The sequence below is a fragment of the Balaenoptera borealis genome (genome assembly GCF_965194805.1).
Source record: "Balaenoptera borealis genome assembly, chromosome: 11".
Classification (NCBI taxonomy): Eukaryota; Metazoa; Chordata; class Mammalia; order Artiodactyla; family Balaenopteridae; genus Balaenoptera; species Balaenoptera borealis.
In genome coordinates, this window is record NC_138868.1 from 96,682,585 (window position 1) to 97,701,658 (window position 1,019,074).

A 1,019,074-nucleotide genomic window follows, 5' to 3' on the forward strand; every position below is an offset into this window, starting at 1 on the left:
CACGCTGAGGTTGCATAAATGCCCCACCGTACACAATCTGTCACTCATAAAGCATTCATTCCAGTTCAAACTGGCTTGACCATAGGAAACCCTCTACCAGGAGTGTTCACACAAAAACAGACAGCAGACAGACTTCCAGCAGGCAAGGCCTTGACAATGACTAGGCAGGGTGGAAACCACACAAATGGAGCTGTGGGCCAATGTGGTCTTTCTTTAGTAACAGGTGTAAACAGGATATCAGGTCTGATAAAGGCAGACTATGGAGATGTGCTGATCTTCATGCTTCCCCCATAAGAACACATCCTGAGGAGCACCTGAACTAAACAACGATTAAACCCAAAGGCCTGAAACTAAACAACAGACCCTGACATAGGATGAAAAATTAAGTGTGGGCTATAAAGGAGGGGAAGATAGAAACAGGGGGAAAGAAAGTAAATTAGCGTCTATTAGGTAACAGTGTAGAGCTCAGTTATTGAGAAATCACAGAAAATGTTTGGAGTGGAAAATGCAGCTAATAATCACTCAAAGTACTCTCGATGTAGTATCGTAACAGTGTTAGGCCCTGAGAGATTTTCCTTATAAAAATACTGTCTTTCTGTGCCATCAGAGTTTTATTTGAGAAATGTCATTTCTACTAATAAACCATTTTCACTACATTATTCATGGTCATTTATAAAAGCTTATCTTCCTCCTTTCTAAGTTCCAACGTGGCACTAATGATGTCTCAGTGTGCTCAGAGGTCACCTGTCTCTGCTGATTACCTCTGATGCCCAGTGGGTAACTAGACACAATAAAAGCACTGTGTCAAGATTGCCAGTGTGAGCCTGTTGCAAGATTGAATAACAACACATTTATAAACTTAATCTCCTTGGAATCTGCTTTCCAACCTTCTCAAGTAAGACTGCTTTTCGCTGTCCTCCCAAAAAGATTGAAAGAAAATAAGCTCTAGCGACTGGTGGTGGCTTTGAAAGTGTGGCCTTTGAGCTTGGGGACAGCTTCAGAATGGACTAAAGGTTAAGATTTTCAGTCATCGAGGTGCTCCCAGAAGAGAATCATCTTCTTAAGCCAGCAAAGTGTCATTCCCCTCTGTTTCGAGGCTTACTTGAACTCAATTTTGTGAAGTTTTCTTGGCAAGAAAGGTTACACTTGTTTTTATTTCTTTAAGACAATGAATTATAAATGTATCAGAGACCTACTAAAAGATTTTGCCATCAGAATATTGCAAGGATGACTTTTCAAGCACAACACTCAAGAGGATGGCGTATCTCTGCTCTACCACTCACAAAGGAATGTATCTTCCCCCATATCTAAGCTCCTTGTTCAGCGGTCACGTGATAAGAAATGCTCATTCTTCTGATGGCGATGGGTTATTAAAGGTCAAGCCTACTGATGTGGCTACAAATCCTTCTATATTTCCAGTTGGCCTTCTGAGAGCTTCACCCACTTTCAGGTTTCAAGTTCAGTTTCATCTATAAGTCAACATCTAGAATCACGAGGATCACCTGCAGGCACTCAACGTGCCTGCGAGGTAATGGGAAAGAAGCATCTCATATTGCCCTGGGCACTGCTTAGTTAAGGAGTTGACAAGATGTAAGCTCAGGATGCTATTTAAAGCCACGATGCTAGTCACCATGTCTGTAAGACTAGCCAGAAGGGTGCCTGTCCAATGAGCCTCAAGGAGCTCCCACAGCTCACGTGGCTACTCACCGATGCTGATCAGGTACCAGGTGAGGGGGCCAGACCCGGGAACGGAAAGGCTGCTGTCCTAGCTGCCGCTGTAGGTCCGGTGGGATCTCAGCTGTAGGGTTGGTCATGGCCAGTGTATGTCTTTTGGACCTATTTGCCAAGTACCTGCAACAAGCAGGAGCACATTCCATAGTAAAAAAGACAGACAGGAATATTCCTCAGCAAGAAGCATTAGAAGTTAATCCAAAGCGCTCAGAATGAAACAGTGCCAGAGCTCAAAAAGGGCTCGATGGCCAACAGATCCCTGACTGGATGAAAGTGAAACATGTTCCAAAAGGCCAACAAAAGTTGGCTTACCACTGAAGTGGCTGAATTTTGGACCTAAGAGTAGCCATTAAGAGAAGAGAGAAAACAGATGTAGCTCACGAAGTGGATCAATTTCCCTTACTTCATTCCATTCAGGAAAAGAATTTATTTTCTACTTGTTAGTTTCATTCCTCTTTTCTCTCCAAATTTCCAAACTACAAGTCGGAGGAAATGAGCCCTAAGGATTGTTCCTAGAGATGAGCCAAGAGAGATATTCAGAAGGGCTTCGCATGTGTCTCTTGACGCCACTGGCCCCCAGGGCTGGAGACTGACCTCGCTGCAAGTCACAGAAAACAGATCTTTCCATGTGGGGCTAAGCGAGTTCCAACACCTCCCCTTCCCTCATGCCACATGACTGTAACTCCATCATCAGAGAAGAAAAACTGATGTTGTCCCCAGGGAACCAACATTTTCTAAGGGATGAAGAAATGAAACCACATGAAATGTTTAGAATTGTTTTTTAGGGGAAAAAAAGGCAAGGCAAGAAAACAGAAGTTTCAAAAGCTGAAGAGTGGACAAGCTGATGACTTTTCTTCTGAAGACCTTTCAGATCCACCACTAATACCATTAATAAGGTATCAGTCCCCCTTGGTCTGACTGATGACTCCCTCCACCACTGCCGCTCTTACTGGGCATGAATAAAAGAAGCATTATTCCTTCCATTACATCAAAACTGATGGGCATTTTACCCTTTAAATGTTGGTCTAAGGAAGAAAGAAGGAGCTGAAGGAAGTAAAGTGCAAGACAAAGAAGATAAAATGAAATACTGCTGTCTAATTAAAGTAGGAAGGCAGTAAGTTTCCTAATTTCTCTTCATGACACCAGCAGCACCCATGTACAACGTTACACACCCTGTGATTGGCAAACTATAGAAACCACAGCATCAAGAGAAAAACAAAGTCAACACGATTCCTCTATCGGCTATGCTGTAGAAGGAGCTGGCCCACCAGCCAACACCCCTGTTCTTCACTGCTCTTTCCACATGGGACCAGACTCTTTTTGAACAGCAGCTCTCACACAGAGCTACTGGGGGTAGGGAAAGAATACTGGCCAGCAACCGTCCGGGTCTCATAAAGTGGTCTTGTTTCATTCTTAACTACTTTGCCCATTCCAGCTAAAAACAGTTAACAGACTAGAGAGTAATTAGCGGTATGCAAACTTGCCAGAGGGTAAGCCATTAGTGGTTTAATATCCATTTGATAAAAACACCCAAAGTTTCCCCAAGAGCCCATGAAAACCATTTTATTTCAACTTCCCTCAAGGGAAAAAACATATAATCTTGAAGAACACCTGTATTTCTGGGAAAATACATGCTGGATTCTGGTCAAACCCCCCTCCCCGGAAAATAAGAAAGTCAACTCTCACAAGGGGGCATGCATGGAGCTGAGGACCATGGCTAATGGAACTGAGGTCAAATGAACAGTACAGCATGCCTGATGGTCACTGCCGTTTTCTGTGAATTAGGCATCTCTGCAAACAATGGATATTTGCATCTGTCCCTGGCCCGAATCCCATATTCTTTTTTCAATATCTCTTTGTTGATACAAGGGGATGGAGGAAACACACAGCAAACAGTACAAGAGGTATTCATTCTCCTGGAAAGGAAGAGTCCATGCCAGCGGTCCATGGCCAGACTAGCTAGGATCACTGTCATCCCAAATCTCCAATTCCTTTTCAGTAACAGTTCTTGGCAGGTAGAAGCAGGCTTTGTGCCTTGTGAATACTATCAGAGTTGCAATATGAAGGCAAGGGGCAAGGAAGGAAGGAGGGAGGAGAGAAAAAGTTCTTATGGTTATTGCTGTCACTTAGGGGACTTCCAATGGTGCTTACAGAAATGAAATTTTCTGGGTAGTCTTCTGTTACTTCCATGTGGGGAGGAACATGCCATCTGGCTTGAGCAAAGAGACCACACAAATGTTGAAGCTGCACTGTACCACCTCCTTGGGCAGAGGTGACCTTTCGTTGGTTGCAGGGGGAGCCTGCCCAAGGACGTTCTGCAAGCACTGCCAGATGCCACATTACCTCTGCACAGCTTCCTGATCTGGCTCCCCATCCGAGCTCTCCTCGTCCACAGGGGTAACTGCTGGCACTGCCTGAAGAGAGACAGGAAGGAAAAGCTCAAGGTGGCGCTTCTTCTGCAGTAGCTCTTATTCTAGACACTGGGCTTGGGGCAGGCCTCTGTCACTTTTGTTTTATCTGCAAAGCTTTTCTAGGATCCCTGGGTTATACAGAACTTTCATATACCTTTCCATTGTTCCATTTTTACCTCGCACGGTTGATTTTAATTTGAATTCCTTCCTCTGATTCATCTTCCTTCGTTCATTTATTCATCCAACAAATAGCTGAATGCCCACTATGTTTCAGGATAAAATGTGAATTAATAAAGTTCTTGCCCTTGTTTTACAGTCTAGTGGAGGATAGAGATAGGCAAACAGACAAGTACAAAACAGCAGGACCCAGTCATGGGCGCTTGGGAATTGAGGAAGGCATTCTGGAGGACGTGGCCCCAAACCTGAGACCTGAAGGATGAGCAGGAGTTAGCCCAGCAAAGAGGGGAAGGGGTCGCAAGCGTCTGAGGTTTCTAGGCCAAGAGAAAAGAGAAGGCCTGCGGGTGTTTGAGGACCTGAAAATGTGGGAGAAGCTTGTTTACCTGGAATGTCTAGGAACTGACCTGTTGTTTCATATTAACGTTATTTCCAGACTTTAGATATCCTTTACTCCAGAAAAGCATACTGTTTTTTTAAAAGCACACTTTAGTACATAACATAAAACTGTGTAATTACAATTCAATGCTTTAAAATCGCTGTTACGCACCAAAACATGTAAGTGAGATGAGGACCGCCACAATGCATGCATCACTGTGACTCTGCCCATCCGCTTGTGGGCTGGAATGCTGTATGTCCTTGATAGCTACTCACAGCCTGTGGCTCACATAATCACCATGCCTCAAGCACCAGAGCAAACATCATACCTCAGTTATTACAAAAGAGCATTTTTTTTAATGGACAATAATTATAAAACAAAACAAACTTTTGGAATAGTTCCATTGTCTGTATGCTCCTAGGGTTTCCAGATCCCTTACTACAGTTCTACAAGGCTGGAGTGAACAGGGTTAGGCAGGAAGTGGCTACAGACAAGGCAGGAGAGGAACACTGTGGCCAGTTATAAATGGCCTTGAATACCACATTAAGAAGTTTATTTTGAGAAAAGGCAGTGGTGAATCACTAAAGATTTTAAGCAGGGACATGATGTTACAAGATTTATATTTTAGAAAGCTGGCTTGCTTTAGTTGCAGCATGAAAATGGCTGGTGATGAGGATTAGAAGACAAGCCGGAACAAGGAAGCTGGTTAGGAGGCCACTGTGCTAATCCAGGCAAAGGATGACAGTGGCTTGAGATAGATAGAGAAAGGGCAGTGGAGATGGACAGAAGTAAGATACTTACTTCACAGGCACTGGGTAACTGATTTGACATGGGGAATAAGGGAGAGGGAAGAAGTAAAGATAATACCCACATTCCTAGCTTGTCTAACCAGGAGAGTGACGGTGCCGTTCACTGTTACCCAGCGGGAGAAACAGGTTTCACACAGTCAGGATAAGTTCATTTGAGGACACGTTGAATTAAAATGGTAAGTACTTGTTGAATAACCAACTAAATTCGTGCAGTCGGTAGTCATGTATACAGAAGTACAGAACTCAGAAGAGCATTCTGGGCTGGAGAATCACTCAGTAACTGAATTAGAGAAGTGGACAAGATCACTCAGAGAGAGCATGGAAAATGAGATGGAAACAGGGCCTCAGATAGAACTCTGGGTTTCACCTACTTCAAGGAAAAAGAAGAAAGGGAATCTGAAAAGGAGAGGCAGGTGGAAAACAAAAAGCAAGGAGAATGGGTAAAAGAAGACAATATTTCAAGGAGAAAAATGGTCAGCAGTGACTAATACAGTTGGGAGGTCCAAAGAGATAAAGATTAAAAATGTCCAGTGGATTTACCAACAAAAGCTTGTTCGTGACCTTGGCAAAAACAGTTACAGTGGACAGAGTAAGTCACTGCACCTCCCATAAAGCTGTTCCTGATCCTTCATAACCTACATTGAACTTGCCCTTCTCTGAGTGCCTCTGCCACCTACAAGTCCATGGTCTTCACTCTGGTACTTAATCACATAGGGCCTTTTACTGTTATTCCAATACTTCACATATGTGGATCTTATTGTCCCATATTATAAGCTCAGTGAGGCCAGGAACCGTGAATATAAATTCTTTCCCTTTCCCGACAGCAGTGTTACTGAAAGTGTGGCCCGTGGACCCATGCCAGTCCACAGACTGTTTCGTTACCAATCCAAAATAAGGTAGGTAAAGAAATAGAGAGTAAGATTTACAAACCTTTACAGCAACTTAACGGAGTAATTTTTTTCTGTTGAATCAAATAAAATTTAGCCTTGCAGCAGTTCATATATTTAAAAAGTTTTACTTCTCTAATAATTCACTTTCATTTTATTTTACAAAGGTATTTATCCCTGATGGATGGACTGAAGGGGAAAAAAAGGTCCTCAACTAGAGATACATTAAGAAGCACTGCCCTAAAGCACCCAGTAAGGGCTATGGATATAATTAGCACCCAATCTTAAGGTAGTATGAGACTAAATTAATGAATAAATGAATGAAGGAATGAATGAATGAATTTACCTATGACAGAAAAATAATCAGAAATAAACAGAACCCAGCGGAAGAAAAGAATCTTTGAATGTGACCATCATATAAAAAAAAAATTGGGATTGAGAGATACCAACTGTCAGGTTTGAGCTTGTGAAAGCCAAATAATCAAGTGATTCAGGTTGTACCAAAAGTGTGAGGTACTGTTAATCAAAGGAGGAAGGGCTGGTGAGAATGTAATTTTGGAAACCAGTCTAAAAAGCAATTAAGTACAGAGAAAACTGTTAGCTTCCGCTGCCCTCTGGCAGGGAAACGTTATCTGCAGGAAGGCCAGGCCTGAGGCTAATGCTCCCCGCCCACCAGCCCTTGAAGCTGCAGCCGCCCTTTATGCAAGTATCTATAAGTAGCCCCCTGAGGATGAGGCCTCCAGAAGCAGGCTGCAGTGTGGAAACTATCTGGTTAAGTGAAGAAGTTAACCAAAAATTAACTCTGGAAAATTCTACCAGCCTGAAGAAAATGGGAATGACAATGAGCATCATACATTGAGGGAAAGGAGAAATTCAGACATTTAGGTTGGAGACTCTGGGTTCTACAACCTCTTTATCAAAGGCCTCTGAGAAAGCAAGTTGGGCGTCGTGCTGCAACTCACTGGTGTCATGGTGACAAGAGGGGAGGGTCCCCGTGGGCGCTTTAGCAGCTGCTGGGCATGCAGTTGGATGTTGGCGCCTCCATCTGATGCCCTTCGGCCAAGGGGGCCCATTCCGTTCAGCAGCTGCAGGGTGGGCGGCTGTAACAGGGACTGCTCCTGTCAGTAGAGTGGGAAGGGACAGATTGGTGAGGTGGGGGGAAAGGAGGAGAGAAAACAGCGGCACTCTAATCTACTGAAACTAAGGGATCCTACGATGGTGACGCAGAGTAGAGAAATCTTCCCTCTCACCCGAGCTGCTTTGCAAGAGAAATCATCCTTCCCTATAAGGACACCCTTAAATCCTGGGGACAGTCCCTTCAAGTCTCCCAAAGGGAGCTCTGATGTGCATCCTTGGGGGCAAGCCCTCTCCCGTTTCCGGGTACCTTGTACTCCAGCTGCCCAGCTGGCTGCAGATTTTGCATGGGCAACAGGTTGTGCATGAAGTTCATGTTAGGGGCCACCTGCAGGAATGGAGCCTGCGGGTTGACTCCAGGAAAGCCAGGCAGCAGCTTCTGCAGATCTTCCATAACCTCCGTGCTGATGGGAAACAGGATGGCAGAGAAGTTCGGTTACAATTCTCACTCACAACCTATATCCCCAAACTGATGAAACTGCTAAGTTCGGCACAATTTATTTTGTTTTATTTTTCTACTTTCCTCCTAAATTTGTATTTCCCTCTACGATCCCAGAGCGAGTAGAAGTGTGTGGAACCTGGCGCTCCGCCACTTTACTATCTGGGGCTGGGGATCGCCATTCTTCACGGACCACTCACGTAAAACCAACAGCTCTGAGCCAAGAGGAAACGCTGGCCCCAGTCCAGTTCAGGTTTCCAAGGCCTGGAGGTGAATGGCAAGTTTCTGGAGGACACAGGCCATCCACTAAAACAATGGCTGCCCGAAGTAGCAACTGATTCACCAGGGAAAGAATGCAATCGGTGCCGTCAGTGCTGATGGGCAGATAAGCGTGGATCTGTCGAGCTCCGATGGTGGGGTTTACCGCACACTTTAAAATAAGAGCTCTTTCCACTAACAGCGCGACACAGGACTCCACCCCTTTGCAGCTGACGCAGTCTCTGGAGCCAGAACGTTCCCCTATTGCCTGTTTGATCGTAGGCTGAGAATGAGAAACGTGAAGCAAGCAAACCAGCTGGCAGGGGAGGCTTTTTTGGAAATTGAGAACTCAGAGAAAAAAGAACCCTAGCTTTGCCCCTAGCTGAGCTCTCAAGAGAGCCCCGGCCACACCCTTTTCTTCCCTCCTCAGTACAAGAAATAGCCAGAGAACAGGGGTGGCTATTTCAGGGGTGAGAATCTCCAAGTGCAGAACAAAACTGGGAGAGCTGGTCTTCAGTCCACTTCCCCAGCGTGAGGGCAGCAGGGGACACACTGAAGGACTGTTTTTGGGAAACACTTGGGGAAGCTGGTCCTTATTTGGCGTGGTTTTGGATTTTTGTTTACTTAATTTTTAACATATACAAATTATATCATACTATTTGTCCTCACTTCTTAGATGAGTCTTGCATTCGAATATATGGCAAACAACATCTCTAAAGGCTGTCAAACTCGGATGAATTTTCAGGCGTACCTTTACGTGGCTTAGATCAGAAGACCTTAATCTTTGTGGGAAAAGACATGCTATGCTCTTCACCAAAGTACTGTGATTACCTGGCACGATGGTGGCTTTCAGCCCACCATCCACGAGGGACAGCGCTGTGATTTTTAGTCAAATCCAGTCTCATCTACCAGGGGCCCTGAACTGGGTTAAAAACATGTCTTGGCCACTGGATTAGATCTCATCTGGGAGATACGGTGAAGTAGGGAAAATGTGCCATGGTAGGAACTCAAAGTCAGTGGGAGTTCTCTGCCCGGGTGTTAATCGGGCAGATACTCACCGTGGGTCGGCCACGCCCACTGTGTGCCTCCTCATCGACAAATAGCGGACCAGCGCTTCAGGGGAAGGCTCTTCACCCTCGTCACTGTCCAAGTTCACCGTCCCATCCGGCTGAGGAGGAGAGAAACACAATCAAATTAGAAATACGAAATAAGGAAAGGCAGCAAGACTATGGGCAAGAAAGTAGTTTCAGCCGACAGCTATCAGAGGTTGCTACTTGCCTCCACGATTTGATTCTCTGGGTTGATGAGCTGCACCTGGGGAACGCTGATGTTCACAGTGGTACCAGCCTGCTCCGCCTGGAAAGCAGTACGCACATATACACACATTCCTTCGGTACCGGAGGGAAATAATGATAGGCTTGCAAAGCATTCTTGATTGCTAAACTCTATGTTTCTACCTCTGAGTCTTTGGTTCCTCTGCCCTTAGAAGCTACCAGGAAGCATTCTTTAGAGAGGACAGTCTCTCTCAATGATTTGCTGTTTCTTTAAAAAAAAAAAAAAATTCAACTATTGTTGTCCCTCCCAAGTACTGGGACACTCTTCCATCCTCTCTGTCAAAGAAAGGTTCAGTTCTTGCTTGACCTCTGACAGAGCAAGAGATGACAGCCGGGAGGGGACAGAGGTACGGAAGAATAGGAACTCTTGTGACCTAGAGTTAGTGAGTAATGGCTAACCAACCCCCCTCCATCTTACTTGTCCCGAATCTGGTCACTGGAGTTATTGCCCACCTGGATGTTGACTGGTGCTTGAAAGGTCATGGCTCGGGGCATGGTAGGAGGTACTCCGACACGCAGAGTTTTATGTCTCTTATGCCGATCACACAGCAGGCTGTAGATTGCACTATAGTGATCATAGGCATCTGATCTTAATGACTACCAAGAGAAAAGGGGAAAGAGCAAAAAACCTGGGTGATACGGCATGTCAATGACCAAAACCCTTTTAATAGTAACAGTAGAAAACCAAAGCGCCTTCTTTCCAAGGCCCAGACAGGGGCAGAGGAAGAAGAACGGGAGGAAAACAAAAAGATCCAAGTTCCCAGGAAAGAGGAATAATGGAAAAGGCAGGACAGAGGGAGTACAGCTACACCCCACCTTGTCCTCCACTCGTTTACAGATACCTGTAGTGTCCGCTCTTTGTCCAGTCCCATGTCCTCCATGGCTAAGAGGACATCCTCATTTAGGGGGTCCATCTGTCTTTCTTCCTTCAGCTGCTGGCATTCAGCTATTAACTGTAACAAAAAAAGGCAAGCTATCTAACTCCCAATTAACCATGTCAAGATGGCATATCATATATAATGAACAAGCTGTTCCATGCTGCCTAGCTTGGGATATTTTTGGCCTCAGACAAAGCCTAAGCAAGAAAGCCCTGGGTACTCAACTAGGAGCAGATAAGATCGTAAGGCCACTATTTTCCTGAGCTCCTTGGGGTACCCGGGATGGCTACAGGGGTTCAAATAAAGGAATGCTACAGGAGCCACTGGACTGAGCACACTAAGAGGAGGGAAACAACCCCGTGGGAGGAGGCTGCACGGCCCCAAGAGCCAGGAAGGGACTCTGATTTGAGGACAAGCAGCAGGGAACTGGTATCACTGTTCTCCAACAACTCAGCTGGTTTAGGATTCCTTCTTGCTGGCTTCACTTGCTTTAGGATTACACAACAGTTTGTACCTAGGCCCGCCTTTTCAGCTCCTGGCCTGATTACAATCTCATGCAGAAGAGACTGCAGTAGCCCTAAGAGGAGTTCCCTGGGGCGAGTGGTGCCCAGCTCACCCTGTCAAAGCTGGGATCAGCGTCCCCGAGCTTCATCCACTTGTGCTTGCAGATCTGCTCCATGGAGAGGCGCTTGTTGGGGTCTAACACCAGCATGTGGCGGATCAAGTGCTCACACTCTGCAACAGACACAGAGCCTGCGTCAAGGTCGGTGAGGGAAGCACCGCTGGGGCTGAGGAACTAGAGGCAAGGTGAGCAGGCAGATTTTCAAGCTCCTGACTTCTAATTTGTTTCTCTTGCTTTGTGATCCTTACCTATGTCCTTGCTTACTCCAGGAGAGACTGGGCAAAGGCAGAAAGAGGTGGAGGAAAGAGAAATTCAAGTCTGGTAGTCTGGTTAATTAATACCTTCACTAAAAGTCAGATCAGAAAAAATCTGGGGATAATCCCTGGATTTCATTTATTTATATTATGTACGACCTCATTTAAGGCAATTAACGAAGAGTTTTGAATGTCCTTCTGAAGAGATTCAGTTATCTTACAAGGTCCTCAAAATAGTTCCTCCCTCCTCTATTCATTCCTATGTGCATACTAAGGCTTTCAGCTTAGGGTCCAAAGCACTCATCAAAACTCAAGGAATTAGATGTTCTGATGGTTCCAGGTGTGGGGAGAAAGGCACAGGCACAGGATGCCTCCCTACCACACACTGGGTCTCTGCTGGCCTTACTGATCATCTTCTCTGCGTTGTTTAAACATTCGCAGGTGCATACAACTGGGCTCTGAGCTAAAGAGATTCAGATCAAGAGATGTCTCTCTCGGGGAGCTCATGCTACAGAATATATTGCAAAAAGAATGACGGTTTCAAAATCAAGACGCCTATATTCTGATTTCAAAACCACCCTCTTATTTCTAAGTTTTCTCATGTGTAAATTGGGGGTTTTGAGGATGAAGGTGGTGATGATGATAGAAACAGCAGTATTAAGATACTCTTCCGAGCACTTTACACAATTATTTTTATCTCATTCAATCCTCACAGCAATCCTAGGAGGAAGGAACTATCATTCTCATTTCGGAGAGGGTAAAAATTAGGTGCAGGGAAGTCAAGAAGCTTGTCGAAGACCACATAATAGGTCAGATTTCAAACCAGACAGTCTGACTCTTAGGTTGTTGCTCTGATCCACACCCTATCTCACCCAGAACCCGCAGAACAAAGTCCAAGGTCCTTTGACTTTCCCGAGCTCCAGCACACGGGCCTTCTTTCTAGTCTGTGTGCGTGCTTCACTCACCCCCCTCCAACAGCATTTACACGCGCTGTTTTCCTCAGTCGGGACAGCCGCTCCCAACCCCTCACTTGGCTGGTTCCTTGTCATTTGGGAAAGGGCTTAAATGTCACTTTCTGAGAAAGATCTTCCCTGGCCACCTCATCCACCTCAAGTAGGCTTCCAGTCGCTCTCTATTACATCACACTGATTTTCTTCACGCTAATGACTTCTTTGTGAAATCACCTTGTTTATTTACTGCTTATCGTCTAACTCCTCCCCCACCCAGGTAAGGTCCATGTCTTTCTTATTGCTGTTTCCAGCACCAAACCTGCAATGCCAAAGATGATTATTACACCTAATAGGAGCTGAATAAACAGCTGCTGAATACATGAATGAATAAATATTTATTGAAACTCTAGTCAGACAAGATTGTATTTGCGGAAATGCTTTTTAAAACTATAAAATTCTCTATAAGATACAAAATTGTCTGTTTCTGTTTTACTCCAGCTGTCCTGAAAATAAAACTGGCCAGTGATAATAACAATAACAATAATAAATTAAAGAGACTTTCATAAGTTAAAAGACTTTTCATATACAAGGCACTGTGCTTACCAACTCTGTTTCATTTAATCTTCACAACAACCTTATGTTAGATACTGTTTTTAGCCCCATTTATAAAAGAAGAAACAATTAACATAATCAACCACTGCAACCTAAAGGGCAGAGCTGGGACTTGAGAGCTCTGCTCTTGCACACTTTCACATGGATACAAATCATTATGTATGTTTTTCCAGAGTAAATTCAACTCTGAAACCCCACAATTTCTGCACCGTTTGGCAAACATCATTCTGTATCACCATCGTGAAAGGAATACAAAGAGTAATTAAGACAAATTACTCTTAATTTTTAATTTATTCTAACTTTAAACGAAAATACAACAAAGCAATATATCCCTATATCAAACTGATATTACGGGAATCATCAATTTGTTCTTGCTTTATGATCAAAAGTATATTCAAATGCAGTGTGGATCTCAAAGGCTATAGTTCCTATATCCCTATAAAATAAACGCCATCTACAACATTAAGCTTTTATTAAAATTATGTCTCCAGAGTAGCAAGGCTAGATGCCACAATTGTAGCCTCTATGTAGATGATAAATATCATTGCCACACATCTTTATGGTGTGCAATTGCTTGAGAGGAAAAAAGTGTTCTTGATTTAGAAAGTTACTAAAACTAAAGACCCCCGTGTAGGGAGAACGCCTGGGCCTGATTCCAAAGCTGGGAAATTATTGTTAGGCCCTCTAGATGGCACTCTACTGTTTTCTTTTGGTTTCCATATAGCATCTAGTGCATGAACGGTATCCACATTAGTTCTGAATCAGATGACCAAGGCAGAATGATGTTTAGTTACAGGCTCACTTTAAAACAGAATTTTCAAGGCATTTTATTAAAAACGACAACAACAAAAATTAACACCACTGTAATAAGTCCTGATTAGAAGATGTATCTGGTTCAATATCAGGATCTTGAAGCCTCTATTATCATCCTTAACCATTATTTGGTTTCAGGTGCCTTGAAAAATCTCCAGAAAAATATGAACAAGAATTTATACACAAAAATTTGCGTGTAGTTTTTAGTCTATTCAAGGAGCCCCCAGAGCCTGTCACAGATTCCCCAGGCGTCTACAGGTCCCAGGCTGAGAACTCCTTGTTGCGGTGGCAACACCTAACGGATACAAGCTCTTATCTGTGTGCCCTATATAACATCCAGCGCCCAAAGGAGCAGAAATCTAACACTCTTCATATGTTGCACAGATGGTAAAATATGACAAAATGTGGAAAGCCAGGGTATTATTATCAACTCATGTTTCCTAAGTGTCACATATAGCTCAGGAAATTATATTCAAACTAGACTGGAAAGTACCATTCTACATAAAACATGGAAAGACGGTGAAAACAAAGGAAATAAATGCTTTCAAACCTAATAACACAATTAACCACTGGACAGTCAATTGAAATGAGTGGAAAGAAAATGGGGCCTCAGATCAAAGAGTACAACATCAACTTTCCCAGATGCCAAAGAGAACTCTATTTTAATGTCAAAAATGTCCCCATCGCTTGTTCCCTCTCAAAGGGCAGACCTTTGCTACTGAATAGAACTGAAGCACTTGGGGCAGTGCAGGAACCCTCGGCTCTGCGTGTGCCCGAGGGGGCTCCCTTCAGAGATGCTCTCCTCTGCTCCTCGCAAGCGCCAAGTGGCCTCTGCAGTGAAAATCGCTGTGGCCCCGCGAAACCTGATGCCACCAGAACGGTGACTAGAGGATGCCCAGCTCAGGCCCTGCCCCGCGGCGCTGACAGGCATTTGGATGACTTTGTGGAGAGAGGGCTGCCGTATGGACAGGGTCCTGAAACGGGAATTAATTTCAGACTGCCTCAATCTCAAGTTATAATTCCATCTGAGGCTGGGTCTTTAACACCTTTTTCTCTTTTTTGACCTTGATAATAAACAGCTTTCTCTAAGAGGCTGAAACCATTCAGCCCGAAGGAGAAAAAAATAAAGGATGAAGAAGGGGAGTTAAAAACCAACTTCAAATTCACCCAAGATAATTAATAGAAGCTCTGTCTCTAGTTTCCAAGATAGAAGAAATAAATAGAATAGCTTAAGAAAGAAGTTCCTGACTAAAACTTTGAAAACATGTCCCCCGAAGACAGGGTAAAGGTCATGAGGCTGATTTATCTTGGAGAAGAGAAGGTGTAGGCAGGAAGGGGCACACTGGGTGTTCTTCAAGTATCTGAAAGATATTTATACAGAAGACAATGTGCATTTATATTTTGCTGCTCCAGGGCCCTGAATTTGGAATAATTAGAAGTAACAAGTTCAATTTAGGAGAAATCTTTCTGATTATTAGAGTTGATCCAAAGTACTTGATCAAGGTCCTAGGGATCTAAGGAGGGGCCCCTTAGGGAAGTGAGGGGGGCAGTCAAGTAGGCAGGGCCATACCTGGAGCACAGCTAATTTTATTTATTTTATACATTAGTATTCTGAGTAAGGTTTCATTTTAAAAATTAAGTCCAGGGACTTCCCTGGTGGCGCAGTGGTTAAGAATCCGCCTGCCAGGGGTGGTGGTGTGATGAACTGGGCGATTGGGATTGACATGTATACACTGATGTGTATAAAACTGATGACTAATAAGAACCTATTGTATAAAAAAATAAATTAAATAAAATTTAAAAATTAAAAAAAAAAAAAAAGAATCGCCTGCCAATGCAGGGGACACGGGTTCGAGCCCTGGTCCAGGAAGATCCCACATGCCACGGAGCAACTAAGCCCGTGCGCCACAACTACTGAGCCCACGTGCCACAACTACTGAAGCCCACGCACCTAGAGCCTGTGTTCTGCAACAAGAGAAGCCACCTCAATGAGAAGCCCACGCACCGCAATGAAGAATAGCCCCCGCTCGCCACAACTAGAGAAAGCCCGCGCACAGCAACGAAGACCCAACGCAGCCAAAAATAAATAAATTTATTAAAAAAATAAAATAAACAACCACCCCCTTTAAAAAACAAAAAGAAAAAAGAAAAAAATTAAGTCCAGAAGCAACTGAATAGGATGAACTCTTTGGTCTCCTCCAACTCCAAAAACCATGTAACTATGAAAAGGGAACAATTTGACCTGAAATAGTATCCTTATTGTCATGAGAAATGTCTAATCAGAGGCTGGCATTTGAGATGTCGTTAGAAGGGCCCCCAGTATTAGGTGTGAAGAAGACTTGGGATCCTTGAACATCTCACTGAGCTCTGTGTCCCCAGGGCCCACATAGTACACGGTATGTAACAGGTTCTCAGTAATGCCAGTTGAAAGAAACACGGGACTAGGTGACTGCTACAATTCCTTCTTACAACTTTAATAATCTGATTCCAAGAACCCACAATAGAATAGGCATTCTCCATGCTTCAAGCTAGAAAAAGCAGCCAACTATCATTTTACAGAAGATTAAGATGTGGCACTGTTTGGGGGCAAAAGCCTGAATCAGATGATTTCCAAGGCCTCCCCTTGCAGTTTTAGAGTTCTCTGTCTCATTCACACAGAGGGTACTTACTCACTGATCTTTTCTGAGGCTGCACAGAATAATATGTAAATCAGATTACCACGTGAGGAGACGTCTGCATGTGGCCTAGCCATAGCGTCTAGGTTATGGTACAACAAACCAAAACAGCTCTTGGCAGATAAATCTTCTCCATAAACCCTGTGGATGTGTCTGAAAGTATTAAAATGTATCCTTAGCCTCTTAAGAGAGTGAAGGTGAGAGAAAGAAAAGAGTGGAAAACACATGGAAGGAGGGAATGAAAGATTAATAGAGCAATTCATTCAAAAATATTATTTAATAATAATTACTAACATTTACCGAGCACTGTATAAGAGCTAGGCAGAGTGCTAATTAAAATAAATTAACCCTTTAAGTTAATTTAAGCATTTAATTCACACACTAATCCTTATTAGTATTATAAATATTTCACAAGTAAAGAAATTAACAATCTAGTAAGTTAAGAAACTTGACCAGATAATAAGAGGCAAAACCAGGATACAAATTCTGGTCAGTGTTATGCCAAAGCCAGAGTTTTTAACCCATATAATACCTAAATTAATTGTTGATGTATTAGGTAGCAGCTAGAGTATCTTTATAAAAACATATCAAATCAATTTCACTCCTCTTCCAACAGATCAAATGCCATGTAGTCACCACAGGTTCTATCACGATAGAGTCACCTATAAGCCAAGTTCATAGAAAGTGGGCTAGGTGATAACTTCATTGTCAGAAGGCTATGAACAGCTGGAAAACAGTGTTACGGGGAATGGCAAGTTGCATTAAGGTGAACTGAGAAGGCGGGGACATGACGGGGAGGCTGAAGTGCGCTACAGAAGAGTGAGCTTGGTTTATATACTCCGGTTGTTGCGTGGTGACGGGGACTGGGATGGAAGGCTGGCAACGACAGGCTTCCCCAGTCAAGGGATCACAGGCAGAAGGGGCAGGCAAAAATTCAGAGACTGGCCCTCAGAGTCTGCAGGCTGATCCCAAGATGGAGGAAACGCCAACTGTCCCTTAAGCCCTTCAAGTGTGGCCAAAGTATGGGACATGCAAAGCAACCACGTTCAGCTCTGTGGGCAGAGGAGTGGTCTGAAAGGAACTGAGTCACAGATTCTTTCTGACCACATAAAACTGCTTGGAGCTGGGGGAGCAGAAGGCATCTGTGTGCCAGGAGGCATGGGAAGAACGCGAGGAAGAAGCAGTCACCCAGGAAATGCATGCTTCCTACAGGTCCTTGGAAGAGGGTATGGCGTGGTTTCTCACGGCCTCTTTCCAGTCAGTACTAGGTGTGTTCAAAGGTAATGTCAAAACATGTAGCCCAAGAGCTCTTTATTTTCAATAACTTTAACAAACTTCTTAATAAGGTTTAATTCTCCTGAGCAATTCAAATTTCAAAGAGAGCACTATTTTTCTCAAATCTCAAAAATCCAAAAAAGAAACACAAATAAATTGGCTAAAATGTCTGTTTCCCTGAAAAATGAATTAACTTTATATATATTTTTTAAAAAAGTTACATGGCACTAAAGTCTTCACACTTTTCAGAACAAGAATACCATGTGAAATACTGTCTGACTCTGCTATCCACTTTGGCCAGCTCAGGTACCAGTCTGGGGGAGAACTGACACTATTACAGCAGACAAACAGAACAAGACGGATGACTGGTCTGCAATGACAATCTCTGGATGGAGCACCATGGCTTTGATAAGAATCTGCGTTCTGGACTTACAAACGTTTGTGACTCAGAGCTCCTCTTTAATGCTATCTGCCTTTTCCAAAAGAAAAAAAGAAAAGAAGAAGTCTGTCATAATGTCCTGATCCTGTCATAATCATGGCTAAAAGAGTGTGCTATCTTGCAATGTCATGATCGCTACAGAAATAATTAAAAAGATCAATAAGAAATCATAGGTGTTTTTGCCAAGATACCTTCTTTCGGTATGAAGATGGCCGGAGTTAGGCACCCTCACTCTGCTTGTGGACTAAGTCCTAGAAATGATATTTTTTAACATGCCCAAGGAAACCCTGTCATTGTCAGCTGTCAGCTAAGGTCAAATCTATCTTACATAGCAACTATTTTAAAATCTAAACAAAGTAGACAAATGGTCTTAAAATTTGACATTTCTATGTATAAAGAACATACACTGAATGCACTGTCATATACCTGCACTGAGAGATCGCATAAATGTTAAGTAAAATCATACAAAATACAGGGTTTTTGTTGTTGTTACAATGAAATTTTGTTATACTGGATATTGCTAGAACAATGGTGCTGTAGGTATTAGAAGATTTTTACTCTATAGAAATTAATTTTGATACTTTACTGTTACAATAGAAATGCATAAACATTTCTAACTTGTATTTCTAACTTTAAAGTGATAGTCAATACCTCAGTTTTATACAATGAAAGAAAATACACAATCTTGGAACTAACTCTAATGGAACTTAATCTGTAATAACATTGGTAGTGATAAGATTTGACTCATAATAAACAAGCACTGAGATCAGCTCCTCTAAAAGAAGTGACACTGAGGAAAAAAATGTCTTGTTTTGAAGCCATTTGCTTTTAGTTCTTTCGGGGAAAGAAAAATGGGAGTCCCAGTACCAAAGCATTCCGTAAAATTCCTACAAGGATAGCCCAACAGCAAGAGATCAGACAAGGAAGTAGAGAGTGATTTAAATACAAATTCTACCACCACTGGTTTCTGCAAATTATTATCAGAATGTTCTGGAATAGAAATAAAGTTCCTTACAACCAAATCCTGTGAGACACTTTCTATGGTTGAACAGAGGCCAAAGGGAGATGGCTTGGCACAATTTAGCAAATAATGATGGCGCAGATAAGAAAAGCTTCTATTAGGAATCCATAAAGTTAGGCTGAGAGGCTAAAACTTCCATTTTAACAGTTTATCAACCTGAGATAGACTAAGGAGAAAACAAGTGTTTGACCCATAGATATCCATTTATTAGAAAACTAACATCTATTTCTTGAACTTTGCTTATTTTCAAGGTGGCTGTGATCTTGCCAGAATTAAGATTTAGAAATTAGGAGACGTTGGCTTAAAGGCTGGGGATGACCACATTTACCTGCAGCCTTGACCTTGAAAAGCTCCTGACATGCCACACTGTTATACTAGAGGCTGTCCAATTTGCAGTTCACATTTTTTAAATAAAAATTTGTCACTTACACTACCTTATTATTCAAATATATTTTAAGTCCTAACAGCAATCATTATAGTGGAAGAAAACTCTGGTTCAGTTTTACATCAGAGTCCAATACATAGTCCTTGACACTAACACTTTTTTCCAAAAATAATCCAGATGCAGATGGGCAAAGATATCCATTCCAGGACTCTCTGGATACTGGGAATAACCTGTGAGATATGTACTCACTGAGAATTAAAGTACAATCAAAGACAGTTAGGTGGCTTCTGAAGCCAGAGTGCACAGGCTCAAATCTCAGCTCCGCCACTTCCCAGCTGTGTGATTCTGGGTGTGTTACTTATCCTTACCATGCCTCAACTGTCTTGTCTATCAAATGACAATAGCAGCCTACCTCATAGGGTTGTTTTAAATATTAAATAGGTTAATGCAACAATGTCTGGTACCAAGAAAGTGTTCAATGGATGTTAGCTACTATTCAAATCTCTGGAGTCCTTCCATCTAGAACTTCCTCCCTTACTCTATTTTTCTCTGTAGGGTTGCTGACGCTAGGAGACAGTGTGCTTGAAAAGGGTAGTAAGAGATAGGGCAGTGCCCATATTTACCCCCTGGTTTTCTATCATATTAGGTAAAATCACGGCTGAGCTGGTCAGGGGAGGCTTGCTTAACTCTGAGGTAGCCCTAGTCTCGTTCCTGACGTCATGTGGATTTCTGCACTCACTAACACGAAAGCACTACACAGGTTGTCTCCCTAGCGGCTGAGTATACCTTAAAAAAGTATGAGAGAACTGCTTTGAGGACTCTGCGCTCCTTAGTATACGGAGACTGATGGGCGAGTTACTTTAATCTCCTGTCCCAATCCCGCTTGCTGTGTGGTTCTTGATGAGTAAGCCAATCAGGGCAGAATCGTTTGCATCTAAGTAGAAGCTTTTTGGCAGTAGCTGCACGGTAGTCTCCATCAGAAGCATAATGTAAGCCTGGGTCTTGCATTCCCAGGGATAAAATGCTTATGCAGTATTACAATTAATTAAGTCACACTGAAGTCTAATCAATAAAGACTCAAAAATACTGTCCACAAGAGATCTCTATATACTTGCCTCAATGCATTTTTTTCACTGTAAATTAATTTTCCTTCAGCGAAATATTGGGCTGGCCAAAAAGTTCGTTCGGGTTTTTCCATAAGATGTTACCAAAAAACCCAAACGAACTTTTTGGCCAACCCAATAAATGACTGATCTTACTATATCTGCTAGCAGGTGATAGAAGTGGTGAATAAGACAAACTAGGCTTTAAGAAGTAGGCCTCTGATGGTTTTTAAAAATATACTGGTAGCGACTGAGCTTGGTGCTCAAAAACTTTACGTTGTTGGCTTCCGTCAGTGGGACCGGAACTCAGAGAAAGCGACTGCTAACATATGTGGCCACGTCAGGTCTCACCTTCTGCAGAAACTCAAAAAAACAGCAAGGTTCAACTTTGAATCCTTTTACAATTTAGGCTCAGACTTTTACCTAACTGCTCTCTGGGATGCTCTGAGAAGTTTAATCCAAAAACACTTGCCTAGACCAAATGTATTTTCTTGAGACATTGAAAGCCAACTCTATCGTAGATCAAACCCTTTTAAAAACTAGAAATCACTTGATCTGGTCATTTACATAATACTGTATATAACAAATGTATGTAAAACCTATTAATAATTCAGATCATCAGTGAGTTACCTATCACTTTAATAATAAAATGCAAGAGTCTGATGGAAGAGTCTATAGGTAAGTGATGATTCAATTTTTCATTAAAAAAAATTTACTGAATATTTACGCCATACCAGTTGCTCTTAAGGCTTATGGGAGGGTGATGATGTGTGTGTGAAACACAGTTCTGATATAAAGGAGTTTGCGTTCTAGGGAAGAGGAGAGGAAGACACATGCATAGCTATTGAACTAGGTAGTATAATATCGATCCCACTTGAATAAATCCTCTTAAATTTATACCACTGTCATTGCAACTTGAAAGTATGTCTTTAGTATATCTCGGGATGTCCACGAAGGGAAGGTTGTATCATACGAACAAGACTAGGCCTAGAAATATCCACTAATTGGGAGGACACTTCATTCCACACATTACTGACAATAAAGAGATGCTTAGAATTCTTTAACTGTATCCATTTGTGTAGCATGGCCTCCCACACAGCTGTAGATGCTCTGGAATTCAACTTGGCTAGCAGAAGCTGGACCGTGAGGCCTTCCCCACTTGGCCACCCAAATGCTCATTTGAAAAACGACACCAGCTCTGCTGGAGTTTCTGGATCCTTCTGGCAGAAAAATGGATAAACTCAGTTCAAGTCTATGACAACAGCCTGAGAAAAAAAGGATCTTGTGTTTTAGGACTTCCCTCAACTACATTATTATCTGTAGCACAGTAATGGCTGACCTGACAGGCTGGAAAGCGGCTGGCTCCAGCCTCCATATAAAGAACTAACTGTAGGTCTAACGAGGTGCAATTATGCCTAGAAACTAGAGGTGTAATCAGCAAAAAGACTCAGGGACAGACTCTAGGTTTCCTTTACGTGAACTCGAAACTTTTTGGTACTTGAAGGAGGTCTAAGCTGAGAGAAGACTAAACCATCTTATGCATTCATTTTCTCCTGTGCCTTTATCCTTCTGACAGCAGTCTCGAAGGGCCTTGGGATTCAGGCCTATGCTGGGAGGCAAGGCCGAGCACACGTATGTCCCTGAGGGCAGAGAGATCACACTAGTAACACAGCAACCGTCTACTCATTTCCCAGATTGGGTTGTTTGTCATTTCCTGTACTTAATCTTACAAAAAATGTTATTCCTACTTCGGGAATTACTTGTCCAGGATTAAATAGTGACCACATTTAGGATAATTATGTTGGCGTTCTATGAGTCTTCAAACTTCCGTGTTAACGTGTATCATGTTATAAATATTAGCTCTTTCTAAGTAGTTAAAATGTTCCATGGTTTATTTCTAAGCACTGAGACACAATGCGGCTGACAGCATGGTTAGCTATTTCACCAGCATCCACTATCGGAAGCCAGCTCCGGTAAGGCTTGAGTAAAAATCTTTTGCCATGATGTGGAGGTGGAGGGGAGAACGGATCCAAGTTGCTCACAGGAAACACTGTGGACACTGGAAAAGCAGAGGAAGTGGTTTGTTTACACTGCCCTTTCTTTGCAGCGGTGTGGTGTAGTAGAGCAGACACTGAATTTGAGTACTAACTTGGTCACTTATTACCTGTGTGGCTTTAGGCATGTCAACTAATTTCTTTAAACTTCAGCTTCTTAAGCTTCATTGGCAAAATGATAAATGCTAGTGTCAATACCAATTCCAGAGTACAATTACATAGCTCAAATTAGATCAAGTATAGGAAATACTTTGTAAACTTGAAAGCACTAAAGAAATGTAAGTTACCGTTATTGATATTATTATTTGAATTATTCGGTAGTGAGCACTGTTAACAAATCTATGCATGCATTCATTCATTCAACAAATATTTACTGAGTGCCTACCAGGACCCATGCACTGTCCTAAGCCATGGGAATACAGCAGTGAACAAAACCAAAATCGTATTACAGTCAAGAGGCAGTGGGGATGAGGGGTGGGGACACAGTAAACCAATAATGTCAGGTAGTGGTAAGTGCCATGAAAAACCGTGAAGCAGAGTTATGGAACGAGAATGACGGGGGTATCAGGAGAGGCCTCTCTGGGGGGACACTTAAGCAGAAACCTCAAGTTAGGTGAGGAAGCCATGTAAATATGTGAGGAAACAGGAATGCATGCACTTGGAAAGTCTGAGAAACAGCAAGGACGCCTCTGTAACTGGAGCTCAGGGCCTAAAGGGAAGAGAAGCAGGAAATGAGATTAAAGAGAGGGGCCAACCACAGTGTGCCTTGTAGGCCATAATAATAATGACTTTTGGAATTGTTTTCTAAGCGTAAATGAAAGCGACTGGAGGGTTTTAAGCAGGATCCTATTTACAATCTACATACTGTTTACTAAATCCTACTACATGCCAGATACTCTGCTAGGCTAGAGACAACTGTGAAAAAAACCCCACATTTTGTCTTTACTTTCTCTAAGCTCACAGTCTGGTATGGAAGATATATAATGAAAGAAACAATTACAGTGAAATGTTTGGGAAGTCATATGATAAAAGAAAGACTGGTAGAAATTATCTAGATTCTTATTTTTATCACATCTAATTTCTTGCTCTAGAATACAGGAGTGGGTGGCATGGGGTAGGGTAGGGGGAGGAAGAAGTACCCCAGGCAGAGGGAGTTGCTCCAGAGAGTATCACTCGTTCAGGGAACCAGAAGGAAATCAGGGCGACTAGATGTAGAATGGGATCTGGGGCTGCAGAGATAGGCACGAGCCAGGTCACAGAAGCATTACTATGTCATTGTTTTTCAAAAAGCAGTCATGAGATCAATTCAGTAAGTTATAATTAGCATTTTTAATGTAATAGAATAAAATGTATTAGAGTGCACTGCACCTAGTAAAGACAAGTTTTGCTTTTAAAAAAAAACTTTTGTTCAGTTGTATGTATATATGTATTTTCTAGGTCACTGTATAAAATGTATCTTTTACTACGGTCATGGTCAAAAATGAAGTCAGTGCTCTAGCCACATTAAGGAACGAACTTCAACCTAGAGGCAATGGTAAACCATTGAAAAGTTTAAGCCGGAAAATGATATAACCAAATTTGTGTGTGTGTGTGTGTGTTTTGTCGTATATAGTTTAGAAACATTACTCATGCAGCCGTGTGGAGAATGCATTAGAGAGGGATAAGGCTGGAGCCAGGCGTCCATTTAATTGGCTATTATTTAATCCAGGCAAGAGCCACTACAGAAGCGTCTACAGGAATGGAGGCTTGAATCTACAGGATTTGGTAAGTGAGCGGCTGTGGTGATGGTAAGAGAGGAGGAATCAAGGCTAGCTTCTTGGTCAGACGGTGACACCATTCACTAAGACAGGGAACACAGAATGGAGCAATTCTAGGGAGGGATTAAATTCAGTTTTGAAAATGTTTCCATTGATGTGAATTCAAGACATACAAGTAAAGCTGACTGGTAGCAACTGGCTGGATGTATAGCCTCTCATCCCAGAGGAGAGGTCTGGGCCAGAGAGTTACCCAAGTGTTAACTGGGGACTGAACATCACTGGGCTCCCTGAAGCCACGGCAGTGAATAAGATGCTCAGAAAGATGGTGTAAAGAAGAAAAGATTTAAAGGATGAACAGAGAAAGAGAAATCTGGCAAACAAGGTGTACTCAGAGAGACAGGAGGAAAACTGGAGAACGTGGCATCTGAGAAGCAATGGGAAAAAAAGTGTTTTAAAAAGTAAGGGGCTTCCCTGGTGGCGCAGTGGTTGAGAGTCTGCCTGCCAATGCAGGGGACACGGGTTCGAGCCCTGGTCGGGGAGGATCCCACATGCCGCGGAGCAACTGGCCCGTGAGCCACAACTGCTGAGCCTGCGCGTCTGGAGCCTGTGCTCCGCAACAAGAGAGGCCGCGGTGGTGAGAGGCCCGCGCACCGCAATGAGGAGTGGCCCCGCTCGCCGCAACTAGAGAAAGCCCTCGCACAGAAACGAAGACCCAGCACAGCCATAAATAAATAAATTAAAAAAAAAAAAAAAAAAAAAAAAAAAAAAAAAAAAAAAGTAAGGAGTGACTCAACAATAAGAAAACAAACAACCAAATTTAAAAATGGGCAAGGGACTTCCCCGGTGGTCCAGTGGCTAAGACTCCACACTCCCAACGCAGGAGGGGCCTGGGTTCGATCCCCTAGTCGGGGAACTAGATCCCACGTGCCGCAACTAAGAGTCCCCGTGCCGCAACTAAGAGTTCCCATGCCGCAACTAAGACCCGGCAGAGCCAAATAAATAAATAAATAAATAAATAAATAAATAAATAAATAAAAATTTTTAAATGGGCAAAACATTTAGACATGTCACCAAAGAAGATATACAGGTGGTAAACATGCATATGAAATGTTAACCATCATACATCATCAGGGATTACAAATTAAAATAACAAGATACCACTTCACATCTATTAGAACGGCAAAAATCCAAAGCACTGACAATACCAAATGCTGGTGGAGATGCAAAATGGCACAACCACTTTGAAAGACACTTTGGTGGTTTCTTACAAAACTAAACATACTCTTATGGTATAATCCAGCAATCACACTCCCTGGTATTTAGTCAGATGAGTTAAAAACTTACATCCACACAAAAACCTGCACACGGATATTTATAACAGCTTTGTTCATTATTGCCAAAACCTAGAAACAACCAAGATGTCCATCTGTAGGTGAATGGATAAGTAAACTGTGGTACATCCAGACAATGGAGTATTATTGAGCATTAAAAAGAAGTGAGCTATTAATCCACGAAAAGACATAGAGGAACCTTATATGCATATTACTAAGTGAAAGAAGCCAATCTGAAAAGGCTACATAATGTATGATTCCAACTATATGACATTCTGGAAAAGGCGAAACTGTGGAGACAGTAAAATGATCATTGATTGCCAGAGGTTAAGGGAGTGGGAGGGATGAATAGGCACAGAGGATTCTTAGGGCAGTGAAACTGCTCTGAATGATACTATAATGGTGGATACATGTCATTATGTATTTGTCCAAACCCACGGAATGTACACCACCAAAAGTGAGCCCTAGTAAACTATGGACTTTAGATGGTAATCCAGTGTAGTGTCGCTGCAGGTTGATGGACCGTAACAAATGTTCTACTTTGGTGCCGGACGCTGACAGTGGAGGAGGCTATGGGTGTGAGGGGACAGGACGTATACGGGAGCTCTCTGTACTTTCTGCTTAATTTTGCTACGAACCCAAAACTGCTCTAAAAAATAAAGTTTATATTTAAAAAAAGAAAGTAAAGGAGTGGTGAACTTCTGGCATTTAGCGCTAAATACTGCCGGGCAGTGATGAAGATAAAGACCGAGGATAGCCAATAGCTTATGACAAGATCACTGGTGACTCTGGCCAGAACAATCCACTACACCCCTCCTCTGCTTCCTTCCAGAGTAAAACTGGAAAGAGCTGTGTCTATTTCCTTTCTCCACTTCCCTTCTATTCCTTTTCGGTTGCATCTACATGAGTTAGTGTTTTCCTCCTGCTCCTCCACCAAAACGTACTTCAGGATCATCAGCCATCTCCAGACCTTTAAATCCGATATTCAGTTCTGTATGGCTGTTGGCATAACTGATGACATTCTGGGCTCCTACCATGCCTCCTGTCCTTCCACTGACCCTACCTAGGACTGTGCTAAGTCGCTTCTCTGTCATCAAGGACTCTGTAGTTAATAGACATTGTCTCATGATCATTAGGTCCAGGTGGCCTCTGTGCTCTGGTGGTCTCCAAACAATGATGAAGACCTTTGCTGACATATTCCTGGTGCCCATTAATAGACTAGCTACCCACTAATAAATATTGACTTAGGAATGCACTTACTGTTTCCAAGCACATACCTACCCCCCTTAGGTTAACTATAAAATTGTCCCCTTGGCAGTGCACAGCACCGTTGTGAATGTTCCTGGATGGTTGTCCGCCGGATCCTACTTACTCTGTAAGTTACCCTATAATAAACTGACCCATTGATCACCTGGAGCTGCCTACCTTGTTTTTCGGTCTCAAGATGCCTTCTCAGTTCAATGGGTGCTCTCCGTTCCCTCCGTCCTCCAACAAGTTCGCAGTCATCTGACCTATCAGCAGCACCCCACACAGTTCCTCATTCCCTCCTCCTTGAAACATTCTCTTCACTTGTCTTCTAGGACAGAGGACTCTCTGGCTTACCTTACTAGCCATTCCAATGCTGATCCCTCTTCACGTTCCTGATCTCTGAATATCAGTGTGTCCCAGAGATTAATCCTTAGACCTCTTCTCTTCTCTGCAATCATGGCCTAAAAAGTGACCTTATCTCAGAGCTTAAAATACTGTATTATCTATATACTGATCATTCCCAAATGTGTATCGCTAGCCCACCACTCCCAACTAAGCTACAGTCCTATATTCAACTGCCTATACCATATCTCAACTTAGATGTCTAATGGGCATCTCAAACTAACACATCTAAAATATCTCTCCATTCCCATCTCTGTTAGCAGTAAATCCATCCTTCCAGTTGCTCAAGCCAAAACCCCTGGATTATTAATTTAATAATTACTTTTTCTCTCACATCAAATCCCACATATACGTTGTTGGAGCCAGACTGCCTAGGCTCAAATTCTAGTTTAGTCACTTAGTAGCTGTGTTATCTTGGGAAAACTGCTAAACATCTCCTGGCTTCAGTTTTATCACCTATAAAATGGGGGTAATAGTCCCATGTATCTTACAGGGTTGTTAAAGTAATTAAATGAGTTAATGTTTGCAAAATGCTTGAAACAGAGCCTGCCACACAGTACATACTATCTCTCTCTCTCTCTTTTTTTAATATTTATGTATTTATTTATTTGTCTAGGCTGTGCCAGGTCTTAGTTGTGGCACGAGGGATCTTCGCTGCAGCATGCGAACTCTTAGTTGCGGCATGCGGGATCTAGTTCCCTGACCAGGGATTGAACCTGGGCCCCCTGCATTGGGAACGTGGAGTCTTACTCAGTGGACCGCCAGGGAAGCCCCTGTATTATCTCTTCCATCTGACGACTTCTTACCATCCCCACCTCTACACCCCAGTCTGGGAACTAGCCACCAATATCTCTCATCTGGATTATTGCAAAAGTCTCCTACTAACTGGTCTCCCTCCTTCAGCCCTTGAACCTTTCAACCAACAGAGCTGCCAAAGTGATTTTTTTAGAAAACAAAAGTCACCGTAAAGTTCTTTAGATATTTTTGCATGTTTGAAAATATTCATAGTAAAAGTCAGAAAAAAATGAAAAGTCAGATAGTATCATTCCTCTGTTAAAATCCTCTGATCCTTTGCATTTCACTCCGAGTGAAAAAGGCCTTTACACTGACTGACTAAGCCCTCAAAGTGAGCTCTCTGTTGCCTCTCTGGCGGCACCTCCCCTGTCCCCTCACTCATTCCTTTCCAGCACAGAGGCTTCCGTCTGTGCTCCCTCACTGGGGCCTTTCCACCTGCCGTCCCCCCAGCCGTCCCCTCAGCCGTCCCCTCAGCCGGGAAAGCTCTTCCTCAGACAGCACGGCTCACGCCCTTGCCTTCTCCAAGCCTTCGCTGAAATGCTGACTTCTCAGGGAAGGGGTTCCCTGACATACCTTTCCAAATAACCACCCACCCACCATCCCTAACGCCCCTTCTCTATTTTATTTTTCTCACAGCTTTTCTCGAAAATGCATTTTAGAAATAAAATTTCTGAAATTTATTCTAGATGCAATTCTCATTTATTCTAAAACGTAATCCCCACGTGCTTATACTGTGTTGCCAACCCAGTGGACATACCCTCTGTATGTTGTTCCTTAAAGTGAAATCATGATTAAGCAAAACTAAATAGATTGCTTACAGCATTGCCTCCAAAATGTTCTTTTCTTACGTGCATATAGATGGTGATGAAACACTGTAGATTCTGGGAGTCTGGTGTCTGTTTTCAGTGTTAAATTCTTCTAAGAGCTACTTACCCTATTTCCCACTCATTTAAAAAGCACTTTTTGAGTCTGGGGGGATAAATGTCATAGAAGCAGGAAATGTAGTAGCAGCAAGATTAAGATGCAAAGCCTGCTTTATCCTTGGCATTTATTACCACACCTCAATGGGGCCCCATTAAATAGAAATATCATCCTGAAAAAGGGTGAGAGATGAGGTGAAGACAGGGGTGAAACGACTACGGCTACTGCTACTATGCGATGGACCTATTAACTTTACACACATTATTTAATTTAGTTCTCATAGCAGCAGCCCTCACAAAACTGTCAGCCGTTTATTGACGAGGAAACTGAAGCTCAGAAAGACTTAGTAATCTGCCACACCACACGAGTCGTCCTATGTAGAGGCCACAGCCAAACTCAGGAGGGTTATCTGATGCCAAAGCCTAGATGCTCTGTTCCTATAGAACCTTGCCTCCGGAGGTGTCAATTCAGCAAACCGGAGCCAAAAAAGGTGGTTAAATGGGCAATTTATACTCTGCCACTCAATTCCTGGGATAACTTAGCATGTCTAATGTTCCATGAACCCAGTCATAGCTGTGTGATGGCAACTCCCTTACCTGTGGACATAAAAAATGGGATGCGGAACTTTCCACTCAACACCCGGGCCCGCAGATTCTGCAGTGTGCTCCCATCGAATGGCAGGGCACCACACACAAGCACATAGAGGACGACTCCGAGGCTCTGCATCCCAAACGGAGAGTACGTACAATTAATCACATCAGAGGAAACAAAAAAGGCCATTATAGTATGTGTATGAAGATAATGGTGAGTCATGCACGAGATAATGGAACAAACTTTTTCTTCTTTTTTTATGAGAAATAATATGGGGCATTGTCAAGGCCAATCATCTTTAGAATACTCAGCATTCTTCTTTGCTTCCAGACATTACTTTTTGGGAACATAACTGGAATTTCTCTCAGTACTCATCCTAGGGAGAAGGCAAGTGGCAACAACAGAAAGAATTTCTGTTCTTGGCAAGGGTACCCATCCAAGCTTGCCCTAGGGATTTTTTTTTTTTTTTTTGCAGATGCAAAGGGGGAGGTTGAACTCTGTGGCTCAGTCCATAAGACAAAGGTTGAAGAACAGACTGCACAAAGAATTGGGAATTCAAAGAACAGGTGATCAATTCTAGTGCAGTACTACGTGTTGTCCAGGATGAGGAGAGCTGTCATCAATCAAGGGTAACTAATGCTACGGGGTATAAGAGAAGGCAGTCACGTACCCAGATGTCCACTTTGGGCCCGTCGTATTCCTTTCCTTCAAAGAGTTCAGGTGCAGCATAGGGAGGGCTGCCACACCAGGTCTTTAGCAGCTGCCCAGGGGTGAAGAGGTTACTGAAGCCAAAATCTAGAAAGACAAATGGACATAACTCATGTTATCTTTACCCAGTGAATACTAGTTTCTAGTCAATAGAAAAAAGGTTCTGGATCCTTACGTCTGAATATCAAACACGAAAAGAGAACCTTTAGAAATTATATAACCAGCCGCTTAAATTTAAAGTAATAGTGAAATAGAGATACAGATGGGCTGGAATGCAAAAGACATATGGTTAACTAAAAGTAAATATGATTGGTTTACGTCAGCAAAATCAGCACCGTTTCCATCATAAATCTGGACTGAGTGAGGTGAGTGGAATTTATTTCTTTAAGAACAAAAATAAAATTGGATAATGATTGATATTAAGACCACATCAGAGTCAGTAAATACATGTTAAGTCTACTCACCTGGACCCAGGATTTTCAGATTATTTTTACTTCTTATGACAAACACATTTATGACCACTAGAGATATAGTGAACTTGAAAATTAGACAAAGTGACTTTATTATCATTAAGGTGGAAGAATATGCAACTTATTTACAAACAAACCACGAACACTTACATTTTAACTTCAACTCCTTTTGTGCTTCAACTTCCCCCCTTCGTTTCTCCCCCTCCCACTGTTTGAAGAGAGAGTTGACGGGAGATAGGAGGGGTGCGGTTTGGGGAGGAATACTAAGAAAATGAACAAGGATGGCAGGCAAAGGATATAGAGTCTCGCTGACTTATAAATACTTCTATGCACATAGATATTTAGATGAACAACGTGCAGGTATGACAGGCTAGAGCTCCCTCCTGCCCCCAGGACTACCACATTCCCACAGTCCCAGCAGCTGAAGACTCTGGGCACCTCCCTACTCTCGGAAACTCTCCTCTCTTTCCTAGTTTTACTCTCGTTGACAACTCTGCCTCCTTCTGCTATTTGCTTTTCTTCTTCCTACCTTCTCCAGAAGGTGCTTTCTAGTAAACCATGTGCTGATTTTGACTATCGCTCCTTGCCCTGTATTTTCTCAGGGCCAGCTCTTCTGGTCCCACAGCTTCCACTCTCATTTGTTTGGTAATGATTCTCCAAATTCATATCTTTGGCCCTGGTACCATGCTTAAGTTCCTGACATGAACTTCCAGTACTTGCCTGGGAAGAAACATCTCAAACTCCCCATTTTCCAAAATCAAATCTGCTCTTCCAGCAATGTTCCCATGTTCATTCATGGCACTACCTTCGCGCCACTAGGAGTACTGCCATCTTCGTTCCTTGCTCCTTCTCACCTCCATTTCAAACTGGAGGTACAGCTTTTACTGCTTCTACCCTGTAAGTGTGTCTTGAACCTATCTCCTTCTTTCCATTTCCATTCCTCCCACCTCAGTTCATACTCTTATTATCTCTGACCTCGACCGATGTTCTTGCTTACTACCCTCTATTTCATTTCCCTCTAAGCCACCCATTCATAGCACAGTGAACGTGACACAAATCACGTCGTGCTGCCTCCTTGCTCGAAAACGTTCGGTGGCTCCCTTCTGCTTACAGAACAGTCTAGCTCTGGTAGCATTGTCACTTGAGGTCCTCATGACCCAGCTCCACCCAACCTTTCCAACTCACTCCTAGCCATTCTAGCAACACTAGACTATGCACAGCCTGTGTTTATGTGCCTCTCTTACGCTACTCACTCTCTGTGCCATGCTTTTTCCCTTCCTTGCCACATTTGAAAGAGCACTCATTTTTCAAGGCCCAGTCAAATATTACTTCCTGTATGAAGCCTAAACTGACTCCCACCACAAAATACCATGCCAGTGGCTTCCTCCTCTGTGCTTCCGTGGCCCTTTGCTTATACCTCTACAGCCCAATTACAACCCTGCCTCATGCTATACTTAGTTGTATTATGTGTTTATACCCTCCACTAGTTAGTAAATGGGAGGGATATCGTTTTATTTATTTTAGTCTCCACACAGTGTTTTCATACATAGCAGGGACTCAAGAAAGGGTCACTAAATTAAACTGCAATAAAACTGCAATAAAATCACTGGGCCAATCCTCTTATCACCTCTTGGCTACTGGAGCCTTTTCATACTGACTGGCAGCTGGCCAGCTACTAGAGCCTCTACCTCCCAGCCAGCCCTCCTAAGGTTGTAAAAAACTTAATGATCACAAGGGGCTTAGAGGTCAGAGCCATCATCAGAATCACTGTAGCTACTTCAAGGAGAGAAATCCAATACTCTCGTTCATCAATGCAAAATAAATGCCTCTTCTGCCAAGTCTTCCTGAATCTCCTATAAGAAATGTCCTCCACCTACCTTCTCTGCACTCCCTTATTACTTTGTATTCCTCCTTTATTTGGGGTATTTACATATATAAATATCCTATTCTTCTAGCTCCTTAAAAATATCCTATCTCTCTAGTAGAGGTCTACCCCCTCTCTCCCTAGTTCCTTAAAAATACCTGTTTCATCTCTGACTCTCTCACATTACCTAGCATACTGTTTAATTTAAACACAGTAGGTACTTAACAAATGTTGACTATGAATGCAACTGCAATTAAAGCCCTACCAACTAACCTACAACTTTTGAAACCCAGTACTTTTAATTTATAAGTTAAAGTCTGCATGCACTGAAACCTGTTTTTCTTAAGAGACTGGGGATAGGTTGCTAAAAATCCCAACAAATGAGATTCAGCAGAGCAGGTATCTTTGGGAATTATCTAGAAAGAGGGCTCTTGATATATCTTTTAATTGGTTGGCAAAGACCTGCACCAGGTCCTTTCCCACGACTAGCCTTCTCTGCCCAGCGAGGAAGACATGCTGATGGAGTCTGTAATAACTAATGGACTCTGACACTGGTGTGACTGGAGAGCAAAGTCCAGAAGAGTCATGGAGTATTCTGCTTGTGTTTTGAACGGAGAATGCAACAGGGCAGGCAATGAATTAAAACCACTTGATTTTTTTTTTTTAAATAAATTTATTTATTTATTTTTTGCTGCGTTGGGTCTTCGTTGCGGTGCACGGGCTTCTCATTGCGGTGGCTTCTCTTGTTGCGGAGCACGGGCTCTCAGCTCGCGGGCTTCAGTAGCTGTGGCTCGAAGGCTCTAGAGCGCAGGCTCAGTAGTTGTGGCTCACGGGCTTAGTTGCTCCATGGCATGTGGGATCTTCCCGGACCAGGGCTCGAACCCGTGTCTCCTGCATTGGTAGGCGGATTCTTAACCACTGGGCCACCAGGGAAGCCCTAAAACCACTTGATTTTAAAACTTCCTAATAAACAGCTTAAAGTATATAGGAAATCTGTCATTTTGAACAATGAATGCTCTATCTACAATTAGTAACCTTTCTATGCTTTTACTCTGTCGGGCAGGAGAAGGCACAGACTTCATGGCACGAGCTTGTTTTTTAATCTACCAAACAGGAAATCTTTACAAAGGAAACAATATTAAAGGAAACCATCTTCAGCGATGGTTATAGGCTTAGATTGCTATTAGGTGCTTATATGAGAAATAAGTGTGCAAGAATGAATGACATGATCAGAGCCTGACATCTAGAGATGCCACATCGGGGGAAACACCTGCTTCCACAGCATGTTACAGCCACACAGCTGCGTTCAACAGCTAGACCCAATGACCGAGAGCAAGATTTCAGTAAGATTCAACAAGAAACCCCCCACCAGCAGCTCGCTCCTATTTCCTATTACAGAGTAAGCAAAAACCCTTTAGTCTTGTAACCCTGTCATGGGGTCTCCTCTAATCATTCCAAGTATTGTTCTTACTCCTAACCCTAAAGTGTTGCACATTTAAGCAAAATTTGTTTTGCCATGCTTGCTATCACACTTGTTGGAATGGACTTGTTCATCTTATTTTGGCTCAGCAGCTGAGCCAAATGTCTTTCAGTCTTTACTAAAGCTTCTTATTCCTAATGTCTCTTTCATGGTCTTTAAGTTCCTCCATTATCTTCACTCATGTATTTAACATGTATTTCTGGAACCCTTCCAATCAGTAGAGCAATGTGTTGGTTCCTATGAAAGAACCAAAGGCAGAAAAGATACGTTCCTATGGAAGGACTTAAAAAGAAAGCAGAACTTAAGGTGAGTGGATTGGAGCTGGAGAAGCAGAGGGGGATGTGGAAAGGGTTTTCTAAGTGGTGGCTGGGCAAAAGCAGAGTAAAGGCAGATCACTTGGAACTAGTGTGCTAAGTTGAAGCAACAATAAAGAAACTGCCCTGGGTATGATGTAGGGTTCACCAGAGGCATATGGCAAAAAATAACGTTACACAGTAGCAACAGGCCAGACAAAATATAGCTTTATATGATAGAACAAGGACCCTAGATTTCACCATGTGGACTTTTCTTTCTTTCCTTTTCTCCTATTTTCCCCAAATTTATGAATTTTATTAGATTTCGGATACAAAGAATTTGATTATGAATTAATTATAATCTTTGGTTCCTGGCACACTCTCACCATTGCTCCACATGCGGCCTGCTTTTATTTAGACTTCTCTTCTATAGCCTTATTATATAAAATTCACCCATTTAAAATGTACTTTCAGTGGTTTTTAGTGTATTCATAGAGTTGTACACCATTACCTCAATCAATTTTAGAACATTTTCATCAACCTAAAAAGAAACCCTGTACCAATTAGCAGTCACTCTCCATATCTCCCCCCTCAACTCTCCCACCAATGCCTCCGCCCTAGACAATCACTAATCAACTTTTTGTCTCTACGGATTTGACTACTCTGGACATTTCATATAAAAGGAATCATACAATATGTGGTCTTTTGTGACTGGCTTCTTTCAATTAGCATAGTGTTTTCAAGGTTCATACACATTGTAGCATCTATCACTAGTTCATTCTTTTTTTACTGCTGAATAATATTCCATGGTATGGACACACCACATTTTATGTATCCATTCATCAGTTGATGGATATTTAGGTTGATTCTTTTTTTTTTTTGGTACTATGAATAATGTTGCTATGAACATTCACATAAGTTTTTTTGTGGATGTATGTTTTCATTTCTCTTGGGTATATACCTAGTAGTGGAACTGCTGGGTCATACGGTAACTCCATGTTTGGTCTTCTCAGGACCTGCACAAACCGTTATCTGAAGTGGCTGCAACACTTTACATTTCCATCAACAATGTACAAGAGTTCCAATTTATCCACATCCTTCCCAACACTTTTTTTTTTTTTTTTTTTTTTAATGTTTGGCTGCATTGGGTCTTCGCTGCTGCACGCGGGCTTTCTCTAGTTGTGGCGAGCGGGGGCTACTCTTTGTTGAGGTGTGCGGGCTTCTCATTGTGGTGGCTTCTCTTGTTGCGGAGCACAGGCTCTAGGCCCGTGGGCTTCAGTAATTGTGGCGCATGGGCTTAGTTGCTCCGAGGCATGTGGGATCTTCCCGGACCAGGGCTCAAACCTGTGTCCCCTGTGTTGGCAGGCGGATTCTTAACCACTGTGCCACTAGGGAAGCCCCTTCCCAACACTTATTACTATCTTTTTATATATTTTAAATTACAGCTATCCTGGGTGGGGGATTGGTTTTAATTTGCATTTCCCTTATGGCTAATGATGTTGAGCATCATTTCATGTGCTAATTGGCCATTTGTATATCTTCTTTGGACAAATGTCTATTCAAATCTTTTGCCCTTGGGCTTCCCTGGTGGCGCAGTGGTTGAGAATCTGCCTGCCAATGCAGGGGACACGGGTTCGAGCCCTGGTCTGGGAAGATCCCACATGCCGTGGAGCAGCTAGGCCCGTGAGCCACAACTACTGAGCCTGTGTGTCTGGAGCCTGTGCTCCGCAATGGGAGAGGCCGCGACAGTGAGAGGCCCGCGCATCGCAATGAAGAGTGGCCCCCGCTCTCTGCAACTGGAGAAAGCCCTCGCGCAGAAACGAAGACCCATCACGGCCAAAAATAAATAAATAAATAAATAAATTTATTTTAAAAAAAAAATCTTTTGCCCATTTTTAAATTGGGTTAACTTTTTATTATTGAGTTGTAAGAGTTATTTATATTCCCTGGATACAAGTCCGTTGATATGATTTGCAAATATTTTCTCCCATTCCGTGGATTATCTGTTCACTTTCTTGATAGTGTCCTTTGATGCACAAAAGTTTTCAATTTTGATGAAGTCCAATTTATCTAGATTTTCTTTTGCAACTTATGCTCTCGGTGTCATATCTGAGAAATCATTGCCTCACCCAAGGTCACAAAGATTTACCCCTATGCTTTCTTCTAGAAGTAGTTACTTATTTTTAGTTATGCAGTGAGCACCCCTGAACCCACCACCCAAATAGAAAACTGCTATCTTAATAATTACATCTAATCATAAGCACTACCCATCCCATCCCCTGTCCTCTTCCAACCATTGATTTTCAACCCTGTGTGTACATCAGATTCACCAATGTGCTTAGAGTGATCCACAAACCTTACTTCAGACCTACTGGATCTCCTGGAAATAATTTAGACATCTGAATGCAAACAGATAAAACAACTGTTTCCAAAGAGGTTTGAGAACCACTCTTACAGTAATGAGTCGTTAGAACCTCTGGTACGGGCAGATGCAGTAAAACTAACCTGAAAGCAAGACTAGATTAAGTGTGACGTGAAGTAGAAGGCCTGTGAGAAACTAGAAATAGTGAAAATGAGAAAGACAACTCAAAAATTATTTTGAAAAAAGACTGGACAGTACTTGAGGACAGATAATAATACATGGGATGAAAAGGAGTGAAAAGTAGAGAGTAGTTGATTTGGGAAGAAAAAAAATTTTTTTTTGGTCGTGGATTGAGTTTAAGAAGGGGAGAAGAAATTCAAGTGAAGATGTTCTGATGAAATGAGTTGTAGTAATGAACGGATACAAGTTTTTTGAAAGAATAAGTAGAGAAAAAAGGATGGCTGGGAATCAAGGCTTAGGAAACACCCATAGGTACTTCCTATGCTTTAGGTGCAGGAATAGAAAGAAAAAGGAGCAAAAGGGAGAGAGAAATATATCATTATAAAAAGAAAGCTGAGAGAGGAGAAAAACATTTCAAAGAAGGAAAAGGTGGTCTGCAGCCTCCATATAATGTCATACAAGTACTACGCAACTTTCATCTGAGGGAAAACTATATCACATGTAATTACTCTAGAGTAGAAGTGGTATAATTTCCCCTCAGAATTTTTGTTAGTTAATCTGTCTTAATGCTAAGTCATAGGAATGAACTAAGAACATAACCTAGATTCATTCTGAATCATCCGGAACGTCACACTACGAATAAAATAAGGCCTTTCTTACTAAGTTGGATGACAACCAATAAATAATAATTCTGAACTATGAGTAAATTTGTTCAGGGTACTTAGAAACGAGCAACGCGGCCACGCAGCTGAGTGGCAAGGACCCTGGAGAGCCAGGTATCCTGGGCTGCCCTGATTCGTCTCTCTCAGTGCCACAGTTTTCCCATTGGTGCAGCACTTTGAATTCTGTGGAATAAACAGCCATTTTTCAAGGGACACTCTGTCAAGTGCTGTGTTATAGTACCATGTATTTATTATCTCAGTGAGATGAGCGTTATTTTTGTTTTACGTCTGGGAAAGTGAGGGTCATTGAGTAACATGTTCAAATTTAAAGTTTAAAAAAAAACCCCAAAACTTACTAAGCACAAGGCCCAGCCTATAATGCCAGCCTGGATACCCTCAAAGTCCACATCCACACTGTGCTTTCAGCATCAGGTATATGTTTATATTGAGGTACATGTACATCCCATAACTATTTTTATACAACTTCCAAATTCCTGAGTTATTATATTCTACTGTTTTTCATTTTCTTCTTGACTGCCAACCCTTTGTTCTGCTTATGTAATTCCCAAAGGCATACAGGGCTTGAGACATACTGCTTCTTTACAAGTTGCTTTAAAAACAGTGCACTGAAAAGAAGAATAGGCACTGTATATCACTGAGAAAAGGATGAATTTCTCAGTAAATGGCATAGGTGCATCTGATTTTCCATATGGGAAAAAATTAAATAGGACACCTTCCTCACATCATATCCTAAAATTCATTCCAGGTGGATCACAGACTTAATGTAAAAGGTAAAACTACAAAGTTTTTTATAAAACAATAAAGGAGACTATCTTTATAGCCTCAGGGGATGGAAGGATTTCTTAAACAAGAAACAAAAGGCACAAATCATAAAGGAAAAGATGGTAAATTCGGTTACATTAAAATTATGCTAAAATGTCTAGGACAGGAAGCACATGAAAAGCTGCTCAACATCACTAATTATTAGAGGAATGCAAATCAAAACTACAATGAGGTATCACCTCACACCGGTTAGAATGGGCATCATCAGAAAATCTACAAACAACAAATGCTGGAGAGGGCGTGGAGAAAAGGGAACCCTCTTGCACTGTTGGTGGGTATGTAAATTGATACAGCCACTATGGAGAACAGTATGGAGGTTCCTTAAAAAAGTAAAAAAAGAACTACCATATGACCCAGCAATCCCACTACTGGGCATATACCCAGAGAAAACCATAATTCAAAAAGACACATGCACCCCAATGTTCATAGCAGCACTATTTACAATAGCCAGGACATGGAAGCAACCTAAGTGTCCATCGACAGACGAATGGATAAAGAAGATGTGGCACATATATACAATGGAATATTACTCAGCCATAAAAAGGAATGAAATTGGGTCATTTTTAGAGACGTGGATGGACCTAGAGACTGTCATACAAAGTGAAGTAAGTCAGAAAGAGAAAAACAAATATTGTATATTAACACATATATGTAGAATCTAGAAAAATGGTACAGATGAACCCGTTTGCAAGGCAGAAATAGAGACACAGACATAGAGAACAAACGTACAGACACCAAGGGGGGAAAGCGGGGCGCGGGGTGGGAAGAATTGGGGATATTGGGATTGACATATATACACTAATATGTATAAAACAGATAACTAATAAGAACCTGCTGTATAAATATAAATAAATAAAATTTAAAAAATAAAGTCCGCCTTGCTCATAACAAAATTATACTAAAATGTCTCTTCATTGAAAGATATTTTAAAGAGTGAAATGAGAAATCACGAAATGAGAGAAGCTATTTGTAACCCACAAAACAAAAGACTCATATCCTTATTATTGAAACAAAAACTCCTATAAATCAGTAAGACAGACAACCCAGTAGAAAAATGGGCAAAAGACTTACTTAAGCAGACACTTCACAAAAAAGGCCAAAGACATGAAAAGGAGTTCAATCTCATTATTAAAGACAAAATTAAAAACTAAAACCACAATGAGATAACCATTACACACTCACCAAACTGACAAAAATTATAATGCGTAATAATACCCAGCACTACACACTACTATACAGAAAGTGGATGGCTAACAGGGACCTGCCGTACAGCACAGGGAACTCTACTCAGTGCTCTGGAGTGGCCTATATGGGAAAAGCATCTGAAGGGGAGTGGATATGTGTATATGTATAGTTGATTCACTTGGCTGTACACCTGAAACTAACACAGCATTGTAAATCAACTATACTCCAATAACAAATTTTAAAAAAAATACACAGCACTGGTGAAGACATGCAGGAATGGGAACCCTCACACAAACTGACACACCAGTTTAGCATCACCCAGTAAAATCTGAAAACAGACATACAGTACAACCTAGCAACTTTACTCCTGGGTTTATACTCTTAAATGTTTAAGAATGCACATTAATGTTTAAGAATGCAATGTTCATCGCAATTGTTAGTAAGAGCTCCGAACTAAAAGCAATCCAAATATCCATCAATGGATAAAATGGAAAAATAACTTGTGGTATACTTCTGTCATGGAATACTAGAAAGAAATAACTGTGCCACAACTACTGAAGCCTGCACACCTAGAGCCCCAGCTCAGCAACAAGAGAAGCCACTGCAATAAGAAGCCTGCAGACCACAACGAAGAGTAGCCCCGCTCACTGCAACTAGAGAAAGCCCACGCACAGCAACAAAGACCCAATGCAGCCAAAAATAAATAAATAAATAAATTTTTAAAAATGGTCCACATCAAAAAATTAATAATAAAAAATAAAAAGGAATAAAGGTATGAGAACTCAGAGCTGCCCTTAGAGAACAGCTAAGAGGGTAGGAACTGGGAGTTACTTGCTGAAACAGGAATCCCAGTGAAGTTTTTGTTGAAAACAGCAATAATCCTATTTGAAGAAGAGCAAACTATGAAGATGTGAAATATAATGATAAAGTTTAGAGTTGTAGTTAAAAACAATTTAAAAGTAGTAAATATTTTAATGATACATAATTGCTGTCATAATTTAACAGCAATTAGGTAAAAGTGATAAGCAGTTCACTTCATTAAAAATATTAGTATTAGTGTTATACTAATAAAATAACTACTTCTCAGTAACTCATATTAAGAGACAAAGATGGCATACAATATGTTATGGTCTGAATGTGCCCCCAAAATGCACATGTTGAAATCCTAATCCCCAAGGTGATGGTATTAGGAGGTGGGAGCTGTGGGAATCGATTAGGTCATGAGGGTGGAACCCTCATGAGTGCGATTAGTGCCTTATAAAGGAGGCTCCAGAGAGACCTCTAGCCCCTGCCACCATGGGAGGACACACTGAGCAGGCACTAGCTATGAACCAGGAAGAGGGCCCTCACCAGAAGGCAGTCATGCTGGTGCCTTGAGCTTAGACCTCCCAGCCTGGAACTGTGAGCAATAAACTTCTGCTGTTTATAAGCCACCTAGTCTGTGGTATTTTATTATTGCAGCCCGAATGGACTAAGACGCCTTACTCATAGTTTAAAAATCAATTTTTGTCTATACTCTCACTGTCTCCCCTAACTGAACAAGAGCTGCTATCAAAGAACACCACTAAAGAGACTTAGATTTTCCTTCTTTTCCTTCCATATGTCTAACTTAAGATAAACAGGCTTGATATACTAGCAAATCAAAAAACATGGACGGCCAGAAGAGAGGGGAGGGGAAAAAAACTCAAAAAAATGGGATAGTAAAAAACAGAACAAAACAAAACAAAAAAAACAAAAAAAACACGTAGGTAACTGAGAGTTAACCTAATCTTGGCAAATCTTTCTGATAAATAATCTTAACTCTCCCCTAACTAGAAGATATTTTTCTTTCTGCTTATAACTTTTTAGTTATTCAAATCCCAGAGGTAAGAAGCCAGTGGATGGACAGAGCCTAAACATGTCTTTATCACCTCGGGCACTCTGTATTCAGCCACTATTTTCTTTTAGCTTCCCAGAACTACCATCCTAAGGAATACTAAAGTGCTGCATGGCCCCAGCTCATGTCAGCCCAGGATGGTTCTAACCAGGGGGCACAAGTAAAATAAACTACGGCATCCCAAGCTCTCACACGGCGGCATCACACGGCGAAGGATGGAGAACGCTGGTGCAGTACAAAGGGAAACGCAGAAGCAGGGCAACGTCCAGAAGAATAAAAAACGGGAACAAGAACAACAAAAATAACACAGAAACTTAAGGCAAAGAAGAGAACAGATTCAGTGCATGTTCAAAATGATAAGTATATAAACTCTGTAGTTTTGAAGTGTACTGATAATGTCAAAGAAAGGAAAGGGGGGGTGGTGGTAAACACCACAGCCCTATCAAGAATTTCTGTGCTCTTACAACAATATGGGAGAGATTAAGTAAATTATGTTATATCTATTTGATATGCAATCATTAAAAATGATTACATGGAGCAGCATAGGGAAAATATTTGACATACCATAAAGGATAAAAACTACATGTAAAACTGTACATACAGTGACTATAATTATAAAAAGCATGCATAGAAAAAGAAAGAAATGCGTTCAAAATGATAATGATAAGTTTTGGAGGTGAGATTCCAGTTTGAGTACTTCAAAATCTTTTGTTGTTGTTTAAATTTCCTATAGTATGCTTATATTATTGCTTTATTATTCTGTATTCAAAATTGTTTTAAAAATAAAGACTTGAATAATAAGAACTAAAACACTGAGCAGTTAGTTTCAGAAAATTCTCAGGTACAAAGATGCCATAAAGATACTTTATATCCCTTCCTCTTTATTTATCGGCAACAGGAAAAAAATTATGACCTACAGAATCAACATTAAAATGATGAATATTCTAAAGAGTTACAGAAGGAAAGGGAGAAACCAGAGAAGAAACTGGTTGAAGTGAATACTCACACCCACACAACAGAAGCCATATGGGTGGAGTTGTTCTCTTCATGTGGCCTACGGTCATTTATTTCTCCACTCATAAGTGGCTCCTAACATAATTTGTTAGGTCTCTTTTCCAACCCCCAACACCCTGGTTGGTTAGCATTTGTCTGCAGGCTAGAATGGTATCTTACATCCCCTTAATACAGAGCAGCAGACTTTAATTGGAACCATATGTCTGTCTTCTAGGGATGGTTTAAATACCAGAGCTTTACTATCCATTTTGAGACTTGAAATCCTTTGTTCTAGGCAAGATCAGGAGCCTGGGGCTATACGCGGCAGTGATACTGTAGCTCTAAAAGTTAAGTATATCAACAACTGGGTATGTCTATGCGGTAAGGGGAAAGAGGGAACGGGTGGCACGAATTTAAAAATCAGGACAACTGCAACAGGAAATTTTCTTACTTGGTCCACCACCTCAGAGTAATACCCTTGACTTCTTTTTTGGCTGACCAAGGAGCAACCCGAAGCAGATATAACAGATTAGGTGCAGCCTGCAGCCAGTTCCAAACGTTCCCAGTGTCTGTGAAGGTAATACAGTAGTACAGCTACAAGTGGCAGCCAACCCCTCCAGGAGTAACTTGTGCTTCATTTCACTTCCTCGCTGTGATAAGTAAACAGCTTGGAAGTACGGGGCAGAGGAAAAAAGTGAAGTGGGAAAATAATTATTTATCCTAAATAAACCACCTCACCAGAAAATACCGAGACAAGATCCTTCCTGTTTTAAAATCTGAAAGCTTCTGAGGACTCATAACCCCAATGCTGCACTTGCAATTAAAGACAAAGACCACGAATAGAAATAATTTGGGGCCCTGATTAACTTCTCAGTGGACTAATAAGTACGGGGTGTGGGCCACAAGCTGTCAGGTATTCTAGCTAGAAATGACTTGACGAATCAAAGATCAAGACCTGTAAAAGAACACTTTATAAACAGGATTTAGACCGTTATATGGACTGTTAAGATAGAACATGACACGGAAGAGGAACTAACCTTGCTTTTCCTACACAATATTACTAGACTAGAAATCATGTGACCCAAAAGCTTTATTTGGATTTGGACACAAGAGTCAACTGTGTGAATCTCAAAATATTGGTAGTGACAAAGGATGAGTTTCAAAGTTCCCAGGAGTCTCAATATTAGTTTGCTCTTAAAAATGGGTCTGGGAAGTCCTGAAGTGTTTAGCAATCCCTTCAACCTCTGGCTGAACTTCCTAACTAGGAGCTAATAGAGAAGTAATGCCAAAAACTACTGACTCACAGCCTGAGCATTTATACTCAAGAGAAAGTCCTTCATGGGGAAAAAAAAAAAAAAAAAAATCAAGTAATCAGCTTATTTGGGAAGGGGGGCATTTGGTTTAGTTTAAGAAACCAGGGGAGGTCAGAATTGGAGGAGGGGAGAGATAATATTCAGGAGATTGAAAGAATATATGTACCTTCTTGGTAACGTGTTAGAGAGGTATTAGAGGACCATTCTGCTGCAGCTCCTACTATTGCCCCATATACGGGGCTCTTCCACAGCTATCACTTAATCTCAGCAATCTCCTGACCCTCCACAACTTCCAAGCATCGTGTATCTATACAGCATGATGACTACCTCCGTGGAAAATGAAAGTTTAAAAACAAAAATGCTGGAGCAGCGTTACATTGGTATTTTCAATGAATGACATGTATTTGCCCCCAAAGTTTTAAAAATATCTTAGCAGTTAGGATCACTGAACTCAGCTATTTTTAAATGAGGTAATAAACGAATCCCCTCCACTCTATCATAGATAGCACTACCCCAACCCTTCTCATGAAAGGCAAAAACCCCTCGCCAACACGGGATCTTTTCATCAAACTCAGTATTGAGTAGATGTATAAAGGAAAAGGTTATAATAAGACCTTTTCTATAAGACCTACAAACAATATTCACTGGAATTCTTGAAAACATTAATGCATACTATTGTAATGATGATTCTAAAGTGATTCATATCACTTAGAAAAATAATAGTACAATCATTCAATCAGGTAAGTTTCTAATCCTGATAGGTGAGCACTCTATACAAATTTTTAGTGTGCCTTTTATAGACCATAATGAATCAAGGTCCCCTTAACTTCTCAAAAGAAACTGAAGATACCAAATGGAAATACAGTATATAGTTATAACAATAATATTTTCCAAATTAAAAATTAAGGCATATGGTCTGATAAGCAGAAGGCTACTTTTGCAGAAAAGAAGGTATGATCACATATAAGATTCTCAGTTGTCACCTAGAAACTAAGCAGGCAAGAAAATACTCTCTTAGGTTAAAACTAACCGAATAGAATAAATATAACTCAAATGAGAGGAAACATCTGAACAGTAACCCACCTAAAAGGTAAGGTGTAAATATGCTAATAGGAGTAGGATACGCCCCAAGTTTTTGAGGGACCATTAATGCATCGAGGGGCACACAACACAATCACACATCTAACTATATAATTATATACATAAATTGAGTTTTAAGCACAAGTTTAGGGGCAATCGGTATATAATAGAGGAGAAGGGTTTTCCTGAAAAAGAGTCTATCAAGAGCTCAGAGAATCTCTATCTGATTAAAAAGATCAAGGTCATATTTGGACTAGAATGTAAAGAAAACTAACCTATTTAATTGTACAAGTACCCTGTATTTTCCAACTTTTTTGACTCTCAAACTTCTTTCAAAGGAATATATTATCCTAAAAACCTTGCAAGAAAGAAATTTTTAAAATAACTTTGTCATTTTTGTGTGATTTATGATAAAGAAGTAATTTAAGTAAAATATTTTATATTAGTACATTATTAAAACGGATTTAAAAGTTCATTATAAATATTTATATTTATCAACAAAATGAAAAGGCAACCTACTGAGTAGGAGAAAATATTTCCAAATCATATATCTGATGAGGGGTTAATATCCAAAATACATAAAGAACTCATACAACTCAGTAGCAAAAAAAAATTCAATTTTTTAAATGGACAGAAGATCTGAATAGACATTTTTCCAAAGAAGACATACAGATGGCCAACAGGTAAATGAAAAGATGTTCAATATCACTAATCACCAGGGAAATGCAAATCAAAACACCTGTTAGAATGGCTATTACCAAAAAGACAAGAAATAACAAGTGTTGGTGAGGGTGTGGAGAAAAGGGAACCCTTGTGCACTGTTGGTGGAAATGTACACTGGTGCAGCCACTATGAAAAACAGTATAGAGGTTCCTCAAAAAATTAAAAATAGAACTACCATATGATCCAGGAATTCCACTTCTAGGTATTGATCCAAAGAAAATGAAAGCACTGGGAATTCCCTGGCAGTTCAGTGGTTAGGACTCCTTGCTCTCAGTGCTGAAAGCCCAAGTTTGATCCCTGGTTGGGGAAATAAAATCCCATAAGCCGTGTGACGTGGCCAAAAAAAAAAAAAGAAAAGAAAAGAAAATGAAAGCACTAATTCAAAAAGACATCTGCACACTCATGTTCACTGCAGCATTATTTACAATAGCCAAGGTACGGAAACAACCTCAGTGTCCATCGACAGATGAATGGATTTTAAAATGTGGTATATGTACACAGTGGAATATTATTCAGTCATAAAAAAAGAATATAGGGCTTCCCTGGTGGCACAGTGGTTGAGAATCTGCCTGCCAATGCAGGGGACACGGGTTCGAGCCCTGGTCTGGGAAGATCCCACATGCCGCGGAGCAGCTAGGCCCGTGAGCCACAACTACTGAGCCTGCGCGTCTGGAGCCTGTGCTCTGCAACAAGGGAGGCCGCGATAATGAGAGACCCGCGCACCGTGATGAAGAGTGGCCCCTGCTTGCCACAACTAGAGAAAGCCCTCGCACAGAAACGAAGACCCACCACAGCCGTAAACAAATAAATAAAAATTAAAAAAAAAAAAAAGAATATAAAATCTTGTCATTTAAAAAATATTAAATAGTTATACTCACTTTATTTCTTGTTTTTTCTTTTCCATTATGGTTTATTACAGGATATCAAATATACTTCTCTGTGTATACAGTAGAACCTTGTTGTTTATCCATTTTATATATAATAGTTTGCATCTACTAATTCCAAACTCCCAATCCATCCCTCCCTCAGCCCCCTCCCCCTTGGCAACCACAAGTCTGTTCTCTATGTCTGTGAGTGTGTTTCTGTTTCATAGATAAGTTCATCTGCGTCATATTTTAGATTCCACATATAAGTGACATCACATGGTATTTGTCTTCCTCTTCCTGACTTACTTCACTTAGCATGATAATCTCTAGGTCCATCCATGTTGCTGCAAATGGCATTATTTTACTCTTTTTTATGGCTGAGCAGTATTCCAGTGTATGTATGTGTATGTGTATATATATATATACACACCACATCTTCCCTATCCATTCAGCTGTCGATGGGCATTTAGGTTGCTTCCACGTCTAGGCTATTATAAATAGTGCTGCTATGAACACTGGGGTGCACGTATCTTTTCTTTTCTTTTCTTTTTTTAAACATCTTTATTGGAGTATAATTACTTACAATGGTGTGTTAGTTTCTGCTGTATAACAAAGTGAATCAGCTATACATATACATATATCCCTATATCTCCTCCCTCTTGCGTCTCCCTCCCACCCTCCCTATCCCACTCCTCTAGGTGGACACAAAGCACCGAGCTGATCTCCCTGTGCCATGCGGCTGCTTCCCACTAGCTATCTATTTTACATTTGGTAGCGTATATATGTCCATGCCACTCTCTCACTTCGTCCCAGCTTACCCTTCCCCCTCCCCATGTCCTCAAGTCCATTCTCTATGTCTGTGCCTTTATTCCTGTCCTGTGGGGTGCATGTATCTTTTCGAATTATAGTTTTGTCCGGATGTAAGCCCAGGAGTAAGGTTGCTGGATCATATGGTAACTCTATTTTTAGTTTTCTGAGGAACCTCCATACTGTTCTCCATAGTGGCTGCACCAATTTACATTCCCACCAACAGTGTGGGAGGGTTCCCTTTTCTCCACATCCTCTCCAGCATTGGTTATCTGCAGACTTTTTAATGATGGCCATTCTGACTGGTGTGAGGTGGTACCTCATTGCAGTTTTGATTTGCGTTTCTCTAATAATTAGCGATGTTGAGCATTTTTTCATGTGTCATGTGTGTCAACTATGTGTACCTGAAATGCCTTTTTAATGAAGGTACATTAATTTTTCATTTGTAAAAGCTCCAGTCTTAGGAATAGGATTCAGAAGAGAGAATTTTCCAAACTCCATTTTCCCAAGGGTCAATATACATTAAAGTTCCTTAGCCCCTGATAGTTGAGGGTCCTATACCATTTCAGGGTGAGAGCACAAGGGTGAGGCGTTATGATTCCTAGGCTCTACTAGGACCCAAATTTGGGAAAGTCACGTGGCCTCTCTGGGTCTCAATTTACTACCCATCAACCAGGGAGGTGTACTGAAAGACTACCTAAACAAAGGGTGTTAGGATCATGACATAAAATTTGGGATTGACACGATGAATATTCGTAACTACTTTTTGTGACCTGTCAGGGACATTCTCAATCACCAGACTATGGAAGGGGTCTCAGAAATCCAAGGTTTCCAACCTTTGTTTTGCGATACAGATATGACTGTATCTTAGTATATTCATACTGGAGGTGAAAGGTCAATAGACTTATGAAATGTTTTAGTTTCTCACTTTTAAAAAATGAAGTAGTCTAGATCTCACTGCATTAAAGGTCAAAAATTTCCACAGTACCTTAAATCCATGCACTGTGGAAATTCTTTCCAAAATGTTGGCTTTGCTGGAGCTGAACTTCAGATCTTTGCTGTCTACTGATTGCCAACTAAAACAATAACACCGGAGTGGAAACCATCTCATGGAGACCATTCTGGGAGTCGACATTTAAAGAAAAAAGTTTCCAACTTCCTTAGGTTAAAAAAAAAAAAAGTTTCCACAATTTTCAAAACATTCTCATAACGTCTGAGTATTTCAAATAACTTTGCTTCAGGGAGTAAGCCAGCTACATTTAGGCAATCTTTTATAAATACAGAAATTTCTCTAGTTAATTTTTAAGGACAAGAATTAAAATTCCTTTTAAATAGCAGTGCATCAACCATTAAAAATAAGTCAACACCAGTTTGATAGCTTAATATAATCCATCAATAAGAAAATCTGATTTCTCTATTTCTAAACACATCTCCGACTGGAAGTTCCCTCTTCCTGGCCCAGAGATGTGACTCATTACCCAGTCCCAGAAATTCCTGCTCTGCTCACATCTCTTGTATTTGTTGCCCTTTTCTTCCTTCCCACATCCACTACCTCCACCTGTATGCAGGATTTTACCATTTCACAGCCTTTTAACTGATCTTCCTATTGCTTTCCTGTCCCCTCTCCCTACTCCCGCCCTTTTTTCCTTATCCACCCTGAATCTGATTTATTTAGCCTGGCATTCAAACAATTTCACAATTTAGTATAAATACCTCCCCTTCCTGCCTTCTCAGGCCTGACTCCCCTCCTCGATCCTTCCCTCTCACCAAGCTTTTCTGCAGATATGCTGTGTGCATTCTACTGCTGCTCATGCTTCTCCAACTCAGCTTCCCACTGTAACCAAAATAAAGCCCCAAATCCTCACCATGTGCACAGGGCCCCACGTGAACTGGCCCTTGCCAGCTCTCTCATCCCATCTTTCCACCCCCGGCCTTATTTACTATCCTCAGCCATGCTAAACTTTCTCTTACCCCCTAAATATGTTGAATTCGCCTCTCGCAGGCCTTTGCCTTGCTCTTCCTTCTGTTTGGAAGGCTCTGACCATCCTGGTTACCCTCCCACAAGTCATTCTATCAGGCTACTCGATATTACCATTTTCACAGCCCTTACGAGAGCTTGTTCATGTGCTTACTGTCTATCTTTCCCCATCAGAATGTTAGTTCCAAGGGACTATTTTATCTGCTGCTGTATTCCCAGTGTCTGCACACAGCAGGTGCTTTACTAACATTTGCTTACTGACTAATCCTACTGGCATTCTCTCCTTGACACCTATCCTTAAAGAATTCTATTCATCCTTTAAGACTCACCTCAAGCGCTATATTCTCAAAAGGGTGTTTCTGTCCTTATCACCACTGTGTAAAGTTCAGATCAACAAAGTTATCGAGCACCTACTATAGAACAGGTACGATAAATGGGATATGCTTACAGTCCCTGAGGCATTTGTAATCTAATGAAATTCTGCAAACTAAAGTGCTTTCTCCATCCTCTGAACTCCTGTGGTAACTGGACTATACGATTGACGTGATAATGAATCATGATGTGCTCTGTAACATCTCTCCTATTGTATCAAACTGCAATTTGGTAGCTGTTGGCCATGCTGTCACCCAGGGATACAATCGATGTGCTGAGAGAGCCATGTTGTGCCTCCCCCATCCCGAATCTGCTCCTTTGTGGATCCTCACACATCTGAGGCACAAAGTGAAAGGTTAGAGACCAAGAATCCTATTCTTTTCCCAGCGCTGAACTCTCTACATGAAAGCGATTTGCATGAGTGCTCTTTATAAGAAATTCAAACTTTTAGCAAGTTAAAGGTGTTTTGGAAACTCTAGTGTTTTCTAAACAAGACATATTTGCATGCCAAGTATGTTGAAATTAAATGATATACGTGAAAATGCCTTGCAAAGTACTTTTTATAGATGTAAAGCATAATTTTGGTGTTATTTAACTTTTCAAAGCTCTAAGCACTTGTTGCCCAAATAGACTGTAAATTCTTGAGGGTGGGAGTCATGTTCTTAGCCTTCTTTTTTCTGTTCCATGATACCGGAGCAAAAAGCCTTTGTTAAGAACAGTGAAGATTATAGATAGCCACTACAAATTCTTCGTTCCAGACTTGGCAACTCTGCCTTTCAGAAATAAAATTCTTTATTCTGAAAACAATCAATGCTTATGCTGGATTACTAATGATAGAAACATCTTTCAAATAATTCTACAGAAGATAGGTTTGTGACCAGCATTAAGAAGAAAGCACTAAAACCAGAAAAAAAAAAACAAAGTATTCACCTGGGCTTCATTCTCTCTAGAACTAGCACTAGAACAAAAATTCATAGGTAAGAATTTAATCACAAAAACTCTTAAACAATGGAATGATGTTTAATCTTTTAATATCTGTAACTGAAATTATCTCTCGTGTCCTGGGAACACATATTCACTTGAAGAGGGCTAACATGGGTTTTTATAATAGCTAGATTTTTATAGTAGTACCAAGTATTACATGTAAATTGTCACATTACTTCATACAAAAAGTAAACATAAATTCCTGTAAGCACAGACATCCCCAGAACAACTTATTCATCTACTTTTGAACAGGATGCATAATCTTTTCATCAAAACCACTAGGCAAATATTGGATAAGGAAAACATGAATTCCTTAAATTTCCTGATCTGAATTTTTATTAATTCCAAGTTAATTTGCTACTATAACATATATGATGATTTTTAAAATGAGGTGCTTAAGACTAACAATATTTTAAATAAAACAAAAAACCCCTCTTTTCTCTCTCATGTGTTTCTTTCATATACAGTAGTTCTTTCTTACTGAGATTTATAATAATTCATCAAAAAGACTACTGAAAAGATCAGGGATCTGAAAGTTACTTTCAGCTTTCAGAATAAAAAGTTGATTTCATTACTTATCTGAACTTATCCCATCAGAACCATCCAACCTACCTCTCTAAAATTAGTCATGCTGTAGTCAGCTGCAACTAGAAGCGTTTCTCCCACTGGTCCATTAAGTTCAAAGAAGGCCTGGCTGATGAGAAACGGGTATTCTATCCAATTTATGTGTAGGAAGGGAAGTTCAGGCAATGACTGAGAAACTGAGTAATGATAGCATGCAGGAAAGAATGCAAACAAAGACAATGTCAGATACTGTAGCAGAGCACAAAACTAGAGGTGCTCATTTATTCTTTGCTTTGCTCTGAAAACAAGTAATAAAAATGCAGACTTTAGGTTAATGAAATAAAAATCTTGCCAAAGTATATGTATTAATACACAGAGAGCCCAAGGCTGGCTGTCAGCACCCCTAGGAGTCTGTAATTACACCCCAACAGGTAGAGACTCATATTGTGACTGCATGGGTTTGTTTTTAACTATTAACAAAGAAAAGTATTTAAAAATCTCCTTACCCAAATATTTGTCAGTAGAGTTTCTAAATTCAATTATCATCAACCCCTGCTTTTTAAACTTGGCTTCTCAATGCAAAAACTAAAAGCCATACAAATTTCCCTTAACTAAATCAAAATGATTCTAAGTTCAAAATCAAGAACAAGGAAGCATAAAAATGTTTTTCTTAGTCTTTGGTCAGTGAAGGTAGAATAAGACTGTAGCAGAAAAAGAGGGCCTTCCTTTAACCCACTACCCTAATCAAAAATCCAAAGAACCCTACAGTAACATTTGTGGTAGGTTGAATAACAGCCCTTCAAAGACATCCTTGTCCTAATCCATGGAACTTGTGGATGTGTTACCTTCTTTTGCAGATGTGGTTAGGTTAAGGATCTTGAGCTGGAGAGACCATCCTGGTTCATCCAGGAGGGCCCAATGTAATCACAAGGGTCCTTACAAGAGGGAAGTAAGAGGATCAGATTAGGAGTGGGAGATGTGACAATGGAAACAGGAGGTGGAAGTGTGATGTAAGGGATGGAGCCAAGGAATGCAGGAGGCCTCCATGAGCTGAAAAAGGCAAGGATATGAATCCTCCAAAGCCTCCAGATGGAACCAGTTCCACCAATACCTTGGTTTCAGCCCCACAGGATTCATTTCAGATTTCTGACCTCCAGAACTATAAGATAAACTTGTATTGTTTCATGCCACTAAGTGTGTGGTAATTTGCTACAGCAACAATAGATAATTAACACAACATTTGATTATACTTTTAAGGATTGTGAAGCTTAGTAGGTGTTATTACCATTAATTTAATTGAAACTACAATGAATAATTACAAAAGAGGGTTTGAAATTGTCAGGCCTTTCCACCCTACCCACCCTTCTGAGAACTGTCAGCATCTAGAGAGCTTTAGAGAATATAAAACAGACGTAAGGGCAAAGGAAAAACATGATTTCGTGTAAGATAAAGAAAGCATCTAATTCCTGTCTACTGTGTATTGAGCAAATACAGAACTCAAAGAGCTTACAACTGTAAAAGTTCTAATCAGCCCAACTCAGATAAACAAAAGGCTAGGTGACATTCCGAGGATGTAAAAGTAGAGCCTGGAAAGTGAGCAGAGATATGTACACAAAAGAAACTGTCAGAAGAATCAACAACCTACAAGGGTACACATAGGTACTTTGACCTATAATATAATATAATATAAATTTGAACTCTCAATTCCCACCCAGTTAAGGAGGGAAATCTTCAGAATTGCTTCTTACCTAGGCTTTTCAAGACAGTTATATTCTAGCTAAAGTTCTGTTTTCTATATGAGATTCCAGTCCTTTTTTATCTGGAAGACGAGGGACATACAATGCAATACCAAAAATTGTCAGAAAAACAAAAATGGTTTATTTTCATATTTATAGTTTCTATATAAACTGCAGTCACTTTCTTCTATCAATAGGTGGTGAGCTTGCATTGGTTAGGCAAATGCTGACAGTTTACTAAAATTGAAGTATGAGTAGAGTGAGGCAGTGAAAAGTGCTTTTGTAGGCACTGTCAGATGAGCAGATGAATGAAATTTGAGGATAAAAAGAGACGGACTGCCTTTAAACCACTGTAAGATCTATTCTTCTTAAATGATCATAAAACCACAGTCTTAAGAATAAGCATGCTCTATATCAGCAGTGACACAAATCAACCTTCTCAAGTGAAGGTGAGAAGGCACACAATTTTATCAGTTGTTTTTTTTTTACTACTTTATTCTATATTTTATTCCTTATTTAAAAATTACTTTTTCTTCTTTCTTCCCAAGCTAGATGCATCCCAAACTACATGAAAAAATAGCATCAATGTATTTTGAAAGCTTATTAATTTTCAAGCCACACACACACAAAAATCCTTTTCATAATACTTCTTTCTGAATAGATGAAACAGATAATCCCTTGCTTTAAGAACCTTGAAGGAAAAGCTGCTTCACTCCTATTTCACATCCTCAGCATACTTCTCACCTGCTATTTTGATATTCAGATTGGCATCCAGTAGCAAATTTTCAGCTTTTAGATCACGATGAACAATATTCCGACAGTGACAAAAATAGACAGCTGCGACAATCTGTTTGAACTTCCGACGGGCCTCCTTTTCTGCCATTCTGCCATGGGCCACCAGGTGGTCTGCAGTGAAGAAGAACACCATCAGGTCTTGTTTTGGGACAGGGGTATAATTTCAAAAGGTAGACAGAAGGAGTGATGCAAGCAGGCCCAGCAAATGAATGAGTCAAAGAAGTAAAACAAACAAATGGAAAACAATACACTTACAGTCCTGATTTGTATCTATAAAAATTCATTAGTAATGAGCACCCAAACTTCGTTAAGTATAAATCCCATTACACATACATATGGATAAGAATACACTCGCCCGACCATAAGGAAGGAAGAGCTGTGAGGGATGCACGTAATGGTTTTCTTCAAGGATCGTAACACTCAACACCTTCCTGTTCATAATCTCCGTTGCAAAAGATTACATATACACAGCAAACATGAACATGAAGATAAGTATCAGCAATATTTCCTGTGCTAAAGGGTGAGTCAAAAAGCAGAGTCACAATTATCAATCATTTTAGGAAAGAATAGACAGAAATTAGTCATTGCTGAGAGGGGAAAACCTGCTTTATATAGGATTCTGTTTAGGTTAATATCTCTTCTGCTTTCTCAAAGGTTTACAATTTGACATAAAAATGTACTTATTTGGTGACTGTTCTCTGGAAGGCACAGTAATATGCCTGCATCTTTACATTTGCATTTATTGTGCTTACCAAATATTTTTAAAACTATGTTAATTTTTACAGATAACATCAATAGAAAACCAAGTGAAGTTTCTACCACTTTAAATGAAATAATTTCATTGGCTACGTCACTAACTAAGGTACAACAAAAGAATTTACATGGGATAAACTTTGTAATTCTATAAATCAGGGTATCCTCTATATTTACAAAGGAATTGATTGACATATAATCAATGTCATAAGTCCTATAACTTTTTTCTAATAGTGGAAGTAGGTTTATATTGAACCAATGACATACATATCCTTAACCCAGTTCTCCATCTAACAACATATACAGATCATGACAGCTGATGGGATTAGAAATGTCAGTGACACAGTTTGCTCTGCTTGAAATCTGTAATAGCTCATCAGCACTATCCTTAAATCAACTGATCTAGCTGGAAAAAAGACACATTTGCCATCATAAGCATCCTGAGATAGTGGGAAAGTGGAAAATTAGACAATATAAGTGTATTATTTTTTGTTTTTTAATAGTAGTTTCAGTAATACTACCCAATTGTTTTGGCACCATCTCCATCCCCCATGGGACCAGTCAGGTATATCTTTTCTTCATCACAAAGAAGAACTTTGAGATAAAACATATGCACCAGTAATGACTGACAAGATTAAGAGCTTAGGACAAGAAATGGAGGGGGGGTGGTTTGAAGAAGGGGGCAAAATGACAATCCATCTACATATCAGATTTTCAAATAATTCAAACTACATTCTGACCACAACGGACATTAAACTTTGGAGACCAAATACTATAGTAATTTTAAGAACAATGTTATAAGTAGTTTATTTGAATTATTAAGAAAGACCCCTCAAAGGAGTTGTTATAATTGTTAGAGTTATCAATGACCCACACATAAGATCTTTGAAGCATTTCCCTCAAAAACAATCATTATTATGGCCAAGATCACCAATTTGGTAGAAAGAAAGAGAAAATAAGAAGTCTTTAAACTTAGATGTTAGAAGGACTAGGATACAGCTTTCTACAGGAGTTTAGAGGTGGTGATAAATGAGCTCACACTCTGGTATGTTTAGGCTTCTGGTGAGATCCGTCAAAAGAACTTCAAACAACACAAGGTCCCCAACTAGGGACAGGGAGTGAATACAAGCTGTTGAAGAACTGGACGTCCATCAGATGTGGACACCATGCTCCACTTGAAGAGGCCATTCTCTCTAACAGTACCTGCTCCTTTGACCCACTATTTCTCTTAACCCAAGGCCTAATTATTCTAATAATGTGCTTTAGCTGCGAAACCTTGTGTAATTAAAGAGCTTTGAAGAGACAGCTATTCTTGAGAAACACAAAAATAAACCCTTATGAAGGTTTACCATCAGAAGCTCATTTGGCCAAGCCACCCATTAATTAAAATGCCCAGGAGACATTCATCTGGCAGTAAATACTAATTACCAGAACACATCAAAGAGCTTCTTAAATACAACAGAATGATTAATTTAGCAATTTCCAAAATAAGTGATTTTCTTTTATTAAAAAAACCTCTTTGTATTTTCTAAGTACTTTGTTTTCCTAAAATGATTGGAAAGTTCTCAAAAATGTTACATAGGCCAGGAGCTGGTGGAACGCAGCCTAGTTCTGTTTTATCTCTACAATGACACATTGGTTGTCCTTGGATGAATCATTTATACTGCCAATATTGCCACCTCTTGATCTGCTAAACAGAAATAAATTCTGTTACATGCTATGGCCAAAGAAAGAATAGCATATTTGGGAATAAACTTGTACTTTGACTAAGAGTTATCATATATGACATAATTTTAACTTTCAAAGACATTTAAAAAGCTATTTTTTAAAAAGGTCCACTCATTACTACACAAATACTATTTCAGCATTTGGTTAATAGATCATAAGGATCTTTGTTCAGGATTCTGTAGTGTTTGAAAGTGATTATTATCATACACCAATTGTACTGTTACACGGTTCTGGTTACAAGGTATTTGTGATAGCACACTGGGTAAAATGGCTGAACTATATAGTACTTTCCCTAAAGATACCTACAGTATCCCTATAGCTATGAATATAAAGAAGATACACAATTTACTTTTTTAAAAAATGTGTTGTCTGCAAACGTCAGATGTTTCTTACTAGCCATTGTGTTTGATGTTTAAGTTCTCTCTTCTTTGGGAACGTTGTGCTCTTCCCCATATACAGGACCTTCATACTGGCTCAATGTCATTCAGACTTTAGCCTCTGCTTTTATTTTTGCCCATCTTATTACCACCACCACCACCCCCCGCCTCCAGCCCCTGTTAGTTTGCTTTCAGTGTAAACCTACAGGGTCTAGTGGGTGTGCCAGGAAACCAGCAGCCTGCAGTGGTTTTTGGTCCCTGCTGAAATTGCCTTTCAGCTGCCTGCTGACAAATAGCTGCTTTATGTTCATGTGTGCTCCATAGGCAGGCAGCAAAAATTCTTCAAGTTCAAATATGACACTTAACTTTCAGCGAAGAAACCCAGAGCAGTAGTAGCCCAGCCTCAACTTAACACAAAGTCACAGCATTTGAATACACACTGGGGTAATTTCAGAAGGCAAATGAAACAAATAGCTCCTGAGCCACTCAACATTCAAAGTAAAACACATTCTGCAACTTGTCAGGATAAACCCACTTGCAAGGAACTCTAAAGAGTTGTTCTGCTTCTTCTGGACAGTTTAGTGAGCTAGTTCTCCGAAATACTGGGTGAGATACCACCCATACCTCCAGTCCCAAACACCCCATCCTGCAACCATGACCCCAGCCCCCCACCCACACCCCTGAGTCTAGACAATCTTCAATCCATCACAGTAAGTCCCTTTTCACCATCAATTAACTACTACTCTATTTAGTTGCCATTATACCTCTGCGGCAAATTTAAAGTTTTTCTCTATCACAGACAGCTTCAACCATTTCAATCCAGACAAGGATGAGGTGACTCTCAATTAAAAGGAGAAAACGGTTCTCCTGTTTTCAAGCTCTTATCAAAAGTAAGGAGCCTGTGAAATAAAAACAAAACAAAACAACAACAAAAAAAGAAAAAAGTAAGGAGTCTAAGTTCTCTTTCTCACTTTCCAATCACCATAAATAACTTGGCACTGGATTTCTGTAATCTTTTTTTATCTGTTCTTCCTTACAAAATCAAAAGTAGTTAGTGACACTAAGGGATTTATATACCTCATGAGGAGTATATTATTAGAAGCGGAGGGAATGAATTCTGAAGTTTCAAAAGTATTAGAGCACCAACATTTATAAAGTTTGCTTCAGAATTCACTGTTTGTAATTTTGTCCCAATCTGACTCAGGAAGAAATATCTTGTGGTACAGTTAGATTCTAACCTTTCAAAGAGCAAAAATACACATAAGGCAGTCTTAACGTCCCTAGACCAGCCTTGCTGGAGTGTCAGAGGCATGCCACTAATGGGGTAGCGGTGGGAAGCCAACATTTCTTAAAATAAGTCACTTTTCCACTATAAACAGACAGTGTCTCCATTTGTCTGCTAGGTCTACAACTTCTAAGATCCAAAACACTAGCTGAAAATGAACATACCCTGATAGCAGGTCAAGCAACAGGGCAGAAACTTTTCATTTTTCATGATGAAGAAATAACCCAGTCTAGAATGGGGAAAAGGCGGCTCATGTGCTAAGCTTAGGCGGCTACCTGGAAAGATTTCTGCCAATTCCAAGCTAACCACAGCTAGCAGTTCTTCGCTTTGCCACTCAGTTCTATCATTTCTTCTTTCTACACTCATGGAAACGACTTTCTGTTTATCAAACAAATGCTTCTTTCCAAAAGAGTCAGGGCGAGGCCAAGATAACTCAGCTCAGCTTCCTGGGAGAAGGTTAACAAGAGTGCACTCAAATGTCACACTGTCCCTAACCCTCGGAGGCCCCAAGCTGCCAAGGACTAGAGGAATAGGGCTTGTTATTTGGTTTTCCTTGCCAAGATTCCAACTACCTCATACCAGGCTTCTTTACTTGTTGCTGCTGCTGGTTTCCATCTCTTTTCTTCATCCTTCCAGTGGTCCAGGCCAAAAACCTTGCTGTCGTCTTTCATTCTCTTTCTCCCACACCCCACATCCAATCCATCAGCAGATTTTATAAACTCTGCTGTCAAAATACATCCAGAATTCAACTATTCCTCACCCTTATCCCCACCCCACTCTAGTGCCACCAACCTAGTCCAATAGCCATTATCTCCCTCCTGGTTTACTGCAGTAACCTTAGAATAAACTCCTAACCAGTATCCCTGATTCTGCCCTTGGCTCACTGCGATCTACTCTCAAAATGACAGCCAAAATAAGAAGTCTTTTTTTTTTTTTAACTTTTTTCTTTTGAAATAATTACAGATTCACAGGAAGCTGCAGAGATAGTACAGAGAGATCCCATGTACCCTTCACCCAGTTTCCCCCAATAGTTAAATCTTACATAATTATAGAACAATATCAAAACCCAGAACTTGACATGGGTAGAATTATGTGTATACTCCTATGTCATTTTATCACATGTATAGATTTGTGGAACTACCACTGCAACCAAGATACAGAATTATTTGGAGTTACTCATTACTGAGTATTCTTGCAGGCATAAAAACAAAATGTCCACTATTACTTTTTTCTACTATCCCAAATATTAAACTTTTTCCTACAGGGTTCTGAGAAAACACAATTTCTTTCTGATTCACTTACAGTCACAAGATATGCTTTAGTTCTAAAAGTTTTAAGCTAGAACTATTTCTATTTTTTTCCTATGCCTTCTTACTCATACAAAAGAGCTTTGCATGTGACGGATGCTTAATAATTACAGATTAACTCAGGGAATATCCATCAGAGGAAAGACTATACACGTATTTTTTTACTCTTCATCTTGCCACTAACAAAGTTTGTAAACTAAGCATGGTTTATGTTAAGGCTTTATTAAAAAAAATGCTATTCTTTTGATACAAAGTCTGTTTACATTAATGTATAAAGGAGGATTTGTTTTCTTATAGTTTCTTAAAAAAATACTTCTAGACTAAGTATAAGCCCAGGTAGCCTATGAAATAGGATCTCGTATATTCTTAAAGGCCTTTCAAGAATGTTATTCAGACTTCTCAGATATAGTGCAAATGTTTCTCGTGCTACACCAATATACTAGCAAAGGTGGGTTAGCTAATTTTGTAATACAGAGATTCTTCCCTGATTCCTAGTATAATCTGCAGGTTCCAAATCCAGCTCATTCTTTCTCTGAAGCTTTCCCTAACCTACTCATCTACTCTAGAAGAACTGGTCCATAATTTTTATCTAATGGCATTTAGCCTATACACCTCTGTAACATCAGTGAACAACTGTATTACAGTTGTTTCTTAACATGTGGATCTCCCTCTCTAGACCAGGGATTCTTAGTCCATGGATGGGTTTCCATCCACGAATCCTGTAAGGTAAAGGAAAATATGGGTAGTGTGCTTCCATTTGTGCAGTAAGGAAGAGGAAATACAAATATGTATGTGGGTGTATGTGTGTATATTTAATTTATATTTTCTAAAGGAAGTAATATTAAGTGAGAAACTTCTCAAAATGGTTACTTATAAGGGAATGGAAAAGGGGTGGAAGCTAGAATTTCCTGAACGTACCCTTTTTTTATAGTTTTAGTCCTGAAAACATGTAATGTCTTAAATAACTTACACAATTCAGAATTGAGTCAAAGAGAAGAAAAATTTCTAAAAATTGAAAGCAAATTGGAAAAAAAAAAGAACGTAACTCTGAGTTAAGTTGTGACATAACCAGAAAATAATTTTTTTAAGTGACAATTGAACGCAGTATTTTGCCTATGCATCTCTAATGGGCTATATCCTGAGGACAAAAAGAACCAGTAGTCTCTTTAATATTTGTAATAATATTGGTATTACTTTGAGTCAGTCTTGCCCTCACTCTCATATTAAATATGTAATTACGTTAAAGTCATTTGAAACCACAAATTTTCAGCATAAGAGAAATGAGACGTAAATACATAATATTCAGGAAGTAGAAACACTGAAATCTTAAATTTCAATTGGAATGTTAGTACAAACTTGTATTTTACTTTTCTCTCTAAAAAAACCACACATTTGCTACCTCTGTGCCCTAAACAGGCCTCTAAGCAATGACAACCCAGTAGTAATATAAGCATCCCTAGGGGACAGGCTGAAGGAACCAGAGCTCCCAGGAGAAATGTTTGATTCCAGGTCTGGGACAGGAAGTGTTCAAGATAAGCCTGGAACATCTTACCTAAAAGCAAGAAAGCTATTAAAGACTATTGGGATCAGGGACTTCCCTGGTGGCACAGTGGTTAAGAATCCGCCTACCAATGCAGGGGACACGGGTTCGAGCCCTGGTCCGGGAAGATCCCACGTGCCTCAGCGCAACTAAGCCCATGCGCCACAACTACTGAGCCTGCGGTCTAGAGCCTGCGAGCCACAACTACTGAGCCTGCACGCCTAGAGCCCGTGCTCCACAACTAGAGAAGCCACCGCAATGAGAAGGCTGCGCACCGCAACGAAGAGTAGCCCCCGATCGCCGCAACTAGAGAAAGCCCACGTGCAGCAACAAAGACCCAAGGTAGCCAAAAATAAATTAATTAATTTTTAAAAAAAGAAAGAAAGCAAGCTATGTGCAAACACATAACTTTAAAAAAAAAGACTATTGGGATCATGTCAAAAGAACACAGGAGTCAACTTAAAGAGGCTTCCGTGAACTAAGTGGAGTAATTTGAGCATCAAAAGAGTAATAACTCAATGGACTGAAACACTTCAAACATGTTAAAATCTGTAAGTTCATAATGATATTACAAAATAAACAAAATCAACTTCATTGGTCACCACTGGTGATTGCTAGGGTACCAGTTCATTATTCTGATATTTAATACATAATGAAAAAGAATCAAGCATTTATTTTGCCTTTATTGTAGTTTCTAAATTGTTTATAGGCAAAGTTCTTTACAGAAGAATTAGAGCTAATAAATGCAGAAAGAATGAGAGAATTAAAAAATCACCATTTTGCAACTTCTAATGAAGGAATGTATTTATTAGGCAACTAAATAATAAGAGTGGCTAACACATTTGATCAAAAGTGGATGAGAAACTTTATAAAAACTTTATGAAACTTTATACATCACTAAAAGTGGTAAAATCAGACATTATACAAATCCTGAAATGATGCAACAGTTAGACTATGATGTATTCCTCTCCCGACCCCACCAAGGTGACCCTTATTTAACCAAACCACTTTACAAGAAATAGTGAGCCAGAGACAACATGCTGAATGATGCAATAAGGATACAAATCCAGAATGTGGGAAATTTTACAAGATGATCCAGTTTCTTCAACAAATAAATGTCATAGAAAAAAAAAAAAAAAAAAAAACGTGTGTGATGGCAGGAGAGAGAAGGGGTTGTTATAAAGCATAAAAAATTTAAGATACTTATCAACTCTGGATGTCTGGACTTCGTTGCATCATGATATGAATAAACTATAAATAGATGTTTTGAGACAACTGGAGAAAGCTACGAAACATGGCCTGCCTGTTAGTTAATTTTGTTGGGTTTAAGAATGGTATTATAGACTTTAGTTGATTATGAAGGATTAGCTGATACTGGATTTACTCTCCCACTTTAACCAACTATAAAATTTGGACTGTTTGCAGACATTGGGCAATAACCAACAAAAGGCTATGATTCTTCAGAGAAAGAAAGCACAAGAGTTGCGCCCCATATTCACCCCAAACCACAACCTATGAAAACAGATCAGAGTTAGGGGCTGGTAAGGCAGTTAGAATTTGGGTGGCAGGAAAACAGAGAAGGAGAGAGAAGCAGAGGAGGAACATCAAAAGTTACAAAAGAAATTCTGATGAGGTCTTGGCCAACTCTCAAACTGCATATGAGCAAAAGCAAGACTATAAAAGGCCTAGCATTAAAAAGTTGCTGGGAGGATGAAAGCTAAAGAGAAAATTTTAGAGATTATACAGTGCACATGGGATGCTGGCGTTCAGATACAGCTTACAAGGCAAGACCTTGGTGAATATTCTACATACTCAGTGGAGAGCCCAGAGGACAACACCCTGGGAGTAAGGGCTGTGCCATGGGAGTAAGGGCAAAACTAAAACATAACCAACATAACAATGCCTAAAACTAATCAGCCTCAGCATGATCAAGTTGATCCATCATAATTCAACCTCCTGCCAGAACAAACTCAACACTGTAGAAGATAACATAATCCAGAGTCTTTATAACGTGTCACTCTTAATACCCAGTATACAATAAAAAAATTACTAGACATGGGAAGAAGTAGGAAAAATGACCAATAATCACGAGTTTAACGTCAACAGAAGCAGAACCAAAGATGACTTGGATATTGGAGTTAGCAGGCAAGGACTTCAAAAACGACTGTGATTAATACGTTAAAGAAAACACAGGGAATGATGTACAAAAACGATAAGATGGAACATGTCAAAGGAGAATCAGTCTCTAAAATATATATAACTTATAGGGACTCCCCTGGTGGCGCAGTGGTTAAGAATCCGCCTGCCAATGCAGGGAACACAGGTTCGAGCCCTGGTCCGGGAAGATGTCACATGCCACAGAGCAACTAAGCCCGTGCACCACAACTACTGAGCCTACGCTCTAGAGCCCGAGAGCCACAACTACTGAGCCCACGTGCTGCAACTACTGAAGCCCATGTGGCTAGAGCCCGTGCTCCACAACAAGAGAAGCCACCGCAATGAGAAGCCTGCGCACCACGACGAAGAGTAGCCCCCACTTGCCGCAACTAGAGAAAGCCCGTGCGCAGCAATGAAGACCCAACGCAGCCAAAAATAAATAAATAAAATAAATAAATTTTAAACAAATAAAAAAATAAAAAATATATAATTTATAAACATATTCTAAAATGGCAAAACACCCGAAATTGAGAACTTATTGGATAGATTCAACAGCTGGCACAGCAAAAGACAGGATTAGTGACCTTGAAATAAATATTATTGTTAAGTTTTTAAAAATCCTTATATGCAAGAGGAAATATTAAGTATTTATATGTGAAATGATATGATTTCTTGATTTGCTTTAAAATACTTTTAACCAAAAAAAAGTTGGGGGAAAGGATGAAACAAAACCAGCAAAATATTGATAACTATCAAAACTAGGAGATGAGTACATCACAGTTTATTATACTATTTTCTTTCCTCTTACATATATTTGAAAATGCCTATAAAAAGAAGTTTTTAAAAATGGAATCTATCATTTGCACACCTATTTTCATAACAGCATTACGTGCAATAGCCAAAAGGTAGAAACAACCCATGTATCTATCCATCCACAGATGGATTAAAAAATGTAGTATGTACATACAGGGGAATATTACTCAGCTTTAAAAAAGAAGGAAATTCTGACACGTGCAACAACATGGATGAACCTTGAGGACTTTATGCTAAGTAAAATAAGCCAGTCGCAACAGGACAAATACTGTATGATTTCACTTATATGAGGTACCTAGAGTAGTCAAACTCAGAGACAGAACATAGAATGGTAGTTGCCAAAGGATGGGAGAAAGGTAAATGGGGAGTTGTTATTTAGTGGGTACAGAGTTTCAGTTTTGCAAGATGAAAAGAGTTCTGTAGATGGATGGTGGTGATAATGCAAATATAATTAACACCACTGAACTATATACTTAAAAACGGTTACAACAGTAAATTTTATGTTATGTGTATTTTACCACAGTTTTTTTTAAAAAAACAAAGTCTTTCCCTCTCTCTCTCTCTCTCTCTCTCTCTCTCTCTCTCTCCCTCTCCCCCTCCCTACCCCACATGCACACACACACAGACACCAGCCCAGAAAATATCTTCAGGATATCAAAGTTTGAAGGCACACTGAAATAAAATGCACTAATTCCAAAAAATGAGCTAAAAATATCTTTATATAAGTCAAATATTTTAAAATATTATGACTAAAATATCTTTATTTTTCTAGAAGTTTTGCTTTGTCAGAAAAGACTTCATTTTCCAAAGACTTCATTTTCATTTAAAAAAAAAAAAAAACCAGTTCAGAAAACCCTCAGAAAAAAATATTAATATAGGAGCCAGGTAAAAATATTCCTTTTGCTCATTCTCTGGGGCATTTATTTTTATGTCATGATAGAACTGACAGGATGGTCAGACGACAACCATGAATAGATATCTGGCAGTAAAGTGAGGTCATCAAACTGTAAGTTTCTAAGCACTAAGCACAGGTGGCTTCCTCATATACCTTGGGCAGGTTACAAACATAAATGCTAAAGTCATGTCTGATACTGAGAAAATAAAACCAAAAAATGAAGAATAATGAACAGGAAATTAATTAGGGAAGGAGACGGAAGTAAATTGTTTTAATTTAGGATGACTGAATGAAATTCAGTGATACAGTTATTTGCTTCTGTCAGTAAAGCCTTAGAAAACAGCTAGTTTTTGTAGCCAAAGGGAGTAAATAATTTAGTGAGAAAACAGTATTTTAGTTATAAAAATATATAGAATGTCATGAGGATTAAATAAGAAAAGCATGTTAAAACAACAACAAAACCACCACCCAAAACACAGTAGTGTGTTCAAATAAACAAATGTGATAGTGTTCTCAAACATTTAGGAGGTTGAAAGATAACATATGTAACACTTAACACAATATCTGGTACAGGATGGTTACACAATTTAGTCTTTCCCATTCTCTGCTCTGTGAGTCTGAGGGTCCCATAGCATAAATAAATGGCTTTGCGAGAAGTTCTGGGTTCCATACATGTTGACACCTTTAGGAAATGTCATTTTTAAGGCACTGAGAATGTCCATAATAAATCATACACACTTCAACACAGTACTGTTAAGTTAATAATTTATTTTAAATGCTCATGAGTTCTGCCTGGTATTCAGGAAACTTTTCTTGATAAAGTGCTGGATTTATGACTTCATAGTCTCAAACAGGAAGTTTGGGGATATATATCTAAAGAAATCATACTGTGGAAGTTTTAAATTATGAGTTTAGTGGTTTACAGAACTAACCAGTTTCTCAATTCTGTTTATAAAATTAAACAGACCCACACTGTCATGGCTGCCCCTTTATAATACAGTGTCAAATAATCATTTCAATAAATCAATTGAATGAGTAATAAATGCTCATTCAATAATCATTTATTGAAGCCTATTACATTGCTTAGAATTCATAATCTTTAATGTCTTTCTCTGCAGTTATCCAGAAAACAAAAAGGTGTTTTCCTCCCATGTCAAAAACTCATTTAACTAAAATATGTTACGGAATAACATGAAAATTCCATGCTTGACTTGGTTATACTTCACTGTGATACAATGAAATAAATATACTGAGTGCCTACTATATGTTAGACACTGCATTAGTGAAGACACAGATGAATAAGATTCAAATGTCGCAATCTACAGTCTAGTGACATTCTTTCATTCAGTTAGTCTTTCATTCAACTGATCAATAAATATTTACTGAGCATGTATTCTCTGCAGGCACTTTTCTAAGTACTAGAGATTTATTAGCAACGCTCAAAAGTTACAAAGTCCTTACTCTTATGAGGCTTATATTTTAGTGAGATGAGACAATAAGCAAACAAACAAACAAACAAATAAATAAATGTCAGTTGGTGATAAGGACCAAGAAGAAAAATAAAGCAAGGAAGGAAATACAGAGTAGTGGGCCAATAGGAAGAATGAGATTTCAGACAGCATGGCAGGCAAAGACCTCTCTAATAAGGTAACATTTGATAAGAGACCTGAAGGAAATGGAAGAGAGAGCCATGTGGATATCTGGGGAAAGAGTATTTCAGGAAGAAGAAATGGAAAATGTCAAGGCCTTAAAGTGGGAACATATCCAGAGTTTAATGAACAAGAAAGAGGTGCCAATATGAAACGGGGGGAGAGTACTAGGTGCTAAGGTCAGAGAGGTAGCTGGAAACCAGATAACATAGAGGTTTACAGACTATGCATTTATTCCAAACAGATGAGAAAGTCAATAGAAGTAGAAAGCGGAGTGGGAAGATTCCACTTTCATTTTAAAAGAATCACTCTCCCTGCAATAGAGGCATCAGGGCAAGCTCAGGGAGCCTGGTTAAAGGCTATTGCCGTAACCCTAGCAAGAGATACCTATGACTTCGGTCAGATTGGTATTGGTGGAGGTGGTGGTAAATGACCAGGGTCAGCATATATTCTGATGGTAGAGTCACCCAGGTTTACTGATGGATCTGGCCCGAGGTATGAAAGCAAAAGAGAAATTAAGTATGACTCTATAGAAGTTTCTGGTGTGAGCAACTGGATGCACAGAGTTGCCACTATTGAGACAGGAGAGACTGGTGAAAAGAAAAAGTTGGTGAATGCAAATCAAGAGTTCAGTCTACATATGTTAAGACTGTGACATCCATTAGACATCCAAGGGGAGATGTCAAGTAAACAGCTGGGTATATAAACCTAGAGTTCAGAGGACAGGTCAGACTGGAGAGTTAAAATTTGGAAGCCATGGGACTTCCCTGGTGGTCCAGTGGGTGAGAATCCGTACTCCCAATGCAGGGGGCCTGGGTTTGATCCCTGGTTGGGGAACTAGACCCCGCATGCATGCCGCAATTAAGAGTTAGCATGTTGCAACTAAGAAGTCCGCATGATGCAACTAAAAAAAAAGATCCCACATGCCACAACTAAAGATCCCGTGTGCCACAACTAAGACCTGGCACAGACTAAACAAACAAACAAACAAATAAATATTTTTTAAAATAAATAAATAAAATTTGGAGGTCAGCAGTTTCATGGGCCATAAAAATCAATTAGGGAGTAGATGTGCATAGAAGAAAAGAGGTCCAAGGACTGCACCAAGCAGCACTCCAAAGTTTAGATGTCAGGAAGACGAGGAGGATCTGGCAAAAGAACCACCAGAAGAAAAAGGGATCAGTCAAGGGACTATTGTCTAAATTACTCAGTCTAGTGCCAGTAAATGACACAGAAATACAAAAGAAAAAAACTTAACTGCAAATAGTGCTATAGTAGAGGTATGCTCAAAGGAAGAAGGAAGGGCTTCCCTGGTGGCGCAGTGGTTGAGAATCCGCCTGCCAATGCAGGGGACACGGGTTCGAGCCGTGGTGTGGGAAGATCCCACATGCTGCGGAGCAACTAGGCCCGTGAGCCACAACTACTGAGCCTGCGCGTCTGGAGTCTGTGCTCCACAACAAGAGAGGCCGCAACAGTGAGAGGCCCGCACACCGCAATGAAGAGTGGCCCCGCTCGCCGCAACTAGAGAAAGCCCTCGCACAGAAACGAAGACCCAACACAGCCAAAAATAAATAAATAAATTTTTTAAAAAAAAAGGAAGAAGGAAAAAGGCAATAACTCTCAAGCACAATCAGGGCAGAGTTCACAGAAAGCATAACATTTGAGAAGGGTCATGAACGTTGAGTAGCAATTAATAAAGCAAAGAAGGATAGCTGGGCTTTTGTATCTTGTGTTCTGACACATCCTACAGATAATCAGCCTTGCAACCAATTCCTCTGAGGACAATCCCTTTATAGACCTTGTGAAGAAAAAAAGGACAGTATTCTACAAGAGATTAGGAAGTAATGTAAACTCATCTGAGTCCCCACTAGCTTCAGACTACCATGGGACATGCTAGGGTACCTGGTAAACCCCTTTCTGCCTCTCTTGCCTTCACATTTATCAAAGACAGTGAAACCCATTTCACAGTTCACTGCTCCACCCAGAGTCTGCCAGTCACTTAGGCAATATGCATAGCCTTGAGGATAATCTATTTGACAATTTAACTTCATGATTACTTGAACCTTCTTTATCTCCAGTGACCTATAACTCCACCAAAGTTCAGCAACTTTCCTATGGCCACATTTTGAACTTGTCTCTGCTTGACACTTTTCTACCTTTGAAATTCTGAACTTCGATAGCATACTCCCCTCTCTCTTAATATAAACTTCTATATCAGCAATGTTGAATAGAAATAAAATGTGAGCCATTTATATAACTTAAGGTTTTCTAGTAGTCACATTAAAAAAATTACTCATTTTGAAATTAATTTTAAGAATTTATTTTAACTCAATACATCAAAAATATAATCACATTAAGAATATAATCACTGCAACATGTAAACAGCATAAATATTAGCAATGAGACATTACCTTCTTTTTTTCATACTAAGTCTTCAAACTCCAGTGTGTATTTTACATTTACAGCATATCACATTTCAGACACTAAATTGTCTATAGTCAAGGTGAAATGTAATTTTACCAAAATAAGAGTTGGGTTTTATGGAAAAATGTTTTACACTGTGTGTAGTAAAGAACTGGCCTTGCTCGAAGTGAAGGTCTGGCCTTACTCCTTGGCTTCCAGGAGGTCATCTCTGGGCCTTTGGAATGTTGTGCCTGATGGGAGTGTCTTTGTCTGGTCATACCAGATAGTCTAACAATATGATTTAGCATGGGACTGGCCATACCCACATAGTCTTAGGATGGAGGCTGGCCACACTAGAAGACCAACAATGTGACTTAGGGTGGCAGCTTTGGGTCATGTAGTATCAGTTGGCCTGGAGACAGAAATCAACCATGTGGGCATTCAATCAATCAATCATTCATGCCTATATAAAATAAAAACTCTGAACACAGAGGCTCAGGTGAGCTTCCCTATGGGCAATACTCTGTGCATACTGTCACACATCAACACCAGGAGAGTAAGACATTCCATGGGGAGTGGAAAACAAAAGCTCCATGTCTGGTACTTCTCATGGACTCTGCGCTTCTTCCCTTAGGTGATCTTAATCTGTATCCTTTCCTTGTAATAAACTGTAACTGTGAGTATAATAGGTTTCAGTGAATTCTGTGAGTACTTTTAGCAAATTATCAAAGGTGAGGGTGGTATTGGGAAATTCCTGAACTTGCAGTTGGTGCCAGGAATGAGGGTGCTGTTGGGAGCTGTGTTCAACTTTGTAGTTGGCTAACTCTCTCAGTTGTCCTAAAACTGCTTCAGTTTTTAAACGTAAATGTAAATTCAATTCAAAATTCAGTTCCTCAGTTGCGCTATCTACATTTCAAATGCACACAGTGGCTACAATATTGGGTGCACTTTCAGACTTTTATCTCTTTGATCCTCTTATGCCCAACACACTTGCTTTTCAACTGCATCTAGATCTCTAGCTTTTAAAATTCCTCCTATTTAAGATCATTCATCCTGGTCTCATTTGCCCTATATCCCTTTCAGCCTAAGCCCAATGACCCACACATTAATTACTTTATTGTTAGTGGCCTGAATTTCTTTGCCAACTGTCTCTCATCTTCTACTGCACATGACTTTATGTCATGTTAATTATATCTCAGTTTTTTTAAAGTTTTTTTAAAGAATAAAAATGTTTAGAATATTGCCTGGTACATAATGCTGCTATGGACAAGTTGTACAATCTTTACACTGACTAAGCACTTTACACTCACATAATCCTCACACCAACCCTTTGAGATAAGTGGTGTCTTCATCATCATCCTTATTACTACTATTATTATTATTATCTTCCTTTTAAAAGAGGAGAACACTGAGGCAGTGAGATTAAAAAGTTTGCCCACAATTACAAAGGCAGTAAGTGGAGGAATTAGGATTTGAATCACAGCAGTCTGACTCTATCCATATTCTTAACCACTAACAATGTTGCTTTAACTATATCCACAATCCATTTCTCCATCCCCAGGGCCACTACTCATCAGACAATTCTCAGCCCTCATCTGTCTTACTGCAGTAACCTCCTAAGTGCTCTCCCAGACTCATTCCCCTCAAATGTATCTTTATATTGCCAACAAAATACCCTTTCTTAAACAAGTCGGACTGTGTTCTGGCCCTTGCTTAAAGCCCTCCCATTGCTCACGATCATCTCATAGTGGAAGAAACTTTTAGTGGCCACAGACTTATTTACTTAAATGAACTCTTATGTGGAAATCCAATAGGCATATTGGGTATAAAAGCAGAGATGCTCCTGTTGAATATGAGCGAAAAGTGGGGGTTGGTTGAATGCATTCGTGAGGAAAGCATGACTCTTTAGCCCTGCCTCACACATCTTCCTCCTCAGAGATGGCATCCTAGACATTTCCAAAGAACCCTTAGAACTTGTGGAATAATCTGAAAACCAGCCTATCACTTAACCCTCTAAGAAACTAGTTCTAGTCCTGTGAATACACAAAGTTGTTTCATGCTTTAGAGTCTTTACATATGTTATCCCTCTGGAAAGGTCATTTCTACTCAGCAAACTTCTCATACTTGAAAACTCTGTTCAACCTTTACTTCCTCCATCAAGACTTCTCTAACCTACTCCTTATTCCAACAGCTGCAAACAGAGCTCCCCATCTTTATCACAGGCCTGTTGATGATGTCCTTTGTACAATATAGTACTCAAAACTGAAGATAATATTCCAGACATGGTGTGACTGCCACTAAAGTTAAGACTGCTACAACTCTTTCAGCAAATCCGAAACTGAGTTTGGAATTAGCAGCCAACTACTATCCAAAGCAGTTTTGCGTCTTAATTAGCCAATGACACTGGGATAAAGTTCCTAGCTAATAACATTTACACCTAGAGCAGAAACTTCCAAGAATCATTACTCATCACTTCAAATAACCTAGCAAAACTCTGTACCAAACCAACTGTCTCTGTTCTTCACTCCTATATCTCAGCTGCCAAGAACTGCTAACAAACAACCCATAAAACAAGCCACAACAAAGTTAAGATCAACAACTGCCAGCCCGTCCACACTGCCTATCAGTCCTTCGACTTGCCTCCTGTCATCTACCTCCTTCATTTCCTTTAGTTGCTATTCCAAGATCTCACATCTCAGCATACAGATGGTTTTCTTACTTCTCAGAAATTAGTTATTAGGTACTCAGATTCTAAACCTTAATCCCCCAGACATCAGTCTCACACAAATACTTCAGCAAATTTACCAGCCTTCAACTCTATCTCTACCCACTTCTTCTCTTCTCACACAAAACGAATCCCTCACCGATGCACTAAAACGTATCCCCTTGTATCTCCTTGAGGAATGCTCCACTAAATTTCACTCTCTCCCTTCCACCTACATTTCCTCTGGTTCCACTCTTCTTTCCCCTCAACATAAACTATAGGTTTAAGTCAAATATATAAAAAAAGAAAATACACATGCAAACAATGCCCCAGAATTTACCAACTCTCTCATTCCTTCCCATTATAGCCAACTTCCTCAAGAGTTATTTATACCACTGGCCTTCAAAGTAGGGTGCTGATTTTTATCTCAGTAGTCGCTCTAGGGATTATAATATGCATCTTAATTTATCACAATCTACTTCAAATTAATGCTGACTTGATTCAGGTAAAATATAGCAACATTATTCCAATATAACTCCATTTCCTCAACCTTCCTTTAGATACTTTACATCAATCTCCGATAGAAATCCAGAAATAGAGTGTTATGGTTACTTTGTTAAGTCATTTTATGTCTTTTAAAGAAATTAAGAGAATAAAAGGGGGAAAAGTATATTTGTATACTCTTTTATTTCCTATACATTCATCTCTTCTGATTTTCTTCATTTCCTCCTATGGACATGAGTTACCATTTCGTGTCACTTCCTTTCAGCCTGAGCATTTCCTTTAGAACGGCTTATATAGCAAGCAGGTCTGCCTATATAAGAAACTCTCTCAGTCTTTAGTTATTTGGGAATGACTTTATTTTGCCTTCCTTTTAAAGGATAGTTTTACTAGATACAAAATTTATGGTTCACAGCTGCTTTTTTTTTTTTTTAATTTCAGCATTTTAAACATGTCAATCCACTGCTTCCATTTTTTTCTGATGAGAACCCAGCTATAAATCATATTGTTGTTACCCTGTATGTGGTGAGTCATTTTTCTCTCGCTGCTTCAAGATTCTCTTTTTCTTTTCGCAAATTGACAATGATGTGTGTAGATGCAGATCTCTTTGTAATTATCCTACTTGAGATTCAACGAGCTTCTTGATACCGTAAATCGATGTTTTATAATACATTTTAGAAGTCCTTGGCCATTATTTCTTCAAGTATTTTTTTCTGTCCCTTTCTCTCTCCTCTTTCCTTCTGGAATTCCCATTATAAATATGTTGGTATACTTGACCTCGTTCCATAGGTCTGTAAGGCTTTGATTATTTTTCTTCAATGGTCTTCTCTCTGTTCTTCAGATAGGATTATTTCTATTGATAGAAATAATCTTCAGGTTTATTGGTGTTTTTTGGGTTTTTTTCCTGCCACCTCAAATCTGCTCTTGAACTCATTTAGTGAATTTTTCATCTCAGTTATTGTGCTTTTCAACTCTGGAATTTCCATTTTGTTCTTTTTTATAGTTTCTATTTCCTTATTGAGATTCCTTATTTGTTAAGTCATTGTTATCATATTTTCTGTTTGTTATTTAGACATGATTTCTTTTGTTTGAACAAATTTATAATAATTGCCAGAAGTTTTTGCTAAAAACAACATCTAGACTCACTGAGAGAAAGTTTCTATTGACTACTTTTCCTCCTGATTTTGGATCACATGTTCCCGGGTTTTTGTTTTTCTTCCAGTTTTATCGAGATATAATTGACATACAGCACTGTATAAGTTTAAGGTGTACAGTATAATGATTTGACTTACATACATCATGAAATGATGACCACAATAATTTTAATGAACATCCATCATCTCCTATAGATATAAAATAAAAGAAATAGAAAAAATCTTTTTTCTTGTGATGAGAACTCTTAGGATTTACTCTCTGAACAGCTTTCATATACACCATACAGCTATGTTCATTATATTTATCATGTTGTACATTACACCTCTGCTACTTACCTATACCTGGAAGTTTGTACTTTTTTACTGCCTTCAGTCAATTCCCACTCCCCTCAAAGTGCTTTTTATAAAGCTGGGTATTATAGATAATATATTTAACTAATTGTGGATTATTATTTTTCTCCCCTGAGGACTGCTGTTGGTGCTGCTCTTCTTTGTTTTGTTTTGTTGTTAGTAACCCTCTTAGAAATAATTTGAGCATCTGTTGCTCTGTGGTATGTAGCCATTGATATCTCTGCTAATTTTTAAAAAAATTCTTCTTTTTATTTTTATTTTTTAGCATGGCTTCCTTGAGGTCATCCCTATGTCTACATCATTTAGTAGTCAAGCCAGCAGACCTTTCACCTTCTGTGGACAAATCTACTGGTGGATTCAGGAGTCCACTCAAAGTTCAGAAAGTTTCAAAGTCAGCCTCAGCTTTAAACTTTGCTGGGCTGTCTCAGAACTTCCTAATAGAGGCCACTCCCCCAGTAAGCCAGAGATGAATGGAGAACTTATCTTACCCTGCTGTGGTTCTCTAATTAACAAGGTCTCCTTACTAGATTTCTGGCTTGTCGGCCATTCTGCTGCTCACCTCTAGCAAGACCACAACCTCTAGCTAGCAAGGCTTTGAGCCTTCTACATTCATTTCCTACCAAAATTACTATTTTTACTGATGACAACACAACTGGGCATGGGTTTTTTTGTCTTTCATTGCAAATCAAGTCAGCTGCCTCTGGCAACAAAGATGCTAGTTTTAAGGCCAGCCCAGCCTTGGATTACATTACGTTTCCCCCTGGGGAAGAGGTGCAGGATGTAGGGGCTCAGGCAAGAAAGCCAAAGACTCCCACTGTTCCTACTACAAGTTCAAAAGATTTTCATGAATTAAGCTTCTCAATTTGATGTTTGCTACTGGTTCATTTTCAGAGCCCTAAATGGGTGTTTCTAACAATTTTGTCTAGTTTTATATTTGTTCTTTGGAGAGAAGATACTCTTAACTCTGTTACCATCACTTTTTTAAAAAAATATTTATTTTATTATTTATTTGGTTGTGCCGGGCCTTAGCTGCAGCAGGCGGGCTCCATGGTTGCAGCTTGCTGGCTCCTTAGTTGCGGCACGTGTGCTCCTTAGTTGCGGCACGTGTGCTCCTTAGTTGCGGCACGTGTGCTCCTTAGTTGCAGCCGACAGGTTCCTTTGTTGCGGCTCACCGGCTCCTTAGTTGCGAGAGGCAGGCTCCTTAGTTGTGGCATGCAAACTCTTAGTTGTGGCATGTATGTGGGATCTAGTTCCCTGACCAGGGATGGAACCCAGGCCCCCTGCATTGGGAGCGTGGAGTCTTAACCACTGCACCACCAGGGAAGTCCCACCATCACTTTTATTTATCTTATTTTCAATTGCTACATCTGTACATACTTTAGAATTCATTTATTATATTATATAACATTTATGCACTCATACCTCACCCCATTACATTCTGATTTCTATTCTTATTACACTAGTGAAACAGCTCTCTTTAAGAATACTGAGAACATCTTTGTCTCAAAGCCAGAAGTTACGTTGCATTCCTTACCATATTTGACTTTTCTACAGCATTTAATACTGCTCCTTTTTGAAATTCCTATTTTCCTTGGTTTTTATAACACCACAGTCTTATTTCATCGACAGTGGCTTTTCATATTTTATGGCCTCATTTTCAACTTAAATTCTGATGGTAAGAAGAGTTTCATCCTTAAACCTATTCTTTCATCCTTAAACATACTGATGACCAACTACCATCTATCTGCTGATGGAAACAATATCCCTAGGCTCTATCTTATCCCTGATTTCCAGATTTCTATTTCCAATTACTTGATGGACAACTTTCACCTAACTGGTGCCTCAAACTAAATATGTCTAAAAACAACACACTTCATCTGATCTTTTTTTTTTTAAATTTATTTTATTTATTTATTTTTGGCTGTGTTGGGTCTTCGTTACGGTGCACGGGCTTCTCACTGCAGTGGCTTCACTTTTTGCGGAGCACGGGCTCTAGGCGCGTGGGCTTCAGTAGTTGTGGCACACAAACTCAGTAGTTGTGCCTCGCGGGCTCTAGAGCACAGGCTCAGTAGTTGTGGTGCACGGGCTTAGTTGCTCTGCGGCATGTGGGATCTTCCCGGACTAGGGCCCGAACCCGTGTCCCCTGCATTGGCAGGTGGATTCCTAACCCCTGGGCCACCAGGGAAGTCCCGTCTGATCTGTTTTTAACCCTGGTATTCTTTATCTCAATAAATGACACTACTACTGTCAAAAACAGGATGAGAAATCTAAAAATCATCTTACTACCCTCTTACGCATTTTCTCCTTTACCTAGCACCGTACTTCCCAATAGTTTAGTAACCTTTGATATGCTTAATTAATCTAAAATTTCAGGAATACTGCCTACTTCTTTTACATCAACAATGATAAATTAAAAAGCCTTGACGAGAAAAGGTGAAGTTGTTATTATATAAGTAGAGGAAATGCTACTAATTTATACATACTAGCTCTGCAAACAAGCTATTGCCTATGCCTAAATCTCACAGTAATAATACCCATCTAGGAAAATCTGTCTCACCCTCTTTTTAAATGGGGACTTATAACAAGAGGGTAAAAAAGACTTCATGTTAAGATTGTTTTGCTGCTATGTCTATGACCTATTTTCAAAACAGAAATTTGGTTTATAGTTATAATCAAAGATCCTCCCAGAAACACTTTACTGAAGTCATTCTATATATGGAAGAACAGATTCTTCAGTCTGGTGAATGGGAAAGAACAGATACTCTGGAGTCAGGTAATCCTCAGCTCTGTTACTGATTAGTTATAGGACTTTGGCAAATTATTTAGTGTTCTTGAACTCCAGTTTCTTTGTCTGTAAGGTGATGGCAAAAATATCTATGTTACAAGATTCTTGTGAAGTTAAAATGAAAAAGATGAAGTCACTACCTTACTTCAATACGTCATCATTCTTAAGTATTACTGTACAGTCTCCTAACTAGTCTTGGAATGTTCCATCCCAATTCTTCCTTATAGGGCAATGACTCAAGATAAAATTCAATTCTTTTACATGGCTGGTTCATTCATTCATTCACTTACTCTTTCAGTAGTTACTGATCATTTCCCTCAGTAATATTTGAGTCCAACAGTATGAACTGCAGAGCAAGAGGAGCCATGGAGCTAAATGGTGAGCAGAAATAGACATGGCCCCTAAACTTGTGGAGTTTGGTGCCTGGTGGGAGAGAGAATCCACTACGTAATTACAGAAATAAATGTAAAACCAGAACTGATATCAGTACTGCCAAGAAAGGATACAGTACAACGAGAGGGTTTGACAGGGGATTTGGCCAAGTCAGAGAAGTCTTACAAAGCTCTTGACCATGCAGCCTTTCCTATCACACCAGCCTCATTTGCGGCCATCTTCTCATACATAGCCTACATTAAAACCATACTAAACAACTTAATGAATATGAAATACGCCACATTCTCTCTCCTCTTGAAATCTTTTGAACATGCTACAGCATTTCTGAAATACCTTGCTCCCCCAGTTAATTCCAGAAAGTATCCAAAGATACAGTTCTTACACTACTTCTTTAAAGCCTTCACCACCCATGACGTTAATATTAATCACCTGATCATGTTGGGGTATGCCAATTCCTCTACCTGATAACTGATAACGTTTGTAAATCATTAATATTTTGTGGGGAGATATTCTGAGATGATGCCAAAATCCTGTCCCCATCTGTATTAGTTCCCTTAGGGTGCTGAAACAAATTACCACGAAATAGGTAGCTTAAAACAACTGTAGTTTATTCACTCACAGTTTTGGAAGCAAGAAATCCAAAATCAAGTTATCAGCAGGGACTCACTCTACCTGGAGGTTCTAGGGAAGAATCTTTTCTACACCTCTTCTAGCTTCTGGTCACTGTCAGTTTTCCTTGACTTGTGGCTGCATCACTCCAATCTGCTTTCTCTTTTTCAAGATTGTTTTGGCTATTCTGGGTCCTTTGTAATTCTACATAAATTTGGAATCAGGATATCAATTTCTACAAAAATGTCAGCTTAGATTCTGATGGGGACTGCGTTGAATCTGTACATCAATTTGAACAGCACTGTCATCTTAACAATGTTAACTTTTACAATCAATGAACATGGGATGTTTTTCCAATCATTTAGATTGTCTTAAATATCTTTCAACATTGCTTTATACTTTTTTGTACTTTTCAGAGTATAAGATTTGCACTTCTTTTGTTAAATGTATTCGTAAGAATGTTATTCTTATTAATGCTATTGTAAACTGAACTGTCTTACTTCTTTCATTCTCAGATTGTTCACTGTAAGGATATGGGAATACAATTGAACATATTACTCCTGCATCCTGCAACCTTGCTAAACTCTTATATAGTCCTTACAGTTTTTTAGTGGATTTGTTCGGATTTTCCATATACAAGACCACGTTATCTGTGAATAAACTGTCTTACTTTTTCCCTTTACAACCTAGTGCCTTTTATATCTCTTTCTTGCCTAATTGCTGTGGCTAGAACCTCTAGTACGATGTTTAAATGGAAGTGGAGAGAGATGAAATCTGTCTTCTTCCTGATCTGTGGGGGAAAACATCTAGTCATTCACCATTAAGTGTGATGCTAGTTGTGAGTTTTCAGACATCCTTTATCAGATTAAAGAAGTTCCCTTCTATTTCTAGTTTGTTGAATATTTTTGTCATGAAAGAGTGTTGGATTCTGCCAAGCACTGTTTCTTCATATGTTGAGATGATCATGTTATCGTTTTTTTTTTTAATAAATTTACTTATTTTATTTATTTTGTTTTTAGCTGTGTTGGGTCTTCATTGCTGCGCGTGGGCTTCCTTTAGTAGCAGCGAGCTGGAGCTACTCTTCATTGCGGTGTGCGGGCTTCTCACTGTGGTGGCTTCTCTTGTTGTGGAGCACGGGCTCTAGGCACGGGCTTCAGTAGTTGTGGCACACGGGCTCAGTAATTGTGACTCACGGGCTCTAGAGCGCAGGCTCAGTAGTTACAGTGCACGGGCTTAGTTGCTCTGCGGCATGTGGGATCTTCCCGGACCAGGGCTCGAACCTGTGTCCCCTGCATTGGCAGGCGGATTCTTAACCACTGTGCCACCAGGGAAGCCCATCTTTTTTAATTTTAAATGTATTGGACTATATATAGTTGATTTACAATGCTGTGTTAGTTTCATGTGTAAAGCAAAGTGATTCAGTTATACATATACATATATTCATTCTTTTTTAGATTCTTTTCTCATATAGATTATCACAGAATACTGAGTGGAGGTCCCTGTGCTATACGGTTGGTCCTTATTAGTTATCTATCTTATATGTAGTATTGTGTGTATGTTCATCCCAAGCTCCTAATTTTCCCTCCCCCCATGTTTCCCCTTGGGTAACCATAAGTTTGCTTTTGATATCTCTAAGTCTGTTTCTGTTTTGTAAATAAGTTCATTTGTATCATTTTTTAAAGATTAGATGCCACATATGAGTGATATCATATGATATTGGTCTTTCTCTGTCTGAGTTATTTCATTTAGTATGATAATTTCTACGTCACCCTTCTTGCTGCAAATGGCATTATTTCATTCTTTTTATGGCTGAGTAATATTCCACAGTAAATATGTACCACATCTTCTTTATCCATTCCTCTGTCGATGGACATTTAGGTTGCTTCCATGTCTTGGCTATTGTAAACAGTGCTGCAATAAACACTAGGGTGCATGTATCCTTTCAGATTACAGTTTTCTCTGGATATATGCCCAGGAGTGGGACTGCTGGGTCATATAGTAGTTCTATTTTTAGATTTTTAAGGAACCTCCATACTGTTCTCCATGGTGGTTGTACCAATTTGTACCAATTTACATTCCCACCAGCAGTGTAGGAGGGTTCTTCTTTCTCCACACCCCCTCCAGCATTTATTGTTTGTAGACTTTTTGATGGCCATTCTGACCAGTGCGAGGTGATACCTCATTGTAGTTTTAATTTGCATTTCTCTGATAATTAGTGATGTTGAGCATCTTTTCATGTGCTTTTTGGCCATCTGTAAGTCTTTGGAGAAACATCTTTTCAGGTCTTCTGCCCATTTTTTGATTGGGTTGTTTGTTTTTTTGACATAGAGCTGCATGAGCTGTTTGTATATTTTGGAGATTAATCCACTGTCAGTTCCTTCGTTTGCAAACATTTTCTCACATTCTGTAGGTTGTCTTTTTGTTTGTTAATGGTTTCCTTTGCTGTGCAGAAGCTAAGTTTAACTAGGTCCCATTTGTTTATTTTTGTTTTTTTATTTTCATTACTCTAGGAAGTGGATCAAAAAAGATACTGCTGTGATTCATGTCAAAGAGTGTTCTGCCTATGTTTTCCCCTAAGAGTTTCATAGTGTCTGACCTTATATTTAGGTCTTTGTTCCATTTTGAGCTTATTTTTGTGTATGGTGTTAGAGAATGTTCTAATTTCATCCTTTTACATGTAGCTGTCCAGTTTTCCCAGGCCCACTTCTTTTCTCCATTGTACATGCTTGCCTTTGTCATAGATTAATTGACCATAGGTGCGTGGGAGATGATATGTTATCTTGTATTTTCTTTTATTGATATGATGTATTACATTCATGAATTTTGATATGGTGAACCAACCTTGCATTTCTTGCACGTGGATAAATTCCACTTGATCACAGTGTATAATTCTTTTTATATGTTGCTGGATTTCATTTGTAAGTATTTTGTTGAATATTTTTGCATCCATAGTCATAAGAGATACTGGTCTGTAGTGTTTTTTTCTTTTTCTTGTGAAATCTTTGTCTGGTATTGGTATCAAGTATATATCAAGTGTACATATATATATATATGTATATATGTATATATATATATATATATATATATATATATATATATATATATATATGTATGTATGTATCAAGTACTCCCTCTTCTACTTTTAGAAGAGTTTGTGAACATTTGCTGTTAACTCTTTTCTAAATATTTGGTAGAGTTCAGCAATGATGCCCTCCAGACTTGGACTTTCTTTATGGGTGGTCTTTTGATTCTTGCTTCTATCTCTTCACTTGATATAGGTCTATTCAGATTGTCTATTTCTTCTTGAGTCAGTTTCAGTAGTTTGTGTCTTTCTAGGGATTTTTCCATTTTATCTAGGTTAAACAATTTGTTGGTGTACAATTGTTCAAGTATTCCTTTATAATAGTTGTTATTAATTTAGGGTCAGTAGTAATATCTCTTCTTTCACTTCTGATTCTACTGTTTGAGTGTTTCTTTTTTTCTTGGCCAATCTAACTAAAGATTTGTCAATTTTGTCGATCATTTCAAAGAACTAGCTTTTGGTTTCATTGATTGCCTCTATTTTTTTCTATTTTCTATTTCATTAAATTCTGCTATAATTATTATTCCCTTCCTTCAGCTTGATCTTAGGTTTGGTTTGCTCTTACTCTTCCACTGTCGTAAGGTAGAAGACTAGGTAATTGATCTTTCTTATTATAGGCATTCTACAGTTATAAACTTCCCTCTAAGCACTCCTTTAGTTGTATCCCATAGGTTTTGATATGTTGTCTTTATTTTCATCCATCTCAAAGTACTTTCTGAATTTGCCTTTGACTTCTTCTTTGACCCATTGCTTACTTTAAAATACACTGTTTAATTTTTACATATTTGTGAGTTCCCCAAAGTTTTCCTGTTATTCATTTCTAATTTCACTCCACTGTGGTTGTAAAACATTTTGTATTACTGCTAAAATTGAATAAGTTTAAATTTTATGCAGGTTTGTTTTATGGCCTAGTATATGGTCTATCCTTGAGAATGTCCTGTGTTTACTTGATAAGCATGTATATAGTATTGTTGTTAGGTGGAGTGTTCTATAGATGTCTGTTAGGTATAGTTGGCTTACAGTATTGGTCTAGTCTTATTTTTCCTGTTGATCTTCTGTCTACTTTTTCTATCCATTATTGCAAGTAGAGTATTGAAGCTTCCAACTATTGTCATTGTCTATTTCTCCCTTCATTTCTGTCAGTTTTTGTTTTACGCATTTTAGTGCTCTTTTATTAGATACACGTTTATAACTGTTATAGTTTCCTAATGTATTACCTTCTTATCATTATAGAATGTCCCTCTTTATCTCTAGTAGTAGAAATAAAGCTTTTGTGTTTTAAAGTCTATTTTGTCTGATGTCAACATAGCCATTTGAGCTTTCTTGTCATTGCTGTTTGCATGATATATAATTTTCCATCCTTTTACTTTCAGTCTATTTGTATCTTTGAATTTAAAGTATGTTTCTTGTAGACAGCATACACTGGACCATGTGTTTTTATTCAGTCTAACAATCATTGCCTTTGCATTAAATTATCCCACCCATTTACACTTAATATAAGTACTGATAATAGTTGGATTTATACCTGCTGTTTTACTTATTGTTTTCCATACATTTTATGTCTTTTTTTGTTGTTCTATACCGCCATTACTGCTTTCTTCTGCATTAAGTGAATATTTTTTAATGAAGCATTTCAACTTCTTTAATGATTTTTTACATTATAATTGTCTGAGGGTTTTTTTAAAAGTGACTGCTCTAGTGTTTAGCATGTATATTTTATCTTATCCAAATGAGCTTCTGATTTATACCAGGTGATTATATAGAAGGGTTTCTGCTTTATAGCATCATTCCTTTTACCCCCTTTTTTAGTGTTTTTGCAATAAAATTACATCAATTAATGTTACAAATCCAACAATACACTGCTGTAATTATTTCTGTGCCATGTGTAATGACTTTCTTAGCATAATGCAGTTTTTCTCACACACATATCCTTTGTACTGTTATTGACAAATATATTACACATATATTACATTATAGCCTTAACAATGTATTTTATATTCAATTTATTTTTAAACAGGTTAAAAGAAAAAAGGAGAAAGTATGCATCTCTTATGCCTTTTATAATTACATAATGACATTTATTGGTGTCCTTTGTTTATTGTGTGAACTCAAGTTACCATCTGAGGTCACCTGCTTTTACCTTGAAGAACTTCTTTTAGTATTTCTTGTAAGGTGTATCTGTCAGAAACAAATTCCCTCAGTATTTTTTTTTCTTTATTTTTTGGCTGCGTTGGGTTTTCATTGCTGGGAGTGGGCTTTCTTTAGTTGCAGCGAGCGGGGTCTACTCTTCATTGCGCTGCTTGGGCTTCTCATTGTGGTGGCTTCTCTTGTTGCGGAGCAAGGGCTCTAGGCACGTGGGCTTCAGTAGTTGCACCACGTGGGCTCAGTAGTTGTGGCTCGTGGGCTCCAGAGCGCAGGCTCAGTAGTTGTGGCGCATGGGCTTAGTTGCTCTGCGGCATGTGGGATCTTCCCAGACCAGGGCTCAAACCCGTGTTCCCTGCACTGGCAGGCAGATTCTTAACCACTGAGCCACCAGTGAAGTCCCTCCCTCAGTTTCTGATTATCTGAGAAAGTCTATTTCACCTCCGTTTTTGAAATATACGTTTACTGGTATAGGATTTTGATTAATAGTTCTTTTTTCTTCCTTTCAGGGCTTTAAAAATGTTATCCTATTGCCTTCTGGCCGCCGTTGTTTCTGCTGAAAAGTCTGCTATCTAAACCTACAGAACTCCCTTTAAGTGACGTATCATTTTTCTCTTGATGCTTTCAATATTTTGTCTTTGACTTTCACTGTTCTTACTATGATGTATCTGTTTGTGGATCTCTTTGTGTTTAATCCTGATTGGATTTTATTGAGCTTCCTGGATATGTAAGTTATTGTTTTTCAATAAATTTGTGAAGTTTACAGTCATTATTTCCTTGCATATTTTTTCTGCTCCTTTCTCTCTTCTTCTGGTATGCCCATTAAAAATATGTTGGAGCATTTGATTGTATCCCACATTTCTCTGAGGCTCTATTCATTGTTCTTAATTCGTTTTTCTCTCTGTTCTTCAACTTGCATAAAATGCCTATCTACAAATTCATTTCTTGTTCTGCAGTTGAAATCAGTTAAGCCTCTCTGATGAATTTTTTAATTTTAGTTATTTTACTTTTCAATTCCATAATTTCTTTTGATTCCTTTTTTAAAAAATTTCCATCTCTTTAATGATATTCTCTATTTGATGTGACCCTGTATCATATTTTCTTTTACGACTTTAATTGTGAGTTCCTTTATGTCTGTGAACATGTCCATAATGGCTACTTTGAAGTCTTTTTTTGATAAATGTGGCCTCTCTGACAGGCAGTTTCAGTGGCCTGCTTTTTTTTCAGTGTATGGGTCATACTTTCCTGTTTCTTTATATGCTTCATAGTTTGCTGTTGTTGGAAACCAGACATTTTAGATAACATGTTGTACCACGTCTAGGTACTGGTACACCTCTAGCTCTCTGGAGCATGTTCTTGTTATTTGCTTGTTTATTTGTTTAGTGACTGGCTGGATTGTTTTAGTGAAGTTTATTCCCCCATACACAGTGATCAGCTTCTAATGTTGTTCCTCAGAGGAGGCACAGCCTTGGTATATCCACCATTACCCTCAGATCACTGGATCACCATGGTTTGGGCAGGGCTCTCTTCCTGTCTTTTCTTAACCAAGCCCAGCTGTTAAAATCCAAAAACTGTGGCTGATTGCTCTATCTTTCTTTTTTTAAATATTTATTTATTTATTTATTTATTTGGCTGCGTCGGGTCTTAGTTGAGGCACGGGGCTTCTCTCTAGTTGTGGCCGTGGGCTCTAGAGTGCGCGGGCTTAGCTGCCCCACGGCATGTGGGAGCTTAGTTCTCCAACCAGGGATCAAACCTGCATCCCCTGCATTGGAAGGCGGCTTCTTAACCACTGGACCACCAGGGAAGTCCCTGGTTGTTCTATTATTTTCAACAATGCCCTGGAGCATAAACTGGTCTATAAACAATCCAATCAAATTCTGGTTCCTTTGAAGGAACAGTTTCTGAGATCAGTGTTTGATTTTTCTTCTGACCTTAGGAAGGCTCTTGTGATGTTTTACTCCCTGGTTCTTACCTGCAAACTAGCTGGCCTATACTTTAGCCTGCTCAAATCTCCTCTGAAATGCCTGTAACCACAACCTCCACAGTTCTTGTGAGTGCCTTCAGGCTTGAACTTCTTCATTCTCCATTGCAAATGAAGTCAGTTCCCTTGGGAAGAAATTAGGAGCTATATGTGTTATGGTCCGTTTCTTCCTCTGGGCAAATCTCTGAGCCAGGACTCTGAAGCTAGGCGTGGGGACAATGGAAAAGTTTTCCTTGAGTAACACTCCCTCTCTAGGAGCTGAGCTCAGTGCAGAGAAAGGGGACACAATCTCAATTCTCCCAGCTTGACTCTCTTGGGATGACCCACCAACTTATAACCCAAGGCAAGAGTGATCTGGGTCCCAGTATTCTCAGCATGCCACACCCAAACTCCACAAGTCAGGGCTGGGTGGAAGAAGGAGTCCCCACTGTTCAACTGCTCTCACCCAGGACTTAGGAACAGCAATAGGTAGCTGGGGCAGGATAAGAAATGCTGCTGTCCAGTTCCACTGGGAAGAAAGCCGTTAGTCTAGGCGAAAGGAGGGGACCAGAGGGTAGGCCTGTGTTCTTGGCTACAGTAATTTTGAGTGTAATCTCCACCTTGCTGAGCTGGCTAGGGGGAAGAAGGACGCAGTACTGGCTTAAAAACCACAGACACTCTTATTTCTTACTAAATTTTCATAGATATTCTTGAATAAATGTTTCTTTAGTTGCTGTTCACCCTTAGAACCATTTCCAGAGACTTTAAATATCTGGATTTTAGGGTTTTTTTAAATCACTTTCACCAGTTTCACTGGGGAGCAGGACAGCAGAGCTCCTCATGCTATCCTGCCAGAAGTTGATCACCCATTTGTCATTTAACATGGAGGTGAAGGAAGCAAAGTGCTGGGGCTGTATATGTGCTATCTCATTTTATCTTCACAACTGTAAGGCAGATATTACAGATCTGACTTTTATAGACCGTGAAACTGAGTCCCAAAATCCAAGTAAAAAAGCAAATAGTGGCAACGATCTGATTCAAAACCAGGTATAACTGCCTCCAAAGCTCATGTTCTTGATTAAGCCCGTCCCTTCATCTCTGATACAGATACTTTTAAAAACAAGACCTCATGAGACAGTTATATCCCTGTGCAGGCACAATGATTTCTTTAGGTGATACATCAATTTCTTCCTCCTCCAGATCTTTTATAATAATACCATGAAAAAAAAAAAAATAATACCATGAGAAGTACTATTCTGTTTCCTCATGCCTTGAGCTACATTCCCACAAAGCATCCATCTTTTATCTTTTCTGTACTTTTGAAATCTGTTTTCCTAAAGAGCAAAGTAGGTATGATGTGCACCGTGTTTGGTTCTTTGATTATTATGAACGTTAAGATGACAAGGTCTCTTTGCTCCCAAGATTACCATTATGCATAAGCACAGATACAAAGCCAAGCAAAAATGTCATTAAGAAGTGATACCTCCTTTAAAAAAGACTCGCACTTATTTTGAAGATTCTTAGATACAAAATTGTCAGATTTATGGGGAAAGTTTAACATACCAAAATATTCATAGTCACAACACACAGTCACTAATAAGAAGATTCCACTTTAAAAGTGATATCATGCTTTTTAATATATTTTAAATAAGTAAGTGCCAATATTTTGAAAATTAAAAAAATTCTTACCATCCAGATTTAAAGTAAAACAAAATCTAAAAAAACAAAGAAGCTAGATAAACCTAAAATATATAAGAAGAAACCTTTCTCTATATTCACATGCCAAAAAAGAAATAAAATTTAAAAATAAAAAGACATGTCACTCTATATTTGAAAGTTTAGTCATTATCTCTATTTGGCTCCATTTATCACTGTTACCACAAAAAAAAAAAAAAAAAAATGGGGGGGCCAGTTTTTACCACGTCAAAAAGTCATATTTCCTGGTAACAAATTCTCTTGCTTAATTCTGCTGTTGTGCTAACCTAAGTGTTAGAGGAAAAAAAGTATAGCTACCGAAGACAAAACATGCTAAATTACAAGAATCATTAAGGGAACTGTGAACACATGGTAAGGAATAGAGTTACATGTTATATTTAAATAAATGTTAAAGAATGCATTAGGGTGAGACCGTTTGCTCCGAGTGGCTATTTCACACACAACAGAGGCCCACCGCACTTGTAAGCATTCTGTCACACTTGGTCACCCCAGTTAGAATCTGGCAATAGGAAAGACCCTCAAAAGTTCAGAGAAATTTTTGTTTTTGAAGATCTTTAATCTCAACCATCAACACCTTACTGAAATAAACAAAACACCTTTGCTATGGAAACAAAGATGGTGAAGACTTAAAGAGATGAATCAAAAATAATTAAAATTACTTTGTTGATAGAAAATGACAGCACTGAAGGACAGCATCAAGTGACAGCTGCTCAAGTGACAAAGGCATCGAACAGCTATTTTAAGTTTGCCATGGTGTGCTCAATAGCTGTTTAAAGAATGCAATAAATGTACTTACCAAATATTTCCCCTCCACTAGCATATTCTGTCACCAGATAAATCATCCGTTCTGTCTCCATAACCTGGTGCAAAGACAGGAAAGTGACAGTGATACAAATGACAGGCTGATATCATAGGAAGAGAAACTAATGAATCTTCTTTTGTCATTTGAAGTATTAATAACCAATACTGCCTAAAGGAGACTTAAAACATTAGAGGATTGGGAGGGTGACAGACATAAACATTATTAAGAAGAAAGAGGGAAAAACAGGTATTCCTCCAAGTTCTTAAAAGTAGGAAATATTTACTACTTGAGAGAGTCCTTTTTTTCGTCCCAGGAGGCCTCTGCAATCTTTTAAACTCCACAAAACTGAGAAGTAAAGAAGCTGCCAAGAACCAAAAAGTTCACATTCGACAGTGATCACTTGAAGCTCAAAAATGTTCCCCGTAAAACGCAACCAAAACAAAACTTAGGGGGAATAACAGCAATCACTTAAGAACTGCACAAATATCACATATGGCTGTGCTTTTTTAAAATGGAAATGACAACTTTCCTGTCCACCATCCTTTTATTCAAAACTGGGAACAATAATATAAATATTCAACACTTCAATAATACAAACGACTTACTTGTATTTTTATCTTAGTCTCTATTTTGCCACTGTTTAAAAAATTAGTTGTAGTGTGTTGTCAGTTCCTTCTTCCTTTTTACCTTTTTCATTAAATATTTATTAAAGTAATATATGAGTATATATGTTCATTATAAACATTTTAAATACCCAGTATATAAACAAAAGACCAAAGGTTTTCCTCTTTCCAACCCCCTCCATTTTATTCCCCAGTGGAAACACTGTTAATAGCTTATTCTATAACATTTTAGAGCAGTGCTGTCCGATAGAAACACTGTGAGTCTCATATATAATTTTAACTTTTCTAGTAGCCACATTAAAAAAGTAAAAAGAAAAAGGTGAAGTTAATTCTAATAATATATTTTATTATCATTAATATTATTTCAAAAATTTTTAATTGTAAACAGCTCCAATTTTTATATTTACATTAATATTAAATGAAAGTAAAAATCCAGTTCCTCATTCACTCTAGCCACATGTTAATACACAATAACCACATGTGGCTAGTGGCTATCATAGTAGGCAATACAGTTTTACACTTTCACTATGCTTCAAGGTTAATTATGTTATCAAATCATTCCCTAGTCACTTTATTTTTGACATCTCTATACGTTAATACCATAACAGTATCATACGTTACCTTAAAATAATAGACCTATTTCTTCTTTTCAATAGTTTCATAGTACTCCATTGTATGTATGCACATTCTTTTAATTTTTCAATCTAATAACTGTGTCATTTTTTTCACTTTAATTTAAAAACTCTCTATAGACTGGTGATACTAGCCCACTGTTACATGTATTGCTTCCAAGTTCTTTATATGTTGACTTATATAACAAAAAGTAAGTACCCTAAATATATGCAGTTGTTTAGGAAAAAAAAAGAAAAGAAAAAAAAATTGTCATAATGTATATCTCCTTTGTACCAGGCCTTTTATTGACTGTAAATTTTTTACATTTTTAAAATTTTATTGAAGTATAGTTGATTTACAGTGTTGTTTTTAATTTCAGATTTAAAAAAAAAAAACTTTTCAGGAGTTCAAAAACTTTCCTATATAGTTATCTATATTTGGCTCACTCTATAAACCCGAAGAGACTAAAGCTTTAACAAATGACCTGAAAACTGCCTTGACAATTCAACAGCCGTTCTTCACCTTGGCAGTTCAGAATCTCCCATTAACAATATTAGCTGCCCGAGAGCAAAATTAAAGCTTAAAAAAGGGCAATGTTCAAAGCCAGGGCTGAAAGTATATAAACCTAATAGGCTAAAGAAATCTTGGGTAAGAAAGGTAAATTTGCAGATTTCAGTTACAAGGTTAGTACCTATAAGTTAACCTCTTGAGAAAGATCAGTCTAATAAGCTCTACAACTATTTAAAGATGATTTATTTTAAAAAGTGAGGTCAAGAAGTTTACTCAATCTGTCAGGATAGGAAGGAAGCAGAGGTTAGACACCTCTGAGTGTGCAGATACAGGTCTTCAGGCAACCCCAGGAACCGTTCATGGGTTTCCTTCTGGGGTACAATGGAGGTGTGGTTCAACGTAATTTAGTGTGATGAATTTCAACAAGCCTGCTCCGGCTGATCTAATTCATTTCATTATGTGAGCAGCTGATGCCAGAGACGAGCCCTAACACTGTAGCCTGACCGTATACACTAATATCAAGACATGCTTTCTTTCCCATGAAAGTAACAGACTATGAAAGCTTCCCCTTTGGGCCTTGGGCAATGTACTCTTCACACTCTTACACATGATCCCGGATCTGGGCCAGTAACCATTTACTGCAGACTAACAGCAGCAAATGAATTGAGGGGGTGGCCACATCCTGCAGAACCAGGTGATGGCTGATCTGGTAGAAAGCAGTGAGCAGGGCTGGCCCTATGTACAGGCAGAGCTCATGGCTGCCAACACGCTGCAATTTGAGAAGCACCTCAAAGCTCCACCTCTCCCAAAATACCTCCTCTACCAGCCTGCTAAGGCAAGGTCCTCCTCTCCTATCTGGCTTAAAATTCCAGCCATTAGATTTACTGCTTTTGCAGTAAGGCCAGGGAATCACTTTTGATGACGGCATGAAATATGCATGCTCCTTGGGAAGGTAAGAAAACTAGAACAGAAATCTCTTCCATTACACAGAATCAATCTCTTGGTTATCAAAGTAATCAAATGCTATCTTAGAAAACTAAGTCTAGGACTCTGTTAGAATAGAAAGGAGGTAGGCTCTGACTCATACAAGAAGCCATACTTAAAATATCCTTTGCCATCATAATTCATAACATGATCATAGAAATTAGTATTTAAATAATATTGTAAAAATTAATATTATTTTCACCCCTCAAAATTCTGTTCCTTTTGGGTTTCCCATTCTGCTTTAAGATTCTGACCTAAATAAGTAAGTTCTCATCATCTTCTAAATAATCTTTTTGTGTAACTCTAAGAATGGCATCCAAGTTTTAAAGAACAAATTATAAAGGCCTACTTAGGTAAGTTAAACCTTACCAGTAAATACCCAAGGGAAACAGAAGTACTGAGTTGGGGGATAATAGGGTAGGATAAATAGTAGGATGAATATACGAACATAGAAACAAAAAAAAGTTGCAGATGTTCACCCACCCACCTTCTCTTCAAAAGTAACCACAGACACAAGTGACCATTCTGGGTTCTTTGTTGCCATACGCTACACCACTAGTGATCCTACCTGGTAAAGCCTGATAATATGGGGGTGGCAAAGCATCTTCATAATTTGAACTTCTCGGAAAATCTTCTTCAAGTTTTCTTCATCCAGCTGGGTCTTATCTATGATCTTGATAGCAACCTGACAACACAGAAAGAAAATTTACTCTGATGCATTATTGAAAGGAGTTTACTAAGGAAAATTAAATCCACTTTAAAACGTATTCCACAAAATACAAACTGCCAGTATTTTGTTTACAGAATGCCAATGAAGAAAATAAATTTACTCTTTTTAAAAAGACAGAAAATGGACTTCCCTGGTGGCGCAGTGGTTAAGAATCTGCCTGCCAATGCAGGGGACACGGGTTCGAGCTCTGGCCCAGGAAGATCCCACATGCCATGGAGCAACTAAGCCCATGCGCCGCAACTACTGAGCCTGTGCTCTAGAGCCCGCGAGCCACAACTACTGAGCCCACGTGCCACAACTACTGAAGCCCGCAAGCTTAGAGCCCGTGCTCTGCAACAAGAGAAGTCACCGCAATGAGAAGCCCACGCACCACAATGAAGAGTAGCCCCCGCTCGCCGCAACTAGAGAAAGCTTGCACACAGCAACAAAGACCCAATGAAGAAAGAAAGAAAGAAAGGAAGGAAGGAAGGGAGGGAGGGAGGGAGGGAGGAAGACAGGAAATGGATTCCTAGCAAGTTGGTCTCAAAGGAACAGACTCCTAAAGCTAATGGGTCTTCTGCCATTTCTTAAATTGCTGCTACAGTAAAACCCCAGGACAAAATACTTCATTACTCTGCAGATGCAGTTACATTTTAGGCAAATCATACTGGGTGCAGAGAATGGTATGTAGGGCCTCTTATTAAGACAAGAAGCTTATATCATAAGTAAGTGATGACTTAGTAAGGGCTGACCAGAAATTCCACAGGTGCATCCCACACCTCACCAGGTCCTTCTGTAACTCAATAATAGTAGTAGTAGTGGTGATGGTGGTAGTGGTACCAGCAGCAGTTACTATATACTGAACACTAACTGTATGCCAGGCATAATCCTTAGTGCTTTGCAAGTACTAACTCATTTAAACCTTACAACACTCCATATTATTATCAACTTTATTTTACAAATATGGAAACTGAGACACAAAGAGATTAAGTAATTACCCAAGATTAAGTAATTCATAGCTAGTATGTGGTAGAGCCAAGATTGAAGTCCGGGTATCTAGGCTTTGGAGTCAAATTCTTAATGATAACCCTACAAAAATCTGGAGATCTTTCTGTGCTGTATATACACTGCTTCAGCATAAAACAGCTTTCTACTTTGCTCATAATTCTTAAGATACTCAGCAGCACACATATTTAAAAACAGAATGAACGATGAAAGACTTTTTAAAATTACTAAATCTAAACTTCTTCATTATTCTCAGTGAAATACTCAAAATATTGGGTTGCCCCCGAATATCTCTATATCTCAGTTTCAATTACTCAATGAGCATGTAATCAATGAATATTAGTTGGATGAAGGACCAGGACTAGGCAAATTCTAGCCCCTTTCAATTCTTAAAATTCTATGATTCTATACACTGGGGGAAGAAAATTAAATTTATACTAATTGAGAAAAAAAGGAAAAAGAAAAAACAGGGAAGCAAAAATGTCAATACTAAAAAGTTTAGCCCAAGGATATAAAGACAGTATGGAACTATACGTGGTAGGTGATTCAAATGTATGAATGACCAACATAACAATAACTTTGTTTGGCGCTGTTTCAGATGTAGAATGAGGACTAATGGGAGAAAGGCACAGGCCAACAAATTCCAGCTCAATTCAGAGTTAAGCCCTGCCTAATGATGGAATGTGATAAAATGAGGTGGGTGTAGCTTGAGCTTCAGAGATTAACCAGACACAGCCTTCACTTCAATGAGCTCACAATCTAGTAGAGGAAAGACATATGTGAAACAGCCAACTATACAACATTGGAAATACAATCAATAAAGCTATGTACACAGTATAAGCAGAAAAGAGGATGAAGTATGACCTTCACTTGGGGGGAGAATAAGTAGACACAGGGAAAGACTTCACAAAGAAGAGAGAACTTGAGAAGAGACAGAATTGAGATAGACAGAAAAGAAGGAAGAGAATTTTATAAGGAACAACAGCAGAATCATTAACAAGTCCTACCAGCTGCTTGATCTTCTAATAAGTCTTGAACCATATGACCCGCGACCACTAGCATTTCTACTCCTCATCACTGTGTCAGATCACACACAGTGTGCTGTCTAATATAGTAGGCACCAGCCACATGTGACTACTGAGCACTTGAAATGTGCACTTAAAATATACACCAGATTTCAAAGACTTAATATTAAAAAGGGAATATAAGGGGCTTCCCTGGTGGCACAGTGGTTGAAAATCTGCCTGCCAATGCAGAGGACACGGGTTCGAGCCCTGGGCTGGGAAGATCCCACATGCCGCGGAGCGACTAGGCCCGTGTGCCACAATTACTGAGCCTGCGCATCTGGAGCCTGTGCTCCGCAACAAAAGAGGCCGCGATAGTGAGAGGCCTGCGCACCGCGATGAAGAGTGGCCCCCACTTGCCGCAACTAGAGAAAGCCCTCGCACAGAAACGAAGACCCAACACAGCCATAAATAAATAAATAAACAAACAAACAAATAAATAAAATTACAAAAAAAAAAAAGGGAATATAAGGGCTTCCCTGGTGGCGCAGTGGTTGAGAATCTGCCTGCTAATGCAGGGGACACGGGTTCGAGCCCTGGTCTGGGAAGATCCCACATGCCGCGGAGCAGCTAGGCCCATGAGCCACAAATTACTGAGCCTGCGCTTCTGGAGCCTGTGCTCTGCAACAAGAGAGGCCGCGATAGTGAGAGGCCTGCGCACCGCGATGAAGAGTGGCCCCCGCTTGCCACAACTAGAGAAAGCCCTCCCACAGAAACGAAGACCCAACACAGCCAAAAATAAATAAATAAATAAATAAAAATTTTTAAAAAAAAAAAGGCTTCCAAGTTATTGCTATAAAAAAAAAAAGGGAATATAAGCTATCTCACTGATAATTTGTACATTGATTACATGTAGAAATAACATTCTGGATATACTAGGTAAATAAAATATATTATTAAAACTAATTTCAATGAAAAGGCAACCCTATGGAATGGGAAAAATATTTACAAATCACATATCTGATAAGGGGTTACTATCCAAAATATAGAAGGAATTCATACAACTCAGTTTAAAAAAAAAACCCAATTCAAAAATGGGCAAAGGACCTAAACAGACATTTTTCCAAGGAGGACATACAAATGGCCAACAGGTACATGAAATGGTACTCAACATCAGTAGTCACCAGGGAAATGCAAATCAAAACCACAATGAGATACCACCTCCTGCCTGTTAGGATGTCTACTATCAAAAACACAAAAGATAAACGCTGGCAAGGAAATGGAGAAAGGGAAACCCTTTTACACTGGTGGTGGGAACGTAAACTGGTACAGCCACTATGAAAACACTATGGAGGTTCCTCAAGAAATTAAAAAATAAAACTACCATACGATCCAGCAATCTCACTTCTGGGTGGGAAACGAAAGGAAACGAAATCATTATCTCAAAGAGATTATCTGTATTCTGATGTTCATTCAATAGCCAAGGTACGGAAATGACCTAAGTGTCCATCGACAGATGAATGGATAAAAAAATGTGGTGTATGTATGCTACTGAATATTATTGAGCCTTAAAGAAGAAGGAAATCCTGTCATTTGCAACCAGTGGATGAACTTGGAGGACATTATGCTAAGTGAAATAAGTCAAAGACAAATATCATATTACCGCATGGTATCACCTACATGTAAAATCTAAAAAAGAAAGAACAAACGAAAGAACGAACGAACAAATGAACTAACGAACAAAAGAAAGAAAGAGCCAAACTCATAGAAACAGAAAGTAGAAAAGTGGTTGCCAGAGGCTGAGAGGTGGGGAAAATAGGGAGAGGTTGGTAAATGGGTACAAACTTTCAGTTATAAAATGAATAAGGTCTGAGGATCTAATGTAAAAAATGGTGACTACAGTTGATAACACTGTGCTGTATCATTGAAATTTGTTGAGAGTAGAACTTAAATATTCTCACCATATAGAAAAAAAAGATAAATATGTCAGGTGATAGATATGTTAATTAACTCAAGGGGTAAATCCTTTCACAGTGCATACATATCAAAACATCACACTGAACACTTTAAGTATCTTACAATTCTATTTGTTAATTACACTTCAATAAAGTGGGGTGGGGGGGAACCTAACTAATTTCACCTGTTTTTACTTTTTGAAATATGACTACTCAAAAAGTAAAAATTAAATACGTGGCCCTCATTTTATTGGACAGCACTGGTCTAGAGGATACCAATAAGCTACCAATTAAAGCAGGTATTCCACAAAAATGACTTCTGAAATACCTGACCCAATACTGAGAATTGCCAACCACCCATCTCAAAGAAACTTGGCAGGCTACAAGGCACTCAGTGCTCAACACTGCCTCGGGGAGAATCTTAAATAAGGTCTCAAAAGTTGCATTCCAAGAACTCTATTTAATTCCATTAAAAAATGTTTACAGAGCAACTGACTGGCTTAAGGCAGCGCCCTCGAGCAACTCACTAGGAGCTACTCTCAACAGGGATTCTGTGAGAGAATTAAGTTTTACACTCAGTTTTACAGCAGTTCTCAAACTTTTTGGTCTTGGGACTCCTTCTCTTCAAAATTACTGAGAACCTTCAAAGAAGTTTTGTTTATATGGGTAATATCTATCAATATTTACTTAGAAATTAGATTAAAATTACAATCAGAAATTAAAACAGAAAATTTTAAAGCAGAAGAATACACATGCACACATTTCATCAGCCATCAGAGTAATCATATCATCAAACATCAGGTGGTCTTTTGAAATCTCCACTGTGTAATTATGAGAGAATGAAAGTGAAAAATGAAAATGTTTGAATATTTATAAAAAGAGCTTTGACCTAGGGACTCACTGAAAGAGTTTTGGAGACTCTGGGGTCCCTAGATCCAACACTGAGAACAACAAGGCATCATTGTATGTAATGAATTAACTTCTTGCCTATGTATCTAGAATGGTACTGAAACAGGAGGGAAGGGGGCAGAACACAACCTTTAAAAGAATGACATAGCCATAGGACATGACAAAAACTGGTTAGAACCAACTAAGTCCAAGATGGCGGAAGATGTGACTTCCACTGGACCTTGAGCCTCATTATACGCTCATTGTAATACATTAGCGTATGCTAAATGACACACCCACCAGAGCCGTGACAGCTCTGAAGCTAACCATAAAAGGTCAAAAAGTGAGCGGTGGCCTAATTCCTGGAAATCCCCACCCCTTCCCCAAAATAATTGGAATAATTCTCCCACTCATTAGGCTATGAAATTACCCAGCCCATAAAAACTAATCACGTCATATCTCGGGGCCTCTCACCTTCTGAGATGGCCCGCACTCTGTCTGTGGAGCGTGTTTCTCTCTAAATAAATCCACTTCTCACCTATCACTCTGTCTCTCACTGAACTCTTTCTGTGATGAGACATCAAGAACCTGAGCTTCATTAAGTCCTGAGACCAGGTGTGTGATCTCAGTTAAAACACCGTGGGTTCAAGTCCCAATCTGAGTTGCAAGGTTTCAGTACCACCTTTGGGAAAACTGAGAAAATCTTCACTCAAATTTTTTTTCCTGTAGGACTTAATTCCTTCTATAAGAATTAATTAATTCTCAGTTGAGATGGCTTCTAGAAAAGGAATTTAAATGTCTTTGCAATCAGCCTTGATGAAAAGCTTTTTCCTTTTAAACTTACTAGAAAATAGAATTGTCATCAGGAAACAGGTTTAAAGCAACCCCAAACCACCACAAACTACACAAGCTAGACTATAAGGCTAAACCTGCCAAGCACTAAATGGCCATGATTAAAGATGTACCATATGTACCACGGTCAGGACGTAGGCTGGTCATACTCTTGGGAAGATCCTGACCTTTGTGCTGGAACCAATCAAGGAGTTGGTATTTTAGTTTGTAACAAATATTCAGATCAAGTACTAAGGGGGCAAAGACATACATTTGGAAAGAACCCATTACTCCATCCATTTTACATGCCATCATAACTGTTTCTGGGAAAATATGCAGCTGTCAAGCCTAAGGAATGACTGAGATGTTAGGATTCTAGCCAACTTCAGACAGGAGGATTCAACATGACCACCAACGATAATGGTCAGTCAGCTCTCAATGAATCCCAAAGGAAATACAGTTGACCCTGAACAATGTGGGTTTGAACTGCTAGGGCCCACTTATACACGGATTTTTCTTGATAGTAAACACTACAGTACTACACAGTCCATGGCTGGTTGACTCCACAGATGTGGAGGAATCAGGGATGTGGAGGCCCAACTGTAAGTTTTATGTGGATTAATCCCCGTGTTGTTCAAGAGTCAACTATAGTTTTAAATAAAAGAAAAAAAAAGATTCAACTATTGTTTAAAATATCTAGCAGGTCTTTAGGTGATTTTTATTTTTCTATACTTCTCTGTTTGGGCTGTACTGAACAGGGAAAATAAAATAGTTCATGCATGCAACAATGTCTGGGGGATAGAGAATTGAGAGCTTACCTGCAGTGACAAAATATACCATGAAACATGCATTATTCTTGGAAGTATTTCTAAGGTGGAACATGGTATATTGTGCATAATTAATAAATGAAAATTTTCTGGTGACGACTTGGAATTCAAGGCATAGAAGGGACATTTTTAAGGTAAAAAAGAAAATAACTTAGTTCCAGTAATTCCCATCTGGTTAACATTTACTGTCTCAGAAAACAGAAGTCCTAGGAGTGTCTCTAACACAATGGGCAACTCCCTCAGCCTAACTGACATTATTGTTGTTGTTATCTTAACATTTGCATGGTGCCAACAATATTTTGTATGCTTTACAGAACATTAAATCAACTCCTGGCCTGTAGGTTTACCACTTAAATGAACTGAACAAACAGATATTTTAAAAAGGGATGGGGGGGGTAGATAGGAGAAGAGGATGGAGTTGAAAAAAAAAATGAAGGTAAGGTTAGAATTACTTACAAAAATATCAGTCCCCATTCCATTTTCAGGTATTTATTTTGGATTGACCAAATCTCAGAAGTCTAAGAGGGGGATTTAGATTGAGACTGATGGCTTAATTCTAAGGGAGCTATTTAAAAGGATGCCCTGAAGCCTTTTTTAAAGGAAGAATTTAAAGGAAGGGAAGGAAAGAGGGAGAGGCCCAAAGAAGATTGGAGGGCAAACAGGAGCTTTGAGAAGAGAGGAGGGATTGGGCAGAAAAGCATAGAGAAATGGGGAGGAAAAGGGTAAGAGCTAAATTGTTTAACAAGGAAGTCCTAATAGTTTAAAGTGGCTACCAAAGCAAATGGTATAATGAAACAATACTAATTGTTACAGAAATGTTTTGAAATAAAAGAAAAACAGAGAACAGCAGTTAGTCCAAGGAGAAATTTAAAGTTATGGTAGGAAATTAAGCTATGAAAGATGAAATTTTCGTGCCAGAGAAGAAAGACTGGACATGTGAGTAAAGAACGTGGCAATGGCCTGGACTGTGAGGTCAGAAGGAAGCAGAAAGCTGAATGGATTTCAAGAGGAATTTTCTTAATGAAGTACATGCTACTCCTTCCTGGAGTGCCAGCTCATAGGTAAAAATAACACAGACTCACAGAAGGATTGTGCTCTTCCCAAGAATGGCATTTGTCAAGGAGTCTGTGTACTGTTAGGCACATTTAGATGTAGCACCTAGAACACTCAAAGCTTTTTAAATCACCAGCTGGAAAGAGAGCTAAGCTCAACTGGCACGGCGTAACTTTCTTAAACTTCCCCAGTGGAGATTTATTACACTGAGTATCTTGCTAACCTTACAATGAATGGTAGTGTTGTTCCCAGTGAACAAAGTCAGAAACAGTTCATATCTTAAATTGCTTTAAATTATATTAATATGCCCCCAAGGCCTAATAACATAGCCTGCAGTAGCAGGAGGTTGATTGAACCAAAGGAACACAATAACAGTTGAAAAACCATTCTACATTCCTCATCTCTTTGCATCTCCCAATTATTTGGTAATGAAGACTAAGGGAAAATAGGGAGCAATCTCCATTATCAGATAAGCATCTTACCCTCCCTACTTCTGAAACTCTTACCTGTCATGCATCCTTAGATGTCAGTACTGTGAGCTAATTGTCAAGATGTACATCTTCGTCAAGCCAGGCATTTCTAGTCTGAATGGTTGTAACACTGGGCTGTCTGTCTTCCCTGCAGCAGCCCAGAGTTAGAGCCAGCTTCCCTGTGCCCATCAGGAACACTGCACCAAGTTCCTTCTGAGGGGCTTTCCTAATCCCAGCTGCAAGCCATAAGTGCTGGCAGGAAATGCCCCCCTGGGATTCCACCAAAATGGGAATATTTTTGTGTGGTGGCTTTTTGCATTTATTCCAACTTCAATGAGTTCCTTTTATTAAGTAGTCATCACATTTTCAAACCAAACAGATTTTATCTCCATAATGAATGTCTGTGTCTCATGTGCTGAACAGTGAACTTTAAGTGACTTAAATCACTCGCCTGGATAGTCTAACTGGAACATTAATTAATTCTCAAATTTCTGATATTTATTTTAAAGGCAGGAGGAGGAATGTTGATAAACAACAGTGCCATAGAAAAAAATTTGAAAAACTGTTTCAGCAAAATATAGCTCATTATTATATGGATTATTGCTATTAGATTGGCCAAAAAGTTTGTTCAGTTAGCGAATACGTTGTTCAATACAGTTCTTGGTGAAAATGACTTTTATTTTTACTTAAAACTGAACGAACTTTTTGGCCAACCCAATACATATCACATGTATGTTAACATTATTGTATCCACATTAAATGTAAAAACACAACTACATGAAGTATGTACTTCATATCACAGTTAACATTTAATAAGATTGTTCGTCCTTTCCCTTAGCAGGATTACACGCATCCTAAATTCTGACTTTCTATAATAGTCCTAAATTGACATTACAGTACAAGTCTAGAATTCTAAAAAGCTACTAGAAGTACCAGCAAGGATTTTACTTTTATTTTTTATTTTTTTAAATAAATTTATTTATTTATTTTTGGCTGTGTTGGGTCTTCGTTTCTGTGCGAGGGCTTTCTCTAGTTGTGGCGAGCGGGGGCCACTCTTCATCGCTGTGCGCGGGCCTCTCACTGTCGCGGCCTCTCTTGTTGCGGAGCACAGGCTCCAGACGCGCAGGCTCAGTAGTTGTGGCTCGTGGGCCTAGTCGCTCCGCGGCATGTGGGATCTTCCCAGACCAGGGCTCGAACCCGTGTCCCCTGCATTGGCAGGCAGATTCTCAACCACTGCACCACCAGGGAAGCCCAAGGATTTTACTTCTAAATAAGCTACCATAATTATGTATTAATTCACTAAAATATTAAGTATAGTTAATAACAGTGAGGGTTTTTTAAAAAAATCATTAAAAGCATCCACAATTTAAGCAAAAACCAACCTATTTATTACACTGTCTACTGGGCCCTCTTTTGATCTTATGACAATATTGTTTTTAAGCAAATGGATATGACTCCTAATTCACTGCCAAAGAGACCCAAAAGAATCTCCAGACATCAGAAATAGTTTCATTTAAGACAGACATATTTGCATAAATATCTTTTTAGAAAAGTAACAGACCATGAGAAACATCATCCAAAAAATCACAAGGAATGAGATTTATGAGATGAGAAATGAAGGGAGAATAGAGAGCGGGGGAAAAGAAAATAAAATGTTAATTGATAATAACTTCACACTAAAAGTAATTATCCCTCCCTATTTTTTTTTAATTTATTTATTTTATTTTTATTTATTTTATTTTTGGCTGCATTGGGTCTTCGCTGCTCGTGGGCTTTCTCTAGTTGCGTTGAGCGGGGATTACTCTTTGTTGTGGTGCATGGGCTTCTCACTGCAGTGGCTTCTCTTGTTGTGGAGCACAGGCTCTAGGTGCACGGGCTTCAGTAGTTGTGGCACACGGGCTCAGTAATTGTGGCTCATGGGCTCTAGGGCGCAGGCTCAGTAGTTGTGGCACATGGGCTTAGTTGCTCCGCGGCATGTGGGATCTTCCTAGGCCCGGGATGGAACCCCTGTCTCCTCCATTGGCAGGCAGATTCTTAACCACTGTGCCACCAGGGAAGCCCTATCCCTCCCTATTTAAAGGTCCTTTTGAATTTTCCTGTGACCTCTGGGTCACAGATATCTTTAGCGATCACACTGGCATTCTTTGAAACAAAGTCAAAGAAAATTCCAATAAATCAAATGTACTTTTCTGAGTAGAAGATGGCACAGAATAAAGAGTTCTGGTAGGAAAGACATAAAAACTAACACATACAGTAGCAGAATCTTTTTCCCTCTGAACAAAATCTCATAGAAGCTCTAATACGTAAGATGAGGAATGGGAGAAGCACCTACTCTGGTTAACTCTGGGTAAGAGGTTCAGAGACAAAACTTTTCAGAACCCTAGGGCTCTGGAGAACAATTCAGAAATCACTGGGACAGCAAAAAGAGAACTGGAGTGAGAGTTGAGATCTAGAAACATTTGTGACCTTGGGCATATCACCTTACCTCTATAGTCCTCAAGGTCCTTATCTACTAAATGAAAGGTGTGACTGTAAGTGACTTGCAAGCAGAGTTATCAAGACAAGGTCTCACCATGCCAATTCCTAAGTAGAACTCTGAGAGACTTTGGTGTTGCTTCTTTTACATTTTTACTTTATTTTTTTAAGTTCCAAGGTTCATTCACATAAAATGAATCAGAATCACTAAACAGTTCTCGATCTTGAAAAACTGAAACATTTAAGCCATCTAGTTTTATAGTGCTATATGATATAGGACGATATGATAAGCCCAAAGATGTATTTACCACATTTGAGATAACCTCAGTGAGTAAGCTCTTAAGTACTACCTTTCTTACTTAAACAGCAATTAAATATGTTGAAGCATAACACCACTGTCTACCTAGGAAAGCCCTGGCATTTTTGCTGCTAATATTTTCTCTATTGGTAAAATCAATATCTCCTACCACTAAGACTAAAAACACTGATAATCAATAATATTATTAATTTCCATTCCACTTACAGAACAAACAATGGTAGTCTAAATTAAATGGAATGTGATGCAGGCCACAATTAAATCAAACTAATTAAGCCATAAATTATAACCAAATTAGGAAGATAATATAGAAACCAAAAATCCAAGTCTAAGAATCTTATCCAAATTTGATAGTTTCCACCTATAAAAAGAATCTTAGAAATGAGAAAATTAAAGTGTCAAGTTTGTTTTATATCTTTTCTTTGTGTTTTAGACAAGTTAATTCCAACATATTAAACATAATAAAAATAGCTTTAAATTTATTAAGCACTTAACACGTGCCAAGGCAGTTACTTTTTACTTTTTATTATGAAAATGTTCAAATATATATAAAAGTAGACTAATACAATTAAATCATCAATCAGCTTCAACAATTATTAACTCATGGTCAATCTTGTTTCATCTATACCTCTACCAATTTCCTCCAAAATCCCAATTGCCATATCATTTCATTTGTAAATATTTCAATATGTACCTCTAAAAGGATTCACTCTCTTAAAACATAACTATGGAACACTTATCACATTTAAAAAAAATAACAATAATTATAGGCATTAACTCAATCTTCACAACAACCCTATGAAGTAGGTACTACTATCATTCCCATTTAAAACTGACGCACAGGGGCTTCCCTGGTGGCACAGTGGTTGAGAATCTGCCTGCCAATGCAGGGGACACGGGTTCGAGCCCTGGTCTGGGAAGATCCCACATGCCACGGAGCAACTAGGCCTGTGAGCCACAACTACTGAGCCTGCATGTCTGGAGCCTGTGCCCCACAAGAGAGGCCACGATAGTGAGAGGCCCGTGCACCACGATGAAGAGTGGCCCCCGCTTGCCGCAACTAGAGAAAGCCCTCGCACAGAAACGAAGACCCAACACAGTCAAAAATAAAATAAATAATTAAATTAAAAAAAAAAAAACTGACGCACAAACCAACCAAGTAATTTGCCCAGGTTATACGGTACTAAATAGCAGAGGCAGAATTTGAACCCAAGCAGTTGAGCTCTAGAACCTGAACCCTTAACTACACACTATGTTTTGCTGCCTCTCAAAACTAGATTTTATGGTAAGGAGTTCTCAAATATAAACATAGTAAACTGACTAACAAAGGAATGAATGACAGAATCATAAGTCAGCAAAATTTTGAAACCGGGAAAATACAATACAGTACTTCACCTCTCCTCCAACTTCTTTCTTCATCTTCTGCTGGTATGCTCACGAACACCTCTACCTTCCTTCATTTAACATAATGCCAATTATTACAAGGTTTGTTCTTTTCACTACAACCAGCTCCACCAGGTTAAGCTGATATTTGGGATGTACTCTGTGACTAGCTTTCATCAAAACAGACTCACTGGGTGCAGTCCTACTCAAAATTAAATATTCTCTACAGAAGTCATAAGATGTAGCAGACAGACCCTAAGGTGACCAACCTCCAGTGATTGCACACACCATACATTCATTCATGATTTTGTGTAATCTCTTCTCTCCCCTCCATCAAGCTGGAAGTCCTGATGAAGTAAGTGGCCATGTTTGAGAAGCTCCTAAGAAAAGGAACTGTGGATGGTCTCAAAGAACTGTAGGCCACCTCTCTAGAACCTGCGGGCAGCCTCCAGCCAACAGCCAGCAAAAAGTCAGTCATAAAGCCACAAAAAAATAAACTCTACCAGTAGCCTGAATGGTCTTTGGAGTGGGTTCTTCCCCATTGGAGCCTCCAGATAAGAATGCAACCCACCCAATACCTTGATTACAGCTTTATGAGACCCGGAGCAGAGGGTCTCCTGACCCACAGAAACCATGAAATAAAAATGTGTGCTGCTCCTACCTGGACTGGGGAGTCGGCAGTGACTCCTATGAGGAAGTGATACTTAACTGAGCTCTGATAGATGAACAGGCGTTAACTGGGGGGAGGAATGTTCAAAGGTCCCAAAATAGAGGTAGCATGGCAAACAAAGACTGAAAGAAAACGTGTGCTTAGAACAGAATAGAGAAGGAAGACCAGACTGAGGAGGGCCTCATAGGCCCTAGGAAAGAAAGTGATTTGGAGGACTTTATCCTGAAAGCTATGATTAAAAAGTTTTAAGCAGTGGGTACCATAACACCAGAATGTCCCAGAGACATCTTTAATTCAACTGTACAAAATCCAATTTCATTACCCCTATTTCTCATTTCCCAATTTCTATAAATGGCACTATCCTTCTTCTAGTTAGGAAATGACAAAGAGGCTACATTATTTTACATTCCTACCAGTAATGCAGGAGAAGGTTCTAATTTCTCCACATCCTCACCGATACTTGGTATTGTCCATCTTTTTTTAATTATAGCCATCCTGAAGGGTATGAAGTGATATTTCATTGTGGTTTTAATTCTCATTTTCCTAATGCCTAATAACATTGAGCATCTTTTTATGTGTTTATTGGCCAGCTGTATACCTTCTCTGTTCATTTTTTAATTAGGTTGTCTTTTTATTATTGAGTTGTAAGAGTTCTTTATATATTCCCAATACAAATCCCTTATCAGATATATGATTTGCAAATACTTTCTCTTCATTCTGTGATCTGTCTTTCACTTTTTTAATGGTATTATGTACAGTACAAAAGTTTCTAATTTTGATGTGGTTCAATTTAATCTGTTTTTTCTTTTGTCCCTTGTGCTCTTGGTGTCATACCTAAGAAACCACTGCCTAACTCCAGATCACAAAGATTACTTCCATGTTTTCTTCTAATAGTTTTACAGTTTTAGCTCCTACATTTATATCTATGATCCATTTTCAGCTAATTTTTGTGTATGGTGTAAAGCAGGGGTCCAACTTCACTCTTTTGCATGTGGATATCCAGTTGTCCCACCATCATTTGTTGAAAAAACTATTCTTTCTCCATTTAATTGTCTTGGTACTCTGTCAAAAGTCAAATGACCACATTTGGCTTTTATTTCTGGACTCCTGAACCTATTCCACTGATCTGTCCTTACATATACTGTCTTGTCTCCTAGTTCTTGATATTCTAGATGTTGATATTCACCTTACTCTCTTAAGGTTGGTGTTAATTACACAAAACAATGGGTTTTGTAAAGTCTCAAGCACCCAACACAGGACCTAGGACCCAGAACAACTATTTATAATTATTTAGCAATTATTAATTATTAATAGCAACTATTAATGAACCGAACCAAAAAGATTTCTGCTTGTGATTTAGGGGGAACTTTTAAAATTATTTTTAAAAAGGTCAATTAATAAAGCAAATATTAAAAATTGAGATGAAAATAACCTACCAACTTAGCAAAATAACAACAGAGAAATAGAACTAAGAAAGAACTGCAGTAACAGTTACTAGGCAACCACAACAATTACTAAAGGGGATGACTACTCCAAATTTTTATTCCAATTAATTCATTCATTAACATAAGTGTGTATGTTAGATCCTAACTACTTCTTTTAAAAGAGAAAGAAAGGACTGAGGTGCTTACAAAATCAAATACATAAAATAAGACAATTAAAAAAAAAATCAGTAAGTTCTTTCCTCCTATTTTCTCAAAGCTATAGTGCCCTTGGGAAAGGGCCAAACACTTCTAGATCAGCAGATATGCAAAGGATTCATTAGCATTAAGTCCATTAGTCTACAGGCAACACACACGGGGAAACTTTTAATATATGAAACAGGGACAAACTGTTAGACTCTTCAAAGAAGAATAGATATAGGAAGTTCTGGCCCTCACCTCCCCAAATCTCTGCTTTTTAACCAAAAAAGGATAAAGAAAAGTGAGGGTTTCTTTGTCCTCTGGTTCCTCCAAAGTAGGTCAGGTCTGTGCGTAATTATTGGCTTTAGCATTCCTTCAGAAAAGGAAGAGATGTCAATGCATGGAGATTTTTAAAAACAGCAGACTCAGGCTAGGGGTAGAGACAAAAGAGTGCCTCTGCTGCTTACCAAAAAAATAAACTAAGAACAGTCTTTTGTTTTTTAAAATAGTAAGTCAATTTTAAGACAGGTAGGATAAGAGGTCTAATTTCTCATTCTAAGGCTACAACCCCTGAACTTGAACTTGTGGATAAATCCTCCTTGTTTCATCTTCTTCCTAGTCATGCTCCCTACTTAGCAAGGTTGACATGAGGAAACTGTGAAAAATAAATTCAAAATATATTTACCGGAGGATTTTATATGTAAGAACATCTACCAAAAGATTAATTAAGAACTAGTATTTTGCATTACCAAATCTTTCCTTAGAAAAAAAATCACTCTGGGGTTCTTTTTAACAATATGCTCATAGAAATTTTTATTGTGAAATACGTCACATACAAACCACAGTTCCTTATGTGCTTTTCTATCCTAGTCCCTATCCCAAGACAATCACTATCCTAAAATTTATATTATCATTCCTTTGCTTTTCTTTACAATTTTACCCTATATGTATCACCAAACAACATATTATTTAGATTTGCCTGTTTTTAAATTTTATATCAAGAGAATCAGGCTGATCATTGTTAACTGCCTTTTTTGATCCTTATAATGTATTTATAATATTCCTCCATGAAGATGCATGCAGTGGTACCTAATTCACAATATTTATGCTAAATAGTCATCCTTTTACAAATATATCATCTTTATTATTGCTTTACAGTTGCTGGACATTTAGGTTGTTTGCATTTTTAGCTATTATGAACAGTATTTTAAATATTCTTATACTTGTCTCCAGGGCCATGAATACAAAAGTTTCACTAGGGTATATATTTAGGAACCAATAAGTAAAGCCAAATTGTTTTCCAAAATGGTCATATCCAACAGTGGGACTGTTCCCACTGTTCCATATCATCACCAACAACTGTTATTTCTCATTTTTCCCAGTCTGGTGAGTGGTGGGGAGCAAAGAGTTCCTCACTGTTTTAATTTGCATTTCCTCGATGACTGAAAAGGTTGAGGATCTTTTCATATGTTCACGGACCATTTATTTCTGCCTCTGTGAAATAAACTTATTCACGACTTTCCTATTTTTTTTTTTTAATTTGAAAATTTCTTTTATATTCTAGATGAACTTTGTCAGTACATCTTCTCTCAAGTTGTGGCTTATTTTTTCACTCTCTTTATGGTGTCTTTTTTTAAGTAAATTTTTTATTGAACTATAACAGATATGCAGAAACGTCTCCAAATTATAAGTGTAACCCACATACGAAAAAGCAACTTGGCCCTTTTGGCTCTATGAGCAGCACCATGGCGGTTGCCAAGAACAAGCGCCCTTCTAGGAGGCCTCACTTTTAGTCTAGCGCAAATTACCTAGACTATTTGAAGGTGATAAAAGCAAATTATAAGTGATTTTTTTCCTACTGTGAAAAAAAAATAGAACAAGCACCTTACAAAAGGCAGCAAAATGGGAGTCAAGAAGAAAGTGGTTGATCCATTTCCTAAGAAAAATTGGTATGACGTAAAAGCACCAGTATTCTCACTATAAGAAATATTGGAAAACCACTAGTTATAAGAACTCAAGGAATGAAAATCACATCTGATGGCTTAAAGGGTAGTATTTTTGAAGTGAGCCTTGCTGATCTGCAGAAGGATGAAGTTGCATCTTGAAAAGTCAAGCTAATTACTGAGGACGTTCGAGGCAAAAACTGCCTAACTAATTTCCATGGAATGGATCTTAGCCATGACAAAATGTGCTCCGTGGTCAAAATGGCAGACCATGATTGAAGCTCATGTTGATGCCAACACTACCAATGGTTACTTGCTTCATCTATTCTGTGTTGGTTTTACTTAAAAACACAACAATCTGATGCAGAAGACCTCTTACACTGAGCATCGACAGGTCCACCAAACTTGGAAGACGATGGTAGTAATCATGACCCGAGAGGTGCAGACAAATGACTTGGAAAAAGTGGTCAATAAATTGATTCTAGACAGCATTAGAAAAGATAGAAAAGGCTTGCCAATCTATTTATCCACTCCATGATATCTTTGTGAGAAAAGTAAAAATGCTGAAGAAGTCTAAGTTCGAACTGGGACTAAGTTTGAGCTTCATGGTGAAGGTGGTAGTTCTGGAAAAGCCACTGGGGATGAGACAAATGCTAAAGTTGAACGGGCTGGTGGAAATGAGCCACCAATCCAAGAATATGTTTAAGATTCAGATAAAAAATCCGATTTGTGGGGAAAGAAAGCAATTTTGGGTTCTCAATAATTTTTAAGAGTGTAAGAAGTCCTAATATCAAAAAGTTTGATAACTGCTAAATCAGACATATGTGGTATCTTATTCTCCGTGCCACTAAACCTCATATGTCCCATCTCTTCTTTCTCTGTACTAAATTTCAGAAATTTTTTTCAGATCTATCTTCCACTTCACTCTTGAATTCTATCCAATCTATATCATCTTTCCATTGTGTTTTGTCATTTTTTTCTTTAAATTTATTTATTTATTTTTGGCTGCGTTGTGTCTTTGTTGCTGCGTGCGGGCTTTCTCTAGTTGCAGCGAGTGGGGGCTGCTCTTTGCTGCAGTGCGCAGGCTTCTCATTGCGATGGCTTCTCTTGCTGCGGAGCACGGGCTCTAGGCACGCGGGCTTCAGTAGTTGTGGCTCGCGGGCTCTAGAGCACAGGCTCAGTAGTTGTGGCACACGGGCTTCGCTGTTCCGCGGCATGTGGGATCTTCCCGGACCAGGGATCGAACCCGTGTCCCCTGCATTGGCAGGCAGATTCTTAATCACTGCGCCACCAGGGAAGCCCCTGTCATTTGTTTTTTATTTCTAGAAATTCTGCTGAGACTGAGCTCTTCTTTCACACCTTCCTCAACAATTTTGAGTCTCTTCACCATACTGTATTTTTTTTTTCATACCGTACTTTTAATCCCCTCTTTTATTTCTTTAAACATCTATAGTCTTTACAAAACTAATGATTACCGCTGATGTTTTAGTTATCTAACACTGTATAACAAACCTCCCCAGAACTTTGTGCATTCAAACAACAACAATCACTTATTTTGCTCACAAATTTGCAATCTGCCCAGGGCTCAGAAAGGACAGCTTGTTTCTCTTCCATGTGGCACCACCTAGGGCTGCTTGACAGGAAGTTGGAGGATCCACTTTCCAGAGGCTTCTCACAAGGCTGGTAAATTAGCATTGGCTGGCAGCTGGCAGCTTAGGCCTCAGTTCATCTCCACATGGGTCTCTCCATGGACTGCATGGGCTTCTTCACAGCATGGTGATGGGTTCCAAGAATGAGCATCCCAAGAGAGCAAGGAAGGTGTATGGCATTTCTATGACTTAGCCTCAGAATTCACATAATATCACTTCCGTTGTATATTTTGTTGACTGACTTTTGGTCAAAGCAGTCAGAAAGGCCTGGCTAGGTTCAGTGGAATGAGACAGACTCTACTTCTTGATAGCAGAATAGCAAGGTTCTAGAAGGGCACATGGGTTGGGAAATACTGCGGCAGCCATCTTTGGAAAATATAATCTGCTACACCTGACTCACTCATAGTTGCTTGTCTTCTTGTGCAAGCTCACATTTCTTTCAACTTTATCCATAAATATTGTGAGGTCTGTCCACAGAGATTTAAATTTGATTCTCCCAGACTCTGGGAATCACAACCAACTAGGGCTACTAACAACAAAGTTAGCAGCTGAGAGATTTTCAGGCCTCACAGGTAGTACAAAATCCTGGTTGCAAATCCATGTGAGGGCAAGCTTCTGTTTAGGCAGTTTCTTGGGAGACTTTTTCCCCTTCTCCATTCAGATCCAAGACATTAACATGCAAGTCTCTGTAGGCAGGGAACTTTTTCTCCTATTCATCCACTGAGAAGTCACCTTTCTGGGATCCCAGTTTTATATAGGGCAGTTTCCAATATGACCTCCCACTCTGCTTGGACACTATTTTTTTTCTCTTGTCCCTCCTCCCTTTTGCTCTAAACCCATAGGAAACTCTCAGCACAAACACCACCATCAGTGCTTACTCTACATTGTGGAATCATGCTTTCTAGTCCTTTCAAGGCCTTCAGTTGTTTTCCTCACATGGGCTCCAGTATTTCACATATATTTTTCCTTTCCCCAGCTTCATTTTAAAATGTTCTGACCAGAAAGGAATTCTCTGCACATCTAATCTACCATATTACTGTCAAAGAAATTACTCACCATTCATTTTAAGCTATTTCACTTACTAAAAAATGATAAATAATGTCAGGAATACATCTCTGTTTTTAAAAGGCAGCTATGTAAAATATCATATTTACTTGGATGGAAATGCTTTGGAAAATGTCCTTAATTAATACACTTCCCACAAAGCAAATCAGAGGGAACTTAAACTTATTAGAAATGGTAACTTCTGCCCCAGATTCTTCACATCTTTTAAACTCTATTGGGCTCTATGCCCTTGTACGTATTTTTTTTTTAATTTATTTATTTTATTTATTTTTGGCTGTGTTAGGTCTTCCTTGCTGCGTGGGCTTTCTCTAGTTGCAGTGAGCAGGGGCTACTCTTCCTTGAGGCGCTTGGGCTTCTCATTGCGGTGACTCCTCTTGTTGCGGAGCACAGTCTCCAGGAGCGCAGGTTTCAGTAGTTGTGGCACTTGGGCTCAGTAGTTGTGGTGCATGGGCTTAGTTGCTCCGCGGCATGTGGGAATCTTCCCAGAGCAGGGCTCGAACCCATGTCCCCTGCATTGGCAGGCGGATTCTTAACCACTGAGCCACCAGGGAAGCCCCCTTGTACATATTTTAAACATGGTTTAGAACTGCACCACAACCCAAGGTAAAGGAAACTGTACCGATTTAAAGGAAAAAACAACAAACTATTTCTAGAGCCAATGTCTTAAGGTTAAAACTTAAAAAATAAAAAAAAGATGAGGTCAATGTCATGTAGGAAGAGGTAAATTCAAGTTCTCTTTGGCAAAATGAAAATGAATTAACTGGATTTAATATTCATATGCATTTTTTGAAACATATTCTTAAGACTAAAGAAACAGCAGTTCATGAAAAAAAGGAGCTATAAGCCACTGGAATAAAGCCTTTGTACGTCAGATCTCCCCACCATGCTGAAAGCAATGGCTACAAATTACCATATTCCCCAAAAGATGACAGCCAAACTCTTCTATCCCAGAGGAAAAATGTCTATTACAGCCGTTAGTCGGCACTGCAGGAGGCTTAAGGGCAAGTCACTGAACAGACCATTTATTGTTCTTCATCTTGTGCAATATGACCTTTCCAGCTCAGCCTGCTAAACATCACAGTGGTCCATGAGGAGAAAATCCACATGGAAGCAAATTCCAAAATGCAATTTACCCTATAGGCAGCTTGCTTTTCCAGATTCTTCATCCTACTTTGCTCTACTCCCCTCTGGGTCATAACAGAACTTGGCAGATGTTAGAATTTGCTATGTATAAACTCTGGAGCCCAGATTAGAAAACTCAGCAAAGTATGCATTTGGTACTGGCAAAAATGGTCGCTTTGTGCACTGATTCAGATTTGCTAACTTAGGATATCTACGGTTTCAAAAATGTGTCTACAACTGTTGAAATAAAAAAAATCGGAGAAAAGGCACGTGTCACACACATCCCAACATAGGCTTACGAGTCTTCTGAGATCATCCTCTCCATACCAACAAAATACCAAGGCCATTACACAATCTGTGGTTTCTTCTCATAATTGAAGAAATTAATAGCTTTGGATGCAAAACTTAGATAGCTTTACTCTGAGATATTCTCCCAGCCTTGGAGCTTTGTGTATAGAATCCCAAAGTACCAGTTACCAGACTCCCAAGTAGAGGTCTACAAAAGGTTCTTTTCATTCACTAGCAATCTTTCTTCATAGAAAACTTCAAAAATGTCTTTTGGAAGAGTTTTCCACTTATAAAAAGAGTCTGCAACAAACCCCTATTGTATAGTAGTTTGTGTTTACCAAGTTGATAAAAATCCATCTATACTGTATTTCATGTCGTAATTTATTGATAGTTCTTTTCCTTATATTAAAATCAAAGAGTTAGCATCCTAACAAGGTAGAGAGTACACAGGATACATTTAGCACATGACGTATGACCAAGTTTAAAAGGGTTGAACCTGGAAAAGGTAATTGCTCTGTTTGAATTATAAGTAATCTGACATACTGATTTGGGGAGCAAAGCTACATTCTATAGTTTTAGGCAATGCAAATCTAAAGCATAACACAGCAATGAGTTTTCCCATCTGAGTAATAAGGGTATTCATATAAACTAATTACAGCCTAGAAATTAATTAACTGATCAAACTAGATGAGTTTACCCTTGGTAAGTTAATAAGAGCTTGCTTGTCCATCTGGATATTAAAATGCTAGTCAGCAGAGGTTTCGTTATAACTTAATCTGTTTTGATTTGCTTTACATCAGAATTCTTTTGGCCTCCATTTGTTCACCTACATCTCTGGAAGTTCCTTCATACACATCCAATAAAAGCAAAACAAGTACTTAAGCTTGTACATATGATTCTAAGGGGCTATCTTTTTAATAAATTTTGCATTTATTTAGAGCAATAATGTACATGCATAAAGATGTTGTTGTTTAAAAAAATTATACTTTGTAATGCAGTCCCTTAACACACCCAAAAAAATCAGTGCAACTAATACCTATTCAATGAATAGTATAACTACAAATAAAAAGGTCCTCATTTACTCCTGCATAGAAATTGAAGGACTTACTAGCATTAACCTCAATCCAGTATTTTAGACACACAGGCTTTACGGAGAAAATGAGTTTATAATTTCAGATACCTCTAACTGTCAAGTCACATAACCAGGTCTGGGTTTCTACAGGGCTGTGGTAGCTCACTTCAGTTAGTGAAGCAACCCATCAAGGGCATCAATCATTCTGGTTGGGGGGGAAAAGCATCACCATATTTGTTATATTTTGGATATACACATTTTTTTCAGTCCACTCTTCCACCTTTTTCTGAAGAACAATTTTTTTGTTACACTCTAAACTTCTGGCTTTTGATACCAAGTAGAGAATCCCAATGTCATTAACGGTGCAGAAAGAAGAAAAGAGCCTGGGCTTGAGGCAAGAGAATGAAATTGGAATCCCAACTCTACCACTTAGTTTCTTATCTGTAGAACAACTACTTTAGTAAAGTTGCTATAAAGGTTAAAAGACAAATCACCTAGAACAGTAGCTGGCATAGAACAGATAACTAATAAATATTGGCTGTTCTTATTGTTATTAGTACCAACACTATTATTATTATTCTACTTATTCCTGACTGGGTCCCTACCCTGTTTCCTAGCAATTCCAAACTTCTGTCACTTTCTTCAAGCCCTCTAGCCAAGCTCAAATCCCTAACTTTCAACAAATGACCCACTCTGTGCTTGACAGAGAAAACAGACATGAAGAATTTCTTCAATTTCATGTCTCTAGATATCTTCATGTACCCAAATTTGCCTTTTCTTTTTCATTCTAGAAGAAGCAGGTCTTTCCTCCAACCTCAGGCAAGTAATAAGTGCCCAGTAACTGTTAGTCACTAACTATCATCTTCTTCCTCTTCCTCAACAAAAGGAATAGGAATTTTCAAACTCCATGTTACTGAAGACTGGTTGTTGCTCCCATTTCAGGCTTGGTAACTACCAACACTCATGTGATTATGGAGAATGGCTACTGGTTTTACAGTAATCGATTACTCTCTTCTTCATCCTCAAAATCCGTTTAGCTGACATAAAGGAGGTCAAGTTCTCATAAAGTAACTACTGGTTCAAACTCATAGAAACAGAAAGTAGAATGGTGGTTGCCAGGGGCTGGGGGGAAGGGGAAATGGGGAATTTTTTAATGGGTATAGAGTTTCGGTTTTGCAAGATGAAAAAAGTTTTGGAGTTTGGTTGCACAACAACGTGAATGTCCTTAACACTACTTAACTGTATACTGAAAAACAGGTAAAATGACAAGTTTTATGTTAGTGTTAATTTGACCACAATTTAAATACATACATACATACATACATATTGGTACTAGCTCAAGGCCACCCCAATATGACCTCTGCCAACCTCTGCCCTGAATTCATTTTCTGGACCCCTATTCAAATTAGGGTGAAAGTTCATTTAGTTTGTTCAAGCAAATTCCTGACCAACATCCAGATAACTTATATAACCTATGTTTTTATAAAAGATAAAAAAGATGGCATGTTGTTGAGGGATATTTGGGGGTTAGGATTGAATTCTCAGAGATAATAACAAGTACAGCATCTGCTTCCCTCCACCCAGCAGAAATTAATATTAAAATAATTCTCCAGGAATACTACTCACACTCCCAGTGGAATCTTCTGACATTGGCACATAGGATACTTGGGACAGAGGTACGGAAGCGAATAAACATGTGGTAGAAAGCTCTCTTAACATAACCTGCTCCAGTGAAATTCACCAAATGAAACTCATGTTGTAGGAAAAAATTTGACCTGAGATGCAAATATTTATAAAAACTGTGACTTAAAGATCAACTATTTTTAGGAGGGAAAATATGCAGCAAATCTAACACAGCAACAAACTAAAATGCAGGGTGAAAAGATAATAGTAAACCATTTCAACCAGAATAAGAAACTGTACTTTTGAGAGTTATTTTTAAAATGTTAAGTATTCACTCTTTACCTCAAGATGTTCAAGAATCATTATACAGAGAACTGAGTGTTGTAAACACATGCAAACACATATGAACAAAAGCTAGGTTTGGCTGTATTCACAGAACTTACCTGTAGTTGGGAGGTAAAACTCCCACTCACCTCTTGAAGTATGTAAAGGACATTACCTCAACACAGAACCATGTAATGTTAACACTAGAAATATCTTATTCTAACCCAAGCCCTTTGTTTCATAGATGATGAAACTGAAGCACTGAAGGGATAAGTAAAACCTACGTACAAAATAAATTATGAGATCCCAGCATATAAAAATTCAGTAACTTTCTAATATACCAACATTAATTTATAAGAAGATGTGATGATGATAATAATTTTTAAAATAACACATTCACAATAGCCACAAACTATCACAAGCCTTGGAAAAAGCATTACAAAAATGTGTGAGAATTTTATGGAGAAAACTAGAAAACGTTAGTAAAGGACCTAAAAGAGGACACATGCCATGTCCATAGACAGAAATGCCTAATGTTGAAAAGACCTCAATTCTCCCTCTTGCCCCTATTTAAGCCACACTTTAGTCTCTCTTCCAAATAAAACTACGATAAACAAAAGAATATTCTTCTATGTTGTGGGTGATAATGGCAAAGGGACGCAGGGGTAAAAAATATAAGGATAAACCAGGAAAATAAGTCATCTTACCCAAGCAGTTTAAACTTTAAATGCAGGTTTCTAGCCTATAACGCCTAGCCAGCAGCGCTCTTCCTTGTACATTCATTATTTCTGCGAGTTCAAATGTCCCTCAGATGATCTGTGTTTTCATGCAATTCTCTATATTTGCTTTAAAAATCAGTAAAGGGGGCTTCCCTGGTGGCGCAGTGGTTGAGAATCTGCCTGCTAATGCAGGGGACACGGGTTCGAGCCCTGGTCTGGGAAGACCCCACATGCCGCGGAGCAACTGGGCCCGTGAGCCACAACTACTGAGCCTACGCGTCTGGAGCCTGTGCTCTGCAACAAGAGAGGCCGCGATAGTGAGAGGCCCGCGCACCGCGATGAAGAGTGGCGCCTGCTTGCGACAACTAGAGAAAGCCCTCGCACAGAAACGAAGACCCAACACAGCCAAAAAAAAATATATATATATATACATAAAAAATTTATATATATATATATATATATAAATAAATAAAAGATTACTAAAAAAAAAAAATCAGTAAGGGCTTTTAAAATGTAAAGTGAACTTTGGAAACAATGTAGGCAGACCAGAAACTAATTTAACATTGTAACTTCATAGCCCACCTTACACTTCTTTAAAGTCTGTACAAACTTGCACTTCAGTATTCTGCCACTGTGCTTCCTGAAAACAACATGGATACAAACTATCTTTCTAAGTCCCTAGAGATCAAGAAAACAAGGTCAGCCCCCCACCCCACCCACGCTGCCACACACACCTCCAGGACCAAAAAGATACAGCACCATAAAATCCTAATAAAAGTTCTATATTAAAACTAAAGGCAATCCAAGTTATTTTCAGTTAGTAGTCTAAAGATAAAGAAGGGATTGAGTAAATTAAAATGAAAAATTAGACCTGACCCTGTGGAATTAACTTCCTATTACTGTGGATTTCCAAATTAAAATCCCATGTGTAGATTTTGACACATGAGGTAGGACCAGGCGGGACAATGAACAACTAAATCTTTAACCTAAGCAAGATAGTTTATGACAGTTTAACTCAAAAAGGTAACTAAAAATACACATAGGGCCTAAGTTAAACCTTACTGCAAACTGGGAAATAAGCAATTGAAACTTCTGTTCTAATAAGAGTAATTTCCAAGTCTCTTTAATATTTTATTACACCAGATCCAAAGCTGCTAAAATTTAAATATCAGTCTGAAGACAGGGGCAAAAGATTCTTTTTCCTTTCTCCCTCAGAAAAAAATACATTGGAAACAGTAGACATTCTGTGAGAAGGCAATAAGACAGTCTGTGTTTTAACGGTGCAGTCATGTAAAGTCTATGGCCGGACACACCGACTATGCGAGCTGCTTGGCAAGCAATACAACATGGTGTTTACTAATACCAATCGCTGTAGGGCTCTTGACTAGCCAAGTACCAGCGAATCTGCACTAAGTCTACAATTCAGAGGTGAGAACTTTCCTGAATACAAAGCTACTATAGAGGCCAAGTGTCTAGACTTGAGGAGGAGGAAATCTGCCAACATCAGAGAGCTTCCCCAGATTAAAGAATGAACATTTTCCCCCTCTGAGAGAGAACGGGAGAAAATGTTATGAATGAGCCCCAACAGTCAGAAAGCTAGCCAAAGCTGGGTATATCCTGTATACATTAATGAATAAAGCAACAAGTCTAAACTTACAGGCCTGCAGAATACAGATTTGAATATCTTAGTATAATAGTAAGGATTATTTTATTAAAATAAATATTTAAAGGTACATTTAAAAAACATTATTTCTCTAGTTTCTTCAAGAATATAGGACAGGGGCTTCCCTGGTGGCGCAGTGGTTGGGAATTCGCCTGCCAATGCAGGGCACATGGGTTCGAGCCCTGGTCCGGGAGGATCCCACATGCCGCGGAGCAACTGGGCCCGCGTGCCACAACTGCTGAAGCCCTCGTGCCATGGCTGCTGAGGCCCGCGTGCCTAGAGCCCGTGCTCTGCAACGGGAGAGGCCACCGTGGTGAGAAGCCCGTGCACCACAATGAAGAGTAGCCCCCGCTCACCGCAACTAGAGAAAACCTGCACGCAGAAACGAAGACCCAACGCAGCCAAAAATAAATTAATTAATTAATTAATTAATTTAAAAAAAGAATATAGGACAAAAGACCAGTGAACTATATCCCTAGGGTCAAACAGGAATAACCTCTTTGACAGGCTCTCAATTCTTAAACCTTAGTTTTCCTTAAGGCTCTTTCTCTCTGCTTAGGCTGCTACTCCTCCCAGACTTAGATATCTCCAATCAGACCATAATAGCTTCCGTGTCTGTATCTCCAGGCTTCATATTTCCAACCATCACCCCCTGGATATCACCCTCATCACCATTATACTGGAAAGTCAGCCCATCCATAATTAAACTGATCACATTTTCTCTTCCACTGCCAAATCTTCTCTTCTACTCTGAATTCCCTTGTCACCTAAAAGCATTGTTTGGATAAAGCAATAATTAATCTACTTCCTAATTAATCTACTTACCAAAGGTCTCCTGCTTCACTTCCCCAAACCATTAATCCCTCACATTCCAAAACTGTTCTTCTATCATGAAAGCAGTATCACAAAATAATAATCGCTACATAGATAAGTTTTCTGTGTGAAGTACTGGGCTTTATGTATATTACCTCATTCAGTCTAACCCTCAAAACAGTCTCTGAGGTAGGCATTACTGTGCTTGTTTTACCAATGAATTAAACTGAGATTGAGGCTTATCCAAAGTCAGAGAAACAGTTAGTAAGTGGGAGACTAGGAGTTCAATATCAGATACTAACTCAATCACTATATAAAACTACCTCAGTACAGATTTTTTTTTAATTGAAGGAAGGGGGAAACCAGGCATAATTTGATCATCCTAATAATTAAGTTACTAATTCATCATTTATCATACAGTTTCTGTCATGAAGTACACATTATATTATTAGAGATACTCTCAAAACACGAATCTGATCTAAAAGACTGAACCAGAAATATATTTTGGTGATTGCCTATTGCTTAAACGATGAAGTCAAATTGTATTTCACAATCTGCCTCCAACCTACCTTTCAATTATATCTTCCAGTATTCCAGCTACTGCCCCCTTCCCCATTCCCCACACTTTTTGGCACTAACGAACGTACACAACTAGTAATTCTCATTCACTCTCCTAAGGCCAGGTCTGTGGGCAATGTTTTTAATGTAGCCTTCCCTGACTTCTTCAAGTAAAATTAATTCCTCCCTCTTCTTGCTTCTACAGCAGATTTTTCATTCTTTTTTTTTTTTTAAACACAGCTTTATTATTTTTTTTAATAGATTCACTTTTATTTGAATGCATTGTTTTGTGTGCTTTTTTTTTTTTTGGCTGCACTGGGTCTTCATTGCTGTGCGTGGGCTTTCTCTAGTTGCGGCGAGCGGGGGCTACTCTTCGTTGCAGTGCATGGGCTTCTCACTGCAGGGCTTCTCTTGTTGCAGAGCATGGGCTCTAGGAGCACGGGCTTCAGTAGTTGCAGCATGCCGGCTCAGGAGTTGCGCCACGCGGGCCCTAGAGCGCACGGGCTCTAGGGCGCACAGGCTTCAGTCGTTGTGGCACACGGGTTCAGCAGTTGTGGCTTGCGGGCTCTAGAGAGCAGGCTCAGTAGCTGTGGCGCACGGGCTTAGTTGTTCCGCTGCATGTGGGATCTTCCGGACCAGGGATTGAACCTGTGTCCCCTGCATTGGCAGGCGGATTCTTAACCACTGCGCCACCAGGGAAGTCCCCAGGTTTTTCATTCTTAACTTATAGCACACACATCTATGTACATGTACATACACACTCATACACATATATCATCAAGTTATTACAGACACCGAGAAAGGGAGTCATCTTTTCATATATTTAGACACACATACAGAAACCTCATATATTTTGCACCTATAGGGAAAGGCATTTGTGTAGTAATTCTTACTATTTCTGTTCCTATCTCTTCCTTTCTTATCTACTTCTTACCTATATACACTCCATATGCTCTCCAGCATATTTTTAAATTACATTACATTGAGGCCAAAGTAAAATATTTCCAAAGGTAAAAGTAAATGACATGGCAACTAGCACTACAGTCAGAATCAACCATGCAGCACCTAATACATATTAACTGGACAAACTGTTTTGTTTGTATTTAAAGAAGTAGGGCTTTTCACTGTGCTTCAGGTAGCAGAAATGGCCACCACTGCCCAGGATAGTGAGGTAACAGCATGAGGAGTTGGGATTCAAAACATTATCACTAAAGGACCAATTACGAACAACAGATTTTTAGATCTTTACTTCCTTTCCCCTCCCCACAGTAATAGAAATGCTTTTTCATAGACACAATTGATTAAAAAAAAAAAAAAAAATCACAGAGTAACCCTATAGTAACCAAACTATGCACACTATTTCCAGATTATTTTTCCCTCTACAATACCTTGCATTACTAACATATTTTAATTATAAAATGTCTGGATTAACTGGCAAACATTTTTTTTATTACTGTTTAACAACAACAACAACAAAAAGAAACTATAGGCAACAGAATAAACGTAGCCTTTTATGGCAGAAACCCTGACACCCAAAAAGACAAGGTTACTTAGCTTCTGTAAGGGATTTCTTTTCTCTCTCTATCCTTCTAATATATTCTGAGAAACATACAGGAATGGAAATTTAAGAAAACATGCCTATTCTTCCAGTGCAGACCTAAAGCAACATGGGAAAAAAACCCTCAAGTAATGGAAGGGAATGGGGAGAGGAACAGGGGCTGTATGATGTCAGCAGGGTGCTAGGGGAGGCCAGGTTGCCAAAGAAACCAAACAGTAAAGAATAAGAGGAAAAATCGTTAGTTGGAAAACCTCTGAATGCTTTTACAGGAGCTCAATCCCTTGTCCTAAAAAGATGTGCTGCAAAGAGACCAACTGTCACGAATGACAAAGGGGACCAGGAGCAAGAACACCAACTGCCAAGCAACGACCTCTTCTAAATTACACAGTACACGTCCATCAATGAGAACGACCGCGAATGAATTCGGAATCCATGATGAACCTTTTGACTGTAGAAACCCAAACTTTGTGTGTGTCTGTGTTATTTTTTTTAAAAGAGCTTCTGGGGGCTTCCCTGGTGGCGCAGTGGTTGAGAGTCCGCCTGCCAATGCAGGGGACACGGGTTCGAGCCCTGGTCTGGAAGGATTCCACATGCCGCGGAGCAACTGGGCCCGTGAGCCACAATTACTGAGCCTGCGCGTCTGGAGCCTGTGCTCCACAACAAGAGAGGCCGCGATAGTGAGAGGCCCGCGCACCGCGATGAAGAGTGGCCCCCGCTTGCCGCAACTAGAGAAAGCCCTCGCACAGAAACGAAGACCCAACACAGCCATAAATTAATTAATTAATTAATTATTTAAAAAAAACAACAAGATATTCTTTAAAAAAAAAAAAAGAGCTTCTGTCAGCTTACATTTAAATAAGTATAATGGTATATTTAAACGGACATAAATACAAAAACTATTACTGTTAATATAAGCTGACCCAGGTAAAGAAACTCAGCGAGCCAGAAAAACTTGTGAAATTTGCTAGCCTCCCTTCTTCCTTAAAGTCCAGTCTAAAGTTGTTTTGATTTACCACAGTTTAGAAAGAAAAAAGTGAAATTACAAAGTATTATTTATAAGCAGCCAGTAATTACTGGTTTAGAAAAGAGTTTGAAATGAGCGAACCTACTTGAAATCCCCAAGGCAAATCTTTGTTCTAAGGCCACTAAATCGTGTTGTAGTTAAGGAGACAGGGAATTAATAAGGGGAAAAAATTACACAGAAGAAAAGAATGTTAATTTTATTTTCTCTGGAAAACATAATATTTTAGAGCATGGTGGTTAAGACCATGGTTTCTGAAGCTCTACTCATTAGTTTTGGGACCTTAAGAAAGTTTCTTGCCCTTGCTGTGCTTCAGTTTCCTCACTGGGTAAGGTAAAGAGAGTAATAATATCTAACTCACAGGGTAGCTGTCAGGTTTAAATGAAATAATGATTAAAGCACTTAGAGCAAACAGTGCTCGGTAAGGATTCAATAAATGATCACAAAATCCCTTTGAGATTACCTAATTAATCTCCTCATCTTGACCATGGTTATATATACTGCAAACTATCCCCTATAGTATCACTGTCAGACTAAACTTCCTAAAATCATCCTTTCACAGTGCATGAGGAGCCATGTTTACTCACAAACTCAAACTGTGCGTCTGGCTTTCAATATCCTCTGAAACCTGTCCCCACACAATCTCTCCAGTTACTGCGCCAAACAATCAGTTTTCGTCCTGCTACTCTTCACTCAACTTCAACAAAACATACTTTTTCATTTCTGCCTTTGCAGCAACTACAGTCTTCTTAAAAGGTCCACTTGCCAGGCACCTCTTACCCCTACTTTCTACTTGTGCAAATATTAACTACCCTTCCAGAACACAGTTCAGGTTCTTTGAGAAGACTCCAGTACTTTGATCTCCTAGTGATCATTCCTAATCCTCTCAACAACCTAGCTCCTGAGGATAAACTGTGACTGTTCTCTACTTGTACCCGGTTTGTTCTAACTATACAAGACAACAATCTCCTTGAGGGCAGGGACTATATTTTCCCTTAAACATCATCCACAGGTCCAGCAAAATGCTATGCACCTTGATAATAAGGCTTTCACTCACTTGTTTTCACAGTTGAAAACAAGGGAAAAAATTTTATTCAATAAACACAATAAACAGTAAACCTCCTAAATCCATATTATAGCTTAACTCTAAGAAATTAGAAAATATTCTCTTAAACATAGCTGTAATTTTAAGACCAGAAAAATATCAGTTACATATAAACTTGCCCAAACCCAGTGGCATAAGAGGCAGATTCAACAGGATGAAAATATGGTATTTGTCTATTCTTTTTTTTTTTTTTAAGTATTTATTTATTTATTTGCCTGCGCCAGCTCTTAGCTGCAGCATGTGGGATCTAGTTCCCTGCCCAGAGATCAAAGCTGGGCCCCCTGCTTTGGGAGTGTGGAGTCTTAACCACTGGACCACCAGGGAAGTCCCGGTACTTCTCTATTTTTGATGTAAAAAGAATAAGCAGCAGCATTTCACTATTCTTAAGTTGCTAATGGAAGCATGCAGACTTAAAAAAATCGGCAGGTCCATGTTCCCTGATCAGTATCACATTCATCCACAGCAATATCATGGATGACCTTTTCACTTTAATCCATTATCAAAACAAAATCACAGATCTACCCTAATGCAAGCAATTTTACATCTCTCTGAAGTTCAACAACTTGAGGGAACAAGATTCAGAGGAACCACTGGCCATTATTAGTGGATTACCTCTCTTGAAATTTCCTCAGTGCCAGTCTTCATTTTGCCATGCACTTGACTCCTTGGCATCTAGTCTGGAAGTAGGCTTAAATACATACACACAAGGAGGTGTGCTGAGCAAAACACTGGTTATATGCTCAGCCAGTTCATCTTGATCTAACGGGGCAGGCAGTCTGATAGATAGGCAAACCAGATGCAGGCAGAGGAGACCCGAAACAGCAGACTTTCTCAGACGTACATCAATCATTCATTCAACAAACACGCAAGGCACTAAGTGCATATCTACTTCTGTGCACTATATACTATATGCTAGGCACTTTGCTCAGTATTGTGGGGTTAAAAGTACTTAAATCACTGACTCATTCTATACTGGCTCACATTTTATTTATTTATTTATTTTAAATAAATTTATTTATTTTTTTAATTTATTTTTGGCTGCATTGGGTCTTCGTTGATGCGCAAGGGCTTTCTCTGGTTGTGGCGAGCAGGGGCTACTCTTGGTTGCGGCGTGCAGGCTTCTCATTGCGGTGGCTTCTCTTATTGCGGAGCACGGGCTCTGGGCACCCAAGCTTCAGTAGTTGGGGCTCGTGGGCTCTAGAGCGCAGGCTCAGTAGTTGTGGTGCACGGGCTCAGTTGCTCCACAGCATGTGGGATCTTCCCGGCCCAGGGCTTGAACCCATGTCCCCTGCATTGGCAGGAGGATTCTTAACCACTGCGCCACCAGGGGAGCCCGTGGCTCACATTTTTAATAAAAGGCATATGACATATACTACCAAAAAGGCAAATATGTCATTTATTTATATTTCACTTTGATTCAGAAAATGTATAAGATAGCTTACAAAAAGTCACACTGGATAAAATATAAAATGATGAAGGGAAAAAAAGATAGAGAAAATGAGATTAGAAGGACAAGATAAAGAAAAAGTAAGAGGTTTATATACTAAAATGAGAACATTAAGATCTTTAACATTTTTCCAGAATCGGACAAATGTACAATGTAAAGAAAACAGACAGAATACTATGAATTTGAAGGAGTAACAGATCTCATACAACCAGGGCAGTTGGGAAGATTGGGACCCAAAAGAGCACACAGTGCCACTGCTGACTAAGAATGTTAATTCCTTTTTTTAAATAACGAAGCAAAACTGTATTCTGTTGCTCTAAAAACATGTGTATATGAGATGCTTTTCTAGACTACTCCCAACCAGAATTGATCATCTCCTTATCAGTGCCCTTTACTACTTTACGTAACTTTATTCCTTCCTCCCAGGTTTTTCACTATCTTTGTAACATCAATGCCTAGACCAATGTATTATACGGAGCGCACAGTAGGCGCTTAATGAATGTCTGTCGAATCAATTTAACAAACCAATTATTTTCATGGTTCCACTAACCTCTGGGGTCAATCAAAAGTTTTTTTCCCCCTTTTACAGTTTTAGACACGCCCAGGAGACACAGAATAGATTGGGACAGTGGTACCTCATTAATGTTCAGTAGTAGTATCTTAGGAGGGTACTATATGTAATAATCCAAAGATGAGCCCAGGGGCTCAAGGGAAGGAAAGTAAGGAAAAAGACTGACAACTGTTGTTTGAAACATATCTGGAATTCTTCTTCCTCTTACCTAGGGTGAATTTTGGATGTAAAGAGAAACGAATGTTTAAAATCTCAGTTTCACCGTAATGAGAGTTAGGGACTTTCACAATGATCTCATAGATAAAGAAACAAAATGGCAAGACAAAGGTATGACTTTCATCATTTCCTCAACAAACTGGAGCCTGAGAATAGCCCCAGCCTGGCACACAGAGGTCTCATCTAATCTAGGGTTTTGCTCTTGCACAACTCCAAGATCACTGAAATTTTTCAGAAATAGTCATAGAATCATAAATCTGTATGTGTGCAGTTACATGAACTTTTTACTTCATAAATACAGTAAAAAGATAAAATTATTAGCCATATAAACATAGAAATTTAGCCATAATCCCAAAGTAATCCAAAAAGCTGCTTTTTTTTTTTTTTTTTTTAATTTATTTATTTATGGCTGTGTTGGGTCTCCGTTTCTGTGTGAGGGCTTTCTCTAGTTGTGGCGAGCGGGGGCCACTCTTCATCGCGGTGCGCGGGCCTCTCACTATCACGGCCTCTCTTGTTGCGGAGCACAGGCTCCAGATGCGCAGGCTCAGTAGTTGTGGCTCACGGGCCCAGTTGTTCCGCGGCATGTGGGATCTTCCCAGACCAGGGCTCGAACCCGTGTGCCCTGCATTGGCAGGCAGATTCTCAACCACTGCGCCACCAGGGAAGCCCCCAAAAAGCTGCTTTTAATGAAACTAAAAGTGGACAGTTAGGGAACTAATTTTATTAACTGATCCATTTTGAATAAATCAAAGAGAATATTGACAACTATACAGATACTACCTTCAAGAACAAAGGGATATGAAATCAAGGAACATTTCAAATCAGATTCCAGATTTACATAACTAATCAATATTCTTAGCTTTTACTTAAAAAGATTTATGAAAAAAATGTATTTGCACAAACATAAGGGAACCAAACTTGCCTAGAGTTTGACCATAGAGTTAAAATATGTTAGAACAGTACTGGAATTATAGGTTCAAATACAAAGTTTAAAGCATTTTGATGTTTTTTTATTGGTAGATACAGTTGACTTTTACAGCCATCACTTCTTTACATGAAGTTGCCATAACAGGCCAAGTGTTTGATAATTAAGCCATAGATAGATTGCTTGTGTTCCAATTACAGTTCCAAACAGTAAATGTCTGGCAACTTTTCTGAAACTGCAACTTCAAGTCCTCTAAAATTCTTTAAAATCTGTGATTCTTCTAAGCTCCAGGTAGATCAGCAATGGCAAATTAATTACAATCCTAATTGCTATCTAGTCAATCCAGATGAACACTTGTTTTTATATCAGTTTGAAGTTCAACATATTCGTAGGTCTTATCACATCAGTAAGAGTATAATCTTGTGAGACACAGGAGGCAGTTGGATCTCTAAGAAGGCCTTTAACTGAAAAATATTCTTGATCTCAGGAAGCAATTCAGGAAAATGCTTCAATTTTCCATGATCTAGCAATCTGGCTTTAAATACAAATCATCTTTCCATACGTTGCTTTAATTTAGTATCTTCCCAAAAGAATCCCATAAACTGCTCATGGCTAAAGGTACAAAAATGAGGTGATTTAACAATCATTTTCATCATCATCACGTCACATGCAATTAGCCTACTTGCTAATAAATTCACAACATAAACTTCTGACAATTCATTGAACACTGAGCACCAAACCACCTTTCCATGTTTGTTTTTTAAAATACTGTTATTTTTTTTATTACAAAGCAATACATGTTTATTGTAGAAATTTTAGAAAATACATATCAAAAAAGAAGAAAAAAATCACTAATGTTACCACTTACGGAATGCAACCACTGACATTTTAGTGAATAGTAGTCTGTCACCTGGCTCAATGTTTTCCACCTCAGGCTCAGCTCCATCATTTCCCCAACTTCTTCCAGGTCCACCTGGATTACCTAACTCAACACCTCACCCTAAATTCGTTGAGTATGTCTGTAGTTTTTTCCTATATGTATACCTACCAACACAGAAGTGAAACTATACTATACATACTTACCATATGAAATATGCTTTTTCCACTTAAGAACACATATTGTTTATCTTTCAATGTCTTTAGTTTTCTACAACATTATGAAAATGTGTCATAATTTAAAATTGCTCTTCCAGGATTAGACTTTTTGGGTTTCGTTTTGTTTCATTTTGTTGCTATTCCAAACAATGTTTCAGTAAATATTCTTATGGATACATTTTTGTTTCGACCTACAATTATTTCTGTAAGACAAACTTCTAAAAATGAAACTGCTAAGTCAAAGAGTATACACTTTTAAGGCTGTGGACACATTGTGGATATGAACCACTAAAGTTGCGCCTATCTAGTCCCCCACCCTCAGAGCAACACTGAGTATGATCTCTTTTTAAATAAAGCTTTGCCATTTTGGCAAGTAAAAACGACTGTCATTGTAACTGGCATTTATTTCTTTGACTGTGGGTGATACGTATATAAGGTATATCTAATATGAGATTTGTATATTAGATAATTATATGTTTTTTCATTGTTGCTAAAAATTTCTATCAGCTCACTTTTACCTCAAAAACCTCTTTGCCTGACCTCTGAACTTTAGCAGGCTTATATAAAAGGGGAAAGTACAGCATAAAATAACACTGTTCTGCTATTCCTCTCTTGGAAACTATTTTCTCAAACCTAATGTTGGGCAAAATAACATTTCTATTACTTATGCTCCAATATAGAAGGTATACACAAGAGAGGCGACACAATACCTTAAAAAATAAAATCTATCTGCAATTAGCTGCACATTGTTAGAGTTTATAAATCAGATCAAGCCACTTGGGATTTGTTTGTTTTTTAACTACTTTCCTAGACATCCCTTTTAAAATATTAAGTGCATTTTAATGCATAGTCCTGTCATGGAGCCAAGAAATAATAAAACAGGGGGAATATCAACTCTCTTTAAGACTATCATATTACTAAAACATTAATGACAAAGCATCATATTAAAGTGATATATCTTATAAAAGTAATGACAGATCCCATTAAATTACAACTGATTCATCTCTTGTTACCGTGCCCAAACCAACCTGAAAGACAAAGTAGCTTTCGGGCTCAAGATTTTCTCTAACTTGTCCGGCTCATTCACACACTGCCAAGGCCAGCTTCAAAGTGACTACCTGGATTTTAATGAATGCATTTCTTAAAGTTTATTAACATACTTACTTGATGCCAGCATAGCTGAAGGGAAGATAACTAGTCCAATGAGATCATTAGGCATTGACACCAGATTATAGAAACATTAGGAAATGACAAAAGGTTGCTTAGCAGCAGTTTTCCAAACACATTCATATGAAAATAAAACTGACAGTAATCTTCGCCACAGAGAAATCACAGACTAAATCTATTCATAAAAGAGCATTCACTGATCTCTCAGCAAAGGAGCTCAACTAAAAAAGTCTACCTTCTTGGCAAATTTTCCTCATAAATAGGAACTAGAATATGGGATATCATAATTCCCTCTCCCCAAAGTTCTCCCACCTTCAGATAGGTGGGGGGACAGCAGGGAAACCTTCCTCTCCACGGAGGTTGAGCTGTCACTCAACTACACTACTATCTAAGTCAATGTCGTAACTCATTTCCAGGTCATCTTTCAATATACGGAGAATGTGAAAACTAATAAAGGGAAACCTCACTGAAATGGAGTCAGGAGGCCAGAAGGGGGAGCTCTCACGCACATAGCACTTGTCATCAGCACAGATCCCAGTAGGAAGAGATGTACTTTACATCTCCGACAGCAGGAGGAAGATTTTCCCCTTGCCAGGCAACAGCTCCGCCAATGAGAGACTCACAACTCAGCAAATGAAAAGCCAGGATCCTTCGAATTCCCAGGTTCCTCCAAAGGACTTTTTGTGTATAACAGCCCCTCCCAACTTCCCCTTCTCCTCTATAAAAGAGTTCCCTCTCCTTTGCTTTACCAGACTATCATTTGTGGTTTGACATAGTTGCATGTTCCGAAGTGCAATTCTATGCTGCTCCCAAATAAGCCAGTTTTGCTGGTAAAATAACTGACTGTTTTATTCTTTTACGTGAACAAGAAGAATCTGGCATCTGTCTCTGCCTTTTCCATCCTCGTTACAACCATCCTAGGCAACTTCCCGTAACTATGACCTTACTGCCAAGGACCTTTATCTCCACTCTACTTTGTTGTCCCCATCCCACTCCTGGATTAGTCATAATCCATAAATACTTCAAGTCTTGAAATCCTAAAGTTCAATATCTGCATCAAGCTAGACGGGCTTTTCTAACAATCATAATACCTGTCCTGCAAAATTATGGGAAACAACAAGCCTTCAAACAAGGCTTCAAATAAATGTTAATTCTCCTCCCCCACCTCACTGTTCCCCTGGGAGCAACCACATCAACAGATACTCTTCAATCTCATTAGAACCTTCAGTCATTTACTTGGCTCTTCCTCTTCCCTTTTCTCCCAGGTGCAGTTTATCTCCTCATAGCCAACCTGTTAGGACAAGTGCTGCCACCTCCTCACCTAACACTCCTCAGCTCCCTGGAATCTGCCTCCCACCCCAACTACTCCACGGAAACTCTCCTCACAAAGGTCACCAACTGACCCACTAATACCAGATTCAGTAGATACTTCCCAGTCTCTATCTTAATGACTTCCCAGCAGTCTCTGACAAAACCGACCACTCCCTTCTTTAGTCTTCCTTCTGCTTCAAAAAATAAAACAAACAAATAAAAAACCCTCCCCTACCTCTCTGACACCTCCTTGTTATCTACTCTATTCCTCCTCCTCTCCCAGCCCTCCACGCAGCAGCCAGAGGGATTTTTCTAAAGGTCTAATTTGATCATGACCCTCTCCAGCTTAAAACAGTTCACTTGCTCTTAAGCAAACTCCTCCTCGTAGTTTATAAGGTGACTGGTTAATTCCCCTGGCCTCATTTCTCGCAACCCACTTCCCTGCCCTCCACAATCCAGCCACACTAAACGATCCATAGTTCCCTAAACAAGCTAGGGTTTTTCTCTCACCTCCTCTAGCCACAATTTCCTCAACTGAAACATTTGTGTCTTTCCAACACCCCAAATCCCCACCCCTACATCTTGCACAACTTTACTTAGCTGACTTCTACTCATGCTTTCCTAAAAAGGATTCCCTGGCTCCCTGAGGCTGGGTTAAGGTCTACATGCTATCATAAGCTCCCTGTTATAGTATCTGACAACTGTAATTGCCTGTTATTTGTCAAATAAAGACAAATAACACTAGACTGGAAGCTCCCTGAAGGCATTAACTATCATGTTCACCTTGTTAACCCAATGTACAACTAACTCTGTGTCTGACACATAACAGGGACTTAAACATTTCTCAAATAATGAATGAATAAAGTGCACCCTTCTCTGTACCCCTAGAACAACTCTCTAACTCAGGTCATTATTCCTTGCTTGAATGATCATAACAGTCTCCTAATGAATAAAGGAGTCTCTCTACCTTCAATCCACCTTCCACGTTGCCACATGAATTAATAAAAGCAAATTTGATTCTATCTGCCCCCTTCTTAAAAGATATCAGAAGTTTCCCCATTATCTATGGGAACAAATCCATATTTCTTAGCATAAAATGCAAAGCTCCTTCATTATCTGGTCTCTACTAACCTATCCTTTCTCATTTCTTGCCACTTCCTCACACTGTCATTGTGCTTTGGCCCTTATGAAACTATTTAGTTTCCAGAGCTTACCATGCTTTTCCAAACCTGTCTCTGTATCTATCCTAAATTCCCCTTGCCACTTAGTAAAGCCTACAGTCTGAACATGATAGTAACATCTAAAAAACTTCCTGACTCTGGAGTAGACACTGACCTTAAGTTGCGAATACTGGGATAAAGTATTAGTCTCCCAAGGGAAAGAAAAACCACAGCATCCATCTTAGATCATTTTCCCAAACAGAAGCAGAATCTATTTACATACTTAAGTTACTTTCACTGGGGTCCATCTGGGCAACAACTTCTCCTTCACAATGCACTTGCATCTTAGTTCATTACTGAGAAAAAAAATGCCGCATTCCAGAAGAAGAAAAGAAAGAACATTTCACAATACTGGCTTCACGATAAATACACTTTATCCTAAAACAGTATGAAGCAGAATTCTCAATATAATAAAATACTTGTCACTAGCAGTTCTTTTATGGAGCACATGTAGGAGGAAGGCTTGTCATCTGACAGTATCTACCAGGTTAGCATTATGCAAGTATCAGAAATAACAAGCAGAAAGTACCAGCTACTGTCACCAAAAAGTCTGTATCCCTAAGTGAACTCTACTGTGAAACGAGGTGGAAGTTGTGTTTTTCCTGTTCTAAAACCCAACATGCTCACATTCCTTACAGGTAGCCAATACTGGTAAAATACGGATTTGCCAGCATGAAAAGCAGTCAGTGTTCTGCCTTAAGTATACATGACTTGTGGAGTAAATGCAGCCTTTGTAGTAGTTGCTAGAGCAATAACCAACAACAACCACCAAAAAAAAAAGTTAGTCTGCCGACTACATTAACATCTCTTTTCCCATGATACTGATTTTTGCCACACTGAGTGTCCTGTAATGATGAGAAATTAACAATGACTTTATCAGGTCTACACTATTCAAAATCTGACAGGATTTATACAGAATCACCAAGCTGCATGTGCCCAACACTCACTCCTTTCTGTTCAATGAGTCTTTCGTGAATAAGAAGATAAAAGAAAGCCCTGACTCAGGCAGATCTAGTTTGGAATTCAAGCTCCATGACTTACTAGCTTTACATTTTGTCAAATTTGCTTAACATCTCTAAGCACAATTTCTTCTAATGTAAAACAGGTATAACAAAAGTACCCAGCTCATAGGGTTGTTCTTGGGATTAATAAAATAATATATTCAATACAATGCCATGTATAATATACAGTAAGCACTCTGTAAATAGAAGCTATTATTACTATTATTTAGATTTTGCCGCTATAGCTATTCTATTGCTTTAGGCAGGGTCAATACCACAGAGGGTTATAAATTTCCTCTTTTGGAGAATTTATATTTTGGGAAATTGAATTGAAATAATCCAAGCTGAGAATTTAATGCTCAAAATGATAAACTCTGATTAAACGTGATATTGCCTTCATCTGGGCATCTAGAGAAACTGGTGAAGAAAAAGCAAAAGAAGTAAGAAATCAGACTGAAGTATTTATTAAATAACAAAATGCTACCATAGGAGTTGTATATGTTAAAAATCCTCTCCAAATAACCCCATCATCCATTGATTAGAAACAAAATTCATAGAATACAACCCCGAATTTAGCTAGTTTGAACTAAGACTGGAGCTTGTCTTCAATTAAGCTTTGACACGTAAGTTCACTCAATCTACCTTTAGGGGCATATGTTGATAAAAGTAACTAACAATATTATTTGGACTCTATAAACAGGAACCCTAAAAACACTTGGGTAAATGCATTTTGCTAATCAGCTCTGACCTCTGATAATAATAAAGGGGGAGGGAAGTAATAACACTATTAATTAAGACCTGATTCAATTCTTTCCTTCTAACTTTTTAAAAATTTATTTATTTATTTATTTATTTATTTATTTATTTAGGCTGCGCTGGGCCTTAGTTGTGGCACGCGGGATCTTCGTTGCTGCATGCGGGATCTTTAGTTGCGGCATGCAAAATCTTAGCTGTGGCATGCAAAATCTTAGCTGTGGCATGTGGGATCTAGTGCCCTGACCACGGATTGAACCCGGGCCCCCTGCATAGGGAGCACCAAGTCTTAGCCACTGGACCACCCAGTGGTCCCATTAGAGGAAGTCCCATTTCCTTCTAATCTTAATGAACAAACATGGGTCACAAGAGCACTTCTTCCCACCTGCCAGTAACTTTCTTCCACCCAAATGCACTGAGACTCCTACCTCCTCTCCCTATCCCACCTTCCACTAACTCCAGTCCAGTTCCTACTGGGCAATGAGAAGGGGAACAAGGTTAAAGGCTATGGGATAATAAAGAGGTCCCCAAACCAAAGATTTCTAATTAAAGCGTAATGTCACAAGACTTGAGCACTAGAAGGCATGTCAGAGACATCTAGTGCAGCCACCTCAATTTAATTGGTAAGGAAACTCTAAGAGTTGCCCAGTCTCATGCAACTAGTTAATGTCAAAGCCAGGATTAGAACCCAAAACTCTTATCTCCCAGTCCAATGTTTTTCCTACTAAATCTGAGATCAGTTTTTAGAAGACTGTATCAATGACCCCTTCTCCATTTTTACTATATAATACCCAGAATATAAAAACAAAGTGTGAACAAAGGATGAGGCACTGGAAACAAAAACTACTAACAGCTAACATTTATTGAGAGTTTACTATACACCGAGCACTCTGTTAGGCACTTAGGTGCATTATCTCCTTTACTCTTCATAACAACCCTACAGGTAGGTGCAATTATTAGCATCCTTTTTCAAATAAGGAAATTGAGGCACATAGAGGTTAAATAACTTCCCCAAGGTCATACCGTTAGTAAATGGTGGATCTAGAATTTGAGCTCAGTCTGACCCCAGAGCCTGTGCATAAGTAGCAAAGCAAAAAAGAAAAAGATATCACCAGAAAAGCAGTTTATCTAGTCAATATCCACAAAATTTCCTTCTTCCAAAGATACTATATTAGGGTCTCTATTTTGACCTCAAGAGATCAAATCTCTTAAGAGAGATTTCTGTACGGGATTCAAGGTTTGCTATAATCCTGCCAAATCTAGTAAAATCCAGATCTGTTCTATATCTGGCTTTGATAGAGCTGCAATGATCAAAAAGTTAGTAAGGACAGAGCACTGTTCTCCTGTCAGGCTATTGGCCCAATTTTAATTTCAAGAATGAAGCCCAAAAGAGGATTTTCCTTATTAAAACAAAACTATAATTCAAAAAGATACATTCATACCTATGTTCACAGCAGCACTATTCACGATAGCCAAGACATGGAAACAACCTAAATGTCCTCTGACAGATGAATGGATGAAGAAGATGTGGTACATATATACAATGGAACACTACTCAGCCGTAAAAAAAGAACAAAATAATGCCATTTGCAGTAACATGGATGCAACTAGAGATTATCACACTAAGTGAAGTAAGTCAGAAAGAGAAAGACAAATACCATATGATACCACTTATATGTGAAATCTAAAATATGACACAAATGAACCTATTATGAAACAGAAACAGAATCACAGACATAGAGAACAGACTAGAGGTTGCCAACAGGGAGAGGGTTGGGGGAGGGGTGGAGGGGTGGAGTGGTATGTTGGGGTTAGCAGATGTAAGCTTTTATATATAGAATGATAAACAACAAGGTCCTACTGTATAGCACAGAGAACTATATTTAATATCCTATGATAAACCATAATGGAAAAGAATATTAAAAAAAAAGAATGTGGGACTTCCCTGGTGGTCCAGTGGCTAAGACTCTGCACTCCCAATGCACGGGGCCCAGGTTCGATCCCTGGTCAGGGAGCTAGATCCCACATGCCGCAACTAAAAAGATCCCGTGTGCTGCGACTAAGACCCGATGCAGCCAAATAAATAAATAAATAAATAAACATTAAAAAAGAAAAAAGAATGTGTATATATATATGCATAACTGAATCACTTTGCTATATAGCAGTAATTAACATAACACTGTAAAACAGCTATACTTCAATTAAAAAATAAAACAAAACAACAACAACAAAAGAGACATGCAAGCAACCTAAATGTCCATCAACAGAGGAATGGATAAAGAAGATGTGGTACATATATATAATGGAATATTACTCAGCCATAAAAAAGAACAAAATAATTCCATTTGCAGCGACATGGATGGACCTAGAGATTGTCGTATTGAGTGACGTAAGTCAGACACAGAAAGGCAATATCATATGATATCGTTTATATGTGGAATATAAAAAAAAAGGGTACAGATGAACTTATTTACAAAACAGAAGTAGAGTCACCAATGTAGAAAACAAACTTATGGTTACCAGGGGATAAGGCGGGGGAGGGATAAATTGAGAGACTGGGATTGACATATACACACTACTACATATAAAATAGATAACCAATAAGAACCTGCTGTATAGCACAGGGAACTCTGCTCAGTACTCTGTAATGGTCTATACGGGAAAAGAATCTTAAAAAAAAAAAAAAAAAGAGTGGATATATGTATAACTGATTCACTTTGTTGTATACCTGAAACTAACACAACATTGTAAATCAACTATACGCCAATAAAAATTTTTTTTTAAAAAAAGACACTATCATATACGTCCACATTTTCTCTGCTTTCCTCTGCTGTATCTGTCTTTGTTTCATTGAGGCAGTCCTTGGCCAACAAACACAGAGACTGGTAGAAAGCTACAATAAACAAGATAATTTAGAAATCTCAAGACCCTCCAAAAAATGTGTCCATTTTTTTTTTTTCAAACTATTAATGCTATGATTGGGTCTGTTTTGAAAGCTGCTAGATTTTTTTAAAATTTATTCATCTTCTTTTATTTATTTTGGGCTGCTCTGGGTCTTCATTGCTGCATGTGGGCTTTCTCTAGTTGCAGCCAGCGGGGGCTACTTTTCGTTGCAGTGCATGGGCTTCTCACTGTGGTGGCTTCTCTTGTTGCAGAGCACGGGCTCTAGGCACATGGGCTTCAGTAGTTGCGGCACACAGGCTCAGTAGTTGTGGCACACAGGCTCAGTAGTTGTGGCACACGGGCTTAGTTGCTCCACCGGCTCCACAGCATGTGGGATCCTCCTGGATTAGAGATCGAACCCGTGTCCCCTGCATTGGCAGGTGGATTCTTAACCACTGTGCCACCAGGGAAGTCCCTGTGTCCAGTTCTTGAGTCTTCGTCATACAGACTTTTCTATTCAACTCACAGAGATGCCTGTTCCACTCAGCAAACTATCCTTTAAAAGTGGAAAATTTCAGAATGGCAGCCATGGCCACAGCCCAATGGTAAGGAATGCAGCTCTCCACATACTAACCTTCACAAGCCAATACTGGAGAGTCCCAGAGAACTGCAACTTTGGCCAAGCTATATAGTGAAGTGGGTTTCAAGTTTAAAATGCCCTTTAAAATAAGGTGCAAGTGGGACATCCCTGGTGGTGCAGTGGTTACGAATCCACCTGCCAGTGCAGGGGAAAACGAGTTCGATCCCTGGTCCGGGAAGATTCCACATGCCGTTCAGCAACTAAGCCCATGCACCACAACAAAGAATAGCGCCACCCCCCCCACTCACTGCAACTAGAGAAAGCCCGCGTGCAGCAACAAAGACCCAATGCAGCCAAAAATAAATAAATAAAAATAAAATAATAATTAAAGAAAAAAAAGAAACAGACAGTGGCTGGTTCACTGGTTCAGTATCCTTCAGACTCGACAGAGGTCAGTGCATTGATTTTGAAGTCCAAACCACTTGGGTTTGAATCCAGCTGTGTCACTCACTAACCTTGGGACTTCAGGTTCAACCACTCTCTTAATTTACTTATCTCTAAAATGGGTATAGTAACATCTACTTCACAAACTGACAAAGTAATAAACAAGAGAGTACATTTTATGTGGTACATACTAAAAATCTTATTTGGTACTATTTTTTGCTGCTTTTTGATAATATAAAGTATCACAACCCCAAGAACATGATACTTATATAAACAGCAAGTCTAAATGGCCCCAGGAAAGATGTATAATCAGAAAGAGGCAGGATATCTGGCATGTTTTACGTGTCATTCATTCCCATTGTGGGGTTAAGGTGAAGCACTGGGGGAATGAAAATGCATCCAGCAAGGAGGAATCATGACGCCACAGTAAAGTAGAGAAGGAAGGAAGGAAGGGAGGGAGGGAGGGAGGGAGGGAGGAAGGAAGGAAGGAAGGAAGGAAGGAAGGAAGGAAGGAAGGAAGGAAGGAAGGAAGGGGAGCAGAAAGCAGAGGCTGATTAATGAATAAATGCAGTGTTCCTTGAACTTCGCTCAAGCTAAAGTAATTTGCTCTATACTTTCATTTAGAGTCAACTACTAACACAGACACGCACGCACACACACATACACAGGACAAAGGAGTTCGAATACAGAGCCCTCTCTTGGTCTTTGGCACAACTGGGTTAGCATCTGTAAAAATACAGTATAAAATGTAAAATCATCAGGATATGGAACTAACCGAACTTTAAGTGAAGGTAAAGAAGAAGGCTCAATGGAGGCTTCCTTATGTACTGTAGCTTTGATCTTAGATGGGCAGATTCCATACCTAGCCAGAAGCAGAATCTAGGTAAGCTCCATGATTAAGTGCTGTGGTCAACCTTGGGCCAGGATTTTTTTGAAGTCTCTCCTAAGTTCTCCACTCTAAGTGTACTCAAGACAAAGGCTCTTTATATTAAACAATGAAGGAGGGAAGGGAGTGAAAGTGGGAAGTAGTAAGAGAGAAGTGAGAAGTAGTAAGAGAGAAGAACCTAAGATCTTCACAATGTAAAACGGTTAAATGTAAAACACTTTGCGGGGTAGGTGCTGCTGTTTTTTGCAAATACAGGTATTTCTGTTCAGGCTATCTTAACCCCTCACTTACCTGGGGAGTGGATAAGAAAACTGCACAGTTGGCATTCTATTTTTCCCCCCAGAATGAAAACAGCAACTTTCACAGAAAAGCCCTTGTCTCCGATTAATCTTGTTATGGAACATTACACAATTACCACAAAGGAAAATGAACTGATTTGAAAGCAGTCCTAGCAAAGCCATCAACAACAGAGCAGACCAGTGAATTCACTGAAACAAAGAACCTGGAATTGGGGACTTAACCCTCAAAATTAGATTATCATCCGTAATTCACCACTCTCCCAATCAAACCCAGTGTTCCCTTTGGCCCATCCTCTATTATATTATAGCACCAGCTTCCTACTGAAAGCAAAAGGATGAAAAATAATAATCTGTTTAACTAAATATCTGTAACATACCTAACATTTAATGTAAGCTTGTTTGCCTTCTCTTTACCCAATCTACTCTCCCAGTCCTCATCAATTAGAATCAGCAAATCTGTACTGAATGCGGAGGGTGTGGGCGGGGATATATGTACACAGGTGCACATGCCAGTGCACATTCAATCACAAGTGACTGTGTGTGATGGAGGCCCCAGGCAACATTCTATCTGTATAGCCCACGCGCCCCCGCGGCTCACAGCTCTGTTACGGTGTACCACAATAATTTTCAGATTAAGAGAATTTCTTTCTTCCTAGAAATTTGACATTAGGCAAACTCTAAGAGAGTTTAGAATGTGAGTTCAGTGTACTGTCAAGTTGTTCAATCTTCCTCACTATAAAAATGCATACCGTCTTCCTTCCAGTAACTAATCCATCACTTATGGAAAACATATGTTAGAAAGAAACACGTTTGGCAGACAGAAAACCCAGTTTTAAAAGCTGGGAGGGAGGAAGACATAAAAAAAGCCTGACTCTGAAAAAAAAAAAATCCTGAAATATAACCATAAAATTTGAATTTATTCCAAAACAAGTAGAAAATTCAACCCTTAAGCCTAAATGATTGCCAAAGGAAAATAAACTAACATTCATTGCTAAGCACTTTTTTTCTGGTTTTATCCCTACAAAAACCCCAAGAGATGAGTAAATCATCCCATTTTACAGCTAAGGAATCTGAGTCTCAGAAAGGTTAAGTAACTTGCCTAACATCACGCTAGAATTCTGAACCCAGTACTTTCTGACTCCAAACTCTATATTTTTTCTACTATAACCTTGCAAACTCACAAATCTGTTAATACAGAAACAAAGGAGGAAAAGGCAAAACTATAAAAAATCAATTCAAATTCTCTATGGAGGGCTTCCCTGGTGGCGCAGTGGTTGAGAATCTGCCTGCCAATGCAGGGGACAAGGGCTCGAGCCCTGGTCTGGGAAGATCCCACATGCCGCGGAGCAACTGGGCCCGTGAGCCACAACTACTGAGCCTGCGCATCTAGAGCCTGTGCTCCGCAACAAGAGAGGCCGCGACAGTGAGAGGTCCGCGCACCGCGATGAAGAGTGGCCCCCGCTTGCCGCAACTAGAGAAAGCCCTCGCACAGAAACGAAGACCCAACACAACCATAAATAAAATAAATAAATAAACATAGAACAAAACCTATTAAAAAAAAAAGTTAAAAAACAAGGAAACTAAAAAATATATTGCTTGAAGAGGCATACATACATGATAAAATTTAAAAAAAAATTCTCTATGGAGAGAAGTCAAAACCTTGAATTCAGTTAAGCACACTAAATATGTATACTATATGTATATATGATTAAAAGCCTTTCCTGCAGAAAATAACACTATGGTTTCTTTAAAAAATATATTAATCTCAAATTCCAGAATTACTTCAAAATCTTGTTGGCAAGGGGCTTAATTCTATACAATTAAGACAGAAAGTAAGGAAATCAAAATGTTTGACTAATAAACAAAAAACCAAATCCATAAAGTCGTTATGGCTTCTGAACCAGAAAACTTAATTACAAATAGCCTTACATTTGGTAAAATTACTTTCCTGAAGCATAAGTCTGCAATTATACTAAGTCCACAGAAAGCAACCCAGAAATAAACTGTTCCAAAATTAGACCAACTAAAGGTAGGAAGACAAAGATATGAGTTGGTATTTTTAAGAAACTATAATGCATAAAGTCAAAATTTATTGTTGAAAACAAACCTTTATGTAAATACCATAGGAGTCACAGTTGCTTTATAGGCCGTCAATCTCAGTATACTTATTAGCATGCTCTAACATCTATAACAAACCAACATACCTTACAAATCCTTTAGAGATCCTCACTTAATAATTCACACCTTACTGTCTTCCTAAAAATTTTCTTTGGATCTAAATTTTCATACAGCTGGATGTTCAACTACTCCTCAAGAATGTTTTCTTCATCTATTTTGTTTTAATGCTAAAATGGTACCACTTTTGTTTATTTCTCAACTTCTAGATCAGCATTAATCAATCTTATGAAACTTTCTCTACCTCCAAAGTCCGGATACTGAAGATGCATTTGGGAAAAAATATGTATTAAAAATATGAAAATTTTAGAATAACACTAATGACAACTCCTGTTATCAGTTTATCCCTAAGGAGGTTGATTCTGGCTGCCCAGAGAAAAGGCCACACCAACATCAAGGGGACAGGGGAGAGAGGCTTCTACCATGGAAGCTCAGACTCCAAAAAGCCTCTCCCAGACAGGCTTCCCCCCTTCCTTGCTCGCAATGGGCCCCCCTTTCTGAAGATCAGAGAGGGAAGGAAAGGAAGGGAAGCAGAATAAGATTTCCCTGCACTTCGAATTCTTTCCCCTTCCCCTTTCCAAATACCTATAGTACTCTCAGCATCCATATTGAAGGTTTTAGAGATTCTTCTCTGCAAAAGGATGGGTGGGATGGGAAGCCTAACTTCTCCAGTCCTGGGGTAAAAGCTGTGACAGGTGTCCCCTACATGGAGAGAGCTGATAAACCAGAGACAAGAGGATTAAGCTGCTATGTTCTCACAGGTATTGGAGGTGAGGCATGCAAGACCTACAAGAATACCAAAGTCTGACTTTTCTCTTTTTTCCACCTCAACTACCCTCTTCAGTTCCCAAGGACTGTGCCTATTACATCACCAGGGTTGTCTCAGCTTAGCGTGGGACTCTTCTTTCCACTCCCTGTCCCCAAGGCCACTGTCCTATTGAACTCTTCCTTTAAGTGTTTAAATGCTATTCCTATGGAGGAAGGCCAAGGTTATCTACCCCACTTCATTAAATTACATTATATGAGTCAACCAAACGGTTACTATGTTTTTTAAAGAAATATATCTATATAGTGTAGGATAAAATCTGAAATCCCCACCACCCCTCCCCCCTCCCTTTTACAAATTGAAGCTGTAAAAGTTTTGTAGTAAGATTGCTGATCTGTTGCAAATAGATTAGTCAGGCTAAACCACAATGGGGTGAGAAGGAGTAATAAGAAGAAAGGCTGAATGGGACTGTTTAAACATGTTTATATGAGTATTTAGGGATGTATTATGATTACATTCTTAATTCCAAGAGATAGTTTTGGATGAGTCATTGTGTTGTACCATCCAGAGAAGAATTTCTTTCCATTGTTACACATAATAGAGAGTGGACTATTCCTAACGGGTTATTTTCTACAGAAATTAAACAGAAAAAATTCTTTTTTCCCAGAACCAGAAATTCTGTTGAGATTGGTGAGATTCTCAAAGAATTCAACATCACTTAGCCATTTTTTAGCGCTGAGAGAAGCTTCTTGGGATTTACTGAGGTTTCATTCATACATAAAATTCTGAAAGGTATAGCCGAACAACTACCATAAAATAAGGTTTGCTGCTTTGTAGTTTGACTGTCAGTACAATTCCAATCTGGTTATTTCTCAAACACATTAAAAAAAAAAATTCTTATGTTGTCAAGGGCCAAACAACACCATTTATTAAATCAGAGCAGATTCAATGGCCTCTACACAGGCCTGTAGAAGAACTAGAATCCTCACTATGCAATCAAACTTGAAACAGTATACCTTTTTTTTAATAAATTTATTTATTTTACTTATTTATTTTTGGCTGTGTTGGGTCTTCGTTGCTGCGTGCAGGCTTTCTCTAGTTGTGGCAAGCAGGGGCTACTCTTTGTTGCGGTGTGCGGGCTTCTCATTGTAGTGGCTTCTCTTGTTGCGGAGCACGGGCTCCAGGCGCGCGGACTTTAGTAGTTGTGACACGCAGGCTCAGTAGTTGTGGCTCATGGGCTCTAGAGCACAGGCTCAGTAGTTGTGGTGCACGGGCTTAGTTGCCCCACGGCATGTGGGATCTTCCCGGACCAGGGCTCAAACCCGTGTCCCCTGCATTGGCAGGCGGATTCTTAACCATGCACCACCAGGGAAGCCCGAAACAGTTTATTTTTAAAACTTAGACCTCAAGAAGGAAAAGAGCTGCCTAAAGTCACAAAGGTAATGTCATAGCCAGGCCTCTAGAATGAAATATAAGTCTCTAGATTCTCAGTCCAGTGTTCTGTTTATTACATGATGCTGGCTGCTAAGGGCCTCATCTACACAAATAGAATGCAGTTTATTTTAGGGCAGGATCCATGCCCTACATATCTTTGTGTCTTCCACTGACTCTTCTATATAGCTGAAGTTACAATGAATACTTATTCACTAATTACACCTAATCAACTAACACTTAATGATCTAATAATTTCAGCTCTTAAGAAATTTAAATGTTAAAGATAAAGCAATAAAACTTTTAGAAGCTAATATTAGAGGTTATCCTCATGACTTTATGTCACGAACAAGATACAGAAAGCACTAATCTTACAGGAAAATACTACTAAATTTCATTACATTAAAATTAAGAACTTGTTTATCAAAAGACACCATTAAGAGTGAAAAGGCAAGTCAAAAAGGTATCTGTTACACGTACAAACAAAAACAAAAGGACTCCTATCCAAACTATATAAAGAACTATCACAAGTCAATAAGAGAAAAAGACAAATAGCTGAACAGAAAAATCTGCAAGAGACTCAGACATCACAAGTGGCAAATAAATTCATGAAGAGGTGCTCCTACTATTAATCAAGGAAATGCAAACTAAAATCACAATGAGATACCACAACACTCCCATTATATAGCCACAGTTTTTAAAGTTTGACAATAACAAGTGTTGAAGAAGACGTAGAGCAATAGGAACTCTCCTATACCACTGGTGAGAAAATGAACTACTACAACTACCTTAGAAAAGAGTTGGGCAATATTGAGTAAAACTGAAAATAAGGAAATCTCATGACCTAGTAATAACTTCATTTCTGGGTATATGTCCCAGTGAGGCTGATATGTACCAGAATACATATATAAGAATGTTCCTGCCAGCAAATTCGTAATAGCTACAAATTGGAAACCACCTCAAATGTCCACTAACAGTAGAATGAATAAATTGTGGTATATTCCTGCAATGGAATACTATACAGCAAAGAAAAAGAACAAACTATTGTTATAAACATAACATATAGACAAAACCTAAAATTGGGCGAAAGCAGCATACGTATTTTCTAATTCCAATTACATAAAGCCAGAAACGAGGCAAACTGTATTGTTTAAAGAGGCACATTTAGGAGGCAAAACCATGAAGAAAAGCAAAGAAGTGAATATCAAAAAGTTAACATGTTTGTACACAAGAAGCTGGCTTCTGACATGCTAGGAATGTTCTATTTCTTGATCTGTGTGTGGTACACATGAGTATTTATAGTACAACAATTCACAAAGCTGTACATTAATTTTATTTTGCACTTTTCAGTATGTCTATTTTCTTTCCCCAAAAATAGGTTTTAAAGGAGCTAAGCACAGGCTAAGTACATAGTAAGCACCAATAAAACATATTATAAGCTTTTTTTTTTTTTAAAGGCAAGATACTATTTAATTGATGTGACACACTTTGGGAGAATCAAAGTACCTGTGAGCATGAAGCAGTCACATATGAAAGCAAAAGCAGTTTGACTCCTGACTGAATACGTCATTACCCCACGGAAAATAAACTGGTTCCATAGCTCCTTTACAGCCAAAGGAGGTAGAAGCAATTAAATCCCATATATGAGAAAGCACACAGTTCCTGGAGGCAGACAATGTGGATTTCAATGTTAGCTACTTGGCCTTGAGCAAATTACTTAATGTCTCCAAATCTCAGTTCCTTCATCTGTCAAACTAAGAAAATACCTGCCTAGCTACATAGCATATCATGAAGTTCAAATAAAACAATGTTTGTAAAAGCACTTGCTGAGTGGTAACATACCAAATATACGGTATTATTAAGCTATTGTACAATATTATTTTAGATATGGGTAAATCAAGCATAGAGAAGAAAATACCATGGAACATGAAAATATGAATACTTCATACCCTACCTTTCATTTAGGATGTAGGAAGAGATGATGCCCCTAAATTGACATAAAATATGAGCCCCTAAATTGGCATAAAATATGAGAGGGTAGGAGAAGAAAGGATGAAATCCCAGATAATGTGAAAACTGAATAGCACCTTAGAGGAAAATCTGTAGCTGATACCTAAATACAATAGTACTCACTAATTCTGACCAAATGACAACTCCAAATGAGAGCATCACTCATCAAATACCATTGACCTAGTCCTAAAACGTATTATTTTTGATGGCAGGAACTGATCTTAATCATCTTTATAGAAGCTTTAGGTGTAATACAAATAGAACAACAGGAAAGAAAGAGCCCCCTGTCAGTCCAATCAACTCCAATCCTCAGCAAGTAGGCAAATGTTGCTGGGAAGAAAGCAAGAAGAAAAAGAAATGCTATGACCATATGCCTCAGAGAATAGCAATTCTGAAAATGTGAAAGACTGGATTATTATAACATTTTAAAGGAAATGAGTAGATTGCAGAATCTCAGAAATGTAATGGACACTAGCCATCATAATAGAAGTCCTAATTTTACAAATGGAAAAATGTGATGCCTCAAGAGAATGAGAAGACAAACCGCAGACTGGGAGAAAATATTTGCAAAGACAAGTCTGACAAAGAACTATTGTCCAAAACATACAAAGAACTCTAATTTAAACTCACCAATTAAAAAAAAAATCTGATCTGGGGTCTTCCCTGGTGGTGCAGTGGTTAAGAATCCACCTTCCAATGCAGGGGACGCGGGTTTGATCCCTGGTCAGGGAAACTAGATCCCACATGCATGCCACAACTAAGGAGCCTGCAAGCTGCAACTAAGGAGCCCTCCCGCCACAACTAAGACAGGCACAACCAAAATAAATAAATAAAATTTAAAAAATAAAAAAATCTGATCTAAAATTGGGCTGAAGACCTTAAGAGACACCTCACCAAAGAAAATACACAGATGGCAAATAAGCACGTGAAAAGATGCTCTACATAATATGTCATCAGGAAAATGCAAATTAAAACAGCAACGGAATATCACTACACACCTATTAAAGTGGCAAAAATCTAGAACACTGTCATCATCAAATGCTGGCAAGGATGTAGAGTAATAGGAACTTTCATTCATTGCTGGTGGTACAGCCAACTTTGGAAGACAGTTTGGCAGTTTCTTACAAAACTAAACATACTCTTACTATACAATCAATAATTGTGCTCCTTGGTATTTACCCAAATGAGTTGAAAATTTAGGTCCACATGAAAAACTGCACATGGATATTTATAGCAGCCTTATTCGTAACTGCCAAAACTTGGAAGCAACTGAGCTGTCCATCAGTGGGTAAATGGATAATTAAACTGTGGTACAACCATACAGTGAAATATTATTCAGTAATACAAAGAAATGAGCTAACAAGCCATTAAAAGACATGGAGGAAACTTAAATGCATACTGCTAAGTGAAAGAAACCAATCTAAACAGGCTACATACTCCATGATTCCAATTATAATATGACATTCTGAAAAAAGCAAATTTATGGAGATCGTAAAATAATTTGTGGTTGTTAGGGTTAGGGAGAGGGAGCAATAAATAGGTGGATCCACAGGATTTTTAGGGCAGTGAAACTATTCTGCATGATACAACCCATAATGCTGAATACATGTCATTATATGTTTGTCCAAACCCACCGAATGTACAACACCAAGAGGGATCTCTAAAGTAAACTGTGGGACTTTGGGTAATAATGATGCGTCAATGTAGGATCATCAATTATAACAAATGTACCACTCTGGGGGGGATATTGATAATGGGAGAGGCGATGCATGAGTTGGGGTAAAAGGTATACAAGAAATATCTATAGTACCTTCCACTCAATTTTGCTTTGAACCCAAAACTGCCCTAAAAAATAAAGTCTATTAAAAGAGAGAGAGAAAAAAAGAAAAAACAAAATAAAACAAACAAAAAAACAACAACAAAAAACAGTCCAAAGACTAGAACTGACCTACTGAAGGTCACAGTAAGGGGCAGTTTTATTAGTAAATACTTACAAAGAGAGTTCAAAACAAAGTTCCCATAATAAACAGTTAAGACATTCACAATTAACAAAGCTCATGAGAAATCAAAATCTCCTCCTCTCCTCTTCTCCTCCCACTATTTAAGCTTAGAAATCAACCTTTTCATAACAGACTGCAAAATGTAGATTTTAGCCCCCGTAGGGCCAAATTCTCATTCATTCTGATTTTGTTCACTACTAAGCAATAACGTTTGACTTTAGGGAAGCCAACAGCAAAATCCTGCAGTTACAAAGGTTTCTAAGTGATAAGGCAGATACTGGAAATGACATTTTCCAAGTAAAGAATCTGAAACTTTAATCACTGAGGTTCAAAGTGGACAGTATATCAGGAAACTAATATTCTCTTTTTTTTTTTTTTTTTTTTTAAGGATCCTTAACATTCTTGAAGTTGGCCAACAGGTGATCAAATGGGGCAAGAATGAAGTTAATTTAATTGGGAAATTAAATTAATTATCTATCAAGGTCCTTTTAAGAATTAGAAACTACTAAAAAGACTGAGATAAACTTTAATTTATATTGTACTTTAGGTTTGGACAAATGCAAAAACTGTAAATAATTGTGAATAATAATTATTAAGGGTCACAACTTAATGCTTAGGTGCCACATAATCACAAGACTAAACTAACAGAACAGGTTTAAAAAAAAAAAAAAACCTGAAATCACTGGAAGAGTATTTTATTTCATTTATTTATTTATTTTTAAATAAATTTCATTTTATTTCATTTCATTTCATTTTTGGCTGCGTTGGGTCTTCGTTGCTGCGCGCAGGCTTTTCTCTAGTTGCGGAGAGCCGGGGCTACTCTTTGTTGTGGTGCACGGGCTTCTCATTGCGGTGGCTTCTCTTGTTGCGGAGCACGGGCTCTAGGCGCGCGGGCTCAGTAGTTGTAGCTCGCAGGCTCTGGAGCGCAGGCTCAGCAGTTGGGGCACACGGGCTTAGATGCTCCACGGCATGTGGGATCTTCCTGGACCAGGGCTCAAACCCATGCCCCTGCATTGGCAGGCGGATTCTCAACCACTGAGCCACCAGGGAAGCCCTGGAACAGTATTTTAAATGATTTTTTTGTTCCCTTAATAATACTGTCTAAGAATAAAGGGAAATTTGCTATTTTGAATTTAAGTGGTATAGAGGTTTCCAATAGGCACACATCGAACCAATTAAACAGAAGCCTCATATGCCCCACACAATTTCAGGAGCAGTGAAACTGTAGATCAGTGGCCTTATGTAAGGCACAGTGACGTAAATTCCATCTCCCTTGACACAAGATAGGGGTTGGATTAAGAAGCCTGCAGGAATTTCATATCACATTTCCATTCTTCAGTACTCATTCATTTGTATCATTTTGCTGTGACCTTCCTCTCCAGAGACATATATTACGGGGACCAGACACATAATCTCTATTAACCTGAAACTATCCTACTAATAGGACTTCAGGCTTGGCAGAACAGAGGGCTGATGTTGCTTCTTCTTTCCTCAGTATGAAATAAAAATACTTTTTTCCAAAATGTACATGGATAATACTAATAAACACTGTGTTCAATATTAGAAAAAGAGATATCTCAAGAAATCGTTGTTAACTAATAGCAGGACTACAAAACAAAATCATTTTCTGTCCCTGTATTTTCCTTAATCAAAGAAGAACCTACAAAACAAGTATTTACTGATACTACTGAACCATAAGGGGCTACACTATTTCTACTTGAACGGGAAGGGAAGTTCAAAGTGGCACCTTCCCCAAAGAAAAGCCCCACCTCAACCACCTCAATTACTACTAGCTAAAACAAAAACAACGACACAAAAAGAAAAACAACCTCCCAAACCAGAGGCTTGACTACATGAGCTAGATGAAACTATATATTCGTTTGTTCAGAAAAAGTAAGTGTCACAGCCAACTTGGCCAGTTCTCACAAAGCACACACCCTTGAGAAGAGCCTGGGTCATCCACGGTCATTTGGGCAGTTTCTCCACAAGAAGAGCAAGCACACCGCATGTGTAGTGAAAAACAAACATTAAACCTCCAGAACTATTTGCACAAAAGAAAAATGGGATCAATCTGGGCTGAGAAGGAGTGGTGCTTATCAAAGGTCAACCACGTAGTACACGTTTGCTCAGTCTCCTTGGTAAAGAGCAAATGAACAGAAACCACTCCTTACCCAGAATTTTCCAAACATTAACCAATGCCCATAACAGCCTAGTGAGGTGAGTGAGGTTTTACAAACAGGGGGAGATGCCCTGAGGATACAAAAAGAAGTGAGGACCTGGCCCCTGGGCCAATGTCCTCTCTGCCTTTGACTTGGTATACAGACTACTCAAAAAAGACTGCCTGAAGCCTCTGTTTTCCACCTTAGTATAGAAAGCACCTCTCAATTCTCAATTTCACACATAAGAGACTATGTTTGAAGATATAAAGTCTATACCAAAGGTAGCAGGGCTGCTTTGCTTACCCTTTTGTCAATTATTATCAAAAATTCTATTAATTGGTTAAGGAAGACCTTCTGCCTATATATACAGGCTTTATTACCAAAAAAAAAAAAAAAAATAGTTTTAAGTAAATTTTACTTTGTATTATTTATACTACCAGTCGCTACAGAAACAAAGTCCTGATCATTTTGTACTTGGGCATGTCAAAATCTTTTTATTATACAAGTAAATATGTCTGGGAACTGACTAGAGGAAAGCACAAGAGAACCACGTGGATGACAGAAATGTTCTATCTTGATTAAGGTGGTGGTTATAACATTTATCAAATCTCACTGAATTGTATACTGAAGATCTGTGCATTGCCCAGTATGCAAATTTTCCCTAAAAAATACAAGCATCAAAGATGATTATTTAACAACCAAACACGTGAGTTAGGAAGCACCAAGGGGAAGCCCCATATCACACCACAAAAAGACAACAGTCTCAGTTGAAAAACTTGCTCTTTTTTTCCTCAGCCTGTTATCTCCAACTTCTGTGCACTAAGTAATTCCTAGGGAATCAAGTGGCCACGGGGCCTTCACAGCCTCCACTAAACAGAAAGGGGAGGGTCTCAGGGCAGTGTGGAGAATTGCATCTGCCTGTGAGCATGTAAACCACGTTCATCAACTAGAGTTGCCTCAGATATCAGGCAAAGTAACACAAACCATCCCTGTGTCAAAGGCATCATGGAAAAAAGCATAGATATCTCCTCTGAGGCAGATTAAGAAGAAATGAATTGAAATTTCATTGGTAACCACATGGCCCAAATTAGTCTCTCATAATTGTCAGTGAGATGCTTATCAGGTTGTGCAGAGCAAGTGAGGAATGTAAAATGGTACAAATGTAAATTGCCACTTTCATCAGCAAGTAGCTAAAAGAACATTTTAGCTGAAAAGCCAGGTCTATTTTGTTCAGAAGTAAACCCTGAAATGAGTACATAACAGGATCTCTATTTCAAGGGTTAATAACAACACCTTTTACTCTGAAATTTTAAAAAGGGGTTGGCAGGGCGGGGAGAGTTCCTTCTTGATAGAAATGCCAGGTTTAACCATTGGCATGTCGGAGAAAACACAAGTGACACCCAAGATAACTAGTGTAAGCTAAATTACGTGTTCATTTTTTAAAATAGCTCTTTAAAATAACTCCAGTGCAACTCCAAAGTCATTCTTACTAGCAGTCTTAAAAAAAAAAAAAGTATTACCAACACTGGCTACATAAATGTAATTACCCATGCTCATTTCTGACATTTGCCTCTTCCCTAAAGACTACTAAATATAGCCACTTCAGCATGTAAGAATAGACCATCTTGGAAGATAAACAGGGCTTCAATAGTGCTTTATAACACTAAACTGATGTAAGGTTGCAATGTTCCCATGGGCTCATCCGGTGACACTACCAAAGTTAAAGCTGCAATGTTTTTCAGTCTCCTAGGCTGAAACATGACCTTAGAAATCATCTAATGTGGTTGTTTTCAAACTTCCAGATGACTTTCCGCCTTCTTTTTGCCCCATCACACTAAAAAGACACAGAATCATCCATCAATAATAACAGATGCAGAAAAAGACCCACGGGTCATTTGGAAATGTGCAGCTACCACCACACCCCACATTTCCACTCTGTGCCCAGTCTAAACAGCTTTCCCCATATTTCTATCCTTATTCACAAGCAAACCAGGAGGCTACTCTACAGAGTCCTGGGACTCTGGGTAAATAGAGCTTGAAAAATATCACTGATCTGGTCCAACCCTTCACTTTACAATTAAAAGTAAGATGAGAGGCAGTATGGTGTAACTAAAAAGGAGACCATGGAATAAAAGTCAATTCTGGTCCTAGCCCTTGCCAGGTGTATGACCTTGAGCAAATCTCTTAAACTCTTTACACTTCCTCATTATAAAATTGGTATAATCATGTCTCCGCCCAGTATTTTCTATAAAATTGCTTTGTAAACAGCAGAGCATTACATACAATATGCTGTTTTTTTGTCTTGTTTTTGGCCACCACGTGGCTTGTGGGATCTTAGTTCCCCGACCAGGGATTGAACCCACGCCCACAGCAGTGAAAGCTCAGAGTCCTAACCACTGGACCACCAGGGAATTCCCAATAAGGTGTTATTTTTATTGTTAGGTTATTATAAGCCAAGACAACATGGTGAGTTAAGAGCACCGCCAGACCTGGAACTAGAGGCTCCTGACAGCCTCTCCAAGGCTTTTCTCACTACTTCACACAATACTTGTGTTCATTGCTAGACCATTCTTATTAAATTCTCAAACTTGGGTTTTATAATAACGATTTTTATCAGGAAAACAAAATGGTACCATGCATAAAGCAAAATCTTTAAGATTACGTGAAATAAATGTAAAAGCAAGGAATTTACAGTCTCTGCAAGCCAAAAAGGGGAAACACAGATAAAGGGGGTACTTGCATTTTGCACGATGATATATTGTGAATGCTCACCAAGGTACTAATGAAACAATTCTGACCATTCTGAGCTGCTGTGTGCTACTGATGTGCTGAAGAAAAAAATAAAAGCCTACAATGGGGCTGAATAATAACTTGAGGGCATACACATTGATCAGAACCCAACCATTATTTTTAACAGTTAAAAATGTCACAAAGCAATACATGGTTGAACTCCAGGTCAAATATAAATACAATTGGACAAAGTAATCTAACCTACAAATCATACATTAATAAAAGACTGAATGGGCATATCTCTGCCACAAGCCTTACCACCTGGCTGCTGACCATTTAGTGCTCTCGCATCTACTGACCCTCCAGCCACTAAGCGTCCCCACTCATAAGCCTAAAATGAGTCATTGCTGTTTCACCTGCCTAAAGGGTGAGGAGGAAACAGTGAATTTAAGAAACCAGATGGAAAAAAGGATGGAGAAAATAAAGCCAGAGACGTCATTAAAATGTAGCATGAATGGGGAAAAAAATGTGTGTATACATATATTATTCAAAGAATTTCTAAGACTAATGGAAAGCTTCTTCTCACCCCCAACCCCTCCAAAAAAACAACCCTTGGAAAATACTACCAACGTAATTTTTTTTTCAGAACACAAAAATCTCTTTTTCAAGTCATGTTTATAAGCTCATGTATATTCATAAAGTGATTCATTTGGTAGGAACACATAGTCATCCAGAAGCAGTGAACAAGCTATAGCTTTAAGTGCTCAATCTACCCATCTAGACTTAAAGGTTACAGTAGCATTTCTGGAAAACATATTACTCATCACTGCTCTAACTATACATCTCTGTATAGAAAACATGGAAAACAGGGTGGATTAGTAGTACACAAGTTTGTCACTGACAATGGTTAGAAAAGTCAAACCACGTTAGAAAATAGCATGGAACTCTGTTAACATCTGCATAGTTCATCATCCTGGAAATTTCACATCACAGACAATAAGCATAGGGACTACTTTCAGGGAAGGCTGTTTTCTGAAAATGATTCACCCTAAACCCATCTTCAGTGTCTAAGCATGTGATGAGACAATGCAAAAATAAAGCAATGGGTCAATAATGCAACCAAATTATAGCCAAGTAAGGTAAACTAAACTATCTTGTAATTGATGGGTATGTCTTCCCTAAGTTCTGAGTAATTCTCCTCTTATTTCAATGAAGATAGTGCATTACACACATGCAGCCTGAACATACAGGATGCTTTTTATTACTGATACTAATACTAACTAAAATTTACAGAGTATTTATTGTTTAAAAAGCACTTGTATTATTATTACTACTACTACTATTACCTCCATTTTGCAAAAGAACTGAAGCTCAGAGAAAGGAAATGAATTGCCTAAAATTATGAAGACAGTAAGAAGTAATGGTAGGACCCAAATTCAAGTGCTATGACTCTAAATTCTGTGATTTTCCTTAAAGTTAAACCTTTTTTCATTTATGAGCATGAAATCCTTCATTCATGAAACCTTTTGTTCATTCATTCCTTTATCTAGTCAAGAAATATTTATTCAACATCTATGTGCTGCACACCATTCTCTTCTTAAGGAAACAAAAAGGGTATGCCTGCTTTAGGTGGTAAAGAAATGTATATTACAATCTAGCATAATGGTCAAGGAAAGATTAATCCCTAAAAAAAAAGATACCAGTGTAGGAAGTGGCAAAAAGAAATGGGTATGTGGCACAATGGGAATACAGATGAGGAAGCCCTTAACTCTTCCTATAGAGGGCAAGAAAGCTTCCCATAGGAGGTTATAATGTTACCTGAATCTTGAACCATGAAAGAAATCTGGCCAGTAGATAGGGGAGGTAGGGGGCGTGTAGGAAATAAAAACAAGATGGGCAAAGGCCAGAAAATCCATATATAATGTATTGAGGAAACTAGCTCAGCATGACTAGGAGCCAAATCAGGCACCACCAGTGAAGAAGATGGAAAACAGGTAGGGGCCGTGGCGATCAAGACCAGGGTCATCGATGTAATGCTAAGGAAAAGGGGCTTTGTTTTACTGGAGACAGAAGACAGTGAAGGTGAGTAACATGCTGAAATTTATGCTTTAAAAAGATCAAACTGGTTTTAGTGTGGAGGTTGGAACTGAGGGATAAAAGACCAGAAACAGGAAAATCAGTTAAAACTCTACTGCAGTAGTACAAAAAATATGAGTGCCTCAATTAAGGCAGTGAAAAGGAGAATGAAGGGCAGGTAACAAATCAGAAGTCTATTTCGAAAACAGGATCTTAAAACTTAGTGATTGACAAGAAGTCGCCAGGCAAGGTTCAAGGAGTAATCTAGGCTAACTCTCAGATTTCTGGCTTATACTACTGGGTGAAGAAGGAGAAGCTGTCTTGGTTAGATGAATAATGAGTTCTGTTTTAGATAACTGAATTAAGTCTGTGATATCTATGTGGCATAAGGTCAAGATGTCCAAGATACAGTTAGAAACTGCGCCCTAAAACTCAGAAGAGATATGGGATTTAGGAGTCATTTGGGTGTAAGTTGTAGTTGAAGACATGGACCCGTCGCTGGTTAGCCCAGAAAGAATATATATAGAGGAGACTGAGAAGTGAACATTAATGAACCCAAATATTTAAGGGATAAAGAGAAACAATGTTGGAAGACTGAGAAAAAGACAGAGTTGTAGGAGGAGAGCCAAGATAAGATGTTTGGAAACCTAGAGAAAAGAGAATTCAAGAAAGAGCAGGGGGGCACTTCCCTGGTTGTCCAGTGGTTGAGACTCTGTGCCCCCAATGCAGGGCCCTGGGTTCCATCCCTGGTCAGGGAACTAGATCCCGCATGCTGCCAGAAGATTCGGCGCAGCCAAATGAATGAATGAATGAATGAATGAATGAATAAATAAATAAATAAAAAAGAGCAGGAGTTACTGCAATTAAAAAAAGAAAGAAACTAAAGAATAAAGTTTTACAAAGAAAGGGGAGTATGAGGGGACGTACACTGAAACAATATTTCTGTAAAGTATTCGTATTTGGCAATGTGTAAAAGTTTTCAAAAGCCTGTAATATACCTACACCCGATGACACAGTAATTCCACATCGAAGAGTCTATTCTAAGGAAGGAATCAGAAATCCTACAGTGGTTTATGCACAAAAATGTTCATCACAGGATTATTTATAACAGCAACAGAATGAAAATTTTTTTTGGCTTCATAAAAAGATAGTTTTGTTATAAAATAAAACATGGATACAGAAAGAAAAAGTAAAAGCTTGATAAGCTAAGGTGAATATTCTTTGTACCTGACATCAGGCCAAGGAATAGAATGCTGCCAGCCACCCCAGGAGCTTCTCTTTGTGCCTCATCCCAATCATAACCCTTCTCTGTCCTCCAAAGTATCCACTATCCTGGTGTTTACAGTAATCACCTCCTTGTATTTTAATAGTTTAATTACTCAAATGTGCATCTCTAGACAATATTGTTTAATTTGGCAAAAATATTTAAAATGTGTAAGAGAGGAATGGTTAAATAAATTATAGTACATCCATACAATGAGTATTAAAGTTATTAAAATTATGTTCATGGATAATTTTCAGTGATGCAAAAGATTCATGGTAATGTTTGTTGAAAAGAGCAGGACACAACCCCCATATTCAGTTAATTATGTAAAATTAAAATGCATAGAGTCAAAAAAGAAAAAGGTATAAAACAACAAAATGTTAGTGGAAGTTATATACAGGTAGCGAGATCACTTGTGTTTTTTGTTTTCTTCTTTAGTCTTCCTTTTTGCATGTACCAAATTTAATAATGTTCATGTATTAGTTTTTCCTTCTTCTTAAATTAACCTTTCTTTTTTTTTTTTAGGATATCTCATTGAGGCTCTACTTTGAATCCCGAATAACTACTGCTGAACATCTCTTCCTGTGCTTATGCGCCATCTGCATATCCTTGTCAGTCAAATGTCTCTGCATGTCTTCTGTCATTTACTAATTGGTTTTTTTTCACTATTGAGTTTTAGAGCTCTTCATATATTATAGACACTAGTCTTTTGTTGGACATGTGGTTCACAAACATTTTCTCCCAGTCTGTAGTTTATCTTTTCATTCTTTTAACACGGTCTTTAGCAGAGCAAAAGTTTTTAGTTTTCATGAAGTCCAGTTTATCAAATTTTCTTTCTATGAATCCTGCCTTTGATATCAAGTCTGAGAAGTCTTTGCCTCGCTCTATATTCCAAAAATTTCTCCTGCTCTTTTCCTAAAAGTTTTATAGTTTTATGTTTGCATTATTTAAGCCTATGATCCAGTTTGAGTTAATTTTTATATAATATATGAAGTTTAAGACAAAGTTCATTTTTTTGCTTATGGTGTCCAACTGCTCCAGCACCGTTACTAAAAATGCTATCTTTCCTCTATTGAATTGCTTCTGTATATTTGTCAAAAATCAATTGGGCAATGGCTAACAGGTACAGCGTTTCTTTTTTAGGTGATGAAAATGTTCAGGAATTAGATAGTGGTGAATGTTGTACAACTTGGTGAATATACTAAAATTCACTGAACTGTACACTTTAAAAGGGAAAATGTTATGGTTTGTGAGTTACACCTCAATTTAAAAAAAAATCCACTGGAGATATAGGTATAGGTCCCTATTCTGTTACTCTGAGTTCTCTATTCTTTCCATTGATCTATGTGTCTGTCCCTCACACAAACTCGATTATTGTAGCTCTGTAAGAAGTCTTGAAATCAGGTAGCATGATTCTTCCCACTTTTTCTTATATTTTGCTATCCTAGTTCCTTTGTATTTCCACAGATATTTTATATTGAGAATAATCTTGTCTATATCTACAAAAAAAATCTTGCTGAAAGTTTTATAGGAATTGTACTAAACTCGTATGTCAATTTGGGAAGACCTGATATCTTTATTATATTGAGCCTTCCAATCCAATATACACTGTTAGTATATTGAAATGCAACTGATTTTTGTGTGTTTATCTTATATCCTGTGACTTTGCTAATACACATATTATTTCTAGGAGTTTATCAGTAGATTGTTTTCTACATAGCCAATCATGACATCGGTAAAGAAGGAGATTTTATTTCTTCCTTTCTGACCTATATTTCCTTTGTTTCTTTTTCTTGCCTTATTGCACTAGGTAGAACTTCCAGCACTATGTTGAATAAGAGCAATGAGAACAGACATCCTTGTCTTATTCCCAATCTTAGGAGAAAAGCATTCCATTTTCACCATTAAGTATAATGTTAGCTGTAGGGTTTTTTGTAAATGCTTTATATCAAGTTGAGAAAAGTTGTGCTCAAGAAGGCTGGGCCCTTCTGAGATTATGTATAAAAAGAGTCTGCAACTCGTCAAGGGGAAAGTAACTACTTGTATCTCTCTCTCCCTCTCTCATGTATATATATCCAAAGATCATCCTATTAACCTCAGAAGGCAGTATATGTACTATCTAAGCAATCCACTCTATGGTAAATTATCTACACTTGACTCTTTAACAATGCTAATTAAATTCAACCATGATCTTTCCTATCAGGCATTTCCTACCAGAATAGCTCTGTCATAAAGGTAAGACAATAACTTTCTGTTTTAAACTAGTAACCTAGATAACTTGGACAATTAGATTATTAAATACAGTAACGGCAGAGACTATGCCACACATTGCTTATATTCCTACTGTGCCTTGAACAGAGCCAGAAATAAATCAAGCTATTGATTTAAGTCACTATTTTATGGCATCACTATACAGTTTTTTAAAAAGGAAAGGCCAAATGTTTCAACCCCTTCGAAGTGAATTATAATGGACTACATCACTATTTAAGTATGATGGATATTTACAACCTATAGAGAAACACAGTTTGTTTCCTATTTCTCAAATATCTCATCCAAATAATAAAAATGGGCTTCTTTTTCACATGTACTAAGAGGAGTCTAGATGAAAGGGGGAAAACACCCCTTTCAAGTTATAACAACTGAAGACTTAATATGCAGCAAAAATAATAATAAAAATTACTTGTCTACTTTTTGTAGATTCCTTAGGAATCTTTCCATTGATCAAGATTCTATTAATAGTCTGAAGCATTTAAAATATTTTCCCTTCGATGGCTATCATAACGTAAGGTGGGGAAGGCTCAAAATGAGCAGACTGGTCTCTATTCAGGGGGTGTGGGTGGGTGTGTGTGTGTGTGTGTGTGTGTGTGTGTGTGTGTGTGTAATGTACACAAAGTCAGGTCCTCCTTGCAAAACTTTTTAATTTTTTTTTGAATTTTATTTTATTTATTTTTATACAGCAGGTTCTTATTAGTTATCCATTTTATACATATTAGTGTATATATGTCAATCCCAATCTCCCAGTTCATCCCCCCACCACCACTTTCCCCCCTTGGTGTCCATACGTTTGTTCTCTACATCTGTGTCTCAATTTCTGCCCTGCTTATAGTCATTACTTATTCTGGAAGTCAGGCTAATCCACAAATTAAAGCATTTTTCAAAGATTTTATTTTCAAGCCACTAACTTAGAAATGTTGCTTTATATAAAAGCACTCACCCTGTATATGTCAGTATAACCGAAAGCAATAAATATCTATCTGCCATTTCAAGCAGAATAGAAGTTATAAGTTCCTACCCCAGCTCCAATATTTGGTGAGTGTTTACTCTTAGTTTGATTTCTTCTAGGCCTAGAACCGATTGACCCACACTAATTTGCTAAATAAACAATGGGCCTAAAGCTTAACTACTAGTTGTTAGTCATCAAAAAAAAAAAAAGCAGTTTCTACTCCCCCAGTTTCTTTTTACTTCTAACTGGAACACAACCAAAACCCAGAAGGTAAATTCAAAAGAGAGAAGGGGGCAGGGAAACATGGCTTTGAGCAACCAAAAAGAAAATCAAAAGGTTCATGCAACCAAAGCTCATGCATTATGTTGAAGAGAAGGGTCTCTCGGGTCCTTACTAAAATCTTATTTTATATAAAAATCATTATTACATTTCTCTCCTGGTTTCCAGCCGACAGCATATTAAAAGGGGAAAAAAGTAGAAAGAGGAACCAGGAGAGAAAAAAATCCGTTAGAGTAGCAGTGACGGAAGAGACAGAAGTATTACAAAACAGAATTCAACAAAACATTTAGTTCATTCAATTCATGGGAAAGAGCCCTATACACTTCGGCACAAAAAATAATGTTCATAGTGATGACCCTAAGTTATCAAATAAATTTAAATTATACTCATATGTTCTGTTTAAAAAAAAAGAAAATATTAAATACATTAAACATACATATTCAGGAAAAGTGTCACTATTAAGCTCATGAGTCAAACAGATCTTTAGACTGAAGCATGTACTGGCTCTGTAACCTTGGACAAGTTACTTATATTCACTAAGACCCAGTTTCCTTATATGTAAAATGGAGCTAATAAAACACGCCTCATTGGGTTGTTGTCTGGTACTAAGAGCTCAACAATTATTAGTCATTTCTATTACTACTGCTCCACTACCACTATTATTCACATTAAAAGGATTTCTATTCCAAATGGTTTTTATTGAGGTATAATTACACACAATGAAACAAACATATCAGTGTACCATTTGATGACTTTTGACAAATGTATGCACCCATGTAACTATCACTCCAATCAAGATCTAGGATACTCCCTCCAGAAAGTTCTCTCCTCTTTTCTACTCAATTCCATCCATCCACCTAGAGACAATCACTATTCTGATTTCCATAACCATCACTTAGTTTTACCTGTTCTACTATTCAGATAAATGGAATCATATAACATGTAGCCTATTGTGCCTGAATTCTTTTATTCAACATAATGTTTTTGAGATTCATTTCAAGTTTATCTTTTTAAATTTCTTTCACTGAAATCATAAAAAATTCTTTGTATGAATATGCTACTACATATTTATCTGTTGGTTGTTTCAAGCTTGGGGCTATAATCCACGTATTTTTTTAAATCATAGGGTATATAATGAAGATTCATTTACCAGTAGTATTCACCATATAGAATATCTTACCATTGATATTAATAAAAGAAGCATTAATATAGAAAATGTAGATACTTCAAGGTCTATAGAGGGCCTTTTAATGATTAAATAGTCCATACTTCTCATGCACCAATAAATATATAATTGAGATTTCAGTTACTCATAAAGCAATCTTTCATCACATCTGATGAATATCTTTTAATTCTGCAGATGATAAAGAATATCCTCAGCACTATTAATAAATTAAAATCCTATACCTAAACAGGATGAAGCTCCTGTGCCAACACTACTCTGGTTGATCCATTTAATGGAGAACTTCAGCATAACAGTCTTATATGAATTCAAACTCCCGATACAGATGCTAAACAATTTTCTGCCTATAGGAGGACAGTTCCCATCCATGCCCAGTATTGCTGAATGCAGCAATACATTTTTACCAACATCCCTTAACACTGGTTTACAAGAAAGAACCTTATTTCCTGCGATGAGAAATAAGGCACGAGTTTAAAGAATTCATCTCTTTAGTCATTTTTAAATAATTAACTAATCTGTACAGCCAAAACCCATGCTCTGGCTGATAATATCAATAATAATGCAATTTCTCCCAACGCAAATACGTTCTAAGTCAAGTTAACTCAGGGAGGAAATTCTGACTCATTAGTGAAGACCCTATCCTCTGTGAATTTAGATAATGACTAGGCTTAGAACTAGTTATCTAAGGAGAGTGGTTTTCAAAATAATGTCCAAAAAATACCAGGACTTTAGCAAACATTTACATTACTTTCATTTATTAAATAAACTGTAACTATTTTTAAGACTTCAATAACAGAGGTGCACACAGATGTGTTATGCCAATTTTAATAAAACGGAGACAAGCTCCAGGCAACTTCACCTACCAGGTTAACTTGCTTTTGTGCAGGACTCAAAATAAGGCTTCTCCAGCCATTTCTGTCCATCTGCTGAATGTGAAATTCTTTAAAATATGCCCTTGACTAGAAAGACTGTAGTCGTACACTGGTGTTTGTTCTTGTTGTTCTTCTTCTTACTCAGGACTGTGTATATCCACTCATGTAAAATGGTACAAGCACACACATATGCTGCACTCCATTAGTTGTCAGGCAACACTGCCTCAGCACATGCTCTAGATGACATAGCATGACTGTCACAAAATAAGTGAACCTGTAACATGAAAGTTTGGGTCCTTCTTGCCCTACTTTTATATTTATGATAGTATTATCAAAAGCTTTCAATACTTTTTCAATAACTTAATGTTTGTGGTAAGGTAAAATGATTAATGAACAGTATCAATGAACCATATCAAAATATGATTAAAATTCTGAGATTGAAGAAAAATATCTAATAATGAATATAACAAGATTGGTCAGGCTCAAGGCAAATTGAAAATTAGTATTAGAAACCAATACCAACCAATTGTTCAACCATTATCAAACACACTGATAATAGTATGTGAAATGAAAGACTCTCATATCAATAAATAAGGTAATAGCTCTTTGTCAATGGAGGTCACCTTCTACAGCAAGAAAAGATATATATCTCAACTCCTTGATACGTTTAGTGAAGTTAAACCTTACAAAATAGATTTATGATCCCTGTCAAGTTATGACATAGTTTGTTGGGAGGAGGGGGGAAGAGTGAGCATAAAAATTAAGCTTAAGGTTATTGCGGGGGTGGGGAGAATTCAAACAAAATTTAAATCTAACAATGAAAATACCACAGCATCGTTCAAGGTAAGTTATCACACAGAACATGAATAACTAGTACACACTCTGGAGGAAAAGCTTATTAAATTCTGTACTACTAACACTGTAAAGAAGTTTATTGGATGAATACACTACTGTTTAAATATAATTATAACCATTATTTGAAACAAGAAACTAGAGAAAAGCATCTACAATACTTGAATAATTGAAAGGCTAAAATTATGTGAAATCTCTACACTTTAACTAGGCAAGGTCATGAATGTTGAAAATCTCAAATTTTTTAAATGATATATTCATGCAAGTGATGATGCAAAGGGTTTATTTGTAAAACATGCACAATAGGAGGGAAAAAAATTAATATTTAGATAACTTTTTAGTATGCCCTCAAATAAATTGGTTAAAACATAACGAGATATGTACTAGTGGTAATAAAACAATGACAGGAAAAACTGCAGAAGTAGTGGCTCTTATAAAAACTATTACCTAAATATAGTTTAAGTAAGAATGGCATGTTCCATAGATAAGCACGAGCTGTTAAGGAGATGCCAGTATGATTCAAACTATCGATTTATTAAGGCATGGTCTGTAAATTTCAAACTTCACAGAGTTATTTGTAACTATATAATGAGTTCCAGAAACTCCTCTTTCATTTGTGAAATTTGTTAGTTATCTAACCACAAGTCCTATTATAAACAGTTCAAATAAAGCCCCCGCCCCCCCCCCAAAAAAAACTTGCCTTTTTTACTTTTCATTACTAAGAAACTCCTTTAGTATCTCTCAGTTACAACACAGCTGCACCAGCTGGCGCATCCTGCTAATACTTTAAATAATTCTGCCAAGCAAGATGGTGATGCTACCAAGCTTTACAACTGCAAATAATGTCAACGATAAAATTAAGACAAAATCTCAACTGAACATACAAAACAAAATATATTTATCTGTTTTAAAATTTTGAGTGAATAAAAGACAAAGACAGGCAACGAGGATTCTTTTTTTTTTTTAATGACTCCGATAATATTTTCAAACACGCAATGAAGATTTAAATTAGCCGAGAAACTTACTCAACAATCACTCCAAATTGAACAAGTATGAATTAAGGAATATCAGTGATTCTACTAGGAAATTAGAATTTCCCGCTACTCCATTTTAAAACTTCTAGAGCAGATTAACTGAAACGTTTTCAGAGCAATACAAACACGGCACAATGGTTAAGGGCACCAGATTTGAGCCTAGCTCTGCCACGTATTCACTATCTGTAAACTTTGTATTAGTTACCTTAACTCACCGTGCCTCAATTTTTTCATTTGTAGAGATAAAAGTAACTACCTACATTACTGGGTTGTTGTGTAAATCAATACACATAAGGCTCTTACCAGGAGTCTAGTGCTTGGGTGCTCAGAAATGTTAGATGCCGTTGTTGTTGTTTGTTGTTGTTGTTAGGCAGGGTGGTCTTAAAAACTGTTACCATATACAAGGACTCTTCTGTGTAAACCAGGATTTTTTTTGATACTGCGCAACTGAAACAAAACACAAAAATAACCTAGAGCTCCCTAGAGCTCAAACATTGACTGACTTTCTTTAAAATTCAGCAAACTTAAAAATATATTTATACTAATTTATCAGTTTTGCACTCATTAGGGCTCCACATAAAAATTCATTTACAAAACCTCACACTAGGTCAAAGAGCTCAGGACAGAAATTTTGGCTATAAAAGTGTTCTTTGAGAAACCAACCCAATCAGAAGTGGTCTTACACTCAACTTTTAAAATATCTGATATAAGCAACAGTGCTAATTCATCCAAGCTCAAAATTGGATGCTCCCAGGTGAACCTGTTTTCAAAAGAATAAAAATATTTCAAAAAATGTTTTGGGAAAAAAAAAGACAATGAATTATTTTCCTCTCTGTGAGTAGCAAGATAATCCTAGTAAGGAATGTGTGTGAGGCTCAGATGAGAGAATTGTTTTCAGTGAGAGAAGAGAAACAATAAAGAAAAAAATACAAAATTACAAGGGAAAAATAAAAATTAAAACAATGTTATGTGTGTTTTACCACAATTTAAATTTTTAATTAAGTCAAAGTAAATTATTTTCCATGACCCCATGCATAGCATATAACTGTACTTCTCTAAAATCCAAGATCCATTCTTTTTGGACAGGATAGAAATAGGAAATAAAAGTTTCAAAAATAATAATGTAAGTAATAAATTGTTTCTCATAAAAACGCAAAGAATATGTAAGTTGTGTTTTCCTGAAAGTTGAGATGTTGTTATATGGAGATATTTTACAAACAGTCCTCAGAAAAAAATAACCGTAACAAAAGGAAATGTGGAAATATGGATGCTATGGGGACAATTCATGGGTTCATGGGCTCATTCAAAGCTTTGGAAGGCCCACTCTGACTCTACTTAAAGAAGAGTCAGCATTCTGACTATACTGAGAGAAGAGTCAGAGCTCCTGAAGACAAAACGCTTTGAAACCTAAGGTAGTAATCATCATGGGAAATATTTTAGGAAATAACTCGAGGTTTGTGTTTTCCCCACAATTTGTTAGAGGGAAGAAAAAAAAAATGAAGATCTAACTATATCATCTCAAGAGCTCAGAATAGTTCCTTTAAAGTAAAATTTTAGACTTTTCTCCCCAAACAAAAATTGACATATCTATTGTCACAATGCCATCACAGGCAACTTACATTAATGTACGGTTAGTTCCTTCAGAATTGTTATATGCCACCAAGCCAAAGTCAGCACAGAAAATATATTAAATGACTCTCTGGCAAAACAGTTAGGCTTCCAACAGGGCAATGATAAACATAAAATAACTCTTATGAAAGTTGGGGTATTATATAAAAATATGCAGATTCCTTTTAAATTTGAAATCCCCAATTCATTAAGAAATAAATCCCCCCTTAAAAGAAACTCAGAGCACCATATCAACCAGGTCATTCATTCCTAATGTTACAGAGTGAATGCAGCAAAATTAGAACATGTTTTATACAATATTAACTAGTCATGTGAGATCTTAATTTTAAATGTTTGCTTGTTTACTTGCCCCCATAGCTAAGTACTGTACATCATTCATTTCTGTCTTTAAAATATTTGGTGGAAAATTAAAGCTAAGTAAAGGATACTACCATTTTCTCTCCAAACCAAAAAACTACTTAAGGTAAGTATTAATCTAGGAAGACTCTGGTGCCTGGTCTTTACCCAGAATCTTGGTTGTGTCTGTAGGAAGGGGGAAAAACTGCTTTCATCAAGGCCAAAGGCAAACACTGCGCAGCCTGAAAAGTCTAAAAGATTCTGAGTTCTTATGAAATGTTCTAAAGGATCCTCTTGCCATTTGAGAGACAAGAAAACTTCCCAGGGTAAATCCAGGGAAAAATCAGAGTCACTGTAAAATGTATAGGGAATAATAAATCAACAACAGCCCTTGTCCTCAAGCAGCTTAACATTAACAATAAAAGTCAACTACAAGAGATAACACAAAGCAAAACAAGATTAACTGCCACATAACTCAGAGACAATTAGGCTGAGTTCAAAGGAGGGAATGGATCACCTGGGCCAGAATAAACAGAAAGTTTCCCTAAGGCTAAGAAGCATTTAAGCAAGGTAATGGGCAGAAGTTCTTAGAACCAGGAAGGGCACTCAGGCACTGTGCCTGTACTCTCATACTGATGAAGGAGGCTACCTTGGAAGGAAGTGGATCTGACACCTTTTATCAGCATTAAGCAACTAACATGAATGAGGATGGAAAAGAAATGTAACTGATTTCCAGGTTCCTGCCACTCCCAAATAATAACGCAAGCATCAAGACCTAAACTGGGTAAAACAAACTTCAGTAACTCAGCTTAGGACCAGCTGTAAATGAAGTTCTGGTTAAACAAAATAACTGCTTTCTTCGAACTTGCCTCCTGTGTCAGTAGGGTAATTGCCCTAGATAAAGAGACATCTTGGAAGGCAGAAATTATAAAGCAAAAACAAACAAAAAACACATGCACAACAAAAGAACCACCACAGAGCCAGTGGTTCAAAAGCTGCCTCATTTCCTTGCCAAGAAACAAGTTAATTCCTGTGCTAAATACCTTTCCTCTGTTTTCACGTGGTTTTTCAAATGCTGAATGCATCAAGAAATCATACCACTTAAAAAGTTCTAATGTTTTATGGCTTCTCTGTTTTGTTGTGTGTTCTGTGGTCGAGATCTGTTTTGTCTTATTTCTGAATCAAAAGAAAGCAGAAACCTTAGCCAGAATAATTTACACCAGATATGTGAATTTACATATCAGACAATTTTTTTTAATTTATTTACTTATTTATTTATGTATGGCTGTGTTGGGTCCTCGTTTCTGTGCGAGGGCTTTCTCCAGTTGCGGCGAGCGGGGGGCCACTCTTCATCGCGGTGCGCGGGCCTCTCACTATTGCGGCCTCTCTTGTTGCGGAGCACAGGATCCAGGCGCGCAGGCTCAGTAGTTGTGGCTCACGGGCCTAGTCGCTCCGCGGCATGCGGGATCTTCCCAGACCAGGGCTCGAACCCGTGTCCCCTGCATTGGCAGGCAGACTCTCAACCACTACGCCACCAGGGAAGCCCTCAGACAATATTTTTAAAAACAGAAACATCCTCCTGGGGACTCTTCTTATAAGATGATTGAACTAACGTGGCCTAAAGACAAGCTTTTCCCCCTTCCAAGAACAATCTTCCTGTTCTCTCAGCCTCATCTGAACCTGCTCAACTAAACAAAGAACCACTCAAAGAAAATTTCTCAGAATACCAACTTCAATAATTTACAGACAAACCAACAGACCCCTGGCTCCAGTCTAGAATAAATTACAAGATTCTTTATTTGCAATGACTCTTCGCTCCTCTTCTCTTTATCCTCTTATCTCCACTCCTAATAATCTCATATTTCTTCCCTATACATGAATCAAAGCTAAGATTCTTTGAAATATCCCACACATTCACGCAGAATCTCTCAGATCAGAATCACCTCAGCTCTACATCGAGACTACAGCAATTCTCAGCACAGGAAGGTGACTCTTGAGGGTGCAGTTTAAAAGAAAAAGCATAATTAATAAAATAAACCTTATTTGATCAATAAAAAGATACCCATTGTCTTCATATTACAAACACCAAAAATAAAGCTCAAAAATGAGAAAATATTCAGAACAAACTCAGTTTAAGACAGGGTTGCCATTAATGTACGTTTGTAGGTGCAATGTACACTAGAAGTCTTACTGCATATCATAAATAGAAATGTTTCCTCTTCTCAGATAATAGTTTAATTTTGATAATTTTTATTTTAAGAGAGTATTTTTATTTTAAAAATAAGACAATTTTGTAACTACTACAAAAGGCAATAGGCATGAGATTTTTTATGTTTATCAAAAGAGGCGATGAAAGCAGCAAAAATCTCTGATCAATGGCTAGAGCCACAAAGCCAACATCTCCTACAAAAAGTGAACTTACTGAATAAGAAAAATGTTGGAACCTAGTGCTTTGAGCTCCTAATCTAGTGCTCACTTATTTGCCATGAAATAGAGAACAAATAACCTAAACGTTGGACTACCATCTTCCCCAAATTAGAAAATAAAATAACGTGTAGGGGAAAAGAAAAAAAAGAAAATCATAAAAAACATCTATTTAATACTTTCACTGAAATCTGAAGGTCTAGGTTCAAAGGGCATATTTTTTTTCAAAGAGAGAAGCAGCTAGTTTTACATTAAATAAAACTTCCTGTTCTATAAGTAACATCAGTTGAGCACTTAATATGTACTGGGTACCATGCTAAGTGCTTTCCATGATTATCTGGTTTAATTCTCCCAAAGACACTAATGAAGTACCTACTGTTATTTTACAGAGGAGAAAACTGAGGTTTAGAACAGTTAAGAAACTTGCTAAACTAATAAATTAGGAAGCTGAAACTCCCATACAGGTCTTCAGACTCCAAAGCCTGGATTCACCACTATTCCCTCCACAAGGAAAGCAGCGGTTTCTAGCCTAGCACTGACTCTTCTTGGCTATTCATAAAATCCTGCATCTCCCCATACACTCATCTCTACCACTCCCTCAACCCACCTGAACTCTTGCTAATTGTTCTTTGTCATTTAGAACTTCTTACATGGCTAGATAAATGTCAACTTCAAAAAGGTGATAAGGAAAGTAACTTACAATCTTGAAACACAGCTGATGGGCCCCTTTTCCAAAGCCTGGCTTGCTCATTCATTCATTCATTCAGATACTCACTGAGCACCTACTATGGGAAGCAGTGCTGTGTAGTGATTAAGAGCATGAGATTGCTTAGGTTCAAATCCTGGTTCCATCACTAACTTAATATGTGACTTTGAGTAATTTACTCTACCTCTCACTGCCTTAGTTGCCTCATCTGTAAAACAGAGATACCTATAGGACTGTGGTAAAGGATTAATCATGTAAAGAACTTAGAACAATGCCTGGCACTTGGTAAACAAATGTTAGCTTGTATTATTACTCTGTGTGGGGGACATTTAAGCTAGGAGCTATGGATGATATAAGTGATATGGCATGGTATGCCCTCTCTTCTCAAGCTTGCAAAACATCTGCATAAATAACCACAGACCAATCTGTAAATACTACTACAGGTGTTAGTAAATAAATGCTACATGTCCGAGGAAGGAGAGATTACTTCTAGCTAAAGAGATCAGGGGAGGTCTCATGGAAGAGCTAGAACTTCAGCTAGACCTTAATATAAAGGTAGAGAACATTCCAAGTACACAATAAAATCACGGAATAGTAAAGAAATTGAGCTCCAGTAAGGAATTACCATGGGAGAATAGTGGTGAAAAACCTGAAAATGTAGGTAAGACTGGGGTCCAATTATCAAGAAACCTGAAGGTTCAAATAAGGAGTTCACAAAAATACTATCATATTTTAAAATGTAAACTAGTATTAACATTCCCCCCAAGTGGAATACACACATGGAAACGAGAGAGCGGAGGCGGGGGCGGGTAATGCGGGAGGGCGGAGTGGGAAAGAGAAAAAAAATAGCAAAGCAAGTCAGGGGAGTTGCAGAAACCCAGGCTTACAGGTAACACAATCATATATACCAGCTTTCCTCAAACTGTACTGTGGCCAACTAAATTTGAGAAAAGCTACACGCTCCACCCCGTTTCTCTCTTCAGGGATTCACAAGGCACACTAGTATTTTAAGAACTCTCAGATGTCCTATAGCGAAGAAACAGACTAATTTTGTTCACTATTTTGTTATTTTGTTGTGGAACCCTATCAGTCCCCAAACTTACCTAATGATTCTTTTCCTCCTAGAACATATATTTAAACATTGAGGGACACTAGTGTTCTACAGAACTTATTTTGGAAAACTTTGATACTAAATATCTGGGAAAATGGGGTGTGATCACATAAGAGAAAAGAGATATCTTGCAGCCCTATAATCATTTTTTGAAAGGCCCTTCTAAGATCACAGACTACTCTGGAAGTCTCCCTTATTTTGTTTTATCCTAAGTGGCAAATAAATGAACTAAAGGAGTACCATGAGTATCATACCTTTTGTTCTACCTTGAGAACAACAAAAATTTTAAGACTATACTCCAACAACAATACAACTTGAATTAACTTCTAATGTCCTTGCCCAAAGTGGCCCGAGAATTTCACAGATGTATTTCCCTTTCCTAATCCAAAAATAAAAGGACTGGTAGAGCCTGTTTATGCCTACTCTCGTGTCTTTTTAATCTTTTTCTTTCCAATTTACCATTCTCTATTCTTCCATCCATAATTGATTTTCCCTTTACTGGCCCACTTTTGTCCTAAATACCTCTGTCTTCTTTATTTCTCCCAGGTTCCTGTTGAAATTATTATCTTGAGCCTTTGGGCTCTCAGTATGATCAGAGAACACGTTCAACGTAGGTGACAACACCATGGGTGATAGACAGAAGGAGCACATGCTGCAGTTTGCCCATTCCAAACCCTAGTAGACACTGCCCACCCACCACAGCACTCCTTCCCACTAAACCCACAGTGCTCTCAACAGCTATTTCCAATCTCCTGAAAGTGAAACTGATTTACACATAGGTTCTATAGTTCCCATCTGCATTCTTTAGATTCCACTGGCTGAAATGTGAACTGCACTAGCAAACACATCTTACAGGTTACAAAAGAAACACAGATGGTCTTGAAGGCTGGAGTGGTGTCTTATTGCACTCTGCATGAGTCTGGGTTTTAAAAGTCAGTACCTGCATCACAAGTGCCTGAGACACACACGGGGCCTTACCAAAATAGTACCACATCCAGGAACCTTCGTCCAGTTAACATACGTATGGATGAATAAAAATAATGAGGATAAACTTTAAAACAACCTTGAAATATTTTACCTTCTAGGAGGCTTTCCTCTACCCTAACTGAATGTTTTCAGTAAGTATGCATTTCATTATGCTTTCTTCCTGAATTGGATTTCATCTAAATGTGGATTACCATTGTAATTAAGGAAAACCAATTGGCAAAAATGCTTTAAGAGCAAGACCTCTTTTAAAATAATTAATATCTGTCTCTGTTCAACTAAAAATGTGGAGTGCAGCAGCATGAAGGAAAATATAAGATTCATTCAATGACGGCACATAACTAAGCTAATTAAGATAAGTAAAAAAACTGTTTACTTAGTAGCCGCCAAATTCTATAAGGAAAATAACTGTTGCTGTAATTATGCAGTTTTGTATCTCATTAGCCACCATACTGGAAGATTATGTATTATGCAACAATGATATTTGTTGAACCAATGAAAACTGAAGCTACTGTCAAAAAGTTGTGTTTATATATCCCTTTAGAACACTAAATCCTTTTTTCGCTTTTAAAACTAACACATGCCCACAAGAGTCCCCAAAACAGACTCTATATTCAAATTACAACTTATTTACTTCATCAGAGTTTCTCTAACCTGTGAAACCAGAGAAACGGTAGTACTTTTTGATTCAGCAAAAAGCATCACATCCTGCCCCACAAAGATGCCATGAAATAACACTACAAACTAAGGAAAGGGAAAGTTTAATAACTAAAGGAAAAACAGAACGGAAATATAGCAATTTCTAAACTGCAATTCACTTCTTTTTCTATCTCAATATTAAATCCGTACTTATCATATAAACAAAAACCTATTACCATATAAAAATAAAGTGAAACTTCAGTCCTCAGCTCCTCAGCCTAGGTTCCTAGACTGTCCCCAACACAGTGAAGTTTATTTATTTATTTATTTTAAAAATCTTTACTGGAGTATAATTGCTTTACAACAGTGTGTTAGTTTCTGCTGTATAACAAAGTGAATCAGCTATACATAAACATATATCCCCATATCTCTTCCCTCTTGTGTCTCCCTCCCACCCTCCTTATCCCATCCCTCTAGGTGGACACAAAGCACAGAACCAACCTCCCTGTGCTATGTGGCTGCTTCCCACTAGCTATCTATTTTACATTTGGTAGTGTATTTATGTCCATGCCACTCTCTCACTTCGTCTCAGCTTACCCTTCCCCCTCCCCCCGTCCTCAAGTCCATTCTCTACATCTGCATCTTTATTCCTGTCCTGCCTCTAGGTACATCAGACCTTTTTTTTTTTTTTAGATTCCATATATATGCGTTAGCATACGGTATTTGTTTTTCTCTTTCTGACTTACTTCATTCTGTATGACAGATTCTAGGTCCATCCACCTCACTACAAATAACTCAATTTCGTTTCTTTCTATACCTGAATAATATTCCATTGTATATATGTGCCACATCTTCCATATCCATTCATCTGTTGATGGACACTTAAGTTGCTCCCATGTCCTGGCTATTGTAAATAGAGCTGCAATGAACATTGTGGTACATAACTTTTTGAATTATGGTTTTCTCAGGGTATATGCCCAGTAATGGGATTGCTGGGTCATATGGTAGCTCTATATTTAGTTTTTTAAGGAACCTCCATACTGTTCTCCATAGTGACTGTATCAATTTACATTCCCACCAACAGTGCAAGAGGGTTCCCTTTTCTCCACACCCTCTCCAGCATTTATTGTTTGTAGATTTTTTGATGATGGCCACTCTAACCGGTGTGAGATGATATCTCATTGCAGTTTTGATTTGCATTTCTCTAATGATTAATGATGTTGAGCATTCTTTCATGTGTTTGTTGGTAACCTGTATATCTTCTGTGGAGAAATGTCTATTTAGGTCTTCTGCCCATTTTTGGATTGGGTTGTTGATTTTTTGATATTGAGCTGCATGAGCTGCTTGTAAATTTTGGAGATTAATCCTTTGTCAGTTGCTTCATTTGCAAATATTTTCTCCCATTCTGAGGGTTGTCTTTTCGTATTTTTATGGTTTCCTTTGCTGTGCAAAAGCTTTTAAGTTTCATTAGGTCCCATTTGTTTATTTTTGTTTTTATTTCCATTTCTCTAGGAGGTGGGTCAAAAAGGATCTTGCTGTGATGTATGTTATAGAGTGTTCTTCCTATGTTTTCCTCAAGAGTTTTATAGTGTCTGGACTTACATTTACGTCTTTAATCCATTTTGAGTTTATTTTTGTGTATGGTGTTAGGGAGTGTTCTAATTTCATCCTTTTACATGTAGCTGTCCAGTTTTCCCAGCACCACTTATTTAAGAGACTGTCTTTTCTCCATTGTATATTCTTGCCTCCATTATCAAAGATAAGGTGACCATATGTGTCTGGGTTTATCGCTGGGCTTTCTATTCTGTTCCATTGATCTATATTTGTTTTTGTGCCAGTACCATACTGTCTTGATTACTGTAGCTTTGTGGTATAGTCTGAAAAGTCAAGGAGCTTGATTCCTCCAGCTCCGTTTTTCTTTCACAAGATTGCGCTTGTTATTCGGGGTCTTTTGTGTTTCCATACAAATTGTGAAATTTTTTGTTCTAGTTCTGTGAAAAATGCCATTGGTAGTTTGATAGGGATTGCACTGAATCTGTAGATCGCTTTGGGTAGTATAGTCATTTTCACAATGTTGATTCTTCCAATCCAAGAACATGGTATATCTCTCCATCTGTTGGTATCATCTTTAATTTCTTTCATCAGTGTCTTATAGTTTTCTGCATACAGGTCTTTTGTCTCCTTAGGTAGGTTTCTTCCTTGGTATTTTATTCTTTTTGTTGCAATGGTAAATGGGAGTGTTTCCTTCATTTCTCTTTCAGATTTTTCATCATTAGTGTAGAGGAATGCAAGAGATTTCTGTGCATTAATCTTGTATCCTGCTACTTTACCAAATTCATTGACTAGCTCTAGTAGTTTTCTGGTAGCATCTTTGGGATTCTCTATGTACAGTATCATGCCATCTGCAAACAGTGACAGTTTTACATCTACTTTTCCAATTTGGATTCTTTTTATTTCTTTTTCTTCTCTGACTGCTGTGGCTAAAACTTCCAAAACTATGTTGAATAATAGTGGTGAGAGGGGGGCAACCTTGTCTTTTTCCTGATCTTAGTGGAAATGGTTTCAGTTTCTCACCATTGAGAATGATGTCGGCTGTGAGTTTGTCATATATGGCCTTTATTATGTTGAGGTAAGTCCCCTGTATGCCTACTTTCTGAAGAGTTTTTATCACAAATGGTTGTTGAATTTTGTAGAAAGTTTTCTGCATCTATTGAGATGATTCTATGGTTTTTCTCCTTCAATTTGTTAATATGGTTTATCACATTGATTTGCGTACACTGAAGAATCCTTGCATCCCTGGGATAAACCCAATTGATCATGGTGTATGATCCTTTTAATGTGCTGTTGGATTCTGTTTGCTAGTATTTTGTTGAGGATTTTTCCGTCTATGTTCATCAGTGATACTAGTCTGTAGTTTTCTTTTTTTGTGACATCTTTGTCTGGTTTTGGTATCAGGGTGATGGCAGCCTCATAGATTGAGTTTGGGAGTGTTCCTCCCTCTGCTATATTTTGGAAGAGTTTGGGAAGGATAGGTGTTAGCTCTTCTCTAAATGTTTGATAGAATTCGCCTGTGAAGCAATCTAGTCCTGGGCTTTTGTTAGTTGGAAGATTTTTAATCACAGTTTCAATTTCAGTGCTTGTGATTGGTCTGTTTATATTTTCTGTTTCTTCCTGGTTCAATCTCGGGAGGTTGTGCTTCTCTAAGAATTTGTCCATTTCTTCCAGGTTGTCCAGTTTATTGGCATATAGTTGCTTGTAGTAATCTCTCATGATCCTTTGTATTTCTGCAGTGTCAGGTGTTACTTCCCCTTTTTCATTTCTAATTCTATTGATTTGATTCTTCTCTCTTTTTTTCTTGATGAGTCTGGCTAATGGTTTATCAATTTTGATTATCTTCTCAAAGAACCAGCTTTTAGTTTTATTGATCTTAGCTAATGTTTCCTTCATTTCTTTTTCATTTATTTCTGATCTGATCTTTATGATTTCTTTCCTTCTGCTAAATTTGGGGGGTTTTTTGTTCTTCTTTCTCTAGTTCCTTTAGGTGTAAGGTAAGATTGTTTATTTGAGATTTTTCTTGTTTCTTGAGGTAGTCTTGTATGGCTATAAACTTCCCTCTTAGAACTGCTTTTGCTGCATCCCATAGGTTTTGGATCGTCATGTTTTCATTGTCATTTGTCTCTAGGTATTTTTTGATTTCCTATTTGATTTCTTCAGTGATCTCTTGCTTATTTAGTAACGTATTGTTTAGCCTCCAAGTGTTTGTGTTTTTTATGTTTTTTTCCCTGTAATTGATTTCTAATCTCATAGCACTGTGGTCAGAAAAGAGGCTTGATATGATTTCAATTTTCTTAAATTTACCAAGGCTTGATTTGTGACCCAAGATATGATCTATCCTGGAGAATGTTCCGTGCACACTTGAGAAGAAAGTATAATCTGCTGTTTTTGGATGGAATGTCCAAATAAAATAAATAAATTAAATATAAATATCAATTAAATCTATCTGGTCTCTTGTGTCATTTAAAGCTTCTGTTTCCTTATTTATTTTCTGTTTGGATGATCTGTCCATTGGTGTAAGTGAGGTGTTAAAGTCCCCCACTATTATTGAGTTACTGGCGATTTCCTCTTTTAGAGCTGTTAGCAGTTGCCTTATGTATTGAGGTGCTCCTTTGTTGGGTGCATATATATTTATAATTGTTATATCTTCTTCTTGGATTGATCCCTTGATCATTATGTAGTGTCCTTCATTATGTAGTGTCCTTCCTTGTCTCTTGTAACATTCTTTATTTTAAAGTCTATTTTATCTGATATGAGTATTGCTACTCCAGCTTTCTTTTGATTTCCATTTGCATGGAATATCTTTTTCCATCCCCTCACTATCAGTCTCTATGTGTCCCTAGGTCTGAAGTGGGTCTCTTGTAGACAGCATATATATGGGTCTTGTATCCATTCAGCAAGCCTCTGTCTTTTGGTTGGGGCATTTAATCCATTCACGTTTAAGGTAATTATCGATATGTATGTTCCTATTACCTTTTTCTTAATTGTTTTGGGTTTGTTTTTGTAGTTCCTTTTCTTCTCTTGTGTTTCCCACTTAGAGAAGTTCCTTTAGCATTTGTTGTAGAACTGGTTTGGTGGTATTGAATTCTCTTAGCTTTTGCTTGTCTGTAAAGCTTTTGATTTCTCCATTGAATCTGAATGAGATCCTTGCTGGGTAGAGTAATCTTGGTTGTAGGTTCTTCCCTTTCATCACTTTAAGTATATCATGCCACTCCCTTCTGGCTTGTAGAGTTTCTGCTGAGAAATCAGCTGTTAACCTTATGGGAGTTCCCTTGTATGTTATTTGTCATTTTTCCCTTGTTGCTTTCAATAATTTTTCTTTGTCTTTAATTTTTGCCAATTTGATTACTATGTGTCTCAGCGTGTTTCTCCTTGTGTTTATCTCTCTGTGCTTCCTGGACTTGATTGACTATTTCCTTTCCCATATAGGGAAGTTTTCAACTATAATCTCTTCAAACATTTTCTCAGTCCCTTTCTTTTTCTCTTCTTCTTTTGGGATCCCTATAATTCAAATGTTCGTGCGTTTAATGTTGTCCCAGAGGTCTCTGAGACTGTCCTCAATTCTTTTCATTCTTTTTTCTTTATTCTGCTCTGCAGTAGTTATTTCCACTATTTTACATTCCAGGTCACTTATCCGTTCTTCTGCCTCAGCTATTCTACTATTGATTCCTTCCAGAGAATTTTAAATTTCATTTATTGTGTTGTTCATCATTGTTTGTTTGCTCTTTAGTTCTTCTAGGTCCTTGTTAAATGCTCCTTGTATTTTCTCCATTCTATTTGCAAGATTTTGGATCATCTTTACCATCATTACTCTGAATTCTTTTTCAGGTAGACTGCCTATTTCCTCTTCATTTGTTTGGTCTGGTGGGTTTTTACCTTGCTCCTTCATCTGCTGTGTATTTCTCTGTCTTCTCATTTTGCTTAACTTACTGTGTTTGGGGTCTCCTTTCTGCAGGCTGCAGGTTCGTAGTTCCTGTTGTTTTTGGTGTCTGCCCCCAGTGGCTAAGGTTGGTTCAGTGGGTTGTGTAGGTTTCCTGGTGGAGGGGACTGCTGCCTGTGTTCTGGTGGATGAGGCTGGATCTTGTCTTTCTGGTGGGCAGGACCGCATCCGGCAGTGTGTTTTGGGGTGTCTGTGACCTTATTATGATTTTAGGCAGCCTCTCTGCTAATGGGTGGGGTTGCTTTCCTGTCTTGCTAGTTGTTTGGCATAGGTGTCCAGCACTGTAGCTTGCTGGTCGTTGAGTGGAGCTGGGTCTTAGCGTTGAGATGGAGATCTCCGAGAGAGCTTTCACCGTTTGATATTACATGGGGCTGGGAGGTCTCTGGTAGACCAATGCCCTGAACTCAGCTCTCCCACCACAGAGGCTCAGGCCTGACACCCGGCTGGAGCAAAAAGACTCTGTCAGCCACCCGGCGTAGATCTCAGCAACCTCAGCATATGATTTTCTTTCTTTCTTTGGCAGAGAACTTTCGTCTTTTCACTTCAAGGAAGCAATTTACAGCTTCTCTTTGGCATATCTGAATTGCCAGCGTCACTACTCTGGTGCTTTATGGCCATTATTAAGTAAAATCAGGGTCACTTGAACATAAGCACTGCAATTCCACAAGGCACGAAGTGACAAATGGCGGGATGCGCTGGACAAAGGGAACACAGTGAAGTTTAAATAAAATTTAAAAATAATACTGAAATCCATCTTATATTCAACTCTCATAACTAAAGAGTAACAACACTACCACTTACAAAACCAACTCCAGGTGACATTTTCATGGGAGTTCCCCCAAAATGCCTGAACTCTTCATAATCCTGCTAAATATACTAATCATGCCTTAACATAGCTTGAACATAACAAAGCTTAGCTTCTGTATCATGTCGCTACTAGGATGAACATTAAACTGAGCTTCTCAGCCATAGGGCCCATGTCTTACTATTCAACTATATTTTGGCCTCCAAATCTAATTTCTGTTTTCCCTGGTTCTGAACTTAAGTTATATTTTATAATATTATTGTATTTACTTCCTGTCAGTATTTCAAATCCTTCGTAGAACAAAACCCAGTATAAGTAATGTTTTATTCACCTTTGTGTCCTCAGTATTTAGTGCAGTACCTGGCATATAAATTCTTTTTTTTTTAATTACTTAATTTATTTGTTTGTTTTTATTTTTGGCTGTGTTGGGTCATCATTGCTGTGCGCGGGCTTTCTCTAGTTGCGGTGAGCGGGGGCTACTCTTTGTTGCGGTGCGCGGGCTTCTCATTGTGGTGGCGTCTCTTGTTGTGGAGCATGGGCTCTAGGCATGCAGACTTCAGTAGCTGTGGCACTCGGGCTCAGTAGTTGTGGCTTGCAGGCTCTTGAGCGCAGGCTCAGTAGTTGTGGCGTGTGGGCTTAGTTGCTCCACGGCATGTGGGATCTTCCCAGACCAGGGCTCAAACCCGTGTCCCTTGCATTGGCAGGCAGATTCTTAACCACTGCGCCACCAGGGAAGCCCGGCACATAAGTTCTTCATTCATGTTTCCAGACTTGAAGGCTACTAACCCCAGTGCAGTTCTAGCTCAATAAAATACCTACGGCAAATGACCATAGCAAACCTTAGCAATATTATTTATTGACCTGGATCAGAAGCTACATGCCCTGAGCTGGTGTTCTAGACAATGTTTTTGTCAATGAACAAAGGAATGTCAAAACTCTTTTTAAAATTGTTTTATTCCTTGAATCTTTTCAAAGAAAACAATCATGTGATTTTTACATAATAAATATAAAAACTCAAGTAGATGAAAGAGATTTTCAGATTTCAATTTGAATAACCATTATTTTTACTTACTTTTCTGTTTATTTTCACTTTCCAGGCTCTTTTCTTTTGAGTAGATGACAAAGAAACCTATTAAAATGCTTCTAAAATAATTTATCATTTATCATTTATCATTTATTTATTTATTTATAAAATCCTATCTCATCTCAGTGATCACAGCAGACCTGTATCAGTCTATTTCCGTACATGGCAAGGCATAGTATATCTATAATATAATTCCAGTTTGGACAAGATTATGAGTCCTGGTGACTATATTTTAATTATGACTCATTCAGACAAGCCAAGACATACTACTAAACAAAAAGTAAACTGCTGACTTAAAGATCTGATGATACAAAACACAGTAGATTCTGCCAGGTAATAGTGTTTCCCTCTTCAGCAGCAAAAGGCACCAAGCCCAGTCACTTTAAAGATAGACCTCTTCACCCCATATTTTGTGCTGCCCCCCCCCCAAAAAAAGTTAAAAACCTTAGGGTCCAATCTAAGTACCTACCTACCTGAGGCAAATCACTCAAACTATCCAATATTGAGGATAATAAATAAAGGACAATAACATATGCAAATCAGCCACTATAATTTATCCAGTTATCTTTCTTGGACACAAACAATGGAGACGATGTTCAAGAACAAATATAAGAGATAAAGACTAGTGACAGGAGTTAAATAGATAATATTTGTACACATTAAACTACCACAAGTCAGTTCTACCTACTTCATTATTCTCCTTAAGCTCCAAAAACACAAAACAGAAGAAAAGTCTTCTTTTCCAAAAGTTGTTTAGAAAAGATCTGTCAATATATAACCAAATATCTGCTTACTGACGGGAAAAATCTCTGTTCACCAGCCAAGGGACTTTGGAGAATGAGAACTGCATGTGGCATCTCCCCTTCACAGCCTCCTAATTCCACACCAGTTTGTAGTTATTCTTGTACTACAAGAGTATCGGTTTCAGAATGTAAGCCTCATAAGCCCCCAGGAAAGCCATTCTAGTGGAGCTGTTCCAGAAAGTTTCACTTTAGTTCCACAAAGAATCTAAGAGGCCCAGTCCATGACAAGAGTGAACAGTAATTGCTCTCTTGGTTTCCGCCTCTGACCTATAAAGAGCAAAGCTTGGAGCTGTCTGTAATCCATAATCCATTTTAATATTCTGCTAGAACATTACAAAAATGTGGCTTTCACTAAAGGCCCTGGCATGAAGCTAAAATTGGGATTCTCAGTTACTAATCCTGTGTAGAATTTGTTCTAATTCTCAAAAAAGTAGAGGAAATTCTCCTTTCCCTCCCACCCCGCAAATAAAAAGGGCAGTGGTGAGGCCCACAACACTTCTGACAGGCTGTATAACACACTGTCTTAACCACACTTCAGATAAATAACAAGTAGTAGGCTATTCTTCTCCACGACAAGCAAGTAATCTCCATTATTTTGGCATCTATTTCTTAAAGTTTGCTACAGCTATCACTTCCAAAACTTAGGCACTGGGTAAAAATGTATGGAGTAAATTGATGATTCTTCATTTCTGAGCTAGATCATCATCCAGTTTAAACTTTTTTTTATAAAAGGAAACTAGAGTTCAAATGTGTTAAGTGATTTGGCCAAGGTCACATGGCCTAGGGTAGAGTCAGGACACGAACTGGGGTCTCCTGACTCCAATCTCATGTTCATTATGATCAGAGGAACCAGACAATGAGACAGCTCTACTATTCATCAGTGCTAAGTGCAGTGGGCACTTTTCCTATCCATCTGTCTTCTAAAAGATACAGTCCCTCTCTGTTCTGCACAATAGCCTATGTGGAAACAGAGCACATATGAGCTAAATCACTATTCAAGGGTCATTTAAACAAGCATGATGCAACACTGAGGCACAATGTCCATGTTAAATAAGCAGCAAAATACAACCAAATAAAGGCTTTATTTAAGCCAAATTATGTGTATATGTCCCCACTCCATCATTCAACTACAAACCTTCTTTAGGGCAGAAACTGTTTCTTCTTGATCTCTATATACCTTGGAGCATTATCTTCAGAAAGTTTTGCTTATATACCCCCTAAAATAAAACTGGGAGGAAAAAATCCTTCCTTGAATATTTTTAAGTTGATACTGAAATTTTTTTATCAATAGTTTAAATCATTGCAAAGGCTGTACTTTCCTTTATAGATCAATATAGGCCAATTTACAACTGACAACTAAAAAAAAAAATTTTATGTCATTAATTTAAATACATCCAATGAAATCTAAACACTTGAGCAATCTGATACCCACCATCCTCCATTTTAAAACTATAACAGAATCTTCATTTCCTATATGAAATGTTATACTATTTCTTTTTCTCCTTGAAATTATATTTCTATTCTTCTTCTTCCATACTATTTTATTTTAATATAAATAAAAATAAATAAATAAAAATTTTAATATAAATTTTTATCATCCTTTCCTGTAACGTATTGTTTTTTTATTTATTAAAGTATTTCCTTTGGATTGAGTTCCTGTTACTATTACTGGTAGCTGCAATTGGTGAAAACAATGCAAATGTACTATAAATTTTGATAACTAACCATAAAAAGTTATTTCCAGTTTTGGAGATGCAGCTATTAATAAGATGTATGGAGAAGGGTATACACCTTGATAAAGAGAAGTTTCACAGTTGATGCCAGTGTCACAGCTATCCTTTTGCTGGAACCCTGGAGTATTTTACACCTCAGATAAACATACATCAGTGAGATTCAAGATGAGTGAAAGGTATGGCTTTTTCTTTTGTCAACCAGAAGAGCCGGAACTAAAGGGAGAGTAGGAAAAGAGCGAGGATTTTGCCAGTCTTGTCTTCAGACAACAATTTCAGGAAAGAGTATAAATGAATATTGAGAACTCTCAAAACTAGCCAGCCTAGATACCTTTAGACATGTACTCCAATTTGAAGATCACTGCTCTAAAGCACCCAGCTGGGTTCATTTATTGGAACTTAATAAAATGACAACGATGCCTGGCAGACAGGAAGAATCAGTGTACATTTCCTGCCATTAGGCTAATCTTATTTTTCCCCATCTCTCATACACTTATTTAAATAAGACTAAAGTCTTATTCAGATATGGCAGTGTGATTTATTTTTAAAACATACATAGGACTTCCCTGGTGGCGAGTGCAGTGGTTAAGAATCCACCTGCCAATGCAGGGGACACGGGTTAGAGCCCTGGTCCGGGAAGATCCCACATGCCGCAGAGCAACTAGGCCCGTGAGCTACAACTACTGAGCCTGCACTCTAGAGCCTGCGAGCCACAACTACTGAGCCTGCGTGCCACAACTACTGAAGCCCGTGCGCCTAGAGCTCGTGCTCCGCAACAAAGAGAAGCCACCACCATGAGAAGCCCACACACCGCAAAGAAAAGTAGCTCCTGCTCGCCGCAACTAAAGGAAGCCCGTGCGCAGCAAGAAAGAACCAATACAGCCAAAAATAAAGAAATTAATTTAAAAAAAAAAAAAAAAATATATATATATATATATATATATATCTATCTCAGTCTGCCAAAGAATAATTGATCAAGTTGGCTACCGTCTTGGTACCACTTCTACACATATAATGATTTTTACACCACAAACATTCAGATTACTTTGCAAAAAACCAGAAGGCTTTTTAAGCATATATGAAAAGTGTGTCACTGATGAAAATCATATTTTTGACACTTTTATGAAAACCCAAGGTGATTTACATTTCAAAAATTAATAAAAATACTTTTAATTCTATAAGGCCTATTAACACTTTCCTTATAATTCACTATGAGACAGATTTCTCAAGATCTGTGAGGTACACATCCAAGACGGAATGGCAAGAACTTTAGCCTATCGAATTTAACAGGTCAGAACCTGCTTTGTTTAAAATACTTCTTGATCTCTCTCTGTGTTAATGTATCTGTCTGGATTCTAAGGGATGGTAAGTCCATCCTTATCTGATCTGCTCCTACTTCTACTCTGCCCACTAAGGTTATAGGGCACTGAGCAGTTACTAGGCTTAGGTCTGACAAAGTCACCCCCTTCTCCCACTAACCTTTGGCCTCACTTGGAGCTCAAATGTAAGTAACCTTATACTCCTATTCCATCACACCAGGCAAACAGGTGACACCCCAAACCACATCACAGTTTAATACAGGAAGTTGGGAATACATTTTTTTGAGATATAATTCGCATACTATAAAATTCACCCTTTTAAAGTACATAATTCAATGGTTTTTTGTATATTTAGAAGATTGTGCAACTATCTCCACTGTCTAATTCCGGAATATTTTCATCACCCTCAAAAGAAGTTCCATGCCCATTAGCAGTCACTCTCCACTCCCTCCTCTCTCATCCCCCTGTAGCTCCTGGCAACAACCAATCTACTTTCTGTCTCTATAGATTTGCCTATTCTGGACATTTCATATAAATGGTATCATACAGTACGTGGCCTTTTGTGTCTGGCTTCTTTCACTTAGCAAAATGTTTTCAAGCTTCATCCATGTTGCTGTGTTATCAGTACTTCATTATTTTTTATGGCTGAAATATATTCCGTTGTGTGGAAATACCTCATTTTGTTTATCCATTCATCAGTTGATGGGTATTTGGGTTGTTTTCACTTTTTGGCTATTATGAATAATGCTGCTATGAACATTTGTGTACATGTTTTTGCGTGAACATATGTTTCAGATTTCTTGGGTATATACCTAAGAGTAGAATTGCTGGGTCATATGGTAACTCTATGTTTAACTTTTTGAGGAACTGCCAAATTGTTTTGCAAAGTGGCTATACTATTTCATATTCCCACCAGCAATGTATGAGGGTTCCAATTGTGGAAAATAAATTTTATTTTCCAAAATCTCTTCCTTTACGAGCCTTCTGCCTTCTTTAAAAAATGAGCATGAGGAAAATAAACTCTTTTCTCCACAATCCATTGTGTGTTTTAACAACTAGCTTATTTTTTAAAAAACATATTCTCTGTGAAGAATATAAGCATTAAAAGAGAATACAAATGGTATGGCTATAAAATATTGAGACTATCTTAACCAACACATTAGAATATTCACATCTAAATGAGTACTGTGCCTCATTTAATTACTTAAGGAGGTTATACACCCATCCCATCTTTGGAAACTCCTCTTTTGAAATTGCTTTCAAGGCCAGCTCATAAAAGTAGATAAAATCAGTCTTACGGTATCATATAGCCATACCTTTTTCCTGTTAAGGACCAGACACCATACTACCCAGCTTGATCACCCACCTAGTTTGTTTTGCAGACATGAGTTCAAATGATTCCTGGCCACTTCCACAAGTCCAATACAGCCTTTTGTTAAAATAAAAAAAAAAAAAAAAAAAAGGGAGAAAGAAGGAAGGAAGGGAGGAAAGTTTTTTTCCTACCACTGAGAATATTCTTCAAAATGGAGTTTTTAAATGGACCTTGTATTATACTACAATTATATAAGATATCATCATTGGGGGAGGCTAGCGGAAAGGTACACAGTACTCTATGTGCTATCCTGCAATTTCTTGTGAGTCTATAATTTTTCAAAATAAAAAGGTTTTAAAATACAGACCTTAAAAGAGGGGCAGACGGACTTCCCTGGTGGCGCAGTGGTTAAGAATCCGCCTGCCAATGCAGGGGACACGGGTTAGAGCCCTGGTCCGGGAAGATCCCACATGCCGCGGAGCAAGTAAGCCCGTGTGACACAACTACTGAGCCTGCGCTCTAGAGCCCACAAGCCAAACTACTGAGCCTGTGTGCCACAACTACTGAAACCCAGGCGCCTAGAGCCCGTGCTCCGCAACAAGAGAAGCCACCGCAATGAGAAGCCCGCACACCGCAATGAAGAGTAGCCCCCACTCGCCGCAACTAGAGAAAGCCTGCGTGCAGCAACAAAGACCCAACGTAGCCAAAAATAAATAAATACATAAATTTATAGAAAAGAAATCTCTTCTCTGAATCATTAAAAGGGAAAAGTTTCAACATTTCAATCTTTAGCAGACTTAATAAGAATAGAGTTGAAAAGGCAGAAACAGCTCTACTCATACTCAACAAAACAAAACAAAACAGGTCTGATAGAAAATAGACTTTCTAGCTTTGGACTGTGTCCCTTTAATCAAAAAACATTAGAGGTTCTCTTACACTCTGGGAGAAACTTCCTGCAAAGACCACACGCCATCCGCTGCATTCTGCCTGCTATAGGTAGGAAGCTTCATTGTAATATCAAATTTCTGGTTCAAGAGCTCACTGAGGTCCTAAACAAACAGCTCTGTGTCTCTAATGCCATACTTTCAGAAAGCAATCATTTCCAGAAGATGTAAGACACTGACTGCTGAAACACGGGAGGATCCAGGGCTTTACTATGGGCCAAGCAAACAGCACGACTGATTCAATGTTTATTGGGGGCCGCTGTGTACTAGATACCAGTGACACAGAGATGATTGAAAGACAAGTTCTGCCTTCAAAGAAGCCACTGTCTATTGGGAAAAATACACCAAAAGAGTAACTGTAATAAAGGTGTAAATGCTATTGTAGACGTATGTAAGAGGTGCTTTGAGAATAATAACAACAACAGCTAATATTTATGAACTACTTCAGATGTGCAGGTTCTATTCAAAGCATTTTTCCTATATTAATTCACTTAATCCTCACAATAAGAGTAATATTATCCACTTTTTATAGATTAGAGGCACAGATAGGTTAAATAGTTTTATCCCACTTCTACAGCTACATTATTAACCAAGGCAGACTGACTCAGGGATTTTAACTACCCACTACATGGCCTCTTAAAAAAGGACCAATTAATGTTGCCTGGAAGGGCAGTTAAGACTAAAGAGAGGAAAAAGAGTAGATTAACATATTTATCAATGTACCCACTCATCACTGAAGGATGACCAGAAATTCACCAGACAGATGAGGAGTTTGGGGTGGAGCTTTGGGTGCTTATTCACAGGGAGTGGTTGAGGGGGCAGCACCCTAAGCAAAAAGAATGAAGAAGTAGCAATAACAGGGGAGGGACAAAGGCATGAGTGTGTGGTGTAGTCGCTGAAGTGTCAGCAGTCTAACCTATAGACAGTGTAGGACCCAACAGTTCCAGGAACAAAAGATGAGGCTATAAAAGAAGACTGTGGGTTGTGGGCCTTGCAGGTTCACATGGCAGGTAAGAGGGACGCATCTGAGGCCTTTACCGCTGAGTGACATGAGGAGATCTGCCTTCAATAAACATAAATCCATGAAAGGTGGGAGGTAGCCTGGAGGCCGGGAGACCAGTTAGGAGGTAATAATAATTACCAATAATTATTATATTATTGGTAACAGTAATTCTGTGAAGAAATGATAAGGAGTGGACGAATGCAAGCAGATGCTTCTGAAGTAGAATCAACAGTACCTGGTGACTAACTGCAGGTGGAAGATAAGGAAGAGAAGGCAGACCGAAGAAGGTATTTCTCAGGCTCTTGTTCCAGGCAGAACAGGGCAAAAGGAAGATCGAATTTGGGGAGGAATCATAATAAATAATAATAAAGTAAGTCCTATTATTATGACCCTTTCGAAAATGGAGAATTTGAGGCGTAAAGAAAATAAGTAATTTAGCCAGAGTCACTAAGCATTGAAGCCAGAGAAACACCTCAGATAGAGTTTAAGGTACCTAGGGAGGTATCCAAATGTGAGTCTTTAGTAGGCAGCTGAATATCTTTGTATGGATCTCAGGAAAGCTGGGAGTCCTAGAGATACAGAGTTACAGTAACAACACAACCATACTATTATTACTATTCCTACTACTAGTATTTATTAAGCACTTGCTGTAAGTGAGGTAGTGTTTAAAGGTTTTACATACATTATTTCATCTAATCCACATGACCCTGAGGTAGGTATCACTATTCTCCTTCATACAGAGAAAGAAACAGAGAAGTGAAGTAAATTGTTCAGATCTCTCAGACAAAAAATAATGGAATCAGATTCAAACATGGGTCTTTCTGATCTGGAGGAGGGACAAGAAGGGAAAGAGGACCTGAACATGAGTTGGGAGGAAGAGCTAAAGGACTGAATCCAGAAGAATATAAACACTTAAAAAGCAGGGAGAGAAAAAGAGTCGCAAAGGGGCTTAAGAAGTAGTAGTATATCAGTGAAGGGAAGAGAGAAATAGGAAGGCACTTCTGTTTTGAAAACTAAAGGAAAGGAAGTTTTAAAAAAGAACAGGGTAATTAATAGTGTCAAATGATATAAAGAACTCAGATAGAACAAGAGTTTAAATTAGGTAACTAGGTTTATCAATGAGGCACTGAAAACCCTCCTCAGGTCAGTTTAACTGAAACTGCTGGGATAGACAAAAGATTACCACAGGTGTAGGAGAGAAAGAGAGGTGAAGAAACAGAAGTTAGGTGGTAAAAAGAAATAACATAAAAAATAAAGAGGTACTAGCGGGGTCAGTGAACTACACACTGTGTCCCATCTTTTCCTTTGTTTTTTTTAAGCAAAGCTTTAAAAGTGTAAAAAGCATTTTTAGCTGGGATATACAAAAAACAGACTGCAGGACAAATCTGAGCAGTAGTTTACCAGCCTCTTTTTAGAGTATGGTGGTTAAAAGCACATACTTTAGAGCCAGACTGACTGGATTAATATCCAGCTCCTCATTATCTGGGTGACCTTGAGCAAGTCACTTAACTTCTCTGCATCTTGCTTTCCTTACCTGCAAGATGGAGAGAATAGCGGGAGCTACCTCATAGGGTCTTACATAAGGATAAGTAAATACAAAAAAAGCATGTGGCTGCTGAAGAAAAGCCCTATTGATGTGGAGGATCTGTTAGAGGATCGGCAGACAGAAGAGAGCCAACAGAGGAGGTACGGAATGGAAAAGGTCTAGTTTTTAAAAGTCCCAAAGAAGAAACGGAGAAATAGAATGAAGACAGTGAAGGTGAATGCACAGAGCACAGGCTCTATCCCAAACGTTGGTCAAAGTATAAACTGGTTTGGAAGAGAGCCTGTCAACTTTTACCAAAATTTCAAATGTGCACACCTTTCAATCCTTTCTCCTCTTCTAAGGAGGTGTCTGTGCATGTATATCCAAGCAAGTATAAAGCTATGAATGCAAAGATGTTCCCCCTTCAGTAGTGTTGGGAAAATGAAAAAATGGAAATAACTTAAAAGTGCATCAGTTAGGGGAAAGGTGAAATGAAATAATGCATACAGTGGAACCTTATCTAGCCATTTAGAAGAGATAAATATGCTGACATGGAAAGAGTCTTATAATTTTTTAGTTAAACTTTTATTCTGAGATAATTGTAGAGTCACACGTATTGTAAGAAATAATACAGGGACTTCCCTGGTTGTCCAGTGGTTAGGACTCGGCGCTTTCACTGCTGTGGGCCCACGTTCAATCCTTGGTCGGGGAACTAAGATCCCACAAGACACGCAGCGCAGCCAAAAAAAAAAAAAAAAAAAAGAAAGAATACAGAGGGACTTCCCTGGTGGCGCAGTGGTTAAGAATCTGCCTGCCAATACAGGGGAGAGAGTTTCAAGCCCTGGTCCGGGAAGATCCCACATGCCACTGAGCAACTAACCCCATGCGCCGCAACTACTAAGCCTGCGCTCTAGAGCCCGCGAGCCACAACTATTTAGCCCGCGTGATACAACTACTGAAGCCCATGCACCTAAAGCCCGTGCTCCGCAACAAAGAGAAGCCACTGCAAAATGAGAAGCCCACGCACCGCAACGAAGAGTAGCCCCCGCTCGCAGCAACTAGAGAGAAAGCCCGTGCACAGCAATGAAGACCCAGTGCGGCCAAAAATAGATAAATAAATTTATTAAAAAAAAAAAATACAGAGATATCCCATATACTCTACCTAGTTTCCCTAAATAGTGACTTCTAGCAAAGCTATAGTTCAATATAAAACGTTAACTTTTAATATAAAAAACAAACTTAGAATAGTACGCGTATTATGTACACTCCCTTTTGTGTATTTTAAGAGTGCGTACAGTTTGTACATGTACAGAAGAAGGCATACACTTGACTGCTAGTAGTTGATAACTCTGGAAAATGGTAAAGGTTAAGGAAGAAAGAAAATGAAGGACACTTCCTTTGTGTACATTTACACTAATTGTTCTTACAAAGTGCATATATAGCTTTTAGGATATCACAGGTAAACACCTGTAGAGGGATTAACTTTTGAAATAAATAGGGCACTTATTCTTTCGATCAAAGGGATTTAACATTTAGAAGCAAAGGGGAAGGAAACTGAGGACAGTCACACTGAAAGCTTCTATTTACTCAATTAAGCAGAATGGCAGCTGTGACTCATTCTGTCACAGCCTACTCACTGCTGGGCTCTGTTCTAGGCACTGGAGAATCAAAAATTAACCAGACAGGTGCGATCTCTGAACTCAAGGAACTCAGCACCTACCAAGGAAGGGAGACATTAACCAGAAATGACACGGTTATAACTACCGGTACAGTGCAGCACAGCAGTTTAGAACAGGGGCTCTGGGGCCTGACTGCCAGGGTTCAAATCCCAACTCTCCTACCAGATGGCTGTGTGACTTTGGACAAGTGACTTCACCCTCTTCACTTCAGTTTCCCCATCTACAAAATGGGGACAATTCTAGGCCCTATTTATTTACCCATCTATCTATCCCATCGGGTTGTTGCGAAAACTAAAAAAGTCCACATGTATAAGTGCTTAGAGTGGTGCCTGACACACAAACACTCAAATGTTTACTGTTATTGTTCTTACTCTCATGACCATTAACTATTTCAGGGAGAATCTGGTCTATCTTCAGGTCCATGGAAGGTCAGCAAAAGCTTTTCCAAGCAAGTGTCATATAAGTCCCAAAGAGGAGTCTGAATTAAACACCAAAAGAGAAAACCCGTCTGGCAGAAGAAAGAGAATCCTATGCTAAGAATGAGCTTGGCGTGTTAAGGATCTGAAAAAAGCCCATGAAGTGGGGCCTCTGAGAGAAGAGAGATGGCTGGAAAACTAAAAAGGGCTGTTAAACTTGCCAGCTTATCTTTATCTGAATAACAAAAGGTGTTATACGGAAATAATAGATGTGCTGGGTTTTCTTAAATGGAGCACGTGGAATCTTCTGTGATAGAGGGAGGTGAACCTGAGCTCAACAAAAATGGGTAAAGATTTAGAAAGAACAGTCATTCTGGTGAAGGAGAAATGAAATCAACTACAGACAAGTAAGAAGACTACTAAAGAGAATAACAAGCATAGATGAGGGGGGAACTCATGAATTAGTAACAGAACAAATTAATACGATTCAATCATTTCTTGAAGCCCTACAGCAGGAACACGGAAAATGGGCAGTATTGTTCATCCACAGCTGGAGATCTGCATGACATGTGGGAGAGAAGAACAAAGGTGCAGGAGAACTGAGGATACTTATGACTCATCGCAAGTGACCAACTATGGTGTCCATATGGGATAAACCGATGCCAGGAAGAATGTCACAAATTTGGAGACAGTGAAGATTTAATGGGCTGGAGGCCTCAGTGAAATCAGAGAATACGTTCAGCAAATGGCAAACTCAGAAGGCAGGAAACTGTGTTCAGAGAGCCAAATTTCCAAATTTATGATTTCAGAGGTGGAAGTTCTGACTGGCCACAGGAACAGACTGCTACAGACAACGGGAGGGACAGATAGCTGCAACAAAGAAGATCAAGCCAGCATGAGATTAGGATATTGGACAAGTAAGCAAAATGGACATTAAAGGCACATGAGATCATGGAAGGAGTAAGAGTAAACTATTACAAGGATCAGAATTAAATTTTCAGTTACATTCTTAAATATAATACCATGAGGAATGTGTTTTAAAGTATCTGGAATACAACAGGGATGCCTTGCTAAAAAACAAAGCTTCACCCATTCATTTAGCCAAATAATTTTCAAAGACTTCCCTGCTATAGTAGGCATTCCTGACTAAAGCTCTTAGACAAACAGAGAAAGAAACTTTCTTGATTATTTGTCACAACTGGAGAGCAAGCCTCATGGTAATGGTAAAAACTAAAGGCATAGACAAGCCAAAAACTGGGAGGAAATCTTTGCAAAACATATATCTGACGAAGGACTGGTATCCAAAGTAATAATACTAAGAACTCTTAAAAACTCAATAGTAAGAAAAAAAAAATTTAATGGGCAAAAGACCTGAACCTCACCAAAGAAGATACACAGAGAGCAAATATGCATATGAAAAGATGCACAGCTTCATATGTCATTAGTGAATTGAAAATTTAAAAATAAGATATCACTACACACCTATTAGAACGGCCAAAATCCAAAACACTGACAATACCAAACACCAGCAAAAATGTGAAACAGGAACCCTCTTTCATTGCTGGTGGGAATGCAAGATGGTACAGCCACTTTGGAAGACAATTTGGCAGTTTCTTACAAATCTAAACATACTCTTACCATATAATCCAGCAGTCATGCTCCATGGTAGTTACCCAAATGAGCTGAAAACTTAAGTCCACACAAAAATCTGTATGTGGATGTTTACAGCAGTTTTATTCATAATTGCCCAAACTTGGAAGCAGACGAGATGTCCTCAGTGACTAGATAAATAAACTGTGGTACATCCAGACAATGAAATATTATTCAGGGATAAGATGAAATCAGCTACCGAGCCTCAAAAACACATGGAAGAACCTTAAATGCATATTGCTAAGTGAAAGAAGCCAACTTGAACAGGCTATATACTCTATGATTCCAACTATATATGATTCCAGAAATCTGGAAAAGGCAAAATTATGGAGACAGTAAAAAGGCCAGTGTTTGCCAGGGAGCGGGGGTGGGGGAGGGAGGAATGAATAAGTAGAGCATGGGGTAGTTTTAGGGCAGTGAAAGTATTCTGTGTGATACCATAATTGTAGATACTAGACATTGGTCCAAATCCATAGAATGTACAAGATAAAATGTGAACCCTAATGTAAACTATGGACTTTAGTTTAAAATGATGTATCAATTTTCGCTCATTAGTTGTAACAAATGTACCACACTAATGCAAGATGCTAATATTAGGGGAGAGGGAAGGTAAGGAGGTATATGGAAATTCTCTACATCCTGCTCAATTTTTCTGTAAACCTAAAACTGTTCCAAAAAATAAAGTCTATTAATTAAAAACTAAAACTAAACTAAGGGCATTACCATGTGAGTCACACAAGAGAAAATAATGTCTGCTACTGGTGAAGAAGTATATCCAAGAGGTTAAGGGTGCAAACTGCTTGAGCTTGATCTGGCTCTTCCACTTACTGGCTGTGTCACTTTGGGCAAGTCTAAGTCTCAGTTTCTTCACTGGTAAATTGGGGATGCTAATCATCACGGAGTTAAGAAGAGTCCATACATGTACAGCACTTAGAATAGTGACCAGAATAAATTAAGTGTTCAATAAATATTAGCTCCCTGTCACTCAAAATAAGGTCTATAAGCTTGTAAATCAACATTACCTGCGGGCTTGTCAGAAATGCAGACTCTCAGGCATGCCCAGATTTACTGAATCTGCTTCTTAATAAGATCCCCCAGGTAATTTCTGTGCATATAAGGTTGAGAAGTGCTGTGTCAGGTGGTATTACTAGCATCACAACTATTCTTCAACAGTGTCACTAAAAAAGGAACATAAATACTGGAAGAATCCAAATTATCGTTTGCCGATGATGATGACAGTCTAAAAAACAGAGAGAGTGAATCGATTGTAATAATTAATGAATTTTGAAATATATGCTAATGTGACAGTAATTAAAACATGTAGTACAGGTACACAGTTAGTACCCTTTATCAAGAGTATATGTTAACAAGACCATTTCAAACATGTAGGTCGTAAATGATAAACTACTAGGACAACTGGCTATCAATATTTTTTTAAGTTAGATCCTTATCTCACACTATATTGAAAAACCTAAATATTAAAAATAAATTTACAAAACACTAGAAGAAAATACAGGATATTTTAAATGTTCACGTAGGTATCTACATTCCTAAGCATACCATAAAACCCAGAAGTCATACTAGAACTACAGTTTTTTAAAAAATTTTATATGACAAAAAATACCACAAAAGTTAAAACTTAAGATAAATGATATGCGGAGAGAAAATACACCGTATGTAACAAAGGATTAATAACCATAATATGATTTTTTAAAGGTCCTATATATGAATAAGAAAACAAACAACACTCTTTCAAAAGCTAACAGAAAAAAATGGGGGTGGGGGAATAAAGTAGGTTTCATATGCAAAGAGAGTTACAAAAGCTACAGTACCACAAAATAAAATAAACGCCCCAAAATTTACCTACAAATGTTTGTATGTACACAAGAAAAGGTATGGAAGAACATATACCAAACTGTTAATAGTAGTTACCTCTAGAGAGCAAAATGTGGGAATGTGGGACTGTCTTTTTCTTTATAAATTTCTACATAGGGGCTTCCCTGTTGGCGCAGTGGTTAAGAACCTGCCTGCCAATGCAGGGGACACAGGTCCAAGCCCTGGTCCGGGAAGATCCCACATGCCGCGGAACAACTAAGCCAGTGCACCACAACTACTGAGCCTGTGCTCTAGAGCCCGCGAGCCACAACTACTGAGCCCACGTGCTGCAACTACTAAAGCCCGTGTGCCTAGAGCCTGTGCTCCACAACAAGAGAAGCCACAGCAATGAGAAGCCCGTGCACCACAACGAAGAGTAGCTCCCACTCGCCACAACTAGAGAAAGCCCGTGCGCAGCAATGAAGACCCAATGCACCCAAAAATAAAAATAAATAAATTTATTAAAAAAAAAATTTCTACATAGACTGAACTTTTTACAATGAACACGCTTTTTTTTAAACTTACCTTTGTTTAATTATAAAAGAAAAAATACTGATAGTTTTAGTGTAAAAGGCTAATATTTTCAGTAGAAATCACAAGCTTCCTGGTTTTCCCAACAACTACTTAACCTCAAAATCGTATGACATTTGGAAAATATATCTTCACATTATCAAAATTTTCCTAAGAATTCTTAACTAAAAATATGCCAACTTTTTGTCCTCACCAAATGGGCCACTGTATTCAATTTCCAGTGGCCCTCTGTTCAAAGCCGGTTCCAACCTAACTTCAAAAGTGAAGTGTCTAAACCAGACAAGAAATTTAGCAACATGACACAAAATATTGATATGGAACCCACATGTCCAAAATATGCCTAACAGTAACAGACAGCAACTGTTTAAGGGTAACTGCAAGTAACTCCATATCCACTTCAGTTTCAATTCTGAATCATTTCTCACTAAACTGGAAAAAAAATTTTTTTGAGCCATTTGTCACCTCTGACTAAACACAGGCTTCAGCCCCCAAATCGCTAAGTGTGGAAAAAGTACATGCCCTCGAGAAGACTGCCAATGGAAGGGTTCTTCCAGAAAAAGTGGTTCGCACACACAGCGGGAAAATCTTGTATAGAGGGAACTCGGCTACCACGTTCATTCCCTCAACCAATTTGAACACTACTGGAAGTAAATGACTAAGAAGTAAAACATGAGACAAGATGAAAAAAATCTTACATATTGAAAAACACATAAAGTGGTTCAAGTCTGTTTGTTTTAAAAAGTTGTCTTTTGCTGAAATTAGAATATTACATTCTTTTGCTCTGGATGAAACAGAAATTAGGCTTTACTAGTTTCCTATAATGCACTTAGAAATTTTTAGCTGCTATCATGGATTATATGACTACTTTTCTTACTTCTTATACTTAACAAAATGTATTACATGTAGATTTGCCTAACTATTCTTCACATCATTAGACCTATTAAATTATTAATTAAATTCTATTAAATTAGAATTTAATAAATAAATAAAACTACCAGTTGTTGGAATTCAGCACCCTCCCCTTTCCCTAACACTGTCGCTCAAACAAGTTTAAGCTAAAATAATCAGCATCCATGTCTCAGAAGATGTGACCATAACCACAATGAAACCTTAAATTAGTGAGGTTGGAAATCTTCCACAAAGCAAAGCAAAGATTCATTACCTTTCACCATTTATGTAACAGGCACAGTATCTTGGTTTCTAGAGCGGCCAGACTCAGAACCACTAAGCATGGCAGTACCCCCTGCTTAATCTAAATTCAGCTGCCAGGATATCTGCAACCAAAACAGACTGTAGGGCCTAGCTTCCCTTGTTCAAAAGGTAAACAACCCCTCTGGCCTGACTTACCAATAAAGATGTGAGTAAAAAGAATTATCAGGAGAGCATACCCAAGTTTTAAGCTCTTAAGTTCTCAGTGAAGTTTCTTAAGATTCCTCACTTAAAAGAGAAAGACAAACCTTGTCAGTAATGTTAGAAATGGCACACTCTACTCCAGGAAAAACAAAACAAAAAAAACCTCTTAAGGTACACTGATAACTTTATCATACACCAATGAGCACATTATCAGAAAGATCTAGGAAAAAATGTGCCTGGAAGAGTACAGCATTAAAATTCATAGACTGGTCGAGAGAAAAAAGACCCAAAACTAAGGTCAAAATCCCTCAGTATTTTTAATGTTGGACTTGCTCCTGTCCTGAACAAGCTCCTAAGCTTGCTCTCAAGTGTAATTTGTCAGTAACTGCCAAGAAAAAATTTTAAACAACACAGAGTGCTTGTTTTATCCAATTTATAACATACTTCATTATCATCAAACACTAAAAGTTACATAACCCTACCTCTTTGTAATTATCTCCTAAAGACATTTTAAATGAAAACAGCCCTACTATTTATTGCCTCCCTTTCTTAACTCCTTTTTCTTTATTTTTTGAGACTACTGACTCTCAAAACTGGATAATAGAGACTGGTTCACCCTTCCTCCAATTCATCTACCAGGCATTTGACCTTCAGTGGTAGTTTAGTGTTTAACCATCATTCACATTTCTTTTCTACTGATAAACACTGCCACAAATTAGGATGAACAATACAATTTGGCATGTTATCTTATCAGACTGTGTACTTAAAATTATTGGCTGCTACCCAGATCTTGACTGGTCTACTCTTACACCTACAACAGCTCCTTCTGGAAAAGCCACCTTAAAACAGAACTTCAACTTAAGCTCTTTCTGCAGAAAAGGCAGGGTAATTAGTAACTAAATGGCCTAAAAATTGAGTTCTCTTGAAACACTCAAAAGAGTAAAGTAGTAGATCTTAACTGCATTTGACTTTTAATTGCTAAAAGTCTTGTGCTAGAGAGAAATCAGGAATAGATCCCATAGAAAATAATTTGTCTCTAACGATTTTTTTTTCACATCCTTGTTGGAGTATAATTGCTTTACAATGTTGTGTTAGTTTCTGCTGTACAACAAAGTGAATCAGCTATACATATACATATATCCCCATATCCCCTCCTTCTTGAGCCTCCCTCCCACCCTCCCTATCCCACCGCTCTAGGTGGTCACAAAGCATCGAGCTGATCTCCCTGTGCTATGCAGCAGCTTCCCACTAACTATCCATTTTACATTTGGTAGTGCTTATATGTCAATGCTACTCTCTCACTTCGTCCCAGCTTCCCCTTCCCCCTCCATGTCCTCAAGTCCGTTCTCTACGTCTGTGTCTTTATTCCTGCCCTGCCACTAGGTTCATCAGTACCGTTTTTTTTTTAGAGTCCATATATATATGCGTCTCTAACGCATATAAAATGGAATGTGGCTTGACTTCTTGCCCTGCTCTGATAAACCCCAAACTACTTTATTACTTTAAAAACTGAAAGGAGAAAATGAAGACTAAATTTTTAACTTTAACAGCTACTTAAAACAGTAAAATAAAAATAATCACACTAAATAATACCTCTCATTAATGAAGGAAATGAATTTTCCATTTTTCGTGCAGCAAATCAGACAACCCATGAACTTTTAAAAATAATTCATGAAAACAAATTTTAAACCTTACACTATATTTCATTTGAGAGCATGGAAACTTAAGTATGCTATAAGATAAACTATTCCATGTAAAGGAGTTTAACAAAATTGATGTATCTGTTATAACTATAAATGGCTATTTTCACACAAATCTAGCACCTTTCTTCAGTATCTTCAAATTTTTTAAAATCTTCATAAATTGATTTTAATAAAGTTTATCCCCTGAGCTAAGATTGATTGATTGATTTTTTTAAACTTCTGTCAATCTAAGATCCCTGACATCTTTACACCAAGGAGGGAGTCTGGTCTTCACTAGAAAACATGATTTTTCTATAAACCATGTTAGATATGGACGGGTATTATCCACACAAATTACTTATCTTTCAAATATTATTAAAATCTGATGATTAGTAAACAACACATTGCCATTGCCCCAAGTACCTGAGAAGTAGCTGGAAGACAGTTTGCATGTGCTTGAGTTATGGGCTAACAGCAAGGATTTCTTAGATATGATACCAAAAGCACAATTCATAAGAGAAAAATGGATAAACCGGTATTCAAAATAAAAACTCTTGCTCCTAAAAGACACTGTTGATATATGTATAACTGATTCACTTTGCTGTACACCTGAAACTAACACAACATTGTAAATCAACTATGCTCCAATACAAATTTTTTTTAAAATAAAATAATAAATAAAAGACACTGTTAAGAGGATGAAAAGATAACTCAAAGAAACAAAGAAAATCTTTGCAAAGCATTTCTCTGATAAAGGACTTGTTTCCAGAATAATAAAGAATTCTTGAAACTCTACATTAAGAAAACAAACAACCCAATTTTTTAAAATAGGCAAAAGATCTGAACGAGTACTTCACCAAAGAAGATAAACAGCTAGCAAATAAGTACATGAAAAGATGTCAGTATCATTAGTTATCAGGAAAATGTAAATTAAAACCACAAGATAGCACTACACACTGATTAGAATGGTAATGGCTAAAATGTTATCATACTAGTGTTGGCGAGGATAAAGAGCGACAGGAACTCTCACACACTGCTAGACAGAATGTAAGACAACACAGACACTTTGGAAGACAATCTGGCAGTTTCTTAAAAAGTTCAACACACACCTACTAACCAAAGGATCCAGCCATTCCACTCCAAGGTATTTATCCAAGAGAAATTAAAACATAAGTCTACCGAAAGTTTCACAACAAGTTCATATCAGCTTTATTCATTATAGCCAAAAACTAGAAACAATTCAAGTGTTCAACAGATGAATGGATAAACAAATCCTGTTATATCCTAACAATGTAACAGTACTCCCATATACCACTCAGCAATAAAAACTAACAAACTACTGATACAGGCAACAACAATGAATGATCCTAAACACAGGATGCTGATGAAAGAAGAGTACATCCTGGATAAGGCTGTTTACATGAAATTCCAGAAAAGGCAAAGCTAACCTATGGACAGCAAATCAGTGAATTTCTGGGGGTAAAGAGGTGGGGGAATGAATGCAAAGGGCAGTAAAGGAACTTCTGGGGATAACAGAAAAGTTCTTATATCTTGATTATGTGACCATTATTTGAGTGAGTGTATCTGTCAAAATGCAAAACGTATATCTAAAATGGTTCAATTTTACTGAATGTAAATTATACATCAATCAAGTTGATTAAGAATATTAAAAGCAAGATACATAGTGGTAGCAATCAGAAGCATAAGGTAGGGGCATAACATTACACTGGGCAGATTTATCAATGGCAATGAAACAGCTACCACCAAACAAACAGACAGGACAGGGGATAAACAAAGTGATGGGTCCTGATCTGCTAAAAAAATCCTGGCTAGAACCACTTTTTTTTTTTTTAAATTACGATGTCAGAAATTGGGAAGTAGAGCATGGAGAGAAGAGTTTAAGGGAAAGGCAAGTATTTGGGTTTTTGTTTTCTTTTTTTTTTTTTTTTAACTTTTGGGTTTATTTATTTTGTTAATTTATTTATTTATGGCTGTGTTGGGTCTTCGTTTCTGTGCGAGGGCTTTCTCCAGTTGTGGCAAGCGGGGACCACTCTTCATCGCGGTGCGCGGGCCTCTTACTATCGCGGCCTCTCTTGTTGCGGAGCACAGACTCCAGACGCGCAGGCTCAGTAATTGTGGCTCACGGGCCTAGTTGCTCCACGGCATGTGGGATCTTCCCAGACCAGGGCTCGAACCCGTGTCCCCTGCATTGGCAGGCAGACTCTCAACCACTGCGCCACCAGGGAAGCCCTAGAACCACTTTTAAAAATTAAGGGCTGGGAGGGACTTCCCTGGCAGTCCAGTGGTTGGGACTTCGCCTTCCAATGCAGGGGATGCGGGTTCAATCCCTGGTCAGGGAGCCAAGATCCCACATGCCTAGCGGCCAAAAAGCCAAAAAACATAAAACAGAAGCAATGTTGTAACAAATTCAATAGACTTTAAAAATGGTCCACATCAAAAAAAAAAATAAACTTAAAAAAAATAATTAAGAGTTGGGAATTCCCTGGCGGTCCAGTGGCTGGGACTCCACACTTCCACTGCAGGGGGCACGGGTTTGATACCTGGTTGGGGAACTAGGATCCTGCATTCCACAGGGCACAGCCAAAAAAATAAAGAAAGAAAAAAAAAACTTACGGGACTTCCCTGGTGGCATGGTGGTTGACACGGGTTCGATCCCTAATCTGGGAAGATCCCACGTGCCGTGGAGCAACTAAGCCCGTGCGCCACAACTACTGAAGCCCACGTGCCTAGAGCCCGTGCTCCACAACAAGAGAAGCCACTGTAATGAGAAGCCTGCACACCGCAACGAAGAGTAGCCCCTGCTCGCCGTAACTAGAGAAAGACTGTGCGCAGCTACGAAGACCCAGCGCAGCCAAAAATAAAAATAAAATAAATATTTTTAAAAAATTAAGGGCAGGGCTTCCCTGGTGGCTCAGTGGTTGAGAATCTGCCTGCCAATGCAGGGGACATGGGTTCGAGCCCTGGTCTGGGAAGATCCCACATGCCGCGGAGCAAACGGGCCCGTGAGCCACAATTACTGAGCCTGCGCGTTTGGAGCCTGTGCTCCGCAACAAGAGAGGCCACGATAGAGGCCCGTGCACCGCGATGAAGAGTGGCCCCCACTTGCCGCAACTAGAGAAAGCCCTCGCACAGAAACGAAGACCCAACACAGCCATAAAATAAAAATAAATAAATAAAAAAATAAATTAAAAAAAAAAAAAAAAATTAAGGGCAAAGAAAAATATATATTCCCAAGAAGAAGGTGGGGTGAGAAAAGGCAGAAAACACTTAAAATCAACATTACCTATATGTACTACACATCTCAAATAGAAATGAATACCAGTTACATGGAAAACAATTACCTTTAATTAAGTAAAGGGAGTAGAAGGAGCTCAGTACCCAAGATATCTGACCTGAACCCAGATCTGCCACTGACTCACACTTTATTAAGGGCATTAACTCTGAGCACCTCAGTGTCCCTCCCCTTTTTGAAACGGAAATATTAATTATGGTCCCTGAATAGCCCTTTTGAGACACTGCAGAAATAATTTATGTGAAAAAAGATTGTTATACAGGAAAGTTATATTCTCCATGCAAAAGCATGCAACTAAGAATATACTACATTATCATCAAATCAAATTAATAATTGGGTATCTTAAGAGTCAAAAATGGCTCTCCAACCCAAAATGTCTCCCTATAGCCTATAAAGGCAAGCCCAAATGCCTCAGCTAAAAATTCATGTCCTTTATGAACTGACCCAATCCCATCTATCTAAAACATCTTGTATCAATCCAAATTCATCTACTCCTCCCAAACGTAGTATTTTCCCTCCCTGGACATGCTGTCCCCATACTTCTGCCAGCAATCCAACTCCTATACTTTGTTTAAAGGTGACCCCAAAGTCCACTGGCCTAATAAAACCTGCTTATCCCTGGGGGGAAGGATAAATTAGGAGGTTGGAATAAACATATACACACTAGTATATATAAAATAGATAACCAACCAGGACCTACTGTAGCACAGGGAACTATACTCAATATTCTGTAATAACCTATAAGGGAAGAGAATCTGAAAAAGAATATATATACATACATATATATGTATAACTGAATCACTGTGCTGTACACTGGAAACTAACACGATATTGTAAATTGATTATAATGCAATTTTTTTTTAATGGTTAAAAAAACAAAACAAAAACTGCTTATCCCTAACCAAAAATGTTCTTTCCTTTTTCTTAATTTCTAGTGCTTACTAAGCACTATAAAACATGGCATTTAATTTTAAACCATAGTTTCCTAATCTCTAATTATGTATTGCTTTTTAAATCTTATTTCTTCACCTACAGAAAGGAAGAGGCTTAGAGATGCATAGTATGACTTCTACCCTGTTGTAATGTACCACACTGTTGGGAAGACAGAAAGTAGAGCTTGTTGCTTTCTCGATGATGCTGTATTACAGACAGTTTACCAACTTGAGGGGATGGAAATCTAAACCACATTCCATTTTGGCAACATCAGCAAGAATCTATGGTTTTACTTGCCCCATCTGGAGTTAAGTTCGAAGAAGGCAGAAGTGTAGGTTTGACAATTCTATACCTAAGTTGTTGGGCTTTTTGTTTTTCTGTGGGTTTCGGTTTTTTGCTTTTTTCTTTTTTTTTTTAGTTTTTATTATTATGGGAACTTTCAAATATACACAAAAGTAGAAAAAAACTGCATAGTGAACCTCCTGTACCCATCAGCCATCTACAACAATCATAAACACATAGCCATTTGTACCTGTACTCCTGACCACTTCTTCCTCTCCCCAGCAGATCCCAGATACCATATTAGGTCATCTACATTACATCAGTATGTATTTCTAAAAAAAGCTAAGTACTTTTTCTTTTGAATATGACCACAATATTATTACTCTATCTAAAAAGATAATAATAATTCCTTAACATCAAATATCTAGTCAATGTTCAAATCTCCTTATTGTCATATAATAATTTTTTTATCAATTGGTTTGTTCAAGTCAGGATCTCAGATTACTTCAGGAGGAAAAATGGTTTCTTTTCTCCTGCTCTATGGCCTTCCACTCCTGCAATTTCATATCCTACCTCTCTTAATTTTTAGGTGTATGCAGAAGAGCATTTCCTTTTCCCAGTACCCACTACTCTCCTTCTTAATCAAGAAAACATCTCTTCTCAGTCCCGATACTGAAGTCTACCATTACCTCAGAGCTCTTACCACATTCAGAAAAACATTTAATCCAATGACACAGCCTCCTTCCTTCACAGTTAAGCTGCCCATTTCATTTACTACTCCAAAGAGTTTTGAACTCTAACATCATATAAATATAAATAATGTAGCCCCATTAAACGATTATTTTTCCATTTCTATGAATCTCTCTGAGGAGCTCAATTTTAAGTTCTTACTTTGTCAGCTTCCCATTTTAAGTGAGTTACTCTTAACAATTCATGAACTAAGGCACAGTAGGTAGGGCATTTAAGCCCAAAAGATTACAGGTACAACGCTGAGAGATCAACATTGGGTTGGCTCTCTTCCTTAGCCATGAAATTCATCCCTCACTAGTCACAAAGGGAACCAGGTAAGAAGCTATGTAATAATCAGCTCAAAAAAAAAAACCCTTCATTAGAAAATAATATAAATGCAGACAGTGAATCAGTGGGGTTATTTTCATTCACTGTGACCATAGATTAATAGAAGCAGATAGCAAATGTTAGGAAAACAACTAGGAGAAAAGAGAAAAAGAAAACATAATCTTCACAACTACTTCTAAACCCTAAGAGCTAGTAACTTGGACATTCAGCAGGGCAGGATGAATCAAAACCCTTTTATTACCCACTTGCTTGGACTCAGCATTGTGGAGGACAAAAAACAACATGGCAGTCTCTGTCTTTAAGGAACTTACACTCTGGTGAAATGAGACTAAGGTATATCAATAAGCACTAAGTTGTGTAAAGTGGATTTAAAGCAGCGGAGCTCATGGAAGGGATGGGTCAGCAAAGGCTAAAGAAGTCAAAGAGAATTATGCGACGGTCAGAAGAGCTGAACCTTGAAGGCAGGACATAACAGGAATCAGTAACACTAGGACAGACTGTAAGCACGTGAGGGTGGAGACCATGTCTCTTTCACCATTCCAGGCTAATACCTGGCACAGAGCCTAGAACACCGCCGACCCTCAAATATTTGTGGATGAATAGAAGGACAAATAGAAGGAAGGACGAAAGGTAGAGGGAAAAAAAGAAAAGAAAGAAGGGGGGGAAGAAAAGAACAGGCATTCCAGATAAGAGGGTTTTTAAAAATTATTTTTTACTGGAGTATAGTTGAAAGAGTTTTTTTTTTTAAATGAAAGATTAAACATGGCAATTTCATGAGGTAGTAAGGAAACACAGAATGGTGAGAAATTAGGTAAAATAGGTAAAATGAACCCAGCCTATCCATAGTTTTAAAAGGCAGCCAAAGAGATATAAAACTGCTCCCATATTAAGTACTAAAATGAATATGTCCAGAAAGCACATTGTTATGTTTCCACTTTTCAAGAATACTAACAAAAAGTATAAATGGCCATTTTTCCTAAAATGGTCATTCATCTTTGTAATATTATTGGGCATAACCTAGAAACTGTGCTAACATTTCCCCAGAGGTGAACTAATACCATTTGCTGGTAAAGATGAGTAATTCTTTTCCTGAATACTTTTACTATCTGGAAATGTGACTGGGTTATCACTAAGGTCAGTCTCTTTGGTGGCTGTTTAATCAAAAGCCTGAGACTCACCACAATTAAAGCAAGAGACGGCTGAGTGCAACCTAGCATAAAAGCCAGTGACTAATGCTGAATCACAGCTTCCAAGCGGTTATTTTACCATAATGTCAACCTCCCATATTAACACCCCCTACAGTGGTCCTTGGAAGTACATCAAAAGTATTATCCAATAGTATTCTCCAATATTTTGTAGGATAATGCTAAAGAATTGAGGGCAGTGAAATCTAGTAGGGTCTTCAGCCTATAAGCCAAAACTTGTTAAGTCAAGGAAATTCTTACCTCCTCAGACTACACTATGGCAGGAGTATTCATGATTATGGCATATACTCAGTGAATACGAATTCCCCAGACATTTACCCCCCAGAAATGTTCCAGGTCCTGGCTACCACCAGCTACCGTCTTCAGTGGCAGCTATATAATCACTATATAGAAGGACTTGAGGAACAGCAATCTAATGAGGGAAGGGGACCGTGGAGAATTCATCATAAAGCTATATATGCATGGTAAGTGTATTACTTTCATTTAAATTCTATGCATATTCAGAGTGAGTTTGGCCTGCTGTGAGCATCTCCAGTCATTTTCCTTAGCATTCCTTCTACTCTTCCAGCCCAAATCATGAGAAAAAGGCAAGTTGTCTGCTTATAGATTAACACTGTTATAATTACAGTGATAGAATTCTGGTTATTTATAATTTCACTGTTCCATTTGGGTGCCTAACACCTGGTAAGATGGAAAGAACAAGAGTCCTGGAGTCATACTGACCTACTTATAAAATCTCAGCTCTACCACTTAAAAGATTTGTGACCTTGAACAAGTTACCAAACTGAACCTCAGTTTCCTCTATGGAAACTAGGTATAACAACAGTTTCTTTGCAAAGCTGTTGAGAGGTTAAGCATGAAATTGTATGAAGTAACCAGAACACAGTAGGCACTTAGCATATGGTAATTATGATGGGAGGCTGGTGACCGGGCCTATACTCAGGTTTCCAAATAGTATTAACTATATAATGAAAGCCTTTATCAGCCTCATTCTCTCTAGTCCAGTTGTGAGGTGATTTACCTACCCTTGCATAATCTCATCTGCTGTCTAGAGGAAAAAGGCTCCCTCCCACTAATCAGTCTTGAGGCCAAAAGTGACTCTGACATTACAGCCATCTCCTTGCCATGCTATCATCTCCTCCCTGACTCTGGAGCCTCTAGAAAATCCTGTGTTTTCTCTATTGCCTATTTGTTTCATGGCCTTAGGCTACATGCACTCCCTTAACAGATTTTGAATGCACAGTTTTGCCCCCAATCTATTCTAGGAAACTCTGAAAGTATCCAGTTTCTCAAGAACGACCATGTTTTGGTTTGCCCTACTACTATACTCCAAGAGGGCAGTCAACCCATCATGTTCTGCCAACGCCTAAAAACCTTTTCGTCTCTGTCACAGGCTGATTGCCAGCTCTTCTCTCCCCTGGTAAGCGGGATCCTGATTTCTAGAATGACAGGTACATCCCTCTCTCTCACAAGCTTGCCTCACTCAGGTTTATTTCATCTTATTCTCCCACCAGCACTTCCCTACATCCCCACAACAGTATTTCTAGTTTGGGAAAAGTGGAAAGATACTCAAATCAGAGTTAAAAGACCTTGGTTCTTCTACCTCGACCTCTGTTACTCAAATTTATTCTTCTTTGTAAAATGCTGTGCTTACCTCTTTGTAAAATGCTGTGCTTACCTTGCAAGATCGCAGTAAGGCTCAAATAAGACATTTGTGAATATGTTATAGAGATCCAAGATATTGTTATAACTATAACAAGTTTCTGTTATGACTTAACATTTACTTTTTTTATTTTTATTTTTTGACTGCATCGGGTCTTAGCTGTGGCGCACGGGATCTTCGTTGAGGCATGAGGGATTTTTCGCTGCAGCGCGCGGGCTTCTCTCTAGTTGTGGCGTATGGGTCTTCTCTCTCTAGTTGTGGCATGCGGGCTCTCTCATTGAGGCATGCAAGCTCAGTAGTTGTGGTGCATGGGCTTAGCTGCCCCACGGCATGTGGGATCTTAGTTCCCCAACCAGGGATCGAACTCGCGTCCCCTGCATTGGAAAGCAGATTCTTTACCACTGGACCACCAAGGAAGTCCCAACATTTACATTTTTTTTTTAAACATCTTTATTGGAGTATAATTGCTTTACTATGTTGTGTTAGTTTCTGCTGTATAACAAAGTGAATCAGCTATATGCATACGTATATCCCCATACCCCCTCCCTCTTGCATCTCCCTCCCACCCTCCCTATCCCACCCCTCTAGGTGGTCACAAAGCACCGAGCTGGTCTCCCTATGCTACTCCCTCTGCTATGCGGCTGCTTCCCACTAGCTATCTATTTTACATTTGGTAGTGTATACATGTCAACGTTACTCTCTCACTTCGTCCCAGTTTACCCTTCCCCCTCCCGGTGTCCTTAAGTCCATTCTCTACGTCTGCGTCTTTATTCCTGTCCTGCCCCTAGGTTCATCAGAAGCACTTTTTTTTTAGATTCCATATATATGTGTTAGCACACGGTATTTGTTTATCTCTTTCTGACTTACTTCACTCTGTATGACAGACTCTAGGTCCATCTACCTCATTACAAATAACTCAATTTCATTTCTTTTTATGGCTGAGTAATATTCCATTGTATATATGTGCCACATCTTCTTTATCCATTCATCTGTCGATGGACACTTATGCTGCTTCCATGTCCTAGCTATTGTAAATAGTGCTGCAATGAACATTGTGGTACATGTCTCTTTTTGAATTATGGTTTTCTCAGGGTATATGTCCAGTAGTGGGACTGCTGGGTCATATGGTAGTTCTATTTTTAGTTTTTTAAGGAACCTCCATACTGTTCTCCATAGTGGCTGTATCAATTTACATTCTCACCAACAGTGCAAGAGGGTTCCCTTTTCTCCACACCCTCTCCAGCATTTATTGTTTCTAGATTTTTTTGATGATGGCCATTCTGACCGGTGTGAGGTGATACCTCCTTATAGTTTTGATTTGCATTTCTCTAATGATTAGTGATGTTGAGCATCTTTTCATGTGTTTGTTGGCAATCTGTATACCTTCTTTGGAGAAATGTCTATTTAGGTCTTCTGCCCATTTTTGGATTGGGCTGTTCGTTTTTTTGATATTGAGCTGCATGAGCTGCTTGTATATTTTGGAGATTAATCCTTTGTCAGTTGCTTCGTTTGCAAATATTTTCTCCCATTCTGAGGGTTGCCTTTCATCTTTTTTTATGGTTTCCTTTGCTGTGCAAAAGCTTTTAAGTCTCATTAGGTCCCATTTGTTTATTTTTGTTTTTATTTCCATTTCTCTAGGAGGTGGGTCAAATAGGATCTTGTTGTGATTTATGTCAGAGTGTTCTGCCTATGTTTTCCTCTAAGAGTTTTATAGTGTCTGGCCTTACATTTAGGTCTTTAATCCATTTTGAGTTATTTTTGTGTATGGTGTTAGGAAGTGTTCTAATTTCATTCTTTTACATGTAGCTGTCCAGTTTTCCCAGCACCACTTATTGAAGAGGCTGTCTTTTCTCCACTGTATACTCTTGCCTCCTTTATCAAAGATAAGGTGACCATATGTGCGTGGGTTTATCTCTGGGCTTTCTATCCTGTTCCATTGATCTGTATTTCTGTTTTTGTGCCACTGTCTTGATTATTGTAGCTTTCCAACATTTACTTTTGAATATAAAACCCTAACATTTTTTAACTCCTCTAGCATTATTTATATTAGGAAAGGATCAGAAATAACTCAAATAGTCATCTACTAGGGGATTAACTAAAAAAATATATGATACATCTTTTCATGGGAATACTGTATAGCATTTTTTTTAATTAGAAAGCTCCTTATATAGCTACATGTAATAATCCTTAAGATATAATAGTGAAAAAAGATGCAGATCAGTGAGTATAATTTACTACAATTTGTTTTAAAGGAGGGGGTACAGTGAATAGATACACACATTTACTTATAAACACATAAAATATCACAGGATATATGACACTGATAATACTGACTATATAGGAAGGGGATCTGGATCGCCATGGGGTATGTGCAGACAGAAAACTTTTCTCTGTATTTCACTCTTTTGTAGCTGTTAAATTTTTGAAACCCTAGCCCCTAGATGGGGTAGGAAAATCATCTCTTCATACAACTATAAACCTGAGAAATAATATGGACCATTAATGAGGATGACAGCATATCTGACAATTCATTTCCTGGGCCAGCGTCAACATCAAAATTACCACCACCTAAAACAAACTATGTTCCCTTCCATGATCTCATTCCATCAAGTGACCAGAGTTAATTTATTCCTTCTAGTCAAACTTCCTGACTTGCTAATTATGTATCCATGTGCTATGCATTTCCACACTCAACGCTATTTATAAACTCTTAAAACTATTGTCTTAAGGGATCTACTGCAAGTCTTAGAAAGGCCCTCTGAACCATAACATTTTCCACCTTCAGGCCTGGTCAAGGATCATTCCAATGCTAACTTTTCTGAATCAAAGACTGAGTTCTTCCTCTTAATTACTCAAGGCTCACCACAGGATCCAAGCAAATCACTAATTTGAGTATCTATGGTTAGATGAATCTACTGCAGACCATCCCCCTACTCAGAGAAGAGTAGATTATGTTAATTTCCTCTAATCTGGCAGAAAAACACCCCTTCCAAACCTTGCAAAATAACTCTTCCAGGGCGATAAAAAAAATGTATGGAGGCAACATCCTCCCAAATCTAAATTGTAAACAACATTGCCTTAAACATGACTTTAGTCATGCTGGAATGACATCACAGGGGCTAAAACACTGCTCAAAACAGCAGCAAGTGCTACCTCCATTCTTGCTGTCCTATGACAAGCAGGGTATTTTTGGACCTAGCCTATGAAGCAGCACTCTGTTGATTATGAGCTCCATCCTCTGAATTCCTTTCACATTCAACCCTGGTTTTCACTTTTCTGGCACAGCACTCCAAAACCTCAATGTAATACATAATGAAATGCTGGGTTACTTTAGCACAAAACGGTCAAGCCTCCAAAAGCTTTCTAATTAGGAAATCTCTTCAGTGAAAGCATATAGAAATGTGCTGACTCCTTTTCCCTTCTCTCTTTTTCCAACAGCTATTTGCTTTCTCCGGAGCAAATCTTCAGTCAAACACAAAAACCAACCACCTAGCAAAGCTCAAATACAGACAGGTGTTTTGCAAGCACAATTACATCTCAGGAGTAACTGATCAACATGAGATAACATCTATTAACAAGGTGCTTATTGGTGTGTTGGGACAGTTAACTGCCTAAAAATCTCTCAGTTAAGACTAGCATTGAGAAAAATGAGGAATACAACTAAAAGAAAAAGTAAGCCCACTTTCCACCAACAGAAAACTCGCAAAAGAAAGAATCACGTTAAGTCAACTAGTCCTGCCACACAAAAACACTTTATTCCAGGGTTATTTTCAGTGATACTTAATTCCATGGTGCAGACTAAGGACCGTAAACAAACCTTTTTGAGTATTTTTCTATTTTAATTCTACTAAAGTCCATGGTTAGGTTTATTAAGAAAAAGTCTGAGGGAGTATGACAAAACCATTGGTTTTTTTTTTTTTTTTAACAAAATGGGTACTCATCTGAAAATATACATGTAAATTAGCAGTTATTTAGAATTAAGAGTTTCGTTGAAGCACTCTAGAATTATGTTCCAACTGAAAAGAAAGCAAGGATCTTATCACAATAGGTATGCCCTGTTCCATTAGCTCTGTTCCCCAAACATCAAGTTTCTCTGCTTTAAACTTCTTTAATACTCACAAGACCCTAAAGTTGGTTCCTGCATGAGACAGACATGACAGAAAATCCCAAGAGAATGCTAATTTCAGACTGTAAGAATTTCTAATGTTTCACAGAGAAAAGAAGGCTAAAGAAAAAGAAGTGATTATTTAGCAATGTTACCTGGGCTTTGCCCAAGTCATATCCGAATCGATTTACTGCGCACCACAGGAGGTAAACAAGTCAAGCACAGGTGAAAAATCAAGGTCACTAAACTGAATTCTGTATAGCACTTTTAAGTAGTATCTGTTTCACCATGGGCTTTGATTTCAGCTGGGTGCCAGCGCAATTTCTTGATGCCTTTTCTGCCACCTACCCTCTCTCTCTGTATTCTGCATTAAAAGATTGTGAGGAAAATGTTATGTTTTCTAGAGATAGCCAAGATTATAAAATGAGAGGTTTTTTTTTTTTTAAAAGACACAGGATGTCAAGCCAAAACGAGGTATGTCATATCCTAGAAAAGCTCTTCAACAAGTAACACTCCCAGATCATTTCTACTTTGCAGGCTCTCAGAATGCATTAAATGTTTCATAAGTTAAATGAATGTTTTCTAAGGGAGAGCAAAGAGTTTTACTAAAGGAGATTCCAGTGCTTCCCAAACTGGTATTATATTTAAGAATGTTTGAGGCTGGCCTTCCAAATATACTTTAAGTACTATAAAGCTATAATAATTAAAGTTGTACAGTATCGAAGCAAGTAAAGACAGCACATCAATGGATTAAAAGAATTCAGAAATGTACCCAAGTATCTGGAGATTTTGTAGACAAAGTAGCTTTTTAAATCAAGAGGGAAAAGATGGATTATTTAATAATATTGTGTTGGGACAGACAACAAACTAGACATCTGGGGGAAAAGATAGATTCACTCACTCAATAAATGGAGGGCCTATTACCGGCAAGCACTGTGCTAGATACTAAAAATAACAACAAGGGAAAAACTGCACAATCCATTGCCCTCAAGGAGCTTCCAGTCAAAGGGAAGAAGAAAGCCATTAATAACGACAAAAATGAATGTAAACCTACAACTCCAATAAATTCCAAAACTGATTCCCTTCTCACCTGGTTTAAACCAAAATGCATTCCACGTGAAACAAAGATCTAATTTTAAAAACAAAACCATAAAAATACTTGAAGAAAACATGGGTAAATATTTTTATAAGATTAGGATGAGGAAGAAAACTGAGAAACCTTAAAGTAAAAAACAAAAAAAATCTGACTACATGAAAATGTTTACATTTCATAGTAAAAAAAAAAAAAAATACACACACACATACACTGTCGAGACAAACACAGAAACATATCTATAATATTTTAATAGGTAACTAATTTCCCTAATATTCAAAAAGCTATGCACATTAATGAGAAAAAGCCAAAAAGCCCAAAAGAAAAATAGACAGGACACAGATAATTCCAAGAAAAAATACGAATAGCCAATAGACAAATTAAATGATAGTCAAATTCACTAATAAATAACTACAAACTAAGATGACATTTTCTTACCTGTCAGACTGACTCCCTAAAAAGATGGTTGGTTGCCAATGTTTAAAGAGAGCAGAGGAGCACTGTCATACACTCTCAGCTGAGTGAATTAGCTTGGCCTTTCTTGGAGGGCAATTTAGCAACATTTATAAAATTTTAAGCACTCATACTTTGACTCAGGCATTCCACCTCTAGTGAATTATTCTATTAAATTACTGAGAAAATGAAGAACTTCGTTTCTAACATTGTATATATCATAATGGAAAAGAACACATAACTTTTGGGAGGTTTACTCTAGGTTGGACCTAATAAAACACTTGTATTTTTTTTTTTCTTTTTTAGTTGTGGCTCGCAGGCTCTAGAGCACAGGCTCAGTAGTTGTGGCGCGAGGGCTTAGTTGTTCTGTGGCATGTGGGATCTTCCAGGACCAGGGATCAAACCCTGGTGTCCCTTGTATTGGCAGGCAGACTCTTAACCACTGCACCACCAAAGAAGCCCTTTTTTTTTTTTTAATTTATCTCTTTATTTATTTATTTGGCTGCAGAAGATCTTCGTTGCGGCACGCGGGATCTTTAGTTGTGGCATGAGGGAATCTTATAGTTGCGGCATGAAGGAATCTTTTAGTTGTGGCATGCAGGATCTAGTTCCCTGACCAGGGATTGAACCCGGGCCCCCTGCATTGGGAGCGTGGAGTCTTAACCACTGGACCACCAGCGAAGTCCCCAAAACACTTGTATTTTAAAAAATTAAATTGAATCTGAGATTTATGAGTCTTTTGAATAATAAACAGTGCAAAAGCAAATAGAAAACTAGTACAAGCATACAAATATAAATGTGCAGAAACTGTTAAGTGACATATAATTTGAAATAAAAAAATAAAAGCCGGAAACAACCCTAAACCTATCAATAGGGCACTACTTAAATAAATTATAGTATATCCATAAAATGGAATACTCTGCAGCATTAAAAAGATTGAGACTAGAGCAAAATGTATTGATGTGATAGAATGTGGAGATATATTATTAAAATAAAAAATGAGTAGCAAAACCACTATATATAAAATAAACAACAAAAACCTGTATAGCACAGGGAACTATATTCAATACCTTGTAATAACCTATAATGGAAAAGAAGATATACATATATACTACTGAATCACTTTGTTATACACCTGAAACTAACACAACATTGTAAATCAACTATACTCCAATTTAAAAAACAAAAAACCAAATAGCGAAGAAAACATTGGCAGTACATTCTTTGACATTGATCTTAGTAATATTTTTTGAATATGTCTCTTCAGGCAAGGAAGCAAAAATAAATAAATAAATGAGACTACATCAAACTAAAAAGCTTTTGCATAGTGAAGGAAACCATCAACAAAATGAAAACGCCACCTACTGAATTGGGAGAAGATATTTGCAAATGATATACCCAATAAGGGGTTAATATCCAAAATATACAAAGAACTCATACAACTCAACATAAAGAAAACAAACAACTCAATTAAAAAATGGGCAGAGGATCTGAATAGACATTTTTCCAAAGAAGACATACAGATGGCCAACAGTCACATGAAAAGATGCTCAACATCACTTATTATCAGGGAAATGAAAATCAAAACCACAGTGAGATATCACTTCACGCCTGTCAGAATGGCAGGTCAAAAAGATACGAATAACAAGTGTTGGCAAGGATGTGGAGAAAAGGGAACCTTCGTGCACTGTTGATGGGAATGTAAATTGGTGCAGCCACTATGGAGAACAGTATGGAGATGCCTCAAAAAATTAAAAAGAGAGCTACCACATGATCCAGCAATTCCATTCCTGGGTATTTATCCAAAGAAAACAAAGCCACTAATTAGAAAAGATATAGGCACCCCTGTGTTCACTGCAGCATTATTTACAATAGCCAAGATATGGAAGCAACCTAAGTGCCCATCAACAGATGACTGGATAAAGACGTGGCATATATATATATATATATATATATATATATATATATATATATATATATATATATATACACACACACACACAATGGAATATTATTACTCAGCCATAGAAAAGAATGAAATTCTGCCATTTATGACAACATGGATGGACCTAGAGGGCATTATGCCAAGTGAAATAAGTCAGACGGAGAAAGACAAATACTGTATGATTTCACTTACATGTGGAATCTTAAAAAATAAAACAAATGAATAAACATAACAAAATAGAAACAGAGTCATAGATACAGAGAACAAACAGGTGGTTGCCAGAGAGGAGGGTGGGTAGCGCAAGAAGAGAAACAGGTGAGGGAGATTAAGAGGTACAAACTTCCTGTTGCAAAATAAATGAGTCGCGAGTATGAAATGCACAGTGAGGGGAATACTGTCCATAATTACGTAATATCTTTGTACGGTGACAGATCGTAACTAGACTTATCATGGTGATCATTTTGAAATGTATAGAAACAATGAACCACTATGTTGTGTAACAAGAACTAACACAGTACTGTAGGTCAATTGTACTTCAAAAACAAACAAACAAACAAACAAACTCACAGAAAAAGAGATCAGATTTGTGGTTACCAGAGAGGGGTAGGGGGAGAAGGAACTGGATGAAGGGAGTCAAAGCTACAAATTTCCAGTTATAAGACAAATAAGTACTACTGATGTAATGGTACATGATAAATATAATTAACAGTGCTATTATGTTATATGTTAAAGTTAACAGCATATCCTAAGAGAAAGGATTTCACAAGGAAAAGGAACTTTCACTTTTGATGTTATTTATTTTGTAGAGTCTGATTATTTTATAAGACACATGTACCAGATAGATACATAGATAGATGTTTTTAAAGAGACTTTGCGGCTATAAAATGTCCTGGAAAAGGGAGATCTATCCCAAAGTGAGAGAAAGGTACAAAATGAGTACAGAGGAAAATATTTCAATAGAACATATAATTTCAGAGTTAGAATAACTTTACAAATAAGGAAACTAGAGCATCAAAATTTAAAACCTTTGTGCTGCAAACAAAACCATCACAAAAGTGAAAAGACAACCTACAAAATAGGAGAAAATATTTGTATGTCATATATCTGATAAAGGACTTATATCCAGAATATATAAAGAATTCTTACAACTCAACAATAAAAAGACAACCCAACTAAAAAAATGGGCAAAGAATCTAAATAGACACTTCTCCAAAGATCTACAAATGGTCCCTTAGCACAGAAAAGATACTCAACACCATGAGTCATAAGAGAAACGCAAATCAAAACCACAATGAGCTACCACTTCACGTTCACTTGGATGGCTAAATCAAAAAGAAAGAAAATAAGTTTTGGTAAGCATGTGGAAAAACTGGTACCCTCATACATTACTGGTGGGAATGGAAAATGGTGCAGCCATTTTGGAAAACAGTTTGGCAATTCCTCAAAAAGTTAAATATGGAATGTTTATGATGCAGAAATTCCACTTCTAGGTATATGCCCAAGAAAAATTGAAACATATGTCCACACAAAACTTTGTACACGAGGGGCATTCCCTGGCAGTCCAGTGGTTAAGACTCCACGTTTCCAACGCACAGGGCACGGGTTCCGTCCCTGGTCAGGGAACTGAGATCCTACGTGCTGCTCAGTGCGGCCAAATAAATAAATAAAAGAACGTAATCTAAAAAAAAAAATTTGTACACGAATGTTCATAACAGCATTGTTCATAATAGCCAAAAGTGGGACTAATGCAAATATCCACTATTTCATGAATGAATATACAAAATGCAGTATATCCATACAATGGAATATTATTCAGCCATAAAAAGGAAGGAAATTCTGACATATGCTACAACATAGATGAACCTTGAAGACATTATGCTAAGTGAAAGAATCCAGACACAAAAGGCAATATGTTGTATGATTCCATTTATATGAAATGTCCAGAATGGGCAAATCTATAGAGACTGATTAGTGATTGATTAGGGCTGCAGGAGGCAGGTTGAGGAAATGGACAGTCACTGCTAATGGGTCACTTCTTTCAAGAGGAATAAAAACATTCTAAAATGGATTGTGGGGGACTTCCCTGGTGGCGCAGTGGTTAAGAATCCGCCTGCCAATGCAGGGGACACAGGTTCGAGCCCTGGTCTGGGAAGATCCCACATGCCGCAGAGCAACTAAGCCCGTGCGCCACAACTACTGAGCCTGCGCTCTAGAGCCCGCGAGCCACAACTACTGAGCCCGCATGCCACAACTACTGAAGCCCACGTGCCTAGAGCCTGTGCTCCGTGACAATAGAAGCCACCGCAATGAGAATCCTGCGCACCGCAACGAAGAGTAGCCCCTGCTCGCCGCAACTAGAGAAAGCCCGCGCACAGCAATGAAGACCCAACGCAGCCAAAAATAAATAAATTTTTAAAATAAATAAATAAAAATAAAATAAAATAAAATGGATTGTGGGGACTCCCCTGGTGGTCCAGTGGTTGCGAATCACCTTCCAATGCAGGGTACACGGGTTGGATTTCTGGTCAAGGAACTAAGATCCCACATGCTTCAGGGCAACTAACCCCGAGCACCGCAACTACCGAGCCCACGTGCTCTGGAGCCCGAGCGCCACAACAAGAGAGATGCCCGCATGCTGCAACTAAGACCCATCGAGCCAAATAAATAAATACTTTTTAAAATAAAAAATAAAATGGATTGTGGTGGGGAATTCCCTGGCGGTCCAGTGGTTAGGACTCTGTGCTTTCACTGCTGGGGCCCGGGTTCAATCCCCGGTCAGGGAACTAAGATCCCGCAAAACGTGCAGCGCAACCAAAAAAGGAAAAAAAAAAAGGATTGTGGTGATGGTTGCACAACTCTGTGAATATACTAAAAACACTGAATTGGGTGAATTGTACAGTATGGGAATTATATCTCAATACAGCTGTTGAAAAATATACATTAAAAAGAAACTGGAAGGGACTTCCCTGGTGGCGCAGTGGTTAAGAATCCGCCTGCCAATGCAGGGGACACCGGTTCAAGCCCTGGTCTGGGAAGATCCCACATGCCGCGGACCACCTAAGCCCCTGCACCACAACTACTGAGCCTGCACTCTAGAGCCCGTGCTCCTGTACAAGAGAAGCCCCCGCACTGAGAAGCCCGCACACCGCAACGAAGAGTAGCCCCCGCTCGCCACAACTAGAGAAAGCCCGCGTGCAGCAACGAAGACCCAGTGCAGCCAAAAAATAAATTAATTATTATTATTTTTTTTTTTTTAAAAAAGAAAGAAACTGGAAGCCCTATGGGGTTAAGTGACCTGCCCAAAGAGAGCTGCCAGGCTAGTAAAAACTGAGACGTGAAACACGTGCCCTGACTCCCACAGCAATGCTCAGTGCATCACTTAGACTGCCTCGAGCTGCTCTGATGGGCCAAAAAGGTTCCCCAAAGACTGGAAAAGCAGAAAACACTGCTACTAGCGTAAGGAAAGGAAGAGAAATTTAGGTAACACAACTGAAATGTTGTTTTCAAATTTTAATGTGACTCCAAAATTGATTCTTGGCCTAAAAGTCTAAACACCATTGATAGAAGAGGTTGTGACTTAGTAAAACAGTACCCCTTTTACTAAGAGCTCAATCAGAGCAGGGCACGGGATGCAGCTGCTGGCTGAAAAGGAAGAAGGAAAATGAGATGAGAAGAGGCAGCAGGCTGAAATCACCGGCCACTCTTCTGCATATGTCAGAGGCCAATGGCTAACAATGCTTCAAACAAGTCTTATTCTTGAGGACTGTGAAATCCTGTACTGAGATCCGAAAGTATCATCTCAAAACTGAATTACCTCCCAGAATTACTATACACATATAAGATATTTAGGAATAAAAAATGAACATGGTATCTCTGCAGCTAGCTGACTTGGACACAAAGATCACTGCTGGAATACAACTGCCCCATTTGACTAGAATAACAATATCACTGTTGATGCAGAAATGGAAAGTAAGCCAAGAACATACAATCACTAAAAACATTATTTTGAGGGTTTAAAAAAATGAGCTACCAAAAAACCTCATCTATTGTCAGAACACTGCTTATGCAACACTAGAACATTTTGACAGAAGGAAAGGACAACAGCAGGCAGGAAGCAGAAAGAAAGAAGTAAGAAATCCTGCAGGTGCCCAGCTAATCCTAAAAAGAAACACACAGCTCTACTCCTGCCTTCCACAATAACAACAATCCTGTTCCTTGTGGTATACGAACCAAGATTTCTTTTGCCAGGAACAGAAAACAACTTACTACATGAAAATGTCAACTTGTTCCATGGAACGCTACACTGGCAGTGAACAGATATAAACCTTTCAAACTACAAAGTTTTGGCTGTTTCCTCAACCAAATTTTTAACATCACTGGCCTATTGTCAAATTCAGTCCAGTTCATGCAAACTCTAACACAAGTGGACAAAAATACTACTCTGAAGTATACACTATAAATAAGAAACTCTATAAAATATCTTGTACTCAAATTTCTAATAATTTGGCTTACTTATAATTATAAAATTAATGTAGAAGTTCTCTTAACCCACCACCTCTCAACCAACCTGCCGAAACAACTGATGCTTCCCCTTTCCTCTGTAAAACAACTGGGGCCCCAGCATGCAAGCTGGCCCCAATTAATAGCCACTCCCTCTACTCCTGGATATTTCTGCTCCCATCCATTAAGTTGCATGCTTACCAAGAATTAAATGGTTTTCCCTAAACCTATTTATACCAGTTGTTCTTGTTATTATAGTAATGCATTTTAATTATCTATGTAAACGGATGAGAAACCCGGGAGAAAAGAAAGACATGTTTCTTTGAAAACTAAGTTGAAAGCTTAAAATGACTTGGTACAGTCAAATTAGATGTGGATGAGACAAGTGTAAAAGACTAGGGGGAGAGAATCAAGAACTCGAGAGATTCTGTACTCATATTGCTTCACAAATGCCTTCAAATTCCTACTCTGCTTTAAAAAAGCAAAACAAAACTGGAAATCATAGATGATGAACTATGGGTAGGTTTAACACAAACATGATGAAGAACTTCAATCAGGACATCAATATACAGAGAAAGGTCTACATCTAAGATTAGTGAATGTGTTTCTTAGACAGATTGCAAAGAAAAAGAAAAGGAGGGTAAATCTATAGAGTAAAACAAACAATTTTTTTAATACAAAACTTAAGGGACATCAATCAATTATAATGTATGGACTTTATTTAGACCCTGATTCAAACAAACAAGTGGTTAAAAAAAGAAAAAAATATATATATATGTATACACATATATATACATATACATATATATGACAATCAGAGAAACTTTAACACTAATTTGATACTTAATGACATTAGAGAATTATTGTTAATTGTTTTAGGTAGGATAATGGTACTGTGGTTATGTTTTTTGAGAAACAATCCTGGCCTATTTAGAGATACATGCCAAAATATTCACAGATGAAATAAGATTCTGGGAATTGCTTCAAAATAAACTAGGGAGAAAAGAGAAGCTGGAAGTGATATGGGTGAAAGATGGGCCGTGAGGTAATAACTGCTTACGCTGGGTGATAGGTCGATGGGGGTTCATTATATCATTCTTTTTAATTTTGCTTATGTTTGAAATATTCCATAATAAACACTTTTTGAAAAAGATTAGTGGATTAATGCATATTCACATTTTAAATTAAAATAAAATGTTAAAAGTATATATGCATCATTATTTCTGATTTCCCTGCTTCATTCATTTCTTTCCCCTAATTAACTAAGCAAATCATAACCCAAACTTACTGTATAAAAGGTCTTCTATTGGAGATAAAAGAAAAGAGCATATTGTCAGATGCCTAAAATACAGCAGTGGTAACCCCCAAACATTCTAAGAACAATATTCCACATGACCCAATTACCCTTGAAAACCTCGTAAATAACGCATAAAGTACAGTGCGTAAAGTAAATACAAACATAATAGGACTGGTGTATCACCATATTTATTCACATAATTATTTCCTTTAAAATTTCCTCACCATCTTTTTACCATTAAAAAAAGAGAGGAGTAATTTACAACCTTCATCAATCTCTGAAATTCTCACTCAGGTTTACCGAAGGATAGTTATTTAAAAATCAAAGATTCAGGTAATCAGAGTCTTTCTCATTAACCTTTCTTCTCTCCTTCAGCAATTTCTCCAATTTAAGTTTATGTCTCTTTGTGAAAGACTAGGAGAGAATGATGATTCATAAAAAACAACTGAAAAGGTTAGAGTCACACGTAACTCTTTTCATTCCTCGTCCAGGTTTGGTTCAGGGAGGGAAGGATTAGGCAGCTGCTCCAGCCCTCTTTTAATGTGTCCCATACCTACTGCCCTAGGTTTAGAGGTGCAGCAGGGACTTAAAAGCCCTACACTCCCAAATAAGGAGGGCAGAAGCGGAGACAAAATAAAAAAAGAAGATTTCATTCACTTCTGGGAGGCTAAACCCTGGCACAACCTTTCTGGAAAGCAATGTGCCAATATATGAATCAGGTATCTTAAAAACATGTATACCCTCTGACCCAATAATTTCACATCCAACAATCTATCCTGAGAAAAAATCAGAAATGCTTCAAAGATTCATGCACAAAAATGGTCATCACAGAAAATTTCTAACAGTGAAAAACTGGGAAGAACCTTAAATTATGAAAAAGGTTAAAAAAATAATGGCAGTCATACAACAGCAAAGTACACATCCATTAAAATTGATGTTTACAAATAGTTTCAAATGATGAGAAAATGCTTATAATGATAAGGGGGGAAGAAATAAAATAGTATATCAATATGATCTCAATTATATATTTTACAATATTAATAACTGTTGCCTCTGGGGGGCAGGATTATGGGTGATTTTTTTCCTTCTGCTTCTTTATAATTTTCTGAGTTTTCCCAATTATAATCAGAAAAAAATAGGGCAAGGTGGTAGAAGTGAGCCAGTAATAATAAGCAACTGGGTTGAAGTAAGAGAATTTATGCTCAAGACCTCTTGTATTCCTCCTCTATCAGGTCCCGGCTGCGAGCATTCAACTGCTCCTTTAACTTAACCCTTTGCCCACCCTGACAAGAATAACACTTATCCTCCTGTCTTCTAGTATCAGCAGCCGCAACTTTTTGCCTACAGATGACAGAAAAAATACTATTTGAATGAATCCATTTAAGGTAAGGACCAAGAAAAGTAACCTATTGAAATTAAGGACCAGTGACAGAAAAACAGTAGTTATTTTAATCAGATCACTTAGTATAAAGAAAAGAACAAGTCGTAACTCCAACAAAGAGTGTGAAGTTATTTCAGGAAGTGCCAGCAGCCCAAGACAGCATAGTGGGTCTGCAAAGAAGAGGCTCCTAGGCAGAAGAGGGAAAACAAGGCACTGGCTGACTATACTGACTGTACCCATGAGACCTTCTCAAGGAAGTAACCCACTGGGAGCCTGTATGTGTAAGAACCTTCTCCTTAAAATAAGGGGCTTGAATTTAAATTGCAGGATTTACTTTAAATTATACTGAACTTCTTAATAATGAAAGTTTGAGATATGCCAAAAGTAACTTGCCCAGAAAGGCTGTGAAATCTCCTTACCTAGAGATTTGTGAGAAAAAGGTAGAACATTATTTTTCTTTAACATCTTAACTGGAGATAGAAAATTTCAATAATAAAATTCTAAGATGCATTAAGAGTATTAAAAACAAACTCAGCTCCCATTTTTTTTTTAATCCTTACATTCACTCACTAAATGAGTATTTACAGGCATCGTAGTAGGCACTGGGAATACAACAGCAAACAATAGCTTAAAATCCCTGCCCGCATGGAGCTGACATTAAATTATCACCCTGTGCCTCCTAACAAGCTTTAAAAGTTAGGTATTTTCTTCTTTTTCTTTTTAAGTAAAATGATTTTTAGAAATTTCAAGCATGTAAAAACACTGCCAGAAAACAAACAGCACCTAGCATTTGGACTGATCCAGAGACGCCCTTAATAAATACTGGGGAAACAAGACTAAAAAACTGTGTCTGAGGCACTGGGGTGGCAGGCAGACAATTTCACTATATACGAGTTTGCACTTTTTGAATTTTGTGCCATATATCATTCATTCCTAGTTTTTGATAAACAATTTTTCAAAAGCTTATTGGCTGGCTGGATGGAATGAATGAATGAAAAATTTCTTCTCCAAAAAATTCAGTCTCAAGATATGTGGTTAGTTAACCTAAAATTTCACATTCAATTCTTCTGGAGGGAGCAAAGAGAAGTAAAGCCTACTGCTGGTAAGCATGGGCTGGAGCTGAAACTAGGCAGAAATTTGAGGATTTCTCAGAAATTCCTAATCAATACCTAAATATAGGTAAAAGTACCCAAATGAGTGAGCCCAGCCTACACAGGGGAGCTTAAACAGGCGATGGGTTTGCATCTCCTTCCTTTTCAGTTTCTGGGAAATGAGACTGAGTATTTACAATCTGATTCCTAACTCTCTGACAAGCTAAATTCTGAGAAGAAATACTTATCAGTGTGGCCAGAGACTCCTGGTCTACAGTGGATCACACACCTCCTGAACAGAAATATGTTCTAACATAACTTCGCCACAGCTCATCCAACAGTTTTGTCCTTAGCTGATGGAATTTTACTCTGAACAGATCCAAAAGAAACCCTCTCAAGCAAATTCATCCACGACTGTTGAGGGCTTCTCAGAGACATTGCCAAGGCCATTATACACATTCCCATGGACAAAAGTCCATGAGAATGTATATAATTTTCATCCTCTGGATGTTATCAGTCATCCACAACACAGCATGACTACACTATTATGCCAGAAGGGACCAAGCTACTATTATAAAGGAGGTCGGGACTCACCTGATGGGTGAGGTCATTCACCTGGGGAACAGGCCAAGCTCTTAGATCAGAAACTAGAACCACATAAGAGGAGCCCTAGATAAATGGTTCTCTTGGCCCTCACCTGCATCATCAAGGTATGTATCTTGGTGACCAGTTCTCTTAATGAGTTATAAGATGGCACCATCCCGTGGAAACTGGTAGTGTTCTGGTAAATAAGGAGTCCATCTAAGAAATGTACCTTCAAAGACAGACCAGACCAACCCAACAGAGCAAAAGTATAATTACTCATGTTCCCTGAGTGTGAGCTAGATATAGTGGCAAAAGCAAACTATGTAAGGTAGACTGTGTTTACGGTCATTGCTTTTTCTGTGTTTCTTTCTCTTTTTACTTCCTTAGCATTTTGAAAGGCTTTTTTGACACCTCAGTCATGTCAAGGGAGCATCAAGGGGCATTTGAGTAGGAGACTGAAAGGCAAAGCAGTGTACCCATGGAGGACTGCAGGTAAGTGACAAGGGTGATAGAGTGAAACAATGCCATAGGACAGGTTAAATACAGTGTTGGTATATCCTCTACTTGGAAAATTTTCCTCTCATCATGACTTCTCATCTTTGGAGTTTGTTTTAATAGAGAGGATAAATAATCTTAGACTTTAATTAGTAGGTGTATCTTGTTTCTCTAATGAAAGAGTAAGTATTCAGAGGGCAAGGGCAATGTTTTCTATGATTGGAGGAGTCAGGGTAGAGTTAACTAGGAGTAGGGATACCTGGATTCTATTTCTACCTCCCCCACTAACTAGCTATAGGATTCTGGGCAAATGGGGGGTGGGAGAGATACAGAAGAGAGCTGTGAGTCTAGCAGATAATTGGTCTAAACTACTTTGATGGCTCCTAAAAGCCTGAGATTCTAAATTCCGTTAAGTCCATCTTTCTAGACTCTAGAAAAGAAAGAGTTGGAATAGAACATCTCTAAGATCTTTTTTTAATACATTAATTAACTCATTCATTCATTCATTCATTCATTCTGTGTTGGGTCTTTGTTGCTGTCCACTGGCTTTCTCTAGTTGCGGCAAGTGGGGGCTTCTCTTTGTTGCGGAGCACAGGCTCTAGGCACGCAGGCTTCAGTAGTTGTGGCACGTGGGCTCAGTAGCTGTGGCACGTGGGCTCTAGAGCACAGGCTCAGTAGTCGTGGCGCACGGGCTTAGCTGCTCCGTGGCACGTGGGATCTTCCTGAACCAGGGATTGAACCCGTGTCCCCTGCATTGGCAGGCAGATTCTTAACCACTGTGCCACCAGGGAAGTTCCCCAACATGAGTTTTTAAAAACATAAATCAGATAATGTCAGTGCTCTGCTTTGACATCTTCTGAGGTCAGTCCCCTGTTTCATACCCAATTCCATAAAATGGCCTATAAGACCCACATGATCTGGCCCCTGTCTAACTTTCTGATCTCATTCCTTACCATCCTTTCTCTTGTTCACTAAGCTCTAGGCACCCTGACCTTGGGTCTAATCTTTGGACAAACCAAGTTCATTTCTACCCCAAGGCCACTGCACGTGCCATTCCTTCTGCACTGAATATTCCATTTTCTGAATCTTCCCAAGCTGGCTCTTTCTCATCATTCAGTTGTCAGCTCAAATATCACCACCCTGGAAAGGCCTTCCAGCACCCTGCCCCAGACACTCTCTAGCCCATTTATTTTCTTCATAGTATTTGTCACTATATAAAGTTATTTGTTTACATGTTTCTTGCCTGTCTCCTCCCATCGGAGAATAAGTTCCAAGAAGGCAAGAGCTTTTTTTCTCTTTTGTTTTTGGGGTACTCGAGAGCCAGAGTAGAACCTGACACAAAATCTGCATTCAGTAAATATACGTTGAATGAATGAATGGACAAGGGAAAGGTTCCATCTCTGTGCAGAGAAGTTTTAGGTGTTTTTTAGACTTACAAAGGCTCTGGTAAGAAGAGCACATTTCTTTTTCCTTCCAAAGCATCCATTTTGTTCTCTTTTATGCCAGGAACTAGAAAACATTAGCCAGATTGATGCTTGGAAAATGAAAACAGCACTTCTGGCACAGAAATAACTAGTCTGGGCACCTCTGGCTTGAGCCAGATCTATGACTTTCTAGGGAGCTGGCACCAAAGTCAGAATGTTAAAATAAACAGTTTTGATGCTGAAAGTGGAATACTGGTATTTCGACTCTGGAAAAACGAGTCCAAATCAGTCTTAGCTCTTCACAAAGTTTCAACAAACCTATCTCAAAATGAAGTTAGTTGTCTTTCAATAGTCATTTCTAGATTATCTAGGGATGGAACTATCCCCCTCAAATGTAACTAATATAAATCTTGCTTTCAATTTCTTTTTGACATAATTCTCTTTTCTATTTACTAATGAATCTTGTTTTCAGCCTTCTAACGAGCACAAGCACCATCCTTAGAAGTGAAAATAATACTACTGGCCCACTTTGAGCTGTCCTCCTGGTGGAAATGAGTTTGCACTAAACCGCACAGCACACAGATGTGTCCTGGCTCGTCAGTATTTGGAAGGGGTCAGGGAGCACAGTGGTTTTTCTGCATAATATCTACAGTTAAGAATCCTGACCTTGGCCCTCCGAGTAGCGCACCCTGCACCCAAGTGCATGTGTCTCCTTAAGCTTGTAGGAATATTTCTTCATATTCTCCATGAAATTCAAGGGAATCTCTGGAGAAAAGACTGCATTCAAACAAACTCTGTTCTGTCACCAATCTGACAAAGTGTAGCTACACAAACACCCTGAATATTCAAGGCAGCCCAAATAAAAGCCAGTGTTAGTCACAGTTTTCATTAGACAAGTCTCATAACTATTTAAAAAGTTTAATGGAAAACTATATTTTTAAATGTCAATCGCATGAAATTAGCCCATAGTCCACAGGAATTAAATCCACTCTCTCAAAGAGGCACGTGAAATAATAGCAAACTACTTTTTTAACCTGAAAGCAGCACATCATCAGGATGACATCTACCTACACAAAACAAATGGCACTCATGAACTATTCCAAAAGGGTGAAAAGCAAACAAAGGGGACTATGTCTTACTCATTTTTGTTACTATTGCATCTGATGATGATGATGAAGAAGATGGTGATAACATTTACTATATACCTACTATGTGCCAGGTACATTTGTTCTAAGAGTTTCACATATATTATCTTACATAATCTTCATAACACCCAAACTTGTGAGGTAAGTACTATTGTTATCTCATTTCATAGATGAGGAAATCCAAGCACAGACAGGTTAAATTACCCAGCTATTATGCAGCAGAAGATCCAAACCCAGGCAGTCTCAGCCAAAGCTCAAGCTCTTACCACAAACCAATAAACAGGTAGGTGATATATCAATATATTTGTTAAAATACATTTTTTAAGTATTTGACCAATGGCTTTTATAGCCATGTATACTCCTTTTTTAAATGCATACAAAATATATCTACTCTTCGTTCCCATTCATCCAACCAGTGAAAGTATAATTAGGTACAGGCAACCAAATAAGCAATTGAGAAAATCTTTTCTTTTTTTAATCTCTTTAATATTTTATAGTGTCCTACCAAAAGAATAGGGCCAGAGAATCTCAGACCAAGGCTCCTCCAGAAAAGGGAACTCAAAGAAGGTAGGACAAAGACAGCCAGGGTGAGCTGCTGACCAAAGTATGTCACAGATGAATATTCTCTCCTGTTGACTGTTCTGCAGTGACGCTCTAAGCACTGCAGTGCTGCCAATATTAAGTCTGAGCTCATGAATGCCGTGCTGCAAAAGTCACCAACAGCCAAATAGGAAAATATTTCCCTTTCTCTGCTGATTTTATTCATCCCAGAGTCCTGATCTAGGAGGTTTGAGAGTTAACAGAATTTGGGAAAGGGCCAGCTTTACCACTTATTGTTGGACGGAGCACAGTAGCTTAGTCAATAAATAAAGTTTACTTCAGCCTCTCAGTCCATGGAATAGGTAATGTGTGTAAGAAAAGGTGACCATAAGTATTGCTCTGATGTTCAGAAAACACCTACTACCTAACCTCTTTCAGACAACACAAATATCATCTGAATTACCTAAGTCTGATGATTATATATGGTTACAGGAAAAACCTAGACCATTCAATGGCCTACAGGGAGAAAAAGGAGAAAGAAAAAAAATCACATACCTCCAAAAAACAAAACAAAAAAATGATACATTCTGAAAAGAGATGGGGAAAAAAAATAGCTAGCTCTCTTTGGTTCCAAGTGACCTGACTGCAGAAGTAAGATAAACACTGCAGTGCATGGGAGAAAAATCTATCTACCTGAGTAACGGAACAGCAGCTTCTGCCACTGCCAATACCCAGGCACCTTCCTTGCCATTATATAACCAAACCATGGCCTCAATAGGCCATCATACTGTATGGCAACAGTTGTTAGACACATCTGAGCTGTCAGCATTTGAGAAACCTTTCCAAAGTGGATTCAGATAAGCATGAAGCAGGCCAAAATATGTTGATCATTTACTCAGAGCACATGACAGCTCCTTGTGAATTAAGCTTCACTCATGTCGTCAGAGTAATTTAAGCAGAGAAACACAGGGTGCCTATAACTGTAACTAGGAAATTGCACACCGCTACAGAAACACAAATGAGTGCTGGTGTGGTCCTGTCACACATGCAACTCATTGTCCAAGCCATTTCAGCCTCATTCAAGATTTTGAATATTTCCATACATAGGAATTGCATAACTGCACACCACAAATGATCAAAGAAAAAACCAACATAAACAGTGACACCCATTTATAAACAAGCTGATGTTTAAAATGCTGCAGTCCTAAAGGATACCAAGGACTTTGAGAAAAACTTAGACACAGACACACAGACACATACAGACACACACACAGACACACAGACACACAGACACACACACACTGGAAAATTAGAAAGCAGGGAGACCAGCCATAATTAGCCACTGGCTTTGCTGACTACTGAAGATAGAAATGTCTCTATTATATATAAAGCCAAGAATCAACTGTTTGCAATTACATTTACAAAAACATTCAACCCTCTCTGTCACAGATTTTTTTAATCAATATTTTGGTGTATCCAAGGGCTGTAAGATACAAAATTCTTTAAATCAGAGATACCATAAACCAGGCAACCAATTAAGTTCATAGAGTCTGTCCCCCAGAGGTCAGAGCAAAATAATCACAGGAGCTCAACGTGATTACTTAGGTAGGAGGGGTAGCCGCGGAGAAAGGAAATACCAAAACAAGGAACAAGGCTCCAACAACTAGAGCTGTTTGTAAACATAAATTTGGCTTGGCTAACAGTAAACACAACTGGAAACACTCAGGGGGGCAGAGATGCACCAGAGTCTTGGCTCAGTCTACTCCCCGCCCGGGGGCTGAGGAGAGCGCCAGGAAACCTGGGACTTTGGGATCTCATTCAGCTCAGACCTGCAGACTTGAGGCCCTCTGATAGACACTGACAAAAAGGCTGAAGGGGGCCCCCCAGAGGAAGCGAAACTGACCAATCAATTTTCCACAGCCACCCCCCCAAAGCCACCCTGCTAAGAAGGGCCCCTTACAGTCTGACAGAAAGGAGGGGAAAAGGGACTTCAGGTCATAAGTGAGCAGGAGACAAGGCAGAGGTAAGTCACTGCCTTCTGAAAGCAAGGGACTGCCATAAGAGCAGAAACAAGGTAGGTGACAAGAACCAGAGACTAGGCTGAGGAGGTGAGGGGAATTGACACGGCTTTGGTAGGAAGCAGCAGCAGCTGTTAACAGTTCTTCATTAGTCAGGGTGAAGGAAACACAAATTGCAGCTTTAAATATAATGAATGACTACATCTAAAGTATTCATTCAAGTGAGAGACAGAGCAAAGAAAGAAATTCGGAGTACAAATGGGCTTGTGAGTCCTGTCAAAATCAAACAATTCCTCCTCCTGTCTTCGATTCCAATACTTCCAATGAAGAAGACCACAGGAAAGAGCTAACCATATTTCCTCCAAAAATGAATTTTCTATGTAAAATGTTAAATGTATATGGATATGGCTTCCTAATTGACCTTGCCCAATTTCACCACCACAGCTCCACAAATCCCTTGGGAACCAAAGGGCCCCATGAGTGTCTGGGTTCCTCACACACCTCCTCAGTCACCAGGCTTTCCCCTCACCACTGACAGCCCACCCTGGGCTCTATAAGGCCCACAGTTCTGGACCCTCCAACAACTAAATATAACCAGCAATCCAGCTCTCCCAAACTGTTTAACCCCTAAGTACCTAGCGCCACCACAAACCTGGGCCCCCTCCCTGGGCCTCTGTTCCCTGACCCCCTTCCTGCAGAAAAATAAAGTGATTTTTTTCCTCCATATTTCCCCATTTTTTTCATCGCCTCCTCCAATAATCCTGTCTGTCCTCAGACTCCCATTCCCACCATCTATCAGTCTTGGACGATCAAATGCTGATTGGTGCCTCTGTCAAAAGGTACCAGGTCCCTCATACCTCCCAGTACCCTGTACCCACCACATACCCCTGGTACGTGCCCCAGCTATCCTCGTTCCCCTCATAACCTCACATCTGCGGGCTGCCGGTTTCACCCTTGTTTTCCCCCATCCTCCGGGTCCACATTTACTATTCCCCTGCCCTCATCCCCTTAGGATTTCCTAACTGCTGGTTCCAGAGGCTTCTTAGCTTACTGTCTCCTGGCTCCGGGAGAGTTGCAAACCTCTTCTTTCCAATCATCCCTTCTACGACCCTCCGCACAGCCCAGGGAGCCCCCTCCCCATCCCCGGCTCCCTAGTTCCCCAGGTCCCCGCGCTCAGTGGCCCCCTGCGTCCCCTCTGCCGTGCAGTTACCCTCTCCCGGGTCCCCCGGTGTCCCCCACCTTCTGCTCGCCCTCTCCGCACTCTCGCCCGACAGCCCCCTACCCGTTTCCCCGGTCCCCAACGCTCTCCCGAGCCCCGCTCCCCGCGCCGACCCCTCAGCCTCGGTGTCGCGGGGCTCTCCTGCGCTCGCCGCACTCGGACGGTCCCGGGCCGCGCAGCCCCGCCGCCGCCCGGTCCCACCGCGCCACTACCTTGGCCTTGGTGACGAGGTGCGTGGCCCGCTTGACCACAGCGAAGTTGCCCTTGCCGATGGTGCGGTCGATCTCGTAGTAGCCGATGCGGGCAGGCACCGGCCCGCGGGAGGCCGGGGCTGAGGGACGCGGCGGGCCAGCCGCCGGGGGCACAGCAGCGGGGGCGGCCGGGGGCCCCGAGGCGGGCGGAGGCAGCAGGCGGCCCGCCGGCCCGGCTCCCCCCGCTCCGGCCCCGGCAGCCCCGCCAGCTCCGCTCGCCGCCGCCGCCGCCATCTTGTTGTGCAGTGAAACCTCCGGGGCCGCGGGGAGCCGGCGGGGGGGAGGGGGGGGAGGGGGCAGAGGGGCGGGAAAAGAGGTGGGGGGGAGCCGGGGGACGTCACTCCGGGAGGCGGAGCGCCCGGGCCGCCGGGGCCTGGCGCCATGGCAACCTCTCGTCACGTGCCGACGCGCGTCACTGCCTAGAGCCATGGCAACCGTGACCTCACCGGCGAGCTCGACCTTCCCGCGTGGGCCCGGTTCCTCGGGTGTCGGCTCCCGGGTGCCCCCCTTCGGGGAGGAGACAGTGGGCACCGCAAGTGTGCCAGCAGGTTCCAAGCCGCCGCAGCGTTGCCCGAGTCGGGGGGTGCTTATGCCTGACCCAAACCCTCCCTCGAGCCCCCCGGAACCGCTAATGTGACCCCTAGTGTGACCTCTGTCCCAATTCGGCAATCACCCAGCCTCCTTTAAAACAAAGTATTTCCTCATCACCAGAAATATTAGCACTGTCCCACTTTAGCCCTTGAGGCCCCAAAGGCAGGAATAGCTACAGTATCGAAGCAACTGTAACCAAGTCGGAAGCGAGGCAGGGGAATTCTTCAGTAAAATTCCTTCCTCTTACAAAACCCAACTCACCCGGTACAACCACTCTAATTGTCACCGAATGTAAAGGAATGGGGAAATTAGGATTTGCGTGTTCAAGGGCGGAGAAACCAGCCCAAACACGCATTCCAGTCATTGGGTGGGTGAGGGCCAGAGCAGGGACGTCATTTTCCTTCCTCCCACCCCGTCTCTGAATAAGTCTATAGCTAGATGATTGTCAAAGAAGTGCCTGCGTCCTATTTCTGTCACTTGTATAACCCTGATGAAGCCGTGGTGCGCATTGTCCAGTGAGTCACATCATGGTTAAATACGTTACGTCTGTTGGGCAAAATAAATAAGTAAATAATAAAATAAAAATTCACCCTTACCAGCGACTCTCCAAGGACATTAAAGGTGATCAAATCAAATTCCAGCAGTAAATCTCATATCCCTTTTTCTTCTCTCCTGTGTATCTGTCATTCCACACCCTCCAGAGCCCTCACCAACTCCCAGGTTTCCCCCTCCTTCCCCCCCCCCCCTTTATTAAGTAGATGGGCTTTAACAGCTTCTGGTAGGGCCGGGGAGGAGTAGGCTACTGGGCTATCAATAACAAGATGGTCTGGTCAGGCAAGTGGGGAGGAGGGAAGACTGTGAGCACTCCAGTGCTGAAATGTATTCCTCCTTCCGGTCCTGACCCCTCCACATCTATGTCTCTCTCGATGGCAGAACTGTGTTGTCAGGTCACTGCATGTACAATAGTAAAAACTGACACCCAGGGCACTGTGAAAGTATGAGAAGCAGAGCCCCTATTTACTCTCTCTGACCAAAAGATGTTTACTAGCTCTCTGATTCCCCATCTGACTATGAGTAATGGCTGGGACGAGGACAGGACAGGGAGGTCCTTCCACAATTGCCTTGAATCAATTCCCTGGTTGCTGTTCCAAATTACCAACACAATTAACACTAATTGGCTTCTTTACTAGCAAATAAGGATAAGGATGAAGTGGTCCTCAGCTTCTTGCAGTGGTTAAGCCCTTTCATTGGTTGAGCTCATTCAATTGCAGATAAATGATGGCATGTGGCCAGCCTCTCATCACTTTGACCCTACTCACCTGCCTCGAACAGGGACTGTACATTAACTTGGGTGCTGGGCCCCAGGGTCCCAGTTATCCTATCTCCCTAAGGAAAGGAGGAGGATGGGGGTCTCAATAGAAAACTTATGAGCAGTAAGGCAAGGGGAAAAAATCTTTTGCTCCGACGGCTGCAGGAGCAGCACTGAAACCATTCTCATAGCAACTTTACAGCCCCTCCTCCACCGGTGGAGATCATTTGAACATCAGGTACGGAGACTTCTGCTGCTCTCTGGAGGGTGTCAGAAACAAAGAAGCCTCTGGGGAGAAACTAGAAAATGGAGCGTTGGTCTAACTTCCCAGAAGAAGAGGTAGGCAGCTCACTCTTGTCCCTAGTAATGGCCAGAATGTGTATGCTGTGTATTCTGTGATTTACGCTCTGTGCCTGTATGGATAGAGGCCAGTAGATGCCGTGTCCTATTGAGACTTGGACAAAGACTTGCTGGAGATTTCCCTGAAGAGTCCTCTTTGGTGAGAATAATATGGAAAATTAGGGAGGGGATTGATGAATGAAGATCATCAGGGAAAAAGGAAAACAGTTTAGATGTATGTATTTAATAATTATTTGTCGAATACCAAGAACTGAGTTAAGTTTGGGAGGAACTCACAATAACAACAATTTGCCAGGCACTATGCTAAGCAGTTTATATAACTGAACTTACTTAATCTTGAACAACCCTGTGAGACAGAATATATTATTATCCCCATTTTGCAGATAAGGAAAATGAGGCACAGAGGGATTAAGGGAGTTGATCACGGTCATAGGGCTAGAAAGTGAATCCTAGAATTAGGATTCAAAACCAGGAAGCTGAGGTCCTCCCCCACTGGATTATAAACCCTGTCAGAGTAGTAGCTAGTAGGAAAAGTAGTTTCCCCCAAAACTCAGTTTAGACCCAGGGAAGAAGAAGACTTGGAGAGTTCTGGAGAACAGGGCAGAGCAGGCACCGAAGCGTATCAATAAAGAACAACAGATAGCAAAACTGATGGAAGTGATGGCTTTACTTGCAAGTAGCTCCATGAAGAGACTCACTACTTATCGTGCAGGAGTTTTGCCGCCCTTAGAAAACAGACGGGAAGGTGTGTTCCTGCCCTGCTGCAGACTCAGAGGGGTGGCTTGAGGGCTGGATTCTCGGGAGTCCTGCAGTCCAGGGCAGAGACAGAGAGCTAGCCGCCACCCATCTTCCAATCCACCACCATAACCAATTCGCTCTTTTCTGGAAAAGCAAAAGATAGATTCAAAGATGAAAATGAGACATTTTCCTCCATAATGTCATTGCGTTTTGTTTCTAACATTTGAAAAGGGCAAACCAAGGCATTCTTGATGGATATGATAGGCCCTTAGGAACTTCTGGACGTGATGCAAAACCTCTGCGGACCTAAGGTCTGAGTGGGGAGTGATATAAGCAGTGGGAGGGAATACGTTAACTCTTTTATGATTTTAAAGGCCCACTTAGCCTGTCTGCAGAGCAGTTTACCAACAACCCGAAAGGAAACTGCAGCCTCACCACATAACTCCATAGATTCTCAGAGGCATCGGGGCCTTGAAGAAAGTCTAACCCCTCACTTTACATTGTCCCAGCTCATTACTGCTCTGAAAGAAGCTAGCATTATATGAGCATTCAGTGACACAGAAGCATTATTCAGAAATTCTGTATGACAAAAGGCAACATCATATAATGTTTACATGCCACGTATTCCCAAACAAGGCCATTATTAACCAGTTATAAATTCTATAAATTCTGCCGTCACACAGAAATCAGGTCACTGTTGGATACACATTGTCAGGACACTCAGTGTGCCCTGGTCCTCGGGGTGAGCTGAAGGTGCATCTTCTCTCTGCTGGGGCAGTGCTCTGAGTTACCACCTCAGCTGTGTGGCTCTTGCCTTTCCTTTCCTATCCCAGACCAACCTAGTCATGACCACGTGCATCCTCTGGGTGCCCAGAAACAGGTCTGAGCAAAGTAAGTACATAGTCTCCTGCTGTAAAGTATCTTGGGGAGGGGGCTTGAGAGCAGCTTTCAGTCAAGGATTTTCTGTCCTGCTTGCCTACATTTTTCTTTTTAATGGAACCATTCAAGCTACTAAATGAAACATAAAAATTACCCTTGCTACTCTGCATATGTCCTAGGATACGGTTTAAGCATTTTTAGATTATTATTAAATAATTACCCTTTAGATCATCCAAAAGATCTTTAAGTGTGATTTTTTTTAAGGTTTTCTGCATTCTTAGATGTGACTATATTATCATCTGGGATCAATGTTTTCCTCAGGTAAATACACCTGTGGTTTTGTAAGGAAAATCAGTGGGAAAATATATTTAATAAAGAAAAAGTTCATTCAGAACAACTTTTTTCACAAAAGGATATGATCCTTAAAGTAAGTTACACTTACTCTGTGATCAACTACCAAATATTTATACTAATTAAAAAAATATGTTTGGGACTTCCCTGGAGGTTCAGTGGTTAAGACTCTGCATTCCCAATGCAGGGGACACAGGTTCCATCCCTGGTCAGGGAACTAAGATCCTGCATGCTGCACATCTCGACCAAAAAAAAAAAAAAAAAATATATATATATATATATATATATATATATATATATGTTTAACATTTTCTTTCTTTCTCTTAAATGAAAAGTGTGATAATCAACAAATATTAAGATTTTGGCATATTTGGATCCTTTTCTTTCCCTTGAATATAGAAGTGTATCTCAATTCTAGGAATTCACCACATTTCACAGAAAATAAAGGCACGCTTCAAAGGTCTACGTTAGACAGAAGTTATTTATTTCCCTGGCTCTAAACCGACAGAACTGCAGCTTTCCTCTTTTCACTTTATCTTCACATCTCTCCTGACTACAAAGCCATCATCTCTGCTACACCTGCCTTGGGAATTGCCTCTCAGTTTTTAGTGCTCACCTTCAAACAGCCTTGCATTGTTTTGGTAGACACTACAGAAACACAATTTTTACGGCAGCTTCCTTGCATTATAATTGGGGTTTGCTTAATTTTTCTACCAGTTTTTCCAGCTGTTGGTTAAGAAAAATTTATACTATTGGGATTGATTTCTGTAGATAGCTAACCTACCTTCGATTGCTTCATTGCCACCACAATTTTCCTCAGTTAAACTAGAAAATCCATCATCTGCCTCTAAGGCCGAAAGTAGCCCTCTCCCTTGTCTGCAGCAACACCTGCTGGTCAAAGTTCTAAACTACATGATTCCTAGCTGGACTCCCTTTTCCATTCCACTTAGGCTTTCTAGTCCTCTCTGTTTAAACTACAGGCAGTTGAAAACCACAATCCCACAGCAGGAGCCAGGAAGCTGGAATCCAAATGGAAGCCGGCTCCAGGAAGCTGGATGTCTTTATGGCCAAATAGAAAGTACAGTGGGCTAAAGTTACAGTGGCGCTTTGGGCTGGGATAACAGTCCACAACTGTGGCTTTGTGCCACCCAGGGATGTCTCCGGTTATCCCTAGAGTCCTCGTGGCATTTTAAAAGACTTCTTAAGGATGAAATTATTTCTGTTTGTTCTTATTTTTAAAATAATTTTATTCTTTTGGCATGTTTAAAGGGCAGCCTGGAATAATGAGTAAAAAGAGTGAGGGTTAGACCTCGCTTAGGCAGTTAGACCTAAGCTTTCCAGTGGGCTTTTCCACTTCCAGGTTCATCTCTGAGCCTCAGTTTCCTTTTCTGGAAAATCACTCCTACTTCGTGGGGTCTTTAGAAGAATCAACTATCATAAATACGTAGAGGAACCTGGATTAGAGTCTGGTACATAGCATGCACTCAAGTATTAATTTTCTCCCTCTCAGTGCTAAAAGCATATAAACAATAACATGCTGCTTTCCAAATTACTTTCAAAAGATTAGGAAGACTGAGAATAGAATTAGGGCTGTAAAAATGGATTAACTTCAGAGTTAAAAAGAGAAAATTATAGTTTTAAATGTTTTGGTTGGTTGACTAAGAATGTACAGTTCTGTCTTTGGAGGTTGGACATATTTGTGTTTATGGTGCAATTCTATATGTCCAATGAAAGCACTCTCACAGCTTCATAAAGTAGTTATTATTCCACTTTATAGATGGTCAGTTTACTTGACCAACCTGATGATTGGCTCACACAGCCAGGACGCGGTGAATCTGGAAGCAAATCCAGGCCTTTGAATCTCCAAAGTGAGTTGTCTTCCCAAACTTGAGAGTATTCCAGTGTCTATGGCCTGTTTAAAATAAAAGATGCCAATGATTTTTTTCTTCTAAAATTTATTCAAAGTATATACGTAAGAAAAATACTACAATATTTTTATCATTGCTATGCAACAGTCTGAGAAATTGTGTGCATTCCCAAACTTTCTGCAGAATGCAAGTGCTCTGTGAAAACACTATAGGAGCTCTATGAGAAAGAAAAATTCAATCCTGGTGGCATTTTTTCCTTCTAAAATTCATTTAAAACCATATACGTAAAAATTACTGATTATACTTATAATAATGTCTTTATTTTATGCAATAATCTGCCTTTAAGAAACTAAACACTTGTATGTGGTTTTTAAGTCTATTTTTCAAAATAAAATTAAAACGCCCTAATTTCTTTTTATTTTTAATTAAGATGATAACATTGAGTTAAATTCTAAGTTAAAAATAGGGGCAAGATATGATGAAGTAGGATAATAGGGTTTAACCTCCGACCCTACCACAACTCTAAGCTCTGAGTTGAGCCACATTCCACTAAAAGCTGGATGTGGAAACCAAAGTAGGAATCAAATCCTTCGTCCTTAATTTCATACCAATTTTAATAACAACTTTGATTTCTCTAGAGATTTTTTTCCTGTGACTTCCAAGCATCAAGTATTTATGGATTTATTGTTTAGTTAAGTCCAATTCAAAAACTCTTGCAACCTGGCAGCAACTTCTTTTTCAGCTTCTCAAGTTTCGTGTATCTTCCCACCCAACCCTTCTCCACCCAGGAGTGCCGTGGGCTCCTTTCCTGTCAAAGTACATTCTGCACTTTCTCCTTAACTTTTGCTCCTGCTTCTCCTTGTGTTTGGAATACCCTTGAAGCTCACCCATCTGTTACCTGAAATTCTACTACTTCTTTAAAGCACAGCTCAGCGCAGGAATTTTACAATCTCCGTAAAAATTAGTCACAGCATTTTTTTTCCCCCCTGGGGCTCCCAAGCATGAGTTCACATCCTGACTCCACAAGGTATTAGTTGTGTGATCTTAAGAAAACTATTTAACCTCTCTGGGCCTCAGTTCTTCAACTGTAAAATAGGTATAATAACAACACCTATTTCACAGGAGTATTGGGAGGATTGAATAAATTGCTACATTTAAAATACAGTAGTGATAATTGGTGCTCTACAAATGATTGCTAAAATTATTATTATTATTAATCTATGGTAGCATTTTTAACAGCCTAACTTATTTTTAACAGTCTAAGCACTTTACATGAATGGCTCTCTAATTAAATAGCAATCTCCAGATAGGCAGGAACGTATCTGTTTTGTTAGCTACTATCCAGGTCTTCACACTGTGCCTGGGACACAATAAATACTCAGTAGATATTTCTTAAATAAATTAATGCCTCCCCGTTAAATTGTGATTTCCTTGAGGCCAAGGACTTCTGTATGTTCAGAGCATTTCTTCATCACTTTATTTCAACATGTACAGAATCTAACGCAGTGCTGGTACCTTGTAGCACTCAGCATATACTGGCAAAAGTAAAGCAAGAGAAAAATAGGAAAGTTTTATCCGAAAGTGTATACTCTCTCTCTTCTGAGAGTTCAGGCAGACATGACTGGTGCTCTAGGGCTGTCATCCAAAATCTAGCTTTGTTCTGAACAGTTTATCTTGCAGAAATGTGGGGATCCCAAGGCACTTCTTAAAAAGCCAAAAGAGGGTTTCCTTGGTCACGCAGTGGTTGAGAATCTGCCTGCCAATGCAGGGGACACGGGTTCGAGCCCTGGTCTGGGAAGATCCCACATGCCGCGGAGCAACTAGGCCCGTGAGCCGCAACTACTGAGCCTGCGCATTTGGAGCCTGTGCCCCGCAACGAGAGAGGCCGCGACAGTGAAAGGCCCACGCACCGCGATGAAGAGTGGCCCCCGCTTGCCGCCAACTAGAGAAAGCCCTCGCACAGAAACGAAGACCCAACACAGCCAAAAATAAATAAATAAATAAATAAATTTATTTTAAAAAAAAAAAGCCAAAAGAAAAGTGAAGGGTTTGCTGGGCAATCAAGCACCCTCCAGAAAACTGAGCACATAGGACTCTGCCCCTGAAAGGAAACAGAAGGCTGGAAGAAGGGTACAAGAAGGGGTAGTTGGCAAAGATCCATTTGGACTTCGATTTAAGAGAAAGGAAAGATGAAAGAGTCCTAACTACCATTAAATCAGGACCCCAAGACTGCATAAGAGCTAAAAATAGTTTCTCCAAAGAGGTAGTTTAATCTCGTTTTGTCCCCAGGACAAGTGGGAAGCCATTGATTCTACTTCTTCAGTGTCGTTATTTGTTAGACTCTTTCTAACCAGGTCTCCAGGGAAAATAAAGCCTTTTAAAAACTCTCCTGTCCACTCTTTCCACCTCTTTTAACATTGTACCAGAGGTTCCAGAAAGGGCAATTAGGCAAGAAAAAAGAAATAAAAGGCATCCAACTTGGAAAGGAAGAAGTAAAACTATCTCAGTTTGCAGATGACATGATCTTGTATATAGAAAATCCTAAGGTATCCACTAAAAAACCATTTGAACTAATAAGTGAGTTCAGCAAGGTTGCAAGCTGCAAGAGAAATATACAAAAATCAATTATATTTCCATACACCAGCAATGAAAATTCTGAAAATGAAATTAAGAAAACAATTCCATTTATAATAACATCCAAAGGAATAAAATACTTAGACATACATTTAACAAAAGAAATGCAAGACTTGTACACTGAAAACAACAAAACATTGTTGAAAGAAGATCTAAATGAGCGGCAAGATGTCCATAGATTGAAAGATATAATATTGTTAAGATGACAATGCTCCTGCAATTGATCTGCAGATTCAATGCAATTCCTGTCAAAATCCTACATGACTTCTTTTGCAGAAATTGACAAGTTGATCCTAAAATTCACATGAAAAGTAAGGGTCCTAGGATAGTCAAAACAATCTTAGAAAAAGCAAAGTTATAGGACTCACACTTCCCTGCTTCAAAACTTACTACAAAGCTACAGTAATCAAGACAGTGTGGTACTGGCATAAAATCATATATATCAATGCAAAAGAATAAAGTTGGGCTTCTACCTCACACCATACACAAAAAGTTAACTCAAAATAGATCATAGACTTAAAAGTAAGAGTTATAAAACTCTTAGAAGAAAATGTAGGAGTAAATTTTCATGACTTTGGGTTGCCAATGGTTTCTTAGCTATGACACCAAAAGCACAGCAGACAAAATAAATGATAAATTGGCCTGCATCAAAATAAAAATGTAAATAATAATAAATAAATTTGTGCTGTAAACAGTACCATCAAGAAAGTGAAAAGATGACTTATCAAATGAGAGAAAATATTTGCAAATCATATATCTGATAAAGACTTGTGTCCAGAATATATAAAGAATTCTTACAACTTAATATTAAAAACACAAATAATCCAGTTTAAAAGTAGGCAAAAGATTCGAATAGGTATTTTTTCAAAGAAGATCTACAAATGATCAATTAGCACATAAAAATATACTCAACACCATTAGTCCTTAGGGAAATGCAAATCAAACCCACAGTAAGATACTACTTAATGGCCACTAGGATGGCTAAAATAAAAAAGACAGACAATAAAAAGAGTTGGTGAGGATGTGGAGAAATCAGAACTTTCATACATTGCTGGTGGGAATACAAAATGGTACAGTCATTTTGGAAAAATAGTTTGGCAGTTCCTCAAAAAGTCAAACACAGAGTTACCATATGACCAATTCCAACTCCTACGTATAGCCAAGAGAAATGAAAACATGTTCATACAAAAATTTGTACACGAATGTTCATAGCAGCGTTATTCGTAATAGCGCAAAAACAACCCAATGTGTATTAACTGATGAATGGATAAGCAAAATATGGTATATCCATATAATGGATTATTATGCAGCAATAAAAATAAATGAAGTCCTGATACATGGTACAACAGATGAACCTTAAAAACATTTTGCTAAGTGAAAGAAGATACAAAAGTCACATATTGTATGATTCCATATATATTAAATGTCCTGAATAGGCAAATCCATAGAAACAGAAATTAGATTAGTGGTTGGCTAGGGCTGGCAGCATTGGGCTATAGAGAGGAATGGGTATGATTACTAATGGACACAGCGTTTCCCTTTCAGGTGATGAAAATATTCAAAACTTAGATTGTGGTGATGATTGCACAAGTCTGGGAATATACTAAAACCCTTACCTTGTACACTTTAAATAGGTTAATTTTATGATATGTGAATTATATCTCAATAAAGGTGATAAATTTTTTTTATTAAAGAAAAACTCATCAGGAAGAAATTCTCTACCAATAGAGACCCGGCTAAATGGAGTTCAGTAAAGGCGGGGTGGGGGTGGGGGCAGGAATCAAGCTTTTCATCCAAACACCAAGGTCTTTGTGAGAAGAGGTGCTTTCAGGGAAGCCAGTGGGGAGGGTGAAAGTCTGAACTACTCTTCGACCTGTAGAATCCAGAATCAGAGTCAGTTTTATTTCTATAAAGAACACATACTTCAGGGAAAGAAGAGTGTATGAGAACTATCTCGGGGAGGGAGAATTTCACAGGAGGAGGAAATAAAATATCTCCCCATTTCCATTCATCAATTTTATTGAACAAGAGCTCTCAAAGATACAAACCCAGCTTCATATGCAATGACTTAAATAGGCCACACAGCTGATCCCACTGATCAGCTGGCAACCTTGTCCTGCAGTCCCTGAAGAATCCCTCACAGTTATAAAAAGCTCATCTCGTTCGGTGGCAGTAGCAATGTCTGCTTATTTCTTGTCTATCCCTTGTTGATAGACCCCAAGGGTTGTTGATTGCAGTCTCATTTGGAGATAGTCTCATGGGCTGAGTTTTTTCAGCTACCACATGTTTATGTAGTACCCTGTATGTTGGAGGAGGTCATCGAAAGGATGTGACTGCTGGCTGACCCTTCAGGTGGACCCGGGCAATTGGAGGCCCTTCACTCCCTTCCCTGTCCTTGGAATGTACACTCTGCCTACCTTTCCCTCAGTAGGAGCTGTTCCAAGGATGCAGCCTTGAGAGAGTAGGGTGCTGTTGAATCCATCTGGACTGAATATGTAACTGAACCCAGTTAAGACCTCTATATAAACATTTAAGATTCAAGTGTGGGGGTATGGAGACCTATTCATCTTGCCTCCGCCCAAGACAAGCGTTGTAAATAAGTTCCTTTGCTTATTAAACCTGCCACCTACCAATTTGGAGAGGTTGGCCTCTTTCTTCATTCTCTCCTTGCCCTCTGTGTAAGAGGGCCCATTTGCAAACCAACCCTGTCGACTTGGGGGGAAAAAAATTGAACACGCATACCGCTAAAGCTGGGGTTTCACAGCAGAAAAGATGCAGCCACGGGACCAGCTGTTCCAAGTATCTGACAGACCCAAGAGGAGATCATGAATTACATCTCTTCCGGGATGGGGTTTGAGGTATGAATTGGGGAAAGAACTAGAATGATATTTGCTTACCACACCAAAATAATGGAAAGAGGTTAGCCAAGTTTCCATAGAAGACAGTAGTACAGCAAAGCTGTGCAAAGTACATCAAAAGTAGTGGGATAAAGAAAAGATCTAAAAAAAAAAAAAAAAAAAGAAAAGATCTAAAACAAAACAGAGCAGACCACTTAACTTCAAGTTATATAAACCAACAAGCCATAAACACCTCCTACATTGTATACATGAACTAGCTTCAGAGAAATGAACTCCCTGTCTTTGAGAAGCTGGTCTAAAATTTTTTTTCTTTAATTTACAAAGACAATACTATGCTGTAGTTGATTCTGAAGCAAAAATTTCCTTTCCCAGGGAAATAGCCAAGGTGTACATTAGCATTGCACCTGATAATATGAAATATATGATCAGCACTTAGGTAGAGGGACAGATGGAATGTCAGAATTTGTGGCTGATAAAAAGGAATGCTGGGTAGTCAAGAGACAGAAAGCAACAGAGAAGGAACCTAGGATGCCAGTTCAACTCGATAAAATCAGAACATTTCATACCAGAAAGGATCCTGTATCTTGTTTTTCAATCCCCTTATGTTGCAGCTGAGAAAAGTGAGCCTTAAAGGGATGAAGCTATGAAAGGACTTGTCTGAGCTCACACAGATAGTAGCAGGGTTGGAATCTGAAACGACATCTTCTGACTCTCTCCTTATGAAGCCAGCACTTTTGCCTTCACACTGTTTCCTCCCAGGAGCAAGTCAAGAAAAGCCTAGGAACCAAAGGACCAAAGCAGCAATGAGGGATCCTCTCCTTACCATTACTATGGCAGGCGAGAGATCTGGGAGTCGGCAAAGAAAGAGTGGGCTATGAGGTCTGTATTAGTTAGCTCAGGTTGCCAGAACAAAATAGATAGATTGGGTGACTTACACAACAGGAATTTATTTCTCACAATTCTGGGAGCTGAGAAGTCCAAGGTTAAGATGCTAGCAGATTCAGTTCCAGGAGGAAGAGTTTCTTCCTGCCTTGGAGATGACTGCCATCTTGCTGTGTCCTCACCTCTCAGAAAGAGAGAGCTCTGGTCTCTCTTCCTATAAGGACACAAATCCCATCATGAGGACCCCATTCTCAGGAACTCATCTAAACCTAATTACCTATCAAAGGCATCACATTGGAGGTTGGGGCTTCAATATATGAATTTGGGGGGCGGACACAAACATTCAGTCCACAACAAGGTCTCAGAGGTCCAAGCAAGAGAAGACCCCAAACACAAGAGAGCAAGTTGAAAAAGGAAGGAAAAATGATGAAATAAAAATGGGTTGCCCTGGACTTCACTGGTGGTGCAGTGGTGAAGAATCCGCCTGCCAATGCACAGGACACAGGTTCGATCCCTGGTCTGGGAAGATCCCACATGCCGCGGAGCAACTAAGCCCGCGAGCCACAGCTACTGAAGCCCGCGTGCCTGGAGCCTGTGCTCCGCAACAAGAGAAGCCACCACAGTGAGAAGCCCACTGCAGTGAGAAGCCCGTGCACCGCAATGACAAGCAGCCCCCGCTCACTGCAACTAGAGAAAGCCTGAGCGCAGCAACGAAGACCCAACGCAGCCATAAATAAATAAGTAAATAAATAAATAAATAATTTAAAAGAATCTTAACCCAAAAGTAAAAAAAAAAAGTGTTGTCTTTAGTCCTCTTTCACACTTCCTGCTGAGATGGGGAGGATAAAGAGAGGTCATACAGAGGGAAGATTGAAGCTAGGTTGAGAGTATAAGCACTGTAGGTTGTCCCTGATGCGCCTGCAGTGCCGTAATGGTAAGAGACCTGTACTGGAGTCAGTTAATAGGGGGTCAAGGCTCAGCTCCACCACTGAGGATCTTGGGACATCTTGACAGCTTGGAACATCTCAACTGCAAAATGAGGATACTGATAACCTAACTACAGGGTGGTTGTAAAAACTAAATGAGGTAATGTTTATAAAACTACTTTGCAAATTATGAGGAGTTGTGTAGGTTAGTTTTGCTGAATGTTAGGATAGTTATGGGACTATGCTAGTGTTACAGACACCAAAGGAGTAGAAAGCATGGTTTCTGATCTCCAGTATCTTGTGATCCTACAAGTATAAATAAGGCTTACAAACATGAAAAGCCTTTAGGATAGCACATGGCTGCACAGGGTTGATCAGGGATCTCATCTTGTCCATTGCAGGTGACTCCGTTATGGCTGGTGTGTCTGGCTAGCTGGTAGGGTGGCTTTAAGGAAGTTTATTTGCCAGAAGCCTGCGGTGCCTTATATGAGAGACCTCCTCCTAGGGGAATATGGAGTCAGGCATGACAGGCACACCAAGAATTAGTGCCTTGGTCACCTGGGTGGAGTGTGGTTGGTATTACTCAAATGCAACACTGCCCTAAACACTTAGCTGAAGATCCAGGCCTCAGAGAAAAGACAAGTCTGTGGACATTGAAAGAGCTGTTTGCCTATCTCTGTAACACACTGGAGCTCAAACAACATGCTCTGGGACCTCTCTCTGAGTGTATAACACAAAAGAGTGATAGAAATTATTCCCTACCCTGCTGCAGACCATGTGCTCCTTTGATACCCAGTAGACATCCAGTGGAGCAATGGGAAAGACCCAGAGAACCCGGAAGAAAGAGCAGAGTCATGGCAGTGCCAGCCTGCAGAGGTGTCAGTTTCCAGCAGGGACTGCAGCACAATAACTGAATGCGACAGTGTGTGCATTGTTGCCATCAGAGCGGTGACAGTCCCTAGCAGAAACTGCCATGCCAGGCAGCGTGGTCGGAGGCAGTGTTCATAGATCGGCTTAGAGCAGCAGCAGCCCTTGATCAAGCATTGTGGATATGTTGGGAATGAAGGATGTTAGGTAGCCTATGGAGCTTCCAGGAACATTGGGGTGGGGGTGGGATTTGCGGAGGGATGGGGCCCCTATATTATCAGGTGAGGGGTAAAAGGCCAGCAAAAATGTTCATGTAATACAGTCATTTCAGATAACAAAAAAGGTCAGTAGACTGGAATCACTGACATCACAGAGGAGGTGGCCACCGGACCTTGAAGTTGTTCACCATGCATGTTTAAATACTGAAAGATGCCTCTTAGCCCACAAGTCATACAGCAAACATTCAACTATTAATTCTCCAACACCCAAAGTGCCAAGTGAGTTTTAAAAGAGCCATTTTTAACACCACTGTGCCAGACTAAGAGGTAGCAAATCTCCCTCGCAGGTAATTCTTGCCATTTGCCTATACCCAGAGCAGGTGCTGCCTCTGCTTTTTCCAAAGAAAGCCTTCTCTGTGTTCTCCCTTGCCCCAGGGACCCAAAGGAGACAGAGGCTCCTTAGCTCTACCTCTGGTGAATAGGTTGGTTGAGTCTCTCATGTCTCCCAAAAAGTCAGAAACAAGTGGTAGCTGGTGATACAATAGATCTAGATTATGCATAGCCCTTGCCCACTGAAGAGTCCCTGCAAAGATGGTTGCCAGTGTTGCTTAGGGAACCTGCAGCAGTAAATCTCAAGTGGTATGGTGGTTGCCATAGGCAACACTCTATCGTCCCCGAAAACAAGAGACAGGTGTTCCCTTTGCATCTTTAATACATTGGGGATGAAGCTATGGGGGTAGGGAGAAAAATTGATTGTCCTTAATCCTGAATTTATTTTGAAGGTGACTACTCAATGAATTGGAAGCTGAATCTCCTTTAGGATTTCCTATGGCGGAAAGGATTTTTCAGTCTCCTGTTTTGGAGGAGAGACAATAACCAGCAATCTAGCTAAGTTACAAGTAAATCAAATGCAACTTAATGATGATAATAAAAGTTTCAAAGTTGATAAGCTTGTTTCCTGAAAGTAACCAAAGAAAAGGGTGTAAAATCAGTGGTTCTTAACCTTTAGTGCCCCTAATAATCAGCTAGGAAATTTGCCTCAGGAACTAAATCAATAAGTCTTAGTTGAGGCATAGGCAGTGGCACCCTTATTTACCCTTCTTTCCACCACTATCAAGAGTTTGCAAGCAACTTATTCAACTGAAACTTTGGAGCCTTCAACAGACTTGTAATGAAATGATTGGGAAAAAGCTAAGTAATTCATAAAACATAGGAGCCTGAAGACACAATTTTCTCCTTGAATGCTGATCCTTTCACTGATAAACTCCTTCCCTGTCCCAAGATACCACCACTTCTGAGATTGGAGAAGTTTGGAATATACCTAGAGCAAAAGAGATGTAACAGCTATTGGCAGGATTTTACCGGTGCATTCTTCCTGTTGCTATAGAATAGCTACTCTCTGGGCTACAGATCCTAGAAATGGTGAAGAGGAGAAAATTAGAGTCCCAGTTGGGCTTCAGGTACCAATCCTCCTCTAAGCATGTAAAGGTAAATTTCAGGCTTCTGGTGGTTGTATATACTGCCCTGATGGCCTTCCAATTACAAAGCCCTTGATCAAATTATTATAAGATCAATTCTGACCACATCCTCTACCTAGTTCTGGTTGCTGGTTATCTTAGCTCAGACTGCCATAACAAAACACCAGAGACTGGATGACTTATACAACAGAAATTTTTAAAGTTGATTTATAGTTGATTTACAATGTTTGAGGTGTACAGCAAGGTGATTCAGTTATATATATATACATATATGTGTGTATATATGTATATTATTTTTCAGATTCTTTTCCATTATAGGTTATTACAAGATATTGAATACAGTTCCCTGTGCTATACAGTAGGTCTTGTTGTTTATCTATTTTATATATAGTAGTGTGTAACTGTTAATCCCAAATTCCCAATTTATCCCTCTCCCTCCCTTTCCCCTTTGGTAACCATAGTTTGTTTTCTATGCCTGTGAGTCTATTTCTGTTTTGTAAATAAACACATTTGTATCATTTTTTTTAGATTCCACATATAAGTGATATCACATGATATTATACAACAGAAATTTATTTCTTACTATTCTTGAGGCTGGAAGTCCAAGATCAAGGTGCCTGCATGGTCAGGTTCTGGTGAGAGCTCTCTTCCTGGTTTGGAGAAGGCAGCCTCCTGGCTGTGTCCTCACATGGCAAAAAGCAAGGGAGCTCTGGTCTCTTCCTTTTCTTATAAGGACACTAATCCAATCATGGGGTCCTACCCGAATGACCTCATCTAAACCTAATCATTTCCCAAAGGTTTATCTCCAAATAGCACATTGGGGGTTAAGGCTCCAACGTGTGAATTCGTGGGGAACACAAATATTTAGTCCATAACAGTGGTTGATTGCTTTATTTATTTATTTTTTTAATTCTCGGAGTCCCATTCTGCCCAGGACACTTCCCCCATTCTCTACCTTTTAAAACTTTTTATTATGAAACATTTCAAACACAGAAATGTAAAGAGAACAGTACAATGATCCCTTATTTGCCTATATTCCAACTCAGTTATCACCTCTCTGCCACTCTTTTTTCATTGGTCCCAACCTCCAACACAACAAGACAAGTAGTTTCTATGAAGACAGAAGCTGTGTTTATTTGGCATCCCTAGCATCAGGTAAAATGGCTGGCTCATGGCCACTTAATAAGTTGTTGCTGAATCAATCCACTATGAAAATGACACTGTGCAAATGTGCTAGATGTTACGGGAGGTGCCAAGATAAATTAGACCCAGTTCCCGCCCTTAAGGAGTTTATGATCTAGAGGGGAAGTAATGGAGTCCACCTCACGTTGGGTGAAAAACACCTGCCAGAGTCAAGGGGATTCTGACTGCTCTTATACAGAAAGTGTATCTGTGTAAGATATCTAGGTATCTATTCCCTGGGGCACAGTCAGACTCTAATCAAGGAGTTACTCTTCCTACCAAAGGAAAAGAGTCTTATTTACCTCATCTCTACAAGAGAGGTGGCAAGAACACCAAGGGCTCAGATAAGCGCTCAGAACAGAAACCTGCAGGGTCAGACAAATGAAAAGAGAACTCGTTCCTGGGAAATGGGCATTTCACAAGAAGTGATAATATGAGCAAACCTCTTCTGAAAGAAGGTGGCCAGGAGTCGGGTACCAAAAAGGAATGGTAAGCAATTGCAGTGGAGGAGCTGGAGAATTGTCCACTAACAATAAGGGCCCTGATGCAAGAGGTCACATCCTAACCTAGATCGGATGGGATAGGAATAGCAGAGTTGCATAGAAAGTGGAGCAGGAGAATCTGAAAGAGATGGGCAGAGGAGACCAGAAGTCTTCAAGCCATAACTGCTTAAAGACCTCAGTAAGAAAAGAACTATAAATTACTATAAGAACCCTACTCTAAACTAGCTTTTAGTAGGTCGCAAACAATTTTGTTCAAGTTAACTCTGTGGTGAATTGTATTATGTTTCTCACTCCAGGTTATGAGTTCATTCTAAATAAAATCCTTAACAAACATGCCCTTAAGAAGGTGTATTTCCATCAGGGAGTGCCCCACATAGTGCTAAGACATGTATTCATACAGATGCAATGCAAGATGCCCACAGAAGACACAGGTGAAGTATTATGGAATCTCAGAGGAAGGAGAAATTTTCTTTTCAGCTGTTACAATCAGGGAAGCTTTGTGGAAATGGATATTTCAATTGGATCTTGAGAGATGGGTGAGATATGGACACATATGGGAGATCAGAACAGGACATTTCTTAATAATAGCCACCTTTTTGTTTGTTTGGTTGGTTGTTGCTTTGTTTTTAATACAAACTACGTACAATTTTCAAATTTAGGAACTGGTAATAACCTTTAACCAGTGTGGCTAAGAAATGAGTTTGGATGCAGTTCCAGATCTTCTGTGTACCCACCCTGGGCTTGTTTCCTCCCTGTTTAGTTGGAATGTTTTCTTGGCTCAGAATTCTGAATTTTATGCGTTTACTCAAAATTCAGTCTATATTGGACCCGCTCCCATTCCCACCATCACCCCATCACCCCATCAAACCCAGGTGTGTTCTCTTCCTTAGCTTTCTCAATGCACGTGTGATGATACGTAGATGATAAATACAGAAGGACATATTAGGGGATTTGCTTGTTTGTTTTTAATCAATAGACTAATTTTTTGAGCAGTCAGGTTTACAGAAAAACTGAGCAGAAAGTACACAGTTTCCAAATACCCCTTACCACTCCCGCACCCACATTTCCTATTTTATTAACATCATGCATTAGTGTGGTACATTTGTTACAATTGATGAGCCAATATTGACACATTATTATTAACTAAGGTCTGTGTATGTATGGTCCGTAGCTTATGTTAGGGATCACTCTTGATGTTGTACATTCTATGGGTTTGGACAAATGTATAATGACATGTATCCACCATTACAGTATCATACAGAATAGTTTCACTGCCCTAAAAATTCCCCTATGTTCCACCTATTCATTCCTTCCTCCACACCCCAACCAGTGATCTTTTTACTGTTTCCATAGTTTTGTCTTCTATAAATGTCCTATAGTTAGAATCCTATAGTATACAGCCTTTTCAGATTGACTTCTTTCACTTAGTAATATGCATTTACGTTTCTTCTATGTCTTTTCATGTCTTGATAGCACATTTCTTTCCAGTGCTGAATAATATTCCATTGTCTGGATATACCACAGTTTGTTTATTCGCTCACCTACTGAAGGACATCTTGGCTGCTTCCAAGTTCTGGCAATTATGAATAAAACTGCCTTAAATATTCATGTGCAGGTTTTCACGTGGACTTAAGTTTTCAACTCATTGGATAAATTCCAAGGAGCATGATTGCTGATTGCTGGATCATACGGTAAGAGTTTGTTTCATTTTGTAAGATACCATGAAACTGTCTTCCAAAGTGGCCGTACAGTTTTGAATTCCCACCAGCAATGAATGAGCGTTCCTACTGCTGCACATCCTTGCCAGCATTCGGTGTTGTCAATGTTCTGGATTTTGGCCCTTCTAATAGGTGTGTTGTGGTATCTCGTTGTTTTATTTGCAATTCCCTAGTGACATATGATGTGGAGCATCTTTTCACCTGAGTATTTGCCATGTGTATGTTTTCTTTGGTAAGGTGTCTGTTCAGATCTTTTGCCCATTTTTAAATTGGGCTGTTCGTCTTCATATTATTGAGGGCATTTGTTTTTGTTTTACAAAACAAAATGAGATTATGTGTTTCTCTCTCTCTTGCTTTTCTCAGTACATTGTGGAAATCCCTCTAAATCAACTGGCATAGATCTAATACATTCTTTTTCATGACTGGGTAACATTCCATGGTATGAATGGTCCACAGTTTATTCAAACATTCCCTGTGGATGGTTATTCCCCTTGCATCTGGTTCTTGCCATTACAAACAATGCTGCAGAGCATACCCTTGCGCTTATTTCCTCCCACCCTGGTGCTTTTATTCTGTTATGAAAGGAGGATTTAGTTGGTGGCTAGGAGTACAAGCCCTGAATTCAGACAGCCTAGATTTGAAACCTAGCTCTTTACTTATGATCTGTGTCTCCTTGAGCAAGTCACCTGATCTCTCTGTGCCATGGGTTCTTCATTACTCCCTACAAAACAAGGATAATAATACCTCACAGGGTTGTTGTGAGGATTAAATGAGATTATATTATTGTGCATGGAACAGAACCTGCCACAAAATAAGTACTCAATAATTGTCACCCTTGACTGTTTACAAGATAGATTCCTGGCAGTGGGATTGCTTGCTTGAAGGGTATGTGCATTAAAAATATGTTTTTTTACTGATTCAATCTTTTTATTTTTTTAAATTTTATTGACATACAGTTGATTTACAATGTGTTAATTTCTACTGTACAACAAAGTGATTCAGTTATACATATGTATACATACTTTTTCATATTCTTTGCCATTATGGTTTATCACAGGATATTGAATATAGTTCCCTGTGCTATACAGTAGGAGGACCTTGTTGTTTACACAGCATTTTAAATTCTAACAGATGTTTCCATATTGCTTTCAAAAAGTCAACAAGGTTCATATTTCCACCACCATGAGAGTCCTTCCTTTCTATGTCACTGTCAGCAGTAGGCAGTATTACTCTTTTTAGTTCTTGCCAATTTGATAGGTATAAATGACAGCATTGTACTTGAATTTGCATTTCTCTGACTGCTGGGAAGATGAGCATCTGTTTATATGTTTTCTTGTCATTTGTATTTGCTCTTCTGTGAATTGTCCATTTATATCTTTTGTCCACTTTTCTATGTGTTGTCTTTTTGTTACCAAATTGTGAAAATTCTTTACATTTATAGGTCTTAGACCTTATACGTTCTTTGTATTGCAAAAACTTTTCTTGGGACTTCCCTGGTGGTCCAGTGGTTAAGAATCCACCTTCCAGTGCAGGGGACATGGGTTCTATCCCTGGTCGGGGAACTAAGATCTCACATGCCGTGGGGCAACTAAGCTCGCGCACGGTAACTACTGAGCCCGCGTACTCTGGACCCTGTGTGCCACACCTAGAGAGAAGCCTGTGCACCACACCTAGAGAGAAGCCTGTGCACCGCAGCGAAGATCCCGCATGTCGCAACTAAGACCCAATGCAGCCAAATAAATAAATAAATACTAAAAAAAAAAACACAACTTTTCTTAACATATTAACACTCTCTTTGTTTATGGAATCTTTTTCCACAAACAGTTTTTGGTATTGTTAAATCTATTCTTTTATAGATCCTGGGTCTCCTGTCTTGATTTACAGGTTACATAACATTTAGTGTGTGTGTGTGTGTGTGTGTGTGTGTGTGTGTGTGTGTGTAGGTGCCTAAATTTTCTTCTATAATTTTTATTGTTTACATTTAAGCAGGGGTTTTTTTGCATATGATGTGAGGTAATGATCAAACTTCATTTTCCCTCTAGGCCATTTATTTATTTATCTTATTTTAATTATTTTATTTTTATTTATTTATTTATTCTCGGCTGTGTTGGGTCCTCGTTTCTGTGCGAGGGCTTTCACCAGTTGCAGCAAGTGGGGGCCACCCTTCATCGCGGTGCGCAGGCCTCTCACCATCGTGGTCTCTTTTTTTGTTGCGGAGCACAGGCTCCAGACGCACAGGCTCAGTAGTTGTGGCTCACGGGCCTAGCTGCTCCGCGGCATGTGGGATTCTCCCAGACCAAGGCCCAAACCCGTGTCCCCTGCATTAGCAGGCAGACTCTCAACCACTGCGCCACCAGGGAAGCCCTAGGCCATTTATTAAAGCCACTTTTCTCCAATAAGTTCAACTAGCATTTTTAATATAGAAAATTATCATATATTTTTTGATATATTTCTGGATAATCTATTCTGTTCTCATATATTTTATTACAGAGGCTTTATAATATAAATATCTGTTATGGTTACTTTATCACTGTTGTTCTTTTTCATAATTTTCTTGGCTATTTTTAAACATTTTTTCTTCCACATAAATTTTAAGATAGTCTAATCAAAATTAAAAACCCTGTTATAAAATATCACAAAGTTTGCAACTATCTCCAACAAAGTATGCATATTCATATATATACTATCTTCCAAAGGTATACACACAAACACACATACTTTTTCACTGCACCATTTGCAGTGCACATTATATTCTAATATATTCTAATACATGGGTAATTTTATTTTCATATGGGAAGCAGATGAGGATATATTTATTTTAATATGCAAATGTGACAAAATATTAACAATTGTTGAATCTAAGGTGTTCATTTGGTTGCTTGAACTATTCTTGCAGCTTTTCTGTAAGTTTAAATTCTTCTAAATAAGCAATTGAGGAGAAATTAAAATAATAAATAATCTGGGAATGTAGATTGGGGGGTAGGGCCAATAAAATAAAGCCATAACTTGATAATTATTTAAGCTGGGTGATAGGGACATAAGGGCTCACTATATTATTCTCTCTATTTTGTGTATTTTTAAAATAAGAAGTTAATTTTTTTAAAAAATTGAAGTGGGATTTTCATTGGAATTCCATTTAAATCATGTAGTAAGTTGGTGACATCTTAGTTGTGTTAAGTCTTCCCATCCAAGAACATGGTAGATCTTTCCTTTTATTCAAGTCTGGTTTTATGTCCTCTGGTAAGATTTCTCTTAGGCTTCAGATTGGTCATTCATTGTTCCAATAAGTATTTGCTTAGGTTCTTACCACAGGCTAGGCACTATTCTAGAGGCTTGGCATCCATCAGTGAGCAAAACAAAGATCTCTGTCTTTTTGAAGCTTAATACTAATGAGGGGAATCCAACAATAAACTATAAAAGTAATAAAGAAATAATATAATATGGTAGAAAGTGACAAATGTGATGGATAAAAGTAAAGTACAGCAGGATAAAGGATTCAATAGTGCAGGGAGTGGGTGGTCAGCAAAAGCTTTACTGATGGTGGTGACATTGAATAAAGACTTGAAAGAGGTGAGGGAGTTAGCCAAAAAGAAACTGGAAGAAAAATATTTGAGGAAGAGGGAAAATGTTTGTATGATGAAAAGAATTATCTGATAAAGAGTGAAAAATGATGACTATTAGGAAGGAGAAGGGACAATTGCTGGAGTGATGTCCTTCATTAGATGACAGGGATGGAATCTATGCTGCAAGTGGAGGGACTGACTTAAGGCAGGAGCACAGAGAGTTCACTTATGATCATAGGTAGGAAGGTGGAGAGGTGTGGTGTTGGGAGTTCGTGAAAGTCTTCTGGTTGCTTCAACTTTCTCAGTAAAATAGGGGGCTAGGTCATGATCTGGATGGGAGTTAAGATGTTTTGAGGAGAGAGAAGCTATGAAATTCTCATCCAGAAGAGTGGATGAATGAATGAACTAGGGGTATATACCATCGTTGCTGGGCAGCACTGAGACTCACTTGAAGTTCATGGGACCAGTTAGCTAGGCTATGTTTTTTCTCCAGCCACTTTCAGCTGCTCAGAGCAAGTGAAAAGTTTTTATGTATCTAGAGTTGTGGTTATTACCAAATAAATATGATTATATACATGGATTTGAATATAGTGACTGATCATGGAATTTAAGTTAGATCAAGAAAGGAGAAAGGCCACAAAGGGAATAAGGTATAGTGAAAAGGCAGTAGGAGGATAGGAGGTCCTGGGGTATTAAAGAATTGCAGGTGTCAGGGTACTGAAAAGAGTGTTAAGAATCCCTGCATTGGCAGGCGCAGTGGTTAAGAATCCGCGTGCCAATGCAGGGAACATGGGTTTGAGTCCTGGTCCGGGAAGATCCCACATGCCACGGAACAGCTAAGCCTGTGCACCACAACTACTGAGCCTGCACTCTAGAGAGCCTGCAAGCCACAACTACTGAGCCCCCATGCCACAACTACTGAAGCCTGCAAGCCTAGAGCCCGTGTTCCGCAGCAAGAGAAGCCACCGCAATGAGAAGCTTGCGCACTGCAATGAAGGGTAGCCCTTACTCGACACAACTAGAGAAAGCCCACGCGCAGGAACGAAGACCCAACGCAGCCAAAAATAAATAAATAAATTTATTTTAAAAACTGCAGGGGTCACATCATCCAACGTGGGAAGAGAAAATGGGTTTTCCTCCTCCTCCCAAATAATATTCTGATCCAAGTAGACTAGCATTAACCAAATACCCTGTGTTCTGTGGCTTTTCTCTTTACTTTCTTCATTGCCCTGGTGGTTTTATCCCACTCTGTAGATGAGACACTGATGCTCAGAAAGGTCCCAAGGTGAGTAAGCATTGAGGTCGGTATTCATCATTAGACTGCCTCTCTTGGAAAGGCAAAAATGATAATAAAAACATTTCAGTTTATTACGATACCATAGGTGGCCTTATTGCATCTGAGAGTTGAACTGATAGATATGCAGTTCCTTCTTTGACATCTGAAAGTAAAGGAAATAGGGCTTCTCTGGTGGCGCAGTGGTTAAGAATCTGCCTGCCAATGCAGGGGATATGGGTTTGATCCCTGGTCCGGGAAGATCCCACATGCCGTGGAGCAACTAAGCCCGTGAGCCACAACTACTGAGCCCGTATGCTGCAACTACTGAAGCCCATGTGCCTAGAACCCGTGCTCCACAACAAGAGAAGCCACCACAATGAGAAGCCCGCACACCACAACGAAGACCCAACACAGCCAAATAAATAAATAAATAAATTTATTTTTAAAAAAAAGAAAGTAAAGGAAATAAAACTAATGACGTTGAAAGTAAAAAAGTAAAGAAATAAAATAAAATAGTAAATACATGAGGTGGGTATATTGGGATGAGAAGAATATCAGAAGATGCCCGAAGCTATTACAGAGAGTGGGTGATGTCTGAAAACATGAGATTCTGAGCTTGGGGTTATCAGGGAGGAAAGACTGAGAATGATCTGAAGATAGGAGGACACCTACCTGATGTCCGGGCCCAATAATATGACAGTCGTGGGCGTATATACATACAGCCACCACTTTAAATGCAAAAAGATGAAGGGAATGTTCAAGAAATATTTGAGAATATAGGTGATTTTGCTGATAATGGATCATAAAATTTAGAGTAAATAGTGGAAGAATTTTAGGAGTTGGGAGGGGTGAGGGGGGGACAGAGTAGGGGATATGCCAATCTTTATGGGGCTTCCAATGTGGGATAGGGGGTGTCATGGGAGAACCCCAACCTCACTGAGGAAGGCAAGAAGTAACAAGACTCCAAAGGTGCTAACTAGGCAAGCAAGCAGGTTGGTCTGCCACAACTCCTTGGTGGCTAAAAGTTGACATTGAAACTTAATGGGTCAGAGCAAAACAGTTTCTTACAGCACAGCAAACAGCAGGAGTATCAGCCTAACTGTGCTGATTCCCCTTGCCCTTAGGCCCCACAGGATGATAGAATAGGCCCAGATGGATGCCACACATGCAGTGGGTTGTGCCACAGCTGAGAATTTCAGGTCCAAGCCTCAGTATCTTTTATAGTAAGCAGCAGACAAGCCAGCCCCGCTCCCCGCGGAAGGTACAGTTGAGCAAGCAGACAGCAGTCACACCGTGGTCACCTTGAGCTACTTAGTTGCTCCTCTGACTATCAAAACTGCTCAATAACACGGGATAAGTCTCGCAGTTGGTACCCTCTGCAGGGATGTCCAGGACCCACAGGGGACTGCCTCTCCCAACTTCATGGTGATTGACATAAACAGAGATGAAAGACATAATGGGATTAGTTCCAAGGGATGCAAGGCAGAAGTTCAAGTCTGTTCAGTGTGGTTAGGGAATAGGGAGTGGTGGGTGTCTGGGTATCATTTTTTACCCCTGTTAATAGAGGCAAGGAAGTCTAGGGATTCGAGATCTCAGTCCCACCCAGTTCGTGTACCCCTCTTGTTCTCTGATGATGCAGGTAGAAAGCCTGATGGAAGGGGAAGGTTATAATCAAGTTCTCAGGAGCTCAGGTTCACTCTTGGCCCTGTTGGTGGAGGGGCACATTTACACCAGATGCAGAGTCCACTTTGATACCTGCTGAAGGAGTTGGGATTTCTCAGGAAACCAGGGGTTAGTCTAAGGTTAGAGATCCCCTCTTTGATCACATGATGTGAATAGAAGACCTGAGAGTTGTGTGGTCTTAGTTCAGTGCACGGACCAGTTACACAGGCACACCCTGCACTCTCTTTTTTTTTTTGGCCGTGCCACACGGCTTATGGGATCTTAGTTCACTGACCAGGATCGAACCTGGGCCCACAGCAGTGAAAGCCAGTGAAAGCGTGGTGTCCTAACCACTGGACCGCCAGGGAATTACACCCCCTCTGCTCTCTTGACGATGGGGTAAAAGAACTCATGGAGACATGGTCTTAAATCCCTATATACCAGTTCACTCAGACTCCTACTGGGGAAGGGCAAACTTGTTTCTTCAGTCTTTGTCTTTTTTTTTTTTTTTTTGGATAATATATATATATATAAAAAACACAAAATGCACCATTTTAGCCATTTTTAAGTGCACAGTTCAGTTGCATTATATCGTTGTGCAACTGTCACCGCCATCCATCTCCAGAACTTTTTCATCTTCCCCAACTGAAATTTTGTACTCATTAAACACTAACTCCCCATTCCCCTCTCCAAGCCCCTGGTAACCATCATTCTACTTTCTGTCTGTATACATGTGACTACTCTAGTACCTCATATAAGTGGAATCATACAGTGTTTGTCCTTTTGTGACTGGCTTATTTCACTTAGTATAATGTCCTCAAGGTTCATCCATGTTGTAGCATGTGACAGAATTTCCTTACTTTTTTTTTTTTTTGACTACGCCATTCACCTTGTGGGATTTTAGTTCCCTGACCAGGGACTGAACCCAAGTCCTTGGCATTGAGAGCACAGAGTTCTAACCACTGGCCCACCAGAGAATTCCCGAGAATTTCCTTACTCTTTAAGGCTGAGTAATATTGCATTGTACACAGACTACACTCTGTTTGTCCATTTATCCATCAAGGAATGCTTGGGTAGTTTCTGACCCTTTTGATTAAAACATCTGGGGAAAATAGAGGCCCCTTTTCCACCCTGATGGGGATAGGAAGTCCATACACTTTGATTATAATCATAATTCATAATCTTTGGTATGTATGTACTAATACTGATCCATGTATGGTCTTATTTATTTATTTATTTATTTATATAATGAATTCACTGTCTAACTTAAAAAATGGAACTTTGCCAATAATTTACAATCTATTTATTTGCTTCTTCCTTATCTTCTTCCCTTGCCCACCCTCAGGGGTTTTTTCATATATTATATTGCACCTTATTCCTGAAATATATACTGCTCATGACACTACCCATTTATAAAAACTGGTAGAACTTTATAGCCCAAAGAGTGAATCTTAATGTATGAAAATTTTTAAAAATCAACCAGGAGAACAGAAGATTCTAGGATGGAATATAGACTATTACAAAAGAATCTATATTATAAATGACATTATTTCACTGAAGTGGGTGAGGAAAAAGAGGTGTTGACTTAAGTAACTTTGGAAACTCTGGAAACTGGAAGACTAAAAAGGAACTATACTTAAGCTTTGTCTTCAGGTTGGTAAAGTCGTTTTCCTTGGAGGTATGGGTTAACAATTCTAAAACCACTCTACGCGTAGACCAGGAATGAACAAATAAGTATATGAATGGCAGATGATGGGAACCCGGTTCCTTACTGTTGGAGTGAGAGGGTACAGTTAGGAAAGGAGGGAAAGCTAGAGTGAACCATGTGATACTGGATTATAGTGAGAGCTATTAGTATGAACTCGTGTTTAGCTAAACACAGATACTGAGAGATGATGATAGTGTTGTGTATACACATATAGGTACAGATATGGTTATTTCCTAGCTCTGTCCTATGAGAGGCCTGCAAGCAATGACACCCTGTAGCAACGAGGACACCCATTAGATCTTGGTGTCCAAGATCTCCATACCATTCTCCAACAATATATTTTAGGTGGGCTTCACCTTATATATTCTCTCTCTCTCTTTTTTGGTTTGTTTGTTTGGCGTGATACCTGTATTTTTTTGGGTTTGGTTTGGTTTGTTTGGCCATGCCACGCAGCTTGTGGGATCTTAGTTCCCCGGGCCCTTGGCAGTGAAAGCGCTGAGCCCTAACCACTGGACTGCCAGGGAATTCCCTACCATGATACTCTTTTTTTTTTTTAAATTAATTAACTAATTTATTTATTTTTGACTGCGTTGGGTCTTCGTTGCTGCACGTTGGCTTTCTCCAGTTGTGGCTAGTGGGGGCTACTCTTCGTTGCAGTGCATGGGCTTCTCATTGCAGTGGCTTCTCTTGCTGCGGAGCACAGGCTCTAGGCGCGCAGGCTTCAGTAGTTGTGGTACACGGGCTCAGCAGTTGTGGTGCACAGGCTTAGTTGCTCCGTGGCATGTGGGATCTTCCTGGACCAGGGCTCGAACCTGTGTCCCCAACATTGGCAGGTGGACGCTTAACCACTGTGCCACCAGGGAAGTCCCCATGATACTCTTTGTGAGGTATCAAAAAATTTACATTTTTTCCCATGAAAATATCATGGAAAAAATTTGTGTTTTGTTTTCTTGTTTTGTTCTCTGTCTTCAATATTAGAGTCTTTTCTCAGATATCTGGTAACTTTGGCTTCTGCTTGCCTCTTGGTTAAGAATGAGGAAGTAAATATCTGTTGAAATCTCTGAGCACATCCGTGGGGCTTGTTGACTTTGAGTTTCACTATAGGGGTGAACTGCATGGGTCATTTGTTGGGAACAAGATTCCCCAGAGAAATTTCTTTCAACAACCTGCCTTGATAGTAAAGGTGTGCGTTCTGGGAGCCAAGTGGGAAAAAAGGTTAGGGGCTCTGTGTACCCAGCATTCAGTATATGAAGAGTCATTTCATCCTCCTGCTTTACTGTGCCTCCCATCCTCCAGGCCAGAACCTCTCTGTTTTACCTTCTCCAGAGAATATAACTCAAATATTCTCCTGGGATGAGGGACAGGCTCAACCAATGCTATGGAGTGGGAAATCTATCTTTTGCACTTAGCTTTCACACAACCCTCCTCATTTTAGTCCAGCCCCATCCCCATCCCACCCCCACACCCAGTTCCAGAGGTACTTAGTGCTGTCAACCCCTGTGCCTTCTGAGGATTTTGTGATGTAATTCAGGTTGGCTCTCAGATTTGCTCACTGCCAGTTAGGCATTGAGCCTTCTCTGTTCTTTCAAACTAATAACGCTTTGATTATTATCTACAGTTCTTCCTGTCCTAGTGGGTCTTTTTTCTTTTAAAAATACCATTACTGTATTTATAGTCGTGCTTTGAGAGGGAGTGAAATTAGATGGATGTGCTCAGTTTGCCATATTAATTCAGAACCTTCTTACCTCTGGTCTTGCTCCCGTCAAATCCTACCTACAAGCCCTTACCTCATCTCTTGCCAGAAACAAGTGGAATCAGGGTAAGGGAGTCTAGACAGGCTCCCTGTGGAGGGTGACCAGTCATTCAGGTCTATGTCAGTGAAGGCATGGCAAATCCTGTCTCCCTCTGAGTCAACACTGAGATCTAAGAGGCTCTATCTTCGGGGTGAGACAAGATAGCAAGCACCAATGCACCATGACAATGTTAATAATCAAGCCATTAGTTTGAAATAGAACCTAATGGGGAGGATCAGAGATGGGGCCTCACCCCCAGAAAGGGTAGTCTGGGAAGAATTGTATAGGTTGTCACTTAACCCAACGGTGAGGTTCAGGATAGGCCTATAGTTTCAGTGAGGAGAACTAAAGGACTAATCCAGAAATCACATAGAGCTAGAGCTGGGATGGTAGGCTTCAGCTCCAGGGACTCACCACTGGAGCAAGACTAACACCAGAGAGACTGACTATAGCCCCTGGGTTTGTCTAGGTCCTTGCTACTCAGAATATGGGTTCAAGGACCAACAGCTGGGGTATCATCTATTAGCTTGTTAGATATACATAATCACAGGATCTACCCTAAGCCTATTGTATCAGAACCTACATTTTAACAAGATCCTCAGCTGATATGAGTCTGCCCATAGTTTAAAGGCCTTCTATACCTACCTTTGGGGGCAAGCTGAGGGCAACAGTTGCTACAATTAGGGATACTCTTACAGACTTGCAGAAAATAAATCAAATTGAACTGACACTACTTTATTCGTGGTGAGTAAATGGATTTTCCAGTGCTTGATCTACTCAGATAAAACCCAAGTATACCATTATGATGGGACCACAAAGTCAATAAAATTTGTAGGATGGTCATATTTTCTCAATTAATACGGAAGGGCCCATCATACTCTTAGGTTATTAATTTTATGAAGGCACTAAAACCAGACAGAGAAACACGTGTCTTATGTTTCAACAATTGTTAAGGGTTTAGAAAAACAAACCACGAAAAACATGAGGACCTTTGGGAATCTAAAAGATGAAATGTAGGATCTGTGTAGCCTCACATTCTTGGTGTAGTAGAAACATAGTATTTTGAGTCAAAAGACCTGGTTTGAATCACACGTCCATCACTTACTGGCTAATAGTAGCCAAGTTATTCAACCTCTGACTTTTCTCATCTGAAAATGAGGAGTAATAATACCAAATCATACGGTTAAGTGAGCATTAAATAAGATGGTAAAGGGACTTTAAAACTATGAGGTACTGTGCAAATGTGAATTTTGTTGTTATTAAGCCCCTGGTTCAATTACAATTCTGTAAAGTAGAGCTATGACCAAACTGTATGACTGTAAAGTCTGGGGAATGCGGTAATTACCTACATGTTGTGATTTGAGAGACACCAGAAAAGGTCTTTGCTTGAGTGATAACTACAGCGTCTGAAATTCCGCCATCAATGTTATTATTCCTTGAGGTTAAATAAGTCTATTATCTCCGTGAATCCCTCTGTTAAAATCCAAATTCCACAATGAAAATACAATCAGCCCCTACTTGTGTTATTGCTTTATATGTTTCAAAATTTTTTTGTATTTATTATCTTATATTACCCTTTCAATTATGTGATATGGTGGGGTTGATATTTTTACTATTTTTGCCATTTTGCAAATAAACTAATTGAGGCTCAGACAGCTGAAAGTGACTTAACCAAGTTCACACAGTCACTTCCATCCCTCCTGAAACTCAAGTCAAACATTTAAGTAAGTCTTTATCCTTCCTTTCCCTGCTATCTTATATTCGAGGCATGAGAAGATGTTATCAGTTCTACCTCCAAAATATTTTAAAATCCACGTTCTCTTCTCAATGTCTACTGCTGTTTACTTTATCTACCATATTTCTACATCATTATCATCTCGACACTATCGTCTCTCACCTGGACTACTGCGATACCCTTCTGACTCTTCTCCCTGCTTCTACCTTTACTCCCACAATGCATCCTCATAAAGTAACCAAAATGATCTTTTAAAAACAGAAAGTGGATTTTTAACAAATGGTGCTGGATATCCACATGCCAAAGAATGAAATTGGACTCTTACCATAAACCATATACAAAAATTAACTCAAAATGGATGAAAGGTCTAAACGTAGAAGCTAAAACTATAAATCTCTTAGAAGAAAACATAGAAGAAAAGCTTTATGACATTGGATTTGGCAATGATTTCTTGGATACAACACCAAAACCACAGGCAACAAAAGAAAAAATAAATAAATTGAACTTCATCAAAATTAAAAACACTTTGTGCATCAAAGGACACTATCAACAGAGCGAAAAGACAACCCATGGAGTGGGAGAAAATATTTGCAAATATCTGATAAGGGATTAATATCCAAAATACAAAGAACTCCTACAACTCATCAACAGAAAAACAAACAAACCAATTAAAAATGAGCAAAGGACTTGAATGGACTTTTTCTCCAAAAAAGATATACAGATGGTCAATAAGCACATGAAAAGATGCTCAACATCACTAATCACTAGGGAAGTGCAAAACAAAACCAAATGAGATACCACTTCACATTCATTAGGATGATGAAAGAAAGAAAGAAAAAGAAGAGAGAAAGTGAAAGGAAAAGAAAAAGAGGAAAAGAAGGAGGGAAGGAAGAAGGAAGGAAGAAAGAAGAAAGAAGGAAGAGGAAGGAAGGGAAGGAGGGAGGGGGAGGGAGAGATGGAGGGAGAGAGGGAGAAAGGAAGAGAGAGAGATGAAAGAAAGAAATAAAAAGAAAGAGGAAAGAAGGAAGGAAGGGAGAAAGAAAAGGAAAGAAAAGAACAAGTGTTGACAAAGATATGCAGAAATTGGAACCCTTGTGCATTGCTGATGAGAATGGAAAATGGTGAAGCCACTGTGAAAAACAGTATGGCAGTTCCTCAAAAAATTAAAGAATTAGGGAATTCCCTGGTGGTCCAGTGTTTAGGACTCCACACTTTCACTGCTGAGGGTCTGGGTTCAATCCCTGGTCAGGGATCTAAGATCCTGAAGTCTGTGCAGCGCGTCCAAACAAACAAACAAAAGAATTACCATACAATCCAGCAATTCTACTTGTGGGTATGTATTCAAAACAATTGAAAGCAAAGACTTGAACAGATATTTGTACATTCACAGGAGCATTATTCACAATAGCCAAAGATGGAAACAACACAAATATCCACTGATGTATTAATGGATAAACAAAACATGAGGGGGTTTTTTGTATATACATTCAATGGAATATGCTTCAGCCTTAAAAATGAAGGAAATTCTGACACATGCTACAACATGATGAACCTTAAAGATATTACGCTGAGTGAAATAAGCCAGACACAAAAGGACAAATACTGTATGATTCCATTCATATGAGGTACCTAGAAGAGTCAAATTCATAGAGACGGAAAGTAGAATGGTGGTTGCCACGGGTAGGGGGAGAGGAGATATTTTCTAATAGATACCGAATCTCACTTTAGGAAGATGAAAAAGTTCTGGAGATGGATGGTGGTGATAGTTTCACAACAGTGTGAATGTACTTAATGCCACTGAACTATACACCTAAAAATTAAAATTAAAGTGGTAAATGTTATGCATATTTTACAAAAACAAACAAACCAAAAATCCCTCCAAAGCAGAAACCTGATCTTCTCAATCCTCTCCTTAGGATCTTTTAATGATTTCTGTTTACGGTTAGCATGGACTGCAAGGCCCTGTATTACCTGGCTGATGTTTACTTTGCCAACCTCATTTTGGGAAGGAAGAAAGGGAGGTAGGGAGGGATAAAGGGAGGAATCAGAGCTGAGATTCAAATCCAGGTCTCCTGACTCTCAATGATATAGTCTGTCTACTGTAATTACCTGCCTCCTATATTTGTAAGTTAAACTTTATCAGCTAATTAACACCTTAGATCAAATAATTTAGCAAATTGTTTTCCAATGTGATACCTTGCTCAGAATCCAGTCCTTACCTACATAATATGATAACTTTTTCTTGAAGAAAGATATCCTGAGCAGGTAGCACTGGAAAATAGAAGCAGAGTGGGGAACTGCAGTCAGTTCTGATTTGTTCTAACTGGGGAAGCAGGGGAAGCTTTACAGAGGAAGGGCTATTAGAACTCAGCAAAGCTTTAAGAAGAAGTAGAATTTCCATGGGTAAAGGATGGTAAAAAGGACACTGAAGGCAGAGGACAGCCAGAGCAAAGACAAGGAAAAATGCACGAGTGGAGAACGCCTGGGAACAGTCAGGTAGATGGAAGGGTGGAGCAGATGGAGTGTAGACCGGAGCGGTGGGAGATGAAGCTGGGGAGGCAGCTCAGGACCTAAAAGGGAGAAGGGAACTCAAAGCCATGATAAGGAAACTGGACTTTAAGAGAAAAGGAGAGTGAGTCACTGCAGTGTAGAATCAAAGCCAAGGAACCCCAGGAGTTTTTGGTGGAGAGAAAGGGAAAGGGCAATGTCATGGGCCAAGTACCTGCATCTGAGCATGTGGGGACTTAGGATGGGGAAGGCAGAAAGATGGGGAAGAAAGAGGAAGGTCTCTTCCGGACCTATGCTCAGACAGGGAAATTAAGAGGAGGGGACCAAAGACAGATGCTAGACAACTGTGGTACTGTTTGAAGAACTCTAAAGAGTGTAGTTTGCACAGGAAACTATATTAAATATCTTGTGATAAACCATAATAGAAAAGAGTGTGAAAAAGAATATGTGTATATGTATAACTGAATCACTTTGCTGTACGGCAGAAATTAACACAACATTGTAAATCAACTATACTTCAATAGAATAATTTTTTTAAAAAAGAGTGTAGTTCGAACCTGGAATCAAGAGACCTTAATGAAAAAAGTAACGGAGGTGGGTGGATCCTAGAGGGTTTTGATAAAGATCTTAGATAATTTCCTTATTTTAGAAATTTTAGCCTAAGTCCGTGAAAATTGCACTAATACCTCTGGTTGACTGGCTATCTACAACAGCAGAGTGAATGGAATAAATAAATAAGATTTTTTAAAGTTCAATGTTTATAGACATATTTATTTTAAAAATGACTGGGGACTTCCCTGGTGGCACAGTGGTTAAGTATCTGCCTCCCGACTCAGGGGACACAGGTTTGAGCCCTGGTCCAGGAAGATCCCACATGCTGCAGAGCAACTAAGCCCTTGTGCCACAATTACTGAGCCTGCATCCCACATCTATTGAGACTGCACGCTGCAACTACTGAAGCCTGTGTGCCTAGAGCCCGTGCTCTGCAACAAGAGAAGCCATTGCAATGAGAAGTCCGCACACTGTAACGAAGAGTAGCCCTCACTCGCTGCAACTAGAGAAAGCCCACGTGTAGCAACGAAAACCCAACGCAGCCAAAAAAAATTTTTTTAATAAATAAATAAATAAAATTAAAAATGACTGAATTAGAAGACGTTAAATAATGTTGATACACACCAGGAAGGGATTAGGCAAGGAAAGGTGCATTATTTCACCACAAGAAATAAAGACCATAGTTAGAAGTTAATGACCAGCCAAAGCTTTAGATCTTGTGGTAGGTTTCCTAGCTCCAGAGGATCATTATGGTGGAAACTTCTTTATGGTACTTAGCTGAAATAAACAGATGGCAGTTGGAGAATTTTACTCTGTGACCCCAATGTATTTTTAAAAAGAAAGCACTCTTTTAATAAGTCTGGTATGTGAGGAGGGAAGGCACAAAAATCCAAAATGGTTTGGTGATACTGAAAATCCTATTAAGTAAGAGGGCATAGTGAAGCTCCAAGAGGGCAGAGATCTCTGTAGCCCAATCCGCTAGAAAGTGACCAGCACACGGAAACATTCAGTAAGTATTGTGAAAGAATGGATGGATGCAAAGGTATGGATTCTTGGCTTTGTTTTAACCTAGAAGATCTCCAGCAGTGAGCCACAAAGCTCTGAGCTTGGTCCTGAGCTGTTACGTTCTTTTGATTGAAGAAATACAAAGTATGCTTACCAAAGAGCTATCAATAATTAGGGCTGGCGAGTAATACACTGGCCTTAGAAGAAAATTCCCTGTCAAGTGACTACTTAAATCAGAATTTGAGTAAATATCTGTAAGTTGTGCTATAAATAGATTTCTACATGACTTCTCACCTGAGATGCCTTCTAACTTTCAAGTTCCCCGATAATGATTATGTTATTCCTTATACTTAAGCGCCTGCAAATGTTCCCTATTGCCTATCTAAGTAACAATTTCCTCTTTGCAACGCCCTGCTTACTTTGATCCTACTCTCCTTTTTTTTCAGCACTTTTGAAAAGCTTTTTCTCATCCCACACAGAGGCCTGTTCTACTTCAGTGGTTCAAAGTTTAAATAACATACGTGTTGGATTTAGAAGGAACTGGCTCTGAATTCCAGATCCACCACTTGCCGTGGGGCTTTTGGTAAATTACCTGACTTCTTTCAGCTTTAGTTTTATCATAAAATGGTGATGGTGATGATGATGATGTGTTTTCTGAGGATTAATAAAGATCATATGGAAGTTCCCAGGACTGTGTCTGATACTTAGTTCTGTCATCTTTCTTCTTCATGGATTTTTTTCCCCTTCTGTCAGGACCATACTATTCACTGCCTAATTGCTTTTGAATTGTTTCACATGTTTTCATTTTAGCGTTACTACTAGATTGTTATGGAATCCTGGAGTCTGTAAGCAGGGTCCAAAAAGTTTGACCTCCCGTACCTGTAGTACTTGTCTATAAAATGAGACAGCTGGACCAAATAATCCTTTTATCTATGAATTCTGTTATTTCAATATGCCTTTTGTATCCCTGAGGTGGCTTGCACAGTCTGACACGTAACTATTTGTTAACTGAATGACTAAAATCTCTTGTTACTTCTCTCTTTTCTATTTACAGTAGTCATAATATAGTAGTAGTAGGATCAATATAGTAGGATCAACTAGGAAAATGTATATGAAAGTAATTTTAAAACTTGAAGTCGTAATTATATGTGTGTATATAAATTACATATTTATATATATTATATGTATACATAAGCAGTACATAATATATATAAACTACCATCTATATATATCTATATATAAATATATGTAAATATATAGATATAGATAGATAGATAGATAGATAGATAGATGATGTGGTAGTTGTAATAGTAGAAAGAATAGTGGTAATAGGACCATCCATGATTTGAGGCAATTCTAATTTATTTACCAGTGTAAGACTGAGGCTGGACTTATGTGACCCCAGGCCCAGCTTATGCTTGTCCAGGGTGATTCTCTGACAGCAGAGAGGTCCCATGTCATTGGGAAATTATTATTTATTAGTTTTACAGCACATTGTACACAGAATCCATGCTCTGTGTTAGTCAATGTGAAGAAAATAAAGCTGATTCAGGCATGATCCCAATCTGGTAAAGGAGACAGCTAATATGAAGTTATCACCATAATATTTTACTCCTGAGAGATATTAAGCAAGGGAGATTTTTCTCCTGCTGCCTCTTCTCTTCAAGCCTTTAATCTTGCTGGCCCCTTACTTCTCTCCTTTACTTTCTCTGCTTTATACCTGGCAATTCCTATTTATTCTTTTTGTTTTACTTAATTAATTTATCTATTTATTTTTGGCTGTGTTGGGTCTTCATTGCCGCACGCGGGCTTTCTCTAGTTGCAGCGAATGGGGACTACTCTTCCTTGCGGTGCACGGACTTCTCATTGTGGTGGCTTTTCTTGTTGCGGAGCACGGGCTCTAGGTGCACGGGCTTCAGTAGTTGCGGCACGCAGGCTCAGTAGTTGTGGCTCGTGGGCTCTAGAGCTCAGGCTCAATAGTTGTGGCACACAGGCTTTGTTGCTCCGTGGCATGTGGGATCTTCCCAGACCAGGGATCAAACTTGTGTCCCCTGCATTGGCAGGTGGATTCTTAACCACTGCACCACCAGGGAAGTCCTTCCTATTTATTCTTTAAGACTCAGTTCAGGTACACAATGTTTCCACTCCCCCCACACCTTACCATCACATTACTAAAGGCCTATTTATAGCAGTTTCTTTTAGCTAGTACATCATGTTCAGCAATCAAGAAAAATTAAAAGGCATATTAAAAAGCAAAAAAAAAACCCAAAAACCCTGCAATTTGAAGAGGCAGCTCAAGCATCAAAACCAGACATCTAACCAGAGTTATTAGAATGATCAGACCTGGAATTTAGAACAACTATGATTAATGTACTAAGGACTCTAAGGGATAAAGTAGACAGCATGCAAGAACAGATGGGTAATGTAAGAAAAGAGATGGAAATTCTAAGAAAGAATCGAAAATAAATGCTAGAGATCAAAAACACTGTAACAGAAATGAAGAATGTCTTTCATGGCTTATTAGTAGACTGGTCATGGCTGAAGAAAGAATCTCTGAGCTTGGGGACATATCAATAGAATTCTCCAAAACTGAAGAGCAAAGACAATAAAGACTGAAAAAAACAGAATGCATATCCAAGGACTGTAGGACAACTACAAAAAGTATAAGATATGCATAATGGAAATAACAAAAAGAGAAGAAACAGAGAAAGGAACAAGAGAAATATTTGAAGCAATAATGACTCAGAATTTCTCCAAATTAAAGTCAGACACAAAATCACAGATCCAGGGAGACTGGAGAACAACGAGAAGGATAAATGTAAAAAACCTACACCTAGGCATAGCATTTTCAAACTACAGAAAACCAAAGATAAAGAAAAATGCAAACATATAAAACTCCTAGAAAATAACATAGAAGAAAAACCTAGATGATCTTTTAGATATTAATACAATGCCAAGGGACTTCCCTGGTGGTGCAGTGGTTAAGAATCTGCCTGACAATGCAGGGGACATGGGTTCGAGCCCTGGTCTGGGAAGATCCCACATGCCGCAGAGCAACTAAGCCCATGCACCACAACTACTGAGCCTGTGCTCTAGAGCCCGCGAGCCACAACTACTGAGCCCGCATGCTGCAACTACTGACGCCCGCGCACCTAGAGCCCATGCTCCACAGCAAAAGAAGCCACTGCAATGAGAAGCCCGTGCACCACAACGAAGAGTAGCCCCTGCTCACCACAGCTAGAGAAAGCCCGCATGCAGCAATGAGGACCCAACGCAGCCAAAAATAAATGACTAAATAAATTTTTTTAAAAATACGCAGCCAAAAATAAATGACTAGATAAATTAAAAAATAAAATACAACACCAAAGGCACAGTCCATGAGGGAAATAATTGATAAACTGGACTCCATTAAAATAAAAAACTTCTGTACCACAAAAGACAATGTCAAGAGACTAAAAAGACAAGCCACAGAATGGGAGAGAATATTTGCAAAAGACATCTGATAAAGGACTGTTATCCTAAATATACAAAGAACTTTTAAAACTCAACAATAAAGAAACAAACAACCTGATTTTAAAAATGGGCCAAAGTCCTTAACAGATTCCTTACCAAAGAAAATATACAGATGGCAAATATGCATATGAAAAAATGCTCCACATCATATGTCATTAGGGAATTGCAAATAAAACAACGAGAATATCACTACACACCTATTAAAATAGTCAAAATCCAGGACTTCCTAGTGGTTCAGTGGTTAAGACTCTTGAGCTTCTACTGCGGGTTGCATCCTTGGTGGGGGTAGTTCTGCATGCTGAACTGTGCGATCAAAAAAAAAAAAAAAAAAAAAGTCAAAATCCAGAACACCGACAACACCAAGTGCTGACAAGAATATGCCACTGGCTGGTGGGAATGCTAAATGGTTTAGCCACATTGGAAGACAATTTGGTGGTTTCTTACAAAACTAAACATACTCTTACCATATAACCCAGCAATCATGCTTCTTGGTATTTACCCAAATGAGTTGCAAACCTAGGTCCAAATGAAAACCTGCACATGGATGTTTAAGGCAGCTTCATTCATAATAGCCAGAACTTGGAAGCAACCAAGATATTCTTCAAAAGGCAAATGGTATATCCATTCAATAGAATATTGTTTATCACTGAAAAGCAATGAGCTATCAAGCCATGAAAAGACATGGAGGAATCTTAAATGTAGGTTACTAAGTAAAAGAAGCTAATCTGAAAAGGCCATATACCGTATGACTCCAACTACATGATGTCTGGAGAAGGCAAAACTATGGCGGCATTAAAAAAAAACCAGTGGTTGCCGGGGTTTGGAGAGGGAGGGGGTAGGGAGGAATAGGTGGAACACAGAGAAATTTTAGGGCAGTGAAAACACTGTGTGATATTGTAATGATGGATACATATCATTATACATTTGTCCAAACCCACAGAAAGTACAATACCAAGAGTAAACCCTAATGCAACTTATGGACTTTGGGTAATTATGATGTGTCAGTGTAGGTTCATCACCTAGGGGCAGGACAGGAATAAAGACGCAGACATGGAGAATGGACTTGAGGACACGGGGAGGGGGAAGGGTAAGCTGGGACGAAGTGAGAGAGTGGCATGGACTTATATATACTAACAAATGTAAAATAGATGGCTAGTGGGAAGCAGCTGCATAGCACAGGGAGATCAGCTCCGTGCTTTGTGACCACCTGGAGGGGTGGGATAGGGAGGGTGGGAGTGAGACACAAGAGGGAGGAGATATGGGGATATATGTATATGTATAGCTGATTCACTTTGTTATAAAGCAGAAACTAACACACCATTGTGAAGCAATTACACTCCAATAAAGATGTTAAAAATAATAATAAATAAATAAATTAAAAATTTTAAAATGTAGGTTCATCAATTGTAACAAATGTACCATCCTGTTATAACAGTAGGGGAGGCTGTCCATGTGGGTGGGCAAGAGGTATATGGGAAATCTCTATACCTTCTTCTCATTTTGCTGTGAACCTAAAACTGCTCTTTAAAAATTGTCTTAAAAAAAAAAATTCAGATCAGGCCTCATTTTCTCCTAGAAGCCTTTTCTAACCACCCCACCTCCTCCTTTCATTTCTTAGAACATTCAATTCTCTCCTCTATCATTGTGTATTGTATTAGAATCATTTGTCCTCACTATCACTAGATAGTGAGTTCCTTGAGGAGAGAAATGTTACCTTACTCATCTTTTCTCCCCATTGTTTAGCAGAGTGCCTGACACATAAGTAAGAATTCAGTAAATACCTACTGAAATGAAAAGAAATTCAGTGGGCCTAAGATCACTTTGTCAATTACTTGGACATTGCCTTTAAGAATATCCAGCTTCTTAAAACATACAAGAAGATGCAAGAAACTGTCTGCCAGAACTAACTTGGACGATGCCCGGTTACCTCCTGTGTTCCAACTTCCCACTGCATTGCAGCCTTTTAGGATTCCAGGTGCTTATTCCTATTCTTGACCTCGGTTCCAGCATCTGTTCCCCTCAGCTTTAACGGTCTCCTTTCTTGAGACCTGAAAATTAACCTTGACTATTCATCCATCAAGCATTTACCAAAAAATATTTATTATGCCAGGCACTTCCTGGTACTGGGGTTACAAGCAAACAAGGCTCCTACCCCAGAAGAACTCATTTAGTCAGGGAGAGAGACTTGTAAACACATGGGTAAGAGAAAGGTAGACATTGTGATAGAAACAGCCATGGACTTTTGGCACTCAGAACTCAGGGTTTTATCTTGAGAGAGACCCTAAAAATCCATGATATAAGGATTTGTCATTTTTAATGAGGTGGAAATTTGAATGAAACTATCTTGAAGGTTGGTGGGCAATGAAAGCAAAGCACTTAGCCAGATGTCTAGACTGGGTGTGTATTTTGGCCTGGCATTGAGGTTCTTAACTCCTTCTCAAGCACATTGTTACATTCATTACAGATATCAAGCTGATTGTTTAAATTTTTCAGGTACATTTAATCAGAGAGTAAATGCTATTGTAGGGTTCCCCAAAATGGGGTGTTCTCTAAGACCTCAGGAAAATGTTCTTATGAATGTGAAGGATATATTATATGTACTTAAGGATAAATTTATTAAATATATAGACCTGTACAATGAAAGTTACAAAATTTGCTGAGAAAAATTAAAGATGATCTAAAATGATGGCACAATAAACAGTATTCATGAATCAGAAGACTCAATGTTGTTTTTAATTCTCCCCCAAATATGTATTCAATGTATCCCAGTCAAAATTTCAAAAAGCTTTTTGTAGAAATCAAGAACATGATTCTAAAATTTATATGGAGGGAATATCCTGGCAGTCCAGTGGTTAGGACTCATCGCTTTCACTGCTGGGGGGCCTGGGGTTCAATCCCTGGTTGGGGAACTAATATCCCGCAAGCCACACAGCACAGCCAAAATTAATTAATTAAATAAAATTTATATGGGAATGCAAAGGACCTAGGAGAGTCAAAACAATTCTGAAGAAGAAGACAGCTAGAAGACTTACACTATCTGATTTCAAGAGTAACTATATAGTTACAGAAATTGTGATAGTCTGGTATTGGTACAAAGATAGACATAAATATAAATGGAACAGAATATAAGTCCAAAATTGACCCACACATATATAGTCAATTGTCTTAAAATAAAGCAGCCAAGATGTCAATAATTCAATGGAGGACTTCCCTGGTGGCACAGTGGTTAAGAATCCACCTGCCAATGCAGGGGACACGAGTTCAAGCCCTGGTCTGGGAAGATCCCACATGCCGCAGAGCAACTAAGCCCGCAAGCCACAACTACTGAGCTTGTGCGGCACAACTACTGAAGCCCGTGCACCTAGAGCCCGTGCTCTGCAACAAGAGAAGCCACCGCAATGAGAAGCCCATGCACCGCAACGAAGAGTAGCCCCTGCTCGCCGAGAAAGCCCGTACACAGCAACGCAGACCCAACGTAGCCAAAAATAAATAAACAAATAAATAAATTGCGCTGGAACAATTGGACATCCGTATGCAAAAAAATTAACTTTGTTCTTTACTTCACACCATACACAAAAATTACCTTAAAAAGGATTACTAGCTGAAATGTAAAACTTAAAGATATAAAACTTCTAGGAGAAAACATTGCAGAAACTCTATTGTATTGATAACTAATAGTAGATAAAGATTTATTAAATAGAACACAAAAATCACACACCATAAATGAAAGAAAATGATAAATTGTATTTTACCAAAGTTAAAAACTTCTGTTCTTCAGAAGATACTGTAGAGAATTCCCTGGTGGTCCAGTTAAGATCCCGCATGCCGAGTGCCATGGCCAAAAAACAAAACAAAAATAAAAAAAAAAACAAACAAAAAGACACTGTTAAGAAAATGAAAACACAAGCCACAGATTGGGAGAAAAAAAATGTTTGAAATAAATATACTGACAAAGAACTTTTGTTCTGAATATAGAAGAACTTTTACGATTCAGTAATAAGACAAATAACCTAATATTTTTTTAATGGGCAAAAGAGTTGAACAGGCACTTTGCAAAAGAAGATATATAAATGGCCAAAAAGAATATGAAAAGATGCTTAATATCATCAGGGAAATGCAAATTAAAACCACCATAAGATATCATTACATAACAACTAGAATGGCTAAAGTTTTTTTAATTGATAGTATTGTGTATTGCCAAGGATACAGAGCAACTGGAACTCTCACAGTCTGCTGATGGGGGTGTAAAATGATAAGCCACTTTGGAAAACAGATGAGCAGTTTATTATAATGTTAAACATACACTTGCCATATGACTCAGCATTTCCAGTCCTAGATCCAAGAGATCCAAGAGAAAGGAAAACACACGTCCACACAAAGATTTCTACATGAACCTTCATCTTCATTTTATTTATAATAAGCAAAACCAGAAACAACCCAAATGTCCATTAACTATTGACTGGATAAACAAATTGTAGAATATCCATCAACAGAACACTACTTGGCAATAAAAAGGAGTGAACTATGTACTGGTACACACAACAACATGGATGAATCTTAATATATCATGTTAACAGGAAGAAACCAGAAACAAAAGTTGATTCTACTCTATGATTCTATTTATTGAAATTGTAGAAAAAGCAAAATTAAAGTGACAGAAAGCGGATCAATGTTTGGTCATGTCAAAATGACTCAGGAGCCAACTTGAATGGGATCATTTTGGGACAATCTGGTTATCAATAAGCAAAATAATTGTAATGAATGAAACATATCAAATGTGTTTCAATCCATGAGTTTATAATGATACTAAACCACACATATACACACACACACACACACACACAGTTAAAAAAATATAAGAATATGACAAACTAACAATTTTCAGTTGGGAAGACGAAAATGTTATAATGTTTTTTTTTTTTTTTAATAGATCTTTATTAAAGTATAATTGCTTCACAATACTGTGTTAGTTTCTGCTTTATAACAAAGTGAATCAGCTATACATATACATATATCCCCGTATCTCCTCCCTCTTGTGTCTCACTCCCACCCTCCCTATCCCACCCCTCTAGGTGGTCACAAAGCACCGAGCTGATCTCCCTGTGCTATGCTGCTGCTTCCCACTAGCCAACTATTTTACATTCGGTAGTGTATATATGTTGATGCTACTCTCACTTCACCCCAGCTTCCCCCTCCCACCCCATGTCCTCAAGTCCATGCTCTATATCTACATCTTTATTCCTGCCCTGCAACTAGGTTCATCAGTACCTTCTTTTTTTTTTTAGATTTGATATATATGCGTTAGCATATGGTATTTGTTTCTCTCTTTTTGACTTACTTCACTCTGTATGACAGATTCTAGGTCCATCCACCTCACTACAAATAACTCAATTTTGTTTCTTTTTATGGCTGAGTAATATTCCATTGTCTTTACATTATTTCTAACAATATCTTGACCTGACCACAAAGATCTTAAAATTGAGAAATAAAATACTTACTGACCATATGGTTACTGATTGAAAGAAATCGAGGCAAATGAAAATGTGTTAATTTGTAAGAATGGGAGTGAAAAACTTTTTTCCTGTTGAAACATTTCTTAATGTTGTTTTAACAATCAATAAAACTCTGAAACCCTTTTTCTATAAACCATCTGACCTCGCGTTCTACCCACAGAAATTCCCTGAATTCACACTGTGTGTCCATTCTCAGTCCACATAGCTTTTCTTCCTTCTTTTCATATCTGAAATGCCAGGTCCCCTGAAGTCTCCCAGTTTAATTACTGTAAGTGATGAAATGCCAAACAGTCTCCTAAATTCCAGGCCACTTGGGTGGTGTTTTGACACTCATTCTCAAAGTCCTAGGTTTACATTTGATCATGTTTACATTACTCCAATCAGTCCATAGACCTTTTGTCAGGGTTTCTATATTTTCTCCCTTTGGGTTGGCATGCAGTCATGAGGGAAACCAGAAAGAATCCGGATGGAATCATTAAACCCATCATCATTAATGGAAAGACAACTTGAAGGGCAAGCTCTCCTGATAGCTTTCAGTCAATTTGTCTCATAGTCAGAAAACAGCTATTTTTACCTATCACCAGCTGTATGGTGATATGGAAAACTGTATGGAAAACACAGACCCTGAATGGGGCCCAGGGGAAGGGGAGGTTGTGTGTGGGAAGTGAGGAGTGAGATAGGGTTGTATGCCCCAGAATCATGTTCCTGCAAGGAACTGAGGGGATAGTGGAGGCTTAGAGCTAAAAAGAACCTCAGCAATGACCTAGTCCATCCCTTTCACCTTACACATTAAGAAACAAAGGCTCAAAGAAGTAAAGTGAGCAATAGCCTTCAGAGAAGAACCCAGGGCACCCTGAAGCTTAGTTTAGGGTCCTTTCCACTCTACCACCTGCATTTTTAAAATGAATTATTTAGAAAGCTGAAACAGACATATTAGGAGACAACCTCAATAAATTTCAGGGTTCGGTGACATTCAGATTTTGCCAAAACACTAAAAACTGCCTGAGCCATAGAGGTATTCAAATATTTGCAGAGGCTAGTTTAACCAGCTCTAGTGTTCCCTGGGGCACACTTCCCTTCTTTATGTTTCTTAATTAAAAAGCTGAAAACAAGAAAGTATAAAGATAGGTCATAGGGTCCACATAGGCACAAATTCAACCCTTGATCATTCATTCCTGGTTGAGCAATACTTAATGAGTGTCTGCTCTGCATCAGGCAGCATGCCAGGTGCTGGGAATCCACACAACAAGGTCTCCGCTCCCTCAGAGCTTAAGTATAGCAGGGAAGACAGTGTATTAAAGTAGTAATTACATTAAAGTGTGTTGAGTGTTAAAACTGAGGAAATTCAGGATTCTATGGATTTATCCCTGGAGACTAATTCAAGCTGTGTCTTCTGTTATCAGTATATTTCTGGGCTCTTTTTATAGCATCATTTGAGTTCCCCAAACACAAATTCTTTTAGATAAAACATTTAAAGCAACATTTACCTGCTGGTGTGCCATAAATTGTGTGAACATCTGCAAGAGAATTACGAGGTAAATTAGCGTTTTATAGGAGGACAAATTATTTTGGATTATATACGTCCGATAAATTTAGTACCATTTGACAGTACAGGTCACCTGAAAAATAATTTGACATATCTTGAAACTTTAGGCTTCCAGGTTTTCACAGTAATTCTTAACGGGTTTTGTCTGCAAAACCGACCCCCCTTATCATTTTCAGAACTCTGGAAGGCTCTACCAATTCAGATAAGGGTCTTAAAGAATCCTATCCATTTTTAAAGGGCCAGCTCAGGGCGCTGCTCCACCAAACGTTTTCATAGCCTGCGTACATCTTTTGCCCCTCCTCTCTGTTATAGATTCCGCATTTATATAGGATTTAGCACATCATCTTTTCAATATTAACTGTGTGTATATATATATATATATCTTCCCCGAAACTGGATGGATCTCTAAGGAAAAGACTGTCTCTCCATCCCCCTATAGTATCACCTTAAGAGGCGGTCATCCAAAATCCGTACATTCATCATAGAAACAGAAATTCCACCCATAAATGTAAGGGACTGCCTCATTAACCTTGGGGCCCTATTTCCCTCCCACTGGCAGCAATCTGGTTTATTCCATGGGGTGGAGAAGGAAGTCAGGTTGGCGGGGTGGGAAGGGAATGGCGTCAGTGCGAGGTCACAGCACATTGTCCCGAATGCCATCTCCACACTAGGATGACATGAACCCAGGACTGAGGGATGCAGTCGGAGGAAAGATAGAGGCCCAAGTCGCGCAGACTACATGCAAAACGAGGGCAGGATAGAGAACAAAGCGTGGAACCTTGCGGGGCGTGGCAGGACACCTGTGCGCCGGCAGTGAGCTCCCGCAGAAGGAAAGTGAGGAGAGGCAAGCCGAGCCAAGGCCTGGCAGGATGGGGCGGGACTTCCGCAAGCCATTTGCCTGAGTGGCAGGGGAACCGGAAGTGGGGGCGCTGCAGCGGGTGCTGAGGCCGGAGGAGGGACGCGCTGGAGCGGGGCCGCCGGGACTGAGCGAGCGACAGACGCGCGACCCGCCGACGCCGCAGCCGCTTGGGTCCCGCACGGACCCTGTGCCTGAGTGAGTGCATTCCGGGGCTCGGGGAATCGGTGGCTTAGAGGTGGGGGTTGGAAGAGGCTGCTACTTGTTATTGTGAGAGGCCCGCGACCTCCCCTCCCCCACCCTGCCGGCCCCTCCCCCGCGCCACCCCTCCCCCCCCGAGCCTTGGGGTGGCTCCCGCGCTCGCCCCTTCTCGGCTGGCCCGGCGTGGGTTCCCTGGCCGCCCGCTCTGCCCCCCGCACCTCCAGGCCGCTCGCCGCCTCCCTCGGAGCCTTTCCCCAATACCCCACCCCCAAACCTGCTGCCTCCTCGGCCGCCCAGCCGCCCCGCCTCTTCCCGCGGCCGAGCACCGTGGCGGGGCGCGCCGCCCGGCCCGATCCGGCCCTGCCCGTCCCCCGGAGCAGGCCGCCCTGCATCCCCCGCTACCCCGGCCCGGGGCTCGCCGCCTCCAGCCCCATTTCCAGCCACGCTTCTGCCTCGGGTCTCGGCTGTTGCCTTTCCCTCCTTCCCGAGGTTGAACCTCTGACCCTTTTCTCCCCTTTCCTCTGTTTGGGAGGCCGTTAGCGCGGGGTCAGACCCGTTACTGTTTTTTTGACGGAGCACTTTTTCCCACCCGTCAGAAACTTCTCCGTTACCTCCTCTAGTATATTTAAAAATCCATAGGCTGTCACGACTTAGAAGGGCTTATTTCTTAGAGGGCTGTCTAGTCCAGCACCTCATTTTAGAGATGAGGCCCAGCGAGGCTGGTGATTTGCCCAAGGTCAACCAACTAGTTAAACCTACCAATGGACAGGTTTTCTTAGGTGCTTTTTACCTGGTCCATGTCCATGTACCAGATCAGGATCTTCTGGCCTTCAGGTTTGTGATGTACCCGTTGCACGGTGACTCACTATTCTTTCCATACCTCCCAGGCCAGCGTTGCTTTTCATAGTGTGTATACAAACCTTAAGAAAACCAAACACATGAAGCTTTGGCCTCTTTTTAGAGCTTACCCATGGAGAAAGGGAAGACCACCTGGACCCACCCTAAGGCCTCATTTTGTACAGCTTTAAACGGGGGGGGTCATGTTGGGGGAGTGGTAAAGGTATGGAGAAAACACGGGGTATTGCCCCCTTGAGCATCTGAATACGCCTTTGCCTTGGATATGCCTTGTGTCTTTGGATTCTTCTCCTGGGCACATTGTTCTGATATAAAGGTTGCCTCCTTGTGCGGGAGCAGGGGAGGAGTATGAAATCACTGTGCTTTAATGCGTTGGCTTGGGCATTTGATAATAAATTCTGAATGTGCTGGAACCCCGGGACCCATCCACCAGCCCACTGAGGCAGGGTACTAGGGATGAGGCCTGCCTTGGCCTTTAGAATAACCCTGCCAACTCCATCTGAAACAAAATGAAGGGTCTGAGGTCAGAGTGGAAACATTCTGAATCTTTTAATTCTTAGTGCAACTTTCCCCCTCCATCTGTTTCCTGGTTAAACTAAAGAAACATCCAGCTCAGCTTGAGTATTTATAATTCTTTGTTGTTGGAAATGGTTTTTGATTAGACACACACTACACCACGCTGGTATAAGCATTTGGAAATTCTGGTGTTAAGACTGTCATAGTCGGAGTTAAGTAGAGAAGACAGAAAATGCAGGAAAATTGGGAAATGCTGTGCAAGTCACTTACTCCTCATCTTCCCAGAGAACTCATTTTAGTGGACAGTTAAAGCTTCCCTGGAAGAGTATGTCTCCTGATAAATTAATTTCTTCGGACCTTTATTTCCATTCTGTTGGGTTTTTCTAACTGAACATGCTGTTTGTGACCTCAGAAGTTAATGACTTGCTGCACAGAGGCGATTATTATGAATCAGGGAGGTGAGATGGGAGTCAAATCCCTCTCTGTTGCTACTTTTTCTGTTGTTACTAATTACAGCATTCTGAATACTTCTGTGCCACGATATTGCTCTCTTCGTGAGGCAGGAAACCCCAAATCACTCAGATTTTTGTGACCCACCACAGGCTGTTCTCTGGATGGCTCCTGATTGATTATTCATTTTTATTATAAACAGTACACAGTTTTTTTTATCTAACTCCCGAATTATTTGAATCCCCTAAATGCATAGTCCCCAGCTTGGTTCTTCTTTTTTTCTTTTCTTTTCTTTCTTTCTTTTTTTTTTTTAAATCCTTTGGCCTCACCGCATGGCATGTGGGATCTTAGTTCCCTGACCAGGGATTGAACCCACGCCCCCTGTGCGGAGTCTTAACCACTGGATTGTCAGAGAAGTCCCCCTAGTTTGGTTCTTAAAGAGGAGATTACGTGGGTTTGCCCCTCAGTTGTTGTTGTTTTTTTTTTTAACCGCTGTTTAAAAATGTTACCAAGCCATAGGCACAGGTAAAACTGAAAGCTACCTTGTATTGTAAGATTTTGATTTGGCAAAATAATCCAAAATCCAAGTGTCTGAAGGCACAAAGAAACAAATTTTGCTCAGAGGAGGAAGGAGGATGACCTTGTATTCATAGTTAAAGAAGAAAAAGACTAGCTAATTGGGAATATTGTGCTAAATTCTCTCAGTTTTACCTCCCTAGTAACTTGAGATAAGTGACATTTTGTTCCTCAGTTTCTCTGTCCCTACAGCTTTTTCATTTTGCTCATGACAAAATTTAGGACTGAGATGAAAGTGTTTTGCTCAGGGTATCAGAATGCCATTAAATTTGGGTTGTAGTAATAGGATATATAAGTGAATTGACTTAGTAAATTAGAATTTATCATTGTTTCATACAGTCTTTTCTATATAGAGCCTAATGCCCTTTGCTCAAGAGTAATAGGTTTTGGAGGGTAGTATATCACCCTGAGTTCAAATCCCAGCTCTCCCTATCATGGAGCAATTTCCTTAAATCTCCCTGAGCTTCAGTTTTATTTAAATAACAAAGCTCCTAGCACAGTGTCTTGTAAATAGTAAGTTCTTAATAAATCTTTATTGCAGTTATTATTTTTTGATCAGTTGTTTACCTGTTGGAGAAACTCTAAAAATCCATGTCTGTAAATTGAATCATAGATCTAAAGAGATCTTACAGTTTATATAGACCACTGGTCTTGAAAGTAGAGTATGTGTGCTGCCCTGGGATGCATAAGGAGATCCATAGGCATATAGGAAAATATTTAGAACCTCTTTTTACATTCATTCTTTTTTACGTAAAAAAGGAAAAAATTACGAATATTTAATATACAGGTTAACAGCAATTCACATCTAATTTATAAATATACATATATTGAGCAACATTTCAAAAAGATTCTAAAACATTAAAAAATGTTTGAATCCCGCTAATCTGGGCCAGTCTTTATTCATATGCTTTAGTTCACTTTATGCTTTACTAGTAGGTGTTCACCTAGTCTCTGCGGCCCCTTGGGAGGAATCTGCCTTGAGAGGCAGGTCATGTCATTTGCAGTTCTGTTTGTTAGAAATTTGTTTCACTGTACATTGTATCTACTGGCCTTGTCTTCCTATTTGGGGACATGCAGAATAAGCCTAAAGTCCCTTCCTAGTAATCTTCAAATACTTTGACAGCTATTTGTCCCATGATTTCCTCTTCCTCAACCAGTTTTTCTGCAGATTATAAGCATACCTGTTTCTTTCAACGATTTCTGATATGACAGGTTTTCTAATTTCTCACCATCTTGGCTCCTTTCCTTGAAACACCCTCTGGTTTGTCAAAATTCTTAAGTTTTTCAACAAAATCTGAACATGGTGTTCCAAGAACTGAAATGTAGTTGGAGTGCCTGCATTGTGTCTTTAAGTGGTGAGGGATGAATTTGGATACATTTTATTGTGGCGGCACCTCATATGTACAGTTTTGTCATCCTTGTTCTTTTAACAATCCCCAGGAAAAATGGTTTCAATTACATAATCACACAGTGAGAGGGGGGCAGATTATTTTTCTCCTTTTTAGTAGTGATCACTCAGTTAACCCTGTGGCAGTTAACTTTTGCCTCAAAAATACCTAACATGTTAAGAGTTTCTCCAGGTGGGAAAATAAATGAGAAATAGTTGGGTTTTTAAAATCTGTTTTAAAAGTTAGGAAATAGACTTTTTCAATTAGTGAGTGGAAAATGGAGCTGTTTTGTTGCTGTATTTCTTTACATTATATATCTAATTTTGAAATCCAGAAAATGGGAAAAGTTGCTCCTTGTTGGTCTTAAGGACAATAGAGCTTTTTGATCAGCGGGGAAGAAAGTTACTTACTAAAATTAAAATGATTATTAAGTGCCATATCAGATTTAATCTGAATAGCCAGACTTGAATCAAGCATTGAACGTAGACCCCAAGAAACTTTTATATGGAAGATTTAGAATGTTTTATTGGCTAAAAACAAGAAGTTTCTGTGTGGCTATTTGTTTTAACCCTGTAATCCTTTTTTTTTTCTTTTATGTATCTTCTGATTTTTCCACACTTTGCTTAGACAGTGAAACTCCAAACAGATATCATAGTCTGATTGGAACTATATAGGTTCATCTTGCAGTTCTTCCCGATTCCTGCATTTTACATTGATGTTTTTAGCTCCGTGTGGTATGTCATAAGTCTTTTGGGTGAAATGGTTAGATATAGGTCCCCTTTAGGGAGTCAGCGTGAACTGGTTTGTGATCAGTGGGCCAGATGTGACGTAATTGGGGTCAGACAAACCTCATTTCAGTCACTGAACAAAGTACCTAAATTATCTGATCCTCGTTTTCTTCATTTTGCAGTACTTTTGTGAGGATCGGAGGTGGTATGTATAAAGCATAGAGTAGATAGTCCTTCATAGGTAGTTATTATTTTCTGATAGTTGCAAATTTTAGTAATCTAAAGAAATAATACACAGGTTGTGAATGATATTTTACATCTTTAGTCAGATATAGGCTTAACCCTGAGCCCAATTTTTTTTAGACCTAGTGTCATTTGGAACTGATCGAATTTATTTACATAATTAGTGTTAAAATTGTTTGCTTCTGTAATTTATTTTTCATGAAGGTTTGCTTTCATGTTTAGGGTTTGTTACTTTTTGATCCTCAAAAACTACTACCTTGGTAATCCAGGGTGTTTTGTTTACTCAGTGAATACTTATTAAAAGGCTATAACTCAGTCCTCTTTCTGAGAAAGTTTAGTTGTATTTGAGGATGGCAAAGGAAAGAAATAGAGAGTACGGCCTTTTTTTCTATAAGCCACAAAACCCCAGCTTTTTCTCTTTCATCATCCTTTGCATTTTCCAAGTAATCTCTTGAGCCTAATGTCTCTAGTATGTATTCTCCAGAGTTGGTTGAAAACAGTCTGGTTTCTTACTTGTCTTTCTAGAAGATTAGCATTTCTAATTTTCCTGAATTTCACTTATTCCTTCTTCTCCACTATCAGATGCCATATTTAGGTTCGTCGTTAATCAAATTTTTTTTAGTGGATACCTGTCAAAAATAGAAATACCTAGTAAACATTTGTAAAAAACCAATGCCAGGGACTTCCCTGGTGGGCTAGCGGTTATTAACACTCTGCTGCGCTCCCACTGCCGGGGACATGGGTTTGATCCCTGGTCATGGAACTCGATCCAGCATGCTGCGGGGCACTGCCAAAAAAATTAAAAATTAAAAATAATAATAAATAATAAAAATGAAAAAACCACTGCCAAAGCCCATGACTAGTTTTGTCATCATCTGTAATACAGGTATTTGTGTGATGTTTAGTGATCACTGGATTCTAATCGGTGCTGTACTAATTCTTAAGTGTGTAACTCTAGCAGCCTAAAAGGCTCTAATGTAGATGTCATTGAACTTGAAGGGTTTAATTCCTTGTCATTTGGTTCTTACAGTAACATGTATTTATGAAAAATTAATATAGGTGTAAGGTATATACTGATGTAATGCATTGTTCCTGAATGATATTCAAACCTGTCTGGAAGTTTAGTAGTGCTAGATATTTATGGGACTTAGGCAGTCATGTCCTGGACCTCGTCTCTGCTGAAAATAAACTCCAGTTGCATCGTTTCTAGGCAAAACCCAATGAAATTTATTTAATTCTTATTCTTATTTAAAACCTGACATGTAATATTTATGTAAGTGGTAACAAAGAAACATTCCTGTCAGTGAACAAAACATAACATAGACATTTTTTTCCTCAGGTGTAGAATGAGCCAAGGAGACTCAAACCCAGCAGCCATTCCACATGCAGCGGAAGATATTCAAGGAGATGACAGATGGATGTCTCAGGTAAAAGGAGGTGCACATGCGTTATTCACATAGATGAGTCTCTTCAATTTTTAGAGTCTTTTAACCAGAGCTACAATGGGGTGTTTTTAATGGTCAACAAGAATTGATTACTGTAAATAAAAATCTAATGTTAGAGATGTCATTCCTAATCACCATGTGATGTTGGAACTGAGGAATATTTTGAGAGCATGGGCATTGCGTACTGTTAATTTTAATAGATGACAGTGTCTCTACAGTATTCTTTCTTTAAGCTTTTTTAAATTTTGAAGTAATTTCAAAATTATACAAATATTACAAACACTTTAGAAGGAACTTCCTATATCCTTCACCTAGACTTGCACCTTGTTAACATTTTGCCACATCTGCCTAATCATTCTGTCTGTATCTGTACCATTTACCAACTTACAGTTTTTTCTGAATCATTTGAAAGTATGTTGCAGTCATCACAATGCCCCTTTACCCCTAAATATTTGAGTGTGTTTTTTGAAAACAAGAACTTTTTCTTACATAACTACAATACAGTTATTAAAATCAGGAAATTTAACACTGACATTATACTGTTACCTAATCCAAAAACCATATTCAGATTTCTGTAGTTGTCCCAGTAGTGTTGTTTATATCAATTTTCTTCCCAGTCTAGGATCACACATTGCATTTGGTTGTCGTTTCTCTTCATTCTCCTTTAATCAGAAACATTTCTTAGCCTTTGTTTTTCATGACCTTGACCATTTGGAATAGTATAGGCCATTTATTTTGTGAAATGTCCCTCTCTTTTCTCATAATCAAGATTCACATTATACATTTTTGGCAGGAGTATCAGGGAAGTGATGTCTTCAGTGCATCACATAGAAAGCATGTGATGTTGATTTGTCTCATTGATGATAGTAGCTTTGATCACTTGGTTAAGATGGTGTTGGCCTAAACCAATTCTATTTCGTTATAATATGGTCTCACAGGTTCTTATTTTAGTCAAGGGGGTTATAATCCACTGTAATTTTTTTTTTTTTTTTTTTTTTTAAATACACTGTAATTTTGAAACTCATTGTCCAAGGTTTAGCAAGTGGGAATCCCTTCAGGCTCTGGCCCCTTTGCCCTCTCAGTATGTCCCATTGGTTTTTTTTAACACTTTTTTTTTTCAGTATTTGTAGCTTGCTTTTAATAAGTGTTGTCACTTAACAATAACTATATTTAACCTTTATCTGTTTCCAACCGTATTACCTTTTTTTTTAAATACAGATTACTTTATTAATTTTACTTTTTTTTTTTTTTTAAAGCAACACAAGTGGACTTTTTTTTTTTTTTTTAAGGGAACGCTATTTATTTATTTATTTATTTATTTTGGCTGTGTTGGGTCTTCGTTTCTGTGTGAGGGCTTTCTCTAGTTGCGATGAGCGGAGGCCACTCTTCATTGTGGTGTGCGGGCCTCTCACTGTCGTGGCCTCTCTTGTTGGGGAGCACAAGCTCCAGATGCGCAGGCTCAGTAGTTGTGGCTCACAGGCCTAGTTGCTCCGCGGCATGTGGGATCTTCCCAGACCAGGGCTCGAACCTGTTGTCCCCTGCATTGGCAGGCAGATTCTCAACCGCTGCGCCACCAGGGAAGCCCCGTATTACCTTTTGAACTAACAAGTTCTATATGATTTTAAGTCCCCAGAGTTTCCTGTTTTAGTATTTAGTGATTCTCTTTATACTCTTCATAGTTGTATTCTCTTTCTGTTTTGGTCGTCTCAGACTTAAAAATCAGTCTTTCAACTAGCTTATTTATTTATTTATTTATTTATTTATTTATTTATTTATTTATGGCTGTGCTGGGTCTTCGTTTCTGTGCGAGGACTTTCTCTAGTTGTGGCAAGCGGGGGCCACTCATCATCGCGGTGTGTGGGCCTCTCACTATCGCGGCCTCTCTTGTTGCGGAGCACAGGCTCCAGACGCGCAGGCTCAGTAATTGTGGCTCACGGGCCTAGTCGCTCCGCGGTATGTGGGATCTTCCCGGACCAGGGCTCGAACCCGTGTCGCCTGCATTGGCAGGCAGATTCTCAACCACTGCGCCACCAGGGAAGCCCCTAACTAGCTTATTTTGAGTGGTAGTTTTTTGTTTTTTGGATTTTTTTAAATTTTTTAATTTATTTATTTATGGCTGTGTTGGGTCTTCGTTTCTGTGCGAGGGCTTTCTCTAGTTGTGGCAAGCGGGGGCCACTCATCATCGCGGTGTGTGGGCCTCTCACTATCGCGGCCTCTCTTGTTGCGGAGGACAGGCTCCAGACGCGCAGGCTCAGTAATTGTGGCTCACGGGCCTAGTTGCTCCGCGGCATGTGGGATCTTCCCAGACCAGGGCTCAAACCCGTGTCGCCTGCATTGGCAGGCAGATTCTCAACCACTGCGCCACCAGGGAAGCCCTGAGTGGTAGTTTTTTATTTTGACTGCTCTGCTATGGATCAATTACGTGATTATTCTTTCTTAATCTTCCTCACTTGTTTATATCTTTAAAAAAGTATTATGAAATATTTTGAGCATCTGTGTATTTGCTACTCACCCTAAAAAAATAAAACATTGCTAAAAGAATTGCTGTTCCCTGTATACCCCTCATTGATCACATTTCTTTCTCTTTCCTACCTCCCCACCCCCAAGCCAGTAATTTCATGTATTTACATACTACATATATAATCTCTAAACAATATAGTTAGTATTTTTGCACTTTTTTTTATTAATTAATTAATTTATTTATATTTGGCTGTGTTGGGTCTTCATTGCTGCATGCGGGCTTTCTCTAGTTGCGGTGAGCGGGGGCTAATCTTCGTTGCGGTGTGCAGGCTTCTCATTGTGGTGGCTTCTCGTTGCGGAGCGTGGGCTCTAGGCGCGCAGGCTTCAGTAGTTGTGGCACACAGGCTCAGTAGGTGTGGCTTGCGGGCTCTGGAGCGCAGGCTCAGTAGTTGTGGCTCACGGGCCCAGTTGCTCCGCGGCATGTGGGATCTTCCCAGACCAGGGCTCGAACCCGTGTCCCCTGCATTGGCAGGTGGATCCTTAACCACTGCGCCACCAAGGAAGTCCCTTTTTGCACGTTTTTAAACTGTAAATAGTATCTTTCTGAATGTATTTTTTTCTGCAGTAATCATACATATTAAAAATATAGCTGTAGTTTATTCATTTTTTTCTCTTCAAGTAGTATTCAATTATTTTATATGAAAATACCACAGTGGGTTGTCTGTTATCTCATTGATGTGCATTTAGGTCATTTATAAGTTTACTAAAAGTAGTAACTAAGACTAGATGCCTTTGTTGTTTCTGGCGTAAATTAGAAAACTTTAAATGATTAGCACTGACTAGGAAAAAATTAGTCAAATGGAAGAAAAACAGATATGAATATTTAAATTTTTTTGAAAACTTGTATAATATGGAAGGACTAACTTATATTAAAATATATTATATACCTAGATCTTGGTTTTTAAATACAGTTCTCCAATGAAAGGAATCCGGGCTCCTTGGAGAAATGATTGATTCTATAGCTGGAGCAAAGAAAATAAAAATATGGGCCTGTAGCATCTTGTAGTGCAAGAAATCAAGAAACTACTCAAAAAAGAAAAGGAAAAAAAAAGATGGATGGCAGGCATATCACTGAAGTGATGGGTCCCCAGTACATCACATAGAATACATGCGGTATTGGTTTGTCTCATTGACGATACTAACTTTGACCACCTGAAAGACCTGAAAGAGCCCCCAGAGTGCAACGTTGAACATTTTGAGCAGTGTAACAAATGATGGTATTACTGGTTTATAACTGAAAGAATAAAATAAGTGTTCATTAATCCATTCTGCTATAAATAAATGAGTGGATGAATAAATAAATAGGGGAGAAGGGCTAAATCTTCATTACAGAATAATTTTAATTAATAAATGTAGAAGTAAAGAGGGAAAAGAAAATCCTGGATAGAACACTGCAGTAATAATTACTGTAGGCAAGATCCATTGATGAATACTAACATTAGTGGACACAACTTTAAGGAGAAACGGTATATTTGCCTAGCCTTAGAGTATCTCCCTGTAAATTACTTTGGTGGTTCTAACATACGCCCACATATTTTTTGATACCCCTCCCTCTAGGAGTTGGAGCTGAATTTAGTGTCTTGCTTCTAACATACAGAGTATGGAAGGGAAAATAATAACTTGATAGTGGAGAAAACTGGCAAACACCACCTTACCCAAATGATCAATATTAACATCACCAGTAATAAGTCATGTTCCCTGATATGATACAACAAGGGCACATCACCTCTGTGGTAGTCTTCCCCAAAAATCCATAACCTCACCCTATTCATGGGAAAACATCAGACAGACCCAAATTGAGGGACTGTCTACAGAACACCTTACCGCAACTAAATGTGTCAGGTCATGAAAGACAAGGAAAGACCAAGAGACTGTCCCATATTGGAAGAGTTAAAGGAGATGTATAGATTAAATGCAATGTGATATCCTGATTGATTCAGGAAATGGACGTTAGTGGAAAAATTAGTGAGATCTGAATAAACTTTATTTTAGTTGATAGTATTCCCTAATGTTAATTTCTTAGGTTTGACAAATGTACCATGCTTATATAAGATGCTAACATTGAGGGCTTCCCTGGTGGCGCAGTGGTTAAGAATCTGCCTGCCAATGCAGGGGACACAGGTTCGAGCCCTGGTCCGGGAAGATCCCACATGCTGCGGAGCAACTAAGCCAGTGCGCCACAACTGTTCTCTAGAGCCTGCGAGCCACAACTACTGAGCCTGCATGCTACAACTAATGAAGCCTGTGTGCCTAGATCCCGTGCTCCCCAACAAGAGAAGCCACTGCAGTGGGAAGCCCATGCACCACAGTGAAGAGTAGTCCCCGCTCACTGCAACTAGAGAAAGCCCGCGCACAGCAACAAAGACCCAACGCAGCCAAAAATAAATAAATAAATAAAAAGTAAATAAAATTAAAAAAAAAAATCCTTACACCTGAAAGTTCTGTTTTTAAAAAATAAAATAAAATAAAAGATGCTAACATTGAAAGAAGCTGAGTTAGGGATATATGCAAATACTCTACAATCTTTGCAGGTCTTCTGTAGATAAATTATTTAGAAACAAAACATTAAAAGAAAAGCAGTCATGATTAAAATAAGTATTGAAGTGATACTCAATACTACTTACGGAGTATTGCTAAAATATCCATCCCTATTCTAGACTTAAGTACCACATATCAAGAAGTACCTGGAACAGATGAACATGTCCACCACCACCACAGGAATGCAGTCAACAAAATCCAGACTATGGGAGAGTCTATAGGTCAGACAGCCATATTCCTTAAAAAAAAAGTTTGGAAGGTGGTCGCAGAGGGAGGGGAAACCTATAGATTAAAAGGGATTTAAGAGACAAATTGTCTGGATCCTGATTTTAAAAAACAAATCATAAAATAAAATTTTGTGACATTGAATTTGAATACTCACTAGTTATTTGTTGATATTAAAGGATTACTATTAATTTTAGAGGGATAGAACTGGTATTGTGGTTATATATATTTTTAATCTTTTAAGAGCTACATGTTGAAATATTTATACATGAAATGCTATACCCTCAGTTTGCTTCAAAATAATCTAAGAATGGGGTGGGGCAGTAGTTTCTGGAATGTTGAAATCATAGTGACCGTAAATTAGATGATTGCTGTATCTGGTGATGGATACACAGAGATCCATTGTGTTATTCTCTCTGCTTTCCTGTACGCTTGATATTTTCCATAATCGTAAGTTTTTTTTAAGGGTGATATTAAAAGACTTGACTGTAGGCAAATTTAATAACAATTCGTATCAAAACGTTAACCACCTAAAGAAGGCTTAGCAGCAGACTGACAGAAATATTTGCAGTAAATATTACAGATGAAGTATTGATATTTTTTGTTGTATTATCAATAAAAATATCCTCAAATATACTAGATAAGTGTCTCAATGAGCATGACAGGAGCTTTAACTTTTTGTTTCCAAAAAGTACAGATTAAAACAATGGGAAAAGAAAGGAGGGAGAGAAAAATGTTAATAACCCGTGCAGGTGCAAGTATAGTAAAATGAGTTCTGATACATTGCTGGTGTCAGAATAGATATAGCCAGTAGCCATTTTGTTAGTAATTTGGAAGTATTTCCAAGATCCATGAAAGTGTTAATCCCCTTTGCCCTAAAAATTCCCAAACTGTAAAAGAAAATGTGTGTGTGTGTGTGTGTGTGTGTAAGTTTCTTCATCTCAGTCAATAGGAGGCTTCTGGCAAATCTGTCATTAGGATAAAGAGCTAAAAAAAATGAATGTGCCACTGGATGCATCCAGTAGGATATTAAGTGGTGTTAAAAATTATGGTTATAGGGAATTCCCTGGCGGTCCGGTGGTTAAGACTCCGTGCTCTCACTGCCGAGGGCCCGGGTTCAGTCCCGGGTGGGGAACTCAGATCCTGCAAGCTGTGTGGCGCTGCCAAATAAATAAATAAATGAAGATTTTTAAAAAAAATTACACGATAGGGGCTTCCCTGGTGGTGCAGTGGTTGAGAATCTGTCTGCCAGTGCAGGGGACACGGGTTCGAGCCCTGGTCTGGGAGGATCCCACATGCCGCGGAGCAGCTGGGCCCGTGAGCCACAATTACTGAGCCTGCGTGTCTGGAGCCTGTGCTCTGCAACAAGAGAGGCCGCGACAGTGAGAGGCCCACGCACTGCAATGAAGAGTGGCCCCCGCTTGCCACAACTAGAGAAAGCCCTCACACAGAAACGAAGACCCAACACAGCCAAAAATAAAATAAATAAATAAAATTTAAAAAAAAAAAACTGCTAAAACAAAAAAATTACATGATAAACTTTTTTTAAAAATTATAGTTATGAAAATCATGTAGCTACATAGAAAAATATTTCTAATGTTAATGCAGTTATAATGGCTGTTCTTTATTGAGTACCTACTGGGTGGCAGCCAGAAGCTGGGCCCCTTTTATAGAACTCTCATCTTCACAACTCTAAAACAGAGTTGCCAGCAGATGTGTAAAACAAAACTCGGGGTTATGTACTTGCTTAAGGTCACTGCACTAGAAAGTAGATAAGCTAGACTTCGAACATAGGTTTTTCTGTCCCCAAAGCTATTGTGCCTTAAGGAGATATACATACGTTTCAACTGTGTTGCAGGGGGATGTGAAAAAATAATGAGAAAAAAATACCCTAAAATGTTAATAGGTACTGGGTTAAAATGGTAGGATTATAGATGTTTTGCTTTGATCTTTTCTGTTTTTCCAAGCTCATTGCAACTACTTTTATACTTAAAAAGAAAATTTAGAGCACTTAAACCTTTAGAACAGCAGAGCTTAAATTCCATGACATTCTTTTTTTTTTGTTGTTAGTTTCTGCTTTATAACAAAGTGAATCAGTTATACATATACATATGTTCCCATATCTCTTCCCTCTTGCATCTCCCTCCCTCCCACCCTCCCTATCCCACCCCTCTAGGTGGTCACAAACCACCTAGCTGATCTCCCTGTGCTATGTGGCTGCTTCCCACTAGCTACCTATTTTACATTTGGTAGTGTATATATGTCCATGACACTCTCTCACCCTGTCACATCTCACCCCTCCCCCTCCCCGTATCCTCAAGTCCATTCTCTAGTAGGTCCATGACATTCTTTAAACATAAGCTGTTTTGTTGGTATTGAGAGGTAGTTGGCACTTTAGCATACACAGTAGAGAGACGATGTGATGTGAAAGAGCACCTACTCAATAAAACTAGCTAAAGTTTTATTCTTGCTCATCTTATCCCTTCAGTTTAAAAATACTTATTGAAACAATAGTAATTTTTAAAAATTGTTTACACAAGACATGGACCCAAGAGAAAAGAAAAAGTTATCCCAAATCCTGTCACTGTAAAAGAGATGTCTTAATCAATTGTCAAATTATTTCCAGAAATATTTTTGTATTTTCACTAATAGCAGTGAAATATCTCAGTTTCACCACAGTGTCATCTGCACTTGTATTATCAGCAGAAATACTTAAATAGTAATTCCATCTTAATTAATTCCTAGGGGAAGCATAATTGAATGTAGAGTTTGAGAAAAAGAAACAGTATTCAGACCTTTCCCTAGAACTGGGTTAGAGACCTGCTAAAGCATCATGTTAATTTGTTTCAGGGATGAATATAAAAATTGAAGCTATGTCCTTCAGTTTAGCATCAATGGGTGAAATCTTTTTAAAGGTGTCATATGCCTTAAGAGCAAAGAGAAGCATGCCAGGGCTAGGTCACCCCTGCTTAGAAACTTGAATTAGACTGAAAAAGCCTGAGTCCCAGTTTGCCAACATCTCACATTTAGAGGTTAGCAGACATTTTCAAAGGCCATATTAAAATCATTCAAATGAAGTGCATGCCTTTTGATTGGATCCTAGTTCAAAAAATAGATACATATAATACTTTTGGAACAATTGTGTGAAGATTAAATGTTAGATTTATGGGATTATTGTTTATTTTCTTAGATGTGATAATAGTTCTGTGGTTTTATAGGAGACTGTCCTTATGCTTACGAGATGCATGCGAAATATTTAAAGGTGAAGAATCACAATGTTTGCAGCTTACCCTCAAATGATTCAGCAAACACACACAGATAAAGCAAATGTGGGAAAATGTTATTGTTGAATGTAGATGAGTGTGTACAGGTGTTCATTATATTACGTCAGCTTTAAGTATATCTGAAATTTTCTTTAAAAGAGTTGGAGGAAAAGGTAAGCTTTTAAAAAAACATGAACGCATTTTTCTGTTCTGGTTTTCAGAAGGGCCCAGGAGTTAATAGCAGATTGAGAGGAATCAGCTTTAGGGACAGACCAAATAGAATGTTTAACAACAGAGTAACTGGTTGGACGACTGTTTGTCTAGGCCAAGAAATCTCACAGGGAAAAATGCCAGTTTCTGATTGTTCTTTCTTCTTCACACCAGCACAACAGATTTGTCCTGGACTGCAAAGACAAAGAGCCAGATGTCCTGTTCGTGGGGGACTCCATGGTGCAGTTGATGCAGCAGTATGAGGTAAGGTGCAGGGGTGAGGGTGGTCCATGCTGCTCATATCAACACATTCATTGATAACAGACTTGCATTCATTCCACTCTAGTTCAGAGTAGAAGGGAAGTCAGACCTACCTGATGGGATTCTTTGTGCCATCAAGCATGATGAGACAAAGGAAAAAATACAACATTATTTATAACTAAGCTCCCTTTTTTGCCTTGGCTTCCAAGAAGCTTCACATTATATTTGTTTATATTTGTCCTAGTCATGATTTTCAATTCTTATTTGTATTTTACTATTTTCTTATTTGTATATGCTCATTGAGGTTTGTCTTAGTCATGATTCTCAGTTCTTATTATTTGTGTTTACCATTTTTATATTTTATATATTTTTGTAGTGAACTGTTTTGAATCTTTTTGAGGTTAGACATTCTCCCAAGGGAAATTTAAAAGAAAAGATAGCTTTATATCTTTTTGGCTCAAGCACTCTAAATTTTTTCATCTCATGTTTCTACTTCACCCTATTCCTTTAAATGGTTGAATAAAGGGAAAGGAGAGTTTATTGAGTTGGCAGCTTAATTATAAATGTTGGTACCTAAGTGGCATCAGGTTGAGCTGTGACTTAGGTCTTGAGCTGAGATCTAAAGCTGCACTGAAAACTGAGTTACACAATGGCATCTTCAAAGCCCTTTCAGCAGTTGGTAGAATACCACTTGCAGTGTTACATTTGAATACAGAAAAGGGAAACTTATTTCAGATGCCTCACAACACATTGCAATTGAGGGATTTTATTTTCCACTAATTTCAGCTTAAATAAATCAAGTTTTTCTCTTTTCAGATATGGCGAGAGCTTTTTTCCCCACTTCATGCACTGAATTTTGGAATTGGGGGAGATACAACAAGACATGTTTTATGGAGACTAAAGAATGGAGAACTGGAGAATATTAAACCTAAGGTGAAATGAAACTTATTATTTTTTTTTTTAAAGAATATCCTTAATCTTGAGTCTTTTGCAGATAGTTAAATTGTCAGAAACTGGTAGTAAAAAAAAAAATTGCTTCTTTAAAGCATTATTTCACTGTTGTTCTTTGCTTCGTGCCCCTTTAAGTTAAATGATATTGTTTAAGAACATTCCACATACATGCTTAATTAAGAATCAATGTATTGCTTGCTTGGTTTGTACTTGTAATTGTTATAATTATCTTCTGCTGTAGGAAGAGATTTGATGCTAATAAGGTATGCTATTCTGTTGACCTGAGGCAGTATGAGGGGGAATGTGCTCAGAGGTGGGCCGTGGGAGCAGGGCTATGATTCACTTGAGGAGGTAATTTTGGATCCATTTAAACATATAAACAGGTTGGTAATCAAGGCCTCCAGGTTCTTCTGAAGAAAATTTGAAGCAGATGTGAACAAATGTTCAGCCCGAACATGTACCCAGTGCCTTATAGCATTATCAACATCCTGAGTTGGCACACTGCATATAAATTTTTTCAACCCCAAACAACAAAAAGAAAACAAAGCTGAGCCATTGATAACAGTCGCTGTAGTTGGAAGTATTTTATTTTTGCCTTTCTAACAGAAAAACTCATGCATATTCCTTTCTTTTGTGACAGGTGGAAATTACTTTGGGCTACATAGTAAGATGTATGTCTCTAGGTGATAGCCACCTTGTAAAATTATTTTTTTAAAGAGAAAAACTTTCAAAAACTATATCCAGCCTCCACCCCACTGATTCTTTTCCTTGAGTAGAACTGTGTATTTATACCCACTACACTCCCTTGGGTACTTTTATTTTTATTTTTTCTAGAAGGTACTTTTACTAAGGGAGTCTTATGATGTTGCAAGTATTTTCCCCCATGTTTCTTAGATTTCACTCTCTTTTTTTTTTTTCTTTTTTGACTTGCAGTGGTTTTATTTTTATACAGTTGAATTTATTATCTTTTTTGTATAGCTTCTGGATTTTAAGAGATTAGCTTCCAACTCCACATAAAAGAATTTTCTCATCTCTTCCTAGTACAGTTTTCCCACTTAAGTGTTTTTCTGTTTGGAATTTATCCCGATGTATATGAGGCATACATTAATATTTTAAGATGGCTGCCCCGTTGAAGTTACTAATACCATTTGAGAAGTTCATCTTTCCTTCTTTGATTTTTTAAAAAATTTATTTATTTTATTTATTTATTCTTGGCTGTGTTGGGTCTTCGTTGCGGCGGGTGGGCTTTCTCTAGTTGCGGCGAGCGGGGACTACTCTTTATTGTGGTGCACGGGCTTCTCATTGCGGTGGCTTCTCTTGTTGCAGAGCGCAGGCTCTAGGCGTGCGGGCTTCAGTAGTTGTGGCTTGTGGGCTCTAGAGCACAGGCTCAGTAGTCGTGGTGCATGGCCTTAGTTGCTCCGCAGCATGTGGGATCTTCCCAGACCAGGGCTCAAACCCGTGTCCCCCGCATTGGCAGGCGGATTCTCAACCAGTGCGCCACCAGGGAAGCCCCTCCTTCTTTGATTTTTGAAATAAGATTTTCAACTAACTAGTGGACATTCCTGAGTATTCATCTTTTTTCTCTTTTTTTTCCTTCCCTCAATTATAGGTCATTGTTGTCTGGGTAGGAACAAACAACCATGAAAATACAGCAGAGGAAGTAGCAGGTGGAATCGAGGCCATCGTACAACTTATCAACACAAGGCAGCCACAGGCCAAAATCATTGTATTGGTATGTGGTCTTTGGGTGGGTGGAGACCTTGGTATCATTAGGTAAGGTGGGGAGTCTTTTTAGAAATATGGTCACTCATGAATATAGAGAATCTTTAGGTTGGAAGCAGTTTATCATGCTCCTGAGAAGCTGTTCTCTGATATGTCCCATCGTCTTACTGGTCTCATTTCCTAGAACAGCTGTGGGGTCATCTTTTTTCTGCTCATCCTTGTTTAGAAGTGGAAATCCTCTGTGTTGCCTCAGGTTGCCTTAATTTTTTTTTTTTTTCCCTTGACTATCTTCTGATAATTTTTTAAGTTGCATATGAGACTTCTCCTAGTTCCTGAGTCTCTTTTTATTAGACCTTAGTTTGGATTAGCCTAGATGTGTTGTTTTGTTCCATTGTTAATATGGTAAAGGTGGTGTATTTATCAGAATCTCTGAATTCTTTAAAATATCAGAGATTCCATCAGGAAGAAAATGGGTACTTCATAGTCTTACCACTAACAGGAAATGCTACCCTTTGTAGAATTAAGGCATTGTCTTCATGGTCTCAGGGATAAACAGCTGTCTATTTCAGTGTTAAAGTTTACCTGTAGATATTCTTAACCCAGCTAAAAATGTATGTTTTTGAGAAATCTGACATGTATTCAGTTCTTTAATGAGATATAGTGTTAATAAGGTAGTCATTTATTCAACAAACATGTGAGAATCACGATGTACAAGGCACTATCCTAGGTCCCGAGCATAGAAAAATGAGTAAGACGGTTCCTCTCAAGGAGCTGGTGGACGGACACAGCAATATACACAGAATTATTATACTGTATGCTAAGGGGAGAACAGGGTATATTTTAGACATAAAAATTGACATCTGAGTTTAGTTTTAAAGAATTCATTGGTTTCCAGACAAATAGAGAAATGAGAGAAGAGAAGGTATTACAGAGAAGAATGAGAGAGAGAGAAAGGGAGGGAGGAAGAAAGGAAGGAAATGATCAAAGGCTTATACATGTATGTGTTTGTTGGGTGAGTGAAGGAGGGTGCCAGAAGAGTTTTAGGGTTATCACTGGAATAAAGTTCAAGTCTGGGATAGTTAGAGAGAGGCCACAGCCAGGTCCCATGTTAGGAGTTTGGATATTATCCTATAACAGGGTTTTGGGGAGCCAGGTCTTATTTTTGTATTACATGGTATTTAATTAATTTGTTTATGTATTTATATCCTGCATTATTCCAGAAAAGACTACATTGTGGTTAAGAGTCCATCTCTTAAGTACAGTGGGTGGTACATTGTAGCTGGCTTAGGACATATTTGTTGCATGAATGTTGCTGAATAAATCCTCCATAAATATTCTTTGTTTCAACGAGACTTTTGAATTTGATATATAGTGGTGTTATCTACAATACTAAAACATTGGAAATAACCTAAATAATCAACCCCATGGGGGAATGATTACAGAAGTCATTGAATATAATAGCACTAATCATATGACAATTAGGAGGACTGTGTGAAAACAGAATTTATGATGTATTTAAGTGAACAGTCCGAATACTAAACGGTGTGTATATTATATTTAGAATTGCTTGAAAGTAAATATGCAAATTGGAAAAGGAAATAAAATTAAAATAGTTGTTACATGGTAAAGGAATTAGGAGTGTAATTTTTTTGTCTTCTTTAAAATAATATTTTAACAATTATCAGTTATTATAGAGAAAAAATCACATGGCATACCCTTGATACTCATTTATTAAGGAAAATGTTATGCAAGTACATAAGCTATTTTTCTTATCCTTGCTTGACAATCCCAATAGGTATGGCGCCCTGCTCTTGAGGCTTAATCCTTTTTTATGGCTTTAATTACTATGGTATTCTTTGAAAGTCAGAATAACATATGTATTTATTGGTCACTGGCCATCCTTCCTGGTTGCTCATTATATCTCAACCAAGCTTTGATGTGCCAGCGCTGAGGGCTGCTTTTCTTTGTTAACTATTAGATGCAGAGCCTTATACTTTTAACAGTTATATAAACTAGGGTTTAGGATTGACCTTGTCTTCACTTGACAAGGATGAAAGGAGATGGATTGGGGTAGCATATTCATAATTCTCTATAGTTCTCTTTGGAACTTTACAGTCACACAGTAAGTTAATAATCGAGGTCCAACGTTTTGCTGAAAAAATTTAAAGCAGACATGAATAAGCGCTTACTTTGGGCATAAAAATTTTTTTGATTTTTTTAGTAGAACGCCTACAGAAAACCCGTTTTTATGAAATAAGACCTCTTATCATACCCTGTAGGAGAAACAGGTGACAACATTTTTGCCTAAATAACGATAACTTGCTGTGTGGCATCATTAGCTATAAACCAACTAAAAGGTTGGGGATTTCTAACAATTTTATAATTGGATCAGTTATCTGTATAAAGGCGATTTCTAGTTTAAGATGATAAAACCTTGCACTTGCCGTATAAGAGCTGGCTTTTATTTACTATAGTAGAAGGACAGACATCTGATTTATCTGAAAATTATATTAGATCATTAACAAATAAGTTAAAAATGAATTTAGAACACATCTCTGTTTTATACTAGCAGATATTATGTGGCTCTGATTCAACAAGACAGCATTTGTTCCAACTCCATTTCTCGTGTGTTCTAGTGTAGGTTCCATGTGGTATTAATGAATAGATGTGTATTTGAGCTAGATTATTCTAGCTATGTGGTGGACTATATGGAGGATAAATTGAAGGGGTAATACCACTGGAGGTAGGAAGAGCAGTCAGGAGATTTTACGTTAATTGAGGTGAATATTGATAAGTTCCCTAGCCATAGCAGTGTCTATAGTCAGAAAAAAGAATGGATTGGAAAAATACTTAGGATGTAAAAGCTGAGTGATTTAATGATGAATAGATAACGTACATGGGATGAGAGACTCAGGGATGTTGGAATGATCAGTTGACACAGAGAATGTAGAAGGAACATAGTCTGTGGGGGAGATGATGAATGGGTTTTTGGACATTTTAAGTTGGGTGTGCCTCAGGAGCATTCAAGTTTGGTTCTATACCTGGACGTTCAGTACACAGTTCTGAAGCTCCAGGAAGAGATCTGGGCTAAAGTGTGTAGGGTGGAGAGAGTACTGGGCCAAGGACAAAACCCTGAAGAATACCAGCAGTTAAGGGACAGGAGGAGGAGGAGGAACTCAGGAAGAAACCTAGGAGGAATAGTCAGAGAACTTTCATTAAGACCAGTCTACTCCGGTGTTTCAGAAATCAAAGGTATAACAAGTGCCAAGTAGAGAGTTCCAGGGATATTTGAAATCACAAGTAAGTAGGAAAAAACAGTGAGTCTTCTCATCTTATATTCTTCTCTGCTCTTCCCCAGGGTTTGTTACCTCGAGGTGAGAAGCCCAACCCTTTAAGGCAAAAGAATGCCAAGGTGAACCAGCTCCTCAAGGTTTCCCTGCCGAAACTTGCCAATGTTCAGCTCCTGGATACAGATGGGGGCTTCGTGCACTCGGACGGTGCCATCTCCTGCCACGACATGTTTGATTTTCTGCATCTCACAGGAGGGGGCTACGCAAAGATCTGCAAACCCCTCCATGAACTGATCATGCAATTGTTGGAGGAAACACCTGAGGAAAAACAAACCACCATTGCCTGACTGGCTCCCATCAGTGTTAATAGCGTCCCAGCTTCCTCAGATCAGTTATATCACTGGCACTACAGAATCCTTCTCTTTCTTAAGGCACTTTGCATTGTAGAATGTTCCTGGATGTTCATATCTAGTGTTTGAAGGGGAGGAGGGATTTAAACTGGTCCTGTACATAGAAGGTTTGTTTGACACAGGAGAAAAATTAGCCAAGGAAGATGGTTGTTTAAATTCATTGGAAACCAGAAGGGGACTTTTTAGTTGTATGTGTGACACATTCATTGACTTACCACTGTTTTTCCTAGGACAACATCAAGCCTAAGTACTGAACAAAATGAAGATTCTTTCCTTGGCCTTTCTTTCTATGGATTATGTCATATATAATAATAATTAGAATAACACCTTCTTGGCTTTAAAACAGATGTTTTTCCAGTTTTTAAAGTTCATAATTTAGCCTTTTGTTTTTTATTTTGCTTTACTCATACGTATTCTCAATGTTATAGCAACATATAACATCAGATTGAACGTGCTTGTCATTCAGATATGGGAGATGCTATGGTTACAGGTGAATTTGTTCCACTCTGTTAATCTTTCCCATGCTTAGCAGTGAAAAATAGGTTTTGCCCCATTTGGGGGACTCAGTGGAGGGTATTATTTTTATGCTGCTGAATATCATGTCTGTAATAGACCCATGCATGCAGCCTTTCCTCTATTCCCCCTCATCCCCTCTTTTTTTTGGTGGGAGGGGTCCTTGTTAACATTACAAGCTTTTAACACGTTTTTGACCTAGGAGCTCTGTTGCTGGAAGTATAAATCCCCAGCCAGTTACTCTCATGATGATATTACTGATGTGTAATTCATTCTTGTGTGGTGGTCTGTGCTATAGAGTCTGTGTAGTGCTATCCATATTCAGAGTTCTAGTTTGTTTTGTTTTGTTTTTCCCTTAAAACCTGTTACAGTTTTCCTTCTTTTGGGGGGGAAAAAAAATCAGAACTCTGTTTCCCACTCCATAAGCCCTGACTTTATTTCAAGTTTTGTAGTATTTTAAGGTGTATATTTTATTTTATTTTTATTGGCTTAGTTTTTAAATTATTATTAGTCCAGAAAAATTTGGCCTTGTCTCATGGGGAAATGGTGAAACTGCTCTTCCGAATAGACATTCTGCTTGATCCCACTGTTTTAGTAAAAGAGAACTAGTAAAAAAGAACTTCGTTTAACCTTCAGGATTTCTCCTTAATACATCTTCATCTGAGAATTTCTTTCAAGAGAGCTCTTTATAATCTTAATGGTTTGTTGAGCTACAAGACCTGCTATTTAAAAAATAATAGGACAACAGGTGGTTTATTGTTTAATATACCTATGGAATATGTACAAACTGGATTTACAAACAAATACTTTAAACTGGACCAGGTGGATATTGAAGTAACCCATCAAAATGTGCTCTGCAGTGATTCTGCTTAACGTTCAAGTTCAGTAACTAAGGCGTATGTTTCTTACTCTGCTTGCAAGGTTCAAGTTCAGTAACTAAGGCATATGTTTCTTACTCTGCTTGCAAGGCACATGGCATTGCTTTTGTGTGCTGGAGGGGGATTTGTGGTTTGTGCTAAGAGCAGCTTCTGACTGAAAGGGATGGAACTTGGGCTGATTTTTTTTTTTTTTTTTTTTTTTTCTCTCGTCGAGGCTTTTTCTGGGAATTTTGTTTTTCGGTTTTTTTGTCTTTAAAAAAAACAAAAACAAAAACTTTCCTGAATGTATCATGTCTTCATTAACAACTGAAAATATACGTGGTGTTTACTAAACTTGTTTACTATGTTAAATTTTCCTTTTTATTTTTAGTAGCCCAGGTTCTTGAGTTTTTCAAGACAGATTTTTTTTTTTTCTTAGCTGAGGTACAGTTCTAGGGAGGAGATTTAATTAAGCCACAATTTTGTGTGTGAAAAGACAGTTTCCTATCCAGGTCTTTTTCTGTTGTCAGAGGGAAGGAGTATGGTCCAAACAAACCCCATTAGGTTACTCCTGCAGCATGTGCTTTTAGCTTCTCTCTTGACTAAGGATCAAATATCCCTTTGTGAGCTGGCCTTCAGCTCCTTTGCTTCTGTGTATAAACCTTGGATGTTAACTACATTTTATATTTACCAGAGCTATTTGAGCAATAGTATTTGAACCACTAGCCTTTTAAATAAAAGTCTGCCCCGTTGCTAATGTGCAGATACTGAGTCCACTTTCATTTCTTGCCAGCTTTCTTTGCACTGCTTTAGGCAAAAAGTGTTCATCTGTTTTTCTTTGATTGACACCCCAGTTTGTTGCAGTGACAGAACTTAATGCTTAATCTTTGGATTTCATATATATATATATATGAGAAGTATATACACACACACACATACATGAAGTTTAATGCACTGTCCAAGTGAAATGTCCTACTTGTGATTAAGGGGCCAACTTTCCAGGCAGCCAGCAGAGGTGTTAATTCTGTTTGTCTCCCAGCAAACTTTCATTCCTTTGCCCACCCATTCCCACTACACTAGATGGCAGCTGGTGATGGCACAATAAAGATTTCTGCAGTCCCGTCTTGAATGTGGCAGGTTGAAGATGTACTGCCAAGGGTGATCTAGGGCATGTTGTTTTGCTGCCCACATATTCTAGACTGCCATGGGCAGTGCTCTGGCTACCACCTTGAGTCTATTTGGACATCTGTCTAAGCCTGAATTTTTTGTGAAAAACCTGAACCCAACAAAACAAATCTTGAGTAGCTCATGCCCTGCTCTTAGGAATTCTGTCGTTGTTTAAAAATAATGTTCAACTTTCTTTATCTTTTTTATTTGTTTAACCTAGTCACTGTTTACAGTTGTATGCTAAAGCCTGAAATATTGTCTGTGCTGTGGTATATGAGCATTGCCAATTTTATATTTATTGCAGCGAAGAAGAAACTAAAGATACATGAAAATGAGGAGCCTGGCTGTGCTCCTGAATCTGTGGGGTGCATGTGGGAGAAGTGAGTTGGGATCTCTTGAAAGGAGGCTTTTTGGGGTGGGGTCTCCCAGGCTTCTCCTTGGTGTTCCTGCTTGGGGATCACTGCTGCTAGTTGACTGGACCTCCCCAACGGAAGTTTGTGTTTCCGCTTTGGCAAAGTTTCATTGACTAGTAGAACTCATTCTGTTTTAGTGCATATTTCAATATAAATGTAAACATTTCACTCAAACTTGCTGTCTTTCTGTCTCCTTTATCATAGTTTGAATTCCAATGAAGAGAGAAGGGATGTTTTTTTTCCTACCTTATCACAAGCAAATTGGATACTTAGATCATCCTGCTGCTTTTCTGTGGCACTGAATGTACCAAGCTGACCCTCATCACTTATCTCCTTGGGGGTGCAGAATGGCAGGGTAGGATGAGCAGATAGAAGGAATCCTAAGTAGTTAAATGGAAATATTGTCAAGCGAAATGTTTCAGATTTGTTAATAGTATCTGGTAGTTAAAAACAGAATTAAGTCATTAAATTGACCTCTTGACCCTTTTTCCTAATTTCAAATCTTTAGAATTTTATTCACGTTAATTGTCCCAATTTCTACAGTTTCTCCATTCCTCATGCTGATAATCACCAGTTCTTCTTTTTTACACTTTGGAATATTTCTTTCTACTGTTACGCCCAGCTTGAACTTAAATGCCTCAAATTAATTGGAGTATTCTGAGTTCCTGTGTCATCTAGGGAGAAAAGCTTCAGGATAACATTTCCCATAGATTAACCACCTAAGCAATTTAGGTAGGTGCATTTCCACTTTACTGTTGGCTGGGAGGCCTGGAGAAGTTTTCTGTCTTGTCAAAGATGAGTCATGTAATGTAAATGGTTGAGCTGGGATTCGAACCCAGCTTTACCTGACGTCGAAGTCCTTGCTCTTAACCACTACTCATGCAACCTGGGGTGTCTTTTTAGCTCTAGATTCCGATTCACTGAGTTCATTGCAGATACATCCCTAGTTTCCCTTCAGTTGAAAGTCCTGGGAATGAAGTGACAAATCTTCTCACCTGGGCCAAAGGCAACAGCTTCCTTCAGTCTTTCTGCAATCAATATACTCCCTTTCGATTCCATCCTCCACGTGGCCACGGAATTATTAGAATTTATTTAAAGTGCATTATCTGGCCATCTTGTTTCCCACCTTAAAACCAGCAGTAGAATTTAAATTGTGTTTATAGAGCCAAGAATTTTTGGTGGTACGCGTGAAGGGGTTCCAAGACTGGCAACTGTATTAACATGTCAGGAAGTTCAGATTGACAGGAGGATACTACCTGGGTAAGTGAAATAAGATTTAAAGTCTAAAACAAGAAAGTGTAAGTACAGTCAGTAATAAATGGCAGAATGATTAAAATAGGAGTTGTCAGCTTCCATATGCTGAGGGGTGGTGGGGGCCACAAGTGCAGATGGAAATGCTGAATGAGGGTTCATGTCAGACCTTCAGAAAACAGCTGCCTCCCTTGAAGTCCACTCCATACCTGAGTCCAGACAGTTCTGCAGGTGGGTTTCTGTGGATGTGTGCTGTGGACCACCTCATCCGACCTGGGTGAATGGCCTCAGTCTCAGTATAACAATGTGGCTGCTAGTGACAATGTGGACATAGTTCTCCTTTATCACCCTCGCCTCCCCCAGCTAACACATCTGCCCCAAGGACGACCTCTTTAGAGCTGTGTGACCAGAGCAAGGGTCACTTACCTGGCCCATTAGGGCCTATCCTGATGACTAACACCACCAACCACGCCAGCGATGATTACAGCAGATTGATATGCCAATAAAATGTTCCTTAGCAGCTAAAAGTGTCTATGGTTTTTGCGACATTCCCTTTATCACTTCTCACCATGGTGAGGCTATTGGATTAAAATGATTTACTCCTATAAAAGGATAAAATTTGGAGATACTAAACTGAGGTATTTTTGTTTTTCTCCTTGCCTCCCCCTGCCCACCCTCCCCATCTAATCACACCAAGTTCTGCTCCACCCACCCCCCCAGAGGCATTGCCTTGTGAGCTGGTCACAGGTTCCCCTTAAATCACAGGACAGCAGTGAAAGCAGCCTGGGGCCTGAGGCTTTGCTGATTGTTTCCAAACTATGCCATGTGAACCTCTTCAGTGGCCCAGAAGTGGAAGAGAGGGTAGTGTGGTGGAAGGGGAAGCTCCCTCACCAGCATCTACTTGGGGAAGGAACCAGCAGGAGAATCCATCCCTGCTTTTCTCCAGCCAAGGCAGGGGTGAAACCTTAACTCAGCTACATATTTTTACATAGCCACAAAGCAAAGACCTTGTTTTGCTAAACACATAGTCTTTCTTGGGCCTGATTTTATGCTATGCCTCTTGCCTCTTGCTTATTTGCTGGCTTATTTTATCTTAAATCACATCAAAAATATGTATCAAAAAAACAAATTTTACACACTGATAAAGCTTTGACAGCACCCCTGGAAAAATTAATGACAGATCAGTGTACTGCAGCATGTTCTTTGATAACCACTGATAGTCCAAGCTATTAAATATAACATCCAGTGTGCTCCATGACCTGGCCCTCTTCAGTTCGTTTATATCCTCCCACCTCTTACTTTGAACTTTCATGCCAATAGCATTGAACTCTGAGTCTATGCCTTTGCCCCAAGTTGAGACCCTCTGTCTGGAATATGCTCTTGCCCATTTGCCAAGCTAGCTCCTACTCATCTTTTAAGAATCCTTCAGAGAATCCTGGAATGTTTTCTGATTTCTCCTATTTTCAGCTCATATCTGTACTAGGTCTCTCATCTCTGAATTCCCATAATACCCTGTGTAAATCTTTTATCATTGCACTTAATCACTTTTCTACACTGCTAGATATGAATTCCTTAAGAACAGAGAATGTGTTTTAAGCATCTCTGTGTTCCCAGCACCTAGCTTAGTGACTAGTACACACTAGGCACTGAATGAATGAATGGATAGAAGATCGAGTTATTTCTTCATGATCATCTAGCCAATAACGGTCAGAATTGAAACCGGAATACAAATCGTTTGACTTCAATTTCTGTCCTTCCAATGGTATTATGCTGCTGCTTGTAAGAAACAGTAGACATTATTCCAGCTAGTGATAAATTTACTTAAGAACAATGAAAAACAGAAAGATGCAGTATATACCTATTACAAAAATTATTGAGACATTTTCTGGAATTGTTTGATTAGAACTAGATGGAATTATGAAAGATACATGCACTCCAATATTCATAGCAACATTATCTTCAGTTGTCAAGACATGGAAGCAACCTAAGTGTCCATCAACAGATGAATGGATAAAGAAGATGTGGTATTATATACACAATGAGATACTACTCAGCCATAAAAAAGAATGAAATTTCACAATTTTCAGCAACATGGATGGACATGGAGGGTATTATGCTAAGTGAAGTAAGTCAGAGAAAGACAAATACTGTATGATATCACTTGTATGTAGAATCTAAAAAATACAACAAACTAGTGAATATAATAAAAAATAAGCAGACTCACAGATATAGAGAAGAAACTAGAGGTTACCAGTGGGGAGAAGGAAGAGGGGAGGGGCAAGATAGCGGTAGGGGATAAAGTGGTACAAACTATTATGTGTTAAATAAGCTACAAGGATATATTGTACAACATGGGGAATATAGCCAATATTTTATAATAACTATAAGGAGTATAACCTTTAAAAATTGTGAATCACTATATTGTATACTTGTAACATATAATATTGTACATCAATATAATACAAGTATACTTCAAAAAAAAATAAAAAATGAACTAGATGGAATTAATAAAGATGGTTTTTATAGGAAAAGTGAAGCTAGAAGAAAAAGCTAGACTGGTTCAGAGGAACAAAAGTATCGTGAATGAGAAAATCACCTTTGTGAAGGCTCTAGGAACCAATAAAATAACAGAAGCAGCTATGGGATGTAGCCTGTGTCCGAGCCAGAGTGTAAAGAGAGGGGACCTGTTCTAATAAGAACAACTTGGAATAAAGACTGGGTAGCTGTATGTGAGCTTTAGATACAGTCAGAGAGGAGTGAAAGGTTCTTCAGTTGCATCTTCTGATTTCTTAGCCAGAGACCCAAGCTTTCTTGAAATAGGAGGATGGCTGGCTCAGTTTTATCAGTGATCTTTGGAGACACAGATTTGAGTTGATCAATTATTCATCTGCTTGTTTTCAGCAACCTAATGACCAGCCTCATTTCCTGGAAAGCCCTGATGTTGGTTCCATCACATGGCCACAGGGAACCGGATGCAGGGCCTGAACGCACTGTGCACATTTCCCCTTCTGAATGGTGAAAACGCAGGTTTAGGAAATGCAAAGTGGCTGATCTGTCTCTGGCAGAAAGTCCTGGCCACTTGGTCAAAGCTCTTCTCCCTTGACTCCCCTTCTACTCTTTAGACAATAGTTCAGGATGATGAATTCAGTCAAGCCCAGCTCCACTGTGTGCGGCATTTAGGAGGACAATGGAGATGAGAGGTGGACCCTGAAGGCTCAGAAATTGCAATTTGCCTAAGATGCACAATACAGGGAATTAAACATAGAACTTTCTATCATCAAAGTCCTTGTTTTTTCCACAACACCATGAAGCTGTGGGACAGGTATGAGACCTTATCTCCAGAATGACAAGAGTAAATACTGTATCTTTAACTGATTCCTAATCTGTTGTGCACCCCCTCTTCACAGTCCTTGATGGAGAGATAAACAGACATGAGGGCAGCTCTGGGAAAGAACAGAACTTGCATGGTGGGAAGAAGGGCTGTGCTCTTGCTTCTGGGGCTGCCTATACCCAGGACAATTCTATTTGAGCTCCAAGTAGATACACTGAGCCCTTTTTACCGTCACAGTGAAAACAGGGAACTTCAAGTTCATTTCCTTCAGGGGGACTGGTTTTGCAACCTTTTTTTCTGGGTTAAAGTTATACCATTAGTTAATTCTAAAGTCTGTTTTGATTCTGCCACCCACCTACAGACATGGCCACTACCTACCACCCAGATTCCTAAATTACTTGATCGGATTCAGCTAATCCATTTACTGTGATTCCTACAGCATCCTGCTCTTGGTGAGTCTTAAGTTCATTTTAACAATACCCCTGAGCCAGCCGAAGCTTCCTTCCTGTCTTCTTGCTCCAAACTCTGAAAATCTTGTGACACAAAATGGAGCTGGACCCGTGGAAAGCTGTGAACCTTGTCAGCTGCCTGGTGAATGGTCCCATTTCCCAGGTCCTTTCTGCATTCAGGCTCAGAAGGATGGCCCACAGGGAAATGAAAGGAAGTCATCCAGCCTTGTGACCCAACACTGCCCCCTTCATCGCCAGGGCTGGGGTTGGGCTTTTTATATAACATGGCAGAGAATGCAGTAGCTGGGCCTGTGCAGAAGGCCAGGGGGCCTTCCCTCAGGACTTGACATCTCCTTGCACTTAGAAGTCTGGCTTTGAGACCCAGCACTGCCCTTCTTTTATGCTGACTGCTGCAGCCAACAAAAAAAGCCTTCTCTCCACTCAGGGCTGCCAAACCTCAGAAAGGGCTTATTCATAACAGGCTTGTGCTGTCTCAACCCCAGCCCCCAACCCTCCTACCCACCGTGAGTGGGGCAGCAGGGCTGAGGAAAGTTCTGCAGACCTGAGAACAGCAAGAAAACACAGGGCTGCTGCCTTCCCACCCTGTCTGAACACTCAGGGTTAAGCCCTTGAGACCTTGAAAAAGGAAAAGATGTTGCCGGGAGAAAGGGAGCAAACAGAAATATTGATCGTCCACAGTTGTTTGGCCCCAGAGCAGTAGTTCTCAAAATTTATTGTGCATAGCAAACTTCTGGAGTGCTTCCTAAAATGCAGATTCCTGGGTTCCACCTCTAGAGACTGTGATTCAAAAACTGCAAGTAGGGTCTCCATGAGCATTTTAAACAGGCCTAGAGGCACATTTTGCCCCAAAACCTGAGGCAGAGTTGGAATGTTTGTCCCCACCCCCAAGCCCAGCCTGGGATTATTCAGTACAGCCTCAGCACCAACCAGCCTACGACAGAGATGCTCCGGTCCTCAACTTGTGGTCCTCACAGAACCCGGGAAAGTTCCTGGCACAGACAGCATAGACCAGTTAAATCACATCAGCCTGAGTGAGGAGCTCAAGCTCAGGGTGGCAGTATTTCTTAGAGTTCCAGATTTACTGGGAGGTTTGTGATGAGAGAAAAAGTGAAGTCCAGTTGGAATGTGGAAATCTACGTTGACTCTCCACACTGGGCTGCTGACTGCATGGAGGGCTCACTATGAAGATACATCTTGTAATCCTGAGGGTCCTCCGCTTCCGATTCAGGTTTGTATAGATGTGTGGGATAGAATACTGGACCAAGGCACAGGGGACTTTAGTGAGCTACTCATGAGCTGACTTCTTCTGGGCTTCGCTCTGCCTATCTGTAAAATGAGGGGTTGGCCCAGGAGTCTGCTAAGGTTCTAGAGTTCTCTAGCCCCTGCAGCTTGCTTCTGGTCTTCACCCTCACGTACGAATGCTTGGGCAGGGGCTAGGTCTAATTCTCTCCCTCACTGTTTGCCCAGTATAACTAGAACAGTACCTGGTACCTAGTAGGTGCTCATTAAATATTTATTGCAGGAATGAATACATATTTATAACAGGTTAGAAGCTAAAACAGTCCTTATTGGAACAATGCCCAGGTAGTAAGGCAGGGGCAGGGACTGAGTCTGCTGGAATCTTGCAAGCAAGAGAACCCTGACAAGCCAATGACCTAGGTGGCTTCATCAGGGTATCTGACAACTTCAGAGGTGGCCTTTCTTTCCCTTTAAACATACCTAATTTGTCTTAGATATGTTCTTAGAATTTGTGTACATTGTAGAAAATTTATAAATTTTTAAAATATATTAAATAAATTTAAAAACCATCCAACCAGTGATCTTTTTTTCTTTCTTTCTTTCCTGAACTTGTCTATACTTTTGGAATTAGAGGAAAATGATATGACACGTGTTATTTATTTAAATTTATTTTTATTTTTGACTGCATTGGGTCTTCGTTGCTGCGCGCAGGCTTTCTTTAGTTGGGGCGAGCGGGAGCTACTCTTCGCTGTGGTGTATGGGCTTCTCACTGTGGTGGCTTCTCTGTACAGCCTCTCGGCGTGGCCTTCAGTAGTCGTGGTGCGTGGCCTCAGTAGTTGTGGTGCAGGGGCTTAGTTGCTCCGCGGCATGTGGGATCTTCCCGGACCCCGTGTCCCCTGCATTGGCAGGCAGATTCTTAACCACTGCGCCACCAGGGAAGCCCGATACATGTAATTTAAAAAGCCACCTGTAATTCAAAGGTAATCATTGCTAAATTTTATGCAGTTTTCAACGTTTTTCTATGCATGTCTGTGTGTTTGGAAAACCTACTGTTTATATAGTGTCATAACCTGAATTCTCTGCTTGCATGTCCCTTAATGTCTTAAGCATCACTTTCAATGGCTTCATGAAAATAGTACATTTAAGCACTCCCTCATTATGGACATTTAAGCTGTTTCCTTTAAGCTTTGTATTATAAGGATCACAGTGATAAGGATATTTGCCCACACGTTTTTTATCTGTATTTCTTATTTCCTTAGGATAGCATCCCAGAAGTGGAGCGCACAGGGTTCCTCGGGCATTTCTGTCTCGGCTTCCCCTCCTTGGGCAGTTTCCTAGTTCTTAGAAATTTTTCTTTTCTTAAGATAATTAGGAGAAAAAAAAACGTCCCGGGGTGGAGGATGTTAGTGGTAATGGCAGTGGTGGTGGGGGTGAGGGTGATCCTTACGTGTGAAAAAGAGCATTTGTCAACGAGAATCCAACACTTGGAGATCCTTCACGGAAACATCCATCTAATCCAAAGTGAGCTTCCAGAGAAGGTCAGGATAATGAAAGAGGAGCCGGTAACAGGATAGGGGTGGGAGAAGTCCTCCAGCTGGAAAGCGGCGTCCCCTTTAAGGCCCCAAACGAGGCCTGGCCCTTTAAATCTGTGTCAGTTTCCCCTGACGTCAGCGGGCGGGCCGGCAGTCTTGCTGTTTACCGCCCCGCGGCGTTGCTCGCTCCGCGGAGTTCTGAGCGCCGAAGCTGGCGCCCCCAAAACTCGCCGCGCCGCGCGGTGTCGAGTCGCTACCACCTATCACGCCCCTCACCCTCAGACCCTCCTCCCTTCGCGGCCGACCCCGCCGCCTGCTTCCCCTCCCTCCCTCCCTTCTTCCCTCCCTCCCTCCCTCCCTCGCTCTCCTTTCCCGGCGTCTCCAGGCTCCCAGCAACTAGCCGCCTCCGGGCTGTCAAGGCCCTGGCGGGCGCCCGCCGGATCTCCCAGCCGTGCTCGGCCCCTCGCGAGCTGGGGCCCCTTCCTGTGGCCCGTACCCCAACCCCTCCCCACCCCCTCCCAGCCGCCCCATCCCCTCCCTGGCCTCTGAGAGCGTGTCTGCGGCTCCAGGGGAGGGACCGTTTCCTAATCTCAGGCCGAGGTTAAAGTTCTGGTCCTGGTGAGATGCTGGAAGCTGCGGCCAGAGCCGCAACCCGCCCTGGAGGTGACCTGTCGCTTATCGTCGCCGCTGCTGCCGCCACTGCCGCCCGGCCGGGGCCATGTTCGCTCTGGGCTTGCCCTTCTTGGCACTCTTGGTGGCCTCGGTCGAGAGCCATCTGGGGGTTCTGGGGCCTAAGAACGTCTCGCAGAAAGACGCCGAGTTTGAGCGCACCTACGTGGATGAGGTCAACAGCGAGCTGGTCAACATCTACACCTTCAACCATACTGTGACCCGCAACCGGGTGAGGGAAGGGGCTGGGCTCGGGGCTGGTGGTGAGTGGGCGAGCGGACCAGGGCTCGGCGATGCTGTCAGTCCCCAAGAACAGCCGCCCCACTGGGTTTCCCAGAACCACACTGGACCCTCTTGCCAGCCCTTCTTCCTTTGCCAGGGATGTTTGTTCTGAAGCTACCAGTGGACAGTTTCTGAAGTTGCCTCTTTCCCATCTTCTCTTTGATCCCTTCCTTTCTACCAGCTGTAGTCTGAGCAGGACTGGCCTGCTCCCTACCCAGCACCCAGAGTCTGACAGTGCTGTGGGGTCTGGGAGCAAGGAAGCAGGCTTGCTACTGGGCTTGGCCCAGAAAACCCCAGCGGGGATGAGACAGGTCCAAACTGAAAGGCTCTGCCCTCAGGGAGTTATAGCTGAGACTCCCCAGGGAAATGAATGCAGGACTTCCCAGGCTGCTGTAACTGCTGGGACCTTCCCAGCCCTCTTCCTTCCCTTGGAAAGACAGCTGGCCTTGTAAGCTGAAGGTGGTGGAGATACAGCCAACCCCAGGTTGGGTGGGAGGGGAGAAGGAGTTTGCCTACCATGGAGAAGCTTCCTCACCCTGATTTCTCTTTCATTTCTCCCCAGCTGTGAGTTGAACATGGGCACAGCTAGGTCTGGGAAGTCTAGACCCCAGGCAGGGCTGAGATTTGGAGCACTCTTGCAGCCTGGCTCATGGTCTCCTGCTCAGCTCTCACCAGGACTGGATTTACTAAGAAGTGGTGGAGTTTGGAATGGGAATCTGATTTTTTTTTTTTTTTTTTTTTTTCCAGAATGGGGAGGGATTGGGTTTTGATGGCAGGCCAGGATCTGCCTTCAGTGCCTGGTTCTCTGAAGTTTGATCTCATCCAACTTAGAGTTCTTTCTCTTTTTGCCCCCATATGTGGGGTTACCCTGAGAACGGTGGCCTCTATCCGTCTGGGAGGTGCTGCCCTAAGGGCTTGGGTTTCAGCAGCCCAATAACAAGCAATCCCAGGATTTATTTTATTTTATTTTTTTCTTTAAGCTCTGACTGTCCTATATACTTTCCTCCATAGTGCCAGTGGTGGGAGTGTCTCCATTTTATAGAGGGGGATGTTGAGGCTCAGAGATGTAAAGTGACTTTTCCACAGCCCTATCCCTCGGTCAGAGCTAAGGATAGAACTTGGCCTTCTTGGCTTTCAACAATTCCTGTTTCCCCACCGCCCTGTGGCCTCTGGCCGCCAGATGAGTTGTTGAATAGGAACTTCCTGGCTCACAAGGAAGAAGGTTGGGGAGCACTTCTTGCTCTCCTGTGTCCCTGTGTGTGCGCATGTGTGTACATGCACGTGTGTGCAGGCGCATGTGTGTGCAGGCATGTGCATCCGTGAACTTTTATAGCAATGGGGTATCCTGGGCATGCCTGAGGTCTCCACTGTGTTTCCCATCCTCTCCCCTAAGTCCCTCCTGGAGTCTGGGGGCTGCTCTGGCAGATGAAGGGGCATAGGTAGCTCCCCATCTCGACCTGGATGGGGAAAGCACAAGCCGTCTGCTTGAGGGAGGGCAGAGCTCACAGTCTCTGGAGCCATGTGTTCCCGTGGCAGAATTAGTCACCGTGGGCTTGACTGAGGGACATTTCCGTGTCATCTTGCAGACAGAGGGCGTGAGAGTGTCCGTGAATGTCCTGAACAAGCAGAAGGGGGCTCCTTTGCTGTTTGTGGTCCGCCAGAAGGAGGCGGTGGTGTCCTTCCAGGTGCCCCTGATCCTCCGAGGGATGTGAGTAGGACCTGGGGACCAGGGAGCGGGGATAGGCCCAGGCCAGGCCTTGTCCAGGGCCCCCGACCTGGAGCTTGTCAGCCTAGTGGAGGTGGGGTAGGGAGGTAGTGGGACCAGAGCGGAGGAATTGGGGCTCTGCTCCCCTGGAATGGCATGCTGGCTGTTACGGGACCGCAGTCATGTCTCGACTCTGCCTCGGACCATAGGTTTCAGCGCAAGTACCTCTACCAAAAGGTGGAGCGAACGCTGTGTCAGCCCCCCACCAAGAATGAGTCCGAGGTCCAGTTCTTCTACGTGGATGTGTCCACCCTGTCACCAATCAACACCACGTACCAGCTCCGCGTCAGCCGAATGGATGACTTCGTGCTCAGGTCTGCAGGGAAGAGCGAGGGGGCCACGGGACTGGCCTCCTTCCCAAGCTCTGGGAGTAACGGTGGGGGGCTCTTCTCTGCCCTACAGGACCGGAGAGCAGTTCAGCTTCAATACTACGGCGGCGCAGCCCCAGGTAAGACCTCCCTGTCAACGGTGCCTCCAGAGGAGAAATGGGGAAGCTTGAACTTGGGGGTGGGAGTGGTCAGCACTCTTTGCCAGGAGTTTCAGGTTGGTTGTACTCTCCGTGGAGGACTCTCTAGAAACTGGAGCACTGGCCCTAAGGTGGTGGGGGACAGACAGTATAGGAAGTGCAGAGACAGGGGGTCTGGCTGCCATCTTTCCTACTTGCCCCTTGGGCACTGTCCTGAGTGCCCAGCTGAGGTTGAGGGGAGTGGTGTATGGGAAATGGACCTGCTTGTGGGCAAGGCCTTTCTTCCCAGAGAGCCTCCACTGCCCAACCCTGGGAGGATTCACACTCTTCCCTTCTAGAGGGGCAAAGAGAGCATCCTCATGGGATGGGGCTCTCCCCGCCCTCCCTGTGCCCTCAGTACTTCAAGTATGAGTTCCCGGAAGGAGTGGACTCAGTCATTGTCAAGGTGACCTCCAACAAGGCCTTCCCCTGCTCAGTCATCTCCATCCAGGATGTCCTGGTAAGTAACCTGCCCTTTTACTCTCCACCAGTGGATAGCAGGGCTGCTGAAGAGAGGGGACAGGGCCCAGGACCCTGCCCATCTGTCTGTCCCCTCCTCCCTCTGTAGTGCCCTGTCTATGACCTAGACAACAACGTAGCCTTCATTGGCATGTACCAGACTATGACCAAGAAGGCAGCCATCACCGTGCAGGTAGGAAATGGGCATGGCCCGATGGGGGATGTGGCCAGGTGATTAGCTTTCCTGACCCTCGCTTCTTTTCCCCTGCCCCATTCCTACCCTACCCACAGGACTGAGTCTTGGCTGTCCAGTCCCCCGGAGACTTTGGGTCCCCTGATATATGCAAGCATTGAATCACAATCCCAGTTGCCTTTGGGGACAGGAAAGAGCAGAGCACCCTTTATGGCTGCCATGTATGCTTCATTCACCACAGCTGGGAGAGGAAAGGGCCCTGGCTGGTGATGAGGGCTGCCCTTGGCAAAGGCTAAAACCTGTGCCGGGGGCAGGGAGGGAGAGGCATGTGCTCACCTCACGACATCTAGTTGTGCAGCTGACGAGGCACCACGGCCCCTCCACTTTTTCTCCTGACTGATGCCCAGACTATAATAGGGCACCCGTGGGTTCCATGATGATGGGGCATACCCTCATTTGCTCACCTGGCACTAGTGTTAGTGCAGGGTATGGGCCCTGGAGTCAGATGATCCTGGCTCTACCACTTACCGGCAGTGTGACCCTAAGCTAACGTCCAACAGGGATAATGATAGTACTTACTCATAAGGATCTTTGTGAGGATTCAATAAAATAATATATGAGCAAAGAGTTTAGCGTAGTGTCTGGCCTGAAGTAGGTATTCAGAAAAGGATGGTGATGGTGATGACAAATGATGACGATGATGTGATGATGACAGTCGTCTTCATCATCACCATCCTCCTCATCGTCACCATCATCACCATTATCACCGTCCTCATGCTGCAGCGCAAAGACTTCCCCAGCAACAGCTTTTACGTGGTAGTGGTGGTGAAAACTGAAGATCAAGCCTGTGGAGGCTCCCTGCCTTTCTACCCCTTTATAGAAGGTACGTTTTGCGCCCTGGGCCTGGCCAGGGGTGGGAGGGCTTGGACACTTCCTGGGAGGTAAAAGAGCCTGTGTGGCTGATTGATGGATCTTATGGGATGTGGGTTTTTGGCTCCAGACTCTCCCAGGCCTGGTCCCACCAACTCTAGCCAAGCTCCAGGCAGGCGCTTGTTTGCCATTTTGCCATTTTACTTCCAGATGAACCGGTCGATCAGGGGCACCGCCAGAAAACCCTGTCAGTGTTGGTCTCTCGAGCAGTCACATGTGAGTGTGGGTGGCTGACTGGGGATGGCCTGGCCGCTGGCTCTTCTTTCAGGCCTGGGGTAGGGAGTGTTCTCTGAATGGGAAGGGTGAGGAGGACCTACTCGAGCAGGCTGACAGGGTAGGAAGGAGGAGCGTTCTTGGAGGGCTTCATGACGGGAGGCGGGAGGGTGAGTAATGTGCTTTGGAGCATCCATGAGTAAAGAGATGGAGGGACTGAGTTCTAGATCTGTCTCTGCCACTGTGGGCAGTGTAATCTCATTGAGCCTCAGTTTCCCCATCTCTGTAACAGGAGTAATAGAATCTGTTAGTCTCTATTAGTCCCACTAAGTCAGTTTAGCACAAAATTAGTAGGAAAGTTCCAGGCCCCTTAGTCATGCTCGATAAATGTTTACTGAGTGATTGAATAGAGCCCTTTGTAAACTGGAAAGTATAAGATAAAAATAAAGGATTGTGACGGGAGGGGAAAGAAGCTGCCTCTCCTACATGGATTCCTTATTCAGCACATTTGTTTCGAGTCCCTTCTGTGTGCTTGGTGCTGTGCTCCAGCTGTGGTCCTTAGGGTGCCTCTGTCTAGAGCCCGTTGCTATGCAGGGTGCTGAGGGCTGTGAGGAGCCCAGGACAGTCACTGTGGGAGGTCAGGGCAGAGAAAACCTCCTAGAGGACACAGCTCCTCAGCTGTGTTTTGAAGGTTAAGTCAAGGAGGGGTCTTGGAGAAAGAAGTAGGGGAGAAAGTTCTAGCAGAGAGAGCTGTGTGAGCAGAGCCAGGAATCATGTCGAGTTTGGCATATTGTTGGCACTGGCTGGGTCATTCCACCCGAGGGGAGATGTGGAGAGAGATGAGCCTGGGCCCTGCGTGCTGTGATGGGCAGGCTTGGAAAGTGCTGGTGTATTTTCCTTCCCACTTCCCTCCCCACAGCCGAGGCCTATGTTGGCGGTATGCTCTTTTGCCTGGGCATATTTCTCTCCTTCTACCTGCTTACCGTGCTCCTGGCCTGCTGGGAGAACTGGAGGTAAAGTGGAACCGCTGGGCCCTCCCCTGCTCTGGGGTAGGTCAGGCAGGGGGAAATGGCCTGGCAGGATCTGTGTGGCCCTGGATAATCTCCATCCACGAGGCATAGGAATGCAGGTCCCTGTGAGGGTCTGAGGTCCCTGGGTCTCTGCTCTGGAAACCAACCCCTCCCCTCAACCTTCTTCCCAAGCAGGGAGACCCCGCATTGCTTCCCAGCCTGGGAGGACCCCTGGGGTCATGGATGGAGGACAGGGTGGAGGGGGTGGAAGGCAGGCCAGCCCAGCATAGGAGGGATCCTCCTGCTGCCCTTCTGGTTTATCTCTGGATTCTGTCCCTGCAGACAGAGGAAGAAGAGCCTTCTGGTGGCCGTGGACCGAGCCTGCCCAGAAAGCGGTACCTCCAGAGGGTCCGGGTCGGTGGGCTGTTTGCTTTGTGGTTTGGAGGGGATAGTGGTGGATGGTTCCCTTGGGGGTTGGAGGAGGAAGGTCCCACTGGGGGCTTCTGGATGTTCAGATAGGGAGTAACACTGTATGTGGAAATGGGGCTGGGGCAGTGTGCCTGTTGGTCCCTAACGTGCCCGTCTTAAAGACTGTCACTTGATTCATTCAGTGTCTGGGTCTAGGTACACTGTCTGCCCCTTCAGACAATGCGACTCACCGTCTCTGGGATTATTAACCTTTCGTTCTCTTTCCCTTTCTTCTACCCCTCTCTCTCTATCCTCCCTCCTGCTTGGGACCTTCTCTCTCAGCTTCTCTCCTTGGTAAGCTCCAGGTGCTGTGGGCAGAGGAGCTGGAGTCCAGAGTGGGGAGGGAGGGGAAGTAGAGGGGTGTCTGGGTGGGACCCGGGCAGGCCGATGCTGGTCTGTCCTTGCTGCTGGTAACTTAGATGGTCAATTCCTTGACTTTGCTGTCTTTCTAGGGAGGAAAGAGGGGAGTGAGAGTTTCCAATGGGGCAGGTGGTGGTGGTGGGATAGGTGTTTGCTGGTATAGGTGCTTATTCTTTGCTGCCGCCATGGCCCCTCTGTGTCTCTCTTTGGATTCTTCCTTCCCTCTTCTCCCTGGCTTGCAGCCTCTCTCTGCTTCCAAGGCTAAGGGGTCCTTGACTTCTTTCTTTCTTTTTCTTTTCTTTTTTTTTTTTTTATGACTCATAAATTATAGTTTATTGAATTTTTAGAAACAATAATTAAGCATTGCAAATTTGTTTTAACATTTCTGTTGAAAAACCTTTAAAGTGTATTACATACATACTTTAATAACCACAATATACTCTATGATATTTAATTTTTCATGGTAACAAAGGGCTTTGAATATTGATCAATATGCTAAATACTAACCTACTGTAATAGGTACAAGAGATTTCCTAGTACATTATTCTCATTTTAGCCCGGTAGCACCCTGCAGATGAGGAAGATAATGTAAAGTGTCCCTGACTTCTTGTGGCAGGTCACCCTCGGGTCCTGGCTGATTCCTTCCCTGGCAGCTCCCCGTACGAGGGCTACAACTACGGCTCCTTTGGTATGCGTCCACGCCTGAGCTCATGCTTGCCCACTCGGCCGGGTCACCACCTCCAGGGTGGCCTCCTCGGTGCCCCCTGGAGACGGGTCCAGAGTCCCCTGCCCTGAGGTCTTTTCTGCCTGCCTCACCATTTACTATTCCCTACAGAGAATGGTTCCGGCTCCACTGGATCCACCGACGGTCTGGTTGGCAGTGTGGGCCCTGGGGACCTCTCCTACAATTACCAGGGTGAGTGGGCCAGGCGGAGCAGAGCTGTGTGGTGCAGGGCTGGTGCTGGCTGCATGAACCATGACGATGGGCGGTTGCCTCTTCTGCCAGACGCTGGAACCAGGGAAGGGCTTGCTGTCTCCCCACCCCTCTCCTCCCTCATTCCTTCCTCCTTGGTCCCACTTCCCCGGTAACTTTCCCTTTCCTTTGAAGGGCACGACCAGTTCAAGCGGCGCCTCCCCTTTGGCCAGATGCGGCAGCTGTGCATTGCCATGGGTAGATGTGGGGAGGGCGAGCGCTGCTCTACTAATCAGCTCCTGCCAGGGTGGTTGACTGGAGCCAGAAGGCTCTAGGACCAGAAAGATGCTTTGTGCATGGCTTCCCCATCTAATGCCAGTAATTGCTAGCTCGTGTGTCTTTTGAGATAGGCAGGCACTGGCCCCTGTTGCTGGCAAGCTGGCACCCCAGCCTCCCCCAGGCCAGATGTTCTGGTTGGCTGTTGTGTTTCCCAGCACCTCACTCTCTGGCCTTCTGGGGCTCATGGGCCGGGGTGTCATGTCCTGGCCTCAGGGGCCTTTGGTCAGCAAGGTTACAGGAGGAAGCTTCCGAAGGCATGAGAAAAGAACAGGATAAAGGATTAGAGAGGAGGCAGCCTCTCACCCTTACCTGCACCCCAGGGCCCACTGGGTCTTTACCCAGTGGGGGCCAAGGCAGTGTCTTCTCAGAACCCACACAGCTGGGCATCTTCTAATCAGCGTGACTTCTACCAAATTCAGTCCTGCTGCTCGTGTCTGGGGCCCGGGGTCTGCTCAGTGTCCTGGCCTGGAAGCCCTAGCTCAGTGAGGGGGCAGGGCTGGAGCGGTCCCTGTTTGGTGGCCTCTTCGCCGAGTCCACCCTTGTTCCCCTCAAGGACTTAGGAGCACCTGATCCCTCCTCCCCAGGCCTGAGCCCACCTCTAACCCCGCTCTGAGCCCACAGTTTGCCTCTTCCCACTGCCTAGTAATTGTGACAATTGTCCCAGGTGGGTGGGGACAGACCTTGGGTTCTGTGCCCACTAGGTTACCCTTCCCCCCTTTCTGCCCCAGACCATTCCCTTGATCCTGTGGGCACGCGGCCACGACTGGACTCCATGAGCTCCGTGGAGGAGGACGACTACGACACATTGGCCGACATCGATTCAGACAAGAATGTCATTCGCACCAAGGTGTGACCCCACGTGGGCCGGCCCTGGTCACGGGTTCCCGAGGAAGAGATATTCTGTGTCCAACCCCAGCGTATCTCCCCACTGGGTGGCATGTTATGAAAGCAAAGGGAAAGAGCTTGGCTGGGGTGGCACAGATTCCAGGGGAAACTGCCTCGGCTCCTAGCCCTCCGGACCGCCCAGAACCCGGCCCGCTGGAATTCTGGCCTGTGGGAGGGAGGCCCCCCCCCATGTCCTCCTCTAACCTGGGCGAGAGGGGCTTCTCTGGGGCAGTGGGGCAGGGGACTCACTCCAGCTTCTCCGCAGCAATACCTCTGCGTGGCTGACCTGGCACGCAAGGACAAACGCGTTCTGCGGAAAAAGTACCAGATCTACTTCTGGTGAGTGGGCGGAGCAGGCCGGCCTTCCTGTCATTGACAGGATGTTGCGGTGGGTTCTCGGGTTCCTTCTCGGTGCTGCCACCTCACCGCCGCCCTCCCACTCCTCAGGAACATCGCCACCATTGCTGTCTTCTATGCACTTCCTGTGGTGCAGCTGGTGATCACCTACCAGACGGTGAGCGGGCAGGGGCCGGCTCCCCAGGGCCCATGCTAAGTGCCCTCGAGGAGCTGCCACAGGCTGGGGCAACGCCCCAGTGCAGAGCCTCCCAGCCTGCGGCTTTGGAGCCAGCACAGGTCCTAGGTCATGGGTCCCGGGTTCCCATCCCAACTCTGCCTTACCAGCTGGGTGGCCTTGAGCAAGTCACTCAACCTCCCTGAGCCTCAGTCAGCTCATCTGCAAAATGGGGGCAGCAAGCCAGCAATGATGGCACCTCCCCCAGGCTGTGGGGATTTACGAAACGAAAGTGCTGGGACTTTGTGAGTCTCGGTTTCCCTTCCCTCTTCTCTGTACTGTGGGGCAAGAACCTCCGTCATGGTCATGCCTCAGGGTTTTCAGCCACACCTAGCGAGGGGGGCAGTGACTTTACCAAAAGTGGGGCTTGCTGGTGTCATGTGCGCACACGTGCTGGCCGTGGCGGCACCTCCCATCCATTGCAGAGTGGGACTGGTGGTAGCGCAGGCTGTGGACTGAGGCGCTTTAGCAGCGCCCCCTCCCTGCTCCCGCTGCAGGTGGTGAATGTCACAGGGAACCAGGACATCTGCTACTACAACTTCCTCTGCGCCCACCCTCTAGGCAACCTCAGGTGGGGATCCACTTGGGAGGAGGCCCCTTTTCCCATTGTACGGTGAACTGGGGCAGGGGCAGGGGCTCTGCAAATGCCCGCCTCGGGTGGGGAAGCGGCCAGGGCATGAGGCCGAGGCAATGCGCCCGGTGTCGCCCCTTCCAGCGCTTTCAACAACATCCTCAGCAACCTGGGGTACATCCTGCTGGGGCTGCTCTTCCTGCTCATCATCCTGCAGCGGGAGATCAACCACAACCGGGCCCTGCTGCGCAACGACCTCTACGCCCTGGTGAGGAGTGCGCGCCTGCCCGCTGAGGCCTCAGGCCCAGACCCTTCCTAGCAGGCGGGGCCCTGCCCAGCCCTGCCCAGCCCTGCCCAGCCCTGCCCTGCCCTGCCCAGCCCTGCCCAGTGCTGCACAGCCCTGCCCTGCTCTACCCAGCCCAGCCGTGATCAGCCCAGCCCAGCCCTGCCCTGCCCTGCCCTGCCCAACCCAGCCCTGCCCAGCCCTGCCCAGCCCAGCCCAGCCCAGCCCTGCCCTGCCCAGCCCTGCCCTGCCCTGCCCAGCCCTGCCCTGCCCTGCCCAGCCCAGCCCAGCGCAGCCCTGCCCAGCCCAGCCCAGCCCAGCCAGCCCTGCCCAGCCCAGCCCTGCCCTGCCCTGCCCAGCCCAGCCCTGCCCAGCCCAGCCCTGCCCAGCCCTGCCCAGCCCTGCCCAGCCCTGCCCTGCCCAGCCCTGCCCAGTCTTATCCTGCCCAGCTTTGTTGTGCCCAGCCCTGCCCGGCCCTGCCCTTGCTAAATACCCACTCTACCCCCCATCCCACTCCTTTCTCATGATCTCCCTCTTTAGGGCCCCTTCCTTCCTCCCTTCCCATCTTACCTCATTTCTCCCTTCCCTTCTCTCTCCACAACAGGAATGTGGGATCCCCAAACACTTTGGCCTCTTCTACGCCATGGGCACGGCCCTGATGATGGAGGGGCTACTTAGCGCTTGCTATCATGTCTGCCCCAACTATACCAATTTCCAGTTTGGTGAGCGGGGCCTCCCTCTTCCCTGGCTGAACCTCAACAGGAATCTGCCTGAGTCCGCCATCCCCATTCACCCGCAGGGATTGGGATCCCCAAGACACAGCCATGTGGGAGACTCCAGGGCTGGAGGACTTGTGTGAACACACATCCTAGCTTGTAGAAAATAAGCGTCTGGATGCTATTTCTTGCATCTGTCAAGCCTTTCCTATGGAAAGGCATGTGCAAGCACTGAGAAAACAAAGATAATTAAGATACAGTCGCTGATCTCAGAGTGCTCGGACTAAGTTGTCCTTGTCGTCAGGGGAAGTCAGACTGTGGGTGACAGCCAGTGAGGCGGCAGTGTGGTGTGGCAGGGACAGTTAAGGAGCTGGAGTTCAAGCGCCAGCCCGCCACCAGCTCGCTCTGTGGCTGTGACGAGGTGTGGGGACCGGGGTTCCGTGCCCGGGCTCCGCGGATGTTTCCGTAGCTCACGTCCACGTCCCTCCACCTAGACACGTCATTCATGTACATGATCGCGGGGCTCTGCATGCTGAAGCTGTACCAGAAGCGGCACCCAGACATCAACGCCAGTGCCTACAGCGCCTATGCCTGCTTGGCCATCGTCATTTTCTTCTCTGTGCTGGGCGTGGTGAGGCCCCGGCCTGCTCTGCTCACCCGTAGGAAAGGTGCACACGTGTGCACACACCCCCATCCACCCCTGCAGGAGAGAGCCCTGCTCCTTCCCTAAAGTGCCCTCCCAGCCTGGCGGGCTTGGAGCGGCTCTCCCAGAGGAAGGGGGCGCCGGGGGAGCAGCTTTCTCCTCACCCCTGCCTTCGGTGGCCCCAACAGGTCTTCGGCAAAGGGAACACAGCATTCTGGGTCATCTTCTCGGTCATTCACATCATTGCCACCCTGCTCCTCAGCACGCAGCTCTACTACATGGGCCGCTGGAAGCTGGGTGAGCGCTCGCCTGGGGCCCGCTGGGGTTGGTGGCCTCGGGGACCTGGTCTCATGGGAGACTTTTGGGTTCTGCCCTCTCACAGGGGGCCCAGGGGAGTCACTGGGTACGGAATTCGATGAGGCCTTGGCACAGCTGTGCCCCCGAGAGCCCCTGGCTCCTCTCAGCTGGCGCAGCCCAGGGGCCGGGACAAAAGGGTGCCCGTGCCTTTCAGCACCTTCCCTTCTTGCAGACTCGGGGATCTGCCGTCGCATTCTCCACGTGCTCTACACGGACTGCATCCGGCAGTGCAGCGGACCCCTCTACGTGGTACCTGCCCAGCTCCCCGGGCCCCTCCTCCTCTATCTCCACTCTTCCTCTTCCCTCCACTGGGGGGCGCGCGGAGCGCAGCTGAGAGCCCAGGGGCGGGCTGGGGACCCTCTGACGGGCCTCCCCCCACTTCTCTCCCTGTCTCTCAGTTCCCGTGTCTCTGCTTCCCTCCAGGACCGCATGGTGCTGCTGGTTATGGGCAACATTATCAACTGGTCGCTGTGAGTCCGGCCGTTGTCTGTGTAGCCAGGCTGGGTGGGCAGCTCGGCGCTTGGCCAGCCACGGGCTTCCTTGGGGAACATGGACAAATTTGGCCATGAGACATGGGGGCTGGAGAGAGAGGTGTTGGCCCCTGGGGTTCTAGAATCTTCTGTGGGCCTCTGAACCCAGCCCCACATCCTCATAAAACATGGGTTGGGGGCAGGGAGAGCCCTTTCCTTGCTCTCGGTCCTCCCCTGCTTCACCAGCTCTTCCTCCCTCCTGCCAGGGCTGCCTATGGGCTCATCATGCGTCCCAATGATTTTGCCTCCTACTTGTTGGCGATTGGCATCTGCAACCTGCTTCTTTACTTTGCCTTCTACATTATTATGAAGGTGAGCGGGGGCGGCTGAGGCCCCTCAGCCAGCTGCTCTGCTTTGTGGGGAGGGAGATGGGCACAGCCTCCCTGGGGCAGCACCAAGAGGGAGTGAGAATTTTTCTGTCCATCTCTCCATGCTACTGAGTCTTGAGGAGGGGAGAGGCTAGTCTTTTGCACGTACTCCCCGGGAGCCATATCCTATATCCTCAGACCCGTTTCCTGAGCCCCTTCTGTATTCTAAGTAAGGCCCATAGAACTGGTAGCACTTCAGGCCACAGCTGGCAGGAGCCCCGTTCTGTGGAGAAGGGGTTGAGAAGGTGGGGCTTGCTGAGTCTGTGTTGGGCTTGGGCCTCCAAGGGCTAGGTGCTTCCCAAGGGCCCCTCGTGCCATCCAACGTGAGAGGAGCCCCCTGGCCATACACCCCCCAGCACAGGGCTCTGGGCACATGGATGGAGGCCCAGCCAGGGTGGACCTCAGGGGTGAGGACACCAGGCTGCTAGTGTGGGGACAAGTTGAGCTGTGTAGGGTGATGGGATGGATCCAAGAAGGCTTCCTAAAGCATCCATCCTGAAAGCCTGGGAAGGCGCTTCAAGGGCAGGCCAGGAAGTGGGGCAGGGCCCTCAGGCTGCTCTTCCCCATCTTCCCCCAGCTCCGGAGCGGGGAGAGGATCAAGCTCATTCCCCTGCTCTGCATCATCTGCACCTCGGTGGTCTGGGGCTTTGCACTCTTCTTCTTCTTCCAGGGGCTCAGCACCTGGCAGGTGAGTGGTCCTCCTGCCAAGAGGCTACGGGAGTCGCCCACAGGCTCATCGTGAGCCCACAAACGGCCAGTTCTCTTTTCAAAAATTGTTTCTGAGCATCGCCCTTGCTCTTTCACAGCTGCTTTCTCATTTAATCCTCCTAACATTCACCATGCCAACGTGGAAGTATCCCCATTTTACTTATGAGGCATTTGAGGCTCAGAGAGACCCAGTGACCTGCCCAAGGTCACACAACCAGTGGTGGCACAGCTGGGGTTTGAAGCCAGAGATGTCAGGCTCTTCCCTCTGCCTCGTAGGGCACCTGCTGTGATCAGAACTAAGTCTGGCAGCGTCTCTGCCTTTGAAGCACTTATAATCTAGTTCCAGAGAGAGAGAGACTGTCAGTTCCTGGCTTTTCTTTACAACATGGTACATGAGATGAAGGGCAGTAGATTAGACAGGTAGGGGATGTGCAGGAGGGCAGAGGACAGAAAGGCTTCTGTGAGTTAGGAGGTCCAGGAAAGCTTCTTAGAGGAGGCAGGGCTTGCTCTTGGCCTTTAAAGACCCTGGCTGATGGGGAAGGGCCCTGTGGCCCAGACGTGCTGTGACTTGAGTAACGAGGCAGAGGCAGCTTAGGGGTCAGTGACTGCATTCTCTTGGGAGCTGAGTGAAGACTGTGAGCTCCTTGAGGGCACGGCAGAGCTTTCTTGGTCGTATCTGCGGTCTCAGCATATGGCACAGACAGTCCCCGGACACAGAGTGAGGTCCAGCCAGTGTTTGCTGGACTGAGGTTGGGGAGAGAATGGCGGACCTTGAGGGCCTCGGGTCATGGCACACGGGTCCTGGCTATTGTCGTCCTCGGGCAGGGCTGTGCTACCTGACAATAGTGCTTTGGAGAGAAAGTGAGCCGGGAGGAGCCCTGGAGGACTGATTGGAGCCGGGGGCGGAGTCCAAGGCAGGGAACGGGGTTAGGAGGCTTTGGTGGCTTTCTAGTCCTTCAAGGGAATCACGACCAGTGCTCTCAGGGAGCAGTTTGCAACTAAAGGCCAATTCTTAGATGTGGGAGATGAGGGCAAGGGGTGAGCCTGAAAAAGGGTGCTCTCCAGCCTAGGGCTGGGGCTGGGAACGGAGAGTGCCTGGAGGGGATGGGAGCTGGTCTGGCCCAGCCTCGCAGGGCGGTGTCAGCAGGCCCCTGTTCCGCCCCCAGAAAACCCCTGCAGAGTCACGGGAGCACAACCGGGACTGCATCCTCCTCGACTTCTTTGATGACCACGACATCTGGCACTTCCTCTCCTCCATCGCCATGTTTGGGTCATTCCTGGTATGTCGGGGAGGCTGGAGAGGAGGCGGAGGTGGCCTCCTTTCCTGTGCTTGACTCCGCATCTGCCCCCCAGGTGTTGCTGACACTGGACGACGACCTGGACACCGTGCAGCGGGACAAGATCTACGTCTTCTAGTGGGAGCCGGGCCCGTTGCTTCTCTCACTGGGCCCTTAGCTCCTCTGCTGCACTGCCCAGAGCCTCCGTAGTGCCAGGGGCGTGAGTCCCAGCCCTGCTGCCCAGTGCCAGGTGGCCGTGGGACAGCGAGGTCCAGCCCAGGCTCGGCCCGGGACAGTCACAGGGTGGCCTTGAGCCTTGTTCCTGCCCTCTGCTGGGGAGGAGGCCTGCTGCCCTGAAACCCCGGATGTTGGCCAGATTGCTGCTTTCTTCTCAGTGCTGGGGCCTTCCACAGGCCCCCGTCCGTCAGCCCTCTGTCTGTCATCTGCAGGAGAAAGGAGGGAAGTGTGGCCTGCCCATCGCATGCCTTGCATTCTGCCCACCCTTCCCCTGCCCACTGGCCTGGGACCCAAAGCCCCTTCTTCTTCCCCGAGCTTCCACTCCAGGGCCTGATTCCCTGTCCTGCATCAGGGTTCTCTCCACGTCTCCTGGGTCTGCACCTGGCTGCCATCACTGCCCACTCAGCTCAGCCAGGATGGATGGGGCTGTCGGATTCTGGGGACTGGCCAGCTGGTGCTGGGCTTTTGGTGCTAAGGCCTGCGAGGGGTCCCAGGCAGTTCTGCCTCCTACCTCTGGCCTGTGCTCAGGGCTGGCTCTTTAGCAACGAGGGTCAGCCCACATCATCAGAGCCACCTTTGATCGAAGGACTGAATTCAGAGGTCACTTTCGTAACCCGTCAGCCCCCAGACTGATGTTGGCACCAGGATTGGAGGGAAAAAGCAACTCACTTTCCTTCCCTTCCTTTTTCTTTCCAGGCCCTTAGTCCTGCCAAGCTCCAGTTGGGGGCCTTTCAGTGCCATTGACACTGCCCAAGAATGTCCAGAGGCGAAGGAGGGGAGATACAAAGAGCCCAGCCCAGCCCGCCTCCTCCACGGCCACGGGAGCCCCAGTGCCTATCTTAGAAAGGGGCTCAGGGAAGGGACATGACATTCCCCTCTGTGTCCCTGGTCCAGCCTCACTCTAGGACCCAGGGCTGGCTTCTAAGTTTCCGTCCAGTCTTCAGTCAAGTTCTGTGTCAGTCACACACATGCACACATATGAAATCTTGGAGTTTACACTGCGTTGCCCCAGCTCTGGTTCCCCCGGCTGCTCTGCGCCTTGGATCCTCTTCGCCCTTCCTGGTCTGTTCTAGAGGCCAAGGTTGGGGGAGGTCAGGTCAGGCCTCGGCCTTGGGGATGGGAATGTGTTTTATTCTCCTCAGCTTGTTTTTATAGCTCTCCTTTGGGCTGGGGAGAGGAGGAGGGAGGGTCTGGATCTTTTTTCAGAGCTCCGTTTAATGTCTGTTTCCATGCTATGGTTGCATTTCTGTTTTCTATGAATGAGTCTGCATTCAATTAAAGAAACAACCAGATGCAGTTCTTGGGCCCATGTTTGCTCCCTCTTTCTGGGTGGAGATGTTGAGAATGATGGGTGGGGCGGGGCGGGGCGCCCCCATTTCCCAGGTCTTCTGGTCTACCTTTCTCTTCCAAGCCCCAGTCCCATCGGGAATAGGAGTCCCTCGATACCCCGTTTTTTTCTCTCCTTTGAGCAACGGCATCAATTCAGTCAACATTCACCAGGGGCCTGCTCCATGCCAGGTGCCATGAGGGTGGAGAGGATAGCGTAGTGAAAAAGCCTTAGCTGTACCATCTCACCTCTGAGAGTCTCCCCTTACCTGGCAAATGGCAGCAGCCTCTGCCCACCTGGTCCCCACCTACCAGTCAGACGAGCTTCACTTCTGATCTGAGCCTCTCCCAGCTCGGCGGGCTGCAGGCCGCAGGCACAGGCAGTACTCCCTGACCTGCTTTAATGGACAGGTGGTACTCTGGAAACACCAGATGGTGATGGATGGTGGGAGAGTGGGCATGTGGATGACATGCAGGCTCCAAGAGGAAGGCGATCTGAAATGACCCTGGAAGGTTGATTTAGATTTCCGCAGGCTAAGGAGGACAGGATGGGGAGCGGGCGGGGGTGGGAGGGGGCGGGCGGTGGGGAAGCTGGTGAATTCAGGACACAGCCAGAGGTCTGGGCTCCTCTCCAGCTGATCCTCGGCTCCTCTCCATGCTCTTCCCCGCAGATGCCACTGGGGGGCAATATAGCTCTTCGTGCCACTAGGCTCTGGCGTCAGGAGCTGGCTGTGGTGGGTAGACCCTCCCTAGACTGTCTGGTCCGGCCGCCCCTCTCCTGGTGGTGCCGGGGGTGTGTGTGTGCCAGGTGTGTGGTGGAGAGTGTGAGCCCCTCCCTGCCAGGCTGCCCTAGGATGGGGCGGTGCCACAGCAGGCAGGCCAGAGACCCCGCTGGAGGCCTCTCACCTTTCTTCACTTCCTATCCGTTCCCGGTACCCCCCCACCACCACCCCCGAAGCAAGATTTGAGCAGGTCTCCTTCCTGGGTGATGGGGTCCAGTCTGTTTTCCAGGGTAGGTAGGGACTGTTTAAAAGGGAGGGAGGGATGATAGCAGCCTCTGAACCTCCTACCCCAGTGTTGGTGTCTCAGGCCCTAGAGACCCCCTGGATGGGGCCAGGGTCAACTGAGCTGTTGCTGAACCCTCAAATCCCACCCCCAACTAAAGCGTGTAACTCAAGACCCACCCCAACTGTAAACTCTCAACCTGAGCAGGGGGCGGGGCAGGGGTGGGCGGGGGCGGGGGGTGGGGTGGGGTGGTCGGCAGGGATGCCCAGGTTCTGCCACTCAAAGACTTACCACGTGGCCTTGGGTAAGATGCACTCCGAGCCCTCGTTTCCTCACTTGTAAAATGGGATAGTAATTTCGCTGTCACGATGCAGCTGTGAGTATGAAATGAGCGTATGTGTAAAGTGCCCGGTATGTAGCCGGTCCTCAGTAAAGGTGAGTTCCTATCTCCCACTGGAGCCAAAAGCCCCTGGAGGAGAGGGTGGCTGGTTAGTCCCCCAAAAACCTCAGGGAGGGGTCCCCCTAGCCTCTTTCGTCTTTCCCTGGACAGCCCCCTTTTGAATTTCCCCCTCCCCTCAAACTCGGAGGCAGGAAACAGTGTTGAAGGAGCAGCCGTAGGTCCAGACAGCAGGGAAAGCCTTCACGGTCCTGTCCATAAAAGGCTTTTCCCGGCTGTTCCCCGCCGGCAGCGCGGCCCCGCCCCCGCCCGCTCCATCTCCAAAGCACGCAGAGAATGTCTCGGGCAGCCCCCGGTAGACTGCTCCAACTTGGTGTCTTTCCCCAAATATGGAGCCTGTGTGGAGTCACTGGGGGGGCTGGGGGTGGAGAAGGAGCCGGTTTCCTCTAGCAGGGAGGGGACCGGGGTGAGCCAGCAGCGGGGAGGCTGACATCACCGCGGTGGCAGCCCTTTAAACCCCTCACCCAGCCAGCGCCCTGTGCTGTCTGTCCAAGTCCAGACAGAGCTCACTTCTTCCTGCGAGCCCCGAGGAACGCCTGTAAGTGCATCTGTCCCAGGGATGGAGGGGAGTTGGGCTGGGGCTTGGCAGTAGCAGTGGGTGTATTGCAGGCAGGGCTCTCGGGCGCCCTGCCTGGGGAAGCCCACCCTCTTCCCGCATGCATTCCTAATCTCCACCTGCGGAGCTGGTCGTAGCTTGATGGGTGGGATGGGGTTGCTGGAGTCCCGTATCTCTTAGACTGGGCAGCCTTGGGCTCACTGAAATGCCCAGGGAGACTTGGCTGGTGCACAGGGATTGATGATGGAAACCTGGGAACTGGGGTGAGGGAGGCTCTCCATTTTCAGCTGTAGTCACACCCATGGGGGTGTGATAGGCTCCAGGTGGTGTTGGTTTAGACCCAGGTCTTGTAGTCTGCTATCTACCTGGGAGGATGTCCGAGGAGGTGAGGAGGCGTGTGGTACGCCAGGGCTGGAGAGCAGTGTCCCACTGGTGGGTCCCCAGGTCCTGAGTGGCATCAAGAGAGCCCCTGGGTAGCCACTGCGGCAGTGGGCAGGACCACAAGACTCGTCTTCTGGAACAGGCTGGGGTGGCAGGGTGCAGGGCCAGTGAGAGAGCTGCCTTTCCAGGCACACGGCTCCCTCCATACTCTGAGTGGGAGGTCCCCCCCTACCAGGCAGAGGAGTCCAGGCGCTTTGGAATGATAGCCTGGGTGGTGCAGGCAGGGCCTTCCCCAAGGGTCTGGCTGCTTCCCCTCAGTGGTGGCTCTTCAAAGGGTAGCAGTGAGTCGGAAAAGTCTCCTCTGTCCCCAGAATTTAGATGAGCCACCCCTCCTGCCTTCTCAGATCCACGTGTGCTCATCCTATGTGCTGTGTTTTATTCTGAAGAGAGAGGGGCACAGCAGTCCTGCAGAGACCCCTGGTTCTGCCAGATTTTCTGGGTTCCTGCTGGTAGGAGGTGCCAGCTTTGCAGCTGGACTTGTATTTTTCTCAGGGGAGGGGAGGCTGATGGAACCGCAGGCTAGGAGGGTCAAAGCAGAGCCTCAGGCTGCCCTGCCCAGCCTGTCCCAGGAGCCTTTGCCTAGAAAGGCCTCTGGGTGGGCTGCCCTGCCGCCCTCGCCCTCGCCCTCTCCTCACCCCTCCCCTCCCCAGCAGCTCCAAGGTGGGCCTGGGGAGGGCTTTGTCAGAGGACTTTGAGGGATTCTTGGAACCCTCCACTTTCAGACTCTACCAGGAGTGGGGGGTGCCTTTCATCCTCCTTCTTTGTTCTGATCAAAACCCAAATGTTGTCTCTGGATCTAGGGGCCGTGACTTTGTGTACTTGTCACTGTGAGCCTTGACACCTTGACTGTCCAGAATCTCCTGAGACCGGAAGCTAGGGGTGGGGGACACACTGCTGGCACCCTGTTCCTCACGGGCCCAGCGCGAGGTCTGGGAGGGGAGGTGGGGAGGGGAAGGCAAGAAGGTCTGGGCATGGAAGGTGGGGAGGGTGGTGGTGCCCGGACCACAGGGATGCACCTTGCCTGCCTGGGATGGTACGGTGAAGGCTGAGATGAGGAGGGAGGGCGGGAGGCCAAGATGAAGGATGGCATGGTCCCAGCTGCTTGTGTGTTTTGACCACAGTTCTTCACCCAGGAGTCCTTGGGAGGCTGGGAAGCAGGGATGAGACACACAGCAGGGTGGGGAAGGGAGGGACTTGGCCTTTGGATTCTTTGGCCCTCACTTTACAAATAAGGAAACAGACTCAAGAGAGAAGTGAGTTGCCCAGTGGCTGGAATTTAGAGGAGCCCTTCTTCTGTTCTTCCTCTCAAATTTTGTTGTCCCCTCAGGGAATGATTTTGAACAGGGGTGGAGGCTGGAGCAGGAAGAACATTTACTGTTTTTCACCATTTGGTCAGGGTCTGGCTTTCCCAGGTCGCTACCAGGAGACCGGCTCTGGGGACAAAGGACTGACATTTTGAGGAGCTCCGCTGAGGGGCAGGCAGTGTGTTCGGTAGCCACAGGCAGGGCCTCGTGGAATGTTCCCAGCCCTCTGGGGTAGATAACATTATCCTCCCTGCAGAGACGGGGCATTCGAGCTCAGAGAAGTTGTCGGTCGGTCGTGGGGAAAGAAGGGCAGGGCAAGTGAGGTTTGGCGGCTGAGCTGGGCCCATGTGAAGTGATAATGTTCACTGAGTCCCATGAGGGTGGGTGGGGAGAGGGACTCAGCTCTGGTAAGAGAGGGAGTTGAGAAAACGCGCTGACTACCTCCATCCGCAGACCGTTCTCTCCTCCCAACCTCTGACCTCTCTGAGGGCCAGGGGATGGTTTGGCCTCGTTTGGTTCCTCTTCGAAGGGTGATCTCTGGCACCACCCCAGGGTGATACCTGAGGCAGGTCAGGTTCCTCCTGGCTGGCCACATGCTGGTCTGCCCAGCGGCCTGCCTGCCTGGCCCTGCTCCTGCAGCCTCCCCTCCCTCTGTAGGGCTCTCCTGAGCGAGGCCAGCCCCAGGCCCTAAGGCAGCAGCTGCTGCTGGTCTGGACGGGGAGGGCTTCCCATGCTCTGGTTGGCAGATTCCTGGCTCACGTCCCTGGAGAACTCTGGCTTCCTGGTTACTCAAGCTCCCACCGTGGTGAGAGCCTGAGGGCACGAGGGCAAGCCGGTGGGTGTGCCAGCTCGCAGCCCTCTCTCATCTGGCTCCCCTGGGGAAATGCAGCTTCTTGGCCCAAAGCTTTTGGGCTTTGCTGGTTTCCTAGCCCTTTCCAGGGGTGGGTGAGCTTCGGCCTCTGTAGCTGCAGGCCGGAGGCTGAGCTGAGCTGGCAGAGAGCCTGAGTGCTGGAGTTCCCGCTTCTGGGAGAAGTGAGAGCTGGAGATACCTCCATAACTTCGGGCACAGCCGCCAAACTGCCTCACTGGACAAAGACATCTGCTGGCTTTCTTTTGAGGGGCAATGTGACCTCTTCCTAAAGGCCTCTGCAGTGCCTCCATGGTCAATCTTGGCAAAGAAAGAATGCTCTAGACCAGGGGTTATCAAACCCACGGGCTAAATACAGCCTGCCATCTGTTTGTGTAAATAAAGTTTTATTGGCACACAGCCATGCTCACTTGTTTACACACTGCCTAAAGCTGCTTTGGTGCTGCAGTGGCAGGGATCTTATGCCTGCAAAGCCTAAAATATGACCGTCAGTAAAATGACTGTCTGGTTATTTACCAAAAAAGTTTACTAACTCCTGCACTAGAGTGCCAAAGATCTGGCCTCCAAGTTCAGAGAGGCTCCGTGGACTGAGGGGACGAGCTGGCCCAGGCGAGCAGTGCCATGGAAACAAAACCAGGAAGCAAGGGGAGGTAGATAACCGGCTAGGCTGGTTGCCCAACACAGAGTTGGAAGGCCTGCCCGGCACTGGGGACAGCAGAGCTGTTCTCTGAGCCTCTCCCTCCTCCGGCTTGTGCTGCTTTAGCTCCCCGCCAACATGGCCAACAAGGGTCCCTCCTACGGCATGAGCCGTGAAGTGCAATCCAAAATCGAGAAGAAGTACGATGAGGAGCTGGAGGAGCGGCTGGTGGAGTGGATCGTAGTGCAGTGCGGCCCCGACGTGGGGCGCCCGGACCGTGGGCGTCTGGGCTTCCAGGTCTGGCTGAAGAACGGCGTGGTGAGTGGCACCCGGGGCAGGGGGGCTGGGTCCGTGCCATCCTGCCGGAGTTGTGGGGCAGACCCCCCCAAACCGAGTGCCAAGCTACCTTCTACGCCTGGCAGATCCTGAGCAAGCTGGTCAACAGCCTGTATCCGGATGGCTCCAAGCCGGTGAAGGTGCCTGAGAACCCGCCGTCCATGGTCTTCAAGCAGATGGAGCAGGTAGCTCAGTTCCTGAAGGCAGCCGAGGACTATGGTGTCACCAAGACTGACATGTTCCAGACTGTTGACCTCTTTGAAGGTACAGAGAGAAGAGGGGTGGAGGCAGGTGGGGGACAGGAGGCTGAGGCAGGGACGAGGGAGGATCAAAACTGCCATGATGATGGGTCTGCACGGCAGGAGTGGGATACGCCAGGAGAATCCCACACCCGCAAGGGCGTACCCTGGGATCTACTGCGCCTCTTTCGATTTTAGGACAAACACTGCCCCGGGTTGGCCATTTTTCTGAGAGATGTGGGCAGGCTCTGCCTTGGAGTCCTGTTTACACAGTCCTGAAGATCATTTCCCCTCCCCTCTTTCTACTCACAGGCAAAGATCTGGCAGCGGTGCAGAGGACCCTGATGGCCCTGGGCAGCTTGGCAGTGACCAAGAACGATGGACACTACCGTGGAGATCCCAACTGGTTTATGAAGTACGTGGCCACCAGGGTTTCCCTGCACCCTGAGCTTGGGTCTTGGCAGGAGATGGGCTAACCCTTTAGTACAGTGATTTGGGGAAGCAGATAGCCAGGAAGGTATGAAGTGAAAGTCTAGGATGGGGGGAAATGGGTCTCTAATACTTCTTGACTCCTCCCTTTCTACCCTCCTGTCTCAGCCAGTCTCAATAGCCTGTGCTGTGGGGCAAGCTAGATTGAGGAAACAAGAGCGGTGAAATGGGGAGGGAATGGGATCGGCCTCGGAAGTAACAGAGGAAACCAAAGATGGGTGGAAAACACACAGTCCTGGCAAGTCTTTGTCCTGGTTCCTCCTCTCCTAGGAAAGCCCAGGAGCATAAGAGGGAATTCACAGAGAGCCAACTGCAGGAGGGAAAGCATGTCATTGGCCTACAGATGGGCAGCAACAGAGGGGCCTCCCAGGCTGGCATGACAGGCTACGGCCGACCTCGGCAGATCATCAGTTAGAGGTGGAGGGCCGGCCCCCGGCCCCGCCCTTGCCCAGCTCGCCGGCCGCAGCCCTCCCGCCTCGCCCGCCTCACCCACACCGGTGTAGTTCCTTCAGCCCCGGCCAAGCTTCGAGGCTCCGTCACTGAGCAAAGGTGACTGCACTTGGGCAGCTCGCCCGCACCCCTCAGCCTCAGTCCAACTTCTGACCCCAAAGCACTGCTCCCCTGGCCCACCTCCCAGCTCCCCGGCCAGCTCCACTGTCTCTCCATCCTGGGCCGAGCAGGGGAGACGTGGGCTGGCGGTGGCCGGGCTGTGGGCAAGTCCACCGTCCTCCTGGGCAGCTGATGCTCATAGAAGGAGACCCAGCCCAACCGCCCCCGATTTTTTTGCTGGAATATTTTGGAGGTTGAAATTCAAAAGGAAAAAAAAAAAAAATACATCAATCTTTTCTCAGGCCTGGCTGGCAGAGTCTGATTTGTCCTAGTCACTTCTGTTCTGGTTACAGGAAATCTGAGCAGGGAACAGGCAGGCAGCTCGGGTTTACGTGTGTTCCTGGCTGCCATCCTCTGAAGGACCCCTCGAGTTCCAGGATTTCAGGGGCTGGAAGAGGAGAGTGAATCTCGGGACTGAAGGGAAAGAGGAGCAACCTGGAGACGTGCATTAGCTTTGGGGAGGCGGCAGAAAGGAGATGGGAAGGGGCAGAACTGTGTGGAAGGTTTTTATTTTGGAAAAGCTGTGCAGAAAAAATTCAACAAAATGTTGCTGTGAAAAGAGAAAACCAAATCTTAAGCGTTAAAAAAAAAAAAAATTCAAATCCACCAACTAGCTCGGAAGAAGGGAGGAGGCCAAGAATGGGAGGAAGAGTCGCAGCCCACCAGGCAGATGACTGGCCTCCGGCAGGCAAGGCCATTTCCCTGAGCACTTTGCAGAGGAAGACGGGTGGTTGCAGGGCTAGAGGGGCGGGCAGTGGCTGATCCGACACCTGCCCCAGTCCTGCTGCAGACTCCCCTAGGATGTGCCCTAGCCCTGCCAGGCGCGTCGTACCGATCCTTCAGGATGAAGGGTGGGCGTGATGGTGAAGGGGTCAGGGGGTGTGTTCAAGGTTGGCTTCTGATCAGGGCTAATGGAGGCAGCTGCTTCCAGGGCATGTGTGCTGAGCTGAGGGTTGACTGCCATGCCCATATGGCCAAGGTCCAAGGCTTAGGCTGGGAGGTGAGGGGGAGAGAGGAAAAGTCTGCTGTTTCTGGGCCCTGGGTCATTAAAAGGACAGGCATATCCGGGGCTCTTCCCAGCCTCCACCCCTAAACCCTCTTCTCAAGTGACCCCAGTGATGTTTCTGCTGAGATGCTCTTCTGGCCATGTGTGGGTGAGGGTCCCTGTGACCAACACCACTGGCCTGCCCTGGAGAAACGAGGATGGAGGCCTGCCCAGCAGGGGCCCCAATCCCTTGTCCGAGACCTTCTCACCAAAAACTCCCGTTGGGTTGGAGGAAGGTTCCATGGCTGTTGCGAGACTGTAATCCGGCTCCGCTTGTGCCTTCTGAAGGCCCTTGCCCTCCCTGAGTGTGGTCTTTAGCCAGAGGGTGCTCTTTAGGCCTCTGGTCCCAGGTGGAAGCATCGGGGCTGCCTTCTCCCCAGAGCTTCTGGGACTGCGGAGCAGCTTTCCAAGCTTCCCCAGTCTTAGGAAGTTAGAGCCTCTCCCACGTTGGCTGTCAGGCCCGAGATCAGCAAATCTGCGCCTCCTTCCCCTGCAGCAGGTCTGGGGGCAGGTGCTGAGGGCAACCCAGGGCACTCCTGCTCTGGGATAGGCTCCAGTCCCCCTGATCCAGCAGGTCTGGGCCGTGGAGCTCGGAGGTGGCGGGAGGGCCCTCGCTCTCCATCCCCACTCCACCTGGATCCTGGCTGCTGCAAAGGGGCACTGATTCCAGTTCCGTCCCCTCCTCCTTGGCTGTTTGGCTTCGCTGGGGCCAGTGGCAGGGTCCACTCCTACAAACTGGGTGAGAGGCCACATTCCTCTGGCTCAAGTAGACTTCCAGCATGTAGTAAATGGTCCAGAAGACGGCGAAACAGCCTATCAGCACCAGGGTCTGGGGGAAAGTCAAACACCTATGTAAGGGTGGTTTCCCAGAACAATGAGCTCAGAAACTCTCTCTCTTCCTAGGGGCTGCCTCTCCCACCCCAAACCACTCCCCCAGTTCCCCCCACACAAGGAATGCCCTGGAGAGTTAGCCTGTAGAGTGGGGACCTAGGTCTTCCCAACCCCTCACTCCCCAAGTCACCTTGAGTCTCCCACCAAGGACTACATCCCTCAGGACATTCCTGCCTCCCTGCAGCTTGGGTTTTGGCCCTCGTACCTTGAGGGTGTTAGGGGTGATGGTATAACCATCGTCCTCTGGGATTTTCAGCCCGGGAGGGCAGGGCAGCGTGAAGCCATCGTGCAGGTATTTCCCACTCATGGCACTTTCTAGTAACCTGTGGAGAAGAAAGGAGACGAGGATGCCCTATTCAGCTTGGTTCCTCTACTGCCGGCCTCGCCCATCCTCCCACCTTACAGCCAGACAGAGGGAAGCCCCATAGCAAACAGGGGAGGGCCACGCTGTGGGTTCCCAGGGAGGTGGCACTCCCTAAGTGGCCTTCCCCCTGCCGCCGTGAGTCCCCCTCCCTCTGACACATGTGTCTACACCTACCTTTGTCTGTCCCTGATGTCTACTGGACTCCACACAGAGCCATATAGGGTCAGCTGCCATTGCCGGAGGATGCCGGCCTGGGACGTCTCATCTCCTAGAGCCGCAAGCGGGGCGGTCCGTGAGCCACGCCCCGCTGTTGGCCACACAGACAGCAGAGGCCCTGCCCACCCCGCCACCCAGAGGGACTCAGACCACATGAGCGGCCACAGTAGTTGTCTAACTGTGTCCCACTGACCCCAGGGTACTGCAGACGTGCCTCTCGGGGTGCCCTTAGGAACGGAAAGGCGGAGGTGAAAGGTGGCACTCCCAAGTGGAGAAGTTTTGCCTCTTTCATATTTTGGGGTTTCAGCTGGGATTTTTCTTGGGGAAAAAAAAAAAAAAAGTCCTGCTAAATTAAAGGAAGGTTTGAAAACCACCAGTCTGGTGATGAACACCTAACTTGGCTGGAAGTTGGGAGGGTTGGGTTCAATTTCCAGTCCTCACTGAGATACTGTGTGACCTCACACAAGTCACTTCAAACCTCTGGGTGGGCCTCAGTTTTAAAAAAAAAAAAATGGTGAAAATTAGTCCTGCCCTTACCTGCCTACCAGGGCTGGCCGGAGGATGGTTATATGTGAAAGAACTTGAAATGTGGTTTCAACAAGGAATTTTTGTTGCTATCCTGAGGAAAAATGGATCAGTCACTTCTCCAAGGAATATGAGAGGTAGTATAAATGAATAATTCTAGGTATCAATGCCCGTTTTTTTGGATGGGGCATACGTCTTGGCATCTACCCTCTTGGTCTGATGGCAACCCTATGTATTCCACCTGGGACAATTTCTGTGGGGACCCTGAGATCCAGAGGGACCAGATGACAATCATGAAAGGCAGGGCCCTGGTGGGGGGCAGGCAGGCTTACCTACATCCCTGATGACGAGTCTGTAGGTCCCTTTCGCTCTTTCCCCCCAGCACCGCACAGTGGAGAAGGTCCAATCATTGAAGCCATTGGGGTCCCTGGGGCAAGAACAGAGGAGACAGAGGAAGGCATGGAGCAGGGAACTGACCCCTTTGCCCAAAAGCATTTTCTTACTGTAGTAGCGGTTGTTGTCTGAGCTACAGCCATCGGGAGGGTGCCATGAGGGGCCCTCAAGTGCTGGCCCTTGCCCCTGGGATCTCGGGGGCTGAGGGACCTGTGTCAACGTAGTGTAGTGGAAAAAGCAAACGTGGAGAGAACACGGGCTTGGGAGTCCCATAGGTCTAGGCTTACTGTTATTCTCTCAGGCACTTAACTAGCTCTGTGACTTGTTTCCTCATTTGTAAAGGGTTACAAAGTCTACCCTGCATCGTCCTTACTAGGATTAAAGAAACTACACTTCAAGTGCAGTGCCGAGCACACTGTAAGCACTTGAACAAAGCAGGTAACAAAGCCAGTGCCACGGTAGCTTAGGACAGTGCCAGTGTCCACTCCTCCCATATCGTTTCCTGGAAAAGGCCCCTGTTGCAGAGAGAGCTCAGGTGAGGGCACGTGTACGTACGAGTCCAAGCTGCGGGGGGTGCCAATAAGGGACATCATGCCACTGGGGCAAAACAGCTTCAGTTCCAAGCTTCCACGTCGTGGATGAGTGATGGAGACTGTCACGGCCACATGCTCCAGGGTCTTCAGCCCCGACATCTCCAGGTCCATCCTGCTGACTGTGGGAAGTCAGGCTGGGCAGCTGGGAAACCAGCCCCACAAACACTTACGCCCTCACTTCACCCCAACAGACAAAGGAACATACTCATGGAAGACACATACAAATATCTTTGGCAACCCTGACTGAACCTCGTGTACACTAGTAAATGGAATGCAGTTGCTGCTTTCAAGTTTACAATCTAGTTTAGAGTCCAGTTGGGAGGACAACACATACTCAAGACACAATGGAAGAACCAAACGGAGCAATTTCCGACATTCATTCACCCAAAAAATAACTTACTGAGTACCTCCTACATTTCAGGCACTGTGCTAGTTGCTGGGAATATAAAGAAAAGTTGGGGGCTTCCCTGGTGGCGCAGTGGTTGAGAATCTGCCTGCCAATGCAGGGCACACGGGTTCGAGCGCTGGTCTGGGAAGATCCCACATGCCGCAGAGTGACTAGGCCCGTGAGCCACAACTACCGAGCCTGCGCACCGCGATGAAGAGTGGCCCCCACTTGCCGCAACTAGAGAAAGCCCTCGCACAGAAACGAAGACCCAACACAGCCAAAAATAAATAAGTAAATAAATAAATAAAAATTAAAAAAAAAAAGTTAAAAAAAAAAAGAAAAGTTGGACATGGTCTCTGCCTTCTATGTGCAAGTGGAAAATGATATGGTATGCGGTCTACATAACTGATGCTAGAACAGGGATGAGTCAGATGGGTTTAGGCACGCAGCCGTGAGACACACTCTGAAGGGGGAAGTGAATACGGATTGGTGGAGAGTGTTGGTAGAGGGTATTCTAGAAGGGGAAATGGCATGTAGAAAGGCAGAGGTGGACATGAACAAGTTTCATACTGAAGGAAATACAAATTAAAAAAAAAAAACTACTGAAGTGAATAAATTTCAAGGAAATTGTGCTGAATGAAAAAAAGCCAATATCAAAAGGATACACAGTGTGTGATTTCATTTACATAATATTCATGAATAACATAACTGTAGCGATGGAGAACAGATTAGTGGTTGCCAGGTGCTAGGGATGGTGCAGAGGGGATGGGTGTGGCCATAAAGGGGTGACACAGAGGAGTCTTGGGATGCAATAATTCTGGATATTGGCTGTGGTGGTGATTACACAAGGCTACACATGTGGTAAAATTACACACACACACACACACACACACACACACAGAAATATGAGTCTAACTGGTGAAATCTGAATAAGTGCTCTGGATTGGACCAATATCATTTTCTTGGTTTTGCTATTGTCCTAGAATTAAAACATTTAACATCAGGAGAAGGGTGCACAGGACTTCCCTGAACATTTCTTTGCAACCTCCTGTGAATCTACAATTATTTCAAAATAAAAAGTCAAAAAACCCCAAAACAAACAAACAAAAAAACCCCACCAAACTACTGAAGTAGAAGACTCAATTGGGGAATATTAAGAAATTAGGCTGCAATGAGAAATGATTCTTTCCAAAGCAACTTTCCTTTCATTAATTCATGCCGACAGGCAAAGCAGAGAGCAGCACACCCATTTCACAGATGAAGAAACCCAGAGAGAATATGAAAGTATGGGCAGGGGACCTAGCATGGGAAGGGCTTTAAAATCTTTATTTTAAACAAGCAACTGAGAGCTATTAGAGATTACCGAGCAAGGACAGAGTTTAAAAAAAAAAAAAAAAAAGTGCTACAGGAAGGTTACTCTTAATAGCTGTGGGTAGGCTGAATCGGAGTAGGAAGAAGAAACAGGTGACAGGAAGCCCAGCTAAAATGCTTGATTCTAAGGGTAAGCCGGTGAGAGCGTGGATAACCGAGCAAAGAAAGACGGGGGAATTCCCTGGCTGTTCAGTGGTTAGGACTCCGTGCTTTCACTGCCGGCGAAATAAACCCTTTCTCAACTCTTGTGCCTGCTGGTGCTAATGGCATGGGCTCTGGAGCCACCCAGCCTGGGTTCAAATCCCAGCTCTGCCATTTACTAGCTATGAGAATTAGTTTCTTTATCTGTAACGTGTCCCCGTCATAGTTCATGGTTTATCATTTTAAGGTACACTCTCTGTCTCTTATTTTCTGCTGTACCTGGGGCCCCGGGCTCTGGAGAATAAACTTCCCAACTCCTGCCCAGAAAAGGCTGCTAAGGATGGGAGAAGACACCTGGGAGTCTACCTTTTAATTGATCTCTCGTTTTACTCTCACACCTCATCTCTGTCTTCTGTAGTGCATGCGGCCCCCGAGTCCTGAGCCTTTGGGGATTCTGAGGCATGAACGAGCTTGCTGCCTAGGCTCACCCTTACAGATATTTGGTTTGCAACTTTCTTAGCCCTGCCCACTTCTCCACTCGTTTTCTGTCTTCCAAAAATGTGCTGCAATCTCTCCTTTGCTGTGCCCTCCTCTCATTCTCTTTGTCCTTGTGCTTATACCGCTTTTATTCCTTTATTCTCACTTTGGTGAGGTTTTGGGAGTAAGCAGAGATAAAAGCACGTGTTCAATTCACCGTCTTTAACCAGGAATCTTCTTCTGTCCCCACGAATTGTTCAACCCACTGCAGTCTAGCTTTTGCCCCCATGAACAGACTGAAACAAAGTACTCTTGGCAGTGGAAGCACGGAGTCCTAACCACTGGACCGCCAGGGAAGTCCCAAAGTATTCTTCTTAAGGTCACCAACGGCCTCCTTGATGAACCAGGGATGCCCTCAGTCCTTGCCCGCTTGCCCGCTCCCATCAGAACTACCCTAGATTCCAGTGACACCATCCTCCTGTTCTTTTTCCAACCTCAGGCATCTCTTCTCAGTTTTCTTCTGAGGCCCCTTTCCTCTGTCCACTCCTTTAATGTCAGCCTGTGTCCTAGGTCCTCTTTTATCCTTGTCTACCCCCAACCCTAGTGATCTCCTTCTTTCCCAGACCTGTCTCTTCCATTTTTATGCGGGTGACTCCCAAACCATTACCTCCAGTCTAGACCTTCAAACGTATTTATTCAGCTGCTTTCGGAATACAACCTTTAGATGTTGCATAGAAGCCTCAAACACAGCAGAGCCCAAATTCTCTTCCTCACTTCTTCACACTCCATAGTCCTTACCCAAACCTCTTCTTCCTCCTGGGTTCTTAATCTCATGTGATGGCACCGACAGAAATGAGAGAAACTTGGAAAGCAAGCTGGCTTTCGATAGGCGATAGTGAAATCTAAGATGCTGTACATTTTAAACGTAATGTATTGATGGGATATCCAACAGCACACAGCGATTTAGGAATAGAAAGATGGAGGAAAATATTCCTGGCATAGTTGAAGGAGAGCATTAACATGGAAGATAAGGGCCTAACAGAGAGTAAATGACACGCTATAGAGCACGACAGAACAGAATGGAATCCAAAAAGAGCCCTGCGAGTGCTTGTCTGTGTTAGCATGTGTACGGAGTGGCACGTTACATGCATTTCCTTACTGGGGTGTACAGGGACTTGGGCGGCCAGCCGTGTGGCAACACGAGAATTATTTTATTAGAATTAAATGAGTTAATCCTCAAGCCAGTGCTTGGCACATAAAAAAGCACTCAAATCTTAGCTGACGATGATCATCATATTATTTTGCCTTTGGCAAGCTGGGGTCTTTTTCAACCGCCCTCCCCCACCCCCACCCCGCCCCGAAGATCCCAGGGATTTATTTGCCCATAATCTTGTGGAAGCTAGCAAAATCTCTACCTCTCTCACTGGTAAGGGATCAGAATAAGAGATGCTGATCTAGGAATCATTTGTGGAGAGGTGGCAGCTGAAGCCATAAACACAGCTGCGCCGTCGAGGGAGAAAATGTAGAGGGAGGGTCAAGAACACGGAATGAGTCGTAGAAGGTACTCATGGTTTGGGAGTAGTGAGGAGAGCGAACAGAAAAACCAAGTTCCTTGGGCAGAGAAGCCAGAAGAGGGCCATGGAGCAAAGGAGGTCACTGCAGCCGCAGGAGGAGGGAGGCTGCCACACAGGTCTCGTTAATCCGGTCAGAGAACAAGAGGGCTGAGAAGGATGGGCTGTGAGCTGGCCCCTGGGTCTGAGCAGGAGACGGGCGCCGTGAGTGATGAAGTAAGTCTTCAGCGGTGGAGAGGGTGTGATAAAGGCAAGCAATTGCTTTGGTTAATTCATTTGAAAAGGTTATTGGTTGGAGGCGGGCAGGGACTTAAAGGTGTTTCTTAACAGATGCTCTGAGGGTGTTTGAAGGCAGAAGGAGGAATCAGTGGGGAGAGAAAGACTGGGCAGGAGAGGAAGATTCAGAGCCAGGAAGGAACAGGACGCAAGCATGGCCAGAGGGGGAGCCAGCACTCGGGCTGCAAACAAGGATAAAAGGGTAATTGCAAGTGGTGTTCAGGAATCTTCTGTAAATACACACAGGCTCCCTTGTGTTTTGGATACTCCTCCCAAACCCCGCCCTCCCTCCCACCCTCTGGTAGAGATTTCAGACCCAGAGTCAGAGCTAAAGGAACCGAGGGGCTCCAATCCCCTTCCCCCTACATCCTCCTCCTGTCTTGCTCTAGAGCCGCCCTGCCCAAGAAGGTGGCCACCAGCCACATGTGGCTATTTAAATTCAATTACAATAACACACAAATTTAGTTCCTCAGCCACACGAGCCACATTTAAAATCTTCAATAGCCTCACATGAATTGCACAGCACAGATAGAGAACATTTTCATCATTGTAGAAAGTTCTCTTGGACACCACTGCTCCAGAGTCTTAGTGGTATTGCACCCCTTTTCCATCTCAGGGATGTTCAGTTCCTTCTACCTTACAAAGAAGTTCACCTTCCAGCCCTTGGACACTGACTCGCTGTGTTGGTGGGACCTGGGTCCCACCACTGACCCAGGTCTTGGTGGGAAAGACTGTTGCTTGGCTATAGGGAAAGAGGTTTACTAACTGTCCGGGACTAAGTTGCTCAGCTCTACGTGAACTGGACTTTCTGCAGCCTCCAAGCACGCCCACAAGCGTGGACCTTCAGTTCTGTCTGCTCAGGGGTGAATGGAGTCACAACAGAGGGGAAGACACCTTTGCTGACCTTGAAGATCAGCAGTCCACTTGCTGCCCTCCAAACCAACGAAGGGCTCCATTAGCAAAACTCGCTGAGTCTTCACCTCCCTTCTCTCCATCCTTCTCTCCCCACTATCCCCACCTCCCACTCTCCTCTGCCCAGGACAACCTGTCCTTCTTTCTCTTGCTTCCTAGTGACAAACAAGCAGGTGCCAGATGCCTCTATACCGAGGGAAGTTTGTTAGACATGCCGGGGAACATCCCTGGTTAGTGGGAAGCAGAAGATGATGAAGCTGGGAAGGACCCTAGGTCGACCCCCTCATTTGATGGATGCGATTGCGGGTTAGCAGCCCTGGATGGAAGGTAAAAGTTAAAAGACATACTGTCCCCAAGACATGCAAGTGCAAAGCCCCGAGGTTCCTACTCAACTGCATTCCTGGGAATGTTCCTGCACTTCTCTGCCTTGGCTGATGCTTTATGCCCTTTCCAAGATAGCATTCCTTTTACGGAAAATGCAATGAACTGGGCCCATGGATTTCCTTCCACGTAGAGGGGAAACTGGGCAAGTGCTGGACATGGTTAGGGAGAGAGACAACGGGACTATTCCCAGTGAAACCTCTGCCCCAGGGATGCCGTCCCCACTCTCCCCTCCATGCTCCCATCTTTGGCCATTCCTCCTCTTGCCATTGTTCTGGTTTGAACACTTCCTAGGAGAATGGGAAATGCGAAAACAAAGTTCCATTTGGGTACAAAGTATGACATGCTCCAATCTTCACAAAAATTAGTGAATAACTCTGCCTGTCAAAAATCCTTGAAGAAAAAACATCCCCAAGGAACTGGAGGTAGGGAAAACTCCCCAGTGGGAAGTCCGGGAAATCTGCAGACAGAAGACCCTCTTGCTCAAGTATCCCAATCCAGCTGCCCTCTTCTCTGGGAAGGGGTTCAACCTCTGTGCTCAACGTAAGACGACATCTCTGACTGACAACACACGGCCCTCACCCCTTCGGATAGTCCTAGTGGCCCCAGGTGTGATGGACGCGTGGGCAGAGGGAGGGCCACCACAGTCTAGGGGGCCCTCTGGGCACTGCTCTGTCCTCCCCCTACAGGCCCGAGCTGACTCTCTCTGTATTAGACAGGCCTGAGAATCAAAGGAAGATATTCTCAACTCCTTCACTCCATCCAAAGGCCACCGGGTTGCAGAGAATCGTCTGGCAAGTTCCTAGCATGGAAGTCAAAGGAACGTCTTTCAACTCGTGCCTTGTCTCCCAGGTCCCAGTCCCAGCCCTCCCACCAGCCTTCCTAATCGCTTGCTCGGCAGCTCCTTTCCACCACCAGTAACTCAGGAGAAAGGTCTCGTTTAAGCAGCCGGGGGGCCAGCCAACTCAGAAGCAGCAACATGTCCTAAAATGGTCAAAGAAAACTCCACAGGTTTGGCTGGAGCTCAGCTCCTAAAGGAAGGGGGTAGGATCCGGCAGGGAGGATGAGTTTAGCTTCTCCATCACCCCGCCCCAAACCTCAGGCCCACGATTAACCCCCTTTCTGCTGACTGCTTACCATTCCACAGGACCTCCAGGGGGCGGGCGGACAGCGGGATAGCCTTGTTCTCTTTCAACACGGGGCTGACGTAGGAAGCTAAGTAAGGGACAGACGTCCAGATCTATGAAAGGAAGGGGGGACGGCGAATGAACAAACACGATGGACCCCACACACCCACTCTCATCTACTTGACCCCTAGGGCACTGCTCTTTTTATTTCTCCCTTCCTCACCACCTCCTTTCGCTCCTGAGGCTCCTGCGGACCACCTGGACTGCTCCCTATGGCACCAAAGCAAGGACAGGCTGTGTCCAGGACGGCAGATGAGGAGCAGAGCACCCTGAGGGTTCCAAACGATACTCAGGTCCCATTTACTCTCCACCGACAGCTTAGAAACTTTAATTATAGTGTTGAGCCGGCTTCTTCATTTGTAAAATGGGTCTCAGATGAACGAGCATTTATTAAACACCTACGATGTGTCAGGCAGTGTCTTAGGCATTCTCCCCACCCCCTTCGTCATTCCACGCAGGACACCTGATCACCTTGGCTGCGTTCACAAGTCTCCAAGCATTGAGCAGGCCGAATCCGTGCTGGTGGCTGTGGCTAAAGCCAGCCTCGTTGGTGATCCAATCTGCGCGGCGATCCTCATACTGAGAGGACAGGGGTCCCGGTTAGTCTCTCGGATTTTAAGTTTCCCTGCTCGCCCTGCTAGCTGATCCAGTCCAGACTCTCCCACCAAGGCTGCTAGGAATGGATTCCCCAAGGAAAGCTGGGACAAAAGGGCAAAGGCCTGTGATGTCACCAGCCCAGTGGCCTGTTTCTAGAGAGGGAGCCAGGAGCCACAGGCTCCCGAGTCAGGAGCCCAGCCGGAGCTCTCCTTTGCAGGTAAAAGGGCAGCAGCAGAACAGGTGCGAGTGAATTTAGGTCTGTGGTCTTGATGGGGTCCCCACCCTTGTTCCGTGCACGTGCAACTCTGGACGGGATTTGGCACCTAACGCCTGGGACACCTAGAATCTGAAGCCTCCTGAAACTTCCAAGTCCTTGGGACCGAAAGTCTGAGGTGGGCTGGGCCAGGCCATTTGTCCACCTGCGAGGATCTCACCGGGGTGGCTGTGAAGACGATGATGTGCTGGACGTCACGCCACGTGAGGCAGGGCCGCACCTGCAGCATCAGGGCTATCATGCCGGCTGCCAGAGGGGCCGCGGCTGAGGTCCCCGTGTGGCCCTCGGTGCAGCCTGTGCCCTTCTGAAGGTCCCAGTCTGTGGTCACCTGGGAAGCGGAATGGAGAGGACGGGGACTGGGTTAGGGACTGAGTTCCCAGGTGCTGTGGCGGGAGGGGTGTGGGGCTGGGCCTCAGCGCGAGCCTCCGTTGGGGGGGGGCCCTTCCGTTGCGAGAGCTGAACGTCTAGCAGGTCGGACGAAGGAGATTTTTCCTCCTTCTTCGCCTAACAAGAGAATCTCTGGAGAGCTGAGAAGAATGAGTTACTCTGCGGGTCTGGTTACAGCAGGGGAGGGGGCGGAAAGAAGCTGGAGAGAGGGGAGAGGCCTCACGTGCAGAGGATGGTTTCCTGATTCCGGCTCCTCTGGTGACCCCTTCCCAAATCCTCCACCCACCCAGCCCCGCCCCTCCAGCCCCCGCAGCCCTTGGAGACAGAGGAAGTGGCCGGGGAGCTCCTGGGCCCCAGCTGGAGCTGGGACAACAGTGACGGCACCAGTCAAGGAAATCCAAATTGGCAGCTCAGCGACAGGGCCTGGAGTGACATCAGTGCGAACAAAGGGAGTGTGTTCCCGGGGAGAGGAAGCTGCCCCCTTGCCCACCCGTGGGCTCAGCATGGGTGTAGCATCTACACCCTCTGCCCACCCTGGCCCGGGGCGATCCACAGGCCGAGCTGCCTCCCTGCGCTGGGCCTGGTGCCTCGGGTGGTTTCCACGAGTCCCCCCTTCTCCACCTGTGGTCCTGAGGTGGGAGGTGACAGCGGGGGTCTGGGAGACGCGGCATCAGTCTGGCATCCAGTTCTTTTCACGCTCTAATCCACCCTGGGGCCACAGAGGGTTTAGCTGAGGGGGGCCCTGCCTAAATCTGCTCCAGGCCATGGCCCTCCAGATCTGGCACGCGGTGCCCAAGGTAAGACCAGAAAATCTTCTTCCAAGCTTCTCTCCTGGGTCAGATATCAAGGTGCTAACTTCTCCCAAGAGCTGCCCTTTCTCCACTGTACTCACTGCTCGCCTTCCAGCTGTTACAGCAGCTGCCAAGAGATGTCATTTTCACTCAGACATCGTGCGCACGGAAGAGGAGGCAAAAACTCTCCAAGTGGAAGTCTCAATGAGGGTGGAAAGCCTGGTCTGTGCCAGGGAGCAGACTGATTTTTTCCTGTTACGGAAACAGCCTCACAGTGACAGTCTAGTGTGTAGCTGTGAGGCCCGTGAACTTGCCTGTGGCGGCAGGAGCCCCGGGCAGCCACAGGAAAGGGCCGGGAAGGGCTCTGGGCAGGAGACGGTGGGCAGCCTGTACCTCCGTGCCCGCCCTCAGGAAGGCAGCCCCACCGAGCTGGTAATTGAACAGAAACTGGCAACCGGTTTCCAAGCCAAGAGCGTCCCAAAGATGGGAGCCTGGCTAAACAAACTCTCTTTTCATTTCCGGACAAATTATAGCTCAGATGGAACGTGGTAGGGGTGGGGGTGAGATGCGGAGCTGCGTCAGGAGGAGAAAGGCAGGCAGCGCACAGTAAGAGGAACCATTATGCTCGCCAGCCTTCGTGGTCCCTCGCTGGGGCCGGGTAGAGCGGGTTCCTAAGAGTTCTGCCAGGATGTCCCTGCTCTTCCTCCCAACCCAGCCTGGCCTGGGGTGGGCGTGGGCAGTGCCCTCTGCACCCAGACCCTCGTCTGCAGAGCGGAGCCTCCTGCACGCTTACTTTAGTCAGCTCCCTTTTTTCTTCTCCCGGGGTGGGGAAAGGGGCTGGGGTCACCGGACCCCGAGCCTTAGAACACTGTGCTGACCAGAAGTCATTTAGTGGCAAAACAGAATTTCAGTTTGGGAAAGTGAATCTGACCCAGAGGAAGCAGCCTAATTCCCAATGGCCCTGGAGAGCGCTCCCAACCCGGAGCCACTGGAGAAATGTGACACCACCTGGCTGCAGCCCAGCTCTGCCCGAGAGCCCCTTGTCCCCGTATCACTCTGTTAGGGGCACTGGGGACAGGCAGGGAGCTCTAGGATGACGGGATGGAGCTCAGCCAGCTGGGTGTAGGCACTGGACCCTGAATTCTTTCACAGGTTCCCACAGCTTGAGCAACTCCACTCCCTTGCTCCAACCTCTTGTTTGCTGTGGCTCCAGTTCCAGCTCCAAGGAAAGAGCTGTCTCTCGGGCTGACTGAGACATTCCTGACTCCTTTTCCCGCCCATTCAGTGCCGACAACCCCTAGCTTTACTCCCAAGGATGAACAGGACCAGAGCTCACAGTATTTACATAAGGGCTGCATAGCAGTGGAATGATGATCCTTTTTTTTTAAAGGCCACAGAAATTTAGCCAAAGACCATATTCTACCAAAGGAAGACATTTCAATCAATGTGATACTTAATCAATGTGATAGAGTGACTCCTATGATAACATGCATATTTGTCAGTTAAATTTTTAAAGATAAAAACCCTTTACACAGATATATTTAGAGTCCTCAGCTCCATTCTTCCAACAGGGGCAGACCCTAAGGGACACAGATCTGCTAGGGAAGAGGAACCCGAGGGCCCGGGGCAGGAGTGGAGGGCCCGGCGGGGGGCACTTACGATGCTTCGGAGCATCTTGTCCCCACCGCTGAAGGTGACCGCCAGCATGGAGGCACACTCCTCTGCGTAGAAAGGCATCCGTCCCTCCTCGTCCACAGCACCTGGGGACAGAGTAGGGGAAACGGGAGCAGAGATAAGGGCCTGATAACATCAGAGTCATCTCTGAGTTATCACCCGGGGGGGTTGTCCTGAGTTTAAAAAATGATCTCAGTGGTCCAAGTCCTTCAAGTACCCACACTCCTCACCAGGACAGGCAGCCTCAAATGGCAGAGGGTATTCTGTGCCCTAAGACCATTCTTTCAACAGGCTCCAGGGTGAAACTGGGGGGCGTTCCATCTCAATACCTACTCATCCATTCGCACATGCATTTTCCTCAACATGTATCAACTACCTACCGTGAGTCGCACACTGTGTGAGGCATGGGGGCCATGGGAGAAGGGCACAGACCTGATCTCAAGGAGCCCAGAGTCAGGGAGGAGGTCCGGTAAGTAAATAAAAACAACCGGGATGGTAAATGCTATGGGAGGGAGCACAGGTAAAGGGCATTTGGGGGTCAGGGAAGGCTTCAAGCAGGAGGGAAGGGACCCATGGAAGAGAGGCCAAAGCAGAGGCCTAAGCAGCTGTGGGGAGTGGAGGCGGGGGTGGGGGGGGGCTTGGTATCCCAGATGATGGGTGGAAAGTGCTCCGGGGTATGACTTCTAAGGAAGTCCTGACATCCTCTGAGAGCAGGGCTAGTCCCTCCTAACTATCAGAGCCTGAAGAGAAGAGAAGATCATGCATACACTTTTAGACAGACACACGGAAGCTGGGGACACACCCACATACACGGTCCCCTCACCACTGAGTGACACACACACACACCCGGAGACACGGTCCCCTCACCACTGTCTCTCTCTCTCACACACACAGGCGTGAGCACACGTGCACACTCGGGGCCACCAGGCCACTACCTATGGTGACTGTATAGATGGAGTTGGCGTAGCCATCGTAGTTGCAGTTGTCGTGGTGCTGGCCCCCGTTGCCACTGGCTACCACGAAGATGCTCCCAAAGCCCTGGCGGCCAGCGATCACCCCGTGTTGCAAGGCAGCCTGAGGAGCAAAACGTCCGGGTCAGCTGAGGAGTTCATAGGAAGACCCCAACCTCCATGCCGTTCACTCTTTCCTCCCCTTCTAGAAGGAAAAGAAAAAAGCCAAGGGCACTGGACATGGGAGAAAGAGATTTAGAGATGGACTCAAGGGGAAGAGGCTGTTAGTGGAACAGCTGTATGAAGGATGGGCTCTGCTTATCAGAGAGGGTAGGGCCAGAAACGGGGAGCCAAGCACAAAACCAGAGCGAAACAATCTCAAAGCGCTGCTCCATTTCTCTCTAAGAACGCCTCCACACTCCCCCAACCCCAGGTCAGGAGTGCTCTTCCCAAAGGAGGCGCCAGGGCTACATGGTAGGTCTGGCCCTGCAAATGGGGGTGGGGCGGGAGCAGTTCCAGGAACAGAATGAAGAGGGGGTCCTAGGTCTCCAGAGTCTCCACGCAGTTCCCAGTTACCTTCCCAAGCTGATGGGGACCGTCCACCGTCTTTCCATCGTCATCTGGTCCCCAGCTGTTAAGAGATACCCAGTGGGAAGAGCCAGAGCCAGGCCGTGGCTGCCCACCCAGGCCCCCCAGCCTCAGCTGGCCATCCCTCTGCCTGGGTCCTCCCTCTCCTCCCAAGGGCTCCAGCTCCGGACTCCCACGATGAAAGGACATAGGGGTCAAAGGTCCAGCCCTCACTCCAAAGTGGAAAACAGAAGTACGTGCTAAAGTTCTTCTTGTCCTTGGAAACTTTCCCAGTTTAGGACTACTTTAACCTGACCCTAAAAACCCTTTCTCAGGTCCCCGGGGAGTACAGAGTGGTAGAGATGGATGGGACCTAGGGATCTAACGCTAGGCTTGGTGGCAGAGCACCAGCGAAGGAAGTATCTGTGAAAGCTCTTGGGTCTGAGGAGTTCTCTACTCTTTCTCTGAGAGGAAATGTCCATGTGGATAATGCCATGCATTTACAGGAGACACTGGTTGGGGAAGAGCAGGTGCCATCAATGCTGGGGGGGCAGCCCCGCCTCAGCTCCTCCTTATCAACCACCCCCTCCCCACCATAACCGCAATCTGGAGCTGCAGGTGTGTTTCTGGGGGGTGGTGTGATGGGGCCTGGTGCTGGGTGGCCAGCTCCGCTGTGGTTGGAAAGGAATGCCCAATTCCTTCCAGAGCCTTCTGAGTTTGATAAACAGATAAACACGAGGCAGGATGGAGCACTCCTCGAGTGGCAACCTGATTACTGGGGTGACGTGGGGCTTAAGACTGAGAACCCAGACGCTGTGGGTCTGGAGAAATGAGGGCAGTGGACTTACAGGCTGAACCCAGTGGGGAGAGCCCTGCTGGGACCTGCCCGAGTCAGCCCATCCTGCTGTTCTTTGGTTGGAGGATTCGCCCAGTGCCCGAGCCTCTGGCCCCCTCACCTTGTTCCTGGCTCTGCCTCACCTGCAACTGTAGATGTCATTGATCTGATAGTGCTTGTTGAACGCCACAGCCTCCATGCTGTCTGTCAGGGGTCCATCCAGTACCCGGATACCTAGGCGGTGAAGGCCACACCGGCTCCTCAATAATGCTGGTCCCCTAGACAGGGAGCTCGGTGCTGGGGGGCCCCCCTGTGGAGACTTACTTTTCCCTCTAAGTGTTCTTGGATCTTTTGAATTTTTATACCATGTGCATGTACCTGTCCAGAAATATATCTTAACATCATGCTAAATCTTAGACTTTAAGGATCCTGGGGTCTGGTGGGAAGATGCAGAGCCTAGAATGTAGGGAATCCAAGGTTCCCTTCTTATGTGCATCCTGAATCATGTAAAACACTGCAGTGGTGCTTGACACACAGAGGGTATTCAATAGATGGTACTCATTAGCATTACTCCTCTCATGGATGCCGAATCTCACCCAATAAAATGGGGTGGGTCACATCCTGGTGACCACATAGGGCGGAACGGAGCTTTCAGAAGGGACTTGGGCCCTGGAGGTTTCTGGCTCCCTCTGTAGCCCCATTCACAGAGAGGGCTGCTGACCTCTGCTGGAGTGTAAGAGGAATACAGCCAATCTATTCCAACCTCGGAAATGCAGGTCCCAAGCATTTATGAGGAGTCACGCGGACAGCGTGTCCCCCTTCATCCCCTTCACCTTCTGCCTCGATGGACAAAGACTCAGAGGCAGAAGAGCCACAGAACCACCCCAGCGGGGGCCGGGGCTGCTCCGCTCTCCTTAGAGGATGGGGAGCAGACGGTGACCGTCAGAAGGGCTGGGAACTGGAGAGCTGGGAGAAGGGAGAGGGGCCTCCACGGCCCCCCGGGGGGGGGGGCCAAGGAGGAAGGGGAGACCAGGAGGCACTTGGTAAACCATTAAAATACAAATACAGCCTGGATGAGTACAAGGAGTTATCATCACAATGAGCTGAGCATTGACAGGGCATAACCGTGATCAGAAAAAGGGAAGAGTCCTCTGAGTAGGTGGGGCTTGGGCCTCCATCTCCCATCCAGAGCATTTCGTACTTTCAGCTGTTTTATACAGTGGGGTTCACTGCTAAAAACATGTTGGAAACACAGTGCATTGAAAAAAATCAATGAACCGATATGTCCTGCAGACACCTATTTATAAGCTTAACCTTTGCTTTCTGCTGTGTGTTGAGAGTGAAATAAAGTCGGGTTGGAATTCATGGGGGAGGGACAGAGGATGGGCAGCTGTCACAGGAGGAGTGTACCGAGGCCGGACTGGAGGTACCTGCTATGCGGCTCCCATACGCCACTCCCACGGCACAGAAGCTGTTGTTGGGCACGGCAGCGATCTCTCCCGCACACCTCGTGCCGTGGTGGTTGCCATTCTCCATATCCGGGTGGGGCATGGGGTCAGGGTCATTAGAGTTGAGGTCATAGCTGCCCTCGGGGCTCTGAAACAAGGCGGGGGGTGGGGGGTGGGGGGTGGGGGGGGACGGGCGGGGCATGTGGTCACTCGCTGGTTACAAGGGGTCAGGTCTTGGAGCTCAGGGAGAGAGGGGAACTGGGATTTGGGGACTCTAAGCCAGCACTGTGGGCCCATCTCTGCAAACCACATGGGCTGTGAGATATGAGGACAGGACACCTTGAGGCAAAACTGAGAAGCGCTGCAGCTCTTGGAAAATTTCTCTCTTGGCCATTATAGAAACGTGCCTAGGAGCCGCTTCCATGGTGTGGGAAGCCTGGGATAAAAGAGGTATGGGGCTACCTAAAAGTCAGGCTTTAAGGAACTTGTGCAGAGAGGGAAGTTGCCGGCAGGGGCCACTCCTTACTCCCCAGGGCAGGGAGTGGCAGCAGGAACCAGGAAGTGTCTCCCTTGCTGAGTTGGAGTCAAGTCCTGTGTCCTAGCTACCAGGCTGGAAGGCTGGCTGCAGAAAAGGAGTAGATGAAGAACACCATCCCACCTTCCAGGCCCTTGTATTTGGCCCAGTGACCTCTAAGAAAGGGGACAGGCCTGAGGGAACATCAAGAATCAGGTGAGGCCCGGCGGTGGGACGGGTCGTGCCAGTGCCACTCACATAGTTGGGTGCGATGTCCTGGATGGTGTGCTCCACACCGTCGTCCACGACCACCACGGTCACCCCTCGCCCGGTTACATTGCGCTCCCATACACCCGTCACGTTGATGTCCCTGCCGGGGTTCCGCCGGTTATTCTGCAGGAGAGACGGGGTCAGGAACTATCCTCTGAGCCCTGGGAATCCAGTGACATGCAGCATAGCCCATAGAGAGACAAGTTACAGCGAGCAGCCCCTGTGCACTCTTGGCCACCGTCAAGGAGCCAGAGAGAGGTTGTAGACCAATAAGGGTAGGTGGGGACAGAGCTAAGGAGGGACACGTGAGAGCTTTGCCACAGCCTAGGTCTCCAGGAAAGCCTGGCATCACTCATGGGCAATAAGGGTGAGATGGTGGCTAGGGTCAAGGGTTGGATAATATAATTCGTAGGCCATATGATATACATTATATTAACACCGTATAATATAACGTTACTAGTTAACTCTTGTAAAGTGTTTCCCATGTGGGCACAAGTACATTAGTTCACTTAACCATAACCATAACCATTACAATCTCCATTTGACAGAAAGGGAAACTGAGGCACAGAGAGGTTAAACAGTGCATCCAAAGGTACATGCTAGTCAGTGGCAGGCGGCCCAGGCAGCCTGGTCCCAGCACCCACGCCCTGCCGTTGCAGCCCGCCGGCTCTCTGGATGTGAGCACAGGGCAGGTGGAGCCCGAGGACGAAGCCCACTGTGGAAGCCCACAGAAATGCCTCCTCAGGCAAAGGATGGGGGCCACTGAAGAGTAACACAGACAAGAGCCCACTAAAGCACCGGGTACCCCCTGCCTAGCCACCTGAAGCCAGAAGCTGCAGGGCTGGACTCACCAGGTGCCACTGCTGCGGGTACTTGGGGTCATTGAAGTGGACGCTGCGCTTGGTCCGCTTGAGCAGCCTCTGTTCTGAGTGCCAGCGCACAGCTTCGTGCCTGGCCAACACGGCCTCCACCTGCTGCCGGACGGCCTCCACCTGCGGGGCCTGCCGGTGCCCTGCCGGCTGGACCAAGAGGTAGTGCCCCTGGAGCTCCCCGATGCGTCCTGCATTCACCAGCCCTGCCGCCTGCGCCAGGGCATCTGCCCGCTGCTCCAGCGACTGTTCTTCCCTCTCGCCTTCTGGGCTGTCCACATGCACCGCCCAGCTCAGCCCCCCCGGACCCTGGGCCCCAGGCCCACCTGCCCCCACCAGGCCCATCACCCAGGGAAGCAGTAGGAAGAGCCCGGCTAGCTCCAGGCAGAGGCAAGTGGGCCTGGGGCCCACGGGGGCATCTGAGTGTGGCACTTTCTGCCTCCCCTTGGGCATCAGAGCAGTAAACTGCAAAGAGAAAGGACATCAGAGGTAAGAGCACGATAACATGGCACACCTGGAAATCCCTAAGCCATGCCTTTGAAATCATTAAACATGTGATCCTCTCCTGTTATTCACAGTTATCTCTGATCAACAGGGATAAGCCCCCAGGGGCAGTGTGGGCCAGCACAAACCCCGGTGGGTCCCTCAGTGGCATGATTATCACTAGATAATCAAGCAGGATGTCTAGTTGCTAACAGGCACTGTGCTGCTCTTTCCCACTGTTGCCATGAAAAGGGCTCAAAAGTCATAGGACTCCTGCAAATTCCTGGCAGAGTCATGACCATTCTTTAGAAGAGACCCTCCTCCCTTCTTTAGAGGGGACAGAAATCTTTCCCCAGCTGACGTCTTGGTCCCGTTGTCCTGAGGGCTAACTCCCCGCAGTGGGGCCCCGTTCCCACCTGGACCCTGAGTGAGGCTGAGCTCCTGGTCTGGCTAACCACCTCTCGCTCATTTTGTGCACACGGAGAAAAGGCATCCCTTTCGCTGTGAGCAGTGGTGACTCCAAGCACAGACTGCAGACCTGTAGGCCCCAAGAAAACAAGAAATGGTGTCCTCCCAAACCCAGTGGAGCAGGCAGAGGCTGGCCATGAACTCTAGGACCCATGACCAAAGAAACTGCAAATGATTAAGCATCATTTCCAGGAATCTCAAATAGGTCACAGACTAGAACCAAACTGGTACAGTAAGGCCAGATCAGTACATAACCCAGAAACCGTACTTCTCGACCTAAACATCAGGCCATCCTCTTTTCTTTCTTTCCTAGATGCCTAGAAGAGGGCTTGAACTCTTACCAAAAACCCCTCTTGAAAAAGTAGGTGGTACTGCTCCCTAGAAGTCTGGGTGGTAGCTAACTTCCTGATTTCTGTACCTGTGAAGGATGCCAGGGGAAGTAAGAGTAGGCGGGAGGCGGGTGAAATGGGGAAAACCCGAGCATGCAACGTGAGAGGCGTTGCCTCTCACGCCTTGCTGAACAGGCTGGGGAGAAGGGGTGATTGGAAAGCAGCACTAAAGGGCTACTCTTAGTCACTAGCTCAGCAAGTCGGCTGAGAAGTGAGGGCTCAAGCTCTAAACCTGGGACTGCCACCCATGGTTTGATAGAAGGGCCAAATTAGAACTGGTGGGCAACTGTGGGGACAGAGACAGGTGAATGGGTGGCAGAACATGTGTGTCCCTATTGGTGGCTGGGCTTCAGAAGCATCTGCTCTCTACGGGGGTGGGGTGTAGGGGGGGTCACCTTGAGGTAGGGCTTAGTACCCACACACATACGCAAATGGATTAGTCTCAAAATATTACAGAAACATGGGTATTTTACCAAAGTCTCTTTGGAAAGGGAGAAGGGGACTTCCGCCACCTAACATTTCTCTCCCCAAATCTATATATCTCCTTCTCTCTTTTCCTCTGAGGTTCCCAGGCAAATTCCTCCCTGCCCTCCAGCAGCCTCGACTGTCCCAAGATATTCAGGTGTCCTTCCCAGTGTGCATACAAAAATCTTGTTAGATAGCCTGATAGTGACCCAACTAGGCAGGCTCCTTCAATCTCAGTAGAGCCCATAGATTTCCGGAAGAGAGGAGAAACCTGACCACTACATTCTCCGGTCCCTCTGGCAGAGCAGTACCTTAACCCCACCCCAGCCCTCACCCTAGGCTTCTGGGGAAGGAACCTTAAATACCCTCTGAAAGTAGATCTCAAACTTCACCCAACTGCTAGGTGTGTCTTTACAGCTCGGAGGTGCCAAGAGAGAAGAGGAATGATACGGGCAGCCCAGAGTCCAAGATTCCGCTCCCAAGAGACTGTCCTCCTCGCAACCTCTACACCCTGTTCCTAGAAACCAGGCTGCGTACCGGGGTCAGTTTCATTGATTTTCCCCCTCCCTGGCCTCGACTGCCCCGTGCAATGTGCCCCTCTCCTCAGAGGACCCACACTATCCTGGATCCAAGACTCCGTGGCCCCATCTCCCTGGGCTCCCCCACGCCGGGACTGAAGGCGCCCTCTGTGCGGTTTCCTCATCCTCAGACACCAGCTGCCCCCCAGCTCTAGGCCACCCGGACTTCCGATGCCCCGCCCCCACCGAGTTCTCAACTCACCCGCCTGGCCGCAGCTGCTGCCGCCGCCTCCTTCCGGAAACTCGCGGCTTCCCGGGAGCCCGAGAAGCCAGTGACAGTAGCATCACTTCCGCCCGGCGGCGCAGCCAATCAGCGACGGGTCCCCCGGCCGGCCCGCCCAGCCGGGAGCAACCGGCTCTAGGGGACCGGCTCCTTCGGGCATCCTCCACTGAGAGAGCAGGGTGTGGTGGGTGCTCCTCGCGAAGGCCCACCGCCCCGAGTTCTCGGGGCATCTTCAAGAGGGACCTTCTCTATAGGGACGGTCCTCTCCTTCATGGCGTCCTCTAGAAAGGGCATCTCGGTTGCGACCTTTAAAAACACCTCGTTCCTCGTCTTCCTCTGATCGTCATGACCCCGACTCTCCCTGTAACCTTCCTAGAGAGGGTCCTCCCTCCACCAAGTCTCCTTCCTTCTCGCGGTCGCATCTCCCTTAGTCCCTGCGCCCCGGGAGAGTCCACTAGTATCTTAGCGGCTTCCGCGGCGTCCGCGACCCCTTGACGGTGCCAGCTCCGGCCGCCAGAGGGCGCCGTCGGGGGAGGCGCAGTGCCGCCGCGGCCTCTCCTCTGCCGGCCGAGCCTCGCCCCCGCCGCTCGTGCCGCCGGAAGTGGGAGGTGTCGCGCGCGGGCCGGCGCTCGACCCCTCCCCCCAGGCTCTGCCGCCCCCTCCCCCCGCTCCGCCCGCTCAGGTGAGTCCCGTCCCTCCCCCCTTCCCTCCCGGGGGCGCGGCGCGGGAGGTGTGTGCGGGGCGGGCGCGCGGGCGGGGGCTGCGGCGCGAGGGGCTGGGGTCGGGGCGGGGGGCGTGGAGGGAGCTGCGGGGATGGGGGGCGGGGGTCCCGGCCTAGAAGTGGGACGGGGGTGGCAGCCTGGCGGGGGGCGAGGGCAAGGTGCGGAGGGGCTCTGGCCGGAGGAAGCGGCAGGCTGGGCCAGCCCCCTGTGGTGGGCGGCCGGGACCACCGGCGTCGCTTCCCCCCATTGTCCCCTTCGCGACCGTCCCCCGATCTCCCCCCGAGGACCCGTCGCTCCCAGCGTCGCCGTCTGGTCGCCGCCGGGTTGCGGTGCGGGGCTTCCTTTGGCTCCTTCGACTTAAAGCCCCCTGCCGCAGCTTTCTGCCAGATGTCCCTGCCCCTCTCCCCTTTGGGCTCTCAGCCACGGAGTCGCACGTAGGACCCGTGCCCTGTGGTTTCGTTTCCCGGGCGCCAAGAACCCCCGGCCCGGGCTCTGATGGGGCAGGACGTTTGCACCTGTGCGAGCAGTAATGGCGATCTGGGGCCCATTTTCTCCCGGGAGCCTCGTATAATTTGATGAGGGAAATTGAGGCACAGGGGGTCTCCGGCCTGGGACTGAAGTGTGGATACAGCCCAGCCTCCATGCCTGCCCTATGCGCTCTTGGAGGGTCAGGGATGTACCTGGGATGCTATTAAAATAAAAAGAATTTAAACTAACCCTGTCTTACACCACCAACCACCCGCCCCCCCCCGCCCCAATATTCATTTTTATTCTTCCTCTTCACCATAGAAGGCGTGAGTTTATCCTGCAACATCTCTTACTTGGATTACCGTGTTTTTCAGCTTCTCATTTTCATGCTGGAGTAACCAAGATTCTCATACTCTGGCACCTCTAGTAACTCTAAAGAGTCTGTACTTTCCTCAGTCAGTGGTTGTCAGACTTTTCCCATCTGTGGGGAGCCCAGAGTAAAAGGGAAAGATACTTGGATTGCCCAATAAAATATTGCTTTTTCTCTCTCACACGAACATCTCCAAATTAATGGAGAATGCTTTTAATGTAACAGCCATAAAATGATCTTAAAACATAAGCTATTATTGATATTAGGCCCAAAATCACATCCTTTGTAAATGATACTAGGCAAGGTAGGTAGGCATGTGGATCATTTGGAAGATTCTCATGGTCTGTGAGACTGCGTTTCTCCTAAAGTGGAAAAGCTTTGTGCACATATATATTTATATATATATGTGTGTGTATATATATATATATATACACACACACATAAATATATATAGTGACGTTTGAGGATTGATATCCCTTGGGACCTATTGCATGTAATGGCTCTTTTAATATCCTACTAGAGAATACCCTTAAGTGTTTTCTCCTGGAGCCCAACTTTTTCTTTGTGTTTCTTTCCTGATATGACTCTGTTGTATGGACATTCTGAGAGGGTGAGATACATTTGTTTTGAAATTTTGGAACTTGTAGCCTGTACTTTGTTTCTGAATGTGCAGAGCATGATGGCGGCATCTGAGGTAGCTGGCGTGGTGGCCACTGCTCCCAATCCTCCGGAATCCTCGTCTAGTGTATGTGCTTCCAAACCAGACGAAGTTCTCCCAGACGGTCTAAGGTAACGTGTGGACTCTCAACTGGGAAGATTTCATTTGGGTAAAGGGCTTTGGAGATGGGCTTCTTACAGAAGTGTAGTTCGTCTTTCCCCTTTTTGGCTCTAGTGACATTGCATTAGATGAAGCTTTTTAAAGGTAGGGACTATCTGATCTATATTTGTATATCTGGTACCCAACACAGTATCTGACACTCAGCAGGCATGCTAATTATTTGTTGAATAAACAGATTAAAATACAGGGGGTCAAACTCATTTGAAAATGCAAATATTTCCCACCTTCTCCTACATGGACTATCTGTTTATTTAACTATATGTTTATATGTTACATCTGTGTGTGTGTATATATATATACACACATACATATATACATGTACATAGACACATGTGTATATGTATCTATGTCTGTCTATAGGTAAATAGATAGCTTTGTTAATATGGCTTACTGCTTCATGTATGTATTTTGCCTTCCAGCTAAACTCTTGAGGACAGGAATTATGAATACCCAACCTCGTGTTTTACAGTGCTTAAAACATTGTTATGTATAATGTTGTACTAGGTTGACTATGTATCCTACCTCAACTCTTTTTTTAAAAATATTTATTTATTTATTTATTCATGGCTGTGTTGGGTTTTGTTTTTGCATGCGGGCTTTCTCTAGTTGCGGCAAGCGGGGGCCACTCTTCGTTGCAGTGCGCGGGCTTCTCATTGCGGTGGCTTCTCTTGTTGCGGAGCATGGGCTCTAGGCATGCAGGCTTCAGTAGTTGTGGCATGCGGGCTCAGTAGTTGTGGCTCGCTGGCTCTAGAGTGCAGGCTCTGTAGTTGTGGTGCACGGGCTTAGTTGCTCCGTGGCATGTGGGATCTTCCTGGACCAAGGCTTGAACCTGTGTCCCCTGCACTGGCAGGTGGATTCTTAACCACTGTGCCGCCAGGGAAGTCCCCTACCTCACTCTTTTGTAGAGTACCTAGGACCTAATACAACAGATAACACTGTGCTAGCAGCTTTACATGTGTTAACACATTTAATTCTCTCAACAATCTCAGCAGGTAGGTGCTGATGCTATTATTCCCATTTATAGGTGAGAGAACTTGAGACACAGAGAGGTTAGTAACTTGCCTAAGGTTACCAAGCTATGTTGGAGTCAGGGTTTGAACCCAGGCTCGTCTGACTCCAGCGTACTTAATAAATGTAACAAATCTGTTACATTTGTATTTATTATTTGTTATTTGTTATTAAGTGAGTAATGGGAAAAAATGTTAAGTAAACCTAACCATAAACTTGGATCTTCATTTTATAAATAAAATCAGACACATACTACTAGTAATAATAATAACAGCTAAGGTTAATTGAGTGTTTACTGTGTGCCAGAACTAAATACACCAGATGCTTTATCTCATGTAATCCTCACAATAATCTTATTAGGTAGGTAATACTATTTCTGTTTTACAAATGGAGTTAAGTAACTTGCCCAGAGTTAAACAGCTAGTAAATAGCAGAGTCAGGATTCACACCCAGGTACTGTATCTGCCCATATTTATAATTAAGTGTCCCCCCCCCCGCCCCCCACTTAACCCCCAGCAAGGAATCAGCTTAGAGTATTTATAAAGATTTTCATGTCACAAGGTGCTCTCTCTGTTGTTTTATTTTGAACAGTAGGTACTATTGAGGAAAGGAAGGCACAATGACCTGAAGCCTCAGTCAGTACTAGTTTGGAGTCCTTAAGGGCGTAGTTGACAGAAGCAGTTGTTGTTGTTTTTTTTAATAGCAAAGGGATTTAACACACATTATTCCTGGTAAAAGACTTACCAGGAATGTTGGATGTCATTGTAAATAGGTTTTGAAGATCTCTTAAAAGCAGTATGGTAAATGGTTGTAGCAAACAATAAAACAACGATTTCAGTGTATACATGTGTGTATATTTGTTATCTGGGGTAAAAGTTCTGCTGGCAGCTTCAGTTTTGGAGTCAAAATTGTCTGTACTTCAGGCAACTTGAAGTGAAGATGCTATGCTCTGGAAGGCTGGTGGTGGTTCTGGTCAAAGATCTGTAAGATGAATTTGAATGAAAATTATTTTTGTGAAACGAGAGTGGAATTTAAAACAATATTTCTAAATTAATATTTTATTTATTAAAATATGTGTAACAAAATTAGTACATGTACCTAAATGAACTATTCTAACTAACAGTAGGCTATTTCACCTACATCCCCCCAAGTTATTAAAATTGACTCCCACCAAAGTTTTGGCTCCTCAGAGTCATTTATGTGTGATCGTTTACTGCTGACTGTCTGCAGAACCCAAGTTCTTCACCACCACACCATACTCCCTGCATGTGGGATAGAAATCACTGGGTGGAAACTAAGTTCCTTTTCATTCGGGTAATTTAGAGGGGTTTATATAGTCTAGTTTTGTTCTTCTAGTGGTTATGTTGAAAGTATTATATATTTAAGCCTCTTTAAGATTGGGTGAAGAGAGAAACTTTTTATCTTATGTTTTTGATAGCCCCAAAGACCCTGCACAGAAGCACAAGAACTCGCCTCTGTCGAGTGTAAGTAACCAAACGATAACCAAGGAGAATAACAGAAATGCCCATTTGGAACACCCAGAGCAGAATCCTGGTTCATCAGCAGGTGACACTTCAGCAGCGCAACGGGCGGTTTTAGGAGAAAACTTGATAGCCACGGCCCTTTGTCTCTCTGGCGGTGGGTCTCAGTCTGATTTGAAGGACGTGGCCAACACAGCGGGAGAGGAGGGGGACACACGCCTTCGGGAGAGCCTCCACCCCGCCACTCGGTCTCTTAAGGCAGGGTGCGATACAAAGCAGCTTGCCTCCGGGAATTGTCCTGAAGAGAAGGCCCCACAAGCCTCCATCCTAAAGGAAGGGAGCAGGGACACAGGCTTGGATTTCCCACCTGTGGTGCCTCCAGCAAATGGGGTTGAAGGAGTCAGAGTGGATCAGGATGATGATCAGGATAGCTCTTCCCTGAAGCTTTCTCAGAACATTGCCGTCCAGGTCAAGTATCAAGTTTCTACTACTAAAACGGAATTCGGGCTTTTAATTTTTTTTTTTTTTTTTTTGAGGGCAGGAGATATTTCTTCATAGTTGGTGGAGAACTACTCTGTCTCGTTTTTTTACTGGCAACTCCTATACTATTTTCATACGGTGCTCTTTGATGACTTCATTCTGGTGTTCAATAAGTAATAGCCCGTGTCTAATCGTGACGACCAGGAACTTCATGACCTACATACAATCACTTTCACTGAGTAATTGATGAGTGTAGGTCATTAGCATTCATATTTCCTATCTTCGACCTTGCAGGAGGAATCCTTGTTAATTCTCTCACCTACATCTTAAGTTGTACGGTGTTAAGTTGTACAGCTACATCTTAAGAAGTACGGTGTATCCTGCCTTCTAGTGACTGGTGTGCTTTTTTGTAGCAGGAAGGATGAGCACAGTAAATTGTAGGGGCCAAAATTCTTATCTGAGTCTTGAGCTTGTCTCTCCATCAGTTGTTGGGTCTTGTTCAGCTTATTTTGTGGGGTAAATGCTTCATGCTAACATGGATGTCAGTGGACATTTGCCAGAACTACAGTTCTCTTGCTATGAAGCTGATAAGGGGAAGGAGCAAAAAGTTAACTTCTCAGTTCCTTGTGGCAGATTTCTCGGTGAAAGGACGAGAGCAATTCTGCCTTTTAGAATGTCTCTGAACAGTTCTGAATATAATTGTTTCTTTCTTTATAGACTGACTTTAAGACGGCTGATTCAGAGGTAAACACAGATCAAGATATTGAAAAGAATCTGGTAAGTAGTTAAACTGCAATTGTTCATGTATGAAACCATTAATGCAGAAGATCTAGAGTCACATCATCTCAGTTGGAAAAGGTGCAGGAATCTCCTTTATAAAATCTCTGACAGATGGTCAGCCAACTTCTACTTGATCACCTCCAGAGGTGGGAAGCTTACCACTCATGAAGCAGCATATTGCATTTTGAAAATAGCTCTTATTGTTAGATCTTATTATGAGGTGAGAACAGAACCACTAAAACTTCTTGTTATAGTTCTCTCTTGAGCTATGTAGAGTAAATCTAAATCCCTTTACTTGTTAGCCCAAAATATATTCAAAATGCCTTTTTAAATGCTTTTTCCTCTTATCCTTCAAGTCTGAACCTTTCCAGGTGAAACATCCCCAGATGTTTTTTTAACATTCTTCTTTACTTCATATGATATATTTTTCAGTCTTTTTTTTTTTTTAATTTTATTTATTTATTTATTTATTTATTTTTGGCTGTGTTGGGTCTTCGTTTCTGTGCGAGGGCTTTCTCTAGTTGTGGCAAGCGGGGGCCACTCTTCATCGCGGTGCGCGGGCCTCTCACTGTCGCGGCCTCTCTTGTTGCGGAGCACAAGCTCCAGACGCAGAGGCTCAGTAGCTGTGGCTCACGGGCCTAGTTGCTCTGCGGCATGTGGGATCTTCCCAAACTAGGGCTCGAACCCGTGTCCCCTGCGTTGGCAGGCAGATTCTCAACCACTGCGCCACCAGGGAAGCCCCTATTTTTCAGTCTTTTCTTCAGCCTGGTTACTTTTTCACCTAGACATGTTACATCTTCTCAATGTTACTTTTAAAATGTGATCCTGAGAGCTAAATGTAGTAATGCACATACAGTATAATTACTTCACAATACAGTGGAACTCTTGTGCTCTCTCTCATTCTAGACACCATTTCCTAAGCTGACATCAGCTTATTTTGGCCATCTCGTCACACTGTTGAGTTTTCACTTATACTCCATCAGGTCTTTTTCTCATGTATTGTTTAGTTGTATCTTCCTATTTTATGCCTAGGTAATTGGGTTTGTTTTTTTTTTGAGCATCACTTTTTAAATCTATTTTTTTTTTAAAAATAGGTAATTGTTTTTTTTTTAATATTTATTTATTTATTTTATTTTTGGCTGTGTTGGGTCTTCTGTGCGAGTTGGGTTTCTGTGCGAGGGCTTTCTCTAGTTGCAGCGAGTGGGGGCCACTCTTCATTATGGTGCGCGGGCCTCTCACTGTCGCGGCCTCTCTTGTTGCGGAGCACAAGCTCCAGACGCACAGGCTCAGTAGCTGTGGCTCACGGGCCTAGTTGCTCTGCGGCATGTGGGATCTTCCCAGACCAGGGCTCTAACCCGTGTCCCCCGCATTGGCAGGCAGATTCTCAACCACTGCGCCACCAGGGAAGCCCAGGTAATTGGTTTTTAAAACTTAGAGAACTTCACATTTATATTTGTTAAAGTGGTCCCCTTGATCTTTCCCTGGCATTTTGTGGCAAAACTTCCACCCTGTAAGTGTGTGGATATCTGAATGTCAATTTTTCAAGAGGAAGGATAACGCTAGAAAAGGCACCCTAAGTTCAAGAAGAGGTCTTTAGGGTAAGATATGTTAATTGAGTGGAAATAAAGAGGAAAGCCAGGTAAGAAAGTGGGTATTTGGTGCAAGTTGAAGAAATTGAGGGGCAGATGGAAAGAAGTAAGTTATTGGAGTACATTAACCACATGAAAACTTTTAAATAGAGAGTAGCAACTCAGGAGTTATTTATAACAGGCAAGTAAAAAGATCCTAGAGATGAGAGACCTGATGGCGATGTGCTGGGTGAGAACGAGGCTAGGAGAGAACCTCCAGGGGAAGGAGGAGAAGTCGCCTTTTCTTAAGCACTTATTCTAAGCACTTTACATGGAGTGTTTATTTGGTCCCCACAGTTGTAAGGTGGGGTTTCGTTGACCATATAGCAATTGAATGGGCCAACTAAGAGGTTATAGATAAGCTTTAGCATCAGTCTGAAACAGGGGTGGAAACTGGCAAGCCATTAGGCCAAAAGAGGCCCAGGGTTGTGTTTTGTTTGGCAGTATTCTTTCGGGTGGTGGTGTGGCCACATGCTGTAATTTCTTTTATTATTATTACTTTTAAATTATTTATTTATTTATTTAATTTGGTTGCGCCAGGTCTTAGTTGTGGCAGGTGGGCTCCTTCGTTGCGGCTCCAGGGCTCCTTAGTTGTGGCATGCGAACTCTCAGTTGCAGCATGCATGTGGGATCTAGTTCCCCGACCAGGGATCGAACCGGGCCCCCTGCATTGGGAGCGCGGAGTCTTAACCACTGTGCCACCAGGGAAGTCCCTATTATTATTATTTTTAAAACACAATATTATATTTTAATATACAACCAAAATGCAAAACACCATAGTAAGTTGACAACAGTAGAACATGGTATTTCATTTGCATTGCATGACAGATGGTTAACATTCTTAGTTGTAAATGAGCTCTCCACATGCTTTTAAAAAGGCATTGGGACTAGGCAGGTATTAAGCTTAGTGGCAATACAGGGAACTTTGCTCCTGTTTTATTTGCTACCCTTTTCATGCAGTTACAGTAATTGCCCACTGCCTACATTTGAAATTGTGACACCTGGCTCTCAGGACCAATTCGCCATCAATGAAACAAAGTAACAATGTGTAACCCTTTGGCTTATTAAGATGAGAATTGTGTCAAGTAATTTACTGTATGCCTTTAAGCCATCCATTTGTATGTACTAATAGTATGTACCTTGAGACTTCTTTCCCTGAAGACTAGAGTTTTTTCCCCATCCTGTGTTGTTACAAAGATGCATTATGGACAGAGAGGTACCATAAGGAAGTAGAGAGAGAAGAAAAGAATCCTCTAATCTACTAGTTTTCATCAGTTGGTTCTTAACCTTTAACTTTTCTTGGGTTAAGGTCCTCTTTCAGAATCTTTTGAAAACTTTGAATTCTCATCTCAAAAAATTTTATACACACCTGTCCATAGACCTCAGGTTCAGAATCCCTTTAAAGTTATGATGCTAAGGTGTCATCTGTTTAGTGAGCGTTAGTCACATTTCAGTACATGGACTAAGGACTAGCTTCTCCCAAAGCTAAAGTCCCATCTTGAGAGCTTATTTTTTTATTATCATAGTGTGATAAGTTTTCCCCCATTCACTTCTAAAACCTTTCTTTTCTTTCAAAGTAGTTATCGTCTAATGAACAAATTCAGTTTAATGCTCTGTTTAAATTTTACACCGGTTACCTTATACCAAATGTGTTTTAAATTGACCCTCTAAGTTTTAGTGTTCCTTTGAAAAGTAATCATTACTTTTCTTGATTTATTAATGTGGGGGAGGCAGAGCTGAACTGTGACCCTTAGAAGCTTCACCTCTTTTATTGATTTATTTATTTATTTATTTATTTATTTATTTATTTTTTATTTTTTATTTTTTTGATTTATTTATTTATTGGCTGCGCTGGGTCTTCGTTGCGGCACGCGAGAGCTTTAGTTGCAGCATGCATGCGGGATCTAGTTCCCCAACCAGGGATCGAACCCAGGCCCCCTGCATTGGGAGTGTGGAGTCTTACCCACTGGACCACCAGGGAAGTCCCAGAAGCTTTACTTCTGCTCCCTGTTTATATGAGAGCTTGCCGATTTGACCAATCTGAATACCAAGTGCCCCAGAACTCTTTGGTGGATCTGCCAATTTGTAGTGGTAATGACCAGTAAGGAGTCCAGTTTCTGGATTCATTTTGAGTAGTTGATCTGTTCTTTGTTTTTGCTCGTTCTTCTTCCTCTTAATAGATAAAGTACCTTATTTCTCTTATTCCCTGCTGCAGGGAAATTAGCCTATAAAGGGTCAGTTAGTAGATATCTTAGGCTTTGTGGGCTATATGTGCTCTTTTCAAACCACTCCACTCTGCTGGTGTAGTGTGAAAGCAGCCAGCCAGCTGTCGGGTATGGCTGTGTTCCTATAAAACATTTACTTATAAAAATAGACGATGGGGCTTCCCTGGTGGCGCAGTGGTTAAGAATCTGCCTGCCAATGCAGGGGACACGGGATCAAGCCCTGGTCCGGGAAGCTCCCACATGCCGCGGAGCAGCTCAGCCCTTGCACCACAACTACTGAGCCTGCGTGCCACAGCTACTGAAGCCCATGCGCCTAGAACCTGTGCTCCGCGACAAGAGAAGACACCGCAATGAGAAGCCCCCGTGCTGCAATGAAGAGTAGCCCCCGCTCGCCACAACTTAGAGAAAGCCCGTGCACAGCAATGAAGACCCAATGCAGCCAAAAATAAAATAAATAAATAAAATTAAAAAACAAAAACAGGTGATGGCTGGATTTGGCCCACAGGCCATAGGTTGCCATCCTCTATCTTAGCGCAGTGTTGTACAATAGAATTTCCTTTAACGATGGAAGTGTTCTGTATCTGTGCCGTCCAGTATAGTAGCCACTACTCACATGTAGCTACTGAGCACTTGGAATGTGGTAAGGTGACTGAGGAGCTGGATGTTTACATTTTTTATTCTAATTAATTTAGCTACAGCATTGGACACTGCAGCCATAGCGCCCTGCATGGTGCTTTGAACAGGGACATGGTGAATGTTTCTTGCAATGAAATTGGCGAATTAAACTTCTCATCTGTTGTTACCAATAGGATAAAATGATGACAGAGAGAACCCTGTTGAAGGAGCGTTACCAGGAGGTCCTGGACAAGCAGAGGCAAGTGGAGAATCAGCTCCAAGTGCAATTAAAGCAACTTCAGCAAAGGAGAGAAGAAGAAATGAAGAATCACCAGGTATTCTGCTTATATTAAAATTGGCAATAAGTAAAGCTATAGTCCCTAATCAGACTTTAATTTTGTTTTCAAATTAATAGAAATAAAAAAGCAGTATTTAACTTTTTAATGGTTATCATAGAATTTTAAGGATAAACAAGAACCTTCGAGGGCATCTTGTCCAAACTCTCACTCCTATTTTGGTTCAGAGAGGAAAGGATTATTTACTTAATATATTTGTTTGACTGCCTACCTGGAAAGTCATTTGATTAGACTCCTGTCTCACACTATATTTAAAAATACAATTCTAAGTAAATTAAAAATATACATATAAAAACTGGAAAAAAATTTTAAATCAGAAGAAAATTTAGAAGAATATTTATATACCTTAAGTTGCAAGAGGTCATTTTTTTTTTTTTTTTTTTGCAAGAGGTCATTTTAACCCAGGCAGAAAACCTAGAAGATTTTAAACAATTAATTATGTATAATTTAAATTTTTGGCATGGCAAATGATATAGAAAACAGTCAAAAGATCAATATTAGACTGAGAGTAAATATTTATAGCACATCTGATGAAGGGTTTAAGATGACATTCTGAGATTCCTACAAATTCATGGTAAAAGCCAAAAATCTAGAGAAAAACCAGGAAACGTTACTGTATTACTCTCCTATTGTAATAGTTTTCTACTGTAATAGTTTCCCATTGCTGCTGTAACAAATTGTCATGAATTTAGAGCTTAAAACAACACAAATTTATTATCTTACAGTTCTGTAGGTCAGAAGTCCAACATGGGTGTCACTGGGCTAAAATCAAGGTATTAGGAGGGCTGCATTCCTTTCTGGGGACTCTAGGGGAGAATACATTTCCCTGCATTTCTGGCTTCTAGAGGCTGTTTGCATTCCTTAACCTGTGGCCCCTGTCTCCATCTTCGAAGTCAGCTACGTTGCATTTCTGTAACTGTTCTTCCCTAATCACATCTTCCTCTGATCACAACTGGGAAAGTTTCTCTGCTTTTAAAGACCCATTTGTGGTTAGATTGGGCCCACCCTGATAATCCAGGATTGTCTCCCTATCTCTTTTGTTATGGAAGGTAACATAGGTTCCAAGGAGTAGAACATGGGCATTTTTGTGGGGAAGGGCTTATTATTTTGCCCATAACAGTTACAAACAGTAATTCACAGAAGAGGAAAAGCAAATGGGTAATAAATGTATGAAAATAAATTCAGCCTTACTAGTGTCGATCCATTTGTATAGCAAATATGTTTTGAATTCCTGATGTACGCTCTGAAGATTTAGTGGTGAATGAAACATAGTCTCTGCCTTCATTGAATGCTTATTCTAGTTGGAGGAGACAGACAATAAAAACAGTAAAAGAATAGGAGGTAGTGAAATGCTCATTAAAATTACTAGATACCATTCCTCCCTCTTTCCCAAGAGATTGGGAAAAATGAAATAAGTTGTCAAAGGTAAGGAAAAATGAACTCTTTTTAGACATTGGTAGGAGTGTGAATTGTTATGACCTTTTCAGAAAAGATATTAGGGGGACTTACCTGGCGGTCCAGTGGTTAAGACTCCAAGCTTCCAATGCAGGGGGCGCAGGTTCAATTCCTGGTCGGGGAACCAAGAATCCCACATGCCGTGCATCGTGCCAAAAAGTTAAATAAATAAATAAACAAGTAAATAAGTATATAAATGAAGTCTGAAGAAAAAGATACTAGGAATTGTCACTTAAAATTTTAAAGTGTATATATACCTTGACTTAGCAGTCTCATTGTTAGGAGTCTATTCTACAGAAATAAAAGATTTTGTATGAAAATATAGGCATACAGAATGTTTATTGTAGTATTATTTGTAGTTACAAGAAAACTGAAATCAACCTTAACAGGATGGACTCTTAACAGAGAATGGTTGACTAAATTCGTTATATACGTGTCATGTCGTGTTATACAGCTATTTTTTAGTTTTATCGATAGTATGCTCATGTCAAGTGAACAAAAGCAAGATGCAGAATAGTGTATATAAAATCACCTCATTATGAAGAAAACAAAAAAGCAAACACGTACGTAAGTACACATGTATTTGTGTAAGAATGGAGAAAGATGTGAAAGCATAGAACAAAACGCTTAACACATTGATTACTTTATGGGTAGAATTGGTGTGAATTAGGGGTGACTTAACTTTTACTTTTTGTTTGACTTCCTATTATAAATATAGATTTATATAGTTAAATAATTTAAAAAGAACAAAGATAACCCCTACACATAATAAAGTAGAGCCATAACAAAACAAAACAAGACCATATTTGTTGGAAGTAGCAAACTCCCACCCTGTGCAAGAATGCCTTTCTCAGCAGTCTTGACAGGTGTTCATTCAGCCTTTATTTGAGCACCAGTAATGGAGAGCTTATTGCTTCACAAGGCAGTAAATTCCATTTTTGAACTGTTGTGATTGTTCGAAATTCTTTTCTCCTGTTGAATTGAAATCTGCTTTATTATAACTTACTCCCTTTTGGGACTTTTTTGACTGCTTTTGGGACTACTCATCAACCAGATTCCTTCAATTCAATTTGAAATCACTAAAGTCAATATGTTAATTTGAGATAGTTGAAAGTAACCTTCAGACCAAAAGAACTAATTCATTTCCTTCTTTATTTGTGTGTGACTATAATTGTGCGGGACTTAGGAGATATTAAAGGCTATCCAGGACGTAACAATAAAGCGAGAAGAAACAAAGAAGAAGATAGAGAAAGAAAAGAAGGAGTTTTTGCAGAAGGAGCAGGATCTGAAAGCTGAAATTGAGAAGCTTTGTGAGAAGGGCAGAAGGTAAATGATGCTGTTAAGAATAAAAACCCTGTGTTTATGTGTGTGTTTGTACATAACGGGCCGGTTCTGTTTGTGTTTCTACTTTCTTTTCCTTCAGTCTAATTTTTATTTGAAAAACAAGTGTACAAATTAAAATCCTTTAGTGATTTTAGCTTTTTTAGCACCCTATGTTAAATTTAATAAAAAGTGTTTCAGGGATTCATTAATACATTGAAATAACAGCAGCTCATTGTTTGGTCCCAAGTATGATCAAGATTTTGATATATATCTAACACCTATTTCACTTGCCTTATCTGATGTTTTACAGTTTAGGCTATGAGGCTACTTTGATTATGTTAAATTCAGCACCAAAACCAAATTTCAAACAGTAACATTGCAAGCTGTTTGGAAGGCTATTTAATGGACCTGTGTCCTTTTCAGGGTACTGCAGCAAGGCTAAGGTGGGCATAGAATTTGGTCATAGTTTCAATTTTCTAAGTTTCTTAATGTGACCTGTTTGGAAGTCAAAATAGTTGTGAATATTGTGATTTTATTTAAATTCTACTAAAATGCATTTTTATTTATCAAGAAAATCTTGGCTTGCTAATGTGTCAGAGAGCTAAGTGAAAAGTAGCAGGATACTTGGAAAATGATTCAGCAAATGAGGAAAGATGATAAATAAGAAAGGACATTTTGGAATAATTGGGAAAATTTATTGTATCAATGGTAAATATTTTGCGTATGATTATGTAGAAGGTTCTTATTCTTAATAGATACTTGCTGAAGTTTTAGGGGTTGTGTCATGATGTCTATAACTTTCAGGTGGTTCAGAGTGGGAAGTAAGGTAAGTGTGACAAAAAGCGTTAACAGCTGGTGAATCCAGATGAAGGACATGTGTTCACTGGACTATTCTGTTAACTTTTCTGTTGGTTTGAAATTTTCAAAGAAAAAGTTGCAGGGGTTGGGGTAAATATAGGGAGAAATTAGCCAGGCAACGAATAGGGAAAAAGGCATTGCAGGCAGGGGACCTACAGACGAGAGAGATTAGCAACTGAGACCTGAGGTAGAGAGGAATGAGGCTAGTGGAGGAAGCAGAAGCCTGATCACAAAGGCTCAGATCCCTTGTAAGGAGTTTGAGATTCTCCCTGATAGTGAGAGACTGGAGAGTTTTAAGGAGGGGGTGGGGAATCAAAGGATGAGATTTGCACTTTATTTATTTTCAGTTAAAAAATTTTTAATTGAAGTATGGTTGATTTATAATATATTAGTTTCAGATGTACAACGTAGTGATTTAAAACACTTATGGATTATATTTAAAGTTATTATAAAATATTGGCTGTACTCCCTGTGCTGTACACTATATCCTTACAGCTTATTTATTTTATACACAGTAGTTTGTACTTCTTAGTCCCCTACCCCTATCTTGCCCCTCCCCCCATCTCCCCACTGGCAGCCACCTGTTTGTTCTCCATATCTGTGAGTCTGTTTCTGTTTTGTTACATTCATTCATTCTTTTCACTTTTTAGATTCCACATAATAAGTGATGACATACAGTATTTGTGTTTTTCTATCTGATTTATTTCACTTAGCATAATGCCCTCCAGATCCATCCATGTTGTTGCAAATGGCAAAATTCCATTCTTTTTTATGGCTGATTAGTATTCCAGTGTGTGTGTGTGTGTGTGTGTGTGTGTGTGTGTGTGTGTGTGTGTGAGTATGTATTACCACATCAGTTTTATCTATTCATCTGTTGTTGGACACTTAGGTTGCTTTCATATCTTGGCAACTGTAAATAGAGATTTGCAGTTTAGATAGATGATGATGCCAGTTGGAGAATAGATTGGAGTAGTGTAGAGGACCAGTTAGGAGACTTATCTTTCAGAGCCTGCGTTAGAATGATGGTGGCCAAAACTGAAGTGCTGCAGTGGGGAGGAGAGATGTGAATCCATTTGTAAGGTGTTAGGGGTAGTACTAATAGGTGGACAGGGAAGAGTTATAGAAATGCCCATATTTCTGGCTTGGAAAATTGGGGAAATAATGGGGTTTTTTAATAAGATGTCTTATTCAGTTACCCACTTTACAAGTTTCAAGTTAAATTCTACCTCCTTTGTAAAATCTTCCTTATCCAGTTCTTCCTGAACTAATCTCTCCTTCCTCAGAACATCTATACAGCTGTCTGCTGATTTAGCTTATTTTTGTATTATACTGTACTCTACATTTTTTTCTACCTGTGTATGTCTTGGCTGGCCATTGATCTTGTAAGCCTCTTGAGAATAAAGATTGGACTCTCCCTCTTCATATGTATTTAAAAATTTGTTTTTACTCTTTTGTGTTCTTTTACACTTAGCTCAGTGCTATATATCTGATAATTATTGGACAAGTATTTGTTGGATTACTGGATAAGAAATTAAGAGAATTTCATCTTGATATTATATAAAGATGAATTTATGTAATAGAAATTTGCTAAGTGCTTTGTACTGTTTGAAGGTAATCACTGTGTTTCTTAATGTAATTATAATTTTTAAAGAAGACACCATGAACTGACCAAAAAAAAAGACCAAGTATTCAGTTTAGTCACGTATTTGATTTTTTTCTCCTTGACACCTGGCTGCTTTATAATGGACATTGTCTTGCCTTTGTGGGGACACTTTCTAGTTTCCAGCTTGCATCCTTCAAGATTATTGCTGGTATTAGAAAGGTGAGGCTTCCAAGCTAGTTCTCTTCTAGGGCTGAACTTCTTTTTAAGCTCCCTGCCTTTAATAGTGACTCATTGAGAATAATAGCAAATAGGGCTCTTCTTTTTTTTTTTTTTTTTTTATAGCTACTTTTTTATTTTTATTTATTTATTTATTTTTGGCTGTGCTGGGTCTTCGGTTCGTGCGAGGGCTTTCTCTAGTTGCGGCAAGTGGGGGCCACTCTTCATCGCGGTGCGGGGACCGCTCTTCATCGCGGTGCGCGGGCCTTTCACTATCGCGGCCCCTCCCGTTGCGGGGCACAGGCTCCAGACGCGCAGGCTCAGTAGTTGTGGCTCACGGGCCCAGCCGCTCCGTGGCATGTGGGATCTTCCCAGACCAGGGATCGAACCCGTGTCCCCTGCATTAGCAGGCAGATTCTCAACCACTGCGCCACCAGGGAAGCCCTAGGGCTCTTCTTGAATAAAGATGGTGAGCTTGCGCTTTAAGAGACATCATCAGTTGATTCACAAAGGTAGGTTGGGACCAGTAGCAGAAAAATTGCAATATCAAGCAAGGATCTTCTTTTTTAAAATTCTCTGAGCTTGCCTGATGAACTCATGATAGAGTGATAGGTAAATAGCAGATCAAGGGAGTTAATGTTGGAAGAATTACTTTGGATGTAATATAAGAGTTTATGCTATATTGAAATTGACAGGGCGCAAGAGGATTCTTTTTGGAAATTTCTCACCAAATGCTAGTTTATTTAACTGGCATGCTTTGAAGTCCTAATAGCTTGTCTGGCAATCAGTAAATCTAGTGAGTATTTCTTAGGTGCAAAGCAGTGAGCCAGACTGCTGCAGCATCCTGTATTTTGACCACAGCCTTCAGTGCTTCCAGCTTTCTGTCTCATTCCCATTAAATGTACACTTTGACATCAAGTCCTCTTTCTTGTTTTTTTTTTTTTTTTTAAAGTATTTGTTTTATTTATTTATTTTATTTATGGCTGTGTTGGGTCTTCGTTTCTGTACGAGGGCTTTCTCTAGTTGTGGCAAGCGGGGGCCACTCTTCATCGCGGTGCGCGGGCCTCTCACTATCGCGGCCTCTCTTGTTGCGGAGCACAGGCTCCAGACGCGCAGGCTCAGTAATTGTGGCTCACGGGCCTAGTCGCTCCGCGGCATGTGGGACCTTCCCAGACCAGGGCTCGAACCCGTGTCCCCTGCATTGGCAGGCAGATTCTCAACCACTGTGCCGCCAGGGAAGCCCTTCTTTCTTGTTTTTTGACTTCATTCCATTTTCTCCCAGTCCTCCAGCTCCCTGGAAGCATTTCTTTCCCTAGCCAGACTAGACTCGTGGTCCATTACTTGAATTTCTCCCTTACCATTACCATCAATTCTGCTGAGGCTTGTTCCTTTCCTTTCATTTTTCCATAGTACTCCAGTCCTGGGCCAAGTCAGCCCCACCGACGTCTCTATTCTTCTTATACTTGGGCTGCTGAGGGATTGGAAAATTGGGGAAATAATGGGGTTTTCTAATAAGGAGATCACACAGCTGCAGGAGATCACACAGCTGTGTGTCTTGAGGCCAGAATAAATTTGACTTTCAAAAACACCCGGATCCTCAGGGCTCGCTCTTCCTCTGAGGGCTGTCCCTAACTATTACCTCTCTTTCTAAACTTTCTGTCTCCACCATTTCTCTCCTTAGTCTTAGCATATGATCTTACCTTTTATTTCACTGAAAAAATAGGGGCCATCGAGTAAACCTTCCTTCAGTTTCCTATCAGCAGATACATCCATCTTTTCTTCCTGTCCTTGTATCTGAGTCTAAACTACCTGTGTGTGAATCCTGTTCCCTCTTGCTTTTCCCACTTCTCCATAAGTGACACCACACTCTCCTCCAGTGACTAAGCCGAATAACCAAGTCATTCTGAATTCCTCTCTTAGGCCCTCTCTGCTTTACCAAGTCCTGTAGATTCTTAATATTAATTGTCCCTTTCTCTCCATTCACTCTGCCACTCTTAGTTCAGGTTTCTATCAGTTCTCCTAGATTCTGAGGCAGGCTACTAAACGTTTTTTGCCTCCAGTCTCCTCCATTTTCATTGGTCTAGTACAAATCTGTCGAAGAAATCTGTCGAAGAATACGGATCTGATAATGTCATTTCCCTGCTTAAAGTCCTTCATAGTTCCTAGGGTAAAGTTTAAACTCTTTAGTTTAATATAAGAGGCCCCCAATTATCTAGTCCCTGTTTATGTCCCTAGCTATATCTTTTACCACTCCGCCAGACCACCATGCTAGTTTATACCTAACTACTACATGTTGTGTCCTGAACTCACTTAAAACTCAGCCTGTATCAACTGCTCTAGAAAGCTTTCCCAGATACTCCCCTTATCCTCCCCTTCACACACCCTGACCATTTAATTTAGATGACCCTCCTCCGTATTCACCTAGCATGGTGTGTATGCTTCTGTCATAACACTGACCTCTGATGGTCTTTTGTGTTTACTGGAACGTTTCCCACATTATATAGTCAGCTTCTTGAGGGCAGGTATTTCGATTATCTATTGCTGTCAAAAAAACACTGTAAAACTTAGTGTCTTAAAACAGCAACAATATTTTATTATTTCTCTCAATTCTTTGGGTTGATTGAGTCTCAGATGGATGGTTCTTCTAGTGTCCTTTGGAGTCCTTCCTGTAGCTGCCGTTATGTGGCAAGTGGGGCTGGAATGTCCAAGATAGCTTCATTCATATTTCTGCCTTGGCAGGGACACCTGGAAAGCTGAGTTCCGGTGGGGCTCTGGGATGTCTAGGCCTTTTCACTCCATCTCTCTGTGCTGTCTCAGGACTTTTTCCTCTCCAGGTGGTCTTTCCAGCTAAGGAGCCAGATTTCTTACTTGGTGGCTCAGGGCTCCCAAGAGTACAAAAGTGGAAGTTTCCAGGCTTTCTTAAGGCGTAGACTTGGGACCAGTACAGTGCTACTACTGTGGCATTCTGTTGGTTAGCATGAGTGACAGGGCCAGCCCAGATTCAGTGTGGGAGGGGACTACGAGAAGGAGGCCTGGTTCACTGGGAGGACTCCATTTTTGGAGATTTGCTACCACGGCAAGTAACACATCTTGTTTAACTTTTCTGCTCAGCATGTAATAGTTTCTTTTAGATAGGGAAATCATAGAAGTTATATAAACATAATTGGAGGTGTTTTAGAAGTATGCAGGATGAATTATGAGGAGAGACAGAGGCTGGGACATCAACCAGTAAGCTCTTAGGATAAAGTGAGTTTATAAGAATTATTATAAGACTAATGGTGGTTGAATGAAAAGGGAGAAATGGATTTAGGAGGGATTGGTGTCGGATTATTTTAAGGATTAGGACAGAGGGAGAAGTCAAAAATAACTTCATTGTTTTGACCCTGGGTAACTCTGTGCCGCCATGGAGAGTAATTGGGAAGTAGAATACCAGTTCTAAATTTCGAGGATAAAGTAATACTTTTGATGATACAGGACATGCAAGTTAAAATACTTAGTAGGCAATTAAAAATGGGAGACTTGAATACAGAAGAGATGCTATGTCTTCATTTGGAGTTGCATATAGGTGATAGTTAAAATGATAGGAGTGAATTTTCTGTGGGAAAAAGTATAGAGTAGGGCTCAGTTCTGAACTTTGAGGTACACCTGCAGTTTGGGAGTAGAAAGAGGAAGAGAAGGCAAAAAGAATAATCAGAGAAGGAAAAGGAAGCAGTTTAAAATAGTATAGGGTTTCAAAGGGAGAAGGTGGTTAACAGCGTCAGAAACTATAGGGTAGGAAATGAGAACCAGGTCTGAATAAAGGCTATTGGTAATTTTTTTTAAAATTAATTAATTAATTAATTAATTAATTAATTTTTTGGCTGCGCTGGGTCTTTGTTGCTGCGCGTGGGCTTTCTCTAGATGCGGCGAGCGGGGACTACTCTTCATTGCGGTGTGCAGGCTTCTCATTGCGGTGGCTGCTCTTGTTGTGGAGCACAGACTGTAGGCATGCAGGCTTCAGTAGTTGTGGCACATGGGCTCAGTAGTTGTGGCGCACGGGCTTAGTTGCTCCGCAGCATGTGGGATCTTCCCGGACCAGGGCTCGAACCTGTGTTCCCTGCATTGGCAGGCGGATTCTTAATCACTGCACCACCAGGGAAGTCCCGCTATTGGTAATTATTGAATGTAACCAATAGGGATTTTTAGGTAGGGGAATTAGGTTATTGGATTGATTTTTCCCCCAATATTTTATTATGAAAATTTTCAGACATTGAGAGAAACTGCAAGTATTGTACACTAACACTCACCACCTAGATTCAGCAATTAACGTTCTATTAAATTTGTTTTAACAGTATCTTTCCCTCTATCTATTCATCAGTCCATCTTATTTTTTATGCATATTACAGTAAGATGTAGTCATCAGTAAATTCACCTATAAACTTGTAAACATGTATATCATTAATTAGACTTTAATATTATTTGCGTTTTCTTTTTTGTGGTAATGAATTGTATATGCAGTTAAATATATAAATATTAAGTTGTACCATTCAGTGAGTTTTGACAAATGTATATACCCTTGTAATTCAAAGCCCATCAAGATATAGAGAATACTATCATTAAACCAAATAATTCCTCATGTACCTTCCCTGTCATTCCCTGTCCCTACACTCCCAAAGGTAACCACTGTTCTGACTTTTTTCATCGAAGACTAATTCTGTATGTTCTAGAATGTCACATAAATGAAATCATACAACATGTACTCTTTTGTGTAAGACTTCTTTCATTCAGCATAATGCTTTTGGTATTTTTTCATGCTGTCTTTTTTATTCTTGAGTAGTATTCCTCTTGTTAATATACCACAGTTTATCCATCTTCCTGTTGATGGTAGGTAGCAGTTTCCAGATTTTTGACTATTATGAATAAAGCTGTGAATATTCAAGTACAAGTCTTTGTGTGATCATATACTTCTATTTCTCTTGGGTAAATTCCTAGGAATAGAATTGCTGGGTTGTAGGGTAGGTATATGTTTAGTTTTATAAGAAAAGGCCAAACATATTTCCAAAGTGGATATACCTTTTTATACTCTACCTACAGTGTTTGAGAGTTCTGGTTGCTTCATATCCTTGCCATTCAAGTGGTTGTGCAGTAGTATTTCATTGTGGTTTTAATTTGCATTTCCCTAATGACTAATTATGTTGATCACTTTTTCCATGTGCTTAGTGGTCATTCATTTACCTGTTTTTGTGAAGTGTCCTGTCAAATATTCCCCCCCACACACACCTTTTTTGCAGGGGTTGAGGTTTTGGCTTTTTATGATTGTATAGTAGATGCTCTTTATATATTGCAAATATAAGTCTTTTGTCAGTTACATGTTCCGTGAAAATTTTCTTCCAGTCTCTGACTTATCTATTCATTTTAAAATAGCATCTTTTGGTGAACGGAAAATTTACTTTCAATGATGTCTAATTTATCAAGTTTCCATTTATAGGTATTGCATTCTCTGTCCTAAGAAACCTCTGCCTCCCCTGAAGTAGCAAAGATGTTCTCCTCTGTTTTCTTATGGAAGCTTTATCATTTTAGCTTTAATATTTATGTCTCTGGTCCATCTCAGATTAATTTTTGTGTATGGTGAGAAGTAGGGTTTGAAGTTAATTTTTTCCCGTGTGGATATCCAGTTGTTCTGGCACCATTTGTTGAAAAGACTTTCCTTTCCCCATTGGGTTGCTTGACACCTTCGCCAAAAACCAAATGACAGTATGACTCATTTGTATAAATAGTGGGTTTATTCTGGGTACGGTACCAATCTATTTATTGTATTGATATATTTGCCTATCTTTATGCCAAGTCACAGTGTTGTAATTATTATAGCTTTATAGTAAGTCATGAAGTCAGATTATGCAAAGTCTTCTGCTTTTTTTTTTTAACTTTTTAAAAAAATAATTAATTTATGTATTTTTGGCTGCGTTGGGTCTTCATTGCTGTGTACGGGCTTTCTCTGGTTGTGGCGAGCCGGGGCCACTCTTTCTTGTGGTACGCGGGCTTCTCATTGCAGTGGCTTCTCTTGTTGCGGACCACGGGCTCTAGGCGCAAGGGCTTCAGTAGTTGTGGCACGCAGGCTCAGTAGTTGTGGTGCACGGGCTTAGTTGCTCCATGGCATGTGGGATCTTTCTGGACCAGGGATTGAACCCGTGTCCCCTGCATTGGCTGGCGGATTCTTAACCACTGCACCGCCAGGGAAGTCCCAAAGTCGTCTTCTTTTTGTTCAAGATTGCTTTGGATATTCTAGGTTGTTTGCACTTACATATATATATTTAAGAAGCAGCTTATCATTTCTACAAAAACAACAGATTTTCTGAGAGTTCTTAATATGATTGGATGCTTAATTTTGTCAAATGGTTTTTCTGCATCTGTTAAAATTATCAAATGCTTTTTCTCCTTTATTCTGTTAATATAGTGAATTATGTTGATTTATTTTCAAATGTTAAACCAATTCTCCATTCTTGTGATTACACCCAACTTGGGCAAGATATGTTATTGTTTATATATTGCTGGATTTGACTTGCTAATATTTTTGAAGGATTTTTATGTCTACGTTTATTGAGGAACAGTGTTATGTATTTTTTTTATTTTAAAAATTTAGTTATATCAGTTGCTGAGGGGGCGATGTTAAAACCTCTGTGATTATAGATTTTTTTCTCTTTCTTTTTAATTCTGTCAATTTTTGTTTCTTATATTTTGAAGCTGTGTTGTTAGATACATATACAGTTATGATTGTTATGTATCCTTGATGAATTATCTTCGTCATTGACATTGATATTTTATCATTATGAAATGTCTCTCTTTATCTTGTTCATATGCTTAATGTTTATTTTATGTAATATTAATATAGATATTGCAGTTATATATGCTTACTCTTTACACAGTATATATTTTGCCATCTTTTACCTTCAACCTATCTACATTTTTATATGTAGACAACATATAATTGGGTATTTCTTTTTGATCTATTCTGACAAGCTTACTTTTAATAAGAGGCTTTTAGTGTATTTGTATTTAATATGATTATTGATATGATTAGATTTAGGTCTACTCTTTTACTGTGTGAATTGAATATTAATTCATTGACTATTCTTTAGAATTCCATTTTAATTTGGCCTTTTCCACCCAGAATACACATCTATTTAATTCATTGGCAACATGCATCATAAAGACAAACTACATGCCTGTTGATTATGCTATATTAGAAAGACTTGTAATTTTTTTGAATAAAGTATTTGGGAAATTTTCATAGTTTTAATTGTTGAAACTTAGAATTATCCTTCAGATTTTTTTAAAAATCAAAAAATTTTAGGTATAATTTACATGCAATAAAATGCACTTATTTTAAGTTGCAGTTTGATGAGTTTTGACAAATTAATCACACGTGTAAACACTAACACAGTCAAGGTGTAGCACATACCCATTACCCTAAAATCTTCCCTGTATTCCTTCTTAATCACTGTGCTTCCTCCTCACCATTCCCAGGTAAACACTGATCTGCTTTCTGTCACTGTAGATTACACTTATCTTTTCTAGACATTCGTGTCTTTCTTTCACTTACATTTTTGAGATTCATCTATGATGTGATGAATGTGAACTATATCAATAGTTCATTGCTTTTTTTTAAAAGACTTAATTTTTTTAGTGCAGTTTGAAGTTTACAACAAAATTGAGAGGGAGGTACAGAGATTTCCCATATGCCCCCTGCCCACACACATGCATAGCCTTCCCTTTATCAACGTCACTCACTAGAGTGGTACATTTTTTACCAAAGGTGAACCTACATTGACACATCATAATCACTCAAAGTCCATAGTTTACCTTAGGGTTCACTCTTGGTGTTATACACTTTATGATTTGGACAATGTATAATGACATATATTTATCATTATACAGAGTATTTTTCACTGCCCATCCTCGGTGCTCTGCCTGTTTATCCCCCATTCCCCAACTGATCTTTTTATTGTCTCCACAGCTTTGCTTCTTCCAGAGTGCTATATAGTTGAATCATACAATATGTAGCCTTTCAGATTGGCTTCTTTCACTTAGTAATATGCATTTGAGGTTTCTCCATGTCTTTTCATGGCTTGATAGCTCATTTCTTTTTAGCATTGAATAATATTCCATTGTTTGAATGTACGACAGTTTTTTATTTATTCATCTTTGAAGGATATCTTGGTTGCTTCCGAGTTTTGGCAATTTGAAAAAAGCTGCTATAAATATCCAAGTGCAAATTTTTGTATGGACATAAGTTTTCATCTCCTTTAGGTAGATACCAAGAAGTGTGATGGCTGGATCATATGGTAAGAGTATGTTTAGTTTTGTAAGAAACTGGCAAACTGTCTTCCAGAGTGGCTGTACTACTTTGCATTCCTAACAGAAATGAATGAGAGTTCCTGTTGCTCCACATCCTCACCAGCATTTGTTGTTGTCAGTGTTCTGGATTTTGGTCATTTTAATAGGTATGTAGTGGTATCTCATTGTTTTAATTTGCATTTCCCTGATGACAAATGATGTGGAGCATCTTTTCATATCCTCATTTGCCATCTGTATATCTTTTTTGGTGAGGTGTCTGTTAAAGTCTTTGGCCCATTTTTTAAATCTTTTTTTTTTTAAACTGAGATGATTTATTTATTTATTTATTTATTTATATTTGGCTGTGTTGGGTCTTCGTTTCTGTGCGAGGGCTTTCTCTAGCTGTGGCAAGTGGGGGCCACTCTTCATCGCGGTGTGCGGGCCTCTCACTATCGCGGCCTCTCTTGTTGCGGAGCACAGGCTCCAGACGTGCAGGCTCAGCAATTGTGGCTCACGGGCCTAGTTGCTCCGCGGCATGTGGGATCTTCCCAGACCAGGGCTCGAACCCGTGTCCCCTGCATTGGCAGGCAGATTCTCAACCACTGCGCCACCAGGGAAACCCTGAGATGATATTTTAAATTTTATTTTACTCTTATTTTTTTGGCTGTGCTGTGTGGCCTCCAGGATCTCAATTGCCTGACCAGGGATTGAACCCAGGACATGGCAGTGAAAGCCTGGAATCCCAGTCACTAGGCCGCCAGGGAACTTCCTTACTGTTTGTTTTATTGTTGAATTTTAAAAGCTCTTTGTATCCTTTGGATAACATTCCTCTGTCAGATGTGTCTTTTGCAAATATTTTCTTCCAGTCTGTGGCTTGTCTTCTGATTTTCTTGATACTGTCTTTCACAGAGCAGAAGTTTTTTATTTTATTTATTTATTTATTTGGCCTCACTGCATGGCTTGTGGATCTTAGTTCCCTGACCAGGGATTGAACCCAGGCCCTTGGCAGTGGAAGCATGGAATCCTAATCGCTGAACTGCCAGGGAATTACCAGAAGTTTTTAATTTTAATGAAGTCTAATTTATCAAGTATTTCTTTCGTGGATCATGTCTTTGGTGTTATATCATTCATTTAGGTTTTCTCCTATGTTATCTTCTAGGAGTTTTATAGTTTTGCATTTTACATTTAGGTCCATGATCCATTTTCAGTTAATTTTTGTGAAAGGTGTAAGGTCTGTGTTTAGATCCATTTTTTTTTTTTGCATGTGGATGTCCAGTTCTAGCACCATTTGTTGAAGAGACTCTTTGCTCCATTTTATTATCTTTGCTTCTTTGTTAAAGATCAGTTGACTATGTTTATGGAGTTCTATTTCTAGGCTCTCTGTTCTGTTCCATTGATCTATTTGCCTATTCTTTCACAAATACCATGCTGTCTTGATTGTATAGCTTTATAGTAAGTCTGGAAGTCGAGTAACATTAGTCTTCCAATTTTGTTCTTCTCCTTCAGTATTGTGTTGCTTATTCTAGATCCTTTGCCTCTTCTTATAAACGTTAGAATCAATTTGTTGATATCCATAGAATAACTTGCTGGGATTTTGATTGGGATTGCATTGACTCTGTAGATCAAGTTGGGAAGAACTGACATCTTGACAGCGTTGAGTCTTCCTGTCCATGAACATGGAATATCTTTCCATTTATTTAGTTCTTCTTTGATTTTGTTCATCAGAGTTTTGTACTTTTCCTCATACAGATCTTGTACATATTTTGTTAGATTTATACCTAAGTGTATGTAGCGTAAATTATAATTGTGTTTTTAATTTCAAATTCCACTTACTCTTTTTTTTTTTTTTTGGCTGCACCACGTGGCATGTGGGATCTTAGTTCCCTGACCAGGGATTGAACCCACACCCCCTGCATTGGAAATGCACAGAGTCTTAACTACTGGACCGCCAGGGAAGTCCCAAATTCCACTTGTTCGTTGTTAGCATTTAGGAAAGCAGGTGGCCTTTGTATATTAACCTTGTGTCTTGCAACCTTGCTTTAACCGCTTATTAGTTCAAGGAGGGTTTTTTTGTCTATTCTTTCCAGTTGTATACGTGGATGATCATGTCATTTGCAAACAAAGACAGTTTTATGTCTTCCTTTTCAGTCTGTGTACCTTTTATTTCTTTTTTTTGCTTTGTTACATTTTCAGGGACTTCCAGTATGATGTTGAAAAGGGGTGGTGAGAGGGGACATCTTTACCTTGTACCTGATCTTGGGAAAGCTTCAAGTTTCTCACTCTTGAGTATGATGTTAACTGTAGATTGTTTTGTAGATGTCTACCATGTTGAGAAAGTTTCCCTCTATTCCTAGTTTACTGAGAGTTTTTACCATTAATGGATGATGGATTTTGTCAAATGCTTTTTCTACATCTATTGACATGATCATTTGATTTTTTTTTTTAGTTTTTTGATGTGATGGATAATATTAATTGATTTTTGAATGTTGAACTAGCCTTGCATACCTGGGGTAAATCCCACTTGGTCATGATTCTTTTTATATTTTTTGTATTGATTTGCTAATATTTTGTTGAGGATTTTTGCATCTGTGTTTATGAAAGATATTGGTCTGTAGTTTTTTCTTCTTTTATTTTTGTCTGGTTATGGTATTAGGGTAAGTGCTGGCCTTATAGACTGAATTAGGAAGTATTTCCTCTGCTTCTGTCTTCTAAAAGATTGTAGAGAATTGGTATAATTTTTTCCTTAAATGTGTGGTAGAATTCACTAGTGAACCCATCTGGGCCTGGTATTTTCTGTTTTGGAAGGTTATTAATTATTGAATTAATTTTTAAAATAGATAACGGTGTTCATTCCTTTTTAATGCTGAGTAGTGGTCCATTGTGTGAATATCCAACAATTTGTTTACTCAGTTGAAGATAATATAATATAAATATTATATTATCCTTCTAATATAAACTGTCTCCTATTGTTTCTGATGAGAAGTCAGTGACAATTGTTTCTCTCTGTGTATTGTGTCATTTTTTTCCCTATGGTTTCTTTCAATATTTTCTATCCTTGGTTTTCAGCAGTTTGACTTTGATTTTCCCAGGTGTGGCTTTCTTCCTGTTTTACCTGTTTGGGGTTTTCTCAGCTGCTTATTCGGTAAAGTTATGTATTTCACCAAATTTGTGAAATTTTGACATAATTTTCAAATGTTTTGCCTGTCCCATTCCCTCCTTTCCTTCTGGGACTCCATTTTCACATGTGTTAGAACTTTTGACATTGTCCTATAGCTCATGGAGGCTCTTTCATTTCTTTCCAATTCTTTTTTACTCTGTTCAGCATATTGGATAATTTCTATTTATGTGTCTTCAAGTTTACTTTTTATTATATCATTTCCAGTCTATTAAGCCCATGCATTGAAGTTTATATTTCCAGTATTGTATTTTTCAGTTCTTTCATTTCAGTTTAGTCTTTTTTATTGTTTCTATTTCTCTGTGAAGAGTTCTTATCTGTTCACTCCTTGTGAGCATATTTTTTCCTTTATGTTCTTTTGCATAGTTAAAATAGATGCCTTAAATCTTTACCTGCTAATTCCAACATCTTGGTCTCTTTGGAGTCTTTTCTATTGATTGCCTTTTTTCTTCCAGGAGTCAGAATCAAAAGCATTATTCTAAATAAGAAACTAGATGCAAAAGGTATGCACTGTATGATTCTATTTACATGAAGTTCTAGAAGAGACAAAACTATAGTGGGAGAAAGCAGATCAGTTGCCAGTGGCTCAGGATGGAGGGAAGGGATTAACTGCCATTTAGTAAATATTTGAGGCTTTGCAGACCACATAGTTTCTGTCACAACTACTCAACTCTGCTGTTGTAGCATGAAAGCAACCATACACAGTAAGTAAGCAAAATGAGCATGGCTGTGTTCCAATAAAACTTTATTTACAAAAAGAGATAGCAGCCTGAGTTTGATCTACAGACCATAGTTTGCAGACCCTGCTTTTCCTGTTTTTTTGTACATTGGAAATATAGGGTTGACTCCTGAATATTGTGAATAATACATTGTAGAGACTCTGGATTCTGTTGTATTTCTCCATTAAATCTTGTGGTTTGTTTGTTTTTTTAAATTTGTTTTATCAGGCTATTTCCTTGGTTGGGCTTAAACATCATACATACATGTTTGGTGGGCAGCAGCTGTGGTCTCTGTTGAGTTCATTTATCTGTAGATGGGTTCCTTGGAGTCTCTTCTGTGCATGCGTGGTTCAGGGATCATCCAGAGATTTAGATAGATTTATATGCAGAATTGGGGGTTCCCCAGTTGTGGCTTTTATCTTTTGGGGATTTCTCCCTCATTTTCTAGCTGTTATGGTAGCTCCCAATTTTGTCCTTTGGCTCTTGAGCTGGTAAGGCTGCAAGGCTTCTATCTCAGTTTTAGTCATCAGCACAGAGCTATCTGGGGTTTGCCCTTAGATGAATGATGAATAGCCATTAAAAAAACAGGAAACAATAGTGGTATTCACTTCTTCCAGTTGTCAGATCTTCTCCTGGTTTTTGTTTGTTCTTTAGTATCTTTAGATAGGTGTTTTTTTACATTTTGTGTAGAATCTATAGTTTTTTATCTGCAGAAATGGTTGGTCTATTAGGAGCAACTCTGCCCTTAGTGGAACTGGAAACTCTCTAGATTTAATTTTTAGAAGGACGACTTTGGCTGCATTGCGTTAGATGTGCTAAAGTGCAGATAAACTTATGTCAGGAAGACAGTTTTAACAAGATAAAATGAGGGCCTGATCTCAGTGGCAGAGAAAGAGAAAGGAGGGGTATTCTGAGGTAGGATTGCTGAGATTTGTTGATTGTTAGAGGGAGAAGAGGAGTAGTGACAATGAGATGGCTGGAATGGCAGAAATGATGAATATAGGAAGTGGAGCAGGTTTAGGGCAGTGGCCTTGAAGGGGAGTTTGTAAATTCTTGTTTTAAATTCAGTTTTAAGGAGGTATACTTAATACTTTATTTAAGGAGGTATACTTTGTTTAAAATACACTGTTTTTTTTCCTACAAAAAGTGTAAAGTTTGGGGACTTCCCTGGTGGTCCAGTGGTTAAGACTCCATGCTTCCACTGCAGGGGCCGTGGGTTCAATCCCTGGTCAGGGAACTAAGATCCCACATGCCATGTGGTGCAGCCAAAAAAGGAAAAAAGAAAAGAAAAGAAAAAGGGTAAAGTTTTTTTTTTTTTTTTTTAATGTGTAACATAGGCAAAATTATTTAAGTCAATAAGTTTTTGAGAAATTTCACATTTTCTGATTCCACCCACTGCCAAACACCTTAGTGGGGTTTTTTTGGTTTTTTTTTTTAGCATGCAACTTTTTTATTGTTTTCTAAATCTAAAGAATACAGTGATACAGTATACAGTGATATTATACTGCATCTACTCACGTGAAAAGGAACAAAGTATCGCCCCTGAAATAATTACTAATTACACAATACTGCAGACTGATAAACACTATAAGTACTAAAATGTTAACATTTCAACATACAATGTCAACAACATCCTGCTTTCTTTTTTAATTGGTTAAAACACTTGTTAAGGTCATGCAAAATAAACACTTTATGAAAATGTTAGATTACACTCAAACATCAAGGCAATGAAACCCAAAATAGCAACTTTTTTTTTTTTTTTTTTAATTATTATTTATTTATTTATTTATTTATTTTTGGCTGTGTTGGGTCTTCGTTTCTGTGCGAGGGCTTCCTCTAGCTGCGGCAAGTGGGGGCCACTCTTCATCGCGGTGCGCAGGCCTCACTATCATGGCCTTTCGTTGCGGAGCACAGGCTCCAGACGCGCAGGCTCAGTAGTTGTGGCTCACGGGCCTAGTTGCACTGCGGCATGTGGGATCTTCCCAGACCAGGGCTCGAACCCGTGTTCCCTGCATTAGCAGGCAGATTCTCAACCACTGCGCCACCGGGGAAGCCCCAGCAACTTTTTAATGCAATGACTGGTCAAGTAGATAAACTATTCAGCATATTAATAAAAATCCAGTAACTGAAAAACATCAAAAATGTAAACACTAAATTTAGGTAACTGCTCGTCTATGATCTCACCACCTACAGTCTTATCTGTGACTGAAGATATACTGCCAAAATTGTTCTACATAAGTAAGCTATGTTAAAATGACCAAAAAAATGTCAGTGCATGATGCCAGGGTAAATTTCTAGTCCACACAATATTTAAATGTGATCATTCTCTTAACTCTGCTAACAGTAAATGAAAAGTCGCACCAGATTTATCTTCTTTTTACTCTTGCTTTGTTACATGTTTTTAAACTTTTGTCTACAAGTATTTCTTATGATCCTCCCCCAGAATTAACATGCTGCTTTAGGAACAGATGAAGCAGATAAACCCTGCCCTGGTATAGAAGGCAGTGATTTCGTTTTCCCTAACTAAATATTTCCTTGTCACTTGTCAACTGTCACTGACCTTTCTGCTATAGTTATGTCCTCAGTCTTCCATTCCATAAAGATTTTTAGTGCCTATTATTATCCACGTCTCCCTGATTCTCCCAGAGGAAGAATTCATTTTTTCCCTCTCATCGCTAGGCTCACTAAGGGAAGCTGAGCACACAATTTTAAAGGAGTTACAGAGTAGACCAGGGCAGGTTCTCGGGCAGGTGGATGGTGCTTGAAGCCAGGTCTGGGATCTGGAGAGAAGAGCATCCAGGTCATAGGAAGGTGATCGGCCCCTCCCCACGGGCCACTCTCCTAGCAGCTCACAATGACCCAGTTACTGGGGCTCTACTTTGGGCACTGTTGACTCACTTTCTTACCAATTTTTAAAGCCCTCTTTATATTTTCTACTTAAAATTTAAAAACTCTTTGATAAGCAATTTGTCTATTATATAGAACACCGGTTCTCAATTTACAGAGCATTAACCTTTAGTCTCTAGGTTATTCCATAACCTAGTGTTTGGGTCATACTCTTCAAGATAGTCCTTTCAAGAATTTTTGCCCAATCCACAATTATCATGTCAGTCAGTCTTCCCACAATTCTTTCAGTTGGGCTTCTTTGCTCTCTAATGAAATATGGACACACTTCAAAAATTCCCCACGTGTAATCTTTGGGATCCAGTTTTCACAAGCAGTTTATTTTAGGACCATGTTTAGGGTCAGAGGAGATGGATCAGCCTGGTCCTGAATTTTAGACACTCTAGAAAAAGAGAAGCATCAGTTCCTATTGAAGAGTATGTCAAACTGAACAGTATGAGAAACTTATAGGAATACTGTATCAGTAAAAATACCAGGTTTAACATGTACAAAGCCAAGAAAAACAATGATACCAGATACTGAATTTATATTAGCATTGTCCTTTGAACTCCCAGCAGAAAAAACTGCTGAATGCAGATACCACACAGTGCAATAAAATTCACCCATTTTAAAATGATGAATTTTGACAAATGTATACTGTTGTATAACTACCACCACAATCGTGGTATAAAATATTTCCATTACTCCAGAAAGCTTCTTCATGACTTTTTGGAATGAATTGCCTCCTCTATCCTGAGTCATTGGCAACCACTGGTCTGCTTTCTCTCAGTGTAGTTTTTGCCTTTTCTAGAACTTCATGTAAATAGAATCATAGAATATATAGCCTTTTCTGTCTGTTTCTTATTTAAGATAAAGCTTTTGCCATTTATCTATGTTGTTGCATGTATCAGTAATTTAATTCCTCTTTATTGCTGAGTAGCATTTACTTATAAGGTTATACCAAGTTTATTTACTGGTTGATGGACATTTGAGTTGTTTCCATTTTTTGTCTGTTATAAATAAAGCTGCTCTGAATATTCAAGTACAAGTCTTTATGTGGACATGCTTTCTTTTCTCTTGAGTAAGTACTTAGGAGTGGAATTGCTGGACCATATGTTTGCTTAACATAAGAAACTTGCAAACTGTTTTCCAAAGCTGCTTTACTATTTGGCATTCCCACCAGCAATGCATAAGTGTTCTGGTTACTCCATATCCTCACCAATACTTGGTGTTATCAGTCTTTTTAGTTTTAGCCATTCTAATAAGCATTAGGTAGTATCTCATTGTGGTTTTAATTTGCATTTTCCTAATAACTATTTTTTTTTAATTCATTTATTTGGTTGTGCCAGGTCTTAGTTGTGGCAGGCAGGCTCCTTAGTTGCTGCTCGCCAGCTCCTTAGTTACAGCACGTGGGCTTCTTAGTTGCGGCTCACGGGTTCCTTAGTTGCAGCTTGCTGGCTCCTTAGTTGAGGCATGCGGGCTCCTTAGTTGCGGCATGTGAACTGTTAGTTGCGGCATGCATGCGGGACCTAGTTCCCTGGCCAGGGATCGAACCCAGGCCCCCTGCATTGGGCACACAGAGTCTTAACCACTGCGCCACCAGGGAAGTCCCAACATTTTCCTAATGACTGTTGATGTTGAACATCTTTTCATGTCCATGCCTGCCATTTGTTGTTCTTTTTTGGTGAAGTATTTATTTGAATATTTTACCCATTTAAAAACATGTTTTCTTATTGAGTATTGTCAATACAGGTCCTTTCATCAGATATGCGTTTTGCAAATATTTTTTCCCAGTATGTAACTTGCTTTGCATTTTGTAACAGTGTCTTTTGAAATGCAAAAGTTTAATTTTTTAAAAAAAATTATTTTTTGTACAATTTTAAAGGTTACACTTCATTTACAGTTATTACAAAATATTGGCTATAAGCCCCGTGTTGTACAGTACATCCTTGTAGCCTATCTTACTACACCCGATAGCTTGTACCTCCCACTCCCCCATCCTTATGTCGCCCCCCTCCCCTTACTGGCAATCACTAGCTTGTTCTCTGTATCTGTGAGTCTGCTCCTTTTTTGCTATATTCACTAGTTGTATTTTTTAGATTCCACATGTAAGTGATATTATACAGTGTATTTGTCTTTGTCTGACTTATTTCACTAAGCATAATGCCCTCCAAGTCCATCCGTGTTGCTGCAAATGGCAGAATTTCATTCTTCTTTATGGCTGAGTAGTATTCTATATATATAGAATATATATATATATATATATAGATGGAATATATATATACCACATCTTCTTTATTCATTCATCTGGGTTTTAATATTTTCTGAAATTAAGATTTTTTAAAATTTATTTATTTATTTATTTATGTCTGCCTTGGGTCTTCGTTGCTGCACGCAGGCTTTCTCTAGTTGCCGTGAGCGGGGGCTACTCTTCATTGCAGTGCGCGGGCTTCTCATTGTGGTGGCTTCTCTTGTTGCGGAGCATGGGCTCTAGGCACACAGGCTTCAGTAGTTGTGGCACATGGGCTCAGTAGTTGTGGCTCACAGGCTCTAGAGCGCAGGCTCAGTAGTTGTGTGCATGGGCTTAGTTGCTCCGCGGCATGTGGGACCTTCCTGGACCAGGGCTTGAACCCGTGTCCCCTGCATTGGCAGGCGGATTCTTAACCACTGTGCCACCAGCGAAGCCCTCATTCATCTGTTGATGGACACTTAGGTTGCTTCCATATCTTGGCAATTGTAAATAATGCTGCTGTGAACATTGGTGTGCATGTATCTTTTCGAATTAGTGTTTTTGGGTTTTTTGGATATATACCCAGGAGTGGAATTGCTGGGCCATATGATAGTTCTACTTTTAGTTTTTTGAGAAACTTCCATACTGTTTTCCACAGATGGAAATTGGCTGCACCAATTTACATTCCCACCAACAGTGTATGAGGGTTCTCTTTTCTCTGCATCCTCACCAACATTTGTTATTTGTGTTCTTTTTGATGACAGCCATTCTGACAGGTGTGAAGTGGTATCTCATTATGGTTTTGATTTGCATTTCTCTGATGATTAGTGATGTTGAGCATCTTTTCATGTGCTTCTTGGCCATCTGCATTTCCTCTTCGGAAAAATGTCTATTCAGTTCTTTTGCCCCCCCCCCCACCTTTTTTAAAAAATAAATTTATTTATTTATTTATTTATGGCTCTGTTGAGTCTTCATTGCTGCGCACGGGCTTCCTCTAGTTGCGGCGAGCGGGGGCTACTCTTCGTTGCGGTGCATGGGCTTCTCATTGCGGTGGCTTCTCTTTGTTGCGGAGCACGCACTCTAGGTGCACGGGCTTCAGTAGTTGTGGCACGCAGGCTCAGTAGTTGGGGCTCGCGGGCTCTAGAGCACAAGCTCAGTAGTTGTGGCACATGTTGCCCATTTTTTGATTGGGTTGTTTATTTGTTTTGATGTTGAGTTGTATGAGCTGTTTATGTATGTTGGATATTAATCCCGTATCGGTTATATCCTTTTCACATATTTTCTCCCATTCAGTAGGTTGTCTTTTCATTTTGTTGATAGTTTCCTTTGCTGTGCAAAAGCTTTTAAATTTAATTAGGTCCCATTTGTTTATTTTTGTTTTTATTTCCTTTACTTAGTAGGTGGATCCAAAAAAAAAATATTGCTGCAGTTTATGTCATACAGTGTTCTACCTGTGTTTTCCTCTAGGACAGCAGTCCCCAACCTTTTTGGTACCAGGGACCGGTTTCATGGAAGACATTTTGTCCGTTGGGGTGGGGGGGATGGTTCAGGTGGTAATGTGAGTGGTGGTTCAGGCGGTAACGCGAGCGATGGGGAATGGCAGATGAAGCTTCGCTCGCTCACCCGCTGCTCACCTCCTGCTGTGTGGCCCGGTTCCTAACAGGCCATGGACCAGTAATGGGCTGCAGACTGGGGGTTGGGGACCCCTGCTTTAGGAGTTTTATAGTATCTGGTCTTACATTTAGGTCTTTAACCCATTTTGAGTTTGTTGTTGTATGTGGTGTTAGAGAATGTTCTTATTTCATTCTTTTACATGTAGCTGTCCAGTTTTCCCAGCACCACTTATTGACGAGAATGTCTTTTCTTTATTGTATATTCTTGCCTCCTTTGTCATAGATTAATTGACCATAAGTGTGTGAGTTTATTTCTGGGCTCTCTATCCAGTTCTGTTGATCTATGTGTCTGTTTTTGTGCCAGTACCATACTGTTTTGATTACTGTAGCCTTGTAGTATAGTCTGAAGTCAGGGAGCGTGATTCCTCCAGCTCTGACCTTCTTTTTCAAAATTGTTTTAGCTATTCGGTGTCTTTTGTGTTTCCATACAAATTTTAAAATTATTTGTTCTAGTTCTGTGAAAAATGTCCTTGGTATTTTGATAGTGATTGCATTGAATCTGTAGATTACCTTGGGTATATTGTCATTTTAACAGTATTGATTCTTCCAATCCAAGAACACAGTATATCTTTCTATCTGTGTTTTCTTCAATTTCTTTCATCAGTGTCTTATAGTTTTCGGAGTACAGGTCTTTTGGTTCCTTTGGTAGGTTTATTCCTAGGTATTTTATTCTTTTTGATGTGATGGTAATAAATGGGATTGTTTCCTTAATTTCTCTTTCTGATATTTCCTTGTTAGTGTATAGAAATGGAACAGATTTCTATATATTAAGTTTGTATCCTGCAACTTTACCAAATTCATTGATGAGCTCTAGTAGCTTTCTGGTGGCATCTTTAGCATTTTCTATGTATAGTATCATGTCATCTGCAAACAGTGACAGTTTCACTCCTTCCTTTCCAATTTGAATTTCTTTTATTTCCAAAAATTTAAATTTTGATGAAGTCCAGTTTACAATTTTTTTCTTTTGTGGTTCCTGCATTTTGTGTCCCAAGAAATCTTTGCCTAACCGAAAAAAGAAAAAATCAGTTTAGTTAGAAGAACGACATTGTTTACATTTTTGTAAGCCTCTTTAATGGAACAAGCTTAATCCTCCTATCTACCTCTGCATATAATTTCTTGCAATATGTTGTTTTGGTTAAAGTACAGGAAGAAAATCTAGTGATATGCAGGTACACAGTTGGAAAAGCAAGGAGTATTTTAATAGCCTTTTTAGATAACTGTGGATATTCTTCTTTGACAGTGCTCCAAAACTTGACAGCTGATAGTTTCTTAAAGTTTCATTGCCTTGTGGAAACTGAAACCACATCAGTGATCTTGTACTGTTTTATTAAAATTCATTGTCTTAACTTGCACTTTGAGTGGATCTTTTAACTGTGTTGGCTAGGGAAGGAAAACCTTTTCCCTCTATCCTAGTAGGTTCAGTTTCTGAGGCCTGCGAATTAACCTGACAAAGGACAGAGTAAGGAGAAAAAGCCCAGTTTATGCATGCATGCAACATGCATACAGTGAAAGAATTCAGCAATGAGTAACTCGAAGGAATAGTTAGAATCTGGGACTTATGGGAGAACAAATGACTTCTTAAAAGTGGGGGAGAAAGGACACTATCTAGACTTTCGGAAAGATAAATGGGTTTTCAGGAGAACAAGCAGGAGTTTAAATCTGTGATAATATTTATATATACAGGTATGAATAGTTTTTCCGTCTCCTTCAGGGCCATAAAATTCCACGGGAGAAGAGATTTAGGGTAGGTTTTATTCACATTCTTTCTTCTGGGAGTAGCTCTGCCCTGAAGAGGAGTTTATGACAGCCTTATTTACCAGAAGTTGCTGCTGTTAGCTAGAGAGAGCTCTGAGAAGGCTTTCTTTCCTGTGTCTGTTGAATCTCAGATGTTTTCATCTTTTTGTTGTTGTCGTTGTTCCATTTTATTTTTTATTTTTTTGGCCGCGTTGGGTCTTTGTTGCTCTGTGCAGGCTTTCTCTAGTTGTAGCCAGCGGAGGCTACTCTTCGTTGTGGTGCGTGGGCTTCTCATTGCGGTGGCTTCTCTTGTGGTGGAGCACAGGCTCTAGGTGTGTGGGCTTCAGTAGTTACAGCATGTGGGCTCAGTAGTTGCGGCACACAGGCTTTAGGGCACAGGCTCAGTAGTTGTGGTGCACAGGCTTAGTTACTCCGCGGCATGTGGGATCTTCCCAGACCAGGGATCGAATCTGTGTCCCCTGCATTGGCAGGCAGATTCTTAACCACTGCACCACCCGGGAAGTCCACAAGTATTTTCATCTTAAAATAATCTTTATACCAATTCGTGGGTTCCAAGTGAGCCCCATCGTTGATTTGGTAAAACAATGCATTGATAATTTGGAAAATACTGGTTCAGAGTTATGCAGCTCTTCCAAGTGTTGATACATTTTATTATACAATGTTTAAAGAATCACATTTGTTGGGACTTCCTTGATGGTCCAGTGGTTAAGACTCCCTGCTGTCAATGCAGGGGGCACAGGTTCGATCCCTGGTCGGGGAACTAAAGTCCTGCGTGCTACACGGTGTGGCCCAAAAAAGAAAAAGAAAAAAAAAGAAAAATCACATTTGTTTATATCACTGTGGATCTCATCAGAATAGTCTTTAAGTAATGGGAAGCCTTCAAGCTCCCAGTGGCCCAGGCAGACTTTCCAAAATTCTAATTTTTGCCTGAAAGCTCAAATGTTATTGTTGGCAACAAACACTGTCAGTTGTTTTCTTTGAAATAACAAGAGTAATTTGTTCATTTTCAAGAACGTGTCTGCTAAGTACTCAAATTCAAATAACCATAGTTTCTCAGTTGTTGTTTTAAGTAAAAATGATTTTACATGAAAAAAGAGGCTAGTTCAAGTCACAACTCAGTCTCACATGTGCTTTTCCTCAAGACAACCATTGTATTTTGGCATGTAGCATTTCATAAACAGAATATTAAACAGTTATGTATTTAAGGGTTGAAATTTAATAGGATTATTACTTTTGATGGCTTCATCAAGGGCATCCTGAAGTAAAAGTGCCCCCCACTCCCAACTGCAAGTGTGTGGCAGTAAAGAATACAATGACTAGTAGTATAATTTTGATGCCACTGCCTTCATTTGTGTATGGTGCCAATATTTGTATCCACTATAATTTTCATACAAGTAGGAGCAGTGTAAGTATCAACACAGTTGTTCTCAAATAAACCATGAGATTCAAAAGAGTTATTCATCTTGGATTAGGTCGGCATCACTTGTGTTTGTTGCCAGGAATTCGTACACGACATCATCTTCAGTGATTAGTTGGTACCAATGCTAGATGAATGTAAACAAAATAGCAGGACTAGTCTTGTCTGTGGATTCGTCTATTTGTAAAGTAAAATTACAATTCTGCAGATGAGATATTAACCAAGTCTTCAAATTTGCAGCAAAATCTTTAATTTGGTGAATTAATATATCGTTAAAAAAGGGGCACTGCCATGATTTATTTTACTGACTTCATTCAGCAGGCATGCAGCAATGTCACCTGTACCAAGCTGTGCTTCTCCAGTTAAGGAAGTACAGTAACTTACCCTAAGATGCTTCAGTGGCTTTTTCATTTCTAGCTTGAAAGGTGTTAACAATTTTTAAGAACTGTAAAGAATTCATCACATCTGCATTTACAATATTCAACTACTTTTTCTTTAAATTCTGAATGATTTATCTCAAAATGTCACTATAACTTAACTGGCATAATATAATTAGAAAATATTGCATTGCCTAAGATACAGTAAGATAAATTATTAACATCTATAAAGTCAAGAGAAAGATGACTCTTGTCACACTTTGGTTTCTTATTTACAATTTTGCCTAGTTTTTTTGGAGTAGATTCTTCCTTTCCATGAGTCAGATAACTCTGGGCCAGTTGCATCTTTTTTAGTATCTTTAAATGTATGTATTGCAGCTGTGGGTTGAGAAAGTAAGTCTTCTAATCTCCTTGTTTGTAGTCAATGATTCATTCTTAAATATAAATGAAAAATTACAAATAAATTTTCTTTTATTTTAGAAAAAATTAAATTCTAAAATAATACATTTTAGATATAATTTAAAAATTGAGAAGAGTTTTCCAAAAATTTTTGAAGTATTATTGTAAAACAAAATAACAAAAAGTACTTGTTTCTACCTGATGTGTGAACTTTGAAATTTTACAGTAATGATTTATTGGATAGTAATGAGATTATAGTAAGTATAACTAAAGATAGCTGTAAGAGCACAAACAGAAGTACTGAGAAGGAAAATACCTTAAATTATACCCTAAATCTACTACCTTAAAAAATGCTAGAAAACATTAGAATACAGAAGCATATATTCCACTAGCCATCAGAGTGATGATCTCATTACACTTTGTGTAGTCTCAGGGAAACTCCACTGTAGACTCATGAAAGAATGAGAGTGAAAAAGGCAAATGAATTTAGTGTTATCATGAAACTAATTTTGCTTCATAGACCAGGCCCTCAAAGGGTTTTGGGGACCATGGACTGTGTTTTGCAAACTGCTGTTCTAGATTATTTCTTCCATACTTAGGGCTTCTACTACTGTCTCTGTGCTAGGGACACTCTCATCTGTATCCCAGCCCAGACTACTTATATACCCCTTGCCTGCTGAACTACCTGGACTATTTCCTCAGCTTGATGCTATGTTTCTCTCTGGCATTTGCATATGCTGTTTGATCTGCCCAGAATTTCCTGTTCCTTTTGTTCACTTGGAAAATTACTGAATTGTGAGCTGCTTGGGTGCAGGAACTAGGCATCTTTATATCCCCAGCTTTTAGCAGAAATGTGTAGCACATTGTAGGCTGCTTAGTAGATGGTGAGTTAAATTGAATCAAGGAAGAACTCTAGCCTCATAAACAAAAACTTTGCAGTGCACCTCAGGGTAAAGTTTTTTCTCTTTTTGTCTGATCTCATTCATTCTATTGGGTTGGCCAGAAAGTTCCTTTGGCTTTTAAATAAAAATAAAAGACACATTTTTCATTTTCACCAAGAACTTTATTGAACAACATATTCACCGTTTTGGTCCACTACCTTCTGCCATTTTTCAGGCAACTTCATAATTCCATCTTCTCAAAACTTTTTATCTTTTTGAGCAAAGAACTGGTCCAGGTACCTTTTACAGTCTTCCAGGGAATTGAAATTTTTTCCATTAAGAGAATTTTGTAAAGACTGAAATAAATGGAAATCCGAAGGTGCAATGTCTGGTGAATATGGTAGATGAATCAGAACTTCCCAGCCAAGCTGTAACAGTTTTTGCCTGGTCATCAAAGAAAGAAGCGGTCTTGCGTTATCCTGATGGAAGATTATGTGTTCTCTGTTGACTAATTCTGGATGCTTTTCATTGAGTGCTACTTTCAGTTGGTCTAATTGGGAGCAGTACTTGCTGGAATTAATCATTTGGTTTTCCAGAAGGAGCTCAAAATAGAGGACTCCCTTCCAATCCCACCATACACACAACATCACCTTCTTTGGATGAAGACCAATCTTTGGTGTGGTTGGTGGTGGTTCATTTCACTTGCCCCACGATCTCTTCCATTCCACGTTATTGTACAGTATCCACTTTTCATCACCTGTCACAATTTGTTTTAAAAATAGAAGGTTTTTGTTACATTTAAATAGAGAATCACATGTGGAAATATGGTCAAGAAGGTTTTTTTCTGCTTAACTTACGTGGAACCCAAATACCAAAGCGATTAACATAACCAATGATTTGGTGCAAAAATCATTTGGTGCGAATGATTTTCAGCGCTTGTTTTGGATATTTTGAGTATGTCGGCTTTCTCCCGAGTGGTATAACATTGATTGGTCTCAATTAATATCTTGATTTGATCGCTATCTGCTTCACCTGGTCTACCCAACCGTGGAGCGTCGTCCAGTGAGAAATCTCCAGCATGAAACTTTGCAAACCGCTTTTGACACGTTCGATCAGTCACAGCACCTTCTCCATACACTGCACAAATCGTTTTTGGGTTTCAGTTGTGTTTTTACCTTTCTTGAAATAATAAAGCATAATATGCCGAAAATGTTGCTTTTTTTCTTCCATCTTCAATATTAAAATGGCTACACAAAAATTCACCAATTTTGATAAGTTTTTTTTTTAAACGCATGTTGATATGACAGCTGTCACAATACAGTCTAACAAAATTATTTCGAATGAAGTTAAAGACAACTAAGCGCTACTGGACCCATCTTACGGAAAAAACCGAATGAACTTTTTGGCCCACCCAATATATTGGTTTGTATTAGTAGCTTCAGTTCAGAGAAAAGAATTTTATAACCTACCTCAAATTCAGGATGGCCAACTCCTATCTATATTAACATATCCACCAGTATTTGTTTTGTTTCCTTTTGCCTTGTTTAGAGTATAATATATTCTGAAAGGAAGGTATTTCGGCTGAGGACTCAACATCTTAATTTTTAGTTCTGTCTCTGATGGTTGAGAATATTTCACAAGGCGCTTATCATCTGCTTCTCTGCATTAAAATCACCTGATTGCTACCACCACTTGTGATGGAAAAAAATGTATTCACATATTTTAGTTTCTCTAACATCCAAATGATAACTAACATTTATTAAGTTCTTACTATATGCCAGAGACTGTCCTATATGTTCTACATGTATTAACTCATTTAATCTGCATAATGGCTCTGTATGAGAGGTAGATTATTTTATTATCCCCATTTATCTTTAGGAAAATGAGGCAAAGGTTACATAACTTGCCAATGGTTGCATAGATAGTAGATAGTAATAGGGTCTGGGTTTGAACTGTGAGCTTAGTTTGGCTCCAGAAGCTGTGCTTTTAACTGCTGTGAGAAGCTTCCTCTCAAATCTAATTACTTTTATCATTAACCTATGTTAGTACACATGCACAGATAGATGCTCGTTATAATATTTATAATTGTGAAATTGAAAATAAGAGAATACCTAAATCAGTAATGGGATATATGTACAATGGATAGTTATTTAAAAATCACAGTTCTGAAGAATACTTAATGATATGGAAAAATACATTAGGATGAAAAAGTAAGATAAAAACCACAGTTTTTGTTTGAAAAGCATATATAATGGATTTATATGTTACATATGCATATATATATATATATACAAATATTTATTTTAAAAGACTGAAAAGAAGTATAATAATGATTTATTGTGGGTAGAGCAAGTGTAATTGTAGAGCAATTTGTTGGATGCTTCCCATGGGCTAGGCACCATATTAAATTCTTCATGTGTGTTTTCTCAGTGAACTCTCCCATCAGTCCCATGATGTAGGTCCTACTCGTTTCTCAGATGAAGAAACTGAGGCCTAGAAAGATTAAGTAACTTGTCAAGGGTCATACAACCAGTAAGTAGAAGAGTTGGGACCTCTGTATTAGGCTCTTGCTGTTTTTTTTTTTTAATTGAAGTATTGTTGGCTTACAATGTTGTGTTAGTTTCTGGTGTACAGCAAAGTGATTCAGTTTTGTGTGTGTGTGTGTGTGTGTGTGTGTGTGTATGTATGTGTATTCTTTTTCAGATTCTTTTCCATTATATATTATTACAAGATATTGAATATAGTTCCCTGTGCTATACAGTAGGACCTTGTTTATCTATTTTATATAAAGTAGTGTGTATCTGTTAATCCCAAGCTCCTAATTTATCCCTCCCTCCCCCTTTCCCCTTTGGTAACCATAAGTTTATTTTCTATGTCTGTGAGTTTGTTTCTGTTTTGTAAATAAGTTCATTTGTATCTTTTTTTTTTTAGCTTCCACATATAAGTGATATCATACGATATTTGCCTTTCTCTGTCTGACTTACTGCACTTAGTGTGATAATCTCTAGGTCCATCCATGTTGCTGCAAATGGCATTATTTCATTCTTTTTTATGACTGAGTAATATTCCATTGTGTGTATGTGTGTGTATATATATACACCACATCTTCTTTATCCATTCATCTGTCAGTGGACACTTAGGTTGCTTCCATGTCTTAGCTATTGTAAATAGTGCTGCTATGAACATTGGGGTGCATTTTTTTTTTGTTTTTTAAAATTTATTTATTTATTTTATTTATTTTGGCTGCATTGGGTCTTCGTTGCCGTGTGTGGGCTTTCTCTAGTTGCAGAGAGCGGGGGCTACTCTTTGTTGCAGTGTGCGGGCTTCTCATTGCAGTGGCTTCTCTTGTTGCAGAGTGCAGGCTCTAGGCATGCAGGCATCAGTAGTTGTGGCACGTGGGCTCAGTAGTTGTGGCTCGCAGACTCAGTAGTTGTGGTGCATGGGCCTAGTCGCTCTGCAGCATGTGGGATCTCCCTGGACCAGGGCTTGAATCTGTGTCCCCTGCATTGGCAGGCGGACTCTTAACCACTGTGCCACCAGGGAAGCCCCTGCATGTATTTTTTTGAGTTAGTAGACTCTTTCTGTTTTGTATTTTCTAAACTTTTTATAATTTGTATTATTTACATGATGAAAAGCAAAATTAATTTTTTATATTTTGCAAACATATTGGGACAAGTCAGACTTGTACAGTCTGGTAGGATTTATTCATTGGAACCATTGATTCTTTAAACTAGCTAAGCAAAATAACAGAAGCATGGGGCTTGAAAGAAATTAGGCCAAGCATTTAAAGAGTTAAAACATACTCAGTGGTTTTTATTATATCAAGGATTTTTTTGGCCATCTACTATGGGCAACTGATTTTTTTTTTTCCAGCATGGGTTGCAGCTAGTACCCCTTAGTGAAGTGAAATCTGTTACATATCTTACAGGCTAGTGAACGTATGGTAAGGCTGACCATTTTTATGACTGTTTAAGAATTCCTTAACCATTTTTGTTGTGGTTGCTAGTAGTTCCTTTTGTCTTGTTGGATCCCAAGGAGATAGATGTTGCCAAATGCCCAAAGGAAAAGATTTTTCTGTGTGTGAATTTATGGGATGTCCCCCGTGGGCGTGGCAATATTTTTCTAATATAATTGTAATCCCTAGTTGATAAATGAATTTAATGAAAGTTAGAGGTGTTCGATGAACACTGATAGTCTTTAAGAACAGCATCATTCACAGAAAGCAGCTGCTGTGTTTTCCTACAATCATCCCATCGTCACAGAGTGTCTAGTAGGCTAAATGGACTGCTGATTGACCCCACAACGTATATCACATATTCTTACAGTAAGAGGATTCTGACTCCTCATATATTTTTTCACTTGAGGAATATGTGCTGTATTAGGAAAATACATCTACTTATAAACCTTTGTCTAAAGAACTGTTAGAGAAAGAAAAAAAAAAAACTATTAGAGAATTCTTCCTCTGGCAGGAAGTTTATTTGGAGAGGACAACACATGGAGATTAAGGAAGAATATGCCCTCCTAGTTGTATCTATTACTTGAGTTGACCTTGTCAGCAGAGGGCCAGACTGATGTTAGTGAATCAATAAATGAATGTGTGTGTAAGAGACACGCAGACATACACACCTGTACTTTATGAAATAGCTAGCCAGGGATGTTTGGAGAATTGGGCAATGAAAAAAGGGACCTGAAACACTTATGTTAAGTGGATTGTTTCCTTTCATATTATATTTGAGGTTACTAAAAAAACCAGAAGATGAATAAAATTATTTCTCTCACCATAGAAAAGTGGGAACATTTTTCTTAAGACAGAATCCTTCCCAATCTTTTCTTCTTATTTTCACCTTTTAAAAATTCAGTGAAAATAATGTACACGTTTCCATACTATTCTGTCCACTGATCTGGGTAATCCCGTTGCTTTTAGCTATGAAACTCATTACATTACAGTCAAGTGTAATACACGGAAATTCTTCTGCCGGTTCTGTTCCTTTGTTGGCATCTTCGGTCTTGAGTAGAATGATCATCGCCCCACATCCTGGGAAATCCCTCTGTCCTGGGCAAACTGGGACAGTTGGTCACCCTAATCCTAAGGGTGTATATTACACTCTAGGGATGGGGCTGGGGAGCTGGTGTAAGAATGAAGGAAACTGATGGAAAGGAAAAGTCCTGAGGTATGAAGACAACATTTTTTCCTTTTGAAGAATGTTTACTATTGCTAAGGAAATGTGAAAATCAGTAAGCCAGTATCTGTGTGGTTAGTAGTGAATTAGTGATTGCTGCATTAGCGATAAGTATTTTGGGTTTAGTCCTGCATTCTTCAGTACCCATACCAAAAGACAAGGAGTCAGAGGAATGCCATTTTGATTTGAGCACTCCTGGATCATAGAAGAACATTCTGCCTTCAGTGGGTTTTGGTTCTAAGTACACACTTTGTTCTGGGTAACTTTATTTTAGCAAATGGAGATGTGAACATTTTTACTTTCAAATATAGGGTGTTTATGCAATTTCAGACCACTTTAAACATAATTTGTATATATCTATAGTTAATACTTAGAGTAACACTTCCTCTAACATACTAGGTAGACCAGTTTCGGGTTTTACTTTTGCCTTGGTGTTCCTTAGCAAGCTTGTCTTTCTCCCCTAAGTCTTGTTCTTGGTTTCTTACCTTATAGAGAAGTGTGGGAAATGGAACTGGATAGACTCAAGAATCAAGATGGTGAAATAAATCGGAACATTATGGAAGAGACAGAACGGGCCTGGAAGGCAGAGGTGAGAAGAGCCGCTATGTTGAAGCTATGTTGAAGGTCTTGATTTTGGGCTTCCAGATGGTGTGTACTTTCGGTATAGTATCAATACTGTACACTAAGCTATTTAAGTATTATACCGTAGAGCCACTAAGCATTGTTTTAACTATCTAAGGGTAGCTTTGTGTATGTAAAATTAATAAAGTGTGTGTGTGTGTGTTTGTGCGTATGTGTGTGTATGGTTTCCTTAGATCTTATCACTAGAGAGTCGGAAAGAGTTGTTGGTATTGAAACTAGAAGAAGCAGAAAAAGAGGCAGAACTGCACCTTACTTACCTCAAGTAAGTACCTTCCATTTCTAGGGTTTTAATGGCCCTGCAGTTTTGTGTTTTGGAGGGATTTCTTTTTAGGTTTTGAAACCCTGGGCCAGCTAGTCTGGCACTTATTCTGTCTTCACGGGAAGTCATCTCTGTGCGATAGTAATTTGTTCAGTGATTTCTCTTCCCATACTCTAAACTTCCTCACTCTCTGACTCTTCCCTTTCTACAGTTTTATAGTTTTGTACTTGTTATCGTATTATTTCCAATTGGATAAACAGTATCTCTTATGCTGTCAAGCATAACAAATGTCTTTGGAGATTTGTTTCTTATACAGTCATTTCTCCTCTTTCTGCTGTGAAATTTGGAGGATCCCCGTGGCATTTTCAGCCAGACAAGAGCCCTCTCTCTGTGGTTGGTCCGCTTTCTCCAATACTTGTTTTGCAAGATGCTGGAGTTAAAGTGAGGCAAACGGCTTAGAACCTTGGCCTTCTCCTGCACCTGCTCCGACCTCTTCTCTCCAGGCCCATTAGCCAGCTACTGTTCTGCTATCTCAGAGAGTTAGGAATTGGGTTTTCTTTAATTCTGTAAATTACTGTTGGTTTCTTGAAAGGTCAACTCCCCCAACACTAGAGACAGTTCGTTCCAAACAGGAGTGGGAGACAAGACTGAATGGAGTTCGGATAATGAAAAAGAATGTTCGGGTAAGTGTAGTGATGCGTGATCATTGAGTCAGAGTTCATCTGAGCTTAAACACTTCTGGCGAGAGGGAAGGACCTTTTGCATTGCCCTTAGGGCCTGTCCTACCACTCCTCTTGCTTTCCTGATATAGGATGGTGCTCTCTTTATAGACAGGCTCATTCTGCTTAGCAGTAAAGGATAATTCCTGCTTTTCTCTCTTTTCTAGGACCAATTTAATAGTCATATCCAGCTGGTGAGGAATGGAGCCAAGCTGAGCAGCCTTCCTCAGATCCCTACTCCCACTTTGCCTCCACCCCCATCAGAGGTAAGAGCACTGGCTTTGGGGAATCTACCTTTGTGTGTTGGTGGCAGAGCCTAGAGTCTTTCACTTGTTCTTTTTATGAAGATATCGGGACCATCCTTATTTGGTACAAGAAAGAGTTGCTCACTGATTTCTGCTCCAGTTTCCTAAACTTTTGTTTTCTTTCTCTCCCACTTGTCTTCCACCTCTTCCCCTCTGCAGACAGACTTCATGCTTCAGGTGTTTCAACCCAGTCCCTCTCTGGCTCCTCGGATGCCCTTCTCCATTGGGCAGGTCACAATGCCCATGGTTATGCCCAGTGCAGATCCCCGTTCCTTGTCTTTCCCGATCCTGAACCCTGCCCTTTCCCAGCCCAACCAGCCTTCCCCACCCCTTCCTGGCTCGCATGGGAGAAATAGCCCTGGCTTGGGTTCCCTTGTCGGCCCTCATGGTCCACACGTGCCCCCTGCCGCCTCCATCCCACCTCCCCCAGGCTTGGGTGGTGTTAAGGCTTCTACTGAAACTCCCCGGCCCCAACCAGTAGACAAACTGGAGAAGATTCTGGAGAAGCTGCTGACTCGGTTTCCACAATGCAATAAGTAAGTATCTTTAAGGATTAATTTTAAAAGTGTTTTTCAGAGAAATGTTTATGGGTTAAAATAGGAGAGGTTTCATAGATATTCCTCATGAGTGTAGTATAGAATCTCTCCCCCTCAACATTTTTCTTTCTTAGGGCCCAGATGACCAACATTCTTCAGCAGATCAAGACAGCACGTACCACCATGGCAGGTCTGACCATGGAGGAGCTGATCCAGCTGGTAGCTGCGCGACTTGCAGAGCACGAGCGGGTGGCAGCAAGTACTCAGGTAAGAAAAGCTACTTGGTGGAGACCTCAGACCTGCTGAGGTGTTGGGGAAGAGGTAGATTTCAGAAATATTTGGGGTGGGAAGAAGCATTGCAGCCAGGGGTATCTGGCCTGCTTTCTTCCTTTGCTGCGCTGGGAAATGAATGACTTCTCTTTGTTAAATGCCCTGTTTCTCAGATGTTCCTCCCTCACTGTGACAACGTTTCTGCCCACAGCCCCTTGGTCGGATCCGGGCCCTGTTCCCTGCTCCATTGGCCCAAATCAGTACCCCAATGTTCTTGCCTTCTGCCCAAGTTTCATATCCTGGGAGGTCTTCACATGTAAGACTCTATTCTTTGAAAACTGGGATGTGGAGAAGCTGGGGGTGAGGAGGGAGTGGGTTTATAGGTGGAGCGCAGGAAGAAGCCATCATGTCCTCAGCTGGGTTGTCGACAGCCCCAGCTGGGAAAAGGCAGGTACTCTGTATTGGAACTTTTCTTTCTTTTGGTGTGAAATCTTTTTGCTACATGGGAAGAGTAGATGGAATCATGGGCATATAAGGCAAGGAGGCCCAGAGGTTCCTTACTCTTTTGACTGTCCCTCCTCTGCTGTGCAGGCTCCAGCCACCTGTAAACTGTGTCTAATGTGCCAGAAACTTGTCCAGCCCAGTGAGCTGCACCCAATGGCATGCACCCACGTGCTGCACAAGGAGGTGGGTGCTGCATGCCTTCCTCTTTTTTCCACTCTTTCTTTTTGACAGCTGAGATAATTTAATTTTCTTGAACATTTTACAGTGTTGATGCTCATCATTAATATCTGAACATAAGGTTTTCAGTCAATCGTGGCTTAAATATCAGCAGAATTCAGAATACTGGCAGCTAGGCTCTCCCAGCTTCCTTCTACCCCATTCCCTGTAGGGGACTAGACTGGATAAACAGTTCATACTAGAACATTGATAGTCACTGTCTTGGAAAATTGACAATAAGATATACATATCTAACCATTGTTTCGGATGTACCATTGCCAAGAGACTTTGCTTAGATGAGAGGAATGGAATAGGGAACCTCAATATGAGATTAGTAACTCCATTAATAAAATAGTTGGAAGGCTGACCTATTAGAGATTAACTTCACAAACTGACAAGTTATTCCTCTCTTTTATGATGGTACCAGACGGAGTTAAATCTCTTAGCACCAGAGATGATTTCTTTTTTACTATTTTGTTTTGTTCATTTTGTTTTTCTAAGAGGTAGAAACTGAATTTATATCTAAATTCTTGGTAAGGGAAAATCCTGAATAAGATTTGAGGGCGATGGGTATTAGGAGATGGAAGCTCATCTCAGGCTAAATGGATGGTAAGAAGGAGCAAGCCTATAGACAGTCAGCAGAAAGCAGCTTCACACTGTTATTAGCTGGTTTTTAACGTTCCCTGTAAAACAAGATCAGGTTCACCTGCTCTGAAGACTCTTCTGGCGGTAAAAGCCAGTGAAGCAGCCCTTCCAGTCCCCCAGTGAGCTTTTCTGACTTAGTAAACATCCCTTAGACCTGTTGAACCTTAACAGCGCTCTCTCCCCTCCTTCCCTCCATCTTTCCAGATCAACCTGAGGTATGTCTTTCTTTCTTTCCAGTGTATCAAATTCTGGGCCCAGACCAACACAAATGACACTTGTCCCTTTTGTCCAACTCTTAAATGACGGACCTGACTGGGGAGGAAGAAGAGGAGAAACTGATGTGAACAGGAAGCGCGGGTTCAAGATTTCTAAAACTCTATATTTATACAGTGACATATACTCATGCCATGTACATTTTTATTATATAGGTAATGTGTGTATAGAAAGTCTGTATTCAGATGTTCGTAAATGAAAGTATGTATATTATGCAGAAATGGTCTGTCCCCCTCACCTTGCAATTCCTCTGGGGGAAGCAGAGTGTAGGTAAGATGGTATTTAATTTGGCCTTGAAATTATGATATTCCTGCCTAGGGCTGTTTTCAGATACAATATAAAAACCATCTAGGAAGCTGCTCTTGCTCTAAGGCCACCCTGCTCTGATTTGGCTCAGCCTCTAGTCCATTTTCTTAAGGCTCATGTACGCAGATTTGAACCCTGGTGCTCACCTGCTGTCCAGCCAGATGCCTTGCTTATTGAAAGCCTCCGGAAGCCTCAGTGCTATTCTAGCCCTTCTACTCCAAATGGAGAAAATGAGACTGATTGAGGAAAAAATATATAACCCTGATAGTTTGATTTTTCATTGAACATTTTACTGTGTTAACACTCATTATTTGTACATAGACATTAGGTTTACAGAATAGTCTGTTTACATCAGCAAAATTCACAGTCCAAGAATAACAACATAACCAGGTCCCATTTTCCCCATGCCTCCCACAAACTTCTCTCCACCCTACTTCCTGGATAGTCATCTCTTTAGAAACTAGCATAGCCCACAGGTCTTTCCTGGGCCAAGCCATCCCTTTCCACCACTGACTTGGCTTCTGATCAAGCTTTCACAGACCAACCTTGTGAAGTCCTCACCGCTTCCCCTTCACTTCTGGTCTTCTAGTCTAGCTATCCCCCCTCCCCTTGAAGGTTAAGGCAGTTGGTTCACAACCAAGTTGTTTGGTGACCTTGGGTGAGTTCCAGGCAGGCACTGGGGTGAGGAGATGTCTGTGCAAAGTTCCTTTCAGGATGATCTTGGGATATGGGTTTGAATTTTTGAAGCAAGAAAGCTATGGGGGACATGCTTCCTGTCCTGGGAAAAATGGAGACCAAAGTGCTATGAAGAAGGGAGGTTAGATTTCAAGTTTATAAGTCATTTGTTCTATGGATAGCTATCTGGAACTAGGTCATTTTTTCACCTCTGCTTATTGAGCACTTCCAGTTTCTAGGTTTATACCTGGGAAAGCTGTGTTTCTATTAGAGCTTTGATCCTTTCCTATCCTTTTATCTTTACTCCTAATGGAAATGGCGTCAGCTCCCTTCTCTTTTGGAATTAAACAAGTAAAAATTAAGCAGTAATAAAAAAAATTAGCTCCAGGAAAGGATATTATTATATTACCAACAGGTGAATTTTTCCCATTCTGGGACCTGGAAATGCTTACTCGCACTAGTAGTACATATGAGGGTAGCAAAGATTTTTCCTTTCAGAGCCAAATAATTCTCTCTGTTCATGTTACTCTTCCTCGTCTTTCATCCTTGCCTGTCAGCTCATGAAAATACTCTTTCTCTTCTCTGGTCTTACTTGTCCAGGTTTATTGACTGGCAACAGTGTAAGGAAATGGATTTCCTGGGATCTCCTTGGCATCTTGTAGGGTGATGGAAATGGCCTGAGTACTCCCCACTGTAGAGGTCAGATGACCCACTTTCTTTGGTTAATGAAATATTAATGACTCTAGTTTGGTAGCCGTCATGAACAGGGAATGTGGCAAAATGGAAGACCAGTTCCTTTGTTCTTTTCATTTGGCTGGGGGGGGATTCATTTTTTATCTTGTAATCTTAAGATTTTATCTCCCCTCAACTTTACAGCAGCCTTTGGGCCACTTGCAGTATTTTTCAGTATCCAATGGAAATATAGAAATTAGAAATGGGTCTAAAAAATATCCTGTTTCTTTTCCACAAATCTTTGACACCAAAGGGGTAAAGAGAAAAAAGGAGGGGATGGGGGGCTTAACTGCTTCCTAGTGAAAGCCCCTGGAAACCAGCTGCAGCAGGAAGACAGTGTGGTGGAGGGTGTGCATGGGGGCCGGGACTCATCATCGCTCTTTGCTCTTTCTTGTTCAGGATCAATCCGAAAGCAACAGTTAAGTTTTGGCCACCCTTGTTCTCCCTTTTCCCTCTGTCCACTGGCCTGCACTGGTACAAACTGTGCAGACCCCCGGGGAAGGCCCCTGATGCAGGGAGTGGAGATGGGACAGTCATTTTTCTGGCATAGAATTTAAAAATAGAAATATAGAATACATATTTTTACAAGGAAGAAGCTGTTGTCTAGATTTTTTTTTACACTTCAGAGTTCATGGTTTCAGGGTAGAAAGGAAGAAACTGTTAAAAGAAAAATAAGTACAAGTTTTCTCTTTCAAAGAAAAAAATAGGACAATGAGACTTACTAAGGAAGGGGTTGAGTTTTATACCCTGGAAAGAGCTGGGGAAAAGCCAGTTTTCCCCAACGTGGGTCAAAATTATAAAGTGGAATGTGGCATTTTCATTTCACGGTAGCAATTCTGGAAGTTTATTTACACAGTAAGTTCCAAGCTGGAAGTGGACAGTCTCCAGTCTTCCTGTCAGTCTCTGTGGTTATGGGGTGTTCCCCGTCAGCCAAAGCAGCACCAGGTGCAGTGGGAATGAAGAGGACTCGGATAAAAAACTGCGACTCAGCATTCTTGTTTTATTGGTTTATGGCTTGTGGGCAGCTGGCTGAGGCCAGGATCTCCAGAGGCCCTCTTTGTATTTCCGTCTCCCTCATCAGGTAATTCTACACTGTGCGCGTCCCATACCTGGAAGCAGTGTGTTGACCAGAGAGGAATAGGGATCCAGTGGAGTAGTAAGAAAATTCAGCTCTTCCCATTAACACTGGTATCATAGTCGACTGGCTTAGAACTGATAGGGAGGAAATGAACTTGTTCCCCACTGTCTAGCCCAAGAACCAGCCTGGGTACCCAAGTACTATTAGGAGCGGGGAATAAAGAGCAGGATAGGGGCAAAGGATGGCCTCCATCAAGGGGCTCTTGTGGTGAAGGGAATTAGGAAGCGCGGAGGCTGTCATCCTTTTTCCACGCAGCCTTGATACTGAATGCGATGCTGGTGGAGCCAGAAAGCCCTGTGTTCCTGACATTCTTAGTATAATACTAGTGCCACTGTGGGATGCCTTAGCCAAATAAATGAGGGAGACCTTAGAGACAGGGAGAAGGCAATGAAACTGCTCTGTATCATGTCAAGATCTTACTACCACTTACAGCTGAACAGGAAGAAATCCAGGCAGGGGGGTATAGGGCATCAACTCTATACCTGTTGAATGCATCTTCAGGAGTCTGCTTTCAAGGATTAGATAGGAGAGGTCTCCTATCTATTCTTAGCACCTCAGCTACAAAGCTCTGGAGGAATAGGACTGGGGGAGGGGTGAACAGGTAGCCAGGAAGACAAGGTGCAGCCCTGTTATATCTGCTCTATTCCGGCTGCTTTCCCATAGGGCACCTGGGGCTTCCAGGGCTGGGTGTGTTTCAGTGCTACCAGTCACGTGTAGAGTAGAGGGTTCAGGTAGGGACGAGGAATTAATAAGGTACAAATTCATTTGTTAGATGGAACCTTTTAGTGGGCACTTTTCCTTTAAGAGAGTTAAAAAGAGCTTTTTGGCTAGAGAAGCCCTTCTTCCCATCATCGCACTTTTGGTCAGGCTGCAACCACAGAAAAGAAGACATTGGGAAGCAACACCCATCTTAGAAGATGGGATTCTATCTTGGAGATGCCGTCTAAAACTGGGACTGGCGAGCGGTCATGTTCTGGCCTTGCCTCGCTTTGATCCCAGCTTCCCTGTCTTTGCACTCCCTCTCCTTCTCCTCGTCCAGCCACCCCCATTTGTACAAATTATTTGTACAAATTATTTTTAAATTATTTTTTAATTCAAGAGGCAGTCTTTGCACCAATGTTATAGGCTTGTCTGTACAGTCCCTATCTCTAAAGCAAACAGCAAACGGTGCGTCCGTTCCCGCTGACTGTGGCCAGCAGGGAAACAAGATTGGCCCTTTTCTCTGCTAGGGTACTGCAGAGACACACACTGCAGTCACCTTACTTCTGGAACTAAGAAGAGAAGAATACTTTGGGTTGGAGAATCTAAAGGGATGGTGGACAAAGGTTCAGGGCTGAAGTTTCAAGCAGCAGAATTTCCCAACTCAAGTTTGAGGTGACCAAGAGTATTCCCGCCATCAGAGCATTTCTTTCTTCCCTCTCCTGGTTCCTACAGGTGCAGTCCCTGCAACCCACCTTGCCAGCTTTTCCTTTTCTGTCAAGGCAGAGGCATTTGTGGGTGGGTGAGGGTCTTGAGGTGCTCTGGCCACAGGTGCCGTCTGTGTCTCCTCCTTGTGACCAGAGCGAACCACCAGATGTGGTCCAGGGGGATCTCTCTCTTCTGCCCGTGGGCCTCCTCACTTCAGCAGGGAGATGTCATCAGCAAAGTCATCATGCTGATGGCGCAGGCAGCGGAGGCAGCGCCACTGACACACCATGAGGCAGAGGGGCAGCATGAAGAGGGCGCAGATGGCAGCCATGACATAGGCTATGGTCATGAGGGTCGATTCATCTGTCTGTGGGATGTTGTAGCCACAGTCTTCCATGTCCAGGGTGACAAAAGGACCTTCTACCGCTGCTGTCCTGAACTCATCGTGCACTGGAGAGAGGGCAGATGTGAGTCACAGAGCAGTTTGGATTACACACCCAAAAGAACTTCCCGGGACAGGCCTTGAAACCAGCCCTTGAGGAGGCCGTAGAATCTCCCTCCTGGGAGATATTTAGGAGCAGGACAGAAAGCCGTTGCTAGGTGGGGGCATGGCTCTCCTCCCAGGTCACTGGGGACAACAACCCTTTCCTGTCTACCTGTGCAATAGGAATGATACCTAAAAGTCAGTCATTCTAAGCTGACCAAAGAGCCAGCCCTACATATACCTAGTAAACTCACCTGCTCCTGCTGAAATTCAGTTGCAAGACCCTGCCAGTAGCATTCAACCTCGGCATACGGCAGCTGACAGGGTCAGTATAGGCCCAGCCTGCCACCCTTGGATCTAGAGCTTCCCAAGGTGCCGAGGCAGCTCTTGCTGTTCTGGGTCTCCAACAGAGGTTGCCAGTCCAGGCAGGGGTCAGCATGCCAGGCGATACAAAAAAAGCACAAGCACCAACGCTAGCTTTTACACAATACGTGGACTCTGGCTTGAGGCAACTGTTACTCCCTCCCAGACTGACAGGGGCCCGGGTACCCTCACCACTGGACAGGGAGAACGTGGATAGACTGACCCCACACCCTCGTCCCTGGCGCTCTCACCATGGCAAGCGCTGACAGCAAAGCCAATTCGTTTCCGGGCCCGATCAAAGACAACGTAGAAGCCCTCCATGATAACAGCTCCCATGACAGTGCCCGTGGATGACTGTGAGATGGCGAACTTGTAACAGTCGTCTTGGGACGTGGCCACATCTTCCACTGGCCGCAGGTATTGCTAAGGATAAGCAATCAAAGAGTGAGAGTATGTCTTCCTCCATCCTTCACCCCATCTCTGCCTTCTTGGTGTCGATGCCCTTAGGCTGCTCTTCCCTTTGCCAGCCCTGAGCTCCGAGAGGCTGGTTTTTCCCAGAGCCCTTTACCGCTGGATCCTCATCTATTTTGTCTTCCAAGTACTAGGAAGCCATGCCTGCTCACTCTTTCTCAATATATCCTTTGTTCTCGTCCTGGGATCCCACCGATTCTGGCCAGGGACATACCTGTGGAAGGATGGTGATTCGGAAGGACTGATTGGTGACCTCACCCATTAGGTAGAGTGAGATGACCGGGAAAATGTTCCACGGGGTGGTGCCTGCTTGCCAGCACACCAGCTGCTCCCCGAGCCAGAAACCGTCTGGAAACTTCTCCGTCTGTGTTGATGAGAAAAGGATAAAAATGAGGAAACGGCCTCTTTCACCATCTCGCCTCTCCCATTTTCAGATAACACTGGGCCCTTTGCTTGCTTTTCCATGAAATACCCAAACTGGGGAAAGGTCAGCCGAAACCCAAGGATTAGAGGAAGAGAGCAAGAGAGTAAGGGCAAAACTTTGGGCTGGGGGATTGTGTGCTGAGCAAGCTGAGGCCCATAGCAGAGAACCGTTTTTTAAGAGATTTAAGTAGAGGGATCTAAGGGTAGACATCTTGGCTCTTGTGGAGGAACGTGCCTCTCACAGACTTCCTGTGACACTCTGTCATCTCTTGTACCCCTGTCCTTAGTCCCACTGACCGAGGAGGCTGCCTTGATGGATTTGACAGCAGCTTCAAACACTTTCTTGGGCAAACGAAGGTTGGTGGTGCCGCTGTCAACGATGCTCTTGTCATAGTTGTACTAAGAGGGAGAAGAGAGGGTTAGAACATCAAAAGCCTTTTTGAGGCCAGGCTTTGGCCAGAATTGGAGGGGTAAGGCTGACTGCTTGGGGTCCTTCCTGGGTTGGCATCCTGGCTTTGCCACTTCTTAGGTGGATCTCCTTGGGCAAGTTACTTAACATCTGTGCCTCAGTTTCCTCATCTGTAAAATGAGGATAATAATAGTACCTACCTCAAAGAGTTATTATAAGCATTAAATGAATTAATATATTTGAAGTGCTTAGAATTGTGCCCTGCACATAGGAAGCATTCAATAAATGTTAACTCTTATTATCTTGGGTGGGTAGACATTCTCTAAATCTTGAAAATAAAAATACCTTGTATAATGCTTTTAACTTTTCATAATACGTTTGTATCTGTTCTAATTTAACATACATGAAGAATCTAGGTAAGGAACACCCAAATAGTTTAACTGCCATTTATTGGGTCTTGCTGTGTGTCAAGCACTGGGATAAACACTTCATTCACTTTCTCTGTTTTCACCACAGTCTTTGGAAAAGCTGTTTTTACTTCTGTTTTGCAGGTGAGGAAACTGAAACACAAAATAGTAACTTGCCTGAGGACACATAGCTAGAGCAGAGCTAGAAACCCAGATCTTTCTTACTCCGAAGCCAGACTCTTCTACTACGTCATGTCACACTGCCTCGCGGACGACTTGCCCAAGGTCATAAAGCAAGGCAGTGACTGGAGTCCAGATGTGCTTTTTTCCGTACCAGACCATATGCGACGCAGCCTCTGGGAAAGTGCTAAGCCAGTCCCTAGCCGCAAACCTCAGGTCCCGCTATGTGACTATTAAGCTCCTTGCTGTTCCATGCTCAGCCCCCAACCCTCCTGCAGGTCCTGCACCTCAACCTCATCCTCCCAGCCTCATAACTCGGGGTCTGGCCTCACACGATGTTGCCTCCCCCTTGCCTCTCCTTGCTTCCCCCAGGTTTTATTACCTCCTTGCAGTCCATTTTCAGATCCTGTCCATTGATCTCCACCCGCACAATGATCACCTCATAATACCATTCCCGCCGGATGGGTGTGTACCAGAGGCTGCCCATGTACAGCGAGTGGTCGATACCCCCGATGATCTAGGGAGAAAAAGAGCCAGTACCCGTGTGCCAACACAGAAGGACAACAAGTCACCCAGAGGGCAAGCAATAGGATCAGTCATTTCTGGGGTGGCAAGGCACTCTACACATCGCCTTTCTCATCTGCCTGCTTCTAATCAAACCACGCCCTAAAGCGATTGATACTTTCTTAAATGTGTTAAGGATGTGTTCAGGGGAAAAGGCTTTCCAGGATTTTTAATTGTTTCAGAATCACACAGCCCTTGATATAAAGTTATTTAAACCTAAACTGGCATAATAAATGTTGAGTGAATGATAGTTTGCTTCTATTGTAAGTTTTATTTTCTCTGCTTGTTGGAGATAGAGAACCATTCACCAGTTGTCCTAAATGAATTAATAAATAGACTTTGAAACTCCTTACATCTCTGCCTTCTGATCATCAGACTGAATAGTCTTGATTTGAGAGGGCTTATTTTCATTTCCTTTGAAATTTTCCTAATCATCTGTCATCCTTTCCAAGTTTACAATAGGAGCCTCAAGTCCTTTCTGGAATAATGCAAGGAAGAAAAGGGTAGAAAAAGAAAAATGGAGGTGGGGAACATAAAGAGGTTCCTCTTGATTCTCAGTAGTGGAGCCCAAGGCTGTGGTGTAGCCTCAGAGGGTAGGGAGGCAGCAGGTACTCATGTCTCTGCCCAGCGCCAGGACCTCCCCTCTCCCAGGGCCTACTCACCATGCTCCCTCCAACTGAGGCCAGCACTTCCGACTGGTTGAGGGGGAAGCCAGCACCACAGAGCTGCAGGGAGAAGAGATTGGGCACGTGGGTCTGCTTTACCAACGAGTCAAAGAATGGCTCCAGGGAGTCGTCAGGCTGTGACAGAGAGAGACAAGGAGTGAATCCTCGCACAGAGGGCCCTAATGGAAAGAGGAATGGGAGGGCAAAAGCAAAACTTGGGGGATGTTCCTTGGGAAAGACCATCCTGAGGGACTGAGATTTGGTGGAGAGAGGGACAGCAAGACACACTGGCAATGCAAACAGGAAAGATCTGTAGGATCATTGATCCCCATCTGCTTAACCTGTTTCAGAGTTACGGGGGCCTCTCTTATTCTTAAAGATCTTAGCGTCAATAGAAAAGATAGCCTGTTCCTCTACCTGTCACCATAGTTCTGCCCTCTGTAGGGATGAAATTCAGACTGCCACCCTATCCCCCTGTAAAGTAATTCTTTAAACTGATTTGTTTCCCTCCCTTATTCAGTTCCCTCCCCTTCTCTCCCGCAACGCCGTCCCCCCCCGTGTAGCATGCAGTGTGCAACGTGCAGGCAGAGTGTCTAGGGCTAGGCCTTGTTCCTCTCACCCTGGCGATCTCAGCGTAGGCCAGCCCCAGGATGCCCTCCCAGTTGGAGCCATTGATGAAGAACTTGTCTGATTCAGTGATGGCAGCGATGTTGGCACGCACGGTGACGTTGGGGCCATGGGGGATGCTCACCAGGTCGGTGCCCAGCTCCCCCTCCCACTTGCCCTGGGTGTAGGGCACATACACGCCCTTCCGGAGGTCCCGGTATGTACTGGACCTGTGCAAAGCAGGCAGAGATCTGTTGGGTGCGTAACCACGGCTGGTACAGGGAGCCAGCATCTAACCTACTCCCAGACGCCTAATCTCATCTCGGTCATCTGCATAAGACAAGATGCTGTCAGGCTGCTCAACAGAACATCCGTAGATCCTTCACCGGGAACAGAATAAGTGACCTTGCAGACAGACATGGGGAGCCGTCTCTGGGGCTCGCTCTCCTGTGTCCATAGCTCGTATTCCTAGATCTGGAGCTCAGGCCCTGGAAGAACAAGTCTAGGCTTTGTGTATTGTGACTGCTGCTGCCGAAGGGACAGCTAGCGGGCATCTCCCACCCCCCGCCCCCCGACCTTATCACGCTCTTAAAGAAAAGGAGCCATTGACTCTTTTGCTGCCTTGGGACCCAGTGGTACCATCTGAGTGAGAAAGTACCACTCTGAGAAAGTACCAAGTGGGTGAGTGTGGAACCTCTTCAGCAGATTCTTCCAAGGAAGGAGTTTGCACGAGCACCTCAGCAGGGCGAGCGGGCAGGACACACCACTCGGATGAAACACGTTCAACACCATGTGTCACCCCCATCTGTGTGGAATCACGCCTCTGACCAGGGCTGGTGTGTGTGATGGGGGCAGTGACGGGACACAGACAAGGAGCTAGAATGAATTCCCTTTCTTGGACCCTGGCCACGCCCCCTTCCCTGACTGCTTTCTTCAGATAGGGAAGTTAAAGGGCAAGGGGCCTAAGAAGGCGGCTTGGCATTTGCCTAGAAGTCCAAGAATAGGGTGTCAGTCTCGACTCACATGTTTTCACACACAGATACGCCTCAGACATGAGATGTCCTCTCGCCACTTCCTGCTTTTCTGTTAAAGGGGCTCCCAGATCATCCCTCACTGCCTCTGTTACCTTAAAAACCCACTTCCACCCTCCCTCCCACCTGTTAGCTAAGTCCAGCTGCTGGAACTCCCAGGAGGCAGGGAAGCATTTAGCTTTCAGTCCCTGATACCAGGCCAGGCAGTGGGGCCGTGGAAGGCTCTTCCTTCCCTTCCTTGAACAGGGCAAAGCCACCGAGAGTAGCTGCTCAGCCTAGACTTAGGTGGTGGTGTCAGAAAACCAGAGCCACTCAGGGGTGTGGGTTGGAGTCCCCAGGCCTCCCAATTCAGGCAGAGAGAAGGAGACCTCGAGATTGCACTGGGAGCTTTGGGGCTGCTCTCCTTCCTGCTTTCCCTCCCCCAGGAAGCTGCCCTATCTCGGAACTGAAGCACTTCCTGGCTGCCCCTCAACTTACCCTTCCCATAGTTTTCCTCCTCAACCCTCCAGCCCCTCCACTCTTCTCTTCTGGTCGCTGTTGCCTTCTTTTCCCTCCCTCCTCCCCAGCAGAAAGAAAGGCTCTGTGGAGCTGGTCCTTCTCCCTGCAGCCCTCCCCCGACCCTCCTTGGCCCTGGATCCTTGGGAAGAGCCTTCCCCCTTGCTCTCCCTGCACTCACAGCTGCCTCTGGTAGTAGCGGTGCAGGAAAGGGTGGGGGGCGGCCCCCACTGCGAAGTTACTGCTGCCTGTGTCCACCAGGATGTTGAGCTGTCAGAGAAAAGGGAGAGAAAGATGTTAGGACAGGAGGCCTGGACTCACTCCCTTCATTGTCCTGTCCCCTCCCCAACCCCCGGCTACGTGGTCTTCCTTTGGAGTGTCCAGGGTGAAGCTTCCAGATGCAGGACTGGACAGGCTGGCCCTCCTAGTACCACGACCACAGACAGAACATGGGGTCCTGTGACGCCCTCAGCATGGCCTCATAAACCTTGTGTCTGATTTTGTCTTGTCTGCAGAATTGGAACATTTTCTATGTCATCAGAGCCATATAACTGGTGTGTGTGTGTGTGTGTGTGTTTCCATTCCTCTTTCTCTCTACCTGCAGATGCCCTTCCTCACTCTGTACCGGCCCAGTCTGTCTGCAGAGCTTGCCCCTTCCCCCTCCTCTCTGGTTCTCCTGGGAAGCACATCACCGGCAGGCAGCCTGGCTCATCCCCTCCAGCTCAGAGACGAGCTATTCTAGGAGCTGGCACTGGCCAGGGGCGCTGTGGGGACCACAGTGGCATGTTGAGGCCCACGTGTTTTCTGACCCTGGCTGCCAGAATGTGGCTCCCCATGAAGGGCCCCCCTTCTGTCTCAGAGGTGACACAGACCTACGAGTCCCACTGTCAGAAATAGTGGGACTATAGCCAGGAGCCCCGTATGAGGTCCTGGTGAAAAGCCATCTCCTCGGGGCCCTGGTTTTGGCTCATTGAAGATGGACAGGTGTTGTCTTGCTGTTCCTTCTGTGCAGCTCCTTCTACGTCTCTTCTACCTTGTCCTCCTTCCTCCTGAGATGGCCTGACCCCTCCTCAGCCAGTCAGCCATTTTTTTGATGCCTCCTATATCCTCACAGGCAAAAAGGAAAGGCCCCTGTCCTCAAAAACACAGTAATCTGTAAAGTGAATCCTCTCTCTCTTTTTTTTTTTTTTAATAAATTTATTTATTTTTATTTATTTATTTTTGGCTATGTTGGGTCTTCGTTGCTGTGTGTAGGCTTTCTCTAGTTGCGGCGAGCGGGGGCTACTCTTTATTGCGGTGTGCAGGCTTCTCACTGAGGTGGCTTTTTTTATTGCGGAGCACAGGCTCTAGGTGCAGGGGCTTCAGTAGCTGTGGCTCACAGGCTCTTAAGAGTGCAGCCTCAGCAGTTGTGGCGCATGGGCTTAGTTGCTCGGCGGCATGTGGACCAGGGCTCGAACCCGTGTCCCCTGCATTGGCAGGCGGATTCTTAACCACTGCACCACCAGGGAAGCCCAAGTGAATCCTCTCTTGCCCACTTGTGTGTCCTTCACCTCAGCTTCTCCCCTGACCTCAGGGCCCTCCATTTCTGCATCACCTCTCCTCAGTGCAGTGAAGTCAGCTGACCTCGGCCTTGCTGCAGGCTCTGACCTTGTCACATAGGGCAGGTCACTGTGTTTCGTCCCCTCTGCCGGCTCCTCCGGCTCCTTCCTGCTCTCAGTGGTCCTTGGCAGGTCGGCTGACCGCACCTCCCCCGGCGCCCGCTCAGGCTTCCTGGCCTCCCCATGGCCACTGTCCCCAAGCTCTCTGACCCTGCCTCCTCCCTCCTTCCCAGCCCCCACTCCTGGCCTGGCTCCCACTTCCCTCCCCGCCCCTCTGCCCCTACTTGTCCCCAGTGTCCCTCTCCCCGGTCTCTAAGCAGCCACTGGCCCCAGATGCTGTGCTTTCAGAGAATCAATAGAGCTAGAGGCACAGCAGTTCAGATTTCAATCAGCCAGGTTAATGATTACAAAGACTTCTTCACCCACCCACTCCCCAGAAGCCGCTCTCCCACCAGCCAGGACTCTGGTCTCTGCACCACGGCTGGCCTCAGGCTTACAGGCGCCCCTGCTATCACTGGACCCCAAAGAAAGAGGGTCTCCTCCCAAGCGCTGGCGCCGGTGGCCGTAGGGGGGATGCCTGGAGTGTGTGTACCTGGCCGGCTCTAGGAGAATCCAACCACCTTTGACACTGGAATGGAGCTTTATCTGGGGGCTCGGCTGGGCTGGTCCAGGCCCCCTCCTCCCCACTCCTCTCTGTCCCGTTCGGGAGGACCCCTCTCTACAGGCCACTCCAACCCCAGCCCAGGGGCCCATCATTCCTGGTGCCCTTCCAGTTCCAGCCTTTCTCCTCACCTGAGGAAGTTCTCCCCACTCCGCCCCCAAGGGGGTCAGGCCCAGGGAGGAATGACCCCTCCCCTCCCATTGCCCTCTCTTTAAACCCCCAGCCCCAATACCAGGAATTCAGGCCACCACTGCTCTCTCTGCTGCCCCCTCTCCACCCTCCACCAACACAAAAAAGGGAAACCAAAATAAACAGTTGCCACTTCCTCATGAGCAAATGTCCTTCTGTCTATTTGCCCTTTGCACTGTGATCCTGCTTCTGAGAGAAGTGATTTTGGTCCTGTCCTTCCAGCATTTCTATCATGAGCCCCCGGGCAGCCTGAAGGAGGAGGGTTTGCGTGCGCCCAACCTTAGCAGACGCCCTCCCCTCTAATTTCACCCAGCGGGGGGCCGTCAGATGACCCCCCATCCCCCCCATCTCCCACAAGATCATTCCCACATGCCCCATCCATCCTGCTTTTCCACAATCCCTCCTCCTGCCTAAGGAGGATCCACCCCTCATGCCACGCCCCCCCACCCCCAAATCTGGATTCTTCCTTTTGGCATTTACAAATGCTAGTCTCTTCATTAAAAAAAAAAAAAAAAAAAATTCTTTAATCTCACATCCGCCTCCAGCTACCCTCTCTCTCCTCTCCCTTCACAACCAAAGTTCTCAGCCAAGCTGTCTTCATTTCTTCACCTCCTACTCATTCCTCAACCCATTCTCAAACTGAGTTTCGCCTCTATCCCTCCCTCCACTATAAAACAGCCCTTACTACAGTTACCAATGATTTCGTGTCACCAAATACAAAAGACAGTTTTCAAATCAATCCTCATCTTGCTTGACTTCTCTGGAGCATTCAACGCTGCCGACCCCTCCCTCCTTGAAACACTCTTCCCTGTCACCCTATCCCGTGCTTTCCTCCTACCTCTCTGATAGGATCTTCTGTCTACTTTGCAGCCTCACTTCTCAAGGCCTGGGCATTGGTCCTCTTCCCCTCCTGCTCTACTCTGTCCTTAGGCCATCTCATCCATGGCAGCGGCTACAATTACCACCTATGTCCTTATGCCTCCTGAGCTTTCAGCTCTAGCCCCTTCCTCCCCTTTGAACTGCCTCAAAGACACCTCGAATTCAGGACGTCCATGGCTGACCTTACCTGGTCCTGCCCATCTGTTTTTTCTTCACAGTTTCCCACATTAGTCACCATCCATCTGTTCCATAAGTCAGCAACTTCAGAGACATTCAAACACCTTCGTCTTCTTCACATCTCCATCCAAGGCATCAACGAGTCCTGCCCAGTTAACCTTCTTAAAAGTCTCTGAATGTATTCATTTCTTGCCACCTCCTTTGCCACTCCTGGCCAAGCTATCATCATCTCATCCTGGAATATGACAATAGCTTTTCAACTGATCTGGGTACATCCACCGTTGACCTCTCCAACCTGTTTCTGCACTGTGGCTAGAATGATCTTTTCAAAGTGCAGATGTCACCATGTTACCCTCCCGTGTCAATGGCTTTCCTTTGCTATTATAACAAAGACTTAAAGCCTTAACATTTCCTATAGGGCCCTTCATGGTCCAGCCCTGCCTACATAGCCAGCCTAGCTTGTCCCATACTTCCCCAAGCCCTCTGCCCACCAGCCGCACTGGCCTCATTTCAGGTCCTCCAATCAGCCATGGTCCCTCCCGCAAAGGCTGTTGGTCATTCACTCTGCCTGGACTATCCTCCTTTCCACTTGCAGTTTTGTCTACTCATCTCCTATGATCCTTCAGTCTGAGCTCAAAAGGGACTTCCTAGGGACCTCCCTTGTGGCGCAGTGGTTAAGAATCCACCTGGCAATGCAGGGGACACGGGTTCGAGCCCTGGTCTGGGAAGACCCCACATGACGTGGAGCAACTAAGCCTGTGCACCACAACTACTGAGCCTGTGCTCTAGAGCCTGCGAGCCACAGCTACTGAGCCCGCGTGCCACACTACTGAATCCTGCACACCTAGAGCCCATGCTCCGCAGCAAGAGAAGCCACCGCAATGAGAAGCCCGCGCACCGCAACGAAGAGTAGCCCCCGCTCGCCGCAACTAGAGAAAGCCCATGCGCAGCAAGAGAAAGCTGCGTGCAGCAATGAAGATCCAACGCAGCCAAAAACAAAAAAAGGGGGACTTCCTAAGGGAGAAAGACCAGGTCATATTCTCTGATTAAAATGCTTCCGTAGGACTTGCCACTATAATGTCATACTGAATCTCACCTCCCCTTGTATCTAATTTTTAAAAAAATCCCCATTGTGTCCCTACTGGGTATCACAGTGGCTGGCAATAAGTATTTCTTGAATTAATGAATGCTTAAAGGAAAAAGGGGAAAGAGCTAATTTACCCTGTTTTCGGGGTGAGGGAGGGATCTCTCAGTGGCCCCCAAACTATGGGTGTTTTTAGGTTATAGGTGTGGCTCTAGCTCAGACCTGCCTTCCTCTCACCAGGCCCCCTGGTTTGATACAGGCAGCCCAGAGTCCTGGAACCATCTTACTTCTTCCCCATCCCTTGGGGCCAGGCCAACTCAGAAGTCCCTGTAGAGTTTGCCTTTAGATGCCCAGAGGGCCGCAGCATGGGGTCAGGGCTAGGTCAGTGCCAATCACTTAACAAACAAATATGCCCCTGGGGGCCTCTGAGGGATGGCAGCTTCACGGGAAGTGCTAACAAGCCCCACAGGGAAAGGCACACTTGCCCATTCCATCCTGCAGGCGAGGCTCCCCTGGAGGAGTCTGCAGCAATAGATCTTGGCCGATGAGACAGATGTGGAGCTGCTGAGTTCAGGGTAAGCTCTTTGTTCCCAAATCCCACCTGTCTTGGCCCCAGCTCTCACTAGCAGATGGGAGTTGCTTAGATTCTTCTGGATGAAAACAGCCTTCAGGAGTCATCTGTCCATTGGCCTGGAGATATGGGAGCTTGTTCCAGTTCCGAAAGATCTCTAGTTATTAAGATCCATAACCTTTCTTGGCAGCCTATGCTAGGGTCTTACCACTATCGCACACCTCTGGGAAAGGGCTTTTTTTTTTTTTTCTTGCCGTGCGTCGCCGTGCAGCATGTGGGATCTTAGTTCCCCCACCAGGGATTGAACCTGTGTCCCTACATTGGAAGCTCAGAGACTTAACCACTGGACCGCTGGGAAGTCCCTGGGAGGGGGCTTTAACTCTAATTTTTCCTGCTAAAGGAAAGTCTGTTTTCTTCTGTGTGGGCCTCAGAGTTTACGGAGGAAGAGCCCTTATATTCTTGTGGTATAAGCCTTTCTGCTGAAGCTGAGATGTAGGAGCCTTTCTTCCATTTCACAGAGGAGGAAACTGAGACCAAGGGTAAATAAAAACTTGACCCCTCTTACACATAAGCCACAAAGCTAGGACAAGAGCCCCTTGGCTCTGGCCAAGCCCCAAGTCTGCTCTTTCATCTCCTTGACCTTCCTGTCTCTCTCATTCTCTCTCATTTGGAAAGGAAATACATGGTAGATTGTTGCACTAATGAATCATACGCCCTGTATCCATGCCCTGGTGTGATCCCCTCTGACATTGACGCTGGGCTTGGCCATGTGACTTGCTTTGACCAATGGGACATCAGCAAAGGAGGAAAGCAGAGGCTTGTTAAGTGCTTGTGCACTGGGGAGACTGGCCTCTTGGAATGTGGCCCTGAGCTTGTATGTGAGGAGGCTCAGTCTTGCCTCCTTGAGGATGAAAGACTTCATGGAGAAAGAGGTCCAGCAGTCCCAGCTTAGTCCGGCCCCCAGCTGACCCACCCGCTGAATGCAGCCACACAAGGAGCCCAGGTAAGATCTGTAGAATCACAGCCAGCCCACAGAATCCTGAGAGACAATGGCTCTCGTTTTAGTTTGTTACACTGCATCAGATAACTGCTACAAAACTACCTGAATTAAATCCTGAGATCCTTGACTTTGGGGCACCTACCCACCCATCGGTCAACTCCAAATACCATCTCTTATCACTTTTCCCCTCTCTCACCATCAAGTTTCTCAGTAGCACAATGATCTGTCACCTCTGCATATGCTGTTTCCTTTACTTGAAACGTTCTCTCCCCGTTTCATCTAACTTCTGTTCAATTTTCAAGTTGTGGTTTAAACATCCTTTCTCCCAAAGGTCTTGCCCTGATGCCCCAGCCCAGATTAGGTTCCTCCTCTCGTAGGTCCTCAAGAACACCTGTGCTTCTTTGCCTACCCTTTCATCCAACTTGAAATCATTTATCCAATGTCTGTCTGTCCTACACACTATGAGCTCCACAAGCGCAGGGAGCACATTTCTGTGCTTATTATCTAATTCTTACCTAGCCCTCAGTAGGTGCTCCGTAACAATATTTTTTAACTGTAATTGCCTCATTTACTGCAGGTCTCTGTGACTCTACATAGTCTTGCTATTAGTTCTCAGCCCCAGGGTCCTTGCAGGGGTGATTTTCAATCGGGTACTGTGTATGGTGACGATGGCAATGGATACCCACTGTACCCACGAAATTGAGTAGCCACCCACGTTCTTAGAGCAGTTGGAGTGATTTCAGGACTCGCTGGTCCCGGAGTCCTCTGAGTTAGCTTCATCTGCTTCCCTAAGTGGACATTCCCAGACCTGAGCTTGCCCAAGGCTGAGAGATGGGGGCAAGGAAGGACATGAGGAAGCTCAAGTCAGCAGCTGGTCATGGCTGAGAGCCAGCGCAGCACACAGCTCCTGCCTCGAACTGAGTCCGGCACCTGCGTCCCATCCAGGCTCCTCCCACCTTGACCAAATCAGCTGACCCAATGGAAATGGACTCCTTTCTCAGACATATCTTCTGCTTCCACTTCGCTCTCCAGGCTGAAGCTGGCAATCAATACCTGGGAGCACGTAGGCTCCCTGGTGCCATTTACCCCATCTCGGGCTGTTTTTTTAAAGGAATCCCAAGGTGGCTGGGTCATCCCAAACCTTATCTAGGGCACCCTTCCCCCTTTAGACAGGATGCTCCATTTCCCCCAGGCTCAAACCCAGCTCAACTAATATCTATCAGTGCTTCCTATTCAAATGAGATGATGATGTGAATGGTCAAGAAACTTATATGTCTGTTCTTAAAGGAAAGATCTAAGACAATGGTGTTCAAACTTTTTTTTTAAGCAGTAGAACCCTTTTCCAATCTCATGCAGGATCCCAGTGTACCAAAGGGAAAAAAGCAGAGATACTCTGCTTTAGGGAGAGGTTTTATTTCTTTGTCTCCATCCCCTCCCTGTGGTGGCTCTCGAGGCGTCTCTTTGGCACCTTCAGCCTCCACGGAACCCATCTGGGAAATCCTGCTTGGAGGGTATCACAGCCACTGCTACCTGCTTTTCATTGTCAGACAGTAAGTCCTTCCTGCTGTCTGACCTTGTCCCATCCACAGGTTACAGGGGCTGTAATAGTCTCTGAGTCTGTCCTCAGGACAGGAGAACGAAGCTGATCTCTGGCATAAGCCCACTTTCCTCCATGGTGCCTGGTTGTGCTCTGCACATAGGTCTGTTTGCTTGAGCCATTGGGAGATGCCAGGGTTCATGCCTTGTGCTATTTGGTGAAAACTCCACAGGCGCTGGAGTCGAACAATTGGTGGGGTTCACCAAACCTGAGAGGCCAACCAAGGAGACATCCAGCCTGTACATAGTGGGGTTACAGTGGCCAGCAGACAGGGTAGCCACTGGGCCCATCCTGCCAGGGGAAGCTCAGGGCAGCTCTAGGACCAGGAAAATGGTGTTTCCTTTCCAGAACTCCCCACTGCCCAGGCCTCCCAAGCGAGATGGCTCCCAGCAGACAGAGAAGTTAGTTGGCAGGTAGGAGGGCTTCCCTGAGAGATGTTTCTCTTCCTGGATTTTCAACTAAAATTTTCTGCTTAGCTCTTTACTGGAGATACCCAAGAAGGGCTCTTGACCATCTACCTTAGTGAGGGGGCACGGTCTTTCTCAATGTCTCTCCCACTCCCAGCTGAACTCTTTCTTTCCAGACCTGGGGAGGAAGAGCAGGAGATAGGTGTGAAAGGACAGCCTAAGAGTCCCAGCAGAGGCCTACGTGCAACCCAAGCCCAACCCCAGTCTATAGGTTGCCTCCCAGTGCCTGAGGCCAAAACTGTCTTGACTGGGGCTGGGCTTCAGGGTCATCTAACTTGGAGGGTGATTCTTTGAGTTCAAAGGTTTTTGACCTTTTAAGTACCAGAACTCAATCAATCAATCAATCAAACAAACCTGGAATTCCACTGTACAAAAACAACAAAAGCTGACCTATTCTGGGAGGGCCGGGAGATTTGGGGGCAGGTGGGACAGGGGAGGGCTTGGTGAGGGGAAAGGTGGAAGGTACAGTCATGCCTCTTACCTTTCCCCTAACCTCTCCCTCACCCTTGAGGTCCCTTTACAGAACCCCACAGATCTCAGTTTGAAAACCATTCTAGGGAGGGGGTCAGGAAAACCACTTGGCATCTTCATGGGTTTTGAGATCCAGAATCCTCACAGTTTTCTACTTCTCTGATCATTTTCTTTTGCTCCCTTGATCCCTAGTCTACATCCAATATTCTTTCCCTAATCGTTTTCCTCTTCTCTCTCCATTCTCTCAAACAAGTTCATTTGCTAACTTGGCTTCCACAAGCACCTCTCTACAGGTGACCCCCGAGTCTACCTGTCCAGTCCCAACTTGTCTCTTGGCTTCCAGATCCCCATTCTCAGCTGGTTGCTGGATACATCCACAAGAATTGTCCACTGGCACCTCAAAGTCAACCAACATGTCCCAGACTTTGGAACGCTGGAAAGAACCAAGTATTTGGACTTGGAATCCAAAGACCAGGATTTGAACCCTAGCTCTGTTCTTCCCTAGCTGTGTAACTTTGGGCAAACCACTTAATCCCCCTGAGCCTCAGTTTCCTCCTCCCCAAAACAGACAGGCTAATACCTTGCCCTTTTTAATTAAAGCAGAGTAATAAACATGGAATTTTGGTAAACTATATTGTGCTTTAAAACTTGCTCCTTTTGCCTTGTATCCTGATGCAAACACAGTCAGAGAAGTTCAAAGGAGGGAGACTTCTTCTCTTCCCTCTCACCCACCAGGGACAGGGAACACCTGGTTGACCTGACAGGTGAATGCTGGCTCTCTGAAGACTTCTTCTCTTTTATATCTTCTTTCAGGCCCACATGTCCTAATTGAAATCCTTGTCTTGGACTCTAGAACATCCAAGTTATCCTGCACCCTGGCTTAGTTTTCCTAGGACCAAAATTCACTAGACCATTTCTCTGCTGCCCCCAGAATAAAACCCAGCACCCACTCAGGCTCACAGCATCCCTGTCACAGCTTCCAGCCTCTTAGCATAGCTCACGTCTCTCTTTACGAAGTTTTTTCTCCCCACTCTCCAAATAGCAAAGCTTTCTCATCTTTCTAGGCCATATTCAAATGCTACCTTTTCTGGCAAGCCTTTCCTAACACTCTGTCAGAAGTAGCTGCTTCTTTCTTTTTTTTTTTTTTTAAATTTGTTTATTTATTTATTTATGGCTGTGTTGGATCTTCGTTTCTGTGCGAGGGCTTTCTCTAGTTGCGGCAAGCGGGGGCCACTCTTCATCGCGGTGCGCGGGCCTCTCACTATCGCGGCCTCTCTTGTTGCGGAGCACAGGCTCCAGATGCGCAGGCTCAGTAGTTGTGGCTCACGGGCCTAGTTGCTCCGCGGCATGTGGGATCTTCCCAGACCAGGGCTCGAACCCGTGTCTCCTGCATTGGCAGGCGGATTCTCAACCACTGCGCCACCAGGGAAGCCCTGCTTCTTTCTTTATACTTCCAAGACTCACTGTTCTTCTATTTGTACCAAATGCACTTGGTCTTGTGTGGTATTTAGGCATTTACATGTCTGTGTCTCACACCAAATCGTGAGCGCTCCAAGGGCTGAGACTATGACGTATTCTTCTCTTTTGTAAGTAGGTGCTCAACAAATATTTGTTAAACTGAAAATTGACCATCACCAGATTTCAATCCTAACAATTAAATTATTGGCCTGTGTTTGGATGGTGATGCTCATACCGTTATAATGAGATGACATCCTTTCATTTAAGCAAAGAGAATGAAAATGCTTTCTCCAAGATCTCCAGTTCTGTACTTACAGTGGCCCATCAACAATTCTATTTAAAGGTCTTACACTTTATTTATTCATTTGCTCAACACTTTTTAGGTGCCTGTTCTGAGCCTGGCGCTGTCAGAGATATTAGCCAAAGAGAAATAAAACACTGCAAAAATTCATTAATTAAAAAAGACATTGTCTTCAAGAGCTTGGTGTTTTATGAGGGAAACAAACACAAAAACAGTGACACGTGCTGATAAGTGTAGTAAGGAAGACGTGAGTAGGTGTCAGGAGAATGGAAGCGGGATCTCTGATAAACTCTCTCTTCTTCTCAAATAGGTGGTATGGAAGAGTAGGGAGGTCAAGGGTGAGACACGGTCTCAGCTTACTGACCTGCCAATTATTTAATTTTTCAGTCCCCATTTCTTCTGCTAGAAGCTGCAAATGGTAAGACCTTTTTATATACTGCAGGAATTACTGTAAAGAACAAAATAGTCTATGTAGAATATATTTTAAACTTTTATAGGACTTACCTGGTGGCACAGTGGTTACAAATCCATCTGCCCATGTAGGGGACATGGGTTCAAGCCCTGGTCTGGGAAGATCCCACATGCCGTGGAGCAACTAAGCCCATGCGCCACACCTACTGAGCCTGCGCTCTAGAGCCTGCGAGCCACAACTACTGAGCCCGCGTGCCACAACTACTGAAGCCCACGCGCCTAGAGCCCGTGCTCTGCAACAAGAGAAGCCACCGCAATGAGAAGCCCGCGCACCACAACGAAGAGTAGCCCCCGCTCGCCGCAACTAGAGAAAAGCCCGCGTGCAGCAGCAAAGACCCAACTCAGCCAAAAATAAATAAATTAATTTAAAAAAAAACTTTTATAAACTGTAACCATAAATACAAGGATATATTTGTACACCCATAGTCCTAAACCATCCCCTCCTGCCAACTTTCTCACAAATGGTCTTGTCATGTTCTAATTCATCCCAGATCGGAATCTTGAAATCATCTTTGACACCTTCCTCCTCACCCTCCGCACCAATGTCACCGAACCTTGCATCCCGGTCTTCCCTCCTTTTTCCACCTGATCACAGCCTCACTCTGTCCTCGTCATAGCGCTCCACACTTGGACCTTTGTGACAGACCCTCCTGCTGCCTGCATCTCTCAGTTCCATTCTTTCTAAAATTCAGAAGCCTCTTCCTGAAAGATTGCTTTCTTTGTCATTCCCCTGAACAAATAAATTCAATTTCCCCCTTATTTCTGCAGACCAAAGTCCAAACCTTGTGGTTTGACATTTAAGGCTTTTGGCCACGTGGTTCTATCTTATTTACCCAAACCTGTAACATTAGCTGGCCTGGGTTTCTCACTGTCTCCTGAACGAACATGCATAAGCCCAAACACACATAACTCATTCTCTCATTCACTGTGTCCTCGCTTGGTCTCAGGGGATAGGGTGGGAAGGAGTGGACACACAAATGAAGTGCAATCACAGTTCGGGAGGACCTTTCTGCACTGGGAATGGTCTCGACCCTCCTATCTATCCTTCAAGACCATGCTCACAGCACATCTTCACGAGGCCTTGCCTGATTTTACCTCCTCCAGAACACCTATAGGGACTTCCCTGGTGGTCCAGTGGTTAGGACTCCGCACTTCTGCTGCAGGGGGCTCCAGTTCGATGCCTGTTTGGGGAACTAAGATGCTGCATGCCGTGCAGCCAAAAAAATAAATAAATTAAAATAAATTGAAGAAAAGAACCCCTCCCTCAAAAGAATATAGATGGAAAAAAAAAAAAAAAAAAGAACACCTGTAGCACTCACTCACGGTACTGCTATAAATCAATGCTTGCCAAACTTGAGACACAGCCCCCGAGGTTCTGACCTAGTAGGTGTGGGGAGGGGCCAGAGAATTTACATTTCTAACTGGCTCTGATGACAAGGGTCTGGGGTCCTCACTTTGAGTACAACTGCTGCAGATTACTTTGTACAAGCACTTATACTTTCACTTCCACACTAAGCTCTTGAGGTAGAAAATATATTTTCTGTCTCTTTGTGGATCAGTCCCCCAAAACCAGCAATGAATTGCCTGGCATGTAGAAAGTGCTCCCCAAGTTTCACTGTTGCTCGTTTACAGTACTGTGCCTTTCACGTTCTCATTTGGTGCTTATAACAACCCCACTGGGTCGGGAGAAAGGGCATCCTTCTCGCAGACTGCGGAAGGCAGAATCAAGTCACCATAGAGCACAGACTGCCTGGCGTTGGCTCGAGTATGGAGCCGTAAGCCAACTCATAGGGTTGCTCTAACTGTGGTCTCCCTGCCACTGGCTCCTTGGACTGGTGCTCAACTTGAAGCCCACTTTTCCCTTCTCCTAGGAAGGAGCGGGAAGGAACTGACATTTATTGGGCAATTACTCTCTGCCAGTTTCTGGGCTGGGGGATGTACATATTATCTCAGGGGTCCGGGGAAGTACAGTAATGGGATCCCCCATTTACATGTTTTATGTGTAAAACATGGAGGCTCAGAACACCCAAGTTTTTATGCTTCCTTGCAGAGCAGAGGCAGGAGTGGCCAGACAAGTTAGGAGAAAGTGATTTCACATTTACTGGAGGTCAAGTGTGTGTCCAGGTGCATTGTTCTAGGTGCTTTCACCTACCTAGTCTCCGTTAATCCTTACAATCACCTTCCAAAGGAGATCTCATTTCACCCATTTTTAAAGACACGGCAGTAGCCTCAGAGACGTTATATAATTTTCCCAAGGCCACACAGCTGGGAAAAGGGAAAGCTGTGGGTTGTGGAGCTGGAATTCCTGGTCTCTCTGATCCCAAAGCCCTTGTTGGTCCCATAGCCCCATCCTGTGTCCATGTCACAGGGTCTATGCACAATTTTCATGGTGCATCGGTAGCAGAAACGGGACTAGGAACCAGGTCCACACAGCCTCCTTCTCCCTGACAACAGCTGGCATCCTGTTGGCTCAGGCTGCTAGAGGCCTGGATTCAGGCTCTGTCCTTACACTGATTCAAGACTGTTTATAGTACATAGGCAAGAGGAGGGGTAAGTGGGGAAGACCAGAGCCTTGGTTCAGCTGGGAGGTGGGAGGTAGGCCTGGGTGGCATGGACCTCGGAAGGCTCGCTTCCATCAGGTAATTGGGAAGCGGAGGCTTGTTTTTCCCCTAGATCCGGTGTGAGAGCTGTTTAGAAGTCCAGGAAGTGTGGTGGTTCCCTCTGCCCATAGACACACTCCCACCTTCACAGACCCTCCCAAGGACAAGCCTCCCAGACACAGATCAGGGGGAGGGGGGTGGCTCAGAGATGTGCAGGCTCAGATTCAAGGTGACACTCACCAGCACACACAGAGCCATCCTGCCACCCGTGCCCCGGCTCACCCACAGAGGTGGCAAATTCTCGCAGAGGGCAGCCACAGCACCCCGCGGAGGGCTGCTCATGGCACACTCCTACCCGGCCAGAGGTACAGAGGGTGCAAACTCCAACCAGCCACCTTGAGTGTACCTTGGAGGACTGTCAGAAAGGATGTGGCGGGGGGGGAGCTGGCAGGCAGTGTTTTCTCCATCGCTGCCATCCCCCACCCCTGAGCACCTATCATCTCATGGAGGGAGTCTCATGCTTAGAAGGGGGCTCTGGCTCCTCTGCTCTATGCAGTTTATGATCTGTCCTTTCCCCAGGCTCAGTTCAGTTCCCTCTGGCCAGTACTTGGGAGGCATCAGGTCGGGGAGGGGCTGGAGTGCAGGATGCAAAGCTGGGGAGGAAGTAGGGGCAGGGGAAGGCAAGAGTCAGCCCGGGGCTCCTGGATTAGAGTGGAGGTCACAAGGAACTCGGAAACCTTGCTTCGCTGTCCTGTGGCAGCTCAGACACGGGGAGAAAAGGGCCGGTCCAACTCATGCCAGGATTCCTTGGTCCTCAAGATGCTGGGAACCAATGGTCAGAACCCCAGATGCCAAGATTGGGTGACCAAGATCCAGAGCAGCGGGGTTGGGAGACTCAAGCTTGGTCTGGGCTGACACCTGTTCACAGCACCCCTGTTGTTTGGACTCTTCCCCAGGTCAGGCTCCCCCGACTAACAAGTTTCTCTTGCCCCAAATCCTTCCTGAGCCATGTGTGTGTGTAAGACTGAGAGAGAGGTGAGGGCAGACAGAAGCCTGTGAGGGCAAGGGAAGTGGGAATAGGGGCTTTGGGGCTGACTGCTGCCAGTATGATCCCAGAGGACAGGTTTGGGAGAGGGTCCCTCCAGCCCGCACCATGCAGCCCATTTTAGCAGGAGCCGGCTTGCTGCACCCCCAGCCTGTCTCCCCTCGTCTCGTGCAGGAGGGAGGGGAGGGCTGGCCCGGCAACCTTACCGTCTGTGGGGGGCTGCCCACGGTCATCTCCACGTAGTAGCCCTGACCGGACTTGCCCCTCAGGTTGTCCACCATCTCCACAAAGCTGCCCCTCCGGCTGGGCTCCTCGGGCTCCTCGTCGGTCTCCCGGGGCAGCCGCAGCCCCAGGGGGGCGCCCCCCAGCCCGCTTCGCAGGGGCAGCCGGATGCCAGGCTGGGAGCCGTGGGCAGGCAGCACCCCAGAGCCCATCCATAGCAGGAGCCAGGGCAGCGCTTGGGCCATGGTGGGCCCTGGCCTTGGGGCGCTCTGGGCTCACTCCAGCCCGCGACCGTCCCTGTGGCCTGACCCCAACTCTGGGTGCTGGAGGTGGCTTCTCAGGAGAGTGAGCGGTGAGGCATCAGGGCTCCGGCGCCTGCAGGCCCCTCGGCCAGCCCTGGGTCCAGGCTGTGGGGAGCGGGCAGGAGAGATCCACAGAGAGACAGGAGGGGAGGAGACGGATCCGGAGCCTGGCTACATCTGGCGAGCGGTCCAACCTCAACGGAGGTCCGGGAGAGGCCGGCTCGGGCCCCCCGGGGGGCTGGGCGGGGCGGGCATGGCAGGTCGGAGGCTGCTTTCCTGGTCCTCCCGGCGGGGCGGCAGCAGGGGAAGGGTCAGGGGCTCCGGGCTCCTACGGCTGCGTTTGCTGCTCAGGCCACCATAATCCCGCTCCCAGCTCCCAGGCAGCCTGGGGAGACGGAAAGACTTGTGGCAGCGGCTGTCAAAGCCAAAGGGTTTTCGCTTTTCCCTGGGATCGCTGGGAAGTGTAGTCTTCCCATGGCAGGCAGCCCGGCTTCCGGGGTTGGTGAGGGGTCTGGGATGCCCTCTGCCGAGATGGAGTCCACCCTGCAGGACCCTGGCAGGATGGGAAGGGCCGTCGGGATGGAGTGGTGGCAGACCTCTCTTGTTCCGTCAGCCTTTCATTGGGCATTTCTGGAGCACCCACTGTATGCCAGGCACTCTGCCAGGCCCTGGGGCTACAGAGAGAAATAAAATGCATATGCACCGCACAAAATGATGGGGAATTAAGGAGCAGGGATTTGGGGGACATCTGTGGGGTCTGGGAAGACTCAGCGGGAGGAGGTGGAATTTAATTTGAACCTTAAATTTGAACCTTAAAGAATGGGTGGAATTTCTACGAGCAGAGATTTGTGAAGCAAGAGTAAGGGGGGATAGAAGGGTATTCTACGCAGCCAAAGGAATAAGCGAGGGCAAAGGGGAAAGTGCAGGGGGCAGTCTGCCTTCACTGGAGCCTGCAATCTGCAGGCAGGTGAGAGCCAGTTGGGGCTTCTCTCAGCTGAATCCTTTTGTGCCTTTAGTGTTCTACCTGCCCTCACCTCCACCCCAGATTCTGTGAATCTTCAAGCCCCTCCAGATTTCTGTGCTGTCAGTGAGCTGCTGGTAAATGGCTGTTGTCAGCTTTAAAGTGTTATCATTCCAAACAGTATCTTTATGTTAATAGGCAAGAGCTTAAAACGGAAAGCTTTAGAGCTAAAATAGCTTGAAGGAGAAAAGCCATATGATTATATCAACATATTATTTATCAAATGTGGAAAGCTGTTGTTAAAATTCAGCAGTCCTTCTGATAAAAACCAAGGGGAGGGACTTCCCTGGTGGCGCAGGGGTTAAGATTCCGCCTGCCAATGCAGGGGACACGGGTTCGAGCCCTGGTCCGGGAAGATCCCACATGCCGCGGAGCAACTAAGCCCGCGAGCCACAGCTACTGAGCCCATGTGCCACAACTACTGAAGCCCGCGCGCCTAGAGCCCATGCTCCATAACAAAAGAGAAGCCACCGCAATGAGAAGCCCGCGCACCGCAACGAAGAGTAGCCCCTGCTCGCTGCAACTAGAGAAAGCCCCGCCCGCAGCAAGAAGACCCAACGCAGCCAAAAATAAAACAAAAATAAAAACAAAAAAACGCACGAAAAACCAAGGGGAAACTTCTTAAACAAGATAACAGAAAATCATAGAAAACATAATAGTGACAGGCTAAAATTATTACCATTAAAGTCAGGCTTAGGAAAGGTCAATATCACTACTCTTATCCCACATAGTTTAGATCAGTCTAGCTAACTCAATAAGATGAGAAAATGGAGCAAATATTAGAAAGCAAAGGATTATTATTTGCAGATTATATAATATGGATAGAAAAATCCTAACCAATAAGGTGATTAGACATAGGTTAAACAATAAAAATCAATAGATCAATATATGTATGGGAATTTTGTATATGATAAAGATGGTATTCATATTAGAGGGAAATAGATACATTTATTCAATAACTGTTGTTGGGACAACTGGCTACCTTTTGGGAGGAAAGAAAACTAAATCCCTAACTCATCTACAAATAAACTCCAGATAGGTCAAAGAGCTTAACATTAAAAATAAAACTACAGAAAAAAATAGAATATTTTAAAAATCTTATATTGAAGAAGTTCTAACAAAACTCAGAAGATTTTTTTTTTTTTACTTTACTTTTTGTTTTCAAGTATTTGTTTATTTATTTATTTATGGCTGTGTTGGGTCTTCGTTTCTGTGTTCACAAAGAATGTGAACAGGTATTTGATAGAAATTCAAATGGCCACTAAATATATGAAAAAAGTTCAACTTCATTAATAGTGAAAGAGGGACTTCCTTGGTGGTCCAGTGGCTAAGACTCTGCACTCCCAGTTCAGGGGGCCGAGGTTCTATCCCTGGTCGGGGAACTAGATCCCGTATGCTGCAACTAAAAGATCCCGCATGGCGCAACTAAGACCTGGCACAGCCAAATAAATAAGTAAATCAGTATTTTAAAAAAGTCATTAATAGTGAAAGAACACAATTAAAACAATATTTAGATAACATCATCAGAATTTTTTTGCCTCTCACATTGGTAATATTTGGTGTTGGTGAAGGTATTGGTTGGACTGTAAATTATTCCATTTTTAGAGAGAAATTTGGCAATGTCTATTAAAATGTAAAACATGTAAACTCTGAGCAGTGTCACTTCTAGGATCCTATCCAACAAAAATCCAACAGTATTTCAGCATTGTGTACAACATCAAAACTTTGGAAGCAAAAAAAAAAAAGATTACCAATAGGGACATGAGACATTCAATCAACTGAATCTTATGTAACCATTATAAAGAATGGAGTAACTTCTTATGAACACACCTTGGAAGATGTTTATGACATGTTCAATGAAAAAAGCACAGGGATTTGCATTTCTAAGTTTGCATTTCTAAGTACAAGTCTATAGGGAAACCTGATAAAATGCAAATTGCTTATCTGTGTGGGGTAACCTCATTAATCCCATAGTAACCCTTATTTTATTAGCTCTCCCCATTAGACAGCAAGGGACCTAAGGAACAAAAGGTAAGAATTTTGATGGCAATTAATGTCAACCAGATTGATTGCAAGTTTTCGGACAGGGGGACAAAATCTGCAAATGGTTTTTTGAACCCTGATTTTGTGCAAGGTCTGTGGTGGATGAACTGGTGAGCTCTCAGTGTCCTTCCCAGTCTGCTCCCTTGGAGCAGACGACTGTGAGACTTTTAAGGTGTGTGGAGAGGAAGGGGGAGCAATGATTTGTCATCTGCAGGCAGAAAAAAGGAAGTACAGGCAGAACTGCCACAGAAAAGACTTGACGTTAAACACGAGGAATACCTTCCGGATATCTGCTTTGGGATCCACGGGAACAGCAGTCTGAGTTCCTCATCCTGGGACCAGGCCCCTAGTGGTGCTGGAACTAGTTTCAGGACTCAGCAGGAGCCAGATGCATCTCCACCATGGAGTCTGCCAGGAGCTGCTCCAGGTGCTCCATCCTCCTCGCCAAACGACTAACTTTCTTCACTTTTCTGCTCCCCAGTTTTCCCATTAATTTAATGGCCAGGGCTGTCTTTGCCACTCTTGACTTCTCCTGGAGGTTGAGGACATGTAAGAGAAAGGAAGATTTGCCCTCGTGCAAACAAAACTAAAGCCTTTTAAATTATATTAGTAGTAACCCTTCTGCCAGGCAGCGTTTGTGGAGGGGCTACACACCGCCATTTTTTCCTCCTTAAATAGACTATTGGAAAGAGTTATGACAGGGCTTCCCTGGTGGCGCAGTGGTTAAGAATCCGCCTGCCAATGCGGGAAACACGGGTTTGAGCCCTCGTTCGGGAAGATCCCACATGCCGCAGAGCAACTAATCTCGTGTGCCACAACTACTGAACCTACGCTCTAGAGCCTGCGAGCCACAGCTACTGAAGCCTGTGTGCCACAACTACTGAAGACCGTGCTCCACAACAGGAGGAGCCACCGCAATGAGAAGCCCGCGCACCGCAACAAAGAGTAGCCCCCCCGCCCCGCTCTCAGCAACTAGAGAAAACCCGCGTGCGGCAGCGAAGAACCAATGCAGCCCCAAATTAAATAAATGAATAAATAAATAAATTTAAAAAAGAAATAGTTATGACAGAGATTATTATACCCTTCTTGCCTGAGCCCTGCCCTCTGGTAAAAAAGATGGACAGTGGTCTCTTAACTCCTGAGCGGGTACTAACTGATTTAGTCATAGCAAATGGGAGTCTTTCTTTTGTTTATTAAAGCCTCGGTGGGTTGATTATTGAGGATCAGTGTATTATTCACCTGATGTTAATCACGCTACTAAAAATGATGACCAAAAGATTGCCTTAGGTAAGTCACGTTACTGTCGATACTCTGAATGATCCTTTCCTGCCCGGGAAGAAATTCCCCTCCTAGCTAAATTCTGACTCTCTTTTAACCCCTTGTGGAGCCCCATCAACTATATTGGACTACCTCTCCCATCATGCAACGGGAAACGTGCAGCTCGCCTCCGTGATCCGTCGGGACCTTTAACCAATCCGATGACAGGGCTCTCATTCGGCGACCTTTTGACTCTGGGTAGAGGCGGGGCTCTCAGTTGCTAGGTTCGTACCCTTTCCGGAAGTGGTTATTGGCCGCTGCAGGGCAACACCCCGGCGTCCCTGGAAGCTGGGAGCTCGGGTGGTGCTGGGGAAGCTGCGCGGAGCCGGGAGCTAGCGCCCAGGGCCTCCCGGGGTGGGGGACAGGTGAGAACCCCCTGGAAGGAGGGTTGGGTGGCTGGGAAGGGAGGGAAGCGGGAAAGTCGAGGCACACTCGTGTGCCACCGAGCGAGATGTGCATGTGTGGGCGGGAACTGAAGGAAGAAGTGAAGATGGAGCGGCCGGATCAGTGCGCCTCTATCCAAAATCTGAGTGGCGGAAGGGCCTTGGGCTGGAGTGCTGGCGGGGCAGTGAGAGCGGGCACTGGGCCACGAGTGTGAGCTGGCAGGGGCGCTCGTTTATTTGTCCTGTTCGAATTTAGTGTGTAAGGCCGGCCTTCTGAACCCTGCTTGAACATTTCTCTTGTGGGGAAGCTTGCCCCCATGTCCGAATCGGGGCTGGCCCAATCTTTTGCTGTCTTTTGGCCAGCTGGGGAAATTAGTAAGTTTTTTGTTTTCGTCTTTTCCTTTCCTTGCATTGATTCAAAAATCTACCTTCTCCGTGTGGAACCGCGCTCCTCACTTGCCTTCCACGACTCCTCTCTCTCTGGGGTTTCCTAACCCAGCCCCCTTCATCAGCCTTTGCAAGCCCTTCCTTTCTGTTCACTACACTCCATCTCTGGGCGATTTCACCCAGAGTTTCAGTTACCATCTATTTAACGGTTACTCCCCAAACTGTGGCTCCCGCCAGACCTCTTTTCTTGAGCTCCGACTTGCTTACTGATCATCCCAACTGAATGTCGCCCCATCCTTCCTGGTCCCCCAGATCTGTTCCTCCTTTGTAGTTCCTGTCTCAGTGAAGGACTTCACCCATTCACTCAGTCAGCCATGTCTGCACTTGGAATTCATTCATCTATTATAATATATGCAGCAAACATTTGTTGGCCATTCCCTATATCTAGGCAGTATGCTAGGTGGGGCTATCGGGCAAGGCACAGAAGTGAACTGATAATCACAATATACTGCCTTAAGTGCTCTGATTGTCCTCCTGCCTCTCCCTTACTTGCTGCAGACATCAAGTACTGTTCTTTTGCCTCGTAATACACCTGGAATCTGGCCCTTCCTTTCCATTCTCACAACCACTGACTTAGTTCATAATTTCTTGCATTTTTTTTTTGGCCACCATGGGGATCTTAGTTCCCCAACCAGGGATCGAACCAGTGCCCACTTCATTGGAAGCACAGAGTCTTAACCACTAGACTGCCAGGGAAGTCCCTAGTTCATAATTTCTTGCTTGTGTTTTCAGGATGCCTTTCTAAGTGGTCCCTCTGCGTCTTTTCTTGCCCTCCTCCAATTAGTTCTTACACAGCTGTCAGAATCGTCTTTCTAAACTACAGATCTGATCAGGCCAGTCTCCTTTGTGAAATCTTATGATGGTTCCTCATCATGTCAGGATACAGCCTCAGTCCTCCCAAGCCTTTTATTATGTGCTCCTTGCCTTCCACTGTAGATCTCTCTCTTGCCATTGTCCCTTGTGCGCTGGTCACGTCAGAGTGGTTAAGAGCTCAAGGCTTTGGAGTCAGATAGATGTGGGTGCATGCGTGTTCTGCTGTGCCATTTACTAGCTGTGAAACCTTGGGCAAGTTTAAAAGACTTTTTGAAAACTTGCTGAGCCTCAGTTTTCTCTTTTGAAAAATGGGGATAATAATTTCTACTTAGCAGAGAGGATGTGGTGTGATGATGTATATATAGCATTAGTACAGTTCTTGGAACATAGGAAGTGTTCAGTGAATATAAGCTTTTGTTGTCATCATTAATTCTCTGCACCTACCGTATACTCTCTTCTGCCTCTTTGCCTTTGTGTAAGCTGTGTCTTCTGCCTTAAATAACCTTACTCCCTTATCCTGGTGAGCTCCTGCTTATCCTTCAAGAACCATCTCCATGGTCCTCTACTCTGCAGTGCTTTTCCTGATCTTCCAAAGTAGGGTTAATTGCACTTGCCTTTGTGTCCTGTCGTATTTTCTGATACTTCCCTTAATACACTTAACACACTATATAATCATGTATTTACATATTTGGCTTCACAACTAGGTTGAGCTGGCATGTTATCAGGTTTGTGGCCATGACAGCACAGTGCCTGACCCATGGTAGGTGTTCAGTAAATGGTTATTGGATGTCTGAATGGTCTTAACTTATATTCCCTGGTACTAGCTTTGTCCTCTAGAACAATGTAGACTAAGCCCTTTAAATAAGTGAATGGTAATAATAACAACTAACATTTATTGAGGTCTTACTATGTTTCGAGTATTTTACACATATTGAGTCATTTAATCCTCACAACCCTTTTAGATAGACATTGTTATTATCCCCATTTTATAGACGAGGAAACTGAGGCAACTTGCCCAGCGGGTAAGTGGCAGAGCTGGGATTCAAAGCCTAGAATGTTCCCAAACCTGTGCTCATTACCACTGCATAATCAACTCTAATGTCTTCCACGTTCTCCTCAATGCCTTCTCCAGTAAATCTTTTCTTTTCCGGTGGTGAACTTTCTTTATAATTGTTCAAGCAGGGTGGAAGAAATAAATATGCAGGGAACCCTAAGTATGCATATATGTGTGTATGCTCTGTGAGTACGCAGGTGTGCAAAACTTTTTGGCTATGCCTGTCAAATTAGACCACATTCACAGGAAGGTAACCATAATGTCGAGAGACTGGGAACCAGTGGCATGTATTGAAGGGAAGGGAGCTGGGGAAACCTGGCTTGGAGTAGTGGTGCCTTGGGTGCCCTTCGTGGGTCCAGAGAGTGGAATAGGTCAAATGGGAGGAAGTTTCTTAGACATAGATTTTTGGCTTACTAAGAGAAAGACCTTTTCATAGTTAAGGCTGATCTAACTGTGGAATTGGCAGTAACATCAGGAATATTGCTAAATTTATTTAACGTGTTTTGTGTACCAGGGACTGTGCTAGGCACTGTACAGGTATATATTATCTCATTTCATCTTCAAACAACCTTTTGATGTAGATTATCATGATTATTTGAATTACGCACATGAGGTTATTGAGGCTTAGAGAAGTGAAGTACCTTGCCTAAGTTCATACAGCTGGTGAATGAGAAAGATGGGATTTAATTCAGGTGTTTCTGGCCCCCAAACTGGTGCTTCAGCCACTATGCTGTCTGACACTTAAAGCATAGAGAGGGAAAGTTTGGCAAGGGAAGGGCAGTTGGACCAGAGCTCTTATGGGCTTTTTTTTTGCTCTTGAGATTCTTTGATTGTATATTAGTGGTTTAGAGCAGTGACCAAGCTCCTACGTTTACTTAGCTTATTTTAGGCTTGGTTGGTAAATGCAGAAGGAGGCAGAGGCATGACCCTCAGAAGCCTGTGGCTTAACAGGAGAGGTGGAACACATTCCCATAAAAAAGGTAATACCGAGAAAAATATGCCTATGAACAGAGGAAAACTGTGTCCTTTGTGCCGAGGTAGTTATAAGTAGACAGGAGAGGCCGAGGTTGGCCAGGGAGGGCCTCCTGGAGAAGGTGTACGAGCCTTTCCTTTTTTGCTAGATTCTGGGATTGGCAGGAGATGGATGAGGACAGTTGGGTGATCCTTCCCCACAACTCCGTGGCTCACAGTGAGGGTCAGGCCTGGTGGCAAGCACATCTCATCAGGTTTCATCTCATCTATCGGTAAGTGCTGCATGGAGTACCACGTTGACGGTTCTGAAGCCATGTCTAGGGTGCCAGGATTGACAGTGATGTGCCTCACGGTCTCAGGCTTAGAGGGAAATGTTAGGACATGTGCCGTGTGTTTCCTGAAGCTGATCTCAGGGCTGCTTTCTTAGATGTCTCATCTTACCCCCGCTCACCCGGGTTATCGTCACCTCTCATCTAGATTGGCTCGTGGTTTCCTACCTAATCTCTCTGCAGCCACTCTGATTTTCTTCTTTTCCAATCTGGCCTCCATTTCCAGTGGCTGCCTGAGTAATCTTTTCAAAATATGTATCTGGAAAAACCCTTTCCTGATTTCCAGCTCTCTTATTATAAAAGCCAAGCTCTCCACATGGCCCGGCTTCCACCCACCTGCCCAGCATCATCTCCGACTATGCTTCTTCTTGCTTAGTGTTCCTTCCTGTTGAAGGGCCTTTGCATGTGCTGCTGCTTTTGTTAGAACACCTTTTCCTCCTCTTTTTGTCTGGTGAATACCTCCTCGTTCTTCACTGCTCAGCACAGGCTTCATCTAAGTCAGGCTCTTTTCCTTCAGAGCTCTTACCTCGTTTAAAATTATACACTTACCTGTGACTGATTGGTTTGTCTCCCTCCCTCACTAGACTAGCTCCTGGGGAGTAGCAGCTGAATCTGTTTTTAATCACCATTCCATCTCTAGCGCCCAGCAGCAAATAAATACTTCTCCAATGAGTAAATGATCTCTAGTAGCCATTGAACGAATGTGGTTTCTCTTCCACCACCTTCCTTATTCCTGCAATTCCTGCCCTTTTGGCCCTGTCCTTGCCTATGTCTTTCCTGAAGCCAGGCAAGGCAAGGAAAGAAGGTAGACTATAGCCCACCCGTATTTTAATTTTTTTCTGGCAGAAGATTTGTTTGACATTTGAATAATCCAGGAATTTAGATTTTCCACATTCTTCCTGACCTTTAAATAGTTAAACATAGACGGTTTTGTAAATAGCTAATTAGGCATTTTGCCGCGAGGACAGAGATTTTACCTGCCCCCTGCTTTATGGAGATGGGATGTATCTAGGGATAGGTAACATTTTTCAAATGCAGAATTTCTCGAATTCTCTGAGATAGTTGGTACAATGCCTTGTATAGATCACTGCCTGTTGAATTGAATAACGTACAGCCTGATGTTCAGGCCACTGCGATTCCTACCTCCCCAGAGATCCTTTCCTTTTTTTTTTTTCCCTCTTCTCCCTAACTCAGAGGATTAAAGATTCCGAGGGCTCCTTAAACCTCCAGGCTGTGGGCCACATCTCCTGCGCTGGTTCTTGGTCCTTTTCTGCTCTGCTTTTTCCGCGTCTGGCCCTACTCATCTCTGACTGTGTGTGTGGAGGCTCAAGCATTACGTCCGCAGGTGTTATAGGTTCTTAGGGGAGGGAGAAGATTCCCACTTAGGCTTAAGTACTGCAGGGAAGAATGCTTCTTTAGCCTTTCTTCCCGAGGCACAAAGTTGCTGCTTGGAGGTGTTGTGGTGGGAATGAGAGGGGGCAGAGCCTGGCTCCCTTGGGTCCAGTGACTGACAAAGGGAACCATCTTTTGTGAACCCTAAGGCAAGACACCTCCCTTGCCCATTTGTCAGCTGCCAGGGTGCAGAGAGGGCCACGGGAATGGTCCCTCAGAGATCCTTTGTGTTTATCAGGGGCCCCTCTCCAGGGATCTTGGAACAGATTCAGAGTCACCAGATCGGGCTGTTTTCTGAGCACTCATTACAGGCTGCATCCCAACCTTCTTTTTGACGACGAGGTCTTTTTTTTTTTTTTTTTTGCCATGCCCCAAGGCATATGGGATCTTAGTTCCCGGACCAGGGATCGAACCCGTGCCCCCTGTATTGGAAGTGTGGAGTCTTAACCACTGGACCGCCAGGGAAGTCCCGATGATGAGGTCTTTCTGCTCACTTCCTCTGCTGTGAGGGCTGTGACATGCTTGCTGCCCCAGATGGAACTGTGACAGTGTCTGAAGAGGTGGCTACAGGAGAGGTCAGGACCTGCTCCTCCAGGCTCCCTTTGGTCACACCGGTGTGGCCGCCACCGCCCCGGTTAGGGAGGCATTCTGAAGGGCTGTCCGTGGCAGCCACTTTACAGGGTGACTTGTCCCTGTGTCATCGGGCTTCAGCGTGGGAGCTGCTGTAGGGGAGGGGTGCTGTGACCTGGGGTCCTGAGGTCGTTGCAGGAGTAGGGATGCGAAGGAAGGAGCAATTCTAGAACCGCGCCAGCTTGTCAGTTGAAGAAGGTGGCACCGCCCCGTCCCTGGAGCTAGGAATCTTGGATTCAGGTTGGATTCCTTTCCAGTCTTCCGCCCCCCCGCCTCCCCCGCCCCCCCGCCCCCATCCTGGACCTATTAAACCTAACATCACAGCATCCCTTGTGTCTGTCCCTTCTTCTCCATTCCCACTGCTTCTGCCCCAGTTTAAGCCCTCATCATCTTTCCCCGGGACTGCAGCCTCCTCAGTGGTTTTCCTGATGCCAGTCTCTCATTTCTCCAATCCAGCCAGGCCACTCCTGCCAAAGTTCTCATCCTAAAAAAAGGCCACTCTGTGTCACTTTCTTCCACCAAAGCCCGCAGTGGCTCCTCTCTGCTGCAGGGCAGAGTTGAGGCCCTTCAGCGTCATCCGCCGAGATCACCATGACCAGACCCAGGCCTGGCTCCACCCCGGCGCCTGCCATGCACGCTGGCATCGGCTCCCCAGAACACCTTGCCTGACATGCTGTTCCCTCTGCCTGGGATTCCTCTCTCCGCTGTCAGAACTCTTGTCAGCCTTCGGTACCCAGCTCCTTGACAAAGCCTTCCTTCATCCCCGCAGTGGGCGTATGTCACTTCTGTGTTAGTACTCCCAGAGCAGGATGTGTTTTTTCCCTTCCGCCTTCTACTGCTGTTGAAGCTGTGTACGCTGCCTTGCTAGACTGTAAGCTCCCTGAGGGCATTGTTCAAGGTAAACAGGGACATGCAGACAGGACTATGTGTTGGGACAGCGTGACTGCACCTGGGGTACATTGGTATATGGGGGTGTGTGTGCTGCTAGTTATTTTGGTGTCTCACTAGGGTTTTCCAGCAGGGGTCCTAGACTGTTAGTTCTTACTCCTATTTGGGGGGTAGTGTATGAAGTCAAACCCTTGAGACATCTGGGTTTCCAGATCGTTTATGGTCCACAGAGTATTCAGCAAGGCTTTGAGGGGAGATGTGTCTAAACTTTCCAGGGTGCAGAGGCTATAAGGCCTGAGTTCTGAGCCGTTGGTCCCACCCTCCACTCTCCCTGGCTCAGTTGGCCTGCAGGGGCTGGTCTGGCCCAGGTGCTCCATGACCCAGCTCCAACTTTTCCCCTTCTAAGCTGGGGCACTGATTTTCTCTTTGGGTGGGTGGGGTCTCTGGGATCTAGGCGTTCGAGCCCAAACCAGTCATGGCCGGAAGACCCATCCGCATAGGAGACCAGCTGGTTCTGGAGGAAGATTATGATGAGACCTACATCCCCAGTGAGCAAGGTAAGAGGCCTGGGTGTATTGTAATAGTTCTTTGAGGGCAGTTTTTATGATTTATTTTTGTTCTTCTAATGCAAAGTATGGTACATGCACAGGGCTGCTCAGTGTATTTGGGTTAGATCAGGGGTTGGCAAACTATAGCCCACAGGCCTAACTTGGCCTGTTGCTTGCTTCTGTAGCTAAAGTTTTATTAGATAACAGCCATGCTTATTTATGTCTTGTTTATGGCTTCTTTCGTGCTGTAGGGGCAGTAGTATTGAGTAGTTGTGACAGAGACCATACAACCCACAAAACCTAAAATATTTACTGTCTGGCCCTGTATAGAAAAAGTTCGGTGACCTTGGGTCAGATCAGTGATTAACTTTAAATGAAAATATAGTAGAGGATATCATGAAATACAGTATATCCTGAGGCCAGGGGAAACCCAATTTCTTAAGAACAAACTAAAGCTGTGTGATTTTTTTTAAAAAACAACAATAATAACATAATTAATAACAATAATAACAAAATTTGTTGAGTGCTACTGTGTGCCAGTCTCTCTACTAAGAACTTTACATGTATTTCGTTTTCAACCCTCACAGCAACTCTGTGAGTTAGATACTATTATTATCCCCATTTTACAGATGAGGAAACCAAGGCACAGAAAGGTTGAGTAACTTCCCTGTAGTCACACAGTTTACTAATCGGGGCAGCTAGGATCCATACCTAGGTATTCTAGCTCCAGGGCCTACACTTTGAAGCACCATGCTATTTTGGGGGGTGAAGATTTCTTTGAATTTCTCATGAGTTGCGGACTTGGACACACAAATTTTTCTTATAGTTCAGATGGTTTGCGAGCCAGTTTTGGGGAAGAACTCTTGCGTCTGTAGGAGTCCGTGGATCCCACATTAGGATAGGATGGGATTTGTTATAGCATAGGATTTTTGTTTGTTTGCCGTGTAGAAATTTTTAATCTCTGTGTTAAATTTATCAGTCTGTTCTCATATGGCCCCTGAATTTTGTATCATAGTTAGAAAAGCTTCCCTGCTCTCATGGTGTCCTCAGGTTTGTCCCCACACTGTTCATGGAATAGCTCATCTTTCACCCACTGGTTGAGTGCCGCCTATGTGTTTTGGGGTCTACTTTTTCTTCTGTTCCGTGGGGCTGTCTGTTCATACGCCAGAACTGTGCTCTTAACTACTGAGGCTCAGTAATAAATTCTAGTATCTAGTAAGGCTGAAATACCCTCAGTCCTCTTCTTTTTTCAAAGTTTTCTTGGTTATCTTACCTGCTTTATCTCTCCATGAACTTTAGAATCACCCTGTCTTTTTCTGGGGAGGACTGTGTATTGGGGAACTGTTGGTATTTTAGAGAAAATTGTGTTAAATTTATGAATGAGCCTGGGGAGGATTGACATCTCTATGCAGTTAAGTTATGCATCCAGGTCAACCTGGAGGTTCCTATCAAAGAACATCTATTCCTTTCCGTTTGTGTCTTTTTTATGTTCTTCAGGGGTGACTTAAAGTTTTCTTCATTTTGGTTTTGCACATTTCTTGCTCAGTTTGTTTCTTTTTTTAAAAAATTATTTATTTATTTATTTATGGCTGTGTTGGGTCTTCGTTTCTGTGCGAGGGCTTTCTCTAGTTGTGGCAAGCGGGGGCCACTCTTCATCGCGGTGTGCGGGCCTCTCACTATCGCGGCCTCTCTTGTTGCGGAGCACAGGCTCCAGACGCGCAGGCTCCAGATGCGCAGGCTCAGTAGTTGTGGCTCACGGGCCCAGTTGCTCTGTGGCATGTGGGATCTTCCCAGACCAGGGCTCGAACCCCTGTTCCCCGCATTGGCAGGCAGATTCTCAACCACTGTGCCACCAGGGAAGCCCTCAGTTTATTTCTTAAAGATTTTATTCTTTTTGGTTTGCTATTATAAACGGGGTCTAACTTTCTCTAAGGATATTTATAAAAAACTCTCTTCTACTCAGTCATGCGTAGACGTCCTAAGCTCGAGCCCCCGTTTTCTCTTCCTGGACTCGCAGCAGCTTCCTAATCAGCCTCCTGCTTCTACTCTTGCCCTTCTCCAGTCTGTGCTCCACTTAGCACCAGAGTGATCTTACAGTGTAAAGCAGATCACATCAGGGCTCTGCTTTTCATAATCTTCCATATAATCTTCCATTATGCTCAGCATAACGCCCTCAGTGGGATGTGTGGGGCTCTGCATGACACGGCCCTGCCACCCAGCCAGGCTCACACAGTGCCCCTCTCTCCCTCCCTCTGCTAGTCACATGGCCTTTCTGACGGTCCCCAGACAGGCCAGGCTGCCACATGTCACAGGCCCTTTGAACCCGCTCTTCTGCCTGATTCCTCTTTCCTCAGTGCTCTGCATAGCTGGCTCCTTTGTTTCCTACAGGATTTAGCTGAGTGTCCCATTCTGAGAGGTTTTCTGACCACCCTTTGTAAAAGACTGCCCCTCCACCTTGACAAACTCTGTCTCATACCTCACTCACTTCCTTCATTACGTTTATCAGAAGCCTTAATTCCTTGTATATTTATCTGTTGATGTCACTACTGGCTGTTTCTTCTACCAGCATGTAAGCTCCATAAGGACAGAGGGCATTTCTCTCTTAGTCATGGCACCTGGTGACTGGCACATAGGAGGCACACAAAAAATACGTGTGAAATTAACGAACACATTAGTCCTTGTCTAACCAAATTTCTGCCGGTCCTTTTTGCTTTTCCTAGTCCCCAGGTATGTCATCTTCCAAAGTCCTCCACTGAGATGACCCGTAAAGGATATGATAAAGGGTAGAGGTGAACAGCCAGAGGAAGAGATACATAGGGCGAGGTCCGAGAGGGTCCCAAGTGCAGGAACTTCTGTCCCAGTGGAGCTGGGATGTGCCACCCTCCTTGCACGTGGAAGTGCCAGAAGCTCTCTGAACCCCAGAGTTTAGGGATTTTTATGGAGGCTTCATCATGTATGTATGATCGCTTATTAATTCATTTACCAGCCCCTCTCCAGAGAATGAGGGGAGAGGCTGAAAGTTCCAAGCTTCTAATCATGGCTTGGTCTTTCTGGTGACCAGGCCCCATCCAGGAGCCCACCCAGAGTCGCCTCATTGGGACAAAAGACTCTCCTATCACTCAGGAAATTCCAAGGGCTTTAGGAACTCTGTGTCAGGAACTGGGACCAAAGACCAAATATTAATAGGAACGGGGGCAGAGACCAATATATAGCTCTCTTCTTATCTCCCAAGACTGACTGATTCTTCCTTCTTTGTATCCACCCTCCTCCCACCCCCACCTCTCTTACCTTCCCACCCTCCTACCCCTCCTTGCAGAAATTCTTGAATTTGCCAGAGAGATTGGTATTGATCCCATAGAAGAACCAGAGCTGATGTGGCTGGCACGGGAGGGCATTGTGGCCCCACTGCCTGTGGAGTGGAAACCATGGTGAGTCAGCACGGGTGCGGCCTTCTGGCTTGGCCTTTGAGGCGGAGGGGGCCTGACACCAGAGATCAGCTTTAACCGGCCACCTTTCGAAGCCTGTCCTGCAATGGGCCATCCGTCTGCCGGGCCGCCTGATGCTTTGGGCCTGAGCCCTGGCTGCCTTGATGGTCCCTGGAGGGGTTCAGCAGGGGTACCCAGGGTCCCAGGATCTAAGCTGCCGCCCTGCGTCGGCATCCGTTTTGGACACACGGAGGAGGTGTCATTTTTATCCTTTGCAGACTGAGATGGAGAGTGGCAATACTGGGACCTCCTCAGTGTGTCCACAGTGGACGCTGGTGCTGGAGAGGTTTGAGTGAGGCTACACAGACTGGCAGCGGTGTCCGTCTCCTTTGACAGCCCAGCCCTGAAGTTGTGTGACTTGTGCATGAATGGGTTCATATTTCCAGTTTCAGTTTGCGCTCTTTCAGCTGTGAGGAGCAGACACTCGCTCAGGTTATCTCAGGGGAGCAGAGGTTGATGGCGAGGAAACAGACTGGCCGAGGCGGGGCAGCCGCTGCCTCCCCCCCGAGCCTCCGCACCCCAGGACTCCCACTCCTGGGGACGTTGCTGTGTCCTCATCACATGCACAGGGCTCTCTCCACGTTGCCTCCCTACAGTCTGTGCCCCGAGTTTACTTCCTACCGTAGCGTGGGGTTTCCTGTCTCTCCCGAACTAGCCCCCGGATATCTTGGGGCGGAGGGGTCGTCTTTTCTGCTGGGATTGTGCAATTTTGTGTACAAGGTATAATTACCCTGTTCTTCCCTGAACCACTTAATGCGTTGGCCATACTTCAAAATGACTGCAATCGCAGCCTTACTTATCCCCGCCGCAGAGTCCTAATCCTTCCAGCTTCTCCTCGCGTGACGGGCTCCCTGTTCTCTGGATCTTTTTAGCCGCCTTTCCTTGGACCTTCTCCAGGTCATGACATCTTTCTTGTACTAAAGCCGTCAGCACTGCACACAGTATTCCAGGTGCTGAGGACTCACGGTTGTGTTTATAGGAAAAGTTTGTAGGATAGTGGTTTCTGTTTGGTTTCCAATATCCACCCTGATAGCCACATTTGCCTTATCATTAATCTCTTTATTCTTTTTTCTTTATGTTTTTAAATCTGTATATATCTGCGCTGTTCTGCTCTTGGATACATTTTCTAATTAAAAACCACATGAGAAATGTAGTCAGAATAATACCTTAATGTGCACATAATAAATAAATGGCTGCAGTGATGTAAAAAGGAAAAAGGGTGATGGAAGGAAGGAACTGTCATCGGCCGTGGCCCAGCTGTGTGCCACGGTCATGCCAACGGCCCTCAGGTACCTGCTGGTGATAGTTAACACTGCCTCATCCCGTAAGGAGAGCATGAACTATTTCTCACTTTTTAAAGTAAGTCATTGAAAGTTATGTATATGTGTCATCTTTCATCCTCACTCCCAGTCCCATGAGTAATTGCTGTTAGTTGGAGAATTCCTTCGAAGTCTGGATTCTCTGTTCTCTTCCATTAATATGTTTGTCTACCTTTACACCAATACTGTACTGTCTTGTTTGTTTTTTCAAGTAGAAAAAAATCACAAATTTATTACATACATACATAGACATATATAAAAATACAGGCAGATACAAACAGAGATCTTACAGCTTTGCTTTTAAATTTTAGCCATGAGACAGGAATGATAATGCAAAACTCACTAGCTTATAAAGAACAGCTGGATACAAATTGTGTTTCTGGTGAATGGTATTAGTTAAGGTGAATTGCTCAGATGGCTTAAACTTTTTACTAATATCTGCGTAAGAGATTTTAAGGTTTTTCATAGGCCAAGTTTTTAAAATATGCTTTCCTTTTTTTTTTTCTACTTTTTTTTTGTTTTTATACTTTTAATTGGTATTTTTTGAATAACATAATTTAAGTTTTAATGATGTCCAGTTTATCGACTTTTCAAATATGATTAATGCTTTGTGTCCTCTTTAAGAAATGTTTGCCTATTCCAAAGTCATGAAGATATTCTGTGTCTCGTTGTTTTTTTTTTTTCCCACAACTCACACACACACACTGTATTTTATTTTCACAAGAGATAAATAAACTGACACCAAGCATTGTAAATGGATGACCACAACAAAAGCAACAATGATTGCAATTACCAAACACGAAAACACACTCATACTATGTCATAATATTGACATTCAGTCCAGTAATCCTCCACTGTAACAGCTGCTTTATTTTGCAGTGAAAATTGATTTGTATATTTTTTGCCTCTGAGTCCTTGTGGGATTTTTTTTTTTAATTCAAACAGAAAGTCACAAAAATTATAATCATCCTCATCAGTTCACTCAGTCCCATGTAATTAATTTTTTTTTCATCTTGATCTTTTATTAGCACTTTTATGAATTCATCAGTTTTCCATTAGAGTTCTGAAAATGTTTATTCATTCAGTTCAGCAGTACAGTCAGTTACCAGAAACCTGTACTTGTCAGAGTCTTTTCCGTGAATTCCTTGAAGATGAAACCCTTTTATAGGAACATTTTTGCGAAAGCATCAGAGTACACCAAGAACTATCTGTAAATGACAAAAGACTTTTTAAAAATGACCACGGTTAAAGATTTGATGAAAGTTCATAATAATGCAATTGACAAGGAAATTTAGTTATTTCTGAGATATACATTTTAGAGTAATAACTAGAATTATGACTTATAACATTATACCAGAACATATAAGATTTTTAGAAATTTCGTGTAATGTCTGAATCATTTATATTAACATATTTCCATACAAATAACCCAAAGAAAGTTTAGTTTTAGTTGGGTTTTTTTTGTTTGTTTCTTTTTTTATACTGCTGGTTCCTATTAGTCATCAATTTTATACACATCAGTGTATACATGTCAATCCCAATCGCCCAATTCAGCACACCACCATCCCCACCCCACTGCGGTTTTCCGCCCTTGGTGTCCATACGTTTGTTTTCTACATCTGTGTCTCAACTTCTGCCCTGCAAACCGGTTCATCTGTACCATTTTTCTAGGTTCCACATACATGTGTTAACATACGATATTTCTTTTTCTCTTTCTGACTTAACTTCACTCTGTATGACAGTCTCTAGATCCATCCACATCTCGATAAATGACTCAATTTTGTTCCTTTTTATGGCTGAGTAATATTCCATTGTATATATGTACCACAACTTCATTATACATTCGTCTGTCGATGGGCATTTAGGTTGCTTCCATGACCTGGCTATTGTAAACAGTGCTGCAATGAACATTGGGGTGCATGTGTCTTTTTGAATTATGGTTTTCTCTGGATATATGCCCAGTAGTGGGATTGCTGGATCATATGGTAATTCTATTTTTAGTTTTTTAAGGAATCTCCATACTGTTCTCCATAGTGGCTGTATCAATTTACATTCCCACCAGCAGTGCAAGGGGGTTCCCTTTTCTCCACACCCTCTCCAGCATTTGTTGTTTGTAGATTTTCTGATGATGCCCATTCTAAGTGGTGTGAGGTGATACCTCATTGTAGTTTTGATTTGCATTTCTCTAATAATTAGTGATGTTGAGCAGCTTTTCATGTGCTTCTTGGCCATCTGTATGTCTCCTTTGGAGAAATGTCTATTTAGGTCTTCTGCCCATTTTTGGATTGGGTTGTTTGTTTCTTTAATATTGAGCTGCATGAGCTGTTTATTTATTTTGGAGATTAATCCTTTGTCTGTTGATTCATTTGTGAACATTTTCTCCCTTTCTGAGGGCTGTCTTTTCGTCTTGTTTATGGTTTCCTTTGCTGTGCAAAAGCTTTGAAGTTTCATTAGGTCCCATTTGTTTAGTTTTGTTTTTATTTCCATTGCTCTAGGAGGTGGATCAAAAAAGATCTTGCTGTGATTTATGTCAAAGAGTGTTTTTCCTATGTTTTCCTCTCACAGTTTTATAGTGTCTGGTCTTACATTTAGGTCTTGAATCCATTTTGAGTTTATTTTTGTGTATGGTGTTAGGGAGTGTTCTAATTTCATTCTTTTACATGTAGCTGTCCAGTTTTCCCAGCACCACTTATTGAAGAGACTGTCTTTTCTCCATTGTATATCTTTGCCTCCTTTGTCAGAGATTAGTTGACCATAGGTGTGTGGGTTTATCTCTGGGCTTTCTATCTTGTTCCATTGATCTATGTTTCTGTTTTTGTGCCAGTACCATATTGTCTTGATTACTGTAGCTTTGTAGTATAGTCTGAAGTCAGGGAGTCTGATTCCTCCAGCTCGGTTTTTTTCCCTCAAGACTGCTTTGACTATTCGGGGTCTTTTGTGTCTCCATACAAATTTTGAGATGATTTGTTCTAGTTCCGTAAAAAATGCCATTGGTAATTTGATAGGGATTGCATTGAATCTGTAGATTGCTTTGGATAGTATAGTCATTTTCACAATATTGATTCTTCCAATCCAGGAACATGGTATATCTCTCCATCTGTTGGTATCATCTTTAATTTCTTTCATCAGTGTCTTATGGTTTTCTGCATACAGGTCTTTTGTTTCCCTAGGTAGGTTTATTCCTAGGTATTTTATTCTTTTTGTTGCAGTGGTAAATGGAAGTGTTTCCATAATTTCTCTTTCAGATTTTTCATCATTAGTGTATAGGAATGCAAGAGATTTCTGTGCATTAATTTTGTATCCTGCAACTTTACCAAATTCATTGATTAGCTCTAGAGTTTTCTGGTGGCATTTTTAGGATTCTCTATGTATAGTATCATGTCATCTGCAAGTGACAGTTTTACTTCTTCTTTTCCAATTTGTATTCCTTTTATTTCTTTTTCTTCTCTGATTGCCATGGCTAGGACTCCCAAAACCATGTTGAATAATAGTGGTGAGAGTGGGCATCCTTGTCTTGTTCCTGATCTTAGAGGAGATGCTTTCAGTTTTTCACCATTGAGAATGATGTTTGCTGTGGGTTTGTCCTATATGGCCTTTATTATGTTGAGGTAGGTTCCCTCTATGCCCACTCTCTGGAGAGTTTTTATCATAAATGGGTGTTGAATTTTGTCAAAAGCTTTTTCTGCATCTATTGAGATGATCATATGGTTTTTATTCCTCAATTTTTTAATATGGTGTATCACATTGATTGATTTGCGTATATTGAAGAATCCTTGCATCCCTGGGATAAATCCCACTTGATCGTGGTGTATGAGCCTTTTAATGTGTTGTTGGATTCTGTTTGCTAGTATTTTGTTGAGGATTTTTGCATCTATATTCATCAGTGATATTGGTCTGTAATTTTCTATTTTTGTAGTATCTTTGTCTGGTTTTGGTATCAGGGTGATGGTGCCCTCATAGAATGAGTTTGGGAGTGTTCCTTCCTCTGCAATTTTTTGGAAGAGTTTGAGAAGGATAGGTGTTAGCTCTTCTCTAAATGTTTGATAGAATTCACCTGTGAAGCCATCTGGTCCTGGACTTTTGTTTGTTGGAAGATTTTTAATCACAGTTTCAATTTCATTACTTGTGATTGGTCTGTTCATATTTTCTGTTTCTTCCTGGTTCAGTCTTGGAAGGTTATACCTTTCTAAGAATTTGTCCATTTCTTCCAGGTTGTCCATTTTATTGGCATAGAGTTGCTTATAGTAGTCTTAGGATGCTTTGTATTTCTGCGGTATCTGTTGTAACTTCTCCTTTTTCTTTTCTAATTTTATTGATTTGAGTCCTCTCTTTTTCTTGATGAGTCTGGCTAATGGCTTATCATTTTGTTTATCTTCTCAAAAAACCAGCTTTTAGTTTTATTGATCTTTGCTATTGTTTTCTTTGTTTCTATTTCATTTATTTCTGCTCTGATCTTTATGATTTCTTTCCTTCTGCTAACTTTGGGTTTTGTTTGTTCTTCTTTCTCTAGTTCCTTTAGGTGTAAAGTTAGATTGTTTACTTGAGATTTTTCTTGTTTCTTGAGGTAGGCTTGTATAGCTATAAACTTCCCTCTTAGAACTGCTTTTGCTGCATCCCATAGGTTTTGGATCGTCGTGTTTTCATTGTCATTTGTCTCTAGGTATTTTTTGATTTCCTCTTTGATTTCTTCAGTGATCTCTTGGTTATTTAGTAACATATTGTTTAGCCTTCAAGTGTTTGTGTTTTTTACGTTTTTTTTCCTTGTAATTCATTTCTAATCTCATAGCGTTGTGGTCAGAAAAGATGCTTGATATGATTTCAGTTTTCTTAAATTTATTGAGGCTTGATTTGTGACCCAAGATGTGATCTATTCTGGAGAATGTTCCCTGTGCACTTGAGAAGAAAGTGTAATCTGCTGTTTTTGGATGGAATGTCCTATAAATATCAATTAAATCTGTCTGGTCTATTGTGTCATTTAAAGCTTCTGTTTCCTTATTTGTTTTCACTTTGGATGATCTGTCCATTGGTGTAAGTGAGGTGTTAAAGTCCCCCACTATTGTTGTGTTACTGTCGATTTCCTGTTTTATAGCTGTTAGCAGTTGCCTTATGTATTGAGGTGCTCCTATGTTGGGTGCATATATATTTATAATTGTTATATCTTCTTCTTGGATTGATCCCTTGATCATTATGTAGTGTCCTTCCTTGTCTCTTGTAACATTCTTTATTTTAAAGTCTATTTTGTCTGATATGAGTATAGCTACTCCAGCTTTCTTTTGATTTCCATTTGCATGGAATATCTTTTTCCATCCCCTCACTTTCAGTCTGTATGTGTCCCTAGGTCTGAAGTGGGTCTCTTGTAGACAGCATATGTATGGATCTTGTTTTTGTATCCATTCAGCGAGCCTATGTCTTTTGGTTGGAGCCTTTAATCCATTCACGTTTAAGGTAATTATCGATATGTATGTTCCTATCACCATTGTCTTAATTGTTTTGGGTTTGTTTTTGTAGGTCCTTTTCTTCTCTTGTGTTTCCCACTTAGAGAAGTTCCTTTAGCATTTGTTGTAGAGCTGGTTTGGTGGTGCTGAATTCTCTTAGCTTTTGTTTGTCTGTAAAGGTTTTGATTTCTCCATCGAATCTGAATGAGATCCTTGCCGGGTAGAGTAATCTTGGCTGTAGGTTCTTCCCTTTCATCACTTTAAGTATATCATGCCACTCCCTTCTGGCTTGTAGAGTTTCTGCTGAGAAATCAACTGTTAACCTTATGGGAGTTCCTTTGTATGTTGTCATTTTTCCCTTGTTGCTTTCAATAATTTTTCTTTGTCTTTAATTTTTGCCAATTTGATTACTATGTGTCTCGGCGTGTTTCTCCTTGGGTTTATCCTGTATGGGACTCTCTGAGCTTCCTGGACTTGGGTGGCTATTTCCTTTCCCATGTTAGGGAAGTTTTCGACTATAATCTCTTCAAATATTTTCTCTGGTCCTTTCTCTCTCTCTTCTCCTTCTGGGACCCCTATAATGCGAATGTTGTTGCATTTAATGTTGTCCCAGAGGTCTCTTAGGCTGTCTTCATTTCTTTTCATTCTTTTTTCTTTATTCTGTTCTGTGGCAATGAATTCCACCATTCTGTCTTCCAGGTGACTTATCCGTTCTTCTGCTTCAATTATTCTGCTATTGATTCCTTGTAGTGCAGTTTTCATTTAAGTTATTGTATTGTTCATTTCTGTTTGTTTGTTCTTTAATTCTTCTAGGTCTTTGTTAAACATTTCTTGCATCTTCTCGATCTTTGCCTCCATTGTTTTTCTGAGGTCCTGGATCATCTTCACTGTCATTATTCTGAATTCTTTTTCTGGAAGGTTGCCTATCTCCACTTCATTGAGTTGTTTTTCTGGGGTTTTATCTTGTTCCTTCATCTGGTACATAGCCCTCTGCCTTTTCATCTTGTCTATCTTTCTGTGAATGTGGTTTTTATTCCACAGGCTGCAAGATTGTAGTTCTTCTTGCTTCTGCTGTCTGTCCTCTGGTGGATGAGGCTACCTAAGAGGCTTGATGGGAGGGACTGGTGGGGGGTAGAGTTGACTGTTGCTCTGGTGGGCAGAGCTCAGTAAAACTTTAATCCACTTGACTGTTGATGGGTGGGGCTGGGTTCCCTCCCTGTTGGTTGTTTTGCCTGAGGTGACCCAACACTGGAGCCTACCTGGGCTCTTTGGTGGGGCTAATGACAGACTCTGGGAGGGCTCACGCCAAGGAGTACTTCCCAGAACTTCTGCTGCCAGTGTCCTTGTCCACACGGTGAGCCACAGTCCCGTTCCCCCCACCCCGCCTCTGCAGGAGACCCTCCAACACTAGCAGATAGGTCTGGTTCAGTCTCCCCAGGGTCACTGCTCCTTCTCCTGGGTCCGGATGCGCACACTACTTTGTGTGTGCCCTCCCAGAGTGGAGTCTCTGTTTCCCCCAGTCCTGTCGAAGTCCTGCAATCAAATCCCACTAGGCTTCAAAGTCTGATTCTCTAGGAATTCCTTCTCTCGTTGCCGGACCCCCAGGTTGGGAAGCCTGACTTGGGGCTCAGAACCTTTACTCCAGTGGGTGGACTTCTGTGGTATAAGTGTTCTCCAGCCTGTGAGTCACCCACCCAGCAGTTATGGGATTTGATTTTACTGTGATTGTGCCCCTCCTACCGTCTCATTGTGGCTTCTCCTTTGTCTTTGGACGTGGGGTATCTTTTTTGGTGAGTTCCAGTGTCTTCCTGTCGATGATTGTCCAGCAGTTAGCTGTGATTCTGGTGTTCTCACAAGAGGGAGTGAGAGCACGTCCTTCTACTCTGCCATCTTGGTTCCTCCCCCCCATACCGTACTGTCTTGATTACTGTAGCTTTATTATAAATATTGAAATCATTTAGGGTAAGTGCTGCAAATTGTTCTCCATTTTCAAAATTGTATTCTAGGTCCCTTGCATTTCCATATGAATTTTAGAATCAGCTTGTCATTTTCTACAAAAAAAAATCCTCTTAGGATTTTGATTGGAATTGCATTGAATCTATAAATCAGTTTGGGAGAACTGACATCTTAAATAATATTGAATCTTCTAACCCATGAACACAGTCTGTCTCCATTTATTCAATATTTAGGTTTTCTTTAATATCGCTAAGAAATCTTTTATAGTTTTTAGTGTACACATCTTGCCCATATTTTGTCACATTTATCTCTCTTTTTTTGTTGCTTCTGTAAATGGTATCTTTTATTTATTTATTTATTTTTATGTTATTGAAGTATAGTTGATTTACAACGTGTTAATTTCTGCTGTACAGCAAAGTGATTCAGTTATAAATACATATACATTCTTTTCATATTCTTTTTCATTATGGTTTTAAATGGTTTTTTTTAAATGTCAATTTCCAGTTGTTGATTGCCTTCATATAAAAGTAAAATTGGTTTTTGTATGCTGACCTTGTAGCCTGCAACCTTGCTAAACTTGCTTATGTCACTTCTATTAGCTTTTTTGTAGATTCTATAGGATTTTCTACATAGATGGTATGTCTTCTGGGAATAAAGACATTTTTTCATCTTCCTTTCTAACCTAGATACCTTATATTTCTATTTCTTGCCTTACTGCACTGACTGGAACCTCCAATACAATTGAATAGAAGTGGTGACAATGGACATTTTGGCCTTGGTCCTGATCTTAAGGGGAAGCATTCAGTCTTTCACCGTTAAGTATGATGTTAGGTGATGTTAGCTGTAGGGTTTTCTAAATGCCCTTTGTCAGGATGAGGAAGTTCCCTTGTATTCCTTGCTTGCTGAGAGTTTAAATCCAAAATGGATGTTGGATTTTATCAAATATTTTTTTCTGTATCTATTGATAGAATCATATGATTTTTCTATATTGGTCTGTTAATATGGTCAATTATATAGATTGGTTTTCAAATGTTAGACCGACCTTACATTCCTGGGGTAAACTCTGCTTGGTAATGATTATATATTATTGGATTTGATTTTTTTTAAATTTTGTTAAGTACCTTTGATCCAAAATGATAGCTTGAAGGCGATGAGATGGATACAGTTGGGTATTTTTTAAATTACTGATTTCCAATTTTATTTGTTCATTATTCTTTGTTACACGTTGAGAGTTCTTTTTGTTCAGTAAGTGATCCTGTTTATGTTAAGTGTTCTATGTGTGCTTGATAAGAATGTAGTCTCTCATTTTTGGATACAGGGTTCTTTTTTTTTTTTTTAAATTAATTAATTTATTTGTTGCAACCGGGTCTTAGTTGCAGCCCGTGGGCTGCTTAGTTGTGGCAGGCGGGCTCCTTAGCTGTGGCATGCGAACTCTTAGTTGCGGCATGCATGTGGGATCTAGTTCCCTGACCAGGGGTCGAACCCAGGCCCCCTGCATTGGGAGCGTGGAGTCTTATCCACTGCACCACTGGGGAAGTCCCCAGGGTTCTTTTTTTTATTGAAGTATAGTTGATTTACAATTTTGTGTTAGTTTCTGGTGTGCAGCAAAGTGATTCAGTTATATATATATATATACACATACATATACACACACACATACATATATATAAGAATATATGATGAACCTAGGGCAGGACAGGAATAAAGATGCAGACTTAGAGAATGGACTTGAGAGCATGGGGAGGGGGAAGGGTAAGCTGGGACAAAGTGAGAGAGTAGCATTGGTATATGTACACTACCAAATGTAAAATAGATAGCTAGTGGGAAGCAGCTGCATAGCACAGGGAGATCAGCTCGGTGCTTTGTGACCACCTAGAGGGGTGGGATAGGGAGGGTGGGAGGGAGGTGCAAGAGGGAGGGGATATGGGGATATATGTATACATGCAGCTGATTCACTTTGTTATACAGCAGAAACTAACACAGCATTGTAAAGCAGTTATACTCCAATAAAGATGTTAAAAAAATATTCTTTTTCATAATCTTTTCCATTATAGTTTATTACAGGATATTGAATATAGTTCCCTGTGCTATACAGTAGGACCTTGTTGTTTTTCATATAGAGTAGTTTGTATCTGCTAATCCCAAACTCCTGATTTTTCCTTACCTCATCCCTTTCCCCTTTGGTAACCATAAATTTGTTTTCTGAGTCTGTGAGTCCGTTTCTGTTTTTGGATGCAGGGTTCTTAAATGTCCTTTATATCAAGCATGCTAAATGTGTTTATCTTCCTTTGTCCTGAGTAATTGTTGTCTGGTCTCACTCTTTTTTTTTTGGCTGCGCTGTGGCTTGTGGGATCTTAGTTTCCCGACCAGGAATCAAACCTGGGCCCCAGCAGTGAAAGCTCTGAGCCCTTGCCAGGGAAATCCCTGGTCTCACTCTTTTTTTTTTTAATTTTAATTTTATTTATTTATTTTTTTCTGCCTTGGGTCTTTGTTGCGGTGTGCGGGCTTCTCATTGCGGTGGCTTCTCTTGTTGCGGAGCACGGGCTCTAGGCACGTGGGCTTCAGTAGTTGTGGCACGCAGGCTCTAGAGTGCAGGCTCAGTAGTTGTGACACACGGGATTAGTTGCTCCGCGGCATGTGGGATCTTTCGGACCAGGGCTCAAACCCGTGTCGCCTGCATCAGCAGGCGGATTCTTAACCACTGTGCTACCAGGGAAGTCCCTGGTCTCACTCTTGAATAGTGGTTTAGTTGAGTATAGATTTGTCAATAGCTGTTTGACAATACTGTATACCATCATCTTCTGACCACTGGTTTTGCTAGTAAGACATGTTTTTTGGTTTCATTAGTTGTTCCTTTGTAGGTAATCAGCTTTCCCCCCTCTGGTTGTTTTTATTATTTTGTTTTTAATCTCTGGTGTTCCGTAATTTCACGACAGTGTGTCTAGGTGTGGATTCATTGTTATTTACTGTGTATAGGAATTGGAGTGCTTCCTTACTCTGAGGGCTCATGTCTCTCTTAAATTTTGGAAAGTTGTCAACCATTATCACTTTCTTTTCTACACCTCTAACTGGAAATATATTGGACCTTATTATTTGATCCTCCATGTCTCTTAACTTCTGTTTCATGTTTGAAAAATCACTTTATAATTTCCTTTAGCATATTTATTTCCCAATTCACTATTTGTTTCTTCTTCTGCATCAAATCTGGTTGTTTTTCATTTTGAATTTAATGACTACCAGTTCCTTCAAGTTCTCTTATGTTCTTTTCAATATGTCTAGGTTTTTTTAGAGTTCTGTTCTTTCATTATGGATTCTACTCCTTTGTCCCTACAATAATTTTACATATTGTTATTTTTAGTCTTCTCTTGATTGTTCTACTCTCTCAGTTCTTCTTTTCATTGTGTTACTGATTTTCCCTCATGGTGAAATGTTTCCTCACGTTTCCTCTGTAATTAGTTATTGTGCATTTTGTGAATTCATCTCTGCAGAGGTTATTTTCTGTGAGTGTCTCATTCCTAGGTTGTTGAGTGGCTTTACAATGGTTTCTGCCAAGGAGTTTTCAGTGGTTTAGGACTAAATTTTTACATTAATTTCCTGACTTGGGATTCCCTTACCACATTTTGGACTATAGATCTACATGTGTCTTGGGATTTCAGTTTTTCATTAAATTTTATTTTGCCCACCTAGAACCTGGAGTGGGTGACATGCTTCCTTGCTGCTTCCATAACCTAGGTCCTTTTATTCATGGAAGGAACAGCCCAAAGGGCCCCAGATACATCTAGGGTCTCATTTCCAGTTCCTAAATTCACGAAGGCCTAAGGCCACATTTTGTTCTAAACTGGCATTAAAACCCAAGTTCCACGGGCCTATATCCAGGTCAGATACCAGTCTTGACCTGTCAGTTCATGCACTTATTATTCAGGTTTCATGTTTTCTTTCTGTTTCTGGCACCTGAGAATTTCTCTTTCCATTTGGCTATGTGAATAGTGGTGCTGTGACCATTGGTGTACAAATGTCTGTTCGAATCCCTGCTTTCAATTCTTTTGGGTATGCATCCAGAGGTGGAATTTCTGGTTCAAATGGTAATTCTATTTTTAATTTTTTGAGGAACTGTCATACTGTGTTCACTGTGGCTACACCATTTTCCATTCCCACCAGTAGTGCACCAGGGTTCCAGTTTCTCTACATCCTTGCCAGCGCTTGTTATTTTCTGCTTTTTTTGGGGGGGGGGGCCACGCCCTGCAGCATGTGAGATTTTAGTTCCCCAACCAGGGATCGAACCTGGGCCCTTAGCAGTGAGAGTGCCGAGTCCTAACCACTGGACCGCCAGGGAATGCCCATATTTTCTGCTTTTTTGATAATAGCCATGCTAATGGGTGTGAAGTGACATTTCACTACATTTCATGTAGTTTTAATTTCACTTCCCTAATCTTTAGTTGTGTTGAGCATCTTCTTATGTGCTTCTTGGCCATTTGTATGTCTTTTTGTCTTTTACCCCTGATATTTTTCCTGTTTTACTGTATATTTTCTCTTTTATTTGAATTGAGATTGAGCTTGTCAAATTTCATAAGGAGCCTGATTGGGATTGTATTGGATTTATACATTAATTTGAGGATTATTGGCGTGTTTACAGACTTGAATCTTTCTATTCAGGAGCACTGGGTGTCTCTCCAATTGTTTTTTCTTTTTTCTTCCCCTGAATTTTCAATAAAGCTTTGTGAAGATTTTGCACACTTTGGATTTATTCCTGGGTATTGCATCTTTTATATTGCTATTGTGAATTTTTTTTTTTTTTTTCTATTAGCTGTCCTAATGGATTACTGATAATGGTGGGTGGGATGAATGGCTTATTTTAGACTTGTTCATGTTGAGACCTACCTTCTACATTATTTTCTTTTATTGTTGATTGACCCCACTAGCTTGGATTGTCACCTGTTATGAGTTTAGAGTCTTTTGCAAAATCAGAGCTATCACAGCGCATATTTTTTCTTCAGATCATTTATGAAAATATTAAGCAAGTTCTATCCCAGAATTTATCTCCATGATACCATAGTGTTTGTATTTATCCATCTAAAACCAAGTTTATTCCTACTCTAGTCTATCATGAATTCTCAGGAACCTTAACAATTAAACGTCTCCATCTAGAGAAGTCCTTAGGTATCCCAATCATTTGTTTCTATCTAAGGAAACTCCTTATTCTTAGCCAAATGGTACCCGTCAATTTTTATTTTTTTAATTTTGGCTGCACTGGGTCTTTGTTGTGGTGCGGGCTCTTCGTTGCAGCGCACGGGCTTCTCTCTAGTTGTGGCATGCGAGCTCCAGGGCGCACGGGCTCTCTAGTTGTGGCACATGGGCTTAGTTGCCCCGAGGCATGTGGGATCTTAGTTCCCTGACCAGGGATTGAACCCACGTCCCCTGCATTGGAAGGAGGATTCTTAACCACTGGACCATCAGGGAAGTCCCTACCCTTCAATTTTGTGTTAATCCTTTCCTCTCTTCTTCCTTTTCTCTCTCTCCCCTTCTCCCCACAGTTCTTCCTTCTTCTCTGCCTCCTTGCCATTTTTCTTCTTCTTCTTTTTTTTTTCCTATGTAGCTTTGGACCTGAGCAGGGACTAACTTGTGACCTCTGCTCATCCCCAGCCAGGACATCACAGGTGATATTTACTATTTCAACTTTGCCAATGGGCAGTCCATGTGGGACCATCCCTGTGATGAACACTATCGGAACTTGGTGATCCAAGAGCGGGGGAAACTGTCAACTCCTGGGGCCAATAAGAAGAAAGAAAAGAAAAAGAAAAAGGAAAAGAAAGACAAGAAGGACAAAGAGACCTCCAAAAGTCCCCTGGTGAGTCAGTGGATGCCAGCTCTCAGAGAGGCCAAGCCTGAAACCTGAGGGATATCGGGAACCTTTAGCTGTTTACAGCTGGGAGGTTAAGAATAACAACAATAATATAGTAATTTTTTGATAGTGCATCATCTGAATTATGCCTGTCTTCTGGCAAATTTTCCTTTAAGGCTTCTAGAAGTGGTTACTATCTCTAAGCAATTTCTTTTTCCACCTTGGGAGGCACATATGACATAATAGGATTAGTGAGTGAGTGCCCTGCTAAGGATGGGGTTTTGCAGTGATGCCATCTGCCCCTCTGGAGAGTCGGGGCACAGGGAGCACTTGGTGGAGGCCAGAGAACCCAGAGGAGTGAGTGCCTCTCCTCTCCTTTCCGAGCCAGGCTTTCCTCGTGTGGGTTCATCATGTGTCTCAGTGGTGCAAATTCCTAGATGTTTGATGGGCCATAATTCAGTTGTCAGAACATCAGTGCCTTCAAGATCCAAAAAGAAAAGCTTGAGGCTTTATCTGGCCCTGTGGATGGCCTTTGCTGCCAGTGTCCTTGGTTCATGGTGGATAACTGAAATTTGATTGCAGTGCCATCACCTTGGTCCCAAGTAGCTTTTTTACTCAGAGTTGAAAGTTATCTTTCCCATTATCATTCTATTTGTCCCTCCAGGTGTGAGGCAGGTGGGCCACGTTGAGGAGAGGGAGGGACTTGGGAACCCAGTTTAGCCAGGTGGGGAACACTGGGAATACCTTTTCAACCCTTTTAATGGTTGAGTTGATTTGCTGTGTTATTTATAGTCTTTATTTCCCACCGGTGCCTGGTGCTTACTTCTCAGTGAAGATTTCCTCCATCTTCCTTCCTTTGCAAGGTGTCAGTTCTGACATTGGATAGTTGCTGATGAATTTATCCTTTTTAATCATTTCCAAGCTCTACAGATACTCCTCTTCCCCCCCGCCCCCAATATTACTAATCATGGTTGTGAGAAATAAGGCAGCAAGTCCATTCTTCCAGGTGGAGAAAAGAGAACAGATAATTTCCAAAGAGGCTGAATTTTCTAATGGCATGTGTTTGAAAGGTGAAAGATGTATAATGGGCTTTTCACTAACCCCGGACTATTTTAGATGATAATCAGCATCTGGGCAGATGCTGGCATGACCGAAGGTGAGAGAGGGAATGAAGTGAGGGTTCTGGGGTGGAGGGTTGGGTAATAGACTGAGCTCTGGGTGTGTGACTGAGTTCCTGGATCTCCCTGTTAAAAAGGATTCCTCCTGTGGTTTCAGGAGCTGAGGGCAAGTGGACTGCCCTGGGCTGCCAGTCTGGATCTTAGGGCTCAGGACAGGCGCAAACCAGAGTTTGTCCGGGGGCAGGCCTGACCAGGTGGGCGACCGGGCTCAGGTGGTTTGGGCTCTCTGGAGGAGAGCTGGGTGGAGTTTAGTGTGAATGTTTGCAGGATGCGGTTGATCTTTTATGGTTTTTTCTACCCCAAGATTCCCTGACTGTGTGGACCTCTCTTGAGCAGTATCAACTCTTGCCTTTGGTAGAAGACCTAGTCCAAGTTCCCAAGGCTCGGTTCCCTGCTTATGTTTCCCCTCTTTCCTCCCTTCTTAGACTCTTTCTGATAGTCCTTGATAAGGATGGTGGATTTTATGAAATTAACCAATCACAGAATTGAGAGCTTGATGGTACCTTTGGGATAATCTAGTTGGTGATTTTCAGACTTTTGTTAGCAATGGAACCCTGTCTTCACATCAGTTCTTCCATAGAGGGCCAGTGTATAAAGAAGAAGTGGAGCTGCTCTGGTTGAACCTGGGGGTGTGGGTCTTGGTGATGCCTGTTCCCCATCACATGCCCACGATAGCAACCCCCAAGGTACCAGGCGGAACCAATATGTGGGTTCCATGGCGCAAGGTTTGTAAGCCATTGATCTTGTCCAACCTCCTCTTTATAGATAAGGAAACTAGGGCCCAGAAAACAACAAAGCTCAAGGGAGTTTTTAGCTTTTCTCCCCTCATTGGTTTGTGTTTTTCTTTAAATGGAGGGTGGGTTTCTGCTAAGGGTTTGCCAAGGGCTAAGGTAGCAAGTAGAAATCAGAAGTGCTTTGTCTTAGTTTTCTCTGCCTGTTTATATACCCATCTAGGAAACACAGCCTGAGCAGGGACTTCTGCCTTCTTCCTCCTTTCTCCGTGGCCCATCCCCTCTCTCAGCACCTGGGCTGGCTGATCTGGACCTAGACCAAGAGATGCAGGCTAGAAGTGAGGGCTCCTTTAAGAAAGGGAAGAGCCCACGTATGCTGGGTGACACCCCTAGGCCTCTCACGGGCTCCCTGCCCAGCAAGCTACAGCCACTCTTCAAGGGCCAAGCTTCCCGAACCCACCAGATCTTTGCCGACGTGGAGAAAATCTTAGGCAGGTCCCCAGCCCACTGCAGGGCAGAATTAGGTGATCAGCAGGGTCTGGAGAAAGCCCAGCAGGCGACAGAGAAAATCTACCTGGGGTTTTCAGACCCTGAAATAGAAGAGCTGGAAATGAGGACCAGACAGCAGAAACCTGGCTCTCTGGGCCCTGACCACACCGGGCCCTTCCGGAACGGGCAGGATGCGTTAGAGAGCAGGAGCCAGGCCTTGGTCCACTCGAAGTTTTCGGAAGCCCTCAAGGGCCTGCAGCTGAAAGGGGAGCAGCACAGCCATAACATGGCCAAACGGAGCTCCACAGGCCCCGGTGGGGACAAGGGCCAGAGCCCCATTGCCTCGCCGTCCCCTGAGGAGGATCCCTCCCTGTCCCTTGATTCTTCTGACCCCATGCTGCCTGCCAGGAAGAGCAAGCCGTTCTTGTTAGTCAGCAGCCCAGCCGAAGACCAGAGCTGGCAGGGCGTTTCTGGGGAAGGGAGCAGCATGGGCAGGGGCAGGAAGAGGAGAGAGCCCTCGGGATTGTGGATGGGACAGGTCTCCAAGCTTGTCCACAAGGACGCCCCTTGGGGCAGCAAGAAAATAGAGCCCGAAGACCCTGAGGTTCCAGGGGCCTCAGCCAAAGGTCCACCTCAGGGGCTCTTGCTAATACCCCCTGACACCCTGGTCTCAGAACCAGCCCCGAGCGCCCCTGCAGTGAGTACCCCTCGAGGGTCTCCTTCCAGTGAGAAGAGACCACGCCCAGGCTCTCCGGAGCCCCCCGAAGAAGACAGGAGGCTGGGCAGGTTGGGGCCTGACTTGGAGAGCAGCAGCAGCAGCCTGGCCTCGCACCTGGGCTCTGAGGTCCTGGGGGAGGTGACCAACTTCCCGTGGGACCTGCAGAGCTCCCGGGGATCTGAGCGGGGTGTGGGTCAGTCAGGCCCCGGACCCGGGGAGCAGCACCCCAGCCCCTTCCTGGCGCCCCAGTTGTCCCACGTGCAGAGCTCTGCTGAGGAGCAGTCAGGGAGTGAAGACTACTCTGAGGACCAGAGGTTCTACCAGCACGTCCTGCAGGTGTTCAAGCTCTCCAGGCGGCTGGAGGGCCCGGGGCCGCCCGAGAGCGCGCGGGAGAGGCCGTGCAGAGACCTTGCCAGCGTGGTCTGCCGCCTGGCAGCCGAGTCTTCCAGGATGTCTAGTGAGGGCGAGCACGAGGCCATCAGAGCCATGGGCTCCAGATTTCTGTCTTGGGGGCCAGAGATGCAGGAGCGTCCTCAGAAGGTGGCCGGCGCCCCGGCTGGGCAGGAGGCCTCTCGGCAAGCTCGTTTCCGGCCAAGCAGCAGCCCCCTCAGGCAGGGGCTGGTCCAGCTGAGTTCCAGCAGAGGGCTTGCTACTGAGCCAGGCAAGATGCAGCTTCTCAACCAGGTAGGCTTCTTAGAGAGCACGGCCTTCAGGCTCAGTGAACTTGACAGGGAGGGAGCAGGTTGAGCTGACACCTTAACACAGCCAGCAGGTCTGCTTTCCTGTTCTCTGTCCTCCCTCGGTAACTATTGATCCCTTAACCACCCAGGATGGCCATCTTGTGGGATGACATGCAGTTCCTGTTTCTTCTGCCCCATCACCTGCGAGAGAGGGGCTGAGGGTATCTAGACTTCCCTTCCCTTGATCTAACTGTACTTCATGGGTGGTTCACATGCTCTGAAGATGATCAGTTTTGAGGCTGAGCAAGGTGGCACTTACCCTGGCACTCATGCAAGATATAGGTACTGTCCCAGGATTTGGGAAGCCCTCCCCATCAGCTGATTATAGAGAGGTCCTCCCAAGTAGACACCCTACCCCCAGCCTCTGAACTTAGTCCCTTCTGACAATCACACAGAACTAGAGAGTTAATACTGTCATGAGGGGCTGAAGCCCAGGCTCTCTCTGCCGTTCAGTGAGCTGCTTCTGCTCCTTGCCTCCCAGGGTTTCCAGAACCATGTGAATAACCTGTGTCAGGCTTGTGCTGACCGCGTTTGGGTCTTCACTTCCTCCCCTATTGGGATCTACCAAAGGGTTGGGCTTGCCCTGTCGTTCTGACTCTCTTTCCCTTTAAAGAGTCACCACTTGCTTCATTCAGAAGGCAAATTGGATCACAGACCACCACGGGGGTCGATCTGCATTTCCCCGGCTATTCTTTTGCTGTTGCCCAGCTGTGGCTTTACCCAGTTGTTACCTCGGTTCCTAATTGCTGGCGTGCCCTGGTTCTCCGTTAGCTCTAATAACTACTGTAGCACTATAAATATCAGATAAGCTGCAGATTATCCTGAAAGTTTTCATTAGCCCAATGGCAGCAAGTTTATCCTCTCTGAAGGACAACGCCACGCACAGCCCATAGTGCGTGATCAGCTAGGAGCCAGGGATGTATAATTTCCCTGCTAACCACTGATTTGGTAAAGGTCTGGGAGAACAAAGCCCTCAGCGGGCCCGTCTCCCTCCCTCAGGCCCCCAGCACGTTAGCAAATTAGCCATGTTAGGAGTCTGTAATTTTCCATAAATATAGTGTGGGAAGAATTTTACTCGCTGATCCACTGGGCTGGCTGGGAGGAGCAGGCTGGGTTTGCTCACCGTTCACCTCAGAGCAGATTTCCTGGGCTCCTTTTCCGCCATAGCCAGGAGGCAGTGTACAATACTGGCTTAGAGATGGCCCTGCGTTCCGATCCCACGTCTGCCCTCATTGCAGGCCCTGTGATTTGGGGCAGGGGTCTTGACCTCACCAATCTCCGTTTGCTCTCGTGGGGACTGTGGCCTCAGATGGTTTTGAGAGTGAAATGAGACAGGTGCTTACCCCGGTGCCCAGGGCTCAGGCAAAGTTGGCCAATTTTTTTATTATCAGCTCCTTTTCTGCCTAACGAAGATACCCTGCAGCAGGCCAGGTGACTGGCAACCTACAAAGGTTTGGGAGGGGGTCTTGTGTCACCTTTCAGATAAGCATCTGATGCCCTTCCCGTGCAGAAATGGGTCGTGTTCAGAGCCTGCCCGATGGTCTGGCTCCAGGCCCACCTGCGGGTGAGAAGATGGGCCGCCTGAACTTCTCAGCCTGACCTCCTCAGGTTCCCCTTTCTCTCCTCAGTCCCCGTGGGATTAGAGAGGAATGGAATTTTTGTGTTGTTTCATATACAATTTAAGTGTGAGGATTTTTAAAGAGCTCTTTGTAAACTGTCCCCAGAATGCTACCCTGCCTCGGCTTCTAAGCCCAGACTCTTGTGATGTGAATCCCTGTAATGATAGCAATGCCACAACGTTGGTGTAGCCCTGGGCCACGCACACGTGCTCCTTGCCGTCAGTATCTCATTTGAATTTCTCAACAAACCTTCTTAAGTAGCAAGACACACATCATCTCTGTCTTGCAGATGAGTAGACTGAGAATCCAAGAGTCCGTGAGCGACCCAAGGTCTCACAAATTCTGCCGCCCAGTTGGTTTCTCTTCCCAGCCCTCGCTGGCACAAAGCCTTCGTTTGGCCATCCCAAGAACAGGGCAGAGGAGGGGCCTGCACAGTCCTCTGGCGAGGCTGCCTCCAGCCCCTTTCCTCATCAGTGGAGAGCGGAAAGAGAGTTCTTTTGTTGCTCATGTGTATTTTTCATAGTTAATATTTATTTTAATTGAAGTAATACATGCCCATGTTATTAAACAATGTCAAGTCGAGCCAAAAGGCATAGAACGAAATATAGCAGTCCTCGGGTGTGGGTACCCCTCCCCAGAGGCAACGGCTTTCTTCCAGTGTTTGCTTCCATATTTGTAAATAATATGCTTAGACTGCTTTTTCTTGATTCATCCGTTTTCAACTTCATCTATTGAGACTTCTCATGCTGGTAGATGAGGCTTTTGTCTCTTCTCCCCCCAACCCCCCAACTTCCTCTGTGGCTCCGGAGGGAGAGCTGAGGCCTCTGCAGCATCTGCCAGATGTGAAAGAACCATTTGCTGAGAGATAGGCACAGAGTTACGAGAATCAGGAAACCAGCCCGTGATTCTCACACGGCTGGCACAATGGTAATTTCTGGATGTTGTGTTTCATTAGCAGCCTCTGAACGGAGGCGGTTTAAATTTGAGCGGGCAGGATTTAGATGTTTTATTTTTATATCCATCTCCACACTCTCAGAGCCCCGTGGTTTCTTGGGTTTGTAACAGGATGTTTTCTGTTGCCCAGGCCCTGGGCTCCTCGTTAGCCCCCGTCCACATCCCTCTCGGGGGTCTGGCCCCGTTAAGGGGCCTGGTGGACGCCCCGCCCTCTGCTCTGCGTGGATCTCAAAGTGTGAGCCTGGGGAGCTCGGCGGAGTCTGGTCAGCATGGAGAACTCTCACTGGTAAATGCTTTTTCTTGTGTTCGGTGTAGTTACCGTGGGGCCTCCATGTTCCATGCTAGGAACCATGACCCATGGATGAGAGATAGAGGGCACGGGCTGAGTCCTTAATGCTCATAGTCTAGTGGGGAAGGTGAGTCACACCTGGAGGATGCTGAACGTGGGCTCTGGGCGGTGGAGGATGGACCCCTGGGTCCATAGGGGCTGCAGTGGTGATTTCCCAGTCCCTGCAGCTAGGGCAGCAGGAGTTGGACAGGGAGGGATGAGTGTGAGCCGGAGCTGCTGGGGTCAGCTTCCTGGAGGTGGTGGGCTTGCTCTGGGAGCCATCTAAACAGAAAGAGAGAGGACCAGGCAATCTGAGGGTCTTCCCCGTAAGTGCCTTGGCTTTCCTTCTCTATTTTGGAGCCTTCACAGGGTCTCAAGACTTCTGCTTATACAAAGGGTCTCCTGGGCTCCATCCATGAGGACAAGAATGCTCTCAGCCTCTTGGCTTTAGGAGAGGAGACCAATGAGGAGGATGAGGTGGAGAGTGACAACCAGGTAAGAATGAATCCTTTTCTTGGCCTGGAAACCCTCTGTGCTATGAAAAAAAAAATTTTTTTTTTTTAAATTGTGGTCAAATATGTATACCATAATTATCATTTTAACCACTTTCAAGTGTACAATTCAGTGACCTTAACTACCTTCACAGTGTTGTACAGTCGTCACCACTATCCATCTCCAGAGCTTGCTCATAATCCCAGAGAAACTCTGTACCCTTTAAACAAAGCTCTGCATCCTCCCCTCTCCCCAGTACCTGATCTGCTCTCTGTCTCTATGAATTTGCCTATTCTAGATATTTCATATAAGTGGAGTCATACTGTCTTTGTCCTTTTATGTCTGGCTTCTTTCATGTAGCATAATGTTTTCAAGGTTCATCCGTGTTGTAGCACATGTGACCGGATAATATTCCATTGTATGAATATACCATATTTTGTTTAGCCATTCATCTGCTGGTGGATAGTTGAGCTGTCTTTACCTTTTGGCTAACCTCTGTGCTACTTTGAAAATAAGTGAAAATGATTTTCCAGCCCGCAGCTTCATTCCTTGCTCAGTCTGTATACCTGCTGGGTCTGACCCAGAAAGTATAACGAGTGAGGAGCTTCTCGGCCCCCTGGGCTGACCAGTTTCCTTGCCATCGTTTCCATTTTCAGAGTGTCCGAAGCTCAAGTGAGCTTCTTAAGAACCTGCACCTGGACATCAGGGCACTGGGGGGTGACTTCGAGTATGAGGTAAGAGCCTGAAGCCCCTGCAGGCAGATGCCTCAGCCTGGCAGGTCCCTCCTTCCTTTCTTTTTTAAAAAAAAAAAAAAAAAAATTTATTTATTTATTTGGCTGCGCCCGGTCTTGGTTGCGGCATGCGGGATCTTTAGTTGCAGCACGCAGGATCTAGTTCCCTGACCCAGGGATCGAACCCAGGCCCCCTGCATTGGGAGTGCGCAGTCTCAGCCACTGGACCACCAGGGAAGTCCCCCTCCTTCCTTCTTAAGCCTTCCTCCTTGTGGGAGACTTATTTGGAAAGAGTACCATTTTGTCCCAGTCCTGTCCAGATGGGATTTCTGGGGTTTGGGGAAGCACAAGCGGGGAAAGGAATTCATCCATTCACTCATTTGTCAGATAACCACCGTTTATTGAATGTTTCTACATGAGGCACTTTGCTAGGTGCTATTGGCCACACACGCCTCAGTTAGCTGTGATCCCTGCCCTCAAAGAGTTTACAGTCTCATTAAAGAGAGACTTACGTAGCTGGGGCTCGGAGTGGAATGCAGCGCGGCCGTCGGGGTGGTAAAACCCAGTGTTGTGGGTGGGGAGAAGTCGGGGTCTCCTGTCCGTTTGAAAGGCCTTATTGAGAATCTGACATGTGAGGTGAGCCAGGAAGGACGGTGGGCGGGGCCGGACGAGCAGAGGCGAGTGGAGAGGGAGGGCTCCAGCTGCAGGGCACCACACGGGCAGAGGCAGGAGCGGAGCACGAGGGTGTCTCCTTTGCCTGGAGCCCAGGGCGCGGGTGGGAGAGGAGTGGGAAGTGGGGCTGTGGAGGTAGGTTGGGCTGGGTCGTGGAGGACCTGAGTGCCAGCTGAGAAGTTGGGACTGGGTTACACCGGCATCGGGAGCCATGGGAGGTTTAGAACAGAGGTGTAGCGCCGTCCAGATGCTTAGCATTTGTCGAATGCTGGCTGTGTGGCGGCAGCTGTGCTGTGGTCGATCCCAGCACTGGTGAGGAGTGGCCTGGGCGGGCCTCTGGGAGTGTGCACTTGGGGAGAAAGGATGCTGGGCACTCTGTGCTTAGTGAGCGCTCAGTACATGTTGAATAAATGAATATTTAGGAACCTGTAAAGCAGGGCCAGGTGTGTAAAGAGCTCGGGCACAGGTACACTCTTTGGAGGAGTTCTGAGGGCAGAGAAATTACCTGCCCAGAGATGAGGGAGAACTTGGAAGAGACAACATTTGACCCCGGTCTTGAAGAGTAGGGAAGTCTTAGACGTGGGGGTGGAAGGGATGTTTTAGGCAGGTGAACAGCTTGAGCAAAGGCATGAGGCCTGGGAAATGCAGAATATGGATGGGACTAGCTTCCGGAACATTCCCCCAGCAGTCCTGTTGCTTCTCATCTCTTTCCCTGGTCTGTCCTCCACTCCCACCAGAATGTTCTTCCTCCCTTCCTTCCTTCCTTCCTTTCTCCCTCCCTCCCTCCCTCCCTTCCTTCCTTCCATTTTTGGCTACGTTGGGTCTTCGTTGCTGCGTGCGGGCTTTCTCTAGTTGCGGCGAGCGGGGGCTACTCTTCATTGTGGTGCTCGGGCTTCTCATTGCGGTGGCTTCTCTTGTTGCAGAGCACAGGCTCTAGGCGCGTGGGCTTCAGTAGCTGCGGCACGCGGGCTCAGTAGTTGTGGCTCGTGGGCTCTAGAGCGTAGGCTCAGTAGTTGTGGCGCATGGGCTTAGTTGCTCCACGGCATCTGGGATCTCCCCGGACCAGGGCTCGAACCCGTGTCCCCTGCATTGGCAGGCGGATTCTTAAACACTGCGCCACCAGGGAAGTCCCAGAATGTTCTTTCAAACAAACAAACAAAACCTGAAACTCATCATGTCGTCGTAATAACTAAAAAACCCCAGTACATTCTTCTACTTGAAAAAGAACATTCCCTACTATCTGTTCTTGGTCTACTGTCTAATTTATTAATTTTTAACAATTAAGCTTTCTCTAAATATGTCCAAAGTATTCACACAACCAATAAATCATGAAGTCAACAACTCAGATTTTCCCAGACATTGAAATATTGATTGCAAGGTCAGTTAAACTTTTCACAAAATAGAAAATTCTTTTAAAGACTTTGAGCTGAAAGAGATCACTCACATTTATTAGAATGACCACAAAACTGACCAGTGAAAGAACAGTGCCCGTATCATGGATTTAAATGTTTCCTTATTATCTTTTATTATTATGTCCCTATCATCCCTTTTCACGGTCTTATTGTTTCTGACACTTACTTCTTGGTCTTGAGCTCACCTTGAGAGCCAGGGGGAAGGTCCCAGGGTGGCTGAGGTTGAGGATGCTGGCTGACACCTAGGAGTAGGTGGGCTCTCCCAGCTAACCCAGCTCTAGCCATTGGGCAGGCCCCATGTTATACTTAGACTCACTCTGTTGCCTCAGAAACTGTCTCCGTTTTTGGCTCTGCCCAGTCAGATATGTTTTGATTGTGACTTTGATGCTTTCTGCCACGTGACACATTTTCTGAGTGTCATCAACCTGATCTGGCTCTGCTTTGACACTTCCTTCTGAATGGGGCCTGGTCTGTTGGCATTAAATCCAAAGCCTTCTGTTTTTGGTTCCCTGAAATGATAATTTTATTTCTTCTCATCTGCCATTAAGACCTTATGATGCTGGTGGAATCAGTAGCTCAGGTTTTGAGCCTGGAAGGATGTCCATGAGTAGGAATGAGGTGTCAGGAGGACTCGCTGGCTTTTGGAGAAAGAGGGCAGTCTCCACAAGACTGAGCAAATTGAGAGTAGGGCTTCTGCCCTGTTCATGTCTGTGTGTCTGGAACCTGGCCTGCTCCCTGGAACTTAGGAAGTGCGTGGGTATGTTTTGCTGAGCGATTGAGTGGATGAATAGGTGCGTGAAGAATGAGCCACGCTGGGACCGGAGGGTATCCTGGCAGGTTGTGTTGTCCTTTTTTTTCTCTGGGCTTTCCCGGGTCCTGGGTAGAGTGGACACTGGATCCCTGCGTCAGCTGGTGGATTGAAGATCCCGATGTGGATCAATCATAATGTGCTTTGACTTGGGCTAGTTAATTTTTCCTTTATAATACTTTACAAACGTCAACAAAAAAAGGGATTTTCTTCTTTGACATGTCCTGGATTTTCAAAAGCTTCCCTTCTGATCTTTATATGCTTCTTTGGGGGAGTGGAAGCTTTTAAATGTATTTTTTATAACCTCTTTAATATAAATAGGCAACCCAGTGTGATGGGGAGAAATGTCTGGAGTGGGAGGTGTTAAATACACTCCCTCCCCCCGCCCCATCTCTAGCATCCCGGCAGATTTAGTTCTTTTTGCCACATGGAGTGTTGGGTTCCTGTGTTCTAACCTCAGGCAGGAACTGGGGCTTTTCCTGGTGGGGAAGGTTAGTGGTGGGGATGAACGGGGGTTTTAGGACAGACAAAGCTGCCTCTGCTTACCATGCCCTTTAAAATGGCTTTTGTCCCAGTTTATAGACCTTGGGTCCTCTGAGCTGCCCACCTCTTCCCGCTCCTGGGCAGCCCGGCAGCCTGAGATGGAGAGCTTATTCCGTGGTTTGTTTTACCCTGTTTCGCTGTCAACAATCACTTTGCTCATGATTCCATGAGAGGGCAGTAGGATGGCAAGAATGCCTCTCTCTTTCTCTCTCTCTCTCTCTCTCTGTCTCCTTCCCCCTCCTCTCTTGCCTTCAACTTAAACCCGTTTCTAGTCTATTACAGAATCAAAAGGGATACGTTCCTGGAACAGACACTGAGAATGGATGGGAGTGAAAGAGGGGAGGCTGAAGGGTAGGTGAGCAGGCAGCAGATGGCCTTGTAGCGCTGGTGAAAAGACCATCAGCAGATCAAAGGGGAGGGAGGGAGCTGGGCTTAGAAATAACAGGATGATGTCAGTGTGATTGGAAAGCGCTAACAACACCGGGGAGCAGTGCAAAGAACTGAGACCGACTGGGTGGGAATGAGACATGGAAAATAAACCGACTGATGTTTGGCTTGCGGGGGGGAGGGGTCTCCCCAGAACGGGATCAATGCAAGGACATGGTGTTCAGCTCCCCTGTCTCCCACTCCCACCCTCCTGAGCCGTGTGGATTGTAGGGCCCCTGCCTTTGTGCTCTGGACCGCAGGAGGGGGATTGCAGCATGGGAGACCTCATAGCTTTTGGGGGGTGTTTTAAATATTCATGAAATGGTTCGTACAGGCACTCTCCTGCACCCCCCCTCTTCATGCAGATGGCAAAGTCTTTTTGGAAAAAAACAGCAGGAATTTGCCTTATACTCAAGGACCTGGGGCTGTGACAGGAGGAGACAGAAGGAGTGTGAGCACGGTTGAGCTGAGAGCAGAGCCGTGCTGTGGGTATGTCCCCCGGGTACTCTGCCGAACAGCGGCGCAGGAGGCTGTGCGCAGGGGCCTGGGTGTGCGTCCTGGGCCGGGCCTCAGGCCGTGGGCCCCGCGATGGAATGAGGGGCAGGGCCTGAATTAAAGGAGAGGAGCGTGGAGTCAGCTGGGTTTTCCAGACACTCAGCTCTCATTCATCCATTTGTGGATAATCCACAACAAATGCCCAGTCTCCCCCTGCTGTCCTTCCCCTGAAGACGTCCCCCTGGCTGTCCTGTCATTGCAGTTAGTTGATGTGGGCGCAGGGAATGCAAGTTCACTTATTTTCATGTTAGCCATGTTTTAATATTTTACTATTTACATAGACAGAATAGGATAAGCTCCATGGAACATTCTTCTTTTGAAGATTTTTAGCTTGAGAGTGGCATAGCCTGGGCCTGACATTCTGTGGTCTGGCCATATTCTCTCATGTGTAAGAATGGGAATCTCCCCCTGGGTCTGGTGTCCTCTGATTTTTGATAGGTTACTTGTTTTTCCATCATCTTGAATATTAATAGTTAACATTTGTTTAGCTATTTTCCATTTCATAAGCACTATAACAAATACTAGTCTAATCCCTGTATAATTTTGTAAAATAGATGTCACATCTCCATTTTACAGAGTAGGAACTCCTATATCTGCATTGACCCACTTACTCATTTTTAATATTCAGTCAACAAGCATTGACTGAGCACCTATTATGTGCCAGAAACTAGACACTGAGGATAATAGGGAGCTGATTTGGTGAGGGCAACAGGCAAGGAAGTCAGCAGTTATAAGACAGTAGTTGTTGTGAAAGAGGATGAGGAAGGCTGATCTCAGGAAGGCTTCCTGGAAGAGGCGATACTGTGAGAACCAGTGGGAGCTTGTCAGGGTAGATTGTGTGTGTATTAAGAACGCGCACGGCAGGGCAGGGAAGTGGCGTAATGTTTGTTCACAGGCAGGATGTTTGTGTCTGGAGATGACCTCGGAGGAGCAAGCAGGGCTGGGCTGGGTGAGAAGGGCTATGGGCCGTGTGAGGAGATGTGAACTGGTGGTCCGACACCTCCTCTGTCCCCTAATCCAAGGTCTGTTGCCTTTCTTTCATCATGAGATGAGCACGGCCGGGGTGGCTTGGCTGTGCTTGCTGAGTCAGACCCCCTCACTCCCCCCGAGACACTCCCACATCCTTCTTGGCGTCCAGGAGCCCCACAGACCGGTCATTGCGTGCTGGCCACTGCTGAGAGCCGGCTGCTGTGGGGACACCGAGGTGAGGAGGCCTGGCCTCGCCCTGAAGATGCCTCTCAAAGAGGAGGAGCTCATCCTGGCCCCTCTGCACCCAGTGACCGTGAAGGCTTCCTCCACACCACAGTTAGCGTGTCAGGAGGCGGGGCAGCACCGGAGGGCACCCTGCCTTTGTGCTGCCAGGGCATGAGGGAAGCCCACCCCTTCTCTGTTCAGCCTCTGCTTTTCACCCTGGGACAGGCGTGGTGCTGACCACAGCGTCACCACCGTGTCCGGTGCCCTTTGCTTTGGGCAGTAAAGGCTCATAGCCGGGGCCACCTGGGATGTTTCACTTTTCTCCATTCTCAGCTGAATTCCTCGAGGGCAGGATCTATCTTCCTATTTAGGTCGCCACGGTGGGGTTTGGCTCATAGAAGGTGCTCGGTGAATGAACTTGTGGGTCTCATCATAAAACATGAGTTAGCGTTTATGGAGCGCTTACGGTGTGCCAGGCGCAGTTCTCTGTTCTTTACTCACTCAATGAGTGTTAACTTATTTAATCTTCCCAACAATCCTATGAGATAGGCCCTACTATACCCCCGTATTTTAGAGGAAGAAACTGAGGCCCAGAAAAGTTAAACAGTTTGCCTAGGGTCCCTGTAAGCACGGAGCCAAGATTTGAGCCTGGGTGTCCTATCTCCGAAGTCCGGCTCTGAAGTGCTCTGCTTTCCTGCCTCTCTTCACCATCCTTGGAAAGTTTGGGTGGGCTTGTCAGTCGGCTGCCAGACCTGCAGTGGACGGTCATGGCTTTGGGTTCCGCGGATCCTTTAACAGGCAGACAGCATGGGTGAATGGCGTGTTTGGGGCTTTTCCGTGGCCCTCTGGACTCTAGTCATCATGCTTCTTGTTGGAGTGTCCAGGGTCAGGCTTCAGGAAGTCTCAAAAATCCCTGCCAAGAAGTTGTTCACGCTGGCAGCCCAAGTTTAGCACAGATGTTTTCTGGGAAGAAGGCTTCTCTGCTTGAGCCTAGGAGAGATCGCTGGCTGTATTTCCAAGGGAGGAGTTCCTTTTTCTCTTGTGGTAGCTCTAAAGGATTTTCCTGGTCTTTACCATGGGGTTTGTGAGCGAGGAGCAGGGTGGGCAGCTGTAGGGGTGCACTGCTCCCATCTCCTTTCAAGAGACCCTGCAGAGGGGACCTTGGGGGATTAACGGCCTGCAGCTGTTGAACCTTTGATCCACCCCGGCTCGTGCCAAGGCCGGGCTTGTTGATGGAATGGATGGGGTGCCACGGGCCCCGGAGCAGGGCCATTTCTGCCCGACGGCTGCAGGACTGTCCATGGGGCTGAGACCCTTTCAGGACTGTGCTGTGGCCTGAGGCTCTCCTACTCAAGCCCCCTCCTTCCCTCTCCCCTGTCACAGGTCTCAGACCTGTGTTCCCAAGCCTCTCCCCACCTCCCGTATCCTCATGGGCATTTCCCCCAATCAGTCTTCTACACACCTCACCCCATCTGGCACCTGCTGCCGAGAGGACTCACTTGATGGTCCTCCGACAGAGGAGCCTGGCTCCAGGGCTGCTTATGCAGCCTCCCTAAGGGGGAGGCTATAGGGAGAGAGCTACCCTCATTGCTGTGCAAGAAGGGTACCCTCCTGAAACTTCTTCCCTGCTGCCTTTTAAAAATGAAAACTCTGGACTTTGGTACTTTTCTCTCATGCGGTTCTCCGTCATCATCATCGTAAACAAATAGTGACTTCTGAGCCTGCCATCTTATGGTTTGGCTAATGGGACTGGAATGAGCCAGATTTATTACTCGAGAATGTGATGGGTGGTGACAGAGTTGTATAGTGCAGTGCACTGGATTCCAAGCTCCTCGGTGGACAGGGGTCAGGTTGGGTGTATTCAGATCACCATAGAATTTCAGAGTCAGTGGAGCTGGGCTGGAGCCAGGAATCTGTGTTTTTTTTTTTTTTTTTTTTAATTAATTTATTTATTTATTTATTTTTGGCTGTGTTGGGTCTTCGTTTCTGTGCGAGGGCCTTCTGTAGTTGGGGCGAGCGGGGGCCACTCTTCATCGCGGTGCGCGGGCCTCTCACTGTCACGGTCTCTCTTGTTGCGGAGCACAGGCTCCAGACGCGCAGGCTCAGTAGCTGTGGCTCACGGGCCCAGTTGCTCCGCGGCATGTGGGATCTTCCCAGACCAGGGCTCGAACCCGTGTCCCCTGCATTGGCAGGCGGATTCTCAACCACTGCGCCACCAGGGAAGCCCCAGGAATCTGTGTTTTTAAAAGCTTTTGAGGTGTGGGATAGCCATTGGTTTCAGAACTGTAGGCATCAAGGAATGGCAGCTCCGTCTTGTAGCAAGTCTCTAAACCCTTTTATTAATTCCTGACGTCTTCCTTTCTGACACGGTCTTCTGCTCCCTAGGAATCTCCAAGAACAAGCCAGCCAGAGGAGAAGAAGGACATTTCTCTGGATTCTGATGCTGCCAGCCCCCCTACGCCTGGCAAGCTCTTCAGCCAAGGTGCAGATAGCAGCCTGAGCAGTGCCGATGGCCAAGGGCAACAGGGAAGAGGGGCAAGGTGGCTCCCAGAAAAGGAAAAGAACGATAAGAATGATCCCGGGATGTCCAGGAGTGTGGCGGACCCCGGGGGCGACTCCACGGGCAATCAGCCTGCCAAAGCCAACAAAAAAGAGGCACCAGAGGACCCGGTGGATGCAAGAGAGGAGGGTTCCCGGAAGGAAGAGGCAGCAAAGGAGCCAAAGAAGGAGGCTTCCGTCCCGAAAGAGAGCAGATCAGAGGCGAGCGAAGTAAGTCACTTTGTCCCATGGGCAGTTGCTGGCTGCAGCCCTCTGCTGCTCTCTCGTGCCCTGTGCACGTTCCTCTCCCTTCATCTTTATTACTGAGTCAGGAGCTGCATTTGCAGGCCCGGCAATGGGCCGTCAACATCAGCCAGAACCCTTAATTGTGACAAATATGCCCAGACCCAGCAGGCAGTAAAATCCTGAATGAAACTCCAAACCTGCTGGCACTAGAAATTCAGAGCAGAAATTTGCTTTTCCGTTGGCACCTCCTGGGATATTCCTGTTCCTCTGGTCTCCCACTTACTTCCTCTTGCCATTTCCTGCCTCCCCCTCCTACCTCTTGACATCAGTTTGGGGTCAGTCATGGTTGCAGCCTGTGTTCCTGCAGAGGGAGGAGCCAGCTGAGGGGAGTGGGGGGACGTTTGGGAGTGTCCTGCCCCGGCATTGGTCAGTTAGGTTACAAGAAGACTCTTCATTGGTCTCTCTGGCTCCTTTGAACAACCCAAGACGCGGGAGTCTTGCTTGGTAAGATCAGGCCAGTGACCCGGATGGATAGAAGTAGGACCCAGTTGTGAAAGCATTTGGCATCTTTATTTTCCAGCCCTTAGTCCCGCCCTTCCTCCGGGTGGATGGTGAGGGAATTCATTTAAAGAGTTTTTAGCTACTTCCTGGAAAAGATACTCTCATTCTGTTTTCCTAGGATCGCATCAAACTTCCCCACTGCCGACTTTCTAACCATCTCCCACTCTGCTTCACTTGGCCCTCCTTCCAAGTGTAAAGAGTGTTGCCCATACTCAGCGGGGCTGCCCAGCCTGAGTGGGCCGGGGGCAGGGGTCCAGAGAGAATGGGAGGGTCCACAGGCCTCTTTCAGGTTTTCCAGAAGAGGTGGCTTTCGGTTTGGGTTCAGCCCTGTGTTGGCACCGTGGAGAGTCATCACGACCCTCTGTCCTCTGCTCCGGTGACTCCTCTGTGGGTCTGTCTCCCCAGGGGTCGGAGATCAGTGAACACATGAAGGAACTACAGCCCTCAGACTCCACTGCTTCTGACCCCAAGTCCTTTCTTGGCCTGGTGAGTCTGAGATGGGGGGCAGCAGAGTGGTGGTGAAGAGCGTGGGTTTCCGAGGTCCTGTGTTTAAGTGATTCGCTGAGCATCTCACAGCTTGTAAGCGGGGAAGTTAGGACTCAAACTTGGGTCTTGTCTAGCTCCATTTTCTCAGCCCTACGTACTGAGGATAACACTACCTACTTTATAGGTTTGTTGTGAGAAGAAAGTGGGGTAAAGAGTATAAAACATTAGCATATAAACATTAAACAAACATAGCTGTTATTACTATTACTGCTGTGTGAATTGCCTGTGAGATCATATGAGATCATTGCCTCTGGGCTCTAGCAGGAGCATTACGTGAACCTAGGAGGTTAGAGACTGTGTGTGTGTGTGTTTATGGAATCACCGAGCCATGGTGAGGACCAGTCCTCAGGCTCTCAGGCTCTGACCAGGAAGGATGCTGTGGTGTGGTATCATTTCCAAAGTTAAGACTTCGTCCTGGAATGCCAACATGCATGGTTGCTTTGTCCCAGTCCTTCCACCCAGCCTGCTGTAGCCTGGCTTCACTTGCCAGGTTTGTATCTGTGGGGAGGAGTTCGGGGTGCTTTTTGGCAGAGCACTTTTTCCAGAAACCACGCTCCATCTGTTTGGAGGAGACAGATCAAAGGGAAGGGATTAGTGGGAGAGGGTCAGGGATGAACAGTAATGATACGAGGGGGTGCAGAGGAATCAGGAGGCTGTGTGCTCAAGCCCCTCACTGAGCCACGGGCTTAGGAGCCAGATGGCAGCTGCACTGAGTGGAGTAGAACTCACGCTGAAAGGAAAATGTCATCAGCAAAGAAAACCCACAAGCTAGGAATGGGAGGCAAAGTCCTTGTTGGCAAAAGCCGTCATGAAGAATCACCGTGTCACCGAACTCTCTGAAGCAAGGGCCCTGGCCCTGCTAACGGAGTCACTGTGTGGAGAAACGGGCTGCCCATCGGCATTTTTCTTCTCTATGGGAGCGGGTGGAGGAGGCCCCAGACAGCAGGACCAGACCTTGGCTGGGCATCCTGCCATTTATCAGGGCTGATGACAGAACTGTCCCTGTTAGCGTGCTGTCAGGTAGCCGTCCGTCACCTAGCCCAGTGGGGATCTTGGGCTCGGAGGGGGCGGGCTCGTGGCTCTGCGGCAGCCAAAGGGCAGCGGGGAGCTGGCACCTGTGTGGGCACTTGCTGCCCATCCCAAAGAGAAGCTGGTGGAGGAAGTGGCGCTAATTCATCCCCATTGTCCAGAGGGACACCTGTATGGGAAGGGGAAGGAACCAGCTGGGTGGAGCCTGGCAGGCCCTGGTGTCCAAGCTGCCCATAGGGCTTCTGGGCACTTTGGCCTCCTGGTTGGGCACCAGGAGGGAGAGACAGCTGGAAAGTGACATGCTTTGCAGCCCATGTCACACAAAGAGCTTGGGCTTTGGAGTCGGCCCAGGGCACTTCTGACCCCCAGCCCTATTGCTTACCAGATGCGTGACCTTGGACAAATTACTTGGACTCTCAAACTGCTTCCTCCGTGAGATAAGAATAAGAGGATCAGTCTCATAGGGTTACTTTTTTCCCTGTAATTTGATTATGAAAAATTTCAAACCTACTGAAAAATTAAAAGACTTTTACAGCAAATAGCCTCCTACTCACCACCTAGAGTCTACAGCGAACAGTTTACCATACTTGCTTTGCCACATACCTTTCCATGCAGTCGCAGTGTTAATTTTGAAGGTGAAATTAATGAGTAGCTGTCGGAGTGCTTGGTACAGTGCCTGGCATGTAGTAGGCGTCTTTCTGTGAAGGTGGGGGTGGAGGAGAGGCCCTGTATCCTTGGTGGGTGCTGAGCATGACAGAGGAGAGCTGACCTCCCCGTCTCTACCATCTCCAGGACTTGGGTTTCCACAGCCGGATCTCGGAGCACCTGCTGGATGTGGACATGCTCTCCTCTGTCCTAGATGGAGCCCGCTGGGAGGTGAGTCTCTCTAGGGCTGGGCTGGAGCCTCACTTTTGAAGATAATCAAGAGCTGAGTCCTGCCCATCCCAGGGTGCATTTCTGGGAGTTCTCTCCCTCCTGATTCCTTAAGGCAAGGCCCTGACTGTGCCTGTGATGGGGCTTCCGACATACATGCTCTGTTGCTGCCGTGAATTAAGTCATTCCGTGTCCTCCACCCCTGTATATTTATCTGTTTATCCAGTCACTTAGCAGCTGAGGGCCGACCACTTGCTCCCGTGCAAAGCACTGTGTAGTGTGTGGGTTTCAAGGCACCTCCCAACCTGGCCCATCCAACCTCTGCAGCCTCATTCTCAGCCCACCTCCCGTGCCCCGGCTGTGCCCACCACTCGCCATTCCCCTGGGGCCGCACCGTCCACCTGCTTCACCACTCTGCCTGCTGGGCTGCTTTTCCTTCTGTCCCGGCAAGCTCTTTCTTGGTCTTGGAGGTCCACCTCTGACGTCACCTCCTCCAAGCACGATTTATCGTTCCTTCCCTTTGCTTCCCTTAGTGCTGCTTCTTTTGTTTTATGGTTCTTTGTCTCCCCTGCCAGATGTAAGCTCAGACACAGACCCTGTCCTTAAGGAGCTTGAAGCCAAGATCATTTTTGCCTCCTCTGTAGGGTTGTTGAGAGGAGAGAGATTCTGACATGTGGTCTTTGCAAGTTTGAGCGGGCATCTGGTTTGGGTGAAACAAACAAGGTATTTAATGTGAATCAGGCCTGGGTGCCCTTAGTGAAGCGAGTCCTGAGACAGGATAGAGTTACAAGGTCGATTGCATTTGTGCCTGACGTGTTCTTCTTGGTTCTGCTGGACCTTGGTCCCCACCGTTTGCAGCACTGGAGGTCTTTAAAGGCACAGGCAAGGCCAGGTGGTGTTTGTCAGGAAGGGTTTGGAGCAGGTGATTTGTGAGGCACCTTACTGAGTTGGCCGGGCAAGGTGAATTTCCATTGCTCTGTCTCCAAAATCTGGCCAGTATTAGAATACTTGGGGGGCTTTAAAAAAGACAGATTTCTAGGTCCTGCCTAAGACCTCATGAGGCGAGCAGCCTCTTTTTGGGCCATGCCACTTGGTATAAAGCAGTAGCAGGGCCTGGCTTGCATTTGGTTCTCAGGAGGCACCCTCTGAGGCAGCCGCCCTGGCAGAGGGGGCCATAAGCTGTATCTCATGACCAGTGTAGAGCAGTGCTGGGTGCTCAGGTTGGCTGACCGCGTGGAGCCCCTTGCGAGATTGTGTCCGCCTCTCACTTCAGGGCATGGAGGGGCTGAGCAGGGAGGTGGAGCTGGAGGGACAAGAAACAGCCTCTTTGTGGGACGGACAGAACCATAGGTACAGTCCCCTTTGTCTTTCCGGGGGGGCACTTGTCCATTTTCCATATTCTCTGGATCTCTCTCAAGGCCAGGGCCAGTGCAGAGGCTTAGAACTGAGGTAAATTAATTTTTGTTCACTTAAACATTTTTGATGCATCTTTATTGAGATCTAATTGACATAAATAAACTGGACACGTATAAATGGTACCATTTGATAAGTTTTACCATATGTATACACCTTTCAAATCACCACCACGGTCAAGATAATGATTATAATGAATTACAAACATGATGAGTTTTATAATAGGTTACAAAAAATGACCATACAATTATTTCAAATAATACAGAAGGTCAAAGTCTTCTGCTTCCTGCAGCCTTACTCCCTCCCGCAGGTCGGGACTGTTAGTTTCCATTAACATTTTTCATGTGCCTTTCCAGAAAATTTTCTGTACACATATAAGCATGTATTTATTTTCTATTTGTTAATCTTTTTTTTCCCCACAGAAATTGGAACTGTGCTATAAAAACTGCTTGGCAATATGCTCTTCAAATTCGAGAATAGACCCTTAACTTATTTCTATGCTATTTCAGATCTGCCCTACTCCTTTTATTGGTTGCATAGCATTCTGCTTTATGAATGCGCTGTGACTTACTGGGATTTATTAAACTGAGGACTGCATGATAAAGAAAAACCAAAACCCCGGAGCTGAGTTTAGGTTGGGGAAGTGGTGTCTTGAGCAGTCTTAGGCCGGAGGCTTAGAGTGTGCTTGTGTCTCCCCTTTCTGAAGAGTGCCGATATGCCTGATTTCTTTGTCTGGTTCCTTTGACTCCCTTTCTGGGGCAAAAATGTCTAGGGAGCAGGTAAAAACTCTGCTCAAAGGACCTCTGTCTGGGTACTTACCCAAGGTGTCCCTTATTCTCTAGCTGGGGGCTAGTTGAGTTTCTAGCAGAAATATGGAAGGTGAAATAAGAAGGAAATAGACAGGCCTTGTCTGTAGCTTGTCCTTTCTGATTCAGGGCTCAGTCCCCCGATATTTATTACAATCACTGCACTTTGTTACCCGTCTTATATTTTAGTTTGTGAACTAGACTGGCCTGTGTGATTGTTTTTGTTTTTGTTTTTCCTTGAAAAGAGAGAGGGGGAGCTGTCTGCTGAGCTTGTTGTGAATTGTAGGGAAGACGAGTTGTGAGTTGAGCTCTGGAAGGGAAGGCGGTGGGGTGGGAGAAGGGCGGCCCGCCCCGCCATCGTCTGCGGGCTCTGCCCGGCTGATGCGATTAGGAGTGGCAGCGCTGGCAGGGAGCCCTTCTGCTGCGGGCACCAGGAGGCACTCCCAGGCAACATTGCTATTTTTAATGTAATTTGGGGGAGCTGGCTTGTAGTTCAGACCCATCCAGATGGCAGAGTCGGCCACAGCTGCCGGGGCTCAGGCTGCCAGTGGAGAGGTGTGGGGGGCTGGGGGCATGGGGCTGGGGACACGGAGGTGTGCCAGCCCGGCCGGAGCCCTACTGGGGAAGATGGAGTGAGCCGTCTCCTGCCCCACCTCTCCTGTTAACCCTCGTGTCCCGAAACAGACAGGGCTCCTGTCAGCGTGACAGAAGGAGTGCAGGCCCTAGGATGGGGACTGACACCGGCGACGCTGGGTTTCTTTTGTGTTTTGTTTTTCCTCAGGCTGGGGAAGAGGAGAGGGGATGTGAGGAGAGCTCGTATTTGTGGCATGCCTTCTTTTGGGCCGGAGTCGGGCTTTATGTACATGATCTCATTTAATCGTCACCAGAAGCCCTGTGAGCTGTGGTTTGCTATCCCATTTTGTAGTGGAGGAGGTGCTAGAACAAAGGGTTGAGTCCAGGCTGACTGCCCTATTCTACCCGCGTGACCTCACCCCTGCAGAGAATATGTGAATGTATCAAGAATAGTCCTTTTTCACCAGCTTGCTAAATCTGCCTAGACACCTAAGCTTTAAAATGAGATCTGGGGTTGGCTTTTTTTTTTTTTTTTGCGCTGTCTGGCTGGTAAAATCCCTGACTAGGAAGGGGGCATCATTGTCTACTGATTGGACCTGGGTGTCGGGGGAACAAAGGAGCGCCCCGTCTTCCTCCCTTCAGGTGCCCACACAGTGCCCTTCTCGTCTGGAGTACAGCTCTCTGTCATTTCACCAAGTCTCCATCTCTCCAGGGTCCTTCCTCTTTAATGCACTTGTCTGCTGTGCCCAATCCTGCTCACTTAATTTGGGCATCCCCGATTATCACTGGCACTGGTGGTCTGGGGCCTCTGTGGATCTGGGGTGTTCATGGATGGCTCCGCTTTGTGCAACTGGCAGTGAGGGGTTTCCAGCTGCAGAAGGCAGGATTTTCCTTTTCTTAGGTGTTCTGCTTCAGCCTCTGGCTTCTGCCTCTGCCTGCAGTGGCTTTGGTGTCTGACTCATCCTCCCCAGGCCAGCAAGGCTGGCCCTGGGAGCAGCTGTGAGCCTGGGGACTTAGCCAAAGCCCCAGGGCCTTCACTGTGCGGTAGACGACCTTCTCTTCTGCATCCCGAGTGGTCCTCACTCACCAAGAGCCACCTCGCAGTGCTTCCCCCTGGCATGAGAGTTAGTTGGAGGATTAAAGGACCCAGTGCAGACCCCCCAACCCCCCAAAGTATACACTTTCCACTGCTACTTGCCTACAGGCCCAGAGGTTGGGAAGAGAAGACAAGAATGCCTGCCAGTCCAGCCAAGATGAGCCGCAGAGCAAGAAGTCCGGAGGCTCGGAGAGGTATAGTGCGTGGGAGGCCACCCTCAGGGACTTTGGGATGGCGTGGACTTGGGCAGAATTCCTGGCTTTGGTCTACGTACCTCAGTGTGCTCCTGCCTGAAGGCAGATGGTGAACTGACTGGATGGCCTTGCAAAGTCTGCGTGTCTCTGTGTGTGTGTGTGTGTGTGTGTGTGTGTGTGTGTGTGTGTGTGTGTGTGTGTGTGTGTGTACGCAAACCAAGTCAGGAGTGGGAGGTACTGCTGGAGCATATGGGGGTACTTTGTGCCCATAGCACTATTGTGGGGACAGGGCTCTGTCCTTTTCATCAGATTGGATGAAGCCTTGTGTGTCCCTGCTCGTGGGCCAGGTCTGGATAGCCTGCTCGAGGTCCGGGGGACCATGTTAGAGGGTCGGTAGTGCAGCTCAGACCTTACCAGGCCTTACCACAACAGAAATGGCTGTGGCTGTGTGTGTGTGTGTGTGTGTGTGTGTGTGTGTGTGTGTGTGTGTGTGAATGAGAGAGAGAGAGAGAGAGAGAGTGAGAGACAGGAGCTTCCAGCTTCTCAGGCCTGAGCCCATGATAAGAGAAGGGCTGCCACCCTGGAAGGGGAAGGGGGTGGTCATTCTACTTTTTGGACCTTGAAAAGCTATCAGCATTCTTACTTGAAGCTACAGCTCCATGCGTTGTCTATAGTCTGACCGTTTGAGTCTAGCTTCTCTTTTTCTCCCTCTTTTCTGCTCAGTTCTTCCATCACCACCCCCCGCCCCCAACACACACACACACACACACTCTCCCCGGCCCTAGTGATGGCAGGAATGCATATGTCTGTGCGCGTGCCCAGCTCTCACTCCTGGGCCAAGCAAATGCAGCCCAGGGACCTGGGAAGGCTGAGTGTAGTCCAGGCCAAGGGAGAGCTCCGGAGGGAGTCCCTTCGTCCTGCTTTTCTGGCTGCTTTGGCCTCCGTGGGCTCTCCATGGAGGTGGGGCCCCGGCTGGGGTCCAGCCCGCAGGAGGCATGGACCTCGGTCCCCGTACTCCACTCCCCAATCCTCCTGCTGCTCTCCGAGCGGAGGCCCTGACTCTGCTGCTCTGCCCAGGTTATCTCCTCCTCTTCTGCGTGGGGAGCGGCTCCAGAGCCCCCTTCACAGCCAGGCCACGGATGCAGGGCCTCCGCAGCCCCTGGAGGAGCAGCCGGAACGGAAGGGGGCAGAGGAGCCTGGGGAGGGCTCTGCAGGCAGCCCCGCGCCCCCTGGTCCCCTGCAGAGGTAAGGGTGGGCTGGAAGCCTCCCAGGGTGGGCGTGGCGGGCCTGGAGAGGTGGGGAGAGCAGGGGGCGGGGTTGCAGCCTAAGCAGCGGCAAGGGACGTTTCTGCTTAGTGTTTCACACAAGCTGGAGAGTTAGGAAATCTGCCTCTTCCTCGTCCTTGGCCTACAGCTAAAGTCGGGGTGCACAGTCTGATTAGGGGAGCTTAGAAACTCTGGAACTAGGAAGTGTGTCTTCTGACCCAGCTGCCCTCCTGCCAGGGGCCGGGGCAGAGACTGCTGTCACCCCGGACTAGGCTGTTCCTGCCAGGGGGCCCATTTCTCCCGGTGCCCACCTGCCAGCCCCCTCCTTCCCAGCAGCCATCCCACCGCTAGTCACTCAGCAAGCCGGTGGGGAGCCCTGCTGGGTGCAGGGCCCCGGGCTTCCCTGAGGCCAGCTGAGAGGACCTTCACTCCCTAGCCTGCTCCAGAGCCGGTGTAGATTTGCTAGTTTGTTCCCCTGGCAAGAGGAAGACGCTGGTCTTAGAGCTCATCTGGTTGGAATGAGTCACTGGGGGAGGCTGGGCAGCAGTCGTGTTTAGTCAGCAGTATCCACGGATCCCCTGCCGTGTGCAGAGCTTCTCCTCGGTGCCGTAACCATTCTGCATCCCACCTGGGGCGCGGATCTCTGGTCCTTCAGTGTAAACTGCTCGGGAAGAGGCAGGGAGGGGAGCTGGGATCTGAGACCTGAGATAGGGACACCACAGGTCTTGCCAGGGCCGCTGCCTCCTTCGTCCCCATCACAGACCTTTGACCCCGAATGGGGTACACCCGGCACCTCTCACCTTCCTCTGGCTTTAACACAGTTGCTTCCTTGTTGCTGTCAAGGGAGGAGATCCCAAGCCCACCTGCCGCCCACGAGAGGGGCGAGGAGCAGTGCTCCCAGGCCGAGGGGCCGGGCCCTGGGCAGGACGAGGCCGAGGAGCCCGAGGAGAAGGTGGCGGTCAGCCCCACCCTGCCAGTCTCTCCAGAGGTGTAAGGGCCAGTTTTCATGTCTGTCCCTGTCCTCCACTGTGTGTGGATTGCTTCAGTGCCCATCTGGTCTTGGATGGTGGGGAGGGGATGCTCTGGTTCCGGCTCAAGGAGTGGAGTGGGGGGAGAGTGAGTGAACCCTTGGTTCTGTGTGCAGCCCCCGGGGCTCCCCTGGTCAGCACCTGGGGTACGAGGCTGGAAGCGAGGGGGAGGGGGGAGGGTATCTCCTGGGTCATTAGCAGAAACCTGGTAAAGCGTGTTTTCCCCTCTACCAAGCACTGTTTTTCTTTGAAAAAATTACTGAGGTATTTATATACATGAAAGTACACACATCTGAAATGTCCAAGTCAGTGAGTGTTTACATACGTATACACCGTATCACAACCACCCAGATCATTTGCAGAACATTTCCATCCCTCCTGAAAGTTTCCTCAGGCCCCTTTCCTCTCAGTCCACCTGCCCTAGGTCACCGCTATTCTAGCTTCTGTCCCATAGATTCGTTTTTCCAGTTCTCTAACTTCATATGAATGGAATTATCCAGTACACAGTATAGATCTTTTGTGCCTGGGTTCAAAGCTCACTTGTGCTGTTGCACCAAGCACTTCTAAAACTTAGAAACCTTTCCGCTCTCCTCCCCTTTCTCACCCCTTTTAGAGATAAGGAAACTGAGGTTCAGGGAGGTGAAGTGATTTGCCCAAGGTCACATCGCCAGTCGGTGGCAGAATTAGGACCTGAGCCCTCTAGTCACCTGAGCCGTCGACTTCTGACTCTTGCTCTGCAGCCACCGTGCCTTTTCTCTGCATGGAGAGAAACAGGTGTCAGGGTGATACAGTTTTTCCTGTCTGTGAACTGAGCAGTACAAAAGGAGTAAGCGTCCTCAGGATTCGGGCTGACTGTTGAGCAGAGACAGGTTCATGCACTGATTACTCACAGGAAGCGTCACCGAGAGCTGGCGGGGCACGTGAGGGCACAATCTCATGTCATCGCTGTAGCGCTGCCGGAGTGATGTAGGGAAGGGGTAGCCCATTTTTCAGGTGGTGGTATATCCCACAGTGACAGCTGTGCCCCTGAGGAATGACATAGCTTTCCCAGGTCCCCTGGGTGGCTGTGGACAGCCAGATCAGGGTGCTTTTGATGAGGACAGGAGGTGAGTGGGGTTCAGAAACAGGACCCTCTGGGCAGAGGTCAGAGGGCATTTTCCCAGGGCTTCTGGAAGAGAAGCTGGCCAGTGAGGCTCCTCCTGGCTGCCTGGGCTGATGAGTCCCCTTCCTTTGTGTTCCTCCTCCCACCCCAGGGGGGCTGCCCTGCTGGGGGGCTCGCTCCCGGACCCCACAGTTCCAGTTTACACAGCGCCCTTAGGAAATGTCTTCTGTTCCTTTCCTGAGTCTTCTCAGCCTCCATAACTTCCTTGTTATTAATCTTTACAGCTACGTTAAGAATGGATTGATTTTTCTGGGATTCGTGGGGGAGTGGTTCTGTGTCTGTGCCTCATTTGTATCCATGGGATTTTAATTTATGAAGGTGACTGAGTGACAACACAGAGAGGCCAATGCCACTGAAAGAAGAATTTATTCCTTATATTTCTAGAGAGAAGAGGGCATGCCACGCCAGGTGGGGCCACGTGGGGAAGGACCAGAGTTGGTCAGGAGGCCAAAGAGGCGAGAAGGAAGAGCGTGACCCAGAGCCTTTATTGGGGTTTTCGTGGGAAGCAATGGGCGAGGCAGGGTAAGTACCCTGAGCGAGTGGAGGGGTGGAAAGTTTGAATAACTTTGGAGGGCTCTGGGCCTGGTCTCTAGTTACCTGGTGCCTGGCCCTGGGTGATTTTGGGCGTGGGAAATAGATCAGGAGATGGTAGGGGGTGTACGGATTGGTTGGTTTGCATGTGAAAGACATACTCCCTTTGCTGTCTCTAAGGATTGGCTGGTCTTGGGGGGGGGCACCCTCTCCTTGACCAGCCAGCTTTTTCAGATGCCAGAACATCATGAAATACAGAAAATAAAAAGCATGATTAGTAGAGTCTGTCGCCTGCATCGATATTGTCAAGCTGAATCAGGAGGAGTTAAGAGCAAAGGGCAGGTCAGGGAGTGCAGGCAGGGCTGGCAAGCAGCTGCCGCTGTGCGTGCTTTATGGCCAGAGGCCTGGGTCAGGGAACAAGGATACCCTTCCGTTTGTCATCCCAGCGTCTTCCATGAGGTGTGTATAGAGAGAGGGTAAATGAATTAAGACAACTGGGTTGCAAGTGAGCGGAGACAGGATCCCTGAGAGTGATCTGAGTTTTAGTGGTACCCTGGCCATTTCAGGGCCATGGGTATCATATCCTCCTCCCTCCCTGCCCGCCTTCTCTCCTTGCTTTCCCTCATGTGGCTCGGAGTAACTTGGTGACCGGTCTGAAAGGACGATGCTCTTCCTGAGCCTCCTCTTGGCCACCAACTGTTGCAAACTGGGTCTCACTGATGCTGATACCTGAGGAGTGGCCTAGAAATCGGACCTGCCTCTTCCTCTGGCGTCTCCAACTGCCCAGTTATCTCACAGATCTTTCAGGCTCACTGTTTGACCGCCTTGGACCTAAGCTGGGAGTTTGGGATACTCGATCTTTAAAACAGGGACACGGAGAAGAGGCCCACTGAAAAGCAGCCCCATTTGCCTGTGTGCCAGGCGTGCAGGCAGGCTCAGTGGTGCGTGCAGCCTGGACACACACTGGCACGCCGGCTGATGCCCCATCTCTCCGCAGCATCTGTCCCCAGGGCTCCACATAGCTACATAGCCCACAGGGGAGAGAGACATTGAAAGGTACCATCTCAGGGAAAAAAGATGTTTTCAGCTCCGGTTGGAAATGAGTTGGAGGGTTGGTGAGACTGAGAGCTGCGGGGGGAGGCTCTTTCCGAGGGCGGGATTCTCAGAGGAGGTGGCGGCCACATCTTACATCTGCGTCAGTCGGGCTGGGACAGGGGACTGAGAGGAAGCTGGGAATTGGAAGCGGGGAGATGGGCTTGGGAGCAGAAGAGAACTGAAGGCAGAACTCAAGACTGTTTCTGGTCTGAGTCATGATTTTAGGAAAGATCTTAATGATATTTCAGAGATATCAGTAGCCTTTTGTGTCTTCCTTCTCTCTCTGGCCTCAAGGGGCTGAAATGGAATTCCAGAGCCCTTGTTTACTTCTGCTGTTCTAATCTGATCCCGCCCGCTGCCTTCTGTCTGCTGCAGTGTGGGAGCTGAGTGAGGGAGGGGGGTTTACATCCCCAGCGGTGGACGGGGAACTGGCTCCCCTCTTGGACTCTGGCCCCTCTTGTCCTTGATTTGGACCACGCCCATATGCTGTTGGGGTCCACTGGGCCACCGTGCCAGGCCTGCCGCAGCTGGAGCACCATGGGAGAAGATGGTGGTTGGGTGGCCAGACCGATTTCTGATGTAAGATTTAGGGACCTGGGAATGCCAGCATGTCCTGGCCTTTAGGAAAGCCACTCTGGGAGGCAAAACACTTTATCCCGCTTATGCTTTCGTTGCTTAAAATGTTCTTGGGGTTTCTCTTTGGGTATTTCCTTTAAGAACCAGAATACAAGCAACATAACAGCCTTCATTATAGACATCTCTTTAACCGATACCAGTGTTCCTTATCTTACCAGCCGCCTTATGCATCCAGGTTAGAATTTCTTTTGCACATTTCCAACCAGTGAATTCACTCTAAGCGGATGAAGCTGTGGCATCATCGGGGAGATATGGAGCCTGGCATTCTGGTTGTGCTCTTGCTACTGTCTTTGGCTTAGGGAAGGGTCCCCTGCCCGGCTCCCTTGGCAGAGTGGGCAGGACGGTTTCCCATTCCTGGGCCTCCATGGACTATTCTAGGTCTCAGGGCTAGGAGTTCTAGCAGCGAGGAGACATGCTGCTGCTTCTCCCGCTGGCTCATACACACTGGCCTCTGTTCAGCTTGAGAGTCAGAGAGCAGCCTCTGGGGACTTCCCAAACTGCTGGCATGAGCCTCAAGTAGCAGGGAGAGCCCTGGTAGGGAGTCGGAAACAGGGCCATGAGCCACTCTGGGGAGGAATCCATGAGGGCCGGAGCTTCGCTCTCTTCCTGCTGCCGCCAGCCCTTGAGCCACACAGCTTGGGTGTTCACTCAGGCCACAATCTACCAGATCCCCTGAGAGCCTCCTACCGGCCACCCTCATCCCCAGGCCCTCGGGGCCTTTGACAGCCCCCGTGGGGCTTGTCCTATAGAACAAATGCTGCCTGTGTCTTCGAGAGGGTAGCCTTGCCTCCCGTCCTTCGGTACCTGATTTGTACTTACGATTCCTGACCCTGGGCCCTCTGTTAGGGTTCCGTATGTGCTGTTCTGTATCTGTATAAATCCTAGTGCCGAAAGGTGGGTGGATAGTAAACCTAGTGAAATGCTGCTTCCACCCTTGGCAGGCGATCTACAGAGCCTGCGGCTCCCCCAGAGCAGCTCTCTGAGGCTGCACTGAAGGCCACGGAAGAGGCGGTAGCCCAAGAACTCGAGCAAGAGCAGAGCTGGCTCCTGGAGTCCAAGCGAGAGAAGATGCAGCGGCTGCAGGAGAAGCTGTGGCAGGAGGAGGAGGCGGAGACCCTGCAGCTTCACCGGCAGAAGGAGAAGGCGCTCAGGTCCCGCCCCGCCCCCAGCCCAGCCGCCCCGGCTGTGCAGGGCCACCCTCCTCCCGCCCTGGCAGCCACGGGGATGCCCGGGGCCCCTCCAGGACTGCTCCTCAGTGGCCCGTGTGGAGCGGTGGGCTCCCTGGCCAGGGCTCGTGCCTCTCCTCTTTTTGGGGAGGACTTGGGAGGCGTGATCATAATGAGGGTAGCTAACATTTTTTGAGAGATTACACTGATCCACATGCTTTATATCTATTAATTTGTTCGGTCCTCGGAATGGCCCTTATGAGGTGTCGTCATCAATTCTGTTTTGTAGCATCTATAATAGAGACGAAGAAACTGAGGCACAGAAAGGTTACGTAGCTTGTCCCAGGTATGGAGGCTCGTGAGCAGCAGAGCCCGGATTAAGCCAGGCGCTTTGTCTCCGGAGAACAGCTGCATCGTCCTCTCTCTTGGGAGCCAGGGCCCTGTTGGAACCCAGTGAGATTGGGAGGGACCACGTGACATGGTGTGAGGTGCTCTCGGACCCAGAAGTTTCTGTGTGGGTTCCTACTCTTTGAGTAGCTGTCTGCGAGGCCCTAGACAAATGCGACATGTAAGCCTGGGCTGGGCCTGCGTGTGTGGATTGTGTGTATGTATGCTGGAGTTTTCTTTGTATAGGAAAAGGCAGTTCAGGGCTGGCATGATGGCTCCACAGAGTCGCCAGGTCCCTGGTCTCCTTTAATCTCTCTGCCATCTTTAGTGCTGGGTTTTGCTCTCAGGGTCTCTTTACAGTCCAATATAGCTGCTGGATCTCCAGCCATCGTGTCTGTGCTCCAGGCAGGAAGAATAGGGGCACCTTCTAGCTCATTCAGTCCCTTTGAAGGCACTTTCCTGGAAACTTTACCCAATAACTTCTGCTTATTCTTTAAAGGAGTTTTCCTGGAAACTTTACCCAATAATTTCCACTTATATCTGGCTGGCTACCCCTGGTTGCAAAGGGTAACTGGGAAATGTAGTCCTTTAGCTGGTCCTCTGTACCTGATAGAAAAAGATCAGGGTTCTCTTAGTAAAGAAGAATGGGAGAATGGATATTGAGAGGGTAATAAGCAATCTTTGTCACAGTTCCAGGATGGGAAAGGTGCTACAAAAAGATGTTAATATATTTCACTTACTTGGCAATTAAACTAAAGGCTAAATCTTGTCCTCTTGGACAGAACATCCAAAAGTGCTAGAGACTTGCTATTTTTCTATCATACATAGCAAAGACTTATAAAAGTATTTATGCTTAATTTAGAGAAACTAACAAAACCAACACCCAACTACCCAGAGGGTTGGGGACAGTCGCTCTCATTAGCCCAACACAGGATCTACTGACCCTGCATCCATCCTTATGTCACCCCTCCTGGATCCCCAGCCAGAGTGCATCCCAGAGAACGGATCTTCCCACAGCATCCTCCTCTTCCAGCCAACTGAAACTTGGGGCGGGGGCCCACCCAAACAGGTGCGACTCAGCTTACCTTGAGAGACAGTGCCTGGGAGGAAATCCCCGTGGTGTCTCCCTGCCCGCCTACCAGGCTCCTCTCTCTTCCTGGTCACCCTCGGCTGGGCTGACTGTGCCTTTTGTCCCTCCCCAAACCCCCCAACTGCAGAGGGGGCCTCCCAGAGACTTCTTAAGTCGTGGTGAAAACCAGCCTGCCAAAAGTATCCGACTCAGGCCCTGAAACACAGTAGTTGCTCAATAAATGGTGGTTCTTGATTATAAATATTTTCAGTCGAAATCAGTACAGTGTCAGCGGTCTTGACTAAGTGGTTTCTCTGTGGGCAGTGCCTTGCCTGGCTGTCTTCAAAGTAGTTTATCACGTGAACCCTGTTTCTGTTTACGTGTGAGCCTTTCTGAGGGGTGGGGCCTCCTCTCTGCTGGGAAGCTGCCACTTGGTAGAAATTTCTGGAAACCCCAGCTGACCTTGTAGCAAATATTTCTCGAATGAGAAAGCAGGCAGGAAGGCAGACAGGCTCACTCTTAGTTTCTTTAGTTACAAAACGAGGAGATTGGGTTTAGTTGTAAGATAAAGAGAGAGAGTTGTAAAATGCAGGACTTAACCTCTAAAGACCCTTGCAGCTCTGCCATTCTGCGGTGCTACGTGTAACATTTGGCCACAGGATGAAGAGAAAGGATTTCTGAGGAATCTAGAAGGAAGGATTTTTACTTCACTCAAATTTTCTGTCATCATGGAAGAGAGCAGCAGAGGTGCTGATAGCTTAAAATAGGAAATGAACCTAAATCTTTTCTGGCTTTGGAATTCACTCCAGAAGCTTTTCAAAGAAATTGTCTTCCGAATCATGCACAGCACACAGCCCCTGGTCACGTGGGGGCCGCAGGAGGGCTGTCTGCTTGGGATGAGATGGTTACTATCATTAGTCTGCGAGTATGATACCCCTCATAGATAATCAAAGCTTGCTTATGGTTTAGGCCTGGGCGATACTGTTCAAATTCAACAAACATGCATTGAGTACCTACTTCGTATCTGTTACTGTGTTTGGCACTTAGGATAAAACAGGTTTTTTGTTTTTTTTTTTAAAGAAATCCTAAGTTTTTAATTAATTAATTAATTTATTTATGGCTGTGTTGGGTCTTCGTTTCTGTGCGAGGGCTTTCTCTAGTTGCGGCGAGTGGGGGCCACTCTTCATCGCAGTGCGCGGGCCTCTCACTATGGCGGCCTCTCTTGTTGCGGAGCACAGGCTCCGGATGCGCAGGCTCAGTAGTTGTGGCTCACGGGCCTAGCTGCTCCGCGGCATGTGGGATCTTCCCAGACCAGGGCTCGAACCCGTGTCCCCTGCATTGGCAGGCAGATTCTCAACCACTGCGCCACTAGGGAAGCCCTAAAACAGGTTTTAAGACAAGACTCTTTCTCTGGAGAAGCTCCCAGACTTGTAAGGAAAACACACGTACAAAAGATTAATTAATTATGGTGCAGCGTGATGCGTGGCACCGAGCGGCATGGATAAGAAAGGTCATCATATAAAGTGTGTTGGGAGCAGAAAGGTAATTGATGAACTTGGAAAGACTTCTCTGAGAGGAGGGAGCTGGGTGTTGAACAAGGAACACAGGTTCGTCAGGTAGGAAAGGAGATTCTAGGCGGGGGAACCAGCATGAACAAAGGCCAAGAGGCAGGGACGAGTGTAGTGGGGTTTAGAGGGGGTGGCTCATCTGCCGTGGCCAGAGCTGGGCTGAAGTCAGACTGGATCCCACCTTGAGTGAACGCCACCGAGGTGAACCTGGAGGCCGAGGGGAGCCTTTGGCAGAAATGCTGTGCTGGGATCAAGGAGCCTATAATCTGCTTCCGGCGGCAAAGAACAGGTGGTTCATAGCCCCTCTAACCCGGGGAGGTATTAGAGGGAGGCAGCAGGACCCAGAGGCTGAGGTTAGACTCGTCTTTAAGACTTAGGAAGCTTTGGACTTCCCTGGTGGTGCAGTGGTTAAGAATCCGCCTGCCAATGCAGGGGACACAGGTTTGAGCCCTGGTCCGGGAAGACCCCACATGCTGCGGAGCAACTAAGCCCGTGCGCCACAACTACTGAAGCCCGCACACCTAAAGCCCGTGCTCCGCAACAAGAGAAGCCACCCCAATGAGAAGTCCACGTGCAGCAATGAAAAAACCCAATACAGCCAAAAATAAATAATAAATTAAAAAAAAAAAAAAAGACTTCCCTGGTGGCGCAGCGGTTGGGAATCTGCCTGCCAGCGCAGGGGACATGGGTTCGAGCCCTGGTCTGGGAAGATCCCACATGCCGCGGAGCAACTAAGCCCGTGCACCACAACTACTGAGCCCACGTGTCACAACTACTGAAGCCTGCATGTCTAGAGCCCATGCTCTGCGACAAGAGAAGCCACCGCAATAAGAAGCCCATGCACCGCAACGAAAAGTAGCCCCTGCTCGCCGCAACTAGAGAAAGCCTGTGCTCAGCAACAAAGACCCAAGGCAGCCAAAAATAAATGATGAATTAAAAAAAAAAAAAATTAAAAAAAAAAAGACTTAGGAAGTTTCACAGGCAGGCTATGGGCTTTTGGATGCCGAGAGCCAGGGGTTATGCCTAAAAGAGGGAAGGCCTTGTGGTCCCGCCAACAAACTTGCCTTTCCTTTGCTTACAGTTCCCTGAAGGAGCAGCTGCAGAGAGCCACCGAGGAAGAGGAGAGCCTGGTGAGAGAGCAGGAAGGCCAGAGGCTGTCCCGGCTCTGCGCCCAGGGGCAGTGCAGTGTGGAAGTGGATGAGGACCAGATCAGGTGAGTGCGGGCTGTGGGCTGCCCGGCCCCCTGGAGGTCCACCCCCCCTCCCCCAGTGCCCAGGCCCATCCCCACCCGCTTGTCTGCCCAGGGCCAGGCACGAGGCTTCCCTGCAGAGGCTGCGAGAAGAGCTGGAGTCTCTACAGAAGGCTGAGAGGGCCAGCTTGGAGGAGAGAAGCAGGCAGACGCTGGAGCGTCTCAGGGAAGACATGGAGGCTTCGGAGAAGAGAGAGCAGGCCGCCCTGAACACGGAGAAGGAGAGGGCCTTGCAGCAGCTGAGGGAGCAGCTGGAAGGGGAGAGGAAAGATGTGAGCGGCCCCCCTCCCCGCCCCGATGTGATCCTGGGCTGCCTGGGGAGGGACTGAGCACTGAGGAAGAGGAAGCGCCAGCCTTCGGGCGCAGGGTGGGGAGCCAGGTGGAGAGCGGGTGTCTGCGTGGATGGGCAACGAGATGTTGGGCCAGCTGTCTGGGCCCGTGTGGACCCGGCCTGTGGATATGGCAAGATTTCATGACTGAAAGAACTTAAACCAGACCAGAGCTCTTGAGACCAAGGGGCCCTGTCCTTGTCCTTGTCCCTGAGGGGCAGCTGTGAGGACCTCGCGTTTCTCTCCTTTCCTCCCCTGCCTCGGAGTGAGAGGCTAGCCCGCTCAGAGGAAGTTTTTCTCCTTTGTCCTTACTCCCTGTCCCTCCGGTCCGGTGGGTCTGTCTCTAGGTAAGAGGCTGAAGTAGGTGATAGGCCACGTGGAACTTTTGTTTTCTTTTGGTGATGGGTGAAGTTTCAGCTCTCAGGCCCGGGGAGCCTGCAGCGAGGCATGGGGGTGTGGGGACGTCATTGTACTGCACGCGCTCTGGGAGGTGGTGCTGAGACGTGCAGGCCTCCCTGCCTGGCCCTTATTCACAGGCAGGAGCGTTGCCTGTGTACCGGTGGCCTAGAGGCAGGGGAATGGAAGCCGTGACCGAGCCTTACTGAAAGGCCCCTCCACTCTGGCCTTCACGTCCCTGTTCGTTTGCAAGGTGCAGACTTGAGGGATAGTTATTTCGGAGGAACAAAGACGTGCCTGCGGTTCCCCTTGACTGCTTAGCTCGAGAGGCACTGGGGGTGGTCTTCTGGCTCTCCCTCGTCTCAGGTCAGAGCCCGGCCAGCCTGCCCTGCGTCCTCACAGGCCCTCTGTTCTGCCCCAGGCGGTGGCAGCGCTGGAGAGGGAGCACAGAGAGGAGCTGGAGCGGCTCTCTTCCTCGCTGGAGGCCAAGCACAGGGAGGTGAGGGGGGGCGGCCTGCGGGGCAGACCCTGGGCATCCTGGGGTGTGAGCCGCGGGACCCCTTCACCTGCACCCCGTCCCCTAGGGAGGGAGTCTCCCTCTCCTGCAGCCCCTGGGGGGATGGGTGCTGGGTCCCTGGGAAGCGAGCCCCCCGCGGCCACTCTGCAGTGCTCTGTGCGGGTCACGCTCCCCTGTGCGGGTGCCTCCCCAGGTGGTCTCCAGCCTCCAGAAGAAGATGGAGGAAGCACAACAGAAAGAGGAGGCCCAGCTGCAGGAGAGCCTTGGGCGGGCGGAGCAGAGAGCTCATCAGAAAGTGTACCAGGCTCTCGAGTATGAGCAAGAGGTGAGTGCTGGTCTGCCCCTTTGACTCTGTGTACCCGTCGCGGACACTCTGGCGGTCGGCCGAGCCACCCTGGCCCAGGGGTCCTCTGCTTTGCTTTGGACAGCTCAGCTGGGGTCGGGACTTCAGGGTCCGTTTTTGTGCCTTAGTTCCCTGGAGGCCAAGTGCTTCTCCACCCCCGTGCCCTATATGTGAGGACGAGGGCGTGCTGGGTGTGGCCGTGTGTATGTCACCTGACGTGTGCATGTGGGGACGTTGGGGAGGTTGTGTCACGTGTGTGTACGAGTCCCTCCAAGTGCTTCGGTCCCCGGGTGCTGCAACAGCCTCAGTCCTGCATGTCGCGTCCCTGCCGCCTGCCCTGCAGCTCAGTAGCCTCCTGAGAGAGAAGCGCCAGGAGGTGGAGAGGGAACACGAGAGGAAGATGGACAAGATGAAGGCGGAGCATCAGCAGCTGGTGGCTGAGGCCCGGGAGCAGTACGCCGCCGAGGTGACTGCGCCATGTTCCCTGGTGCGCGCGTGTGCGTGCACGTGTGCACACATGCGCGTGCGCACACACACGCGCGCACACCCCCCGGGGTCACACACACACACACCGGGGTCTCACACACACACCCCGGGGTCACACACACACACGTGCACGTGCACACACACACACCCCGGGGTCACACACACACACACACACCCCGGGGTCTCACACACACACACACACCCCGGGGTCACACACACACACACACACACGCACACACACACACACACCCCGGGGTCACACACACACACACACCCCGGGGTCACTCACACACACACGCACCCCAGGGTCTCACACACACACACACACACACACACACCCCGGGGTCACACACACACACACACAAACACCCCGGGGTCTCACACACACACACACACACACACACACACCCTGGGGTCACTCACGCACACACGCACCCTGGGGTCTCACACACACACACACACACACCCCGGGGTCACACACACACATACACACACACCCCGGGGTCACACACATGCACACACACACACACACACACACCCCGGGGTCACACACACACACACGTGCACACACACGCGCGCGCGCGCGTGCGCACACACACACACACACACACACACACACACACACACACACGGCTCATTTCCCGGCTGGCCGGAGGGCCTGGGAAGGGGACCACCTGTGGTCAGGGGTGGTGGGAGGCTTTCTTTCCTGGCACCCTGCAATGGTGAGATCGTGTTTTGCGTTTTTACTAAAGCATTAGTTGAGGAGTGATTCCTCCCCATCATCAGGAGGCTGCACTTTGCTCTCATATTGATAACAGCCGACGTGTACTGAGCTTGTACAACGTGCCGGGCACTGTCCTAAGCTCTTTATGTATATTACATCATTTAGTCCTCACGACACCCTTAGGGGGTTCATACTCTCATTATCTCCATTTTAAAAAGAGGAAACTGAGACCTGGGGAGTGTAAGCAACTCTCCCAAGCCCACCCTGGCTAGTTAAGTAGAGGAGCTAGGATTCAAGCCAGACGGTCTGACTCCAAAGTCTTCAATTTTAACCACCCAACACCGTGCCACCAGGGTTAATAGAAATCCCAGGACACCAGGAAATAGACTGGCAAGAGCCAACCAATATTTAGATATTACCTGCCCAACTTCAGCCTTCGGTGGGAACGTTCAGTGACTTAAGTGGACCCATGCCGGCTTGCTCATGTTGGGGGTGGACGAGGGGGAGGGCTGGTGGCTGACTTTAGCCCAGAGCCAGGCCTTTACCCGGGGTTTCTAGGCTACTCCTCCAGTAACTGGGACCGGTATCCCAGACTCTTTGCACCAGGGCAAAAATAGCGGCCCGTCGTGGTGAAATGTAGTTGACTCCCTTCCCAAACCAGTTCTGCCCTTGCTGAGGAAGAGGGAGAATTTAGTAACGGTCTCTCTTCCCTTAAGGAAGGAAGGCTGGACGTGCAGGGGTGCTGGGAGAGGCCGGCTTGCACCCAGGGATTTCTCAGCACGTCTGACCAGCGTTGTTTCAGCAGCAGAGAGCCGGGGCGCAGGCTTTCTGGGGGCGGGACCTCGCCATCCTCAGCGCTCTCCTGCTCTTCTCCAAGAGCCGGCCTTAGAGGCCTGTTGGGGTCCTTGATGGCACTGACCCAAGGCTGCAGGGTGGGCTGTGGTTTTAGGGGTGGGAGGGGCGGCTGTGGTTTCCCACCGGCGGCCCCACCGTCCGTGCAGGAGAGGAAGCAGCGGGCCGAACTCCTGGGGCACCTGACGGGAGAGCTGGAGCGCCTGCGCAGGGCCCACGAGCGGGAGTTGGAGACGGTGAGGCAGGAGCAGGCCCGGCAGCTCGAGGACCAGCAGCGGTGGCTCCGGGAGCAGGTGGGGGCCCCGGACTGACGGTCGCTTGGGGCCCGCCCTGCCCGACCCTTCCACCCCGGGTAGAAAAGTGCTGGGGGCCGGCACTGCAGCAGCAGCAGACGGAGCCTGACAGCTTCAGGGGTGGGGGTCTCTCGCTGGCCATGCGCAAGCTGGGGCATCCTTGCGCTTTTGTTTTCTGGGCCAGGGAGCATCCCCAGGACTAGAGGCGGAGGTCAGCAGCCCCAGGGCCTCGGGGTTGGCGCCTTCGCCTCTCCTCGCCCCCGCTGAAATAGACGAGAGGTGGGGCGCTGCTGGGAGGTCATGGGGGCAAGTGGGGGAAGCCAGCCCAGCTTGGAGCAGGTGGTATGGGGTGGTAGGTCACAAACCCCTCCTGCTGCTCAGCGCATGCCTGTGCTCTTGCTACGCTCATGTCTTTCTCTCCACCTACACTTCTGTGCAGGAAAGGAAACTCCAAGATTTAGAGGTGGAGCTTGACACCAGAACCAAGGATGTCAAGGCCAGATTGGCTCAGCTGGATGTCCAGGTGCGGGAGCGGGGGCGGAGGACAGGCTCTCGGGGACCCTGGACCTTGGAGTCAGCTTGCCCAGGAGAGGACCTGGGCTCCGGAGATGGCCAGATGGCCGGTCCTTTCCTTCGCCCGCAGGAGGAGGCCGCCCGGAAGGAGAAGCAGCAGCTCCTCGATGTGCAGAGGCAGTTTGCGCTGGAGAGCGAGGTTTGCCGGCCTCTCCTGTCCTCCCTCCTCTATCTCCCCTTCCCCCACCCCTTTGTTCGTTCACCTGATCTGTCCACGGAATTGGGTTCCAGACTATGTTGGCTGCTATCGCACCAATAGCCCCAGTGTGTGGGACCAGCTCAGGAGCCGCCGGGGGTGGGGCTGGTGGGGGACACTGACGCCGAAGGCAGACACAGGCCTTCAGTGTGCCTGGTTCCATCCTCTCCCTATTGCTCTTCCCTGGTGTCTGGTGCTGCCCGCTCCCTGCCTTCCCCGCCCCCACCCCCCACGTCTCTGGGTGTGTCTCTCTTTCCTCCTGCCCCCAGGAAGCCGCAGCCGCCCATCAGCACCTGGAGGAGGCAAAGAAGGAGCACAGCCACCTGTTGGAGTCAAACCGGCAGCTCCGAAGAATTCTCGAGGAGCTCCAGGCCCGCAAGTTGGAGCTGGAGTCCCAGGTGGATTTGCTGCAGACCCAGAGTCAGAGGCTGCAGAAGCATGTCAGGTGGTCTGTACCCCTGCATTTAGCCACCCCTACTGCCTCTCGCCTGCCCTCTGACCTCTGCTGCTCATGGGCCCTGTCTACTTACGGCCCAGTTAACAGGCAGAGGTGGAGCCAGGTGGAGGGGCTGCGTTTTGTAGGGAGCCGGGGCTGTGAGTAGCCGGGGGTCCCTGGTTCTACTGTTCACGCCCCAGCTCTGCCTCCAGGGTCTTTGACAGGAGTGAAGGGATGGAGATGGTTCTCTTCCCTTCCCCCCAGGAGCCCTGACAGTGTGCTGCCTGGCCTGCTTCATCATGTGACCCTGCCTCCCCCCCCCCCGCCCCCCCTCGTCTCCCACCACAGTGACCTGGAGGCCAAAGCTCAGAGGAAGCAGGACTTGTTGAAAGAGCTGGCGGTAGAGGAGAGTAATGCTTCCCCACGTTTTGAGCCTGATCTCCACATTGAGGACCTGAGGAAATCCCTTGGGACAGTGAGCTTTTCTGTGCCTTGGAAGGGTCAGGGTGGCTGGGCTAGGGCAAGGCTCCAGGCACCAGGAGGGGGTGGGCCTCCAAGAGTGCACCGGGAGGGGGTGGGGCACCGGGGCGTGGGGCTCCTGGAAGGGTCCTGGCTCTGTTCTGCATAGAACCTTAGCCTCCTGTTCTTATCATTCCTAGTCCCCTTCTCCATCAGTCAGATTATGTCTGTAAGTGAATAGCCCAGTGGCTGGCAGAACCATTTCTGCGTCTGGGCCACTAGGAGGGACTTCGGGGTCCTTTGAGCCTGTAGTGTATCTGATGTTACATTCAATGGGCCTTTTCTACTGTGTGTCCTAGAACCAGACTAAAGAGGTATCCTTTTCCCTCTCCCAGAGCAAGGAGGAGACCGACTTGTCCTTGGACAGGTGAGTTCCAATAACCTGTCTTATTCTGCGTTGAGGATGCCAGGAAGGGGAAGTGAGTGCCTGCGTCACAGAGCCGGGGTGGACTGAAACGTGATAGCGGTCTCCAGGGGGGCTCGGTTCAGGGAAGGGCACCTGGGTGCCTGAGGAATCGTCTCTGACAAGCCAAGAAGGTGCCCATGGTGATCTCTGGCATCTGCTGACCTCTGCTTGTGGGTCAGGCTGATGGGAGTGTCTGGCCATCTCTGGAGGCCTCAGGCACGCTCCCTTTCAGAGTCAGGGTGGGAGGACTCAGTGCAGCACGTGCCCCGCACACTGTGGGTATTTAGTGGCGACGTCCCCGCACTCTGCCCGGCCCCAGCACCGCAGTCTGTGCTCAGGATGGGCATCTGCTGGGGAAGTGGTTGTGACCCACAGCAGGGGTTCTCAGAGAGTGTGTTTCCCCCTCCAACCCCCCGCCCTGGCCTGTCCCCCCGCAGCGCCCGGCACTACCTCTCTGCCGAGGGGGTAGCTCTCCGCAGCGCCAAGGAGTTCCTGGTCCGGCAGACGCGCTCCATGCGGAGGCGGCAGACGGCTCTGAAGGCCGCCCAGCAGCACTGGCGCCACGAGCTGGCCAGCGCTCAGGAGGCGGCCAAAGACCCGCCAGGCACCAAGGCCCTGGAGGACATGTGCAAGGACCTGGAGGAGGTCAGGAGCCCGGGGGAGGGCCTGCCAGACGTGTGGGGGAGGCCTAGGGCAGCCGGCAGCACCCCCTTTGGGCTCGCCCTCAGTTGATCATTCTGGTGACTCCACGAGAGTGGTCACATGGGCTTTGGGGTCACTGGACAAGTCTAGGGAGACCAGACAGGAGATACAGGATACGATCTCCACGAGGATGGAAGCTTCCTTACATTTACGTGCCAGGGCAGTGTGTGGAATGCTTTCTCTAATAGGAAGTCATTTGGGCCTCACAATATCCATAGATGATGTGCAAGGTAGTAGTGGTATTCCCATTTTCTAGGGGAAGAGGAGAGAAGTTCCACAGTGCTTGGCCATTCCATCACACTCAAGACTTCACTCATAAGTGAAAATCTTTTGAGCACACTCTGCATAAGCTTGAGTTACTTCTCTGTTTTCCTTCTCTGAGACCTTAATTTGCAATGAAAAGGCAGAGACTTCGTGGTTATTATCAGTGGGATCACAGCTCTCTCTGCCATTCGAGGGTCTTGGCAGACGATCATACCTGGTCCCTTAGAATTCTGATGGTGCTCAGAGCTGGTGAGTGAGCTGTGGCCCCTAAGCCTGGCTGGGGGGTGGCAGAGGGCAAGAGGCTGGTCCCTATAGAGGGGCAGCCTTCCCAGTGACATCTACATGCTACCCCCAGGCCCTGTCATTGCTCTGCTGAATCCTTCCCGATGCTGCTGCTGATAGTATTGGTAGTTGGAGCAGTGATAATAATAACCATTTGGTTAACAGTAACCATTTGAGAATTTATTAGGAGTGGGCATAGTGGAGGGCACATAGCATACTCTCTTCTTTTCTCACGACCTTATGAGAAGTAGTATTTCTGTTTTTTAGATGAATATCCAGACTGAGAGTTCAGTGATTTGTTCAAGATCACCCAGATCAGCCAGCCTACAAACGGCAGAGCTGGGCCTCCGGCATCTGCCTGTGTGGTTAGCCACCATCTTTCTCCTCCCCTTTCTTCCTGGCTGCAGGAGACCAGGCACCTGGATGAGATGAAGTCAGCCATGCGGAAAGGCCACGACCTGCTGAAGAAAAAGGAGGAGAAGCTGCATCAACTGGAGTCTTCTCTCTGGGACGAGGTGCAGCCCAATTGCTGCCATGGCCTCCCTCCTCCATTCCTGGGCTTCAGTTGGGTTCTTTGGTCCTGTGTCGGGACAGCTGGGCTGCTAGGGCCCAGGATTGGCAGTAGGCTTAGGGCTTCTGGGCTGGTGAAAACGGCAGTGGCTTCAGCTTTGAATTTGTTGAACACATCTGGGGCTTTGGATGTCTGTGCTGGGTGGTCCTGAGCAGACCCGGAGCTGCTTCCTGAAGGTTCTTGGGAGAGGACTGGCCCCTGTCCTGGTGCCCGAGGAGAAGTTTGCCCCGGGTGTCAGGAATAGAGGCTCCTAGAAGGTTTCCCTACCTTCCCTGGGGCCTTGTAGCCTGTCCCCCAGATGCCAGAGGTGTAGTTACAACAGGAGGGGAGCTTAGGTGGAGAGACACCATGGGGAGTGTTTACTGGGGGGAAGGGTTGGGGTCTGCCTGGTCCTGGTGGCCCCACTGCCCTATCTTTGGAGGCTGAGTTCTCGTAGCCTCACCTGTAAGGCAGCCTATATGACGTGCCTCTCCTAGAACTTTGGGCCCAGAGAGCCTACCCACCAAGTCCTCAGGTGTCACGAGGGCAGTGGGCAGAAAGCACAGGGCAAGTCCTTACTGCCGCTTCACCCACCAGGCTTCAGATGAAGACACTCTGAGAGGACCCCCCACCAAGAAGGTGGTGACCTTTGACCTCAGCGACCTGGAAGACGGGAGCAGTGACAGTTCCGAATCCTGCCCCCTGCCTCACAGTGAGTGGGGTATCCATGGGGAACGGAGGTGCAGCTCCTCCCTGCGTGGCGGGCGTCCGGGGGCCGGCGTCTGGAGCAGGTGCTCAGCAGACGCTTGGGCAGCAGTGAGCCCTCTGGGCTTCCCAGCGTGCAGGGTCCTCGCAGTGAGACAGGGGTCCCTCTTAGCCTGTCCCTCCTGGTGCCGCCCCCCGCCCTCCCGGGGAGGCTCTCCTCCCTCTGCAGCTGTGGCCTACAAAGGGGTGGCGGGCCTCGCCCTGGGGATGCGCTTTCTCTCGGCCAGCTTCCTGTCTGGAACACAGAAGCCCTGGAGCTTTTGTTGGGAGGACCGGGGAAGGGGTGGGGATGTGGGCCGGTAGGATGCACAGTGCCAGCTTGGCCTGGGCCATTCCAGGGCCCCGAGCCCGAGTCCTGCGCCACCCTCTGCCTCTTCCCTTTCAGTCGGCCCGACCCCGAGGCCCACTTTCCCCAACAAGATCCACTACCTGAGCAGCTCCCTGCAGCGGATCAGCAGCCAGCTCACCGGTGTCCTCCACGTGCTGGACAGCCTCGACACCCAGCCTCCGCCGCTTTTCACCTCCGCGCCCGCACCGCTCCCCACCCAGGCCTCCAGGAGCGCCCCCGCTCCCTCCTACCCCTCCCTGGCCCGGGTCTCAGCCTCATCCCCGGCTCCACCCACGTCCACTCAGTGGGCCTGGGACCCAGAGCTGGGCCCCCGGCTCTCCTCCTCCGTGGCTCAGTCCGTGGACGACTTCCTGGTGGAGAAGTGGCGCAAGTATTTTCCAAGTAAGCCTCCCTCTAGGCCATGTGTGGTTCTGGGCTCAGCCTCCCTGCCTTCCTCCTCTGCCTACGCCTCACCCCCAACTTTGGCATGGCCCATTGACTCCATGGCGGGTGCCTGAGAGGACCTTGCTGCTTGCCCTGTGGCTGGAGGCCCTATGTGTCTTGCCGGTTTACCGGATGGGGCCTTTACGATGGATTCTAGAGCTCAGCCGAACCTAGGAGGTCACTGTTGTCAGTGTCATGATCGCTGCCATCTTGTGTGTTATATATATTATGGGCTAGGCATTTTTATATGGTTTTTCATTTAGTCCTTATATTAACCCTCTGAGGTTATAATATTTATTCCCATTTTACAGATGGCGAAACTGAGACTCAGAGGTTAAGTATTGATAATATGCTCCAGGGTACCCAGGGAGTGAGCAACAGACTGGGTTTTGACCCCATGTCTCTGTGACTCCAGGGTTCATGACCCCTTGGCTGTATGTGGCCTCCCCTGGTCTCATAGCCCTGCTAAGGAATGTGAAAAGCCATAAAAAGTTATTTGAAGGAAAAAGTTCGTCTCCTTATCCCGACCCAAATTGAAAATAATTTCAGTTTTAGAAATAAAATAAATAGGACCATTCCTGGCCATCCTCTGTCTCTCACCTCCAACCACAGAAGCTTTTCCTGTTTTTGTTTGGGGGGCAGTGCCTTTGCAGTTTCTCGGGGAAGGCAGGAGGGGGCTGGCTCAGGTGAACCGCTGCCCATTTCTGAACGCTTTCCTCCCACTTTTCCAGCTGGCATCCCGTTCCTCAGCAGTGGCCCTGCCCCCCTGGAAAACAGGCTGGGGTATGTGTCTGCCAGGTAAGCCTCCCTGTGGGCTCCGGGTGGAGCCACACCGTTCAGCCGCTCGCTGCAGCTCCCTGGGCAGGTGGGACCTGTGAGGGGACCAGCACTCCCTGTCACATCACCCAGAGCGGTTAGGCAGGTCCCCAGGCCACAAAGCTGCCTGGCTCTGCGGTGCAGCTCCACAGCCAGAGAAAAGTCCCAACCAATGAGGTCCCAGTGGGGCCCGGCGGGCCTTACCTGATCCAGCCGTGTGAGGAAGCTGCCCTGTGGCACCTTGGGGAGAAATGGGCCCCTGGTGGGACCCTGCCCCTTCCAGCCCTGGAGTGTGGCCTTCATCTCTTGCCCCTGAGCTCTCTGTCTGCATCACACGGCTCCCTTCTTCCCCCAGGCCCGCTGAGCAACATCTGGAGTGAGAGGGGGCGCCCTGTGGGGGGAGACAGATGGGCAATTATTGAAACCTGTTATTAGTTTCCCATTCATCTTATTCCTTACCGAATGTAGCCCCTGATGTATCCCTGCAGGCCCCCAGCCATAAGTACAAGCCCTCTCACCCTTTGGCCAACTTGGGAGCTGCTGCTGGGAAGGTATTTGAGTCGATAGAGGGGGAAGCTTTTGCAGATGAGATTGGCTGGGAACAGGCAGCTGTGGGAGCCTTGCCGTCAGGAGCATTCACCCTTTTGGAAACAGATGCTCCTCATCCCCGAGGGGCATTCATGCCTTGCTCCAGAAACCACACCCAACCCTCTGGCACTCCTGCCTTCTCTGCCCTCCCCGCAGTGAGCAGCTCCGCCTCCTGCAGCGTCCCCCCTCCCAAGTCCCCGAGGTGGGCAGCGCCAACTTCCAGGACATGATCGAGGCTCACCGCAAGTGGCTGGAACATTACAAGAATGACCCCAAGTCGTATCTTTTTAGCTGCTGTCCAAACCCTGATCCCTTCTTACTGTAACTGCCAAGGTGTGTGGGCCCTGGGGGTGCGAGGAGGACCCCGTTTGGCCTGTGACCCTTCCCCAGGTGTGCTCAGCTGACTGCAGAGTTTTCCTTCACCTTGTGGCCAGACATCTCTTCTCCTTGATGCCCAAGCCAACGGCTGGTTCCGGCCTCCTGCAGCTGGGCCTGGATGAGAACAACAGACTGAAGGTGTATCGCTACTGAGGCCCTGAGCTGGTGGGGGGGCACAGCCTGGCCTCTCCTGCGTCCAGACCAAGTGCCCGAGTTGCTGCCTGCACTTTACTCCCTCTGATAAAGTGTTCTCCCGTCCCCTCTTTGCTGCTTGCCTCACTCAGAACCTAGAGGAACCACGGGGAACCGGCGGCGATGGGGGGATGGGGGAAAGGATGGTATGACCAGAAACAGTAAGCCGCCGCCTGAGACCATGTAACACATCTCGGGCTGCCCTGTGTGACTCCTGCGGACTGGCAACACTGACGTGGGGCAGTGGGGACAGGGGCACCTTCAGGAGAAGGTGGCACTGGAGGAGCTGCCTCCTTCAGAGGCCAGGGGACTCCTTTGGAGCGGAGTTGGTCTCTCGGACCTGCAGGGCCTGCTTGGAGCTCCCAGGGTCACGTGTGTGGTCCTTAATTCGCCAGAACAAAGCCCCCCTGGAGTGTCTGTACCCTGGGACACTCTAATACCTCAGCCTTGTAGAGATCAGACTTTTTTAAAAAAAATGTCCCCTTTCTTGAATGTTCTCTCTCTTTTGACTCTCTCAGTATTGGGCCCAGAGCTCTGCGGGAGGTGGCTGGAGGCTGGCCCCAGAAGTTTTGCTGCCTGTTTGTTTGTCTTCCCTCTGCTGGCCCTGGGGCTGTCCTCAGGAGCACTCCCTTCCCCTTCCCCAGAGCATCCCAGCTAGATTCTCAGGGCTCAAGTACCCAACTATCAGGAAGCCAACAAGCCATAGGAAAAGTCTGGGATGGCTCTGGTCCTCACCTTGGCTTTCTCTTCCCGGACCACCTTGGGTATACACAAGGGTTGTTTCCATCTGTCTTTTCCAGCTGTGCCACCGCCCACCCCATCCCCCTGCCGCCCCTCCTCAGAGCTTGGAGACTTGTTCTGAAGGAGGTGAGGGGCCTGGCCTTGGCAGGGAGGGATCAAGTGCCAGTGGGAGCTGCTGCCATTCTGGCACAGCATCCTGCAGCCCCACCTCCCATCAGTGGGCTCCTCGGGGGGACATGCAGGGGATGTTCAACATCTGCCCCATTGTTTAAATAAAATGCCCCCATTTTTCTTGTCTTGAAAGCTGTGGGGTTGCCCTTGCATCTCCAATGCATAGAAACCAACTCTCCAGCCTCCCACGCTCGTTTCTCTGTCATGGGATAAGAAACTAAGATCCAGTTGGCTTGTTTACCCCCAGACACTTTTTCGGCATCAGCCTACGACATAAAACATCCGTTTTGTTATTTGGTTCATTCTGTGTGCTTTGGGAATAGCTCATACGTTACAACCAACTCTGGTGACAATCCTGTGTTTTTTACCTCAATTAAATCTCTGCAGGTCCAGTTGCTACAAGGCAGTTGTGTGAATATGTCTCCTTTTTGAAGGACTTTGCCTCCTGCTTAAAAATACAGGGAGGGAAATTAATATTCACAGAACACCTAGGTATCGGATCTACTCACACGACAAACCTGTGATGTAGATAGTTTTAGCTCCATTTCTATGGATGAGAAAAACCAAGCCTCAGAGATCTTTAAGTGCCTGAGGTCCTGGAGGAAGCAGTTGAGTTCCCTATAAGCGCAGAGCCTCATACCCCATCGCTGTGCCCTGAGAGCTCCCGTCCCAGTGGGGAAGTGCCCCAGCCTCCCGACTCCACCTACCGGCCCCGAGACTCACTGTGCCATTTCCCAAAGGCCGCTCGTCGTCGTTGTTTTCCCCATGCAGACAAATGAACAGTAAGTCCCCTGAAGTCCTAGGCTGGCAAAGTTAGGTGAGTTTTTCCTGCTCCAGTGGTGTGAACAGCCTTCGTAGTCTTGGATTTGTAGCAACAAAATTGCTAGAAGAACCAACTGAGAATCAGGTCGTGTTTCATGGACTCGCAAAAGAAAACCGACTTAAAGACAAAACATACAAAGGAACCCAGCCCCTCTGTGTCCCAGTGTCCAAGCCGCTCTGAGAACCAGAAGGAGGAAGGCGCGGAGAGGAGCCTGCGGGTGACTCGTTTAGCCCACTCAGATCTCACAGTGGAGGGAGCAGCCCAGAGAGATCACGGGAGAGGCCAAAGGTGCAGTCTGCGGGGCGGAGGCGGGACCAGATCTGAGCAGTCCTGACTCCTAGCCTGGGGCTTAAGGAAAGAGTATTTTTAAAAGGGTATTTATTTTGAATAGGCTCTGAGTTCACATGGCTCAATAGTCAAATGGTACAAGAGCCCATCCGTGGGCCGTTTCCTCGAAGGTAACAAATATACCAGTTCTTTCTGGAGATTTTATGTAAATACAAGAAAGAATGGAGGCTGTTCTGACTCTTCCCTTTGACTGGTGGGGTAAGGGTCATTCCTCCTGTGGGGCCCAGGCAGTTGCCCAAAGCTCTTCTGTAAGATGTTCATTGCCTCTTAAGGGAGCAACGCTGGGCATGATAATAGCCCCTCCACACACACACACAAACTTCCACACACAATGGCAGTATGGGGGTGGGAAAATAACCCTGGCCTTAGGACACCTGGGTTTACTTCTGGCTCTGACATCTACAAGCTCTGTGACCTGAGCAAGTCCTTTCTGGGCCCATGTCTTCCCTGGTCAAAAGCTCGAAGCCCAAATCCAGAGTCCAGGGACAAAGCAGGGTAGCTGCCTCAGATTCGGTGACTGAGGGGCCTGCCTTGGGTGGAGAGCTGCCCTCATCCAGAGAGGGACTGAATGCGTCCAGTGGCCTAATATAGGCCTCAGGTGGGGAGGGGTGCTGGCAGGGGTTGCCCATACCTCCAGCAGCTTCTTTGGGGGAGGTGGGGAAGTGATGGTTAAAAAAAATGGAGCACCTACCATCACCAGTGCTGATGAATTGGAACGTCTCCTCATTCATCCTTGAACCTTCTGCATCTCCAACCTACCTCTCCGGCCTCCCTGCTTAGCTTTGCCATCTCCAGCAGGTATGTAGACAGAGGGCCCAAGTGAAGGGCAGTGTTAACACCATTTGCCATCATGGAGGAGAGGGGCATCTACTCTTGGGGTGGGGGGTCTCACTCAGGTTTAAAGGCAGTGGGGGTGTGAATCAAAGGTTCCCACTTTATCCTCTCTGTGCCTTGATTTTCACACCTGTAAAATGGGGTTAACAGCGGTATCTAGCCCAACGTAACAACAAAAATACCAAACAACCCAATTGAAAAATAGGCAGAAGACCTAGACATTTCTCTAAAGAAGACATACAGAGATGCTCATCATCACTAATTACTAGAGAAATGCAAATCAAAAGTACAATGAGGTACCACCTTACACCAGTCAGAATGGCCATCATTAAAAAGTCTACAAACAATAATTGCTGGAGATGGTGTGGAGAAAAGGGAACCCTCCTACACTGTTGGTGGGAATGTAAATGGGTGCAGCCACTATGGAAAACAGTATGGAGGTTCCTCAAAAAACTAAAATTAGAGTTGCCATATGATTCAGCAATCCCACTCCTGGGCATATATCTGTACAAAACTATAATTCAAAAAGATACATGCACCCCTATTTTCATAGCAGCACTATTTACAGTAGCCAAGACATAGAAACAACATGTCCATCAACAGATGAATGGATAAAGAAGATGTGGTATATATATACAATGGAGTACTACTCAGCCATAAAAAAAGAATGAAATAATGCCATTTGTAGCAACATGGATGGACCTAGAGATGATCATACTAAGCAAATTAAGTCAGACAGCAAAAGACAAATACCATATGACATCACACTTATATGTGGAATCTAAAATATGACACAAGTGAACATATCTATGAAACAGAAACAGACTCACAGGTAAAGAGAACAGACTTGTGGTGGCCAAGGGGGAGATGGGGTGGGGGAGGGGTGGAGTAGGAGTTTGGGATTAGCAGATGCAAACTAGTATATATAGGATGGATAAACAGCTAGGTCCTACTGTATAGCACAGGGAACTATATTCAATATCCTGTGATAAACCATAATGGAAAAGAATATGAAAAAGAATATATGTATAACTGAATCACTTTGCTGTACAGCAGAAATTAACACAACATTGTAAATCAACTATACTTCAATAAAACTAAAAAAAAATTAAAGACGATTTAAAAATAGCAGCATCTAGCCCATAAAATGGTTATGAGGATTAAAGAAGTTAATCCATATAAAGTTCTCAGTGTTCAACACGCAGTAAGGGGAATGATGTCACCAAGATGGTGACATAGGGTGTTCCTGACTTTGCCCCCCACCACAAGAGCAACTAACAGCTATCCACGGACAAGACACCACTGAGAGAATCCTAGAACCCGGGAGCAAGGATGAAGCACCTTCTGTACCACAGAGACCCAGGCAGACCACACTGGGGGGGGGGGGTGGGTGGGAAGAGGGTAAGAGGAGCAGCTACACACTGACCACATTGCCCCTCCCCCAGGTCAGCACAGCCCGCCCCACACCGAGAGGTCTCCCTTGGGCCTATGGTTCCTCCAGAGGGAAAAGAGAGTCCAGGGGTGACATTCAGCACCCCCAGAATTGTGGGTCATTTCATGGGAGCCCTGGTTTCACCCCCTTGGATTGCAGGGGACTCTGTGGGGCTCAACCACTGGGAATCTGATGGTGATGGAGAAGGGAGAGAGGCCTCCAGCACTGGGTCTTGGCAGACCAAATTCCCACTTGCAGAGCCCACATAGTAGTCCCAACCTGTGTCTTTGCTCATTTGCAGAACAAGTCGATGATGCAGTGTGACCAGGGAACTTGGTGGGGTGCAGGTCTGCACGACTCAGCTCCTCAAATGAGGAGTTCTGCAGTCCCTGGAGCCTGGTCGGCTCACTTCCAGGCAGAAGAGCTGAGTCGTAGCCCCACCAGCTGTGGTGTGCCTCCCAGCCCCTCCCAACCAGAAGGCCTCCTTGGGAAAATCTGGGAGTTATCAGAAGCGGCCTCCCAGTCCCGCCCAGGCAGGAGAACAGACATAGCCCTACTGGCTGCCAGTTTGGCTCTTGGTCCATCTAACAGGAAGCGTTGCTGAGAACACCTGGAAGCTGCTACGTAATCCAGCAACGCTTGAGTCCAGAGGCAGGGGGCAGAGCTGATCACCCCCAGAGCAAAGCCAGTAGCCCTGTTGGACCAGGGAACTTGGGGCACAGGTCAGCTTGAGTCAAGACCACAAAGAGCCTTAATGGCCTTGGAGCTGTTCTCCCAGCTCCTGGACAGAGAAACTAATTCATAGCCCCACTTATTGCTGAATACAGCCTTTAGCCCACCTGACCAGGGAACCCTCCCAGAGCACATGAGAAGCTGCATAGCCCATCCAACAGCCCTGCTTACAGTGGCACTTGGACAGAGAGCACAGCCTGTGGCTTTCCTTGTCTACAGAGCAAAACTGGTGGCCTCACCTGACCAGGATATTCCGTGCACAATCTTGCCTGATTTGGGTCCTCAAGCAATGAGCCATGCAAGCCCTGGGTCCCATTCTGCTGTCCCACAAGGGCAAGAAAGCTAATTCATAGCCCCACCAACTGCTGAGTATAGCATCCAGTCCCAACTGTGTAGGAAGCCTGACCAGAGAATTCAGGCAATGACAGAGCCCATCCTACAGCCTCATTTGGGTAGGGAACCATGCCAGCAATCTTATCCAGCTGTTCTTAGCCAGTGGCATCCCCCTTCCCCAACTTCAGAGCTTAAACAGTTGCCTCACACAAAAATAGATCCTAGTAGCAGGCCCCACCAGCAGATACATCCAGAAATCCAAACTGAGCTGAGAAGTGAACTGTCTCTGCCAAAGCAAACTTGCAAATTCTGGAAGAAGAGACCACTTACTCAAATGGGAAGATATCAACATAAGGAATCAATGACCAAGAAAAATCAGATAAATATGAGACCACCAAAGGAAACTAATACAGTTCTAAAAACTGACCCTAGAGAAATGGAGATCTATGTTCTGTCAGACAAAGAATTCAGAATACTGCTCTTAAGGCAGTTTAGTGAGTTACCAGAACACACAGATGACTAAATGGAATTAGGAAAACAATGCATGAACCCAACAAGTTCAGCAACGAAATAGAAACCATCCAAAAAAAAAAAAAAAAAAAGAAAAGAAAAAAGAAATCCTAGAGCTGAAAAATACAATTGAAGAATTCAATAGGGAGTAGAAAAGCAGACTCAGTCATGCAAAAGAAAGAGTCAGCAACCTGGAAGATAGGAAATTTGTAACTGTCCAGTCAGAGGAGCAAAAAGAAAAAAAAAAAAAGAGTGAAGAAAGCCTATAGAACTTATGAGACACAAGGAAAAGAAACAGCATTTACATTATGGGAATTCTGGAAGGATAAAAAGAGAAATGGATAGAAGGTATATTTAAAGCAATAATGGCTGAAAACTTCCCAAAGAAGGGGATAGAAATAGACATCCAGATCCAAGAGAATCTCAAATAAGTTGAACCTGAATAGGGCTACACTGAGACACATTATAATTAAGTTGTCAAAAGTCAAAGACAAAGAAAGAATTTTAAAAGCAGCAAGAAAAAAGAGGAGTTACATATAAGGGAACCCCCGCAAGACTGTTGGCAAATTTCTCAACAGACACTTTTCAGGTCAGAAGAGAATGGGATAAAATATTCAAAATATTGAAAGGGGAAAAAAAAACTGTCAACCAACAGTACTATACCCGGTGAAACTCTCCTTCAGAAATGAAGGAGGGATAAAGACTTTCCTGAACAAACAAAAGCTGAGAGAATTCATCACCATTAGCCCTGCCTTATAAGAAAAATTAAAAGGAATTTTTTGAGTGGAAATAAAAGGACTCTAATTAATATCATAAGAACTCAGAAGGCAGTGTAAATCTCAGTGGTAATAGTAAATAAATAGTCAAAGTTAGATTCAATAATGTGGTAATGGTGGTGTGTAATTCACTTACAACTCTAAAAGTTAGAAAACAAATGTAGTAAAAATAACCATAACAACAATAATCTGTTACTAGTTATACAATGAAAAATATGTAAATTGTAACTTCAATACTCTAAAATATGAGAGGGAGGAGAAGTAAAAGTGTAAAGCTTGGGAATTCTATTGAAGTTAAGTTGTTACAATTTTAAGGTATTTTCTTTAAGCCTCATGGTAACCACAAGGGAAAAACCTATAGTAATTACACAGAACAACATAAAGAAGTCAAAGTATTCTTTACCACAAGATATCAAAACACACAAAAAGACAGCAGGATAAGAAACAAGGAGCAATGGATCTAGAAAACAATTAACAAAATGGCAGCAGTAAGTCCTTACTTATCAATAATTACTTTAAATGAAAACAGACTAAACTCTTCAATCAAAAGACGTAGAATGGCTGAATGGGTTTTTTTTAAAAAAAGATCCAATGATATGCTGCCTACAAGAGAGTCATTTTAGCCTTAAAGACACACAGACAGTGAAGGGATGGAAAAACGTTTCAAGCAAATTGTAAGAACAACAACAACAAAGCAGGGGTAGCTATACTTATATCAGACAAACAGACTTTAAAAATGGTAAAAATAGACAAAGAAGATCATTATATAATGATCAAGGGGCCAATATATCAAGAAGATAAAACAGCTGTAAATATTTTTGTGCCCAACGTCAGAGCACCTAAATACAAAAGCAAAAGCTAAGCGTTAAAGGAGAAATAAACAGCAATACAATAATAGTTGGGGAGAGCCTCCCATCAAGCCTCTTAGATAGCCTCAATCACCAGAGGGCAGACAGCAGAAGAAAAACTACAATCCTGCAGCCTGTGGAACAAAAACCACATTCACAGAAAGATAGACAAGATGAAAAGGCAGAGGGCTATATACCAGATGAAGGAACAAGATAAAACCCCAGAAAAACAACTAAGTGAAGTGGAGATAGGCAACCTTCCAGAAAAAGAATTCAGAATAATGACAGTGAAGATGATCCAGGAACTCGGAAAAACAATGGAGGCAAAGATTGAGAAGATGCAAGAAATGTTTAACAAAGACCTAGAAGAATTAAAGAACAAACAAACAGAGATGCACAATACAATAACTGAAATGAAAACTACACTAGAAGGAATCAATAGCAGAATAACTGAGGCAGAAGAACGGATAAGTGACCTGGAAGACAGAATGGTGGAATTCACGGCTGTGCAACAGACTAAAGAAAAAAGAATGAAAAGAAATGAAGACAGCCTAAGAGACCTCTGGGACAACATTAAACGCAACAACATTCGCATTATAGGGGTCCCAGAAGGAGAAGAGAGAGATAATGGACCAGAGAAAATATTTGAAGAGATTATAGTCGAAAACTTCCCTAACATGGGAAAGGAAATAGCCACCCAAGTCCAGGAAGCGCAGAGAGTCCCATACAGGATAAACCCAAGGAGAAACACGCTGAGACACATAGTAATCAAATTGGCAAAAATTAAAGACAAAGAAAAATTATTGGAAGCAACAAGGGAAAAGCGACAAATAACATACAAGGGAACTCCCATAAGGTTAACAGCTGATTTCTCAGCAGAAACTCTATAAGCCAGAAGGGAGTGGCATGATATACTTAAAGTGATGAAAGGGAAGAACCTACAACCAAGATTACTTTACCTGGTAAGGATCCCATTTAGATTTGATGGAGAAATCAAAAGCTTTACAGAAAAGCAAAAGCTAAGAGAATTCAGCACCACCAAACCACCTCTACAACAAATGGTAAAGGAACTTCTCTAAGTGGGAAACACAAGAGAAGAAAAGGACCTACAAAAACAAACCCAAAACAATTAAGACAATGGTGATAGGAACATACATATCGATAATTACCTTAAACGTGAATGGATTAAATGCTCCAACCAAAAGACACAGGCTTACTGAATGGATGCAAAAACAAGACTCATATATATGCTGTCTACAAGAGACCCACTTCAGACCTAGGGACACATACAGACTGAAAGTGAGGGGATGGAAAAAGATATTCCATGCAAATGGAAATCAAAAGAAAGCTGGAGTAGCTATACTCATATCAGATAAAATAGACTTCAAAATAAAGAATGTTACAAGAGACAAGGAAGGACACTACATAATGATCAAGGGATCAATCCAAGAAGAAGATATAACAATTATAAATATATATGCACCCAACATAGGAGCACCTCAATACATAAGGCAACTGCTAACAGCTATAAAAGAAGAAATTGACAGTAACACAATCATAGTGGGGGACTTTAACACCTCACTTACACCAATGGACAGATCATCCAAAATGAAAATAAATAAGGAAACAGAAGCTTTAAATGACACAATAGACCAGATAGATTTAATTGATATATATAGGACATTCCATCCAAAAACAGCAGATTACACGTTCTTCTCAAGTGTGCACGGAACATTCTCCAGGATAGATCACATCTTGGGTCACAAATCAAGCCTCAGTAAATTTAAGAAAATTGAAATCATATCAAGCATCTTTTCTGACCACAACGCTATGAGATTAGAAATGAATTACAGGGAAAAAAACGTAAAAAAGACAAACACATGGAGGCTAAACAATACGTTACTAAATAACCAAGAGATCACTGAAGAAATCAAAGAAGAAATAAAAAAATACCTAGAGACAAATGACAATGAAAACACGACGACTCAAAACCTATGGGATGCAGCGAAAGCAGTTCTAAGAGGGAAGTTTATAGCTATACAAGCCTACCTAAAGAAACAAGAAAAATCTCAAGTAAACCATCTAACCTTACACCTAAAGGAACTAGAGAAAGAAGAACAAACAAAACCCAAAGTTAGCAGAAGGAAAGAAATCATAAAGATCAGAGCAGAAATAAATGAAATAGAAACAAAGAAAACAATAGCAAAGATCAATAAAACTAAAAGTTGGTTTTTTGAGAAGATAAACAAAATTGATAAGCCATTAGCCAGACTCATCAAGAAAAAGAGGGAGAGGACTCAAATCAATAAAATCAGAAATGAAAAAGGAGAAGTTACAACAGACACCGCAGAAATACAAAGCATCCTAAGAGACTACTACAAGCAACTTTATGCCAATAAAATGGACAACCTGGAAGAAATGGACAAATTTTTAGAAAGGTATAACCTTCCAAGACTGAACCAGGAAGAAACAGAAAATATGAACAGACCAATCACAAGTAATGAAATTGAAACTGTGATTAAAAATCTTCCAACAAACAAAAGTCCAGGACCAGATGGCTTCACAGGTGAATTCTATCAAACATTTAGAGAAGAGCTAACACCTATCCTTCTCAAACTCTTCCAAAAAATTGCAGAGGAAGGAACACTCCCAAACTCATTCTATGAGGCCACCATCACCCTGATACCAAAACCAGACAAAGATACTACAAAAATAGAAAATTACAGACCAATATCACTGATGAATATAGATGCAAAAACCATCAACAAAATACTAGCAAACAGAATCCAACAACACATTAAAAGGATCATACACCACGATCAAGTGGGATTTATCCCAGGGATGCAAGGATTCTTCAATATACACAAATCAATCAATGTGATACACCATATTAACAAATTGAAGAATAAAAACCATATGATCATCTCAATAGATGGAGAAAAAGCTTTTGACAAAATTCAACACCCATTTATGATAAAAACTCTCCAGAAAGTGGGCATAGAGGGAACCTACCTCAACATAATAAAGGCCATATAGGACAAACCCACAGCAAACATCATTCTCAATGGTGAAAAACTGAAAGCATTTCCTCTAAGATCAGGAACGAGACAAGGATGTCCACTCTCACCACTATTATTCAACATAGTTTTGGAAGTCCTAGCCACGGCAATCAGAGAAGAAAAAGAAATAAAAGGAATACAAATTGGAAAAGAAGAAGTAAAACTGTCAGTGTTTGCAGATGACATGATACTATACACAGAGAATCCTAAAACTGCCACCAGAAAACTGCTAGAGCTAATTATTGAATATGGTAAAGTTGCAGGATACAAAATTAATGCACAGAAATGTCTTGCATTCCTATACACTAATGATGAAAAATCTGAAAGAGAAATTATGGAAACACTCCCATTTACCATTGCAACAAAAAGAATAAAATACCTAGGAATAAACCTACCTAGGGAGACAAAAGACCTGTATGCAGAAAACTGTAAGACACTGATGAAAGAAATTAAAGATGATACCAACAGATGGAGAGATATACCATGTTCTTGGATTGGAAGAATCAACATTGTGAAAATGACTATACTACCCAAAGCAATCTACAGATTCAATGCAATCCCTATCAAATTACCAATGGCATTTTTTACGGAGCTAGAACAAATCATCTTAAAATTTGTATGGAGACACAAAAGACCCCGAATAGCCAAAGCAGTCTTGAGGCAAAAAAATGGAGCTGGAGGAATCAGACTCCCTGACTTCAGACTATACTACAAAGCTACAGTAATCAAGACAATATGGTACTGGCACAAAAACAGAAACATAGATCAATGGAACAAGATAGAAAGCCCAGAGATTAACCCACGCACCTATGGTCAACTAATCTATGACAAAGGAGGCAAAGATATACAATGGAGAAAAGACAGTCTCTTCAATAAGTGGTGCTGGGAAAACTGGACAGCTACATGTAAAAGAATGAAATTAGAATACTCCCTAACACCATACACAAAAATAAACTCAAAATGGATTCGAGACATAAATGTAAGACTGGACACTATAAAACTGTGAGAGGAAAACATAGGCAGAACACTCTTTGACATAAATCACAGCAAGATCTTTTTTGATCCACCACCTAGAGTAATGGAAATAAAAACAAAAATAAACAAATGGGACCTAATGAAACTTCAAAGCTTTTGCACAGCAAAGGAAACCATAAACAAGACGAAAAGACAACCCTCAGAATGGGAGAAAATATTTGCAAACGAATCAACGGACAAAGGATTAATCTCCAAAATATATAAACAGCTCATTCAGCTCAATATCAAAGAAACAAACACCCCAATCCAAAAATGGGCAGAAGACCTAAATAGACATTTCTCCAAAGAAGACATACAGACGGCCACGAAGCACATGAAAAGATGCTCAACATCACTAATTATTAGAGAAATGCAAATCAAAACTACAATGAGGTATCACCTCACTCCTGTTAGAATGGGCATCATCAGAAAATCAACAAACAACAAATGCTGGAGAGGGTGTGGAGAAAAGGGAACCCTCTTGCACTGTTGGTGGGAATGTAAATTGATACAGCCACTATGGAGAACAATATGGAGGTTCCTTAAAAAACTAAAAATAGAATTACCATATGACCCAGCAATCCCACTACTGGGCATATACCCAGAGAAAACCGTAATTCAAAAAGACACATGCACCCGAATGTTCATTGCAGCACTATTTACAATAGCCAGGTCATGGAAGCAACCTAAATGCCCATCAACAGACGAACGGATAAAGAAGTTGTGGTACATATATACAATGGAATATTACTCAGCCATAAAAAGGAACGAAATTGAGTCATTTGTTGAGAAGTGGATAGATCTAGAGACTGTCATACAGAGTGAAGTAAGTCAGAAAGAGAAAAACAAATATCGTATATTAATGCATGTATGTGGAACCTAGAAAAATGGTACAGATGAGCCGGTTTGCAGGGCAGAAGTTGAGACACAGATGTAGAGAATGGACATATGGACACCAAGGGGGGAAAACTGCGGTGGGGTGGGGATGGTGGTGTGCTGAATTGGACGATTGGGATTGACATGTATACACTGATGTGTATAAAATTGATGCCTAATAAGAACCTGCAGTATAAAACAACAAACAAACAAAACAACTAATACTAAACTTTAATTGGGTTATTTGTATGGAAATATGTTAATATAAATGTTTCAGACATTACATGAAATTTCTAAAAATCTTATATGTTCTGGTATAATGTTATAAGTAATAATCCTAGTTATTACTTTAAAATGTATATCTCAGAAATAACTAATTTTCTTGTCAACTGCATTATTATGAACTTTCATCAAATCTTTAACAGTGGTCATTTTAAAGTCTTTTGTCATTTACAGACAGTGCTGGGCGTACTCTGATGCTTTTGCAAATATGTTCCTATAAAAGGCTTTCATCTTCAAGAAATTCATGGAAAAGACTCTGACAAGTACAGGTTTCTGGTAACTGACTGTACTGCTGAACTGAATGAATAAGCATTTTCAGAACTCTAATGAAAAACTGATGAACTCATAAAAGTGCTAACAAAAGATCAAGATGAAAAAAAATTAATTACATGGGACTGAGTGAACTGATGAGGATGAGTATAATTTTTGTGACTTTCTGTCTGAATTAAAAAAAAAAATCCCACAAGGACTCAGAGGCAAAGAATATACAAATCAATTTTCACTGCAAAGTAAAGGAGCTGTTACAGTGGAGGATTACTGGACTGAATGTCAATATTATGACATAGTATGAGTGTGTTTCATGTTTGGTAATTGCAATCATTGTTGCTTTTGTTGTGGTCATCCATGTACAATGCTTGGTGTCAGTCTATTTATCTCTTGTAAAAATAAAATACAGTGTGTGTGTGTGTGAAAAAAAAATCAGTAGTATTTCTATATGCTAACAACAAATTATCTGAAAATGAAATATAGAAAAGATCCATTTATACAATAGCAACAAAACCAATAAAATACTTAGGGATAAACTAAGGAGGTGAAAGATCTCTATTCTGAAAACTACAAGACGTTGATTAAAGAAATTGAGGAAGACATAAATAAATGTTCATGAATTGGAAGGCTATAGTTAAAATGTCAGTACTACCCAAAGCCATCTATAGATTCAATGCAATCACTATCAAGATTTCAATGGCATTTTTACAGAAATAGAAAAACAACACTAAAGTTTATATGGAACCACAAAAACCCTGAATAGCCAAAACAATCCTGAGAAAGAAGAACAAAGCTGGAGGCATGATACTCCCTGATTTCAAACTGTATTACAAAGCTATAGTAATCAAAACAGTATGATACTGGCATAAAAATAGACAGATCAGTGGAACAGAATTTAGAACCCAGAAATAAACCCAAGCATATACAGTTAACTAATATTTACTAAGAGAGCCAAGAATACTCATTGGAGAAAAGATAATCTCTTTGATAAATGGTGCTGGGAAAATTGGATATTCACATTTAAAAGAATGAAACTAGACCCTTATCTTACACCACTCACAAAAATTAACTCAAAATGGATTAAAGACTTAAATATAAGACCCGATATCATGAAACTCCTAGAAGAAAACATAGGAAAAAACTCCTTGACATGGGCCTTGGCAATGATTTTTTGGATATGACACCTAAAGCACAGCTACAAAATAAAAAAATAAACAAGTGGGACTACACCAAACTAAAAATCTTCTGCACAGCAGAAGAAACAATAAAGTGAAAAGAACCTATGGAATGGGAAAAGATATTGTAAATCATATATCTGATAAGGGGTTAATAGCGAACATATTTAAAGAACTTATACACCTCAATAGCAAAACCCCCAATAATCCAATTAAAAATGGGCAAAATCCTGAAGAGACATTTTTTTCCCAAAGGAAAATATACAAATGACCAACAGGTACATGAAAAGATGGTCAACATTACTAAGCATTAGGGAAATGCAAATCAAACCCACAAAGAGATATCACCTTATGCCTGTTAGAACAGCCATCATCAAAAAGATGAGAGATAACAAATGCTGGCAAGAATGTGGAGAGAAAGGAACACTTGTGCATTGTTAGTGGGGTTGTAAACGGGTACAGCCACTATGGAAAACAGTAACATCAAAAAATTAAAAATAGAACTACCATATGATCCAGCAATTCCACTTCTGGGAATATTTCTAAAGGAAATGAAAACACTAACTTGGAAAGATATCTCACCCCCACGTTCAAAGCAGCATTATTTATAATAGGAAAGGCATGGGAACAACCTGAGTGTTGGATAAATGCATAGAGAAGTTGTGGTATATACATACAATGGAATACTATTCAGCCATAAAAGATTGAGGAAATCCTGCTATTTGTGACAACATGGATGGACCTTGAAGGCATTATGCTAAGTGAAATAAGTCAGATAGAGAAAGACAAATACTGTATGATCTCACTTATACGTGGAATCTAAAAAAAAAAAAAAAAAAATCAAAACTAAAACAGAAAACATTTTGGTTGTTGGACTGAGGTTCTTTGACCAGCACCAGTGCTCTGAGACTGAACCACATATGTTTTTGTTTTCATAGGAGTTATACTTTCTTACAGGTAATTATAAAGATATGAGAGTATCCATGCTAAGTGGTGAGCAGAGTGCTTAACACAGTAGACTCTCAATAAAGAGGAATATCATATGATGTCGCTTATATGTGGAATCTAAAAAAAGTGATACAAATGAACCTATTTACAGAACAGAAACAGACTCACAGACTTAGAGAATGAACTTATGGTTACCTGGGGGGAAGGGTGGTAGGGAGGGATAGTTAGGGAGTTTAGGATTGACATGCACACACTGCTATATTTAAAATGGATAACCAACAAGGACCTACTGTATAGCACAGGGAATATTCTGTAACAACCTAATGGGGAAAAGAATTTGAAAAAGAATAGATACATGTATATGTATAACTGAATCACTTTGTTGTACACCTGAAACTAACACAACATTGTTAATCAACTATACTCCAATATAAAATAAAAGTTTAAAAAAAGCAGCAGTTATTATTGTGTTACATTGTATTGTTTTCTTGTACCTTGGGACACTATGCTGAGAAAATCAAGATTTCATGAGGCCTCAGTCTTCACTGGTCTTCCACTCCTTGACCATTTCTTCCACTCTTTACCTGTCATCCATCTATCTAACATATATTATGCTTTTATTAAGTCAGGCACTGTCCTAGGTATAACTGGGAAGGGATAGACCCATTCTCTGCCCTTGATGGTACCAAGACTTTGGGTAAAAGTCAGAGGGGCAGATCAAGCTTAGTGTAAGGGGGACTTTCCTAGCAGAGCTGTCCAAAGGTGAACTGTGCTGGCTTGGGAGGTGATGCATTCTCTATCAGGAGGTAAGCACGTGAAGGACAGATGATCCTTGCTAATTGCAGAAGGGATTCAAGATCTGGATGGAAGTCTGAACCAGGTAGCCCTGAAGGCCTGTTTGAATCCTGAGATTCACTGATTCTTAGAGACACTAAAACCAAACCTGGATCACCTCCAGGGTAACACACATCTGGCAGCTGTTGCCCCTTCTGCCTGAAAGCATTGCTGCCACTGCCCAGAAGATATGGATTCTGGGAGGAAGAACAGAGCCCTGACTGGTCCTCCCAACCTCCTCTCCTACAAACAAAGCTACCCTCCTCTCTGAGCTCATCAGTTGCTGTTCCCCAACACTTTGCCTGCATAGATGTGAGTGAAGGGGAGATGGCATGTGGGGAGATGCCCTGAACCTGAGTTATGGAGTGAGGGTTTCCATGGAGAGCCAAGTTCCTCCTCATCTTCTGCATAAATTAAGATGCTGTTAGCTGTTGTAAAGATAAACTCCCAAATCTCAGTGGCTTAATACAAGTTTTTTTTTTCCTCATAAAAAGTCCAGTTGGCATTCGTAGGGGTAGAGGGGCCTCTGCTCTGCACAGATGTATAGGAAACCAGGCTGAGTGAAGCTCTGTCATCGTTAGTAAGTGGTTTCTGAGCTCACCTTTGGCATTGACATCCAGTTGGCGAAAGTGGAGGGTGGCTAAGCCAGCTCTGAAAATAACATGTATCAATTCTACCACATTCCACTGGTCAGAACTTAGTCTTAGGACCCTATCCAGAAGTCAGGGGACTAGGAACTGTAGTCACCAGCACTGGCCCTTTGCATCCCCACTGCTTAGCTCAGTGGCAGGGCATAGGAAGGGTTTCAGTGTATTTGGTGAGTGAATAAATGCTTGGGTATCATCTTTCTTGTTACAAATACAGATGTCTGGCAGAAAACAGTTAGGAAGTTCCTCAAAAGGTAAACATAGAATTACAATTTGATCCAGCAATTCTACTCCTAGTTGTATACCCAAAAGAATTAAAAGCAGGGATTCAAACAATTACTTATACACCAATGTTCATAGCAGCAGTATTCACAATAGCAATATTCACAATTTGCAAAAGGAAACAACCCGTGTCCATCAATAAGTGAATGGGACAAAAAGTGTAATATATACACACAATGGAATATTATTTAGCCTTAAAAAGGAATGAAATTCTAATACATGCTTCAACATGGGTGAACCATGAAAACATTATGCTGAGTGAAAAAACCTAGACAAAAAAGACAAATACTGTATGATTCCACTTATATGAGTTTCCTACACTAGTCACATTAACAGAGACAGAATGTAGAATGGTGGTTACCAGAGGCTGGGTGGAGGGGAAAGGGAGCTAGTGCTTAATGGGTATAGAGTTTTTCTTTGGGATGATGAAAAATTTCTGGAAATGGATAGTGGTGATGTCGCACAACATTGTAAATGTACTTAATGCCACTGAACTGTACACTTAAAAATGGTTAAAATGATCAGTCACAAGAAGAAAACTGGAAAATTCACAAATATGTGGAGATTAAACAACATGCTACTGAGCAACAAATGGGTCAATGAAAAAATCAAATAAGAAATTTAAAAATGACTTGAGACAAATGAAAATGGAAATATAACATACCAAAATTTGTGGGATGCAGCAAAAGCAGTTCTAAGAGGGAGGTTCATAGTTATAAATACCTACCTCAGGAAACAAGAAAAATCTCAAAGCAACCTAAATTTATACCTTAAGGAACTAAAAAATGAACAAATGAAGCCCAAAGTTAGTAGAAGGAAGGAAATAAAGATCAGAGTGGAAGTAAATAAAATAGAGACTAAAAAGACAATAGAAAAAAAATCAATGAACTAAGAGCTGGTTGTCTGGAAAGATAAAATTGGTAAACCTTTAGCTAGACTCATTCAGAAAACAAGAGAGGGCTCAAATTAATACAATCAGAAATGAAAGAGGAGGGAATTCCCTGGGGGTCCAGTGTTAAGACTCCACACTTCCACTGCAGGGACCTTTGGTTTGATCCCTGGTTAGGGAACAAGGATCCCACAAGCCAGACAGTGTGGAAAAAAAAAATGAAAGAGGAGGCATTGCAACTGATACTACAGAAACAGAAAGGATCTTAAGAAACTACTATGAACAATTACATGCCAAATTGGACAACCTAGACAAAATGGATAAATTCCTAGAAACATACAAACTTCTAAGACTGAACCATGAAGAAACAGAAAATCTGAATAGACCAATTACTAGTAAGGAGATTGAATCAGCAATTAAAAAGCTTCCCACAAACCAAAGTCCAGGACCAGATGGTTCACTTGTGAATTCTACTAAATATTCAAATAAGAATTAATACCAATCCTCCTCAAAATCTTCCAAAAAAATAGAAAAGGAGGGAACAAATCCAAACTCATTTTATGAGGCCAGCATTGCCAAAACCAGGCAAGGACACCACAAGAAAAGAAAATTACAGGCCAACATCCCTGATGAATATAGACGCAAAAATTCTCAACAAAATATTAGCAAAAATAATTCAATAATACATTAAAAGGATCATACATCACGATTAAGTGAGATTTATTCCCAGGATGCAAGGATGGTTCAACGTCTGCAAATCAGTCAACATGATACACCACATTAACACAATGAAGTATAAAAATCATGATTGGGCTTCCCTGGTGGCGCAGTGGTTAGGAGTCTGCCTGCCAATGCGGGGGACACGGGTTCGAGCCCTGGTCTGGGAAGATCCCACATGCCGCGGAGCAACTAAGCCCGTGAGCCACAACTACTGAGCCTACACGTCTGGAGCCTGTGCTCCGCAACAGAAGAGGCCGCGACAGTGAGAGGCCCACGCACTGCGATGAAGAGTGGCCACCATTTGCCGCAACTAGAGAAAGCCCTCGCACAGAAATGAAGACCCAACACAGCCAAAAATAAATAAATAAATAAATAAATAAATTTAAAAAAATCATATGATCATCTCAATAGATGCAGAAAAATCATTTGACAAAAATCCAACATTCATTTATAATAAAAACTCTCAACCAAGTGGGAATACAGGGAACATACCTCAACAGAGTAAAGGCCATATATGACAAACCCACAATTAACATCATACACAACAGTGAAAAGCTGAAAGCTTTTCCTCTAAGATCAGGAACAAGACAAGGATGTCCACTCTTACCACTTTTATTCAACATAGTATGGAAGTCCTAGGCAGAGCAATTAGGCAAGAAAAATAAATAAAAGTCATCCAAATTGGAAAGGAAGAAGTAAAACTGTCACTATTTGCAGATGACATGATATTGTATATAGAAAACCCTAAGGACGCTACCAAAAAAACTGTTAGAATAAACAAATTCAGTAAAGTTGTAGAATATAAAAATCAATATACAAAATCTGTTATGTTTATATACACTAATAACAAACTATCAGAAAGGGAAATTAGAAGACAACCTCATTTACAATTGTAACAAAAAGAATAAGATCCCTAGGAATAAATTTAACCAAGGAGGTGAAATACCTGTACTCTGAAAACTATAAGACACTGATGAAAGAAATTGAAGAAGACACAAATAAGTGGAAAAATATTCTGTGCTTATGGATTGGAAGAATTAATATTGTTAAAATGTCAATAATCCCCAAAGCGATCTACAGATTCAATGCAATCCTTAACAAAATTCCAATGGCATTTTTCATAGAAATGGAACAAACAACCCCAAAATTTGTGTGGAACCACAAAAGATGTCAAGTGGCCAAAGCAATCTTGAGAAAGAACAGCAAAGCTGGAGGCATCATCCTCCCTGATTTCAAACTATATTACTAAGCTATAGTAATCAAAACAGTATGGTACTGGCATAATAATAGACACATAGATCAGTGGAATAGAATAGAGAGCCCAGAAATAAACCCACACATATATGCTCAATTAATTTACAACAGAGGAGCCAAGAATATATGATGGGGAAATTACAGTCTCTATAATAAATGCTGTTGGGAAAACTGGACAGCCACATGCAAAATAATGAAACTTGACCACTATCTTACACCATACACAAAAATTAACTCAAAATGGGTTAAAGACTTGAATGTAAGACCTGAAATCATAAAATTTCTAGAAGAAAACATAGGCAGTAACCTCCTTGGTATCATTTTTGGTGATGATTTTTTGGATCTGACTCCAAAAGCAAAGGCAATAAAGGCAAAAATAAACAGGTGGGATTACATCAAACTAAAAAGCTGCTGCACAGCAAAGGAAACCATTAACAGAATGAAAAGGCAACCTACTAAATGGGAGATAATATTTGCAAATCGTATATCTGATAAGGGGTTAATATCCAAAATATATAGAGTACTCATACAACTTAATAGAAAAAACCAATCTGACTAAAAAATGGACGGAAAATCTGAATAGATATTTTTCCGAAGAAGACAACACAGGTGGCCAAAGGTACATGAAAAGGTGCTCAACATCATTAATCATTAGGGAAATGGAAATTAAAACCACAGTGAGAGCACATCACCCCTGTTAGAATGGGTATTATCAAAAAGAAATAACAAGTGTTGGTAAGGATATGGAGAAAAGTATACTCTTGTACACTGTTGGTGACACTGTAAATTGGTGTAGCCACTATGGAAAACTGTACAGAGGTTCCTCAAAAAATTAAAAATTGAACTATCACATGACCCAGGAATTACACTTCTGGGTATTTATCCAAAGAAAATGAAAACACTAATTTGAAAAGATGTCTATACCCTCATGCTCACTGCAGCATTATTTACAATAGCCAAGACATGGAAGCAACCTAAGTGTCCATCAATGAAGAATAAAGAACATATGATATATACATACAATGGAATACTATTCAGCCATAAAAAGAATAAAATCTTGCCATTTGTGATGATATGAATGGAGCTTGAGGGCATTATGCTGAGTGAAATAAGTCAGACAGAGAAAGACAAATACCGTTGTATTTGAATCACTGTCAAGGGATTCTATGATCTCACTTATACGTGGAATATTAAAACAACAACAACAAAACCCCCAAACTACAAGCTCATAGATACAGAGAACAGATTAGTGGTTGCCAGAGGCAGGGTTGGGGGTGGGTGGGTGGTGGAGTGGGCTAAATGGATGTAGGGGGTCAAAAGGTACAAACTTCAGTTATAAAATAAGTCATGGGGATGTAATGTATAACATGGTAACTATGGCTAATAATACTGTATTGCGTATTTAAAAGTTGTTAAAAGAGTAGATCTTAAAAGTCACAAGAAAAAAATTTGGTAACTATGTATAGTGACAGATATTAACTAGACTTATTGTGGTGATCATTTCACAATGTATACAAATATCAAATCATGTACATACAATATTATATGTCAACTATACCTCAATAAAAAAGAAATATGTTCTTCATGAAAAAAAGTTAAACATAGAATTACCATTTTATCCAACAATTCCACTCCTAGTTATATACCTAAAAGAATTGAAAGCGGGGACCCAAACAGGTACTTATACACCAATGCTCATAGCAGCAGATTCACAAACAAAAGGAAAGAACCCAAGTGTCCATCAATAAGTGAATGGGATAAAAAAAATGTGATGTATACATGCAATGGAATATTATTCACCCTTAAAAATGAATGAAATTCTGATACATGTTACAACATGGATGAACCTTGAAAACATGCTGAGTGAAGTAAACCAACAGAAAGGACAAATACTGTGTGACTGTGATTCCACTGACATGAGGCATCTAGAGTAGTCCAATTAATAGAGACAGAAAGTAGAATGGTGGTTTCCAGGAGCTGGGGGAAAGGGAAATGGGGAATTAGTGTTTAATGGGTACAGAGTTTTTGTTTGGGAAGCTGAAAAAGTTCTGGAAATGGATAATGGTGATGGTTGCACCACAAGGTGAATCTACTTAATGTTACTGAATTGCACACTTAAAAATGGTTAAAACATTAAGGAAACAACCTCATTTACCATTGCATCAAAAACAATAAAATACCTAGGAATAAACCTACCTAAGGAGGCAAAAGATCTGTACTTTGAAAGCTATAAGACACTGGTGAAAGAAATCGAAGATGACACAAACAGATGGGTAGATATACCATGTTCTTAGATTGGAAGAATCAATATTGTCAAAATGACTATACTACCCAAGGCAATCTACACATTCAATGCAATTCCTGTCAAATTACCAATGGCATTTTTCACAGAACTAGAATAAAAAAAATTTTAATTTGTATGGAAACAGAAAAGACCCTGAATAGCCGAAGCAATCCTGAGAAAGAAAAATGGAGCTGGAGGAGTCAGACTCCCTGACTTCAGACTATACTACAAAGCTACAGTAATCAAGACAATATGGTACTGGCACAAAAACAGAAATATAGATATTGGAACAGGATAGAAAGCCCAGAGATAAACCCATGCACCTATGGGCAACTATTATGACAAAGGAGGCAAGAATATACGATGGAGAAAAGGCAGTCTCTTCAATAAGTGGTGTTGAGAAAACTGGACAGCTACATGTAAAAGAATGAAATTAAAGAACTAAATGTAAGATTGGATACTCTAAAACTCTTAGAGGAAAATATAGGCAGAACACTCTGACATAAATTTCAGCAATATCTTTTGGGATCCACCTCCTAAAGTAATGAAAAGATAAACAAAAATAAACAAATGGGACCTAATTACACTTAAAAGCTTCTGCACAGCAAAGGAAACCATAAACAAAAAGAAAAGACAACCCACAGAATGGGAGAAAATATTTGCAAATGAAGTGACTAACAAGGGATTGATCTCCAAAATAAACAAACAGCTCATGCAGCTCAATATCAAAAAAACAAACAACCCAATCAAACATGGGCAGAAGCCCTGAATAGACATTTCTCCAAAGAAGACATACAGATGGCCAGAAAGCACATGAAAAGATGCTCAACATCACTAATTATTAGAGAAATGCAAATTAAAACTACAGTGAGGTGTGACCTCACACCGGTCAGAATGGCCATCATCAGAAAGTCCACATACAATAAATGCTGGAGAGGGTGTGGAGAAAGGGGAACCCTCCTACACTGTTGGTGGGAGTGTAAATTGGTACAGCAACTGTGGAGAACAGTATGGCGGTTCCTTAAAAAACTTAAGAACTACCATATGACCCAGCAATCCCACTACTGGGCATATATCTGGAGAAAACCATAAGCTGAAAGGATACATACACCCCAATGTTCACTGCAGCACTGTGCACAATAAGCCAAGACATGGAAGCCACCTTAATGTCCACCCACAGATGAATGGATAAAGAAGTTGTGGTACATATATACAATGGAATATTACTCAGCCATAAACAAGAATGAAATAATGCCATTTGCAGCAACATGGATGGACCTAGAGATTATCACACCAAATGAAGTAAGTCAGGAAGAGAAAGACAAATATCACATGATATCACTTATATGTGGAATCTAAAAAATGATACAAGTGAACTTATTTACAAAACAAAAACAGACTCACAGACTTCAAAAACACACTAATGGTTACCAAAGGGGAAAGGTGGGGGGAGGGATTAATCAGGAGTTTGGGATTAACATATATACACTACTATATATAAAATAGATAATCAACAAGGACCTACTGTACAGCACAGGGAACTTACTTGATATTCTGTAATAATTTATGTGGTAAAGGAGTCTGGGGGCTTCCCTGGTGGCGCAGTGGTTGAGAATCTGCCTGCCAATGCAGGGCACACGGGTTCGAGCCCTGGTCTGGGAAGATCCCACATGCCGTGGAGCAACTAGGCTCGTGAGCCACAGCTACTGAGCCTGCGCGTCTGGAGTCTGTGCTCCGCAACAAGAGAGGCCGCGATAGTGAGAGGCCTGCGCACCGCGATGAAGAGTGGCCCCCGCTTGCCGCAACTAGAGAAAGCCCTCGCACAGAAACGAAGACCCAACACAGCCAAAAAAAAAAAAAAAAAAAAAAAAAAAAAAAAAAGTCTGAAGAAGAATGGATATATGTATATGTATAACTGAATCACTTTGCTGAGCAGCAGAAACTAACACAACATTGTAAATCAACTATACTCTAATATAAAATAAAAGTTAAAAAATTTTAAGAAATGGTTAAAATGGTAAATGTTATTTTGTGTATCTTTTACCACACATACAAAAAGTACAAATGCCTGGGTTGCATGCCTGCAAATTGTGATTCAGTTGGGATTGGCGAGATCTGGGCTTCTTTGTTTTTTAACAAGCTTCTCAGGTGAATCTGATGTGCAACTAAGATCCACTGGTCTAGCTCTGGTTTTTGGCAGAAGGGAGAGAGCAAGGGCATGCTCTCTCGGAAGCCTTTCTAGAGGGCTTCTTGAACTCTAGGGTGCATATGAATCCTCTAGGGATTTTGCTAAACTGCAGATTTTGATCCAGTGGTCCTGGGGTGTGGAATTCACATGTCTAACAAGCTCCTAGGTGATGCTCCTGCTGCTGGTCTGTGGACCGCACTTTGAGTATCAAGATGCTAGAGACACATGGTGGTCTTGTCTGTGGGGGACAAAGTGGAGATCTGGGAAGGAGCAGGAAAATGCGTAAGATGACGGCTCCAGATACAGTGTTCAGTGATGATGAGCTGGGGATGACTGAGCAGGAGGTGAGCTAATCAGTGAACTAGCTTCTGAGTACTGTTCAAACAGGCAGGCTTGTGGTTTAGCTAAAGAACGCATAGAGGTTAGAAATCATCAGCCCACAAAAGTGTGTGGATTTTGCACGAGTCTGTCTGAATTTCCAGAACTCGTGTTTCTTAGTAAGGGGCCCAGCTCAACTGAGCACAAGTGAAACTGGCTCGTGCTTCACTGCTCTGTTGCCTCTTCAAGTCCTTTTCCCTCCTACACGATCCACCTCGGGTCCAAGGCCTTCTCCAACAGAGCCCCAGAGCCGAACACCCCTGCTATGACTGTCCCTGCCAGAGTCAGCCCGTCCGAGCTGCCCACTCCATCCAGCTCAGCATGCGGTAGAGGCTCCCCTCCCTGAATGGCTAACAGTTCCACACTGGCTGCTTTCCCGCCAGTGAGGCCAGCTGGGTCACCTGGTCCTGGCAGAGTGTTCACCTGGCATCATCCTCAGGGCAGAACTGAAACAGCCTCTGAATAGTGAAACATGGGGCAGGATGGCCCAGAGGTTAAGGAATCAGACGCTCTTGGTTTGAACCTCATCTCCATCTCTTCCTGCTCCTCTAACCTTGGATAACTTACTCGGCTCTCCAGGGCTCCAGTTTCTCACCTGCCTAATGGAGATGGTGATGCCGACTTCCCAAACCTGCCGTGAGTTTACATCAGCCAATCTTCAATGAGAACTCGGGGCTTGATCATTGGGCCTGCAGTTTGAGAAGTGACCTGCAGGTGGCGCATGCAGCCCTGGGGAGGTAGCCCGTCCTCCAGTGATGGAAGGAGTCTGGAGGGCCTTTTCTCAGTAATGCCGCTAGCAGGTTCTCCGGGTGCATCCTGGCTGTGGGGGCTGAGAGGGAGTCTCCCCAAGGGCCTAGGAGTCACCCAGGAGCACATAACCTCTGCCCCCTCCCGTCTTTCATGCCAACAGCCCTCCCCCTGCAATGTAGTTACCCATGGGTGGGAGCTCCCGTGTCCGCACTCGCTGGGGCTCAGGAACTGTTTGTGGAATGAGCCGCTTATTGGAAAGCGCTTCTACCCAAGGTCATGCATGCCAGGGAGGGCCTCCCTGTGGCCCAGACTGCCGGGTACAACTCGCATCCTGCACACACCTTCCCTCCCTCCCTCCCTCCCCCCTCCCCAGCCCTGGGGTCCCCTTCCCTCTTCCTTCTCTCCGTTTTGGGGAAGGGGTGGTGGGAACAGCAGGGCCCAGGCTCACCTTCCTTCCAGATTCCCGGTCCACAACTCAGTCTCGACTTTGGGTGCTGAGCTCAGGAGCCCCCTTTGTACTTCTGAGGGGCACTTCCTTTTCACCCAGGGGGCCTGGCCACCGTGGAGGGGCACTGTGAACTCCACGCCCCTGGGCTTTTGCCTTCTCCTGGGTCCTTCCCTCTCCTCTGCCTATCCAAACCCTCACGTCCTTGGAGGCCCAGCTCACGTGCCCTTTGACCCTCTTCTCAGAAACGGCTCCTTTGCGTACCTGCACGTGGGTGCGATTCCTTCCACCTGGAATCTAATTGCAGCTCCTCTGACACCAGGTGCCCGCTGCCTCATTCTCTCTGGCTGCAACCCATTCCCCTCCTCCATGAGCCCTTTTCACCTCTCTGACCTCTGATGACCTCACTCCTTCTCCCTTTGGTCTTATCTTGTCCTAACAGTCAGCCCAGAACTTCAGGCTCTGGCCGGACCCCCAGGGTAATATAATCTCTCCCTCCCTTCCCAGTTTAGAGGCATCTCTTACACAACTTAACTGCCCACTAGCGGTTAGCGTAGCTTTGTTCCCCTGGCTACACTGCTTTCTCCCACAGGAGAGAAGCCAGTAGACACAGCCTCCCACCCCCATACCAGCTCCCAAGCCCTCTCGCCAAGGTTGCCTCATTTTACCAATAAGCAAACTGTGGCTCAGAGGGGTTTAGGAGCTCGCTCAAAGACACACAGCTGGTCCTCCGTAGGGCCCAGCACAGAAGTGCTCAAGGAGGCGGCTTGGCTAATGGAAAGCCTTTTAAAAAGTTTAACGTGCTGAGCTAAAGCCCGGCTTCTCGAAGTCTCTCCCTGAGAGACAGACGGCCTGGTATAGGGGCCTTTCCTCCCTGCCTCCCCACTGGCCCTTGCCAAATGGGAAAAAAGCCACCATGTAGAAACATAACCTTTATTGCACACGGCGCTGGGTCTTTTTTCATAGAAAAAGGTATCAACACATAAGCATCTGCAAATTGAAGCAACTCCTGGTTTTCTTGGAACAGTAAAATCGCATGCAGTGTCTCTGAGTTGGGATTTTGGTCTTTGTCAAAACCACCTAGATTGGAGGGAGGGTGAGTAGGAGGGAAAAATTGCTGAGCCTTTGTGCCTCTGTCTCAAAATAAGGTGAGAGAAATATATAGATATATAGATTGTCGATGTGTTCCTCTCCCTCTATATATGTATATATCTCTCCACACATATTTTGTGGGGTGGGGAATTTGACTCGCACTGTCAAATTCTTTGTGCCCTGGCTTCATGGAGAAGAAGAAAATAGTTTCATTTGTACAAAAGAGTTCTATGTACAAGCGTTCATGACTTGGGGGTTGTCTTTCCCTTGTTGGTTGGTTTTTGTCTGTCAATTTAATATAAATAATGCAGGAAATCAGCCCAGCTGGTGTGTGAGGGCTGGAGGTGCAGACAGGTCCAGGCGGAGGGCCGCTCTTCTGGTTGTGCCCCTACACCAGGGTGTAGGATTTGGAGTAGGCCCCGGCCCCCTGCTTCTGAGACCTCCCTACCCCTGATGTGCTCATCTCGAGAAGTGAGTCCCTGGAGCCCCCCATTTTGGTGTGTGGGCCCCCGGCCCGCGGAGGCTCAGTGCTGGGGGCCGGAGGGGCGGCACTGGGGGCAGCCGGGGGCTCGGCAGGGGTGGGACCGGGTGCCGGGGGCGCCGTGCCGGCTGGGGGAGCTGGCATGGCCAGAGTCCTCTGAGGTAAGGTGGCTGTGGCGGCGGCCCCCGGGTGCGGGAGGCCCAAGGGCTTGCTGGCGGGGTCCAGGGTCAGGTGGCGAGCCTGGGGCTGGTAGGTTCGAGCCAGGTTCCTGATGGAGGCCTCGCGGGGCGGGACCACGGGGCAGGGCTCCCGCCCGTCTGCCTTTCGGAAGAAGGCCTCCGACTTGGCGTAGAGGGGCAGGTTACAGTAGTCACCTGGAATGGAGGAAGCAGGGCGTGTTAGCGGCAGAGGCCTCTTGGAACCAGCGGCCAGCTTCTTCCCCTACCCCTACCCCTCAGTCTTCTCCCTGACATCTCATAGGAGTCCCTCCACTAGACGGGCAGTAAAGAGTCGAGGAAAGATGCGTTACTTGGCCTCTCTGAGCCTCAGTTTTCTTATCTATGAAATGGGGATAATCATATTTCCCTACAGGAGTACTGTGAGGAGGGAATGAGATAAAGTAAGGAAAGCGCTTCAGTACAGTGGCTGGCGCACAGCAATGCTCAGTAAATTGATCCCCATTGTTAATTGATCACTATAGCCGATCAGCATCAGCTGGTGGAGAGCTCATTTCTAAACAGGGATGTCCTAAGAGCTCTGGCTGTTAGAAAGCATTTTTTTTTTTTTGGCCATGCCGCGTGGCTTGCGGGATCTTAGTTTCCCAACCAGGGATCGAACCCAGGTCCATGGCAGTGAAAGCGCCAAGTCTCAACCACTGGACCATCAGGGAATTCCCTAGAAAGCTTTTCTTTACTCCGAGGAGGAAAGGAATGTCACTCCCTGTCACTTCCCCACATTCAGCCCGATTCTGTCCTCTGAGGACCCCCAGAACAAGGCCTTCCCCTCTTTATTACTGCGGCCTTTCAGACATCTGAAGTCAGCTACATTTCCCCGTCCCTCTCCTTCGTCTCCTCTTCTCCAGGCAGAATGTTCCTAATTTCTTAAAGTGCCCCCACGGGACAAGCTTCTAGGACCCTCACATACTGATCCCTCTGCCCTGTGAGCACGCTCGCCTGTGCACGTGCCTCTCTCCCATCCACTGTGCCAGGCGCTTTCCTTAGGTCACCTCGTTTAGTCCCCACAGCCCCCTGCATAGGTTAATACCTGCCTGCATTTTGCAAGTGAGGAAACTGAGGTTCAGAGAGATTAAGTAATTTGCCCAAATTCACACAGCTACACAGGGAGGGGGAGTCATTCAGGGCTGCTCGTCTCCTAAGTCTTTATAATTTCTGTTACCCCAGGCTCTTCTCTAGATGACCCTGAGCCCCTAGGTCAGCACGGCCACTTAGCAAGGCCAGTGCTGAGCAGACCAGATTGCCTGCTTTGACAGCCTGGGCCTTGCACCCTGTGGCCCTAATGTCTGCTGGGGGGCTTCCCTGCTCCCTTCCCCCTGGTTATCCTAGACCTGCCCTGCTGACCCCAAAGGACATATGCTCTGGCCAGGCCCCTGGAGTCAGATGGTTCCCAGTCAGGCTAGGTCATTGCCCACCATGAGGTTTGGCCACCACGGGCTGAACTGCCAGGATTGCTCCTTTGGGTCTAGATTAAGTTCAAACAGTATTGAGACCAATGGCCATTGGGCAGCTGACCCCATAAGCAGTCTCTTTCCATCCTGGCATAGCTTCAGATTAAGGGAATGATCACTACTTAATGAGAACCTACTATGTGCCAGGCACGTATATCATTTCTAATGATCCTTACAACAATGCAAAGTATATGCTATCAGTTGCATTTTACAAATGAGGAAATTAAGGCCAGAGAGGTTAAATGACTTGCCCAAGGTCACAGCGGTATTAAAAGGTTAAGCCAGGATGTGAGCCCTGATCTGCTTGCTCCCAAGTCCTTGTTCTTTGCACTACCCCCCGACTGCCAAGGAGCCGTGCTGGGCTGGCAGGACCCGGGTGCAGTTAGGGCTAGGTCTAGCCAGGGCTCGTGGGGTTTGGGGGCAGGGGACACAGCAAGGGAGGTGGTCTGAGTGCTCACTCTTGTTGGCCCGGTGAGGGATGGGCACAGCCACATTTTTGCCCCGGTCGGCATCCTGGGGCTTGGGTGGGGAGGCGGTGAAGCGGCAGATGCCAGGCTCTGAGGGTGTGCTCATGGATGTCATGCTGTCAGCGTTCTCATTGGTGCCTGTGGTCATCTGGTCAGAAGAGCTGTCGGAGATGAAGCATTCGGTGATCTCAAACTTGGCGTGCTGCAGTTGTTCCTCCAGCTTGGCATGCTCATAGGCCCGGGCCAGCTCCTCATAGGTGGAAGAGGCGCTCTCAGTGGACACCATGCTGTTCCGTCCTTTGTCTGGGGAGATGGAAGGCACAGAGTTGAGGGGAAATGAGTGGCACACCCCATATTCATTGCAGCATTATTTACAATAGCCAAGACATGGAAGCACCTGTATGTCCATCGGTGGATGAATAAAGAATATGTGATATATATATATATAAATATATATATAAATACACACACACACACACACACAATGAGATATTACTCAACCATAAAAAAGGAAATCTTGCCATTTGGGAAGATATGGATGGACCTTGAGGGCATCATGCTAAGTGAAACAAATCAGACAGAGAAAGACAAACACTGTATGATCTCACTTATATGTGGAATCTAAAAAAACCCCGACAACAACAAACAAAACCCCCAAGCTCACTGATACAGAGAATTGATTGGTGGTGGCCAAAGGTGGGGGGTGGGAGTTGGGCAAAATGGGTGAAGGTGGTCAAAAGGTACAAACTTCCGGTTATAAATAAGTCATGGGGATGTAATGTACAGCATGATAACTATAGTTAATAACACTGTATTGAATGTTTGGAAGTTGCTAAGAGAGTAGTTCTTTAAAGTTCTCATTATAAGAAAAAATATTGTAACTATACATGGTGATGGATGTTAACTAGACTTACTGTGGTGATCATTTTGCAATATATACAAATATCAGATCATTATGTCGTACACATGAAACTAAATGTTATACGTCAGTTATATCTCGATAAAAAATAAAGTGGGTTTATGGGGAAAGGGTGTAAATGAGATCAGACTGAGCAGTTCCCCTATCTATAAGCCCAGCAGCCATCTGAAAGCCTGACTATAGAGTGGACCAGGCTCACAAGATCCTGCTCTCCGCTTGTGAAGGTAGTGGTGGTGGCAGAAGTGGGATATTTGATGTGCTGCCTAATGAAGGGCAGAACATCTTTCATTCTTGATAATCAGCGTCACCCTCTGAGCAACACTTAGCCTTTTCTCTAACAAACATCACGTGTACCATTTTCTCTGTCATCTTTTGGGAGAGCAAAATGAAATCCTTGACCAAGCAGAGCTCCGCTAGGTCAAGTGTTTTTGTCATAGCCACAGAGTGAGTCAGTGACCAGCTGGAAATGAAACGGACCTGTGCCTTGGACTCCAACAGCTGGCGGGTAGGAGTTGGGAAAACCAAAGGTGGAGATGGGTAATGGGGGAGCTGGAGGAGAGTGAGCAGAGTGAAGGCAGGTCCTTGGGCTCACCTGTGTCCTGGGAGAGGCTGGCACTGTAGCTGTCACTCTCGGTGACAGTGACACCATGCTGGGAGCCCACAGTGCGCCAGTCGGAGGTGAGGGTGCGGGCGGGTGTGGAGGCCTGGCACTTGGTCAGAGTCCACTGGCTTGAGTACCGGTTCCGGGTGCTGTGGGCTGACTTTACATTCTTCCTGGACACTGGATCTGCACAGAGGAAGCAAGGGCTAGTACCCTCCAGCTGCAGGTATTCAGGCTTGGGCAGCTGGCATTTACCAGAAAGGGCAGCAGGAGCAAGGGAGGAGGCAGAAGCAGCCACAGAAGCTCCCCTGGGAGAGCTGAGCGAGCTGCCTTTCCTGACCACACAGCTATCTGTGGGGGAGGAGAGCAACAGTGTCGGGCAGTGGGTGGCGTCCTAGTCCTCCCCCGCCACCCTGTCTTTTCCTTCAGCCTGGGAAGAATGTCACCTCATCTCCTGCTGCCTCATGACTGTCCATTCACTACAGTCCTGGATGTATGCTATGCTTATGTCCAGAGTCACAGTGGAAGATGCAGAAGGCCCTTGGAGAGAAAGAACAACTAACCCTCTCAAAATTGCTAGGTAAGGAAACCGAGGCCCAGAGAGATAAGGTTAGTGACATGCCCAAGGCCATAGCTAGTGAGTCTATAATCAAGGTCTCTAGACTCTAATTCCAGTGCTCTTTCCCTTCTTCCATGCTGCTCCTCCCTCCTTTTTTTAAAAAAAATGTCACCTCTGTCTTATGCTGTGCCCACGAAACCCCGTGTGGGAGGAGGGCTGTCTCCCCAGGGATAATGCATACTGGTGCCTGGCCGGATGTCAGACATGTCGATGAGGGGTCCTGTGCTCTGGATGAGGGCTGGGTGGTGCAAGGAGACACCGGTGCAGAAACTCTGAGGGTTGACAGCTTGGCTGAACTCAGCATCAGTCACAGGGATGGTGGCCTTGTCATCTCCTGGGGGAAGAAGTACAATCAGCAGCAGTCCTTCCCTTTGGGCACCATCTTTGCTTCCCAAATTTCGCTTTGTCTTTATCCAACAATGAAACCAAGAAAGGTCAGGTCAAGTCTTCCCATTAACGGAGGAGGAAACCTAGTCCTTGAGAGAAGCTGCAGTGAGTTCCTAGGTTGTTGAGTTGTTGATGGGGCTGCTTCTGGAACCCTGGGCACTGTGTGAGGACTGCTGGTTGCCCTTCGTGGGATGTGGCCTGGGGAAGCACACTCAGCAGGACAGAGAGCTCACGGCACCTGTCACTCACCCAGCTGCTTGATGCCCTCCTTGTCCTCGATGAGTAGCTGGACCCTGGGGATGTCAATGTGTAGCCGTGGGCCCTGGGGTGGCCCCTTCACGGGGGTGTCAAAGCTTCGGTTGTTCTTGCTGTGGAGACAAGGGCTGGAGGTGGGTGACTCAGCAGCCATAAGGGGTTGGGGGAGGGGTTTTGAAGGACAGTGGGGTCTTAGAAACCTGTACCCTGAAGGGAGGAAGGGGGAGGGGAGGAGAGAGGAAGCAGCTGGGTGACACCCACCTTATCAACATTTCTGCCAAACTCTTTGCATCTGCAAAACAGTAGAGAGAGGGGACTGAGTGAGAATGCAGTCTGAGAAGGATGAGAATTGGAAGAGGCATGGGGAACAAGGTGGGAGAACTTCCTAAAATGGGGCCAGGGCTTGTCTCCTGGGAAGAAATATAAGGAGTTCTGAGACAGTCCAAAACATAAGGTCTCACTGCTCCCAATTCAGGATTTGGCTCAGTTCTGCTTTCCTTCCCTCAGATTTTTATCTAATAGGGAGATCCTTCCCAAAGCAGAGGGTATGTAAAGTGCTCCATCAGCTTCCTGAATTGACTCTAATCAAACAAAACATCATAGCAGTCTGGAAATGGGCATCAGTGGTAGGTCTATCCTCAGTTATCTGTTGGGGAGAGGAGAGAGTGGGGAATGAAGTAGAGGGGGTCAATGGGTATCTCCAGATGACATCAACCAAGAAGCTTCATTTCCTTCTCTAGGGCATCTGTCCCCAAAAAGTCCATGGATGGATTTGAGGGTCACTGTTTTGTCTCAGAGGAGCCTTGAATAGGTTCAGGACTCTCAGGTTAGGAATTGATAAGAGAGGAGAAGCAAAGGACCCAGGTAATCCACTAGACCTCTGATAACTGAGAATGATCTGTTAGATCGAATCTAGCTTCATGAACACATTCAACCATCTATCTACCCACTCATCCATCCATTCATTATTGATCTATCCACCTGTCAATCCATCCCACCCATACATCATGCATTCATTCAACTACCCATCCATCCAGCCAGCCAGCCAGCCACTGATCCAACCATTCATCCATTCAACCATCAACCCATCCAACCATCTAATCATCTGTACAACCATCTGTTCAACCATTCATCTAATTATCCATTCATCTATTCAACCATTCATCCAATCATCCATTCATACAACCATCTATCCATCTTATCATCCATCTATCCATCCAAGTATCCATCCATCCATCCATCCAAGTATCCATCCATCCATCCTTCCATTGATCCAACCAACTATCGATTCAACTATCAATCCATCAACCATCCAATCTTCCATCCATCCATCCAACCATCCATCCATTTAACAATCATTAACCACCCACTGAACCATCCTTTCATCTACCCAGCTCCTAAACAAACACCCTAGGCAGCCTTAGTCATTCCCTCTTCTGTGCTATAATTGTGCTTTGGCTGTGAATTCTATAAGGGCATGGGCTGTTCCTTCTTCATTCATCTTTACAACTCCAATATCTGGCAGTATCTACGATACAGCAGATACTCAATAAATGTTTTCCAGATGTGTGAACAGACATTTATTAAACAACTAGTGGGTCCTGGGGAAATCAAGGTAAATCAGACCCATTCATGCCAGGCTATGGTAGCAGGTGTTGGGACAGGGGATGATATTAAAAATATTTAGCACCTGACAAGGCATGGAAACAGCTCAGTCAAACCAGAGCAAAGTCCTAGAGGACACTTGCAGGTCTACTCTTTAGTGGCTGGGTCCTAGGAAAGTCTCGGGGATCCTATGTGAGAGAATGGAGCATCCAGGGTAGAGGGGAGCAACATCTATTTACCAATCAACACGGAAATGTTTAAATATTTTAACAAGCAATATGGTTTTACCACTGTGTACCTCTAAAAGTCAGCCCTGGTGAGGGCAGGCACAAAGTCTTGGGGGCATAGAGGAGGAAGCAGTGAACAACTAAGGGGTTCCAGAAGGCTGGAGTGGCAGCTCTCCCTTCAAGGGGACACGGGCACTCTCCCTTGTCCAGATGGTGCTGTGAGCCAGTGGAAAGTGGCCAGCGTGGCTGAGGGTCAACACTCCCTCCCAGGAAGCCCATAGGAAACTCGTCCACCTCGGAGTCGCTTCAGCCGCTTCTCTTTCCTCTTCTTGCGAACGATGAAGAGCAGTGCCACCCCCAGGGTGGCCAGGATGACCGGGCAGCCAATGGTGAACAGCTTCTTCACGTCGTCCCCCTCGCCTTGTGCAGACTTGATGGGCGGGATGGTGCCTGAACAGGGGTGAAGAAGGGAGTCAATTGTCCCTTATGAGTTGAGTGTTATGCAGAGTCTCACGGGCAAGTTAGCCCTTGGACTTCTTTTGCTGCCTTTGGTCTCACTCTGATCTCTACTTCCTGGTGCAGAGCCCCAACTCTCCCCTCTGCTCCCCCTAATTCTGGTCCCATCAGGACAGCCATGAACAGTTGTGTAGTTTTTATACTGCATATGATATTAATAACTTCCTTTTAGAATTTTCCTAAAGTCTCTCAGAGATAGTCTACTGCTTGTTGGAGTTCAGTGTTCATTTCTAGAACGCTGAACTTAGATTCCCACATCCAGCTGGTAAGGTTGAGGGGGATGGTGAGGACCATAGGAGAGAAAAGTCAGGGAAGTGGGATCCTGTGCTCTCTTCCCCAGATGGAGGCAAAAGCCACTAAACATCCTGCAATCTCTCCCTGCTCCCCAGCCCGTGGGCGAAATCTGCTAACCTGGGGGGCTGCAAGGAGGCAGTGTTGAGTTCTCCTGCTGACATAGCCTTCTGTCAAGCCCTGAGGCTTGCTGGTTTCAAAACCTCACTTAAGAGTCATCTCCTTCATGAAGCCTTCCTTGTTTGAGCCCATCCCCTTCCGATACCACTTTCATTCTGTTTCCTTAACACATAGGTAGACTCAATTTAGCTTGTGACAGCTGGTCCCTATGAATTCAGCCCTCTATGTGCTTAAATGCATGTGTGTGCATGAGTGTGAGGTGCCCCCATGTGGCAGATACCAGTTAGTACTCACTAAACATCTGTGTGCTCATCTACATTCCCCAGACTTCCTGGCAGTTAGGTTAGAACCATGTTACTAGTTCTGGACAACAGAGTGCGACTAGAAATGATGAGTATCACCTCCGGGCCAGGGCAGTTAGGAATTGCTGTGCCTTTTTCCTCTCTCTCTCTTGTTGGTGACCACGGAGGCTACATGTTCAAGACGGCATAGCTAAAGATGGTGGCCAGCCAACCCTCACGAGGTGTTATGAGAGTGAGAAACAAATCTTTATTGAATAAAACCATGAAGCTTTTAGTGTTTACCTGTTACTGCAGCACAGGCTACGCTGTCTTGGCTAATGTACCATCTGAGTAAAGGGTTCTTATAGGGCAGGACCACAACTGCCTCTCTACCTCCCTCTCATCTCTTTGAAGCAACGGAGAGCAAGGGTTGCACCTTCAAGGGCCCTCTGTCTTTAGTGTTACTGACCTGCTCGTCTGCCTATCCATCTGTGTTGGTCACAGGTATATCTACCCACTTACCTGTCTACCCGTCTGCTGCTCCTTGGCCTGTCCTTTGCTTGCTCATTCACCTGTCAGCCTTTGTCCCTGACTGTAGTCCTGCCTCTTTGCTACTTGCGTGTCTATCTCTCTACGTGTCTGCCTCTCTGCCAGCTTCCCTGGCAGCACCCTGCTCCAGCCCTGCCCACCCTTTCCGACTCACTGCCATCGTAGTCCAGGGTGGCGAACTGGGTGGTCTCGTTGCCGCAGCCAGCGCTGTTGCAGGCCCTCATGCGCAGCTCGTACCACGTGGCCTCTCGCAGCTCGGTCAGAAACACCTCCCCGGACCTGTTGGCACGCAGGCCCTGCCAGGCCCAGGTGCCCTTGGGCCGGTACTCCAGCACGATGGCTGTGATAGGGCAGCCCCCGTTGCTCCAGCCCTGCAGGTTAAGCCGAGCATGTGTAGAGTTGATGTGGGTGAAGAGGTGCTGGTCTTTGCTGAAGGAGGGCTCTAGGGGGCCAGAGGGAGAGAGAGAGGTTAGAGAGACTGGGAAAGATTCCCCTGGGGCAGCTGGCTCCAGGGGATCTGTGGGAGGCGCAGATGGGAGTAGGGATGCTCCAGGGGACAGAGGGGGAGGAAGAAGAGGAGGGAGAGAAGGACGAGGGGAGAAGGGAGAGAAGGACAAGGAGAGGAGGGAGAGAAGGACGAGGAGAGACGGGCCTGGCCAAGGAGGAAGACAGAGGCAGGGAAAAGGAAGAGGTGAGCCACCCATCTGCCATCCCACCGCAGGGAAGTGGGGCCAGTTTCTCATCACAGATGCTGCAGTGATGGGAACCAGGTGGAGTCTCCCCTCGAGTCTCCATGCTTCCCTGTGCCCTCCTTCCCCACCCTAGCAGCCTTCCACCCCATCCTGGGCCTTACCCCGCCCGTGGGTCTTGGCCTCGATGATCTCACTGATGCGCCCGGAGCCCACGCTGTTCTTGGCTGCCAGCTTCACCTTGTACCAGGTGCCACACTTGAGGCTGTCCAGCCTGAAGGACCGCTCGCTCGAGCTGACGAACACATCCTTCCACTCCTCGCTGTTGTCCACCGAGTACTGCAGCACGAAGCCTGCCCGGGAGGTTTGCCTGGCTCAGGTCGGGCAGGGAGGGGCCTGGGGTACCCCAACAGGCATCATGGGGCTGGGCGCCGCAGGGGGCAGGGGGGTGCTTTGGCCATTGGGATGGGGTGGATGCAAATTAGATGCAAAATAGAAAGGCCCTTGGGAGAGTTGTAGGGCTCTCTCCTGTCAGCGCTTGTGTTAGGGTTGAGAAGCCGAGGTGGGGAGGGGAGCAGAAACCAGAGCTGTGAGGCTTACAAGGGGTCCTTTTGAGACCCTACTACTCCATATTTAGTCCCCTGGACCCGGAGTGTGAGCATCCCTTGGGAGCTTGTTAGACATGCAAATTCTCAGCCTCTACTCCAGACCCCCTGAATCAGAATCTGTGCTCTTACAAGATCCCCTGGTGATTCATATGCATGTTTAAGGCTTGAGAAGCACTATCTAGAACATTTGTCTACTTTTACAGATGTGGAAACTAAGGCCCAGGGAAGAAGACAGGCTTCCTAAGAAAACAGACGTCCTCAGGTTCGCACAGCTCACCAGTGGCAAGGAGGGTGGGTGTTCTAAAGCCCAGACGTCTAGGCTGGTATATTTTCCATGGCACTTGGGTAACTCCCCTGTGGTCTGAATCGCCCCTCCCCCATTATTTCCTAAGCATCATGAGGACAAGCAGTGGGAGTGAGTGAAGCCCCTTCTCTGCCCCTGGGCCCAGAATCCTTTCCCCTGCCTCCCCCCTCCTCATCCAGACCCCTCTCACCTCGGATGGAGCTGCCCCCATTGTCACCTGGAATCCAGGTCAGGGTGATGGACGAAGCGGAGGTTTTGGAGACAGTTAGGCGGGGTTGGTCCGGGGGAACTGTGAGGGGAGAGCCACCAGCCCGCACCAGAGGGTTCATCTCTGACACTGGGGTGGGTTGAGGGCGAGGGGCTGGCTCTCCCACCCTCTTGGTGCCACCCTCACTCCTGCTCATTCTCCTCTCTAGCCCTCCTGCCTCCTCTCCCACGGGGACCCTCTGATCCACCAAGGGTCTGTCTCCCCAGTGGCGGGTCTTCTTCCCTTCGACAACCCTCTCTCTCACACGATGGACTTCCTGCCACTCCTCCATCCCTGTCCCCAGCGGAGCCCCACCCGCCGCGCAGGGTCTCACCTTGCACCAGAAGGTTGACGATGATGGTGTCGAAGCCCCCAGTGTTGGTTGCTGTGCAGGTGTAGTAGCCCGAGTCCTCAGCCTTCACGGCGCGCAGCAGCAACGTGCCGTTGGTGTGGATGAGCCGGTGCCCATCCATGGACACGGGGATGGCCGAGTCTTCGCTGCGGGGGTGGGGGATGGGTTATAGCAGGCAGCCCCTCCTCCGGGGGCCTCCCCCAGGTCTGCAGGCAGTTAGAGCTGGGAGCAGTCGGGGGCTGGCTCGGGGACCCTGGATTCTTGGGCTGTTACTCAGTGCTTCCCGGGCATATCCAGGAATCTTGGCCTCTTCAATCACCCAGGGAAGGAAGATCCTTGGTAGCCAACAGAGGGGAGCCAGGGAGGCCAGGCCTGTGTGTGAGAGCGGTAGCCGTGTACCTGGCTGGGCCCCCGCAGGGCTGGAGGTGACTGAGTCGCTGGAAGGGAGGGACATTGGTTCTCTTCATGGCTCTTCTGCTGTGCCCATCCCCGGGGGTCACCTATCCCTGCAGGGTCCCGCACACACCTGTCCTTGGTCCACTTCACGGCGGGGGCTGGGTCTCCCACTGAATTGCAAGGCAGCCGGACATCCCTCATCCAAGGTGTGGTCACGGTGCCCCCAAAGGATATGATCTTTGCTGGGGCTACAGGAGAGAAAGGATGAGAGACACCCCACTTTTACCACCAACACCGCACTGGCTCCCCTTTCTCAGGGCTTCTGAATTTACAATTCAAGTCCTCCTTCCCCTACCTGACCGCTACCTTGGGCTTGGGGTTGGGGGAGAGTCTAGGAAATTTCAGATGGGAGTCATTGATTCAACAAACGCTTATCAAATACCTGTTTGGGCCAGGTTCACAGGAGGCTCTGAGGAGCCACAAAATGCGTAAGATCCGTTCCCTGTCCTCAAGTTGCTCACCCTCCAAGAGGGAGACAGATACTTAAGAAAATCATTAGGGGGCTTCCCTGGTGGCGCAGTGCTTGAGAATCTGCCTGCCAATGCAGGGGACACGGGTTCGAGCCCTGGTCTGGGAAGATCCCACATGCCGCAGAGCAACTAGGCCCGTGAGCCACAACTACTGAGCCTGCGCGTCTGGAGCCTGTGCCCCGCAACAAGAGAGGCCGCGATAGTGAGAGGCCCGCGCACCGCGATGAAGAGTGGCCCCCGCTCGCCGCAACTAGAGAAAGCCCTCGCACAGAAACGAAGACCCAACACAGCCAAAAAAAATAAAATAAATTAATTAAAAAAATAAATTAATTATACTGTTGGATTCTCTCTCAAGTAAAGTATCACTTAAAAAAAAAAAATCATTAGGGTGAAAAATACTATGGTAGGGGTAGAGACAAGTAACCCTCGGAGCAGAAAGGAGGAGGAATGAACTCTGGCAATGCAGTGGTGGTGGAGGTGAAGGCCGGGGCAGCTTCTGGAATTGGAAGCTTTGACTTGAATCTTGAAGGCTAAGAAGGAATTCACCACACAGAGAAGGAAAGGCATGTCGGAAGGGGGAACGGCACTGAGTAGAGGCATGGGGGCCTGAAACACACGACGAGTGGGAGGATCCTTTGGGGTGACCAAAGCCCAGGGTGAGTGAAGAGGGGGCAGCAGAGCCGGGGCCAGAGTGGTGAGCTGGAGGAGAGCATGGAGGGCTCTGCTGGCACCTCAAGGAGGCTGGGCTTCCCCTTGAGGTCACGAGGAGGCTTACAAGTAAGTAGTGATATGTTCAAAATAGAGTTTTAGATAAATCCCTGGCTGCTTGCAGAGGATGGTTTGGTGGAGGTGATCTTGCAGGATGAAGACCAGGGACAAGACAGTGGCTGGAGTGCAGGCGAGAGGTGACGTAGGGTGGTGGAGAACAGACTAGGGGCTCAGGGAAGAAATGCCAGGACATGGGGTCTCCCTAGTTTTGGGGAAGAGATAGAGGGGGAGGTGAGGGTGACTTCCAGGATTCCAGCTGGGCCGACCAGATGGGTGCTGGTGCCCTCGTGGAGTTGAGGCACACAGGAGGAGGAGCAGGGCAGGTGGGAGAGACGGGAAGATTCTGCTCATGCTAAACCTGGGGGACACCCACGGGGGTAGCTGGAAAGCAGTTGGATATAAATGTTTTGGAGCATGAGAGAGATGACTGGACTGCACTGATGTGAACTCAGCAGCAGACTGACTGAGGTCACCAGGTGGGGGACTGCAGATTGACAGAGGAGTGGCAGAGCCCTGGGGTCCACAACATGCAGGCGCAGAGGAGGAAGGCATGTCCCTGGGGAGACAGGGGCACGCTGAAAGGACCCTGATGCACAGGCGGCATCACGGAAAGCAAAGGGAGGCAAAGATGCCAAGGGCCCAGCGAGAAGGTAGTCGTGTCAGGCACCTTGGAGATCTCCAGGCCCAGGGTTGAAAGTGTTAAATTAACCAAGCAACCACGTGCTTCGGGGGGCCACAGTCAGCCCCACTGAGCCATGGGACCCTTCTTGGGGAGAGGGAAGATGTAAGGTGGCTGAGGAAGCCATGCTTAGAGGTTTGGGTGCAGGGAATGGAGGTTCCTCTCCTCTGAGGGCAGCGCCGGGGCGATGGGCTTGGGACAGTAGGTGAGGTCTGGAAGGGCCGCCGAGGAACAGAAGGCTGCCTGGGGCAGTGGAGGACCGCCGGGGACCAGACAGACGTGGACTGGGCAGAGGGTCCCAGCGAAGACAGCCTCCATCGCAGGCAGAGGGAAGTGTTGGGGGCCTCGGGGATGGCGCCAGGGGCTCTAGAGATCCCATTCTAGACCCAGTTCTGCCCTGTGGCTGGGACTGCCTCCTGTCCCTCCACCTCCCAGGGCTGCTGTGAGGACAGAAGAGCATGATGTCCACATTCGAGGAAGTACGAAGCCCTCTGGGAACGTGTTCCGTTTAATTTCCACAGGGGAAGGGGCCAGCCTTCAGCCAAGACGCCCAGGCTCTCAGACCATGCTCTGGGCCAGCGCCAGCTGTCCTGGGAGGATCGGAGGTCCTGAGCCCCTTCCCTCCTGAAGGAGACAAGTCCAGAAGAAGGGGTGGGTAGCCCCTCTGGGAGGAGGGGCCGGGGGAGGTTAGACACCTGAGGCCGCGTGGAAAGAGCCCCGACTTGGAGCCAGAAGAGCTAGCTCACCACTCTCAGCTGTCTTTGCAGACCGTGCCACCCCGGCCTCAGAGTGTCCACTGGAAAATGGGATGACAGACCCCTCTGGCAGGGCCGCTGTGGGCCCTCCGTTCAGTGCCCGCTGACCCTGAGCCTGAGGCTGGGGAGGGCAGGCGCCTCTCGGGTCTCAGCCAAAGGAAGCTGGTCACCCCTGGAGGGCGGCTGGGCTGAGGCAGGCACCAACCATCCGAGCCCTGGTCCTGGGGCCCCAGGGCTACAGCGACAGGGGGCTGTGGGACGAGGGAGGGCCCAGGGAAGCCCAGGGTCAGAGCAGAGGCTGGAAGTCTCGGGCCTGTGTGGCTAAGTCCCATGCCCCAGGGTTAGCGCGGGCAGGCGGCCCGGCAGCTCCGCAAGGTGTCCTCTGTCTCGATCTTGGGCTGAGGCCTCAGAACTGGCATTCCCGGTAAAGTGGGGGTACACGTGCCCCCATGCCACACTTATGCCCAGGTCAGCGGTTCGGCGGGGCACCCCCAAGAATAGACGTGGTCTTATTCACCCTGCGCGCCCCATCTAGCCCACAGTCTCCTTCACGGCACGCCCCCTGTAAATGTCTGTTGACTGAACAAACCACTGATCGGTGGGGTCACCCCTGCCTGAGGTGCCCCGGCTTTGGAAGGAGGGGGCCGTCTCGGCAGCTCTCTGTGCCGTGGAAGCAGTGTACCCCACCTCAGTCCCCTTTGGAGGAGCAGAGCTGGGCTGGAGTTGGGAGTTGGGGACCAGGGTGCATTATGCCCAGCTGAGCTGGGTGGAGTTGGGAGTTGGGGACCAGGGTGCATTACGCCCAGCTGAGCTGGGTGGAGTTGGGAGTTGGGGACCAGGGTGCATTACGCCCAGCGCCCCTGGCTAGCGGTGCTGCCTCGAGCCTGTGGTGAGGCTTTCTGGGAGTCAGGGGGCAGCAGAGGCCCGGTCTTGGTGCGTGCAGGAGGGAGGCGGGCGGCCGCCCTCCCCTTACAGCCAGGTCACCGACAGGGTGGAGGGAGGACATCCCCTCCCCGGGGAGAACCGGAATTCTAGGCGGGGGCGGCTTCTGCCCCCTGCCGCAGTCCCAGGCTGCTCACCCTTGCCAGCAGGCTCAATGGTCACCTTCTCGCTGCCGTTGCCCCGGCCGGCAGAGGTGACAGCAGCCACCCACAGCAGGTACTGCTGTCCTCGGTTTAGGTGGGCGATCCGGTAGAAGAGCTGCTCCGGACTCGTCTCATACTCGCTGGGAGCCTGCGGGGCAGAGGGGAACGCATGCTAAGAACCAAGGCTCCTGGGCCTCCACCTCCGCCTCCAGCCTTGCTGGGGGCCCTGGGCTCATAGGAGGTGATGGCCGGGTTGGGGGCCGGGGAGGCAGGATCCTGCCTATCTGCCCTTTCTGGTTTTGGAGCCACACTGAACAGAGTTTGCCCTGGACTTGGCACGGGGCTCGGCCCTGGGAGCTGACGGGCCCGCTCTGGCGTGTTGCTGGGTCAGCCTCAGTTTACCTCTTGGACTGAAATAGGCGCTGGCCACTGTGGCTCCAGGCCAGGAAATGTGAGTGTTCTGAGTGAGAGATGGAGAAGGGAGAAGGGAGGAGGGAGGGTCTCAGGAGAACCCTGAGTAAAGGGAGTCTCTGGGAAGAAGCTAAATGACTACATTTGCCTTATTAGGGCTGTAGACAGGCTCCCCCAGCCTGTCCCCACTCAGCGTCACCTCCCAGCCCTACTGTCTAATTACTGCTCCTTCATTCCTCCCCCCTCCCCCCCCCCACCTCTGGGGGACGGAGTGGGACAGGGAACTAAGAAACCTTCAGGGGGCAGCACTTTATTAATGATGATTAGTGGTATAGATCACCATATATATATTTGTAGGTTATATAAATCTATAAAATTTTTTTAACCAAATGACAGTTTTGACAAGTTGCCAACAAAACAATATCGGATCCCAGTGGTTTTACCAGTTGCTTTGATGAAAAGATTACGTTGCCTTGGAAACCAGAGGCTCAGATATTGAAATGAATTTGAGAAGGAGCTTTTGATAAGCGCTAGTTTGCAGACCTCCTGTCAGCCCCTTCCCTGGTGCAGGCGGGATGGGGCTGACTTTCATTTTATTTTATTTTTTGGTCAGCTGTGGGGAAGGGAAAGCAGGACAGCACCAGGGCATCTTTGAAATCAGGGAGGAAGTCTAGGGAGGGGGAGCAGCCCCGGAACAGATGGGGGGCCCCCAAGGCCAGAGGGAGCTAATAATTAGTTATCTCTGCAGTCACGGGATCCTGCACATACACACCTACATGCACACGCTCACACACACGGACATGTAGACACATTCACGCACGTGCTGAGGGACAGACCACCAGACAGATATGGGGTCACAGAAGGACATTCTCTGTCCGGCATGGGAGGGCTGAGGGGCCCAGTGACTTATAATAGGAGAAAACATCCTTTTTGGCCCCAGACTGTCTTCAGGGAGATGCGTGGGAGAAGGTACAGGCATCCCCACAACACACACAGAGCTCCCTGGCAAACTCCTCCTCCTGCCTCCCTTGTGGAGATCTGGCCTTGAATCCAGGAGGTCCCTGAAAGCCACCCTGAGCCCTAGTAGTTGGGAAGTCCTTTCAGGCTGTAGCACTGGCGACCGTGTGGGTATCTGCAGGTCATATCTGAGCACGAGGCAGGGCAGGGCAGTGGCTTTGATACCTGCTTGCCTCACTTGCTATATGATCCACAGTGTCTCCCATGGTTTCTGGGGCCTCAGTTTTCTCTCCTGCAAACTGAGAAAGCAATACAGCTCGGCCTATCCTGTGTGGTTACAGTGAGGCACATATGAGGCAAGGGGTGTGCAAGTCTTTTGTAAACGGGGAAATGGTCTTCTCCTGGCACATTTTTCTGTGAGGGTGGAGGTGTGTGTGTGTATGCATGTGTAGAGAAAAGTTGAGTGTACTTGCTTGTGTGTGTCAGTGTGTACCTGAATGTACATTTGTGTCTACACAGGGCAGGAATGCTTTGGCTTCCCCCTGAAGGCATTAGCATATTACCCAGATCCGGGGTGCCTTCTTTTAACCTGGATTCCCTAAGAATGTCCTGAAATCACTTTCAGAAATACACAACTCTACTCCCAAATAAAGTCCCAGTGAATCAAAGGTTAAAAAAAGGTAAAACTATGAAAGAAGAAACTATAGTTTAATATTTATCTGTCCTAAAAACAAAAATAAAGGTAAAAATCATAAATGAAAATGATTTATAAATTTAAATTATACAAAAAGAAAACCTATGGTATAATAAAAACTAGAATCAAAGGCAAGCAAATACTTGCAACATGTATGATCAAAAATGGTTATTATCCTTAATGTGTAAAGAGCACTTACAAATCAATAAGAAGAAAACCACGATACACCCACATAAAAAATGGACAAAGGACATGAATTGACAATTACCCAAAGATGAAAAAAACAGCCAGAAAACACATAGCAATAATCAACCTAACTAGTAATCCAAGAAATATAACTTAAAACAAGACCTCTTTTAAAAAAAATCCCAACTGTCAAAAAAAGAAAAATATATAATACCTTGGATTAGTATGGGTGCAAGGAAAAAGTATATACTACTTATAATGCTGTATAAGAAGTATAAATTGGTGCAAAATTCCTGAAGAGTAATTTGCAAACGTGTATGCAAACCTTAAGAATATTCATACTCTTTGTGACCCAGGAATTCCTATAGAAATTTAACCTAAGAAAAAAATAAAACGTGTACATAAAAACTTTTATGAAGAACTGTCAATGAAACATCATAATGGTGAAAAATTAAAAACAGATTAAATATAGAATAATTGGGGGACTGGTTAAATAGATTATGTACATACAGATAATATTTTAAAAGAATACTTGATGTCATGGGAATTCCTTGGTGGTAAAGTGGTTAGGATCTGCGTTCTCACTGCCAAGGGCCTGGGTTCAATCCCTGGTTGGGGAACTAAAATCCCACAAGCCATGTGGTGCAGCCAAAAAGAAAAAAAAAAAAAGAATATTTGATGTCAAAAATATTTCAATAAAAAAGAATATTCGATGGTGTGGGAAAGTGCCTTCATATGTTACATGAAAAATGCAGATTATATCACATTGTGTAAAATTTTATTTTAATTTTGTAAAAAAACCAAAACAAAACCATGGTATACGTACAGATCAAAGACTAGAAGATTATACACCAAAACATTGCCAATGTTTATCTTTAGGGAATGAGAGTACAAGTAATTTTTACTTTCCTCTCTATATTTTATATATTTACAGAATTTTCTCAATAAAATCGTATTATTTTGATAATCAGAGAAAAACAACAAGTGTATTAAATTGTTTGGTAAAATTTCTAACAGGACTCAATGCAGCTCTGGCCAGCCCCAGGGTGTAATTCCTGGGATCCTGCACCATATGTAGTTTCCCACATCTATTCCGAGGATTCCGCACACACAAGTTCATACACTCCAGTATGTACACACACACTCAGACTCACGTGCATTTGCCTCTCACCCCACACTCACTCCCACAGTCTTGCACCATCACATGTACACGAGTGTGCCCTCACTCCTGGAGCTCTTTCATAAATGAATTTGTGATGCAGTTGTTTGGAATCTGGAATGTATTTCTGCAAAGCAATCATATTACACAATCACACGTGGTGGTTAGGTCCCCTGGTCCCTCGTTCAGCCCAGTCCCTGCCATGCAACATGGCTGAACTGCAGTTCTCATCACACTAGCACATCTGCCCCACCCCCCGTGTGACAACGTCTGATGGGAAATCTCCCCAGGAGAGAGGCGGTTCCTCCATGCTCGGGGCATGAAGAGGAAGGAGGGAGGGTCCCCAGGTCTCCAGCAGCAGGAGGAGGGCATGGGGACCAGGCACTCTGCTCCGGAGCCTGGCAGATGTGTCCCCAGCCACTTGACTGGGGATCCTGGAGCCTGAGTTAATGAGGAGGCTGCGTTTCCAGATACCAATCCCTTTGAAAGACTTCATTATCAGAGGAAGTAATGACCATACAAACCCAAGCTGGAGAATGAGTTCCCACCCTCTCATCAATTTATGAAGGGAAACTTGCCCAACGTTTAAGGCTTTACAATTGTCAGGCTGCTAGTAATTCATTCATCAAACACGTATTCTGTGACAATGATGTTCCAGGCACCATGTTCCGCAGCTGGGGACCCAAAGATGAATAGGTAGATGCTGCCCTTGTTCTCACAGAGCCCCTCAGACCAGTGCGGGAGACAGGTGAGTGAGCAGCTAACTGCCAGCGAATGCATTCAGCGTGTGCTAGAGGATGAAGAACATGCCATGGGCGGTAGGATCCGCAGGGGCAGAGGGGTGGGGGGTGAAAGGCAGAGCGGCTGTCCAGACGGTGACAAGCCGAGTGTAACAAGAGCCTAGGATGTGTGTATGTGGGAGGGGCAGGAGGAGGAGGGCAAAAGGGGCAGAAGACATGGCTGAAAATGTTGATTGGAAAATTGGTACAACCCCCCAACAAGGGCAGGGTGTTCTCAACCTAACACCTGCAGACCCCGTGATCCAGGAGTTCCTCTCATAGGCCCAACAGGAACGCATACACAAGAGCACCAAGAGACACGGACAAGTGTTTTCACAGCAGCACCATCTGTAATAGCTCCAAACGGAAAACTACCCAAATGCCTATCAACGGATAACACAATGGATAAATACACTGTGACACACACACGTAATTGAAAATTATACAGAAGTGACAGTGAATGATCTCTAACCACACACAACAATATGGATGAAATTCACAAACTCAAAATAATGTTGGGTCAAAGAAGCTAGGCAAATGGTGTGTGTGTGTGTGTGTGTGTGTGTAATATAAAGTACAAAAAGAGGAAATGCTAATCTGAAGTCAGGATGGTGGTTACGCCTGCAGGGGGAGGGTGGTGACCTTCTGGGGTGTTGTCCTGTTCCCTGCTCTGGGAATCCCCCCTTCTGCATACTTGGATGTGTGAAAATTCATGGAGTTGTATAGTCATCATATATGTACTTTTCTGCATGTGACGTAGTGGCTGTGAGGATGGAGAGGAGGGGACGGAGTCATTGAAAAGACATTTCTGGGCTTCCCCTCTGGTAATAGAACTCTGGCCTCACTGGTGAGGAGCGGGGCCACCTACAGCTCAGAGGGTAATTCAGAAAGGCCACAGGAAAGCAGAGGACAGAGGATGAGATGATGACACAATTACCGAGCAATTTCAGGGCAGCTTTCCGGGCTGCCAGAAGCTCATCTGCAGGTGCTGGGGCTGCTGTCACATCACAAGTTGCTGATGGAGGGAGAAGCTGGCCTCCTTCTGCCCCCTGCTCTCCCCGGTCCTGAGCACATCTCTTGATAGTACTCACGCCCCCCCCCCCAGGGAGCACCCCTCTGCTTTTCCCACTAGACTGGAAGCGCCCCAAGGGCAGGTGTCTTTGCACCTGCTCTTGTAACTATAAGAGGTGTGCTTCAGAGCAGTCACCCAGCAGAACTCTGGTTGAGTGGCTGGAGATAAGGAAAGAGGCAGAGGGAAGGATGCCTATTATGGGATATGGGTGCATATCCCACGGCACCCTCATCCTCTCGTCCCTCTTAGCAGCCCTCAGTAGAGGGCAGGGGTTAGCCCCCCGCACTGTGCCCCAGCCTGGGGGCTGCCCACTTTGCTCCCGGGTTTGGGCAGATAGAGCTATCTCTCAGCCCTCTCCCCTAGGCTAGGCCCAGACCCTGGCCCAGAGAGAGATGCCTTTGCCTTCCCCCATCTGTCCCCCATCTTCTCCTCTCTCTTCAACTGGCGCCATGCTGAGGGGGCCGCTCAGGGTAGAGCTCCAGCAGCCCTCCAAGCCCGGACTGATCATACTGAAAATTTGATTCATTTCCAAAGGCCGTGGGCCAGCGAGTCCCCAGTCCAGAGCTCTGGGATCTGCTAGGAGCTTCCTTGGTCAGCCAGACCAGAAGAGCTGAGGCCCTGTCCTCCCACCTGCTTGAACGTGACCCCTGACTCAAAGGAGCTTCCAGGGCTTGTGATAATCTTGCAGCCCCTGGAACAGAGGACTGACCCAAGATGGACTGGGGTAAGGCTTTAGCCACTCTTGGGTGACCAGTGCCCATACTTATCCATGAATCCAAGAAGAAGCACAGATATAAGCAGCCCCAGGGTTTGGCCCAGAAGCCAGCTGATCTACAGGTACTTCCTCTTTCTCCTGTCCTGCTCATCATTTGGCCCTGGGCCCACTTACCGGCTGGCCAGACCCGGGGCTGAAGCAGAAGATGGTGTACTTGCGGATCACCCCGTTGGGCTTGGTTGGGGGGAGCCATGACACAACCACACTGCTAGCGGATGAAGGGACAGCTTTGATGCCAGCGGGGGGACCTGGAACTGAGCAGGGGAAGGTCGGGTCAGTTTAGAGAAAGGAGGAGCAAAGCCTTTGGGAAAGAATGACAGGGTGGGGAGAGTGAGGCAGATCAATCTGGGAGCGCTGCCTGAAGGAGGCATCTCCGAGCTGTGGTTTAAAGGAGGAGGTTCTAGCATGGCAAACAGGTGGTGATTATTAGGGGCTTGTAACAAAGTCTCTGAGATGGAAGCACTGGGAGTGGCCAGTTTCAGAACTGTTTGGCCAGAACCAAGGACTTAAGATACACAAGAAAGAAACAGAACCCATAAGGAATTCATCTTGATCCCAAAGACCCTAATCTGATCCCCGCCCCAATGCTCTACTAACAAAGCTTGTACTTAGGCCAAACAAATATACAGGTCACTTTGCTTTTTGACCTGTGAGCTCCTTGAGGCTGGGGACTCTAGAGACTCACAGAGCAGACCTCCTCCCGAGGGTCAAGGGTCAGTGGTCAGCCAGTGGGTGACTGTGTTTCCTTGCCATGTGCTCAGGGCACAGCCCTTGGGGGGCTGGCTAGGCCCTTTCTCTTTTCAGGAGGGAAAGTCTACTTTAGAATTGGCTGAGAAATCCATCCTAAGTGGATCCAATCTGTATGGATTCTGACCTCCCCTTGCTCCCATGTCTGAGCCTGCCTGGCCTGGCTGGGACCCCAGGGCTCTGCCTGGGAGACTGGAAGCATCCTGTTTGCAGCCCACAGTCTCCTTCTTGGTCTTTCCTCTTGTATTGTTGTGACTTGTCTTCCCTCCTGGGAGCTTTTATGCTCCTTTGAAGATTGTGATGGTATCCTATTCAACTTATTTTACCTTTCTGAGCCTCAGTTTCCCCATCTATAGGGACATAACAACCACATTAAAGGTCTGTAGTGAGAATTAGTGCTAATTAAAATAAAGCACCTGGCATGGTGCCTAACACATAGAAGACGCTCAGTAGATTGTAACAACTAGTATTTTTGCATTCCCTCCCCTGACTCTCAGCTTTTAGCACCTACCTCAATTTTTTAAATCTAATAAGTGGTCAACAATTCTAGGTTAAATAAAATAATTAAAAACAGCATCATCATCCATCCAGGGACCTGAACCCAGAAGCTGGCAATCATCCTTAACCCTGCCCTTCCTCACTGCTGCAGCCTTGCCATTTACCTCTGCCAGGGGTCTCTGCAGTTTCGGGATGCAAGGGGGTCTATGGATGGCCACTGGGGCAATTTGCAGTGTTCAAATCTTCTCTGTTGTTGCATACTTTTTTCTTCTTATCAGTTACTGAGAGAAATATGTTGAAATCTCCCACTACGATTATAGATTTATCTATTTATCCCTGTAGTGCTGTTGGTTTTTGTTTTATGTATTTCAAGGTTATTAAGTTCATAAAAATTTAGAACTGTTTTATTTGCCTAGTAAATTAAGTCTTTTACCATAACAAAGTGTCCTTCTAAGAATGATTTTTTGCCTTAAAGCATACTATATCTGATATTAATATTCCAGTTTTCTCTTAGTTTTACATGGTATATCTATCTTTTTCCATCTTTTCATGCTTAACTTTTCTACACCTTTATGTTTTCGATGTCTCCTATAAACGGCACATATTTGGGTTTTGTTTCATTGCTAGCCAATCTGGCAATCTTTATCTTTTAATTGGAGAATTTAGTCAATTTATCTTTAATGCTATTACTGATATATTTGGGTTTAAATATCCCATCTTACTAAATACTTTCTATTTGTCCCACCTATTGTTTTTTCCTTTGTGCCTTCTTTTGGATTGAGTATTAAAAATACTCTATTTCCCCCTCTCTGTTAGTTTTGCTATAATACAGTCTTTAATTACTTTTAGATTACAATGTGAATCTTTGCCTTACCAAAGTCTAACATTATTAATTGGCACTTTTCTTCTCAGACAATGCAAGGACTTAGAACTTGCATTTACCCTCTCTCAATTTACATGTCATTGTTGTATATTTTAATTCTGTATATATTTTAGATCCCCCTTCAAGACGATGACATGATCACCATTTTATGCAATCAATATTGATTTCGATTTACCCATATATTCACCGTTAATTGTTCTTCTTTCCTTCCTACATCACTGGGTTTCCACCTGGGATCATTTTCCTTCTAGTGAAAGAATACCCTTTAGTATTTCTTCCAGGACAGGTAGGCTGATGATAAATTCTCTCAGTTTTTTTTTTGTCTGAAAATGTCTTTATTTCATCTTAATCTTGAAAAATATTTTTGCTAGGTATAAAAATCACAGGTTGATAACTACTTTTTCACACATACTTTAAATATACCATTGTATTGTTTTCTGGCTTCCATTGTTTCTGGTAAGTTAGCTGACAATCTAATTTTTGCTCCTTTGAAGGTAAGTGGTCTTTTTTTCCTCCGGTTGCTTTTAAGATTTTTCTCTTTGTGTTTGTTTTTTAGCAGCTCTATTATGATAAGCCTAGGTGTGGATTTCTTTAAGTTATTGCCTGTGAGGGTTGTAGAGCTTCGTGCATTTGGGCTTGATGTCTTTCACAGCTTTGAAAAGGTTTCAGACATTTTATCTTCTGCTCCATTCTCTTTGTCCTCTTCTTTGGGGTATCTTCTCACATCTTCTATGTCCTTGACATTCAGAATGTGGTCCATGGATGAGCAGTAGTGTCACCTGGGAGCATGTTAGAAATGCAAAATCTCAGGTTCCACCCTAGATCTACTAAACCAGAATCTGAATTTTAACATGATCCCCAAGTGATTTGTATGCACAGTAAAGTTTGAAAATCACTGCTCTATATCTCTTATTTGCTCTTTTATTTTCCATTCATTTGTCTTTATAATATCAGAAGATATTATCTTCTGACCTATCTTCCAGTTCACTATTTATCTCTTTGGCTGTGATTAATTTGTTGTTAAACCCATCTAGTGAGTTCTTAATTTCAGTTATTAATAGTTTTTATTTCTAGATTTTCCATTTGATAGCTTCCAATACTCTTAAAATTTCAAATTTCAATTGTTAAGAATCATTATTTTAAAGTCCATATTTGATAAAACCTATGTTTGGAACTCTTGTGGATCTGTTTTGTCTTTTTTTTTTTTTCTGCTGGCTTTTGTTCACATTGTCACCATTATTTTTTACTGTATGCCAGACACATTATTTGCAAAATTGTTTGTGGAAATAATTTGAGGTCTCAGGTGATGTAATCTTCCTAAAGAGAGAATTCATGTTTGCTTCTGACAGGCACCTGCAACCTGGGGCACTAGCAACCTGAGGTCACCTCAATCTAATTTCTAGGACTGAGATGATTTGAGGCTGAGCTACTTCTGGTCCACTTTTAATCTTAGAGTTCTGCCCTTCATGGTCTCAACTCAAAGTAGGTGGGGGTGGGGGGGTGAGGGGGATGGGAGGAGGGTTCACCAGACAGACCCACACACCCTAGCAGGCCCTGGCCTCCAATTAATGTCTTTCTAGTACTGCTCAGTTTCTCAGTCACTGCCTCCAGATTCAGCAAATGCCCCCGAGGGCAAGAGCTGTTCCAAATACCAGGCTCACCTCCTGGGCCTCCATTCTCCCTCGGATCCTGGCCCAGTAACTCTTTACTTTCCTGCCAGCTCTCTGATACCTTGAAGCAAGTATTAAAAAATATTTTATTCATATTTCCTAGTGTCCCAGCAAGGAGGAGAGTGGGTTTGAGTTACCGCGTCTACCATTCCTGGAAGTGGAACTCCTCTGATATGTTTCCCTAGACGTGTCCCTCCTCCTCCCTTCATCCTCACTGCTGCTGAACTAGCACACACCTTCCTCTTCTCTGTCTAGATGCCCACAGGTTCTAAGAGGCCTCTCTGACCCAAGTCCTTATCTCCCCCATCCCCTTCCTGCGATCAATCCTCCGTGCTTCTACAAGAGTTACCGTCCTGACACGCGGCTCTAGTTCAAGCCTCTTCCTCAGTTAAAGACATATAAAGTGGTCTAAAAATCCAACCCAACTTTGCACTCCGAGGCCATGTAGCTAGGTCTGGTATTCACAGGGGAGACAAGCGGTAGGCAAGAGGTTTTGTAGCGCATGAACTTAGTGCAGCCAAGCCAGCCTGAAACCAGGCTCAGACTGAGAGATCTGGACTTAAGAAATGAGCTTGAATTGATATGTTTGCATTTTATCTTTTTATGTATCTTGCCTTTCTCTCAATTTTCTGGTAATTTTTTTCCTTTGGCAAAATGCAAATTCCTGAGGGGGAGTGATAGCGGTGGGTACGGAGTCACAGAGTCTTCAGATTAGGGTATCTGTCCCATGGCGCAGCTGGAATTGGAATGTGGGTCTGTCTGCTTTCCAAGTCAGCTGAGTAACAACTAATGACCACCACCTACAAATGGGAGAATCTGGTGGAGCTGGAGCAGCGCGGCTGGGGCGGGCTTGGCTGTCCACCTACCCCTCTGCTATCATTCCTTCCTATTCCTTGCACACAGAGTCTCACTCTTGCTTGGGTCACCCATGCTCCTCCACCCTTCAGAGAAAGCTGTCTTCATCACCTACACAAGAGGATTTATCAGGCGTAGAGTAAGTCAGCCATGATAATTCCATTCTCCTTTCAGTGACTAGCTTCGCTAGAGGCATATTGCCCCACTGTGGCCAATGGGAAATGAGCATAAACCTGTTGAGGGGATTTCTGGGAAAGGTTTCTTTTACTCCCAAGAGAAGCCCATAGGAAGAGACTGCTTCTCTCATCCTGAACTCTGTCTTGTCTGGCGTGATGCCTGGAGCTGCAGCCTTCTTGAAATCATGGGAGGAACAGCTGACAGGCTGAGGATGGCAGAGCAGAAAGATCGGAATCACTGCGTTAACCAACCCTGGAGCTGCCCTACTCAACAGTTCTTGTTATATATGATAATAAATATGCTTATTGCTAAAATCAACCAAAGGTGTCCTAACCGATACAAGTGGTACGATGGAAAGTATAGAGGCTAGGGAGGCAAGAAAGCCTTGATTTGCCACCCATTAGCTCTGTGACCTTCAGCAAGTTGCTTTAGTTCTCTAGGGCTCCATTTTCTCATCTCTAAAATGGAAAGAATACCTAGCCCATAGGGCTATTGGAAGGTTAAATCATGCTTATGATGGCACGTCACACACATGTCAAGTTATGACCACTGTTCTGGATGAGACTTCATCTGACAGTAGGCTCCTTTTAGCTTAGGCTTCCCTCAAGGGCACCTGCGTCCATCAGAAGCAGTCATTTCATTGCCAGCTCTTGGCAGGTATAAAGCAACCACCATTTGCTAGCACTTGACATTTTAGAAAGGATTCTATAGCTATGTTGTTTCTTACAACGTCTAGAAGAGGCACTGTCCCCATTTTATCATGAGGAAACTGAGGGTCAGAAGGTTAAGTGACTTGCCAATAAGTGGCAGGGCTGGGGCACACACAGTTGCTGTGTTTACCAGTGTCCCTTCCACTCAGTGAAGCTGCTGCCTTGGGACCTGGCCCCTGCCTGTGCGTGTCCCTGTGTGTGGCTCTGTAGGCAGCTCAAGGGTAGGGGGTCGACAGCTCTTGGTAGGGAGGGATGGTGCTCCTAGACCTTTGGATACCCTTGTGGGGTCTCACCTTGGTCAGTTAAACATGTGTAGGTGCTTACAACTCAGGCCTTGCATCAGAATAGGACACAAAAAGTCTGGGGGTCTGGGTGGTTAATTTCTAGAGGCCAAGAAGGTGCCAGTATGTGTATGTGTGTGTGTGTGTGTGTGTGTGTGTGTGTGTGTGTGTGTGTCCTTGAGGCCCTAGGGGCCAGGCGCTGAGCACCGTCTCCATTCGGTCTCCACACAAGACCAGGTGGCTCTGCCAGGAGCTGTCCCAGGAAACCTCGTTGGGGGGATTAATGACGGGAAAAGTAGGGCGGGCAGGTTGGTAAATATTTAATTGCTCAGAGCTTAAGTGGGGGAGGGGGGATGATCTGATGGAATGGGAGGGGCTTAGGGAGAGTAAGGAGCATTTAATCTGAGCGGGTCCGGTCACCAAGTCACCAAGCGTGGGGCTGCACTGGGAACATCTCCATCATCACTTTAGATCTGCTCCTTTTAACTCCTCTCACCCCTCCAGCTCCTGCTGCTAAACTGTCTGGGTAGGGCCTAGACTGTGGGTCTCTGTATCCTTTGAAAAAACCGAGGCTGCGTGGGAAGGAAGCCATGATGGCAGCCCTGGCTACCGTTTATGAAGCGCCCACTGTGCGCAAAGCACTTAACATCAACCGACTCCTGCCGATATAGCGCCTGGCTCAGAAGGGTTAGAAGCAACTCAGTGATGGGGTTGGGGGGCAGTGAGGAAGGAAGTGGAAGAGGAGCTGGGAGCTGTGCACGGTCACGCACAGCACCTCCTGGACCCGGCAAGGCCCCTGGAGGTGTGCAGCTCCAGCTCAGGCAGGAAGTCTGGCCCTTCTCTCACCCTGATCCCTCCAGGGCTGACTCAGCTCCCAGCCTCCCCCATCTGACTCCGTCACTCTCCCCTTGAGATCTGGCTCCTTATCTCTGTTTTCTTCCAGTTCTGCCCCCATGGAGAAGGGCTTTGACATCACAGCTCCAAGTGGAAGCACATCCCATTCCCTCCCTGAGAGCCCCCTGCACACCAGAGTCCAGGGCCTGGCCCATGCTGGGGCCTCTGTGGGGTGATCGCCGGGTCCCTAGCCTAGGATATGCGGGGTGATGCTCCTGTTTTCCCCAATCCCCACCGTCTGTATCCAGAGGACAGCAGGCTGAACCCTGCAGGGGAGCAGATGCCATAAAGTATGCTCCTGGGGTGGGGGGACAGGCTTTATCTGGCCTCTGACCCAGTGCTGCAGGGGTGGGGGGTTACGGTGGCTTGTGAGGTTATGCTCGAGTCCCGGTGCACCTCACCCCCACTTACGGTAAGCTGTGTTCTCCCCAAGCAGTGTTCTCCCCAGTGTCCTCAGAGTCACCCTTCAGCGAACCAGAGGGACAGGACGAAGGACGGGGCTCTGCTCTCACCCCTCTCCTTGCGGGAGCAGCGGGGCGGCTCGAGGGCAGCGCCCGGCACAGGCCCTGGGGGCTGCCGCGCGGTCCGAGGCCAGGCCGGGGCCGGAGCAGCGCACTCACCGTCCTCCTTGGTCTGGATGTAGAGCACGCTGCTGCGCACGCCGTCCCCGGCCTGGGTGTAGGCCAGCACCTGCACGCTGTAGTTGGTGAACTTCTCCATGCCTCGCAGCTCCACGCGCTCCCGCGTGGTGGTGACGTTCTGCATCGCGCCCCACTCTGCCGGACACGAGCAGCCCTTGAGTGCGGCCCAGGCCGGCCAGGCCACCGTCCCCCGGCCGCCGCCCCTCCGCCAGGCTGGGCTCGCGGCCGGCCTGCTCCACTGGGCTCAGACCTTGACTCCATGCTGGTGGCGACTAGGGGGACCCTCCACGTCAAGTTCATGGGTGCGGATTTGGGGCACTGCTCCCGGACCACATTTCTCCCCAAGTGGCCCAACCAGGGTGAGCGACAAACGCCAGCCGGGCCTTGGCCCCTAGTCAACCTTGCACCAAATTCAGCTTGATACTCTCCCTATAGGATAGTCCCATCTCTCTATCTCTCCAAGCCACATTTCCCTGTCCTCCACCCAAACCTCTCTCCATGTGGGGGACCCCAGGAGTGACTTGGACCTGGAGGGGCGCCTGGACCAGGTGGCCAGTCCGCAGCTGTTCCTCTTGGCTGCCCGGCACCTCCTTGGGCTCTCGGCTCTCCCGAGGCGGTGGATCCTCGGGGGATGACAGGCTGAGGATGCCTCCCCTGCACCTGACCACTCCTGGACCAGCACCCTGACCTCCTGAGAGGATAAGGGGTCAACCCCCGTTACCTTCTCCCCACCACTGAGGACACCCTCCCTGCAAAGAACCCGCACAGAGAACGCGGGCGAGGCTGGTGGAAGGGCCAAGCCTTCCTCGGGCTCAGCGAGGACCTGTCATCCTGGCTCTGCCAAGGAACGTGCTGTAGACTCTGAAGAAGGGCTTAGGGAGAGGGTCCCATGGGATGGCCAGGGCCTTAGGAGGAGGAAAGAGACAGACTCCTGAGCTTACAGCCCTCCCCCTGGGACTACTGGCTTTTCAGAAAACAGCCCCAGACACCGGCTTGTAGAAGATTAGTGCTGGCAAACCTACCCTGGCGCCTCTCAGGGACCCGGCGCAGGCCAAGGCCCGGCAGAGGGCCCGGCCAGGGGTAGGCAGCAGTCGGCCAGATTCCAGAGGGTGAGGACGCCAGGCCCAGCCTGAGGGGACTCCAGGTCGGTGCAGGGGAACCTCAGAGGCCTGAGTGGTGGGACCTTCCTTTTTGGGAAGGTCAGAAACCAGGGTGGACCTGTCCAGGACTAGAGACAGAGAAAGACCCAGGAAGAGGGCAGCATGGCCATCAATCCACGTTGCCTTTGGAGACTAGAGAGGCTGATGCCTTCCTCACCTGACGGCTGAGTGGGGACCCACAGGCTTAGAAAAGTGGAAGCAAATTCTGGAAAACGAGGCCCCATCCCTGGCTCAGCACAGATATGTGAGGCCATCTCATCGTATAAGGCCTTGGGAGACCTTCAGGTCTCTGTGTTCTGGGAGGAGATGATGGAGGTGTGGCAGGGAGAGACAACTACTGTCAGCAGGGCTTCTGGGCAGAGCAGAATCCAGGTCGGGAAGGGGAGGGCAGCTGCCACGGAGGGATGACCATGAGCTGGAGTCCCAGGTCCTCCAGGAGAGAAGGGAGGAGCCAGGGAACAAGTGGCAAAAGGCTGAGGCTCTGGGGAGGCAAACTCGTTTCCGTAGTTTGGGATGCTGGGCCTCTGGCTTGCAAGACTGCAGACTTCCTGGTCACTGCAAGGGCTCTGTTACACCAGTGGGCAGGGGCTTGGTGTGTCTGGGGCTACACAAGCCTGTCTGGACTACTGCATCCCAGGGGAAAGCAGGCACCCGAAGGGTCGGGCCATTGTCTTGTTTTTTCTCCTTCTGCCATTCCTACCCCCAGCTCCACCGTGCACCCTTCTCCAGGTCCTGGGCCGCTCATCTGCACAGACCACATGCCTCACTGCCCGTCTGCCTGAGGGGTGGCTCTCCCTGGGTTCTGGTGGCCCTGCTTCCTCCTCTTGCCCCTTCAGGCCTAGGCTGTGACGGCTTCCTGCTTCTGCTAATCCCATGGGCCCCGTCCTCCCTCCAGACTCCTTGGAAAGCAGCACCTTCATTAAAGTCTCCTCAATTGCCCTGTTTGAGCGTGCCACCTGTCCCTTGACTGACATGGCCACAAAGTCCTAATATCAACACATTCCATCAGAAAAGCAAACGTGCCTGTCTCACCCCTCAAATCACTGCCCAACATACTGCTGTCCAGGAGCAGCTGGTGTCCGTCCCCACCAGGGAGATGACTATGTGTACCCCACCCACCCTGGCCCCGGCTCTGACCCCGGGATGACAGGTATGGAGGAGGGGCTGGACTTCCACTCGACATCCCACGGAAGATGCTCAACTCTTAGTATGGATCTCCACCAACCCCGTGCCTCTCGCTCCACGAGCCGGCCACCACTCCCAGCAGACTCACCCCCATCAACGTAGAGTGACCAGAAGATGACCCGATAGCCTTTGAGGACGCCGTTGAGGGTGCTGCGTGGAGGTTCTGACCAGGAGATGACGGCCACGTCGGAAGTTATGGACAGGGCTCGGACGTTCTCGGGGGGCTGGCTGGGCACTGCCAGGGAAGGGGGAGAGTTGAAAGGCCTGGTTAGGAAGGTACAGGACACGTCCATGCGCAGGCAGGGCCCTGCTGCCCAGCCAGAGGAACTCTGGGTTACACAAGTGGGAGGCCCTCCTGATTCAATGAGTCGCGAGAGGTTTGGGCTGGTGACCGGGAAGTCAACCCAGTCTCCTTTCCTGGAGGTTTGGGTGAATAGAGAGCCTTAGAGCTTGGTTCCTGGGCTCTGGGTGGCACGTTCCTGGTTCTGGGTAAACGCTGGGGGAAGAAGGTGATGACCTCCAGGCATGAGCCCCTGGGGATTCACCAGCAGGCACCACAGCCCAGGGAGTCCACGTCCGCTGAACGTAACAGAACCTGGAGGACCAAGCCAGCGCTGGAGGGATCTGTAACTGATGCTCTTATCTGATGGCTGCCAGCCCTCTGTGTCACCTGAGCTCGGGGTCTGAACCAAGGCCCGGCTCTAGGGACCCTTGTGTCCTCATACCAAGCTGAAGGGAAGGAAAAGAAGGAAAGAGGATTTCAAGCAACCCTGGGGCAGGGGAGAAGAGGTTCCACGGACACCTTTAGGACCTCTAGGATCATTACATTTTTGTCCCTTGTCCCTGCATCTGAAGACACCAAAATGCTTTGGGTGATGGAAAACACTCTCTAAGACCAACTTGGGTGGTCTGCTCTGCCTTTAACCCTCTCCATCTGAGACCTACCTTTGAGCTTAACCTAATCCCACCCCCTGTGGGCAGCCCTGCTGCATGATGATGATGAGAGACAGTGGTGACACCAGGCCTCAAAGAGCCACGTTGGCGAGTGACAACTTTGGTGGCACTTCCACTGGCTTCTGAGGAGCTGTGGGCAAAGGGAAAGGCCACGTCTGCTTTGCTCTGAGTGGGAGAAAGGAGGCACAGGCTGGATAGAAGGTAATTAGATCCCGTTGCCCCACAAGAGGCAACTCTAATTTTTATGAGTATTTAAATGATAATACATCATCCTAACGATCCTCTTTGAGAATGATTATTGTTTCATATTACTTAGGTGTAAAAATATAAGCACCATGTAATTAGGGACCCAGTGTCATAAACTAATACAGATCGCCCGTTCGAACAAAATGAAGGTAATATAATTATGGAAGAGACACTATTGCTAAAGCAGGGGTCCTTGAATACCCCAGGAGGAGTGCTAATATTGCAAGGAAACGATCAGGATCTGACAGGCTAACGAGGGCCTTAATTAAGTATGAAAAACTGCTGAGCAAATGCTGCTGGAAACTTTCATCCCCTTCTCCTCCTTTGTTTGCAAAATGACTCCACAGCCCATGCTGATCTCTCCCTGTTGGTAATCCCAGCACCCACCCCCCACTGCAGCCCCCCAAAGCAAGGGAGGTGGGGCTCTGATGGAGGCCAAAGGTGGGCCTGGCCTGGCTGTTTTCTGGGATGGCCCCAGTGGACGGAGTTTAGTGTTTGGTCAGGTGTGCCGGGTGGTCTTGGGGCAGCTGTTCTCCCTGGACAGGACTTCCCTGAGCATCCTGCATCCACGTCCCTTGGTCTTGCATCCAGCCCTGCCCCTAAGCAACAGGGTAACAATAGGGTGAAGTAGAAAGAGGACGGGATTCAGGGTCAGGCCTGGATTTTGACCTGGACTCTTCTTCATTAGATGGGCAACTCTGGACAGGTTCTTAACCTCCGTGAGCCTTGGCTCCTTCTATGGGTAATGACCTGGCTGTTAAGGCTGTGGTTCTCACAGGTGCTCCCTACACCAGCGGCATCAGCATCACCTGGGAATGTATTAGAAATGCCCGTTTTTGGCCCCCACCTCAGACCTGCTGAAGCACAACTCTGGGGGAGGGCCCAGCAATCTGTTTACAGCCCTCTGATGTGCGCTCAGGTTTGAGAACCACTGTGTCAGAGCACTGCTTGGGATTGGTACTGATGGTACTAAGAGGCGACAAGCTGATCTTCCTCAATCCAGCCAGGCCCATGGCCAGCATCATGGAAGGGAGCGGGCTGATGGGGGGCTGGTGAGGCTTCGGGATGGTGGAGGGGGTCGGGGAGCTGGTGGCAGTGTAGCTCAGGTGCTTCTCTGTACCTCTCCGCATTCTATGCACCTTTCTGTGTTCTGTGTTCTCCCTTTTTCCCAGGGGCCCAGTGCTCTGGGGCTACTGACACCTGCTCCCTCTCAAAGCCTAGCTTGTGCCCCAGAGCAACTAAATGGAAATCTCTGGGGATGAAGCATCAGGATTTTTAAAAGTCCCCAGATAATTCCAACTTGTAGCCAAAGTTAAGAACCACTGGTACGAGCTAATCTACTCTCAGGGGTTTCTGACCTGATGCATCCTCCCTCCCAAGGGTGTCTGCATTTTCAGAGAGAATGAGGCAGGGAGAGGGCATTGCTTAACAAAAGGATGGAATGCTTAACAAAATGGTGGAATGCTGGGTATCCTGATGGCCATGGGGTGATGGCTTTATGTTACTGGGGCAGTCAGTTCCCTCCCTCTGCTGGGGGCAGGCTCAGACTTAGTGACAGGTTTTAATCTCACATCCTCGTTTTAGGCAGGAGCAGCAAGATGGAAGCTCTGTTTAATCTGCTCTTTGGGGGGCTGTGACCAGCCCGGCTCTATCTCTGGGGGGCATCAAGGGTCACATCTCCTCTCCCTTCCTGGCACAGGCTCGGGTACCAGCTGGGTCTTCTCTGTGCCTGGAGAGCAGGCAGGCTCCTGCTGCCTTCTAACCCTCTCCCCCGAGAAACCGGGCCCCTTAATTCACTCATCAGACTTGGAGTGCTCTCCAGTCCTCAAAGAATTCAGTTTTAAAAATCAGGCCCTAAATCCTCTGTCCATGGACCTTGGGATATCGTAACTCCACAGTCTCATCTCAGGTCCCTAAAATAGATGGTGGACAGATTCCAGCCCAGAAGTACAAATGTAACGTGGCTCCTGCCCTTTTTCCAACCTGGAGGATGTAAGGGAGGAGAAACAGGACCCAGAGTGCAGAGGAAAGAGCTTGGGGACAAAGATGGGTGAGGGGCCAGAATGAGGAAGAAGGAAAAGGCAGAGGGAGAAGCACGGACGGAGAGTCAGACAGGTGCACAGACAGGCGCTCAGACAGGCCAATAGATCAATAGAGAGACCGATGGGCAGAGCATTAGCAAGCGATGGATAGAGAGCCAGCCAATGGATGGAGAGGCCCGGAGTGCTAAATGGACCAAGCATCCATCAAGGAGCCAATGGGTGAGAGGAGATGGAGGGATCCAGGGAGCCTGTGTGGACCACAGGACCACGACGGGGCTCAGGAGCAGGGAAGGGCCCCGAGCCCTCCCTGGCAGCCCTGGCTCTGCCCACAGCTGGGATCTGTACCCACTCGCTACGCTCTACTGGTGCCCTCACCATCCTCCAGGGTGGTGGCATTGATCTCGCTGGATGAGGGCCCCGTGCCAGCCCGATTGAAGGCCTGGACCACCACCCCATACTGGGCGAACTTCTTGAGGTTGTCCAGGGTGTAGACCTCGCTGTCCCCAGTGGCCTTCATCTCCACGATGCTGTACTGCCCATTGCTGCCAGGGCTGTTCTCTCTGTAGCCGATCTGGTAGCCCCGGATGACGCCGTTCTGCAGCTCCTTCTTGGGTGCCTGTGAGTATGGGGTGGGGTGGGGTGGGGAGGAGACAGACACAGTGACATTCTTAGAGGATGCTCTTTTTTAAAAAAATAAATTTATTTATTTATTATTTATTTTTGGCTGCATTGGGTCTTTGTTGCTGTGCGTGGGCTTTCTCTAGTTGCGGCGAGTGGGGGCTACTTTTCGTTGCGGTGCGCGGGCTTCTCAATGCGGTGGCTTCTCTTGTTGTGGAGCAGGGCTCTAGGTGCGCGGGCTCAGTAGTTGTGGCGCATGGGCTTAGTTGCTCCACGGCATGTAGGATCTTCCCGGACCAGGGCTCGAACCTGTGTCCCCTGCATTGGCAGGCGGATTCTTAACCACTGCGCCACCAGGGAAGCCCTGAGAGGATGCTCTTAAAACCAAAGTCAGATCATGTCACTCCCTTGCTTCCAAACCTTCAAAGGCTCCCATCTCACCCAGAGTCAAGGCCAAAGTCCTTACAATGGCTACAAAACTCTATGTGATCTGACCCCACCCCCATGCCTCTTGGACCCGTCTCCCCTCCCCCATGCTTCCTATGCTCCTGCACACACCTCTTTGCTGTTCACACCAGGCACATTTCCATCCAAGGGAACACTCTTTCCTTGGATATCTACACGGCTCGCCTCCTCAACATTGTGGTGTCCTTGCTGAAATGCTGCCTTCTTAATGAGGCCTTCCTTAAGCTCTTCGTGTAAGATTGCTCCCTGCCTTCTGTCTAGTGCTCCTTACATTTCTTCCTGGTTTTATTTTTCTCCATGGCAGTAGTGTCATCTGACATTCTATATAGTTTACTTATGTCTTTGACTATCTGTCCCCATTGGGATGTAAGTGCCGTGGGGATGAGGAGTGTTGTCTATTTTGTTCTCAGTGTCTAGAATGGTGCCTGGCATGTAATAGGCCTTCAATACATATTTATTGAATAAATGAATGGGTGAATGAATGAATGAATAGGGATATCATTTGGTATGGGCTCAGGGGCCTGGGAGAAATGCAACAGCAGACAAAACGTAACCAGATGGAGAGGGAGGTAGGTAATTAGTTTGAATAAAAAGAGAGAGTCCCAAGATACCACTTCACACCCACAAGAATGGCTATTATCAAAAAATGAAAAATCACACACACACACAAAAATCACAACTGTTGGTGAGGATGTGGAGAAATTGGAACCCCTATGCATTGCTGGTGGGAATGCAAAATGGTGCAGCCGCTGTGGAAAGCAGTTTGGCAGTTCCTCGGAAAAGTTAAATATAGAATTACCCTATGATCCAGCGATTCCACTTCTGAGTATATACACAGAAGAATTGAACGTAGGGATTTGAAGAGGTATTTCTACACCCATATGCATAGCTGCATTCTTCACAACAGCCAAAAGGTGGCAGCAACCCAAGTGTGCACAGATAAATGAATGGATAAACAGAATGTGGTCTATACATGCAATGGAATATTATTCAGCCTTAAAAAAGAATGCAATTCTGATATATGCTACAGCACAGATGAACCTTGAAAATATGGTAAGTGAAATAAGCCAGACACAAAAGGACAAATATTGTATGATGCTTCTCTGAGGTACCTAGAATACGCAAATTTAGAGACACAGAAAGTAGAATAGAGGTTACCGGGGGCTGAGGATGGCTGGGTGGGGAGTTAGTGTTTAATGGGCACAGAGTTTCTGTTTGGGATCATGAAAAAATTCTGGAGATGGACAGTGGTGACGGTTGCTCAACATTGTAAATGTACTTAATGCCACTGACTTCTAACACATGAACATGGTTAAAATGTTCAGTCTTATGTAAATACAATGCTATGTATATTTTACCACAAGTTAAAAAAAAAAAGAGTCCTTGACTTTGATGTAGGCCTAGCTCCTCTTGGAGCTGGATTGCCCTTGACATCCTGGCCAACGGCTGGGGTGTGTTGAGAGCTGATGCCTGAAGCCAGCTCCTGGATGGAGGGACAGAGATGGGCGAGGACAGACCGGTGACAAGGGGGCACTTCGGAGCTCTGCCTGGGCCGGCTGGAATGAAGGGCTGATCCCAGCTGGCCAGGCAAAGGGAGAAAACTCCACTGGCATCAGCCTGGAGGGTGGAAAACATACTCTCACCCCCAGCTTGAACCCCAATACACAACCAGCCATGCACATAGGTGTTCTGAGAGAGAACACATCAACAGGTAAACACTCACCAACACAGACATTCTCACATATGATCACACACACACACACACACACACACACACACACACACACACACACGATCCCAATATATCCCTTCACATCCAGACCCATCAAAGCAAACATCCCAATCCACACCTACCCATGGCCAGAAACATTTAGACCCACAAATAGAAACTGCCTCCTTTAATGAGGGGGCCTGCCCATCTACATACTCAGAGAGAGCACACACCCCAGTGCATATAAAAACAGCTTGAATCAGGGTTTTAAAGACAATGCAGTTAAATTAAAAGCCCACCTTTTATTGTACTAAAAAACAGTGTGATCAGAAACAATTAAGTTAGTAAAACAGCCCGTTTTTTAAAATTCAATGAATGTTTTAAATGAACTGCATTTTTAAGCTCACTGTTAATGCAATAAAATGAAGTTTTTAATTTAACATAATTGTTTTGAACTCATTAACTAGGTGTGTGTGTATTTAATGGACTTGACTTTTTGTTAATGCCTGAATAATGTTTCTCTCTGTACTTGGGCAGTCCTGTTTGCCAGTTTGTAAGGGGGCAAATTTCTGAATTTGGGTTCATATCTACACACTCACACATTCAGACAGACATCTATTATAGACACAAATATATCTGCAAGGTGCCCTTGTTTTCACACTGACATATACTCTCCTATTACATACCCACGTCCGTATTGAAACACACTGATATATACATCAGTACACAATGACACATATGCCTACATACACAGAGCCGCCTACACCATGATATACACCTGTATATGTGTGATATACACAGTACCACGTCACCTTCATTCACATCCAAATATACTGGCAGAGGCCTTGCATAGGCATTCAGGCATACCCTGCTACATACATATAGATATTCACATATTTTTATAAATCTTGACACATGTTCCCTCCCTCCCTTCTTCCCTCCCTCCCTCTCTCTCCTCTCTCCCCATATGGCCCCCCCTCCCCCCAAACAGGCACACTCAGGATTTAAATCAATCTTAACAATATTTCTCTGAAGCATTAAGAAATCAATAGGGCTGATTGCAAATTTATGTCATAAAGCAGTAGTGACCCATCTCGTGGAAAGAGTCTTAAAATGAAGTGACTTATCTTTCAAGTGAATCTTTATTTTTCATTAATCTGTTTCTTGGTGTTAAAAAAAAAAATCCCCTGAGAAGTCAGCCCCAAATTTATTGACGGGCTCGTTCATTCTGAAGTTCTAACTTTCTAATCAATTTTATTTTTCATTATGAGACTTTGGAGAAATAAATCTGATTCTAAATTTTTATCAACCTCCAGGTCGGAGCTTTGTAGCCAAATGTCTCAGTGGTTTACATACTTATTCAGCCCTGCCCCACCTCCAGGCTTCCTTGGAGTATTCTCAGGAAATGGGTGCAGAGTCAGGATGCAGACAAGACTTGGGGACTAGACTCCAGGCTTTACCCCCAGTTTCTGAGAGAAGCCCTGGCACCCAGATCTGAACCTGGAGGGAACCATGGCTCTGGAGGTATCTGCTAGGAGGGCTGGTACCCGGGGAGGACCAATTTCCCAGCCTCTGTCCCACCTTTATCCTGGTCATTTCTCTGGGGAGGGAAGGAACCAGGCTCTGCTCTCTTGTGTGTGTGTGTGTGTGTGTGTGTGTATGTGTATGTTCGTGTGTGTCATGTGTGTGTACGTGCCCAGGCACGTAGTCTTTTTAGGAAAAATATTACTAGGCCCTTCTGAATCTCCTTGACTCTCTTGAGTCTGCCTTTTTGAAGGGCCCAGAAGGAGGACTAAAGCACCTGGACTTTTCCCACCAGGAGTCCAAGTCAGAAGATGACCTTGGACTTTGACCCCAGATGTAGATGAGGCAGCCCCCCCAAGCCCCACTGTTGAGATGGGAGAGATCCAAGAAGAAGAACATGGATGGGACTCAGAAAGCTCTCTGTCCCTGACCGCCACGCAGCGGGCCCTGGTGAGGAGACTGGGCAGGGCCTCCAGGCTCTGTGCACTGAAGTTCTGCACCTGTCACGACCTGAATGACCATGGAAGTCACCTTGCATCTCTATACCGTGGCCTCCTCTGATGGATGGGGATAAAAATACCTCCTCTGTCCACTCCACAGGAATAGAGGGTCAGATAAATTAGTGCAAGAAAATACTCAAACACTGGAAAATGCGGTGCAACAGGAAGCCATCAAGGATGGGCAGCCCTTCTGTGCCCATGGCAGGGATGTGGCAATGGGGCCAGAGTTACCCAGGAAAGCATTTCTTGGTCCTGCTCAAGGTTATTCTGATCTGTTTCTCTGCCCAGCTGTGGAATTGCCTCGAAGACTTCCCCTCAGTGACAGTTTTCAGATACCCTCTAGATTTACAAGTTTCTTCCCCTTAGAAACGGCTGCAGCACCTACTGGTTTGTTTTCTCTGCAGCTCCCCTCCCCCAGAGCTGGGGAGGGCAGTTATTTTTTAATCCTGATTTTATAGAGGAGGAAATCAAGACCTGAAAAGACCAAGCTCCCTGTTCAACGCTTTACCATGAGAATATAGGGGGTGGCTTCACCCTACCTCCCAGCTCTAGTCACAGGGCCAAGATGAGGGTGAGACTCTGTCATTTCATCTCCCATAATCCACAGGGCCCCTTTGAAATTTACACATAATCAATTCTAACTCCAGACTTATTACAACACGCGGGGTGTGTAGGACAGACCAGCATGGTGGAAGAACCATCTTCCCTCCTTGGCACTGACAAATTCTTCATCTCACCCTAGGCATGGGCCTCCATAAGAGAGTCAGGGTGGAGAAGGGAGTGGGGATTGGTGAGGGAACAAGCCCCTTTATCCTCCTCTCTTTCCACCCCTCCAACCTCATGGATTTAGCAATAAACAGGGTTGGGCACTGTAAGAGACCAAAGACTAGCTAGTCTGTTGGGGTTTCATTTGTAGATTGAGAGCGGAAGAGAGGAGGTATTTCAGAGGAAATTGCCTTTGAATTTACTTACCTTCCAGGTCACTTGGATGCTCTGTGAGGTCACTGGCTGCAAGGTTACATCCATGGGGGGCCCATCAGGAGCTGGGGGGTGGTGGGGAGAAACAACATTATGAGTCAAGTCTTGGAAGAAAAGAGTCCTATGTTCTTACTCCCATCCTTGAGCTGGAGGACTGCTGGGGAGAAAGGAAAAGCTCGTCTACAGAAGCAGAGAACCTTTGTTTGAGTCCTTCTGAAATGATCATAGGGTTTAAATTTCCCCTTCATTCTCCATAATTTGCTGAAAATATAGCAAACAATGACTATGAAATACTACTCCACATCCAGCAGGCTGGCAAATATTTTTTAAAAGTTTGATAGTACAAAGTTCAGACAAAGATATGAAGTGGCAGGAACTCTTGTACACTGATCATGTGAGAGCAAGTTGGTACAAAACTTTGGAAAACATTTTGGCATTTTTTTGGTTAAAGGTAGAAGTTTGTCCATCTGATGACTGTAACTCTACAACTGCTTATATCCCTTGGGGGGAATGAAAACACACAAATGATACAGCTGTACTGATGACATGAAGCTCACAAAAAGAATATCGATCAAAACAAGGAAGACAGAGAGAATATATGAAGTATGATTTCATGCATATATTCTATTAGAAAATAGGCAAAACTAAACTGCATGGGTTATGTGTACATACATTGTGGTGACAGCATAAAAAAGGAAAGAAAGGAAGTTGGGATACTGGTTACTTCAGGGGGAGAGGTTATAATTGAGAAAGGGCATATGGAGGACCTCTGGTAAGTGGTAATGAGTGTTGGTTATACTAGTTTTTCTTTATTATTATTTGTAAAACTGAACATGTATGTTATATGTACTTTTTGTATTAATTTATATTTTGCTATGACAGGTAAGAGAAAATACAGCAAGGAAAATCTTGTTTAAACTTTCAGGAAAACTTCGTGACAAAAATCACAGGAGATAATCCAGGGCACTAGCACCCCCATCCTTTGCAGATCTAGCAGATCTGTCCTTTCCAGACAGGCTGCGGCCAGGTGAGTGGGGGCAGGACCATGGACAGCTCCCGAAAGCATTGCCTCGAGAACCCCATCTGAAAAAGGTCAGACGGAAGAATCTCCAATGATCCAGAGGCAGACACAAACACCTCGGAATCTCCCCCTTCTCCTCTTCTAACTGCAAGCCCACTGCCAGTGGACCGGGGGGGTGTGGGCCCCAGATGTCCCGAGCCCATGCGCAGGGGTGGCTGGGTGAGGTGCTCACCGGCCTCCTCAGTGCTGATGGTGAGCTCCTTGCTCGGCTCGCTGCGGCCAATCTTGTTGAAGGAATACATGCGGATGCTGTACACGGATGCCGGGTGCAAGTCCACGATGTTGGCCTGGTTGATGGTCGGGGAGATGTTGCGTGTGGACTGCTTGAAGTCCCAGGAATCTGGACAGAGGACACCCATTTCTAACCACAGCCAGGCAAACTCCAGGACCCCTCTCCAGCCTCAAGCAGCGGCACATCCCAACGTCAACTTAGATGCCCAGAAGAGGTCTAGTTCACAGAGACTGAAGCAAGAGAGCCTTCACAACATCACAGAGAACCAAAGGGTTCTGTTCCATTAAGCTCAAGTGACCAAGGGATGCCTGAGGATGGGAGCAGCAAATGCACGGCTTGGAAACTCAGGGAGCTTAACCCTTCTCTGCCCTGGGCCGCCTGGTGAACTCAAACCTCAGATGGGGGTCAGATGAGATGTTTCCTATGGTCCCTTCCAAGATCACCATTTGCTTGCTATTCCTGAGGGTCTGATTGGCCAGTGCCCTTGTTCCTGGTTTCTCAGACCACAGCAGAGACCTGTTGTAACTGTGAGACACCCGCCTCAACCCATGATCCCAGTGCAAAGGGGGAAGCCAAGTCTTATACCCCTTTCTCCTCCTATGTGTGCTTCTGTATTGCCTTTCCCTGTGCATTTGTGTGGTGGTGGTCTTGACTGTTTCTTGGGCTGTCAGGGGGGACAAACCATGTGCCAGAGTCCCTAGGCAAACCCTACCCTCTCTCTCACCAGCGAGAGAATGGTCTCTGAGTCTTTACAGTCAGAAGCCAACAAAGGGACGGGCATGTTCCCGATTCATCCAGGGGGACCGGCAGCCCATTCCAGGGCTAATGTTTAGCGAAAGTGTAGAATGTGAAAAGTACCGGATAAATACCACTCAGGGATACTGTGACAGTAAACACTCGGCGTCTCCAGAGGAATCCAGTCATTCATTCAATATATTTGTGCTGTGCACCTACCAGGGGATTCCAGACAGACATGGAAGGGGTTGCAGTCACAGCAATGCCTCAGCTAGGACCTTCCAAACACAGAATTCATAACCAGATTACATTATTGGCACTTTGCTTCGAAAAGAAACAAAAAGGCAAAGCACGAGGAAACTAGCTGATAGTGGGGCTTAAAAATCTTCCCAGGGCACGTCCTGATGTGACTATTCAGTCTAATTTTCCATGTCTTTTAAATTCACAGTAGAGGATCCTGAAAATTCTCAGTAGAAAGGATTAAATTGTATTCACTACAGTTTAACCCCTAAATCAGGGAGGGAGGCTAGCACATTCTAGAACAAATTTTAGGAAGACTTTTTTTTAAGCTAATGCCTGGTAAATCAGGAGAATTGGTTCACTCGAAAAGACTATCCCATCCCCCCAGGTTCTGGTTAATTGAGGTCTTGACGTTTTTCAAAACACCACTTTTAGCCACACAGGCTTGGCATCTGTGAAGGGCACAGGCCCAGCTCCCCATCTGCAGTTTTGCATTTAATTCGTTGGTTTCATGAGCCAAAGTCACAAATGGCAGACAGTGGATGCTCAGAAAAACAGTATTTTCTCCTTGTCTTTTAAAACACCCCAACTGCCCAAGAGTCACTACGGCTGGCAGGTTAAGCCAGAATTGCAAACGTGCAGGCTCTTACTGCTGTGGGTACTGCTTTGGTTCGGGAGGAAATGGGCTAGCGATGCGGAGGCAGGTGTTCACTTCTCTCTGCGGCATTCTGGGAGCTGGGGCCGGCTCACACATCATATATGATTTGCCTGTGTTTATAGGAGAGGGTCAGTGAACATGAGTCAGTGCATTCATTTTTGATGAGCACGGCAGAGGAAGGAGACCATGTGATGTGTCTGAAAACAGAGGGGCTAAAGAAAAGAGGTGCTAATATTTATCAAGCACCTGTGATGTGCCAGGTGCAGTGATGGACACGATTTACTCTTCACTCCTTCCTATGACATCAGCACCATATCTCCACTGTATAGGTGATGCTCGTGTCATCAAGGCCGATGTCTCACTTGGCCTTTCAGGTGTGTTCAACGCTTAGACCTCCCCCTTCTCGAAACACTCTTCTCTTGGGTTTCCTATTAAAACACTCTCTAGCTTTTCCTATTCTCTTGGGTCACCTCTTCACTTCACAGGTGCATCTTTTTTACCTTACCATTAATGGTTCGAGTTCCTCAAGGCTCCATCCTAGGCTCTCCTCTCACTCCATACACTTTCCCCACCGGTGGCTTCTATTTCCATTTACACACAGATAAGCTCCCTGAAGGCAGGAACCATGTCTAAGACTCTGCCCATCTTGCCCACTTGGCACGCGTTGGGCACTTAAAACCCACTGTTGGTTTTAGATCAGAGCCACTTTGCTGTCCTGGACTTTGGACTTTCAGTTCCTCTGCATTTTGTAGTCACAAGAAATACCCTTTGCCTTTCCCTCCCTTGCCTCCTTCAACTGCCAGTCACAGGAAGGTTGGGGGGGATGCCCCAGAGAGTGGCCGCCTTTTGTTCTGCTTTTGCCAGTCATTTGCAGGTGGATTTGCCCTTGTGTTCCCAAATCATCTTTGATGTTGGCACAAAATGGCTCTCTCCCCACAGCGCCTGCAGGCTAATGCATCAGAGTCAAATCTGGAGGTCTCTAGCTGATTTTCCATACTTGATCACTGCCATCTCTCTGACCTGAATAGCTGAAATCAGGGGCCCTATTTTCTTCTCTTTCCTTTTCAGCTCTCAGAGTACTGAGCTGGCTTTGGTGAATATTGTCTCTTTTAATATTCCCTTTCATATAAGCCTGGCTTACCCAGATTAACATATTTCATTAAGGGCTCTCTCTCCCTTTCTTCATCAAAGGGTTTATGATGCAAAATATTCTTCTTAAAAAATAAGGAAGTGGCTGGGGAGATGTCAGTGCCTTCCACTCTGTGGGCTGCTTGCTGGGAGGGGACCTGGGGCCTTTGGTGTTTCAGGGGACACATTCACTGTAGAAGGGGGAGCACTTTGGACGAAAGCCACATCTGGAGCATTTAGCTGCCTGTGCTTGGGAAACAAATCCATTCTGCATCTCTGATTTCCTCCTTGCATCACAGCTCTGAGCCCACCACGACAATCTCCGCAGCACCGAGAAAAGGTTCCCTGGGTCACCACGGCCACTCACCCCCTCCCGACACCAGACCCTCTCACAGCCCCACTCCAGCTCACACAGAACGCCACGCCACATCGGGCTGGCTCGCCCCACGGTGGCTGATGGCGCGCGCCACGAGGCTGCCTTCTGGGCTTGGAGGGCCATCCTCAAAGAACCCATCCCTGCTCCTTGCTTGGAAAACAGGGGCGAAATGTGGTGTCTGCATTTTTAAATCTGCACGGCGCCATCTGATAAATTTGTGTGGACGGTGCTATTTATCATTCAGCATTCATGTATTATTACTCTGCTGCCTGGGGCCAGGAGAAGTCAGCGTGAGCGGGATGGCTTAGAAAGGGCAGACTTGGTAATTTCCCTTGGAAAATTAGCATGATGAGCAACATGGCAGAAAACCTGGCAAAGGCACAGTTGTAACACAGAAGGGGGTCAGGGGCAGATGGTCCAGACCCGGGATGGGTGTGGTCTGGGTCAAGAGGAAGAGGGGAAGGGAAGGGAGAGTGGGGCACAGGATGGGGACCCATGGAGGGTTATTCTGTGTCAGGCTCTGTGCTAGGCACATGCACATAAGTCATCACATTAACGTAATCCCTGCAGCCACCTTGGATTATGTGTTATTGTCTCCACTGATAGGTAGAGATGCCCAAAGACCTTAAGTTGCTTGCTAAAAATCATACAGCCCTGACACTTGGTCAACCCAAGTCTTCTGCTTTGAGAATTGTTCTTGTTCTACTATTCCACCTGCAGGCAGAAGACCTACTTAGACACACACACACCACACACACACACATGCATGCGCACACATGCCTCTCCCTCCTCTGAGTCATCCATCCGTTCCCTAGGATACCTTTTACAGTTCTCATGTGATTCAGTTTGTGGTGTGTTACACGTGATTGGATAGTGCTTTGTAATGGTCCTGAAAGTGCCTTCGTGTGTGTGTGTGTATGTATGTGCATGCGAGTGTGTGTACACAGTGTTTATTCTCACTCCAACTGCATTGTAAGCTCCAAGGGCAACACTCTGTCTCCTTGTTCTTTCTCTTTCCCTACCACATGGCTGGTGCATGATTCTGCAAGAAAATTATTGGCACTCAGTACATGTTGCTGACTGACAGACACATATTTCAGCCTGCAAGTCCCACAGGACTATAAATTGCCACATGAAGTATTTGAGTTAGAAGGAGGAGAGGAATTTACATTTTTTAAAGGCTGACTATAGCCCCATGCTAGATGCTTTCTCTTTATTCCTCAAAACAATCCCACAAGGTAGGCATTACTGTTTCCCCCTCACAGACAAGGAAACTGTGCTGTGCTCACAGCCTCTGCCTGACTCCAATATGGTAATTCACTGCAGTTCCCACGGGATTCCTTTTCCTAAGTGCCAGGATAGATGCCTGTCTGAGTGGGGTGGCCTGGAGTAGTCCCACCTAAAGGCAGGAGAAAGGACCAGCCAACTTCTCTGTGCTCTTGATCCTGTGATTTATTTTGCTTTTTTTTTTTTAACAGGTGCAAAGCCCTTGTGGATGGGAGAGTCTGAGGTTGAGTTTTCATTACCCTCCTCTCCACCTTGCCATCCATCCTGGCTCTGGGGTGGGGTATGGCCATTCCTCATCTTTCAGGAGAGCCAGAGGGGGTTGGGGGAAGATGTGGATGAGCTCTGAAAATAGCATCTTCCCTGCCCACCTCTCCTTCTGCACTGCTCTCCAGATGTGTGATGTTCTCAGCTTCGCCCTGCTGAGCAGTGCCCCAGGAAAGGTTTCCACACATTAGAGGGTGGTCAGTGGAGGGGGCCGGGTGGGCAACGGGGCAGCATGGGGGAGGAGGGCAGGGGGCAGTCAAAAGGAGCCGTAGGGGAGGGGCCCGAGTGACAGCCCAGGCAGCCACTCCCCGCCCCCGACAGGAGCAGAGCCCTGCCAGCCATATCAGCCAGGCAGGGAGATGCTGGCCCATCTTTCTGGCTCCTGGGGAGCTTGTGCCCAGACTCGGGAAGCCCCGAGGTGTGAGATGAACACAGTGGGCTTCCTCTCCTCCCCGTGCCCTCTGCCTCCACTGAGGCCCGGCCACTGCTCATCACCTGTCCCAGATGCAGGGCTGCGGCAGCGTGCTCACTCAGCTTCTGGATACCTCTCCTTCCTGTTCACACCTGATGACCCTTTTCAAGGTGCCATGCCAAGTTCTCTCTCTGGGACCTCAGACGTTGTTAGTAGCTCTCAATGACCTTCCCCAAGGAAGTAAAAGCTCAGCCCAGAGCCCCCCCGCCTCCCCCAACCTGGAGCCCAGAGCACACTTTAGTCTTATTGACCAGGAACTGGGTCTGTGAACCCTCTGCTAGACGTGCCGCGCCCTGGAGCGCACTGCATCTTGCTGGGGCTCGGCCGTTCCCGTCTTCCTGAATCTAGGCCCGTTAGCTTTCCATCTTCTCCCAGCTCAGTGGAGCGTCTACAGGGACCGGAGAGATGCTTCCCTGACGACCCCTGTGGGCACAGCCCCTCCTCCTCTCTACGGCCCGCCTCCTGCACTGAGAGTGACCTCCCAGGGGCGCTGGCTGTGAGCTGACTTTTCTCCCCAACTGAACTGTGAGCTTCTGAGTGCAGGGCTCCTCCTTGTCGAAACCTGTTTCAAGGATGACGAACCCAGTGCCCCGGACAGAGTGGCTTCTCAAGAGGCGAATACAGCTCAGAGATTTGCTGTGGACGCTGTCAGGTGCTGTCACTCTAGGGGAGGGGACAGCCAGCTGGCCAATGACCATGTGCTATGCTATGGTCTGGAAAGCTTCTGAGGAAACAAAACCTTGGATCTATGCTAAGACCTGGAAGATGAGTTGGAGTTGGTGGGAGAAGGGGGCTGGGGCGGCTTGAGTTTTCCAGACTCTTTTCCTGTGTTTTATTTTAAAATTATTTTGAAAAGCTTGTATGGGCTTATGGTCTTGAATTCCGAAGGTATGAAAGAACCCAAAAGGTGGAGCATGTTTCTCGTTCTCTCACTCCTACGTTGGGGTCACCCAGGTGCCCGCTCAGGGGCAGCGCCCTGCTGCCTGTACCTTCTAGAGACCGTCACACAGATACAAACATGATTGCTCTTTTTTGGCTTGGCCTCTTGTCCAGGCCTCTTGTCCCCTCCTTGCCATTCCTGCCACATGACTGTGGGTCCCTTGTTTCCCCAGAGACCTAGGGGTCCATTGTTCACTCTGCTCTACATGGCTTCACAGTGGCGGGCAGCCTCAGGAGCTAGCTAGGGTCCCGAGGGAGGGATCTGGGAGGGCTTCCTGGAGGAGGACACTTAGATCTATGCTTTTCCAGGGACTCCCATCCCCCAGTGACTCATTCTTGGCAAGGACCAGCTCTCTGACTCCCAAGCATCCCCATCATCCCAAACCAGGAGTGCCTAGATGACCCAGTGAAACTGTGATGTCTCTGACCCCACAGATACAGCCCATAGCCCCCTGGCTCAGGGCCTTTAAGTTGCTTTAAATCTGACCACCCTATGGACCTGCCCAGGGACAGTCCTGGGAAAAAGGGGCTGACATCCCCTCCCCATCAACTGAGGGTCCCTCCGTTTGCCCCCAGGGTTCCTAACCTGACCAATGTTCCTCCCTTTGGAAGACACAGGGGCTTGTGTGTCTGCCTCAGATGGGCAGCCCTGACACCCAGGGGCTGTCCCACAGAGGGGCGCCGTCCCGGCACATGGTGCAAGGGGTCACGGCAGGCCCAGCCCTCACCCACCTGATTTGTTCTTGTATTCAATGTCAAAGCCCGTGATAATGCTGTTCCCGTCAAATCGCTGGGTCCAGCGCAGGTTCATGCTCCGGGCCTTCACCTCCCGGATCTCCAGCTCTGGGGGGTCGGGGGGTTCTGGGGGGTGGCAGGGGAAGGGGGCAGAAGTGAGGATGGCAGCAGAGAGCTTGGCCTCCTGCCGACCCCTACAGAGGACCAGGGATCTGCCCTGCGGGATCCGTGTCACCTGTGATCCACCCAAGGGCCCTGAGCCCTGGAGTTCAGGCAAGGCAGGAGGGGGTGAAGGGTACCCGGCAGCAGGGCTCAGAGGCAGAGGGGGGCCTGCTCGGTTCCTGCTCTGCTCCCCTCTCTTCCTTAGCCCCTTTCCTCGGAGCTGACAGCCTACTTTCCCCTATGCAGAGCTCCTAACTTTTCCCAGCTTGACTTTCCCTTCCCACACCTCTTGCAGGGTCTGCGCCCACAAATCCAGGCCCCCCACTTCGGGAGCAGCAGAATGCTCCACAGGGGCCACAGCCATTGCAAACCTCGCTGTAGGCAGTGTGCCTGGAAAGACCCCATCACCCCACTCTGGGCAGGAGGGAGGGTGGATGGAGGCTTTCCTCAGAGCTGTTTCCCGTCAGCCTCCACTAGATGTGGGTGGTGTCCCTGCTCTTGAGTGGAGTTGGCAGTGAGCGCCGGGGTCCCAGGGGAAGGGGCTGGGGGCGTGGGGCAGGTGAGGTACCTTGCACCGTGAGTTGGATCAAGCCCCGGTCCTCCCCGTACGAGTTGATGGCGTGGCAGCTGAAGAACACAGAGTCCCCACGGTCAGCAGGCTTGAGCTGGGAGGCGGCCAGCAGGGGCAGAGGGTGGCGGCAGGGAGAGAGGGAGGAATGGGGAGAGTCTTTTAGAGCTGGTCTGCTGAATGGGGCCCATCTAGCCAGCGATCAGCAAGGCCACCTTCTTCTGGGAGGGGACCCACCAGGGGCTTGTCAAGGGCTCCTCTTTCCAGAAAGTTCAAAGGATGGAAGTGTGGAAGAGTCCCTGCAGGGAGGCCAGCTGAGGAGTTCCAAAAGACGCAGGGGCTGAGGGGGTCCAGGAGGGAGGGAGGGGCTGAGGGGGGACCCAGGATAGAGGGAGGGGCTGAGGGGGTCCAGGAGGGAGGGAGAGGGTTGAGGGCATCCTGGGGGGAGGGAAGGAGGGGCTGGGGGTGTCCTGGGAGGGAGGGGCTGGGGATTCCACACATTTAAAGGTGAGCAGTTGTCAGAAAGGGGATAGAGTGAGGTTCTAAGGCAGAGGTTGGTGGATGAAGGAGGGAAAAGGAGAGGTACTCTTTGGGGTGGAGGAGTGGCTCCCAGACTCCCCATTCACCTCCTTTGGATACAGATGCAATAGCTACGGGCTCCCCACTTTCTGAGACTGGGGCGTGGGTGCTCACCTTCAGCGTGGAGACAACTTCGTCGCCGTTGTCCTTGGTGGCGATGGCATACCGCATGACGCGGTCGGGGTCGATGACCGTGTCCCCCTTCTCCCAGCGGATGATGATGGGCCGCTCTCCCCGCGCCGTGCAGTTGAGCTCCTTGGCGTGGCCCTTGATGGCGATGGTGGTGTTGGGGTGGGAGGTGATCATGGCCGGGACTGGGGAGGGGAGGAGGCGCAGGAGGTCCCAGTGAGGGGGGTGGGGAGGTCAGCCTGGGGAGAGCACGTGCCCAGCGCCGAGGCCCCGCCCCCCCGCTGCCCCTCCCCACAGAGCACCTCAGCCCCAGGGAGAGGGTCTAGTAACGGTTGGGGGAGGGTACAGAAAACCCCACTGCCTGTCCCTTTCTCCCCAGCCCACCCACGACCGGGGCAGCCTCTCTCTTCACCAGGGGTTCTGATATTCCGTGGACCCCTTTTCAGAATCTTTTAAAATGCATAATATACATAAAATGACAAAGGAAACCAGATATGCTGAAGTATGGTTATACCAATATGAACATTCAAAAGCAAACATTTGCTACAGTATATCACATAATATATGTTCTGTATTCCTCTTTATGAAGTAAGATCTAGTGCTGGATTGTATTAGAACGATTTTGTAATAGTGATGAGCACAAATGATATTTTGAGATATCTGCCAGGGCTGTGATATGAAAATACCTATTGGTCACAGTCACAGGTGCTGCTACTGCTGTGGTTTGTTGCTTGCGTTCAAAATGGAAGAAGTACAAAATTTCAGTTAGAAGTTAGTGAAAAAAAAGATGCCATTTTACCCCAGCCCAACTTCATGGACCCCTTGAATTGGATCCATGCACCTTTGGCGGGGAGGTCTGTGGACCCTGGGTTACACGCCTGGTGCCTCTGCTTTGTGTCCGTGGCTCGAGCTCTCTCCACAGCGGTCAGCTGGTTTACCCCCTGCTTCTAGGCAGCAGGGCCCTCCCAGACAGCTGAGAAACTCTCCTGTTCTTCCAAACAAAATGCAACAGAAAACCCTGGCTAGCAGCACCATAGTTTAGAACCGTCAAGCCCACTAATAGGTTCCCCCATCCCCCGTCCCCCAACCAATGACCTGAGAAAATCGTCATGAAACAACCAAGGCCCTGGCTGGCCATCAGGAGAGCCCACCCACTGCCCTGACAAGAGGCATCTCAATCCTGACCCTCCTCCAGGCCCGAGCACCATGGGCAGCAGGAGGAGGGTGGGGCAGAGGGAAAGATGGTCTCGGGCCAGTGACATCCTGTCCCCTTTTTCCCCCATCAATTCAACAAACATGCATCCAGCACCTATGCCATTACGTGGCATGGTGCCAGGCTTGGGGGAGACGGGGTCCTTGCCTCCTGGGAGGAGGGGGGAAGGGGAGGGGGAGATAGGCACCTGTGCGAGCAACATGAAAATAAGGAAAATCTGATGAGTTTTTCAAGGAGGTACCAGGAGAAATTAATTTTGGTGGAGGAGAGTCGGGGAAGGCATCACCCAGCCATTCAACGAGCATTGATGGAGCACCTACTAGGTGTCAGACCTTATGCTGGGTTCTGGAACCAATAGTGAGCAAGACAAACCCAATGTCAGGGAGCTTCGCTGCAGTGGTAAGAACAGACAACACAATAGCAGTTCCAGGAAAGATTGCTAAGCACTGTGCTAGAAGTGCTCACCATCTGACGTGGCAGGATACACATGGGGAGAAGGGTACCCTAAGCGGTGGAAACTGCTGGAGCAAAGGCTCAGAGGCAGCGATGTGCAGGGCAGATCCCAGAGAGATAAGAGATCTGATGCAGCTGGAGGACTGCCCTTGTCCTTGCCATTTCCTCACCACTTTCCTGGGAAACCTTGCCTCTTAGAGTACAGGTCCCCAGGGCTCTCGTCTCCAGAGGAGTGCCCATGAGCCACGCTGGAGTACACACATTAGGGGGCACTGTGGTTGACTGCAAGAATCAGACAGCATTTCCCACCCCCGCATTGCGGGAAGGACCCCTGCTCACACTGAGCTCTGCAGAGTAGAGAGCCAGCTCAACAGAACCCCGTCACTGGCCTGCTTGGGCCATGGGACAAGAGGATGGTCTGTCTTCTCTCTCTTTACACCCCCCCCACCCCGGAGGCTCCCCTCTGGGGCACCGCATCCCTGCCCCACTTCTGTGGATGCCCCTTTCTTTCCCTCCTAGCATCCTCAGGATTTTTCTCCCCTCCAGTTTTGTTTTGTTTTGTTTTTGGCTGCCTGCTTGGCTTGCAGGATCTTAGTTCCCTGACCAGGGATTGAACCTGGGCCCCCCTGCAGTGAGAGCTCAGAGTCCTGACCACTGGACCGCCAGGGAATTCCCTCCCCTCCAGTTTTAAACACCTACTCAGACAACATTCTTCCCAGCAAACTCTCCAGGGTCCTCTGACTTCTAAGGACAAATAAGCCTTTGGAGAAAGGAAGGGAGGCATGGAGCTGTAATAGTGTGACCTGAGACGCCAGGCAGTGGGCGAGGGGACATCTGGAACAGGTTTGGGGGATGAAGGGTGGTTTCTGGCATTCCCCGAAGTCACCACGCAGCCAGCTACCTCCTCTGCCTTCTGTCATGTGGGACTGGATCCTGAGGGCAGCTCTGGCTCCTGGCCCCTGCACCAGCATCTCAGCACAATCCCCAGCCCCGGCTCATCATATAATGAAGCAGATAAATTTTACAATGCACGGCATCACACCAATATACAATAAAACGCGGAACACAAATAACGAGGTGCAAGTTATAATGAAGAAAAAGCCTGCAGTCAGAGACACGCGAGTATGAATTATTGACTAAGGTTTTACACTCTCAAGGATGTGCGGAGGAATATTTTTCTATCAAAGATTTGCATAATTCACTCGCATAAACCTGGGTGGAATATAGAGTAAGATTTTACATCAACAAGTCGGGCCTTGCATTGCAGAAGCCTGCATTTTTCCTGGAGGATTGAAATGCCGGGATGTGGCGGGAGGGGCGCATGAACTGTTTCTGCTCCCCGCAGAGTGAATGGTCAGAGACTGGGGCCTGACACCCTTGCCTGGCCTGAGCCCTGAGGCCTTCCTGGGGAAGAGGAGGCCTAGCTCTCAAGAGGCCGCCGCTGAAGCCACAGACGAGCCGGGGGCGTTCATGCTGGGGGGGGGGGGTGCGTGCGCGTGCACGCGCGTGTGAAGGGGGATGGGGGCAGGGTCAAGCCTCAGCGTAGGTCACAGGTCCAGAGAAGGAAGGGGAAATGATGAGTCTTTCTTTGGTAGGAGGACCTCAAGTCTCTGCACCGGAGTGAGAAACTGGCAGCTCATCCCTGTTTTGCTCTCCAGGTAGGGCTGTACTAGCCTGTCCAGGGCCTGTGTGTGAATTATAAAGGCACCCCTCTGGCTGGAGGCAATATGGTACTGGGAGCCAGAGCTTGGCCAGTGGAGCAGGGACTGGGTTCCCGACTTGACTTGCCCCTTAGGCTATGTAACTTTGAGCAGTGCACAACCTGTGCATTCATACATGCCAGTCCCACCTCACAGGGTCTTCCCAATCAGGTTTGTTCAAAGAGACAGACACAGGGGCAACCAGAGACAACAGGGCCTCAAGAGCCCACTTGGTCCTTCAGCCCTGAGTATTAACCACACCTGGGGCCAGGGGGGCTGGGCTCCCTTCACCATTGTTATGGCAAACAGCATGCAGCAGAACCCGATGTTCTCCTCACAGCCCTGCAGCTCAGGGCAGGTTCAGGTGAGCTCATCTGTGAAGAAGAAGAGACTGCTTCTGTGGACCCCACCCAGCTTGAAGAGCTTGGGGGCCAGACGGACGTGTTTCTACCCAGCTATGTGGTCTTTAATACAGGCTACTTGACTTCTCCGAGCCTCAGGCTCATTCTGGGTACTATTCCCACCCCAAGCGTCTCATGCTCCTCTCCTGTTCCAAGAAAAGCATCAGATAAATACACGCACACCTTAAGATGTTACTTGCCATCTATTTTACAGAATCACAGAGTCCTAGAGTTGCAGAGCCCACATAACGTTCAGTATAGTAGCTACTAGCCACACGCGGCTATTGGCCACTAGAAACGTGGCCAGTCCAAACTGAGATGTCCTGTGACTGTAAAGTACACACTGGATTTCAAAAACACAGGAAGAAAAAGAAAGAATGTAAAATAGCTCCTTAATAATTTTACGTTGATTACATGTTAATATTTTAGGTATACTGGGTTACATAAAATATACTATCACAGTGAACCTCACCTGTTTCTTTTTACTTTTTTGAACATGTGACAACTAGAAGATTTTAAATTACATAGGCGGCTTGCATTTTGTTTCTATGGAAGGGCACAGGTATAGATCATCTACCCAGACCCTTCGTTTTACAAATGAAGAAACTGAGGCCACGCAGGGAAGTGGTTTGCCCCGGTCATACTAATAAACAGCAACACTTCTTAAAAGTGGACAGATGGGAGAGGCGATACATAACGTATGAAGCTCTAACGCTAATGGTGGAAGGTGAACTGATGCCAGGAGAACTAGCGCCCAGGTCTTCAGAACACAGAATGACAAGCTCCAAATTACTTGTGAAACATCATGTCTCGTTCTGGGCTCTCTACTTGATGGAGGACGTTGACAAGCTGGAGTGCGACCAGGAAGATGGACAGACTTCAAGCCATGCCATTTGAGGAGTGGCTGGAAACTGGGAGCGTGTAACTTACAGGGAGTGGGTGGGACATGGCTCAACAGCTCTCCTAAAGGGGGAAGGCAGACCTCCTGTTTGGCCTAAGAAGGAATTTCCCAGTAGTTTTGGCTGTTTAGGGAAAGGGCTGCAGCGGAGGCAGGGAGCTGCCCACACTAGACCTCCTGGGCAGCGTGGAGAAGATTCCAGGGCAGCGCAGAGAAGATTCCATGTCTTTGGGCCCCTGCGGGTGTCCGGGTCTCAGGAGAGAGGAAAGATGGTCTGGGAATCCGGCTCATTGTTATGGGAGGATTCTGTGAGCGTACTCTTCGTGCGTACAGGGGTCTTCAGCCCCTCATCCTGGGCCAGAAGCAGAGGACCTGCCTCCTCTTTTCGTCCTGCCCTACGCAGTCTGCCTGTCAATGCCAGAACAGGGGACTGTGTCACTGTGCCCCTCCCACAGACCCTGTCCAGGCCTCCAAGGGCCTGGGTGCCCTCCTGAACCCACAGACCAGGGGCCTCCGCCCTCCTGGCTGCTGTATTTAACAAAGCAGCCCCCTAAAAGAGGGGAGCCCAGGGCAGCAGGTGCCCGCCCTATCTGCTCTCCTCTTCCCTCCATCTCTCTCTTGCTTCTTGCTCTGGACCACAAAGTCGCTCTGCTCCCCTGAATCACAGTGGTAAACATAGGTGAATCCTCACTGCACCGAGACCTGGCTGTGCTCCAGAGCACTTCCTGGGTTGAAGGCAGACCCCAGGAATTCCCTAGAGAGATGTTCGTGTGCGGTCACGTGCAGGAGCACAGATGCACGCGCGCGCACACACATACAGAGGCAATGTCAAAAACACCCCCAACGGACAGTCACAAACACAGTCACCCTCACAGCCTACACTCTGACACCCTTACTGTAAACTCACACGTGGTGTCATACACAGGTAGCCTGATGCAACTGTCAATTGCATGTCGATATCCTGATGTGATTGTCTAACACATATCTACTCACAGCCCTGCGTCACATAAGTGCACCCTCCCTCTACACACACACATACACACACACAGACACACACACACACACACTTTTATGGTTACCTTTTACTGGGAACTTCCCATGTACCATGTGCTGGCAGTGTTCTAGTACTTTACATGAATTAAGTCATGCGGGTAGGTACTGTTATTATTCCCCAGCTCCAAAGCCTGGGTCCCGATGTATTTCTTGACCAAGCACCATGGCCTTCCTGTGCCCACAATGCCCCTGATGGAGCAGGCAGTCTGCTGGATGCCTTGGCCTCTTGGTTCACGGCTTACTGGCCTTCCCCAAAAACAACCATGAGAAGTAAGTCTTACTATCCCCACTTTTCACATGAGGAAACTGAAGCTTCCAGAAGACAGTTTTTCCCTCTTTAAGCCTGTCCTACTGTAGGGGCTGGCCACCTCTGGCTGTCTGTCTGTCTGCCACGCATGCACAAAGAATCTGGCTTTGGGAAATGGAATTTGGTTGTCAGCAAAACGCCGTGGCTTCTCTGTGGTGGGCGGCCTCGGCAGGCTTCTCCTAGGGCAGGTGTCAGGGACTGCAGCTTTAGGGGCACAGGCAGGAGAGCCAGGGAGGGGGTGGGGGCTGTACGCACAGGGCTGAGTTCTGTGTGACAAGTGCTAACAGCAGCCGCAAAGGCAACACAGTGCTCCAGTAGGACACAGGAGGCTTTAATGAGATACAACTTCTCTGCTTTCCTGCAGTGTAATTCAATTAGCAGCCAGGGAAACCTAATTTCTTTTTACAAAGAGGGGTGCAGTAAGAGATTCTCTGGGGACTTGGGAACAGGGAGGGGCTGGGCTTAAGGGCATCAAGGAGACCCAAGTGGGTGTGAGCTGCCCCTTAATACATAGCTCCTTCCAACACAGCTCCTTTAGGTGGGGAGGGTGGGCTCTTCCCTGGGGTCCTGTGGAAGGTCCTGGGGTGAGCTGGGCCAGTCTTTTTTTTTTTTTTTTATTACCAGACACACATACACACACACACACAGAGGGAGGCAGCCACAGAGGGAGGAAGGAGCTGGCATCTCTTCTACATGAGTTCAGGTGACTGCAGTCTCAGGATACATGACGGCTCCTGGTTCCCGCTCGTGCCCACCCTTGAAGGGTCTGGATCAGCAACTTCATCTCGGCCCACTTTTGACCCCGTGGTACTGGTAAATATAGGACTCCCAACAAAGTCCACTCTGACGCATGGCCACATATGCCAGATTTGCCAAAATAGGTCTTGCAAAGCCAGGTGGCACCTGCTGAGCTGCTTGAATCCTCCCACGTCCTTTATGCTCTAACTTCCTCAACTTCTTCCCATTTACACCAAAGTCACTTTTTTTCTCTGTGGGCCAGTCTCATTCAAAGCTTTACAACCCAGGTACTTGGTATAGCGCCGGCACTGCACATGGCCAAATTGGGGCAGATTCTGGTCGAACCCTAAGGGGCTTCCTGATGACTCCCAGGGCCCTTCCCTGACACCCCATATCACTGCAGATACCTCTGGGCATACCTCTGCCTCCTCTGCCTCCAGAGATACCTCTGCCTCCTCTGGGCATCGAGTGTCCCTGGCACGGCCCATGCCACACTGCAGTGTCCTTGGCTCTGACTGTGAGACTCCAGGGTAGAAGCATCCGTGTTCAGGACTTAGCATGATTTTGTGGAAAGAAGGCAGGCTCTCCCAGTGCCCTGGGGCAGCCTGCCCTGGTCCACAGACTCACTCCAGGGCAGGGAGGAGCCTTGCTGGGCCTCTGGCTTGCAGGCCACGGCCTTATAGCCCTGCAGAATTCCCAGATTTCCTCCTCCTGGATCCAGTGGGCTTTATTGGCTGGAGCCACAGAGAGGAGAAAGGCACCAGCCTCCACAGTGGATTCACCCCCGCCCCTCGCTCCAGGGCCCTCCTGGGGCAGCAAGCCGAGGGGAGAGGAAATCAATTTCAGAAACAAGACAGTTGTCAGAATCCGATGTAACCGGTTCACGTCTGTGAAATTACTCGCAGGCCGGCTCCTGTCACCCCCAGGTCCTGCCTGGACCAGCTGCTATTTACATTTTAATTTGATGTGAGAGGCTGATAGATTTTTAAAACACCACAAGACAGCTCTGCTTCCTCACTCCCCCCCCCCACACCCCGAGCATCCACAGACTTTCTGACCAACCCCCAGGATTGGGGACGGAGTTCTAGGGCCCCTAGACCCAGCCATGGGGATTATAAACTCTGCACCTACTTGGCCCCTCCTTTACCGCTCCAGCTTCCCTCTTCTCTGGGATCCCACCCATAAGCTGGGGTGGGCTGATCTTTGCAGTTTACAGAACACCAGAGAATCCTTTATCAGGAGCTTCATTCCTGTTAAGGAGGTAGCCTGGGGGCTTTTAGCCCCCAGAGTATCAGTGAGGAAATGGAGGCTCAGAGAGGCTAAGTGTTTTGTCTAAAGTCACACAGCTGGTGAGCGGCAAGAAGCAGCAGCCCCAAGTCCCCTTGACAATTCACCAGCGCCCTTTCCTCTGCTTTCATCCAGCCTTCTGCTTCTGCCTGGTGGACTGTTCTCCCACCTTGGGCTTTGTCCCAGAAGTAGGAAGCTGGGTGGGAATGACACGATGCGGAGGAATCCTGGGGGCAGTGCAGGAGGCTGAGAACTGGAGGGCTGGGCCGGTGGGGCAGGAGGCCAGTCCAGGGCCAGCTGGGGCTGGGGGCAGGAGTTAGGGGGGCGGTGAGTCGGGCCTCCTCTGTCTCTGTCCCCCTCCCTCTCTTCTGCCTGATGATTGGAGCTCAGGTGGTGTTTCTGACAGTCCCCGAGTCACCAGGGAGGGAAGATTCAGTTACGAATACCCAAAGGAGGAGAGCAGTGTGTGCAGGAAGGAGGACGTGGAAGAAGAAGGACATGAATGCCACCAGCTGTTGGGAGAGGCCTGATAAAATGGGAAAGAGGTGTGGAATGTTGCATTCCAAAAGGAAGCCTGGGGTACTTCTTAACCCCATTCGTGGGCACCGGTGTATGATAATCCTAGAAGTTCACATTATTGCCGGCTTACTATTTGCAGGCACTATTCTGTATTCCTTTACGTGCGGTAACTCATTTAATCCTCAGAACGACCCTGTTTTTATTCCCACTTTACAGATGGGGAAACTGAGGCTTAGAGAAGTAAATTGCCCAAGGTCACACAGCTAGTAGGCAGCAGAGCCAGGATTCAGGGCATCTGTGGTTTTAGCCATGATGTGACACTGGTCAGAGAAGGGCAGGAGGCAGGGGAGCAGAATGGGGGTGCAAAGAGTCCAGCTTCTCTGAAGAGAAATGCAGCCAAACTGGGGGTGAAGCAGATTGGTCTGGGAACCCGGACAACAAGGGGTTAGGCTGTTCTGCTCTTCTAGGTGGGTGGCCTGGGGGGAGGGGGTTGAGGAGCTTTCCACAGGGTCTGAGGGAAGAACCCTAGTGCTGGGTGACCCTCCTCTTCCATCCCCATTCAAGTGGATATCCCTCTGGTCCTTTCTCTGCCTCAGGCAGGACAACCTCAAGGCCGATAAGGTTGGAAGAAGGGCAGCAAAGTCACGGTGTTCTTCACGAACCTTAAGGACGGGACTTGACTGTCTCAGGAAGTCCTTCTGAGAGTCTAACTGAAATCTCTCCAAGAGTCTCGTAGAGTTTTTTGCTAAAAAGGATGCTTTCTCTGGCACGCTAAAATGCTTTTCTGGATGTCCTCCTCCTTGCCTTTGGGAGAGGCTTTTCCAGGGGACAGCGCGTGCCCTGAAGGCTCTAGAGAGCTCTGCACACCACCTTGCCATGGGAGAAGGGAACCTCCCAGCTCAGAGGCTCTCATCTCCTTTTGTTTCCAAAAGGATTCCAGGCACCCATCTGAGGTGAGTGGGCCCCTCCTTCCCCCCAACTCAGCCCACTCCCCTCCCTCCCTCCAAAGGCTTGTGTCTCTGCTCCTTGTTAACAAGATCCTGACAAGAACCGCAGCCCTGTTTGGCAGTGTGAGATAAGCTGCCACAAAGGGGCATTGTTGGCATGTGGGGTGGTCGCCTGGGGAGGGGCGGGGTGGGTGGGAGAAGCTCTTTGCGTTCAGCCCTGGCAGCCGCTCCAGGCTTCCCCTGGGGAAGGGCTGGTGTTGGGGGTGCCTTCTGGTGCCTGCTTTGTTTTTTCCTTCTTAAAGAGCCAGGGCCTAGCGTTGTTAATTTGATTGCACCCACTTCGGCTTCTTGTCTCCCCTGATTAGCCAAGCTCCACCTGAAGCATGAGATTAATTCAAATTGCATGGAAGAAATCAGCCTCGGCTCTGAGAGCTGGTGGGGAGGTGCCAGGGGACCCTAGCTGTCCAATGCCTGTGCACGTGGGGAGCAGAACCGACAAACAGTGTATGTGTGAAGGGGGCGGGACGCGGGTCATCGACAACTATGGGGCCTTTGAGACTTGGACTGCAGCCCTGTTTCTGCTGCACGGTGGGCCCAGCTGAGACCCTCAGACTCACCAGGTCTTGCTTTCTCCAGCCAGAAAATGGATCAGTCAGTCCCTCTCTTGACTGCTTGCCAAGGAGCATAAGCACAGGGTCGGGGCCCGGGAGGTGGGGGTAGTATTCTCACATGAGGGTGGGACTTGGTCCTCCACGGCCTCTGGTCTTCGACTCTGCCCAGAATCTCAGAAAAGTGATAGTGATAATGAAAACAGCTAGTGTTTATTGAATGCTCATTATGTGCCAGGCACCCTGGTTAATGCTTTACATGAATTATTTCATTAAATCCACCCCCCAACTCTAGGAGGTGGGTCGTATTTTTATTCCCATCTTAGAGATGAGAAAACACTCAACTCTGAAATGACCCTGAATATCAGAATCCTTTCAGAGACAAAAGGAGACACCACCATCTTTCTTTAATTACTTGGAAGGTAGTATTTAGGGGTCATTGCTGTGAATACCCTAGAGCTGGAGTCACCAAACTTTTTCTGAAAAGGACCCACAGTACGTATCTTAAGCTTCACAGGCCATAGGTCTCTGTTTCAACGACTCAACTCAGTTGCTGTAGCTCGAAAGCAGCCATGGACAATAGGATATGCAGAATGGGCGTGGCTGGGCTCCAGCAAAGCAGGCGGCTGGCCGGATATGGCCCTTGGTCAGTTTGCTGACCACTGCTCTAGGGTTAGTGCACAGGAGAAGCTGGGCTTGTCGACTCTCAACAAAGGAGGAGTTTCTGTTAGGAGGCTGGTTGCATTCAGACAAGGGCAGTTGTAGGATATTGGAAAGGAGAGCATTTCAGCTTCCAGAGTTCTGGAAAGCATGCAGTTATGGATAATAAATCACTGGGCCTGGGGATTGTTGTGGTTTGAATTGTGTGCCCCAAAAATATATGTCCAGTCCTAGATCCTGGTACTAAGGTAGGAGATAGATGGGCCCCAGGCTGAACAGTTTCTCCCCTGTGGACAGAAACTCCATAATAGCAGAAACTCCATAAAAGCAGGATGATGGAGGAGGCTGGGCCCTGCCCAGATGGAAGATAAGAGACCACGTATTCCTCATTCTTGAAATCAAGGAGACCTCCCCGACTACACATGCGCAGAAAGGCTCCGTGGAGGTCAAAAAGGGAGGGGGTGCCACCTCGTAGTGAGTGATGCCAGCTACCCATAGGCCCCTTCACTAGAATCCATCTTGGCCAAGAGATGCGCACGCACACAGGGGAGGACCCTGAGATACACCAGATACGGACTCAGAACCAGGCAAAGCAAGATGACTGGTCAAAGGAAACCCAGAAGAAATGCCACATAAAAGTGATTTAAACTGCCACGAGTGAGCGACTCTCTCTCTCTAGGCCCGCCCATGTGTCTATCCACACGTACTCTTTTTCCTCCTCATAAACACTTTACTTGCTTCACTACTTTCCGTCTCTGTGTGGAAATTCATTTCTTCATAGCTGACGGGCCAGGGCCTTGTCGCTGGCCACTGGTCCCTGGTGGTCTGGTGGCCAGGATTCAGTGCTCTCACTGCCGCTGCCCGACCTCAATCTCTGGCTGGGAATCGAAATCCTGCCTCAAGTTGCTGCAGGCCGAGGCCACATGAGATCAGGACCTGTGACTGTGACCTTATTTGGAAATAGGATCTTTGCAGATATAATTAAGACGTCTTACTGGAGAAGGATGGCCCCTTAGTCCAATATGACTGGTGTCCTTATAAGAAGGGGAAGGGAGACACACACAGAGGGAAGATGGTGTGAAGACACCTGGGGAGACAGAGGCAGAGGGTGGAGGGATGCATCTACAATACAAGGGATGCCCAGGATCGCTGGCAGCCCCCGGAAGAGGCAAGAAAACATGTTCCCTGAGAGCCTGCGGAGAGAGCACAGCCCTGCCGGCACCTTCATTTGGGATTTCTAGCCTCCCAGAACTGTGAGAGAATACAGTTCTGTTCTTTAAGCCACCCAGTCTGTGGTACTTTGTTACAGGGGTCCTAGGGAACGAATACAAGGTTCCAGTGTGTGACAGAAATTCCCTGTGCAGAGTTTCCAGGAGGACAGCCACAGCCTGTCCCCATGGAGCTGGAGGGGGCTTCCTGAGGTGGGAGGTAGTGGGCTTCGCCCTCTCTGCTCTGTGGGGAGCCCACCCCCGTTACACCCCCAGCGCCACGGACAGGTTGGCAGCAGGCGAGCAGCGGCGGGAGCGTGCCCGGGCCACAGTGCCCTTCCCCGCAGCTTCCACCCCAGCACCTGGCCCTGGGATGCACACCCGCTGCCCATGAGCAGTGAAAGCAGGAGAAAATTTTCTCCGAATCTCGACTTTGCCAGGTCTCAAGTCTCCGTAGACCTGAGAGGCCCACGTGGGAGCCTGACGGTGTCCTGAGGACCGGGCGGGGATGGGGTCAGGGCTTGGGCTGCCGGGGAAAGCCCACCCGTGTCACCCTTCCCGGCCCAGGATAGGACAGCTGTTAGTCACACAATGACTCGTGAGTCACCTGGTGAGGTGGGAGCTGTAGGGGTCACTGGGTCCAGCACACTTCTCTGGGTAGAAATCCTGGCAGAAGGGCAGCCAGGGTTCGGCTGCATCAGGGCACCCCCAGCACGAAGCAAACATGTCATCTCTCCACTCCCATTTTTTTTTTTTTAATAATTTGAAAAATATTTATTTATTTGGTTGCCCTGGGTCTTAGTTGCGGCTCACCGGCTCCTTAGTTGTGGCGTGCGGACTCTTAGTTGCGGCATGCGTGGGGGATCTAGTTCCTGGACGAGGGATCGAACCCGGGACCCCTGCATTGGGAGCGCAGAGTCTTAACCACTGCGCCACCAGGGAAGTCCCGCCACCTCCTTCATTTTTATTGGTGGCACCGTCATACTTATCCCTTAGCCTGGAGCCCTTGACTCTCCCCCATCCTTTTGCCCAGTCCATCATCCGGGCTGGCACCTGTTCCTTCTCAGCGACTCTTAGGCTCCCCCTTTCTCTCCATTCCCTGCTCAAGACCCGAGGAGCACATCCAGACTTCGGCGCCACTATCCATCCCCTCATCCCCAGCCCTCCTATCAGACGTCCTCCCCACCGCCTCCCACGCCTTCCACCTGACCGCCCTCCTTTCTTCCCTTTGTCGATCCAAACCCTACCTATTCCTAAGGTTCCACCCGAGTCCTGCTCCCCTAGAAATCTCTGTCTGACCATGTCTGTCCACACTGGGTTTTTCCTTCTCAAATCCAACACTGCATGTGTAACCCCAGACCTTTTTATTTTTTTTTAAAATTTTCCAGTCTGGATGCTTTGTATTTATTAAAGTGAATTTAGCAAGATTTAAGTGTACAAAATCAATGCACATAAAAAAAATTTTTTTTCCTATTAGTATAAACAATCAGAAAATGAATCGGACTTTGCCTTGCTTCCTGAAGGTTAGTGCCAGCTTCCTAACTAGTTTGTAAGCACCCTGAGGGCAGGGATGGTGACTTATTATTATTTTTTTTTTGGTGACTTATTCTTGCTGTTCTCTGTTTCTCAGACCTTGAGGCCACGTTGGACACATAGGGGCTTCTCAGGAAGTACATGTTTATGGCTTGACCGATCCAATAATTTATTCCGCCCCTGCCATTCAGAGGGGCTTTGATCACAAACGGCGGAGCAGTTCTGGGCTCCCCACTTACGGCAGGGTCTGGAGGCGCTAATGTAGCTCTTGGCCTGTCTGCATTTTCTTATCTAGTAAACTGAGGCACCCAGCGATAGCCCTGACTCCCTTGTGCCTCGAAATTACTGGCACATTTTCCTTGGTTGGCAAGTACAATGAGTGTAATTTTGTTATTACAAATTTTGTTATTAACATCCAGACCTGCTGGAGCTGAATGTAGGGAAAGCCTTGGATGATCCCTTAGAGCCCAGATCCATCTGGAAGGTCTGCCATGTTCACGGTCATGGGGACTGACTGCAGGGGTGACAGTGGAGTGGTGGTGATGTGCTTTGTGCCACCACTGCCCAAAGCCTCTAAGAAGGACGTAAGGGCCCAGATGAGGGCGTGGGACAGGAGCTTTCAAACTGGGAATGGAGGTTGCACAGGCAGGTTCATTCCTGTTCCTTCACTAAAATCTCTCCTGCTGTCAGGGGACCTGGCTTGCTGTGATGATGAGAGGGGGTGGGACTGGGTTGGGGGGTTGTTTCACATGGAGATGGTTTTTTTCCTACCTTAAAACTTTTGTACAGAGGTCCCTTTGGGGGCTGGGTTTGGACGTGACATAATTTGCTCCAATGATACTGTTGGCCTTTGGAGGTCAGTACGATCTCCCATGTTTCTCTGATTTAGACTTGCTTTTTTAAATCAACCCCTAAAACACTAGAGGCCCCAGCTTCTGAAAGATAGGTTCTGGAACTGTGATCACACTGCCTGCCAGGTCTGCACTGGCGCAGCAAATGTCACCCACTCGTTGAGCTCTGTTAATGCCTTGGGGGCTGAGGGAGAGGGAGAGAAGAATCGTGACTTCTCTGAGCACAGGAGCAGACTGAGTCCCAGGGAGAGGGAGTGACTGACCTCAGTTCACCCGGAAGCAGTGGGGGACGTGGGGGACAAGAGATCAGGACTCTCATCTCCCTGGTCAAGGCCTTCCTGTTCCCTAAGCCTTCTACTCATTTTGGCCTCCCTGGGTCCTACATAGGGTGGGGGAGCCCAAGTTGGCCCATGGCTTGACCTCCTGGCCAGGGCTCAGTGGGGGCTGCAGGAGGGAGCCTGGCCTGGTGACAGGATGCATCCAGCCTGGTCTAGAAAGGGAGCTGTGGGCTCTGGGCGGCCATGTCCTTTGGTTGGAGACTCCTTGCCCTGTGGGAAGGGTGGGCGCTGAGGAGGGCAGAAGAGGCCCTCTAGAGCAGGAGCCCCAGTCATCAGGCCTAAGGGAGGTGCTGCTTCTGCCTGACAAGGAGGAGATTCCTTTGGGCAAATTTGAAATTAGGACCACCTCAGGTCATCAGATACACAGTTATCTTTCCAAGGTTTTGCATCCTGACCTCTGCACCAGTGGTCAACCACTCGTGGGTGACCTGGTCTACCCAGGCCCGGGGCTTCCTTCCACCAGGGTGGACACCCCCCGCTTCCCCACTCCCCCAATCCCCACTTGGTTCCTCCTCTCCTCCCTCCTGAATTCTGTGACTCTGCAGCTGCCTGTGCACTCTGGAGGGCTCTTGGATATGGCTTTAATTGGTCTGACATTTTGCTAAACAAACAAATCAAAACTCAGACCAAACAAAGAGCCCTTATGGGTTTAACTGGCCAAGGGCTTTGCCTTGGCCCCATCACTGGAGTTTTCACAGAGTGGAGGAGAGTCTGGGGGATGCAACAGGACCTATCTAATCAGGTAACCTGCGGCACAAGGGGGCTGCCGAGTTCTGTGCAGTAGTGGCATCAAAACACAGCCAGCAAGATAGCCTCATCCACCAGAGGGCAGACAGCAGAAGCAAGAAGAACTACAGTTCTACAGCCTGTGGAAGGAAAACCACATTCACAGAAAGATAGACAAAATGAAAAGGCAGAGGGCTTTGTACCAGATGAAGGAACAAGACAAAACCCCAGAAAAACAACTAAATGAAGTGGAGATAGGCAACCTTCCAGAAAAAGAATTCAGAATAATGATAGTGAAGATGATCCAGGACCTCGGAAAAAGAATGCAGGCAAAGATTGAGAAGATGCAAGAAACGTTTAACAAAGACCTAGAAGAATTAAAGAACAAACGCCTAGAAGAATTAAAGAACAAACACACAGACATGAACAATACAATAACTGAAATGAAAAATACACTAGAAGGAATCAGTAGCAGAATAACTGAGGCAGAAGAACGGATAAGGGACCTGGAAGACAGAATGGTGGAATTCACTGCCACAGAACAGAATAAAGAAAAAAGAATGAAAAGAAATGAAGACAGCCTAAGAGACCTCTGGGACAACATTAAACGCAACAACATTCACATTACAGTGGTCCCAGAAGGAGAAGAGAGACAGAAAGGACCCGAGAAAATATTTGAAGAGATTAGAGTCGAAAACTTCCCTAACATGGGAAAGGAAATAGCCACCCAAGTCCAGGAAGCACAGAGAGTCCCAGGCAGGATAAATCCAAGGAGAAACACGCTGAGACACATAGTAATCAAACTGACAAAAATTATTGAAAGCAACAAGGGAAAAATGACAAATAACATACAAGGGAACTCCCATAAGGTTAACAGCTGATTTCTCAGCAGAAACTCTACAAGCCAGAAGGAAGTGACACAATATATTTAAAGTGACAAAAGGGAAGAACCTACAACCAAGATTACTCTACCCAGCAAGGATCTCGTTCAGATTTGAAGGAGAAATCAAAAGCATTACAGACAAGCAAAAGCTAAGAGAATTCAGCACCACCAAACCAACTCTACAACAAATGCTAAAGGAACTTCTCTAAGTGGGAAACACAAGAGAAGAAAAGAATCTACAAAAACAAACCCATAACAATTAAGAAAATGGTAATAGGAACATACATATCGATAATTACCTTAAACGTGAATGGATTAAATGCTCCAACCAAAAGACACAGGCTTGCTGAATGGATACAAAAACAAGACCCATATATATGCTGTCTACAAGAGACCCACTTCAGACCTAGGGACACATACAGACTGAAGGTGAGGGGATGGAAAAAATATTCCATGCAAATGGAAATCAAAAGAAAGCTGGAGTAGCAATACTCAGATAAAATAAATTTTAAAATAAAGAATGTTACAAGAGACAAGGAAGGACACTACATAATGATCAAGGGATCAATCCAAGAAGAAGATATAACAATTATAAATATATATGCACCCAACATGGAGCACCTCAATACATAAGGCAACTGCTAACAGCTATAAAAGAGGAAATCAATAGTAACACAATAATAGTGGGGGACTTTAACACCTCACTTACACCAATGGACAGATTATCCAGACAGAAAATTAATAAGGAAACAGAAACTTTAAATGACACAACACACCAGATAGATTTAATTGATATTTACAGGATATTCTATCCAAAAACAGTAGATTACACTTTCTTCTCAAGTACACACGGAACATTCTCCAGGATAGATCACATCTTGGGTCACAAATCAAGTCTCGGTAAATTTAAGAAAAATGAAATCATATCAAGCATCTTTTCCAACCACAACACTATGAGATTAGAAATCAATTACAGGGAAAAAAACGGAAAAAACACAAACACATGGAGGCTAAACAATACGTTACTAAATAACCAAGCCATCACTGAGAAAATCAAAAAATACCTAGAGACAAATGACAATGAAAACACGACGATCCAAAACCCATGGGATGCAGCATAAAGCAGTTCTAAGAGGGAAGTTTATAGCAATACAAGCCTACCGCAAGAAACAAGAAAAATCTCAAATAAATCTTTCAGTGTAAGGTTAGATTACACCTAAAGGAACTAGGGAAAGAGGAACAAACAAAACCCAAAGTTAGCAGAAGGAAAGAAATCATAAAGATCAGAGCAGAAATAAATGAAATAGAAACAAAGAAAACAACAGCAAAGATCAATAAAACTAAAAGCTTGTTCTTTGAGAAGATAAACAAAATTGATAAACCATTAGCCAGACTCATCAAGAAAAAGAGGGAGAGGATTCAAATCAATAAAATTAGAAATGAAGATGGAGAAGTTACAACAGACAACACAGAAATACAAAGCATCCTAAGAGACTACTACAAACAATTCTCTGCCAATAAAATGGACAACCTGGAAGAAATGGACAAATTCTTAGAAAGGTATAACCTTCCAAGACTGAACCAGGAAGAAACAGAAAATATGAACAGACCAATCACAAGTAATGAAATTGAAACTGTGATTAAAAATCTTCCAGGGCTTCCCTGGTGGCGCAGTGGTTGAGAGTCTGCCTGCCAATGCAGGGGACACGGGTTCGAGCCCTGGTCTGGGAAGATCCCACATGCCACAGAGCGGCTAGGCCCGTGAGCCACGACTACTGAGCCTGCGTGTCTGGAGCCCGTGCTACGCAACAAGAAAGGCCGTGACAGTGAGAGGCCCACGCACCGCGATGAAGAGTGGACCCCGCTCGCCGGAACTGGAGAAAGCCCTCACACAGAAACGAAGACCCAACACACCCAAAAATAAATAAATAAATTAAAAAAAAAAAAATCTTCCAACAGGGGCTTCCCTGGTGGCGCAGTGGTTGAGAGTCTGCCTGCCAATGCAGGTTCGAGCCCTGGTCTGGGAAGATCCCACATGCCGTGGAGCAACTAGGCCCGTGAGCCACAACTACTGAGCCTGCGTGTCTGGAGCCTGTGCTCTGCAACAGGAGAGACCACGATAGTGAGAGGCCCGCGCACCGCGATGAAGAGTGGCCCCCCCGCTTGCTGCAACTAGAGAAAGCCCTCGCACAGAAATGAAGACCCAACACAGCCAAAAATAAATATAAAAATAAATTAAAAAAAAAAAGACCTAAAGAAGAAATACATGGCAAATATCTTTCAAAAAAAAAAAAAGAAAAATCTTCCAACAAACAAAAGTCCAGGATCAGATGGCTTCACAGGTGACTTCTATCAAACATTTAGAGAAGAGCTAACACCCATCCTTCTCAAACTCTTCCAAAAAATTGCAGAGGAAGGAACACTCCCAAACTCATTCTATGAGGCCACCATCACCCTGATACTAAAACCAGACAAAGATACTACAAAAAAAGAAAATTACAGATTATTATCACTGATGAATATAGATGCAAAAATCCTCAACGAAATACTAGCAAACAGAATCCAACAACACATTAAAAGGATCATACACCACGATCAAGTGGGATTTATCCCAGGGATGCAAGGATTCTTCAATATATGCAAATCAATCAATGTGATACACCATACTAAAAAATTGAGGAATAAAAACCATATGATCATCTCAATAGATGCAGAAAAAGCTTTTGATAAAATTCAACACCCATTTATGATAAAAAACTCTCCAGAAAGTGAGCACAGAGGGAACCTACCTTAACACAATACAGGCCATATAGGACAAGCCCACAGCAAACATCATTCTCAATGGTTAAAAACTGAAAGCATTTCCTCTAAGATGAAGAACAAGACAAGGATGTCCACTCTCACCACTATTATTCAACATAGTTTTGGGAGTCCTAGCCACGGCAATCAGAGAAGAAAAAGAAATCAAAGGAATACAAATTGGAAAAGAAGTAAAACTGTCAGTGTTTGCAGATGACATGATACTATACATAGAGAATCCTAAAGATGCCACCAGAAAACTACTAGAGCTAATCAATGAATCTGGTAAAGTTGCAGGATACAAAATTAATGCACAGAAAGCCCTTGCATTTCTATAAACTAACAATGAAAGATCAGAAAGAGAAATTAAGGAAACAATCCCATTCACCATTGCAACAAACAGAATAAAATACCTAGGAATAAACCTACCTAAGGAGGTAAAAGACCTGTACTCAGAAAACAATAAGACACTGATGAAAGAAATCAAAGATGACAAAAACAGATGGAGAGGTATACCATGTTCTTAGATTAGAAGAGTCAATATTGTGAAAATGACTCTACTACCCAAAGCAATCTACAGATTCAATGCAATCCCTATCAAATTACCTGTGGCATTTTTCACAGAACTAGAACAAAAAATCTTAAAATTTGTATGGAGACACAAAAGACCCCAAATACCCAATGCAGTCTTGAGTGAAAAAAACAGAGCTGGAAGAATCAGACTCCCTGACTTCAGACTATACTACAAAGCTACAGTGATCAAGACCATATTGTACTGGCACAAAAACAGAAATATAGATCAATGGAACAGGATAGAAAGCCCAGAGATAAACCTATGCACCTATGGTCAACTAATCTGTGACAAAGGAGGCAAGGATATATAATGGAGAAAAGACAGTCTCTTCAATATGTGGTGCTGGGAAAACTGGACAACTACATGTAAAAGAATGAAATTAGAACACTCCCTAACACCATACACAAAAATAAACTCAAAATGGATTCGAGACCTAAATGTAAGACTGGACACTATAAAACCCTTAGAGGAAAACGTAGGAGGAACACTGTTTGACATAAATCACAGCAAGATCTTTTTTGATCCACCTCCTAGAGTAATGGAAATAAAAACAAAAATAAACAAATGGGACCTAATGAAACTTAAAAGCTTTTGCAAAGCAAAGGAAACTACAAACAAGATGAAAAGACAACCCTCAGGCTGGGAGAAAATATTTGCAAGCTAATCAATGGACAAAGGATTAATCTCCAAAATATGTAAACAGCTCATGCAGCTCAATATTAAAAAAAATCAAACAACCCAATCCAAAAATGGGCAGAGGATCTAAACAGACATTTCTCCAAAGAAGACATACAGATGGGCAAGAAGCATATGAAAAGCTGCTCAACATCACTAATTATTAGAGAAATGCAAATCAAAACTACAATGAGGTATCACCTCACACCAGTTAGAATGGGCATCATCAGAAAATCTACAAACAACAAATGCTGGAGAGGGTGTGGAGAAAAGGGAACCCTCTTGCACTGTTGGTGGGAATGTAAATTGATACAGCCACTATGGAGAACAGTATGGAAGTTCCTTTAAAAACTAAAAATAGAATTACCATATGACCCAGCAATCCCACTATTGGGCATATACCCTGAGAAAACCATGATTCAAAGAGACACACGCACCCCAATGTTCATTGCAGCACTATTTACAATGGCCAGGTCATGGAAGCAACCTAAATGCCCATCGACAGACTAATGGATAAGGAAGTTGTGGTACATATATACAATGGCATATTACTCAGTCATAAAAAGGAACGAAATTGGGTCATTTGTAGAGACGTGGATGGATCTAGAGACTGTCATACAGAGTGAAGTAAGTCAGAAAGAGAAAAACAAATATCGTATATTAACGCATATATGTGGAACCTAGAAAAATGGTAGAGATGAACCTGTTTGCAGGGCAGAAATAGAGACACAGATGTAGAGAACAAACGTATGGACACCAAGGGGGTAAGTGGCAGGGTGGGGGGCGGGTGGTGGTGGGTTGAATTGGGAGATTGGGATTGACATGTATACACTGATATGTATAAAATAGATAACTAATAAGAACCTGCTGTACAAAAAAATAAATAAAATAAAATTCAAATATTCAAAAAAAAAAAACAAACCTCAAGAAACACAAAAAACAAAAAAAAAACACAGCCAGCCCCTTGCAACCTGGACTAAGCAGCCTTTCTTTGTACCTGCCTCTCGGTGAAGCATTCTCATTGAAGATGCTTTTTTTTCCCCCACGTGTCATTTGGAGGACGGATTGCCTCTTTCTCCTTTTGGTCATTATCTCTCTTTTTTTTTAAATTTTACTTTGTAACAGGGAGATAAAAGGTAGCTCTGTGGATGTAGTATTTTCTTCTGTTAATTACATTTATTTTTCAACCAAGTTCTGGGAGGCAGTCTGGTGTCCTGAAAGGACCATGCACACAGCTAGAATCATAGATTGTCTGAGCTGGCAGGGACCTTGGGTTCAGCTATGACTAGATTCTAGTCCAGGCCTCTTATTGTCCAGATGGGGAAACCGAGGCCCAGAGAAGGGAAGGAATGGCTCGCAGATACGGAGCCAGTGAGTCGGAGTCGGGACCAGCAACCAGTCCTCTGTCTCTTGCTCTGTGCTCTCTCTCCCAAACCGTGAGTCCACAGAGGCAAGCTCCTGTCTCAGCTGGGATGGTATCACCCAATGACCTTGATCCAGCACCTTCCCTTCCCTGAGAAGGAGCTATTGCCCACCAACCTCACAGGCAAGGTATGGGCTCTGTAAATTGTCAAGTGCTGAGCGCTGTGCTGTGACAGTCGTAGGCTGGGCTGTGTGCTCAGGCACTCACGGCCTCAGCACCACCCACGCTCTCGGGGTCAGGGAGGAGTGGGGACCGACTGGGACGGAATGGTTGCCAACACAGGTGTCCAGGGGCTAGGAAAGCCTTTTGCTCCCTTTAACGAACTCTTAGAAATCTGGGGGCTCGAGGAAAGCAATTCTCTAAGAACCACCTCTGGAATCCCAACCGCCATCAGACCCCTGAGCTCCCGGAACTCTGGTTTGGTGCCTGATATCGAGAGTCAACACTGCATAAAAAGAAAACATTTCGCTTCCAAAACCCATAAGCACCTCACATGTATTCTCCCTGCCCATCCTCCCTTCATTCTCCACCAGACACCCTAAGCTCCCCCTTCATCTGATGACACGCATGGCCTTGCTGGCCTCCATGCTCTTGCTATACTTTGTCGTCATCCTGGAATGGAATGACCTTTGCTTCTGTTGGCTCTTGTCAGAATCCTTCTCATCCTTCAAGTCCTACTTAGTGACTGTTGCTTTTGTGGAGCTTTTCTTGGCTTTCCCTTGTTGGCCCTGCAAATTAAAACTGATTACTCCATCCCTGATTCTCTCTGTGTCACATTGTTTGTGGCTTTTTAAGGCACTCATCACTTTGTGTATTATAGTTATTTTGGGTATATGTCTATCTCCTCTTCAAGATCCTAAATTCCCTGAGAATAGCAACTCCATTTTATCCATCACTAGATTTTCAGCACCTAAAACTAATGATTGCTCATGATTATTGAATGTGTATTTGGTGCCAGGTACTGTGTTAATTGCTGTAAGTGTGTGTCTCACTTGGATCCTACTGATGAGTAAATAGCATTATATTTCCAAACTTACAGAGGAGGAAATTGGGGCTTACAGAGATTGCTGTCCAAGATCCTACAGCTATCAAGTGGCAGAGCTGGGATTTGAACCCAGGTCTCTCTGGTTCTAAAGTCTGTGCTCTAATCCACAGAGTTTTATGGACTATTTAGTGAGTGCCCAGTGAGCGTCTGTTGAGTTACCACTGGAAACTGTCAGGGTCAATGGTTCCCAACAGAGGGCAACCACAAACGTCCAATTTGACACTTGAATGCTTTTTATGATGTATATCCCTTTGATATATTTACTCTCTTACTTCTGCTTGGCTGAAGCGGGGATTAAGGTCAGTTTGCCTTCTGAGAGGTCACACAAGTGTGAGGTCTGACAAGGTGGAGCCGTATAGGGTCAACGTTTTCCTGAGCGTGTTACGGGCATCAAGGACAGCCGTGCAATTGGCTTTGTAAATGGCAGGTCTTTCTGTAGCTGGCCTTGCGGGTGGTGGGGGGACAGTGCTGGCGGTGTGGGCTGTCTGAGATGGACTGAGGGATGACCAGGAAGGGCTTAGCCCTGGCAAGCCCATCTGTGACCCACGGGCCCAGGTCCTGTGGGTCCTTCCCTATCTACCTGCGCCTACCTGGGGGAGGTGGGAGAGGTAGAGGGAGAATGAAGGAGGAAAAGGGCAGAGCAGGCAGGGGGAAGGATATCCAAGGGGAGGAGCTGAGGGTGGGTTACCTGAAGCAGTGTGCCCGCAGAAAAGCAGCAGGAAGCAGGATGGAAGTTCCCAAAGAAGGTCAGGACCACCCCCCCATCACCAAACTGTCCCATTGTCACAGGAGCCCCTTCTGGCAGCCAGATGCTGGGTGGAATGATTCAGGCTGATACTGAAAAGCAGTCAGACTCTCCAACCCCAGGCAGAGGCCCCAGCTGTGCTCAGCGCTCTGCACTGACTGCCCTCAGGCCTCAAATTCCTCCTCCTCTCCTGCTGGCATTTGGGGCAGCACAGGGGCCTCTAGCATGGCTGGCAGGTCACTGGGGAGAGCGGGGCTGGAATGGAAGGAGGCGTTTGTGACAAAGTTGTGCAAGGAAAGGGTCATCCGAGGGGGCACACGTGGGTGAGGGTCTGGAGACCCCGAGTGTGCAGAGGGTGTGGGAGGGGGCACAGCTGGAAAGCAACCTGTGGGGGAGGGCCGTGTGAGGGGGGATGCTGCGTGAGCAGCTCGCAGAGACTGTGTCACAGGCAGCCGATGAGGGAGGCGTGGCGAGTGGGAGAATATGAGCCGGAGACGGAGCAGATGAAAGGAAGGTGTGCGCCTGTGCCTCACTATGGAAGGAAGCAGAGCTAAGTGACAAGGTGGCTGGAATGAGGACAAGGGGGAAGACGGAAGGAACAAGGTCCAGATGCTGCTCAGAAGTGAGGACAAGTAGTACGGAGCTCCCATCATCCCTTGGGAAGAGGGGCCAGAGGCGGACGCTACTGCGAGCGTAGTGGCTGAGTGTGCGACCTGGTGCTGCACGTGTTCACGAGGCTGCCCTGGATTTACGAGATGTGTGCTCGTAGCTGCTGCCTGGGTCGTGAAGTGAGGATGGCACTGAAAAATGCAGGTCCAGAGGGGAGAAGCGAATTGCCCAGGACGCCCCAGGACATCAGGGACAGGCCGACGTGAACTGGGTCACCATGCACACAGCCCACCTCCTGACCCCTGCGTCTCCCTTCACCCACATCCACCTCAGCGCCACAGAGAAGACACGGGTCACAAAGGCACCGCCACGCTTGCCCAGTAGAATCCCCTAACTTAGAGAAAAAGGGCAAAGACCAAAAAAGAAAAAAAAAAAGCCTGGGAGTTTGGGCTCTTTTCTCCTGCTGACGGTGGGGAGATAAGGATCAAATACCAAGGACAGCGATAGTTCCACGAGGTGCCTACTATTCCTCTTGCCTCACGCAGGCAGAATTAGCAAAGTTCTCCCCGGCTGAGGGATGTAGATTGATTGCCTGGTTTTATTAAGGACAAAGTGCTTTTTGATAGTGTGAGGGAAGAGCTCCCCAGGGCGGGGATTCCGGTGCCTGGAGCTACCCGAGCATCGATCGATTGCTGGGGCTTCCCCGTCTTGTGCTGAGTGAGTGAGGGTTTGGCAAGCAATAAAGAAGCTATGATTCTTAAAGGCGGGGACTCCAGGGAGATGCTGGGCTGGCCACACACTGGGCGCTGCTCTCAGCTGCCTTTCCTACACGTACCTTGGAGTGTCTCCCATTAAAAACGAAACTGGTGGCTAAATCTCTGACGGCCTACTGGGTGCCAGTTACCATACTGGTTGCATTATCCATGTCATCTGACTTACTCTTGATACAAAACATAACAGGTAAGGCGCTCTCTTGACCCTCCTTTTGTACATCAGGAAAATGAGATACAGAGGCCAAGGAAACCCGTAGAGGTCACTGTAATTACCACACGGCGCCCAGATTCACAGTTGGCTTGGTCAGATGCTAAAACTCAGGCTCTTACTGCTGTTCTCCGTGGCCCATAGTCTGTTTCATGACAAAGGGCCAGACACTGTCCTGACATGATTCCTGGGGGCTCACTATACAGACCCCTAAGAACGTAAAGGGATAGGCTTGTCCAGTAGGAATGTCTGTGTGTGACTTAACAGAACTCAGGGATATTCTAGAGTTCAACGCCATTGATTCTGGCTCTAGGTCTGGGGATTTAGAAGCCAGAGATACGGTACTGAGCTAGAGTGAGTTTTATTGCTCTTTTGGCTTTTCCAAAGCCTTTTCCCCTTTCCATGATCAGTTCCTGTGTTATTTACGATGATTTTGGAGCTGAGTGGGCTGGGAATGAACCTCTAGCACAGGTGAGGAAAGGAACCTAGAAACGTAAAGTCACTTGCCCAAAGCCAGGAAGCTCATCAGGCGGATCTGGAATTGGAACCCAGGATTTCTGCCCATAGGCCTATCTCCTACATTGCATACGTGGTCTCCTCCTTGCTAAGCCACGAACAGGTTAGGGCTTCCCTGGTGGCGCAGTGGTTGAGAATCTGCCTGCCAATGTAGGGGACACGGGTTCGAGCCCTGGTCTGGGAAGATCCCACATGCCGCGGAGCAGCTGGGCCCGTGAGCCACAACTACTGAGCCTGCGCATCTGGAGCCTGTGCTCTGCAACAAGAGAGGCCGCGATACTGAGAGGCCCGCACACCGCGATGAAGAGTGGCCCTCGCTTGCCACAACTAGAGAAAGCCCTCGCACAGAAACGAAGACCCAACACAGCCATAAATAAATAAATAAATAATTAAATAATTAAAAAAAAACCTATTCATTAAAAAAAAAAACAGGTTATACACTAGCAAGTGTACATTAAATAAAAGAAATAAATTGTTTGATATGACTATTCAGATGGAATTGCCAACCTACAGAGCAAAATAAATGGGATGTCGTACGATACTGTGGTACAGCAAATCATGAGCTTATCACGACTGGAATGGAGTGAACTGGGGCCATTTAGAGTGAGGCCATTGTTTTAGATGAGAGCGCTTTTGAATCCCCCATCAGAGGTTCCCAAGCCCACCTCTGTCTAGGAATCCTTCCTGCCTTCCCTTCACAGAAGGAGCAATGGAAACCAAATGGGGAGGCAGGGTGAGTGCAGAGATGGGCCTTGCTCTATGATCAGGGGGTGTTCGGAGGGTCGCATGGGGGCAAGACTCACTCTTAACAGTGAGGAACATGGACTTGCTGATGTCGGTGCCCACGCCGTTGCTGGCCTGGCAGAGGTAGTAGCCGATGTCCTCTTCCAGGACGTGGCGGATCAGTAGCGAGCTGTTGGGCAGGATCTGGATGCGGCCGGTGAGGGGTACTGGGTGGTATTGCTGGGGGTTCCCGCTCCCTGAAACGAGGCGGCAGTTAGGAGCTCTGGTGTCTAGGCCGGGGAGGGTCGGAGTGCCTCAAGGAGTGGCCCTGATACCTTTCTCTTGCTGATCTAGGGCCATTCTGTAGCATCCCCAAAGTGCTGGGAGCTCACATAGTTCTTGCTTCCTGGGAAACAGGAAAGACCCTCACAGAAGTCTGACTCTGCCTCAGATCTGAGGTATGGAGATGGAGTTGGGGGGCCTCAGCTCAATGCCCACCTTGGCACTGAGCTTCCTTTGGGCTGAATTCCTTGGAGGGGAAGAAAGAGTTATCTTCGGGCCACTTGGCAATAGGCAAAGGGAGGATTGAGCCCTCAAATGGCAGTTGCCTGGTTGTAGGCAGTCAGGCCTTCGAAAGAAGCCAGCCAACCTCCAAGGGGGGCTTTGGATGCTTCCTCCCATTGCCCCAGAGTCAGCCATGGACACAGTGAGGATAAGAGGTTGGCACAGGGCTTAGTCAGAAACCAAATGCATCCTTGGGATGAAGTTGGGTTCCAAGAAGGACCAAGATCCCAGAATAGGTTTGACTGGTGAGAAGCAGGGGTCAATGAGACTCTGGGACCCTAGGGTGGGGTGGGGAGAGTTGGAGAGTATACTGAGTTCTAGGGTTGGAGGCGGGAGGGGAGAGGTCAATCTATGGGGACAAGAGGAAATCTGGAATTAGCATGACAGCTGTTCCTGGTCCATAGACCCTTGGGGGTGGCTGAGGATGACTTCCAGTTCAGGTATAGCCTGGGATCCCCTTAAAGTTCAGAACCCAGGGCTAGGAGTCATGTGTAGAGACCAGGCCCAAGTCGCATTAGTATCCTCCCCATCCCATCCCTGGCCATGCTCAGAGATGCTGGCTGGCCAGGGGCTTACCCTTGGCATGCTTCCACATGACCTTGGGTGGGGGATAGCCGTCCACCGAGCAGTTGAGCACACCAGCCTTGCCATAGATGCCATCCTGGTTGTTGGGCTGCACCACGAATCGAGGGGGCACTGCAGAAAGAGGGAAGGTGTGGGAGGAACAGATCATCTCGGTCTCTGATAGGTTTTCTGGGGGCTTTGGGCACCTTCCATTCAACATTAGCCCGGCCTGGACCATTATAAAGTTGGGAGCAGGCACCTCTGAACATCTGAAACCCAAGATGTTGAGAGCTTCTGCCAGTCGTACTGGGTTGGGAGCTGGGAATTCTGAGTGCCAATTCTGACTTCACCAGTGACCAACTGAGCCAGGGTCTTCCCCTCTCATGGCCTCAGTGTCCTGGCCTGGAGAGTAAGAGATTTGAACCTCTTGATCTTTAAGGCCCCTGCCAGAGTCAACTTTCTCTGAGCCCGTGATTCAAACTTGAAATCTAGAGAGCGTTTTTAGCAGCAGACAGAGCTGGACCCTTCCTCCCCGCAACCTCGCTGGCCTGTCTCACTCACCGCGCACGATGAGCTGGCGCTCCCTGCTCACGGTGGCTGCTGTGTTGCTGGCGATGCATGTGTAGTTGCCATTGTGCTTGAGGGAGACGCTGGAGATCTGCAGGGAGCTCATGAATTCCTTGCTCTCGATGGTCACGCCCGAGCCTGAGATGATCACCTGTCCATCTTTCCTCCAGGTGATGCGGATGGGCATGTCCCCCGAGGACACCACGCAGGGGATGTAGAGCAGCTGGCCAATGGAGGCAGGCGGGAACTCGAAGGGCTGGATGAGAGGGGGCACTGGGAAGGCAAGGGGAGCGCTGCTGTCAGGCCCCCACCCTCCCCAGCCTGGCCGGCAGCATGCCCTTCCTTGCCTGGCCTTCGGGCTCCTCCCAGCCCTGCGGTGGGCTGTGAACAGAGTTCCCTGGGCACTGGTGCCTCTTTTGCCGTATATGCAGAATCTCCTGGGGTGCCCCGTCATTGTCCCCTGGCTCCCGTCCCTCTGCCCACCCAGGCCTGGATCTGCTGTCTCTGTTCAGGGCCTGGGCCGGCCTGAACTAATCATGACCTTCAGATTTGTCCTGGAGCTTGCATGGTGATGACTTATGTGCTTCTTGACTCCTGTCTGCTTGCTGACACACTGCCCAGCTTTTAACCTGACTTCCCTGTCATTCCTCGGTGCCCTTGTGCTCACTGTCTCATCCCAGAGCTGAGTCTCCCAGAGGCCTGCGGGCCTGGGATGGGTAGAGATGACGTGCCTCAGATGCTGAGGCTGTCCTTCGTGTGCACCCCACAGCTGCTCATCTAAAGCCAGGCTGCTGTAGCCTGGTCTCCTCCTGTAGAGGTCTCATCACCCACCCCATTGTCTTCATGCATTAGGATGGGCGAGAGGAAGCTCCCATCACTGGTTGTTTTCAGCTCCTTTATACACACCTCCCACCAATAATGTGATATGGGCTTAATTGTCCCCACTATACAGATGAGAAAACTGAGGTTCAGAGCAGAGAATTCATTTGCCTTAGATCACCCAGCTCATAAGAGGGGACTGTGGGATTTGAAACCTGATCTGTCTGCTCTCCAAGTCCAAGCTCTCTTTCTTATGCTACCTGGTTGCCTTGTTGAGAAAGCCCCAAACATGCCCAGACCAGAGACCCCTTTGTCTCATAAACGAGCTCCCCTTGGGTGGCAGGAAAGAGCAGAGAGGGAGCCCTGTCGTCTGCGAGATAACCAGTTGGTTAGACTCACCCAGCTAAACGTCATCCACATAGCCCCCACCCCCAGAGATTCGGCCCTCCCCCTCTCCTACTGCCCACATCTCAGCCCCTGTGGGGGCCTGTCTGGAGCCTGAGCCTCTGCAAGAGGGATCCTCCTTTCTCAGCTCTGGCTAGAGCAACAGCCATTATCTTTATGATAACTCAATTAGGCCACAGTGACTTCCCCAGCAAGTTGGGGGGAGAAGAGAGAGAAGGAGACAATTAGCTTAACAAAGATGAGCCCCCAGTAGATGAGATATCCTTTCTGCAGTCAAATAATTAAATTACAAGGCTGTCCACAGTCCTCTGGCCTTCTCCCAGGCACCAGCCCCACCCCTCCTTGGAAGCTTGCTACTCTTCCCCACCCAGAGTGGACACAGCAGGGGGTGAACCCTGAGGGGAAAAGGATAGGTGACATCATATGCATGCCCAAGGCACCCCAAGGATTTTCAGGGCTCCGTAGGAAGCGGCTCCTGTGAAGTGGCCAGGTGTGGACAGGGCAAAACCCTTGGCAGCCTTTTGGATCTCTGGGGAAGTTCCTGGTCAAGAGTTCTAGGTCCAGAGGAAGTGACATTTAGAAGGGCTGTTGCCCCCATGCCCTATGGGATGAGAACAGGGGCCTTAACTGACCTCCTCAATGTCACCTCCCACCTTACCCTTCACTCTGGCCATGGGGGCTCCATCGGTTTTCCATAAACACCCACAGCTCCGAAATTCAGCCCAGGCCTGGGTGAACACAGCTGGGCCCTGGGTGGAAATAACGACCATGGGCCCAAATCCAGGTCCTCAGTCCAGGTTTTCTGGGGCTCTGGTCATTGTCTGGATCTCCCCACCCCCAAACTCTGGCTGCTGCTACTCCCTGGGCTGGGGCCTTGCCCCCAGTATTCTGAGTGGTTTGTGGGGCCTTGGATATCTCCAGAGAGATTTGTCTGGAACCCTGACTCTAGTAATAGCCCAATGCTCATTGCTGAGATTTCCCAGAGATTCCTCATTGGGCTCCCACCGCCCCTTTTGGGGTCCTTTGATCAGATTGAGTCCTCTGGCCTCCTTGGACTTTTTGATGGAATTGTTGCAGAGACCCAGATCTGCCAGCCAGTTTGTCTCCTTAGGTTTAGCAGAACCAGTTCTGGTCCAGTCTTCCTTCCCACAAAGACCCAAATCTAGAGCCCAGCAGGCCTCATGGGAAACTCCTCTCCGTCCTTTCAGACCCCGCTCCAGTACCACCTCCTCTGTGAAACCTGCCCTCCTCCTGCACAGCCCTGCAACACCTGGTTCACACCTTGATCATGGCACTCATCACATGCCGGTGGGGTATCTGTTTGCATTACCACCTTCCCTGGGTGTCTGGGAGTTCCTGCAGGGCAGTAACTAGGACTTATTTACCTGGCAAACTGTAGGAGCCCAATAAATGCTTGTCAGGGGAGTAAATGAATAAATATATGTCTGGATATCATTTCCTGGGTTGACCTTAGAAATTTACCTATGAGGTGGGCAAGGGGTGGGGAGAGCACAGGATGGGGGTTCATCCAGAAAAAGAGGGAGCTCTACCCTCTTCCTCAAGATGCTGTATTTATGCTACAGAATTTTGGAGCCGGGAGCTTCTCCCTTGGTTCTTCCTGAGGTTCAGGCCCTTGCTAGCACCAGAGCTGGCTCCTTTAAGAGCCCTAGGGACATGGGGAGAGTCGTGGCAGTCATGAGGGCCTGCAGAGGGGAATGTGTGGGTCAAGCAAGGAGCTGGGGGGCTCTGCCTAGAGAGGAGAGGGCCTTGCCCCAGGGATGGATGGCCAAGCGCTCCATTTCCGTTGAGGACAGAGCAAGTGGAGACTGAAACTAGGCAGGGAGATTTAGCTCAGGCAAGGGAAAGATTGTCTCTCTCAGTAAGAAGGGATTTAGATAATGGAATAAGTTACTAAGGCAGGTTAATTCATTAATTAACTAATTCATCTAATATTTATGAAATGCCTGCTCTGTGAAGGCATTATGCTCCGGGTGGGCTGGGGAAAGTAGAAGCATGCTTAAAATATGGATAGAACCTCAGGAAGCATAGCATTTGCTCGGGAAGTTAAGACATTTCCCTCAGTGGTTATTGGACAAGCACCACCTGAATACACAGATACTGAACTCAGAGATGAGAAGAGGTATCATCTGGTTGGGTGAACGCAGCTGCATGGAGGAGGTGGCATTTGGACTGAGGGTTAAAGGATGCACGTGCTTTACAAAATATATGGAGTGAGAGCGTGGGAAAAGGCTGAGACAAGAGGCAGAGGCCAACCAGGGGCTGTCACTCCCTTCCGGTCTTCAGGAATAACCCTGATGGCAATTCGAGCGGCCAGGGAAGGAGAGAGCAGCCAACCTCCATCCTGGGGGGGTTAGGCATTCACCCGGGCCAGCCAGAGCTCTCTAGTGCACTGCTGCCCTGCTGGAAGTAGATGGCCAAATCACCCCCAGGAGTCCAAGGAGTAAGGGTCTTTACTTCCCGCCCCACTCTGCCCTGCTGCAGGTTGATGGGGCAGGTGTGGTTCTGTGGGGGGCGGTAAGTGTCCCCTTAGAAACTCCTTGGTGGGAGTGGTAGAGGCCAGAGCTGCTCACAGAGTTCCTCGGCCCCAGGCTGGCATTCCGACAACCCTATAACTCCAGCACGTGAGGACCGCCTGGAGGGAGAAGAAAGCCTAGGGATCCCGGCTCGCTGAATACCAGCAGGAGGCTGCGAGTGGGAGGCTCTGAGAAGCAGGGTGGGGCGCCCCGTGATGTGGACATGGGACTGCTTTCTGAGCTGTGAGTCTGTGGTGTCTCCCCTGCGCTCAGAGGTGGACACGGGCTTGTTGAGTGTGTGTGTATGTCCATTTCCACTTCTGTGAAAGAAGAAGCTGAGTCTCAGATCACCTCCATGGCGGTGATGACAAGGGACCTCTTCAGGGTTGACAGTCCACAAGGACTTCCCTCTTGCCCATGACTCCTAGCATTTCCCCAGCACATGGCCTGCATGTAAGGGGCGTGGATGCCGCAGAACCAAGGGATTTATCTCTGGAAGCCCTGCTCTGGCCACAGTCATCTTTGGTGAGAGGGCAACTCAGTCAGCTGTGAGGGAAGCAGGGTCAGAGCAAGATGCTGTGATGGCGAGAGGTCAGAGGCTGGCGTGGCTGAAAAGACACAGCGGTCAGGCAGTCCCGGTGGTCCCTGGCCACCATAAAGCTGTTTCGGCCACTTGTTTGGGGGTGTTGCACAGAGGAGGGCATGCTGACCACCAGTCCAGCCCATAAACACTTTACGGTGTCTCTCATGATCTCTCTTCGGGACCAAACCTTTTTATTTATTGCATCATTTAGCAGAGAATGGGCACTGTGTGAAGGTGGAGCTTCTCTGCTTGTGCAGCACGGAGATGGGGAAAGACTCTGTAATCCAAGAGTGACGTGGGCCAGCTGCCTCGTCACCACCACCCTGTCTCTGCCCCCGAGCCTCAGTTTTCTCATCTGCAAAATGGGGGAGTTGGATGAAGTAACCTCTAAAGCCTGACGCTGATTTTCCAGTTGTAACGAGTCTAATATTATAGGAATATTCATAACTCACTTCAGTTTTTTTAATGCAACCCCCTCTTCTCAGGCAGGCCTTCCCTGACCACCCTATTTAAAATTGCAGGGCTTCCCTGGTGGCGCAGTGGTTGAGAATCTGCCTGCTAATGCAGGGGACATGGGTTCGAGCCCTGGTCTGGGAAGATCCCACGTGCCGCGGAGCAACTGGGCCCGTGAGCCACAACTACTGAGCCTGCGCATCTGGAGCCTGTGCTCCGCAACAAGAGAGGCCGCGATAGTGAGAGGCCCGCGCACCGCGATGAAGAGTGGCCCCCGCTCGCCGCAACTAGAGAAAGCCCTCGCACAGAAACGAAGACCCAACACAGCCAAAAATAAATAAGTAAATTTAAAAAAAAAAGAAAGGGGAAACGTCCGGCTGCATATCACAAAGCTCCAACAGCCCCTTGATTGAAATTGCAAACCACTCTTCCTGCCCCTTGGCACTCTGATTCCCACTCCCTATTTGACATGAGACATCTTTCACGGATTTCACGTTATTAACCATTTCCCTAATAGAATGTAAGCTCGCCAAGGGCAGGAATTTTTGTCTGTCTTGAGCACAGCTGTGTTCATAGAAGAGCGCCTGGAATATAGGGGGTGCATGGTTAATGTCACTGAATGAATAAACAGACACTGCTCCATCCTCCTCCTCATCGTGGACACCGCCGTCACCGTGATCGCTGTCTGTCCTGTAAGGAGGGTGCTTGCTCCTGTGCTCCCGGCTCCCTCTGCCGAGGAAAAGGGCTGTTGGCAGCAACATCCTTGGCACTCCCTCCCCGCAGTACATTTGGCAATCTGCCCCTGCGGAACCTGTTGTTCCCCCTTCCTCTGGATTCTGGTGTGTTCCTTCCAAAACTCCACCTGTGCCAATGGCAGGCATTTGGCCAGGGGGTTGGCTCTCTCTTAAGCCCCCTGATCATAGAAACCCCCAACACATTCTCTGGGGTGGAAGGGGGCCTCCCCGAAGGCTCCAAGCACACGGCAGGGACTTGCTGAGCAGCAAGGGAAGAAAGAGTGTGGATGAGGAGTACAGGCACTCGGGAGTGAGGGTGCGTGCGTGCGTGCATGTGTGTGTGTGTGTCTGTGTGTGTTGGCACTACCTCTGGGTCCTGGCCTTACTGAGCATGGGCAGAAAGCACCTCATGCCCTTGTTTTGGCTCCGGAGGCTCAGATGTGCGGGTGGAGATGTTCCCTCACTGAGCCAAAGCCAAGAAGCCCCACTTGCAGCCCTGCCTTCTTAGTTAATTAAACATTCGGCCTGCGTGCCCAGAGATGCTTTTATGCTACATTGTTTTTCAGCTACAGAGGGCCCTAAAGACACCAAATCTAGGTTGGATCTCTGGGCCCTCCTCTTGGCATCCTGCCAAGGATCTCTCTGGGTGCCCAGAGACAAGCACTCGCCTTCCCCACAGCCTGGCTCTCCCCTGCCAGTCAGTGCCACATGCACCCAAGCCCAGGCAGCCCTCGAAGCATCCTCACCCGCTCTCCCCTCGGCCCTCCTGCCTTGCTGGATCACAACAGGCTCACTGAGGTGACATTTTCTATGGTAGCACCTGCAGCCACCTTTCGTGGCTCAGCAATGTTGCTTCACAGGAGGATACAGACAGAGGGAACATCTGTGTATATGCAACTGCATGTGTGTATGTGTGCAAGTGTGGACAGGCTAACGTGTCTATTTGTTGCACGCACATGCATACAATGCGTACAGTACGTCCACACGTGTGTACTCATGTACACAGGTCTCTGCACATGTGTGTGCATGCATGTGCATGTGTGTCTGGTGTGTTCTGCTCTCCTCAGCTCAGTGTTTGAAAAATTCATCAGAAGACAAGCAGTCCCAGAAGGAGTGGAGTCAGCAGTGGTTTTTCCAGCTTATGGAGCAGCGTGGGTTTATGCCCCGCCCTGCCTGCGGGCTCTTGGCCTCACAGAGAGATGGGGGGTAGGACTTCCAACAAATCTCAAGCTTCTAGTGCCCTGTCCTGCCCCCACTCGCCCTTTCCTACACTCCAGGTCTCTGCTCTGATCCTCTGGGTGGGACGCGCGTCCCAGCCAGGCAGCAGGAGTGGGGTGGAGAGCGCTGCCCTCGGGCCCTGTCCCCCTCTCCCCCAGAGTCGGGGCCCCTTTCCACGCCCAGGGGCACCTCCTCCACCCTCCTCCTTGAGCAGCTCTTAGAACAGCACGTCAGCTAATCAAGCAGCTTGCTCATAATCAGCTCTGATGGGTTCTTCTGCAAAAGTGCATTCTAATGAAGTGGGGAGAGGGAGACTGGGAGAGAGCGGGGATGATGGGTTTAAGCTTTCGGACAGGCAGGGGCACGGGGTCCCAGGGCCCCCATACAAATGCTGCTTCTCGGGCTGGAGAGAAAACAAGTGACTATAGCCCTTCTGGGGCTGGATTTGCAGACCCTGTGGGTAGGGAAGGGGCCATGTGTGCACACCCGCCTGTGTACTATACACACACATATGCCCATGCTTTTGAACTCCAAGCTCGTGCTGTGTGCCGGGAGCCACATGTGCCCGGTGCAGGGGCTCTGCCCTCTGAGATCACACACACACACACACACACACACACACACACACACACACACACACGCACGCGCCCCTTTCCCTCTCCCAGGGCTGGGAGACATTGTCGCTCAGCACAATCACAACAGGCCCAGCGAGTCGCTGAGACGGAATGCATCAGATTCAATTCATTAGGACTGATCGCTCCCTGAATGGGGCTGAATAATTGATGAGCAGATGCAGCTTTCAGGATGTTCCGCATACTCCGAGGCTCGCTGGAGCCCTGTTATTTATTTATTTTTTTAAGCCAACAAACCCGGCCAAATGCTCGCTGGTGCAGGCGGGTGAAGGGAGTAGAGCAAAGGTTAGATGTTTTAATATGTGATGTTTACACTGTAAACTCTCGGTCCACAGCTTGTGACAGAAATGGATACAGGCGGGTCGCCCCGAGATGCTGGGAACGGGAGGCAGGCCGGGGATGGGGCCTGGGGGCTGTGAGGTTCCTGCCGGCGCAAGGCCCTTGGGCTGGGCAAAGGTTTTAGGCTGAAAGGGGGGTCCAGGATGCCCCTCAGGCTGGCTGGGGTGCAGCAGTCGGGGGGCCGGCAGTGAGGCAGATGCTGTTAGGGTCTCCTCTCTCCTCCCCAGGCTGGAGATGGGCCCCCGAGACAGCCCCTCCCCCAGTTCTCAGGCTCAGAGCCAGGCTTCCCGGAAAGTCACTCCAACCCAGACTAATGTCTCAGTTTCAGCTCAAGAAACACACACTGTCTGGCACTGTGACAGGTGGTGGGTGCACAAGGGGGCATGTGACACGGCCCCAGTGTGCCGATGAGAGTGAGCCCTGGTGACAAGTGAGCAGAGGAGCGAAGCACTGATTGCACGTTTTGCTGCTACCTTCCGTTTCTCCAGCTGTTCTCCTGACATCTGCCCCTGGGGGTCCCATCTTCACCGCACGCGTGAAGGGGCCCAAAACAGAGGCAGCATCTGTCTCTCCAAACCTTTCTTTCCCCCAGACTCCCCTCTTCCTGTCCACAAGGCCTCCACTCCGTCTTGCTTCAGGAGTCTGGGGCCCCCTGGGGCCTTCCCCCTGTGCCAGGGCCCCTCCGCAGGCCCGGACCCCCCTGCTTTCTCTTCCTTTCCACGGGCCCTAGGGCACAGGCTGGCCCCATCTCCAGGTTCATGTTGTTCCTTGGGGATATGCGTGAGCCTGCCCTGGCTCTTCAGAAAGGGACATAAGCCCCTGACCCAACACGGCCACCACGGACCCAGTGACTTTCCACGCCAGCTGCCTGGCTTTTACTGACCTCTCCTTAGCCAGGCCTGGCAGGCGCCACCTCTCCGTCCTGCCCCCTAGGTGACCGGGCCACCCTGCTCGCACCCACCGTCCAGACAATCTCCAGGCCTGTCAGTTCCAAAGAATGTGTTTGGGAGGGAGCTTCACACCCCCGCACAGCCCCTGAACCCAGGGGACAGCTGTCGTTCAGTCACGAATTCATTTATTTGCTCATTTATATGCATTCATTTGTTGAATGCACAGACATTTACTGAATGGCTGCCACGTACCAGGCACTGTGTTAGGTGCCCCCGCACAAAACAAAGACCTCACCCAGGTGAGCATGGAGGGCCTGGGAGGGAGGAGGATTTTAGGCACCAGGCGGTGCTCTCCAGGCCTCCAGCTGCATTAGCAGGTGGAAGGGCCTTGCCCATCCCATCAAAGCAGCCTCGGCCGGCCAGTCTGAGCCCTGGAAGGGAGTCAGGGCCCCCAGCATATGCACCCTCCGCCCGCTGCGTCTGCTCTCCGGCTCCTGCCGCTCTCCTACCTGTTGGTCTCTCATGGGCCCTGCTGAGCTCTGGGTGGCTCCATGCTGACATCAGGGGAACAATATAGCCTGTCACCTCTGACCTGGGCCTCCTGCCCAGGTGCCATGGACCCCTCATGCCCCTGGGGCCAGTGCTGCCTTGACTTGCAGCCCACAGAAGGAACTGGAATGTAGAGGTACCCGTGGCCTTCTTCTGTACCCGCTGCAATCTCCCCCCTCCCGGCCCCCAGCAATCTTCCACCCTGCCCCCTTTTTTCCAAATTCCAGGCCGGAGCCCTCTCTTCCGTGGCTTTCCACTCCCTCAGGACTGCCTGCTGCTGGCTGAGTGGCTGGCTGAAGAGCGGCCCACAATCCTGGGTGAGCAGGAGGGCTCCGGTTCAGGCTGGCAGTGGGGGGCGGCCTACCTTTGACGGCCACGTGGACGCTCTGGCTGATGGAGAGCTGCGGCTGGATGAGGACGCTGCACAGGTACTCCCCTTCGTCCATGCCCTTCTGCACATCAGTCAGCTTGAGGGTCCCGTTCTCGAACACCACCTGGCGGTGGTTGTCGGGCAGCAGGAGGGCGTCCTTATACCACTTGATGGAGTAGTAGGGGTAGCCGATGACCCTGCAGTTGATAAGGGTGTCCCGCCCAGCGACAGCTGTGATGTTCCTCATCGCCCGGATGCTGGGGGGGCCTGGGCAGGAGTTGGGAGGGAGGAGGAGAGGAGGGGCGATGGTGCGGTTAGCCAGGGACGGCCAGGCGCTGCCCCGTGATGCTCTTCTCAGTTGCTTGGACTCGGAAACTCTTAGGGGATGGAAATTTGGCAGGGGGAGAGGGAGGCCTTTTTCACAAGACTAAAGGCAGAGGTTGGAACTGGGGGCACCCGTGGTCTCTCCCGGACTCACTGTTACTAGCTTCCAATAGTTGCAAACAGACACGTTTCATTCATGCCCGGGGCGAGAATCCATTCCCCTAACGGGATAGGCTAGATGAGCGAACTGAAGCCTCACCAAGAAGTTACTGGGATTTGGGAGGGCGAGTCCTCATTTATGAGGAGATTAAGATTTGGGGGTTAAAATGGAAAAGTAGAGATTTTGTTATTTTCATTTGATTTGCTCATAATGGTCTTGTACCAAAAGGGATCGCACATACATTAACTATGTAAAGGACAATAGGAAGGTCTTCAATGGATGATTTTCTTTCAACAGGTAAATGTGTTTTGTGGGTCCCTGAGAAGGGGCTATAAAGAGGGGCTCTGACCACACTGGCGGAGGGGAGGGAGTGTCGTCGCCTGGGTCAGCTAGGCGGATGGCCATGTGGGAATTGCAAAGGGGGCTCAGAGGCCACCATGCAGGGCTAGTGCTGGAGTGGGTACATGAAACTCTGGGCTTCCAGCTCCCCACCCAGTAGATGAGGGGCAGGACCAGGGCGTCTCCCACGACCCTGCAGCTCTGTCCCCTTCCAGTTCAGAGAGGGCGGGAGGGTGGCCAAAGGGAGGCCACATTTCTCATGGGGGGTCGGAGACCTGGAACAGGTGAATTTAGCGTGAACGCCCCGCTCCCCTTCCCCGTTCCCATGACAGCCACCAGCGCCCCTAGTCCAGTGCCCCTTCTCTCCCACTCCCCTGAGCCTCTTCTGCTCTCGTGTCAGGGCTCACTGGTTGGGTCAGATGAGGACCAGTCTGAAGCCACAGGGCTGCAAAAAGCTTCAGAGGATCCTCTGCTCTCACCACAGCAACTTGGAGACCTGAGGCACGGGGATGGTCACCTTGAGGACTCCTTCCCCTTCTCCTGAAGGTGCTTGCCTTGGGGCACCCTCACCCAGCCTGAGTCCCCTATTCTTGATGGCTGGGGTCTTGGAGGGTAGCCAGGGGAGGGTGGACTGAGAGATGCTGGTGCCCTGGCTCCTGGCTGCTTACACCTCCTGGAGTATTGTGGGAGTGGGATACAGCTTCGGTGGACACCCCTATCAAAGGGCAAGCCTGGCCCCACTGCCCCTTCCTTGTCCCTGGCCTTGCAAGGTCCTGGTGGGACTGTAGGTGCCAGTGGAGTTCTTAGTGTCCCTGGGGCCAGAGAGATTGATGGGGAGGAACGGGGTGGCGGGCAGGATTGTGGGAGGGGTGAAGGGGGATGGGGAATGGGAATGCAAAGGGGGTGAACTGTACCAGACACACACACACACACACACACACACACACACACACACACACAAGAATGGATGATGGGACTTGCGGAGGGCAGGGAAACGGGGAGAGAGAGGAGAGAGACCTCTACTAAAATCAAAATGACGATTAATAATAAGTACTAATCACCACAAGAAGAATGGTAACCACAGAGATGGCAAAGGAACTCAAAAGCCTATTCTGATATTTAAATGTAGACAGGCACCTCTTACGTTTATTCGCGCCTGATATTCAGCACTGCCCACCGAGTTCCGTGCGGTGCACCGGTACACGCCCCCGTCGCGGATCTGGGGCCCCGTGACATTCATGTGGCTGATGGTGGTGCCGTCGGACATGGTGTACTGGCTGGTGCGGTGGCTTCCGTCCCGCACGACGGGCTCGTCGTCCAGGGCCCAGGTGACGGTAGGGGGCGGGGCGCCCTTGGCTGCGCACATCAGTGAGAACTGCTCCCCAGGGTTGACCACCTTCTCGCTGAAGGATGAGACGATGCGGGGCGTGCCGTCTGCAGGGAGCGAGGAGCCCCCTTAAGGATCACCGAGTCACAGAGAGACCATCCCCCCAGGCCACCCCACCTCGTCATGGGGAGGAGGCAACGCAGCGGACATAACCATGGTAAAGTACACTTCCGCGTACTTCCAAGATTCATGTACCATCCGCAAAACCCTGTTTAGTGCACGTGAATGAAGACTCCTGGATTTGAATCCTCCCTCAACTACCTGTTAGCTCTGTGTCTTTGGGCAAGTTACTTAACCTCTCTGAGTCTTTCCACCTCCCCTCTGTGGAGGATGGAGATAATGGGGATAATGATTATATCCTCCTGGTACTGATGATGTGAGGAGTAAATGAATTAATTCATTAAAGATGCTTACACAGCACTTTGTAAGTGCTTAATAAATGTTAGCTCCTCTCAACTTTTCCTTTTCTGCCTCTTTCTCCTCCCTTTTTAAATAAAGCCATAGAGGCTCAGAGGTTAGCTATGTGTGGAACCAGGACCTGAACGGTCCAATTCCAGCTCTCATTCGAGTGGGAGGGGTGCTGGTGCTGTAGCTCTGTTAGCAAAAGCCTGAAGCTTGAGGCTTAAAATGCAAGCTGCCCAGGGGCAGTGGTGGTGGTGGGGTCTGTTTTGGGGCTTAAGTCTTGGTGAATGGAATAACCTTGGACAGGACAAGTAACCCCCCCCAGGCCCCACTTCCTCCATGGATCATGGAGGATGTAATCATTAACTCTGGCCATCCTTCCACACAGGATTGCTGTAAAGGATTAAAATAGGTGCTAAATCCTTGAAAAAGTCAAACACCAAAACAAACATATAAAAAAAAGGAAGGCAAATGTAACCTGGCACTCTACATGCCACCCACATTTCACACCAAAATGCTGACGTTAACTCAGGCTGCCAGCCCCTGGCCCCATTTCTGAGGGAGACCCTTATCTCCAACCTGGGGAGAGCCTGGTGCCTGGTGGAGCCTGGGACTGCCTGGCACGGTCACTGCCTTTGGCCTCTCCTCTGCCTCTCTCCCCAGCCCTCCCCCTCTGGCTGCCCCTCCCTTCCAGCTCATTGCCCCTCTCACCAGCCTCATTCTCCGCATCCCAGCTCTGAACTGGCGGGCACCAGCTGTCCTGTAAGATCCACCAACGGCATAGGGGTAGCCCTCAGAGAGAAAACGCACTGGGTGGGAGTAGTCTGCTCCTGGGTGGGGAGTAGTTCAGACAGGAGGTCCCCAGAGATGAAAGGCACCCATTTCACACTAGGCTGCGCCCAGCTGATGTGTTTCCTCATTGGGAAGAGAGACCAGGGATAGGGCAGGACAAGAGGAGGTAGGGGCTGAGGAAGGCAGTTTGCTGGGCACTGGGTGAAGGATGAGGGCTTAGCTTCGATGGATGCCCAGCTCTCATGCCCCACTTGCCAAGGAATGAGGACCCCTGGGCTGTAACAGTGAGACAGATATCCATGGGGTTTGCCCGGGTTTGGTGTTTTTGTTATCACAGTGAAAAATCCTTGGAAGGAACAGGATTATGGGAGCAACAAAGGAGCTGGGGAACCACTAAATTTGTTGGTAAGGATAGGGCCTCTGCCAACCCGCCCTGTATCTTTGTGCAAATAAGAAAAAGGTGCCTCCTCTGCATGGCCACAGGCCAGTGTGGGTGCATGGTCACAGCGTAGTGTGGGTGCATGGCCACAGCCCAGTGTGGGTGCATGGCTTGGTAAGTGGGTGCAAGCTGGATTTCAGTCCTCACCCTCTTAGCTGGGCACCTTGTGTAGTGAATGACCCGAACAACCATACACACAGGTGCTGGGTGAGGAACCTTGCGGGGGTGGTAGCTTTAAAGGGAGAGAGAAGCAGGCAGAAAGCCAGGTCCATGGTAAGAAACAGGGCCTGCTGAGAAGAGACCTCAGGCAGGGAGAGGATTCAAAAATCCAGAGGTTCCCAGCACCCTTCCAGGGCCTCTGGGAGACCGAGAGTCTTTGAGACCCTACTGAAGGCCCTTCTAATGGTGAAGTTCTAGTAATTTTGAAGGGCAGAGTCAACAGAGTATGGCGGATAAGAGCCCTGAGTTCAAACCCCAGCCCTCTTCCTTAGCAGGGCTGTGTGACCTAGGGCAAGTGACCGGAGCCTCGGTTTCCTCAACTGCAAAATGGTTATTATTAAAAAAAAAAAAAAAAAAAAAGTATCTCCACACAGGGCCCTTGGGAGGATTGAATAAGATAGTGCATCTGCCTGGAGTGGTGTGAGCGCTGGATGAATGCCTCCTGCCTCTGGCCGCGCTGCAGGAGTCCTGAACCCGCCCGTGTGTCCCGGCGGCCCCAGCTCACCCTCGAGCACTATGATGGCGAAGTCCTGGGCTGTCTGGGCTTTGCGGGTGGCGAAGCACTGGTAGGCCCCGGAGTGGCTCTTCTGGGCCGAGGTGATGAGCAGGGTCTCGTTGCTGAGCCCGCGGATGGAGATGGCCTCGTTGGGCAGCACCAGCTCGGTGTTGCGGTACCAGCGGAGGGTGAACTCCGGGGAGCCCGTCAGGGCGCAGGAGAGGATGACCGTGCTGCCAATGCCGGTCTTTAGCTTCTTTGGTGTCAGGGTCACATGAAGAGGGTCTGGGCCGGACCAGGCAGGGGAGAGGCGAGGGAAAACAGGGAGGAAAAGAAAAGAAAAAGGACTCACTGTGAGTGGAGTGTGGCTAGGGGTGGGCTGTGGTCACAAAAGTCCCCAGGAGTCAGGAGGCCCTGATTCTGTCGCCAAGACTCCTTGTAGCAGGCGGGACCAGGACAAGCGAATTCCTTTCTCTAGGCCTCAGTTTACTCATCTGTTAAATGGCAGGGTCAGGCCAGGTGATGTCTCTACATTATTATTCTGATGGCTTGTGCTTTCCTGATGTGGGCCCTTTGGCTGGGCGGGGCTGGGAAGCTCCCTTTGGCTCATGAGGAGGATGGGAGCTTGGCTGGTTCATTGTCCTTGCTGTCACCCACCCTAGAAACCAGGGAGGCACCCGTGGCCCAGCCACCTGTCTCCTGTACTTATACAGATAACCACTTGCTACCTTCTGCTGGTCTGACTTCCTTTATATGCATCAGTTAACCGCCTGCTCTTCATCCCCACCACCCCTGTCCTGCTGCAGGCCTGCAGCTCCTGGCCTGGACCCATGCAGTACTCTCTTCTCCCTGCTCCCGTTTTCCCTGTGTCCCTCCATCGGTTCTCCATGCTGCAGCCAGCCACCGCCCTGTTCAGAACTTCCACGGCGCCCAAAAACTCAGCGTGGCATTCAAGGCCATCAAGGCCCTTGGGGACCTGGCGCCCTTCTCAGCAATGCAGTGTCTAGACCAGCAGCCTGCCTGTGGTTCCTGCACACCCAGAGTCTCACCTAGAGCACTCTTTGCCCCCTTTACCTACTTCCTACTCATCCTTCACATTGAACTCAGGTGTCCTCTCTTCCAGGAAGCCTTCCTGGACACCACTCCCCTCCCAGGCTGGGTTAAAGATCTCTCTTCTGGGGCTCCCTGTGTGTAACACAACACTAAGCTCATGGTCTTCTAATCACCACTTTGTTTCTATCTCTCCCTTTGGACTATGAGCCACTTGAAAGCAGGGCGGTGTCCCTCATCTTTATATCACTACTGCTGTCCGAGTCATGTTTATTGCTTGACTGGCTGGCTGGCTGGTTACCACCCCCAAGCTGGCCTCTCTCCCTTGATCTCCATGGGCTTGGGGTTCTATACAGGAGCTTGAGGCCTGCAGGAGCCTTGGACCCCCAAGGAGGGAGCCTGCAGGAGATGGGGGCACGGCAGGCCTGTCTGGGTGGGCACAGTCAAAGCACACACAAGTCTGCTCACACTCTGCTCTCCCCACTCACTCCCAGAGCCTCTGCCCGCTGTCCAGGAAATGTCAGTGCAACATGACGCAGGTGGCATCCTGCTTGTCCCGGTCACCAGCCAGGGCTCTCAGGGCCCTGCCAGCCAGCTGCTCTCTCCTCACTGCCCCTGCACGGGCTAGGATGCGTGGGAGGCTTGGGGGCAGAATGACGCGGAGTATGGAAAGCTCTCCTCTCCATGAACCTGGCAGAGAGGAGCTATCAGAAGGATGGAAGACGGAGAAAAGCCAAGTCACTTCCCTTTGAACCTGGTTGTCCAGTCAAGCCCAGTGTGGGAGAGGGTGGGGAGCTGTCTCAGAGGAGAATGAGGTGTACCCTTCCACTCAGGGGTGGGGGCAGGCGTTGCGTGCACACAGCTGTAGGCAGTTACTTATTGTGTGTCTGTGTGCGTGCTCTAGGATGAGAGTGCGTTACGCGGAGGAATGTGTGTATCTGTGAGTGTACGTGGGCACCGTGTATTTGTGCACATGTGTACGGGGAGGTGGGCATGTGAACTTTCAACACATCTGCCTGTGTGTGTGTGTGTGTGTAAGTACCTGCCTGCCTGTCTGTCCTGAGGCAGGAGCTCTGAACACCAAATTACTCAGAGTTAGGTTTGCTAATTTTCCAAAGATTTGAGGGTACGTGGCTCTCCTGACCTGTTCCCTGAGACTGTGTGTATGAATGTGAGTGTGAGTGTGAGTGTGAGTGTGTGTGTGTGGGTGTGTATAGCAGGAGGGGTTGAAGGTAATTCTAGACCAAACAATTTTGGACAGTGCTTAGGTCAAGAGGGTACTACTCCTGGTCCTTCTACTTGCCTACTCTGCGGTCCTGGGTTTGTTTATACGAGAGGAACCCCCTCCCTTGCCCCCAAGCCTTCAGCATTGTAACCTAAGCATTTGTATTATGAACTGTTGCTCCCAGAGCATTTCTTGGGGCTCTTTCTGCTCTTCCAGCTTCACAGTGAATTTGCAGAGGGGAGGGTCTCTTCCCCACACTGCAGATAAATGTGCTCCAACTGTCAAGACCCCCTTGACTATGGGGAGGACACCGGGCCCATATCTGGGCTGAGGGCGACAGGACAGCAGGCCCAGAAGGCCAGGAGCGGGTGGGCTCTGTGTGGTTCTCTGGTCCACCTGAGGGTCCACAGACCTGCAGCTCTGCGCTCATGAGATAGGTGGTGAGCTGGGAGGAGAGCATCTTTGGTCAATCTTAACGGCAGAGGGGCCCTTTCTGCAGGATGGGGATGGGATCACCTCTGGATAGCCTCTTTCTGCTGCCCAGGCCGAATCTCTCACAGTGCCCTCGGGTGCAAAGTTCAAGGACTCAGGCTATTGCTGCCCCACAGGATTGAGATCCCACAAGGGTCTCCAAATCTCAGCCCCACTGCTGCCAACACCTTCCCTGCAGCCCCGAGAGCAGGGAACTCGAGGGAGGGATGGGGTGGGGGGGGCAAAGGATGCCCCTGGGTCTCATAAATCCCCCTCCAGGGTTCTTTCCTTAGCTTCAGCCCCTCTGCCTCTACCTCTCTGCCCTTCCGGCAGCTCAGCAGCAGCAGGGGTCTGCGAAGACCTCCTGCTCTCCACACGTGCTCCCTGGACCCTGGGGCTCTGGGATGGGGAGGAACAGGAAGGACCAGAGTTAGTGCCCAACTGGCAGGTCCTGGAAAGGCTGCCTTGGTTGTTTACCTCCAGTGTCTGCCCTGGTCAATCAGTACCTCTATTAATTATCGCTAAATATTCTGAATGTCGCCTCTGATGGGTTCATATGTCCTCTGATAGATTCACATCAGCACTGTTTCCTTTAGTATAGACTCTGCCTCCTCCCAAGAAGCTGAGGAGCCCCGTGAGCTTATCACATCACCGTCATTGTCCCTTTTGACCCTCGTGACCTCTGGGAGGTAGGAGGGCCAGGGTTATTACCCCCTTTGACAGAAGAGGGCACAGAGGTGATGCCCAGGCTTATATGATTTTCCCCAAGTCAGTTACTATCTGACGATATCAGAACCAAAAGGCAGGTCTTCTGATTTCAAACCCAGTGCTTTTCCGAGGACACCAACCTGCCTTCCCCAGGACACCAACCTGCCTTCCCCAGGACACCAACCTGCCTCCCCCAACCAGAGGCTCATCCCCTGGGGCCGGCCAGAGGCAGGGGCGGCTGCCCCCATGCCCCTCCCCACCGCACGCGGTGCCCTCAAAGTTTACTGAAGCTGGAAGAGGGGCTTCCCCGCTCACCGATGACTGTGAGGGTGCCTGTGGCCTCTGCTGAGCCGAAGGTGTTGGTGACCTCGCAAATGTAGGTGCCGCTGTCCTCGGTCCGCAGGTCACTGATGGTCAGCCCCGTGATGTGCTTGGTCCAGCGGCTATCAGCTGGGAGGGGTCGGCCATCCTTGAGCCAGCGGATGGCAGGGATGGGGTAGCCGGAGGCGGTGCAGGGCAGCTCCATGTTGTGGCCGGCCCACACTTCCTGGGAGTGGAAGCCGTCCAGGATGGTGGGGATCGACTCGGCCGGGTCTGGAAGGCAGAGAACACGAGAGGTCCTGGCCAGCCCTGGGTGGGAGCAGGAAGGCAGGCACCCAGAACTTGCTGCCCACTGGTGCCCGGAGTGAATGATACCCAGTGTGGGAGGCTCACTGTGTCTCCCTGTGCCCCAGACTCTGGCCCAAACGCTCCTACTCGGGCCAGACGGAGGCCCTGAGAAGCACGGCTGGGAGCAGGGGCTGGGGGAGGAGAGGATATGGTGGGCAGACTAGGCTAGAACGACAGACAGACAGACAGAGGGAAAAAGGGAAACAGCAAGAGACACAGGGAGGGAGAGACTTTCATACAAACAGTCCCTGTGTCATGAGAATCATGACATCTTGGGTTTGTAATTCTGGTCAGTCTCAGTCTGGGCCCGTCAAGGATGGGTATCCCTGTCGCCTCCTGTCTCCTCCCACCTGCAATCTGGGCAGGCTCAGAGGGGGCAGTGCCTTTCCACTGGGGCCCAGAAGGATTCGGAAGTTAAGCCTTCCACAAAACACACTGGCTACCCCAACGATGCTTCTGTTTTTTGCATTCCCAAACCTAGAGAAAGCAGCGACTGCGGGCCTGCGCCCCACACTGCAGGAGGCCTAGGCCCTCACTGGTGGGATTCTGTGTGTGATGCCCGTGTTATGTGAGTGGCGTGCTGGCTGCTACCTCAGTCTAGTTCTCACCCTTAAAGGCCCCTCTGGGTTTTCTGCCCACCGGGGACCTTCCCCTGATGTAAAACTCCCATAGGCTCCCTCTACCTACATATTACAATCCACACTTCTTATCCTGAATTAGGCCTTCTGGGATCTGGGATCTCACCCCAACCAGGTCCCTGGCCTGGCCTGCCTCCCGCCGCCCCCTTTCTGATCTCACCAGTTCCCCACTCAGGGCATGCTGCCAGCACACTGCCCGCCAGCCTGCTCTGCTTGGCCAACTGCTACTGATCTTTCACAAACCAGCTTCAACGTCACCTCCTCTGGACGCCTCCCTCAGGCCAATTTCACTGGATTCCCATAGAGTTTTCTTTTTCTTTCATTTTATGTTCAAGCAACCTTTCCTTTTTAAAGAAAAAGAATGAAAAGTGCAATATATGCACATGACAAAACTTCAGAAAGTAGAGAAGAGCATACAGTGAAAAGGGAGTCCCCCTCACCCCTGCACCCAGCCACCCCACTTCCCTCCCAGGGGCAACCACTGTCGCCACTTCCCCCCAGGCCCTTGCCAACAGCACTTAGCACCAGGCCATGTATCTGGCTCCCCTGGAAGGCCGAGAGCTCCTTGAGGCAGCTCTGATCCCCTCCGGCATCTCCACGTGCCTGGCACAGAGCAGGGCTAGTGAACCATAAACGTCTGAGGGAGGGTGAACGGGGGCACGTGGGCATGGGGTGGGCCGGGGGTCTGCCTTTTCCACATGGCAGAACTTTACAGGCTCATGGAATAGTAGAGCTGGCTTAGGGACTCGGAAGGCACTCACAGGTGAGGACCTGGAGACCAGAGAGGTGCAGTGACCTGCTCAGATCACACTGCAGAGCCAAGATCCGAAACCAGGTCTCTCCCACCCTTGTTCAGTAAATGGGGTCTGAGACGGAATAATCTAGCCCTGGATTCTGCTCCAGAGTGAACCGTGAGAGCGCTGATGCCCCTCTTGGCCCCTTCTTGACTAAATGGGAAATTTCCTCTGTCCTCAGCTCACCTGCCCCCCTGCACCCTTTGGAGACAGGCTGGGCTAGGAATGCTCCTCCCCGGGGAAAGAACTTTCCAGAAGATTCTCTGCTCCTTCCCTATTGTCCATGGCTTCTCACAAGGAGCCTGAGACTGGGAATCAGGAGACCCAGGCACCAGTGGGCCTGGGTCACTGATAAGCCGTGTGACCTTGGGTGAGTCTTATGATCTCCCAGAGCCTGAGTTTCCTCGTCCGCATGTGGAGGTGATACCGCTGCTTCCAGATCTCCTAAGGCTGTTGTGGGCAACAGAGCAAAATGTGTGTCAAAGAGCTCGAGTGACACTAACCCACCACGCAGACATGCCCGGCGATTACTATTTTGCCCCCGCCCGCCCTCCCTCCCTGCCAGCTTCTGCGGCCTCTCCCCATCCTGTGGGAATGGTTGGGCTAAACAAACCCGGTGCCAGGGAAGAATTACTCAATGTGACACTTAATTGATGCAAAATACACAAATTCCGTGGCGCACCGCAGAATTTACAAGCGGAGGGGCCCACGGGGCGCTGGAGGAAGGGGCTGGGGGTGGGGATGGAATTAATCACCGAGTCTCAGGCGTGAAATTAAATTCTGAGGGAAAGAAACCTCTTTCATTACTCCGGAGCAGAAGTAAAATGCTGTGGCGTGTATGGCGACAGCCTGGGGGGATCGGGGGCTGCCAGGGCCAGTGCAGGGCTGGGAGACAGATGGCCTGGCCCTGAGAAATCTCTGGGGGTACGCTGGGGCTGGGCTGGCGGGGGGTAGGGGGTCAGTGTGCCCCAGGGTTGGGGTCGGTGGCTGCTGGGACCTCCCCCAGCTGGCTGAACAGTGCTGCCCTGGAATATGACGTCTGCACCTGGCTCGGCACCCCGTGAGCTGGGGAACCCTGGTCCAGTCTCTCAGCCTTTCTGGTCCCTGGTGCCCTCCTTTATAAATGCAAATGATGGTGTCTCTTCCACAGAGCTAATGCCCATGACAGCACTTGGTAAACTCCAAAAAGCACCTCGATGTGACAAATGGTTATTAGGTTGCATTTTTAGGGGGCTCAGACTTTTCTCGCAACTGCCTCCTCTTCGGAGAATTAACAGAAAAATGAAAAGTCCCTCCCCGCTCCCGCCCCCGCCCCCTGAGATGTAGTAGGAATAATAATCCAGAGACAATAGAACAACAGTAACGACGACCACAACAAGCAGAGCAGCTGCTCTCTACTGAGCCCTTCCTATGTGTTCGGTCCCACGCTAAGCTCTTTACACGCGGCACCCTATTTAATTCTCACAACAACCCCAAGGAGAACATGTCACTCCCATTTCACAGATGGGGAAGCTGAGGTTTGGAGACATTATTGATTTGATGTCAGGTTGTACAGCTAGTGAGTGCTGAGGCTAAGACTGAAACCTTGGTCTGATTCCTAAGTCCTTTTTCCAATACGTCTCATTCTCTCCTTCCCCCTTCCCTCCCTATTACTTAATCAAACACCTGGTGGGAACTGCAAAAACCACAGGTGTGGTCGCTGCCCTCATCCAATGACCATCTATAAGGCACTGCTGTGGGGATCATTCTGCCCCTTCCTCTTGCCTTTGGACCTGGTGAGGAGGAGGGGCAGCCGTCCCTTGGGGTGTCCCGGGCTCAGACCCCCTCAGCCACCAGGTGCCTTGGCAGGGCCCAGCTCTGCCAGGACACCCAGCTGCATCTCCCATCCCTGATTCCAGGGGCTGGCCCGGAGCTTCTGGCCAGGGAGGGATGACACCCTTCCCGACCACCAGCCCCAGGAGCTCACAGGGTTCTGGCCACTAAGGAGTGAAACATCTCAGTTGAAAGCTGCCTTGGGACTGACCCCTGCCCTCAACTCTGGGAGTGGATCTGAAATGTGAGGCTGTGGGCGGAGGCCTGAGCCCTCCTGACACGAATCTCCTTCTGCACTGCCTCGCTTGGGTATCAGTTGCATTTTTGCCGAGACAAGCTGCTTGTAGATTGCCTTGTCACATCACATCACATCAGGGCCCGCGTCACTCCTGGGGCCCCTTCCCCTCAGCTCCCCTCCGCTCCTAACGTCTTTCACCCTGTCGCAGTCATCTTGTCTATCCTTATCTCTCTGTTAGGTTTCTGTTTTTCTCTGTCCTATGTTTTTCTCTCTCTGTGCCCATGCCTCTCCCCTTTTGTCGTCTGGGTGCCTCCCTATCTTTGCTTCTCCGTTTCTCTATTTGGGCTTCATCTCCAAGTCTCTGGTAGCATCTCCCATTCTCCGCATCCCCACCCGCCATCCCCAGCTGGTGGGCAATGAGAGCAGGAGAAGGGTTGGCACATCCTCCAGTTTAAAGGGTGCCTTTTTTGAGGGACAAGAGTGGAAGTAAGATTAGTAGGATGAAGGGGCTAAATATTCGTGCAGGGGAAAGGAGCAGGCCTGCAGCAGGGAGGATTTCTGTGCCTTTCCCACATCGTATGAAAGGCATGCAAATGAGCTGCAAAACACTACACAAACAAGTCCCTATCATTTGGAAGGTAACCACTGACACATTTGGGAATTGGGCTGCAGATGGCAAGGTCTAGCCACAAAGATGGGGCCACACAGCACAGCCCCATCTCCTCCCCAGGTGACAGCGCAGTTTCCCTTGGCATTGATTAATTCCACAAATATTTACCTAGCACCTACTATGTGCCAGGCACAGGGCCAGGCTCTGGAGACACAAGGGGGAATCAGAGAGCCCGATCCTCGCTCTCCTGGCTTCCGCTTTTCCGCTCTTGCCCCCAAATGCACCAGGCAAATAAGAGGAGGTCCTGGATAGAGTCACCTGCTGGTCAGGGTAGCCAAACCACAGAATGTCAGAGGTAGACGGAATCTGAGCTGTCACCTAATCTAGCTCCTTTTTCAGAGATCCAGAGATGTTGCATGATTTGGTGGGGCTAGTCCCCAAACCCAGGTGTTCTGACTACCAGTTCATCTCCCTTCCAACAGCCACTCTGATCCCACCTCCACAAGAGCAGAGATTTTCAAATTGCAGGTCACAAACTGTTAGGAAGTTATGAAATCCATTTGGTGAGTTGCGTCCAGCATTTAGATAAATTGAAAGGGGATAGAATAGAATAGAAAATATCAGAGTGCATCGCAATGCATGTGGTAGGAAATACCAGCGTGCATTGCATAGGTTATGATGTCTGTGGACCACTGTCAGGAGTGTGAAAAGTGCTATTCCGGAAAGCCTTCCTTGAAGAGCGCCAAGGGCCCTTCTTTCTTCTGTGACTGGGGCACATGTGTGGTGTTTGATTAGCCCCTTCTATGAGGGTGTGCAGCTGGAGGATGCTGGGGTCAGGGGGCTCAGTGTGAATTCTGGCTGTGCCTCCCACTGGTTAAACAGTTGGGGCAAGTTGCTTGGCTTCCCTAGGTTCTGGTTTTCTCACCTGTAGAAATAAGGAGAGCAGTGCACACCTCACCAGGCTATTATAGGGCCTAAGTGAAATTTCTGGCACACAGGGGGATTCAGTAAATATTAGGTTTCATCCTTCCATAAGGAGCTATAATCACTCCAGAATAAAAATGCTTTATTTAATTTAGAGATTTTTTTTTAACCTTTTGTTTGCCTACTTTCAAATGTTGTGAGGTGGGCTATAACAAAAGACATACATGTATTCAAAACTAGGTAGAATAGAATCCTAAAAAATACTTAGAGACACAGGGAAGTACAAAATCTCCCTAATCAAATCCAATCCAATTGAATCATTACTATGTTTGCATAGCAGATTGTATCTATGAACTTCCTGGCGGCAAAGGCAAAAAAGGAAAGAGAGGATGGGTTCCATATCCCTCATTATTTGATAAATGGTAAAATAACAATTCTTCAGGAGAGTTAAGCTTTCTCAGGTATAGACTCCTGAAAAGAATTTAACTGTAGAGTCCTTATATGAAGGATACCCAAAACCAAACAAGGACAAGGTCTCCCCCAGTGGTTTCTGTACGTGTGTTCTTTAATCTCCTTCTCTGAATCCCCTGAGCACACAGCAGACTCCCTGATCAGTGGTGCCGACATGCCCACCTGGTCCCGGGGGTGGGCTGGTGCCCTTCCTCCCCAGCCTTCTCGCCTACCTGTCACGGAGAGGCGGGCCCCGTTGCTCTGCCGGGTCTCCCCGCTATACTTGTGCTTGGTGATGCAGCGGTAGGTGGAGAGGGCGTCCTCCTTCTGCACGTCAGAGATGTACAGCCCGCCGTGGTAAGTAATAAAAAACCTGTTTTCTGGAGACATAATCAGGACACAGTCGATTACTCCTCTGGCTGGGCACACTACCAGAAGCAACTTGGGCCTGCAGGTGGCCTTCTCCTAGGCCAGGACTGCTGCCCAGGGGAGGGGAGGTGATGGGGAAAACAAGGGGGTGAAGCTGATGTAGTGCTGAAGGCAGGGGAGCATCTCTAACCAATGAGGATTTTCTATGTGCAAACAAATAGAAATTACAATGATTATTCCTTTAAGTGTAGATACTTCAGCTTTTTACAGGAAGATGTTGGGCTTTGGAGTCAGACTAAGATCTGAGTTCCAATCTGACTCTTTTACTTATTAGCTGTGTGGCCTTGGGAAAGTTACTTAACCTCTCTGAGCCTTATCTGTGCAACAGGGTGCAAATAATCCTTCATAGAGTATTATTATTATTAGAGTATTATTATTATTAAAAAGTAATAAAGTGTCTGGCACACAGTAAGTGCTCACTTAGTGAATATCAGTCCTCATCTTTCCCATCTCTTTGCAAGAGTTTGCAAAGCTTTAATGTTCATTGCTTGCTTGTTCTTACAATTGTTTGAGGTGTCATCTCCATTTTAAAATCACACAGCCAGTAAGTGGATCAGAACTCAGGCCTTCTGGCTCCCAGCTCTCCCTTTGCACTGAGCCTAAACACAAGCCTAAATCCCTTTCTCTCAGTTTTCATCATTTATTCACCCAAGAAACAGTTATTGAGGCTAAGCTATACTAGGAGTGGGGGCGTGGAGATAACAGATTTACAATACTAATTCATCATACAGTTTTTGATACCATTTTGTTCAAGGCAAAGGTGCCAGCACTGCGCCCTCCATGATCTCACTGCCGTGACAGCGAGAAGCAGAAAGGACAGAGTAGTTTCACCCATTTAGCTGATTACGAGACAAGACTCCACTCCGAGGTAGAGTGGATTTTCTCGTCCAAGGTCCTAAGGCAAACCCTGAACTTGAGCTAGTCAGGGCTGATTTTAAAAGGGGAGAATGTGGACTTGAGGGTTGGGGAGGGGCTTGCATCTGGCTTTGGGACTCTCTAAGCTCATGGTCTCCCACCCAAGACCCAGCCAGACTGAGATCGAGAAGTTAACCTAGGGTCCCTCTGCCTGCTCTCTAGGGGCACAGCTGCTTCCCCAGGAGGGCATAGCAGACCCCAGGCTGCCATCTTCACCAGAGGGGGCATCAGAATCAAGACAGCGAATAATGACTTACAAGAAAGCTGCAGGGGAGAGGGTAATGCTGATCTCATACGAAGGACCTGCTAACATTGGACTGTCAGGCTTTCATAAGGAAACATTTTGGGTAGCCCCATGTCCTTCAAATCCTATTATTTTGAGGTCTGCTTCCTCCCACCTGGGCGCTGAGTGAGCCCTCTCAACCACTGACAAGAGCCCTGATACTGGCTCATTATCCTATTAGGAATATTCCGTGGTGTCTCATCCCTCCAAGCACAAGCCCAAGATCTCAGCACCAGCAAACAGGGACCTCACCAAAGGATACTTTCCAACAAGGAAAGCTGTAGAACTGCAGGGTTGAAAAGTTGAATGTGCTTGACCACATCTTTAACAAAGCTTCTCTGGCCTTCATTTGAATACCTCCAGGGCTGGGGCACTCACTACTTCATTTAGTGGTCCGTTCCAAAGTTGATAGCTCTGACTCTGAGAAAGATCTCCCTTGCTCACAATTGAGCTCCATGGGTCCTGGTTTCTACTTGTTGGACCCTTACAGAACCAGCCTAAACCTGTGTTACTGACACACTCCCTCACAAACTGGAAGGCAGCTATCATGCCCTTTGACTTTTCATCAGGCCAAGTAGTCTTTGGATTTTATTTTTTAATCGTTATTTAGTATGGTTTCAAATAACTTCATCAATCTGATTGATCTCTCGCTTAATAAACTTTGGTTTATCTACAAATCTCTGAATTTTCCCTCCCTCCCTCCCACTCTCCACCCTCCCCTCCTTGTCTTCCTCCCTCCCTCCCATCTCCTTTCCGTGTCTCTTTGTACAGGACTAGACCTGCTATGTGGCAGGCATTTTGCCAAGTCGTGGGGATCCAACTGTCAGCTTATCTGGCCAGGGTGGAATAGAGCAGGGCTACCAACTTGCAGCCTGAGCTGCATTAACTTTTTAGGGGAGATTGAGTGGGGGTGGGGAGGCAGACCCATTATACTACTGCTTCATACTCTGCCCGCAACTAAAGGCCCTGGTCGTGTGTCTGTAAACTGCTGCTGGGCCACTTTCCTTCTCTCCATCCTTGGACACCTGGCCATGTGGGCCCAGGTCCAGGACTTCACACGGATCCCTGCTGAGTGGCATCCTGTTGGGATCTCCCTAGATGAGCACTTGGCCAGCTGGCAGCCTGCCTGGAGCTTGTGGACCCCTGCCCCGCCCCCTCCAACACGCAGACCACACCTTGTAGACTCCCGCTCAGTGCTGTGGGTAAAAGATGAAAAGGAAGCAGGAGGGAGCCAGGCCCTGCTGCCAGCAGTCAGAGGACCTGCGCGCGGGAAGCACAGAGAAAGTCTGGCTCCCTCACCAGACTCTGCATGTGCCGTTTTGTCTCCATGTTGTGACATCCCAAAGTCAAATGCGGAAGCTCTCCCGTAATTTATTATGTAACTGGGACTGGAATGCAGAACTACTGGAGGGTGTTGCTGCCAATCAGAAGTACCAGGATTGGAGGTGGTGGTGGCAGTGGGATAAGGAAAAACAGGAAAGACCCTAAAATCAACCCTAGCAACCCACAGGTGCTCCAGCCTGGACAGCTAGGACCCTGTTATCGCCAGAACGACGCTGACAACGGTGCACTTGGCCCAAAGGAATTTTAAGCTGGGGAGGGGTGTTGCCCTGCTGGTGGTGGGGAGCTGGGGTTTCTATAGCAACAAGCAGCTGCTGCATCTGATGTTTCACATCCTTCATTGTCCTCATTTTCCCCCTCCCTTCCCCCCTTCTTGTGCATATTTAATTGCAGTAACATTTCCAGATACAGTGTATCGCTCCTGAAACAAAGGCAGGCCGCAGCCAGGGAGATGCGCAGCAAGCAAGAGGGGAAGGAGAAATCAGGGCTATTATGTTAATCCCCACTGGGGGGGACTTGTGCAACGTCAGTTCTGCATGTTTGATGAGAATCAGATGATGGGCCCTGCTGGGGAAGGAAGGAGAAGGGGGCCTGTGGAGCGAGAGGCATACGGTGTGGAGAGCGGAGGAGGCACAGATAGCTGGTGGGGGGTTCAGAAGGGCCAGGGCTCCAAACACGGCTGGTCTCCAAGGCTGGCTCCAGCGGGGCGCCCTGGCGGTCTGGCAGCCCATCCTCCGCAGCCCAAATGGGACCAGCTATCCTTGGACTGGGTAGAGGAGCCATTATCCCACACCTTGGCTCCTCCTCCTTGGGGCAGGCTGCGTCCAGCTGGAGGAGGACAGAGTGGCAGCCAGGACCACCACGTCCAGCCCCCATCCCGAGGCCATTTGGACATGTGCATCTGGGAGCATTTTTGGTTGACACCATAACTTGGGGATACTAATGGCATTTAGTGGTCAGGTTAGAGTAACAACAACTATTCTACCCCAAATGCCAACAGTGTGCCCATGGAGGATCACCTTCTTTTAGGCTCTAGGACCAGGATATGGAACTGTGTTTAAATGTAGACTCTGCCACTGGCGCTGCCTGACTGTTGCAGCTCAAAGTCTGCAGTATCATCTGCGAACACGCCCGCGACCAGGGAAGTGCTGCGCGTGGTTAATGAATCCTTTTCTTGTTTTTATTATTACTCGAATACTCCAGCCTGCTTCACTGTCCTTTTTCCTGGTGATCTGGAGCACACCTCTCCTTTTTTTTAAAGCTAAACATTTACTGAGCACCCGTTACATGTTAGGCCAAGGGCTTTAGGAACATTATCTCGTTTAATCCCCACACCCCTTTGAAATGGTTATTATTGTTGTTACTAACCAAAGCACAGAGAGGTTAAATAACCCACTCACAGTCACACAACTAATAAGTGGTAGAGCCTGGACTATTAGTCTACTTCCTATGCTCTTCCAAAGCTCTGTGCTAGGCTGACTCTCCTAGAACAAGAGCACCTTTTGTAGGGACACACGCTCAGCTGGCCTCTGCTTGATTGCTTCTGTTGGTGGGGTCCTCACTTCCTCATGAAGGAGCAGTCATCCATTCAATTCAGTTTGGCTCCATTTATCAAGTCTTTGTGGAGCATCCCTAGGTACTGAACTGGGCTCCATGGAGAAGTCTTGAACTTGGTATCCGCCCTCTCGGATTCCACAGTTAGAAGAGAACGTTCTTCCACCAGGAAAGCTTTGGCCTTCAGTGTTGAGGGCTGGTGAAGGGTGGGGAGGGGGCTCGATGGAAGCCATTAGTGAGAAGAGGAGGATAAAGAGGGGCCGAGCCACCCAGCACTGGGGGACAAGCCCAGGACTGGGACTTAGGAGACTGAGTTGGAGCCCTAGCTCTGCCACTAATGATGGGGTATATACTGGGTTAAATAGTGTCCCCCCAAATTAATGTCCTCCTAGACCGTGTGAATACAAATAGAATCAGGTTAAAATGAGGTCATACTGGATTAAGGTAGATCCTAAATCCAATCTGACTGGTGTCCTTATAAGAAGAGGGAAATTTGGACACAGGTGCACACACACAGGGAGGAGGCCATGTGAAGACGGAGGCGGTGATTGGAGTAACATATCTACAAGCAAAGAAAAGCCAAGGATTGCCAGCGACCCCAGAAGCCAGGCAAGAGGCAAGGCAGGATCCTCCCCTAGAGCCTGCAGAGGGAGCAGGGCCCTGCCCACACCTTGATTTTGGACTTCTGGCCTCCAGAACTATGACACAATAAATCTCTGTTGCTTTAAGCCACCAGTTTGCGGTAATTTGTTAAGGCAGCCTTGGGAAACGGATACAGGGTGACCCTAGGGAAGTCCAGTCCTTTCATCTAATTTGAGGTGACCCTAGGGAAGTCCAGTCCTTTCATAATTTCATCTAGTTCTGGTGTTTTTAACCATGTTTGTACATTAGATCACCTAAGGAGTTTTTAAAATTAAACTCAGAATCTCTGGGTGTGTGCCCTGGAAATTGGTATTTTATTTTATTTTTTATTTATTTATTTTTTGGCTGCGTTGGGTCTTCATTGCTGTGCGTGGGCTTTCTATAGTTGTGGCGAGCGGGGGCTACTCTTTTGTTGCGGTGCGCGGGCTTCTCATGGCGGTGGCTTCTCTTGTTGCGGAGCACGGGCTCTAGGCGCGCACGCTCAGTAGTTGTGGCATGTGGGCTCAGTAGTTGTGGCTCGCGGGCTTTGTTGCTCCGCGGCATGTGGGATCTTCCCGGACTAGGGATCGAACCCATGCCCGCTGCATTGGCAGGTGGATTCTTAACCACTGCGCCATCAGGGAAGTCCCTGGTATTTTACAAAAGCTTTTTGGGTGATGTAATGTGAAGCCAGGGTGGAGAACAACTGGATTAGATAAACTAAGGCCCCTTCACTCTGGAAATGGATGTCTCTGTGATCACACCAGACTCCTCTGAGTCCCATTTCTCCTTCAGGAAAACAGAGATAATAAATAGGACTTAGGTCACAGAGTTGGGAGAATTAGATGAAAGATGAGTTACTGCATGGGAAAGTCTCCAGCACATGGGTGGTACTGGTTAAATGTCAGCACAGGTGGCTCCATCTCAGGGAGATGGTGGGCTGCACACCGCTGGGGGGCTCTCCGCCCCTCCCTGTGGCCAGGCTTCCTGCAAAGTCTCCCCCTTCCTCTCAGGAGCTTGGAAGTAAAGGAGGCCCTCCTTGGCAATTCAGAGGCCCTGTACACACATGCTAAGTGAGCCGAGAACATCTTTTCTGTCTTTTTCTAAGAGGTCAGAGAGCTGGGCCTTGGAGACTCCCCAGAGCTGCAGGAGTCCCGGAGAGGTAATGGACAGAAACCTTGGGGCTCCTGGCGGTCCCAGAGGGCTGGGAGAATAAATCTGTCTTCTGCAAAGATGGGGCCCTCTCCCTGCCCTCAGGGAAGTGTGAGGGTGAGTTGGTGGGGAGAGGGTCCCGGGCAGAGGAGAGGGGAGCAAGGGTTTGCTGGAAGATGTGAACTGGATAGATCCCCCTTCAACCTGTAGAGCGAAGGAAGGGAATTACTGAGTGAAGCAGGGACAGCAGCTTCCTAACTGGCCCTGCCCCTCCTCTGTCTATTCCCAGCAGGCAGCCAGAGTGATGCTTCAAAACCTAAGTCAGGGGGGCTTCCCTGGTGGCGCAGTGGTTGAGAATCTGCCTGCCAATGCAGGGGACACGGGTTTGAGCCCTGGTCTGGGAAGATCCCACATGCCGAGGAGCAGCTGGGCCCGTGAGCCACAACTACTGAGCCTGCGCATCTGGAGCCTGTGCTCCGCAACAAGAGAGGCCGCGATAGTGAGAGGCCCGCGCACCGAGATGAAGAGTGGCCCCCGCTTGCCACAACTAGAGAAAGCCCTCGCACAGAAACGAAGACCCAACACAGCCAAAAATAAATAAATAAATTAATTAATTAAAAAAAAAAACCCCAAAAAACCTAAGTCAGACCATGTGGCTCCTTTGCTCAAAACCCCTCTATGGTTTCCCATTTCACTCAGTGTGAAAACAGTGCTTATCACAAAAATAGGCCCTTGATAAATATTTCTAGAATGAATGAATGAGTAAATGAATGAAAGAAACGTCCCCAACTCTAAGTTTGTTTTATCCCCATGTGCAACTCAGAAAAGCCAGATCCCAGCTCTAAATTTACCTCTTCCAGGAAGCCTTCCCAGATTAGCCCACTCCCATTTCTGAGTGTTTGTACATCTGGCAAACCTCTTGCCACTGCTAATCACTGTTTCTACTATATTCAATTAGATCTTTAAAAATAACTATTTTTGAACATTCAGAAGTCAAGATTAAATAGTATGGCAGTTCCTCAAAAAATTAAAAATAGAATTACCAAATGACCCAGCAAATCCACTTCTGGGCATTTACCCAAAATAATTGAAAGCAGGTTGTCGAAAAGATATCTGTTCACCCATAGCCATAGCAGCATTATTCACAATAGCCAAGAGATGGAAGCAACCCAAGTGTCTATTGATGGATGAATAGATAAAGAAAATGTGGTATATAGATACAATGGAATATTATTCAGCCTTAAAAAGGAAGGGAATTCTGTCACATGCTGTAACATGGATGAACCTTGAGGACATTATACTAAGTAAAATAAGCCAGACACAAAAGGACAAACACTGTGTGATTGATTCCACTTATAAGAGGTACTTAGAATTGTGAAATTCTTAGAAACAAAAAGTAGAATGGTGGTTGCCAAGGGCTAGAGGGACAGTGGAATGGGGAGTTGTTAATGTGTCTAGAGGTTCAGTTTTGAAAGATGACAATGAACTTAAACATTACTGAACTTAAACCGAGCTGAAACACTACTGGACTTAACACTTAAAATGGTTAAGATTGTAAATTTTACATTATATGTATTTTACCACGGTTAAAATGTTAAAAGTCAAGATTATAAATAATTGGAATGTGTCTTTGTGAGGTAGTGAGTTTCCTGTCATCAGGGTAATTCAGTAGAGGCTGAAGAAGCACTTGGCTGAGATATTGCATAGAAGATTTAAGTATTAAGTGAGGGAGATAAATTGATCCTCTTTAAGGTCCTTCCCTCCCAGCAATTTATAAATTCCTAGCTTAAAGAAATCAGAGCAGCAAGACCCCTAGAAGATCATCTACTACAATGGTTTTCAAATCAGTGTGCATGTGCTCATTTCTACCCCAGGGCCTTTGCTGTGACTATTCCTTCTCTGCCTGGAATGCTCTTTCCTTGACTCACCCCTGGCCCTGTTCAGATCTCTGCTCAAATGCCAACCCCTTGGAGAGGCCTTGCCTGACCCCTCTATCAAAATGAGGCTGAGTCCCACATTCCTGCCCAATTCCTTACTCTGCGTTCGTGTCTTCAGCGCACATGGTGTTTCTCGTTGAGAGAAGGAGTTATTTTAGTATCCCAGCTCCAGAACGTGCTGGCACACAGTAGATGCTCAGTGAACATGTGTCGACTGAATGAATCCTACAGTAAAGGGGCGCTTCCAATGAGCTGAGACAGCTGGACCTCTAGCCTGGAGTCCTGTCCTGAGGTCCCCCGCACCCTAGGGTCTCTTCCCCCTCTAACCCCCGCTACCATGCTGCAATGGTTCGGGCCTCTGCTCCCCGGTTAGGCCACTTTGGTCCTTGTCTCGGTTCCCCAGCTCCAGGCGGGGACATTAAAACCAGACTGATGGTTTGGAGCTAACAAAAGGGAAATAAACAGATGGTGACACAAGCTGGGCAATCTGGAGCGTACACTCTGGCTGACTCATCTTAAGGGAGAGGCCCGCAGCAGGGGGTGACCTCACGCTGCCCAGGAGCTCGTGAAACACGTGGGGACCCGGGGCAGCAGGGCCCAGGGAGAAGGAGGGACACGGACACTCCATCTCCAGCCGGCCTGAGGCTGGCCTCCCACTGTCCTTCCCTGACCAAGACCTGCCTCTTCCTTAGGTGACTGGAGCAGAAATGCTATCCTCGCCTGGAGGAGAAATTACTAACGACAGAGCCCACTGGTTCCAGGATGGAACCACATGAGAGTCCCGGGGGCCAACATTCAGACCAAAGGCAATGCAGTGTGGCAGTGGCGGCAGCATGGCACCCTGCCCCTCTGCGGACAGGGAAGTTCGAGAACTGAGCTGCCCTGAGTGGCTCTGTCTCTGCCTGCCTGGAGGTGAGCTCAGTCCCCTGGGTCTCAGAGGTTTCCAGAGCTGGGGCCCTTGAGAAAGGAGACCTCTGTCCAGGGACCTGCAGCTGTGAACTTCCCGTCTCCAGCGCCCTTGGGGACCCCTCCGGGGCAGCGTCTACCCGGGTTGGGAGAGGGATCCAGGCTTAGCTGGTGACTTGTCTTCAGTTGTTTTACAAACTCAGCAGGAGGGATGCCCCCCAAGGGGCATGAATCAGTGGGTGCCTGTGTGCCAGGCTCCGGGCTTGGCACTTTCCCTTGATGTACATCCCTCTCTTAAGTGTCATCACCGGCCTAGGAAGCGTGTACTGCTCCTCCTGTTTCACGGATGAGGACGCTGGCTTGGGCAGAGACTCATCCAGTAAATGCAAGAGACGGTACTCCCACCTGGGTCTCCTGAACACAAATCGAGAGCTGTTTTCCCCAAACCCAGCTGATGCTGCGGTTTGGAGGAGCTCTGGCTCACCCCTTCCCTGCGGGGCAGACTTCTCCATCCCTCCTGGGTAGTGGCCGGGCCCCTTGCTTCTTCTGGAAGAGGTTTCCTTCTCACTAGTCAGGGCAGGAGTGGTGGGCGAGCAGAAAGGGTGAGGGGAGACCAGCATGCAGTTATTGACTGAAAGGATGGATGAATGATGTCCATCAGGAGGCCGGTGTGCAGGGAAGTAAGAGGTCAGGGGTATTAGGTGGTCATCTGTTTTGGGAGGACTCAGGGAATGAAGAAACTCTGCTGGCTCCGGGTGCTATGTGTTAGCAGGAGGGCGGGCTCATGGGCAGGGGACTGCACGTGTCTGTGAGGGAACGGAGTGTACGCGCTGGCATGCACACTGCTGGGGGGCCGTGCATGGGCCTATGGGGTACCACAGGGGACACAGAAGGGGTTGGCGGCTTGGGTGGTGGGGCATATGCTCCAAGGGGTGCTGTAGGGAGCACTGTATTTGGAGTCAGAAATGGGAGATTTGAGACCCACCACCTACCAGCTGTGTGGATTTAGGAAAATCTCTTAACCTTTCTGGGCTTCTGTTCTCTCATCCTGACACTGGGACACTAACCCCTGGTTTCCTTGGCTCACAGGGTTCGTTTCTGGTGTCCACGTGATGATGACCATGAAAGGGCATTGTGACATATACTGCGCTCTACACGTGTAAGGAGGGGTTATTACCGTAATGTGAAGTGTGTAAAAGCACAGGGAGTAGGTGTCCATAACACATTCATGGGGTATAGATATTTGTGTAGGTGTTTTGTTGAATGGATGAATCCTGGCAGTAGGGATGATTCTTGGCTCTGGGAATCAGATGCCTTCCTGAAGCAGGAAAACCAGAGGCTAGAGATGGGGGTTTCTGCTCTGCCCGCCTCCTTCGCCTCTGCAAGGAAGGTCCCAGGAGGCAGTGGGAGGTATGGAGTAGGGGAGGGGAGGTGCGGAGGAATGGATGGAGCTTTGCCCTGAGATCAGGCTTTGGCCGGGGTCAGAAAAAGCATCTGGTCTCTCTTGCGAGAGAAGAGATGCTTAATCTGTCACAGCCCTAAGTTTCCTGGGGTGGCCTCAGGATGCTTCACTTGGCCCCCTGGGGTCTCCCAATTCCCAAAGAGAAATTGCAGTCAGTAAGGTTACCAGTTACTGCTCTATCCAGTAGAGATTTATAAAAACAATGTGGTCACCCTGCTGCTTGGAACCTGTGGGTGGTGCATGGAGTAATGAGATAACTCACCCCAGTGGCAGGGCTGCTCTCTCCTCCCAGCGGCAGGGTAGGTGGGGATGATCGATACTTCTGGGCTGGCAGGATTAGCCCTGCCTGGGCGCCAGCACCAAGGCGGCCTACAGGCAGCTACTTGAGGCTGACTCTGCAGAGAACCTTCCTCTCACACCTTTGTTATTCCTGCTGAGGGTGAGGGCCCTGGGGGAACCTGCCAGCCTGGGTTTGAAAAGCCCAAGGGAAGCCAAGGCCCTGTTCTGCCTCCTCTGCTCTTCCTGGACTCTGGACCCCCAGGATTGCAAGTCCTCCACCGAGGGCCCGGAGAGAGAGTTGCAGCATAGTGGCACGTGAGTCTGGAATTTGAAGTCAAGTCCCAGCTCTGGTCTGGCTGGCTTTAAGCCCTAGATCCTCCCTGTTATGGACTGATCTGTGTCCCCACAGAATTCATATGTTGAAGCCTTAACCCCCAGTGGGACTGTATTGGGAGATTGAGCCTTTAAAGAGGTAATTAAGGTTAAAGGAGGTCATAAGGGTGGGGCGCTAATCCAATATGACAATTCTTATAAGAAGAAGAGACACCAGGGATGCACAGGCACAGAGGGAAGACCATGTGAGGACACAGTGAGAGCGCGGCCATCTACAAGCCAAGGAGAGAAGGCCCAGTAGAAACCAAACCTTGATCTTAGACTTCCAGCATCCAGAACTATGAGAAATAAATTTCTGTTGTTTAAGCCACCCGGTCTGGTATTTTGTTATGGAAGCCCTAGAAAATGAATATCCTCCTCCTCCTGCCATGCTGTTCCCTGAGGACCCTTCCAGTGCTAAGATTCTGGAGTCAGGTCCTGCTCCGTAAGACACTGGGGTGAGGACTGTAGGGTAGGAACGGGGAGAAGGAGAGTGACAAGCTGGCCCTGAAGGTCACCAGGTGGACCACAGAGGTTGGGTTCAGAGAGTGAGAGCGTGAGGGTGGGGAGACACTGATCCCGAGGACCCCGCCCCCCCACGGGTACCAAGAGCAGAGGGAGGGACGAGGTGGGCAGGGTACCGGTGCGGGGAATGGGCCTTTGATCACAGATAGGGCCTCGTCCACACTCGCCATCAATCACTCAATCTGATGCACCGCTGCATGGGACACTTGAGGAAGCAGAGGGTCACGCAGCCTGTCTGGGTCAGAGTGGAGTTGTCGGGAGAGGCCGCCTGTCTCTGGGCCCACTGCTCTTCCCCACGGAACTGAATTCAGGCAGAGCGAACACATCTGGGTCATAGGGAGTCTGGATGGATGGGAGGTGGGACCTTTGCTATGCGAGCTTGTACGGGGCATGCAGAGCCACAAACCCTGCCCTGCCCCGGCTGGCTGCAAGAGTGAGGGAAAGGCAGCCAGAGCTTGAAAGACAGCCCGGCTGGAAGCGGGGGTCACAAGTTAACAACCTCCCTGTGGCAGGTGACAGGTCCACCGCCTGCTTTCTGGCACAGGGGCTCCAAGGCACTTCGGAAGACACCATGGTCCCACATTCATCTTCAAAGCCTGATGCCAGGCTGGGCAGGGGATTAGCGTGACAGGCTCCGAGTGGGTGGCACGATGTACCGCATGTGTCCCCAGGGGCCTGGGGGAGCAGCCTCTGCCCCTCCCCTGCCACCGCCACCTCTGAGACAAGAGGGCAAGCGGTCAGAGAAGAAGACACAGAACTAGGGAGCAATGCCCATTTCTGCCCCGTAGGAGGGATTAGCCAGGTCCCCCATCTTTATCTCTGCCTTTGGGGCTCTACAGGAGATGGGGTTACTGGGAAGACAGGTGTCTCAGGTCTCAGGAGGACCCAGCAAGTTGACAGCATGATGGAGTAGAAAAAGCCCGGCTTGAGTCAGAAGTGGGGTTTGAACTATGTTCCCCTCTCGAGCTGGATGATGCTGGATGAGACTCTGAACCTGTTTCCTATGAGAATGAAAGAAGTTAATGAATGTACCCAGCACAGTACCTGGCACAGTTTAGGCAGTGGGTTAGTGGTTGTTGAATGACTGAACGATTGAATGAATAAATGAATGTATATCTCTCGTAAGGGGGGCACTCAGAACTTGATCTGGGTCTCAACCTCCAAGCCAACCATTCCCACCACCTCCCAACTGCCCACAACTGGCCTCTTACAGGTGAGAGAGTGTAAATTTCCAGGGAGGCACCAGGCTCAGCTCACCAGGACCTGGCCGACTGACCACTCTGGGCAGCTGAGATCTAGGAGGGGGTCAAGCACTGTGTCTGGAGTGGCACCCAGGGAGCTGGGGTCACAGGGGGTGTGAGGATGGAGCGTCTTGGGGAGGGGAGCCAGCAGGAGAGCCTTGGTGGAGCGGGACAGAGGGGCAGTGGCTAGTTTTTTCTCTCTCCCTGAGTCCTTTTCTCTAAATACAGCTCTATCTTCCTCCACCACAGGATTAGCACACATCTCTCATTCTCCTATTGCAACAAGATTTTATTTCTAATTATGCTGTAATAAAACTGGAGCGCTCCCAGGCTTCCTTTCAAATGACTTGTACACACACTGCCGATCGGATCCTCCTCGGCCCCATTGTAATAGCATTTCCCTGACATTCATTAGACATGCATGAGAGGGGCGCTTTAAGAATAGAATTGCATTTAAATGGATTTGCTGAGAGAGGAAGATGAAAAAAAAGAGAGGCGAGGGGAGGAGAGGGAGAGGGAGAGAGGTTTGTTGAACAAACTATGAAAACAAGATGCCATAATAACAGGGTGCTGAAATAAGCCTCTTTCTTCCCAGTCCTTCTCCTGCTGCACATGGCAGAGCCCAGCCTCCAACCCTCCCCCCGGAGCCCCCACCCACACTTTTATGGTACCCTCTGGGGGAGCTTCATAGCTCCTCGTGCCACGTGTCAGATGCTCATGGTGTAATAGAAAAAACTGTTACTACCATTCGGGAAGGTTGCCTTGCTTCGACAGAACCCCAATAACCAGGCTGCCGCTTTGACAGAACCCCAAAAGCCAGGCTGCCGCTTTGACAGAACCCCAATAGCCAGGCTGCTGCCTGCGGGAAGGGGGAGGGATGGTGAACGTCCCTCCAGCGCTCATCTTTAAGGCCCCCACCCCTGTGTCCCTCCCCCTGAATGACCACCCGCACCCCGAACTCCCATGGGCCACTGAGTAGCTGTGATTTTTCTTTTACCCTGGCTGGCTCTGAAGCGTCAGGCATAGGAGATCCACTGTGACCCCAGGGCCTTACTCCCTGCTCGCCTTCCTCCCCGGGAAGCGGACTGTCCCCACAGCATACTGTGTGTGCCATATACAGCCTACTAGGAATCAGAGGCCTACCTACCAGGTGTCCGTACCTATCGTGGTCTCATTTAATTTATTCGCCTCACGATAGCCAGATCCTCTTGAAATGGACATCTGATCATACTGAAAACCATCCCGTAGCTTCCTCTTTTTCTTAGGATAAAGACCAAAATCCTTAACAGGGCAGCCAAAGCCCACCAACCCTTCCATTGGCCCTATTTAGTTCCATCTCTGGCCCTGGCCCCAACTCCAGCCACACCAGCCTTCCTCTGTCCTCCATGGTGCCCAGCTCCTGCCTTCTCTCCAAGCCTTGCTGCTACCCGGGACACTTGCCCACCTCTTCCCCAAAGTTTCCACTGAGCCACCCCTCGGAGCTCAGCTCACACTCCCTTCCTCCCGAAGACCCTCCCACCAGTCTTCTGTCTCCTGTCCTCTTCCCTGCATACTTGCCACAGCTGTACTGAGTCACTGAAGACCTGACATTGTCCCTAGACTGTAAGCCTGTTGAGGGCAGGGCAGGGTGGGTCCTGGCCGCTGCTGTGGGCCTAGCCCCCCGCTCTGGGGTAAAGGGCTCAGTACAACGGGATGGAAGCCAGGCATTGTGCCGGGGACTTCCCCATAAGATACGTTAGCTCCTTTCATCCTGCTGCAGCCTTATTGAGGCTGAGGGTTTCTCCTTCCCCTCTAATAGACTAGGAAACTGAGAATCAGAGAGTTCCAAGCAATTTGTCCCAAAGCACAAAGCCGGAGCTGTCAGAATCCAAAGCCATGCTTTTGCTATGATACTTCCTGGTACCATGGGCACTCCTACCTGTTCCTTCCCACGTGGACTGCCTCCCACCTCCCGTGCACCCAGCGAGGCCCTTCTCAAACCCTCCTTCTTCTAGAAGTCCCCTTTGAGAGTCCAGCTAGAGCAGACCCTCTCCCCCTCTGCAGACAGGGCCTCAAGTTTCCCATTTGGATTGTTCCCACCTGTTCTGTGGGATCATTCTTGTATCCCCAATAGAATGCAGGCTCCTTAAAGACAGTGTGTGTCACTCTTCTGAACCCCCAGTACTCATGGGCTAGGATACGGCAAATACACGACCAGTAGATCATCGGACTGCAGCCGGGAGAGCCGCTCTGCCACTTAGTAGCTGCGTGACCTGGAGAGGAGCCCATTGAGTCTCTGCCGCTCGTCTAGAAGGTGGTGCTGATGACACCTACCCAAAAGGGTCACTGCGAGGCCTCAGTGATCTGTGGCAGACGTGGTGCCTCACAGAAGCTCATTTCTCCTCTTGTCCTATTCCTTCCTTGGGGCTCTGTTTGGTGACAATGGGAATGAGAAAGTTGGTCTTACAGTGTCCCAGAAGGGGGTGTGGCTAAAAGGGACACTGCACTATGGCCCCTCGAAGCCATCTGATGTGGCTCTAAGGGCGCTGAGATGGCAGGGGAGACCATCCCTCTGTCCTTCCTACGTTTGCCTCCAGATCCACCACTTTCCCACCCCCAGGCCTGCCTGGTTCAGAGGCCTCCAGGGTCCACACGCTGCAGAGACGATGTTCCCATGATGAGTGGTTGGAGCCCCCCAGGGCCAAGAGCAGCTGGCAGGTCCGTCCACCTCTGCCTCCCAGGCCGGGCCCAGTGCATGTTCGTGAGACTGTGACCTCCATGAGGGCAGGGGCTGTCCCCCTGTCCACTGCTCCGGGCTCAGTTTTGTGTACAACACCTGCAAGCGGTGATGCTCAAAAAATGTTTGTTGAATGAATGAATGAATGAATGATGAATGGAGTGAGTGTATGAACCTCAGCCTTTTTGCCTCCATGGTAAGTACTTAGGCCCTGAAGTCAGCCAGACTTGTGGGCTCTTGCACAACTTACCTAACCTGATTTCGTTTCCCCTTCTCTAATAATAGTTCCAATCAGAGCTGGAGTTGTTGCAAGAATGAAAGCACCTGGCTGCTGCCCGCATGGTGATGGTTCAGTAAGCGATAGCTCTCGCGGCTCCATCTAACGTCTACTTCAACCCACTCGGGAGCCTGGAGTGACCACTCGTGTTGGTGGTTCTAGATTGCTCCAGAGGCAATTCTGCTGTTTTTGAACATCTACCTTTTTTATTTACAGGCTAATCAACATGAGTGGATGGCACACCAGTGATGCCAGCCAGGGAGCTTATCGGGAAAGGTAGACATGCTCACAGGTCCATCCACATTTGTGTCTTATCAGCTCTCAAAGCAAGCCTGTCTCATTGAAATGACGCGAACACAGAAGCGCCCTGCCCCAACTTTACTGGCCTATTCATTTCTCCACCCGAAGCTGTGCAATCTCAGCACCTTTGGGCTCTTAATTACATCTTATGTTCCCGGGAGGCTCCCCTCCTCCACCCAGCCCTCTGTCATCTCTTCCTCCCCTAAACCTGTAATATCTGTACCCTTTACCCGGCTTTCATCATATGCTTGTTTGTATTGTTTTTTTTTTTTTTTAAATTTTATTTATTTATTTATTTTTGGCTGTGTTGGGTCTTCGTTTCTGTGCGAGGGCTTTCTCTAGTTGTGGCAAGCGGGGGCCACTCTTCATCACGGTGCACGGGCCTCTCACTATCGCGGCCTCTCTTGTTGCGGAGCACAGGCTCCAGACGCGCAGGCTCAGCAGTTGTGGCTCACGGGCCTAGGTGCTCCGCGGCATGTGGGATCTTCCCAGACCAGGGCTCGAACCCGTGTTCCCTGCATTGGCAGGCGGATTCTCAACCACTGCGCCACCAGGGAAGCCCTGTATTGTTGATTTAAAAAATGCATCGGTGGCTTGTCTTCCTTGGCAGCAATGCAGGGGGGATGAAAAGGGGAGGGTGATGGGCATGTACCTCTCACTGACGGATCTCTAGCATGTGCCAGCCGGAGGGCTACGTACTCCATGTGCATGGCCTCAGTTTAATCCTGAGAGCAGCAATATCATCCCCACCTTATAGATGAGGAAAGCGGGCTCATGGAGATGCAGAAACTTGCCCAAGTCACACAGCTAGAAAACAACATAATTGGGATTGGAATCCAGGTTGTGTGACTCCACAGCTGCTCGAGGACAGAGAGGCCTCAAATCCCCCCATGGGATTTCCATGGGCCTGGCCTGGAAGCCCAAGGTCTGTAATGCACATTAGCCATTGACAATGGCCATCTTTCAGGGAGGTATAACATTAAACGAGAAACAAGAAACGTAGGTACAGGCTTCCCCCCGGCCAGGCACACAGTGAGGGCTATGTCCTTGCGTGTATGTGTTCCGAGCGTGACACTGGCCCCGGCTGCAGCCCACGTCCTCTCAGCGCAGCTCTGGCCCTACCAGCTCCCTGGGCACATGCTGCCACCTCCACCTTGCCCAGATTGGCGCCAGCTCCCCAGCTTCCCCACACGCTTGGAATTCTGAGCTCATTCACCAGACAGGTGTAATTTCCCACCCCTCACTCTCTGGCACTTTCTGTGCAATCGATCACAAACTGTTTCCAAATTAACCTAGATTTAGCTCCGGTCTCCTCTCTTCCGACTCTGGCAATTTCCTACCTACCCCCGGGGTAGGTTTCCTCCCCCAGGCTCCACTTCCTGGGTCTTTGTCTCTTCCTGTAAACTTCCTACTGATCCAGAGACTGGTTTTCTGTCCAGCGTGACCCTCTTGCCCTCTGGACTTGATCTCTTTCTCAGGATGCCTCTCTGCTCTGTCCTTGACCATGGTTTAGGGGCATAGGACAGGCAATTCCTTTCTTTTCCTGCTACCCCTTCTTGGGATTCACCCTATATGCTGAGCTTTCTTTTAATTAATGTTTTGGGTTGAAGGGGCCATAGAGATTCCTCTGCATAAGTCCCTAAAAACATGTAAAGAGAAAGAACTTTGTGAGGGCAGAGATCAGAGGGAATCAGCACAAGGAAAGAGTTTGGGGACATAACTCAAAGTTGAACAAGAATTTCTTGGTAAATCCCAAGAACTGTATACCCCACCCTCAGTAAACTCTTGTCCTGAAAGAGCAGAGTAGGAAAATAGCATGAATTGAGCTCCTACTATGTGTCAGGTACTATATACTCTGTGCGTTACCACAGATGAACATGATCATCCCCAGTGTACAGATGAGAAAACTGAGGCTCAGAGGGGTTGGCCAAGTTGTTGTCTGTGCCACAGACCCAGGAAGTGAACCCTGGTCCAAAGCTCGACACTCTCATCCACTGTGCTAAACTACCTCTGCATTCTCCCTCTCTAGAGTCTTCTGAGGGACGCGCATATGGGGAGGGGTAGAAAGGGAAGGAAAGGAGTAGGTGGGGGGGGGCATTCCTCTGCCATTCTTCTGCCAGGTAAGCTCCAGCATCAGATCTGCCTCCTTGGCCCATAAGTTAGAGGTATTTGCTGCCCCAGAACTGACAGCTGAGGCAGGTAGGAGTGGGGGTGGGGGGGTTGGGTAACAGCGGCAGAAAATCAGAAAGCGGCTGACTCTGGAGGGAGACAGCCAGTGAGGGTCTCGGGGTAATTTCCCCACAAGGCCTCTGCGGCCCAGCGGCTGTGGGGGGTGTCCTGGCACATCAGCAGTCATGGGATCAAAGAACAAATAGGAATTAATATCCCTGAGGTGGTCCGGAGCTCCCGATACCAGCAGAAAATTACAGGACATGAGACAGGAGCATTATAGAATGAATGGGAGGGGACAAGAGATTTCCGTGGCTAATCCTGTTAACAAGACAATTTCTTATCAAACTCATTATGCTTTTGAAAGGAGGGAGCAAGAGGGGGAAGAGGAGGTAGGGGGAGTGTGTGATGGGAGCTTAGCCCTGGAGAAGGAAGGAGAGAGGCAGGGGAGCCGTGGTTACAGAGACTGCAGGTTCCCGGGAAGTAGGCGTGTGAGTGGCAGGCGTCTGGGGGAAGAGGACTCCGCACCTGTCCCTGCCCTGGAGGTCAGGGGCAAAACCCCTCCCTGATGGCTAAGTCCCTGCTGGGTTGCTGGGAACACCCTCTCTGTCCCGCCAGTTGTCTGAACCCACAGATGCCCAGAGAAAAGCAGGCTCTCAAGCCTCTTTCTTTGACCATATCTCCATCTTGTCCCATCTCCCATGGGTCAAAGAGGACCATCCCCATCTGCGTAGATGCTGACTAAGCAGAGCACACCATGGGTCTGCTAAGCACGTTCCTGCCGGCTTCTCACTTCTCTTTGTGGCCCCGCCCCCTGTGAGAGGGGCGGGGAGGGGATTACAGGGCCTAGGAAGTCAGAGGGCCCTTTCTGGCACTTCCCAGCTTGGTATTTTGGGCAAATGGCTTAACCTCTCTGAGCAATCATTTTCTCATCTTAAAAACAGAGATTAAATAAATCTTGCCCTACCTACTTCACAGGGTCCTTGTCAGGATTAAAAAGGACAATGTAGGCAAGAGGACCTTGTAATCTGCGAACCTTTTACATACACAGAAGTGATGCTTGGGGCCATTTTGAAGTTGAGGTAGTAAGTTAAGTGTCTTGCTGGACGTAAGGAGGTGGAAGTGGGAAGCCAGGGCTTGAACCATTAGTTTCAAATCCAGGGTCATTTCTGCTGTCAGGAAATCACTCCATGGCCTTGTCTTTGACTAGGCAATCACAAGGGACTTCAATTGGCACAAATTTAATATCTGTTTATTAAGGGCCCATGGTGCACTCAATATTCTCCCAGGCTGGTGTGGGCAAAGAGTGAGGTCACGGACAAAGTCCTGATCCTCAAGAAGCTTGGCAACCAGGTGAGGCGGAGGAGTCAGATCCAAGGAGCAATGAGAAGAATTCAAGTCAGGGTGCCTCCCTCACCCCCACAAATACCCAAGGGCACAGTGTGAAGGGCCAGACAAAAAGTCCTGTGGATGAGTAACAGAGGCAAAGACCCTGGGCCGGCACCATGAGGGAGGGCTTCCCGGAGGACTCAGGACTCGCGGTGGGTCCTAAAGGATGTGTGGGGTGTGGAGAGAGAACCAGAAGTCAGGGAAACATTAAACAGACATTTATGGAGCACTTACTGTATACCTGGTGCTGTGATAAATTAGGGCCAGATACAAAGATGCTTAAAATCTTTTAGAGGTCAAGTTCAAGGTCAAATCCAAGCCCCTCAGCAAATGTTGGTGAGGGTGTGGAAAAGGTGGACCCTTGTGCACTGATGGAGGGAATGTAACATAATGCAGCACTACGGAAAACAGTATGGTGGCTCCTCAAAAGATTAAAAATAGAACTACCATACGATCGAGCAATCCCACTTCTACGTACATCCCCAAAAAAACTGAAAGCAGGGACTCTGAAAGATATTTGTACACTCATGTTCACAGCATTATTATGCACGATAACCCAAAAGTGAAAGCAACCCAAGTGTCCATCCATAGACAAATGGATGAACAGAATGTGGTCTGTAAATACAGTGGAATATTACTCAGCCTTAAAAATAAAAGGAATTCTGACACGTGCTACAACATGGATGAACCTTGAGGACACTGTGTTAAGTGAAATAAGCCAGGCACAAAAGGACAAAAAGTGTACCATTCTACTTATATAAGGTACCTAGCATAGTCAACTTCATAGAGATAGAAATTAGGATGCTGGTTGCCAGGGGTTTGCGGGGGGCAGGGGAAAATGGGGAGTTGTTGCTTAATGGGTACAGAGTTTCAGTTTTGCAAAATGAAACTGAACTTAAACATTACTGTTTAGAGTTGGATGCACAACAATGTGAATATACTTAACGCCACTGCACTATACACTTAAAAATGGTTAAGATGGCAAGTTTTATGTTCTGTGTATTCTAACATAACTAAAAATAATAACAAAAGGGCAGATTCTACTGGCACAACCCTTTAAACAGTTGTCCTTCCTCCTTTTTTCCTGCTAAAAAGATGGATATGTGGCTCAGAAGCACAGAGGCTGTCTTGCAGTCATGAGGATGGCAGAGCAGGAAGTGAAAAGGAGTTTGGTTTCTTAGCAACTGGGCCAGCCCTAAGCTACCTGCTCCCAGACTCCATTATATGAGAAAAACTACTCTCCAATTTGGCTAAGCCATTGCCTTTTGGTTACATGCAGCCAGATACCATCCTAATTGAGACAGTTTCTAAAGCTCATCACCTCTGGCTGCTTCCACCACTCCTGCCTCTTGTATTACTGTCTTCCTGCTCAAACTTCTCTGACATGATGGAACCTTGTATCTCCTGGAAATGTCAGGCTCTGTGCCTTTGTGCACACCAGGCCCTCTGCAAGCCCTTCCTTCTGAGCAACCTCCTTTATTGTTCCAAAAGCTTCTTCCATGGCCTTCTGCATTCAGGTTGGGCATTGCCCTGGATGGGTGAGTTACCCTTTGTCAGGACTGCCCTAGCACCCCACGCCCAACTCTCTCATGGTATTTACCACTTTTCTCGAGAGTGGCTGTTTTCATGTTCTCTTCCCTCTAGACAGCGAGCTCCTAGAAGGTCAAGATCTGTTGAGGTCTGGACCCCTGGTGCTATGTGGCAGGTGCTGGGTAATGATGGGTGGACCAGAACTCTTCTGACTTCCAGGGGCTCACAATTGGAGGAGGAGGATTCAGACCCAGAAGCAGTTCCCTGAGAGGAGTGGCCTGAGGTGCCGGGGAAGCCCAGAGGATCAAGTGACTGCTCTGTCACAGGGGAGGTCACCTTTGAGCTGGGGCCTGAAGGACTCCTCCTGGAATGGCGGTGTCTGTCTCCCGGTGTAGGGGTGAAGGCGTAAGGCATGACAGGGCAGGGAGCCTCTGGGAAGCAAGGTTTTGGGGGGCAATGACACGATGGGGCTAGAGCGTCAAGAGCTTGCCTTGTAGCCTCTGCACGGAGGGGCTGCTGAGGAGAGGAGAGGAGAGGAGAGGGTGTCATGCTGGGGGCTCAGGAGCCAGGCACAGAGTCAGCGCTGCATACCTGTCAGCTTAACCACTGTGATCAACTCTGATTCATGAAAAGCTCTCTGGCAAAGTGTGGAGGATGGCGGGGAACCAGGAGGGGTGGCAGCAGGAAGACAGTATGAGCTTTTGCAGGAGTCCTGGTGCCTGATAGACGAGGAGGCGGGGGAGGAGGGGGGGGTTCTGCGGGAGAGAGAGGAGACTGCAGTCTAGGGCCAAGACCTGGCTCTGTCACTTACTGATGTCACTTAGGGCCAGTTTCCAATTCTTTTGTGCCCGTTTCCACATTAGCAAAAGAAGGTCATTGTGTTACCAATCTCAGAGGCATGTCAGGAGAATTATGTGAGACAAATGGTTATAAGTGATAAGCTCGAGGCCTGGCACACAGTAAGTGCTCAGTGACCCTGAAGCAAGATGGGGCAGAGGGATCATCCTCAGTCCCTGTGGGATATTAAAAAAAATTTTTTTTATTTGTTAAATTAATTTAATTTTTTGCTGCGTCGGGTCTTAGTTGCAGCACGAGGGCTCTCTCCTTGAGGAGCACGAGCTCAGTAATTGTGGCAAGTGGGCTTAGTTGCCCCACGGCATGTGGGATCTTAGCTCCCCGACCAGGGATCGAACTTGCATCCCCTGCATTGGAAGGCAAATTCTTTACCACTGGACCACCAGGGAAGTCCCCCTGTGGGATATTTACAGACAGTAAAACCTGTGGCCGGAGCTGAGGGGGTAAATTGGGGGCTACAGGAGGTCCAGGTGGTTGAGAGGGGAGGGCTGGATGGCAGAGGCTTTGAATGCCAGGGCAAGGAGTCTGGGCTCATCTGAAGGTTTCTGGATGGTGGCATGTATGTAGGATGGGAGGAGTGCTTTAGAAAGATGAATTTGGTTCCGTTTATAGAGCAAGAGAGAGAGAGAGAGAGAGAGAGAGAGGGAGGGAGGAAGAGAGGTTGGAAACTAGGAGGTGAGAGAGGACCAGACTTTTTCCTTTCCAGGCTCAGGACCAGACTTTTTCCTTTCCAGGCTCATAGTCATCAATCTAAGTCCTGTCCAGTTTCTCTCACCCTCCAACTTGGCCCTACTAATGGGTCTAAGAGGAAGTAGGTGGAGGGGATGTGGAGAAAAGCTAGAGACAAAGACATACCCCATCAACATGCCCTGTGTGAGATCCCGCCTGACTCCAGGGCCCAGGGAGTAGGCACTCTGCCTGGGGCTGCAGCTACACACCCCACGTGCCCGCGAGAGTCAAAGAGATGGATGTGGTCATGTCCTCCACCTCCAAGTGAAGGTCAAGTGCTTTGAGAAGTCAGCTTGTCCGGCAGGACTTTACATGCATTGGGGAAGGGTTGGCATCCTTTTGTAGCCATCCACCTAGAGCTTAACAGCCCACTTATCTGCATCTTCTTAGCTGTGGTGCTGATCCGTTTTTGTCCGATTAAATTGGTCTGGTGGGGAGGAGAGTGCTAGATAAAGAGGTGACATGTTGGCATCTCCCCAGTAAAAGGGGAGCATTGCCTTCCCTGGAGATGGATGCAGGGAGGGGCCAGTCCAGACAGGACCAGGCAGGCTGGAAGCTGGACTAGACCTTGGATGAGGGATCTTTTAAAACAGGCATGAGGATTTCTTCTGAGCCCTTCATGGTGATGCTGAAGGAAATGAAAATGTCCCCTAGAAATTCTAGTGAGGGTCAAGGGTCACAGATGGGAGGTCAAGTGCGTGGGGGCCTGGGGAAGCAGGTGCAAAGGCAGAGTTCGGCAGGAGGGGCTCGGACAGGAGACCGAAGGCACCTCCCGAGATGAGGCTGAACGTGCTTACTGCCAGCTCAGGCTGCTTCCCTGGGACAGACATGGGGCTCGGGACCCCTGCCTTCCAGGGAAGAGGCTCCGCCCTGCTCCCACCTGCCTCTGTACCTTTGCAGAGCATGGAACTGGCCCAGGCTTCCTGTCCTGGAGGGAACCAGGCCCTTCTGGGCCTGCAGTCCCAGCCCCACTCCCCCTCTGGAGGGCCCAGTGTCAACAGAGGGGGTGGTGCAGAGGGCGTTGGGAGGGAGTGAAGCTTCAGCTTCCCAGACCCCAGTCCCTCTTCCTCCCTTTCATTGGAGCCAAAAACAAGGGAGAGGCCCCAGGTGCCACCAAAGCATTTCGCTGTGTGCAATTTGCATTCTGTCTCCATCTTGAGCAGCCTGGCTTTGGGCAACCAGGAGAAAGAGCAGTGGCTCAAGCCAGAGAAGATGCTTAATCCAGTTTGGAGTGTAAAGTGTTAGTGGTGGTAGTGGGAAGGGAGGGGGCATTGCTCTGAGGCAATGAGAGAGAGGGGGGGAGGGGGGAGGGAGAGGGAGGGGGAGGGGGAGGGGGAGGGGGAGAGGGAGAGGGAGAGGGGCAGGGAGAGGGGCAGGGAGAGGGGCAGGGAGAGGGAACAATGCACAGGGAGAGGGCTGGCGGTGGGCGTTAGGGGCCAAGAGGGGAAAGGCCTAGGACAGTGATTCTCAAGTGGGGTGACTTTGGCCCTCAGGGGACATGGCAGTGTCTGGAGCCATTTTTGCGCGTCATAACTGGGTCGGGGGAGTTGTTCCTGGCATCTAGCGGGTAGAGGCCAGGGATGCTTCTAAATATCCTACAGGGCAGCCTCCCTTATCAGGTCCAAAATGTCAACAGTGCGGAGGCTGAGAAACCCTGGTTGGGTGGAATCGGAGGAGAGAGGACAAAAAGCAGGGAGGAGGTGGGCGGGCAGTCAGCTCTAACCAGTGTCTCCCAGGCACAGGGCAGCGCTGGGCGCTGCGGGGTCAACAAAATGAGCAGTGGGTGTCCAGCTGTGGGCAAACTGATAAGCTGCTGTCAGGACCCACTTTACCAGGTTCGGGTGCCTGGGAGAAACGCAGGGTGAGGAGGAGGCTGGGTTGAGGAGGGGCAGAGACCTCGGCACAGAGAAAGAGGATGGAGGGAATACAGACCTGGGCAAGGTCAAAGGTCACACGGGGGGCCACCATTCAGGTGCAGAGATGTGCGGGTTGGCTGGGTGAGTTAGGCTCAGGTTAGAAGGAGCTGGGGCATAGGGCTGGGGGAGAGGAAGGGCCTGCCCCAAACCCAGAGAAGCTCCAGCCTGGGTCAGAGCTCCTGAGGCCCGTTCCCCAAGTGAACAAGTCTGGCTTCTGGGATGGGGTAGGGGGCAGAATGAGCAGGTGAGGGGCTGAGGTCAGCCTCTTCTTGGAAGAGAGGAGGGACCACCCTGACCAGGGACATACTGAAGAATTCAAGGGCTGGAAGGGACTGCATTCTATTAGCAATGAGGAGGATGATGGTGGAAATAATAACAGTTGTAATACAGCTGTTGTCTGTTGAGCACCTGCTTCGTGCCAGGCACAGTGGCAGGCGTTTTAATAAAGTATCTCACTTAATCAGCATGACAACTCCATGCGGTATGCAAAGAAGCCCGGAGGGGTGAAGTGATGGTCCAAGCTGTCGAGAAACAGCCCTGTCGCCACCACAGTCCCTTTCTCTACTGTCACAGCCTCTCAATACCTTATATCGGTGCTGTCAAAACAACCTTCTCATTTGATTCGCACGTGGCACCATGAAGTAGACTGGGCAAGTACCAGTAATCCTATTTTATATTTAAGAAAATTGAGGACACCTAGTTTATTAGTGGGAAAGCCAGAACTAGAACCCAGCTTGTTGACTCCTAGCCGAGGCTGTTTCCAGAACTGTCTAGAACTTAGAGAGGGCAACCATTCCTGCCCTGCTTCTGCCTCTGCCTCCTCATGAGGGGACTATCGCATCCAGTTCCTGTGCAACTTGCCTGAGCCATCCCACCAGCTCCCTGTACCAGACCTGGGAGAGGCCCGTGGGCTCAAGAGTGGTGTCAGAGCAAACTGGCATAAGATCCTGCCCAGTCATCCTGGCCTCAGGGGCAAGGGCTTTCATCCTGGGCACGTCTTCACCCCATCTCCCCCACTGCCCATCCCTTTGAGGTTTTCCTTATTATTGTAAAATTAATCTTCATTTACTAAATAATTCATGCGGCAGTGACAGGAAATGCTTAACAAAGCGCAAACTCCCCAGTCCCGGCTGGCCTGGACCACAAGCTGTCCCGAAGGCTAGGTTCCAGGGTTGCCCAGAGACAGAGATGGAGGGTGGGCGCTGGGCCCCCAGGCACAGCCACAGGTGAGCAGGAAAGCTCAGGCTGCAGGAGCAGACCCTCCAGGCGATCAGGGCACAGGGCTCACTAGTGAACACGCAGCGTGTGCGCTGTGCAAGATGGAAGCCCCCTCAGGAATGAGGCCCTCCTCTCATCAGAGCAGCGCAAGGTGAGCAGAAGCCCTTTTCCTCGTGCACCTTCAGATGCCCCCTAATGGGAAGTTAGACTATGCCCAGGGCAGTGAGTAATGGGCTATGTGTCAGGAGGCTGGGGTCCTGACCACTTCAGTGATCCTGGACCTGTTGCTTCCCCTCTCCCAGCTCTGGCTTCTTTGTGCAAAATGAGGACTTTGCCAGATGACTTTTGAGACCTCGCCCAGCTGGGGCACTCTGTGATGCCACCAATCCATCTCTGAGAACCCTGCAGTGGCTCTGTGCTGCCGTCAGGATGAAAGCTGAACTCCTTTCTAACTTCTGCGAGCTTTTTCCTGATGAGGCTACTGCCTGCGTCTCCAGCCGTTCCCTGCCCCTCGCCTTACTCCATCTGCCCAGACCACATGTTCTTCCCCTGGTTCTCTTTCCCTCTCCTCGGGGCCCTTGCACCTGAAGCTCCCCGGCCTGTGAAGGTCTGGGTCTCTGTTTCCCACCCCATCTGCCCCCTCCACTAACATCTTATCTTCAGCTGCAGCTCAGCTTTCACTTTCACTGAAAACCCCTCAGGGACCACTCAGGACGGGCTGGACGCCCCTTCTACATGCTGCAGAGCACCTGGGTATTGTATACCACCGTATGCATTTGCCTTTGACTTGTTTCCCTGTCCAAATATATGCTCCCTGAGGAAGGGGCTGCGTCTGTTTTGACCCTAGCTGTATCCCCAGTGCCTTGCGCAGTGTGGCTTGGTGGATGTGGACTGAATAAATGACTGCATGCAATGATTCCACGGGCCTATAGAAGCCCAGGAGGAACATGTTTCAGAGCAAGGATGGGGGGGTGAGGGAAGGAAGGGGGTGGGGAGGCAGCTGGAGCAGCCTCACAGCCTCTGCCGGAGAGACAGTGCTGGGAGAGACAGTGCTGGGAGAGAACGGGGTATCATAGACCACCGACGATAGGAGCTCTTCTGCCTGCAGCCTTGTTTCAGAGGGGCAGGCTTTCCCGGGTTGTGGGTCTGACAGAGCATGCCAGTGGCCCTCTAAGATGCCAGCCTGCCGTGCGGGGCCTGAGAGCTCAGGATCCCATCAATAACACATCATGGGTCCCCAGGCAGCCCCTTGGGCCCCATGTATGCTCCCCACCTAGGGTACGCCTCTCCCTGAACACATCACAACCCCCTTCCCCTTGTGTCTGGACCCCATGCAACCCCCATGCAAATGCCACCTCCTCTGTGTGCCTCTAGACCTCCTTGGAACCAGTTCTTGCTCTGAGCCCTCACACCTCGTGGCATGTGTTTAACGCTGTTGTGAGTTCCACAGAAATGTTGACATGTGGGTCTCCTTGGCGGAAGGCAAGTTCCTCTGAGGCCCAAGGTCAAGGAAGCATGAATTAGTGGAGACCAACAGACTTAGGCTGAATGTTAGTTCTTTGCCAGTAGCTGACATAGAGTATGAATGGATGAATGAATGAATGAATAAGTGAAGGTGCTTCACTTTTCTAAACTCAAGTTCCTTCTTCCTAAAATGGGATCATCACATCCATATCATAGGGATATCATAAGTCTGGCAGATATGGCATAGAAGGGTCCGACGCAGAAAATAAACGATTACTATTATTGCTACTCGTCAGCGCATGCCACCCACGCCTCCCATCCCAGCCCACTGCTTACTGAAATGAGGTGACCGTCAAAAGCCATCACTGGAGCACCAAGCCCACTTCCTGGTGGTGTGTCACCCACCCCAACTCCAGTCCTGGGGTGGAGGCTGCTTGCCGCTAACTGGGGGGCAGTTCGCTGCTTTATTATAGTGTCTTTCTTTCTTGCACATAGAAGGAAAGTTAAGAGATCCGGGAAAAGGGGGAAAAAGGAAAGAGTAGAAAAAGCAAACCCAAGGAACAAACCAGCACCATATGAGGTGGACGGTGCTGCAGGATCCATGGTGCTGAGGCAGCTCGCCTTGGCCCCCTCCCCCTCCAGGCCCCCAGCTCTAGAAGCTTGTTAAATACTGAACCCCGAGCTGAGGTGGAAACTAGGCAGGGCTGGGAAGGAGGGTTCAGGGGCCAGCTGCATTTTAAAAACAACTGATAAAAGCTCCTCTCCTTGTGAACTTTCTACCTCCAAACTTTCACAGATGCGAACAAAGCTACGTGCCAGAGGGAAATTGAGTCTCATCGGCGGCCCTGAGGTCCTTAACGTCCTCCTATGTCATTTGGGTCTCCTCTGTCACGGTGTGTGTGTCTCTCACGTTTGCCGGTTGTGCTTAGTTTTGAGGAATTTCACCACCATGACATTAACTCCTTCTTGTTTGGAAAATGTAAAAGCAGTTAAGTGCTGAGCAGAGGAGGAAAGCTATTAGGATGGGTACCAAATAGAGTCTCCAAATAGATGGAGACTCCGAAAAATGAGAAGTGGAGAGAAAATGACAAATGTTGCACTGCTTCCCCACAGGATGAACTGTGTGACAGTGAGGGCCAGTCCGAGGGCAGAGAGCAAACTATACAAGACGTGAAAAGGGCAGCTGGAAGACTGAGTTGGGGGTACGGCCAGATCAGGGATAGTGCAGACCCTGCCCCCCCGAGTGCCGGAGCTGAAAGCTGCAGAAGAGCCGGTTCATTCTGTGAGGTGGGCGGGCATCTCTTGGAGAATGCTCTCGCCAACCCCAGGGTCTGAGGACTGATGACCTGACCTGGTTCTCAGAGTTTATGCTAATCCTAGATAACGTTTCTGAGTACTCACTATGGCTCAGGCACTTCACGTGGATTGCCTTATTTTATCCTCCCAACAATCCTCCCAGGTGATTTTTATCATCATCATCATCTCTATTTTATAGAGGAGGGAATGGAGACTTATAGAGGAACTTGTGCTTTTAGAGAGCCGATCAAATGAAGGAGTCAGAGGGAAGGTTACCCTCCACCCTTGCTCATGAATTACAGAGACAGAGCATGAACCCAGGCCCCTTAATTCCCATCCTACCTCCTTTCTATCACACCAAGCTACCACCCTTCATTTATTCTGTACTAATTTTGCTAAGGGGAAGGTCAGAAAGGCTTCACGGGGGTGGTGACATTTGAACTGGGTCTTTGTGGTCCGGATAATGTTATGGGCCAAGTCTCCTTTCCTTGTAGGCGCAGAGAAAAACTACATTTCCCAGCCTTCCCTGCAGCAGGCAGGCCCGTATGACTGACCAATGGGATGCCGGCTGAAATGATGCACCCACTCCAGGCCTGGCTCCCAAGACCTCCTGCATGTTCCTCCACGCTCGCCCCCTCTTCTCTGCTTATTGGCCATATACCGGGTTGGCCAAAAAGTTCGTTTGGGTTTTCCCGTAAGCTCTTATGGAAAAAGATCTTTTCCATAAGATCCCGAACGAACTTTGGGGCCAGTACATGGATTCCAGTGGAAGGCTCTGAGACCTCAGGAGAAGGAGAGCTCTGCCCCCAGCGACTCAGAGGGACATGATGTGAGAAATAAACTTGTAAGGTACTAAGTCATTGAGACTTTGGAGCTGTTTATTACAGCAGCTGGTTTACGGGCGAGTACAGCCCTGAAGGCTGAGGATGTGTTTACAAAGGCAAAGAAAGTGAGGAAGGACTTCCTGAGAAGTAAGAACACCTTGGGCAAACCTGTGGAATGTGAGGGGGCGTGTCAAGCTGGCAGGCTTTGTAGAGGGGAGGAGGGAAATGAGCTAGAATGGCAGGGGTCAGCCGAGAGAAGGCCTTGAATGCTGTGCTGGAGATGATGGGGGGCCTTAGGGGGTTTTATGCCAAAGACTGACACGTTTAATCTGAGTTTTAGAAGGATCATTCTAGTGCTTGCTTACTCAAGACCTTTCCAAGGAATTCCGGTCCTGAGAGTTGTTCATAGAAAATGCAGTTCTGCCTGCCCTTGGGGATTCACAACACACATTAACACCTCAATCCCACTCTAGCTTTTACTGGTTTACTTTCTTCATAGCGCTCGCCAGAGTTTGAAGCTCTTATTTGCTTACACATTTATCTTCTATCTCTCCTGCATTAGAATATAAGCCCCGTGAGAGCATAAAACTTGTATTTTTTTTAAAGGAATTCTTTTATTTTTATTTATTTATTTATTTATGGCTGTGTTGGGTCTTCGTTTCTGTGCGAGGGCTTTCTCTAGTTGCGGCAAGCGGGGGCCACTCTTCATCGCGGTGCGCGGGGCCTCTCACTATCGCGGCCTCTCGTTGCGGAGCACAAGCTCCAGACGCACAGGCTCAGTTGTTGTGGCTCACGGGCCTAGTTGCTCTGTGGCATGTGGGATCTTCCCAGACCAGGGCTCGAACCCGTGTCCCCTGCATTGGCAGGAAGATTCTCAACCACTGCGCCACCAGGGAAGCCCAAAACTTGTCTTCTTCACCACCTATTCCCAGCAGCTAGTCGAGTACCTGGCACTTGGCGGGTGCGCGATATACTCTGGGCGACTGAGCGACTAAAGGCTCTGAGAAGTCCTGTGTAAAGAACTGGTTTACTGTGTGTGCAAGACCTATTACAATTTCCCTTGACTATCACACTTCGTAAATGCTGTTCTCGTGGCCAGTGGCAGATGGTGGAGTTCTTTGCTGACAGTGCCTACTGACCTCGGGGGCCACTGAGGGCCATGACCCTTCATGGTGTTGGGGGCGGGAGGTTCAGCTAAAATACAAGGATGCCACTGGCCAAGGCAGCTGGAACCTGGTGCTGAGGCTGGAGCCTCTCTCCCTGGAGAGCTGGAAGCGGGATTAGGTCTCCTGCTCCCCGCCAGCCTGGCTCCACGCCAGCTGCAAGGCCAGCTTCCCGCACGTGGCAGCTGAGGGGAGAGGCTAAGCTTTGAGGATTAATACTGGCCTCGTGCAGGACCCAGCTCCCGTGTCAAATGATCTTCAGCTGGGCACCAGGAGCCCAGACACATGAGATAATGAAATCCAAGCTTCACTGGGGGAAGCAGCAGGGCCCAGAGAGCCAAGCCCTGGTGGGGAAGGTACAGGGGGACCAGAGCTCCGGAGGGCCCGTGGCTGTGTCCCGCTCAGTTTCCTCAAGCACCCATGGTTGGGGGGGGGGCCTGAGAGGTACCTCTGGGGTGGGAGCAGAGGCCTCAGAGCAGGAAGGGGCTTTGGAGATCACCTTCATCACTGCAGTCACTGGTACCATTTATTGAGCAGCTACTATGCACCAGACACTGACTGAGTCCTCTCAAGTACTGCAGAGGTAGGGATTAGTGTCCTTATTTTACAGATGATGACACTGAAGCTCAGAGAGACAGAGAGAGAAAGAGAGAGATTGATTTCCCCAAGATCCTGGAGTGAGTGGCCAGGTTGGGAGGAGGAACACAGTCCTGGACTCCCTGCCCAGTGCTCTTTCCTCCACTCTCTGTGGCTTCCTGGACCCCTAGCCTGTCCTTCTGTGCTGCTGTGATCCAGGCATTTCCAGGTGAAGCCTTGGCTCTGGGGCTCAGCTAGTTCTCCACTCTCCTGCTCAGAACAGCTAAGTGAGAGGGAGGTGGAGGACAGAGAATGGGCCTCACCCCGCGCTCCCCCACCTCCAGCTGTGCATTCTGGCCTTGCTCTTCAAATCAAAAAAATTCCCACAGGGCAGAAACTCTTTGTGGTTTCACTGGATTCCCAGCCTACTCCTGGGAGATGAGGTCAGTGAGGCTGAGAAGGAAGCCTCAAGTGGCGGCGGGGAAGCTGGAAGAGGTCAGGTTCCTGACTGCGGATCTGGCGTTTTGCTGTCATCATTATTAACGTGGATTTCCAGCTGTGGAATACGGTCCTTGGCAAGGCCTCGGCCTCCCCACTCCCACCCCTGGGATCCTGCCAGGGCCTTCTTGCCCCGCCCCCATTTTGTCCCGGGGTGTGTGCTCAGGTCATACTAGCTCTGTTTCCAGTGTAACACCGATGATGGGCATTTAGAAGGTGGTCAGTGAGGACTTGAAGGTGAATTATTAGGAAGGCCAATATCTGGGGGAATGGGCCTTGCAAAAAGCTGGTCCTCAAAATTCAGCTGAGTGAAGGTGATCAAGCAGTCCTTGTCCACTGAGGGGAAATAAAGATGGGTTATCTGCCGCACCCCCTTCATTCGATAGGAGGTTGTTGCTCAAGTTCCCCTTGGCTAGTTCAAGTGCAGGTATAACCAGACCCTGCAGGAGGGCCTCAGAGTCCCGGCTCTTACAGACTGCGGGGTCAATTAGGTTTTGCCAGAGGGAGGGGAAAAGAGACCTCCACGTGTTGGTCCCTTCCAGCCTTCGTGGTCACAGTGGTGACTACGGTGATGCCAGCTAACAGTTTGGAAGCCCGGCACTTTCACAGATGCTGTCTTAGCTGTTCTTCAGAACAGTCCTGTGAGAGAGCTACTGTTTCAGCATCCCCTTCCCCAAATGCAGAGATGAAGTTAGGGGACACGCTCAAGGTCATACTGCTGCTGCTAAGGGGCTCCAGCCAGCACTCAAAACTCAGGCACATCCTAGAGCAGCCCGAGGTGGTCTGAACACCCAAACCCGATCCTGCTATGGTCGGCGGGTCATGCCCAGAGTAGACTGTCCATATGTTCTCTGCAAGCTTGTGGCCGGCCTTCAGGGGTCCTCAGTTATGGATACTGATGATTATCAGATTCCAGTCCGGAGGAATCTCTCAAGACCCCCCTCAGCTCCTGGCAGCTGCAAGGAGTCAGAGTCTACCTTCCATTCTCTCAGAGCCTTCTCCCAATCCCTTAGTCCCAGGCCCCAGACAGTGTCACCCCTGTGCTCTGCCAGCCCCAGCTGATCCCCCTCTCAGGTGGAAATCCCTGAGTCACAACACCCAGAGATCCTGCGGAGACCACAGTTCCCAGCGAAGCCAGCTGCCTCTTTCTTCTGCAGCTTCCTGCTGCCCATCACGCCAGCTCCACATGAGTGAAGCAAAGCTGGTTCAGACCCCCCTGGAGTGCTAGGTCCTCCCCATGCCAAGTTCTCCCTTATACCTTCTCAGGTGAGAGCCAAGGGCAGCATCCCGGGAGACTTTTGGAGGGGGAATGCCATCATCCCTTTCCTGGTGAAGGAGAACCTTGTCTTCTTCCCTCTGACCCAGCCCGTCACATCCTTCTGGGAACCCTGGCACTGCTGAAGGAGAAGGCCCAGCATCTCCCAGCATGACTGCCTTCCTCTGCTGCTATGGGTCCCTCACACTTGCTGGAACATTCAAGAGGCGAACGCTCTTGGAGACCAGTACTCAAACAGGAGGCAGGGCCCATTAGTGTCAATAATAGTCAGTAACAGTACAAAAAGCTGTTACTTGTCGAGTCATTTGTCAAGTACTTGGAGGATGAAATCCTTGTAGGAGCTGTTCCATCATTTTGCTCCCATCACTGCCCTGTACAGTGGGGAAGCCAGGTGCTTTATCCTCATTTATTTGCAAAGAAACTGAGGGCCAAAGAGAGGAGAGACCCCTTCTGGGTTCCTTCAGCTCCGAACTGTAACTGATCACCTGGGCTGAGCATCTCGTCCAGGCTGGGGTGGGCAGCCTGATGCCCACTGATGATTATTCGGTAACATCCTCCCTGCTTCCTGGGCGCACAGCTCGAACATACTTCCCAGGCCCCCCTGAGCTGTTTTGGGACCAAGATTTCTCTGAAGCTGTGGATATCCAAGTTCTATTTCCCCTTCTGTGGAGGGATGCCGCCAACGTGAGGGCCTAGGGGTGGAGGAGCCATAAGATGGGAGGGGCCCGGGTGCCTAAAGTCATCTACAGATCAGGCCATCACCTTGGACGTAAACCTCTACTGTGTTTGAGTCAATATAATTTTGAAGATCCATAGTCTGGCCCACCTGTGTCTGTCTGTCTGTCTGTCTCTCTCTCTCTCTCTCTCACACACACTCACACACACACACACACACACACAATGTATTTAGTCTTGTATGTTCTACGCATTCAGTGCAAGAGGGAGTAAATGATGTAAAGGTGCATATTTGCATCTTGAGGTGCCCTCAAGGAGGATATAGTCTAGTTGGGGAACTGAGGCAGACACAGGTGACAGTTGTTTAGCCAGACTCCACCACGCGTGATTGAAATGACTGAGTCGGTACCTGGGCTCAGAGGTGGGAGAGCCTGGGGGCAGGGGAGCAGGCGAGCAGGCAGGGAAGGCATCTCTGATTCTGCTGAATATCAGGTGCTCAGGCTTTAAGGAGATGGGGGATTTGGTTAACAGAGTGGAGGGGCCGGGCCTTCCCGGAAGGAGGGACAGTGGAGTAAAGGCTTGTCTACAGACATGTGCGTTCCAGGGGTCCCTGGATCAGCTGACGCCCCTCGTCAGGCTGTCGGCTACGTTACGGGCTCTCCTGTCCGGTCTTCAGGTGGGACGTGCCCTCTGGGGTGAGGCCGCTGTGGTTGGTGGCAGAGCAGAGGCTGGGGAGCTGGGGTGCCTGGGCTTCCAGCTCACACACCTCTTCGGGTCCTGGGTCTTTCCCATCCCCGCAAGACAGCTGTGCCCAGGGGTCCCCAGGGCAGCAGTGGCATGAGCATGGTGAGGAGTCAACTCATTCCAAGAGCTCCTCCAAGCTCAGGCTTTCGGGGGAAACCTCTTCATCCCTGAAGTGAAGGGCTGCCTCCAAAGCAGCTCTAAGGTGGACATGTGCTAGTTCCCTTCTCCCTTCTGGGTCCCTCCAGCTCTAAACTTCCAGGGCTTTCTGGAGCTGGGAAGGAGGGAGTGCTAAATCTCTCAATCCAGGCGTTGGATGGACGGGAGGGCGGTTCAGAGCACCCACCCACCCTCTGACCTCGACTCCAAGGCCATCCTGGGAGGGCCTCTTTCTGGCCCTTGGGTCTCAGTTTTATCCTCTGTGGGATCCAACTCCAGAGAAGGACAAATGGGCACTGTATCCTTGAGGGGAACCCACCCATTTAGGGGCCTGGGAAGGAACAGCAAATTCTGATTCCCTGGCTGGTCCCACAGCGGCCTGCTACTGGAGTGTCTGCCCTGCTCTCAAAAGATCCTGTAGACTCCTCCACTGTGAGGAGAAGACTAGATGGAGGGGACCTTGGTGGTGGGCTCAGGAGGGGGCTGCCTGCTCTGAGTATCTGGAAGCTGGGCTGTCATGGTCTGGTTGCCCCGGAGGCCCCTGCCCTCTACCCTCAGACAGGCCTCTGCCAGATAGCTGTGGAGTGGCCTGTCCTCCGACCCGTCGCTCTTCAGCACTGTGTCTCGGACATGAACTATACGGACCTGTATCCTCTCTGCTGTTCCTCTGCTGTCATCTCTCCTCTGAGGCCAGTTCCAGGCATGTGGGCCCCTGAGTCTGGCTCCCTGCTACCTCCCAAGGACAGAGGTCCAGGCCCTAGACCAGACGAGCACCAGGACATGAGGTCCTCTGGGCTCTCACCTGCCTTGGGGCCGACAGCAAACCTTGGAACGCTCTTGGGCACCAGCACCAACCTGACTCCTTGTGAAGCAAAAAATGATTGCCCTGCACAGGCCAGGAAGGGAAGGCCTCACAGACCCGGCCACACGTTGAAACCACAGGGGTCCAGGTCCGCGTGAGCCAATGGCGTTACGAGGAAGGCTCAGTCATGACGAGTTGCCTGGAAGAGGAAAGGCTTGCAGGGGACCTGATGATCAAGTTTAAATCAGTGGTTCTTAATCTTTGCATATTAGGACCACTTTTCAAAGTTCAGAAGCCTAGGCTCCACCCCTGAAGTTTCTGACTTTGTAGGTTGGGGTGAGGTCCTGGCATCTGATTGTATAAAGCTCCTCCTGGTGACCCTGCTGCATGGCTGGGGCTGAGAGGCTTGTGCCATCCCACCCCCCAACCCCCACCAACTAAGATGCTGTGAATCATGGTCTCTAAAGCAGGCAGGGCTCATCTCTCTACACGGGGTGGCGTACTGTAGGGTGGCGATCAGAAAGAAAAGGCTCGTGCCCATTTGGCTGGGGTGAGGCCTGTCGGAATTGTAGATCAGAGAGAGGGTGGCTGGTCCCTGTATCCACGAAGCTCATAACACAGTGCCTGGCACACGCAAAGTGGTTAGAAATGGAAATCTCCCCGCCATCCTTTCCCAAAGCCTCAAACAACACAAGTGAAGCCTGATCTCAACTAGCTTTTTTCTCTCTGTACCCAAAGCACTTTTCGTTTTCAGTTGCTGATCAGGCAGGAGCTGCTGGAGAGAAGGATCCAGCTGTGTCCTGAGAGTCAGGAGACAATCGGCTGCAGAGTCAACATCTTCATCACTGCAAGTGGATAATCCAAGTGCAGATAATTGAGAACTGGGCTGGAGCCACAGCAATGGTGGCCTTCAAAGTCTAATTACCATTGATTTGAATATTCTAGGCATCTTACACAGAGGCAATACACCTTTCACATGGCTTGGGCTTCATTTCAAAATTGAGCCCTTGATTTAGAGCTAAATTTATTCTACAACTTATTTCCACATGGCAAAGCCTATCCCCTCCCCTGCCAATCCACAGTGGCAATACAGTAGAATGGACAGAGCACCATATTAGGTAAGAGGGAGTCTGTGGTCTAATCCTAGAGTCTCCTGGTACAGGTATCACCCCAGGTTACTGAGTCTCCCTGGTCTCTGGCCCAGGAGCTGGACTAGATTAGTGTTCTCTGGTCCTGGTCCATGGCCTAGCTGGACCAGAATCACCTGGAGGATGTTTTACAAAGTACTGATATCCTGGTCCTACCTTCAGATTGTCCAATTCAACAGCTCTGCAGTAGGGCCTGAGCATCTATATGTTAAAAAATTCCCACAGTGATTTTAATGCACAGCCAGCTTTGGGAACTATGTGGCCAGGGAAGATTTTCTTATTCTATCTGTACCATCAGAGGCATTTACCCACCTGACCACCCTCTCCTTACTAAGACCCTTAATTTCTCTTGGCTTCCATGACTCCATTCTATCCTGATTCCCCCCTCCTTCATTGCCACACCTTCTCACTCTCCTTTCCTGATTCCTCTCTTCTGTTCCACATCTAAATGGGGGTGTACGCCAATGTCCTAAACCCCCTTCTCTATCTAGACTCTCTCCCTTGGTTTTTGCATCTACTTCCATGGCTTTAAATCCCACCCATATGCCAATGGCTTCCCAGGTCTGAATCTGTAGCCCCAATCTTTCCATAGAACTGCTTACTTTTCACCTCCACTTGGATGTCTAACAGTCATTTCAAAGTAACCTGTCCACAACAGAAACTTTAGTTCCACCCTAGCACTCCAACCTGTTTCTTCTGGTCTTCCTAGTCTCCATAAATCTATTCTAATCTATCTCCATTCTAATCTATCCAGATGCTAATCCAAAAAAATAGGCATTATCCTTTTTCCTTTCTGCTCTCATCCAATCATTAGTAAGTCTTGTTGGCTTGATCTCCAAATATTGGGTTGGCCAAAAAGTTCATTTGGGGTTTTCTGTAAGATGTTGAAAATAAATGAAAACCCAAACGAACTTTTGGCCAACCCAATATATCCCAGATCCATCTACTTCTCTCCAAGTATATTGCCATGACCCGGTCTAAGCCTCCTTTATTTCTTTCCCAGGCTCTGCAGGTTGACTGTTCTCTCTGCTTCCATTCTTGTCCTCTTGTAAACTCTCCACTCAGCAATCAAAGCATTCATTCATTCATTCATTTTTGGCTGTGTCTGGTCTCGGTTGTGGGATCTTTCATCGCGGCACGTGGGCTTCTCTCTAGTTGTGGCACACGGGCTCCAGAGCACGTGGGCTCTGTAGTTGTGGTGTGCGGGCTCTCTAGTTGGGATGCGCAGGCTCAGTAGTTGCGGCACGCGGGCTTAGTTGCCCTGTGGCATGTGGGAGCTTAGTTCCCCAACCAGGGATCGAACCTGCATCCCCTGCATTGGAAGGTGTATTCTTAACCACTGGACCACCAGGGAAGTCCCCAAAGCATTCTTCTTTTTAAAAAAAATGTCGTCTCCTCCAGTAGCTTGCCACAGAACTTAAAATCCAAACTCCTGACCATGACCCTAATTAAAGCTTTCTATAATCTGCTCCCTGCCTACCTCTTGGACCCCATCACTGTGGTTCTCTCGTCCTTATTCACACTACTATGGCCACTCCAGCTCTCTTGAGTACAGGACCATTTCTACTTTGGGCCTTTGCACTCGCTGTTCCCTCTGCCTGGAAGCTCTGCCCCTGATCTTCACACGGCTGGACCCAACCTGTCCTTTAGGTCTGAGCTAAAAGTCACCTCCCCAGAGAGGCCTTTGCTGACAACCCACTTTATAGTGGATACAGAACCCTCTCTTACTTTATTCTATTTCCATTCTCTACACAGCATTGACCATGGTCTGATATTTAATAGTTTGTGCTGATGTTTTTCTTGTTTGTTTGTTGCATATCTTTAGAACATTATTTGTTTTGTTTACCACTATATTCCTAGAGCCTAGAACACAGCCTGGCACATTGTAGGTACTCCATAAATATTTATTAAATAAGTGAATAAATGGAAGTTCCTATCCAGTTCTAGAGGCACATGATATATTTAGAATATTTAAAAAATACAACAAACTAGTGAATATAACAAAAGAGAAGCAGAGTCACAGATATAGAGAACAAACTAGTGTTTACCAGTGCTGGGGGGGGAGGGGCAAGGGAGAGGCGGGAGAGTAGGAGGTATAAACTATTGGGTATAAGATACGCTCAAGGATGTAGTGTACAACATGGGGAACACAGCCAATATTGTGTAATAACTAAATGGAAAGTAACCTTTACAAATTGTATAAAAAGTTAAAAAAATTTTAAAAAATTAAAAATGAACTTTATCCAAAAAAAGAATATTTAATAATTAATTATGTAATTCCATGTACAAGTTTTGTGGAGCCCAAGAATGTGGTTTTGAATGTAGGGTAATCGGGAAGAGTTTCACCATTTCTTGTAGCCATTGAGATTTCTGGATGTTTCAGGCATCAAAGCTCTGCTCCTGGGACTTCCCTGGTGACGCAGTGGTTAAGAATCAGCCTGCCAATGCAGGGGACACGGGTTCGAGCTCTGGTCCGGGAAGATCCCATGTCGCAGAGCAACTAAGCCCGTGCGCCACAACTACTGAGCCTGTGCTCTAGAGCTCGCGAGCCACAACGACTGAGCCCACGTGCCACAACTACTGAAGCCCACGCACCTAGAGCCCGTGCTCCACGACAAGAGAAGCCACCACAATGAGAAGCCCACGCACCGCAATGAAGAGTAGCCCCCGCTCGCCGCAACTAGAGAAAGCCCGCGTGCAGCAACAAAGACCCAAAGAAGTAAATTATAAAAAGAAAAAATTTTTTTAAAAAAAGCTCTGCTCCTTGGAGATACAGTGAATTCCATGAGACAGGCCTCACTCATCTTTAGGTGCTTCCGGAGCTCAGGGTTGTGCTGAGCTCCGTAAATGTTTGTTAAGAGAGTGAAAGGATGGTCTTCTCCTGAGCTAAGGAAGGAACCGGAGGTGAAGAAGGAAGGAGTGTGCTCCGGGTTTGGGATGCCACGGCTACTCAGTTGGGCCTCTGGGTCAGCTCTGTTCTCTACTTGCTGGGCTGGCTGCCTCCAAAGTTCCTTTCCGTCCTTCCTTGTACATGGCGAGAACAAAGCAAAGTCCCCAGCTCCTGTCCCACCTGGGTGCCACTTTGAGGAACCTGAGGTCAACTTTAGCTCTAATGGGTGATCTGGCAAGGTGGGAGAGTGAGGCCAGTGAGAGATTAAGTCTGGACTGTGTGTGCACTGTGTAACCTTGGGCAGGTAATTCATCTCTCCATGTCTCCATTTGTTTTTTTGTAAAAAGGAATGAATCACAGCCAGAGGTGCTCAAGGGTTTGCTGTGATGATGAACTGAGAAAAAGCATGGAAAGCTCTTTGTGGGGTGCCTTGCACACAGTAGTTGCTCAATAAATGTTGGCCATTTTAATCATCACTGAGAGTTGCAGCCTTGAGCAGGGACCTGGGTACCAGGATTCTCTGCCTAGGATTTCCTCGTCCCTTCCTACCCTTTGCAGCCACAGGCAAGTCACCTGGAGCCTTCCTCTTTTCTGCTTTTTTTTTTTTACAACCAGGATAATGATAGCTCCCCTTCCTTCCAGCACTGCTGTGTGGATTAATTAGTGTTAATTAATGGGCTTTGAAAATGAAAAGCACCTAGGTAAGTGCTGATCATGATTATTAATGGGAACCATGAGCTTAGAGAAGGCGCCATACAGGGTCCTAAAATTATACAGATTACAGAACAATGAGGGGAGTTGAGAAAGTGGCTATTAAGCTCTGAGGCTGGGGCCCCAGGTCTGCCAGCCTGCCAAGGTCTTCAAACCAGAACAGAAAACTTGCAGTCATTCGAATGTAAAACTCCGTGGTGAGCCATGGAGGTGGAGTATCTTCAGCAAGTGTCACAGACTGGAAGGGACCATTGCAGGTGGCTGGGTCAAGGTTGCCCCCTTGGAGGAGAATCGCAACCAACTCAGCCTTTTGACCCTTTGAAGGCAGGAAGGGACTCCCCACCAGAGCGATCATAAGAAGAGTTACCATATATTGCTTACTCACCATGAATGTATAGTTTTCTAGAAAACACCATGCATCCAGGATTTTACATGAATGAATTCTCTCTTTTTTGGAGGAGTCAGGTTTATCGAGTTACAATTTACATTCAGTAAAACTCACACTTTTAGTGTACAGTTCTAAAACTCTAGACATACACCAATAGTCTTGTAACCACCACCATAATCAAGATACACAACATTTCTGTCACCTGTCAAATTCCTTCATGTCCCTTTGTTGTCATCCCCTCTCCCCACCCCCAGCTCCTGGGAACCACTGATCTGTTTTCTATCCTTGTAGTCTTGTCCTTTTTGCAATGTCACATAAATGGAATTATATAGCAGGTAGCCTTTCGAGACTGGCTTCCTTCACCAAGTACAATGCATCTGAGCATAATGCGTTGAGATTAATGCATATAAAATCCATGCACTGAGAATTTTATGTGGACGTGTTATCTCTTTTCGTCCTCAAGACAATTCTGAATTAGGTACTCTATTATTATCCCCATTTTATTGATGAGGAAATTGAGGCTTAGAAATGTTAGTTAACTTGATGAAGGTCACCCAGCTAGTAAATCATGGAACCAGGGTTTCAAGTCAGATTTCTGATCTCAAAGTCCATGGATTTAATCACCGTGGCACTCCCCGGGCATCGCAGGGTATGGTCTCTCTAGAAACCAACCCAGCAAACTTGGTTAAGTGTTTGAATTGATTCTACTCTCTTTTCCAGAGGCCCTTCTTGTCCCCTGAGTTCATTCCTATCTCCTCAAAATTCACTTCACCTTCTATGTGAATTAGAGACCCATGCCTGACCCCTAGGTTACAGCTTCCTTTAAGACACACCATGTTCTCATGGAGGCAGAAACCCCACAACCATGGGATGCGGGTCTCTAGATCAAGTAAGAGCAGGTGCATTTTGAGAAGATAGGGGTGAGTGCAGGGGACAAGAAGGGCATCTGGAACTTGCAGAAGAGAAAGGTTAAGTTCCCTTTACTGTGAGAATCACAGCCTGCTTTCTTTTGGACTCAGTGTCTAATTTCATTTCAGCTGCTGCTTTGTTGATTTTGGGCTCCGTATCCATTTACAGGTCCAGTGGGATCTGGGTGTGCAATGTGGTTTGAAACCACAAAACCCTTCTCCATTTCTTTGGAGAAGTGCTGACGGGGGCTGTGGAAGGCAGCATTGATACGGACTCAGCAATTAGTACACCAACAGAGGCATTTCCCTTGCACCGGGTCCCGGATGACCTCGCTGGTAGAGAGAGGCATGAGCCAGTTTCCACAGCCCATGTGACCCTTTTCTTCCCCCCACCATATCAACAATTATTAAGATGTGCATGAAAGTGCATTGACCTAGTTGGAGGTTTCATAAATATAAATAAATTAAATGGTTATGCCTAAGGACGCCTGGGCAAGCATGTGGGGTGGAAGGGAGAGTTGCTCATGGATGGATGGAGAGTGAGGGGCCCTCAAGCCTGTCAAGTGAAAACCAGAGAGGACCAGACTGTGAGGGAGAGGAAAGAAGCCACAGGGCCCACCCTCAGTGCCAGGACCCTCCATTTCTGGGACCGCCTGAGCTTGCTGCCCTGGCCAGTGGGCCGTGTCTGTGCTGGGATGCGGATCCCCTCGGGCCCCAGTGCAGCAGAGTGAAGCCTGCACAGCGGGGTGGCCCTCGAAAGCCCCAACTAGTGACTAGCGACTTCTGGCCACCAGCAGCCTGGTTAGTTGATCCCAGTGCCCTAGAAAGAAAGACTTTCTATTTGTGCTTTGAAGTGAATAAGGTTGAAAGTGACGAAGCCTGGCGGGTGGGGGTGAGCATGGAGCTTTTCAATATTGATGTCCAAGGGGGAAAACGGACCAGAAAATGTTCCCGGCCCTTTTCAGAGTCCTTTCATATCATGATCTCATTTCATTCTTACAACAGCTTTGCATAGAAGGCAGGGATATTATCAGTGCTGTCATTCCCATTTTACAGATGAGGACACTGAGGCCCAGAGGCATGAAGCGAGTGACTCATGGTCACCCAGTGACTAGGTGGCTTTCTGATTCACGAAACCATGCCCTTTTCCTTCCCCACACTGCTTTGGGGGAGTCTGGACAATCTTGGGATCCTTGCCCCTCATTTCTTCTTCTCTGTCAGTGCCTCTTCCATCACCAGACGGCTCACATCTGAGTCTCCTTGCGTCCGTGTCTGTCCCCTTCCAATTCCTCCTGCTTACCCCTCTGCCTGGCAAATCTTCTCAAACACTGCTCCCACCTCAGCAGCCGTCTGTTCAAGAATCCTCTGCTCCCCTTTACCTAAGGGAGGCTCTCCAAAGTGTAAGCCTGCTCGTTCAGCCTCCATGGCCTGATTCATCTCACCCCACGTGAATCCCCTGCCCATCTAAATCCGAACGCCTGCCATCCTTCAAGGCTCAGCTGCAGTGCCACCTCCTTGGGGTGACTTTCCTGATTGTGTCAGCCCATACCACTCTCTCCCTTAACCCCTGTCACAAGCGCCATTACCCTCTTGCCTTGCGTGGCTGGTCACCCCTTTCCATGTGCGGGTCTGCCTTCCCCGCATTAGCCTGTGAGCCCTTCAGGGAGCATCTGACAGCATAGGCCCAGCCCTCCACCCCACTGCCATGTGACCGGGAGAGCCCTCGGCATATCCTCCTCCACAACATGGGAGGGGGCGGAACCCAGAGATCTCAGAGGTCCTTTCCAACTCACATTCCCTATGATGGATGGATCGTGGACCTCTTCAGACAGTGGTATATAAAGGACGGAAAGGTCTGACATGGCTCTCTCTAGGAATTTGCATTTTAACAGGTGCAATGCTCTCAGCCAAAGGAAAGAAGCTCTGATGTTTTGGGGTTGGGGTGGGGGCTTCCTGGTACCCTGCAGGGGACCATCTCCAAACCGCCAAGGGCCAAGCCTGCTTTGTGATTATTCTACTCCCCACTGCCTCCTCCCCCACCAGCACTAAGGGATCCTCAGGGAACCAAGAAAATAGAAACACATTTAAATTCTTTTCCGCTTCTGTCCTCTTGCATTCAGATGACTGACTCATGTTGGCCTCATCTCCCCCATGTCTAACTTTGGGCTCTAACCTCGAGGGCCAGGGACAATGGCTTTGTTCTAGCTCCATTTCCACATGGGAAACTCAGACGCTGGGATCTTGGGCTGATTCACCACCTGTCCCGCACCCCGACTCCCACTCCCAGTAGGTTAGGGTCCTACCAGCTCTGGGGGCTGGGGGCGGGTGGTGGTGTTGAGGGAGCAGACTCAACCCCGAGATGGGGCGTTTAAGAGGAATAACCAATCCCAAAGCTGAGCTAGAAAGCAAGGTATTTGTCTGCCATCGGAGCTATATCAAGGAATTGCCTGGGACCAGATTTGCCCAGATACAGAGAGCACCCCTTGGACGCCAGGTGGAATCAATGAGACTTGCTTAGGGTGAAACTAGATCGTTTCTGTCCTCAGGGTCCTCAGAGCAAAGTTCTCAGGGCCTGGGTGGCGTCTGGCAGTTGCACTATTTGTCCTGTGTTCTGAGTCAGGAAAAATCAGACGTGCGCATCACCCCCAGCGTGTGGCCGCGTGAGTTGGTTTTGAATAGCTTTGAGTGTTGATTATTAAATTTGAACAGGGAGGATGTGGCACTTCCAAAGGCAACACGGTGGCAAAGAGCATGGGCTTGGGGCAAGGGACTCGGTCTCCTCATCTGTAAAGTGGTTTAACAGCAGGACCTACCTCACTGAGTTGTTGGGAGGATGAGGTATGCGGCAGGTCTGAAGTAAATGTTAGCCCTTGTTATTATAATATGACATAGAGCCAGTGCAAAGATTATGAGTTAGTAATGGATGGCCCACTATTTGCTACTGTCTCATTTTGATGATTCCGTCCAGATCACCCTTGCCAATATTCTATCCCGGGATTTTTCTGGGCTTCCTCTCTTCAGAGTCATTTAGTGTTTCCATGTGACTCATCTCATTCTGATGCTCAGCGAAACGGAATTAGGAATTCATATTTTCTACCCCCCAAAGTGCATTTCAAATCAAATGGAGTTGATTTGGGGGTTATCTGTTGTCTTAAGTGAGCGGTTTCATAGTTTCTACAAATATATCTGTACGAGTGCATACACAGAGCTGCGCCGGTATTTCAGGGATGTCATGGGGAGTCTGGGGTCACATAGCTGACTTCTAATACCATCCCTGTTGATCTACACTGAGTTGTGACATGTGGGAGGTGGCAGCAGGACAAGACTGGAGGCAAAACTGGTGCCTCTGTCGGGGAGCTCAGGGAATGTGAGTTGCCAGGGCAGGGGACCCCCCCCCACCCCCGCCTCATTCCTGGAGGCTGAGTTGAAATGTCACTTCCTCTGTGAAACCTTCTTGGCCAATTTCCTGTCAGAATGAATCACACCTTTCCATGTTCTCATAGAATTTGTGATTATACCACGGACCTTCCCTGATTGTACCCCCGAGCACCCTGAGGGCTGGACGGTCTCTGATTCATCCAAGTGTCCTGAGTGTCCAGCACCATGCCTGGAGCAGGAAAACCTCTCAGTAAATGTTTGCCGATAAAGGCATGAATGCCCTTGGTGTGCCTGGCCACTTCTAGAAGCTTAGCATCTGGGAGGAGGGACCTAAGAGCCAAATGGACCAACGTCCTCCCTAGAAACTAGGGAGCGGAAAGGACATCCCCAAGGAGCACAATTGGTGGCAGAGCTGGGATCAGAATGCAGGTCTCTTGACTCTGGGCCTGGGGCTCTGTTTTCTGCACATTGCAGCTCCCTGCTACCCATCTTACCCCTTCCTCCACCTGTGAAAATTAGAGCATGATCTGTGCTCTATGGGAGGATGGATGGAGAGGCTGGGGACCCCACCTCCAAGGTATAGGAAACAACCATTCCTTCAGAGCCCTCCATTGTGACCCCACAAGGTAGTCATCTGGGTGGGGGAGGACCCCTACCTCCCTGCAACATCCCAGTGGGGAGACCAACTTTTGTCTGTAACTTCCCACCCCTAGGTTTAGGGCAGCCTGCCCTGTGACCTCCCCAAAGTGGGGTACCGCTTCTGGTACAGCTCGCCTTGGGCTAACAGGGCATCCCACCCATCCTCCTTCCTCCCAGTCAGCCACGGTAAAGACACCCTCTCTTTCCAGTGTTCTCTTCCCAGACACCCTATTACCTATGCTCCAATTACACAACCTGCTGGTCTCTTTGGGCAGACCCAAGCTTGCCACGAGACACAAAATCCAGATCTGGGACCTTTTCAGGAGATCAGGGAGTCCACAGCAGCACTGGATTGAACCCTGCTCTCTCCCCTACCTAAAACACAGGCTGGTGTTTCAGTGGTGCTGGGGAGGGGGCTGACGGCATAGGGTAGCCTGAACTCCCGCCAGCGTCCCATCTCAACAGCCCTTCCTGCTTCTCTCCTCCGCCTTGTCCTGGGGTGTACCGGCAACTACGGAGGGGCTCACCCTTGATGCCTGCCTGCTCCTTCCAGCTCCCCAGTCTCTGGCTTCACTTCTCCTCTTTGTCAGAGGGGAAATGCTGGATGGGAGGGGCCCAACATGCTCAACCAAGAGAACAGAGTGAAGGTCTCCCGGAAGCCTCCTTGGGTCTGGGGAGCCGGACAGAACTTTCCAGAGAGGCAGCCTTCTCTCTCTCCCTCTTTCCAGCTGGTCACATCTGCCCATGCTTCTGTGATGGGATTCTAAGGGCAGGGAGGAGGCTTCAGGACCCAGCCCTTCCATGAGCTGGGCAATACAACAGCTTTCTTATCTGCTGAAGGACACTGCCTGGGTCTGGTTCCTGGAGGAGGAACCATGTTCCAGACCCAGGTTGACATCTCCCAGGGTTTCAGTGATCTGGCAAAGGCATCTGGCACCTTAGCTTTTGGGGATAAAGAATGCCCAGTGCCAAGGCCCAGCTGGCCTTTCTGGAGCACAATGAAGATCACAAGGTGAGGCCCCGTGGGGTGCTACCCAACAGCCTCCTACAGTCCCATCTGATCCTATCCTCCAGGACAGACACAGAGCCAAGTTGGCCCTTTACTGGATGAGTTCTTTAGGCAGGTGGCCACATGCTGTGGCAGCCACTCAACTTTTGCCAGGGGTCATTCCTATTGCTGCTATCCGCGGGGATGCCTTCTGAGGCCAAGACTCGTCACGACTGCCCTCACTCACCTGGGTAACTGAAATAGCTGACATGCTGGGCAATGAACCAGTGCTACAAGCATCATCTCATTTAATTCTCTCAAAAAACCCTGTGATGCAGACACTATTATTATCTCTATTTAATAGCTGAAGAAATTGCGAGTGAAAGGAGGTTAGTGACCTGCTCGAGGTCAACCAGTTAGAAGAGGCCGGAGCCAGGGTTCCTGCGAGGAACCCTGTGAGGCAGGCTCTGGACACCCAACTCTGTACTCCTCTCAACGCCCCCATCATGCTCCCCTCACCCCGCCACCTCGCTTCTCTGTGGCCCTGGGCTTTGCCTCCCAGCACCTGCTCTGCTCCCCAGCCCCACCGCAGGTCTGAGGGATGCCAGTGAGTGCCGTCATCCTGGTCCAGGCTTTGAGTATTGATGACATCTCCCTGTCACCCCCGCCCCCGCCTCCTCCAGGGAGGCTGGGACCCCAGATGGAGGAGCTGCCTGTCAGAGCTGAGTCAGACCAATGTTCTCCATGTCCCTCTGCAGCCTGGACCCCTGGCTGTCTTGCGGAGCCGTCACTGAGATGCTGAGCTAAAGGAGCAGGGGGCAGGTTCGGAGTGGTTACTCTTCTGGGAGTGGAGAATGAAAGGGAAGGAAAATGTGACTTAAAAAAAATAGCAGGGCTTCCCTGGTGGCGCAGTGGTTGAGAATCTGCCTGCCAATGCAGGGGACACGGGTTCGAGCCCTGGTCCGGGAAGATCCCACATGCCGCGGAGCAACTAGGCCCGTGAGCCACAATTACTGAGCCTGCGCGTCTGGAGCCTGTGCTCCGCAACAAGAGAGGCCGCGATAGTGAGAGGCCCGCGCACAGCGATGAAGAGTGGCCCCTGCTTGCCGCAACTGGAGAAAGCCCTCACACAGAAACGAAGACCCAACACAGCCAAAAATAAATAAATAAATAAATAAATAAAAAAAAAGAGTCAGAGGCAGAGTAAGCCCGCACTGACAGGGCTTTCCAGAGGGCTCCCTCCTTGGGGTGGGGAGAAGCGGGAGGGTTGAGCTAAGTCTTCCTGTGCCTGCAGGAGCCCTGTGGTCCTGAAGGAGTCCTTGCCCTTCTCTATCCAGGATTCAGATCTCGAGGTCTGATATCCTGGGACTTGGTGACACCATCATTCTAAACCTCACTGTAACCCACCACCACTGGGGGGAAAACAGTACATTGTATTTATTTCACAAACACTGACATTGCACTTGAACGTGGCTGGCGCCATTCTAAGCACGTTGGTGATATGAATTCATTTAATCCCATGAAAACCCTCTGGGCTAGGTTCCATTGTCACTCCCATTTCAAGACGGAAGAAGCTGAGGCACGAAAGTGACATAGTTAGAAGGTGGCAGATCCGGGGAGTGACCCAGGCAGTCTAGCACCAGGGTCTGGGCTCTTAACCACCCCTGAGGCTGCCCTCTCGGAGGGCATCATGTGCTGGTGCCACACAGAGGGGTCCGCTCGCTGAGGACCAAGTGCCCCCTTGGTAATTGAAGGACCCATTCTGGTTTCCTGTGTGGCCTTAGGTAGCCTGTGCAAACTGCAGGGGCAAATTAATCCAGGCTAACATGGGCTGCAGCTCCCACACAAAGCCGTGTTGACAAAGCCCTCCTCCCTCTGAGGCCCCTGAGTGGGCGCATCGAGGGACATGAAGCGTTTTGTAGGTTATTATGCAAACACACATGCGCCCTGGATACTGGCAAGGCAGAGCCAGAGCCTTCACACCCCACAGCCTCGGCCGGGCTGCTGGGGAAAGCTCTGAAGTACCTTGTCGTCAAGGGACTGTCAATCACTAAACATTTGAGACACTTGTATCCAAACAGAAGGATCCAGTGGGGCGGGGTAGGGGGTGGGGCAGGCTGAGGTCCAAACGTTGACATAAACACCCAGGATGGGAAGCCGGTGGGCGAGGTTGGCTTGGGGCTCCTGTCCCCATCCTCACAGCCACCCCACCTCACTGGATCCTTCTCCTCCTCCTCTTCCTCCTCCTCCCATCTCCCTCCCCCTCTGACAATCGGGGAACATCATGCAGGATCAGAGGACCCTGCTGCCATCTGCAGAGAGGAAAATGAGCCTCATCGACCCAAATAAATAAAATAAGCACACACAGGGGGAGAGCGGCTGCTGCAAAGAACAAGGCACGGTTTTTGGAGACTCTTGCAGGGTGAGTTGGGGTCACGGACTCAGAGGCCCCCACTTCGGCTTATTCCAAACCTCGGATGAGACTGGGGAAGGGGGTGGCGGCCTCCTCCTCCACCATGATCAAATACAAGCCTGAGAAGGGGGCCTGTAAATATAGAGAAGCAGATGACAGACATCACTGCATATTAAAATGCAAGCGATCAGCACTGCCACCTGCCCACGTCCCCATCCGTCTTGGAGAGGACCGCTAGACCAAGTTGGATCAGATGCACGGGCAGACCTTCCTCCTGTCACCCAGCTATTCATTTATTCAAAACAAACATGCACTCAAAATCTTTTTATTCTAGGTGAACAAAGCAAACATATTCTGCAGGCAGAACACCCGCCCCCCGCCAACCTCCCCCCACTCAATGTGTTTTCATTAATATAAATTGTTTGCAGTAGGCAAATTAATTCTAGAAATGGTTTTTAGACACGGCAAATCGTTCTTGTAAAGCAGAAGATGCGTGAGAGCTCTCTGCATTTTCGTATGCACCAGGGATCTTAGGTAAATATAATAATGTTGCTAATGATAATTGATGCTTATTACAGTGGCCAAGCTTAATGACCTGCAGCACTTAGAGCTGATCAGAGTGGAGGGATCCAGGTTTTGAGTTGCATAGACCCCTGGGAGCAGGTAAGTGACATGAGGCACAGAAGGCTTAAAACAGGGCAGTTCTTAGCATATCTTTAAAACTTGTCTTTGTAGAGGGTTTCCCTGCTTAAAAACACTTTATTGCCCTTTTTGAGTTTGACATCAACAAGGCAGACAGGCATAGCCCCATTGTACAGGTGAAAGAGTGAGACCCTGAGAAGTGAAGTGATTTGATTACTGGCTAGTAATTAAAAGAGCTTGGACTGAAATTCAAATGACCTTGGTTCAAATCTCCTCCTCCTTCTACTGCACCAGGGCTCCTAGACTTCAGGGATTGGGTCCCACTAGGAATTTTTTTTGCCTTATCCAAATACCTTTGCATTATTATTTATTTAATATTCTTCTCAAAATCGACCTTAAAATCGCCAAATATTTTGGCTGGCCTCATCTACAGTAACGATATCTACAAAACGACGGGCTTGATGTGTGGTTGTAACTTTTTCGAAATGAAGATTAGGATAATTACATAACTTCTTTTTTTTATGCTTGTCTGTGCACCCCACAGAATCGCCTGGTGTACCATGAGGGCATGCGCACCACACTTTGGGAAAGTACTGGCTTATACCCCAAAGCAGCAGCCTGGCATGTCTCAGCTGTTCTTGTCATAACTGACTGCCCCGCCCCCAACACCTGCAAGGAAGGATTGCTCCTTCCACAGACACCCTGCCAGGGGTCTGCAGTACGTCCTCTTCAGACCTGTGACCCTGCTGTAGCCTAGAGGACGGGCATGAGGCTGAGGACAGAATATTACCTGAGTTCTGGATGGGGTCTGGGGATCAGGGAGCTAAGAGCCTCTGCAGAAAGGTCAAGCTCTAATAGGAGAGTGCAGTGGCGGGGGGAGGGAGGGTCCCAGAGCAATGGCTACGAGACATGTGGCCATAAACCCCAAAGACCCTCAAATGCAGACTGACTACTTCATGAGGACAAGGAAATATTGTTGATTTTATAAGCAGTGACAATGACCATACGGTTCTATGGGATACAGCCATATTTCCTTTAAAGATTCACACGGAGTTGTATAGAGGTGAAATCACAGGAAGCCTGGGATTAATTTTCAAACACTTGAACACTTGAAGTCAGGGAGAGACAAGAAGCCAATGTGGACAAATCTCAACAGTTGTTGAATCTGACTGATGGGGTGATGGGTATATAAAATTCATTATTTTACACCATTTGAAATATTTTATAATAATTATTTTTTGAATGGGGAAAAATAATGACCCTAGCTCAGCTAGTATAGGAAAGGGGGTATTAAGACCTAGAAGGAGGTAGCAGGGAGGAGGAGTGATGTGGGGTCTTTGGGGAGAGGAGGGGGTTCCAGCACCCCCAGGACCCAGTGGGCATCCCAGCTCCCCCAAAGTTTGCCCTTCACTTCTCAATCTGGCCAGGTTTCTCACCTAGCCGCTGCACACTGTCATGAGCGCCTGCCTCTGTAATGAGGAGTGATGTATAATTGATGAAAGCACAATGTGATACAGTCACAGAAACCTCGTCTGCTAGAAGACATCTGTTCAGCACATAGAATCTACTCAGCTACTGTCACAATGCATTTACTGTATCATATCCGAGCTGCAGGAATATGCGAGTTCCATGCAAGCTGCGATCTGTAATATTATATGTCTGGGGACGTGCAGAGGTAGGAACCCACGCTTCTGTTTTTGATATGTGTGTGTCCGGGTTGCACTCCCTCTGCTTCCCTTGCTCTGCCTGCATTGCTTCGGCATCCTCCTCGTAAATTACCTCTGCTCTCTGACGGGCTTTTAGCGGACTCCGGTGCTAGCGTCTAACTTCTCTCCTCCAGACGCTTGTGTCACAGAAGTCTTGGGGAGCCCTGTTCACTGCACATTCTGGAAAGAGGGAGGATCGCTTCCCAGGGAGGCGGCTCCCAGGGATTTCTTCTTTCCCTAGGACTCTGCTTCCTGGTGCATCCAGGCCCGTTACCAGGGTCCACTTCCATGCTGAAGGCTACTCATCAGAGACTACAGGCTGTTAGGACTTTGCCCTTGGTTCCAAGTGGGTTTCTGCAGGTCTGGACAAAGGGGAGGCAGGTCTGGGTAAAGGGGGGGGGTCCCAAAAGGACCTGGCAGGAGAGGCCACAGCCTGGGGGTTGGGCCATAGGCCTTGGCATGGATGCCCTGGGCCAGGTCGGGCCCTGGGCCCCTGATCTGAGCTGGTCATCTCCACTTGGGTTGGGGGGGGGGCAGGTGGAGGACCCCTGGGTCAGGGTGGGAGCTTTGCCTATCAGGAAGGCAGGGGCCTTGGACACCAGCCATTGGGGCCCCAGTGTCCCAGAATGGGCTCTCCACAGCTCTGGGCTGTGGGTTCTGCCATCTCACTCTCTCTGCTAAGTCCTAGCCTGTCATCCCTCTGCTGCCCAACTCACAGCGCACCTCCCCCTGGACGCCGTGTCAGTTAAGAACGCCAAACAGCCTGTGCGTGTGTGTCTGTGTGTGTGTCTGTATGCTGGCATGCATGTCCAGGGTCTTTCATTTTCCTGAAAGCCCCCTGAGGGCTGGGTCTGTGTCTTTCCCTTCCTTGGGATCTCCCCTGGGGTCTGGCACAGGGCTACAAAGACCTCTCCACCCCTGACATCTAACTGTGAAGGCCTCTCACTATTGAAGACTGGATATGGAAGCCTGGGCTCACTAATGGACAGCGGTCACTGTATTAATAGCTAATAGTTACACAGCACCCACAATGTGCCAGGCAGTGTTCTAAGTGCTTTATAGTATCCAATGATACAGTCCTGTCAGTAACCCTATGAGGTAGGAACTGTTATTAGCCCATTTTTCAGATGGGGAAACTGAGGTATACAGAGGTTGATTCCATGCCTCAGGGTCACAGAGCTAACAAATGGAGAAGCAGGATTTGAACCCAGGCAGCCTGGTTCCAGAGCCCAGGCTCCTGGCTGCGGCAGCAACCTGCTGCCCTGACAGGGCTCAAGAGAAAGGGCTCAAGCATTGGGCAGCTCTGGGCATGAGCCCTGACATTGTCGCTGTGTGTGGTCACTTCCTCCAGGCTCAGTGTTCTCTCCCACAAATGGCTGATAGCACCCATCTCAGAGGTAACCGTGAAGAAGAGATGAAGTAAGCCAACCAAAGTGTCCAGCACAGGACCCGGCACTCACGAGTCACTTACGAGGGGAGAGGGGACAGTAGCGGGAGTGGCCCAGCTTCCCAATCCACTGATAGAGGGTCAAAGGCCATGAGTTTGCCTGTCCCGTCCTTGGTAGTTCAGACCAAATTGTTCCACACAGAGAGATGCTCGGTGGTGGGCAAACTCTGGCCTCGGTATCAAGAAAAACAGCCGTCTTGTGCCCTCCAGCACAGCTGTCTGCTCTACCCCTCCCACCTGTCCCCACCTCTTGCACACCTTCCCTGAAAAGGTAGATCCCCCAGGCAGCCGCGAAGCTGCCTCTCCACGTGCCTCACGGGGGCCTGTGCACACGGGTCACTCAGCTGGCACCTCAAGTCTACTGTGCGGGTCCCTTAATTAGAGTCTGACAGACGAAATGGGAGAGTGGAAGCGGCTCCCGGCCTCCCTGCCGTGGGAGCACCCGGCTGACTGCCACCCGGGCCAGTTCGCAGGCTTCTTATAACCCCCAGTCCCAGAGGTCTAGTGCCAGGCCAGCACTAGAGCCTCATTTATTAGGAGGAAACCCAGGGCTAGGTTTGGGGCCCTCACAGAAGCAAAGTGGGGAGCCTCCTCTTTCTGCCCATCATGGGGATGTGGGGTTCCCATATTCCTCAAACCACTGTATTGAATCAGCTGCATTTCTAAGTGCCCTTTAAAAAGGCAGCCCGGTCTCACCTGGCATGGTTATCCGCCAGCCTTTCTCAGCCTTGACAGAGGAAAGAAGAAGGAGCAAGGAGCACTAAAGGTAAACCTCAAGGAACTGCAAGAGAGATGCACAGATATTGGGCCCCCTTTTCCATTTCAATCTAAATCTCCCGCTGTTTCTCGATATGGGGCAATATTGGCATTTTGGGCAGGCACCTTCCTTTGTGAGTCTACCCCAGGCAAAAAAGGATGTTTCATCTTCATGCACTAAACGCCAGGGCACCATCAGTCATTTTTGACAATAAGATATGCTGCCCGCTCCTCCCCCCCCACCACCCCACCATGTTCAAACGCCCACGTGGGTTGGGAGTCGGGGGTGAGCGATGCTGCCCCTGGTGGAGAAGCCCGTCCAACTTGCGATGCTCTTAGCCGGGCGTGCACGTCTGCTTAGGCCTCTTGTCCTAAGACTCTAGTAATAGTCACATCTTCCCTCTGGGCATCAGCTTCTGCAAAACAGGGGGCTGTGCTCTGGCTTTGACATCTGTGCTCTACGTGTTCCCAGTGGGTCAGGTGACCTCCATCTAAGGTCCTGCAGCAGCCCCAGCTCCTTCTCTGACTCCAGCTATTTGGTCCTTTCTCTCTGTCTGGACTTTCCAGGCCCTCCCTAGTTTGTGGCATCCTCCTTCTACTCCCAAGACGTCTTATTGTTAGTCCTATGTGGTTGGATCTAAGGAAGAAAGGGGGCCAGGGAAGGGTAAAGGGTGAGTCCCTTTCCCCTCTGGATAGACCCTCTCTATTATTCAGTTCTCCCTTCATCCTTTGCCCTCTGACAGTTTCTGTGGCGGGATTTTAATTCCTCATTGTTACTTTTGTCAAGATGGGACTCCTCTGTAGTTTACTCTAGCCTTTCTCTTCAACTGCTCTGCTTTGCATTTCTATGGTGGGTTTCTTCCTTCCTGATATAATGATTACTCTGTCTTTCTCTTTCACTCACACAATCACACACACACACACACACACCCTTTGATATTTCTTTAAGACACTTCTCTGAAGAGATGAGGGTGAAGGAAGGCTGTAGGGGAGCTTTAATGAGAAAGGCTTTCTTCCTAGTGGGGTTGGGGGAGGGTTGGAGAGAGACTCATTAGAATAGGGATCAAGGAAGTCAGTGGAGCCCCTGTCTCTGAAGGGCTTTTAAAAATATCTGCTTTTTTTTCCTGATTAAAATATACATATGCATTGTAAGAAATTTGGAAAATTTAGAAAAGCAGAAATAAGAAAATAAAAATTATTTGTAGACCCACCAACATGAGATAGAAAGTTGATGTTTTTTGGTGCATTTGGTGCATTTCCTTCCAGTCTTTTTTTTTTTTTTTTGCGGGGGTGGGGGGTGGGGGGGTGGTGGGAGGGAGGGAGGTGGGCCGAGATCAGGCTGCATATGTAATTTTATGTGCGATTTTTTCCCTACTTTATATTACAGTAAGAGCTTTTATTCTGCATCATTAAATCATCTGCAAAAACACCATTTTAAGGACTACATAATATTCCTTCCTATGGATAGGCTGTGATAGACCTCCCAGATATCCCAGAACCCTAAGATATTAGGACTGGCCTTACCTAGTGTTTCCATAAAAATATCTTTTTTTGTGGAAAAGACAAAGAGACAAAGGATGAACCCCCCTCCCTGGTGATGTATTTTCCTATCTCACTTCACAGTCAGGAAGAGCTTGTCAGCCCATCCCCATCCCTATCTCTACCCTCATGTAGGTCACCCTGAGGTAGATTTTTGCCAAGCCCGTGCACAGTAACAAAAGCAACCTTTCAAGCATTGCAACCAACATAAGGCCACCTTTTCTCAAAAAACCCCCTGAAGTGAAGGGATAGAAGGAGGCAGGTGCAGAAATATGCAGATAAAAGTGGCTAAGGAACAAAATGTCATGTCTTAAGCTCTAAGACAAATCACATGGGAGCAAGAAACTTAATAATAAACTCTTTTTGGTTCTGTATTGTCCATGATAAATGACCACTCTCAGCATCAATAAGTGCAGACATACCTGGGAAAGAGATGTACATACAAGCCCATGGCTCCTGCTGAAAGCAGTGGATTGAATTCAGTTTTGGGTTTGAAGGCAAATTTCACAGCCCTAAGCAAAATTATCTTAGCGATCGGCCACCACCACACACACAATAAAAGTAAGACCACTGCAGCTAAAATGGGGGAACATTATACAAGATCTCAAGGCACTCGATGGTGAAGAATGCTACTCTTAAGTCCAGATTTTTTGAAACTATAAGCTCTATGCTTAATGGGATTGCTACCAGGAAACACAACCTCCCTGGAAGTTCAGAGTATCTTCTGATCAGTCAGATTTGCAATTCCTCTCAGAAAAAAGTCTCAGCAGGATGTGTCGGAGGCCTGAGAAGTAGCAGGTTGGGGAGGACAGACAGTAGATTTGGAGAGCCCACTTCTACGTGCAATAATATATTTCTATGCTTGGGTGAAATTCAACAAGAGAGAACATGTTGGAAACACACATGCAAGATGAATACCAGTGAGTGTCTCAGTTACTGCCCATGGAACATGCTTTACTATGCTCACAGAAAGCAATGGAACCATGCATTCTAGAAAAATAAGATGAGGCATGGGAGGTGGGAGACAAGGACACAGGGAGAAAGATGTGAAAGGGAACCACATAGGTATACTATTCGAAAAGTTAATCCTTATGAACCAACATCAGCCAAGGTGGATGCACGTGCATGTAATGCATAAAAAGGAAACTCCAAAAAGAGCTCGTTGTTTTGAATGCAGAGGCAAACCTGGACACCCAGTCTGTTACTATAAAAGGTTCATAGGAAAAAAGAGGAGGAAACCCAGTAGCTAGCTTTAGCTTTGGAAACAAGTAGTTTGGCATTTATAAGGTTTCCATGTCCGTGAATTTGTCACTGCTGTGGGCTTTCTTTTCCCTTGGCATAGAACGGTTACTGTGATGAGTGGTCACATAAAGCACAATATAAATTTTTATTATTATTAGATGGTGCTGGGGCTGGAACTGCACTGTTCTGCATGGAGGTTTTCAGACATATTATAATTACATTCTGTAGGTTTGCAAATAATGACATAACCCAGTCACCTTACTGTGGTTATGATTTATTACAAAAAACAAAATGTTATTATATGGAAATTAGTTTCCACATAACAGCTGACTAGAGGGGAGAGCTCCAGAGCCACTTCAATCACCAAGATGAGAACCCATGGCATTTCAGGACCTGGGACAGCGCCAGAAGGGCCTCAGTCGCCTTACTTGCCAGAAAGACCTCTGCAAGAAGGAAACTGGAAGAGAGGTGTATGGGAGCAGGGCCCTGAGCAGTTAAGACCCAACCTGGGTTCAAGGCCAGGGCCTTTGTCAGCCCGGGAGAAGGAGCTTCCATGGATTACTTCTGATTTTTCATTTGGGTGCTGCCTTCTCCTGACCTCCTCTCTTTGCAGCTTAAATGCTCCTTCTCTAACTTGAAAAGAAAATTGTCAACCCCAGAATCATATTCCATAAACTCACTTTTTTTGCACCTTTGGGAATACTGTCATTATTTAAAGTAAGAAGAAGAATAAAATTCAACCAAAGACACATTAAGTCTATTGACTGTATGGACACATTGGGTCTAGCCCTATCCATAAACTTAGGCTGGGCGCTGTAGGAGGAATACAAGAAATATATGGTTGATAAGTTAAACATTTATTGGTCATTTAGTTGTTAAAAATATTCTCCCAACAGGGTAGATGGTTGCTGCTTATGACAGAAAGCAGAATATGACACTTTCAAACATTATCTCCAGCTCTCCTTTCTCCCACTGTCTAAGCTTAAGAGATCTGGAATGCCAGCCTAACAGATCTCCTCACCCTGGTCATCTCCTGAGGTTTCTAAGGGGATTACCTTTTGGTATAATGCATTTTTACAACATAAAAATAAGGAATGATAATAGTTTTCATAGAACCTTAATGTTTCCCCATATCCTACGGGTAGAACTTATTACCCCATTTAACTGAAGAGTAGGAATTAGTTCAGCAACTTGCCTAAGACTGAAGAGCAAAGGCGAGATCAGAACTCAGGTTTCCTATTATCCCAGTCCCAGGCACATCCTGCTATATCGTGGGTGTCTAGGGTGATTTAGGAGATGGCAGCTATCCAATGTGCAGTACTGGAAACTAGGCTGAACTGGTTTTGGACTCCATTATGCTTTTTGCCCACTTTGGAAGTCCTTGACTCCATGTAGAAACTCTGGCTTTTTCGTCTCTGTCTATATTCAGGTTCATCAAAACTGATCTCATTTCTTATTCCCCAAATGTAAACTCCAAACATTTCTTTGCCCTTGTCTATGTCATTTCAGGGTTTGAGGTGGGGGTGGGGGAAAGGGGTTGAAGAAGAGGCAACAGGAGCACTTTGCATGGTGAGGGGGAGGAGTGCCAACTTTCATTATAGCATCCTGGGGATGCAATTACATAGAACACAATGTATGTTTGTCCTCATCTCAAAATCAGGGCTGAGGGCTTCCCTGGTGGTGCAGTGGTTAAGAATCCGCCTGCCAATGCAGAGGACACGGGTTCGAGCCCTGGTCTGGGAAGATCCCACATGCCGCGGAGCCACTAAGCCCGTGCGCCACAACTACTGAGCCCACGCGCCTCAACTACTGAAGCCCGCGTGCCTAGAGCCTGTGCTCTGCAACAAGAGAAGCCAGCGCAGTGAGAAGCCCGCGCACCACAACACAGAGCAGCCCCGGCTCGCGACAACTAGAAGAAAGCCCGCACACAGCAACGAAGGCCCAATGCAGACAAAAAAAAAAAAAAAAAAAAAAAATCAGGGCTGAATTGCTTTGGTCTAAACTGATTAAGAGCTCTGAGAGTTCTGAGGAAGGATTCTGACTATCCCATTTTGGAGTGGGGTCTCCGGTGTTGTCTTTTTTTTTTGACGTTGGTGCCTGAAGTTTTGCAAGGATAAATGCATTAAGAATGTAAACACCTGGAAAGTAATCACTCAGTGACATTAAATAACACTAACATGGTGGAATCACAGAATTATCACAGTGATACAGAACTCAGCGTCAGTCTCCTTTCAGTGATTAGAGAATTTCTGACCCATTAACATGAAACATTTTGTTGCAGCTTGGGGTAAACTTCTAGGTGGTTTCTGGTTTTGCAGGTTTCCAGCCCTCGGCCACTGGATGTCCAAGTTTAGTTCTGGTCCATACTCTCTCCTAACCCTGGGATACTAGTGACTGGAAGGGGATTTCCAGTCAAAAGTCTTCAGTGGTCCCTTATTACTTAGACTCTAGAACTAAGGAAGAGGGCCTTAGAAACCTTCCAGTGTCAGATACTTTGCTTCAGGGTATGGGTGCCTTCCTCCAAATGAAATTCTACAGGGAACTCCAATGTGTAGAATGAGTGGGAAAGATGATGCTCTGGATAAAGCCCCTGTGAGGGGCTCAGAGCCCTCCCTGCCCAGCAGCACCCCAGCCCCTCTCCCCATTGTGTGAACATGTTCACTGAGTTCTTCCCCAGCCTTCTCCCCTCGACACAAGGTATCTGCTACCACCCTGTGTTTTCTGCATCAAGATGAACTCCAATTCAGGATACAACTCAGTAAGCGTTGCAGGGCCCTGGCTCTGGTTGGGTCAGATGACTTTCAGCTGGGTCAGAAGATGGACATAGAACACACACAGATGAACGAACATCAGACCAACAGTGATATGCGCTCAGAGACAGACACCAAAGCCCCATGTAGCATCCAGGAATGATCAACGACTCCAGGAGAGCAGCAGGTAAGTGGCGCATTACCATACGGAGGGGAATGGCAGGGCGCAAAGTGTAGGGCCATGTTCTGCATTTGAATCTTGGCTCTGCCAAAGTGTGTGATCTGGAACAAGTTACAGTCAGCCCTCTGTATCCATGGGTTTTGGATCCACGGATACAGAGGGCCAACTGTATTCACTGTACTCCGCCATTTTATATAAGGGACCGGAGTGTCCACGGATTTTGGTAATCCTGGGGGCTCCTGGAACCAATGCCCCAATGATACTAAGGGATGACTGTACTTAACTTCTCTATGCCTCATTTTCCTTATCTGCAAACATGGTGGGTGCTACTGACAGACCCTACATTGTAGAAATATGGTGAGAAGTGGATGAGTTTATTCTGAGAATGAGCAGTGATTTAGGAAAATGCCTGAAATGAAGGAAGCATTCCATAAGCATCGGCTGTCTCTACTGCTAATCACCCTCACATTTTCCCTGCCTGGTCTTTGTGCCCTGGTTCTGCCAGCACCCGTGGTCGGAGTTCCTGGAGTGTGCACTGGGGCAGGCCTGCATGCGGCACACAGGGAGGGCATTTATTGCCTGTTCTTTGCAGCTCCCCCCCTCTCTTCCGGGGCCTGGCTGGCCAAGCGGGAACATCTTGCAGACACGTGACAGCCTCTCCCGGCTGAGCTGCGATGCGTAAAGGGATTTACGGTTGTAGAGCCGCATCTCACTCTGGATCATGTCTGGGAGTGAATCCCCACTCCCCGCTCACAGCTGTGCACTAGCAGGCTGGTCCCGCAGAGGGGAAATGCCAGCTTCCCTCGCCCTTGGGCTCTGGGTCCCACAGGCCATTCTGAGCCAACCCTCCCCAAACCACAGAATCTCCTATGCTCCCCGCTCTCTTTTCTCCCCGCCCACCAGGGGAGGGAGGAGGGGTGGTCTGAGCCACCACGTCAGGCAGTGACAATTAAACCCTTTCAGAGACCAGTCATTTGCATGCAACTCCTCGCCAGGCAGAGAACACTCAACCTGTCATTATCTCCTGGCATTGCTGGTAACTGTGACATGTGGCCGTGGAGATGGCGGCTTCCTTTCCCTGGGTACTGCCAGCCAGGGAGAGGTGACTGACGAAGGGCCGGGGACCTTTCCTCCTGCCCTAGCTGGCCTCTGAAGGAGGCCAGGGGGCCAGGGCGGAAGGAGGAGGTGGAGTGGAGACAAGGTGATAGGACCCCATGGACCCCACTGTGCTTGGGCACTGGCAAGGGCCTCTGGAGGCCACTGCAGGAGGATGGCGGGAGGGCAGGAATCATCTGAGGGTAGTTCCCACCCCCTCAGCTGGAATTTACTGAATGAGGCTGTCCCTTGAAAAGTACTAAAAGCCACAATTTTGCCTGCCCACAGAGCAGGCGCCAGAGCAGCTGTTCCCCTCCCCCCTCCCCCCTCCCTCACCCACTAATTCTCCTCTCTGTCCCTCCCCCACCTCCAGCTCTAAATAAATCACAGTAAGATCCAAATGCTACGATGCTTAGTTGTGCTGGTCCAGCATTTCTGGTCTCAGAAACAGAGAGACAAAAAAGACCTAAAGGCTAAGAATCTCACATTGATTCCCCAACCCTGGATCATAAACCGTTCACAGCCTACCATGAAACCAGGGTCCAAAGGCCCTATCCCTAGGGCTGGTTGGGGGAGGGGGCAGAAACGCTTCAGCAGGGAGACTTCCTTTAACCTGCTGAGGCCAAGCCGAGATGCCCAAGGTCAGGACTAGCTTACATTTAGAGTAGGTGGTACCATTATGAAAGATCCAGAAGCACTCTGCCATCCAAAACACTGTTCAGTATCCACTATGACCTGAAATTCCACTATTTGTGTTTTATTCCTTTCACTTAAACACTTGATCCTGGTTGAAATGCAAATACCCCCAAGAGAGGCAACACTATAAAATGTGTTCTGTTACTTACTCCTTAGTAAAAATAAATTTCTCCAGGCTTTTCTGAGAAGAAGCACTGATTATAAAGGAAGGGAGAAGGACTGGAGAGTCTCACACTCCTGAATGGGTGGGAGCAGCTTTCACCAGTAAAGGGAAAACCCGAAGAGCAAGGTATCTGTGTTGGGAAGATCCTCATATTTTTTCCCAGAGCCAGTTCTGGTTCATTTGTTCCTGGTTGGAGAGATCTGGACACACTGGGGTCCAGGCCAACCCAGCTGTGTTCTTTCTCTGAGTTTAGGTTTCCCAGGACAGCAGGGCCCTGGGTTCAATCCTGGATAGGAGCTGAAAGGATTACCTTTTAGTCTCACTGCATTTCCTGCTGCTGTGATGAGGCCACCCACCCACGAAGCGCCAGCTCATTTCTCTTTTAAAGGCATAGATTTATCAAAAGGACCACCGCATTTCCTGCCTCTGTTCCCACCTCACAACAGGCACCTCTAGTGGGGCATGCCCAGAGGCGCTGCCTTTAGGTGATCTCTAAAAATAGGAACTTCACTTTCTCAGGTAGATATGAGCACCTATTGCTTTGTGCCCTCAGATACAAGGAGACAGTTAATCTGGTGCTGGGCAAGAGTCCTCCCTCCGCTCCACGTCAGGCCCTGGGCATAGGTAACCTGGTATCTTGGTGTGCATGCGTATGTGTGTGCGTGTGCGTGTGCATGTGTCTGTTCTTTCCCTGCCTGTGACTCCTTGAAGACAGGGTCCCTCTCTTTAGACTCTGTAGCACTCAGCATAAGGCTAGGCACACAGCTGGTGCTTAATAAGTGCTAGTTGATTGGTTGCCAGTCCCTGCCTTTGAGTAATTCATTGTCTTCAGTAAGGCAAGTACTTCACACACAGCTAAGACTCAGAGAGCAGTGAGGCCCCACAGGAGAGGGAGCGGACAGTCTACCAACCTGGCTATGGAGAGGAGTCAGAATCTTCCAGCTCCTGGCCTGGGAATTCTCAATGTACTGCAATGCTCACCCTAAAACGGCTGCTAAACTTGGTCCTAATTTTGTCCATTAGCGGCGCCCCCATCCTGCATCACATGTTATTCACGTGGCTTCCAAGCGGAAGGAAATTCACGTGTAAACAGCCCTGGGGCTGAGCGCTCAGGGTCAGGCATATTTGAATCTTTGCTCTGTCACTTGCCATGTGACTGTGGGCAAGTGATCCTCTCTGGGCCTCAGTTTCTTCATCTGTGAAATGGCAACAGAGAGCTACCTGTGTCAGAGCTTGCTGTGAAGATTAAACGAGATAACGGACTTAGCACACTGCCTGACACATAATGAACACTCAATAAATGTTAGTGATTTAATTTTATCATTTCCTAACGCATCAGGCTAATGTCGTAAGGGTTATGCAGCAGAATCCATTCTGAAGGAAGATTTTCACATTCAAAAAGGTCAAATCAACTCCTCTCTTCCAGCGAAGTGCAATAGTGGAATTGTTCAGGATAAGAAGGGCTGCTCTAAGAAGTAGAGTAGAAACAGCAAACCTTAGGCAATTTCCTGAATGATCTTGAAGATCAAGATATTTGTAGGAAGGTCAAATGCTATTACTATCATCAGCAGTTCTAATTTACTGAGCATCTACTATGTGTCAGGAATTGTGCCAAACACCTTATTTATAATCCTTAAAACGACATTTCAAATAAGGCATTCTTATCCCCATTTAATTGACAAGGAATCTCTAATGGGCAGGTGCCATGGCTGGGCACTGGCAGAGCTGGTGTTCAAACCTAAGCCCATCTGACTCAAAGCCCGGTCTTTCTCCTAAGCAGACCGCCTTCCACGCCCTGGTATCACTAGAGCACAAGCTTCTTGCAGGTAATGCAGGCATCTCACTCGTCTTCAGGAGCCTTGCACACTTGCACAGTGTCTGGCCGTGGCAGGTGTTCAGTACCTGACAGCGAATTGAACATTTGGTGGCATAAACTATTTCATGTACCAGGGGGTGGAGAGAGAGGTGCCGTGTGTGCCCCAACACGGCCACAGCTCCCCGACCGTTGTTAGAGAGGAGGACAAACTGCACCGACCGTGCTTCTGGGCTGATTCTGTGAACTTGACCCCTTAATGCGTTTGGCTGCTGCCCAGAGATCTACCTCCCTCCCTGCATTCCCCCACCCCTCCTTCTCCACCAAGGCCTGTGTGAAATTGCAACAAACAACAGAGGCCCCACCTTGGAGGGCCCTGCTCATGAATAATGAACCCACACCAGCTCCGTTCTTTTGAAGGAATTCTCTCTTGGCTGTGGAGCTGTGTGGCAGGGCGGCTGCCTCATTATTGCTGTTGTTTATTTATTCATGCTTGAATGGGGTGGGCCAAGCCCGTTCGCAGACATCTTTTCCCTCACTGAATCCTGCTCTCCACTCCCCTTTCCTTCAACTTCTAGCTTCCCTCCAAGGGCTCCAGCGGAGGATGAGGTGGGGAGCCAAGTAGCTTGATCGTCCGGGGAGCCCAGGATGGAGAAGCCAGAGATGGAAATGGAAGGAGATTGCTTCCCATGCCAGTCCGCCTGCCCTGCGTCCCTGGCAACCAGGCCTGTCTGGGATCCAGGGCACCCTGCCATGGGGACACGAGGCAGGTGCTGTGGGGACCGCCATTGCCTGGCCTGTGGCTGTCTGTTGGCTGTAGGTCTGGGGAGGGACCTGATCAGAGGGGCTGAAGAGGATTTTAGATCAGCATGACCCTCCTCCTTGCCTGTACCCCCTACCCTACCCCACGGCAGGGCTGGTCTGACAAACACTTCCCAGGGACGCTGTTTAGGCTGGGAAAGATGGGGCTGACCTTGCCCTCATCTCCCGGAGCTCAGCTCAGGCCTCCCACGTTCTTGTACCAATCGCCCATCACCAGCTCGGAGGGCTTCCCTCTGCAGCAAGCACAGCGCTCTCTCCCCGCGCACGGAGTCGTGTGCAAGCCAGCCCAGAATGCAGAAGACGAGGCAGAATGGAAAAGCACTTAAGCAGAGGCCCTCAGCCAACTTTCGTTTACTCTGCCACCTGGCTTCTTTTAGTCCTGGGCACATGGAGTCTGTCTTTGTTGGACTAGATTTCTGCATGAGGTCAGGGTAGCCTGCAGGGGGAGGAGGGAGGTGCTTGGGAGGGAGGGTTGGACGAGAGGCAGGGAGGTTGGGGTGATGGGGAGAGATGAGAGGAAGAATGAGATGAGGGGAAGGGGGTCTGGCTTTAGTTCAAGCTGTCTGGGTGAGGACCTCCCACCCCAGGGAGCACTGTGATGGGCTGGAACCAGGCAGACCTGGATTTGAACCCTGGCGTGGGTTCTTTCTTGCTGTGCCATCAGGGGCGGGGCAGTCACTTAATCTCCTTGAGACTTGGTTTCTTCATCTGTCAAGGAAGCCAACCCCGACCTCTTAGCAGGTAGTTGTAAGGGTCAGAGGCTGTGTGTGTACAACGCCTGGCCCAGGGCCTGGTAAGTGCTCAGAACACAGCAACGGTTTATTATCCTTTCCACTCTCCAGGCCCAGTCTTCCCTTCTGTGTAATGGGGAGCGCAAGGTGGGCTCTTCTGTGGGGTATGTGGGGAATCCGTCTTGGAGCGGCCATGACCCCTCCTCACTGAACTCTCAGGTTTGCTGGAGGTCGGGGGCTCCCACCCTCTCAGGGCTCTTTCCTTCCCTGTTGAGATTCCCCCATGAGTGGATTCTGAGGAGCAGAGAGGAAACCAGGGGCTAAGAACACCTACTCTTCCTTCCTGGGCCTCTGTAGCCCCCAGAAGGAATCTTCAGTCCTCCTGGAGAAGGTCACTCAGCCTTTGCTCAAACCCTGCCTCCAGGCTGCCCGTCCCACTTGTGAATAGCTCTGGGGATCGAACAAACCCCCTTCCCTAAACATTCACCCACTGACTGTAGTTATACCTTGAAATAAGTGTGATCTGTTTTCCATACGATACCCCTTCCAGTATTGGAGACAGCTATAAAACCCACTGGAACAGTCTCTCTACCCTTAGATATAATACACTCATCGCAAGAAAAAGTCATTCTTAATTGACACAGATTCCACTCATCCCACCCACCCCGACCTTGCTCTGGTTCCACAGATAATCGGTATGTCAGATTCCCCCTCTCTCTGTGTTTACAGGAGATTTTTAGAGATCTTATTTATCTCCATGACTTTTCATCCAGACCGTCATTGCTACCCAAGGAGAGAGTCTGAACTCAGATTCTGATGTCCGCGTTCCTCAAATTTGCCAGTCAGACCACGGCTTCCTTCTCTGGGAGGGAAGTGGAATCGGGTAGAGAAGTTGATTAGGGAAGAGCGCGGACTCACTTAGTCAGGCAGTGCTCACTGGTTGAGGATGCAGAGACGAGTCAATCATAGTGCTGTCCTCAGCAAGCTCACCATGGCCTGGACCAGATGGTACTCTAGGCACCAGCTCTGAGAGCCCAACCACCCAGAAACGGGGCTCTTTCACAAGGAGGCATGGGAGCTGATGGAGGGGGCAGGGCAGTACTGACTCTCCATTTGGCTGTCCACAACTCCAGCGACAAGTTCCCCATCACCTTGTCTCCTGACCCCAGCATGGCCTCTTGGAGCTCTGTGGCTGAGTCTATCCACCTTGGAGACTGGGCCAGAACATGCTCAGAGGAAGGGGAAGGAGGAGCAGACAGGGTGGCAGCCCATCAGCCCAGAGTGGGAAGTCAGCCGGCCAATCTCAGGAAAAAGGCGTGTACGAGGAGGTGCAGAAGCAAAGTGACGCCATCTGTGGCTCTGGTCTGGGTTTCTGCCATTCATGCTCCTAAGCGACGTTGACCACCTGGGAGCCAACATCCACAGCAGAGATTGTGTCTCTGTTGTATCAGCTGGGGCCCCAGCAGGAAACAGAATTCAATTCGGGTGGTTCAAAAGTAGAGGCTTTAAGGAAGGGACTAGCACCCGGAGACAAGCAGCCAGTTGCGGGTGGACCCACAGCCCCGCAGTGAAAGGCGCGGGCCTACGTAGCAGGCAGAGCGGTCCCCACGGCTCGTCTTTGCTAAGAGAATACACCTTGGGTCACACCAGCTGTGGAGACCTTAGCAGGACAGGTGGTGAGGGCAGGACCTCGCAGCAAGAGGGCAGTGTAGGGCCCAGCGGGGTCTGTTCCAAACGCCACAGGGATGGGTGTTTCCCCTGAACCCAGAAGCCAGCTTGGATAGGAAGAATCCAGAGGCCACAGTAGGGGAGAAAGACTCTTGATAAAGAGTGGGAACTCACAAGAGTATTTATTCATTAAATCCCAACAGGCCATTTTAAACTGGGAGAGACTGCAGTCTCTTTAAGTGGCGAGTTTGAAACTTCCTCTCTGGAAGCAACCTAAACGTCCATCAGTAGATGAACGGATAAAGAAGATGCGGTATATTTACACGATGGAATACTACGCAGCCATAAAAAAAAGAATGAAATAATGCCAATTGCAGCAACATGGATAGACCTAGAGATGATACTGAGTGAAGTCAGACAGAGAAAGACAAATATCATATAGTATCGCTTTCATGTGGAATCTGAAAAAAATGATACAAATGAACATGTTTACAAAACAGAAATAGACTCACAGACAAAGAAAACAAGCTTACGGTTACCAAAGGGGATAGCAGTAGTAGTGGGGAAATAAATTAGGAGTTTGGGATGAACAAATACACACTACTATATATAAAAGAGATAAACAACAAGGACCTACTGTATAGCACAGGCAACTATACTCAATATCTCATAATAACCTATAATGGAAAAGAAATCTGAAAAAGAATATATATATGTATAACTGAATCACTTTTTTGTACACTTGAAACTAACAAAACATTGCAAATTAACTATACTTCGATAAACAAAATAGCTGCTATATGTATAAAAAAAAACCTTCCTCTCTCCACCTGCATCAGAGGGAAGGCAGCTCTTGAGAAATGAGGTCAGTCATGGAAGCTAACAGAAGTTTCATCCGCATTGTGGTGTATACATTTGATCCCATGACATGTGCTTTGAGACCTCCTATGTAAGGGCATTGAGCCAAGACTGTGGGCGAGGCAGGCGGATGAGAACTTGGGGGAAATCTGGGTGGCAAATATGCATGAACAAATGAAAAGTTCCAACAATGCAACTGTGGCATACAGCAATTCCACGACGGAGAGATGACATTAATACTTAACGATCTGGTATGGTTAACACAGCCTTGCAAATAGATGTAACTTTTATTGTCATGTTTTCTCTGATCATAAAAATAAAGTATACTTATTATTAAAAAACTGAAACATATTGAGAAATATAAAAAAGGGAATTGAAATCCACAATCCAACTTTCCCTATTAACAGTTCAGTGAATTTCCTTAATATAATTTAAAACTTTTATATGTGTATTTAAACACACGTACACAACACACACTCACATATACACATATTTCAGTACAGTTGAGAACAGACTGTACATAGTTATATTTCCTGCTCATTTTTCTTCACGTTCAACTGAGAACATTTTAATATCTTTGAACAGTCTTCATAAACTAGTATGTTTCATGCCCAGGTGATAGTCCATTATACCGATGTACTGTGATGTATTTAAACAATCCCTGTTGATATTTAGACCATTTCTGATTTTTCACTATTAGAAATCTTTATCTGTATTTTTCTGTTTATTTCCTTATGATAAATTCCTAGAAATGAAATTATTATTAGGTCTACAGGAAATATTATTTTTAAGGCTCTTTGACACATATAGCCAGAAGTGTTGACACATATCACTGTAAATATTGTACCAATTTTTACTATCATCAGCAGTTTGCTGAAGTGTCCTTCTCACCTTTGCCAACACTGAGCATTATATATTTTAAAATATGTGCCACACTGAAAAGGGCAAAATGGCAGCTTGCTTTAATTTGCATTTTTTTTAAACTTTTTTTTTTATTTTTAAAATTTATTTTATTTATTTATTTATGGCTGTGTTGGGTCTTCGTTTCTGTGCGAGGGCTTTCTCTAGTTGTGGCAAGCGGGGGCCACTCTTCATCGTGGCGCGTGGGCCTCTCACTATCGCGGCCTCTCTTGTTGCGGAGCACAGGCTCCAGACGCGCAGGCTCAGTAACTGTGGCTCACGGGCCCAGCTGCTCTGTGGCATGTGGGATCTTCCCAGACCAGGGCTCGAACCCGTGTCCCCTGCATTGGCAGGCAGACTCTCAACCACTGCGCCACCAGGGAAGCCCTAATTTGCATTTTTGATTACTAGTGAGGTTGATTCTTGAAATAGATTTGTTTCAACTATTTTTCTTTCTTTTGTGACTCTCGGTCATGTTCTTTGCTCCTTTTTCTTTTTGGATGTTAGTGTTTTCTTAATGATCTAAAAGAGTACTATATTTGAAGGATTTTAATTTTTACCCATTGCTATATTTGTTTCAAATAATTTGTTTTGACTTGTAGTTTGCCTTTTAACTTTATATACAGTATTTGTTGGATGAAATGAAGTGGTAGGTGTAACGTTTAAGAGTTGGGAAGACTGGCTTTGCACTCCAGCCTTCTCCCATGGCCATAACGGGCCAGTGCAGAGAGGGTCTATGGATCTGACCTGGTCTCCCTGTGATCCTCAAAACCTACACTGATGAACTTCCCCACAAGAACTTCTGAGGGTACCACAGTGATCACTCTTGACCTGAAAACCATCCCATTCCCACCTCCCCCCGCAAAGAGGAACAAACCCCCAAACACACCCAATGAAGCAACCTGCCCCCTGAAGGAGGCGCCAGTACTGCCTGCATCTGGGTTGTGAAGCTGTTCCCAGCCAACAGCTTGGGGAGAGAAATTGTGGCTGGTTGCCATGGACTGTTTGTGCACACTCTCCATGCCGACGAGGCACTCTTGACCACTCTGCTCCTTTACCGTGGAGTCAACAGGGAATTCTCCCGCCCCCTTGTGTTGCTACAGCTGCATCTTCCAGTCATATGTGCTTCCTTCCCCTCTCAGCTACAAATTACATGCACACCTCCCAGGGCCCTAGACGTTAGGTGCTGGGCGGGCGGTGGAGGTTCTTTTCTGGTCCTCTAAGGGATCGATGTGTCAACAGAGACCTCGTCAACAACCGTCTCTAGTTAGTTTCTGGGGGCGACCTCTCCTCTCTCCAACCCCAAATGTGGTGACAGTGCATTGCTTAGCAGGAGCCAGGGCTGCTGGGGGCAGGCAGTGAGGACAGACTCAGAAGGAAGGGGTAGTGGAGGCGTGAGGTCTTTGACACAGACCTCCCAGAGGAGTCCAGTGTGCACTTTGCCTCTTCTTTTCTGTTTTTCTTTTCCCACTTAAAATATCTTGGGGAGGTTATTCCTTACCGGTATGCACAGAGCCACCCCATTCTTTGTAATGGTTGCCCGGTATTCAATTACACGCAGCTATATCCATTTATTTAACCAGCTCTCTATTCCTGAGAATTGAAGTTGCTTCTAAGTTTCTGTAACTGCAAGTAATACTGCAACTCCTTCCCCCGGCCCCAGAAAACAACAAAACAAAACAAAACAAACAACTAAAAACCACAAAAAACCCCAAACTGGTACGTAGATCTCTTTGCACATGTGCTAATGGATGCTTACATCCCCGTAGGGGGGATTCCTAGCAGTAGAATGGCTGAGTCAAAGGGCATGCACATTCCCAATGTTTCTATCTCCTGCCAAGTTACCCCCCAGGGAGGATATACCTGTGTACCCCTCTTCCCCACCCCACCCTCACCCCCAGCAGCACGGGAGAGAGCTTCTACCCACACCGCCGGCACAATTAGAAAAAGGCAAAACTCTCAGCACGGCCCATGAAGCACCCCCAAGTCTGGCTCCAACCTGCCTCTTCTCAAGGTCTGCAGGGTGACGCTTCTCCGCTCCCTCTTTCCCTGCTGGCCATGGCCTTCACATGCACCATTCACTTGCCCAGAATGCTCCTCTCTACCTTCTCCTACTTATCCTTCAGATCTCAGCCACCCACCGCTTCTTCAGCGAGTTCTTGAACCCCTGAGCTCTTGGAGTGCAACGCCCTATACTGTGGTTTGGGGGATTCTTTGATAAATGTCTGTCTCTCAACTGGACCCTAAGCTCCACGAGGGCAGGCACCATGTCTGATCACCATGGTATTCCGTGAGCAGGATGCAGTATCTGGCCTACAGGAGATACCAACATATTTATTGGATGACTGAACAGAAGTCAAACCAAGTCATCATTTCCCTCTGCTACACTTCATATCCTGTGCTCATTTGCTTGGTAAAGATCAGTATCCTTCTAGTGCCTTGGCAAGACACGCTATTGTTCTCTTTAACTCCTTTCTCTCCCCCCTCCATACCCAGCGGTTGTCAAATCACTTTACACAATTGTAGAAACTCCTCTTTCCTCTCTAGTCCTTTATTTAAGTCACCTCCTTCCCTGAAGTGCCCTCTCTTCCTTCCTTTGCCTGATGAAGTCCTATTCTGCCTTTAAGACATATTGCATCTTCTCTAGGAAATTGCTAGCTCTCCTAAGTCAAATTTAACCTCGCCCACAGCCCCATAACACCGTCTCTCTGAAGGGCCTTTTCCTTGGCTGAATTTTGGAGTAGTTTATGAATTTTCCTGTCCCTCCATTGGATGTGAGGTCTTGGGGAGCTGGGAGCCATCCTTGTTCATTTCCGAATGCTCCTCAGCCCCAGGCACAGCGCTCTGTACACAGTAGGTGTTCAATAAACTCTGGATAGAATCAAAACGAATGATGCTGAAACAAAAAGGGCCTGTCTTCGCTTCTTGGACGTTTGGGGAGGCTTTCCGGACATAGCTCCCAGGCCAGGCTGAGAGCCTCTTCCCTCCTTCCCTCCTCTCCCCAGCACAGGCACGCCAAACCCCATGGCTCGCCAAATTTCAAACTGCATTATCCCCACCCCAGAACTCAGGAAATATCATCAGACAAGGCAGATGTTTCCCATCAGTCTGGAAGGTTTCTATTTTCATTTTCCACATCAGCATCATGCTATCAATCTCTTCTCCAGCCTGCTTCCTTCTCCTGCTTCCCCACCCCCAGCCCTAACACACCAACCACTAGCCCTGCTGTGGATCAATTCCTGTGTTGCAGATACAAAGGTAGTTTTGCTTGACAAATGAAGCTGCCCTTCCAGGAGGTAATAAGGAGATCAATACTGGTTACACTGGAATGCTCAGGAGCGAGGGGCCAGTGACACCCCTGCCACCGTCTACCGCCACATGCCATGCCTCCCTCCTTCCATACCCGTGGCATCTGCAGAGGCTCAGCGAGCCCAGGACCAAGCCAGCCTGTCTCTCCTTGCAGAGAAGTCATTGTCCTCATCAAGAGGTGAGCATCCTTTGAATGCAGAGCCCCCTGCCCTGGGCCCTGTGGGCTGAGAGCCTGGAGTGTGGGGGAGGAGCCTCTGAAGAGGCAGTACACGGCGGTGCTGATGGAAGAAGGCTGGTGGGGTGAGGGGGACAGAGAACAGGCCAAGGTTGAAGTCTCGCTTCTGCCACCCACTGGCTGTGTGACCTTGGGCAAATAACTTTCCATCTCTGATTTGGTCATAACTTCTACTGTGAGTCAAGGAGGTTAGACTAGATAACCTAGGGTCCATGGGTGGGCTTTTGAGGGTCCACGTACCCCTGAAATTGTGTTCACATTTTGTGCATACGCTTATTTTTTCTGGGTAGAGGGTCCATGTTCCCTGTCATCACCCACCTCCCCCCGCAACACACAAAAGCCCTTAAAATCAGATTCTTAAAAGGATCCTTGACCCTAGATGGTCAAGTCGGTCCTAACATTCTTTGATTCCAAAGAGGAGACAGGCATTCTTGCAGTGCTGTTGATGCTGCTGGAGACACATAGCAGGCACCTCAGAAAAAGACTCAAGGGCACTTTTGGAGTAATGGTAAGGAGTGGTTGGAGGCAGGTGGATAAATCTGGGAAGACTTCCTGGAAGAGGTGAATTTCTACAAGAAAGCAAAATTCTCAGAAACCTAAAAGGGAAAGGGGACATTGAGAAATAACAGAGTGCTCTCTCCTCTTCCCCATGCTCAAAAAATAGGAGGATTTGTGAGGCGGGGGTGGGGTGGGGTGGGGACCCCTAATTAGCTGAGGCAGCTCAGTCCTCCACCAAGAACAAGAAATCAAAAAGTCAAACACCAGCTCATTAAATGCTCGGGGCTGGCTAGCTATTAAAAGAATTTCCATTTCAGAACAGGATGCCTACCAGGGAATGCCAGACCTAAATATAAGCCAGCCCCCTCCCTGCCAGGAGACTTCACCATGTTAGGCAGGAGGGAGGGAGGGAGGACTATGTGGAGATGTGTCATTACTTTTAACATCCAAATATAACCCGCCCCAGGGGGTCTGGGACTAAGGCTGCTCTTCCCAGCTGCCTCCTGCCAGAACCAGGGGAGGGTACGAGGGGAGGGTGGGAGTAGGCCCTGCAGAGCACTGAGGTTTGGGCTGCAGGCAGCCCCCAGGCCACCCTTTTCCTTATCCAAATGCGGGGAGTCTGGAGGGAGGGCCACTGAGTTCTATCAGCTACGTCCTGAGGATGCTGGGGTGGGCGGGGCTTTGGGGAAGTTTAGGGGCTCTCTGGATATTTAGGATTACTTTTCCTGCATGCTTCCCTGGAAAGAGCAGAGGGAAGGGGCCACAGGGAAGAAAAGACCCCCAAGATTTGGATGTCTCTGCATGTTTTTCCCACAGAGCATGCTCCCCGTTGGCAGTTCCGCACCCATGTGGATGGTTATTCATCTAACGTCTGTTTTCTCCAGACACTGTAGCTCTTTGAGGGCAAGGGCCCTGTGCCTGTTCCCTTTTCCAGCCCCAGCATCTAGCCCAGTGCCCAGTGTGGATAGGGCCTTGGTGAGTGGGTTACCAGATGAAATGGCAGTCTTGCCTATACCCCTCATGTGGGTAGAGGACTTTACACCACCGGTTCTCAACTCACTGGTGCTCAGTGGAACCACCCGGATGCCTGGATTCTGACTGGTCTGGGGTGCGGCCTGGGCATCTGGAGTTTTACAAGCTCCCCAGGTGATTCTAAAGCAAAGCCACATTATCTAATGAAAAAGCTTTCATTCTCTCAGCTGATTCTGCGTTCCTCCTCCTCCTCCCCCCTTTAATACCCTATTGTTGAGTCTTAAAACAATTTCCTGAGGTAGGCAGGGCAGGAATCATTATTCCCGTGGGACTTAAGCAAAACCTAGGCTCAGAATAGCTGAGTGACTTGCTCAAGGTCCCACAGCTGAGGGACAATGATGCTGGGACAGAGGCCGGGGGCCAGGGGTGCCCAGCCCAGGCTGCTCTCCCTGGCTCTGGACATTCAGGGAGTTGACCTGAAACAGACTGCGGCTCGTTTCTTGGAGTTGGGGGAGGAGAAGCCAAGGTGGCCAAGGAGAAGCCACGGATCACCACACAAGACCTGGCATCTGCCCCTTCATAGCCTGGCGGGCACTGGCTCTGCAGGGAGCTCGGCCCGGGGCAGCGTCGGGCTGGAGGCTAGGCTGGGGTGAGGGGGCGGCTCCGAGGACACAGAAAGACAGAGGGCGCAGCTTGTGGTCAGATCACTGTGCCCAGGGGAAAGTTGGCAAAGAACCTACAGTGGAACAGTGCCTCCCAGGCTGCCTCTGGTCCACGTGGCCCGAAGAGCTGTCAATCTGGGGGGAGTGACTTAGGTCCCCGGCAGTGCTGTTTCCCCCGCTGGGGAATGGGGACAAGAATGCCCTCCCGATGGGCTGCTGAGATGATGAAATGAGAAAATGAAGGTGACGGTGATGCTGAAACGGAAAGAAGATGCTGCTCCGTGCCCTTCATCCTGGGGAAGAGCTGCCGGCCTCTGTCTCCTTTTCCCGCACCCCCGTCACACCCCAAAGTCTGGGACGCCACGCCTGCTGCGGAGCTGACTAATCCTATTTGCAACCCTCACTGCGTGAACTTCGGACCAGAATGAGTTTGCTTTCTGGAAGTTGGGGCAGATTTCATGGAAGCAGGCGTGTATACAGGCGAGTGGGTGGGGGAAAGTCCAATGACTTGAACCTGTTGGTCTTCAAGGTCAGTTTTAGGGAGAGGTGGGAGCAGGTCCCTCACCGTCGGGGTGGCAGCTCCTCGGATGCCCTCCCTTGTCACTGAGGCCATGTTGGCCGGGTTACAGAGAAGGAAGTACACCTGGGCATGGACCTCATTAAGCCCCAACCAGGCCACTTTTGGTGGGTGGAAAGGCAGCGTCCCATCCCTGGGAAGGAAAGCCTCACAAATGCAATTTCCCACACCTGACTAGGCCAGGTGACCAAGTAGCTATTGGCTAAAGTGTCCTCGTCCATGAGCCTTGGGTCATTGGTGAGTGTTCTTTTACTGAGTGTTAACTCCCACCAGGGCTGGGGACAGCATGGGGAATCCCAGCAGAGCAGGGACACGCAGATTCTTGATAGAAAGCTTTGCTCACTTGGATGGAGCTGGGGTCGGCAGCCAGCTCGCCATCACCGTTTTTATCTAATCCAGGTAGCCCTGAGATTGTCCCACTGCCAGGCTTTGTGGCTGCAGCCCTTTTCTTGGTCATTTGAGGCTTGAATGTCTTTTGTAAGCAGCCTTCTAATGTCTACTTACATGCCTCTAGTGAAGAAGTGCTCACGACCTACCAAGCTTTCCACTTCAATTTACTATCCACTGTCTAATTGGATTGGGGCATTCCTTGGCACCCTCAGCAGTTTGAAAAGTCACCGGGACCATGGCCTGTGGGAGAGACAGAGCTTGAGAAACTGACCCTGCTGCTGGAGCTGACACAGGGGCTCAGGAAGGTGGCCACAGTTGGTGGTCCAAGAATTTCAGTGATCTCTGGTCAGTCTCAGTGCTGACAAATACTCCTCAGGTCCTTAATGGGAAGGCCATACTGCCACTGGTGTATATAAGTTTGTTCCTTCCCACTGTTGTATAGTCTTTCATTGTATAAATATAGAACAGTTTGTTGATCTATTCTATTGCTGATGGACATTGGAGTTTGTTCCAGTCTTGAATGAATGAATCTCACATGAAGGCAAATCACAAATATAAGGTCGAGCAAAAGAAGTCAGACCCCCAAAAGAATATACTTTGCATAATTTGATGTTGTGCTTTTTTTCAGGGAGGGAGAAGTTAGTGACTGAAAGGAGAACACAAGGGGGTTCTGGGGTGCTGGTGATGTTCTATTTCTTGAGTAACAATGATTACACAGATATGTTTACTTTGTGGAAAATCAGCAAGCCCTACACCTATAATCTATGTCCTTTGACACACGTATGTTATGCTAGTACAAGTATATCAAACTAAAAAGCTTCTGCACAGAAAAAGAAAGAGTCAACAAAATGAAAAGGAAACCTACAAATGGAAGAAAATATTTGCAAACCATATACTGATAAGGGATTAATATCCAGAAATATAAGGAACTCATAAAACTCAACAGCAAAACCACAGATAACCTAATTATATAATGGGCAAAGGAACTGAACAGACATTTTTTTCAAAGATGATAGAGAAATGGTCAACAAGCATATGAAAAGATCCTCAACATTACTAATCATCAGGGAAACACAATCAATTGTGAGATTGAGAGATCACCTCACACCTGCTAGAATGGCTATCATGAAAAAGACAAGAGATAATTGCTCTGGAGGATGTGGAAAAAGGGGAAACCTGTGCACTGTTGGTGGGAATGTAAATTGGTAGAGACACTTTGGAGAACAGTATGGAAGTTCCTCAAACTATTTTTTTCCTTTTTTTTTCAATTTTCCTTTTTCATCTCCCACAGTCTCTCCTGACAACAGATTGTTCCCTCTTTATGACTATCTGCCGTAGTTTAACTGGCAGCATGTTTTTTGTTTTCCCCAATCTGAATGGGAAGATAAATTTAAGTGTTTCCTATTAGTTGAGGAATTATTACACGGGAGATATTTGTTCTGACTCCACAGATAGATCTGAATCTTTTTTTTTAATTTAATTTAATTCTTTTATACAGCAGGTTCTTATTAGTTATCCATTTTATACATATTTGTGTATATATGTCAATCCCAATCTCCCCATTCATCCCACCTCAAACTATTAATAATAGAATAACAGTATGATCCAGCAATATCACTTCTGGTAATTATCTGAAGGAACTGAAATCACTATCTCACAGTGATATCTGCACTTCTGTGTTCACTGCAGCGTTATTAACAATAGCCAAAACACGGAAACAACCTAAATGTCCATCCGTGGATGAATGGATAAAAGATGAATGTAATACTATTCAGCCATAAAAAAGAAGGAAATCCTGCTTTTTGTGACAACATAGATGACCTTGACAGCATTATGCTAAGTGAAATAAGTCAGAAAGAGAAAGAAAAATATTGCATGATCTTACTTATATGTGGAATCTAAAAAAGTCACAATCATAGAAACAGTAGATTTGTGGTTTCTAGGGGCTGGAGGGTGAGGGAAATAAGGAGATACTGGTCAAAGGTTACAAACTTCCAGCTAAAGGATTACAAAGTCTGCGGATATAACAGACAGACTGGAGACTATAGTTAATAATATTGTGTTGTATACAGTAGATCTTAAATGTTCTCACCATAACAACAACAACAAATGTTAATTATGTGAGGTGAAGGATGTGTTAACTAACTTGATTGTGGTAATCATTTTGCATATCTAAAATCATCACATTGTACAACTTAAACTTATTCAATGTTATATGTTAAGTATATCTCAATAAAGCTGGAAAAAAAGATAAAAATATTTCAGCCCAACCATGACTGATCTTACAATAATAATACTATAATGACCAGTATAATGGGACTTTATAATATCTTACTGAGGTATAACAGATGAGAGGAACTTTACGGGAAATACTGACCCTTTCACAGAGTTATAATGAAAAGTCTAGCAATTATAAAGATACCCTTATTCACCAAAATTTGTTGACTATTACCACATGTCAGGTATTACTCGAAATGTTTTCTGTGTATTAACTCATTGAATCCTCTAGACAACACTAGGAGATCAGTATTCCCATCTTGCAGAGAAGGAAATGGAGGCTCAGAGAGGTTAGGTAGGCACCGAAAGGTCGCACAGCTGATAAGTGGTGGAGCTGGGGTTCTGGAGTCTGCTGGGAACACCATCTGAGCTCCTGGGTGTCTCAACGAAAAGTACCCCAGGCAAGTCCTAGGGAGGCTGGACCAGGTTGGGAAGCGCTCCGGGCTCAGCCACTGGCCCAAGTGCTTCTGGCCAACTGAGAGGAAACCCACCCCTACAGTGTGGATGTTGTCGTATTTTTAAAAAGAAGTAAATAAGCCTCCTCATTTGCATGATATTTCACGCTGACTTTGCCTCTCAAACTGTTATTCTGTCTACACATGGCACTGTGGGATGCCTGCGATATTTTATAAAGTTAATAACTTTCTCTTAATTGGATGAGTTTATAGAATAGTCTAAGCAATTAACAATAATTACGCCAAAGATACTTTGATTCCAAGGATGCTCCACAAACATTGGCGTATTAAGCCATTCGGGAAAAAAACCACAACCCAAACACAGTGTCACAAGACAACACACAGGCACACGCACACGCACACTCATATGCTCCTTGCAGTTCTGTGACCCAGAACAAGTCCCCATTTCCAGGCCACAGGATGGTGGGGCTTCTCTGAGATGCTAGAAAAGAAATGGCCCCTGTCACATTTCAGTACACTCCCGCACCTCCCTCCCTCCGCCCCACCTAGCTAGGAAGAGGGGTTGCAGGGCCAGGTCCTGCTGGCACTTGTTGAAGGACACACTGTGTATCCATGCCCAGGTGACCACGCAGGACAATGTCCCCTGGGCAACTGGCAAAGACTTTTAATAAACTAGGTCTATAATAGTATAATAGCCTCCGCCTGTCTCTCCCCCCCCCACCCCCCGCTCTCTCTCTCTCATGCTACCTTTGATCTCCACAATACCTTTTCTAGGATGATGTCTCATTCAAAACGGACAACTGCCAAAGAACGTGGAATTCAACATTACTTGAATCAAGTTTTTGAGCTATTCAATATAGCTCCTTTCACACAGTTATAGACATGCAGGGTTGGAAGAGTCTTACTCTCATTCAGTGGTTGGATGGCTTCTCCAACATTCTACCAGGTGGTTGTTCAGTCTTTGCTGGAGCACCTCCACTGATGGGGGAGTTTGCTACCCTCTAAAGGCATCATCCCATTTTAAGGTAGCTTTAATTATGAGAACTAAATTCCATATAAAGGAACTTAAATTTATCTCCTTGGAACTTCCAGCTGCTGGTTCTACTCTTTGGAGAATAAGTGAATTTCCTCTTTCATACAACAGCTCTTTAGTTTTTCATTACCTATGAGTCATGTTCCCCCATACACCCAAGTCTTCCCTTCTGCAGGCTGGTGATCCCCTGTTCTTATGACCTTTCCTACCATTCCAAGCCAGCTTCAGAAACTCATCCATCTCAATATAAACAAATTCTAGCCCTAAAATAAAATAGGTCCCTAGTCTAAAATGTTCATGTGACTGTCGCCCTCTCTTTTTTAGGTTTGGTTTGCTTAAAAAATAAATAAATAAAAAGAATCAGTCTTTGCAGGCAAAGAGATGCTTGCATTTGGGCTGGGGCAAATGAAGAGCAGGGAGGGGGGAGGCATATCAATAGGGAAAAGGGGAGCATGGGATTGAGAAATGGGACCTCTCGCTACTAAGGCTGCCTTAGGCAGCCCAAGACTGATACCGGCAGGCATGTGCCTCAGCCCCCCCTTGGGATGGCCTCAAGTGCCACTACCATTCATTGGGGAGGGTGCGCGGGAAAGCGAGACTCTCCATACAGGGCTGCTGAATAATGCAGAAGCTGTGTCCTTTGTCTGCATCATCCCAGCATCAAGCCTGCCCCCAAAGCGCCTCACCCAGGCTGGCTCAGGGAGCCAACTCCTGACCCATCCTTCTCTGCCTTTCTCCCTGTCCCCTCCGCCGTTCCACTCTTGCCTTTATGTTTCTAGCTTGGGGGTGCTCGTGCCAGCCCATCTGTTCGGTCCCATATGTTGTCCGCAAGGGCTGCCAAGTCAGGCCCAGTGCTCAGTGACTCTACTCCAGCCTGGGCGGCTGGTCTGAGGCCTTCTCTGCCCTACCTGGTCGCTAGGAAACAGCCTGGCTGGCTGCTTCGGGGTCGGGCCTCGATGTGGTGGTGTCATGGCCGGGCCATGGCTATTGGCCCAGGACACCTGACGGGCCTCCATGCCAGCCTTCTACGGAAACTGCCCCTGGTCAGGACCCAGGTCCTTGGAAAAGTACAAAAGAGCAAGACCCTCCCAGGCTGGAGAGTCTCATTCACTGGGAATTTGTAGACCACAGGGTGGAGATCTATTCCGGAAAAATTAAGATTTGGAGGATAACGGAAAAGATGTTTAATCTTTTTTTGTGCCCTTTGCAAATCTGTAGTTCCTTTTTAGCTAAAAAACTTAAAAGTGGATTATGGATAACATATTTTGATTCCAAAATGTTCATGTTGGTATACTTACAAGGGTATAAATGAAGATTTGAAAAACATGGCTACATTTTGGGAAATGCAAAGTTTCTCTTATTTTATCTTACTTTTTTTTGCTTGTGAAGTAGTTTATAGATACATCTTTGTATGTTTTCACACATCTACAGCAGGTCATAGGTCACACGGCACCTAATTTTCTTGTCCCTTCCTCAGACAAGGGTACTGAAAGGCATGATGCAGGGGAAATAATTTTAAAAACCTGAGTTCAAATTCTCAACCTTGTATTTATTATCTTTGAGACCTTGGGCAACTTCTCTGAGCCTCAGTTTCCCAATCGTAAAATGGGGATAATAATTCCAATTCCATAAATTTGGTGAGAAAATTAGTTAAAACCAATTTGGTCACACACACAACACAGCGCTTAACTCAACTGGAAACAACAAATCATTGCTTGAATGAAGACTAGCCTGGTCAATTACAGTCTTGTGACTCCGAGGTCCCAAATACCAATGGTCCCAAAACAGTGTCCTAGCTTCCCCAGAACAGCAGGTAAAGCCTGGCAACAGCTCTTAAAGTAGATGAGGAAGCAGCTCAGACCAGCAGACGAGGGGACATGAACCAGCTTCCCTGCACAAACCAGAACTAGCTCTGAATTTCATCAGCCACCAACAGTTCAGAACTAACAAACTGCTCTCTTTACCCCACGAGTATGTGCACACACTGCCAGCTTCCTCTCCCTCCCCTCTCCTTCCCCCCTCCTCTCTCTCTCTCACACACACACATACTCCCCTCCCCCTAAGATTAGACTGGATTCCAGTTTTATAAGTCCCTTCTGACACCTACAGCCAACCAACTGCTCCATTTAATAGGAAAGACACTGTGACTGAAATTAACTCCAGAGGGGGAGATTTCCAAGCCATTGCGCAGACAGGCTTGTCTGCTTGCTACCAGTTTGGACTAGGGCCCCCCACTTTACCACACCTCCTCCCTTTCCTTCCCCATGTCACAGAGGAAACACCCTTGCCTTTGTAGATCCATCTTAGGTCCAGATGGGGTACCCAACCCACAGGGACAAGTGGAAACCAAATACACAGAATTAAGAGTCAGTGTGGAAGCTAGATGGAGTGGACTTGGAGTCAGAGGGATGAGTTCCAATTCCATCTCCACTGCTTGTTGGCTGTGTGACCTTGGGGAAGTTACTAAACTTCTCTGGGTCTCAGTTTCCTCAACTGCAAAATGGGTACAATAATAACTACTATAGCACGTGATAGTGAGAATTAAGGACAATAATGCATGTGAAAATATTTCATGTAGTACCTGGGATACATAGTAGGTGATTAATAGACGACAGCCCAGTTAAAGTCTGGATTTCTGCTTCGAGGCAGAGATAGAGAAGTCTCCCAGGTTGTAAAAATGTCTTTATGCCAACCAAACAGTTTACAGTCTACGGACACGGCATCTGGGATAATTAAGTTGAAAATGGGAAATACTTGTGCTCCTTTCAAAGCCCAGCTTGAAATTTCCTTCCATTAGGAAATCTTCTTTGATCAGACCACTCAAGTTTTACTGCTCTTTTTATTGGTTGCCCTTCAGCACCTATAGACACAGTTGAGACTATAGAGAAAGTTCTATTATAAGTAAGCGTAATAGGTGGATGTTTAACGTACAGATTGTTAGGAACAAATTTATTTGCTGATGTCTGAAAACCTAAGGTTAAGTAATTTTCAGGTGGCTCAGTGGTGACACCTATCTGTTAAGTCTGGTGCTGCAGACCAGCTCTATTAGACAAATATTTTAACCAAAGAGGAAAGCAGGGAGAACAGTGCTTCAAGAGAGAAGTCAGGGGATCCTAGGCTCAGGAAAAGGACCTATTTGTATAGCAGCAGGAAAATTTTCTTTACAAATGTTAATATATCTTGTTGCCCAATTGGACTCTAGGATCCCAAGAGTAGGGCTGTATCTCTTTCTTTGGGGAAAAGAACATGGGATATGGAATTAGAAGCTGGGCTCTGCCACTTTGTTGGCTGTGTGGTTTTGGGTAAGTTACTCAACACCACTAAGCCTCATTTCCTTGTTTATCTGCTAGAGATAACACTTACCTCAAAGGATTAAAGATTAAATGAGATAATGTGTGAAAGTACCTGCCACTTACTAGCTGTGCGTCCATAGGTAAGAAATATAGCTGCCCTGAGCCTCAGTTTTCCAGTTTAAAAAGTGGGGTCATCATTAGGTTACCATGAGGATCAAATGAAAGGATGTGTTTTGTAAAAAGTGCTCTATACATTGAAATGCTATTTAAATATTTAGTTATTACTATTGCAAGCATATTACAAGGCCTGAAACTTAGATGACCCTCATTCCATTTTTGCTGAATGAATGAATGGTGGATTGAGAGACCATTGCCTAGTTCAGGCTCAGATGTTTGCCAAAATGAGGACTCCCTTAAAAGGAGAGGAGGTCTGACCAGACTACTACCAGACTGGTTTTTCCCATCAGTTCCATATTTAGCTTTGCCCATGCCAGAGGGCCAGCAGCCTGGAAGCTCTATAGAAACAAATGAGGCGGCTTTGTGCCCTTGCTTCACCATGGAGATACATACCCTCTTTGGTGTGAGACAATGAAGCTGAAAAGCCACCATCTATAAGATGTGGATTTTGATTTGTCTTCTGGGAGAAGGGACAGGTTATACAAAGCTGCCCTCCCTTATTTTCCCCTGTGATGGATGGTGTGCAGGTAGGAGGGAGTTGGCTGGCAGTGGGGGTGAGCCTGTCAAGCTAATAGCTCACATGTGGATCAGACACACACCCAGCCCAGGTCTCGGAGAACACTGTCTGAACCAACCCAGCGACCGTCCCCTCCATCCTCACCTGGAATATTTTCATGTGTATGTTCTGGAACTCCACTCCACTGCTCAGTCCTGGATGAAGTCTCCTATTTCATGTCTGGGTCATCCTACTATTTTCAGTTCTGACTGACCAGAGCCCTAACCCATGAGGGATGAGGGGATACCAGGACCCAGGGCCTTTAGCAAAATCAAGTTCATCTTAACAACATACACTTTGGCGCTCCTCACTCTCCCAAGGCACTCAGCATGCACGATGTTTCCCAGGCTGCACTTCTATAGGATCCTATGGGTAACAGATTCAGTAAATAATATATATTTATATAGAAATAATAATATTCACTGAGTCCATTCTGTGTATCAGACTCTGAAAGGTGTACACACACACACATGCACACACACACACGTAAGCTCTTCTGCTGGGTAGAACAGTGTAGCCATCATGAGTGCTGACTTGACAGTAGGCTAGTCTGAGCTCAAATCCTGGTTCTACTCTCACGAGTTGTGTGGCTTCAGGTATGTCATTTAATATCTTGAAGCTCTAACCCTACCCCCTCCTCACTCTTAAAGGACATGAGACCCTGGTTTTCATCAACTAACATCAATTGGAAACCCCTGCGATGTTAAAGGGCATCTGCTGGTCTAAAACGCTAAACTCTTCCAGTAGAAGATGCCCTAGTGTGGGATCTGGGGTCAGTTTGTCTTGGCTCCATCACTCACCAGTTTTGGGACCTTGGGGAAGTTAAATAACCTGAGAGTCAGTGTTCTTGCCTCTAAAATGGGGATAATATTAATACTGATCTCACTCTATTGTTGTGAAGATTAAATAAGACAAATGACCCTAAAACACTTAGCCCAGTGCCTGGTACACAGTAAATGTTCAATAAATCTTAGCTATTATTGTTAACTAAACTCCTAGCAGAAGAGGAAGCAGAGGCTCAAGAAGTTAAATAACTTGGGGAGGGATAAATTAGGAGCTTGGGATTAACATACACACGCTACCATATATAAAATAGATAACCAACAAGGACCTACTGTACAGCACAGGGAACTATACTCAATATTTTGTAATAACTTACAAGGGAAAAGAATCTGAAAAGGAATATATATATATATATATATATATATATATATATAACTGAATCACTTTGTTGTACACCTGAAACTAACACAACATTGTAAATCAACTAACTTCTTTTTTTTTCTTAATTGAAGTATAAGTAACTTGCCAAGATACCCACCTGGGATTTGAAGCCAGGTCTCTGGCATGGAGACCAGTGATGGCATAATAGGGACAATGGCTTACTGTTCCCATGCATGAAAACTACAGCTATGGCTACAGTGTCTGCCAAAGAGCATGATGGTGGGCATTCAGGTACCACGGAGGACAGGTGGAGAGAGCTCTCTGTACAGAAGGTAGAGTGAAGAGATAGAACAGCTTACCCTCAATTAAGCGACAAACTTTCTTTTTACCATTTGTTGGTTCCAAATTAAAGCGAGTCTAGCCAACTTGCAAAGCCACCCACCAGCTTCAACTTGATTGAAATGAGCTGGATTGGAGTGACAGCCTCACAAGGCGCTCACAGAGAAGGCTGAGAAGGGTCAGGAGCAGAGGCTTAGTGAGCGACAAAGAGCTGGAGGAGGGACTGTCAGCGAGGCCTGGAAAGACGGGGTGCCTCTTCCTCAGCCCCCAAAGAATGACCGGAGCCATTCTTGACCTTGTAGCCCTTGACAGAGGGATGAATAGTAAGGTGATCTTAACCTGCAAATCGAACAGGATTTGGAGGTTCCAAACCGATCTGTAAACAGGCTACAAGAGAGACAGGGTGGAAAGTTAAGTCCATTACAAGTTCAAAAGAAGGCATCAAGTGCACCTGGGGCTTGCCCTCTTTGTTCTATATTTTGGCCTTTTTATTTATGGTTTGCTCATGCCTGGGTGAGGTAATCATGATAGGCATTTGCATGTACTCTGGTGGCCCAGAAAACAGCCTGCGGTCACTCCTCGGCCCTTTAACTCCTTCACTCCCCAGCCGGGTGCTGGAGGCACCCGCATCCATCCCTCATGGAGAAGCTTCATAAACTTTGGGTCCAAATGCAACCTTGGCTGGAATCACAGCTTTGGGCGCCAGCCTGTGGGGCAGAGAAGCTTTCTAGGCAGGGGCACGGATGAATGCGGAGTCTGGCAGATGAGAGAGAACCGGAGTTTGGGAGGCAGACTTGGTTTCTGGGTCAAGGTTAGTGGTTCCCAAACTTGTCAGCAATTGGAATCACTCGAAGAGCTTCCAAATCCCCCAGTGCCTGGACTCACCCCACATACTGTAATGTCAGTAGTCTCCGTGTGGCCTGGGCTTTGGACGCTTTAAACCCCCCTCCCCCAGTCGAGTCTGGGAATCCCTAGGACCCCCTGGGAGAAGGAGTTCTGTTCACACCCAGACTCCACCTCTCCCACCGCAAGCACACAGGTCATCTCTGCGGGGGCCTCACAGGTGGCTGGGCTCAGCACGACTGCCTTATGAGAAGGCAGTGTCTGAAGAAAGGGATTTCGGGGGCCTGGCAAAATGCCCTCTGGCTTTCAAAACACCTCTGCCACCTACTCCCTGACACCTGCAGCTCCCTTAGCTGGGACAAAGCTCTTTATTCCACAGTGAGAGATAAGGCTTAGAACAGCAACGCCCTTGGGAGAAGAAAGAGTGAGTCAAATTCATGCTAAGCTCTAAACGCCTGATGAGGAGGGAGAGGGGAGGCTTAGCCAGGTTGCCTGCCTGTGAAAACAGGAAAGCTAGAGGGGGTCCCCTCATTTTAGAAATGAGAAAATGGGGCCCCAGAGGTGTGATGCGATCTGGCCAAAGCGGTCTGTTCAGCAGGTCAGCCGTAGAGCCTGGGGGCAGAGAGGATCCTTTCCACACTCAACACAGCTTGGTGTGGGGCTGGCCTTGAAGGCGCATCCTATAGGTGTCTGTGGTGGATCTTTGTATCGGACATCATACTGCCCCCCAAACGCCATGTGGAAGTATGTCGGGGCATTTTTTTGATTGTTAACAATGCCTATAGGTGCTGCTGGCATTAGTGAGAGGGGTCCAGGGACACTAAATATCCTGTAATGTGTGGGTCAGTGCTGCCCAAGGAAGAACCGTCCAGCCCCAATGGGCATCGGTGTCCCCTTGAGAAACACTATTCATCCCTGGGCTGCAGCAGCTTCTGAGGCCCTTCTTCCCCTAAAACCATTACAGCAACGCTGGTCCCACGTTGCGGGCTCAGCCATGATGCTGGCACAGGAAGCAACTACCCCCAGGTAGGCTCCACGGGCACTGTGCGCCCAGTACGTGGGCAGCGGGGTTTTCCACAGCTGCCACTCTGCCCCATTATCTGGAGCTAAGCCCTGGGTTCAAGGGGTGCTGGAGACCTCCACACCAGCTTCAGGTCGGGGGTAAAAGTGCCCCCTGGGTGGCGTTCAGCAAGCCCGGTCCTGCTGGGACCATCCCCTCTTCTGGCATCAGGCCTAGACAAAGACTCAGACCAAATAACCGTCTGCCCTCTGCCCAGCCCACGTGGCCCCAGTCCCCTGTGGATGCCACTCAAAGCAAAGGGCTTGCCAGGGAGGGCTGCCCTTTCCTGAGCAGATAGGACACTGAGTGGTGAATCTGGGCATTCATGCTGCTGCTTGGTTGTCTACTGGGGGTACCCCTCTCCTCTTAATCCAAGGTGTTTACCCCTCTCTTCTAAATCAAGGTTTCTTGATTTGACAGTGAGGTGAGGTTAGATTGATGGACGGGCCATTATCAGGTACTTAAAGAGTCCGAGGCTATTTCATTTATTCACTGGGCCATCCTGTGTCCTCTCGAGCCTCAGTTTCCTCATCCATAAAGGGGGTCGTCATGCTGCTCGCCCCATTGCAGTGAGGACCAAATGAGGCAGAGCATGTACAAGTGTGTGGCAGACTCTAAAGCTCTACACAAAAATACCCCCTCTACGCAGGGGGCACTTATTTTCTCATCATTTTTCCAGGCACTCAATGCCCCTCTGTTTCCAGGGCCCACACCTGCACACCTCGGGCCTGGCAGGACCCAGCTCCCCTGGGCTGCTGTCCCCAAGGACTGTCCGCCACATCTTGCCCACCTGGGGGAGGGCCCAGAGGGCCTGGCAACACGCAGCAGGCAAACAGTAGGGCAAATCTCATAATATACTCCGTGGTGCTTGCCACCTGCCCATAAGCAGCACCCTAATTCCCTAGGAAGAAAGAGAGGGTGGGGGGAAAGAAACCTGCAAAAGAAATCAGCCAGGCCTGTCGGCAGTGGTTCCTGCGAGGCTTTACGCGTAGGAAGATGAGCTGACATTTATGGTGGGAAGTTTTATTTCTGTGGTAAATAACCTCTAATGGTGTAGGCCATTACACTAATTACAGCAGACAATTAATTTTCTAATTCTTTTTTTTTTTTTTAGGTGACCACATATTACGAGAGAAACATAATTTATTCCTTTTCTTCCTGGGTGGATATGACAGGGCTTATCCTGTCATCCTGCCCCACCAGAAGCTGAGATGGCAGGAAACATTTTCCTCTGCAGCCCCTGCTCCACCAAGAGGCTCCCAGAGGGTCCAGGAGCTCCCCAGCCTTCCTCTCCCCCTTAAACATTGTTCTCATGCAAAAGCTCTTTCCTTGCCACCATCTGAAGATGATTTTCCTTAGATCAGACTACTTTCCCTGAGGCCTTGGGCACATGGGCTGATGTTGATCTTCAAAGCTTTGATTGAAGGCCTGTCTCCTGCCCTTCATGGGGGAGCATCTGGTAAAGCCAGCCAGGCCCCCATCACCACACGCACTCCCGCCTCTGAGCCGCAGCACTCACGTTCCCTATCATCTGGATGCCCAGGTACCCCTTTCTATGTAAACCCCGTCCAGGACCATGGCTTAACTCAGCTTTCAGCTCGGTATAAGTCTTTGCACGAGCGTATCCGTGCAGCGCCCAGTAGGGAACGTGGGCAACTTCTGCACCAGGCACGTTGCGTACATTATCTCATTAAACTTTCGAAGGAGGTTTCCACATCCTTATTTCGGAGCTGAGAAAACTGAGGCTCAAAGAAGAAGTGCCTTGTCCAAGATCACACACCTGGGGGTGTGGTCAAGTTGGATGGGCATCTGGCACGGAGCCCATGCATTTTCTCTTGCTCCCCTGGGCCCGTGGTTGACATTCCTCTCTTTTTATCAGGCGTTAGGCTCCTTGTATCCCTCTCAGACCTCATGAGTGCTTCATTTTCCAAACTCCTCCAGCTCCGGTCAAGACCACTCTTATTCCCCGAGGAGATCATAGGCCCCTCTGCACGCTCCATTGCCCCAGATTCCTCACAGAGATCATCGTGGGCCTGGGCACCTGGGATTTCTCAATCATTATCCTGATATTTTAAAGGGATTTATGTTTTATAAAGCCTGTCCATCCCATATTGCATTTGAACCTTAAAATATCCCTGTGAGGGAGACAGCCCTATGTCATTATTCCAATTCTAAAGATGAGAGATAGAGGCGTCCAGGGTGACACAGCTGGGTGGACGTACAGACAGAACTAGCATCACATCTTCTTCCCCTTGTCCAGGGATATTCCTGTCACAACACCGGCTTATGGAACTGAGTACAAGATGGCATGAATCCTTCCACGTACTCCCTGCAAAACCCACAGGGGCAGCCTCTGCTCATGGCGCCTTCCCAGGGCGGGAGGGCAGACGTTCTCCGTGTCCTCTGAGCTGAGGAGGGAACAGCAGGAGCCTGAGTCCCTGGCGGCCCTGCCTTCCCTGCCCAGCTTCCTGGTACAGTTAGAACCACTGGTTTTAGAGCAGGACAAGCCTCCCCATCTCAGCACATGCTCACCCTCCTGGATCCTGCCCTCCCAAGGCTTCAGTGATCACCATGGCACTGTCAGCCCCTCAACCTGGGTCCAGCCCCAGCCTCTGCCCTGAGCTTCAGCCTGTCCCTCAAATACATCTCTCCTGCTATCTCTCCCCCATCCCTCACAGCTCCTCCTCCAGACTTCATTCATTCACTCATTCACTCAAAAAAGTCCTTATTGACTCATCAGATACGTGTACATTCATGTTCATAGCGGCATTATTCACAACGGCCAAAAGGTGGAAGCAACCCAAGTGTCCACTGAGACTTGGATAAACAGAATACGGTATATAAATACAGTGGAATATTATTCAGCCTTAGAAAGGAAAAAAAAATTCTGACCATATGCTACAACAAAGATGAACCTTGAAGACACTATGCTAAGTGAAATAAGCCAGACACAAAAGGATGACTATCTCATGATTCCACTTATATGAGATCCCTAGAGTAGTGAAATTCATAGGACAGGAAGTAGAATGGTGGTTGCCAGGAGCTGGAGGGAGGGGGGGAGGGGGAGTTGCTGTATAATGGGTACAGAGTTTCAGTCTGGGATGATGAAAAGTTCTGGAGATGGATGATGATGAGGTGATGGTTGTACAACAAGGTGGGTGTACTTAATGCCACTGCACTGTACACTTTGGTTAAAACGGCAAACTTTATGTTATGTGTATTTTACTACTATTTTTCAAAAGCTTTACTGTGTGCCTATTAGGTGTCAGGCACTGTTCTAGGTTGTGGGGACATGGCAGTAAACAAAATAGAGGAAAAAAATTCTTGCCCTCATGAAGCTTACATTCTAATTGGGGAACAGAGACAATCAACACATAAGGAAGTTGGCACTGTAGGTCAAGTGGTTGATAAGTGCTATGAAGAGAAATAAAGGGGGGTAAAGAGGGAAGGAGAATGATACGGGGGCTGCTGTTTCATACAAGGGTCAGGGAAGGCCTCTGTCATAAGGTGATGCTGGAGCACACACCAGAAGGCAGGATGGAGTGAGCCACGTGGATAGCTGGGAGCAAGGTGTTCCTGATGGAAAACTAGCAAGTGCAAGGGCCCTGAGGCCGGGGCCAGTGTGCCTGGAGCAGAGTGAGCCAGGATGACAGAGAGAGGGGGCCAGATCATGCAAGGCTTGTAGACTGAGCTTTGGATTTCATTAGCATAAACTTTTTATTGTGTTTCATGGTTTTCAGACCTTGGACTAACTTAGCTGTCTTGATTAAGACCTTGGACTCTGACGCCAGTCTGCCTGGGCTCACATTCCAGCCCCTACTTCCCAGAAGCATAGACCTGAGCAAGATACTGACCATCTCAGGCCTTATTTTCCTCATGTGTAAAATAGGGATGATGATACCAATGTCTCCTTCACGTACTAAGCCCTCAATTCGTGTCAGCTTTTATTATTCTGGCTTGCTTTGACTTTTCCTCTCTCTTGCCCTCGACTGCTGATCTGTTGCCAAGTTCTATTTAAGTCCACCTCAGCGGGCCCAGAGTGGCTCCTCACGTGGGCAGGTACTCCAGCAGCCAGGCCACATTCCTTGAAGGACAGCTAGGCTCCTGACACGAGACCCCGCCTGTGCCCTGCACGGACCCTCTCCCACTCACCTTTTCCTTCCCTTGACCATTTACTCCACTTGTCTTGGTCCTAGGCTGGGTTCCAGACCTGCTGCTGCTCCCAGATGGGACTTGACCGCCTGCCCAGCCTGGCGTCCCCCTGGCCACCTCCCTGCAGGGGTTCTCCCAGCCTGCACACCTGGCCTCCCCACAATGCACGCCTCCCCAGAGCCTCGCCCGTCCACCCATCTACATTTTCTCCCTCTTTCCAAGTTCAGGCGTGTCTTCTCCACGCCTAAGCCACCACCCTAGCTTCCCAGACAGTGCTTCTGCCTCTGCTTTCCCTTCGGTCTGATGTGCCCATGTGGCTGTCACATAACTCGTGCTCCCGTTCCGTCTGCCGAAGTCACTCCAAGTTCCTCCAGGTGTGGCCCCAGGCTGGCCCCGAGCATGGCTAACCCATATGGAACGTGAACTTCCCAAACTCAGATGGAAATTAGAAATGGCAGATTGATCAGTATTAATGAGGCTTAAAAAACAAAAAACAAAAAACCCCAAAACCCAACGGATCTAGGGATTAAAAAAAAAAAGATGAAGAAGAATCAGCTCTACTTCAAGCGTAAATCTGCTCCACAGAGAGGAGGTCTGGGGGTTTTCACTGATACATGTCACGGTCTGGAGGGGGTGGTATGGCTGTGCTGGGTACCCCTGGGCTGTGAGGTCTGGTTTGGAGGCTCAGCGGTGCTGATAGGCAAGTGCCGGTGACCAGGCAGCTTCCCTGGTGCCAAGAGCCCAGCACCCCCAGTTATCCCTCTGGACCTCCTCTAAGAGGCCTGCGTGGCTGTTGGGCTGACCGGGCCAGGAAGCTCCAAGGTTGCTCCTCCCCGCGCCAGGGAACTGCAGAGCTGATTGATGGCTGCCAGCCTGAGCCCCGGGTTGGGAGCGCAGGTGGCCTCAGGGTCACGTGACAGCGGGAGGCTTGCTCTGGGCTCTGGGACAGCCCCCGGGGGAGCCCTGGGGACAGAGGACAGTGCTCTCCCCACCCAGGAGGAAGCAGCCGGAGGGGCTTGGATGTGCTGGGCAAGGCTGATGAGAAACCACTAGTAAGACAGTCAGGCAGAGAGAGCAATGGAAATGGCGAGTGACAGACACAGACAATGGGAGAGACAGAGAGACAGTCGGTGAGACTCAGAGAAGGCTCAGAAACATGGGGGAGGGGAGGGAAGCCAGAAAGAGATGTAAAAAGAGAGGAGAGCCCGATGCGGCCTCACAGGGCCTGAGAGCCAGCACACTGAGGCAGAGGGGCAGTGGCTGCAGCCTGCGGAGGTTCCGTGGCACGGTGGCCAGACCGGCCCTGCCCCGCACGGCACTGCTGTAGGGCACAGGGATGATGCTTCCCACCCCGGAGCCCCTTCCCCCTTCTTCTCACGTCTCCTAACTGGCTGGAAGGAGAGAAAGAGAAGCAGGACAGGCCAAAGGCGGCCCGGCCACATGGCCTGAGGACGGGTCCCTGTATGCACTTAATACGCCCACTGCTAACTGGCCTGACAAACAGAACACACCTGCTCAGCTCAGAGGCCTTGGAGTCGCGCGGACCCCCACTCCAAGCGACTCCTGCCATTCCAGGCAAAGGCGCCAGCTCCCGGGCTCCCGGAACGCTCTGGGGTGTGGGTAGGGGTGTCGGGGCCTGGGGGGCCCAGGAGGCACACACCCCACCCTGCCAAGCGGCCTCCCCCTGAGGGCAAAGGGAAGTCCGGGCTGTGTCTCCACGGCTTCTAACGCGTGCTGGCCGTGCGCTCAGAGGGGCCTGGCAGGAGCTGAGGGCCCCGCTGCAGAGAGGCTCACAGCAGCCCTGAGAAGTAAGAACTGGTGTTGCCCCCACTTTAGAGATGCGGAGACTGAGGCATAGAGGAGCGGAATACACTGCCTAAGATTAGACAGAGGGCAGAGGGTGGGGTTAGGGTCTGAAAACAGGCATCTGGACTCCAGATTCTATACCCTAGGAGAGAGAGTGAGTTTGTCCTAGAGAGCGTCCCTATTTGACCATTTTAGGGTATGACCAAGAGCACAGCTGGACGAAGGGTGCCTGGTTCAAGTTCCAGCTTTGACCCACTTCCTAGATGTATGACCTCGGGCAGGTCATGTGACTGCTCTGGGCCTTAGTTTCTTCATCAGTAAAACTGGGAAACAGCACTGAGGTCCAAGGGTTGAGAAGAGTAAATGAAATAGGGCACATAACGTGCTCAGAAGGGTGGCTGGCACAGCACAGGTGCTCAGCAAATGAGAGCTGTTGCTATTTTATAGGCAGGAGAGCACTGGTGTCAGAGGTGGGGCAAGGGGGGTGGTGAAAGGGAAGAAAGGGCCCTCAGGAAAGACCAAGGGGCCTTTGGAAAGACAACCCTGCCTACCTCAGAGCCCTCTGGCCAGAAGTCAACCCAGGAGAAGCCCCAAATCTGGGTTCCCAGGCCCCCTGCTGCTGCCCCATTTTATCCCTGCTCAGTGGAGAAGATGGGGCTCATCAGAGAGCCTCTCCTGCAGACGCCTGCCCTGCTGGGCGGGGGGTGGGAAGGGGGGAGCTCCACCAGGGCTTCTGGAAGCAGGGCCTCACCTGTTTCTACACCCCATGCTCCCTAGGAAGCCTGGAAGGAGACCCCTGGAGCCGTGGCCCCGGCCAGCGTTCACTAGCACACCCCCGAACAATCATTTCAGGGTCTGCCCTGCGCTGGATCCCAGGACTCTCAGAGACCAGAGAAAGGCGCTCAGTTCAGCCTAAAGGGCAGTCTCTCTGGGGACATTTGCATGTTGAAAGAAGCCCAAAGGGAGAGGACAATGCCATTAGAATTTTGGACATCAGGGGAGGCAGCTATTTCAGCGAGCCTCTATGTGTGCATGCATGTGTGTCTGTGTGCACTTGTGTGGACATGTATGCATGTATGTGTGCGCATGTGCGTGTGTGTATGTGTACAGGTATGCGTGTGTGAGTGTGTGTGTTAGGGTGTCCATTACTCCTTAAGCCAACCATCCGCCCATCTAACCATCCAACTACCTCCACTTTTGAGCCTTTTCCCTGGGCCAGGCCCTGAGCTAACCTCTGGGGTGATAGAGGACAGCGACCTGGTCCCCGTCGCTGGGGAGAAGCCCCCTAAGCAGAGGGGAGAAGGTCTACAGACAGGAGAGGCTGGCTGAGTCACAGGCTTATCCCAGGCTGGAGGGGCAGCAAAGCCTCTCACTTGCTGATAAGAACGTCGCAGCCCAGAGAAGGGACAGCCTCGGCGCCCCATGGACTGCTGGAGGGACACTAGCAGTAAACTAGCTGTAGCCTCCAGCCCATGAAGTAATGTCTTCTACGGCCTGGTTATCAGAGGCTATCCACATGCTGTCTGAGATGCTTCCAGGGATGGGAAGCTCACCAACGTTCCAGCGCGGCCACTGCGTTCTCAGGCCACTCGAGCTGTCAGGTTATAGTAAACAGTCAGGTCTCTCCAAACCCCATCCCTTGGCACTAGTTCTGCTTCCTCTTGGGCCTTTAGGCAGCTGAAAGTAGGCACTGTATTTCCTCAAAGCCTTCTCTTCTAAACCTTTCCATCCCCTTACCAGCCTGAAGCCCCTCATCGTAGGGGGGGAGAAGGCCATCGAAGGGATTGGTTCTGGGAGCTGAGATGGCACCAGACAATTTGGTCAAAAGACAAGCGCTTGTAAAGTCACTCTAGGGGGTGGCCAAGACTTGCACTGAGTTTTATGACACAGCCCCCATATTTGGTCTGCAATTGGATTTTGTTCAAGGGAACGAGCCCAAGAATTTTCCCTATTCAGAAAATTCAGGCTCACATGAGTCTCTCACCCATTGATTTCTCCATATGTAAGAGCTGTACTAATTCACTCAGAATTATCACTACTCATTTATTAAGCGTTTATTATGTGCCAGGCACCATGGAAAGGGCTCTACGTGTATTATCTCATTTAATTCTCCCAACCAAGCTAGAGGTAGACACTGTCTACTAAGGAAAAGCAAGCTGAGGCTTACAGGAATTAACTTGCTTATGTTTACACAAATAGTAAGTGGTCACTTCAAGCCAGATTTCCTACCATGAGGCTCTGCAGCCTCTCAGGAGTGGGCTGGTCCAGGTGGGTGCTAAGTATCGTACCACGCCTGGGACAACACCACCTTGTCCTTCAGCCTTCTGATCAGGAAAGACAACACAAAGCGAGGTCTCTTTATCATCTGGAGTTTGGGCTGACAACTGTACCGAGAAGGGTGGACCCCTGGGAACAGTCAGCGTTTCCCCGTGGCCTGTGGGAACCCACGCATCCGTTGGCTGAGAAGTTGGGCAGGAGACACCTTGGCCAGCCCGGGCTCCGGCCACCCTTCAGAGAAGGAGACCCTTGTCCTCCCCATAAAAACACGTCTCCCAGCTGAGAAGGCCGGAGGGGTAGGGAGGAGACAGACGCAACTAAATCCAGCCCTTGCTCCCTGTCAGCGCAGAAGGAGGGCTCTGAGTGCTCTAAAAACTGGGTTAAAAATGGCTTGGCTGTACCTATCTTATCTGCTTTACACTGAAAGCCTTCAGCGCATGGCAGGTTTTCACATAGAATTTTCCTTGCTAATCCCCCTTTGTTAGCTCTGATGCAGACATTGCAATACCAACCTCGTCTGGGCGATTTGAGAGGGATTACAGACCCTCAATCCTTCAGCGTGTGGGAGAAGAACGTTTTCTCAAATCAAATTTTACACAAACTTGTTTTCAAAAATAATCAAACTGCAAATCCCTCCTCGGGATTGAAGGGTGGGGGGAGACACTTGTCTCTTCAAAATTCAACACGGCAAACGGAAGCCAGTCCTCCTGGAGGGCGAGGAGAAGGTACAGAGCCACCTGGCTGATTAATGGTATTGACCTTTCTTGTCCTCCAGACTGTCATGCTTGCTAAGTGGGGCTCTGTGGTAGGAGGAAGGGCCAGATGCTTTGGCATGGGTTGGCATTGGCCATGACCCTGCGCTCTGAGTGGTACCATGAGCAAGGCGGGGAAACAATGGGACAGGTTCAAATTCAAGTTCACCAAATGTATATTAACAGTCTACCACGTGCCGTGCATTTTGCTGGGGATTGTGAGGGATGCAAAGATGAATAAAGTCTGACCCTTGCCTTGGGGAAATCCCAGTCCAGCAAGGAAGGCAGCTACATACCCTGATGTGGGGCAGATTGGGATAGGGGCTATAACAGAGCAGCAAGTGACAGAAAAAGAGATGATTCTGCTCTCTTAGAAGGCTTCCTGGAGGCATGGGGGAACAGGGATGGGGTTGTGTTTCATGTGGGCTTGGATGTCTCAAAGGCTGTCCCATACTGAGCAGAAAGAGAGCCAGCGGGAATCAGGCAGACCGGTTCCGGGCCAGACTGTCACTGACTGTGTGACACTGGTGTGTCACTACATCCTTCCCAGCCTCCGCTTCCATACTGTGGCATCAAACTGCAGCGGCACTCCCCTTCTGCCTGGCTTGGTAGAACAGGCCATCTTTAAGGCCCCTTGCAGCTCCTATATGAGGCTTTAGAAGGTCAGGAAAAGGTAACAACAATGCAAGATGCTGCGGGCCTGCGGGTTTCATCTAAGTTGCTCAGGGCCTCGGAGGCAGCCTGGGGTCTGTGCTGCCTGGAATTTGCATTAGTGATTTCTCCTTAATGCTCTGGTGGCAGGAGCCGATCAGCTGGGCCCCGAGGCCACATCCACTTGCAAATCCTCTTCCCTCTCGCCAGCCCCTCCCATGCCCTCCACTCCCACCAACATCTGGGCCCCCTGCAGGGTGGCCGCACCTGCCCTTCAAGGCTGATCTTTGTCACAGATTAGAGTTTGGTGGATCCTGAGCCTGGCTAGTCACAGGAGCTGGGCTCTCCTTTCTTGGTGCCAGAGGGAGCTGAAGCAGGACGCCTCTCAAGAGCCAAGGCCTCTGGCTATAAATGGGCCTTGAAATGGGATTTTGTCTGCGCTGTGGCTAGGCACAGGGAGTAGTGCGCCCAAGCCATAAACCCTCTCCTCCCTTGGCTGGCACGGCCATGCCTGCCACCCACCAAGCCCCCAACAGGCTGTTCAACAGTGAGCACATCACCTTATGGGGGCTGATTAAAGATGGATGTGCAGTCCCTGAGGTTACTTGAAGCTCAGGCTGCTCTCAGATGCATAACCCCAATATTTTCTTCTTAAGCAATTCTTCTGCTCTGTGATGTTCTGCAGCAGCAAACAATCACATTCGGTTTGGTGCACAGGAAGGGGAGGAGGAGAGGGGGAGGAAGGGTGCGGGGATGGGGAGAGCGAGCCCAGCTCTGTCTGCCCATTCTTTCCGGGCAAATTCGGTTTCACCATTTCATCCCTGGCTGGTCAGGAATTCAGTAAGCTGTGGGTTGTTTCCTACAGCCCCAGAATCACGGGTATACGAGGGAAGTGGTGCCAGTGGTTGGGTTTTATGGCTTTAAATGCAGAACTTCCCAACAGCTTTTTAAAAAAATTCTGTGACTCATCTGTCAATTTCCCTTTGCCAGGGTGCCCCCAGGGCTCAGAGGAAGGAACGTGGATGAGCCTCGGAATCATTTGTGTCTGGGAGAGGGGAGAAGGGAAGGAAAAGAGGAAAAGGGACAACAGAGGGGTCAAGAAGAAGAAGGGAAGGAGAGAAGGAGCAAAGGAGTTGGATCGAGGTGGGGGAGGAGAAAAGCAGAGCAGAGTATGTGAGAAAAGAGAAGAAATGGGAAAAAGAAGAATCCATCCTTTACGACATGCAGAAGAGGAGGCGATGATGTAGCAGTCGTGATGCTGGCTGGGAAATGTCGCTTTAGCCAAAACTGGGTTAAAATCATGGAAACCTACTGCTGGGGAACAGGGGAGGTAGTGGAGGCCCAGGTCATTTAAACGACTTGTCCAAGGGTTGACCTCATTCTCTGGGCTCCCCCTCCTCCCTTCCTTTCATCCCTATCCTTTCCAAAGAGTGGCCCAACCAAACTGTATTCCGACGCAGGGGTTTTGGTAATTTCTCTTCTGACCACGTCCAAATCACAACCAGTGCGCAGACCAGCCGCCCTGCTTCCCGAAGCCAGGGACCTTGTCCTGGCAGGTGAGCGGGGTCAGAAAGGGTTAATGTGCTGATGTTGAGGCACCGTGTCTGAGGAAAAGCTGAGCCCTTCATCGGCACTATGGCTACAGTGAATAAAATTATACCCATATTTCTCCTGGCCAGACATCTGGGGAATAGACATTCCTTTTTAAGAGTGAAGCAGTAAGTTTCATTACCATATTTTAATTAAAAGGAAAAATCCTGTTAAACAATTCCCAATGTATTGGGATTAGCAAAAACCAGCACCTGAGACCCAGTAACTCAGCATGTAGGAACATGCTAACCAGACGTATTTTCCTCAGAAATTATCTCTACACCTGCCCCTCCCCTCCCAGCCAAGGAAATGGGCTCCATCCTGGGTGGGCCACAATGGGAATTCCATGCTTCCCTCACTCCCTGAGAGAGAGAGTGGGAAGCCATATCTCCCCAAAACATGTTGAAACCCCCAAAGTTTCCTACTCAAAGCACTGCTGGCAAGAAACCTGCTTTAGAATGGGGTAGTCCTGGGCTTAAAACCCACGGTCCCCACTTCCTACTTCTGCAATTCCTTGATTTTTTTCTGAGTTTCAGTTTCCTAATTTGTAAAATGTGAATTTTACATCAACGTTGTAGGGTTGTTGAAACGATTAGAACTTATATGTGATAAGAAATTGGTACAGTGCTTAAGTAGTAGTTAGTAAATAAATCGGAGCTATTATCATTACCTATTATTATTTTATTTGTAGACAATATAGAGGAACCACTTCCAGGAGATCCTGATAAAACACACCCTGCTTCATGGGCACCTCAGTCCATGCTGGTCTCTCCAATTAACCGTCACAGCGGGCAGGTCACACTTTCTCTTGCTTCGTGGCCTTTGCACGTGACTGGGAACCCACTTTCCACTCCCATATCCCTAGCACTTTGCCTGGGTAACTCCTGCTCATCCATCAACTCTGGATTTGGAAGTCGCTTCCTCGGAGGAGCCTTCCCTGTCTCGGGTGGAGGCCTGCCGCCTGTGCACCTAGGTTTCTGGGTCACTGCAGTTCCAGAGTTTCTCTCAGAGCATCTGAAATGTCTGTGTAAGGGTCTGGAAATCTCCTTTGAAGCTGTGAGCTCCATAAGAGCAGGGACCAGGCCTTGGGTACTGTGATGTCCCCCATGTCACTGTACATAATAGATGCTCAAAAAATAGATACATGAGAGAAATGGGAGAAAATGAGATACAAGCAGATAAACATGAGTAGGGAAAAGTGGCAACGAAAGTGACAATTTCACACGTAAACCACTTAGGGATCTTACCAGGACCACACATTAAGATATGGCTCCCCCCGAACCCAAAAGGCAATGCAAGGTGGTTGCATTAATACAGAAATAGTCTCCAGACAGAAAGGATGTTGGCTCTGCTCCCCTGCACGTGTAAACCAGCTGGGGTGGTGGGTACTGCTCCAGCCCCCTCTGTTAAACAACCACCTACATGGCACAGCCCATTCTGCAGAGACCACCCCAAATGGTGAGGGGACCCCAACTGAGACATGGCCAAGGGGCAGAGGATATTAGCCCAGCAGAGGTGGTTTGGGTCTCTTCCTAGGGCTCTCTTCCAGCCGAGCTGTCATGGGGCAAGGTAGGGACTGGACGTATTCTGGGTGACTCCAGGGGGAGACCTCAACTCAATCAGTGCACATTTTGGGAAGGCAGATTTGGTTCTGCGTGGAATGACTTACCATCCAGTTTGCCCCGGACTATCCCAGCTTTAGCACTGAAAGTCCCACATCCTGGGGAAACCCCTTAGTCCTGGGTAAAACTCTCTTGTCCCCCAGCGCTAATCTACTTTCTATTTCTATAGATTTGCCTGTTCTGGATATTTTATATAAATGAAATCATATAATATGTGGTCTGTTTTGACTGGCTTAGCATAATGTTTGCAAGGTTCGTCTATGTTATAGCATGAATCCATAGCTCATTCCTTTTCACAGCCAAATAATAACCCATTTGCATGGCTATTCCACCTTATTTATCATTCCTTTGATTTGTTAACGGACATCTGGGTTGTTCCCGTCTTTCCGTGATTACGAACAATGCTGCTCTGAACATTTGTGTACAACTTTTTGTCTGGATGTTTGTTTTCATTTCTCTTGGTAGATACCTAGGAGCAGAATCGCTGGGCGTATGGTACTTCCATGTTTAACCATTTGAGGAAAGGTCAGACTGTTTTCCAAAGTGGCTGCACCATTTTATATTCCCACCAGCCATGTGTGAGGGTTCTGATTTCTCCACGTCCTTGACTCGTGTTATTATCTGTCCTTTAAAGTACAGGCGTCCCAGCGGGTGTGGCTGGCATGTTTCAACAATGAGAGCCCTGAGGCAATTAACTAGGCTGCTTGCAAGGTGGTGAGACCCCTGACATCACATGTATCCCCACAGAACAGGATGAGCTGGGAGAAGGGCTGCCTACGTTGGCTGGGGGGGTTGGATGAAAACAGGTCTAAAAGTCTTTCTTACCCTGCTCTTGCGGCTGAGGGGTTTGGAGGAAGGCTCTGGAAGGGGGACGGATGGTGAAGGAATCCAAAGTGGGGCGGGAAGGGGGGTGTAGACCCGCACGCTTGCTCCCCCACCCCCCGATTCTGCTGCAGGCCTGCCAGGGGAAGCAGAGACGGCTCAGGAGCTGCTGGCTGGGTGCAGCTGCTGTCCAGTGTGGGAGGACTGGCCGCGGCTGCAGAGCCCCAGAAACCGCAGCCTCCACCCTGCCCTTTCTGCTGCCCCACGTGCCTCCTGCCCTCTTTCTGGGGGGCTCTGCCTCCCATCTTCCTTTGACACCTGGCCTTTCCGTTTCTGTCTTGTCACCCTAGAAGGGGCTTTTCAGCTACCCAGGAATGTTCTCTCGCGGAGAGGTGAGCAGAGGAGGCGGGTGCTCTGAGTTGGGTGGGAGGGGCGGGGGATGGTACTCCAGCACATGGGGCTGCTCAGGAAGCCTCAGAAGTGGCAGCCGCAGTCACTGTTCTCAAATGTGCAGCATAACCACGGCTCAGTTCCCAGTGCTTGGGCTGTGGCAGTGGCTCTCTCTTTCCTAATTTCTTCCTCACTCCCCATCCCACACACGTGTAAAGCCCGTATCACCGCCCACTGATGGACAAAGAGCTCCTTCCCTGCCCAGGCGGCCCATTCAACTGCTGAGCAACTTGCTGGCACTGTCATCCTAACACCATGTTGGCAGAGAATCCTGACATCCAAGATCTTGTTTAGTCCTTAGGAAAATCGTGGGAAGGAAGTAGGGGAGGCATTGCTGCTCTCACTTTACAGACGGGCTTGAGTTTATCTGAATGACTTGCTCTAAATCCTACAGGGCAAGTGCCCTGGTCAGGACTCAAAACCAGCTTCTGGGTTCTGCTCCAGTCATATGCTTTCCAGCTGCTCAAGCCAAAAAAACTTGGGCATCATCCTTGGCCCATCTAACCCATCAGAAAATCTTCCTCATTCTATCTTCAAAATACATCTTGATAAAGCAACTATACCCTAATTAAAAAAAAAGAAACAAAATATGTCTTGAATCTGATCACTTCTCATCCTCACACCATGGTCCCAACCCTCAAACCCCCATTTTCTCTCCCACGCACCTCTTGCCCACATCTACCCGCAACCCGCCTCTGGCCTCTGCAAACAGACCAGGCACGCTACTGCTTCCTCCTTTGTGTCTGTTTCAGTTTCTTCTCCATCCTCAATTTCCCCCAGCACAGTGCGGGGCCAGAGCTGCACTCACTGAGATGTGTCATGTAAGAGAACTGAGATGAGATTTGTTTCCTGCTGTGCGTGTGTGTGTGTGTGTGTGCGTGCACACGTGTGTGCATGAAGGAAGATGTGCTCTGGTTTCAACCAAAAGAATACAAAACCGAGGTGCATAGCTATACTCTTATCCAAAGCTTATTTATTCTACCCCTACTTTTCTTCATGGAGAGAGGGGAATACACACATTACGTTCTGCAGCTAATCAGGTTAGAACCACTCCAACTGGCAAGACGAGATTGCGTGTTTCCAGTCGGGGAGAGGCCACGTCTCAGTTCCCCTGCCATCCTGCCAAGTAATTCGGGTTTGATCGGTTGCCAGGACTGGGAGCTCGTTGACCCAAGGGTCCCAGATAGAGATCATTTGTGACACAGATGGCTAAATGCCCACCCCTAACAATGGGGGCTGATCACTCCAAAGGCTGCAGGGCTGCTGGGGAGGAGGCAACCCCAGTCTTGGCTCTTTATCTTTCAAGACTAATTTCAGCATTCTCTGCGAGCACATTAGTGCGAGAATGCCTCTTATGGTTAGTTGTCTACATCCAAGATGAGGATATAATGACCTCCCTGGTGTCTCACGCACGCATACACCCAGCACCCCCGCAGACACCCTCTCTGCCTCCGCACACAGCTGCCTGTGACTGTAGCAGCCATCCCATGTGACCCGGCCCATGGGGACTGATGTGGAGGCTTTTTAATTGTCTAGGAAGGGACGGAGGGGGTCCGGTCAGCATTAGCTCCAGAGTGACAGAGCAGAACCTCCTTAAACTCCCAGATGGGAGGGTCCTCAGAAGGGGGAGACGCGGAGAGAGGGAAGAGGCTGAGGCTGGGGGCAATGGCAGCAGTGTCACCAAGTGCTAATTCCTGCCCTAGGACGCAGTGTGACCTTGCCCTGCAACCGGCCCTATGCCTCACTGCAGGGCCTGCCACTCCCATGGAACTACAGGAGAAGGAAACGAGCAATTACTGCTTATCATTCACAGCTCGGCCCTTCATGTGCTGGGAAGAGGTATTATTGAGTCCATTTTACCAACGAGGTAGACTGAGGCTCGGGAGCCTAACGTCGCAGAGCTGGTGAAGTGGTAGAGCTAGGATTCCCAGCCATGTCTTTGGCCACCAAGCCCGTGCTCTCCTGCCACACCGGCCTGCCGCTCTCTCCCCAGCAGCTTTCCCCACTCCACCAGTGCCTCCTCTGAACTCCTACTGTGTTCCTTTCCACCTCCCACTTAGCCCTTGTCATTGCGCTTGAGCTGCTTCTGGTTTGCAAACCCCACCCCCAAGCCCACTGGATCATAAGCTCCGAAAGGGCAGAAACCATGACTTGGGATCCTGTTGCATCTTGAGTCTCAGGGTGCTCTGGACACCACAGTGCTGTTCGCTAAGCAGACTCTGGGCCTTAAAACAGCTATCAGGTAGGGTCCGTGCTGCCAGCCAGAGCGACCCAGGTCCAGTACGCGGGCATGGCCCCCCTAGCAGGGCTTGGCCAATTGCTGGTGGCTGGGGCCCTGGCACCCTACTTAACCTCTCCGACTTGTATGGTTCAATGGGAGTTAGCACCTGACTTAACAAAGAGGTGATAAGGATAAACAGCAATGTGTTTATTTATTTGTTTTAGCCTTTGGCCGTGCCGCAAATGGCTTGCGGGATCTGAGTTCCCTGGCCGGGGATCGAACCCGTGTCCTTGGCAGTGAAAGCGCCGAGTCCTAACCACTGGACCCCAGGGAATTCCCGAAAGCAATGTATTTAAAGTTGGGGGAATTCAAATCTGGATTGGGTATCATCATTGTTGTTAGGTGTGACAAGGGCCTTAGGGTCAGGTAAGAAAATGTCCCTATTTTGTATAAATGACTGCTGACATATTTAGGGGTGAAATGATAGAATGTCTGGGGTTTGCTTTAAAATAACTCAGCAAAAGTGAAAATAAAATGAGCAAGAACGTAGAAGATGAAGTTAGTGCGGCAAAATCTTGGTAACTGTTAAAACTGGGTGATGGGCATAAGGGCGTTCATTGGGCAGCCTCTCAACTTCTATGTCTATTTGAAATTTTTTTCATAATTATAATACCAAAAAAGGTAAAAATAATACATGTGGGAGAAAAGGATATACTAAAAGCATCTCGGATTTTGCCCTGGCACATACGAGGCGCTCACTATATTATTTTCAGTTTTGTATTACTCCTTTTCCATGCTCCCCAGAGACTGAATTTCCTTCCCCTTAGGAGCAAGCCCACATCTTACAGCCCTGAGTAGCAGAAAACAAATAGGAAGTAGCTGAGCTCACATGACCGAGGCCAGGTGACGCCTCTAGGGCTCGAAGCTACTGGCAGCCTTTTACTAAGCACTTACTGCAAGCTAGCCACTGTGCTAAGTCTGGTAAGCGCATTCTCTCTTTAACCGCACAGCACCCCTAGCAGGTGAGGGGTATTATCTCCATCTGTCCAGCTCTGAGCTCCCTTCCTCCTTTTGTCTTCCCTGAGCTCTGGTCCTACCTGCAAGAATCTGCGCTTCCGTCCAGGTCTGTGCACAAGCCTTGCCCCCATAGGCCACCTGGGCACAGTCTAGGGAACAAGAATGGGAACAATCTGGCCCCACTGCCAAGATCCTCGGTGGGACCCCAGGTTGGCAAAGCCACATAGACAGCTGCTGGGAGAGCGGGAGAACCATGGCGCCAGGTGGTGGTTAGGACAGGAGCAACTCTGGACATAGGAGGGTTGTGTCCCTGTGGATGGCAAGGAGCCCCTGGGGGCCGTGGCTGCGGCGGCCCAGAGTGGGTTCTGCGGGTCCCGCTTCCTTCATGGGCCAGTGGATTGCCATGATCCCAGGTCTTGCTGCTGCTAAGAGGAGGACCTCAGAGTGGAGGGGCTGAGAAACACCCCTTGACGATGCCCATTCTGCTCTTGGATTCCACCCTCCTCCTTCCATCTCCGACCCTCTGTCTAGAACACCCTTCCTGGCCCAGGTTGCCAAAGCTGTCCCGTGTTCAAGCAGCTTGGGAAGTGTTGCCTCCTCTGGAGTGCCCTCGAGGAGCAAGAGGAGGAGAAGGCAGGACGGTTTCCCCAAACTTCCTCTCCAGAAACACAAAACTCCTTTGGTTCGCCCGTACTAAGCTCTCCGCTAAAACCTTTAACCCTCAACCTGCAGGGATTTCAGACTTCGCCTCTGGTGTACTTGTTACCTAGTTCTGAGTCTGAATTTATCCACCTTGTGTTCTCTTTATATCTGCTTGTTTCCATATAGTTCCCTTTGAAGCTTTTACGGGGCTAGTTTAAGATTGAGAGAGAAAGTGTGACTTCATACGGAAGCTTGTAAACACTTTGGGAACATCTGACCCCAAGAGGTGGGACAAGCTGAAAATACAGTTTCTGAAAGGGTTGAAATCCATTTCATGGATGCCAGACCATGATGGATAATTGAAGAAAACCAAAGTGACTGCCTGTCTATCTGACTGTGAGCTCCTGCGTGTATGTGATGCGGGAGTGCGTCCCATCCCCCCCAGTAAATATTCCTACGTCTTTTGGTCCACAGCCTTACTCTTTTTTTTTTTTTTTTTTTTAAACATCTTTATTGAAGTATAATTGCCTTACAATAGTGTGTTAGCTTCTGCTTTATAACAAGGTGAATCAGTTATACATATACAATATGTTCCCATTTCTCTTCCCTCTTGCATCTCCCTCCCTCCCACCCTCCCCATCCCACCCCTCTAGGTGGTCACAAAGCACCGAGCTGATCTCCCTGTGCTATGCGGCTGCTTCCCACTAGCTATCTATTTTACATTTGGTAGTGTATATATGTCCATGACACTCTCTTACCCTGTCACATCTCACCCCACCCCCTCCCCATATCCTCAAGTCCATTCTCTAGTAGGTCTGTGTCTTTATTCCCGTCTTGCCACTAGGTTCTTCATGGCCTTTTTTTTTTTATTTTTTCCTTAGATTCCGTATATATGTGTTAGCATACTGTATTTGTTTTTCTCTTTCTGACTTACTTCACTCTGTATGACAGACTCTAACTCCATCCACCTCATTACAAATACCTCCATTTCATTTCTTTTTATGGCTGAGTAATATTCCATTGTATATATGTGCCACATCTTCTTTATCCATTCGTCTGTCGATGGACATTTAGGTTGCTTCCAGGTCCTGGCTATTGTAAATAGAGCTGCAATGAACATTGTGGTACATGACACTTTTTGACCTATGGTTTTCTCAGGGTATATGCCCAGTAGTGGGATTGCTGGGTCGTATGGTAGTTCTATTTGTAGTTTTTTAAGGAACCTCCATACTGTTCTCCATAGTGCACAGTCTTACTCTTTGAGGCTGGTGTTGGGGAGGAAAATTCAAGGCTGATCCCTTAAAGAATTCTGCAAGTTTTCCTTTTATTTTAGTTTTCCAGAGGGCGAAGGATTCTTCTCTGCAGCCTTTCATTCACCCAAGAAGAGCTGCTGAATCATTTGTAAAATACTTATCCTACCCAGTCTAGGCCTGTCCAGTTACAGGCGAGTTGGGTGGCCCAGCCTAAGCCTCAGTACTGACTCAGATGCTGCTTTCTGCAGGGGAGGGCACCAGTGGCGCCTCCACTCCATAGAAACGATGCTTGGGTAGTCATCCCATAGAGCCTGCCAACACTCACGTCGATCACCCTGCAGCAGGCTCAGAGCCCCCATGTACCTCGGCTCCTGTGATCTTCTCCCTCGCCCCACGGGGTAAGCTGGACAGGCGTTATTTGCGTTCCACAGGTGAGGAAAGTGGTTTGAAAAGTAGTAAGACCCAAAGAACGTCTATATGTGTATAACTGAGTCACTTTGCTGTACCGCAGAGATGGGTACAACATTGTAAATCAACTGACACTTCAATTAAAAACAAAAACAAGGGCTTCCCTGGTGGCGCAGTGGTTGAGAGTCTGCCTGCCAATGCAGGGGACACGGGTTCGAGTCCTGGTCTGGGAAGATCCCACATGCCACGGAGCAACTGGGCCCGTGAGCCACAACTACTGAGCCTGCGCGTCTGGAGCCTGTGTTCCGCAACAAGAGAGGCCGCAATAGTGAGAGGCCCGTGCACCGCGATGAAGAGTGGCCCCCGCTTGCTGCAACTAGAGAAAGCCCTTGCACAGAAACGAAGACCCAACACAACCAAAAATAAAGGAATAAATAAATAAATAATAAAAATAAAGGAATTCCTTTAAAAAAAACAAAACAAAAACAAAACCAAAAAGTAGCAAGACCCATCCACAGGCAGAAGGTGGGCAGGTGGCAGAGTGAAATGTAATGTACACGCCTGTCTAGGTAGGGGGCGTGGAGAGGATCCCTTGGGCTATGAAACTAATATCGGGGTAGAGGCTGGTCAGACACCTGTCTGGTTCCCCCAGTTCCTACCCAAAGAGCTCTCCTTCTCTGTGGGTCACAGCTCTTCAAGGAAGCCTGCGAAGCTGGGCCTTGTTGAGGACCCACGGTCATGTGCTATGCTCACGGTCACCCAGTTCTATCTGACCCCTCGCCTTGCACGCTTCTTCTCTTCCGAGAGAAACACACTTGGCAGCCACATCTCCCACATCTTGCAAGGTTCCCGGTACAAGATGCAAAGCCTCCTCTTGGGAAATAAAAGGGTGATTTTAGAATCCCAAGGTTCCAGTCACCAACAATCCACTCCGACCCTCACTTTAAAGGCCGGAGTGGAGAAGAGCTTTCCAGGGCCTGCCTGCTTCTCCAGGCACTGCTCACTTGTCCTGGGCACTGAGGTGAGCACGGGCGGCGTAGCCTAAGGCTCCTGGGAGTTTCCAGCTCCGGCCGGGGCCACAAAGATGCTTCTCCTCCCTTGCACGTTGACGCGTATGTGCTGGCATCCAAAAAACTCCCTCCAGACCGCTTTCCTTCCCTAAATTGAGCCCATTTAGAAAGTTTTCTTTCCTCTCCCCACTGAAGACATCCATCACTTTCCCCAGCAGAGGCGAGGCGGCCACAACTCCTTCCCCGGGTTTATTAAATACGTTCAAGAGCCTATTTGTAGCTGTCATGGAGAAGCCGAGGGGGAGGCTGGGAGCTCTCTCAGCCGTGCAGCCTGCATCTATCTCAACCTCCGGGTCGGGGACCCCCTTTACAAGTGTTTCTCTGCAGCAGGCAGAGCTGAAGGGGCACCGCAAGCTCTAAGGCACTTGACACCGGGGACCGCAGTGGGGTGGTCAAGGAAACTCAGCCGGGGCTGGCCGGTCAAGAGCGGAGCCCACACAGCAAAACACCCACCTCCCATGCACTGGACTCCACCTCAAATGGCGCAGTGCAGAGCAAATATACTCCCACTCTGTCCCAGACCCCGCAGGGCCACCGCAGAGTCACAGACGGGGCCTGGGAGCCTTAGGTGTGGGAATCAGCATCCCCCCCACGTGGGCCGTCCCAGCTCGGACAGACAGGGATGTGGCTTGAGGGATCCCTCCAGCCGGTGGTTCACATTGGAGTGTGGAAACACTTTCCACAGAAGCCTGCAGGGCTCATCTGGCCCAGGCAAGGAGGTTTGGAGACAGTGGCTGCAGCCCCAAAGGACCTGAAGGGACCTCAGATGCCCTGGAAACTCCTTCCCCACTTGATAATGAGGACAATGGGTCCCAGAGAGAGAAGGGGTTCGCTTGGGGTTCCCCACCTACCTACCCAGTAGGGCCCACCCTACCCACCTACGGGGACCCATTGTCCCCTCCGTGTCCCTTTATCTGAGGACCCAGGACAACTGAGGCAACTTTTTTCCCCACCCATGTGATTTGAAGGGATGGGGAGAGAAATTCCTGGGAGGATTGGCACTGAAATTCAGAGAGCCAAGCTTCTTGATTTCTTGAGTCATTTCATATTCTTTCTTATTATGAAATATCTCTAATGTACAGAAGAGCATCAAGAATTATATAGCTAATATCTATGTACCCACTACCCAGTATTAACAAATCCTAATAACTTGAGCGATTTCTATTTTCAAATATGGTATTAGCTGCTATATGGTTAGCTGAATTTTTATAGTTCTATTCAAATGTAAAATAATTTTTATTCTTTTTAATAAAGGCATTCCATTAAATGTATAACCAGGATTTAATTTTTAAGACCCTGGAAGACTTCATTTAAATACATTCAAAACCAGGGGTGGGGAAAACCCTCTGTCAGAGCAGGGGGTCCTGATTTTTTTGTTGGAGAGACAGTCTCTGGGGCTGTGGTCTGGCATGACTGGAGGGGAGGGAAGTTTCTGCAGATTCCCCAGACTCCGGAGAGGGGAGAGGCAGAATCTGAGGGAAATGCTTTCTTTCACGCTTTCAAGATGGAACCCCCCCCGGCCCCGCCCCCAGCATGTTTGCTGAGGAAGGAGGAGCTTGAGAGGAAGGAGACAAGGGTAGGAAGTTCAACCTTGGGTGAGTTCTGCCGGGTCTCCTGTTCTGCCTAGACTCCCATCCCTTCCCTCACCCCCACCCCCCAGCCCTCCCACCCCCACACTCCATGCCTCTGCCCCCTTCTTGCAGGCTGTGCTCCCCGCTAGTGGCCACAAGTCATTAACTGAGTGTGCTGGAGCCGCTCATGCCAGCTCAGAGAGCCCATTGCGCCTCTCCTCCCAACTCCTCGTTCAGTGATATCATACCGATAGCTTGCAGTTGGCCTCCAAAGGGGTATCTAAGTCATGAAAATCATCTGCAAACACTACACATCGGGGCTTCCCCTCTCCCTGAGAGCTGGTTATTCACCATTTGCCAGCACACCACTGGTCAAAGAATACTCGCCTTTAAGGGTCTCTCCTAGAGAAGCAAAACACTCAATAGCCAAAGGAATGAATCCCACATGGTCAGATTTCAGATACGAGACAGAGTGAGAGGCATTTCACCTCAGCAAAGCAGCCACTGCCTAGCATTTTGTGGTTAGGCAGGTCCCTAGAAGTTATCTTGTCCAATTCCCTCACGTTAGAAAGCAAAACAAAGTCCAGAGAGGCAATGTGACTTGCCCAAGGTCACAAAGCTCACTAATGTCACAGGTGGGCTTACAATTCACAGCTTCCTTTCCTAGTACTTTTTACACCATATCCCATGCCTATGCCTCCTCCTGAGCCTGCTCAGCTGGAGATGGAGACGAGGTCATCTGATGCAGAGCCCAAGTGGCGTCAGCAAAGGCACCGCGATGGGAATGACGGGGCACTGAGCACTTCCTGTCCCTTTGCCCTCACCCTGCTTTCCCAGGAAAGGGCTAGTAGGGGCTTAGCAAACTCTTGAACAGACTCAGGCTAACGAGGCGGGTGGGCAGTGTCGAGGCGGTCTGAGCAGGGATCTGCTCCCCAGACCAAGGTGTGAGCCAGGAGGTAGAGGGACATAAAGAAGATGGGAGCAAGCAAACTGGTGCCGCCTCAGGTTTTTATGGCATTAGGGCACAAGCATGGTGCCCATGCCTGGGAAAGAGGCAGATGCTTAGGTAAAAACAAAGAGAGAAGGGGAGAAAGAAAGGGAGTGGGGAGAGGAGGAGGGAGAGGAAGGACAATTGGAAAAAGGGAAGGGAGATGGGGAGAGGAGAGCCCTCTGGCTAGTAGAAAGCAAAGACAAGGCAGGAGCCTGAGAGAGCAAAGCAGAGCAGAGGAAGTGGAGGAGGATGGAGCCGGAGAGGCTGAGGGAGTCCCGGGAGAGAAAGAGGGGAGCAAGGGAGACTTGTCCCCAGGGAGCCTTTCTTGACCCCGCTCAGATGTCCTCCCCTCCCCCACGGCAGCTCGGGTGACCCTGTGCCTGAGTGGCCTCCCTGTTGGGGCTTCCGGTCCAGCGGTCCACCCAGAGGCTCAGAGAGGTGCCCTGACAGATGCTGGGGCCCAGAAGCAGCCCACTGGGTGGTCATGCCACCCAGTCCTGCATGGAGGCACTGCCCAGCCCACACCCCATCCCCAATCCCCTGCACCCCGTTCTCCCCGCCAGCACCATCTGTGCCCAGCTTCACGCTCTCGCCCTCTGCAGCGGGAGCCGCAGTGACCTGGAAAGCAGGAGGACTGGTTTTTCTGCCCAGCTGTGTGTCCCTGGGGTGAATTAGTTCCACTCTGGAAACCAAGGGGAAGGTTAGGGGTGGCGGCGTGAGGGGTGCTTCTGGGCTTCCCCAGAGGCGCAGGCTCAAGGCTGAGTTGGCAGCCATTGCCCGAGCACCAGAGCCCTTTCTGAAAACGACTGAGAGCAGAGCGGGACAGGCTTCCGTGCAGTTCACCTCGGCCGGCCACCGGTCACTCAGAAGCTGAGTTCAATTCCTCATGCGTCAGAAGAAAGCAGATGTGAGCAAGGAAGAGAGGAAAGGACTCTGCGGGGAGCCGTGGCCCTAGTGAGGGAAGTGGCACGGGCTTTGGGGTCAGCAGACATGGGGTTTGTGGCTGGCTCTGCCCCTTAATCCCAGGTCATGGAGTGACCCATGTGTGACTCACCTTCTCTGCAGGATGGGGACAGTGGTGACCCCTAGCTGGTGGATGTGTGAAGTGAGAGAGAAATAACACACAGCAGAGGCCTGGTGCAGACTCACTCCTGGTAGTCCCTCAATAAGTGTCTCGCCCCCTGCTCTCCTGCCCCTTCCAGCCTCCGGCAACCCTGGGGGGCCCAGAGTCCGAGGCAGCGGCCTCCAGAGACATGGGGTAAAATCTTTGCAAAGTCAAAGGCTTGATGGTTCCTGGGAAGGTGCGTCTGCACCGGGAGAAGATCAACCAAGGTGGGAGATGTGAGATTCCCACAGGCTCAGACTTGAGCTGGTGGTAGAACAACAAACAACAACAAATTCTTGAGCGTTTGCTCTGGCCAGGAATGGTGGCTCATGGTTTACATACATCATCTCAGCTAAACACCCAAAGGAGACGTCTTTCCCTTAAAATCCATCTCCCCCGCCGGATAGGTCTCCCATCTACACCAGTCATACTTCCAGACACAAAGGTTCAAACCATCATATATATACATATATATATTTTTTGGCCATGCCACGACGCGGCTTGTGGGATCTTAGTCTTAGTTCCCCGAGCAGGGAGCGAACCTGGGCCCTCAGCAGTGAGCGTGCGGAGTCCTAACCACTGGACCGCCAGGGAATTCCCAAACCATCACATCTTTGACCCACCATCACTTGCGGTCTCCGGGCCCACTGCAGCTGCCACGCGCACCCGGGGCACGCTGGGGCTCCCTCCTCACTCATCTCCCTGCTCTGGGCTGGCCCGCCTTGAACCAATTGTTCTCTTTATTGTGATAGTAATTGTCTTAAAAATACCACTGGCCAAAAAACCCTCCCAATGCCTCCTGAATAACGTATGAGTTCCTTGGTCTCAAATTTGCCCCAGTCTACTTTTCTGGACCTATCTCTTAGTTCTTACGCCCCCGTCCCACCCCGAAGGCCCAGGGAATTCTCACTTTGAGACTTTTGCCCCCTCCATGCCCCCCCGAGCCTACAAAGTCCTCCCTCCTTCCTCCCTCTGAAACACAGCCCTCCCAAGCTCTGCCTCTCGGGAAGCCTTTTAGATGGTCCCTTGCCAGAGCCACCTGCTTGGCTCATCCAGTCCCTCCTTTGGCTGGCAAGACATCCTGGAAAGGGCGCTGAATAGGGGTCCATGCCACTGACTGGGCGAGTTAATCAATCCTCTCTGGGTCTCAGTTTCCTCATTTGTGAAATCAGAGAATGGACTCCATCAGGGGTCCCCGGACATGGCTCCCCGTGGCATCATCTGGGGACTTTCAGAAAGCCCAGATTTCCAGGTCCCACCCCGGGCCTTCTGAGTCTGGATCTGCAGGGTGGGACCCAGGAATCTGTTTGAGAACATTTCCCAGGTGATTCTGAGCCACAGCCAGTCTGGGGAGTCCCCGGACTAGAGAACCTGTAAGTGTGGATTGGCCTTGTGTAGATGGCTTTTGCATTTACAGATGTCAAGAGGACGGGACCTGTGTCTTATTGCAGGCTCGCAAGGCCTAATTGTGGAATTCAGAGGATGTTCAATAAATGTTACTTGAATGAATGAATGAATGCCCTGAAGAGAAGCAGCTGTAGCTCTTTAGAAACCCTCCCCTCCAGCTTTTTCAGGACAATTAGGTAGAAAGCCAGAAAAGATCACACGCAGCCTCACGCAAACGGGCTGCTGCAGCCTGTGACGGTCTGAACACACATCTAAAGGAATGTCATGGCTCTGAGCAGTGGATCGGGGCTGTCCTAGGAGCTGGTCTCAATCATCCTGTTTAAGGGGTGTGTGTGTGTGGTGGCAGGTGAGGTTTGGGGTTCCAGGTGGGCAGCCTGCTAGGATTATCAAGATTATTGGGACTGGGACTGGCCCAGGGCTGCTCAGGACGAGGCAGCTAATCGCCCAGCTTCCCACCATGGCTGTGGTCACGGGTCCGAGCCCAAAGGGAACCTGCAGTGCGGGGTCACAGTGGTTTCTCCACAACAGCCCAGACTGGCCCCAGGAAAGTACAGGCAGTGAGGATTCCCCAGGGACCTCCAGGGAGAGAGCAGGAGTGGCTCCGGTGGGTGGGTGAGGGTGAGGGACCCTGGAGGTCAGCCCCGTGACTGTGTGCAAATAGAAATGGCCTGGTTTGTGGGCCATTTCCCAGAAGCCCAGGGTGCAGACTCAGGCCACATTTTGACCGAAGCCTCAGCCCAGAGTGCTTTGCCCTTACAGCCTATCACAGCTGCCTCTGTCCACAGCTGCGGGACCAGTGTCCCATGGCCCTGGTCTCGGCCTGGGGAGGGGACAAGGAAGAGAAATGGATAAGACCCTGGCAGGGGCTGCAGCGGCAGCACTTCTGTCCCGTGGCCCCCGTTTTCCTGGCTCCAACACTCACGGATGCTCCGCTCAGCTGTCTGAGCCCTGCGTTGCATCTGAGCAAAGTAAGAATAATTAGACCCTCAAAATGTTGTTGTCCCTCAGAATTTCAAAGTACTTTCTTAACATTATCTGGTTTTAGAGTCACAGCATCCCTTCAAGGCAGATGTTCTCATTCCCTCCTGTAGCCCGGAGAGACATCAGGGACGCCAGTGCCTATACCACGAGCTAGTTGTGGTTACCACGATCTCTTATCGCCCAGGGCAGCCCCGGCTCGCCTCTGTCTGTCTTCAGAGTGGTTCCTCTAAACCAGCAAGACCTGGGCTTTCGGCTCTCACTCCTCCTTTGCACCGCCTTCCTCATCAGAGTTCTCAGATTACAAGGCTGAAAGCGAACCCTTGGACCAGGCTGGACTGCAGCAGGGAAGCCCCAGACTTTGAAACAGATACTCGGCAGTGTCTTCTCCTTTTTGGAGACATAGCATCGGTGGGATTAATCTCAGGTGTGTTGCCTATTCTAGTCCCCAGGTCTCCCTCTAAATTATCAGAGGTCACCTGGGCTGCAGAAATGTGACTAGAGGCTGCCATGAGGTTACACCTGCACCAGGAAAGGCAGCTGTGTGTGATCACCTTACACGGGAGAGGACCAGGAGATGGAGCGGCTGACACTTGCCCACTTCTCCAGGGCTCCTGTCCCACCACCCCTGTGCCCTCCCAGCCCTCCCCTCCCCATCTGTGACTGAGGGGGTGGGTGAGGAGGCCTCTGAGGGCCCTCCAGCTGCACTAGGCTCCCACGTAAAGGTGAGATGCTCACACTCAAGGCAGCCACAGCTCTGGTCTCATCCAGGGTCGGTAGATAGGGTGGTGGAGAGATGGGGACCGGTGGAAGCCTGAACCTACATGCTCAGCTTCAAAATGTCCTGAGACCCTTGCTTTTCCCTCCAGAAGCATCTGCATTAGCAGATGAAGGACTGGGAGTAGTCATAAAATATTGTCATGTTTATAATCGTGTGTGCTGGGGAGGTGGTGGGAAGCACCAGCAGCTACACAGGAAACTCTAGTCACCTTTCTTGTGATTTTTCCCCAGACACTAAGTGAATCCAATATTCTGGCCTCAACACTTCAGATGATCTCCGTGGAGACCAGCTCTGGTCTTTGGTCAAGCCTGATACGAGGATGCCTTCTGGATGGCTGGACACAGAGCTCTCTAGAAGAGATTCCTTCTCCCTCTCCCCCAACCCACTCGTCTACCACTTGGCCTAAATCAGCTTTGTCTCATTTCATCCTCGCCTCCCCATGGATCCTCTAGCTTGCTTGTAAGCCAGGTGAAGATTTAAGAGAACATCAGTGTTGGCAAGGATGTGGAGCAATTGTAACCTTCATACACTGCTGGGGGGATATAAATGGCAGCCAGTTTGGGAAACAGTCTGGCAGTTCCTCAAATGGTTAAACATCGAGCCTCCGTTGATCCGGCAATTCCGCTCCTGGGCAGATACCAGAGAGAAATGAAAACATATGTCCACACAAAGACTTGTACAGGAATGTTTATAGCAACATTATTCTTAATAGCCAAAAGATGGAAATAGCCCAAATGTCCATTAACTGATGAATGGATAAATAATATGTGGTATATCCATACAAGGGAATATTATTCAGCAATAAAAAGGAATGAAGTACTGATACATACTACAACGTGGATGAATCTTGAAAGCATTATACTAAGTGAAAGAAGCCAGTCACAAAAGACCACATATCACAGGATTCCATTTACATAAAATGTCTAAAATAGCAGACCCATAGAGATAGAAAGTAGATTGTTTATTGCTTAGGGCTTGGTGGGGGGGAGGGTTAAGGGTGCTATCTACAGGGTAGAGGGTTTCTTTTTGAGGTGATGAAAATGTTCGAAAATTGTAGTCATGGCTATATGTAACTGTGAATGTACTAAAACCCACTGAATTATGTATTTTCAATGAGTGAACTGCGCAGTATGTGAATCATATCTCAATAAAGCTGGTTTAAAAAATGAAAAAACTAGAACATCCAACTGGAACTGGGAGGTGTGGGCTGACGTTCTGGACACTCCATCTGTTTGCTCTGTGACACTGGTAAAGCCATTTACTTCTCTGAGCCCCACTGGCCCATCCACGAGACAGGAGAGACTAATGTCTGCCACTGAGGAGCATCAGGAGGAATCAGGGGATGGAAGGTATGTTGCAAGTAGAATAGGAACAGAGGCATTATTTAAATGGACAAGATTTACTGTCGAGATGTCACTGCCCTGGGAAGCTGCGGCATCCCTGAGTTATGGGCTCCGACTCCCGCAGAATGTTAAGTTGCAGGGGACCTCAGAGACCCATCAAGAACACAGCTAGAATAGTCCTGTTCTTGCCCAGGTACACGTCCCCCCCATCATCCACAAACATTTATCTGAGGCATGGAGGGCACTGAACTGATGGAGAAGCGGCGGGAAGGAACAGCAGTGCTTTTCTTAGGGTACCCTGGTGGGGCCACCTGGAACAGCATTTCTCCTCATTTCTACCCCAGGATGTAAAATATAGAATTAAACGCAACCACCTCCCTGAAACAGAAAACCCTCCTGCCACGCTTGCCTCCCAGCCCCAACGCCAGGTGTCCAGGTGTTGTGACAGCTGCCAGCACACTCCCTCTTTCCAAACCCTAAGTGCACAGCCCAGGGCTGAGCTATGGCTGCGAGCCTTCCTACCATCCCTGGACCCAGCTCCCGTCCTGAAGTCCCAGCTGCCATCTTGATACCCTGATATTGGGGTCCATCTGCAGCGGGGGGATCCACACCTGCTGGGGCCTGTGTATCATGGGGATCTGAGTATACCCAAGTTCAGGACAGGGGTAGGTTTAAGGTGGAGGCAGAAGAGGGCTGGCTACTTCAGGGTTTTGAATTCTGGGGCAGCAGAATATAATAAGGATAATGATCATACTAATAATAGAAACAATAATAATAATAATAAATAGCTTCTATTTTATTATAGGCATAGGCTTTCAGGTATTATGATTCAGTACTTAAAACAAACCTATGAGGGATATATTATCATCTTCATTTTATAGATGAGGAAAGTGAGGCTCAGGGAGGTTAAGCGTCTTGCCCAAAGTCACGCAGCTAGTAAACAGTAAACATAGGATTTAAAACTAGGTCTGTCTGATGCAAAATTGGTGGGAAAGTCTAATCCATACCTTAGTGCCTTCAGGCTTTCCACCAGGAGCCCCAGTGACAGAAAGCTCAGGGATCCTGATAGCCATTGCTCTACAGAGAGCCATCTCAAATCTGCCCCAGCCCCTGCGGGAGCTGGGTCCAGTCTCAAACCACATTCGTCAAGTGCCAAGAGGGGATTTTGTTTAATCTCAGGATGGAGACACCAGGGAGAGGAGGTATACTTTGCAGGGCTGAGCCTGGAAGGCAAACGTAGATTCAGCAGGAGCCTGGCCCCAGCACTGCCCCTCAGTTCCCTGTGTCACAGCTGCTGAGACCGCTTTGGTCTCTCCGCATCCTGTGAAAAGCAGCTCCTGGTCGGGGTGCTGGAACAGAGCAGGCAGCGTGCTACAGGACCGCAGTACAGAGCAGGGTCTGCCCGCCGTCTCAGAAGGCGGGACAAAGAGGGTGACCGCTCACACTCTTCAGAACGGGGGTCAGGGTCCGGAGTAAGGCAGAGCCAGATCCCAATCCTGGCACCACACTTCGTGGTGTTGCCCTCAGCAAGGAACTTAGCTCTTCTGAGCCTCAGTTTGATCAGCTGTAAAATGGGGATAATAATGCCTACACCTCTGGACATTCTGAGGAAGAGGATGAGGACGGTTGTAGGCTTATGTAACATTTACTCTGTGCCGAGGACAGCTGTTCTAAATATTTACCGAAATATCTCTAAGTGTATCTATCTGTCTGCCTGCCTGCCTGCCTGTCTACCTATCAATTTAACTTTTCAATTACCCAGTAAGGTATTATTATTCTTCCCCTTTTAGAGATGAACAAGTTGAGGCTCAGAAGGGTTAACCCAGGACACAGAACCAAGTTAGTGGGGCTGCTGGGATCTGAACCCTATGTAGCCTGAATCTAGAGTCTGTGGTCTTAATCACCACGTTATATGGCCTCTGAAGAACACACGTGGAGGGTCTAGCAATGGCGCCCAGACCGTGCCCAGTACGGTGCCACTGTGGTAGGGACAGTACATGGTCCTCAAACACCCCAGGCCGCCCCAAGGAACTGGAGGCTTACTAGGAGGTGCCAGTGTTATGCCACCTGGATCTAGCCATTGACTAATTAGAAATGTACTTATTACTCTAAGAGGAAAAAAAACCCCAGCTTAACTGTTGACTCATACAAGGAGTCACTATACCAGCTACTGGAGGCTGGCAGAACCCCCAGCAGGGTGGGTCTGTGGGCGGCATCGCCAGAAACACTGCATGCCACCCATGCTTCCCAGGGCTCCCAGGCTTCAGGGCAGTTGGTCCTTGCAGGCGGTGCCCCTGTCCCTGCCCTGTCTACCAACATCCATATCCCAAGTCAAGTGGCTTCCTCCCAGATTCTCAAAAGCCCTTAGAATTTCCAAAGGGGACCTGGCTCCTTAGGTCTTCAGGCTCACACTTAACTCAACGGGCTCTTGAGAGACGAAATGGAGAAAAACAAACCAATCAGAGCAAGCCTTGAGCAGTCGTATACACTCTTGGAACGTATGGCATCAGAGTAAGAAAAGGGAAACAGAAACTCTAAATCCCAACCCCCAGGGTCATCTTCCCTGGCCAGTAAATGACTGTGGCTTGCTTTAAAATTTAGTACCAGGGAAAAGACTGTCTCTCCTGCTATGAGTCCTTTTGTCAGACACCCATGTAACAATCATATTTCCATTTTCGCCTTTGCTGCCAAAAGAGCTCAGATTTGAATTTAACGTTCACTGTCGGTAACCATCTAATCCTAGGTCCCTGGCAGCACGAGCTCCTCTTCACTCCGTCCTTTTATTGACATGGGATCTCCTTTTCTGACTTTATTTGTAACTGTCAATGGTCTCACTTCTCCTTTCTGGAAGCTGGTAGGACACACATCATAGATGGCCGTTGGATTACAGAGGGAGACTTTAGCATCAAGAGGGAGGTGGATGGGTGACCTTTTAAGGCCCCCTTTTCACTCTGAGATTCTGGGGCTGTGCTCAACAGTCTGCCACGCTCTTCTTCCACAAAAAAAGCCAAGCCTCTTCTTTGCCTCCTGGAAAAGGGGGTTGTGCTTCTGGAGTGTCAAGGAGTGATTGACTCGGGTGTGTGGTTGGCGTAGCACAGTGAACGCACACCTGCTCTTGCTGGCGTCCCCTTACAGCCCTGGAGCTGGGCTTGGTCACGGGATGCCAGCTGGCACGAGGCACAATGAGCTGACTACTTGAGAACAATGGTCTTTCCACAAAGCAACTGCCTGCTATTTGGCAACACAGGCTTGGTGGGGACCGTGGAGTCACCGGGCTGTCTTTCCAACGAGCACAGAACAGGAAGTGAGACTCAGTTAGGACCCATGTTTAAACATACATGGGAGACACCACGGTGTCCTTTGGTAGCCCTGGAGTCGTCGGAGCTTATGCTCCATGTTCCTCTGAGGCTTAGTATCAGATGGTCTTAGCTTGAGAGGTTTGCCGATACCAGGCCCACGTGATGGGGTGCCACCTCTCTCTCGCCTTCTGGTGTCAAAGAGGCCTTCCTGATCCACTTCTCAGGGCGATGGAGTTCAATTCCCTCATTTTACAGATTGGCAAGCTGAAGCCCAGAAAAGTTATGACTTGCCCAAGGTCACGTGGTCAGCTTACTGCCAGAGCAAGAACTAAAACCCATATCTTCAGAGTGAGAGCTAAGATTGCCTGGGGTCTTACTCTTGGCATTGTCAGGGTGGCATCTCTATGAAGAAGGTATAGTTCGAGGCCAGGCTCATGAAAGGCTAGACCCCCTGCCAGGGCCCAGGTCAACAGCTATGACCTGGACCAACAGAGGGTTAACATCTCAGAAGAGAGTGACAGAAGCTCAGACAATTCATTCCAGCCAGAGGAAGAGGCAATTAACAGTTCAGGATTAGGATAAACACATTTTCAAGTGGCACAGATTCTCCTTAGGTCAACTGGACTGCTTAGCCATGAACTAAGCCCATAAACCAAAATGTCAATGAAACAATGTGCCCCTTTTCCCTATCATCCCAATGTCCAGATACTTCTTACTGGTGTTGTTCAGGCAAAAACCAGTTAACTGGGTCACCAGGAAAAGATGGGGCCTCTAAATTCTCTGGCCAGCCTATCTGTTCCCGGGACCAGGCTGGGTGTAGCTCTGGCTTCCAGAGCTTTCCACTGACCCACACTTCCTTTCTGACTCCTAGGCCGCCTGTTCAGGTGATGGGCACCACATACTCCTAGTCTGGGGTAAGCACTGATGCTATTTCAGAGTTCCTGGAGGGGTAAGTGGTTGGGAGTCAAGGCGAGCTGAGTTCAGCATAGTCCTGCAGTTACAAGGGACCAGTATTTGAAAGACTATTTCTTCTTGTGCCTAGTTTACGTTCCCTGGCACCTGTGGGTAAATGTCACAGGAGAGCCTCCCTGGCAGAGATAATCACAGCCAGCCCTTGGATATTATTATGGTGCTTTTTAGTTTATGGAGCTTTCTCACATGTATCTAATATAAGTCTGACCACAGAATATGAAGCCACTAATACTATTCTCATTTAGTCATAGGAAACCAAGGCCACAAGAGGTTAAAGACCTAGATCAAGGCCACCTAGTGAATGGAAAAGTCGGGACTAAAAATGTGATTTCCTGCCTCTTGAGTAAAATAAGACTGTTTTCCAAAACAGCTTGGCCGATCTAGCCCCTTGCCAAGACCTTTTCATTGTTTAAGCACCGGCCCTTCTGAGGCCCAAAGGCCCCAATTGGTGGAAAATGTTAGCTTTCTTAAGCATCCCCCAGGGGAGGCGGAGGCTTGGCTTTGCTCTGGGCCAGAGCATCTCAGATCCCCAGCTTCCCCACACGCCCAGCATTCCATCTTCTGCCCCACACCCTTGTCCTTATTCACCCAGAACCATTTCTCTCTTTTCCTATCTTCCTTTCCTGCTTCTCTCTCTCTTTTTCTCCTCCCTGACATGGGCTGTAGGAAATGGCCCAACTACATAAGCAGGGTCTCCAGCTTTAGAGTCCAAGTCCCCTCCCAGGGCTCCAGCCCCACAGAAGGAGCCCAGAATTCAAAGCTCCAGGAAGGGGAGACTGAAGCCACCAAGGGCCTGTTCCTTCCCAGTCCTTCCACTTTGGCAAGGAGCTGGTGTCATGGTCGAATGTCAAAGTGCCAACGAGGAGCCAGGTCTGAACGGAAGGCCCAGGTCAGACACAGTCCACGTGTCCTCGGGCAAATGGCTTTCCCCATCCAGGCCTGTTTCCTCATCTGAAAAATGACAGGTTGGATCCTATAATCTCTAAATTTCTTCCTGTTCCCTGAGTCTCTATGAGGACTCGTTTGATAAGCAGCGAGAGGAGAGTCTTCATATAAATTCCATCCTCTGAAATGACTTTGCCATAAAGGGGAGGCTGGAGCAGGGACTAATAGATTCATGGACACTCTGGGGAGTCCAAAAAGGGTTTTAATTAAAATGTAAATGTTGTAAACATTCAAACTCGCTCCACCCTGGGAGCTGGGGCCCAGCTGCCGAGAGGGGTCAGGGCATCATTCGCCACTATTAGCGTTAACAGGTGCCCTGTATAGTTGCCAACGCAAAATTCTATTAGGGGTCTCAAGCACATGGAACACCCATGCGAGGAGAGACTTGGGTGTCCTCCAGCAAGCTGTATCTAGGGGTGATTTTGTGTCTTGATTTTGAGAAAGAGCCCTTGTCCCAAAATATCTTTCCATCCCATCATGTACACACTTATATATACATACTTTATATATACATTTTATATAAAATCCTATGACTAGGGGTGAGTTAGGGATGATGTTACTATTAGTTAGGCAAATAGCGCGGAAGACGTAATATGTTTTGTTACTGGTCACTTCCTAGCTGTGCAGTCTTGGGCACCGGTCCTGTTCTTTCTTTGAAAGAGTGACGAAAATGCCTAGGCTTCTTCTCTGGGGATGGGGGTGCTACAGTGGCCAGGCCCCTGGACTCTCTTTCTTGGGACCTAGAATCCTAGACTTGTGCTCAACCTTCTCAGGGTTGATGATCCTGGGACTTGACCCAAATGACAGGAGGAAATCCAAGGGCTGGAAACCCTTGTGAGGGAGGTGCCTCACAAGGACCGCAGACCCTGGCCAAGTAAAAACAGACCAGAGGAGGAGGTAGCCATGGCAATGGAAGGCCTTCCCCTGGGGCTTCTACCACAGGGAGGAGGAAAATGAGAATACAACAGGTGCATGAGAACAGTGAATCCCATTGCTGGCTGGGTTTTCCATTCATTCTACTCACTGCAACTTTTGGTGATTGTCTAATTATGGCTCATTACAAACATCAAGTTATATTTTGCAAGGTCGTAACTACAGGGGAAGGATACAATTATTGTAATGAATCTTCCCCAGCCCCAGACTCTCTCCCCTCCAATCAGTCCCAAATGCCACTGCTCAAATCATTTTCCTCGCCTGCCACCTGGTCCTCCTAGGTCTCCTCTCCTGCATCCCTTTTGAAGGCCAAGGTGACAGAGCACGATCCAGGGCACAGTCCTTTCTGTGCCTTGTCTCCATCAAAAGGTACTTTTCTCCCTTTTTCTTTCCCTGCTAATGAGCTGCTCCTGGTGTAGCCTTGGTGGGGGGGAAGAGCTGAGGGTGTCAGATGGTGACGAACACAGTCGTGGTGACTGGGTCTATGAAGAAGAGGGGCAGGATAGGAACCAGGGAGTCAGCACCTTCCAGCATGGCCTAGGGTTGCAGCCCACCTGCTGGCTGAAGCTGGGCAAATGCCTCCTCAAAGGCTGGATGCTGTGACAGAAACTCTGGGCCAGTGAGTTTCTGGGAGAGAAGAAGGCTTGGCATGGCCTGGATCCACTTGCTTCTTGCCTTCCTCCTAAGTCCTTCTAACCCCCCAAAAGTCATCCTATGGGGAATCAGCCTGCCTCCTCTAAGGGCAACTTTCCAGGGAAAGGCTGGTCTGTATCCAAAAAAGGAGAGAGGGTTTGTCTCAGTCCTTCCCTTCTGCTGGTCAACCTACTTCCAGGAACAAGGTGCCTCCCTTTCAGAAGGACAACCATGAACCCAAGGGCCCAGAGAAGGGCAGCTAGAAGGTGAGAGGTCCTTTAAGGGAACTGGTAGTTTCTAATCCGGAAAAGAGACTTCAGGGGACCATGAGAGCCTGCTGTCCCGTATAAGAGGGAGCGGACTTGGCCTGTATATCTGGAGGCAGAATCGAGACCTGCAAGCTGGCCAACCATGGACTTGGCCGCCTCACAGAATAGTGAGCTCATGGATGGCCACTCCTCAGGAAGACCATAGAAGCTGCTCTCTCTCTGGGTGGCAGATGGTCTTTGAGGTCCCTTCTACCCTAAGATGCTGTCTTGGAACCCAGGCAATAGCCGTGGCATAGCACCTTGTACACAATAAGTACTCAATCAATGTTCCCAGACTGTCAGATGGATAATATTAACTTACATGGGAGAATCAGCTTTCAAGTAGACGGTAAAGACCTTCTCCAGCAAACCTCTTTCCAATCAAAGGTAATGAATGTAGCTCCTAACAGGGGTTATCAGATTCATGTCATTAGGAGTCATGTACATGCTTATGTAAACTACAGGTTCTTGCGCCCCACTCCAAATTTGGATTCAGTAGATCTCGAATGGGAAAAAGAAGCCTGTATTTTAAAGTAAGCTCCAGTTACCAGGGATTGCCAGCCCACACTTTAAGAAATGCAGACCTACAATAAAAAGCCCTGGGTTCTTCTGGTTCCCTGATATCAGCACCATCTGAGCTGCCATTGCCTTTGACTTCCCCACATCCAATTGCCCCTGAACCCAATAGTACTGAACCCCAGGAAACTCTGAGGCTTGGAGCAGCCAGAGAAGATGAAGGCATCTTTCAGCATAAGACCCACCCCCAAATAATACATCTGATACCACTGAAAGGCTGGCCTCCAATACCCTTGCCACATCACAGACTTGGTCCTGAGAGCTCACCCATCTCCTGGGTGCTTCTGGTCTTGCAGCTTACTTTCCCAGCCAAGGCTCTACCTGGCTCTCCTACCTGGGTTCAGTCTTTGGCTCCCACCTTTCCCATGATCTAGGCTCTGCTTCTGGCTCCACTGCCTTTGGCTACCCAGTCTGGCTGCCAGGCCCCTACACCTTGGAGCTGCCTCTCATCATCTCCTTTGTCTTTTTTGCTCCAGTCCTGCAGGCAGAACCCGGCCAGACTCCCCCTGGGAGCTCTCCCACTTGCTAGGCTGAGAAAGAAAGATGAAAGGTCTAGAATCTCATCCCAACCCTCCTTCTCCAGGCAGCAACCTCTGCCCGTGGTTCTTCCTCTCCTCTCCCACCACCCTGCCAGCATGAATGACACCCAACCTCTTCCAGGAGGTTCTCTCTTTCAGTCCCCAAATCACTGCCAAGGGCCTGGCCAGGCCAGATTCTCCCCTCCCATCCACGCTTTCTCTACAGGGATTGATTTGTTTAGCTTCAACAGTTTAATCTTCTCCTTCCCTTGGAGCAGGGCTGTTTTCCTCTGATCCCTGGTGGGAGGTGTTCTGTATCGGACTGAATAAATGGGGGGGGGGGGGGAAGGGGACAAGGGGAGGAAGGTAAAAGGAAAAAAAAAAAAGAAAGAAAGAAGGAAAACATACCTCCTGGCAAAACCCAGAGCACCACTTTCGCAACATCTTTCCTCACTATATTATTTATAGCATGACTGAAACATTTATTCCTCCTCTGTTCTTCCAAAGAGCACCGGTGTCTCCACTGAGCGGTAACAAGTACGGCGAGGCTGCACTCAGCGAAAACTGCGCATCTGATACACAACAGCGCACCCCGGAAAGTGCTGTGGCTCACAGCAGCCCGGAGGAGACCAGGGGCACAGGGCAGGGCCTGGGAAGAGACAGGGCAAGACGGTGGGTTCTCCAGGCAAACAGCTAAGGGCCTACAGGAAGCCAGGCTTGCAGAGAAGCAGAGATCTGGACCCACGAGGGCCTGTGACTAGCCACTAGCCAAATCAACAATGATGCTTGAGGAAGTACTGGCTGGTGAGAGGCTTTACGAGCAGATACTTTATCTTACACTTTATAGAAATACGTACATTTCTACGTCGTGGTGTGATGGAAAGGCTGTGGATTCTGGATTCAGACAAATCTGTGTTCCAGTGCCCCTTTTGATACCTCCCTGCTGTGTGTCTTGGGGCAAGTCACATACTCTCTCGGAGGTTCAGTTTCCCTTTCCGCAGAAATAGGGACACCCATACCCACCTTGCATTGCTGTTTTGGAGCCTTAAGTTCATGTCTAAAAAGTACCCAGCACTTTAGGTGAATTTCACCTCAATTAACAAAACAAAGTACCTAGCACCCAACGGATGTTCCAGAAAGATAGTCCAGTGGTTTTTTGGCTGGCAAGCGTTGTGAATACTCACAGGTTCTGCAGAAACGTTTCCCAATGGCCTTGTGTACATGCTAATAAGAATACACAGTGCAGTGGGGAGACCTGACGTTCTCGAAGGCCTCCAGCTCTCTTTGAAAGAATAAGCCCACGGACCCATGACAGCGGAGTTTCACATCCCCGTGCACCCTGGCTTTACTTTAGCTGAGCCAGCAGCTACCACGTCCCTACCTGGCTACAAGTCTGCTGGGCACCGTCAGGGCCACGTCTAACAACAGTTGCTGTGGGTTGCCCAGTGCCCTAAGGACCCCCAGGCCTGACACTCTTTTCTGCCTTAACTACTGTCCCTCATACTTGCAGGAGGAGATGCTGATTCCCACCCATTTTTTTTCAAAGCTTTTTCCAGCACTTGTTCCTGTCCAGGAGTGACCCTGCATCCAAACACATTAAAGTCACATTTATTTTTATGATTGTTTTACTGGAGAAGAAGGGATATGGGATCTAGCACCAGAAGATCTACTAGTCACTAGGTGTCTGACTTTGGAGCAAGTAACTTAACCACTCTGGGAACAAGATAACCACCAAACACCATTAGCATTTATTCTGTGCTAAGAGTTTTCTACGCATTATCTCATTTATTCCTACAACAATCCTAGGAGGTAGATATTATTATCCCTATTTTCTTTCTTTCACTTTTCATTTATTCATTCCTTTAAAATGTCTACGACGTGCCAGGGATGGCAGCCGGAGTACAGTGATGATAAGACGGCTGTCCTCCTGGGAGCTTACGATCCAGATGAGGAAAGGTTGGCTAAGGCCTCGTGATATCTTCCCCAGGTAGTGATCTCATGCCTCACACCTCTCCGCAGGGTGCTTTGCAGTCTACAAATCCCATGGGACTATTTCATGCCAGAGCACACACACACCGCCCCTCCCCAGCCCCCCGCTACCCAGCAGGAACTGGCTCATGCACACGGATGTGTAAAGGCATCTTGTAAGCCGTGAGGCACAGTGTGCCATTGTTCTATGCCTCGTGATGCTGGAGTCCAGCGGGGCCCTACGAGGCGAGCCAGGTCCCCTTCTAATTGCACGACCCCAGCAGGTGTGCCCAGGAAGGTGCCTGGGCCAGACCCTGAACAGCACTGGGTTCCAGGCAGAGAGCGCTGGCCCTCCCCGGCCCTCCCTCCACTGCCCCGTCACTGGTTTCCATCTGACTGCAGGGCGACCTGGTCTCACACCAGCCACGTCCGCAGCTCAGTGTCATCTCCTTCTGGCTGTTCCTGCCGCTTCCATGCGTGGGGAGTAGAGAGGAGAGGAGCGTGGCTCGAACAATAGCCAACTTGCCTAAAACCCCAACGCTGGAGTTAATAAAAAGAAACGAGCCCATTCAGGTTAGCGCTGAAATTACAGTCTCGGCTTCACTGTGGTGACAGAAGGCGGGTACTTGAGCAAGGAGCTTGGCGTCGGGTCTGCGGGACGGTGGGGGTGAGGAGTGGGTCTCCTGCTGCAGATGGTAAACCAGGCCCTTTGATTTGTTTTCTCTCTTCCTTTCCAGCCGCCCCTCCTCTCCAGGTCCCGATCCTATGAATATATTTGTTTGTTTATTCCTATTGATTTCCAAAGGCCTAGGTGCCCCCGGGGCCTCTTGCTGCAGGTGTACCAAATGCAAATCTGACAATTACAGTCAATCCAGCAGCAAAATATCCCCATAAAAGGAGAAAGCCAAAGGGCTCCCCGCTGGGGAGAGCAGCCCTCAAAGCAAGCCCTCCACAGAAGGGCGGCCTCGAGGGCCCTGGCAGCACTGGCCGGGCGGGCACTGGGAGGGGGAAGATGGCCGGGTAGGGCCCTTGGGCAGGCTCTGCTGCACGTGGCTGGCTGGGGCATCTCGCCCTGGGAGAACGTTAGGGTCCCCATCTGCCTGAGCTGGACGAGCATGGGAGATGGAGGCAGGCGGAGCTGCAGTGGCTTCTCTCAGTCCAAGTTGTCTGTGCTGGCGCGTTTGTTCATTCAACAACTACTTAAAGGACATTCTTGGTGCCAAGCACTGTTCTAGGCCCTGGGGAAATACCAGTGCCCAAGACAGACAGAGGTGAGATGGAGCCAAATGTGAAGTGTGTAGGGGAAGGTCTTTCCAGGCAGAAGAGCGGCCTCTGCAAAGGCCCTGGGTTTGGGGGTGGGGTGGTGAAAAACCCTGGTTTGTCTGAGAAACTAAGAGATAGGTGTGGCTAGAGCTCAACGAGTGAGGAGGGTTGTGGCGTGAGATGGGGTCAGAGAGTGGCAAGGGCCAGACCATGGGGGCCTTAGGGCCCCAGAGTGACATCGGGATTTAACAATGGAACCGTCAAGCTTGGGCTGATGGCCCGGCCAAGCCTGTGATGCTAGACTCTCTTTAGAGGAGAGAAGCTTTCTGGCTCCTAGGTCTTCAGGAACCTTTGCCTGCCTTTCAGGAAGGAAATTAAGACAGCAGTTCTGATGCTGATTACCATCATTTTAGGTATGTTCTATGAGCCTTAACTTCTTGTAATTGTTTAAGACCAAACCTTCTCATGCACTGATTTATTCACTCCAGTAAATTCTGAATACGTAAGTGCAGGGCAGAAAGGCAGGTGGTCAGGAGGCAAGTTCAGCTAGATGAGGATGGGCCTTGGGTGTCATGTCTGGGAGGTTGGACTTGACTCTGGACCCTGGAGACCCTCTGAACAAGGTTTTGAAACAAGAGAAGTGACAACCTTGGGTTTGAACTACAAAAGGAGGCTCTGGCTGTAGTGAGGAGGTGAGACAGGAGGGAAGGGGGCAGGGTACAACCTTTAAAAGAGTGACATAGTCATTGAGGATACGACAAAAACTGGTTAGAACCGATTGGCCCAAGATGGCGAAAGATTTGACTTCCAATAGACTTTGAGCCCCATTATACACTCATTGTCATACATTAACATATACTAAATGACACACCCAGAGATGCCATGACAGTTCCAAGGCTGACCATAAAAGGCCAAAAAGTTAGTGGTGGTCCAGTTCCTAGAAATGCCCACCCCTTCCCAGAAATAGTTGGAATAATCCTCCCACTTATCAGCTTGTAAAATTGCCCAGCCCATAAACACTAACCACCCCGTATTTGGGGGCCTCCTGCCTTCTGAGAGGGCCCACACTCTGTCAGTGGAGTGTGCATCTTCCTAAATAAACCTGCCTTCCCACGTAGTTCTCAGGGCAGAGCCCTCTTGCCTGCCCGCCTGTATCCTTTACAAGCATCCTCTATTAATAAATCCTCTTCTTACCTATCACTTTGTCTCTTGCTAAATTCCTTCCACACTGAGACATAAAGAATCTGAGCTTCATTAAGTCCTGTGACCAGGTGTGCAGCTTCAGCTGGGAGATTGTGGGTTCAAGTCACCTCCTAAGCCAGAGATTGTGGGTTTAAGTCCCCTCCTAAGCCAGAGACTGTGAGTTCAAGGCCCATGTAAAGTGTGGCTGGGTTCAAGCCCTATCCAAAGGAGCATGGTTAGAAGATTGTGGGTTCAAGTCCCAAGCGAGGTGGGATTGGATTTGAGTCCCAATCTGAGGTGTGTGGTTTCCATGGGGACCCGACGGGTCCACCAATGCTACAGTCCAAGGCCACTATGATTGCCCAGTGAGAGGCGGCAATTCCTCCTTGAGGCGTTTGCCAACTCCCAGGACAGAATGAAAGCTTCGTACCTCTCTGCTTGGGTGACGTTTTGTTCCTAACTTCTAGTGTATTCCCATTTCCTGTATGCCATAATCTGATACTGCAATCCAACAGACAATCCAAGGGCCTCTGTTCTTGACTTTAGAATCCACTAAGGGTTTAGGCAGAGGCACAGGGACAGAAGGGACAGACCTATCCCATAGTGTCATTTTGCCGATGTTGACAGTGAAATGAATTTGCCTTCCTGGGCATGCAAGAACTAGACAGAAGGGGAGGAGCCCAGAGGGCCTGGGTGACAGAGGAAGTCAGACTGGAATTCCTTTCTCCATACTCGTGTCCATGTGGATAACCGAGAGGCAGCTGCACCTTGAAAGTGGCGCACATTTGGAAACTGCGGGGCCAGTTCCCTGTGGCCTGTGCCTGGCATAAGGAATGCACATAATGCTCACACTTCAAAGCACCAACTGGGTCCACATCTCCCCTAAGAGGGATAAAGCCTGGGCAACCTAAGCCAACAGCAGCGTTTGATATGCAAATCTCCCATCTCTTTAAGCTAGATTGTTTGTGAAACAGAGAGTTAGAATCGGAGTTAAGGAACCTGAGCCCTTAGACATCATGAAGCCCCACACGCTCATTTTATAGACTGGCTACCAGAGGCGCGCTGAGCTGAAATGACTTATCCTGGGACCCTCAATTAGAGGGTCTGAAACTCTTGCACTGGATGTCAGGCGGCCATGTGGAGTCTATGTTTACATCTCAGGGCTTACCTGCTAAACCCAGGGCACACATAGAATGTCTCCCAACAGCAGTCCATGGATCTGAGAAATAAATACTTAGATAAAAAGCCATTTACCAAGACCCAAATGCCTTTTAACAGAGGCTATGTGCCCAGGAGGATAAGCCAATTACCAAAGGATTGTGTTCCAAATGCAGCCTGTCTCAGAGCCATGTCAGGGGGAATCAATAAGTAGTTAATCAATGGATTGATAGATCGTTTACTGCTAGTAATTAAATTTTGAGAAAGTACAAATTCTATTACACCTACAGTTAGTCAAAAGCAATGCTCAGATCCTGGAACATGAAAGGAAATAAAAATAGAAGCCCCGTGGCCATAGTATTAGAAAGTCAGAGAGAGGAGGGGTGGGGATGGGGGAACTTTATCTTAAGGCATCGCAGGTCTTCAGAGTCAAAGGAGACTTTGGGGATCATCCAGTCTGACTCCCTCATTTTGGAGATGGGGAATCAGGGCTCTCAGAGGTCAAGGTTGTGCCCAAGGGAACCAGCGGGCTCGCGTCAAAGCAAGGACTAGATCCAGACCTCCTGCCTCCCAGCCAAGTGTCCCTTAAGAGAAGGGCGGGCAGTCCCTGTTGTACAGTTTAGGGTGTGATAGCAACATCATCCATGCCTTGCCAACAGCTCTTTCCTGGGGGGCACTCAAGAGATTTCCAAATGGCCATTTTCTCCTCACCCCAAACACATGGCTTGTCCATTAACACAGAGATTCACGGAGGCACCTTATATACCAATGCCCTGCTTCTGGCAAAACTGGAAGGAAAAATGCTCCCAGGATGAGGGTTTGCCATCACTCAGGAAATTCAGCACAAGCGCACGTGCATGGAACAGTTCCTGGAAAAGCAATTGCAGCAACTTCAGAACAAGCCCACGGGCATCCAGGGCAATCCCGTGAGCGGACAACTCATACGGATGTATGTGTTCTGCTCTGTTTGTCAAAGGTGTCTCACTTTCTTGTACAGCCTGCGCCTTTATCATTCAGGGTTCTGTCTGACGCTTCCCCTGTAGCCCTTAGATTGAGTACCATTATGGGTCTGGCATACTTGGTGAACTGATTCAAAGACTTGAACGTGTGATGTGACAAACTTAAGGGCAATCATCCATGAAGGATAGGTAGTCTTGATGCCAGCCAAGGAGACAAATGCCATTTGGTTTACCCGCATCTGGAGGTGGGAAGTGGAAGGCGGGGGGAAACATTTTGGTGAGCTGTGAGTTTCTGTACTTGTTCCCAAAGGTAGGTGGAAACTCCTCCAGGAAGCCGCCCTAGACCCCCTGCCACTTGTGCTCTACCACAGCGGTCCCCAACCTTTTTGGCACCGGTTTCGTGGAAGACAATTTTTCCACGGACGGGGGTTGGGGTGATGGTTCAGGCGGTAATACAAGCGATGGGGTGCGATGGGGAGCGGCAGATGAAGCTTCGCTCACTGGCGCGCCGCCCACCTCCTGCTGTGCGGCCCGGTTCCTAACAGGCTGTGGACCGATACTGGTCCTCGGCCGGGGGGTTGGAGACCCCTGCTCTACTGTGTTGGTCCATCTCCCCAGGCAGTTTTAATTGCCTGTTTTTATGGCTCTCGATGGACAGGCTGTAACCTCAAAGTACCTTTCTCCAGCCAGCCAGCAGGATTCGGAGCCCCCTTGCCCCTTGCTGCCAGTCTAAATGTGATCAAGAAAGGCAAACACATTTTTATTACTTGCTTAAGCTGAGTGGAATTAGGTAGGTAAATCTTCTGGGAGGAAAATCAATACGTTCCAAAGCCAAATATCAATGATTTGTGAATTACCCTCTGCTTGCGTAAGATCTGTGCCGGTGTTTCTGTTTATGTTAAATGCCTTCCTGAGCCATCCCGTGGGTGGGCTTCTCCAACCAGTAGCTGGGCAGCTCCCCAAGGGGGTGGGAATCCTGCCTCTTCCGCTGCCTTTCTCCGCACCGTGCTCGAGAGAGTGCTTTCACAGGGGCTTACCCCAAGTGTGGACGGTCAGATGCTCTATTTTCCTCCGGAGTCTGTCCCTACCCTCATCCCTTCTTCCCTACCCTCCCCCACCCAAATCCACCCTGCCCCCATGCCCAGCGTAGCAAATCAGAGAGATTAAGGATTACTGGACATGTTCTGGGCAGTCATTGGTAACGTCCAAGCTCCCGCTCCCCCCTAATTGGATCCGCTGCCGAGAAGTCTGATTTAATCAGCCTGTGATCACCACTGGGGGGAGGGGGTGGTTAGAGAAAAGGATGAGCCTCCCGGGCCTCGGCTTGCTCTGTTTGCTGGCCCAGCTGTGTGTGTACAATCAGCTTTTATTAACTATTACACTTCATTCGGACAGCTGCCTGGGGAGAACATCGATTCATTCCCCAAGCTTTTAGGCTGCCCTGGAACTCCGTGTTTCCATTTATTTATCTCCGATTTCCGTGCACTCTCACAAGGTAGACCAGGACTGGGAAGGCGGTGTCAAGCAGTGGATTCAATTAGAAGCATATACTCCGCTTTCTTCCCTTACACTCCCCCCTTTCCTTGAGTCTCACCCGTGTGGTGGGTTTCCCTCAATCCCCCCACCTTGCCAGCCCTAAATAGAAGATTCTCCATGGGAGGAAGCGACAGCGGCACTTACATCCAGAGCAATTTACTTTGTCGATTCTTGTCTGGGTCCTCTGTGTTCACCTTCTTTCTGGGTGGATGCCAGTCTGCTCCCATCCACTCCTGACTCTCGCCCACGTGTGTGCAAGGCACGTGCTGTGGACAGTACCTGGTACAGAGCCGGTGCTTCTTTCCGAGGCTTCCCAGCTGGGCCTATCTCCAGGGACTGGGGGTTCCTAGGTTGGCAGTGGGGTGCAGTCACTCCTGGCTGCAGGATATTTTAGGCTCTTGGTGGAGGGGGAGGTGGAAGCAGTACCCCCATTCGGTGGCAAGGTAAGAGGGTTCTAGGTAGAGGCATTTCTGATGTACCAGATGGAGCTGCTGTGGCTCTCAGCGAATGCGGGCCTCCGAAATGGCAAGGGCACCGTGTCCTCATGCTTTGTGCCATGTGGCCCATGTGCTAAGCCCTCTCTTGGATATTAATGGGATATTCACCAAGGTAGTACCCCCACATGTTACTGCAACCCAGATATCCCCATCCAGATCCAGGACCCCCATCCTCCATGGGGCCCCCTGCCAAGTCCCCCATTCTTCTGAATGGACTGAAGAGAGCTGATTACACCTACAGAGGGCTGAGCAGATGGTACAAGAGAAAGAATATCTTCAAAGCCCTCAAAGAGATGACACTTTAAATCTCTCCTGCCTGTGTGCTCTGAGTCTCTCGGCTGCTACCTGCCATGTGACTTTTGGGCAAATTAGATGACCCCTCTGAACCTGCATTTCTGCACTTGTAAAATGGGGCAAATCTGCCCTGGTTGCTTGCCCTAGAGGGATATTTAGGACCATAGGAGATGATGTGTGTATAGATTTGTGGAATGTAAAGTATCTCATCAGGCAGACAGTGGAGTGGTTAAGAGAACAGATGCTAGAGCCAGCTGCCTGAGCTTGGATCCTGGCCGTGCTGTTGCCCAGCTGTGTGGCCTGAGGTAAGCTTTTGCCCATTCTGTGCCTCAGCTTCCCTTTTCTAAAATGAAGATAATAATAGCCACATCCCTCACAAGGTCGTCAAGCAGATTTAATGAGTTGTCAGACGTGAAGGACACAGAACAGTGTCTGTGTCAGCGTTAGCTTTCGTAATTACACATGTGGACAGCCCATCTCCTCACTGTGCTGCTCTCAAAACACACACACACAGGACAGCAGGGCTCCGAACACCTCCAAACATACCACAAAACTTCAGGGTTAAACTTTGTACCCCCGGCCAGGCAGGGGCCCTCTTTTTCATTCAGCCTGGCTCCTAGTCTGCAGTCGGACTTATGGGAAGAAACCTTTAATGATGCAATCACTAAATGGATGGGCCTGGTTTTCTAAGTGCCAGTCCTGTCTCACTCCCCAGCAGAGGGAAGCTGGAGTGCCCTGGGCATCATTTCTTTTTGGTTGTATTAAGGTCAAGTATCCATCTGCTGTCACCCCTCTGCCACCAGCAGCACCGAAAGTAACCCACAGACTCTCAGCTGCCCACTTCAGCGTCCGTCTTATCAATACTTCCTCCCAGCAAAATGCAAACTGCATCAAACGGTTCACTCTCCTGATTATGATTCTCTCTACGTACTGAGTGATCCACACTCCGGGGACAGCTTTTTATAAGTGGAGGGCTAGGGGTCAGAGGGGGAGACCGGGAAACAGAGGAGGAAATAGGGCTTTCGAGTTGTGATTCTGCTTATGGGTTCCAATGCCACCAGATTTTCTCATAAAGAAGTTCATTGTGTATCCACTCTCCCCCAAACTCCCCTCCCACCCAGGCTACCACATAACATTGAGCAGAGGATACATGTATATGTATGGCTGAGTCGCTTTACTGTGCACCTGAAACTATCACAACATTGTTAGTCGGCTATACTCCACTATAAAATAAAAAGGTTTTTTTTAAAAAAAAAAAATTCATTATGATTGAAATGATAAAATAGAGCAGAGAGCCAAGTAAAGGACTGGCAATATTATCGCAAATTGGAAAAAAAAAAAAATCACTGCTAGTTTTGATTACCAAAAAAAAAAAAAAAATGCAGTTATAAGGGAGGAAGGGAGAGGAAAGCGACACCATTAGATAGTAGAGCTTTTATAATTCGAATCTTACAAGAGGGTCCAGGAAAGAACTTGGACCAGGGTTAGGAAAACTCTTCTGCCGCTCAACATCTTAACCCCGCATTTCAAATGCAAGTACCCCTGACAGCTATAGGGCACCAAATGGGTCTCTTTTTCTAATCCCATGGCCCCTGTCACAAGAACAGGCCCCAGACCCGCCTCTCACAGCCTAGGTCCCCTTCCCCAAAAGGGTCCAAGGGTTTGCATTTCCACAGTTACACAGATAGGGCCGTGCCTAAGACCAGCCCTTCTCTGCTCTCCTGAGCTGCTGCTTCCCCGAGTCAGCCTCCATCACAGGCGTCCGGGAGGGCCTGGAGCTGTCTGGAAGGACCAGCCTCTGCTCAGCAGACGTCTTGTTAAACAAGTAGCCCAGGTTGGGGGTTCACTTCACAAGGCCAGACAGCAGGGCGGTACTCGGCTCCCCACAGGGCAGCACCCCGAGCCACAAGCTTTCCAGCGGGTCCACGGCCACAGTCACTGGGAAGCAGAGGCATGTGGGTGGGCTGTGAGCCCTGCCCAGCCCAGTCAGTCCCCAGCCAGTGTTCCTTCCCGAGGGGCGGGGGCAAGCCCTGGGGACTCTTCTAACCAAAGGAGGGCCGTTCATAGGGACAGAGTTGCACCATTCTGCTTGAGAGGCAGGTTGCAAAGCACTGACTAGTGGAGGACTCTTGGGTCCATCATTTCATCTTTCTGGGTCTTGGTTTCTTTACATCTACCCGGAAGGTCTGAACCAGGAGATCATCAAGTCTCCTTTCTGCTCTAACATCTCAAATTCATTACAGTAGGATGAAAACAGGATGTTTCCCATGGCCTCAGAATTGCTCGTGAAGCCCAGAGCCAGGCATCACAGGACAAAGACGTTCTAAGAAGAGGCACTAGGCTCTCCACGAGGGGCTTGATCGGGGGTGGGAGAGCTGGTCCTGAGGCCCTGGGCCCATCATCGCTCCAGCCTGGGCAAAAGCTGCACAGACTTCTGATGAGATGACAGAGTGAGGGTCTCTTTGAAGAAAGTGGGGTCCTCCGTGGGTCTCTGCATGTGTCTGAAAAATGCATCCCACCCGTGGTCCGAGTGAGGGGCTTTGTGAACCCAGGGCAGCTCTGGGAACCTGGGATTGGGGGGTGGGACACTTCAAGATGAGCTAGACATGAGTTACGGGGCTGCAGGCAGGGGGTGGCGATGACCCTGGCCCAGGGCGGAGGCAGCAGAGAAGGTTCTGGAGGGCCGTGTTGGTAGCATGGGACTTCTGCTTACTGAGGGGTCCGTAGACACCATGGAGGGCATAAGGGACCATAACCAGGGATCACTTTTATTGAGCACCTCCTATGGGTCAGGCTCTGTTTTAAGGACCTCATACACGGCATCTCATTTAAACATCATGCTAACGAAATATTGCTATTAACCCCATTTTATAGACAAGGTAACTGAGGCTCAGACAGGTGCAGGGACTTGCCCAAGGTCACTGAGCGACTGAGCATCTGGCCAGTATGAGAACCCAGGCAGCCTTGCTCCTGAGCCCTGCTCTTATCCTGCGTGCTGCACTGCCCCTCTGAGGCGATGTCTTAAAGGAAATTGTTCCCCAGGACTGCCTGCTGGGGCCAAAGAAAGAGGCCATGTGGCACGTTCTAGAGCAGGTGCTAATGAGGACACAGGAGACATCAACCATAAAGGTCACTACCTGCATCAGGGACTGATGTGGTGTTAGCAGCCCCAGACAGCCACCCCCAGAGAACTCACTGAGTCATCCAGCAGGAAAAGGGCATTGCCAGGGCTACAACGGCAGCATCCCAGTAAGTGACCCTTCAGCCCTTTCCTCTCCTCCCGCCTCAGTGAAGCCAGGAGCCTGCAGAAACACATCATACACCCCTCCTTCTCCTTTGCACATCACTTGGTCCAGGTGGGGCCCAGGCTTGCGGGGAGGAGGAGAGGAGAAACCTTGACAGATGAGACACTGAAGCTTTGACTGGGACTCATGAACAAAAATATTCATTGAGCATCTACTATGTGCAGGAACTGTCTTAGGCCCTGAGGATACCACAGTAAAGAAAATGGACAAAACCTCTGTCCTCCTGGGGCTTACAATCCAGGGGAGGGAGTGCAAACAGGAAATGAACAAGTAAATACTTGGTGTGTCAGATGGAGTTTAGTACTAGGGTGGGGTAAGAGCTGGGCAGGGAAAGTGTGGGTTCAGGACGGGTTGTTATTTTATAGGGAGGTAAGGGAAGGCATTTCTAATAACTCCTGATATTTCAGAGAGTCCCGAAGGCAGTGAGGGAGTGAGGCGTGTGGATAGCTGGTGGAAGGAGAGCCAGAGACCAGCGCAAGCCGCATGTCTGAGGCACAGCGAGAGGCCGTGGTGCCTGGACTGGGGTATGGGAGAGGCAGTAGGAGATGAAGGAGGTCAGAGAGAGCAGGGCCCGGGTCCGCAGACAAGGACTTTGACTTTGACTCTGAGTGAGATGGGAGTGTTAGAGGGTTTTAAGTGGGGGAGTAACTACAGATTTTAATACTAGGAAGTCAGAGCACAGAAATGCTGCAGGCTCACCTGAGATGTCGTGCAGAGCAGAGAAGGAAAACGCAACAGAGCGGGTTGGAAGGGCAGAGGTGGGGAAAAACATCAGGAGATTTCCTGATTACATTCTATGAGTCCAGACTGTTCAATAAAGTGGAGACGTTAGCGCTGATTTATGCGTTTCTGAGAAGGCTTTTCAGCAAATCTTTACTGAGCACTTCATGGTACCAGGTACTGTATCAAGTATTTACACTTATGTCTCATTTAATCCTCATAACACTACGAAGCGGGGGAGAGTTCCCCCATTTTACAGATGAGTAGAGTGAGACTCAGAGACATGAAGTGCAGGATTCAAGCCAAGGTCGCCTGTGGCCAAAGCTAACATACATGGGCACATATTGGGAGAGCTTTGGGGCTTGGCGGCCTCGAGGCTTCCTGCTGGATGGAAGGGCAGCTCTGGGTCTGGACCAGTGCAGAGACAGCCTCGATGCCACCCCACAGCCGACTCTGGGCCTGGCTGCAGTTTGATGCTCAGTGCTGGGCACAGGCAGAGGGAGCTCAAGGCAGTGTTAGACCCGCTGAGTCAAGCAGGCGGCAGGGCCCTGGCAGACACCAGGGTTCAGGAGCCAGGTCCCGGGCCTCCTGCAGCTCCCGTCACCAGACAGCAAGGTGGCAGGGGTCAGAACTGCAGGAGTGGGCTCCGCAGCGGGGAGCGGGCAGTCATCTTCCTCCCTGAGGGGATCAGGGAAAACCTCCAGGAGGAGGAGGACTTGAGAAGCCCTTGAGACTGGGTCACATTAAAAAAAACAAAAGCATGTATATATATGTATAATTGAATCACTTTGCTGTACAGCAGAAATTAACACAACACTGTAAATCAACGATACTTCGATAAAAAAATATTGATAAGAAAAAGAAAAAGGTAACTACCCAACAGCCGTTTTGAAATCTGGCTGCTGGTGGGTGACGGGTGCTTTTTCTGGCCTTTGATGAGCAGCCACACCTCCATGACCTTGGCCATGCTCCTCACCCCCAGACTCCCGTCTACCTCTGATGCTCCTCCCTCTCTGGTTGTCCTCGTGGGGATCCTGGGCCTCTGTGCCCGACACCTTCACCTTCCCTCTGTCTGGGGCCAAAGCCCATTCTAATGTAGTCCCTCCAAAACCCGCCAGAGTTCTCCTGGGTTCCAGAACAACAACAGAGGACTATGGACTCACCAGCTCCTTCTTCAAAAGGGGAAGCTAAGCTTAGCAAACTTCTCCAGTAAGAATGAACACCACGTGCTCGCCATGAAGACCGCCCCTCGCCAATGGTTATAAAGAATTTGAAGTTGGATCCGAGTCCCTCCTCTCCATGAGACAGACGTGCAGGGGACAGCGAGGCTCACAAGTTACATCTCATAATTCCCTGGATGCGGACAGTTCCTCACCCAGCAAGAGCCCTAAGTGCTGGACTCCACCTCTTACTCTGGCCACCTTAGCTAATCTGTGTGGGCCTCCCTCGTTCCGTGTTCATCCCACAGGTGAACGTGACACCCTATTAAGGCTGAAGGCAGGAATCCGACCACATGAGCGCTGGGGTTCTAGCCCAGCTCTACTCCCCAGCTTGCTTTCTCCTACCGTCTTCCTGAGCTAAAATGGGGGCAAGGACTCGTTTTTCTATTATGCAAATGGGATCTGAAGCCAGGAAACCCTAATGACTTGTCCCGGACCACACTGCCAGCAAGAACCAGAACGAGCTTCCAACCCCTGAGCCTGGTGGGCCCGGAGCCTCACATACCTGAGGGGTCCTGCACTGGCAATGCCACCTGCTCACACAAGGTCCCCTCAGATCCTGGCCAGGCCAGTGAGCAGAAAGCAGAGAAGTCCTCCTGGAGGGGGGCTCAGAGAGCTGTAGAGGCCTCTCCAGGGTCTAGAAAGCTCTCCCCTTACCAAGGCACAGAAGCAGAGGTCCAGGGCTAGGAGGGACTTTCTGGTTTACTGTTTGGAATTGCCTGGGACATGTGAGCGGTGACTCAGGCCAGAGGCTATAATAAGGCAGCTAACTGTGTCTCCTTTTCCTCATCCCTGCAAGCCTCATTGTGCTGGCCAGGATGCTGTCTGTGGTCACAAGCCTCTGTTCCTCGGTGAGATCACCAGAGCTGTCCTCTGCACTTCCCTGGGGCCATGCTTCCTGAATCCACCCATTTTGCCAAAGAAATATCAAACAGGGAAGCTTGGGAGGGTCTGACAGCTCAGGCAGCCCTGCTCGCCCCACCAGGCGGGCTCCTCTGTGGACCCTCCCCTCCCAAGCATGGGTAGGGCTTGTAGCAGCTTGAGAATGGCCCCAGGGACATCTGACCAGGAGATTTTATGCCTCCTCAGGAACTGACCAGTTCCAGGAGCACAGGGGCAAGGATAATGAAGCCCTCAGGGTGGCAAGTTATTCCAAAAGCATGGGGAGGGGGCACTGTCCCAGAGCTGAGCCTTGTGGAGGAGCCTCTGCTCTCTGCTTTCTCTTCCATCCTCCTCCTGAGCCCAGTTTCTCACCTGACGTTTTCTGGACCAGAAGCAAAAAACCACCCAGACCCTTCTCTTTCCTTCCCATGTCCTCCAAACTTTGCCAACACCCAGTAACCCCTCTGCAAATGGATGGGCCTGGTGGGATCATCAAGGCTTTGGGGTCTTGTCACACACAAGTGTGGTCCCTGAACCTGTGGCATCAGCATTACCGAGGAAGCTCGTTAGAAATGAAGAACCTCAGGCCGCCCCTGAAACCAAAGAATCAGCATCTGCATTTTAATGAGCACCTGGGGTGATCCCTATGTGCACTAAAGTTTGGGAAGCCTGGCTTCAGGCACAAGGTGGCTCCCTGGCTGGACCACAGGGCAGTGAAGTCCTGCAAAGCCCAGGAAAGCAAGCAGCCCCTTCCCTTTTGCAGACGGTGCCGAGCCATGACCCCTGGATACGCGGCAGGATTTCAAGCTGGGGAAAAAAAAATCTCTTGACTTGCCGGGCCGTTATTAAATTTCCATTTTTAATTTGTAGAGTTGTGATGGCTGATTGGAGACAGCTTTCTCCCCCAGTGCCCCACCCCCAGCCCGCCTTTTCTAGGCCAGCATCCTCTCCTCCCTCTAAAAAGAAAACAGAAAACCCACGTGAGGACTTTATGAGTGGATACAGTTTCTTTAATTAATTTAATAAATGAATCCTTGGGCTTTTTCTTTACGCCTCCTTGGGAGCGCTCCTAAGGCACCGGGCAGAATCACAAACAGCCACATAAAACCCTCTGGCTCGCAGGAACCTCTTCTATTAATATCACCAGAAAGTCATAGAATTATTTAAGCTCCTAACTGGCCGCCTGGCTTCCACCATGACACCGCAGCGAGCTTTCTGAGGCACAGGTCTTATCCTTCAGGGGCCCCTCATCACCTACAGAGTGGTCCTCAATGAAGGCGAGGTTTGGAAATTGGGGCGTTTTGGTTGTCACAAAGACGGGGTGCCTGGGTGCCGAAGGATCGCCGTGTCCCAGAGCTGAGCCTTGTGGAGGGGCCTCTGATCTCTGCAAATGCTAGCAGTGTCCTGTTGAGAAATGTGTGAGAGGAAGGTGCTGCCCTAGCCTGCCCTTCTGTGCCTTTCCAGTCCAGTCTCCCCACGACACTGTCCGCCCCCACCTCCGCTGCCACACCCAGACTGGAGGTGACAGGTTTGTGACACGCATGTGACTCTCCCTAGTAAGTGTATGAAGGTCCGAGGCTGCCTGGAGTAGCCATGGAGGGAAGGGGGAGGGGAGAGAGCTCCCTCAGCAGGCTTCTCTGTCTTTCCACCACTGTCTCCTCTGTTCCTCAGATGAGGACGCTGAGGCTCAAAGAGAACAGGCAACTTGTCCAAGATCCCATTGTTATTAAATAGCTGAAATGGAAATCAGATCCATATCTGCCCCACTCTCCACCATGCCACAATATCTCTCCATTCCCCTGGAGAGGGTGTGCCCCTTTCCTGGCTGGTCTGCTCACTGAGTCATTCATTCAGTCTCCCTCAGTTATTCCTTCATTCCATCAGTTGAGAAGTATTTATTGATCACCGGCTATGTTTACTTGTTTGACTAATTTGTAGCTTAACCTGCTCCAGTACGACTTAGAGGCAGCTTACAAAGACACCTGCAATATCATATCTGATGACATGAGGGACGAGGTATGAAATGAGTGGGGATGCTGATGTTTGAATGACCAGGACAATTGCACAGAGGTCAGAGCATGGCTGGTCCCCAGGACATCCAGGGCATACAGGCCTAGATCATTCCTAAAAATCAGTGGAAATTGGACTGCATGCTTCTAAGTGGAAAAAGTGATGGGCCTACTGTGTGTAAAGCAAATATCAAGTATGCTGATCCCTTTGGAACATAGAGACGAAAGCTTGGGCTTAGTTATCCAGAAGTTACCAACATCCCTTCCAAAATCTGCAAAGGACATTGACATCATTTCTGTCTTTAAGTCTCGTAATAACCCAGTGAGGAAATGGAAGGTCAGAGAGGAGAGTGACCAGCCTAAGGCCACATAGCCGCCAGGTAACATAGGCCTCTGTCTCCAGGCCCTTTCCTATAGAGCACAGGAGTTAAGTATGTGGATTCCAGGGCTAAACTGCCTGGGTTCATGTCCTGGATCCACCACTTAAAAGCTGTGTGACTTTGAGGAAGTTACTCAACCTCTCTGTTTCCCCATATAGAAAATGGGGGAAATAAGGTACCTCTCAGAAGTGAGCACTGCACTTAAAACTCCTGGCTTATATGAGGTATCAGAAAAATGTTTGCTACTATTATTTTATCACACAGCTGGCTGTCTCCTGTCCATTATGCCCATCAAGGTCCCAACAGGGGCTTCAAAGAAGGACACAGAAGGGTGGGCACCAATGCACATAGATACATATATGCTGCTGGCATCCTCAAGCCAGGCAACAGGAACTTTCTTATCCACTCTTGCCTTCTCTCCCTGGGAATGGATACCAAGGAATAAACCCTTAGGAGGATTTTTCCTCCTATGAAGGCCATCCCAAGTGTCAATCCCTTTCTCCTAAACCAGGGATGTGCTGATTCACTTCTGAAAGGGGTGGACCCTCCCCCAGTCCCTGTGCCCATGGCAGGGCTTGCACACGGGGAGAATTCAAGAGGACACATCGCACACAAAATTCTGTACTGATCTTTCTCCGTCTTCCCCACTGCCAGCCAGCACCTCCTTCAGAACCTGCCTCTCCCTCCTACGCAGAAAGGTACGAAACCCATCGGAGCTTACTTTCAACTGGGAACAAACTGTTCACACATTTCAATAACCAAAAAAAGAGAAAGGAGGTGTGTGGGGTGATGACGCCAGCATATCGAATCCATTTAACTAAATTATATACGGAGACTTGGCATTAACCAGGAGCAGGGTGGCGGGGAGGGATGGAGTTTCATTAAGAAAAGACCAGGTTCGGAAGGAGGCGGCCCATTGTCTTTGTGCTGGTTTTTCTGCGCTGATAAGATGTGTCTGTGTAATTTAAAATGTACTGCTGAATGTTAAACACTTTTAGTCAATAATGTAAAACTGAAGGGTATTTGTGTGAGTGCTTGAGAACAGAGAACTTGGCGTTGCGTGAGTAACCCCTCTCTTCATATATCGCCGGGGCTTGCCGAGCTCTCAGATCTTTAGCCAAAGGGTGGGATTGGAATTTGCTTGCCTATTGCAGTTCTTCAAGGGGAAGACCGCTCAAAAGTCCCCTCGTGATAAAGCCCCATTGGAGGTCACGGCCAGTCCAGCCAGGGCCCAGAGCGTGGGGTGGGGTGGGAAACTTGGCAATACAGCAGGTCCTCCATAGAAAGGGAGACATCTAGGGATCTCCAGGTGGCTTCCTTCAACCTCTCAACATTAATTGGTGCTGGATCATATAGTGGGTGATATCATCGTGGGAGAAACTGTAGACATCAGGATTTCAGAGTTGGAAGGAAATTTAGGGATCATCCAGTCAGGCAGGCCCTTTTCTACTATAGATGAGGAAAGTGAAGCTCAGAGAGGTTATGTGACTTAGCCAAGGTCACACAGGAAATTAATGGCCAAAGCCAGAATCTAGGTCTTCTGGTTCCCAGGCAGGTGATATTTTCATCACTCCCCCTCCCTCTCATCCCCACCTTTTCTGGTCAGGTCAGTGGACACCAGGGTCATGGGCAAGACATGCAGAATTGAGTCCAGGCAGAGTGATAGGGCACCCATGACCCTGGGGGCAGGTCTGAGGCTCCATTACCTCCAGCTAACGGGGCCTGTGGTAGGATGCCAGGCCTGCTGGCTGAGGGGATGAGGCTTCTGGATGGGTACCTACAGATGTTCTGGAAAAGCACAAAGCTTTGCTTTGTACCCATGGAGCTGTTGTGAGCTCTGAGCTCCCCAAGCGGAGATGGAAAGCCCTCTTATCTCTGGGTGACTATGGGTAGCAACTCCACCTCTCTGAGCCTCTCCTTATCTGCCCTACTCCCAAAGTTGTGACAAAGTAGGTGTGGGTGGGAAAGTCTTGGAAGTTGCACAGTCCAGTCATTGTGAAGGGAGATGTTGATGGCTAGAAGTGGTATGAGGACGACTCCATGGGCAGTGAGGGTGGACACTTCGTATCCACCTCGTTTTAAGTTTACTTTTGGAAAGCAGGACCTGGGGAGAGCCAATCCCCTGAAGATGTGCTATGACCTCCTTCCCTGAGACTGGGAGGGATTTTTCCACTGGTAGATTCTCTGTTTGCTGCTGTACCTGTCCTGCTGGTCAATGAGCATTCTTAGGCTGAACCCAGAGGCAATAGCTTGTCGGGACAGGGCTGTAGAGAAGCTGAGACCCAGAATCGAGGCCCCAGACTCCCATCCCAACCCCCCAGGGGTGCCAACTCCTGGTCTGAGATTTGCAAGGCGGACAGGGCTGAGCCTGACTCTGAACAGCAGTCTGGGAGAGGGAGTGGGGGAGCGGGGACTGGCCTCGGTTGGTTGGCTCACTCCTTGGCTTAGAGCGCAGGAACTGGAGGAAAGCCCCAATGCTGACCTGCCCCTCACGTTGGCAGAGGTGCAGTAGAAGTGCTCATACAGCCCTCCGTGACGATCAGGCATGAGCTGCTTATAGAGCACAGCACAGTGCAGACTGCCTTCAACTCTTCCTTTTGGGAAAAGAGTAACTGGGCACGATCATGCCACTGGTAGAGCCAAGAACAGAACCTAGTCTAGGGCTGTTCCCCAGCCTCCCCACTCTGGGTCCTTGCCCCCCTCTACAGAATCCCCATTATGAGCTGCTCTGAAACCTGGTGTTTTCTTCCTCAGCAAAGTTCTCTCCCCGCTGCTTGTGGCCAGTTCCGGATTCCTCAGGTGTAAATGACTATAAAGCTTTCCAGGGCTTCCCTGGTGGCGCAGTGGTTGGGAGTCTGCCTGCCAGTGCAGGGGACGCGGGTTCAAGCCCTGGTCTGGGAAGATCCCACATGCCGCGGAGCAACTACGCCCGTGAGCCACAATTACTGAGCCTGTGCGTCTGGAGCCTGTGCTCCGCAACAAGAGAGGCCGCGATAGTTGAGAGGCCCGCGCACCGTGATGAAGAGTGGCCCCCACTTGCCACAACTAGAGAAAGCCCTCGCACAGAAACGAAGACCCAACACAGCCATAAATGAATGAATAAATAAATAAATGAATAAATAAAAATTTAAAAAAAACAAAAACAAACAAACAAAAAATTAGGTCCTGACACATGATAGATGTTTAATAAATATTAAAAAAAAAAAAAAAAAAAAAAAAGCTTTCCAGTAGCCTTTCCTGGGAGCACATGGGTGTAAAGTGGATTCAGAGTTTTAAGGAAGAGGCAGGCATATACCTGGGGGTGGGAGAGAGAAGCAGCGTGGTCACCAGGAACCCAGGGCCTCTAAGATCTAACCACAGCAGCAAGGACCACTCTGGCCAATGGGGGAAGCTCGTCTAGCACACCCTCCACCAGCCCAGCAACAATGATTCACTTGATGAGGATGGTGACCCACACTGATTTAGCTTGGTTTTTTTCCAAGTCTTTATAAGTTGGCTCCAGGAGCGGGTGATTCAGGCACCGAGTGGGAAAGTGGATGGTGACACATAGGATGTGTCTTCCACTCTTTAAGAGTCCGTCACTGTGACAAGTTTGCTGGTTGAGGATAAATATCTTATTAACCCCATCTCTCCAGAGGCTGCAGGCATGGGGATGAAGGAAGTCATGCAGAATGTGGACCAGTGGGAAGAAGGATCAGACGTGGAAGAAAATGTACGGGAGGAGGAGAGAAATGAGAAGCGGCCACAGGGGGAGGAGGAAACCATAGAGCTCACAGTTGAAGAAATGAATGGAGGAGGGAGAGGTCAAGGGCTACTTGGATTTGGGAGCCAATCTGAATTTAAATCCCCAATTCTTCTGCAGTACTTTGTTCCAATAAACATTCACTGGGCATCCACTGTGTACCTAGCAGAGTATGGTACACTGAACACTCCCCCAGACTCCGGGAGGTTACTATCACCACTTGGTTTGAAAAGTGAGGGGATCAAAGCCTAGAAGAGTGGTCTCTCTAGGCTGCAAGGGAAGAAACCACAGCTCTGAAAAATTAGCAAGACTGTTAAGGGAAGCTTATAGAGGCAGGTGGCCTGCATTCCCACACAAAGGCCCCCAGGGACCTCAGGAAAAAGACAGCTGGGTGGCCTGGACCTCGGATCTAACCACAACCGTCCTTGTGGCCCGGCAGGCCCCAGGGTCCAAGCCACAAGGAGGTCTCAGGGAAGCCCTGAGATGGAACCCAGGTGGCTCCTCGTGTAGGCCCAGACAGGCGCGGGCCCAATGCCCCTTCTCCTTGCCAGCTGCTGAAGGAAGGAGAAGCTCATTTGGAGCCATCGCCCCCTGCCACCAGCCCCCAGCTCCCAAGGGAGAGAAGGCCAGTGCTGGGAGAAGGGGAGGGACGGATGAATTCTTAGCAGCAGCAACAGCAGGGGAAAAAAGAATGGTGTCTGGGAAGATAATGACTCAGAGAGTTTGGAGTGTAAAAGTGCCTCTGAGGTGCCAACCCCAAGGGGCAGAGTGGGAGGACCACGCTGGCTGTGCTCATGAAACATCGTGCGTGGCACCTGGGTGGGTCTGGCAGTCCATGATCCCCTCTCTTCTCCAGGCAGGGGAGTGTGGAGGCTCTGCTCTCTGAGATGGGCCCAGGCCAGACCCGTGTACCCCGCCCGACAAGGTCCTGAGTCCCAGCAGGACAACAGTTGGGAAGGGCTGGGGAGGGGAGTGGCTTCCTTCGCCCCTCCTCAGCCAACATCAAAGAGCCACCCCCTTCCCTGCCGCCTCCCCTCACACACCTGCAGCCCCCATCTTTAAGGGCAGCAGGAAGAACACAGGACCAGGAGGCAGGGGACAGGCTTCTGGGCTGGGCTTCACCAAAGACAACCGGTGTGACCTTAGGCAAGTCCCTGAACCCCTGCACACCTTGTATCGTAGCGTAGGGATGATCAACGCCCACCTTACCTGCCTTAAAGGGCTGCGAAGAGAAGCCGTGGGAAAATACTTTGAAAAGAATAAAAGCCCAAGATGAATATACAATCTAATCACCAGCATCTTCTTCAAATCTATTAAGTGCTAGTAAGATACCCTAAGCTACACAAATACAAATTTGTTTTTTGTTTTCTTTTAAATCAAGGTCAACCTAAGCAGACTGGGATTGGCTCTCCCCTGCTGGCACCCTCCAAACTCCCCAAGGAAGCTGAGTAACCTTTTCAGCACTTGGCCACCAGGTACCACTGAGGACTGGTCCACAGGAAGGATCGAACTGCAGAGTTGCATGGATCCCTTTCCTACCTAACAGCCCAGGAGGTGGCACAGCCGCCATCCTCCCTCATTCCAGGGGCTTCTGTTTCAACAGGTAACATCAGCAAGCGCTGAGTCCTCCCTCTGTACCTTAAGCCTCATCACAACTCTGGAGAGAGTTGTTTTACTGTTTCACTAATGAGGAAACCAAGCCCCACAGAGGCTCAGGAATTTGCAGACAAAGAGCAGTTTTTAGCAGAAATGGAAATGTTTAAGGGACCATACAAATAAATTCAAATAAGCAGGGCTATTTGTTTTTATGTTTGTTTTGCCTTCTCTCTGACTTTTCTTGCCCACCTATTTTTTAAAGCCTTGCTACTCGGAGTGTGCTTTGCAGAACAGCATCACCCAGGAGCTGGTTGGAAATGCAGAATCTCAGGCCCTGCCCCAGAATCTGTTTTTTAACAAGATCCTCCAGTACTTGGTAGGCACGCTGCAATTTGAGAAGCATGTATCTAAAGGATAGTAGCACATCACAAGAAAGATTGGGTTTAACTGTAAAGAAAAACTTCCTGCCAGCTGGTCATAAAATATGCTTATGGAGGGGATGGAAGAGGCCAGGGCAGAGATGTTCAGCTTTCTGGGTTGCTCAGGTGAGTGATAGGGGATGAACATGTTGACTGCTCAAGGCTCCCTCCCACCCTGGGAGCCTCCACCTCCCGAGGAGGAGCCGGAGGGGGTCCCATACACCCCTCAAGTCAGCTTCCGTGACTGCTAGAGACCTGGATTCAGATGCAGCCGCCTCTGTGGAGCCGAGACCAGCAGGCTTAATTCACATTCTCCTGAAGGATAGGTATTTGCATCCGAGATTACCCTGGAACTTAATTCTGCATAATGTTGCTCAGACAAACGACACCCCTGAAACTCTTTGCCAAGGCCAATAATAACATAACTGCAGAGAGAATAATGAATAGGAGCAGAGGGAAAGAGAAAATCAAGGAGGCAGGGGACGGGGGAAGGGGAAGGAACAGACACTGGCTCCCAGCCAGAGGCGTTCTTGTCTTTTTGTAACATCACTCGCATGGTGCTAACACATAGTAGGCATTCAATAAATAGTTTACAAAACCACAGACTATACTGAAAACAACAAAGAAAAGCGGAAGAGAGAGCTGCTTAGTTCATTAACTAACTACTCTATTAACCAGTTCATTTGTCCAACCAATCATTTGTGCAAGATTCTGTTGCACACCAGCTATGAGTCAGGCACTGTGCTGGGCACTGTGGTCCCTGCCCTCCTGAGCTGAGCCCACTGTGGGCAAACACAGCAGTGGGAGGGCCCCCCGTCAAGGTCCTGGCCCAGGAAGCTTAAAGCCCAAGGGCAGGACCCAGGCAAGTGACGAATGACCTCACAAGGTGTCGAGGCATCTACGGGTCTCCAGGTTGTCCCTTGCTGGGCTTTCAACACCTGTCACCTTGGATACATTGTCACAGGACAACGTAAATTTTCTGGAGGTCTGTACATGGCTTAGATCTCAGAGCTGGAAAGGAGGATGAGAGATCATCTAGTTGTCTCATTCATTTTACAGATGGGAAAGGGAGGTCCAGAGAGGCGGTGAGATTTGTTCAGGCCACCAGCCACTCACTGGCAGAGCTGGAGGAAGAACCCCTCCTGGACCAAGTTGTGTACCTCCCTGGAAGGCAGGGGACCTGGGACCAGTCTCTGGGACAGACAGGTCACATCTCCCTGGAAATCAGTTCTGTCATCTGGAAGCAGAGAGGGGGGATCTTTCAGTAGTCCCCACACTGTGCTCCACAGAGGTGCCTCTGGGGACACCTGGAAGAGGAGGGGGCTGGCTAGGGGGTCTCTGGGCCCTTACCCTGCTTCAGTCAGAGCATCCCTCTTGTTCACCGGGCTCCCCTGAAATATTTGGTTTGAACCAAGGGTCCCACAGCTGAAAACCTGAACCAAAACAATTAACCAAAAAAAAAAAAAAAAATATATATATATATATATATACACACACACACACACACACACACATATATATATGGGGTTCCTGCAACACACGTATTGTACACTTGGCGATTACACAAAGAGAAGAAGACAGGATCTCTGTCCTCCGGATGTGTACACTACTAAAAGGGAGAAAACACACACGTGAACAGGCTTGAAAGCCCCAGGAAGCAGCATTTAGTCCCATAATTGTCCGTCCCCAGAGTAAGTAAAATCTAAAGCAACCCAATGCCAAAGGATGACGTGTAGGGTGTTGGGGCAGATGGCAGCCTCCCCGCCCACGGGGGTCCCAGAGACACGGGTCCCCCTGAAAACACACAGCGGCAGGAGGAGGAGAGACTGGTGACAGGGGCCCTGGGGCTTCCGACTTTCTGCCTTTGGGACCCCACCCAGTGCCCTAAGTGCCACCCTCCGCCCATTGCCACCACCCTCCCCTCCTCCCACCATCTCAACCCAATTATGTGTGTTTACATTACATTACGTATAATTCTGCCATTTACATTCAGTTGCCGGCTTCTCTGTGTGCTCATAAAATATTAACACTGGAGGCCGCTTGTTGCAGAAATGTTTATAATTTCTCTTCCCCATTATGGGCTTATTAATGATAATAATGCCGTTTCCCTGCTTAGGAGCTAGGGCTACCGAAAGGCAATCACTCACCAGAGCTGAAATATGACAGTGGGAAGTTGGATTCCGTTCCTTGCTCAGCATTTAATCTTAATAACATTTTATCTTGGACGACAAGTGTGTGTAATGTTGTTTAAAAGCCATGACTACATCGACACTCCATGTTCAGGAAAAGGGAGGAGGGGAGGGGTGGTAAGGCCTGACCTGCTCTCCCCTCCCCTCCTCCACCTCCTTTTCCTGCTGCTCTGGTCACAACTTTCCTTTCCACAATCCCTGGCTTTCTCTGGCGGGCGGGAGACTGCCCCCTAAGTGAGTCAGGCTGCAGCAGGCGGCGGGGTACCTCCCTCCACCCAATCCCAGCTCAGCATTCCTGCCATGAAAGGATTTTTTTTTTCAACCTGTGAGAATAAAAAGTACTTACAAGGACATCAGCCTTTGAAAACACAGCTACTTCAAATGGGCTCTATTAAAAATAAATAAGTCCATTTCGGCTGGAGAGCTGGGCCTAAGGGAGTGTGAAGTCTTTAAGCTGTGTTGCAGAGGGACACGTGTGCTTTCCTCCTCCTTAGGCAAGGTTCCTAATGATACAGTCGTTGGGCACAGCTCACTTAGCCCCGCTCCGCTCTCCCTCTGCACCTCAGCCTCGCCTCCATCTCACCCTTGCTTGGGGCACCTTCCCACTCCCCTGTCCCAGCCTTCTTTTCACTTCCCTAATCAGCCCCCTTTGCCTAATGCTTGCTTACTGTGACTGCCGCTGCTCCCCTTCTGCCTGTCGCTTCCCCCGCCCCCGCCCATCTCATCCTTTGTCCTGGGATACAGGAGGGTGCAGGCCATTTCTTCTGTATTTCCCTCCTCCTTAGGGGGACACTTAGGGAAGGAAACTTTTGGAGAGGATGGATATGTTTACGGCATGGATTGTGGTGATGGTTTCTCAGGGGTATACTTATCTCCAAATTCATTAAGTTGTATACATTAAATATGTACAGCTTTTTGTATGTCAATCATACTGCAATAAAGCGTTTTTTTCCCCAATAGGCATAAGTATATATTTGCATACATAAATAGATATATGTAAATATCAATATATATTTAAGGAGAAACTGATTATATTTAAAGCTCCAAACTGTTTTTACAGATAGCAGATATATACAAGATAATTTGGAAACCACACTGTACTTGCTAATAATTTCAGCCGATGACAAAGTCGTCTTCCAGATGAGGAAATCATGGTGGCACAGAAAAACTGTGGTTCATTACAGTGTTTAATATACATTGTATAGTGGTCATCATCATGATAATTATGATCATCACTATTCACTTCATTATCAAATAATTATCTGTCAATGTAAGAGGTTTCTTGAGAAATTTCTAACTTTGAAGAAATAGAAAAAAAAGCCACTATAAGATTCATTTGGGAATATCTTCTGTTCTTTTGCTACTTAAGCCCTTTCCTCTATAATGAAGGGTTTGTTTTTTTTTTTAAAAAGGATCAATAGAAGGAAAAAATTATAGGTATAAATGTGTAGTGTGTCTAAAACATGAATTATACTCTAGGTTTACAATCAACATTGTTTTCTTCCCTCATTTCTAAGTCATCTATTAAAGTAATTTTTGTTCAGCTTAAAAAAACAAAGACACTTAGGACTCTGTCCACAGTAGGTGCTCAATGACTAAATGTTGGTTGGAATTTAAAACTAAAACTAGCATTTAGCCTGGAGAATGGTATTGGGGTGAGAAAAGGAAGAATTGTTTTTTTTCAAGTCTGGTTTTATAAAAGTATGCAGGGTCATAGAACAGTAGCAGCTAATAATTGGAAGGGACCTTCAAGATCACTTAAATCAACCTTTTTTCCAAGAGTGACTCTTCTCTGCTTCCCTGACAGAGGGTCACATCTTCAGCCCACGGAACTCATGATTCGCACGGATGTATGACTGGATGTGGAGACCCAGTTGGAATGTTTTCCCCGCGTGGAACCAAAATCTGCTGACCTCCGGCTCCCAAGTTCTGCCCTCTGGAGTTCACAGAGCCAGTCCACATGTCCTGCTACATAACAACTATCTTTAGTACTTTCTCAGGCTAAGGGTTCTCATTTTCCCAAATGTTGCTCATTTGACAGAATTTCTAGACTCAGCACCATCCTGAGCGCCTGCCTCCAGCATGTTCAGTTTGTCAAAATCCCTCCGAAAGTGAGATGCTCAGAGCTGAAGCCCTGGCTCCGATGTGGTCTGTACGGAGTACAGTAGAAGCATTACATACTCTGTTTTGGAATCTAACTTTTATTGTTTCAGAACAAGAACAGACTTCAGCACCTTGCTGTGGCTATTTTAGCAGCTAAGATGCCCTAAGATCCTCTTGTACTCAACTCAAACACATAGGTCTTTACTCTTGAACCTACATCAAGTCAAGTTTTCTCCACCCTGTACTTATGGAATTGATTTTTTGGAAACTTCAGTGCAAGACTTTCCATTTATTCCTGTTAAGTTTCGACTCCTTACTTTCAGCCCATCATTCCAGCCTGCAAGGTATTTCGGATCCTGATTCTGCAGTCCTACATATGAGCTAGCACTTCTGCACCTGTGTCATTCACTTATTTGAAAAACATGCCTTCTGGGTTCTACTCCAAAACCTGATAAATTACTGAATGGGCAGATAGCATATCATCTGACATCTCCCGTCAGGTAGACGTCAGCCAGTGAGAAAGCTTTCTTTGGGCATGATTGCTCAGTGGGCCACAAACCAACGGACTCCAGGAAAAGCCTTGTGCCAGCAGAGGCTCTGGATTTGCAAGAAGTAGACCATGGGACCTGTTATGCTACTAATAAGCTGTGTTTCTTCAGAAAAATGAGCCTTTAGGGTCTCAGTTTCTTGACCTGTAATGTGAGAGGGTTAGATCGGAAAGCTCCAAGTTCTCTTCCAATTCAGCACTTAAATGGATCAATAACTATCCTGCAACCATGCTTTTCAGCCTTGCCCGCTAGGAACAGTGACAGACTTTGTCAAAAGCCTTATTCAAGCCAAGGTATCTTGTGGCTCCAATATTTTCTTCTCCTACCAGCACAGTATCCTTATGCAAACAGGAGATGTGTTTCTTGACGTGACTTGTTTTAATTGAACACAAGCTGGTTCTTTTCTAAAGGCAGTGTGGCTTAGTGTGGAGGGGAGGGGCTTCCCTCCCCCCATCATTTTTAGTTTCTATCTTTTCCCACTTTTTTGCAAATTAGGCTATGAATCCATCTACAGTCTCCTAGCACCTGTTTGTGTGTCAAAACAAAGGGAAACTAACATTTAGAGAGTGCCTAAGATGTGCTACGTGCCCATGCCATCTATTTTCACAGCAGTGAGTGCTGTGCCCTGGGGAGGTCCCTGCAAGGTCCCTGCCCCATCTAGCCAAGGACACGTACACTTGAACAACCTGCCATAAAACGGTGTGTAAAGTGCCATGTTAGTTGTTTGAACTAAGCTTGAGGAGGAGAGAGCCATCCATTCCAGTTGAGGAAAGCATGATGGAGCAGGTAGATCTTGAATTGCCTGCTCTGTGATGCTGGCATGCATTTATGTTTTGCTCCCCAGGACTCATCAGTAGCTAATGTGAATGAAAGCCAGGGTGCAGGTGGGTGGCAGGTGGGGTGTGTTGTGGAAGATGAGGCCAGTACATGGGAGCCAGGTGGGAAGTAGCCGTGAATGCCTGCAAGGACTTGAACTTCAGCCTCTAGATGATTGGAAGACAGGGAATGTCCAGAGCAGAATGATAGACTACGATTTAGAAAGACCTTGGCAACTGTGTAGAGGATGGACTAAAGGGGACAATGGCAGAAGCAAGACAATAAGTGGTCAAGGGAAATACTGGGTTGGCCAAAAAGTTTGCTCAGTTCATGACTACGTTGTTCAATAAAGTTCTCGGTAAAAATGAAAAATGTCTTTTATTTTTACTTAAAACTGAATGAACTTTTTGGCCAACCCAATATTATAAGGTCTTAAACCAGAGCAGTTGACAGCAGCAGGAATAAAGATAAAGAAAGAAGGTCCGTAACTGCTTAGAAAATAGACTCAAGAGGACTTGGTTATCCATTCGTTTTAGAGACAAGAGAAAGACACCACAGGTGATGTTTTCCATGATTTCTAGCTTAAATGACTGGGCAGACAATGGTTTTACTAACCAATCTCAGGAAGAAAGGAGCAAGGACAGATTTGAAGTGAGGGAGGTCATGAGTTCATTTTGAGACATATGAGCATGGGGGGGGGGTGGGCTGCAGATACAGGGCATGGTTATAATCATGAGTGGATAAACTCACCCGGAGAGCATGTGCAGAACAAGACAAAAGGGCAAAGGACGGAGCCTGGGCAGACTGATGTGTAGGGGATGGACGAGGAAAGAAGAGCTACTACAGATACACCAGAAACTGTGTAGAGGGGAGCCAGGCGAGAGTGGTATCCAGGGGCACAAAGGAGCAAATCCCCAGTGCTACTTATTGAGGGAGGTACAGAGCTCCAGAGGGCGAGAACCACAAGAAGAGGCATTGAAGGAGTTGGTGGGAGTGACTGAGAGACTTCTTTCATGGCCGGAGGACTGGGTAGTTGCCATGAACCTGGGTTTAAATCCTGCCTCCACCACTTACCAGCCATGTCACACTGGGCAATTGATGAATTCACTGAGCCTCAGTTTCTTCATCTATAGAATGGGGATAATAACAAGATCTACTTCATAGGTTGTTGTTAGGATTAAATATGATAATATAAGTAAAGCACTTAGAACATACAATAGATGCTCAATAAGTGTTAGCCAAAAATCCAGAAATTTGGAGGTTTGGTGAAAGGGGTAATAGGAGAAGAGCTTGCATAGGGGTAATAGGAGAAGAGCTTTTTCATCAAATTTCTTTTGGTGAGAAGATTTAAACATGGCTGAAGGCAGAGGGAAGGGACCAGTGAGGATGAAAAGGCTAAAGAGTAACCTGTAACAATAAAGGAAGGTCCTAGATGAAATGGGGAGATAGAAGCAGGAAATTTAGCCCGGGGTATGACCGCTTCTCTTTTTCAGGCTTCCTTGGAGGCCGCAGACAGGAGAGTGGAGCTGGTCCACACCTGGTGGGCTTTCTCTTATCAGTGGTGGTATGTTTTTGCTGAGGCCACAGCTGGCTTGGGGTACGGAGAGAGGGAAAGGCCTGGAATGGGGCTGAGAAGAATGAAGTAAGGGTTGAAGACAAGAATTCCAAGGAGCGCTGGGGGCACAGCTCAGGCTGGAAACCATACATTTATAACGTGTTCTTTGAAGATTATTTACTAAGGAGACATGGAAGTTAGAGAGTTCTGCCATTTTGGTTTTGATCACCCATCAGTGACACCATGTTCCCAGAAAAGCCTGCATCTGTCTTCCCTGAAGCCCCTTGGGGTGGCTGTTGATTCCTCCATCTCACACCCCCCTCACCGCCTAGCCTGGGAGCAGCTGGTGGGCAGGACCCATCTTCTCCCATCTGTTCTCCCCCAGCATTTGCCACGGGGCCCAGCCCAGAGCAGAGGCTCCCAAGCACTTATGTAATTACTTTCCTTACAAAGTTACCTGGATTCACATGGGGGCTAGAAGTGCTCATCTCCCATAGTTATAACCACAAGCTTAATACTCACTATTCAGCTCACTTCCAACATGTTAAATTTCTGCTCAACACCATGGAAAAGGACATCTCACATGCTCGCCCATTAATAGTACAACCTCCCTTGTCATCTGAGGCAGCCTCTGGCATTTAAACAGCCTGAAAATCCTCCCTCCCCTGCAGAAACCTCAGGGCCTAATACGGAGCTAACGTTTAACAAGGGCCTTCTATTTGCTAGCAACCTCCTTATGCACCCACCCCACAGACAGACTGCATTTAGCTTGACAACAGCTCTGGTGTTGTTAACATTGTTGCCCTATTTTATCGATACAGAAACAAAGGCTCAGAGAGGTACAATCACTTGCCCGAAGTCACACAGCGCTCAGTCGGCAGCACTGAGATTAAATCATGGTTTGGCATGGCTCCTGTGCACAGCCTCCTGCACCCGGCTGCCTGCCCTCAGGTAGCTCCTCTTCTGCAGGGATGCCCTTTGGCACTTCCTCCTGGTTTCTAACCTGGATTCAGGACTTTGATCCTGCCTCGTCACATACCCTGATTTCAAGGTACAAAGTAGAGATCCTCAGGCAAATCTGGGTTAATCTATTTATTTCTTTCTTCTCATGATAAATCATGACTTTTTTTTTCAAATTGTTTTTTATTGTGGTAAAATACACATAACGAAATTTACTATTTTAAATGTACAGTTTAATATAAGTACATTCATATTGTTATGCAACCATTGCTACCATTCATCTCTAGAACCTTCTCATCTTCCCAAACTGAAACTCCGTACTCTGTGAAATAATAACTCCCCATTCCCCACTCCACCCCCCAGCTTCTGGCAACCACCATTCTACTTTCTGTCTCCCTGAACTTGAAGTACCTCTTATAAGTGGAATCATGTTGTATTTGTCTTTTTGTGACTGGCTTATTTCACTTAGCATAATGCCTTCAAGGTTCATCCATGTTGTAGCATGTGTCAGAATTTCCTCCTTCGGGGCTGAATAATATTCCATTGTATGGATAGACCACATTTCTTTATCCATTCTTCTGTTGTTGGACATTTGGGTTGCTTTCACCTTTTGGCTATTGTGAATAATGCTGCTGTGAACACTGGTTGTACAAACATCTCTTCAGGACCCTGCTTTTAACTCTTTTGGGTATACACCCAGAAGTGGAATTGCTGGATCACACAGTAATTCTATGTTTAACTTTTTTGAGGAACTGCCATACTGTTTCCATTTTACATTCCCACCAACAATGCACAAGCGTTCCTATTTCTCTGCCTCCTCACCAGTACTTATTTTCTGTTTTGTTGATAGCAGCCGTACTAATGGGTGTGAGGTGGTATCTCATGGTGGTTTTGATTTGCGTTTCCCTAATGATTAACCATGTTGAGCACCTTTTTAAGCTTATTGGCTGTTTTTACATCTCCTTTGGAGAAATGTCTATTCGACTCATTTTTGAATCTGGCTGCTTTAAACCATGACCTTTAAAAAACCCTGACCCTCTGCCCTCTGTATCTCCACACATATCCCCGGGACAGTTCACTGGCAGTGCTCTGAGGGAGCTAAAGAAATTCCTCTGGTCCACCCCATCTGACTAGGTTCTCCAAGCATAGAACACTTATGCACAACACCACACTCTTTGGGGCTAAAGCATTGAAAAGGTCTGTCAGCATGTGAATGTTACCCAGAAGAGGTAATTCATCAAGTCACCATGACTCATTAACACTCTAGCTTAGATTCCTTAACCTGTGTAGCTACCTGGCCATCCATCAAGGAAAGGGCCACTGGACAGGCAGCTCCTGACAGGTTGAAGGCAGGTCCTGGTGGAAATGAGCGGTGAAGAAAAGGAGAGGGAACCAGACAGAAAGTGTCTGAGCAAATAGGGCAGGTGTTAGCCAAGGTGGCGGGGCAGCAGACCTGCGGGGACAGCCCTCGCCTTGGTGAGCAGAGGGTGGAGGGATTGTTATATAGGGAATGGGCAGGAACTAGGCTCTGTCTCAAATGGGAAGAGGAAGGTGAGGATGGGCTTAAGGGACAAGACCTTTGGTCCAGGTGAGTGGATTGGAGCTTTTGTCTTCATCCCAGAGCACAGGTTTGGAAGATGCAGCAAAAGGGGAGCAGCCAGAAGCTCGAAGAGAGCCAGCGTGGGCAAATAGGATGTGGCAGCCACGGGAGGGTACTGCTTGGACCCCCGTTTGGGAGAGAAGTGCTGTGAAGAGCCTCCAGCTGCCGCACCTTTGCACCCAGCGCAGCTTTCATGCCAAGACCAGGCTCTCTTCAGGCTACTGTCAACCAGCGAGGGAGCACAGCCCAGATTCTAGAGCTGGGCCACCCCCAAGCAACACAGGACTCCTGGCTGGAAGAAGGGACCTTTGCTCTAAGGCTTCCCGCCTGTCTAGCTGAGGCTTTCTTGAGCTGCACTGCCTTCTGAGGCCCCTCTTGTCCAATCCCCTCGCCTTCCCTCTCTCCTCTCAGGGGCTTCTCACCTGCATGGGGACTGAAGGCTCTCCCCACGGACCTCTGCTTCCTCTCCTCTTGGTTCTCTCCACAGAGCTTTCTCCCAGTGCATCGGCTGTACATCTAATTCCATCTGACATCTGCTTCTTGGAGGATACAAACGGACGCAGAAGCCATCTAACACACACACAGATGCCCCACCCGGCTTTCCAATAAAGCCCACTTCCCTCCTGGGCTTGACCTCACCGTCACTTCTAGAGGCTGAATGATAATCAAAACAAGGATGGCCTTAGCTTACAGACAGCGGAGAGTACGCAACAGAAAGTACAAAGGCACGCCTGGACCAGTGTATTCATTCTTCTGTGGGCAGGAGGGCACTTAATAATGAGACCTCACACTTGGGTGGTGTCCTTCTCCTATTGGGAACTCATGAGTTGGGTGGAGGGCAGTTCAGAAGCCTGGCTGCATTCAACTCTGAATCCACAGGGCCTTGAATAGCGCCTGGCATCTGCTCAATAGATATTTGAAGAATGAATGAGTTCATTCAACATAAGAGTGCTCTAAAATTTCCCCCAATCTTTTTAGCTTAACCTCTCATTTCATTTTCTGCACTGGGCAGAGACTGTGTCAAAGATGCTAGACTGAGGTCCGGAGAAGTTGAGGAAGTGGACTGCAGCCTCGCGGCACCGTCTATCAGGTTAGATCACCCCACTTCCCGTTCCTCCTTCATGCCAAGAAAACACTTTCATCCAACCCCCCCGCCCAACAGCAACGCATGGCCCTTGCTCCCCAGCCCCCTTGTGACCACTAGGGCATCCCAGCCAATTCCAACCCACACCCTGAGAAGCAGCAGCTCAGAGCACAAGGCCAGAGTTAGGTACGAAATAGGATGTGTGAGGCCAACTAGCAATTGGCTGACCTATCTGCACTATCAATAACTAATACCTCAGTCATGACAAACCAGATGCCCAGGATGTATCTAAAGGGCACACCGGTCAGCGTGGAGAGGTGAGGAGCACACCCTCCCCAGCAGGCGTGGCCACGTGACCGAGGTGAATTAGTGCCAGACTTGGTCCCACCCGGGCAGTGCCATGTCGGGTGCCAGCCAGAAGCAGAGAAGCCCTTTTTACAACGTTCTCACCATACCATGCAGCGCTGGATCACCACTAGGGACGGAGCCATTCAGCGTTCACTGCCAGTGCTTAAACCACATCAGGTCCTGCCTTCTGAGACGAAGCAGAGTTTGCTTTATTTTTATTTTTAAGTGAGAAAAAAACTAAGACGAGAAACAACTGGGGGTAGGGAACACATGCTCGCTGAGTGGTGACACCAAGCTGGGTGGGACTGTCCCCTGGAGAATAAACAACCGCCAGAGACAAACAGGCTTTGATCACCTGCTTGTGGTCAATTAAAAATCCCAATTAACACTTCTAAAAAGTAGTTCAATATTTGCCACTGAGCTCTGGATAAGCTGCATCTGGTGGCAGGTGGGAGGCAAGGAGGAGGAGGAGCTGACAGCTCCCTGGGCAAGGGCCACCAGGGGCTGTGGAAAAGGTCCCCCTCTGCAAAACCAGTGGGGGTTTGGGAACGGCCTGCTTCTGCATCCTCCTTCCCGCTTCCAAATGGTTATTCCCGCCTCTTCAAACAAAAACGCCACCTTAGGTGCCCACCCCTGCCATTTGGGCACAGCGCTCTGCTGTCCTGCTCTGTCACCTACTCTGCTGCTTCAGCTCCTGGTTCAAGTCTTCACCCCCCTACCCTCAGGCCTGGTGGTCTGGATGTCCTGGGGATGTCACCCCAACACCCAGCCTCCTAACTCCCAAGGCATTCACCCCACGCCAACCATCTGGAAGGCAAACCGCACGGCACTGGGCAGGGTAAACAGACAACGCCCGGCAGCTGTGATTCCTGCTCTGTTGTTCCTGTAGGTGTCTCCCCCTCCTTCCGTCCACACCCTCCAGCTGCATACTGCCAAGGCCTCAGCCACCTTATCTGGTCCCGGAGCCTGCTTCTCCAGTCCTCTGACACCTCACGCAGGCCCCTGCCACTTCTTTTCCGGCTTGCCTCATTCCTGTCTGGATCCACAATCGACCCTTCTTGCGGCTGCCAGCATGATCTTTCTAAAATGCCAATAGGATCATCTCAGTCCCCTCACTTGAAATAATTCGATGGTCCCATTGTTTTGGTCAGTCATGGAAAACCTCTCCTGACCTGGGCTGGCCTCTGCCCTCCTTCTTAACCTAATCTCCCTCCATGCACTGGCCACTGGAGTCTCCTCCTAGAACATACCACCTTCCTGTGGCATGTTCCCTCTGCCAGAATTGCCCTTTCCCCTCTTCTTCAGCTAGCAAACACCGACATTCCATAGCTTAAGCTTCACCTCCTCCAGGAAGCCTTCCCTGACTGCTTCTCCTCCAGTTTGATGTAGATCCTCCTCTGTGAGTCCACTGCATTTGCTTACCCTCCTCGCAGCAATTCCGATTCCACACCATCAGGGTTGATTTATTGTTTCTCAAAGCTTCCTTGAAAACAAGGACTATGTCTTACATCACATCTCCTAGCATATAAGTAGGTATCCAATATATGCTTGTTGCATGAACGGATGAACAAATATTTAATACAGCTTTATAAAAACTGTGTAATTATCAAGTTTTTATGACTCAAACAGTATTTCCCACTAAGCTTTGTTATAATGTCAGAGATGCTTTATATTCACTTCCAACTGTCGAGACATCAACAGTGGTTCTAATTCTTTAACTTTATGTGTCTTCCCCCAAAGCCTCTGTCAGATGTAACTCAAGCCCAGAACAATCCAGTGGAAGCTGATAGTTAAAGGATTCTTGTGGTTAAGCCTCAATGTAAAATAGGAGATTTTCTGGAATGCCTATAACCACCTCCTAATTATCTACCTGGTAAATTTGAATTTGGAGGTTTCCTTAAATTAGCAGAGCAAACTTGCAGTTTCTCGGAAAATGTGATTGCATCTGTGGCTCATCCCATAAAGATGCAGATAAGGGGGCTAAGATCCGGTGCAGCAGCCAGTGGTGAGCGTGGAAACGGTGGGGAAAGGAGAAGGGAGCCTGCAGAGAATTCCAGGGCTGCTCAACAACCCTATTATGCAAACCAGTGATTTTGAAGGCATATTGCTCAGAGCTCAGGCCTCCAACTCTCAATTACCCCAGGGCTATTTCATCTCGACATTATCCAGGCTGCCTTCACCACCTACCTAACGCTCTAAGCCGGGAACTGGGAAGATAGTTCTTGTTCTTTGTCCCATGGGAATCCTTTTGTCTGTAATTTAGAGAGCGGCCTGTTTTACACTGTGGTCCCTGCCTACCACCATCTCCCCTTCCCAGACGCTGACTTCGTTTACTCACCACTTGTGGCAAATATTGACACTGAAACCAACTCTGCTTCTGCGGTTGCTAGTTTTCTGGTCCCAGGGAACCTCAGTTCCCAAGTGACAAATGGATTTTAGCAATCCTATCACCAAAACACAAAATATAAATCTCTGTTCTACTCCTGACCTTTTCCAATACCTGGAAATCAAAGTTTCTTCTTCAGTCGTCAGCCTTACTCCATCTAGAATCTTCTCTCTCTAAAGGCAGCTGAGTGGAAGTGGAAGCAAACATGTTACCCCAGAAGATTGTGGTTGCCCTGAAGACAGGGACTTTTACTGGACTATCTCCAGAGCCTGGCCTGGAACCTATACCTAGAGGCAGCCCGATAAATGATGGGAGGCAGGAGAAAGGATGACGACAATGATGACATAAAAACAACAACTATTACCACTACCCCCCACCCCACATTAATAGAGCGCATGTTATGTGCCAGGTCCTGTGCTAAATTCTTCACTGGTATTACCTAGGTTAATTCTCACAAGAGTTATTATGCCCACTTATAGATGAGGAAACTGAGGTTTAGGAGGTTAAATAATTTGTCTAGGATCACACAGCAGACTTCAAAGTTCTTGCTCCTCACTCCTATGAAGAAAGGAGAAAATGAGGGGAAGAGGGAGAAAAAAGAAAGGACAGAAAAAGGAAGGAAGGGAGAAAGGAAGGGAGGAGGAAGGAAGGGGGGGAGGGAGGGGAAGAGAGAGAGAGAGGGAGGGAGGGAGGGAGGGAGGGGGGAAGGAAGGAAGGAAGGGAGGGAGGGGGGAAGGAAGGAAGGGAGGGAGGGAGGGAGGGGGGAAGGAAGAAGGAAGGAGGAAGGAAGGGAGGAAAGAAGGAAGAAAGGAAGGAGGGAAGGAAGGAAGGAAGGAAGGAAAAACAGGCTGACCCGAAGGAAACCAGGCAAGATGATGATAATGAAATTTAGTTAAAAAAAAAAAAAAAGATAAAGACTTAATTATCATTCCTCAGACTTATTCCCTGAAAACCTCAAAGCACCCTCACATCTGTTCCTTTTTCTGCCTATAGCCCAACAAGGTGGGTCAGAGTATCTGCCAGTCTGTCTATTCCTTTCATTCTCCCTGGCCCCCGTCCCTACCTTCACCCCCCTCCCATACCATACACACACTTAAAAAATCTGTTTAGACTGATGGCTAAATTGACGTCTGAAAAAATCTTATGGTTAAAACGCGGACATCCCCAGCCCAGACGTCGCAGGCCAGGCCAGGCAGTTTGGCGGAGATGCCAGGAGCTGGAGGAGGGGCTGAGTTTCCGTACACTTTGCCTTCCTCCCAGTGACTGGGCTGAGAGTCCCAGCGATGAGAACATATGTTCTCTTGTTTCGCTCCAGCCAAAGGGAAAAGGTAGATGCCACGCACACCCACACCCCAGGAACAATGCGAGTATTAATAACTGTTTTAATTGTATGCGAGTCTCAGCATATTTCCCCATGGTGCCTCAAAAGCCATTTATTTTGGTACCTCATTGCGGGGATGGTACTATCCACCGGAGGCCCAGCCAGGCTGGTGGTGACTAACAGAGAGCTCTTCATTCAGGGGAACGTTGCAAAAGTGTTTTCATTTCCCCGTGTGCATTAGGTGGGTGGTGAAGGCAGTGAGCTAAGTAGAGCACTGTCAAGGCCTGCCTGTGCGCCCCGGATGTGTGTGCGGTGTGTCAGCCCTCCGTACCCACGCCGGGGGAGGGGAGTCCGGGGGCTGGGGAGGGATGGAGACAACCCCCTACAATGCATAACCTAAAAATAGTGTGCGTTTGCTTTTGACTGGCAACAAATGATTTCCCCCCCCAGCAGAATCATCTTTCTCATTTTCTTTTGCTTCGGCTGTTATTAAAATAAGTTTGCATTCTCAGAGAACACTCAGATGGCCACAGAAGCCAGGTTAGTGCTGGGTGGCAGGTAAATCCAACCTGAGAGTCTACATTTGTCTTGGACAATCCTAATCCAAAGCCAATTCACTCTAAGTAGGAATACTGTTTTTCTTTTAAGATAATTTAAAAATTTTAAGTTTTGTTAGAAACTAGACACTTCCACCCTTGAGAGACATGGAAGAGAAAGATTTTCTTTCCCTGCTAAAAATTCTTCTTCTTCTCACCCCCACCATCTATCATGATTAACATATGTTCTGTACAGTAGATACCCTCTGTGATAAACAAAGGACTTCTTCAAGGCTCTAAGTCATCATGGGAGCAGCCTGGAATTATCTCCAGTTAGGAGTGGAAAAATTGAGACTCAGCCCGGTAAGGGTCCGAATCACCTCAACCACATGTCTTGTCCATCCACTTGTCTCTAAGCAGAACCATAACTAAACGATCTCACACAGGTGAATGTCTTATTACTTCCACTCACCTCCTCCCAGAGTCTCAAAATGTTTTCTCTCTTTATTAGTGAAATTTGAAATTCTAAGTTCCCATGTGTTCAGTAGTGGGGGAGATGGGAAGCAGGCTAGGGAGGGAAGCATGACCTTACACCAGCGCTTAACCTCTCTGAGCCTCAACTTTCTCATCTGTACAATGGGGTAGAATATATATATCATGCAAGGTGATGCGCATGGTACCCTGCCTGGCACAGAAGAGTTGTGCTTATGAGTGGGAGTCACCCTCAACCTCTGTTAGTAAGGTAGGCAGAGCGACCTCAGAATGTACGGTCCTTCCAATGTCTCACAGGTCCTGATATAGTTGGAAACATGAGGGTGTCTCGGCCCAGTGAGCATTATTTTGGGGAGAACACTAGGAATGAAGGGCCCTCAATCAACCACTGACTTCCTCATCTCCTCATACTGATCCAAATTTCCCCCGGCTGGCTACGAACACCAAAATCACCCCTCTCCAGCAGGCTCACCTTTTCTCTTCCAACTTACTGCTTAGCAGTGAGCAGTCTCTGCTAGTGGGAGGTCTTGCCTAGGTTTTAATTTTATTGGTTGGTTGGTTGGTTTCAAATCTGCCTCTATTTCATACTGGGAGAAACTGAAGCTTATAAGCAGATAGAGATCAGAGTTCGGATCACTCCTAACTCTCCCACGACTCAGTGTGGCCCTTTTCCCAGAGAGGAAAGCAATCAGAGCTCAGTGTTTAGATAGTCCAGCAGGACTAAGGGCTAGAAGGCAGAGGTATAAACGGGAAGACCCTCTGTACGACGAATCCTTTCATCACACGCGTTCTGGGCCAGACTGACTTTTCCTGGTGAACTGAGAGCCAGGAGGGTGGCAGCCATCCATGAAGGCAGACGCATCTGTGCAAACACTTCTGTGTCTAAGCAAACTCCCCCAGCTGCACACACACGTGTGGCGTGCGCAGAGGCGTGAGGCCTCGTGTCTAGCCCCACTTCGGCCACCAGTGTCTTGGGGAGTCCCTTAACTCAGTTTTCCCAAACTCCCTCGATTGTAAATATCACCCGGGGCACTTATTTAAAAGTGCGGATTCATGGAGTCTTCACAGAACTACTGACCTAGAATCAAATCCCATAGAATCTCGAGGGGTTCATGAACCATAGGCTGACAGCCCTGGCTCTAGGCCTTTGTTCTCTCCTCTGCAAAATGAAGAGGGAAATCAAAGGCCTTCTGAAGCAACATCATGAGGCCAGTGTTCCAGCTCTGAAGCCACATGCCTCTGTGACCAACTCACATGTGAAAATATATCGTTGCAAATGGGCCCAGACTCATGTACGCATGGGTGCACCCGTGCACGGGTGCAAACAGAATCTAGTTCTCTTCCTCCTCCAGCATGTAGTCTTGCTTGGCTTGGCTTCCGGTGGTGACTGGGGGTGTTTAGATTACCTATAAAGCCTGTACTTTGTGGGAGCCAATGCTCCAAGTCCCTGAAATGACTGACCCTCAGCTCAGCAGGTGCGTGGTAACAGGCAAGTGGATGCTTGTGACGGAGGACACTCGTTAGGGGCAGTCACTTCGCTGCCCAGAATCAGCTGAAATTTCAGGTGATTAAATAAATACCACCTTTTGAAAGCTAGGAAAATGGTAGAACCAGTTTCCTGGCTCCTAGAGGAAAGAGAGGAATGATGTGGATGATCAAGAAGTGAATGATCTTGGAGGTACACTTGGCTATCTCTCCTCTCTGCTCCTCCAACCTCCTCCCAAAGGGACTGCCTCCCAAGCCAGGCTTCCAGTCGTCTTCCCAAGCCAGCACAGTCAGCCCACTCCTAGGCATGCCAAAATGCAGGCGGAGCAAGATGTCTGAGTTGCCTCAAGGCAGGTAGACCAGATGTCTTCTAAAACAGTATCGCGAAGCCATCTTTCCAGTCTTGGGGAGTGGGCTTGAGTACCCTCTCCATCCCTGAGCGGTTCAAGCAGAGACTGGGCTCCCCGTGTAGACTCACCAAGAGGTGAGGACACAGACTGGATTAGGGAGATGGTGAATTTGAGAATCGTGAGCTGCACAGGACAAAACACGTCTCCAATATATCCTGCCTCTCTTTGTGCCCTACACTTCCTGATCCCACGAATAGGACAGTGTGACACCCAGTTTTCCACACGAATTGTGCAGAATCAAGGAGATTCTGCACAATTGGAAGGGACTTCCAACCTGTCCAATTCAATCCCAACACCTAAAGCTACAGCTCTGTCGCGTCATCCCCTCCACATCAGGGGAGTGTCTCCCTTCTGATGGACAACCTATAGTGTGACAAGAAACCCACTACTTGCAAAGATGCCCCATCTCTTTGGACAGCCCTGCTGTAAAGTGGGCTTGATGTCAAATCTCAGACTATCTTAGTTACCCAAAGTTCTCCTCCTTCTCCCAGACCAAGTAAATTCCGTTTGATTTGGGGGAGGTTTCTTAACCTCTCTCAGCCTCAATTTCCTTTTTCATAAAGTGGGGATAATAGTAATACCTAATTCAGAGGACTGCTGTGTGAGTCACATGAAATAGTAAATATTCAGGGCTTGGCATGTAGTAAGCCCTCAGGAAATGTTAGTGGCTGATAGTTTGCTTCTGCGGAATTGATATGTTCCTTTGCACGAAGGCATTCCTGATATTTTCATCTTCAGAAGGGAAACGCACTGTCCGGAGAGTGGGTGTTCTCAGGCACTCTGGAGACGTGGGAGGGGTTGTGTGTCAGAGGTGGCACGTGGCACCGGCTGGAGCAATACCGTTCCATCAGGGCCCAAGGTTACGTGGGTCCTGCTGGAGGATGGGAGGGCCTCCCAAGGAGCAAGCCCCTCTATCCATCACAAGGCTTTCCCTTCATTCTCACTCCAGGGACCCAGACACCTAGCAGAGCATGAGTTGGGGGTGGGTAGGGGTGCAGGCTCCCATAATGCGCCACCCAGTAAATCATCCTGATTTCGTCCAAGGCCAGAGTCCTATCCCAGGCTCAGCCTGTCGGAGTTGGAGAACCTCCTTCAAGTGTCCTCACTAGGTCTTTGACTTGGGCAGGAAATCTAAACTCTCTGAGCTTCAGTTTCCTCATCTGTGAAATGAGGACATTGATAATACCCAGCTCATGGACTTTTCATTCTGGAATAAACTGAAATGAGGTACCTGACTGATGCCAAACTTGGTACCTTACTAAAGGACTTCAGATACAGCCTGAATCTGAAGATACAATCTGTGGTCCAGTCAGCTATTAGCCATCGTGGAACAGGTGGTAGCTGTCTTAATCTGCTTGGCCTGCCATAACAAAATACCACAGGCTGGGTAGCCTAAATCTCAGAAATTTGTTTTCTCACAGTTCTGGAGACTGGGAGTCCAAGACCTAGATGCCAGCAGGCTCAGTGTCTGGCGAGGGTTGTCTCCTTGGGTTGCAGTTGGCTGCCTTCTTGCTGTGTCCTCACATGGCAGAGAAAGGAGAGAGCGAGCCCTCTGGTGCCTCTTCTTATAAGGGCACTAATCCTATTGAATGATGGCCCCACCCTTATGACATCATTTAACCTTAATTACTTCCTTAGAGGTTCCATCTCCAAATATAGTCACATGGGGGCAGTGGGGGGCCTCAACATATGAAATTGGTGGGGAGGGGAACAAACATTCAGACCATAAAATTAGCCAAAAGGGGTTTTTAAGTGGCTATTTATTTCAACAAATTTCGTGGAGAGAGAGATGGCTGCATGACCACAGCCCACCCCTCCCTACCCCTAGCCTCTTCTCAGTTCACTGGCTCTGGGGTATGTCTTCGTAAAAAAGAAGCCAGTAGTCAGCATCTTTAGGGCAACAGGCAAATCTCCTGACCCCTCAGCCTCAGCTGTGAGAAAGGTGAGACACCCCCCCCCGCCAAGGAGCTGGCCCAGGTCCCTGAGGAGTCAGTCCCTGAAGATGACAATGACAATGGGACAGACCCAGACCAAAGGAGCAAGAAGCAGGGAGCTGGCTCAGTGTCTCTGCTCCCTGGCTGGGCCCCCTTGGTAACACATACAAAGAATAAGTCATTGGACCTCACCCAGCCTCAGTTCAGTGCTGTCCTTGGTACAAGGATGGCTGTCCCCTCTGCAAGGGACAGGTCCAGGAAGGCCTCATCCTGCTGACGGATTACTGTTCTGATGGCCTGGGATTTGCATTTACTTTGCTTTCTCTAACACTGCCTTGTTTATTGCATGGATAGCTCATCTCCCCGATTCATCTTGAGATCATCGTTAAAGGTTCCTTCTCTGCTCTCTGAGATGTCCCTGCTAATCATAAAAACCTATGTTGCAATTTCAGATTAATTAAAGCTGTAAACTGGGCAAGGTAGTGACTGTAAGTCATATTCCCCACTTCTCTGTACCCTCTCAAAATCATATCATTTTATGATACTCTCCCTAAAAATAATTTTATGCCCCCAAACCTTCCTGTAGCCAGCAGGCAGCCTTCTTGGACTGGGCTGTCCTCCAGTTGTGCCTTCTTGGCTGTGGGCAGTGGGATCTGACACACTTCCTGGGCAAGGAGCCCCCTCCCCCAACTTTAGCAACCCAAAAATGCATCCAGCACAATCCTTAGGGTCTAGAACCAGCGAAGCAGACTCCTGGTTTCAAGCCCAGCTCTGCTGTTTCCAAGCTGTGAGACTTAGGCTCTCTGCGACTCAGTTTCCCCACCTGTGAAATAGGGATAATTATGAAATGCATTTTGTAAAGCACTTAGAAAAGTGCCTGCATATAAAGAGTTTAGTAATAGACACTGTTAAGCAGTGTCTATTGAGCCCATGTACTGGATGGGCCCCCGTGGACACTACCATAGATACAGTAGCATCCCTGGCCTCTACGAGTTGACAATCTAATTGGGGAAGTGGAACATACTCGAAAGAAAGAGCATACCAAGCCCTGACCCACATGGTATCTGTCATCAGCTCAAGGTCACGTAGCTATACCCATTGAGGGCTGTTCTCCGTCTACACCTGCCCCTGCTCCCAAGATCCACAGATTCTTAGAGAAGCGTATCCAGTGGCTCAAGCTTTGCTGCTCCTGCCTTCTCTAGAGAAAACTAGGAAAACTGAGTGCACCTCTGAGTGACCGCAGAGGAGACTTCCAGGATGACATTCTTGAACAGGCTTTCTCCTGTGCATCAGAGTTGTGGTTATGACTTCTGCCTTTCAGGGCAGGCTGAGCTCAGCCAGAGGCAAAGAAAAATGAGGCTGGGAGAAGTTATGCCTGCTCTGCTTTGTGCCACCCTCCTTTCTTTTGAGAAATTAAGATGTGAACCCTACTTACCCTCAAAAATGTGCTATGAGTACCCATTGCTGCTCCCGTTCTACAGAAGAGAAGAACTGAGGGGCAGGATAGCTTGCTGAAGTCCCTGAATGGAACCAGTGCAGGGCTTGATAAAGTAACTCAGGATCTCATAGAGCAACCTGGCCTGGGTGAAGGTCCAGGGCAGTTCCCGTCCTCACCACCCCTTTCTCCCTACACCAGCTGCTCCTAAAACTGGGTTTAGGAGTCCCCATCCTTTGGTCCACCAGGAACAGGTCTCCAATCCCTGGCACAGATAACTCCAGGGACAACACCCATGGCATCTGGAGGCCTCTTAGTTGAAACATCTGCAATTCCAGGCTCAAGAAAGAAGATTCGATTCTGTAGCTCCATTTGTTGTTGTCTTTTTTAATTTCATCACCATCACCTTAACAATTGCATCTCCAGATTGTTTAATTCCACAATGAAGCCACTTCTGCTTACTACCGGCCTATCATCAGCTAGGATTAAGATTTATTTCAAATAAGAGGGGTTTCCCCCCCCATTCCCCCCTCTTTCATTCCCAAACTAATCTGCATTACAAAAAAGTAAACAAAAGCAGCTTTTTGAATCTCCACTCATTACTCCCATTACATTCGTTAACATCATTATCCTTAACTGAAGACGGCAACTATTATCAAATGTTGTAGCATTTTTGTGGACCTCTTGCTATATTGGTTTAGAAAATTGCTTTAATGCATATGCTTTTAGAGGTTTAAAATCTACCATGGCATTATGAGCTATATAATGCTGTACATTTTTTAATCTAATAGTGCATTTATTTTATCTCATCTTTAAAAAGCATGTTGTGCTGAAGTAAAATGTATACCTATGGTAAGGAAGAATACAAATGCAATTGGGAAAACGCAGAACTAGGCTCCAGACTGGCAGGTCCTCTCCCACTCCCTTCTTCCCCTGAGAAGAAATCACTTCTCCTGAAACCCAAGTCCTGAGGCCCTAATGGGTATCATGTGTGTGATGGTGGGGGTGTGGTGGGTACTCAGTGACCTCGTGACGGGGAAGGAAACTGTTCCATTTGGGGCTGTAAGCAAAAGCAAGCCCCTGCTAGTCATTAACACAGAAAAGCACAGTTTCAAGGGGCAATTACCAAATTTCTATATTCATAGAAATCCAGTTTCCCTGGAGAGAAAGGCTCGGGTTGGAACATTTATGAAGTGCCGGTTTCTTATGGAAATAAGAATTTTTGGTAATTACACAGGAGCTGCTCTTTATCTGCTTCTGCATTTTAATGATGGAGAATGGTATTTTTTTTTTAGTTTCTTTTTATTATTATTATTATTATTAAAGCACACGCAGACCCACAGCATCCTTGCTGGTATCCCAGGGATCCATTCATCCTAATAGCCAAGAACGAGCTTCTGCGACCCTGCTCGGTCACACTCAGTCACTCTGCCCACCAAACCAGAGAGAGCAGAGATGGAAAAGAGACACCGTCATCACAGCTCCATGCTCTGTCTGCACCTCCCAACTCCTCCTCCGGTTCCTCCCGTCTTCTCCTTCCCGCCACCCATCCCTCCCCGTGCCCAGCCCCCATCATGGTGCTGTGTGGAGCATGTTCATCTCTCAGGGAGTCACTTGTAGGGCAAAGAGGTTAAAGTATGAGAAATTCTGTTGCTTACACCCTTTTCTGCAGCAAACCCCAACCCGGGACTCAGAAACACAAACGATTAAGCATCACCAGAGTGGGGCTCACACAACAAGGCCCCCTGCCTCAGTCTCCCCATGGCTCCTTTCCCTTCCGCTCCCAATGCCCAGTTGATAGCTTCCGATCCCGTCCCTAATCAGTCCCCTGGGACCCATGTCGGCCTCCTCCCTCCTCCTGCCCGGTACCCCATTTCTGAGACCTCATTCCAGGGAATGACTACTCCCTCCCAGGGAGGCCTGCAAAATGACACCAACCACCCACCCAGAGCTACTTGAGCTGACTTTTAATGGTTATAAAAGAGGTCAGAGCTTGATTAAGCTTAATAGATCCATTAATTACACCAAACAAAACAAACATAATGAACATAAAAATTTACGGCCTCCGTCACCGGTTCGGATGTATCCCCTGGTCGGGCCTTGACAGATCCTGTGGAACTCATCCATCTCGACACTTTGTCGAATCAGTGGCCACAGGCCGTGTGGAGATGGTGGAGGTGGAATTACCCCGGCACCCCAGACCCTGCTGCTGAGGGCAGCACCTGGAACCGCACCCCCGGGCTGCTCATCTTTGCACCTGTCTCTCCCGCAGTCTTGGGGCAGCACGGGTTCAGGTCAGCACAACGGCCACAGCGTCCTGGTTAGCAGCTCAGCCTCTCGGGCCTCACTGCCTGGTCCAGACCCCGGCTTTACCACTTAGTAACTGCGTGGTGCTGGGCAAGTCAGCCCATCTGTCTGGCTCTGTGAAATGGGGACAGTGATAGCACCTACCCCCTGGGGTTCTTGTTGGGATTAAATGACTTAATGCACTAAGGGGTTTGGACTATTGCCTGGTGCACTGTACACGCAATGTCACCTGTGTTTATTTTGGCCTTACTGCTACTGAAGTTTGGATAAAGACTACAGACCATCTGTAGCTCCAGGATATCTTGGGGAACTTCATCTTTCTCCCTTTTCGGAAAGACAGGGAAATCTGCCCCAAAGTCACCCATCACCAAGTATTTATTAAAGTCTACTAAGTGCCTAACCCTTGGTTAAGGGCCAAGAGAGCATCTCAGCCTCGGCAGGTGGTACATGCCCAGAAATGATTTAAAACATCAGCAAGAGCCCGGAAGGCTGTCTAATGGAGCACTTCCGATCCTGTCATTTTCCCCAGGAGGAAAAGAAGAGCCAGAGAGGTTCAAAGGGACTTGCCTGAGGCCAGGGAGCTACATAATGACACCACTGGACGAGAACCCTGGGCCCCTGACCAGTCCAAGTGTCCTTCTGTTATACCATGCTTGCATGCAACTGTGCCCACCCTCCCACCACGTGGATTATCACAAACTAAGAAACCGCATGAAGGGTGGTCGGTAAAGAGAAAGTCGTGTAGGAAGATATGAACTGAAATTGGAAACCATAACTCTCTGGCTCGGCACCACTTTCTTCAAGATCCTGACGCTTTCTGGTTTCAGAAGCAGCAGTGCCACCTCCTCCAGGCCTTTGCATGGGCTGTTCTCTCCACCTGGGGTGCCGTCCTTCCCTTCTTCGCCCCCTGACCACCTCTACTCCTGTCTCAAGACTCAGCCCAGGTTTCACCGCTTCTGCAGCTTTCCTACCCCCCTGAGACCTACCGAAACGAATGCCATCCTCACCACTTCTCGGCTCCCCTGTGCCCCTGCCATGGAGCATTGTCTGTGTAGCAGTTAATGTACTTCATTGTGACTTTCTGGGGGCCTTGGTCAGTCTCTTATTCACCCCAAAAATATATTGAGCACCTACTACGTGCCAGGCACTGTCCCAGGCATGGCAGATATAGTGGTGGACTAGACAGCCAGAGTCCTCGACCTCAGGGAACTTACAATCTAGTAATGCTAATTTTGTCTTGTGCATCTTTGAATCTCTGTGCCCAGCACGGGGCCTCACAAAGAGTCCCACCATGAAGTGTGATGAGGAAGGCATGCCTGGAGGAGGGGCAGAGGCTGTCTGTGGGTGGGCTGGCTGGGGAAGACGGCAGGTAGGTGGATTATTGGGAATCTCTTTACAGAGCAGGGGCAGGAGTTGTGGTTCTGCCTGGAGCCCACCCACAGGGCTTGCGACAAGCCTAGGGAGTACAGAGATATCCACTCGGTGTGGTTTAACCATCTATAACCCTCCCCATCTATTATTCCATCCTCGGATATCAGTTCCTGGTCGGTCACTCAGCCTACAAGACCCTGAAAATAGATTTAAATTATTGCTTTATTTCCCACCCAGCTCAGGGTGTTGATTTATGCTGCCCAAACAATCAAGCCTTTATCTCAGTCACCCAGCAGCTTTAGCAGCAATTTATCATGGTTTACTTCTCCCTTTACCACTCGACACTGGGGCCCGTTGGCTGTGTCCTTCTTTTCTCAGAAAGATGCAGCAAGTGGGCATGAGCGATCACAGTAGCAAAGGCCAGGGCCGCTTCCTGACAGCCTAGAGTCGGGGGACGAGAGGTTGCTTCACCTGGAGGCCCTTTTACCTTGTGTCAAGTGGAAAGAATCCAGGCCTGGAGGGCAGGGGTCCTATCCCAGCTATGCTGTGAACTAACTGAGCAACTTTGAGCAAATCACTTCCCCTCTCTGGGCCTCCATCGCCCCATCTTTGACTCCCTCTGACCACTGAGGTCTTAAGAAAGGGCAGAGCCAGCTTGTAGAGCTATCACCCCACAAGGACTCTGGCTTTTTCCTTTTAAAAGCCTAACCCGGCCAACTCTACCCTAGCTTCCCTACTCCACATTAGGGCGTGAGCTCTGCAAAACCAGCCCACCTGTGGGAATAGGTGAGCGCACCAAGCAAGAGTGGGGAGGGAAGCCCAGGGGAGCCAGAAGTCAGAAGTGCCAACCAACTTTGAGACAAGACGGTCCAACCATATCAGGAGTCCAGGTTCTCCCTGCTCCCTGTTTTGTGCACCCGGGAGCTAAGAATGGTTTTCACATGGCTGAAATGGTTTTAAAAAAAAGTTAAAAGAAGAATAACATTCCACCACACATAAATATTACATTATTAAATTTTGGTGTCCATAAATAAAGTCTTTTGGGCACACAGCCACACACGCTGGTCCACGGATTGTCTTCGGCTGCATTTGCTCCACATGGCAGAGATGAAGAGTTGCAACAGAGACCTTATGACCCGCAAAGCCTGAAATATTTGCTCTCTGGTCCTTTACAGAAAAAGTCTGCCAACCCTTGGCTAGATGATTGGCGAGGCCAGACGTGCCCATCCTAGATGTGCCTGAGTCTGGTTTTGTGGCATTAGTTTTCTCTTTAGTTTGGGAAGGAGACTTACTCCTAGCAGGAGGAAAGGATCTCCTGAGGTTTTTAATCCGTGAAAGAAACGCCGCTGGGAGAAGCCAGAGATGAGAGACAGCCCTGAGCCTCCACCACTGGGATGGCTGGGCAGGCTGGCCCGTACCACCCGGTAGACCAAAAACAGCCAAGGACACTGCTTGTCAATCCTGCCCTCGCCCTGCATACTCCTGCCTCTGAGCCTTTGCCCAAACGCACCCTCTACCTGCGCTGTCCTTCTTCCCCACCCCAAAGGTCACCTCCTCCAGGAAGGCTTGTCTCTCTCCATCCCAAAGGGTTCCATCACCCCAGAGCCCCTTCAGCACTTCATCAGAACTTCCCTGCTATCACTTTTTTCCTCTACCGAAGAAGACAACAAACCTTGAAGACAACAAACTGGTTTCATCTCAGGTGGTTCCAACTGACTGGAGGTGGCTTCCCGTGTGATAAGGAGTGTGAAACTGCTCAGAAATCAGCAAAAGAGATGGTTTTGATCAGCCAGTGATGGTCGCTCCCAGCACTGGAGGGTCAGAGCCCACTGTGGGCATCTTGCCTTGCCTGCTCTGCTGTGGGCTGGGCACTGGGGAACGGTGTGAACGGCCCCCGTGAACTATGAGTTCCCAGCTAGCAGTGGCCACGTCCACCCTGGGTGCCCTGCTGTGCCTGGACCAGAGCTGGTCTCAAAGCATCCCCTACCCCACCGGGAGCTGCCAGTGACAATACCCTGACACCAGCCCTTTCAAAGGCCTCCTGGTAACCAGCACTGAAACACACCTATTTGGCCTGTTCTCAAAGAACTGCCCGGTGAGGCACTGCTGGGCAGGAAACAAACCCGCATCACCAATCAGGTCACAGGAGGAAAGGAGAGGCCAGGACAGAAATGCAGGTTCCAACTTTGGGGAGGAATCCTTGGCATTTACATAGCAAACAACACCCAGGTGAGGCAGTATGTCAACAAGGCCCGGCTCAGCAGCTCCCCTGTCTTAGCATATTTTAAATGTTTGCCACATGCCAGACGTTAATATTTTAACGGCCGCACATCGCTGGCAGGCGGAGCAGTGTCCCGAACACAGTGTAAAAATTGAGTGATAATAGCCTGGCTGTACGTGAGGTCAGTGGGGCATCCCCTGGGCCCCACCGGCCCTCCCCGTGTGTGTTGAATTGCTGTGAATGGGCAGGGTTCTCCTGGCCTGTATGACCTCGAGGCAGCTCCCAGCACCCTTCACAAGCCCCTATATTGGGAGGATGAAGTGTGTGGAGGGGACCACAAACTCAGTTCTAAGCCCAGCAGCAGTGGCCTTTGTCCGATTATTCAGATAGCTTTGGATATCTGAAATCCAGCAAGGGCTTTCTTGGGGCAGGTGCAGAGGGGAATGAAAGTTCCCTCACTGATAGAATTCATCAATGAGATTAATTGATTAATCCAGTGGCTCCCAACTACTGATATTCCTTAAAACAGAAAACACGTGGCTCACACTAAATATCGCGCCCAGTTTTTCTTTCTAAAAATGCACACAAGCCAGATGAACAATCAAAAAATCCCCTCTACCATATAAGACCTTTGGAAAAAACCCTCTCTGGTTAGAAAGTCTTAGAAGCTACCTGTTACCGCAAGCTTGGCCTCCAAACTCCTCTGTGAAGCAGCATGGGGATTACAATGACAATTACCTGTTAATAACAACAGCTAGCATTGATGAGCACTTACTAAGTTCTAGGCTAGGGGTTGGCTAACTTTTTCTGTAAAGGGGGCAGATAAGAAATACTTCCAGCTTTGTGAGCCAGACTCAGTTGTACTGTTGTAACCCAAAAGTAGCAGAGACAATCCTTATAGGAAAGAGTGTGGCTGTGTTCGTTTTTTTTTTTGTTTTTTTGTTTTTTTTTTTCACAAAAACAGGTGATGGGCCTGATTAGGTCCATGGGGGCTATATTTTGCTGATTCCTCTTCCGGGGGGATGTGCTAAGTGTTTTAGGGACATAATCTCATTTAATTTTCATAATAACCCTAGGAGATGGGTACTGTTTTTATACTCATTTTTAGAAATAAATTCAGGATCAGAGTTAGATCTCTTGCCCAAGATCATAAATTTAATATGCAGTGTGGCTGGAATGCAAACTACTTAATTATATTGTTCTACTTAAAAGTCTTGTAAAAATAATAATACTCCTAGATGACATCTGTAGAGTGCTTCCTAGGAATCAGGTACATTCTGATGTTTTTATTTAATCCTTATAACTCTATTATTATTCCTATTTTACAGATGCCAAAACTAAGTCCAGAGAGGTGAAATGACTCGCCCAAGGGCACATACTTTATCAGTGACAGAGATCTGAACCCAGGTGGTACAGCTTCACAGCCTTGTGTCTTAACTGTTTAACTCTCAAGGCATTCTTTGAGGCAGGTCAGTGGGTAGAAAGGTCCAGGGGTTTAGGCCTCTGCTATATCATTCCCTTATCACCGATAGCAATTTAAAATCCAACCCCGCCTCCTACTGTGTCCACCTATCCCCCCGCAATAGGTCATGAGAAAAAAAAGCCTACTGTGCTCTGTGGCTTTCTGGCCCTGAACACATGTGGGGTTTCCAAGGCAGAAAGGACTTGAAATCTGGATACGAAAGTCCCGGCAGTCTGCCCCACCTCCCCTTCCAGGGTGTATCGAGTGTCAGTCAATAGGTCCCTTCTGGTCCAGGCACTGGAGCCCTGGGTGGACCCTGGAGGGACAGAGGACCCGCCTGGCCAGCCGGTGCAGAGTTACCAGGGAATAGGAGTCCCAGAATAGGAGTAGCCAGTGAGCGCCCGCCGCCCGCACACGCCGCTCAGAATGACACCCAGGCATCCAGGTACAGAGCAGGCAGCAATTTTCCTTTTTACTTATTGGTTCAAGGCCAGTCAGAGAGCCTGACAGGGCCCCAAACAAGCTGTCAGGAACTTCTAATTAGGGCTGAACGGCATCAAGAGTGCACACGCCCTCCAGCCTCACAATTAGCAGGACAAAGTGTCACATAGGCTGAAAGAGGAATGCCGGAAGTGGGGCTGGAAGGGGATGGGGGCGGGGAGCCAGGAGCTGAATCACTAGGTGGGCCGATCTCCCCTCTCCAGGGCTCCAGGAAAGAACTTGAATAAAGAAGGAAACATGGAGCATATCCCTTGCACCTTCAAACTCCGCTCTGACTCCTTCTCACGCCTCAAATAATTCATTGAGTCCCAGGGAGGCAGCGAGTGGTGTTGAGGTCATGCACTTGAATCAGCCAGACCTAGATTCAAACCCAGACCCTCCTGTCATCCAAATTCTAGTTTCCTCACTGACCTCGAGTGGGAGTTGTGAGGATTAAAGGAGAGAATGCTTTCCACGGGCTTAGCATAGCTCCTGACACGTAGTAAGCGTTTAAGAAAGAAATGGTCGCTATTATGGTTACTGTTCCACACATTCACATTCACTAGCACCTATTATATACGTTCGGCTTTGAATACATTGAATTTTCATCCTCAACAATGGTCCGACATAGGCCTTATAATCCCCATTTTACAGATGAGGAAACGGAGGCTCGGAAGTGAAAGGACTTGCTCAGAATCATACACCTGACAGGTGGTAGATTCTGGATTCACATGGTGAAGTTAACCATTGTAACCACAATAATTGCCACCACTTTTTGCATACTTATAATGCACCAAGCACTGTGCTAAGCAAGGTAGGTGCTATTTCCCCAGACAATGCTCCAGCCACTGGCCCAGGGTTGACCAGCCTGAAGAGCTAGAAAGTGCTTCTTTGCCCTGGGCTGAAATGTACCTCTCTTACTGTCACAGCCCGTGGGTCCTGCGACTCTCCTTGGGAGATGTGCAGCCAGTCTACCCCTGATGATGTGCCAGCCCTCCAGGTGTCCAGGGACAATAATCACCCCTCTCCCAACTTATCTCCAGTTACTTCAACCGTCCCTCAATGGCTGACATATTATTTAGTTAGTTTTTATACTCAGAGGTATCTGGACTCCTCTCTCCTGACCCCCTGCCTTTCTGCCACGGCCTGCTTCATTTTGTCAATGTCCTTTTAAACACATGATCCTGTCTTTTTTAAACACATTTTGTCAATGTCCTTGTAAACACATGGTCAGTCCAGCTACGGACTGACCGGCCTGTCACTGCCCAGAGCTCTCTTGGGAGCCTTGTCACCCTGTTGATTTAGGCTGAGATGCAGCCAATGAAACCTCTTTCTATGAGTTTTTCAGACATGCCAGTGACAAACCTCTCACCTCATCCTATCTCAATACTTTTATTCTAGAAACAGTACTCCCCATGTTTTCCTATTAGATTTCATCTCATGTTCTGCCCATAATTCTAGTCCAATGAAATTGCTTTGTATCATGTTTCTTTCACAGCAAGGAGTTAAGAGCATACACTCTGGGGTCAGATGGCCTGGGAGTAAATCCTGGTTCTACAGCTTAATCTCTTTGTCCTCAGTTTACATATCTGTAAAATGGGAATAATGATATTACCTACCTCATTGGGATGATGAAAAAATTAAATGTTAACACGTGCAATGTGTTAGAACAAAGCCTAGCACATGGTAAGTGCTATACAGTATGAGCTATTATTTTTTATTACTATTATAAAAGGTATTTATTACCCCCTTGTAGCTTTAGGTCATTCACAAATCTTATTTAGTATGTCCTCCACATCTTCACCCAAGTCACTGAGAACGCATCTTGGAAAGAACAGGGGGGTCCCCACGTCCTGAGAACTTTCCCTCCAGATTGATGGCAATCGTTAGGGATTCATTCCCCTTGGTCTTTGTTCTGTTACAAATGCTCCTCATTGGATACCATCCAGCTTGTCCACAGGGGTGCCATGAAAAGTTATGACAAGTGCCACACCGAAATCCGCTTCCTAGGTCCAGAATATTCTTTTGACCTACCCGTACTTCACAAAAGAAAAAGAGGTTTGTGTGTCTGGCACGGCCAGTCTTCAGTCAGCTCACCCCGCATTCCCTTCGAGTCCACAGTCATCCACACCCCGTCCGTGTTAGAAGCTTGCCCGGGGCTGGTGCTGAGCCCCTCCGTGGACCATCTGCCGCCCTCTCTGGCCTTCTCCCTTGAAAAGCAAAGCAACATTTGCCTTTCTCCCCTTACGGCCCTCTCTCCAGTTCTGCCCAGGTCCCCAGGGAGGCCTGCGGTGATTCAGCAAGCGCACCCGAGCATCTCCCCTCAGCGCCCACCAGGTGACCTCCTCAGGGCTCTGTGCCACCCTGGGCTCCCACAGACCAGGTCCTTCTTTCCCAGCCCAGCCATCCTTCTCTCAGACAGGGCTCTGCCACCTGCCCTCTAACTCCCGTGAATGTCACACCATCTGCACCCATCGGCACACCTGTACCTCGTTCTTGCTATGAAAGCCACTTTTAAAGTTCCTTCTTAAGGTCTTAATGTCATTTTTTCCCTCCCGTCTCACTTCATCTGCTGTTTAGCCCTCCTTACCTCTGCCATATGGAGCGCAATAGGTGGACCCCAAAGGTGCCTTCCCGTCTATTGAGGGTATGAATCCCTCAGAGGCTGGATATACGGTGCTGGGGCCATGGGGCAGGTTACCTGAACTCAGGCATCACCGCCGAGGGTGGGAGGCGGGAGGGACGCAGCCTGGAGCTGTCACACGGGCCTCATCTGCCTGCACACCGGGGATGTGCCGCAGCTCCCCGCTCCGCAGGCCCTCCTGCTACTCTTTATTCATTAAAATGCTCAGATGCCGACTAACTTTATTTGCTCAGTATTTATTTCGCCAGCCTTGAAGCCAGAACAACAGGCAGCTTGATTGAAAGGTTGTCTGGTTTCATTGTCGCTCCTGTAAGTAATTCCACAGCCTCGGTGGAAATGGTATTTTATAACTGGCCAGAGCAGGTATCCCTTAGTGAATTGGAATAGATACTCCTGCGTCACCTCAGCTGTCTTCTCCCTAATGCCCAGGCCTCTAGAACCACTGCCCGCTTCCCCAGCCCTTCGGCACTGGGCTCCCCCAGGGCCATTCGGGGGAATGTGGAGGAACACAGGGCTTGTCTCCCTGGAATGTGACAGCCACACAGGCAGAGGGGGCGTGTCCTAGAAATGCAGCGGGAGGGCTCCAGGTTAGACCTGGGCTCATTACAAGGGGTGAGACTCCGGAATGGAAACGTGGTGGGTGAGAGGGCGTGGAGAGGCAGAGGGACGGTGTGACTTCTCCTTCTCTGGACATCCCCGAAGGTCAGGCTGGCAGAGTTGGCCCAGGCCTGCCTGGAAAAATGGCAAGCTAAGACGCGTTCTGGAGAGCATTAAAAATAGGAGGAATCAGATTCCACCAGTACTTCCTCTGCCCTCCCACCAACTTTGACTACCCCTCACTAGGAAGTCCAAGAGGCAGAGCACTTCCCCAGGTACAGCTGGGCAGGGGTCTCCACGGGAGGAGGCGGGCTGGGCCCTCCCACTGCTGTATTCCCTTTGTCTGTCCCCTTGGAAAACAGAGGCTTATCGGGCGGAGCAGGCCTCTGTGCCTCGGGGACCCCAACAAGCTCAGAGTGTTTCCAGGACAGCCCCCACCCCATCTCTGAGCCCACAGCACCTCCTTCTGTGGGATGGAGCGGGGGGCTTTGGAAGGTGGATGCGGAACAGAGGGAAGTCCATCTTCTGCCCCCGGAGAGCCGATGGCGCCTCTGATCGTGGCTCGGCAATCACCCTCTTTACTATTGTGACTAAATCAAGTTGGGTGATTTATTTCCCACTTATCTTTCCTGTTTCCGCTCCCTGTCCGATCCGCACTGTTGAACACACCAGAGTGAAAACAGATCATCCGTTCCGATCAGCTGCCGCGGAGTCGAAAAGCGCACCCCTCCTGCTGCCTCGGGGCAGAGAGATCTGCAGAAGCGGGGGAGACCCTCCTAGAGACTGGGCTGGCCCCAGACCCCAACTTCAGCGGGCGAGAGGTGGAGTGTCAAGGCTCTGTGAGCCTCTGCAGAGGGAACAGGCCGCAGTTATGCTAAAAACAAAGCGAGCGGGTGGGTGGTAGCTGGGAGCCGGCAGCACACAGTAGGCCTCACCTGGCAGCAGGGCCGGCCCCCAAGGCTTCCTGCCGTCCAGGCCTCACCCACTGTTCCCCTCACCTGTCCCAGGGTGCCTCGTGCTCCCACAGATGCTCCGGCTGGGCCTGACCTGCCAGCCCCACACGTTTCCTGCCCCGCCCCTGGGTCCACGTTGAGGGAACCGAAGAGACCTAGCCATGCCTGACGTCCTCAGCCCGGGCTCCTGCAGCCAGGCTGGACACCCTCCCCGGGTGCACCACCCCTAGAGGGCACTGCAGCCCACAAGCCATGCCCCCACCCCTGTGAGGGTAGGATGGTATGGGGGTCCAGAGCATCGGCCCTGGGGCCAAAAGCCTGGGCAAACTGCTCGGCTTCCTTGAGTCTCAATTTCCTTATCTGTTAGAAGGGTAACAATACCCACTGTTGGCAGGATTAAATGAATCCATGTGCATCCGTGGGTGCTTTAGGAAGTGGTGTTTAAACCAATAAGCCAATTCTTCCGCGTGGGGGAAGGGAGAGGAGGGACATTACCTTGGGGGCAATTTGTTGTTGTCAGGATAGCAAAAATCACTTGGGTGACTTATTTATATTTATTTCATATGATATTTTGTATTTATGTAAATATAAGGCCCCTGAGATGCTCCTGACCCAAGAAAAGGGTGTATCAGGATGCTTTCTCTGTGTATTAGAAAGGCTGCCCCTCCAGGTGTATAGACTGTGGGAAAGTGGGCCATGTATAGGAGGAACTCGAGGGCCTTCTGGGAGGGAGGAGCCCAAGACTTCAACCCTTTCTCTGTAAGGTCTGAAGTTAAAGCTATCTGTTGTGTAAGCTAGGGCGGCCCTGCAGAAGCTCTGATGGAAGGAGAAGACCCTAAGAGCCACAACAGAGGACTCACCGTGAGGGAAGTGGGCAGCAGGCCTGGTGACCTGCTCAACCACCAGTATCAGAATGAGCTTTGGGAATGACGATGAGACCTTGACCTTGGATCTAAGGTGTGGGGGCCTCTGGACTTGTAAGGGAGCTGGACCAGCAGCAGCAACCTGTAAGAACAGGAGGCCTTGGGCTAGCAGCCAAAGCAAAGCTTGGTGTATTGTACCCCAGTGGCATTCAGCCTGATGTCAGGCACACAGCATTCAATAAATGTTGGCTCATTAATAATGAGGCTAGTTGGTATCCTTTGAATGTGTGCTATGTGCCAGATAGTTCCATAGCTTTAACACTCATTGAATCATTTAATTCTAACAAAACTCTATTAAGTAGGTACTATTCTTACCTCCAACTTTATAAAGATACAGAGGCACAGAGAGGGTCAATAATTTACTCAAAGTCACACAGCTGGGATTCAAATCCAGCTTCACCATTATCATTGTTGACGGCAAAAGTTCTCTGTCTTCCCCCATTCCAACCACCAAGACCATGTCAACTCTTTGAAACACTGTAGATTAAGAGGATCCACAAATTACAGACAAGCCTCAGGAAAACAGCAGGTCAGTGCCCAAGGGCTGACAAGGATCCCAGCACCTTCCCTCTGCCCTTACCTCCCCCAGCACCCCAAGCAAAGCCCTCTCTCCAGAAAGGGTGGATTTACTTACTCTTTCTAGATTAGATGTGACTGCAGAGTTTAGCACATTACTTCTCCTGATGTATTTGCATTTTAACTTGGGACAAATTCTTAAGTCAAAGGCATGAACCTCTAATGGTAGAATATCAGAGCCCAGTGAGGTGAGGGATTACAGCCAGGCAAACATTGGCAGGGATCAAGAGTCCCTTCATGCATGTCTAGACACAGCCCATGTCAGAAGCAGAGCCTGGTCTGCTTGGAGAAGTTCATCCTGGCTTGTGCTGCAACAAGTTATGTGTAAAGAATGAAGAAGGGTGAGAGCACAGGTGAAGTGGGTGGGACTGGTAGTCCTACTGGGTCGGGAGGTAGAGGGCCACTACGGAAGGCTTCTACCCAAGATAATATCTGAGCCAACGCTTAAAGATGGTGGGCTCAGGGGATCATTCCCATTGTCATCAGTAAACAGTCCATGGGCTAACATGGGAAAGATGAAGCCAAGGGAAGGAGAATTCTTGAGGATGATTTTGTAGGATGGTCTGGGAAGAGGGAGCAGTGATTTGTTGCCCCCAGGGAACCCTGACATCAGAATAGTTACTTAATATTAGCAACCTAAATCCAGAAACACATAAGAAATGATTATATACCATGACCAAGTGGGATTTATCCCAGGAATGCAAGGCTGGTTTAACATTAGAAAATCAATTAATGTAATACACCACATCAGTAAAATAAAGGGAAAAACTCACATGATCATCTCAATAGATAGAAAAAGCATTTGACAAAATCAACATCCCTTCACGATAAAAACACTCAACAAACTAAAAATAGAAGGAAATTCCCCCAACTGATAAAAAGCATCTACAAAATATCTAGACTTAACATCATATTTAATAGTGAAAGAGCAGATGCTTTTCCCCTAAGATCAGGAACAAGACAAGGAGGTCTATTCTCAGCACTTCTATCAACATTGTACTAGAGGTTCTAGCCAGGGCAGTTAGGCAAGACAAAGAGATAAAAGATAAAAGCCATCCATATTGGAAAGGAAGAAATAAAACTATCTTCTTTCTATTTGCAGATGACATAATCCTATATAGAAAAAAATCCTAAGAAAAATCCACTGAATGTAATCAGAACTAATAAATGAGTTCAGCAAGGTTGCAGGGTAAAAGATCAATACACAAAAATCAATTGTATTTCCATACACTAGCTATGAACAATCGCATCAAAAAGAATAAAATACATAGGAATAAATCTAACAAAAGATGTGCCAAACATATACTCTGAAAAGTACAAATGTTATTGAAAGAAATTAAAGAAGACCTGACTAAATCGAAAGACATCCCACGTTCATAGACTGAAATACTTAATACTGTTAAGATGGCAATATTCCCCAAATTGTTCTACAGATTCAACACAGTCCCTATCAGAATTCCAGCTGGCTTTTTTGTAGAAATTCACAAGTTGGGCTTAGAATTAATAAAGAATTGGGAGGGACCCAGATTAACCAAAACAATCTTGAAAGAGAACAAAGCTGGAGGATTCACATTTCCTGATTTCAAAATTTACTACGAAGGTACAGGAAACAAGATGGTGTAGTACTGGCATAAGAATAGAAATTTAGATGAATGAAAAAGAAACGAGACTCCATAAATACTCTCTTACAATTAAGGTCAATTGATTTTTGACAAGGGAGCCAAGATCATTCAATGCAGAGAAAGAATAGTCTTTTCAACAAACGGTGCTAGGACAACTGGATATCCACATGCAAAAGAACGGAGCTGGACCCCTACCTTATACCATAGACAAAAAACCTGACTCAGATCCAAGATCTAAACTTAAGAGCTAAAAATATAAAACTCTTAGAAGAAAACATAGGGGTAAATCTTCATGACCCTTTGCCCATATTTTAATTGGGTTATTTGTCTTTTTATTATTCAGTGATAAGAATTCTTTATATATTCTAGATATGAGTCACTTTTCAGTATACAATTTGCAAATATTTTCTCCCATTCTATTTGTTGTCTTTTCCCTTTTTGATACTGTCCTTTGAAGCACAAAACATTTTAACTTGATGAAACCTGATTTATCTATTTCTCTTTTTGTTGTTTGTGTTTTGGGTGTCATATCTAAGAAACCATTGCCTAATTTCTCCAAAGAAAATATACAGTTGACCAATAAGCACATGAAAAGATGCTCAACATCATTTGCCGTGAGGGAAACAGAAATCAAAACCACAATGAGATACCACTTCACACCCGTTAGGGTGGGTGTTGTGCTAGACAGAATAAAAAAAAATAAAGACTGCCTACCCTGTCCTACCTTAGGGAAGTAGTTAATCATGGAAAGATCCCTGAGATCTACTTTAGCAAACGTAGTCCAGTAGAAAAATCTGTAGCCCTCTGGTTTACCAGAGTTGTGATTCCAGGGCAGAGTAGGTGTTGCCCTCCCACGGCCCAAGGTCCCCAACATGGACTTTGGAAAACCATCCACAAAGACCCCCGTTTACCTGGCCAGCTAGTCTCCCACTGTTCCAGCCTCACAGCACACAGGGCATAATTCTGAACTACTGAGGTTGTCTACATACCCAGGCTGCCCCTTCTCCCTGTAAACCTCCTTTACCCAACTCTTACACATCCTTCAAGACCCCACTCAGGTGAAGCTTCCCTAAGTGACCACCCTGAACCTCAGAGTCTGGGCAATTTGCCCTCCCTCCTGCTTCCCCAGGCTCCCCAGCTCCTTGAAGATACTCTTCCCATCATTTAACATCACAATAAATACAACCATTCCATGTCCCTGTCAACACAGCTTTCAAGCTCCTTGAAGGTAAAAGCCATCTCTTATTTGCCTTTGTAGCATTAGTATCTAGAGTGTCTGGCTCACAGCAGGTGCTCAGTAATGTGGATTAAACAGCCTGACAGGCCATTTTTCCAGCCTGAACCTGGGAAGACCCAGCTGGACACACAGCAGTGAGGAAGGTAAAGCATCAGGACTGCAGGGAGAAGAGGGGGGACTCAGCACAGCCCACACAAGGCCTGGATGGGGTGTCATCCTCCTCTTCCTCTCAGCAGGTACCCTCCGTGCTCAATGGCCTCTTTCTCCTCCAGCTGTCATCCAGCCCCAATGTCAGAGCTGCTACCCCTGCCAGGAATAGTTACATACAACCAGCTGACTCGAAGACTAAAGAGCTTTGGAAGGAAGGAAAGAAGAACATTGATTGAGCATCTCCTGTGTGCAGGTCCTGTGCTGGAAACTTTCACATAGATTATATACTTTATTCCTCAAAATAAGCAAGTATCATTATTTCTCATTGTTCCAGATAAAGAAACGTGCCCAGTTACCAGTGAGGGTGGGGGGATGCAATATAGGGGTGGGGGAGTGGGAGATACAAACTACTGGGTGTGAGATAGGCTACAAGGACATACTGCACAACATGGGGAATAGAGCCAATATTTTGTAATAACTGTACATGGAGTGTCACCTTTAAAAATTGTATAAAAAATTTAAAAATAAATTTAAAAAATAATTTAAAAATTAAAAAGAAATCTTAAAACAGTTTGAACCAATTTCAATTTTAACATATATTAAAATTCTTTTAACTTTAGCCATTTTGACACCAACCCCATCATTCTTAACTAATTTTAAAAAAGAAAGGAAGGAAGGAAGGAAGAGGGAAAGAAAGAGAAGAAGGAATGAAGGAAGGAAAGAAGGAAGGAAGGAAGGAAGGAAGGGAGGGAGGAAGGAGGGAGGAAGGAAAGAAGGAAAAGGGAAGGGGGAGGGGGGGAGGGGGGAGGGAGAAGTGTGCCCAGGATCCCACTGATAGTGACAAGCAGGACCGGAATTCAAATCTAGGTCTTCCTGGTCCTAAGAACACTGCTCCCCTATTTCACACACAAAGACCTCTTTTTGGTTCTGTTATTAACAAGCTTTGTGACCTGAGGGGGAAGATCACTCCTCTGGCCCCAGTTTCCTCCATTATAAAAAAGAGGAGTGTACATGACCTATAAGGCCCCATCCAGCTCTGACGCTGACTGTTGGATGAATGGTGGAATTTCGGTCACCGTGAGGGGTCCTGAGGATAGAGCACTGAACTTGCCCAGAACGTCTCAGACCACACACGGAAAGTCAGCTCAGCCCACATCAAATCCAGCACCCAGACAGGCAGGGCCAGGGCCTGGGTCCCTTCCCAAGGTCTGTGGGAGGCAGCTGGGGTCGCTCTCAGCTCTTTCCTTCTGGAAAGTGCATGGTGACTGCCGAGCTTCCTTGGGAGCCAAGCGTGAAATCCGGAAAAAGCCAGGAATTATTATTATCATTATTACTGTTATTATTGCATGTAAATTGTGCATGACTAACTCCGAAGGTGGGGCACACTTTCTTTTTCCAGATCCTGCAATCATCGGTATGATAATAATAAAAAAAAAAATTATGTGCTTCAAAACATGCCCCCAGCACTGTCCTATGTTTTCTTCTAACTGTTCCCAGAGCTTCCAAGAGCCACATTTAAATAAAATGAAGCAATTATTTAGTCTGCAATTAAAGATCGCAGTGATTTATTTTTAAGGAGGAATATCATCACTGGGGGTGAACTGGCAAGAAAGGAGGACAGGAAGGGCTGTGGCCGAGGTGGAGGCAGGGAGGAGGAGCAGGGACCAGGGACAGCCAGGCTGGGGTGGGCGGGGAGCGGGGTGGCCGCTGACTTGCCAGAGGCTTTCAGGCCCAGCCCTTGGGAAACTCAGAATGAGTGGATGGGGAACTGGGAGGAGGGTCCATGGCCCTGCGAAGCCTTGGAAACCTGAGCAGCCAGCCCTTCTGTGTCATGAAACTCCTGTTGAACATGCTTTAAAATGTTCAGCATCTGGGACTTCCCTGGTGGCACAGTGGTTAAGAATCCGCCTGCCAATGCAGCGGACACGGGTTCGAGCCCTGGTCCGGAAAGATCCCACATGCCACGGAGCAACTAAGCCCGTGCACCACAACTACTGAGCCTGTGCTCTAAAGCCCGCAAGCCACAACTACTGAGCCCGCGTGCCACAACTACTGAAGCCCGCGTGCCTAGAGCCCGTGCTCCACAGCAAGAGAAGCCACCGCAATAAGAAGCCCACGCACCGCAACAAAGAGTAGCCCCCGCTCACCGCAACTAGAGAAAGCCCGTGTGTAGCAACGAAGACCCAATGCAGCCAAAAATAAATAAATAAATAAAATTTAAAAAAAAAAAGTGTTCACCATCTGGGCCTCGCGCAGTGCCTGGCACACAGTAGGCTCCCTACAAATCACCAATGAATGGTAGAAGAGGCAGAGATCTGGACTCGCACGCCCTCGCTTAGAGGCGCCAGGTGGGGCTCTGTAAGTGTAGGCTCGCTCTTCATGGGTATCTGCTCCCCACAAACGGCTGCTTCGTCCCCCTGAGCATCGGGGTGGTAGACTCAGGTGGCGGCAGGCTACTTGGCTGACTACTAAAGGATTATAGATAAACTGCCAGTGACTGTTGCCCTAATCCCACAGTCACACGGTCCTCAGGGGAAAGCAGTCTGGCACGTGGTCCCTTGATGAGTCCTGGAAGGAAGTGTGCAGCTGGGGAGGGGACAGGGAGAGGGGGTGGGAAGAGAGCCCTCCTAGGTCTTGGGATTCTGGAGCTAACTGTATGAGTCTTCTCTTTTGGGGGACCATCTGGAAAAGTCACCTCTTCTCCAACCTCCCCAAGCCACTACCCAGACAGTCCCTGCAGCTGTTGGGACATCCCCAAAAGGCACAAGCTGTCACCTGATTTACTTGGCGCTGAGGTGAGGAGTCTTTCCCTCGCAAGCAACACCACTTAAGGGAAGCCAGCGGCGGGATGGGTGTGGAGAGAGGAAAGGCCAGCTGGAGCCCCCCTCAATCTCTGAGACACCTGAGGTCCTCAGAAAGCCCTGCTTGCCCCTCTCCCTCCCTCTCCCTCCCTCACCCTGGTCGCTCTCGCTACCTGAACTCACCTCCCCAGCCCGGGCTCACCCATCCCTAGCCAGCGCCAAGCTCTCTGTGGACCTGGGCCACCTCCGACTCTTCCTCCCACTCCGCTTGGCTGACTCCTACTCGTATTTTGAAGCCCCTGCCGCATGGGCAGTTCTGCAGAGGTCTTCTGGGAAGCCCACCCCTCCACCCCTCTTCTCTCCCATGAGCTCTTCCTCCGCGGCGCCTGTGTTTGGTTAACATCTGTTTCCTGCTCTCTTCTGTAAGCTCTGTGGAGGCAGGTACATGACTGTTTTGCTCCGTAAATATTTGTTGAGTAAATGATTCGTGGGTGGAGAGATGGCATGGGGAAGGGGAGGGGGAGGGGAGAAGAACATGGCTTAGGAGGGCTAAGCCTGGGGCTGAGCTTTGGAGGGTTAGGACTCAGACATGTGACCACCCGCAGAAGACGGGGCATGGTGGAGCTGCTGTGTGGCCCCCCTGGGTGGCTGGTCACCTTTCCATGAGAAAGCCCGGGGTCTGGGGACTGTTTAATGGGAATCCAGGTCACACTGCGGAAGGCACTTCACCGTCCCACCTCAGTCCACACAGGGGGCCCCTCCTGAGGGACCAGGACCACACTGCATATCTGGAGAGGCAGAGGGTGGGGGAGACGGACTGTCTGGGTCCCACAGGGTATCCCTTCCCAGGAGCTCCCAGCCTCAGCCCCCACTGGGAGGCCAGGGAGGAAGGAGGCCGAAGGGGAGAACTCTGCCTGGATACGCCAAGCGCTGCGTCCAGGTCATGAGAACACCAGAGGCAGAGACACGATATTAGTTTCCAAAGGACTTTCACATTCGTTACCTTATTCCAAAGCTCAAAGGGCCTGTATTACTACCCTCATTTTATAGATGAGAAAACTAAAGCTCAGAGAAGATGCAACGTTTGCTCAAGGTCACACAGGTTAAAGGGGCAGATCCAAGACACCTGCCCCTGGAGAGAGTAGCGCGCGCGTGCGTGTGTGTGTGTGTGTGTGTGTGTGTGTGTGTGTGTGTGTGTTCAAGAGGGGAACAATCACCCCTTTAAAAAGCACATGAAAAAATAAAGCAAGAAAAAGTCTGGACCTCCATAGAAAGAGAGGGGAACACAAAATATCTTTTTCTTTTCCCAGAACGGCAGCCTGTGTGAGCCTGTAAGGCCCTCACATCTGTCTCCTCATACAAAATGAAAGAGGTTTTGAAAAACAAGAGGGGCTGTAATAAAGCATAGACTGTGTTGGGAGCGTAGCTGTGCCCAGCGTGTCCTGTCACTGTCACCACCGTGGAGACAGTGGCCAGGCTGTTCATGCATCCAGGCTTGCCTCCAACTCCGAGGCTCCCGGGGAGGTGCAGACAGACAGACACATTTGGGCAAGACTGAGGGAGGAGCCAGGAGGCCCAGAGCCCAGCTATCCGAGAGCAAACACAGCTCCTACCGTGAGCAAACAGGGACCCACACTCCTACAGTAATACTACTATTCCTACTCGGAACCTAACCCCCACCATAGGGCTCCCTGGAGCCCGCCCAGAAATCACAGACTGGCAATGTCGCTTAACGGGGCTGTATTAGGTACCTACTGCTGCATAACAAAGTACCCCCAGACTGAGCAGCTTAAGACGACTATCATCTATAACCCCACACAGTTTCCCAGGCCGGGAATCAGGAGTGGCCGGGCTGGGTAGCTCTGGCTCGTGAGGTTGTACATCTGTTGGCTGTGGCTGTGTCTCCTCCATGTTCAACTCCATTCATCTCCAGCTTACTCACGTGGCTGTATCAGACCTCTATTCCTTCTGGCTGTTGGCTAGAGGCCTCAGTTCCTCGCCATGTGGGCATCTCCCTATGGCCGCTTACAACCCGCTGGCTGCCCTTCCTCTGAGCCAGTGACCCACGGGCGGAGACCAAGAGAGAAGCCGCAGTTGTTTATTACCCAGCCTCGGAAGGGACCTCATCACTCTTGTCATACACTGCTGGTCACACAGACCAACCCAGGTACAAAGTGGGAGGGCATGACACAAGGGTGTGGATATAAGGAGGGGAGGATTTGGGGGTCATCCTGGAGGCTGTCTACCATGGGGGTGCTGTAGCATTTGTGCTGAGTCAGCCCTTCACTGGGTTTGGCATCCCTGGCCCTCCCCTCTAAATGCCAGTGGCTTCCTCCAGTCATACTACAGCTAAAACACCCCCCGTCCTCCCCTTCCCCACTACCCTACTCCCTCCACCCCACACACTTCCAAAGCTTCACAGGACCATTGGCTCCATCCCCCGGTTTTACTGGTGAGTAAATGGCTTTGGCAGTAATGCAGAGGAAATCTGTAACATGGGAGAGCAGAACAACCACGACCAGGGTCACTCAGATGCACAGCCCACCTCTTTGAGCTGTTGTAAATGTGGGCAAGTTATTTGTCACCCTTCCCCTTGAGGTTCTTGATCTGGGAAATGGGGGTAAAAGACCTAGCTTGTAGAGTTGTTGTGAGGGGTAAACGAGATCATGTGTGTCAAGCCCCTAGCACATAGTAAGCACCCAACAAACCACAGTACACGGCACTGTTATCAGGCTCCTGCCAGAGATGTGCAGTTTCTTTAATATCCACTGCTTAAGGGGGCGGCGCTGACCAGCTGAAAGAACGCTCTCTTGTGAATTAGGAAGCTCAACCTCTGTTCTTCGCTTTGGGTGAGTTGCTTTAAACTTTCCTGGGCCTCAATTCCCTTAGTTATAAGTTAGAAAAAATCATTTTCAGTTATTTTATCCTTTCCAGTAAATCTATGATGAAAAAGAAAGAGTAGGTGCAAGAGGACTTTCAGGATTTCAAGTTGGAGTGTAGGGAACAAGGGCCAAATTCTGTGTCTGCTTCATTTTATGTCTCCATTGAGTTGCGTCAGTCAGTCAGCCAGCAAGGATACACTGAGTGCCCACTCTGTGCCAAACACTAGGCGAGTGAGACACACACAAAGCAGATCACAGGATGATGCTTTCTGGGACCGGCACAGGGAGCTTCACGCCTACAGCGCAGAGAACAACTACCATTCTAGGAGGCGTGCTGGTGCACGTGTGGAAGTCCTGGAATCTGGGATACATGGCACAATGATGGATCCATATAAGGTGCTGTTTATTATGATTAAAAAGATAGTAGTCCAGCTCAGAATCAGTGACATTCTACAATCCAGCAACCGTGATGGGTTCATTTGTTGGCCCCTGGGAAGGCTTCACTGAGAGACACATGCAAAGAGGGATTTATGAAGGATGACTTGGGCTTCCCACGTCGAGAAGGGTGACCCAGGCAACACGAACAACTAGAGCGAGGTCAGAGAGGCATGAGATGGTGTGGTCCAGGGCCTGGGAGAAGTCCAGCGGGTGGAGATATTTATTACATAGACAGTGAGGAGTCATGAAAGGTTTAAAATCAGACAGCGATATGATCAGACCTCTCTTTTAGATAGAGGTGGAAAGAAATCGGAGGCACTGAAATCAGTTAGGCAGCGATTGTAGGTTGCATGGGTGAAAGATGATGGCTGCCTGAAACTTGCAGAATGTAGGTTACTCAACAGCTGTTTATGTTGAATGATTGTGTGTGAGTATACATCTATATACAGGTACACGTTATACACTGTTCTAGAATAGGACGATTTCAAATGGCATCTATTCATTTCTTTGCCACCCACACACTCTGAACTCCTTTCTCACCTTCTGCCGGCACCCCAGCGATTCCTACTTTCTCAGTACTTTTCTCGCTAGAATCTTCCCAGCTTTCCAAACAGGATGAAACCTATTTTGCATTCTAGGTCATTCCCTCCCTACAAAGAATTTTGTGGGTCTAGCAGTAATTAGCTCACTGCTTCTCAAGTCTTCCCTTGGATGCTGACATCAGCCAGACCCCTCTGGCTGACGTTAGCATTAGTCATACAACGTCAATGTCAACCACACTCCGTCCTCACCTGCTATCCTGTGTCTGTGCACATTTAGTCCCAGGTACACTGCTCTCTCTATAAAATGTACCTACACGCATATTCATAAAAATACGGACTCTTGGCTTCTCCACTGAGATTCCAGGTCCAAAGCCTTAGGTGTCCGGGCATCTCTCCCTGGCTCTGCAAGGATTTCCAAGGTGCCCAAAGAAGGAGTTTAGCATAGGCCTCCACATGACCTGCGCCAGCCCCTGTGCTGCCCGGAGGTTTCCACCAGTATAACCATACCTCTGTTTTGGGGGGGGCAGACTTTGATGGCTACCAGGTATCCAGCCAAAAGTCGCCCTGCACCACCAGTCCCTTTCCCCCTATCTTGGTCATTTTTATGATAAGAGATGAAGAAGTGTGTTGCTACATCCTAGAAGGAGGAGACCAGAAGAAGATTCCACCAGAAGACAGAAGGAAAACACCTGTCGCCCAGGGAAGAAATGACCAGCTGAAAAGCACACTACACGGCTAGCAAACAACTCGCAGCTCTCATCTGATCCTCCAAACAACATCCCAGGGTACCAAAAGCAGGCATTTCCACTCCTAGGTGATAAATGAACTAAGGCACAGAAAGGGGAGGTGACAGGCTTAAACTGCCGCCACTAATAAGAGGCAGAGAACGGATCTGAACCCTGGTCTCCTGTCTCCCATCGCACAGGTTACCACGAAATACCAACCTAGGACAGCAGTTCTCAAGGGTGGTCCCGCAGCAGCAGCACCAGCGGCACTTGAGAAAGTGCTAGAAATGCAAATCCTTGGGCCCCATCCCAGACTTACTGAATCAGACACTCTGGGGGTGGGATCCAGCAATCTGTGTTTTAACAAGCTCTCCAGCTGAATGGGACGTGCACACAAGTTTGAGAACGCTCTTCAAGGACGTGGATATGGATAAGGAGATAAGACAAATAATCCCAGAAAGCCTACATATGGCCAGGAAGTGGAGGTTGCTTACTTCAACTATACAGTGTGAGTCCTCTCACTGAAGTCAACCTTAGTTACCCACTGTACCTCTAGCGTGTATTGGACACTGTGTACGGTTATTCAGGTTGTGCACTGCACGACTCAGAAGAAACAGTGTCCTTGGAGATGCGCTGCAGAGCCATCTGTGGTGGCCACGCTGCTGGTCTCACATGGTGGTGGCAATGGGCAAAACAAATTGACCAGAAACAGGATGAGGAGGTGGAACCCAGCATCGTCACACACTCAGAGTCATTTGGTTCTAATTCTAGAGCACCTGGGCTCCTCACCACAGACCCAGCGCCAGTTCCCTTGGAGATGGTACATCTCAACCTCTACACCAATCCATCTGTTCAGACAGTTGGGCACATGATCCTCATCTAGAGTTTAGGGGATGTGATGTGGACCAGTCCAGAAGAAAAATCAGTGAGTAGAGATTCCTGAAAGGGATGTTTTTAACAAAGAGCCAAGTGAAGAGAGAACAGGCTGTCTTGGGAGAGAGGGGTGGCCTGGTCACAGGGGAGATTCAGGAAGAAGTTGGACAATTACCCATAGCAAGGGAGAACCAGGTTCCTTACATAGATTATTTTATCTAATCATGGGAATGGCTCTGTGCGATCGATGCTTTTAACCCCACTTCATTGATGAGGAAGCTGAGGTGTAGACAGCATACAGAATTTGCCCTCGGTTGTGCAGCCAGTAAATACCACAGTCAGAATTTAGACTTGGGCCATCCAACACTAGGGTGACCGACTATCTCAGTTTGTCTGGGACGGCTCCTGGAACATGGAACTTTCAGTGCTAAACCAGGAAATTCCTGTAAACCGGGATGAGTGGTCACCCTGCCTAACACTGAGAGTTCTCCAGCTCCAGCAGCAGTCAGTGGACTTCATTACTGATGCCGAAAACCTCTGTCCAGCTGCATGCTGCCCAGGTATCCTGGGAAAAGCTCGCTCTTGACACACTTCCTCCCTGACCTTGCCTCTTTGGCTTCCCGTGATGCCAGCAACCTAACAACGTGTGGAGAAGGAACCAGCCTGGTCTTAGGAGGCGGCAAGCCCTCGCCATGGCCACCCTGTTCTGAACCTCCCTGACTCCGAGGTTGCATATTTACTGTTCAAGAAACAAACGAGGCCTGCCAATGACCATGGCCATGGATTTGCTGCTGGCACACTAGCATCTCCCGGAGAAGTATGCTGATGAGGAGCTACAGCTGGGCTCAGCCGGGAACACCTGCACGGCTGAGTCTGGCTCAGCCGGCCCAAGGTCAAGGGTCTCCCTGTGGCAAGTGCTTGGGCAAGTGCAGGCTCACCCCGTGGGTCTTCTGACCCAAATGGAACCATCAGGCAAGAGGAAGGGGGCTTTTCTTGTTTGAGGAGAAAACGGGGAAGGACATTTACCCTGCACCTACTACATGCCAGCACCTTTGCTTTGTACTCTTCTTTGTAAATATTCATACCAATCCTGGAGGGGTGTGTGCTTCTGGGAGGGAGGGTGTGCCACCCACCAGAGATCTGTGCGTCCCCATCCACAGTGTGGAGCTGTTGCTGGGCAGCAACTGCCCGGCCAGGGATTCTGTTTCCCAGACTTCCTGACATCTCAGTGGGGCATGTGACTGAGCCCTGGCCCATGGGACGTGTGTGGAAGTGATGACCACCAGCCCAGGCCTGGCCTACCCAAACCCTCCCCCCCGACCTCCTCCTCCACATTCTCTCTCTCCTGCCAACTACCCCTGGATGGTGGCATCCAGTTGCAACCTTGAGATAGTGGATCCTAAACACAGTGGACCCTCGGTTAGTCTGGATCCCTGGATGACCGTGTGGAGCAGACGCCACTGCTCATCGGATTCTTCATGAGCAATTGTGTTAAACCACTGAGATTTGGGGGTTTTCTAATACTACAACAGATTGTATCACCTTAATGATTAAAGTTTTATTCCCACTGACAGTTGAGGAAACTGAGGCTCAACGATGCTCGGGACTTTCCTAGGAATACAGAGGAATTAGGGGAGGTGGAACCCCAATCTCCTGTTCCGTCCACTTCTCCAGGCTCCTCCACACAGCATGATGCTCTTTGCGTTCAAGCAAGTACAGCTTCCCTCCTCCCTGAGGCTGCAGGCTTCTGCACTCCGGTCCAGGACCCCTCAGCATCACCAGGAGCCTGAGGGCTGCCTGCAACCTGAGGGAGGCTGGATGCCATTCCACACCTGCTCCACACCTCAGGCAAAGCCTGGGCTGAGCTTCGTATCACCTTCATGGTGGGACAGAGGGACACGTGGGGAAAGGCAGGGTGCACGCTGGCATCCACTGGGTTTTGTCCCTACTGGATGGTCATGATCTGCTTCCATGCTGCAGAGGGCTTACTCTGGAGGAAGCAAAATGAGGCGTCATCTCTCCTGGGCTCCAGCTCCCTGACGATGGGCCTTTGGAGGGGCCCCTGGCCCCCTGTGAGGTGACAGCACACCTTCTCATACTGGGTTCACATGGATCTAAGAGAGTCTCAGGGACGCTTGGATGAGGAATTATAAAACCCAACAAAAGGGACTTCCCTGGTGGCACAGTGGTTAAGAATCCACCTGCCAATGTAAGGGACACGAGTTCGATCCCTGGTCCAGGAAAATCCCACATGCCACAGAGCAACTAAGCCCGTGCACCACAACTACTGAAGCCCGCGTGCCACAACTACTGAAGCCCGAGCGCCTAGAGCCCGTGCTGCGCAACAAGAGAAGCCACCGCAATGAGAAGCCCGTGCACCGCAACGAAGAGTAGCCCCTGCTCGATGCAACTAGAGAAAGCCTGCACGCAGCAACGAAGACCCAAAGCAGTCATAAATAAATAAATAAATATCTAGATAGATAGATAGATAAATAAATAAATAAAACAAACCCAACAAAATGGCTTAACCCATGGCATTCAAGGGAAAGCCTAGATTTGAACCTGAACTCCTCACTCCCAATCTGGGGATGACGGCACAAACATGGAGCTGATTCACCGACAGAGCTGAGGACCCAGGCCATGCCAGAGGCTCATTTGGGGACACAGGGGGCGCTGTGGCCATTCGGGGCCCCCACCTCAACCCTGGCTGTGGCACACTCCCGCTCACTAACACTGAATCTCAAATGATCTGAAAAGTAACAGGATCCAGTCCATCTGGTGACACCCTGGGCTTGGAGGGAGTGGAGGTGGCCGGGTGGAGTGTGCCTGGGGTGAGACAAAATGGGGCAGCTTCACACAGGGAGCCGAGGTGAGGCCCTGCAGCTGGGCAACCCCCAGGGCCCCTGCACTGTGCACACACACCCAGTTACTCCCAGTAAATGGAGTTCCCAGTTACTCCATTTACCAACAAATGTGCGGGGCATTTGGGCCGGTTTACCCCCTCAGCTCCAGTTCTACCCTTAGAGAGTCAATATATTTGGATCAGAGAAACATATCTGGAGAAGAAGGCCACTGGGGGCAGGGCAGGCGCTGGTCCTCTCTCTGAGAACCGGCTGTCTAGAATCTGTCCTTGGCGTACCAAGGGACCCGTGTCAGACAACAGTGATGAACACCTTGCAGCTGGGTTACTCGTGATGCTGTGGCCTCAGGTGGCCTCTCCCTGTCTCCTGAATGTCCCTTCTGGGAGGGCATCTATGGAAATGCTCACTCGACTCTTCCTTCCATCCAGCCAGCCAGCAAGTATCAAGAATCTGCTTTGTGCCAAGCCCTGTGCTAGGGTTAGGGAATACAGAGGAACATAAGACACGGGTTCTTGCCCCCAAGGCACTCACAGTCAACAGGGGAGACAGACAAGTAAACAGGCCACACAACACAGCCTCAGGTAGCAGAGACGAGGAGCAGACCCGGGAGAAGGTGGTGAGAAAGAGCAGGAGGCAGGCAGAGGCTGGGAGGGAGCCGCAGGAGACAGCCGGGCCCGGAGGCGGAGGCCTAGGAGGCGGCGGAGCGGGGTGCCGGGCAGGAGGCCAGCTCAGTCCCCCTGAGGGCCACAGGCACGACTTGGCCGCACACACACACGTGAGCAGGAACAGACACAGGGCCCAGCTGTGACCCACTTACACCCCATGCCTCCCAGAGATCCCTCAGCCCTGGACACTTCCAGCCACACCCGTGTGCAGCCAGGGCCCTCTGTCTTCCCAAGCTCCCCAGGGACCCGGCTGCTCACCAGCCCGCCGGTTCCCTGAGATGCAGGATGCTGAGTGGAGCCCGGGACCCCGGGCCACCTCATCTCCCGCTCTCCGGCATAACCACACGCTTGACCCCTGGCCCGGCTTCCTGAGGAGCAGGTCCTTCCCGAAGCCCAGATCCTCTGAGCATTCTCTCGCTTCCTCTCCAACACGCCTCTGCCTCTCCCTTTCTCATTTAATTTAGAGCTTGCTGGGAGAGAAACACCTTGTGTGTATCCTTAACAATGAACCCTTGGCGATTAAGGGGCAGAATTTAATACCCATTAGCACACCAGCAGCCTGTTTCTGGCCTGCAAGGACCAGTCTCCTCCCTACACCTATATGGGGAGAAAGTGGCTACCGGCCACCCCTCCCACTCTACCCCACTCCAGAAGAGAACTCCTCTTTCAAATTCTGGCTCCTTCTGTCTCCCGGACAAGCTAGCTCATCAGCCTCAGTTTCTTCATCTGTAAAATGAACATAATCAGACTGTTTACCCTAAGGCTGCTGTGAGAGATAGATGAGGTAATGTGTGAACAGTGCCCGGTCCAGCGCCTGGCTCCTCGAGATAATATATATTATAATATATATTGCTAACCACGTGCTACATACTGCTCAGTGTTTCACCGGGGTTATCTCAACAAAATCTCACTACAACCCCTTGAGGTATGGACTATTATTATCCTCATTTTATAGCTAAAGCTCAAAGAGGTTAAGCAACTTGCCTAAAGTCACACAGTAAGTGGTTGAGCCAGGATCCAAACCCAGACAGTCTGGTTCCGGAGTCCAAGTTCTTGATCACCTCAGTGTGCTGCCCAAAGCAGAACCTCTCAAACCTTAATGTGCTGAAGCAACCTGTCTTGTTAAATGCAGATTCTGATCCTGTAGGGCAGGGTGGGGCCTGAGATTCTGCATTTTGATAAGCCCCTGGGATGCCAGGTGAGGCCTCAAGGATACACATTAGCATCTTTCCCTTTGCAGAAAGACAGCCTTATTTTTGTTTTTGGCCGCGATGTGTGGCATGCGGGATTTTAGTTCCCCCACCTGGGATTGAACCCGTGCCCCCTGCAGTGGAAGCGCGGAGTCCTAACCACTGGGCCGCCAGGGAAGTCCCCAGAAAGACAGTCTTTACAAGAAAGCTGGGTTCCTGGGATTTCTGAGCCAGAAGGGACCTTTGCAAGCCCTTAGTCCTTCCCAGCATCCCACCAGGCTTACAGCTGGTGGGTGTTCTCTCCACTCTCCAACTAGCCCCAGCCACTAGTCACCCTGGTAACCAGGGCCCCGGTGGGGGGGAGCGGGGGCGGGGCAAAGTCCACAGCGACCTCACCCTCTGCCTGGTCTGTACATCCCATTTGGGCCTGAGCCAGAGGCTGTGAAAGGGAGCCTCCGCCCCCAAAGCCTGGTTTTGATTCTAGACCATGGTTTCCTATTGGAAAAGTAAGACAAAGTTCTCGAAACTACAGGTGAGAGTAAAGGATGTCACAGGAACGAGGTGGGTCTGCTCTGAGATAAACGGGTTCTGTGCCTAACCTCACCGCCCACCCCGCCATGGAGGGCAGATAAACCAAAGGAGGTGCAGGTGGGCAGGACCAGGGGCTGCCTGACAGCAGGGGTGATTAAAGACCAGGACGACAAGCACAAGTCAAGGGCAAACCTCCCAGACGTCACGTTGAGTCTGAGAGGCCAGGCTGAGAGAACACACCATGTGCTTCCCTTCGTAGGAAGTTCCAGACGAGGCAACACTGATCTACAGTGACAGGTGTCAGGAGGGAGGTCACCTTGCGGGGCAGGGCAGGTGGAGGTAACAGCTGGAGGGACACGCGGGAGGCTTCGGGGTGCTGGGGAGGCTCATCTAGGGGGTGGCTACACAGGTGTGTTCGTTTTGTAAAGATTTATTGAACCGTACACTTAAGGTCTGTGTACGTTTCTGTATGTATGTCATACTTCATTAAAAAGTCCATTAAAAAAAAAACCAAGGTAGCTACAAAACAAAAACAAAAGAAAACAGAACCTGCACAGGCTACCAAGGGAGTCTGGGCTACTCTACCCCAGGGAGCTTTCCTTCCCTGAAGGACAAGGCGGGCTGGGGAGGGGGGACAAGGACGGGGTAGCAGGAACCCTGCCACCCTCTGTCCTTCACACGGAGGTGCACCAGCACCGACCAGAGGGAGCCTTCCCTGACTGCGTTTCTCCCGTGTCCCTTCACTCCCACCGAGCCAGAGTGCGCCCCCTTCACCAGGGCCAGGGGGCTGCGGACGTCGGCCCCCAGAGAGACTCATGTCACCCCATGCAAGACAGGCACCCAGCACCTCCCTCCCCTTCAGACAGGCTAGTTCTTAAACTGCTTATCTTCTGATTCATGATACTAAGTTGACCAAGCAAGGGGAGTCTGAGCTACAGTGCTTAGATGCAGATCCCCGTAGCACCACTTACTAGTGTGTAACTTAAGGGACAAGCCCCTTAACTTCTCTGTGCCTCGGTGTCTTCATCTGTAAGATGGGTTTAATAAGAGTACATTTCTCATAAGGTTACTCTGAGGATTAAATTAATTAATATATGTAAGGTGCTTAGAAGAGTGCCAGGCCCACAGTAAGTGGACTCGTGTTATTATAATGCAGCATTTTGCAAATGTGTTAGGCACCACCGATGAGGTCCTTTGGGAGCAGGCCAGAGGTCTGGCAGCTGGGACCTCGGCCTCATGCCAGGGCTGTCCCCAGCCGGCTGTGTGGCCGAAGGGAAGCGCCCTGGCAGAGGGCTCTGAGGCCCCCTCTCTGTGCCCCTTGCTCTGTCACAGGGATGGGGAGGTTGAGGGAAGCACGGTGGTACCTATGGAAGCGCTGGGAGCCAATTTCCTCAGATCCAAGCCACCCTCCCCGCTGCCTGGCAACAGGGCATCTTTCTGAAATACACTCCCCACTCCTCAGCTTTGGCTGTGCTGTCGGCAACCTGGGACCACTGGGTGCTCTCCGCTGCCTTCGGCCCTTTGCACAGCGCTGTTCCCGTAACCTGGACCAACTCTCCCGTCCCCCTCCTTGACTCGCAAGCTCCTGCTCCTGCCTCAGGACTCAGCGGAAATCTCAGGTCTTCCGTGGAACCTCCCTAAGCAGTCCCGGCCCCCTCTCAGCAGGGCTCCCTAAGCACCCAGGACACGCCTCCAATATAGCACACAACACCGGAGTAGAAGCTGTGCCTCTGTGAGGTCCATCTCACCTCTGGATGGTGGCTCCTGAGAGCACACAGTGAATGATAGATGAGTGAACGAACAAACCCAACCCAGATGCCAGGCGCCCTGCCACCCTGTTGCTTTCTCTGCCCATCTCCCTCCCTCCCTCCCCACCTCCACAGTCTGTGTTGGTCTGTGTTGCCTCGCGCTCCCTCCTGTGGCCCCTGCCTCTAGACTCCGACCCTCCCTCCCTGGAGTCCTTCTCTCCATAACAACTGAGACACAACAGAGCTTTTTCTTTTCTTCTCTTTTTATCAACCCCAAACCCTAAGCCCTGGGAGTAGGTTTTCTCAGATTTTAGGTACTACCTTGATGTAATCCTGGCCGGAAGCTGCTTACAGAGCCCCCGCCAAGCAGCCTGGGTACGTCGGTGGCCTGGGTGACCAGTGGCCAGTCGGTCAATAAGCACTCACCACCTTCTTCCTGACCCCTACCTCAGGCCACACCATCAGCGCAATGCTAAGGGCAGGGCTGGGGTTCCAGGTGGCTCCATGAAAACCGACCGTATCAGAAAGAAATACCTGAACAAATAAAAGTAGCATGCCCTACTGAGTTGTCCAGAGGAGGGAGGTCCAGGCACACCAAGGCAGTCAGATGGCAAACTGACCTCAGGAGTCAGGGGTCTAGCCCGGAACATGTGGCTTCGGGACCTGGGACAGACCACCCAGATCCTCAGACCTCAGTTCCCTCAGGTAACACGGGAGAAGGATGAGGCCCAACCCACACAACTGCGGTGTGTACGGAATGCAGTACCTTGTGGGAGAGAGTTTTATAAGCTGCTGTAGCCATGTCCTGAGGGTCCAGGTGAGCCTAAGTGTCGAGGTCAGATTGAAATGCCAGGTGATCAAAGGGTTAAGCAAAGATGACTTTCACAGGGGAGTAAGCCACCAAATCTTTAGTTAGAAGGCCCTTAGAGGTCATCTGGTGACCTCTTCCGCCACACAGTAGCTTTCCCTTCCACAAGCCCCGTAAAATGCCAGGAAGAGGGGCTTCCCTGGTGGCGCAGTGGTTGAGAATCTGCCTGCCAATGCAGGGGACACGGGTTCGAGCCCTGGTCTGGGAAGATCCCACATGCCACGGAGCAAATAGGCCCGTGAGCCACAATTGCTGAGCCTGCGCGTCTGGAGCCTGTGCTCCGCAACGGGAGAGGCCGCGATAGTGAGAGGCCCGCGCACCGCGATGAAGAGTGGCCCCCACTTGCCGCAATTAGAGAAAGCCCTCGCACAGAAATGAAGACCCAACACAGCCATAAATAAATAAATAAATAAAATTAAAAAAAAAAAATGCCAGGAAGAGCACAGGCTCAGCAGGACAAGTCTGCTCTGCTATTTATAAGCTGTGTTATCTTGAGCAAATTACTTAACCTCTCTGAGCTTACTGCCGCCAGTGTATTATGGGGACAATGATACCTAATAGCGGGTTGTTAGGAGAACGTAAACACAGAGCAAGAACACTTGGCACATAGCAGGCACTCAGTAAATGGTAACTAATATTATTACCATCTGGCCCTGCTTTAGACACACTCAGTAATGGCGAGCTCACTGCCTCACGAGGGAATCCAAGACACTGCTTGACCACTTTGTTAGAAAAACCACACTGATATTGAAGTGATATTGAAGCGCCTCTGTCCTCCCCATAATTCCTGCCCACTGGTCCTGCCCCTTCGAACCTGTTGCACAGGGGAAGTAGGCCTGCTCCCCCATCTCTCGGATAACACCTCACATTAGAAGGGAGGCCGGAACCATGTCCTTCAAAGTCTTCTCATCTCCAGCCACAGGGCCTAATTCCATCAGCTTTTTCATAAGACCTGACTCTCCCTGGTCACCAGCCATCGACACACTCCCTGGAGTGGCTCGGAACGGAGCACAGGGTCCAGGCAGCACAGAGCACGGGGGCCCCGGCCCTCTCTGGCCTGCAGTGCACTTTGGTGACGGGGATTGGAGGAGAGGAGGGCTGGGATTCCATCTAGGCTGGCGGTGTTGCTTGGAGCCCGGCCCAACTATTATGCACAGGAACCTGGGGCTTGGATGACCCGACCCTCACCTGGGGAGACCCAGCGATGTAAGGAGGCTGAGAAGGGCCTGCATCATCTACCCCTTCCCTGCCCACCTCAATCACCATTGCCCACAGCTGGGGTGGCAGCAGGAGAGGCAGGGGGTGCTAGGGGCAGCAACTTCCCGGGCACCCACTGCGCAGGCCCGGCCGCTGGCAGAGCATGGAGCAGGTCAGGTGAGGCTCCAGTCGGCTCTGTGTTCCTACAGCCCAGGACCCAGCCTTACACACACCTTGTGGGGCCCTGCTGAGCTCTGAAGCAGGGCTTCTGGGGCCTTCCTCATCCTTCCCCTATGTGGATGGAACACTCCTATTCCCAGAGAGGACCCACAGCCCACGGATCCAGAAGAGAGTAGGACTAAGCCCAGAACTACGGGTTCCTCCTCCAGACCCCGTGTCCTGATTCCCTGGTCTCCTCTGGGCCAGATGGGGTGTGAGCCAGGACGAGGGCCTGGAAACATGCTGGAAAGCAGGTGCTGCCGCGGAGCTGTGCCTTCCCAGGTAAATAAATTACACACCAAACACAAACAATCTGCTGCCTGCCTCTCCCCATTCAGAGGGCGGCGTGCACACAGGGAACGAGGAGTCCTCCGAGAAGCAGCGTTATTTCCTTGGGGGGGTGGGGGGGGGCGGGGACTGGACCCTTGTCTCAAGCGCTCCAGATCTTGTAGCCTGGACGTCTCAGGTAAATTATGGGAAAAGGACCTTTCTGAGTGGTCTGCTGAGAGGGCAGCAGAGAACAGCACCACGCGGCCGGCAGACCCAGCCCCTCTGCTGGGAAGGAAGCGGTGGGTGGCCTGGACCCTTCTTGGCAAGATGCTGAGGCCTAGACACAGATGAACCCAGCCTGCTGGTAGGGGCTCCTAATGGGCCGGAATTCAGGCTAAGCTGGATCACGAAGGGCAGGTCTGCCGGGAGCTCCGCCTGGGCATGAAGAGCATGCAACCCAGAGCAGAGGATGGAAGGAACTCCCCTTCCAGCAGGGAGACTTTAGGCTGCATCCCAAGAAGGAGAGATGAATGGGAGGTATTAGAAGAGACAGCCCTGAGGGTCTGGTGGACCTTCACGATAGCAGACACCCAGGCCACTAGGGACCTAGTTTCCCCCATGAGGGGAAACATGGCACATAGGGCGACAAGCCTGTGTCTGGCCACTGTCTGACATATCAGGGTTTGATGTGGTTGACAAGAGGCACTGGGGAGTGACAGCTTAGAAGCTGGTGGTCCTGCGTTCATGTTCTTGCTTTGCCCCCAGTGAGCCCTGTGACGCTTCTGGGCCTGGGTTTCTCATTTGGGAAATGTTGGTTCAGGGGTGTCTGTGGTGGAGAAGAGAGAATGATGGAGGATTCATCCTCCAGCAAGAAGTGGGGGCAGCACTGAGGGTATCCCCCCTAAGCCCGTAGGGGCTCTGTCTCCCTCCCCCACCTCCCACGCCCTCCTGCTGCACGTCCTGGCACCACCCTTGCTCTTTCCTGGGGGCAGCTGGGAAGGGCTGGTCTGGGCAGGTAGACGCCAGTGTCTTTGTGCGGCCCAGGGTGGGTGCAGTCGAGGGGGACTGTGCCCCTTTGGCAGAATGGAAGGAAGTCTCGCAGTCTCCACCAGGGGCAGTGAATTACGAAGGCGATCCCACTGGCGGAACTTTCAATGGCTTGAGACCAAGAGATCTAGAGAAATTGTCAGCTGCTGAAAGGTGGTACCTGCAGGCACACGTGTTAGGCAGAGAAGGGGTAGATAACGCCCAACAACCATTGATAACGCGTCTCCTGGGTGTGTCCACGTTGCCAAGCAGCACGTAGGCCGTTGCCCGCACGCCAGTCTTCCGTGGAGTGAGCAAAGCAAGGATGAAAGAAAGCAGAGTGTAGGTCTCGGTGCTAATTCTAATCCCCAAGTGAAGCCTTTACCGGAAAAGCGCCTGGGCTGAGAGTCAGCAGACCTGTTCAGATCAGACGGTACTTTGAACCAACATACAGAATCACATACTTAATGAAAATGTCTGAATTAATCCCCCAGGTTGGACAGAGATTGTACTACAGGATCACCCAGCTCCAGCGCTTGCCCCCCCAGGGGTTTATGCTCTACAAAATAGCAGGGGGCTCACGTGGGTGGGACGACAGGGGAATGAGGGCCCTTCACCCAGCATCAGCTGGGAATATGTTCCCTTCCGGGGTGGAGTCTGAGCTGTCCCGTCTGGCCCTTCAGTCACAGCCTTCTCAGGCCCCTTGCTGAGGCCTACATGCCTTTTTGGGTGCTTTCTGAGGTTTCTGTTTGGGGGAGGCCAGCGGCTGCGGGCGGGGTCTGCCCATGCATGCGTGTTTGTGTGTGTTTGTGTGTGCGCGTGCGTGTTGTTGGCACGGACGTGACTCTGCATTATTCAGGCCCGTAATGAGTCCTCATTGCAATGGGTTTGATGGAATAATTATATTCTGGAAAAACTGCAGGAAACTGCGTTCCACTTCTTAAAGGGCAGGATCATCAAACATTTGTGCTACATTATTTGTAGTCACACCTTCTGCGGCATCTGCTCCCTTAAAAAAAAAATCTCCAACTCCAATCTGATCTGAATATATAAATCTGAATTATCACAGCAAAGGCGAAATGCTCACACCTTTTTTCTTTTTTTTTTTTTATCTGTTGCCATGGTGATTAGATAAAATTCACGCCAAGTCTCCAGGGAAGGATGGAATTATTTCAGACAGTTTCTCACCCCTCTCAAGCTACTTCTCTCTGTAACATGCCTGGGCACCATCTCTGGGCTTGGGCAGAAGACAAGCAGGAGAAGCCACCACCTCTTTGGGAAGCCCTGGACAAACAGCGGAAAGCACTCGTCTTTCAGAGATGCTCTTGGTGCCAAGCTGTGCCCTCAGCCACAGAGCCAGCAACATATCCTCAACTCATGGCTTCCCCAGCCACCCGTGTAAGCCACCTGGGGAGAAGAATGGAGGCCTACAGGGGGAAAGATGGCACCCTTGTTCAAGGTCAAGGCAACAGGAGTTGCAGAAATTGACCCAGGGCCATGGCTCTGCCCTTCTCAAGTAGAGCTGAGCAAGGAAAGGTTTTCCTGGAAAAGGAGAGTCTCAACTCCCAGCACTGGGTCTGCGTCTGGATCCAGTTTCCATCAAGACTAAGATTCTCACAGGAGTTAATTATCAATGAACGCAATTTGTTAAAAGGTTCTTGTAAAGGGCATTATTGACCTAATTGTTATTTAACACCACCAGTTCATGAACCTCTGCTGTGTGCGTGCGTGCGTGCGTGTGTGTGTTTGACTTAAAGAATCCAGAGTGCATTATAGAAGTCAGAGTCTCCCTCCCTAGCACAAGCCTTTTCATTTCTATCAAAAGTCCCAGTTTCAGGGTGGAGGAGATAGGAGCTCTGAGCTCTGAATCCTGGAGGCCTCTTTCACTGAAGCCTCGGGGAACTGAACACACACCCGTGAAAGCTGAGAGAGGTTCATCATGAAAACCACAGCCGAGCAAGATGGGGAAAGCTTTGTCAGCCCAAACCTACCGGGCGGAACAATGATTTGGGTTCATTTACTCCAGTGGCTCATATTAGGGTCTCAGCAGTCCCACCGATAAAGAGGAAGGGGTTGGGGAGCACATAAAATTTTGAGTGTATCTCACAGCAGCATTTTACAGGATGATGAGTTAGGAGAGCGAGCCCTGGGGGGCAGGAAAGGATGCTGGATCTCCCAAGGGGCTTCACCCTGATCCCTCCGGGCCAGCACACATGGAAGACATGAGCCGCAAGCTGGTCACTGGGACAAAGAAGACTTCTTCGAGTATTAGGCAGAGAATGTCTCTTTTGGGTTGCTTACTGGGACCGGGGCACATTCAGCAGAGCAGCCTGGGTAAACGGCAGGGTCTGGGGACCAGCATGTTGTCATTTGCTAGAGGCTCTGCATGAGGCTGCTGTGTACTGTTTCCTCTCTGGGCCTCAGTCTCCCACTATGAGAACAAGGGAGAAGATGCCTATTTCTGTCACTGTTGGGAAATGCTGCAAATCCTGATGTCAGGGGCGGGGTTAGCACGAGAGAGAGGCCTGTGGAGAAGCAAGGACACCAGGAGGACCAGGCAGGGCCCCCGCCCCGCATGAGCACAGAGCCTGGCACCTGAGCCGGCGAAAGCCAGTCCCTAAGCCTGTCCTGTCACTCAGCCCACAGCTGTCCCAGGGGGCCTGTGACCCCAGGACAGCGGCAGGACTGGTGGGACACAAGGAATAACTGCATGGGCGTGGGAGCCCAGTGTTCCTGGCTGTGAATCCTGCAGAGGGCGCTTAACAGCTCTTTACCCCAGGCCACACAGCCTCTCTGAGCCTCTGCTTCCTCGAATGTGAAATGGGAATAAATTTAAAACCTACCTCCCATTGGGCTTCCCTGGTGGCGCAGTAGTTGAGAACCTGCCTGCCAATGCAGGGGACACGGGTTCGAGCCCTGGTCTGGGAGGATCCCACATGCCGTGGAACAACTAGGCCCGTGAGCCACAACTACTGAGCCTGCGCGTCTGGAGCTTGTGCTCCGCAACAAGAGAGGCCGCGACAGTGAGAGGCCCGTGCACCACGATGAAGAGTGGCCCCCACTCGCCGCAACTAGAGAAAGCCCTCGCACAGAAACGAAGACCCAACACAGCCAAAAATAAATAAATAAATAAATTTTTTAAAATAGAGAGAGCATCATTTAAAAAAAAAAACCTACCTCCCGCTCATTGTCAGATTTAAATGGTGTGAAATGTATAAAGCACTCAGCAGAGTGCTTGGCACAAAGTAAAGGCTCAATAAATGGTAGCTGAGATGATGAGGAGGATGTTGGTGAGGATGCTGGAGGAGGAGGCGGGCGGCAACTTCATTGTAGCAAAAGGTGATGCAAACACAGCACAGAGAAGCCCTGTGCTCTGGTTCCCCCTTTGACATTCATTGCCACTGTGTTGGGGGCACGTCACTTCATCTCAGAGCCTTATTCTTCATCCACAAAACAAGAGTCTACTCTGTTGTGAACTTGTGCGATAAGTGTTATTATTCTTGACTTTCAAATGAGACAAGGAGGCTTCGAGAAGTTAAGCATTAGAAGTAGCACAAGGTCACGTATTAGTTAGTGGCTGAGCTGGGATTCAGCCCCAAGGGTAAGAGTATCGCCCTGGCCTTCGGCGCAGCACGTATAACATGAGATGATGCATGTACACTTTTGTCGATTGTCAAGTGTGATATGTGGGTAAGTTGCAATGGTTGTGGGCATCACTTTGAATCGGCAGCTGAGACCTGTGACTTAGTGGGGCTTAGATGTAGCCCTTGCTCACTCTGAGTGTTGCCAGAACAGAGACGGGAGGCCAGGGAGATGGTCTCAGAGAGCCTGGTTCTAGCCCCAGTTGCCACTGACTCTGGGACTCTGGACTCGGTTACCTGCAAGGTCCCCTCCCAGTGCTAAGCCTCTGTGATTCTAGGATTCAGTCACTGGGGACCAGGTGAAATAGGCATTGTTTGCAAAAGAGAGGCTTGGACCTTACCTAAGGACAACTAAGGGAGATGGGAGAAGAAGAAAGGGCCACCAGAAACGCATGTACGCAGCTAAAAGAGATCCCTGAGTTCTTTCCCTTTAAGAGAAGCAAAGATCCCTGATTTTTGGATGAGGGCTGTGCAAGCCTGGAAGGGGGAGGGGGCCGAAAAGCCCCCACATCTAGAGATTCAAAGGCAGCCCAGCCCTGCGAGATGCAGAAACTCTTAATTGGAGCTGTGCGTGCATCCAGCACCGATCACTCCATGATGTGCCTTTCTGAGGCAGCACAGAAGGCAGCCCTTCATTAAATCTGACACCAGGGAATTAATTCAACTCACTGCCGTCACTCTGTCTCCATCACCCTTTCCCCTCAACAGCCACTGCTCCTTGATCTTCCCCACCTTCATGTCGAAAGTTCTCCTTGAGAAGGGAAGGTTCCCCTGACTGTCGTCTGAGCTATGACTATATTGAGGGCCAGGGCCCAGATCCAGAGGGTATAGCGGGGGTGGATGGGTGGCGGGGTGGGTGGATCACATACACACACCTTCCTAGGAAGTAGGTGAAGGAAGGACCACGGGCCATGATGGATCCTTCTCCACTACCGGCAGAAGAAACAGGGATTTGAAAGCTGTTGGTGACAACTCACCGGCTCACCTCCTTTTAGCTATTCTTGAAACAGTGACTTTATAATTAAAGTCCCTTTGGGAGGAGTCATGCGGAGATGGAGGAGGAAGAAAAAGAGAAGGAGTGGCAGGGAAGTTACCTGGGCCACTCCACCCTGTCATGGCACTTCCTTGCCCATGGAAAATCACAGGTGCCAAACTGACGCCCCTCCTCTACCTATAGGTGCCTTCCTACCTACCCACTACGTTCCCCACGGTCTCCTCCTGACTCCACAGGTGGGTGACCCATGTGAAGAGCTCCCTCGGCCCTAGATGAGTCGGGGTGGGACCTGGGGCAGGCAGATCCCCACCACCATCCGTGGGAACCACTCACCTCCTTTGTAGGCAACCTTCTCCTTTTGCCCCAATATGCCAGATCAATAGTATCTTTTTCTACTCATGTTGAGAAGTGAAAACAGTTGGGAAGCACTGCCCTAGGGCTCCAGACTCTGAGATCTGTCAGTCCAAGGAAACAATGCCTCAAAAGCCTTCAGTGGGGCTTCCCTGGTGGCACAGTGGTTGAGAATCTGCCTGCCAATGCAGGGGACACGGGTTCGAGCCCTGGTCTGGGAAGATCCCACATGCCACGGAGCAACTAGGCCCGTGAGCCACAACTACTGAGCCTGCACATCTGGAGCCTGTGCTCCGCAACAAGAGAGGCCGCGACAGTGAGAGGCCCGCGCACTGCGATGAAGAGTGGCCCCCGCTTGCCACAACTAGAGAAAGCCCTCTCACAGAAACGAAGACCCAACATAGCCAAAAATAAATTAACTAATTAATTAATTAAAAAAAAAAAAAGCCTTCAGTGGCTTCTATTGTAAGTCACTAGACAGCACTTGAGTTTAATTCCTCTTTCTCTATGGAGCCCCAAATGATTTGTCCAGGGCTGGTAAGGAAAGATACAACACTCATAAGACCAGGGAGAGGGAATGTGGATTATGTGAATGCTAATTTATGATAGAAGAGAGATTTAAGGAAGAACTGCCCTAAAAGGAGGCAGATCCCCCAGGGAAATATTAGCAGCTGGTCTGGGCTCCTGGTTGAGGTAGGTATAGCCAATGACATAACACTAGTAAAGTAATAACTCCCATCAGCATCCCCATTTTATAGATGAGGAAGTTCCGAGAGGTAAGTAATTGCCCAAGGTGAGACCCAGCTGAGACCCAGTCCCCGTCAGTCTCCTGCTTCCTCCGGCTTGCTCTCTCTCTCCTACATCAGAGCTTCAAGCCTTTGGAGGATTCCCACTTGCTCAGGAATGCCAACCAGACAAAGTTTCCTCTTGACTATAATCAAATTGCAGAGTCAAGTCAGAAATGCAAAATGGGGGCTTCCCTAGTGGCGCAGTGGTTGAGAATCTGCCTGCTAATGCAGGGGACACGGGTTCAAGCCCTGGTCTGGGAAGATCCCACATGCCACGGAGCAGCTGGGCCCGTGAGCCACAACTACTGAGCCTGCGCGTCTGGAGCCTGTGCCCCGCAACGGGAGGGGCCGCGATAGTGAGAGGCCCGCGCACCGCGATGAAGAGCGGTCCCCGCACGGCGATGAAGAGTGGCCCCCACTTGCCGCAACTAGAGAAAGCCCTCGCATGAACCGAAGACCCAGCACAGCCAAAAATAAATAAATAAATAAAAATAAAAGTAGCTATAAAAATTCCCCATGTAAAAAGCTATATGACTCCTCCAAAAAAAAAAAAGAAATGCAAAATGGGCCACGTTAAAGAGGTCTTGGTTTTGTTTTTTAAACTTAAGAAATTCTGACATTTCCTTTTCATTGAGTCACAAAATCAGATTATAAATTTCTCCAAGTGTTGGGGCTGAAACTATCAAAACAAAGGAGCACCTGGCCGCAGACTGTCGCCCACCCATCATAAAGATGAGACGTCACACCTGTACCTGTCTCACCGAAACCACAGCCCCTGGTGTGTCTGGAGTCTCTGTTACGCCCTCTACCACCTGCGGGAAAGGCCCTTTGTCCTGGGAGCAGGAGTGCCCTGCTCTCTGGTAAAGCATCAGAGGAGGGAGGGAGAAGGAAACAAGCCCTCACAGGTTTTCTCACTATTAAAGGTATTAACATATGTCAACGTCAACATACTCCCTGAAATTGTGCGAAAGATCCCAGTGACCCTCTGAATCCTCTCTGTTAGAAGGTTAATTTGGGAAGTTGAAAAGGGAAAAGTGGTTCTGGGCTCCTCTCAGAGATGGGATTGGCAACCCACCACCACAGAAGGAAGACCACTCAACATGGCAGGTGCCCAATGGACCCTTGGGGATGACTGTCTGTGGTCCCTGTCACCCGGCCACCCAAAAGCTCACAGAAGGTCTGCAAAATACATGCAGGCCTATGTGAGGGTGGGACTTCTGTGAAAATCAGGAAGGAGGTTGAGGCCACATTTGGTCAGCAGCAGGACAGAGATAAAGCATCCCCGAAACACAGAGCAAAGAACTAGGATTCGGAAGAGTTGGGAAGCAGGAATCAGTGAGAGCTATGAGACCATAAACCTTCCTGGAACTTGCAGACATCTTGGGAAGGACATGGGACTTTCCCAAGGATGTGGAATTAAAATTAGAGGCAACTTTTATAGCTTTTAGGAGGCAGGGACCATCCTATTGATATCCGGGTTATAGAGTAATATTCTTATGTTAGAAATGAGGAAGTTGAGAGATTTAGGTAAAGGGCCCAGGACCGCTGAGAGCCAGGAAGCTCAGGAACAACCAGCTCCATGAGGTGGATGATGAGAAAGCAGATCCCAGGCTGCACTGGTGGAAACAGCATGTTCCAACCAAGGAGGGGGCGAGGGTGTCATGGAACCCTCTGCTCCTACCATCTGTGGTGCAGGGCATTCACTCTGAGCCTGGGTTTTGAGAAAGACATTGACAAACTGGAGTACGACCAGAGGTGGCACCCAGGAGGAGATGAGATGAGATCATACAAGGGCCTGCTGCAGAAACAGGTTGCGTGAGCCAGGAGGATGGGACACTGGGCGGGGTGGGGGGTGCAGGAGAGGATGGTGGTGTCCTCGGTTACAGAGGGTGCCACAGAGAAAGAAGGAAACTCTGTAATTCTGTGGAAGTTTTGGGGGGGTGGTGGTGGGCAGGGGATTGGGTGAAGACCTAAGGGATGAATTTCAGGAAAGCAGATTTTAGCCCAACATAAGAAGGAACTTCATAAAGGAGGAACTTCCTAAATTAGAAAGAGCAGCCGCTACTTTGCAAGGTACCTACACTTAAATATGGCTTTTCAAAACCACTTCATATTTAATCTCCTCAAAACATACTCACAGAATGTAGAAAACTATAAAAGAGAAGACAGAAATCACTCCTAATCTCACCACCCAGAAAGAACCATAGCAATCACTAATAGCTTTGAAGTAGGTCAGGATATCCATCTATGATATATGTGTGAATGTGTGTGTGTATTTTTTAACCAATTGGGATCCTACCATATGTATATGATCTATTTTCCGCTTAACATCATATTATGATTTTTCAAGTAATTGAAAATGTATTAGACTATTTCGATTATTGTATCATAAATTATTTAATCATTCTCCTATTACTGGATATGTAGGATTTTGCTTCCACTGTTGTAAATAACATTGCAGCTAACAGAAATCTTTACTGTCATCTTTGGTTCCTTTTTAAGGATAGAGCCCAAAAGGACATGGACATTTACGGCTTCAGCTACCTACTACCAAACTGCTTCCTAAAAAGGCTGTCCTGGTGTCTCTTTGTATCAGCAAAGCCTGCCCAACTCTTCCCATGCTTGCCAACATCACCTCAAGGTGATTCACTCATCACCTAAAAGAGCACTCATCCTAAAAAGAGCACTCATCCGTTTTCAGATGAGATTGGAGACCTCACTTTTCAGGAACACGTCTGTTATCTGCCTGCTTATGATAAACAAGGTACAGACTCTGTCCTGCGCACACACCCTGATACACACGCTAGTGTGTTCTTTGAAAATGCTGGCAATCCTTCCATACCTTGGAGAGTCTCAACCCAAATCCACCCTGTTGAGGATGACAGCCGCCCTCATCCTATAGCGGGATGCTTCTAGAGGCCTGGGTCTCAGGCCCAGTCAAGGTCACAAAGGGCATCTATATAATGAGCAGGGGACTGGGTTCCATGGCTTTCAAGGCCCCTTCCAGCCCTGAAAAACCAATTCTACCATCTGCATGTACCACCTGGGAACTTGGGTATGTAAGAGGGTTGGGGAAACAGAGGAAGGGCAGGACAGGGGAAATCAGTGTTTCAGGGCAAATTGGAATAGAGCTAGGTGTTCTAGAAGGCAGCATGTGGTGATCCTTGCCCGCCCACCCTCCGCCCAGCACACCCTGTGCTCTCCAGGCCCCAGGAGCACCGGGAGATCACTTTTCTCTCTCAGGTTTCTCTGTTGGCCCTGACCTGGGCTCCCAGCCTTCTCTTGTAATTTGAGCTGGAATTGGGAGTAAACTTCTCAAAGGAGGTAATTATCTGGGCATCTCCCCCCAACCCCCAGTCACCTGTCCCTATCCAGCTGGCCTCTGACACTGACTGACTGCCCCTCAGGGCAGAAGGACGGGTGGATGGCTGCCAGGGTGCTCCTTGGTTCCCAGCTTCGGAAATCACAGAGCAAAGGGGCCTCGTAGCCCTATGAATACTCCTGATATTCTTAATTTTTAGTGGCCTCATGCTGGGTCTCCAGACTCTCATTAAACTGGGAAACAGATGACAGCGGGATCCCGAGGCAGATACACCTCTCCTCCTCTTATACTTACACTATTTTCACTGTTGTTATTTAATAGCTGCTGAGCACCAAGCCTGCCCAAGGTGGTCCTGGCAGAGGCAGCAGGAACTAGGGCATAGCTGAGATGCACGCTGTGTACTCGCCCCTCCCCGGCCCCACGACCACAGACGCCCACCCCCCTGAGGATCAGCCCCCAAATCTTACTTTCACCTCCAACCTCCTCTCTCCGCTCTCAGCCCCCCAGCCCTAGAATGTCACAGAGGGACCCAGCCTGCGACCTCACCCCTCTCCTGGCATTTTGCGTATGGTATGGATATGGGTACTTTGCTAATGAAATATAGCATGCCTATAGAAAAAGGAAAAAAATAATATGAAAATATCCATGTTTACTTTGACTGTATTTTCTTCTGATCTGTTTTAGAAGAAACATTTAAAAAAATAAGACATTCTGAAAACAGTTATATTGCCCTCCATGAGCCCACTGTCTCCTTCCTCAGACGTAAGCACTACCCTAAATATGGTGTTTATCATTCTCTTGCATGTTTTGATACTTTTGCTACACATGTATGTATCCAGAAACAATACAGGATACTGTTCTGCATGTTTTCAAACTTTATGCAAATGGTACCGTAACGTACCCGTCCTTCGGCAATGTGCTTTTTCCATTCAACATGTTTCAGTGACATGTCCAGGTTGATTTGTAAAGCTCTGGTTCATGCCTTTCCTCTGCAGTATAGTATTTCATTGTAGGAATGTAACAGATTTAATTTATCCATATTGGTTTCTGTTCTTTTGCTACCACAAACACTGCTGCCATGACAATTCCTGTCTTGCACCTGTGCAAGAGTCTCTTTAAGGAATATACCTGCTGGAGCTCTTTTCTTAACATGTGTGTCTCCCCAGCAGGACACAGACCTGTCACCGTGTCCCCAGTGTCCAGCACGATGGAGGGCACGTGGAGCTCGGGAGAATTTGTTAAACTGAAGGGGTCCATGGCTCATCCGTTTCAGCCCTTTCACTTACGTATGAGGAAACTGACATCCAGAGAAAGGGCATAAAACCATTTTGTGAGACAGCTGGAACAGGAAACCCCAGGTCCCCTGCCCACCTTTCTAGCCTGATCCTTACCAGGCTCTGGGGAAGCTGGTGACTATCAGACAAATGATCCAAAGGAGACAGGGAAGAGGCAGAGACCAGAATGATGCCTAAAGGGGTCACACCTGGACACCCAGCCTCCAGAGTGGGGTCTCACACCTGGACACGCCCCCTCCAGATGAGGCCGCCTCGGATCTGCATACCCAGCCCCCAGATCGAAGCCTGCCTTTTCTGTTTTCCCTTCCTCCTCCTAACCCAGTCCAGTGGAACAGCCTGGAACAGGAAACTAGGAGACCCACATGGCATGGTCAAGAGATGAAGCATGGGCTCTGGTGCTTGATGGCTTGGAATGGAGTCCCCACTCTACTTCTTACTAGCTGCATGGCCTTATGTGAGTTACCTCACCTCTATGTTCCTCATTTCCTTCATCTTTAAAATGAGGATGATAATTCTACCTACCTTATCATGATATTGGGAGGATTAAACAAGTTAGTTTGTATAACACAATTTGAATAGTACCTGGCACATGGCAGATGCTATGTGGTTTGTTTGTTTTTTAATTGAAGTATAGTTGATTTACAATATTGTATTAGTTTCAGGTGTACAGAAAAATGATTCAGTTTTATATATATATATATTTTTTCAGATTATTTTCCATTATAGGTTATTACAAGATGTTGAATATTGTTCACTGTGTTATACAGTAGATCCTTGTTGCTTATCTATTTGATGTTTAGTAGTTTGTGTCTGTTAATCCCATACGCCTAATTTATCCTCCCTTCAGTAACCTTAAGCTTGTTTTCTATGTCTGTGAGTCTATTTCTGTTTTGTATATAGATTCATTTGTATTCTTTTTTAGATTCCATATAAAAATGATATCATATAATATTTGTCTTTCTCTGTTGGACTTACTCCATTTAGTATGATAATCTCTAGGTCCATCCATGTTGCTGCAAATGGTATTATTTCATTCTTTTTTTATGGCTGAGTAATAGTCCATTTTGTGTGTGTGTGTGTGTGTGTTTGTGTGTGTGTGTGTGTGTGTGTGTGTAATACACACACATTCGTCTTAAACCAATCCTCTCTTGACGGGCATTTGGGTTGTTTCCATGTTTTGGCTATTGTGAATAGTGCTGCTACGATCATTGGGGTGCATTTACCTTTTTGAATTAGAGTTTTGTCTGGATACGTGCACAGGAGTGGGATTGCTGGATCATATGGTATCTCTATTTTTAGTTTTTTAAGGAACCTCCATACTGTTCTCCACAGTGGCAAGGCAGGTACTATGTGTTTTATTATTACCTCCCCCTCCCCCAATTCCATACAACGAGTCAGTGCAGCCATCAATGCACTGCACAGCGTGGCCTCGCCTGCCACTCTGACTCTGCTACCTGGCCAGAGAAAGGTATTTCTCTGAGCCTCAGTTTCCTCATTTGAAAGTAGGGCTGACACCACCTGCCACAAGAATAAAATGAGATCAAACAACACAAAAGGGCCTTGATGAGGTACACTCCTGAAATAGACCTGGAATAGTGGTCTCATGGTTTTATTTATCCAGTCATCTAACTGCTGGTGGAGCCAAGTATTTTCCCATTCTTCATGGGCCACAGACCATGAGGAAACAGAAAAGATATTCTGTCTTTAAAACATGAGGTCACAGCTGTGACCGTGCCTGGCACAGTGTCAGCCCAGTGGCTGAATAAATGCTGGCCCGCAGTGCTCCCTACCTCTGTTCCGAAGGTTTTCTTCTCTCAAGTAGAAGGGAAATTAGAGAGGCAGCAGAGTAATAGGAGAAATTAGAGAGGCAGCAGAGTAAGGTCACTGAAACTCTCTGAGCCTCTGTTTGCCCATCTGTAAATGGGGATAACTGTTTCACACAGGATTGTTACAAGAGTCAAAGTGTCCTGTAAACTCTAAAAGCACAATACAGATCTACTCACTAATATTATAAAGAGCCTGTTGAGCTTGCCTTAGACCCCCATATTGCTTAAACTGCGTGACGCTATGGGGCCTTTCTTCCCACAGGCCTCGCTGGCAAGCTCCTGCGTTCACCTTGCCAGTGCCCTGGCTTATGGGACAGCCCCCTGGAGAGGAGACAGGAGAAAAAGAGGGAGTGTGGGGTGCAGGACAGAGGTTGCCTGCAGCCCACCGGCCTGAAGGAGGCCCAGTGATCATTCTTAGGAAATCCGAGGGTTGACTTGGGTTCCAGGGGGCTGAGCAGGGATGATCGCCATGTTTCTGGGAACATCCTTAATCACTGAAGACCAACTCCCAAAAGTCCTTGCAGAACACTCTTACTCAAAATCTTCAGTGGCTCCTCACTGCCCTTCCATTCCACGCACTCAATGCAGCTTCAACCACACCCCACCCTTAGATGGATCCCGAGCTGCAGCCAAACCTGGCTTTTCTCCCCCAAGAGCGCAGCCTTTGTTCTCACTGCTCCCAGATTTCACCCCCGTGGCCTCCTGTACACAGAACAGGGTTTTGCAACCCAGTTGCTCACCAGATGCACCCAGGGGGCTTTCACAAATACAGATGCCTGGGTCTTCCCCCAGCGATCCTTACTTAATTGTTTGGGGTGGGGTCTGGCCATTGGTGTTTTTTTTTTTAAAAAGCTCCCCAGGTGGTTCTAAAGTTGTGAACTGACAGGTCTAGAGCAGTCTCCCCTGCAGGAGCCCCGCCTGCCAAAACGTCCATCCTCTAGGACCCATGGGAAATGCCACCTTATACAGTGTCTGCGCTCATCATAGAAGACGGGGCTCCCGCCTCTGAGCCCCCAGAGGCTGTGTGTTTCCTCATCACACTCTGCCTCATGTTGGGATCACCTGTGTCCCAAGTTCATCCTACCTGTCAGACAGCAAGTCCTCTGAAGATAAGCAGATCATCCCCCACATCCTCCATGCTTCTGTTTACCTTTTTTGAACCGAATAGGCCTCACTAAATAGTGATCCATCCAAAACTGTCCATGAAATTCAGAACATGTGGGCCACCCACATTCCGACCCAGAAGATGAAGACGGAATGAGCAGTTGTCCTCTTTGCTCAGGAGAAAAGGCCCAGACCTGAACACTCACCCAGACACACTTCTGACGTAGATGCTCCTGTGGCTATGCTCTTTCCCATGGACAGAGAGCCAAGGTGTCTGCCCCGGTCTCCACTCTGGGGTGTTTCTGAGGGTCTAGATTCTAGGTGAATCTCTCACCCCTCTCCACAGGCAAAGAAGGGTGAGGGTGAGTACGTATGTTTGTGTCGTCAATATGTACAAGTTACACCGTGCATATTATTCATATACATATGCACATATGTATTATAATTAAAATGAGTTTCTTTGGTGTGCGGAAAGAGGAACTTCTCCAAATCCCTTGAGATCTTCAAGCAAAGACCCTTGGGAATCACTGTCTAATAACACAGCATCTTGCACACAGGAAGTGCTCAAAAAACATTTGCTAGATTAAATAATGAACTGAAAATTCAACCAACTGACTGTTGCTTATGCCAACACAGCCATCTAGAGAGATTCAGGGGATGAAGTCAACCTAAGACATGGCATTGCCAGGAACAGCCTGATGGAGTTTTTGTCTCTTCCTGTAACCCACTGGGCTTCGCACAACTGCTTGCCTCGGCCTATGTCAGGAACAGCAGGCTCTGGAATATTCTAGATACAAGCCCTTTCCTTTTCTGTGTCCCATTCTGAAGGGCGGTGAAGAGGCACCCCTGCCATGTGCTCTCAGAAGGGATTCCTTTGCTTCACAAAGTCCAAGAGCCCACCGGACCACCACACAGAGGACAAAGGTCATCCGATGCCTGGCTGCCCAATGCCACTCACTGTCATAGGCTTGTCTCCCACTCTGTCGTCTGCTTCCCAGCTGACGGTCCAGATTCTGGAAGATTCCAGGTCCCTAAAGATATGCTCTGACCTTGAAATGGAGGGGAGTGGGGGGGTCTCCATGTGTGAGAGGAAAACACTCCCAGTTTCCAGGAAGCCTCTGAGCCCCACTGCCCTCTGTACTGGAAGGCAAGGGGCTGTTCCTGGTTCCAACTGGCTTTGCATTCCACTGCAAAAGGCAGGCTCGGCAGCCCCAAAAGACACATGCCTAAACTCCTGAGAATTCTGCACACAGCAAGATGACAGGTAGACTACAAAAGCCAAGGTTATAATGTTAGGGAGTGGGCTTCAGCCATGCAGGGTAACACGAAGGACTTACCCTGCCTCTGACCCGGTATGAGAGTTGTCTCCTAACATTCCTAACCTGTGCCCTTCACCCTGAAGGCCAAGTGACCTCCAGGGTAATGAGAGCTAAGCCCATCACCCTGTATATTTATTCCTGGATGCTCACCCCTATATACTCACACCTGGACACTCACTCCTGGAATCTCACTCCTCACAGAGTGACCTTCCAGGTCTCAAGAAGAAGATGACTAATCCTGGGCAGTTAATCATGTGTCTGCTCAGAACTAGGAAAAATTGAAAACCTACAGATAGAGAAAGGATCTATATGTAGAAAGTAGATCTATATAGAAATATATAAACTATACATAAAAGATGTTTTCCCTGTAGAGAAAAAGTACATAATTTCTATTCCTCTCATGTGAGAAAACTGAAGCTCGGAGAGGTTGAAGGACTTAACTAAGGTCACACGGAAAGGAAGGAGCAAGACCAGATTTGAGCCCAAGTATCTCTGAGGCCAGAGCCCACACCCTTTCAGCTTTGCTACACAGCTTCCCTCCACCAAAAAGGGGCTGCAAGTAGGTCCTGCTGATGTGGGGCATCACAAGAGCAAATGAAGGCTTTATTCTAGCAGCCACAGAACCACATCCTTCCCTTCATTTAAATCCATCTCATTTACAACCTAATCCACGGGTCGGTCACCTTCCTGGTTAAACATTCCTCCAGGTACTCAACAATCATTGTCTGAGCACCTACTATGTGCTGGCACAGTGAGGCTTGTGGCGTGATGAATACAAGCTCCCCTCCCAACACCACCGCCATCCAGCTCTGGCCTCTGCTTTGCCGGGTCCCACATGGTTCCAGCTTTTGCGGCGAAGTCTCACTGATACGCAACAGAGTTCAAAATCACAGGCTTGGCAGGAAGTGCCATCTATACATAGCTCTACCACTCTGTAAGCACCGTTGGCTTCTTCTGAATAAACGCTACCCTACATTAAATGCCAGAATCTGGCGAGCAATACTGCATGTTTGCAATGAGATTGAGAACTAAAGGCAAGATTGATTCTGATGTGAGCACCAGCAAAGCAAATGGATTTTTGAAAACCCTATAATTTCCCTGCAACCCTTGACTTCACTAAACACACATTTTTAGACTACAGCACAGTTAGGTAGGCATTAAACAAAAATGAGGTAGTCTAATGATGATTTATGTGTAGGATAACCTTCTATAAAGAATTCTGCTCTAATTTCAGGGTAACTTACAGAGGTGCCAACTTTACGAAACAATGCCGCTTGTTCTGCGTCCACTGCCACGGTGTGATCCCAGGGCAGAGTGTTTGCCTGCAATTGTCTTAAATCTCCTGAAATTCACCCAGTGGGTGCTCTGGAAATGCAGCACCTGCCATGAACTAAATGGAAAAGCAAAACATGACACATACGTATGCCTCCAGAGGCACCTGTGAACACAGACATTTCTGCTTGACTGAGGAGCCGCAGCTGATAGTTCTGGAACCAACCAACTGGCAAGCAAATGCAGAGCAGCCCGCCCACCGGGAGACTGGCAGAGGTGCTGAGGAGCTGTGGGCATGCACTCCGGGTGGGGCCTCAAGAGCTCCTGGAGGGCTTCCCTGGTGGCACAGAGGTTGAGAATCTGCCTGCCAATGCAGGGGACACGGGTTCGAGCCCTGGTCTGGGAGGATCCCACATGCCGCGGAGCAACTAGGTCTGTGAGCCACGACTACTGAGCCTGTGCGTCTGGAGCCTGTGCTCCGCAACAAGAGAGGCCACGACAGTGAGAGGCCCGCGCACCGCGATGAAGAGTGGCCCCCGCTGGCCGCAACTGGAGAAGGCCCTCGTGCAGAAACGAAGACCCAACACAGCCATAAATAAATAAATAATTTAAAAAAAAAAAAAAAAAAAAAAGAGCTCCTGGATGCAAGTATCAAACTGGAGATCTGGTACCCACCTCCCTGGCTGTGTAAACTTGGGAGGGCCCTTCAGCTCCCCCAAGCCTTGGTTTCCCTGCCTATTAAGTGAAGTTAAGAATGTGTCACCCTCAGATGGGGTTGGAAGGGTTCAATAAGATGCTGCCTGTGAACCTGCTTTATAAACCAGAAAGCACTATATAAGTGAAAGATGACACAGGCATCAGGGCACAGCTGCGAGGTGGCCCAGGTCACCTCTAAGAGCTGAAATCAAACCTCTCTGGGCTCAGATCCTGCCACACCACATGGCCTTGGGCAGGTGACCAGCTTCTCTGCCTCAGGTTCCTCTTCTGCAAAATGGAGATAATAATACCACCTAGTACGTAGCGCACTTATGAAGATGAAATGAAATGACTTGTAAAAAGCACTTACCACATAAGAGCTCAATAACTGATCACTTATTTTCTTACTATTATTATCACTATGATTATCATTTCAATTTAGGCCATCTGACTTAGGAGAGAATTCCTTTGCTGCTTCTGAATGCTTCCTTGTAATCTCTAACCTGCAAAGCATGTGTTAAGGCATTAGAAGGTGGGATTTTTCTCTCTGCCCTCTGAGGAGGAAGACGAGGCTCCCTTCCCCATCAACGCAAACAATAAGCAAATACCACCAGCAACATTAAGGGCCAGCTGCCTTTTCCTCTCAACAACTGCCTTGATGAGAGAAATAGTAATTGTCATGAGTACCTGGGACAGCCCTCATGCCGGAGTCACTAAAGTATGTTACAAAGAAAGAGCTTGGGTTTTAGGGACAGAAGCTCTGGGTCCAAGCACAGGCTCTGCCACTGAGAAGCTGTGTGCCCTGGAGCAAATTGCTTGGCCTCCCTGAATCTTACTTCTTTACACATAAGGATGGGGGTAGCACGCCCCCCTCACAGGGTTAAGAGAAGAATTCAATGGGATGACATCCAGGTGCCTGTCACAGGGCCCTGCATACACGTATGTCTTACTACGTATTTATCTGCTCTTTTTCTGACTTTTCTTCTAAATGCGCAAGTCCTTGAACCTCACTGTGTCGTCGGTTTCCTCATCTGTAAAATGGGGAAGGGAATGGGGGTTCCTGTGAGGAGCCAACGAGATCGCCTAAAAGCACCTTATCAACTGTATAGGGTTATTATTGAACCAGGGTTTGAGACTGAGCTGATGAGCCCCAGGTGGTTTGTAGAGTCGATCTTTGCTGTGTTGGTACTGAACCACACCCCTTCGTTCCTTCCTCAACATAATTCTGATCAGGTACCATGCAAGGCACAAGTGAATACAGAGATTAATAATACTACAGTCGTTTTGTTTCTCTCCTTCTGCCCAGATATCATCATGGCCTATGTGAGTTAAAAACACCACAGTGGTCATAGGTCTGACCCCAGCTGTTTATGGCTTTCTCAAGATCACGTTTAGGGGAAGCCATTCTCCATTCTGTGATTCCACTACCACCACTCCTCTGGGAGGCTGTGTCCCTGGCCGACCCGTGTCCTGCCTCTAGCCCCGTGTCCTGCCTCTAGCCCCGTGCCCAGACAGGGGAGCATGGCCCAGGGTTGGACCATGGCATGAAGCTGGGTGGGCAATTTCCCTGCTGAGTTTAGTCCACTCTTTCTCCATCTGAGAATTCAAGTCTCCCCAGAGGCCTAACTTTCATCTAAAGGATTCTGTGTGCAGTAGGTTTCACTGTCCCCATTTCACAGGTGAAAAAAACCAAGGCCTTGAAAGTAACTTGCTCAAGGTCACCGATTAGGACCAGCAGACTCCATAGCCCAACTTCTTTCTGCTACACCCCCTACCTCTCCCTCTTCCGTAAATTGTCTGCTCGTATCTGTCACCCAATTTTTTATTGTGTTGTCTTTTTCTTGTTGATTTTCAGCAGTTTTTAAAAATATATATATATATTCTGTATATTGATTTTTTATGAGACAACATAGTACAGAGCTCAGGAGCACAAATAATGGAGTCTGGATGAAAAGTTTAAATTGCAGGGGCTTCCCTGGTGGCACAGTGGTTGAGAATCCGCCTGCCAATGCAGGGGACACGGGTTCGAGCCCTGGTCTGGGAAGATCCCACATGCCGCGGAGCTACTAGGCCTGTGAGCCACAACTACTGAGCCTGCGCGTCTGGAGCCTGTGCTCCGCAACAAGAGAGGCCACGATAGTGAGAGGCCCGCGCACCGCGATGAAGAGTGGCCCCCGCTTGCCACAACTAGAGAAAGCCCTCGCACAGAAACGAAGACCCAACACAGCCAAAAATAAATAAATTAATTAATTAATTTAAAAAACTTTAAAAAAAAAAGTTTAAATTGCAGCTCTACTGCTTCACAACTTTAGGCAATTCACTTAGCTTCTTTGTGCCTCGGTTTGTTCATCTCTAATATGGGGAATGATTATCCCCTCAACTTCAGATTGCTGTGAAGGTTAAATGAGCTACACATGTAAAATGCTTAGAACAGAGCCTGGCAACTTAGTAAGTTCTCCATGATCATTAGTCATTATTATCAGGTTGCCTCTTTTTTTCCCCCTAGAACTAGATAGAACCTTTATGAATTAAATGTCCTGGCATCCTTTCCAGACTTCTCTCTCACCACTTCTACTTACCCTCCAGCCAGGTCACTCCATCCTCCCCTTTCCTGCTTGCCTTTCCCCGCGCTGTCACCTCACCCAACGTGCTATTTCTGCTCCAAGGCCCCCCTCCCCTTCATGAGCCTTGCTGGGCTGCCATCATCAGAAAGAATCCCAGCCTCCTGGGGATCTCTTCTTGGGAAGATACTATAACCCCTAGATAGGAGCTGCTGAAGGGAAGAAACAGGTCATGGTCAAGTTTAATTCCTCTGCAAGGCATGAGACTCTGCCTAGCACCATTTGTTAAATTGCCTTGAGCACATCATTTATTTCATATCAGCACACTGACCATCCCAGCCCATTTTCTCCATGCCCCTAAGTAGTCAAGAGCGGAGATCCCCAATTTTGCATCTAAACAACAGAGTGTCACAGGAGGAACCCACAGAAGTGGTCGCTGTCAAGGTAGCTCTGAAGCAGCTCGGTGTAATGGAGACCAAGGACCACCAAGTCTAGATCTTGCAATGCCACCAATTTTCCACGTGACCTTAGGCAGTCTTCCTTCCTTCCTGCCACAGGGCAGTCCAGCAGGGGGAAAAGAGACTGTCATTTCATCACCAATATTAATCATCTTTTCTGAGCACTGGAGTGGAAAGGGGTCTGAACGAAATACAGTTCCTGCTCTTGATGATTAGACATTCTCATAGCGGTAATAACACAGATTTTAAAATATTACAGGACAAAATACGATTAGTGTCTTCAGCAAGGAACTGATAAATTTTGGAGGGAGTTCAGAAAAGGATCCCCTGGAAGGAGGTTAATCTGCGTGATTTTTAAATCCATTCTTAGCAAAAATTGGGAAAGACATCATGGGGGGGAAAAGGGGGTATTTGAACCAGACTTTAAAAGATGGGAAGGTTTTAAACAAAGAAGGAAAGACGTCCAGTGGTTAAAAAAAAAAAAAAAAAAAAGCACCCCATGAATAGTTAAGGTACTGTGCCCTGAGAATGAGCAGGAGAGAAGGGGGAAGGGGCGTAAGAGGGCATTGGTCTGGGCCTGAGTTTCTTTATCAGTAAATGAGGAGGCTGGACCACGTGACCTCCAAGGCCCTTCTAGCTCTGACAATCAGTGACTCCATTCATCTGTAGCCTACACGTGTCCAACTGGTTTCCAAGCACCACCTGGGCTCTCTCTCATCTGTGCCATCCCCTGTCCAAGTTGGTGGAGGCTCATGGGATCAAAGTAGCTTTAATATCAGCTGGAGCAAAATGCAATTAATACGTTGACGCTGCATTCCAAAGCAAACCAAGATCATATTTGATTGCTTACTGTGCTGGAATTATCCATCCTTGCCCATCAGAGCTGACAACATGAACGGAATCCTAAATTCCCAGATCAGACCAACTTTGTGTCTCCCACTGGGCCCAAGACAGAGCCAGTGCCCAATAAAACCTCCTTGTTAGAATGACTGCTCACTGATCTTTCAGCTGGAGAGCTGTTGACCTTCAGGAAAGCCAAAGCCTCTGGTCACGGCACACAGAGCCAGAGGCCAGGGCAAGGGCTGGTGATATGTTTCTGTCCCCAAGCAAGTGCAGAAGACAGGGACAGGCCCTCCTCCTATGTTGGAATAGTCCGTTCCTAATGAGGAAACTGCTCTGGAGAGGCAGCAGGGAATAGAGCAAGCTGGAGGACCCCAGCTCAAACCCAAGCCACTTATTAGCTGTGTGGCCTTGGCTAATTTGCTTAACTTCCCTGGACCTCACTGTTCTCATTTATAAAAACTGGAAAAACAAACAAACAAACAAACAGCTATCTTAAAGGGTTATTGTGAGGATTAGAGATAATATATGTAGAATGCCTAACACAAAAGAGGTCTCAGTACATGATAAATATTATCATTAATCTTGTTATTATTATTATAACAGGTGCTGTGAGGGCCCTGGGGATAAAGAGATGCAAAAGATGGAGTTGTACACCCTCCTGCAGCAGACAGACAGAAACAACAGCCTCTAACGTGAGACACCGTGAAGTAAGTGCTCCAGGAATGGAACCAGAGGACCGATAGGTCTGCTGGAGGCTTACGTAAAACTTCGTGGAAGGGGACACACGTGAACCAAGTTTAAAGGACAGAAGAGGAGTACAGTATCAATAAGGAGAAGAGGTGATCAGTGCAGACCAGGCAGAGGAGACGCAAGACCAAATGCAAAGAGGTACGAAGAACCATGAGCAATTTGGAACCCTGGGGACATTTAGGGAGGTGGGTGATGGGTGGGGGGCTCACTGCCTTCCCACCTATGGTCCGGGAGCACTGCCCACTTTTCTGAAAGGACCCCTCTGGCCAGTTTCTCCTTGCTCCTGCTTCTCCCTTCCCCCAACACAGAGTGTCCCCAGTGCACTCCCAACCTGGCCAAGGCAGGATGACAACCCAGCAGTCAAGAGCCCCATTCACTTAGACAAGGGAGCTGCTCCAGGCTTGTCTTCCACAGCACCGGCAGATACATCTGGCCCGCATCTGAGCAGTGTCCAAAACTCCCCACTGGGGCCCAGACAGCCAGTCAGGATGCTGGGGAAGAGCATGCTGGGAAATTCCCACAAGGAGCCTGCATCTATATAATCAGGTCTGGTGGAAATTAAAAGCTATTAGGAACAGGGCCGGATTTATCTTTATATCCAATAACATGCATTGTAATGGTGATCATGCAGATGGGAAATTAAACCACATCCCGGCTTCACTGGAGGCCTTAATTTTAATTTATGTCTATGCACAGCCCTTTGCCCTATTACCCCCCATCCCACTCGCTCTGGAGAGCCAGTTTACCTCCAGACCAGGTCTCCCGGGAGAGAAGTAAGGGGTAGGAGTCTGTCAGCTCATAGGTGAGAGACTCTGTTCTTTTACACACACATCTCTGAATAGCCCAATGGGAGGAAGTTGATCAGCTTGGGGGGCAGGCAGGAGGAGGAAGAGAGGGGCAGTAGGTGGCTCTGAGAAAGGTAGCACTTTGGGCTGTCTCTCCAGCCTCTACCTACCCTGCGAAAAGCACAGCCCAAAAGCGGCACAGAGTTTCAGCGGAGGCTCCAGGAGGCTTGCCTGCCCTCCCAATGTGGGCAGCTGGGAAGGCCAACCCATGAGCCAATACCCAACTCATGGAGCTTGCTTAGGCCCCGAGCCTCTAAGTCCTTCCAAACCCCCTCAGAGAGGCAGACCATTCACAGGGGCCTGCAGCCACCCCATCGGGCCCCTCCTCCCAGGGCACCCACCCTCCCCAAGGAGTTGTCTCCTGGGCCCTGATTGGCCCACGTCAGCCTCCGTTCCTCCTCCTGCTCTCTCGCACCTGCTCCTGATGGCCCCGTGGTTGGCGGAGGATCTGAGCCCAGCCCAGCAGACCCAGAGATCAAAGTCAACACCGTTCTCCCCGCTCCAGAAGCTGCCCCTGAAGAGTCAGAGGAAAGTCACTCAGGCTCCTAAGTGCTTCCTTAACCTCAAGGTGACCTCATCATTAAATCTCCCCCCACCGTGAGAAGCTGCCATCCAACATCCCAGCCAAAACACACACGCACACACACACACAGGGCAGTGTGGTATGGATAGCAGAGAATCCTATTTTTATGAAAAAAAATCAATAAACAATTTGCATTTTCCAACATTAAAGCCTGGAGCAGGTGGGCCCAAGTTCTAGCCCTTCATCTTTAGAGCCTGGAGGATGCAAAACTCCACTCCCTCTGGTTCTCATGAATTCCTCTGGGAGGGTGTTAGGTGGATTCATGCGCTTTAGAAAGTCCATCCCTGGATCTAAAACATAGCTGTAGAGGGATCTAGAATGATTTTGGATGGGGCTGGAGGGCTGGGCAGGGGAGGAAAATTCTCCAAGGCTAAAGGAAAGGAAGAGGTTCTACAGAACCAACGTGTAACAGAGCCCTGCAGATTAACGACCAGCCCACTTCCCTGATAATTATGTCCTTTGGGGCCACCAGCCCAGGCTTGACATCAAAGACAGCCCTGAAGCACCAACTAACTACAGTGAGTCTGGGGGAAGCTCACTGCCTCCACACAGGAGCCAGGTTAATCTTCGTCTCTCCTGTCTGAGCTGAGCTTCTAACTACCCGATGCCCACTGCACCCAGCCTTATCCCAGTGCCTCCCATATTCTTTCAGAACTCTCCTGATCATCCATCACGCACCCACTGAACATTTGGTGAGCATTTGTCCTGGGGGTGCAAGGCGGTGCGTCAGGAGCCTAGGGATGTGTGCCCTAAAACAACCCAGGTCCCACCCTTGGGAAACTCAGTCTAGTGGGGGACACAGACCCTGCTACACAGAAATACACACACCTAAACAGGACTCGGCAATACAAAGAGGGGCGTGCTCCCATCCCCCCGAGAGTCATCGTCACAGCCCCAGCCCATCCTCAGTGTGTGGCGGGCAGTGCTTGAAACATTTGACATATATGAACTCCTTTCATTGTTACTTGAACCCAATGAAGTAGGCCAATCATCACCCCTATTTTATTATCACTGGGGAAACTGAGGCACCAAGGAGGTAAAAGACTTGCCCAGAGGAGTGAGTTTCAAGCCCAGGCAGTCTGATCCTAGATTCTGGGCTCGTAATCACTACACTTGACTTAGTTCTTCCCTACAAACCAGCATTGACTTTTTCGCTTTCCTGAGGCCAAGGCTCTCCTTGCCTAGAGCACACAGTCTCCCTTGTACTCAGAGTGACACTTCATAGGATATATTTGTGCGGGTCCCGGGAGGTGGTCCTGTGCGGGAGTTCAGGGCATAGGCAGAAAGGACAGACCTGCGTCCAGCCCTGCCCTCTGCGTGATAACATGTGTGACCCAGAAGTCCCTTTACTTTTTTGAGCCTCAGTTTCCTCTTCAGTAAAGTGGAAGGGGAAAAAAATACACTTAGGGACTTTTTGTGAGGATAAAATGAGGTCACATATGAAAGTTTCTTAGCCCACTGGCTGGCATAGAGGAAACACTCAAAAATTTATTATTATTGTTTTAATGAGTATAACTCTTGGTCCATAAACTCAGGTGTATAAGAAATATCACATGTCTTTATGTTCTTTACATCACCTTCCACGTGACTCTGTTGGAGAGACAGGACATTCAGTCCCCATCATTGTTGGCGGGTTCCCCAGGGACGTGGGTCTTGGGCTGTGCATCTCATGCCTCATTTGGACACAAGAACCCCGGCCTCAGTCCCAGACCCCAGGGAGCCACACACAGCCACCCCTCTGAGGTCCGACCGCTTCCTCCCGCCATACCCCGTGAACCGCCTACAGCACCACACTGCCTCTGGCATCCGATGGTCTCCTGTCTGTTCACTGCCCTCAGAGGCTCTCCTCCCCAGCCAGAACACCCATCCTAACCTTTCCTGTTTGCTCACAAAAGGCAAGAAGAGCAGGTGTCTTCAAGGAGCTTCTGATTCCTGTCCAACTACAAGCTCTGAGACCAGGAGACATAACGGCCTGGCCATCGGCTTGGGACTGAGAGAAGGAAAAAGTTCCAAGAGCAAAACACAAATTAATGTCTCAGAAAAGTATCCTGCCACGTTGGCTGTCAAGGTGCTGAAGCGTTGGTTCGTCTCCTATAGCTCTACCTCAGAACCACTCAAGGAGATTTAAAACAGCTAGTGCCCAGGTTCTACTGCTAAAGATGCTGATTTGGGGTTGGGCCCAAGCACTGGTGTTTTTCAAAGAGCTCCCCAGGGGTTCAGTTGTGTAGCAGTATTAAGAATCCCAGCTTTATAGGTTTCATGCATAGAAGTCTGTCTTCTCCAACTAACCTGAAGACCTTGAGCAACTAGAACCATTTCATATGCCCAGCAATGGGCCATCCATGTTGGGGGGCACTCAGGGAGCATCTGGTCAAGTGCCTCCATTTTACAGAAAGGAAAACCAAGGTCCTTGATGGAGAAAGGAAGAAAAAGTGTCAAGGCTGTTGCAATGTGCAGGGATGCAGGGAGAAATGCTGGCGTGATGGGAAAACCCCACAGATTTGTAACTGGAGGCCTGGAGGTATTTTGAGGATCTGAGGTCCTCTCTTGAGATTTCCAGACCTGTTTTCCTGTTGAAGGGACAACCCTGCATAGGAACCAGTAATGAAGTGCCTTCAATCACGGCAGCTCTAACAAGGTGACCCTACAACATGGTATTAACCTCTTTTTGCAACACCTGGCACCTCTAGCGTGAGGCCGGCTAGAATTCTGATGGAGCGTCTAGGCAGCTCATGAAATAAAAGTCCCACACGCATGCTCGCTCAAGTCTGGTCCTCCGAGAATCCCAGGAACACAGACCACACACCAGCCTCTTATCGCTCCTCTCCCCACAGTCTTTCACAGATAAGGTCCTTCCAGCCTTGCCTCCCATCCCTAAGGCCAAGGGCAATCAAATAGCCGGTGGCCAGGAAAGACAGTGACCCCCCTCCTTGGGGGGAGCAGGACCACCCTGTGTTTGATGGGACCTTCACACACGCCACAGAGGCTGCTGGCACGTGGGTTTTCCCCACCCACACGGAGACGCACCAAGCCGAGACCAAACACGCTTTTTTGCCAAAGCACCACCAGAACAATAAAAAACCACTTGCCAGGACCAACCTCAAGAGCTGGGTTAGCTCAACCACCAACTCAGTACTGCTGATTTTCTGCCCCCCACCCCCCAGCATCCCTGCCTATGAGGCCCCGCGGTCCTCTCTTACCTGGGATGATGGCGACTGTGTCTTTCTCCCAGGACACAACGCTAACGTATTCCTGCACTGAAGAGGGGATGAGGCACTTGAAGACGGCCACGCTTCCACGCATCGACCTTTGATCCTCCACCCGAACGGTGTAGGGTTCCCTGAAAACTGCAGACAGATTGCAGGGCGGAAAGAAGAGGGTGTCACAGGCTTGACTAGGACACGGTGGGGGGGCCTGAGAAAGCCACCTCTCAGCACCCCAGGACGCACTTCCTTCACCTCTTCTCCCACCTCCCGCTTGCCCCGCCCGGAAGTTCCTGTCAAGGTCTTATTCCTGCCTTCTCCAGCAACCTCCTTCCCACTCCAGCAGACACCTGCTCTCCCGCAGAAATACCTAGCCTCCCTCTACAGGACAGTAAATCCAACTTCTAGCCTTTCCAATTTTGGTGAGTTTTAACAAAATGCATTAGATTGTTAGGGCCTGGAGGGCGGCACCTACGCCCTGCAATGGGATTGTATTCAACAAGGGCATGTGTGGTTTCTAAGCAAAAGCGCCGGAATCCCTCTAATTAAACCACATTTGATTTCCTACAGGATTCCTGGGCCCAGGGTGGTAAGAGTTTGGGCCACGATGACCATCATTTGCCAAAAGAAAAACTGTGACACATGATCTAAAAACAGATTTTTGTGCCACTTCAAAATGAAAGGCAGCCTGGGAAAATGTAGTTGACATACAGAACTTTCTGCAGGGCTCGGTGGTTTATAAGAACAATGGGAGAGAATACTTGACACAGTGATGATCTCTGAAAACACCGAACCCCAGAGACATGGGCGATTTCCAAGATTCTCCAAAACAAAGCATTCTTGCTGGTTTCTCCCACCTCCTGACACCGCCTACAGCCTGACCCCCAGTCTTGCCCCCAGCTTCAGCAGATCTCTTCCACCACAGCGTGCAGTGGAGGCCTCCTGCCTCGGTCCCAGGGCTGGCTTCTGGGGCGCTGTCACCTGCAGGTGCTCTGCGTATCAGGTCCCATGGGTGGGCTGGACCAACCTTAGGGGTAGGGCCGAGGGGCCTGCTTCGGCCTCTCTCTGGTCCTCCTCCGCTTGGCCTCTCCCCGGGGCCCTCTCTGTCTTTCCACCTCTTCTCTGCCAAGCAGAGCTGGTGAAGCCAGAGCCCCGCTGCTTCCCGACCTTGTCCCTCAGCAGGCACCTGGGCTGTGTGCCCTCCTGCTCTCCCTGCCATGGTTGCCAGGGCGATGCTCAGGGCCCAGCAGCCCCTCCGGCTGTGCACCTGCAGTCCCTCTGGCTTCATCAAGAGCTTCTTAATTGGCTGTGTTTCCCATCATGCCAGCCCTGCCCGTCCCTCCCCAGGTCTTTATTCTTTCCCTCCCTGTGTTGTGGCTGTGATGGGAAGAGACACAGTTGAGGCGGAGGACGGAGGCATGGAAGGAGGCACGGAAGGAGGCACTCCCAGCTCTGTGGGGCCATGGTCCACCCTTTCGTGGGCTGGACATCGCACTGCCTGCAGATGCGGGGAGAGCAGAGAGGAGGCTAAGGGGAGGGAAGCAGAGGGGAGGGTGGGAAGGGCTGGGGTTTGGGTGCACACCGCGGGGACAGTCCTCGAGAGCCTGCAGAGACCTATGGTTAGGAGCGTCAAACAAGCAGGCCCTGTGTCCTCCTCTGAGCAGCAGTGTAACCCTGGATAAGAGCTCGTGAACCTTCTGGAGCCTCGGTTTCCTCATTCGTAAAAGGAAACAATAACAGCAGCATGGAGAAGGCCTGGCACGTGGAAAGCACTACAGCAATGCAGCTTGTCATTACAGCCATGCCTCTGTGATTAACTGGCTAGGTGCCCTTTGGGCAAGTGGCTTAACCTTTATTTGACTTAGTCCCCTCCCTTGTATGAAACACCAGACAGGATTACTGTGAAAACTATATCCTAACCCAATAACAGGCAGGTATTAGGAAACAGGACATGGCTTGCTCTCAGCTCAATCCTCCAGGCTGTGGAGGCCAGAACTGGGCTTCAAATCCTGGCCTCAGGGCTCCCAGTCCAGCACCTGGTGTCGTGTTAGGGGAACAGTGCTGCTCCTGAAAAGAGGGTCCACGGGGAGCCCCAGAGGAGATACCTAAGCGCGGCCCTGGGTCCTCAGAGCTCACACTCCCACACGCCCCCTCCCCCAACCAAACCAGTGGATGAAGACCAGCTCTTCAATTAAGAACTCCCACCCCTCCTCACCCCTACACACACCCATTCCCAGCTACTTGGAACCTTCTACGTGTGAGAGGTTCTCCTGAGGCGGAAGGATCTTAATTCAACAGAGCGCTATCTCACTGAACCATCACACGGAGTGATGAATGAAGTAGGTACTGGCATCTGCTTTGCAGATGAGGAAACTGAGGCTCAGAAACGTGTGTCCTCTGCCTAAGGTAAGTGGCAAAGCTAAGATTCCAAAGCACAACACAACTTTCCTTGAGGGCCTGACTCCTTGCCAGGACAGGAAGCCAGAGATATCGCAGGATCCATCGCTAGGCATGCAGGTTGGGGAGACTTCCCCGGAACCCACTCTCCTCTGCCCAACACAATCGCCAGGAAAGATGGCACGCCCAAGCCTTGGAGCCATCGCAGTGAGCTGGCTAGAACATTATCTATCCTCTCCCACTCAAAAAGCTCTTCGAAGAAAATCATCCCCCCAGACTTCCATGCGTTATTACTATTCGAGGCACTTTATAATGGATTAGGACTCACCAGCATATCATGACAACCCAGTTAAGAGTAACTCATCTAAGCCATGCCCTCGCCTCCAGACCTAACCCAGAGAAATGAGACTTTCTAGTTTCTGTAAAGAGAACAGCTGAGAAGCCCTCGCTTCCTTGCTTCCATCACCTCTTCCCAAGACCAGAATGCTTCACTGCTAAGAGTGTTCCATCATGAATTTTACCTAAATGCCTATTCTCATGAGATATCTTATATTCAAATGTCTATCAACAGTGGAATGGATAAATAAAGTGCAGTATAGTCAAACGAGACTATACAGCAATGAGAATGAATGACATATAACTTCACACAGCAGTAGGGCTAAACCCCACAAACAACAGTGAGCAAAAGATTCAAGAGAATATGTGCTGTAGGACTCCATTTAGATAAAGTACAGGAACAGGCAAACATCTATCTTGTTAGAAGTCAGGACTGTGGTTTCCCCTAAGGGTGGAGTGACTGAAAAAAGCAAGAAGGGGCTTCTGAGATGCTGATATCTTCATCTGGATGTTAAATTTTGTGCAAATTCATCAAGCTATATACTTACAATATGTGCAGTTCTTTTATATACTCTCTTTCAATAAAGGGGTTTTTTTTTGGTAAAGAAACTCACTGAATTTTTCCATGAATCAAGTACTAAAATGAGCACATTACTTAATTTAAATGGGCCCTATCTCCTTGGACCATCACACGTAGTGATGAACAAGGTGGGTGCTGGCATCAGCTTTGCAGATGAGGAAACTGAGGCTCAGAAAGGTGTGTTCTCCACCTAAGGACACACAGGAAGTGGCAGAGCTAAGATTCCAAAGAACAGCATCATTTTCCTTGATGGGCTGCCTTGCCTTCTTCCATGTTACACACACAGCCTCAAAACGACAGGCGCTGCCTGCTCCCCATTCCCGCCCTGTCGGGGAGCCCGTGTCTGTCCTTTACCTGCTTTGACGCGGATGTTGGGACTCCGGATCTTGCCGGCAGCATTCTCCGCGGTGCAGAAGTAGTCATTGTCGTGGATAAAGCTATTGAAGGCGGAGGGGGAGAAGGGGTAGAGCTGCAGCGTCCCGTTGGCGTGGACGTGCCGGATGTGAGGCACGTCGTAGATGTCGTCCCCCGTGGCCAGGTACCATCGAAGGGCCGCACTGGGGGAGCCTGCGGCCGGGCAGGGCACCACCACCCCCACGGAGCTGGAGAAGGTCACCTGCTGCAAGGAGTCATTTACAAAGTAGAGGCTGGTGCCGACATCTTCAGGGCGGGCTGCAGGGGAGGGGAGAGGCTGGTTAGCGCCTGCTAATGATACCCTCATAGGCCCGGAGGCTGCAACACCCACGCTCATTCATAAAACGTTCAAGCGCCAGTCGTTCAACAGCACTGTTGAGCACTGACTGTACACCAGGCACTGGCAACGGTGAGTAAGAGACAGTTCCCACCCTGCAGAAGCTTCCAGCTTAGCATAGGGACGGCAAAAGTTGAAACGTCTCGTCCTCCATGCCAAGCCAAGTCCACGGAGAGAGGCGGCCACCACTCTGCTATGGTGAAGGGTTCCAAGCCATAATCCACGTCCCCGCACCCCAGCCACCCCCCCCATCAACACTTTAGGAGAGACACTGAAATTGCTTAGATAATGGGTATTTATTGAGTACCTATTATACTCTGGGAGGTTCACACCCAGTCCCTTGGTTCATCTGTACAACACTGAGAGGAGACAGTACTGCCTCTTTTTTTATCGTTCCCTTTTGGAGGATGAGCAAGTTATGTGATTTGCCTGAGATGACACAGCTAATAAGCTACACGATTGAAATCTGAACCCACTGCTCTAAAGAGGATCTTAGCACACTTTCTATCACACCACAGCCGAAAGGTAAAAGGTCAGAGACCGTGTTCTACGAGGAAGGGCTACACGAAGCGGGGATGCTGGCCCGGACGAGAAAAGACTGCAGAGCCTTCTTCCCCTCTGGAGGTCGATCTGGAAAATGTGTTGCCCCAGAGGATGGGATGAGGACGGGCGGCACCGTGGGTAGACCAGTCCAAGCTTGGGGGCTAGAGATACCCACCCCCTCAAGTCTAAAACCATCCCTGACACTGACCAACCATGCAATTCCCTTCCCCTCTCTGACCCTCTGCTCCTTCACTTGTAAAATGGAGGGAGGATACACGAGGCTGCAAAGACCCCATGCATCTCTGACATGTTGCCATTGCAACACTCAGTCACACGGGCGAACATGCTCACGACTGCAGCTACCTGACAACATCAAGGCCGCCTGACAAGGAGGACAGCTGTCTGCAACTCTCATCCCAGCCCAGGGCCTCGGTCTTGCCTGCCCTCGCGGGAAGCAGCCCCCAATGGTGGAATCAGGGCCTTCCCTCCCTACCAAGGAACCTGCCCCCTTAAGAAGGGCCACCTCTGAACAAGTGGAAGCAAACCCAGCGGAAGAGGGGGCCTGGTCCCAGGTCTCCAGCTGGAAGCCACTCCCTCTCCACCAGGAAGATAAAGGAGCAAACAAACCACTCTGCCGCTTGTTTAAAGACGTTGCAGGGGACCCAACTTGACCTCAATTTCCACAACTTTATGGGGAGGGGAAGGGCCTGCATCCGACCATATTAATATTCTCGGCTTAACTCTGAGCCGAGCCTCCAGGGAGAATGTACCGGGCAGCTCATTGAGGAAGGCCATTAAGCCTCATTGGTCAGAGCAATTCACATCATCTCATAAAAAGCTGTGATGAAGCCATTAGCAGCAGTGCTGGAAAACACATCCATGGGCTCCTTGCTGGGGTGTCAGGGGCATCCTCTTAGCTGCAAATGCATTTGCCGTCCCTACCCGGCACTGCGTGCCCTTAGCGGCTGCAGGGGGTGGAGGGGGGAGCCGAGGCGCGGTGGGCAGCACAGCTTTCCCATCCACGTCCTCACGCTGCCTCCCCGGTGACAGCGTCGGTGCTGGTGGTGGAGAAGTCTGCTCTGTGGAAGAGGGGACCCCAGTGGGGACCCTTGGAAGCCTGCCCAACTCACAGGGACTAGAGTGTTCCCCAAGGTCATGAAATCATGCCATTCTGCAAGTAAGCAAACTGAGGCTTAGGAAGTTTCTCTTCGGATCCACACTCCCCAGGTTCCCAGGAGCCTGCTCATCTTCTGAAAGACTTCTTTATTGACATTCAGTCAACAATTATTCGTTAAGCATCTTCTACATGCCAGGCTCTGTTGTAAGCACTTTACTCGTATGACTTCTTTTAATCCTCCCAACAACCTTGTGAGGGAGGTACCATTCTTATTCCAGTTCACAGATGAGGAAACTAACGCACTGAGAGATCAAAGAGACTTTCCCAAGACCACATGACCAGTAAGTGAGGGCTCTGGGACTCAAGACTCAGGCAATCTGAGCCCGGAGACTGATCTCTTAACCCTTAAATGATTGTAACCACTGCAGTAATAAAGAGGGGGCTTAAACCTCCCTCAAACACCACCTGGCCTCCAACTTCCCTTTTCAGCTGGCCAAGAACAGGATTAATATATCCACGTGCACGCACGTGCACACCCCCTGGGAGGGGCCCGTGTCGGACTCAACGTTTCAGACAACGCTTAGCCTGTGGGCGCAGGAACATCACTCCGGGGTTCTGGGTACTTCCTGAGACAACCTAGTTAATCAGACACCCTCACCGTGGCAGTTTTATGGATTTTGGAAGCCAAAATCCATCAAGGAACAGAAAGAGGCATAATGTAGACATTATGCCTGACAAATGGACTTAGGAAGCTGAGAAAGATCCCTGACAGAGAGGAACTCAGGAATTGTCTGATTCAAGGGGCAGGGTAAGAAAATATTTAAGGATCAGTATGAAGTAGCCCTCAGTGATGATAAGACTAGCAGCAATACTACTAGCCAGGGGATATGGGGATATATGTATATGTATAGCTGATTCACTTTGTTATAAAGCAGAAACTAACACACCACTGTAAAGCAATTATACTCCAATAAAGATGTTTAAAAAAAAAAAAAACTACCGCTAGCCACCATGGATTTCACTAACTACAGGCCAGGCTGGGTGCTAGACCTGTTACAGGTGTTCTCTCACTTAATCTCATGACTCTCTAGGGGATGTTATTATTATCGTCCCATTGTACAGATAAGGAAATCAAGGCTCTGAAAAGTTAACTAATTTACCCAAAGTAACCCACAGTGAAAGTATTAGAGCTGGGCCAGAACCCAGCTTTGCCTGCCTTCAGAGCCTGGGGGCGAAACTGCCCTTTTGTATGAACCACACCGAAGACAAAAGGAATCAAACCACAAAATCTGGTTTTCCAGGCTGGGTATCCCTCCCCATCCTTTCTTCCATCCCAAACCCACTCTCAATACACATTCCTGGTCTTCTCTCCTGGCTGGAAATGCATCCCACCCTCCCTGCAGAGACAACCCCTGGGGACCAGGCTTCTCTTGGCTCCGGGCTCCTGGAAGGACCGGCAGCCACAGTAGCAACAGCCTTCCTGCTCTCTGGGTCTCCGATCCTGCCAGAGCCGAGGACACGGGGTTCTCAGCAACTACAAATGGGTAGATGTAATTGATGAATTGACCGGGATCGTCCAGCCACCTGTCAGGGCTGAAGAAACAGCGGATTTATAGCAAAAGGTGAGTAGCCTCATATTTCTCCCACCGTGGTATGTGAGCTGCTGTCTTGTGGGTCTGGGGGAGCTGGGGAGGATTAGACAAACCATTCATTTCAGCTTATCGCTCTGACAGTGCATTGCCATTATGAAACATCACCCTCAGGTGTGAAACAATAGCATTTTGCACTTACTTTGGGCTCATATTTTACCATCACAAGGCACATGTCAGCCTGGAATGCAGAAGCCTTTAAATAAATATTAATTCAGCCTCACCCCACCTGCCAAGAGAAAGGAGTGAGCAAATCCATAAAGGGGAAACTGAGGCACTAATCCCCTGAAATCTCTGCCATGTGCTAAGGTGAAGGTTGGCACAGGGCACCAGTGAGTGGCTGCAGTAGCAATGGGTACGATCAGTCACCAGCCACGGAAGGGGGAGTAGCAGGGGTCTGGGGGCCTCACCCCCACCTCACGGAGTCTGGAGAGGCTTCAATGGTGGCAGCTTTCCCTCCTCAGGCTCCTATTTGAATCTTCAGAGCAGTGACAAAGCCTCAGCCAGCTCTGAGGCGCACAGAAGCATGGGACAATAGTCAGAGACCTGGGACAAATCTGACAGTACTACCTTCCCTCCTGGGGCTCATTCCTGACCTGCTGTGTGACCTCAGGCAACCCACTTAGCCTTTCTGAGCCTCAGTGTCCTCATTCACGAAAGGGGGGACTGCACCACCTTACCTGTCCCCCAGGGCTGCTGAGCAGGTAAAACAGAATGTGAAAGTACTTGGTTCCCCATAATGAGGATGCAGGACTAGGAGGGATGGGATTGTTATTCGCATCCCAGTGATTCCCCGAGGGGACCAGGGAGGCGAAAGTTACTGCAAAGGGTGGCCAGGGCCCAGCCCCCCCCCCCTTGCAGTCCTGCATCCGAGGGTGACTCCTGTACCCTTGAATGCCCTCCTCTCCCAGGTCCTTCCTGACCCGAGGCCAGGAAAGACTTGTTCCTTCAGGAGATCTTTACCCAGCACAAGCCACAAGCTCAGTAGGACCCCAGGTGTGGTGGAAAGAATCAAAGGCCAGGGAAAACGGCCCCCCACCATCCAGGAGCTTGCAAAGGAGATGGGGGCAGAAGAGGGCTAACCCACCGCCCAGGGCAGAGTTCGCAGAAGGGTTTATGGCCCTTTCTCTAATTTCATTTTGGCTGTACACCTACTCCCCTGGAGGCGTAGTGGCCTGGCTGATGGTACAGAGTTCTCAAAAGAAAGGAGACTAACTGATTGAGTGCCTACTGTGTGCTACAAGGGCATTTCCTCACATAATCCTCACGCAGAGGCACGAGGTGGGCTCTGTGAGTCTCATCTTACAGGTGAGGACAAAGAGCCTCCTGGGGGGAGATCCTCCAAGATCGTACAGCCAGGAGGCCACCAGGCCAACATTCAGTCAAAGTCTGCCTGCCTCCCAAGCCCGAGTTTTTCCCAACACAACGCCGAAGAGTTCAAAAAGTTTGGGGCCTTATGAGGATTTTCTTTCATTTCTTCTCTGGAAGCCAGTCCAAGTTTGGAAAGCAAATCTTTGGACAGGAAACTCCGACTTTCCCGACTTTTCCCTAAATCTCAGCCATCCCCCAGCCTTTTCTTCCCTCTGCAGACAGAACCAGGCAGATTTACAGAGAGAAGGAGAGGAGGGAGAAACACTTCATAAATAGAGAGAGATCAGATCAACAGCAAAGCTTCTTCTGGTCAAAGGGGAAATGGATTTTTAATAGAAAATGGAAGTTATGAGCTTGGTTGTGATGTGACAGACGCCCAGACTTAAACCCATTTAATCTTCTCCGCCGGTTAACACTGAGCACCACCCCGATGCCGTGTTTCATAAAACAGGCTCCAAATGGCTGGGAGATTAGAAGCGTAGAAATAGCACAGCAATATTTTTAAACCAGAAATCGCCCCCAGGCATTTGGGCTGCCCCAGGGTCACCCCTGAAACCTAAATATCCATCGCATCAACTTGTCCGTCTGCCCTGCGCTGTCTGGCCATTGGGATTAGTTTGGCAAAGGAAACTCGACACTCACGCACTCGACACCCAGGGGCCCCCCACCCCACCTGCCTGGGTTGGGATGGAGGTGTCTGGCCAACTGAGGCTTCCACCCAGGTGCACTTTGAATTATCCCCATGTCATCATCTCCAATCATCGTAAATGACAACCTGAGGGGACTGAAATGTTAACGCCTCACCACCTCCACAGGGAGAAATGAGTCACTTCTTCTCTTCCTTTACAATATTTAGTCTCATTCACTGGATCTTTCATCTAGGAGCATCTGCCAGTGCTGGAGTCCCTGCCTCCTGCACCCGCCCGAGAGATGGGCAAGAGCCTGCAAGGGGTAACCAGCCCTGGGCACAGGGAGCGTGGCTGGATGGTAGCGGGGGGAGGAGGAACGGGCAGGGGTCCCCTGCAGGCCTATGAGCCCCCCGTCTTGGTCACCACTCTGTCCCCTGGGCCTAGCACAGCACTGGGCACTTAGCACAGTGGTTAAACGCCCAGACCCTGGTGCCAGGCTCCCCAGGTTTGAATCCTTGCTCTGCCCCTTACAAGCAGGGTAACTGCAGGCAAGATTACCTCGCCTCTCTACACCTTGGTTTCCTCATCTATAAAATGGGGGTGACTATATCTACTTCAAGGGTTGTTAGATTGGATGAGTTAACATGTATGACAGTTTCCAGTATATATAAGTGGTAGAGGTAACCACCTAAGTATTCATTGCTGTTGTTATAAATATTATCATGATAGCAGGTAGGCAGGAAGTCTATCTCACAACAAATACCTCTCCCGATGATGATGGTGACAACTTCAGACAGTAGTTCTCAAACATTACTATGCATAAGAACCACCTGGAGAGCCTGTTAAACATGCATGTCCTTAGATACCAGATTCACTGAGTCTGTCATAGGGCCAGGGAACTCTATTTCTGAGGCAGGTGGTCCTCTGTCTACACTCAGAGCAATGCTCCATAGGAAAAAGATTTGCCATACTGGACTTCAATCCACTCTCCCAACGACAGACCATTCTCATGGGCTTGGCTGACAGAACCTCAGCACCTCATTAAGTAACTTAATTTGGTGATCAAGTTAATGAAATAATAATGGTGTGATCAATAAACAGAGCATTGCCACAGCTACACGGCTCCCGGGCCTCACACAGAGCTGTGGTTGTTTTAATGCAGATGTGAGGTTTCTTAGATTAATTTGCAAGGTTGATTACCCCGCTGCATCTCCACACAAAGGTTTTCATAAAAGAGATGTATTATTTGTCTTCACTCTGTTCTTATTCCATAGTTGGAAAAACCGGGTTCAGAGAGGATCAACCAGTGGGGTCTCAGGTCAACCACCATGTCCATCCAAAACTCAGGTGAGGACCAGGGAGACGGGGTCTGGCCCCTCCATCAGAAAACCCCGTTATGGTGTGTTCACACCTTGGAGACAATCGGAGTCTAGATTCTGAGGAGGGGAAGGGCCAGTCTCCCCAGACAGCATCTGAGCATTTACAGGCAACCAGAACTGGTTGTGCAGCTGGGACCAAGTCCCAGACCTTCTGTCCCCAAACCTGGCACACTTGCTTTACCTCTAGCCTCACCATCATCATGGCCACCACTTCTTTTCAGCACTAATTGTGTGCCAGGCACTGTGAGAAGCCCTCTCCTTACATTATAGTGCATTTAATCCTTACGAGCACCCTCTAATGTAGCTACTGCCCAAGACCCCATTTTACAGATAAGAAAACAGGATCTTCAAGAGATCAAGTAATTTCCTAGGTGGCACAGCCAGGGCTGACAGAGCAGCACTTCAAACCCAGGCCTCCCTTACTCCGGCTGTGTTTCTCAACGGGTGCACTACATTCTATCCTCAGAATGTCTCCAAGATGTGATCATCCTATGTCTAAGGTGGGTTTCTGATGGAGGAGAGCCATTTGGGGAATGACAATTCTGAATTATTTGGGACTGCCCCAGGCATCAGACATTTCATCCCTAATCATCCCTCCCTGCCCTCCACTATATCCTCCTTACTCTAGTGACTAAAATAACCAAAAAGTATCCCCCCAGTTTCCAAACAGCCCTAAGGAAACAGTACCACCCCAATGAGAAGCACTGCTCCAGTGTCCAAGTGGTCACCTCTGTCCATCAGAAACGGGTTTTTTTTTCTTTTTTCTTAAGATTCTTAGCACAAACATAGTTCCTGTAAGCAGCAACCAGAAACCTCTGAGATCCAGTAAAGATCAGTCATCCTTCAACCTACAAGGCCCCTCACCATCAGCTCCAGGAGAAGTTATGAGCAACAGCTGACAGTCAAACAGACCCTTTAATCTTCCAGCCCCTTCTAGACAGGGCCTGTCAAAGGAACGCCCCTTATGGCCAGAAAGGTCTTTCCTGGGAGTCGGCTCAGACAGCACAGTTGTCCCCAGAGATTCCTAGATTTAGATTGTTCACACTGGAGGGACTTAAGAGATTATTTTGTTCAATCTCCTCCATTTACAGATGGGGAGAGCGAGGCCTGGAGAGTCATTTGCCCCAGGTGCACAGCTGGCCAGTGTCCTGGCTGGGACCAGACCCCCGTCTCCACCGCTCTTGCAATTCTGGCCGCTCCACTTTCAGATCCCAGCAACCCAGGCACGGAGGGCATCATGGAGAAAGGAAATGATGTCATGGGAGGGAGCATTAGAGGGACCAGGGCTGCTGGCTGCCCAGAGAAGAGGGCTCAGATGGGCAGTTCATCTGTCTACAAGTAGTCAAAGTGTTGTCAAGTAGAAGAGGGTTTCAGCTGGATTTATGTGGCCTAAAAGGTAGCAGCAGAGCCAGCGAGTAGAAGGTACAGGACCAGGAAAGTGGCTGACTGTAAGGGTGAGAGCTGTAATAGTCAGAGCTGTCTGGCCAGGAATGGTCTCCTTGAAAGGAAGGAGTTTCCAGTGGCTGGAAGTGCTGGAGCAGAGGAAGAACAACGCTGGTGAGACAGTGCAGAGGGGATCAGGCAGCTGATTAGGGGACGGATTCCATGTCCCTGAAGGTGCCTTCCAAGCTGGAAGATTTTGACCCATGGATGTCACACCCTCAGAGCAGGTCCCCCACCCACCTTCTCCCCCATGGCTCTGGGAGGCCACTCTAGATACAGGGTGTCCATGACCCTGAGTCAGCTGGGTTCTTAGGGCCTGGATTCCAGTAATTGCTGTGACCTCAAACAAGGTGACCCAAGGTGGGACCCTGTGCCTACTCCCCTTCCCACAAAAAGATTGTGGAGTCCCAGCAGGGAGAACACCCTCAGGGGCGTGTCCAGAGGATTATGGACTAAACTCACATCTAAGGACCTGGGAAGGGAGCAGAGGTAAGCTCCTCCCACTCCCCCCAGGCACTGGGGCCACAGGGAATCTGCCAAGTCTACTCCATGAAGACGGTTGGCAGCCTGGCTTTGTCTCATCAGCTGTTCCCCATGTTGATGAAAAGCAAAGGCTAGGAAAATTCTCCATATGTGTGAGGCCCAGGGAGGGGGGAGACAGCCACACACAGCTGTGAGACCTTCGTTGTTCCTGTATGATGAGATGACAGTAATTATACCTCACATTTCAGCAGAGCATTTATAAGGCTAAAACTGATTTGCTGTGGTTTTTACATGTGTGTGTTTATATGTTGCCCTCTTCAGTTTACAAAGCGTTGTCACACGCTATACCATTGTATGGCCTTCACCCTTTTTGTGCATATTCAATAGCAATCGCTCTGGGGGACAGCCAGGACAGGGGTTATTTTGCCCATTTTACAGATTGGGAAATAGAGGCACATGAACTATTAGGTAACGTGCCTATATTAGACAGCTGAGCTTTGTTTTCTATGTCTATGGACAATGCTTCTTCACACACACACACACACACACACACACACACACACACACGGAGTTTAATGGAGATGCAACTTGCCTTTGAATAACTGTTCTTAATGAAAACGGTGACCTTGGAAACTGTCAGTACAAGCAGCGTGTAGAGAAAGAGCATGGGGAAGTGGGGCAGGGGGTGGCTGAATGGATGAGGGGATAGCAGCTGGATGGCAGGGGTGGTGCCCAAGGCTAATGCTATTCATGCTAAAGCAGCACAGGACAAACAGCTGTTAAACAGGGCACACAGGCTGTTGTGTCACAGCCCCGCACCCTGCCACTCATGGGACCCACAGGCCACAACCTGCCATGAGCAGCACCTGACCTCTGGGTCATATGCTGCTTCCCTGGGTCATATGGCTGACTGGGTTATGGAGGGAGGAGTGGTCCAGGGATCCCCAAGGTCACGGGCTGTCAAGGGTGTTCTCTATACATGAAACTACCTGAAAAACAGCAAAGTTCATCCTAGCAGGGAAAGACAGAAATCCATCCAGCTACAAGGTATGGGGGCTCACCCTGTGCAGTCCACGTACATAGGTTTATGGCATTAAATCAGGCTAGTTCTTACTGTGTCCAGTCATGGTAGAGATTTATCAACCAACCCCAGCCTTCCTTTGGTAGGTATGAGACTGGCCTTTGCCTCACCCTCAAATCCAAATCTGGAGCAAACCTGTGCCCTCACCTTTTCTGCAGCTGCCACCAGCTGTGGCTGGGGAAAGGGAGAGTGTTGGATGCTCCCATCCCACCCCACCCCAGGGACACCCAGGTGGCCGCATGGCCTCAGCTATCTGGCTGCAGATGGGTCCTGCAGGCTACCCAGCTGATAGGTGGTAGAAGGAAGCTGTGGTGTCCCCTGCCCTGGCCACCATTCAGCCTCTCTTACTGCTACAAAGTCTAAGTCAGTTGGCTTGGCCAAAACTGTGGCTCATTAGTACAACCGTTCGGGACAGAAGCGGATGCTCTACTTTGGGGGTGGGGGGAAGCTGGGAGTAGTGCAGAAAAAAGAAGAGGTCTAAGGTTTATTGAAAACGAGTTATATTCTAGGTACTTCATATGCATTATCTCCTTTAATCCCATTTCATAGCTGGAGAAAGTGAGTTTCAGAGAGGTCCAAGGTCACATACTAAGTGCAGAGCCAGGATGCGAATGAAGGGTTTGCCTTGACTCAGAATATCCGCTGCACCATCGAGTTGCAATCTTTTTTATTTTCCTTCACAATTCTAATATATAAAATGCTCTGGTTGGAAGAACTGGGGGAGGGGGGCTTGAAGCTCTGCCCACTGGCCCTCTCCCTCTCTCCCTCCAGCCATCCCCTGAGGCTCTACCCAACACCTTAGGGCTCCACCCCACCTCCTTCAGAAACCTCTGTGGGCTCTGGTGGACCAGGGCCCTCCCAGATCATTAGATGTGCAGAAAAACGCTCTGGGAGGCCTTGGAGCTGCACCTGCCAGGGTGGGATTTGTCCAGGGCCCCGGAAATGCAGACAGAATCATTCCCGAAGCCACCTCCCCACTGTGGGCATCCCAGCTGGCTCTCTGGGAAGGAGCACTCCAGCTGCCCTGAACTGTGTGCTCTTCCAGCATTACCCCCAACTCTTTATACACCCATCCTTCTGACCACAGCGCCTGCCTTTCACCATGCCCCCAACCACTGCATGTGACAGAAGGCGCCTTAACAATGGTAGAAGCAGCAGCTGGGGGCTCTTCCCCTCAGAGGCCACAACCCCCTCCCAAGCTGGACACTGACAAACCAGCGGAGTGAAAGGGCATTTTGCCTCACTTGATACCCTCTTCCCATCAGCTGCTGCCTCTCCACCCACTGACCACAGCCCTAAGCCTCCTCCATTCTGGGGGTGCACTCACCAGAAGGCAAATGTTGGCCCTGGATCCCCATAGCAGGTGTGCCCCTCTCTTCGTCCTGCAGCACAAGAGGGACAACCCACACCCAAAGTTTGGCCCGCCTTCGGGTGTCTCTGCCACTGGTCACCCATTCCACCCTAGTTGCAAGCTCGGGGGCTGCCTTGCCAGAAGAAGAACTCAGTGCTGAGCCCCTGTAGGCCTAAAACTCAGAGGCAAGGGAGAAGCACTACCCAAATCATCATCCTTCTCCCCACTCTTGCCCCACCCCCATTCCACAGAAGGAAAAGCCACTGCCTGGCTGCAACTGAGGCTGAGACCAAGACGCTGCTACTCACAGAGGGTGAGGAGGGCTCTTGGCCCGGCTAGGTGAGCATGCAAATCTGTATGCAAATTATATGCAAATCCAGGGCCTGCCCTTGGGTTCCTGGCACCCTGTCATGTCTGCTGCCTGTGGCTCACCCCATTCATGCACCTGGGTGCTGGTTAGAATCTACTGAGCTAGGGGCTGAGAAAGCACTTCGGAAGCTGGGGGCGTTTCCTCTTGACTGCTTCCAATGCCCCCAAGAAACACATCCTCCAAGATCACGTGGGAGGGAAGAATCTCCCAGCTTGGTACCCACACCCCCAAAAAAAGCTCTCTGAACATCCACCCTCCCTTCAACTAATCCACAAATAAAATCGTCCTTCACCAAGCTGAGCAGGGGACCAAGCAAGTCACAGGGTGGAATTTCTGAAGACCCGGAGAAGGTAAGGGGGACCGGAGGTCTGCACCCCTCTGACAAAAGCCAACAGCCCGCGAGGCGCAGACAACCACCTTGTGTCTCGGGGGTGGGGGGGCGCGCAAGCATCGCTGGGCCAACCCCACCCTCCACCCCTGCCATTTGCTTGCCCACCTTCTCTCGATTCCTCAATCTGAGAAAAATAAAGCCTCTTCAGCCAGTCTCCTGGGATCTGCTCAACTTAAGCGCTGCCTTTGGGTCAACTGCTTACTTGCTTTTTGTTTCTAATTGAGCTCCCCAGTCTGCTGCAGAAATATATTCAAGGCAGCTGACTTTGATGCCCAGAAATACGATGCATCTGAAAGGTTTGTCGGGCATCAAGGCAATCCCATTCTCCCCCATGTTATCCTAGCACCCAGGGCCTCTCTGCCTACCTACCCCCTCCTCAGTGCTCACTGGTCTTTCACCTCCTTCCCCTAAGTTGTGTTTGCCATTTCGAGATTTTAAAAACACATTCCCTGAGTGCCCACCCCCCTTTTAATTAGACTCTGAACAGAGTGTTAAGAGATTTTCTTAATGGCTTGACGAAGGCTTTTAATTTGGTCTTCTCTAGAGAGAAGAACCATGAGTCCCCATCCGAGAGGTTGGGGGTGGGGAATGAAAAAATCAATGCACCCCATTATTTTGGCTTTTAGAAAACAGGAATTTTAGTGCCGGGGAAGCTTGCTCTTTTACACAGTAAAAATGCAAATGTAGGCAACACAGATGCTGGCACGCTGGATGTAACAACGGAGAGAGCCTCGCTGGGGTTCATCTGGCTGCCCGAACCTGGATTTGTTTTGGCAATAATAAGGCAGTTATTGAAGACTCGATAACCGATTATTAAAACACCTCCCCAATTTAGTTCTGGGGAATCAGTCTGAGCTCAGGCTTCATCAAAAAAAAGGTATTTCGAGAGGAATGGAAATAACAGACGCTTAAAACACATTCAATAACTGCTTAATTCCATCCAGAGGACGCTCCATCTCATCTTGTTTTCTCCTCTCTCTCTCTCTGCCTCCTCCCGCTCCTCACAGATGGACGTACAAATTATTGCAAGAGGATATTGTTTTCTGTAACAGGCTCGAACATTCACATTTACATTTTCCTTGGTGCCGCGGGGGTGACTGGCAACGGGAGAGAAAAATATACCAAACCCCATCTTCGCTGCTCTCACCACATCAACATCTTCCCCCAGCCGCCTCCGCCACCACCACGCCACCCCAAGCAGAACAGGCCCCGGGGACCAGCCTGGCACCTAAGACCCAATTAAGGCACGAAGGAAAAGAAAGGCCTGTCTGGCAAGTCGCCCTGGCGCCCAGCGCAGATGCTGGAGCCTCTGAATGGCAGGGGCGCGGGAGCTCTGCAGACCCAAAGGCCACTTAGGTGCTGCCTCACCTGGCACCTCCAGCTCCCCACAGGCCCAAGGCCAGAGCTACTTGCTTCTCCCGTTAGAGAGGATTTTGCCCCTCGGGCCGTCCTGCCGTCTTCTGGGTCTTTCTCCACCCCCACCCCCATCTGCCCCTTCCCTATCAAATAGCTTGGGCTTCATTTATTAATGCCCGGCTTCTGGAAGGGGGAGGGGAGAGTCCATCAGGTATTTGCTAGGGGGCCTCGACTCCTGGGGAATGGGCTGCTCTGGAAGAGGTCTCCAGAAAGGGGGTGGGAGGTGTGTGTGGTCAAAGCTGGGCAGAAGTGTGGCAGCAGCTCCAGCCTGTGTTTCCTTGTCCGACAAAATGGAAAGGGGTGGCGGGTGGAGAGGGAACTAGCCAGAGAGAAAGCTGCCGCTCCTCACCTTATGTATTTTTAATATTAATGTAATTAAAGCTGCGAGCCGAGCCAGCCTGCGGGGCGGAGGGAAGCAGGAAGAGCCTAGGGAGAGGGAGACTGTGGGTGGGGGGCCCGGGTGAACAGGAGGCAGGCTTCTTGCTCCGCGGACGGGGTATGAGAGGGTGCTGTGAAGGGTCAGGGGGTTAATCAACCTAGACCAGCCTTGGTGTGTCACCCCGTGGACCCCGTTGGGTCAGAGAAACTCAACTACTTTGTCCACGATTCAGGGGCCGGCCCTCGCCCCGCACCTCAGCAGCATCTTGGCCTTCAGTCTGGCTTTGACCGAGCGGTACTTACAAATAAAATAGGGTCACCCTCCTCCCCCAAAGCCACAAGATACTGCAGTCAGCTCCGGCAGGTTGCAGACTCCAGACCCCTGGGGCGTCGGCAAGGAAGGACCGGACCCGTCCGGGAGCGCCAACCCTCTGCTGGATTGCCCTTCCCCCATCGCCTAGGGGTCAAGAGTTGCAGCTGGGCCAGGGCAGCCGTCTGGGCAAAGGGGGTAGAAGCCGTCCCCCAGGGCGCGAAGGAGAAAAGTTAGAGGGCTGCACAGGTAAAGCTGAGCTCGTAAGAGCGTGTGTGCTCCTCAGCGCAAGGGCGCCGAGTTCGGCCGCCTCATCTCCCGCCATCTGTGCGCCCGGGGGCACGTCCTCTGCGATCGCCTGGAAGCCCGATAGCCGGGGACTGCCTGATCCCGACTCGGTGCCCAGGTGACTCTGGTTGGAAAATGTCTGACCGCTTCCAACCCCCAATCCCGGCTACCTCGAGGATCAGGTGCGCAGCGCCCCAGCAGCAGGTCTGGACATGCCGGACACCTGGACCCACCCTTAGCAACGCCTTCTCTCCGGGGAAAGCGACACGCCCCCCCCAACCCAAGACTCGTCCCCATGTCCGCTGACCAGGAACCGAAGCGTAGACTCTCGCACCTTGGGGCGCGCTGCCCGAGGTGGCCAGGCGGCTCAGCCAAGCCGGGGCTAGTGCCCGGGGCAGGGGGTGAGGTGGGGCTGGACGAAGGCGACCTCTAGGTTTGGGGAACAAACTTGCTATCATAGAGACCCCAGGTCTCGGGACCCCCGGCTCTCCCCGCCCTGCATCCAGCCAGGGCGCGGATAAGCGCGGTGCGGTGCGGTGCAGGGGGTCCGGGGCGGCGGAGGGGCGCGCAGTGGCAGAGTGGGAGTAAGCCGAGGCCCGGTTCCGCCAGGACTCCCAGGTGAACAGTCATGGCCTAAGGAACCCTCGACTCGGAGGGCACCCCGGGGTCCCAGCGCCACCCAGCCGCAGGCAGCGGGCAAGGGGCTGGGGGAGGGGTCCGGGCAGAGCGGCGGCCCGGCAACGAGCGGGGAGATGAGGGGCTGTCTCACCACCTCCCCGCCGGGCGCGCCCCAAAAAGGCAGGCGCGGGTGGCTGGCGGGGCGCTCCAGGGCGGACTCTCACCTGGCCGCTCCCCGGGTGCCTGCCCCTCCCCCGCTGCGCCCCATCCGGGGCCCCGCGCCGGGGTCCGTCCCCCCCCCCAGCCCCCGCCCCGGGCACCTGGAGCCCGCCGGGCACTCCGCCTCGCCGCCAGCCTCGCGCACCGCGGCCCCGCCGCCTCCGCCGCCCTGCCGCCCGCGCGGGTCTCACCTTTGTGTAAAGAGTCCAGGAGCAGGAGGAAAGTTACCAGCCACATGCCATAAAGAGGCCCTATTCTCCGGGGAGGTGGTCCTGTGGCCGGCCGTGCGGCAGCGCCTCTCCCCCGCTCAGCGCGCTCCCAGCCGCCCGCACTCCGCGCCCCGCTCTCTCTGCTCCTCAGCCCAGCGCTCGGCGGCGGCGGCGGCGGCTCCTCCCTCCTCGGCTCCCTGGCTCCTGTCATCCACGGGGCTGGGCTAGGCGCCGCTCTCCCCGCCCCCCCGCCCCCCCCCCCGCGGCACCCCGGCCGGCGAGCGCCGCGCGAGCCCCGAGCCCACACGGCCCCCAGCCCCACAAGCCCAGGCACAGGGGCGGGGGCCCGGGCCGTACGGCCCGGACCGGGGTTCGCTGAGAGGCGAGGGGTCCCCGCCACCCACCGGCTCCTAGCCTGCGGTCGCACACAGGCGTGTGTCATACATGTGCCAAGAGACCGCCCTGCTCGGGCCAAGGGCGCCCCGTGTCTCCTGGGCCAGTCACCTGGGGCCAAGGCAGCCTGCCTCTTTCCGACTCAGTTTACCCCCTGGGATGGGGGAGCATGGATGCTGGGAGTAAAAGCCAGACTGAGACCCTTTGGTGCCGGCCCGGGTTACTCCCCACCTCCAAGCTGAAAGCTGCCTGCCCTTCCAACCCCTAGTTGCCTGGGCAAGCCTGCCTCGTGGGAAGCCCCAGCTGAAGCCAGCCACCCCACCACTCTGTGGGAATTTTCCTCACACTGGGCACATTGTGATTACTCAGACATTATTTTCAATAAATATTTAATGTCAGCTGTATCTCGTGTATCTTCCTCCTTCATCCTCATCTGTCCCCCCCACCCCACGGCTTTGTCACTAAGCAGAAATTGGTTTATTCCTTATGTCAATCTGCATAAAGTCGTCATAGAATTGAATAGGGCTGGAGTGAGGTATCTTCTCAGTTACAAAATGAATGTTGAGCACCTGCTGTGTGCCAGGCAGCAGGTTAGGCGTGGGGGCCCAAGGCATTTACTCTTTAAAATATGTTAACATACACATGATATAAAATTTACCATTTTAACTGTATTTAAGTGTACTCTTCAGTGGCATTTAGTACATTCGCAGTTTTGTGCAACCATCACCACTATCCATTTCCAGAACTTTTCATCATCCAAACAGAAACTCTGTACCCATTAAACAATAACTCCCTATTCCCCAGCTCCTGGTAACCACTAATTTACTTTTCTGTCTCTATGAATTTGCCTCTTTTGGGTACTTCACTTAAGTGGAATCATACTATATTTGTCCTTTTGTGTCTGGCTTCTTTCACTTAGCATAGTGTCTTCAACGTTCATCCATGTTGTAACGTGTCAGAATTGTATTCCTTTTCATAGCTGAATAATATCCATTGTATGTATAGACCACATTTTGTTTATTCATTTGTCAGTGGACACTTGGGTTGCTTCCACCTTTTGGTGATTGTGAATAATGCTGCCATGAACATGGGTGTACAAGTATCTCTTCGAGACCCTGCTTTCAACTCTCTGGGGAGTGGTAATTGCTGGATCATATGGTAATTCTATTTTTAACTTTTTGAGGAACTGCCAGGTGCATTTACTATTTTGTATAGTACTTTCAGAGTTTAAAGGGCTCTCACCTGCAATTGCTCCGTGTAATCCTCACAATATCCTTTGAAGCTTTATCGTTCCCCATTAAAACAGGTGAGAAAAGTGAGGCTTAGCTTGTTCAAGGTCACCCAGTTTGTATCACAAGCAAGACCGGAACCCAGGTCTCCAGACTCCAGGGCAGCACTGCTTGCTCTGCACGGTGCTGCCTGCCTCGTGGCCCAGCTGCGTGATGTGAAGTCACCACTGCAAAGTGGATGCTTTTTCACTAGGTGTTCTGCCCTCTGTGAACACAGGCTTAGAACAGAGACATGGGGCAGACTGCAACAGGTGTTTGAGATGACCCAGCCCAGCCCTCCGCTTTACAGATGAGGAAGATGAGGCCCTGAGCGGGGAGGCGATGGACCTGCCTGGGGTCAGGCAGGCAGCGACAGAGCCCAGCCGTCTCCAGTCTTCTGGCTGATAGCTTCCCTCACCACCGCCAGCCTACTGGGCTCATTCTTCCGTCCTGTTCCTCCCCTTCTAAAGGAGATGGTTGCTGAGAGGAATCCAGTTATTTAAAACTAAGCCTATTGACCCAGGGCACCTGGTCAGGCCATGCCTAAAATAAGCTGCTAAGTCAGACAGGATGAAAGGGGCTGCTGTCTGTTGGGAGGGGACGGGCCCTGAATGGGCCTGGGGGTGTCAGCACAGCTGCTCGAGCCCCACATGCTGGAAGGAGAGAGGGGGAACCTCCGCTCTCCATTTACCTGAAGTACCCCCTCTAACCTGAGTGTCCCTTTTATGCTGGTTACACCTGAGGGCCTTTCAGGGACCACAACACTGTGTGTAGAGAGTCAGGTGTTATCCGAAGGGTGAGGTCATTCACTGTCTCCTGAAGAGGCCGAGTGGATGTGGGGAGCAGGGGTGGGCTGGTGAGGAGGGCAGACTCGGGACTCTCTAGCACAAGGAGGTTCTCTGTGTATATAATGTCATGGTTAAGAGCATGACTTCAGAGCCAGAGCTGAGATCTCAGCCCAACTCTGCCGTTTACTAGCTGTGCACTCTTGGGGAATTAATGTGTGCCGACCCCCGTTCCCTCAGCTGTAAAGTGGGGACAGCCACAGCGTCTGCCTCGGAGAGCTGTTGTGACGATTAAATAAGACAAGCCCCGTGGCTAGCACGCAGTAAGCACAGTAAATGTATATATCACTAATGTTCTTGGCTTTTGCTCAGAGGACCTTGAACTATAGGGGCTGGGGGAGGGAATAGCTCAATGGGAGGGGATGTTGGGATGACATCCTGCAGTCCCTATGGCAACGAGGCCAGAATTCAGGAGTTGGGAATCCAGGAAGAGGCCCCAGAAACACAGAAAAAAGGTGTGCTTGAGGCTGGAAGGGCATAGAGTGACTGTCAGCAAGGAAAGGACCCGAAAACAGACAGTCCATATGCTTTTTGTATTTTCCATTTCCTAGGTTTTGTTCCTGCTTAGTATTTAGGAAAATATCTTTGCAAGTGACAGTCTGGCTCAGATGTGTTCCGAAGTCCCCTCTTAACTGGAGCTGTACTTGGGGAGCTATGGCACAGTCAGCAACAATCACAGCAAGGGAACTCCAGGGAAGAGAGTGGGATGCTTGTTTCACCCACGCCCACGCCAAACCCTGATGCTCTCCTCCCACGGCTGACATTTTGGAGGGGCTAATTTTTTATTTTGATAAAAGGGACAATTCCTTCAAAGTCCCAACTTGGATGGAAGCCCTCACACCCACACACAAATATATGCACACCAATGTGAGAACAAACACAGTTGCCCAGGCAAACATCCATGTGTACAGGTAAACATAAATACTTAATGACAGGCACACCTGTGCTCAGATGCAATTTGAATGCAATCCAAAAATCCTGCATTGACACCTTTGCATGTGCCCTAATACATTTGTTTAAAGCCTCAAACCTGTGGGATTCATTTCCAGCAGGGACACACTGCTCATTTAAAAAGTGATTAATTAATTTCAATAATTTGTTGCATCAGAATGCTGGGTGATGATGTGTGTGTGTTTTACCAATGCCGGTTGAAGCGGCTATATGAAGACACTGGGAGGTGAACCCTTTCCAATTCAGGTTAATCATGGATATTTGGGGGGTATTATTTTGCCATGTTACATTAGGACTAGAGCCATCATGAGAAACAACAGATGTTTTCATTGTTTAACTCAAACAACAGCTTATATATTTTGGATAATTTTCTTCAAAAACAAAGGCATATAACTATTTTAGCAAAGCCTTCTTATTGCTCTGAAATTCTGTAACAACTTCAGCATAAATATGGTTTTCATAAAAGGAATCAATACTGAACCAGGTCAATGGTAAAAACTTGACATTTGGGGTTATATAGCCAATTTGGGATTGACGTTTTTAGTACTAATTCATTGATTGGAGGAGAAAAAAACAAACAAGGATTTCCCCACCTTTTTTTCCAATTTGTAATTGATTTTAATGTTATATGAACAGTCCTGGACTACGATTCAGAAATCCTCGGTTTTAGCCTCATTTTTGCCACCTTAGCCAGCTGTGTGATCTTGGAGAAGTCACTTTATCTTTCTGGGCCTCAGTTTCGTCACCTATGCACATTCTCTAATGCAGGCAAAGAGACAGAAATACGTATTTTCATGCACTGATACTCAGAAGCAAACAAAAAACACACAAAATAAACAGTTTTTACTTCAAATGCATGCACGTATATCTAAAATACTTCCGTCTTCTTGAGATGAGGTGAATCATTGCAATTAATAGGCTATGGTGCCTATATAAAAAGGTAGTACGTGTCATTAAATTACCTGGGCATTCCTTAAACCAAAATTGTATATGCTTAACTCCGAGGATATCTAGGTACATTTTGCCACTTACCCTCTCAACATTTTGGATTCTAGTATCATGGTCCTAAGCTCACGGAACAAAGGGCCCCAGTCCCTGAGGCTCCTTCCCAACAGATGGTGTCTCTGGGGTTCCATGGCCCTTGTTCAAGCCACTGTCTCAGGAGGGTTGGTCAGGGGCTGCAGAAGCCCCCTCAATAATCATGGCCTCTCTCCCGCAGTCCCCTCTCTGCTCCCAACTCTGAAACTGGCTGAGAAGCCAACCCAGAGAGGTTCCATGAAGCCGGAATTCTGTGCAGCTGAAGCTCATTGCCAGGTCTCTCTCAGGGGTGGCGGCGGGGGAGGTGGGCGGAATCCAAACTAAGAGAAAGAAAAACAGGAAAATTCCATAAGTGGGAGCTCACTTTGCTGGCTTCCTGGGTTATCCTGCAGTTCTTCTGACCCACGAGGCACTCACAAATGTGTTCATCACATTGTATTTAAGCATCTTCTCTCCTGGAAAGCCTGGATGCTATGTTTTTCACTCCTTCTTTCTCAAGTACCCGGTGCCCCTTCTCTACCTGCGTAAGCCTCCTCGTGCAGCAAGGCCTGGTCAGGCACCCCCAGCTTTCCCGGACCAGCCTGGACCAGCCCTCCTCTGGTCTCTACCTGCCGCAGACATCTTCTTGGCCTGTGGCGCTCATCCCTTCATCCTGCATTGCGGCTGCTTATGCACACACCTGACTTGTCTCCTCTTCCAAACACTAGGCTCCAAGCCCTTTCGGTTTGTACCTGCAGAGCCTAGCCTCATGCCTCCTCACACTAGGGGGCACTCAGTGCCGAGTTAGTGACGAGACAAGCTCATTCTTACAGGGTTGCAAATACCCGATTACAACTTCACGGGTCATGCCTTCCAGAGGTATGTGCTTTAACTGGAATCAAAGCCTTAAGCTTTGCCCTTCTCATATGAGAGTTTCTGGCCTGGAAGGGTGAGTCCCGGAGCTGCAGGAGCACTGACCCTAAAGCCGGAGTCTCAGCAGATGCCCGCTCAGCCGGCAGCACCATCATCTTCCTCAGGACTTTTGGGATCCAAAGGCTTCACATTTTCTTTCATTTCAGAACCTCGTCCAAAACAGACAGATCAGGCCAGAAGTGTTTTGTTCATTGTACAGATGAAGAAACTGAAACTCTAAGAGGTTTGTGATGTACCCAGAGGCAGATCTACCATGAAACTAAGAGAACTTATGCTCCAGGGTCCTGTAGGGCCCCAGTAATAAGTTCACATAGTCAGATGGTATTGGTGATTTGGTAGAATACTACAGTTGATCTGCAATCAATTATGGCTTCTCTTCTTTTCTACTCAGATGTGCATTTGGGGTCTGGTGTGCATTTGGATCTGACTCAGGATCCCCCAAAGTGAGTGAGTGATGGATCCGTTCGATTTGGGATTGGTGAGATATATTTATGCGTCGAGAATGGTTAGCACTACTGTGTAGCCATCCCAGTGTAGGGAATGGCTGCAGGAATACGACCACCCATTGGGCCAATTCACTTGGCTTTGTGACACGAAGTTGCAGGGCCCAAGTTGTATCACAGCATGATTATGGCCTGAGGTGCCTGCACTTAGAGATGTGTGTCTTGGAAGAGAAACCAGGTTGGAAATGTATGGAGCCAGGAGCTGGTGTGTAAAATTGTGAGCAGAAGAAATGTTAAAAAAAAATTTTTAAGGCATTATAGAGGTGTGTCAGGCAGTGATTTCACACAAATATTGTTATTTGTCCAGATTGTGTGATACCTGTGGTATTTGTCAGTTTTTTCAGAATTTGTAATTTGTGGCAATTTCTTTTTAGCATCCTAAATAATCACGTTTGTACCTCATTTTGTATTTATAGTTGTGTATTGTTTTCCTTAAGGAGGTCCCTTCGAATGGTCTAAGCTTCAGGTCCTACAAAACCTGAGTCCATCCCAGGGACTTGTCCTGGGTCAGACCACGGAGGCTGAGCTGGGCCAAGAACCAGGTTTCCTGGATTCTGGTCCAGGGCTCTTCCCACCACAGTCCCTTGCCTCAGAGTGTCACACGATGTGTAATTTATGTGTTTGTACAACACTGCACACACAGAGGATGCTTAAAAATGCCACAGCCCCTGAAGAGATTGTCCTCCATAGTGAAGGGGAGGTCAAGGTCTGGCCCATGGAATTGGCCTTGACTTGGATGTTCAAAGCCCTCTTCCTAGGAAATCTGGCCACTTCAGTCCACAAGCCAGAGGATCTCAGGGGTGGAAGACAGCTTAGAGTCCCCCTCTACACCCTTTCTGTGGGACAACGCCCCTCCCATCACTGGGACGGAGTCACCAGCATGAAGGACTGAGATGCCCCTCAAAGCCCAAGGGTTGTGGAAGACACCAGGAAGCCCCTCCAGCCACGCTGAGCAGAGAATGTCCACCTGCCGGGGGGTAAAACCACAGAGCCAGAGTGCCACAGTGGTGGGTGGAATGCTGTTTGGGATTGCCAAGGGAATGGGGGACACTGTGTGGGAACGGTGGGGGGGGTACCAGCCCAACAGCCATAGACTAGGCGAGGAGGCTGGCCGGCGCCTTAGAGCCCACCTGAACGGCCCCATCTCACACCCCCCAGCTCTCTCCACCCCACCAGATAGGTGCTAACAGTCCCTGGTTAAATGCTGCCAGGGACGAGGGGCTCCCTGCCCACACAGAAGTTCATCCTAATTTCACTCTCTGTGATCACGTACACACACTTTTCTTTACGGAGCCCAATCTGCCTTAGCCCGCCGGAGCTCACGGGACCTGCCAGATGACAGCTATTCAAATATCTTACAACAGCCACCATAGCACAGCCCTCCTACAAGCCTTCCTTTTGCCAGGCTAAATATCGCAGTTCTGTCAACCTCTCCTTTTCCAACATAATTTCCAGACCCTTCCCTCTCCTGGTTTCCCCTTTTGCACATATTTAACTTTAATAGCATCTCTCTTAAAAGCAGAATGGCCCCAACACTCCAGATGAGATCTGAACAGCTCTGAGAACAGGAACTGTCACCGCCTTGATAGGTATTCGACCTCCTCTGTGGCTCAAGATTTGATTGGCTTTTGGGGGCCAACACGCCAATAAAGCTGGGCCTCTTTCCCATGAACTGCTGCTGACCTGTGACCTCGATGTGGATTCTTGGGGACGGGGTCAGGGTGGGATGCACGATTAGACACATTGCTTGTTGACCGCTGGGAGAGGAAATGCTGCCTGGGTCAAATGGCATCGCTTACACACACCGGCTAAGACTCTCAACCACCCCTGAAGTCCTAGCTCAGCCCCAGTGAGGGGGGCAGACTCAGCTGAGAATGCAGGCACGAGGAGCGGGAAGCCCAATTTCAGACCACGTGGCATGAAAGCGTAGCATCTCTACCACACGTGATCATACTTAAACCCAGCTGAAAAGGCGAAAAGATCTTACACTGCATTTCCCAAGAGTTTCATGAGAAGAAAATAGGTGATATGCAAAAAGTGAGTTCTGGTCAAATAGGTTTGGAAAACACTGGAATAACCAGAGGTAAATAGGTTTCTTTTACTGTAAGGACATCCCAGAACCTTTAAAACACTATTGGGTGTTATGGATACAGTGTGAGGTATTTGGGAAGGTTTCCCACTTTTCCTGGTCTGAAACCTCTGTCCTTTCACTGGCCGCTGCCCACCCTCGACTCAGAGGAAGCACATGTTGTAGGTTTATTTACACTTTCAGCAAGTTTGTGCCCGGCCCCTATGTAAGGAGCTCCCAGCATCCCTGGAAACTCTAAGGCAGGTCCCTGCCCTGGGGAGCTTGTGCTCAGCGGGGAAGGAGACGCATAGAGGACAGCATGCGGAGGTCTGTATGCTGAGCCTAAAGGTCAGAGTGGGAAGGGGGCTGGAGGCCATCTATTGGGAGCACCCTGTGTCACAGAGGAGGAAACGGTGGCCGTGCAGCTAAAGAACATCCAGGCCGTACAGCCTGAAGGTCAGTGGCAGTGCTTGGATGCAGGGTTCCTGAATCCCAGGCCTGCACTCCGTCTACCGTGACATTCATGGCCCAGGTCGTGTTGTCCTCTGTCTCCGGCCCACCGACTGGGTAGCCCTGCCCACCACTCCATCCTCAGTAGCCACAGGGTTGGGTTAAAAGACTTTTAAGATCCCACCTAGGGCTGAGATTCAGTTAGTCTGTGAAGACAGCTGCTTAAGCTCAGAGAAAGGAGCGGTTAGGAAAAACCAAGGCAGGATGTGAGTGGGCCTGGCTGATGGGAAGAGCCTAAAGAGTCAAAGCTGGATGAAAATGGATGTACCAGGTGATGGGAGAAGGGCATCCCTGTGGGGGGTTTCATGAACCTGGCTCTGTGGTGTGTGTCTGCCCATCTGAGATACCCACGCACCTGGCACGAGATGGTCCAGGGCTGTGTCTTCCAAGACTCATGGTTAGAACCTTGGAGCTGATCGAAATGGCCAATTGTTTGTCTGAATCAGCCAAAGTAGCTTTTTCTTTTGGCAAATTATAACCAAAGCCATGGACTCCTAATAACGATTTTTATTATTGAACCCTGCTGTGGTCCAGCACTATGCTAAGTACTTTAGATGCATGATCTCAGTTAGCCCTCCAAACAACCTATAAGACTGGCATAATTATTATCATCCCCATTTTACAGATAGTGAAACTGAGACACTGGGAAATTAACACAGCTAGTAAGCGTCAAATGCCCAAGCCTTGAGCAGGGCTGGGTGGTCTGACCACAGAGTTTTCTTTCTCTTTATTGCTGTCGGTGGTGGTTGGTAGTATCTCTGCTGTCACATTTTCAGAAAGGTTTTAATACGGAAAATTTTCAAACATATCACAAGTAGAGAGAAGAGTATAACGAACTGCCATGCACCCATCCTCTAGGGCCAGCAATTGTTGACTCGCGGCAATCTTGTCTTATCTGTATTCCCCTACCACCCTCCCTTCCCATCACCAAGGATTGTTGTAAGCAAATCTCATGCATTATATAAATCCATTCGTAGATCTTTTAGTGTGCGTCTCTAAAAGATAAGGCTGAATTCTTACTGTCAATCACTACACTTTATGCCATCCTGACTGAGAAGTAGCTTAGACCAGGCACACCGCCCTCAACCCCCAACACACACGTGCTGGGCTTCAGGCCAGTCACTGCCCAAAACAGCCGAGCTCATGGCAATCTGGCCAAACAGCCTCCCTGAGCCTCCTCAGACGGTCTTACTGCAGCTGAAGCCCCTGCCATCAGTCTAGCTTGTCTGGAGCTGGGGAACACCAAGTCTTCTGCCTGGTGGGGTTGCTGCCACAAGGACAACAGTTCGGACCAGCCTGGACCTGACCCCCCAACTCTGGCCATGCCCCTAATCCCAGTTCCTATCTCAGGGCGATTTAGCATGCTCTCTTCTGCCTAGGAGAGAACGGCTCCCCACTCTGCTCAGTCTAAGAGCAAGAGGTAGGGAGGAGATGGAGCTGAACAAAGCACCTGGAATCAGAGGTTCACTGTGCCTCCCATGAACTCACTTTCCTCATCTGTAAAACGGGAACATAACACCTACCTCATACGGTGGCTGTGAATGTCCAAGGAGACAAGTTTTCCCCACTGGGGTTGGGCTACCGGAGGATGCAGTACCTGACCTGGCCAGCAGGTGTCGCCCAAAGACTAGCACCTGTAACCTTGAGGAGGGGCGGGGTGAAGTGGGGCGGCAGCTGCTCCATTGAGAGGATTATCTTTCCATATTAGATCCGGTTGCACCTGGGGGAAGTGGAAGAAAGTTCAGCCTGTGGGATTTCTCTTTAGAAAAGTCAGGTCTGGGGACTTCCCTGGTGGTCCAGTGGCAAAGAATCCGCCTTCCAATGCAGGGGATACGGGTTCAATCCCTGGTCGGGGAACTAAAACCCCACATGCCGCAGGTCAACTAAGCCCGCGTGCCACAACTACTGAGCCCACGCGTCTCAACTAGAGCCCGCGTGGCGCAAACGACAGAGCCCACGCACTCTGGACCTCGCGCACCACAACTGGAGACGAAAAAACCCGCATGCCACAACTAGAGAGAAGCCTGTGCACCGCAACGAAAGATCCCGCACACCGCAACTAAGACCTGACACAGCCATAAAAGAAAGAAAGAAAGAAAGGTCAGGTCTGTCTCTACCCGGAGTTAAAAAGTGGAGCTGTGCAGCCTTCAAAGCATGCTCACAGGAAGACCCCACAGCAAGACAGGCATCAATACCTCCATTTTACAGATGAGGAAATCGAGGCTGCCAAGAAGCAAGTGACTTGCTAAAGGTTAAGCAGCCACTAAATGCAGAGCTCGGACTCCAGCTCAAGTCTTCTGCTTCCATATTCTAGCACTCTGCTGAGGCACGTCCTCAGAGGCCAAGCCTTTGAGGGGACTTGGGACTGGCTGGAAAAAGTGTAAAAGGTACGGGTGCTCCCAAAGCCCCTGGCCTGTGATATGCTGTCCTCTGAGAGCATCTCCCCTCTCTGGGGCTCAGATTCCACTGTTCAGCAAAGGACTGAACTAGATCAATGGTTCCCAAATTCAACTAATCAAATGCACCTACGCGCGCACACGCACACACACTCACTCACGATGGGGACAGCGAGACAGAGAGAAAGAGAGATTCCAGATTACAGAAGCAGGGATCTGTATTCTACATATCCCAGGTAATTTGAAGGTAAGCAGCTCAGCATGGGTCTTAGGACTGGCATTTGGGAAACACCAGACTAGAAGATCTTCTATGGGTTTATGTTCTGTAGTTTCATAAACAATTTCCACTCAAGCTTGTCAAAATACCTAACACAGTGCCCAGCGCATACTTGATATTTAAATATTCAATATATATTTTGCTGAAGTATACTGAAAAGCATGCAATCGAACACCCAACCCAATGAAAACCTTGGTTGACATTGTTGCTTCATCCCACAATTAAAACCCACTTTGCAAACTCTTCTACACTGCTGGTGGGAATGTAGATTGGTGCAGCCACTATGGAGAACAGTATGGAAATTCCTTTAAAAGTTAAAACTAGAATTGCATATGATCCAACAATCCCATTCCTGGGCATATATCCAGCAAAGATGAAAACTCTGATTCAAAAAGATACATGCACCCCAATGTTCATAGCAGCACTATTTACAACAGCCAAGACAAGGAAGCAACTTAATGTCCATCGACAGATGAATGGATAAAGAAGATGTGGTACATATATACAATGGAATATTACTCAGCCATAAAAAAGAATGAAATAATGCCATTTGCAGCAACATGGATGGACCTAGAGGTTATCATACTATGTGAAGTAAGTCAGACAGAGAAAGACAAATATCATATGATATCATTTATATGTGGAATCTAAAAAAAGATACAAATGAACTTATTTACAAAACAGAAACAGACTCACAGACATAGAAAACAAACTTATGGTTACCAAAGGGGGAGGGATAAATTAGGAGCTTGGGATTAACAGATATGCACTACTATATATAAAATAATTAAACAACAAGGACCTACTGTATAGGACAGGGAACTATATTCAATATCTTGTAATAACCTATAATGGAAAAGAATCTGAAAAAGAATAGATATACATATATGTATAACTGAATCACTTTGTCATACACCTGAAACTAACACAACATTGTAAATCAACTATACTTCAATTAAAAAAAAAAGAACGTAAAACTTTAAAAAATCCACATTGCATTTCCGTAGCGGTTTACGGCTTACAGATCTTGTTTACACACATGATCTCATTCAGTCTCTTTAATGGGCATTGTGATTCCCATTTTACAGATGAGGAAATTGAGGTTCAGAGACGCTAAGGGACTTGCCCACTGCTGCCCAGCTAGTCAGTGGCAGAGCCAAGCTCCAAACCCAAGTCTGTGTAGCCCCACCTCCAGTGCCTCTTCCACCGCACTATTCCTGCTTTTGCTTGTTTTCACTGCGTGGTTTCAGGGGAGGAAAAACATCAGATCTAGAAGAGAATGAGCCTTCCAAAACTCCCTGGAGAGGGCAGTTTAAAAGCCCAGGAGCCCCCCTCCCTCTGCCTGGGCCCTGGCTCTGCCCTCCGGAGGGGACATCCCACTGCCTGCACCCTGTAGTCTCTGGTCGCCTGCAGATGCCTCCATTCCCAGGTCTCTGCACAGGGAATCTGGTTATCGGCCTCCCCCTAGCATCATGGGACGGGATGGGGGTGCCACAGGCTCAGATTCTCCACCACACTGGCTGCCCCTCACCCCAGGCCATGCCTCACAGTGAAGCTGGGATCTGGGCTCACTCCCTGCCCCAGCTTTGTCCATATGTCTGTGTGTCCTCTAAGAACCACTGGGAGCAACAGACCATGACCTCTGACCCAGCCCTCATTCTCAGCTGAGGGGGCCGAGGTCCAGGGAGGGGCCGGCAGAGTGGAGCCGCCCGTTCCCCTGGCCCCCAGATGCTGGGCCCAGCCTCTTGCCTCCTCCATGCAGTCAGCTTCCTACCACCTTGTCTGGCTCTTCCCCCGGTCCAACGCGCACACGCACAAATGCACATACATGTACACGGACACTCACACACAATCTCTCACACACCCAACACACACAGAAAGTTTTTCCATAGACCCTTCCGGATCCCAGCACAGTAGCCATAGACCACCCTCCACTGGTCTCAAGGAAGCGGGGGAGCCCATGGCCAAGCTGGCAGAGGGTCCGGGGGCAGGGCCTCCCAGGATGGGCCTGGCCAAGTCCCCACTGTGGCCCAAAGGGTGCTTAGGAGGGTCTGGGGCTGAGGGTGGACTCAGGAGCCCCTGCCTCCTGGCCGTGAACAGTGTCCTGAGAAGAATGCACTGGACGGTAAAGCATTATGGTCAAGGGCTGGGATGCCTGCAGGGGTCCAGGGAAAGACAGCAGCATCCAGTGTCAGCACTGGGAGAACATTCGAGAAAGTAATCACGGCAGCCACTGGTCACCGAGGACTGGTCAGGAGCAGGAACTCCACGAGTCAGACATTGTTTCTCCATTTTGGGAAACTGAGGCTGAGGGGGGACTTGCCCACAGTCCCATAGTCCACAGTTGGCCAAGCCAGGGCTCACATCCGGGCCAGCTGATTCCAAAGCCTCTGATCTTAACTGTGATGCCAGGGACAAAATGCCGGCTGTCACTGGGACGGGCCCCTGGTAGCCCCCTCCCCGTCCACGCTCCATGAGCGCTGCCCAGCAGACACACTACCCAGCCACCTGCCCAGACTGCAACGCCCAGCAGCTCTCCCTGCCCCCGAGAAGCAGGGAAGTGGTAGGTCCAGCTGTGGGTAATCACTCATTCATTCCTCTGGCCAGCCAGTCATGTGCTCAGTCAACAGCAAACATTTATTGAGCACATACTCGGATGGGCGAGGCACTGGGGATTGGTGGGTAAACCATCAGACGCCACCCCCGCCCTCATGTGGCTTGTAGGCCGTGCAGACAGACATAAAGGGATGGTCAGAATGCCAGGAGTTACGGGGTCCCCAGCAGGTCCCCTGGGAGGAGGGGTCAGGCAGGGTCTAGGAGTAGCCGAGGCCCAGCGGGGCTCATCCCACTCATGCTCGGGCGGGCGTCTGAGGACTGAGGCCACGCCCTGATGATGTGACCCACTGCGTCAGGAGCAGATGGTCCACGGACATGAGACCTGAAATATTACTTACTTCGGCAGGGATGGTGGGCACTCAGCTCCCGTGCAGGCTGGGTTGGCACAGCTGTGTTACTGATTGATAGGCCTTTCAGGAAACAAAGGCCACGAGAGAATTCAACACGCTCCTGGCTCTGGGCCAGGCTAGCCTCATCTCCTTTGCTTTGTCAAGTGTGTCTTTTTGTCTGCCTTCATTACTTGCTGGGCGCCTCTGTTTTAACTACTAGGAGGGAGCGAGTGTATATTTGTGTGTGTGTGTGTGTGCGTGTGCACAGGCGCACACCCAGCCTCCCTGAGCGCTGCTCTTCTGGGGGCAGGAGGTAACAAAGGGACCAGCTACAGGTCCCCACTTATCCCTTCCCAGAACCCCTTGACTTTGAAGCCAACGCCTGGAATTTTTGTCTTGTGTTTGCTTTTCCCAAAGCCAAGTCCAGAGGCAGCTGAGGGCCGTCGCACGGTCCCACAGTGGGCTGAAGGCAAAGCTGGCAGTGAGGCCAGGTCCCCACCGTCCCCAGCACGGACGGCACTGAGCTGCAGGTGAGGTTCTGGGGCCTCGAGCTGCTGCCCCAGCCTGGAACTGCCCCTCTTCTACGCCCACTCCGCCACCTCACCTGGGGAATTCCTCTTGGTGACACCAAGGAAGGCCTTCAGGGAAGCAACAGAGAATTTCTTGAAAAGGGAACCGAGTTTAAGAGCTCTGGAGACCAGCAGCAGCCAGGAGTGCCCCAGGGCCTGGGGAGGGGTGTTGGGGGATCACGCAGGTTCAGGGCAGGCAGCCTCATAAGCCCCCAAAATAAGCTGCTGAATCAGAGCCTGGGGAGCCGCCACCCCACATGCAGCGGGTTCGAGTGCCTTTCAGGTAGGAGGCCCTTCCATACCTGGGAAAACCCCTCACCCTGGTTTCTGCGGCCGCCTCCTTAGGTCCCCCCAACCCCCAGTGTCAAGCTGAGGTCATGGGCACCAAGGTCCCAAGTTCTAAACAGGATCTCTTCCCAAGCCCTCAGTCACTCAACTGCAGACGACATTGAGTGTCCCCAGTGTGGGAGGGGGACACCGAGGCCAAGGGGAGGGTTTCCTCTAAGGCTGGGTCCCTCGGGCGCCACGCTGGCTCTCCCAGCCCAGCCCCGGGCTCCGCGCTGCCCTCCCAAGGCCCTGGAGTGGGGCTGCTGTGGGCCTGGCCCCAAGCCCAGGCCCGATCCATCTTCTCAGCCAGAGACTCACTGAGACGACAGGACAAGGCCGGGCGGCCACGGCATTGGCCTCTGATCTCCCCTGGCCGAGTGTTCGTCGGGAGGACAATGAAGAATGAACGCCTGGCAAGGAGCGGGTCACTGCCGCCCGGAGGCCCTGCTGAATTGCAGTTCAGACCTCAGCTGCCTGGGGCCGCGGATCAACAGGGAGGCCATTAATCTCTCCGGCAGGGATGAGAGCGGGGAGGGCCTGGGGGAAGACTCAGCACCCCCCTCTGCCCTGGGCCCCTCTTCAGCTCAGCATGCCCACTCCCTTGGGCGAGATAGGACCAGTGGGGTTGCTGGGGGGGGCGGGGCTGGTCTTGGGGCCGTCCTCTCCTTGCCCACCTCTCTCCAGGTCCTGCTCATGACGCTGATTAACTCAAACTATGTGGGTGGAGGTCTCATGATCACCCTAAGGTGAGGAAGATGTGCAGATCACAGAGGGTCTCTCCCTTCCAGGAGGAGTGAGGAGGGCTCGAGATCCCACAGCCAAGAATTATCCCAGAGCAGGGCAAGTGATACACCTGAGGGGTGTGCAGACAGAATGAGAAGAGCTCAGGGCTTTCCTGGGAAACCAGAGCCCCTGGCAGACCGGGAGCCCCCTCCTCCCAGCAAAGGTTCCACCAGCCCTTAGACTGAGTTGAAAACCTGTTTGAAAGGGATTTGGAGTAAGACACATGCTCCTTCTGGTGGTGACAAAGGGAATTGCATCCCCTCAGACTAAGGCTGCTTTTGTTGCTGTTGTGTGATTAGAAGTAATTCATTCAATCACTTCCCAGCCTTGGTTGTTATTTGTGACTTAATTTGTGTATGAATTGTGGAAAATCCCGAAGTGAAGGTTCAGTAGCTCCCGGTCCACGTGACCTTAATGGAGTGGGAAGGGAAATTGTTGATGGGGGCTCTGAATGTCACCTGGATCTGTGGTTTCCGGCACTGGCTGCTCTCCTGGGAGCTGGTTAAGCATCACCTGGCATGGGCCCACCCCAAGGTTAATATTTGATAGTTCTGGAGGGGATGCTGGGTAGCTAGTGCTTTGACCAGCACCCCAGGTTCTCCAGGGTGACAGTCTGGAACCTGGTGGAGCCTCACGGTTCACAAGGACAGAGGGCTTGCAGCAGGGGCAGAGGCCGAAATGACTCACTCAGGACAATTTCCCTCCAAAGCAGCTGGAACTGCCCTCTGAGTTGGCAGCTCAGGGCCTGTGTATGGAACCTTCTAGAAACGTGACTCCTCTCCAAGGTGCTTACTTCTCCTCAGGCGGGCCGCAGGCCAGGAATACCCCTCCTCCTGTTCACCTTGCTGCTACATCCAAGAAGCTTCAGGAGCCCCTCTCCTCCCAAAAGCCCCGCTGGCTGGACCTGCCCCATTCCCGTTCATTTCTCCCACTGTCGTGGATGGCTCCAGTGTCTTGTGTATGGAAATACTGAATTCTATTTAGGGGTTTGGCCTCTCAGGATTTATTTGTCATGGGTGAGCCCACATTCGGAGCAGGGTGTCACAAAGACCTTGGCTCTGAGTTGTAAGAATCAGGCTTTCCCCTCTGTGTCTCCCTGGAGCTTCTCCTCCCAGACCACGGAGTCAGTGAGAAGGACTCTGAAATGGGGGGGCCAGAGACCTGGGTTGTAGCTCTGGCTCTGACACAGGCTGGCAGTGTCACCTGGACAAGTCACTGCCTTTCTCGGGACCTCAGTTTCCCTTGCTGAAAATTGAGGATTGTTTATTTTGCTCTCTAGGGGCCTTTGGTGCTCAAGCATTCTGTGAGTCTGTGAGGGTTGGTGGTCCAGGCAGCAGTGGATTAAGACAAAGAGCTCAATTCTCAAGCAGAATGCTGCCTACCCTGCCTCTGGTCCCCAAACACGCCCTCCCTGTTCGTTTTAAACTCTGCTAACTTGCTGCAGTCTCGGATTCCCAGGCCAGGCCCGCCTCCTTCCCTGGCTGCTCCCAGACCCAGATGAGTAAACTGGACACTAGGTGGTGCCATGATCCCACCATCCCATCCAGCCTCTCGCAGAGGCCTCTGCAGGGAAGGGAGAGAGAGGGAAGAAGGGCTCCTGCCAGGGGGCAGAAACTGCCTGAGGGGAGCAGGGTGCTGGGCTGCCAGGGGGCCACAGGCATCAGGAAGTCAGGCACTGGCGGCAGGGCCAGCCTGACACCATCCTGTGTTGAAGTTGTCCTGGGTGAGTGCCTGCCAGAATGGACAGGGGGCTGGAGGAAACGGTTAACAAGGGGCCCACCCTCACTGTCCACTTTCTGGTCCCTGGCCCTGGGGTTAACCAAGTCAGCACCCAAATAGGTGGATGAGCTTAGGTCCAGCTGAGGCCCCCTGGCCCCACGAGTGGAAAGGGGGTGGCCGGAGCTTAGCACCAGGGTCAGGAAGGGGATAGGAAGAGAGCGTGTGTTGAGGCCCCCACCTGGACCCCTAGACCCACCCATCCTGGCACGTTGGTGCACCTGGGGAAATGGCAGAGCACATAATATGGCCACAAACAGCTACAACGCTGGCAGCCCAGGGCATGGCTGCAGCTTCTCCCACTGGAGAGCTCCAACAGCCCCACCCAGGGCCTGGGACGATGACCAGGCAGCTCCAACAGACCCAGCGGCTTTGAACCTGTGACCTTTGCCTGCCCGGCTTTCTCTTTGCCTGGCATTTGGAAGGCAGGCTGAGCCCTCTGTTCCTGGGGTCCTTGGCATCGCTAGGAAAGTCCTAGAGGGGATGATACTGAACTTCTTGCTTAAGTAGGCATGGGCACCTGAGCGAATAATTGAAAAACAAGGGACCGGGCTGTATTGACTCCGACTTGGAGGAGAGGATGGTGGCAGTTACAGGAGAGAAGGAGGGAGGGAGGCAGGCCAGGGAAGGAGCCGTCTCTGAGGCCGGCTTTATTATTAGCACGGGGTGGGAGGAGGCTATGCCCACCCAGGGGTCATGCAGAACTCGGGGCTTCCTTCAGCCCGAGGGCCTGGCAGTCCCGGGGACAAAGACCTATAGCTCAGGGAGGGCTTCCCAAGCGGCCCCGGTGCAATGGTGGACACGGCTGGCTCTGCAAAGACAAAGACAGGATTGGGGCTGTGAGGGGGCAGAGGTCGGGACTCTCATTTCGTTCCTTATTCATCTTACCTCTCTCTGGCGTGTCTCGGCAGCCTCCCTTGGCTACACATGCCACGCCAGGCACTTGGCCATCGTTTAAAAACACATGAGGGTGACAGACGCCTGGCTGATGGATGAAAGACCCTGAAGTCCTTCCCAGCTCATCCCCACCTCTTCCTTATTATCCACAGCCATCCCGGGCCACCACCCTTGCCCGCCCCTCGCAAACCTACCTCTCATTATAGCTCGTCTTCGTGAACTTGCCTGGGATGGAGGAAAGCAGACAGGTAAGTTGTGGGGGGGGGGCAGTGAGTTCAGGGGCCCCTGAAGTTGTAGACCCTCCTCACAGGCCTCAGTAACCGAACTCCTCGACCTGCTCCTCCCGCCCCTGCCCCGCCCACCCCATCAGTCACCCAGGCAGGCACTCACCGGTGCTTCTTCCTGCCCCCGCAGCGGAATCGTCTGCCTTAAAGAGAGAAAGGAGGTTAGTTTTCCAAGGAGACCCTCTCTGCCCTGGAGGACTCAGCTCTGTATTCCCTCCTCCCTCTCACCTGCCTGTACCGCTTGGTGTTTGCCTTGGAGGCCACAGTTGACTGTCTCTCTCTATATATAGGGCTGCACCATAAGCATTCAGAAGCCCAAGTCAGTCAACTGGTCAGTCAACAAACATTTACTGCAGTGGCTCCGTGGGGGACTGTGAGGGCACTGAGAGTGGTGCTGAGCCTGGGCCATGGTGGTGCCCCCCTGCGAGGTGCTGGGCGTGCACAAGCTGCTCAATAAGCTCTTGGAGAAGAATGGCAGGAAGTCCAGAGCCAAGACCCCTGCTCCTGCCCATCTGCCTTCCACCTCCTACGTGCTCAACACTGCCACCAGGGAGCCTCCAGGAATATCGGGGAGACTGGCCACGTCTGCAAAGCGCAGCTGTCAGGAGGGGGGCCACCACCCATGGATGTGTTAGAATCCCAGGACACGGAGGTGTATCTGCTACATTCTCTCTCTTCTTTTCATTGGTGTGTTTCTGTGTATGTTTCTTCTGGTTTCACCTGAACAAGTCCACGAGCATTTATTAAGCTCCTGCTGTGTGCCTGCTGGGGCTGGGGCTGGAGCCAGGGCCCTTTTCTCCCCTAGAACACCCCATGCCTACGCTGGAGCCTTCTGAGTGCTTTCTTGGCTGCTGTGTCTTTGGCTGCCAGCCCTAACCTACTGAGGCAAGTGGGATCATCCCCATTTAACAGATGAGCCAACTGAGGCCCAGAGAGTAGGGGATCCATGGTAAACTAACAGGGGTGCCTAAGGCCTCTGGCTGCCAGGCACGGTTGCCTTCCGGCAGCAGGCAGGGGGTTGGGGGCGGGGGGTTGCAGCTGAACCCTCTCTGCTTCCGATTCAGCTACGGAACCTCAGGCAGCTTGCTGCCCCTATCAGGGTGGGTCTGGTTTTTCATCTGCAAAATGGTGACATTGGTGGCCATCCCTCAGTGTTGCCAAGAGGATTAAATGGGCCGAGATGTAGCTCAAGCCAAGAAAGCGTCCAGATCTGGGGGAGGGGGTGTCCAGTGGAGGCTGGCTCCCTCCCTTGGCCTGGCTCCGCGTGCACTGGAGCTTCCCAGGGCCACTGGAAGCCAGCTCTCCCATCTCCACAGCCTTCCCCCCAGCATCCACTGGAGGGCGCACGGGAGGAGGAAGGAACCTCCTGGGTGGTCTGAGGACCAAGCAGTGGGGCATCCAAGACTCCTCTTTCCATCAAGGTGGCCATCCGTCTCCACGTCCTGCGTGGGGGAGGGGAGGGGATCCGAGAAACTCACTTCCGCCTTCCGGGATCTGGGAAGGGGGTGAGAGGGCTCTTCCCCCCAACCCGACCTGAGAAGCCAGTGCGCTCAGTGGCTTTGAGATGTGTCCCCATCAGCACCCCACTTCCCACACGAAGCCCCCACTTACTGAGGATGATGATAAGCCCCACGATGAAGGCCAGGGCAGCGAAGATCAGGCCCCCGTTGCGGACAGTCTCATAGTCTGAGAGAGGAGAGGGCAAGGAAGTGGGATGAGTGATCCCAGACCCCTCCCCGCAGCCAGCCTGGCAGCAGCCCTACAGTAACTGGCGAAGGTGGGGACACATAACCCAGGGCTGGGAGAGGCCAGGAACCGGGGTTACATGGGGGGGGGGGCGCTCAGGAAGGGTGGGGAGGAGGGGCCCACCAGGCTCACCATAGGAGAATGGGTCCACGTCCTTCTTGGGGCTGCCACCTGAGGAGAGAGCCAAAAGTGGGTGAGGGGTGAGTCACCTCGTGGTGTGCTTCAGCCACAGGAACAGTGGAACTCCCGTCCTTCCCATCCCAGCACCCCTAGGGGTCCAAGGGGGCCAGGCGAGGCTGGTGGAGAGACATCCAGGAGCAGGGGCTGCTGTGTCTGCTAACGCCACTGCCCCACTGCCCTAGATGGCTCCCGACAATCGGCTTGGGACCAAATACCGTGCCTCCAAAGCAGGGACCCACGATCCCTGTGGAGGCCTCTGGCACCTCTGGGAGGGGCTGGTTCCTTCCTCTCCTTGCTTCATACAAAAGTAAGAAAAGGCCAACAGAGGCATCTCCCGTAAGACTCACCAGCAACCTCTCTCCGTATGACTAATCAACTACAAGGTACTTAGCAAGTATTTGTGAAGTGAATGGATGAATAAATAAATAAATAGAACCTTAACGTTCACTGAACAGAAGGAGGAAACTGAGGCCCAGTTTGAAGACTTGTCTAAAGTCCCAATAAAAGTTGGGGGTGGAACTGGGTCTTGGACCCATGTTTCTAGATTCTTCTCTCCTACGTTGCTATCCTCAGGGGGAAGCAAATTTATTTCAGAAACATTAATATATTGTGCTTACCATGTGCCAGGCTGAGGCTAACAAAGCAGTAGCTTATTTAGCCATTGTAACAACTCTATGAGGCATTAATATTCTTCCAATATAATCCATGAGAAGATGGAGGCACAGAGGGGCAAAACAACTCACCCACAGTCACACAGCTAGAAAAGGGTCAACCTGGGAATGAACCCAGGCAATTGGTTGTTAAGCATCTGGGTGCTTAACCCCTTTGCTGTGCTGCCTGTCACATGGTCAGGAGGAAGGAGACATTTCAAGGCCAAGTGGTTCAGTCCAGTCTCCAGCCCCGAGCAGATATGGCTCTGCTTCCGGCCCTGTAAACTAAGCGTACTCACCGTTGGGCAGCTGGAGGGCACCTGGCCAGAGCTTTTCTGCCACGGCTAGGGGTGGCCCCTTTTCTCTGCCCTACTTGAGCCCCTTCTTGGCACTAGGGAAGCAGTACCCAAGGTCAAAGGAACGCACCAGTTGGCACCTCCCAGGCTGTGCTGAACTGTGCCCTGGGCCATGGGGCCCGGTGAGTCCAGCTGTCCTGGCGGTACAACCCCCCTAGGCCAGGAGAGAACAGGCTAGAAGGGGTCTGCTCCTGGACCTGTAGGGCCTGAGGCCAAGGGAGCCTATGGGGGGCCCAGGCACCCGTCACCATGCAGAAGGCCTCCAAAGTTGTCTCCCCAGATTCGGTTCAGGTCTTGTTCAAGGTCACATGGGGCATCAGTGTCAGAGCCATGAGCAAACTCACAGCTCCCCTCAGCATACCAGGGACCCGTCTCCTCCCTGACCACCTCGTCTTGAGCCATTGGATGGGCCAGTCCTCACCCAAAGCCCTCATCTTTTCTAGATCTGGCTCTAAGACCACCACGGACAACAGAAGGCCCACTGGATTCCAGGCCTGATCACCCTCGTTCGCAGGATAACTTCTGGGCATGTGTCCTGAACTTGGGGGCTCTCACCCCAAAGCCAGCCTGAGAAGGCTGAGCAGAGGGGCCCACTCCTGCCCCAGCCAGCCTGACCCCCATCCGCCTCCTGCTCTGAGCTTAGAGAGTCCCAAAGATACATGGAACCAGGACAGATGCATGCCAGAAAGTCAAGATGGAAGCTCACTGCTCCCCACCCCCCAGCAGCTCCTACTTGGGACCCAAGGTTCCACCATTCAAGCTAGGTTTCTTTGGAGTTAAGGTGGGATCCTCTTTTAAAAGCAAATTTTCTTAGCGGGAAGGTTGGCACGGGATGAGGCAGGGGCGGTGGGTACTCTTGGAAGGCAGGGGTGCCAGGAGACGGAAGAGTGGGGTCCTGCTCACCCTCCAAAGATAGTCCGAGGCACCTAATGCTTCACACGCACACACGCGCGCACACACTCACCATCATCTGTCGACAGTCCTGCCATGTCCCCCCACAGACCGGGCACGTCCCACTGCCCTCTTCCCGCTGCCTCTGCTTCGGGGACAGTGCCTGGCTGTGGGGTGGCCAGGGATGGGGGGGGCATTAAACATTAACAGTGCCAGGTAATATTTACCCTGGTCACAAGAAAGGCCCTGGCGTGGATAGCGGGGCTCCTGCTGAGGCATGAGGAGGTGCGGGGGCAGCAGGGGCAGGGAGGGGCTGGCCGGCTTTCCAAACCCTCCCCAAGGAAATTTCCAGAGAGAAGTGCCGGGGACAGATCAACCGTGGTGTCCTTCCCCCAGCCGGAGAGGTCACGGCTGGGGCTGTGACAATGGGGAAGTGGGAGTTTCGAAATATATTCCGGGTATACTACAGCCTAGGGGGCAAGGTCGGGGGTCCCATGGAAGCCCCTGACCCTAGCAGCTGCCCACCTCACCCACCGCTATGGAGATCGCTGTTTCGGCTGATGTGTCTTGTCTGGCACTCGAGGCTCCTCTGCGGTGGTCCCGGGGTACCCGGCCCCTCCTGCCTCACAGCCCACCTGAGCCCCCCATGCACGTTCACACCTCCAGGCCTTCGCTGCCTGGGAACGCCCTTTCCTCTGTTATCTTCTTCATCCAGCCAGGCTGCATCTAACAGCTCACAGCTCACTCAGTGTCATCCCTAACCAACCCCTCGTCTCCTGCAGCCTCTGGCACTTTCCTTCTCCAGCCGTGAAGCACAGCTTCCGTGCCAGTTTCCCACTGTTACACGGTAGGCTCCCTCGGGAGGGACCAAGCCCTGCCACAGGGAGAGCGCCTTGTTTTCATGATTTGCAAATCACGTTCCTATTAGTTCCTTGCACTTTGTGTTATTTCCCCATTTTACAGACGAGGCATCTGAGGCACAGAGAGGGTAGGGCCCTGGCTCAAGGGCACACAGCGGTGAGAGGCAAAGTGGAGACTGAGAGCCACACCCTCAGCTTTAGGAATCAGGAAATTTCCCACACTTCCAAGGCCTCCTCCCCCCCTACTGTGGCCCTATTCACCTTGGGGACCGCAGCGCTGGGTACTCCATGGATGCTCATATTCCTGGCTGAGTTCTAATCAATCGAATTGGCTTCCAGGAGAGACTGATGCTCAATTGTAGCCAAAGGGCCAAGGTCAGCAGTCAGTGTCCAACAGGGGTGGGTTAGTCCTTCAAAAGGACTCCATCTATTAATCTTCCTGGAGCAGTGGCAGGGGATCAAGGTTTGAGTTCACTTCCTGGCTCCTCCACTTGCTAAATATATGGCCTCTGTCAAGTTACTTAACCTCTGTGTGCCTCAGTCTCCTCATCCGTAGAATGGGTTGTGATGAGGAGAAAGTGAGATAATGAGGTAAAGGGTGTGGCAGGGGGCCTGGTACGCAGTAAGTGTCATTATTGTTACTGTCATACGCTGTCAGACCCAGAAAAGCCAACCACCTTCCAGCAAAATGAACATGAGGGTGAGATGGAAAGAGGAAATGTCACGGCCTGCAGACCAGGAGCCGAGACACCCATTCAGCTCTTCTGCTTTCAGGGCCAAGTGATGAATATTCACGAAAATACAACAGAGATAACATTTGGTAGGGGCTGAGCATGTGTCAAGTTCTTGCATGCATTGTCCTGCTGAATGCACGTTTGCTCCATTCCACAGATAAAGAAACTGAGCTGGTCATTGACTCCACAATGACCCTGAAGGTGGCCAGGGCAGCACCATGATCCCCACTGGGCAGCCCAGGAAGACTGAGGGCAGGGAGGTTGAGGGACTTGCCTGAAACACCCAGTCAGGGACAAAACCAGGGCTAGAAAGCCCCCGTGGCTGTACTCCCAAAACTCCTGGGGCCCTCCACACAGACACTGGTACCTCCTTATTATACATTATCTTGGTATCTTAGTACATTTTGTCTATCTTTGTAAGCCACTGTGGATTCTTTCTGGAGTATAAAAATAGGTGGAAAGTTGATAGATAGATCGATAGATTGATGAATGACTATGATAGACAGATGATGATGATGATGAAGATGATAGATGGATAGATAGGTAGATAGATAGGAGATGATAGAAGACAAGAGAAATAGGGAAAGCAAATCAATAGCTGTGTTTTTAACTCTATATGCAAGGCACTGTTCTAAACACTTTACAAAAATTAACTCATTTAATCATCACAACAACTCTATGAGGCAAGGAAGGCATTATTATCATCCCCATTTTATAGATGAAGAAACTGAGGTACAGAGAAGTAAAATAACTTGCCAGAGGTCAGGCAGCTACGAAGTGGGGGAACCAAGCTCTGAACCCAGCAGTCTGGCTTCAGAGTTCTTGCAGATGGACACACAGACAGATGGACACACAGACAGAAAGGGGGCTGTTGCACAAGTTGCCTTCCCAGCTCTTGCAGCTCAGAGATGCTGGGAGCAGAGATGAGGGCACGCCCAGGACCCATACCGAGATGCCCTTGTTTACAAATCCTGCCTCTCCTCGTTTCTGCTTTTCTCGTACTTCTGGGGAGCTGGGGGTGCACTTGAAAGTGATGGGGTGGACACCTGTGTCAGAGTCTGAGAAGGTGGGGGGGTGGGGTTCAGGGGACTCACCCAGGTACCACCTGTCCATGGCAGGAGCTGCTGGCTGTGTCCTCAGTGGAAGAGAAAGTTATGAGGTGCTAGTGACCCAGGGCCTGGATGGGAAGAGTGGCCCTCCCTCCCTCCACACCCCAGCCGAGCCCACGGGCAGGAAGAGACAAAGGCAGGGAGGAGGGACGGGCAAGGGAGCCCTCATCTCGTGCCTGCCTGCCTGCTTGCCAGCTTGCCTGCCTGCCTGCTGGGGCAGGCTGGGCCAGGATCCACGTGAGAGTGGGGGAGATTCTCTGACCTCCAAGGTGACCTGAGGAAGGGGGAAGCTGTGAGCCACAGCAAACAGTGGGAGCGGGAAGGCAGAGCACTGGGGAGAGATGCCACAGCCAGCAGCCTCCACGTAGCCCAAGGTGCCTGCAAAGGTCACCAGGAGCCAGGAGGGCACTGGCTGGGGCCACAGCCAGTGGAATCAGAGCCCTTGCTCTCCACCTGCCCCTGAGGCAGCTGAGGGAGACACTCAGGGGCACATGTGGGTCCCCCGGAGCCTTTACTCAGTGACACCTCACTCCTCCAGCCCAGTCAGGCCTTGGCCCTGATGATCCTGCCTTGAGGGCTTGTTCTCAAGCTAGGAGTCCCCTGGGACTGGGCAGAACTGCAGCAGGTCCTTGGAAGCTGCCCTGGGTGGGGAGGGAATGTTTCCAGGCCATGGCCCGGGGCCCGTGGCACCAGCTGCAGCCTCCTGTGTCACCCCGGGACATGGGCAGAGATGGGGAGCCGCTGGGGCTGGGAGCGGGAGCCGGCGTGTGACCCACCCTTCCTCAGCTGGGACCCGCCACTTAACCCCCAGTGACTTACCTGAGGCTATGATGTCAGATCCGCCCAGCGGCCCAGCAGGAGCTACCAGCAGCTTGGTGAGGCCTCTGTGGGCTGCCAGTTGGTGCCACAGTGCGGGGTGAACAGAAGACAGCACTTCCAGTGGGAAGGCAGGTATGGAGGGCCAGCCTCCCAGCTGGAGCCAGGAGCCAACAGTGGGAGCGGGAAGGCAGAGCAGCCCCTACCCTGGCTCAGCCAAGACCCTGTTCCCTGGCCACTGAGGCCCCCTGACAGGGCCTGGAGCAAGGCTGCAATAAGCACTCTGACCAAGGGGGAAGGGGGAGGGTGGGATGAACTGGGAGACTGGGATTGACACGTATACACTATTAATACTATGTATAAAATAGACAGCCAATGGGAACCTACTGTATAGCACAGGGAACTCTGCTCAATGCTCTGTGGTGACCTAAATGGGAAGGAAATCCAAAAAAGAGGGGATATATGTATACGTATAGCTGATTCACTTTGCTATACAGTATAAACTAACACAATATTGTAAAGCAACTATACTCCAATAAAAAAATATATATATATAAGTGGCCACAGAGAAAGAAAAAATAATAAGCCGTCTGTGTGGCTCACTTGGGACCACAGGATCTTCCTCAGGTCCCTTCCTTGTGGGTCGCCCTGCTCGGCCATCCCAACACAGACACTGAAAAGCAGGGTCTGGGGGGTGCTAGTCTGGCCCCAGACACTGACCCTTGGCCCTGGTCAGATGACACCCTCCACTCGGTCCCTCCTTAGCAAAGCTTCCTGCCCTGAGGGGGTGACCCATGACACCCCCTCAGAGCTGCCCGGGCTGGGAAACACTCTGGAAATAGAGACAGGCAGGCCTGGAGGGGGTTGTCTGACTGGGCTGAGATCTGTCCCAGGGGGCCACCCACCCCAGCAGGCAGCCCTGCCTCCAGGCTCTTCGTCCCTTCCCCATGAGGCCCACCTGCCCAGGGACCCAGCTTCTCACAAGACCAGGCCTAGTCACCTGTTCCCAAGTGGAAACCTGCGTGCTCACGGCCCAAAGCGCCAAGCAGACATTCCCCAGGCTGGGCACTTGGAGAAGTTCCTAAATCTCGGGGCTAGATGGGCCTTTAGTCCCAGTCTAGTTTCCCAGTCCAAAAATGTCAGTGGTCTCAAGAGTGGAGACCTCAGCCAGAAATACCCCCATCACACACACATACACACACACACACACACACTCCCAGACACTAACGCTCTGAAGAAAGACATCTCCATCCCAAACAGAGACACTGCATCATAGACTAACCAGAAAGGGCCTCCAAGGTCATCCCACCCAACGCTCTCACTTCACTAAGGGTTCCCTCTGAGGGCTCAGAGTGTAAGCCAAAGCCCTTTCTGTGTCCTAGAAGCCCGTCTTTATCTGGCTTCTAGATAAAGGTCTGACCTCTCTGACCTTGTCTCCAATGACTTCCCTGCCCCTTCTCTCCACTCCAGCCATACTGGTCTCCTTTATGGTCCTCTAATCCTCCAGACACGCTCCTGCCTCAGGACCTTCACACTGGCTATTCCCTCTTCCTGAAGACTCTTCCTCCAGAGAACTTCCTGGCTGAATTTTCTCAGGTCTTTCTTCAAAGACTGACTCCAAAGACCCTTCCTTGCATCCCCACCTGATATTTACACACCCACTCTGCAACATTTCAAATTTGGGGTTTTTTTTGTAGCACTTATTATATCTGATTAAATACATATTTTCCTTATCTTGCTTCTCATTTCTCTCCTAACTAAAACTTAAGCTCCAGGAGAGCAAGGAGTTTTGTTGGTTCTGTTCATTCCTAGATCCCCAGTGCCTAGAACAGGGCCTGGCACTTAGTGGATCCCTAGTTTTGTTAAATGAATGAATTAGTTCCAGAGGTGAAATAATTTTGCCAGCTGCACAGACAGACCCACAACTTGCCTAACGCAGCCTCTTCCCATGAAATCACCTGTAATAAGTAGCAAGCACTAGTTTGTCCCCACGGAGAGACAGCGAGTGGCCAGCACACCCCAGCCCCAGCCGACAGCTTCCCCAGAGTCCTTGCTGGGGAGTTCCCCGGCCCCGGCCCTCTGTTCCCCTCCAGCGCTTCACCTGGAGCCCTGCAGCAATTTTCATAAAAGTGTTAATTTGTGCGTTCAGGGGAAGCCAGATGTTAAGAGTCAAGGAGGTCCTGCCCCTCTCACCTCACCCACACCCAGGTCCTTCCTTGTCCTGACTGAGGTCATCAGCCTGGCTGACCCTGGGGACAGGGAGCCCCCCCCCCCACCTCAGAGACACCCTATAGCCTTCCAGGGAGGCCCTGGCTCCTTCAACCTGGATCATGGCCACGATCCCCCGGAGACAAGCCCCGGGAAGCCTCCCCCCACGCATCTCTGTGAGCAGCACAGGGGTCCCTTGCAGACAGATGCACCCACGCTTAAATCCTGTTGCGTCCTGACTCCTTGCTACGGATTGTGTGATGCTGGGGAAGGTTACCTCTCCGAGTCCTCTCCTCCCGTCTATAAAATGGGATGATAGCACCTACCTTGCAGGGCTGTCGCAGGAATAGATGTGACGTAGGTAGAAGGCCTGGCCAAGAGGGTCCTAATAAGTGCCAGCTTCACTACCCTCACCCTGAGCTGGCCCTCCAGGAGACAAGGACACTCGCGGTAATCCCTTCCCTGGGCTCAGTCGCCAGTGGGGTGATCTTTAAAGCAGGCTCTTGGCGCACCTTTCTGTCCCTGACCCTCAGCATGATCTCTGCCAGCCAACCACCCAGCCGGCATCCCCAGCCTTCCCTTCCTCCCCCGAAACCCCATGCACAATGGCTGTTCCCTGCTGGCATCTGGCCCTACCTCTTGTTCTTCCAGTCTTTTCTGGGATATGGGGGCAACTGGGGCGGGAGCACCGCTCTTCCATCCTGGAAAGACCACAAGGCAAAGACCCCCAACCCCTCCTCCTTTGTCTGTCGTTCCAGGCTAGAGCCAAAGAGGGGCACGCTCTGCTGTCTTCCCCAAGACCCAGAAATCAAGGAGCAATTTGGGAGGCGTGGAGAGGCAGTCCCAGCTTCCAGACCCCTCCTTCAGTGCTGCCTGTCCAGAGGCACAGTGTCCTCAGTTGCCGGGCCTCAGCCTCTCCTGTCTCCCCCCAGCAGGCCTCCTTTGTCTCCCGACTCCTCAGCCTTGGGCAACCGTCTGGGGTGGTCATGGTTGGGCTGGTGGGGTAGGGAGTTAACAGACTGGGATGTCGGCTGAGCTTTGTCTCCCTGGTGCTCAAGAGCCAGCAATGAGGCAAAGGCCCTCATCACCAGTCTCCTTGAGACGGGATCCTCCAGATCCACCTGCCCTGGGTGTGGGGGCCTGCACAGCAGAGGACACAGCCTTGGACTCCAGGCCTCCAGCCAGTCCTCCTGGTGTTGGCTCACAGCTGGAGAGAAGCCAGAAGCCCCTAGAAAGCCCCGATCCCCGGCTCAGGTCCGTCTTCAGCTGCATGGCATGCGTGGTCACTCATCAGGGAAGGTGGTGACTCTCAGGTCCCATCTGTGTTGCCCAGATGTCCCGAACCCCAAGGAACGCTGGCTCCTGTCTCCTGCTGTGACTGTGGATGCCAGGGTCCCTGGGGTCTTATAAGGCAGGGCTGGGAGGGGGTGGGCCCTGGAGGGTCCATTCCTTAATTGTTGGCTTCAAGGATGGCGCAAGCCATGGGGCACACAGGTCCTGGGAGCTGCCAAAGGGCAATGTACTCAGAGTCAAGGTCGCCCAGGTCTTTCTGCTCCCTGAGCAGGCAGGAGATGGGGACGTCCTCTTCTGTTTCTACAGCTGGTGACAAGGGCAAACCCGTTTGACCCACTTCTCCCACAGTGAATACCCTGGAGAGAAATGCATTCTTGACTTTTCTAAGAAGTCACGTCTGGGCTTGAACTAGAACGGAGGCTGTTTCTCTCCAGCTGCAGCCCTTCTCCTTCCAGTAACCACATCCCTCCTTACCTCTGAAAAGCAGGTCCCGACTCAATACCTCCAGGAAGACATCCAGGATCAAGCCTACCCCTTGCTTCTCCTGCCCTTCCTCCATGACAGTCTGGATTCCACTGACATGGCCCAAATGGCTCACATCTGGCTTTGTAATCATCTTTGGCATTTATTTCACAAGACTACCAAGTCTATTCTGGCTTTTTCGAGGACACAGATCATGGGGTCTGTTACATGTCTGTCTTCACTGAGTCTGGTGCCCATCTCTGCTCACTTGGTAACAATTCCATCCATTTTATGGTTCTTGATTGTTCCAAAGAACTCTTGCCTGTTTGATCTGCTTCGTTCCGTCCAACGACTTAGTCAAGCAAGTTTTGTGATACCCATCTTACAGAAGAGGAATCTCCCATGGTATGTGGACGAGTCAAAACTTGAACCCCAGTCTAAAAGATAGAAGGGGAACCCTGCTATCAAAGAAAGAGCACATAAGGAATTGGATGGTAATATAAATATTAATAACGTGGACAAAAAAACGTTGCCTGCCATATTTTAGTAAACAATGAATGTTGCCCACCATCAAACCAGCGGCCACTGCTGGAGACAGTGCACCCTGAGGGGAATATAGGGCGAAGAAAAACAGGATACTGCCCCTAGGCAGTTAAGATGAATATCAAAGGAATAATTTCGATGAGCCCAGACTCATGCATCTCCCCATACATAGAAAGGCACTAAAATCCTTAACTTGGGTTGCCTGCTTTTTGTGATTAGCAGTAATCTTTTCATGTTTAGCTGTACATGGATTTTTTTGTTAGTTTGTTTGTTTTTCAGTTAAAAACTCCTATATATCCTGGCTTCTCCCTTACCTCTTTGGAACAGTTCCGCAGAGCTATCTGAGAGGCTGTCTCCCAGACCATAGTCCTCAGTAATACCCCCGAATAACACATAATTCTCAACTTTTAGGTTGCGTGTTATTGTCGACAATAACATAATCTCTACATGTAAAATTTTCAGTGCTTTTATGTCCATTGTGTCACTCTGACCCTGTGAGGTACCAGGAAAGATATTGATAGGCCCATTGGACAGTTGAGGAAACCAAGGCTCTCAGGGTTACACAGGAGCCCAGCTTACCCCATGGCTAGGAAGGACTTCATTTTGCAGAGAAGGAAACTGACAAAGATGCTGGGGTCTGCCCCAGATCACACAGCTAGAGGGAACACGAGGGAATGTCCTGAGCCTCTTTCTGTTCCACCAGGCCACCTCCAAGCCTGGCTGGGAGGCAGGAACCCACTCTTCTGGATGGTGCAGGGGGGCCACCACCTGGCAGCCCCTAACACCCCAAGTCCTTCAGGATACCTGATCGCGCCATCACCTGCTCTGCGATCCCTGCCTTGGAAAGTGCCCCACTATTGTGCAACCAGGCACGGGGCTGGGGCTGGGGCTGGGGCTGGTTCCATAAAATCAGCAGCCGGTTGGCTTGAGCTGGCTGATTCTGGCCCCCTGGAGTTCGACTGTGACAGCAATGAATCACATTAATGGTGAGAGGTGGCCGCTCTCCCTCTCTGTGGCCTAGAGATAGGTATTTCCAAGGCTCCTCCCCTGGCTCAGGCAAACACACCTGACCTACCCCCCACCATCTGTCTCACTCTCTCTGGGCCCAGGGTGAGGCAGAACAACCAGGGACAAGGTTGGGTGAACCAGACAGAGCTGGACAGCTCTCCCACCCGGGCTCTGCCAGCCACCCCTGCCAGCCCACGATCCTGGGGAGGGCAGAACCCTCCTCCCCACAAGAAGAGAAGGAGCCCGGTGACCTTGGGGTGTGCTTCAGCCTGGCACCCCCCTCACCCACCCCTCTCTCCCTGCTGCTTGCACTGTGCCTCTGGCTCTCTTCCAAGAACAATTTGGCAAGTTCCTATGCACAACGTGCAAAAAAAAAAAAGGGATGGGGAGGGCCACAGCCCAGGGGGACCCAGAAGGCAGACTGACCTTTTTTTATGTGGTGTTAAGTAGCACAAAGAGCTCATGCAAATAGACTTGAAAATCTTTGGCGTGGAATTCATGGGGAGGTGGGGAGTAGGGGGAGAAGCCGGGAGGTGAAGTGTGCAGGACACCTGAGATCTCTGTCTGAGACCCTCCTGGGAACTGGCCCAGCACGACAGCTTTCCCGTTCAACCGAGTTACATTTGCTATATTCAACCAAATCACAAATATAAGTTGCGTGCCTAGAGGCTGAGTGGACAGACGCGGTCCTGCCTGCATGGAGTGCTGGTCCAGAAGGAAGACACACATTAAGCAGTGATCCGTGCCTGGATTCTGGATTCTTCTGCCCTGGCCCTGCAGTGCTAGACCAAAGAGGAAGAGGCAGTTCATCCATTGGCTGGGAGGTGAGGGGGTCGGCAATTCAGGCCCGGACACTTAGGTCATTCTGGGTGGGTTCTCAGAGTCCATGTTGCCTAGGGGATCCCATCTGCTGGTTATTTTCCCTCACCTTGAACACTTCCAGTGACCGGGAGCTCACTCCAGTTTTGGATCACCATAGCCTGGGAACTAAGCACTCACTCACAATAGGCCAAGTTTTACCTCCTGCTCACGTCCACCTGATGGGCCTGGGTCCTCTCCTCTGTGGCAGAGGGTCAGTGGCACTGGCTTGGAGCTTGATGGGCCTGGGCTAGACCCTGGCTTTGCCACCAGCAGTGCAAACTCAGGCAAGATCCACCAAGCCTCAGTTTCCTCATCTGTAAAATAGGGATTCCATCATACAGAGTTGTGAGTTCTGAATGAGTTGGTATACGTGAAGACCTCAGCCCAGTGTTTGGCACATAGTAAGTGCTTGAAAAATGTTAGCTGCATTCATTTATTCATTATTGTTATTATTTTGATCATCAGTTTCTTTGACTGTTCTTTACGTGTCTTGTTTCCAGACCACTCACCTCTCACAGGACTCTCCTCAGAGCACAGTTCAGCTAGTTTATGCCCTGAAGGGACCGCCAGGCTCCAGAAGCAGCCTCACCAGCCCAGATGATCCTCTTCCTCTATCTGGATATCAGCCTCCTGAAGAAGGAAGCCAGGCCACATGTGTACTATAAAGAACTCTGGAGACAGACAGCCTGGGCTCAACTCCTAGCTCCTCTACCCGCCAGCCGTGTGGCCCTAGACCAGTCACAAATTTATCAGAGAGAATCTAAAATGTGAATATCTAGCTCAGAGATCATGCTGGATTACCAGGAGGAAAAATAGGTAGGTTCTCAGAGTCTGCCAGAGTAGGGATAACCATTTTCTATCTATGCTAGAGATGAGAACTACCATTCTCTATTATTAACATAATTATTATGAGAAAAATCAGAACCTCCCCGCTGGACTTCCTTACACTTATTTTTGTAGTTTAATGTTTTCTTTTCAAATGAATGTGGGGAGGTACCCACCAACTTTTGTGTACCTGGAGCCTCTAAGGATCTTCATCCAGCCTTCCTCTGAAATTGCTGCAAAGCCTACAAATTCCATGACACATAGTGAGTGTTCCATGATTGGGGGGGGTCATTAGCTTATTCCCAAAGTTTAAGCATGACCAGAGATGTTTTAACCACCATGATCTCTGGGTTGACAATGCTGAGCTTGATCTCAACTATAAGCCTCAGTCTTTTCAAGGACCTGGGGGACTGAGGGCACAAGCAGTGGAGAAGGAGGACAGGCAACACGGATGTCCCAGGGGTAGCCAGGGGCGAGTGACTGGACCCCCAAGTCCCTCAGGACCCATGCCTTGTGGGTCTGCAGCTCCAAACAACTCAAAGAATCGAGGCAGACCCTATGAAGACTTTTTTGAGAACGTAAGGTGTTGCAGGCATTCTTAGGTCAGAACAAGACATAGCCCTTGCCCTCTAGGATTTGGGTCTCAAGATAGACACATAAAACACATAGAGGTGGGGGCCACACATGGGCATCCTCCAAGGGAATCAGCTCACAGCTGTATTTGTTTGCCCAACAGTACTTTTTAAAAAGCTGAATTGGAATGTCTTTGGGAGGAAGCTCTAGGTGACCCCAGGTCCCTATGCCCCCCATCTGTTTTGTCACTACCAGATGGACATTACCCAACGGGCCTCTACAGTTGGGATCCAAGGCACAGAGCATTCAACATGAAGATAAAGGCAGGAACCAGTGTGACTGGAGCACAGAAAGAAGGGACTCATCTACTTTAAGTCCAAGAAGGCTTCACAGAGGAGGGGGTACTTGGGTTTAGAGAAAGATGAAAGGGTAAAAGGGCTTTGATCATAACCCAAGTAACCTACCCACACTCCTCTTTGTCAAGTCCTTAGGTAGTGGCCCCAGACTTGACCAAAGGGACAGGTGAGAACTTTTCCTTCCAGGCCAGCAAGCCCTCGGTCAAGCCATCGTGATTCCCTTCTCTCCAGGGCATGTGGGAGGCACAGGTCCAGCTATAGGGTGGAGCCTGAACCCACTGACCAGGGGTGGAAGCAGGAGGAGGAAGGCGTGAGGAGGAGGGGTGCGGGTAAAGGAGGGGAGAGGAAGGGGAGGCACGAGGAGAAGCAGGGGAGGAGCTAAGTGGTCAAGCAGCAGAAATAAACACATCCCCGGAAATAAAACACCTCCCGGCTGGCCCTGCAGCTGTCACCTCCTCCTTCTGACCAAGGACACGGTCCCTTTAGCCCTTCAAGCACCACAGGCCCTACAAATATTCAGGTTCTTTCACAGAAAGGAAAGCACCTCAGAGCCACTAGGAAACAAGTGGTATTTTATTCCTTTCGTCGTTGTTGAGGAGAGATCACGACACAGAGAACAGCAGTCCTGGTCACAGCGGCACGGTTTGGTTAGTTTCCACGAGAACACGATGAGTGGGAGGGGCGGGGTCTGATTTTCCACTCTCTTCACCAGCTTCGACCTCGTGCCGTTCCCCCTGCAGCAGGGCTGCGCGGAGCCCTGCCGGGTCCCTAACCCGCAGCACAGCCGCTGCACTTGCCGTTCTGGCCAGTGACAGGCGAGCAGAGGGTGCAGGCGCCCCCGCTGCTGCCTGGCCAATGGGATGTGGACAGAGAAGCAAAGGACCCCTGCTCTCCCAGCTGCCCCTCCCCAGAGCACTGGCCCCAGCTGAATGCACCCCTTCAGCCATCACCTGCCAGAGCCCCAGGTCAGGGACAGGAGTCTGAGTCCAGACGAGCTGGGCTAGAGCTGGGCGTCTTGGGAGCAGGGAAGGCTGGAGAAGGGGGTAGGGTTCCAGAGCCCACGGGGTTATTGCTGAGAAGATATGCAAGGGGCACGTTCCCCAGGGGCAGAGTGAGGTGGGGCAGATGGGCACCAGGGAAGGGGTGTAGCTGCCCGAGGGCAAAGTGGGCTCATCAGCTCCTTGCTGGGAACCTCCCACTGCCAAGGGACCTCAGAACAGAGCTGGTCCAGGGACAAATGTGGAAGCAAGGTTCTTATAAAAGGAGTGAAGACGGGCCATGTAGAAGGATCACGAAGGTGATGTAAACCTTCCCAAGTCCCAAGCCAATCAGAGACTCCCGCCCGTGCCCAACCCCTCCATCCACCCCTAAATCAAGAGAAGGAACTGGTCTCTTAGGGACAAAGCAGACTCCCAGGAGTGGAAGGTGATGGGGCCATGGAGAGCAGAGACGAGCTGACAGCCACATGGCTGAGCTCCTGCCCAGGAAAGTGGGGCCAGGTTCACTAAAATACAGTGTCATCCACGAACAAGCAGCCACGAAGACCACAGTTATCAGACACACACACACACACACACACACACACACACGTCACAGGAGGTGGACGAGACCACAGGCTGCAGAGGGGCAGGGGTTGCATCATTAAGTTGAGGACAGGTGTCGAGGGGTTGGGGAGAGGGCGGGGGACACACAAGTTCTTGGCTTCTCCTGGGGAAAGATCTGTTGCTGAAGTGGCCGGTTTTCTTAAGCATCAGCATTTGCATCTAAAGGTTCAAGCAGCTGCCTTCAGGTTCTGGAGGTTGAAGTGAGAGAGAATTTAAATTAAAACGAAACTCTGGCTTCCTTTCAAAACTCTTTACCTGCTTTTCTCCCAGACATTAATTAGGACAGACCCTCTGCCCACGGAAGCTCCCACGATGAGACCCACTCTAAGTGCCTTGTTCTCAGTAAATCAAGGAGGACGAGCCTGAGAAGCAGGGCCAAGAGATGAAGGTGGAGGAGGGCGTGGAGCTCAGGAGAGGGGCTCTCTCAGGGGGATGGAACCTGGGAGATGTGGAAAGGAAATTGTTAAACCCGGGGTTTCTATCTCAGGACACCTCCAAGAATTGCTCACAGCCCTGAGACTCAGGAAAACAGGGTTTCCGAGGAAGTTCTAGTTAAAAAAAAAAAAAAAGACAACTGCTGGCCCAAGACTCCCTCCCTGGAGCCTTCCCACACTGCTCCCCAGATTCCGAGCTGCCAGCTGCCACGACATAGACAGAACACCGAGCTGCAGCTGGGATGCCTGCCTCCTGGATTGGATCTATGGCCACGTCAAACTGAGGCATCCTTAACCTTCCCGAGGCCCAGCTAGAAGATAGGAGGTAATGAGCCCCGCTCTGCCCACCCTTAGGAAAGAATTCAAATGCTCCACAAGTACCCTGTGTTATTACCATGACGGTAAAAGCTGGTGTATCAGGCATTTTACATCCAGAAATCTCCTTTAACTTACGATTTAGGATAAAGTATATCCCTTATTTGTGTGGAAAAGAAGGCAGAAGTGAGCTGATAGAAGACTGATCCCCGCCACGCCCCAGTATATGCCAGGGTATGTCATAAAGGGAGACGGGCAGGAGCAGAGGGGTGTAGTGAAATGCAGCACTCAACTACAAAGCCCTGAGCTCGAGTTCCAGCCTGTTACTTACTATATGTATGGCTACTCTCTCTGACCTCAGTTTCTTCATCTTTAAAATGGGGCTAAACCCTACCTGTCCTTCTTACATCTTCTGGCAGGCTTGAGTGAGTTTGTGTTTGTGGCAGCATTTTGAAAACTGTAAAGCATTTAAGTTATTACTTTCCTGCATTACTGTTGATATAATGAACAATGGAAATGGATACTAAATAGAACGAAAAACAGTGCCCCTAAACGTCATGAACTGATAATGCTGGTGTGGGGCGGTGGGGGGGTCATATACTATTCTCCCTACTTTTGTGTAGGGTTGGAAAGTTTAAAAATAAAATGTTAACTTTAAAAAGCGGCCTGAAGGTACTCTCTGAATCATCACTGAAAGCCATTGTCTTTATGCTACTTTGATATTAGGAGTATTTCACTGACTCTAATTCTCTCCCAAGTCATGCCCACGTGGTAGCTAGGATGGCCCCCTATCAACTTGACCGCTGGCTTGTATGGAAGCTCTATTTCCCGACTGCTCATTCTGTGTGTGTGTGTGGTACACCTGGGAGGTTTCAATCCGTCTGTCTCATCACTCTTCAGACACGAGCCTCGTCAGAGCACAGCTCATAATGAAAGCTGTGCGCGTTGCAAAAGCTAGCCCAATTCTTCCCTGATGACTCCTCGGCCAGACTTCAGTCAGAACAGTGATGGTGACAGGAGGATGCAGGTAGACAGCATCTCACCTTTGTGCCTGAGGGCTGCACTTCAGTTCTCTGCTTTCTGGGGCTCCGTTGCTGGAAAGAGAACCAGAATGGAGGGTAGTGAATGAACCCCTCACCCCAGCGGGCCACCCCCTGCAGCAGCCGTGACTGTGCCTGTCTCTGGGGGAGCCTGACCCGAACCGCAAAGGTGACTCATGTGGATTTCGAGTCAGACAGACCTGGGGCAGATCCTTGTCCTGTTATTCGCTTGTTAGAGAACCTGGCACGTTCCTTAACTTTTCTGAGTCCCTTGGTTGTAAAATGTGCAGAGTGATGCCTACCTCATGGGGCTGTGCGCCCATTAAATGAGAAGTGAAGCACTTTGTATCATGCCAAACACTAAGCGGATTCCCTGTAAATAGCAGCCGTCAGGAGCAGCAGCCTGTTGGCGGAGGTGAGGGAGTGATGCAGAGCAGAGGCCCTGGGGAGCCCCCACTCTGGCACTATGGGAGCACGTCTGACCGGCCAGCTCTCAAGAGACGACGGCACCTGGCAACCGTCCCCCACCCTCAAGCTGTAGGAGAACCCTTGTCCATTCCCTCCATCCCACCTGGGCGGGTGGGCCTGACACTTACCATTTGCAGTGACGAGGTTCTCCACCTGGGCCTCCTCGTCCCCTGGAGCCCTGCAAGAGGATGAAAGACAAGCCCGTCAGACGTCTCCAGGGTAAACCCAGAGAGCATCGCCACTCACCTTGCCCTCACTCTCCAGGGCCCTGGGATCCGTCTCCTCCAAGTCATGGTGGATCATTCTCCACCATGGGGCTCATGGGGCGGGGGAGGCCAGGGCCAAAGGGGATGTAGTCAGGGGAACTTACAGGCACCCTTCAATGTCGGCCCCTGAGAGAGCTAAGTACTGGGAAGGGATGGCCTAGGGCTGCATGGGGCATCGGGTTGTGTCCTGCCACAGACTTTGGACTCCTGAGGTCAGCGCTGCCCTGGGTCACCATGGTGGGCTAATGGGTTGTGCCCTTAGGTGGAGGTAGAGGGTGGGTGAAAGGAAGCCCAAGATTCCACAAAGCTCAAAGAACCTCCTGAGCAGGTGACCACAGGGCAGTGTCACAAGTCCTGAAGAGAGGAGACAGATCTCAAGAGAGGTCCGGAGGCCCTCTGTTTCCCTTCTCCCAAGCCCAACTCAAGGGCCTCCGGACAAGGATCCAGCATCTTCTCCCCCTTCCCCCACCCCACACATACATCAGAAAAAAGAAGGATGGGCTAACCCTTGATATTTTGACCTCTCCTTTGCCCCAAAGTCTGCCTGACAATCCTCAAAACTTCTACCTCTACCCCAACACACACAGCCTGTTTCTGAGACAAGAATCCCAAAGCACACTCATTTGGGGTCACACACCACAGGCCCCTCCCTGTCCCCTCTTAGCGTCATCACCCCAGATGTCCACAGCCATGGCATCCTTACCGCGGCTTCTGGTTAAAAGTGCACTTGCATCTGCGACCTGAAAGGCAAAGAAACCATCCAAGGTCAATGTCCTGGCTTAGCCACAGCAGGGCTGCCCGGTGAGTCTGTGGGACCGTGTGAACAGCAGCCCCGACTCCTGGGCACTGCATGGTTTGCACAGTTGCGTGCGGCGATCCCTGGTTGGAGCAGGGCTCTTCGGAGGCCAAGGTTCAACCGTCAGCAGCTTGGATGGCTACAGCACCACCGTCAGCTTGACCACGTAAACGCAGACAGCTGCGTGCAGCCCAGGCTCACGAGGGGAAACACACGCAGGGGCACGCCCCTCGGAGCACTCTAAGGACAGCCCCTGTCCCCTCTCCTGTGACCCCCCCCACCTGCGCCCAGATGGGTACAGCACCGGGACAGCCACCTCCGCCCCTTCGTATCTGTGCTTGTTTTCATCGAGCACTGATTTTGTTCATTCTTCACTGTTTCACTGAGCACCTATTATGTGCCCAGCAGTGTACTAGGCCCTGGAGATAACTAGGAAGACAGACAGGCTCCTTCCCTCTCCAGGAAAGAGAACCGCCAGTCTCTTACACTGTTCGCCACTCACTTCACAGCTGCAGACGTCACCCTTAGAGTGAACAAAGGAACAAACAAACTTACTTAGGATAAGCAGGATCCCCACCGAGAAGAGGACCACAGCAAACACCAATCCCCCGATCCTCAGGGTCTGGTAGTCTGCCAACGGAACAAGAGTGAGAGATGGAAGAGGGGAAGGGCCAGGAAGAGCGTGTCCATCCCTCCCCTGGATGGGGCTGTGCCTCCCCTTCCCCACCCAGGGTCGCCATCCCTGCTCACCGTAATGAAAAGGGTCCTTTTCTTTCTCCTGCTCAGCTGCTAGAAAAACAAACAGGTGTGGACAAGAGGGAGACAGCTACACATCCTGATTCCCAAATATCCTACCTTGTCTTACAGGCCTCACTCCCCACAAAGGAATTCCTGGGAAACAGGGCCCATGAAGCAGAGATGCCCAGAGAAGCACGGAAGGGTGGGCCTGCCTGCCAGGGCCAGCCTGGAAGCCAAAGGCAGGTGCAGCTCAGAGCACCAATCAGAGTCTGCATTCACAGCATCCACATTTATTGCTCCTTTTTATCTTACGTCATCATCAAAAGGCAGGGTCTATTCTCCTCTTGTTATAGGTGGGGAAACCGAGACCACGTTAGGACATGTGACTTGCACAATCTAGAGACTGAGGTGCAAGTCTGACTCCCAAAGTTCAGGTTAAAAGTCTACAGGGACCTGGTGGGCTTGAGGGCTGGAGCCCGGTGGGGAGAGGTGGGCAGGCTGGAATAGGGGCTGTGTTAGCTGCTGCCTTCCAGGACTTTCTTTGCTGACTAAAGGCGGGACAGCTGGTCAGACGTGTAGAATCTGAGAGCCTCCCCAACCCTAGTGTCCCAAAGGGCCTGGACCTTCCACCAGAAAGGGGTACTTACCATTGGCCAGGACCGCCGGGGCCAGCAGGCCACACAGGAAGAGCAGCACCACCTCCATGGCGTCTGGGGACGAGGGAGGGAAATGACTCTCTGGGTAGGAGACTCCCCACTCTAACCCTCAGCCCGGCGAGGGCCCCAGTCGGATTCCCACCCCGACTCTGAGCTCTCTCCACACGGTGTGAGGTCGGACAACAAAGCCAAAGCAGCTGACATTTATAGACTCCTTACGGAGTGCTCTGCATGCATGAGTTCAATTACGACAGAATCAGTTCAACCAGCAGGCACTGTGACTGACCCATTTTGCAGGTGAAAAGACTGAGCTTAAGGAGGTGAAAGGACACTCACGGTAGCGAGCGGCACAGTCTGGATCCCAACGCAGCTCAGGAACGCCTCTGCCCGGCTGCCTCTCTGGTGCTAAAGCTATAAAACCCCAAGGGCTTGGGAGATCACCTCACCTGTGTCCTCCTCTCTGGGCCACCTAGAGACGTGGCCATCTCTAGCTCATTAAGACGTCTGGGACTTCCTGGCCTGGTTCCCTACAACCGAGACCCACTGGTGGAAGTTCTTCTTTCTATCAGATTAAATGGGGCAGGTAAGCCAATGCCCCCGTAGTCCAGCCAGGGGTTGGGGAGGAAGGCCTGCTGTTTCCTGGACTCTTTAGAGTAAACCCTGAAATGCTGACAGCTCTCCATCAAGGTACCCCGCACGCTCTCACCTCCAAAGTGCCCAGGTCAACTCTTCCTATAGACTTTAGTTCATAATCCTCCAGATAGGTGGTTTGATTAAACAAAGGGAGCACGGAGACAGGCTCTCTGAGCATCGGCGCCCTGACCTCTCCTTCCCCAGAAGGGGCCTGAGACTTCTGCTCATGAGCTCAAGGCCCTGGTCTCTGGGGTCAGTGGCCCCTGGATGGAGGCAGAGGGCAGGGCCGGTTGGTCCCTCCCAGGGATGGATTTCGGTGCAGTTACACACACCTCATTCCTGCGCTTAATTAAAGGAGTGTGGTAAAGAGCCAGAGAGGAGAGGGGAATGAAACTCGAAACACGAAAGCCCAAGGCTGCTTGCTCTTTCTTAGTGGGGTGAGACTGGCAGCGGCCTAACCCCCTGCACACTGTCTAGGGGCCAGGACCATGCTTGCTCTGTCGGTTCACGCCCTATTCCGTTCCGGCCCTGCAGCCAGCAGCCCCCAGCTGCCCTTCACCTCCCAGCCAGCAGAGGTCAGAACAGCTCCATCCAGAGTCAGGCCAAGGCACAGACCCAGAACTCTGGACTCCCAATTCAAGGAGCATTTCTCACAAGGCAGTCATCTGCCTTGAATGCTACTTCATTTAATATTTGTATTTCTTTTAAGTTTCCTATTACATTTTATATGTACAAAAATATATGTAACACACATGTAATGAAACATAAAGGAAACACCCATTAAGTAACTTAAGAACTAGAACTTTATACGTACTGCAACATTTACTTCTATTTTCCTCCAACCCATCCCTCTGCCTTACTCCCAGAAGTAAACAATACCCTGAATATATATTTTTAATCAGTCCCTTGTTCTTCTTCAAAAAAAAATTTAAATTAAGATACCATTCACATACCATGAAATTCATCCTTTTAAAATGTACGAGTCAATGATTTTTAGTATATTCACAAAACTGTGCAACCATCATCACTAAGAAACATTTCATCATCTCAAAAAGAAAGCTGGTACCCACTGGCAGTCATTTCCCATCTTTCCTTTCTCCCAGTCCCTGACAACCACTAATCTACTTTCTGTCACTATGGATTTGCCTACTCTGGACATTTCATATAAAAGTATCATAAAATACATGTCCTTTTGCATCGTTTTTCTCACTTAGCATAAGGTTTCCAAGGTTCATCCATACTGTAGCATGTATCAGTACTTTTTTATGGCTGAATAATATTCCATTGTATGGATATATACCTTGTTCTTCTTTTAAAAAATATATTTATCACATATATATCTAAATAATACATTGTTTGGTGGAGATTTTTGAGCTCTATATTACTGTTTATTTTTCTGGGACTGGCTTTGTTGTTGTTGTTCAACATTACATTTCTAAGATTCATTCATAAACATAGTTCATTCATTTTCATTGTTGTGTAATATTCCATTGTGCAGGTAAACATTATCATGTATTGGTCCATTCTCCTATCAATGGATATCTCCCTACCCCCAATTTTGTGCTATTATAAATAATGCAGTTTTTTTTTAACGTATTTGTGTTTGTTGCCCAGCACACACAGGTAGGAGTTCCAAGGGCACTGTTTTTCAAATCTTTTCACTATCACTTTCACATGAAATATTTTTTACATTGGAATCCGGTACAAATGATGGCCTCTGATATTTTCTATTCTACTTTGTTTCTTTTTTTTAAAAAAGTGGCTAAGTCAATTAATGGCTAGACCCATTAATTAATTTTTTTCTTTTTTTCTTTTTAGCTGCGTTGGGTCTTCATTGCTGTGCGCGGGCTTTCTGTAGTTGTGGTGAGTGGGGGCTACTCTTCATTGCAGTGCACAGGCTTCTCATTGCAGTGGCTTCTCTTGTTGTGGAGCACAGGCTCCAGGTGCACGAGCTTCAGTAGTTGCAGCTTGTGGGCTCAGTAGTTGTGGCGTGTGGGCTCAGCAGTTGTGGCTCGTGGGCTCTAGAGCGCAGGCTCAGTAGTTGTGGAGCAGGGGCTTAGTTGCTCCATGGCATGTGGGATCTTCCCGGACCAGGGCTAGAACCCGTGTCCCCTGTATTGGCAGGTGGATTCTCAACCACTGCGCCACCAGGGAAGTCCCTAGACCTGTTAATTAATTAATGGGTTGCTCTGCAGTTTGAAAAATTATGTTCTAGAGATAAGCCTAGGAGTGAGGTTGTTGAGCATACAAATTGTCAACTTTATGGAATAATTTCAAATTGTTTTCCAAAGTGACCACCCCCAATTTAAAATCCCACCAGCTGCATATGACTGTTACCATTACTCTACATCCTTATCAATACTTGATATTATCAGACTGCTTAATTTCTGCCATTCTAGAGGTGTAAAATATGGTCTTAATTTGATTACTTAGTAATGGAGATGGGCTTCTGATTATTTATTTGCATTTCTTGTTTCTTCATCAGTGATGTGCCTTTCATGTCTTTTGCTAATTTTTCAAACGGGTTGACATTATTATTGTTCACTTATTATTCTTGATACTAAATCTTTATCATTAACTATTACAAATATCTCTTCCCAATTAGTGCCTTGCCTTTTTACTTTTTTATTGTCTCTCAATGAACAGAATTTAATTCTAATGTAATTGAATGCAATGATCTTTGTGTTTTGTTTAAAGATATTCCTTGTCACCCTGAGTCAAAGAATTTTCTTCTAAACAGCTTAAAGTTTTGTCTTTTACATTTAAATCTGTATTTCATCCAGAATTGATGTTTATGGAAGGCATGAGGTTGGGATCTAATTCTTGCTTTTTCCATCTGACAACCAGTTGTCCTGGCACCGTCTGCGACATCTTCCCTCATGATGTGCACAGCCACTTGTGCCCTGTATCTGGTTTCTGTTCAGGTGTGGGTCTGTTTCTGGGCTTTCTCTTTGGATCTATTGGTCAGTTTGTCTATACCTGCAACAAAATCAGTGTCTCAATTACTACAGCTTTATGGTAATCTCCCCATGTGGTGGGAGAAGCTTCCTCTTCTTTTTCTCCTTTCTTCTCTGCCTCTCTTGCCTCTTCCTTCAGGAATGTCTTTGCTATTCTTGGTCTTTTGCTCTTATATATAAATTCTAGAATCAGCCTGTCGAATTCATCTAAAATCGTTGGGATTTTCATTGGAATTGCAATGCATCTATCTATAGAACGATATGGGGACAATTGACATTTTTGTGATCTTGAGTCTCCTCTCTATAAATAAATCTTTTCATTTGTTTAGGTCCTTTCAATGTATTTTAATAAAGTTTTAATAAATGCTTTCATCTAAGTCTTTCATCTAAGTTTTATATCTTCTGTTAGATATACTGCTAGGTATCTTATAATTTTTATTGCTATTTTAAGTGCTATCTCTTGTGTGTGTTTTCTAATTTTTGCTGGTATGGAGAAAGGCAATTGATTTGTATATGCTGATCTTAAATTCAATAATCTTGCTAAATTCTCTTTCTATTTCTAATAATTTACCTATAGATTCTTTGGGGTTTTCTGTGGACATATCATCTGTAAATGATATAGGATTGCTTCTTCTTTTCCAACACTTACACTGTTTATTTCTATTTCTTGTCATACTGTACTGCTAGAACTTATAGTAAAATATAGAATAGAAGCAGTGATAATAGACATGGACACACATACAGTCTTATCACCAATTTTTTTATTTGTGTGTGTGCTTATTTTTAATCTTTCCCCAGCTTACTGTGATGTGACATTATAACATTGTGTAAGTTTAAGGTGTACAATGTGACAATTTGATACATGCATATATTGCAAAATATCACCACAATAAAATTAGTTAACACCTCTGTCACCTCACATAATTACCTTTTGTTTGTGTGTGGTGAGAATGGATAACGAAAATGTGATATATGTGTGTGCGTGTGTGTGTGCATAATGGGATAAAAAATTAAATTACTAATTTTAAATAGATTTCTTCTAATGCTTTAGAAGTTCCCCTCTAATCCTGGGTTTCCAAGATGTTTCTGTTTTATATTAATTATGAACAAGTATTCTACATCTATGTTTTTTAACCTTTAATCTATTAACGAAGTAAATTGTATGTACAGATTATCTAATGTTAAATCATCCTTGCATTTCTGGGATGAAACCACTGTATTATCTTTTTAATAAACTGATCGATTTGGTTTGCTGATATTTTGTTTACGATTTTTGCATTTATGTGCATGAGTGAGATTGAGCTGCAATTTTTATTTTATTGTATTTACCTTGTCTGGTTTTGGTATCATGGTAGTACTGGCCTCACAGAACAAGTATTTCCTCTCTTGCTATTCCCTGGAAGAGTCTGCAGAAGATTGGAATAGTCTGTTCTTTGAATGTTTGGTAGAACTAAACTGTAAAATCATCTGACTTAGTATTTTCTTTGTGGGATGATTTTAACTGGCCTATTCAATTAGTTAATGGCTATGACACTCTTAAGGTTTCTATTTCTTCTTTTATATAGTTAGTGAGTTATAATCTTTATAGAAATTTGTCCTTTTCTGCTTTCAAATTTATTGTCATAAAGTTGTTTATAGTATTTTCTAGTTATCATTAGAAATCATTCATTTCTGTTGGATCTGTAGTTATGTCCTTTTTTCATTCTTAATATTGTTTATTTGTGACAACTCCTTTCTTAATTGGTGTCACTAGAGATTTAACTATTTTATTAGTCTTTTCAAAGAACCAACTCTTGGTTTTATTGATCCTCTTTATAGTGTGTTTTAACTTATTCTTAATTCTGCCCTTATAGGTTCTTTGAGTTTATTCTATTGTTTTTTTCTTTAGATTTATCTTGTGTTGGATGCCTAGTTCATTAGTATTTAGCCTTTCTTGTTTTCTAATATCAGCATTTAAGACTATATAACCAGGGCTTCCCTGGTGGCACAGTGATTAAGAATCCGCCTGCCAATGCAGGGGACACGGGTTCAAGTCCTGGTCTAGGAAGATCCCACATGCCATGGAGCAACTAAACCCGTGCGCCACAACTACTGAGCCTGTGCTCTAGAGCCCGCGAGCCACAACTACTGAGGCCCGTGTGCCACAACTACTGAAGACCGCACGCCTAGAGCCCATGCTCTGCAACAAGAGAAGACACCGCAATGAGAAGTCCACGCACCGCAACCAAGAGTACCCCCTGCTCACCACAACTAGAGAAAGCCCGCATGCAGCAACGAAGACCCAATGCAGCCCTAAATAAATAAATAAATAAATAAATAAATAAATAAATAAATAGACTATATAACCCTCTAAGTCACTCCAAATATAAGCTTTGAAATGTGGCTTTTTGATTATTGTTTAGTTCTTAGTACTTTAGACTTGCATTATAATTTATCTGACCTGTGCATTAAGAAGCATGTTTTTTAAATGTCCCAATGTATAGTGATTTTTAATTTGCCTTTGTGACTGACTTCTAACAAGTGCACTGTGGTCAGAGAATGTGGTCTGTTGGATATAGATACCTTGAAATTTACTGAGACTTGCTTTATGATCTAGTATATGGTTATTTATTTCAAAAATTATATTCTGTGTAATTCCTTCACTGTTGGGAAGAAAGTTCTATATGCCCATTAAATTAAGATTATTAATGGTGTTATTTAAATTTCTATATATTTTCTCAGTTTTTGACTGTGTGACCTACCAAAAACTGAGATAGGTGCTTTAAAATCTACCACTGTGAGGAAGGATATATAAATTTATCCCTGTGTTTCTCACAATATTGTAACAGAAAGTTTAAAACTGTTACGTTGTCCTGTGAGTTGGATCTTTTAGGATTATATAGGGATCCTGTCTTAAATTCCATTTTACTTTCTACCTTTCTGTCTTTATGCATTGTGTGTATCTTACCATCTTATAAATGTAAAGAGCTAGATTTTAAAAAATTCAACCTGATTATTAACTGTCAAGTTTACTCCATTTAACTTTATTGTGACTATTGACATATTTGGTCTGATTTCTACCATCTGTTTTTCCCTACTTTTCTTATGTGTATTTCTCTTTTGACTTTTTTTTTTTCTTATTCACTTTCTCCCTCTACTGCTTGAGAAATTACACAAGTTATTTCTAGTCTTTTAGTGGTTACCTTCGGAATTTTACCATTTATATTTTCTATAGACTGAATGTTTGTGTTCCCAAAATTCATATGTTGAAACCTAATCCTTAATGAGATGGTATTTGGAGGTAGGCCTTTGGGAGGTGATTAGGCCATGAGTGGGGGGAGCCCTCATGATGGGATTAGTGCTCTTCTAAAAGAGACCCCAGAGAGCCCTCTTGCCCCTTCTTCCATGTGAGGGGTCAGTGAGGAGACGCTGTCTATGAACCAGGAAGCAGGCCCTCATCAGATACTGAATCTGCTGGCAACTTGATCTTGGACTTTCCAGCCTCCAGATCTGTGAGAAATAAATTTCTATTGTTTATAAGCCATCTAGTCTATGGTATGCTGTTATAGCAGCCTCTGAACAGACCAAAACAGTATTCAATTTAACAAAGATTTTAAAAGTCTAAAGTTAAAATGTATAATAGTTATTAGGTAAAATACTCTTCTTGAAAAATACAAATCGCCCCCTTCATGATATATATGCTATTACTGTACAAATTTTCAGTTCTTTTCTTAATCCTATGAAACAGATATTAGTGTTTCTATTTCTTGGAAAGAACATTTGTTTAGATTCACCCGCATGTATAGTGGCAAGCTTTCAAGCGAGCCCCCAATACCTCCTGGTATTCACATCCTTGTATAGTCCCCTTCCACAGTGCACCAGGGTTAGTCTGTGTGACCAATAATATATGGCAGAACTGATACGTCACTTCCAATATTAGATTATAAAAGGCACCACAGCTTTCTTTTCCTGCTCTCTCTCTCTCGGATTGCTTGCTCTGGGGAAAGTTACCTGCCATGTCTTAAGGATGCTCGGGCATCCCTGTGGAGAGGCCCACGTGGCAAAGAACTGAGAGCCGCAGTTCAAAAGCCCACTAGGAAGTAAGGCTGCCACGAACCATGTAAGTGAGCATGGAAGCAGGTTCTCCAGCCTCTCACTGATTGCCACCCTGGCTGCCAGTTTGACTGCAACCTCGTCAAAGACCTCGAGCAGAACCACCCAGCTACGCTGTTGCCTGACTCCTGACCCTCAGAAACTGTGTGAGATAACAAATGTTTGTTGTTTTAAGCTACTGAGTTTGGGGGTAATTTGTTATGTTGCAACAGATAACTAATACAACTTATTTACTAACTCATTTGTTCATGATTCCTTTTGAATCTCAGACGTCCATCAAGCCATTTTCTTAATTCCTGGAGAACATCTTTTAGAATTTTCTTTAATGAAGATCTATTAGTTATAAACTCAGTTTTTGTTTATAATTTCACCCTTCTGGTGAACAGACTCTAATGTGATCCCCAATAATTCCAACCTTCTAGCATTCAAACCTTTGTGTAATGCCCTCCCCTTGAACGGGGGTAGCAGCTGGGACTTGCTTCTAGCCAGGAGAGGGGTTATTAGGCAAGCAGGGCCCCTCCTGGGAGTAGGAAGGACTCATATCAAGGGTACCAGGCCACTAGTCACTGCTACACCTTCCCCTCAGCTCCCCCCAATCACCTCCATAGATGCTCACGTTCAAGTTAATCCCCCCCACACATACACACTGAATTCCTAGACGGGGTTATACGATCCCGGGTTCTGCAAGGGATAAACAGGTGAACAGGACAGGGCGGCAAGGTTTGAAAGCAGAGGGCTCTGGTGTATCAGCAAGTGTGAAGAGAGCTTCACAAGAGGCAGAGACTACATTCAAGGATCAGCCAGCAGGGCACGGAAAAGGGGAGCAGGGAATACAACAGGAGACCTGGGACGTTTCCATGGTGGAGTTGACATTTCAGCTGAACCTGGAAAGCAGGATGGGATTTTGATGGACAGGGGTAAGAAGAGACAAGAGGAAGGGCATTCTGGCAGAGGACACAGCATGAGCAAAGACAGTGAGAAGGGAAAATGGGAAGCGGGGATAACAAATAGTATTCAAGTTCAAGTTCGGTTCAAGTGGCACCTCAAGGTACTTCATTCAGTAGTGGCCATCTGGGCTTCTCTGGTGGCACAGTGGTTAAGAATCCGCCTGCCAATGCAGGAGATACGGGTTCGAGCCCTGGTCCAGGAAGATCCCACATGCTGCAGAGCAACTAAGCCCGTGAGCCACAACTACTGAGCCTGCGCTCTAGAGCCCACAAGCCACAACTACTGAGCCCACGTGCCACAACTACTGAAGCCCGCGTGCCTAGACCCTGTGCTCCGCTACAAGAGAAGCCACTGCAATGACAAACCCGCACACCACAACGAAGAGTAGCCCCTGCTCGCTGCAACTAGAGAAAGCCCGCGCGCAGCAATGAAGACCCAACACAGCCAAAAATAAATTAAAAAAAAAAAAAATAGTGGTCGCCTGAAGTGGCTTCCTCAGAAGGATTCTGAATGAAGTGGGGCAGGAGAGAGGGCCTTCATCCATGAGTAATGTCTACATAGCGCTGGAGGGGGCCGTGACAGCCATCTGCAAAGTATTTGCCATTTCTAGAGTAAGATACCTTCCAAAACAGTGAATAATCGGGTTGTGTAAAGCATGAGGGTGTGGGTGGTGAGAATTCTGATAAGACAGCTGGGAGACAGCCTCTAGAGGATCTTGAATGCCAGGCTAAAGAGTAAAGACCTGTCTTTGTATTCTAAAGAAAACATTCCAGATCAAGTTACAGTGAGCTGAAAGAAATACTGTTACAGATTTGAAAAGGGACCAACTTCCCTCCTTCAAGCTGCTGCCCAGGCCTGGACTATACCAGCCACACCTCAGCACAAGCTTCCTCAGGGTGCCTCTTGGCTCCCCACACCCATTTTTTAAAATCCTGTTGGTACCCCTGGCACTGCCCCCGAGTCGAGTGGCCAAGTACACATACAGAGCCTCTGACGGGACACAAAACGCCTTTCTCGCACTGATGCACCAAGGGACTCTCTCTCTGCCTTCCCTCCCTCGCACACAACGGCCCCTCAGTGTCCTACACCCTCCCGGTTCCCACACATTCCTTTATCTCAGAAAGGAAGCTGGGCTGCCTGGGGCTGGCTAGGGGGAGGGGGAGATTAAGAGGTGGTAGAAGTGGTACATCTCATTTCCAGGCCATAGAGTTTAAGAAGTAGATGGAAGAAAGGATGGAGGGATCTTTGGAAGACGGAAAAGCAAGGCAGAATTGGGTGGAGCTGGGAGAGGGGGTTCGGGAATATTACCTTAGCTTCCTGTGCATGTGAGGTCATGGACCCCCTACCTGGGGGTGCCTGAGGACCTAGCTCCCTGGGATGGGGCTCTGGCGAAATCATCACTGTTAGATGGGGGGTCTTGAACGCTAGACCATTCAGATCATCCCCATCTAGAAAATGGAACCAGCCACATTTTGCTTCCTCTGTAGCATCGTCTGAGAAAAAATTGATTTTCCATTCATTTTTCTGTTCCTTTCCATGCTCTCATTTATCTCTACATTGGTAAACAGCTGACACTTTCGGTGGCAATAGCACATCCATGATAATTTTCCTCCCTGATCTTTCTGCTGTCTGCACACTTGCTTTTCTGCATGTGCAGGAGAAAGCAATCAGAAGAGTTTCTCCGGTGATTATCTTTCCATACTGAGTCACATAATTTCACATAATTGCTGGGTAAAAGCTGCTCAGAAAGAGAAGCCACTAGTTGATGATATAGCGTCATGCTATATTATTTTTGATTCCACGCAGCAGTGAGGTAGATCAGAATACCCAGTTCTATTGTAAAAATAACTCAGAAATGACCTCCCTTTAAAATGCATAGGCTCCAAATTACAGTGGTACATCATTATCCCAACCTCCTCTCTGTCTCACTCAGCCCCCAAGGCCTCACCTCCCATCCCTCCCATCCCACCTGCTTGCCTTCCTTTGGGTTCAGCCCATCAAAAACATGCCCAGGGGTATCATCAAGGCCTGAGTACTGGCAGGATCCCCAAAGAAAGATGAGGCCCCCTCTCCAGACAGGACATGCCAGAAGGGAGCCTTTTATGGGGTCACAGAATGCCTGAGCCCCCAATGTTTAGGCTAACAGGTTACCCTAGACACGTTATTGTATGATTTAGCCTATGACGTATCCAAACCTTAGCGACAAAGAAGCTGGTTAAAAGAAAATTCCACTGTATATAAATAGGATATAACCAAGATCTGAGGTTTACCAGATGGAGTTAGAATCACAGAATGCCAGTGAGTTAGAATGATTGAGATGAAAGCTCTTACTTTTTTTTTGAGGAGACTGGGGCCCCAAGATGAGTGATGGCAGCCAATTCATCCAGCTAGTCAGGGGCAGAGCCGGCCCCAGAACCCATGCCTCCAGCCCCTGCCTACTGCTCTGGTCTGCTGGGATAGGGCAGTGGGCCCGCCAGGGCTGGAGGAGAGGAGCACAGTGAGGGCAGCAGGGAAGGCTGGGCAGTGCCTGAGAGTCCTCGGGCAGCCCAACCGGAGCCAGGAAAGAAGACAAGGCACCTGTAGGAATGCGGGTGACGAGGGCAGTGAGGCGGGGAGAAGAGGAGCACTTCCAGGCTCCTGGGCTCTCCATGACCATCTTTGGAGAATTCCCTGGCAGTCCAGTGGTTAGGACTCCACGCTTCCACTTCAGGGGGCACGGATTCGATTCCTGGTCGGGGAACTAAGATCCTGCATGCCGCATGGCATGGCCAAAAAAACAACCAAAAAAAAAAGACCACCTTTGGTTGGTCAGATGTCGGGGGGCAGTGCTGGCTTCAGGGAAGGCGAGTAATGGAACCACGTGCAGAAAGGGCCTTCAGAAGGCTTGGAGCCCAACGCCTCACTCTCTCAACAGGGGGCAAAGAGAAGGTCAGAATAGTCCTTTCTGATTATCCTGGCTGTGCTGTGTGGGTGAGTTTGGCGCAGGTAGGTATCCCTGTAGCTTGGACCTGAATGGTCTAAGACCAGGCTAGGGACTGAAAACAGAAAAGGCCCAGGACCAAAAATTATCACAGACAAACTGGTCTGATTTATGGGCAAAGAGGTATATATTCTTTATATTCCTAAGACATTAGTAAGTCTTACTGTTTGGGAGGAAAATAGAGGGCAGGGAGTCTGATCTATTTGTGTTCAGATCTTTTTGGAGACAGGGGCCTGGCTCCAGCAGCCCTTTCAGGTCTCTTTAGCCTCGGATTCTATGAAAGGGCCGCACGTGCCCACCGTGAATGGCAGTCTCGGTCCTGATCACACGTGCTCAGGAATGAGGCTTGGGGGAGCGGTCAGCACAAACAGATGAGGCCCACCCCCTGGGCTGGCTTTGGGACGCGCTGTGCTCTTATGAGAACATCAGTGTCCTGATGCCTCTAGGCTGGACAGGCTGGAATGTTCCCCTTGATCTCCTCTGGCACCCCTTCAGCCCCCTGCTCCCCATCCCTGCTCGGGCAGCCAGGCGTCCTCGGCACTCAAGCAAACCATCGCCTCCACTCACACTCAGCTGCCCTTTTCCTCTCTAAACGGCTCAGCACCTTTTGCTTCCCAACTTAGATGCTTTGGTTCAAAGTTCTCTTGGGGTTTTATGTACAGGAGAAAAAGAAAGCAAAGAACAAAAGGACAGTCATCACCTACTTGACTGCTCCATCTGGAAGCGCTCCAGAGGGCTTTTCGGGGTCCTTCCTGGCTGAGCCCAGCACTCCTCTCCACCTTCTCTGCACCAGGCTGCTTTCAGGATGGCAAGTATTTGCCCCTCACCTCGTGACCCATGTGACCAATGGCCTGGAACAGAGGCAGGGACCGCACCGTGGCCTCAAACCCCCACTGTGTGCTCTACACCCTCTGACCTCGAAGCAAACAGTGACCCAAAGCCATGACCAAGTTTCATCATCTGTTTTTGTAAAATGCAAGGTGATTCTTCTCCATCTTGGCTCCTTCTGGAAGGCTCAAAATTCCCTTTCCTCATAATAGCTGCAAGAAACAGCTGCAGCCTACTGGCCTGTAAAAGCCCCCGTGCAATGCTGCCCCCCAGGCCAGTGTGCCTGAGACCCCAGGTCCATCTGCATGAAGCAGGACCCTGGAGCCAATGGCTGGAGGACATGAACCCCAGGGATGTTCAGGGCTGGAGCTCCTGCGGCTACACAAGCCCAGCCCCACTCACACTGCATACTTCCGGGGGCAGCAGCCTGGACCGCAGTGTGAAAGGGAAGGTGGAGCCAAGACGCGTGAGTCTTTTAGGTGAGTCGACCAGCAATGAGCTTGGCAGTGGGAATAAGCAAGGTGCTGGTGGGAGTTTGGGGGTGGGGACAGAGCTCTGCTGGCGGCACTGGAATCATTCTATGGACACTACAGAAGGAAATGAGAGGAAATGAAAACTCTGGGATGGGAAGCCCATATTTGAAGCCTAGCTTGGGGCCTGGATTAGATATAAGAAATGATAATAATAATCACGATAAACAGCATACAGGTCAGGTGCTATTCTTACTACTTTAAATATTCATTCTCATTTAATCTTTAAAAGTAGCCTATGAAATATGTGTTACCATCAAACCCATTTTAAAGGGAAACAAATTGAGGCAGAGAAAGAGCAGTCCCCTGGTGAGTGAGAGCTGGATTCCAGACTTCTGCCCAGCTCAGTCTGCCTCCCTGCTGGGGGTAGGAAGGGGTAATCTTCCTGCTGTGAGTCCTGGATTCCAGCCCGCCCAGCCCCACATCCCAGGGGAGGGCTCACACCCACTCAGGGGCAAAGGGCCATGATGGGCCACGTGCACTGCTGCTCCCAGAGGGCTTACCTCCCAAGCAACTGCCACCCTGTTCCTTACTCCTGCGCAGTCCAGTGGGCTTAGGCTGCAAGGCTCAGCCCCCTGAGAGAATCAAACGAACTCTGCAAAGAGGGGGCTCCTGTCTCTGGGTGAACATTCACCAAGCAAGCCCTCTAACATTGTTGGCTTCATACGTACTCACGAGAGGAAGAGACAGCAGCGTGGACAGTGCCTGCCAGCTCACCCCCAAGAGAGAATTTCTAGTCCCTTGTTGGATAGACAGCTGTTCACTGGAGAGGGTGATTTTTTTTGTAACAGATTATGGGATTTATGCAGTTGATTAGGTCAGAGGTGAGAGCATGGCGTCGGGGGCAGTGGGGGATCAGCCAACTCCCCTGCCTACTTTCCAAGGCTATTATAAAGGTCAAGTGAGATAATATATGTGAAGGTTCTTTGTAAACTGTGAAGCTCTGTGATAACAATACCTAATATTTATTAGGCATTCATGGCATGCCAAGTACTGTTCTAAGTGGTTTACATGTACTAACTCATTCAATCCTTACAGTAGTTCTAGGAAATGGCTCTGATTATGATCATTCCCATTATACAGATGGAGAAACTGAGGCCAGAAAGGTTAAGCAAGTTGGCTAAAGTCTTTGCTCCTGAGTCTTCACTTTTTTGATTTTTTAAATTTTAAAATTTTATTTATTTTTTTATACAGCAGGTTCTTATTAGTTATCTATGTTATACATATTAGTGTATATATGTCAATCCCAATCTCCCAGTTCATCCCACCACCACCACCACCATCCCACCACTTTCCCCCCTTGGTGTCCATACGTTTGTTCTCTACATCTGTGCCTCTATTTCTGCCCTGCAGACCGAGTCCTCGCTTTGAACCACTCCACCATCCTGCCTCTCTGCCACCCGGTGGCGTTGGGGCCTTGAACAAGTCACTCTACCTCTCAGAGCCTTTGCTTTTGAAACTGTAAAACAGGAATAATAACAGGCATCTCAGGAGCTGTGAGGACTAGATGAATTAGCCTCTGTGCACGGGCAGTTATTTGCCCACACCTTCCCCTCTGGAGGGGAGACAGCTCCACCCCCACTCCAGCACTATAGGTCTACTGGGGGCTGCCAATCGCAGCCCCTCCCTTGTTGCTAAAAGGACTGGGTTTGAGACTTCAGTATTCCCCCAGGGGCTGTCACATCTTCCGGAAGCAAGGGAAGAAGGGTCAAAGCAGCCAAGCTGTGAAATCTGGGGGTGGGGGGATCTGGCGGGGGGAGTCAGGCAGCAGCGCACAGGTGAAGAGCCCGTGGGAGAGAAGCAGGGAGAAGAGATGGGGACAGGGTCCTGGCTGGGTGTGCTCCAGCTCATCTGTCCCCAGCCCAGCGCTGCTCTGCCCATCCCACAGGCTGGCTCTACGAACCGGTAATCCCTGCCTTGCCCCCAAGCAGATGCAGTGTTGTTTGGGTCATTTGCAATGAAGAGCTACCGTGTCACAGCCAAGCACTCTGCCTGGTAAATAGCAACTGCTTTGTAAGTATCAACTGTTGATACTATCATCATCCCCCCAACTCTTTCCTCAGCTTCCACCTTTATTATCTAGCTTCTCTTGGGAAATGGGGAAGAGATTCAGAGAACACAGCTGGGGAAAGGCCCCAGTTGCCCCCTTTCCCTTCCCAACACAGGTGGGGGACAGGCCTCAGCCTGCAGAGGAAGCAGCCAGAGCAGGGCTCTACAGATGCAAAAGGCTCCCCAGAGCCACTGCCCTCTCCGGCCTCCAGAAAAACAGGCTGCATCGCCCAGGGCCACCAACAAGTGGCATGGGGAGCTCAGATCTGCCTGGGACAGCCAGGGACGGGGACACATCCTCGCGGCCCAAAGTGGGTGAGCCCCTACCAAGAGACACGGAAGCAAGACAGAGAGGACCTGAGACCGAAGAGGAAAGAAACCCCAGAGGAGGAGCAGCTGAACGGGGAGGGGCCCAAAGAGAAGTGCGAGACAGGCAGGCAAAGGGAAGAGAAAGGAAGAGTCTGCAGGACAGAAAGGAGGCTGGCCAAGGGGAGGAGCTCCCAGCAGAAACTGAGCAAGAAGATGGACACGGTGGCAAAGCAAGGAGAGGTGGAGACTGCTGAGAAAAGAAATCTGCTTTGGAGAAACATCGAGCAAGGCTCCACGCTGACGCCCTCCCCATGAGGCCCCAGCTGGGTCTCCATCCTTGGCTGCCCCTGTGCCTCCACCATACCCTGCCTGCCCCAGTCACACCGGTGCTCCACAGAGCAGACAAAGGAAAATGCCCCTGGGCGGGGCGTGGGGAGGAGAGTCAACGGACAGCTGCGCTCCTGGGAGAAGACATCTCACCCCCCTCCCTGGCTGCAGGACAGCTGCCCAGTGGAAGACGCAGGGTCTCTGCTGTCCGAGCAGCCTGCTGGGCAGGGCCGAGCAGACTTCTGCTAGACTGGGATACTGTGCACCCTGGTCCTCCTGCCTCTTGGATTTAAGGGAGGTTGAGGCAAGATATATCAGGACAGAGACTCTTGTCCTACAGCCCCAGACCCTCGAGTGTACCTGTGGCTGTCGTTAAGACAAAGGGGGACCGATGGTGTTGTGTACACTCTACCCCACCCTGCTCCTGCTGCCTGCCCACGGTGGCTGAAGGGGAGGATGATGGCGATGGTGGTGATGTTGATCACACCAAACATCTGCAAGACACCCGACTCACCAGGCAACTTCACAAGCATTAGCTCAAAGGAACATCACAACTACGGGCGATGTTGGATATCACTGCCATTTTACAGATTAGAGAAGGTGAGGCTCCGAGTTAGGTTACCTCGTCCAAGGCCCCGCAGCTAACAATGGCACAGCTGGCATCGGCTCCTAATTCTGTGGATGCCACATGCTAGGCTCTTCCCACTCTTCCTTGCTGCCTCCCTGGCAAATGTGGCAATGCATGGGGACTAAGGGAAATCAAAATGCTGACCTTGACTCAAGACCAAGCAGGGCTCATCGGACGGGAGTGTTCTTACCCAGGCCAGGGGAGAAAAACCAGGGTGAGAGAATAACCCAAATAAAATTAAATAGTTTTATTTAACTTTGGCATGTATTATGTCATTTTTTTCCCTATCACAGTTTCCTGCTCAACTCTGTTCTGTCCACTACGACTGATGTGAAGGCTGGGACCCTGGAGCCCCTCAGGAGGCGGGAGGAGGCCTGGCATATCCTTCAGCCATCGCTGGCCCCCAGCTATTCACAGGTCTTCCCGTCACTCCCAGCTGAGCTTCAGCACCAGCACGGGCTCTCTTCTCTCCCTCCCCAGTCTCCCCACAGCAGCTGCTGGGCACCCTGATGCTCTCTGCCTAGCGGAACATCAGCGTATTTACGCGGGAGCAAGACAGCATCCCAGACCAGCGGTAGGGCTAGGCTCACAGGGGAGGCCAACAGAGCTACCAGCCCAGCAACTGACAGCCTTTCAGAGCAGGCTGCCAAGCTGCAGATCCCCTTCTTCTCTGGTACGGTTCAGAATTAGATTAGGGTGTAGAATTGAAATAAAGACCACCCCTACTCAAAAATATATCCACACCCACAACATTCTCCCAAGGAGAGAGTTCTTAATTCCACCAAAAGGTAAATACTTCCATTCCTAACAGTTATTTATATCTCGGCCTGAGTTATTTAATCAGATTGCTTTCCAAAGAGCTGAGATCCGCCTGCATTTAGGTGGAGAAATTGGTGGAGAAGAGGAGGATAATTTTGGAACAAGGTGTAATTTTGGAAAGAGTGGCATCATTATCCTTCCAGTAACCAAATGAACAAACATTTCTTGATGGCCTACTGCTGCCCAGGACCTTAGTCATCACTGGGGGAGCTGCAGCAACACATTCTCTGCCTCATGGAGCCTACGGTCTTAACTGAGTCCACAGGGTTTCCTCCCCGCCTGCCGAACTCCACGTGGTGTCTGCGGCAAAGTCCCAGCCACGCTGACTCCTGCGCTATCTCTATAATCTTCTCTTCCATTGCTCGCTCTAGTTCAGACCCTCATCCTTGCTCCCCTGGGCTGTTGGTAGGCTGATCACTTCTCTCCCAAACTCAAGTGTATCATGGTGCTTCCGTAGTCTGTTTATTTTTTAAAAAATCAAAACTTTTTATTCTGGCATATAAATACCTCTAAGTCTATCCCTTTTCTACCCTTTCAGTATTTTCTCCCATTACTTTCAGCTAAGATGGTCTACTCCCGTCCCCTGCCACGCGTGTTTCGATCTCCAGGCCGTTGTATATTCTGTTCCCTCCACTTAGAACGCCCTTCCCTCCTCTGTTTATTCCAGTTCTCAGCTCTGGCTGCACCTCAGGATCACATGGAGAGCTTTTTCATAATAATAATAATGGGGATCAACTATGTCCCATCAAATTCTAAACTCTGGGGGTATGACCAAGGCATCAGTAATTTTTAGAATCTCCCCACTCATTCTAACGTGTAGCCAAGGTTGAAAAATGCTATCTTTGTCCAACTGCCACTCCAGCCCATGCACTGACTTCTTTCTCCAGACTAAGAGCACCTGTGACCTGTCATTAGCACTGATTTGCCACACAGCACATTCTGGTTTAATGCTCTCTTTAATAAGGTTCTCCTGCCTGGAAAGTCTCTGTGCTACTCCACAACTTGTAAGACCTGGGGCGGTGCAGACGGCCAGCAGATTGACAGATTGATGTTTGTCTCGAGGAGTGGAAAGCACTGCTCTGAACACCAGGCCCTGGAACTCTGCTTAAGTGGGGGCACTAAATTAAGGGACTGGAAACCCAGCGCTGTCAACATCAACAGTGATGAATCATGCTGATGGTATGTACCCTTGATCTGATGTGATAAAAATTGCACTGTACCTTTGTGATGTTCCTCCACCAAACCCATAAGCCCAGTCTAATCACGAGAAAACCATCAGACAAATCCCCATTGAGGGGTATCCTGCAATATACCTGACCGGTCCTCTTCAAAAACTCTCAAGATCATCAAAAACAAGGCAAGTCTGAGAAACTGTCACAGCCAAGAGGACCCTAAGGAGACATAACAACTAAATGGAATGTGGTTATCCGGATGGGGTCCTGCAGTAGAAAAAGGACATTAGGGAAAAACTAAAGAAATCTGAATAAAGCATGGTCTTTAGTTAATAATAATATATCAATATTATTTCATCAACTGTAACAAATGTACCACACTCATGTAAGACAGTAATCAGGGAAACTGTGCAGGAGGGTTATATTGGAACTCTCTGTACTAGCTGTTCTGTTTTTCTGTAAATCTAAAATTTTTCTGTAAAAGGTCTATTAAAAATAATTTACTAAATTTTTAATTCATTTAAAAACAAAACAGCTCCCCAACCCCACCCTATCACCCCCACATCTGCTCACCTTCCTGGCAAGCGGTGTGGAGCCCTGTGCCCCGCTGGTGATGTCTGATGTTTCTGTAATAGGGGCCGGGCTTCTGTGGTTCAGACCAGAGCCAAAATCCAGCAAAGGCTTTTAAAGCTGCCTTTGAAAACAAGTGCTTTGGGTCCAACCAGAGTTTGCTGATGGATCTGTGGCCTTCAGAGGAACATGCAACGTGTTCTCTTGATTTGCATGTTAAATGCTCATCAAATAAGCATTAAACATAAATTATTCTCTTTACTAGCCTAACTATAAAATTCCAGAGAAAGGCTGAAGGGCAGAGAGAAGTCAAAGCCTGGGACTCAGGAGAGAGCAGAGGGTGGTGACATTCTAATAGGCCGAGGGGCTCACAGTGGCTGCTGTCACTTTACTGAATTCCCTGCACTGCCCCAGGGCAGCTGGACCTCCTCACAAGCAGGGCCGGGCCTCTGGCCCCGATCATCGCTGCTGACACCCACCAAGGTGGCCCCTTCCTACCAGGCCCCGCTCATCACAGGGCCCTCAGGCCTGGCAGGGCCTCCTTGCACAGCCCCATCCCTGGGTCTGCCCCACCGTCCTTCCTTCAGGGAGGAGGGCACCCCACAGCTGGGAGGCTGGAGGCTGGGCCCGCCGGTCCCCATGACTCAAAGCTCTTCCCATTCTGTGAGCCCAGACCCAATCCAGCCCGGCTGCACAGGGGGCGTGGGAGGGACAAAACTCCTTTATCACGTACAGAGAACTTACTATTTTAACTCGGAGGCACCTTTTTCTTTAATGTGGGATTACTTCTGAGGCAAAGGAAGAAAAGACCTGACCACAAAAAGAAATAAGACCCTTTCCTTAGAAGCGGACACACCGAATTCACAAATCACAAACACAGGCCTGGTTTCTAAAAAGATTCCCTGGAGAGACCTGAAGCTGGCCCACCAGCAGGGTCATAGGGCCTTGCTTCCTCCCTCCCCCACCACTGCCGACTATGACAGTCTTTGCAGCGCCATCCCAGACATCACCCTGTGGGCTTCTCCCAACAGCCCTCAGAGGCAGGCACATAGGGCAGCGTTGTGCGGCCAACCCCGGCACAGGCCGGTGATACAGCTGTCCAGAGTGAGTAAGGGAGCGGGACTAGGCCTGCCACCTGCCAGCCCAGGGGCCCCACGCCCCTGCCCCCCGAGGGATCTCAGTCCCATTCCAGGGAGTCTGGATGGTGGGCAGCCTACTGACAAAGGCCCATTCAAGAGAGGCCAGACGAACAGTCCCAGCTGCAGAAACAGAAACTCGGAGCAGCGGCCAGAGGCCCAGGGGCCAGGCCCGAGTAGCCCTGCCCACAGCCAGACCACAGTACCTGCCCCTTCCAGCCTCTGCTCAACAGCCCACCTCCTCTGAAAGCACAGCTCTGGGCGGCGCGTTTGAACCTACAGGGCACTTTGTCTATGCTCACATTGTCTTGCTTGAGGGTAGAAATGACACAGGGATGCACCCTGACCCATGCGCCTGCATACTTGGAAACCTGCCCGACCTGGTCCCGTCGCATGCGTGGAGGTTTACCCGACCTTGTTTGTCTCTGCTTCGGGAAATGCACTGTCCCCTCCCTCCTGCCACATGCCTCATTGCCCCAATTCCCACAGAGTCAAGGCCCATGCCTCTCTCCAGCTACCACCATCACGACCATGTGTGTCTCCCCCATCAGACTGTGAGCTCCTTGGAAGCAGAGGCACATTCTAGGCATCTCTGCATCTCCAACACTTTGCACAGTAGCTGCTCAGTAAATGCCCGTGACTGAATGAATGGATTCTTCAGCATCAATATGCCTTTAGTCATAATCCAATCTAAGCCCAGAACAACCTGAGGATCTGTGTGGAATTTTAAAGGAATTTTAAAACTTTCTCAGTGCTCCCCTCCCCCCCGCCACCTCCTCCAGCCGGCTCTCCAGGTCTCCGTCAAGGCCCAATCACCAAAACGCTGTGATGAATCAGCTTCCTTCCATTGCCTTCAGCCCTTAAACACCTCCAGAGCTCCGATAGGGTCTGACTCTTAGTTTTCAGATTCTACCAAAGGAACAGGCAGACTGAAATGACACATGGGCATAAAGGAATGTACCCCTCAGGTATGTGTGGTGGGCACCTGGGTAGGAGTGACAGTGGGAGAGAGCTTAGAAGGACAAGTGGGCTTTCACCATGCCCTGGTGGGTGAGGACTTTTTCCCACATATGTTCAGTTCAAAGATGCTCTCTGGGCTTTCTCCACATCTGACACTGTGCCAGGCCCTGTCTGGGGCAAAAAACAGACCTTGCCTTTGAAGAGGTAGGAGCGGGTATGGGGGACAGGCGAGGACATAAGTAGATAAATGAAGGCTCAGTAGGCGTGTACTCTAAGAGAAGAATCAACAGAGCATTTCAGGGGTACCAGGAAGAGGAAAGCTTGTCTGTTTACTGGGAATTAGGAAAAGCTATTTGAAAGAATGAGCACTGGAGAGGAGCCTCAAAGGATGCTATAACAACAACAATGTCATTCTAATAATAACCATGTGTCATTACTATTACTATTGTTATTATTATAGCAGCTAGTATCTACTACTGAGTGTTTACCATATGCTAGGCACCAAGAAGCACTTGACATTGCTTACCCCTGCTCAATCCTCATGCCCATTTGACAGATAAGGAAACTGAGGCTTAGAAGAGTTAAGAAAACTAGGAAGCGTCAGCACCCAGATTAGAACCCAAGTCTGTGCATCTCCAAAGGCCGCTACCCCCTACTCAGCAGGCTGGAGTGAGACAGCTCATTCCTGTTGGGGCCTGAGTGGAGGCAGAGCGTAGGAAGTACAAGGCTCAGGATGACCATCTGGAGAAGGTGCCTGGAGAGATAGCTGCAGCCGAGTTCCTGAGAGCCTCGAGGGCCAGTGCCAGGCACCTGTCCTCATTAATAGGCAATGGAGGGCTTCCCTTCCCTGGTGGCACAGTGGTTGGGAGTCCGCCTGCCAGTGCGGGGGACACCGGTTCGATCCCTGGTCTGGGAGGATCCCACATGCCACGGAACAACTAAGCCCGTGCGCCACAACTACTGAGCCTGCGCTCTGGAGCCCGCGAGCCATAACTACTGAAGCCCGCGTGCCTACAGTCCATGCTCCGCAACAAGAGAAGCCATCGCAGTGAGAAGCCCGCACACCGCAACGAAGATCCAATGCAGCCAAAAATAAATAAATAAAACAAATAAAATTTTTTTTTAATGAAAAAAAAAAAGGGCAATGGAGAGGTCGGACATATGGGCCCACAAGATCAGTGGTAAAAGGATGGGGGCTGAGAAAGTGGAAGGGAAGAGGTGGTCACAATGGTCTGGGTGAGAGACTGCACCGGGGTGAGGTGAGGGGGTGCCCGGGAACCTGTGAGCTTACGCCTGTGTGTTAGGTATGGAGATTATGTATGCGTGAGGAGGGGAGAGTGTGTGCCAGTGTGAGGCACACACGAGCAAGTGTGGGGCCCTGCTTGTTGAAGAAGGACGTGGCAGGGCCTTCCCGGTGGGAGGTGCGGGTGAGGTCAGCTGGGGAGAGAGGGAGGGACAGGGCTAATGGACGGATCTACCGGAGCAGGAGGGCTCTGGTGAATGAAAACATCATTTCACAGCTCTGTGGGTCCTGGGAAGCCCACAGCGCCTGGCATGGGGGAGGGACTCAGTTAACATTTGTTCAAGGGATGGTTTGTATGAATTTAAGACCTCGCCTCTTGTCCCTTCCCAGGCCTGGCTTTGCCCTCCAGCTGCATGGGGGGCACTGTCATTCCAACTAGATCCTCCCTCATCCCTGGCTTCAAATCAGATCTTCTGAGCTCAGCAGCCACCTTCCCATGGTCCCGGCCTGGTTCCCAGGGCCCCAGCCCCGCTCCCGAGCCTCCAGCTCCCCCGCGCATCTTTGTAACAAGTGTGTTCCTGTGTGAGCTCCAAGCTGACTTCATACTTTCCCAGGTCAGAGGGCCCCTCCTCCTTCCCATTCCAGAGCAGAGAAGATGCTGCCAAATTGGTTCCAAGCTTTTGTCTTGGCCAGAGACACCCTGCTTCTCATTAGAGACAGAAAACCCTGATCGGCACCTCCCGTCATGCTCTCCAGCTGGTCCAAGGCTCTCCGTCCAGAGGGTTCATAGACCCACCAAAATGATGGCCCTGGACCTCATCCTCTCCAGAGACCACATCTCCCAAGACTCCACCCAGCCCCAGTTTTCATCCTGGCAGAAGAGACCAGCTGGACATGGTGTCCAGGGGGACCGGCTACTGCAGCCTGAGAGGAAAAAGCCCGGTCTGAGCTTTCCTGAGCATCTCCTGGCCCACGGGGTGAAAGGGGAGGCCTTCTCCGGAGCGACCAGAGACCAGCCCCTTTCCTGCTCAGCTCAGCTACAACCCTGTGTTATGAAATCATGAGTACAGTTTGGCACCTGGAGAGAAAACGGATCTCTTTCAAGACTGTACAATCTATAAAAATTAGGAGGCAGAAATGCCTTAGAAATCATGAAATCTAGCCCCTCTGCTGATGGATGAGGAAACAGAGGTCTAAAATCGTGGAGGCTTTCAGTTGCTTGAGATCAGTCTAAACCATTTCTGACTTTCGCCAGAAACCCAGTTTGCATCCAAAAAGATATCTGGGATGAATGCACTTCCCCTTGGAGCACAGCCAGGACTACAGCCTGGGTCTGTGTCTCCAGGTTCATAGCCTTTCTGCTACAGGCTCTCTGCCTCCAGGGGCTGTGCCTGTCATGACTGGTTTCCTTCCTCCAGGGTGTTCAGGCAGAAGCTGGTGGGTGATTTGTCAGACAGTGAGTCCTGGGGGCTGCCTGGCACAGTGTGCCATCCAGATGGCAGCCAGCTAGGTCCAACAGGGCTCGGCTCTGACTTATGGGGGATCTGGTGGGCTGGCTTCCCTATGGCTGTGGGGAGTTTCCAGGGTCTAGGGAACTGCTCCTCCTTCCCCCCACTCCTGGCCACATTCTCCCAGAAAATAGGATGGAGCAGGCTCCCCACCCACTAGGGCACCCACACTTTGCAAGGGATCCTGGTCCCCAGAGGATTGCTGGCAGTAAAGAAAAGAAGGCAAGTGATGTGGCACAGGAAGTATGGGGGTCACAAATCCTGGCTGAAGAGTCAGAGGCCTCAGCCACAGCTGGGTGTGTGACCCCGAGCCTCAGTTTCCTCATCTACATGATGTCCTGATTGGATGTTCCCCTTCCGGATCTGAGAAATCTAGGACTCTGAGGTCAGGGACTGTGTGTCTTCCTTCTCACCCTCATGACCCTAGCAATGAACACATTGTAAGTACTTAAAACAATTCCTTGAATAATTGAATGAAATGGGGCCTAAGTCAGTCCAGAGATCACAAGGCAGCCAGGAAGGAGACCCTTGCCTCCGGTGTCTACCACGAGACCCCTAGAGAAGCGACAGGTCTTAGAAAAGCCCTGGCAATCCAGGAGTCCTCTGCAAACCCGCTTCCTCTCCTAGATGCACAGATGTGGCTGGCGGAGCCAAGGAGAAAGCAGGAAAGTGTACCTGGGGGAGGGAGGATAGCCTGGACCTCCTCCCCGCCATCACCCTACCTACACTTTCTAAACTCACCTGGCTCCTCTCTTTCTGGCTCCCCTCTCCTCCCAGCCCCCATCCAGGCTTTGTCTCCTCTCCCTGCCCTCCCCGCTCTCCGAACACAGTCACAACCTTTCCTCCCTCCTCTGTGGAGGCTCAGAGCCTTCTGCTGGTCCCAGAGCTGCCTGATCCTCTGCTAGGCAGGAAGACTCAGCGGCAGAGTCCAGACTCCTAGGAGGGGCCAGGAGCCTCAGGCTTTCTCAGGGTCAAGACAGGTAGAAAGCTGCCACGGAGAGATTTAAATTCTGGTCCATGCCCAGCCTCTTGCATCTAGCACCTAGGAGAGGGGCTGCCCTCTGAAGGAATCTGGAAGTGCATTTCTCTCCACCTTCTTCTGCAGGGTTCTTGGGGAGGTGTTTCCTTCTGGCCTTTTTGAGCCTTCCCCTACATGCTACTTGGCATAGAGCTAGGAAACTGCCCTCTCTCTTCCAGCCAGAGACCTATTGTGAAGAAGTACTACGTGTGTGTTGGGGAAGCAATGGGATGTTATTGCTGGTATGTGTGAAAACACACACAGTGCGATGACAGGGTGTACGTGTGTCATTGGGGGTGGTGTGTTGTGGTGTGGTATATGTATGGTGTATTTGGCGTGTTATGTGGTGTACGTGTGGTATGATATATGTGTGTGTAGTGTGTTGATGCAGTGTGTGTGACAAGTAGGATGTGCGGTATGTGTGTGAGTGTATAGGTGGTGTGGCAAGTGTGCATATGTTTGGGGTGTGTTTGTGACGTGTACTGTGTGTTGGGGGGCCTGGATGGGGTAGGGGCCACGTCAGTTTGAGCTGGGAGCTAGCTAGCTCTCCAGGGTCTCCTACTCTGAGAAGTCAGGGATAACCAGTATCTAGGCAACCATGTTGGGGGGAGGGGAGGCGATATGGAGGTAAAGAATGGGCAGGAAAAGGAGGGAGGCTGAGAATTGAAGAGGGGTTTCCATGGCAACTACCGGGCAGGTCATGTGAAAAAGGCTAAGTTGCGGAAACAGATATACATATCCACACATACACAATATGAGGGTACTGGGCCCTCACAGTGGGATCCTTCCACAGAGGACATGGGCTGCCCACTGATCCATCTCCAAACCTGGAAATCTGGGCCCAGCCAGAGAGCACAACGCCAAGAAGACAAAGCAAGTGGAGACAGAGGCCACATTCGTGGCGAGAAGCCCCGGCAGCCACAGCCTGCCGTGCCTGGAGGTGGGCAGCAGGGGCCTAGCCAGGCCCATTGCTCCAGTGTGGCTGATCCCTGCTGCCACCATCGGGTGCTTCCTCCACCAGCCACCACTTGTAAGAGCCCAGAAGCCAGCGCCAGTAGCCCCAGGCGGCCCTTCCAAGTAGCCACGGAAGCCCAAGAGACACAATGGGGAAGGCTGTGCCAGGGCCAGCCCTGCTGGGGAAAGAGGGCTGGGCACCAGGAAAGGAGGGAATGGGGGGTGGGGGTGGTCAGCCCCCCTGGAAGAAGCTAGGACTGGTTAGACAAGAGGAGAGGAAAATTGATGCAGACGCTCTCATGAACCCCACGCCCTGGAATCAGCCTTCCTTACCTGCCCCCACTCCCAGTGCCCACTGCCCAGCCCCAGCTCTCCCTGTCCCCCAAGCACCGAGCCGGCAAGTTCCATTTTGTATGGCTCATGTGCGCACACACACAGCCGGCCCCCTCCCTGTCTTCACCTCCGCACACTCCACTTAAGAGTCCAAGCTTCCAAGTAACAAAGGAAAACCCCCTGGACACAGCGGAGAGCAGCCCTTTCCCCTTCTCCCAAAACCGTAGCCCCAAGCTCCAGGCAGGCGGCAAGCGCCTTTCCAGAACACCTTCACTCCCACCGCCACGGCCTGCCTCCCCTCGGCAGCTCCTCTTCTCTTCCGACGACCACCTCCGGGTTTCCATCCCCTACCCGGTTTCCGCGGCCCAGGCGGCAGCTGCCCGGCGAGGACCGCTCACACCCACCGAAACAAACCAACCCTGGCAGCATCCCGGCGCCCCGCGATCGGTCCCCACCCCAGCCTCTCTCCCTCACCAAAAGAAGAACCCAACTTTGCCACCACCGCAGCCCCTTACCTGCACGGCGCGGTCCCCTCCGAGGCAATCCCAGGAGGGTGCGCGGAGTCCGGAGGAGCCTGGGAGCGGCGGGGCTGGGGGCAGGGCTGTGGGCGAGGCTTTCGCTTTTTTCCCGCCTCCCCTGCTGGGAAGGGTTGGGGCTTGTTGGAGAGGCGCGTCCTGCAGGGGTGGGGAGTGGTGGGCGGGAGCTCAGCCGGGGCTGGGCTCCGGGGACCGCGAGGTCACCGTCCGCCGACCTCCGGTTGGCGTCCGCGCGCAGACCCTCTCCTGCTCGCCGCGCGCCGCCGGCTCCTCGGAGCGCGCCGCCGCTGCTCCCGGTTGCGGGAGAGATTCTTCTTCAAAGCGCAGGCCGCTCCGAGAAGCAACAGGAGACCGCCGCCGGGGGGGCGGGCCAGCGCCGGCGCGCATCCGCCGCCAGCTGTGGCTTTTCGGTTTTCCTCTGCTGAGGGTGGGGAGGGAGCGAGACAAACACGATGACAGAGCTAGTGTCTCTCCGAAATAGTAAACTCGGGGAGGTGCGGAGGGGGGACGGAAAAATACGAGAAAATAGCCCAGCACCAGACACAGAGACCCACGTTAATTGGAAGTCTTGACAATTAAGTGGGATGCGCACCTAAAGCATGAATGGCTGTGTCGTGGGCGCGCGAGCCGGTTCTGGCCGGAGTTGTCATTTTCAGCAAGAGCCAGGGGGGCTGCTGAGGGCGGGGGCTCGCTGCAACCACAGATTTGCTGCCCAGATCCCCCTCATCAGGGCCCCTCGTCCCGCTCCTGCCGGGTCACAGTACGGCCCCCTCCCCAGTCCACTCCTCAGGTCCAAATTCGAGACGACAAACTGAATGAGAAGATTTAAATCCTAGCTCCGCAACTGCACCTGTGGTGTGACCTTGAGCACAGCACTGAAGGGAACTCTTGAGCCTCAGTTTCCTTCCATGTGAAACGGCGGTGAGAACACTGACCCCCGGGAGCTGAGCTCAGAGTGAGCGCTCCGTAAGCCGGCAGTCGCTGTGCGGAGCAGGGCCTGTAGCAAGGGCCCGAGGCCAGCCACTGGCAGAAACCACGGACACAGCAAGGGCTGGCCAGTCGGTTGGTAGCCAGGAAGCCATGCTGCCGGCCATGAGGCTGCCCAGCCTGAGCCAGGAGGGGGATCGACAGGATTGGGGGTGGGGGAGAGGGGGCCGGTTCCTGAGAGAGGCTGTAACTGCCCAAGCCCGAGAGGAGCCGCAGGGACTTCCTTACAGACCCCGAACCCTAGTACGATGGGTACTGCCAGGAAGAGACCCAGCCCTACCTCAACACCCCAAGCCCTGGCCCTCAGTTTTCTCATTTGTGAAATGAAGGACATGGGCTAGATAATCCAGAGGCCCCTTCCAGCTCGAACCCTAGATTGAATTATTTTAATAAATGGTCCAGTCTCAAAACCCCAAAACAGGAAATATACATGGATTCCAGAAGGCTTCGCACAGATGTGGAAGCCATGAATGGCTACTGAGAAAGAGTGGGGAACCCTCGAGAGGACAGTTTGGACTCCATGAGCACAGAACCTTGGACAGAGTGGACGTCTCTCTGGCCCAGTCCCGAAGTTCCGTGGGTGCCTTTGAAAATCACTCGCTAGGCCCATGTCCTTGGGCAAGTAGATCAGTCCCTCGCAGACGCCCTTGAGGGCTGCCGGCCAGCATCTCACTGTGTTGCCTCTTAGAGTTCCTCCCGGTGAGGACACTTCAAACCCAGGTCTGCAAGTCTGTTTGAGAAAGACAGGCCAGGGGTCAGAACTCCAAAGCCGAGTCACCTGTTAGTACCAGCCCTTGTCTTGCCAGAGAATTCCAAGGTGTTTAGCCAAATTACTCAGATGCCCCCTTAGCAGTGAAAGGCTGCAAAGGGGCAGCAGGAGCTACATTCACGTGCGGAAGGACCTTGGCTTGGCCTTCAAATGTGCTTCTTTCCCAGTCCATCCAGAGGCACAGCTGAGGGAGTTTGGGGTGACACAGCTGTGAAGTCACACACAAGTTTGTTCTAGCGGGAGTCCTGGCTCCCTTCTAGGGGAGGAATAAACACATCTAGCCCCTATGAAACATGTGGGCGTCAGTAAAAAAGGTCACCAGCTGCCTCATTCTTTCAACACATTTATTGGCATGAGGAGCTACTGGGCAGTGAGCCCTGGGCCAAGCTCCAGGCTCCACAGTGAAAGGAAAGTCATGGTCCCTTAGAGCTAACTGGCGAGACAGAGATTGATCAAATAATCCCATGGACAAGTGTGTCATTAAAACAGGATTCAGAGCCCTGAGGATGTAACGTTTGAGAAGCGAGCTGAAGGGTCAGGAGGTGTTAAGGAGATGAGGTGAAGGAGCCAGGAATTGGAGTGACAGGCAGGGCTGGGAAATGATTCTGACACGGGAACGGAAGCCACACGCGCAAAGGCCCTGAGGCAGAAGGAGCATGGCGTGAAAGGAGCCGCAGTGGCTCTGGAGCAGAGGAGACAGGCTGGAGAAGGAAGCAGATGCCAGACCAGGCAGACCTGGTGGTTCCTGGGTGAGTCCAGCTTTTATTCTCCCGACAATGGGAAGCCACTGAAGGGCATTAAGAAAACTACTGCAAGCAAGAATTGGGGAGTTGCTGGCTCCATGGTGTGGGGGACCCTACAGTCAAGGATCAGGAGCTGTCAGGAGAGCAGTGCTCATATGAAGCTGAGAAATCAGCTTGGATCCCAACTGAAGGGAAGCCTGCTTCTCTAGAGGCCAAGGAGCAAAGAGAGAGAGCTGGGGTAGGGGTGCCCAGCCACGGTGGGCATAGGGCGCGAAAGCACAGAAACCATTTCTAAAACCCTCCCCACTCTCACCCGCCCATGCCCAGAATAAGATCCATGCCAAGACGTAGGGTTTGGAAGGATAGTGTAATTGTTGGGAGCTTAAGGGACTTGTGCTGAGCGAAGTATCTTGCAACTGTGCAGCTAAAACTCCATCTGGATAACACTTGCCCCAGTTCCCTTGTACTGTGGCAAAAACAGACCTGCAATAAGTCAGTACCCAGGTCACACAGCTATGGACAGGAAGCAGAGGGCCTGCAGGGAAAATTAAAGGGGCAAGACCAGGAGTCACCCGAGGAGACCTTGCCCCTCCTAGCAGTTCCTAGTAGAAACAGCAAGCTTTGGGTGCTGTTTCATCCTTGGGTGCAGACTGCAGAAGCAGAGCAGACCTTGCCCACCAATTGCTACCTTGGGTCCATTCATACTCATTTTACTTTGCAGGGATTTGAAAGCGTGTTCTCTCCCACCCTCGGGCGAATGCTAAGCCCCTCGCTGAATGAGCTCTGCTCACTTCGAAAGCACTCCTTGGTCCTGATCCCTTCCTCCCTTCCTGATCTTTCTTTCTCAAACTCCTTGGCTTCTCCCTCAACCAGTTGTGTTGGGCCCTTTGTCCGCTACTCTGCATAGTTCCTGGACAGTCCAATCCACAATCATGGTTTTGCCACCCACTTAGGGCTGATGACCCCATGCTCTCCAGCCTGGTCCTTACCCTGGAGACCCAGACGAGTAATCTCCAGGGGCTCAGCAGTGCCCATACTGAATCCATCATCTGACCCCCCAAAGCTGACTCTCCTCCCGCATCTTCCTTGAATTTGGAAATGGCACTGCTCCAACTCAGTTATTCATCCAGAAAAGTGTGTACCGTCCTCATGCCTCTCCCCCCACTGCTTCTGTTCTAGGTACCAGCCTCCCGCTGGTGCCTCTGCCTCAGTCTCCCCACCCCACAGTAACTCTTGTTTGGTAATAATTTTCCGCAACACAGATGTGATTCAAACCTTCCAAGGCTCCCTATTTTCTACAAGTTAAAATCCAACTTCTTAAAATCCAACATTCAGTCTTTACCACCTGACACGCACCTACCTTTTCTGCTTCATCTCCGACCCATTCTCTGCCCTGCCTTCCCCATCTCATCACTCTGGTCACCCCAGTCCTTGCAAACGCTGTCCCCCAGCTCAAGAGGGCCACTCACAATTATCCAAATACATTGCCTGCTTTCCCACCCCCAAACTTTTGCTCATATAATCCTCTCTGCTTAAGATATCCTCTCCCTCCCTTCTCTACTTACATGAATCATACCTACCATGCAAAGTGAAATTCAGATGTCACCTTATTGAAATTAAGGCTGTTTTGTCCACACTGTCATGAACTGCACTGCGTCTCTTCATCTGTGCTTGTACATATCATCGTCTGAATTTTACTGTGTTTAGTTGCATGTGTGTGCGGCCCAAGTAGAATGGGAACTCCTTGGGATCAGCCAGGCATCTTACTCCATTTATACGCCCTAGTGTCTCACATGGTGACTCACTTACAACTGGTTGAATTTAAGTGAATTGCAGCTCACAAGACTCTACATGATCCTGCCTCAGCCCACCTCTCCAGGTGCGTTCCGAACACTTTCTTCCATGCCCTCTCTCCAGCCAGCAACCTCTCAGCTTAACCAAAGGGTCTTCAGAACTGGTTCCCTGGGCACGGGTACCCTGGGCCCAGACCACGCCGGTGAGATGCAGCTGCTTTGTTCTCTCCTCCCAAGATGAAGGGGTGAGGAAGCTGGTGCTATTGAGGCCCCAGGCAGAGGAGAGGAGGGTTCCCAGGCCAGACTGCCTGGAGCGGAGGAGCAGGCAGCCCCGACACTGACATTGGGGGTTGAAAAGCAGGACTTCTCTGACTGTGGGTGGAGCACTAGGGACTGGGTAGGATGGCAGACACCACTGGTTCCCTAGACCAGGTCCGTTCTCTTCTTTTTCCCTTCTTTTTCTTTCCCTTAGAATGTAATTTATTATTTGATTTTAGTTAATTCACTTAATTCTTCATTTCCTCATCAATGAACTCTTTTTTTTATTAATTGGAGGATAGTTGATTTACAATGTTGTGTTAGTTTCAGGGGTACAGCAAAGTGAATCAATTATACATATACTTATATCCACTCTTTTTTAGATTCTTTTCCCATATAGCCCATTACAGAGTATTGAGTAGAGTTTCCTGTGCTATACCGTAGGTCCTTATTAGTTATCTATTTTATATATAGCAGTGTGTATATGTCAGTCCCAAACTCCTAATTTCTCCCTTCCCCACCTTCCTTTTCCCTTCTATCAGAACATTTTTCTAATTCAGCTGCAATGTGTTCAGTTTAAACTACTGATTTTCCAGCCACTAGGGGTGTCCATATGATCCAGTTCTGGCCAAGGAGATGGGAACAGAATTATACTCAGGAAGAATTCTAAGAAAGACACAGTAATATGTCCCTTTTGCCCTTTGCCCTTTTCTTTTTCTCCCTTCTTCTGTTCCTCTTCTTCTTCCTCCTGCCCTTGCTCCTCCTCCCCCTTCTCCTTTTTTTTTTTTTTATTGCAGTATAGTTGATTTATAATGCTGTGTTAGATTCAGGTGTACAGCAAAGTGATTGAGTTATACATATATATATCTGTGTTCTTTTTCAGATTCTTTTCCATTATAGGTTATTACAAAATATTGAATAAGTTTTCCTGTGCTACACAGTAGGTCCCTGTTGTTTATCTATTTTATGTATAGTAGTGTGTATCTGTTAATCCCAAACTCCTAATTTATCCCTCCTCTCCCCTTTCCCCTTTGGCAACTGTAAGTTTGTTTTCTATGTCCTGTCCTTCTTTTTTTTTTTTTGTCAGAAACATGGATGGGATGCCTGAAGATGAAACAGCCATCTTGCAACCATGAAGAAGTCTGCAACTAAGGATGGCAGGGCAGCAAGCTAGAAAGAGCCATCAACAACATCTGAATTACCTCATTCCAGAGTTCTTGTTACATGAGAAAACTCAGCTCCTAGTACATAAATTTTTTTTCCAGGCTGAGAATTTTTTTTTTTTAAAGATGAGGACACAGGGATGGGGGGGCAGGAGTTTGTACAGGCCAGGTCACCCCTCCCTCTGTAAGCTCCTGGGCCCGAGCCCCCAAGGGGTGGGGCCGCCGAGGCTGACAGCGGCTCTTCTCGCCGAGTCTATCAGAGGTGGCACCGGCTGTACCCCCCAGTACATAAATTGACTGTAGTTGGTTTTCTGTCCCACGCAGCCAACACACCCCTAAGGGATACAAGTGGGGAGAGCAGCCTTTCATCATGAGAAAGCAGAAATTCAGCACAAGCCTTCCTCCCCTAGAAAACCTACACCTGCCACTTACAGCCCCACTGGCACACACTTGACACACACCAGCACATCAGAAACACAAATCCCAGCATCACTCTTTGTGGAGTGCTTCCTGCATGGTCCCTTTCCTTAGCTATCTTTATCTGGGTCTTGATTTTTGGAAAAGGAAGAAAGCAAAGGCAGTCAGGGCGGGGGAAGTCTGAAATAAAATCTCTCCCTATCTTCCCACAGGAAAACTATGACGTATGTCAGGAAACAAGGCATGCCAAAGCATAGGTGAGATTTGTTTCTAAGTGAAAAATTCACCCCAATCCCATTAGTCTGGAAAACCAATTGCTGCCTGATTAAATTAAACTTGTAAGCGTGTAATGTCACCTCAAGGTGCTGATCTCTAATTATGAGCACACTTCTTCCAGAGCCTCTGGTTATCCAAGTTAGAGCACATGACCACTCCCCCCCACCCCCAGCCTTTCCACTCTGCAAATATGCACCCATTTGTCTTTTCCCAGTGAATGCAAATGGGAGAAAACTGAGTGATGTCGCCCTTTGGAGATAATAACTTTGGAAATTCAATACATAATGGCTCCCTAGACAAGACCAGAATAGCTTCGTGTTTCTGTTATCCCTATGCACAGAGAAGCTGACAGCCTGTTAGCATAAGTAGGCGGCTGAACTCCCCGCCCCTCCCTGAGTGCCTGGAGCCAGCGTTCATGGAGAGAGATACCTGTGTATCATCATACACTTTCTTCCAACCCACTGGATCCAGGCTCAGAACAGAGGCTGTAGCTGAGTTTGGGGGCCCGGAAGAACTGTAGTGACCCAGCAGGCACCTCCATTCAGTCTCTAAACCAGCTTTGCAACTAGACAATAACCCATTAGTCTAGGCACATGTGCTGGGCAAGTAAGACTGATCTGAATGCACTTATTACTTCTCACATCCCCAACTTCCCCCACCGCCACCCCAAAGCCCAAGCTGGAGTTCAGGAAAGAAATAAAACTGGTTCGGGGCTGGCAGACTGTTGAACTTCTGTATAAAGAAGTCACATGATGACATAGTATGAGTGTGTTTCATGTTTGGTAATTGCAATCATTGTTGCTTTTGTTGTGGTCATCCATGTACAATGCTTGGTGTCGGTCTATTTATCTCTTGTAAAAATAAAATACAGTGTGTGTGTGTGAAAAAAAAAAAAAGAAGTCACATGAAGCCTGCAGATTAACTACCATGAGGAGAGGAGCTTCCCTACAGAGCAAAATCGGGTGCCTATAGACAAACCTGCATTTTTCCCGAGGCGGGCAGGGCAGTAGCCAGAAGCCTGGCATCCTGGGCAGGTCAGCAGACCACTTGTGGTCATGGAGGCGCTGCCTCTCTGTCTGTTTATGTTGGACTCCTGGGACCATTGACTGCTCTGTCCCTCTCAACCCTCCTGTAATTCACTTGTCTCTTTGAAGATGCTGTTCAAGTAATTGCCTCTCAGACCAGAGGCATATTTCATGTCCACCATTTCAAGCATTATCTCTATTGATTTTCATTTTTCAGGCCTTGTATGGAAACTTAGATGTAGCTTGTGGGAGGTGATAGGTATAAAACGCTCACCATTCTGGCCATTCACTCTAATTGTAAACATTTATATAGCCCTTGGCACACAACTCTTTCCCGAGACCTTGTTAAAAAGAGAATCTTCAATCATCTTCCTAAATTTAACTCAGAACTTTCTTTTTCAGAATCAGGAGAAGGGATGCAATGATTTCACCCAGGGAATAGACGAAGTTGTTTACTTTTACATGGTGAGTGATCTGAAGATGGGAGGGGAGTCTGGTTTATGTTTTTAACCCTCTCCCCACTCACCAATATAATGAGTGTACGGTCAGTATTTACTGAATGCAAATGGTAGGAATGATATTGACAGAGAAAACCACTGCGCATCGATAATTAGCCCCTGTGTCGGCGCTGTGAGGCAGTCTGAAGCTGTGCCTTGTCTGACGGGAAGGAGGAAGGGAGAGATGCGAAGCAGGCTCCCTGAGACGCGGTTCGCAGACGCTGGGCGCAGCAGATTCATCTGAAGACTTTCTTTTTTCTTTTTGGCTGTGCCTGGCTTCATGCAGGATCTTAATTCCCTGACCAGGTATTGAACCCGTGCCCCCAGCATTGGGAGCATGGAGTCTTAACCACTGGACCACCAGGGAAGTCCCAGGAGACTATTTTTAAAATTATGGTAAATTGTGTTTCCAAAGATGGCCTCTCCCATCCCACAGGCTCTTCTACAGTGAAACTTCACCACTCTTCCCACTGAGAGGTGGGGTCTATTTTCTCCCCCTTTCAGTCTGGGCTGGCTCTATGTCTTGTTTTGAGCAACAGAAAGGGGCAGAACTATCATCGTGTAACTTTCTAGACTGGGCCTTAAGAGATCTGCAACTTCTGCCTTAGACCTTTGGAATGCCACTTCTTGGAGACCATCTGCTTTGGAAGAAGTCAGACTCCCCCCGGAGAGAGAGGGAGAGAGAGAAAGAGAGAGAGAGACAGACAGACCACGTGGACATTCCCAGCCCAGCCGAGCTGAAGGCAGCCCCTTGAGCGATGCTGACCACATACCACTGAGTGGCGCCCTGCCTGAATTCCTGCTCCTCAGATCACGAGTAAATGCAACGGTTGTTGTTTTAAACAGAAAATTTGGTGCATAGACTGCCATGTTGTTTTCAGAAGACTTGAAATGCCAATGATAGTTTAAAAACTGTACGCCTGATGGAGAAGGAAGACAATTTAATGTTTCATTCTGATCCAGAGGTGCATCAAATTGAAGGACAACTCCAATTGGCAAACAGGTGTTTCATGATGGTATCCAAGAAGAAATGGTTGGTGATGGACAATTCAGAAATGCTACCCCAAAATGTGGATGGTTCTTTAAAAAGTTTCAGGTCACAGCCCTTGCAGAGCACGCTGAGGCCCAAAACGCTGATTCTCAGTCCAGGAAACATGGGTCTTCCAGGTATTAAAAATAATAAATATATAAATAAGTAAATAATAAACAAACAGAAAATTTGGGAACGTTTTGTTTTGCAGCCATAGCTGACTAAAACAAGGTGACTGGGCCCCCCGCAGGCCCATGAATCAGACTCTCCAGGGATCGACCTGGGCATCTGTATTTTTACAGGCCCTCCCTGGCACCGAGAAGGAGAGTTCCGTCTCCCCCTTACTCCTCCCATGGCCGCTTCATCCGTGACCCCAGACTCAGCAGGTCAAAGCTGCAGGAACCCAGGCCAGGGACACAGAGTAAGAGAGATCAAACAGACTCAGAAATACAGAGTCTTGAAGAAACAGGGCACAAGAGATTTCTGTGTGTGGAGCTGTGAACTAGACACAGGAGGAGAGTCAAAGGAAACAGAGCTATGGAATATTTGAGCCAGATGAGACCTTAAAGAACATTTTGCAAATTGGGACCCCAAGGCCCAGAGAGGGGAACTGACTGGCTCAAAGTCACAGAGCTTGTTAGTGGCCCAGTGGGGACCAGAGCGAGGTCTCCTGAGTACTGGCCTATCCTTCTTCCCTTGCCCCACCCATCTCTCGGGGTTTCTGTGTCCTAACTGAGGAGCTGAGAAAACTCACACTTTCCTAAATGCATGGAAAATATTTTAAAATATTAACGAAGCTGTGTACTTGAGTGCCTATTATTAATGTCCCAATTAAGGTGGAAATACCAAAAGCATCCAAGAGAAAGATCAGAATAAGAGGCGGGACTAATCAAGGCCACCTTCCTGGAAGAGTTGGGCTTTGAAGGAGGAGGGTTGGGGGTTGGGATGGGAGAGCAGGCTGAGGCTCAGAGGTTGGAATAAGATGTGAGGGAGGTGCAGGCCATCTACTTGGCAGATTTAGAAGCCCTGCCGGGAAGGCACCGGGGTTTGTAAATTTCCATCTAGGGCCTGTTTTTCTTGTCTGGTTCCTCCACCAGTGGAGGAGAGATAGGACTGCCTGGCGGGTGCCCAAGTGGGGGGACCTGGACACAGACTTCCTGAGCCCCTACCTAGCCCCACGCTGTGCTGATAAGAAAGCTGATTAGGGCCTGGGAGAGGACCAGCCCCAGGAGCTAATTCAGTGAGGCCGTGGGCTTCTGAATTTGGTGTCAGAATTCCATTCTCTGCCCCCCTCTCCCCTGAAAGTCCAGCCCCCCTTCATCATTAGGGGAGACCTCAGAGACACCACCCAAATGAGTTTCTTTTCAGTTTCCCATTCTTTCCTAAGAACTGCTAGGCATGGAGCACACAATTTATATGTTCCCGACTGCCCTTGGCCCAAGATTTAACAAGAGAGAAGGGATTTTGCTTGTAGTAGGAGAGGTCAAGGCCCATAGAGGGAAGAGCTCCCCTGTGATCAGAGTGGGCAAAATGAGCGAGGTTGGTAAATTTACTTCCTCGGCAAATAATTCCTGCTCATCGGAGAGATCCACAACGCCATGCCAAAGAACAGTTTCTTCTGGAAGGCGGTGAGCCAGTCGTAGAATAAACATGGATAATCACTGATGGGAATCGAGTGCTGTTGGTCTTAAGCAAGCTACTTAACTTCTCTGGGCACCAATTTCCTCACCTGTGAAGACATATTATTAATAGTCTCTATTCCATGGGATTATCATGAGGATTGGTATAGAAAACACGTGTAAAATACCTACCACAGTGCCTGGCAGTGACAATTGCTCAATAGACATTTGTTTCTTGATTTCCTGTACTGACCAAGCCCACTTTGACCAGCTCCAACAGAGAACTTTAACTGACACCTATCACGGACCTACCGTGTGCCAGGCAGGGAACTAGGCACGTCCCACTCCTCCTCATACAACCTTGAGTGCCAGGTGTTCCTGATCCCCATTTTCCTGTGAACTCCACCCTGTAGCAGACCATTGCGACAAAAAGTCCTAGCAGATGCAGAGATGCAAGACAGTAGCGACTGTAGGGTCAGAGGGACACGCCCCCTGCTCTGACCTGTGGACCTTTGCACGTCGCCAGGAAACTGGGTGCTCCATGAAGGAGGAAAGTGCCAAGTTCTGCTGACCCTGTCCATATCTGGGGGACCCTGATCGATCCAGCTTAACTCATCAAGCTGGCTCGGGGAGTGACCAAGAGAACTGAATACCATTCTCTGGTTGAGAGAGGCTTCTGCAGGAGATACAAATGCCAACAGCCACCTCTGCGCATTTACCACAGGCCTGGCACAGCACTGGTGAGTTCACATACATCCCCTTCATTTCAGGTGCACGCAGCAGGGAGCACCAGCTTGCAGTAAGCAGCAGCTGGAAGAGATCTTAGTTCCCTGACCGGGAATTGAACCCTGGTCGCCTGGGTGGAAACCAGGAATCCTAACCGCTAGACCATGGGGGCCAGCGTCTAGGGTCTAAATCCCCAGTCCTTGTCTGCCTTGAGAGGAAAAATCTGACAAGGAGACGGAAGGTATAGATGAAAGTAAAGCGTTTATTAGAAAAGCAGAATACATGGGGAAAGATGCATGGGTGAACTCAATGAGAGAGTAGCTAGAGTCATGCCTTTGGGAAGTTTAGATCCTTTATAAGGGGACAGTCTTCTGGGTCTTTGTTTTTCTCTTGGCCAGTCGTCTTGCTTTGACCCCATGGCTAATTTGTCTCAGGGCCCTCCCCTAGGTGCACAAGGACCCCTCAGCCAAGATGGATTTCAGCGCAAGGACGTCTAAGGGGGATGGCAAGACTAATTATGGTCTGGCGTCCCCTGCCTTTTTGACCCCACGGAGCCTTTCTGCACGTGTGTCGTGTCTCCCTTGCCCCAAGGATGGGAAATACGTGACCTCTTGATCTTTTAAACAGGGTTTAGTCCCTCTCTGTTCCTGCCATAAAATTGTCCTATGTCTGGCTATTTACCCTATTCCTGTTGTTTTTATATCAAAGTGCAGATCTCAAAGTGAGGACAGGAGGCTGGTCATAAATATGTTGCCCGGAGCCCACTTGTCTCTTGCCTCAGGAAATATAAACAGAAGGCTGGTAATAAATGTCCGGCCTGCAGCCCATCTTTTTCCGGCCCCAAGAAGTGTGAACAGGTAGCCAGTTGTAAAAGTCTAGCCTGGAGCCCATCTATCTCCTGCCTCACCCTCATTTAATCCACACGACAGCCCTGCGATGCAGATCCTATTTTTGTCCCCATTTCTCAGACAAGGAAACTGAGCCTGAAAGAATGATGCGATTTCCCAAAGTTGCTCAGTTGATCAGTGGCAGAGCCAGGACCCAAATCCAGGTGCAAAGCAAGTACTTGTTTGGGGTTTGTTTGGTGAAGATGCAACCTTGGCTCACAGCTTCCAGGGGTTCTGCACTCCTGGCCCCTTCTCCCCACGAGAAGACCCCGATCCCCAGGGCTCCCATAATGCATGATCCTGTGACACAAGGACACCCTCTCATAGCCACCAGCCACCCCTGACCCCTGCCCCGTGTTGGGCTGAGGCCCTGGCACCCACCCCTGCCCTCTCTGCATGCCAGAAGCCATTAGCCAGGGATAGGCAGGAAATTGCTTTCTTTGTCCAGCAACCTGTTTAGGGGAAGTGCTGGGAAGTTTTTTCCCCTCTGAATAGGCCATCTCCCTGGGTCTCCCATCATGAACTTCCTGCTTTCTGTGTTGTTGAGATTAGATTTCTGTCTGTGATCAAAGAAGGGTGCCTTGTGGCTGCTCTAGCCAGAGACTGGTAAGAAATAAGGGTTTGGCTGGAGACACATCTGGCTGCTGTCATTATTGTCATCATTTGGTATCTGCTAAGTGCCCCAGAGCACCTGCCCTAGACTCGGGAGTGCTCTGAGAGGACAAAGTCAAGAAAGATGGAGTGAACTTCTTGCTGCCAGGAGGCCTACATGCAAATCTCCACCTGCAAGTCAAATATCCCAAAGCCTGGCGCACACAGGTGTGTTCAGACAAACACGTCCTCTAGGAGGGGTTCACGAATGTAAGTGAGACTCGAGCCCCGCAACCACCAGAAGGGCTTGTTAAAACAGAGTGCTGGGCCCCGCCCCCAGGGGACCGCACTTTGAGAACCAGCCCACTAATAATGCCTCTACCAACAGCACTAAGATACTCACACGTGTGCTCCAATGCAAGTACACACACAGACATACGTGTTCAGACACAGGTCCTGCCACCTCTTCAGCATCCTCTGGCCCCACTCTCCCCCTCAATCTTTGGGCTTCAGTATCTCCAGTCTTCTCTGCATTCTTCAAGCCATGCTCCTCCTGCCTCAGGAGGAAAAAGAGGTAGGAGAGCAATAAATTGAGGCAGCAAAGCAGAAACGCTCATGTGTGCTGTGGTCAGGTGTGGACCAAGAATGCTGCCTGCTGAATCAGCAAACAGAGGATGTTGCAGCCATCAAGCTATCAGCCACTGCAGCTACCTTGAAGGTGCGCCCTGAGGGAACTCGGGATGGAGACAAACAGGCTGCCTGCCACCACACCATCAGCTACTGTAGCCGCCCCCGACGGTGTACACTGAGGGGATTCAGGGTGGAAAAGAACAGGATACCGGCCCTAGATAGTGGAGGTGCATATCAAAGGAATGCTTTCATTAAGCCAGACTTTTGCATCTTCCCATACATAGAAAAGTGCTAAATTCATTAACTTTAGTTGTTTGTTTTTTCTTTAATTAACAATAATCTTTTGGTGTTCCAGCTGCCTGGTTTTTTTTTTGCAAAAACTCCTATATATCCTGGCTCCTTGCTGTCTTCCGGGCTTAAGTCCCCAGCAAGTCTGCGGAATAAAACATAATTCTCAACTTTTAGGTTGTGTTTTTTTTTTTTTTTTTCTTTCAGTCGACAGTGGGAAATGGCAGTAGATTATCCTGGCAAGATGTTTCTCACTGAGGGTGGAACAAGAGAAGACAAAAACTTTCTCTGCCTGGAACACACTTTCTCCTACTGAAACTGAGCAAAGGCTTGTGTGTCTGTGGTGCAGAAAGCCAAACTCTGACAGTGGGAGTTTGCATCAAAGTAAGGATTTATTGCACGGCACTGAGCAAGGGAGTGGGAGACAAGCCTCAATTCCACTTCCACTTGACCTTTGAGCTAGCGGTTTTTAAAAAGGAGAACAAAAAGACTGAGATTAATCATCGTCTTGTGATATTTCATAATCATAGTTTCAGGAGTCAGGATGCCTCTGGTTTACAATTCTCTGGCCAGGTGGTCCATGGCTTGGGGGTCTGTTAGCTCAGCTTGCCCTGGAGAAGCAACCTGAGTTTGTATGTTAATGATGATGTCTATAATAGCAATCTTAGTATATTAACATTATGGGCAATGAAACCGAGCAGGATCCTGTGGGGCCCTCCTCAAAAGTCCCTCCGTGTTTCCTGTTTCTTGTTTGTAGAAAAAGGCTTTAGTCTCCTAGGCCTTCCCTGAATTCCAAAGAACAGACTGAAGTATGTCCTAATTAGGGAAGTGAGGGAATGCAGAAACAAAGGAAAAGCAGTCAAGCAAGAAAAGTAACGATAGCTTAAACAACAGTTCAGCAGTAGAGCAGAGTCCTAGTTCCTTCTCAAGGGATATACAGAACAATCTGACACATGTCTTTGAGTTGTTCTGCAGAAACTAAACCCCCACATGGGTTGAGGATGGTGACTACATGCTGACCACAAGCATGTAGACCTCAGACTGGTTGGAACCAGAAGGTTGATGATTAAGATTCCTTGAATACCACCTAATACCTCACCTCACCAGCAGCAATCAGAAGAAAGTCCACGAGCTGCAAACCCTCACCTCAAATGTTGCCTTTAAAAACTCTTCCCTGAAAACCATTAGGGAGTTCAGGTCTTTGGAGCATAAGCTGTCATTCTCCTTGCTTGGTGCCCTGCAATAAATACTGTACTCTCCTTCACCACAACCCGGTGTCAGTAGATTGGCTTTGCTGCACAGTGGGCAAGCAGACCCAGGTTTGGTTCAGTAACACCAATAACAATGTTAGTATACTATGTTATTGACAGCAGTAATTTTAGTCTGACTCTGATTAGTGTTCAGTTAGCATAGAACTGAGGTCAGAGGGGACAAAAAAAGAATAAAATTTTGGATAGAGAGATGAATCATAAACTCGGTATGAAAACTCAGTTTTAGGGGGACTCGGTTTCACTACTCTTTGTCTAGTTAATGCCTACCCACTCCTCAGATCTAGGTTCTCACATCTCTTTCTCCAGGAAGCCTTCCCTGATTCCCCTACCACTCCCACCACCAACACTAGACCAGGGCAGAGTCTAATTATAGGTGGTGATAAAATTAAATTATTTTAAGTCAGGAGAAAAGAAAAAAATTTAACATAAAATTGTCTCTGCTATTTGAGCCACTACCGCTCCCTCTTTAGTATGCATTGTGCATCTGCATTATACATTAACTAGATCCCCTTAGATGACACAGGAATGCTTATTAGCCAAAAAAAGAAAAAAAGAAAAGAAATTTCCTCCTCATGCCAGCGAGGTAACTCCTTAGGAGATAACATTCCTTCCTTAATCCTGTAAGGGGTCACAATGACCAACTACTCACCTTGCTGGACTGTGTAAACTGTCAGTATATTACTTTGATGTATAATCCTTTGACATATAACCCTTTGCCTAATAGCAGTGTTGGGTGGGGGGGGGGAACAGTCCTCAGAACTTTTTGAAAGACTGTCTCCTAGGTTATAATCCCCAGATTGGTGCAAATAAAATTTTCCATTTCTTTCTTAGATTGACTACTGATTAATTTTTCATCAACATTGGTCATATCTTTGTATAATTTTTCTTCATATATTTAAAAAATGTATGTTTGAGTCCGTGAGAGCTGTGATCACGCTGAGTTTCTCACAGTTCCATCCCTAGCTGTGTGCCTGCTTCATGGTAGATGCTCAGAAATATTTGTTAAATGAATAAATGAACCCCTCATGCATGTGGACCGCTCACATAGACACACAGGTATTCATGTAAGAACACGTTCATGTGTACTTTTATGTCTGCCTTTAGCATTTGAAGCATGGGGTAACAGACTTAGACACTGTGGAGGTGTAGAAGTTAATTAAACTCTTCTGAAAAACAGTTTAGCATTTTGGATAAATATGTAGACAACCCAACTTACAGGAATTTACCCTTAGGAGATCATTGCTTCAGAATGAAGCATGCACAGAGAAATCTATGGCATTAACTTTTATAATATCAAAATCTGAAAACTACTCTACTTAAACGTCCACTGACAGATTAAGTAAATCGATACATCTACACAATGGAGTATTCTACAACCATTAAAGATGATAACATCCATGCCCCTGGGGAAGGTGTTTATCTCTTATTGTTGAGAAAAAAGAAATCAAGATACAAAATAATCTGTATAATATGATCCCATTCATATAAAATTGTAGACCTCTCTCTATGGATACATAGAGATCTAGAAAGATTTTACCCAAGTGCTAATAATATTTACCTCTGGGTGGTGGGATTTAAAGTGATTTTTACTTTCTTCTTTGCAATAGTACCTACTATTGTAATAGTTGTTGAGAGATTTAAATGAGATAATAAAATATGTGATGATGTGGAGAGTTTATGCTTGGCAAATAAATGGTACCCTTTATATTATTGTTATAGTTTTCAGGATTGTTTGGATTTTTTTCAGATGCTCCTGTAGTGAGCGTTAATTACAAAATTACAGAAACAGTCAAGCTTTTAAAAAAAGACCAGAGTAGAAAGGGGCAGGGAAGGAACACCATGATATAGACGTGTGTCCTCCACTCCAACCTCAAGTCCTGCTCCCAGCACTTAATGTAGTCCTTGCACTAGTGAATGCTTGTCATAATTTGTTAAATTCAACAGAATTTGGGGCATCTATTAGTCCAATTAGAAGGATTATCAGAGAAGAACCTGATGGAGTTCTAATCTCCAGTTCCAACCCCAAAGCAGACCCCACACAGACTTCACCTGCAATATTGAAGCTATTGGCCATGCTTCCCCAGTCCCGGGCAGAATGATCGAAGTGTTTCTAACATTAGAGCACACTCACCTGGGATGCATCAAGCCCAGGAAGTTAAGGAAATGCAAATTCCCAATCACTCTTCTTTCTCCCACCCACTGAGCTCTTCATTAAACTGCAATTAAATTAACGTCCGTCTTCTTCAACAAGACCCAACATCACCACATAAAGCTGACTAGCCTTAGCCCCCTTCACGAAAGAGATTGTTCACTTTTTCCTCAGAGTGAGCAGTGAAGGTAAGATTAAGATACGGTTCCAGTAGAATTTCCAGAAAGTGCCTATCCAAAATCAATACCTGCGGATTTCCCTGTTTTTGTCTTGCTGTGTGGTCTAATACAGCAGTCCTCAAAGTGTGGTCTGAGGACCCCTGAAGGTGCCTGAGACATTTTTCAGGGGATCAGCAGGGTCAAAACTATTTTCATAATAATGCTATGATGTCATTTGCATTTTTCACTGTGTTGACATTTACCAATGGTACAAAAGCAATGGTGCGCAAAACTAAAGGCTCCTTACCATGAATCAAGGCCACGGCACCAAACTGTGTGTGTAGTCACTGTGTTCTTCGCCAGCACACTCTTGCCAGTTTCACTTAAGAACATCTTTGATGAAGTGGTAGAAATTATTAATTATTGAAAAGTATTCATTTTATTTAATCTCAATCCTGAATAAATGTCTTTTTAACATTCAGTGTGAAAAAATGGGAAGTATGCACAAAGCACTTCTGCTGCATTCCAAAGTACTAAGGTTTTCTTGAGGAAAAGCCTTGTATTGTGTTGGCCAAGAAGTTTGTTTGGGTTTTTCTGTAACAGCTTACAGAAAAACCCAAACGAAGTTTTTGGCCAACCCAATATTTTTGAGCTGCAAGCTGAACTAGCCACTTTTTTTCGTGAAATACCATTTTTCCTTGAATGAAGATTAACATACAAATGACTATTCAGACTTGATAGTTGGCAATCATTTTCTCAAAAATGAACAAAATGAGCTTGTCACAGCAAGGAAAACAACAGACAATATTTGTTGCTAGGGACAGAATTTAAACTCTCAATTGAAAATTAGAATTTTGGAAATGTGCATCCTTCCCATGAGCTTGACTGATTTCCAATCCTTAAATACTTTTCTAAGAGATCAGTGGTAGTATTTTTTAAAATTAATTTATTTGTTTATTTTTGGCTGAGTTGGGTCTTCATTGTTGCACATGGGCTTTTTCTAGTTGTGGCGAGCAGGGGCTGCTCTTCGTTGAGGTGCTCTGGCTTCTCATTGCAGTGGCTTCTCTTGTTGCAGAGCACGGGCTCTAGGCGTGCGGGCTTCAGTAGTTGTGGCTCGCGGGCTTAGTTGCTCCGCGGCATGTGGGATCTTCCCGGACCAGGGCTTGAACCCGTGTCCCCTGCATTGGCAGGTGGATTCTTAACCACTGCGCCACCCGGGAAGTCCTGAGATCAGTGGTAATGTTAATACATATTATTTTTGATATTGCATACTGAAGTGTGTCAGCATGTGGAAGATGTTCATAACTCAGAATCAATATTTTCCAAATGACGAATGCATGATGTTACAATATTAGGCGTGGGTAAAAAGACCCATTCGGAGTGCAACACAGACCAAGAGATTTTAATGTAACTGAGTAAAAAAGTTCATTGACAGGTTTTAGATTCCACATTGCAACTGACCTTTACAAAACTGCCACTTGTCAAGTTTGAGTATAGTAAGTATCAAAAAAAGTATCCACAATTACCTGAAAAGGCTAATAAACTATGTTTCCACTTTCCAACTCTATATCTGTGTGATATTGAATTTTCTTCATATATTTCAACCAAAACAACATATCACAACAGATTGAACACTGAAACAAAAATGAGAATCCAGCTATTTCATTCAGCCAGACATTAAAGACAGTTGCAAAAATGTAAAACAATGCCACTCTTCTCCCTTTTCTGTTTAAAAAGTATTATTTCAATAAAAACATTATTTTTGTTAACATTAAGTACTCAGCTACAAATATAATGAAATAGGAACAGGATCTGTATACTAAAAACTACAAAACCTAGATGAAGGAAATCAAGGAAAATCTAAATAAATGGAGAGACATATCGTGTTCATGGTTTGGAAGACTCAATAGTTAACATGTTAATTCTCTCCAAATTGGTTATAGATTTAATGCAATCCCAATCAAAATTCCAACAGGCTTCTTTATAAATATAAGCAAGACGGTTCTAAAACTTATATGGAAATGTAAAGAGCTAGAATAACCAAAATAATGTTGAAAAAGAACAAAATTGGAGGATTCACCCTACCCAACTTTAAGACATACTATAAAGCTACAGTAATTTAGACAGGGTGGCATTGGTGAAGGATAGACACGTAGATCAATGGAACAGAATAAAAAGTCTAGAAATATACCTGTACAAATATGCTCAATTGATTTTTGACAAAATGCAAAGACAATTGGATGGGAAAAGTACAGTCTTTTCAACAAATGGTGCTAGAACAACTGGCCATACATCTGCAAACAAAGAAACAAACAAAAAATGAACCTCAATCTATAACTCAGTGGTATCCAAAAAGTAACTCCAAATGGATCTTAGGTTCAAGTGTAAAACATAAAACAATAAAATTCTTAAGAGAAAATATCAGAAAAAATCTTCTAGAGCTTGGATTTGGCAAATAGTTCTTAGAACAATCCAAAAAGAAAAAAAATTGATAAATTGGAACTCACCAAATTAAAAACTTTTGCTCTGTAAGGACACAATTAAGAGAACGAAAAGACGAGCCACATGGGGAGAATATATTTACAAATCACATATTCAACAAAGACTAGTATCTGGAATATACAGAGAACTCTCAAAACTCAACAATAAGAAACAACCCAACAAACAGGCAAAAAATCTGAACAGACATTTCACTCAAGAGGCTAGATAGATGGCAAATAACACATAAAAAGATGCTCAATAGCATTAGTCATTAGAGACATGCAAGTTAAAACCACAGTGAGACACCACTACACATCTATTAGAGGGGCTACAATAAAAAATCTGACAATACCAGGAACTGGTGAGGATACGGAGCAACTGGAACTCTCCTATTGCAGGTGGGAGTGCAAGATGGTACAGCCCCTCTGAAAACAGCCTGGCAGTTTCTTATAGAGCTAAACATATGGTAACCATAATCTCACCTAGAGTAATTTGTCCTAGAGGAATGAAAACTGAGGTTCACATGAAAATCTGTGCACGATCATTGAAATCTATGCTTATCTTGATTTCTGCCATGATCTCATCAGGAAAGAATGGCTTTGACCCTAGAGAGAATTTGTTGGCCTTTGTACAGTGTTCATAAGAGACAGGCCTGAGTTGTCCGCAAGGAGAAGGGCTTTGGGGGTTGAAGAGAAGGGAGCAGCCTGGGCCTGACCCAGGGAGAGTGGGGTTCCTGAGACTAGGGGTACAGAGAGCAGCGAGTTTGTGAGCTACTCCCTTTACCTGTAAAACCCCCTGAGGGTGCCTGTGACGGCTGCAGGCTGAGCACCCCGCCTGGAGAGCAGTGGACAGGCTCTCCTGGGGCTGAGCTTCCTGGGAAAGCACATGATGAGAGATGTTTTCCAGCCAGGCTGCAGCAGTTCAAAGTCAGATTTTAATCTGCTTTTAAAGAGAAAGATGACATTTCTTATACTTTAATGACATGGAACAAATTCCTACTGGCTCTACCGAAGTTAGCTGGAAAACCCAAGGATAGATGAGATGACCCAGGGTGACCATTTATCCTGAGAAGAGAGCTGAGGCTGGTGTCCTGGGGACACCATTTACAGAGCTTGTGGAAGACAGAAGGAACAGCCAGACGGTCAGGAGGGGAACTGGGAGAGCTTGGTGCCACAGAAGCCGTGGCAATTTCACAAAGTAGGAAGTACTCAATAGTTAAATGCTGCAGTGCCAGTAAGATGAGGGCTAAAAATGTTCCATCAGATTTGGCAACATGGCAGTTCACTGACATGATGGGGCAGGAGCCAGATGGCCGTGGATGGAGGAGTCCATGGGGAACGAGGATGTGTGTCCCCTCACAGCCCTGAACTGTCAGCTCCTTTGGCTGAGCAGTCAGATGCCACCAGAGCAGGGCCAGGGACAGGAATCCATCCTGGTCCCATCAGTGATGAGAGAGCAGAGTGAGCTCAATTCAGTGCATCTCCATGACTTAGAGAAGCCACCCGTAGGGGACGGCCATCTACCCCAGATGGTAGTGTCATCTCCATGGAAGATCAGCCCATTGCTATGAGACTAAGAGGAAAGTTTATGGAGAGAAATGGCAAATTTCCTAAGTCCTGGAGTTGTTTCCAAATTTCCCTCTCCTATCTCACTTATTGGGTGAAGTGATAACGGAGGTGAAGGATTTGGCCCTTCTGTTGCAAACTCAACATTTGTTGAGAGGTCCTAATATGCCAGTCACTTTGCCCTGTGTGTTTACATGCATCCTCCCACTTAATCCTGCAACAACGTGTGGCCTAGATACACCCATCTCACATATGAGGAAACAGATTGGCTTGCCTAAGCCCACAGAGCCAAACAAGCGGCTGAGCTGGAATTTGTACCTCCAGGTTGCTTTGATTTCAGCTCCAGGACTCTCTCCACTCAACATAGTGTAATTAGGAGGAATTATTCAAAGAAGGCTCCCAGCTCCCTCCTTATATGAAAAGTGAAGAAATTCTGGGACCTGGGACTTGGACAGAGGAGACAGCTTGTTATATCCACAGGTTTCGCTGGCAAGAACTGAGCTTGAAGGACCAAAGACCAAGCCATGCTCCTCCCTTCTCAAAGGACTCATCCAATAAAGGCTCCTGCCTGGAGCGTCCCAGCTGCTTATCTCCAGAGCACAGCACTCTGTGTTCCCTGGGTAGGCCCATTATAAGACCAGCATGGAGCTTTCTCCCTGGGCTGGGTGGCAGTTACCAAGGAACAGGAAGCCTGGGCCAGTGCGGAGGAGGTAGGGAATGAGTGGCAGGTACCTCTCAGGGTCACCCACCCACATCGAGGAGACATGGAGGTGTCCTGGGGCCATAGCGTGTCATGGCATGGGAGGGTCTCCCAGAAACCATCCACTTGGGGTGGTGGGGGAGGTGCCAGGGGGCCTCCTCCCATCCACGATGCATTTGTCCCAGGTTCTAGAAGCTGCATGGGCTAAGGCTTTGGTCATGAGACACTCTGAGGGATAAGCCCATCCTCCTCTGGGGGGTTGTCCCACCTTGCCCCTCCCACAGCACAGGCCTGGTGGAGAACAGAGAGATCCACAGAGTCAGATGGCAGACCCCACGAGGCGGCAGCCAGGAAGGCTCTACTTGCTTTTAAAGCAGCTTTTAAAATCAGACAGGCTGGATTCAAAGTCCAGCTCTGCCACTTAGTAGTTGTTAGTTTGGGGGAAGCTTATTTCAGTTCTCTTGGCCTTGTTTCCTCATCTGTAAAATAGAGATAATAACAATGCCTACTACATGCTCACAGAAGATAATACACATCAGGTGTTCAGCACAGCATCTGGCACATGGCAGACGCTCAGCAAAGGCTAGCTATTACTGTCATTATCGTCATCATTATCATTACGAGGAGCTCTCTCCACGTGCATCTCTCAATGTCCTCCCAATTGCAGCAGGACGTCGGCTAAGCAATTATGGAAAACCATAGGTCTTGGGAATCTAACCAAACCCCAGAGGCAGCTGGAAGGGCAGCAAGGCTGTAACTGGCTCCCCCTCCAAAGAGCCATCATCACCTGTCCCACCTCCAACGCACTCACTTGACCCTCCCCCTTTCCCCAGGGAAATTCCGGGGAAATTCAGCCGTCAACAGAGCTGACAAAGCCAGAGAGTTTGACTGGAACCTGGAGGTGCCTGGGGCCCAGGGACCATAGGACAGTGTCACCAGCAACACCTCCCCTCAGTACACACACCCATCTCCCTGGAGATTCTGGATCAATTTGGGAAATCCCATCACCCACCCTCCATGATTTTTATAGCCTCTATAGATGTCCTGGGCCTAAGGAATATTTTTCTCTTCCCATCTAGATACTGCTTTTTCTCTTACCTCTCCCTGACACACACACCTCTGCACCCCAGCAAATCAATTTCTGCCCTAGGGAGCCAAGAGAGCAGAGAAAGGGTCTGGTTCCTAAGGAAAAAGGAAGAGAAATGGCCTAAGCCCTAACTCTCTGCCCCAAGGCCTGGCTTCTGGGATATGACCAGCTTCCTCTGGGGGGCAGAGATGGCTGGTTATCTTCCAAAACAGGTGTTTACTCTTGCATGGGAACTGCCCAGGGACTGACTTTCTTCGTGCCTTTCCCACTTGATCTAGGTGGTGCCATGTGATATGTTGACACCCATAAAATATGAGTGAAAATGACATGTATCACTTCTGAGCCAGAGCATTTAAGAAGTGGATATGCTTTCTTCATCTTTTCTTTCCTCTGTCCACCGGCTGGAAGCAGATGACAAAGTCACTAGGCTGAAAGAATCTGAGCCCCTGAAAAATCATGTGGAAGAAAGCCTCCCATTGGCCAGACACCCTCACTGGACTGTTAGGTAGATGAGAAATAAACTTGGATTGGGTCAAGCCACTGAGATTGTGGGGAATTTGGGGATCTGTGACAGCAGTTGTGCTACCCCTACTGCTAAATATAGTAAGCCTGGCACCTGCCCCCTCCCCATGCTTTGTCCTGCAGACAGAGCAAGAAAATAACTGGAGGAAGGATTTCCCCTGGCGTTGACAGGGGAGATTAAACAATCTTGGGGTGTGCAAAGGCCAGGCCCATGGGGGCAGGCCTGGAGAAATCTGTGCTCATGGCTGGAGGCACGCGTGTGTGTTGAGGGTGCTGGGAATTCATCGTGGGATCATAATGGGTGAGGTCAATATATTGATATTAAACACAGGAAAAGTAAGTGCAGAGCAAGAAGGACTAGATCTTTCAGAAGAGGCCAGTGGGACCGCCCATCCAATTCTCTTGGAAACAGTTGAGTAAGCATTGGGGTTTCTTTGTAAACATGCCTTTTGCTGAGCTGGCAAAGTCAGAGGCAGAGAAAGAGGAAGGAGGGAAACAGAACAGGCACTGGCCTGCTCTTGTCCCACCCCAGCTGCTTGGTGAAGACTCACCTACTCTATTAAGACTCATTTCAAATCTCACCTCATCTATGAAGCCTTCCCTGACCTCTCTAGGTGCAGCTACCGGCTGTGTTCCAAGCACGGTGTCCACACTGAATCACAGCTTCTATCACACTGGGTCACGAACATGACTTCCTGAGGACCATTGTGGTTTTTGTACCACCTGGGCCTGGTGCAAGTTCCTGGTACAGAGCAGGCACCCATATGGTGGGTGAATGAATAAATAAATGAATGTGTGATTAAATGAGCAGAACCCAAAGCTGAGGAACCAAAACTAAGAACAAAAACTGAGGATGTCTGGGCACCTGGGTGGACAATCTCAGTTTTCTACCTAGGGTACCATGAAAACATCCAGTGACACATTTTTCAGGTCACACAACTTTTATTGCTGAAGACCACTGCTAGGGGTGCTGTGGATGTGAATGTTGCCGTCCCCCCAAAAAACCCAGCTGTGATAACACGTCACCAGGCCCCTCAGACCCTGCCCAGTGATGCTAGCCAACTCCAGCTGCTCTTCCAGAACAGTCTATCCCCCGAGCAGCCGCCTGCCTGGGCTGGGCTGGGCTGATCTGCTCGGACCCTGCCGATGGGAGTCATAGCACTACCAGACAGGCCCAAAGATGGTAGGAGAATGGGATTGCGGGAGGATCGGGTGCCCCAGAGAAAAGGATGGGGAAGGTCCAGGACTTCAGCTGGTGCGGGGGCTAGACGTACTGATGCCCTGCAGGAGGGGCAACTCGGGTCCTTCAGAAAAGCTGTTTGGAGGGCCTGGGGACAGAGCCAGCTTTCTCTCCAAGGCAGTTTTCATGGCAACACTGTGTCTCTGAGAAGGTGAAAGATGGAGAAAGCTGAGAAGAAATTCCAAAGTCCCAGGACAGCCCTGGGTACCAGGGATGCCCATCCACCTGGATTTTCCCAGGCTCCAGGGCCAACAGAGAAGCAGCATTGGTTCCTTCATGCTCCTGCAGCCCTTGGATGCAGCAACGGCCATGGTTCTCTTTGTGATGGATTTGCCCGCCAGCCCAAGTGAGGATTTGCTTCCCTGAGTATCTCAAAGGGCCCCTTGAGGGCAGGAGCATTCTGTGGGACTCCAGAGGGGCACAGCTGCCAGGAGTCCCTCTGAGTTCCTGAGGTGATTGATGTTAGCTCTCTTGGCTCCTGGAATTTTTTTTTTTTAATTTTTATTGGAGGATCGTTGATTTACAATGTTGTGTTAGTTTCAGGTGTACAGCAAGGTAATTCAGTTACATATGTACGTAAATCCACTCTTTTTTCTTTTAGATTCTTTTGCTCCTGGGATTTTTGGAGAATTTTAAAAAATACATCTACTTCTATTTCTTGAATATAAAAATAAAATGAAATGAAATTTGCCTCCAACAGCCTGTGACTGTTGGACGAGGACAGCGAGCCCTGTCCTGAGTTGTCAGCGGGGACAGCCACGGCGCGGCCCCAGCAGGAGGGCTGAGAGGGGAGAGGCCGCGCAGGAGGCCAGTGGGAATATCTTCCCGCTAGGGATGGTCCCGGTACTCCATGAAACCTATTACTGGCCCTTGATGGCAGTTGACGGCTGGGCCACTGGGGGAGGCGACCCATTCTGGTCTAGTCTCCAAGTCAGGGTCAGAGAAGCAAGAATTCCTGATGTGACCTTCCAGGCCCTTCCCTGGGCTCCACCTCCTCCATCCATTATGGTCACCCCTGTGGGAACCTCCATGGTGTCCAAACGGTTATCTTCAGGTGATTTCCAGCCTGGCGTGTGAGAAGAGCTGACAGCTCTCCTGGTTTCTGAAGACCTTGGGAAAGCAGTGACACACACGTGTGCCCATGCACACACACAGGTGTATTCACAGAGGCAGCAGACAGTGGAGGTGGCAGTAACGATGGTGTCTGGTGGCCTTTAGCCCAGATGATGGTGCCTGTGGCCCGGTCACATTGGCCAGAGTCTTTACAGCAGCCAGTGCCGTTCGGTGAAGCCAGACTTAGGCTTTCTGGAAGCGTGTCTCACTCTGAGGAGAAGAGGGAGAACAGGGTGAGGGTGGGCAGGGTGTGTCTAGAACACAGAAAGCTGAAGGTGGGGCCTCAGGGCCTAAAATTCAGCCCAGCTGTCATCGGGCACTGCCCCTCAGAGAAGAGGGGCAGCCCAGGGGAAAAGATGGGAACAGGACCCGCCCCGCTGGATTTCCAGAGAAGCCTTCCCATCCCCACCTGAGCCCTCACTGCCTGGGCAGAGAAGGGAAGGGCCGGCACAGCACCCCAGCTCTACAGCTAGGACGCAGGCCCAGGGAAGGTAGGGGCTGGACCGGGTCCACAGAGGTGGGGGGTAGACCTCCGTTTCCTGATGCCCAGTTTCCCAGGAGACCCACCTCCTGCCAAGAAGGGGAGGCCTCCTCCTGTCAGCGTGTGGGCTCACGAAGCAGCCATCACTGGGCAGAGGACAGTGATGCTGGGGCCGGTACCCAGCCTAGACCCACCACTTTGCAACCCTCTGAGCTCTGTCTTGCAGGAGGAAAAGGGGCGGAAGAAGCACAGGCAGCGGGGGTCGGCCCAACATTTGACTCCGGTCCTGTCCTGGTCATTTCCACATTCTGAACACCCCGAAAGGCGAAGGGGCAAGGGGACCTCACCGAGACCCTTGGGAAAGGCTAGGCCCTCTTCCAGGCACCCCACCTTTGGGAGTCCCCGCCTGCTGGGTGCACACACGCTGCAGGGCTCTCACCTCCATCTTGCTGTATATCCAGTGGAGGACTTCCGTCACTTTGGTGTACACGCCGGGTTTGTTTCTCTGGCCACAGCCCACGCCCCAGCTGGTGACCCCTGCCAGATACCAGTGGTGGTTCTGCTCGCAGATCAGGGGCCCCCCACTGTCTCCCTACAGGGGAGTGCACGCGCATCAGCAGGTTGACGACTCTGATCATCAGATCATCACCTGACTCTCCCTCCAACCCCAAAACCCCAGCCTTCCTCCCTTCCCTTGGGGTCCCAGGGCCTGAGCCCCACGCGGGAGCAGCCTCACCTGGCAGGAGTCTCTCCCTCCTTGCAGGTCCCCCGCACACATCATCCTCGGGGTGAGGTAGCTGTTGTAGACCAACTCGTTGTTACACTTCTTGTAGTCGATGAGGTTGACCTGCACCTCCCGGAGGAAGGGGGATGTCCTCTCTTCAGTGCAGGGGAGGAGAGAGAAGACGGGAAGGGAGTGAGACTCTGGGCGGCTTTGTGGCCTTCCAGCTGCCCACCCCACACCCCAGACTGGCAGCCTCCCGGGCGTGGAGGGCACCATTCCCATGGTAGGCCGCCCAGGATGTATGGGCGCATACACCCTCACACCAGACACAACTCACTACACGTAACAGAGACGCACGTACACAGACAAACTCACAGGCCTATCGGGCTTACATGCTGCACAGTGCCTTTCTGTATTCAAAGCAACGTCAAATAGATCGTTTCTGGTAACCACGTGCTCTGAGGAGCGCAGGTGTGATGAATCCATTTACAGAAGGAGAAATTTAGGGCTGAGGGAGGACTTGCCCACGGTCACCCAGCGAGTCAGTCACAGGGCCAAGATCAAAACGAGGCTGCTCCTGGCCAGTCACCGCTCCATCCCACGAGCAGGTCCTGACACCTGCGGCGGCCACAAGCTCACGACTCTCGTGGCAAGGCCAGCTGACTGCTGTGCCCTCCTGCCCAGTATACATAACCTTACAGACCGGACACCAGACACGGCCACCCTGTGATCATGATGAAGTGAGGGAAAACCAAACCGCTTCCTAGCCTTGTTTCCGCACAGACAAAACACAAGGTAGGTCAAACCACGAAAGGACCAAACAGCCCCCTGTCCCAGACAGGATGAACAGCTGCTGCTTCTTCACCAACTACAGCTTTAGACTCAGTCTATTAACTCTTTCTAAATGAGATGATTAAGCTATCCACTCACAGGATTATCCCTGCTTTCCTACAAGCAACCAATCTAGAGAAAGACTTCGCTTCTTTGAACCCCCTTCAAAGCACCCGAATCCTATAAGTCCTTTCTGACACCCTCTTGTCGAGACGCCCCACGGTTCTCCCTGGTGTGAGTTCTCCCTCGGTGCAATGAGCAATGAACCCAGGTCTTTCAAAGATAGGGGTTTTCCTCGTGTTCTTGTCTGGGGCACTGTCACAGCAACTGCTTTGATGTATATGCAGGTGTATACACACACACATTCACACCAAGGCCCATGAATCTGTATATCCAAACCCTCATCTAGGTAGACCCTCATCCCTATACCCTGACATATCACCCACACACACTCTACATAGACACATATGTATACACACACACACACACACACACACACACACACACACACACACACACACTCTAGCATCTGCCTCTCACCATCTGTTTCCTTGGTCTTGCCGAAGCCTGTGACCCAGCAGGTCTCATTGAGGCTGAAGGTCTGTCCATGCATGGGGAGGCAGGCAGGGTGGACGTGTGCTGTGACAAGACCTCAAGACATCAGTGAAGGGACACGGCTGGAGGTTTTGGGGGGGGTGGTGTGTGGAGGGACAGGAGTACCAATGTCCCAGGACCTCCTCCTTCCCCCCAGAGTGCTTCTGAATCTTTCAGGGCCTTGAACTGACCAGGCAAGAAACTCAATCGCTTTATCTTGACCCTCCAGCCTTCAGGGTGCCATCAGAGTCCCCCAGACATTCTGATTTTTCAGTGGGTGACATGTGAGCAGATGCATATGTCTTGGAAGCTCCCCTGTGCCCAGCTGATACTGGGTGGCTGAGGGTCTCTCTGCTTCAAGAGTGGCTGTCCTGGCTGAGCCTCTTCCACGCCAGACCCTCAGAGCAAGCAGCAGTGCAGGCTAAATCCCAGGTATTACTGCCATGATGTCTCAGGGGTGTGTCCTGCCTGGTCTGGGGAGGGCACCCCTGGTTGGCCAGGGCCCGAGCCTCTCCCTCCAGGGTGAGACAACCTCTCCAAGTGGGGAGAGCACATCCCTAGAGGCACAGGCCACGAAACTGCTGCTCCCTTGCTCCCACACTCAGAATGATATAGAAGGTGCTGTTGTGCATCAGTTCATAAGCTCCCTCTGAGGACCAGTGTTCCCATGTGGACTAGAGCATCAACCAATTTGCAAGAAGAAAAGAGGTGATAGAATGTTTGCAGTGTTCACGATTGTTATGCTTACTGCAGCTTCCCGTGCCTAAAACAGTGCCTGACACATAGAAAGTGCTCATAGGAAGGAAGGAAGGAAAGAAGGAAGGAAGGGAGGGAGGGAGGGAGGGGAGGAGGGAGGAGAAAGACAGAGGGAGGGAGAATGAATGTAAAATTTTTCTCCTGTAAATTGGGAGTCTAACACATTTCTCTGCTAAAGAGTAAACAAACAAAAAATAAATGAAGGGATGGCATCAATTATTAACCAAAAACACAAAACATGACTTCTTAAAATAGTCTGTGCCTATTTTTGAGACATGCAGTCTTAAAAACATGTAACACTGTTATATATTCTACTCTTTTTATGGGGTAATTAAATTTATCAGTGAGCCTTCACAAGTTTTCTCAGCTAGTACTGTGACTTCGAAGTGCTCAGCCTACCAGACAGTTTAAGAAAATCTGCCCTGATCTCTAAACCAAAAATCAGCGCACATGGTCTGACCACAGGACTACATAAATCTAAGCTGTGACTGTCTCAGCCTAGAGATATTCTTCCTTCCCAGGAGAGTGGGATGGGGTAGGACAGGCTATCAGAGTCTAGAGAGGGACAGCTGCAGTCTGAAAAGCATAGGTAGTGCTATAATAGCTTTAATTTAGTTTTACAAATTAATTATATTTGGAATTCCAAATAACATTAAGGGGGTTTGGGGTGATGGCAGGTAAGATCTGGATGGTTAGCCAAATGAAGTCTGGGTTTTACAAGGTTGGGAAGGCCTGTCCTGGTCCTTCAGACTGCCTGCCCCCTTTTATGTGTGCACGAGGGGCAGGGCAGGGGCAGCACGACACCCCCATCTCACCGTCCCAGGCTCCACAGACGAGGCTAGGAGGGGCAGGAGAAGGGCAGAGAGGGCTCGCCCATGGCAGGCGGTGGGCTTGGCTTCTGCTGGGCTCAGCTCTGGGCCGGCTCCGCCCAGCCCAGTCCTGCGTTGGGGCTGGGGTTCTCCTCCCCACACCACTGTGATGAGCTAACCGCTGTGACTCAGGACCAACACCGCCTCTGTAATTAATGTGCCGGCAAAGGCCAGCTCACAGGCCCAGGGCACCAGAAGGGCTGGACTACCCAGAGAGCCCTCCAAGGCTTCCAGAAGCCTCTGTAGCCTGCCAAGACCGATTAGGTGCCCAAATCTGTGCCACCACGGCTCCCCGGGGTGCCCCCGACATCACATCACTAGCTTCTAAGTGGCTGTTTGTGTGTGTCATCCGTTTTGTTCTCTTTCCAATGGAACTGCAGAGCCGCTATGTAGTAGACACACGGTATTTGATGCGTGAACAAATGGGTGGATGAAGTAATGAAGAAAAGCTCTGATCTCCTGAGAACTTCAGTAGCATTTCCTTCCTGTAGCCCCATTTGGTCCTCAGCTCCAACCTCACGGCAGTTAGATGTTTGGATGTATAGGTACTTTCCTTGTGTTCCCAACTTTGGTGTCAGCAATTTGCCAGCAGAGAGCAGCGTGGGAAGAGCATAGCTTAGGAGCCAGACCCAGCTGGACCCAGTCTTGGAGCTGCCACTTATTACTGCATGGCCTCGGGGAATTCTCTCTCTCTAAAGCTCCTCTCCTCAAATGTAAAATGAAGCTAATAATAGTACCTGCTCCACAGGATGGGTTGTGAAGAGTAAGTGAAATTGTAGATGTAAAATGCCTACCACAGTGTCTGGTCTCTGTTAAGTGCTCGATATACCAGTGAAACAATTCGATCTGTTTATCCTGATGAAGACCAGTATCCAAACCCTGGCTCTGTCACCAATTTGCAATGTCAGATGTGTCACTGGGGCAAGTTTGTTTCCAACCTCTGGGTCTCAGTTCCCCTAACTGTAAGACAGAGGTGTTCCACTAAATGATCTCTAAGAGTCTTTGACATCCACCACGCTGAAGCTCTGGACCCTGGGATGGGTCAGCGGATGCTGCCAAGTGTAAAGCCTGCGCCCCAGAGCTGCTGGATGAGCGGGGGTGGTGGGGGGGTGTGACAGGCGTGGATCCACTCACCGGTCAGAGTCAGGGGCTCGGAGAGCCGCATGAGGGCGATGTCATAGTCGTCCTTGCTGTCCGTGTAGTTGCTGTTGATAATGATCTGGGCAATGGAGGCTCCCTCGGGCAGCTGGTGCAGGTTGTTGGTGCCCGCGTACACCTTCCAGCCCTCCAGGATCTTCTCCGGGTTTCTGCCAGAGCCACAGAGAGCATGGGCCAGTTACCACCTGGCAGAGCCCTCTGGCAGCATCCGCTGCACACAGGGAGCTGCAGGCAGAGCACCACTGGAGGCAGGAGAATGGATGAAATGACCTCTGGAGGGAGGTCTCTATCTTAGCCCAGGGATCTAGGACAGTCCCCTACTTCCAAGAAACCACTCTGAACTGGCGGTTCTGTACCTTACAATAGAAAACGGGAGGGGATGAGTAAGACTTCTGGGACCACTGGCCCCACTGTCTCCTCTGGACGCCACCAAGGATCAAATAAGGTGGATGGGACACATCTCAGTGGTAGTATCCTCAGCAGAAACGGAGCTTTCGACAGGACAAAGTGACCCACTGAAACCTCGCTACTGGGGAAGCCAGTGCCCCTGAGGCCTCGTCTCCGAGCCCTTTCCTGTCCACCAGCTCGAAGGACAGGCCTGGCTGGTGACCGTCAGAAGCTGACTGCACTGCCCTTCCCACAATCCCCATCCCTCAATTCCTGGGACAGCATTCCTGATGTCTTGGGCTCCTCCCCTCTAACTTCCAGTTTCTGGAAGCAGCAACAAGCCCCAAACCTCTTTATTTCACCCTGGTCTTTAGGGCAGGCTCACAATTCCTTCCTTCTACCTGCCTCCCTCTCTCCCTTGGAGCCACCAATGGTATTTTCTCACTCTGTACTGGCTCGGAACAAGTAATCCCAACTCACAGCCCCAGGACCAAATACCAATGGCAAATCATGGTCCTCGCCACACATGTGCCGCCCAACCCGCAGGGTCCAGGCTTACAAACAAAGCCCTCCTCCACAGAGAGAAGTCAGTCTGCCCTCAGCCCTTGCTGGTGTCCCCGACCCTCAGCGGTGTCGCATCACTGCCCCCTTGGGCACTTACATGAAGAAGCAGTGGGCGGCGGTGAGAACCCACTGGGCATCGATCAGCGTGCCCCCGCAAATGTGGGTGTGGGCATACTGCAGACTAACTTGCCAAGGCCACTTGCTCTCTGGGGCCAGCGCCCCGCCCACGATCCGCCCCGTCATGGCCCTCAGTCCACAGTCTGGGGAGAAGCAGAAGAGATGAACTAGTATGAACTCAGCTTTTCTCGGAGCTGCTACCATGCTCCCAGGCCCAGGGAAGCTCAGGCAGCTGCATCCTGAGGGCACCACCCACCCATGGAGGCCGCTGTGCTCACTTAATCTGATGCGGCACAGCTGCTTCCTGCCAACACAGAGCTCCCACATGGTGGGTTAGCTTTCTGGGATCATCCAGTGGGAAGTTTGGTCCTAGGAAAGATCCTCTTTCCTACCACTCATTCATTCTTCCATTAATTCGATAAATGCTTCCTAAATACCTCATGCTTTGGGCACTGTGCCAGGCATTAGGACCATAGCGGTGAATCCCAGGGCTGCTGTCAGGAGCTCGGGAACGCAGACCAAGCCTAACATGACCCTGACTTGGTAAGCACTGTGATGGGGATCGTTTCAAAACAAAGGAGAGGGCTTCCCTGGTGGCACAGTGGTTGAGAGTCTGCCTGCCAATGCAGGGGACACGGGTTCGAGCCCTGGTCTGGGAAGATCCCACGTGCCGCGGAGCAACTAGGCCCGTGAGCCACAATTACTGAGCCTGCGCGTCTGGAGCCTGCGCTCCGCAACAAGAGAGGCCGCGATAGTGAGAGGCCCGCGCACCGCGGTGAAGAGTGGCCCCCGCTCGCCGCAACTAGAGAAAGCCCTCGCACAGAAACGAAGACCCAACACAGCCATAAATAAATAAATTAATTAATTAAAAAAAAAAAAAACAAAGGAGGAAAGCCCTTCCCGTGATGCACAGCTAGTTCGTGCCCACATGTTTCCTCAGTGGGTCATTCCGTGCTGTTGGGGACCCTGCACCCCAAGCGGACATTTCCAAACATGTTCTGGAGTGAGTCCTCCCCCCGAAATCATGGACAGAGTTTGTTCATATGTGTGTTCTTTCTTTGAAGAAGGAGAGAGGGAAGAGCCAGCGGTGGTCCGAGGGGGCTCCATCCACAGCACTGTGCCCCCTGCTCAGGGGAGCACCTCACCTGGTCACCATGAGCACACAGCACTCGTGGACCCAATAACAGTCTGGGCTTTGGGGTCAGACCCAAGGTCCAATACCAGCTCCTTACCTACCAGCGGTCTGACCTTAAGTAAGGCAAAATTTTCAGTCTCTTTTAAGTAAGTGGACAATAATGACACCTGCCTTGTGAGAATTAAACGTAATCACGTTTGTAAAGCCATAGGAGCAGTGCCTTGGCATCCAGTGTGCTCCGTAAATGTTGGCTCTGGATCTAGCTCCATGTCTATTGATAGCAGAGCTTTAAGCTGGCCCTGACGTGCTCTCCCAGTCCTCTGCCCTCCACCCAGAATCCAGGAGACTTGAATGGCGAGGTTGCTGGGCTAAGCAGAGTCAGGAGAAGGGGAAATGCTACCCTGAGAATGTCCATCCAGGTGCCTTACAGAGACCCTGGCCCTGAAGCAGGCCTGCTGCTCCAGCCCCTCTTCCTGGCTTGGACACCCAGGGCTGGCACTCTCCCTCATAGGGACCCCACACCTCTTCCCCCTGACTCCCACCCCACACAGGCTACTATCCAGGAGAAAGGGCATCCTCTTACGGGAACACTGGAGAGCCACATATTGCTGGGAAGGGCATTCAGACCTGCAGGAGGAAACACAAAAGATGAGAAAAGGGCACATTAGCTGCCTCCTCCAGGAAGCCTTCCGTGATTGGCTCCTGCTAAGTCTCATCCCATCCCCTCTGCACAAGAATATGGAGATTCTTTTCTTTTCTTTTTTTTTTTTACACCATCTTTATTGGAGTATAATTACTTTACAATGTTGTGTTAGTTTCTGCTGTATAACAAAGTAAATCAGCTATATGTATACATATATCCCCCATCTCCTCCCTCTTGCGTCTCCCTCCCACACTCCCTATCCCACCCCTCTAGGTGGTCACAAAGCACCGAACTGATCTCCCCGTGCAATGCAGCTGCTCCCCACTAGCTATCTATTTTACATTTGGTAGTGTATATATGTCAATGCATTCTCTCACTTCGTCCCAGCTTTCCCTTCCCCCTCCCCATGTCCTCAAGTCCATTCTCTATGTCTGCGTCTTTATTCCTGTCCTGCCCCTAGGTTCATCAGAACCTTTTTTTTTTTTAGATTCTGTATATATGTGTTAGCATATGGTAATTGTTTTTCTCTTTCTGACTTACTTCACTCTGTATGACTGACTCTAGGTCCATCCACCTCACTACAAATAACTCAATTCTGTTTCTTTTTATGGCTGAGTAATAGTCCATTTATATATGTGCCACATCTTCTTTATCCATTCATCTGTCGATGGACACTTAGGGTGCTTTCATGTCCTGGCTATTGTAAATAGTGCTGCAATGAACCTTGTGGTACACGTCTCTTTTTGAATTATGGTTTTCTCAGGGTATATGCCCAGTAGTGGGATTGCTGGGTCATATGGTACTTCTATTTTTAGTTTTTTAAGAAACTTCCATACTGTTCTCCATAGTGGCTGTATCAATTTACATTCCCACCAACAGTGCAAGAGGGTTCCCTTTTCTCACACCCTCTCCAGCATTTGTTGTTTGTAGATTTTTTGATGATGGTCATTCTGACCGGTGTGAGGTGATACCTCATTGTGGTTTTGATTTGCATTTCTCTAATGATTACTGATGTTGAGCATCCTTTCATGTGTTTGTTGGCAATCTGTATACCTTCTTTGGAGAAATGTCTATTTAGATCCCATTTTTGGATTGGGTTGTTTGTTTTTTTGCTATTGAGCTGCATGAGCTGCTTGTATATTTTGGAGATTAATCCTTTGTCAGTTGCTTCATTTGCAAATATTTTCTCCCATTCTGAGGGTTGTCTTTTCATCTTGTTTATGGTTTCTTTTGCTATGCAAAAGCTATTAAGTTTCATTAGGTCCCATTTGTTTATTTTTGTTTTTATTTCCATTTCTCTAGGAGGTGGGTCAAAAAGGATCTTGCTGTGATTTATGTCATAGAGTGCTCTGCCTGTGTTTTCCTCTGAGAGTTTGATAGTGTCTGGCCTTACATTTGGGTCTTTAATCCATTTTGAGTTTATTTTTGTGTATGGTGTTAGGAAGTGTTCTAATTTCATTCTTTTACACGTAGCTGTCCAGTTTTCCCAGCACCACTTGTTGAAGAGACTTGTCTTTTCTCCATTGTATATTCTTGACTCCTTTATCAAAGATAAGGTGACCATATGTGCATGGGTTTATCTCTGGGCTTTCTACCCTGTTCCATTGATGTATATTTCTGTTTTTGTACCAGTACCATATTGTCTTGATTACTGTAGCTTTGTAGTATAGTCTGAAGTCTGGGAGCCTGATTCCTCCAGCTCCATTTTTCTTTCTCAAGATTGCTTTGGCTATTCGGGACCTTTTGTGTTTACATGCAAATGGTGAAAGTTTTTGTTCTAGTTCTGTGAAAAATGCCATTGGTAGTTTGGTAGGGATTGCATTGAATCTGTAGATTGCTTTGGGTAGTATAGTCATTTTCACAATGTTGATTCTTCCAATCCAAGAACATGGTATATCTCTCCATCTGTTTGTATCATCTTCAATTTCTTTCGTCAGTGTCTTATAGTTTTCTGCATACAGGTCTTTTGTCCTCTTAGGTAGGTTTATTCCTAGGTATTTTATTCTTTTTGTTGCAATGGTAAATGGGAGTGTTTCCTTAATTTCTCTTTCAGATTTTTCATCATTAGTGTATAGGAATGCAAGAGATTTCTGTGCATTAATTTTGTATCCTGCTACTTTACCAAATTCATTGATTAGCTCTAGTAGTTTTCTGGTAGCATCTTTAGGATTCTCTATATATAGTATCATGTCATCTGCAAACAGTGACAGCTTTACTTCTTCTTTTCCAATTCGGATTCCTTTTATTTCTTTTTCTTCTCTGTTGCTGTGGCTAAAATTTCCAAAACTATGTTGAATAATAGTGGTGAGAGTGGGCATCCTTGTCTTGTTCCTGATTTTAGAGGAAATGGTTTCAGGTTTTCCACCACTGAGAATGATGTTGGCTGTGGGTTTGTCATATATGGCCTCTATTATGTTGAGGTAAGTTCCGTCTATGCCTACTTTTTGGAGAGTTTTTATCATAAATGGGTGTTGAATTTTGTCAAAAGCTTTTTCTGCATCTGTTGAGATTATCATATGGTTTTTATCTTTCAGTTTGTTAATATGGTGTATCACATTGATTGATTTGCATATATTGAAGAATCCTTGCATTCCTGGGATAAAACCCACTTGAAGATGGAGATTCTGACCTTTCTCCCTCCCAGTGGGACAGACCCTTCCAGTGCTTTCTGCAGGAATGGGGATGGCTTAGTGCAAACCATGCCCACTCTTCTCCCAACCTCCCAGTTTTTCTGTGCAGATTGCACATATTGGCTAGGTCCATGTCCTTTGAACTCATGACTTCACTGTCCCAGCATCTTTCCCCAGCTAAACAGATGATCCAACATTCCTCTGACAGTTGCTCCATGTTCAGCCCACAACGTAGCACGCGAACCACCCAGCACAAAGCAGGCAATCCAGGAGGCAGCTCACTGCCTCCCTTCCCTCCCCATGCCTTCTTCTCTCACAGCCTGGTTTCTCCTCTCCCCTCCCCAAGGTAAACACTGCTAGTTGGTGGAGCACCACCCCCCAACTCCTCCCCTCCACCCAGTGGCGGTGGGAAAGAGCAGCTGCAGTGCGAAGATGACAGATGGCGAGGCCCGGGGGGATGGCGATGCTGCTCAGATGGGCCTCCCTGCCCCTGACTACCTGCACCTGGTACTCCCCCTCCCCATGCCCCACCCCAGTGATGTTTCCCCCTTTCCACCCCAAGCCCCCCTCCCTGCAGCAGCTTTCAGTCCAAACATCAGGCTGACCAGTGGCCCCGAGGTTTATTCATTGTCTCTGGCAACCAGGTAAACTCTTGGGGGCCCCTCTGACCTCGAGGTGCTCTGCGCACCCAGCTTCGACTGCTTTCAGGTCAGGAGGCAGGTAGTGAAGGAGAGCTGTTTCTGAGATGCTCCTGACATTCACGAGGGACTCCTGGAGGTGTGGTCCCAGAAAGGCCGAGGGAGAGGAGCTCCCTGACTCAGAGCACTCCTTCACTCCCCTGCGCACAGCTGACAGCCTGGCCCGCCTCACACACCTGTAGATGCTCTCCTGGAAGGTGGAGCTATATTTGGAGATTGAGAAACTGCTGTCAAAATTCCTATTGGTCACCTTGGCTGTCCGGTAAGCGCTGCAAGGGAGGAGAAGGAAGAAGAATGAACCTCCTTGAGCCAGCACACACCCATGGTTCCCCAGCCAGCGTTAGAGTCCCAGCGAGCCCTGCTGCAGAGGCCAGAGGCAGTTAAAACCCAACAATCTCGGACCCCACCCACTGTCCCCTACTAGCCCTACGCACTAACCCAGTAGTTTTGAAAGTGTGGTCCAATCCCAGGGGACAATGTTAGCACTGCCTGGAAATTTGTCAGAAATGCAAATTCTTGGGCCCGGTCCCAGACCTACCAAATCAAGAATTCTGGTTCTGTGTTTTAACAAGCTCTCCAGGTGATTCTGACGCGCTCTCAAGTTTGAGAAACACTGACCTGGCCCTTTTCTATCCAGACTGTGATCCTTGGACTGACTGCAGCAGTATCACCCCAGACCTGCTGAGCCAGACTCTGCATTTTAAAGATCCTCATGTTATGGGTTTGCGCATTAAACCCTGAGAACCGTTTGGCTTTTAGACCACAGTGTGCCTAAGAATCACCCCCCGGGGTGTTGTTAAGCAGGTTTGAAATCCTAATCCCAGAGATTCTGATTTCAGGGTGCATTTTAACAAGCACCCCAGGTGATTCTGCTGTGGGTGATCCATGGACCGCTATCTGCGTGGCCCTTTGGTGTGTTTCTAGAACATGGGACACCCTTGCGTGAGAGCATGCCTTTGCGGGCGCCGTCCCTCTACCCAGGGGCCTCCTCCATGCTCTGCTGACCTCCAGGCACAGTCAGGAACCCTCTCCGTTGTGTGTGCATAATGCTTCCCACGTGTCCTTTCCATTACACATCACGCGGTGCTGTGATTATTGGTTAAAGCCTCTCTCGCCCACACCATACCAGAGATTGTCCAAGGGCAGGGATCTTGTCTGGGTGAATGGCTCAGACATAATTAAAGCTCGATGAATGTTCTTTGAATAAATGACACTATCTATTGAAGCCCAAGGGAAGTTCGCATTTGCATAAGGTCACACAACTCAATGATAAACGATGTCCGTTGTCTTCCAACTAGATCACCCGGGTCGTCTTTCACAGATGGGAACTCTGAGGCTGAGGTGGGGGCAGCGAACTGGTTCTAAGTCCTCGTCCCCAAGCCCTGGTGTTCTAGGTGGTTTCTACAGAGAGCCCACAGTGAGATGCTAATAAATAAACCTTTCTCGCTACAACTTCACACACATTGGTGAACCCCCATACTACTTGGTTTGAAACCCAGACCAAGAGGGAGGATGGAGGTGACTATGTGGCCTGCCAACCGGGGGCTCCTTCAAGGGGGAAGGTCATGGTAAACCCCACTCCCTACTGCACCCACTGGTACCAGCTTCTTGTTTCAGATCCGTAGAGCCAAAGATGCTAATGACGTTACCTAGCCACATCTGCCCATCTCATTCCTGTTTGATGCATTCTAGCCCAAGCCGCAGCTGCTGCTCAGAGTCCGCTGAAGGGTTTGCACAGCCTGAGTTGCTGGTTCCCAGATGTGAGGAGAAGACGAGACCTGCCCGAATGCCCAGCCACCTCACAGGGCCTCCGCGACCACTGAATGCGAGCATGGGCATGAGGGCGCTTTGATGCAGAAAACCATATAGGAACGTCATCCTGCTGCAGATCTGCAAATAACTACTTTGGCCTCTTGGAAACAGCTTGTCCCCAGACTTGGGCTCCTCGGGCCACTGTCCCTTTGAATAATTCAAGGGTGCTATGAGCTAGTGACCTCAGCCCTGGTCCCCAAGAGTCTTTTTAATATGAGTTTCCATCAATGATCCTGAGATGCCCTTATGAAGAGTCTGAGGCACCCCTGAAGCTGGGACTCATAGGGGAGGTTTACCTCTTGAAACCCAGCTGCTGGCAGATCTTCTTCGAGTAGAAATCATTCCAGCTGTCACTGCAGATGGGAAGCCACTTATGGGAGGATCCAGAGTAGAATTTAAGCAGAGACGTGTCCCAGTCAAACCTCACTGCAGGGCAAAAAAAGATCAAGGCAGGTCCTCAGCACCAGGAAGCTCCAAGTTCTTGAGGAATGAACCAAGTAAGGCTCTGAGATGCTCCTGTCCTAAGGCTTCTCACTGAGGCCTTGCAAACAGCCGGGAGCTTGGCCCGGGATGGGATGATCATCAGCCAGTGCTCGGAGCCCAAGATGCTCAGTAAGGGCAGAGCCAAGGCAAGGGGGTGGGGCAGCGCAGAAAGAGCTCTCCATCTGACAGGACCCAAGAGCCGTCACTGGGAGAAGGGGTGTACTCTGCCAGGAGCTATCACGCCAAGAGGGCAGTGATGTGCCCAAATAAGAGAGGGACAAGGGGAGTGATGATCAACTGAGTGCTCACTAGACAGGCTGAGTCACAGAGGGATGTGGTCATGGGCAAGGACACACATATACACACAGGTGGAAAGGGCCAGATGTGCACCCACAGACACCCACGTTAGGGCTGTACATGGACAACACAAGTAAAAACCACTGAGGACCAGCGCTCAAAGAGATCTCTGTGCTCGTGAAAGCCTTCATTTACAAACTGACCTTCATGAAACCACAGGGGTGGCAGGTCAGAGGTCACCTGCTGGGCACGTGGACAGAGCTCCGGACCCCATGCCTGCCTCCAGCCAGAGCAGCCCTGCTTTGCTCAGTCTGGTAGCTGCGAGCCGTCAGATTGTATCTGAGAACCACTAATCTTGTCCAATCCACTCATTTTCCAAGTTAGGAAACTGAAGCCCAGAGAAGGTAAGTGATTAACCCAAGTCACATAGCACTCAAAGCCAGGTTCCAAACCCCAGTCTACTGTAACTAGAGTCCAGATCTTCTGAGTCTCTGTCCATTGCCTCCCATTTGAGCTGATACCGAGTTTGCAGCCCCCAGAGTACACATGTGCGGGTGCACACGCACGCACACACGCACACGCACACGCATGTACACGCACGCGCACACGCACACACACACGCACACACGCACACACGCACACACACGCACACACGCACAGCCGGCCTCCTTACCACAGCCCAGCTCGTCGCTCTTCAGCTTACAGTCCACGACCCCATCACAGCGCACAGCCTGCTTGGGGCAGCTCTCTACCGGCTCCTTGTACTTGATCCCTATGTGGCCCTGCCAGAAGTAGACTGAAAAAGATGAAGCAGAAGCCTGGTCACTGCCAGCCCCAGAGAGACATGACGCTATGCAGCCCAAGGCCCTGGGTGTTCTGAGACACTGATCTGCAATCCCTCCTGGACTCTGGGTCCCTCGTCCCCCATCTGTATGGAGAGAAAGGCTGCTCCGGAATGCTCCAGAAAGCTCCTGCAAGCAGGGCAGCACACAAGAGCAGCCACCCAGAGAGGGAGAGAGGGAGGTGTGGAGACGGTTTCTACTCTGGGAGCTCCCCTGCCCTACGTGCTGGCCAGAGTGGTGGTCAGAGAAACCCCTTCCTCCACCATCCCAGAGGCCCCTCCTCAGAGCCACTCTGGCATCCCTCCGCCTCTGTGCTCTGCGGGTTGTAGCAGAGACATTTCCATCTTCAGTCGTACACTTGCAACCACTACCTGTCCTGTCTTCTCAAAGGCTGTCCTCCCAGCCTCAGAAGCTCCTGGATTTTCTTCCTCCTCCCTCTTCTCTAAACAAGGGATGTCCCCTTGGCTCAGTTCTTGCCCCATTACTTGTCTTGATGCCTTTAAATGTCTTCCCACCCTGCGAGCAACTCTAGGTGGCTGATTCCTAAATGTACAAGTTGAGCTGAAAAGCCAACAGCTTTACAAACCATATGTGAAAATCAGCTTCATGACTTCTTCTAAGACCCATCTCTTTCCAAACTAGGAACCGTCATCCCTCCTGCCGGGAAACACCTCCCCTTGGATGCCTGAGAAACCCCGGGTTCTGACTCCTCACCCTGCCTGTTGTCTGCAACCTGTTACTCAGCCCTCACATATCCCACTGGTCCCACTATGCTCTCCATCACCCCGGGTGAAGGTCAGCCTTGTGTGACTGCTCCTTCCGAGTCCAGACACCAATCCCTCCTAACCTCTTGGACTTCCCCCTCCTCTCTGTGCCCTGGTCTTTCCCTCTCCCACGTCCTGGGCACTGAGGCTCCTGGGATCACTTTGATGTGTAGCAGAGAGAGCTCTCAGGGGGCAGGGGCTCTAGTCCTGACCCCACTGCAGAGCTGCTCAGTGACCACTTCCCTGGGAATTCCGGAGGTCAGGGGACTTCAGGGAATGCTGTGAAATCATGCTGAGCACCTGCCCTCAGTTGCCATCTCCCCCCTCCATGGGTTATTTCCTACTGGAGCAGATGTCCCGTGTGGGGAAGGGAGGCAGCAGGGTGGGGCACCCCAGCGGGAGGTTCACATGGATGCCACGTGGCGGCAGGTTCCGTGTTGACGCCTTCACATGCATTGTCAGGCAGGCGGGGAAACTGAGGCTCGGGAAGTTAATTAACTTGCTGAAGTCACACAGCTGGTAAGTGGCGGAGCCGAGATGCTTCGGCAGGTCTGTCTGGTCCTAAAGCCATACTCCTTGTTGTTGTTGTTTTTTTTTTTTTTACTTTTATTTGTATTTATTTTTTGCAGCATTTATTCCTGGGCCATAAGTTTTTGTTTCTTCAGTTTCTTCTGGGATATCTTCTTCTGGGCAACCTCCTTTTCTGGTTTAGGAACAATCTGTTCTTTTTCAGTAAGGATCATCTCAATGTGGCAGGGAGAGCTCATGTATGGGTTGATCCAACCACGAGCTCTGTAAGTCCTGCGCCGCATCTTGGGGGCTTTGTTCACCTGGATGTACTTAATGACCAGAGAATCTACATCTAAGCCCTTAAGATCAGCATTACTCTCTGCATTTTTGAGCACGTTCAGTAAAAATTCAGCACTCCTTCTGGGCCACCGACCCTGCGTCCAGCCCCACTGTTTGGCCTGGGCACACCTACCAACTCCACCATTGTAACGACGGAATGGCACACGTTGCCTCTTTAAAGTGCCATCCTTCAGATACTTGGTAGCTTTTCGGATATGCATACCCTTAATGGCCTGGGCAGTTTCACGAGTGTTCTTAAAGTGAACACGAAGATTTGAACCTCTTGACTTGCATGATTTTGTGGGGTTTTCTGGGTCAAGTGAAGAGGGAACCATTTTTAGAGGTCACCTCAAGCCACTTACCGGAAAAGGAAACATAAAGCCATACTTTTAACCAGCATGCAACTTCTTCCCACGCAATCCTCTCCCTCAAACAGCCCTGCCCTTCGCCTCCCGTGCTGCCTCTTTAACAGAATCCTTACCCCTCAGCCTGGCATTTAAAGCTCTCTACAATGTGGCCCAGCCATGCCCAACCAAACGACAGCCCTCAGGTCCCCAAATGAATATTCTCTCCGGTTAAGTGGGTCCCTTCCCTCTCCCCATGCCAACTTGCCCATCTGCCCCCCCCACATTCCCTGCAGCTGCTCATCCTGCTCAGATGCCCTGCCCAAGACGCACCCCCCCATCTTCTAGGTCCTCATCTGGCCCCATGGCTTTATGAGCTGTCCCCTGCCACCCCAGCCCATACAGCTGTCCTCTCTTCCTGATGGTCACACTCAAATCCACTTGCTCTTAATCATTTCCATCTACGTCCCCCAGGAGACTGTACTCTCCCTGAGGACAGGGTGGTGTGATGTGTGATCCCCTTTGCTCCCTCCTAAGATTTTCCACTGTGCTGGGCTCAGAGTGGACTCCCCGGCAGGGAGTCCAGGGACATGTCCTGAGTATCTTTCCCAAAGGAGGGCGTGGAATTGTGGGAGCCTGGACCCCTGAACACTTTATCCAATTGACTAAAAATGCCTGGGGACTTTTCCTAATCAATGTTTTTATGTTTGTTTTTTAAATAACTAACTTTTTTAGAGTGGGATTTTGTGCCAGGCATTGTGCCAGTAGCTCATTTATTCCTTATAACCCAGTGAAATCTTTAGGAAATTTTACTGAGCACATAATACGTTGAATGAATGAATTTAATCCCATTTGAAGAAACAGAAACTGAGCTCAGACTGGTTAACTACTCACCCAAGTAAGTAACACAGATGGGACCCAAGCCAGGTTCCTCTGACTTCCCACCCTCTCAACCCAGCTACCTCCAAGGGGCCTGGAGGTGCCATGGTCCAAGGCCATTTGCAGGAGTGTCCCCTTGTGGACTTGGCAGCTGGCGAGTGTGTGTTCCCCACTCGTCTCCCTGCTGCGTGTCCCCATCCCTGAACCCCACTCCACCCCGCAGTGACCAGAGCCCAGCCCTGCTCCTTCTGTTAAACTCACAGAGAACGATGAGCAACACCACGAGGGCGATGAAGAGGAAGATACATCCGATGAGCAGCATACGCTTCAGGCCCTCCTGCCTGGTGAACTTGGGCAAGTTGATACCTGGGAACAGGCCAGAAGTAGGGGAGGGTGAGGCTGTTGGAGGGGAGTCCGGCACAATGGATGAGGGAGAAGGAAAGAAGGCTGGCCCAGGAGGGCCCTGTTAGGACCACTCCACCCAGAATATGGCACCGCCCCTGCCTGAAACCAAGCTCCCTTTTACTCAGCATCTACTGTGGGCCAGCTAGGCATTTGCATGTGTTATCTTATTTAATTCTGACAGCAACTGTGTGAGCTGGGTATCATTACGCCCATTTTATAGATGGGGAAACTGAGGTTCATGGATGTTAAATAACTTGCTCAAGGTTACTTGGCTAGTGAGTGGCAGAGTAGGGATTACAAATGAAATGTGTCTGATCCCAAAGGTCTCCACACCAAAGTGCCTCACTGGCCCTTCAAAGGGCAAGACTGGGCCCCAAATCTTGGTTTGGATGCTCCTCCAGGCCTGTTTATACTGCAGTGCTGGGGCAGGAGGACAGGAGGAGGGCAAAGTTGGGATGGGCAGAAAGGCTGCTTCCCTAAGGGCAGAGCCAGTCCCTGAGGACCATTTGACGTCTCTGTCTCCCTATTAGCTGAATCCTATAAGCCAGCTTGGGAAGTTGGGGGTGGGGCATGCCTGCCAGATCAGAATCTCTCTCTTTGCCCCTCTACCCACAGATGAGCCCACGATCATGACTGTACTCCAGTGCAGACCCCAGCTTCCCTGGCAGACCCCCAGGGCAGCCCAAGGAAAGAACCCTGGCTTCTAACCAGGAGCCCTGGCTCTCAAAATCTGCACCTTGACCCAGACTGAGCAGCCTCCAAAGTTACGTCTGCTTTGTCGGTCCTGGTTTCTTAACCTCTACCCCATTTGCTGCAATTTCCCACTGCCTTGGGTTTGCATGTCATGGTTCCTTCCTGCCCCCTCCTCCCCAGGTCCCCCACTGCCCACCTGGACCATCCCCCCTCCTTCCCAGTCATTGTTATTCAAGAGCTAGAGGAGGAGCAGAGAGTGACAGCTTGGAGATTTCCCCCCACCGCACCCCCCTCCGCCCTTGGACTGCTTCCCTGTTCCTCTTGCCTTCCCTGCAGGAGCCCCCTTACCTGGGCTCTCGGCCCTGGTGGCCCTGGTGGCCCTGGTGGCCCTGGCAGCTGGTGTGGACCTGTTAGGAGATGGCTGGACAGGTACGGCCCTCACTGGTGTGGCTCGAACAAGGAATACCCTCGTTGGAGACGATGTCATGGAGGCTGACATGGCAGACGATGACCTGCCGGGCGTTGACCTGGAAGGTGGTACCCGGGCTGGGCACGCACAGGCCAGCGATGCCCGGGCTGGAGGCGTCCTTGCTGGGGAGGCATTCTGAAAGCAGAGTGAAAGCCATCCCTCAAGCTGCTCCCCACTGCCAACCCACCCAGCTGTCAGCCCTGCTGGGCCAGGAGGTAGATGCCCTGGAGCAGGCGGCTAGGGGGTGAGCAGACCTCCCAGACAGGGAAGAGAATGTCCAGGGATGGATGAAAGCTCAAAGAGCCTGCGGTACCCTACTCCCTGCGGTCTCTCCCCATCACAGGGACCTGCGGAGGTGGGCAGAGGGCTGTGGGTCATCTGCCTGGGGTATGGGGGCACCTGCTTTGGCTACATGTGTCTAGAGACCCTCAGAAAAGAGGTTGCTGGACCGGACCCTCACTCTGAGGGGGAAGTAACCACCCTTTCTGCCCTCTTCACTCCCCTGCGTCCCGCCCTTCTGCGTATGTGTGTGATATTATAAAACATCATTCGTACTATGAGCTGTCATCAAAAAGTGTGAAAGCACTTCCTAAGAAAAGCCCTGACCTGCCTTGTACCCCACTGTTCTCAGTAACACAAGAAGTCGCACGCGCGCGCACACACACACACACACCCCAATACATCAGGGAAAAAGGAGAGGCAAGATGAAGGGGAAGAAGGTGACCAAGGTCCTTAACCTTCCTCAGCTGTAGGTGGAGTGATTTTTTTCATTTAGATTTAGCACTTTAAGCTGTAGTTACAGAGGACTTATTCTCTGAGTGCTTTATGTATTTACTCACTTGATCTTGAGAACAACCCTATGAGGTAGGAACTCTTATTATCCCCATTTTGCATCAGGGGAAACAGAGGCAGCGAGATTCAGTAACTTGATCAAACTCTCAGAGTTAGAGTGGCAGAGACTGGATTTGAGGCCAGAAGGTTGGGCTGTGGAGGCCACGCTCAACCACCAGGCTTTGCTGCCTCTCTGAGGAGGGATGCATGAGATAATGCAGCAGTGGCAATCAATGAACACCAGTGCTGTTCCTTCCTGGAGAGTCTGAGCCTTTGGGTGCACTGAATCTGGGATTGGGAGCTGGTGGGCAGCCAGGGCTGATGGAAAGTCCTTGAGCAGCCTCTGCTGGTGGCCAAGCCCTGGTCTGCCGGAACCCCAATCCCTGTCACCAGATTAGGCACCCTCTCTCCTCCCTCTGGCTCCTTACAGAGATCTCTGCCCTCCCTCACACCTTCTCTGCTTTCTAAGTCCCCTCTAGGTGTCCCCAGAACAGCAGGGGGAGCTGGAAACCGACCTGGCCCAGGGGCCACATCTGCCCCTCACTATCATTTCTGCTGAACACTGACTGGATACTCAGGAGGGCAGCCCGGGGAGGAGCAGGAATGGTGGGGGAAGGGACCTGTGCTCAGGGCACAGTCGGCAGGGCTGTGTGGAAGAGACGGGGCTCTGGACCTTGGGCACCTCTGTTTCATCCCTCATCTACCACTGTGCTTAAAAGCATTTGACATTAGTAAGCAGCTCAGTTAATAAAAAGTCCTCTTCATTAGGACATCCGGCTCAAGCCAACACCATCAAGCCTACCAGGCAGGGTGGGTTTTTTTGTTTTTTTTAACTCCATCTTCTAAGAGTCAGAGGTCACTTTTTTTTTAAACTCCATCTTCTAAGAGTCAGAGGTCACTAATTGATCTGGTCACTTCTCCATTTTTCTGGAGGCTGTGGGATGAATTCAAGGAAGGACGTTGAGTCCCTGACCACACTCAGCTTGCCAGAGGCAGGGACCAGGAGTGACTATCCCAGGGAGTTACTGGGGTTAATTGATGGACATGGGTAAATACACATGGGTCCAGATGCCCCAGCCAGCAGAGCAGGGACACACTCGTGTGTGTTTAGGGATATGAAGAGCAGCGGAACCAGAGCTCAGATTTCCCTCTCACCCCTGTTGTCTAGAGACTAGATTTCCGCAAAACAAAGACAGCTTAGCCCCTGGAAGCCTCAAGGGGAACAGGACTGGGGTTGGAGCATGGAGAGGGGGTGAGGATATGCTGAAATGTACAATGCATCCGTTCACAGCACTGGCTTTGGAGTCAGGCAGACCTGGGTCCCAATCCTAGCTCTAGAAGTGTGACCTTAGACAAGCCACTTAACTTTCCTTTTTCTTTTTCTTAATCTGTAGAATAGGACTAATACTCCTGAGGATTCAATGAGATAAAATAAGAAATCTCTTGCCCGTGCCTGGCACACAGTGACTGGGCAGGAAACGGTCATTCCTCTCCCCCCTTTGCACTGGCACACCCAGCACCCACCGTGCTGAGATTTAACAGCCCCGAGGCACGGCCAAAGGGCTAAAAGGTGGTGTGAGCTCCTCTTGGGAGAAAAGAGGGTGCTCAACAAAGGCCAGACTAAGGTCCTTCAATAAGAAGAACAAGCCCAGGCTGTGTAGAGCCCTGCGCTTCCTTCCCACAAGTGGTGGCCCCAGCCTCGGCACCTGAGCGAGACCTTGGCATTGTGGCACCTCAGCTGGCCTGCCAGGCCTCCCTCCCTGTTATGCTCACAATATACATCTTCCCTCACCTCAGGGGAAATTCCCATAACTCAATACAATAAAATTGATTATAGCTCCCAATGTATGGTACTTTAGGGTTTATAATACACCTGCACATCTATGGCCTCCTGAGGTCATCACTCCATCCCTGAGAAGTTGATATGTTTAGAAGCGCGTTTTACAGGTGAGGAATCCAAGGCTCAGAGCTCAGATTGCCCAGAATCACATAGTCGGGCACCTGGCCCAAGCCCCTGTGCATCTGAGTCTCCTGCCCTCTTGAGTCAGGGGCAAGAGGCCCCCGGCCCAGTCTTTTCTCTGAACCTGGTGCATGGGATGCTCGTTCTGCATCTGTGACGTGGCATGAGAATCGGGCCTGGGACCTTGCAGGGCTGGGAGCGCCATGGGGAGCCTGGGGGTGGAGCCGAGGGTTCCTGCAGGGATCTTGGTCTTTCCAGTAGGAAGCAGGGAACTGAAAGTTTCCAGTGGGAAGCAGGGTTGGGCCTGGTGGCCTGCCAGGACAAGCCTGGTCGTCAGGAGCCGTGGCATCACAGCCCTCCGGTACTCTCAAGGCCAGCTGGTGACTGGGCAAGAGACTTAACCTCTTTACATCTCGGTTTCCTTACCTGTGCGGTGAGCCGGTCACCTTGCTTCATAGCACTGCAGTGATAGGTGATGTATATAAAGTAAGACTTGGTGACCATTAGCTGTGATGGTGGGTGGGTGTTTGTCTATTTGCTTGTTTGCTAAAGACACTGGGCTTGCAATAGAAAAATCTGTGTTCAAATTTGACTACATCCATTCCTAAGTGGCTTGGGCAAGTACATTAACCCTTCAGAATCTGTCTCCCCACATATAAAATGGGATTGATCTTACCTTCTTCCCCCAGATTGACAAGGAATAAATATGAAAGAGGCTGGTTTATAAATGCATATCACCGTAATAATAGGAACAGCCCACTAGGCATTTTACTTGATCCCATTTCAACCTCATAACAGCTCTTTGTGGTTGGTATTATTAACCCCATTTTATAGATTTTGAAACTGAGCTCCAAGGTGGTTAAGAACATGCCCAAATTTACATCTCAGGTAAGTGACGGCGCTTGGATTCTATCCAGGCCTACTCAGAGCAAGTTGAGTCTGGCCCAAAATTATCACGAATGCCCACAGTAACTTCCTGCATTTCTTCAGGGCTTACAATTTGCAAAGAGCTTTTACACCCATTATTCCATTTGCTTCTCACAATGCTCCTAGTTAGCAAGCTGGACAGGAGTTATCATTCCCGGTTTATACACGAGGAAACTGGGGTTCAGAGGGACTCAAGAGCATGCCTAAAACCCCCAAAAGGATTAGTGGCCCTGGGACTCTTATCACAACCTTCTGACTCCCCCGGCAAGAGCTCAGGCCCTCCACCTGAGCGGGACCCCATGACCAGCTAGGGTCCTGTCACCCCATCAGCAGGGCCTGAACGAGAGAGAAGGCTGAGAGGCCCACAGGTGGTGGAGGCCCAGAGGAAGATGGGTGGGGAGACCTGGGAGAGGATGGAGGGAACAGGGAGCGGGCAGGCACAGCAGGAAGCCGGGGGCAGCCAGGGAGGCAGGGCGACCTCCTGAGCCTTGCGGGTCCCTCTCCCAGATGCTGGCTCCACCCACAGGTAGGTCCCAAAGCGCCCACCCACGGCCTTGGCCGGCAGGAAGTGGGGAGGAGAGGCCCTGGGGTCCCGGCAGGAGACCCACCTGGGTCCCTCTTCTGTGAGTCTAGAGGGAGGTGGGGCGTGTAAAATGGAACTAACCTGGGGCTCAGTACCCAAGGAGCCAGGTGGAGGGGTGAGTAGTCTCCAGCCAGATCCTTTCAAACTGTTACCTCTGGGCCTCAGCGGTCCAGCACAAAGTCTTCCCAAGGTTGGGAAGAGTGGGGTGTGGGGATGGAGGGGAAGCTGGGGGTGGGGGAGGGGAGAAAGGGTGATACCCAAGAAGGGGCTGGAGGCCCTGGAGGCCCTGGCCTCAGGAGAATGAGCACTTTGGTGTCGGACAGGGTGGGAGACAGGTGGAGAGTTTCTGGCCCCACGGAGCAGGGCAAGAGAAGAGTCCTGGTCCCCAAAGTGCCAGATAGAGCTGCGCATGTAGAGAGCTGCAAACCCCAGCAGGGACAGCAGGATGGAAACACAGCCCTAAGACCAGAGGAACACAGCCTCCAGAGTGAGGCCGTCTACTCCATCTTCCTGATTCCAAACCATCACACTTCCAGGACGCTGCTGGGAAGAGTTCTCATTTTCTAGGACCACTAGAACAGGAGATTCCACAGCCGTCCTTCTTTACCCATTTCACAGCCTTCCACCCCACCCTCCTGGAAGTTCTCCCTGACGTCTAACCTACTAGAGCAGTAACTCATTTCCCTTCCTCAATTCTTGGAGATCAACGGCTGAGATTCCAGCATCCCTCCTGGAGGCCTGACCTCTCCCTCAGAGCAGATGCCTTGAGCAGGTGGGGAACAGGCAGGGGAGGAGAATTCTTGCCCAAGGTCCTGAGATACAAGGGACAGAGCCCGGGCCAGAACCGGCCTGACTCCTAGCCTTGGCCAGCGGGCAGCAGACCCAGGATTGGGAATCAGATGACCAAGGCCAGGCTCTCCACAACCTGCCTGCAGACCAGAGGCTCCTCGGTCTTCAGGGGGACAGGGGGACAGGGGGACAGGGCAGAGCCAAAGCGTGGGTGACTCTGGCCATTTCCCTGGCCTAACATTGCCAATCATTCTCTGCCTCTCTGCCCCCGCCACCCCTGGCGTGGTCCCTGGGGTTACCCCCTGGGCTAATACAGCCGTGAACCCTCACCGTGTCATGGACCAGGCCTATACCCCAGGCTGTCACTGATGCCACCTGCCTGTGTCTCTGCAGCTCCCGGGGACCCCTACTCAAAACTCATCCAGTCCCCTCAAGACGTTCTGGGGCAGGAGGCAGCGGGCAGGGCAGGGTCCACAGGAAGGCAGCAGCGGATGAGCCAGGGAGAGGCCTGAAAAGAGCAGTCCCTGGCTCTGGGGCTCGTTCCAAGCACTTTCCTGGACAGGAGCTGATAAGCATTATTATTCCCATTTTATAGACAAGGAAGGAGAGGCCCAAAGTATTTGTGTGCTTTGCTCAAAGTCGCTCAGGTACGTCTTATAGCAGAAGAGGGACTAAACCCGAGACCCACTGCACCCGGTCCACTGCCCTCTATACCACAGTTTCCAGGGTAGTTTCCCCAGCCCACGGCACCTGGGCCAGTGTTACGGTTTCCTGCGGCAGCTCTGCCCTGGGCCCTTACCTGGTGGGGGACGGGAGTAAGTTAACAAGCCCCCAAGTGGGTCCTACCCTTGGCCTCTCTGGGTCTCCTGCAGGCCCAGCCAGCAGTGCCAGAGGGGAGGGAGCTTCTGCTGTGCTGAGTGATGTCACAGTCACCTCGTGGATTGCTTCACCTCAGTGGTTATGTGGCTGCCGCCATGGACTGTGCCCTGGGCTTTCCGTAGAGACTGTTATTTACCCGCAGACGGCAGCCTGATCTCTGGCCCAGATGCACTGTGGGTCGCTCAGAGCACCCGGCATTACAGGGAGCAGAACCCTATAATAAAGTCTCACGCTAGGCTTAAGAACGTCCACCTGCAGTGACTTGAACGCGTTTTCATGTCTCTCAGGGCCCCTTCAAGTCCAGCACGAGCTGACTGGGCCTCCCTCCCCGGTTCCGGGCCAGGCTCAGGCTGGGCATACCACAGGCTAGAAGCATCTTGAAAACCCTCCAGTCCAACCCATTTTCCTATTGGTGAGGCGATTAAGGCCCAGAAAGGCAATGTGATTTGTCTAAGATCACACAGCCAGCTGGGGGCAGCGCCAGGACCAGAACCCAGATCTTCTGACTGCCGTCCTCAGGCTGTTGCACACCTCCATGCTCTCGCACTGCCTGCCCCTTCCCAAGCTCCAACAAGGAAGGACCCCTTGTTAGATTTAGGCCCCTGTGGCAGCGTCTCTCTCCCAGTAACCCTGAGAATCAACGATGCTCAAAGGGTGGCAGCCCAGGCCGGCACCCCAGTATTCCAGGCTACGCAGGACGAGGTGCTCCCCAATCCCCACCAGAAGCACAAGCAGTGCCAAGGAAGATCAGGAGCCCCCTTTCACGGAACTTAAAAAGCCTCCTTGCCTGTTGGGAGCCTGGGGAACCCCTGGACCATGGCAGGGGAGCCTGAACCCCCCTCCAGTGTGGACTGGACTGGATCGGAGTGGTCCGTGCTTCTTTCCATCCTCACTGCCCAACCCAGGCTTCATTACACCTCCAGGTACACAGGGTTCCGTCCTACCCTCCCCGCTCCCTGGACCCGGAGAAACCGCACAGATACAGGCCCCCTCAGAACCCACAGGCAGATTTCCCAGCACCTCCTGCCACCCAGCCACCAGCACGTCCCACATACATGCAATGCTAACCTCAGGGACCCCAGTCGGCCTGGAATCAAACTGGGATCCAGACTAAGAAGCCAGAGCCCCGAGGCCCCCCTCACCGCAGGCACAGGAGGCCCCAGGGACTCTTGCTTCTGCTCCTAACCAGCTCCAGGACCTTAAGGTCAGTCACTTTCCTTTCTGGGGCCAACCAAGGAAAAGGCTGGACAATCAGCTGTTTTCAAACGAGTTTCTACAGAGCATTAGAAGTTCCGTGGAGATGCCTTGGAGGCCCGCTTGTAGGTAAAGAGCTTCGAGTCCTTTACCCCACTTCAAACAGAGCAGATTAACTTTTCAGTTTTATGCAGTGGGTTCCACATAAGATTTCATTTGAACAAAAGAGTCTGCTACTACAAAGAACTTGAAAATTGCCAGCCTGATCGGGTGCTAAAGTTCCTTCTAGTTTAGGATGCCTCTTATACACATGAAAAAACCTTGGGGATCCCTATTAGACTAGAATCAAAATACCTTCCTGCTCATTCACTCATTCATTCATCAAATAGTTTAAAGAACATTGAGTACCCCCTATTGCCAAACAAATAACGTTTGGTTGCCCAGGAACTTGGTGCCTCAGTTTCTCCCCATGCGCCCTCTCTGCCAAGGCTGGGGTGGTAATAGGGCTGCTACATAATGGGGGCCCCATGGACAGTCCTGGGTATTGCTTCCCTATCACAGGAGCCAGACGCCGCCTGGCATCGCCAAGGCCTCCACTTGGCTGACCAAGCCCTGGGTTCCCTGTGCTGGCATCCCTCCCTGCCTGGCTGGACACCGTCCACCCCCGTTGCTGCCGTACCAAGAGGAAGCTGTTTTGCCAAAGCCGGACACTTCAGCCAAGTGGCTACCGTTACATCCGTCAGCCTTCCCACCCAGCACCCAGCCTAGATCCCCGTACACACACTCCCACACATTTCATGCTTACATTTGCCAGGTCACAGGGACAACACAGGGGGAGGCAGGGTGGGATGGGCCTAGTGTAAGGCTGCCTGGCCCCAGTGCCAACATGGAACACAGAGGTTTCAGGTGAGGGCTGCCTACCTGCAGGGACAAAGGGCAGGTGCCAGGAGTCCTGGGGGTGCCTGCACTTTGCGGTCTAGGGGATAGCAGAGCGACCTGAGCCTACTGGTCTGCCATCTTGGGAACCTGCCCAGCCCCCTCTAAAGACAGTGCCTCATCCTGGACCAGCCCTGGGGCCTCCAGCCATTCTCAAGTGCACAGCATCTGTGGTCTTGGGCTGACTGAAAACCTGCTCCACTTTAAGAAGACCCAGGGCTTCCCTGGTGGCGCAGTGGTTGAGAATCCACCTGCCAATGCAGGGGACTCGGGTTCGAGCCCTGGTCTGGGAAGATCCCACATACCGCGGAGCAACTAGGCCCGTGAGCCACAACTACTGAGCCCGCGCTCTAGAGCCCACGAGCCACAACTACTGAGCCCACGTGCCACAACTACTGAAGCCCGCACGCCTAGAGCCCGTGCTCCACAACAAGAGAAGCCACCGCAATGAGAAGCCCACGCACCGCAACAAAGAGTAGCCCCCACTTGCTGCAACTAGAGAAAGCCCGTGTGCAGCAATGAAGACCCAAAGCAGCCATAAATGAATGAATGAATTAATTAATTAAAAAAAGAAAAAAGAAGACCCAGTAGAAGAAAATCCACTCTACAGAGGATTGTTGCTTTATCAGTGGGTCAACTTCAGTCTTTCTTTAATAAACATGACACTTCTTTAAGCATTAAGCATGTGACGCCTTTTGAAGAACACAAAGTATGCACTATTCTTCAGGAACAAATGAGCATATCCAGTGTGGCACACCTGTAATCTCACTCTACATGATTCCAGAGACTGTCATGGAACCAGAAAGGGGCCTCAGGGGGCAATTCGTCCAACCCTCTCCTTTTGTAGGTGGGGAAACTGAGGCACAGAGAGCAGAAGATATTTGTCCAAATTTAGAGGCGCTAAGACTAGACCCTAGATGATGATGATGATGATGATGATGATGATGATGATGATGATGGCAATAAATCTTAACTCTATGAATACATGTCCATCTGTCTATCTATCTGTCTGTCTATCTGTCTGTCTGTCTATGCCAGATGTTCTTATAAAAGAGACTTATTATGTGAAAGACACTATTCTAAGACCACTTGAAGTAGATACTATTTTGATTCCATTTCACAGATGAAGAAACTAAGGTGCAGAAAAGTTAAGTGATTGGTCCAAAGTCACTGCTGACCTGGAACTTGGTCAGTGTTCTGTCCACCACATCCTGCGGCTTCTCTCTTGAACACAAAGAAGCTGTGAGCCTTCTCCACCTTCTTTCTAAGGTCCCCCTGAAGTCCCAGCCAGCTCACACAGGAGCTTCATCAGGCTTAAGTCCATTGACCACCATCTTTCTCACTACTTTATTGAGCTGATAGTCAAAAATCACAATGCGTCTTTCTGCAATGACGTCCTCAGGGAAAAAGGCACAGCCTTAGACGACCAGTTACTCCCAGTCTCCTCTTATTCAACTTAATTAGTGTTAAGAAATCTGTTGCAGATAAGCTTAAGATCTTCAGGAAGCTCTCTCTGTCCCCACCTCAGGCTCACTATCTTGGGGGTTCAACCTTAAATAAGGAGGTAATGGTTCAGTTATTTCATTCCAAGGTAAGTCTCCCAGAGTGAACGTGGGACCTGCCATACCATGTGACATTTATTCTATCAGTAATGAAAAGCCTGTACTCTACCCTGTGCCCCTCCAGTGACCTTCCATGTTGGTTCCTGACTCTGGAGAGATGAGTTTCCTAGAAGGTGCCCCCCCACCATCACCCTGCCCCAGGGACTGGCCCTACCACCCTTCACATAGCTCAGCACTTCTCACCCCTTGTGTCTAGGGACCATCAAGTTTAGGTTCCCAGCAAGTTACCAAGGAACATGACCCATGGCTGTGACCATGGGTTCACCTTCCCCATGCCTCAAACCAAACTCCATTCTGCCTTCTGCATCCCCCTTACTGCTCACCAGAGGTTCCAATGAGCCCCAGAGGCCTAGGGTCAAATGACCTCGGTGAGGCAGAGACATGGGCCAAGGAGACCCGATCAGAGGGCAGGAGAAAAAGCCTGGGACAGAAAAGTCAAGAAGGGGCTGGAAGAATGGTGGGAGAGATGATGGTAGAGTTTTCAGAAATACATCTGGGGTTCAGAATGGACCACGAGCCAACTATCAGCCAGAACATAGGCTAAGCTGATCCTCAGTTCCAGCGTTGGCCCATCCTTCCCACAGTCCCAGATTCTACCACATCACTGGAGAACAAAAGAAGGTGGAGATGAGCAGAAAATAAGACCCAAGGAGAAGTAAGGGCACAGAGGAATGTTCCTCAAGAAAAGAAAGCTGAGGAATACTTGAACAAAATCTTTGGAAACCTTCACATGCATATGACTGGCTTTTCCACAGAGGACACTTAGCTGCTCTCTACCAAAAAACAGAAGAGGAAAGTAATCTTAGTTGTAGCAGAAGGAATCATGGTTAGACATAAGGAAGCACTTTCCAAGCATGAAGATTATTAAGCCTGAAAATAATGACCAAGAAGAGTTTAAAATCCCCTTGAAGATCTTCAATGCCACCTTTTCTGAGATGGTTTATGAGTCTGGTGAGAGGGTCACCCAAAGATAACCTTGAAGCCGAGTTAGAATACTAAGCTTTCATGATTCTCAAACCAGCAAAGTTGTCCCAACAGCACATACGTCCTGGCTGGGGTTCTCAGGGGCCACAGAGTGGGAGCCCAGGATTCAGCCACACAGCCCTGGGGTGCTTCCTGACCAGACCCCAAATCCCATCAGCTCCTCCTCCCATGGGGCCCCTTTTAGGAACCATGATAAAAGGAGGCCGCGTGATCTTGATCCCCAGTAACTTCAAACTAGAAAAGGCACATTCAGTTTCCCCTGAAACCGAGGCACACTGCCGCTGCCCCACCTAGCTTCCAGCCCCATCCCTGTTTCCTCAGTGCCAGGAGGTTCTGGCCCAAGCTCCACAGATGCACTCACCAGGTGGCTGTCTCCGTCCATGGTCTCCGGAGGGGGTGAAGCCTCCAGCCTCAGCTGATGTTGACGGGAAGATCCATGTTTGGCTTCCCAGGCAGGTAAGGAAAAGGGGGCTGGAGGGCTGACGTCCAGCCCTCACCAGATGGGCGGGGAAGCCAGTTGGGACATGTGAGGTAATCCTGTGTATGAACAACAGGGCAGAACTAGCCAGACCTGTCCCTCGCCCCTCCTCCAAGGCCATCCCAGTTACTCAGCAAATACCAAATACTGGGAGTATGAAGCTACCTTTATTCCCAAAGCTGTCCCCACAGAGTCAGCTGTGGGGAAACCAGGGCTTCCAGACCACCTTTTTCAGAGGGGGATTCTGGGGAGAAATGGCCCAGGCCTTGGGAGGACAATCTTAGCCATGCCAACCTGAGCCCCTAAAACAGGTGCTTCTGAGCCCTCTGAGGTACGACCCTGTCCCCATAAGGATCGTCCAAGATCAGGGACCAGCGCCAACCCAGGGCAGGACAGAGTGAAACTTCATCTCCAAGGACCACATGCCCAAATCCCAAATCGGGGCACGTGGTCTGGCAAAAAGAATCTTTCTCCTGAACTTTGCTTATTTCTACAACAACTCTCAACAAGGAAATTAAAATCAAATGGCTTCTAATTATGCACATAATGAATTGCCTCTATTGAAAATAATAAAATGTTATGAAACAACACATCAAAACCAATGAAAATAAAACATACATATATTGGAATGGAGACCATTCCAAGAAATACTATGCTGACTCATGATTCCCTACCTCTGCCCCAGCCTGTCGAAAGAAATAGTCTAAAGAAACAGAGGAAGCGCTGCTGTGAAGGGAGAGTTAGCACCTCCACACCCAGCAGAACTGCTGAGAACAGCAGAATGTAAGCTCTGGGGAGAACTTTCCAGCCTCTGAGTATTTGGGGGTACAGAGATCATAGAACTGCAGACCCTTTAGAGATGGAAGGAAGCTCAGAGTTTATCTAGTGATTCAATCTCCTCATTTTACAGATGGAGAAACAGAGAGCCAAGTAGCTGAGGAAACTTCACAAGTCACATCTAACAAACAACAGCAGCAGCAATAATAATAAGGTGCTGGGTGTCCTATGAAATGCTTTACATACAGCAATGCATTTAATTCCTGCAACAATCCTATGCATCCATCCTTCACTCATCCATTCAACAAGTATTTATTGAATGCTTCTTATGTTCCTGGCACTGTTCTAAGTACTAGGGACACAGTGAACAAACTCAGCAAAGACCCCCGCCCTATGGCACTAGCATTCGGGGTGGGCTGGGGCAAACAAAACGAATTTTAAAAACAGATAGACAACAATGGTGACGATAGATGGATGAGCCAGTGTAGCAGAAAGTGGAAAGTGCCATAGAGCGAAACAAAGCAGGGAAGGGGATCAAGAGGGCTGGGCAGGCAGAGTTACAGTTTGAAACAGGAAGGTCAGGGATGGGATCACTGACATGACGTTTAAGCAAAGACAAGGGAAGTGATTACTATTCTCTCCATTTACATACAAGAAAACAGGAATTTCTAGCTCAGAGTGGAAACTGTTGGCTCCAAAGCTGTCTTGAAGGAAATTGAATCCAGAGGCAGAAGGATGGTGGGCCCAGGCAGAGACCCTAGGGTTCGCCACTCTTGGGTTATTCGGGGTGTCACTGCCCTGGCTCTCCAAGAGAACTCAGCTTCAGGCCCCATACCCTCCCTCCTCCCTCCACCAGCCTGCCAGGGCAGAGGCACCCCTCCCATGTGGTCATCCAGTCCCGAGGAGACTCCGAATTGTGTCCTCAGCACGTCCTCTTCCCTCTTTCCTAGGGAGGCACCCACCCCCACCCCCCCCTCCAGGCCACCGGGGACTCTGAGGCTGGAGACTGGCACTGGGCCTTTCCTTCCATAGACCAGACCTGAGGAGCCCCACTCTGTCTCCCAGGCAGACCACTGGCCTCCCAGCATCACCCTTAGCTTCATTCCCTGAAGGTCCCCCCGTCCTCTGGTAAGAGCTCAGGATTGGGGTTCTGGGCCCATGTTGGGGGGGATGGAAACCCCACCTCAGAGGTAAAGGCCAGCGATGTGAACTTGGAGGTCTTTATCACCCTCTGGAAGACCGTGATGACACATCCACCCAGAGAATGTGTCCGGCACTGGGGAGGCTCTGAAGAGACGTGGCTTGTATTTCTTGCTCTATTCCTTGGGTCCATCAGAGACACAAGTCGTCCCAGGGTCCCTGCTGAGCAAACCAGCTGACCCACGTGGAAATGCCCATCAGCCACCCGTTCAGTTCAATCAGCATCGGCAGCTCAGCACCAGGCCCCGCCGTAGCTCTTGGAGGTGAAGGTGGCAAAGAACAGAAGGGTGGGGGGAACAGGCAATATCCCGCGTTGGGGCTCGGAGGCGGGGCCAGGGGACACTGAGGCATGAAATTCTTTGCTGGTAGTTTTCCTATTTCCAGAGGGGAAGGTCCCGGTGTGGCACAAGGCCTGGACTCTTCCCCCAACAGAGCTGGCCTTAGTAACCACCTACCCCGGCTTCTGCACCCGGCTCCAGCCTTGCTCTGCCTCTTCCTGTCTCTTTGGAAGGAAGGAGACCCCGTCCGTGCCATCCCTGCATCCCTCTGACTACCTGCTTTCTTTTGCCTCCCCGCCCTCCTCCCTCCAGAGACCTGATCACGACGACTTTCCACCCAGAGGGGAGCAGTGCACTGGGCCCAGGTGTTCATCTGCTCTGCCTTTTACCTCCCCTTCAGTGGGGCTCCAGGCTTTTAGTAGCCTGGTCCTTTCCCGCCTCTGGGTCATTTCCATTTAGGGTGGAGGGAGTTTTACAGAAAATATATCATCCATGCAAACAAGTACATGCCTCAAGGCAGCCCCAAGAGAGTGAGGAGTGACAGAAATCTCACTACTACTTTGAGACTAAACTCCTAGCGCTCTGCTTTCATGACCTCTCCAGCTGCCACTACCCAGCACCTTGCAAGCTCCTTCCTGGGGCTACAGACCGGGAAACAGGGCTCTTGGCCATTCTAGTCCCACCTGGTTGTCAACAGTCCTGGTTCGTGAGTCCTCCTTCATCAGCCCTCCTTGTGAATTTCCTCCCCGCTCCCTCCGTGAAAGCTCTGAGTACCATCCCTCCCGTGTAGCCCACTTTGGAGCTTCTCCATCACTCAGAGCTCAACAGAGGGACATCCCTCCAGGTCTAAGGGAAGCTGCAACACACAGACCACATACTTAGAGGCCAGGCAGAGAGGAGACACCAAGCCCACCCTCAAGGGAATAAGTCACCAGGAGAGACGCCCTGGGCCAGGACACCTGCCCCACCCCAGAGCCTGGACTCTTACCCCAGCCCCTGCTCTCCCGCCCCCCTAGCCCCCAGCCCCCAGCCCAGCGCTCCTCCCTGAGCCCAGACCAGCAAGGCTACTGGCCCGGACCCACACCAGGTGCTTGGTTAAGGATGCTCCGGATATTATAAGGGGAGGCTGGATAGGGTGGCAGTATTTTTTTTTTTCAAGCCCAGAGGAAACAGCTCATGAGCCTAAACGGAGCCCCTCAGCCAGCCTAAGGAAGGCTGGCAGGGGACTCTGCTTGTGGGGCAACTATGAGGCTCCCCACATCCAGCAGATATGGGGCTTCTTGGCTGAGTAATAGGGACAGAGGAGGGAGGAAGGCCAGCCACACCCAGAAAAGAAAGGTGGGCAGAAAGCCTGAGCTTGGCCAAAGGACCACCTGATGACCCCCCAGCAGGTCAGGGTCTCAGAGAGTCTAGAACCCTCAACCCAGGAGCCAGTGTTCCCCTTAGTCATGGAGTTTGCTGCCCCATTTGTCTTGTTCAGGACCAACAGGAGGCAGAGAGGGACCAAGCCCTGTTCTTCTCCCCGTAACCATCATTGTTCTGGTTGCATCACCCCAAATCCGTGATTAGATGGGATAAACTAGGTAGAAAGCCTCTGGCAGAACGCCAGACTCCCTGTGGCACACTCCGGCCCCCAGCCCATTAAACAGTGGGCCATGGGCCGTGAGGAGGGCTGGCCCCGCCCTCCAGGGTGTCCCGGGCCAGGGCAGCCGAGTCCTCTCGGGTGGACCATCTGTGACCCTCCTACCTGGAAGTCACCCAGCTGTGCCCAGATTGGAGTGGAAAATACCACCATCTGGAGACAGTTCTGTTGTTTAGGTGCCACCTGTTTCCAAAGAAGCGTTTGACACAGCTGCTCTTCCTCGTGATTCGCCCACACCCGTTTTTCTGTACTCCCAGCTCCCCTCCCTGCAGAAGTCAAACCCCACTTCAGCATGACAGCCCCTCTCACACTTGAGGGATCAGTTTGGTGACTCTCTGAGTCGGCACTCTGCCCACCTGAACACACCCAGTTCCTTCACTTGCTCCTGGCGTGAGGTGATGTCAAGTCCTCTTCCCTCCATGGATTTCTCCAAAAGCAGGCCCACGGGCACTATGGCCCCCCTGAAGTGTGGTCCCAGAGCCACTGTCCCAACCAGTAAAGATAAAACTAACCAGTGGTTCACCGGAACCACCAACCGGGCTGCTGCTAATTTTTCCACAGGACTGAAGCAGCTGCCCACAGAGCAGCGGTGCTGAAAGACAGGTGGGGATTAAGTCCTGCAGAGGCAAGCATGGGCCACCTGCACACAGCCACATTCAAACACTCACAGAGTGAGGACAAAGGAGACACTGCTGTGACCACGAGACTCCCACATTCAGACAGCAACATCTCTACTCCCCTCTGAGCCATCTGAGAAGGCTTTCTGGAGGAGGAGGTGGGATTCCAGAAGGTGTGAGAGACAGGCAGTAAGACAGCCTGGCACTCTCAGGCTGCCAAGGGGAGTGTGAGAGTCCTCAAAGGAACGTTCAGAGCAGGAAGTGTTGAGTGCTTTGTACAACAGGCTTTGAGATCTGTCATGGAATCAGAGCTCTTCAGGTACTTCCTCTGTGTCCTTGGGCAAGTTACTCCCCATCTCAGAATCTCAGTTTCCTTAAATGGAGATAATGGTTCCTCTCAAATCAGAGTATTTATGTCCATTCACTGAAATCATTTGTATAAAACTTTTGGCACGAGGTCTGATACATAGTACCCGCCAATAAGTAGTAGCCATTGTGATATGATATAATTGCAAAATTTGGTTGAACAACAGGTAGTGCTTTGAGCAGGTATGGAGAGGGCTAAGACGTATGCTTTGAATTCAAAGCCCAGAGAAAATGGTCCTTTGCTGGCAGTTTGGTGGAGAAAGCCCTGGGCTAAGACTCGAGACTGGGCTTTTATTGCTTCTCTGTTATTGCTGAGCAACTTCTCAGGGGCACCAGGGCTCAGCTTCCTCATCTCTAAAAAGTGAGGTCCCTTTCAGCTCTGGAGAACCTAATCTCTAAGTAGAGAGATTGGGCACAAGAGAAGAGAGTCAATGAAGGTGACCAGGCGGTCTGGAGATCCTTGCACAAGAGCTGAGGAACAGAGAATCTGACAGAAAGAAATAGAATTACAGTTTGAGAAAGAAGAAAATGCTGCCAAAGTTGCCCAGGAAGAAAGAACAGAAGGGTGGTCAGAACCCAGAGAAAAAGCAAAAACAGGTGCAATGTGCAGTAAATAAGAATTATAAGGAGAAACTATATATTTTTTCATGGTTAAATATAAAAAGAACACCAGGAAATAATAACCCACATTTGCAAAGCACCTGCACGAATATTATTTCACTTTGTCCTCAGAACACAATCGCATTTTGCAACAAGGGAGCAAAGAGTCAAAGAAATACACTTTCCACTGTCAACAGCTTATGAAGGATGGAACTAATGCTCAAATCCACATTCTCTGCTTCCACATCTATGTTCTTACCATGACAGTGTCTGTTGTAATAGACGGGTATAATGGATCATCATATTTTTAAATTTTCCAAAATATCAATACACTGTTTTGATAATAAACAGTACAGAATGTTAAATATGTACATTCTTGTTAGAACCTTTATCTATATTCTTTACAGTTCAGAGTATTTTAAAAGGAACACTTCCTTTGGATGTAATCCTTTCCCTAGCTTCATTTTTTCAGCTGCTTCAGATGTGTTTTTATCAGAGCAGATGATAAGTGTGAAGTCACTGAAGGTGAACCCCTGCAGGTCCCCAGATTAATCATTCTGTGTTTTGCCAACTGTCACCAAAAGATAGACATTTATATTGTTTGCTCAGTGAAAGGGAAATGTTATGCATTTTGAACTTTTGGCTTTTTGAATATGAATTATTTTTTAAAAGATACAAAATTATACAGACTTTAAATCTAGATAACATGAGAAACTTTAGATTTTTTTTTTTGGTAGTATAGTTGATTTACAATGCTGTGTTAGTTTCTGGTGTACAGCAAAGTGATTAAGTTATATATATATATATATATATATATATATATATATATATATAGTTTTTCAGATTCTTTTCCATTATAGTTTATTACAAGATATTGAATATAGTTCCCTGTGCTATACAGTAGGTCCTTGTTGCTTCTCTATTATATATAGTAGTTTGTATCTGCTAATCCCAAACTCCTAATTTATCCCTTCTCTTCCTTTCCCCTTTGGTAACCATAAGTTTGTTTTCTATGTCTGTGAGTCTGAGCATGCAACTACATTATTCCATTTCTCCAATAGGTTATTCAGAGTTTGGAAAGAGAACATGAGCCTTTCTGCTTTTTTGGCTCTCAAAAGACTTCTCAGTTTAGAACAAACTAATCTGAAGGAATATGATTTTTTTTTTCTCTATGCACATGGATATTAAGACATTGAATAATCACATTTGTAAAGCACTTTATCTCCTCTAGCCCTTAGGACAGCCCTCCAAAGCAGACAGGACAGGTGATCTCAGGAAAGCCCAGAGAGGCTTCAGGTCCCAAGGCTGGTGCCTTGGCTGGGCCCAGCTGCAGCCGAAATGTCTCCAAGGCTGTGCATTTCACATTAATGGTACACCCCAAACAGGGGCCCTTAATAATTATGATCAACATAAAATTCATGAAGACAAACGCTTCCCTTGAAACTATCTTTATATCCAACCTAGAGCACTGCTTAGGGACAATGCACGTTGACCCAGGTCCAGCCCTGGCTTGCCTCCTTCCCAGAAGTGGAAACTTGGCCAAATCACTTCGCTTTAGTTCTCTCAACTGTGATCCAGAAAAGGTAAGATCTGCTCTGCCTGCCCCTTAGGGATCAAATGATATTGTGAGATGGCTCTTGGGAAATGCTGACGTGCTCTAAGGATATAGGACATTATTACTATCAGCTGAAAACTCTGTGTAACCAGATCTCCCTACAGTATGTCTTCACTCAATGCTTTTGACCGCTAAGATGTGCCCTTTTGTAACACATCAGAATTCAGTTCAGCCTTCCAAGTTTTATAAGTTTATATTGGGTTTTTTTTTTTCAGCTTTAGTTTTCCCACACTGAGGGGTCCTGGCGTTTCTAGCAGTTTCTGATGGAGACCCTTAGTCACGGAAGCACTGAATGGAGGCTGTTACACAGAGCAGGACAAGGTTTCCAGCTGATGTTTCCCTGAAAACATCCAGATTCCACCGGCCTTTTGGGCTGTGACTACCCTTTGGTCCACCCACTGGTAGGCTGTATCCAAAACTGTTTGTAGCACCTTTTAGATCCCTTTCTTAAGTCAAGACAGAAGGCTCAGGGCCCGCGACCTTAAAGCCAGTGCATGGATCATTTTGCTGAGATATGTTCCCTTTCACTTACCAAATCAAAGCCCACTCACTCAGCCCCTGAAATCTTGCTTAATTTTTATACATCTGTAAACAATTATTTGCTGTGCACCTATCGTATACCAGGTACTGCTCAGGCCACTAAAACATAGCAGGGGCAGCCCAGCATCACACCTGTCCTTAGGACGCTTACCCTTCTGTGAGACCCTCACTCTCCTCCGTCCTCACCCTCCTCACCCTGGGACTTGGCTACCAGAAAAAGAATAGCTAATGCGTATTGCACCCTCTTCGTGGACAGTGTCTTAGTTAATTGCCACATCAGACTCATAAATAGATATTTTATACCCATTTTACAGATGAAGAAGCAATCAAGGCTCAAAAAGGATAAGTAATTTGCCCAAGACCACAAAGCTAATAAGTGCTGGAAATGGGTTTGAAAACAGCTCTGTTGGACTTCTGAAACTGCTTGTAATGCTACTCTATGCCTCCCTATACAGTCTCCCAACTCAACATCGACTTCAGACATAGAAATATGAATGGTCATTCTGTCTTCCAAAGAATTCATGAAGATTTAAATAAGGTCTGTCCACTCTGAGATTCTTAGAAATCGTTACTTAATTCTTTGTATAGAGAAGTTTCCAGTTTTCTCTATGGTTGGTTTTCCATTCTAGGCTAACTGCTTATCTATATGGCAATATGACATAATGGTTAAGAATGTAAACTAGACTATGGTTTTAAAAAAAAAAACACCCTGGGGTGAAATTTTGGTCACATTAGTTACAAGTTTACTATCTGAATCTCAGTTTCTCCATCTGCAAAAGAGAAAATAATACCTATCTGATGGGTTATAATACCCCATTAAAGATTAAATGAGACAACACTCAATAAAACGGTAATGTATGTTACCATACAACTTTCCTCTTAATCACAATTTTTTCCCCACACCAAGCAATTCTGTGACAAAAGACACTCCTATCACCCAGGAAATTAAAAGAGTTTTAGGAACCCTGTGTCAAGAACCAGGATCAAAGACTAAATATTAAAACCAAAGATTCTCCTAGCATCCTATTTACAAGGGTTTCAGGAGCCCTATGACAGGAACGGTGGGGACCAGAGACCAATACATATATTTCTTCTTATTTCACAATATATTTTATTGAATTTGGACAGGATTACTTTTACCTGAATTAATTGCCAACATTTAAAAACCCAAAGAAGTCTGGTTCCCCTTCCAAGATTGGACAATACTTTGCCCATAATATACACTCAATAAGTATTCACTAATTGACTGATATAATTCTTTCACATCCCCTCATGATGTCTAGCACAAATCTAAGCAATCAGTTAGTCAGTCATCAAGTCTTTATTGAGGCTGTACTATGTGCCTATCAGGAGCTGCTTAATAACTAAATTGCTTCCACTGATCTCCCCGTCATGAAGAAAAGTTACTGTGACTAAGGCTACACCTCATAGGGTTATGTGAGGGTGAACAGAGCTGGTGCGTGTACAGCCATGGCGCAGACCAAGTGCCCAGTGGATGTTTGCAATCAGACTCTCAGAATGTCCAAACTGGAAGAACCTCAGGGATCCTCTTTTCTGAATCATTCTTTTAAATTTCTGATTGCAGGGTAAACCTCTGACATCTTATGGCAGAGCTTTGAGAGGCCAGGATTCTAAAGATCCGCTTCCTGCCTTTGGCCTTTCCACCCAGGCCTGTGCCCAGACCTCAGAGTCTGAAGGCTGCCCAAGACTTCTTTGGTTCAACACCAAACCACAGACCCTCCTATACCAAGTTCAATGCTTCAAGGCTAAATACAAGGCCAACCAGCCAGCCATCCTCAGCTCCAGCTGGAACCACCACGGCCCCACCTGCTCTGGGTTCCAGTTTTGGGGTGAGGAGTGAGGAAGACCAGAGAGCCCTCCTGTGTCACCACTGTCACCTTTCCTTCTCAGTGCCTGGTGCCCTGGCTTTCCACTCGCCCTGAGCACCTGGAAGAGCCGGTTCTCCCAGTCTTCACTGGGCCAAGGCTGGTGTGATGCAATGTGACCCAAATCATCAGGCCCAAGTTCAGTATAATCATCCGGCCCAAGTTCAGTATAATCATCCACATGTGTGGATGACACACACAGAGGGGTTAACGAGGGGTAATTACCCCGGGCGGGGTGACAGAGCCAGTGACTAAGAGAATGCTTTGCTCTAGCTTCAGAGAGCTGGAGAGAAAATTCCAGTAGTTCCACCTGGGCCTGGACCCTGTGTGGCCCTCCAGGACACCCTTCCCATTAGGTCTCTCATGGCATCCAGGGGGGCTCCATGGGGATGGAATCCCAGAGGTAGGCAGGGCATGTGTACAGATGGAACGCCTGCATCAACTGTGCATGTCCAGAATAGAGCAGAATAGACCAGCTCACGGGGCATGTGTTACCTGATTTGTCTCCCCTAAAAGCCAGGAAGTGGTCAGAGGAGCAGATTCATTAATTCATCCCACACACACAAAAAAATTAACAGCTTTATTGAGATAGAATTCACATCCCATATAATTTGCCCACTTACAGTGTACAGAGTTATGCAACCATCACCACAATGAATTTTAGAACACTCATCACCCCAAAAAAGCTTACCTCCCCCAGCCCCATAGGCAACCACTGATCTACTTTCTGTCTCAATAGATTTGTCTATTCTGGACATTTCATATAAATGGAATCATACAGCATGTGATCTTCTGTGACTGGCTTCTTTCATTCATCATAATATATTCAAGGTTCATTCATGTTATAACTTGCATCAATACTTCATTCCTTTTTATTGTGGAATAATATTCCATTGCATGGTTATCTCATATTTAATTTATCCATTCATCAGTTGATGGGCATTTGGGTTATTTCTACTTCTTGGCTATTATGAATAATGCTGCTACAAACATTTATATACAAGTTTTTGTGTGGATATATGTTTACAGTTCTCTTGGGTATATACCTAAGATTGGAATTGGTGGGTCATATGGTAACTCTGTGTTTAAAATTTTAAGGAACTTTTTCACAAATAACTTTGAGAGCTTCCTATGTGCCAGGTCTGGGCTGGGTGCTAGGGATTCTGGACAAATCTGGTGAAAAAAATCTGAATAAATTCTAGTGAAGAAAACAGATGAGGTTCTGTCCTCATGGAGCTCGAATTCTAAAAAGGAAGACAGGCAGTAGGCAAGAAAAAGTAAATGAGCACAATCATTTCACATAGCAATGGAAAGAAAACTGATGAAATGGAGCAGAATGAGGGGGGTGCTTTGGATGGTAGAGTCAGGGAAGGCCCTGGATAACGAAAAAGAGTCAGTCAGGCAGTGCTCTAGGTAGAAGGAAGAGCTCAGAGGAAAAGAGAGCAGCATCGTGGGGGCAGAATGAGCAAGGAAAAGAGTGGCCCTAGGGTCCTGTAGGCCACAGGCAGGGATCTAAATTTTATTCCAAGAACAATGAAAAGCCATTGTGTTCTTTCAAGTAAGTGGTGGAAGTGGGGGTGGGGGAGGAGTGTAGAGGCATGATCGGATTCTTTTTTTTTAAATCAGATTTTGTGAAGTGTAATTTATGCACAATAAACTTCACCTTTCTAAAGTATGAAGTTTGATGAGCTTTGAAAAATACTACAGTTGCATAGCTACAACTGTGCTCAAAATATACAATATTTCCATCTCCCCAAGTTTCTCTTATACCTTTTCTCAGTCAATCCTCTGTCCACACTCCCTGTCCCCGACAACCACAGATTCATTTTTTGTGCCTTTTTAGAATGTCATATAAATGTAACCATAAATATGCACTCCTTGATGTGTGGCTTCCTTCAGTCAGCATAATGGTTTTGAGATTAATCTATATTGGCAAATAGGAATTGTCTGTTCTTTTTTTCTTGCTAGTGGTATTCCATTATATGTATATGCCACAATTTGTTTGTCCCTTTACTAGTTGATTGACATTTGGATTATTCCTAGTTTGGGGCTATCATGAATGAAGCTTCTGTCAATATTCATGTACATCTTTGTATGGATATGTTTTCATTTCTCTTGAGTATCAACACCTAGGAGTGGAATTGCTGGGTCATATGGTAAGTTTTAGCCTCATAAGAAAAACTAAACTGTTTCCCGAAGTGGTTGTACCATTTTTGCATCCCCCACTAGCAACATAGGAGAGTTCCAGTTGCTCTGCACCCTCACCCACACTTGCTATTGTCAGTCTTTTAAAATTTCAGCTATTCTAGTGAGTGTATAGTCGTATTTCAATGTGGTTTCAATGTGCATTTCTCTGATATCTAAAGATGTTGAGCATTCTTTCTTGTGCTTATTGGCCATTTCCATAGCTTCTTTACTGAGTGTTTATTCAAATATTTTTGGTCCCTCCCCTTTTTATCTAATGGTTTGTCTCTTTATTATTGAGCTATAAGAGTTCTCCATATATTCTGAATATGTTTTACACACTCTGGATATATGTTTTCATATATTTTCTCCAGTCTGTAGTTTATCTTTTTATTTTCTTAACAGTGTCTTTTAAAGAGAAGTTTTTATTTTTGATGAAATTCAACATATCAGTTTTTTCCTTTACAGTTTGTGTTTCTCATGACTTATCTAAAAGTCATTTCCTGGGGAATTCCCTGGTGGTCCAGTGGTTAGGACTTGGCGCTTTCACTGCCAGGCCCAGGTTCGATCCCTTGTTGGGGAACTAAGATCCCACAAGCCGCAGTGTGGCCAAAAAAAAAAAATTTTTTTTTTAATTAAAGAAAAAAGTCATTTCTTAACCCAAGGGATTTTTCTCCTATTTTTCTCTAGAATTTTTATAGTTTTAGCTTTTACATTTAGATCTACAATCTATTTCAAGTTAATGTTTGCGTATGATGTGAGGTAAAGGTCAAGGTCCATTTTTTTTCATTTTGGACATCCAATTATTCCAGTACTGTTTATTGAAAAGACTATCTTTTCCCTATTGAATTACTTTAACACCTTTGCCCAAAACTCAATTGACCATATATTTGTTGGTCTATTTCTATAGCCACAGAGCACATTAGTGTCTGAAGCAGGGAGCTATGTACCAGCCTCTGACTCCAAAATAGGAATGAAATTAAGGCCTCCAGGCAGCCACATGGTCCCTGGGCTGGGTGATCCCTACGACCCAACTGGGAGGAGGCACACACTGGAAATGGTCTCTACTGCGAAGAGGGAGAGGAGGAGAACCCCCGGGGCACAGGGCCTGGCTCTGGCCCCAGGTGAGGGGACATCTGAACCTCGAGATCTCTTTCAGCTTCTCTGGTGAGAATTGAGAGAGGCTGGGGAAGGGGAAGGCCAAGAAAGAGGAAGGACAGAGGAGGGGATATCATTGATTGGTCCAGGCCTAGTGGGCAAAGCTGGGTAGAATCAGCGTTAGGAACCCGGGCATCAGAGGTAGAAAGACCAAGAGAGCAGCAAAGGGAGAAGGAGAAGAGGGAAAAGAAAGGAACCTGCTGTTGTCAGCAGGAACAACAGTGGCCACACGGGCCAGCACTTGAGCTTAGGGATAAATTAATGAATGGGTTCAGGTATAACACTCACCGCAAATGAGGATCAGACCACCAGAAAGGACTCTAGATTCTCAGAGCAATGGTTCCCCATCCTGGCCTCACACCAGCATCACTGATACCCAGCCCTCACCCCAACCAATGCTCTGGAAGAGAAGCTGGGCATTGGTATTTTTGAGGTGCTTCCTAGTAATTCTAATGAGCAGCTGGGGCTGAGAAGCCCCTGTCCTCATCCAACTTCTTCATCTCACAGAGGAGGAAACTGAGAGGCAGAGCTGGGCAGTGGCTTGAACTAGGATAAATGACCATCCTGGTTTGCCCAGGACTCAGGGGGTTCCTGGGATGTGGAGCTTTCAGTTCTAAAACCAGAACAGTTCCAGAACATGAGACTTTCAATGCCCAAACTGGGAAAGTCCCAGGTAAACCAGAACAAGTTGATCATCCTAACTGAAACGTTTATCTCCCTATTCTCAGTCGCTCTTTCCACTTAAAATGATAGATTAGATGATCAGTGAATCCTGGACAACCAACTGGGCATCTTGCTGTTTGATCAAACCCCTAATGTGGTAGAGCTTTTGTTTCTAGCTGCCCCTCAGGACATGACCTCCCCCAAATCCAAATACAAAGCAGTCAGTCAATTAGCCTCTGAGAGGACGGAAGTCAGGCGGTCTCAGTGGAAGCCACATCTAGCTTTGCTCGGACATGTTACCGTGCTGGCTTCCTGCCTCTGTGGGTTGACAGAGGGGCTCCTTTCCCAGCTAAGTTCTCCTAGAACAAGCTTTCATGTCACCACATACCTCTCCTCTGTAGCTTATCACAGTAGTAATTCTATATTTGTGTGATAATTTGATTGACATCTGTCAAGATTTTAAATTCAGCGAGGACAGGGGCCATGTCTGTTTCAGCTCATTATTGTATCTCGGCACTTAGCACAGTATCTGGCACATAGTAGGTGCTCAACAAATGAATACATGTAGGCACGCATGAATGAATGAATAATGAATATCACTACCTATAACTGTGCCCAGGGAGTAACACTGCCTTACATCCTTCTATCACTGGGAGATTTCAAACGAGTAGGGGCTAAGGGTTAAGTTCTTGCCTAGGGGGTTCCATACTGTTATGATAAATGTAATTCATCATCCTCTGAAGTATAGAGGCACAGGATGATAATGAGGGGAGTGATGGCCTCGCTGAGAGGCCTCTCTCTGCTACCTGCTTCCTGAGACATGACTGCTTCTGAAGCAGAACTGCTGATTACCCTCAAGTCCAATCCACACACCTCCCTGTCTCAGTAACCTTTGACATCTTTATTAGTATCTGTGACATTAAGGGCTTGCCAGGCAGGGCCTCTGTCACATTCCTAGCACCTCGATACAGAGGGCCCATGGGTGTATCATCACCACCATCATCATCATGATCACCATATCTTTATTGAACATCCCTATGTTCTAATCACTGTGCTGAATGCTGGGAAAGCAGCAGCTGGGGTGGGAGTTGGTAAGATAATAATGATAGATGAGACATAATTCCTGACCTAGCATGTTTTACCATTCAGCTGGGTAGAGAGATATGTACTTAGAAAAAGCTTATCAGATTCTAGGACAGTTTACAATAAATGTCAGAGACATAGTACAGTCGTGAAGTGGTGCCCAATGTCAAAGGAGGGAGAGTACTAGATAGAACCATGGGTAGGGCTGGGCTGGGGCGCTCTCCACTGTGTCATCCACACCCCCCATTTTCCATGTTCAGATACCAGTCTTTGGCCCTCACTCCCACCCTCCACTCCACTGCCCAAACTCAGAAGGAAACAGGACAGGGGTATCTTTGTGGAAATGCTTGCCATGTCCCTCCGGGCCAGGCACTCATTAGAATGTCAGATGAATGAATGAGTCAAGAAGGGCACCCCCAGCTGCACCCTCACCTCAGATATAACAAGGTGATACAGTCCTCCTGGGTCTCACCCCACTGAACCTAGTGACGAACAGCCCACTGTTGAAGTCATCCTGGTGAGTCATTTCCTGGGAAGTGGCCTGGAGAGCCACCTCCCACTTTGCTGGCTTAGCTGCCCAGGACATGCTTGGCTTAGGGCGCCACCTGCTGACACTCCTAGGAAAGGCTCTCCAGGTCACCACCTCCTTCCCCACCTGGGCCAGCCTCAGAGTCCTCCAGGCTGGTAACCCAGGAAACCAGAACCCCAAGGTCCAAGTTCCCCAAAAGAGCAGAATCAACCCTCTTCCAAGACCCTTACTCTTATCCTCCTGTGTGGCTTTGGTCTTGAGCATCCTTTTAAGGGAAAATGTCACCTGTGTATCAGCTACTTATATGTCCCTAAAGCATTCAGCTGTCTGGAGTTATTACCCTCTGCTTCCAAGCCCATACAAGTGGGGAGCCAGGGTCACTCCCCACACCTCCAAGGATTATGGAGGGGGACTTATGTTTCCCAGAGTTACCTTTAGATCTGCATTCTTTCTTCTGCTGGTGTTGGAACTCTTGCTCGTTGCTCTAGGTTTTACATCCTATTCACGTGCTGCTCTTTTTCTGTACCATGTACCCCACCAGACAACACCCCTGCCTGTTGCTTTGTTCCCCAAAGGGCCAACTACCAAAGGCTGTGCATGCAGCACACTTTACAGAAGGTGTAGAGTTGGAAGGGGGTGTTCAAGCAGGGAGTTGCATTGTCAAATAACTCAACACTGGGCAAGAGATGGGGGGAGGGAGGCTAAGGTCGGCAAGATGCCATTTACAGACCTAACCTTATTGTGGGAATAGAGGCACCAAGACAGCTCAGATCAATTCTGGACAGGAATTCTTCATGGACAGAGAGATAATGGTCCTATCCTCATGAAGCTTACATCCTAGTGGAGTGAGATGGGCAATAAACAACTGGACTAGTAAATAATTAGGTGACTTCTGTAGTAGTAAGAGTTATAAAGAAAACAAAGTGATAGGGAGTGGCTAGTAGAAAAGAAGGGAGGCACTTGCATAAAATGATGTCAGGGATGATTTCTCCAAGAAGGTGAGAGGTGAACCAGGACCTGCATGGTGAGAAGGAGACAGAGCAAGGGGGAGGAGAAGGGTGAACAGTCAGGAAGAGAGGCGGAAAGGAGTCAGAGTATTAGCCTTTCACCTTTGGGGTGAAGGGTCAAGAAGAGACCTCCCCAAAGCAAGGTAAATAATGTGATTTCCAAGGACAGGAACTTCAATGTACAATTTCAAAATTGTGTGTGCATTGAGGGGTACAGTGTGGCCACTCATTTTCAGTAAATCGATCATACTCATGGATTTTTTTGCAAGGGAGTTTTTACTTTTTACTTTTGTTTCTGTTTTGGTTTTGGTGGAAATCAAGGAAAGAAGTGAGATTGTCACCCATGGAGCAGAACAGAAAACATGTATCTAGAAACAGAAACTCACAGATAAAGACAAGCATGAGCTCACAGATACCCCTGGGAATTCCTCTTGAGCAGGGTTTCAGACCACAGCCAGTCTGGGACTTGGGGCTCAAACTCATCTTAGCTAGATCCCAAGGAGCAGAGATAGAATTCCCAATGTTTATTGCATACTTGCACTTTACTTCCAATATCTCATTTTAGCCTTGCCCCTAGGTACCACTGTTATTTCCACATGATAGATGAGGACACTAAGGTAAGAGAGGTTAAGTAACTTGCTGAAAATTACATAACTCATAAGTGGAAGACGTAGAATTTGAATTCAAGTCTGACTCTAACCCTGGGCCCTGGATCAGACTCTACAATGTGAATACAATGAATTTTTTAATGAATGTTTCTCCTTCCCTCTCACCCCAACACTCAGACACCCATAGACACAAGCAATTCCTCGCTTCTTTGACTCCCCCATAGTACCTGGTCTGTTGAAAGTTGAAAGAGACCTCGACTACACAGAGCAGTGGTTCTCAACCAGGGACATTTGGCCACGTCTGGAGACGTTTTTGTTGTTGGTGTTGGTGGTGGTGGTGACATGCATCTAGTGAGTGGAGGCCAGGGTGCTGCTAGACATCCTACAATGCATGGGACCCACAACAAAGAATTATTCAGACCAAAATGTCCCTCGTGCTGAGGTTGAGAAACTCTGATGTGGAAGATGTCATCAAGGAAAGCTACTAGCTGACCAACTTGACATTACCTTGATGACTTAACCTCAGTCAGGGAACTGTTGCTCAGCTAGCAGGACCCAGAACCTAGGTTCTGTGAATTCTCCAAGATGATAAGGTCCTGAAGAAATGATTCACCTCAAGCCAAAAAAAGCATAAGAACTAGAGCTTTCAAATTTTTGAAGCAGATGGACCCCCAAAACCAAAACAAGCCAGAACCCTCCCCACTCTTCATAGATGCTATTGCAATACACTCTAGAAAAAACAAAGGAGGAAAGTGAAAGGAAACCTCA

At 46.6% G+C, this 1,019,074-nt stretch overlaps 12 protein-coding genes, 8 long non-coding RNA genes and 2 pseudogenes across 78 annotated transcripts in view; 9 read left to right on the forward strand and 13 right to left on the reverse strand.

Annotated features, from left to right (window-relative positions):
• SIK3 (SIK family kinase 3) overlaps window positions 1–225,575 on the reverse strand; it is a 247,155-nt gene extending 21,580 nt beyond the window's left edge. For 2 of the 9 annotated variants that reach the window (XM_082339747.1, XM_082339744.1), the window contains exons 1-15: window positions 225,245–225,564; window positions 90,220–90,336; window positions 86,917–86,980; window positions 53,766–53,927; window positions 30,353–30,477; window positions 29,688–29,811; window positions 11,051–11,169; window positions 10,399–10,509; window positions 10,010–10,153; window positions 9,501–9,578; window positions 9,281–9,390; window positions 7,776–7,929; window positions 7,354–7,509; window positions 4,075–4,145; window positions 1,708–1,851 (exon numbers count right to left, since the gene is read on the reverse strand). In XM_082339747.1, the coding sequence (XP_082195873.1) occupies window positions 1,708–1,851; window positions 4,075–4,145; window positions 7,354–7,509; window positions 7,776–7,929; window positions 9,281–9,390; window positions 9,501–9,578; window positions 10,010–10,153; window positions 10,399–10,509; window positions 11,051–11,169; window positions 29,688–29,811; window positions 30,353–30,477; window positions 53,766–53,927; window positions 86,917–86,980; window positions 90,220–90,336; window positions 225,245–225,517 (1,952 nt within the window). In that variant the 5' untranslated portion in view covers window positions 225,518–225,564. Of the gene's footprint in view, window positions 1–1,707; window positions 1,852–4,074; window positions 4,146–7,353; window positions 7,510–7,775; window positions 7,930–9,280; window positions 9,391–9,500; window positions 9,579–9,626; window positions 9,765–10,009; window positions 10,154–10,398; window positions 10,510–11,050; window positions 11,170–29,687; window positions 29,812–30,352; window positions 30,478–32,072; window positions 33,616–53,765; window positions 53,928–86,916; window positions 86,981–90,219; window positions 90,337–225,244 lie in introns of those variants that run through there. The other 7 variants (XM_082339742.1, XM_082339745.1, XM_082339743.1 and 4 more) reach the window with 7 other exon arrangements.
• Window positions 100,020–123,987, forward strand: LOC309604803 (small ribosomal subunit protein eS1 pseudogene; annotated as a pseudogene). Its single transcript has one exon. The product of its transcript is annotated as a small ribosomal subunit protein eS1 pseudogene (transcript).
• LOC309604822 lies at window positions 163,712–185,512 on the forward strand. Its single transcript, XR_014231086.1, has 2 exons — window positions 163,712–171,706; window positions 172,152–185,512. It is a non-coding gene; the product is annotated as an uncharacterized lncRNA (long non-coding RNA).
• Window positions 185,211–196,490, reverse strand: LOC309604825. The gene is made up of 2 exons (XR_014231089.1): window positions 188,850–196,490; window positions 185,211–187,047 (listed from the first exon to the last, which is right to left on the reverse strand). It is a non-coding gene; the product is annotated as an uncharacterized lncRNA (long non-coding RNA).
• Window positions 225,576–227,745: 2,170 nt separating the features above from the next.
• On the reverse strand, window positions 227,746–272,316 carry LOC309604814. Of its 7 annotated transcripts, none has more exons than XR_014231061.1 (7): window positions 272,295–272,311; window positions 270,961–270,990; window positions 267,713–267,758; window positions 265,888–266,008; window positions 264,158–264,263; window positions 231,311–231,423; window positions 227,746–228,425 (listed from the first exon to the last, which is right to left on the reverse strand). It is a non-coding gene; the product is annotated as an uncharacterized lncRNA (long non-coding RNA). The 7 variants fall into 7 exon arrangements; XR_014231062.1 differs by lacking the exon at window positions 272,295–272,311 and adding an exon at window positions 271,798–271,883; XR_014231063.1 differs by lacking the exon at window positions 272,295–272,311 and adding an exon at window positions 271,465–271,777.
• PAFAH1B2 (platelet activating factor acetylhydrolase 1b catalytic subunit 2) lies at window positions 271,925–296,791 on the forward strand. Its single transcript, XM_082339784.1, has 6 exons — window positions 271,925–272,073; window positions 278,172–278,259; window positions 287,208–287,297; window positions 288,111–288,227; window positions 289,855–289,977; window positions 293,326–296,791. Exons 2-6 carry the CDS (start codon window positions 278,179–278,181, stop codon window positions 293,602–293,604), a joined length of 690 nt encoding a protein of 229 aa, XP_082195910.1. The 5' UTR covers window positions 271,925–272,073; window positions 278,172–278,178; the 3' UTR covers window positions 293,605–296,791.
• LOC309604820 lies at window positions 295,437–304,480 on the reverse strand. The gene is made up of 2 exons (XR_014231084.1): window positions 304,356–304,480; window positions 295,437–303,875 (listed from the first exon to the last, which is right to left on the reverse strand). It is a non-coding gene; the product is annotated as an uncharacterized lncRNA (long non-coding RNA).
• A 126-nt stretch (window positions 304,481–304,606) lies between these two features.
• SIDT2 (SID1 transmembrane family member 2) lies at window positions 304,607–320,991 on the forward strand (the record flags this gene model as incomplete). 2 transcript variants are annotated; one of them, XM_082339751.1, is made up of 27 exons in its annotated part: window positions 305,159–305,341; window positions 306,978–307,099; window positions 307,306–307,470; window positions 307,559–307,604; window positions 308,020–308,121; window positions 308,230–308,313; window positions 309,097–309,196; window positions 309,394–309,459; window positions 310,376–310,469; window positions 310,809–310,861; window positions 311,217–311,228; window positions 311,911–311,982; window positions 312,130–312,210; window positions 313,275–313,393; window positions 313,697–313,770; window positions 313,879–313,945; window positions 314,500–314,573; window positions 314,718–314,841; window positions 315,461–315,578; window positions 316,067–316,203; window positions 316,404–316,512; window positions 316,745–316,821; window positions 316,996–317,042; window positions 317,309–317,414; window positions 318,048–318,158; window positions 319,345–319,458; window positions 319,532–320,991. In XM_082339751.1, the coding sequence occupies 27 exons, from the start codon at window positions 305,159–305,161 to the stop codon at window positions 319,592–319,594; spliced, it is 2,520 nt and encodes an 839-aa protein (XP_082195877.1). In that variant the 3' UTR covers window positions 319,595–320,991. The 2 variants fall into 2 exon arrangements, with proteins under 2 accessions (XP_082195878.1, XP_082195877.1); XM_082339752.1 differs by lacking the exon at window positions 311,217–311,228 and having other exon boundaries at window positions 304,607–305,341.
• Window positions 320,703–322,757, reverse strand: LOC309604819. The gene is made up of 2 exons (XR_014231083.1): window positions 322,315–322,757; window positions 320,703–321,524 (listed from the first exon to the last, which is right to left on the reverse strand). It is a non-coding gene; the product is annotated as an uncharacterized lncRNA (long non-coding RNA).
• Window positions 322,758–322,876: 119 nt separating this feature from the next.
• TAGLN (transgelin) lies at window positions 322,877–328,201 on the forward strand. Its single transcript, XM_082339785.1, has 5 exons — window positions 322,877–323,018; window positions 326,413–326,604; window positions 326,709–326,886; window positions 327,174–327,276; window positions 327,621–328,201. Exons 2-5 carry the CDS (start codon window positions 326,425–326,427, stop codon window positions 327,763–327,765), a joined length of 606 nt encoding a protein of 201 aa, XP_082195911.1. The 5' UTR covers window positions 322,877–323,018; window positions 326,413–326,424; the 3' UTR covers window positions 327,766–328,201.
• A 251-nt stretch (window positions 328,202–328,452) lies between these two features.
• On the reverse strand, window positions 328,453–350,562 carry PCSK7 (proprotein convertase subtilisin/kexin type 7). Of its 3 annotated transcripts, XM_082339753.1 has the most exons (17): window positions 350,452–350,499; window positions 348,766–348,887; window positions 347,849–348,331; window positions 346,986–347,120; window positions 346,196–346,361; window positions 344,909–344,999; window positions 343,940–343,994; window positions 343,349–343,487; window positions 342,399–342,499; window positions 339,722–339,889; window positions 339,162–339,269; window positions 338,641–338,743; window positions 331,949–332,105; window positions 331,333–331,427; window positions 330,434–330,527; window positions 330,101–330,218; window positions 328,453–329,833 (listed from the first exon to the last, which is right to left on the reverse strand). In XM_082339753.1, the coding sequence occupies exons 3-17, from the start codon at window positions 348,317–348,319 to the stop codon at window positions 329,471–329,473; spliced, it is 2,364 nt and encodes a 787-aa protein (XP_082195879.1). In that variant the 5' UTR covers window positions 348,320–348,331; window positions 348,766–348,887; window positions 350,452–350,499; the 3' UTR covers window positions 328,453–329,470. The 3 variants fall into 3 exon arrangements, with proteins under 3 accessions (XP_082195879.1, XP_082195880.1, XP_082195881.1); XM_082339754.1 differs by lacking the exon at window positions 348,766–348,887 and having other exon boundaries at window positions 350,452–350,562; XM_082339755.1 differs by lacking the exons at window positions 339,162–339,269; window positions 350,452–350,499.
• Window positions 350,563–351,022: 460 nt separating this feature from the next.
• Window positions 351,023–400,865, forward strand: RNF214 (ring finger protein 214). 6 transcript variants are annotated; one of them, XM_082339756.1, is made up of 15 exons: window positions 351,023–351,154; window positions 352,706–352,821; window positions 355,317–355,827; window positions 356,557–356,616; window positions 361,282–361,422; window positions 364,085–364,224; window positions 396,393–396,489; window positions 396,716–396,804; window positions 397,394–397,484; window positions 397,688–397,786; window positions 397,985–398,361; window positions 398,496–398,628; window positions 398,843–398,947; window positions 399,223–399,318; window positions 400,234–400,865. In XM_082339756.1, the coding sequence occupies exons 2-15, from the start codon at window positions 352,709–352,711 to the stop codon at window positions 400,297–400,299; spliced, it is 2,118 nt and encodes a 705-aa protein (XP_082195882.1). In that variant the 5' UTR covers window positions 351,023–351,154; window positions 352,706–352,708; the 3' UTR covers window positions 400,300–400,865. The 6 variants fall into 6 exon arrangements, with proteins under 6 accessions (XP_082195882.1, XP_082195886.1, XP_082195884.1 ...); XM_082339760.1 differs by having other exon boundaries at window positions 355,317–355,362; XM_082339757.1 differs by lacking the exon at window positions 351,023–351,154 and adding an exon at window positions 351,184–351,202.
• Window positions 364,231–373,633, forward strand: LOC309604824. The gene is made up of 2 exons (XR_014231088.1): window positions 364,231–367,816; window positions 368,139–373,633. It is a non-coding gene; the product is annotated as an uncharacterized lncRNA (long non-coding RNA).
• Window positions 400,866–404,191: 3,326 nt separating the features above from the next.
• Window positions 404,192–426,186, reverse strand: BACE1 (beta-secretase 1). Of its 3 annotated transcripts, none has more exons than XM_082339768.1 (9): window positions 425,401–426,175; window positions 410,807–410,895; window positions 409,113–409,329; window positions 408,491–408,628; window positions 407,647–407,781; window positions 406,566–406,667; window positions 406,060–406,209; window positions 405,626–405,797; window positions 404,192–404,977 (listed from the first exon to the last, which is right to left on the reverse strand). In XM_082339768.1, the coding sequence occupies exons 1-9, from the start codon at window positions 425,659–425,661 to the stop codon at window positions 404,736–404,738; spliced, it is 1,506 nt and encodes a 501-aa protein (XP_082195894.1). In that variant the 5' UTR covers window positions 425,662–426,175; the 3' UTR covers window positions 404,192–404,735. The 3 variants fall into 3 exon arrangements, 2 of the variants coding, with proteins under 2 accessions (XP_082195894.1, XP_082195895.1); XM_082339769.1 differs by lacking the exon at window positions 425,401–426,175 and adding an exon at window positions 414,140–414,342; XR_014231055.1 differs by having other exon boundaries at window positions 404,847–404,977; window positions 405,266–405,797; window positions 425,401–426,186.
• A 3,625-nt stretch (window positions 426,187–429,811) lies between these two features.
• Window positions 429,812–502,907, forward strand: CEP164 (centrosomal protein 164). 19 transcript variants are annotated; one of them, XM_082342597.1, is made up of 35 exons: window positions 429,817–430,464; window positions 433,918–434,040; window positions 437,462–437,564; window positions 440,872–440,983; window positions 455,391–455,595; window positions 462,149–462,304; window positions 462,707–462,841; window positions 463,495–463,572; window positions 471,565–471,948; window positions 472,930–473,010; window positions 474,892–474,975; window positions 478,969–479,054; window positions 480,132–480,299; window positions 481,163–481,309; window positions 482,894–483,031; window positions 485,713–485,922; window positions 487,307–487,393; window positions 490,043–490,174; window positions 490,266–490,482; window positions 491,357–491,434; window positions 491,646–491,777; window positions 492,139–492,261; window positions 494,007–494,150; window positions 494,590–494,673; window positions 494,794–494,862; window positions 495,189–495,367; window positions 495,704–495,830; window positions 496,174–496,241; window positions 496,718–496,925; window positions 497,936–498,043; window positions 498,676–498,790; window positions 499,229–499,573; window positions 500,347–500,413; window positions 501,176–501,298; window positions 501,454–502,907. In XM_082342597.1, exons 3-35 carry the CDS (start codon window positions 437,483–437,485, stop codon window positions 501,548–501,550), a joined length of 4,569 nt encoding a protein of 1,522 aa, XP_082198723.1. In that variant the 5' UTR covers window positions 429,817–430,464; window positions 433,918–434,040; window positions 437,462–437,482; the 3' UTR covers window positions 501,551–502,907. The 19 variants fall into 19 exon arrangements, with proteins under 19 accessions (XP_082198717.1, XP_082198715.1, XP_082198726.1 ...); XM_082342592.1 differs by lacking the exon at window positions 440,872–440,983 and adding an exon at window positions 435,866–437,017 and having other exon boundaries at window positions 429,819–430,464; XM_082342600.1 differs by lacking the exon at window positions 433,918–434,040 and having other exon boundaries at window positions 429,815–430,464; window positions 500,347–500,398.
• A 25,441-nt stretch (window positions 502,908–528,348) lies between these two features.
• On the reverse strand, window positions 528,349–878,046 carry DSCAML1 (DS cell adhesion molecule like 1). Its single transcript, XM_082341823.1, has 33 exons — window positions 877,884–878,046; window positions 862,260–862,577; window positions 858,590–858,736; window positions 630,308–630,454; window positions 624,255–624,533; window positions 620,495–620,770; window positions 617,888–618,184; window positions 615,922–616,194; window positions 606,396–606,674; window positions 605,847–605,966; window positions 604,787–604,963; window positions 578,279–578,478; window positions 577,586–577,682; window positions 576,853–576,981; window positions 569,962–570,129; window positions 568,703–568,773; window positions 563,288–563,528; window positions 559,759–559,905; window positions 557,305–557,460; window positions 550,084–550,223; window positions 543,931–544,084; window positions 540,250–540,367; window positions 539,706–539,869; window positions 539,315–539,413; window positions 538,377–538,565; window positions 537,678–537,965; window positions 536,061–536,216; window positions 534,196–534,226; window positions 533,929–534,047; window positions 533,474–533,626; window positions 532,665–532,859; window positions 531,145–531,456; window positions 528,349–529,376 (listed from the first exon to the last, which is right to left on the reverse strand). Exons 1-33 carry the CDS (start codon window positions 877,927–877,929, stop codon window positions 528,910–528,912), a joined length of 6,153 nt encoding a protein of 2,050 aa, XP_082197949.1. The 5' UTR covers window positions 877,930–878,046; the 3' UTR covers window positions 528,349–528,909.
• A 4,135-nt stretch (window positions 878,047–882,181) lies between these two features.
• LOC309606230 lies at window positions 882,182–893,570 on the reverse strand. The gene is made up of 3 exons (XR_014231708.1): window positions 893,222–893,570; window positions 887,913–888,109; window positions 882,182–882,716 (listed from the first exon to the last, which is right to left on the reverse strand). It is a non-coding gene; the product is annotated as an uncharacterized lncRNA (long non-coding RNA).
• Window positions 893,571–895,994: 2,424 nt separating this feature from the next.
• On the reverse strand, window positions 895,995–903,289 carry FXYD2 (FXYD domain containing ion transport regulator 2). The gene is made up of 6 exons (XM_082343045.1): window positions 903,155–903,289; window positions 898,522–898,560; window positions 898,255–898,329; window positions 896,750–896,786; window positions 896,554–896,584; window positions 895,995–896,273 (listed from the first exon to the last, which is right to left on the reverse strand). Exons 1-5 carry the CDS (start codon window positions 903,171–903,173, stop codon window positions 896,560–896,562), a joined length of 195 nt encoding a protein of 64 aa, XP_082199171.1. The 5' UTR covers window positions 903,174–903,289; the 3' UTR covers window positions 895,995–896,273; window positions 896,554–896,559.
• Window positions 903,290–909,741: 6,452 nt separating this feature from the next.
• LOC309606231 lies at window positions 909,742–912,547 on the forward strand. Of its 2 annotated transcripts, none has more exons than XR_014231709.1 (2): window positions 909,742–910,761; window positions 910,861–912,547. It is a non-coding gene; the product is annotated as an uncharacterized lncRNA (long non-coding RNA). The 2 variants fall into 2 exon arrangements; XR_014231710.1 differs by having other exon boundaries at window positions 909,742–910,323.
• A 119-nt stretch (window positions 912,548–912,666) lies between these two features.
• On the reverse strand, window positions 912,667–945,268 carry LOC309606227 (FXYD domain-containing ion transport regulator 6). Of its 10 annotated transcripts, none has more exons than XM_082343039.1 (10): window positions 944,941–945,013; window positions 938,018–938,083; window positions 936,845–936,970; window positions 918,423–918,485; window positions 917,788–917,823; window positions 917,593–917,667; window positions 916,945–916,981; window positions 916,104–916,153; window positions 915,511–915,561; window positions 912,667–913,906 (listed from the first exon to the last, which is right to left on the reverse strand). In XM_082343039.1, the coding sequence occupies exons 3-9, from the start codon at window positions 936,876–936,878 to the stop codon at window positions 915,533–915,535; spliced, it is 324 nt and encodes a 107-aa protein (XP_082199165.1). In that variant the 5' UTR covers window positions 936,879–936,970; window positions 938,018–938,083; window positions 944,941–945,013; the 3' UTR covers window positions 912,667–913,906; window positions 915,511–915,532. The 10 variants fall into 10 exon arrangements, with proteins under 10 accessions (XP_082199165.1, XP_082199164.1, XP_082199162.1 ...); XM_082343038.1 differs by having other exon boundaries at window positions 917,788–917,826; window positions 944,941–945,010; XM_082343036.1 differs by lacking the exons at window positions 936,845–936,970; window positions 938,018–938,083 and adding an exon at window positions 930,746–930,892 and having other exon boundaries at window positions 917,788–917,826; window positions 944,941–945,268.
• A 13,563-nt stretch (window positions 945,269–958,831) lies between these two features.
• On the reverse strand, window positions 958,832–1,006,180 carry TMPRSS13 (transmembrane serine protease 13). Of its 5 annotated transcripts, none has more exons than XM_082340948.1 (13): window positions 1,006,119–1,006,180; window positions 1,001,437–1,001,612; window positions 989,065–989,169; window positions 985,799–985,921; window positions 984,642–984,771; window positions 982,710–982,802; window positions 979,146–979,189; window positions 977,408–977,570; window positions 976,336–976,508; window positions 973,523–973,621; window positions 972,164–972,306; window positions 971,867–972,019; window positions 958,832–971,156 (listed from the first exon to the last, which is right to left on the reverse strand). In XM_082340948.1, the coding sequence occupies exons 1-13, from the start codon at window positions 1,006,163–1,006,165 to the stop codon at window positions 971,130–971,132; spliced, it is 1,476 nt and encodes a 491-aa protein (XP_082197074.1). In that variant the 5' UTR covers window positions 1,006,166–1,006,180; the 3' UTR covers window positions 958,832–971,129. The 5 variants fall into 5 exon arrangements, with proteins under 5 accessions (XP_082197074.1, XP_082197073.1, XP_082197072.1 ...); XM_082340947.1 differs by lacking the exon at window positions 1,006,119–1,006,180 and adding an exon at window positions 1,005,807–1,005,886; XM_082340946.1 differs by lacking the exon at window positions 1,006,119–1,006,180 and adding an exon at window positions 990,250–990,505 and having other exon boundaries at window positions 1,001,437–1,001,595.
• LOC309605285 (large ribosomal subunit protein uL22 pseudogene) lies at window positions 985,930–989,051 on the reverse strand (annotated as a pseudogene). The gene has a single exon. The product of its transcript is annotated as a large ribosomal subunit protein uL22 pseudogene (transcript).
• Window positions 1,006,181–1,019,074: the final 12,894 nt, after the last annotated feature.

Excerpts from the sequence above, each read along its gene's own strand:
- TMPRSS13 (XM_082340946.1), bottom strand. The coding sequence starts at position 1,001,457 with ATGGACGGAGACAGCCACCTG. Across the intron at positions 989,170-990,249 it reads CACCAGGGCCGAGAGCCCAG|GTATCAACTTGCCCAAGTTC; the intron begins GTAAGGGGGCTC and ends GCCTGTTCCCAG. Across the intron at positions 976,509-977,407 it reads GCCGCCCACTGCTTCTTCAT|AAACCCGGAGAAGATCCTGG; the intron begins GTAAGTGCCCAA and ends TGGCTCTGGCAG.
- FXYD2 (XM_082343045.1), bottom strand. Across the intron at positions 898,330-898,521 it reads CGTGGACCCATTCTCCTATG|ACTATGAGACTGTCCGCAAC; the intron begins GTGAGCCTGGTG and ends CTCCTCTCTCAG. Across the intron at positions 896,787-898,254 it reads GGGGCTTATCATCATCCTCA|GCAGACGATTCCGCTGCGGG; the intron begins GTAAGTGGGGGC and ends TCTCTCTTTAAG.
- RNF214 (XM_082339756.1), top strand. The coding sequence starts at position 352,709 with ATGATGGCGGCATCTGAGGTAGCTGGCGTGGTGGCCACTGCTCCCAAT. Across the intron at positions 352,822-355,316 it reads GTTCTCCCAGACGGTCTAAG|CCCCAAAGACCCTGCACAGA; the intron begins GTAACGTGTGGA and ends TGTTTTTGATAG. Across the intron at positions 355,828-356,556 it reads CTCAGAACATTGCCGTCCAG|ACTGACTTTAAGACGGCTGA; the intron begins GTCAAGTATCAA and ends CTTTCTTTATAG.
- BACE1 (XM_082339768.1), bottom strand. The coding sequence starts at position 425,661 with ATGGCCCAAGCGCTGCCCTGGCTCCTGCTATGGATGGGCTCTGGGGTG. Across the intron at positions 409,330-410,806 it reads CGCTACTACCAGAGGCAGCT|GTCCAGTACATACCGGGACC; the intron begins GTGAGTGCAGGG and ends TGCTTTGCACAG. Across the intron at positions 408,629-409,112 it reads CCTACGCTGAGATCGCCAGG|CCTGACGACTCCCTGGAGCC; the intron begins GTGAGAGGAACA and ends TCTCTGTCACAG.
- PAFAH1B2 (XM_082339784.1), top strand. The coding sequence starts at position 278,179 with ATGAGCCAAGGAGACTCAAACCCAGCAGCCATTCCACATGCAGCGGAA. Across the intron at positions 278,260-287,207 it reads ATGACAGATGGATGTCTCAG|CACAACAGATTTGTCCTGGA; the intron begins GTAAAAGGAGGT and ends TCTTCACACCAG. Across the intron at positions 287,298-288,110 it reads AGTTGATGCAGCAGTATGAG|ATATGGCGAGAGCTTTTTTC; the intron begins GTAAGGTGCAGG and ends TTCTCTTTTCAG.
- PCSK7 (XM_082339754.1), bottom strand. The coding sequence starts at position 348,319 with ATGCCCAAGGGGAGGCAGAAAGTGCCACACTCAGATGCCCCCGTGGGC. Across the intron at positions 339,270-339,721 it reads TCGTCTTCACAGCCACCCCG|TATGAGGATCGCCGCGCAGA; the intron begins GTGAGATCCTCG and ends CTGTCCTCTCAG. Across the intron at positions 330,528-331,332 it reads ACTCGTCATCAGGGATGTAG|GAGATGAGACGTCCCAGGCC; the intron begins GTAAGCCTGCCT and ends TTGCGGCTCTAG.
- CEP164 (XM_082342597.1), top strand. The coding sequence starts at position 437,483 with ATGGCCGGAAGACCCATCCGCATAGGAGACCAGCTGGTTCTGGAGGAA. Across the intron at positions 494,863-495,188 it reads AGTTTGCGCTGGAGAGCGAG|GAAGCCGCAGCCGCCCATCA; the intron begins GTTTGCCGGCCT and ends TCCTGCCCCCAG. Across the intron at positions 500,414-501,175 it reads CTGGGGTATGTGTCTGCCAG|TGAGCAGCTCCGCCTCCTGC; the intron begins GTAAGCCTCCCT and ends CCCTCCCCGCAG.
- TAGLN (XM_082339785.1), top strand. The coding sequence starts at position 326,425 with ATGGCCAACAAGGGTCCCTCCTACGGCATGAGCCGTGAAGTGCAATCC. Across the intron at positions 326,887-327,173 it reads GACTGTTGACCTCTTTGAAG|GCAAAGATCTGGCAGCGGTG; the intron begins GTACAGAGAGAA and ends TTCTACTCACAG. Across the intron at positions 327,277-327,620 it reads GATCCCAACTGGTTTATGAA|GAAAGCCCAGGAGCATAAGA; the intron begins GTACGTGGCCAC and ends CTCCTCTCCTAG.
- LOC309606227 (XM_082343035.1), bottom strand. The coding sequence starts at position 921,945 with ATGAGGGAAGATGTCGCAGACGGTGCCAGGACAACTGGTTGTCAGATG. Across the intron at positions 918,486-921,824 it reads GATGAAATACAGATTTAAAT|ACGCCATGGAGGTGGTGCTG; the intron begins GTAAAAGACAAA and ends CCTCGTCCCCAG. Across the intron at positions 917,827-918,422 it reads CCCGGCGGTCCTGGCCAATG|CAGCTGAGCAGGAGAAAGAA; the intron begins GTAAGTACCCCT and ends TTGTTTTTCTAG.
- DSCAML1 (XM_082341823.1), bottom strand. The coding sequence starts at position 877,929 with ATGTGGCTGGTAACTTTCCTCCTGCTCCTGGACTCTTTACACAAAG. Across the intron at positions 618,185-620,494 it reads CGCCATCATAGTGCTCGAGG|ACGGCACGCCCCGCATCGTC; the intron begins GTGAGCTGGGGC and ends CGCTCCCTGCAG. Across the intron at positions 539,870-540,249 it reads GTGAAGTGGACCAAGGACAG|CGAAGACTCGGCCATCCCCG; the intron begins GTGTGTGCGGGA and ends CCACCCCCGCAG.